The sequence below is a fragment of the Saimiri boliviensis genome, chromosome 12, assembly GCF_048565385.1.
Source record: "Saimiri boliviensis isolate mSaiBol1 chromosome 12, mSaiBol1.pri, whole genome shotgun sequence".
In the NCBI taxonomy this organism is placed as follows: Eukaryota; Metazoa; Chordata; class Mammalia; order Primates; family Cebidae; genus Saimiri; species Saimiri boliviensis.
This window is the reverse complement of record NC_133460.1, coordinates 33,722,788-34,835,501: the sequence shown is the minus strand read 5'-3', so window position 1 is coordinate 34,835,501 and position 1,112,714 is coordinate 33,722,788. Positions and strand designations below refer to the sequence as shown.

The following is a 1,112,714-nucleotide window of genomic DNA, read 5'->3' as shown; positions in this document are numbered from 1 at the left end:
CCTGCTTCCCGGGAGTGAGCCGTGTTCACCATGCCCCGAGCAGGACACACACAGCCCTAGATCTGTAGACCCAAGACTCACTCCGATGATGGCATTCTCAGCTCTGGGAGGGAGGGAAACAACCCCCCAGGGCCCATCAGTGGAAGGAACGATGGGGGCTTTCGAATGACATGACTTGCAGCGGTGGCTCCCGGCCCCATCCTCGCCTGAGCCAGATGTGTGAATATAGATGCCCTACCCTGGCAGCAGATGGTGGGAAGGGGACACAGGAGCTGATCCTTGCCAAGTTGAGTTCACTGCTTGTCTTGTTCCGCTTCTGCTTGTCAAAGCTGACCGCAGCCCGGTGCTCACTGAGACCTGTGTCTCGAGGGTTTCCTAGGTTACCTACGAGCTTGCCCCTATGGGCTGTAGGGCAAGTGCAACTGAAAGCAATAACCTGCGGGAAATCCTTAGGATGACCTGGAGAGTAGATGCACCTGACTGTGTGTTCCAGCTACGGAATCCAGGAGTGGCCAACCCGGAGATTTGTTTCCCATCTATGAGAAACATCTGAAACCCTGGCCCGTCCCATGAAACACAGGCCCTCCAAGGGATGGAGGCTCTGAGTTTTAGGGTCATTGAAGGTTACCAGGCGGAGGTCTTTAAAAGGCGGGTGCTAAGTGAAAATGCTGAATAAACTGCACGTTGTTTGCTAGCAGCTGCGGTTCACCTCTCCAGCACACCACCACCTGCACTGTCCCCTCTGTGTCTAAGCCCCTAATCAAACCTCATGCCTCCTTTGCTGGCTCTGTGTTTTCTTCTTCAGCCTCTTGAATTTGTTTCCTCCCTAGTGAAACAAATAGGTTTCAGCACAATGTAGGCCAAGACAGCAAGCCCCTAGCATATTCCAGCATGTTCTGGAACGTTCTGGAATGTTCCAGCAGGTACTGTAGTCTCCCCAAGACCTGTCAATTTCCCAACATAGACGTTTAGTGTTGGAAGAATCAGCCTACCTCTTCCTCGAAAGGAGAGGAACTCAGCATGGGAAGCTCAAATGACTTGTCCCAGCCACGCAGCAGGTTGCAAGTGGTTCAGTCATGGTTCTTGATGAATCGAGTGCTTTCATTTCACTTTCTTCCCAAATTAACAAACATGTATTGTACATTTTAACCCAGCATTGTACTGGTTCCAAAGATGCAGATACTGAGGTCCTGTCTTCAGATTCTACCGTTTGCCTTTTTTTTTTTTTTTTTTTTTTTTGAGATAGAGTCTCCCTCTGACACCCAGGCTGGAGTGCAGCGATGAGATCTCAGCTCACTGCAACCTCTACCTCCTAGGTTCAAGCAATTCTCTTGCCTCATCCTCCTGAGTAGCTGGGATTACAGGCGCATGCTACGGTGCCCAGCTAATTTTTGTATTTTTAGTAGAGACGAGGTTTCGACATCTTGGCCAGGCTGGTCTTGAACTCCTGACCTCATGATCCACCTGCTTCGGCCTCCCAAAGTGCTGGGATTACAGGCATGAGTCACCTCACCCGGCCCTGTTTGCTTTTTTTTTTATATTTTTTTGAGATGGAGTCTTGCTCTGTCACCCACGCTGGAGTGCAGTGGCACGACCTTGGCTCATGGCAACCTCTGCCTCCCAGGTTCAAGTGAGTCTCCTGCGTCAGCTTCCCGAGTAGCTGGGACTACAGGTACCCGCCACCACGCCCAGCTAATATTTGTATGTTTAGTAGAGACAAGGTTTTAGCATATTGGCCAGGCTGGTCTCGGACTTCTGACCTTGTGATCCACCCACCTCGGCCTCCAAAAGTGCCTGGATTACAGGCCTGAGCCACCACACCTGGCCTTTACCATTTTCTTTCTAAGTGTTAGTTAATTATATGTTATAGTCTAAACATACTTGTTAATGGTTACTACCTCATTGAACCCTCCATTCTAATTTACATTGCATTCGCAATTCACTACATCCTCATTTTACCGATTGTCACATGAAACTATACAAAGCAGCATATTTTCTTTGATTGAGGTGACATTCACCCACTATAACTAAACAGCTTTACAGTGACCAATTCAGTAGTATCACCAACTACATTGTTGCGCAACCACAACCACTATCTAATTGCAAAACATCTTCTCTCTTCCTTCTTTCCTTCCTTCCTTCCTTCTTCCCTTCCCCCTTCCCCTTCCCTCCTTCCCCCCTTCTTTCCTTCCTTCCATCCCTCCCTCCCTCTCTCTCTCTTTCTCTCTCACTCTTTCTTTCTTTTTGACAGGGTCTCACTCTGTCGTGCAGTCTGGAATGCAGTGGCACAATGTTGTCTCACTGCAGCCTGACTTCCTGGGCTCAAGCAATCCTCCCACCTCAACCTCCCTAGTAGCTGGGACTACAGGCACCTGCCACGACACCAATCTAATTTTCTTTTCTTTTCTTTTTTTTTTTTTTTTTTTTTTTGAGACGGAGTTTCGCTCTTGCTACCCAGGCTGGAGTGCAATGGCGCGATCTCGGCTCACCGCAACCTCCGCCTCCTGGGTTCAGGCAATTCTCCTGCCTCAGCCTCCTGAGGAGCTGGGATTACAGGCACGAGCCACCATGCCCAGCTAATGTTTTGTATTTTTAGTAGAGACGGGGTATCACCATGTTGACCAGGATGGTCTCGATCTCTCGACCTCGTGATCCACCCGCCTCGGCCTCCCAAAGTGCTGGGATTACAGGCTTGAGCCACCGCACCCGGCTCTTCTTTTCTTTTTTTTTATGTTTTTGTAGAGATGGGGTTTCACCATGTTGCCTAAGCTGATCTCAAACTCCTGGGCTCAAGCGATCCTTCTGCCTTGACCTTTCAAAGTGTTGGGATTACAGGCATGAGCCACCAGGCCTGGCCTGCAAAACATTTTCATCACTCCTAAAGGAGACCCCAGAGCCGTGAAGCAGTCACTTCCCGTTCTCCCCTCCCCCAGCCCCTGACAATCACCAGTTTGTTATCTGTACGTATGGATCACTTGTTCTGCATATTTCATAGAAATGGAATCATACAACAGGTGACCTCTTCTATCTGGCTTCTTCCACTTGGCATAATGTTTTTGAAGCTCATTCACATTGTAGTATGTGTCAATGCTGAATTCCTTTTTATGGAAATTGGTGTATTTTAACCATGTTTGGGCTAGTGAGAGATACCCAATCCCCAAACATGGAAAATGTTTCCTTCAACTGATGCAAAACTTTGCCCAGGTGTTCTCAATGGGGTGATTTGATTTTGTTCCCCCCAGAGACATTCAGTGATGTCTGGAGTATTTTTTGTTTTTGTTTTTTTGAGACAGAGTTTTGCCCCTTCCCCCAGGCTAGAGTGCAATGGCGTGATCTCGGCTCACTACAACATCTGCCCCCCTGGGTTCAAACAATTCTCCTTGCCTCAGCTTCTTGAGCAGCTGGGATTACAGGTGCCCACCATTATGCCCAACTAATTTTTGTATTTTTAGTGGAGATGGGGTTTCACCATGTTGGCCAGGCTGGTTTCGAAATCCTGACCTCTGATGATCCACCTGCCTTGGCCTCCCAAAGTGCTGGGATTACAGAAATGAGCCACTACGCCTGCCTGGAGTATTAATATTTCTGATTGTCACAACTGGGGACTGCCATTGCCATCTATCTCTGGGTAGAGGCCGGGGATGCTGCTAAACGTCCTCCGATGCACAGGATGGACTCGGAACAAGGAACAATCTGGTCCAAGGTGCCAAGAGTGGTCAAGAACCCCGATTCCAGTTCCTTCTCTCTGGCTGACCTGATCCCAGGCCACATGGAACAGCATTGCTCAGCCCTGCCTGCCCTTAGGAAATGTCCAGGCACTCCTTCTTTCTCTTTCTTGCTTGTTCTTGTTCTTTTTCTTTCTTATTCTCTTTCCTTCTTTCTCTCTCACTTTTTGAAGAAATGAGGTCTCCCTATGCTGCCCAGGCAAGAGTGCACCATCATAGCTCACTGCAGCCTCTAACTCCTAGGCTCATGCAAGCCTCCCACCTCAGCCTCTCAAGTAGCTGGGACTACAGACAGTTGCCACCACACCTTGCCTTTTCTTAAAAATTGCAGATTCCTGGGCCCCCTCCCAAGCCTTCTGAATCTGAATCTCCAGGCATTTAGCTTGGGAATCTATATTTTTAACAAGCCCAAGGTGAATTTTAGAACAGAAGACGTTACCCTGCTATGAATTGCTTGGCAGCCCTGTGTAAATCACACTTACTCCATGCCGCCATTCTTTTTAAGACAGAGTCTCACTCTGTCACCCAGGCTGGAGTACAATGGTGTGATCTCAGCTCACTGCAACCTCTGCCTCCCAGGCTCAAGTGATTCTCCTGCCTCAGCCTCCTGAGTAGCTGGAATTACAGGCGTGTGCCACCACACCAGGCTATTTTTTGCATTTTTGGTAGAGATGGGGTTTCACCATGTTGATCAGGCCGGTCTCGAACTCCTGACGTCATGATCCTCCCAACTGAGCCTCCCAAAGCGCTGCGATTACAGGTGTGAGCCACCGTGCCCGGCTGCCTCCAATCTTTTAGTTGTAAAATGATAATGTTTTTTCCTTCTTTTCTGGAAGAGTTCTTGGCAGGATAGGTGGAGACAATATTTGAGGAAGCATTTATATGTAAGATCACATTATCATAATAGGCAAAGCAAGCCTAACGAGACGAAGTTCTAGTTGAGATTCCCTGAGAGCGAGGAGCCTGTCTCTCCTATTTGCTGCTGTATCCTGGTAACATATTTGCACAGATAAGAAGCACTTACTGAATGAACAGAGGCAATGGGGACCATACCATCAGTGATGAAGCCTCACATACTCACATCCACTCCCAGACCAGGCCAGCCACCTGGGGCCACACTGTAGCCACCAGCTGATCAGGGCAACATTAGCACTTCAGTGAGCCACTTCCTCCATAAAAATATATTTAAACATGTGTTTTATGACTGTGGGAAGTAGAAAAGTTCCTTTTTAAAGTTTCCTTTCTTGTTAAAGAATAAGTGTGCTAATACCTTCGTTAAGCCCTATCTTATGTAACTGTTAGACATGCCATGCTTACAGGCACGTAGTACATTCTATGTCCTTGAACTTTAATGAAGGTGTCTGTGCTGAACGTGCTCACAGGCATGTCCCAGCCCTCCATTGCTTTTGCCTGTTTAGAAATTTTTAAGCTGTTGGCCAATCCGATTTTAGTTTAGATTGTGAGGTCTTGCTCCACCCAATGGAGATCAGACACAGCAGTAAGGATGACGCCAAATGAGTAAGGGATAAATTTGTGTGTTTTCCTTTGTTCATTGCACTCTTGTGGCAAGATGGCTAGCGAGAGTGCCCTTCCTGCAGTCCAGGAAGTAAAAATTGCATTGCTGAAAGATCCTTTGTCTCAGCGCTAATTTTTCTTTGCATCACTGAACATCTATTTCCAGCATGGCTGTGTTGGTATAAAGAGAAATATAATCCAGGTTGGATTCATTATTTTATGCAGGTGTTTCTCCTTCTTATTAAAAAAATGATAAAATTAAAGACTTTCTGTGCCCCCGGCATGGCTGTACCCAGGGACAGGTGGGCACTGATGCCTGGTGGCACCTTGAGAGTTTCTAATCCAATTGATCTGGGGCATGGCCTGGGCATGGAGCCTTTTAAATGCTCCCCCAGGGGATTGTTTCTTCATTCTTTTTTTTTTTTTTTTTTTTTTTAAAGAGGGCCTCACGTTGTTGCTCAGGCCAGAGTGCAGTGGTGAGATCACGGCTCGTTGCAGCTTTGAATTCCTGGGCTCAAGTCAGCCTCCTGCCTCAACCTCCAGAGCAGCTGGGACCAGAGGCACACACCACCATGCTCAGCTAATTTATTTTATTTTATTTTTTTTTTTGAGACAGAGTTTTGCTCTTGTTGCCCAAGCTGGAGTGCAATGGCACGATCTCAGCTCACTGTAACCTCTGCCTTCTGGGTTCAAGTGATTCTCCTGCCTCTGCCTCCCGAGTGGCTAGGATTGCAGGCACGTGCCACCATACCCAGCTAATTTTGTATTTTTAGTAGAGACAGGGTTTCTCCATGTTGGTCAGCCTGGTCTCAAACTCCCGACCTCAGGTGATTTGCCCACCTCGGCCTCCCAAAGTGCTGGGATGACAGGTGTGAGTCACTGCACCTGGCCTTAATTTTTTATTTTTGTCGAGATGAGGTCTCACGATATTATCCAAGCTGGTCTTTAATTCCTGGGCTCCAGTAATACTCCCGCCTTAGTCTCTCCGAAGTGTTGGGATTACAGGCATGAACCACCACGGCCGGCCTCAACCAGGGGATTCTAATGTGGAGCCATGGAGTCTGAGGACAGTGGCCCTGGCCTTGTTATACAGGAGTCGATAAGAATCCTTCTCATCTGGAATCATACACCAGCAGCCGGACACAGCCGTGACTGGCAAGGCCGGGAAGCCAGGCATGGTCCCCTCCATGCTGTATGACAATGGGAGGAACAACCATTCCTGCCCTTTAGTCCCTGAGATCAGCGAGGCAGCAGTCATTTATCTTCTCCCTGGGGGCTGGAAAGTCCTTGCAGAGCTCCTGGAAGACTGACGGCTTCCAGAGCAGCTCCGGGCAGCTCGGCCCCTTCCCCTTACTCTCCATGCACCCAGAAACACATCCAGAGACACAGATACGTGCACACACACACACATACACGGACAAACACTCATAGACAGCTACGGAGACACCCAGAGCCCAGCTCACACACACGGCAGACCCCTAGACCCCCCAACAAACACCTCCACACATACACAGACACACTCCTTCATATCCCCCATACACAGCCCCCAAGACACACACAGCGATGGAGACACCCAGACCACCCCCTCTCACATGTACACATGTGGACACTATCTGGTCACTGATAAAGGCCTGATCGGATTTAAGACTGTAAGACAGAAGGCAGGTGGAAAATAAAATGAGTCCACTTAGTTAGACAAACAACAGAAGTGGGAAAGGCAACCACAAAGAAAGACCTGAAGTGAAAACGGAACGGCCAAGCCGGTGGCTCACGCCTGTAATCCCAGCACTTTGGGAGGCCAAGGCAGGAGGGATCACTTAAGCCCAGGATTTTGAGACCAGCCTGGGCAACATAGAAAACCTCGACTCTAAAAAAATTTAAAACTTTGCCAAGTGGACTGGCACATGCCTGTCATCCCAGCTACTCAGGAGGCTGAGGTGAGCAGATCACTTGAACCCAGGACTTCTGAGACCAGCCTGGGCAACACAGTGAGACATGGCCTCTACAAAAAATAAGCCAGGCGTGGTGACATGCAGCCGTAGTCCCAGCTACTCAGGAGGCTGAGGCCAGGATCGATTGAACCTGGGAGGTGGAGGTTGCAGTGAGCCGAGATCGTATCACTGTGCTCCAGCCTGGGTGACAGAGTGAGACTAGGTCTGAAAAAATAAATAAATGAACCATACAGGTAGGACTATCCTATAACCCAGCAATTGCATTCCTCGGCATACACCCAAGGGAGCTGAAAACCTATGTCCACACAGAAGCCTGTAAACAAATGTTCTCAGCAGCACTGTTCACAGTAGCCAAAAGCTAGAAAAAACAGATATTCATCAAGGGATGAGTGGATTAATCAATTGTGGTCTATCCATGCAATGGAGTATGATTCACCCACAAAAAGGAAGGATGCACTGGTCCATGCTACCACGTGGATGAACTTTGAAAGCACGATGCTCAGCAAAAGATGCCAAACGCAAAGATAACGCATTCTACGACTCCCTTGATATGGTATACCCACTGCAGGTAAATCCACAGACAGAATGCAGACTGATGGGTGCCAGGGGTTGCAGGGAGGAGAGAATGGGGAGTGGCTGCTAATGGGTACGGGGTATTATTTTGGGCTGATGAAAATGTTTTGGAACTAGGTAGAAGGGATGGTTTCGTGACATTGTGAATGTACTACAAGCCACCTAATTATGTACTTTTACACTAGGCGAATTTTAGATGGAAAGAAGGAAGGAGGGAAGAGGAAGGGGGAAGAAATGTTGGCAGGGCAGCACTAAGCCCACTGTTCACTCTTCCTAGCCAGGGTCGCGCTTTCTACCCCAATTGCACAATGGCTGTGACACAGCAGGAGTTAACGGACGATAAACAACGTGAAATCCACAGACACCAGCCAGAGGCTTCCAGATGTTACCCTTCACACTGACTTTGCACTGTGACCTCCCCCACCCAACACACATCTAGATACCCAAAAGTTTTACAAATAATACTCAGATCTACGATGAGTGAGGCACTAAGTGAGGCACTGGGACTTTTGACAAACCCATTGAATTGATTTTGCCCATTTGGGAAACCAGCCGGGATCACTTAAGGGACACTGACGTACTAAGAGCTTTAAGAATACGTAGATGCTGAGGCCAGGCACATTGGCTCACGCCTGTTATCCCAGCACTTTGCGAGGCCAAGGCAGGCAGATAACTTGAGGCCAGGAGTTTGAGAACTGCCTGGCCAACACGGTGAAACCATCTCTACTAAATATACAAAAATTAGCCAGGCGCAAAGGTGTGCCCCTGTAGTCCAAGCTACTCGGGAGGCTGAGACAGGAGAATCACCTGAGCCCTGGAGGCGGAGGTTGCAGTGAGCCAATTGTGCCACTGCACTCCAGCCTGGGCACAGAGACTCCATCACAAAAGAAAAAGGGGAGGGGGGAGGGGAGAGGGGAGGGAGGGAGGGAGGGGGGGAGGGGAGGGGAGGGGAGGGGAGGGGAGGGGAGGGGGGAAATTGGCAAGCCATCTTTTTAAAACTGCAGAGAGCAGTTATAAAGTGGTTATATGCACTAGACTCTATACTTGGTGGTGATTTATTTATATCATTTTAATCTAAGCTCCAGAATCTTATTTAAAATTCTTACATTAAAAAAGAAAAAAAAGCCGGGTGTGATGGTTCCTGCCTGTAGTGATCCCAGCACTTTGGGAGGCCGAGAGGGGCAGATCACCTGAGGTCAGGAGTTCAAGACCAGCCTGGTTAACACGGCAAAACCCTGTCTCTACTAAATATACAAAAATTAGCTGGGCACAGTGGCAGGTGCCTCTAATCCCAGCTACTTGGGAGGCTGAGGCAGGAGAATCCCTTGAACCCGGGAGGAGGTGATTGCAGTGAGCCGAGATCATGCCATTGCACTGTAGTCTGGGCAACACAGTAAGACTCCCTCTCCAACACAAAACAAAACAAACAAAAAAACTTCAAAACTACTCTTGATGTCTCTTTCACGGCCCTTGCTAGACCTACTTCCAATTCAATCATGTGCCTGCAAAAAACAGGCGACTCGTTGTAAACATTTGAGTCATACAGGGAGGAGAAAACCGAGGGACTGAAAGGCAAATCCGAATTCTGCAAGTAAAATTCTGTCTAGATTTACTCCTACCAGAAATCTTCAGTCCAGAAGGTCAGAAGAAGATTTTAGCATCCCAAACACAACAGGCTCTCACTAGCGAGAGAACTGAGGCCAAATGGTGTGAGGACATGAAGCCACGTTTATACACAGTTCAGTATCCAAGAGAAGTGGTCTCGTTAGCAACTGGGAGGCTGGTTGTCCCAGAGAAAACATTTTTATGGGTAATGCTGCGGTCAGCAAGGATCAGTCATGTGCCTACGTCTGGCTTCAATAGATGCAGTCGCTGAATAGTTTTGTTAGGACACAAACCAACACTTCTGAGAACGCCCCCTTGCCTAGATGGACACAGCAGAGTATAAGATACGCAGCCGCCTTTGGTATCAGATTGGTAAAATTCCTCTGCGGTCCAAGGAGGTACGTATAAAGCCCTTTCATTCATTGAATGTGAACCAGTGTTTCCAACACCCTCAAGTCCCCATCAGAAAGTGACAAAACAAAAAGGCCTTTTAATTTGCAAAAACATGTAAGTCCACACTTTGAACAATAAAATGGAATGTCCAACGCTTCGTACTCCAGGCATCTGATGTGGAAGTTCCGTGTAATACATGTTTTTACGATCCTGAAATAGGGCTCTTGTTTTGAAGACTTTGCATGTGTAATTAATAACAGCTTGAGATCCTGTGTATGCCACCATCTGAGCCAAACTGCTAAATATGCGTGGCCTCAAAACCACACAATCAAGATCTGGAAAGCAGCAATTTTTCAAGACTGTAATTTAGGGTTTAAATGACAATGTAAGCCCCACCAAGATGACAGCATTTCCCTGCACCTACTGAAATGAAGCCGTCTCATCAGGTAGCAGAGGAGGGGGAAGGCGGCATCCATATTCCTGACACGTTACAATACCCTCTTTTTAGCATCTCACAAAGCATGTTTTGTTCACAGAATGAATGAGGACAGCTCTCTTCTGTGCATTTTATTAAAACTTGAAAGCTATGGCTTGCCGCCATCAATGACGCCTATTGGGTTCCAACAGCCGCATGTCCAAATCTGACTCGTTAGCAAATCCGCCCAACTCAACGTCGGTCATCTTGACATGGCAGGATATTCAGCAAGTCTGAAGTTTTTCATCAGGAAGAATTTTTTAACATTACCGAGCAAATAAAGGCTCTTTGTAGCAACAGCTGGAAATGCAACATGAGAGCCCTTTCTACACACCCAAAGAAATCATAAATAGTTCACCGAGTGAACCAAAGACTTTATTTTTCAAAAGCAGGTAACACCAAAGGACTATGTGGTATGCATATTCATTGCAAAAATGATAATTACTGGAAATTTCCAAATATCACATAAAACAAGGGCGATCAACAGTTGCCATGATCATTTTCAACCAATATACAGATGTTCGTTGAAGATCTAGGTTTTATTTCTACATAGTAGTATTCACATGAGTTCCCTATGCTTAATTATTACCAAATCGGGGACTCGTGAAGGTCGAGCCCAGCTTTTTCTTGACTTCAAAGACAACACAGCAGCTGACCTAGAATTCTGGCTTGCTGCTTGAGTCCTAGAAATCAGGTCTTCTGATGTTTTACAACAAACCGTGTCTCTGAAAACTGAAATCAGACTTTAGATTCCTCTGAAAGAGTTCTGGTTCCCAAGGGTTCTGGCACCAGGGTACCCGGACATGCTCAAAACGTGTTTTCTCTTAGCTTTCAAAACCCATCACCAGGAACCCAAAAGGGACCCCACTTTCAGAGTTCCACGAGGAAGGTTTAAAAACCACCTTATCCCCAAGTAAAGGCAGAGGATGAAATTATCAATGTCTTTTTATGTATATATATATTTTTAAATGAGACTACATGGACAAATGGGGAAATGGCACCAATCAGGTGATTACAGAAAATGTTAATAAATCCTCCTCTTAAAATTACGTTTAGGCCAAGCACAGTAGCTCACGCCTGCAATCCCAGCACTCTGGAAGGCCAAGGCAAGAGGACTGCTTAAGCCCCGGAGTTTGAGACCAGCCTGGGCAACATAGTAAGACCCCATCTCTGTTGAAACAAAAAAAAGAAATTCTGCTCAAAAGTATTTCAGACCAAAAGAAGGTAATAAAAACTGTTCATATAATTATGAGAAAAAAATCCCTGCATGGAAAGGGTCTTGAAGGTCTGACACAGAGAAGCCCAGGGGGGCGGCGGGGACGGAGCAGTGATAAAAATCCAGCCCTATTTTTTTAGCATGCATTTATAACCTCGTGGATATGTCTGTGCTGGGTGTTAATAGCCCCTCTTCCTCGTACTTAAAAAAAAATTAAGAAATTAAAGTGAATCTGTGTGCTAATGAAGTCTGCAGTTACAGAGTCTAAAAGCCAAGCTTGTGAAGTCTATAAGGCAAGATCTCTGTCATCAGGGATGGGAAGAGATGAGTAAGATACTGGTAGGCACTAAAGGCTGCCTCAGCCAAGCTCCAGGCAGAACAGCCTCCAAAATAAGGCAATTGTGGTGTCTCAGTGTGAGACCGCTGCCAGAAAGGCCCACGGAGGCAGGAATAAGAGCCACTGATGGCAGATCACAGGAAGGGACTCAGATAGGGCAATAATCACAGTTAGATGGGAGGACTCTGGGTCACAGGGAGGCAGAACTGACACTTGGACTGACACTCAAGGGGAATGTCTTTGCAAGTCCTATGCACGACTCCAAGCAGCAATTTCTGGGGTTTGGAGGTTGGTTAGTTTTGCGACATTTTCCCCCCAAAGGAAGACATGAAGGTGGGCTCCCTGGAGAGATGAGACCACCAGGACAGAACCTCCACCAGGCGTGAAGCTGCATGAGTCGGGGGAAGGACTCCCGGCGGCCCCCGGCTCCCTCCACGTCTGGCTGAGTCCTACAAACGCTTGTAGGTGCCCAGGAGAACTCTGCAGTTGGGACAGTAATGGTCCACGTCCTGCAGGGCGTCCACACAGAAGGGGATAAAGCAGCAGCCTGCTACGCACCTGGGAGAAGAGAGAGAGAGACACGGGGAGCACGTTACTGACTACGGCTGGCTTCCGAAAACACGCGTTCACGTCCTTCTTTGTAAAAAGGGTCTTTGCCAGTATAATTAGGGATTTTGAGATGGGATCATCTTGGATTACCCTGGTGGACCACCAAAACTCGACCTTAGAAGAAGAGGACAGGACACAGACAGAGAGAGAGAGAGAGAGAGAGAGAAAGAGAGAGAGCAGAAGGGGATGTTAAAAAAAGAGGCAGAGATTAGAGTGATGAGGCCACAAGCCAAGGAACACCTGGACATACCAGAAGCTGGAAGAGGCAAAAAAAACAGTTACCCCCTGGAGCCTTAGGAGGGAGGGTGGTCTCGGTGACATTTTGATTTTGGAGTGTTTTGTGGTGTTTTTTTTTTTTGAGACAGAGTCTCGTTCTGTCACCCAGACTGGAGTATGGTGACACAATCTAGGCTCACTACAATCTCTGCCTCCTGGGTTCAAGCGATCCTCCTGCCTTAGCCTCCTGAGTAGCTGGGATTGCAGATGCACACCACCAAGCCTGGCTCGTTTTTGTATTTTTAGTAGAGACAAGGTTTTACCAGGTTGGCCAGGCTAGTCTCAAACTCCTGACCACAAGTGATCTACCAGCCTTGACCTCCCAAAGTGCTGGGATTACAGGCATGAGCCACCGCACCCGGCCCCTGCTGACATTTTGATTTTACACCTCCGGCCTCCAGAATTATGAGACTCAACGGCTGCTGTTTTATAAACACTAGGTGTGAGGTAATTTGTGATAGCAGCTCTAGGAAATTAGCACGCCAGCCACTGCCAAGGCGCCTCCCACAGACAGAGCCCCTCTGGGCATTATTTCAAATCCTGGGTCATTTGGGAATCTTTCAAAGTCTTAGACGGGCTTGGTGCACTTTTTTTTTTTACAAAAGGACAGATAGTATATCTTTTTGTCTTTTTGTTGCTGGTTTTTGTTTGTTTTTGCAGAGATGGGGGTCTCGCTATGTTGCGCAGGCTGGTCTTGAACCGCTGGCCTCAAGTGATACTTCCACCTCTGCCTCCTTAAGTGTAGGATTAACAGGTAGAAGCCACCACACGCCCCGAAACATACTTTGTCTTGATGTTGCCACTACTCAATTCTTCCCTTGTAATGAGAAGGCAGTCACAGAGAATCCAAAAACCAACAGGCAAGGCTGTGTCCCCGTAAAACGTAAAACAGGCACCTGGCTCCCGGGCCGTTTTGCCAACCCCCGTCTTTCTAATCTCTTTTCCATATGGACAGGCTGCTGCTTACAGCAACCAAACAGAATCCCCCAAATAAGGCCTCTTAACCTACATGATCCGCCATTGGCACACACAGGCAGGAATTTCATACAGCCTGACAAGCAGTGCTGGCCAAAAACGTAGTTAAAACTCAACCTTTTATAGGAAGACGTTGCTTTACATAAAGCAGAATTTAGAAATATTCTCATGAGGAAACTATCTAATGAAAGAAACTTCCTTCTATTGCCCAAACTTTCCAGAGCTCACACGAGCGTGGGCAGCCAGTCCGCTCAGTGGGAATCCTCATCTGTGGCTTACAGGTGCCGGCACAGTTCCAGGCGGCACACACACCTTTATCCTCAGCAGCCCCCGAGGCGGGCGTTATTAACCGCCCCCCCCCCTACCACCTGCCATCTACAGATGAGGAAACCGAAGCACAGAGAGGTAAAGTCCCTTGCCTACGGCCACACAGCAAGTGAGAGGCAGGATTTGAACCCACTGTACCATGTTTAAGGAAGGAACAAAGGGATGGAAAGAAACCCTGCCTCAATTTCTAAAGCCAGATGGGCAGAGGCTAAAACTCAATGTAAGTTTCTATTCTTCAATAATCCCAGCATTTTGGGAGGTCAAGGCAGGAGGATTGCTTGAGTCCAGGAGTTCAAGACCAGTCTGGGCAACATAGTAAGACCCCCCACCTCCACACATGAAAAATTTAAAAATTAGCTGGGAATGGTGGCACACACCTGTGGTCCCAGCTACTCAGGAGGTCAGGCTGCAGTGAGCTATGATCCCACCGCCACACTCCCACTTGGGCAACAGAGCAAGACTCAGTCTGAAACAAAACAAAACTAGTAAATTTTTCTCTTTTTGATGGAGTCTCACTCTTGTTGCCCAGGCTGGAGTGCAATGGCACGATCTCGGCTCACTGCAACCTCCACCTCCCGGGTTCAAGTGATTCTCCTGCCTCAGCCTCCCAAGTAGGTGAGCTTACAGGTGCCCGCCACCACACCCAGCTAATTTTTTATATTTTTAGTAGAGATGGGGTTTCACTATGTTGGTCAGGCTGGTCTCGAACTCCTGACCTCAGGCGATGAACCCGCCTTGGCCTCCCAAAGTGCTGAGATTACAGGCGTGAGCCATGGAGCCGGGCCAAACAAGTTTCAATTCCTTCTTTCTCTGATTTCAAAGATAAGAATTAGTTTTCATACAAATATCCAGAGGCAATGGACTTTCTTTTTTTAGAATTTTCTGCCCACAGAATGAAAACAGCAACTAGCAGCAGAGTCCTCTGGGCAAGAGAGGGAATCAGGTGCCCAGAAAGCTGTTTCGTCTCCTTCCTTCTTTATGAAGTAAGTATATGATCTCAAGGAAGTTAACTAAACTCTCCAGGACTCTAAGCCTCTTTTTGAAATTAGGAAGAGAAATATTGTTCCTTCTCAGCCTCAAGTCACCAAAGGGCAATGTGGACGAACATGCCGCTTGCGTGAGGCTCCTGAAACTCACAATCATTTCCTTCAAGGAAAAGAACAGAGCCCGCTGGGGTTTTCTGAGTGGCTCACGTGGCCAGGAATAAGGAAGCTACTTGTACCTGCTTTGTGGGAAACAAAAAATTAATTGTGTTTCTCAGATTCTTCTCCCAGAACAGAAACTATTATCTCTTTAAACATAATACGCTTGGTGCCGACATAACTATTTACGTAATTCCCCTGCATGGGCAATGGGAAAAATAACTTCGGGTCATAAAAGGATAAGAAGTTCTGAAGTAATTTCTATGAAGAATTTTAACGTACAGATTGTTTAAAGCTTCTCTCAGGCTCAGACAAACATTATTATTTAGGTCATGAAATTCTAGAAGAAAAAGGAATCCCTCAGGGCACTGCCCTATACACAGCTGCAAGCAGCTGCGAAGCTTATCCCTACATGCAGGGAGTGGTGTCAGCAGATAAGCAAGAAGAAATGACCGGATGAACCATTTCTGGGGGCTGATATGCTTAAGAGCAGTGGAGATGACTTGGCCTCCCAGGGGACATTTTTGGTCAGTTTAACACTGGGGAGCGCAGTGCTTCTGGCATCAGGCAGGTGGGGGCCAGGGATGCCGTTCAATATCCTACAATGCACAGGATGGCCCTTACAACAAAGAAATGCCTTGGTCCAGGCGTAGTGGCTCACGCCTGTAATTCCAGCACTTTGGGAGGCCGAGATGGGTGGATCACCTGAGGGTCAGAAGTTCGAGACCAGCCTGGCCAACATGGTGAGACCCCATCTAAAAATACAAAAAAAATTAGCCGGGCATGGTGGTACATACCTGTAATCCCAGCTACTCGGGATGCTGAGGCAAGAGAATCACTTGAGCCCGGGAGGCAGAGGTTGCAGTGAGCCTAGATTGTGCCACCTCACTCCAGCCTGGGCAACAAAGTGAGACTCTGTCTCAAAAAAAAAAAAAAAATGTCTTGGGCCAACCACAGTGGCTCACACCTGCAATCCCAGCACTTTGGGAGGCCAAGGCGGGCAGATTACCTGAGGTCAGGAGTCCTCACCAGCCTGCCCAATGTGGTGAAATCCCACCTCTACTAAAACTACAAAACATAGGCATGGTGCATGGTTGTGCACACCTATAATCCCAGGTACACAGGAGGCGGAGACAGGAGAACCGTTTGAACCTGGGCAGTGGAAGCTGCAGTGAGCAGAGATCACGCCACTGCACTCTAGCTGAGCAACAAATTCAGACTCTATCTCAGAAAAAAAAAAAAAAAGGCTGGGCGCTGTGGCTCACGCCTGTAATCCCAAGGCTTTGGGAGGCCAAGGTGAGCAGATCACTTGAGGTCAGGAGTTTGAGACCAGCCTGACCAACATGACGAAACCCTGTCTTTACTAAATACAAAAACTGGCCAGCCACGGTGACGGGCGCCTGGAGTCCCAGCTACTCGGGAGGTTGAGACAGGACACTCGCTGGAACCTGGGAGGTGGAACTTGCAGTGAGCCGAGATCATACCACTGCACTCCAGCCTGGGTGACAGAGCGAGACTCCTTTGGAAAGGGAAAGGGAAAGAAAAGGAAAGGAAGAAAGGAAAGAAAGAGAGAAAGAAAGAGAAAAAAAGAGAAGAAAAAAAGAGCAAGGAAGAAAGGGAGAAAGAAGAAAAGGAAAGAAAGAGAGAGAGAGAAGAAAGAAAGAATGAATGAAAGAAAAAGGAAGGACGGAAGGAAGGAAGAAAAAGCGGGAGAGAAAGAAAGGGAACGAACGAACCGTCTGGCACAATGTCACTATGGTCCAGTTGAGAACCACCCCTGCTCCCCACCACCGCCCGCAGCACCTAGAGAGAAGGGCAGCCACACAGGAGGCAGACTCACCCCAGCAGGCACAGGCTCCCGCACGACAGCCAGGTCAGGGCACCGGCGTTATAGGACAGCTGACTCACGATCATCTTGTTGCAGGAAGGACAGCACATCTGGACTGGGCGGTCCGCAAAGGAGATGGGCTGCTGCACATAGACGGTCTGCACGGCAACTGATGGGAAGGGACAGGGACAAACACAGGCTGCTCAGGAAACGAGGCCACCGCATTCGCTACAGAACGGAGGGGAACGCAGGGACGCCAGCAAATATTCTATCTGTACATCCGTGTTCATAGCATGTCTTCACTTCGCTATCTAGGAGAGCCAAAAGGGGAAGGAACTCAAGTGTCCGCTGACGGACGAATGAATTAACACGTCGGGGTTTATCCATCCACCGACTATGATTCAGCCTCATACAAGGCGGGCCGGGCGCGGGGGGTTCACATCTATAATCCCAATATTTTGGGATAGCAAGGTGAAGGATTGCTTGAGACCAGGAGCTCGAGATCAGCCTAGGCAACATGACAAGACCGCAACTCCACAAAAAACTATAAAAATCAGCCAGGCAGAGTGATGCATGCCTGGAGTCCCAGCTACTCAGGAGGCTGAGGTGAGAGGATCACCTGAGTCTGAGAGGTTGAGGCTGCAGTGAGTCGTGATAGCGCCACTGCACTCCAGTCTGGGCAACAGAGCGAGACTTGGTCTCAAAAATAAATAAATAAATAAATTTTAACCAGTCTCACACTGTGTCTAGCAGCTCCTGAGAAACAATCCACTCTTTTTACACAAATCCTTTGATAATCTCTGGCACCCAATGATAAAGGGAGAGTTTACCATGCCGGGAAATGCAGGCCAACTCTGTAAAACAATACGCTCGTGAACTGTGTTGATATAAGAAATGAAATATGAAATAATGCTAGAAGAAACAGCTAAGTGAGAACATGTGTGGACATTCACATGAACCAGAAGAGAATCCAGGCCGGGCACGGTGGCTCACATCTGTAATCCCAACACTTTGGGAGGTTGAGGGGGGTGGGTGACCTGAGGTCAGGAGTTCAAGACCAGCCTGACCTACATGGTGAAACCCCGTCTCTACTAAAAAGACAAAAATTAGCCGGGCATGGTGGCACATGCCTGTAGTCACAGCTACTCGGGAGGCTAAGGCTGGAGAATCACATGAACCCAGGAGGCAAAGGTTGCGATGAGCTGAGATCATGTCACCAGACTCCAGCCTGGGCAACAGAGTGAGACTCTGTCTCAAAAAAATAAATAAATAAAATAAAATAAAGGAAGAGAATCCAGGGTGATGAAAATCATCAAGCACTTTAGTTGTTAACGCTCATATTTTTGTCAAAGTGACTTCCTTCTGTTCCTTTTTACATTGTTAGAATGCCATTTATATAACCAATGGAAATGACTGCCTAGGGTTAACTAAACTTAGAAATACTCATAGAGGGCCGGGCGCGGTGGCTCAAGCCTGTAATCCCAGCACTTTGGGAGGCCGAGGTGGGTGGATCACGAGGTCAAGAGATCGGGACCATCCTGGTAACATGGTGGAAACCCCGTCTCTACTAAAAATACAAAAAATTAGCTGGGCATGGTGGTGCGTGCCTGTAATCCCAGCTACTCAGGAGGCTGAGGCAGGAGAATTGCCTGAACCCAGGAGGCGGAGGTTGCAGTGAGCCGAGATCGCGCCATTGCACTCCAGCCTGGGCAACAAGAGCGAAACTCCGTCTCAAAAAAAAAAAAAAAAAAAAAAAAAATACTCATAGAGAGACCCTCCTTCCAGAAAAGTAGTACTGAATCATACTTTAGCATTTAATGTTAATTAAAAAAAAAATGTTTAGGGTCAGGGTCTTTTTCTATCTCCCAGGCTAGAGTGCAGGGGTACAATAATAGCTCATTGCAGCCTCAACCTCTTGGCCTCAAGCAATCCTCCCACCTCAGCCTCCCAAGTAGCTGGGACTATAGGTGCAAGCCATCACACTCAGCTAATTTTATTTTCATAGAGACAAGGTCTCACTATGTCACTCAGGCTAGTGATAAAGGGTGATAAAAGGTGATAAAGAGTGTCACCCTGGTGACACTCAGGCTTGAACTCCTGGCCTCAGGTGATCCTCCTGCCTCAGCCTCCTCAGTAGCTGGGATTACAGGCATAAGCCACTACGCCCAGTTCACACATTTTATTAAGTGTTTTTGGGGTTCAAGAATAAGTTACTTGGGCCAGGCTCAGTGGCTCACATGATAGGATTATCAACTTTGGGAGGCCAAGCGTGGTGGGAAGATCGTTTGAGCTTAGGAGTTAAAGATCAACCTGGTAACATAGTGAGGCCCCGTTCCTACAAAAATTTTAACAATTAGCCAGGTGTGGTGGTGTGTGCCTGTAGTCTCAGCTATTCCACAGACTGAGGTGGGAGGATCACTTGAGCCCAGGAGATCCAGGCTGTGGCGAGCCATGATTGCATCACTGCACTCCAGCCCGGGCAACACAGTGGGACTCTTTATTTCAAAAAAAAAAAAAAAAAAAAGAAAAGAATAAGTTATTTATTGATCACAGCATGGTCTAAGAATGTAAAGTCATTATCTCATCCTCTTCCAGCTCAAGGGGTCCTATAACTTGAGCACAACAGTAAGAGTTCACTTTTATCGAATGAGTACTCTGCATTTGGCACACAACTTGTGTTAACAACCCACTGATAGCGGTAAATAGGTACTCAATGAAGCCTATTTTACAAATGGGGAAGCTGAGGCACAAGAGGTTAGGTGAACCCAGGCAGTCTGATTCACGGGCCCCCTCTGAGCTAAAGATTCCTCCCAAAACTGCTCGTGATACTGAAGCAGCGACATACCGGGGAACACTTGGGCGGAAGGAAGCATCAAAGGACAGTCGCTCAAAAGCAAAAGAGCAACTCGAACTGAGCGTGAGCTGGCATGAAAACACAGTCACACATCGTTCAGGACACTTTCTTCTCCCTGTTCCTACCTTGGCCCTGGCCTGGGGGCAGAGGTTCTGCATCAGACCTCAGCAGGAAGGGTGGGGGCCCCTAAGACACAAACTCCCATTCTCAGGAGGAAGTTGGTTGTGCCTTGAGACACGCCGAATGATTCGCAGGCGGTGATGATGGCGTTATAGTGAACCCAAGATTCTCTTCCAGGAATCAGTATGTCAGTACGTCCAGCTCTCTTACTCCTTAAATCTCTATTTTCAAGTTAACTTTCTCGTCATTCCAGTGAACAGCCTTCTCCACTGGTTCATCAGTAGTTCACATCTGTACCCACCCCCCATCCTGACTCATCCATGCCCATAACCCGTCCTTCCCGCCCGAACACCCACCCTGCCAGTCCAGCTCGGACCCCTGTCCAATGGGGATTAGTCTAGTTCGTGCAGTCTAACCCTAGCCAGTAGGGGACGACAAGGCAGTAGGGATGACCCCCGTCAGGTCTAAGTACCCCGCCCCTGCTTGTCCAAGCGGTGGCCACCACTGCTCCGTCCGTTCGCCCACTTCTATATAAGTAAACTACCTTGCCGAGAGGACGTATCTTCGAGGGCTATTTCTTTTTCGGCCTCGAAATTTTACTTATAACAGTGGAAGAGATTCCTAAACCGTATTTTGTCATGGAAAAGCCATGAGCCTCACCAACATGGAACCTAAAAGACTATTTGTGAGATTTCAAGGTATAGGGGGGAAACTGGAACGTGATGGCACTTCACTTGGACGGTGGCAGAGTCCCTTCGGTCACTCTCCTGAGTCTCAGGGTGGACAACCCAGGAATGGTAAGGGGGCCTAGGAGGCCACACGTACTTGGATTGTTACTGGGGACGGGCACCGGCTGGGTGTAATACGAAGGAGGGCTCATGCCTTTCCCATCAGGCCCTGCCACAAGCCCCGTGGCTGGCCCAGGCATGGGAGCCGGAGGCGTGGGGTAGTAACTGTGGACAGCCACCGTCTCTTCGTAGGATGGAGGTGCGGATGGTACCATGGAAGGCCCAGTGGCCGCCTGGTAAGGTCCTGGAACCGACATTTTACCTGAAACAGAAACGGAACATACCAGATAAGAAATTCAATTCATCTCGGCCTCCCTCTCTTTCTCACCCAAGTCTTCCATTTTCTTTCTGGCAAGCAGAAAATCTGAGAGAATGACTTCTATCCAGCTTTGTCCAAAAGCCAGGAAGGGGGTTCATGTCCCTTCAAGACCTCAGAATTCTTATCTTAAGGGATTCCCTAAATAAAAATCAAAAAGTCAACAATTACTACCAAAAATCACCAAAACCTAGAAAATCTCAAGTGGAAACATCAACCAAATACGGGCAGTTTCTTCTTCACATCTTAAACCATTACCGATGACCTGTCTATCTTCCGTAGCTGGTGTTGCTGTCTGTTTTTAAAACCACTGTGGTTTTCACTGTTTCGGGTAACAGAAAAGACAAAGGCATTCCAAAACAACCACAAACTACCGCAAACAGCAAAGGGGCCAGATGCCACATGTACATTGTATGACGCTATTGAAATAAAGGCCAGAAATAGGCAAAATGAGTCCATGGGACACTTGCTCTTGCGACAGAAAGAAGAATCTGGCATGGGGGGGTCTTGGGGAGGGGCAGGTCCTGTGCCTTTTTCATCTGGGGGCTGGTTACAGAGGTATGCTCAGTCTGTAAAATTCTGAGTTGGTCAATTAGATGTATATCCCTTTTTGTACATATGTTAGAGTCTTGCTTTTTGTTTTATTTTTTTTGAGACAGGATCTCACTCTGTTGCCCAGGCTAGAGTGCAGTGGTACGATCTTGGCTCACTGCGGCCTCCACCACCTGGACTCGGTGATCTCTCTGCCCCAGCCTCCCAGATAGCTGGGATTACAGGCATGCAGCACCACGCCCGGCTAATATTTTAATTTTTTTTCTAGAGACAGGGGTAGGTCTCCTTTTGTTATCCAGGCTGGTCTTGAACTCCTGGGCACAAGTGATCCTCCCGCCTTGGCCTCCCAATGTGCTGGGATTTAAGGTGTGAGCCACCTTGCCCAGCCTGTGTATTACAGCTTTTTAAGAAGGAAATACACATAGACTCCAGTTCCCATCTTGAAAAATAAGCACCACAGCAGCCAGGCACACATTTTCTTTTGTGAGGGCAAAGAAAGGATTTCCCTCCTGCCCTGGCAGGCCTGCTGCTTGCCTAGAATTTCACCCTGCACCCAGAGTGTGCTTCTGTCTGACGTTCCATGTCCCAGCAGCCACGGGGCAGCTGGAGGCAGACACAGTGCTGTTCTTTGTGTGTGGCTGTTTTTCTAACTGGGCAGGTTTCAGGCTGCCTTAGCAGAGCCATTCAAACCTGTCTCGGGAGAAATGGGAAACCAGGCTCCAGGGCAGCGAGCCACAGCCCAGGGCTCGGACAGGCCACCCACCTCTCCCCTCTCCCCACACTGTCTGCCTCGTTTTCTAGAACTCGTGGGAAGCCGAGGTAGCAAGTAATCCCACTGCAGGGAGAAGCGGAGAGGCTTTCTCGGAAGCCCTGCCTCTAAACCAAGCCCCAAAGAGGAGACCTCTGGCAGAACCAAAGGAAGGGCATTCACCCCAAAGTGGAAACAGTGACCAGGTGCAGTGGCTCACACCTATAATCGCAGCACTTTGCAGGGCCGAGGTGGGAAGATAGCCTGAGCTCAGGATCTCAAGACTAGTCTGCGCAACATGGCAAGACCCCCATCTCTAAAATAAAAGGATTGGGTGCAGTGGCTCATGCCTGTAATCTCAGTACTTTGGAAGGGCGAGACAGGACAATCACTTGAGTCCAGGAGTTTAAGACCAGCCTGGGCAATACAGTGAGACCCTGTCTCTACAACAAATCAAAAAATTAGCCAGGTATAGTGGCACACACCTGTAATCCCAGCTCTTAGGAGGCTGAGGCAGGAGGATTGCTTAGTCCTGGGAGGTTGAGGCTGCAGTGAGCAGTGATCACGCCAATACACTCCAGCCTGGGCAACAGAGTGAGACTCTGTCTCAAAAACAAACAAAAGGCCGGGCACGGTGGCTCATGCCTGTAATCCCAGCACTTTGGGAGGCCGAGGCGGGTGGATCACAAGGTCAAGAGATTGAGACCATCCTGGTCAACATGGTGAAACCCCGTCTCTACTAAAAATACAAAAATTAGCTGGGCATGGTGGCGCGTGCCTGTAGTCCCAGCTACTCAGGAGGCTGAGGCAGGAGAATTGCCTGAACCCAGGAGGCGGAGGTTGCGGTGAGCCAAGATCGCGCCATTGCACTCCAGCCTGGGCAACAAGAGCGAAACTCCGTCTCAAAAACAAACCAACAAAAAACAAACAAACAAAAAACCAAAATTAGCCAGGTGTAGTGGGGAGTGAACATGATAAAAGGAAAGTCAGTAAGTAAAGATGGGTTGGGGCGGTGTTTTAGAAAATTTGGAAAGTCCCTTGGAAAACGCGTGTTGAAGACTTCGTTCTATCAGAGAGCTGTACAACAAAACCTTCTGTGATGACGGAAATGGTCTGTATCTGCTGCCCAATACAGCAGCCCCAGTCACGGAGGAAGGTTGGGTGCTTAAAATGTATCTTGCGGCCAGGCACAGGGGCTCGTGACTATAATCCCAACACTTTGGGAGGTCAAGGCCTCCTGGGAGTTGGATCTCTTGAGGCCAGAAGTTCAAGACCAGCCTAGACAACATAGTGAGACCCTGCCTCTACAATATTTTTTAAATGAAAAGAATTAGCCAGGCATGGTGGTGCACCCTGGTGTTGCCAGCTACCCAAGAGGATGAGGTAGGAGGCCCACTTGAGTCTAGGAGGTGGTGGCTAGTGAGCCATGATCATGTCACCGCACCCTAGCCTGGACGACAGAGCAACACTCGATCTCTAAAAGAAAACAAAAAAAATTAGCCAGTGTGAGTGAGGAACTGAACTTTTTTTTCTTAGCTTTTTTCATCTATTTGCCAATGAATTTTTACTTGTATTTAACTTTAAGCAATTTAAATGTTAAAAACTAACAATTCAATTATTGGGAAGTGTTTATATAAGTCTGGGACAAGCTGGGTAGATGAATCTACTTTTTCAATAGTAAATTTGATGAACACTGATTAGACCAGAATGTTTTTGATGAAAATTTAGCATTCAATTTGGGATAGAATGTCAATGTAAAATATACCCTGGGTTTCAAAACCTAGTAGGAAAAAACGAATGTCAAATATCTCATTAATAATTTCTTTTTTCTTTTCTTTTTCTTTTTTTTTTTTTGAGACAGAGTTTCACTCTTGTTACCCAGGCTGGAATGCAATGGCATGATCTCAGCTCACCGCAACCTCCGCCTCCTGGGTTCAAGCGATTCTCCTGCCTCAGCTTCCCAACTAGCTGGAATTATAGGCATGCATCACTACACCCAGCTAATTTTGTATTTTTAGTAGACGTTTCTCCATGTTGGTCGAGCTGGTCTTAAACTCCCAACCTCAGGTGATCCACCTACCTCAGCCTCCCAAATTGCCAGGATTACAAGTACGAGCCACTGAGCCTGGCCAATAATTTCTTATATTGATATATTAAAATGATCACAGCTTAAATATATGGAGTTAAGTAAAATGTATTGTTAATTTCATCTGTTACTTTGTATTTTTTAATATGTAGTTACTAGGCCAGGCATGGTGGCTCACATCTATCATCTCAGGAATTTGGGAGGCTGAGGCAGGTGGATGGCATGAGCCCAGGAGTTTAGATCAGCCTGGGCAACATAGGAAGACGCCGTCTCTACAAAAAAAAAAAAAATTAAAAATTAGCCAGACATGGTGGTGTACCCCCGTGGTCACAGCTACTTGGGAGACTGAGGTGGAAGAATCACTTAAGCCCAGGAGTTCAAGTGAGCTGTGACTGTGCCACTGCACTCCAGCCTGGGTGAGACTCTGTCTCAATAAAATAAAATAAACAAAATAAAAAAGAGGCCAGACACGATGGCTCACACCTATAATCCCAGCACTTTGGGAGGCCGAGGTGCGTGGATCACCTGAGGTCAGGAGTTCAAGAGCAGCCCGGCCAACATGGTGAAACCCTGTCTCTACTAAAAATACAAAAATTAGCCGGACATGGTAGTGGGCACCTGTAATCCCAGCTACTCAGGGGACTGAGGCAAAAGAATCCCTTGAACCTGGAAGCCAGAGGTTGCAGTGAGCTGAGATCCCACCACTCCACTCCAGCCTGGGCAACAGAGTGAGACTGTGTCTCAAAAATAAATTAAACCATGGCAACTAGGTGCAGTGGCTCATTCCTGTAATCCCAGCACTTTGAGAGGCTGAGGCGGGTAGATCATTTGAGGTCAGGAGTTCCAGACCAACCTGGCCAACATGGCGAAACCCCATCTCTACTAAAAATATAAAAATTAGCTGGGTGTGGTGGTGAGCACCTGTAATCTCAGCTACAAGTTCCAGTGATTCTCCTGCCTCAGGCACCTGTAATCCCAGGAGCTTCAGCCAGGAGAATCACTTGAACCTGGGAGGCAAAGGCTGCCGTGAGCCAAGATCATGCCACTGCACTCCAGCCTGGGGCACAGAGTGAGACCCCATCTCAAAAAAGAAAAAAAGCGGCTACTAAAAAATTTTAAATAACCTAACGAAGCTTGCTTTCTGCCCCTAATACACAGCAAAGCTATGAGCCATGGGAGTCACAGAAGGTTATAGAGAAGGGGAAACGGCCAACCTCAGAAAAGACCGATGAGACAGAAGGTCTGTAAGAGGAGCACGAAGCAAAGCAGAGAAGGCCACGGGAGCAGGAGGGCAGAGGGGGTTGTAATGAGATCGCAGGAGGCATCTGTGAAAACAGGCTCGGTTTAACACCGGGACTGACGTCAGGTGTAAAGTGGTTTGAGGCGTTGTGGCCAGTTTCCTCCGACATATAGGAACAGAAATGCAGAAGTCCCAGCTCGCCTCTGAGGTCAGCTGACATCCCTCCCAGATGGCCCCAGGAAGCCCCGACAGCTGCTTCTGGCCTTGTCAAAACTTCCAGCAAAGGGAACGACATGGCACCTTGGGGCTCTGGAGGGACCTCCATCCAGGTTGAACATTGAGGACTCGCCATCACAGCCCCAGACTGACCTCCACGATTTATGACGAAGACTGACATAGAAACTTACAGTACTAGAAAATGCCAGTGTGTACAGAAATCCTCAAGCAGAATGGTTGGTCGTGATTGCGGAGGAAATGCTTTGAGGGAAAACAAGGCCTGGGGCATCCTAAACCTCCAAGAGGCAGAGACTGAACTGAGCAGCAGCGCAGTTCCTGCAAAACCACAGCCTCTCCTCCCAAAGCAAGGAAGTGGCATTTTTCAAGAGTCAACATACAGGTGTGGGGGATGGGAGGACGGGAGGTTTCTTTTGATGACCTTTAAAGGACCGGTGGGGCCCAGTTTCTGGAAATTCAGACCGTGCCCCCTCCTCTCCCCCTTTATTGAGACTGTCTTTCATGTGGTCACATCTGATCTGGGACTTCGAGACACTACCATTTTTGAGCATTGCTTTGAGATCAAACAGCCACACAAACACATTTATAATTCTGAAAAGAACAAGAGCAACAGGCCAGAATAGTAAAAAAAGACTCAAAACCGCTGGAAGCTTGCTTTCTTCTTCTTCTCCTTTTTTTTTTTTTTTTTTTTTTTTTTTTTTTTTTTTTTTTTTTTGGTGAGAAGTAGTTTTGCTCGTTACCCAGGCTGGAGTGCAATGGCGCGATCTCGGCTCACCGCAACCTCCGCCTCCTGGGTTCAAGCAATTCTCCTGCCTCAGCCTCCTGAGTAGCTGGGATTACAGGCATGCGCCACCACGTCCGGCTAATGGGTTTCACCATGTTGGCCAGGATGGTCCGATCTCTTGACCTCGTGATCCACCCGCCTTGGCGTCCCAAAGTGCTGGGATCACCCACCCGTCCAACCGCTGGAAGCTTTCTAAATAAATTCCATTAAGTCTTCCTTCCCTCAGGCCCCAAGGCCAGGAAATGCCACTATACTTAGTGCCATTTTGTTTTCATGTTTTGCACCTTCATTTCAATTTGGCTTATCTCCTGGGATAAGAGGCCCACCCACCAGCCATCCCCCTCCTCATCACCCCCCACTCCCTCCTCATCACCCACCCCAGCTATGAAACTCTTAGGAACAGCAACTAGTCCCCCTCACCCTAAACTCACACACACATTCTCCACAGTGTCTTTTTTTTTTTTTTTTTTTTTTAAAGGCTGGGCACAGTGGCTCACACCTGTAATCCCAGCACTTTGGGAGGCCGAAGCAGGCAAATCACAAAGTCAGAAGTTCAAGACCAGCCTAACCAAATTGGTGAAACCTCGTCTCTACTAAAAATGTAAAAATTAGCCGGACGTGGTGGCACATGCCTGTAATCCCAGCTACTCAGGAGGCTGAGGCAGGAGAATCACTTGAACCTGGGAGGCAGAAGTTGTAGTGAGCTGAAATCTCGCCATTGCACTCCAGCCTGGGCAACAGAGGGAGATCCTGTCTCAAAAATAAAATAAGAAAAGAAAAAAGAAAGAAACAGGGTCTTGCTCTGCCGCACCAGCTGGAGAACAGTGGCGTGATCATAGCTCACCACAGCCTAGAACTCGTAGATTCAAACAATCCTCCGGTCTCAGCCTCTGAAGTAGCTGGAACTACAGGTGTGTGTCTCTATGCCTGGATAATTTTTTAATTTTTCCTAGACTCAGGGTCTTGCTATGCTGCCCAGGCTGGTCACAAACTCCTGGGCTCAGGCAATCCTGCCTCAGCCTCTCAAAATGCCAGGATCACAGGCATGAGCCACTGGGCCCGGCCTCTCCACACAGTGAACCGGGGAGACGGAGGCTGCAGTGAGCCAAGAGCTTGCCGCTGCCCCTAGCCTGGGCGAGGGCAAGACTCCGTCTCAAAAAAAAAAAAAAAAGAAAAGAAAAGACATTCTGAACACTTTTGAACTGGCGGCCCCACGTTTCCATGCAGCACTGGAGCCCAGAAATTAAGCAGCCAAATGTGACCACTAGTGACAGAAAAGGAAAAGGAGGCATTCCTGATCCATGGAGAATTCGGATCTGACAGGCCCAGCTGTGGAATCACTTTCACATGTATAAATATGCCACTTGGAATACCTTGGGGTCCCTTTTTGCCCAAAATTTTCCTCACTCCAACTCTCAACAATATTCTTCCCGAGGCATGCTGGATCACGTCTGTAATCCCAGCACTTTGGGAGGCCGAGATGGGCAGATCACTTGAGTCCAAGAGTTTGAGACCAACCTGGGAAACAAATTCAGACCATGCCTCTACAAAAGATACAAAAATCAGCCAGGCGTGGTGGCAGGTGCCTGTGTTCCCGACTACTCTGGAGGCTAAGGTAGGAGGATCACCTGAGCCCAGGAGTTTTGAGGCTGCAATAGGCTATGATCACGCCACTGCACTCTAGCCTGGATGACAGAGCGAGACCGTGTCTCAAAACAAAAAGAAAAGAAAAAAGAAGTAGGGTCACAAAATCACATATAAAAATAATCTTTTTAAAAAATTTTAGATTAAAAAATATATATTAGCCAGACATGATGGCACACCCTTGCAATCCCAGCTACTCAAGAGGCTGAGGTGGGAGTATTGTTTGAGCCCGGGAGTCTGAGGTTACAGTGAGCTGTGATCACACCACTGCACCCCAGCCTGGGTGACAGAGTGAGACCTTATTTCTAAACAAAAAACTATAAAAACTTTTTTTTTTTTCTTGAGACAGAGTCTCTGTCGCCCAGGCTGGACTGCAGTGGCATGATCTCAGCTCACTGCAGCCTCCACTTCCCAGGCTCAAGCCAAGTCTCATACCTCAGCCTCCCACGTAGCTGGCGCCTGCCAGTACCACCAGCTAATATTTGTATTTTTTTAGTAGAGACGAGGTTTCACTATGTTGGCCATGCTGGTCTCAAACTCCCAACCTCAGGGAGTCCAAGCCTGCCTTGGACTCCAGGAGTGCTGGGATTACAGGCGTGAGCCACCGCATCTAGCCAGAAATTTTTCAAAAACAGAAAAACCATGAAACGAAAATACACCCTCGGTAGACGCAACACATTTGAAGTCTCGAGGGATCGGCTCTCTTTCTGCCTCCCTAATACATGGAAGTGTGTTTACTACACATTGTCACACCACATACTTACGATGATGCAACGAAAAAAATACCTGCCAATGATGGGTTCCAACTCATTTTGTCACTGGGCACTTTGCCATTCAAAGTGACCTGCTTCTTAGTAAACAGGCAACAGAACCTTCATAATCAGCCAAGGGTGGAAAGTCAGAAAACTAGAGCTCAGAATTTCCCTGGAGGCAGAGCGCCCGAGGCTTTTACTGCGGCAAGATCTCATCAAAAGACAAAGGACTGGGGGGCGTGTTTGTCAACCCAGAGAGCATGTCTGTCTCAGTTTGTTTTTGTTTTGAGACAGTCTCGTTCATTCTGTCACCTAGGCTGGAGAGCAGTGGCACAATCTCGCTCACTGTACCCTGCACCTCCCAGATTCAAAGGATTCTCCTGAATCAGCCTCCTGAGAAGCAGGGATTACAAGCACCTGCCACTAAACCCGGCTGGTTTTTTGTATTTTTAGTAGACACAAGGTTTCACCCTGTTGGCCAGGCCAGGCTCGAACTCCTGACCTCAAGTGATCCACGTGCCTCCCAAAGTGCAGAGATTACAGGTGTGAGCCACCAGGTCTGGCCTCAGTTTAATTCATATCACTCTGTTAAAATCAGACGCAAAAAACCCAGGAATCCCCGAAGCCACACTGTCAGAGCCAGCAATCATCCGCACCCTGAACTGATATTAATGCATTGTTCTGGAATCCTCGGAACGCAGACGTGAACTCCACAAGGACGTCACTTTCAGCAACAGAACTGCTTCGAAACAATTCAGCCTCAACAGCCTCAGAATTCTCTGGAATAGGCCAGTGTCCGTTGCTACTTCAGGTGCTCACCACGAGGTCCTGGAAGTCATCTTACCCCTTACTCACCCAAGCAGGGGTTCATTCAATGTTTGAATCAAACCTGCCGGTCAAAATCCTGCCTCGAATTTTGAATCTTTATTTGGTGTGTTTTTTTAATAGGGAGATCGCAGGGGAGTGTAATGGATAAGCCTCACCCTGGGAAAACCACGTTCGTGATTATGGCATCACTCCTGCTAGGTAAGTACAACCTTGAATCCTAGATGCAAAATCAAACTTTGGGAAGCCTGGGGTGGCCAGCCTACCAGTTTTATCACTGATCATTTAGGCTACAAGACAGCCTAGACATTTAGGCTATAAGACAGCCTAGAGTGAACCTTGAAAGCTACAGACCGAAGGATTCCATTGAGATGAAATGCCCAAAATAGATGAATTCACAGCGATACAGAGTGGTGTGGGAGGAAATGGGTATGGGGTTCTTTTGGGGGTGACGAAAATGTTCTGGAACCAGACAGAAGCTGATAGTTACACAATCTTGGCTCATTGCAACCTCCGCCTCCCAGGTTCATGAACTTACTAAATGCCACTGAATTATTCTTTTTTTTTTTTTTGAGATGGAGTCTCAATCTGTCGCCCAGGCTGGGTGGCACGATCTTGGCTCACTGCAACCTCTGCCTCCCAGATTCAAGCGATTCTCTGCCTCAGCCTCCCTAGTAAGCTGGGATTACAGGCGCCCACCACCACACGCAGTTATTTTTGTATTTGTATTAGAGATAGGATTTCATCACATTGGCCAGGCTGGTCTCAAACTCTTGACCTCAAGTAATCCACCTGCCTCAGCCTCCCAAAGCGCTGGGATTACAGGCACGGGCGGCCACACCCAGCCTTGAATTACTCGCTTTTAAATGGTTATCTTTATGTGATTTTCTTTTTTTTCTTTTTCTCTATTTATTTCTTTTTCTTTTTCTTTTTCCTACCCTTTCAGTGGCTTCCGTGATTTTCACTTCAATAAAAAGAGGGGGAAAAAAAAAAAAAAGACACCGGTGGAAATCCTTTACCTCACTATCCAGAGCCAAGGCCTTCAAACTCGAGCCTGTAAGCTGGCCACTGCTCCTGGTTCAGTCCATCCCAGGCCCGTTTGTCCAAAATCAAGCCACGTGGGTCTTTCTGACACCCGTCACTGTGCTCTAGACTAGCGTAACTTCCTGGTCCCAGTTGTCGGGGACTGAGGGGATTCCCAGGATGTGCTGCTGTCCCCACCAACCACGCTGTCTCTCCTGTCACCTCCCGCCACGCCTGCCTTGCTTGGGTGTTCCCAATAGGTCACAGGCATGCTCTTTCTTCTGCCTGCTTCCTTCCTGACGGGTCTGGCAAATTCCTCCCTACCCATCATATCCCAGCTTGCACGTCACCTCCTCCAGCAAGTCCCCTCTGGCTTCCTCCAGGGAGAATTAATTCCTCCTAGAGCCTCTCTATGTGGTGCAGAGGTCAGGGGAACACACTCTGGAGCCAGATCCCCTGGGTTCTTCCAGGAGCTCCCATGCCCCAGGGCCAAGACTTTAGTGCCTCAGTTTTCCCATCTGTAAAATGGGCACACTGACAGTTTCTTCCTCATAAGGCTCTTGAGAGGATGAAATGAATCCATTTGCAAAAAGGACCCAGAGCAATGTGGAACACACAAGTACTGAGAGCACATCAGCTGCTATTAACTTGTGTTTGCTGTACTTGTCATAAAGTACTTCCCTACACTTGTTTGTCTTCCCGTAACAGCGGAAATTGACACTAAAATCTACACCCCCCAGCACCTAGAAAGAGGCCCAAAACATTACGGGTGCTTCATAGGGTGACCCACTGTCCCATCTGCCTTGGACAGAGGGGTTTTTCTGGATGTGGGACATTTGGTGCTAAATCCAGGAAAGTCTCAGGTAAACTGGGACAAGCTGGTCACTCTGCTACTTTAACAGTTTGTGGAAAGCAATACCTAGGTATGAAAAAGAACACCAAGTCCCAATCTGGCACGGCATCAAGATTTGGGAGCAGGCCTGACTTGGCCTTCCAAAGTCCTGGGATTACACGCGTGAGCCCCTGATTCCGCTGTCAAAGGACTCTCAGGGCCTTTTTCCTCCCTGACCCCATCCCTTTCCGGTGAAATGGCCAACAGGCAGGCAGGGCCCAAAAGGGAAGGAGGAGGGCGGAGGGCGAACAGTGCCCAAGGCTGAGAACTGCCCTTAAGCAAATGAACAGTTCATGGGGGCTTCCAAGCAGAATCCCAGCAGGAATTGGCCTGGTGGGGAAACTGAGGCTACTGAGCTCAGATCTGATACAGGCTAGACATCTCTGCCTGGTGCCCAATACATATTTCATGTTTTTAGCAGAAGTATCACTCCTGCACAGGCTGGAATGAGGTGGCGCCATCATAGCTCACTGCAGCCTCAAACTCCTGGGCCCAAGCCATTCTCCCACGTCAGCATCCCGAGTACCTGGGATTACAGGCATATGCTACCATTCCTGGCTAATTTTTAATTTTTTTTCTTTTTAAGATGGAGTTTCAATCTTGTTGCCCAAGCTGGAGTGCAATGGCGTGATCTCGGCTCACCGAAACCTCTGCCTCCTGGGTTCAAGCGATTCTCCTGCCTCAGCCTCCCAAGCAGCTGGGATTACACGCATGCACCACCGTGCCCAGCTAATAAATTTTTTTTTTTTTTCTGTAGAAATGAAGCCTTGCCACGTCACCTAGGCTGGTCTCGAACTCCTGGCTTCAAGGGATCCTCTTGCCTTGGCCTCCCAAAGTGCTGGGATGACACCAAGAAAATTTAACATATGGAAATTTCAGAAACACCTCTGTGTGCCCCCCTGTTATTTACAAGAGTCATGGAGTCACCCATAACCCAGGGACAGCAGGAATGGCATGGACTACAGCCTGGCCCACTGAATACCCAACAGTTACTCGGAGTGAAGAGAAGACACAGATGATGGTCAACAGGCAGAGTATGAACAGGAGAATGAAAGGGCCTAAAAGAAAGGCGACAATGGGGTGGGGCGCAGGGGCTCACGCCTGTAGTCCCAGCACTTTGGGAGGCCGAGGCGGGTGGATCACTTGAGATCAGGAGTTCAAGACCAGCCTGGCTAACATGGCAAAACTCCGTCTCAACTAAAAATACAAAAATTACTCAGTCGTGGTGGTGCCTGTCTGTAATTCTAGCTACTTGGGAGGCTGAGACAGGAGAATTGCTTGAACCTGAGAGGTGGAGGTTGCAGTGAGCTGAGATCGTGCCACTGTACTCCAGCCTGGGCAACAGAGTGAGACTATCTCAAAAAAAAAAAAAAAAAAAAAAAAAAAAAAGTTAAGATGGTGGAATTTTAAGGCAGGTCAAGTCTTTAAGAGCAGAAACTCGAAGACCCAACCTCCCTGGTTCAAATCCCAACGCTGCTTTCTAAGCTGGGCAAACTGGGGTCAGTTGCCAAATTTCTCTCAGGTTTCCTCATCTGGAAAATGAGCCAACAATAGTACTTATACTTCAGAGAGCTGCTGTGAGAATGTAGTGAGCAAAATATACCCAGAACATTGGGTATGCAGATTATTATTACGTAAAAGCGTAGCTGTTATTACAGAGGAGAACCAAACCAGGGAGGGGGTGACTTGCCCACAATCACACCAAGGCTTCACTGCAAGAGGCACGAGGACCCAGGCACAGACCTCACTACACCACAGGGGACTGTTCTGTACCCACCACCTCCATGGCTTCACAAGTAGACATTCACTTATTTGGCAAAATTCTCTACAGTCTGACCTTCCCAGCCCCACCCCCAGTGTGGTAGACAGAATGATGCTCCCCGAAACTGTTCACAGCCTAATCCCTGGAAGCTCTGAATACGTACCTTAAGTAGTAAAGAGAGACTTTGCCTATGTGATGAAGGATCTTGAGATGAGGGGGTTATTCTGGATTAGCCAGAAAGGCCCAGTGTAATCACAAACGGCCTTATAAGAGAAAGGCAGAGGAGTTCGAGATCAGCCCTGGCCACATAGAGAGACCTCATCACCACAAAAATTACAAAGATTATCCGGGTGTCACAGCACACACGTATGTCCTAGCTACTTGGGAGGCTGAGGTGGAAGGATGCTTGAGTCTGCGGGGGTTAAGGCTGCAGCAAGCCGTGGCTGTACCACTGCACTCCAGCCTGGGCACCAGAGCAAGACCTCTGTTGGCTTTAAATGTAGAAGAAGCTGTTGGCTTTGAAGGGGTAGGAAGGGGTCACAAGCTAAGAAATGCAGGTAGCCTCTAGAAGCTCGGAAAGGCAAGACAGTGGATTTTCCCCTGGAGCCTCAGGAGCGCAGCCCAGCTGACACTGATTTTTGTTGTTGTTGCTGAGACCAAGTCTCATTCTATTGCCCAGGCTGGAGTATAGTAGCGTGATCTCAGTTCTCTGCAACCTACGCCTCCCGGAGTCAAGAGATTCTCCTGCCGCAGCCTTCCGAGTAGCTGGGATTACAGGTACCTGCCACCATGCCCAGTTAGTTTTTGTATTTTTGGTAGAGATGGGGTTTCACCAGGTTGGCCAGGCTGGTCTTAAACTCTTGACCTCAAGTAATCTGCCTGCCTCGGCCTCCCAAAGTGCTGCAATTGCAGGCATGAGCCACCATGCTCAGCAGACACACTGATTTTAATCTGGTGAGGCCCACTGCGGACTTCAGGCTCCAGAACTGGAAGATACTACGTTCATGTTATCTAGGCCACTGAGTTCGGGGTGATGCATTAAAAAACTCAATCCATCCAGTCTCACAGCTGGGTTGCCCAGATTCTCCACAGGCTCTGCAAATTCTCAACAGGCACCTTCCCCTTCCCACAGTGGGAGGCACCAGGCAGAGGTCAGTCCCCTCAACCTTCCACCTTATCCCAAGCATCTGTCTGCCTGCCCCGGGCTCAGAAGCATCCTTCCGCCTCTGGCTCAGACTTCTCTTTAAGCTGGTGAATGTGACCAGCCCTAGGTGGGGGCGGGTCCTGTGGTCTCTGGGAAGGACAGTGCTGAGTCAATGTCCCCTCCTGCCAGTCATGCTCTCTTGGCTGGCTCCTTTCCTGAGGTCTCCTAAATGGTTTAATCTTTCCAGGCACAGTGGCTCACGCCTGTAGTCCCAGCACTTTGGGACATGAGGCAGGAAGATCATTTCAGTCCAAGAGTTCAAGACCAGCCTGAGCAAAATGGCAAAACTATCTCTTAATCCAAGTAGTTTGGAGGCCAAGGCGGGCGGAACACCTGAGATCGAGAGTTCAAGACCAGCCTGACCAACACAGTGAAACCTGGTCTTTAAAAAATTTTTTAAAAAAAAATTAAAAAACAGCTGGGTTTGGTGGCTCACGCCTGTAATCCCAGCACTTTGGAGGCTGAGGTGGGTGGATCATCTGTGGTCAAGAGTTCGAGACCAGCCTGACCAATATGGTGAAACCCCATCTCTACTAAAAGTACAAAAATTAGCCAAGTGTGGTGGTGTGCGCCTGTAGTCCCGGCTACTGGGGAGGCTGAGACAAGAGAATTGCTTGAACCTGGGAGGCAGAGGTTGCAGCAAGTCGAGATCGTACCAGTGCACTCCAGCCTGGGTAACAGAGCAAGACTCCAACAAAAAAAAAACTTAGCAGGGTATGCTAGTGCATACCTGTAGTCCCAGCTACTCACAGGGCTGAGGTGAGAGAATCACTTGAGCCCAGGAGTTTGAGGCTGCAGTGAGCTGTGATCACACCACTGTACTCCTGCCTGGGTGAAAGGGCAAGACCCTATCTCAAAAATAAACAAATAGGGCCGGGCGCGGTGGCTCAAGCCTGTAATTCCAGCACTTTGGGAGGCCGAGGCAGGTGGATCACGAGGTCAAGAGATCGAGACCATCCTGGTCAACATGGTGAAACCCCATCTCTACTCAAAATACAAAAAATTAGCTGGGCATGGTGGCGCGTGCCTGCAATCCCAGCTACTCAGGAGGCTGAGGCAGGAGAATTGCCTCAACCCAGGAGGCAGAGGTTGCGGTGAGCCGAGATCGTGCCATTGCACTCCAGCCTGGGTAACAAGCGCGAAACTCCATCTCAAAAAATAAATAAATAAAATAAAATAAAATAAATAAACAAAAAGATCAAAACGCCCCTCCTGCCTTACCCTGGGTCCTTCGCCCCCGCACCACCCCCCCGCCCCGTGACCTGCCTCTCCTCCAAGTCCACCCTCCGTGTCAAGACACTTCCTGTTCCCATCCTGCTCCCCAGGGATGGAGGGTCTGCACAAAGCGCCTGTGGTTGCCCCCCACCCCTCAACCTCAAACGCATCAAACTGGCCACAGCCCTCCCCTAGACTGAGCCCTTCCCTGGGTCCTCATGCATGAGAAGATGCTCCAGTCCTCTTCAAAAGCAGGGAGATGCAGCTAAAACCACACACAGATGATCGGGCGAGAAGTCACATGACATCACACACCTGCTGACAGGATGAGGCGAGAGGGTCTCTGTAGCCTTCTGCCCCCAAACCCGCAGCCCCACGTAGTCATCAGAAAACCTGCCACAGGGCACCGGGCCAGCACTCCTCAAAACTGTCAAGTTCACAGAAAACAAGAAAGAAAGTCCAAGAAACTGTCAGAGACCAGAGGAGAACAAATAGAGAGGTGACAACTAAATACAACTTAGAACCCCAGCACAGAGGGCCGGACTCAGTGGCTCACGCCTGTAATCCCACCCCTTTGGGAGGCCAAGGTGGGCAGATCATGAGGTCAGGAGTTCGAGATCAACCTGACCAACACAGTGAAACCCCGGCTCTACTAAAAATACAAAAATTAGCCGGGCGTGGTGACACGCACCTGTAATCCCAGCTACTCAGGAGAGAGAATCGCTTGAACCTGGGAGGCAGAGGTTGCAGTGAGCCGAGATCGCACCACTGCACTCCAGCCTGGGCGGCAGAGCAAGACTCCGTCTCAAAAAAAACGAACCCCAGCACAGAAAAAGCTTAGCTGGGAAAACTGGCAGCATCCAAATAAAGCCTGGAGTTTGGTAAACAGTAACATAGTGGTGTCAGAGACTCAGCTGCCACCAATGTCCCGAAGTGAAGTAGACGCTGGGTGACTGCTTATGGACCTCTCTGTATTAAATGTACTAATTTTCTGCACATCTAAAGCTCTTTTTTCTTGAGACAGGGTCTCATTCTGTCACCCAATCTGGTGTGCAGTGGTGTGATCCCGGCTCACTGCAACCTCTGCCTCCCGGGTTCAAGCAATTCTCATGCGTCAGCCCCCTAAGTAGCTGGGACTAGAGGTACATGCCACCACCAAGGGTGCAGATCTGGGTCCGGCGTGGACAGATACCCAGAAGCTGAGCACCTGTGTCCCGTGGGGCAGGTGAGCAGTGGGGGCCAGGAGAATGAGGGCGTATTACAGGAGACTTCACACCACGAGGTGGGCGCCAGCGCCTGGTTTGTGAGGGACCCCACAAAAAGGGTTTCTGTTTCAAAAACCAGCAGTCCGAGAGCAACTCGAAAACCCCCCAGAGGGATTCAACTCCTGCCAAGAAGGAAAGTTCAGAGTCTAAAAATAAGCTTCAAAACCTAGAATTCCAAGAGAACCACCCACCGCAGAAGTCACCCCAACAAGCTCTCGTCAGCGTAACACACATCAAAGGACTCACAGCCCACAGTCAAGGGTGTCTTCTCCCAAGAACAAAATAAAACCCCAGTCTCCATAACTTCTGGTGTTGCATAACTCTGACCCACAGCTTCTGTAAACATCCCCCTGAAAAAAACTTCTTAACCTTTATCTTTTCTTTTTTCTTTCTTAAACTGAACTTTGTTATAGAATCAGGGTCTCGCTTTGTTAACAAGGCTGCAGTGTAGTGGCATCACGGCTCACTGCGGCCTCGAACTCCTGCGTCCCAGTGATCCTCCCACTTCCGCCTCTCAAGCAGCTGGGACTCTAGGCACACACCATCATGACTAGCTAGTTTTTTTACCTTTTAAATTTTTGTAGAGATGGAGTCTCACTATGTTGCCCAGGCTGGCCTCAACTGATCTTCCCAAAAGCACTGAGATTACAGGTATAGACCACTGCACCCAGCCTTAATCTTTTTCTAGAATCGATCCCGGCCGGGTGTGGTGGCTCACACCTGTAATTCCAGCGCTTTGGGAGGCCACGGTGGGTGAATCACTTGAGGTCAGGAGTTCGAGACCAGCCTGTCCAACAAAGTGAAACCCCATCTCTACTAAAAATATAAAAATTAGATGGGCATGGTGGTGTATGCCTGTAGTCCCAGCGACTCTGGAGGCTAGGGCAGAAGAATTGCTTGAACCTGGGAGATGGAGGTTGCAGTGAGCTGAGATCGCACCACTGCTCTCCAGCCTGGGCGACAGGGCAAGACTCTGTCTCTAAATTAATTAATTAATTAAATTGATCCCATATTCCTCTCTGCTTACAAATTGCCCCCCCCCCCAAAAAAAAAGGAAGGGGGAAAGGGGAAAGGAAATGCTTGTATCTGCATCTATGGTTCCGCCTTGTCTCAGGGTAATAAGAGTCCGACATGGGGCTGATGGCAGCTTCATCGCACCACAATTTGTTGCTTCAAAGCCTCTGAGGACTTGGACACCAGCAGAACCCAGTGTGCAAGAATTCTGTGTAAAGTTAAGAGTTAACAGTTTCCTTGGGCGCCTCCTCTGAGTGAGGTAAACAGGGCTAGCCGTCTGCTTTGGTGATAAATACCTACCTCATTTGGGAGTCTTTTATTTGCTTACTTCCTTCGTTCTGACCAAATTCCAGATGACTACAGGTAGTCTAACTATTGTGTCTTTGAAAATGCTAGAAAACAGCAATCTTGCCTTTAGGAAGACTTACGGATATCGTGGGAACGGGCTGGTGGCGGACATCACCTGTTGCACGCTTTTCAGGACTGTTTCACTTCCCCTGGCCGACACCACATGATCTAGCCCTTGATGACATATGCCTTCCTCCTGTATCCTAATTGCTTCCTGTCTGCAAGTTAGGTTCTATTAATATTTCCCTAACTGGACCATATTACATTACCACCCCCCAGGGGAAGGGATAACGTCTATACAGGGCTGAAGCCTCCTGTGCCCATACAGTACATCTATCCCATCCATGAATGGAGTATCTATGCATCAGCTCATTAGAAGTATCCTTTTTTTCGATAGAGTCTCACTCTGTCGCCCAGGCTGGAGTACCACGATGCTATCTTGACTCACTGCAACCTCCGCTCTCCAGGTTCAAACGATTCTCCTGCCTTAGCCTCCCCAGCAGCTGTTACAGGTGCTTGCCACCACACCCAGCTAATTTGTGTACTTTTAGTAAAGACAGGGTTTCCCCATGTTGGTCAGGCTGGTCTCAAACTCCTGACCTAAAGTGATGAGCCGGCCTCAGCCTCCCAAAGTGCTAGGATTATCGGTATAAGTCATCACACCCGGCCAGAAGTGTCCATTTTTTAAGTAAGACAAGACAAATCTTCCTCACTTACAAATTCCAAATAATATGCATAGATACTCCCCTTCCAGGAGATGCAAGTTTAGTTTATTTTTTGAGACAGAGTCTTACTCTGTCACCTAGGCTGGAGTGCAGTGGCGCCATCATAGCTTACTGTGGCCCCGGCCTCCTGGGCTGAAGCAATCCTCCTACCTCAGCCTCTCAAGCAGCTGTGACTGCAGGTGCCCATCAACAAGCCCAGCTACTTTTCCATTCTTTGTAGAGATGGGGTCTTGCTCATTCCACTCATTCCAGGCTGGATTTCAGTGGCTTGATCATAACTCATTGCAGACTTGAACTCCTGGTCTCAAGCAATCCTCCCACGTCACCCTCCTGAGGAGCCGGGACTACAGGTACGCACCACTACACCCAGCAATTTTTTTTAACTTTCCGTAGAGATGGAGGTCTCACTATGTTGCCCAGGCTGTTCTTAAACTGGTGGGTTCAATCAATCCACCTGTCTCAGCCTCCAAAAGTGCTGGGATTACAGGCATGAGCCACGGTACCCGGCAGGAGGTGGAACTTAATCACTGCCTTTGCTCTCCCGGCTGTGGGCTGGACTCTGTAACTCTCTTTCAAAGAACAGAGTCAATGAAAATGGAAAGAGAGTAAACTACGAGCGAGAAAACCCGGAAAATACCCCCTCTCAGACCATGATATTAATTAACATCAGGAATACTTTACTCTCTTCCTTGATGTTACTACTTCACTCTCTCCCTTGATATTAACATCAGGAATGTCAGGTGTGTATCACGTGCCCTCCGATGTGACAGAATGAGAAGGACACTTCACCTCCCTGGTCCTCTCCCAGGGTCCAGAACCCACAACCCCAGTGTAATCATGAGGAAAAACATCAGCCAACACTGATTTGAGAGAAATTCTACAGAATCCCTCATCAGTACTCTTTAAAAACAGTGTCAAGGTCATGAAAAACAAAGCAAGACTGAGAAATTAACACAGTCACAGAGGCTGAGGAGACAGGACGACTAAATGCAACGTGGGGCTGGGCGCAGCGGCTCACACCTGTAATCCCAACACTTGCGGAGGCCAAGGCAGGTGGATCACCAGAGATAAAGAGTTCTAGACCAGCCTGACCAACGTGGCAAAACTCCAGCTCTACTAAAAATACAAAAATCAGGTGGGTGTGGTGGTGCGTGCTTGTAATCCCAGCTACTTGGGAAGCCAAGGCAGAATTGCTTGAACCTGGGAGGTGGAGGTTGCAGCTAGCTGAGATCACACCATTGTACTCCAGCCTGGGCAACAAGAACGAGACTCCACCTCAATAATAAAATAAAATAAATAAATGCAGTGTGGTATCCTGGCCCAGCAAAAAAGGACATCAGTGGGAAAACTGGGGAACTCCAAATTAAGTCTGGAGTTTGCTGAACAGTAACATACCCACATCAGTTTCTTAGTTTGACAAATATACTGTGTGATGCATAAAATGGTAACAATAGGGAAAATCGAGCCAGGCGTGGTGGCTTATGCCTGTAATCCCAACACTTTGGGAGGCCGAGGCGGGTGGATCACAAGGTCAAGAGATCGAGACCATCCTGGTCAACATGATGAAATCCTGTCTCTACTAAAAAAAAAAAAAAAAAAAAAATACAAAAAAATTAGCTGGGCACGGTGGCGCGTGCCTGTAATCCCAGCTACTCAGGAGGCTGAGGCAGGAGAATTGCTTGAACCCAGGAGGCGGAGGTTGCAGTGAGCCGAGATTGCGCCATTGCACTCCAGCCTGGGTAACAAAAGCGAAACTCCGTCTAACAAGAGCCAAACTCCGTCTCAAAAAAAAAAAAATAGGGAAAATCAGGAACTGGGTGAGGAACTCCTGTATTAACGTCACAACTTTCTTGCAAATCAAAAATTATGCCAAAATTAAAAGTTTGTTTAAATACCTTCAGGGGTCGCACTTATAAATCAGTCAAATAGGTGTTGGGGCTCAGGACATACCACCCCAAAATATGACTGTAGGAGAACAGAATATATGACATCAGGATCTACTTTTTTTTTTTTTTTTTTTTTTTTGAGACAGAGTCACACTTTAATGCCCAGGCTGGAATGCAATGGTGCCATCTCGGCTTACCGTAACCTCTGCCTCCCAGGTTCAGGCAATTCTCCTGCCTCAGCCTCCTGAGTAGCTGGGATTATAAGCATACATCACCATGCCCAGCTAATTTTGGTATTTTTAGTAGAGATGGAGTTTCACCACGTTGGTCAGGCTGGTCTCGAACTCCTGATCTTGTGATCCGCCCACCACAACCTCCCAAAGTGCTGGGGTTACAGGCGTGAGCCACTGCACCTGGCCAGGATCTTTTTTTTTTTTTTTTGGCATATTTCGAGCTGGTTATTCTGAGAAACTGCATACACAGGAGTAGCTCTGAAATGCGTCCTTTGTCTACAGGTTGAGTATCCTAAATGTGAAAATCCACAATCTAAAGCTTTTTGAACACAGACATGATGCTCAAAGGAAATGCTCACTGGAGCATTCTGGATTTCGGATTTTTGGACTAGAGATGCTGAACCAGTGAAGTAGAATGCAACATTCCAAAATCTGAAAAAAATCCAAAATCTGAAACATTTCTGGTCCCAGGCATTCAGAGAAGGGAAACTTGATCTACGTAAAGGAAAGTGACTGTCGTATCATAGGACGCTCATCAGCCAGGGAAGATTTTTTTTTTTTTTTTTTTTTTTTTTTGAGACGGAGTTTCATTCTGTGGCCCAGGCTGGAGTGCAGTGGTGTGATGTTGGCTCACAGCAACCTCGGCCTCACAGGTTCAAGCAATTCTCCTGCCTCAGCCTCCCAAGTAGCTGGGATTACAAGTGCCTACCACCACACCCGGCTAATATTTGTATTTTCAGTAGCGATGGGGTTTCAACATGTTGGCCAGGCTGGTCTCAAACGCCTAACCTCGTGATCCACCCGCCTTGGCCTCCCAACGTGCTAGGATTACAGGCGTGAGCCACTGTACCCAGCTGGAAGACCTTAACTACTTAGGAGAGGAGACTGAAGGTTGACACCTGGTTCACAGCCATTACCTGTTCTTCTGAGGGCTACTCTGAGACACCTTTTATCATCCAAGAGACTTTTTATCTGCGTAACAAGACAACCTGTGTTCACCAGACATTTCTTCCCCTCCCTCTTCCATAACCTATCACCACCTCTCTCTCCAGGAGCCCCAAGCCCCTGTCCCTTTTTTTTTTTTTTTTTTTGAGACAGGGTCTTGGTCTGTCACTCAGGCTGGAGTGCAGTGGCACTGTCTCAGCTCACTGCAGCCTCAACCTCCCAGGTTCAAGAAATCCTCCTGCCTCAGCCTCCAGAGTGGCTGGGACTACAGGCATAAGCCACCATGCCTGGCTAATTTTTTTTTTTTTTTTGAGACAGTCTTGCTCTGTTGCCAGGCGCCATGCTAGAGTGCAGTGGCACAATCTCGCTCACTGCAACCTCCACCTCCCAGGTTCAAGCAGTTCTGCCGCAGCCTCCCGAGTAGCTGGGACTACAGGCACACACCACCAGGCCCAGATAATTTTTGTATTTTTTAGTAGAGAGTGTGTTTCACCATGTTGGCCAGGATGGTCTCGATCTCTTGACCTCGTGGATCCACCCGCCTCGGCCTCCCAAAGTGCTGGGATTACAGGCGTGAGCCACTGCGCCTGGCCAATTTGTGTATTTTCTGTAGAGACAAGGTTTTGCCATGTTGCCCAGGCTGCTCTTGATCTCTTGGGCTCAAGTAATCCGCCTGCCTTGTCCTCTCCGAATGGTGGGATTACAGGCATGAGCCACCAAGCCCAGACCCCTATTACTTTTCTGTAGCTCAAGCGCGCTATATAAACTTCAGTCATCTGCCCTTGCTCTGAGATCCACTTTCTGTGGGACTCCACCATGTATGCATGGAATAAATCTGTACATCTTTTCATATGTAATCTGTCTGTCATCAGTTTATTTCATAGACTCAATTATGGTACCTTCAGAAGGCAGAGAGAAAGTCTTCCCTCTCCCCTACATAGGCCAAGAGTAAGAAAAACTATAAGGTGAAATGGAATAGGCAGGTCTTACTCCAAAGCACTCAAGCTCAATTTAAAAAAAACAAACTGTGGGTGCTTTGGGGTGAGGCTCATGCCTGTAACCCCAATACTGTGAGAGGCCAAGATGGATGAATCACTCGACATCACTCGACTCCAAGAGTTCGAGACCAGCTTGGGCAACAGGGTGAAACCCTGTCTACCTACACACACACACACACACACACACACAAACTAATATTAGTGTGGTGGCTGAGGTGGAAGGATGGGTTGAGCCCAGGAGAGAGGCTGAGGCTGCATGGAACTGTGCTCACGCCACTACACTCCAGCCGGGGCAATAGAGCAAAACCCTACTTAAAAATCAATCAATAAATAAAGTATATTTCGGTTAAATGCCAAAGATTAAGGGGGGAGGTGTAGAGGGAGAGTTTCTGATATTTCTAATTGATGAGGTGAAAAATTAATTAAAAAAAAAAAAATCCAGGTGCAGTGGCTCACACCTGTAATCCCAGCACTTTGGGAGGCCGAGGCGGGTGGATCACCTAAGGTTGGGAGTTTGAGACCAGCCTGACCAACATGGAGAAACACTGTTTTTACTAAAAATATGAAATTAGCCAGATGTGGTGGTGCATGCCTGTAATCCCAGTTACTCAGGAGGCTGAGGCAGGAGAATCACTTCAACCCAGGAGGCGGAGCTTATGGTGAGCCACGATCACGCCATTGCACTTCAGCCTGGGCAACAAGAGCAAAACACCATCTCAAAAGAAAGATACTTAGAATTTCAGCAAAAGAACAGGTTTTGAAGGAACGTCCCAAACTCTGCCCAGCTGAATGCATATTGATGCCTGTCCACAAGCCTGCACTCCCCTCAAAAAGCATTTCACAACTTCCACAAAGGAAGGACAACAAAATTGAGCTCACAGAAGGTAGAGAAAGAACTGTGGCTGCTGGAAGTTAGAAAGGGGAGGGGAAGACAGGATAGAGAGAGGTCGGCTAATAGATACCAAGTGACAGTTCCATGGGAGGAGTAACTTCTGTTCTCTAAAACTGTAGGGTGAATATGGTTAACAATGATTCAGTGTTTATTTTCAAAAAACTAAGAGAGAATTCTGAAAGTTCACAACACAAAGAAATGATAAGTGTTTGAGGCGATTAACATGCCAATTACCCTTTGATCAATTACACATTGGAGATATGTATGAAAATATCTCTTGCGTATGATTATTACATGTCAACTAAAAATAAAAGAGAAAAATGGTCAATGGCTTTTTAAAGGGTTTGAAAATAAGAGCAAGATAGAGTGAAATATCTCTTTCGCTCACAACTGGAAAAAAAGAAGAAAAAAAAAAAAAACTCCCCACAAAGCTTTAGCCACATGTGGGTGGTAAACTCTTCTAAAAATATATTCTCAAGCTGTGTATAGAGCTGTTTCCTACATTTAGGTATCAGATCGACGCAGAAAAGGGCAAGGCCTTGAGAAAGATAAAGCAGCTTTTTAACCACCAACTTAATCCTCGAAGATCAATTCTTCCGAGGAAGAAAAAGGAGAAAAATTCAATTCTGCTCCGATCTCCACCTCCCAGCCTCCAGAAAAGAAACACTAAGCTAGGTCCATGAATATGTATATTGCAGAAATGACCCCAGGATAAAAAAGGGATTCCTTAGGCAAAAGCAGGGCACTCACATGCAAATTGTCAGGTCTCCTAAGAAAATAGCCTAGTTTGTAAACAAGATAGAGAACCAGCTGCGAGGGTCAAAAAGGTCTGGTCTTTTAGGGTCTCCGGAGAAAATCGTTATTTCCAAAGCGGATCATGACTATAACCAACCCTCAGGAACTATCCAAATTGCACACTTATTACATTTAAGATTGCTTAAAAGTTTTGAACTAAGGACCGCTGACTGGCAGGTTTTAAACTACAATTCGGCAACGCAGTTTTTGCTGTCATAGAATTTAACCGGCATGTTATTCCTGTAAATGTCCAAGGTGAATGGTACTTCTTAAGCCATAAATGTAAGGAGGAAGAATTTGGAGACAAGGGGAAACCCAGACCTCCAGCTCTCTTTGGGAAAGGAAGCGAGAAATTGGCCTTCGGTGATTTGATCCCAAACAAATTCCAACTTCAGTAGATCTCAGCAGAAGTACAGAAGCTCAGGGTGAAATACTTCAGAGAAATGTTTGCCAATTCCATCTTCTGAGCTCAGGCTGTTTCTGCAGGGCGGTACGTCCCACAAGTCAAAGATAAAGTTACCATAATCTTAAAGCCAGGTTCAAGCATAGCGTAACAACAAATCACAGTGATTTGTGGAACAGAAAATGCCTCCATCAAGGGAGTTAGGCTGCTCCCCCACAATCAGAGTGGGCAATTTTCCTCTGGATTCTTGGTGAAACCACATCCCCAGTTTCCACATGAATGACAGTTTTTCATCAAACAGTGCAATGAGATCATTAAGAAGACCGAGACTGCATTAGGATACAAAATTCTGTGAACCTTGATGACAAACAATTTCATAGACAACAGGCATAATGACAAAAGACAGAAGCTGCCAGTAAAGGACAGCCAGGGGTGGGTGTTTCACTCTCACTACGAGATTATGCCTTTTTTCTTTATCTTCCACACTTCCTTTAGCATTTTTTTAAATACAATTTTCGAACTACCAGTGCATCACCTAGGAATAACCTCATGGATTCAAGGTTAAGTCAAGTCATCATTAAGCTCTTAAACTTACCAGAGGCACAGGGTCAATTAATTCTAAGGCTCCATAAGCTAAACAGCTTAAATTCTCCAACATTATTTTCTCTGGAGCCTCGGGCTTTGGATCCTGGTATATTAACTCCTACCTACTATGAGGTGAGCAGAGAAATTACCATCACATACATCCTCCAGAATAGTTCCCTTCTTGTGTTCATGACGTAAGCCGTATGAAATTACACAATTCTACTGAAATAACCTGTAGCCAAGCGACAACTTCATTAACTTCAAAGCTGTGGTCGCCTGTATCCAGAGTGTCAGTCAACACAGGCTCAAACAACAAGATAAAATTATAAGAACCCTGGAAAACGCCACCTGACCTCAAATAACAATTCTTAGGCAAGTTAAGCATCGGTCAGGTTTAGAACAGGCTATGTGTGGCCAAACCCGCCAGCGATATGTCACAGAACTAAAGAAGGGTATGTACCTGAGAAACCGCCTCGCCCATGGGGCTATTTTCACTGCTATAAAAAGGAAAACAAATAAGAGGACAAGTCACGGTGCCAAGAATCCAGGACTTCCTCTTGTAGATCCTCTTTCTTCTACCCTCACTGTAGCTCTAGGGAAATTCCTCTTCATTGGGAGAAGCGTCAGTCACGGAAGGCAACAGTCCATTCTCAAAGTGCTATTCTACATCTCTGAGCAGTGAGGATGGGTAAGGTCAGCAAAACATGCACTGTTTATTTTCTTGAAAATCCACTTAGGCTGGAAATGCCTTCCAGCTCCTTCCTCTCAGTGGATTTTTCCATTTACTGTCTTCAACCACCTGGGCTTGTCTGTACCTCCTCCCCAGCTCTGCTGAGACCCTCCTGTTTGTTTGAACTATGTCCACATGTCCCTCTGCCACATGTGCCCAGGCCCGTTTTTCCAGGAAACTTTCTCTCACTTAGCTGCCTCCTTTCCACTGGTCTCAAGCTCTTTCCGGAGTTACAAGGGCATTAGCAAGCTCGAGCTTTTTCGCCTATGTGTATTTCTACTTTCTAGCCATTGCATAAACCCCTCAGGACCAGGAGCCATTTCTTCTGCATCCTTTACGTAGCAAGGGTAGCAGCCAGCCCATAAAAGGAACCCAACTACAGAGAGAAACGTATTCACTAGATTGAATGACTTCAATCTAGTATTTTAGAGACAAGAAACTTGCCAGCTGTGGTGGCTCACGCCTGTAATCCCAGCACCTTGGGAGGCTTAAGCAGGTGGATCACTAGAAGTCAGAAGCTGGAAACCAGCCTGGCCAACATGGTGAAACCCTGTCTCTACTAAACATGCAAAAATTAGCTGGGCATGGTGGCACCCGCCTGTAATCCCAGCTACTTGGGAGGCTGAGGCAGGAGAATCACTTGAACCCAGACGGGGTTGGGGGTGGGTTGCAGTGAGCCGAGATCACGCCACTGCACTCCTGCCTGGGCGACAGGACGAGACTCTGCCTCAAAAAGAAAAAGACAGAAGGAAATTGATCCTACAACTTAGATCAATCACCCAGTCACTTAATCCGTGAAAACATTACAAAGATACTTTCTTAAATGTGAATAAAAGCATCTATTATTCATGCCTCAAAGTAACAGGAAAGAGGGAAGATGGGCCTCCCTCACGGTAGATAGACAATTAAATGTTTCTTAGAGTGTGGTACGCATTTAGTTCCCAGAGCAAGGGCTGGTGGAGAAGAAAGCCAAGTGCTACATGGGTGTTATTCTATGCCAGGTAAAGCAAGTCACACGCCATCCAGATCCTGCTCCAACTGATAAAACCAAAACACTGGTGGAATTCCAGATACCAGCTTGCACTTCTCTCTGCAGGCATCTGGGTTAGTCCTAAATAGGAAGTCCTAAAAAGAGCCACTCTGAGAAGGCAGGGGGTGAGAGGGCAGATGAGGCAGCTAAGCACACATTACCGCAAATCAGGACTTTCCTAAAGAGGACCCCCAACCTGGGCTTCAGGTCTTTGATCCAGCATCAGTTCACTAGGCCATGAGGAGGGAGTTATCCTCTTTGGGAAGATCAGTAGGAGCTTGGAAGGCCCCGTGGCTTCCAGAAACGGTAGATTTCCCAGTGACCACTGCTCAGTCCAACAGCCAGTGACATCAGCTCCACTCTTGGGAAGTAGAAAACCAGTGAAGGTCCAACTAGCCTGGTCCCTGAAGCATGCCTGGCCCTTCCAGAACACACACCTTTCTCCTATCACCCTGATCCCAAAGAGCTTCGGGCAGACCACCAAGTGACCAGTTAGATCCACAGTGACCTGCAAACCAAGGTATGACCTGCAAACCAAGGGGAGGGTATGTGCCTAGCTTGGCAGGGAGGAGCGAGGTCCACTTCTGCCACCAGTCACCAGCTGGTTCCACCGGCACCTAGCCAGCTCCTGCCGTGGACGGTGAGCTGCGTCTGGGCCCAGAGCTGGGTGCCCTGAGCAGTGAAAGGACCCTTGCGCTCGCGGGGTGCCCACCTTACCCCACGGGGAGGGGCAGGGCCTGACGACCACGGCTCGCTTCGCTCTCTACTTCCACCTCCCCAGGGTGTCCCAGGGCCCTCGGGGGTCCGTCCCGGATCTTGCGCGCAACCCACGGGGGGCGGGAGAAGAAACGCGGATACCCGAGTCCGGAGAAGCCAAATGTATGCAAACAGCGTTCGGGAATTCGTTGGGGTTTTGTTCTGTTTTTGTTTCTGAAGCCCCGGGTGGTATTTCTGGAACTCTCAACCTGAGTCACCAGAGCGAATCGCGCCTTTTTCTAAAAAGTCTCCTCTCCGGGAGTGGGACGCGCGTTCGGGTGGAGGCCGGACGACCCCGCCACGCGCGATCCGGCCACTCCGGGGCGCAGGAGCCGAACCCAACCGGAGACGCGGCCGCGACCGGCGCCGGGAGGACCGACCCCGCCCCGGCCGGGCCCCCACGCCCTTCGCCGCCGCTTGATGCCCGCGCCCCGCCCCCGCGCCCCCGGCCTCCCGGGAGCCCCCAGCCGAGGGTGCGGTGCCGGGGACCCCCGGCAGGTGCCGGCGCCACTGACCCCGTGCTGTCCCTCGCTGCCCCCCGCGCCCCGGCGTCCCCACGCCCCGCTCCCGGCCCGCGCCGCACTCACCGCCGCCCGCGCCGACTGTCGAGCCAGGAGGTCTGAGCGGGCAGCGCGGGAGCCCCGAGAAAAGGGCCGGGCGGCGGGGGCGGGGGCGGGGGCTGGACCCGCCGGGGCGGAGCGCGGCCGGCACGGGCTTCCGGCTCCTCCCGCCCCCGCGGCCCGCACCTGGGCCCCAGCCCAGACCAAGGCTCGTTCCCTGCCTCACTCTGATCGCCCCCAAGCTCCACCCTACACCCCGCTCCCTTGCCACCCCGGTGGCCCGTCTCACCCGCCAGACGCCTCGCGCCGCCCTGGTGTCTCCCCCACTTCTCCGATCCTCCCCCTGCCTCCGGTGCTAGCACCCCCGCCCCGCCCCCGACAGCCGGACCCTCCCTCCGGATTTGCCGCTGGCGGCTCTCCCCACTCCCCCCTCACCACTTCCAGGCGGCGGGACCACCTACCTCGACCCCGACCCCGCGCTGGGGCGCTCCCAGCCCTCAGGAGGGCGGCCCTTCTCTTCTGTAACTCTACAGACGCGACCCGGCAGCCCCAGACACTCCCTGTGCCTTCGGGCAAGTACCCACTCTCTCTGAGCTCGGTTTCCTGTCTGCAAAATGGGCGCAATCGCAGTCCCCGTGTCGTAAGACCCACTGGGAGTTAACTGGGAAGATGGGGGTGAAGTTTCAGCGCGGGGTAGATGTTAGGTAAGACGTATCAGCTGCCTCTCGGCTCTGCGCCCCCGGGGTGGCCGGTGGCCCCACGTAGACCTTTTTCAGCCATCACTGAAAGTTCTGGAAATCAGTAGCTCCTGTTTCCACATCTGCCCCTAAATGGGTGCCATCTGCCCGTCTGCTTGGAGCCCCATCGGCCGGCTGCAGTGGTAACAGCAGCAGCCTGAATCCAGAAGGCTCTCTGGGAACCAATCATTAGAGGGAATTAAGAAGCCTGCCTGGCTTTGAGAGTATACAGGGCCGGGAGATGGGCAGAACCCTGACGTGGCCATCCAGAGACAAATGCCATTTGGACAGGGAGCTTCCGAGCCCCTCCGGTGCTCAAACCCCATGCCTTTAACCTGAGATCTTAAAGATACTGAGGCCCAGCTAGGGAGTGTGGTTTGTCCTGGGTCCCGCAGCAAAGTGTCCCCAGACCCAAGTTCTTGCCACATTTCGCCATGTTCGCTGATGCGCCACCCGCAGCTGTGGTGAGGTACCAAGTTGGAGGGGATTTCAAAGTTCTCCCAGACATAGGAGGTTGCCACGTAGGTATTATTAGTGTGGGCAACCTTTTACTGCTTTTAAAACATGAAGGGCGTGGGTGCACTGGCTCGTGCCTGTATGCCCAGCACTTTGGGAGGCCGAGGCTGGAGGATCACTTGAGCCCAGGAGTTCGAGACCAGGCTGGACAACATAGTGACACTCCATCTCTATTAAAAAAAAAAAAAAAAAAAAAAAAAAGTTTTTTAATTAGCTGGGATTGGTAGCAGGCAAGTGCCTGCTACTGAGGAGGCTGAGGTGGGAGGATTGCTTGAGCTCAGGAGGTTGAGGTTGTAGTGAGCTATGATCAAGACACTGCACTCTAGCCTGAGTCACAGAGCAAGACACTGTCTCTAAAAAATAAAGGAAATGGGATTATGCCCAACCTCTGCCATTCTCCATTCTCAGGATGCAACCATGGCTTGCAAAAGTAACGGTTACTATCCTTACATTAAAATAGAACATCACGGACCATCGCTAGGCAGACATAACACCTTGGGAAAATCTCACAGAGAAAAATGTTCAAGAAACATCCCTATGTGAATGTCTTTCTTCCGTCCTTTCTTTCTACCTCCCTCCCCCCATCCTTCCTTCCTCCCTCCCTCCCTCCCTCCCTTCCTTTCTTCCTTCTTTCCTTCCTTCCTGTAAAACACAGTAGCAAGCCTGAATTTTCTTCTGTCCTTTACTGAATACCACCACATCTTCATTTGTTTTTCTACTGCTGAGCAGCAACAAGAGACGGCTTTGTGTTTTTATCCATCCTAACCACGTACCGCAGCTGTGAGCTTGCAGTTATTTATGGGGAGAGCTATAAAACTGTAACTCTTTTCTTTGATCCCCCAAAAAAACCACAGATTGAATTTCCAACCCAAGGCTTCCAACCAGGGGATAAAAGTAAACTGGGCCTCATGATCATCTTGATAGATGGAAAAAACATTTGTCAAAATCCAACAATGCTTTTATGATATTAAAAAAAAAAAAAAAACCCAAACTAGAAATAGAAGGGAATTTCCTCAACCTCAGGGCATCTATAAAAATCCCATAGAATATGACACACTTAATGATAAAAGACTGGATGTTTTCCCCCTAAGAACAGGAACAAGCCAAGGTGCCCATGCTGATCACTTGTGTGCAACATTGTCTTGGAGGTTCTGGCCATTGCAATTAGGCAAGAAAAATAAAAGCATCCAGATTAAAAAGGATAAAGTGAAGCTATCTCTATTCACAGATGATTTCATCCTGTATGTAAAAACCCTATAGAATGGACCGGGCACAGTGGCTCACGCCTGTAATCCAAGCACTTTGGGAATCCGAGGCAGGTGGATCATGAGGTCCGGAAGTCAAGAGCAGCCTGGCCAAGATGGTGAAACCCCGTCTCTACTAAAAATACAAAAATGGCCGGGCGTGGTGGCTCACGCCTATAATCCCAGCACTTTGGGAGGCCAAGGCGGGTGGATCACGAGGTCAAGAGATCGAGGCCATCCTGGTCAACATGGTGAAACCCCGTCTCTACTGAAAATACAAAAATTAGCTGGGTATGGTGGCACACGCCTATAATCCCAGCTATTCAGGAGACTGAGGCAGGAGAATTGCTTGAACCCAGGAGACAGAGGTTGCGCTAAGCAGAGATCGCGCCATTGCACTCCAGCCTGGGTAACAAGAGCGAAAATCTATCTCAAAAAAAAAAAAAAAGAAAAAATACAAAAATTAGCCAGGAGTGGTGGTGAATACCTGTAATTCCAGCTACTCGGGAGGCTGAGACAGAGAACTGCTTCAACCCAGGAGGCAGAGGTTGCAGTGAGCCAAGATTGCACCACTGCACTCCAGCCTGGGTGAAAGAGCCAGAATCCATCTCAAAAAACAAACAAACAAACAAACAAACAAAAAACAGAAAAAACCCTAAAGAGTGTACAAAATACCTATTAGAGCTAATAAACCAGTCCAGCAAAGTTGTGGGATTTAAGATCAACATACAAAAATCAGTCGCTTTCTTTTTTTTTTTTGAGACAAGGTCTCTGTCACCTAGGCTGAAGTACAGTGCCTTGATCACAGGTCACTACAGTCTTGATGTCCTGAGCTCAGGTAATCCTCCCACCTCAGCCTCCTCAGTAGCTGAGACTACAGGCATATACCACTGTGCCTGGCTAATTTTTTTGTAGTTTTTTGTACAGACAGGGTTTTGCAATGTTGCCCAGACTGGTCTCAAACTCCTGGGCTCAAGCCATCCACTTGCCTGGGTCTCCCAAAGTGCTGGGATTACAAGTGTGAATCACCATGCCCAGCCAACCACATTTCTATACACTAGCAATGAGCAATCCAAAAATGAAATTAAGAAAACAGTTGCATTTACAATAGCCTCAAAATGATAGAAGCTGGGTAGGAGGCACATACCTGTAGTCCCAGCTACTCAAGAGGCTGAAGCAGGACGATCCCCTTGAACATGAGAATTTGAATCCAGCCTGGGAAACATAGCAAGACCCCATTTCAAAAAAAAAAAAGAGAGAGAGAGAGCAAGCGAGGCAATGCAATACTTAGGAAAACGTCCAACTAAGGAAGTTCAATACCTATACACTGAAAACTACAAAACATTGTTGGAAGGAAATTAAAGGAAACCTAAATAAATGGAAAGACACAGAAGATTTAATATTGTTAAAGCAGTATATCAGTCAGAAATCTATCAAAGAAAGAGAGAAGATATATACATTTACAGATGGTACCAGACTTAATGATGGTTCAGTGATGATTTTTTTGGCTTCATGATGGTGATATACATTCAGAAGAAACTGTACTTGAACTACTCTTACAACCATTCTGGGTCTGTTGTTGTGGTTTTTGTTGTTTTGTTTTTGTTTTTGAGATGGTGTCACACTCTGTAACCCAGGCTAGAGTGCAGTGGTGTAATCTCAGCTCACTGTAACCTTCACCTAGGTTCAAGCAATTCTCCTGCTTCAGCCTCCTGAGTAACTGGGACTACTGGTGCGTGCCACCACATCCAGCTATATTTTTTATTTTTAGTAGAGACTGGGTTTCACCATGTTGGCCAGGATGGTCTCGATCTCTTCACCTCATAATCCGCCTGCCTCAGCCTCCCAAAGTGCTGGGATTCCAGGCATGCACCACCACACCCAGCCACACGCATTCTGTTTTTACCTTTTAGTATAGTATTCAGTAAATTACATGAGATATTCAATATTTTATCATAATACAGGCTTTGTGTTAGATGTTACTGCCCAACTGGAGGCTAATGTAATAGTTCTAAGTATGTTCAAGGTAGGCTAGGCTAAACTTTGAGCGTCAGTAGGTTAGGTATTATTAAATGCTTTTTTTTTTTTTTTTTTTTTTTGAAGACATCATTTCATTTTGTTGCCCAGCCTGGAGTGCGATGGCTCACTGCAACCTCCACCTCCCGGGTTCAAGCGATTCTCATGCCTCAGCCTCCTGAGTATGAGATTACAGGGTGCACCACCATGCCTGGCTAATTTCTGTGTTTTTAGTAGAGATGGGGTTCCACCATGTTGGCCAGGGTGGTCTGGAACTCCTGACCTCAAGTGACCCACCCGTCTCAGCCTCCAAAAGGGCTTGGATTACAGGCGTGAACCACCGCGCCCAGCCTAAATGCATTTTTGACTTACAGTATTTTAAACCTACAATGGATTTATCAGGACATAAGCCTGTCGTAAATTGAGGAGCATCTATCTATCTGTAGAGAGAGACAGAGACACAAAGAGAGATTTCAAGGAATTGACTTACACAGTTGTGGGGGCTGGCAAGATCGAAATCTGTAGGGCAGGCTGGCCGACTGGAAACTCTTGGGCAGGAACTAAAGCTTCACCCATAGTGGGATTCTTCCAGTTATGCTTTTTATTTTTCTTTTAGAGAGGATCTCATTCTGTCATCGAGGCTGCAATGCAGTGACATGATCATGGCTTACTCTTACCTCGACCTCCTGGGCTCAAGTGATCCTCCCACCTCAGCCTCCCAAGTGGCTGAGACCACAGATGTGTACCACCACTCCTGGCTAATTTTGTTTTTTTTTAAGAGATGAGATCTCCCTATGTCTCCCAGGTGGTTTCGAACTCCTGGGCTCAAGTGATTCTCTCACTTCGGCCTCCCAAAGTGCTGGGATTACAGGTATGAGACACCCTGCCTGGCCACAGTTTTGCTATTAATGCCTTTCAATTGATTAATTAGGACCATTGGATTACCAAGGATGGTCTCCTTTACTTAAAGTCAACTAAAATTAACCACATCTGTAAAATACTTCTACGGCAGCATCTAGATTGGTGCTTAGTTGAATAACTGGTACTACAGGCTAGCCAAGTTGATGTGTAAAAGTAATGATCACGAACAGCAAATGCTTCCTAAACTGATGTACAGATCCAATGTCATCTCTGGCTGTTGTTGTTGTTTGTTTTGAGATGGAGTCTCGCTCTGTCACCCAGGCTGGAGTACAGTGGCACGATCTTGGCTTACCACAACCTCTGCCTCCTGGGTTCAAGCTATTCTCCTGCCTCAGCCTCACAAGTAGCTGGGACTACACGACCTACTGTTTCTGTTTGTTTACAGTTTGTTTTTGAGACAGAGTCTCACTCTATTGCCCATGCTGGGTTATGATAATGCCGTCATAGCTCACTGCAGCCTCAAACTCCTGGGCTCAAGCAATCCCTCCCACCTCAGCCTCCAGAGTAGCTGGGGCTACAGGAGTACACCACACCACACCTGGCTAATTTTTAAATTGAACTCCTGGGCTAAAGTGATCCTCCCACCTCCACCTCTCAAAGGCATGAGCCACTGCACCTGGCCCACACTTTCTGATTTTAAAACTTACTACAAAGCGACAGTAATCAAAGTATGTGGTTCTGCATAAGAATAGGCATAGAAATCAATGAAATAAAATTGAGAGTTTACATATAAACCATAAATCCATGGTATATGGATGTCAAGACCATTCAATAAAGAGTCTTTTTTTTTTTTTTTTTTTGAGACAGAGTCACACTCCATCACCCAGGTTGGAGCCCAGTGGCATGATCTTGGCTCACTGCAACCTTCACCTCCCGAGTTCAAGTGATTCTCCTGCCTCAGCCTCCCAGATAGCTAGAATTATAGGCATCTACCACCACACCTAGCTAATTTTTGTATTTTTAGTAGAGATAGGGTTTTGCCATTTCGGGCAGGCTAGTCTCAAACTCCTGACCTCAAGCAATCTGCCCACCTTGGCCTCCCAAAGTGCTGAGATAACAGGCATGAGCCACCATGCCCAACTGAGAGTCTTTTTGACAAGTGGTGCCGAGACAACTAGATACGCAAATGCAAAAGAATGAAGTTGGATCCCTACCTCACATCATATAAAAATGCTGACTCACATAACTCTTAGAAGGAAACAACAGCATAAATCTTAATGATCGTGGATCTGGCAACAAATGTTTCATAAATATGAAAACAAATGCATAAACAATGAAATAAATAAATTGGACTTCATCAGAATGGAAAACTTTTGTGTGTCAAAGGACACTATCAGGAGAGTAAAAAGACAACCCACAGAAGGGAAGAAAATGTTTGCAAATCATATATCTGATAAGGGTCTAGTATTCAGATTATACAAAAAACTTTTACAACTCAACAATAAAAAGACAACACACAACCTAGTCTAAAAATGGGCACTGGGGCCAGGTGCAGTGATGCACACCTGTAATCTCAGCACTTTGGGAGGCCAAGGCGGGCAGATCACAAGGTCAGAAGTTTGAGACCAGCCTGGCCAATATGGTGAAACCCTGTCTCTACTAAAAATACAAAAATTAGCCAGGCATGGTGGTAGATGCCTGTGGTCCCAGCTACTAGGGAGGTGAGGTGGGAGGATCACCTGACCCTGGGAGGTCAACACTGCAGTGAGCAGAGATCATGTCACTGCAATCCACCCTGGATGACAGAACAAGAGCCCGTCTCCAAAAAAAAAAAAAAAAAAAATGGGGGCCAAAAGACTAGAATAGACCTTTCCCCCAAAGAAAATATACAAATGGCCAAGAAGCATGTGAAAAGATGTGAGATACCGCTGGTCAGCAAGGAAATGCAAATCAAAACCACAATGAGATACCTCTTCATAACCACTACGATAGCTACAAAAAAAAATTTTTGCCTGGGCACGGTGGCTCACACCTGTTATCCCAGCAATTTGGAAGGCCGAGGAGGGGAGATCATTTGAGGTCAGGAGTTGGAGACCAGCCTGGCCAAGATGGTGCCACTGCACTCCAGCCTGGGTGACACAGTGAGATTCTGTCTCAAAAAAAAAGATGCTGGGCCGGGAGCGGTGGCTCAAGCCTGTAATCCCAGCACTTTGGGAGGCCGAGGCAGGTGGATCACGAGGTCAAGAGATCGAGACCATCCTGGTCAACATGGTGAAACCCCGTCTCTACTAAAAATACAAAAATTTAGCTGGGCGTGGTGGCTCGTGTCTGTAGTCCCAGCTACTCAGGAGGCTGAGGCAGGAGAATTGCCTGAACCCAGGAGGCGGAGGTTGCGGTGAGCTGAGGTCGTGCCATTGCAGTCCAGCCTGGGTAACAAGAGCAAAACTCCATCTCAAAAAAAAAAAAAAAAGATTCTGGAGCTAGATTTTGGTGGTGATTGCAAAACACGACATGCCACTGAATTGTACAGTTTAAAATAGTTAAAATGTTAAACTTTATTATGAGAATTGTATCTCAACTTTAAAAAAAAGAAGTAAACCAGGCATCTATGCCGGCATAGCAGGAGGAGGTCAGGCAGGCCGTGGTTTTATAGGATAGCCAACAATACCCCAAGAATCACAGGGACCAAAAAGGAAGATGTTTTTCCTCCAGGTGTATTTGAAACTTCAGACACGAAGTGGCCAGAGAGGGAGAAACTGGTTTCCTAAAAGAATGCAGACTGTGATCCCACTTATTTTGTTACAAAGCACTGGGGTCCGTTGGGGGGAAATGGGGGAGGGGCGGGGAGTGGGGAGGTGGGAAGAGATAGCATGGGGAGAAATGACAGATACAGGTGAGGGGACGGAAGGCAGCAAACCACACTGCCATGTGTGTACCTGTGCAACAATCTTGCATGTTCATCACATGTACCCCAAAACCTAAAATGCAATAAAAATAAATAAATAAATAAATAAATAATTAATTAAAAAAAAGTAGCAGGAGTAACTAAAAGTATGTTAAGCCACAGATGCAAATATGATACATTAAAAAAAAGAAAAAAGAAAAAAAGAAAAAAGAAAAAAACATACATACCTGGAGGAAAAGTTTTTCAAGAAAAAAGAACGTTATAGAGGCCGGATATGGTGGCTCATGCCTGTAGTCCCAGCACTTTGGGAGGCCGAAGTGGGTGGATCGATTGATGACAGGATTTTGAGACCAGCATGGACAGCATGGTGGAACCTTGTCTCTACTAAAAATACAAAAATTAGCTGGGCATGGTGGCACACGCCTGTAATCCCAACTACTCCGGAGGCTGAGGCAGGAGAATCATTTGAACCTGGGAGGCGGAGGCTGCAGTGAGCTGAGATGATGGCACTGCCCTCCAGCCTGGCAACATAGTGAGACTCCCTGAGTAATGGAAGTAGGGAATTTTTCGTCCTTTTGCTACTCTCCATTTTCTTTTTTTTTTTTGAGACAGAGTTTCGTTCTTGTTACCCAGGCTGGAGTGCAATGGCGCAATCTCGGCTCACCGCAACCTCCGCCTCCTGGGTTCAGGCAATTCTCCTGCCTCAGCCTCCTGAGTAGCTGGGATTACAGGCACGCGCCACCACGCCCAGCTAATTTTTTGTATTTTTAGTAGAGACGGGGTTTCACAATGTTGACCAGGATGGTCTCTATCTCTTGACCTCGTGATCCACCCGCCTCGGCCTCCCAAAGTGCTGGGATGACAGGCTTGAGCCACTGCGCCCGGCCCTTTTTTTTTTTTTTTTTTTTTTTTTGAGATGGAGTTTCTCTCTTGTTTCCCAGGCTGGAGTGCAATGGCGCGATCTTGGCTCACCGCAACCTCCGCCTCCTGGGCTCAGGCAATTCTCCTGCCTCAGCCTCCTGAGTAGCTGGGATTACAGGCACGTGCCACCAGGCCCAGCTAATTTTTTGTATTTTTAGTAGAGACGGGGTTTCACCATGTTGACCAGGATGGTCTTGATATCTCGACCTCGTGATCCACCCACCTCGGCCTCCCAAAGTGCTGGGATTACAGGCTTGAGCCACCGCGCCCGGCCGCTACTCTCCATTTTCTAATGTTTCAAGAAAAAACACAAGTTGGTTATTTAAAAAAACTAATTTCTGGCCAGGCACGGTGACTCTTGCCTGTAATCCCAGCACTTTGGGAGGCCGAGGCAGGCCTATTGCCTGACTGGCAGGAGTTCAAGACCAGCCTGACCACCATGGAGAAATCCTATCTCTACTAAAAATACAAAAAATTAGCCGGGCATGGTGGCAGCTACCTGTAATCCCAGCTACTAGGGAGGCTGAGGCAGGAGAATCACTTGAACCTGGGAAGCAGAGGTTGCGGTGAGCCGAGATCACGCCCTTGAACTCCAGCCTGGGTAACAAAAGTGAAACTCCGTTTTTTAAAAAAACTAATTTGCAAAAAAGGAACCCAGTTGCCAGTAAACAGCCCCCACTGACTGGTCTGCGTTACCCATTAACAAGGAATTCCGGTCACTCATGTTTCCACAACACCTTTCCATTGCCAAAACATGCTTCCTACCGACATCACACACGCTTTATCCTGCAAAAGGCCCATGCACCAGGGATTCTTCCAGCTGAGTTATGCAGATGAGGCCAGGAGGCCAGGAGGCTTGCCTGGGGTTGCACCCCCAACCCCGATCCTGGCTCAGTGGCCTGGCCCTGACCCTGGCCAGACCCTTTGTTACTGCTGCTGCCAAGATGGAGCTGAAACGGGGTGAGCTCCTGTGCAAAGGGAGGCTTTAAGGGTTACTGGATCTAGCCCGTAACTATGCAGGATGCCCAGTTAATCTGAATCCCAGAGAAGCAGCAAATGACTGTTTGTCATTTGTCTAAGTGTGTCCCAAATGCTGCAGATCTGTAATATGTCCCTAGTACTGCGTAAGACATACTTAAACTAAACAATCATTTGCTGTTTCTCTGGAATTCATATGTACCTAGGCATCCTGGATTCCATCTGGCAGTGCGCCCCTGAGCTCCGCCTCTGCCAGGACAGGAGATCCGAGCCGGCAGGCGGCCTGGCTCCAAGTCCACGGGCAGTCCCTGCTCATCGTCTGTGGGTGATGGCTCCTGCAGCCAGTGGCCCAGATAGAGGCCCAGGTGAGCTTCCCAGGCCCTGTCATTAATGGGTCAACCCTTCCCCTTGGGGCGTGGGAGAGCATTCCAGAACTGGCTGGGCCTCCATCTTCACCAGGGCCAGGAGAAGCAGCCCAGCCGGATGGCAGGTGGGGCCGTTCGCACCTGCCCAGAGTGAGGCCCCAATTCCCTGCTTCAGGACAGGGGCCCTGTAAACCACAGAGAGAGCATGTTCTCAGGATGGGAGGCCTGATCCCCTTAGTGACACACAGTGTCCTCTTGGCTACAGGAATTGTGCTGCCTGCCTGTGTTTCTGTCTAACAAAACATACCCAGGTCACAGCATCTGATGCGGAATGAACCCCCAATGGAGGAGGAGGAGGAGGAGGAGGAGGAGGAGGAGAAGGAGGAAGTAGGGGGAGGAGGGGGGTGGGAAGGAGGAAGATGAGAAGGGGGGAGGAACGGGAGGAGGGGCAGAGGAGGAAGAGGAAGACGGAGAGTAGAGGGGGAGGAGGAGGGGGAGGAGGAGAGGGAGAGGAGCAGGGAGAGGAGGGGGAAGCAACTGGGGAAGAGGGAGGAGGGTGAGAGGGAGGAGGAGAGGGCAGCGGGAGGAGGAGGGGGAGGAGAATGGGGAGGCAGGGGGGAGGAAGGAGGAGGGGGAGGAGTAGTTGGGGGGAGGAGGGCGGGGAGGAGGAAGATAGTGATGGGAACACAAGCTGAGTACCCACTGCGTGCTGGGCCCTGGAATGTCAAAGCACTTTGGCATCCACCATCTCATTTTCTCCTTCCAGCCATCCAGCTGTTTTACAGATTAGACAACTGAAGCCCAGACAGGTTAAGTAACCTGCCTCGAGTCACACAGCAAGAAGGTAACTAGAGGTGAAATTTGTACCAGGTCTGGCGGATTCCTGACGTCATCCAGCAGCTGTCTCACCCGCTCAGGTGATGTCCCAGGAACCAAGCACCGTTTCAGGAGCTAGAACTGGGGTCACAAGATAGGGGTCCCAACTCCCTTGAAGGGAGTTTATGTTCTGGTCAGGAGCAGGGGAGGAAAAATCCATAATAAACAAGTACCCTGTGACTTCGGGGTCACCTACTGGCACTTTCTCTTCCTTGTAGCCTCCAGGAAACACACATTTTTATGACACGGAAGCATTTCACTCTTTGAGCTCCATTCCACAACACGGTGGGGGTATGGGGAGGGGATGGGCAGTGGAGGGTGGCTGGAATGTGAGTCACAGAACTATAGTCGTCTAACCAACAGTCACAGTCACATGGGCCACCAGTCACCGCTCTCCTAGCAACCCTATAAGGGAAATATTGTCATCTCCACTTTACACACGTGGCAACAGAGGCCCAGAGAGGTCAGGCATGTTGTCAAAGGTCACACAGCCAGCACATGGCAGCAGCAGGATTTGAACTCAAGCTGTCTGGCTCCAAGTCCGTGCTTAGTCCCAAGTTCTAAGTTCTTGGAGCTTAGAATTTTCTGGATGGCCCAGACCTGTGACTTTCCGGCCACAGAACCGAAGAACCTTTCCTTCCAAAGGAAGCCTTAACTCATAGAACAGAAACAAGCAGTTCTGTGTGAGATGAGGCAAGTCCCTGCCCTCGGCAGTCTGAAGGAAAGCCGTCTGCCCGCTTCCCCGCTCCAGCCCTGTCATTTTATAGCTGAGGCCCAGAAAGGGGCTGAGAAGCTGAAGACCCCACAGCCAGGCTGGAATTGGGACAAAACCTAGCATGGGTTTTTTGCTTTCTTTTTTCTCCTTAGAGACAGCGTCTCACGCTGTTACCCAGGCTGGAGTGCAGTGGCACCATCACAGCTCACTGCAGCCTCTACCTCCTGGGCACGGCAATCCTCTCGCCTCAGCCTCCCAAGTGGTCAGGACTACAGGCATGCGCCACCATGCCCGGCTAATTTTTATTTTTTTGAGAGATGGGGTCTTGCTATGTTTCCCAGACTAAACTTGAACTCTTGAGCTCAAGTGATCCTCCTGCCTTGGCCTCCCAAGGGAGGGGCTGGGATTACTGGCATGAGCCTCTGTGGCCAGCCAAACCCCGGCACTCATGGGTCTCCATGCGAGTTCCTCCCCTCTCTTGAGGCATCCACTGAGGCCTCACTGTCTCTCCAGGGCTGAGTCTTTTTTTTTTTTTTGGCCCAGAAAACTGGGCTTGCAAAGGACTTTCTTGTCTGGGGTTTTCTCCCAGATACACCGTGACTGGGCTGATTCTGTGTTTCCTGGAACTTGAACCTTCACATCAGTGTTAGTCCTTCAGCTGGGGCGCCTCGCAGGAGCTTCGGTGGCACAAGGCGGGTGTCTCTTCCTGAGGCCAGAAGGGAAACACAGTTAGGGAGCCGTGCCTGTGTGTATCAGGAAGCCACGGGTTGCTCAACCTCCCCTGGGGTAACTGCGGCTTACAACACAGCCAGGCCCCCTTTAGTTTTAGGAAATGGTGACAGAAGCGGTGATGACGATGACTTGGCTTTCAGAGTTCTCTCTGGTCACTTTCACAGCCGCAACAGAACCTGAGCCAGCCCCTCCCTTCCAGAACCTCTGTTTTCCCCTCTCTCAGCGGCCCCCACCCCTCCCCATGGTCACAACAATGAGATAAAGCAGCCTGAACCATGCCTCATTCGGTGATTTTTTCTTCTTTTTCTTTTTCTTTTCTTTTCTTTTTTTTTTTTTTTTTTTTTTTTTTTTTTTTTTTTTTGAGACAGAGTTTTGCTCTTGGCGCCCAGGCTGGAGTGCAGTGGCACAATCTTGGCTCACTGCAACGTCCGCCTCCCAGGTTCAAGAGATTTTCCTGCCTCAGCTTCCTGAGTAGCTGGGATAACAGGCACCCGACACCATGCCCAGCTAATTTTTGTATTTTTAGTAGAGACGGGGTTTCATGTTGGCCAGGCTGGTTTTGAACTCCTGACCTCAGCTGATCTGCCCGCCTCAGCCTCCCAAAGTGCTGGGATACAGACATGAGCCACTGTGCTGGGCCCTTTTTGAGGGGGACAGAGTCTTGCCCTGTCACCCAGGCTAGAGTGCAGTGGCGCAATCTCAGCTCACTGCACCCTCTGCCTCCCAGGTTCCAACGATTCTCCTACGTCAGCCTCCGGGTAGCTGGGATTACAGGCACGCGCCACCATGCCCGGCTAATTTTTGTATTTTTAGTAGAGACAGGGCTTCACCATGTTGGCCAGGCTGGTCTCGAACTCCTGACCTCAGATGATTCACCCACCTCAGCCTCCCAAAGTGCTAGGCTTACAGTCGTGAGTCATTCAGCTATTATAATGATGGTGATGCTGCTGACTTTAAGCTCCCCTTCCACCCAAAACAAAACCCTGCAAGGCTCATGAGTGGTCAGGCATGTTGTCTTCTCATTTGGCATGCTTTCTTCTAACTGCCCCCCCTCTTCACCTATTTGACACATACTGTGGGAAATAGGAAAGTTCCTTTGTAAAGTTTCCTTTTTTGTTAAAGAGTAAGTGTGCTCAGCTGGACACAGTGGCTCACGCCTGTAATCCCAGCATTTTGGGAGGCCTAGGCAGTCGGATCATGAGGTCAGGAGTTCAAGACCAGCCTGGCCAGTATGGTGAAACCCCATCTCTACTAAAAATACAAAAATTAGCTGGGCGTGGTGGTGCACGCCTGTAGTCCCAGCTACTCAGGAGGCTGAGGCAGGAGGACCACTTGAACCTGGGAGGCCGAGGTTGCAGTGAGCAGAGATCGTGCCACTGCACTCCAGCCTGGGTGACAGAGCAAGACTCTGTCTCAGAGAGAGAGAGAGAGAGAGAGAGAGAGAATAAGTGTGCTAATAACTTCGTTAAGCCCCATCCTATGTAGCTGCTAGACATGCCATGCTTACCGGCATGTAGGACATTCTTTGTCCTTGTACTTTAACCAAGGTGTCTGTGCTGGACGTGCTCACAGGCATGTCCCAGCCCTCCACTGCTTTTACTTGTTTAGAAAAGTTATTAGCCAACCAGGTTTTAGTTTAAATTGTGAGATTTGGCTCCAACCAATGGAGAACAGACACAGCCGCAAGGACACCCCCAAATGCGGAAGGGATAAATTTATCTGTTTTCCTTTGTTCATTGTACTCTCATGGCACGATGGCTAGCGAGAGTACCCTTCCTGCAGTCCAGGAAGTAAAAAGTTGTGTTGCTGAAAGATTCTTTGGCTCCGTGCTAATTTTCTGTGTGGCACCAAGCATCTATTTCCAACATCCACCTACCCTTTCCTAATTGGTTTTCTACACTGTGGCGCCCATCTTTGAGTGGCGTCTTCACTTTAACCTTTCTTGCGTGCTCACAAACCAGTCAGCTCACACTCCCCATTCTGAGTCCATAAGAGACCCTGCACTCAGCCACAGGGGGAGAACTTTTCTGCTTTCAGATAGGGGGACAAACCCTGTGTCCCCTCTCCACTCAAAGCTGTTTTCATCGCTCAGTAAAATTCTTCTCCACCCTCCTCCTCCTTCAACGTCCTGCGTATCCTCATTCTTCTTGGGCGTGGTACAAGAGCTCTGTAACTGCCAAAAGTGGATACAAGCTATAACACAGGCAAGCTGGGGCATACCAGTGTGGCTGAATGAGGTCTGGGTGGGGTATTGCCAACTAGGGTCTCTGGCTTGTAAAGTGACAGAGAAGAAAAATCCTGCATCACTCGCACATGAATAAGTAAATAAAGAGAGGGCGATATGGACAGGAATGGAATGGGGAGACTCCTGATTCTCCACCCTCCACCCTCCACTCCCGTTTTTGCACCTGCCTCCAAACACAGGCAGCCTTCCAGACCCCATCCTGGGAATGTCACCAGAGGCCTCGATGTCTAGAGGGTTTCCACAAATCAGACGAATAAAACCGCTTCCCCTTCCACCTGCCCACCCTTCTGAGACAGAGATCATTCCCCCATCCCACCCCGCTGGCCTCCCTCCTCCACCCTGAACACCTTCTTAGGGCCACCACAATTAGACCCTGAAATGTACAGGAAACATTCGGGAAGTCTCCAAGGGAACGGCCCTTTCCAATTTCCTTCTGTCTCTTGGACACATACAGCAGGGGTAATGTTAGCTACTTGACCCAACCTCTTTCTGAACCAAGAATATCCTCTTTCTAAAATGATAATATTTTCTTAAAAATCGTGACTGGTTCTTACATGCAAACACAGTAGGAGCTGCTTTTGTTTATTAACTTTTTTGATACAGGGTCTCACTCTGTCACCCAGCCTGGAGTGCAGTGGTGTGATCACAGCTCACTGCAGCCTCCACTTTCTGGCCCAATCAATCCTCCCCTGCCTCAGCCTCCCGAGTAGACTACAGGCACCCAGCTAGCTAGTTTTTGTATTTTTTGTAGAGACGTGGTTTTATCATGCTGCCCACACTGGTCTCAAACTCCTGGGCTCAAGTGATCTGCCTGCCTAGGCCTCCCAAGGTGTTGGGATTATAGGCGTCAGCCACTGTGCCTGGCTGGTGCTTGCTTTGCGGTCCAGAAATTCCATGCTGGGAATCTACCACAGAGATATTCTTGTTCCTGTGCATGGATGGGATGTCCCTCACGACCTCACTAGCGATAGCCCTAGCATGGAAACAATGCAAATGACTCAAGAAGGTTTTAAACAAATACCTCCAGAAGAACCACTCAATAAGATAACTCTGCCACTGGAGCCAGGTGCAGTGGCTCACGCCTGTAATCCCAACACTTTGGGAGGCTGAGGCAGATGGATTGCCTGAGTTTAGGAGTTCAAGACCATCCTGGCCAATATAGAGAAACCCCATCTCCCTGGGCACAGTGGCTTACACCTGTAATCCCAGCACTTTGGGAGGCCAAGGCGGGCGGATCATGAGGTCAGGAGTTTGAAAGCAGCCTGGCCAACGTGGTAAGACCCTGTCTCTACTAAAAATAGAAAAATTAGCTGGGTCTTGTGGCACCAGCCAGTAATCCCAGCTACTCCCGAGGCTGAGTCAAGAAAATTGCTTGAACCTGGAAGGCAGAGGTTGCAGTTAGCTGAGATTGCACCACTGTACTCCAGCCTGGGCAACAAGAGTGAAACTCCGTCTTTAACAAAAAAAAAAAAAAAAAAAAAAAAAGAAGAAGAAGAAAGAAAAGAAAAAGAAATCCTGTCTCTACTAAAAATACAAAAACTTAGCTGGGTGTGGTGGCACATGGCTGTAGTACCAGCTACTCGGGAGGCTGAGTCACAAGAATTGCTTGAGCCCAGCAGGCAGAGGTTGCAGTGAGCCGAGATTGTGCCACTGCACTCCAGCCTGGGTGACAGAGTGAGACCCTGTCTCAAATATAAATAAATAAATAAGGTACTCTGACACTATTAAGGAGGAAGAGCCCTACTTGCTACGGAAATGTTATGGAAAGCCGGCTGCTAAATTCTTCAATGCAAAAGCCAACTTACAGGATGGGGAGGCGTGAACAACTGGCCTCCAGTGTCACTATCCACAACAGTTGTCTGTCTGCAGGTCACACCTGCAGTGGAACATGAAATTATTTGATTGGGTTATGACCAGCCACCTTTCCTTGTAAGTAAAATGCAATTGAATGGAAAGGAATAGACTAGACAACTCCAGATGGGCACTCCATGTCACAAGTATCATTGAGTTACACTTCTGTTTTACTTATGAAATGAAGTCATGCTCTGTCACCCAGATTGGAGTGCAGGGGCACGATCTGGGCTCACTGTAACTTCCACCTCCTGGGTTCAAGGGATTCTCCTGTCTCAGCCTCCCGAGCAGCTGGGATTACAGGTGCCCCCACCACACCCAGCTAATTTTTTGTGTTTTTAGTAGAGACAGGGTTTCATCACGTTGGGCAGGCTGGTTTCGAACTCCGAACCCCGGCTGATCTGCCCACCTTGGCTTCCCAAAGTGCTGGGATACAGATGTGAACTACCACGACCGGCCATATTTTACTTTTCTACGAGTGTCCATGTGCACCAGGTTGTAAGATCTATTGTTCACTGTGGTTTGTTGCTAATATATATATATAGAGAGAGAAAGCCTTAAAACGGAAACTTTCTAAAAGAAAGGACATAGGTAGGATTCAGTGACTGACTCACGCCTGTCATCTTGGAGCTTTGGGAAGCAGAGGCAGGGAGGATTGCTTGAAGCCAGGAGTTCCAGACCTGCCTGGGCAACCCAGGAAGACCCCATCTCTACAAAAAAAAAAAAAAAAAAGAAAATTAGCAGGGTGTGGTTGCTACTGTAGTCCCAGCTACTCGGGAGGCTAAGGTGAGAGGATCCCTTGAACCCAGGAGTCTGAGACTGCAGTGAGCTATGATCACACCACTGAACTCCAGTCTGGGCAATCTAAAAAATAAAATGATATAAATTTTAAAACAAAAGGAAAAACACGAAACAGCAAAGAGTGGCTCCTTCGGAAGAGGAGGAGGGGTTGCCAGCAGGAGCTTTATCTTATACAATCTGTAAAATCGTGTGTTTCTTTTTAAACAATCAGCATGTATTGCTTTTGCAATAAAAGACCTTTAAAATTCTTTTAGAAAAAATAAACTTCCCTGCCTCTGCCCCAGGATGGGGGCGGTGCTGTGTGAGCTGTCAGCAGGCTTTTGAGGTGAAACAGACCAAATCCCTGCCCCAGGGTCTCTGCCTCCCACGGGGTTTCAAGGGCCTCCCTGCTTGTTTTTCAGGCATCCTTCTCTTCCCCTCCAGAAATCCAGGGGAACATCCAAAAAGGAAACACGTCTTGAGATGTCCGTCTTCACCTTCCAAAATGGAACAGGCGCTCCAGTTTTAGCATGGGAATGGCAGGCAACGCCCTGGGGGACACAGCTGCGTGGCGGGACTTCCTAGCAGAGGGCGCAATTCTGCAGCATCAGAAACGATTCAGAAAATCGGAAAAGCCGCAGCCCCCATTCCAGCCTGGCCATCTCAGCAGGCCTGCAATGGCGTTTCCAGCTTAGCTGACAAAGAACTCTCAGAACTCCTTATAAACGCAGACTTAAGAATCCACTAGAGGCTGGGCGTGGTGACGTCTGCCTGTAACTCCAGCACCTTGGGAGACTGAGGCAGGAGAATCGCTTGAGCCCAGGTGTTTGAGACCAGCCTGGGCAACATAGTAAGACCCTGGATGGGTAGGTGGTGATGCGAAATTTCAGTTCTATGTGTTTATTGTTCTAAACCAGCTAAACCCGCCCATGCCTACTCTAAACTGTGGAGTATGCTTGGTGGATTTTAACTTGGATCTATATTCACTGAAGGGAAAGAAAACCCCCCCGGGTGCGGTGGCTCACGCCTGTAATCCCAGCACTTTTGGGGACCGAGGTGGGCAGATCACCTGAGGTTGGGAGTTCGGGACCAGCCTGACCAACATGGAGAAACCCTGTCTCTACTAAAAATACAAAATTAGCCGGGCGTGGTGGTGGGCACCTGTAATCCCAGCTACTCAGGAGGCCGAGGCAGGAGAATCGCTTGAACCCAGGAGGTGGAGATTGTGGTGAGCTGAGATCGCACCATTGCACTCCAGCCTGGGCAATAAGAGTGAGACTTTGTCTCAAAAAAAAAAAAAAAAAAAAAGAGAAAAGAAATTCCCAAGAGCTGACCTCTCATGAGCCCCTGTGAACCAAGTATTTCGTATATCATTAGTTCATTTAATCCTCATCATGTCTCAATTAGCTACATGGTTTCGTATTGTAAATATGTTGTTTAGATAGCAAAGGGTACTTATTTGCTCATATAATTGGAAAGTCCGTAGTAATAACTTCAGGCATGGCTGTATCCAGGAACATAAATGCCATCGCCAAGAATCTCTCTCTCGGCCGGGCGCGGTGGCTCACGCCTGTAATCCCAGCACTTTGGGAGGCCGAGGCGGGTGGATCACGAGGTCAAGAGATCAAGACCATCCTGGTCTACATGGTGAAACCCCGTCTCTACTAAAGAAAATACAAAAAAAAAAAAAAAATTAGCTGGGCATGGTGGTGCGTGCCTGTAATCCCAGCTACTCAGGAGGCTGAGACAGGAGAATTGCTTGAACCCAGGAGGCGGAGGTTGAGGTGAGCCAAGACCGCGCCATTGCACTCCAGCCTGGGTAACAAGAGCGAAACTCCGCCTAAAAAAAAAAAGGATGTCTCTCTCAGCCAGGTGTGATGGCTCACACTTATAATCCCAGCACTTTGGGAGGCCAAGGCAGCAGGATTGCTTGAGCCCAAGAGTTTGAGACCAGCCTGGGCAACACAGCAAGACTCTGTCTCTCTTAAAAAAAAAAAAAAAAAAAAAATCTACTTGGCGGTAGTTACAGTTTCGTCACCTGGATCGTTTCCTATTATAAAATGTCACTGCAATAGTTATTGCTGGGCACATGGCTTTGCTTTTGGGTTTTTGTTTTGGGGGGGAGGGGGGTGTTATTTCCTTTGGGCAAATTCCCAGAAGTGTGATTGCCGATGAGAAAAGCGTAGACATTTCCAGGACCCTAAAAGGCTGAGCCAAACTGCTTCCTGAAGAGGCTGGGACCCACCCACACCTGCTCAAGGAACTGCCTGCTCAGGGTGATGAAGCCACTGTCATTCCGGTCACCTTTGGATGTGAAACATCTCTTCCCCTGTGTCGGGAAGTCAGAGTAATTCAGGAAAGAGCGGAACTTCCTTTCCTAGTCCAGGAATCGGCCAGGACCACCGCTGGCCGTGGGGCACTTGAGTGGGTGCCTCACCCGTGCACGGGCCCTCAGGGCACCCAGGAACAGAAGTGTGTCTTTTCCTCTCTGTGTCTCTCTCCATTGTGTAAACAGGGAGCGCAAGTTCTCAGCACCCTCTCAGCCAGCTCTGGATGGATGATGGGCTGAATTACGCAATGTGGACTTCACCCGTAGGGCTGTGACAGGTGGCTGTGTCCCCATGGGGAATGTGGCCCATGGGGGGGACATCACTCAGGTCTGGCTCTGTCTTCAGAGATCCCCATGAGACCCGGGGTTCCTGCCAGGCGGGATCCTGCGCCCTTCCTGGAGGACTGGCAAGGGAAAGGAGCGCAGCCAGCACTGCCCTGGGCGCTCTTCACAGTGTGGGGGACCCTTCCCAGCCCCATGTCTCTCTCTACAGCCCAGAGCCGTGCAGGAGGGAGACTCCTAGGCAGGGGCCGCAAGGAAGGAAGGGAAGCAAAGGAGAAAGAAGGGAGCGAAGCAGAGAAAGAAAAAGAAAACAAACTGAGATGGGACAAGGAGTGAGAAGAGAGGAGGAAGTGAGAAAAAGAAACCAGCAGTCAGCCGGGTGTGGAGGCCAAGGCAGGAGGATCGCTGGAGGCCAGGAGGTCGAAGCTGCGGTGAGCTATGATTGCACCACGGCCCTCCAGCCTGGGCGACAGAGTGAGACCCTGTGTCTAAGAGAGAGAGAAGCAAGAGAGTTATCATGAGAGCCCCCAGTGGGTTCTGGGAGCTTCTGAGAGCTTCTCACGCTACACATGTTACTCTCACAGCTGCACCCCAGGTGCATCCCACTGTTCCCACTGGAAACTCGTCAGTAGCTGCCTCTTTAGGATCAAAGCCAACCTCTCACAACCTGGCCTCCTGGAGCCTGGGCTCTCCAGTCTCCATTCTTCCTTCAAAGTGTTGCACACACAGGATTTGTGATTATTAATTTAGTTGAGTGATCCTTTTTTTTTTTTTTTCGAGACAGAGTCTCGCTCTTGTTACCCAGGCTAGACTGCAATGGCTCGATCTCAGCTCACCGCAACCTCCACCTCCCAAGTTCAAGTGATTCTCCTGCCTTAGCGTCCTGAGTAGTTGGGATAACAGGCACCCGCCACTACACCTGGCTAATTTTTTGTGTTTTTAATAGAGTTGGGGTTTCGCTATGTTGGTCAGGCTGGTCTCAAACTCCTGAGTTCAGGTGATCCACCTGCCTTGGCCTTCCAAAGTGCTGGGACTACATGTGTGAGCCACTGGGCCCGGCCAGGGGAATCCATTTTGTTAAATGTATCATGGGCTATTGCTCTCATACACAGAGTAGGCATGATAGTCTGATGGCACTGACCTCTACATCCTACTTACTATCTGGTCTATCTGATGCCATCTGTCCCACATGGCTCCCTCTGCCCCTGGATTTTTATGTTTTAATTTTTTTTTTTTTTTGAGACGGAGTTTCGCTCTTGTTACCCAGGCTGGAGTGCAATGGCGCGATCTCAGCTCACCGCAACCTCCGCCTCCTGGGTTCAGGCAATTCTCCTGCTTCAGCCTCCTGAGTAGCTGGGATTACAGGCATGTGCCACCATGCCCAGCTAATTTTTTGTATTTTGAGTAGAGACGGGGTTTCACCATGTTGACCAGGATGGTCTCGATCTCTTGACCTCGTGATCCACCCGCCTCGGCCTCCCAAAGTTCTGGGATTACAGGCTTGAGCCACCGCGCCTGGCCTTATGTTTTAATTTTTTGAAACAAGGTCTGGCCGTATCACCCAGATGGAGTGCAGTGGCACTGCGACTGCCACCTTGCAGGTTCGAGCCATCCTCCCACCTCAGCCTCCGAGTAGCTGGGACTACAGGCCCACACCACCATGCCCAGCTAATTTTTATGTTTTTTGTAGAGACAGGGTTTTCCCATGTTGCCCAGGCTGATCTTGAACTCCTGACCTCAAGCGATCCACCCGCCTAGGCCTCCCAAAGTGTTAGGATTACAGGCATGAGCCACTGAGCCTGGCCTGGATTTTTTTTAAATAAACTTCTCTCTCTCTCTCTCTCTCTCTCTCTCTCTCTCTCTCTCTACCCCCTCTCTCTCTCCCCCTCCCCCTCCCTTCCTCTCTCCCTCTCTCTCTCCTCTCTCTCTCTCTCTCTTTCTCTCTCTCTCTCTCTCTCCTCTCTCTCTCTCTCTCTCAACTTCTGGGTGTGCTGGCTCACGCCTGTAATCCCAGCCCTTTGGGAGTCCAAGGCGGGTGGATCACCTGAGGTCAGGAGTTTGAGGCCAGCCTGACCAACGTGAGGAAATCCCATCTCTACTAAAAATACAAAATTATTCAGGCATGGTGGTGCAGACCTGTAATCCCAGCTACTCAGGAGGCTGAGGCAGGAGAATCACTTGAATCCAGGAGGTGGAGGTTGCAGTGAGCCGAGATCTCACCGTTGCACTCCAGCCTGGACAGCAAGAGCAAAACTCTGTCTCAAAGAAGAAAAAAAAGAAGAAAATTTTACCCCCAAAAGTTTATTTGCATAAAATTTAGTTTTACAGACTGGGTGACCTGGACTCAACCCCTGACATCTTAACATTTAATCAGAAACACTTCTCTGTGGCCAGATGCTGTGGTTTAGCCTGCACGGGAGGCTGAAGCAGTGGGATCGCTTGAGCCTGGGAAGGGGAGGTTGCAGTGAGCTAAGATCACGTCCCTGCTCTCCAGCCTGGGTAACAGAGTGAGACCCTGTCTCAAAAAAAGAAAAAAAAAAAACAAAAAAAAAGAAAAGAAAAGAAAAGAAACACCACCGTGTGAGTCTCTAAAAGATAAGTATTCTTCTGAAAAATTAGCAAGCCTCGGGCCAGGAGCAGCGGCTCATACCTGTAATCCCAGTACTTTGGGAGGCTGAGGTGGGTGGATTACATGAGGTCAGGAGTTCGAGACCAGCCTGATTAACATGGTGAAACCCCGTCTCTACTAAATACAAAATATTAGCCAGGCATGATGGCCCATGCCTGTAATCCCAGCTACTCCGGCGGCTGAGGCAGGAGAATCGTTAACCCAGGAGGCGGAGGTTGCACTGAGCCTAAACTGTGCCACTGCACTCCAGGCTGGGCAAGAAGAGCGAAACTCCAGCTCAAAAAATAGCATGCCTCGTTTTACTGTGCTCTGCCTTGCTGAGATTTACTGTATTTTTTACACATTGACGGTCTGGGGCGATCTTGCCTCAGGCAAATCTATCAGTGGCACTTCTGCAACAACATGTGCTCGCTTTGTGTCTCTGAGTCACAGTTTGGTAATTCTCAAAATATTCCAATATTACACAAGTTTTTAATTATTGTTACATCTGTTACGGGGATTAGGGAACAGTGACCTTTGATGTTACTATTGTTTTTTGAGTTTTGGTTTGTTTTTGAGACAGGGTCTCACGCTGTCATTCAGGCTGGAGCACAGTGGCTCGACCATAGCTCACTGCAGCCTCCACCTCCCAGGCTCCAGTGATCCTCCCACCTCAGCCTCCCAAGTAGCTGGAACTACAGGTGTGAACCACCATGTCTGGCTAATTTTGATTTGTATTTTTTGTAGAGATGAAGTCTCACCGTGTTGTGCGGGGCTGGTCTTTAACTCCTGGGCTCAAGTGATCTGCCTGCCTCAGCTTCCCAAAGTGCTGTGATTATAGGCGTGAGCCGCCGCGCCCAGTCTGATAGTACTATGATCATTGTTGTTATTGTTTTGTTTTTTGAGACAGAGTTTTGCTCTGTCGCCCAGGCTGGAGTGCAGGGGTACAATCTCAGCTCACTGCAACCTCCACGTCCCGGATTCAAACAATTCTCCTGCCTCAGCCTCTGGAGTAGCTGGGATTACAGGTTCATGCCAGCACACCTGGCTAACTTTTGTATTTTTAGTAGAGACGGGGTTTCACCATGTTGGCCAGGCTGATATTGAACTCCCGACCTCATGCGAGCTGCCTGGCTCAGCCTCCCAAAGTGCTGAGATTACAGGCGTGAGCCACCTCACCTGCCCAGAAAAGTTCCTAAAGAAAATTAAAAGTACACACACGAATTGGAAAGTGATATTAATTTTATATGAACTGGAAAACCAAAAAATTTCTGCCACTTGCTTTCCTGCAATATTTGCTCTACTGTGGTGCTCTGCAATCAAAACCATAGTACATCTGGGGTCTGCCCAGAGCCCAAACTACAGCAGGCCGAGAAATAGTCACGAGACTTTCCAAATTTCCTCCGATGCCATCCACTGAGTTCTCATCTCCCCAGCTGTATCTATATCTACAGATAGATAGATAGATAGATATAGATAAATAGATAGATAGATATGGATATAGACAGACAGACAGACAGACAGACAGATAATTTTGAGACAGAGTCTTGCTCTGTCACCCCAGTCGGAATGCAGTGCTGCGATCTCAACTCACTGCAGCCTCTGCCTCCTGGGTTCAAGCAACTCTTGTGCCTCAGCCTCCTGAGTAGCTGGGACTACAGGCATGCACCACCATGCCTAGCTAATGTTTGTGCTTTTAGTAGAGATGGGGTTTCACCAGGTTGGCCAGGCTGGCCTTGAACTCCTGGCCTTAACTGATCCACCAGCCTCAGCCTCCCAAAGTGCTGGGGTTACAGATGTGAGCCACCACGCCGGGCTTGTATCCTATAATCTTTTTTTTAATCTGGTCTGTTCAAAATAGGCTCCTGTTCACTGCGTCTCCAGCATCTGGCACTCAGCTTGTTTGGCACACAGTAGGTGCTTCATAGATACTTTCTGGGGGAGCCAGTAAGAATAAAGAAAAACAACAGCTCACATTTTCAGTGTGCTCCTCAAGCTGCAGATGCCCTCATCTAATCCTGAAGGCAAGGCCAGGAGGAAGCCACTCCTTTTGAGGTCCCCATGTTAGGAAGGAGACAGCTGTGGCACAGAGAGGTGAAGCGGCCTGTCCGAGGCCACACAGCGAGGTGGTGACACTGGAATCAGTGAACAGGTGAAGAGGGGAGCTAGTTCACTGGGCTACGTGCTAGGCTACACTGACCATCGCTCTCAATTTGCAGGTGGGGAAACAGACACACCACCAGCTTGTGCCGTGTGGGTCTCACCCCGCCCCGCAGGTAAGCCCAGCAGTGCGAAGACAGAGGGCATCTGGCAGTCTTTATAGATGCCCACATGGACCCCCTCTGCTCCATCTTCTGCCCTGCAGAAGATTCCAGCACCTCCTCCAGTAACATCCTCCTTCCAGCCCCAGAGGGAGGAGCAAAGGCATTTCAGACTGCCCTGTCCCTGTTCAGTGACGCAACAGATATTGAATGATCATTACTAGATGTCAGCCACCATGGCAGGCCATGGAGAACAAGCAGTGGCTAAGACAAAGTTTGAGTCCAGTGGCGAGACAGGCCCTAAGCCAGCCCATCAAATGCATGTGTTTGTAATGGTCAATGGAAGGAGGGCACAAGGGAAAGGTATATAAGTTCTGGGGGCATCTGAAAGGGGTAGTCCAGGAGGGCTTCCTGGAGAAGGTGAGAGCAAAGCTAATGGATGTTAACTTCTGAAATCAGTGGCTGAATCTGCCTCTTTTATTTTTTTGTCCTTTTTTTCTTTCTTTTTTTTCTGAGTCCTCCGATTATTTTTTAAACAATTCTAATTACTAAAGCACTATTGACAAAAGTAAGTATAAACACCAGTCACAATAGCTAACAGTTCTTAGATTATGTTGCTTTTTTTTTTTTTTTTTTTTTTGAGATGGAGTCTCGCTCTGTCACCCAGGCTGAAGTGGCTCAATCTTGGCTCACTGCAACCTCTGCCTCCCAGGTTCAAGTAATTCTCCCGCCCCAGCCTCCCAAGTAGCTAGGATTGCAGGCGCGTGGCACCATGCCTGGTTAATTTTTTGTATTTTTAGTAGAGATGGGGTTTCACTGTGTTAGCCAGGATGGTCTCAATCTCCTGACCTCGTGATCTTCCCGCCTCGGCCTCCCAAAGTGCCAGGATTATAGGTGTGAGCCACCATCCCTGGCTTATGTTGCTTTAAAAAAAAAAAATGGCATGTCCATTCATCTTTACAACCCATGGGTGCATAGTATTATAAACCTCATTTTATAGATGAAGAAACAAGGTCAGAATGGTGAAGAAATTTAGCCACTCACAGAACAAGTAGATGCCAAAGCTGGCACTTGGACCTGGACCAGGCCAGTCACAGGGGGCAGGCTGTGACCAGGGCCTTTCTGGTCTGCTGAGGACCAGCCACCCTGGTGCATTGCTCACCGGACCTCAGCCTGGGTCCCCAAAGCATCATTTGTGGTCATCTCCCTTCTCTAGCAGCTCACTCCAACCTCAAACCTTTGGTTCGCCATGAGGGGCCATTGTTGTGAAGGCCACCATTACTAGGGGTCAGGGATACGAGCTTTAAAGCTGTGAGTTCCGCGCAAACAGCACTAGAAGCCCAGCCCTGGCCTGCCCAGGTCCCGAAGTCCGAGGGATCTGAGTTTGACCCCAGCTCTGCTGCATACTAGCTGTGTGTCTCGAGGCAAGCTACACAGCCTCTCTGAGCTGCTGCTTCTGCCACGCTGAGGTCAGCCCTGGGCACACACTTACTTCACTGAATTCCTTTTTTTTTTTTTTTTTTTTTTGAGATGGAGTCTCACTCTGATGCCCAGGCTGGAGTACAGGGGCATAATCTTGGCTCATGCCACTTTCATCACCAGGGTGGTGTTGAACTCCTGACCTCAGGTGATTTGCCCACCTCGGCCTCCCAAAGTGCTGGGATTATAGACGTGAGTCACCATGCCCAGCCTTCAACTTAATTTTTTAAAGAGACAGTCTTGCTCTGTCGCCCAGGCTGGAATGCGATGGTGCCTTGACCTCCTGGGCTCAAGGGATTCCTCTGGCCTCAGCTTCCCCAGTACAGGTCTCCAGTGCAAACTCTGCCTCCTGGGTTCAAGCGATTCTCCCTCACCCTCCCAAGTAGCTGGGACTACAGGCGCCCACCACCATGCCCAGCTAATTGTTTTTTGTATTTTTAGTAGAAATGGGGTTTTGCCATGTTGGCCAGGCTGGTTTTGAACTCCTGACCTCAGGTGATCCACTTGCCTCAGTCTCCCAGAGTGCTGGGATTACAAGTGTGAGCCACTGCACCTGGCCTACTTCACTGAATTATTCCAACAACCTTATGAGTGAAGACTATTCCTGTCCTATTTTATGGAAGAGGACACTGAGTTTAGAGAGGTGTCAGGGGTGGTCCAAGGCCACACCACCACTCGGGAGTAAATCTGCATCCTCAACCCCGCCAGTCTGGCTCCAGAGCCCCGGTTTGCATTGCTCTTCTGAACTGCCTGCAGTGTGGACCCTGCTTTCTGTTACCAAGTTGGGAAAGTAAACCCCCACACTCAGGGCAGCTGCCCGATGTATAGCCGCCTTGCCAAGCTGGCCTCAGCCTTGCAGCATAGGCCTGCATCGAGGTTGCAATGTGACACTCACTATCATGTTCCCTGCAGAGCTGTTATTGAGAACAGTGCTGTTATTAAGAACAGTGCTGTCTGCTCCAGCACGTTGCCTTGGCCTCTGTATAAGGGCCTGTAGGAGAAAAGCCCTTCATGCCCAAAAAGGCAGAACTTCCCTTAAGCTCTTAATTTATTTTCAACTTTGGGTCAGTGAGAATCTTGAAATTAATTTTTTCTCTTTTTGCTTTGGCCACTAGGAAGCTCAGAGTCAAATGTATGTCCTACTTCTGAAAGTAGTGCACTTTAATATGGGTATCATTTGGAGGGAGAAAAAGTTCCTTCCTTCTTCTTATTTTATTTTATTTTTGAGACAGATCTCGCTTTTGTTGCCCAGCTGGGAGTGCAGTGGTGCAATCTTGGCTCACTGTAACCTCTGCCTCCTGGGTTCAAGAAATTCTCCTGTCTCAGCCTCCTGAGTAGCTAGGACTACAGGCATGTGCCACCAGGCCCAGCTAATTTTTGTATTTTTTAGTAGAGATGGGGTTTCACCACGTAAGCCAGGTTGGTCTCGAACTCCTGACCTCAGGTGATCCACCCACCTCAGCCTCCCAAAGTGCTGGGATCACAGGCATGAGCCACCGCGCTTGGCTCCTTATTGTTTTCTACCTCAACATCCTCATTTTAAAAATCCCATTGTTGTGTTGGTATCTTTGTAAAGTTACCTGGAATCCACCTTGGAAAAGAGGCAAGGGGTTGTGAATGCAAAAAAAATCTAGTAATGCATGCGCACGTGAAAAATGAATAAATAAGAGTAAGGTCACTAGACCAGGCTTCATCACCCTCAGCACTATTAATATCTGGGGCCAGATCATTCATTGTTACGGGAGCTTTCCTTTCCATCACTGAAAGTTTGGCACCGTCCCTGACCTCTCTCTAGAAACCAGTAGCACTCCTTCCTGCATCGTGACATCCAAAAGTCTCCAGATGACAGCTCCAGATTTGTCCCCTGCGGCCAAATTCCCTCCCAGTTGAGAGCCCCTGTCCCAGCTCCCCAAGGCATTGTGGTTTACAACAGTAAACGTCCTCAAGCAGGAGGCTGGCACTTAGCAGAAACAGCTGGCTGAAGAAATGAACTAATGTCTGCCCCAATACAACATCCCTGTCCAGGATTCCAGAACACAGAGCTCCTGCCACCTCAATTCTCCTAGCAGCCCCATGGGATCAGAATTAGATCCTTGCATCCAAGAAACCCCATCGGGGTTCAGAGAGGCTGAGCGCGTAGCCCAAGATCACAGAGCAAGCAAAGCCCAGGGCAAAGAATCGAATGCAGAAAGACTCTGTGTGTGTGTGTGTGTGTGTGTGTGTGTGTGTGTGTGTGTGTGTATGTGTGTGTGTGTGTGTGTCTGTCTGTGCCCGCGTGTGTGAGATGGAGTTTCGCTCTTGTTGCCCAATCTGGAGTGCAAGGGTGCAATCTCAGCTCACCGCAACCTCCGCCTACAGAGTTAAAGCAATTCTCCTGCCTCAGCCCCAAGAGGAGCTGGGATTACAGGCATGCACCACCATGCCAGGCTACTTTTTGTATTTTTAGTAGAGACAGGGTTTCACCACGTTGATCAGGCTGGTCTCAAACTCCTGACCTTAGGTGATCCTCCCGCCCCAGCCTCCCAAAGTGCTGGGATTACAGGCCAGAGCTGCTGAACCCGGCCCATAAAGACTTTTTATGGTGAGACGAAGAGGGAGCAGTGAGGAAAGAGGTGACGTAGCTGGACCTGGACCGGGAGGAATAAGATTCTACAGCAGGTGAAGCGCGGGAAGGGGAGGGGGATTCCCAGGTGGGGAAATCCCGGAGCGAGCAAAAACCCATAGGCAGGAATTTAAGCTGCTTGCTTAAGAATCAACCCCCTCAAGGAGTCTGACGGCATCCCATCTCCCTACGACAAGAAAAAGCAGATGGTGGTTCCCACTGCCCTCAAGGAAGGCGGCTCTGGCTCACAAGGTTGGCTGCAAGTAAGTACCAGGCAGCGACAGCCGCCCTGGAGAAGAGGGAAGAGAAAGCCAAGATCCACCACCGGACGAAGAAACAGGCCGAGAAGAACGTGGAGAAGAAAACGGACACAGACACAGAGGTCCTCAAGGCTCACGGACTCCTGGTCTGAGCCCAGGAAAGAGTGTTAATTCCTCACGCTTGGCCTGGCCTGCGCTTCCTCCATCATCGCCCTGGAATGTGTGGGACCCAGGGGCAGCGGTAGTCCGGGTGCCAGAGGCAGCCTGGGACATAGGAAGCTGGGGGCAAGGAAAGGGTCTTCCTCACTGCCTCCCCAGGTCACTTGAAAGCACTCAGAGAATTGGCAGGGGAAATTTATCTATGACTAATAGGAAGAGCAAAAGTGAGCCAGAGCACTAACTGGACGGTCCCTACCTTGTGAATGGGGTGCCTGTTTAACTTTCCACCTGGTCACAGACTATATTGCAGCTGTTAGAATGTGCAAGCGCTTGGAGACAGTATGAGCTTGCTGCTGTACAAAGGGTATTATTTTTATTTACTTACTTACTTATTTATGTATTGAAATAGGGTCTCGCTCTATTGCCCAGGCTGGAGTGCGGTGGTGCGATCTCGGCTCACTGCAATCTCTGCCTCCGTGGTTCAAGAGATTCTCCTGCCTCAGCCTCCTGAGTCTCTGGGATTACAGGCGCCCGCCACCACACCTGGCTAATTTTTGTGTATTTAATAGAGATGGGGGTTTCACCGTGTTGGTCAGGCTGGTCTCGAACTCCTGACCTCATGATCTGCCCACCTCGGCCTCCCAATGTGCTGGGATTACAGGCGTGAGCCAACCATCCCACCTGGCCACAAAGGGTATTTATAAAAGCATAGACGGGGAAGATGTGCAACCTGGGGGTTACAGGCATCGCCCGTGCTCCTCACCTGTATTTGTAATCAGAATCAAATCAATTACTTGGAAAGAAAAAAAAATAATAAAGAGTTGGGAATGCCCACAAGAATTGAAAACCTAAAAATCCACATGAAACTGTACACAAATGCTGAAAACAGCAACATTCTCAATAGCCAAATGGTGGAAACACAGCAAATGTCCGTCAACAGACAAGTGGATGAACAAAACCCGGTCTATCCATACCACAGAGTGTAATTCAGCCATAAAGAGGAAAGAAGCACTGCAACATGCTGCACTGTGGATGAACCTTTGTGGATGAACCTTGGAAACATTACACTGAGTGAGAGAACTCAGGTGCAAAAGACCACACGGGGCCAGGTGCCTATAATCCCACCACTTTGGGAGGCCTAGGTGGGTGGATCACTTGAGGTCAGGAGTTCAAGGCCAGCCTGGCCAACATGACGAAACCTTGTCTCTACTAAAAATACAAAAATTAGCTGGCTGTGGTGGTGCACACCTGTAGTCCCAGCTACTCGGGAGGCTGAGGCACAAGAATCACTTGAACTCAGGAGGCAGAGGTTGCCGTGAGCTGAGATTGTGCCACTGCACTCCAGCCTGGGCAAGAGAGTGACACTCTGTGTCAAAAAAAAGAAAAAAAAAAAAAAACCCACATGGTATACAGTTCCACTGATGTGAAATTTCCAGAACAGGCAAATTCACAGAGACAGAAAGTGGATTCATGGTTGTAATGCTCAGGGAACAAAGGAATTAGACAGTGACCGCTAAAGGGGATGAGTTTTCTTTTGGAGCTGAAGAAAACGTTCTGAAATTGACAGTGGTGACAGTTGCACAATTGTATATACTAAAAGCCTTTGAATAGTATACTTTTTTTTTTTTTTGAGACAGAGTCTCACTTACTCTGTCACCCAGGCTGGAGGGCACTGGTGTGCTCTCGGCTCACCGCAACCTCCACCTCCCAGGTTCAAGCGATTCTCCCGCCTCAGCCTCCAGAGTAACTGGGAATACAGGCACGTGCCACCACATCCAGCTAATTTTGTATTTTCAGTAGAGATGGGGTTTCGCCACGTTGGCCAGGCTGGTCTCAAACTCTTGACCTCAAGTGATCCAACCACCTCGGCCTCCCAAAGTGCTGTGATTACAAGCGTGAGCCACCGTGCCCGGCCTGAATGGTATGCTTTAAGGGGGTGAATTGTCTGCTATGCGAATTACATCTCCAAATGCTGTTGGGGAAAAAATACAGTGATAAAGGGAGTAACAGATTCGGGCTGCCGGACGGGCTGTGCCACTTACCCGCTGCGTGACCATGAGCAAGTCACTTCACCTCCCAGAACCTCAGCAGCCCCAATCTGCTAGGCTTGAGAGGGGACACATGCAGGCAGTGCCTGCTGTTCGAGAGCTCATAAACAATCGTCCCTGGCACGCCTCCTGCCTGCCCATTTGTCCCTCACACTCCAGAAGCCTCCAGAAGCCTGCAGAATGCATGCTGTAGGAATGGGGCAATTCCTTGAAATCTGAACTGAAAAGACCAGGCTCTCCTGGCCAGTGACAGAAACAAATCACTGCTGTCCAAGCCCGGGATGCTGGAATCACAGCCCACCTTCTCTCTCCAGGCCCAGAGGTCCCTGCCCATCATCTACGGTTTCAAGGCACCATATGACTCCAGTGATTTGCAGAGGATTTCCTAGGGCCACTAATCTCTGCAGCCTTCAATCCTCCTCACCCTAGTCCCCACTGCTCCTGACGGCTTTGGGGGGCCCCAGGGAAGCACAGAGAAGCTGGGACTCACCCAGCAAAATAATCCAGCCCAGGAAGACCGGGCCGTGGGGGGACCCCACAAAGCAGCGAGTGTGTGAGCAGCTCCTCCGCACACAATAGTCCCTCAGAAACCTGTCTCAGGGGAAAACAGAGGCGCTCTATCGCCAAGGCTTAAGAAAGAAATGTCTGTCTCCTTTCAGGGCCTGCCCTCGCAGGCTCCAGGCCAAGAATTTCGGGCACAAGGTCTATTAAGTTTCTAAAATTATGCCTAGGTTGGAGGGCTGCTGGGGGTGAGGATCGCAGGAAAGGATGTGGCGGCGGGCAGGCAGGAAATCTTTATTCTGGTCCCTTGAGCCCTAGCCTGCACGCTGGGCAGTGGGAAGGGAGTAGAGTGTCCCTCCAGGAGATATCAGGTTGACTGGAGAAACAAAAGCGCTGTGCACAGGGCTTGGCAGCTCAGTTGTCTTCAGACAGTGCCACGGTGCCTTCCCGGAGTGCTCAGGTTTTCCCCCCGAGCAAGGGAGCAATGAGATGAAGCCCAATTTGAGCAGTAAATGAGAAGGGAAAAAAAAAATCATCCGGCGGTCATAATCTGGAAGTGGAAACAGGGTTGCTCTGTTGGATTGTGCAGGTTGCGCACTGCATTAATGCAGGAGGCACTCTTCTCAAGTATGGAGTCACGCTGTGTGCAACCCAGACAACCATTCAAGGCAACCTGTAATGTACCAGAAGGGGGACCAGCTGGCTCATGGGAGCAAGCCTTCACTCTTGGGGAGGGCTGGGGAAATGTGAATCAGTGGCCAGTTTGGACATGGAAGACGGAGCAAGACCTCACTACAGTGTCAATCCTAATTGAAACTCTTAGGACCCCGCTCCCCCAAATCTAAGGGGTAGGAGGAGGGAGGAAAAGTCAAGGAGAAGGCGCCTAAAAGTCTGTGGGTTGGGCCGGGTGCACTAGCTCACGCCTGTAATCCCAGCACTTTGAGAGGCCAAGGCGGGCAGATACCTGAGGCCAGGAGTTCGAGTCCAGCCTGGCCAACATGGTGAAACCCCATCGCTACTAAAAATACAAAAAAAAAAAAAAAAAAAAATTATACGGACGTGGTGCATGCCTGTAATCCCAGCTACTGAGGAGGCTGAGGCAGGAAAATTGCTTGAACCCAGGAGGCAGAGGTTGCAGTAAGCTGAGATCGTGCCACTGCACTCCAGACTGGGTGACAGAGCGAGACTCTGTCAAAAAAAAAAAAAAAAATCTGTGGGTCATCCTACCTCCCACATATATTTCCAGAAAAAATACAGGGCATGGCCAGGTACGGTGGCTCATGTCTATAATCTCAGCACTGTAGGAGGCTGAAGCAGGAGGATCACTTGAGGCTAGGAGTTGAAGACCAGCCTGAGCGACATAGTGAGACCCCCATCTCTAAAAAAAAAAACACTTTAATTGCCCAGGTGTGGTGTCACAGGCCTATAGCCTCAGCAACTGAGGAGGCTGAGCTGGGAGGACAGATTGAACCCAGGAGTTCGAGGCTGCACTGGGCCATGATCACCACACTCCGCTCCAACCTGGGCCGCAGAACCACACCCTGTCATATATATATATCCCAGTTAAATTTTATCTATCTATCTATCTATCTATCTATATATATATATATACACACACACACACACACACACACACACACACATACACACACACATATATATATGGCACCCAGTTAAATTCAAATGTCAGAGAAACATTGAACACTTTTTTAGCATAAGCATGTCCTGAATACAGCATGGGATATACTTATACTAAGAAATCATTTGTTGTTTCTCTGACATTGCAATTTAACCAGGCATCCTGCGTTTTTATTTGTCAAATCTAGCACCCTTCCCCTAAAGCACATCCCCATGACAACGCTGTCCACCACCCACCATCGCCTGGAAATGACTACTAAATCACAGCCAGTTGGGAGCAAATTTCCTCCAAGCCTTTTTCTTTCTTTCTTTTTCTTTTTTCTTTTCTTTCTTTCTTTCTTTTTTTTTTTTAGACAGAGTATCTCTCTGTCACCCAGGCTGGAGTGTAATGGTACCATCTTGCCTCACTGCAACCTCTGCCTCCTGGGTTGAAATCATTCTCCTGCCTCGGCCTCCTGAATAGCTGGGATTACAGGCATGCACCACCATGCCTGGCTAATTTTTTTTTTTGTATTTTTAGTAGAGACTGGGTTACACCTTTGTCCAGGCTGGTCTCAAACTCCTGACCTCAGGTGATCTGCCTGCCTCAGCCTCCCAAATTGCTGGGATTACAGGCATGAGCCACCATGCCTGGCCGTCCCAAGCCTTTTGACTGCTGTGCAGTCCCACAGGATATGAAGTGCGACAGCAATCCCTATCCAAAGCAGCTTAGTGGCTTCCTTCCTTCCCTGGGGGATTTGAAATCACCACCCAGCCTGGCAAAGAGGGTTATGTGGCAGATCACGAGGTCAGGAGTTCAAGACCAGCCTGGCCAATATGGTGAAACCCTGTCTCTACCAAAAATATAAAAAATTAGCTGGGTGTGGTGCTTCGCGCCTGTAGTCCCAGCTTCTCCAGGGGCTGAGACAGGGTAATTGCTTCAACCCAGGAGGCGGAGGTTGCCAAGACTGTACCACTGCACTCCAGCCTGGGTGGCAGAGCAAGACTCCGTCTCAAGAAAAAAAAAAGACACAGCCATGTCACGGAGAGGGTGGAAACAGGGTCTCAAAGCCCAAGGATCCCCTGGCACTGCCCATGCCGCCAAAACTCGGGAGAGCCAACCATGCGCCAGGCTTGTGCCACTCAGATCTATAGCGGAGGTCTCTCCAGTGAGTCAGCCCAGGCCGCTTCCCACCCCAGGGACTCTGCGACTCCTGGGAGCCCAGGTGGACTTTGGCTGCACTGCCCTCATCATTCCTGCCACATGTGGCCACTTGGGGGGCAGCCTGGAGGGTTGGTGAAGCGGTGTCTCCCTCCCTGGCCTGGCCTGGCCTGGGCTCTCTGGAAGGCAGGTGGAGAATGAGGAAGGAGGGCCTTATTAGGCAACTCCCAGGAGGTTTCTGTGGGAATGGCTGCCTGACCTGGTGTGGGTCACCTGTGGTTACAGCAAACTGCATCGCGTGCAGGCAGCCGGCAGTCAGGGCCAGCCCAGATCAGGACATTCACCTGCACAGAGAACCCAGATGGAGTTACCAAGGTCCAGGCAGGAGCCCTCGCAGAGACAGCAGACATTCCCACCGCACTCCCAGCCCAGACCTGGCCACCCACGCCCCCACCCCCTTCTCCCCTGACATCTCTGTTTGTCCATGTCCTTGAGAAGGGTGGAGGGACAAGGACAGGCTGAAAAGAGACGTTTGGAGGATGAGTCAGTCCTCTTGGGGAATGATTTCACTGTGGAGCCAAGCTCGGTTACGGCAGAAGCTACTGGGCACCATCTCAGGGCCTCCCGTGGACTTGTGGGTCCCTGTGGTGTCACCCTAGAATCTGACCTCCCAACCCTGCAAAAGCTGTCCTCGTGGGGCACAGCTGATGGCCTGGGGTGCCTCTTGATGGGTGAGGCCAGCCAGTCGGGTGCTTCACTCTAGGAGTTTCTTTGGGTTTTTTGTTTGCTTTTGCAGGGTTGTTTTAGACGGAATTTCACTCTGTTGCCCAGGTCAGAGTGCAGTGGTGCAATCTTGACTCACTGCAATCTCCACCTCCTGGGTTCAAGCGATTCTCCTACCTCAGCCTCCCAAGTCGCTGAGACTATAGACACCCACTACCAAGCCTGGCTAGTTTTTGTGTTTTTAGTAGAGATGAGGTTTCACCGTGTTGACCAGGCTGGTCTTGAACTCCTGACCCCAAGATCAGTCTAGTTTTTGTTTCCACTTCTGGATCCCCGAGGGATGGAGAGAGACGGGACGCTCACGTTGACAGAGACCAGAGCTCCTGGGTCACCTGGGGGATAAGCAACGCAGCCACCTGCATTCTTATTCCTAGGGCTGCTTTCTCTGACCATCCGGGCAATTCAGACAGAACCGGGTCTGAGGACCCGTACTGTATCGTTCTGCCTGTTTGGACGGGCCCCACCTCAAACGCATTGGTGATTCACAGTTTCCCCTAGGACCAACAACTCCTGGAGTGTGGGGTCCTGCTGATTCAAGCTGGGCTCCTAGGAGAGTTCCCAGAGGATGTGTGCAGTCAAGGAAGGCTTCCAGGAGGAAGTGGCTCTTGTTTAAGGCCAAGCCAGGTGAGAGAGGAGAAGGAAGGGTGTCATTACAGGGACCACCGAGAGATGGAGGGTGTGGCGTGTGCCGGCTCGGCAGTTTGCACCGGTGGAATTGAGGCACAGAGGTGGCTGGGGAAGGCCCGGACAGAAAGGACATCTCAGAAACCAGGATCTGTGCTCTGAGAGCCAGCCTCACCCTGCCACGAGTTGTCACATGACCGGGCAGGCCGCTTCTCTCATTGAACGTTCATTTCCTTACCTCTAAAATGGAAACGACAGTCGAGATCAACACCTGTGCTCTGTGGGGTCCCTCTGCTCCCTGGCAGGCCCTGAGATTTGGGCATTTACACATGACCCATCTCATTCATTCCCAATAACACCAGTAAACAGTGGAGCCATTATGCCCATTCTGCAGATGGGGCAGTTGAGGCTTGTGCAGGCTCAGAAGGACTATTCTCTCTCACTATCGTTTCTCCCTCCTATGGCTGCTGTGAGAAATGACCACCAACTGGGTGGCTTAAAACAACAGAAATTGATTCTCACAGTTCTGGAGGCCAGAAGTAGAAAATCAAGGTGTCAGCACGCTGGTCCGTCTGGAGGCCTTTCTTTTCCTCTTCTTCTGGTTTTTTGTTTGTTTGTTTGTTTGTTTGTTTTGAGATGGAGTTTCACTCTTGTTACTCAGGCTCAAGTGCAATGGCGCGATCTCGGCTCACCGCAACCTCTGCCTCCTGGGTTCAGGCAATTCTCCTGCCTCAGCCTCCTGAGTAGCTGGGATGACAGGCACGCGCCACCATGCCCAGCTAATTTTTTGTATTTTGAGTAGAGACGGGGTTTCACCATGTTGACCAGGATGGTCTCGATCTCTTGACCTCGTGATCCACCTGCCTCAGCCTCCCAAAGTGCTGGGATTACAGGCTTGAGCCACCGCGCCTGGCCCGTCTGTTTTTTTAGATGGATTCTCACTCTTGTTGCCCAGGCTGGAGTGCAATGGCATGATCTTGGCTCACTGCAACCTCAGCCTCCCCAGTTTAAACAATTCTCCTGCCTCAGTCTCCTAAGTAGCTCAGATTACAGGCATATGCCACTAGGGTCTTATACCAGAGTAAGACCCTGTGTAAAAAAAAAAAAAAAAAAAACAGTCTGGGCACAGGGATTCACACCTGTAATCCCAGCACTTTGGGAGGCCAAGGCAGGCAGAGTTCAGGAGTTCAAGACCAGCCTGGCAAACATGGTGAAATCCTGTCTCTACTAAAATTATAAAAATTAGCCGAGTGTGGAGGCACATGCCTGTAGTCCCAGACACTCAGGAGGCTGAGGCAGGAGAATCACTTCAACCTGGGAGATGGAGGTTGCAGCGAGCCAAGATTGTGCCACTGCACTCCAGCCTGAGCAACAGAGCAAGACTCCGTCTCAAAAAAAAAAAAAAAAAAATAGGCCTTGGTAGCTCATGCCTGTAATCCCAGCACCTTGGGAGGCTGAGGTGGGCAGATAACAAAGTCAGGAGACCGAAACCATCCTGTCCAACAGGGTGCAACCCCATCTCTACAAAAATACAAAAAATTAGCCAGGCATGGTGGTGTGCACCTGTAGCCCCAGCTACCCTGGAGGGTGAGGCACAGGAATCGCTTGAACCCAGGAGGTGGAGGTTTCAGTGAGCCGAGATTGCGCCACTGCACTCCAGCCTGGCAGCAGAGCAAGTCTCTATCTCAAAAAAGAAAAGACCTATGTGATATAATAAAAAAATATCTATCTGGTCTTTGTCCCCTGTCACCCGTACCTGGTACAGAGCTCCCAAAGCCCTGCACCTCCTTCCTGATTAGAGTATCTTTCGTATGCTAATGAGCTGGCTCAAGATGACTCAGTGTGGTGGGTACCTAGATAGCCTTGCAGTGCTTAGAGGGTTACAAGGTTCACTTCACCCCTCCTCACTTCTGGCCATGATTTAATCCATTGTGCCTACGTCATGAAACCTCGATAAGAACCACTAGATAGGGCTCTGGGAGCGTCCGGGTTGGCAAATACATCCACTTGCTGGGAGGTGGGCACCCCAACTCCACAGGGAAAGCAGCACTACATTCAGGGACCTTTCAGACCCCACCCTATGCTCTTCTGCATCTGACTGTTTGTATCTTTTATAATAAACTGTAATCGAGCCGGACACCGCAGCTCCCACCTGAAATCGCAGTGCCTCGGGAAGCTGAGGCAGGCAGATGGCTTAAGGATGGGGATTTGAGACCAGCCTGGGCAACATAGCGAGACCTCATCCCTACCAAAAAAAAAGTTTTAAAAAGTTAGCCAGGCATGGTAGCGCATGACTGTGGTTCCAGCTCCTCAGGAGGCTGAGTTGGGAGGCCTGCTTGAGACTAGGAGGTGGAGGCTGCAGTGAGCCATGATTCTGCCACTGCGCTGCAGCCGTGGGTGACAGAGTGAGACCCTGTCTCAACAAAAGAAGAAAAAAAGAAGAAAGAAAGGAGTTTATGATGAATAACAAAAGATGTACATACCTTTCATCTTTGTCACTCAGGAAATTACAAGGATCTCAGAAGCTCTGTCAGGTATCTGAGGCAAAGACCAAATACCTATTTCCTATTGTACCACAATGTCACAGGCTACCCTCTGGCCTCTGAACACAGATCCCTTACAGCCAGATTATCATAAAAGTCAAAAGATGCTCAGAGTGGGCCACATAGGAAAACCCCATCTCTACAAAAATTCTTAAAAATTTTACTGGGCATGGTGGTGCACAAGTGTGATCCCAACTGCTCAGGAGGCTGAGGCAGGAGGATCACCTAAGCCCAAGAGGTTGAGGCTGCAGTGAGCTGTGATCAAACCACTGCACTCCAACCTGGGCAACAGAGCAAGACTCTGTCAAAAAAAAAAGAAAAAAAAAAGATGCCAGCAGGGCAAGGTGGCTCACGCCTGTAATCCCAGCACTTTGAGAGGCTGATGCAGGCGAATCACCTGAGGTCAGGAGTTTGAGACCGGCCTCTTCAATGTGGTGAAACCACATCTCTACTAAAAATACAAAAATTAGCCAAGCATGGTGGCACAAGCCTGTGGTCCCAGCTACTCAAGAGGCTGAGGCAGGCCAGGCGCAGTGGCTCAAGCCTGTAATCCCAGCACTTTGGGAGGCCAAGGAGGGTGGATCACGAGATCAAGAGATCGAGACCATCCTGGTCAACATGGTGAAACCCCGTCTCTACTAAAAATACTAAAAATTAGCTGGGCATGGTGGCGCGTGCCTGTAATCCCAGCTACTCAGGAGGCTGAGGCAGGAGAATTGCCTGAACCCAGGAGGCGGAGGTTGCGGTGAGCCGAGATAGCGCCATTGCACTCCAGCCTGGGTAACAAGAGCGAAACTCCGTCTCAAAAAAAAAAAAAAAAAGAGGCTGAGGCAGGAGGATTTCTTGAACCTGGGAGGTGGTGGTTATAGTGAGCCAACCTCACACCATTGCAGTTCAACCTGGGCGACAGAACGAGACTCCCTCTCAAAAAATAAATAAACAGAAATAAAAAACATGCCAGCACATTGCTAAAATCCTATCAATGCTTAATAATGATCTAGTTCGTCATTCCTTGAAATGTATACAAATGTCCCCTAGATGCCAGGCACAGTGGCTCACATCTGTAAACCCAGCACTTTGGGAGGCCTGCCGGGTGGATTACTGGAGGTCAGGAGTTTGAGACCAGCCTGACCAATATGGTGAAACCCTGTCTCTTCTAAAAATACAAAAATTAGCCAGGCATGGTGGCGGGCACCTGTAATCCCAGCTACTTGGGAAGCTGAGACAGGAGAATCGCTTGAACCCGGGAGGCAGAGGTGGCAGTGAGCCGAGATCACACCACTGCACTCCAGCCTGGGCAACACAGCGAGATTCTGTCTGGAAAAAAAAAAAAAAATGTCCCCTAGGGTAAGGCTGCCCATGCTTGCTGGCTACCATTCTATCTTATCAAGCTCCAAATGCAGGGGCAGGGCTAGCAATATACCGCTTCATCTTTCAGGCATCCAGTGTCACTGAGCCAAGAGACAATGCCGTCTCTCAATCTAAGCCTTTTTGAAGGTGTTCATGTAATATTAAATTTCCTCCTTCCACAACCCATTTATTTATTGATTCATTCATTTTATTTATTTGAGACAGGGTCTTGCTCTGTCATGCAGGCTGGAGTGCAGTGGTTCCATCATAGCTCACTGCAGCCTCAACCCCCTGAGCTCAAGCAATCCTCCCACCTCAGACTCCCAAGCAGCTAGGACTACAGGTGCATGCCACCACAACCAGCTTAGAAAAGGTTTTTTTTGTTTTTTTTTTTTTTGTTTTTCCCCCCAGAGATGGGGTCTTGCTATGTTGCCCAAGCTGTTCTCAAACTCCTGGGCTCAAGTGATCCTCCCCTTTCAACTGCTGGGATTGCAGGCATGAGCCACTGCACCCGGCCATGCCCTCTTTACTTATTCACTCTTTTACTCGCAGCTATTTCTCTTTTTTTCTCTCCATTTATGCTCAAACTTTTCCATCTTTGGAAGGGATGTTCCGTTCTGCCACTGTGCTGGTCTAGATTGCAGGCAGCAATACTAGTCTCCCAGGTGCCGCTCCTGCCAAGGCAGCAGGAAACCCCTGAATTTGTAATCAGCCAGGGAGAAGTAGGGATAGCCTGGGGATGCCATCGGCTCTGGTGTCTGAAGCAGGAGCAGTCCCGTGGGACTGAGCCCTTCAACCCTGCAGTCGTCTGCACTAGCTGGGGGCAGCCTCTGTCGGAACTGAGTTGAATTGCTGGACATAGAGTTGGTGCCAGAGAATCTGGAGAGTGTGTTTGATGGGCTCCCCTATGTCAGGCCTCCACGTCCAAGCCTGGCCATTATAGCCTTGGTGACCCCCACGTACACCTCTGGATGGTCCCCAGGAGCCAGAAAGTCTAAAGTAACCAGGTGACCACAAAGAAAAGTGGAACAACTGGTTTCTGCCTCAACTGATTGCTCTCCCACTGCAACCTACAACCATTGCTCCTGCTCAGCCTTGGTAAATTTCCCCCCTGGACATTGGGTTTCTCAGGACCCACACCCCTGTAACCATGTAATTTACCGTACCCACCCCTCTGCTTGCAACTGATACCCTCCCCACCCTTATGATCATGCCTGTTCATAATAGATAACCCCTACCCTTGTGACCATGCATCCCGTGACGCCCTCCCCCTCCCTAAAACAGATTACCACCTTTAACTGACCACTTGCCCCAACCTACAGAACCAACTCCAACCAAATCCCACCGCCCTCTGCCGACTCTCTTAATGGACTGAACCCACCCACGCCCTGGTGAATAAACAGCCATATTGCTCACACAAAGCCTGCCTGGAGGTCTCTTTACCCAAGAGACACATCTAACACCCCGGACTTTCCTCGTGTGCAATGGGCTAATAGCAAGATGGGTTCTCTCTAGCCACGGAGCCAATAGCCATTGTCCCCACCTCCCAGCGGGTGGAGCATTTCTGGGGATTGGGAGGGGGTGCTTGGTGGACCTGCAAATTGAAAACCTAGCACTGCTGGGCTCAGAAGACGCATCTCCACGTGGCGTGACGAGGCAAAGACCAGTGCCCCAAGGGCCCTAAATGTCACGTGACCTACGTGCACTTCACCCTACGGCAAGAAGGTGCCAACTTAGCCCTCTTCAGGGGTCATATAAGAGACAGAAACAGGACAAGTGAGCTGAGTGTAGTTATAACCACAAGGCAGTCTTGGCTTATTTTCCATTTTCCCACTTTTTTCTTCTTTTGGAGACAGTCTCAGTCTATTGCCCAGGCTGGAGAGCAGTGGCATGATCATAGTTCACTGCAGCCTTGACCTCCTGGGTTCAAACCATCCTCCTGCCTCAGCCTCCTGAGTAGCTAGAACCGTAAGTAAATGCCACCACATCTGGCTGTTTTTATTTTTTCTTTTGTAGAGACAGGGTCCTGCTATGTTGCCCAGGCTGGTCTTAAACTCCTGGCCTCATGCAATCCTCCCGCCTGGCCTCTGATATAGTTGGGATATTTGTCCCAGACTGTGTCTCATGTTGAAATGTAAGCCACAGCCGGGCATGGTGGCTCACGTCTGTAATCCTAGCACTTTGGGAGGCCAAGGTGGATGGATCACTTGAAGTCAGGAGTTTGAGACCAGGCTGGTCTACATGGTAAAACCCATCCCTATTAAAAATACAAAAAAAAAAAAGGCTGGGCGCGGTGGCTTAAGCCTGTAATCCCAGCACTTTGGGAGGCCGAGGCGGGTGGATCACGAGGTCGAGAGATCGAGACCATCCTGGTCAACATGGTGAAACCCCGTCTCTACTAAAAATACAAAACATTAGCTGGGCATGGTAGCTCATGCCTGTAATCCCAGCTACTCCGGAGGCTGAGGCAGGAGAATTGCCTGAACCCAGGAGGCGAAGGTTGCGGTGAGCCGAGATCGCGCCATTGCACTCCAGCCTGGGTAACAAGAGCGAAACTCCGTCTCAAAAAAAAAAAAAAAAAACAAAAAAACAAAAAAAAGTCCGGGCATGCTGGCTCACACCTGTAATCCCAGCACTTTGAGAGGGCAAGGTGGGTGGATCACTTGAGGTCGGGAGTTTGAGACCAGTCTGGCCAGCATAGTGAAACCCTGTCTCTATTTATAAAATCTTTTTTATTTATTTTTTTAAAATTACAAAAAAAAAAAAAATTAGCTGGGTGTGGTGGCAGGTACTTGTAATCCCAGTTAGTTAGGAGGCTGAGGCAGGGGAATCCCTGGAACCCAGGAGGTGGAGGCTGAGTGAGCCAAGATTCCACCACTGCGCTCCAGCCTGCAAGACAGAGCAAGACTCTATCTCAAAAAAAAAAAAAAGAAAGAAAGAAAAAGAAAAACAAATGTAATCCACAGAGTTGCAGATGGGGCCTGGTGGGAAGTATTTGGATCACAGGGCAGATCCCCCAGGAATGGGTTGGGCCATCCCCTTGGTGATAAGGGAGCTCTCACTCTGAGTTCACAGGAAATCTGGTTAAGAATGCAGCACTTGACCGGGCGCGGTGGCTCAAGCCTGTAATCCCAGCACTTTGGGAGGCCGAGGCAAGTGGATCACAAGGTCGAGAGATTGAGACCATCCTGGTCAACATGGTGAAACCCCGTCTCTACTAAAAATAAAAAAAAAAAATTAGCTGGGCATGGTGGCTCGTGCCTGTAATCCCAGCTACTCAGGAGGCTGAGGCAGGAGAATTGCCTGAACCCAGGAGGCGGAGGTTGCGGTGAGCCGAGATCGCGCCATTGCACTCCAGCCTGGGTAACAAGAGTGAAACTCCGTCTCAAAAAAAAAAAAAAAAAAAAAAAAAGAATGTAGCACTGCCAGGCACGGTGGCTCACGCCTGTAATCCCAGCACCTTGGGAGGCCAAGGCAGGTGGATCACCTGAAATTGGGAGTTCAAGAGCAGCCTGACCAACATGGAAAAACCCTGTCTCTACTAAAAATACAAAATTACCTGGGCATGGTGGTGCAAGCCTGTAATCCCAGCTACTTGGGAGGCTGAGGCAGGCAAATAGCTTGAATCCGGGAGACAGAGTTTGCAGTGAACTGAGATCACACCACTGCACTCCAGCCTGGGCGACAGAATGAGACTCTGTCTCAAAAAAAATAAATAAATAAGACTGCAGCACCTCCTCCCTACACTCTCTCCTGCTTTTCACCATGGGACATGCCTGCTCTCCCTTCATCTTCCACCATGACTGTAAGCTCCCTGAGGCCTCCCCAGAAGCAAAACAGATGCCAGCACCACACTTCCTGTACAGCCTGCAGAACCATGAGCCCAGTAAACCTCATTTCTTTGTAAATTACCCAGTCATAGGTATGCTTTTACAACAACGCAAGAATGCCTGAAACAGCCTCCCAAAGCACTGGGATTACAGACACCAGCCACTGTGGCCGGCGGGCCACTTTCCCACTTTTGAAGGTGATGTGGACCAAACAGGTCATTTCTATTCTGTGAGAGAAGAGGCAGCCCACGTATGATGATATTAGGAACTTATTCTCAGCCTCTGGTCAGGGAGACAGACAATAGGGAGTGGTGGGGACTGTGGCAAACTGAAGGGCAAGGCCCCATGTAACAGGTGCAGCGGGCACTGCCACGGCCCTGTCCACATCGCCTCGGCAGCTGCTGTTCCAGGTCATGTCAGCACTGCAGGCCGGGCTCCCCATCGGTGACTTTTGTCTTTGAGACAGGGTCTCACTCTGTGGCTCAGGCTGGAGTGCAGCAGCACCATCACGACTCACTGCAGCCTCAACCTCCTGGGCTCAGGTGATCCTCCAACCTCAGCCTCCTGAGTAGCTGGTCTACAGGCACACTCCACCATACCCAGCTAATGTTTGCATTTTTTGCAGAGATGGAGTCTTGCTATGCAGCCCAAGTTGGTCTTTAACTCCTGGGCTCTAGCAATCCTCCTGCCTCAGCCTCCCAAAGTGCTGGGATTAGAGGCATGAGCCACTGCTCCTGGCCCACCCATGACTTTCTACTCGAAGTTTTCTTCTTGGCCTACGTGCAGAGCAGACTGGTATTAACTCCCCCCAAGGGCAGACAGGAGTGGGAAGGAAATATCCCAGCTCCCCTACCCCTCAGGAAGCACAACCCATGTTCTACACAGCCCCCCTGAAGTCCCTGGCAGGATGGACCCCGGCAGCCCACAAGCGTGGCCTGCTCCCTGACACCCTGTAGTGTGTGTTGATTCCTTCCCTGCCCTGATTCTCTTCCCAGCTGCTTGTGAGCGCTTCCTGAGATCCCCTCCCTCGTAAACCACTGGCTCCCAGATCCTAAGACCTGCTCTCAGAACCTCTGGGGCAACGTAGACTGAGATAAGAGATCAGCTGCTACGTCGCTGTAGCCCATTTTTGTTGGGTTGGAAGGCAAGACCTTCCCATTTCTTTTCAAAAGAAACCAAGATCCAGAGTTTCCTGTGAAACCTTCCAGGGTTCATTGCCTGCTCATATTAAACAATGCAAACCAAAATAAAACAAAACTCATCTGCAGGCCGGCTCCAGCTCTTGGCCTTGCCAATTCAGAGCTGTCGGCGGCCAATGCGGGTGGAGGCAGTGGGGAGGTTGTCAGAGGGTGTTCTTGGGAGACCCACAATGGCAGCCTGGTGGGGACAGATCAGAGGAGGTGCCACCGTAAACCAGGAGGCGTGGCTTGCTCATGGGACCCCAGCTGGAAGCATCTGGACCTCCTGGCACAGCTGCCCTCAGGCTGTCAAGAGACCCAGAGTAAACAGAGCCTGAACGCTTTCGCAAACACACAGACTCCAAGCCGCCGGCAGCCTCCCACTGCTCCCTGGGTGGGGAGATATCCCAAGACCCCTCCGCCGGCCTGACGTCTGTGCTCAGACCCAGGAAAAACAAACCCCAGGCGCCTGGAGTCCCCCAGGGAAGGGCCAGCAGTCACGGGAGAGCCACTTCTAGAAAGCACACTTGTGAACTTTACAATTCTCTGCAGATGGAAGAGGCTGTCTTACGGATTTCCACCTCCCTACACAGGCCCCCTTCTTTCCTCTTGCAGAGAAAAAAAAAGGTGTCTCTTGAGATTGCTTTTGCACCATTTCACGGGGTTATTCAAAGGCGTTGCTTTTCTGCTCTCTTTTCAGAATGTAAATTAAGAATACAAGGTGTCGGGAGGCCGAGGCGGGTGGATCACGAGATCGAGAGATCGAGACCATCCTGGTCAACATGGTGAAACCCCGTCTCTACTAAAAATACAAAAAGTAGCTGGGCATGGTGGCGTGTGCCTGTAATCCCAGCTACTCAGGAGGCTGAGGCAGGAGAATTGCCTGAGCCCGGGAGGTGGAGGTTGCACTCCAGCCTGGGTAACGAGAGCGAAACTCCGTCTCAAAAAAAAAAAAAAAAAAAAAAAAGAATACAAGGTGTCATGAAGGATACTGGAGGGTCGGTGGTGATGTGAAATTTCAGTCCTATGAGTTTACTGTTCCAAACCAGCCAAACCCACCCATGCCTGATCTAAACTGCGGAATATGCTTGGTGGATGTTAAGTTGGAGCGATATTCACTGAAGGGAAATTCCTGTGAGGTGACCTTTCGTGGGTCTCTGTGAACCAGGAATTTCATATATTAGTTCATTTAATCGTCATCATGACCCAATTAGTTATATAGTTTTGTATAATGACTATATTTTTTAGATAGCAAAGGGAATTTATTTGCTCATATAGTTGGAAAGTCTGTGGTAAGGATTTCAGGCATGGATGGATCCAGGAGCACAAATGCCATCATCAAAAATCCCTCAGAGGCCGGGCGCGGTGGCTCAAGCCTGTAATTCCAGCACTTTGGGAGGCCAAGGCGGGTGGATCACGAGGTCAAGAGATCGAGACCATCCTGGTCAACATGGTGAAACCCCGTCTCTACTCAAAATACAAAAAAAAAAAAAATTAGCTGGGCATGGTGGCACGTGCCTGTAATCCCAGCTGCTCAGGAGGCTGAGGCAGGAGAATTGCCTGAACCCAGGAGGCGGAGGTTGCGGTGAGCCGAGATCGCACCATTGCATTCCAGCCTGGGTAGCAAGAGCGGAACTCCGTCTCAAAAAAAAAAAAAAAAAAATCCCTCAGGCCAGGCATGGTGGCTCACGCCTGTAATCCCAGCACTTTGGGAGGCCGAGGCAGGCAAGATCACGAGGTCAGGAGTTTGAAACAAGCCTGGCCAGCATGGTAAAATCCTGTCTCTACTAAAAATGCAAAAATTAGCCGGGCATGGTGGTGTGCGCCTGTAATCCCAGCTACCCGGGAGGCTAAGGCAGGAAAATCACTTGAACTCAGGAGGCAGAGGTTATGGTAAGCCGAGATCGCACTACTGCACTCCAGCCTGGGCAACACAAGAGTGCAACTCCATCTCAAAAAAAAAAAAAAAAGAAGAAGAAATAACAGATGCCTACCAAAGTGGGGCATGTGAGAAGAATAAGTGAGTCCCGTAACATACTGCACAGCAAAACTGTCGTGACAGTTGCACATCTCTAGAGGGGCTCCATTTACGTTCACTGTCACCCTATGTTTATAGATTTATCATGACAAGTTTCCCACAGACTGCAGTTAAGCATCTTCAGAGAGGGAAGTGTGATTGACTGAAAATGAAAAACATGGCCACAGTATTGTGCAACTCTTCCCGTCAAGAGGTACAGTCTGCTTCCTCACCCCGTAAATCTGGCCAGCCTCGAGACTTGCTTTGACCAATAGAATGTAGTGAAAGTGACATTACACATTTTGAGGCTAACCCTTAAGAGGCTTAGTTTCCACTGTGACCCTCCTGGAGTGCTGCCTGAGACTGCCCCATAAGACTATCCCATAAGGGCCAGGTGTGGTGGCTCACGCCTATAATCTCAGTACTTTGGGAGGCCAAGGTGGGAGGATCACGAGGTCAGAAGATTGAGACCAGCCTGGCCAATGTGGTGAAACCCCGTCTCTACTAAAATACAAAAAATTAGCCGGGTGTGGTGGTGCAAGCCTGTAGTCCCAGCTACTTGGGAGACTGAGGCAGGAGAATCCCTCCAACCCGGTAGGCGGAGGTTGCAGTGAGCCGAGATCGCGCCATTGCACTGCAGCTTGGTGACAGAGCAAGAATTTGTCTCAAAAAAAAAAAAAAAAAGACTACCCCATAAGAAGGCAAACAGCCCCCAGGAGGATGAGAGGTCACATGAGAGAGACCCAAGGCACCCCACCCAACCAGCTCTAGACTGGAGGACCCAGGAAGCTGAGACCAACTGCTGGGGTGAACTGTCCTGTGTCAACTCATTGAAGCCGAGAACTCAATTTCCCAGAACTCCCTCCGCGTGTGGTTCTGGTTAAAGTTGACCAAAAGAGGAACATGCATGGAATCTGGAGGGTGGAGACGAAGCAGTGGCCATGACTCTCTGAAGGTCAGTGTGAATGTGGTCAAGGGTGATGATGGTGTCTCCCGAGATCACCTCCCAAAAACCGATTTTTTTTTTTTTTTTTTTTTTTTTTTTTTTGAGACAGCATCTCACTCTGTTGCCCAGGCTGGAATGTAGTGGTGCGATCTCAGCTCACTGCGGCCTCTGTCTCCCAGGCTCAAGCAATCCTCCCACATCAGCCTCCTAAGCACCTGGGACTACAGGCACACACCACCACATCCCAGCTGATTTATGTATTTTTAGTGGCAACAGGTGTCACCACGTTGCCCAGGCTGGTCTCCAACTCCTGGGCTCAAGCAATCTGCCCACCTCCGCCTCCCAAAGTGCTGGGATTACAGGTGTTAGCCACTATGCCTGGCTCCAGATAAATTACTTGCAGCCAAATTTCTGTCTCAGCATCAGCCTCTTCTACGACAGGCTTCTTTTTAAAATATTTTTAATGTTTGCGGGAGAGATCCAAGACGGCTGATCACTAGCAGCTCGGGATTGTAGCTCCCAGTAAAAACGCAAAGAACGAGAGGACGCCACACCTTCACATGAATTCTTGTTGCTCACGCACCAGGAGATTCCCAGCGGAGGAGCCCCACGGGTCGCCAGCGCGACTCTTGTGACCGGCGAGGCGGTTTTGCCGGCGCCTCGGAGCGTCGGTTCTTGGTGCAGAGTCAGAAAAGCACCATCAATCTTAACGCCGCTGATTTAGTCGGCGCAGTGCGTTGCTCAGATTTCCGCGCTGAGAATCAATAAGTTGGACGTCCACTCAGAAACCCAACTACAAAGACGATAATTATAAAGACCACAGATGGGTAAGTCTACAATGAAGGGAAGAAAACAGCCAAAAAAGGCTGAGAATACCCAAGATCAGAACGCCTCTCCCTCAGCAGGGGTTCACAGTTCCTCATCAGCAACGAAACAAGGCTTGATGGAGAACGAGTGTGTTCCAATTACAGAAGCAGGCTTCAAAATGTGGATAATAAGAAACTTCTGTGAATTAAAAGAACTTGTTCAAACCCAATCTAAAGAAACTAAGAACTTTGAAAAAAGGTTTGACGAAATGTTAACAAGAATACACAATTTAGAGAGGAAAATAAGTGAATTGATGGAGCTGAAAAACACAATACGAGAACTACGTGAAGTATGCACGAGTTTTAACAGCCGAATTGATCAAGCAGAAGAAAGGATATCAGAGGTTGAAGACCAGCTCAATGAAATAAAACAAGAAGACAAGATTAGAGAAAAAAGGATAAAAAGGAACGAGCAAAGTCTCCAAGAAATATGGGACTATGTGAAAAGACCTAATCTACGCTTGATAGGTGTACCTGAATGTGACGAAGAGAATGAATCCAAGCTGGAAAATACGCTTCTGGATATTATTCAGGAAAATTTTCCCAACCTAGTAAGGCAGGATAATATTCAACTCCAGGTAATACAGAGAACACCACAGAGATATTCCTCAAGAAGAGCAACTCCAAGGCACATAATCGTTAGATTCACCAGGGTTGAAATGAAGGAGAAAATACTAAGGGCAGCCAGAGAGAAAGGTCAGGTTACCCACAAAGGGAAGCCTATCAGACTTACAGCAGATCTCTCAGCAGAAACCCTACAAGCCAGAAGAGAGTGGGGGCCAATATTCAACATCCTTAAAGAAAAGAACTTTCAACCCAGAATTTCACATCCAGCCAAACTAAGCTTCATAAGTGAAGGAAAAATAAAGTTTTTTGTGAACAAGCAAGCACTCAGAGATTTCACCACCACCAGGCCTGCTTTACAAGAGCTTCTGAAAGAACCACTACACATAGAAAGGAACAAACAGTATCAGCCTTTCTAAAAAATACCAAAAAGAGCATCAATATAATGAAGAATTTACATCAACTAATGGGCAAAATAGCCAGCTAATATTAAATGGCAGTATTAAACTCACATATATTATTATTAATTCTAAATTTAAATTAACTAAATCCCCCAATCCAAAGACAGACAGGCAAATTGAGTAAAAAACTAAAACCCATCGGTATGCTGCATCCAGACCCATCTCATATTCAAGGATACACAAAGACTCAAAAAAAGGGATGGAGAAAGATTTACCAACCAAACAGAGAGCTAAAATACATAAATAAAAAGCAGAAGTTACAATTTTTGCCTCTGATAAAATAGTCGTTAAAGCAACAAAGATCAAAAGAAGCAAAGAAGGACATTATATAATGATAAAAGGATCAATGCAACAACAAGAAGAGCTAAAGATCCTAAATATATACGCACCCAATACAGGAATACCCAGACATACAAGACTTATAAAGAGACTTAGACTCCCACACAATAATAGTGGGTGACTTCAACATTAATATTAGACAGATCAATGAGACAGAAAATTAACAACGATATCCAGGACTTGAACTCAGATCTGGAAGAAGTAAACGTAATTAACATTTATAGAACTCTCCACTTTAAATACACAAGATATACGCTCTTATCAGCACCACATCATATCAACTTAGAAGGTTAAACAAAATGTTGGTTGGCTCCTTGTTTGTTATTCTCTTCCCTCATTTTCTTTCATGTCTCCATTATTAAGGACAATTACAGGCATACCCATATTTAGACTGCATTCTAGCCCAGGCAATAAAGCAATACCCCCATTCTCTCTCCCTCTTCCTCTTTCTCTTTCTTCCTCTTCTTTATTCTTTTTCTTATTATTAAAAAAAAAAAACTAATCTCCTTTCCTTCTGCCCCACCTTTCCTTCCCATTCTCTCTTATCTCAAAAAAAAAAAATCTGATGTTTAAAATAAATAAATATTTTTAATTTTTTAATAATTTTTTATTTTTTTGGTATTTTTTAGAGACAGGGTCGCGCTACATTGCCCAGGCTGGAGTGCAGTGGCTATTCACAGGTGCAATCCAACTACTGATCAGCATGGGAGTTCTGACCAGCTCTGTCTCTGACCTGGGCTGGTTCACCCCTCCTTAGGCAACCTGGTGGTCCCCCACAACCGGGAGGTCACCATATTGATGCCAAACTTAGTGTGGACACCCGATCAGCATAGCGCACTACAGCCCAGAACTCCTGGGCTCAAGTGACCCTCCCACCCCAGCCTCCTGAGCTGGGACTACAGGCACGCGCCACCATGCCCAGCAAGACGGGCTTCTTAGGAAACCCCGAATTCCCCAGGTTGTGTGCTGACTATATGCAATGACAGAAATCAGAGCAGAAAGAGATCAATCTTCCTTTTCAATCTTTCATTTATTCATTTATTCTACAGTCAGCCAATCCCTGCTATGTCCCAGCACTGGAGACAGAAAGAGCCCAGAACTTGGAGTCAGGCAAGCAAATTCTAACTCCAGCCCTGAGACATAGGCAAGCCCCGGGAGCTCTTGGAGCCTCATCTGATCCTCAGAACCATCCTACAAGGCAGGAAACCTCATGACCTCCAGTGTCCATGAGGAAATGCAGGCACAGAGAGGTTGAGTGACCTGCCCAAGGTCACACAGCTAAACAGTGGCAGAGCCAGGATTTGAACCTGGGAGTCAATTCCAGATCCTCAAAAGTTTCAGAGACTGGGCTGATTGATGAAATTTCCAGAATTTAGGACTTGTTCCAATAAATGGTATGAGTTCATTCCCTGATAATTTGTGAAAAATATCCTACTACTTTACTTAAAAAAAAAAACACGCATACACTTTTTTTTTTTTTTCACCAATTCAGAGTCTCACTGGACTGCAGTGGTACAAACTTAGCTCACTGCAACCTCCGCCTCCCAGGTTCAAGCGATTCTCCTGCCTCAGCCTCCCAAGTAGCTGGGACTACAGGTGCATCACATCCTGCTAATTTTTTTTTTTTTTTTTTTTTTTTTTTTTTTTTTTTTTTTTTTTTTAGTAGAGATGGGGTTTCAACACGTTGGCCAGGCTGGTCTCAAACTCCCAACCTCAGATGATCTGCCCACCTCAGCCTCCCAAAGTGCTGGGATTACAGGCACCTGCCACCATACCCAGCTAATTTTTTTTTTTTTTTTTTTCTTTTTAGTAGGGATGGGTTTTACCATGTAGACCAGCACGGTCTTGAACTCCTGACCTCAATCAATCCACCCACCTTGGCTCCCAAAGTGCTGGGATTACAGGCATGAGCCGCTGTGCCCGGCCAGCAATTTATTTTTAAAATCCAAAATGTTTGTTTCCTACTTTAACGCAGAAAAAAGTGTCATCCTGAACATCAACCTAATGCATCATGCACAACATGGTTCTAAGTCAACTACGAATGGCCTCTCCACTTTGATTTTTCATGCAGTTTACATTTCAGTGTCTTTAATCTTCCATGGAAACTTCACTTCTTATTATTTATTGTTTACTTATTTATTTTTGAGACAGAGTTTTGTTATCGTCACCAGGTTGGACTGCAATGGTGTAACCTCGGCTCACTGCAACCTCTACCTCCCAGACTTAAGCAATTCTCCTTCCTCAGTCTCCCAAGTAGCTGGGATTACGGGGGGCTCGCCACCATGCCCAGCTACTTTTTGTATTTTTAGTAGAGATGGGGTTTCACCATAATGGTCAGGCTAGTCTAAAACTCCTGACCTCAGGTGACCCATCCACCTCGGCCTCCCAATGTGCTGGGATTACAGGCGTGAGCCACCGTCGCCGGCTGAAAGTTCACTTCTTTAAGCTGGATAAAATTGGGATCTGAGGCCCGTCTTGCTACAGGGAGAAAGCCCTCGCCTCTCAGATGCCTACCTCCCCAGACACCCCCTGCCAAGCTTCTTTTTGTTTGTTTTTCGAGACAGGGTCTTGCTCTGTCACCCAAGTTGGAGTGCAGTGATGCAATCGTGACTCACTCCCGGTAGAGGATCCTCCCACCTCAGCCTTGAAAGTGGCTGAGACTACAGGCATGCACCACCACACCTGGCTAAACAAGCTTCTTCCAGTCTGATCCCATCCCCCTAGGAACCCAGGAGATGGCCTCTCTTACCTTTGCTGCAGAAGCATCCCTTCCTCCTAGCCCCACCCCAGACTCCAGGGGCTGTGTCAATCATGTGACCAAGGCTGGCCAGTGGCTACCCAGCATCTCCTCAGCCTCAGTGATTGCTCCAGTAACGGGCATGAGACTCACGCTGAGCTAATGACAATCAACCCCAAGACCCTTGCTGGAGCTCCTTTAATAAGACAATTTTTTTTTTTTTTTTTTTTTTGAGATGGAGTCTCACTCTGTCACCCAGGCTAGAGGCTCACTGCAACCTCCGTCTCCAGGTTCAAGCAATTCTCCTGTCTCAGCCTCCTGAGCAGCTGGGACTACAGGTGCGTGCCACCACACCTAGCTAATTTTTGTATTTGTTTTTGGTAGAGACGGGGTTTCACCATATTGGCCAGGCTGGTCTTGAACTCCTAACCTCATGATCCAACTGCCTTAGCCTCCCAAAGTGCTAGGATTGCAGGCACGAGTCACAAAGCCCAGCCTGTGAATAAGATGAATTCTTTACAAGGCTGGAGAGATGAAAGCCTGGAGCTGCCTGGCACCATCTTTGCCAGCAGATAGGGCAAGCCCACTGGAGAACGAAGCCAACACAGAGAACAGCAGGGCGTGGAGATGGAAACAGATCCCTGACAGCATGGTCTAAGCATCCGCATCCAGCAAGGCCTCTTGCCCTCCCTACTTCCAAGTGACACAATACATTCTGCAAACGCATAAGCCAATTCCAGTGGGATTCTGGTTTTTGCAGCATTCTGCTATTCTTCCTGACTCAGGTACTAGGCAGAAAAACACAAGACCTGAGTGTGGTGGCTCACGCCTATAATCCCAGCATTTTGGGAGGCTGACACGGGTAGATCACGTGAGGTCAGGAGTTTGAGACCAGCCTGGCCAACATGGTGAAACCCCATCTTTACTAAAATTACAAAAATTAGCCAGGTGTGGTGGTATATGCCTGTAGTCTCAGCTACTCGGGAGGCTGAGGCAGAAGAATTGCTTGAATCCAGAAGATGGAGGTTGCAGTGAGCCAAGATTGTACCACTGCACTCCAGCCTGGGCAACGAGCAAGACTCCATCTCAAAAAATAAATAAACAGGCCTGGCTCGGTAGCTCAGGCCTGTGATTCCAGCACTTTGGGAGGCCAAGGTAGGGGGATCATGAGGTCAGGAGATTGAGACCATCATGACCAACGTGGTAAAACTCTGTCTCTACTAAAAATACAAAACTTAACTGGGTGTGCTAGTATATGCCTGTAATCCCAGCTACCGGAGAGGCTGAGGCAGGAGAATCACTTGAACCCGGGAGGCTGAGATTGCAGTGAGCCGAGTTCAACCAAGAGATGCACTCTTGCCTGGTGATGGAGCAAGACTTTGTCTCCAAAATAAATAAATAAATAAATAATACAAAAATTAGGCCGGGTACAATGGCTTATGCCTGCAATCCCAGCACTTTGGGAGGCTGAGGCAGGTGAATCACCTGAGGTCAGGGGTTCGAGACCAGCCTGGCCAATGTGGTGAAACTATTTTTTCATTTCATATATTTTTGTATTCCACTAAAAATACAAACATTAGCTGGGTGTGATGGCACACGCCTATAATCCCAGCTACTCGAGAGGCTGAGGCAAGAGAATTCCTTGAACCCGGAAGGCAAAGATTGCAGTGACCTGAGATCGCGCCTTGGCAACAGAGCAAGACTCTGTTTCTAAATAAATAAAAATAAATAAATAAATACAAAAATTAGCCGGGTGTAGTAGTGCATGCCTGCAGTCCCAGCTACTCGACAGGCTAAGACAGGAAAATCAGTCGAACCCAGGAGGTGGAAGTTGCAGTGAGCTGAGATCGCTCCACTGCCTTCCAGCCTGGGCAACAGAGCAAGCCTCTGAGAAAAGAGAACAAGGCCCGTAGCTCTCCGTCGGCCCAAGGCAAGCACAGTCCTGCGGAACACAAAGATACCTTTGCTCCTTGAGGGATTCAGAGGAAGGGAAGAATGCTTCCCATTCTGTTGTGATGAATCAATACCCAAATAATACCTGGTTCATTTCTCAAACAGGTTACCCTGCCCAGCACCATGACTCATCCCAGCCCCAACCAGCCCTGAGGTTGGTGGGGCCCCAGTGAACTCGCTCCACTTGGGGCTGCCCCAGATTTTCCATGTTCACTGTCTGCTCTCCTTTCTCTTCCAGCTAAGAGTCCCGGGAACTCTTTCCAGAGTTCTAAGTAAACACTTTGCAGAATGTCCAGCCCAGATCAACCCCAACAGATGCTCTCGGCACACGAGGAGACATCTGGAGATCTTGCTTTTACCGAAAGTATCCCATGAAAGGGGACAGACGGAAAAAGTGGGTCTTGACCCTTTTTTAAAATTTATTTATTTATTTATTTATTTATTGTTTCTTTTTTTTTTTTTTTTTGAGACGGAGTTTTGCTCTTGTTACCCAGGCTGGAGTGCAATGGCACGATCTCGGCTCACCGCAACCTCCGCCTCCTGGGTTCAGGCAATTCTCCTGCCTCAGCCTCCTGAGTAGCTGAGATTACAGGCACGCATCACCATGCCCAGCTAATTTTTTGTATTTTAAGTAGAGACGGGGTTTCACCATGTTGACCAGGATGGTCTTGATCTCCTGACCTCGTGATCCACCTGCCTCAGCCTCCCAAAGTGCTGGGATTACAGGCTTGAGCCACCGCGCCCGGCTATTGTTTCTTTTAGTCAAGATTTTGTTCTGTTGCCCAGGCTGGAGCGCAGTGGTACGATCACAGCTCACTGCAGCCTCAGATTCCTGTGGTCAAGGGATCCTCCTGCCTCAGCCTCCCAGTAGCTGGGATTACAGGTGTGTGCCACCACGCCTGGCTAATTTATTTTTTTTCTTTCTTTTTGAGACTGAGTCTCGCTCCGTCATCCAGGCTGGAGTGCAGTGGCGCGTTCTCAGCTTACTTCAACCTCCGCCTCCTTGGTTCAAGCGATTCTCCTGCCTCAGCCTCCCAAGTAGCAGGGATTACAGGTGCACACCACCATGCCCAGCTAATTTTTGTGTTTTTAGTAGAGACAGGGTTTTGTCATGTTGGCCAGGATGGTCTCGAACTCCTGACCTCAAGTGATCTGCCCACTTGGCCTCCCAAAGTGCTGGGATTACAGGCATGAGCCACCGTGCCCAGCCTATTTTAATTTTTTTAGTTACCAGCATCTCACTACGTGGCCTTGAACTCCTGGCCTCAAGTGATCCTCCGGCCTCGGCCTCCGAAAGTGCTGAGATTATAGGCATGAGCCACCACACCAGGCCTCACCCCTCCTTACCGAGTGCTGGGCTGACACTCAGGACCTCAGCAGCAAAGGGAGCTTAGCAGACGTCAGATGAGGGAGGCTCTAAAGCAGGCGTCCCCAAACTACGGTCCACGGGCCACATGCGGCCCCCTGAGGCCATTTATCCGGTCCCCCGCCGCACTTAAGGAAGGGGCACCTCTTTCATTGGTGGTCAGTGAGAGGAGCACAGTATGTGGCGGCCCTCCAACGGTCTGGGGGACAGTGAACCGGCCCCCTGTGTAAAAAGTTAGACGCCTGCTCTAAAGGCTGATCCACAGAATGAGACTCTGTCTGCAGGGCACTGAGGACTCTGGGGAAAGCATTCAGCCCTGGGAAGTCAGACATGACCTCATCCTGGTTGGCGTTCCCTAGAAGCAGAGCCTGAGATGGAGAACTGGGTGCATGTGGTTTTCTGGAAGCGGGGGTTCTTGGAGGAGGGGAGTAGGAGACAGAAGGGGCGGGAGGAAGAATGACAGACAGGCCCCAGCTGGAGGCCTGATCCCAGGGCAGCCCCGAAGCAGGAGTCTTCTGAGGCAGCCCCGACCGGAGGCAAGGGGGCCCTGCGGAGGACCTGTCCTCAGCCAGTCGGTCTCTCTGGGGCCCTTCTGGGCTGCCAAGAAGGATGGGTGAGGGGTGGGAAACACAGCTGGGAGCAGCCAGCGGCCACACTCACAGCAGCCGGCCCCTTCCTCCCTCTTGCTGGCTGCACACCTGCTTTTGGGGAAGGAGCTCGCCGACTGGTTGCAGCCAACCGGGTTGAGAAGAACTGAAGAGAGATTGCTGGGCGGGGCGCGGTGGCTCAAGCCTGTAATCCCAGCACTTTGGGAGGCCGAGGCGGGTAGATCACGAGGTCAGCAGTTCAAGACCAGCCTGGCCAAGATGGTGAAACCCCATGTCTACTAAAAATACAAAAAAAAAAATTAGCCAGGCGTCGTGGCAGGTACCTGTAATCCCAGCTACTCATGGGGGCTGAGGCAGGAGAATTGCTTGAACCCAGGTGGCAGAGGTTGCAGTGAGCCGAGATTGTGCCACTGCACTCCAGCCTGGGTGACAAGAGTGAGACTCTGTCTCAAAAAGAGAAAAAAGAAAGACCGCTGAGCTGAGTGGTGGAGGGCCCAGGCCCAGGGCTCCAGAGGCAGAGGGAGCTAGGTGGGAATGTTGACTCTGGGTTGACTCCGTCTCCCACGTGGGGCTCCAGGGGTGCACAGCTCGTAGGGTGAGATAGGGATCAGCATGACCATGTGCTAGGCGCTCTTTCCACCACAGCCCAGCGCACACCAAGTGCTCAACAAATCATGGCTTTGCAAACATCCCCAAGTGTCACAGCCTGGACGCTATGGTGGGAGATCTAACATCAGTCGCCAGGTGGTGGGGAGGGAAGAGAGGTGTTTGAGTGTCTTCTGGACTCATTCCAGCACCACAGGCGCTGAGTACACTTCTATCTGGACCAGCTCCTTCTCATCAAGTGCAAGGTGGGCACCCAGGACCCCAGAAGGGAGGTCATCAGAGTCCAGACAGGAACCAGACCCCTGGCCTTGAGGGGTACAAACCTCTGGGTTTGGGAATCCTGGCTCCCCAACCTCCCCTCCTAGCCTCAGCCCCTGTGGATGGAAAAGCACCCGCAACTGGCATCACTGACTGCTTTGGGGCGCAAAGCCAGGTCTTCTCTGAGGAGCAACTTGGCAGGGGGTGCAGGCAGTCTGGCCTTGGCCTTGGCGGGAGTGCTACTTTTTGAATTTGCTTCAAACTCGCCAATGATGCCCTGAAGCCCTGATGACAAATCCCAGCCTCCTGCAGGTCCTGCTCTGTCAGGGTACACCTCTTGGGCCTCATTGCAAACCACACAACCCACATCCTGTGCCCCAACTGCTCCAGGCACACGGGAGTCCCTATCACACCACAGCTGCCTTCCCCACCTGCTCCTGGTCAACTTGTCTTTTTTTTTTTTTTTTTGGTGGTGAGACAGGGTCTCATTCTGTCACCGAGGCTGGAGTGCAGCGGTGAGATCACAGCTCATTGCAGCCTCAAACGCCTGGACTCAAACTATCTCCCACCTCAGATTCCTGGATAGTTGGGACTACAGGCACGTACCGCCACGTCCAGATAATAATAATATTATTATTATTATTTGTAGAGACAGGGGCGGGGGCATTCTCACTATGTTGGCCAGGATGGTCTTCATCTCCTGGCCTCAAACGATCCTCCTGCCTCAGCCTTCCAAAGTGCTAAGATCACAGAGATGGACCACAGTGCCCAGCCTGCCATTACTTTGATGCATGGACAACAGGTAGCCTCCCGTGAGTAGCAGTAGCCATGATCATAGCAATCATTTCTCTTTGCGCCCAACTCAGCTAAGCACTGTCAGCTTATTTTTAATATTACTGTCCCTGTTTTACATTTGAAACTGAGGCTTAACAAGGTTAAAGTCACTGCCCATAACACGTGGTGGACTAGGGATTGGGATTCAGGGCTGCAGAAAATAAACAGGTTGCGAGGGAGTAAGTGCACTGCGGGAGAAGTTGATTACAGGTAGGTTTCAGTGTCCTGTGGCTGCAATTCTCACATTACCACGGAGTCACTTAAAACAACAGCAACATATTCTCTCTTCTAGAGGCCAAAAGCTTAAAATCAAATGTCATCGGGACCACCTCCCCACTGGAGGATCTAGGGAAGGTGCCTTCTTGCTTCTTTCAGCTTCTGGTGGCTCCAAGCATCCTGTGGCTGGGGGCTGCATTGCTCTGCACACGGCCTTTCATTTTTTTATTTTTTGAGATAGCATCTCACTCTGTTGCCCAGGCTGGAGTGCAGAGGTGTGAGCACAGCTCACTACAGCCACAACTTCCCGAACTCAAGTGATCCTCAGCCTTCTAAGTAGCCAGGACTGCAGGCACATGCCACCAAGACTGGCTAATTTTTTTGTCTTTTTGGTAGAGGAGGGGTTTCACTATATTGCCCTGTCTGGTCTTGAACTCCTGGGCTCAAAGTGCTGGGATTACAGGCATGAGCCACAGCGCCCAGTCAGCACATGGCCTTCTCTCCCCTGTGTCTGTGACTTAAAGCTCTCTCTCTAGGTTTTTTTTTTTTGTTTTTTTTTTTTTTTGTTTTTTTTTTTGATGGAATTTTGCTCTTGCGTTGCCCAGGCTGGAGTACAATGGTGCGATCTCGGCTCACCACAACCTCCGTCTCCCGGGGTGCAAGCGATTCTCCTGCCTCAGCCTCCCAAGTAGCTGGGATTACAGGCATGTGCCACTATGCCCAGCTAATTTTGCATTTTTAATAGAGATGGGGTTTCTCCATGTTGGTCAGGCTGGTCTCGAACTCCTGACCTCTGGCGATCCACCCACCTCAGCCTCCCAAAGTGCTGGGATTACAGGCGTGAGCCACTGCGCCCAGCCCCTCTGGGTTTTTCTTATGTGGTCACCTGTCACTGGGTTTAGGACCCACCCTAAATCCAAAATGATCTCCTCTCAAGATTCTTAACTTGATGACATCTGCCAAGACCCTATTTTCAAACCAGATCAGCTTTGAAAGCGCGGGGAGTTAGGACGGGGTCCTGTCTTTCAGGGGAAGGGTCACTATCAAGTGACTCCACCTGCAGAACAGGCTTGGGCAATCTGCCAGCCCCTCCCCACATAGACTGAGAAGGATGAGGACAACCGGCTCAACCCTGGAGAGAAGGTGGAGGAGGCACCAAGGTGACAGAGACAGAGAGAGGGACGGAGAGGGCTACTCTGCCCCACACTCTGCTGGAAACCCTGTTTACAAAGCAGGAAGCAGCCCGGGGAAGCGCCCAAAGGTCCCAGCTCAGAACAAACAGCTACGCCTGACTCTGTGGACCCAGAGTAGATCACTGCCAGCCGGCCCCTGCGGCCCCTCTGGCTGGGCTCCCTGGCACGTGCGGTCCCTTGGCCCGGTCTGGAGGAAGCCCCACCGAGCCAGAGCCAGGAGGAGGGCTGCCGGCTGCACCCCAGGCCCAGGGCGGACGCCACCGAGGCCCTTCTTTCGGTTCTGCAAACGCCACTGGCTCTGCGGGCTCTGGGAACAAAGAGCCCAACCCTCCCTCCGCCCCCGCACAAGACCACGCGGTGCCCTCAGCCCCCGCATGGGTCAGTGTTTTCCGTGTGCCGCCTCCGCGTCCTTCTTCTGCCGAATGCCCGGAATTCCACAGGAATTTCCATCGAGGCCCACCCCGCTCTGAGCCCCCTAGTGAAGGAAACAAAGGCCAGCTCTGAGGCCCGGGGGTGGGAGCGCTGGGCAGGCGGCCACTCCGGAGATTTGCTGTCTTAGATGGGAAAGGACGGCCTAGGATCCTGCAACCATGGGCCCCTCTCGGAGGCCCTGATTTGGAGCCTGGGAAAGGAGGTTTCTGCAGCCCCGTCACCGTGCATACACGTAAGTGCCTCCCACAACGCACGTGCACGCAAGAACCAGAGACGTGCCTGGCCACACAGGCACACGTGAGGCTGGAGGCAAGATGGATCCACGTGTTCCCAGGAGTGCACCCACCCACATGGACCTGGGGCAGCCCAGGGCCACCTGAACAAGGAAGTGGCACAGCAACCAGTCAGGGCTCCAATCTCAGCTCTGCAACCCCAGGCAAGTTACTCAACCTCTCTGTGCCTCCCTTGCCTCAGTTGCAAATAGTAGTGTCAGAGGCCTTTGAACCAGAGCAACTGCATCTTGAATACCGGCTGGGCAAAGTGAGGCTGAAAGCTCACGGGGCTGCACTCCCAGACGGTTAGGCATTCTAAGTCACAGGATGAGATAGGAGGTCATACAAGATACAGGTCTAAAGATCTTGCTGCTGGGCGCGGTGGCTCATGCCTGTAATCCCAGCACTTTGGGAGGCCGAGCAGATGGATCACGAGGTCAGGAGATTGAGACCATCTCAGCCAACATGGTGAAACCCTATCTCTACTAAAAATACAAAAATTAGCTGGGTATAGTGACATGTGCCTGTAATTCCAGCTACTCAGGTGGTACAAGAATCGCTTGAATCCAGAAGGCAGAGGTTGCAGTGAGCCAAGACTGTACCACTGCACTCTAACCTGGTGACAGAGTGAGACTCCATCTCTTAAAAAAATAAATAAATAAAAAATAGGCCGGGCACGGTGGCTCACACCTGTAATCCCAGAACTTTGAAAGGCCGAGGCAGGTGGATCACGAGGTCAAGAGTTTGAGACCAGTCCAGCTAACACAGTGAAACCCCATCTCTACTAAAAACACAAAAAATTAGCCAGGTATGGTGGTGTGCATCTGTAATCCCAGCTACTGGGGAGCGGGGAGGGGAGGCTGAGGCAGGAGCCCAGGAGGCAGAGGTTGCAGTGAGCTGAGATCGTGACATCGCACTCCAGTCTGGGTGACAATGCCAGACTCTGTCTCAATCATAATAATAATAATAATAATAAAAGACCTTGCTGATTGATCGGGTTGCAGTAAAAGAGCTGGCCAAATCCCACCAAAACCAAGATGGTGACGAGGGTGACCTCTGGTCGTCCTCACTGCTACACTCCCACCAGCGCCATGACAGTTTACAAATGCCATGGCAACATCAGGAGTTACCCTGTATGGTCTAAAAAGGAGGCATGAGTAATCCCCCCTCCTTGTTCAGCATATAATCAAGAAATTACCATAAAAATGGCAAGCGCACCCTCAGGTCTGCTCTGTCTATGGAGTGGCCATTCTTTACTCCTTTTCTTTCCTGATAACTTTGCTTCCACTTTACTCCACCTACTTCCCCTGAAGTCTTTCTCGTAGGAGATCCCAGAACCCTCCGTGGGGGTCTGGATCGGGACTCCTTTCCCCACCTGAAAGGGCTGTTGGAGGACTAACTGAGTTGGTGCGTGCGCAGCACTCACACCCTGGAACACAGGAAGTGCCACATGTGTGTGTGCTGTCATTAGTGGCATCACACACACAGACATGTGGAAGGCCACTTAGCAATACACAGACACATACAGAGGGACGTACGGAACCTCAGCAACTCACATGCAGATAGACACACAGACAGGAATACACATGTGTAGAGACAGGCACTTCTGCACACGTGCACACAGATGAAACCATCTTTGCAAAAATTATAACAGAAAATTGTCACCATGAAGGAGATCTGATCTAACCAACCCCCATCTTGCCTTTCACCTGCAAACTGCTCTCCATCATTCCTGGGCTTGGGACTTACTCACTCTGGGGAATATTTAGTTTATGGTTTAAGTGACCATTTGTTTTTGGTGTATTGTTTTGTTTTGAGAGAGTGTTGCTCTGTTATCTAGGCTGGAGTGCAGTGGTGCAATCTTGACTCACTGCAACCTCCGCCTCCCAGGTTCAAGCGATTCTCCAGCCTCAGCCTCCTGAGTAGCTGGGACTACAGGCGCATGCCACCACTAATTTTTATTTTTTAAAATAGAGATGGTGTTTCGCCACGTTGGTCAGGATGGTCTCAATCTCTTGACCTCGTGATCCACCCGCCTCAGCCTCCCAAAGTGCTGGGATTACAGGTATGAGCCACCACACCCAGCTTTAGTGTATAGTTTAATGATAATGATTCCCTTCCCAAAACTCGACCGCCTTTGTAAAGCTAACAAGAGGCCACCAGGTTAGGAAGCTAAAGAATGAGAGAAAACTAAATTCTGCTGTATGTCGAGATACATGATTACCAGCCATTATTCCAGAGGTCACAAGATTTACAACTTCCCCTATCACCCCTGCAGATAACATCAGTATTGCAGAATCTAAGATCAGCCTTTTGAAATGTCTTTTCAGGTTTTTGCGTTTCCGACAACATACTGAGGACTCAGTCACACAAGGACCATTTTCCACACACCTATGATTGTATCTCCAGCCAATCAGCAGGACACATTCCTGGCCAGGCAAACTATCCCTGAAAAACCCTAGCCTCTGAATTTTCAAGGAGACTGACTTGAGTCATAAAACTCCAGTCTCAGCCAGTCATGGTGGCTATGCTTGTAATCCCAGCACTTTGGGAAGCCAAAGTGGGCGGATCACTTGTGGTCAGGAGTTCGAGACCAGCCTGGCCAACCTGACAAAACCCCATCTCTACTAAAAATGAAAAAATTAGCTGGATGTGGTGGTGGGCACCTATAATCCCAGCTACTTGGAAGGCTGAGACAGGAGAATCGCTTGAACCTGGGGAGCAGAGGTTGCAGAGAGCTAAGATTGCACCATTGCACTCCAACCTGGGCATCACGTTAAGACTGTGTCTCAAAAAATAAAATAAAATAAGGCCAGGTGGAGTGCCTCACGCCTGTAATCCCTGCACTTTGGGAGGCCAAGGCAGGTGGATCACGAGGTCAGGAGTTTGAGACCAGCCTGGCCAACTTGGTGAAACCCCAACTCTACTAAAAATACAAAAAAAAAAAAAAAAAAAAAAAAAAAAAAAATTAGCCAGGTGCCCGGATTACAGGTGGGCACCTGTAATCCCAGCTACTCAGGAGGATGAGGCAGGAGAATTGCTTGAATCTGGGAGGCAGAGTTTGCAGTGAGCCGAGATAGTGCTATTGCACTCTAGCCTGGGCAACAGAGCAAAACTCAAAGAAAGAAAGAGAGAAGCCAGGTGCGGTGGCTCAAGCCTGTAATCCCAGCACTTTGGGAGGCTGAGGCGGGTGGATCACGAGGTCAAGAGATCGAGACCATCCTGGTCGACACGGTGAAACCCCGTCTCTACTAAAAATACAAAAAATTAGCTGGGCATGGTGGTGCGTGCCTGTAATCCCAGCTACTCAGGAGGCTGAGGCAGGAGAATTGCCTGAACCCAGGAGGCGGAGGTTGCGGTGAGCCGTCTCAAAAAAACAAAAAAAAAAAAAAGAAAGAGGAAAGAAAGAAAGGAAGGAAGGAAGAAAGGAGAAGGGGAGGGAAAAAGAAAACTCAAGTCTCCCATTCAGCCAGCTCTGTGTGAATTAAACTCTCTCTCTTGCAAATGCCCCTGTCATGATAAATCAGCTCTATCTGGGCAGTGGGCAAAATGAATCCATTAGGTAGTCACACAGATACACAGAAGCATGTTCATAGCAAAGACAGATGTACCCACAGTGATCATGCAAACGCTTGCCCGGACACACACTCATCCATGCGCGCATGCAGATACCAGTCAACACCGGGGCGATGTCTGCGACCAGCCCTCCAGCCAGAGCCAGCCCTACAGCTCATGATGGTTCTGGTGCTCCCTCTCCCTCTCCCCTCCCCCATGCCCTCCACCCTGGATGTGGTGGCGGGCGCCTATAATCCCAGCTACTTGGGAGGCCGAGACAGGAGAGTCGCTTGAACCTGGCTCAGCTGTGACCCGGACACACCTGGGAGTGGCCATGGGAACAAGAGGACTTCCGTGTCCCTCAACAGGCTCCTTTGTCACCTCTGACACCAGCTCACACACAGGCCAGTTTCTGTCTGCCTGACTGCAGATACCCGAAAAGGTCCCACTTTAGGGAGGAAATGAGACCCCAGGCCCCAGTAGCCTCTGATCCCAGATCTGTCTCTCTGACCAAGGGGAAGAAAAACACCCAAACTGCACGAGCTACTGCCTGTCTCCCCTCCTCTGGGCCACCGTCCCCAGAGGGACCCTTTTTGTCATCAGCGCCCCGGCCCAGACCATGTGGATTAAAAGCTTTCCTCTGCAGGACATACGGGGCATTTCTGAGCCAGGCTCCTGGTGTGCTTCTGACTCCTCCAAGACCTGTGCTGCAGGCAGCAGCTTTCACACCCACACAGGCACATGGGGCCAGACTCGGGCTCTGGGCAGCACAAAGACACGGGGCATTTACAGGAGCTGTGGCTGGAGGATCAGGAAGAACAAAACACCAGGGCCATGGCCCGGGGAGGTGGCTCACGCCTGTAATCCCAGCACTTTGAGGCCGAGGTGGTCAGATCGTGAGGTCAAGAGATGGAGACCATCCTGGCTAATACAGTGAAACCCCGTCTCTACTGAAAATACAAAAAAATTAGCCGAACGTGGTGGCACGCGCCTGTAGTCCCAGCTACTCGGAGGCCGAGGCAGGACAATCGCTTGAACCTGGGAGGCAGAGGTTGCAGTGAGCCGAGATCATGCCACTGCCCTCCGACCTGGGCGTCAAGAGCAAAACTCCAACTCAAAAAAAAAACAAAAAAAGCACAAAACCAAAACAAAGCACAAAAAACCAGGGCCATTACAGGCTGGGTTATTTTTCCTCCCCAATCCTCAGTCTGCTCATCTGTAAAAGACGGTGAGAAGAACCACCATCTGCATTGAGCAGGAACATTGCATATGGCTGCCCAGGCTCTGAGCTCCGTCCCAAGCATGGAGGAATTTCCCGCCTGAGGAGGCTTGCAATTCTCCAGCCTCTCTGGAGCCAGGCTGAGGCAATCAGGTGTGCCTGCTCCAGATGGAATGGGTGCTCATAAAAAGCGGCCTCATTTTCTGGGGTAAATGCCCAAGATTCATTGTCTCACAGCCATGGAAAACTAGGACTCAGACACACCAGACTGAGGTTAAGAGCAGAAGTCAAACAGGCGAAAGAAAGAGAAGAGTGCCCAGTGCAGAGTGGCCGAGACAGGTGGATCACCTGAGGTCAGGAGTTCAAGACCAGCCTGACCAACATGGTGAAACCCCATCCCCACTAAAAATACAAAAATCAGCCAGTGTGATGGCACGTGCCTGTAATCCCAGCTACTTGGGAGGCTGAGGCAGAATTCCTTGAACCTGGGCGGCGGAGGTTGCAATGAGCCGAGATCGTCGTGACATGATCTCGCCTGGGCAACAGAGTGGGACTCCATCTCAGAGAAAAAAGAAAAGAGCTCTCTGTGTCGCAGAAAGAGATCCCAAAGAAAAGGGGTTACTGCTTCATGGTGGAATGCGGAAGGTTTTATACATGAGGTTGAGAAGGTGGTGTCTGATTTACACAGGACACGAAGATTGGTTGGACCAGGTGTGCTATTTGCATAGCATGGGAAGAACTGGTTAGGATTAGGTGTGCCGTTTGCATAGTGCACGAAGGAGCTGGCTGCCCCACCCTAATCTTTTATTATGCAGATGAGCTCTCTACCTGGCCAGCGACAATGTTGCCTGTTCCTAGACTGTACACCTGGTGACAAAGAAAAGGGAAGATGGAGCCTCCATGTTGAACATACCTGGCCCCCAGGTAGCCCTTTCCTGTTGCCACAGCTGCCAGCATTCACCCATGCAAGATTTCAGCTTGCGTATCTACGTCTGCAGCTCCATTTGTCAGGCTGCTCTTTGTTAGAAGAAAATAATTTGGGTGCTGCTTTTTATTAAAAGGGAAATTCCACCAAGGACACTTGCCCTTACTATCTGCCTAAATTATTTCTTTTTTTCTTTTTTTTTTTTTGAGATGGAGTCTCGCTCTGTTCCCTAGACTGGAGTGCAGTGGCACGATATCAGCTCACTGCCCCCTCAGCCTCCCGGGTTTCAGTGATTCTCCTGCCTCAGCCTCCTTGGTAGTTGTGATTATAGGCAGGCACCACCATGCCCAGCTAATTTGTGTATTTTTAGTAGAGATGAGGTTTCACCATGTTGGCTGGACTGGTCTCAAACTCCTGATATGTGGTGATCTGCCCACCTTGGCCTCCCGAAGTGTACGATTATAGGCGTGGGCCACCGTGCCTGGCCTGCCTAAATAATTTCTATCTCCCGGATCGCTAGCACCACAGAGAAGTGGAGAAGGGGCCCCTCAGCAGGTGGCAGGAATGCCCACCTCTTTGGGCCAGTGTGGTCACTGTGGGTGCAGGGATGAGGCCTGGGAATGGAGCCCCAGCAGAGTGGGCAGGTTCCCGGCAGGCATCTGTGGCTCACCCTCTATCCCATCTTCAGCTCTGGGGCGGAGCTCCTCAGTCCTCTTTTTGCAAATTCTTCTGCTTACGTCAACCAGGTCTGTTTCTGCTGCTGGCAGCTGGGGACCGGGGCTCATCAATGGCCTCATAAAACTGCCATGAGGAGCAAATAAAACAGTCCACCAAGGACTCTGCCCAGTGCCTGCCCTTGAGAGTCACACAGCACGTGGACAAGCCTGCTGTTCACAACATAGGCCACACGCAGCGGCTCACGCCCAGAGCTTTGCAAGGCTGAGGCGGCAGGATCTCTTGAGTTCAGGAGTTCAAGACCAGCCTGGGCAACATAATGAGCCCGTCGCTACAAAAAATTTAAAAATTAGCCAGGCATGCTGGTGGTGACTGTAGTCCCAGCTACTCCAGAGGCTGAGGTGGGAGGATCACTTGAGCCCTGGATTTTGAGGCTTCAGTGAGCCATGACTGTGCCACTGCACTCTAGTCTGGGTGACAGAGTGATACTCTGTCTCAAAAAAAAAAAAATATATATATATATATATGTATAAATATATAAGATATCACATATACTCATATATAATAAAATATATATGATATATTGTATATAATATAGATAATATACTATATATAATTACATATATTATATGTGTAATTAGCCCAGCTCTGTCACCTGCCAGCCAGGAACCGGAGTTCATCACACCACCTCCTGGCCTCAGTTTTCTCAGCTGTAAGATGGGAACAGTAAGACACACTTCCCCATAGGTTTGTGGCGATGATTAAATGAGATAATGCACATAGCAAGTGCTCAGTATTTCCCATTGAAAGTCCTTACCTTAACATGGTAACAGCATGATTCATCTGAGTTTTATGAAATAAGAACTGAGTAGGGGTCCTCAAATTCAGAGGATATGTGAATTTAGATAGGAAAAAAATACACTTTTTATTTTCACTCACCTGCAATTAAAATTTAGCACCTAACTTCAATTCCTAATGGAGCAATTCTCATGGTAGTATTAGCAGGATTCCGACAGGAATCACAAGTATTTTTAATCCCACAACCTCATTTTAAATATACATAGCTAGCTACCTTTCTAACCTGTATATTTTATTCGTTTGCACTGAAAAAATATTCTGCGTAGTAAACTCTAGTTATTTAAATGCTTAACAAAATGTTCAAGGAAAAGGTTACTGACATCAACGACTTATTTTGAAATGCATCCAAAAGTAAGATGTGTAGAGTGATGGATGGATGGTTGAATGGTTAGGTAAAGGGAGGGAGGGAGGGAGGGATAGATGGACAGATGGACAGACGGATGGATGGATGGATAAATAAATGGGTAGATGGATAAATAAATGGGTAGAGGTTAGAGGGATGGTTAGAGGGAGACTGGAATGGATGGATGGATGAGTAAATGGGTGGATGGGCAGATGGATGAGTGATTAGAGGGAGAGAGAGGGATGGACAGATGGTTAGAGGAATGCATGGATGGATAAATTGATGGATGGGTGGTTAGAGGGAGGGAAGGAGGGAGGGGGCATGGATAGATGCCCCATCCTTCCCTGGACAGATAAATGATTAGAAGGAGGGAGGCATAAATGGGTAAGTGGTGGGTGCATGGGTGGATGGATGGATGGTTGGAAGGAGGGAGGGATGGATGGGTGGGTGGGATGCATGGATGGACAAATAGGACAAAATGCTATCTAGGTGATGTGTACATAGGTATTCTCCGTACAATTCTTTCAACTTTTCTTTATATTTGTACTTTTTTTGTACATTAATTTTCACAATTAAACTTTGGAAGAAATTTTAAAAATAAAAATAAAAAAGAATGAAACAGAAAAGGACATTCAAAGTCTGGGCAAAGAAAAAGATTCATCTTTTTTTTTTTTTTTTTTTTAACTCAAACTTTGACAAGAGTAGGGAAAAAAGATTCATCTTTAAAATAATCTTTCTCAGCTGGGCGCACTGTCTCACGCCTGTAATCCCGGCACTCTGGGAGGCCAAAGCAGGTGGATCACTTGAGGTCAGGAGTTCGAGACAAGCCTGGCCAACATGATGAAACGTCTCTACTAAAAACATTAAAAATTAGGCGTGGTGATGAGTAGATCTCAGCTACTCAGGAGGCTGAGGCAGGAAGATCACTTGAACCAGGGAGGCAGAGGTTGCAGTGAACAGAGATGGCACCACTGCACTCCATCCAGCCTGGACGACAGAGCAAGACTTTGTCTCAAAAATAAATAAACAAATAATCTTTATTATTTAGCTCTTATCAAAATCACATTATAAAGAGAAGGCAAGAAACAAAAGAAGCAGAAGAACCAGCTACAGATCCTAAGTAATTATAACAAAGGGGAAAGAAGCATGTTTTCCTTACAAAGAAAGTTCAATGTCTAGAGCTATACACTGTCCATGTGACAGCCACTGGCCACAGGACTGCTGAGTAGTTACAATGTGGCTGGTCAGAATTGAGATGTGCTAGAAATATCCATCAAATTTTGCAGACTTTGTACCAAAAAAGTTGTAAAATGTATTATAAATATTTAAAAACATTGATGACTTTTGAAATGCCCATACTTTGGATATATTGGACTAAGTTAAATATATTAAAATTAATTTTCCCTGCTTTTTAAATTTTTCAGAGATGGAGTATCGCTCTGTCACCCAGACTGGGAGGACAGGAGGGTAATCACAGCTCACTGCAACCTTGCCTCCTGGGCACAAGTGATCCTCCCACCTCAGCCTCCTGAGTGACTGGGACTAGAGGTGTGCACAACTAAGCCCAGCTAATTATTTTTTTTTTTTAAGAGATGGAGCCTTGCTGTGTTGCCCAGGCTGGTCTCAAACTCCTGGCCTCAAATGATCCTCTTGCCTCAGCCTCCCAAAGCACTGGAATTACACGCATGAGTCACTTGTGCCTGGCTCTGGCACGGTGGTGGTCACCCCATGCTGCTGCTTTGAGGAAGGGCCAGAAACCCAGGTGTAGCAAATGCTCACTGCTCCACCCCAATGAGCAAACTCTAGCCTGGGAGGGTGCCTGGGCCACTCATTTCCTTCCCACTTAGGGGAGCTGCTCCATGTCCATGTGCCCCACATCCTGAGGGCTGTCACCACCCAGCAGCCACCCAGGCAGATACCCCCAAGCCTGAAAATGCTTCCTCCACTGCTGTATCTCCAGCCTCACCCCTTTGTCTCTAACCTCTCCCCTCCACACCAACTCAGTGACCTGCGGCAAGTCATTTGACTGCTCTGTGCCTCAGTCTCCCCATCTGTAAAATGAGTTGGAGGTTTTTTGTGTTTTGTTTTTTGTTTTTTTTTTTTTTTGAGACAGTCTCACTCTGTCACTCAGGCAATCTCGGCTCACTGCAGCCAACATCTCTCAGGTTCTAGTGATTCTGCCACCTCAGCCTCCTGATAAGCTGAGAGTAGAGGTGCCTGCCACCACACCCGGCTAATTTTTGTATTTTAACAGAGACAGGGTTTTGCCTTGTTGACCAGGCTGGTCTCAAACTCCCGACCTTAAGTGATCTGCCCACCTTAGCCTCCCAAAGTTCTGAGATTACAGATATGAGCCACCATGCCCAGCCTGGGGTGAGTTTTTTTATTAATGTGTACACATACATTTACAAATGCATATTTTTACTAGCAGAGATCAGGGCTGCTATGGCCCCTGGCACAGTGTAGATGGTGAACTCTGTTTAACTACGATAATCAGCATCTGCATTCAAAGCTGAGCACAGAGGAGCAGACACCAGAGGGCCCGCAGACCACATCTGGGAGGCCAGAGATGGTTTCACGGGAAGATGTGATCATGTCCCTCTTCAACCAGCAGTCCTGTGATAGCGCCCCATGACCTTGAGGATGGAGCCCAAGTCCCACCAGCTGCCTTAGGAGGCTGAACCAATTTTCCCACCCGCTTCTCCTGCCCACTGAGCTCCCTCACCCTCCTGCGAGCTCCAACACTATAAGCTTCATCCTGCCTCAGGACCCTGGAACATGCTGTTCCCTGCCCGAGATGCTCTTCCTCCAATGCCCTGAACAGCCAACTCCTTCTCACACTTCAGCCTCAGCCCTCTCCCCGGCCCCAGCGGGATCAGTTCCTAACCTGTGACTCTCCTCCCTCTTGGCGCACACACACCTTGTGTCCATCTATTTTTATTTATTTAATTTTTAAATTTACTTTTTTTAAGACAGAGTCTTGCTCTGTCACCCAAGCTAGAGTGCAGTGGCACAATCTCAGTTCACTGCAGCCTCTGCCTCCTGGGCTCAAGAGATCCTCCCACATCAGCCCCCAACAAGCAGCTGGGAGTACAGATACATGCCACCATGCCCGGCTAAGTTTTGCATTTTTCGCAGAGATGGGGTTTCACCATGTTGCCCAGGCTGGTCTCGAACTCCTGAGCTCAAGCGATCCACCCGCCTCAGCTTCCCAAAGTGCCAAGATTATAGGCGTGAGCCACCGCACCCGGCCAACAGCATGTGGATGCAGACAACCTTGTTCGCTGACTGTCCTCTCCCTAGAAAGGGAGATCCACTCTGCCAGGGCTGGGTTTATTAGGTGCTCATGGCTGGATCCCCAGGGCTCAGCACAGCATCTAGCACATAGCAGGCACTCAACACGTTTGTGGCATGATTGAATGCATAAGTCAGTGAATGAAGGGGTTCTCACCCTGATACTCATTCTGCAGCCTAGAAAACCGAAGCTCGGAGGTGACGTGGCTTCACCAAGGTCACATGGACAGTGGGTGGCAGAGCTGGAGCTACCTACGCAATTGGGATTATGAAATATTTCACAAGCACCAAGGAGCGTACGTGACGCAGGGCTCTAGAAGGCTTCCTCTTCCATTTGCCACAGTCTCTGCAGCAGAGAGGCAGCCCAAGGCTCTGTAAATCAAGGACCCTTCATTGCTGCTGCAGCCACCCTTCTGCAGGCCCCAGCTGGAGATATTCTCACTCGGTGCTGGGATGGGGGTGATGATCATCCATCTGGCAGGTCACAAGGATGTCCCTTGGGATGCGAAATCTGATCCTAACTGCTGAGTCACAGCTACACAGCAGAATGACGTCATCTATAACCACGGCATGGATTCCAAACTCAGCCCCAGCTTGGCTTTTCAAGTTCAAGTGAACCCCTGTCAATCTACACCGCCTCTCCTCATGCTCGGCTGTTTTCAAGCCCGCGCACTGGCAAAGACGCTGCTAGGAAGGAAGAAAGCCAAGCCCAGGGAGAGGAGAGAACTGGTTTGCTGTGGGTGGCCAGGAACAAGGTTCCGTGTGTGGAGGAGACAGAACACAGTGAGGATACCAGGCCAGGAGCAGTGGCTCACTCCCGTCATCTCAGCATCTGGTGGGGGGAGCTGAGGTGGGAGGATCACTGGAGCCCAGGAGTTCAAGACCAGCCTGGGAAACGTTAGGAAACCCATCTCTATTGAAAAAAAGAAAATTAGCCAAGCATGGTGGTGCATACCTGTAGTACCTGCCACATGGGAAGCTGGGGCAGGAGGGTTGCTTGAGCCCAGGAGGTCGATGCTGCAGTGAGCCGTGATTATACCACTGAACTCCAGCCTGGGCAACAGAGAGAAACCCTGTCTCAAAGAAACAAAGAAAAAGAGAGAGAGAGAGAGTGGAATAGAGGGGAGGGGGAGGGAGGGGAGACGGTAAAGCCCCATACTGACATGTACAGCTTCCTGCCTGACCCCCATTCCCGGGAGCCCCTTTCAGAGGTTAGAGAGAGCTGAACAAGGGAGCAGTGCTGACAGACAGACGGACAGATGGACAGACCATGCAGGAGGCAGATGGGTCTGCAGCCTCCACACGAGGAGAAAGCAGGCTGTGTACAGGTGATGGGGGGGCCAGATGCAAGCTAGCAGACAGAGGAATTCCGATCACCACGCAGCACAAAAGCAAAACCAAAATCCCTGGCTGCTCAGCAGGCCAGCGTGGCCCCCTAGAGGCCAAGGGCAGAATTTTATTTTTATTTATGTATTTTACGTATTTTATTATTTTTTTGAGACAGAGTCTTGCTTTGTTACCCAGGATGGAATGCAGTGATGTGATCTCAGCTCACTGCAACCTCTGCCTCCCAGGTTCAAGCAACTATCCTGCCTCAGCCACCTGAGAAGCTGGGATTACAGGCGCCTACCAGGATGCCCGGCTAATTTTTGTATTTCTAGTAGAGTCAGGGTTTCATCATGATGGCCAGGCTGGTCTCGAACTCCTGACCTCCAGTGATTCACCTGTCTTGGCCTCCCAAAGTGGTGGGATTACAGGCATGAGCCACCACACTGGACCTGCTGAGGCAAAGTGTAACCTCAGATCTTCCTAGTCAATGAACCCCTCGCTTCTGAAACAGTTCCAGCAGTCAGGTTCTGGCCATGTCTCAGACTTCTTGGTTTTGTGGGGAGGAATCACTAGATCTGGGTGCTGACAGACATCAAAGCTTTTTCCACTGTGCATGTCCAGGGTACCAGACTTACAGTGTTGGCTCAATTATACCTGCCAGCTAACTTGACCTTCTGTTATTAACAGAGTAGGTTCAGTCTGGGCTGGTCTTGCAGTTACATTTTCTTAAGGAACAGTTTGAGCTCACCCTGTCTTTGCAATCAGCTGAAACTGGAACATCCCTCAGCCTCAGTTTCCTCAATATCCTGAACTCTGCCCCCTTCATTATGCCCAAAGGCTAGATTGCCTGTGAAACCATGTACTGCAGCATCACAAAGAGACAGCCCTGGCCGGCAGCGGTGGCTTATACCTGTAATCCCAGCACTTTGGGAGGCAGAGGCAGGCAGATCATCTGAGATCGGGAGTTCGAGACCAGACTGGCCAACGGAGCAAAAGCCTGCCTCTACCAAAAATACGAAAAAAAAAAAAAAAAATTAGCCAGGTGTAGCAGCCCTCACCTGGAATCCCAGCTACTCTGGAGGCTGAGGTAGGAGAATCTCTTGAACCCAGGAGGCAGAGGCTGCAGTGGGCGAAGATCCCACCACTGCACACCAACCTGGCCAACAGAGGGAGACTCTGTCTCAAAAAACAAAACAAAACAAAAAAAATTAAAAAGAGACACCCCTTCAGTGCCCCCTCCCTCGGCATATGACACCTCCACCCACATAGGTTCAAAGCTGGGGAGCAAGATCTCCTTAGCACTGCCCTCTCCCACCCCCTGACTTTCCCAAACCCTCACACGGCACAGCACAGACTGCTCTGTTTCCCAATATCCAGTCTCCCCTTCTTCCATAGCAATAGGACTTCCAATACCTAGCTGGGCACGGCCGTCCAGAAATAAAATCACATTTCCCAGCCATCCTTGCATAGGTGTGGCCAAGGAGTTCAACTCTGGCCAATAGGATGTATGCAAAAGTGACCTGCACAGCTCCCTCGTGTATCGTTAAGGGAAAGGCAGGTCGACCTCCATCATTCCCTTCCCTTCTCCTTTCCACTTCCTGGTAGATTGAGTGCAGGAGAGGGTGGTCATCTGATTTGGACAATAAGAGCAGGGATAATGGAGCAACAAGGTAGCAGGAACCTGGGTCCCTGATGCCTTGGAGTAGCCAAACCAGAGCTGGGACACTTACACCAGGACCCTATGTTAAAGGGAAACAGAGGCCGGGTGCGGTGGCTCATGCCTGTAATCCCAGCACTTTGGGAGGCCGAGGTGGGTGGATCACTTGAGGCCAGGAGTTGGAGACCAATCTGACCAACATGGCAAAACCCTGTCTCTACAAAAAATACAAAAATGAGCCAGATTTGGTGATGGGCACCTGTAATCTCAGCTACTCTGGAGGCTGAGGCAGGAGAATCGCTTGAGCTCAGGAGATTGAGGATGCAGTGAGCTGCGATTACGCCACTGCACTCCAGGCTAGGCAACAGAGCAAGAGCCTGTCTCAAACAAACAAACAAACAAAAGAAAACATAGTCCTTTCTTGTTTAACCAGTGATTTTAAGTCTTCAAAATGGCAGCTGAACCAAAATCCAACTAACAGTCATCAAGTTCTGTATATTTTGCTTCTTGCTGGTCACCTAAATTCATCTACATTTTTTTTTTTTTTTTTTTTTTTTGAGACGGAGTCTCCCTCTGTTGCCAGGCGGGAGTGCAATGGTTCAATCTCAGCTCACTGCAACCTCTGCCTCCTGAGTTCAAGTGATTCTCCTGCCTCAGCCTCCTGAGTAGCTGGGATTACAGGCACGCGCCACCACGCCCAGCTAATTTTGTATTTTTAGTCGAGATGGGCTTGACACCCATCTCGACTAAAAATACATGAGGTTTTTTACTGCAGCACTACTAGTGATAGCAAAACACTAGAAACTCAAACATCCACCAAGAAGCAACTGGTTGAATAATCTATGGCACAGTCACACAAAATAGTAGTATGCAGCAATATAAAGAAATGAGAAGGCTGGGCACAGTGACTCATGCCTGTAATCCTAACACTTTGAGAGGCTGAGGCGGGTGGATCACCTGAGGTCAGAAGTTCCAGACCAGCCTGGCCAACATGGAGAAACCCTGTCTCTACTAAGCATAGAAAAATTGGCCGGGCATAGTGGCGCATGCCTGTAATCCCTGCTGCACAGGAGGCTGAGACAGGAGAATCTCTTGAATCCCGGAGGCGGAGGTTGCAGTGAGCCAAGACTGTGCCACTGCACCCCAGCCTGGGCAACAGAGTGAGACTCTGTCTCAAAAAATAAATAAAAAATTCTTCCTTATCCTGTAATGCAGAGGTCTCCAGCATATACGGTTAAGCAAAAAATAAATAACTGGCCAGGTGTGGTGACTCACACTTGTAATCCCAGCACTTTGAAAGGCCAAGGCGGGTGGATCACCCGAGGTCAAGAGTTCTAGAACCACCTGGCCAACACGACAAAACCCCATCTCTACTAAAAATACAAAAATTAGCCAGGCATGGTTGTGGGCGCCTGTAATTCCAGCTCCTCAGGAGGCTGAGTCACAAGAATCGCTTGAACCCTGGAAGCAGAGGTTGCAGCGAGCTGAGATTGCGCCACTGCATTCCAGCCTGGGTGACGGAGTGAGTCTCTGTCCCAAAAAAAAGAATAAATAAATCAATAGCAGTATCCAAGGATCAGAACTATGAATGCAAAGCATGTTACCTATCTTCTGAATATGCCTGTGGTTTGTATATGCTTGCTCATATTTTCAAAAGAAACAATGAAATAATAAAGCAAACATGGATGTTTATGGGGTAAGAGGAAGGAGGCTGCCGACGGAGCAGGAGTGGAAGCTAGGCTTCTCTGTGTGTCGTGTTTCAGAGTTCCGGTTTATAACTGTAAATACTTTACAAAATTACAAAGTCAAATCAAAGACAAAAAGAGCAATTTCTTAAAATAAAAAAATTAAAAGTAGGCTAGGGGCAGTGGCTCATACCTGTAATCCCAGCACTTTGGGATACCAAGGTGGGCAGATCACCTGAGGTCAGGAATTCGACACCAGCCTAGACAACATGGTGAAACCCTGTATTTGAAAAAAAAAAAAAAAAAATTACAAAAATTAGCCAGGTGGTGGGCACCTATGGTCCCAGCTGCTCGGGAGGCTGAGGCAGGGGAATTGCTTGAACCCAGGCGGTGGAGGTTGTGGTGAGCCAATCTCTAACCTGGGTGACAGAGTGAGACTCCATCTCAAATAATAATAATAATAAAATAAATCAATAAAAATAATAAACAGAAGAAAACCCTGAGTATATGTCAACTTGGCATAACCACACTAAGAAGGATTATTGGAAGTGACTTTTTTCCTTTTTTTTCAGAGTCTCACTCTCTTGTCTAGGCTGGAGTGCAGTGACAGTCTTGGCTCATTGCAATCTCTGTTTCCTGGGTTCAAGCAATTCTCTTGCCTCAGTCTCCTGACATAGCTTGGATCACGGGCATGCATCACCATGCTCAGCTAATATTTTTGTAATTTTAGTAGGGATGGGGGTTTCACCATGTTTGCTAGGCTGGTCTCAAACTCCTGACCTCAGGTGATATCCTTTTTTTTTTTTTTTTTTTTTTAACATAAACTCAAGATTTTATTGTCTTCATAAAAGATGACACTTAGAACTGGATCACTTGGCCCTTTCTCTTCTCATCTCCTCCCAGTTCAGAATGCTTGCATCTTTTAATAGCCAGCATTCTCTTAGATCTGCAGTTGGGCTCAGCGCACTCGAGCCTTAGCACAATCTTCTTAGTAGTTTTAGCCTTTTTCCGGAAAATCGGCTTAGCCTGCCCACCACGGCTACTCTGCTTCCTGCCATAACGCCACTTTCCCTGGGCATACAGAGAATCCTTGCCCTTCCTGTACTGTGTCACTGTGAGGGGTTGGTGCTTGGTACACTTACAGAAAGTCCAGTGGGTTGTAGGAACATTCAGCATGTTTGCATGAGTGATACCGGTACGGAAAGGCTATTTTTATTTATATTTATTTACTTATTTATAATTTTTTTTTTTTGAGACGGAGTTTTGCTCTTATTACCCAGGCTGAAGTGCAATGGCGCGATCTCGGCTCGCCGCAACCTCCGCCTCCTGGGTTCAGGCAATTCTCCTGCCTCAGCCTCCTGAGTAGCTGGGATTACAGGCGCCCACCACCATGCCCAGCTGAGTTTTGTATTTTTAGTAGAGATGGGGTTTCACCACGCTGGCCAGGCTGGTCTCGAATTCCTGACCTCAGATGATCTGCCCATCTTGGCCTCCCAAAGTTCTGGGATTACAGGTGTGAGCCACCGCGCCCAGCCTCTTTCTTTTTTTTCAACTTTCACCTGCAGTTCAGGGGTACAAGCACAGGTAAACCTGTGTCACAAGGGTTTGTTTTACAGATCACTTCTTTGTTTTTGTTGCTTTCCCTGCTTCTTTTCTTGGTTTAAACTATATTGGATGTTCAGTTCTCCACCCTCCCTATGTTGGACAGATTATTTCATCACCCAGGTATTAAGCCTAGTACCCATGAGTCATTTTTCCTGATCCTCTCCTTCTTCCCATCCTTTATCCTCCAAAAGGCCCCAGTGTGTGCTGTTCCCCTCTATGTGTCCATGTGTTCTCATCATTCGGCTCCCAGGAAGTGACTTTAAAATAGCATTTTGAGCTGGCGCAGTGACTCACCCCTGTAATCCCAGCACTTTGGGAGGCCGGGAATTCGAGGCCGGCCTGGCCAACGTGGTGAAGCCCCATCTCTATCTACTAATAATAAAAAATTAGCCGGACACGGTGGCGCATGCCTGAAATCCTAGCTACCTGGGAGGTGGACACACGAAAATTACTTGAACTCGGGAGGCAGAGGTTGCAGTGAGCCGAGATTGTGCCACTGCACTCCAGCCCGGGTAACAGAGTGAGACTCAGTCTCAAAAAAAAAAAAAAAACAAACAGCATTTTGATTGTGTTATATCAGATATTATATATCTCTAGTGAGTTTTACCCTATGGACCAAAAACCACTATGAAACAAAACCACAGTAAAATCCTCACCTGCCCTCACTCATCGTATAGGTAGTGATTATCCTCGCATTGTGAAATGGAAGCTCTCGGGCTTTAGCCATCTCTTGCTTCCTCTCTTGCCACATACCTGCTCCCTCTTTGCTATCCACCATGAGTGGGCACTGGCTGATCTGCTCACCTAATGCAGCTGCCCAATCTTCAGTTTTTGTTTTTGTTTTTGTTTTTTAAGATGGAGCCTCACTCTGTTGCCCAGGCTGCAGTGCAGGAGTGTGATCTCAGCTCACTGCAACCTCTGCCTCCTGGGTTCAAGTGATTCTCCTGCTTCAGCCTTCCAAGTAGCTGGAATTACAGGCACCCACCACCACTCCAGCTAATTTTTTGTATTGTTAGTAGAGACAAGGTTTCATCATATTGGCCAGGCTGGTTTTGATCTCCTGACCTCAAGTGATCGACCTGCCTCAAGCCTCCCAAAGTGCTAGGATTACAGGTGTGAGCCACAGCACCTGGCCCCAATCTTGAACTTTTAAACCTCCTTTAAGGTTTTAAAAAGAAATGACTGTCTTTGTCATATAAGATAAAGAAAATGAGAAATTGGCTGAACATGGTGGTTTACACCAGTAATCGCAGAACTAAGGTGGGTGGACCATTTGAGCTCATGATTTGAGACCTTGTCAAACTGGTGAAACCTTGTCTCTACAAAAAAAAAAAAAAAAATGCAAAAACTAGCCAGGCTTGGAGGTGTGTGCTTGTACTTCCAGCTACTTCGGAGGCTGAGGTGGAAGGAAGGCTTTGGACCGGGAGGTAGAGGTTGTAGTGAGCCAACATTGCATCACTGCCTCCAGCATGGGCCATATAGCCAGACCTTGATCCCTGCTCCCCCGACCCCTGCCCGCCACAAAAAAATAAATTGTGTTGATGCTGTTAGGAACCCAGATTTTCTATGAAGAAGGAGCTATATGCTAGGCATGGTGGTGCATGCCTATAATCCTAGCACTTTGGGAGACTGAGGTAGGCAGATCCCCTGAGCTTAGGAGTCAGAAACTGGCCTGGGCAACATGGTGAAACCTTGTCTCTACTGAAAAATACAAAAATTAGCCAAGTGTGGTGGTGGGCACCTGTTATCCCAGCTACTCTGGATGCTGAGGCAAGAGAATCGCTTGAACCTGGGAGATGGAGGTTGTAGTAAGTCAAGATTGTGCCACTTTACTCCAGCCTGGGAGACAGAGCAAGACTCTGTCTCAAAAAAAAAGAAAAGAAAAGAAAGAAATTCTCAGAGACTACTAAGGTCCCATCAAAGGTGAAGAACATTATGCAAAGAGGTTCCTGTATTGACTGTGATTCTGAGTGCTTTACAAACTTTTCGTTTGTTTTTGAGATGAGTAACTGGGATTACAGGTGTGCCATCACACCCCGGCTAATTTTTGTATTTTTAGTAGAGATGTCGTTTCACCATGTTGCCCAGGCTGGTCTTGAACTCCTGGCCTCGAAGTGATCCACCCACCTCAGCCTTCCAAAGTGCTGGGATTGCAGGCATGAGTCATAGGGCCTGGCCCTTTACAAGTATTAACTCACCCCTAGGAACATGTGCCTAATCTCATTTAATCATCATAACGAGCCTATTAGGAGAGTGCGTGACTATGCTTCTTTTATACACGAGGAAACTGAGTCACAGGGAGATTACTAAGAAAACTGCCCAGGATCATGAAGCAGGTGGGTGGCTGAGCCAGTATTTGCATTCAGGAACTCTGATCCTAGAATCCGAGACCTTAACCGTCTTCCGAGCTTCCTATTAACTGACACAGGCGATTCCACATTAAAGTAGAAAAGGAAAATGATGGCCAGCTGTGGTCACTGATGCCGACCATCCTATTGCTTTGGGAGGCAGAGGCGGGAGGATCACTTGAGGACAGGAGCTTATGACCAGCCTGGGCAACACGGGGAGATCCTGTCTCTAGGAAAATTTTTTTTTTTTTTTTTTTTTTTTTTTTTAAGTCAGAGTCTGACTCTGTTGCCCAGGCTGGAGTGCAGTGGTGCGATTTCAGCTCACTGCAACCTCTGCTTCCCTGCCTGGTCCAGGTGATTCTCCTGCCTCAGCCTTCCAAGGAGCTGGGATTACAGACACCCACCACCATGCCCAGCCAATTTTTTGTCTTTTTAATAGAAACAGGGGTTCACTGTGTTAGTCAGGATGGTTTCCATCTCCTGACCTAGTGATCTGCCTGCCTCAGCCTCTCAAAGTTCTGGGATTACAGGCATGACCTACCTCGCCCAGCCAAAAAAAAAAAAAAAATGTTTAACTTACCCAGATGTGGTGGTGCATGCCTATAGTCCCAGCTATTCGGGAGCCTGATGCAGGGAGGATTGCTTGAGCCCAGGAAGTTGAGGCTGCAGTGACCTGTGATCTCACTACTACACTCTAGCCTGAGCAACAGAAAAAGACCCTATCTCAAAAAAGTTACAAATAAACATTTGAAAGAAAAGGAAAAGAAGCCGGGCACAGTTGCTTACGCCTATAATCCCAGCACTTTGGGAGGCCGAGGTGGGTGGATTGCATGAGCTCAGGAGTTCGAGATCAGCCTAGGCAACACGGTGAAACCCTGTCTTTACTAAAAATACACAGATTAGCCAGGTGTGATGTGTGGTGGTGCACACCTGTCATCCCAGCCGCTTGAGGGGCTGAGGTACTAGAATTGCTAGAATGTGGGAAGCAGAGGCTTTTAGTGAGCTGAGATGGTCCCACTTTACTCCAACCTGGGCAGAGTGAGACTCTGTCTCCAAATTAAAAAAAAATGGAAAGAAAGAAAGGAAAGAAGATAGAAGAGAGGAAAGAAGAGAGGGAAGGGAAGGGATTGGGGGAATAGGGAAGGGAAGAGGGAAGGGGGAAGAGGGAAAGGAAGAGAGAAGGGGAGAGAGAGAAGGCAAGGGGGGAGGGAAGGGGGAAGAGGGACGAGGAACAGAAAGGGAAGGTCCAGAGGCTTGGCAGAAACTGGGGAGTGGTGGGGTAAAGGGTGGGGTTCAGAACCGTGGACAGCACCCCAATCCTGCCCTCTTGTTAGCACACAGTGCCTGTAACCGGGGCTTTCAAAGGCTGACACAAGTGGCATCAGAGACCAGCTGGGATGTGTTCAGCCCCACGTCTTTTTTTTTTTTTTCTGAGATGGAGTCTCCTTCTTTCGCCCAGGCTGGAGTACAGTGGTGCGATCTCAGCTCACTGCAACCTCCTCCAGGTTGAAGCAATACCCCTGCCTCAGCCTCCCAAGTAGTTGGGATTACAGGTATGCGCCACCAAGCCTGGCTAGTTTTTGTATTTTTTAGTAGAGACTGGGTTTCGCCACGTTGGCCAGGCTGGTCTGGAACTCCTGACCTCAGGTGATCCACCCACCTCGGCCTCCCAAAATGCTGGGATAACAGGCGTGAGCCACCGTGCCCGGCCTTGGCCCCATATCATGGTCAGTTGCTGACCAAGCTTCCATGACACCCAGCCTCTCGGCCAGCCACATCTCACCTCCTCGTGACCTGCCTGGGGCCACCTAGGCTCTTCCTCAAGGCCACCCCTTAACAACAGGCATCACCATTTAATTCCTGAAAATGCTCAGCTAGGTGGGAATGAGGATTTCCACTTCCAGATGGGGAAACTGAGGCTCGGAGATGTATGGAACTGCGGAGTTCTTGCGCCTGTGAAGTGGCTGCTTCTGGTACTGCACCCTGTGGTTCCTCCGTGCCTCTCCCCTGTAGGCTCAAGCTCCCCAGGAGGGTGAGCGTGGGGTGCTGATGGCCCTTGCTGAGAAGTGAGTCACGCTTATTTTGTGTGTGTGTGTCATCCCTACAGCTGCAGCTGGGAGGTGGGAGGAGGCGTCTGAGCCGATGAACTAGGGGTAAGGCGGCTGCATCTCCCAGCAAGAAAGGAGCCAGCTCTCAAAGCACCTGACAATTCCACCTCCGGAAGATTCCTGGAACCTGTCCGCATTCCTTCCTCCCCAAAGCCCCCAGCCCCAGCCCAGGCCATCATGAGCTCTTGCCTGCACTGTGGGACCCTCATCCCTGGTCTTCCTGCCTCCTCCCTCACCTCCCAAATGTGCTTTCTGCAAGAGTGATGCAGACAGATTCCACATACGCTTTGAAAGTGGAATTGACAGGGCTTGTGACGAAAATGGGCAAATGAGTATATTTAGCTGTCACCAGCAACAGTGTGACTCCCTTCTCTACCGGGGCCTAATTTCATTTCTTTTGAGATAATTATGCAATAAGGCGGGACCCTCAGGCCCCGCACAAGGCCAAGGCAGGAGGCCTTTCTGCTGGAGGCCCTGTCAGGGGCAGCAAATCAATGATCATGAGTGAGGACTCCACACTTTCTTCAACAATTAACGGCCAGAAAATACAAAGGAGGGAATCGTTATAGACCCAAGGGGCTCTAAGAGATGTAGCAACCAAATGTAACATTTGGACTTTGTCTCTTGATTTGGCCCAACAAACCATAAAAATGTATTTAAGAAACAATGGAGGAGAGATGGAATTTGTAGACGAAATTAGTGAATCCTATCAAATGATACCATGCTGGAGACCTGAAACAGAATGATTCAGCAGGCAGTGGGTGAGGAAGCGGGTGGGGTAGAGCTGAAACGACATTGTCCAGAGAAGATTACACATTCCTCAAAAGATACACTTCAGGCTGGGCTCAGTGGCTCACACCTGTAATCCCAGCACTGTGGGAAGATCAAATATAATTCATTACAGTGTCTCATGCCCGTAATTCCAGCCCTTTGGGAGGCTGAGGCAGGAAGATCTCTTGAGGCCAGGAGTTCAAGAATAGCCTAGGCAACACAGTGAGACCGTGTCTATAAAAAAAAAAAAAAAAAAAAAAAAAAAAAAAAAAATTAAAAACAGAAATTAACAAAAAGAAAAAAATCGTCCTCAAACCGGGTGTGGAGACATACACCTGTCATCCCCTCTACTCAGGAGGCTGAGGCAGGAGGCTCACTTGAGCCTAGGAGTTTGGGGTGGCAGTGAGCTGTGTTCTCACCACTGCACTCCAGCCTGGGCAACAGAGTATAAGATTCTGTCACTAGAAGAAGAGAAGATGCACACCTGTAATCCCCGCACTTTGGGAGACCGAGGCAGGTGGATTATGAGATCAGGAGTTCAAGACCAGCTTGGGCAAGATGGTGAAACCCCATCTCTACTAAAAATACAAAAGAAAAAAAAAAAACTAGCTGGTGCAGTGGCTGGCTTCTGTAATCCCAGCTACTTGGGAGGCTGAAGCAAGAGAACCGCTTGAACCTGGGAGATGGAGATTGCAGTGAGCTGAGATTGTGCCACTGCACTCCAGCCTGGGTGACAGAGTGAGACTCCGTCTAAAAAGAAGAAAAAGAAGAAGTAGTAGTAGTAGTAGTAGTAATAGTAGTAGTAGTGGTGGAGGAGGAGGGGAGGAGGAGGGGAGGAGGGGGAGGGGGAGGGGGAGGGGGAGGGGAGGAGGAGAAGGAAAGAAAAATAAGATACACTTCCCAGGATCACAGTAAATAGAGTATGTTTGGAAATTGGGCCAGCTGGCAGCTCACTGGTGTGACTATATGATGGTGGTCCACCTCAGGACGATATTACTTGTTGATTATTGTTCTTTGGTTTTTTATTTTGAGGCAAAGTCTTGATCTTTCACCCAGGAGGGCAGTGGTGTGCAATCTCTGCTCACTGCAACTTTCACCTCCCGAATTCAAGAGATTCTCCTGCCTCAGCCTCCGGGGTAGCCAGGATTACAGGCACCTGCCACCACGCCTGGCTAATTTTTGTATTTTCAGTAGAGACAGGATTTTGCCATGTTGGCCAGGCTGGTCTGGAACTCCTGACCTCAGGCGATCCACCCGCCTCAGCCTCCCAAAGTGCTGGGATTACAGGTGTGAGCCACCGCACCCTGCCAAGAGTGAAGGTTTTAGAGCTGGTTCAAACCCTGCAGGGCAATCTTTGGCAACTCACTTTCCCACTGTGTGCCTCAGTCTCCCCATCTGTTAAATGGAGGAATAACAATCTGCCTGACAGGGTTGTGGTGAGGATTACAGGATTTGAAACATAAAACAGGGCTGAGCATGTCAAAAGCACTAAAGAAATGTCAGTTCCGATTCTTACTATTAGGAAATACTGGGGTGTTTTTACGATTTTTTTTTTTTTTTTTTTTTTTTTTAGAGATGAGGTTTCACCATGTTGACCAGGCCGGTCTCACCACCACACCCAGGCTATGGTTTTTTTTTTTTTTAAAAAAAAAAACAACTTTGTGTTTATCTGGACAGATTCAGATCTGCTACCTTTCTGGGGGAAGACGCAGGGAACCTGGGGTGCGGGCTTGTTTTTAACAGATTTTTTTTTTTTGACGGAGTCTCCCTCTGTTGCTCAGGCTGGAGTGCAATGGCACGATCTCAGCTCACTATAACCTCTATCTTCCAGGTGCAAGTGATTCTCCTGCCTCAGCCTCTTGAGTAGCTGGGATTACAGGCACGTGCCACAATGCCTGGCTAATTTTTATATTTTTAGTAGAGACAGGTGTCACTAATTTGGTCAGGCTGGTCTCGAACACCTGACTTTGTAATCTGCCTGCCTTGTCCTCCCAAAGTTCTGGGATTACAAGTGGGAGCCACCGCACCCAGCCAACAGATTTATTTAGTTATAATTCACATATAATTCACCCATGTAAAGTGTACCCACAGTGGTTTTTAGTGCATTTGTAGAGTTGTGTATCCATCACTGTAATTTTATTTTATTATTATTTTTTGAGAGGGAGTTTCGCTCTTGTTCCCCAAGCTGGAGTGCAGTGGTTCGATCTCAGCTCACCATAACTTCCACTTCCCAGGTTCAAGCGATTCTCCTGCCTCAGCCTCCTGAGCAGCTGGGATTATAAGCATATGCCACCATGCATGGCTCATTTTGTATTTTTAGTAAAGTGGGGGGGGGTGTCTCTCCATGTTGGTCAGGCTGGTCTCGAACTCCTGACCTCAAGTGACCCACCCACCCTGGCCTCCCAAAGTGCTGGGATTATAGGTGTGAACCACCCTGCCTGGCTTATTTTACTTTTGAGTCAAGGTTTTCCTCTGTCACCAAGGCTGGAATGCAGTGATGTGATGATAGCTCACTGCAGCCTTGATCGCCTGGGCTCAGGTGAGCCTCTGGCCTCAACCTCCTGAACAGTTGAGACTACAGGCACATGTCACCACACCCAGCTAATTTTTGTGGGCTTTTTTTAAATTTTATTTTTTGTAGAGGCAAAGTCTTACTGTGTTGCTTAGGCTGATCTCGAACTCCTGAGCTCAAGCAATCCTCCCACCTTGGCCTCCCAGAGTGCTAGGATTATAGGCATGAGCCACCATGCCTGGCCCCTCATTGCGCTTTTAGAACATTACCCAAAAGGAGGGCCTGGCTTCAGTGTGGTTAGGTGGGTGGTGATTCTGACCTCTCTCTCTCTTTTTGCCTGGACCCTAAAGCAATCCTCCAGTCTCAGCCTCTCCGACAGCTAGAACTAAAGCTACCACCATGGCTGGATAATTTTCTTATTATTTTTTTGTAGAGATATGGTCTGGCTATGTTGCCCAGGCTGGTCTCAAACTCCTGGCCTCAAGAGATCCTCCTGCCTTAGCCTCCCACAGGGGTGAGCCACTGTGCCCAGCCCCCTCAGCCTTCTTCTTATGACTTCTTTTATGGCTGAAGGTGTGGGCCATAGGGGCACCATCTGCCCACTGCTCCACCGGGGTGGGACCAACAGGCAGTTCCCACAATATTCTTTAAGGCACCCGTGAGTTGCCAGCTGGCCCAGCTTCCAGCTGCATTTCGTTAATGCAACCACATGAAGTATGTCTTCAGAGAAAGGTGCCCACAGAGCTCAGTGCGGCTTTCTCTAGATCATTGATAACCTGCCACCGTTTAATTTCCTTATTTTCCACCTCAAGGGGGGGAAAAGGATTACAACCTACATGGCTAGTGTTAAAGTGTTACAAGGCCCCTCAAGGGCCACTGAGTCACTGGACCCTGGAAGAAGGGGCTGCGGAGGAGAGGAATCAAGAATGGCTCTGGAGTTGGCCACCCGCAGTGGCACAGGCCTGTAATCCCAGCACTTTGGAAGGCTGAGTCAGGCAGAACAGCTGAGGTCAGGAGTTCAAGACTAGCCCGGCCAACATGGTGAAACCCCATCTCTACCAATAATACAAAAATTGGCCGGGCGAGGTGGCTCACGCCTGTAATCCTACCACTTTGGGAGGCCAAGGCGGGTGGATCACGAGGTCAGGAGTTCGAGACCAGCCTGGCCAGTATGGTGAAACCCTGTGTCTACTAAAAATACAAAAAAAAAATTAGCTGGGCATGATGGTGCATGCCTATAGTCCCAGCTACTCGGGAGGCTGAGACAGGAGGATCGGTTGAACCCAGGAGGCAAAGGTTACAGTGAGCCAAGATGGCACCACTGCACTCCAGCCTAGTGACAGAGTGAGATTGTCTCAAAACAACAGTAAGAATAATAATACAAAAAAAGCCAGATGTGGTGACAGTGCCTGTAGTCCCAGCTACTTAGACTGCTGAGGTGAGTCGATCACTTGAGCCCAGGAGGCAGAGGTTGCAGTGAGCTAAGATCACGCCACTGCACTCCAGCCTGGGCAACAAAGTGAGACTCTCAAAAAAAAAAAAAAAAAAAAATTGAGCATGGCTCTAGGGTGTCCGGCTCAGTGGCCAAGGAGCTGACAGTGCCACCAAAACAGGGGCAATGAAGGAGGGCAGGAGGAAAGGAGCAGGCAAATCCATAGCCCCAACTTTCTTTTTTTCTTTTTTTCTTTTTTTTTAGAGACAGAGTCTCGCCCTGTTGCCCAGGCTAGAGTGCAGTGGTGCGATCTCGGCTCACTGCAACCTCCGCCTCCCAGGTTGAAGCGATTCTCCTGTCGCAGCCTCCCAAGTAGCTGGAATGACAGGCACCCACCACCATGCCCTGCTGATTTTTGTATTTTTGGTAGAGACGGGTTTCACCATATTGGCCAGGCTGGTCTCGAACTCCTGACCTTGTGATTCACCCGCCTCAGCCTCCCAAAGTGCTAGGATTACAGGCGTGAGCCACCTTGCCCGGCCTCACAGCCCCCATTTTCACAGAGTTGTTGTGAGGCTGGAATGAGATCTCAGGCCTTTGGGGTCAGGTGCAGCTGGCCTCAAATCCAGACTCCTGCCTTCTGAACCATGTGGTCCTGAGTGACTCACTGTGAGTCTGGGTCTCCTGGTCTGTGAAATGGACCATGAATTCTGCCTCTGACAGGCGGGCTTCGAGAGGCAGAGGGACCCAGGCCTGTGGTGGCCCCAGCACAAGACCTGGCACTCGGTAGGCAGTCCATGCCTGGTGAATAGTAGGAGGTCCATGGCCTTGAGGGAGAAAAGTGTTCATATCCCCCACTGGCTGCAGATCCTGCTCACCTTGGGGGAAATTCCAGCTCAGAAAGCACCTGTCTTGGAGCTGGGAGAGGCAGAGACCATGGAAAGACCCTGAGAAACAGGGAACTACCGGCGAGGGGTTTCCCAGGCTGCAGGGAGAAGGATTCTGGCGGGCGAGAGGAGGTGAAAACAGCACCCCTGCTTGAAACTCTCCATGCCTCCCAAGGTCACACTTCCCAGCACCACTCACCTTCCAGGCCTGGCCCACACCCTCCAACCCCATCTGCACGCCCTCCCAGCCACCCTCACCTTCTCTGTTCCACCTCAAGCCTTTGCCCTGGCTCTTCCCTCTTTCAGGAATGTTTTTTCCCTCTTTTTTTCTTTTCTATGTCTTTGAGACAGTCTCGCTCTGTCACGCAGGCTGAAGTACAATGGCACAATCTCAGCTCATAACAACCTTCACCTCCCAGCTTCAAGTGATTCTCGTGCCTCAGCTGCCTGAGTACCTGGGACTACAGGTGCAATCCACCAGCCTGGCTAATTTTTGTATTTTTAGCAGAGACAGGGTTTCACTTTGTTGGCCAGGCTGGTCTCTAACTCCTGACCTCAAGTGATCCACCCACCTCAGCCTCCCAAAGTGCTGGGAATACAGGCGTGTGCCACCGAACACAGCCGTTTTTTGTTTGGTTTTGTTTTGTTTTTTTGTTTTTTTGAGACGGAGTTTCACTCTTGTTACCCAGGCTGGAGTGCAATGGCGCGATCTCGGCTCACCGCAACCTCCGCCTCCCGGGTTCAGGCAATTCTCCTGCCTCAGCCTCCTGAGTAGCTGGGATTACAGGCACGCGCCACCATGCCCAGCTAATTTTTTGTATTTTTAGTAGAGACAGGGTTTCACCTTGTTGACCAGGATGGCCTCGATCTCTTGCCCTTGTGATCCACCTGCCTCGGCCTCCTAAAGTGCTGGGATTACAGGCTTGAGCCACCGCACCCGGCCTTGTTTTTTTTTTTTTTTAATGAGATGGGATTTCACTCTCTTGCCCAGGATGGAATGCAGTGGTGCAATTATAGCTCACTGCAGCCTTGACCTGTGGGCTCAAAAGATCCTCCCACCTCAGCCTCTGAGTGCTGGGACTGTGTGCTGGGACTACAGGCACTCACTATCATACTTGGCTAGTTATTTTTTCTTTTCTTTTTTTCTTTTTTTTTTTTTGTAGGGACAGGGTGGTGGTGGGGGGTGGAAGGTTCTCCCTATATTGCCCAGGCTGGTCTCAAACTCCTGGCCTCAAGCAATCCTCCTGCCTCAGCCTCTTAAACTGCTGGGATTACAGGTGTGAGCCTCTGTGCCAGGCCCCAGGAATACTTTTTCCATGAATACTTGGTGTCCTTTAGGCTTCAGCTCTACATCCTCAGGGGGTCCCACCCTGGCCCCTTCTCTATTGGAGTCCCAGCCCCCACTACCAGTTAGTCTCCATCACTTATCAGCATTTGTCCCTCTCTGAAATTACATTACACAATGTATTGATTAACTTACGTGTTCCTATGCCGACAGCGTCTCCGGATAGAAGGTCAGCGCCATGGGGGCTGGAATCTTTTTTGAGTCAGAGTCTCATTCTGTTGCCCAGGCTGGAGTGCAGGCACCATCTCTGCTCACTGCAACCTCTGCATGCCAGGTTCAAGCAATTCTCTTGCCTCAGCCTCCTAAGTAGCTGGGATTATAAGCGCCCGCCACCACACCTGGCTAATTTTTGTATTTGTAGTAGAGATGGTGTTTCTTCTCTTTTTTTGAGATGGAGTCTTACTCTATCGCTCAGGCTGGAGTGTGGTGGCGCAGATCTCAGCTCACTGCAACCTCTGCTGACCGGGTTCAAGCGATTCTCCTGTCTCAATCTCCCAAGTAGCTGGGACTACAGGCACCTGCCACCATGCCCTGCTAATGTTTGTATTTTTAGTAGAGACTGGTTTCACCATCTTGGCCAGGCTGGTCTTGAACTCCTGACCTTGTGATCCACCCGCCTCGGCCTCCCAAAGTGCTGGGATTACAGGCCCGAGCCACCATGGTTGGGGAGGGGATCTGGAATCTTGTCTCGTGCAGGGCTCCATCATTAGGCATTTTCTTGTGCTTCCACAGTGGCTAAGCCTGGGCTGGGGCTGCCTAGGAGGAAGCCTCCAGGAGCCCCAGGTCCCCAAGGAGGCCTTGGGAGGGCACCCAGGCTCTGAGCCCCCAGAGATGCCACAGTTCCAGGGCAGAGCGGGGCTCAAACCTGTCCTCCCAAAAAACTTCCTTCAGCCTATTTCCTGCCTGTTTCCAGGAGGGAGAATGGTCTTGGCTCTTGGAATAGGTTTTCCTGTCATCATCTCCACTGTCCCCAGGTCCATGGCTCTGCCCGCGGCTGCACTGATTGTGGCCACTGGATAGGAAATAGAGGCTCTTCAGACCCTGTTCCTGAGATTGCAGCTGGCCTCTCCCTGTTCCCCCGCTCCTCTCTGAAAAGTGACTCCACCACTCGTGATGTTGGCTCTTCACTAAACATTCTCCTGTACTATCAGTACCTCTTCATCTCCCCCTCGGTCCAAGGCAGGGACCCTTCTCACTCAGGGACTGCAGGGGCCTCCACCCTGCTCTCCTGGCATTGCTGAACTATTTTCTATGCATCAGTCTCAGCCAGCTCTTTACAATTTAACGTGGGGCAGGGCCAGGTGTGGTGGTTCATGCCTATAATCCCAGCACTCTGGGAGGGTGAGGCAGGAGGAGCGATTGAGCGCTGATTACAGGCGTCACCCTGTGTTAGAGAAACACACGGTCCTTACCTTCAGAGACAAAGTTTGGGGCTGGTGGTGCAGGACACCTTCCTTATTTACTTCCTGGCTACCTGCCTGCATCCATTCATTCATTTACTTTCAATAAGCATTTACTGGCCAGGCACGATGGCTCACACCTGTAACCCCAACGCTCTGGAAAGCTGAGGCAGGCAGATCACTTGAGTTCAAGAGTTCGAGACCAGCCTGGCCAATATGGTGAAACCCCGTCTCTACTAAAACTACAAAACTTAGCTGGGTGTGGTGGCAGGCACCTGTAATCCCAGCTACTCAGGAGGCTAAGGCAGGAGAACCACTTGAACCCAAGAGGCAGAGGTTGCAGTGAGCTGAGTTAGCACCACCACACTCCAGCGTGGGTGACAGGGTGAGACGTCATCTCACAAAAAAAAAAAAAAAAAAAAAAAAAAAAAAGGCTGGGTGAGGTGGCTCCCACCTGTCATCCTAGCACTTTGGGAGGCCAAGATGGGTGGATCACCTGGGGTCAGGAGTTTAAGACCAAGCCTGGCCAACGTGGTGAAACCATGTCTCTACAAAAATACAAAAATTAAGCAGTCGCGATGGCAAGTGCCTGTAATCTCAGCTACTTGAGAAGCTGAGGCAGGAGAATCACTTGAACCCAGGAGGCAGAGGTTACAGTTAGCTGAGATTGCACCATTGCACTCCAGCCGGGGTGACAGAGCGAGACTCTGTCTCAAAAAAATAAAAGCCTTTACTGATAATCCATAGTCCTGGGGTTATACAACTACAGAACTGGCATGGAACAGACTGGCAGACTGGTTCCTGGCCCTCAGGGGTCTCACAGCCTCACAGCCTGTTGGGGTCCACAGGTGAGATCGGGGCTGGGCTGAGGGAACACAGAACGAGGGTGAGGGGCTTTACCAGGTGGACTCTTGACTGGTGAGAAGGAGTCTGAAAGGAGAGTCACGGATCCCCAGGCCTTGGGAGCAGCTTGTGCAAAGGCTGGCAGCTGGAAGGAGACCAAAGGAGCGGGGGGACCGCATGGCTGGCATGAGGGAGGAGGCAGGAGGAAGGGGACACGGCCTGAGGGCAGTTGGAAATGCTGCGGGGACCTCAGTGGCCCCACAGATCTGAGTGGAATCCAGGGACCTGGAGGTGCTGTCCTGGTCCTGCCCAGCCACCCAGCTTCCCAGCCAGGACAGGCCAGAGCCTGCCAGAGACAGCTCACCAGGCTCCAACCCTTCCCTCAGGGGCCGGAGCAGCAGGGACAGGGATTGGCAGGGCCGCCCCCCCCCCCGCCAGCAGGGTGGGCAATTTCTCCTGAGTCAGGAAATGCCCTCCCAGGGAGGCCTCGGCTCTGCTTGGCAGGGGTTCCCATTTCCTCCCACGCTCCTCCCCGCCAGAGTTCTAAGCAGGTGCTCAGTCTACCCAGGCACCGAGCCCATGCTGCAGATGGAGAAACTTAGGCTCAGCTGAGTTGAGCTCAGAACCTGATGCAGCAGAGGCAGGCTTGAACCCAGAGCCTGTGTGGCTCGGAGCCCAGAACAGTATTCCCCGGAGAGCTCGTCCCAGGTGGGGCCAGTGTGGTTCTGGAACAAAGGTCCCTTCCTGAGCCTTGCAGGGCCTGGTCAACTCGTCAGGGCTCAGGAAGATCACAAAAGCATCAGCATTGGCTCTCTTGCTTTTTCCATGTTTTTTTTTGTTTTGTTTTGTTTTTTAATGTGAGTCAAAGATTGATTTCTTTATTTCTTGCGTTTGAAGTACTCTTCGATGACATCCTTAGCCTGAGACTCCTCACCTTAGTCCTTTACGAGGTTTCCCCTCTCTGTCAGTTTCACAGAGGCCTCCCCATTCCGATCCTTTCTTGTTGTCATCAACCTTAATTAGGTTTATTTGGTGCTCAGCACAAAGGGCCTCCACCCACTTGACATACATAGGCTCATCACAGTTGGATGCACCCACACAAAGATGGGCTTGGTACTCTTTGGCAGGTTCGTGAATTTCACGTGCTAGGCCATCGTGGATGAGGGCTGTCTTCAGCCCCTCTTGTAAAGCAGTAGTAACATCCATTATACCTCCGGCATCAATGCCTTACTCAGCCATGGCGGTGGGTTACAGGTGAAGCCGAATCTTGAACGCACCCAAGCCTCCGCCTCTGCAAGACTCGGCGGGGATAGACAGCGGGGAAAAAACTTTTTTTTTTTGAGACAGGGTCTTGCTCTGTCACCCAGCTGGAGTGCAGTGGTGCAGTCTCAGCTCATTGCAGCCCTGACCTCCTATGCTCAAGCAATCCTCCCATCTCAGCCTCTCGAGTAGCTGGGACTGCAGGTGCTCGGCCACATCCAGCTAATTTTTTTATTTTTTATTTTTATTTTTGGTAGAGACAGGGGTCTTGCTATGTCGCCCAGACTAGTCTCAAACTCCTGGCCTCAAGGAATCCTCCTGCCTCAGCTTCCCAAAGTGCTGGGATTATAGGTGTGAGCCACACCACACACCTGACCTATGTTAGCATTTTAGTATAAAATACTAATTATTTAGTATTAACCGTCAATCAGAGGTCTCCCAACAAGAGCTCTCTTACCATTTGGAAGTGCCAAATTCCAGGGCTTAACATTTCCTTCAAGCTAGCAGTTTTGATTTTTTTGCTTTTATGAGACAGGGTCTCTTACTTTGTCACCGGGCTGGAGTCCAGTGGCACAATAATGGCTCACTGCAGCCTCAACTTCCCAGGCTTCAGTGATCCTCCTGCTTCAGCCTCCCAAGTAGCTGGGACCACAGGGGCCACTAATTTTTTTTTATTGTTTTATAGAAACAGAGTCTCACCAAGTTGCCCGGGCTGGTCTCGAACTTGGCCTCAAGCATTCCTCCCACCTCAGCCTCCCAAAGTGCAGAGATCACAGGCATGAGTCACTGCACCTGGCCCTCAAGCTAGTCATTTTTATTAGCTACCTGCCTGTGAACTTGAACTGTTTTTTGGAAATGCCCCTACCTCACAGGGTTGTGATGAGGATCGGATGTTGGTGCCAACTCCAGCTTCTGTGATTCTAGCTCAGGAGTACCGTGTCTTTTTGTGTATCCAATTATTTGTTAAAATCTGAAATCTATGTGTGCCGATGGGGAATAAGTTTCAATATATACCTTCAACTGAGAAACGGAAGGAACAGAACAGTATGTATGAAATATGACCATCTGTGTTGTTTAAAATGGGAATGTGTGTGTGTGTGTGTGTGTGTGTGTGTGTATATATATATATATATATATATATGTATGTATATATGCCTGTGCTCATTCGGGATATCTCTGGAAGAATACACAGAGGAAACGGATTGTGCACCCCCGTATCCCCACCCCACTTCCTCTCCTTAGTTCTTCTTCCTGGAATGTATACAACATACCATGCATTTTCCTGTTTCTTTATCGTCTCTCTCCTCCAGGAGAATAGACTCTCCATCAGGGCAGGGGTTTTCTGGCGTGTGTTTGCTGCTGACTCCAGCACCTAAACTTGTGCAGCCCAACCCAGCGCCCCCAGCCACATGTGGTGACTGAGCACTGGAAATGGGGCTGGTCTGATTGAGAAGGGCGTAAGAGTAAAATACACATGGGTTTCTTTTCTTCTTCTTCTTTTTTTTTTTTTTTTTGAGATGTTGTCTTGCTTTGTTGCCCAGGCTGGAGTTCAGTGGCGCCGTCTGCGCTCACTGCAACCTCCGCCTCCTGGGTTCAAGCGATTGTCCTGCCTCAGCCTCCCGAGAAGCTGGGATTACAGACGTGCACCACCACGTCCAGCTAATTTTTGTGTTATTAGTAGAGACAGGGCTTCACTGTGTTGGCCAGGCTGCTCTTGAGCTAGTGAACTCCTGATCTGCCCACCTCGGCCTCCCAAAGTGCTGAGATTAGAGGTGTGAACCACCTTGCCCAGCCTTGTTTTGTTTTTTGAGACGGAGTCTCACTCTGTCACTCAGGCTGGAGTGCAGTGGTGTGATCTTGGCTCATTGCAACCTCTGTCTCCACGGTTCGAGCGATTCTTTTGCCTCAGCCTCTCCAGTAGCTGGGATTACAAGCACGTGACACCACACCCAGGTAATTCTGTAGTTTTAGTAGAAATGGGATTTTACCATGTTGGCCAGGCTGGTCTCTAATTCCTGACCTCATGATCCACCCACCTCAGTCTCTCAAAGTGCTGGAATTACAGGTGTGAGCCACCGTGCCTGACCTGTACCTGTGTGTATGTATTTATACATGAATATATAATGTATGTATAAATATCTGTGTGTATAGATTTACGGATATGGTATTTAGACACATCTTATATAACATATTTTTTATATATGCATATTTATAAATGTATATTTAATACATAAAACATGTTTAAACATATTTATATTACTATATATTACATATTATATGTAATATGTAATGTATGTAATATTACATATAATATATATTATTATCTAATATGGTATTATAGTATTATTACATATAATATAGTATATAATATATACTATATTATACAAAATATAATACAAAAAATACAAAAATATATATTATATATTATTATATACTATATTATATGTAATAATACAGTATATATACAATATGTCTAAACATAGTATCTGTAAATGTGACTTTATTTGAAAATAGAGGGCCAGGCATGGTGGCTCATGTCTATAATTCCAGTGCTTTGAGAGGCTGAGGTGGGAGGATCATTTGAGCCCAGGAGGAGTTAAGACAAGCTTCACAGCATGGTGAGATCTATCTCTACAAAAATAAAATAAAATTAGCCATGCATAGCGGCCTGCACCTGTGCTTTTAGCTACTCGGGAGGCTGAGGTGGGAGGATCACTTGAGCCCAGGAGTTGGAGGCTATTGGAGGCTATGTTGAGCTATGATCATGTCATGGCACTCTAGCCTGGGTGACAGAGCAAGACCCTGTCTCAAAATAAAAAACTTATGTAAAAAAATTCCAGCCAGGTGTGGTGGCTCAAACCTTTGATACTAGCACTTTGGGAGGCTGAAGTGGGTGGATCACCTGAGGTCAGGAGTTCAAGACCAGCCTGGCCAACATGGTGAAACTCCATCTCTACTAAAAATACAAAAACTAACCAGGCATGGTGGCGTGCACCTGTAATCACAGTTACTCGGGAGGCTGAGGCAGGAGAATCGCTTGAACCTGGAAGGCAGAGGTTGCAGTGAGCCAACTTTGAGCCACTGTACTCCAGCCTGGGCAATAGAGCAAGACTCCATCACCAAAGAAAAGGTTCCCTGGACTGGGCAAGGTGGCTCATGCCTGCACTTTGGGAGGCCAAGGCAGGCAGATCATCTGAGGTCAGGAGTTCCAGACCAGCCTGGCCAACATGCTGAAACCCTGTCTCTACTAAAATAAAAAAATTAGCCAGATGTAGTGGTGCATAGCTGTAATCCCAGCTACTCGGGAGGCTGAGGCAGGAGAATCGCTTGAGCCCAGAAGGTGGAGGTGGTAGTGAGCCAAGATCACACCACTGCATTCCAGCCTGGGAGGCAGAGCGAGACTCTGTCTCCAAAGAAAAAAAAAGGTTCCCTGCCCAGGGCCAGCTCCCTGTCCATCTACCTCCACACCTGTGAGCTTCTCTAGTACGAGGACTAGCCTGTATCCATCTGGCGCCTGGCACCTTCTCAAAGAGGCCCTCCCTACCTCTGTCCTGCAAGGGCCCACCCACCTCTTACCTTACTCTTTCCCTTTCTCCATAACATGTACACCTGTTTTCTGCATTTATCATCTGTCTTCCCCCAGGGAGGTGTAAACTCCTCAAGGGCTGAGTTTTGCCTGCCTGGTTCACAGCTGTCTTCCCAGCACTGAGCACAGTGCTTGGCACATAGTAGGTGCTCAGTTAAAACTGACAGAAATTGCTGGGTGCGGTGGCTCACACCCATAATTTTCACATTTTGGGAGGCCAAGGTGGGAGGACTGCTTGAGCCTACGAGACTGAGACCAGCATGTGCAGCATAGCAAAACCCTGTCTCTACAAAAAAAAATACAAAAATTAGCTGGGCATGGTGGCACACACCTGTATTCCCGTAACTCAGGAGGCTGACACCGGAGGATTGCTTGAGCTGGGAAGTGGAGGTTGCAGTGAGCTAACATCTACCCCTGCACTCTAGCCTGGGAAACAGAGTGAGACCTTGTCTCAAAAAAAAAAGGCCAGGCACAGTGGCGGCTCACACCTGTAATCCTAGCACTTTGGAAGGCCAAGGTAGGTGGATCATGAGGTCAGGAGCTCAAGACCAGCCTGGCCGATAGGGTGAAACTCCCATCTCTACTAAAAATACAAAAATTAGCTGGGCATGGTGGCTGGTGCCTGTAACCCCACCTACTCGGGAGGCTGAGGCAGGAGAATCACTTGAACCCAGGAAGCAGAGGTTGCACTGAGCCGAGATCACACCACCGCACTCTAGCCTGGGGGACAGAGCGAGGCTGCCTCAAAAAAAAAAAAAAAAAAAAAAAATTTGACAGAAAGGATGAATGAGTGAGTGAATGAATGAATGAATGATCCAATGAGTGGATGATGAGCAGACTCCACTCTTCAGTGTGTTTGGGGGAGGGTATGGCAGAAGGAAGCACAGGGCAGGTTGTGGGCAGGGAGCATCCTGGGCGGGGCATGCTCTTCCCCCTCCCTCGGTCCTCTCCTTATCTCATGGATCCCAAAGACCACAGGAATGAAGAGGAGAGCCAGCCCACACCCCACTCAGACATGACAACCCAGATGGATTTTCCCAGAGGATTCAGGGGCCTGTGGGATGGCCCTGTCTCTTGAATGGGGCTCTGCTGTGTGCAGGAGGAAGAGGACCCTGGGGTGCCCAGACTGCAGTCACTCTGCGGGTTCATTTCACTTCAGTCATCCCCCTGCCACTGTCCTGTTTTTCCATCTCTTGCACCACCTCTCCAGTTACTGCCTTCATACTTTGCTGTAACTAACTTATTCTTTTCCCAAACACATTGATTTAAAAAGCAGTGGGAGCCGGGCGCGGTGGCTCAAGCCTGTAATCCCAGCACTTTGGGAGGCCGAGGCGGGTGGATCACGAGGTCGAGAGATCGAGACCATCCTGGTCAACATGGTGAAACCCCGTCTCTACTAAAAATACAAAAAAATTAGCTGGGCATGGTGGCACATGCCTATAATCCCAGCTACTCAGGAGGCTGAGGCAGGAGAATTGCTTGAACCCAGGAGGCGGAGGTTGCGGTGAGCCGAGATCGCGCCATTGCACTCCAGCCTGGGTAACAAGAGCGAAACTCCGTCTCAAAAAAAAAAAAAAAAAGTGGGGGCCGAGTGCAGTGGCCTACCCCTACAATCCCACCACTTTGGGAGGCTGAGGCAGGCAGATCACCTGGGGTCAGGAGTTCGAGACCAGCCTGGCCAACATGGCGAAAATGGGTCCTCTACTAAAAATACAAAAATTATCTGGATGTGGTGGTGGGCGCCTGTATTCTCTGCTACTTAAAAGGCTGAGGCAGGAGAATTGCTTGAACCCAGGATATGGAGGTTGCAGTGAGCCAGGATGGCACCACCGCATTCCAGCCTGGGCAACAAAGTGAGACTCTGTCTCAGACAAACAAACAAGAAGCAATGGGGCTGCGCGCTGTGGCTCATGCTTGTAATCCCAGCACATTGGGAGGCTAAGGCAGGCAGATCGCTGAGCCCAGGAGTTCAAAACCAGCCTGGGCAACATAGAGAGATCCTATCTCTACAGAAAAAAATAATAGGCCAGGTGCGGTGACTCATGCCTGTAATCCCAGCATTTTGGGAAGCTGAGGCAGGTGGATCACTGAGGCCAGGAGTTCGAGAACAGACTGACCAACATGGTGAAACCCTGCCTCAACTAAAAATACAAAAAAAAAAAAAAAAAAAATTAGCCAGGTGTGGTGGCAGGTCCCTGTAATCCCAACTACTTGGGAGGCTGAGGCAGGAAAATCACTTGAATCCAGGAAGTGGAGGTTGCAGTGAGCTGAGATCATACCATTGCACTCCAGCCTAGGTGACAAGAGCAAGACTCCATGTCAAAATAATAATAATAATAATAAGCCCAGTGTGGTAGCACACCTGTAGTCCCAGCTACTCAGGAGGCTGAGACGGGAGAATTGATTGAGCCTGGATGGCAGAGGTTTCAGTGAGCCATGATCTCATCACTGCACTCCAGCCTGGGCAACAGAATGAGACCCTGTCTCAGAAAAAAAAAAGACTGAGTGGGGTCCTAGGTACTCAGGAGGCTGAGGTGGGAGGATCCAGGGCGGTCAAGGCTGCAGTGGGCAGTGATGGTGCCACTGGACTCTAGCCTCAGTAAAAAATTGAGACCTTGCCTCAAGAACTAAGAAAAGAAGAAATAAAAAGCAACGGTTACGTCATTATCATAAACAGAAACACAATACCCACACCATACACAGAAAGCAACTGAAACATACACACAGAAACCCACACATGGTTCAATTCTAGCTGCAGAGTGTCGACTGCCCGGGATTCTGAGCCTGAGGTCTGCGCTCTCTCCTAGACAGAAGGGGGTTGGGCCAGCCTTAGAGAGATGCTCAGGCCGCACTAACAGCAAGAGAGGCTGCTTTGCCCCTGGAATGGGAGCTGCTGTGGGTTTCAGAGCTGGGTGACGCCTTCTCTGCCTTCTCCGTAACCTCACTCTGCAGACCTCACCAGTGGTTCACATCTCACCCTGCAGGAAAATCCCCTCTGGCCACGCAGTTTTCATTTTGTTTTCAGGCCTGGATCCCTTATGGAGATGCCCCAGGAGCAAAGGCCTGCCCACCCGATGGCTGTGGGCTCTTCGGGGAGTCCCAGCTGCAGAGTTTCCCTTGAGGCTAAGGCCTCTCCAACCCCTGAGCAAGCCCCTTCCTTGTCCCAGCCCTTATAGCGGCTGGGGGAGTGGGCACAGGGCCAGGCTGGCAGAGGGCACACCAGCTGGACCCCAGCAAGCCCCAGGGAACTGGGGTGAGCTCATCCCATGGCCTTAATTATCTTTTTGGCTAATGAGCATCTGAGAACCTCCATCCCATTCTGTAAGGATGAACCCCAGGACTCCAGGTCAGATGTCACCACAAAGGGAGGTAGAGGAAATGGGCTTGGGGGAGGGGCGAGATACTTCCTGCCTCCTCTTTTTTTTTTTTTTGAGACGGAGTTTCGCTCTTGTTACCCAGGCTGGAGTGCAATGGCGCAATCTCGGCTCACCGCAACCTCCACCTCCTGGGTTCAGGCAATTCTCCTGCCTCAGCCTCCTGAGTGGCTGGGATTACAGGCACGTGCCACCATGCCCAGCTAATTTTTTGTATTTTTGTTAGAGACGGGGTTTCACCATGTTGACCGGGATGGTCTTGATCTCTTGACCTTGTGATCCACCCGCCTCGGCCTCCCAAAGTGCTGGGATTACAGGCGTGAGCCACCGCGCCCGGCCCTGCCTCCTCTTTGCTAGGAAGAGAAAGGTAGGGCTGCAGCAGGCAGTGAGGGTTGCCGTTAAGTGTAGGATCCTGTAGCCTACCTCATGGGTGCCAATGCAGGCTTATAGCCCGCTACCTTGTGATTTTCAGCAAGTGACTTTGCCCTTGCTGCTCAAAGTGCAGTCCCTGAATCATCAGGACCACTCGGGAGCTTTTGAAAAATGCATGATTAAAGGCCGGTTGCAGTGGCTCATGCCTGTAATCTCAGCACTTTGGGACGCCGGGGCAGGTGGATCACCTAAGGTCAGGGGTTCAAGACCAGCCTGACCAATATGATGAAACCCGTCTCTACTAAAACTACAAAAAATTAGCCGGACATGTTGGCGAGTGCCTGTAATTTTAGCTCTCAGGAGACTGAAGCAGAAGAATTGCTTGAACCCAGGAGGCGGAGGTTGCAATGAGCCAAGATTGCACCACTGCACTCCAGCCTGGGGGGACAAGAGCAAAACTCCACCTCAAAAAAAAAAAGAAAGAAAGAAAGAAAGAAAAGAAAAAGAAAAATGCAAGATTTTGGGTCCAGACCTACTGGGTCAGAGGCTGTATTTTATTTTATTTTATCTATTTTATTTTAATTTAATTTTGAGACAGGGCTCACTCTGATACGCAAGCTGGAGTGCAGTGGTGTGATTACAGCTCACTGCAGTTTCAACCTCCTGAGCTCAAGCAATCTTCCTATTTCAGCCTCCCCAGTAGCTGGGACTATAGGCGTGCAACACCTCAGCCAGCTAACTTTTTTTTTTTTTTTTTTTGAGACGGGGTTTCGTTCTTGTTACCCAGGCTGGAGTGCAATGGCGCGATCTCGGCTCACCGCAACCTCCGCCTCCTGGGTTCAGGCAATTCTCCTGCCTCAGCCTCCTGAGTGGCTGGGATTACAGGCACGCGTCACCATGCCCAGCTAATTTTTTTTGTATTTTTAGTAGAGACGGGGTTTCACCATGTTGACCAGGATGGTCTCGATCTCTTGACCTCGTGATCCACCCGCCTCGGCCTCCCAAAGTGCTGGGATTACAGGCTTGAGCCACCGTGCCTGGCCTAACTTTTGTTTTTTAAAGATGGGAGTCCCACTATATCTCCAGGGCTGGTCTCTAACTCCTGGGCTCAAGCCATTCCCCTCCCTTGGCATCCCCCAAAGTGCTGAGATTACAGATATGAGACACCGTGCCCAGCCTCATCTCCATTTTTCAGATGAAAAAAACTGAGGCACAGAAATGTTCGGCTGTTTGTCCAAAGCCACCCAGCAGGAAAGCCTGGATTTGAATCTGGCAGTCTGACTCTCAGCTTTCATGCCATGCCGACTCGCACTCACCATTTTCCTCCCAGAATCTTTCCCCCTGCCTCCCTTGTCATCATGTTGCCAGCCCTGGCTCTGGGGTTCTTAGCCTGCCCCTCCCAGGTCCTCACTACTAATGGAGTCTCTGCCAACTAAGGCAGGGACCACAGAGGCTGCTGGAACTGGCTTCCTGGGAAGAACCTATTTCCTGCCACGCTGGAGGCTCCCAGGTGTGGCTGATGGGGCAGGAGCTGGGTAGACGTGGGAGCGGAGCTGTTCTGAGACACCTGGCTCTGGCCTGTGGGGCAGCTGGCTGGAGCTGGGCTCCCCTCTGCCTTTCTGCCCTACCTTCCTGCTCAACCCCCAGCTCACCTCCTGGGCCTGGCCTCCTGGCTAGGCTGCCGCTGGACCAGCTCTGGAGTCTGCAGGAACTGGAATTTGATGTTCGTTCATTCAACATTCATGTATTCAGCTCCCACTGCAAGTTAGGCACTGTTCTGTAGACACGGCAGTGAGTGCCATATACCTAGTCCTGGGAGAGACAGACCAAAAGTTCATCACACACTGCCGAAAATGTACAATTTCACAATGGGCAGGCTGGGCACGGTGGCTCATGCCTATAATCCCAGCACTTCAGGAGGCCAGGGCAGGAGGATAACCCAGGAGTTTGAGACCAGCTCAGGCAACAAAGAGAGACCCCATCTCTACAAAAAACTAAAAGACTAGCCAGGTATGGTGGCATATGCCTGTAGTCTCAGCTAGTTGGGAGGCTGAGGCAGGAGAATCGCTTGAGCACAGGCGTTCAAGGTTACAGTGAGCTATGATTGCACCACTGCACTGCAGCTGGGGGACAGAGCAAGACCTTGTCTCTAAAAAAGAAAAAAAAAAAATGCTTTGTCAAATCTGTCCACATTCATGGATATAGGCTGAGTGGGAGGATGGCTTGAGGCCAGGAAGAAGATGGAGGCTGCACTGAGCTGTGATTGCACAAGGGCACTCTAGCGTGGGTGACAGAGCAAAACCCCGTCTTAACGCCTCTGTGTTCCTAGGCAGATACGCCTGGCCTCAATTCCCCTTTCCATCAGTAGCAGGCTATGGGACTTCAGCTCTCTGGGGCCCCGGATTCTTCATCTGTGAAGATGCTTTCTTTCTTTCGGAGTCATCTTAATAAAACGTGTTGGGCTGTTTATACAGGGCAGGCATTTGGCGGGAGCCAAACCACCAGGTTATTATGCTAAAAACAACCATCATTATAGGTGGCTGAGGGGTGCAAGTGTCTCACAGCCCAACACGGCAGCGGAATGAGAGCTTCATCAGGGCCGGGACCTTGTCTGGCTCGTAGCCGTTCCCACGACGACTGGCGTGGCAGGCACGTGGTCAGTTTTTCGCCATCAACTGAACGGGCGGATGAAACGTGAATGAATTCGTGAAACAAAGAATGCCCAGCTCCTTCCGGAAGCAAGGTCATTCACCTCAACGGTCGCGCCTCTTCCCTGCCTCTCCTCCGGATTCCCTGCCACTCCCAGCTGTCAGGAAGTATGAAGCACTCTTCCGTGCAGCGTGCCTCAGTTTCCCCAGGTGTAAGCGGGCGGGACCAGGGCAGCCTGCTGGGGTCAGGGTGAGGCGGGCGGAGGAAGGTCGCCTGCAGAGGGGCCCAGCACCCAAGGGCGCCCAATCCAAGCTCGCCCGCGCCATGCCCGTCCCTTGCCCCCCGCCCCCTGCCCCGCCCACCGCGCGCAGGCCCAACCCCGCCGCCCGCCGGCCCCAAGCGCACGTGACTCCGTCCCGGCCCGCCCCGGCCCGCCCCGGCGTCCCAGTTCAGACTCCCATTGGTCTCTCTGGGAGGCCCCGCCCCCAGCCGGGGAGGAGTCGGGCCCCGCCCGCCGCAGCCCGGGGCTCCTGCGTCCCGAGTGCGCGGCGGCCGGACCGGGCGGGCGAGCGGGCGGGCGGAGCCGGGCCCGCGGGGCTGCTGCGGGGCGATCCCGCGCCATGGTGAGCGGCGCGGGGCGGCGCGGGGCGGCGCGGGCCGCGCGCACAAGCCGGCCGGGGACGCGGGGCCCTGGGGCGGGGAGGGGGCGACCCGGACTGGGAGGGGCGCGCGAGGCGGCGGGGCCGGGCCGGGGTCTGCGGGCGGGGGAGGGGCAGCGCGGCGGGCGCGGCTCGGGGGAGGGTCCATTCTGGGGGCCGCGCCCGCGAGCTGGGGCTCTTTGTCCGCGGCGCTGCGGCGAGATCGGGACAAAGGAGGAGGCGGGGGTGGGGGGGCGGAGGCCGCTTTGCGGGGAGCGCGATCTGCCCGCCCTCGCCCGTGCAGCCCCCTCCCGCCAGCAGCTCCGTGGCCGCCCGCCTTCCCCCCGCACTTCGGGGTTCTTCAAAATTCTGGGGGCAGGGAGAACCTGGCAGCCTTCTGCGTGGCCGGGAGGGCTCTGGGGCAAGGTGTCCAGGCGATGTCCGGCGCCGGTCTCGCAAATAGGGAAACTGAGGCCGGGCCGCAGCGTTCCTCGCGCGGTTCTGTGGGCAGTGGCTGCGCGGCGTGGGCAAGCCTGAGTCCCGTGGTCCCCTTCCCACACCTCGCCTCCCGTCGGGTCGACTTGAGCTGCCTCCCCAGCTGCCGTTCCTTGCCAGCTGTCGCCCCCAGGGCCAAGCCGCCTCCTCCCTGGAGCCTGGCTCCTCTGTAGAGTGGGGGAGACGCCGGCGGCGTCGGGCAGGGTGGAATGGGAGGGTGCGTGGAGCGCGCCTGGGATCGTGCCTGCAACGCCGCCTGCGCCCAGCACGCGGGAGCCACCGGAGCTCTGTCACCCCTGAGTCCCCAGCACCCACCCCAGTAGCCCAGCCTGCCCCAGCAAGGGCCACACCGGGGTTCACCTGTCCCCGGTCCTCTCAGGCACTCGGGAGAGGAGGTGGGCAAAATGTGACATTTTATTTATTTATTTACTTTTAACGACGGGGTTTCACCATGTTGGTCAGGCTGGTCTTGAACTCCAGACCTCAGGTGATCCACCCGCCTTGGCCTCCAAAGGCGGATTACAGGCGTGAGCCACCATGCCCAGCCGAATGTGGCATTTTAGAGTCAGGGTCGAAATGCGGGATTTGGGATGCAGGTTGTCTGGGTTTGAATCTGCACGTCTGCTTTTGAGCTGTGTGACCTTGGGCAGTGGACTTAACTTCTCTGAACCACTGATTTCTGTATCTGCCAAGAGGGAACAGTAATAGCTCAACTGCCCGGTCATCTTGAGGCAGATAGGAGATGTCTGCGTGAACTGTTTAGCTCAGTGTCTGGCACATCTAATTGCCACCAACTTTCTAGGGCATCTACCAGCATAGTTGTTTGACCAAACAGATCAACCCTAGGGTGGCCTGTGAAAATGACCAGCGGGTCATTCACAGAGTGGGGGCATGAGCCTCCGGGCCCAGGAAGACCCTGACTGACCTTGGGACAGTCCCGTATCAGCGCTCTGCAGGCTCTGGCTTCCTCTTTTGCCACCGGGGAAGCTAGGGGGTTCTGGATCGAGTTTCCTCTTCTGAGGATGGGGGTGTCATGGGTGGGGGTGGAGGTTGAGATGACCCTGGCCAGAGAGCTGGGCACAGCCCATCAGTGTTGGCTTCCACGGGCGTCCGGCTGCTCTTGCTCCTGGTTTCTGGAGGTCTGAGGCCTTGTGTGATGCATCCTGTGTCCCACTGGTGTTCTGGCCCAGGGCAGAGCTGACGTCCCGCCTCATCCTGTGTCCAGCAGTGCCCTCTTCTCCCCACATCCCTGTGTCCCAGTCAGAACCTGGGGCAGGAAATGTTTTTGGTTTGTGAACCAGGGTTCGCTGAAGAGTTTGTTGGCACCCTTGGCAGGTGGCTTTATGGGGCCAGTGCTAGAAGCCCCGTGGGGATGGCTGGCCCCTGTAAGCAGGGCGTCCCTTGAGGAGGCTCAGGAGGTGACGGCTGCCAGGCGGGGGTGTTTTGCTGGTGGTGAGCCCGGCAGCACTCGTGATGTGCCCAGCTGAGTTAGGAGGAGGCAGCGTGTCCCTGGAGAAAGAGTATTTGTGGCACTGGGCCTAGGCCAGGCTCTGTGCCCTCCCAGTCCTGGGGGTGGGCTTGGGGTCCTTCGAGCTCAGTGTTCCCTCTGCGGCACACAGGAAGATGTGGCTGGGGACATGCAAATCTGGTGGCCCTGCGACCCTTCTGTTTTCACTTTTCTTACCACTTACCCTCCCACAATCTGGTAGATGAGGTCAGGGACTCATACCCACTTTGCACATTGAGAAACTGAGGCCAAGAGGAACAGGTTGCTTGGCTGGGCAGAAGCAGGGCACAAAAGCGAGTCCTGGGCTGGGAGGACGGGCTGGGAGGACGGAGACTCCAGCCTGCTCTGCTGTGGGCTGTGGGCCCCCCAGGACCTGGAGCACCTGGAATGGCCTATCGAGCAGGATCAGGCTCAGTTTGGGGATCCCATGAGGGGGCAGGGATAAGCAGACCCCTCCCCCACATACTGGGGAGGACCCTAGAGGACAAGCTGGGGCCCTGGGAGGGAGAACAGGACAGGAGGTGACCCCTCCTCTCCCCTCTACTCCCCTCCAATCCTCTCCGCTCCCCTCCTCGTCCCTCCCCTCACTGGCAGCTGGGCCAGGGACTGTCCATTTGAATGGCTCTGACGGGGTGGTGTTCATCTCCGGTTCTGCCCCCATGCTCGTGGGGGCCCACTTACTGATCTCTGTGGGCCTAGGCAGGATCGTGTCAGTAACACCTGCAAGCTTGGATGGCTGGGGGAATGGCCCATGGTGGTGCGGGCCCCGATGACCTTGTCTTGCTGTTGTGATTCCGTGGGTTCTGCCTGGTGACACAATGTGTTCTGTGCTGCCGCTGACCCCCGCTGGGGTTGAGGGTGCTGGGGTGAGGGGATTGTGCAGACTGGAGAGCCTGGGCCTTGGAGCTTGCTTTTATGGTCGGTGGGTGGGATCCGAGAGTCAGGACCCCCTTGGCAGAGGATGGCAGGACTGAGGGCACATGGAGCAGGAGGGTGTGTGTTTGGGGGATCCAGATGGCCTTGGGCTTCAAATGCCAGGCAGAGGGGACACTCCAACCTGCCCAGAGATCACAGGCCTAGGCGATGCTTTGGGCCCCTCTGCACTTGGAAGAGCCTCCCTTGGCTCTGCGGGGCTCTCCTCTACGCTCCTCTCCTGCCTTCTGGCTTTTCACTTCACCTCCCTGCATGTGCCTCAGTTTCCTCACCTGCCAGATGGAGATGGCTCGGGTGAGCAGAGGCGGCTGCAAGCTTGCTGGATTCGATGCTGGTGGGAGTGAATGTGAGCTGATGTCATGATGGCTGTCAGGCTGGCGAGGATTCCCATGTGCCAGCCTGGGCAACTCCCCAGCCCAAGCTGTGGCCTGTCCCTGTCCCCTGAATCCTGTGAGCTTGACTGGATCAGGGTGAGGGGTTACTCAGCTTGTAAGACACAGCTTTGCTCAGAGGGGCGGGAGAGAGAGAGCAGGCAGGTGGGGCCCAGCCAGGCACCGGGGCTCTTGGAGACCTGCTACCCTCTATGCTTTGAGTTTCCCCGGGCTCTGCTTCTCAGTAACCCCCTTCCCTCCCTGCCTGCCAGCAAGCATGGAGCCAGCTTGTCCCTCCATGGGCTCAGCCTGCCTGAATCCTGGCGTTCACCACTCTGCCCCCGCACTTGGGCATAGGCCTGTCCTCCCACGCAGGCTGCCGGCTTGAGTCTGGTGGGACAAAACATGGGGGCCTGTGCTCAGGGTCTTGTGAGTGCGCTGGGCGTCATGGACCCCCGCCTGTGATCCCCGTGGGAACAGGATCTTCTCCAACTCATCACTGCCTCCTCAGGCTGGGAACACTTAGCTGACATTTACTGAGCACCTACTGTGTGCCCATGCTAGGGCATGGTACAGCCATAGGCGGGACAGATGGTGCCCTCTTCTGACAGCCTTGGAGTCCAGTTCGGGGAGTGAGACACAGCCAGGGGACAGGCCCTGAGCCTAGAGAAGGGCAGGTAGCACAGAGAGCAAATGAAGTAGGGCACAGCTGCAGTGGGGGCATGGGAGGAGGGGGGTCTGGGGCCAGGGTGGTCTGGAAGGGCAGCCTACAAGAGGCACCTTCTAAGAAAGTCCCGAATAGGAAGGCTGCAGCCACGGGGCAGTCAGGGCAGAGGTGGGAGTGTGGGCTCGCAGCGGAGGGCGTGGGGACACCTGGGGAGGCAGGAGGCTTGGATTCTTTTCTGGTGCCAGGGAGGGTTCTGAGCGGGGATTATGTCATCACATTTTTGCAAAGATGGTTTCTCAGGAAACATTTGCTGAGTGAACAAAGGAACAGATATGCACTCGGGAGGGTCAGGCCACAGGCCAGGCGTGACTGTGGCTCAGTCCCTGGGCTCTGTGCTCACGGGGGCAGAGCACCTGGTTCTGCCCATATCTCCTGGCCTGGGGTGAGGGCAGCAGACAGGGTTTTGAGGTCACCACTCCTCTTAGAGAATCCCTTTGAGCTGGGCTGCCTGTGCCTCAGTTTCCTCATTAGTCCTGGTTGAACTAGGGCCCTTCGACCTGGCCTGCCCACCTGGCTTTTCTCCGCCTACCCCAGGTCATGGTGTCATTGTTTGATTTTGTACTTCCTGTCCGTGAACTACCCCCACTGCTAAACACACACACTTCCCCTTCCGAACTGATGCTGACTTGTCTTCCTGTCCAGAAGTCCCGGGGGAGGGCAGGCGCCTTAGCAGGCCCTGTGGACCAGAGGTGCAGGAGAGAGGGTGGTGGGAGGCACGGGCTAGGCAGGTGTTATCCCTGCAGGAAGAGAACGCAGAGGTTGGGATGAGTGTACACAGGCTCACCCAGCCATGGTGGGCAGGCTGTCCAGGAGGTCAGGGGGTCCCCTGTCCAGTCTGGAGGCCTGAGAGGACAGCTGAGCAGGGTCGTGGGACCTGATGGTGGCAGGAGAGAGGCCAGGGTGGTCTGTGCATGCAGGGGACAGGGCAGGTCCACAGTGGAGCTCATGGCCCATTGGAGGGGGAGGTGGGCGCTAATCAGGTGGACGTGCACTAGAAGCTAGTGCTGCACACCAAGGCCACTGCTCTGGAGGGAAGGAGCCCGACCTGGACTTCCAGGCTGGGAAGACTTCCCTGCCGGAGCTGGCATTAACAAGGTCAGGGTTTCTTTCTCCAGCCGGGCCATCTGTGGGGTGGGGGCTGCCCTGTGCATGGTAGGTGCCAGAAGCATCCATAATCTCTCTAGATGCCAGGAGTGCTACCTTCCCCCAGTTGTGACAAGCAGAAGTGGCTCCAGACATGGCCAGATGTCCCCAGGTTGGGAACACAGTGACCCCCAATTGAGAACCACTGAACAAGGATAAACCAGCAGAATGTTCTGGGCAGGAGCAACTTGCCTGGGCCAGGGCCTGGTGGGAGGGTGGGGGGGTCAGCATGGCCGGCAAGCAGGGCATGTTGGGGATGTGTAGTGTTTGCTTCTGCAGGTCATTGTTAGAACTTGGAAGGCATCCTAGCTGCAGTGGCCTTTGGGGGTGGACAGGGAGATCCTTAGTGCCTGCAGGAGCCTGGCCCCTAGAGGCAGGGGAAAGGCAGTGGAATGGAGGGAGCTCACCTCCTCTGCCCAGGCCCTCTGCAAGGCTGCCGGTTTCCCGGGGCCTGGACCCTGGACAGGTGCTGGGGGCGCTGACTCGGCTGGCTGCCTTTGACCTTCAGGCAAACCTGGCTTCTGGGGAAACTCCTATTGGGTAAGAATCATTTCTCCTTAAGGCTGCTGTTGCTCAAGAATGCAGCAGGTTCGATCCTGTTTGGAGGGAAAATCTCCTTCCAGGGCTGTCTACCTGTGCTGATGTCAATCTCATCCAAAGGGAACAAAAAGAAGCCAGACGTCTAGTCCTGAGTGCCGACTGCGCGCCCAGTCCCGTGCGGAACGTGTCTCAGGCCTGCGTATCCTCACTGACCCCAGGTGCAGTGTGTTTGCTCTGGCAGAAGAGGGAAGAAAGGGCAGGTTATCTTGGGACGCCGGAGAGCCTGCCAGCCTCAGCACCAAGGAGCAGCAGCAGCAAAGCCCTGGCCTCAGCGTGCTGTCACTGGTTGTGCCTTGGGTGTCGCCTAGAGGATTGACAGGGCGCCTGGGGCAGGGGACTCTTAGTCTTTGTGTGCATCCCACAGCCGCACTGTCCTGAGCCACGCGGCAGCCGCATGCATGGATGAACTCCGTGGCTCGGCCGGGTGGACGTGGTGGTCCCGGCCTTCCTAGTTCTGGCATCACTTCCTCAACATGCAGAGCAAGGCTTGTCCTGGCCTGGGAGGGGCCTTGTCCCTGCCCACACCCAAACCAGCTGGTGTCTGACTCCTGGCACTTTCCAGGGGGACCCGCTCTGCCTTCAGAGCCTTAGCCCTCGCCGTTCCCCCTGCCAGGAACACTCTAACCCAGGCATCCCCAAACTTTTTACACAGGGGGCCGGTTCACTGTCCCTCAGACCGTTGGAGGGCTGCCACATACTGTGCTCCTCTCACTGACCACCAATGAAAGAGGTGCCCCTTCCTGAAGTGCGGCGGAGGGCGGGATATATGGCCTCAGGGGGCCGCATGCGGCCGGGCCGTAGTTTGGGGACGCCTGCTCTAACCCATCAGCACTGCCTCCCTGCCTCCCACCTGCCCACCCAGTTTAGCATCGTGGTACCTGGTCACTGTGTTCCTGACATGGTACCCTGCATTGTGAGTGACCCGCATCCGCACCTGGGGTACTGACCTGTTGCGATCTGGCTAGATGCTAAGCTCTGTCGGCGGGGAGTCTCTGTCCCACCCTCCCTGCCTCCCTGAAGCTCTCCAAGTGCCTGTCTCCATCTCCCGGTACACTCTACCCTGTTACTTGCTTGGTTGGCCTTGGCCCAAGCCGTACAAGGGACTCTGCTGCCCAGCTTCCTCCTCAGATGGTGTGCCGAGTTCCAGGGGTCTTCCCAGGCCAGCTGCAGTGCCTGGTGGCAAAGGGTGTTGTCCACTACACCCTCTCACAGATGTCCCCAAAGGACCTGACTGTTCTGTATATGATGTCTGTTTGGGGCAGGGACTGATGTCATTTCTCAGTTTTTTTTTTTTTGGATGGAGAGAGTCTTGCTCTGTTGCCCAGGCTGGAGGGCTGGAGTACAGTGGTGGGATCTTGGCTCACTGCAGCCCCTGTCTCCTGGCTTCAAGCAATTCTTGTGTCTCAGCCTCCCGAGTAGCTGGGTAGCTGGGATTACAGGCAGGTACCACCATACCCAGCTAATTTTTGTATTTTAGTAGAGACGGGGTTTTGCTGTGTTGGCCAGGCTGGTCTCAAACTCCTGGACTCAGGTGATCTGCCCACTTCAGCCTCCCAAAGTGCTGGAATTAACAGGTGTGAGCCACCGCGCCTGGTCATTTCTCATGACGTCAGTCCCTTTGTGGTCATGAACATTGAGTAGGGGGGCTGGGCTTCTCAAAGGTGTACCTTCAAGAGAAGAATCAGAACCGCGCCTGGCTCTCTGGCAGCCTTTGCTGCAGCTGCTGCTGTTGCAGTGTTACGGCTTTGCAGCCAGCGAGGGTGACTCGCCTGGTTGGTACAGCAGCGCTCAGGGTTTCAAAGGTTGTGAGCAGGAGCTGGGTGAGCACCCGCGAGCGGACGTCTTCGAATGCTGGCCAGCATACTTTTTAGCAGGGTGAGGGTGTGATGGGCAGGTCTAAGAACGATTAAAAATAGACCCTGTGGAAGGGCCAGCTGCAGATCACGGGTGGTCTGGGTCCCTGGCGGAGGCCCCCCTGTACCTCACCTGCTTTGTCTTTCAGGACTACTGTGCCCAGCCTGAGTTCCAGCCTCACTGAGTGGCCACTCCCAAAGCACTTCCGGCCGAGGAAGCCCCCAGCACTGACCATGTCTATTATGGACCACAGCCCCACCACGGGCGTGGTCACAGTCATCGTCATCCTCATTGCCATCGCAGCCCTGGGGGCCTTGATCCTGGGCTGCTGGTGCTACCTGCGGCTGCAGCGCATCAGCCAGTCGGAGGACGAGGAGAGCATCGTGGGGGATGGGGAAACCAAGGAGCCCTTCCTGCTGGTGCAGTACTCGGCCAAAGGACCGTGCGTGGAGAGAAAGGCCAAGCTGATGACTACCAATGGCCCGGAAGTCCATGGCTGAGCCAGGATGGGAGGCTCCTGGTCCTGTCTGCAGCCAGCCAAGAGGCGCTGGGAGGGGCAAAACCACACGGACGTGCTGCTGTCTGAGAGGAAGGGCTGACACTTGCTGGCATGGCCTCTGCAGGCTTCGTCATCGCATGCACTGACGCCCCAAGGCCCAGCTGTCCTGGGCTTCCCCTCAGCCTCCGGGTGAGGCTGCCCATTGCAGGCAGTGGGCAGGCCTGACCTTGCTGGGGCTCACAGCCCCGTAGCGCTTTTGTTACTTGAATGTTTAGCTGAGCCTGTTTTTGATGGAGCTACTACTGTAATGCGTGAACTAACAAACCTGTGAACTGTAAATAGGCCTCCGGAAGCACGTGCTTAAGCCCTTTTGCTGATTTTTTAAAATACCATCTAGTGCACACGGGACTGGTTTGATTCTGGTTGTACTCATGACAAGCTGAGTCAAGACCCTGAAGGGTCATAGGCTTGTAAAGGCCCATGCTGCACTCAGCAGGGGTCCCAGGTGTGTTCATCTTGTCTGTATTTCAAGGAAGTGAGATGCCAGTTTGGGCCTGGTGGTAAAGGCTGTGGCCAATCATTTGGGGTGCTTGGGTGATTTCTGCTTGGTTAGTCATGGGTGGAAGAGGAACCACACCCCCCACATCCTGTTCCTTCTCCAGATAGACTCCCATGTTAAATAGCAGTTCCTGTTGAGATTGGAGTTACTGCAGGGAAGCTACTGGACCTGCCTGGGAGCCATTGAAGGGCGAGTCAGGGCAAGAGTCCCGGAGGCTGCCAGCATCCTTGTAGCAGAGCAGTTTCTCACCCTTTTGGTCTTCAGCATGCTGAGTCCCCCGCAACCCCCTGCAGTGCAGGCTTCGCTGAAATTGCTTTGATCCTCATAGAAACACCAGAGCCTGTGGTGGCTGCTTTTGGTCTGAAACCCAGTTGGCCCAGGAAGGAGAAAGTTCTATGTTTTGTGTTGGTGTTTCCTAGTTTCTGCACTGGAGGGGGAGGGGACTGTTGAAGTTCTGTCTTTTTTCTTCTTTCTCTCTTCCCTTTTCACACCAGTGGGCTTCCTCTCCTCTGATAACCACCTGCCTGCAGGGTCCTGACTCCGCTGTCCTCAGTGGGTCTCCCGTCTCCTGACCCAGCTTTGAAGGCACTGAGGACCCGGGGAACACCACTTCTCACATGCACATTGCCACAGGAGCCACCAGACTGCTTCCTGCCAGCCTGTGCTTGCAGCAAGGGGCAGGGCAGAGGTGAATGCTGAGTTCAGGACTTGACTCTCCCACAGGTGGTGAGTTGGTGGCTTTCAGGTGAGCTAGCATCTCCAAGGTCTCCCCTGTGTACACTTCAGTGAGCTCACTTTGATTTTTAATCCCACCACCGTAAGCACACAGTAATTTTATTTATGATTCAAATGTGACTCATGCCTGCCATCCTTGGAAGGCCAGCCCCGGCTTAACCACAGAACGCTGGCCCTTAATGCCTGAGCTCAGAGCTCTGGCCTCCTGCTCAGGCTAGAGGAACCTCCTCTGGACTCACCCAAGACTCTTCTAAAAAGCGTGTTGAATGAATCCACATTCTGGAACCTCGAGGGAGGAGAAGTAGGGAGCCCTTTTAAGCAGCATACACCTAAATTGGGAGGGTTAAACATTAAGTAGTAGCTTGGGGTGGGCAGAGGGATGGCTGGCGGGGCCATCTGAGCAGAAGGTAGTAATGAAACACCTCAGCTGGGCTCTTGAGAGCCCTTAGGAAGAAGAGGCAACACCTTTATCCACTGACGTCATGGACAAGCTCAGAAGAAGTGGTGGTGGGGCAGGTGTGATGTCTGCAGAGGCCCTGCAGGCTGGGTGGGCAGGACATGTGGCGGGGGCCACTGAAACCAGGCCTAGGAGGGAGAACAGAAGTTCCAAAGGTGGAAGATGGGGGAGAAGGTTTGCTTTGGTAAATGAGGAAAGGCAGAGGCGGGCATGTGACCCATCCCCTCATGTTTCAGAACTTCCAGGCTTTCTACCTCGACTCTCAGCACAGCCAGCACATACCCTAGGCTGTTTTTCCTTCCTCCACACCCGAGGGACACAGGAGCAGCTAGGATCTGCATTTTCAGGTTCCGAGCCTGACCCCTGAACTGACCAGTGCTCGATTATCAGACTTGACCTGTGGTTTTGACCTTGTCAGTGAAGTCTCGGTTTTGAAGTGATTAAGCATCACTTTCTCATCAGTTTCACTTCTGGAAGCTTTCTTATCCCACTCCCCGGTGCCAGGAACGTACTTGGGAGTTTGAATCAGGCCCATTTGAGCATGGTAGCTGTGTTGGGTGAAGGTCAGAGACTAAGTGAGGCACTGGGGGAGAGGGGGTCTTCGGGAGGAAAATGAAAATGCCTGTAGAACTAGTGAACCACATCATAGCGCTCACTGTTCTTAGTGTTTTCAGTAGCTACTTTTTGTTAGCATAGACACCAGAGCCACTCTCTCAAATGGCTTAGTAGGTTATGACCTCTCTTGGAATTCTTTCTGAATGAATGCCCAACTGTTGCATTCAAGTTTTCTGACTAGTCAAGAAATTAAGCGTTCATCCTTTGTATCACTGCAGAAGCAACAGTAGGGGGACAGGGAGGGAACTTTTGACACTGAGCCACTAAAATATGGACTAATTTTTTGGACGAATATTCAAATGGACTATGCTACTGTTTTTGTCTCAAAGCTACCAAGTTTGTGCAATAAGTGGAAGGGATGTCATCCCTCTTCAATAAATGCTGAATGACATTCAAGTTGATTTTCTAGACCACTGAGAAAATCTTTATTTACAATAAATTTCAATAAAATTTGCATAAATATATTCCCAATGTACAATTTTCACCTCTGATTTCTTCATGTCATTTAAAAAGTTAGTCTGTCCTATTCTCGTTACTCCTTTCAGACGCCAGTGTGGCACTGGCACTAGGTGGAGGGGAGCCAGGTAGCCGGGGGGCACCTGAGGGCTCAGGCTGCTTGGAGTGGACCTCTCTCTGGGCCGCCAGGCTTTCAGTTCCGTCCCTGCCCTCCAGTTTCCTCTCCATGGTGGCCACCAGGATCTTGAGCCACGTGTTCTCGGTGAGGAGGTTTTCTGAGGCATCGGCCAGCTCCTGCAGCTTGCGGGCCAGCTCCTCCAGCTCACGTGTCTTCTGCTGGTAAAGGGCCTGCAGCTGCTCGCTGTGCGTGTGGAGCAGGCTGTGCTGCTCCTCCAGGGCCCGCTGCTGCCGCCGCAGCCGGTGCTCATCCCTGCGGGCACTGGAGAGCTGGGACTCCACCTGCACTTGTGCTCGCTGGAGGCTGCTTATTTCTGCTCTCAGTTTCTGGATCTCTCTCTCCAAGTGGGAGATGTGCCCCCGCTGTAAGACTGCCTCGCTCTGAAAACACTCCTTGGTAGGAGAGTTAGCCACATTCTGGGGGCTGGAAGCAGGGTCTGAGTGATGCAAAATGAACCTCAGCAGGTTTGGAAGGGTGATGGGGACATCTTCGGGGTATTTCACACTTAGGTCCTTTCTGGAGAGAAAGGGAAAGGGAGCAAAGACACGAGTCGGGCCAACACAATTTATCCAAAAGCAGACTGTACCCAAGGCCAGGCCATCACTTCTCACCAAGAAAAGACATTCCACGGATTTAACTTACTGGAAGTAAGGAAAATGTTGACTGGGCAAGAAATTCTCTACAAAGCTGAGGCTGTCCCATATGCTTACTCTGTAATTTACATGGCTTATCTGTTCCTGAAGCCAGAGCTCAGATTCACCCATACAGTCCAAGAAAGAGGAGTTCCCAGGCCCAGGCCTAAAGCCAGTGATGCAAGGCCCCGGCAGTGTGTGGGCAGGGGGCCTCTGTGTGCTCGGAGATGCCCAGTGGCTGTCAGGAAGAGCGTCCAGGGGAGGCAGGAGGTGTCCCACCCATGTCCCTCTGTGCCCACTGACAGTGCCCAGAGAAATAGGAAGAACTTGAAAGATACTCAGCCTGTTACTTTAGCAAGCATTTATTACACATTATCTAAGGCAGGGGTTCTCAAATGGGGGTGACTTTACCCCCGATCCCTGGGTACATTTGGCTCACACCTGGCAACCTGATCCCTGGCAAACAGACTGACCAAGGGACTATGATTCAGGCTGCCCAGCCCTGAAAGCACAAAATAAGGAAGGAAGTGACAAAGGAAGGGGTTTCCCCACAGCTTTCTTCCAGGTCCTGATCTAGAGATCTAGAAAATTCCTCTCCAGAACTTGTCATTTAATCATCTGATTAAGTTTCTCTCATACTTCTATTTACCTGTGCCTATACAGTCTCGCTGCAGTCCACCAAAACTACCAGCTTTATGCACTTATGTATGAGGCAGGCCAGCAGCCAGGTTTGTCTCCCTCAGGTGTTAACAGAATAGAAGTCAACAGCAGGGACTCCAGAGCTCGGCTGCCCAGAGCCACTGCACCCGACCATAAAACAGTTTCTATTTTATCACAGTAAATATACAATTTCATATTCTTTTCACTAAAAGTAGCAAAAAATTTTGGGATATGCATTTGACCATCCCCTCCTTTAAAGCTTCATTTTTTCTTTTTTCTTTTTTCTTTTTTTTTTTTTGAGACAGAGTCTCGCTCTGTCTCCCAGGCTGGAGGGTAGTGGCACTATCTCGGCTCACTGCAACCTCTACCTCCTAGGTTCAAATGATTCTCCTGCCTCAACCTCCCGAGTAGATGGGATTACAGGTGCCCATCACTACCCCCAGCTAATTTCTGTATGTTTAGTAGAGATGGGGTATCACCATATTGGCCAGGCTGATCTCAAACTCCTGACCTTGTGATCTGTCTGCATCGGTTTCCCAAAGTGCTGGGATTACAGGTGTGAGGCACTGCGCCTGGCCAAGCTTAGTTTTCTTAACATATAAGCTTTCTTCAAGTGGGGCATCCCAGCCATTCAAATGACAAAGCTGGGTATGGCCCTGCGTGCCTGTAATTCCAGTACTTTGGGAGGCTGAGGCAGAAGGATGGCTTGGGGCCAGGAGTTTGAGACCAGCCTGGACAATATAGTAAGGCCTCATCTGTACAAAAAAATAAAATAATTAGCCGGGCAAAGTGGCACACGCCTGTAGATCCAGCTACTTGGGAGCCTCAGGTGGGAGGATGACCTGAGCCCAGAAGTTCCAGGCTACAGTGTCATCTTGTCTAAAAAACAAAAAAACAAAAACACCCCCACAGCAACTAAAAACATATTGTGGCCCTGTGAAGTGGGCCCATGGAAGAATACAGAAGCTGGACCTGCCCCAAAGTTCCGCGGCACAAGACTGGTCTTACGAGGCAGAGTAAAGGTAAATTACTTCCCAGAAAAAGCTGCCAAGATCCCTCAGTATGTCTATCTCAAGACATTTACAGGATAGTGACATTTGCGAGCATGCTATCTGCTAAGGGGTCTTGGTGCACTCTCCATGAAAGTCCCTAATAGGCATGCTAAAACACTTTGTTAAAGTAGCAAGGACACAGAATGTCAACAATCTACTTCCAGGAAAGCAATAATGTGAAAGTGTAGTGGTAACAGGTCCCAATGTCTACTCCACTCTCCTCTAATCCTGAGGGAGTGGCAGGGCACACCTCTAAAAAAGTGCGATTCTGGCCAGGCAAGATGGCTCACACCTATAATCCCAGCACTTTAGAAGGCCAAGGCGGGCGGATCATGAGGTCAGGAGATAGAGACCGTCCTGGCTGACACAGTGAAACCCCGTCTCCACTAAAAATATAAAAAATTAGTTGGTGTTGTGGCACGTACCTGTAGTCCCAGCTACTCGGGAGGCTGAGGCAGGAGAATCACTTGAACCAGGGAGGTGGAGGTTGCACTGAGCTGAGATCACGCAACTGCACTCCAGCCTGGGCAACAGAGCGAGACTCCGTGTCCAAAAAAAAAAAAAAGTGTGATTCTTCCCCTGTGGTGGACAGGGGCATCCATCTCCCCCTCATCGCCTGGCCCAGGGCCAGGCCAGAGCACCTACATTTTGAACTGTCACAGAGTCTGATTCAAGTGCTGGCTGAAGGAGTACCTGCTCAGTAGAGCAAGTGGCTCTGAGACGCCTCTGCACAGGAAGACTCTGTCTCCCTCAAGGCCCCTCCCCTGCCTCTTCTTCCTGAGGACAGGCTCTTGCATATTTTTTCCTTCATGATTTTTATATATCAAGACATGCTCTTTGTAGACAATTCACAAGGGATGTAAAAACATACAAGAAGCGCCTTCAAATCACTTGCAATCTCACTCCTCTGAAATCACTTTCGACACCTCAACTTCTGTGAACATTTCCACCTAACACATGTATAAGTTTCTATTTTATCATAGTAAATATACAATCTCATATTATTTTCACTAAAAATAGCATAAGCAGGTGGACAGTGAAAAAGGTCTTACCACATGTTATCAAATACCCTTTTTCATTTCCTCTTTTGCAACCTGTCGGCTCATGCTGTTTGCCCATTTACCTTCTGGCTAAACCAAACACTTGCTTGGGACCAGTTCATGATGAGCATACTTTACTTCTGACTACCATTTATTTTTAGGAAATGAGAAAAATTCCATTCCAAAGCCATAAGGCTTTGTTTACCAACCTCCTTCCATTAAAAGAGAAGCGGACAGTCTTCTTATATATTTACACTCTTGACCTTTCCAGGTCAAGGGCAAGGGTAAGGAGCTGCAGGGCTGCAGCAAGTACCCAGCATGGGGCCTGAGAAATGGGTTCATCTTCATGTTTACTACACCCGGCAGCTTCAGAACGAAGGTCACTTAGCCCAGACGCAGGCCTCCAGATGACGCCCTGACCTGTCACCTGTTTTGCCTGTGTCTTCTAAATAGATGCATTTCTGCCAGCTGCTGAGAACTTCTACATTAAAAAGAATGTGCTGGGTGCTATGATTTTAATATTTTTTCTTTTTCTTTTTATTTGGAATTCAAATAATTCAAAAATTATTCGTCATTAAACTACATGCCCAACTCCTGTCCCACAGAGATGAAATTTTTAGTGTTACTGTCCATGATTCCTAAACTACGTGGTAATTTAAACACTTCTTAGAAAGAAAAAGCCTCATCACAACTCAGTCAGCAATAAAAAAGGGTGAGTCATATTCTGTTTTTAGTGCATGATTTGACAAGATCCTACTACCACAGAAGTATTCCAGCAAACATTCTTTGAGATACAGAGCAAAAACCAAGGGAATGATTCAGTAGATAGGAAGCAAACACTCTCCTAGAGAAACATGACAAGCTGAATTGCAAAAGGGAGGCAGGTAATTAAAACAGCAAAAGTCACACATGCGAGTCAGGGACTCCCTAAATGACGCTGCAGACACTTTCCCCTGGAGAGATGACATTGTCAAAGCCATGTGAGTGGGTCCCCAGAAGGACTCAACTTTCTAAAAACCAGAAGGAATCTATAAAAAGGGAGCAAACATCCAGTATATTAGGCTCTAAAGGACCAAGTGTTCGTTTCCTTTTCTAAAACATCTGTCATCTACATTCACTAACTAGAAGTCCACTCTCCCTTGTTAATGTCCCCCTTGCTAGGGCTTTCAGGGCAGTTGCTATGAAGATCTGCACCTGGAACACTGGCTAGGCAAGCATGAAAAAAAATCAAGCAACAATCCCATGGCAGACGTTCACAGCAGTCTGCACGCATCAGAGAAAGCCCCTTTGCAGGGCTCCGGGAACCATGGAAAGGATGGCATTTCTGCTCCATCTTGCCATGGGCAAGAAAGCCACCCTCTCTTCTGTATGAGAGTGATGAATAGCTGCTGGGAGGCCAGTTAAGAAACAGGCATGTGGAAGGCTTGAGGCAGGCAGGGCTCCACAGATTCTCTGCTGTTTTGACCCACACAAAGATGGGGTCTTTTCCTGTCAGTCTGCGTCCTCCGTATATTCAATCAGGCCATGAAAGCTAAGAATTCTCACAGCCACATTCAAGCCTGGGTAAGAGATAGACTGTGGGAAGAGCAACCTTGTTTTAAAAGATCCATACCACACATAACATCTTGACACTACAGCCCTTTTACCCTATGTACCTAAGGCACTTTTTTTTTTTTTTTTTTTTTTTTTTTTTTTGAGACAGTCTTGCTCTGTCACCCAGGCTGGAGTGTAGTGGTGTGATCTTGGATCACTGCAACCTCCGTATCCCAGGATCAAGAGATTCTCATGCCTCAGCCTCAGAGTAGCTGGGATTACAGGCATATGCCGCTATGCCTGGCTATTTTGTGCAGTGACAGGGTTTCACCATGTTGGCCAGGCTGGTCTCAACTTCCTCAAGCAATCTGCCCGCCTCAGCCTCCCAAAGTGCTGGGGTTACAGGTGTGAGCCATAGTGCCTGGCTCCTAAGGGAACATTTTTTGAACATAATGAATGATTTACATCTTAAAGGCATTTCATTTTCAGACCTCCACAAAAGAATCCCAACTGCCCACTAGTGAAAAAAAAATTGCTATTACCTGTTGCAGGGAAAAAACAAGACAGTAGGAAGACGATCGACCATAAATTCCCAAGGAAGGTCATTCTGAGACACATCAATCCTGGCAGAAGAGGAGAACAGAAATAGCAGAAGATCACCCCAAGAAATGCCAACTTGAAAGAACCTTCTCAGATAACCTCAAGAACCTGGTGCAATTTTTGGACCCCACACTTGGCTAGCCCCTTCGCAATGAGTGCACTACCAGGTATGAACTGGGCACTGATACTTCCAAGACATGCAACTTTCCACTACGTGGACACTTTCCACTGAGTGGCAACTTGACGTCCTGAAAGGAAAAATGAACTTGCAGAAAATGCCACACTGACACCTGAAGAGTAGTTCACATCTCACCTAACAGGAGCTAGCCAAGTATTTTAATCCCTGAATATTTCTGGAAAAAGAAAGGAAATCATTGAGCAAAATCAAGCCTCTCTGAAGATGGAAAATTATACCCTCTTTATGTTGAAAATCTCCATAGAGGCCAAAAACAGCCTATTTTCTTAGCAGATTTTACATTAACTTTCTAATACGGAAAATGATGTCTATACTAACTCACCGATGGCACACGGCCTATATGCATTTTAAAGCACAGTTGTCATATATTTCATACTCTATTCTTTTCCATTAATTATATGAAAAGCACTGTTAAGGGATAAAAACTCCATTAAACGCCCAGCCATAATTTACTGAAACATTCCTCTCCTGGTGGATATAAACAGTGCTATAATGATGAGCTCATGCTTCTCTGTAATTCCTATTCCATTACTTCTCCAAAGTAAAATTAACTGGGTCAAAAATGTGTTAACTGTTTTTGTTGATTTCTTGTGAATGTTGCCAAAATCCGTTCCAAAAGAGTTATGGCAATGTACTCATTCTATTAGATACATCTGACTGCAGTTTCCATTTTATTTTATCAACACAAGATTTTTCCACTTAAAAGCACTGATTAATTTAATATGTTAAATGACACTTTGTTACTGTTTTAATTTACATTTATTAGATTATAATTTCCCCACTTGTTTATTTACTCTGTCAAAGAAAAATCTACTCACGTCCTTTGTTCACAATGGCATCTGTCTCAGCTTTTTCCTAAAGCATTTTAATTTTGGGGGAGGCTGGAGTATAAATGCCTGATTCAATCCTGGTCACTCATTTGCAGGTTGAAACTCTGGCAACTTGTCTAATTTTTCTATGCCTCAGCTTCCTCAATAAAAAGAGCACTTTCTTTTTTTAACCAGAGTGGTTTCACTGAGCATCCCAAGCACTAAATCGGGTAATATGTATATCTAAAAGTCTCCCAGCAGAGTAACTCCTCAGATTTGGCTCCAATTATTACTTACAGTGCATATAACAGGTGACATACAGACACTGGAAAATATATTAATAGTCCCCCTTTTCGTCTGCTTTCCCTGTTTTCACTGCATTTATTTCTAGTGGAATCTGTCCATTTTTCTTTCTTTATTTTTTCAACTGCTTCCACTTTGGAAAGTTTCCATCTCTCAGAGGAACCAGCAAATCCTGCTATTTTTTGTTTTTTTATATTTAACTCTTATCTATCTGGAGGGTTTTTGAGGGGTAGGGGGCTAAATGTAAACAATTTTCCCCATCCAAAACTGCTTATACCCCATCTAAAAACTCTGTATTTGAGGCTTCTTTTTCAAAAAATTATTTTTAAGAATTTTGTTTACTCAAAAGCCCACATACAGTATCCATGGAATCACAATACTAGAACGTGGATATCTACAGATCCTTCCTCTTAATTTCGCAAATGAGGAAAATCAGGGCTGGTGGAGAGATCTGCTCAAGATTCCGGGGCCCACTGGCAGTGCCTGGGGCAACCGTCCCATGGTATTCCAAGGGGCCATCCTGAAAACCCGGTCAGGGCTCTCCCCACAGAACTGCACTTGGCCATCTACAAATCTAGTTGGGGCTAAACATCAACGTCATGGAAGGAACACTCAGAATTCATGAGGAAAAGTTCAGTTTCAATGAGGCTTTGCTCACAGCTTCAACCTGACAATTAAATACAGCCAAGTCATACCAAAGGTTAATGGAAAATGGGCAGACCTTTGCATACCATATGGCTAAGCTGCAAAGAAGAGTGAAAATAGGCACACAGCCCAAAGTACTGCACAACAGGCCTGCTCACCTTGCTACAGTGAATGTGTCCATGGGCAGGTTACGAGCTAGCTGGATGAAGACGTGATTGAGGGATGGACAGAAGCCGCACCATGGAGCATAATAGAGCAGGAGAACGTCCTGTGGGAAGTGTAAGACAGCTGTTACTTACACCAGGAAATGAGCTCTTCCTCATTGCTTAGAATCCAGCAGGCACTCGGTAAATGCTACCTATGTAAATATTGTAGTGAAAATTTTCATCTTTAGATCCTTCTAATTCTGTGCTTTCTTGAGCACTTTTCTGAAATTTAAAACCACATGTAATTCATTCACGGTCTGAAATCAAACCGTCACATGGTTCTTCTTCTATACATCAAAAACATCTGCTCACCCAACAGCTGCAGCTTTGGAAATTATCTTTTTAAGGGGGATAGATGGCTTGACTTTTGCCTCTCATGACCACATACCTGTTTTTGAAGGACTACTTCCCAAAAGGTATCAGTTGTCACTTCAGTGATTAAATGCTGAGATGGGAACTGGGCAGAATCACTTCCAATGAGATGCCTTTTCAAGGGACTGTACAGAACGCTGAAGTTTTGAATAAAAGACTCTAAAAATAAAGAGAAAATGAGATCAACTCTTCTCTAGGTACAAGGAAAATAGCTGGCCTACTTTTAAACTCCACATTTTAAAAACTCGAATGACTTCATAGGCTCACATTTTTAACATTTCACCTATCAGCAAAACCCCAAACAAAGCTGCCCAGGTGGCATCAGGTTTAGCTCTGGTAGTATTAACTCAGCAGACACAGTAATTTAGACAACAAAACACTATGCAGGGTTAGACGTTCTAATATTCATAGACTATTCTTTTTTTAAAAGGGCTGCTCCACAAATAGACACCAGGTGAGACTATATAAATCATCAAAAAGCCACAATCTTTTCAAGAAATTTCACTCTATAATATGAAGACCTTTAAGCTTAACTACAAATGTAGCAACTGCACAAGCTACAGTAATGTGGAATGTGTTTAAATGCTCATTAATTTGAAGACGAACTATGGTTCTGTTTCCTTTATTAAGGTTCTTCAGGTTTCTTTTTTTTTAAAGGTTAAGAAAAAATTTTATGTAGTGAAAAAATACATAAATAAAACCTATAAATAATCAAAAACCTAACTTGAACCAACTTTATCCTTCCCACGAATTCTGCCGTCTTCAGAGTCCTTTGCTTTATTGGAAGCAAGAGTAATTTCAATTTCACTTTTTTCTTTTCTTTCTTTCTTTTTTTTTTTTAAGAGACATGGTCTCACTCTGTTGCCCAGGCTGGAGTACAGTGCTGCATTCATAGCTCACTGTAGCTTCAACTCCTGGGCTCAAGCAATCCTCCTACCTTGGCCTCCAGAGCAGCTGGGACTACAGGTGTACACCACTGCACTCAGCTAGAGTTTCAGTTCTTTTTCTTTCTTCTAACTCCCTCCATTTTGAGGTCCCAATCAATGCAGTGCAGAATGGAGGAGGAAGTGAAGAATGTCATGTGAATACTAAAGAGAATTCACGATCAGCATCTAAATAGCACTTAGCTGGCTATGTTTTTGAAACATGAAACCAAGAATTATTTCCTAATCTGAATAAAGCCTAGATTCTGAAACTGCCATAGAGATAGCTGATTTATGAGTTAACTCTCTAAACCAACAACGACACACAGTAGGATGTTTTTTTCAAACTCTCTAAAAATTCGGTCACCAACTACAGGACAAAGAACAGCGAGGCTAAACATTTCAGAGGAGATACAGAGATGGAAAGAAATCTAAAAAAGGCTTCTTTCAATTACCCTTAAATTCAAAGTGAACACATTATGAGGTCATTAAACACTTGAGCATTACTGAACAGAATTCAGGAAAATCTAATACACACTACCTCAAAAATACATGCTTGTGGGAGCACTGACCCCATTTCTCTGGAGTCTGTTTCCCATTTAAAAAAAAAAAATCTTATTTCATTTTAAGAAAACACATCAAAATAACTTTAGAAAACATGAATTGGAAGTAATCTGTATTATCATTAGATTGTGCCCTTCAAAAAGTGACTGGTCACAGGGTTCTTTTAAACACTGAGGAACTCTTAAATTTATAATATATAATTTGCTGTAGAAAAATCAGCATTTATATAAAGCCTTTTTACAAATGTGTCTAATATAAGAAACAAGCTTCACCTGGATTTGAAAGAGGATGGTTAAAAAAACTTTTTTTTTTTTTTTTTTGAGACGGAGTTTTTTTGCTCTTGTTACCCAGGCTGGAGTGCAATGGCACGATCTCGGCTCACCGCAACCTCCGCCTCCTGGGTTCAGGCAATTCTCCTGCCTCAGCCTCCTGAGTAGCTGGGATTACAGGCACACGCCACCATGCCCAGCTAATTTTTTGTATTTTTAGTAGAGACGGGGTTTCACCATGTTGACCAGGATGGTCTCGATCTCTCGACCTCGTGATCCACCCGCCTCGGCCTCCCAAAGTGCTGGGATTACAGGCGTGAGCCACCGCGCCCGGCCTAAAAAAACTTACATGTAGAAGCTCTGAGTCTCACTGTTGAGTTCATACTTTATAAAACTTAAAGGTTTCCTTCCCTACAAAATTCCTCCTTTCTCCATTTGGCATACACTGACCGTCCCTCACGTTTCCAATGAGGCTGAACTAACATGGCTTTTGAATTCTCACTTCATTGCGTGTAGTCAAGGGTATCAGCAAAGCCCTGGGAACAGGCCAGTGTGGTTCAGCCTAATGTTGCTGCCAAGTCCCAGGGCAAGCCCTGGATGCTTTCTCATCAAGGAACTTTACTCCTCAAAAAGTGGGTTTTGCTTTTGCTGGTTTACAACTGACACTTGTTTACTGCACTTTACACTTGATACAACCTAGGAATCCCAGGTCCTAGCAGTATTGCTCAGTACGTTACAGAACAGCAGCAAAACAAATTAGGTCTTGTCGCCTTCATCCTTAGCCATTTTAACCTGTGAGACAAAAAGGGAGGCAAGGCAGCTCTGCTGTCAAGGCTCACTTTCATCAGCCCCCAGGACATCCCACCAGAATGGCTCTCCACCTCCCTGCCGGTTCCAGTCCCTAAGTCCCCATTCCCTCCAGCTTCTTCTACCTTAGACATGTGAAATGTCTAATCGCCAATTTAGAAAGTGGGACTTTAACCCCCATGGGATAAACAACAGACTTATCCAAAATTTAGAGTGAGGATGTTTCTGTTCCACTTAATAGACAAAATTAATTTCTTGAAAATTATGACCGATGGTAGTCTCAACACTTAAAATGAGCTACAGAGCTGATATCACCCCACAATTAAATGTAATGAGAGCCATCAATAAAATTTACCCATATGACGTCAAACAAAACGTACAATGCTTGGAGAAACAAACTGCCTACAGTACCTAGGGTGAGCTTCATCAATGCTTGCTTTGGATCCAAAATGTAGTGAGACTCTTCTTTCATGTCAACAATTGCGGCAAATTCTTTCACCTGAGTGGAGCTTGGAGCACCCAGTCTCTCTGCATATAACCAAAACAAATTTGAATCCAAAAGGTAGATGTTGAGAGTCTTGTTGGTTCTGCAGCTCAGGCCTGTGAAGTTTGTGCTAGTCATGTCTACGTCTGGAAAAAGATACCTGTTCTCCTCAATGTGAGGAACAGAGCTTGGGGCATCAACCTCACATTTCTTCTCAAGGGAAGAAAATGCAATGGTAGGGGCTTCAAGTTCAGAGTCAATGAAGCCTGCCACACCCCTGCTTATGGTCTTGCAACATGCAGTGTAGTAGCTGAAGGGGCTATAGGAAGTTAAAAAATTGCTGCATTCTATGCTGTCTGATGCCACGTGATAAAAGGTCTGCTCCTTGAGGTAGAAAGAATCCAAAGCTGCTGCCATTTCAAAAAAGCTGCACTGTGGCATGCTGACCGAGCTCGGCTTCACACCCACGGTGGTCTGGTTGACACAGAGTTCACAGACGTTGTGGGTCCTGGAGAAGGAATGCCACTGGGGCAGCACCACAGTGTTGCAGCAGGGGGATGCTGTGATCAGTGGTGGGTCTGGCAGCTGAGCCGGCGGTTCCAGGGCCAGGGACTCCAGCATTGGAGCGTCCACCCGCCGCAGGTGCTGAAGAAGACGCTCCACCACCTGGTCCCCATGACAGTTGTTGTACTCCAAGGCCACTTCGGTGATCTGAAATATAGGGCAGAGTTGGTGAGAGGCTGGGGGATGACTGAGGAATTAGCACCCCCTTAGCCACATTTCACTTTCTGCAATTTCAGTTACCCATGGTCACCTCTGGTTCAAAACAATTAAATGGAAAATTACAGAAATAAACACGTCCTAAGTTTTAAACCACACATTGCTCTGTGTAGTGTGATGAAATTTTTGCCATTACAAAAATTGCAAGCCATCCCTTTGTCCAGCATGTCCATTGCTGTGGATGTTACCAGCCTGTTTCTTAGTAACCAACTCAGTTATCAGATCAACTGTCTCAGTATCGCAGTGCTTGTGTTCAACTGACCCTTTATTTATTACAAGGGCCCCCAAAGTGCAAGGGTAGTGATGCTGGCAATTCAGATACGCCAAAGAGAAGCCAAAATGCTTCCTTTAAGTAAAACGACGAAAGCCAGGCGTGGTGGCTCAAGCCTGTAATCCCAGCACTTTGGGAGGCTGAGGCGGGCGGATCACAAGGTCAAGAGATCGAGACCATCCTGGTCAACATAGTGAAACCCCGTCTCTACTAAAAATACAAAAAATTAGCTGGGCATGGTGGTGCGTGCCTGTAATCCCAGCTACTCAGGAGGCTGAGGCAGGAGAATTGCCTGAGCCCAGGGGGCGGAGGTTGCAGTGAGCCGAGATCGCGCCATTGCACTCCAGCCTGGGTAACAAGAGCGAAACTCCGTCTCAAAAAAAAAAAAAAAAAAAAAAAACGACGAAAATCTCAATAAGAAAACGAAATGATAAGGTTGCTAAAATCTTCCGTAAGAATGAATCTTCTACTCATAAAATTATGAAGAAAAGTGAATTCATGTGTAGTATATACAGGGTTCAGTACCATCTGTGGTTTTGGGCATTCACCGGGGGGGTCTTGGAACATACCACCAAGAACATGCAGTGGGGTAGAGGAGGGTGCAGGGGAGGTGATTACTATATTTTTAAAAATACTACCCCAGGCATGACACTCCTGGACCAAATGGTATGTTGCCTGTGTGATAAAACCTCCACACAATCTGGCCCGTTTGGCGTTCCAGTCTCACCCAACCCACTTAACAGACCAGGCCCTCCTGCAATGCTACACCTTCACAGAGGCCTGGCAGGGGACACCACCTCCTCCATCTGTTCCCAAGGTCCAGCACCAGGGCGGCTGCTTTAGAGAAGCTACCCCTACTCCCAGCTAGTTTCTGTACCTCCAGTGTCCCTGAGGCCCCTTCTACAGTCTCACAAGCTTCTGCTGAGACATCCCTCTTCCCCACAAGCTTATGGATCCTCATTGGCAGAAACCACATTTGATTTATCCTGCCATCCCTGAGGCCTAGCACGGGGCCAGGAACATAACAAATGTTCAATAAACCTCTGATGAATGAGTGGCAGCTCAGGGTAATGGACACATTCCCCTTTCTTGGTAAGATTTGCCACTTTACTCTCAGGCCATATTGGCAATTTGGATTTACACTTTATTCCAAGACTCTTCCACTTCCAAAAAGAATCTTTTATTACTCACCTTTCATTCTAGTTTCTTGAGAAAGACAAGTTAAGTTATAATCCAAAGGCATTTACTCTCTAAAACAGAAGTGTGTGTCAACTTGAATCAAATCTCACCACAGTTAGTTACAGGGCGGTGTCACTCAGAATTTTGTTTTGTTAAAGTGTGTGTGTTTGTGTAAAACAATTTAATGAGTGCACTTCCAATTAAAAAACAGTTTTATAAAAATACATACATAAAATTTTTTTTTTTTTTTTTTTTTTGAGACGGAGTTTCGCTCTTGTTACCCAGGCTGGAGTGCAATGGCACAATCTCGGCTCACTGCAACCTCCGCCTCCTGGGTTCAGGCAATTCTCCTGCCCCAGCCTCCTGAGTAGCTGGAATTACAGGCACACGCCACCATGCCCAGCTAATTCTTTTTTATTTTTAGTAGAGACGAGGTTTCACCATGTTGACCAGGATGGTCTCGATCTCTTGACCTCGTGATCCACCTGCCTCGGCCTCCCAAAGTGCTGGGATTACAGGCTTGAGCCACTGCGCCCGGCCATAAAAATTTTTAAAAAGTTGTATGTAAAATTTACAGTTAATTCAAAACATACATATTTGCACAGGAAAATCAATTGTTTCAACAAATAAACAATTGATTTTCCTGTACAAATAAGTAAGTTTTAAATTAACTCTCTAAACTCTCTAAATATTACATAAACTTGTAAACTAACTAGCATAAAAAAGTCACTATAACCCACCAGAGAGCTACTGGGTGAAGAAAAGAAGTCACTTTAGATGACAGGCCAGTGCTTGAAATTGTATTTTCCCGCACAAAAACACCTCAGCCGTTTTTGGCTGAGGCTCTGACAGCATGCTGTACTAACAAGGTCAAGCCTATATAACCTGTGAAGAGCCTGGATGCCCTCTGGCCCTAACCTGGTACTGCTTTATATTCAAAGACACAGTAATAGACAATTACTCCCACCCACTCCCCCAAAAACCTCCATAAGACTTCCAGATTTACTATAATCTTTTACAGAAATCCAAGTAGATTATTAATTACATTATAGAGAAGAAAATTTCTAGAAAAATATTTCTTCATCTCTCTTATCTTTAGTATCTCATAAACAAAGCAGCCATGTAAAGAATATTTTTAATTGAAGAAAGTATTTTGTCTACAGCAATGCTTTTTTTTTTTTTTAAGACTTAGTTTTGCTCTTGTCTTGTCGCCCAGGCAGGAGTGCAATGGACTGATCTCAGCTGCAACCTCTCTTATGGGTTCGGGCAATTCTCTCTTGTCTTAGCCTTTCAAGTAGCTGGGATTACAGGGATGCATCACCAGGCCCAACTAATTTTTTCTATTTTTATTTTACCTAGCTAATTTTTTGTATTTTTAGGGTTTCACCATGTTGGCCAGGCTGGTCTTGAACTCCTGACCTCAGGTGATCCTCCTGCCTCGGCCTCCAAAAGTGCTGGGAATACAAGTGTAAGCCACCGTGTCCAACCAGCAATAGTTTTTTTTGAGATGCTCCTGTTGCACAGGCTGGAGTGCAGTGGCACGATCTTGGCTCACTGCAACCTCCGCCTCCCAGGTTCAAGTGATTCTCCTGCCTCAGCTTCCCAAGAAGTTGGGACTACAGGTGCACACCACCATGCTCGGCTAATTTTTGTATGTTAGCCAGGCTGGTCTTGAACTCCTATTCTCAGGTGATGTGATCCACTCGCCTCAGCCTCTGAAAGTGTTGGGATTATAGGTATGAGCTACTGTGCCTGCCAGCAATGCTCTTAAAGAGTTAGGCGTTATCATTTTTCTCTTATGAAGTGGTATTTATGTTTCTATTCCTTTTACGTAACATGCAATTTTGAAAACGCAACTCAAGTTATGTCACATTATGTGTATCACTTACTGTCACTTAATTACACGTGAATAATTAAGGAAATCTTGGCAAATAACTTTAACTGTTCGCACAGTAGATGTTTCCTTCTATTTTCTTTAATCAGGGAAATCTGTAAGTCTGAACATGATAACCATGCCTTTGCTTACCAGATTCAGACGATGCAAATGCCTCAAATAAACGCTTTTAAAATAGAAAACAAGTCACGAAGACTCTTTGCTGGCTGAGGTAAGCATTTCCTTTGGTTAACAAATTGTGCAATACACACTGCGATGTCTTATAACCTCTCTAGAACCGTCTAGACACACTACGGTGTCAGTGGCCTTATGCTGGAGTCAGGATGTATGCTTTTGTGTGTGTGTACACACAGGTACATGTATGGGTGCACATGCAGGTATGCTTGTGTGTAGGAGCAGCTACCCAGTCTGGGCTTGCTGTGGCCACCATACAGTCACTACTGCCTGGTATCCTACACGTACCACAGCACAAATGTCCAACCAGAACGTCTGTGCTTGGCATGCCCCCAACTCTATTCTCCTCACTCTAAGATGACCTCTCTCTTCTCAGCAATGCAAGCATCCTCAACTTTCTACACAATGCTAGGCCTAAGGTGGTAATGGAAAAATAAAGGCACCTAACTCTTTCACGTTCAACAAGCTAATGAATTTACAGCACCTTATATAAGTACAACATTCATCCTTCCCACCTTACCCGAATGCCCAATGGCTTCTTCATCTCTAGTCACTGCATCACAGTTTCCCTGATCCTAGACCCTACTTTCCATCCTCCACTTCTACCACCCAAGTTTGAGTTCTTACTACTTCTCAGTTTTCTGGAACCCTGCTGTCAGACAAACTTTAGTAATGCTAACGCACAGCTCTGGCCACATCTCTTCACTGTCACTAAGGCTTGTGTGGCTGGGTACAGTGGCTCATGCCTGTAATCCCAACACTTTGGGAGGCCAAGGAAGGCAGACACTTGAGCCCAGAGCTTTTGAAACCAGCCTGGACAACATGGTGAAACCCCATCTCTACAGAAAAATTAAAAAATTAGCCAGGCGTAGAGGCATGCACTTGTAGTCCCAGCTATGCAGGAGGCTAAGGTGTGAGGATCACTTGAGCTCAGGAGGCGGTAAGCTGAGATGGTGCCACTGCACTCCAACCTGGGCAACAAAAGAAGACCCTAACTCAAAAAAAAAAAAAAAAAAAAGACAATGACGACTTTATGACTATGATTAATCCTGAAATCCTCAGAGAAGTGCCCAAGGCTCTCTCCTCCAAAGGCTTTTTCAGGATCTCTCCAATTACCCCTTCCTGCAGACCACAAAACCCAGGCTCCTTCCTAACACCTAAACCTGCAGCAAATCTCCTCCCTCACGCCTCTGCTCAGGTTGCTCCTTCCGGTAAGTTTTTCTCAACCCACCAACATTCTGGCTGCCCCTACAAGTCTGTCTCAAATACTTCCCCCATCCAAAGCCTCTGCTAACCACTCCCCTGCCCAGGCCCCTGCTTTCTGAGATGGCACCCCCTTCTCCTCCGGTTCCTCCTGACCCTGGGCCTGGGCCTGATAGTCCTCTACTTTGAATTACAGGCAGACTTTCACTCCCTGTACTGGACACACTGCTAAGACCACAGGACAAGACTGATGCGATGGCGTCCCATCTATCCTTTCTACCTGGAGCTTCCCAGCAGAGTGCTCAGTAAACATTTGCCAGACCGACCTGAAACAAAGAGGGAAATGTGCTAGACAGGCACTTTGCTTGCCTGAGTAATTAATAATACTGTGAAATACCGCCTGGTGTTCAGTCATCTCACCCACACGCTGAGGTTAAGGCAATGCACCCACCTCACAGAGATACTAGGAGCCCCAAGGAAAGGAGCCACTGGCAAAACCATGATTAAAAAGGAGGCACGTTGATAGGTGGAAGAGTTGTGGGTTGCTGGAGGGAATTCAGGAAACAAAGGTGGCAAAGAAAGAGTCTTCCCACCAGGTGCCTAGATCCAACCACAACCCTCTGGGCAGAGGCTCTGGGCTCCTGCCACAAAATACCACTCCCACAGGACCCCAACACACTCAAACCAGACAGGAGAGAACCCTCCAAAGCCACAACCACAGCCATACCACATTGGCTGAAAACTCTTCCTTTCCTATGAGCTTTAAGGCTCTTAATATTAGATACAGTAAAGGCCTAGTCATTTGAAACAGTGTCTCAGTTTACAAAATATCCATGTAGTGAAAATTTTCTAAAGAAATAGTTTTATTGAGTCCTCCCTAATTAGTGTGGAAGAAACAAAGCTATTTATTTCTCTCTTCTTTCTTCCTCTAACCCAAAGAGCAGCATTCATTCAGAAATAATGTTCTATTACTTTGAGTCCTCCCGAATTAGAAGGGAAAAAAACAAACCTATTTCTCTCCTCTTTCTTCCTCTAAGCCAAAGAGCAGGATTCATTCAGAATACTCCCCAGAGGGACTTACAACTTTAGCAAAAAGACCTCCACAACAGCAAAGGGAGATATCCAGCTGGGCGAGAAGTCCTGCCTCCCCTTCCTTCCAGGCAGGCGGCCAGGCCAACGCTGAGGGGCTCAAGGACAGGCAGCGTCTGCTTAGCTAGCCAGTGGTACACTGGCTGGCGGAAATTGGTTTTGGCTAATTAAGGGATCCTTGAGGGAGAGAAAAGATAAAACCCTTGGTAAATGCAATTTCACCCCCTCAGGCTCACTCTGCGTACTGTGCCTGCTGTCTCAAAGTGCCTCCAAATGCTCCATGTAGAAAATAAACTCTCGCCCAGAACATGCGCACCAGATGAAGCTGAAGACATGCAACAACAGCAGGCTCCGATGGCGCTGCCTCTGAAAAGCACTCTGGCTTCTGCACAACAGGGAAGGTTCAGAGAAACAAGGTGTACCAATGTCGCTGCTGCTGCCCCTGATCGCTGAGGACCCCCAAGACAATGGCATCTCCTAGGCCACACTAAACTTTGCCTGTGTTCCTGCCACTCCCTATTTCACCCCCTAAACAGGAAGCTCAACAGCAGTCACATCAGAAGAGGGCATTTTGTCCTTCCCCAGAGGGGCACAGTATGGCTTCCCTGCCTCCTCCTACTCACCCCAGACCCCAACAGCTGTCAATAAATATGTCCAGAGAGGCTGTGCCAGTCCCTGTCCTAGATACGAGCTCTCTCCTGCCCATCTGGAGGGGAAAAGAGCAATGCTCAGACCGCAGCTGCCCCTGCTGGTGGCCATCAGCTGCCAGAGTAAATGACTGTGTGCAGGATGAGAGGGGCCAGGTAGATGAAGCTTTCCTACTTCTTATGAGGTGCTTTTAACATCACGGTTCTTACCTCGTCTATTAAAGGCTGACTTTCGGACAGGGGATTAAAAGGTATGAATAGAAACAGCGCCGGTCCTTTCTTCAGCTCATTATTCAGCAGGAGACTCTTGCCTCCGTGTGGCCGCAGCCAACGAAAGAGTGTCTCCTGGTTTTCTAAGGCCCACTTACAGATGTTCTCAGCTGTGTAGTTCAGGACCTCCCTGGGGAAGACCTGTGAAGGACAAAGGCACAGAGGAGAAAGGAGACCTAAGTGAGGGAGGGCAGGCTCCAGGCACATCGGCGCTGTCCCAACCCCACCAATGCAGGTGAGAAAACCCAGGATCGGAGTGGGACCTGCCCCTGCTGTGCAGCTAACACCCTCTTCTCCAGAGACAGCATTCCTCACAAGTGGCAAAAAAACCAAAGTGGTTGCAGGAGGTAACTTCCGTATCATATGATTCATCTTTCTGCCATGACACAGAACCACCTATCAACAAATCATTCTTCCTGCTGGCTGGTGGCAATAACAAACTCTATCACCCTGTCCAAGGACAGGTATTAAACATCACTGGGTATTTATAAAAGAACAAATACATATCTAGGGGAACAGAAATGACAGAGTCAAGGATCACTTAGATTTTTACCTTAGCCTTTTAAATGCTGCCCCACAAGGGCAGATTGGAGTCTCTGTGAGGCACAGGCTGTCTGTTCTATTCACCTGTGTCCTCCATGATTAGACAAACACCAGGCACAGAGCAGGAACTCAACACTTGTCTCAATCAATCAACAAATGACCTAAACTTGCACAAGGCCATGGATCACATTTTATGTGTACAAATAAATAAAAGAGACACTTAAAATTTTTTGCTTTGTTTTGCTATAAACAACCAATGTATGTGAATATACAATTATTTTTGAATTCTTACAATATAAATCACTGGCTTCAAACAGACCTACCAAAGGGATGCTTCAGAGGGTTTTACAAAATGGGATATTTAAAACTCCTCAAAATGAAGATTTAAACTGACTCATAACAAAGATGCCCACTGCTTGTGTTTTTAAAAATAATGGTGTACCCCAATATTATTGCATTTGATGAAAGAAAGTCTACCAAATTGAAGCAGTAAACCTGATATATTTTCTATCTCATCTCATAGTCCTATCTTTTTTCCCTCATCTATTTTAAATTTCTTTCTCAGTACCCTTTACTATAAATAAATATATGTAGGCTGTATAACATGCTAAAAATGAAGGATGTAGGAAAATGACAGATAGCAAAAGCAGATGATGTCAAAGCAGCTTAGGTAGCAGCACAAGGAGCGTAGGTGGGCAGCAGAGAAACAACCACAGCAGTGACTGTCAAGGTGAGATGATGGGAGTTTGAAAAACTACTCGAACTACTTTAAACATTTCTATTTGGAAAACAGAAAAATACACTGACCTTTGGAATATAAACTGATAGAAGTAAAGCACAACATCTGGGCTCTGAGAGACATGCAGAAGCCAGGGTGAGTGGCGAGCAAGGGGGCACTCCTGGAATGGGCCCAACAGCCCCTCCGAAGGCACAAGACTTATACACTGTGCCAAGGGGGGGGCACAGGTTTTAAAGGCTGGGTACACTGGGTACAGGGAAACTGATGTGTGTGTATACAACCTTCAAGTTACTGACAATGACGTGAGAGAGACAGAATACTTCAGGAAAGTAAACTCAGTGATGTGACTGGGGAAGCAGCAATCAACAGAGTAGAAGCACAGGACTGAGCAGGGCACAGGTCAAGCTCAGTAACAGCTGAGTTCAGGCTGTTCCACAAGAAAGCAAATGAAGTCAGGGAACAAAGGTGACAATGGAAAACCAAGGCTCTCTGGGATGAGAAGCCATTAACTTCTCACTGTGACTTGATAAGAACTTCAAAAATCCATTACATCAGCTAAGGAGAAAAGCATGTCACATGACTACTCTTCATAAAAGGAATAAACAGAGAATATCACTCAGTGGAAGCTTAGCCTCTGAGAACATGGGCTCAGAGTAACAATTCTCCAAGAGAATAACTCTGCAATTTTATCCAAGAAGAAAAATTTGCAAGTCTGTACCAAAATCTAAGACCATAAATAAAGAATTTCTTTTTTTTTTAATTTTTTTATTTATTTATTTATTTTTTTTTTGAGACGGAGTTTCGCTCTTGTTACCCAGGCTGGAGTGCAATGGCGCGATCTCGGCTCACCGCAACCTCCGCCTCCTGGGTTCAGGCAATTCTCCTGCCTCAGCCTCCTGAGTAGCTGGAATTACAGGCATGTGCCACCATGCCCAGCTAATTTTTTTTTTTTTTTTTTTTTTTTTTTTTGTATTTTTAGTAGAGGCGGGGTTTCACCATGTTGACCAGGATGGTCTCAATCTCTCGACCTCGTGATCCACCCGCCTCAGCCTCCCAAAGTGCTGGGATTACAGGCTTGAGCCACCGCGCCCGGCCTATAAATAAAGAATTTCTATACATTAAATTCAAGAGCCTCTAATGCATGGGTTCTTAACCTGGGGCCTGGGCTCTAGGGTGGGGCTGTAAGAACTCTCTATTCAAATATAAAATCATGTGCGCTTTTCTAGAGAGTGCCCATAGATTGTACCCAATTCTCAAAGGAGTCCGTGACCTAAACAAGGTTAAGAACCACTGCACTAACATAAACGTGATTTCAAAATACTTACAAGTGATGTGTTGAAATGTCTATGTAAATACACACTTCCAGAGTGTACTAAGGATACCAGTTTCGCAAGATGTTTATTTGTGATAACCCCAAATCGTACTGTTCCTAGGTAATCTGAAACAGAAAATTTTCCTTTAGTAAAGAAAAGGCCTATGCCTTAAAACAACCACAAAACCCAATGATCAAGTCTTGATGCACAAACCCCTGGAGCAAAGCTCCTTCTGGTAACCTAGCCTCCAGAGGGAAGGAAGACTAGGTAAGGAACCTCTCCTCCTGAAATAGACCTCAGTCCCTGGAATGTCAAGCCTGATCCTAAGAGGATGTCTCTAAGTAAACTCTCTGACAATCACCTGTGCTGAGGAGTCCCCTGTATCCATCTTATGATGGTCTGACCTGTCCCCCTTGATCACAGGACGAGGCACATGCTGTTCTCTTTATCTAGACACTTCTTGTGGCCAGTTTCCTACTTTCTCTGAGAAGCCTTCTTTGACCACCCCACCTAATAGCAAATACTTAGGAGACAGAATCTACAAAGGCAAATTGGGCTCCCAAACCACTCAGGTACTCTCTTTTTTTAAATAGCACTTCTTAACATCTGCATAATCTCATTCTCACCCAAAAAGTCTCACCGTTTTTTATAGTACTTGTAACATCTGCATAATCTCATTCTTACCTAAAAAATCTCGCCCTGTTTTTTACAGCACTTCTTAACATCTGCATAATCTTATTCTTTTATTTGGATTTCTCTGGTCCAATATCCTCTTTTTTTGATTTTTAGAGACAGAGTCTTGCTCTGTGGTCCAGGCTGGAGTGCAGTGGTATGATCTTGACTCACTACAACTTCTGCCTCCTGGGCTCAAGTGATTCTCCTGCCTCAGCCTCCCGAGTAGCTGTGATTACAGGCATGCACCACCACACCCGGCTAGTTTATATACATATATATATATATATATATATATATACACACACATATATATATATACATATATACACATATATATATATATACATATATATGTGTGTATATATATATATATATATATACATATATATATATATATTTTTTTTTTTTTTTTGAGATGGAATTTCGCTCTGTAGAACAGGCTAGAGAGCAGTGGCGTGGTCTCGGCTTACTGCAACCTCTGCCTCCTGGGTCCCAGTTCAAGCAATTCTCCTACCTCAGCCTCCCAAGTAGCTGGGATTACAGGCACGAGCCACCATGTCAAGATAATTTTTGTATTTTTTGGTAGAGATGGGGTTTCACCATGTTGGTCAGTCTGGTCATGAACTCCCGACTTCATGATCCACCTGCCTCGGCCTCCCAAAGTGCTGGGATTACAGGCATGAGCCACCGCGTCCGGCCTTAGTTTTTGTATTTTAACAGAGACAAGAGTTCACCTCCTGACCTCAAGTGATCTGACCACCTCCGCCTCATAAAGCACCAAGTATGAGCCACCATGCCTGGCCCAATTTCCTCTTCTGACTGTAATTCCTGTGAAATTAGAGACTTTGCTTCATGCTGGTCTCCCAGCACCTACAGAAGTGCCAGGTTGTATAGTAACAGATCAAAAAACACTGACTAAATCAACAAATCTAGCATATACAAAGACTAATACAAATCAACAAAAAAAGGAAAACTGTTAAAATGGGCAAATCACAGATAAGGAAATGTGTATAGATGGCTAATAAACTCAACCTCATTATCTTGAAAGAAAGCAAATTAAAACAAAATACTGCCGGGCGCGGTGGCTCAAGCCTGTAATCCCAGCACTTTGGGAGGCCGAGGCGGGTGGATCACGAGGTCGAGAGATCGAGACCATCCTGGTCAACATGGTGAAACCCCATCTCTACTAAAAAATACAAAAACTTGGCTGGGCATGGTGGCGCACGCCTGTAATCCCAGCTACTCAGGAGGCTGGGGCAGGAGAATTGCCTGAACCCAGGAGGCGGAGGTTGCGGTGAGCCGAGATCGTGCCATTGCACTCCAGCCTGGGTAACAAGAGCGAAACTCTGTCTCAAAAAAAAAAAAAACAAAAACAAAATACTACTTTTAACCCTCAAATTACCCAGAATTTAAGACTAGAAAATATCAAGTATTGACCAACAGTAGAGAAATGAGTATTCTGCTGTGATGCTGGGGGAAAAAGGCCAAACGGCACAGCCACTCAGGAGAGCTGCTGCTAAAGTGACTAGATAAAGAATGGACACAGCCAGGATTTCTACTGCTGAGCATCCACATCTGTGTCAGGAGTCACAGGCAAGGATATACACCAAGAAACACTCTGCAAATGTTAAGAACAATGAGGCAGGACTATACACCACAAACAGAAGCTGAAGAAGTTAGAGCAGATCTTTGATATTAATGAAAGAAAGAAAAAGAAAAAAAGAAAAAAACTCACACTTACAAAGCATTTTTTGTGTGTATTTTTTTTTCCTACAGGCACATATGTTTAGAAATGTATAAAGAATCTAAAAGGATAATAACAGTGGTTTGATGTTGGGGAACAAACATCAACAGGGACCTTATATGTGAAACTTTCATTTTTTTCATGGAGTATATCATATTATTTGTGTGATTATAAAGTATTTAGTGTTAAAGGAGGGTGAATCAGATACTACAGAACAAGGTACATTCTATCCCATCCCCTTTTTGCTTTATTAGCACATGCTAAATAAAATATCAGTTAAACTTTAGAGCAGGTACAGTGGCCCATGCCCTTAGTCTTAGTACTTTGCGAGGCCAAGGTGCGTGGACTGCCTGAGCTGAGAAGTCTGAGACCAGCCTGGCCAACATGGTGAAATGCTGTCTCCACTAAAAATACAAAAAATTAGTCAGGTGTGTTGTGGCAGACACCTGTAATCCCAGCTATTCGGGAGGCTGAAGCACAAAAACTGCTTGAACCTGGGAGGTAGAGGTTGCCATGAGCTGAGATCCTGAGATGGTGCCACTGTACTACAGCCTGAGTGACAGAGAGAGACTCTGTCTCCAAAACAATAAACAAATTTTTTGAAAAAAATAAACATCAAATGTTATCAAATTATATACAAGTAGCTAAGACATAAAAATATTGAGGTGATAAACCCATAGAGTTTCTAGTTTCATCCCACGAGCCCTCCCTTTCAGCAGTGTGGTCCTCTCTCTTGAATATGTCCCTACTGCCAGAGTCAATCATTTTTCATACCAATCTGGTAAGTTTAAAATGGCACAAAACAAAAGAAATACAGGACAGATAAGCCAGAAATTAAACAGTCTGGTTACTTATGGGTGGCTGGGGAAAAGGAGAAGGGGAATGGGAAAGCAGAGCTGAGAGGCCTGGCACTGAATAGGCCTTTCAGTATCTGACTCCTAGGGCCAGAGTGATGTTTCACATACCCTTCACATACTTCAAAATTAAACAAGTAATTAAAACCAAGGGAGACGGGGCAATCCCAATGTGGAATACAGCACGTACAAATAACCCTAACTATTGCAAACAGGTAACACTACGGTGAAGGAGACGGGAAGAAAGAACTAACCTAATAACTGGAAAACAGTATCTTGACAATGCTGGAAAACTAAAGGCAAAAATAATTGTACATAAGTGCTGTAAATCCAGGTAGGGTTTCTTTTTTTTTTTTTTGGGGACAGAGTTTTGCTCTTGTTACCCAGGCTGGAGTGCAATGGCACAATCTTGGCTCACCGCAACCTCCGCCTCCTGGGTTCAGGCAATTCTCCTGCCTCAGCCTCCTGAGTAGCTGGGATTACAGGCACGCGCCACCATGCCCAGCTAATATTTTGTATTTTTAGTAGAGACAGGGTTTCACCATGTTGACCAGGATGGTCTCGATCTCTTGACCTCGTGATCCACCCACCTCGGCCTCCCAAAGGGTAGTGTTTCTTAAAGAGGTATAAGTTAGCAATTCTGCAACTACTAACTTACTTCTTCATAGTAAATACATTATAGATAATTATAGCTAGGACTCTCACTGTTGGACAAAGAATTTATATATTAACAAAGGAAGGCAAAAATAAACCCTGTGATATTAAATGGAAAACAGAGAGAATCAGTATAATCTTACAGCTTTTGATACACACAGACAGACAGACACACACACACAGAAAGAGAGAATGGATACAGAAATACAAATATGTGCATATGTTTGGGTATAAATATACTTCCTAGATCTATCCGCTGAGAAGATCTAGAATGACATCCTGATACCAAAGAGCACACCTAGCACATAGATCTTGGTTTCTAATGCCATTCTCTAGTAAAAGAAACCAGGATCCTTGGAGAAGAGGTTGATTCCAGAGCTGGGGCGAAGAAAGTATAAGATAAGCCTGAAACATCTTGTATCAGAAGTAAAGAAGTAGGCCGGGCAAGGTGGCTCACACCCGTAATCCCAGCACTTTTGGGAAGCTCAGACAGGCAGATCACCTGAGGTCAGGAGTTTGAGACCAGCCTGCCCAACATGGTGAAACCCCCTCTCTACTAAAAATACAAAAATTAGCCAGGCATGGTGGTGGTTGCCTGTAATTCCAGCTATTCAGGAGCCTGAGAAAAAAGAATCGCTTGAATCTGGGAGACGGAGGTTGCAGTGAGCCACGATTTTGTCATTACCCTCCAGCCTGAGCAACAAGAGCAAAATTCCATTTCAAAAAAAAAAAAAAAAGGAAAGAAGTGCTTAAAATAAGATGAGGGTTTGTCCAAAGGACCCAGGAGCCAAGCCGAAGCCCTCCTAGTAGCCAAAGTTGGGACAATGTGAGCAACAAAATAAACAATGACAGTACAAAGAATAAGATAAATACTCGTGCCTCTATAATGATATTAATGAGAACAGTCAGCTCTTCTTACAGGAGAATTCCACTAATAATAAAAAAAGAATGAAGGAAATAGAAAATAACCATTTGAATACCAGAGTAATTGCTGCAGGCAAGATCCACTGATGGAGGCTAAAATTAGTGGGCAAAAGTTTGAGGATATATTTACATAGTCTCAAATGATCTTCCCCCAAGGAATTTATTTATTAATTACAAAGGAAAAGATACTAACTTTTCAGTGGAGAAACCCAACAAACCCCACTTTAACCAAGTGATCAAAGTTAACGTCACCTGTAGGAGATGACACATAACAGGTGCCTACCACCATGCCTGGCCAATGTTTTTATTTTTAGTAGAGATGGGGTTTCACCATGTTGGCAGGCTGGTCTCAAACTCCTGACCTCAGGTGATCCTGACAACGTATGAACCCCTTGGTAAGAAGTGCTGAAAAGGACCTATTTCTATGGCATTGTTGTCAAAAGGCAACAATCACGCCGGGCGCGGTGGCTCAAGCCTGTAATCCCAGCACTTTGGGAGGCCGAGGCGGGTGGATCACGAGGTCGAGAGATCGAGACCATCCTGGTCAACATGGTGAAACCCCGTCTCTACTAAAAACACAAAAAAGTAGCTGGGCATGGTGGCGCTTGCCTGTAATCCCAGCTAGTCAGGAGGCTGAGGCAGGAGAATTGCTTGAACCCAGGAGGCGGAGGTTGCGGTGAGCCGAGATCGCGCCATTGCACTCCAGCCTGGGTAACAAGAGCGAAACTCCGTCTCAAAAAAAAAAAAAAAAAGGCAACAATCACAAGAAAACAGACGAAATTGAGTGATTTTTCTACAAAATACCTGAGAAGTATTCTTCAGAAGTGTCAAGGTTATATATAAAGCATGAGGAAAGACAGGGGCTTTGTCACAGGTTGGAGGAAACAGAAAAAATCAACTCGGTGCGATATGGGATCCCAGGCGGATCCTGAAACAAAAAGACACTCGTGGAAACACTGAGACAATCCAAATGAGGTCTGCAGTTTGGTGAACAGGACTGTATCAATGTTAATTAATTTCTTTTGTTTTTTTTTTGAGACGGAGTCTCACTCTGTTGCCCAGGCTGGAGTGCAGTGGCGCAATCTCAGCTCACCCTCAAGCGATTCTCCTGCCTCAGCAACCCGAGTAGCTATGACTACAGGCATGCACCATCACATCCGGCTAACTTTTTTGTATTTTTAGTAGAGACAAAGTTTCACCATGTTGGCCAGGCTGGTCTTGAACTCCTGACCTGAAGTGATGCACCTGGCCTCAGCCTCCCAAAATGCTGGGATTACAGATGTGAGCCACCGCGCCCAGCTCTAATATTAATTTCTTAGTTTGTACAAAACCACGTAACACCTGGTTATGTAAGATGTTAACAATAGGGGGAACTGGCTGAAGGCAGGTAATTACAGAGCTCCCTGTTCTATTTTTGCAACTTTTCTCTAAGTAAAGAATTAGCTGAGAAATTTTTTAAATTTTGTTTAAAGGGCATGGCATACAAGTCCAGATTTCAAAGCTGTTAGAGGAATCAGACCAAACAGAGGATGTGAATTAGAAGGACCAAAATACCCCTCTCCAGAAACAGCTGATATTGGTGGACAGTCACAGGTAAAAGAAGAGAAGGAAAAGTAGCCTGTAAGGAAATGCATTTGATAGCCTGCCAAAGTCACCATCACGATTTATTAGAGCAGAGGATTAAGAAGTGACAGCCTGATCCAAAGGTCTTTAAAAGGGGCCATTCAAAAAAACCTGTGTAATTGCATTAGTAAGAACAGTCTGCCCAGGCAGAACAGATTCTAACATGCTCAAACATATTACAATTTCAAAGCTTTATTTTTCACACATAGAGAAATTTACAAAAATGACATTTCTATTTAAGTTCCAGCATATGGTGGAAATCTTGCTGGAAGAAGCAGCTTAAATTTGCAGTCTCACGTGAACAAAGAATGCCTGGATTAGCAGAGGAAGTTTACAGCATAAAGATGACACAAGAAAACAGCATTCTCTTATCTCCTTATCCAGAGCATTCTCCTTATCCAGAGCATTCTCCAGGGCTTTCTACAATAGAAGTCTGTCATTTATAAGATGAATTCTTTTGTCCTAAAAGCAATGAAGTTTCAATATTTTAATTAAGAACTTAGAATCTGTCAGATAATTAAAAATAAACTAAAACTCATACTCTCCTCTCCTCCACCCAAAAAGGTCTAAAAGTTGCATAATCCCATTCAATTAAAAAAAAAAAAAATTCTCCATTAGTCTGGTAATTGGCCATTTCAAGATCTCTGTCAAACAAGTGACAACTGGTGTCAATGGCCACTGCATGATCTTGAAGGAATATCTGGGTAAAAGAACTAGTTACTAAGCAGTTTCTGCAGCTGCTCACACAGGTGGCTTAAAAAGGTCAAGGTGACCACAGCATGACTCTTGGTGACCCCCACTCCTCAGGGAGAGAGGGTGCTCCTTTGTTGCTTGCTACAGAGGGTGCTGAGTCGAGCCCTTCGATCATCGGCTACAGAGCTGTGCACAAAGGCACCATCTAGGCTCATGACAGCACATCTCCCTCCCATGGACACTGGCTGGGGAACCAGCTCTATTATGCTGATGCTAATACTGTTTGCTGTGCTTTGAGCAGAAATCGTCTTGTGCTTTGACCTATGAAATCTTGCCTACTTTTGGCAGGCAAGCAGGTTTCCTCCTGGCCATCTCTTGTGAGGCTGGAATTCTTCTCTGCCCCTAAGAGAATGTTCCCCCCTTGCTTCTCACACTCTCCCCAGGTATAGCTTCACCTGCTCTTCTTGTGCCTTTCAAAGAAGTGCCTTTCTTTCACAAGAATGGTGATCGTTGTCACCATTCACCACATGGCAGCTACCAAGGGTGCCTCAAAGACCTGAAACTCCATCTGGTTTCCACTCACATTCATCTGGCTCACTCTATTCTCTAGTTTGCATAAATGCTTTCTGGCTTTTAACAATGTTTTAGTATAAAACTACAGCTGACCCTTGAACAACATGGATTTCAATACAGATTTTTTTCAACCAAACACAAATCCAAAATAAAGTATTTGTAGAATGTAAAGCCCATCTCTATGGGGAACCAATTTTGATACATACAGATTCTGAAGGGCCAACTGTGGAACTTGGTATGCAAATTCTGGTATATCTGAGGATCCTAGAACTAATCCTCAATCTATGCCAAGGGACAACTGTATTTTATTTAGTTTAGTATCATTTTACTTAAATTTAATTTTAAATATTAAAATGTCAGTCTAGAGCCAGACACGGTCGCTCATGCCTGTAATCCCAGGACTTTGAGAGGTTGAGGTGGGTGGATCACTTGAGGTCAGGAGTTTGAGACCAATCTGGCCAACCTGGTAAAATCCCAGCTCTACTAAAAATTAGCCAGGTGTGGTGGCATGCACCTGTAGTTCCAGCTACTCTGGAGGCTGAGGCAGGAGATTCAGTTGAACATGGAAGGTGAAAAAAAAAAAAATGTAAAATAACTCCATCATTATTATACTGATTAAATGTTGAAATAATTTGGATACACTGGGCTAAATATTAATTTCACTTGTTTCTCCCCCTACTCAATTTTTTTTTTTTAAAGACAGAGTCTAGCTTTGTCACCTAGGTTGGAGTAAAGTGGCCCAATCTTGGCTGACTGCAACCTCTGCCTCCCAGGTTCAAGCAATTCTCCTGCTTCAGCCTTCCAAGTAGCTGGGATTATAGACATGTGCCACCATGCCCAGCTAATTTTTGTATTTTTAGAAGAGACAGAGTTTCACCACGTTGGCCAGGCTGGTCTCAAACTCCTGAACTCAACTGATCTACCTGCCTCGGCCTCCCAAAGTGCTGGATTACAGGCCTGAGCCGCTGTGCCCAGCCTCATTTGTTTCTTTTTAATTTTTAGCAGAGCTACTAGGAAATTTTAAATTAGGCTAGGCATGGTAGCTCACATCTAGAATCGCAATACTTTTGAGAAGGCTGAGGCAGGAGGATCTCTTGAGAGGCCAGGAGTTGTTGCCCAAGACTAGCCTGGGCAACAGAGTGAGACCTTATCTCCAAAAAAAATTTTTTAAATAAGCTGAGCATGGTGATGTATGCCTATAGTCCTCAGTACTCAGGAGGCTGATGTGGGAGGACTGCTTAAGCCCAAGAGGTCAAGGCTGCAGTGAGCTATAATCACATCACTACACTCCAGCCCGAACAGCAATGTGAGACCTTGTCTCAAAAACAAAATTAAAAGAAAATTTTAAATTAGCTATGTTGTTCATATTATATTTCCACTGGATTATGCCGGCATGGTAATGATGAAAAAGCAAGATTCATTTATCTCAGGAAGAAAATTAGGCTGAGATGATAAATCCAGGAGCCAGAAAGTCTTAATAATATCTGGTAAGGTCACATGAGACAATGTTTCTTAAATTTTTTTCATGAAAATCCCTCCAACAGTAAAGAATAATGATATCTAAGTACACGTCTCCTCTTCTTCAAAAAGGAAAAAGGGAGGGTCTAGACCTGTAACTCTAGCCTGAGCTTCTGAAATTAATTCTCTCCCACAGGCCTGAGGTATAGTAAAATACCCAAGGATACACTGAAAGAACAGACAGAAACACCAGGTGTGAACAATGTGGAATTCCTTACACTGGGGAAGGTCACCTGCTATGGTGGAGACTTCCTTCCATATGAGCTTATCTCTAAGGGATCATGGAACAAAATGGAGTATCAGGTCAAAAAAAATGCTCATAAAGGTAACTGCTAACAAACCAACATACACTTCAAAACAAAATACCACTGGATTAAGTCACATGGCACTTAATCATCATGGCTAAGAAGGCATTTACTCCATGGGGAAATTTTTCTCATTTCTTTAAGTTGGAAAATAGTGATATTCCTATATCATGGTACCTTCTAGGTGTTGGGAAACAATTCTCATTTTAGTCTCTCTGTCATTTTTAACTTTTACTTTTCTACTCTTCTTTTCAAGGTTTTAAGTAAGTCAGAAAAAGGAGAATAGGATTATACAAAAAGGGATTTAAAACAACCCCTCTAATGTTAATATTTACATAATGATTCACTTTTCAGGTTCTTCATAACCATTTACTGGATGGTGATTGCATACATTTCCAATAAACTGTCTGTCAAAATGAAAAAACCCTGGAAGAAATGTAACATTACAGAAATGCTTGTTTTCAATGTATAAACTATCATTACTTGCACTTTCCCCCTAGAAATGTGACACTGAGATTCGCATAGTTTCAAAATTCTCAATATAAAGCACAAAGCAATTATCTAGAAAAAAAATATGGCATTTGGACATCACAGATACACTGTGGTGCTTGCCAAGATACTACTAAACAGTAAATTACAAGCTGTGATTATTTTTGTGTGTGAGCTAGGTAGGAAAGAGAAATGTAGTTCTAAATACATTATTTTAGAGAAAGTAAACTATAGTGATAAATATGCATTGTTACACATACTTAACCTGACAGTAAAATAAACATCCTCACACCAGCTGTTCTCATTTAGTGAGTCTAAAGCACAATACTAAAATCATCAATTCAGGTCAGGCGCAGTGGCTCATGCCTGTTATCTTAGCACTTTGGGAAGCCAAGGTGGGTAGATCATTTGAGGTCAGGAGTTTGAGACCAGCCTGGCCACCACAGTGAAATCCCATCTCTACTAAAAGTACAAAAGTTCACGAGGCGTGATGGCAGGCACCTGTAATCCCAGCTACTCAGGAGGCTGAGGTAGTTGAGAATCACTTGAACCCGGGAGGTGGAGACTGCAGTGAGCAAGATTGTGCTACTGCACTCTAGCTTCAGTGACAGAGCAAGACTCTGTCTCAAAAGAAAAAAATAAAATAAGCAATTAAAAAATTTTCCTTGTATGCAATTCCCTTAAATTCCTTTTTTTTTTTCTTTGATAATTATCAGGGAAAGGAAAAACTTTGCAAACTAAATATATCCAATGAGAAACCTCCTCGACCCCATTTCAGGCTATTCTTAAGGTCTAACACAGGAGTCAGGTAGATGAGGTCTCTGTCACACGTTCTCTTTTTCCCCACCAAACAATGCTTTAAAAATGTTTTTTACATTTTTAAAAAACATTCTTAGCTCCCAGGCCTACAAAAATAGGCCAAGCGCCATTGCATTTTCAAGATGAAATGCCCCTTACAGATAACTAGAGCAAAGCTCCCTTATTTTACTGATGGGAAACCTGAAACCTGAAGGTCAGTGAGAAATCAAGGCTGGGCCATGATTACACTAGGATATTTGCTATTAAAATGACTTCAGGGCTAGGCACAGTGGCTCACGCCTGTAATCCCAGCACTTTGGGAGGCCGAGGTGGATGGATGGACTGCTTGAACCCAGGAATTCAAGATCAGCCTAGGCAACACAGTAAAACCTATCTCTACAAAAATTAGCTGAGTGTGATGGTGTGAGCCTATAGGAAGATCACCTGAGCCTGGGGAGTTTGAGGCTGCAATGAGCCATGATTGTGCCAATGCACTCTAGCCTAGATAACAGAGTGAGATCCTGTCAAATAGATAAACATTAAGGAGAAAAAAAAAATGACTTCAAGATTCATTAGCCCCTGCCTATCTGTTCTTCTTGTTAGGAAGATAACATTGAAGCCCAGCGAAAACTAGAAACCAAGACAGGCTGGTAAGTGGGAGAAACAGCCTATTTGTCTATTAGTGTAACAGGAGCTCCAAAAAGAAGCTGGGGTTATGAAAATCACAGGACATCCAGTACGCCAGACGTCATGATAGACGGTCAAGAATTATTAATCCACAGAACTTCCAATAGGTCTTGAAAAATTAGGAAGGCAGACATTACCCAGGAAAATGTATTAACATTTAAAGCAGTATTACAGGCAAAGCCAAGAGGGAATCACCACATCATATCACCTGCTGTACCTCAGTAGAGCAGAGGAGCTGCAGAGAAAACAGAGTAGGACTGGAGTGAGACAGCTCTGCAGGAGGGTTCTCACTTCAGCCCCTGTATTTACTGGCATGTGACTGTACTGGCTTCCTGTTGCTGCTGTAACAAGTAACAGCAGACACAAACGTATTTTAAAGTTCTGCAGGTCAAAAGTCTAAAATGAGTCTCATGGGGCTGAAATCAACACTAGCCTACTACCAAGTCAGGCTCCTTTAGGAAGCTCTAGGGAAGAATCCATTTCCTTAACTTTTCCATCTCCAGAGATCACCCACAGTCCTTGGTTTGTTGGTCCTTTCCTCCTTCAAAGCCAGTGACAACTGGACTGTCCATCTCACATTACACTCTGTTGTTTTGTCTCCAATTTTTATTCTTAAGAATCCTTCTGATTACACTGAGCCCACCTCAATTACACAGGATAATCTCACTGTCAGCTGATTAGCAATCTAATTCCACTGGCTTCCTTAATTCCTCCTTGCCATGTATATAACATATTCATAGGTTCTGGTGAGTAAGAAGTGGAGCTTTTTAGAGAGCCCTTCTAGCCCTGCCTACTACATTAACCTTAAGTTAACCTCCTTAAAGCTTCAGTTTCTGATCTGCAAAACTGGAATAATTAACAGCTCCTACTTCAAAGGGTGACAGTGAAGACTGTCATTCAGGTCAAGTCCCCGGCTCAAAGAAGTGCTCGGTTAAGTGTCAGCTTATCTGATTTAAGTGTATATAAAAGGTGGCTAAGGACAAACCAGAACTGGGCTTGACTGCATGGAGCTGTTTGACTGTAAGTTTATGACATTATTATGTGATCCCTAAGATTTTTTTCTAAAGTTGTAATGCTTCTGGTTCTTTATCTAGGAGTCTTATCAACTTCCAAATATGGAAAAAAAACAAACTTTGAGAAATTGGATCAACACCCACACCCATACTCTAAAAGAGGACAACTTTAAAAGCATAGAAAATACCACTAAATAATTAGAAAGTGAAGGTGCAATTTTTCAAATACCTGGAATCAAAATATATCTAAGCAAACACTAAAACTGACTCTGAGCTTCTAGATGCCAAAACACAAGTGGAAACCCCTGTTGCTTTCCCTGGCCCCATTAATCTTCCACTCTGTATGTAGTTTCTTCCACACTTACCTGGAGGCTGAGCCTCCCACTCCCGGTACCCATCGCCACTGAGCCATCTTCCCGTCTCCACCTAAGGAGGGCTGTCACAGACCCATCACCAAATTCTCATTGTGAGAAACTCTATTTCTTGGCCACACTGGCTAGTGGCTCCTGCTGATAGCAGGGAATGAGGTACATTCATCATTGCAGCTGTATCACATAGCAGATCCTCAAATGGTTGTTGAATTATTTAATAAGAAATTATACTTCTGAATCTAACCTCAAGTGCTGGAAGGACCTTTTTTGGCCTTAGTTCTTATTTATAAGACTTAAGAAATCTTAAGTCATAAGTGGCTCATGCCTATAACCACAGCACTTTGGGAGACCGAGGTGGGCGGATTACTTGAGCCCAGGAGTTCCCAATCAGCCAGGGCAACATGGCAAAACCATGTCTCTACAAAAAATACAAAAACCTGCCAGGCATGTGGTGTCACATGCCTGTAGTCCCACGTCCTTGAGGGGCTGAGGTGAGAGGATCAACTGAGCCTGGGGAGGCTAAGGCTGCAGTGAACCATGTCTCAAAAAAAAAAAGAAAAAAGAAAAGAAAGGAAAAAAATCACAGTGGAAACAAAAGCATCTCCCATAAAATATACAAGGATTCCTTTGCTAAAATAACGACAACTGAGTTAAAAAGTCAGTTTTAGGTGTGGGGACATAAAGTATGGAATATTTCTTTTCTTTTTTTTTGAGACGGAGTTTCGCTCTTGTTATCCAGGCTGGAGTGCAATGGCATGATCTCGGCTCACCGTAACCTCCACCTCCTGGGTTCAGGCAATTCTCCTGCCTCAGCCTCCCGAGTAGCTGGGATTACAGGCACGCGCCACCATGCCCAGCTAATTTTTTGTATTTTTAGTAGAGACGGGGTTTCACCATGTTGACCAGGATGGTCTCAATCTCTTGACCTCATGAGCCACCCACCTCGGCCTCCCAAAGTGCTGGGATTACAGGCTTGAGCCACCGCGCCCAGCCAAGTATGGAATATTTCTAATCTGTATTAGTCAGTACCCAGAAGAGTATCAAAGCAGGCAGATAGTTAGAAAAAGATTTCCCCCATGAGTGGGTATAGTGGCAATGAATGAAATTATCCAAGAAAACAAAGCGATCCTAGAACCCATTCCACTCACCGAGAACTGTTAAACTCAATGTCTGGTCCAAAGACCCAAAAGTTAGACCCAACTCCCAAGAAAATAAAGCAATCTTCAAGCCAGCCTTGCTTGTCAGTCCCTTGTTTTTCAATGCCTTTTAAAATGTCACATACAGAGTAAGAAAACTCTATCCTTCGATGGGTGCGGTGACTCACACCTGTAAACCCAGCACTCTGGGAGACTGAGGTGGGTGGATTACCGAGGTTTGGCGTTCGAGACCATCCTGACCACATGGAGAAACCCCATCTCTACTTAAAAAAAAAAATTAGCCAGGCATGGTGGCACATGCCCGTAATCCCAGCTACCCGGGAGGCTGACAGGAGAATCACTTGAACCCGGGAGGCAGAGGTTGCAGTGAGCTGAGATCATGCCACTGCACTCCAGCCTGGGCTACAAGAGCAAAAACTCCATCTTGAAAAAAAAAAAAAAAAAGAAAAAAAACACTATCCTTCAAATCTTTCCCTTCTTTGAGACAAGGTCTCACTTTGTCACCCAGACCAAAATGCAGTGGCATGATCTCAGCTCACTGCAGCTCTGACCTCCTAGGTTCAAGCAATCCTCCCACCTCAGCCCCCTGAGCAGCTGCAACTACAGGCTAGTTTTTATATTTTTTGTAGAGATGGGGTTTCACCACACTGCAAAAACTCGTGAGCTCAAGGGATCCACCTGCCTTAGCCTGGCAAAAGTCCTGGGATTACAGGTATGAGCCACTGCACCCCACCAAGATCTCTTGATGCTCTATGAAATCTCACAATCTGACAGAACAATGCTCCAGAAAAGCTTTCTTCATGCAGAAGGCCTTGGAGGAGGGCACTTTTTATGCGTACTGACTCAGTTCCACAAGCAAATCTCAGCAGCATCAGACACCACCTGGTGGAGTACAGGGACCCTATACTGGAATCAAAGTTCTTCTTCCATTTAATATATTCCTCTAAAAAAAATTCATTAAAACACATTTCCCAAAAGGAGTTCCTTAGAAAACTAACGCTAGTAGGTTTCCTCAGCAATTGAGTTTAGGAATTCCCAAAGGTGACAGAAGAGAGTGGAAAAAATATCTTTAGTTAATAATTTAGTGTATTTCCAAGATGACATTTAGGTACCATGTGAATTTCAATTTGATCTCTACAAAAAAAATTCTTGTTTTAACTTGGTGGTGTGGTGGTGCACCTATACTTCAAGCTACTCAGAAGGCTGAGGCAGAATGATTGCTTGAGCCTAGAGGTTCAAGGTTACAGTGAGCACCACTGTGTTCCAGCCTGGGCAACAAAGTAAGACCCTGTCTCTACCAAAAAAATAAAATAAAATAAACCAGGCAGGGGAATTCCTACTCTATGGTCTATGGAGCCTGAAGGGCCGGGCATGAGAAGTGGAGAAGGTGGTTAGAGGGGATCCAAAGTGACATTTAAAATCCTGTAGCCGAAATCTTTTTCACATGTCGCTTTACTAGTCATTCATTTACCCTCTTTGCTACAACTATGCTGGAACATAGTAGAGCTGTAGGAGCAACAAGACAAAACCCTGCCATCACGGCACTCAGTAAATATTATCCGAACAAATTAGCTCCTATTCTGGTGGGAGAGAGATTCAGTCCATTTGACAGGGTGAAAACCATGCATTACAAACAGAAGCAGGTAGGAAGTTTGGATGTTTTTACAATAGATAAAATACTTATCTGAGTTGCTTTCAGCCAGATGGCTTAGTTTCTAATTAAGGTATAAAGACTATTACTTCACTCACACACAAAGCATTTCACATGATTTGACCTTATAAAACAAGGATTTCTATACTTATCTCCACCCTTCCCAAATTTACAGATAAACAAACTCAAACAGAAAAGTTGAAGATTCTGTTCCAAGTTTACAGACCCCACCAGGGGCAGACAAAGGGTAAGGACCAGGCATTGGTGGCTGCCAGCCCACTGCTTTTCTCCTTAGACTGCACTGCAAGCACTTTTGTAGATCAGATAAAAAACGGATTTGTATCAAAATTTGCTACAAATCTTCTCTTTTAAAAAAAAGTCACTGAGCCAGGCGCGGTGGCTCAAGCCTGTAATCCCAGCACTTTGGGAGGCCGAGGCGGGTGGATCACGAGGTCGAGAGATCGAGACCAACCTGGTCAACATGGTGAAACCCCGTCTCTACTAAAAATACAAAAAATTAGCTGGGCATGGTGGTGCGTGCCTGTAATCCCAGCTACTCAGGAGGCTGAGGCAGGGGAATTGACTGAACCCAGGAGGCGGAGGTTGCAGTGAGCCGAGATTGCGCCATTGCACTCCAGCCTGGGTAACAAGAGCGAAACTCCGTCTCAAAAAAAAAAAAAAAAAAAAAAAAGTCACTGATTATAGCAGAATATAACAACATTTTACTAGAACACATGTTTACAGCAAATAATAATCATCTGATTTTTAAAAATCAAGCAACCAACTTCAGTATATGACCCCTCTACCAAATTTTCTTTTGGCAATAAAGCAGCCTGTCTGCCAAGATCAAATGTAAAAATGTTCCAAGAGGAACAGGTTTTGCAGTCCTGGAAAAGTAAAGAAGTACAAGAGAGGCAATTTCCTCCAGGCTTTTGAAACATACACAAAGATTGCCAGCCCATAATTAATCACCTAGCACTCTGAAATGATTAAACATTAATGAGAGATATCTAAGACCTACTATAAAAAACTAAAACAAAGATTTGAATAAATGAATAATCATGCTGTGAACCTAGAAAGGAAGGCTAAATGTTATGAACATGTCAACTATCTTCAAGTCAATTTATGTATTTAACATAATTTCAACAAAATTCCAGCCAAAGGCACAGGTGGACATAAAAGAATATTCTACAAAACACAAGAACTGGAAGAAGTGGAGTCCAGACTTTACCAAGTAATAACAATTTACAAAGCAAGAACTTAGATTATGTTTACTCAGATTAAAATAGATATCTAGACCAAATGAAAACACAGAAACAGACCCAAACGCATGAAAAAGAATATGATCTGCAGCAAAACAGGCATCATCAAGACGAGAGAGAAAGGAAACACTGTGCTCTATATTTTAAGCCAAAGTAAGGCCAGGGAGCATAAAGTGCTAAATAATTTTTTAGTTTAAAAAAGAAGAAAATAAGGCCGGGCGCGGTGGCTCAAGCCTGTAATCCCAGCACTTTGGGAGGCCGAGGTGGGTGGATCACGAGGTCAAGAGTTCGAGACCATCCTGGTCAACATGGTGAAACCCCGTCTCTACTAAAAATACAAAAATTAGCTGGGCATGGTGGCGCGTGCCTGTAATCCCAGCTACTCAGGAGGCTGAGGCAGGAGAATTGCCTGAACCCAGGAGGCGGAGGTTGCGGTGAGCCGAGATCGCGCCATTGCACTCCAGCCTGGGTAACAAGAGCGAAACTCCGTCTCAAAAAAAAAAAAAAAAAAGAAGAAGAAAATAGGCCAGGTGCGGTGGCTCACGCCTGTAATCCCAGCACTTTGGGAGGCCGAGGTGGGTGGATCATGAGCTCAAGAGACTGAGACCACCCTGTCCAACATGGCAAAACCCCATCTCTACCAAAAGTACAAAAAACTAGCCAGGCATGGTGGTGCATGACTGTAGTTCCAGCTACTCGGGAGGCTGAGGCAAAAGAATTGCTTGAAACAGGAAAACGGAAGTTGCAGTGAGCCAGGATCGCACCACTGCACTCCAGCCTGGTGATAGAGCGAGACTTTGTCTCAAAAAAAAAAAAAAAAAAAAAAAGAAGAAGAAGAAAATAATATAGTCATCAGATTTTCAGGAAAAAAAAAAAAGCAAGAAAAACCAACCAGAAGACCAGGCACAGTGGCTTATGCCTGTAATCCCATCACTGTGGGAGTGGGCCGGGGCGTAGTGGGGAGGGATGCATCACTTGAGGTCAGGAGTTTGAGACCAGCCTGGCCAGCAGGGGCCAACATGGCAAAAAGCTGTCTCTAGTAAAAATACAAAAATTAGCTGGGCCCTGTGGTGGGCACCTGTAGTCCTAGCTACTTGGGAGGCTGAGATATGATTAATTCCTTAAAACTGGGAGGCAGAGGTTGCAGTGAGCCAAGACCACACTACTGCACTCCAGCCTGCGTGACAGAGCAAGACTCCATCTCAAAAAAAAAAAAAAAACAGACTTAACTACATGAAAATATGAAAGCTCTATATAAATAACGATAAAATTTAAAAAGCTAACATAATAATGGACAAAAATACATGCAAGAGTTCCTGTCCACAGCATGTAAAAGGTGGGTCTAGGTAAAATGACAGATCAGCACAAAGGCCGAGCCCTCAAAGGAGGATACAAATAACCTAGATAAAAGGAAACAGTCATAACAAGAAGAGAAAGCAGTTACTGTTACAGCGCTGAGGAGATAAGTGAACTTCCTTTATTTTATATTGTTACAGCTGAGGTGATAAGTGAATTTCCTTTATTTTAATGTGTAAAAATAGCAAACGTTAGACAAGTTACGTTAAGTGGGGAATGAAGGACCACAGAACCCGATCTTACAACCCAAGCCTTGAACGTTGAAGGGCAGAAATAAGCTCTCCTCACAGCATACCCTATAGGCCTGTGATACTTCAGACGTGGTACAATGGCAAATTATTTATGCACTGATGGCCAGCTAGCTTCAAAAACAAATGTGTAGACACAGCATGACAATTTAAAAAATCATTACAGCAGGGGAAGGGCATGTGCATTATAAAAATGCTTGTGGCCTGCTGAACCAAGGCATCTGCTTTCTACCACCACAATCTAAACACGTCTTCAGTTCAGCTCTCTACAACCAAATGTTACATGTGTCAAATGTTTCTCCAACCTAGATTTGTATATACAATCTAAACATGACACTGACCTAGAATTGAATTTGAAACTGTATCTTTTTTTTTTTTTTTTAAGTGTGCACATGTTTCTCCCACCTTTTACTGAACATCTGCTGTTAATAACAAGGAAAATGCCATTTGACTTCAGGGTAGAAGATAGGGAGATAAACCTCAGATGCCCAAGGCAATATTCACTTTAGGGAATCATTCATAGTGTACATACTATAAAAAACCATCATTTCCAAATGAGTGAATTTAGCCACACACCAAAAAAAAACAGGGGGTGAAAAGGATTAATTAGAATTAATCTCGGCTCCTGTAAACTTGGAAATGCAACAGATTTTACAAGATCGTACTAGAATCACAGGATAGGGAAGAGATGTAGAAAAGGTCAATCAGATCACACATTTATTATAAAAACAACTTGCATATAAATTTGTCAAAATTAGTGATTTGACCCAGGAGGTTCATTTTGTACCTTAGAGTAATTTTTAATCATTTGTCCCTTTCAGCCTTATTTTATCTCTATCACTTTTTTTACTCCTCTTTTGTTTAAAGAAAGGGAAAAATGGCTGTCTCGTATTAGAAGGGTATTCCTAAAAGAAACACCATTTTAGAAACCTCTGAATGAAAAAATAATTCAAGATGGGTAATGTATTTCTAATACAGCACAGTAGCACAAAATATAAGCCTAAATAACAAAATATGCTTCTACATCCTTGAAACAGCCTCTTCAGCTCAAGAACTTGAATGCTACCATCACTTTAGTGAATAACTCTAGGTTACCCTTTTATATATAACCTTCATTAAGGTCTTGTCTTCTTTGAAGGGCTTTCCTTAATTTTCTGTGAAGAGCTTTGAATGGATGCTTCTTAAGCTTATTTAAGTTGGCAGTATTTTGTTTTCAAAGTTCAAACTTTATTTGCTATGTCTTCTTAGACACTTGAAACTGTACAGCTCAAAGTCTTCAATTAGACAGACATAAGACAGCTTGATTTTTTCCCCCAATGTCTCCCATACTATGTGAATACAGTAGATTCTCAGTGCATAAAACCTTCAAGGTATATATTAAAATGGCCAGTCATGTAATTGCTTCATACATACTGTTTTAATATCCCAAAAATAAAAATAATAAAAGTATAGTTACATATTTTTGGTTAATCTACTGGGGAAGATGATAGGCTTGATCTACTTGGGGAAGATAATGTGATCACTTGCTTGGCAAAGACTAATGACCCCACCACTTTGTGCCAGTCTGTACAGAAAGAATACTAACCTGAAGAATGTGGTCCCTACTCTCAGAAATCTTACAGTCTAAAGAAAAAGACATGAAATAAATCATCTTGTAACCACATACATAAATGCAAACTGTGTTAAGTGCTACAAAAGAAACAACAGGGTACCCAACTTAGACTGGGGTAGAGGTTTCAGTTATTTAATTGTAGAACTGGGCCCTGACAGGTGGAGAACTGGGCCCTAAGGATGAAGGCACATTCCAAGAAAAAGACCTAGCATGTGCAAAGGCCACAGTCTGAGGAAGGAAGAGTGTGTGGATACCAGTTATATGTCCACTGGTCTGGTCCAGGTGTGGGTAAATGGGCACCAACCGGAATGGTAACAAAGGGGATGGAGACAAGCGAGCAGATAAGAATGTATCTGACACAGAACTGACAGGCTCTAGAGTCAGGACTGAGAGAGCACAGAACAACATGGAAAAATTCAGAAGCTGAATTTCTGTATTAAGCTGAGAATATGACCTTTCACTTGAAACACAGGACACCAAACAATGTACGATTCCACTAAATCAAAAGAAAAATACAGATGTGAGAGGCTGGCAGAAGCCTATGCTGTAATGTGACATGAGTTTTATACCTGTACAACTACTTCTCAACGGAAATGTATTGCTAAATTACAACCTGTCTGACAGATTTGATAACCACTAAAAACACTGATCAAAACCTTTATACAAACAAAAAAAAAGATGTAACAAATTTTAAAGCACAAAATATATAATTATAAATACAGCATGATCAAGCCATATATATATATATATATATATTTTTTTTTTTTTTTTTTTTTTTTTTGAGACAGAGTCTTGCTCTGTCATCCAGGCTGGCGTGCACTGGCACAATCTTGGTTCACTGCAACCTCCGCTTCCCGGGTTCAAGCAATTCTCCCTGCCTCAGCCTCCCAAGAAGTTGTGACTACAGGTGGGTGTCACCACACCCAGCTAATTTTTGTATTTTCAGTAGAGACGAGGTTTTGTCATGTTGGCCAGGCTGGTCTTGAACTCCTGACCTCGGGTGATCCACTCACTCTGGCCTCCCAAAGTGCTGGGATTACAGGCGTGAGTCACCACACCTGACATACGCACATATATATGTGTGTGTGTGTGTATATATATATATATATATTTTTTTTTTAAAGACAGGGTCTCACTCTGTCCCCAGGCTGGAGTGCAGTGGCGAGATCTCAGCTTACTGCAACCTCTGACTCCTGGGTTTAAGCAATTCTCCTGCCTCAACCTCCCAAGTAGCTGGGATTACAGGTGTGCATCACCACATCCTCCATTTTTGTATTCTTTATAGAGATGGCATTTTGCCATGTTGGCCAGGCTGGTCTCAAACTCCTGGACTCCAGCAATCTACCCGTCTTGGCCTCCCAAAGTGCTGGGGGGAACTACAGACAAGCCACCATGCCTGCCTCAAGCTTTATTTTTAAAAAGCAAAACATCTGAGAGACTATACTTGAAATAGAACAGTACTTCCTGTTTGCTAATGATGGAACATTAAACAATGTAATTATTAAAAATACATTGATGGCTAGGTGCGGTGGCTCAGGCCTATAATCCTAGCACTTTGGGAACCGAGGCAGGTGGATCACCTGAGGTCAGGAGTTGGAGACCGGCCTGGCCAACATGGCAAAATCCTGTATCTACTAAAAATAAAATACAAAAATTAGCTGGGGGTGGTGGTGGGTGCCTGTGAAGCTAAGACAGGAGAATCGCTTGAACCCAGGAGGCGGAGGTTGCAGTGAGCCAAAATCGTGCCTCCATCTCAAAAAAATATAAAATAAAATAAAAATAAAAATACATTGAGGAAAGCAATCAAGCAAATTAAAATATATATTCATAATAATACATGGTAAAGATGTCAATATCAATTCTACTGAAGTATCCATGTCTTAATATGACTCATTTTTTACCTTTCTTTAATGAATGTAATGCTGAGGTGAAGAAGGTCAAATAACCAGGAGGCTGGGGTGAGCCACTGAACTCAAAGTACCCGAGTACTCCAGGCTGCAGGAAAAAGAGCAGAATTAGATAACTGAGGCACTGTCAGCCACAGTATGATAGAGGACATTTTAAAACAAGAAACACATATTATAATTGACAATTAATGCATCTTGCTGCATTTCATTTTTTTCAAAAAGCCTAACCACATAAGAAAGATTGCAGGTTGGGGCCAAACATGCCCTCCCCTCCATTTAACAATAAGAGGGTAAGGGATGGAGTTGCAGCAGCTTTAACAGGATTGCACAGTGGTCATTCAGGAACATTCAAAGCTAAAACTTCCTTCTGTCCCATGAGTAGGTCTTTCCACACTCTGTTGACAACACAATTCTCCCAGATTCAAGTCTTCATCAGCAAGTTCATGTTCTCAATCACTTTTAGTAACTCTAGACAAGCTATGTCAATAATTTTCTTTTAACCTTTCTTAAGTTTCTTCTTGAATCACTCTCTCTCTTACTCACTGCAAACATACCTTCACACTTGCTGGAAATCAGGGTTAATCTTCACTTGTAATCAAGCCCCTTCAATGGGAAACAAACCATTCATGCCCCTCAACCCGACCCCTGCCAATCCCTCACATCCACTCTGCCAAAAACCCAGCATTCCAAAATGGCAACTCTCCTTTACCTCAGGTCTGCAGGGGACCCATCTCTGGCCCTCTGGCTCTTCTGTCCTACACACTCATTTCCACCAGTTCATTCTACTTCTCTAAGCTGGGCATAGAATGCCCCCTCATTCTGTGAAACCAATTAACCGTCCTCTACCAGATATGTTCTTCCTTCTTTGAAGGCGCTATGGCACTCATTCAGTCAGATTTTGTTCTGTAACAATCATATCTGCCTTAAAAGTCAAACTGTGGCCGGGCGCGGTGGCTCAAGCCTGTAATCCCAGCACTTTGGGAGGCCGAGGCGGGTGGATCACGAGGTCAAGAGATCGAGACCATCCTGGTCAACATGGTGAAACCCCGTCTCTACTAAAAATACAAAAATTAGCTGGGCATGGTGGCGCGTGCCTGTAATCCCAGCTACTCAGGAGGCTGAGGCAGGAGAATTGCCTGAACCCAGGAGGCAGAGGTTGCGGTGAGCCGAGATCGCGCCATTGCACTCCAGCCTGGGCAACAAGAGCGAAACTCCGTCTCAAAAAAAAAAAAAAAAAAAAAAAAAAAAAAAAAAAAAAAAAAGTCAAACTGTGAGATCCCTGAGGAAAGAGCGTTGAACTTGGAGTCAGAAGACCTAAGTGGAACTCTTAGATCTAGTGGCTGAAAGAACAGCCTTGGGTGAAACCTTCAATATGAAGCCTCGGTTGCCTGATGTGGAAACAGGAACAATTTTCACAGTGTTAACTGAAGAGCAGGCCTCATGAACCATAAAGCACTAGGCAAATGAAAAGAATCCTTTTGAGCCCAAAAACACTCAGCACCACACTCTATATTAGTAAGTCATTGTGGAAGCGAACTTGATCATTGGAACAAAATTGCATCCATAAGTTAGGGTGGAAATTTAATCTGTTGGTAAAGTTTAAAATCAGTTATGTTACATAAAAGAGGAAACTTCTGATCTGTAGTGGAATATACTATCTTTCCAATCTAAACCACTGGCTTGTTCTAAGATTCAACAGTAAATGAATCCATTGGTTTTCATTCTGACAAAAACCTAACATCTAGGCCTAGCACAGTGGCTAATGCTTATAATCCCAGAAATTTGGGAGACCGAGGCAGGAGCATCATCTGAGATCAGGAGTCTGAGACCAGCCTGGTTAACATGATGAAACCCTGTTTCTACTAAAAAATACGAAAATTATCCTGGTATGGTAGTACATATCTGTAGTCCCAGATGCTTGGGAGGCTGAGGCAAAAGAATCCCCTGAACCCAGGGAAAAGAGGTTGCAAGGAGCTGAGATCATGCCCCTGCACTCCAGTCGGGGGAACAGAGCAAGATTCCATCTCAAAAAAAAAAAAAAGAAAAGAAAAGAAACAGAGTCTTGCTATGTTGCCCAGGCTGGAGTACAGTGTCATGATCTTGGCTCACTACAACCTCCACCTCCCAGTTTCAAGCAATTCTTCTGCCTCAGCCTCCCCAGTAGCTGGGATTACAGGCACGTACCACCAAGCCTGGCTAATTTTTGTATTTTTAGTAGAGATGCGGTTTCACCATGTTGGCCAGGTTGGTCTTAAACTCCTGATCTCAAGTGATCTGCCCGCCTCAGCCTCCCAAAGTGCTGAGATTATAGGCATGAGCTACGGTGCCCAGCCTGCAGCTGGTGTTTCTATTAGCCCTCTCCCAGATGCTTAGATAGCTACTAGGTAAGCAGCCACAGGAGCTCCACTATCAGTGATCCTCTTCCCTTCACTGAACCGACAACCAAAGGTATCATCAGGTCAGACGATCAAGACCCCTCTGCCACCTCATCTCCTACCCCTTCTTCCTCTCCTCTGGCCCCACCAGTTCTGTCCTTGTCCTGGGGTCTTTATACTTCCTCAGGGTCTTTACACTTACTGTTCCCACCTCCTGGAGCACCTTCTCCAATCTTCTAGGGATGCGTCACATCATATAGGCTTTACGTTATGTTTTTGCTCAAATCTCATTTCCTCAAAAGACCGTGTCTTCTAAAACAGCTGTGCCTTTCTCCCAGCCCTCAATTCTATCACATCAATCTTTGTGATTTTTCTGAAATTATCCGTGCATTAGAGTTTCCTAGGGTTGCTGTGATAAGTGACCGCAAAATGGGCGGCTTAAAACAACAGAATTCATTCTCTCCCCGTTCTGGTGATCAGAAGTTCAAAATCAAGGTATGAGGAGAGTCATGTTCTCTGAAGGCTGGAGGGGAGAGTCTTTCTTTGCCTCTTCCTAGCTTCTGGTGGCTCTGGGTGTTTCTTAGTTTGAGGCTGCACCACTCTCATCTCTGCCTCTGTCTTCATATGGCCTTCTTCCCTATGTTTGTGTCCTCTCCTCTTCTCATCAAGATACCAGCCACTGGATTGAGGACCCACCCTAAATAAACCCACATTCTGAAGTTCCACACAGACTTGAGTTTTGGGAGGATACCAACCCAGTAAACGCTGTTTTCCTGTTGTCTATTTCCATTTTAACTCCATGAAACAAAGCCTCTCTCTTGCTCATCACTACATTCCCCCAGCTCAGAGAGTGCCCAGCCCAGAGCAGGCACACAATAATTATTTGTTAACCAACAAATGAATGCGGATAAAGGAAAATACAAGGCTCCTTCATCAAGTTTACAATTTAGCAAAAAATAACACACAATGAGTGCCAGATTATAACTTGACCCAGTTTGTGTATTTCAATTCCATCCAATAAGGTACAATAAGTGCAGGACCTATCATAATGAAGAGTTGAAAACAGGCTATTCACAGAAGGCCAGCAAATCCTCATTTACATAAAGTAATTTCTTCCCTCAGCAGACATCATTTGCAGAATAGTAGTAATTTCAGCAAATGGTGCACACACCCTCTAGTGGCCGTGAAAATAGTTACCTTGGTGTGTTTCGGTTTTTGGGGGTTTTTTTTTGTTTTGTTTTGTTTTGTTTTTTTGAGTTTTGCTCTCATTGCCCAGACTGCAATGGCGTGATCTCAGCTCAATGCAACCTCTGCCTCCCTGGTTCAAGCAATTCTCCTGTCTCACCCTCCCACGCCTCGCTAATTTTTTTTTTTTTTTTTTTTGTATTTTTAGTAGAGACAGGTTTCACCATGTTGGCCAGGCTGGTCTTGAACTCCTGGCCTCAAGTGATCTACCCACCTCAGCCTCCCGAAGTGATGGGATTACAAGCGAGAGCCACCAAGCCTGGCCTGGTGTGTTTTTGTTCAATGGTACTTGAAATGTTTTTGTACCAATGTTAACTCACACCTAGAAAATGTAAAACTATTTACAGTGTTATAAAAGTATGAATTGAGGCCAGGCGCAGTGGCTCATGCCTGTAATCCCAGCACTTTGGGAGGCCGAGGCAGGTGGACCACTTGAGGTCAGGAGTTCAAGACCAGCCTGGCCAACATGGTGAAACCCCCATCTCTGTTAAAAATACAAAAATTAGCCAGGAGGCTGAGGCACAAAAATTGCTTGAACCAGGGAGGTGGAGGTTGCAGTAAGGTAAGATTGTGCTGCTGCACTCCAGCCTGGGCAACAGGGTGAGACTTTGTCTCAAAAAACAAAACAAAAAAAATGCAAAACTATGAACTAACAAACAGTACCTATGTGCTCAACATTCAGAGTAGAATTTTACAAACAATGTGACGATGTTGGGTGCCAGTCATTCTACAATTTTGCCCAAAATGCTCTGGTTTTCTGTCACCTGGTAATTTTACTTAACTCTCTTCTTCCCCCTGAAAGATTCACAAGCCTTTTCCCATCCCACTTAAATGTAAAACAATTTTGTTTACCAAGTTGGTAGAAATAAATGAATGAGTGTATGCTAAATAAGTGTTATTAAATGGATACAGAAATTCACAAAAAGATTCTTAAAATATTTTGTCTGCAGATAGAAGATAAGCATTTGAAACAATAATAATATTAGCATTTGGTGAGTAAATTATAAGGTACAAGTCAAACCAAATCTGTCAAGTACTTCAGAAAATAAAAAAAAAAAGGCGTCAGATGCAGTGGCTCACGCCTGTAATCCCAGCACTTTGGGAGGCTGAGGCAAGCAGATCACTTGAGACCAGGAGTTTGACACCAGCCTGGCCAACCTGGTGAAACCGTCTCTACTAAAAATTCAAAAATTGACCAGGCATGGTGGCCGATAACTTGAACCTGGGAGGTAGGGGTTACAGTAAGCGGAGAATGCACCACTGTACTCCAGCCTGGGCAACACAGCGAGACTCTGTCCCAAAAAAACAAATAAATAAATAAGAAGCAAGTACTATTGACATAGAAGCTACCAATACTTAAGACAAATGATGTCCAAACAATACTGAAATTAGAGAAGCCAAAAAACTAGTCAATGAAAATTAAATTACCATTGCTCACTCCTTTTCCCTTTCCAATCAACTTAATGTCCACTGAAAAGAAAAATGACACTGGCCAGGTGTGGTGGCATATGTCTGTAATCCCAGCACTTTTAGGGGCTGAGATGGATCATCTGACCTCAGAAGTTCAAGACTAGCCTGGGCAACATGGCAAGACCTGATCTCTACAAAATTAAAATAAAAATGACACTGGTTCTGTTAGTCCACAGTAATCAACTTCATTTTCCTATCTGTATTTAAATTGGCAGAAAGAAGCTTCAGGGAAGAGGGATTCCACAATTGGAATAACTGAAGTCAGTAAAATTTATTAACATGGTTTGCAAGGAAATGACATAGAGCTCTTAATCTCGCTTTATGGGATCCCCTGGCAAGTTCATTTCAGTTTTTAGCTACATTCATTATTTATAAGGTAAGTATCATTGTACTGCTTACCTGGGAAGAAAATTCTAGACCTTACCCTGCCTCAGTATTTTCACTATCATACACAGAATAATCCCAGTTATGCAGAATAAATGTTAATGACCCAATTAGTAACAGGAAATTGGGTGCTTAAGAGCTATGGCATCATCCTTTATACATATTTATTCTTTTAAGTAAAAAAAAAGTTACAGCCAAATTAAGGAGCCAACACCTTCAAAATTTTCTATGATGAAAGAAAAAAGGTTCAAAAAATGACATTAAATAGTTAAGTATTTGAAGTTGTAACCTCTAGGTAGATATTAAAGTTTCAACTCGGGCACCTTACATAGTTTTTTGAGGAAAAACATGACAGACAAGAATTTGTTGAGCAACAAGGCAGGGCAATCGTCCAGCCTCCACAGAGGTAAATCACAGCCTCCCTGTACCTTAGCTTCTCAATCTGTTTGAAGGATCTACAATTTCCATCTACCTCATACGGCTATTAGAAACATCAGAAACAAGCACTTGAAAACTAAAGAGGACTTGACAAATGCAGTTTACGCATTATTTCCTTTTTTTTTTTTTTTTTTTTTTGAGACAGAATCTTGCTCTGTCCCCCAGGCTGGAGTCCAGTGGCTCAATCTCAGCTCACTGCAACCTCCGCCTCCTGGGTTCAAGCCATTCTCCTACCTCAGCCTCCTGAGTAGCTGGGACTACAGGCATGTGCCAACATGACCAAGTAATTTTTCTATTTTTAGTAGAGACAGGATTTCACCATGTTGGCCAGGATGGTCTCAATCTCTTGACCTCATGATCCGCCCACCTGAGCCTCCCAAAGAGCTGGGATTACAGGCGTGAGCCACCGCGCCTGATCATTTACAAATTTCTTTGCTAATAACAACTAAAGTATTTCAGTTTACAAAGTTAAGAATTTTTAGTATTCACCCTTTAATGTCTTTCTGTGATGTTTTAAGTAAAGGCAAAACTGTTGTCCCAGAAATTGTTTCTGGGCTCAGTCTTTTCTCTGTTTTGTCTTGAGACAGGGTCTCACTCTGTCGCCCAGGCTGGAGTGCAGTGGTGCCATCACAGTTGATTGTAATCCCAAACTCCTGGACTCTAGCAAATCCTCCAGCTTCAGCCTCCCAAGTAGCTGGGACTACAGGCATGTGCCACCACACCTGGCTAATTTTTCACATTTTGTTATGGAGACAGGGTCTCATTTTGTTGTCCAAGCTGAATTCCTGGCTTCAAGCAATCCTCCCACCTTGGTCTCTGAAAGTGCTAGGATTGCAGGTGTGAGGCTCCTCACTGGGCCTCTTAGAGTCATACTTTACAAACATACACCATGGTTAATGATTAGCAATCTGATATTGTTAGTTTGAGATATCTAAGCCAAATAAAATATTTTCCATTGGTTAAAAACTTCCACTCTTCTAAGTAATTCAGTATCAAATCATCTAAATGGGCCTTTGAAAGGATTCAACTATAGGACTTACAAAAATTAAAACCAAGATACAATTACAACATTCCTTTTTATAGCAATAGAATAATCATATATGAATAGAGTTTCATATACATATAATAAAAGCTTATGTCAGCCAGACACAGTGGTTCACACCTGTAATCCCAGCATTCTGGGAGGCTGAGGTGGGCAGACTGCTTGAGGCTAGGAGTTCAAGACTGGCCTGGTCAACAAGGTCAAACTTTGTCTCTACTAAAAATACAAAAAACAGCCAGGTGTGGTGGCACATGACTGTATTCCCAGCTACCCAAGAGGCTGAGGCACAAGAATTGCTTAAACCCAGCAGTTGGAGGTTGCAGAGAGCTGAGATCGCACCATCACACTCCAGCCTGGGAAACAGAGCGAGACTCTGTCTCAAAAAAAGAGTTTATGTCAATAGGGAATATCACTTATTTCAGGATATCATCACTTCCCAAGTAAGGAATGCTCAGTATGCAATTTTATAATGGTCCAAAATGCTCAGAAATGTCTGGATTAGAGACAAATTTATAGTTAATCAATATGTTTTCTTTTTTTTTTTTCCTTCTTTAAAATCCAGATCCCACACAAGAAATTTTTTTTTTAAGCGAGGGGGAAATTATCACACACACTCCTACAAGAGTTACAAACACATCTACAGACATTAAGTCATGCAAAAAAAAAAAAAAAGAAAGAAAGAAATCTGCCATTATGTCATACCTCAGAAGTGCCATGAAAACATTCATTATTTTGACCCAATTTTGATACACTTAAACACACTTGATACTGAAATCCATATTAATAAAAAATATAAACTGAGATAAGGCTCTTGATCAAAAAAGTATTTTTCATAGTAAGGTATCTTTAGCAAGCTCCTTCACATATTTAAGCTATGTAGGGTTTGTTTTTTAAGAAAAAGTAAGGAGCATGAGTAAAAAGCTGAGTATCAGAGACAGCTCTAATAATGACAGTCTAACTCACTCCTAGCTAGAATTCCCCCCAAATAATTTTCCAGCATTCTGTAGTCAAGGCACTGTTTAATTTTCATCTCTCTACTGCCACCATTATAAGCAGATAAACTTTGAACAATTAGATTAAGGCCTTCTGAGAGCTACATGAAAAAAGATGTGCTTTTCCTCTTGAGACCTTAATTGAGAAAACTCAATTATTCAGAGCAGTAGTTCTTAACTGGAGGAATTTGCCCCCTAAGGGGTATTTGGCAAGGTCTGCAGATATTTTTGGTTGTCACAACTGAGGGGAGAATAGGGTCCTACCAACATCTAGTGGGTAGAGGCCAGGGATACTGCTAAATATCCTGCAAAGCACAGAACAGCCCCCCAAAACACAGAATTATCTGACCTCCCATGTCAACTGTGCTAAGGTTGGGAAACCCTAACTTAGCAGAATATTGAAAAGCTTACTTCAGACTCCAAAAATTCCTTTACCTTTCCTCATCATTCAAACGTCAAAACCATGACAGTGGTTTCATTTCCGGATCGAGAATTCTGTATGTTATCTTACAAACTGTGTGTGAAACTGTCACATTTTCTATGCTGGGCTATTTGGTATATTTTGCAAGACAAACGGTTTCACAAGTGTCATGCTGGGCTTGACTAATGAGTTGTTTCACAATTAATAAAGTACTATCTATCTCTTGCCAATAAGACAATCTCATGTCAGTGAGAAGCCCAGCCAAAGATGATACTAACCGGATAAAAGCTAGCCAGAGCTTTTGGGAGGAAGTCATTTTAAAGGCTGACAGAAGTGATCTAGGGACTCCATCTTGGTGGCACTCTTGCGGTTTCCATTTTAAAGGCAGTCCAGTTTCATCACCGTTGTACATAACTCTAAGTGGGCTGCCAAAAAACTTTAATGTAAAGTTTTAAATGTCATCTGCAGTAATGTCATCAGGAGATAATTGAGTTTAATGTGAACTCCAGGTCAATACTTAGAGCATAGTCTTTTAAAGTACTGCTGGGCTGGGCATGGTGGCTCACGCCTGTGATCCCAGCACTTTGGTTCAAAATGCCCACAAGGCAGGAATTTTGCTTGAGGAGGCAGGAGGATCACTTGAGCCAAGATCCCCCCACTGCACTCCAGCCTGGGTGACAAGAGTGAAGCCCTGTCTCAAAAGAATTAAATAAAATAATCCAGCCTGGCCAACATGGAGAAACCCCATCTCTACTGAAAATAGAAAAACTGCCAGGCGCGGTGGCTCACACCTATAATCCCAGCACTTTGGGAGGCCGAGGTGGGCGGATCATGAGGTCGGGAGCTCAAGACCAGCCTTGACAACACAGTGAAACCCCGTCTCTACTAAAAATACAAAAAATTAGCCAGGCATGGTGGCATGCACCTGTAATCCCAGCTACTTGGGAGACTGAGGCAGGAGAACTGCTTGAACCCGGGAGGCAAAGGTCACAGTGAGCTGAGATGATGCCACTGCACTCCAGCCCAGGCAACAGAGACTCCATCTCAAAAAAAAGATAAAAAATAAAAAAACTAGCCAGGTGTGATGGTGCATGCCTGTAATCCCAGCTGCTAGGGAGGCTGAGGCAGATTAAGAATCACTTGAACCCAAGAGGCGGAGGTTGCAGTGGGCCGAGATCATGCCACTACACTCCAGCGTGGGCAACAGAGCAAGATTCTGTCTCAAAATAAATAAATAAAACAGAGTACTGCTAAAAGCTGGTCTGTCTGACTCCTGATTCTTCATCATTTTGCTGTACCATCTCCAGTGGCTCTGGCTGTAACCCATTGCAAATCTATGTCAAAACCCCCTTATCACAACTTTACCTCTAGAAGGAATCTCAAGGATACCCTGGCCCAGGCCCCTGATGCCCAGGAAGTGAGTAACCCATCCCAAATCACAGACCCAGTGAGTGTGCCAAAGGGATCAGGCCCCGGTACCCTGCCTCCTAATATAGCCCTCACCCACCAGCCTGCCCAGGGAAAATAAGAGACAGGCCTGGAAGGTGCACAGAAGTCCATTTGCTATCTATGTCATTAAGGAATATTTACTCTGATGCATAGCTAATAACTATAAGCAGGATAACTAGATATTCATACTGCTGCTTGGGGAATCTGCTAATAGTTGTAAAAAATACAAAAATTAGCTGGGTGTGGTGGTGCATGCCCGCAATCCCAACTACTTGGGTGGCTGAGGCATGAGAGGTAGAGGTTGCAGTGAGCTGAGATCACACTCCAGCCTAGGAGTCAAAGCAAGACTCTGCCTCAAAAAAAAAAAAAAAAAAAAAAAAAAAAAATTAATACTATGAAAATAATTTATCAGGGGTTGAAGTTGGCAACAGGAAAGCAGGAAAGAAGCTGCATTAGGAAAGTGAGACAACTTTCTGTAAATAAGACCTTGAAATAGTTATAGACTTCATAATACAGAAAGGAACATATGTCCAGTTTTCAAAAAAAAACAAACTACAACTGACAAGAAAAACCAGGTATCTCATAGTACAATGCTATGAGAAGTGTTAAATACTCAGAAATTTGCAGCTGCACATAAATTGTAAGTTAATTCTCATCTACTCTAAGTTAACTGTGAGGCAAGATGAACATTTGTTGAAAATTTCCTAACAAAAAACAGACAAGATTTTTCAAGTACTCTATTCTCTTAAAACTTCCTTGGACAAGCAATCATAATCAGTATCTCAAAAAGCATTTAACTGGGGTGGATCTACCACATGACCTTTTAATTGCCACAGTTCAGGAGGTATTTTCTTAAACCCCTTTAATACAAACAATCTATAACAACCCAGTAAAAGGCCCTGAGTATGGAGGAGGAGATATGAAAGACAAGTACCTCGTAGTTTGAGAGAAAATCTAGTAATTCTGATTGAGATGGGATGTAGAGAAGTGGTTTCATCACCCGGCGGACAAACTTCTCAATGTAAACAGCACTCATGGGGCCTTTGTATTCGATTGGTCCAAAACTAGTACCAAAAAATAAACATAAAAATAATAAAAATAATACACCATGCATTAAGCCTGTAATGTATAACTAAAATCATCACCACCACAAAAAGAAAATGTCTTGCTTTGGGATCCAACCAAGTCACAGCTCAGGAGGTGACCAGATAATTCAGAATAAGCATTTTAGGTGAGGACAGGCGCAAGCAGCCCCTACCCTTCTATGATCTTGAATTCAACTGCAAACTGAATTGTCAAACAAAGAACATTCATTCTAGTCTCTGAACAAAAAATTAATTCCCACAATATTTCTTTTAAAAACAAAACAAGACAAAAAGACAACCCTGGAAACTGACCACATGCTAAAGGATTCCAGGATTTCACTACAGAACTCAATGTAAACAGGCAGACTTTCCTTCTACTAGTCACTGTGAGGTAAGGAACAGGTTGAGCAGTTAGCCCTTGACCCACTAGAAAGTAGACAGGCAGACAAAGGATCACTGAATGAACCTTAAACCTATTTGAAGCTTTATTACAAAAACAAATTATGTGAAGGGCTGAAGTCAGTGACCTGTATAAATGATCTTTTTTCCTTTCCCCTCCAGTCGTGCCTGGGGACACACAGAATTTGATTCAGTGCTGCTAAGTAATACCATCACCATTCCTAAGCTAATCAGAATTCTCATGTACCTCTCTTCAATCTTAGACAATACAGACACTGCCCAAATATAACTGGATGGTAAGTGGCAGGGGTGGGGGGTGGTTATGGTGAAATTCAACAACTGTATAACCGTTCTCTACACAGAAATTGATATTAAGCTTACTGTTAACAGCAACAATAGAGCACAGTGAAGAATTTTATAAAGGCTGTGATAATACTATAATACATGGTCACAGAATCCACACACATACACACACACACTATGATGAGAAAAACACAATTCTTCAATGTGCACTGCAGAATGATGTCAAAGGAATATTAGCATGAAAAAGGTGAAAAACAGCATTCTCTACATGTACAGCTGGGAGACAGTTAAGAATTCTATGAAATCAAGACTTACTACAAATTAGTTCAGTTTGAAAATTATCACCACCATCACCAGCCCCCATCAAGCAGCAATAATTTTTAATCTAAAGGAAGAAATCAAAAAAATATCTAACTTATTTTGTTCAGTAAAAAGGAGCTACCAATCTGGAACCTCAACCACTCAGGTAAACAGGCTTTGCTGAGTGTTCCTGGTGTGGTGATACAAGGGTCCTAAGTGACTTGTAAAAACAACACAAAGACAGGGGTGTGGAAACAGGCATTTCAAGGTGCGTACCAACCTCAAATTCCTCATCTGTAAAATAAGAAGGTTAGACATGTTTCTAAAGTTCCTCTAAGTTCCCTTCAATCTTTCTGCAAAAGCTAAGCAAACAAATAGTGTATATATATGACAATACTGTATACCCACATACCCCAAAATGACATTTATACTCAATTCCATGAAACTCTTCTGATTTCAATGTCACATCACATTAAGTTCACCTCTGAGCAGCTCGAAAGGGACTATACTCCCACTAGGTTTCCATGCCCTTTTTCAAAGCCAAAAAGAAATGCAAGGACCTCAGCAGGGCAAGCTCATCATCCCGTTACAGAGCACAGAGTAAGCACACCACCTTACACTTTCCTTTAAAACGGTAAGAGTAACTCTGAGAAAGTACTCCTGTATTCGAAAAAACCTGTACTTGAACCTTCCATGTAAAGGCAGAACCTCCAAATTACTGGCCAAACAGTGGGGAAGAAATCTGAAAATGGTCTTAGTGGTCCCTAAGCAAAAACTGGCTTGTTACTACAAACATTAAAATACAAACATCTAATATCAGAGGAAAATGCGGGTGTAGAGATCAGGTAGGAAAGTGTATTTCTGCCCAAATACTACCTAATAGTTCTTGGGAGTCAACACTATGTTCCAGATGACAGTTTATGTTACAGACACGGAAATGGGATGGAATGTGACAGAGAACCCACAAATCATTGTTCGTTGATGTTTGCTATAAATCCCCACTGACTATGGCCCAGGAAGTTTAGAGAGAGGGAAAAAATAAACCTCACTACTAATCAAATCTCCTTTACCCATTTTACCTTCAACAACCTTCTAGCCAATCACCCTGAACAAAGTCCAAGGTCCTATCTCCCATCTCCAAAACCCTTCAAGTCAGATTTTTAGACATCACTTATCATTCACAGCTGGGTCTAGACTGTACCCCACAATCAAACACAAATTATTTCTGCAGCAAAATGACTAAAGAGGAAACTTAAGTGGGATACAGACCAAAGATATCTCTTGTTACCTGAAGCCAGGTGAATGCAACTAGAGACAAAATTTATAAAACTCCTGGCCAGGCACGGTGGCTCACGTTTATAATACCAGCACTTTGGGAGGCCAAGATCAGTGGGTCTCACCTGAGGTCAGGAGTTCGAGACCAGCCTGGCCAACACGGCGAAACTCCATCTCTACCAAAAAACAGTAGCTAGGCATAGTGGCAGGCACCCATAATCCGAGCTACTTGGGAGGATGAGGCAGGACAATTGCTAGAACCCAGAGATGGAGGCTGCAGTGGGCCAAGTTTGCACCACTGCACTCCAGCCTGGGCAACAAGAACGAAACTCTGTCTCAAAAAAAGAAAAAAAATTAAAATAAGACTCTTTCAGTTTTTAGCCCCCTTTGTGACTTTATAATTGTGGGCATGGGACTGTGTACCTGTAGTAATTTTCTTCCCATTAGAAAAGATGGTAAGATACTCTCTGGACTCTGCTATGCCTCCAGGTGAAAGGATAAGAAATTTGGTGTATTTTTACATTACAAAACACTCTTAAAATATCTGAAATGTACAGCAATACATTGAAGTAATTGGTACTTTTAAAATCAATGCTGTAAAATGTGTAATGACATGAAAAGATGTTCAAAAAAGTGAGAAAAGCAGTTTAGGAAACAGTATTACTGTCTAATCACATGTTTAGCTTTAAAAAGTGGGGCAGATTATCCAGTGTTTTTTTTTTTTTTTTTTTTTTTAGCTTATCTGTATTATCTGAATTTTCTATAGTGAGTATCTAATACTTTAATATAGAAAAAACGCAAATTCATTTATAAACTGACAAACCCAACTGGAATAAGAAACACTATTTAAAAAGTTCTTACCTCCGATGATATAAATATATTACAGGAAAATAAAAGAAGTGTTTCTGTTTTCTACATTTCCCCTGGTTCCACCAACAGTTAATTGCCACAAACAACACCTGCAGGGCCAAAAAAAGATTTTCGAATGACTATGAATAACAACTGAAAATTACCAACATTTAAAAGATGAAATTTAAAAATGGAACTCCTCCTCTCTCACAGAAAGTATGAAAAAAACTGTCTCAAGTTTTCAAAGATCATCATTTACCAGTAAAACAGAAAAGAAAGACATTCTCTTACCTATGATGTCCAGCCAGGACTTGGACCATGTTTACCAATCTTATACCATGCAATACAATTCAAAAAATTTTTGTTGTGTTTCCAAAAATAAACCTACTTCTTTCCCTACTGAGTACATGGAATAATAAGATCTTCATCTGGAAGGAGCTGAAAATTTTTTTTTTTAAAGCAGCAGCAGTCACTGGATTACACTATAACCCCCACCACTTATCATTATGTAATTGTAAACAAACTGCTTCACCCTCTTAAGCCTGAGGTCCTGCTTCAGAAAAATAGGGCTAACAGCATCAGCTTGCAAAGTGGTTGGGAATTAGCACAGGGCCTGACACACCAAAATACCATTATTAATAGTATAATAATACCATCACACAGAAGGACATACTGCTCAGGTTGACAGTAAGGTAGCTAATTTACACTTATTAATAAAACACAATAGATTTCCCTCTTGTGTCCAACATGGGGAAGGTGAACTTTGTTCTCTAAATTCAAAAGGCTCAGATAATGACAAACTGGTGATTTACTTTATGCTCACATACTGCTTGCCTCCCACTTGCTCCTGAGAGTTCCTGTTTCCTCCCTGGAAGTATCTGCCAGCTTGGATACTATTATCCATTTTGGGGTGGGGGGTGGGGGAAAGATAAATAGGGAATAGATAAATTCCATGGGTCCACAGCACTTCCTCCCAATCCTGCTCTCCGAATTAACATTATTAGGAATGGAAAGTTGTATTTAAGCAGTACTTGGTACCACTTTCAGGGATGTAATGGTTAAAACGCCTTTGCTGGGCTGGGCAGGAAGCCTAGCCACCATTTATAACACTGTTTCTAAGAAAAACCAACTGAGAGTTCCATATGAACTTCTGGAACTCAGCTGCCTATACACATTACTTCAGATCAGCATTTCTGAGCAGGAGCGTCTTAGAAATCTGTGGGATGCTTTTTGCTTGCTGCAATGACTGGGGGAAGCTACAGTGCATAGGTAGGGCAGGGGCGCTGGTAGATGTCCTGCTACACTCACAACAGCTTTGCACAAGGAAGAGTCATCCACAGCATTCCAGGGTAGTTCAAAATGCCTGCCAAACACTGATGTTGGGAAAAAACTGTTATTATCCAAGCCTAGAACCAAGTTGCAGTTTACATGTGACTCTAAAGCATCCTTTCTGTGTTCACTGAATTTTTCAGGAATGCAACTTCTGTATAAACTGAGAGCAGAAAGGGCTTTGTGTGGTTCAGGATTTTATCAAGAATGGTTCACCATTTAGGATAATCAACTACTAAGAGCAATGTCCCTGTGACATATAAGTCACCAATATATCATACCTCTATCAGTCTACACAGTGGTTCTACATAAAGATATCTGGACCTGTGCACTTATATACTAAAATAAATACCATTTAGTTACAAATTACTTCTTCCCCCCACCTTTATGTTACAATCAGTGCATTAGATTATTTTCAAATTACATGTATAAGAAATTGTATCATCTATGAATTCCTTTTCAGGAAGAAAGGGGGACATCATACAGTACTTATTTTCAAAAGCACAACTGGGATCCACTGGGCTGAAAACCACTGCCATAACAGGTGACTTATCTGTGTATATTTCCTTCTTACCTAGCCCAAAGGTGGCATTCCTTATCTGTTGAATATAGTTCTGGTCCACATATTTAAAAGGTCAGCCTTGTTACAAGGCAGTCATATCATACATAAATTTTCTTCCCTAAAATACCTAACCAGCAAGTATCAAATGGATATGCAAGAACTAGGATTTTTAGTCCCTCTACCATTTTCAATGCTGAAACCAAACAATATAGCACCCCAGGATGAGCACTGGCCGGCGTTATGAGGTGTAGAATCTGCTCCCACACTTGCCTCTGACTACAATCACCACAATTGGAAATCCTTTCTGCTGCTTTACAGAAGGCGCTGTGATTTAGAAAGGACTCCCGGAGTTTACCTTAGCAATATCTGCCTGTTGGGCAAGGTGTCTCCGTGGGGACATCCTGCCCTACAGAAAGGACTGACAGTCATTTGATTCTTAGGCTGAATGTCAGCATTACCTGGTCTGAAAGCCGACTTGCTGCTTGCTCAATTTCTGCCCTGACGGCGATGGACTGCCCACACCAGGGGGCATAGAAGAACAGCAGTACCACCTCGGAATCCTGGCGCACGTGCTCTGCATAGTCCAGCTGCCCCTGGAAGAGGTCAAGGACTGGAGACCTCGGGGAGAAAAAGCTGACAGGTGGTTTTGCTGGTATTATCACATCTTTTGCTCGACTAGAAAAGAGCAAACACAAAAAAGATTGCTTAGTTTACCTTCTTCTAAAAGTAGCTCTGTGGAAGTAGAATGAAGCTTAAAAGAAAAGTCCTCTTTTGAATAAGAAAATGGAGTCCCAAAATCACTGCCATAGAAAGGCAAACTCTAGCTGAGCAAATGCAAAACATGAATAATACCCTGGAAACAATTGTCTGAGATTCTGTCCCCTAAGTATAGGCTGGGAGGGCAACGGAGAGCAGAAGGATGTCTCTGAATAATCTATATTCCTGCCCCCAAGAACTCAAAGACTTCATTCTCGTTTTTCTGCAGCCTGGTTCTCCACAGAAGCCACTTATTTCCAGGGCTTTAGACCCAACAGGATGCGAGCTCAGAATTACGGTGAGGGAACATGTACAATATCACTAATAAGATTTCTATGGGAGATACTTACAATCAACTCAACTTTTAAGCTTATTAGCTGGAGTTGGCTTGTACTTATCCAGGGCATTCTGGTAACAGTAACAATTAAATAATAATATACATTTCTCCAGATACATGTATCATAATCCTAAAACTAATGAAGAAGAGTAACAAAGCAACAACCTATTTAACTGGAAAATGGGCTTTCTGAACACTTGAGCTTCCGAAAAGAAAGAGATCAGGAGGAAAAAGAAACGAACACTGAACAAACAAGTGGTCAGAAGTAATGGATCTGCCACTACTTTCCTCATCAAGACATAAAGGTCTAGCAGGGCACAGTGGCTCACGCCTGTAATCTCTGCACTTCGGGAGGCCAAGGCGGGTGGAACATGACATCAACTGTTTGAGACCAGCCTGACCAACATGGTGAAACCCTGTCTCTACTAAAAATACAAAAATTAGCTGGGCATGGTGGCACACCTGTAGCCCCGGGTATTCTGGAGGCTGACGCAGGAGAATCGCTTGAATCCAGGAGGCAGAGGTTGCAGTGAGCCAAGAATGCACTATTGCACTCCAGCCTGGGTAACAGAGTGAGACTCTGTCTCAAAAATAAATAAATAAATAAAGACATAAAGGTCTAGACGCAGTCTGCATCCCACCATGTAAAAGGGCCCTAATAAACACCCTGAGCTGTCCATGTATCTGCACTTGCATACCATAAAACCATTATAGCATGTTTGCTAATACACAGAGTATATAAACATGGAAACCTTAAAAAACAATTAGATTAGCCCCAAAGAAAGTAAAGGCACAGTGGCTCACGTTTGTAATCAGGAGTCTGAGACACGAGAATTGCTTGAACCTGGGAGGCAGAGGTTGCAGTGAGCCAAGATCACACCATTACACTCCAGCCAGGGAGATGAGAACAAAACTCCATCTCAAAAAAAAAAAGTGGAGAAAGAAGAAAAGAACAAAACCCAGAAGGTACAAATGGAAAACGAAGAGCAAGAAGGTAGACTTAAACCTAACTATATCAACAATTACATTAAAACTAAAAAGAGGAAGCAACCCAATTAGGAGAAACAGACAGCCAGACAGGATAAAGCAAGACCCAATTATGCACTATATAAATGAGATACATTTTAAATATAAAGACGCAGGATAAAGGCATAAGGATGGGAAAAGAAAAACTATGTAAACAGTCAGCGTAAGAAAGCTGGCATGACTCATGAGGTAACATGATAAACTGGGGTATGTTCTTACCCCAGTTTACTTAAGTGTTACTCCACAATATAAACAAAAAACAAAACCTACTCATACATGCTATAATTTGGATGAGTCTCAAGATAACTATGCTGAGTGAAAAAAGGCGCTAAAGAGTACAGGCACTATGTACTATGCATGCACTTATATGAAATTCCAAAACAGGCAGAAGTATTCAATGAAGTAAGTCACCTATTTATTCACTCAAACTAGTATTTTAACCTTCAATCACAGAGCTTTCAGTCTACACAGAATGCCTTCATAACCTGAAAAACTCAACTACTTACTCAATTATTCAAAAACTCTTTACTGAGCAGCTGTTACTGTGCTTCTGGCACAGGTACCAAGGCTGCAGCAGTGTGTTGTTGAGGAGCTCTTTCTAGGGGAGGAAGACAGGAAAACCATCAAATGTATAAACAAGAAAAATATACAAAATGCTCACTGCTATGTGGAAAATTTAACAAGGTGATGTACAGAAGGACACGGTAGCTCCTCTGATGGGATGGTGGTTTGGGAGGTGCTATAATTCAAGCTCTGAGACCTGAATGACAACAAGATAGCCATGTAAGAGGTGGGAAGGGCACCGCAGCAAAAAAAAAAAAAAAAAAAAAAAAGGGAAGATTTCAAGAGATCCAAAATTCTGCTCTTTGGAGTATTTTTCTACCATTCAAATTGCCTATGGCCGAGCGTGGTGGCTGATGCCTATAATCCCAGCACTTTATGAGACTGAGGTGGGTGGATCACCTCAGGTCAGGAGTTCAAGACCAGCCTGACCAACATAGTGAAATCTCATCTCTACTAAAAATACAAAATTAGCTGGGCATGGTGGTGCACACTTGTAATCCCAGCTACTTGGGAGGCTGAGGCAGGAAAATCTCTTGAACCCAGGAGGTGGAAGTTGCAGTGGGCCGACATCATGCCATTGCACTTCAGCTTGGGAAACAACAGCAAAACTCCATCTCAAAAGAAAAAAAAAATTGCAATGTAAGCATCAAATAATGCAATCTGAGGAAAAAATGTAGGTCTGACAGTCAAAGAAACGATAAAGAGCAACTCAGTATTTTTGCTCTGCATGTTCAGAAGCATTCCTAAATGAGCCAAATAAAGTACACCGTCAATCAAAATCCCAGCACTACGGGAGGCCAAGGTGGGCAGATCACGAGGTCAAGAGATTGAGACTATCTTGGCCAATATGTGAAACTCAGTCTCTACTAAAAATACAAAAATTAGCTGGGTGTGGTGGCATGTGCATGTAAACCTCCCTACTTGGGAGGCTGAGGCATGAGAACTGCCTGAACCCAGGAAGTGGAGGCTGAGCCAACATCGAGCCACTGCACTCCAGCCTGCACAAAGGATTGAGACTCCATCTCAAAAAAAATCCTATTCTCCCTTAAGCCTATCTCCTCATTAAAGCAAAGATCTTAAAAGTTAAAGAGGAAAAGGGGACTAGAAATGTTAGCCTGTTGTACAGCAATAGTACATTATGATGACACTATTCAATCAAAGACGACCCTAAAGAAATTAATGAATCTATTAAAAGACTGTCAAATTTGCCAGTGACACAGAAAGGAGATGAAGCAGCAGCCATTTACTGGTTCACTCTCCTTGCCTGAAGCAAGAAAGGATCTCATTCTGCCTACTCCAGTAACTGGATTTACTCTCTTCCTTCCTTCTGAATCTCAAGGGAACTTCCCTTTTTTTTTTTTTTTTTTTTTTTTTTTTTGAGACAGAGTCTTGCTCAGCCACCCAGGCTGTAGTGCAGTAGGACGATCTAGGCTCATGGCATCCTCTGCCACCCCGGTTCAAGCAATTCCCCTGCCTCACCCTCCTGAGTAGCTGGGACTACAGGCGCCTGGCTAATTTTCCTGCATTTTAGTAGAGACGAGATTTCACCACATTAGCCGGGATGGTCTCGATCTCCTGACCTCATGATCCACCCACCTCAGCCTCCCAAAGTGTTGGGATTATAGACGTGAGCCACCAGGACAGGCCTCAAAGGACTTCTATATCAATTAAGCCATGCTGTCTCAGAATAAACATTAACCATTATTTCTACAGTTTAACAAACCCTTGAAAATTAACTCCACATCCCTGGAGGGGGGAACCTCTCTTCCTAATTTGAACCCAAATGTCACCTCCTAACACTCTACCTTGTAAAATACTTTGTATACTGTCCTTGTGAGAGACAACAATAAATGCAACGTTAATAATCTAGGAGGTCCTCAATGGGGCGGTGACTCACACACTTTGGGAGGCTGAGGAGGGCAGATCATGAGGTCAGGAGATCGAGACCATCCTGGCCAACTTGATGAAACCCCATCTCTACCAAAAATACAAAAAATTAGCCAGGCATGGTGGTGTGCACCTGTAACCCCAGCTACTCCAGAGGCTGAGGCAGTAGAATCACTTGCTTGAACCCAGGAGGAAGAGGTTGCAGTGAGCAGAGGTCACGCCACTGCACTCTAGACTGGGCAAAAGAGTGAGACTCCATCTCAAAAAACAAAAGAATCTCGAGGAGGGAGGGGAAAAAAAAAAAGAATCTAGGAGGTCCTGACAGTAAAGGATTCAAGTTCCAGCTCAGCCACTTAACAGGTGGCTGTGATTTGGGGCAGGTTCTGTAACATCACCAAGGCTGCACTCCGTCATGTGTATACTGGGAAAGATAACAGTATATTCAAACTTTAATGGGGATTGTGAGACTTAAGTAACACTCATACTAGGCTCTCAACTATGTATTAAATGAATAAATGCATTTATGTAAACAGTAGTTCCCAAGCAGACAATTTTGCTCCCAAGGGACATCTAACAATGTCTGAAGCCATTGTGGGCTGTTACATCTTATGGGGTATCTTCCTGTATCTAGTGGGTAGAGGCCAGGGATGCTGCTAAACACCCTATAGTGCACAGGGCCGCACCCACAACACAGAACTATCTGACCCAAAATATCAACAGTGCCAAGACTGAGAAACCCTGCTGATAGAACAGTACGTGGCATATGGAAAAATGCTGAGAGTTACCATAATTTATCTTTCCACTAAAATCCCCAATCCTTTGACACCTGTTTGACAATCGGCCACATATCGTGCTAAATAAACTCAGAAATGTTGCGAGGTAAAATCACAGATATCATAGTAGCAATACAGATCTTATAAAATTGGAATCCCAGAAGATCCGCTGTGGATATGGGAGCCGAGAAAGACACCTGAAATACAGAGCAAATTTTGTATGTGTGTACATTCCTGAAAAGACAAAACAGGAGCTTTCCTTTTCCTACTCCCTATACCCCAGCCTACTGTCAGGCCTTTTGATCAACACCAAGCCCGTCCAGCCTCAGAACCTCTGTATTTGCTGTTCGCTCTACCTTGGACACGCTCTCCCCTCGATCTTCCCAGTGCTCGTCCCTTCTTTTTGTATGAGCTTCAGATGTTACTTCCTTAGGAAGTCTTTCCTCACCGCCATTGTTTCTATGCCCTGCCTAGCACTGAAGCTTTTTTTAAAAAATTTATGATGTTTACTTGTTCACTGTCCTAGTCACTCAAGGGAACAAGGAGTTCACCTGGATGACTGTCCAGCACATAGTAGGTGCACATAAATAATCGTTAGATGAGGCCAGGCGCGGTGGCTCATGCCTGTAATTTCAGCACTGTGGGAGGCTGACGCAGGTCAATCACGTGAGCTCAAGAGTTCGAGACCAGCTTGGCCAGCATGGTGAAATCCCGTCTCTACTAAATACATAAAAATTAGCCGGCCGTGGTGGCGGCTGCCTGTAATCCCAGCTACTCGGGAGGCTGAGGTAGGAGAATCCCTTGAACCCGGGAGGAGGCTGGGGTGAGCCGAGATTGTGCCACTGCACTCCAGCATGGGCGACAAAGCGGAACTCCGTCTCAAAAAAATAATAATCATTAGATCATTGAGTGCGGGAATTCTCAAAGGGGTCTGGAACTCGCAGACGGTTGTGGGTCACTGCATAGGAAGCTTAAGGGGAATGAAATCGGTCAGAAAAGGGTCCTACAGCCAGAAAAGAAGTGACAGGTCCCCACCTAGAGACTGCAACAGGTGAGGAGCACCCCTGACCCGCCTCCCCCGGCACGAAAGTGGGACGATGCGGCACGAGGCTGCACCCGGAAGCCTCGCCATAATGTCCGCGAGCCGGACGGGGCGAAGGGAAGGTGGGAGGCCGTGGCCGGAGGCTCCGGGAGGGGTCAGCCGTCCCGGGCAAGGTCAGGCCCGACTTCCCCGGCGGAGGCCGCTGCCAGCCGGCCCTGCAGGCTCCAGGCGGCAGAGCAGGGAGAGCGCCGCGCCGGGGCCCCGGGGTCCGGGCCGCCTCACCTGCAGGTGAACTTGACCGCGAAGAGGAGCGCGCAGCCGAGCGCCACCGCCCACCAGAGCAGCTCGGGCCGCCGGCACGCCATGAGGAAGGCGCGGCGCAGCCCGCGACGGAGCCGGCCAGCCGAGGACGCTGCGGCCGGGGCCGGGCTCGGGCTGAGGCAGTCGGAGCCCGGCGGGCCGCCGCCACCCCCACCCTCGTCCTCGGCGTCCTCGCTGCTGCTGCTGCCGCCGCCGCCGCGGCCTCGGCATTCCGACATTACATGCTCCCAGTCGCTGGCTTTATACCGCCGCCGCCGCCGCCTCGGGCCCGAAGGCCCGGCCCGGCCAGTCGCTCCCCAATCCCGCAGCTTCGCCGCGCCCGCTAACCCGAACGCTCCACGTCAGCCGCGCCGCCGCCGAGGGGGCAGCTCCAGCTAACACGCCAGCGCACGCGGCTCCGCCCACCGCTCACGGAGTCGGCGCGAAGGTCGACTCTGCCCCCCCAAGCCCCGCCCCAATGGGCCACGCCCCGCACCCTACGTTAATGCGCGGATTCTTGCCCCGCCCGCAGCCCGCTCCCGTCCCACAGGCCCCGCCCTCGTCCCACAGGCCCCGCCCTCGTCCCACAGGCCCCGCCCTCGTCCCACAGGCCCCGCCCACTCACAGGGAGTCTGTGCAGACGTCGTCGCGGTACGCGGATCAGGTCCTCCGGGGCAAGTGGGCCTTGGCACCACCGTAGTCTCCGCTAGCCGCTCTGGGTTTTAGGAGACGTAACAACAGCAGTCGTGTCCACTGTTCTCACTAAAGGCCCCTAAGCACGTAGGTGCCTTTTTTTTTTTTTTTTTTTTTTTTTCTGAGACAGAGTCTCGCTCTGTCGCCGGACTGGAGTGCAGTGGCGCGTTCTGGGCTCACTGCAGCCTCCGACTCCCTGGTTCAAGCGATTCTCCTGCGTCAGCCTCCTGAGCCGTTTTTTATCCCCACTTAACTGAAGGAGAAAAAGAAAAAACACGGCTGGGTGCAGTGGCTCAATCCTGTGATCCCAGCACTTTGGGAGGCCGAGGCGGGCAAATGACTTGAGCTCAGGAGTTCGAGATCAGCCTGGCCAACGTGGCAAAACCCGGTCTCTACTAAAAACACAAAAATTAGCGAGGCTTGGTAGTGTGTGCCTGTAATCCCAGCTACTTGGGAGGCTGAGGCAGGAAAATTGCTTGCACCCGGGAGGCAGAGGTTGCAGTGAACCGAGATCACGCCATGTACTCCAGCCTGGGTAACAGAGTGAGAGGGACCTCTCTAACAGGTTTGTTCTGAGGGTTCAAGAGGCATTGCCCAGCCCCAGTGGCTCACACCTGTAGTCCCAGCACTTGGCGGGGCTGAGGCGGGAGGACTGCTTGAGCCCAGGAGTTTGAGGCTGCAGTGTGCCATGATCTAGCCACTGCACTCCAACCTAGTCCACAGAGCAAGACCCTGTCTCTAAACAAAGATTACATTTTTTCAAAATGATTGAATTGTGTGGGAGGAAAGTTGCCCAGGTGCCGGGGCAAGAGACTGAAGGCAGTCCGTCCCAGTATAATAAATAACTGAGTACTTAGATATAGCAATGATACCAAATATATTTACTGATTACTTAGTATGGCAATGATATATTTCCTGATTACTTAGTTATAGCAATGACACCAAATAGATTTAGAAACAATCACATAATTGTATAATCAATCTTATTAAATCATTATTCTCTGTTATTAATCTTTGCCTTAGTATTATACCATAGAATCATTTTAGTTGTATAGTATAGGCATAATCCGGTGAAATATAATTAGGAACTGAGGGGACATTGTGAGAAGTGATCAGGAGGCGAGGGTGAGAGCCTTGAGGTAGCACCAGCGCCTGAGAAGGCGCCTGTTACTTAGCCGGCTGTGAAGGGGAGTTTCCCTTTTCACTGGGGGAATTCAGAGGACACTCTGCCCTACTCTTGAAGAAGGCCAGACATTAGCCTGGCTGGCTGCAAACATCCAGAGGCTTAAATGCCTCTCTGTGGTGCTGTGCTCTGATGGTCACCATCTTTGTCCGCTTTGATGTTCCACTATCCCACTCCGTGCTCTTTTTAAGTTCTTAGAAGTTGCAAGAAGTAAGAACAGAGGAATCCTAAAAGCTTTTGATCTTTCTGTTAGGTGCATAGAAAGATGCTGAGGTATGTGCCTCCCCTCCTTGCAGCGGCTACCTGAAAGGGAGGGGCTCCCTGTACTGTAAGCACGTGATTTGCTTGACCCTATCAGTCCTGTCAAATGACATACTCTCCTTGCCCGTCCCCCATGCCTTGTATACAATAAATATCAGCGCATCCAGGCATTCGGGGCCACTGCTGGACTCCGCGCCTTGGTCAGTAGTTGTCCCCCAGCCCCGCTGAATTCTTCTCTTATCTCTGGGTCTTGTGTCTTTCCTGCGATCTATTGTCTCAGCACACAAAAGCATACCCAGTAGACCCTGCGGGGCTGGACCCTGCAGAATTGATGGTAAGTGCCAGGCCCATAGTAAGTGCTCAATAAATCTTAGTTACTGCATCTATTGAGTGCTGTGTGTCCAGGCACCATCTCCCTACACGAAGCCCCTAGGAGGCCAAGGGGCTGTACTGCCTGCACTCACTTTATTATTATTATTATTATTATTATTATTATTTTGAGACGGAGTCTCCTGTCACCCAGGCTGGAGTGCAGTGGCACGATCTCGGCTCACTGCAGCCTCAGCCTCCCAGGTTCAAGAGAGTCTCCTTGCCTCAGCCTCCCAAGTAGCTGGGATTACAGGCGTGTGCCACCACACCCAGCTAAATATTTTTGTATTTTTAGTAGAGACAGGGTTTCACTATGTTAGCCAGGCTGGTCTCAAACTTCTGACCTTGTGATCCCCTGCCTCGGCCTCCCAAAGTGATGGGTTAAAGGCTTGTGCTACATTACAGGTGTGAGCTATGGCTCCCAGCTATTATTATTTTCTTTTATTTGTTTATTTATTTATTTAGAGATACTCTTGCTCTGTTGCCCAGCCTGGAGAGCAGTGGTACAATCTCAGCTCACTGCAACCTCTGCCTCCACGGTTTAAGCGATTCTCGTGCCTCAGCCTCCTGAGCAGCTGGGATTACAGGCACAGGAGCAACCACAGCCAGCTAATTTTTATATGTTTAGTAGACACAGGGGTCTCACCATGTTGGCCAGGCTGGTCTTGAATTCCTGAGCTCAAGTGATTCACCCGCCTTGGCCTCCCAAGTAGCCACCGCTCCCAGACCTGCACTCACTTTGTTAGACGGGAAAAGCAAGACTTGGAAAAGTCACGTCATTGAGGTCATGAAGCTAGTAGGTAAGAATTTCAGCTTCAAATGCAGACTGGCATAAGAAGTCCCTAGGAGTTCACTGCACCATGGGCCCCCAAAGGTCTCCCCAGCTCTTTTTATGGGCACTAGTAAAGGTTATGTTACTTGCTGTTTAGGAAATAGTTGAAGGAGGGTAGCCAAGCCCAAGAATCCCTGGCTCCTTGGAGATCCTCAGGCTTGGCTACCCTCCCAAAGTGCTGGAATCCCGACTGTGGGTTATATAACCCGGGTTGTTTCTTCTCCAGTTTTTTGATAGCTGGCTGCACTAGATACGTGTAGGTTCCTGAAAATGCCACACCCAAGGAGGGTGTTCAATAATGGGTGTTCCTCCCTGACTCTAAATGTCAGATCCTCTCTAAGTACATTTTTTGATTTAAAAAAGGTGAAGTCAGTCAAGGTTGAAGTATGCTTTGAGAATGACAGGAACAAATTGTTTCCATGAGGGAGAGGAACAAGTGTACCCCATGGCACGTAGGCCCAGATCAAGACTTGACCTCCATGACCAGGCATGGTGGCTCACACCTGTAATCCCAGCACTCTGGGAAGCCGAGGTGGGCAGATTACATGAGACCAGGAGTTCAAGACCAGCCTGGCCAACATGTTGAAACATCGCTCTATTAAAAATACAAAAAATTTGGGCCGGGCGCGGTGGCTCACACCTGTAATCCCAGCACTTTGGGAGGCCGAGGCGGGTGGATCACGAGGTCAAGAGATCGAGACCATCCTGGTCAACGTGGTGAAACCCCGTCTCTACTTAAAATACAAAAAAATTAGCTGGGCATGGTGGTGTGTGCCTGTAATCCCAGCTACTCAGGAGGCTGAGGCAGGAGAATTACCTGAACCCAGGGGGCAGAGGTTGCGGTGAGCCGAGATGGCGCCATTGCACTCCAGCCTGGGTAACAAGAGCGAAACTCCGTCTCAAAAAAAAAAAAAAAAAAAAAAAAATTAGCTGGGTGTGGTGGCTTGCACCACCTACTGTAATCCCAGCTACTTGGGAGGCTGTGGCAAGACAATCACTTGAACCTGGGAAGGGGAGATTGCAGTGAGCCAACATTGTACCACTGCACTCCAGCCTGGGCGATAGAGTGAGACCAAAAAAAAAAAACAAAAACAAAAAACTGCACTTTGGTAGGCTGAGGTCAGGAAAAGAAAGACTTGGCCTCCTATGCAATAACTACAAGCTGGACAAATAAACTTTGAGGGCATGAAGGCAGTGTGGTGTTAAGCCACAAACAAAAGGCACAGCTAACAGCCAGCAGTTGAGCTGCCACTTCTGCCACAAGTCAACTATGTGACCCAGGTGCAAACATCATCATCTTCTGTCTGGTTCTGCTTCTGTGGGTGTAGAATGGGGCGATCGATGGCTGTCTTGCTTGGTTGGCCAGGTATTTAACGTGTCAACCACCCAGGCCCAGCATGTTGGGAGTTCATGTACGCCGACCATTTTGCTACATGCAAAATGCTACATTGTTTTCTACATGCCACTTTTTCTCTTTTGGGTTGTTTTTTGAGATAGGGTCTCACATCGCCCAGGCTGGAGTGCAGTGATGCAATCATAGCTCACTGCAGCTTTGACAACCCCAGCTCAAGCAATCCTTCGCCTCAGCCTCCCAAGTAGTGAGCACCACAGATGTGTGCCACCACACCCAGCTAATTTTTTTAACTAAGTGTAGAGACGAGGTCTCTCCATGTTTCCCAGGCTAGTCTTCAGCTCCTGGACTCAAGCGATCCGCCTACCTCCGCCTCCCAAAGCGCTGAGATTATGTAAAAACATGAACCACTGCACCTACCTGTCACATTTTTTGTTCTTTCTTTGCTGCCTTCTTTTGTAATAAGTATATTTTGTAGTAAGTATATTAATGCTGTTTTCTAGTATAGCACTAATTCCTTTAATTATTCCACTAATTCCACTATTCCCCCTTTTTTTTGTGCTATTATTACCCTTATTTTCTGTGTTACAAACCCAACCATACAGTGTTAGTCTTTTTTTTTCTTTTTCTTTTTTTTTTTTTTTGAGGCAGAGTCTAGCTCTGTTCCCCAGGCTGGAGTGCAGCGGTATGATCTCACCTCACCACAGCCTCCGTCTCCCCAGTTCAAACAATTCTCCTGTCTCAGCCTCCCGAGTAGCTGGGACTACAGGCATGCACCACCATACCTGGCTAATTTTTGTATTTTTAGTAGAGACGGAGTTTCACCATGTTGGCCAGGCTGATCTTGAGCTCCTGACCTCGTGATCTGCCCGCTTCGGCCTCCCAAAGTGCTGGGATTACAGGCATGAGCCACTGTGCCCAGTATATTGTTATTCTTATATAATCTTGTTTTAAAAAGCTAAGAGAAAAAATATATACGGAGTTTTAAAAAATAACCTTCTAATTTGCCATTTATACTTCTGTTGATTCTGTTGTGTAGGTAGCGTTACATGGTTTATTACTAAAGAAAATAAATATGGTCAAAAGTCACCAGTGTCCTCATTCAGTGTCTAAACCAGTGCAGGTTGCTGGAACAGAATTTACCCTACAGTTCCGTGAGACATCTGACTTTGTACAGGGCTTTATAGGATCCAAAATACTTTTGTTGTCTGTGGTTTATCTCATGAAACCCCCAGTCCTTTGTGAGCAAATGCCCCGCAGTTTTGCGTGGCCTCAAAACCACCCTGAATTAATAAAAGAATATCTCCTTTCCTCTTCACTTTCTGAGCAACTGGGGCACTGCTCTGTCAACAGAACATTCTCTTCTTCATTTTTTGAGAGATGGGATCTCACAGTGTTGCCCAGGCTGGTCTTAAACTCCTGGCTTCAAGTGATCCTCCTGCTCTGGACTTTACAAGTCTGAGCCACTGAAGCTGGCCTAGAATATTCTTCTGAAACAATTATAAATTTGTTTTAAAATACACTAGGCCTTTGGGATCAGGCTGTACTGCTTTTCAAAGGTTAGGTCAGCCCTAACTTGTCCACACCAACTTGTATCTGAGCTTTTTGTGGCCACTTTTTATACCAAGATCAAGTTGCTGGGGGTTTGAGGAGGGAATGGGACAGAGAAATATATATATATATGTCATGTGCTATGACTGTCATCCCAGAAAATTGTGATACTGTTTTTATTGTACCTTTTTTCTTCCTCTCTTTTTTTTTCACAGCATCTCGCTCTGTCACCCAGGCTGGAATGCAGTGGCACCATCTCAGCTCACTACAACCTCCATGCATTGGGTTCAAACAATTCTCATGCCTCACCCTCCCAAGTAGTTGGGATTACAGGCGTGTGCTACCATGTCCAGCTAATTTTTGTATCTTTTGTAGAAACGGGGTTTCGCCACGATGGCCAGGCTGGTCTCAAACTCCTGACCTCAAGTGATCCACCTGCCTTGGCCTCCCAAAGTGCTGGGACTAAAGGCGTGAGCCACCATGCCTGGCCCACTGTACCTTTTCTGTGTTCAGGTAAATTTAGATACATAAATCCTTACCACTGTGTTATCGTTGCCTAAGATATTTAGCACAAGGCCGGGCACGGTGGCTCACGCCTATAATCCCAGCACTTTGGGAGGCTGAGGCGGGTGGATCACGAGGCCAAGAGATCAAGACCATCCTGGTCAACAAGGTGAAACCCCGTCTCTACTAAAAATACAAAAATTAGCTGGGCATGGTGGCATGCGCCTGTAGACCCCGCTACTCGGGAGGCTGAGGCAGGAGAATTGCTTGAACCCAGGAGGCAGAGGTTGCGGTGAGCCAAGATCATGCCATTGCACTCCAGCCTGGGTAACAGGAGCGAAACTCCGTCTCAAAAAAAAAAAAAAAAAAAAAAAAGAGTATTTAGCACAGTAACATGCTGTCCTGGTTTCTAGACTAGGAGCAATAGGCTATTCCGTACGCTACATGGCAGATAACCTCGGTGTGTAGTAGGCTATACTGTCTAGGTTTGTGTGAGCGTACTCGGTGATGTTCACACAACACTGATAGCACCTAACAATGTGTTTATCAGAACATGTTCCTGTTCTGCATGGCCATGGATTTCCCCTAGATATTAATCCTTCCTAGGAGCCAGAGAGAAATTGATTGTTTTTTTTTTTTTTTTCTAAGATGGAGTCTTGCTCTGTCACTCAGGCTGGAGTACAGTGGTGTGACCTCAGCTCACTGCAGCCTTTGCCTCCTGGGTTCAACAGATTATCCTGGCTGGGCACCATGGCTAATGCCTGTAATCCCAGCACTTTGGGAGGCAAGGTGGGAGAATCGTGATATCAGGAGTCCAAAACCAGCCTGGCCAAATGGTGAAACCCCGTCTCTAATAAAAATCACAAAAATTAGCATGGTGTCAGGCACCTGTCATCCCAGCTACTTGGGTGGCTGAGGCAGGAGAATTGCCAGAACCCAGGAAGTGGAGGTTGAGCGTGAACCGAGATGGTACCACTGCACTCTAGCATGGGAGGCAGAGCAAGACTCTATCTCAAAAGAAAAAAAAAAAAAAAAAAAAAAAAATTCTCCTGCCTCAGCCTCCTGAGTAGCTGTGGGACTACAGGCATATACCACCATGCCCAGCTAATTTTTTTTTTTTTTTTTTTTTTTTGAGACTGAGTTTCACTCTTGTTGCCCAGGCTGGAGTGCAAAGGCATGACCTTGGCTCACCACAACTTCCACCTCTCAGGTTCAATCGATTCTCCTGCCTCAGCCTCCGCAATAGCTGGGATTATAGGCATGCACCACCACGTCCAGCTAATTTTGTATTTTTAGTAGAAATGGAGTTTCTCCAGGTTGGTTAGGCTGGTCTCAAACTCCTGACCTCAGGTGATCCACCTGCCTCAGCCTCCCAAAGTGCTGGGATTACAGGCCTGAGCCACTGTACCCAGCCTAATTTTTGTATTTTTAGTAGAGATGGGGTTTCACCACGTTGGCAATGCTCATTAATTTTGAAAGCTTCCAAGACTTTACTTACAAAAGAAGACAGGCTTAACATAACACGGGGTAGCAGATTATACAGAAGAAAAGGCCAGGCCCTTGGCCTGGGTACTCTGGATAATGGTATTTGTGTTCTTGGAGACTTTGTATCATCACCACAGAATGGGCTTCCTAGAAATTGGCATTCATCCCTTGCATCAAATAAAGCAGTATGCATTCTCATCTCCCCAGGCCAACTAAGAAGTGTTTGAGGAGCTAGGCACAGTGGCTCTTGCCTATAATCCCAGCACTTTGTGGGGCCAAGGTGTGAGGATTGCTTAAGCCCAGGAGTTATCAGCCTGGGCAACATAGTGAAGTGCCAACCCTACAAAAAATAAAATATAAAAAAATATTAGCTGGGCATGGTGGTATATACCTGTAGTCCTAGCTATCTGGGGGGCTGAGGCAGGAGGGTCACCTAAGCCCAAAGGTTGAGGCTACAGTGATACAGTAAGCTAAGGCTGTGCCACTCTACTCCAGCCTGGAGGACAGAGCAAGACCCTGTCTCAAAAAAAAACCCAGAAAACCAAGAGTGTTTGAAACCTGCCCTATCTGCTCTCCTTCAGTTTCCCAATTGGAGCAGGTCCCTGGAACGAAATAAAAACAAATGTTGAGGGCTCTGTGCCAACAGTCGTCAGAGGTTAGGAAGCTCCAGGAAGGATGAGTGATGGAGAGGGGTGAGCACCTCTGGGCAGCAGCCCCCCTGCCCAGGACACCTCAGTCACAGGGTGGGAGTACCATGCAGAGAAGAAGGGGTCCCTAAGGGTAAGAAAGACTCATCTGCAGCCTCTACACCTTCAGGGCAGATGTGGCGGCTCACTACAGCCAAACAAAACTGAAGTCACAATTCTTTTTTTTTTTTTTTTTTTTTTTTTTTGAGACGGAGTTTCGCTCTTGTTACCCAGGCTGGAGTGCAATGGCGCGATCTCGGCTCACCGCAACCTCCGCCTCCTGGGTTCAAGCAATTCTCCAGCCTCAGCCTCCTTAGTAGCTGGGATTACAGGCACGTGCCACCATGCCCAGCTAATTTTTTGCACTTTTAGTAGAGACGGGGTTTCACCATGTTGACCAGGATGGTCTCGATCTCTCGACCTCGTGATCCACCCGCCTCGGCCTCCCAAAGTGCTGGGATTACAGGCTTGAGCCACCGCGCCCGGCTGAAGTCACAATTCTTGCACAGCACTGTTCATATTCACAATAGCCAAAAAGCAAAAACAACCCAAATGTCCATCAGCCGATGGATAAGTGTTTTTTTTTGTTTTTGTTTTTTTTTTTGAGACGGAGTTTCGCTCTTGTTACCCAGGCTGGAGTGCAATGGCACGATCTCGGCTCACCGCAACCTCCGCCTCCTGGGTTCAGGCAATTCTCCTGCCTCAGCCTCCTGAGTAGCTGGGATTACAGGCATGTGCCACCATGCCCAGCTAATTTTTTGTATTTTTAGTAGAGATGGGGTTTCACCATGTTGACCAGGATGGTCTCGATCTCTCGACCTCGTGATCCACCCGCCTCGGTCTCCCAAAGTGCTGGGATTACAGGCTTGAGCCACCGCGCCAGGCCTAAATTTTTTTTTTTAATGTGGTCCATCCAAACAGTGGAGTATTATGTGGCTACAAAAAGTAATGAAGAGCCAGGCATGGTGGCTCATGACTTGTAATCCCAGCACTTTGGGAGGCCAAGGTGGGCGGATCACAAAGTCAGAAGTTCAAGATCAGCCTGGACAATATGGTTAAACCCTGTCTCTACTAAAAATACAAAAGTTAGCTGGTTGTGGTGGTGGGAACCTGGGTAGTCCCAGCTACTTGGGAGGTTGAGGCAGAATTGCTTGAACCTGGGTGGCAGAGGTTGCAGTGAGCTGAGATCATACCATTGTACACTAGCCTGGGCAACAGAGCAAGACTCCGTTTAAAAAAAAAAAAAAAAATTAGCCGGGCATGGTAGCAGGTGCTTGTAGTCCCAGCTACTCGAGTCTGAGGCAGGAGAATTGCTTGAGGCTGAGGCAGGAGAATTGCTTGAACCCAGGAGGCAGAGGTTGCAGTGAGCTGAGATCATGCCACTGCACTCCAGCCTGGGCAACAGAGTGAAACTCTCTCTTAAAAAAAAAAAAAAAAAAAGTAATGAAGTACCGATTCATGCCATGACACAAGTGAGCCTTGGAGAATTATGCTAAAGGAAAGAGCCAGTCATAAAAGGCCACATATCATATGACTCCATTTATACAAAATGTCTAGGACAGGAGAATCCCTGGAGGCAAAAGGCAGTTTAGTGGTTCCTCAAAGCTTGAGAGGCAGGACAAGTGCGTAGATTCTGAGAGTGATGGCTAAGGCGTGTGGGGTTTATTTAGGCAATGAAAATATTCTAAAATTGATTATCATTATAGCACAGCATTGTGAATATGCTAAACACCACGGAATTGTATGCTTTGAAATGGTAAAGTTTATGTCAACTGCATTGTATCTCAGTCATCATTTTCTAAACATTAAAAAAACACAATGAGATAACATGCCTAAGTTGACACATCAGCTAATCCTTTCCTCTCCTAGTAAAATGGAGTTTTGCTTCTTCGCTGTTTTGTTTTTCCTTTCCTTTTTTCCTCCCCTGTACACCATGTTCTTCTCCAAAGCTGCTGCAATAACCTGGCACTTATAGGATGGGGGTGTGATCTCACCAGAGAGTAATTAATATTGACTTCGTAATGCTGAGACCAAGGCTGTGGCAGGCAGGGTTCTTAGCTGCAAACCAGAGCATGAAACTGGCTAAGCTCGCAGAAATGGAATTTACCAAAAAGATAGTTCAGAGCTTAGAGAACTGCTGAGAAGGTGGAAAGCTGAGGCACAGAAAATGCACCTGTAGCATCCTCACCTGTAGCATCCTCACCTGAAGGTTGTTTTCTAGCCTTGATTCCAAAGGTTAAAGCAACTGGCTTTTTAATCATTAAAATAACAGGCTGGGTGCGGTGGCTCACACCTGTAATCCCAGCACTTTGGGAGGCGGAGGTGGGCAGATCACTTGAGACCAGGAATTCAAGACCTACCTGGTGAAACCCCCATCTCTACCACAAATACGAAAATTAGCCAGGCATGGTGGTGTGTGCCTGTAATCCCAGCCACTTGGGAGACTGAATTGGGAGGAGCTCTTGAGCCCAGGAGGCGAAGGTTGCAGTGAGCCGATTGTGACACTGCACTGCAGTCTGGGCGACAGAGTGAGACACTGTCTCAAAACAAAACAAACAAAGAAAAAAACAGAACATCAGAGACAACTTTTTTTTTTTTTTTTTTTTTTGAGACGGAGTTTCGCTCTTGTCACCCAGGCTGGAGTGCAATGGCGCGATCTCGGCTCACCGCAACCTCCGCCTCCTGGGTTCAGGCAATTCTCCTGCCTCAGCCTCCTGAGTAGCTGGGATTACAGGCACGCGCCACCATGCCCAGCTAATTTTTTTGTATTTTAGTAGAGACGGGGTTTCACCATGTTGACCAGGTTGGTCTCGATCTCTCGACCTTGTGATCCACCCGCCTCGGCCTCCCAAAGTGCTGGGATTACAGGCTTGAGCCACCGCGCCCGGCAACTTTTTTTTTTTTTTAAAACGGAGTCTCACTTTGCTACAACCTCTGCCTTCCAGGTTCAAGCAATTCTCCTGCCTCAGCCTCCCAAGTAGCTGAGATTACAGGCCCGTGCCACCACCATGCCTGGCTAATTTTTGAATTTTTTGTTTGTTTGTTTGTTTTGAGACAGAGTTTTGCTCTTGTTACCCAGGCTGGAGTGCAATGGCGCGATCTCGGCTCACCGCAACCTCCGCCTCCTGGGTTCAGGCAATTCTCCTGCCTCAGCCTCCTGAGTAGCTGGGATTACAGGCACGCGCCACCATGCCCAGCTAATTTTTTGTATTTTTAGTAGAGACGGGGTTTCACCATGTTGACCAGGATGGTCTCGATCTCTTGACCTCCTGATCCACCCGCCTCGGCCTCCCAAAGTGCTGGGATTACAGGCTTGAGCCACCGCGCCCGGCGTAATTTTTGAATGTTTAATAGAGACAGGGTTTCACCATGTCGGCCAGGCTAGTCTTGAACTCTTGACCTCAAGTGATCCTCCTGCCTCAGCCTCCCAAAGTGCTGGGATTACAGGTGTGAGCCACCGCACCCAGCCAGGAGACAACTTTTTAATATCTATTCTCCTTGGAAAAGGAGGACATTAGGAATTTGGGAGAAGTTTGGGAGAAAGTACATACAAGAAAAAAATTTAACAACCATCATCAGACTAGGGAACCTCAGCAGAATAACATTACCATGTCATTTTACAGAAAACATCACCCTTAAAACATGATTATTTTTGCAGTTAAGATGCACCCCTGATGCACCCTGTTTGGTGACTGGCCTCCACTGCCCTCTCACACATGGGAGGAACCAGAGACTCTCCTAGTATTTATTTATTTATTTTTTGAGATGGAGTCTTGCTTCTTCACCCAGGCTGGAGGGCAATGGCACAATCTTGGCCTTGCAACCTCCACCTCCTAGGCTTAAGCAATTCTCTGCCTCAGCCTCCCAAGTAGCTGGGATTATAGACACCCGCCACCACACCCAGCTAATTTTTGTGTTTTTAGTAGTGATGGGGTTTCACCCTGTTGGCCAGGCTGGTCTCTAACTCCCGACCTCAAATGAGCCACCTGCGTCGGCCTCCCACAGTACTGGATTACAGATGTGAGCCACTACACCGGGCCTCTCCTAGTATTTCAACAGAGTCACAGATGGCATCCCGTGTCACTCTTCTCTCCTCTCGCTCCATGCAGCCAGGCCTTCCTCTCCGTTAGTCGACTCACACAGAAAAAAGACCCTTTTATATTTCCCCACATCCCACACATTCAGCGTTCCCATGAGGAAGTGACTTTGCTTGAGGGTTTAAACGATTGCTACATCACAGCCCAGTAGATCCTGTCTTTAAAGTCCCTGAGCCCTATCAAAGGTGTTATGCCGAACAGCTGTCCTGGTGGAACCCCACAGCCCAGGTCTTACCAGCTGACCATTTTTTCGCCCTGCTTGTATAGCTCATTTGAATGAAACACAGCAGTGCCCCAAGAAGACTTACCTAGAAGAGCCAATCAGTAACAGCAGTCCCTGAACCCAAAGTTGGAGGACAGGAGGGTGAAGTCAAAAGCTGCTTTGATGTCCCAATTTGCATTCTGTCAATCACTGCCTAAATGAAAATGTTTTTGAAAAAAACAATTTGATTTTTATACCCAGTATCATCAATGCTTTGTGGGAAAGGACCACAGGAAAAAATGAAAGGCATCTATATATAAAATCTTTATTACAGGCAGTATTGGTCCATACACTAACACAATACCAACAGTACAGGTTTAATCTTTCAAAATCATCATTTAAACAGCAAAAGACCAAGAAATAAAATTTGAGTCAATTAATTATTTTTCAAAATATTCTCAATGCACATTATCCTTAATTCCCTTATTATAGTGAAACATACAAATACAGAAAAATACCCCATTTAACAAATACTAGTGTTAAATGGTTATTTGGCTTAAAATCTGAGTTAAGAAAATCCTTTTTAGCAACCTACATACAGATAAGTAGCAAACTTTATTATATTAAACAAATTCATTCTGCTAAAACATGTGAAGAATTTCATCCATCATGTATTCTGATCCCAGTACAAGTGTTGATTCTCTTACCACCATGATTCTTAATATGAAGGACCAACTCAAAGAGTTGTCCTAGATATAACCTTATCCTCTTCCCCAACACACTTCATCCAAAAGTCTGTTCAACAGATGGCAACCGGGTAGCAGTCACTTCACCATCTGATGCCAATGGTTCCGTGAGAGCGTGGCCAGTCCTGTGAAACAGCCCATTTTCCTACCTACTGTGGGTTGCTGCTCAGGAGGAACGATATACGCCAATACAAGCAGAAAATCTGCAGCTCCTCTGCTACGTGCCTTAGAACACTTTCAATTTTTCTGGTCAATGCTCTGATTAGGTATCATACATAAAAGCCTGCATATTAGTTTAAATCTTTAAACAAAAAACTATATTTTCCAAAGTCATTATCATTTGGGGCAATTAAGTGATCTTTTCGTGCTTTGTTGAGCTTCATCTTTAGGGCGTCTCTTCTTTCTTCCCATTCATGAAGTTCCGCGTTTCCGTGTGCAAATTTACAGCTGCTTCCTTCTGGGCAGGTACCATTCATATACCTGTGAGAACAAGTCAGCTGCTCAGCATCCACAAGTTATTTCAAAAAATCATGCTGTGATTCTTGAAACTGTATGCTTCACTAGCTGTATGATTTGCATACAACTTTTAGTTAGGAACCTCAAGCCTAGAAAGGTAAATATTTTATAGCCATGACATCTACAGTAGAAAAATCAGGCCGGGTACAGTGGCTCACACCTGTAATCCTGGCACTTTGGGAGGCTGAGGCAGGCGGATTACCTGAAGTCAGAAGTTCGAGACCAGCCTGACCAACATGGTGAAACCCCGTCTCTAGTAAAAATAAAATTAGCCAGGCGTGGTGGTGCGCGCCTGTAATCCGAGCTACTTAGGACGCTGAAGCAGGAGAATCACTTGAACCCAGGAGGTGGAGGTTGCTGTGAGCCGAGATTGCGACACTGCACTCCAGCCTGGGTGACAGAGCGAGACTCCATCTTAAAAAAAAAAAAAAAAAAAAGGAAACATTAGTACTTTATTTAAATATACTCGGTGAAAAGTATTGACTGATAGGAGAAAAAAGACTATAGTTGTTCCTGATGTAACAAAAATAAATCAGAGGCAGCATTAAGGAAAAAAATGTCTTCAATAGTTTTAAGGATCACCTGGATCTAAATTAGGGAATTAAATACTAACAGTAATTTAACAAAATGAGCAACTCCAGAATTACCTAATTTTTCACTGAAAAATTTTTTTTTTTTTTTTTTTTTTTTTTTGAGACAAGAGTCTCAGTCTGTCGCCCAGGCTGGAGAGCAGTGGTGCCAATCTAGGCTCACGGCAACCTCTGCCTCCAGGGTTCAAGTGATTCTCCTGCCTCAGCCTCCCAAGTAGCTGGGATTACAGGCACCTGCCACCATGGCTGGCTAATTTTTGTAGTTTTAACACAGATGGGGTTTCACCATGTTGCCCAGGCTGGTCTTGAACTCCTGACCTCAAGTGACCCACCCACCTCACCCACCAAAGTGCTGGGATTACAGGTGTGAGCAACTGTGCCCCACCACACTGAAAAACTTTCCAAGAAAACTTAAAGGAGTGATACATATTAACATCTTCCTTTGATCTAATTTTTAGATTTTAAATATAATGTAAAAGCCATTTCAAATCTGATGAACATTTACTGTGAGCAAAGTTTGTGGCAAAGGGTTAGAGAATCACAATGGTGAACTCAAAGGTCATTTGGACAAATTGGAATGAACGTACTTCTCTATTCAATTATCCTAAGACACTTCAAATTAGTATTAGAAGACTAATAAATCTTTTCACATAACCTAAGAGGAGTAAAAGGAATGGTATGATGAGCAACTAAACGCTTTCGGCCAAAACCCAAGGATTCTTCAGGGTCTGTCAGAGCACAGCAACATTAGAACTTTAGCATCCAAATATTCTGGGTCAGCTGACATATCCATTAAAATTTGAGATCAGCAAGTTTTACATGGAAAACTTGTAAAAATCTACATACCTATCACAAATACTGAAATACCCTGTTGGGAAGCGGTGCTGCCAGCAGTACTGGTCGTCCTCGGTGTGGAAAACCTTCTCTTTGTGCTTCTCGGAGGAGATGTGGCCCTGCCACTGCTTCTCACTGTTGCAGTTTTTCCCACACATCCAGCAGTGAAAGTCCACCTAATGTGTAGCAAAGACACATATCCCATCGGTCACCTGATCTAAGATCCAGACTCAATTCCAGAAAGCCCAGGCTGGTGGGAGAGCCAGGCAAGACATAAAACACTCAGTTTAGAAACAGGGACAAGGGCCCGGATGCAGAGGCTCACGCCTGTAATCCCAGCACTTTGGGAAGCCAAGGCAGGCAGATCATGAGGTCAGGAGATGGAGACCTTCCTGGCCATGGTGAAACCCCACCTCTACTAAAATGCAAAAAATTAGCTGGGTGTGGTGGCATGCGCTTATAGTCCAGCTACTTAGGAGGCTGAGTCAGGGGAATCGCTTGAACCCAGGAGATGGAGGTTGCAGTGAGACAAGATCGTGTGCCACTGCACTCCAGCCTGGTGACAGAGCAAGACTCCATCTCAAAAAAAGAAAGAAAGAAAGGAAAGAAAGAAAGAAAGAAAGAGAGAGAGAGAGAAATAGGGACAAGGAAAGGACCACAGCATGGGAAAGCCAGCCACCACTCAGGACACAGAGAAGAAGGGTGACGAATCCTGCCACCTATCCAGGAAGTCTCTGGTAATGAAGCAATAGTTGCTGGTGTGCAAACAAGGATGTTTGCTGGGAGGATAAGAGGCAGGTGCAAACAAGCATTCAGGAAAGAATTAACACCATCAAGAAAAGCAAGAGAGGACGCGAAAGACCAGGCCATGCCAACTCCAAAAGGACGAGCAGCAGCTCCACTCAGTGTGCATGAACCGAGCCCCTGCTACAGCATCTGTGGGGAACAGACCTACACAAAAGGAACTGTTATGGGGGGATTTAAATGCTACAACAGATGCGAATTCTAAGTGCTAGATAGTATTGCTGAAATGTCCTGGGCAATAATTATCTGCAACACTGGATAAAAACAGATTTGGACTCATTCAGTGTGGAGTATAAATGAGACTTTTTATGACTTTCTTTTAGAGACACAGTCTCGCTGTCATCCAGGCTAGAGTACCATGGTGAGATCATAGCTCATTGCTGCCTTGAACTCCTGGGCCCAAAGGGTCCTCCCACCTCAGCCTCCCGAGTGGCTAGGATTACAGGTGCAAGCTATCACACCCAGCTCCAAGACTCTTTATTATTAAACACCCCTGGTAAGCCTTATTTATTTATTTGTTTATTTGTTTATTGAGACAGAGTCTCACTCTGTTGCCCAGGGTGCAGTGGAATGATGTGATCTTGGCTCACTGCAACCTCCATCTCCCAGGTTTCAATGATTCTCCTGCCTCACCCTCCTAAGTAGCTGGGCTTACAGGTGCATGCCACCATGCCTAGTTAATTTTTTGCATTTTTAGTGGAGATACGGTTTCACCAAGTTGGCCAAGCTGGTCTGGAACTCCTAACCTTAGGTGATCTGCCTGCTTCGGCCTCCTACAGTGCTGGGATTACAGGCGTGAGCCACTGTGCCCACCCTCAGGTAAGCCTTATGATCCAGCAAGTCCAAGTGACCCTACTCTAGAAGCACTAAGGAGCAGCCAGGCACAGTGGCTCATGCCTATAATCACAGCACTTCGGGAGGCCGACGCAGGAGGAGGCCTTCAGCCCAGGAGTTTCAGACTAGTGTGGGCAACATGGCAAGATCCTTGTCTCTACAAAAAACACAAAAGTTAGCCAGGCGTGGTGGCAAGTACCTGTAGCCCTAGCTACTCAGAAGGCTGAGATAGGAGGATGACCTAAGTCTGGGAGGTTGTGGCTGCAGTGAGCCATAAGTGTATTCTGCCCTGGGTGACACAGCCAGACCCTGTCTCAAAAAAAGAAAAAAAAAAGGAAAGAAAAGAAAAAGGAAGGAGAAAAAAAAAAAAAAAAAAAAAAAAAAAAATATATATATATATATATATATATATATATATATATATATATAAAATAAAGCAAACACTAAGGAGCACTAAGGTAGCAAGGGAATCAAAGATAGACATTCACAGGGCACATCACAAGCAAGACACGCTGGGCAAGGCCAGGCCACACCCAAGCCCTGCAAGGGGCAGTGAAACTGAATCCAACTGTCTCAATAGACCGAGGTGCCAAAAAACAAAAAATAAGGGCAGTAACGCATACACTTATGAAAATTTTTAACAGCACACCAAGCAGAACTGTAAATTATTTAAGAATAAATGTGTCATCCGTAGGTAAACATGGCCTGGAAAAATACACACCGGATCTGTTCCCCCTGGGAAGGGGAACATATGGGGTTCCAACTTTATCAGTAGCCTTTTATTTATTTTACAGAAGGAACCGCAACAAATTGTTAACATCAGTTAACCTGCAATGGTGGGCTCAAGATATTCATTATATTATCCTATTCACTTTTCTGAAATCTTTAACAGAAAACCAAAACAGTTAACAGACCACTGGTAACTTAATGTCCCCAACAACCAGAGATGGAGAGGCTAGACTGCAGGCAGTAAGCCGGGAATGTAAGGTCCAGTGGGGTAGACAGCCCACATTCCTGAGCCATCTGCTGGGGCCTCCCACTGGGGAAGTCAGAGACTCTTCACACTTCACTGATCCATCAGGACAACCCCACCAGGAGACGTAAATAATCTACCGAGGGTGCCAGGCAAGTAAGGAGAGAAACCAGGACTTGGATTTACAGTTCTCTGGCTCCAAAGTCAGAAGGATTGAGGAAAGGATTTTTTCACATGAGGAGAACTCATCTAATGGCAGGAAACCATTAGAGAGAGAAGATGAAAACACGGAACAGAGAAGGGCAGGTAGTAAGTCATGGAGTCAGGTTTTGGAGAAGATGGGAAAGAAAAAAAAGGCTCCATCAACAGCTTGGCAAAGTGAGGGGAAATGACCCACAGTACTTACTGTAACTTCAGCATAATCTGTTGGCATGTGAATTTGTTTTCCATTTTCCTTGTTTGACTGACTGGCTACATCTTCACTTTTTTCATTTTTTTGACTCTTTAGCCAGAGTTCATAAAATTGCTCCATATCTTGTACTAAAGAAAAATAAAATACTTTCAGCAGCTGCAACTAAACACCATTTAAATACACACAACTGTGCTCACATTTTGTATCAGTCAGCATACATTTCAAAAGAAACTCAAGAGGGCTGAAGGAGACTGTTATATTAGACATGGAGAGATCACCCAGTCCATGCAGCAGGTAAACTCTCATGCATAAGAACTAATTTCAGGACTGTTAGATGGCAAATGTTAGTTCTCCGGGTTAATGAACCCCCCCCCCCGCATTTGCATAATGCTTTGGGGTATTTAAAACTCAGAACCATTATAAACGGTATTGCCACAAAAGCCTCAGCGCTGCCTCTGTCGCCCTGCATTCCACACTCAGTGTCAGAGCTAGAACCAAACAAGGCTACTTACGTGGCTTGGGGGACTTGGAGCTGATATACTCCTCACTGCTTACTGAGAAAGATGAGAAACATACTACTACTGGACCAAGATTCTGACCCTGATGGGAGTCCATCAGTCAAGCCACAGTCCCAGCGGGCAGACATGCTGGGCTGCAACTGACAAGACAACCATGACCAAGTCCTGGGCAGTGGCTGCCAGTTGCTTCCTATGGCAAGAATAGGTGTATTCTGCATTATTGCCGAGTGCTACAGCCGAGGTTTCTCAACCTCTGTGCAACTGACATTCTGGCTAGAGAATTCTTTGCTGGGGACATGCCCTGTGCATTACAGGATGGTCAGCAGCATCCCTGGCCTCTACACACCAGATTCCAGAAGCAACTTCTGCCAGTCATGACAATGAAATGTCTCCAGACATTGCCAAATGTCCCCAGGGAAGGGGAGGTGAGTGGCAAAACTTGTTCCCAGTTGAGAACCACTGTGCTAAAAACTCTGGTAATGAGAATGTGGTCAAAACTTGGCTTTGTTGTCTGCTCACGGTTTCTAACAAAGTATCATCAGGCAAAGATTAGAGAGAAACTACAACTCTTTCTTCCTTAAGACCAGTGGTGGCAGGAGCCTGGTATGCAAGGGCATCTTCAGTACGGCAGGACTGCATGGCCTTACTTCGAGCAAGACAGGTAGAGGGAATCCCCTCCACCCATCAGTGATGATTTATGTAGTTGAAACATGGCAGGCGACAGTCAAATCTAGTTCTTAAAATCAGTCTGCGGTCAGTATACCTTTCATCAGTTTACTTAAGATTAACGAATAATGATCCTTGCAATAAAACATTTTATGGTCAAAAGTGAAAGGTTGTCTGCAGCTCCTGTAAAAGGCTCTCACAATAAACTTGGAATTTGACCAAGATAAACATTCTTTCCTTGGACCTCTAACTCTGAGCCTGTTTGATTAGTAATGCCTCCCTGAAGAAACCCCCAATTCTAACCTGGTTAATTCAGAGGGCAAACTATTTCCAATACCAGCAGATGATCTGATTTAAACAGTAAAAGAGTAGTGAACTTCCCCACCGAGGCCATTTTTTAGGAAAACATCTATTACATTTAAGGATGCAGACCTATATATTTATATCCAAATCTGACCTAACCAAACACAGATCAGATGGCAGATCCTACCCCACTGAGGCTATGCCCACATTTTCCAGGTATCACCACCAACAGAGCTACTGATGAAACAGGGTGCAACCGTTTAGAATGCAAACTGCTTTCTATGTTCACAGGAAGCTGGCACATTGACAGAGAGGAAAGGAACTTTCAGGCAAGCCAGCTCAAGGACACAGCTAAAAGATTAACTTACTCCCATTCTCCTTCATGTAAGTCCAAACTTCTCTTTCCTCAGGACTATGAGCAAAGGAACAGTTTCCAACATATTGACATTTTTTCCCAGAAGCAATATGGTTGCACAGCTGTATAAAAAAAATATGAATATGATTAAAACAAAGTACACATAATAAAACTGCCTAATTTTTACATTTAAGCAAAATAAGCATTTATTATCCATGCTAATACTTAGTAATCAAATTCTAAAGTAAGATTAATTTGATTCTATTCGAATTGACTGTATGCCCTAAATATATGAGATGACACTGATATTAAGGTTTCTATCTCAAAATTTTTCAAAAGAAAATTTCTAAAACAGAGTAAAGCATGGAACATTTTCTTACAAGCAAACGTCTATAAACTCACTTATTCAGAACATTTAATCTCACAATGAACATCCCTGGCTCTCTCAGTCTGACAGCTCCTGTGTCCCCTGCAGAAGACTCATGATTCCTCCACATCAGCACTTGAAAGCAGTAAAGAAACTGCAGCCTACTCCAAAGGTTACTAAACAGTGCCCAAAACATTTCAGAACTTTAACTTACTTATAATCAGTACTGGAAGCTAACCTCGGCCAGAATTCACTACATATGCATTATCAGAAGACAATTATCACACTAGCCATACCATGGAGTTACACAGCTTTCAAATAGTACCTCTTCAGGTTATTGGTATTTTTATTTAACAAAGTAAACACAGTGATACTGGTAGGGAAATAAAGTGATCGTGATCAGCAGAACGCAGACTTCCGTTAAGAATCATGACCCAGGAACCAAGAAAACCTCCACGACTGAGAGTCCGTTCTTGAATACCATCAACCTACTTGTCTGTAAGAGGCAGAAATCCTAGTACAACTAATTATTAGCTTATCTTAGTTTGTGCTTCAACGGGAGCTGGCCCTCTATTATTGAGCCTGTGTGACATTAAATGCTTAGCATCTGCCACGTTTTTCAGAGTTTTTGCTAAAGCTTGGACAGCCCTGTTAACACTGCACATTTCCTGCCTAAGAGCAATGTCAGTGACCCCACCCTTAAAGTCTTCTGCATAAAGTCAGTGGTGGATAAAATAGTCATATTCTTTCCCCCAACAAACCCCAATAAGCATTGAGTCATATTACTAGGGAAACATTTACCATAGCCTTTTAAAGCTCAATGATAAGGAGCAGGGAGAAGAGAAGGTAAAGGAGAAGGCCGGGTACTGTGCTGGGTGTTTACGTAACACCATCGCACGTAATTATTCTGATCTTGAAGATGACTGTCTGAAGAAACCACCTGAGTTGTCCTGGACTTTCCTCTTCATGGGAGAGAGGCTCTGGAGAGCATCTAGAGGTAATTCAGTTTGCTTCAGATGAGCAAACTGAGGCTGAATAACTTGACCAGGGCCCTTCTGGCAGGCTTTGAAGCCACGGTCTTTGCACCTCACCACACTGTCTACATACGTACACCCACACAGCATAATTTCTTCTTTAAGAAAAGAGGTCCCTGGCTGGGCGCGGTGGCTCACACCTGTAATCCCAGTACTCTGGGAGGCCGAGGCAGGTGGATCATGAGGTCAAGAGATTGAGACCATCCTGGTCAACATGGTGAAACCCCGTCTCTACTAAAAATACAAAAAATTAGCTGGGCGTGGTGGCGTGTGCCTGTAATCCCAGCTACTCAGGAGGCTGAGGCAGGAGAATTGCCTGAACCCAGGAGGCGGAGGTTGCGGTGAGCCGAGATCACACCATTGCACTCCAGCCTGGGTAACAAGAGCGAAACTCCGTCTCAAAAAAAAGAAAAAAGAAAAAAGGTCCCTTAGTAATACCTAGTATGGCAGCAGAAAAAAGAGGAAATCAGCTACTGTAATGTCACACAGTAGTACACCACCTTCGAGATTCAAGAATAACCAAACACTCTAAGCAGCTGCCTCAGGAACCAGGGTTGTTCCTAGTTGTCCTCATTTTAACAAAGTACTTGATATACATATTATCTCCATCATCCTTTAAACCAAAAGAAATCAGGGTTACAAATAAACCTCTTTCCCCCTCCTACATAACCCACTAAAAAAAATCTGAGCCTAAAACCACTCTGGATTAAACATAAGCATACCACTGCCTTGCAAAGACTGTGTTACTTGTGCAAATTTTATAAAACTGCAAGCTACTGTAGGTGGTGAAAAATACAACTTCAACACTTTCTTGCAGTTCAGAGGGAGGTCTTATTTACAAGGGGACTCTTCAGTCCACCTGCCCTGCTTCTCTGGGCAAAAGGTTCCCTCCATATTTAGTCCATCTGGGGAGAGAGCTTACTACCTGTCAATGCCTCAAGCGTTCCTGTCTGCTAATGCAAGTGTAAAGTACCTCTAGATGCTCTCCAGATCCCCTCTCTTGTAAAGAGGAAAGTCCAGGAAAACTCAAGTGGTTTGCGCGGACAATCATCTGCAAGATCAGGTAAGATGCTACAGTGTACCAAGATGGAATGTGGCACTGTGGAATGAAATACTATCCTAACTTTAAGTTGGTCTAGTATTTTCCAGTTTTTGAAGAGTGCGTTCCTTCTAACATTGAACACTTTCCTTTGGGTTACTTTTAGAAAGTCTGATAAAGTTAGGTGTCTTGTAGCTAAGTATGCCTTGCTTCAGTGAAAGAGACAAGGAACGATAAAAACAAACTCATCAACAGCATTCATAATAATACTGAAAACCTTGGGTTTGGTATCAAACCAAAGGAATCACAATTAATAAAATTTGTTCCCTCCCCAAAGTAATTCATCTAAAAAATAAGTTAAATTGTCCCCATAACTTTTCCTCAGATCCACTGTCTATTTACTTTTTCCAAGTAACTCATAAAATTCCAATCAATATGAAATCTGCTATGGAACCATACATATACTAAAGGGGAAGGAAAACAAGAGAGGAACCATTGAAATCACATTACTACTGATGAATATTATCTAAAGGCCCTGAGTTTCAATCTGAATTACTACTATTTTCTAATGATTTGAAATGCCTAATTAAAAAAAAAGTGGCTTAAAAATTACGTATGTACATCAAACTGTAAAGGCATTTGTTTCTTTGTGGGGAGAGGACGGATGTTCATCCACTTCTTACGTTCAATAGACATCACTCTCATCGCACGTCGGTCTTTGGTCCACCTAAGAAAAATGGAGTTCAGAAAAAAACAAAGACACACAAGCAGAAGACATACACAAAGGGAGAGGCACAAAGTTTGTACCTGAGGAACCAGAGAATTTGTTTCTCATTGCTTCTAAAAGAAATGCCTTATGATTCTATATTTTCACTTTCCATTAACATTTACAAACATTCCCTACCAACTCTAAACAAAGAACTGATAAAATACAGGAAAAAAACCCACTACTTTTGAATTCTTATCTACTAGGTCCTAAAAATCTCTTCCCTTGTATTTGTAATTACTCCTAAATTAGCTATTTTTCTCTCCTCTCTTCAAAGCTTTAAGCATTTTTCTTCTGTGTATGATTTTATATCTATGAAACAGAAAATGACAAAATAGGCATTGTTTCCACACACAATACTTACGAATGCCTTGCTTTTGCACTACAATATTTTCTGTTTTTGTCTGGTTCAATGACTTGACCGTTTCTCAGACACTGGGCACACACAAACTTGATCTTCATATTAAGAGATCCAGGCATTATTTGATTACCAAGTACCTTAAGCAATTAAGAGATTAGTTTTAATGTTTTTAAAAGAAAATCAGTTTTCCGACAACAAAATGCCAAATCAACATGTATTTTTTTCACAACGGTATACAATTTTTCAGTTTCATCTGGCTTGATGACTTGACCATTATATCTGATAACTAAATCTCCAATTTTTCCCCTAAATGTAACAGAATATCATAAAAGCAGATTATAGATGCCAAACTTTATTTATTTATTTATTTATTTGAGATGGAGTCTTGCTCTGTTGCCAGGCTGGAGTGCAGTGGCACGATCTCAGCTCGCTGCAACCTCTGCCTCCTAGGTTCAAGCGATTCTCCTGCCTCGGCCTCCCGAGTAGCTGGGACTACAGGTGCACGCTACCACACCTGGCTACTTTTTGTATTTTTAGTAGAGACGGGGCTTCACCATGTTGGCCAGGATAGTGTCAATCTCTTGACCTCGTGATCCATCCACCTCGGCTTTCGAAAGTTCAGAGATTAGAGGCATGAGCTACTGCACCTGGCCCCAAATTTTATGAAACTCATCTTTGATACTGATGACTAGAATTATTTCATTTGGATCGGGGGGGTTAGGGGAAAGCAATGGAAAAATGAGATATGCCAGGTGGAAAGCTAACTATAAACATAATTAATCTACCCCCGCCCCCCCGCCCCCCCAGCCTTACTCCAAGAATCCATAAAGCCCAGAACCCTAATTGTTTGGTCAATTAAACTAAATATGAAAACAGTGTCCTACGCTTTTGGCAAGCACTGTAGGATGCCTAATTTTTTTCATGATGATCAACTAAAATACAAATTGTTTTTTCACGTAAGAATGACTCAACTGAATAAACATTCAGAAAATAACTGGACTGTGTTAAATATATCCAGCAAAAACCAACAGCTATCAGGCAATTCCAGAAAGGATACCAAATGCAGAAAGTACATAAGAGGAAGATACCTGCGCTCCAGGTACATTTGCTTCCAAATGCTGCCAATATCGTTTAGATTCTTGAGCAATAGCATCATGTGATATACCTGGGGAAAGTACAAGCCCTCCGTTAAGTTATATATATAATAACAACAGCCCACCAATCTGGGTGCAGTCAGACTTGGACAACCATCAGCTTTCCAACTATTCTTACACAGCCTAATCCATCACCAAAGATGAATACCACGTTACTCTTTTTTGAAATGGAATATACACAAATACAGCTCTCTGTGCCTTCTGAGGAATCTTTCCTCCCCAAAAATGCATGTATCAACTCAGATCAGTAATTAATAATATGAGAACACACTCAAAACAGGCAACTCTAAAAATCAAAAGTTTAAGGCTCAGGACAAAATCAACAGCTTTTTCACATCTGGTTGATGGAGAAGGGTGGGTCTCCAAATTCCCTTTGTTTTTTGTTTTTGAGACAGTTTTCCTTTATCACTCAGGCTGGAGTGCAGTGGTGTGATCTCGGCTTATTGCAACCTCTGCCTCCCAGGTTCAAGCAATTCTCATGCCTCAGCCTCCCAAGTAGCTGGGATTACAGCACCGCACTCAATTAATTTTGTATTTTTTGTAGAGATGGGGTTTTGCCATATTGGCCAGGCTGGTTTGGAACTCCTAACCTCAAGAGACCCACCTACCACAGCTTCCCAAAGTAGTGTGATTACAGGCGTGAGCCACTACACTAGGCCCAAATTACTGTTTCATCAAACCCTGACTACTCTTGAGGAGACATACTTCTGAGTCACACACAAACCTACCTGTTTCATTTTGCATTATCCAGACTTTCAGTTCCACAAGACTATGGGCATAAAAGCACTCATCTTCCCTTAAACAGCCATACCGAACCTCATGTCGACATAAATCAAGCTGACACTGACCATGAAAAGAACGTATTTTGGAGTATTTTACTGTTGTCTCTCGCAAAATGTGGACAAGGCACCTAAGATGAAAACAGTGACATTTTAACACTGTTCTGTCATAGATTTTTCAAATACACACAGACACACACACACACACACACACACACACACACACACACAAAGTTCTACACTGGCAACACATTTTAAATTTTTATCAGAAAAAAAACAAATAACAAGGCCAGGCATGGTGGCTCACACCTGTAATCTCAGCACTTTGGGAGGCCAAAGTGGGTGGATCACCTAAGGTCAGGAGTTCAAGACCAGCCTGGCCAACATGGTGAAACCTGTGTCTACTAAAAATGCAAAAAATTGGCCAGGCACAGTGGCTCATGCCTGTGATCCCAGCACTTTGGGAGGCTGAGGAGGGAGGATCACTTGAGACCAGCCTGGCCAACATAGTGAAACCCCATCTCTACAAAAAATACAAAAATTATCTGGGCATGGTGGCAGGCACCTGTAATCCTAGCTACTCTGGAGGCTGAGGCAAGAGAATCCTTTGAACCCGGGAGGTGGAGGTTGCAGTGAGCTGAGATCATGCCACTGCACTTCAGCCTGGGCAACAGAGCAAGACTCTGTTTCAAAAAAAAAAAAAAAAAAAAAGCCAGGCATGGTGGTGGGCACCTGTAATCCCAGCTACTCATGAGGCTGAGGCAGGAGAATCGCTTGAACCTGGGAGGTGGAGGTTGCAGCAATCCGAGATCAGGCCACTGCACTTCAGCCTGGGCAACAGAGCAAGACTCTGTCTCAAAACAAACAGAACAAAAAAGACCAAATCACTACATGTAATTGTTGAATTAATTGTGGGGGGGTACTTATACTTTAAGCCATCAAATACCTAAATCCATACCATGAGAAGCTATACATCAATAATGCTTTTCTGTTTTACATAACATATTATTCACTTCCCAGCCAAATCTACTAAAAAACATTTTTAAATAGTCGTGATTGTTCTTCAAAACAACAAATGAGGAAAGGGCAATGCCTGGGCAGACACTACTACTAGTTTTTATTTGGATCTAGAAAAAGAATCTATTTTGTCATTACAGAAATTAGAAACTATCAACATACTTATTGTCTTCAAACTCATGCTTTGTAACCGGGTGAGAACAAGCAGTAGAATTATCTTTATTTCTTTTACTTATCATTCTAGGCTTATGATCAAAACATTTCTGGAATAGAGAAAGAAAGATTATCAAAAAAAGCATAATGTAAAATATAAATTTTGTACACCCAGAATATTGTCCTAGTTTCAGTATCATTACAAAATTAAATCTCAATATGAAGTTCTAGTATTCTTTTTGGTAACGGTAGTAGCTATCATTTACTGAGTGAATGTTTTATCACATGGCAGGACAATACCTCTGGGCTTGTACATACAACTTTACAGTGGAAAAATAAGATTTGGAAGAACGCACCTCACATAGGAATATAAATTCTCCAAGATGCTCCTGGAGAAGTTTGAATACAGTAAGGTTAATCTTTCCATTGCCGCCAAAGAAAGCCTCGCGACTGAAAGCCCCCTTCCGCTCCAGTGTCCATACATCTATTTCCTCTTGGCAATAAGCAAACGTGCAGTGGCCTGAATATCGACATTCCTCCTCAGCAGCAACATCTAGAAAGACAGCCAATGGAAAGACATTGAAAATATGGCAACTGGCCTGTACTCCCAGCTACTTGGGAGGCTGAGGTGGGAGGATCCTTTGAGCCCAGGAGTTTGAGGCTGTGGTGAGTGATTATCTCGTCACACTACACTCCAGCCTGGGCAACAGAGCAAGTCCCAGTCTCAAAACAAACCAAAAAAGAAATGATAGTAATTGTTTCCTTAAAGCCAATGAATATTAGTAACATTTTGGGCATCATTTGAACTTGTAAAACAATTCATGGACAGCCTCAAACAATGACACGCATACTATTATCTGGGGATGGATGGTATCGACTCTAATAAAAAGAAAAAAGTACCACAAGCCTTAATTGTTTTTATTACAGACTATGAGAAAAGCCTTGATACTCTCAAAGACTACACCTCAGTTGAAAAAAAAAATCATTCAAAGCTCATTCACATGAACTTGTTTGACAACATGAAATACCAAGTTCTCTCAAAAGCATCCTAACTACCTTTCTAAGCTTTAGCTCAGTGTTTTGATTCTGTTTAGAGAGAACTTAAGGTCTAAGACAGTATTCTGTTTAAGCCCTGGTCATAGGCCAGGTGTAGTGGCTAACACCTGTAATCCCAGCGCTTTGGGAAGCTGAGGCAGGCAGATCACCTGAGGTAAGGACTTCAAAACGAGCCTAACCAACTTGATAAAGCTCATCTCTACTACAAAATATAAAAATTAGCTGGGCATGATGGCACATGCCTATAATTCCAGCTATTCAGTAGCTGAGTAATGAGAAAATTTCTTGAACCTGGGAAGCAGAGGTTGCAGTGAGCTGAGATCATGCCAGTGCACTTCAACGTGAAAGACAGAGTTAGACTCTGTTGCAAAAATAAATAAATAAATAAATAAAGTAAAATAAAACCTTGGCCAGTGCAGTGGCTCACGCCTGTAATCCTAGCACTTTCAGAAGCCAAGGCAGGTGGGCGGTTCACTTGAGGCCAGGAATTTGAAACCAGCCTAGGCAACACAGCGAAACTCTATCTCTGCTAAAACGCAAAAATTAGCCAGGCGACTTGGCGCATGTCTGTATTTCCAGCTACTCAGGAGGCTGAGGCAGGAGAATCACTTGAACCCAGAAGGCAGAGGTTGCAGTGAGCCAAGATGTGCCACTGCACTCCAGCCTGGATGACAGAGTGAGGCTCTGTCTCAAAAAAGAAAAAAAAAAGTTAAAAAGGACAGTAAAAACAATATAAAAAATATTAACATCTCCATCCAAGGAACTTGCTATTAGCTCTAAACATTTTTTATAACAGTTAATAATGTTCTAATAACATAATGTAATAAATTACATATTAATAGACGTTATAATAAATGTAGCAGGCACAGTCCTATACCACATACTGACATTTTAGTCAACTACAGACCGCATATATAATGGTGGTCCCATAAGATTACTGTATTTTTACTGTACTTTTTCTATGATCAGATATACAAATAGCATTGTGTTACAGTTGCCTACAGTATTCAGTACAGTAGCATGCTGTGCAAGTCTGTAGTTGGGGAGCCATTGACTATTTCATGGACAGGCCAGGTGTGTCACAGGCTACACCATCTAGGTTTGTGTTAAGTACTGTGTGATGTTCCCCTAATGATGCATTTCTCAGAATGTATCCCTGTCATTAAGCTATGCGTGACTGTAGTTCATCACTTATGCAATGTATACCAATTAAGGAATTACAATATACCTTTACATATATAATATGGTCCTTCATAATTTGTTTTTGTCGGTCTTGGACGTATTTTTTTCCATGATTTATCTTCAACATTCTTTATCCTACCAATTAAAATATCTTTCTTACACTTATGATCTATATTAGCATGGTAAGTGAAATCCATTAACTTGGGGCCTGAAAAAGATGTAAAGAGGATTGCTCATATGTGCAAAAAATATTACAGGTAAATTTATCAGCAGACATGAACAGATGAACATCAATTATTAAATTCCCACAGAAATCCCATTTCCACAACCCTAAAATGTACGTAGGCTACTAAGGCGATTTTTGCCTTTTATGCTGTATCAGACAACACAATATTCTATTCAACACCACTCCTGCCAAAACAATACCCTTACTTAACTAGTAGGGAAATAATCTGAAGAGGAATTTTGATGGCCTATAAAAGTAAAGAACACTGTTAAACTAAGAAAGAAAATGAAGTTGACTCCAGATCAGAATAAAATGTGTTTATGTCACTTGATTTAAGGGTAAAGATATGAAACAAGCTAACAAAAAATATTTAATTTCCATATACACTGTATAGTATACTGGTCTTATAATGCTTTTGGCTAGCTCTCGCTCTATTTGAAAATAACCAACTTCTTAAATATATACTGAGAACATAAGGAGTTTCATTAAAATTTCAATAAGCTTCTAAAAATAGGTAAATATTCTATTCTACGATTCTATAAATAAAATTACATTAAGTAAGAGCAGAGACTTATCCTATTAGAGTCCAAATGTACTAAATCAGTAACTGCTACTTTTTTGGAAGAATTCAAAATAGGGAGGGAAGAACCACAGTAACTGATGTTGTTCACATGTATTTACAAATTCCTAAGAACTTTCAAGGTTACGAGCTAGTAGTTTAATACTTTCTGCTTGTTAATTTGTCCTGACCTGATTTTACAAAACAGATCTGGCAAGCTTGTCTCAATTCATGGGTTCCTTCAAGGGGATGTCTTGGAGTCACTGATGAAGATGGTTTGGTGACTGCACTTCCAAAAAAGTTTGCAAAGTCATTTCTAGGCTGACTTGAAATTCCCAGGAAATTTTCAGAAGCAAACAAACTACCTGGTCCATTCATCTGCAAGAAAAATAGGAAGAAGAAAAAAAAACAGCCAACAAATATTGCATTATCACTGAAGAAAGGAACTGAATTCATCTGAAAAATAAAACAGTCTTCATAAACTGAGGTCAGTACTACTCCATCCTTAATGCTCTTCTATCTTAAAAACTGTCTCTTTCTACATTTTCCTCTCTTTGGGTTTCTAGGCATCCACCACCCCCCAACTTTTTTGATCCTCCATATTATAAGTAACAAGTTCTTTTGCAAAAGTACACACACCTTATGTGCCCTGATCTTATATTTCCTTGATTTGTTTATGCTGTGCTAAAGCATCTTACACTGTCTGTAATACTGATTACTTTGCTATGACAGATCAAGTCTTAAACACAGAGCCGTTATTACGAGATGTTCCAGAAGTCTTACTGTAACAGTTTCCTACAGCACACACAAAATTTAAGGGAGACTGTCATGTTAATTCAAATAACTCAGTTACTTAAGTAACTATTTTCAATTCAAGAGATGTATTTACAAAAGAGGAAGTGGCACTTACAAGTAAAAGGGAAGAATTACTGTTGTTAAGCGGTGTTCCCTCTCTAGAAGTTGAGGTGGACAGATCTAAAATAATAAAAAAACTTCAACAGACCTTTTCATTCTAATCAGGTAATAAGAACATCAGGGCTTAATAGCTTACTGGCTATGGCCTCCCACGCTATTCTCCCATCCCAGTGCCTAGAAACCTTCTTGCTCGGTGTTGACACCCAAAGAGGGCTCTAGAGTCTGCTTTCCTCTAGAAACCAATGGTACAGTCAAAGAAATTTAAATAAAAATCGAAATTCAGAGAAACAAGCTAAGGCAGGGCCCACCAAGTGCGACTGCTAAAAACACCAAGAAAATTCTTCATATTTAAAAATGGGAAAAGAGCCTTTCCTTTGAAAATATGAGGCCGGGTGCAGTGGCTCACACCTATAATCCCAGCACTTTGGGAGGCCAAGGAGGGCAGATCAGTTGAGGTCAGGAGGTTGAGATCACCCTGGCCAACATGGTGAAACTGCATCTCTACTGAAAATACAAAAAAATTACCCAGGCATGGTGGCTGGTGCCTGTAATTCCTGCTACTCAGGAGGCTTAAGGCAGGAGAATTGCTTCAACCCAGGAGGTGGAGGTTGCAGCGAGCCAAGATCTCACCACTGCACTCCAGCCCGGGCAACAAACTGAGACAGCCCAGGCAACAGTCTGAGACTCTGTCTCAAAAAAAAAAAAAAAAAAAAAAAAAAAAAGGCAGGAACTGACCATAACATTTAAAAAAAAAAAAAAATCAGTAAAGTTTTCAATTACTTTTTTTTTTTTTTTTTGAGACAGGGTCTCATCCTGTCATCCATGCTAGAGTGCAGTGGTGCGATCTTGGCTCACTGCAGCCTCAACCTCCTGGGCTCAAGGAATCCTCCCACCTCCAAGTCCTGAGCGACTATCACAGGCACATGCCTCTACACCCAGTTAATTTTTATATTTTTTGTAGAGACAGGGTTTCACCATGTTTCCCAGGCTTGATCTCAAACTCCTGAGCTCAAGTGATCCTCCTGCCTCGGCCTCCCAAAGTGCTGGGATTATAGGCGTGAGCCACTGTGCCTGGCCTACTTTCTTTTTCTTAGTCTACCACTCAATTATTCTCTCTGCCCTCTGTCTCCCATATATTTTAATTTCTTCAGCTGTAAATCTTTAAGTCAATTATGTAAGAATTTTGCCCTTTTAGCCATGTAACAATGCCTTCAAAAAATATTTTTCCGGTGATTGTCTGAAGTATGTATGTTAAACCTAGGATGACAGAAACAGGAGCCAGACCCCAAACTCAGCACAAGTAAAGTTAAAGCAGCAGCCACCGTTTACTGAGCTCCACAGGTGAAACCTAAAATGGACACATCTAACTGCTATCATTCTAAACACTGATTAAATTCGTGTTTGTCTAGTTCAGAATTAAATAGCATAGCCTGTCTCTATCACCCTTTAAGATGAGATACACCTTTATGGGAGAATACATTAATAGTCATTTCATCCCCAAAACAATAAACTCCCAGCTTAACAAACTATCGTACAGAAACACCAGTGCCACACACATTTCTCTTCTCATGCCTTTGTTCCTGGGTCTCCAGAATGGCACAGCTAAGTCAAGGTGAATTCAAAACTGAAGGCTTAGTCTTTATACTTTTAGCTACCATGAAAATAATTCAAATGCCTACTACCTAGAATCAGTTAAGTAATTACCAAATAAACTTTTCGTTTTTAGAAAATTAACTGCAATTGTTTACAATTTAGATTCGTTTCTTACCTCGTTTTGATTCACTCATTGAAAATGAATTTAAAGAAGAACAAAAATCTTCTAAAGATGAAGTCAAAGATGGGTAAAATTCTGAGAAGGAGGGTGGAGGAGCATACCTCGCACCAATGGGTAAGGTTCCTAACAGAGATGCCGAAAAGGGCATGCTAGGAGAGACACTGGCTGTCTGAAGCGGTCCTCGGACTAACGCTGATGGCTGCAGAAGAAAAAAGATGCGATTAAAATTCATGAAGCTGTCACGGGTTTGGCTGAACTAGTTTAAACAATGGCAAATAAAAGCATTACTACACTGGGCAATCATGTTACATAACAAAGTTTAGACTAGGCATGGTGGATCACGCCACCTAGCACTTTGGGAGGCCAAGGCGGCAGACTACCTGAGCTCGGGAGTTCAAGACCAGCCTGGGCAACATGGTGAAACCCTGTGTCTACTAAAATACAAAATATTAGCCGGGCATGGCAGTATGTGACTGTAGTCCCAGCTATTCAAGAAGCTGAGACAGGAGAATTGCTTGAACTAGGGAGGCGGAGGTTGCAGTGAACCAAGATTGTGCCATTGCACTCCAGCCTGGGCAACAGAGCAAGACTCTGTCTCCAAACAAACAACCTAACAACAACAACAACAACAACAACAACAACAACAACAACAAAAAGTTTAAATCAGAATCAAGATTCATTTAAAATAATTTTAAATACAGAGCTTGTTTCTTTTCATGAATAATTTTTAAAAACAATCGAGGTAGAATGTATAACTTTATTTTTTTTATTTTTTGAGATGGAGTCTCACTCTGTCACCCAGGTTGCAATGCAGTGGCATAATCTTGGCTAACTGCAACCTCCGCCTCCGGAGTTCAAGCGATTATCCTGCCTCAGCCTCCTGAGTAGCTGGGACTACTGGCACGCACCATCAAGCCCGGCTAATTTTTGTATTTTTAGTAGACATGGGGTTTCACCATGTTGGTCAGGCTGGTCTCAAACTCCTGAGCTCAAGTGATCCACCACCTAGGCCTTCCAAAGTGCTGGGATAACAGGCATGTGCCACTGTACCCGGACAGATGTCTAACATTTTAATCCAAATGTTACATTCATGTTTCATCTACAGAACTTCTTTATGCTTCCCTACCCTTACCTGACTATAAGGCTCATAAGAATCTCCATCACTAAAGAGGAATTGTGGGATATATGTGTGGTACAGTGCGGGGTCAGGTGATCCAGAGAAGGGAGGTGGAGAAGCCTGTGAGGACTGGGACAATCTCTCTGGAGGTGTGAACTTACAACTGGACAAGAACACACAACTCTTAACTTCCCCAGGCCCCATGAAAGCTGCGACTCATCGAGAGCTTCCACGCACCTTACATTATGGTATCATATGCCATCTACTTGGTTCTTACAACAGCTCTCTCAGATACATCCTACTGTGATCACCATCACACAGATGAGGAAAATGATGTACTATGGTGAAGTAACTTGCCCAATATCACAGAACTGGTCAGAATCAAATCCAGCTCTGTCAACCTTTCCACACAGTGACATCATACATTTCACCAGCCCTGGAAACCAACTCGGAATTTCTCCCTCTCATCTCATCATACTACCACTGCTACTACTAATTTGTTATGCTTTATGGCAGGGGACAGAAAAGTCTTTTTTGTTTCTGTTTTTCTGAAACAGAGTGTTGCTCTGTTGCCCAGGCTAGAGTGCAGTGGCATGATCTTGGCTCACTGCAACCTCTACCTCCTAGGCTCGAGTGATTCTCCTGCCTCAGCCACCCAAGTAGCTGGGATTACAGATGTGTGCCACTACGTGCAGCTAATTTTTGTAATTTTTGGTAGAGGCAGGGTTTTGCCATGTTGGCCAGGCTGGTCTGGAACTCCTGGCCTCAAGTGATCCACCTGCCTCAACCTCCCAAACTGTTGGGATTACAGGCGTGAGCCATTGCACCTGGCAAAAGAGTCTAAAAAGGGATAGATACTAAGTATTTGACGCTCTGTAGGCCCCATGGTCTCTGTTTCAAGGACTCAGCTATGCTGTTACAATGCAAGAGCAGCCACAGACAGCACATAAAAAGAATAGTCACTGATGTGTTCTAGTACAATTTTGCTTAAGGACTCTGAAATTGGAATGTCCTATTTTTATTGACTGAGACAGGGTCTCGCCCTGTTGTCCAGGGCTCACTGCAGCCTCAACCTCCTAGGCACAAGTGATCCTCCCCGCTCCGCCTTCCAAGTAGCTGGGCCCACAGGCACGCACCACTGTCCCAGGCTGTTTCTAGTTTTTTGTAGAGATGGGGCCTTGCTATGGTTACCCAGGCTAGTCTCATATAATTTTCATGTCACCAAATATTGTTCTCTTTTTTTGCTCTTCTCCCAACCATTTAAGAATTGTAAAAAATATTCTTAGTTTGCAAGCCATACAAAAACAGGTAGTAGGCCAGATTTAGTCTGTGGGCTATAGTTGGCTGAACGCTGTTTTCAAGTATGTGGTTACTAGAGAATTATCTTGAAGAATAAGAAGTCTTTAACCTATAAAACTCATGTTTTCTTAAATATCAAATGCCTATTTTTTATCAGAATGTTATATTTCCTCTTTGCATATGTGATCCCAATATGAATTGAAAAACAATTGGCTAATTACTAGATAGCACTGTTTCTTTTTTATTTCAAAATGATCAAATTAACCAGTTCCATTAGAGAAGAACAAAAAAAACTCTCAAGGGAAAAAAAAAAAAAAAAAAACAAATTTAGCCTACAAGCAATCTGAAAAAGTCTATCAAGTTATATTACAATTTTTAAAAAAATTAACCCTGTCTTTGGAAAAAACTTGAGCAACACTGAAACTTACCATAACAGTTTCATTAGTTTCAGGTGCAGAATCAAGGAGGTCATCTAGTTCATCTCCAAGGACCATATCTCCATCATCTAGAAAAGCTTCTGGCATAGTGAAGGGCATCTTTCCTCCATTTGCCAGCACTGCAGAGGGCAGAGCCCTCTCTTCCACTTGCAGCGGCAAAATAGAAGTTAAGGGCATAACGGGAACTGAGGCCAGCTCACTTCCAACTTCATGAGAAAAACTGGATGCGGGTAAAGAGACGACAGGAACTGCTTCTTGTCTTGGAGTTAATAAATCTGCGACACAGATGGAAATGTACTCAGTCACTTTCATTGTACTTACAAAATAATGGCATTAATCCCCAATAATAGAGATATGAAGATGAAAATACGAAGGCAATTATAAAAACAATAAAATTGATGGTAAAGTATTCTCAAATAGACACAAGTCACTTGTGAAAACGTATCCTTCTTTCACAAAATGCCTGCACCTCTTTTTGGGTACAGCTGTCAGACAGTGGCAAGGTTACAGTGAGTGTCAGTGATTGCTTACTAACATCCAACACTTACCAATCCCTTGCTCGCACAACCAAAGGCACAAAGGGAGAGTTGGAAATCATCTACTTTAATACTATGTAGTCATATGAATATAACCACACATCGATTTTATTTGACAACAATACATCACATACAAAGACATCAGGTACAAAGCTGGCACTATTCAAACTGTTAAGATGACAAGTGAAAACATACCTGGCTCAATATCTTCCACAGAGTAGTTCAAAGCCTAGAAATTAAACCAAACATTGGGTCATAATACTTTCAGGATTCTAAACCATAAAACAATTGGTAAAACTCACCCTAGGCCAGGCGCAGTGGCTCACACCTGTAATCCCAGCACTTTGGGAGGCCAAGGAGGGTGGAGCACCAGGTCATGAGTTCGAGACCGGCCTGGCCAACATGGTGAAACCCTGTCTCTACTAAAAATACAAAAATTAGCCAGGCACGCTGCCAGGTGCCTGTTAATTCCAGCTACTTAAAAGGCTAAGGCAGGAGAATTGCTGGAACCCAGGAGGCGAAGGTTGCAGTGACTCAAGATTGTGCCACTGCATTCCAGTCTGGGTGACAGAGCAACACTCTGTCTCAGAAAAAAAAAAAAGAAAGAAAGAAAGAAAGAAAAAAACTCACCCTAAGAGAGCAATGCAGGTTTCCACAGAAATGTAACTCCCAATTAAGATCCAAGAAAAGAATGGAACATGCAAACCTTTACACACGTGGTGTTGGCAGCACTGCCACTTATTTCCTGTGGACCAGCTATTTCTCAAAGGCTGTTCAGCAGAATACCATTCACTGCCCAACTCACAATAGCTATTAGCATCCTAATAGCCCCAAGACAACTTACTTTAAAATTTAAAAAAAAAGAACAAACACAAAAACCTTTGTTAATTTTATCACAAATGACTCCCAAAACTACAATTTGGCCCTGAACCACTCGTTTACAGTGAAATCTAACATCTATTAACATTCTGTAAAACGCTCTACTAGAGCATTCAGGAAATGCTGGTTACAGCTAAAATATATTACTTGAGTTGTAGGTTTTCTTTTGTAAAGTGACTGGAAGTAGCCAGAAGAGGTGGCTGACGCCTGTAACCCCAGAACTTCGAGAAGCCAAGGCAGGAGGAACACTTGAGCTCAGGAGATCGAGGCCAGCCTCAGCAACATGGTGAAACCCCATCTCTACAAAAAATACAAAAATTCACGAGGTATGGTGTTATGTACCTACGGTCCCAGCTACTCGGGTGGAGAATCACTTGAGCCCAGAAGATGGAGGTTGCAGCCAATCAAGATCATGCCACTGCACTCCAGCCTGGGCAACAGAGCAAAACCCTATCTCAAACAAATAAATAAATGTAGTGACAGGAAGCTATGGCCAATTACGTGTTTAAGGAATAAAAAGGCTCCAAAAATAAACACACACCAAAAATACCAAAAGCAGAATTGTTCCCATCCTTCCCTTTAAAAAAAATTATAATTTTTACAGAAAAAATAACTTTACCTTGGTAGCCCCATCCCCAGGAACTGATTTTAATGAGAGCTGGAATAAATAAAGACACTAATTTAGAAACAGAACTGACTGCAAGTTACAAAACAAAATGAAAATACCTTATGGAGAGAACTCCAGCTTACCTCAGCTCTGACGTATGCTTTTCTTATTTTAAATCCCAATTTCTGAGCTAGTTCTTGAGTTAGTTTTATTACATGCTCATCCTGAAAAAAATAAGTATGTATAATTAACGAAGGGTTATATTTACTAACTGTGAAGAAGAAGAGGCAAAACAGTGACCTTTCCTGTCAAGAGACCTGCTTCATTAGCAATTATACCCAAGCAGGTTGAGGGATGCCTGGAAAACTGAACTCTTCAAAAGCCATTTCTTATTATGTAAATGGTTATGATATAAACAAATAAACTATAAATTCCATACCTGAGGCACTGCTAAGGAGCACTTTGCTACAGCATCATAAGCCTTTCTGTATCTTCCTAAATCACTTAAAGCCTTAGATTTCCGATACAGAGCTTTGCAGTTACCGGCATTTAAACTGAGGACTATATTGCAGTCTTCCAAAACTTTATCATGGAAACCCTGTGGTGTAAGACCAAAGAATAAAGTCAGCAATCAAACAATTCATTTCTTCTTTTTTTCGAGATGGAGTTTCGCTCTTGTTACCCAGGCTGGAGTGCAATGGCGCGATCTCGGCTCACCGCAACCCCCGCCTCCTGGGTTCAAGTGATTCTCCTGCCTCAGCCTCCTGAGTAGCTGGGACTACAGGCGTGCACCGCCATGCCCAGCTAATTTTTGTATTTTTTTTTTTTTTTCAGAAGGAGTTTTGCTCTTGTTGCCCAGGCTGGAGTGCACTGGCGCAATCTCGGCTCACCGCAACCTCCGCCTCCTGGGTTCAGGCAATTCTCCTGCCTCAGCCTCCTGAGTAGCTGGGATTACAGGCACGCGCCACCATGCCCAGCTGATTTTTTGTATTTTTAGTAGAGACGGGGTTTCACCATGTTGACCAGGATGGTCTTGATCTCTCGACCTCGTGATCCACCCGCCTCGGCCTCCCAAAGTGCTGGGATTACAGGCTTGAGCCACCGCGCCTGGCAATTTTTGTATTTTTAATAGAGATGGGATTTCACCATGTTGACCAGAATGGTCTCGATCTCCTGATCTCATGATCCACCCGCCTCGGCCTCCCAAAGTGTTGGGATTACAGGCGTGAGCCACCGCGCCCGGCTAACAATTCATTTCTTGCACTAAGGCCTTCCTGTAACAAAAACAAATTAATATCCCATCCTATTACCCTCCCTCTAAACTCCAAGTTAGCAGTATTACTATTATTTTATTATTTATTTTATGAAAATTTCAAATACACAAAAGTAGAAAGAATATCATGAACACCCATGTACCCACCACCGAGGGCAGACAAATGCTAATATTTGGCCAGAAAGTCCACAGAACTTCAAGAAATAAAGCTTTTCAGACCTAACTGCGGTCCCCAGGTGTCCCTCTCCTATTCTCTCCTCTGTAGTTATCCTTTTCTGGAGTACATTAAGATGTTAAACAGAAACATAACTCCTAAACAGCTAACTGATAAGGAATATATTAGTGAAAACAAAATAAGTAATCAGTGAATGTTCTTTAACAAAAAGCTAGGTGACAACATGGATATTTTTCTTAAATTCACGGTCAAATTCTAGTGAGTGTCCATAGTGAAAATTAAAAGCATTTCAGAAAGGACATGGTGGCTCATGGCTGTAGTTCCAGCACTTTGGGAGGCCAAGGTGGGTAGATTATCTGAGGTTAGGAGTTCAAAACCAGCCTGGACAACATGGTGAAACTGAAAATACAAAAATTAGCCAGGAGTGATGGCGGGTACCTGTAACCTCAGCTACTTGGGAGGCTAAAGGAGGAAAATCACTCTAACCTGGGAGGCAGAGGATGCAGTGAACCGAAACTGTGCCACTGTATTCCAGCCTGGGTGCCTGAGTGAGACTCCATCTCAAAAATTAAAAAGAAAAACAGAAAAAAAAAACCACTTCAAAAGCTTTTTAAGCTTAAAAATGTGAAACGCTAGTGTTAATTCTTTTGAAGACCAATTACTACTTCTCGATAAAAAAAAATACTTAAAAGAGGACTAACTGGTTCTTGACTAAGACGTTAACTGCGAACACAAATACCTGATAGATACTGATCTCTGAAGGCCTGTATCTTCCCAGAATGACTTTTTTATAAGCAGACACACCATTAAAAGCCATACTCAAATGGGAATCATCAAGAACCAGTAACTAAGGAATAAATTATTTCTTAAGTCCCTAACCTTTTGTCCAAAGCTAATTTTTAAAGCCTCAGGCCACTCTAAAAACAGGTAATATGACTTTCTTAAAAAACTTAAATTAAGAAATTGACTTTTATTAATGTACTAAGCCATTGAAAAAAAATTTTTTCACTCTAGAAACATTTTAAAAATTACAACTCACCATATTAGAATAGCAGGCAATACGATTTATATATAGTTTTTCAATTATTTCTTTGGGGATTAAAATTTCTTCAGACTTTGCATAATCAGCTATATTCAAAGCTTCTGTGTACTGGCTTATCGAGTTGTTCCAATCACGTTCCCGATAAACGTCATTTCCTTCATTAAAAAGATTTCTCACGAGAGCATGCAAATATACCTAAAAAAAGAAAGTTACCACTTTAAGCCTTTTATCGAACAAGCTATGGTATAAATTTTAATTTTTATACCCAAAACTTGAGAGGAAGCAATCTGATAGAACAGCAGCATTGCTCTAAGAAACTGTGAGATGCAGCCCAAGTCACTGCTATCTCAGCTAGGGATTCTATCTTGCTGGCTTTTTCAAGGGGAAATTCAGTTTCTCATTACTAAGAAAAATGTATCACAAGGTCAGAAGTTCAAGACCAGCCTGTCAAGATGCTGAAACCCTGTCTCTACTAATAAAACAAAAATTAGCCAGGCATCATGGTGTGTGCCTGAAATCCCAGCTACTCAGGAAGCTGAGGCAGGGAATTGCTTGAATCAGGAGGTGGAGATTACAGTGAGCCAAGATCACGCCACTGCACTCCATCCAGCCTGGGCTACAGAGCAAGACTCCATTTCAAAAGAAAAGAAAAGAAAAGAAAAATGCAGCAAAAGTAGCTTATAAATATTTGTTCACACCTCCAATTCTGTGCCTACTAGAAAAACCAAGTGGAAGCCCCAAGCCTAAGAGAATGAATAGTTTAAGGCTTCTGAACAGTATTTCTAAATTGCCTTCCAAAAACACCATGACAAAAAAATGTTTCTAGTGGTTTACCTTACAGCACCCACACACACTGGGTAGTGTATGTGTACATGTGTACACATGTGTGTGCACACACACGTATAAAATATCTACCAATTTCTAGGTGGAAAATGGTAGCCTGTGTGTTTTTTGGTTTTGTTGTTGTTGTTGTTAATGGTATCCTTTTGTATCTGCGTGTCTTTACCAGTGAAGTTGAGCTTTTCCACATTTTTATGGACCCCTTGTATTTTTTTTTTTTGATAACAAGTCTGGCTCTGTCACCCAGGTTGAAGTAGTGTCATGATCTTGGCTCACTGCAACCACTGCCTCCCAGATTCAAGAGATTCTCCTGCCTCAGCCTCCCGAGTAGCTGGGATTACAGGCACGCACCATCATACCCAGAAAATTTTTTGTATTTTTAGTAGAGACGGGGTTTCACCATGTTAGCCAGGAGAGTCTCGATCTCCTGACCTTGTGATCAACCTGCCTGGGCCTCCCCGAGTGCTGGGATTACAGGCATGAGCCACTGCGTTGGGCCATGTTTCTTTTTCTGTAAACTGCTAAGGTCATTTACTGATTTCCCAGGAGGGGATGTTAAACTTTTTTCTTATCAAGTAAATATACACATTCTTTTAGCATGTACAAAAGTTTGTCATTTTCCTTCATGATTTCTAGCATGCTTTAGTTTAGTTCTGTTTTATTTTTTGCGACAGGGTCTCACTCTGGCACCCAGACTGGAGTGCAGTGGCACAATCTCAGCTCACTGCAACTTCACCTCCTGGGTTCAGGTGATTTTCATACCTCAGCCTCTCCAGTAGCTAGGATTACAGACACCCAGCACCACACTCAGCTGAAATACTCAGCTGTTTCTACTGGTTTACTTTCAATACCCACATACACTGGGTTGTGTGTGTGTACGTGTATACGTGTGTGTGTGTGTGTGTGTGTGTGTGTGTGTGTGTGTGTGTGTATTTTTAGTAGAGACAGTGTTTTGCCATGTTTCCCAGGCTGGTCTCAAACTCCTGGCCTCAAGTGATCCAACCTCTTCAGCCTCTGAAAGTGCTGGGATTACAGGTGTGAGCCACAACGCCCAGCCATACTTTAGTATTTTAAAAGCCCTTTTTCATCACAAGATCACATAAATATTCAACTTGTTTTGCCTCATTTTATGAATTCCTGTCTAAGCTGATTAAATTATTTTTTCAATCTGGACAGATCAACTATTAACAATCAGTGTGACTCGTGACATGCCACTTAACATCTTTAGACCCCAGTTCCACAAGTGCAAAATGAAACAATTGTTACAGTTTATTTCTGGCTCTAATCCTTTTTTATTCTAAATCTGTTTATAGAGAGGGAAGTAACAACAGAGAAGAAAAGGGGAGGAGGAAGAGAGGCAGCAAGAAAGTGATATTTAGAAGCCTCAAAACCCTCAGACAAAAAACAAAAACAAAAACAAAAACAGGTAAACCAATAGTTAGTAGAGATAAGAGCCTGTAGTCAAAGACCCAATGAACTGGGCTTTCTCCCTGCTCTCAACTAGCAGATCACAAGTTCTCTCTTGGTATGCAGTCCTGCTTTGCTGCTATCTGAACGTCTCCTAACAGAAAAAGATGCTGCACACACTCTTTCTCAATAAATTCTGTCCCACTTACTTTCAATGACATGAGAGGTAAAAACAATTTTCAAGGGGCTCAAAAGATAAATTAATTCAAAACTACACTAATAGAGGAAAGAAAACACAGGACAACTGTGCAAGTATGCAAAAAAAAAAAAAAAAAAAAAAGTCCTATATATAAGGGGTTGGCAAATTTTTTCTGCAAATGCCCAGAGAGTACATACTTTAGGTTCCATGGGCCATATGGTCTCTGTCAAAACTACCATATGTTGCAAAAGCAGCCACAGATAATACATAAACAAATGAGTGTGGCTATGTTCCAATAAAGCTTTATTTGGGGAAAAAAAAAAAAAAAAAGGATAGCAGGCCAGATTGGGCCCATGAGGCCATCATTTACCAACCCCTGCTACAGATTACAGTTCACAAGCCACTTGCAGAGCTTTCAAGCAGACCTTCCCAGAGTCATTACCGCATATTGCTCCTGTGTTCCTGGATATGACAGGGGCGACCTAAGAAGAAGAAACAAATTAACTGTAATTATCAAGCTCCTTATCAGGACTTGTTCAGCCAGAAGTCATTGTAAATCTGTGGTTCCATTAACTTGCCAGTGATTCAAGGCACATTTCAAAGACTTCCTCTTCCTTTAATACCATTATTCATAGATGACCACAGTTAAGAAAAAAAAAAAAAAACTGAACTATTACTTGGTATGTTTTAAGTACAACACTTTACTTCCAATCTAGTTCTATTTTTAAAACCTCTAATTCTTCAAATGCCAAAAAAAGGTTAAAAATAGTACAGAATCACTAAGAATATTTGAGCCGATTTACTGCAGTATAGAGAGAATGTCTCCTTCCTAAGAAGGAACAAAGAGGCCCTTCTGCCCAGACATGTCCATCCAAACCACAGCTGTCTCATCACTGACATGCTTCAAGAAGGCCAGTTAAACACTGAGATTCTGAACAGACATGTCTGATCGCAGAAGCCCTCTGTGCCAACAGATGTTCATTTTCAGTCACTTTGGATTCAGCAGCACTGTTCTTATGAGGACAAACTCAAATTCCTCAGTCTACCATTTTGCGGGGACTAACAATCGTAGCCCTAAAAGCCAGCAACAGTTAAGACTTGCCTCCGAACGCAAGAATGTCCAAATGGCCGAGGAAAAATATAGCTAGAATATGGAGTTTCTAACCCAAATTAACTGGACCTATTAAACATGACTAAAGAGTTCTTTTTTTGTTGTTTGTTTTGTTTTTTTGAGACAGAGTTTCGCTCTTGTCACCCAGGCTGGAGTGCAATGGCGCGATCTCGGCTCACCACAACCTCCGTCTCCTGGGTTCAGGCAATTCTCCTGCCTCAGCCTCCCAAGTAGCTGGGACTACAGGTGGGAGCCACCATGCCCAGCTAATTTTTGTATTTTTATTTTTTTTATTTTTTTTATTATTTATTTATTTATTTTTTTTTTTTGAGACGGAGTTTCACCCTTGTTACCCAGGCTGGAGTGCAATGGCGCGATCTCGGCTCACCGCAACCTCCACCTCCTGGGCTCAGGCAATTCTCCTGCCTCAGCCTCCTGAGTAGCTGGGATTACAGGCACGTGCCACCATGCCCAGCTAATTTTTTGCACTTTTAGTAGAGACGGGGTTTCACCATGTTGACCAGGATGGTCTCGATCTCTCGACCTCGTGATCCACCCGCCTCGGCCTCCCAAAGTGCTGGGATTACAGGCTTGAGCCACCGCGCCCGGCCCAATTTTTGTATTTTTAGTAGAGACAGGGTTTCGCCGGGCGCGGTGGCTCAAGCCTCTAATCTCAGCACTTTGGGAGGCCGAGGCGGGCGGATCACGAGGTCAAGAGATCAAGACAATCCTGGTTAACATGGTGAAACCCCGTCTCTACTAAAAAAAAAAAACAGAAAAAATTAGCTGGGCATGGTGGCGCGTGCCTGTAATCCCAGCTACTCAGGAGGCTGAGGCTGGAGAATTGCCTGAACCCAGGAGGCGGAGGTTGCGGTGAGCTGAGATCATGCCATTGCACTCCAGCCTGGGTAACAAGAGCGAAACTCCATCTCAAAAAAAAAAAAAAAAAAAAGAAAAGAGACAGGGTTTCACCATGTTGACCAGGATGGTCTCGATCTCTTGACCTCGTGATCCACCCGCCTCGGCCTCTCAAAGTGCTGGGATTACAGGCGTGAACCACCGTACCCGGCTGACTAAAGAGTTCTTATGCGCCACAAAACATAAATCCACATCAAAGAATTACGATATGGCAAGAACACAAGAACTCTGAAGCTCTTACTGTATGAACTGCAGTCCTTCCTTAATGTTCTGCTGCCTTTTTCTTCTCTCCTCGGACACACTGGACATGTTATCCCACACATCCACTTTCTAAATGAGCAATCTGGAAAGAAACAAGGCACAAAAGCACGTAAGGTACGAGGGCCCCTGGATTCTCATCAAAACACCCATAAATCCACACCTTGTCACACAATCAGTTGTGGACACATCCATCTCTGACTTAACTCCAGGGTCCTGGACAGCAGGGGCCCTAAGGAAGTCATCTCCGTGGGTCCCCTGTGGTCCAGCGTACCATAAGTACATGGTTTTTTTACATGCTTTAAGGCTGAACAGCTATACAGACTTCATATATCCATGCTAAGCAGTCTCCAGGAAAAAGTCATGTCTCTCTTTCCTTTCCTCTTCCCTCCTTTGGCTTCAGGTTTTGTTTCTTCCCTTTCTACCGGCATGCATAAGCTGTCCCTAGAACAGTTCCAGCCTTGTTTTGCTTCTGGAAGCTCTCCAGAAATAAAAGGGTTTCATATCCGCTTGCCTCCGAAGGAGTCTGGCTTCCTTGTAAGCCAGGTCTGTAAACCTCATACATATTTTGTCACACAAATTTCCAAAATAATTATTGTTGATATAACAGATAAAATGATGATATAAATAAAGTTACTTCTGTTGGAATTTTCTGGATATTAAAATGTTATCTTCAAAATAACACTTGGAAATGTCAATGTGTATTATTCTTTTGGGCCCCACCTCCACTGACCAACTTTCACTGAGCAGTTTCCCCGAGTTCAAGGAGAGCCACAGAGAAGAGATCTGTGATAAAACATCTTCTCCCAGTGGCCCAAACTAGAGTTTCTCAGGCTTAGCATTCTGGGCTAGCTAATTCCTTGTCTTGAGATTGCAGGAAGTTAGCAGTATTTCTGCCTCTGCCCAATATGCCAGTAGTCCCTTATCCCAACCCCACTCACAATCAAAAATGTCTCCAGATATGGTTACATGTCACGGTGGGGAAAGTGCAATCAGCCCCAGCTGAGAACTGAGACCTAAAGTTAAGACAACATCTTATCACATAAACCGTGTATTTGGACCTAGGTGACAGGAAGGGAAATTCCACTCATGTTTCAAGTACATTGCTGAAATTTTTTAGTTTCATTATTGCTTGCCATTTGCAGTTTTATTTTTAAATCTAATTTTTTCAAAGTATAATCGTGAGACGGCAGCTGGAATGTCCCAAATGCTGATAACTGGTGCTAATCCCTTTCTTCTTTTAAACACCGTCAGTTCTCAGTATTTTTGTGCCCTAAAGTTGGTACTTTACTGAAGTGTTTACATGAGAAAGGATGATGTCACGGACCTGCTTTAAAATACTCCAGTAACAACCAAAAAGGGGACGGTGGTGTGAGGTGGGGAGGAAAGAGGAGATCACTGACAACCCGGGGAGAGGTCAGAAGTACAGGGGAATCTTCAGTACTATTCTCTGCAACTTTGTATACATTTGAAATGTTACAAAATAATAAGTTTAAGAAGTTCACCATTTTAGAGTAAAACAGCACTATTTCTGGAATGTGCTTTTTAAACCATTTAGCCAAAAGGGGAGTAGCTGGGTAGAAATAAAACAAGAATGCCAAAAATAAGGATCACAGTTCCAGCTGGATGAGTGGGCATGGAAGCTCATTCCACACTCATATCTACTTGGACATGTCAGTCCATGTCCTTAATAGAGTGTGTTCTTTTTTAAATTTATATTTGTATATATAAAGTAATTTAAGGAAGCACTACTTGTAAAAGAAAAAGATTTTAAAAATTAACTCAGGCCAGTCATGGCAGCTCAGACCTGTAATCTCAGTACTTCAGGAGGTCAAGGCAGGAGGATCACTTGAGCCTAGGAGTTCAAGACTAACTTGGGCAGTATAGGGAGATCCCCATCTCTACAAAAAATTTTAAGAGGCCAGGCACTGTGGTTCATGCCTATAATCCCAGCACTTTGGGAGGCCAAAGCGGGCGGATCACCTGACCAGCATAGAGAAACTCTGTCTCTACTAAAAATACAAAATAAGCTGGGTGTGGTTGCGCATGCCTGTAATCCCAGCTACTCGGGAGGCTTAGACAGGAGAATCACTTAAACCCTGGAGGAGGAGGTTGCAGTGAGCTGAGATCACACCATCACAATCCAGCATGCACAAGAGTGAAACTCCAACTCAAAAAAAAAAAAAGTTGGGCCGGGAGCGGTGGCTCAAGCCTGTAATCCCAGTACTTTGGGAGGCCGAGGCGGGTGGATCATGAAGTCAGTCAATAGATCGAGACCATCCTGGTCAACATGGTGAAACCCCATCTCTACAAAAAATACAAAAAATCAGCTGGGCATGGTGGTGTGTGCCTGTAATCCCAGCTACTCAGGAGGCTGAGGCAGGAAAATTGCCTGAACCCAGCAGGCAGAGGTTGCAGTGAGCCGAGATCACGCCAATGCACTCCAGCCTGGATAACAAAAGCGAAACTCCGTCTCAAAAAAAAAAAAAAAGTTCAAAGAAAGCCTGGGCAACGGAATAAAACACCGCTTCAACAAAAAAATACAGGCTGAGTATGGTGGCTCATGCCTGTAATCCCAGCACTTTGGGAGGCTGAGACATGTGGATCAACTGAGGTCAGATGTTCAAGACCAGCCTGGCCAACATGGTAAAACTGTGTCTCTACTAAAAATACAAAAAATTAGCCAGGGGTGGTGGCAGGGGCCTGTAACCCCAGCTACTCAGGAGGCTGAGGCAGGACAATCACTTGAACCCAGGAGGCAGAGATTGCAGTGAGCCGAGATCATGCCATTGCACTCCAGCCTGGCCAACAACAGTGAAACTCCATGTCAAAATAAATAAATAAAAATACAAAGATTAGCCAGGCATGGTGACATGTACCTATAGTACCAGCTACTCAGGAGGCTGAGGAGGGAGGATTGATTGAGCCTGTGAGGTGGAGGTTGCAGTGAGCTGTAGTCATGCCAGTGCACTCCAGCCTAGGTGACAAGAGTGAGACCCCGTCTCAAAAAAAGTAAAAATAAAAATAAAGCAGCCGGGTTTGGTAGTATGCACCTAGTCGCAAGTACTCAGGAGATGGAGGTAGGAGGATGACTTAAACCCAGAGGTCAAGGCTGTAGTGAGCATATACCTTTGCACCACTGCACTCTAGCCTGGGTGACAGACTGAGACCCTGTCTCAAAAACACTAATTTTTTAAAAAAATTAACCCAATGTCTATCAAAAAGGAAATGCCTGAATTCTACGGGGAAAAAAAAAAAAAAAGATGAGGCAGAGAAGTGTCCACGATATGAGACTGCTTTGTTTTGTTTGTTTTGAAGTGGCAGGCAGGTATGTATGTTCACATATGCTCATATAGACATAAAATAGCTCCAGATGGAATCATGGGAGACTGCAGCAGTAACGGAAGACTGAGGGCTGGAACAGGGGTAGCACAATGCTTTTCAATCTATACGTTCAAAACTTTTGTTTTATTTGGAGCCACATAGATGAATTACCTCTGTACAAAAATTAAACAAATTTGTTTAATTTTTGTACAGAGGTAATTCATCTATGTGGCTTATATGAAGTTTATGTATCCTATGAGCCTTCTCTTGGAAAGATAACTAAACAGGGCAATTTACTTGGTTCAAACTTTAGAGCTCAGAGGAACCCAGAGTAGTATTCAGGGAGCCAGAGCACTCAGGCCAGAGGGAGGGAACAAAAAGAAAAGGATGCCTGAAAGCAGGACGATGACCACACTACTCAGTGAATGAGGGGCCTTTCTCTCAGCCTCTGTCTAGCCAAGATAGGGAATTAGTTGAGGTTGACTCAAAAAGTTAATCTACTGGCTAAGAATGGACACCTGGGTATGATAATCCACCAAGTTTATAGCCTTTGAGCTATTTCCCCAGAAAGTGTCAGAGAATCTTGAACCTTAATCTTGCACATAAAAGGTGTGTGGCAAAGAGCTGACACCACAAGTAAGTGATTAAAAGGAAATGGATGTAGACGTTTTTAATGCACAAAATACACCCTTTTATATGTTTAAAGATCTAGGATATCAGGCAATATTTAAAAATAACATGACAGAGTATTTCATGTTCAGCAGTTTTTAAAGTTTCCCCCAAAACTTTTATTTTAGAAGTTCTCAAACGCACAGTAAAGTTATAAAAAAAAAAAAAAAATTACAGTGAATATCATAGGCCCAAAGCTACAATTAATATTTTGTGAGATCACTTCTGCCCATCTTTATCCACCTGCTCATCCTTCTGTTCATCCATCAGACCATTTTATTGTTTTAATAAATTTCAAAGTGAGCTGCAGACAGCTAAACATCTCAGCACACACATCATTAGAGATCAATATTTGTTTACAGTTTTGTTTTTTAAGGTAAAATGCACAGATCTTAATGTGAGTTTTGACAAACTCATGTGACCCAGAGCCCTATCAGGATATAGACCAGCACTTTGGAAGGCCAAGGCAGGAGGATCACTTGAGCCCAGAAATTAGACCAGCCTAAGCAAGATGGAGAGACCCTATCTCTACAAAAATAAAATAAGCCAGGGTGGTGGTATGTGCCTGTGGTTCTAGCTACTCAAGAGGCTAAGGCAAGAGGATCAATTAAGCCCAGAAGTTGGAGGCTTTGGTGAGGTGCTGATCATGCCACTACACTCCAACCAAGGCAACAGAACGAGATCTTGTCTCTTAAAAAAGAAAAGATACAGACCATTAACTGTCACTCCAGAAAGTTCCCTCATGCCCCTTCACCAGACCATTACTCTAATTTTTTTTCCTCACCACTGATTAGTTTTACCTGTGAAATAACCTCCGACACACACACACACACACACACACACACACACACACACACACACAACCACACCCCATTTTGTGTTTTAGGGTTTGTTTTTTTTTAGGTAAGGTCTTACTCTGTCATCCAGGCTGGATTAGAGTGGTGCCATAACAGCTCATTGCAACATTGAATTTCTGTTCTCAAGCCATCCTCCCCAATCAGCTTCCTGAGTAGCTGGGACTACAGGTGTGCCAACATGCCCAGCTTTTTTTTTTTTTTTGAGATGGAGTCTTGCTCAGCAGCCCAGGCTGGAGTGCAGTGGCACGATCTCGGCTCACTGCAGCCTCCACCTCCCTGGTTCAAGCAATTCCGCTGCTTCAGCGTCTCAAGTAGCTGGAATTAACAGGTGCATGGCACCACATTTGGCTATTTTTTTTTGTATATTTAATAGAGACGGGGTTCTACCATGTTGGCCAGACTGGTCTCAAACTCCTGACCTCAGGCAATCCTCCCACCTTGGCCTCCCAAAGTGCTGGGATTACGGGTGTGAGCCACCATGCCCAGCCCAGCTAATTGTTTTAATCCCTGCAGGATTAAAAGCATAGGCATTATAGGTGTGAGCACACGGATTACAGGTATGAGCCCCCTTGTCCAGCCCCATATTCCTTTTTTTAAATAAAGAAAAAGATGTTTAAAAATATACCATCTTGCCGGGCGCAGTGGCTCAAGCCTGTAATCCCAGCACTTTGGGAGGCCAAAGCGGGTGGATCACGAGGTCGAGAGATCGAGACCATCCTGGTCAACATGGTGAAACCCCGTCTCTACTAAAAATACAAAAAAAAAAAAAAACTAGCTGGGCGTGGTGGCACGTGCCTGTAATCCCAGCTACTCAGGAGGTTGAGGCAGGAGAATTGCCTGAGCCCAGGAGGCGGAGGTTGCGGTGAGCTGAGATCGCGCCATTGCACTCCAGCCTGGGTAACAAGGGTGAAACTCCGTCTCAAAAAAAAAAAAAAAAAAAAAAAAAAAAAATATATATATATATATATATATATATATATATATATACCATCTTATTTGTGAATCCTGTTAAAATCTAGCCTCAATTTTAAAGTAAGAAAGAATTTTACAAAGTAAACCCAACAGTCTCTTCTCTTACTCAACCTCAGCAGCACCCCCTCCTAGGGGCCCCTCCCTTCAACTTCCACCTCACAGCCCTGGCTAGGTGTGTCCCCACCTCACAGGCCACTCTGTCTCCTGCAGACTGAGGCTCCATCTCCACAGACCTCCCAGCTTGAGAGCCCTGAAGACTCACTCTTGAGAGCTCCCCCAGCCATACTCTCCCCTAGAGGTCCTCCCACCATGCCCAGATGTCAGATGCCCTCATCTAGGACCCCATGACAACTCCCCGTCCATCCCCAGGTTGACCCTTGGCCTGTTTGACATTTCTACTTGAATGTCTCACAGACATCCCAAACTGTTTATTTTAACGTGACAGTGAAAAGGAATGTCTCCTTCCCATCCTATCACTCAGCCGCCCATTTGCCCTCCCTGAGGGCCACCAACTATTGTTATCAGTCTCTGAAAAGTCTGACAAAGATATTCTATAGAACAAGTCTGTATCTTGATTGTGGGAATGGTTACATGAATTTATGCATGGGATAAAACTGCATAGAACTACACACACACACACACACACACACACACACACACACACACACGGGTACTGGTTAAAACCCAGTGAGGCCCATAGTTTGGTTAACAGTACTATACTAATGTCAATTTCCTGGTTGTGACAGTGTACTGCAGTTACATGTCACCACTGAAGGAAGCGGGGGTGAGGGGGTGAAAGGTTCATGGGACTCTATGTACTACTTTTGCAACTTCCTGTGAGGCTATGATTATTTCCAAATAAAAAGTTAAGAGTATTCTGTGCATGTGTTCTTTTGTATTCAAACTGGAGCTACCAGCAAGTTCTGCACCTCCTGTCTTCATGTAGTATCCAATCAGTGTGTTCTTTGTTCTATGATACGGCTGTTATCATAATTTCACCAGGCCTCTGGTAATGCACCTTTTGGTTATTTCCATTCTTTAAAGGTCACCATGTACACAGGGCATTTCATATACATTTAAGCATCCCTTTAAAGAATTTTTATAAGATAGGCCAGCCATGGTGGTTCACGCCTGTAATCCCAGCACTTTGGGAGGCTGAGACGGGCAGATCGATCATGGTGAAACCCCGTCTCTACTAAAAATACAACAGTTAGCCAAGTGTGGTAGCACATGCCTGTGATCCCAGCTACTCAAGAGGCTGAGGCAGGAGAATCACTTGAACCGGGAGGCAGAGGTAGCAGTGAGCAGAGATTGCATCACTGCACTCTACCTGGGCAAGACTCCGTTTCAAAACAAAAAATTCTGTGGGATAAAGGGCATACATATTTGTTTACCAGGGAGGTAAGAAACAGTGTGGCAACGTGGTGAGGTTGTATTTATTCTAGCCTATCATTAGCAAAGCCGAGCATCCAGATTTAAGAATCATCTATACTTCTCTGTCCGTGGCTTGTCTGCTCATATCCTCTGCTCCATTTTCTTCCAGGCTGAGATTTACTTACCTATGGAAGCTCTTTATATGTTGAGGAAAATAGTCCTTTCTGATGTTAGTGGCATTTTTTCCAATTTGATGTCAATCTTCTGACTGGTTATTTTTGACAGCAACGGTTTTTTTTTTTTTTTTTTTTTTAAGTGGCTGAATTTATCAGTATTTTATTTTATGGCTTCTGGATTTTGACATACTCCGAAATATTTTCACTACTCTGATATTGTAAAATACTCACTCCTCCTATATTTTCTTCTGGTATGTGTTTGATCTTGAAATATTTTTTAAATATTCTCCAACATTTCACTACAAAGAGTGATGTAGGGGCTGAGCACAGTGGCTCACACCTGTAATCCCAGCACTTTGGGAGGCCAAGGCAAGTGGATTAACTGAGGTCAGGAGTTCAACAGCAACCTAAGCAACATGATAAAACTCGTCTCTACTAAAAATACAAAAATAAGTTGGACATGGTGGCACACACCTGTAATCCCAGCTATTCGGGAGGCTGAGGCATAAGAATCGCTTGAACCCGAGAGCGGAGGTTGCAGTGAGCCGAGATCATGCCATTGTACTCCAGCTGGGTAACAGAGCAACATTCTGCTCAAAAATAAATAGATAAATAAAATTTTAAAAAAGCACACACACATACAAATCAGCCCAGAGTGCTGGCATCTGCTTGTATGTAGTCTCAGCTACTCAGAGGCTAAAGGAAGAAGATCACTTGAGCCCAGGTGTTCAAGGCTCAGCAGCCTATAATCACACCACTGCACTCTAGCCTGGGGCACAGAGCAAGGCTCTGTCTCTAAAATAAGTTTTGGGGTTTTTTTGTTTTTTTGAGATGGAGTCTTGCACTGTCACCTGGGCTAGAGTACAGCACGATCTTGGCTCACTTCAACCTCCACCTCCTGGGTTCAAGTGATTCTCCTCCCTCAGCCTCCCAAGTAGCTGGAATTACAAGCAACTGCCACCACGCCCAGCTAATTTTTTTGTATTTTTAGTAGAGACATGGTTTTCACTATGTTGGCCAGGCTAGTCTCAAACTCCTGACCCTGTGATGTGCCCTCCTCAACCTCCCAAAGTGCTAGGATTACAGGCCTGAGCCACAGCACCAGGCCTAAAATAATTTTTAAAACACACACACACACACACACACACACACACACACACACACACACATATCCCAGTTCTTGGTCTCCTGCTTAAGACCCTTCAGCGGCTGCTCAGGATGCTGGAATGAAGCCTTGCCTCTGCACAGTGACCTAGCAGACCCCCCTCCCCGAGCTGTGGAGCCCCTCCCTCCCCCAGATGCACACAGGAGACTCCGGTCACACTGACCTTTTATGAGCTCCCAGAACAAGTCAGGCATTCCATGCTTCTAAGCCACTGTGTTTGTTGTTCCCTCTGCCCAAAATACACTTCCTAGCTCTCCACAGAGCTGGCTCCTTTTCATTTAGCAATCAGCTTAAATAACACTGTTAGGGACCTTCCCTTGCCACCCTAAATTGCCACCACACCCCTTCTCATCCCTCTTATTCACTTCAGCAGGTACCTGGTACTTCTTAGCCTTCATTGTAAGAACAATGTCTGGGTCCAGGTCAATAAACACTTGAATGAAAGAACGAAGTAAGCAGCCCAGTGTAAAGAGAATACCTCATACAAAGTTCAGAGGCCCAGGAGTTAGAAGCTGGTAAAACTTCACAAGAAGCAAGTATGAGGAAGGAGGGTGCCCAATAGGAAACGGCTCCATGCAAAGAGAGCCGGCTCTGGTGACACTTGGCCTCCAACTCTTTAGGGGACCAAGGTGGGAAGTGAATTAAAATAGTGGGAAGTGGCTGGAGACAGCGATGGGAAAAAACCTGAAACCATAAGCAACTCCTCGAGGTACACAATGACGAGTTTCATTGATCACCTCTTCTCCTAAATAAAAAAAGAATTCCAGGGAAGAAGGCACTTTGTGTTTTTGTTTAGTCTTCGAGACAGAGTCTCGCTATGTGACCCAGGCTGGAGTGCAGTGCCATAATCATAGCTCACTGCAGCCTCGACCTCCAGAGCTCAATCCTCCCACCTCAGCCCCCCAAGTAGCTGGGACTACAAGCACATACCATTACACCTGGCTAATCTTTGTATTTTTTGTAGAAACAGGGTCCCACTATATTGCCCAGGCTGGTCTCAAACTTCTGGGCTCAAGCAATCTGCCCACCTTAGCCTCCCAAAGTATTGAGATTACAGGCGTGACCTATGCCTGGCCCAAGGGAAGACACTTTGAACAGTTCATTTTAAAGCAAGAAACTCAATTAAATAGGAATTTCGTTAAACTAACTGAACTCTTGCAAACTGGAATATCATCTTTCTGGGATCAGCTGACTTAAAATTCGTTACTAATCTTGAAGGTAGATAAGATCAAAGGGCATCCTGGATCTTCAGAATTCCTTTAGTATTCACTGAGTGCCTGGTAGGTTAAACTCATTATCCCAAAGTCTAGTTACAATGTTGGTACTAGACAAACACATCTACATCCATGAGCTTTTGACCTTACATGATAACTTTAGAAACTAGCTTTCATTAACAGAAGACATCAAGGTAAAGGAAATGTGACTGCAACATACTGAGACAGAAATAGTAGCTGACATGCAGCAGCGCTCTTACTGGATGTCAGGCACTGCTCTACATGCTTTTTATGTATTAAGTCATTTAATCCCCATGCTAACCTTAAGTGACAGGTACTGTAAAGAAACTGAAATGCAGACAAGTGATGCAACCGGCCCAGGATTACAGCTAGGGAGTAGCAGAGCTCGATTTCAAAGCCAGACATCCTGGCTCCAAGCCCGAGAGCCTATCCACCTGGCTCTTCTGCACCTTATGTGCCAATGACGCCTGGAGGGGAGTGAGCACCTGTCTAGGATGGCCCTGGGCTGGGATCTGAAAGACAAATATGGCTCTGATGAACAGGGCACTTTAAAGCCATTCAGAAGAAATGAAAGAAACACAGGCATGTGTGTGCACACATGTACACAAAAAAATATGCTCAACAGCCATCATTTAATGCAACTCAGACAAAGCAGAGGGGTTTCACAGGAATGCAGCGAGCCAGGAGTCAGGACACCACTCCAGGGAAAATCTTCCAAGGGAATATGCTCCATTCAGAACATAATGTGTTTAAATACAAATAATATTAAACAGACTTATAAGATGTGATAACACAGGACCAAAACATCCCAGTGAATGCAGTACAGAGGTTGCCAGGCCCAGCATTTGCACTTATGACTACATTTCAATTGAAAAATTATAGGCTGGGTACAGTGAGTCATGCCTATAATCCCAACACTTTGGGAGGCTGAGGTGGGAGGATCACTTGAGCTCAGAAGTTTGAGACCAGCCTGGGCAACACAGGAAGACCCCATCTCTACAAAAAGTAAAAAAAAAAAAAAAAGTAACTGTGCACAGTGGAGACTGAGGCAGAAAGATTGCCTGAGCCCAGGAGTTTGAAGTTGCAGTGAACTGTGACTATGCTACTATACTTCAGCCTGGGTGACAGAGCAAGGTCCTGCCTTTAAAAAAAAAAAAAAAAAAAAAAAGCAAAAACAAAAAAAGACGAGGAGAGAGGGAAGGGAAAATGACAATTTCAAGTTTATATTCAATTCTATGCCCAGGCTGAAGTCTCTCTGTGTAATATTAATAGCTTTGAAACAACAACTACAAAGTATCATTATTATCATCCTTGTTTGGCAACAGTGTATTAACCGGCTCTTGCAACACTTAGAAAAACACTTGGGGCACAAGGCAAGCCTTAGAAGGCTGCAAACCCAGGTGGTAAAACATTAAAGATTGCTGAAGCTCCTACGGATACTTTATGAAAGGGTTTCTCCCTATTACCAAAAAGGAAAACTTCATGAGAGTGGGTATGCCAAACAATAGCAGCACAGTAATGTTACATTTTGGCTGGAGTTCTTCCCCCCACAAAACTATTCACTTTGAAACTGCTGTCAGATTTCAGATTCTGTAAGATACAAAGTCTGTGAAGGGCCTCCCTCCTCTGTGAAAAGTCTCCCTCCACCCAACCCCTGCTAGGTTGTTTGCAGGAACATCTCATCTTATCTATGACAACGCAACAGGAATATTTCATGCAAAATCTTCTTGATAAATGATTTGCCTGGGGACACTCATACCACCACAATGTGCCCAAGACCACCAGTTGATGAAGTCTTCCCAACCCCAACACACTCTCACCTTCTTACCAAATGTTCCAGATTTAACATCCTACTCCAAACTCAGCCCTTTTCATAAAATACAAAGCTTTCTGCTCTTTGTGAAAAAGTAACCTCGTTGCTTTACATAAATGAAAATCACCTCATTTAAAATGCCTTTTGTGTACATGTAAATTAAAACGTTATCACTAGCACTAATTTTTAAACTTCTAGATTAATACTCTAATACTTCTCCTTAAAAATTACCTAAAATTTCTTCTTGAGTTCCCAACATCTCATGCTTTAAATAATTTTCATCAGAAATCTGGAGGAAAAATATTTTCACTTAAAAAAAAGTAACAAAATACTTCAAGACATTATCCAGAAGACAAAAGTTTGCTCATGCCGTACTGTCTCTAGAAAGCCCTTTCTAGGGTATCTGTGGCAACAGGACACAGACATCTTTTGTTTCTTTCTTCCTTTACTGAAATGCTCAAAACTTTCCAACAGTCACTCCCACCCTCCCTAGGGTAAAGAGTTTCTATAATTGATTCACTTCCACTTATACCGATAATTTAACCCATCCCAATTGACAGGTTTTAAAATCAGTCAAAATTAAGAATTGTGGAACAATGTGGCTGACAAAACCACCATTGTTCTGGGAATCTAGGGAATGGGAAGAGGATGTCGGTCTGTGTAAAACCCCCAACCCAAAGTCATAGTAATACAAAGAAAGGTAGGAATTGTCTACTTCATTTGGATGGCAGAAAATCAATGGGCTCTTTGCAGAACACACACACACATACACACACACACACACACACACACACACAAATATTGATAATATTCAGCTTCAATAACTCATGATCTCATTGTGAGCCAAACCACATACAACTATTTGTAGCAGCCAGCATACAGCAGATAGGAAACATTTTTCAACTGGGAAAATTCTGTCCATTAACTTGAATTAGTCCGCAAATTAGGACAAGAGCCCATTGTGCTTCAGTTCAATAGTTTGGCTCAGGATGAGAAGAGGCAGTGGACGCTTTGAGAGCCTTAAGGGAAGGAGGCCACATGCCATCACAGAAGCAGGAAAAGATAAGCAGATCCGACATCAGCTCTCAGACCCACCCCACTCAGATGCCCTAGCTGACCGCTGTCCAGCTGAAATATTATACAAATACAAGCCATACGTGTCATTTTATTTATTTATTTAGGGAGGGACTCTCACTCTGTCGCCCAGGGGGTAGTGCAGTGGTACCATCTCTGCTCACTGCAACCTCTGCCGCCCCGTTGATGCAATTCTCCTGCCTCAGCCTCTCCAGTAGCTGGAATTACAGGCATGCGCCACCACGCCCGGCTAACTTTTGCATTTTTACTAGAGACAGGGTTTCACCATGTTGGCCAGGCTGGTCTGGAACTCCTGACCTCAGGTGATCCAGCTGCCTCGGCCTCCCAAAGTGCTGGGATTGCAGGCGTGAGCCACCCTGCCCGGCCCGCACATGTCATTTTAAATTTCCAAATAGCCATACTTTAAAAAAAAAAAAAAAAAAAAGGAAAAATAAAAGCAGTGAGATTAACTGTTGTTTTTTTCTTTCTTTTGAGACAGCGTCTCCGTCTATCACCCAGGCTGGAACACAATGGCACATCTCGGCTCCTCGAAGCCCAAATCTCCTAGACTCCAGTGATTCTCCCACCTCAGCCTCCCAAGTAGTGGATTCTCCCACCTTTCCCTCCCGAGTAGCTAACTACAGGCATGCACCAGCAGGCCAGATGAATTTTTTGTATTTTTTGTAGAGCTGGGGGGTCTCACCATGTTGCCCAGGCTGGTCTTGAACTAATGCACTCAAGCAAACCTCCTGCCCCAGCCTCCCAAACTTTTGGGATGACAAGCATGAACCACTGCACCCTGCCAAGATTGATTTTAATGACAGATTATTTTCGTTAATCCAATTTGCCCCAAACATGGCCATCTCAACAAGCATTTGAGTATAAAAGATTACCAAGGACATCTTTTATGTTCTTTCTCATCCTAAGTATTTAAAATCAGATGCACGTTTCACAGCTGGGACCACAACTCAAAACTCCACCCATTTCGTGGGCTCCATCACCCGCAACGGCCGGGGGGTCAGTGGCCACCGTACTGGCCACGGCAGGTTCTTGGTGGTGCAGTACCGAACATGGGCACCTCCTTTTCATCCCTAGACAGGTCGGGACGGGAAAATACCCAACTCCTGGCAAATCCACCCCGTCCCAACGCAGGCGCGACCTCTGAGGCGCCCGCCGGGCCGCGGGCGGCCCCACCCCTGCTCTCCCAGGCCTCACCGGAAGCCCCGCTAATGGGAACTGACAGGTCCGGGTCCTCCCAGGCGGCGCCCCCTCCTCCGCGGACCCCGAGGCCTCGCCCCGCCCGGCCCGGAGCGGCGCCCCGCGCGAAAAAATAAAAGAAGAAGAAGAAAGGGGGGGTGAAAAAAAGGGATGAGCCCAAAATTAATGAGCCAAGCCCTCCGCCGGCACCCTCCCCGCCCCCAAACCCAAGACGATGAATCGGGGTCTCTGCGATCACCAGGGCAGGGAAAAATTTAAAAAAAAAAAAAAACAAAACAATTTTTTTTAGTAAAATAACCAAAAGGGAGACATTTTGCCGAGGGATGGCAGGCAGAAGTGGGTCACGTTATTCTCGGTGGGGGAAGGGGAAGGCGCGCCCACCCGCCCCTCCGCGCGCGCGGGCGGGGGCCCCGCTCCCATCAGGGTCCTCTCGGGTCCGCGATCCCCCGATCGCCGCCCCTCCCCCGCCCCGCCGTCCGTTAACGGCCGCGCGCGAGCACGAGGCGGCGGCGGCGCGCGCGCGCGCGCGGGCAGGAGCGCGGGGGCGCGCGCTTGCTTCATCCCCGGCGGCGCCCACCTACCCCTACCTGTGGGGACGACGCGCCGGCCGGCGGCGGAAGGCAGACGGAGGCGGGAGGTGGCTGGCGGGCGGGCGGGCGGCGGCGGCGGCGGCGGCGGCGGCGGCGGGGCCTGGCTGCTCGCTCGCAGCTCTCCCTCGGTTAGCGGCGGCGGCGGCTCGGCTGTGCTGGCGGCGGCGCCCTCTGGCGGCGGGAGGCCGCGCTCGCCGCCCGGGAGACGCCGCCATTGGCTACACCCGAGCTGCGGTCTGGGGGCGGTGGCGCCACGTCGGGCCGGGGGCGGGAATCTGGGCGCGCCGTTCAATCCGGAGCCGCGGCGTCGACGCGCGGCCCACCGGGTGAGCCAATGGGAAGGCCGCGTTGCGCAAGGGACGCGCTGGGACTCGAGACGGATTAACCAGCGCCTGGGTTTTCTGGGGCTTCGGCCGGCCGCGGCCTGAGCAGAAGCGCGGGGAGGTGGAGCAGCGTCCAGCGGGGAGAGGAGCTGCAGTCGGCGTCGGGAAGCTCACCCTGGAGCCTGCTTGACTGGCGAGTCCTCATCCGGGCGCCCTGCTTGCGAAGAGTGACTGCATCCTCAGAACCACCGTGAAGGTTCCCGTTCCAGCGGATGAGGGACGGAGGCGCGGAGCCCAGCGGCAGCCGGGCAGCCGGAGACAGCCTCGTTCCGGTGCCGTCTGCCGGCTCTTGCAGCGCCTGGATCCCTGTCCTTCCGGCCCCAGCCCAAACGCCGCCTCGTCCACCTGCATTTTACGGCCGGGTGCCCCGCGGCGGGCACGGCGTCTTGTAAAATGCCCAGCTCAGCAGTGGGCGCGGCAGGGTGCCGGCGCCATAGGATGGAGGGCGAGATCTGGGCCGACAAGCGCCCAAAGAAGACCGTTTTGGACCGTGAAGACCAAAGGAATTCAAGCAGGAAGATGTGGCAGGAAAGCCTCTTAGGAGGTGACAGCCATGAAGCCATGCGGGAAGTGGTCCCCAGGCAGTAAACAGTGCAAAGACCCCGAGGCTGGACCTTGGTGTCTGGATAACAGGGAAGGCCTCCTTGGCTGATGTGTGCCAGAGGGTAGAAAGATCTGTGAGTCAGAGGGGCTGCCATGTGGAATTTGGAGTTTGGTGTGGATGGGGGTCATTCATTGAGTCTGAATCGGGAGTTCCAAGGTCTGATTTATATTTTAGAAAGTTCTCTCCACCTACCGTGCAGAGAATGGGCTGCAAGAGGAACAAGAGAAGCGGAGCCCACAAAATGGCTCTTCCAGGGGTCTGGGTCATGTAGATTTACAAACCAGAGTATTAGCTCAGGCTGCCATGACAAAATACCCCAGACCAGGCAGCTTAGACAATAGGAATTTATTTTCTGTCTGTTTTTGGTTCTTTTGAGATGGAGTTTTGCTGTTGTTGCCCCGGATGGAGTGCAATGGCGCGATCTTGGCTCACTGCAACCTCCGCCTCTTGGGTTCAAGCGATTCTCCTGCTCAGCCTCCCGAGTAGCTGGGATTACAGACATGCACCACCACGCCCACCTAATTTTGTATCTTTAGTAGAAACGGGGTTTCCCCGTGTTGGTCAAGCCAGTCTCGGACTCCTGAGCCACGGAGCCCAACCTTTCTCACCGTTCTAGAGGCTGGAAGTCTAAGATCCGGGTACTGGCAGGGCTGGTTTCTGGTGAGGCCTCTCTTCCTGATGTGTAAACAGCCGTCTTTTCACTGTGTCCTCACAGAGCCTTTTCTCTGTGAGCAGGAATCCGTGATTTGTCTTCCTTTCTTTTAAAAGGACAACAGTTTTATGAGATTAGGGCCCCACCCTGTGACTTCCTTAGGGCGCCACCCTGTGACTTCCAGTCACAGGGTGGGGCCCTAATCTCATAAAACTGTTGTCCTTTTAAGGACAATGACTGCCTAAAAGGTCCTATTCAAATAGTCATATTAGGGACCCTATGACTTCAGTTAACCCTAATTGTTTCCTAAAAGGCCCTATTCAAATAGTCATATTAGGGTTAGGGCTTCAACATACGGACTGTGTGGTGCGGGTGTGGGGATTGGGAAGTGTTTCAGTCCGTAACACCAGGTAACTGCTGCAACAGAAACAGTGGAGAACTGATGGGCTGTGGTTTTAGGGAAGCTCCTCTAAGAAAAGGGTGGATTCGGCTGGGCATGGTGGCTCAGGCCTGTGATCCCAGCGCTTTGAGAGGCTGAGGCGAATAGATCACAAGGTCAGGAGTTCGGGGCCAACATGGTAAAACTATGTTTCTATTAAATTATCCAGATGTGGTGGTGGGCGCCTGTAATCTCAGCTACTGGGGAGGCTGAGGCAGGAGAATTGCTTGAACTTGGGAGGCGGAGGTTGCAGTGAGCCATGATCACACCATTGGCACTCTAGGCTGGGTGACAGACCAAGACTCCATCTCAAAAATAAGGAGTGGTTAGCTGGGCATGGTGGCGCGTGCCTGTAATCCCAGCTACTCAGGAGGCTGAGGCAGGAGAATTGCCTGAACCCAGGAGGCGGAGGTTGCGGTGAGCCGAGATCGCGCCATTGCACTCCAGCCTGGGTAACAAGAGCGAAACTCCATCTCAAAAAAAAAAAAAAGAAAAAGAAAAAAGAAAAAGCAAAGCGTTATCACAAGGAATATAGGCAAATGTACAGAACTGAAATTCGAATGGCGAGAATGGCAAGGAAAGCTGGCAACTTCTATGTACCTGCAGAACCCAAACTGGCGTTTGTCATCAGGATCAGATGTATCAGTGGTGTGAGCCCAAAGGTCTGAAAGGTGTTGCAGCTTCTTCACCTTCGTCAGATCTTCAGTAGAACCTTCGTGAAGCTCAACAAGGCTTCAATTAACATGCTGAGGCTTGTAGAGCCATATATTGCATGGGGGTACCCAAATCTGAAGTCAGTAAATGAACTTATCTACAAACGTGGTTATGGCAAAATCAGAAAGAAGCGAATTGCTTTGACAGATAACGCTGTGATTGCTCGATCTCTTGGAAAATATGGCATCATCTGCATGGAGGATCGGATTCATGAGATCTATCTGTTGGAAAACGGTTAAAAGAGGCAAATAACTTCCTGTGGCCCTTTAAATTATCTTCCCCATGGGGCGGAATGAAGAAAAAGACCACCTATAGGTGGAGATGCTGGCAACAGGGAGGACGAGATCAACAGGCTTATTAGAAGAATGAACTAAGGTGTCTCCCATGATCATTTTTCTAAGCTAGTCAGTTAATAAACAGTACCTGCTCTCAACTGAAAAAAAAAGAAGGCAGGAGAAGGGGGAAGACATAGAAGCAATCAGTACTTAGAGATCTGATATAGATGCTAGACTGAGAAGTAGACAGGGTGGTTATCAATGAATGCTGTGAAGAAAAGACACCATGAAGGAGATGGTGACAGGCTATTATGGGCACACTGCCTGTGGAGTAGCCCTCCTCTTCAAGGAGCAGGTTTTTGGTTTGTTTTTTGTTGTTGTTGTTTCATTTTTTTAATAAAAATGTAATTTTGACCAGGCACACCTATAATCCCAGCAGTTTGGGAGGCCAAGACCGGCAGATTACCTGAGGTCAGGAGTTCAAGATCAACCTGGCCAACATAGCAAAACTCTACAAAAAATACAAAAATTAGCTGGGCATGGTGGTGCGTGCTTGTAATCCCAGCTACTTGGGAGGCTGAGGCAGGAGAATCACTTGAACCCGGGAGGCAGAGGTTGCAGTGAGTCAAGATCACACCACTGTACTCCAGCCTCTGTCTCAAAAATAATTTTTTAATTAATTAAAGGAGATGATGGGGAAGCCAAGTCATACAAAAGGGGTTGCAGGTTCATTCCTATAGGGGTCCAGCAGTGACCTAGTGAGTGGAGCCTATACAGGCGTCACTGGCACTCGGTAGACTGGTGAGCACCCTGCCCACGCTAACTAAGGTTAACAACTGCTTCCCAGCCCTCTCCCTTGTTGCACTGTGTTCTACAAAGGCAGCTTTGCCAGAAATTCCAGGCATATTTCAAGATTAGCCAGAAATTGGGATTTTATTACAACAAACATCCCTATCTTGAAAAGCTTAACTAAATAGAAAAAAACACTATAGAGTACAAATAAGCTGTGTCCAAAGGCAGCATTGAGCCCATGAGCCACCCACTTGCACCCTCTGTCTTAAAAACTGAAGATACGGATAGGTCTTAGGACAGACCTTCTAGCTTCATTGATGGAAGTTATGAGCTAGTCACCAGATATTGTAGCGAATGCCATAAAAAATACAAATGGGGCGGGCGGGTGCGGCAGGAATAAAAAAAAAATAGAGATGGGGCTAGGTGGGGTGCCTTACACCTGTAATCCCAGCACTCTGGGAGGCCAAGGTGGGCGATCACCTGAGGTCGGGGGTTTGAGACCAACCAGACCAATACGGAGAAACCTTGTTACGACTAAAACGACAAAATTAGCCGGGCGTGGTGGTGCACGCCTGTACTCCCAGCTCCTCAGAAGGCTGAAGCAAGAGAATCTCTTGAACCCAGGATGCAGAGGTTGCTGTGAGCCAAGAACACACCATTGCACTCCAGCCTGGGCAACAAGAGCAAAACTCTGTCTCAAAAGGAAAAAAAAAAAGGCAGGGCCTTTCTCAGTTGCCCAGGTTGAAGTGCAATGGCGTGATCAATTACAGCTCACTGCAGCCTCAATCTCCTGTGTTTAAGCACTGATTCCACCTCAGACTCCTGAGTAGCTGGGACTGCAGGCTCATACCACAGTCTTTTTCAATTAAAAAAAAGAAAGAAAGAAAACAAGGGCTGCTCTTTCCTTTGCTTTTGGTTTTACTTAAGTATAGTAGCTTTCGAATTCAGCCTTCTTGCTCGCCTTGAATCCTCCATGCCTCTGCATGTTGTACCTGTTCACAGGTGTATTAGGAGTCAGTATATAGGATTATTTCAGGTTGCCTTAGTTTTCCCTTCAGCTGGTCACCAAATTAAGTATCTCAGTAAAATAACCCATCTCCTAGCACCCATCGAAAAAATTGGGAATTACTTCTCCTTGGCCTATGCGGTCCCTGGATACCAGCTTCCACAGTGGCAGTTCAGCGTTACGTACAAAGTTATCTGAGATTCTCAGCAGGAGCTGGCATGCACACATAGCAAAGTGTCCGGTTTTTTAAAATATATTCACTGGGCTGGTTGCGGTGGCTCATACCTGTAATCCCAGCACGTTTGGAGGCCGAGGAAAGCAGATCACTGTGGTCAGGTATTTAAGACCAGCCTGGCCAACATGATGAAACCCCATCTCTACTAAAAATACAATAATTAGCCTGGCAGGGTGGTGGATGCCTGTAGTCCCAGCTATTCGGAGGCTGAGGCAGGAGAATTACTTGAATCCAGGAGGGGGATGTTCAGTGAGCCGAGATTGTGGCACTGCACTCCCGCCTGGGCAACAGAGCAAGACTCAATCTCAAAAATAAATAAATAAATAAAAGTTTATATATATATATATATATATATATACACACACACACACACACACATGGGCACACACAACTGAAGTTCCCCCTAAAGGAAAAAGGTGTTTTGTATTGTGATAAACATAGTGACTCATTTAAGCTCTCCCAAATAAGTACAAGGTGAACATTTAAGATGTTATGAGTAGATAGCACAATTGTGGAAAGAGAGGGCTTTGGAGTCTGAGAAGCCTGCAGGAAAGTCCTCACTCCTTTTACATCTGGGTGGCCCTTGGCAAGTATCTTTCAGAGGCTTGAGTTCATCTTTAAATGTGGCTAATGATCTCTCTGGCGAAGTGATGATTAAATAACATATATAAACCACCTGGCGCAGAGACTGTTCAATAAATAGCAGATCCTTTTTTTTCCCCTTGCCTAGACTAGAGCGCATGACACAATCACAGCTTATTGCAACCTCAGCTTCCTGGGGCTCAAGCAGCCTTCCCACCTCAGCCTTCTGAGTAATGGTGACCACAGGCACCCACACCACTGTGCCCAGCTAATTTTTGTATTTTTTGATAGAGACAGGGTTTTGCCATGTTGCCCAGGCTGGTCTTGAACTCCTAGGCTTAAGCAATCTGCCCACCTTGGCCTCCTAAAGTTCTGAGATTAAAGGTGTGAGCCACCATGCCCAGCCTAGGAGTTATACTTTCCACTATGAATGGAGTAATCGTTCCAGCAGTAATCTTTGGAATAGGAAGGGGTACTTGCACGCATACACCCCATCCCCAGAGATTTCGAGCCATGCTCCCTAGACCCCCTGGGAGTGACTGCCTTGGAAGATGTTCTTAAGTAGGAGGATGGAGGGTCACAGATCCCTCAGGTGCACTGAGGTGGAGAAATGGTCAGGAGTCTCTGCCTTAAAAATGAAGCTTAAGAGATACGCCCACCATCTGAGGGCCATTAGCACCATGTTACCTACTGAAATCAACTGACCACAGGACCAACCTCAAATAAGAACAAATAACAAAAATGACCTGTTTGCAAATATTACCAGAAAAGAAGTACCTTCCATTTTCCAGCACTCAAAATATGAAAGAAACATTTAGGAAAACATTTAGAAAAGAAACATTTAGTACTCAACGTGTGCTCAATCTTTGCCAAAGGGCCTCAGGATACTTTGACAGGCCACATGCATTGAATTTTGTCAGTACTCCTGGAAATCTTTTTTTTTTTTTTTTTGAGACGGAGTTTCCCTCTTGTTACCCAGGCTGGAGTGCAATGGCGCGATCTCGGCTCACTGAAACCTCCGCCTCCTGGGTTCAGGCAATTCTCCTGCCTCAGCCTCCTGAGTAGCTGGAATTACAGGCACGTGCCACCATGCCCAGCTAATTTTTTTGTATTTTTAGTAGAGACGGGGTTTCACCATGTTGACCAGGATGGTCTCGATCTCTTGACCTCATGATCCACCCGCCTCGGCCTCCCAAAGTGCTGGGATTACAGGCTTGAGCCACCGTGCCCGGCTCCTGGAAATCTTAATGTGTAACCTGCAAAGTTTAATATTACATTTCTGTTGAATAATCACTGTGAGACCGGGCACAGTGGCTCATGCCTGTAATCCTAGCACTTTGGGGGGCCGAGGTGGACAGATCACCTACGTCAGGAATTCGAGACCAGCCTGGCCAACATGGTGAAACCCTGTCTCTAAAAATATAAAAGTAGCCGGGCATGGTGGTGCATTTCTGTAATTCCAGCTACTCGAGAGGCTGAGGCAGGAGAATCACTTGAACCTGGGAGGCAGAGATTGCAGTGAGCCAAGATTGCAGCACTACACTTTAGCCTAAGCAACAAGAGTGAAACTCAGTCACAAAAAAAAATATAAGTCTTCCGTTAAGTAACCACACAAATATTTCCAAGAACACATCCAAAGCCATGTTCCCTCTGGGAAGCTGTTATAAAATGTACTTAGGCTGGGCGTGGTGGCTCACGCCTGTGATCCCAGCACTTTGGGAGGCCGAGGCAGGTGGATCACCTGAGGTCAGGAGTTCGAGACCAGCCTGGCCAACATGGTGAAACCCCCATGTCTACTAAAAAAAAAGTTGGGCGTGGTGGCAGGTGCCTGTAATTCCAGCTACTCGGGAGGCTGAGGTAGGAAAATCACTTGAACCGGGAGGTGGAGGTTGCAGTGAGCTGAGATGGCACCATTGCACTCCAGCCTGGGTGACAAGAGCGACTCCATCTCAAAAAGAAAACAAAAACAAAAGGTATTTCTGTGAGCATGCACCACTATAAGTGCATACATGCAGACAACTAAATATCCCAGCATGCACGTGTGTGTGTGTGTGTGTGTGTGTGTGTGTGTTTGTGTGTGTGCATGCGCGCATGCACGCGTTCCCTTTTGGAAGTAAAAGATACAACCAAAATGTTCATATATGTTTATTTCATATACATTCATTATAAGATGGACTTAGAGCTGGTATTTTTTTTTTTTCCAAAATATATATGACTAGGTTTTCAGTAGTCTTGGGTTTAGGGTAGATTTCTTAGTGCTTCTCAGTTCAAATGTTAGTTTTTTCCACCTCTTCTGCAGAATCAGTGAAGTCTTTTTTTCCATCTTGGATCAGGGAAAGGATTTCGAATCTGCTAATTTGGCCGGGAACGGTGGCTCATGCCTGTAATCCCAGCACTGTGGGAGGCTGAGGTGGGTGGATAACAAGGTCAGGAGTTCGAGACCAGCCTGACCAACATGGTGAAACCCCGTCTCTACCAAAAATACAAAAATTTGCCAGGTGTGGTGGCACTCTTTTGTAATCCCAGCTACTCAGGAGGCTGACGCAGAATTGCTTGAACCTGGGAGGTGGAGGTTGCAATGAGCCGAGATCTCACCGCTGTATCCTAGCTTGGGGAACAGAGTGAGACTCCGTCTCAAATAATAATAAAATAAAATATGCTAATTTATCCACAGAATGTACGACAGTGGTTTGGCACCTTTTTTCCTAGGAGGATGTCAAAATCTGGCAATGAAGTTTCTTTAACCAGATTCGAACTAGAATATTATAGGTCAAATCTAACAAGAAGGAGCCCAAGTCTTAGTGATGCAAATACCCTTTGGGGGCCAGATCCCTTTCAAGCACTTCACTGGTATTTTTTTTCAAGGAGTTATGAGTGTATATGTCAAGAAATATTGGCTGGGCACAGTGGCTCCTGCCTGTAATCCAAGTGCTTTGGGAGGCCGAGGCAGGTGGATCACCTGAGGTCAGTAGTTCGAGACCAACCTGGCCAACATGGTAAAACCCTATCTCTACTAAAAACACAAAAAAATCAGCTGGGCATGGTGATACAAGCCTGTAATCCAGCTACCAGGGAGGCTGAGGCAGGAGAATCACTTGAACCCAGAAGGCAGAGGTTGCAGTGAGCTGAGATTGTACCACTGCATTCCAGCCTGGGCAGTAGAGCAAGACTCCATCTCAAAAAAATGAAGAAAAAGAATTTTTTAGTTATAAGAGACTTTAAGTAGTGAGCCCTAATTAAAAAAGGTTAAGGGAAAGAAAGGAAATTTATGAGCTCCTAGAACTTAATTGTCCAGGGTAGGGTGCGGTAGCTCATGCCTGTAATCCCAGCATTTTGGGAGGCGGACAAGGGCAGATCAGGTCAGGAGATCGACACCACCCAGGCCAACATGGTGAAACCCCATCTCTACTGAAAATACAAAAATTAGCTGGGTGTGGTGGTGCGCACCTATAGTCTCAGCTACTCGGGAGGCTGAGGCAGGAGAATCACTTGAACCTGGGAGATGGAGGCTGCAGTGAGCCAAGATCATGCCACTGCACTCCAACCTGGGCAACAAGAGTGAGACTGCGTCTCAAAAAACAAGCAAACAAACAAAAAAACGTAATTGTCCAGGTAAGTCTGGTGTCAGTTTCATCAAAAACTCAGGCATTCTCTCTCCATCTGTCAGTTCCACTTTCCATTCTCAGGCTGCCCCTCCCCTTGGGACAGTGTAACTGCCAGCAGTTCCAGGCTTCAGTGTTATTTTCTCAGCAACTCCCACAAAGCCTTGCTCTTACAAACATTTCCACAAATACCTGGACATGACTCATTGGCCAGAACTGGGTCACACTGTTACCTGTGGAGGGTGTCCAGGTTCTTGACATTTTGAATAAAGAATTGGACGAAACACACAAACAAAGCAATGAAAGAAAAGTACAGATTTTTTTTTTTTTTTTTTTTTTGAGACGGAGTTTCGCTCTTGTTACCCAGGCTTGAGTGCAATGGCGCGATCTCGGCTCACCGCAACCTCCGCCTCCTGGGTTCAGGCAATTCTCCTGCCTCAGCCTCCTGAGTAGCTGGGATTACAGGCACGCGCCACCATGCCCAGCTAGTTTTTTGTATTTTTAGTAGAGACGGGGTTTCACCATGTTGACCAGGATGGTCTCGATCTCTTGACCTCGTGATCCACCCACCTCGGCCTCCCAAAGTGCTGGGATTACAGGCTTGAGCCACCGCGCCCTGCAAGCACAGATTTTTTTTGAAAGGAGAGCACACACCACAGAGTGGGGAGCAGGTTAGAGGAAGTGGCTGAAGATTGCTGGTTACGGAATTTTCTAGGTTTTAAATACCCTTCAGAGGTTTACCATTGGTTACTTGGGTATGCCCTATGTAAATGAAGAGGATAAAGTGAAGTTACAAAGTTACTTACTTGGTATACACCCTATGCAAATGAAGAGGATGTTTCCTGCCAAGCGGACATGAACTCACAAAGTTATTTACTTGGGCACAGAAAGTTGGGGTTTTGGCCAGCTGAAGTGGCTCACGCCTGTAATCCTAGTACTTGGAGGCCAAGGTGGGTGGATCACAAGGTCAGGAGTTCAACCAGCTTGGCCAACATGGTGAAACCCCATCTCTACTAAAAATACAAAAATTACAGATGCCTGTAATCCCAGCTAATTGGGAGACTGAGGCAGGAGAATTGCTTGAACCCAGGAGGTGGAGGTTGCAGTGAGCCAAGATCGGGCCACTGAACTGCATCTCAGACCAAAAAAAAAAAAAAAAGAAAGTTAGGGTTTTCCCCTTCTAGGAAGTTTTTAATTTTTATTATGTATGTATTTATTTATTTTTGAGACAGAGTCTCCCTTTGTTGCCCAGGATGGAGTACAATGGCAGGATCTTGGCTCACTGCAACCTCTGCTTCCCAGGTTCAAGCAATTCTCCTGCCTCTGCCTCCCAAGTAGCTGGGACTACAGGTGCCCACCAGCACACCCAGCTAATTTTTATATTTTTATATTCTTTTTTTTTTTTTTTTGAGACGGAGTTTCGCTCTTGTTACCCAGGCTGGAGTGCAATGGCGCCATCTCAGCTCACCGCAACCTCCGCCTCCTGGGTTCAAGCAATTCTCCTGCCTCAGCCTCCTGAGTAGCTGGGATTACAGGCACACGCCACCATGCCCAGCTAACTTTTTGTATTTTTAGTAGAGACGGGGTTTCACTATGTTGACCAGGATGGTCTCGCTCTCTTGACCTCGTGATCCACCTGCCTCGGCCTCCCAAAGTGCTGGGATTATAGGCTTGAGCCACCGCGCCCGGCCCAATTTTTATATTCTTAGTAGAGATGGGGTATCACCGTGTTGGCCAGGATGGTCTCAAACTCCTCACCTCAGGTGATCCACCCGCCTCTGCCTCCCAGAGTGCTGGGATTACAGGTGTGAGCCACCGTGCTCAGCTAGTTCTAGGAAGCTTTTAGGTTCCCTGCCTCCAGACCTCATTCTCCTGCCTCAGCATAACCATCCTGAATCAATCTGCGAAGCAAGGAGTGGCGAGTTATACAATTATGTTGTAAACAAATATGTTAAGGCCGGGAATGGTGGCTCGCGCCTATAATCCCAACACTTTCGAGGCCGAGATGGGTGGTTCACCTGAGGTTAGGAGTTCGAGATCAGACTAACCAACACAACAAAACCCTGTCTCTACTAAAAGTACAAAAATTAGCCGGATGTGGTGGTAGGTACCTGTAATGCCAGCTACTCGGGAGGCTGAGACAGGAGAATCCCTTGAACTCGGGGAGGCGGAGGCTGCAGTGAGCCGAGATTATGCCACTGCACTCCAGCCTGGGGAACAGAATGAAACGGTGTCTCAAAAGGAAGAAAGAAAACATCACCAACAACAAAAATTTTATTATGCAGTGATGACTCGGACCTAAATTACCTACTTACCCCCAGAGCTAGGGAAAATGTCAATACTGCTAAAAAAAAATATGGAAGGATAGCACCTCAAAGGAAAGGTTCTGGTACCTGAAGAAGGTTCTGACTGAAGAGAACAGATTTCCAAAGCAGTGATTCTAGTAAGAAAATAACAAACCAACATAGAGCCTCTCCTCTTCCAATTCTCTACTTACCTAAGCAATCTCCTTCCCATTTCTGGCTTCAACTGTCATCTGCACTGTTTTTCATTTGTTTCTTTCTTTGTTTTGAGATGGAATTTCTCTCTTGTTACCCAGGCTGGAGTGCAATGGTGTGATCTTGGCTCACTGCAACCTCTGCCTTTCTGGTTCAAGCGATTCTCCTGCCTCAGCCTCCCAGGTAGTTGGGATTATAGGCATGCACTACCACATCCAGCTAATTTTTTGTATTTTCAGTAGAGATAGGGTTTCTCCATGTTGATCAGACTGGTCTTGAACTCCCAACCTCAGATGATCTGCCTGCCTCTGCCTCCAAAAGTGCTGGGATTACAGGTGAGAGCCACCATGCCCGGCTGTCATCTATACTCATAGATGTGTGTCTCTGGCCTCTAAGCCTCAACCCTACATGTTCAACTGCCTACTTATCTCTCTCTCTCTCTCTCTCTCTCTCTCTCTCTCTCTCTTTGAGACACAGTCTCCTTCTGTTGCCCACGTTGGAGTGCAGTGGCACTATCTCTTCTCACTGAGGCCTCTGCCACCTGGGTGCAAGAGATTCTCCTGCCTCAGCCTCCTGAGTAGCTAAGATTACAGGTACATTCCACTATGCTCAGCTAATTTTTGTATTTTTAGTAAAGGTGGGTTTTCACCATGTTGGTCAGGCTGGTCTCTAACTCTTGACCTCGTGATTTTGCCCGCCTCGGCCTCCCAAAGTGCTGGGATTACAGGCATGAGCCACCACACCCAGCGCCTACTTATCTCTTTTTGGATATCTCAGAGGCATTGCTAACACAGCATGTCCAAAATTGAACTCAAGACTCCCTCTTCTTTGGGTGACATTTTCATAGGGAAATCTTCCCTAACTTTCCTGAATAGGTCCCCAGAAGAGGCACTCATGGCACTGGGTACCTCCCTCTGAGTACAAGTGCCAAGTTGCATTTGTTTGTATAATTGATTGATTCAGTTTTGCCTCGTCATCTAGACTGTAAGCTCCCTGAAGGCAGGAGCTATAACTTATGTTCTAAACATTGTATCTCATGGTGACCAGAACACAGATGTTCAATATAAAATTTTATTGACTACATTAGTGTTTATTGATGCATATCTATATATCTATTTACTGAAAACCATTTTTCTTTCTCCTTTTCTTTCTTTCTTTTTTCTTTTTCTTTTTTTTTTTTTTTTTTGAGACAGTGTTTTGCTCTTGCTGCCCAGGCTGGAGTGCAATGGTGCAATGTCGGCTCACTGCAACCTCTGCCTGCCAGATTCAAGCAATTCTCCTGCTTCAGCCTCCTGAGTTGCTGGGATTACAGGCACGCACCACCATACCCAGCTAATTTTGTATTTTTAATAGAGACAGAGTTTCTCTATGTTAGTTAGGCTGGTCTCAAACTCCTGATCCCAGGTGATCCGCCTGCCTCGCCCTCACAAAGTACTGGGATTACAGGAGTGAGCCACCACGCCCGGCTACCATTTTTCATTCCTATGTACAAATACTCTGTAAAAATGAAAAGTTTGCTAATGAGAAATAATCCAAAATACAGGAGGCCAGATGGCTGATGGAAGGTGTTAAGAAGCTGATTATGAACATTGTTCCTTGAGGCCAGGCACGGTGGCTCATGCCTGTAATCCCAGCATTTTGGGAGGCCAGGGAAGGTGGATCACTTGAGGCCAGGAGTTCGAGATCAGCCTGGCCAATATGGTGAAACCCAATCTCTACCAAAAATACAAAAACTACCCAAGTGTAGTGGCACACACCTGTCGTCTCAGCTACTTGGGCGGCTGAAGCAGGAGAATCGCTTGAATCCAGGAGGCAGAGGCTGCAGTGAGCTGAGATCAGCCACTGCACGCCAGCCTGGCCAACAGAGCTAGACTCTGGCAGAAAGGAAAGGAAAGGAAAAAAGAAAAGGAAAGTGAAAGGAAGGGAAAGAACATTGCTCCTTGAGGGCCGCTGACCTGCAACGCAAAGACTGAGGGGAACTGAAAGGTGATCCTCAAAGATTTCCATGTGGAGGCCGGGCGCGGGGGCTCCCGCCTGTCATCCCAACACTTTGGGAGGCCCAGGCAGGCAGATCACCTGAGGTCAGAAGTTCGAGACCAGCCTGGCCAATATGATGAAAACCCCATCTCTACTAAATACGCAAAAATTAGCCAGGCGTAGCAGCGAATCCCGGTTGTCCCAGCTACTCGGGAGGCTGAGATGGGAGAATTGCTTGAACCCTGTAGGCAGAGGCGGCAGTGAGCCAATATCTTGCCAGTACACACCAGTCTGGGTGACAGAGTGAGACCCCATCTGAAAAAAAAAAAAAAAAATTTCCATGTGACGTGAAGGCTTTTGGAGGACATGGATGTCAAAAAGAATGCATGTGACATTTTGTATTTAGTTATGAAAATCAAGCATTTGTTAAATAATACATGATTAAGACGTCAGGGTGAGAGACCTGATCAGCTCAGGAGAAAGTAAAGCAGAAGATAAGATAATAAGTGATCGCTGAGTAGATCAGAGAAAAGGCCAGGAAACAACATGCAGAACTGAGGAAGGAAGAACAGACGATAAGATTTAATCAGGATGGGCAAGATGGCTTACATCTGTAATCCCAGCTACTCGGGAGGCTGAGGCAAGAGAATTGCTTGAACATGGGAGGTGGAGGTTGCAGTGAGCTGAGATGGGGCCACTGCACTCCAGCCTGGGTGACAGAGTGAGACACTCTCAAAAAAAAAAAAAAAAAAAAAAAAAAAAAAACCAGGCCGGCGCGGTGGCTCAAGCCTGTAATCCCAGCACTTTGGGAGGCCGAGGCGGGTGGATCACGAGGTCAAGAGATCGAGACCATCCTGGTCAACATGGTGAAACTCCGTCTCTACTAAAAATCCAAAAAATTAGCTGGGCATGGTGGCACGTGCCTGTAATCCCAGCTACTCAGGAGGCTGAGGCAGGAGAATTGCCTGAACCCAGGAGGCGGAGGTTGCAGTGAGCCGAGATCGCGCCATTGCACTCCAGCCTGGGTAACAAGAGTGAAACTCCGTCTCAAAAAAAAAAAAAAAAAAAAAAAAAAAAAAAAAAAAACACACACAAAAACCTAATTCAGGACTGGGTGGACTGGGTGCAGTGGCTCATGACTGTAATCCCAGCACTTCGGGAGGCTGAGGTGGGCGGATTATCTAAGATCAGGAGTTCGAGACTGGCCTGGCCAACATGGTGAAATCTTGTCTCTACTACTAAAAACAAATTAGCTGGGCATGGTGGTGGGTGCCTGTAATCTCAGCTACTTGGGCAGCTGAGGCAGAAGAATCACTTGAACCTGGGAGGTGGAGATTGTACTGAGCCAAGATTGCACCATTGCACCCCAGCCTGGGTGAAAAAAGAAACCATCACACACACAAAAAAAAAAAGAAGAAAAAAAAAAGGAAAGAAAAAGATAAAGAATCTGGCCAGTCGTGGTGGCTCACACCTGTAATCCTGCACTTTGAGAGGCTGAGGTGGGCAGACCACCTAAGGTCAGGAGTTCGAGGCCAGCCTGGACATCGTGATAAAACCCCTGACTCTACTAAAAATACAAAATTTGCCAGGCAAGGTGGCCCACACCTGTACTCCAACAGAGTAATCTCCAGCTTCTCAGGAGGCTGAGGCAGGAGAATCACTTGAACCTAGGAGGCAGGGGTTGCAGTGAGCCAAGATCAGGCCACCGCAATCTTGCCTGGGGGACAGAGTGAGACTCCGTCTTAAAAATATAAAATAAAAAGAATCTAATTGGTAGATTTAGGTAAAGGCCTGAGGTTTCGCACTTCTTACAAATTCTGCTCGTCTAGGAACCAGACTTTGAGAAGTGACATTCCTCTAGAGAATGTCTCATTTGCCACCTTTAAATGCTGTTCCTTTTCTTATGGTTTCTGTATTTTCACCTATAAAAGAATTAGATAAACTTGGCATGGTGGCTCATGCCTATAATCCCAGCACTGTGGGAGGCCAAGGCGGGTGGATTGCTTGAGGTCAGGAATTCAAGAGCAGCCTGACCAACATGGTGAAACCTCGTCTCTATTAAAAATACAAAAAGTAGCTGGGCATGGTAGCAGGTGCCTGTAATCCCACTTACTTGGGAGGCTGAGGCAGGAGAATCGCTTGAAGCAGGATGGTGGAGGTTGCAGTGAGCCAAGATCGCACTATTGCACTCCAGCCTGGGCAGCAAAGCGAGACTCCATCTCAAAATAAATAAATAAATAAATAACATGAAGGATAAGGTATTGGGATTTTACAGTGCTTCCAATCAGAAAAACAGCAATGGTTAAAAATGGCAGTTTAAAAATAGCCACATCCAGCCTTACGTGTGGCTCACACTTGTAATCCCAGCACTTTGGGAGGCTGAGGCAGGTGGATCACCTTGAGATCAGAAATTCCAGAGCAGTTTGGCCAACATGACGAAACCCCATCTCTATTAAAAATACAAAAATTAGCCAGGTGTGATGGTGGGCACCTGTAATCCCAGCTACTGGGGGGCTGAGGCAGGAGAATCGCTTAGACCTGGGAGGCAGAGGTTGCAGTGAGCCAAGATCGTTCCACTGCACTTCAGCCTGGGAAACAGAGCCAGACTCCAGCTAAAAATAAAAAATAATAAATAATAAAAATTGCCACGTCCTTTCTTGATGAGAACTCTTCTTGCTCTGGGGGCTTGGGGGGCAGGGCGGCAGGGGTTGTGCGTTTCAGAGGGCTATAAGAGACCACTAGTGCCTTCTTGCGGTTAATTCGTATCATTACAACTACATTTTGGGGTCCCTTTCAAATGTGAAATTAGAAAAACGAACATTGAGTATTCTGTTTCATTTACATAGTTTTGTGGAACTATTTAAAATGTGTTTAACTTTTTATTTTGAGATGATTATAGATTCATAGGAGGGCCCCAATAAATGTATAAGGACGTTCCCTGGACACTTCTCCGACCCTCCCCCAATGTTAATGTATTAAATATCAAAACCAAGAAAGTGACTTTGGTACAATCCATAGAGCTAATGCAGTTTTCACAGTTATACATGCTCTCCTTTGTGACAAAAGCATTTTGACATATCAAGGAAAACGCATCCGGCCAAACAAGAATCGCCTACTTCGGTGGTTATATAATACTAAATTCAGTGCCCAACTACACATTCTACCTTAGTTTTGTAGCAAAGTAAAATGAATCTCAGCATTCCACAACTTACAGATTTATTGAAACAAGTCTTGCTGCCCAGGCTGTGTTGCCATCATGGCTCACTGCAGCCTTGACCTCCCACCTCAGCTTCCTTGGTGGCTGAAAGTACAGGTACAGGACACAACACCCAACTAATTTTCTAATTTTCTTTTTTAATAGACACGGTCTCACTCCATCGCCCTGGAGTCTGAACTGTAGTGGCGTGATCGTGGCTCACTGCAATCTCCGCCTCTCAGGTTCAAGCAATTGTCTTGCTTCAGCCTCCTGAGTAGCTTTGACTACAGGCATGCCACATCTGGCTAAATTTTTTGTGTGTTTTTAGTAGAGACAGGGTTTTGCCATATTGGCCAGATTGGTCTCAAACTCCTGACTTCAGGTAATCTGCCAGCCTCAACCTCCTAAAGTACCTCCCAAGCATGAGCCACCACACCTGGCTCCCAATTAATTTCTTGTATTTTTTTGTAGAAATGGGATTTTGGCATGCTGGCCAGGTGGGTCTCGAACTCCTGACTCAAGTGATCCATCCACCTTGGCCTCCCAAAATGCTGGGCTTACGAGTGTGAGCAACCACGTGTGAAAGCCTCCAGCTTTCTTTCTTCTTTTTAAGAATCATTTATTTACTTATTTCTTTTTTCTTTTTGGCCCAGAAGATTTAGAATTAAAGCCTCCAGCTTTCTTCTTTTGCTCAGGATTGCATTGGATATTTGGGTTCATTTTTGGTTTCATACAAATTTTAGGATTTTTTTGTATCTCTATGGAAATGTCATTGGTATTTTGATAGGAATTGAATTGAATCTGTACATTACTTCAGATGGCATGATCACTGAGGGGAAAAACACATTGTTTTTTCTCTGCTCTAACACCACAACAATGAACACAGAAGACTTCTGTGATGACAGGTGTGGGGATTTCGCCCCACACACCAATCAATCAATCAATCAATTCTGCATCAGACATCTGGGTGTCCTCCAATTCTTTTTTTTCTTTTTTTTTTTTTGACACAGAGTCTCTCTCTGTTGCCTAGGCTGGAGAGCAATGGCACAATCTCGGCTCACTGCAACCTCCACCTCCCAGGTTCAAGCCATTCTCCTGCCTCAGTCTCCTGTGTAACTGGGATTACAGGTGCCTCCCACCATGCCTGGCTAATTTTTGTATTTTTAATAGAGACAGGGTTTCACTATATTGGCCAGGATGGTCTTGAACTCCTGACCTCAGGGGATCTACCCTCCTTGGCCTCCCAAAGTTCTGGGATTACAGGCATGAGCCACTGCACCCAGCCTTTTATTTATTTATTTATTTATTTTATTTTTTTGAGACAGAGTCTTGCTCTGTCACCAGGCTCCAGGCTGGAGTGCAGTGGCGCGATCTCAGCTCAGTGCAACCTCCACTTCCCGGGTTCAAGCAGTTGTTCTCCTGCCTCAGCCTCCCGGGTAGCTGGGATTACAGGCTCACGCCACCACACCCAGCTAATTTTTTTGTATTTTTAGTAGAGACGGGGTTTCACCATGTTGGCCAGGATAGTCTCCATCTCTTGACCTGGTGATCCGCCCACCTCGGCCTCCCAAAGTGCTGGGATTACAGGCTTAAGCCACCACGCCCGGCCTCTTTTTTTTTTTTTTTTTTTTTTAAAAAAAAAAAAAAAAACAACGTTTAGCTCTTTTGTCCAGACTGGAGTGCAGTGGGACGATCTTAACCTCCCACCTCAGCCTTCCAAGCAGCTGGACAACAGGCATGTGCCATCATGCCTGGCTACATTTTTCTTTTTGTTGTTGTTGCTGTTGTTTTTCAGATGGCGTCTTGCTCTGTTACCCAGGCTGGAGTACAATAGTGTGATCTCGGCTCACTGCAACCTCCGCCTCCCAGGTTCAAGCGATTCTCTCCCCTCTGCCTCCCAAGTAGCTGAGATTACAGGCATGTGCCATCATGCCTGGACAATTTTTGTATTTTTAGTAGGGATGAGGTTTCACCATGTTGACCAGGCTGGTCTCAAACTCTTGAGCTCAAGTAATCTTGGAAGCCACCTCGGCTTCCCAAAGTGCTGGGATTACAGGTGTGAGCCACCGTGCCCGGCGTATTTTGTATTTTTCAGAGACAGACTTTTGCCATGTTACCCAGGTCAGTCTGGAACTCATGAGCTCAAGCAATCTCCTGCCTTGGCCTCCCACAGTGCTGGGATTACAGGCATGAAGCACCATGCCCAGCCTCAATTCTGACACTACCTACCTGGATGTAGCATCAGGCTGCACAAACTGAGGGCTCAGTCACACACACCAGCCCTCTCCCTTCCCACCAGTCACAAATCTCAGCCTCCAGAACTTCTGACTTGTTTCAAGTTGGGGTTCCCACGACCTTCTCTTTGGGTTCATTTAATTTGCTAGTGCGGCCTGCAGAATCCAGGGAAACACATTTACTGGTTTCTTATGAAGCATGTTACCAGGCAGGAGATGGTGACTCACGCCTATAATTCTAGCACTTTGGGAGGCCAAGGCAGGCAGATCACCTGAGGTCAGAAGTTCAAGACCAGCCTGGCCAACATGGCAAAACCCTGTCTCTACTAAAAATACAAACTTTAGTTGGGTGTGAAATTACACCACTGCACTCTAGCCTGGGCTACAGAGTGAGACTCTGTCTTAAAAAAAAAAAAAAAGGATGAGCCAGGTGCGGTGGCTCAAGCCTGTAATCCCAGCACTTTGGGAGGCCGAGGCGGGTGGATCACGAGGTCAAGAGATCGAGACCATCCCGGTCAACATGGTGAAACCCCGTCTCTACTAAAAATACAAAAAATTAGCTGGGCATGGTGGTGCGTGCCTGTAATCCCAGCTACTCAGGAGGCTGAGGCTGGAGAATTGCCTGAACCCGGGAGGCGGAGGTTGCGGTGAGCCGAGATGGCGCCATTGCACTCCAGCCTGGGTAACAAGAGTGAAACTCCGTCTCAAAAAAAATAAATAAATAAATAATAAAAATAAATAAAATAAAATAAAAATAAAAATAAAGTATTACCAAGGATACAGATGAAGAAATGCGTAGGGTGAGGTATGGGAAAGGGGCATACAGCTTCCGTGTCCTTCCTGGGTGAGCCACCCCCAGCCACCTCCAAGTGTTCAGCTCTCCGGCAGCTCCCTGAACCCTATCCTCTTAGGCACGGGATAGTTGTGATTAGCAACCACACAGAAATGTGACTGGACACAAAGGGCATGATCTGATACTGACAGTGGAAAAACAGCAAGGCCTCAGATTCATGGTCTCTCTGTGCCCCATTCCTTCTTCTGTTGCGGGAATTGAGGGACAGGAGAGACCAACGGGTAGGAACAAAGTAGAATAAAATGTTGGGCTGGGCGTGGTGGCGCATGCCTGTAATCCCAGCGCTTTGGGAGGCCAAGGCGGGCAGATCACAATGTCAGGAGACTGGGGTCATCTGATCAACATAATGAAACCCCGTCTCTACTAAAAATACAAAAATTAGCTGGGCATGGTGGCATGCGCCTGTAGTCCCAGTTACTCGGGAGGCTGAGGCAGGAGAATCGCTTGAACCCGGGAGGCAGAGGTCGCAGTGAGCCGAGATCGCGCCACTGCACTCCAGCCTGGTGACAGACTGAAACTCCATCTCAGAAAAAAAAAAAAAAGAGTAGCATGTTTATACACAGCAGGCACAGAAGAGGTCTTCACCCAGGGGAGGTGGCTGGGCAAAGCGACGGAGCAGTAGTGTACTCTAACTAGTATTATAAGGAAAATGGCTGAGAAAATTGCTGGACTGAGGATTTCTAGCCACATTTACTCTCCTGATGATGTCCTAAGCCTCGGCCGTGCATAGACTAGTCAGCTTCCGGAGTGACCAGAGTGGGCCTGTTGTCATCCTTGACGGCAACTGGGTCGTGCCGTAGCATTAGCTTGTTGGGATGGTCTGGGTCCAGTTGGCTGGTCCACTTTTCTAGGGCTGCCGGCTTCAGCCGACTGTGGTGGATCGAAGATGTGATTCCTGCAACACAGGATAGATGGCAATCTCCTCTGAAGTGGGGGTATTGTGACCTGCAATCACAGTAGGTCAGACAACATTCTTTCTTGCAGGTAAGGGGTAGAGCCCCTTACAAAATGGGAGAATTGTGACCTAATGTCAGACAAGGTGCGTCACATTATTTTTTTATAGCCAACTCCGAGACGCAAGGTGAGAGAAGATTTTTGCCTTGGGGTGAAAAAGGGCAGGAGAAAATCAGAGAGGTTGTTCCCTGAGGCCTGGTTCAGAAATCTTGGCTCACCGCAACCTCTGCATCCCAGGTTGAAGTGACTGTCTCAGCCTCCTGAGTAGCTCACACTTCAGATGCCCTCCACAATGCCCGGCTAGTTTTCATATTTTTAGTAGCAACGGGGTTTCACCATGTTGCTCAGGCTGGTCTTGAACTCTTGGCCTCAAGTGATCCACCCACCTCGGCCTCCCAAAATGTGGGGATTACAGACATGAGCCACCGTACCTGGCCTACATGGAATTTTTTTTGTAAGACAGAGTCTCACTCTGTCACCCAGGCTGGAGCACAAAGGCTTGATCTCAGCTCACTGCAACCTCCGCCTCCCAGGTCAAGTGATTCTCCTACTTCAGCCTCCCGAGTAGCTGGGATTACATGCATGTGCCACCATACCCAGAACATTTTTTTTTTTTAGTAGAGATGTGGTTTCATCAGGTTGGTCTCAAACTCCTTCCCTAAGATGTTCGGCCCACCTCAGCCTCCCAAAGTGCTGGGATTACAGGCGTGAGCCACCGTGCCTAGCAATGACATGGAGTTTTTTGTTGAATGGAAGGGGAGACAGCCTCACTTTGTCATCCAGGCTGAAATGCAATGGCACAATCTTGGCTCACTGCAACCTCTGCCTCCTTGGCTCAAGTGATTCTCTTGCTTGAGCCTCCAAAGCAGCTGGGACTATGGACATGTGCCACCATACCAGGCTAATTTTTGTATTTTGTGTACAGACAGGGATTCGCCACATTTCCCAGGCTGGTTTCAAACTCCTGGGTTCAAGCGAACCACCCACCTTGGCCTCCCACAGTGCTGGGATTACAGGTAAGAGACGCTCACCTGGCCAGATGGCACAAATTTGAGAGCCATCACCTGAAGGTCCTTCTGCACAGGGAATCTTATGCTAATGTTCTTTATGCTAAAGTTCTTTACAAGAACATTACAAAATCAGAAAAAGTTTCTTAAAAGCCAGACTTTATTTGTATTTAAAAACAATGCTCAGGAGACTTAGTTCCAAAGAGGAAGATTCCAGGGTTTAACGTACAGCTACAGTGCGGTGCTGGCCATCACTGTCTGAACAGTGGACAGCTCTGTAGTTCCTGGGGGACTTCTGCTTCTGCGTGTCCCTCCTAGTCTCAGCCTTGTGATTTGCTCCAAGTTCTCATCGACTCTAACTATGCACAGGGCTGTCAGTCCAGTAAGGACAATAAAAAAAGCACCTATGGCTATCATTGTTAATCCAGTAGAGAAAACCACAGAGTCAGAAGGGTCCTGAACAAGAACAATGATTCCCAGAATCACAGTCGATAACCCTAAGCAGGTGACAAGCAGACATTCAGAGCAAGACAAGCATCGGAACTCCTGTCTTCCGGGTAATCTCATCCATGGAGAAGTTTGGGCGAGCTGGTTCATGGTGATGTTTTTGCTGCAGTGGTTAAGGGAAGAAAATGTCTATGAAAGCTCATATATAAAAAAGGTAAATAGAAACCTTTCTGCTTTGCTGTGAATTATATCTATTACGCATTTTCTTCTGTCTTTTTTTTTTTTTTTTGAGACAGAGTCTCGCTCTGTCACCCAGGCTGGACTGCAGTGACACGATCTTGGCTCACTGCAACCTCCGCCTCCCGGGATCAAGCTTCTGCTTCTTTGTGTCACTCCTAGTCTCAGCCTTGTGATTCTCCTGTCTCAGTTCCCTTACTAGCTGGGGTTATAGGCATGTGCCACCATGCCTAAGTTTTTTGTTTGTTTGTTTGTTTTAGTAGAGACAGGGTTTCACCATTTTGGTCAGGCTGGTCTTGAACTCCCGACCTCGTAATCCACCTGCTTCAGCCTCCCAAAGTGCTGGGATTACAGGCATGAGCCACCACGCCTAGCCTCTTTTTCTTTTTTAAAAAATGAGACAGGCTGGGAGCGGTGGCTCACACCTATAATCTCAACATTTTTGGCGGCCAAGGTGGGAGGACTGCTTGAGCTCAAAAGTTCAAGAGCAGCCTGGGCAACATAGCAAGACCCTGCCTCTACTAGAACTTTTAAGAAAATTAGCCAGGTGTGGTGGTGCATGCCTGTAATCCCAGCTACTCAGGAGGCTGAGGCAGGAGAATTGCTTGAACCCAGGAGGTGGAGGTTGCGGTGAGCCGAGATCGCGCCATTGCACTCCAGCCTGGGTAACAAGAGTGAAACTCCGTCACAAACAAACAAACAAAAAAACGAACAAAAGGCCGGGCGCAGTGGCTCACGCCTGTAATCCCAGCACTTTGGGAGGCCGAGGCGGGTGGATCACCAGGTCAAGAGATCGAGACCATCCTGGTTAACATGGTGAAACCCCGTCTCTACTAAAAGTGCAAAAAATTAGCTGGGCATGGTGGCTCGTGCCTATAATCCCAGCTACTCGGGAGGCTGAGGCAGAAGAATTGCCTGAACCCAGGAGGCGGAGGTTGCGATGAGCCGAGATCGCGCCATTGCACTCCAGCCTGGGTAACAAGAGCGAAACTCCATCTCAAAAAAAAAAAAAAAAAAGATTAGGAACACAGGCCAGGCGCAGTGGCTCACACCTGTAATCCCAGCACTTTGGGAGGCCGAGGTGGGCGGATCACCTGAGGTCGGAATTTTGAAACCCGCCTGACCAACAATGGAAAAATCTGTCTCTACTAAAAACACAAAAATTAGCCAGGCATGGTGGTGGTGCATGGCTGTAATCCCAGCTACTGGGGAGGCTGGGACAGGACAATCACTTGAACCTGGAAGGCAGAGGCTTCAGTGAGTCGATATTGTGCCATTGGACTCCAGCCTGGGCAACAAGAGTGAAACTCTGCCTCCAAAAATAAAATAAAATAAAATAAAATAAAAGATTGGACCCGGCTCAGTGGCTTTGGGATTACAAGTGGGTGGATTACAAGTGCTTTGGTAGCACTTTGGGATTACAGGTGGGTAATACCTCCTGAGGTCAGGAGTTCAATACCAGCCTGGCCATCATGGTGAAACCTCATCTTTAAAAATTTTTTTTTAAATTAAAAAATAAAAATAAATTTTAAAATAAAAGATCAAGAACACGAACTTGAAGGAGACTGGACAGTCACTTGAAGGAAATTTATCTTCTCTTCCACCACCAGGGGGACCCAGTAGGTACAAAGTTTACCAAGGGAGAATCTTGGGTGGGGACAGTGATTGCCAAAAGCTCCCCACAGCTGTGGCTGCTCTTGCCTTAGGGACGGTTCACTTGAGGTCACTGATTACTAGAGAGCCTCAGTTGTGGATTGCAGAACTCCATAGCCACCAACGTAAATCAAGTCCCTGTTGCGATTTTAACTGAGAGTCATGTGGCATTTTATCAACACATCAGAGCCCCTTCAAAAAAGGTTTGGCTTCTAACTAGTCGGATTCATAGCCAACTTCCAAATCAATTGTGTGTGTGTGTGTGTGTGTGTGTGTGTGTGTGTGTGTGTTTCTGAGACAGAGTTTTGCTCTTGTCACTCAGGCTGGAGTGCAATGGCACGATCTCTGCTCACTGCAACTGCTGACTTGTGAGTTCAAGCGATTCTACTGCTTCAAACTCCTGAGTAGCTAAGATTACAGGAGCGTGCCACCACACCCGGCTAACTTTTGTATTTTTTTTTGTAGAGATGGGGTTTCATCACGTTGGTCAGGAGGCTGGTCTTGAACTCCTGACCTCGTGATCCACCTGCCTCGGCCTCCCAAAGTGCTGGGATTACAGGCGTGAGCCACTGCACCTGGCCTTGTTTTTTTTTTTTTTTTTTTTTTTTTTTTTTTTTTTTTTTGAGACAGAGTCTCACTCTGTCACCCAGGCTGCAGTGCAGTGGTGCAATCTCAGCTCACTGCAACCTCTGCCTTACAGGCTCGAGGGATCCTCCCACCCCAGCTTCCCAAGTAGCTCAGACTACAAGTGCCTGCCACCACCCCTGGCTAATTTTTTAATGTTTTTGTAGAAACAGGGTTTCACCTTGTTGCCCAAGCTGGTCTCGAACCTCTGGTCTCAGGCAATCCTCCTGCCTCAGCCTCCTAAAGTGCTGGAATTACAGGTGTCAGCCACCACACCTGGCCCAGGTATTTTCTTTAAGTGGGTGATCATGACCATCAACTCCCTTAGGGATTTAGAGTCTAATAGATGTATTTGAGAATCAAATAGTTTTAGTTTCAAAGATCGCTGTTTACATAATTGCAAGTAATTATGTCTTTGCAACTGTATACGCTAAACATTGTAGGTGTCAGATGAAATACTAAGTGGAACACAGTTCGTCGCAAAACATTAGGGCAGGTCAGAACAAAAAAAAACAATGAAAACAATGACAAATACTAGTGGTTTTGGCCTTTTAGGCTTGAACTCACCTTTAATGACACCATTTTATTAATTTGGCATTTCATATTTTTTTTGTTTTTTTTTTTTGGTTTGTTTTGTTTTTTGTTTTTAGAGACAGGGTTTCACCATGTTAGTCAGGCTGGTCTTGAACTCCTGACTTCAGGTGATCCACCCACCTTGGCCTCCAAAGTGCTGGAATTACAGGCCTGAGCCACTGCACCCAGCCTCATATGATGTTCTAACCCTAAATTGCTGGTGAGTTTTGTAGCTGAATTTTCTTAGCATCTGTGGCTAACTGTGGTGTGTTCTTTAGTTTACTAACAATTTTGTTTCTGATTCCCCAATGTCTAGCCATCCTTACATTCTTCAGATAAGCTCTCCTAAGCTGTTATTATCCTGGTTAAGCAGTACGAGATGTCTTACATTTATCTTAAGCAAGACCAGGTGATAGGAGTTTTTTTCTGAAGAAGAAAACCAGCTTTGAGTACTGCAAATGTTACTTTCGCAAAACGACTTGGGAAGCTTTGAATTACAATGGCAATAACTCAAGATTTGTATGCACAATATTTTATTTTTTGAGACAGGACCTTGCCTTGTCACCTAGGCTGGAGTGCAATGGCATAGTCTCAGCTCACTGTAAACTCTGCCTCCTGGGTTCAAGCAATCCTCCTGCCTCAGCTTCCAGAGTGGCTAGGCCTAAGCCACCTTACCCGGCTCCCGGCTAATTTTTGTATTTTTAGTAGAGACAGGGTTTGCCATGTTACCCAGGCTGGTCTGAGCTCGGGTGATCCACCCACATCAGCCTTCCAAAGTGCGAGGACTATACAGGTGACCCAGTGCACAATATTAAATCTCACTGCCTTTTTTCTTCCAGTTTTTTTTTTTGTTTTTTTTTTTTTTTTTTTGAGACGGAGTTTCGCTCTTTTTACCCAGGCTGGAGTGCAATGGCGCGATCTCGGCTCACCGCAACCTCCGCCTCCTGGGTTCAGGCAATTCTCCTGCCTCAGCCTCCGGAGTAGCTGGGATTACAGGCACGCGCCACCATGCCCAGCTAATTTTTTGCACCATTAGTAGAGACGGGGTTTCACCATGTTGACCAGGATGGTCTCGATCTCTTGACCTCGTGATCCACCCACCTCGGCCTCCCAAAGTGCTGGGATTACAGGCTTGAGCCACCGCGCCCGGCCTTTTCTTCCAGTTTTTAGGTTTTCGTCTCTTCATCCAGTTTTAGGAACTTATTGCTTCCCATTATGTAGACTTAAGAATGTTGATATGAAAAGGGCATAATTCCCTTTTTTTTTTTTTTTTTTAGCTGATCTTTCCTGCCTACATTATTAAATGGCAAACTTTTTTTTCCCCCTGCTTTGCAGGAACATATTCATCTGCCACCTTTTTCCAAGAACCAGTTTTTCAGGACCAGGCACAGTAGCTTACACCTATAACCCCCACACTTTGGGAAGCTGAGGTGGGAGGATCCCTTGAGGCCAAGAGTTTGAGATTAGCCTAGGCAACATAGTGAGACCCCTGTCTCTACTAAAAACTAAAAAACATTTTTGAAAACCAGGCACAGTGGCTCGTGCCTGTAATGCTTACACTTGGCGAGGTCAAGGCAGGTAGATCACTTGAGGTGAAGAGTTCAAAACCAACGTGGCCAACATGATGAAACCCTGTCTACACTAAAATTACAAAAGTCAGCCGAGCGTGGTGGCATGCGCCTATCATCCCAGCTACTCAGAAGGCAATGAGCCAAGATCGTGCTACTGCACTCCAACCTGGGCAACAGAGACCCTGTCCAACAGCCTAACAGAAAAATAGTCAAAGGATATGAACAAGATACTAGATCTCTGAAGAAATACACATTGTGACTTAACATAGAAAAGATAGGAAGCCCAACTAACAATGTTAATATATAAGACAACCTTCTAAGTGACTTTCAAACACACTTAACAAAAAGCAAGCTACAAGTTTTATAAAAGAAATGGTAGCTTTTCTCACCTGGTATAGCAAGCAGCTTTTTAGGTAAAATAAGGTCAGGAATAGTTTCCCCAAAACAGCCAGACGCTCTCTGTCAGGACAAGCTGTCCTCGGTTAAAAAGATAGTCAATGAGCTGTGTTTCTCTTATACGTATTAGGCTCTTGATTGGATAATTAAAATAACCCAGATTCTCACGAGCAGAAATTTTCACACATCAGGTTCAATTTTTTTCCCTTAATTCATCCAATAATGTGAATGCCTCTGTTCTATAAACGTTGAAGAAATTCACTTCTCACAAGGAGAGACTGGGGATAAATGCATATAGCGGTTCAAGTCAATGCTCCCATGTAAAAAAATAAAAAATAAAAAGAAGAAGAAATAAAAGATCTGTTTTACCCTGGTTGGCTTTTAGTTGACCATTTCATTTGGTTCACCTGCTGAGAATTTGAGAACGATGTTACTACCAGGCAGTGAAGACGTTACAGAGAGGCAAGATGACTTCTAGCTACTGTATCCCTCCTCGGCTGTTTCCCAGCCCTAACTCAGCAGAAGAATCACCTGGCCTCTTGGTCAAAACATAGCTTCCTAAGTCCCACATATATACAGTAATTCCAGTTAAGCAGGTCTGCAGTGAGACCAGGAGTGTGCATTTTTCAGAAACACCACCCCCATGACCAGGGGACTTTAGACATTTTTGTCATGCTCTTAATGATAGACATTTCAGAGGGATGAGTTGAAGTAGGGCTGGCATTTGTTCACCACAAGTCATACCATTGAAGGAATCTTGGAAAATACAGACCAGAAGGAAACAAAGGGAGAAAAATACTTAAGCATAGGAAAAAATTTGTTTAAAAAATCAAGGTATTAAATATTAACTGTGGACCGGCTCCGGTAGCTCACACCTGTAATCCCAACACTTTGGGAGGCTGAAGTGGGTGGATAATGAGGTCAGAAGATTGAGACCATCCTGGCCAATATGATGAAACTCCTTCTCTATCAAAAATACAAAAATTAGCTGAGTGTGGTGGCCTGTGCCTGTAGTCCCACCTATTTGGGAGGCTGAGGCAGGAGAATCACTTGAACCCGGGAGGCAGAAGTTGCAGTGAGCCAAGATTGCGCCACTGCCTTCCAGCCTGGGTGACAGAGCGAGACTCGGTCTCAAAAAAAAAAAAAAAAAAAAAAAAAAAAAAAATTAACCGTGTTTATGCTTAGGAAGTGGAACTATGTATGTTATTGTTATTTACAGATTTTATTGACAGACTAAGAGGTGCAGAGGACATTAAAATATTTTCTAATACAATTCCCATTTTGAAGATAAAAAATTGGCCGGGCACGGTGGCTCAAGCCTGTAATCCCAGCACTTTGGGAGGCCGAGGCGGGTGGATCACGAGGTCGAGAGATCGAGACCATCCTGGTCAACATGGTGAAACCCCGTCTCTACTAAAAATACAAAAAAACTAGCTGGGCGTGGTGGCGCGTGCCTGTAATCCCAGCTACTCAGGAGGCTGAGGCAGGAGAATTGCCTGAGCCCAGGAGGCGGAGGTTGCGGTGAGCCGAGATCGTGCCATTGCACTCCAGCCTGGGTAACAAGGGTGAAACTCCGTCTCAAAAAAAAAAAAAAGAAAAAAAAAAAAAGCACTGGCCAGGCACAGTAGCTCATGCCTGTAATCCCAGCACTTTGGGAGGCTGAGGTGGGAGGATCACTAGAGGCCAGGAGTTTGAGATCAAACTGAGCAACGTAGTGAGGTACTCCATCTCTTTTTTTTTTTTTTTGAGATGGAGTTTCGCTCTTGTTACCCAGGCTGGAGTGCAATGGCGTGATCTCGGCTCACCGCAACCTCCGCCTCCTGGGTTCAGGCAATTCTCCTGCCTCAGCCTCCTGAGTAGCTGGGATTACAGGCATGTGCCACCATGCCCAGCTAATTTTTTTTTTTTTTTGTATTTTTAGTAGAGACGGGGTTTCACCATGTTGACCAGGATGGTCTCGATCTCTTGACCTCGTGATCCACCCGCCTCGGCCTCCCAAGGTGCTGGGATTACAGGCGTGAGCCACTGCGCCCGGCTCCATCTCTTAAAAAACTTTTTTTGCTGGGTGTGGTGGCTCATGCCTGTAATCCCAGTACTTTGGGAGGCCAAGGGGGGCAGATCACGAGGTCAAGAGATCGAGACTGTCCTGGCCAACATGGTGAAACCCCGTCTCTACTTAAAAATAGAAAAAAATAGCCAGGCATGGTGGCGGGTGCCTGTAGTCCCAGCTACTTGGGAGGCTGAGGCAGGAGAATTGCTTCAACCCAGGAGGTGGAGGGTGCAGTGAGCTGGGATTGTGCCACTGTGCTCCAGCCTGGCGACAGAGTGAGATTCCGTCTCAATAAAAATTTTTTTTGTTTAATTAGCTGAACATGGTGGCTATTCAGGGGAATGAGGTTGGAGGATTGCTTTAGCCCAGGAGGTCGAGGCTGCATTGAGCCATGATTGTGCCACTGCACTCCACCCTGGGCAAAAGAGAGAGAACCTGTCTTACAAGTAATTTTTTTTAAAATTTATTTTCTTTCTTTATTTATTTTTTTTTGTTAGAGACGGGGTTACTCCCTATTGGTCAGGCTGGTCTCGAACCCCAACTTCACATGTTCCACCCACCTCAACCTCCCAAAGTGTTGAGATTACAGGCATAAGCCACCGTGCCCAGTCACAGGTAAAATTTTTAAGTGTAACTGTAGATTTTTTTTTTTTTTGAGCTAGAGTCTCTGTCACCAGGCTGGAGTGCAGTGGCACAATCTCGGCTCACAGCAACCGCCACCTTCTGGGTTCAAGCGATTCTCAGGCCTCAGCCTGTAATTCCAGCACTTTGGGAGGCCTAGGTAGGTGGATCACAAGGTCTAGAGTTCAAGACCAGGCTCGCCAAGATGGTGAAACCTCTTCTGTACTAAAAATACAAAAACTAGCCTGGCATGGGGGCAGGCAACTGTAATCCCAGCTACTCAGGAGGTTGAGACAGGAGAATCACTTGAACTCAGGAGGTGGAGGTTGCAGTGAGCTGAGATGGTGCCACTGTACTCCAGCCTGGGCAACAGAGCAAGACTGTCTCAAAATAAAATAAAATAAAAATAAAAAAATTAAAAATATTGTATGTGAGATGTCCTACAAGCAAAAAAATAAATAAAATTAAAAATTAAAATTAAAATTGACATGGGGCCTCACTATGTTGCTTACACAGATTCTTTCTAGAAAAGTGTGAGAGGCCGGGTGTGGTGGCTCATGCCTGTAATCCAAGCACTTTGGATGCCAAGGTGGTCAGATCACCTGAGGTTGGGAGTTCAAGACCAGCCTGACCTATATGGTGAAACCCCATTTATAATAAATAAATAAATAAATAAGTAAATAAATAAGAAAAGTGTGAGAAACTTTTAGCTTGGCATTGGGAAACTGAATGGTTTACGATGAATGCTGGTTTTTGTTCTTTCTTTCTTGTTTGCTTGCTTGCTTTCTTACTTCCTATTTTTAAAAGACAGGGTCTTGCTATGTTGACCTGGTTGGTCTTGAACTCCTGGCCTGAAGTGATCCTCCCATCTCGGCCTTCCGAAGTGCTGGGATTTATAGGTGTGAGCCACTGCACTGGCCTTGTTGTTTCTGTTAACTTTTTTTTCCTAGATGATGTCTCACTCTCTCACCCAGGCTGGTGTGCAGTAGCATGGTCATGGCTCACCACACCCTCAGCTGCCAGGGATGAAAGTATTCTCCCACCTCAGCTTCCCAAGTAGCTGGGTCCACAGGGGGGCACCACCACGCCCAGCCAATTTGTTTCCTGAGACAGGGTCTCACTCTGTCACCCAGGCTGGAGTGCAGTGCAGTGGCACAATCTCCATTTACTGCAACCTCCACCTCCCAAGTTCAAGCCATTCTCCTGCCTCAGCCTCTTGAGTAGCTGTGATTACAGATGTGCACCACCATGCCTGGCTAATTTTTGTATTTTTAGAAGAGACGCGGTTTCACCATATTAGTCGGGCTGATCTTGAACTCCTGACCTCAAGTGATCTGCCTGCCTTGGCCTCCCAAAGTGCTGGGAGTACAGCTGTGAGGCACTGTGCCTGGTCATCCAGTCAGTTTTTTAGTTATTTTTAGAGTCAAGGGCCTGCTGTGTTGCCCAGGCTGTTTCTCAAACTTTTGGACTCAAGCCATCTTCCTGCCTTGATCTCCCAAAGTGCTGGGATTACAGGTGTAAATCATCGTGCCCAGCCCTCTACTAGCTCTTAAGCACTGCTTCAGTGGTCCTGGTTTTGCTGGGTATAGTTAGTTACATTTTCTTTTTCTTTTTTTTTCTTTTTTCTTTTTTTTTTTTTTTTGAGACAGAGTCTTGCTCTGTTGTCCAGGCTGGAGTTCAGTGGCCCGATCTCAGCTCACTACAACCTCCACTTCCCAGACGCAAGCAATTCTCCTTCTTCAGCCTTCAGAGTAGCTGAGACTATAGGTGTATACCACCAGGCCTGGCCAATTTTTATATTTTTAGTAGAGACAGGGTTTCGCCATGTTGGCCAGGCTGGTCTCAAACTCCTGACCTCAGATGATCTGCTCACCTCCACCTCCCTAAATGCTGGAATTATACAGGTCAGCCACCAGGTCCAGCCACTTTATTTCATTTCTGTTTCTGAGGTCCATTGCTCCATTCAGTAGAAAAGGGGTGGCTTGGAGAGGATTTGGCATCCTTCCTGTGATCTCCATCTCTACTTCCCCCAAAATGCACAACCTAAGTTTAAAAGTGAAGCAACTGACGTCAAAAGAATTTCCCAGGCCGGTGCAGCGGCTCACACCTATAAGCCCAGTAGTTTGAGAGGCCGAGGACGGTGATCACCTGAGGTCAGGAGTTCTAGATAAGCCTGGCCAACATGGTGAAACTCTGTAAAAATACAAAAATTAGCCAAGCATGGTGGCATGTGCCTGTAGTCCTAGGTACTCGGGAGACTGAGGCAGGAGAATCGCTTAGAAACCAGGGGGCAGAGGTTGCAGTGAGCTGAGATTGTTGCACTGCACTCTAGCCTGGGTGACAAGAGCAAGATTCTGTCTCAAAAAAGAAAAAGAAAAAGAAAAAGAAAAAGAAAATGACCCAGCTGAGTTATATGAACAGGAGATACTAATCATTTTAAAGTGGCGGACATCGATGTTATAATCTGGGAACAAATAGAACCACCTAAATAATTTGCCATTTTCTCTCTCCAGGACCACTATGGGGAAACGACCTCCATATCCAGAATTTTATTCATGGTCTTTTATCAGATGCACTAATTTCCTTAGGATCCAAGGATTGATGAAGGTTTCTCATCGCTCATAAAGTCCAAATTGCAAATCTTGGTATTTGAATATTAATACTAACTGTAGACCAAACAAAACAAAACAAAACAAAACTCTGTAGCAATTTCAGTTAAAAAATGTAGGGAGTGCAGACCTTTCAAATGTTTAACTAAATGGCAAGACTTTGCACAGAAAGTAGAGCAAGGGTTTTTGGCCAGGTGTTAGGAATAGCATGGCACTGAGCAACTTCTTGGTGCCCTCATTTTAGTATTTCTCAAGGAGACTGAAATACAATGTGATCCTTTTTTTTTTTCCTCCTTTTGAGACAGAGTCTCGCTCTGTCACCCAGGCTGCAGTGCAGTGGTGCGATCTCAGTTTACAGCAGCCTCTGCCTCCTAGGTTCAAGGGATTCTCATGCCTCAGCCTCTCCAGTATCTGAGATTACAGGTGCCCACTACCACACTGACTAATTTTTGTATTTTTTTTTTTTCTTTTTTTTTGAGACGGAGTTTCGCTCTTGTTACCCAGGCTGGAGTGTGCGATCTCAGCTCACCGCAACCTCCGCTTCCTGGGTTCAGGCAATTCTCCTGCCTCAACCTCCCGAGTAGCTGGGATTACAGGCAGGCGCCACCATGCCCAGCTAATTTTTGTATTTTTAGTAGAGACGGAGTTTCATCATGTTGACCAGGATGGTCTCGATCTCTTGACCTTGTGATCCACCCGCCTCAGCCTCCCAAAGTGCTGGGATTACAGGCGTGAGCCACCGCGCCCGGCTTAATTTTTTTTTTTTTTTTTTTTTTTTTGAGACGGAGTTTCGCTCTTGTTACCCAGGCTGGAGTGCAATGGCGCGATCTCGGCTCACCGCAACCGCCGCCTCCTGGGTTCAGGCAATTCTCCTGCCTCAGCCTCCTGAGTAGCTGGGATTACAGGCGTGCGCCACCATGCCCAGCTAATTTTTTGTATTTTGAGTAGAGACGGGGTTTCACCATGTTGACCAGGATGGTCTCGATCTCTTGACCTCGTGATCCACCCGCCTCAGCCTCCCAAAGTGCTGGGATTACAGGCTTGAGCCACCGCGCCCGGCTAATTTTTGTATTTTTAATTGAGAAGAGGTTTTGCCATGTTGCCCAGGCTGGATCAAAACTCCCGATCTCAGGTGATCCATTCAACTTGGCTTCCCAAAGTGCTGGGATTACAGGCATGAGCCACTGTGCCTGGCCACAATGTCATCTTTATTAAACACTTGGATTGACTTAAACATTCATGGTATTTAAAATATTGAATTTTAGGCCCAGTGCACGCCTGTAATCCCAGCACTTTGGGAGGCTGAGGCAGGCGGATCACCTGAGGTTGCGAGTTCAAAACCAACCCGACCAATATGGAGAAACCCCCTCTCTCTAAAAATAAAAAATTAGCTAGGCATGGTGGAGGGCGCCTGTAATCCCAGTAACTTGGGAGGCAGAGGCAGGAGAATCGCTTGAACATGGGAGGCAGAGGTTTCAGTGAGCTGAGATCTCGCTAACTGCACTCCAGCCTGAGCAACAAGAGCAAAACTCTTGTCTCAAAAAACATACATATATTTAATTTTAATTATTACTATTCCTAAAAAAACAAATTAACTAAAGCTCAATTACTTCCTTCAGAAGAAAAATGACAATTTCACCCATCAGATCTGTTTTCACCTATTAAATCTCCCTGGTGAACAGGCTAGATTCCAGAAACCCAGTGCCAAAAATCAACTATCAGCCTTATACTGGGCCCACAAGAGCATGATACACCATAGCAGAGATTCCTGGTCCTTCTTTTGGCCCCTGGGGAGATCTACTATCGGCTTATAGCCCTACCAGCTGGCTAGGAATGTGTGTGCAATACTTGTGAAGCCTTGGAAACCTGTACAGAACGTACCCAGATTATGATGATTCAATTTAATGATTTTTCAACTTTATGAGGGTATAAAGATGATACATATTCAGTAGAAACCATACACACACAAACACTGTTTTTCACTTTCAGTACAGTGCTCATTAGTCAACACTTTATTATAAAATAGGCTTTATGTGAGATGATAATACCAGCATCTTGTTCAAGAAATTAAAGCCAGTTCCTCAACAGAGAACATTATTAGAATGAAAATAGATGCAGGAACAGGAAGGTGAAGACCTGTGCCATATTCAACAAGACTGAACTACAGGGCAAAGAATCACATAGTGTTGCAAAATCTTGAACTGGCTAGAGAATAGGATTACAAAAACCACACAGCTATTGCTGGAAAATTATGTCATGCAGAGAAGAGACTGACATGATTATGTGGGTTTGTCCCAAACAAATGAGATCTTAGAGTAAGTCAAACAAGTATATCTAACCAGCTACTCAGAGAACCTAGTTTCTATAGCAAACAAATCGTTTAAGCTACACTCCCACATTTTAAACGTATATTCATCTATAGAAGCCTGAAAGGACAGTGGGATTACAAATAATTTTATATTTTAGAGGCTTTCATAATTTGAAGAGTTAACCTTACAAATTTGTGTCACTAAAATGCAAAAGCAGGCCTGGCATGGTGGCTCATGCCTGTAATCCCAGCACTTTGGGAGGCTGAGGCAGCCAGATCACAAGGTCAAGAGATCGAGACCATCTTGGCCAACATGGTGAAAACCCATCTCTACCAAAATACAAAAAATCAGCCGGGCATGGTGGTCCGTACCTGTAGTCTCAGCTGCTTGGGAGGCTGAGGCAGGGGAATCGCTTGAACACCAGGGAGGCAGAGCTTGCAGTGAGCCGAGATAGCACCACTGCACTCGTCTGGTGACAGAGCAAGATTCCATCTCAAAAACAAACAAACAAGCATACAAACAAAAACGGCAAAAGCAGGTTGGCATGGTGCCTCATGGATGTAATCTGAGCATTTTGAGGAGGCTGAGGTGGGAGGATCACTTGAGCCTAGGAGACCAGCCTGGGGGATATAGGCAAAACTACCTCTACAGAAGATGTAAAAATTTGCCAAGTGCGATGGCATGCCCTGGTAGTTACAGCTACTTGGGAGGCTGAGGTGGGAGGATTGCCTTGAGCCTACGAAATTGAGACTGGAGCTGATGGCACTATTACATTCCAGCCTGGGGAACAGAGTAGGAGCATCTTCCCCACTGCCCAGAGTCCTCTAACTTGAGGGAGACGTACACATCTGGTTTTTTTTGTTTGCTTGTTTTTGTTTTTTCAGTTTTGCTCTGCTGCCCAGGCTGGAGTGCAGTGGTGCGGTCTCAGCTCACTGCAACCTCCGCCTCCCAGGTTCAAGTGATTCTCCTGCTTCAGCCTCCCAAGTAGCTGAGATTATAGGTACCTGCCCCCATGCCCAGCTAGTTTTTGTATTTTACCATGTTAGCCAGGCTGATCTTGGAAATCCTGGCCTCAAGTGATTTGCCTGCCTTGGCTGGGATTACAGATGCAAGGCACCATGCCCAACATCTTTTTTTGGAAATGAGGCTGGGATTCTGTCTCTTTCTTGCCCAGACTGGAGTGCAGGGTCATAATCATGACTCACCACCCAGGGTTCAAGCAATCCTCCCATCTCATCCTCCCAAGTAGCTGGGACCACAGGCATATGCCACCACACCCAGCTAATTCTTGGTAGAGATGAGGTTTTCCATGTTGCCCAGGATGGTCTCACACTCTGGGGGTCAAGCAATCCACCAGCCTCCCAAAGTGCTCAGATCACAGATGTGAGCCAAAGACATCCAACACCCACATGATCTGTGAAAGCATGCTCCACTTCAGCCTTTTGCATGCAAGCACATTCCTGCACTGCAGTGAATCTATAACTTACTATGGATGCACAATTATTCACAAGCAGTGAAAGCCTGAGTACCTAAAAAGTTTACGGCCTCAGAATATACTTGACAATTGTGCAAACAATAGTCTATTCTTGACTGGATGGGGTGGCTCATGCCTGTAATCCCAGCACTTCGGGAGGCTGAGGAGGGCACATCTCCTGAGGTCAAGTTCGAGAACAGCCTGAACAACATGGAAAAACCCCATCTCTACCAAAAACACAGAATTAGCTGGGAATGGAGGTGCAGGCCTGTAATCCCAGCTACTTGGGAGGCTGAAGCAGGAGAATCATTTGAACCCAGGAAGCAGAGGCTGTGGTGAGCTGAGATTGTGCCATTGAACTCCAGCCTGGGCAACAAGAGTGAAATTCTGCCTCAAAAAAACAAGTCTATTCTCCTGTTTCCTTAGAGTTGTCATACATAAGCAAAACTGTATGGAGGAGTAACATGGAAGAGGGGAAGCCTTATGGAAGATAAATCATGTTCTTGCCTCTTGTAGGGTTTCAATTCAGTAGCGGTATAAATGACTCCATGCCAATTTCCCTTCCCATATGCATGCTCATCCAGTGACTCATAAGCTTAGACCAACAGGCTCAGCATGAAGGCCAAGAAACTTGTGTTTCTCCTAAATTCAGCAGCTGATTCTCATGCATCGAGGCTCTCACTGGGCCACTTTGGGAATGAAGACAAAGGAGTGTGATGGAGTCCATGTGATGGTTGAGTAGATGAGGAAAAGGGTCATGTAAGAGACCTTGAGTCAGACTCACGTCATACAGAAAGCCCACAGTACGTATACTCAGAAGCAAGGCAATGTTACAATTTTATTCTTTGTTTTTCTGAGACAGTCTCACACTGTCACCCAGGCTGGATCACAGTGGTGTGATCATGGCTCACTGCAGCCTTGACTTCTTGTGCTCACTTGATCTTTGCACCTCAGCCTCCTGAGTAGCTGGGAGCACAGGTACATGCCACCATTTTTTTTTTTCTTTTGTAGATATGGGATTTCACACGCTGCCCAGGCTGGTCTCAAACTCCTGGGCTCAAATAATACTCCCACCTTGGCTCCCCAAAGTGCTGAACAACCATAGAGAAGCACTCTATATTTCTTCTATTATGTTAGCAAACACACAGAAGGACAATTTAAAAATAGATTACTATACCCAGGAACATATGCCAGAATTACCAATAGAGGTTTTTAAAAAATCTTTTAAGTCTAGGCCTGACGCTTGGAGAAGGCTGCCAATGGGTCAGGACCTACGTATTTCTAATAAGCTCTGAGGGCAGCTCTGAGGTTCCCTTCTGGTTGAATCACTGACTTTAGGTTGACTGGGGTACTTTGGTTTTTTTGGGCCGTTTTTTGGGGGTGTGGGAAGCTTTTCTGGCAGATTTACTAGGAGTGGTGAAGAACTTGGCCTCTGGCTTTTTAGGAGTCTGTCTCACATCTTTTTTCCCCAGCGAAGGACTTTTTTCCTTCACTGCCTCTTCTTTGATTTTTGGCTTCTTCCGTGGGGCTTTTCCTGGGGTCTCAGATTCTGCAGCCTTAGGGGTCTCAGATTCTGCAGCTTCAGGGGTCTCAGATGCTGGCAAGGCCTTTCTTTTCTTCCCACGAGGTGTGCTGGGAATAGGACTCTTTGTTGGAGACTTCTTTCCTGTGGCATGTTTTTGAATCTGGGAAGAAGAAAGTATAATATAGAAAAAGACCACAAAACCTGACACTAATTCTAGGAGTTACTGTTTTCATTAGTTAACATTCAAAAGGTATACACCTCAGCATGACGACAGAGATGAGCTATATTCCACTATTAAGAATGAGAGAGGCGGACGGGCACGGTGGCTCAAGCCTGTAATCCCAGCACTTTGGGAGGCCGAGGCGGGTGGATCACAAGGTCAAGAGATCGAGACCATCCTGGTCAACATGGTGAAACCCCGTCTCTACTAAAAATACAAAAAATTAGCTGGGCATGGTGGCACGTGCCTGTAATCCCAGCTACTCAGGAGGCTGAAGCAGGAGAATTGCTTGAACCCAGGAGGCAGAGGTTGCGGTGAGCCAAGATTGCGCCATTGCACTCCAGCCTGGGTAACAGGAGTGAAACTCCGTCTCAAAAAAAAAAAAAAAAAAAAAAAAAGAATGAGAGAGGCTACAAACCACAGTGCTTCCAAAAATAAAATTGAAAAAAAAAAAAAAAAAAAAAAAAGAAAAGAAAAAAGAATGAGGGAGGTGGGTGATGTGGTTCACACCTGTAATCCCGGCACTTTGGGAGGCCAAGGCAGGCAGATCACTTGAGGCCAGGAGTTCGAGACCAGCCTGGCCAACATAATAAAAACTTGTCTCGAGCCGGTACGCCTGTAATCCCAGCTCTTTGGGAGGCTGAGGCGGGTGGATCATGAGGTCAAGAGATCGAGACCATCCTGGTCAACATGGTGAAACCCCGTCTCTACTCAAAATACAAAAAATTAGCTGGGCATGGTGGCGCGTGCCTGTAATCCCAGCTACTCAGGAGGCTGAGGCAGGAGAATTGCCTGAACCCAGGAGGCGGAGGTTGCGGTGAGCCGAGATCGTGCCATTGCACTCCAGCCTGGGTAACAAGAGCAAAACTCCGTCTCAATAAAAACAAAACAAACAAACAAAAAAACCTTGTCTCTACTAAAAATACAAAAATTAGTCTACTGCCATACCACACTGAACGCACCTGATCTCGTCTGATCTCGGAAGCGAAGCAGGGTTGGGCCTGGTTAGTACTTGGATGGGAGATCACATGGGAATATCGGGTGCTGTAGGCTTAAAAAACAAACAAAACCAACAAACAAAACAAAACTAAAAATCAGCCAGGCGTGGTGGCAGGTATCTGTAATCCCAGCTACTCAGGAGACTGAGTGAGGCAGGAGAATCACTTGAACCCAGGAGGCAAAGGTTGCAGTCAGTGGAGATTGTGCCATTGCACTTTAGCCTGGGCGACAAGAGCCAAACTCCTTCTCAAAAAAAAAAAAAAAAAAGAATGAGGGATAGGTGTGGTGGCTGATGCCTGTAATCCCAGCACTCTGAAAGGCTGAGGCAGGTGGATCACTTGAGGCTAGGGGTTCAAGACCAGCCTGGCCAACATGGTGAAACCCCATCTCTACTAAAAATAGAAAAATTAGCTGGGCATGGTGGCGCATTCCTGTAATCCCAACTACTCAGGAGGATGAGGCAGGAGAATTGCTTGGGCTTGAGAAGTGGAGGTTGCTGTGAGCTGAGACTGCCACTGTACTCCAGCTTAAGAAACAGAGCAAGACTCTGTATCAAAAAAAAAAAAAAAAAAGAATTATGAACACCCAGAGGTCTTCCTGGTTCAATCAGAGGAAAAACACCTTTCACTACAACCTATGACTGATGGGAAGGACTTCTGGAGGCACCATGAGGAGCACGGCAGAGGTACCTGGGAGCAAACTCGGACTCTTCCAAATGTAGCTGTACATCCCTGGCACATGGTTTAGGGCAGAGGTTCCCAAATTTCCTGTGTAAAAGCCAACTGGGGCCAGGCACTGTGGCTTAACCCTATAATCCCAGTACTCTGGAAGGCCAAATTACCTGAGGCCAGGAGTTCAAGACCAGCCTGGCCAACATGGCAAAACCCTGTCTCTACCAAAAACACAAACATGAGCTGGGTGTGCTGATGCGCACTAGTAATCCCAGCTACTCAGGCGGCTGAGGAAGAAGGACTGCTTGAACCAGGGAGGTGAAGGTTGCAATGAGCTGAGATCATGCCACACTATCCTAAGTGACAGAGTGAGACTCTATCTTAACAACAACAACAACAACAAACAACTGGTTGGGGTCAGGTGCAGTGGCTCACACTTGTAATCTCAGCATTTTGGGAGGCCAAGGTGAGAAGATTGCTTAAGCCTGGGAGTTTAAGACCAGCCTGGGCAATATAGCAAGACCCCATCTCAAAAAAAAAAGGACAGTAAATCATGAGATGGTAACTACCTTCATAGTTCTCTGGATTCATTCCATTATTTTTCAGCATTCACTGCTCAGCACAGTGCCTGCCTGACAGTAGCCACTGAACCCATCCATTATGAATATTAAATATTAAAAACAATACCTCTACATTCTTCTTAGCTGGAGTCTTTCCTATTGGTACCAGCTGTGGAATTTCGTCTTCGGAGTCATTTGCCACTTGAACTTGGGCTTTTCCTTTGCGACGCCTTTTCTTCCCATGCTCGGGGGTCTGCTCCTTCTTTGATTCAGGTTTCTTCTCTGTAGTGTCAACACTTTCAGGTGCCACGGCGTCTTTACTAAGGACTGATGCAGGCTTGCTAGCCTGCTGTTTCTTCTTTCTGATTTTGGTCCTCTCCTTTTGTTTTTCATGATTTCTTTCTCTTCGTTTTTTCCTTGCCTCCTAGCAAAACACATCATAAAAAACTTTAGCAGGAACACTTACTTCTGTTGGTTAACAAATGGCATAGATTTACCACTTGCCGTTCTGATTATCCATAAGCCCGTAAATGTACAGAGAACAAACTCCTTTACCAGCACTGGAACCTGAACCAGTTGTTGACTCATAGTCAAATATGCATTTTATGCAGTAAACTATACATTTGTATTTCTGAATCTGGCTATCTAAAGGATACAGTTTAGTGATTTTTCTGAAACATAGTATAGTTTAGAGAGTATAAAGAATAATCCGGCCGAGTACGGTGGCTCACGCCTATAATCCCAGCACTCTGGGAGGCAGAAGCGGGTGGATCACAAGGTCAAGAGATTGAGACCATCCTGATCAACATGGTGAAACCTCATCTCTACTAAAAATACAAAAAAATTAGCTGGGCATGGTGGCACATGCCTGTAGTCTCAGCTACTCAGGAGGCTGAGGCAGGAGAATTGCTTGAACCTAGTAGGCGGAGGTTGCGGTGAGCCAAGATCACACCATTGCACTCCAGCCTCAGTAACAAAAGAGAAACTCTGTCTTAAAAAAAAAAAAAAGAATAATCCAGCTGGGCGCTATGGTTCATGTCTGTAATTCCAGCACTGAGGTGGGGAGTTTCAGACCAGCCTGACCAACATGGATAAACCCTGTCTCTCTCTCTCTTTTTTTTTTTTTTTTTTTTGAGACGGAGTTTCGCTCTTGTTACCCAGGCTGGAGTGCAATGGCGCGATCTCGGCTCACCGCAACCTCCGCCTCCTGGGTTCAGGCAATTCTCCTGCCTCAGCCTCCTGAGTAGCTGGGATTACAGGCATGTGCCACCATGCCCAGCTAATTTTTTTTTTTGTATTTTTAGTAAAGACGGGGTTTCACCATGTTGACCAGGATGGTCTCGATCTCTTGACCTCGTGATCCACCCGCCTCGGCCTCCCAAAGTGCTGGGATTACAGGCTTGAGCCACCGCGCCCGGCAACCCTGTCTCTACTAAAAATACAAAATTAGCCGGTTATGGTGGCACATGCCTGTAATCCCAGCTACTTGGGAGGCTGAGGCAGGAGAATTGCTTGAACCCCTGGTAGGTGGAGGTTGTGGTGAACTAAGATTGCGCCATTGCACTCTAGCCTGAGCAACAAGAGTGAAACTCCGTCTCAAAAAAAGAATAATCCAGCAGGGCGCAGTGGCTCATGCCTGTAATCCCAGCACTTTGGGAGGCCGACGTGGGTGGATCACAAGGTCAGGACTTTGAAATGAGCCTGGCCAACGTGGTAAAACCCTGCCTCTACTAAAAATACAAAAAGTTAGCCGGGGATGGTGGTGTACTCCTATAATCCCAGATACTCTGGATGCTGAGGCAGGATAATGGCTTGAACCCAGGAAGCAGAGGTTGTAGTGAGCAGAGATCATGCCACTGCACTCCAGCCTGGGCAACCGAGCAAGACTGTCAAAAAAATAAAGAAAGAATAATCCTCGGCTGGATGCGGTGGCTTATGCCTGTAATCCTAGCACTTTGGGAGGCTGAGGCAGGAGGATCACTTGAGGTCAGGACTTTGACACCAACCTAGCCAACATGGTGAAACCCCATTAGTAAAAGCAGAAAATTAGCTGGGCATGGTGATACGTGCCTATAGTTCCAACTACTCAGGAGGCTGAGGCACAGACAATCATTTGAACCCGGAAGGTGGAGGTTGTAGTGAGCTGAGATCATGCCACTGCACTCCAGCCCAGGAGACAGCAAAACTGTCTCAAAAACAAAATTAAAAATTTGCTGGACACAATTAACATGGCTGAAGAGAGAAACCCTAGATCAGTCTAACAATTAGCAAAAAAACTAAAAAATTTTTTTTTGGAGATAGAGTCTCACTCTGTTGCCCAGGCTGGAGTGCAGTGGCGCGATCTTAGCTCATGGCAACTTCCACCTCCTGGGTTCAAGTGATTCTCCTGCGTCAAGTAATTGGGACTACAGACACATGCCACCATGCCCAGCTAATTTTTGTATTTTTAGCAGAGATGGAGTTTCACCATGTTGGCCAGGATGGTCTCGATCTCTCGACCTCATGATCCGCCTGCTCTGCCTCCCAAAGTGCTGGGATTACTGGCGTGAGCCACTGTGCCCAGCCAAAACTGAATTTTTTTTCCTTCCAAAAGCTTCTTTTGCTGGAGTACGATTAATACTGAAAACCTACAAACCAAGCTCAGGAGGTGTCAGTCAGCATACCCTCCCAAACCCAAATATGTGAACATGAGGTGAACTGGTGTGTTAAAATTATCCTAGTCACAGTCCCAGTAAATGTGGGTATATGCGTGTGTCCTGTGATGAAACAGCATCTTTTCTAGGGTTGGCTCTTGCCTGTCACCCTTTTCCCTGAGTTGTCAGGACTAAGCTCCAGGTACCTACAACCCTGGATTAACTGGGTAATTATCTCAATTGCTTTTGTTACTGCCTCAAAAGTACATATTATTTCACATTGATTTCAGTGTTTAATATTTTAAGTGTTTTGGTCTTTATTTAGAAGTAAGGTGATGTTTCTATGACTGGAAATATGTGATAGGAACTTAACTGAGGCCCCCTCAAAAGCCAGTTAACCCAGGCCGGGCACAGTTGCTGATGCCTGTAATCTCAGCACTTTGGGAGGCAGAGGCAGGTGGACCGCTTGAGCCCAAGAGTTCAAGATCAGCTTGGGAAATATAGGGAGACCATGTCTACAAAAAAATTAAAACATTAGCTGCGTGTGGTGGAGCATGCCTGTAATCCCAGCTACTTGGGAGGTTGACACAGGATTACTTGAGCCCAGGAGGTCAAGGCTGCAGTGAGCCTTGATGGCGCCATTGTGCTCCAGCCTGAGGGACAGAGCCAGACCCCATCTCTCTAAAAAAAAAACAAACAGCAAGCACAGGATCTAACAAAAACTTCAAAAACACCCAATTTATCAATAAATCCAAGATATTTCTATCTTAATGTGCATTACCGATATAATATCAACTACCTCACATAAAGTGGGAACCATGAACACAAAAGGACAACTACCAGAAAACCAGAAAAATATAACTGAAAACTCGAGCAGGGATGATGGTCTACTTCCTTCTAGAGACTGAGGAGTTTACCGCCTTGATTATTCATCTTATCAGTATTTAAAATTCTACTAACTTTTTTCTTCTTATTAAGCATAGATTTTTTGGTGGCTTCATCCCAATTGCTGACAAACGAGGAAAAGATGGGAAGAGCAGCCGATTTCTCAGTTTTCACAAAGAGGAGTTTCACGCTCTCCCACTTCTGAAACAAAGAAAAGAGTTAAGTCATCTATATATACTTTGTTTATTTTAAACAAACCATCAATTGATGCACCTGCAATACTGTACCTCCGGCAATTTTTCTGAAAGTCCTTTGGTGACAGCAACAATGTTTTCAATGATGTGCTCAATCTGCATTCCAACGTGACCAACGCGTATAGCACTGAAATTTAATACAGTATTAGAAAAGATTTTTAAAAACCATTTTTTCAAAATCAGGCAGGTATATGAAAAATATAAATACATAATCCTCAAGTTTTTTGTTTTTAAAAGTAGATACATTAAGCCTGGGCAACCTGGTAAAACCCTGTCTCTACCACACTAACAAATATTAACTGGGCATGACAGTACATGCCTATAATTCCAGTTATTAAGGAGGCTGAGGCAGAAAAGTCACCTGAGCCCAGGAACTCAAGACTGCAGCAAGCCCAGATCTGCTGACTGCACTCCAGCCTGGGTAACAACAAAGCAAAACAGTCTGAAAAACAAAAAACAAACCATTAAAACCTTTAGGTTCTCAATGTACTTTATTTCATTTTGGAGACAGGGTTTTTTCCTGTCGCTCAGGCTGAAGTGCAGTGGCACAGTCAACATCCTGGGCTTAAGCAATCCTCCCACCTCAGCCTCTGGAGTACCTAGGTCTACAGGCCACCCAGCTGATTTTTGTATTTTTTGTAGGGACAGGTTCTCACTCATGAGCTCAATTGATCCACCAGGCTGGTCTTGAACTCCTGGGCTCAAGTGATCCTCCTGCCTTGGCCTCCCAAAATGCTGGGACTGCAGGCATGAGCCACCATACCTGGCCTAAATATATTTTAAAGGAAGATTGTCATCTTTCATATTCTAGAAATTCCTTCTACCTTAAGTAAAATGTCACATCATCAGGGGTGATTTTTTTTTTTTTTTTTTTTGAGATGGCGTCTTGCTGTTGCCAGGCTGAAGTGCAGTGGTGAGATCTCGGCCCACTGCAACCTCTGCCTCCGGGGTTCAAGCGAATCTCCTGCCTCAGTCTCCCTAGTAGCTGAGATTACAGTTGCAAGCCACTACACAGAGCTAATTTGTGTATTTTCTTGAACACCTGACCTCAAATGATCCACCCACCTTGGCCTCCCAAAAGTGCTGGGATTACAGGTGTGAGCCACTATGGCCAGCTAAGGGAATGATTAAAGAGCTAGTAGCACCTAAATGTTAGGCTAGGAGCACCAGAAGGCTGGGCCAGAGGAGTTTCTATCTTCATCTTAGACAATCCCAGGCCACTCAGTCCACCGTCAGGCTGTTATGAGGGGATCTACCTCCAGGAGGGTCACCTGCTCTCTCTAGTTCTATTGCTCCACTCAAGAATAAACAGTTCTTGTCCCTGGTGTAATAGTGTCTTTTGGCTAAGAGCAAGACCATCCCTTCAGGTGAAGCAGAGTGCAGGCAACAAGCCAAGTGGAAAGCCTGGAGGGCTCAGTGCTCAGCGCTGGTGCCAAAATGAAGTGAGCCAGAAGGGAGGCTCACTGTTGGCACAATGTCTGCAGAATGAGGATGAGACCAGCTGTTGCTCCTCTCTCTGCAGCCAAAGACTAGACACTGCCCACTCCCTGAGCCTGTTACCACCTGCCTTCGAGCACACCTGGGCATCCCAGATGGAAAGATGGTGACGAATGAGGAAAGGGGAGTAACAGAAGTGGAGGAGGAAAATAAATTATTATGCTGGGGAAAGCTAAGAGAGGAAATGAAAGAATGATTTTTTTTCTCAGTTGTCTGCAACTTTCTTTAAGTTGTTGCTTTTGCCTTGGAAAATCCCCAGTGGCAGGAGACTGCTGCTCCTTTACCAGCCTTCGGGGTACCATCCCCTTCTCTCAGATTCTCATGGGTCCCACAAACAAGGCCTGACCTTCTAGCCAACCACTTCTATGAGCCACTATTTTAACATCAGCCTTTAACCAAAGGAGTAGGGGTCCAGGCTCAATGACCAATGCTTCTCGGCTACTTCATTATACCAGATTAAGGGCTTCCCAGCAGCAGGCAGAAGACAACACCAGAGACCACCTGTCCTGCCCATCCCACATCCTTCTCTGCTCTACCTGGAGACACTATGCTCGGGTCAGGCCTGCCTAGTGAGCAGAGGCAAAGAGTCTCTGTGGTTCCATTTTCTGCCGGGTGTGACCATGTGTATGCATGATGGGCTCCTTGGTATCTCTGGGTGGAAGGGCAGTGCCCTAGAGCTCTGCCCTTCTGGCAGCTACCCATCTCCACACTGCAGTCAGCAGGTGAACTACTTCATAAAACATATTTTCAATACATTTAAAACTTGCTGTACCCCTCCAAGCTGGTACACTGCCAAGCATACAAACTTAACTCACTTCTCAGCTTAATAAAGTAGCCTAAGCCATATCCTCTGCTCACCCAAAGGTCAGAAGCAATCACTAACCTAAAATGCCTATTCTAGTAGGAAAGGCTAGGTGTGGGGTCTCTGCCTAGCTCAGTATCCTGGGTAAGGTTAAACCAATGTGACAATACAGACAGCAAACAGATAGAATAAATGCTGAATTCATTTAACAAGAAATTAAACTAAGAATGAGGAGGATCTTCACTTTAAGGAGTAATATGGTGCTTTTAAAGGACAATCTGAGGCCAGGTGTAGTGGCTCATGCCTATAATCTCAACACTTTTGGAGGCCAGGATGGGAGGGTTGGTTTTGTCTAGGGGTTCAAGTCCAGACGGGGCAACGTAGAGAGACCCTGCCTCTACAAAACATTGAAAATTTAGCCAGGTATGGTGGCATGTGCCTGTAGTTCCAGCTACTCAGCAGGCTGAAGTAGGAGGATTGCTTGAGCCAAGGAGTTGGAGGTTGTGGTGAACTGCAATTGCACCACTGAGTGCAGTGGCAAATAAATAAAGGACAAGCTGAAAGCCCAGACCTGCTCATGTTCTCTAAGCATTCATCTTACTCTCCCTGCTTTCCTTAGTATCTGGAGCTGCCCTGTCCAATGCAGTAGCCTTTAGCCACTAGCTATATGTGCGTACTTTAAATTAATTACAAATTCAGTCCCTGACACAGTAGCCACATTACACTTGCTCAAAAGCTACATACAACTAGTGCCTACTGTGTGAGACAGCACAGATGCAGACCATTTCCATCACAGTGGAACGTTCTATCAGACAGCACTGTTCTAGAACACAGCAAAGTCCTACAGATTAAACTTTTTTTTGTTTAAAGACAGTCTTTTTCTGTCTTTCAGGCTAGAAGGCAGTGACAATACCATGGCTCACTGCAGCCTTAACCTCCTGAGCTCAAGTGATCCTCCTGCCTCAGCCTCCCACGTAGCTGAGACCACAGGGATGCATCACCACACTTGGCTCATGTTCTTATTTTTTTTGTAGAGAAGGGGGGTCTATGTTGCCCAAGCTGGTCTTCAACTCCTGGGCTCAAGTGATCCTCCTGCCTTGGCCTCCCAAAGTGCTGGGATTATAGGCATGAGCCACTACACCTGGCCTGAGAATTGATCAGTTCTAAGGAGCAGATTTTAGTTTTAAAAAGGGATCTGGTACCATTAACAAAATCTTTTAAAAAAGTATATAAAATAATTCTCAAATACAAGATTAAAGGAGACACACATGAATGCCTTTTACCTACCTGCAAGAACCACTTTTAGAAATGTTTAAGACTGTTCCACCTATACAGTCATTGATCTCTCTTGATAAATTCTTGGACAGAAGGTTTACAGATACTGGAACTCTATAAAAAACACAGGGATTCAGAATACAATGCATACAACACACCTAGAAATTTTATGCTGCTAAAGTCCAGTTATTACTAAGAAACTTACTTCTTTCTTTGATAGAAATGTCTCCCAATGAGTGAGGGTAAGAGCCGCCTAATTCTGGCATCAGTAAGGAAGAAGTCAAAAGTGCTCAGAAGGCGGAGCTTGGCTTCAAAGGGTTTGTATTCCTTCTTTAGAGTTTGAAAGGGGATAATCTAGGAAGCACAGAGAATAAAAACAAAAAGTTAGGAACCTAAACAAGAAGAAGAAATACTTAGGCAATAATTTCTATTTGTATTTAAAAATGTCCCAGAGCCATTCCTCTCATACTTTAGTGAACACGTGAGTGCCTAAAATGTGTTAGGCACTATGCTACACGCTGGGAACACTGAGATAAATGAGAAAGGACCCCAGCTAAAGAAACTTAGATCCAGGCCAGGTGTGGTGGTTCACGCCTGTAATGCCAGCACTTTGGGAAGCCAAGGTGAGATGATCACCTGGGGTCAGGAGGTCAAGACCAGCCTGGCCAACATGGTGAAACCTTGTCTCTACAAAAATATAAAAATTAGCTGAACATGATGACGCGTGCCTGTAACCCCAGCTATTTGGGAGGCTAAAGAGGGAGAACTGCTGGAACCCGGGAGGCAGAAGACGCAATGAGTTAAGATCGCACCATTCCATTCCAGCCTGGGTGACAGAGTAAAACTCCATCTCACACACACACACAAAACTTAGATCCCTACCATCCAGAGAGTAAAAAAGATAAGTACACCAACTACAAAACAGTGAATCAGAGAAAAACAAGATGCTCCAAAAGTACAGAGTAATGACACAAGCCACCCTTCTATAACTTGCAAGACACAAAAGTTACTGATGTACACACCACCACAAATTAAATTAAAAAGAGAAAAGTAGAAGAAAAAGACTAGGAAATATAGTAATGTATTTGTGACATCGTTTCAATTGAATTAAATCCTCTAAATAACTTGAAAATATTAACTAGGCTTCCTACCTGAGAAATGGTTTTAATTCCATGCTTGTTTAAAAGCTTTCTATAGAACTGCTCTGTCTTTTCAGGAGTTGAATTGGGTTCGTCCTTTGTAAATAAACAGATATCTTCTAAATCCGATCGAATACCATGAGGTAAGGGCCTATAAAATACGTGAAAAGAAACTGAGGAAAGCATTATTACAGACACTGTGCATGTTTGTATCATACAGAATACACTATAAACTTAAGTGTCATTTAAGTAACTTTAGTCATGCTAGTTAAGCAAATATTGCACCAAGATCAGCATTTAAAAATACATCTCATGGCCAGGAGCGATGGCTTACGCCTGTAATCCCAGCACTTTAGGAGGCAAAGGTGGGTGTATCACCTGAGGTCAGGAGTTTGAGTTCAGCCCAAAAACACGGTGAAACTCCATCTCTACTAAAAAAAACAAAAAATTAGCTTGGAGTGGTGGCAGACACCTGTAAAACCAGCTACTCGGGAGGCTGAGGCAGGAGAATCGCTTCACCCCGGGAGGCAGAGGTTGCAGTGAGCCCCAATCACACCACTGCACTCCAGCCTGGGCAACAAGAGCAAAATTTCACCTCAAATAAACAACAACAACAACAACAAAACCTCACTTGCAATGGCAAGCAAATCACAAATACAAACAGGCCCAAACATCAATTAACACTTGGGATATAACAAGAATTAAAATATCAAAGACATCCAAATTCCTGCACATATAATTATTAAACTAGCTTCATCAGGACAGGCCTGGTTCAGAATTTTTACCTTCTGTAAAACTCTTAGCTCTGTAATGATAATAACTTTTTCTTTTTTTTTTTTTTTGAAACAGGGTTTTTCTCAGTTGCCAAGGCTGGAGGGCCGAGGTGTGACCATAGCTCACAACAGCCTCCAGCACAGCCAAGACTACAGGCATGTGCCAGCTGGGTATAGGCCCAGCTAATTTTTGTATTTTTCATAGAGATGGGGTTTTGCCAGGTAGCCTAAGCAGGTCTTAAATTTGTGGGCTCAAGCAATCCACCTCACTCAGCCTTCCAAAATGCTGAGATTATTGTTGTGAGCCACCACATTCGGCCAACGTAAGTTTTTTTTGAGATGGAGTCTCGCTGTCACCCAGGCTGGAGTCTCTGCAACCTCTGCCTTCTGGGTTCAAGCAATTCTTGTGCCTTAGCCTCCCAAGCAGCTGGGATTACGGGCGCCTGCCATCATGCCCGGCTAATTTTTGCATTTTTAGTAGAGATAGGATTTTGCCCTGTTGGTCAGGCTAGTCTCGAAGTCCTGACCTCAAGTGATCCGCCGGCCTCAGCTTCCCAAAGTGCTGGGATTAGAGGTGTGAGCCACTGAGCCCAGCCCAACGCAACTTTTAAGAATTAAAGGTCAGGCACGGTGGCTCATCCCTGTAATCTCAGCGCTTTGGGAGGGTGAGTTGAGTGGATCATAAGCTCAGAAGATAGAGACCACCCTAGCCAATATGGTGAAACTCCACCTCTACAAAAAAAATGTAAAAATTAGCTGGGCATGAAGGCATGTAGCTACAGTCCTAGCTACTCAGGAGGCCAAGACAGGGGAATCGCTTGAACCTAGAAGGTGGAGGTTGCAGTGAGCCAAGATTGCGCCACTGCACTCCAGCCTGGGTGCTGGGTGACAGAGCAAGACTGTGTCTCAAAAAAAAAAAAAAAAAAAAAAAAAGAAAGAAAAAAAGAAATGAAACAGTTAAAACAGGCCAGGCACGGTTACTCATGCCTGTAATCCCAACACTTTGGAAGACTGGGGCCAGAGGACTGTGAGAGCCCAATGTCAAGACCAGTCTGGGAAACGTCTTGGGAGGCTGGGATGGAAGGATCACTTAAGCCAGGGAGGTTGAGGTTGCAGTAAACACAGATCTCACTACTGCACTCTAGTTGGGCAACAGCACAAGACCCTGTGTCTTTAAAAAAGAGGGAAAAGAACTGAAACCAAAAAACATGAAATAAATATAAACTGCGGGACCAGCAAACATAATTATGCTACATCTTACAGAAAACAAAATACAAGAGTTTAACTCATTTCTTAGGCTTACAACCTATGTTTGGAAGAAACATTTTATATAATCACCATGGGTGTCTTTTTCATACAAAGGAGTCCACTGCAATTTTTTATTGTCTGTGTATAAAGGAGTAAATTGAGGCCTCAAGGAATTTTTGCTTGACATGGAAAGATAAAAAGATTCTTTAAAAACAAAAAAAAAAGCTGTTTAACTTATTTCACCTTTATTCTTTCAAACACTGGGTTTTCTATTCAACAGAACTGATTAGGTTAGCTGTCAACCAAGCTCAGAAAACTGGTGAAATTTTGAGAAAATTTTAGCACATCTGAATTCCTACAATTATTTTTTTACTTTTTTTTTGAGACTGAGTCTTGCTCTGTTGCCCAGGCTGGAGTGCGATGAGACATCTCTGCTCACTGCAGCCTCTATTTCCTAGGTGTAAGTGACTCTCCAGCCTCAGCCTCCTGGGTAGCTGGGACTAGAGGAACCTGCCATCATGTTTGGCTAGTTTTTGTATTTTTGAAGAGACAGGGTTTCACCATGTTGGCCAGGCTGGTCTCGAATTCCTCAGGTAATCTGCCTGCCTCGACATCCCAAAGTGCTGGGATTACAGGCATGCACCACCTCGCCAATCCTCTACGGTTCTTTTAGACATTGTTGTTTTACTTCGTGTCTGGTTTTTATTAAAAATTTGCGAAGTTTCCATTAGAAAATACCATAGAATTGTTTGGGTTACAAAGAATGAACAGGCAGATAAAAACAGCAAAGGTAGAAAACCACAACTTACAATCTGACCCTCAGTTCTTTACTTGGAATTTTCCATAATACCACCATTAAAAATAAATTTTCATTCTCATTCAAAAGCAACCCATAATTGTTCTTCCTGGACTTGCAATGTGTCAAGAGAGCGTCCAATGCCTTTCTAACCTGTAAAGTGGAGAAGACAAATAAGTGAAATGTTCTCACAATAATTTACACAAATAAGTCAATGTTCTTCATCTAACTTAGCATTTGTTCTCTACCACACTTTCTATTTTTTCCCTTCCAACTTCTATTTCAAGGAGTAACCTCCATAACCTTATCTATTAGGATCCTGCAATTTACATTCACAGAATTCTAAGAATCTCTCAAACACGCCTAAGTATCCACTTCCAGCACCATCTACGGCAGGGCGTCTCTTCTATCTAAGAGATTGGGCCAAACGGAAACATGCTCCTCTTGCCCTCAACGATGAAAGCAGTAATCCCAGGAAAAGCACAAAGCGAATGCATTTAGCATTTATTATTTCCTTTTTTTTTTTTTTTTTTTTTTTTTTTGAGACGGAGTCTCACTGTTGTCGCTGGAGCTGGAGTGCAAGGCTGGCTCACTGCAACCTCCGCCTCCCGGGTTCCACCAATTCTCCTGCCTCAGCCTCCCAAGGAGCAGAGATTACAGATGCCCGCCACCACGCCCAGCTAATTTCTGTATTTTTAATAGAGACGGGGTTTCACCATGTTGGCCAGGCTAGTCTCGAACTTCTTTTTTTTTTTTTTTTTGAGACGGAGTTTCGCTCTTGTTACCCAGGCTGGAGTGCAATGGCGCGATCTCGGCTCACCGCAACCTCCGCCTCCTGGGTTCAGGCAATTCTCCTGCCTCAGCCTCCTGAGTAGCTGGGATTACAGGCACGTGCCACCATGCCCAGCTAATTTTTTTTTTTGTATTTTTAGTAAAGACGGGGTTTCACCATGTTGACCAGGATGGTCTCTCTCTCTTGACCTCGTGATCCGCCCGCCGCGGCCTCCCAAAGTGCTGGGATTACAGGCTTGAGCCACCGCGCCCGGCCTAGTCTCGAACTTTTGACATCAGGTGATCCACCCGCCTCAGCCTCCCAAAGTGCGGGTATTACAGGGCCACCGCGCCCAGCCTACTGGGTACTTTGTTACCTTGTGCCAGGCCCCTGGCCAAAATGCGGTACTCGCTTCGCCTCTTCCGATCCTGGACAGCGCGGACCGGAAGGGCCCATTTTAAATAACGGGTAACAGACCTGCTAAAATAAGCGACTCCGCCAAGGCCTAAGTATAGCGAAGTTAAGCCGGGTCGCCAGGTCGATCTTATTTAGCTCATCATGTAGTACACGTGCAACCCAATTCAAGGCCGCAGGACCGTGGGGAAGCAGACGCCCACCCACGTCTGTAAACGGTAGAGACAGCTGAGGCACACAGCCCGCCAGCGACCCTCCCAGAGCCCCGGGGGATTCTGCGGAGCACGCACTCGGGTCCCGGCACCCTGCGCCTCACGAGATGACCGCCACACCGCTTCCAAGCCACCCTTCCCAGGAACCACTCACCTGCTCTTTGTCCAGCTGCTTCCGTGCTGTCGGGGCAGCTGGAGTCGAGGTGGAGGTTGCAGTCGCGGCTGAAGATGACAGCGGCGTGGAGGCCGAGTCCTCCATGTTGCTTTCACCTCGTGAAGGTGCGCGTGCGGAACCCAGATACTTAATTCTGAGGCGCACGCGCGAGCGAGGCACAGACCCGGAAGCGTGGGGGCGGGACCGAGCCCCTGTGCGTCATTTCCGGGAGGGCGCACGGTTCCGTTCTCAGAGGCTGTGGCGGCTGTCAGATTCCCTTCCTTGAGGCGGCACCTCTGCTTCCCCTCTTCTCCCGCTTTCCATGAGGTGCGGGGAGCAGCCTGGGTGTCCCCTTACTCTTACACGATAGAAATCAAGAAAGTTCCTTGAGGCGGGAGAACAGTCCCGTCAGGCGGCCCAGCGGCGTCCCCCGCACGCCGTGGCCCCCGCCTCTGTGAAGGTCGCGTGTGGCGCGGGCAGAGCGCCGAGTCCTGGCTCCACCTCCCACCTGCCGCTTGAGTTTGGGTGACTCCAACCCCAGGCTGGTGGGGAATGCAGCAAATAGAAAGCACAGGAGTCACCCGGCGCGTTTCGTGAAGCGGCGTGAGGGACCGAAAGACGCGTCGGAGCCAGTCCCTTCAGGAGCTGCTGGTCTTGCCGAGTGGCGGGAGGTAAGATCCTGGACAAATAAGCGTGGCTGGCCGGGCGCGTGGCTGACGCCGGGAATCCCCGCGCTGTGGGAGGCCAAGGCGGAAGGATTCCAGGAGTGGGAGACCAGCCTGTGCGATCGATATACGAGACTCCAAAAAAGGTGAGCCGGCGTGGTGGTGCTCGCCTGTAGGACCAGCTGCTTGGGAGGCGGAGGCTGGAGGATCGCTTGAGCCCAGGAATGGAGGCTCAGTGAGTTATGGTCGCGCCGCTGTAGTCCAGCGTATCCTTTAGAACGACACCTTGTCGCTCTACAAAGAAGTAAGAGTGGAGGCTGGATAACTGACAAATGGAATACCAGGGGAGTCCAATCTTTTGGCTTCCATGGGCCACACCTAAAATACATTAATACTCATGATAGCTGATGAGCTTTAAACAAATATCACGAGGCCGGGTGTGGTGGTTCACGCCTGTCATCCAAGCACTTTGGAGGCCAAGGCGGGCGGATCACCTGAGGTCGGGAGTTCAAGGCCAGCCTGACCCACATGGTGAAACCCTGTCTTAAAAAAAATAAAAAATAAAAATCGCAAAAGACAATCTCATAATGTTTGAAGAAAGTTTACAGAATTGGCGTTGGACTGCATTCAAAGCCTGGCCTCCTGGGCTGCATGTGGCCCTTGGGTCAGATAGGCTTGCCTTGCAATGTCTTCCTCCCCCGCCACCCGCCTCCCCAGAGGTAACCACCCTTTAAGGTGTCTCCTGGAACCTTCCAGAGATGTTCTAGGCATGTTTAGGAGATACTTCTTTCTCTTGCTGGATGGGTTTAATTAATGAATTTTTTTTTTTTTTTTTTTTTTAGGAGGGAATCTTGCTTTGATCCCCAGGCTGGAGTGCAGTCGCGTGATCTTGGCTCACTGCAACCTCTGCCCTTCGGGTTCAAGCAGTTCTCCTGCCTCAGCCTCCCGAGTAGCTGGAATTATAAGCATACACCACCACGTCCCGCTACTTTTTTTTTTTTTCCTTTTTGTGGAGAACAGGGTCTCACTATATTGCCCAGACAGGTCTCGAGCTCCTGGGCTCAATCTGTTCTCCCGCCTCTGCCCCTCTAAGAGCTGGGATTACAGGCGTGAGCCACTGTGCCCAGCCTTTTTTTTTTCCTTGACAGAGTTTCACTCTTGTTGCCCAGACTGGAGTGCAGTGGCATGATCTCAGTCCACCACAGCCTCCGCCTCTCAAGTTCAAGGATTCTCCTGCCTCAGCGTCAGCCTCAGCCTCAGGCATGCGCCACCGCACCCAGCTAATTTTGTGCTTTTAGTATAGATGGGGTTTCTCCATGTTGGTCAGGCTGGTCTCTAACTGAAGACCTGCGGTGATCTGCCCGCCTCAGACTCCCAAAGTGCGGGGATTACAGGCATGAGCCACCATGCCCGGCCTACTGTATCTTTTAGGTACAGGTGCCTACAGTATTAGTACAGTAACATGTTGTACAGATTTGTAGTCCAGGAGCAATAGGCTATATCACATAGAGTGGGTATGTAAGCAAGCCATACCATCTAGGCTTCTGTGAGTGCACTGATATTCCCACAACTATGAAGTCACCCAAAGACACATTTCTCAGGATGTATTCTCATCATTAAGCAACCCATGACTATATTTTGAGTTTGAAGTTCCAGTAGTACATCTGAGTGGATCTGGAATGTGGAAGAGAATATTCTTGAACGAAAAAGGATATTAGAAGTCATTTTCATGGAGGTGATGATTAAAACTTTGTAAATAGGTGAGATTGCAAAAAGAAGTCTAGAGGAAGAATAGAATTGTAAAGAAACCTTCAGTAACAAACTAAGAGAAAACAGAGAAGTAGTTGAAGATGTAAAAGAAAACCAATTTAGGCCGGGTGCGGTGGCTCATGCCTGTAATCCCAGCACTTTGGGAGGCCAAGGTGGGTGGATCACCTGAGGTCAGGAGTTCAAGACCAGCTTGGCCATAGTGGTGAAACCCCATCTTAAAAAAAAGAAAACCAATTTAGGAAGCTGAGGCAGTCAGCTTGCTTGAGCTCAGGAGTTCAAGACTGGTCTGGGAAACATAGTGAGTTCCAGTCTCTACAAAAAAATAGAAAAATTTAGATGGGTTTGATGGTGTGCGCCTGTATCCCAGCTACCCAAGATGTTGAAGCAGAAGGATCACTTGAGCCCAGGGCATTGAGGCTACAGTTAGTCGTAATTGTGCCACTGCACGCCAGCGTAGGTGACAAGAGTGAGACCTTGTCTCAAAAAAGAAGAATGAAAACCAAGAAGGTGCCAGGTTACAGAAGGCATGAAGGAGTGGAGATATCTGAAACTGTGTTAACACTGATAAACATTGAAGTTGAGAAGAATACATACTGATAAAAGACCATACTGTCAGCACCACAAGACAGGTTAAAAAAAAAATTTTTTTTTTTTTTTTTTTTTTTTTTTAGACGGAGTTTCACTCTTGTTACCCAGGCTGGAGTGCAATGGCGTGATCTCGGCTCACCGCAACCTCCGCCTCCTGGGTTCAGGCAATTCTCCTGCCTCAGCCTCCTGAGTAGCTGGGATTACAGGCACGAGCCACCATGCCCAGCTAATTTTTTGTATTTTTAGTAGAGATGGGGTTTCACCATGTTGACCGGGATGGTCTCGATCTCTTTACCTCATGATCCACCCGCCTCAGCCTCCCAAAGTGCTGGGACCACAGGCTTGAGCCACCGCGCCCGGCCAGGGTAAAAAAATTTAAAAATAAATAAATAGTCCAGGCACGGTGACTCACACCTGTAATCCCAGCACTTTGGGAGGCTGAGGAGGGAGGATTGCTTGAACCCAGGAGTTCCAGACTAGTCTGGACAACCTAGCAAAACCTCATTTCTACAAAAACCAAAATAATTTCAACATTCGAGTACCCAGGTCTCACTAATACCATGAATACTAATAAGTTTTTTCTCTTGTAAGGTACTAAGGTACCTCTCTTCAAACTGCTTGAAATTCTTTTTTGTAGGTACATAAAGTTTAATAAGGATTTGATAAATAATTCAACTAATTGCAAAGATTGTTAAACAGGTTGCTGAATGGTAAACATAAAGTTTAAGAAACTTCATACTTAATAATGGAACTCAGATTTTTAAATTTTATTCTGAGACAGAGTTTCACTCCTGTCGCCCAGGCTGGAGTGCCATGGCGTGATCTCAGCTCACCGAAACCTCCATCTCCTAGGTTCAAGTGATTCTCCTGCCTCAGCCTCCTGAGCAGCTGGGATTATAGGCATGTGGATTCTACCCAGCTTGGAACTCAGATTCTAGTTCAAAGTAAACATTTGTTGCAATCAACTAGTAACCCTAGGAAACTATTAGAAATCCTTTTTTATATAGTGCTGTCAGGTCAGAGTGGTTACAAATGGCAGCTAACAAAAGAAATGCCGCATAGTCAGTTAGTGATGTCTGGATTATCCAAAAGCAGTTTAATACTCAGCATATTCGTGGTACTGAAATCTGCTAATTAATGTTAACCTAAACATAATGGAATCAAGAGGTGACACAATATTGCTTAAATGTAGAATGTGACATTTTAAGGAAGGTAGGAAGAACATGGTATTTTGGGTCAGAGAGATCAGGCTGAATCCCAAATCCATGATGCACTAGTTGTTTAGTCTTGGACAAGGTGGCTAATCTCCCAAGCCTCAGTGTCTTCATCTGTTAAATGAAGCTGATTCCCTAGGATTTAAGAGAATATATCTTTACAGTGTGTTCATCTGTTAAATGAAGCTGGCTCCCAAGGATTTCAGAGAATATATCTTCACAACGTCTAGCATGTTCCTGATAATCACACAAGGTTAGTTGTCTTCTTTTTACTTTTGCTAAAAACAATGTCATCATTATTAGATGGATTGGAAAACAAATTGTGCATCTTAGGGCCCAAATGAGGGCAGGAGGCAGCTTACCTGCATTCAAGCGGAAAGAAATAGCCAATCAGTAAAGAAATTAATATTTGGGCCAGGCCTGGTGGCTAACACCTGTAATCCCAACACTTTGGGAGGCTGAGGCAGGTGGATTACAAGGTCAGGAGTTAAAGACCAGCTTGGCCAACATAGTAAAACCCCATCTCTACTAAAAATACAAAAAATTTAGCTGGGCATGGTGGTGCATGCCTGTAGTCTCAGCTACGTGGGAGGCTAAGGCAGAAGAATCACTTGAACCTGGGAGATGGAGGTTGTAGTGAGCTGAGATGCTGCCACTGCACTCCAGCTTTGAGACTTTGTCTCAAAGAAAAAAAAAAAAGAAATTAATATTTGATTCTGATTTGGGGGTTGGGGGTGGAGGGCTGGGGAAGAAAAAGAACAATGAGATTGCCAGAGAAAGAAATGTAAAGAGGTTTTCAGTAGAAAACCTATTAAGATTGCTATTTATTTTTAACTCTGTCCTCGTACAATCTATGTAGATAACACAAGCACACCATTTAGCTCCTAAGTATCATAGTGTGCACCAACCCTACTTAATACATGATTGACAAACATTCTTAATCCAGCCAACCTGTATTTACAGGAATTATATTCCCCAAGGAATAGACTATTAAGGCCACTCTTAAAAGTGATTTCTACATTTTAAAAAACAGATTAAATAACACAAGGTTAGTTCTCTTCTTCTGTTTGCTGAAAGAAATAGCATTAGTCTCTTTTTATCATTGACGATAACCAGCTGACCACTTGCAGGACTGTGTTCTTTTAATCACTACCAGTATATAGCTGGTAAATGTTATGACAACTCAAAATCTCAAAGTGCATCTTTATTCAAATTAGGAAAGTGTTTTTTTTTGTTGTTTTTTAAAAGATGGGGTTTCACCATGTTGGTCAGGCTGGTCTTGAACTCCCGACCTCAGGTGATCCACCCACCTTGACCTCCAAAGTGCTTGGATTACAAGGCGTAAGCCACCACGCCCAGCCTTTTTTTTTTTTTTTTTTTTTTGACATGGCGTCTTGCTCTGTCGCCCACGCTGGAGTGTAGTAGTGCGATCTCCACTCACTGCAACCTCCACATCCTTGGTTCAGGTGATTCTCCTGCCTCAGCCTCCCAAGTAGCTGGGATCACGGGCATGCACCACCATGCCCAGCTAATTTTTGTATTTTTAGTAGACATAGGGTTTCACCGTGCTAGCCAGGATGTTCTTGAACTCCTGACCTTGTGATTTGCCCACCTCAGCCTCCCAAAGTGCTGGGATTACATGCGTGAGCCACTGTGCCTGGCAGGGAAGTTTTACATAGCTACTATACTATAAAGTATTATGCTAGGTCATCAATAAGGGATCTATAAAAGGACTTATAGAAGTTATTCATGCACAGAATTGAATAAATAAAGCTACCAAAAAAGAAAAAGGATTTAGCCCTGAAGTTTAAAACAGTTATTTAGTAGAGGTGCAAGTTAGGTTAGTCAAAATATAAAATTAGCCGGACATAGTGACGCATGCCTGTCATCCCAGCTACTCCAGAGGCTGAGGGAGGAGAATCACTTGAACCTGGGAGGCGGAGGTTGCAGTGAGCCAAGATCGTGCCACTGCACTCCAGCGTGGCGATAGCAAGATTCAGTCTCAAAAAAAAAAAAAAAAAAAAAAAAAAAAAGGCCCCTCACAGGCCTCACAATCTTAAAGACCGTCTTTAAGATTGGAAGGGGAGATAAGAAGGAAGCTCATATTATTTCACCACCTGTTAGGATCACTACATCATTTATCTTTGGTAAGTCTTATAAAAGTAGATAAAGGAAGAAGTGGTGAGACTTTTCTCTCTGGTTTTACTTCCTTGTATTAGAAAAATTCGGAAGAAAGGTATTTGCATTGCAACTAACCTGTCGAAGAATACTAATTGGAAAGCAAAATCAAATCTCCCTTCAAGGATAGATCACTTAGAGAATATTCATAAAATGGAGTATTATTCATTTAAAAAAAATGAGCTGCTGATATGCACAACATAATCTCCAAAATGTTATGTGCCAGAGATGACAGAATTGCGATTCCATTTATGTAGAGTTCAAAAACAGACAAAACTATTATGATAGATGGCATAACAGCGAATGCCTTGGCAAGAGGGGATTTGTTGGAAAGTAGCACAAGAGAGCTTTCTAGGGCGATGGAAATGTTCTGTATGTTGATAGGAGTGTTTACACAGTATATACACTTGACAAACTCATTGTAAATTTAAGATCTGTGATTTTCATTTTATGCAAATTGTACCTTAATAAAAAAAATCCTCTCCTTTGTCATACAACGTCTGTTTCCTGGAACTTCTTTACAAATCCTAGTTACTCCTAAGAATCTAAATCTTTGAAGATTTCCTTTTTATTCTAAAACCTGATATATTTGCCAGGAATTAATAAAGATAGTAAAGATAGTGATGTCATCTGCTTTTAAGTAACTTCTGTAGATTACATATTTTCAGGGTACATGTGATCATTTGATAGATTCATATAATGTGTAGAGATCAAATCAGGGTTATTGGGATATCCATTGCCTATTTATCTCCATGCCGAAAATGTTCAAGTCATTTTCTTCTAATTATTTGGAAATGTGGAACTTGTGTATTTTATAAGCAAATACAAAGTAAAGTCCTTTGGGAGTACTGTGCCTACTTAAGTGGGATGAAATCCTCATTAAAAATTCTAACTACAAGATACAAAACAAGTTAAATGTGGGTTTTTTCCCCCATTATGCCCTCTGAATTATTTTTACCAGTTATTACCATTAGCTTGACTCTTGACTAACCTCAAACCAGAACAGAACTTTTAGTGAAAATGCTTTAAACATGCAAACTATTACTCTGTTTGTGTTTGGGGATGATCATCATTTGCACTGAAGGCAAATGTTAAGGGATCAAATGTGGGCAATGGGATGTTAAGAAAATGTGCAGCTAGTATTAAATGTGACCCAGTGCACATAGAGGAAATTTTTGGCTTTTTTTTTTTTTTTTTTAAGATGGAGTCTTGCCTCCGTCGTGCAGGCTGGAGTGAAGTGGCGTGATCTTGGCTCACTGCAATCTTTACCTCCCGAGTTCAAGCAATTCTTCCTCGGCTTTCTGAGTAGCTGGGATTACAGGCTTGCACCACCATGCCTGGCTAAATTTAGTATTTTTAGTAGAGATGGCATTTCTTCATGTTGACCAGGCTGGTCTCAAAACTCCTGACCTTGTGATCCATCTGCCTCAGCCTCCCAAAGTGCAACAATTGCAGGCATGAGCCACCGCACCCAGCGTGGCCTAATTTTTAACAGAAGGATCATATTCCAAATAATTCAAAAGTCTATTCATCAGCTAGAGGAATTTTGTTTACTTATTGTAGGCAGTCTCTCATTCCTAGGAGAAAACACAGGAAAATATTTCTTGCGAGTAATGTGGGTGCACAAAGCTTTCAGAAACAATTTGAAGGAAAGAGTCACAGTGACAAGAAGTTTCACTTAAAAAGACAGACAGCATCTCACTGTGTTGACCAGGCTAAAGTGCAGTGACAATTCACAGGCATTATCATAACCCACTGGCGCCTTGAACTCCTGGGTTCGGGTCATCTTCCCACCTCAGGAGTGGCTGGGACTACAGGTGTGTGCCACCACATCTGGCAAATTTTACTTTTAAGACCAACACATTGAATTAACTCTACAGAGGACAAATGCAATATAAGGAAACAAAAAAAGGATGTCAAAACTGTACATGACTTTTATGGTTCTTCATCAAAATGGCTATAAAGGTTTAAAAATTGTCACTAACGGGTAAATCAATCATTTTCCAGGATGTTTTTCACATGGCCAAAGAGGCTAAAGTTGTTTTTTAAGACTCTTTTTAAATTTGGAAAGCTTTAAAATTCTATTTTGTTGTTATTTGGTCTTTATTCTAGATTGAGATACCCAGTTCTTCACTACAGATTTACATCATCCAAGGTATTGATGATATTTTTCCGGGTTTATTTTTGAGGTGGGATGGAGTCTGGCTCTTGTTGCCCAAACTGGAGTGCAACAGCGTGATCTTGGTTCACTGCAACTTTCGCCTTCCGGGTTGAAGCAATTCTCCTGCCTAAGCTTTTTGTGTAGCTGGGATTGCAGGTATGCACCTCCATGGCCAGCTAATTTTTGTATTTTTAGTAGAGGCGGGGTTTCACTATGTTGGCCAGGTGGGTCTGGAACTCCTGACCTCAAGCGATCCACCCGCCTCAGCCTCTGAAAGTGCTGGGATTACAGGCATGAGCTACCACACCCAGCCTGAACCCCTACTTTAATAGCAAGCTTGGTCCCAAGTTTTAAGCTATGATTGGTTTAATAACAAATACCTAGAGGCTGACTGCCAAAACCTCAAAGTGATTTACCTCAAACAGTTCAGACAGGAACTTAGTGAGTACACAGGAATGAACTGCTGTCATTCAGGTAGCCACTGAATTAATTGATCATTAATTTCTTCTCGTCCTTGCACACTGAATAAAAAGGGCAGGCACTATTTGGTCTCTTGATCTTTATTAAAAATCCTGAATATAGACGTTCATAGTTCTGACAATAACGTTACCTCAACTCACGGTTGACAGAAAACCACATGCTGTAATCTAGTTATTATTCAGCATCTCTACCTTCCTATAGGGTTACTATTTTTGTTTCCTAAGGTGGTTGTATACATTATACTGTTGTATACATTATACAAAAGACTTGTATACCATATGCAAGCAGACGACATGCCTGTGAATCCCTTATGTGACAGAGCTTGTTACAGCCATCCAACAAACCTGTTGGCAGATGGTTCCAATACCTGATACAAAAATAAAAGGATTGTACAGAAAAGGGCATGACTGGCTTGTAACGACACAGGTAGTTACAAAGAAACGACATATCCTTCAAAAGGAAAGATGACAACTTTTATTGTTATCACAAAAGCAAATTTGACTTGTCACTTGAGTAATTGCAAGAGCAGACTAAGGGCTTAATCCTCACACAGGCACCAAGTCAGGCACAGTAGGTAGCTACAAATAGTAAGAAAAAGATTTCTTTCCTACCTAGAGCACTCTTCCATGCTTTGGAATTAGGCTAAAAAAACTCAGCAAACCTAATCAGTTCCCTTTATTCCTGTTTTTTAAAAAAATGTGATCTAGGTATTAACCTGCTGTCTAGCGAAAACTAGTTACTAAATCCTGGCCTGAGAGATACCCACATTTCCTTTAGAATAAACAGAACAAGTAAGTGTACATTTGAGAGCCCAATGTGTGAGTCCTTAAAAGGTAGACCTTGCAGGAGGCTCGGACCTCAAGTTTCACCTAATGCATGTGGAGGAAATGGCGGTGAGAACAATCACCTGAGGAGTGCAAGAGCTCCAACTCCAGCACACACACTCTTCCCCAGGCAGCAGGAAAAGGAGGTAGCAAGGACTTGGGCTGACATTTGAAGCACTAAGCTAACATGTGCCTGGCAGAGGGGAGCCTCAGGAAGCACAAAACATCATTCCACCTGTGCTATCCACAAACCTGAGGTTTCCACGTAGTTTTAAAGGGCACAGTGGCAAATATGATAAGGCAGAAAACCATTTCAAGGATCATCACTTAAGGAATCCTGTTGTTTTCTGCCTAATCATACATAGTGCCAATCTGCTTTTCCCTTATACTGGAGAACATAAAAGTTTTAATCTCTACTCCCACACCTTCAGGCCCTTACAATAATCCTTAGTAAACAAGTCATCTAGCGTTATTGTTTCAAGGAAGCATAGGATCAGAGGTATGTGAGAAGTGTATTTATTGAAGGGAAGATGCAGTAAGTTCTAGGATATTGAAAAGTTAAGAACATCCTAGAGCCAAAAACCATCAAAGGTTGAACCAAATCTACCCAAACTGAATTCTGACAGTAAACTGGGTCAAATACAATCCACAGCTTTACTAACGGAAAATAAAAACACTTCCTATTCCATTTACTATGAAATCTAATCTAACCAACTGACTGCTAATTTTAAAACTAGTTAAGTCTTTTGTGCATACGCATACGTGATTATACTTACTTAACAAGTTGCTGCCGTGGCAAGATCTCTAAAGAAACAAGATCATGAATATATTAGATGGCATCTGCTAGAATCACTGAAAAAGTCAGCTGGCAGAAATAAAAGCCTTATTATTTGGAGATAGATCATCATCCTCTAAGTCCGCTGGTTGCTCTCTACCTTACATATGTTTGTGAGAGGATTAATGGCACAGTTTGTTCTGATACGGTAGGCCAACAATGAATTTAACATTTAACCATCCTAAAATCAGAGCTACAATGCTATAAGCAGATTCTTCACAAAGAGTTTTAAAGTTGAAAGTTGCCTAATGTTAACAGCTGTAATAAAACTGCGTGTTTTCCCCTCTACTACCTTAAATCTCTACCCAAAGCAATGAAGCTATCTTCCATGAAGTAGCGGTCCAGGAGGAAGTCCATGCCACTAAGGAAAGGCATTAGAGTGCTGTCATGTGTAATAGTCATCAAAGATCACGGAGTAATTACAGTCATTACTAGTGTTCCTGAAGATCGCCAGGGGAGTTTAGCTGGTTTTTTTTCCCAGAGTTCATCTTGGGAGCAGTTTTCGACCATTGGTTCAACTTTTTTCTTGGGTTACAAAACCATCTGGCTCCAAGTCTGACCCAAAATATTCGCAGTGCTTGAGCTGAGCAGATGCCGGCAACTATTCAACTACATCGCAGTTCAAAGTCCGATGTTGTGAGAGCAGTAACCAGCAAATATGAGTTACCTCTTGTTACAGTGAACAACCTGCACTGCTGAAGTTTAGGAATTTTTGACAGTCAGCTATCACATATTTCAAAGATTTTCAACTCCAAACAAAAAAAATACATGGGCTTAATTATTCAGTAACACTTTACTATTTGTCACTTAATCTCAAGACAATACACATTCAGTCCAACTCTTCTGGTTTCATTTTACATAGCTTTTCACTGGATAAGTTACTTTTGCAAATTAACAACAAGAAATGAGTGCTGTACTTCCCCCTCTCCCACAGTAAGAAACAAGGGTTTAATATGGCAATTACTTAGATATTTATTTCAGTATTTCTTAAATTCAGTTTATTAATTTAAAAAAACTAAATAATCTAGCATGAAAGTTATATAAAGAACATCATTAATGTAAAAAGATGCAAAAAAATTTAGTAGAGCTACGTTAGAGAAAAAAATGCTTAGGTAATACCGTAAATATGCAGCCAACTACCCTGTTTTGCACTGTCGACCATATAAACATGTTTGCATTTGCAGAAGACAGAAGAGGAATTTCTGTTGCTCTATGAAGGTCCAATGTCTTCACATACTGCCAAGTTCAACTTAGACTTTTTATTTCCGTATCCAAATGAATAGCCAGTGTAACCAGGAGTTTAAAATGCATCAACTTTAAAAAGATGAGAATACTTTTCAAAGCCCCTAGAACTTACGTTGCTGGTTAATTTTAGCATTGAAATTTCTTTTGAATAATCTAATCTTACAAATGTGCAAGAATCCAGCAGAATTTTTATAGTTACATTTATATTTGTATTACCTGTTACTTTTTAGAGGTAGGCCCTTCACAGTTTATATCCAAGTTACTTAAGAGTCTTGGCAACATGTAAATAATATTCTAACAGTGTAAATGTTTTAGTAGCAAACATAACTGATTTTTAAAAAATGTATTCAATTTAGAAAGAGAACTCTTATCTCTGGAAGTGATTTCAGTGGTTCTTGAACTTTTGAATATTTGTTAAAACTCAAGCAATTGCTACTGTTTGTTTTTAATACCATGGAATACAAAAAGAACTATTATGTTTTGATTAAAGCTCCTATATTTTCCAGAAAAATAAAAGCCCAGAGATTTGCAGACATAATAAAATTTATTTAAATTTCATGCAATTAAATAGCCATAATTATAGTTTTAAGAAGCTGTAGGACAGTAACTTTGTCCATAAGACATAACCCAGGCGTCCCCAAACTCTACAGCCCGCGGGCCGCATGAGGCCCCCTGAGGCCATTTATTCGCCCCCCGCCACACTGCAGGAAGGGCACCTCTTTCATTGGTGGTCAGTGAGAGGAGCACAGTATGTGGCGGCCCTCCAACGGTCTGAGGGACAGTGAACTGGCCCCCTGTGTAAAAAGTTTGGGGACGCCTGACATAACCTCATCCATGAAATGAATGGGAATTTTGTAGTTAAGAAAACACTAGGCCAGGTGCAGTGCCTCAGACCTATCATCCCAGCACTTTGAGAAGCCCAGGCAAGCAGATCACTTGAGATCAGGACTTGAGACCAGCCTGGCGAGTATGGTGAAATCTTGTCTCAACTAAAAATACAGAAATTAGCTGGGCGTGGTGGCAGGCTTCTGTAATCCCAGCTACTCAAGAGGCTAAGGTAGGAGAATTGCTTAACCATGAAGCAGAGGTTGCAGTGAGCCATGATCGCACTACTGCACTCCAGCCTGGGCAACAGAGTGAACCTCTGCCTCAAAAAAAACCAACCAAACAACAACAACAAAAACCTATTAGAGTAAGTTTTATGTTTTGTGACCAGAAATGCAGTTTGTCTAGGCTTTTCTTTTCTGAGGAGCAAAATTACAGGGAAGGGATTTGTTATTAAATATACAATTACAAAGTATCATATTTAGAGATAAATCACAATCTAAAAGAGGCCATCTTTGACAAATGGCAACACTCAACATCAAGGGGGTTTCTGTTAAACCCAAACTGCCTCCATTTCTCATTCTCATGAAAAATTTCTCTCTTATGATAATCATAGCAGAAAGTCATTCAGTCTAAAACCACCACAGTGGTGCATTATGGTTCATCAAAAACATGGTTAGCAAATATCAGCTCTACACTTAAGAAAACTCAATTTCAAATAATTGAGATAAAACTTACACTGTGCTTGATTCTTCTTATCGCTTATAATTGTAGTCTGTGCAAATTCTGATGATTCTAAATATGTTCATTTAGTTGCTGGATTGAGATTTAGTTTTAATCAGCAAGGATCATCCAACCTTTAAAGTTACTGATACATAGAGTAAACTGGGTAATTTGTAGAACTGGCACTTGCAACTGATAGGGTTTTCAAACTAGAGGCATGCAGCTCTTATAAATACTAAAAGAATAATTTCTGCCAGGTCTCAAACATGCTTTATTTGTTGTAAATTCCACTAATCTAATGAGTTAATGGAATTTTCTCTAGGGGTACAATTTCATTAAGCTTTACTTATAAAACCTACAGTATGCTGTTCTTCTATTTTAAAACAACTTACTGTGTTTAAGAAATCATGTTACAATATAAATTGGCAAAAAAACAAACAAACAAAAAAAAAACAAACCAAAAACCCTAAAAGACCTAGTAAAGCAGTATCACAGTTGGATAAAGGGATTTAACTGCATGTATGCATTAACCATCAAAAGAAGGGGTCTAACTAATCCTTTCCTTTAATACAAACGTGAACACTGTGAATGCCTCATTTAAAGTAGTGGGTAAGGAAAGAGTTTAGAAAAGTCCAAGTAATAAAATGTATTCAATTACTTGGGAAAGTTAAAAAGCTAATGCAACAATGTTACATCCAGATAAAAAACACTATTCAAAAGCAATTCAAATACCGAAAAGGATTTCAAATTGAATATTTTATTAACATGGTAGTTGTCTTTGTAACATGTGCACACACACTCGCACACTCAGAATGATCTGCCTGGGGAAAAAATACTAAATATGCCTAAGGGGAAAATGAAAAATAAAAAAATTCTTGTAGGTTTTCATTATTGTAGGCAATTATGTCCACATCACTTACAAAGCTATTGCCAAATCTGTCCAAGGAAGCAGAGTTTGAAGGGGGAGCTAGGGGTGAGAATCTTGGGAAAAATTCAACAGTGGCATAGCAGAGCTCTCAATATGAGAAAGCTGATATAATGTGGACTTTTGCTGTGAATTTTCTCTTTGCAAAATATGGGGAGAGGTTTATCAATGGGCAGAAAATAAGAGAAGGCGGTGTGAAGTAGGCTTTTGTTGTCAATTTTCCTCACAGTATTGTGCAGGATCATCAAGAAAATGCTTAGTCTTTCTCTGGAACCAGTTTCAGAACTTTTCCAATTGCAATTGTCTTACCTAGAAATGAAATTTTTAAAAAAATCTTTCAATAGTGAATAGCAAGTGTACGTAAGATATTAAAGCTTATTATTTTAAATCACAAAAATATTTTTTACAATGTAAATTACTAATTAACTAGCTTTACTGCCAAATCCAAGATACTTCTATTTAGGTAGTCTTAATAAATGGGTCTTAGCCTGGTCTGGTGGCTGACACCTGTAATCCAAGCACTTTGGGAGGCTGAGGTGGGCAGATCATCTGAGGTTGGAAGTTCAAGACTAGCCCGACCAACATGGAGAAACCCCTGCCTCTACTAAAAATACAAAATTAGCCGGGTGTGGTGGCGCATGCGGTGAGCCAAGATTGTACCACTGCAATCCAGCCTGGGCGATAAGAGCGAAATTATGTCTTAAAAAAAAAAAAAAAAAGTGGGTCTTATTTGAGGGAGCTGGTAAAGAGATGGTTCCCTGTATTAAAAACCTATCTTTCCCCACCCCCACCCCGAGATGTAATCTTGCTTTGTAACCCAGCTGAAGTGCAGTGTCGTGGTCTCAACTCACTGCAACCTCAGCCTCCTGGGTTCAGGCCATTCTTCTGCCTCATCCTCCGAATAGCTGGGATTACAGGCACCCACCACCGTACCCAGCTAATTTTTGTATTTTTAGTAGAGATGGGGTTTCACCATGTTGGCCAGGCTGGTCTAGAACTCCTGACCTCAAGTGATCTGCTTGCCTTGGCCTCCCAAAGTGTTGGTATTACAGGCATAAGCCACTGCGCATGGCCCTCTTTTTTTAAAAAAAAAAAAGAAGACGGAGTCTCACTCTGTAACCTAGGCTGGAGTGCAGTGGTGCAATTTTGGCTGACTGCAACCTCCTCCTTCCATGTTCAAGTGATTCTCCTGCCTCAGCCTCCATAGTAGCTGGGATTACAGGCGGCTGCTACCACGCTTGGGTAATTTTTGTATTTTTAGTAGAGGTGGGGTTTCAACATATTGGCCAGGCTGGTCTTGAACTCTTGGCCTCAGGTGATCCACCTGCCTCGGCCCCTTGAAAGTGCTAGGATTATAGGCCTGAGCCACCATGCCAGGCCAAAAACCTCTTTGGATTTAAAACAAAGGGGGGGGGGGAATATCTGTATTTTTGGAATATCCACACAATGGAATACTATTCAGTGATAAAAAGGAATAAATAACATGCCACATGGTTGAACCTCAAAAACATACTAAGTAAAATAAACTAGACACGAAAGACCACATATTTACAATTCTATTTATAGAGTATCTATAGAAGACAAGGAAATTGAAAAGTGGTTGTCTAGGGCTGGAGGTGAGAATAAGAGGTGGTTATCAACAGGTATAAGTTTTCTTTTTAGGTGTTCCAAATGTTCTAACATTAGTATATGGTGATAGTTCTACAATTCTCTAAACATACTAAAATTCATTGAATTGCATATTTAAAACAGGTCAATTTCATATTGTGGAAATTATATCTCAGTAAAGCTGCTAAAAAAAAAATCCCAAAACCTATCCTTAAGTAACTGAAAAGATACAGCAACTGCCACTGACTACAATGCAGTGAAAACATCCTTCTGGTAGTACTCCTGGGACTGAAAGGGATACAAAATCCATTGGGTCTTGTGGAAAACCTAAAACCCAAGTTATCTGTTAGAAAACAATAATTCTAGGGTTAAGAATTCCTGCTACATTAATTGCTTTCTTCTGTCTTCCTGATTTTATCAGGTTCTGAATGGTAAACTAAAACTATCATTTTGTTTTGTTAATAGGATAAATCCAATAACCAGTTGTATTATCAACAAGAAGAGTTCTGGGACTTTAAACAGTCTTTATACAATTTTCCCCAATGTAAGGTTCAAGCACTGAATTAATCACAAGGGCTTAGCACAGTTCCAGACACTTTGTAGATACACAGTAATTTTTGCTAAATGGAATTGGAATGAGCATGTGAAATGACCATTCTGTATTTCAATGGAACTATAAAGTTTTATGTGAATTTTTCTATAGTCTTAAAATGGTTATCCAAGTTCGAAATACTAACAACCCATAGGGAAATGTTTCAAAACAACCATTTGTTTTTATGCCAAAGAATTTCATGACCCCAAGATGGGAATACTGGTTGTTCTGCGTCACCCAGAGGTATGCAGAAATGGATGCACACAAAAGGTCACAAACATTAGACCTCTGAAAAATTAGGTGTTAAAAAAATCAATCTCTAGAGCCCTTTTAATCTCTAGATATATTACAAAGGATTCATCATAGAAATGTCTTACTTACTAAGTACAAAATAGCCCTCCAAATCCACTACTCAGAAATCATCAAAATTAAGATTCTTCATGTAGAGCATTACTGGATTTGGCTAAGAAACATAGTTAATTCTGTTCATTCATTCAACTCATAAGACACTCATACGAATATAGAATGTGAATCCAAGTTTCCTGTGAACCTGTTGCAGTGTATACTGTACTGAAATGACAAAGATGACCAAAGCTAGGTATCATGGATATACTACTAGATGTCAGTTTAAAAGCTCTTACCCTCATCTCTTAAGGTAAAACGACCCATCTGAGGGAAGTCTTTAAAGGTCTCAAGGCAGATGGTTCCTGCTGTCCTCAAGCGAGCAATGCATACTTGATCTTGTTTCACAAAACGGGGTCGGGTCTTACTTTTTTCTCCTGATTTTTTGTCTACCAAGCAGATTAAGGCCTAAACAAAAAAAGAGTATGAGAAAATTAGAATAATGCTAAATAAAAGGATCTTTAAGAACAGGTACAGAAATGAAAGTACATCAATGTTGCTGATCAGAATCATCAAGATAAAACAGTAATAAAACCGAAATAAACCAATTAACTTAAAAACAAACTCACTGTTATTTCAACTTCCTCAATACAGGTATGAATATGCAGCACCGCATTATAGCCTGGGCAGATGATGGATTTGTGCTCTATAATTACAATCTGTGAAACAAACACACACAAACATTCTTATCTTTATCCTTAGGGTAAAAAGAGATTTCAGTGTTCTCAAGTGCCATATAATATCTCAAGAATTAGTGTTACAATCTCAGTTGAAGACCAACTTAAATGATTTTTTGTTAGAGGTGATAGGTTTGTCTTTAATTTTGTTCACAGGATGGGTCAGGCTGCCTGACCTCAAAGCATGAATTTCAATATCCTATACTCTATTTATCTTCTTGGCAAGTGCCTGGTCAACTTTAAAAACAAAGCAGGCTGGCCAGCTGCAGTGGCTCACACCTGTAATCTCAGCACTTTGGGAGACCAAGGCAGGGGGCCGGGGAATCGCTTGAGGCCAGGAGTTTGAGACCAGCCTAGCCAACATGGTGAAAACCCCATCTCTACTAAAAATACCAAATGACCAGCCAGGCGTGGTGGGTGTCTGTAATCCCAGCTACTCAGGAGGCTGAGGCAGAGAATGGCTTGAATCCCAGAGGTGGAGGCTGCAGATGAGCTGAGATCATGCCACTGAATAGAGAGACTCCGTTTCAAAACAAAACAAAAGACAAGCAGGCCAACTTACTTCTCTCTGGGAAGCCTTTCCTTATATTCCCCAAGGAATTAAGCTAATCATTACTGCTCAGAAGCTATGTAGATGTAAACTTAACCACAGCTTTATCCATTTGTCAATATCTAAGTTTCAGTAAACAACCTTAAATCTGGCATCAAAATCTAATTTGATTAGTTGTCACACCTTATAACAGAACTAAAAAATTCTATTAAGCTCACCATTCATTTATTCTGTCATTCTCCCAAGGGGGTTAGGTTAGTAACAGGAAAAACTGTGATTTCTTGTCTGTAAAGCTATGTGCTCTGAATGAGCACATAAACCATTGACTTCCACAGTAACTGTGGTCTGGTCAAAATAAATAATATTCTAAAATGTATCAAAAGATCAAACATAAAAAGGAACTTACAAAGAATACTCCTTATCGAGTAAGCACTTGTACCAGCTTCAAGGCCTTGCGTGTACCTATCATGTATGAGGTACCTATTTCCATTCCCCTTCTATACACTTAAGCTGGGTTAACTGGCATATCACCAATAATCAGGACAAAAGGCACTGACATACTAATTTCATTTAGACATTAAAACCCACTATGACAACAACAATAATTTGTTTACCTGGGCATCAAATGTGCGTCCAGAATGACAAAGATTATTAGGATCACAAAGTATAAATCCTGGAAGAATCTCCTCTTCTTCAATTCCTTTCAGTCTGATTTTGAGGTTTTCACCTGGGGCTACAGTATCAGTTTCTACATCATCAGAAAGTATTCCAAGAACTTCCACATTGTGCTTTAAAAGAAACCAAGATTGGAGGTTTTCTGACACATTTCACTCTATTACAGAACATAAAATGATCTGAATGTCTGCTCAATGAAGAGTTACAAGTCATATTTTTCTGTGGTTGTTGATTTGACTGTAAACTCTTATTATATCTGTATGACATAAAATCAGCCTAGATATGATCAGTGAAAATCATATCCTAGAAGTATAACTGCCAATTAAAGTATTAACGTGTTTGCTGTTAAAAGAAAGTCATTAAGAGGGGGAAGAAAAAAATATTAAAATGTCACCTTTTAAATATCACATTCTAATCATTTCCAAATAGAACACTGTATACACTAGCATTTACCTTTGTCACTTTTTCAAAATCAAAAACACAATATTTGGATTTCAGCTTTATGAATATAATTTTTGTTATGAAATTCAATGAAGGATTTAATAGACCTGTTTTCCATTACCTATCAATCTCCAAATATCAGAATTGTACACTACTTAAATGTTATCAAAAAATTTGTGCTCAAAAAAAAAAGTTAATGAACTAAGCTTTAAAAGTGTATCAGCTATTTAATGAACACGATTTCCTTTTCATGTGATGAAATGCTCTGCAATTAGATAGTAATGATGGCTACACAGCACTTTTTTTTTCTTTTTTGAGACAGTTTTTTGCTCTTGTTGCCCGTGCTGGAGTGCAGAGGCGTGATCTCAGCTCACTGCAACCTCTGCCTCCTGGGTTCAAGTGATTCTTCTGCCTCAGACTCCCAAGTAGCTGGGATTACAGGTGCCCACCATCATGCCTGGCTAATTTTCTATATTCTGAGTAAAGACAAGGTTTCACGATGTTGGCCAGGCTGGTCTTGAATTCCTGACATCATGTGATCCACCTGCCTTGGCCTCCCAAAGTGGTGGGATTACAGGCATGAACCACTGCATCCAGCATGCATAGCACTGTTAATGCAGTAAATGTCACTGATGGTAAATTTCATGTGTCACTTGTTCTTTTTCTTCACCTTACTGCCAGAGGCAGCACAGGAAGTAGTGAGGAGCAAGGCTGGCATCAGAACTTTAGGCTTCCATAAACTACTTTATTTTTGTATTAAAAAACTTTTGTTTTTTTCTTAAGAGACAAGGTCTCACTGTGTCACTCAGGCTACAGTGCAGTGGTGTGATCATAGCTCATTACAGCCTCAAACTCCTGGGCTCAAGCAATCCTCGTGCCTCAACCTTCCAAACAGCTGGGCTAAAGGTACGTGCCACCACATCCAGCTCCATGGATTATTTTATTATAAACAAGAGGTTAGGCTGGTACGGTGGCTCATGCCTGTAAACTGAGCACTTTGAGAGGCTGAGGCAGGCGAACCATGAGGTCAGGAGTTTGAGACCAGCCTGGCCAAAGTGGTGAAACCTGTCTCTACTCAAAATACAAACATTAGCTGGGTGTGGTGATGCATTGCCTGTTATCCCAGCTACCCGGGAGGCAGAGAGGTCACAGTGAGCTGACAAGGTGCTACTGCACTCCAGCATGGGTGACAGGATAAGACTCCGTCTCAGGAAAAAAAAAATGAGTAAGAACTCAACCTGACAATTATTTTCATTCAGATGTTAGCCTTCAAGTTGCAAAGATAATAGGAAAACATAGGCTTTAAAATAGAAACATTTTAGAAGATACTATTTACTCTAATCTCCAATGCACAAGGCATCAAAAAGCCAGATAATACAATATGTAAGGTGCCAATTATGTCTAAATATTACATTTGACTATGGATTCTTTTTCTAATTTTCTCTGTCTGGGGTTAGCATAGTAAATAAATTCTCACTTAAATCAACAAAATCTCTATCTGCAGGTACTGATGATTCAAGTCTGTGGTCCTGCATAAGCAACATCTTTGGAGCTGTTAGAGAAGCCCTGCCTCTGAGTTTCTTAGGAAATGGGTAATTGAGCAGTCAAAAATAACATAACGGAGGCCAGGCGTGGTGGCTCACACTTGTAATCCTAGCACTTTGGGAGGCCAAGATGGGAGGATTGCTTGAGGCCAGGAGTTACAGACTCATCTGGCCAACAAAGTGAGACCCCCATCTCAATTTTTATTTAAAAACAAAAACAAAAAAAAAGCCAGGCAGAGTGGTACATGCCTACAGTCCCAGCTACTTGGGAGGATGAGGTAGCAGGATCATTTGAAGTTCGAGGCTGTGAAAAGCTACGATTCTGCCACTGCACTCTGGACTGGGTGATAGAACAAGACCCTATCTCTTAAAAAAATATCAATAAATAGACAGGAAACAGCATTACTGACTCTTACCTTGTTTGGCATCATCACAAGCTGCTGACCTTTACAAATAGATCCTGATTCCAGCTTTCCCAGGACCACAGTGCCCATGTCCTGATGAAATGTAAAATAAAACCAAGTTTCAGACTTACAGGTGCTGTATAATAGCTCAACAGCCCAAGATGAAATTCTACACTGCTTATTCATAAAGGAAAATCATTTGCTTAAGCAGAAGGCTTAGGTTCATCTTAAATACAGTAAAAAATACTGTGACAATCTGTGTTATAAGCATATGTATATCATATTAATAATTCAGTGTGCCTACCATTTAAAAACAAAGTACAGTGCATGGTAACAAAGTATGGTACAGAAAACAGCAAAGAATTTTATGTTGGAAGATTGGAACTGTTGGTACACATTTACATTCTCCTGACCTATAGGACTGTTTCCTCACACATAAAATTGGAAAAAACAATACTTGTTGAAATTTAGAATGAAGCTAATGAAAGAATGATGTATTTGAGATGGGCAAAAATATTACATAAATTGATACTGCAAAACTTAAAATATATTCAAGTTGGAAATCCAGTTAAAATCAAAGAAGTTAGTTTATGTTTGTTTGTTTCTTTTGAGATGGAGTCTCACTCTGTCACCCAGGTTGGAGTGCACTGACACAGTCTTGGCTCACTATAACCTCTCCCTCCCAGGTTCAAGCGATTCTTCTACCTCAGCCTCCCAAGTAGCTGGGACTACAGGGGTGTACCACCACATCTGGCTAATTTTTGTATTTTTAGTAGACATGGGGTTTCACCAAGTTGGTCAGGCTGGTCTTGAACTCCTGACCTCATGATCCACCAACCTCAGCCTCCCAAAGTGCTGAGATTACATGCATGAGCCACTGCACCTAATGAGAAGTTTGTTTTTTTTAAAGACAAACATCCAGTGCTGGTGAGGCTGTGATAAAATTAACATTCATGCTAAGTTAGCACGGTATTTTTGTGATGCTATTTATCAATATCCATCAATTTTAATGAGAAAATCCTTTGACCCAGCAGTTACATCTATGAGTTTAGCATTGAGATATGATCCCTGGCTCATCGGGAAACAGCTAAAATAAACTTGTTGAATAAATTACTGTCTATCTTTACCACTTATATGTAGCCATTAAGAAAAAGATATCGGCTGGGCACAGTGGCTCAAGCTTGTAATCCCAGCACTTTGGGAGGCCAAGGCGGGTGGATCACGAGGTCGACAGATCGAGACCATCCTGGTCAACATGGTGAAACCCCGTCTCTACTAAAAATACAAAAATTAGCTGGGCATGGTGGTGCGTGCCTGTAATCCCAGCTACTCAGGAGGCTGAGGCAGGAGAATTGCCTGAACCCAGGAGGCGGAGGTTGCGGTGAGCCGAGATCGCGCCATTGCACTCCAGCCTGGGTAACAAGAGCGAAACTCCGCCTAAAAAAAAAAAAGAAAAAAAAAAAAAAAAGAAAAAGATATCAGTGCTATGTTGTTAATGAAGTTTTCAGGCCGGGTGTAGTAACTCATGCCTGTAATCCCAGAAGGCAGAGGTGGGCAGATCACCTGAGGTTAGGAGTTCGAGACCAGCCTGGCCAACATAGTGAAACCCTGTCTAGACTAAAAATACAAAAAAAAAAAAAAAAAAAAAAAATCAGCCAGACCCAGTGGCACATCCCTGCAGTCCCAGCTACTTGGGAGGCTGAGGCTGGAGAATTGCTTGAACCTGGGAGGTGAAAGTTGCAGTGAGCCGGGCTGAGATTGTGCCACTGCATTACAGCCTGGGTAACAGAGCAAGACTCCATCTCAAAAAAAAAAGTAATAATGAAATAAAGTTTTCATAACTAGAAACAAAATGCACAACAATGATTTCACCTCCCAGGAAACCAAATTTCTTTAATAATATTTTGGGTACCTTGTACTTATCCACAATTGGCAGCCTGATTGGTCCATCAACTGATCTACTGAAGTTTGGCAGATTATCCAGATACGGAATAAATGGTAATCCACTGAGAATGTAACAACAATACCCATTAAACAAAACTCAACATAAATATCAAAATGTAAAGTTACACAGTCATAACTTTAAACAGGTTATAACAATATTTTCATTCTATTCATGTATTATTTATATTCAACCAATTTCTTATCCATTTCATCTTACTTATTCCACAGAAAACTAAAAATATTACAAAACTGCTCAGTATAAGGCTTCCTCATAAACTTATTAAAATTTAGGAAAACATTTTATAGCAAATAGCCCACAGGTAATAAATTGACTATACTCTATTTAATTTTTATGCACTTTGCCAGCTATGAAACCAAGATTCCATAAAATAATTTCCCCCTTAAACATACAGTATTGGCTGGGTGCAGTGGCTCACACCTGTAATCCCAGCACTTTGTGAGGCCAAAAGGCCAGGTGCATCTCTTGAGCCCAGGAGTTCAAGACCAGCCTGGGCAACATGGTGAAACCCCATCTCTACTAAAAACATAAAAATCAGCCAGGTGTGGTGGCATGCACCTGTAGTCCCTGCAACTTGGGAGGCTAAGGTAGGAAGATCTCTTGAACCCAGGAGGCAGAGGTTGCAGTGAACTGAGATCATGCTACTGCACTCAAGCCCGGGCTAGAGTCACAGCCTGTTTCAAAAAAAAAAAAAAGCAAACCGAGAAACAGAGTCCAGCAATAAACTCTTAGATTTATGATTGTCTTATTTTCAGTGAAGGTGCCAATTCAATTCAATGGTAAAAGAATAGTCTTTTCAACAAACAGTGCATAAGCAATGTGCAAAAACAAAATGAACCTAGACATAGACTTTACACAAAAAATTACACAAAAATTAATTGAAAATACACACCTTAATGTAAAAAGCTTCAAAAATAAAACCTTTTGTGCTTCAAAGGACACCATCAAGAAGTGAAAAATGGCAACCCATAAAGTGGGAGAAAATAACTCCTATAATCATACTCTTACTGATAAGGGACTTGTAGTCAGTATTAAAAAGAACTCTTATGGCTCAATAACAAAATGACAACCCAGTTTTAAAATGGGCAAAGATCTTGGTATTTTTTTTTTCCTTTCTTTTATTTTTTTAACTTCCTGTTGATGTGTAAGATCTTGATATTTTTAAAGCCAAGGTTACAGTTAATAAATATATTTTTAGTACATCTTTTTTTTAAAAAAATTATTTATTTATTTATTTTAAGAGACGGGGTTTCACCATATTGATCAGGACGGGCTTGATCTCCTGACCTGGTGATCCACCGCCTAAGCCTCCCAAAGTGCTTGGATTACAGGTGTGAGCCACCATGTCCGGCTATACTTTCTTAAATTACTTATAAAGACATATGCTCAATAACCTGTTAACATGTTATTCAGCATGTCTTTTTGTAAGTAATTTAAGTAATAACATCCTTTTATAAAAAAGGAAAAAAAGGTTACTTACATGTACCAAGGACAGAAATCTGACTGCTCTTTGAGATTTGCTCCAGTAAGTCCTGAGCAGGGCATGAAATGAATGTCCTTTTTGGGATTGAAGCCAACTTTTTTCAAAAATGGCACTAGTTTCTCTTTACATTCTTCATATCTATGAATATTTATAAATAATTCAATTATAAACAAAGAACTCTAGTTTTCTAAGTAAACAGATTAAGGTTTAGAAAAACCCTAGAGAAAAAGGGGTACAATAACAAAACCATCCTAATTCCACTAACATAAAATAACAGACATCTATGCTTACCTCTCATTGCTCCAATTTACAGTTGGATCATCCATCTTATTAATTAGCACAATTAAGTGTTTTACACCTGCTGTCTTTGCCAACATTGCATGTTCTCTTGTCTGTCCTCCTTTTTCAAATCCAGTTTCAAACTCTCCTTTCCTGGCTGAGATGACCTAATGGCAAGAAAGGAAATAGTTTAGTCTTACACCTTCAGGCATACCCTTATGGCAGTAAAATATCTTTCCTTTCACTTTGTTTTTTTTTTTTTTTTTGCAAGGAAATAGAAGCAAATGAGTTATGACATACCTGCTTTTGAATGTCACAAATCAAACAATGTCTAGATGCTTCCAATCCCCGACATTCCCAAAATCTAGTATACCTGCATATTTTAAAATTCCAACATTTGCTTTCTAACCATTGTAACTACAAGGGAAAAAAATTTGTGATCTAGTGCCAGTACATTGTGAAAATCACAGAATGACTGATGACCTTATGAAACAGATGGTTTCCTATTCATTTTTACACATGGTGCCTAACAGTGGGCTTGGCATTTAATGGACACTAAGTTCTGACATGGTAATAGATAAGAACAACAGGAGAGAAAAGGTGAAACATATTTTCTGAAGTAAATCAAATTCTGAAGATTTCTGGAACAGATTAGTATGATGAAAACTGTGACCGTGTACATCAATTTATTTCACTGCAACCTGAATTTGAGCTTTTGGAAGATAAAATTTTTAAAAGACAAATTAAAATTTAAAGATATAAGCAGGGCTGCTAAACAATATACAGATGGATTGGAAATGTCTTTCTTACCAGCACAGCCAAATCAGCTTGAGAGGCACCACCAATCATATTTGGGACAAAACTCTTGTGGCCAGGGGCATCTAGAATTGTGAAATGCTTCTTTTCGGTTTCAAAATAGGCACGACCCACTTCTACTGTTTTACCCTTGTCTCGTTCTTCCTGATTTGTATCTAAGGCCCAAGACAAGTACCTGAAATAATTTCAAAAATAAAAATAATATTCCTAAGAACATCAGAGTTTTTAGGTTATTCTTCATCATTAAAGATATAATTGATGACATCCAGCTTTATGTCCACCATACATCTAAATCATGAACAGGATTGGTGAAATGAAAATTGAAAGAATAGGGCTGGGTGTGGTGGCTCATGGCTGTAATCCCAGCACCTTGGGAGGCAGAGGCAGACAGATCACCTGAGGTCAGGAGTTTGAGACAAGCCTGGCTACCATGGCGAAACCCCATCTCTATTGAAAATACAAAAATTATCTGGGCATAGGGTACACGCCTGTAGTCACAGCTACTTGGGAAGCTGAGGCAGAAGAATCACTTGAACCTTGGAGGTAGAGGTTGCAGTTTAGCCGAGATCACGCCACTGCACTCCAACCTGGGCAACAGAGCAAGAATTTCTCAAAAAAAAAATTGAAAGAATAAAACTGGTATTATATTGATTCAAACCCTTACAACTTTTATATAAATGGTCAATTATACAGTCTAGAACATTATTTATAAGTTCAACATACACAGAAAGACTAAATACAGATGCCATTGTAACTTCAAAGGAAAAAAATTTGTGATCTAGTGCCAGTACATTGTGAAAATCACAGAATGACTGAAGACCCTATGAAACAGATGGTTTCCTATTCATTTTTACACATGGTGCCTAACACTGTGTGTTAAGTGATAATGAACTCCCTTATTACTTCATTTTTTTGTTTGTTTGTTTGTTTGTTTGTTTTTTGTTTTTTTGAGATGGAGTTTTGCTCTTGTTACCCAGGCTGGAGTGCAATGGTGCAATCTCGGCTCACCGCAACCTCCGCCTCCTGGGTTCAGGCAATTCTCCTGCCTCAGCCTCCTGAGTAGCTGGGATTACAGGCACGCGCCACCATGCCCAGCTGATTTTTTGTATTTTTAGTAGAGACAGGGTTTCACCATATTGACCAGGATGGTCTCGATCTCTCGACCTCGTGATCCACCCGCCTCGGCCTCCCAAAGTGCTGGGATTACAGGCTTCAGCCACCGCGCCCGGCCTTATTACTTCATTTTTATAATGGCTGTCTTGGGACAGAGTCTTGCTCTGTCACCCAGGCTGAAGTACAGTGGTATGATCTTAGCTCACTGCAACCTCCGCCTCCTGGGTTCAAGTGATTCTCCTGCCTCAGCCTCCCGAGTAGCTTCGGTATTACAGGCACCCACCACCACGCCTGGCTAATTTTTGTAGTTTTAGTAAAGACAGGGTTTCATCATGTTGGCCAAGCCTCGAACACCTGACCTGAGGTGATCTGCCTGTCTCGGCCTCCCAACATGCTGAGATTACAGGCGTGAATCACCACATCTGGCCCAATAAAACTTTTTAATAAATAAAAAATAACTGTCCTCAGTTATTTTTCAAAAGTCAAAGCTACTAACCCATCATGTGGGAGTCATGGATACCTGCTAAACATTGCTTCAGTATTACACTGCCAAGCAAAAATTTATGTAAATTCAAACCATCCATAATCGTAGGCATTAATTTAGATTACCTCATCATCTGTATTTCATAGTATGAACTCAATTTTTTACAACAAAATTGACTAGGATTTTCTCCTTATTATAGAGGAATATAATTTTATTTTTTATTTTATTTTATTTTTATTTTTATTTTTTTGAGACGGAGTTTCGCTCTTGTTACCCAGGCTGGAGTGCAATGGAGTGATCTCGGCTCACCGCAACCTCCGCCTCCTGGGTTCAGGCAATTCTCCTGCCTCAGCCTCCTGAGTAGCTGGGATTACAGGCACGCACCACCATGCCCAGCTAACTTTTTGTATTTTTAGTAGAGACGGGGTTTCACCATGTTGACCAGGATGGTCTCGATTTCTTGACCTCGTGATCCACTCGCCTCGGCCTCCCAAAGTGCTGGGATTATAGGCTTGAGCCACCGCGCCCGGCTATTTTTTAAAAAATGACCATCAATATCTCACTGAGATAAGGCTTGCTAACTTTTTAAAAATAAAAGTAATAATAATGTTAGAAAATAGAAAAAAGTCGACTCTCTCACCATTCAAAGGCAACCACTGTCAACAATTCCATTCCATTCTGTTTCCAGCATTTATTTACATATGGTCAGATCTTAAGTACAGTGACATTTTCTCCTTTTCCCCCAAATGCCACCACAATGCAAGTTCTATTCATGGTTACTATAAATTGTGTAAATGTCAGTTTTTAGTGGTTGCAGAATGACCCAATTAAATGTATGGTTTATAATACTGTTAAGTCTATCACCAGATGTATGGATCATTTCCAAATTTCCCAGTGTAAGTTATTAAGTCGTTAGGAACTAATCTACTGTGTATTATGAAGACGGGAAATTTCCTTTGCTATACCATTTTAGACTTCAACAATTTATATTTTAAAAGGCTACAGAAGCACTAAGTAGGCATCGTTTCCTTAAACGTAATTTAATATTAGTGTCATAAAAGTGTACTATACCAAGTTTCTCTGTTTTTCTCTTTAGCTTCTCTTTCATACTTTTCAAGTGTCCTTTTGTCAACCATTCCAGTCAAATACCTGAAAACATTTAAAGAATAACATAAGTAAACTACTACAAATTACTCAGTGGAATGAGAAAAATGTTAAAATTGTTGAGAGGACAGGGTCTTGCTTTGTTGCCCAGACTGGAAAGCAGTGGCGTGATAGCTCACTGCAACCTCCGCCTCCTGGGTTCAAGTAGTTCTCCTGTCTCAGCCTCCCAAGTAGCTGGGATTAACCATACCTGGCTAATTTTTTCTATTTTTAGTAGAGACAGGGTTTCACCATGTTGGCCAGGCTGGTCTCCAACTCCTGAACTCAACTGATCTGCCTGCCTCTGCCTCCCAAAGTGCTGGGACTACAGGTGTGAGACCCACCGCACCTGGCCACAGAATAGTTAAAGTAAAGGTACTACTGGTGGATACTAAAAGTATGGAAAGTTTAGATGAAAAAAAGGGTATTTACAGTCTGAAATTATCAGATAAAGTGTCCAGGTGTGATGGCTCATGCCCATAATCCCAGCACTGTGGGAGGATCCCTTGAGGCCAGGAGTTTGAGACCAGCCAGTGCAACAGAGTGAAACCATCTCTACAAAAATATTAAAAAATTAGCCAGGTGTGGTAATGCATACCTGTAGTCCTAGCTACTCAGGAGGCTGAGGTTACAGTAAGCTATGATTCCACCACTGCACTCTAGCTTGTGTTTAAGAGCAAGACCCTATCTCTTTAAAAAAAAAAAAAAAAAAAAAAAAAAAGGCCACGTGTGGTGGCTCATGCTTATAACCTCAGCACTTTGGAAAGCTGAGCGGGGAGGACTGCCTGAGTGCAAGAGGTGGAGGCTGCAGTGAGCCACGATTACACAGTTGCTCTCCAGCCCCTTTCTCAAAAATAAATAAATAAAATAAAATAAAGGTAAAAAACAGCCTTATAGTGGACAATCTTGACAGATGACACCTTAACCAAGTAATCATGACTAATTTCACCAGTAATAAGGAAGTTTTGATGAATAAAAATGGTTATAAGATGTTAACATCAGGGCAGGATGAATGAAGGGAACTTCCTGTACTGTTTTGCAACCATTCCGTAAATGTAAAATTATTTCAGAATATAGAAGTTTTGGTTTTTTTAGGTAAATATAAGATGGGCGTGGTGGTGCATGCGTGTAGTCCTAGCTACTTGGGAGGCTGAGGTAGGATGATCAGTTGAGCACAGGAGTTTTAAGCTATCGTGTGCTACGATCCTCCTATAAATAGCCACTGCCCACCAGCCTGGGCAACACAGCAAGACCCTATTTCTTAAAATAAATATAGTTTTATTTGTATATTTTATAGAAATGAGGGTCTCACTATGTTGTCCAGGCTGTTCTCGAAGCCCAGACTCAAGGCTTCCGCTTTGGCAGTGGTATGAGCCACCATGCCCAGCCAAGTAAATTTAAAAATAAAATTAGGCCGGGTGCAGTGGCTCACGCCTGTAATCCCAACACTTTTGGAGGCTGAGGCAGGTGGATCATGAGGTCAGAAGATGAAGACCATCCTAGCTAACACAGTGAAACCCCCACCCCATCTGTACTTAAAATACAAAAAGTTAGTCGGGCCTGGTGGCAGGCACCTGTAATCCCAACTACTCAGGAAGCTAAGGCAGGAGAATCATTTGAACCAGGGAGGCGGCGGTTGTAGTGAGCTGAGATCACGCCACTGCACTCCAGCCTGGGTGACAGAGCAAAACTCCGTCTCTCTCTCTCTCTCTCTCTCTCTCTCTCACAGACACACACACACACACACACACACAGAGACACACACGAAAGTAAATTTAAATATAGGTACCACAGAAAAGAAAAAAAAATTGTAACAATGTTGTCTAGGCAATGAAGTCTTATTAGTATTACTTGTCAAAATGAGATCATAGTTTTAGAATAGTTCTTTAATAATGCATACTTCCCTTGACTCAATCCAAATCAAAGCCCTCCTTTCCCTATAGCTTTCATTTGTGTTTTCCATGTAAACATCCATAGTGCATTGCACCTAAGCATTTGCATGTGGAAACCCTGTGTGATGCCACCAAAAATTACAGCCTATCACCAAAACATACACACTGTCCTGAATCATAACATTTAATGGATGTGACAGGACCTTTGTTTAACAGCCTGTCTTAGGGTCTCTGTTGTGGAAATGTTCAGAAGTAACTGGCAATATTACCAATGATGATTAGTCAGGTGTAGTTAATCTACCTGTACTGGATACAGGTAGTTAATCACACCTGTATCCCAGCACTTTGGGAGGCAGAGGTGGGCAGATCACTTGACCTAAGAGGTCAAGACCAGCTTAGGCAACCTGGCAAAACCTTACCTCTACAAAAAGTAAAAAAATTAACCAATTAACCAGGCCTGGTCACATGCACCTGTAATCCCACCTACTTGGGAGGCTGAAGTGGAAGGACTGCTTGGGTCCAGGACGTCAACCCCCCAAAAAAAAATTATTTAGGAAAGATGATGGCATGCCCTCTAGGCCCTATGATTACACAGTTTGAAGAAATGGGCCTAATTTAGAGAACCAATTAAAACTGTAGGATTCTTTAATTATCAAGATTTGTCAATACTAAAATGCTTTACTAGAGGCTGGCCATGGTAATTTCATACCTAGAAAATTTCTATAATATGATCAAAGAATTATCTTAGCATGTTAGCTGGTCTATATCTCTTTTATTAAATCCATAAACATTTAAGGAGCTGATGAATGAGGAAAAAGCACTTCCCCCATTCACCAGTTTCAAGAGATGATTTTTGTTATTCCCATATATGTTACATTCAAAGCAGACTAAGATTTCCCATAATCTAGGGTTCCAAGGGTTCTATGTTCATTTTTTATTTTTTAAAAATGTAAAAAGCTTTCAGAAACACATTTAACACTAGCAATAATCACATTACAAAAACTACTTTTTTTTTTTTTTTTTTTTAAAATTAAAGTAGAGACAGAGTCTCACTGTGTTGCCCCGGCTGGTCTCAAACTCAAATCTCAAATGAAGTGATCCTCCCACCTTAGCCTCAAAATGCTGGTATTACAGGTGTGTTCCACTACACCAGGCCAAAAATCACTTCTTAACGTAAGTATTACCTACCAGTAATTTTATTATTAATTTTTCCTGGGGGGACCCTTTTTATCTCCTTTGTGTGACTGTATGAATGTTTACAATGCCTAAAATTCAATCACACTAACTCTGTTATTTAACAAAAAATACAGACTTACATTATTTGTCCTCCAATAGTTGACTTGCCAGCATCTAAAAGTAAGATAAACATGCAAACCAGATGTTAAAAACAAAAACCAATGGCTACATATGCAAACAACAGCAACCTTTAACATACATAATTAAATCTTCCAAATGAATTGGGGGCATAAATCCCAGTTCGTTATCCTTCTCCTTTTGAAAATGAGGCTCAAGGATGGACACAGTGGCTCACGCCTGTAATCCTGGCACTTTGGTAGGCTGAGTGAGGTGGGCGGATCACCTGAGGTCAGGAGTTTGAGACCAGCCTGGCCAACATGGTGAAACCCCCTATCTCTAGTAAAAAATACAAAAATTAGCTAGGTGTGATGGTGGGCGCCTGTAATCCTAGCTACTTGGACAGCTGAGGCAGGAAAATTGCATGAACCCAGGAGGCAGAGGTTGCAGTGAGCTGAGATCACGCCATTACACTCCAGCCTGGGCCACAAGAGCGAAAAGAAAGAAAAAAGAAAATGAGGCTCAATAATGACTTAGAAATACTTTACTGATAAAGGAAATACATTTTTTTTTTTTTTGAGACGGAGTTTTGCTCTTGTTACCCATGCTGGAGTGCAATGGCGCGATCTTGGCTCACTGCAACCTCCGCCTCCTGGGTTCAAGCAATTCTCCTGCCTCAGCCTCCTGAGTAGCTGGGATTACAGGCACGAGCCACTATGCCCAGCTAATTTTTTGTATTTTTAGTAGAGACGGGGTTTCACCATGTTGACCAGGATGGTCTTGATCTCTTGACCTTGTGATCCACCTGCCTCGGCCTCCCAAAGTGCTGGGATTAGAGGCTTGAGCCACCGCGCCCAGCCAGGAAATAATTTTTTAACAGATTACTCTGGAAGCACAGGGGCAGCAGAATATAAATTCCCCAAGAGGAGTTTCAGAGAGCAAAAGCAGCTGAAGAGCTGTGAACTACAGTTAGGTGCTTTTCTTTTCACTTACAGCAAATAGGTTATGTGGTCCTTTACAGCTTTTGTTTTGTTTTGTTTTGTTTTCACGATAGAGTCTTGCTCTGTCGCCCAGAGCTGGAGTGCAATGGTGCTATCTCAGCTTACTACAACCTTCGGCTCCCGGGTTCAAGCAATTCTCCTGCCTCACGCTGCTGAGTAGCTGGGATTACAGGCATGCACCACCATGCCCGGCTAATCTTTGTATTTTTAGTAGAGATGAGGTTTCACCATGTTGGCCAGACTGATCTCGAACTCCTGACCTTGTGATCTGCCCACTTGGACTCCCAAAGTGCTGGGATTACAGGTATGAGCCACTGCACCCTGCCACGCCTTTACACTTTGAAATTTGTTCTTTTGTTTTTCGCTAAACCAGCAACCTGGCAAGCAACCAGAAATTACCCCAAACTATTGATTTTCTGCTTCACACAAAATTAAGCTATCTAGTAAGATCAATCCCATTAAAATTAACTGAGGTTCATATTTTAAAAAGGCACATTTTCTAAGGTATTAATTGATGTCATACTATGCTGAACCACCATCAATGGTCAATAGTCTAATTATATGTCATGTACAATCTATTGAAAGTTTTCTTCCAGCACCTATGCCATTACATTTTCTTGAAGTTGATGCCTAAACATCAAGAAAAACTACTTGCAAGTTTTTGCCAGCTAAAAAAAAATCCAGCAAGTTAAAAATCAAGACACTTTCAATTAACTCACTTCAGTTTCACTAAACACCTCCAAGTAGCTAAAAAGGATGTTCTTGGTTTGATGTACCAGTAACTTTAATTGCCATGAGTGCAACTCACCTACATGCCCAATGAATACTACATTTACATGCTCTTTCTTAGGAGCACCAGGCGGTGCAACCACAGACTTAGGTTTTGGGATTTCCTCTTCCTCCTCCATCATTTCATGTGTACTTTCCTCTGGTGGCCTTCCATCTCCCAAGGAACCACTCCCTGGCTCTGCTTCACTTATTTCTTCTTTGTGCTCCCATGATTCTTCTGGGGACATTTCTGTCTCTCCATTTTCTACTGAAGGAAGACATTTTAACTTAGTATTCTGAAAAAGACTATAATCTATACTTTAAAATACATAATTTAAAACAACAAATGGAACTTTGTATATATAGTTTCATTTTCTAATGCCTAGTGACACAAAAGCAGGAAAACCTCTTTCATAACAGAAATGGTTGACAGCTTTCAAGGCAGCCTCACTGCTAATATCAGATCAGAGAACACTGACTCATAGGCTATGAAAGATTGTTATTTTAGCAAAGCTTCATTTTCATAAGGACAAACAAAATGTAAACAAGAGTTCTAACATTCCCGACAGCCTAATTATTTCAGTGTTGAGACACCCTGATAATAGGAAAAAAAAGGAAAGAAATCGTGACACAGGAAAAGTATCAAAGGATTTAGGAGGTATTTTCTTTAAGTAATAAAACTTTGGCATCAACTCTAATCACCCTGGGAACATAAAACCCTTAACCATATAGTTATAAAAAGGAAGAACATTTTTCACCAAGAAAATGTAATGCGCATGGCTAACGCCCTTTTCGGCCTTAGCCCACCTGCACCCAGGTGAAATTAAAAAAAAAAGGAAAAAGAAAAAGAAAACAGAATGTGTACAGGTATTTAAATTGACTTTAGCATTCCTCTACTCGATTGTATTTGGAATCACTAAGTTTATCAAGGCAGTGCTAGTGCCTAGTTTGTTCTGCTTTCTAAATATTAATAGCAAAGACTTAATGTGTCTTAAATGTAGTCATTACGATAATGATAACAACTTACATTTGCACCTTAAATCTTGAGAGTGAAAGAGTTTCATATTACTGTATTAATATGGACAGAAATTTCTTACCAACAGGTTCTGAAAGTTCCATGCTAACTGCTGAATTTGAACCTAGACAAGAGATTGAGATATAATATATATTTACAAAACAGTATCTAGCTTTACACACCATAGACAACCTAATGTTTTCGTAAGTAGACTTTCAGAGAGTACATTATTACCTTCACACAACGACTGCTCCTCTTGAGAGGATTCCACAGGTGCTGTTTAACAGAAATAAGTTCTATTAAAAATTGACATTTATCCATCCATTTCACTTATCTTTTAATATGTAGTAAAAATAGGAGTTCAATAACACAACAGAAGCCTCAATCAGTAACCCAGATCAATGGCAGCTAACTCAAGCCTTAAAATTAGAAGTCTCTGCTTAACCTATTTTTCAAAATTCTACCAATTACAGCCAATTTTGAAACATTTCAGTAGTTTCAATGTATTCATAAAAGCATGCTTGTTCTTTTTATTTGCTTTATAAACCTTTTCTTCACAGATACTGTCAAAGTAATAATCTGAAGCACAGCACAGATCAAATTAGAGATGTGCTCAACAAATACAAATCTACGTCTCGATTCTCTCTTGGAAATCTAGCCCAAGAAGGCTATGATTATCCCCCCTTTTGTTTTGACACTGAGTTTCACTCTTGTTGCACAGGCTGGAGTGCAATTGTGCAATCTCGGCTCACTACAACCTCCTCCTCCCAGATTCAAGTGATTCTCCTGTCTCAGCCTCCCAAGGAGCTGGGACTAGAGGTGCATGCCACCACGCCCGGCTAATTTTATATTTTTAGTATAGATAGAGTTTTTCTATGTTGGTCAGGCTGGTCTCAACTCCCAACCTCAGGTGATCTACCTGCCTCAGACTCCCGAAGTGTCAGGATTACAGGTGTAAGCCACCGTGCCCGGCCTGTGATTAGCCCTTTTTAGTATTCCATACTCATGTTATCAAAATCCCTGAATAAAAAAAATACCAATAAGATAAATGACATTTGTATAAAGCCCTAAAATACATATAAGCCCTTAAAACAGCTGCAGAAAAGGTGATTCCAGTGATGCCAATTTTTTCCTACACTAGAACTCTAAGACCAAGCAACAATACAGTTACCAGTTGTAACACTGCAAATTTATTTATGACATTACTGGAAGAGATGTAGGAGAAATACATACTAAAAGCCAAATATCTAAGTCTGCTTTTTTATTTTAGTTTGTCAGATATAGACAAACCTAAATTATACTCCAATATGAATGTACCCCTGCTTTAAAGAATCTCCACGACAGAAAAAGACACCAAAGAATTAAATCACACAAATCATGCGCAGCAAGTATGAAAAAATAATGAGAATGTGTAACCTGCAAAATCATTGCCCGGAAAGGATCAACACCAGTAAGAGTCAAGAGAAAGTGTTTTGGGCCCAACTTTCAATAGCATCAAATGTGGAGTAAAGTCATTTCCTGCCCCGATAGGTAAAGGACAACCAAGTTGTTTTTTAAGTGACAGGCTCAGATTGTCACTCAGGAAGATCTTTTTCTTGCAGCTTAAACTACATGAACTAGAGTGGGAAAGGCCCCACAGGCAGGAAGACCTGCATCACCACTGCAAGAAAGCATGCCATGGAGACAACTGAGCAATTCAACTGGGAGGACAGGAGGGCTACCCCTGACAGGAGTTGGGAGAAAGGGAGAACAGATGGTCTAAGATGACCCCAAGCTGTGGGATGAGTAGCATATTCACAAATGGGGGAAACTCATTTGAACCTGGTTTGGAAGGAGAGAGAAAATGTACTTCAGACACAATACAGATTAACCTTTCATTTTTTTGCTTTTCTATTTTGAAGAAAAGTTTTAAGGGTAAGGTAAGGAAAAATTACTCAGTTTTCAGAGAAAGCCAGGCAGTACTGAGAGTTCATAGGCCATCCTAGAAAGGAGGTGACAGGATGGGGTACTCTTAGAGTCTGGAACTGAGCTGACTCCTAGGTTTAACTCCTGGCTTATCACAAGCTGTGAATAAACTTATTCCATTGAAATTGTGGGCATGATAAACCATCTAACCAGGGAGGTCAAGGAGAGGATTGTTGAGGAGTTTATGGGAGGAAGTGAGAGAATAATTTGTTTAGTGTCAGTTAAAGAACTCCTGGCATGTAGTAGATATTCAACAAATGTCAGTGTCCACCTGCTATAAAACTACTCCAACTCAATCCTACCAATATGTACTATTAGCCAGACAAGGTGGCTCATGCCTGTAATCCCACACTTTTTCTGGGAGGCCGATGGGGGGTGGATCATTTGAGTTTGGGAGTTCAAGACCAGCGTAGCCAACATGGTGAAATTCCAGAGTTCAAGACCAGCATGGCAAACATGGTGAAATTCCATCTCTACTAAAAATACAAAAAAATTAACCAGGCATGGCATACACCTGTAATCTCAGCTATTGGGGAGGCCGAGGCAGGAGAACTGCTTGAACCTGGGAGGCAGATGTTACAGTGAGCCAAGATCGCATCACTGTACTCCAGCTTGGGCAACAAAAGTAAAACTCCATCTCAAAAAAATAATAATAATTAATATAAATAAATATGTATTAAGTATCTATTATGGGCCAGACAAGGATAAAAAAGACTCACAAATCTATATTGCGTTGGGGGTAGGGCTGTAGGTGGTAGCAATTTGCTCTAATTTTTATTGAGCCCTATGTGCCAGTTACTAGCTCACCCCACCAAAAGCCCTATGAAACAGATGGTATAATCACTACCATCTAACATACAGGCACATCAGAATCAACTGCAGGAATTTCAAAGTTATGCTAGTGCCATCAGATAGGCCCTGCTGAAAATCAGTGTACAAGTAAACTGAGCTATAATGGACATACAGTTATGATGTACCGCATATCTTCATACAAGAATATGATTGGTATGGTAGGCTTCCCTACCACTCTCAAGTGTATCCCTAACTCTTAACAGCTTTTCGAAATGAAACAGTACTTACATCTGACCACTTGGTTCCTATCACCAACTATTAGATTTACAATACAGATGGCTCCTGAACTTACAATGGATTGTAAGTTGAAAATGGGTTGGGCATCGTGGCTCATGCCTGTAGTCCCAACCCTCTGGTTGTCCAGAGGATGGGAGGATGGCAGGAGTTTGTGACCAGCCTGGGCAACATGGCAAAACCCCATCTGTATAAAAAAAATTTGCCAGAGTGGTGGCATGTGCCTATAGTCCCAGCTGCTCAGGGGGCTGAGCCAGGGAGGTCAAGGCTGCAATGAGTTGTGATTGCACCTCTGCACTCCAGCCTGGGTGAGAGAGTGACACCCTGTCTGAAAAAATACAAATAAAACCGATATATATATTTCTACCCTGTCTTCATGAACACACAGTAAACCCTTACTTGTTCATTCTACTCTGGTCTAATTCATGATGCATATGACATCCAGATTTTAATGGCTACTAATGAACATGGGCTTAGAATTTTCCTTAATTGAACTGTTCATGGCTAGGAAATAGATGATTAGGATGTAATTTCTCACATCCTGCACTGTTCACAGCTGCTAGTAAAAGAAGTCAGAAACCCTCCCAAGGAATGAAATTATGGTTTCAAATTTTCCAATGTTATCTCTATGTTTAGAAACACACCTTTATTAACTATTTTAAAAGTGAAAAAAGCTGTCAGAGCATACCACTGAGTGCAACTGCCATTCCCCAAATTAAAAGGAAAAACTAAGATTGAGACCAGCTTGGGCAACATGGTGAAACCCCATCTCTATAAAAAATACAAAAATTAGGCTGGGGATATAGCTCAATGCTTGTAGTCCCAGCTACTCAGGAGGCTGAGGCAGGAGAACTGCTTAAGACCGAGTAGCAGAGGTCGCAGTGAGCCAAAATTGCACAACTGCGTTCCAGGTTGGGTGACAGAGTGAGACCCTGTCTCAAAAAAGAGAGAAAAAAAAAACTAGGCTGAGCACGGTGGCTCATGCCTGTGATCCCAGCATTTTGGGAGGCCGAGGCAGATGGATTACCTGAGTTCAGGGGTTTGAGACCAGCCTGACCAATAGGATGAAACCCCATCTCTACTAAAAATTAAAAAATTAGCCAGGTGTGTTGGCATGTGCCTGTAATCCCAGCTACTCTGGAGGCTAAGGCAGGAGAATTGCTTGAACCTGGGAGGCAGAGGTTGCAGTGAGCTGAGATCACACAACTGCACTCCAGCCGAAGCAACAAGAGCATTCCATCTAAAAAAAAAAAAAAAAAAATAGGAAAAACAGTATAATTTATAATAAAGGAAGTTTAATGAATTGGCTGTGATACTTACTATACTACCACAAATTTTAAAACATGAAGTAAAAAGACTTTACCAGAAGACAGCCAACCAGCAATACTGCCTGTGACACAAATGATAACTGGATTTTTTTTTTCTTTTTGAGACGGAGTTTCCCTCTTGTTGCCCAAGCTGGAGTGCAATGGCAAGATCTCAGCTCACTGCAACCTCCAATTCCCAGGTTGAAGCAATTTTCCTGCCTCAGCCTTCCAAGTAGCTGGGACAACAGGCATGTCCCACCATGCCTGGCTAATTTTTTGTATTTTTAGTAGAGATGGGATTTCACCATGTTGGTCAGGATGGTCTCAAACTCCTCACCTCATGTGATTCGTCCTTCTCAGTTCCCAAAGTGCTGGGATTACAGGGATAAGCCACCACGCCTGGCCTGATAAACTGGATGTTAAAATTGATACTTGGCCGGGCGCGGTGGCTCAAGCCTGTAATCCCAGCACTTTGGGAGGCCGAGGCGGGTGGATCACAAGGTCAAGAGATCGAGACCATCCTGGTCAACATGATGAAACCCCGTCTCTACTAAAATTACAAAAAATTAGCTGGGCATGGTGGTGCATGCCTGTAATCCCAGCTACTCAGGAGGCTGAGGCAGGAGAACTGCTTGAACCCAGGAGACGGAGGTTGCGGTGAGCCGAGATCGCGCCATTGCACTCCAGCCTGGGTAACAAAAGCGAAACTCCTTCTCAAAAAAAAATAAAAAAATAAAAAAAATAAAAAAAAAAAAAAAAAAAATAAAATTGATACTTAAAATTTGATTATGGTGAAACAACACAAAGGCCACATATTCTGTGATCCCATTGATATGAATTATTCAGAAGACGTAAATCTACAGAGACAGAAAAGACTGGTGGCTTCTGGAAGCTGAGAGAGAGTGGGCAGTAACTGCAAAATCAATATGGGTTTTCTTTTGAGGTGATTAAAATGTTTTGGAGGCCAGGCGCAGTGGCTCACACCTGTAATCCCAGCACTTTGGGAGGCTGAGGTGGTGGATTGCTTAAGCCCAGGAGTTGGAGGCCAGTCTGGGAAACACAATGAAATCCTGTCTCTATAAAAAATTTAAGGTCAGGCATGGTGGCTCATGACTAATCCCAGCACTTTGGGAAGCTGAGGCAGGCAGATCACGAGGTCGAGTTTGAGACCAGCCTGGTCAACATGGCGAAACCCTATCTCTACTAAAAAAAAATACAAAAATTAGCTGGGCATGGTGACGGTGCCTGTAATCCTAGCTACTCAGGAGGCTGAGGCAGGAGAACCACTTGAACCTGGGAGGTGGAGGTTGCAGTGAGCCAAAATCACACCACCACACTCTAACCTGGGCAACAGATTGAGACTCTGTCTCAAAAAAAAATTAAAAATTAGCTTGGTGTGGTGGCACATGTCTGTAGTGCCAGCTACTTGGGAGGCTGAGGTGGAAGGATCACTTGAACCCGGAGGTGGAGGTTGCAGTGAACCAAGATCGCCCCACTGCAGTCTGCACTCAACCTGAATGAGACCCTGTCTCAAAGAAAAAAAAAAAGGAAATGTTTTAGAGCTAGATGGAAGTGCTGGTTGTACAACACAGTGTGAATATACTAAATGCCACTGAAATGTTCACTTTAAAATGGTTAGTTTTATGTTTTTGTTTTTTGAAACAGAGTCTTGCTCTGTCGCCCAGACTGTAGTGCAGTGGCACCATCTCGGCTCACTGCAACCTCCGTCTGCCAGGTTCAAGCGATTCCACTGCCTCAGCCTCCAAAGTAGCTGGGACTACAGATACAAGCCACGACGACTGGCTAATTTTTTGTATTTAAGTAGAGACAGTTTCACCATGTTGGCAAGGATGATCTGGATCTCCTGGCCTCATGATCTTCCCACCTCAGTCTCCCAAAGTGCTGGGATTACAGTTGTGACCCACTGCACCTGGCCAGTTTATGTTCTGCGGATTTTGCTTCAATTTTTAAAAAAGGTAAACAATTTTTTTTTTTAAAGCTTTGATCATGGACCAAAGAACTTGAATATGGAAAATCCTACTTGGCCAGCACATTGACACAGCATGTCAGTCAAGGCCACAGATATCACAACAGGTAAGAAAAGCTATGTTTTGATTCAAGTTACATGTTTTAAACACAAATGTTTGGCTAATGCTTAAAAAGTGCTTGATGCGTATATTTCATAAATCAGCAATTTACATTCGTCCTGCTTTAGATACAAAACTAATCCTTAGGCTGGATGTAGTGGCTCATGCCAGTAAAACCAACACTCTGGGAGGCGAGGCAGGAGGATCGCTTGAGGCCAGGAGTTTTGCAAACAGCCTGGGAAACACAAGGAGACTTCGTCCTTACAAAAAATTTTGAAATCAGCCAGGTGTAGTGGCACAAGCCTGTAGTCCCAGGCAGGAGAGTCACTTGAACCTGGAAGGTGGAGGCTGCAGTGAGCCGTGATCACACCCCTGGCACTCCAGCCTGGGTGACAGAACAAGACCCTGTATCAAACAACAGCAAACACAGCCATCCTAACTAAAATTTTAGTTTTGTTAGCTAAATAGTGTGTTCATTAAAGAAAAATATAACTTCAGTGCTGTCACAGAAGTGTCTTACATTGCAAGAAAAGTGAGAAATATGTGTGACAAAATTCTGTCCAAGTTTCTGTAGTGATGGAAATGTTTTATATCTGTGCTGTGATAGGACAGTCACCAGCCACATGTTGTTATTAAGCACTGGAAACATGGCTGTTATGAGGAACTGAATTTTAAATTTGATTTTCATAAATTTAAATAGCCACATGTGGTCCTCGACTATACTTTGATTACACAGTTCTAGCTCAAGGATTCTCCTTAATTGTAATAGATACTTCCTACCTAATCTTCCATTTCTAGCCCATTATCTGCCCATCCCCCACCCTGACGGTAAATCATCACTCCTCTAGGACATGATACCTCTTTAAACTAGACACACACAGGGGAACTAGGTGCAATGGCTCACACCTGTACCTGTAACTCCAGTACATTGGGAGGCTGAGGTGGGCGGATCACTTGTGGTCAGAAATTTGAGACCAGCCTGGCCAACATGCTAAAACTCCATCTCTACTAAAAAATATAAAAATTAGCCAGGTGTGTGTCTGGTGGCACACACCTGTAATCCCAGCTGCTTGGGAGGCTGAGGTGGGAGAATGGCTTCCAGCAGGGAGGCAGAGGTTGCCTGGATGACAGAGCAAGACTCTGTCTGCAAAACATTTAAATAAGTATGGCTGGGCACAGTGGCTCACTCCTGTAATCCCAGCACTTTTCAAGGCCAAGGAAGGAGGATCACCTGAGGTCAAGAGTTTGAGATCAGCCTGGCCAACATGGTGAAAATACAAAAAACTCGACTAAAAATACAAAACACATTAGCCGGGCATGGTGGTGCACACCTGTAGTCTCACCTACTCAGGGAGGCTTAGTCAGGAGAATCACTTGAACCCAGGAGGTGGAGGTTGCAGTGAGCTAAGATCGAATCACTGCACTCCAGCCTGGGTGACAGAGGGAGACTCCATCTCAAAAAACAACAAAAATGAATAAATTATAGATACACATGTAGCTTAGTTCTTGTTCCCTAGGGTATGAACTTCCAGAATGAACTGTGGGTGGATGAATTTCTGAAACATGGAGATTTTTTTCTCTGCTTCTGCAGTCTCAAGAAGTTGGGATGATGTATAGAATAAATATACAATCAATTTTTACTGAATTATTTGTTTTCCTTTGATTTTCACACTGGTTCCTTCCAGTCACATCACTTTACTTTTTCACTTTTCTTTTTTTTTTTTTTTTTGAGATGGAGTCTCATTCTGTCACCCAGGCTAATAATGTGCAGTGGCACGATCTTGGCTCACTGCAGCCTCTACCTCCCAGGTTCAAGTGTGAGCCTCCGTGCCTGGCCTCATTTCACTTTTCTGACTAGGAACCCTAGCCTCCATCTGTACATTCATTTCATTTCCATTAGGGTTCAAAAGAGTGAAAACAATTTTAAATGTGCTAGCTTTCTAAGAAGAGGTTAGGGAAGTACTGTACTCAGGAGATGTGGGCCAGGTGTGATGGCTCCCACCTATCAATCCAGCACTTTGGGAGGCTGAGGTAGGAGGACTGCTTGAGACCAAGAGTTCAAGACCAACCTGGGCAACACAGTGAGGCTCTGTCTCTACAAAAAAATTTTTAAAGTTAGCCAGGCGTGGCCGGGAGCAGTGGCTCACGCCTGTAATCCCAGCCTCTCAGGAAGCTGAGGCAAGAAAATCACTTGAACCCGGGAAGTGGAGGTTGCAGTAAGCCGAGATTATGCCACTGCACTCCATCCTGGGCGACAGAGCGAGACTCCATCTCAAAAGAAAAAAAAGAAAAAAAATTAGGCATGGAGGCATATAGCTGTAGTCCCAATTCAGGAGGCTGAGGCAAGAGGATCGCTTAAGCCCAGGAAGTTGAGGCTACAATGACCTAGGATTGTGCCTCCAGCCTGTCCAACGATGTGAGACTCTGTCTCAAAAAAATGAAATTAAAGAAATAAAAGTTAAATTAACTATGTGGTTCATATTATATTTCCATTGGATTAGCCAGGGTTGTAATGACAAAAAAGCAAGATTCATTTATCTCAGGAAGAAAATTAGGCTGAGATGATAAATCCAACAGCCAGCAATTCTTAATAGGCACTTATCTCGTAACGTCACACAAGACAATGTTTCTTGAATTTTTTTCATGAAAATCCCTCCAACAGCAAAGAATGAGCAAGATTCCATCTCTTAACAAAATTTGCAAGCTGAGGCATTTTTTTCCCCATAGACAATAATGAAAAACAGTAAAAGCAAACACCAGAAAGGAGTCTGCAGAACACATAAAAAATGTGGATGGTTTGCCTTAATTACTTAACACTCTAAAAATAAAAAAGCACACTGGTACAGACAGTGATGAACAGAGCTGTTTTAAAGTATTTTACATCAACACTTGCTAAAATGTAAAAATAAGTAATTTCAAAATATTGCTTTAAATTAGAGCATTGCCTACTTATGACAAATGTTATTCTACTACTACTGAAACAGAACAGAAAAATGCTGTAGTCCAAGCTCATGGGCCCAGTTTCTGAAGAGTCTCAGTCTACTTAATACAAAATAACAAGGAAAGTTCTAGCAGTCACTACTAAAATAAACTTTGAAATGACCTAGATTCTAGGCCTCGCTCCTCTCATGGATGTGACCTAAGTTATTTAGCTTTACTGAGCCTTAATTTTCTCATCTGCAAAATGGGTCAACAGTACCTAAACCTCAAGAGGATGTTGTAAAGACTAAATAACTGGTAAGGGCGTATTAAGCAGTGGTGGTAACTGCTCAGTACATTTATTACAGCAAAGTATTTCAAAGCCCCCAAATAATTTCAGAAACCTTTAAGAATGAAACAGTAGGCAAATGCCAAGGCCACTCTCAGAAAACCCATGCTGGTTGTAGTAATTAGCTCTAGGCATGCCCTTCCCCCAACCCCCTTTATTAAACAGCATGATGTGGCAGAACAAGCACTAAACTAGCAGGTGGCAAATCTGTATTCTAGACTCAACTGGGTCATTAACTCTGTGAGTGACCTTAGGCATTGACTTGGCATTTCTAAAGCTCCAGTTCCTTTATCTGAAAATGAGGAGACTGTACAACTGCTAGGGTCTTATCTAGCTCTAACATTTGAAGAATCTATTTATTCAGACACTGAAGCAATGCAACATTATCAACCTGATTAGACTTTGCATAGAGTAACTAAAATTCCACTATGTTTTTCAAACAATCCTGAAAGATAATCTTATGATCTACATCTTATCTACTTCAAAAACAGTTTGAGGTCAGGGACAGTGGCTCACGCCTATAATCCCAGCAGAGTTCGACCAGCCTGGCCAACAGGGTAGAACCCTGTCTCTACTAAAAATACAAAAATTAGCCGGGCATGGTTGTGCATGTCTGTTAATCCCAGCTACTTGGGAGGCTGAGGCAGGAAAATTGCTTGAACTGGGAAGGCAGAGGTTGCGGTGAGCTAAGATCACACCACTGCACTCCAGCCTGAGAGACAGAGTGAGACTCATCTCAAAAAAAAAGAAAAAGAAAAAACAATTTGAGTAACACTGAAAATACATAAACCGAACTTCATTTCAGATAGCCTCAAAAAAGTACAAAAACAACAGAAATGGCCAGGCGCAGTGGCTCAGCCTGTAATCCTTGCACTTCGGGAGACCGAGGCGGGCGGATCACCTGAGGTCAATAGTTTGAGACCCAGCTGTCCAACATGATGAAACCCCGTCTCCATTAAAAATACAAAAATTAGCCAGGCATGGTGGTGCACGTCTGGAATCTCAGCTACTAGGGAGGCTGAGGCAGGATAATTTTTGCCACTGCACTCCAGTCCCGACAAGAGGGAGATTCCATCTAAAAAAATAATAATAATAACAGAAACATCTTTCTGCTACCAAAATTAACCACCCAAATGAGAAGGATAAGTAGTATGGTAACATACTGGAGTTCTACAAAAGTACTTAACCAGCTGGGCACGGTGGCTGATGCCTGTAATCCCAGCACTTTGGGAGTACCTGGAGGGCGGATCACAAGGTCGGGAGTTCGAGACCAGCCTGGCCAATATGGTGAAACCCCACCTCTACAAAAATAAGCCAGGCGTGGTGACTGGCACCTGTAGTCCCAGCTACTCGGGAGACAGAGGCAGAAGAATCACCTGAACCTGGGAAGCGGAGGTTGCAGTGAGCCGAGAATGCACTCCAGCCTAGGCAACAGAGCAAGACTATGACTCAAAAAAAAAGAAGTATTCAACCAGAAAATTACCCAGTGACATCCTTCTAAATGCGCACTGTTTTTTCCAAGTGAAGTGACATATAATTACCTAGTGGGAATATGGTATGGGAGTGAGCGTCACCACTGATAGGGAAAGACTTAAGTGTTCCTCTCCTTTTGAAACTAGAATTATAATGGGAAACTGGTTCAACTTGGAGTACTGTAACAGCCATCAATCTGCAGCTTCATATTGCTTTGTGAAACTCTACTGAAAGCAAGGCAGAAATTTCTAAGCTTTGATACAAATCAACAATCGACAGCTAAAAACTGTCAATTTTTTTAATTGTTCTGAGGACCTCAGAACAATCAAGAACACTTAGTAGCCAAATTCTTGCCTTCAGAAGATTTTTTAAAACTAAGGGTGGAATGATGAAACTGTAAACATGCCCCAACAGATAACGCTAGCCAGAATCATAGTAACTGAACTCACTGCTGTTTAATAAGAGACAAATAGTGTAAAAAGATTACAGTGCACTACTTTCAGCACTCTCTGCAAACTTAAAAATACAAAACTTGGCCGGACGCAGTGGCTCTCGCCTATAATCCCAGCACTTTGAGAGGCCGAGGCAAGTGGATCACCTGAGGTCAGGAGTATGAGACCAGCCTGGCCAAGATGGTTAAACCCAGTCTCTACTAAAAGTACAAAAAATATCAGCCGGGTATGGTGGTGCATGCCTGTAATGCCAGCTACTTGGGAAGCTGAGGCAGGAGAATCACTTGAACCCAGGAGGCAAAGGTTACGGTGAGCAGAGATGCGGCCACTGCACTACTCCAGCCTGTGACAGAGTGAGATTCCTTCTCTAAATAAATAAAGAAATTGCCGGGCGCGGTGGCTCAAGCCTGTAATCCCAGCACTTTGGGAGGCCGAGGCGGGTGGATCACGAGGTCGAGAGATCGAGACCATCCCGGTCAACATAGTGAAACCCCGTCTCTACTAAAAATACAAAAAATTAGCTGGGCATGGTGGCACGTGCCTGTAATCCCAGCTACTCGGGAGGCTGAGGCAGGAGAATTGCCTGAACCCAAGAGGCGGAGGTTGCGGTGAGCCGAGATCGTGCCATTGCACCCCAGCCTGGGTAACAAGAGCGAAACTCTGTCTCAAAAAAAAAAAAAAAAAAAAAAAAAAAGAAATTAACGAAAACTTTGTCAGGTGTTGTGGTGCATGCCTATAGTCCTAGCTACTCAGGAAGTTGAGGCAAAAGGATCACTTGAGCCCAGAGATTCAAAGTTACAGTGATCACACCATTGTATTCCAGCTTAGGTGACAGAGTAAGATCCTGTCTCTAAATATAATAAGTAAAAACTTTTTTAAGCCGGGCGCGGTGGCTCGAGCCTGTAATCCCAGCACTTTGGGAGGCTGAGGCGGGTGGATCATGAGGTCAAGAGATCAAGACCATCCTGGTCAACATGGTGAAACCCCATCTCTACTAAAAATACAAAAAATTAGCTGGGCATGGTGGCGCGTGCCTGTAATCCCAGCTACTCAGGAGTCTGAGGCAGGAGAATTGCCTGAACCCAGGAGGCGGAGGTTGCGGTAAGCCGAGATCACGCCATTGCACTCCAGCCTGGGTAACAAGAGCGAAACTCCGTCTCAAAAAAAAAAAAAAACTTTTTAAAAATACACACAACCTTGGCACTCAGGCCTTGGCTGCAACTCTGAGCCAGGAGGCCAGAAAAAAAAAAAAGGCAACAAAACACGCGCGCGCGCACACATACACACACACACACACACACACACACACACACACACACAAGGCATTCACAAAGAACAGTGAGCAGGTAACAGATAAATCTTTAGTTTTATTAGAGTGACAAGGCTGAAATGTTTTACATAAGGGACTGCTGTTCTCAGCTTTGAAAGCCCTCTCTACACTTGCTGTAGGGCCTGCTTACCACGCTGTGACTTTCACTAAACTATACTGGGCATCTGATCCCTTTCTAGATTCCTTCAGGACCACAATTTATTCATCTTGGTGTTATTTCAAGTCCCTAGCACAGCATCTTACATTCAGTGGACGGGTAAATGTTAATTACTTGCTAGTACACATATCTGAGCAAAACTAGAAATCTGCATTTCTGAAAAAAAATTCCACTCTAATACTGCTAACTCAACCCAGAAGGTTATCAAATCTCTTTTTCATTCCTTTCTCTTCAACCAGAAAGACTACTATCTAAACACTTTCAGACGCTTCTTCCTCAGCAAAACCAAGCAAATTAAGGCTTAAAGGCTGTCCTCTGCATCACTTCCTTAACTTGTCCTGCTAAACTGAAACTGCTGTCTTTTCATGCAGTGCAACTTCAAAAAAGGTAAAAAAAAAAAAAAACAAAAAAAACAGAAGAACGAAATAAGAGATGTACTAATCACATTGTGTAAAACCTGCTCCAAAGAGAGTTTATTCCAGTCAAAATTTCTAACAGTTTAAACAACTGCTCAACTTGGCACAGCATAACCCTAGATAATGCCTTTGCTTGTTCCCTAAATCCTCACTCTCAAGCCATTCATATATGTAAAATCATGAAACAAGAGCCAAAAAGGTCAGCCAAGGCAGGAGAAGTAACAAAAGGCACTGAAATACTACTGTGATACTCCAGGGATATTGTAGGGCCTCTCCTCTACCCCATCTACTGTCCCACTGAAGCCTAAACAACACCGTTATATGAGCATGTTTCTTGTTGGTTTTTTTTTTTTTGAGACGGAGTCTTGCTCTGTCACCAGGCTGGAGTGCAATGGCGTGATCTCGGCTCACTGCAACCTCCGCTTCCCAAGTAGCTGGGACTACAGGCATGTGCCACCACGCCTGGCTAATTTTTGTATTTTTAGTAGAGACGGAGTTTCACCCTGTTGACCAGGCTGGTCTTGAACTCCTGACCTCGTGATTCACCCGCCTCGGCCTTCCAAAATGCTGGAATTACAGGCGTGAGCCACCACTCCCAGTATATATATGAGCATTGTTATTGCAGGCACTTCAGTCTCAAAGAAAAACAGATTCTCAAACAAAGAATCTTACCTATCATCTAGTCCTCAATACATATAATTTAACATAATAATAAAGTGTTAGGGCCCTTCTGGATTAAACAATCATTACTTTGATTCGGGATCCTCTCTACTCTGGTGGCCCTGAAAAGGTCACTTCTGAGAATATTCTAAAAAGCATCTGCCAAGTGATGATGGTTGCATAACCTTATAAATATACTAAAAACCACTGAACTGTACACTTTAGGTTTTTTTTTTTTTTTTTTTTTTTGAGACGGAGTTTCGCTCTTGTTACCCAGGCTGGAGTGCAATGGCGCGATCTCGGCTCACCGCAACCTCCGCCTCCTGGGGTCAGGCAATTCTCCTGCCTCAGCCTCCTGAGTAGCTGGGATTACAGGCACGCGCCACCACGCCCAGCTAATTTTTTGCACTTTTAGTAGAGACGGGGTTTCACCATGTTGACCAGGATGGTCTCGATCTCTCGACCTCGTGATCCACCCGCCTCGGCCTCCCAAAGTGCTGGGATTACAGGCTTGAGCCACCGCGCCCGGCTACACTTTAGGTTTTCTTTTTGGACAGTGCCTTACTTGGTCACCCAGGCTGAATGCAGTGGTGTGATCATAGCTCACTGCAGCCTCTAACTCCTGGGCTCAAGAGATCCTCCCACTTCAACCTCCCAAGTAGCTAGGACTACAGGCTTGTGTCACCACACCCAGCTATTTATTTTATTTTGAGACAGAGTCTCACTCTTTTGCCCATGCTGGAGTGCAGTGGTATAATCTACACTCGATACAACCTCTGCCTCCCAGGTTCAAGCGATTCTTCCGCCTCAGTCTCCCAAGTAGCTAGGATTACAGGCGCCTGCCACCACACCTAGCTAATTTTTATATTTTTAGTAGAGACGCATTTCACCATGCTGGCCAGGCTGGTCTTGAACTCCTGACCTCAGGTGATCTGTCTACCTCAGCCTCCCAAAGTGCTGGGATTATAGGTGTGAGACACCTCACCCAGCAATACTTTTTTTATTTTCTTTGTGGAGACAGGGTCTCAGTCTCACTATGTTTTGTGGAGGCCTCAGGCAATCCCCCTGCCTCGACATCCCAGAGTACTGGGATTACACGTGTGAGCCAATGCGCCCAGCGTGTACCGTTGAAAAGTGTGAATTTTACAGTGTGTGAGTTATAGCTCTCTCAATCATTAAAAAAAAAAAAAAAAAGGCCGGGCGCGGTGGCTCAAGCCTGTAATCCCAGCGCTTTGGGAGGCCGAGGCGGGTGGATCACAAGGTCAAGAGATCGAGACCATCTTGGTCAACAAGGTGAAACCCCGTCTCTACTAAAAATACAAAAAATTAGCTGGGCATGGTGGCTTGTGCCTGTAATCCCAGCTACTCAGGAGGCTGAGGCAGGAGAATTGCCTGAACCTAGGAGGCAGAGGTTGCGGTGAGCCGAGATCGTGCCATTGCACTCCAGCCTGAGTAACAAGAGCAAAACTCCTGTCTCAAAAAAAAAAAAAAGCCGGGCACCATGGCCTCCTCTGAGTTAGAACTGAGACCTGCTGGTTTTATTCCATACTTACTTCTTAATGGAATAGAGTTTTGAGAGGCATTAAAGGTGGGATGATGCAAAGAACACTACACCATTATTTAGAAGCTGTGGCTGTTCTAAAAAGGCCAAGTAACCCTAAAATCACTAACCCAGTTTCTCACCTAACAAAAAAAAAACAACTAAGTGGCCTGGAGCCATGGCTCACGCCTGTAATCCCAGCACATTGAGAGGCAGAGGCAGGTGGATCACAAGGTCTGGAGTTTGGGACCAGCCTGGCCAACACAGTGAAACACCGTCTCTACTAAAAATACAAAAAAAAAAAAAAAAAAAATTAGCCAGATTCGGTGGCAGGTGCCTGTAATCCCAGCTACTTGGGAGACTGAGGCAGGAGAATTGCTTGAACCTGGGAGGCAGAGGTTGCAGTGAGCTGAGATCATACCATTGCCCAGGCAACAATGCAAGACTCTGTCTCAAAAAAAACAAAACAGAAAAAGAAAGAAAGAAAGAAAATTAGTTCTTTCCCATCCTACATATAATTTTTAAAAACATTAGCTGGCATTTTGGTAGAAGCAATTGGTAAAGTCAGTAACACCAAAACAGTTTTTTGATTAAAAACAAAAAAGCTGACCATAATGTAGGGATTTTCTGACAGCTACTTCCCTACAGGTTTTCATACCTCCAACTTCTAGCAGTGTCAAAAAAAAAAAAAAAAAAAAAAAAAAAAAAAGATTAATGTAACTACAAATTAGCAACTATCAGGAAGAGAAAAACCTGCATGAGAGGTAATACCTAGTCACTCAACAGTGAACATTCTAGACCAAGGATGGTTACCCCTGGATGACTAGCTGGACAGGCTGTAAGTGGAGTCCTAAGTCTAGTCAGAGTGGTGCTGGTGGCTCCACCGAAAGAAGAGCCAGAAAGAAAATGGCTGGATAAACGGAATCTGTAAGATAAGGTAGAGACATGGGCACTTTTAGGAGCTGATAAGTGAACTAGATTAGACAGTCAAAATGGTTTGATGTAAGTCAAGAATTACAAGCTAAGCTTCCGTATTTAAAAGGAAAACACCGACTACAGCCATACCACCCTGAATGAGCTCAATCTCCTCAAAAGGAAAACATCAACCACCCACACAAATAAAAGAAACGCCATAGTCAATAAAACCACCAAATCCACTGTTGACATACATATGTCGTAAGACTGTTTCTCCAAACTCTATCCTTTTACCTCAAAAGAGCAAACGGCGACAAAAGTTTCTCTAGAAACCAAACTCCTAGAGTACTCTTACAATGTCCACTTACCTAAGAAATACCACAATACAGAACTTTAAAGAGAGATATCAACAGTATGCTCCCTCTTAAAATGTGCTGGAAGTCATGATACAGCCCACCAGTGTCCTGGCTAAATGATGAAAGGACATTCAGCCTTTTTTTTCTTCTTTTTTTCATTGTCTCTTTAAGGAAATACTGATAGTTCCTAAAATAAGCACCATTAGGAAGAAAATACTTTGGACATTCCTACAAAATCAGTATACCTAAAAGCATGCTATTTACCACAAAATAAGCACCATTATGAGAATACTTAAGTTCACTCATTTGACAGTCCCACAACGTCAGCACCTGCAATCTACCACTTCAGCAGCCCCTAAGTACTGGAAGATGTTTGAAAACCAAACTGGACTCAAAATCACAGAATGTGTGTCTACTAACTAATCAGAAAGACACGTGACAACTATTAAATTATAACAAATGCGCAAGTGTCTGAACAAACAGACTGGATTACTGACACAGAAACACAGGGAGTTATTTCAAGCAATCTGAATAAGGTCAACGATTTTACAGCAATGAAAATTCTCGAAACATGTCGCTGACAAAGGACAAAAGTCTAAGCCTCACTATAAAAAGACACAAATCAATATAGTCTCCTATCACACATTAAGTGAGGAATCCTAACCTTGCGGCACTTTGTAAACTTTAGAAGCGTACACAAGGCTGAGGGTAAAACAGATCTTGGTATTGATAGCCAAGTTTCTGCCCGATCACAAGGCTGCAGTGCATCTTGGGATTCCTTCCGGACGGTTCGGGGCCATGGATAATTTAAAACCTAATTACAGTTTCTATAGTAGAAACTGCAGCAAGAGACGCTATCTCCGCTGGGTCTAAGGTGAATGGAAAACTCGGGCATTTGTCCTCCACAACTCCTAGGATCTCTAAACGCCCACCCGACTGACTCTTGGCTCCATATGTCCTGTCCTCACTTCTGCGCCTCGTAGCACTGATCCGCCGCGGCCCCCACTCTGTCCCATACGGTTCTCATCTCAACGGGGTAACTGCGGACCCCAGAGCAGGGCAGGGGGGCAGCGGGGCAGCAGTCAGGTCCGGGTCTTCAGTCGCGTTTGCCCGCTGCCAGCTCCCTGCTTGGCCACCGCCGTGCCGCCCAGCGCAGGCCGGCTCCAGGGCTTGGGGCGCCCCACCCAGGCGGCCGGCGCCACTGTCAGCGCCCCACGTGCCGGTCGAGTCCCAGGGCCGCGCGCCCTCGGGCCGCACCCCTCCCCATGTGGGCTCCGGCGTCCGGCCCGGCTACCTCCCGGGTCCCGGGGCTGCCCCGCGTCCCGGGCCTTTACCTGCAGGCCCTCCTACGCCGCTGCCGGCTCCGTGGTTGTTGGCGGCGGCGCCAGCTGTGGGTGGCGGCGCTGCCGGGCCCCGCAGGAAGGACGGCACGAACTCGGCGGCATGGACGTTGGGCACGAAGGGCTTGGCGTTGACGTTGAGTTGCCGGCTGAAGGCCGCGCTGAGCTGCTCCCGCTGGGCCTCGGCCGCCGCCGCCAGGGAGCCGCCGCCGCCGCCGCCGCACGGGCCGGGCCCGGGGGCTTCCATGTCCGCCTGGTCCCAGCAGTCGGGGGCCGAGTCGCTGCTACTGCCGCTACTCCCGCCGCCGCCACCGCCGCCGCCGCCGCCGCCGCCGCCGCCGCCACTGCCGGGATCCATGATCGGGGGGGCCGTGTGTGTGGTGGACAGAGAGCGGGAAATGGAGGCAGGGGCGCCCGGCCGGGGAGGAGTGGGCCGCGCCGACCGAGGGAAGGCGGCGGAGCAGAAAGGCCGGGGACTAGAGACAAGATCCCTGGTGTCGCCGCGGCGGCAGCTCCAGTCCCGACTCCACACTCGCGACGACGACGGAGGCTGCGGCGACGGCGACGGCGGCTCAACCCTCCTCCTCGTGTGTGCGAGCGGATCTCCTCCCACCCAACCACCTCCGACAGCCTCACCGCCAACCCCACGCCCGGCGCGGATTGACCCCGCGCCGCCACCCGTACCTTCGCCTCGGTAGTTCTTCGCTCTGGCCACCCCCGTTTCCGGCTATTTAGCGCGGCGGGAGGCGGAACTACAAGTCCCGGCAGTGAGCGCGCGACACCGCTGCGGTTTTCCCGGGGACCGACGGGAGTCGGAGTTCAGGGACTGGGCGCAACCGGAAGCGGCTCCAGCTCCCGGCAGGCCACACGAGGAGGCTGACGTCTGGTGGCCGCTCGGCGGCCCCACCTGTCACTGGGTGGGGGCAGGGTCAGGCCCTGGTTGGTGCAGCTCTGGGCTGGGCTGAAGACTGAGTCTTTTAGCCCAAGGAGGGGGTCCATTCCGGCCTGTTGGGACACAGGTGCGCAAAAACGGACAGCATCTATAACGTGGGGAAGAAAAACTCATCTCCTGAAAATTCCTGTCCTCTCTTTTCACCAGCTTTCCTGCGTTCTCTGCCTCACAGTCTCCCTACCTTATTTTCTCCCCACCCCAACCAGATTTTGCCCTACATTTCAAAGCCGGTGCAGATTTCAAAACTGATTTCATTTTATGTAATCATTTGGTGGAAAAGACAATAAAAGCGTGAGATGTTCCAACTTAAAACTGCAGTGTGGCTCATAAAGCGCTGGGGCCCAGGCTCTGCCCAGGCAGAAGGGATTGTTAACTGGAAACTTTCAATGACTCACTGTTTGACTAGTCATTTAAAGTCTTCACTCAAACTTTTCCATCCTTTCCTCCTCCCCGCGAAAGAGTTTGAAAATTAAACGGAGAATTGCCTTATTCCGCGGTGTATCCGGCTGTACCTAACTAATAGGATTGTTTAGGTGAGTCCAGCTTCCTTTCTTACGTACTAGTAGGTGAAGTGGTTTCCTTTTTAAAGGTCTGACTTGCTTAAGAATTTCCACATATACTTCCCATTGACTGCATCTTAAACTTACAGATTGCAATTAGGTAAACCAGGGAAAATAACAAAAGCAAAAGATAAATACCTTGAGTTCGCATTTAGGTCCTTCATGAAGTAGGAAAAAAATGTTGCTCTGAGTACCTGTTAAGTTTTCCTGTAATTCACCCATATGGAGCCCAAGACAGAGAAAAACATATTGTTAGTATTTTTCTGAAAGGAGTCTAGACAGGGCGCAACTAATCTGACTACAAATTACAGAGTAAAGGAAGTACATACATAGAAAAGACGCTTCTGAACGACCTTGGGCAGTTTGAAAAAAAACACCAAAACCTTAACAAAATGTAGATCTAGATCTGTATTTTAATTTTAAACATCGATATTGTAAAAGAGAACTCAGCCTAATGAGATAAGTGACTCATGAAGCTATCAGGTATCTTCAAAAGGGTTCTAGGCTACGGTAATTTGAATTTAATATTAAACTAACAAGCTTTATGGATTAAAGAAACACCAGCCGGGCACAGTGGCTTACGCCTGTAATGCCAACACTTTAGGAGGCCGAGCCAGATGGATGACATGAGGTCAGGAGTTCGAGACCAACCTGCCAACATGGGGAAACCCCGTCTCTACTAAAAATACAAAAATTAGCTGGCTGTGGTGGCACATTCCTGTAATTCCAGCTACTTGGGAGGCTGAGGTAGGAGAATCGCTTGAACCCAGAAGGCAGAGGTTGCAGTGAGCCGAGATCGTGTCATTGCACTCCAGCCTGGGCAGCAAGAGCAAAACTCTGTCTCAAAAACAAACAAACAAACAAACCTGGAGACTGGTTTTAAGTTTCTCATTAAGTTTGTGGTCCATACTCTTTGAAAACTTAGGGGAATTATGGACTTTGGGGACTCAGGGGAAGGGAGTGGGGTGAAAAATGAAAGACTACGCACTGGGTACAGTGTACACTGCTTGGGTGATGGGTGCACCAAAACTCAAGAAATCACCCCTAAAGAACTTATTCACGGGCCGGGCGCGGTGGCTCAAGCCTGTAATCCCAGCACTTTGGGAGTCCGAGACGGGTGGATCACGAGGTCAGGAGATCGAGACAATCCTGCTCAACATGGTGAAACCCCGTCTCTACTAAAAATACAAAAAGTTAGCTGGGCATGGTGGCACTTGCCTGTAATCCCAGCTACTCAGGAGGCTGAGGCAGGAGAATTGCCTGAACCCAGGAGGTGGAGGTTGCGGTGAGCCGAGATCGCGCCATTGCACTCCAGCCTGGGTAACAAGAGCGAAACTCCGTCCCAAAAACAAACAAACAAACAAAAGAACTTATTCACATAACCAAACACCACCTGTTCCCAAAAACCTACTGAAATAAAAATAAAATAGTCTGGACACGGTGACTTGTACTGGTAATCCCAGCATTTTGCAGAGTTTAGGCAGGAGGATCGCTTGAGGTCAGGAGTTCGAGACCAGCCTGGCCAACATGGTGAAACCCCATCTCTACTAAAAATACAAAAATTGGCTGGGCGTGGTGGCTCAAGCCTGTAATCTCAGCACTTTGGGAGGCCGAGGCGGGTGGATCACGAGGTCGAGAGATCGAGATCATCCTGGTCAACATGGTGAAACCCCGTCTCTACTAAAAATACAAAAAAATTAGCTGGGCATGGTGGCTCGTGTCTGTAATCCCAGCTACTCAGGAGGCTGAGGCAGGAGAATTGCCTGAACCCAGGAGGCGGAGGTTGCGGTGAGCCGAGATCGCGCCATTGCACTCCAGCCTGGGTAAAAAGAGCGAAACTCCATCTCAAAAAAAAAAATATATATATATATATATATATATATATATATACATATATATACACAAAAATTAACCCGGTGTGGTGGTGGGCACCGGTAAGCCCAGCTACTAGGGAGGCTGAGGCAGGAAAATCGCCTGAACCTGGGATGCAGAGGTTTCAGGGAGACTGAGTTTGCAGGGAGCCTAGATTGGGCCACTACACTCCAGCCTGGGTGAAAGAGTGAAATTCAGTCTCAAAAAAAAAAAAAAAAAAAAAGTGATCCACCTGCCTCAGCCTCCCAAAGTGCTCGGATTACAGGTGCGAGCCACCACACCTGGCCAAATTTGCCTTCACTTAATATGAAGTTTTGGTTATCGCCCATTGTTAATCTGAAGACCTAACTGAATCATACTTAACAATGTCCATTTTAAAGTTGGTATTAAGTGACTGTCAGGTTTACAGAGAACTTAACTGATATAAAAAGTAGAACTTCATTTATGCGAGGCCAGTATTGCTATAGAATAAAATGCTTTTCTTGTGTTCACAAGAAAAAATACAATGTGTTCAAAATAAAATACTTTTTTTCCAGATTTTCACTCCCCACCCACTTACTCCTAAGAAAATGTCAACACAATCAGCCAACTCAAATAATGAACTACATACACATTCTTCTCTAAGCATTTTGTCTTTTAATATTACTCCCCTTTATGTAGCATCCCTAGAGCACTGAATAATCACATTCTAATAGGTTAGTTCTTCACCTCTAATTCAATTAGCAGAGTTTCATTGTGCCTGGTAGTTTTTCTAGGGACAAAGGCAGAAACTGCTCAGACTGCTGCTTAGAAAAGCAGTTGATGTCATTAATTTCCTTGTCTCTGAATAGGATAATTATGGATATTCATGAAAACATCCATTCCATTGGTTTTCAAAAGCTTTGACCTGCCAGACAGAGTTCCAGCAGAAAAGTGAAAAATGCTTCTAGTTACAATGTGCTAAGACTGAGCAACTTGAGGGAAGGGTCTTATCTTAATCTTTATATTTCCACAGCCTAGTATATACCCAGTATATAAAAGGTACTTAATAAGTTTAAATGGGAGGATACTGCCCTTTGATACTCATTTAGGACTGTTGAGAGACAGGGCTAATAATTTATTTGTTTTATTTTTATTTTTGAGACAGAATCTCAATCTATCATCCAGGCTAGAGTGCAGTGGCATGATCTTGGCTCATGCAACCTCCGTCTCCCAGGTTCAAGTGATTCTCATGCCTCAACCTCCCAAGTAGCTGGGACTACAGGTGCCTACCATCATGCCCAACTAATTTTTTTTTTTTTTTTTTTTGAGACAGAGTCTCTCTCTGTTGCCAGTCTGAAGTGCAGTGGTGTGGTCTCCACTAACTGCAACCTCCACTTCCCAGGTTCAAGTGATTCTCCTGCCTCAGCCTCCTGAGTAGCTGGGACTACGGGCATTCACCACCACACCAACTTAATTTTTGTATTTTTAGTAGAGACGGGATTTCACCATGTTGGCCAGGATGTTCTCAATTTCTTGACCTTGTGATCCACCCTTCTTGGCCTCCCTAAGTGCTAGGATTACAGGTGTGAGCCACCGCACCTGGCCAATTTATTTATTTATTTATTTGAGATGGAGTCTTGCTCTGTTGCCCAGGCTGGAATGTAGTGGCATGATCTTGGCTCCCTGCAACCTCTACCTCCCAGGTTCAAGTGATTCTCTTGCCTCAGCCTCCAGAGTAGCTGGGCATATGGGTGCTCACCACTGCACCCAGGTAATTTTTATATTTTTAGTAGAGACAGCGTTTTGCCATATTGCCCAGGCTGGTCTTGAACTACTAACCTCAAGTGATCCACATACTTTGGCCTCCCAAAGTGCTGGGATTACAGGCATGAACCACCACTCTGTGCCCAAGGACTAAAAATTTAGAAAACTTAGGAAAAAACAGAGTTTTTCCTACTCTTACGCACCAGTCACCACTCAACACAGAGTACAGTCCTTTCTAGGTAGAGGAAGGGGATTCATTCCAGGAGCCCTTCAGATACCAACATCCAATCATACTAAAATCCCACAATCACTACTGTGTATATGAAAAGTCAGCCCACCCTATGCTTGGGTTTTTGCATCCTGAGAATCCTGTCTTTTTAATCCTTATTTGATTGAAGAAAAAATCCGTGTATAAGTGGACCCTTGGAGTTCAGACTCATGTTGTTCAAGGGTCAATTGTACTCCACCGTATGTGGGAGAGTTTCTACCCACCACCAACCAATTCTAAAGCAGACACCAACAGGATACCCTATAATTTCTTTCTTTCTTTCTCTCTCTCTCTCTCTTTTATTTTTTTTCTGAGACGAAGTCTCTCTGTGTCACCAGGCTGGAGTGCAGTGGTGTGATCTCGGCTCACTGCAATATCTGCCTCCTGGGTACAGGTGATTCCCTTGCCTCAGCCTCCCAAATAGCTGGGACTACAGGTGTGTACCCCTACACCCTAATTTTTTGTTTTTTAGTAGAGACAGGGTTTCATCATGTTGGCCAGGATGGTACAGATCTCCAGATCTCGTGATCTGCCCACTTTGGCCTCCCAAAGTGCTGGGATTATAGGTGTGAGCCACCGCACCAGGCCAGCATAACCTATAATTTCACTCCATTCTGGTGTTAACCAGAGTTACGGCAGACTCCACAGGTTAAGAGGCCAATCCCACAAGACTGCCCCCACTTCCAATGCCAATAACAGGTTCCGAATTATGACCTGTGCTTCTGACCAACTGGTTATGTATTGGGGGTTCCCAGGACTCCCTCCATGGATTCAGGTAATTTACCAGAGTGGCTTACAAAACTCACGGAAACAGACCGGACACAGTGGCTCACACCTGCATTCTGAACACTTGGGGAGGCCGAGGTGGAATCGCCTGAGGTCAGGATTTGGAGACCAGCCTGGCTAACATGGTGAAACCCCATCTCTACTAAAAAAATACACAAATTAGCTGGATGTGATGGGATGCATCTGTAATCTCAGCTACTAGGGAAGGTGAGGCAGGAGAATTGCTTGAACCTGGGAGGCGAAGTTTGCAATGAGCCGAGCCCTCCACTTCACTCTAGCCTGGGCAACAAAGCAAGACTCCGTCTAAAAAAAAAAACTCAAGGAAACACTTTACTTACATTTACCCATAAAGGATATTACAAAGGATACAGATGAACAGCTGTGTGGAAGAGATGCACAGGGCAAGATATGTGGGAAGGGGCACAGAGCTCCCATTCCCTCTCCAGGTATGCCACCCTCCAGGGTCCTCCAGGTGTTCAGCAACCCAGAAGCTCTCTGAACTCTCTTCTTCTGGGTTTTTATGAAGGCTTCACTGGGTAGCATGATTATCTGCCATTGGTGATTAACTCAACTTTCAGCCCCTCTGCCCACCCCAGAGGTTGTGTGTGGGTCTTCTAGTCATGACTTAGCTTTTCTGGTAACCAGCCATCTTCTAGGAGCCCATCAGGAGTTGGATCATTAGGCGGGGTGAGGTGGCTGACTCCTGTAATCCCAGCACTTTGGGAGGCCAAGGTGGGCAGATCACCGAAGGTCAGGAGTTCAAGACCATCCTAGCCAACATGGTGAAAACCCGTCTTTACTAAAAATACAAAAATCAGCTAGGTGTGATGGCACATGTTTGTAATCCCAGCTACTCAGGAGGCTGAGGCAGGAGAATTGCTTGAACCCAGGAGGTGGAGGTTGTGGTGAGCTGAGATCATGCCACTGCACTCTAGCCTGGGTGACAAAAGTGAGACTCCTTCACACACACACACACACACACACACACACACACACACACACACAAAGGGTTGCATCATTAGAACAAAAGACATTCCTCTTGCTGGAAATGCCAAGGGATTAGGAGCTCCGTGTCAGGAACTGGGGTCAAAGACCAAGTATTAGAGCAAATGATGCACCTAGCACTCCTATGGCTCAGAAAATTTCGAGAGTTTTAGAACTTCTGTGCCACAAACTGGGGGCAGAGCCCAAATATATATCTCTTACTATATAACAATAGCACCATCACCTTTTGTGGCAGGCTTTTTTCACTTAGCATAATGTTTTCAAGATTCATGTATGTTGAAGCAGGTATCAGTACTTTATCCTTTTGTGTTTTTTGTTTGTTTTTTGAAATGGAGTCTTGCTCTCTTGCCCAGGCTGGAATAGCACAATCTGGGCTCACCACAACCTCTGCCTCCTGGGTTCAAGCAATTCTCCTCCCTCAGCCTCCCAAGTAGCTGGGACTATAGGCATGTGCCGCCATGCCTGGCTAATTTTTGTATTTTCGGTAGAGATGAGGTTGCACTATGCCAGGCTGGTCTGGATCTCCTGATCTATTGATCTGCCCACCTTGGCCTCCAAAGTGCCGGGATTACAGGCGTGAGCCACCACTCACAGCCACTTCATCCCTTTTAATAGCTAATAGTTTATTGTATGCATTATACCACAATTTGTTTATCCATTGATGGGCAAATTGCTTTTGTAACTTAAAGAAGTCAAAAACAGCCGGGCGCAGTGGCTCAAGCCTGTAATCCCAGCACTTTGGGAGGCCGAGGCGGGTGGATCACGAGGTCGAGAGATCGAGACCATCCTGGTCAACATGGTGAAACCCCGTCTCTACTAAAAATTCAAAAAAATAGCTGGGCGTGGTGGCGCGTGCCTGTAATCCCAGCTACTCAGGAGGCTGAGGCAGGAGAATTGCCTGAACCCAGGAGGCGGAGGTTGCGGTGAGCCGAGATCGCACCATTGCACTCCAGCCTGGGTAACAAGAGCGCAACTCCGTCTCAAAAAAAAAAAAAAAAAAAAGAAGTCAAAAACAAAAGGTTAAACAAATGAAATCACAGTAAAGTGTGTAGTCTAGATAGGTATGTTGTCTTCATGTCAATTTCCTGAATTTTGATAGTGTACAATAGTTATGGTAGATATTACTGTTGGGCAAAGCTAGGTGATGGGTACTTGGGACCTCTTTACTATTTTTTTTTTTGAGATGGAGTTTTGCTCTTGTTACCCAGGCTGGAGTGCAATGGTGCAATCTCGGCTCACCACAACCTCTGCCTCTTGGGTTCAAGCAATTCTCCTGCCTCAGCCTCCCGAGTAGCTGGGACTACAGGCATGCGCCACCATGCCCAGCTAATTTTTGTATTTTTAGTAGAGACGGGGTTTCACCATGTTGACCAGAATGGTCTCGATCTCTTGACCTCGTGATCCATCCGCCTCGGCCTCCCGAAGTGCTGGGATTACAGGCGTGAGCCACTGCGCCTTGCCTACTATTTTTTTTTTTTTTGCTTGAGATGGAGTCTCGCTCTGTCGCCCAGGCTGGAGTGCCGTGTCTCGATCTCAGCTCACTGCAACCTCTACCTCCCAGGTTCAAATGAGCCTCCCTAGTAGCTGGGAATACAGATGCCCGCCACCACGCCCAAATAATTTTTGTATTTTTAGTAGAGACAGGGTTTTACCATGTTGGCCAGGATGGTCTTGATCTCTTAACCTCTTGGTCTTCCCCCACTTCGGCCTCCCAAAGTGCTGGGATTACAGGTGTGAGCCACCGTGCCCTGCCTCTCTACTATTTCTGCAACTTTTTGTGAGTCTGTAATTGTTTCCAAGTAAAAAGTTAATGCAGGGTGCAGCAGTTTATGCCTGTAGTCCCAACTACTCAGGAGGCTAAGGTGGGAGGATGACTTGAGTCCAGGAGGCTGAGGCTGCAGTGAGCCCTGTTGATATCACTGCACTCCAGCTTGGATGACAGAGAAAAACTCTGTCTGAAAAAAAAAAAAAAAATCACATATGAAATTATTTATACTTTCAGACTTCAGCCTAGGTTCTTAAATCTTTACCAAAAGATTTTTTTCTATCTTCCTTGATTAAGTTTGTTTGAGGCAAGAATAGAGGTGGGAAAGGGGAAGTTTTTTTCAACTTCAAGAATTTTGGGCTGGACATGGTGGCTCATGCCTGTAATCCCAACAATCTGGGAAACTGAGGCAGGAGGAATGCTTGAGGCCAGGAGTTCAAGACCAGCCTAAGCAATATAGCAAAACTCTATCTCTACAAAAGATAAATTAAAAAATAAAAAATAGGCCGGGCGCGGTGGCTCAAGCCTGTAATCCCAGCACTTTGGGAGGCCGAGGCGGGTGGATCACAAGGTCAAGAGATCGAGACCATCATGGTCAACATGGTGAAACCCTGCCTCTACTAAAAATACAAAAAATTAGCTGGGCATGGTGGCGTGTGCCTGTAATCCCAGCTACTCAGGAGGCTGAGGCAGGAGAATTGCCTGAACCCAGGAGGCGGAGGTTGCGGTGAGCCGAGATCGCGCCATTGCACTCCAGCCTGGGTAACAAGAGCGAAACTCCGTCTCAAAAAAAATAAATAAATAAAAATAAAAAAATAAAATAAAAAATAGAATTTAAAAAATATAGAACAGTATAAAGAATTACAATTGCTCACAAACGTACCTGGAATCTCAAGATTGCCTTTTTTTTTAGATGGAGTTTTGCTCTTGTTGCCCAGGCTAGGGTGCAATGGCCCAATCTCGGCTCACTGCAAACTCCGCCTCCCGGTTTCAAGCGATTCTCCTGCCTCAGCCTCCCAAGTAGCTGGAATTACAGGCATCTGCCAGCATGTCTGGCTAATTTTTGTATTTTTAGTAGGAGTGGAGTTTCACCATGTTGGCCAGGCTGGCCTTGAACTCCTGACCTCAAGTAATCTACCCACCTTGGCCTCCCAAAGTGCTAGAATTACAGGCATAAGCCACTTCGCCCAGCCTTTTTTTTTGTTTGAGACAAACTCTTGCTCTGTTGCACAGGCAGGAGTGTAGTGCATGATCACAGCTCACTGCAACCCCAGCCTCTTCACCTCAGGCGATCCTCCCACCGCAGCCTCTGGAGTAGCTGAGACTACAGGTTCAAGCCACTTAATTTTTAAATTTTTTTTGTAGGAGGTGGGTCTCACTATGTTGCCCAGGCTGGTCTCAAACACCTGGGCTCAAATGATCCTCCTGACTCAGCCTCCTAAAGGGTTGGGATTACAGGAGTGAGCACCACAGCCAGCCATATGTTGCCTTTACAGCATGGGCAAATGGGAATTTATATCCAAGGATCAGGGAGGGGGGCAGTGAATGTAAACAACTAAGAGGAAACATCACGGATAAGAGGGATTCTGGCTAAGCCCACCTAAAAGGATTCTTGCAGAAGGCAGGCCAGGGTGACCAGATATTACCTGGAGGTTGGTGGAGTATGAGGCATATGATCAGATATGGAAGATGATCGGATATCAAGGGTGGGGGGTTCTTGCTACACTGACTTAGCAGGGTTCTTCGCTAAAACTGGATTTTATAAGAAAGTGCACAGATGGGCTTTGCAGAAGATTCAGAAGCCTGACTAAAGTTTGGCCAAGCAAAAAATCTTTGTCATGTATGAGATTTAAAAAAAAAAAAAAGGCAAGGAAGGAGCAAGGCGCAGTGGCTCACACTTGTAATCCCAGCACTTTGGGAGGCCGAGTTAGGTGGATCACCTGAGGTTGGGAGTTGGAGACCAGCCTGACCAACATGGAGAAACCCTGTCTCTACCAAAAATACAAAACTAGCCTGGGCAACATAGCAGGAGACTTCATCTCTACAAAAATAAATTTTGAAAAATGATAAGGAAAGACTGAATCAATAGCAGATGATGATGATGACGATGTGGTTAAAACTTGGTAATGCCAACATGATCAAAATGACATTGAGCCCCAGAGCTCTGTCTTAAAGGAGACTCAATTGACCCGTTCATGTGCCAGAACTGACTTCCTTGCCAGCTCCTGTGGGTTAACTGCCTTTTCAATAAAGGGCTGCAAAAACCAGTTGTCCTGGTTTTTCCAGGAATCAGAGATGCTTCTGTGAGTCAATCCTTTACGTCACTTTGCAGGCCTCATTTTCTGAGTCCATCCATCTGGAGAAAGAGATCTTAGTCAATAAAATCACGGTGCTGTCTGTGACTAAAACCCAGGAGGCATTAACACTCGCTTACCCCCGGGGTTTCCCTGTAAATGGATTTGCCCCAGCTGGTAGAATGAAGCTACCAGGACCACTCTAAGAGTTGCCAATTTCCTAGGCCAGAGCTTTGCCCTTGAAAGGTATATAAATAGCAGCAGCTATCCCCAGGTTAAATGGGCTTGTTGATTTGCGTTGGAAATAGCTGTCTCGTTGTAATGATTGTCCCAGTACATCCACTTTGTGCATGTAAAAGACTCGTAACTCAAGAGCACGGAGGAAGCCTAATAATCATCATTTGACTCAGATGAAAAGTTGATTTATTCTGCAGAAACCGGGAATCATAATTCCTGATTGTCAAGATCCATTGTCAAGGGAAGAAAACAAAGTTCAGAGCCTAATTTTGTATTTTTAGTAGAAATGGGGTTTCACCATGTTGGTCAGGCTGGTCTGAAACTCCTGACCTCAGGTAATCCACCTGCTTCAGCTTCCCAAAGTGCTAGGATTACAGGCATGAGCCACTGCACTTGGCCGCTTGTCATATTTTTTTTTTTTTTTTTGAGACGGCGTTTCGCTCTTGTTACCCAGGCTGGAGTGCAATGGCGCGATCTCGGCTCACCGCAACCTCCGCCTCCTGGGTTCAGGCAATTCTCCTGTCTCAGCCTCCTGAGTAGCTGGGATTACAGGCACGCGCCACCACGCCCAGCTAGCTTTTTGTATTTTTAGTAGAGACGGGGTTTCACCATGTTGACCGGGATGGTCTCGATCTCTTGACCTCGTGATCCACCCGCCTCGGCCTCCCAAAGTGCTGGGATTACAGGCTTGAGCCACCGCACCCGGCCCCGCTTGTCATATTTTACACCTAAGACTTTCCAGGGTCCCTGCACATTCTTACAGACCCCTGATCAGGAAAGGTATCTTATAGGTGGGGAGAGAAAAACTCCCCTCAACTAGGTTCAGTAGTTTTAAGATGCACAGCTAGCCTATTAAACAATGTATATATTATAGAAATATGTAATCACAGCAATTATAGTATATTAATAAACTATATTTATTATTATCTTTTAATAATATCCTTTTTTTTTTTTTTTTTTTTTTGAGGTGAAGTCTCACTCTGTTGCCTAGGCTGGAGTGCAGTGGCACCATCTCGGCTCATTACAACCTCTGCTTCCTGGATTCAAGCGATTCTCCTGCCTCAGCCTCCTGAGTAGCTGGGATCACAGGCTACTGCCACTACGCAGCTAATTTTTTGTATTTTTAGTAGAGACGGGGTTTCACCATGTTGGCCAGACTGATCTTGAATTCCTGACCAAAGTGATCCACCTGACTCAGCCTCCCAGAGTGTTAGGATTACAGGCCTGAGCCACTGCACCTGGCCTTTTTTTGGTCTTTGAGACAGAGTCTGGCTCTGTCACCCAGGGTGGAGTGAGGTGGCATAATTTTGGCTCATTGCAACCTGGCCTCCTGGTCTCAAGCCATCCTCACACTTCAGTGTCCCAAGTAACTGAGACTGCAAGGCACACATCACCACGCCCAGTTAATTTTTGTATTTTTTTTTGTGGGAGGATCCCTTGAGCCTGGGAGGTCCAGGCTGCAGTGAGCCATAGGATTCCAACCTGGACAACACAGTAAGACTCCGTTTCAAAAAAGAAAAGAACATTCACATTCATTGTTCTGCAATGATCACCATCATCCATCTCCAGAACGTTATCTTCCCTAAAAGAAATGCTGTACCCTGAGGTGGGAGAATCGCTTGAACCAGGGAGGCAGAGGTTGCAGTGAGCCAAGATCATGCCACTGCCCTCCAGCCTGGGCAACAGAGTACTTTATCTCAAAAAAAAAAAGTCAGTTTAAGTCGGTTCTGCCACCATTCCCTGGAGCTCCTGTTTTCAGCTTCTTTCCAGGCTACCTTGTAGCAATTAAAATTTGCTGGTCATCAGTTTCTGCTGGGTTTCAAAGATCGAGGAGAAGCTTAGTGTTGTGTCAAGACAAAAATGGACACAACACAGAAGTTTAATCTGACTTTCATCCCAAAGTCTTCACAAGTGGTCACCAAAGAAACTTACCCGGACGATTCAGGGGCCTCTCAAAACTTCTCCGAGACATTGATAAAGAACCTTAGTAAGCTGACTCTCAACACCAGTACTGAATTCCCTTCCCCTCTACCAGAGGGTTCACTGCATCAGCAGTCTACAGAAGCAGCAATCCTCAGGGAAATCGGAGATGAGTTGCCTTACAGGAGGAGAGGAGTAAGAACATTGCTGTCTGTGAAGAGAGAAAGGCTGGCAAGACTCAGATACATGCTACTTGGCAGAAGTCCTAGACAGCCTTAAAGGACACTAACGAACACTGGGCTTAAGGGAGTTTAGGATGCATTAAGAAGAAAAATATTCAAATGTCCCTGCAGTTTCTGCGAGTCTAGCAGATGGGATCTTTCTGAGAATGCAAGAATGGGGAACTATGACACCAAGCCACTTCAGCCATAAACCTTATTCTTGCCCCCCTTTTTTTTCTTGCTGGTAATTTTATATAGCAGACCGAGAAAGCTACTCTGCTTGTATGGATTATACACCAATAATTTTGATAATGAGTTTGAGGTTGTATTTTTCTTGTATCTTTTTCCCTACTATGATGCTAGTAATTTATAAGGGATCTGTGTAGTTTGAATATATTTGGATAACTTTAGCTCTACTGTTTGATTTGACCCAAAGAAGCCAAGAGCATATAGGTATTCCCATGTGTTTTAGAAGCCCAAAGTCAGTGAGGTGAAACCCAGCAACAAGAAATTGATGCAAAGATACTTGTGGATAAAGGAAGCATTAGTTAGTTTTGTTAGAGCATAATAATTAGATTTTCTGGCTTTCAAAAATTTGGGTTGCAATAAGAGCAAAGTTTATCCTGTTTTTACAGTTTTCAGTACAAAAAGATGTTACTATAGAAACAATAAAGCTGACATTTGATTATCTTTAAAAAAAAAAAAAAAGAAAAGAAAAAAGAAAAGAAATGCCATACCCGGTAAACATTAACTCTCTCATTTCTCCCTCCCGTGGACCCTGGTAATCTCAATTTTACTTTCTGTGTCTGTGAAGTTGCCTATTCTAGGTTAACTCACAAAAGTGGAATTATATAATATTTATCGTTTTGCGGCCAGCTTTTTTCACTTAGCATGATATTCTTCATGGTTCATCCATGTGGTAGCAGGTATCAGAGTCTCATTCCTTTGTAAGACTGAAATTTATGCCATTGTATGTATATACACTGTGTATTGTTTGTCCATTCATCTGTGGATGGACACAGGTCATTTCTGTCTTTTGGCTATTGTAACTAATGCTACTATGACACCTGTTCATATTTCAGTCCATGCTTTCAACTCTTTAGAATGTCCATTTAGAAGTAGAACTGCTAGCTGGGCATGGTGGCTCTCATGACTATAATCCCAGCACTTTGGGAGGCCGAGGTGGGCAAATCACTTTGAGGTCAGGAGTTCAAGACCAGCCTGGCCAACATGGTGAAACCTCATCTCTACTAAAAAAAAGTACAAAAATTAGCCAGGCATGGTGGTGTACACCTGTAATCCCAGCTACTTGGGAGGTTGAGACAGGAGAATTACTTGAACCCCGGAGTCAGAGATTGAAGTGAGCTGAGATCACACCACTGCACTCCACTCTGGGCAACAGAGCAAGACTCTGTCTCAAAAAAAAAAAAAAAGAAAGAAAGAAACTGCTGGATGATTCGGTTTATTATGTTTAAAATATATTTATCTTTGGCCAGGAGCAGGGGCTCAAGCCTGTAGTCTCAGCACTTTGGGAGGCTGAGATGGGAGGATCGCTAGAAGCCGGGAGTTCAAGACCAGCCTGGGCAACAAAGCCAAGACCCTGTGTCTACAAAAGAAAATGTAAAAATTAGCTGAGCATGGTGGTGTATTCCTGTAGTCTCAGCTACCTGGGAGGTTGACGTCGCAGGATAGCTTGAGCCTGGAAGATGTAGGCTATAGGCTGCAGTGAGCCATGACTGCACCACTGCGCAGCATTGATGACAGTGAGACCTGTCTCAACAAACAAAAAACCTGGGCACAGTGCAGTCATCTGTAGTCCCAGCTACTTGGGAGGCTGAGGCAGGAGGATCACTTGAGCCCAAGACTTTGAGGTTGCAGTGAGCTATGATTACACAGTGCACTACAGTCTGGGCAACAGAGCAACACCTCATCTCAAAAAAATTAAAAAATGAAAGTAAAAAATAAAATTATTTATTTACTATTTTTAGAGATGGAGTTATACTACATTGGCCAGGCTGGTCTCAAACCCCTGGCCTCAAGAGATCCTCTTCCCTTGGTCTCCTACAGCGCTGGGATGTGAGCCACCACGCCCAGGCAAAACTTTTAAAAATTAAAATTTATTTACCTTTAACATCAGAACAGCGCTGAAGGGCTCATTGTGCTATCTCCATATTGTCAAGATGAGAAAACAGAAGTTCAGAGAGGTTGAATAATTTGAACCCAGTTCTGTTAGACTGCAAAGCTAGGGTGCTCTTTCATCCTCACTGATGCAAAATCCACTTATGCACTGGGGTTTCTTGCTTAGGGACTCAATCAGAAACTGCATACGCCAGCTCCTCTAAAGAATATCTTCCAAAGCTTTAATGAGTAAGCTTTCTTCTGATCAGCTGGATTAAAAATAAATCTCTGATTTCCTAGGAGAGGGCCTCGATTGGCGTTGGATAGCCAGTCCCCCGCCACCGTCGCTGGCCGCTCCGCCTTGCGCAGGGCGTGCCCCGCCGCGCGCTGGAACCGGGGTCCATACCGAGAGCCCTTGGTCCTGGGAAACAGGGTGTGGCCGGAAAGGCGGCCGCCCCCTCGCCGGTCGCGCAACGCACGTTCGTGGGGAACCTGGCACTAAACCTTTCGTAGACGATCTACTTCTGGGTCGGGGTTTCATACCTAGCAGAGCAGCTCCCTCCCTGCCGTCTATTGAAAGTCACCCCTCGACACAAGGGTTCGTTTTATTTAAAAAAAATAGAAAGAATAAATAAGTGAATAGATACATCTCCGATTTTAGAATCTCACTGATTCAAATCCCTATCAACTTCCAAAGAGGATTTGAAGCTTGTTTTAATAAAACCGCAGAAACCAAGACATAAAAAGAGAAGAAGGGGGAAAGGGTATCAAGATACTTTTTATTTTATTTTTATTATTTTGTTTTGTTTTGTTTCGAGACAAAGCCTTGCCCTCTCGCCAGGCTAGAGTGCAGTGGCGCAATCTCGGCTCACTACAACCTACGCCTCCCCGGTTCAAGCAATTCTCTTGCCTTAGCCTCCCAAGAAGCTGGGATTACAGGCACCCGCCACCACCTCCGTCTTAGTTTTGTATTTTTAGTAGAACCGGGGTTTCACCATGTTGGCCAGGCTGGTCTGGAGCTCCTGACCTCAAGCGATCCACCTGCCTCATCCTCCCAAAGCGCCTGAGCCACCTGAGCTTCACTTTTTTTTCTTTTCTTTTATTTCCTCCAATTGAAATCCTTTCCCCTTTTCCCTTTCCTTCCCTTCCCTTCCCCTTCCCTTCCCTCTTTCTGAGACAGGATCTCACCCTCACTCTGTTGCCCATGTTGGAGTGCAGTGATGTAGTCCTAGCTCACTGCAGCTTCATATTCCTGGGATCTAGCAATCCTCTCTCCTCAGCCTCGTGTGTAGCTGGGATTACAGGTGTGTGCCACCATGCCAGGCCATTTTTTTGTTTGTTTGTTTTTTTGTAGAGATTGGCGGGGAGGTCTCACTATGTTGCCCAGGCTGGCCTTGAACTCCTGGCTTCCAGTGATCCTCCTGCCTTGGCCCCCCAAAGTACTGGGATTACAGGTGTGAGCCACCACACCTGGCCAAGATCTCTTGATTAAAGTCAGCTACAGCAACTGATTTAGCTCTAAGTTCCTTAGCACACAGGGAAAAGAGAGACGTTGGACTATGCGCCTCTCTTTGGTAGCAGAGCACACACCAATTTATTCATTTATTTTACTTCAATTCATTCTGAGTCTACTGAGGGCCAATAAACATTTTCCTGATCCTGAAGTAATTTCCTGGGAATTGATGTTAGCATAATCAACACAACACAATTTCCGATGTTGGGGTCTTACCTTCTCTTCCAGACTTTTGACTTCCCCAAATGTGACTGACCTCTTATTGATACCATCTTTATTAAGTGCATGACTCGGAGATCAGGAAATTGGATTAGACATTCACAGTGTATGTTTCTCCAGAAGCCCAATATGCAGTTTTCAAGCCTTATTAAAGACTCCCTATTCTCAGTTCATTTCACTGTAATTACTCTTGCCTCATGGATCAATCAACAGTCATCTATTCTCTTACATCTTCTATAAAGGGGTTTGTTTGTTTTCCTGCATCTAATCATGTATTATGGGATTTGCTTTGAAACTGCCTTTGAAAAGATTATGAGAGTGAGAGAAGTCTAGCATGGCTGACTCCATCTTTCTTCTAGCCTCACAGGCTGGCTGTCTTCGCTCATTCCTAGGTGTAGACCAAGCTAACCATGGAGGGAATTTAGCTTATTGTTTATTTATTTATTTATTTATTTGAGATGGTGTCTTGCTGTGTCACCCAGGATGGAGTGCAGTGGCTGATCCAGGCTCACTGCAACCTTTGCCTTATTGTTTAACTTTGAAGCAAGGATGATAAAAATCCCTCCCTAAAATAAACACCCTCCTTGCTCAAAGGCCACCTTTGTAAGCCAATAAAAGGCCAGGATTTAGGTTGTGGGAAGGGAGTGAATTCTGTTAAAACATAGGCAAAGTTTCTATCATCCCTTACTACTCAGAAGTCATGGCCAGAAGTCATAAGATTTGTGACTTCCCCAATTACTGCTATAGATAACACCACTATTATAGAACCCACAACTGGTCTTCGAGGTGTTTTTCAGACTTTTGTATTCTGGCAACCAACTCACCCCATCAGACCTGTGAATTACAACTCAATCAGTCCTATGATCCTCACCAAGGGGCAGTTTCAGCACACCGGGGCCATTTCCATACCCCTATGATTTCATCCTCAACCAATCAGCAGCACCCATTTCCTAGCCCCCTGCCCTTCAAATTATCCATACAATCCCTAGTCTCTGAGTTATCTGGGAGACTGATTTGAGTAATAGCTCTAGTATTCCACCTGGCCAGCTTTGCATTAATTGACCTCTTTCTTTACTGTAATACCACAATCTCAGTGAATTGATTTTATATCTGCAGGGGGTAAGAAGGCCAGGTGAGGTGGCTTATACCTGTAATCCCAGCACTTTGGGAGGTTAAGATGGCAGTGTGGGCAACATAGCAAGCCCTCCCCATCTCTACTACAAGTTTAAAAAGTTAGCCAGGTATGGTGGTGCATGCCTGTAGTGCTACTCAGGATGCTGAGGTGGGAGTATTACTTGAGTGTAGGAAGTTGAGGTTGCAGTGAGTGAGCCATGATCATGCCATGGCACACCAGCCTGGGCAACAGAGTGAGAACCTGTTAAAAAAAAAAAGTCAAGTTAACATAAAGTGTTGGTAAAGATATGAGGAAATAGAGACGTATACATACCACTGGTAGGTGTACGAATTGCTATAACATCTTGGGAAAGCATTTTGCAACCTATAATATTGACGTGGAGATGTGCCTATCCCACAAGCCAGCAATACAGCTTCATTGCCAAGTACATTCCCTTGATTTGAACTTCCCAACCTGTGAGTGGTCAAGTGAATGAGAGGTGCTCAGCCGGGCGCGGTGGCTCAAGCCTGTAATCCCAGCACTTTGGGAGGCCGAGGTGGGTGGATCACAAGGTCAAGAGATCGAGACCATCCTGGTCAACATGGTGAAACCCCATCTCTACTAAAAATACAAAACATTAGCTGGGCATGGTGGTGCATGCCTGTAATCCCAGCTACTCAGGAGGCTGAGGCAGGAGAATTGCCTGAACCCAAGAGGCGGAGGTTGCGGTGAGCCAAGATCGCGCCATTGCACTCCAGCCTGGGTAACAAGAGCGAAACTCCGTCTCAAAAAAAAAAAAAAAAAAAAAAAAAGAATGAGAGGTGCTGAGAAATTGATGCTCTCAGTGCCCACAGGACCTAAGTAGCTCTAGCCTATGAGCGTGTGGCCTCTGGCCGTGAGGAGCCTCCTGAGTACAAATACTCTATTACTGTTTTTTCTGTGAGCTGGACATGAAACAGATTGGGAAATACTGAGCTAGAAAAACTCCCTGGTTAGCACCAAGAGATGGGTTTAAAGGTATTCATGCCAGGCACTGTGGCTCACACCTGTAATCCCAGCACTGAGGGAGGCCAAGGCAAGTGGATCACCTGAGGTCAGGAGTATGAGACCAGCCTGGCCAATGTGGTGAAACCCTGTCTCTACTGAAAAAAAAAAAAAAAAAAAATTAACTTGCTGTGGTGGCACGTGCCTATAGTTCTAGCCACTTGGGAGGCTGAAGCACAAGAATCGCTCGAACCCCGGTGGTGGAGGTTGCAGTGAGCCAAGAACTAGCCACTTCACTCCAGCCTGGGCAACATAGCAATACTATGTCTGAATTAGAAAAAAAAAAAAAAAAAAAAAAAAAAAAAAAAAAAAGATATTCATTATAGCACTGCTTAAAATATCCCAAATTAGAAAAACCTAAATGTCTAGCAGTAGAAGAAGAAATAACTATATGTGATGGAATACAATTCAGCAATTATCATGAATGAACCAAATCTTGTTGGCTCTAGTGGCTCACGCCTGTAATCCCAGCACTCTGGGAGGCTGAGGCACTTGGATAGCTTGAACCCAGGAGTTCGAGACCAGCCTGGGCAACATGGCAAAACCCTATCTCTACAAAAAATACAAAACTCAGCTGGGCGTAGTATCGTAGCACCTTAGCCTCAGCTACTCAAGAGGCTGAGGTGGGAGGATGTCTTGAGCTGGGGATGTGGGGATTACAGTGAGCCATGACCATGCCACAGCAGTCCAGCCTCCAGACTTCTTTAGTTGCAGGCGCCAATAGATCCTTTGTATTGTCTCAAAGAAAAAAAAAAATGAACCAAATCTAAATGTATCATCAGGGACAGATCTTAAAAACTTAATGTTGGGGACAGAGAGGAAAGTTGTAGACTATGTACAATATGATGTCATTTGTGAAAAACTTTTTTTTTTTGAGACAGACATGTACCACGACCTCCGGCTAATTTTATATTTTTAGTAGAGGCAGCATTTCTCCATGTTGGTCAGGCTGGTCTTAAACTGCCGACCTCAGGTGATTCATCTACCTCGGACTCCCAGAGTGTTGGGATTACAAGCATGAGCCACTGCGCCTCAATGGTGTAAAAAACTTTTTTTTTGAGATGGAGTTTCGCTCTTGTTACCCACGCTGGAGTGCAATAGCGTGATCTCGGCTCACCGCAACCTCCGCCTCCTGGGTTCAGGCAATTCTCCTGCCTCTCAGCCTCCTGAGTAGCTGGGATTACAGGCACGCGTCACCATGCCCAGCTAATGTTTTGTATTTTTAGTAGAGATGGGGTTTCACCATGTTGACCAGTATGGTCTCGATCTCTTGACCTCGTGATCCACCCGCCTCGGCCTCCCAAAGTGCTGGGATTACAGGCTTGAGCCACCGTGCCTGGCTCGAAAAACTTTTAAAGACTCAAGCTGAAAAAACAATAGTCTATGTTGTTATGGGAACATATACAAGCATGAAAAGTATTACAGCAGACACAGAGAGGCTGCGGGCCAGCTTGAGGAAAGCGATTTCTTTAGAAGAGGGAAAAAAGGAAATGGAATAAGGGCATAGTTTTAGCTTTATATATAACCATTTATATACTTATTTTTATTTATTTATTTTATTATTATTTTTTTTTTCTTGAGACAGTCTCTCACTCTGTCAACCAGGCTGGAGTGCAATGGCGAGATCTTGGCTCACTGCAACCTCCACCTCCCGGGTTCAAGTGATTCTCCTGTCTTCTGCGACAACGGGCTCTTTGTGAGTTACTCTTTATCCACTGCAATTTCCCTGTCCTGATAAATCTGCTCTGTCTAGGCAGGGGGCAAGGTAAACCCACTGGGTGGTTACAGCCCCAGAATTTAGTCTGCAGGTAGGCAGAGCAGTAGTCACATCAATAGCATCCATTCAGTGGGCTGCTTTTCCGAATCAGATGCTGTGCTGGGTCTTTTGTTTACACATACATCTCTTTGCATCCCCGGAAACGAGTCTGTGGGCTTGGGATTATTCCCCCATAAGGTAACTAGGTTCAGGACAACCAAATAACTGGCCCAGGATCACAGAGCAGTCACGTGAGAGGCTGGGGTGGCAGCCATGTGGCAGAGCTGAAAATCAAACCCAAGCCAGTCTGATCCCAAACCAGGGCTCATTAACCACCACAGTTGTGTCTCTGAAGCTTCATTCAGGCTTCACATTTTTTTTCTTCTATTTTCACATTAAAAATTTTTTTTTATTTTTGAGACAGAGTCTCACTCTGTCGCCCAGGCTGGAGTGCAATGGCACAGTCTTGGCTCACTGCAACCTCCACTGCCTGGGTTCAAGCATGCTCCTGTCTCAACCTCCTGAGTAGCTGGGATTATAGGTGAATGCCACCACGCCCGGCTAATTTTTACATTTTTAATAGAAACAGAGTTTCACCATATTGGTCAGGATGGTCTCGAACTCCTGACCTCAGGTAATCTACCTGCATCGGCCTCCCAAAGAGCTGGGATTACAGGTGTGAGCCACCATGCCTGGCCTCAGTCTTCACATTTTTGCCATCGGCACTTATCATCTGTGCTGTTATTTACTTACTGCTTTTTTTTTTCAAACTGACACCCTTTTATAATTGAACAAATGTACTTTAAAAGCAAACTTTATTTCTATAATAAATGGGAAGCATGTGTCTCTTACAATGAAATATAGGTCATTTCCAAAACACATACACAAGAAACAAAATTTTATAACATTAAAGCCAGATACTATTACCTGCTGAGGCCCTCTCTTTGTTCAAAATGTAGATTAGAAAACCTTGGCGATGTGTTAAAGATGTAATAAGGCTGGGCGAAGTAACTTATGCCTGTAATGCCAGCACTTTGAGGGGTTGAGGTGGGTGGATCACCTGAGGTCAGGAGTTCGAGACCAGCCTGGCCAACATGACAAAACCCCGTCTCTACTAAAAATACAAACATTAACTGGACATGGTGGCATGCACCTGTAATCCCAGCTACTTAGAAGGCTGAGGTATGAGGATTACTTGAACTTGGGAGATGGAGGTCGCAATGAGCTGAGATCACATCACGGCACTCCAGTCTGGGTAACAGAGGGAGACTTTGTCTCAAAAACAAAACAAAATATGTTCAAAAGAAACAAAATAAATTTAGGCCAGATACTATTACTTACTGAGGCCCTCTGTGTTCAAAATGGAAATTAAAAAACCTTAGAGATGTGTTAAGGATAAATAGACGATGAAGTGGTGTGTGCTTGTAGTCCCAGCTACCTGAAAGGCTGAGGCACTGAGCTATAATGGCACCACCGTACTCCAGTCTGGGGAACATAGTGAGACCCTGCTTCAAAAATAAATAAATAAGCAGGGCACAGTAGTTCATGCTTGTAATCTCAGCACTTTGGGAAGCTGGAGTGGGTAGATCACTTGAGGCCAGGAGTTTGAGATCAGCCTAACCACCAAGGTGAAACCTCTACTAAAAATACAAAAAAAAAAAAAAAATTAACCAGATGTGGTGGTGTGTACACGCTTGTAATCCCAGCTACTCAGCAGGTTGAAGTAGCAGAATCGCTTGAATCTGGAAGGTAGATGCTTCAGTGAGCTGAGATCGCTCCCATGTACTCCAGCCTCGGTGACAGAGTGAGATTCTCTCTCAGACAAACAAAAAACTGGAATCCTGCTGAGCACAGGAATTGTGAAAGGCCCTAGATTTTGAGACAGCTTGAGGGGGAAGGGCAGCTATGCCCTCTCCTCCTTTCACTCAGCCCATGGGTTCTGTGTTCTTACAGAGTGGAGGGCAGAAACCCCTGAATCATTTAAAGGATTTTTCTCTCTATCTGTCTAATTTCTGTCTCTTTCTTTCTCTTTCTGCCTTTCTCACATTCAAACCTTCATAGTTGCATTTACCAAGTTAAATACAGGGATACTGTGACTCCACTGTGTGTAGCTTGTCAAAGCATCGCCTCATAATCTGTTTTATCCTGTGGTTTCTACAAAACAAAACAAAAACCCAGAGGGCTGGGCACAGTGTCTCATACCTACAATCCCAGCACTTTGGGAGGCTGAGGCAGGAGGATCACTTGAAACCAGGAGTTTGAGACTAGCCTGGGCAACGTAGAGAGACCTTTGTCTCTACCAAAAAAAAAAAAATTAGTTGGGCATGATGATGCATGCCTAACTTTCCAGCTACTTAGGAGGCTGGGGCAGGAGGATTGCTTGAGCCTAGGAGGTCAAGGTTCCAATGAGCCAAGATTGCACCACTGCACTCCAGCCTGCATGACAGTGAGACTCTGTCTAAAAAGTGAAACAAAACCAAACAAAAAAATCCACTGAATGGGAAAAGAATATATGCAAATCATCTGTCTAATAAGGAGCTAATATTCAGAATATACAAAGAACAACTCAGTAACAAAAAACTAAGCTATCAAGGAGGTCAGGCGCCGTAATCCCAGCATTTTGGGAGGCCGAGGTGGTTGGATCACTTGAGGTCAGGAGTTCAAGACTAGCCTGGCCAACATGGTAAAATCCCATCTCTACTAAAAACACAAAAATTAGCTGGGCGTGGTGGCATATGCCTGTTAAACTCAGCTATTCAGGAGGTTGAGGCAGGAGAATCCTTTGAACCTAGGAGACAAGAGGTTATAGTGAGCCAAGACCATGCCACTGCACTCCAGACTAGGCAACAAGAGCGAAAACTCCACCTCAAGAACAAAACAAAACAAACAAAACAAAAAAGAAGGCAGAAGTCTTTCAACACTGCCTCCCCAACTTATTTTGTTTATGTATGTATGTATGTATGTATGTATGTATGTATTTTTGAGACACAGTCTGGCTCTGTTGCCCAGGCTGGAGTACAGTGGTGTGATCTCAGCTTACTGCAACCTTCACCTCCCGAGTTCAGGCAATTCTCCTGTATCAGCCTCCTGAGTAGCTGGTATTACAGGTGCACACCACCACACCCAGCTAATTTTTGTATTTTTAGTAGAGGTGTGGTTTCACCGTGTTGATCAGGCTGGTCTTGAACTCCTGACCTCATGATCCACCTGCCTCAGCCTCCCAAAGTGCCAGGATTATAGGCGTGAGCCACGGCGCCCAGCCTATCTATGTGTTTCTTTATTAAAAGACAGACTCAAAAAAAAAAAAAAAAAAAAAAAGACAGGCTCTTCCTCTGTTGCCCAGGCTGTAATACACTGGTACAATCATAGCTCACTGCAGCCTGGAATTCCTGGACTGAAGCCATCCTCCTGCCTCACCCTCCTGAATAGCTAGGATTATAGATTCCTGCCACCATGCCCAGCCAGAGTACATTATTGAAGGTACCACTGCTTAGAGTGGTTATTGTTGACATTGTTTATACATTACTTCCTACATAAGTAATATATGTAAATCTTAAGTGCAGTTCACAATTACAGTATAATCACCTTATGAATACCTTGATGAATCACATTATTCTCTGTGGCAATAACCTCAATTAATGCCATTTTTATTCAGCTCTGTGATAAGGCTGAAATTTTGATGTATTTGATATACTCAACCATCTTCATTTGATCCCATGCCATGCTGTGGTTTTGCTAGATTTTTTTCTAAGCCCACCATTTTCATAATGTTCACAGTAACCATGACAGTAATATAAAATATTCCACTTTTTATATATAAAAACATCAATATAGAGTAAGGGTTGTGAATGGTGGTCCACGCCTGTGATCCTTGCACTTTTGAAGACCAAAGTGGGAAGACTGCTTGAGGCCAGGAGTTTGAAACCAACCTGGGCAATATAGCAAGTCCCCATCTCTCTCTTTCTCTCTCTCTCTCTCTCTCTCTCAAAAAAAAAAAAAAAAAAAAAAAAAAAAAAAAAAAAAAAAAAAAAAAAAAAAGCTATACAATAAGAAAATTAAAATTAGCTTGGGTTGAAAAAACATCTATCATGCTGGAGTAACAAAGACAGATAAAGCGAGTTGTGAAGCTAATGCCACAACTGTAAAGGGTCCTAATGACCCCCTTCTTTAGTGAGTCTGCCTTTTTACTCATTGAGGAAATTTCTTCTATAACATCTGTTGTAAATGTGTCAGGTATGGTGGCTCATGCCTGTAATCCCAGCACTTTGGGAGGCCAAGGCAAGTGGATCAGCTGATGTCAGGAGTTAGAGACCAGCCTGACCAACATGGTGAAAACCTGTCTCTACTAAAAATACAAAAATTAGCCAGGCACCTTGGCAAGCACCTTAGTACCAGCTACTTGGGAGGCTTCGGCGTGAAACTCGCTTGAACCTGGAAGGTAGAGGTTGCAGTCAGCCAAGATTGTGCCACTGCACCCCAGCCTGGATGACATAGCAAGACTTTGTCACATGCACACCTAAAAATTATTTTGTTGTGTATATATATACATAATATATATAGAAGTACCACCTTTTATCTATTCATCCATCAGTGGACATTTGGTTGCTTCTACCTTTTGGCTATTGTGAATAAACATTTGGCTATTGCCATTAACATTGGCATGGAAATATCTGTTCCAGTCCCTGCTTTCAATTCTTTTGTGTGTATACTGGAAAGCAAAATTGCTGAATCATATAGTAATTCTCGGCTCAATTTTGTGGAGGAATTGTCTTATGTTTGTCCACAGTGGCTGCATTGTTTTATAATCCCGTGCTAGTGCACGAAGTTTCCAATAATTTCTTCAAATCGTCACCAACTTGCCATTTTCTGCTTTCGATTTTTTAAAATAGAAACGGGGTCTCACTGTTATCCAGGCTGGTCTCAAACTCCTAGCCTCAGGCAATCCCCAGCCTCAGCCTCCCAAAATGCTGCGATGACAGGTGTGAGCCATCATGCCCAGCCCAGTTTGTTTTGTTTTTTGAGACGCAGTCTCACTCTGTCGCCGAGGCTGGAGTGCAGTGGTGTGATCTCAGCTCACCGCAGCCTCCGCCTCCCAGGTTGAAGTGATTCTCCTGCCTCAGCCTCCTAGGGAGCTGGGACTACAGGCACACATCACCACACTCGGCTAATTATTGTATTTTTAGTAGAGACAGGATTTCACCATGTTGGCCAGTCTGGTCTTTAACTCCTGACCTCAGATGGTCCACCTGCCTTGGCCTCCCAATGTGATGGGTTTACGGTGTGAGCCACATTGCCTAGCCCCTGTTTGTTTTTTAAGTAACAGCCATCCTAATGATTATAAAGTGGTATCTCGTTGTGGTTTTGTTTGTATTTCCCTAACGATTAGTGATTTTGTGCATCTTTTCATGGGCTTTTGGGTATTCATATTAATATATCTTTGAGACTATCTATTCAAGTTCTGATTCTAGATTCCACCCTCGACTTGGTATGGTGGCTAATGCCTGTAATCCCAGCACATTGGGAGGCTGAGGCAGGTGGATAACTTGAGATCAGGAGTTGAGACCCGCCTGGCCAAAATGGCGAAACCCTGTCTCTACTAAAAATACCAAAATTAGCCGGGTGTGATGGTATGTGTCTGTAATCCCAGCTACTTGGGAGGCTAAAGTATGAGAATCGTTTGAATCCAGGGAGGCGGAGGTTGCACTGTACTCCAGCCAGGGCAACAGAGTGAGACTTTGTCTCCAATCAATCAGTCAATCAACCAATCAATCAATTCCACCTTCTTCCTCCCAAATTTGTTGATATCTCAGAGGATCTGGTTTTGTGCTATTTTTACACATAAGTACGTGGTACTGCATTGTTGTGAAGTTCCACTTGATAACATGGTGATGAACATTTTCGTAACCAAACCTTTGAAGACTTCCTTAAGTCTGTAAAAGAAATTTCTGGGCCGGGCGCGGTGGCTCAAGCCTGTAATCCCAGTACTTTGGGAGGCCGAGGCGGGTGGATCACGAGGTCAAGAGATCGAGACCATCCTGGTCAACATGGTGAAACCCCGTCTCTACTAATGGTGCAAAAAATTAGCTGAGCATGGTGGCGCGTGCCTGTAATCCCAGCTACTCCGGAGGCTGAGGCAGGAGAATTGCCTGAACCCAGGAGGCGGAGGTTGCGGTGAGCCGAGATTGCGCCATTGCACTCCAGCCTGGGTAACAAGGGTGAAACTCCGTCTCAAAAAAAGAAAAAAAGAAAAAAAAGAAATTTCTGGATGTGAACTTCTGGATCAAAGAATACACATACACACACACACACACACACACACACACACACACATATACACATATATGTATTTAGACAGGATCTTGCTTTGTCACCCAGGCTACAGTATACTGGAACAATCATGGCTCACTGCAGCCTTGACCTCCTGGGCTCAGGTAATCCTCTGACCTCAGCTGCTTCTTTTTTTTTCCCCCAAGTTTATCATTTATTTGTTTATTGATTTAATTTTTGAGTCAAAGTCTTGCTCTTGTCCCCCTGGCTGTAATGCATTGGTGTGATCTCGGCTCACTGCAACCTCTGCCTCCTGGGTTCAAGCAGCTCTCCTGCCTCCGCCTCCCAAGTAGCTGGGATTACAGACACCTGCCACCATGTCCAGCTAATTTTTGTATTTTTAGTAGAGATGGGATTTCACCATGTTGGCCAGGCTGCTCTCAAATTCCTGACCTCAGGTGATCCACCCACCTTGGCTTCCCAAAGTTCTGGGATTGCAGGCATGAGCCACTGCACCTGACAACCTCAGCTTCTTGAGTAGCTGGGACTATAAGTATGCATCAGCATGGCTGGCTAATTTTTTTTTTTTTTTTTTTGTAGAGACAGGGTCTCTCTATGTTGCCCAGACTGGTCTCCAACTCCTGGGATCCTCCTGCCTCAGCCTCCCAAAGTGCTGGGATTACAGGCATGAGCCATGGAGCCCAGCCAAGAATATTTATTTTTCACAGCCTTTTCATTCACATTGCTGAATGCCCTTTGGAGTGGTGATACTGCTTATATTGCTGCTTGAATTGTAAGAGAGAAAGATAGTATTATTTTAGTGCTTAGAAACACATTTCCTGCCTTTACCCCCTATAAATTACATCCTGTTTCTTAGGGGTTTAAATTGCTTTTGTCAGATAAGTCAGGCTGGTGGTTGCTAATCTTTGTGGCTGTGACTAAACATTGCTAATGTCACTAAGCTAATAACAGCAGTATCAGATTGAGAGTGGGATGGCCTTTAATTTCTAGCCGGGCGATTAAAGTCTGTTTTTAATTGCCTAGCAGAAGGACTGGCTAATTTCCAATTAGCAAAGCAGACGAGTAGTACTCATTTGAAATTTTTTGTTTGTGTACAGTCAATTTAGTATTTCCATATTTCAGTTTCTACTGAAACATAAATTTGGAGAATGATAATTTGCCTGATAGTTTCTTTTTTTTTAATCTTTTTTTTTTTTGACAGTCTTGCTCTGTCACCAGGCACCAGGCTAGAGTGCAGTAGTGTGATCTCGGCTCACTACAACCTCCGCCTGCTGAGTTCAAGCAATTCTCCTGCCTCAGCCTCCCAAGTAGCTGGGACTACAGGTGTGCACCACCATGCCCAGCTAATTTTTGTATTTCAGTAGAGATGGAGTTTCACCATGTTGGCCAGGATGGTCTCGATCTCTTGACCTCATGATCCACCCGCTTCAGCCTCCCAGAGTGCTGGGATTACAGGTGTGAGCCACTGCACCTGCCAATAATTTGCCTGATAGTTTCTGACACTTCCTGGACAAATCTTTGCACTTTTGTTATTTATTTATTTTTATTTTTATTTTTATTTTTTGAGATGGAGTTTCGCTCCTGTTATCCAGGCTGGAGTGCAATGGCACGATCTCAGCTCACCGCAACCTCCGCCTCCTGAGTTCAGGCAATTCTCCTGCCTCATCCTCCTGAGTAGCTGGGATTACAGGCACGCGCCACCATGCCCAGCTAATTTTTTTGTATTTTTAGTAGAGACGGGGTTTCACCGTGTTGACCAGGATGGTCTCGATCTCTTGACCTCGTGATCTACCCACCTCGGCCTCCCAAAGTGCTGGGATTACAGGCGTGAGACACCACACGCACGGCTGAGAAGTCACTTTCACTGCTGTGAGCTGCATTGCCTGGTGTTGGGGGAGGGCTGGTACTCCAGGAATGTCTCTAGGTCACATGCCACCCAGTTCTCTGGCTCTGAGTTCAGCCCAGCGCTAGGAGTTGCCTAGAAATTACAGTTCTGTATCCTAGACTGCCTTTCAAGTTCATCTAAGGCACCAAAGCACTTTGGCCCTTGGTCGTTTGGCTTCCATAGAAACTCAAGGGATGGTCCCGGAGCAGTGGCTCATACCTGTAATCCCAGCACTTTGGAAGGCCAAGGTGGGCAGATCACCTGAGGTCGGGAGTTCAAGACCAGCCTGACCAACATGGAAAAACCCCATCTCTACTGAAAATACAAAATCAGCCAGGTGTGGTGGTGCTTGCCTATAATCTCAGCTACTCGGAAGGCTGAGGCAGGAAAATCGCTTGAACCCGAGAGGTGAAGGGTGTGGTGAGCCGAGATCGTGCCATTGCACTCCAGCCTGGGCGACAAGAGTGAAACTCCGTCTCAAAAAAAAAAAGAAAAAGAAAAGAAAGGGATGGATGATTCCTCTCTGATTACGGTTGGTCTAAATGCTCCCTCCATATGTGAATGCTGGCTGAGCCCGGCATGGCTTTATTCTCTACTGTGACAGGACAACACTGAGTTCAATGTGAATTTCCCCAGTCACTGTACTCTCCCTTCCTCAAGTGCACAGACTCTGCACTTCAGAGCTGCTGCTGGGGAATAGGAGAGGGGTGGCATTGGCAATTCAAGATTGTCTCTCTGACCCTCTTCAGTGCCTCTCTCAACAATATGAAGTTAAAATCAGAGACTAAGGTTGGGTGCAGTGGCTCACGCCTTTAATCCCAGCACTTTGGGAGGCCGAGGCAGGTGGATCACGAGGTCAGGAATTTGAGACCCACCTGACCAAAATGCAAAAAAAGTTAGCCATGTGTGGTGGTGCCTGCCTGTAATCCCAGCTACTCAGGAGGCTAAAGTAGGAGAATCTCTTGAACCTGGGAGGCGGAGGTTGCAGTGAGCCAAGATCACACCATTGCACTCCAGCCTGGGCGAGAGAGTATGTCTTAGTTTCAGAAAAACAACACACACACACAAAACAAAAACAAAAAACCAGAGATTGTGATTGCTGTTGGTTCCTGTGACAGTGCTTTTCTTTGTACAGGTAGTTGCTAACACTTGGTGTTCTTGCAGAGAGCATGAATGGTGCAGGCTTCTATTCCATCATCTTGCTTTACCTCCACTCACATTCCAGGAATAGATGTTTCTAAGAATGGGACCCAGAGGTTACTGGGCATCCATCTACAGCATATAGGTGGCTTTCCGGCTTCCAGGGCAGTTGGGGATAACAGTTTCTTTCCTTCCTTCTTTTCTTTTCTTTCTTTCTTTTTTGAGATAGAGTCTGGCTCTGTCGCCCAGGATGGAGTTCATTGGTGAGATATCAGCTCACTGCAACCTCTGCCTTCTAGGTTCAAGCAATTCTCCTGCCTCAGTCTCCAAAGTAGCTGGGATTACAGGCGCCTGCCACCACGCCCAGCTACTTTTTGTATTGTTTTTAGTAGAGACAGGGTTTTGCCATGTTCACCAGGCTGGTTTCAAACTCCTGACACCAGGTGACCCACCTGGCTGCTGAGTAGCTGGAATTATAGGCGTGAGCCACTACACCTTGCCCTGGTATACCTCTTTTAGGTATGTCATGTGATATACCTCCATCAGGGTAGTGAATTGCAATGACAGATTTTCTTTTTTAGAGAGAATCTCACTCTGTCGCCTGGCTGGAGTGCAGTGGTGCAAACTCAGCTCATTTCCACCTGTGCCTCCTGAGTTCAATCGATTCTCCCACCTCAAGTAGCAGGGTCTTGGGACTACAGGTACACACCAACACACCCAGCTAAGTTTTGTATTTTTAATTAATTTATTTATTTATTTATTTATTTATTTATTGCATTTTAGGTTTTGGGGTACATGTGAAGAACATGCAAGATTGTTGCATAGGTACACACATGGCAGTGTGGTTTGCTGCCTTCCGTCCCCTCACCTGTATCTGTCATTTCTCCCCATGCTATCTCTTCCCACCTCCCCACCCCCCGTCCCTCCCCCATTTCCCCCCAACAGACCCCAGTGTGTAGTGCTCCCCTCCCTGTGTCCATGTGTTCTCATTGTTCAACACTCGCCTATGAGTGAAAATATACGGTGTTTGATTTTCTGCTCTTGTGTCAGTTTGCTGAGAATGATGGTTTCCAGGTTCATCCATGTCCCTACAAAGGACATGAACTCATCGTTTTTGATGGCTGTGTAATATTCCATGGTGTATATGTACCACATTTTCCCTATCCAGTCTATCATCGTTGGGCATTTGGGTTGGTTCCAGGTCTTTGCTATTGTAAACAGTGCTGCAATGAACATTCGTGTGCATGTGTCCTTATAGTAGAATGATTTATAATCCTTTGGATATATACCCAGTAATGGGATTGCTGGTTCAAATGGCATTTCTATTTTTAGGTCCTTGAGGAATCGCCACACTGTCTTCCACAACGGTTGAATTAATTTACATTCCCACCAACAGTGTAAAAGTGTCCCTATTTCTCCACATCCTCTCCAGCATCTGTTGTTTCCTGAATTTTTAATGATCGCCATTCTAACTGGTGTGAGATGGTATCTCAATGTGGTTTTGATTTGCATTTCTCTGATGACCAGTGATGATGAGCATTTTTTCATATGTTTGTTGGCCTCCTGTATGTCTTCTTTTGTAGAGTATCTGTTCATATCCTTCGCCCATTTTTGAATGGGCTTGTTTGTTTTTTTCTTGTAGATCTGTTTTAGTTCTTTGTAAATTCTGGATATCAGCCCTTTGTCAGATAGGTAGACTGCACAAATTTTTTCCCATTCTTTTGGTTGCCGATTCACTCTACTGACTGTTTCTTTTGCCGTGCAGAAGCTGTGGAGTTTGATTAGGTCCCATTTGTCTATTTTGTCTTTTGTTGCCATTGCTTTTGGCGTTTTGGTCATGAAGTCCTTGCCTACGCCTATGTCCTGAATGGTTTTGCCTAGATTTTCTTCTAGGGTTTTTATGGTGTTAGGTATGATGTTTAAGTCTTTAATCCATCTGGAGTTAATTTTGGTGTAAGGTGTCAGGAAGGAGTCCTGTTTCTGCTTTCTGCACATGGCTAGCCAGTTTTCCCAACACCATTTATTAAACAGGGAATCCTTTCCCCATTGCTTGTTTTTGTCAGGTTTGTCGAAGATCAGATGGTTGTGGGTATGTTGTATTTCCTCTGAGGCCTCTGTTCTGTTCCATTGGTCTATATCTCTGTTTTGGTACCAGTACCATGCTGTTTTGATTACTGTAGCCTTGTAGTATAGTTTGAAGTCCTGTAGTGTGATGCCTCCTGCTTTGTTCTGTTTTGTATTTTAATAGAGATGGGATTTCATCATGTTGCCCAGGCTGATTTCAAACTCCTAGGCTCAAGCAATCTGCCTTCCTTGGCCTTCCAAAGTCTTGGGATTACAGGCGGGAGCCACTGTGCCTAATGATACATTTTCTTATGTTGAGCCATCCTTGCATTCCTGTGATAAGCTTTACTTGATCATGCTTGTTATGATTTGAATTGTGTCCCACAAAAAGATGTGTTGAAGTCCTACGCCCAGGTGCCCATGAATGTGACCGTATTTGGAAATAGTCTTTGAAGATGTAGTCAAGATGAGGTAATTAGGGTGGATCATAATTCATCTATGACTGGTGTCCTTATGAGAAGGGGAAAACGCCATGTGAAGGCAGATATATACAAAGGAAAAACAGCATGTAACAAGGGAGTCAGAGATTGAGTTGTGGCAGCTGCAAACTGAAGAATGCCAAGGATTGCTAGTAAACCATCAGCAGCTAGGAAGAGGCAAGGAAGGATTCTCCCCAATAGAATTCAGAAACTGCATGGCCCTGCTGCCATCTTGATTTCAGACTTCTAACTTTCACATCCCTGAGACGATAAATAAATTTCCACTGTTTTAAGCCACCCAGTTTGTGGCACTTTATTAAATCAGTCCTAGGTAACTACTATAAGTGATACACTATTTCTTATCCATTTGGCTTCAGTTAGCCAACATTTTATTTAGAATGTTGGCCTCTACATTTGAAAGTGAAATGTATGCATAATTGTATTTATCTTATCTGGTTTTGGAGTCAAGATTACACTCATGTCATCTTATGTCAGGGTTCTCCAGAGAGACAGATATATAGGATACTTGAATATATGAAAGGGAGTTTATTAGGGAGAATTAACTCAGACGATCACAAGGTGAAGTCCCATGACAGGCCATCTGGAAACTGGTGAAGAAAGAATCCACTAGGGGTTCAGTATGAGGGCAAAAGTCTCAAAAGCAAGAAAGCCAACAGTGCAGCCTTCAGCCTATGGCTGAAGGCCCGAGAGTCCCTGGCAAACCACTGGTGTAAGTCCAGGAGTCCATAGGCCAAAGAACCTGGAGTCTGATGTCCAAGGGTAGGAGGAATGGGAGGAAGTGTCCAGCCTGGGAGAAAGACTGGAAGACTCAGCAAGCCAGCTTATCCCATCTTCCTCTGCCTGCTTTGTTCTACCCATGATCTCAGCCTATCAGATGGTGCACACTCACATTAAGGGTGGTCTTCCTCTCCCAGTCCACTGATTCAAAAGTCAATATCCTTTGGCAACACCCTCACAAACACACCCAGAAACAATTCTTTACCAGATACATAGGCATCCTTCAGTCTAATCAAGGTGACTCCTAATATTAACCATCAAAAATCTGGACTGCTTTACTTTTTTTTGTTTTTTAGAGTTGGAGTCTTCCTCTGTTGCTCAGGCTGGAGTCCAGTGGTGCAATCATAGCTCACTGCAGCCCTGAAATTCACCTCAGCCTTGAAACTCCTGGGATCAAGTCATCATCCCACTTCAACATCCTGAGTAGCTGTGATTACAGGCATGAGCCACTGTGCCTGGAACTGGATAGCTTTAGAATCCGTTTGAGGCCAGGCTCAGTGGCTCACACCTGCAATCCCAGAACTTTGGGAGGCTGAGGTGGGAGGATCACCTGAGGTTAAGAGTTCAAGACCAGCCTGGCCAACATGGTGAAACCTCGTCTCTACCAAAAATACAAAAATTAGCTGGACATGGTGGTGGGCACCTGTAATCCCAGCTACTCAGGAGGCTGAAGCAGGGGAATTGCTTGAACCCCAGAAGTGGAGGTTGCCTTGAGCCGAGATCACACTATTGCACTCCAGCTTGGGCAACAAGAGCGAAACTACATCTCAAAAAAAAAAAAAAAAAAAAAAAAAAAGAATCCACTTGTAAAACCATCTGGGTCCATCGGCCCAGGCTTTTTTAGGAGAGGGAGGTCTTGGTTACTCTTCAATTTCTTTAATATGTATCAGTTTATTTTAGCACTCTGTTCCTTTGTTGTGCCAATTTCTAGGAATTCATCTATTTCCTAAGTCATTGATTGCAATGGTTGCTATAGATCTAGGTGAAATATAAAATTGTCAGAGAAACACCCTCCATCCTATACCTCAGGGCCTGTGGCAGTCCAATATCCTCTCCTTGATCTCTGCTTCCTCCCAGGAGGTTTATATTTTCCTGGCCTTCCCTGCCTCTTGGGCTCTGGTTTATAATGGTCTGTCTCTTTCTCATACCATGTCAAACCCAATGTGAATTCAATCTCTTCTATAGTTTCTACACCAACCAAGAGGAGATGTTAGGGGAAATTGTGGAGTCAAGTCACATCATAGAATACACGCCTTTCCATCATCTTACTGGCTCCTTAAGACAGAATCTTACTCTGTCACTCAGGTTGGAGTGCAGCAGTGCAATCACAGTTGCCTTTAGCTTCAAACCCCTAAGCTTACTTGATCCTCCCATCTTGATCACCAGAGTAGCTGGGACTAGAGGCATGTGCCACCATGCCTGGCTAATTAAAACAAAAAAAAATTTTTTTTTTGAGATGGAGTTTCACTCTTGTTGCCCAGGCTGGAGTGTAATGGCACCATCTTGGCTCACTGCAACCTCCACCTCCCAGGTTCAAGCGATTCTCCTGCCTCAGCCTCCCAAGTAGCTGGGATTGCAGGCATGTGCTGCTACACCTGGCTAATTTTGTATTTTTTAGTAGAGATGGGGTTTATTCCATGTTGGTCAGGCTGGTCTTGAACTCCTGATCTCAGGTGATCTGCCTGCCTCAGCCTTCCAAAGTGCTGAGATTACAGGTATGAGTCATTGTGCCCAGCCTAATTTTTAATTTTTTTTATGGAGACAAAGTCTCACCTGTTGCCCAGGCTGATCTTGAACTCCTGGCCTCAAGCAACTCAAGCAATCCCCCTACCTCAGCCTCCTGAAGTGTTGGGATTGCAGATGGGAGCCACCGTGCCCAGAGGTACTGGCTTTTTTTTTTTTTTTTTTTTTTTTGTGACAGAGTCTCACTCTGTTGCCAGGCGCTAGGCTGGAGTGCGGTGGCACAATCTCGGCTCACTGCAACCTCCGCCTCCTGGGTTCAAGCAATTCTCCTGCCTCAGCCTCCCAAGTAGCTGGGACTACAGGCACGAGCCACCACACCCAGCTAATTTTTGTATATTTAGTAGAGACGGGGTTTCACCATTTTGGCCAGGATGGTCTCGATCTCTTGACCTTGTGATCCGCCCGCCTCAGCCTCCCAAAGTGCTGGGATTACAGGCATGAGCCACCGCGCCCGGCCAGTACTGGCTTCTTGTCTCTTTTTCTCCTCTCAACTTGCCCTCATTCTCTCCCTCTAGGGTTCCCCCTGAGAGCCTAACTTCTCTTTCTATTCTTCTGATTCACTCTCCTTTGAAGCTTTGATCCCATAAGGCCCGAAGGCCTAAAAAGGAAGAGGAGGCTCATTTTCTAGCCCAAGCCTTAACTTGCCATCTTTACCAACAAAGAAAATTCCCTCCCTCGAAGGGATTCTTATTTTGCTGTTAAAGTAATATACCTTATTGTATCTCTCTATCAATATTTGAGCTATTTAGATTTTATTTTATTTTATTTTATTTTATTTTTTTTGAGACGGAGTTTCGCTCTTGTTACCCAGGCTGGAGTGCAATGGCGCGATCTTGGCTCACCGCAACCTCCACCTCCTGGGTTCAGGCAATTCTCCTGCCTCAGCCTCCTCAGTAGCTGGGATTACAGGCACGCACCACCATGCCCAGCTAATTTTTTGTATTTTTTAGTAGAAACGGGGTTTCACCATGTTGACCAGGATGGTCTCGATCTCTTGACCTCGTGATCCACCCGCCTCAGCCTCCCAAAGTGCTGGGATTACAGGCTTGAGCCACCACGCCTGGCCTAGATTTTATTTTTAAAAAATGAGGAGAAGGTAAATGGAGAGCGACTGAACCCATCCAATGGAATGAGAACTCTATAATGTTAATAAAAAGGCACACCACAGGTTACAGATTCTATACAATGGGATTCATTTAGATATTAATTTCCTGTTCTTTCTACAAAGGAACTATTCATATTAAAAATTTCTTAGCTCTAGCTAATAAATAATACTCTGCATTATGGTTCAATTTAGTGTTCTTTAAAAAATTCCAATTTTAGCTCATTCCCTTTTCTGTACCATCCTCTCTCTCTCTCTCTCTCTCTCTCTCTTTCTCTCTCTCTTTTTCTCTCTCTTTCTCTCTTTCTCTCGCTGGAGTCTCTCTCTTGTTGCCCAGGCTGGAGTGCAATAGTGTGATCTCAGCTCACAGCAGCCTCCTCCTCCGGAGTTCAAGTGATTCTCCTGCCTCAGCCTCTCAAGCAGCTGGGATTACAGGCATGAGATACCACACCTGGCTAATTTTGTATTTTTAGTAGATGGGGTTTCACCATGTTGGTCAGGCTGGTCTTGAACTCCTGACCTCAGGTGATCCTCCTGCCTTGGCTTTTCAAAGTGCTAGGATTACAGGTGTGAGCCACACCTGGTCTCTTTTATGTTTTTAGAGTTGAGATATTGCTCTGTGGCCCAGGCTGGAGTGCAGAAGAATGATCATAGTTCACTGCAACTTCCAACTCCTGGGCTGAAATGATCCTCCCGCCTCAGCCTCCCAAAGTGCTGGGATTACAGGCGTGGGCCACTGCTCCCAGTCATCATCCTTTCTTCTTATTCCTTGATATCTCTGCTGAAGTTAGTTGCCTCCTTTTATCAAGTTCTTTGTCCTGTTCAAACTGAGTTCTTTGTCTTCACCATAGCAAGCATCTAAAATGCTCAGTCTTTGTCCCAGAATTGATAAGAAAGATTGCCTCACTCCATGATGCTCCATGATGCTCAATAAAATGCAAGTAACAAAAAACCCAGCTCAAGTTGGTGTAGGCATTACAAAGCAATGCAAAAGTTTTTCTTTTTGAGACAGAGTTTCGCTCTTGTTGCCAAAGCTGGACTGCAATGGTGTGATCTCAGCTCACTGCAACCTCTGCCTCCCAAGTTCAAGCGATTTTCCTGCCTCAGCCTCCTGAGTAGCTGGGATTACAGGCACATGCCCCTACACAGGGCTAATTTTTTGTATTTTTAGTAGAAATGGGGTTTCATCATGTTAGCAGGGCTGGTCTTGAATTCCTGACCTCAGGTGATCCACCCACCTCAGCCTCCCAAAGTACTGGGATTACAGGTGTGGGCCGCAGCACCCAGCAATACAAAGGATCTATTGGCGCCTGTGACTAAAGGAGTCCGGAAGTTGGACGGACTTCATGTACTATTTCATCAGGGGTCTGATCCTGTCTCTGTACAGTTTTCTGAGCTCTGCTCCTCTGAGTCAGCTCCATCCTAGGATGGTGGGAAGATCCTGAACCCCGCGTCGCTTTAGAAGAAGCTGTTTCTTCATGCCATGCTCTTTTTTTTTTTTTTTTTTTTTTTTTTTTTTTGAGACAGAGTTTCACTCTTGTTACCCAGGCTGGAGTGCAATGGCGCGATCTCGGCTCACCGCAACCTCCGCCTCCTGGGCTCAGGCAATTCTCCTGCCTCAACCTCCTGAGTAGCTGGAATTACAGGCACGCACCACCATGCCCAGCTAATTTCTTGTATTTTTAGTAGAGACGGGGTTTCACCATGTTGACCCGGATGGTCTCGATCTCTTGACCTCGTGATCCACCCGCCTCGGCCTCCCAAAGTGCTGGGATTACAGGCTTGAGCCACCGTGCCCGGCCCATGCCATGCTCTTGAGAGTGAGGAAGTGCTTCCTGAAAAGATGCTAACCAGGCCAGGTGTGATGGCTCACACCTGTAATCCCAGTATTTTGGGAGGCTGAGGTGGGAGCATTACTTGAGGCCAGGAGTTTGAGCAGCCTGGACTATACAGTGAGACCTCTCCTCTACAAAAAGAAAAATTAGCCAGGCATAGTAGCACACACCTGTAGTCCCAGCTACTTGGGAGGCTGAAGTGGGAGGCTCACTTAAGCCTAGGAGTTCGAGGTTGCAGTGAGCTATGATTGCATCACTGCCCTCCAGCCTGGACAATATTGTCAGACCTTGCCTCTCAAAAAAATTTTAAAATAAATAAACAGAAAAAAAAGAAAACAAAAATTCAAAACAACATTCATCATTATAGAAATGCAAATAAAACACAATGAGGCCAGTTGCGGTGGCTCATGCCTGTAATCCTAAGACTTTGGGAAGCTGGGATAGGAGGCTCCCTTGAGGCTGAGTGTTTGAAACCTGCTGGACAACATAGTGAGACTCCCGTGTCTACAAAAAAGTAAAAAATCAGCCAGGCACAGTGGTGTGAGCCTGTAGTCCTAGCCTCGGGAGGCTGAGGCTGAGGTGGGGGCATAGCTTTAGGCCAGAAGTTGGAGGCTACTGTGAACTATGATTGTGCCACTATACTCCACCCTGGGCGATGGAGTGAGACCCTGTCTTTAAAAAAAAAACAATGCATATGCCAGTGGCCTGTTAGCCTAGTAGTTAAGGTGTAGGGCCTGCAGTTGCAAGGTTGCTGCTTCAAATCCTCCATGGAGCCAGTCTCAAATTAGAAAGAAAAAAAAAAAAAAAAAAAAAAAAAACCTCTTAGGAAAATTAAAAACAAACAAACAAACAAAAAAACACATAATGAGATACCACTTCATATCCAGCAGGATGACTAATACTCGAAAAGAGAATTGTAAGTGGTGAGGATCTGTTTCTCTATATTGCTGGCAGGAAAGTAAAATGGGGCCTGCCACTTTGGAAAACAGTTGGGAAATTTAATGAAAATGGAAACACAAATTGATCCAGCAATTTTATCCCTAGGTATTTCTGACTGAGAGGAATGAAAGCATATGTTTACACAAAGCAACATAAACTCACCTCCCGAGTAGCTGGGACTACAGGCATGCACCACCATACCCAGCTAATTTTTGTATTTTTAGTACACCATAGGGTATTAAAACATGGGTTTTTGCTGGGCGCGGTGGCTCAAGCCTGTAATCCCAGCACTTTGGGAGACCGAGGCGGGTGGATCACAAGGTCAAGAGATTGAGACCATCCTGGCCAACATGGTGAAACCCCGAATCTACTAAAAATACAAAAAATTAGCTGGGCATGGGGGCGCGTGCCTGTAATCCCAGCTACTCAGGAGGCTGAGGCAGGAGAATTGCCTGAACCCAGGAGGCGGAGGTTGCGGTGAGCCGAGATCGCGCCATTGCACTCCAGCCTGGGTAACAAGAGCGAAACTCCATCTCAAAAAAAAAAACAAAAAAAAACATGAGTTTTTACCATGTTGGCTAGGCTGGTGTTGAACTCCTGTCCTCAGGTGATTCACCCACCTCAGCCTGCCAAAGGGCTGGGATTATAGGCATAAGCCACCACTCCCAGCCTATATTTTTTAATTAAAAATTTTTTTTTGTTATGATGGGGTCTCACCATGTTGCCCAGGCAGATCTTGATCTCCTGGACTCAGGCAATCCTCCTGCCTTAGCCTCCTAAGTTGCTGGAAGGTGTAAGCCACTTGCCCAGTCAATGGTGTGTATATGTGTGTGTGTGTATACACACACATATATACATATACACACATATATACATATATACATATACACACACATATACATATATACATATATATATATATGTATATATATATATATTTTTTTTTTTTTTTGAGACTGAGTTTCGCTCTTGTTACCCAGGCTGGAGTGCAATGGCACGACTCGGCTTACCGCAACCTCTGCCTCCGGGGTTCAGGCAATTCTTCTGCCTCAGCCTCCTCAATAGCTGAGATTACAGGCATGCGCCACCATGCCCAGCTAATTTTTTGTATTTTTAGTAGAGACGGAGTTTCACCATGTTGGCCAGGATGGTCTCGTTCTCTTGACCTTGTGATCCACCTGCCTCGGCCTCCCAAAGTGCTGGGATTACAGGCTTGAGCCACCGCGCCCAGCTCATATACACATATATATATTTTAAAGAATGGTCTTCATCAGAAATTCTGGATGAAAAAATAAAAGTAAATAAAAATTTTAAAAAGGGAATAAGGAAATGTTTTCCAAAATGTCTCTGACAAATCACTCCTTGTGTTTTATTGGCCCAAGGCATGGCATGGGGACTGGCTTGCACTGACTGGCTTCATCCTGGGTTCTGGTCATGGGAGGAGAGGCTATCATCAGTACCCATGAAGCATGTGGGCTATGGGTAGGCACCATTACCCAATCAAAAATCAGGGTATTGCAAGAAGGTGGATGTGGATACCAGGTGGACAACCACTAAGGTGTCAATTACACCCAAGACTGGCCACTTGATACAGAACCCTCTGCCTGCATTCTCTAGCCGTTATCCACATCCTGTCTCCTACTTCTCTGCACACTATGGCAAAGGTAGGCGGAGTGGGGTGGGAAGAGTCACTGCCTAAAAACCCTGGCTTTCCTACAAGGTGACTAACTGTCCTGGGACTAAGTGGGTTCCTGGGACATGGGACTGAAGAGGCTAAAACTGGGCAAGTTCCAGGTGAACTGGGAGGGGTTGGTCACCTGGTGACCTCACCAAATAGAAATAGAGAAGCACTCCTAATGAACTATGAATCTTGTCATTAAGCACTAGTGGCTGCTGACACCGTAAAAAGACAATTGGTCATTGCGTCTCTGTGAGGAAAGTATGCTCAACACCATTTTTGAAATATTTTTTGACAAAAAAAATTGAACATAAATACAAACAAGTCTATGGATCCAACTACCAATTCACAGGAAATACAGAGGCTGCAGGGTGTTTAAGGTAAAAACTTGCTGGGCACAGTGGCTCACACCTGTAATCCCAGAACTTTGGGAGGCCGAGTTGGGTGGATCACCTGAGGTCAGAAGTTTGAGACCAGCCTGGCCAACATGGTGAAACCCTGTCTCTACTAAAAATACAAAAATTACCCAGGCGTGGTGGCAGGCGCCTGTAATCCCAGCTACTTGGGAGGCTGAGGCAGGAGAATTGCTTGAACCTGGGAGGCAGAGCTTGTAGTGAGCTGAGATCTTGCCATTGTCCTCTAGCCTGGGTGACAGAGCAAGACTCTGTCTCAAAAAAAAAAAAAAAAAAAAAAATCCAAGGGGAAGTAGACACGTGTAAAGATAAGTCAAGCTTGGCCCTTGGTTGATAATTTTTGAAGCCCAGTGATGGTAGATGCTACTCTTTACTTTTGAGATGCTGACATGCCCCATAACGAAAACAGTGAGAAGCCCACATCTCTTTCTTCCGGAATAACACTGTGAACGGTTGTAAACGATTCATTCCCTTCCTTTCCTAGCCCATGGGCTGCTCTGAGTCACGAGTGCACCAGTGTCTCAACAGAATTTAGAATGTCACAGATCAGCAAATTTTCCAGAATTTTGGGTGAAGGACAAAGTCATCTTTTCATTTTGCCAAATTAAAAGAACACTTCCCATCTATTCTCAGCATAATTTCGTATACATACCGAGAACTTCTTTTCAGAACAGAGCCAGCCTTTTCAACTACACACAATTAGCTTCTGGACAAACTGGCTTCAGTGTCTCTATTTCCTCATTTTCCCTGAAACTGGCTACATACGCACCCCAGGTACAGGAAAGAAAATTTGAGGACTGGCTGCTCTCACTTCCCACTTCCCCTCTTGACAGTGAGAGATAGGCTTGGATGCCTCAGTCATTATAATGTGCAGGACTGTAAAATTATAAGCTGTTCAAGGGGTGCAGGTGAGGGGCCCTCCACACTGAGTACCTAGGGGTTCACATATACATCTCCCTTTATTCTTTTTTTCTTTTTTCTTTTTCTTTTTTTTTTTTTTTTTTTTTGAGACAGAGGCTGGAGTGTTGTGGCGTGATCTTGGCTCACTACAACCTCCACCTCCTGGATTCAAGTGATTCTCCTGCCTCAGCTTCCCAAATAGCTGGGATTACAGGTGCATGCCACCATGTCTGGCTAATTTTCGTATTTTTAGTAGAGACGGAGTTTCACCATATTCGCGAGGCTAGTCTTGAACTCCTGACCTTGTGATCCGCTGGCCTCAGCCTCCCAAAGTGCTGGGATTACAGGCATGAGCCACAGCTCTCAGCCTACATCTCCCTTTCTGAAGTCCTCTCCGATCAAAGCCTAGTTGTATAGAGAGGTGCAGGGAGAGGAGTTGCAATCTAAGGATGGGCTTTCCGGGTGGAAACTCTCAGTGTGAGAAATTAGAATGAAAATATTAGGAAGAGGTTGGGTGCGGTGGCTCATGCTTGTAATCCCAGTACTTTGGGAGGCTGAGGGGTAGGGCAGATCACTTGACGTCAGGAGTTCAAGACCAGCCTGGGCAACAGGGTGAAACACTGTCTCTACTGAAATTACAAAAATTAACTGGACATGTTGGCAGGCACCTGTAATCCCAGAAGGCTGAGACTGAGGCCCAAGAATTGCTGAAATCCAGGAGTTGGAGGTTGCAGTGAGCCAACATAGTGCCGCTACACTCCAAGCTGGGCGACAGAGTGAGACTCTGTCTAAAAAAAAAAAAAAAAATTCTCTGCAGAGCCTTGCTTTTTTTTTTTTTTAAAGACAGGGTTTCACCATGTCGGTCAGGCTGGTCTTGAACTCCCAACCTCAGGTGATCTACCCGCTTTGGCCTCCAAAGTGCTTGGATTACAGGCGTGAGACACCACGCCCGGCTGAGCCTTGCTTTTAAGAAATGTTCCAAATTTTTGGATGGGGAGACTGGAGAAGAAACAAGCTTAGCAATACATCTAAAGCAGAAAAGCACTTGAAGGTCTAGCATTGTGTCTGAGTGAATGAGGCCTTACAGCGGTATTTCCATACAATGAAATGTTGTTCAGCCATTAAAAAGAATGATGTTCTCATACATGCTGCAACATGGGTGAACCTGGAACACATGGAGCTAAGTGAGATAAGCCTCACACAAAAGGACACATACTGTGCACTTACACAAGGCACCTAGAATAGGCAAATTTGCAGAGTCAGAAAATAGAGCAGAGGTTACCAGGGGCTGGAGGAAGGGGAAAATGGGAATTCTTGTTTAGTGGATTTGGAGTTTCTGTTTGGGGTGATGAAAAATTTTGGAAATAGTGGTTGTATAACATTGTGATGTAATTAAATCACCGAACTGTATACTTAGACATGGTTAAAAATGATACTGTATTAGTCTGTTTTCATGCTGCTAATAAAGATATGCCTGAGACTGGGTAATTTATAAAGGAAGGAGGTTTAATGGACTCACAGTTCCACATGGCTGGGGAGGCCTCACAATCATGGCAATCATGGCGGAAGGCAAAGGAGAAGCAAAGACAGGCAAGAGAGCTTAAGCAGAAAACTCCCATTTATAAAACCATGAGATCTCACAACACTTATTCACTACCACAAGAACAGTATGGGGAAAACTGCACCCAGTAATTCAGTTATCTTCACACGGCCCCGCCCTTGACACATGGGGATTATTACAATTCAAGGTGAGATTTGGGTGGGGACATAGCTAAACTATATCGGATACCTTTTTGTTGTTGTTGTTGTTGTTGAGAAGGGCTTTAGTTCTTGTTGCCCAGGCTAGAGTGCAATGGCGCAATCTCAGCTCACTGCAACCTCTACTTCCTGGGTTAAAGAGATTCTCCTGCCTCAGCCTCCCAAGTAGCTAGGATTACAAGCATGTGCCACCACATCCAGCTCATTTTTTTATTTTTAGTAGAGATGAGTTTTCACCATGTTGGTCAGTCTGGTCTCGAACTCATGACCTCAAGTGATCCACCCACCTTGGCCTCCCAAAGTACTGGGATTACAGGCATGAGCCCCTTTGCTCAGCTTTGTGTGTGTGTGTGTGTGTGTGTGTGTGTGTGTATGTGTTGTAGTCTTACTCCATTGCCTGCGTTGGAGTGCAGTGGTGCCATTTTTGCTCACTGCAGCCTCCACTTCCAGGGTCAAGCGATTTTTCTGCCTCAGTCTCCTGAGTAGCTGGGATTACATGTGCCTGCCACCATGTTTGGCTATTTTTTGTATTTTTAGTAGAAACAGGGTTTCACTCTGTTGCCTATGCTGATTTCGAACTGCTGTCCTCAAATGATCCACCTGCCTTGAGCTACCTAAGTGTTGGGATTACAGATGTGAGCCATTGAGCCTGGTCTTTTTTTTTTTTTTTTTTTAAGAAACAGGGTCTCCCTCTGTCACCCATGCTGGAGTGCAGTGGTGTGATCACAGCTCACTGCAGCCTTGAACTCCTGGGCTTAAGCCTGGGCTGGGTTCCCACCTCAGCCTCCTGAGTAGCTGGGACTGTGGGTGCATGTCACTATGCCTGGCTAATGTTTTAAATTTTTTGTAGAATTGAGGTCTTGATTAGATGGGGGCTGATCTTGAACTCCTGGGCTTAAGTAAGCAATCCACCAGCCTTGGCCCCCCAAAGTATCTGGATTACAGGTATGAGCCACTGCACTTGGTCATATTTTATGTTTTATAAGTATATGTATTTAACCTTAATAAAAGAAATAATTGAGGCTGGGCGTGGCGGTTTATGCCTCTGGCAGGTAAAGGTTGCAGTGAGCCAAGATCATACCGTTGCATTTCAGACGGGGCAACAGAGTGAAACTCTCAGTCAAAAGAAAAAGCAGACAGATTGCTTCAGGAAGTTCCATGAGGCGATGCTGCACAACTCTCCTGGTAGTGGTACCAAATATGGAAAAAGCAGACCAGGAGAAAAAAAATAAAACTTAGCATCTAAGACACCAGAGATGGCTCTTCCCTTCTGGCTTCTAAGGCTCAGTGACTCCTCACTGCCCACATGTCATTGCACCTGTGGCTTCACTATCACGTGTGCTCACACTGCTTCTCACACACAGCACTTAGCAGGGTTGCAGCGTGTCCTTTTTCACAGTGCTGAGCTGATTAACCTGCTTTCTCCCTTAGCTATAAGTGAGCATCACAGCATCGTGTGAGCAGGAGTGATGTCTCCTTTTTTTGGGTCACCATTGTATCCCTAGCTGTCAACAAATACTGTGTTTTGTTAACAAAAAATTAGAAATTCTGGGCCAGGTGTGGTGACTCACACCTGTAATCCCAGCACTTTGGGAGGCCAAGGTGGGTGGATCACCTGAGGTCAGGAGTTCAAGATCAGTCTGGTCAATATGGTGAAACCCTGTCTCTATTAAAAATACAAAAATTAGCCGGGCATGGTGGCAGGCACCTGTAATCCCAGTTACTCAGGAGACTGTGGCAGAAGAATTGCTTAAACCCAGTAGAGGGAGGTTGCAGTGAGGTGAGATCTTGCCATTATGCTCCAGCCTGGGCAACAAGAATGAAACTTCCTGGTCAAAAAAAGAAAAAGAGAGAGAAATTAGAAATGTGAAAGACAGGCCAATCCTGGTGGCTCACACCTGTAATCCCAGCAGTATGGGAGGCCGAGGTGGGTGGATCATGAGGTCAGGAGTTTGAGACCAGCCTGACCAATGTGGTGAAACCCTGTCTCCAGTAAAAATACAAAAATTAGTGTGACATAGCGGCATGCACCTGTAATCCCAGCTACTCAGAAAGGCTGGGCAAAAGAATATCTTGAACCTGGGAGGTGGAGGTCATGGTAAGCCGAGATCGCAACACTGCACTCCAACCTGGGCAACAGAGCCAGGCTCGGTCTCAAAAAAAGAGAAATCCCAAAGATGGGTGTCTGGGAGGTGAAAGTGTCACCTCAAAGACTCATGCTTAGGCCCCACTATGTCCCATATGGTACTTCCTCAAGGATTTATCCTGCTCAGGGCCACTGCCTGCTGTCTAGCTTGTACTAGCTAAGATCAGTTTCTGCTGCCACAACAAACACCAAACCAGATAAAAACTTCCATTATGTTACCTTTCTGAGCCTCAGTTTTCTCATCTGTAAAATGAGGGTAACAGGCCCATTGATGTGGCTCCCAACTATAAACCCACAACTTTGGGAGGCTGTGGCAGGTAGATTGCTTTAGCCCAGGAGTTTGAGAGCAGCCCTGGCAAACATTGTGAGACCCTGTCTCTACAGGTAAAAGAAATTTGTAACAAGCCAGATGTGGTGGCTCACATCTGTAAACCTAGTTACCCAGGAAGCTAAGGCAAGAGGATGGCTTGCAACCAGGAGTTCAAGGCTGCAGTAAGCAGTGTTCATGCCAGTGTACTCCAGCCTGGGCAACATGGCGAGACCCTGTCTCAATATAATAAAATAGGGCCATAATTGTATATATTTTCCATTTATTCATTTTCATGATGATTACATCAGTAAACTCAGTCAGCATTCACCATGATGATTGCAATGGTGGTGAGGCAGAGGATGGTAGATGCATGTGGGTTTGCTGTGGCTGCTGTAACAAACTTCCATAAACTTAGTGGTTCCAGACAACCCACATTCATTACGTATATGCAGGTCAGAATTGGGTTGGCAAGACTGCATTCCTTCTGGAGGCATGGGAGACAATATGCTTCCTTGTCTTCTCCAGCTTCCAAAGGCACCTGAATTCCTTGACTCGTGGCCCTGCATTGCTCTGACTTCTGTTCCCGTTGTTACATTTACTTCTATGACCCTGAGACTACTTCCCCACTCTTTTAAGGATCCATTTGAATGAGCTCATTTTACTGGGCCTGTTTGAATAACCCAGGATTATCTTCTCATCTAAAGATCTCTCTCTCACTCTCTGTTTTGAGATAGGGTCTTGCTCTGTCATCCAGGCTGGAGCGCAGTGATGCAATCATAGCTTACTGCAGCCTCCAACTTCTGTGCTCAAGCCATCCTCCTGCCTCAGTCTCCCAAGTAGTTGGAACTAACTACGGGCACATACCACCATGCCTGGCTAGTTGTTGTTGTTGTTGTTGTTGTTTTTAAGGAGTTTTGCGGCCGGGCGCTGTGGCTCAAGACTGTAATCCCAGCACTTTGGGAGGCCGAGGCGGGTGGATCACAAGATTGAGAGATCAAGACCATCCTGGTCAATATGGTGAAACCCCGTCTCTACTAAAGATACAAAAAATTAGCTGGGCATGGTGGCACGTGCCTGTAATCCCAGCTACTCAGGAGGCTGAGGCAGGAGAATTGCTTGAACCCAGGAGGCGGAGGTTGCGGTGAGCCGAGATCACGCCATTGCACTCCAGCCTGAGTAACAAGAGCGAAACTCCGTCTCAAAAAAAAAAAAAAAAAAAAAAAAAAAGAAGGAGTTTTGCTCTGGTTGCCCAGGCTGGAGAGCAGTGGCCCAATCTTGGCTGACCTCACCTCAACCTCTGCCTCCAAGTTCAAGTGATTCTCCTGCCTCAGCCTCCTGACTAGATGGGATTAGAGGCACGTACCACCACGCCTGGCTAATTTTGTATTTTTAGTAGAGACAGGGTTTCTCCATGCTGCTCAGGCTGTTCTCGAACTCCCAATCTCGGGTGACCACCAGACCTGGCTAGTTTTTAAATTGTTTGTAGATATGGTCTCTTGCTATATTGCCCAGGGTGGTCTCAAACTCCTGGCCTCAAGCAATCCTCCTGCCTTAGCCTCTCAGAGTGCTGGGATTACAGGCTTGAGCCACAATACGCGGCCTCAATATCCTTAGCTGAATTTTCAAACTCATCTGCGATGTCCCTTTTGCCATATAAGGTCCCTTATTCACAAGTTCTGGGGATCAGGAAGTGGACATTTTTAGGGGCCATTCTTCTGCCTACCACTGCATGTGTCCACAGTTTTGGTTTATAACAATTTATCTGGAAGATAGCAAGAAAAAGAAATTCTATTTCCTGTCTTCAGATGTCATAATTGTGTTAGTGAGACAAAATATTTACACAGTCAACAGAGACCCAGGTAAGCACAGTCAGGGCTGCTGTGGGAGACAGAGATAACAGATTGAGATGATATAGATGAGGATGTTCTACAAGGGATCCTTTTCTCTCCATGTCTCTCCCCTCCACAGACCTATAGCTTACCGCCTTGTAGGCTGGTACCCGCCCACTCCTAGGGGCAGTATTCACAGGAGATGTATAACAGCCTCCCTGTCTCATCCCCACACAAGAAGGAGGGAGCTCTGGGGCAAAGATGAGGCAGACTCTCCCACTAGATCAACAGAGGTCTTAGCTTTCTACTTTGACTGATGCTCTGCTGAGGTAGGAGGAGGGACTCAACTCCAGAGGTGGGACTTAGACACAGGATCCAGTTGAGGACCAGCTAAAACAGGGCTGGGGTGGAAGCAGCTTTCTATAAGACATGCCCACCAGTGTGCCTTGTCAGGTCACCATCACCATGACAACACTCAGGACTTACTGCCCATTTCCATGGCAGTGCCCTGAGGACCAATACAACCCTTCCCCTAGAAATTGTACATAAACCACTAATGTTTTATGCATTAATCTGTATGTTATTAAAAGTGGGTATAGTCAGGCATGGTGGCTCACACCTGTAATGCCAGCAATTTGGGAGCCTGAGGCAGGCGGCTCACCTGAGGTCAGGAATTGGAGACAAGACTGGCCAACATGGTGAAACCCCATCTCTAACCCCATTTCTAATAAAAATACAAAAATTAGCCAGGCATGGTGATGGATGCCTGTAATCCCAGTTACTTGGGAGACTGAGGCAGAAGAATTGCTTTAATCCAGGAGGTGGAAGTTGCAGTGAACTGAGATCACACCACTGCCCTCTAGCCTGGCAACATGAAGTTAAACATATGATCCAGCAATTCCACTCCTAGGTAAATACCCAAGACAACTAAAAATGTCTGTCCACTCAAAAACTTATGCACAAATGCTCATAGCAGCATTATTGTTGGTACTCTCATTATTTTGTTATAGCCAAAAAGTGCAGATAACCCAAATGTCCCTTAGCTAATGAATGGATAAAGAAAATGTGGTCTATCCATACAGTGAAATATTATTTGGCCATAAAAAGGAATGAAGTGGGTGCGGTGGCTCACGCCTGTAATCCTAGCACTTCTGGAGGCTGAGGCAGGCAGATCGCTTGAGGTCAGGAGTTTGAAATCAGCCTGGCCAACATGGTGAAACCTGATCTCTCCTAAAAAAGTACAAAAGTTAACTGGGCATGGTGGCGAGCACCTGTATCCCAGCTACTCGGGAGGCCAAGGCAGGAGAATCGCTTGAACTTGGGAGGCAGAAGTTGCAGTGAGCCAAGATTGCACCACTGAACTCCAGCCTGGGTGACAGAGCATAACTCTGTCTCAAAAAAGAAAAGAAAAGGAGTGAAGTGCATCCTACAACATGAATCGACCCTGAAAACATGTTAAGCAAAAGGAAACCAGACACAGAAGATGACATAGTGTATGATTCCATTTATAGGAAATGTATGGAACAGGCGAATCCACAGAGACAAAAATGGATTCGTGGTTGCCAGGGGCTGGGAAGTGACTGGAAGGACCTGGGGAGTGACTGCTAATGGATGTTGAATCTTTCTTTTTCCTTTCTTTCCTTTTCCTTCTTTCTTCTTTTTTATTATTTATTTATTTATTTTTGGTTTGTTTTTTGAGACAGAGTCTTGCTCTGTTGCTCAGGCTGAAGTGCAACGGTGCAATCTCAGCTCACTGCAACCTCCGCCTCCCAGGTTCAAGCAATTCTCCTGCCTCAGCCTCCTGAGGAGCTGTGATTACCAAACCCAGCTGATTTTTGTATTTTTAGTAGAGACGAGGTTTCACCACGTTGGTCAGGCTGGTCTCCAACTCCTGATCTCGTGATCTGCCTGCCTCAGCCTCTCAAAGTGCTTGGATTACATGCCTGAGCCACTGCTTCTGGCCTTCCCTTCTTTTCTCCTTCCTTCCTTCCTTCCTTCCTTTCTTTTCCTTCCTTTTTTTCTGACAAGGACTCACTCTGTCACCCAGGTTGGAGTGCGGTGGTGCAATCATACCACCTCACTGCAATCTCCAACTCCTGGGCTCAACCAATCCTCCTGCCTCAGCTTCCCAAGTAGCTGGGACTACAGGTGTGCACCACCACAACTGACTAACATTTTTTTTTAGTTGTGTAGAGATGTGTGTCTTGTTATTTTGCCAAGGCTGGTCTCAAACTCCAGGGCTCAAGTGATCCTCCCACCTCGGCCTCCCAAAATGCTGGGATTGCAGGTGTGAGTCACTGTACCTGGCCAGCATAGGATTTCTTTGGGGGAAGATGAAAATGTTCTAAAATTGGTTGTGGTGAGATGCCGCAACTCTGAATACACTGAAAACTGTGGAATTGTTCACTTTAAAGGGTGAATTGTATAGCCTGTGAATTATATTTCAACAAAGCTGTTTTTACAGAAACGATGAAATGTACAAGTAAATTTTAAGGCCCTTGTATTTGTCGCACAGCTGTTACACTCTAAGTCATCCTTACTGAAACACATATGATAATGGAAATGTCACAGAGCCCTGCTATTCCCACAGCTACAGGACAGACTAGTTGGAGGCTGAGGACTCATTCTAGTCATGTCCAAACCCTGAGTCTGTCGCCTGGGGACTGGGGGCTGGGGGCTGGGGGCTGGGTTCTGGGCAGAGCCTACCTGACGTGGTGGTGTTAAGTCTCTCTTCTGGATACCTAATTAGTTGCTGGCAGCCTGTCTGTGTTGCTGTTGGCAGTGGTGTTTGACTATCTTGTTGAGAGAGCTGCAAACTTCATGCTTGTGCTGAGCAATCTGAACAGTGTATAATCTGGTTAATTTCCTGTACTTGATTGCAGTTAGAGACAGTCCTGCCCTGTTCCTACTACAAGTTAACCTGGGATCTGGAAGGCTGAAGGCAAGGAATACACCTTCCTCTCTTTCTCCTCCCTGCCTCTTTACTATCCATTCACCTGTCAGACCCTAAGCCACGCTTAACGCTAACAACCTTCTCCCTAGAGGCCAAATGAAACTTACCAGTGATGCAGGGCAGGTGACCCCCAAACTGGGACTTAGCCTGTGAGGGTTCTTGGCTTTGCCCATGAAAGAAAGGAAGGGCAAGCTGGAGGTAAAATAAAACAGCTTTATTAAATGTTGGTATTATAGCTCCTTAGGTGTTACAGCTGCTTCCACAGAGCCAGGCTACCCCGTAAGCAGAGAGTAGCCACTCAGGGCAGTTTTGCAGTCATTTATGCCCATGTATTTTTTTTGGCAGATGGAGTCTCACTATGTTACCCAGGCTGGAGTACAATGGTGTGATCTTGAGTCACGGCAACCTCTGCCTCCTGGGTTCAAGTGATTCTCCTGACTCAGCCTCCCAAGCAGCTGGGATTACAGGCATGTGCCACCATACCCAACTAATTTTTGTATTTTTCTATTTTTTAAATTTAATTTTTTTGTCATGTTGCTCTTGGCCTCAGTGCATGTATTTTTATTTTTAGTACAGATAGAGTTTTACCATGTTGGCCAAGCTGGTCTCAAACTCCTGACCTCAGGTGATCTACCTGCTTCAGCCTCCCAAATTGCTGGGATTACAGGCGTGAGCTGCAGCACCTGGCTTGAGAATCTTTTATTAAAAAGAAAAAAAAAGAAACAGCATTTTTGAAAGTGCTTCCTGGCTATTTATATATCTTCCTCAGAGAAGTGTCTTTTCAGACTCTTGAGCCATTTAAAAATTGGGTACATTTAATTTTTTAAAAAATAATTTTGGGGCCGGGCGTGGTGGCTCAAGCCTGTAATCCCAGCACTTTGGGAGGCCGAGGCAGGTGGATCACAAGGTCAAGAGATCGAGACCATCATGGTCAACATGGTGAAACCTCGTCTCCACTAAAAATACAAAAAAAATCAGCTGGGCATGGTGGTGCATGCCTGTAATCCCAGCTACTGAGTCCCAGCTACTCAGTAGGCTGAGGCAGGAGAATTGCCTGAACCCGGGAAGTGGAGATTACAATGAGTCAAGATTGTGGCACTGCATTACAGCCTGAACTACAGTGCAAAATTCTGTCTCAAAAAAATTTTATTTTATTTATTTATTTATTTATTGAGACAGAGTCTTGCTCTTTCAACCAGGCTGGAGTGCAATGGCAGGAACTCAGCTCACTGCAACCTCTGCCTCCCAGGTTCAAGCAATTCTCCTGCCTCAGCCTCCTGAGTAGCTGGGATTACAGGAGCGTGCCACCATGCCCAGCTAATTTTTAAATAATTTTAGTAGAGACAGGGTTTCACCATGTTGGCCAGGCTGGTCTTGAACTCCTGGCCTCCAGTGATCCACTGGCCTTGGCCTCCCAAAGTGCTGGGATTACACGTGTGAGCCACCACACCTGGCCAAAATTATTATATTTTTTAGAGAGGGGAGTTTTGCTATGTTGTCCAGGCTGGGCTGGAATTCCTGGGTTCAAACAGTCCTCCTGCCTCAGCCTGCTGAGCAGCTGGCATTACAGGCAGATGCCACCATGCCCAGCCAAGTACATTGTTTTTTTTTTTTTTTTTTTCTTTTTGAGACGGAGTTTCGGTCTTGTTACCCAGGCTGGAGTGCAATGGCGCGATCTCGGCTCACCGCAACCTCCGCCTCCTGGGTTCAAGCAATTCTCCTGCCTCAGCCTCCTGAGTAGCTGGGATTACAGGCACACGCCACCATGCCCAGCTAATTTTTTGTATTTTTAGTAGAGACGGGGTTTCACCATGTTGACCAGGATGGTCTGGATCTCTTGACCTCGTGATCCACCCGCCTCGGCCTCCCAAAGTGCTGGGATTACAGGCTTGAGCCACCGCGCCCGGCGTGTTTTTTTTTTTTTTTTTTTAATTTATTTTTTATTTTTTTTTGAGAGAGAGGGTTTCTCCATGTTGGCCAGGCTGCTCTCGAACTCCTGACCTCAGGTGATCCACCCACCTCAGCCTCCCAAAGTGCTGGGATTACGGGTGTGAGCCACCGCACCCCGCGTACATTTGGTTTTGAATTATCTCCTTAACAATAATATACTGGAGCCACTATATATATATATGCTTGTTTGTTTTCCTCAGACATCTCAGGGATGAACAGAGCCATTATGGAGTAATGCTTCACAGTGGGTACTCTGAAGTCAGATGGACTGGATTTGAATGCCAGCTTGGCTACTTATTAATATATGATCTTCATCATTCTCTCTGGACCTCAGTTTTTCCCACCTACACAAATATTAACTACTTCAGGCCACATACAGTGGCTCATGCCTCTAATCCCAGCACTTTGAGAGGCTGAGGCAGGCGGATCACTTGAGGCCATCAATTCCAGACTAGCCTGGCCAACATGGTGAAACTTCATCTCTACTAAAAATACAAAAATTAGCCGGGTGTGGTAGTGCATGCCTGTAACCCCAGCTATGCTGGGAGGCTGAGACATGATAATTGCTTGAACCTGGGAGGTGTAGGTTGAAAAAAGCCAAGATTGCACAACTACACTCCAGCCTGGGTGACTAGAGCAAAACCCCGTCTAAAAAAATCTATCAGCTACTTCAGAGGTTTGTTGTGAGCATTGAAAAAGGCGATGAGGCTGGGCTCGGTGGCTCACTCCTGTAATCCCAGCACTTTGGGAGGCCGAGGCAGGTGGATCACGAGGTCAAGATAGTGAGACCATCCTGACCAACATGGTGAAACCCCATCTCTACTAAAAATACAAAAATTAGCTGGGCATGGTGGTGCGCGCCTGTAGTCCCAGCTACTTGGGAGGCTGAGGCAGGAGAATTGCTTGAACCCAGGAAGCGGAGGTTGCAGTGAGCTGAGGTCGTGCCACTGTACTCCAGCCTGGCACCTGACGACAGAAAAAGACTCTGTCTCAAAAAAAAAAAAAAAAAAAAAAAAGGCAATGATTGGTGGTTGGGTGCAGTGGCTCATGTCGGTAATCCCAGCACTTTGGGAGGCTGAGGTGGGTGGATTCCTTGAGGCCAGGATTTTGAGACCAGTCTGGGCAACATAGCAAGACACTGTCTCTACAAAAATTTGAAAAATAGCTGGGTGTGGTGCCACATGCCTGTAATCCCAGATTCTTGTACGGGAAGGAGCTGAGATGTGAGGATTGCTTGAGTTCAGGAAGTCGAGGCTGCTGTGAGCCATGATGCTGTGATGGGGCCACTGCACTCCAGCCTGGGCATCAGAGCGAGATCTGGGCCAGGCGCAGTGGCTCACGCCTGTAATCCCAGTGCTTTGGAAGGCCAAGGTGGGCAGATTGCCTGAGCTCAGGGGTTCAAGACCAGACTGGGCAACATGGCAAAACCCCATCTCTACTAAAATACAAAAATTAGCTGGTTGTGGAGGTGTGTGCCTGTAGTCCCAGCTATTTGGGAGGCTGAGGCAGGAGAATTGCTTGAACCCAGGAGGCAGAGGTTGCAGTGAGTGGAGATTGTACCACTCCACTGAGTGACAGGGCAAGACTTTGTCTCCAAAAAATAAAAAATTTTAAAAATTAAAAAGAGAAAGAGAAAGAAAGGAGGGAGGGAAGGAGGGAAAAAGGCAGTGATTATCAAAGGCTTTGATAAGGGCTCAGTAAATGTCAGCCACAATAGTATCCACACTTGCTAAGCTTTTTCTATTTTATTACTGTGTACATTGGTGATCTCATGCAATCAAGTTGGGCAACCTTGCAAAATAGGTATCATTTCCATTTATAGGCAAGAAACTGAGGCTCAGCGAGGTGAAGTTATGTGACCAGAGCTACAGAGTTGGTAGGAACCAAAGCAGATTCCCACCTAGACTCCTATGACTCCAGGGTCCGCCTCAGTCAAGTTTTTAGTCCAAATCAGTGTTTCCTCTTGCCAGGATTTCTGCTCTTCAAATGCAGCCGCAGGAATCAGAGAAGAATCCGGGTAACTAAATCAGTAGCAGCTTATTCAGGCAGAGAAAAGATACAGCAACCCCAAGAAGGCAGCTCATCTTGCTCTGGGCTTCCTTTTAAGTGAGAGGCTCTTTTAGCCAAGCCCTGCGGGTCTCCTCGTTCAGCCCAGCCTCTCAGAGCCTCATGGACCTGGCTGGACAGCAGTGGAAGGAAACAGCAGCCTTGCTCCCTCTTCTTGAAGAGTTTAGGATTTGGTGTAGTTCCCTAAAGCGACATCGGGTGTCACCTTTGAGTTACTTGAAACCAGTTTCCCCCCGAGGTTGACGAATGTGTCCTTTTCCCAGAGTTTCTGGTTAAGATTTGTCTGCTTTGGAGGTACAGTGTATTCATTGCCAGTGTTTTTGCCCCCGACTTAGCAGGAATAATCTGGTTCTCATTTATTCTGAAAGAAGAGGGTTCTCTGCAACCATATAAGCCTTGAATTTGTTCTTTAATTCATTTTTTTTTTTTTCAATATGGAGTCTCATTCTGTCACCTAGGCTGGAGTACAGTGGCATGATCCTGGCTCACTGCAATCTCCACCTCCCGGATTCAAGTGATTCTTCTGTCTCAGCCTACAGAGTAGCTGAGATTACAGGCGCCTGTCGCCACCCCTGGCTAATTTTTGTATTTTTAGTAGTAGTAACGGGGTTTCATCATGTTGGCTAGGCTGATCCTCAACTCCTGACCTCAGGTGATCCGCCCACTTCAGCCTTCCAAAGTGCAGGGATTATAGGCATGAGCCATGTCGCCCAGCCTAATTAAATTTTTTTTCTAAGATATAGGGTCTCACTATGTTGCCCAGGCTGGTCTCTAACTCCTGGGCTCAAGCAATCCTCTTGCTGCAGCCTCCGAAATTGCTGAGATTATGGTCCTGAGCCACCATGCCCACTAAGCCTTGAATTTGAAGATGAGCTTTGTGCCTGATCACTTTGCAAATGACTTCTCTTCTGTGGAAAGGAGGATGCTAACATAAGGAGAAAGAGAGTTTATGCAAAGCCCCTACCAGCTCAGAGCCCTTTTCTTCCAGCGTTCTTTGCACTCTGCCCACACATCTGTTTCCAAGCTTGGCTGCAAATAACAGTGAAAAACTTGGGGGCCAGGACTCTTTTCTATGCCTCCCTCCCTCCTCTCATCCTTCCTCCCTTCCTTCCTTCCAGTCCATAAATATTTGTCAAGTAGATATTATGTATGTTCAAGGCTTCAAATTCAAGGCTTAGTGGTCATGGTGGCTCAGGCCTGAAATCCCTGCACTTTGGGAGGCCAAGGCCGGTGTCATGAGGTCAGAAGATCGAGACTACCCTGGTCAACATGGTGAAACCCCTTCTCTGCTAAAAATACAAAAAAAAATTAGCTAGGCGTGGTGGGGGTGCGCCTGTAATCCCAGCTACTTGGGGAGAATTGCTTGAACCCAGGAGGTGGAGGTGGCACTGAGCCAAGATCATGCCAGTGTACTCCAGCCTGGGCGACAGAGCAAGACTCCATCTCAAACAAAACAAAACAAAACAAGGCCGGGTGCAGTGGCTGGCTCACACCTGTAATCCTAGCACTTTGGGAAACCAAGGCTGGTGTACTACAAGGTCAGGAGTTCGAGACCATCCTGGCCAACATGGTGAAACCTCGTCTTTACTAAAATACAAAATAAAATTAGCCGGGCATGGTGGTACATGCCTGTAATCCCAGATACTTGGGAGGCTGAGGCAGGGGAATTGCTTGGACTCAGGAGGTGGTGATTGCAGTAAGCCGAGGTTATACCATTGCACTCCAGGCTGGCGACAGAGTGAGACTCTTGTCTCCAAAAAAAAAAAAGAAAGAAAAGAAATTTGCCATTCTTCCTTTCAGTTGTTTCAGATAGTGACAACGGAAAGTTACCCTGTGATGCTGCTTGGGAAGCCTTCCACTGGGAGGATGCTTGGAGGCTTGGAGGGAAACATTTAATTTTACTCTATGTATCCCCTCTGGAACCTGATTCTTATTTTGCAAACAGGAAAAAAACAATCACCCACTTAGATAACTCAGTCAGCCCCAGGCCTCCTCTGTCCACTGCAGAGTCCCCACAGACCCAAATGCTTTGCCTCAACCACACGTTTTCACTTGTTTTTGATTCATTCCAAAGGCAAGCAGGAAATTGCAGCCAGTCTTTAATCATGCATGAATCTTTCCTCTGCCCCTCTTCCATGAACAAGACCCATGGTGATGGGTACCTCCCTCTTTCGATCTTGCCTTGATGGGCACTGACAGCAGGTGATAGGTGTCTCTCTCTATTTCACAGCAGAGGTCACCAAGCCTCAGGGAGGGAAAGTGAATTGCTCAAGCCCTGTAAGTGGGAGAACCAGGTCTTGAACAAGGCCTGGTTCAAGGCCTGGTTCCCACGTTGCCCTTAATGAACACTCTCTGGGGTCCTGCTCTCAGTAGCCATCTGGAAGAGAAATGGTGGCTTGCCGGGCACAGTGGCTCAATCCTGTAATCTTGGCACTTTGGGAGGCTGAGGCAGGCAGATCACCTGAGGTCAGGAGTTTGAGACCAGCCTGGCCAACATGGTGAAACCCTGTCTCTATTAAAAATATACGAATTAGCCAGGCATGGTGGCAGTCACCTTTAGTCACAGCTACTTGGGAGGCTGAGGCAGGAGAATCACTAGAACCAGAGAAGCAGAGTTTTCGGTTAGCTGAGATTATGCCACTGTACTCCAGCCTGGGCAACAGAGTGAGACTCTGTCTCAAAAGAAAAAAGAAAAGAAACGATCTACAGAATGCCCAGGAGGGACACTCACTGAGTACCGGATGCTCATGCTGGCATTGGAGCTAGGCTTCTCCAGGCCGTCTTCTGAAAACCTCTCTTGCTCTTGGCAGGCTCCCAGTGTCCATGCTTAGTCCGATTCATCCCAGGGTTGTCAGACACTAGGGGGTGGAGGACAGGTACCCTGCTGTCCAGGCCCCGGGAGGGCTCCACAGCTGCCCTGCCTCCTCATTTAGGCAGCATCAGTTGTTGCCAAGATGGCTATTTGGTTTTGTTTTTGTTTTGCTTTTTGAAACAGAGTCTCGCTCTGTAGCCCAGGCTGGAGTGCAGTGATGTGATTTTGGCTTACTGAAACCTCCACTTTCCAGGTCCTGGTTGCAGCAATTCTCCCGCGTCAGCCTCCCAAGTACCTGAGATTACAGGAACATGCCACCATACCCAGCTAATTTTTGTGTTTTCAGTAGAAATGGGCTTTCACCATGTTGGCTAGGCTGGTCTTGAACTCCTGACCTCATGATCCACCTGCTACAGCCTCCCCAAGTGTTGGGATTACAGGCGTGAGCCACTGCGCTTGGCCTTAAATTTATTTTTAATTAATTAATTAATTAATTATTATTTTTATTCTTTTGAGATGGAGTCTTGCTCTGTCACCCAGGCTGGAGTGCAGTGGTATGATCTCAGCTTACTGTAGCCTCCACCACCTGGGATTCAAGTGATTCTCCTGCCTCAGGCTCCCAAGTAGCTGGTATTACAAGTATGTGCCACTACACCTGGCTAGGTTTCGTATTTTTTGTAGAGACAGGGTTTCACCTTGTTGGCCAGGCTGGTCTTGAACTTCTGACTTCAGGTGATCCACCCACCTCAGACTCCCAAAGTGCTGGGATTACGGTCGTTAGCCATCGCGCCCGGCCATTGTTGTTGTTATTATTATTATTATGAGACAATCTCATGCTGTCGCCCAGGCTGGAGTACAGTGGCACAATCTGGACTCACTGCAACTTCTACCTTCCGGGTTCAAGCAATTCACCTGCTTCAGCCTCCTGAGTAGGTGGAATTACAGGAGTGCACCACCACTCCTGGCTAATTTTTTGTGTTTTTAGTAGAGATGGGGTTTCACCATGTTGGCCAGGTTGGTCTTGACTTCCCGACCTCAAGCGATCTGCACATCTTGGCTTGCCAAAGTGCTGGGATTACAGGCGTGAGCCACTGTGCTTGGTCTGATTCATTTTTTTACAATCAGTAAACCAGAGAGAGGTCATAGCAGAGAGGACACCCAATAAAATCCACCTCTGTGTCTCAACCCGGGGAATTCAAGAGGATTAAGGTCAGGTGGCAGGCAGCATGGATAGTCACCAGGGACACTTCAAGGTATAGGGAGCATCCAGGCAATGGAAACTTCTAGTGGGAAAGTCTCCTAGGGAAGAATGACTCCTGGCCTTCGGGTGCTACCTGTAGATGGGAAGGTTGGATCTCCATTATGGGACTATATGGCTCATTAGTAGGCCATCTGGGGACTCTGGAATGCTCTCACCTCACACAGAATGGATAGCCCTGTACCTCCATGCAAAGTCTATTCTCTGCGTAAGTGGAGGCTGGGGCAGGAGTCTACTGGCCTCATCAGATGCTAACCTAAGGGAGGCACTGAACACCAACATGCTATAGGGAATGTTGCCACTCTGAATGTTAAATGTGAGAAAATGAACAGAGACAGGATTTCTTTTTTTTTCTTTTTGAGATGGAGTTTCACTCTTGTTGCCCACGCTGGAGTGCAGTGGCACAATCTCAGCTCACTGTAACCTCTGCCTCCTGCGTTCAAGCGATTCTCTTGCCTCAGCCTCCTGAATAGCTGGGATTACAGGTGTGTGCAACCATGCCTGGATAATTTTGTATTTTTAGTAGAGACAGGGTTTTAGTAGAGAGCCTGTTGGTCAGGCTGGTCTTGAACTCCTGACCTCAGGTGATCTGCCTACCTCGGCCTCCCAAAGTGGTGGGATCACAGGTGTGAGCCACCGCACCCCACCTCCACTCTTTTTTTCTGCCCGTCTGTTTCTTTCTTTTTTAAAAAATTGTTTAGAGATGGAGTTTCACCTTGTTGGTCAGGCTGGTCTTGAACTCCTGACCTCAGGTGATCCACCTTGACCTTCCAAAGTGCTGGGGTTACAGGCTTGAGCCACCATGCCTGACCTTCTGCCCATCTATTTCATCACCACCCTGGCCTCGCTGTTGTTTTCTCACTTGGTAGGGGGTCAAGGGAGGAAGCAATCCCCTCTTAACCGTCTGCAGCATTCCTTCTGTCCCCAAGGCAGTCTCTTCACACAAAACAGGCAGGAATGGACTTTTTTTTTTTTTTGAGACAGAGTCTCTCTCTGTCACCCAGGCTGGAGTGCAGTGGCATGGTCATAGCTCACTGCAGTCTCCAATTCCTAGGCTCAAGCAATCTGCCTGCCTCAGAGTGGCTGAGGCTCCCTTGAGTGGCTGAGATTACAGGTACTACCACCACACCTGGCTAATTTTAAAAAATTCCTTTTTTAGTAGAGATGAGGTGTACACTATGTTGCTTGGCTGGCCTTGAACTCCTGGGCCATCTGATCCTCCTGCCTCAGGCTCCCAAAGTGCCGGGATTACAAGTGTGAGCCACCACATCTGGCCCTGTTGCCCTATTCTTGCCGTTGGACCTTGGGCAAGCTCTGTAACACCTCAGCATCAGCCTACTCATCTTTGGAATGGGAGTAATAATAATGGTTGCACCCGCCTTACCGGATTGATGAGGTTAGCTGAGAATCATTGCAAAACATACAGCACAGCACCCAGCATCTCCCAAGAGCCCGGTGGATGCAAGCTTTCGTTAATTAGGTCAGCATTTGTTTTGTACTAAAGCTAGAGACACAAGGCTATAAAAAATGAATCCTCTGTGAAGATGGTGAAAGTGTTAGAAAAATCACATGTCCAAAGCAGACTTTTCCATTAACTATTAAAACAATGAAAAAAGCAGTTTGCCTAGCATTTCTGCCTGTTGAAACTTGGAAGAGACATCTATTTTGAAAGCTTGAGTTTGCATATCATTAGATTCACAATGAAAACACATTAAGTGAAAAAGACTTACAAGTAAGCTCACATTTACATTAAAATCATGTCATCTGCACCATCGACATAATCTTAAACATAGAAATAAAGGAATTCATTTTAATCATAGCTCCAAATTGATGCTCTCCATTTCTGAAAACCTCTTAATCAGGAAATTTCCAAAAAGATACTTAAAATGCATAGTAACACTTTTCAGTGCAATTCCAAAATGTAATGTGTGTAAATTACTCATATATTCGTAATTTTATTATCACACATCAGATTTGGGGAATCAAGTGCAGGGCAAAGGGAATATCTATTAGCTGCTAAAAAAAAAAAAAAAAGAAAAAAAAAGAAAAGAAAAAGACTCATAAGTGAATATAATTTAAATATTGTAACTGCCTTCCTATGGACTCAGAGCTCTCCCTAAAGCTCTCACTACGTAATAAAGTTGGCAGTTCTCATCTATTGAAAAGGCTAAATTGGTGGGAACTTTTATTTTTTAAAAAGCTTTCTTTTGGCCAGGCACAGTGGCTTATGCCTGTAATCCTAGTTTGGGAGACTGAGGCGGGTGGATCACGAGGTCAGGAGTTCCAGACCAGCGTGGCAAACCCAGTCTCTACTAATGATACAAAAAATTAGCCAGATGTGGTGGCAGGCACCTGTAATCCCAGCTACTCCAGAGGCTGAGGCAGGAGAATGGCTTGAACCTTGGGAGGTGGAGGTAGCAGTGAGCTGAGACCGCATCACAGCACTCCAGCGTGGGCTACAGAGCGATATTGTCTCAAAAAAAAGCTTTCTTTCACAGAGTCAGGCTCTCTGTAGAACTGAACCAAACTGTGATGTGGCCAGCTGTTTTTCTGAAACTGCTTTTGTTTGATTTGGAAAGTTTTAAAAATAGGTCCAGCGAGGAAGGGAATAAATGACTGAAAACGGAAATACGAACAGGCCTTGATATTATAGCCAGCCCAAGAGAGCTCTCAGCAAAGTGACCATGCTGGTTATTATTATTTACTAAAATTAGAAATTCTCCTGAAAGTTAATAGGAGAAGCAAAGAGGCTTTTGGCCAAAGTGCCATAGGCTGGGAGGGTAGAATTGAGGCCTCAGGCACGGCTGTGGTTTGAATGTGTCCCTCAAAGTTCATGTGTTGGAAATTCAATTCTCAATGCAACAGTGTTGAGAGGTGAGACCTTTTTAGGAGGTAATTATGTCATGAAGGCTCGGAGCTCATTAATGGATTCGTGCTGGGATCCTTCTAAAAGAATGAGTTCTGGATTGGGTGCAGTGGCTCACGCCTGTAATCCCAATACTTTGGGAGGCTGAGACAGGCGAATCATTTGAGGTCAGGAGTTCAAGACCAGCCTGGGCAACGTGATGAAATCCTGTCTCTACTAAAAATACAAAATTAGCCGTGTGTGGTGGTGCATAGCTGTAATCCCAGTTACTTGAGAGGCTAAGGCACAAAAACTGCTTGAACCTGGGATGCAGAGGCAACCGTGAGCCAAGATTGTGCCACTGTATTCCAGTCTGGGCAACAGAGCGAGACTCCATCTCAAAAACATACATATACATAACATGTTTCCATAAAGACTTCTACCTGACTGTTCACAGCAGCATTATTCATAATAGCTAGAAAGTGAAGGCTGGGTGCGGTGGTTCACGCCTGTAATTCCAGCACTTTGAGAGGCCGAGGCGGGCAGATCACAAGGTCAGGAGTTTGAGACCAGCCTGACCAACATGGTGAAACCCCATCTCCACTAAAAATACAAAAATTAGCTAGGCATGGTGACACAAGCCTGTAATCCCAGCTACTCAGGAGGCTGAGGCAGGCGAATTGCTTGAACCTGGGAGATGGAGGTTGCAGTGAGCCAAGATCAAGCCACTGTACTCTAGTCTGGGCAACAGAGCGAGACTCCATCTCAAAAATAAAAAAAACAAAACAGTGAAAATAACCCAAATGTTTATGAACTTATGATGAACTGATAAATACATGAACAAAATTTGGCATACGCATAGAACAGACTACTATTTTATTTTATTTTTTTGAGACGGAGTTTCGCTCTTGTTACCTTGGCTGGAGTACAATGGCGCGATCTCGGCTCACCACAACCTCCGTCTCCTGGGTTCAAGCAATTCTCCTGCCTCAGCCTCCCGAGTAGCTGGGACTACAGGCATGCACCACCATGCCCAGCTAATTTTTTGTATTTTTAGTAGAGACGGGGTTTCACCATGTTGACCAGAATGGTCTCGATCTCTTGACCTCATGATCCACCCGTCTCGGCCTCAGAATAGACTACTATTATTTGGCCATAGGAGGGATTAAAGTACCGATTCATGCTACGGCATGGATGAACCTTGAGATCATTATGTGATGTGAAGGAAGCCAGACACAAAGGGCCACCTACTGTACAATTCCATTTATATGAAATGTCCAGAATAGGCAAATCCACAGAGACAGAAAGTAGATTAATGGCTGTGAGGGGCTGGAGAAGGGGGAATGGCGAATGACTGCTAGTGGGGACAGGTTTATTTTGGAGGTAATGGAAATGTGGAATTAGGTAACGATGATTGATGCATGAGTCTATGGATATGCTAAAACCCACCTAACTATACGCTTTCTTTCTTTCTTTATTATGTTTTATTTTTGAGACAGGGTCTGGCTGTAATTGCCCAGGTTGGAGTGCAGTGGTGCGATCTTTGCTCAGTGCTGCCTCCGCCTCCTGGGCTCAAACAATCTTCCCATCTCAGTAGCTGGGACTACAGGCATGTGTCAACATGTTCAGCTAATTTTTGTATTTTTCTTGGTAGAGACGTGGTTGTGTCATGTTGTATATATGGTTTTGTATAGATGAGATCTCCCATTGTTGCCCAGGCTGGTCTCGACCTCCTGGGCTCAAGCGGTCTGCTGGCTTCAGCCTCCCAAAGTGCTGAGATGACAAGTACCAGCCACCCCGCCCAGCCAGACACTTTAAAAGAGTGATCTTGGGCCGGGCGCGGTAGCTCAAGCCTGTAATCCCAGCACTTTGGGAGGCCGAGGCGGGTGGATCACGAGGTCAAGAGATCGAGACCATCCTGGTCAACATGGTGAAACCCCGTCTCTACTAAAAATACAAAAAATTAGCTGGGCATGGTGGCGTGTGCCTGTAATCCCAGCTACTCAGGAGGCTGAGGCAGGAGAATTGCCTGAACCCAGGAGGCGGAGGTTGCGGTGAGCCGAGATCGCGCCATTGCACTCCAGCCTGGGTAACAAGAGTGAAACTCCGCCTCAAAAAAACAAAAACAAAACAAAACAAAACAAAACAAAACAAACAAAAAAAGAGTGATCTTGCTGGGTGTGGTGGCTCATGCCTGTCATCTCAACTCTTTGGGAGGCTGAGGCAGGAGGGTCCCTTGAGCTCAGGAGTTTGAGACCAGCCTGGGCAACAATGGGAGATCTCATCTATGCAAAACAATTAAAATATTAACCAGGTGTGGCAGCGTGTGCCTTTGGTACAAGCTACTCAGGAGGTTGAAGTAGGAGTGTTGCTGGAGCCCAGGAGGTGGAGAGGGTAGTGAACTATGACTGTGCCACTGCACTCTAGCCTGGGCAGCAGAGTGAGACTTGTCTCAAAACCAAAAACAAAACAGTTATCTTGATGATCTGTGAATTACATCTCAAAGCTGCTCTTAAAGTAAAATAAAATGAGCTGGGCATGGTGACTCTTGCCTGTAATCCCAGCACTTTAGGAGGCCAAGGCAGATGGATCATCTGAGGTCAGGGGTTCGAGACCAGCCTGGCCAATATGGTGAAACCCTGTCTCTACTAAAAATACAAAAATTAGCTGGGCATGGTGGCAGATGCCTGTAATCCCAGCTACTCAGGAAGCTGAGGCAGGAGAATCACTTGAACCCAGGAGGCAGAGCTTGCAGTGAGCTGAGATCACCCCACTGCACTCCAGCCTGGGTAACAGAGTGAGATTCTGTCTCAAAAAAAAAAAAAAAAAAAAAAGAATTTCTGCTATGGGTGTAAATATGTTTAATTTTATAAGAAATTACCAGGCCGGGCATGGTGGCTCAAGCCTGTAATCCCAGCACTTTGCGAGGCCGAGGCAGGTGGATCACGAAGTCAAGAGATCAAGACCATCCTGGTCAACATGGTGAAACCCCGTCTCTGCTAAAAATACAAAAATTAGCTGGGCATGGTGGCGTGTGCCTGTAATCCCAGCTACTCAGGAGGCTGAGGCAGAAGAATTGCCTGAACCCAGGAGGCAGAGGTTGCGGTGAGCCGAGATCGCGCCATTGCACTACAACCTGGGTAACAAAAGTGAAACTCCATCTCAAAAAAAAAAAAAAAAAGAAATTACCAAACTCTTTTCTAGACTGGTTGAATAATTCTGTGTTTTCACCAACAATGCAGGATAGTTCTGTTTATTTTGCGTCTCCACCAGCACTAGATATGGCCAATATTTTTTATTTGAGCCATTCTAATAGGTTCGTAATATCTCACTGTGGTTTTAATTTGCATTTCCCTAACGGATAATGATGTTGAATATCTTCTCATGCACTGTTGGAAATGCATGTTGGAAATAGGTGCTTGGGGCCACAAAGAAAAATCAGCACTGAGACAAATGATCTTTCAGCAATGCAATTTTTACTTTCTGGACTGCAGAAAGGGTACTCCCTCTAGCCATCTTGCCACGAGAGTACAATGAACAAAGGAAAACACATGAATTTATTCCTTACACATTTGGAGTCGTCCTTACTGCTGCTTTTGATCTCTGTTGGTTGGAGCCGGACCTCACAATTTAAACTAAAACCTGATTGCCTAACAACTTAAATTTTTCTAAACAGGTAAAAGCAATGGAGGACTGGGACATGCCTGTGAGCACGTCCAGCACAGATATCTTGGTTAAAGTACAAGGACTTAGAATGTACTACGTGCCTGTAAACATGGCATATCGAACAGCTACACAGGATAGGGCGTAATGAAGTCACTAGTGCCCTTATTCTTTAACAAGAAAGAAAACTTTAAAAAAGAACTTTTCTACTTCCCACATGCACTTACTTGTAAGCGAAGCGCTTTTTCAACTCTTTGCCTATTTTAAAATTGGGTTATATGTTTTATTTAGTTACTTTTTCCAAGATTAAATCTTGCTCTGTTACCCAGGCTGGAGTGCAGTGGTGCCCTCTCGGCTCAGTGCAACCTCCACCTCCTGGGTTCAAGCGATTCTCCTGCCTCAGCCTCCCGAGTAGCTGGAACTACGTGTGTGTGCACCCTGCCCAGCTAATTTTTTTATTTTTAGTAGGGATGGGGTTTTACCATGTTGGTCAGGCTGGTCTCGAACTGCTGACTTTGTGATCTGCCTGCCTTGGTCTCTCAAAGTCCTGGGATTACAGGCATGAGCCACTGCACCCAGCCGGGTTCTACGTTTTATTACACGTTACATTTATTACTATTGAATTTTAAATGTTGCTTATATGTTGTGGATATAAATTCTTTGTCAGGTATATGATAGCAAATATTTTATCCTAGTCTGTAGCTTATCTTCTCATTTTGTTGTTGTTGTTTTTTTTTTGAGACAGTCTCATTCTGTTGCCCAAGCTGGAGTACAGTGGCTCTGTCTCGGCTCACTGCAACCTCTGCCTCCCAGGTTCAAGTGATTCTCCTGCCTCAGTCTCCCAAGTAGCTGGGATTACAGGCATGCACTGCCATGCCCGGCTAATTTTTTTTGTATTTTAGTAGAGGCCAGTTTCACCATGTTGCCCAGGCTGATCCTGAACTCCTGGCCTCAAGCAATCCACACACCTTGGCCTCCCAAAATGCTGGGATTACAGGTGTGATTCTGTGTGCCCGGCCATGTGTTTTATCTCTCTTTTTTTTTTTTGAGGTGGAGTTTTGCTCTTTACTATTTTTTTTTCTTTTTTTTTTTTCTTTTTGCTCTTTTTTCTTTTTTTTTTGAGACGGAGTTTCACTCTTGTTACCCAGGCTGGAGTGCAATGGCGTGATCTCGGCTCACCGAAACCTCTGCCTCCTGGGTTCAGGCAATTCTCCTGCCTCAGCCTCCTGAGTAGCTGGGATTACAGGCACACGCCACCACGCCCAGCTAATTTTTTGTATTTTTAGTAGAGATGGGGTTTCACTATGTTGACTAGGATGGTCTTCATCTCTTGACCTCGTGATCCACCCGCCTTGGCCTCCCAAAGTGGTGGGATTACAGGCGTGAGCCACCGTGTCCGGCGTGTTTTATCTCTTAATCTTTTTTCTTTTTTTTTTTTTTTTTAAGAGACAGGGTCTTGCTTTTTTTGCTGAGACTGGAGTGCAGTGGTGCAATCATGGCTTACCACAGCTTCAAACTCCTGGGCTCAAGTGATCCTCCTGCCTCAGCCTTCTGAATAAGTTGGACTACAGGCATGTGCCACCATACCCAGCTAATTTAAAACAATTTTATATTGTAGAAATGGAATCTTGCTCTGTTGTCCAGGCTGGTCTCACATTTCTGAGCTCAGTGATCCTACTGCCTCGGCCTTCTAAAGTGCTGAGATTACAGGTGTGAGTCTCTGTACCTAGCCATCTCTTCACTCAGTCACTCTCTCTCTCTTTTAAATAGTAGAGACAAGGTCTGACTGTATTGCCCAGGCTGGTCTCAAACTCCTGGGCTCAAGTGAGGCTCCTGTATTGGCCTCCCAAAGTATTGGGATTACACTCAGGTGAGCCTCCTCTCTTGGCCTCTCAAAGTATTGGTATTACACTCAAGTGAGCCTCCTGTCTTGGCCTCCCAAAGTATTGGGATTACAGGCATGAGCTACTGCACCCAGACTTTTCACTCTCTTAATGTGTCTTTTGCAAAGCAAAAGTTTTTTGTTTTGTTTTGTTTTGAGACAGAGGCTTGCTGTGTTGCCCAGGCTGGACTGCAATGGCTCAGTCTCAGCTCACTGCAACCTCTGCCACCCAGGTTCAAGTGATTCTCCTGCCTTAGCCTCTCAGGTAGCTGGGATTACAGGTGCCTGCCACCGCACCTGGCTAATTTTTGCAGTTTTAGTAGACATGGGTTTCACCATCTTGGCCAGGCTGGTCTTGAACTCCTGACCTCTTGATCCATCTGCCTCAGCCTCCCAAAGTTCTGGGATTACAGGCGTGAGCCACAGTGCCTGGCTGCAAAGCAAATTTTTTTTTTTTTTTGAGGCGGAGTTTCGCTCGTTACCCGGGCTGGAGTGCAATGGTGCGATCTCGGCTCACTGCAACCTCCGCCTCCCGGGTTCAGGCAATTCTCCTGCCTCAGCCTCCTGAGTAGCTGGGATCACAGGCACGCACCACCATGCCCAGCTAATGTTTTGTGTTTTTAGTAAAGACGGGGTTTCACCTTGTTGACCAGGATGGTCTCGATCTCTTGACCTCGTGATCCACCTGCCTCAGCCTCCCAAAGTGCTGGGATTACAGGCTTGAGCCACCGCGCCCGGGCTGCAAATGTTTTTAATTTAATGAGACCCAATTTATTGATTTTATCATCTAAGAACTCTTTACTTATCCCAAGTTCCAAAATTTTTTTCTTTGGGAAACTTTTCTCTTTTTCTAGAAGTTTCACAGTTTTACATTTAAGCCCAGGAGGCATTTTAAGTTGGTTTTTGTGTGAGGTGTCAGGTTTTGGCAGAGGTACATTTCCTTTTTTCCAGTTTTTTTTTAGTCCAACTTGTTAAAAAAAACTCTCCATCCTCCACTAAACTTTTTTACACTTTTATCAGAAGTGAATTGGCCATGTTTTCATGGGTCTATCTGTGGCTCTCTGTTCTCTTCTCTTACTTTGTGGGTCTGTTTCTTCACTAGTACCACATTGGCTTAATTAATATAGTGTTACAGTGAGCCTTAAATTGGATAGCACATTCTTCCAACTTCATTCTTTTTCAAAATCATTTTTGCTCTTCTACTTCCTTTGCCTTTCCATGTACATTTTAGAATCAACTTGTTTGTTTCTACAAGAAATCCTACCAGGGCTGGACACAGTGGCTCATGTCTGTAATCTCAGCGCTTTGGGAGGCCGAGGCAGGAGACCTGCCTAAGCCCAGGAGTTTGAGACCAGCCTTGGCAACATAGTCCAGGAACCAAGGAGGAGGAGCAAGAGTGATCCTACTCACTGTCTGATATGGCTTGGCTCTGTGGTCCCAACCTAACCTCATCTCGAATTGTAATCCCCATGTGTCCAGGGAGGGATCTGGTGGTAGGTGATTGGATCATGCTGTTCTCGTGATAGTGAGGGAATTCTCACGAGATCTGATGTTTAAAAAGTGGCAATTTCCCCTGCACTCACTCTCCTCTTTCTCTCCTGCCACCTTCAGAAGAAGGTGGTTCTCCTTCTGCAGGGATTGTAAGCTTCCTGAGGCTTTCTCAGCCATGCGGAACTGTGAGTCAGTTAAACCTCTTTCCTTTATAAATGACCCAGTCTCAGGCAGTTGTTTATAGCAGTGTAAAAATGGACTAATATACCATCTTAGCAACGATCCCCTCGGGATTTTCTGCTTCTCCTGCTTGCTGCCAGCCATTCCTGTAAGATGGAGGGCTCCCCAGATGGGTATCTATGGCTTGAGAACTGCCCATCAGACTGAGCACATCTTATACAGCATGCACTACTGTCTTTTTGGCTTTTTTGAGACAGGGCCTTGCTCTGTTGCCCAGGCTAGAGTGCAGTGATGCGATCTTGGCTTACTGCAACCTCTGCTTCCCAGGTTCAAGCAATTTTCCTGCCTCAGACTCACGAGTAGCTGGGATTATAGGCACACACCACCACACCTGGCTAATTTTTGTATTTTTAGTGAAGACAGGGTTTTGCCATGTTGGCCAGGCTGGTCTTGAACTCCTGACCTCAGGTGATCCGCCTGCCTTGGTCTCCCAAAGCGCTTGGATTACAGATGTGAGCCACTGTGCCCAGCCCGTACTTTATTTGTTATGTTAACCTTCGTTTGCTTCATTAGACTGCAAACGCCATTAGGGCAGGAACCACAGCTCAGATGAACTCACTGCGGTAACTTGGTGCTTGGCCTAGAGTCTAATATAGCAGGCACTTGATCAATAATAACTGAATAGAAGGATTTTTCTCTGCCTCTCAAATCATCTAATGATGCACGTGCTGCTCTCATCTTGTGGCAATTGGTGTTTAAAGTGGAGCCAAGGACCAGACTTGGTGGTTCACACCTGTAATCCTAGCATTCTTGGAGGCCAAGGCAACAGGATCGTTTGAGGCCAGTTTGAGACCAGCCTGGGCAATGTAGTGAGATCTCATCTTTACAAAATAAAGAAATTAGTCAGGGGTGGTGGTGTATGCCTGTAATCTTAGCTACCTGGGAGGCTGAGGTGGGAGGATTGCTTGAGCCCAGGAGTTTGAGGTTGCAGTGAGCTATGATTATGCTACTGTACTCCACTCTTAATCACAAAGTGAGACTGACTTTCCAAAAAAAAAATATTTTTTTTTTTTTTTTGAGACGGAGTTTCGCTCTTGTTACCCAGGCTGGAGTGCAATGGCGCGATCTCGGCTCACCGCAACCTCCGCCTCCTGGGTTCAAGCAATTCTCCTGCCTCAGCCTCCTGAGTAGCTGGGATTACAGGCACGCACCACCATGCCCAGCTAATTTTTTATATTTTTTGGTAGAGACGGGGTTTCACCATGTTGACCAGGATGGTCTCGATCTCTTGACCTCGTGATCCACTCGCCTCGGCCTCCCAAAGTGCTGGGATTACAGGCTTGAGCCACTGTGCCCGGCCAAAAAAAAAAAAAATTGATAAAAAAGTCCAGGCCAGGCACGGTGGGTCACATCTGCAATCTCAGCACTTTGGTAGGCTGAAATGAATGGATCACTTGAGGTCCTCTGCTAAAAATAGAAAAAAATTAGCTGAGTGAGGTATCATGCACTTGTAATCCTAGCTACTCCGGAGACTGAGGTAGGATAATTGCTTAAACCCAGGAGGTGGAGGTGGCAGTGAGCCAAGATCAGCCTGGACAACAGAATGAGACTCAGTCTCAAAAAAAAAAAGAAAAAGTCTCACAGGGAGAAGTCAGTGTTTAAATAATCAAACAAACAAATAACAATTAAAAGAAAAAGAGGCCGGGTACAGTGGCTCACACCTGTAATCCCAGCACTTTGGGAGGCTGAGGTGGGTGGAGCACAGGTCCAGAGATTGAGAACATCCAGGACAACAAGGTGAAACCCCGTCTCTACTAAAAATACAAAAAAAAAAAAAAAAAAAAAAAAATTAGCTGGGCGTGGTGGCACATACCTGTAGTGCCAGCTACTCGGGAGGCTGAGGCAGGAGAATTGCTTGAACCCAGGAGGCGGAGGTTGCAGTGAGCTGAGATCACGCCACTGTGCTGGTGATAGAGCGAGACTCTGTCTCAAAAAATAATAATAATAAGGCCGGGCGCGGTGGCTCAATCCTGTAATCCCAGCACTTTGGGAGGCCAAGGCGGGTGGATCATGAGGTCAAGAGATCAAGACCATCCTGGTCAACATGGTGAAACCCCGTCTCTACTAAAAATATAAAAAATTAGCTGGGCATGGTGGCGCACGCCTGTAGTCCCAGCTACTAGGGAGGCTGAGGCAGGAGAATTGCCTGAACCCAGGAGGCGGAGGCTGCAGTGAGCCGAGATCGCGCCATTGCACTCCAGCCTGGGTAACAAGAGCGAAACTCCATCTCAAAAAAAAAAAAAAAAAAAAAAAAAGGAATATTACTCAGGGCTAAACAGAAATAAGCTGTCAATGCATGAAAAGACATGGAAGAAACTTAAATGCATATTTCTAAATGAAAGCAATCCACATACAAAGGTGACATACTGTATGATTCCAATGATATGACATTCTGGAAAAGGCAAAACTATGGAGACAGTAAAAAGATAGTCATTGCCAGGGATTAGGTGGGGAGGGATGAGGAGAAAGGGTGCAGATGAGTTTTAGGGCAATAAAACTACTCTGTATAATTCTATGATGGTGGATACCTGTCACCAAGAGTGAACCCTCACGTGGAGTACAGGCTTGGATGACCATGATTTGTCAACGTGGGTTCGCTGATCATAACAAATGCACCGTCCTACTGGGGGATGTTGACTGTTGGGGATGCTGTGCACGTGTACAGGCAAGAGGCATATGAGATATCTCTGTACCTTCTCAATTTTGCTGTGAATCTAAAATTGCTTAAAAAAATAAATAAATAAAGTCAGGCTGAGCGTAGTGGCTCATGCCTGTAATCCCAGGATTTTGGGAGGCCGGGACAGGAGGATCTCATGAGCCCAGGAGTTTGAGACCAGCTGTGGGCAACATAGTGAAAACTCATCTCTACAGAAAAATTAAAAACTAGGCTGGGTGTGGTAGCCTATGCCTGTAATCCCAGCACTTTGGGAGGCTGAGGCGGGTGGATCACATGAGGTCAGGAGTTTGAGACCAGCCTGGGCAACATGATGAAACCCTGTTTCTATTAAAATACAAAAAATTATCTAGGCATGGTGGCTCACACCTGTAATCCCAGCACTTTGGGAGGCTGAAGCAGGCATATCACAAGGTTGAGAAATTGAGACCATCCTGGCCAAATGGTGAAACTGTCTCTACTAAAAACACAAAAATTAGCTGGGTGTGATGGCACACACCTGTAGTTCCAGCTACTGGGGAGACTTAGGCAGGAGAATCACTTGAACCTGGGAGGTAGAGGTTGCAGTAACTCGAGATTGTGCCACTGCACTCCAGCCTGGCAACAGAGTGAGACTCCATCTCAAAAAAAAAAAAAAAAAGGCCGGGCGCAGTGGCTCAAGCCTGTAATCCCAGCACTTTGGGAGGCCGAGGCGGGTGGATCACAAGGTCGAGAGATCGAGACCAACCTGGTCAACATGGTGAAACCCCGTCTCTACTAAAAATACAAAAAATTAGCTGGGCATGGTGGCGCGTGCCTATAATCCCAGCTACTCAGGAGGCTGAGGCAGGAGAATTGCCTGAACCCAGGAGGCGGAGGTTGTGGTGAGCCGAGATCGCGCCATTGCACTCCAGCCTGGGTAACAAGAGCGAAACCCCTCTCAAAAAAAAAAAAAAAAAAAAAAGAAGGCTGCGCACAGTGGCTCATATCCCTATAATCCCAGCACTTTGGGAGGCTGAGGCAGGTGGATCATGGATCATCTGAAGTCAGGAGTTCGAGACCAGCCTGGCCAACATGGTGAAACGCCTTGTCTACTAAAAATACAAAAATTAGCTGGGCATAGTGGCAGACACCTGTGTCCCAGACACTAGGAAGGCTGAGGCAAAAGAATCGCTCAAACTCAGGAGGTGCAGGTTGCAGTGGGCCGAGATTGCGTCACTGCACTCCGCCCTGGGCGACAGAGCAAGACTCACTCTCAAAAAAAAAACCAAAAACATAAAACTAGCTGGGTGTGGTGGTGGGCACCTGAAATCCCTGCTACTCAGGAGGCTGAGGCAGAAGAATTACTTGAACCCAGGAGGCAGAGGTTGCAGTGAGCTGTGATTGCACTAATACACTCCAGCCTGTGCAAAAGCGTGAAACTTCCTCTCACAAAAAGAAAAAAAAAATTGAAAATTAGCTGGGTGTGGTGGCTCACACCTGTGGTCCCATCTTCTCAGGAGGCTTGAGCCCAGGTGATGGAGGCTGCAGGTAGCCTAATGGCACCACTGTACTCCAGCCTGGGCAGCAGTGAGACCCCAGGGATCTAAAAAAAAAGGCTAAAAAAAAATTAAAAAACAATTTCTTTTTAATGTTCTTGAAGACATGTAGGTCCTTACTGGAAAAAAAAAGAAAAGTTAAAGTTCCTCAACACCATGAGCCTTCCCACCCTGGAAACCAGAGTGAAGCCACTTTGAAAAACTCTAAAGAGCCGACAGAATGTCACACTTCTGAGAGTGTGGAAGGAGAGCTGTTCAGAGGAGCTGATCTTCAAAGGGAATCTTCGTGGAAAACTAGCAGAGAGCCTTGAGAATTGGTCCCATATCAAATTAGCCTTTTCATGTTGCTAGGTAAACAAGGCTCCTGAGGAACCTGCAAAGATCTAAGTCTGAGGGAGAGGAAGGGAGGAAGAAGGTCTTTGCATTGGACTCCGCCTTTGCAGGACTTGCTCAGCAGGGCTCCTGGCCCCCTCCTTCATCAGACCCCAGCTTCAAGCTGTTTCATCTTCTCCGGCTCCCCTAAGCACAAAGCTCACTTCCTTCAGGCTGTTTCACATGGAAGGAGAAACTAACCTGCCTGCAGTTTGTGTATATACCAGAGGGCCAGTATTTCTAGTGTGCTGTTTGCTGTTCCTTTGCGTTCTTGTTAGTTTTGTGTCCTTTTTTATTTATTTTTGAGACAGAGTTTCACTTTTGTTTCCCAGGCTGGAGTGCGATGGCTGATGTTGGCTCACTGCAACCTCTGCGTCCTGGGTTCAAGTGATTCTCCTGCCTCAGTTTTCCTCAGCAGCTGAGATTACAGGCATGCACCACTACACCTGGCTGATTTTGTATTTTTAGTAGAGACAGGGTTTCTCTACATTGTCCAAGCTGGTCTTGAACTCCCAAGCTCAAGTGATCTGCCCACCTCGGCCTCCCGAAGTGCTGGGATTACAGGCATGAGCCATCGAGCCTGGCCAGTTTTGTGTTTGTTTGAGCCTTCTTTTTTTTTTTTTTGAGACGGAGTTTCGCTCTTGTTACCCAGGCTGGAGTACAATGGCGCGATCTCGGCTCACCGCAACCTCCACCTCCTGGGTTCAGGCAATTCTCCTGCCTCAGCCTCCTGAGTAGCTGGGATTACAGGCACGCACCACCATGCCCAGCTAATTTTTTGTATTTTTAGTAGAGACGGGGTTTCACCATGTTGACCAGGATGGTCTCGATCTCTTGACCTTGTGATCCACCTGCCTTGGCCTCCCAAAGTGCTGGGATTATAGGCATAAGCCACCGCGCCCGGCCCGTTTGAGGCTTCTTTCATTTTGAATTGCATGCACTAGAAAGGGCTTGCTCATTCATACAGAGATACAGTCATCATAAAGAAGTTTTTGTGAGGTCAGGTGGTCATGCCTATAATCCCAGCGCTTTGGTAGGTGGAGGCGGGTGGATCACCTGAGGTCAGGAGTTTGAGACCAGACTGACCAGTATGATGAAACCCCTTCTCTACTAAAAACACAAGAATTAGGTGGGCGTGTTAGTGGGTGCCTATAATCCCAGTTATTTGGGAGGCTGAGGCAGGAGAATCGCTTGAACTTGGGAGGCAGAGTTTGCAGTGAACTGAGATTGTGCCACTGTACTCCAGCCTGGGTGACACAGTGAGACTCCATCTCAAAAAAATTAATTAATTAATTTTTTTTTTTTTAAAGAAGTTTTTAGTGAAAGTAAAGAGAGTATTGCAGAGGAGTTAATGCAATGGCTTTGGACTCTTATCAGTCAGGATAAAGGAGGTTTTCCTGCAGTAACAAACAACACCCACATCTTAGGGGTTTATTTCTCATTCACAAAAAAACATGTCTGTCTTAGTCTGCTTGAGCTGCTATAATGAAATACTGGCTGGATGTGGCAGGTCACGCCTGTAATTCTAGCACGTTGAGAGTCTGAGGCAAGAGTATCTCTCTCTTTTTTTTTTTTTTTTTTTTTTGAGACGGAGTTTCGCTCTTGTTACCCAGGCTGGAGTGCAATGGCACGATCTTGGCTCACTGCAACCTCCGCCTCCTGGGTTCAAGCAATTCTCCTGCCTCAGCCTCCTGAGTAGCTGGGATTACAGGCATGCACTAGCATGCCCAGCTAATTTTTTGTATTTTTAGTAGAGACGGGGTTTTACCATGTTGACCAGGATAGTCTCGATCTCTTGACCTCGTGATCAGCCTCCCAAAGTGTTGGGATTACAGGCGTGAGCCACCGCGCCCAGCCCAAGAGTATCTCTTGAGTCCGGGAGTTTGAGACCAGCCTGGGCAATAGAGGGAGACCCTGTCTCTATTAAAAGAAAAGAAGTCTGGGCGTGGTCGTTCATGCCTATAATCTCAGCACTTTGGGAGGCTGAGGTGGGTGAATCACAAGATTAGGAGTTTGAGACCACCCTGACTAACAAGGCGAAACCCTGTCTCTACTAAAAATACACACAAAAATTTAGCTGGGCATGGTGTCACGTGCCTGTAATCCCAGCTGCTTGAGAAGCTGAGGCAGGAGAATTGCTTGAAGCTGGGAGGCAGAGATTGCAGCGAGCTGAGATTGCGCCACTGCACTCCAGCCTGGGCGACAGAGCAAGGCTCCATCTCAAAAAAAAAAAAAAGAAAGAAAGAAAAGAGGTCTGAGTGCTATGACTCGCACCTATAATCCCAGCACTTTGGGAGGCAGAGTTGAGCAGATCACTTGAGATCAGGAGTTTGAGACCTGCCTGGCCAACGTGACGAAACCCTATCTCTACTAAAAATACAAAAATTACCTGGACATGGTGTGGGTCTATAGTCCCAGCTACTTGGGAAGCTGAGGCAGGAGAGTTGCTTGAACCTGGGAAGTGGAGGTTGCAGTGAGTTGAGATTGAGCCACTGCACTCTAGTCTGGGCAACAGAGCAAGACTCCATTAAAAAAAAAAAAGAAAGGAAAGAAACCTCTGCTCACTGCAACCTCTCCCTCCTGGGTTCAAGTGATTCTCCTGCCTCAGCCTCCTGAGTAGCTGGGATTATAGGTGCATGCCACCATGCTGGCTAATTTTTGTATTTTCTTTTTGTGGAGACAGTTTCGCTATTTTGGCCAGGCTGGTCTTGAACCGCTGTTCTCCAGCCTGCCTCAGCCTCCCAAAGTGCTGGGATTACAGACCTGAGCCACTATACCTGGCTCTTAAATCAGTAGACTTTGAACAAAGGACATTGCCCTCCATAATGTGGTGGGCCTCATCCCATCAGTTGAAGGACTTAAGAGCGAAGACCAAGATTTCCTAAAGAAGAAGGAATTTAGCCTCAAGACTGAAACACAGATACCCTCTGTGAGTTTCCAGCCTGCCTGGCCAGCCCCGTGGATTTCAAACTCAGGACTGCAACATCCACTCTTACCTGGATATTCAGCCTTCGAGCCTGCCCTACAGATTTTGGATTTGCCAGCTCCTACAATTGCATGAAGCAATTCCTTGAAGTAAATCTCTGTATCTATCTCTATATTCCTGTTGGTTTTGTTTCTCTGGAGAATTCTATTGATACTGAGATATCCCTGTTTTTGCAAACCCTCCCCAAATAACTTGACATAAATCCAAATCCTATTATGAGAACTTTCTAACATTCTCTTTATTGAGTCACTCAGGACTGAGTACTTAACTTGTGGGGCCCAGTACAAAATGAAAATGCTGTCTGGGCGCAGTGGCCCACGCCCGTAATTCCAACATTTTGGGAGGTCAAGGCGGGCAGATCACCTAAGGTCAGGAGTTCAAGACCAGCCTGACCAATATGGCGAAACCCCATCTCTACTAAAAATACAAAATTAAGCTGGGGATGGTGGTGGGCGCCTGTAATCTCAGCTACTCAGGAAGGCTGAGGCAGGAGAAGTGCTTGACCCAAGAGGTGGAGGTTGCAGTGAGCTGAGATTGCCCCAGTGCACTCCAACCTGGGTGACAGAGCCAGACTCTGTTTAAAAAAGAAAATTCCGGCCAGGCGCAGTGGCTCAAGCCTGTAATCCCAGCACTTTGGGAGGCCGAGGCAGGTGGATCACGAGGTCAAGAGATCGAGACCATCCTGGTCAACATGGTGAAACCCTGTCTCTACTAAAAATACAAAAAAAAATTAGCTGGGCACGGTGGCGTGTGCCTGTAATCCCAGCTACTCAGGAGGCTGAGGCAGGAGAATTGCCTGAACCCAGGAGGCGGAGGTTGCGGTGAGCCGAGATCGTGCCATTGCACTCCAGCCTGGGCAACAAGAGTGAAACTCCCATCTCAAAGAAAAAATAAATAAATAAAATTCCTAGGCCAGCCATGGTAGCTCACACACATAATCCTAGCACTTTGGGAGGCGAAGGAAGGCAGGCATAAGGCTTGAATCTAGGAGTTTGAGACCAGCCTGAGCAACATAGCGAGACCCCAAGTCTACGAAAAAATGAGGTGAAATAAAAAACCAAGCCAGGGAAGGTGGCATGTTCCTTTAGTCCCAGCTACTCAGGGGACTGAAGTGAAATGATCACTTGAGCCTAGGACGGTGAGGCTGCAGTGAGCTTTGATCTCACCACTGTACACCTGCCTGGGTAACCGAGTGAGACCCTGTCTCAAAAAAACAAAACAAGGGCTGGGTGTGGTGGCTAACGCCTGTAATCCTAACACTTTGGAAGGCTGAAGTGGGTGGATCACCTGAGGTTGGGGGTTCAATACCACCCTGACCAACATGGAGACACCCCGCCTCTATTAAAAATACAAAATTAGCTGGGCATGATGGCACATGCCTGTAATCTCAACTACTTGGGAGGCTGAGGCAGGAGAATCGCTTGAACCCGGGAGGCAGAGGTTGCAGTGAGCTGAGATTGCGCCTTTGCACTCCAGCCTGGACAATAAGAGCAAAATCCATCTCAAAAAAAAACCCCCAAAAAACCCAAACATACAAACAAAAAAACCCAAGAAAGCCTTTAGGTTCAAAATATCAAGGTTAAAGAGGTGGTAACAGTCAGTGTTGCTTTGCGGGGCTGAGCCACCATGAGTGAGTGTTACGGGATAAGGGAAGGAATTAGACCTTGCACAATTGTAGCATCTGAGGTGGTGAAGGTCTGAGAGTGGGACCACATGTCACCAACCAGTGGATCTAGAAGTCAGGAATGTCTGGTTGCCAGAGTGAGGCTCTGCAGGGGGAGCTCATAAGGAGTTTAGGTTGCCCCTGTCTGGCTCTTGCCTCTGTGAATGAGCAGCCAAGCATTTGGTGCGGGGGCTTATCCGTGGCAGAAGACGCTATTCATGGCTTTGAGAGTTTGACGCAGCAGCACTTTGCTTCCTTAGAGCTGTGAGTGACAAGTGAAGCTTGAGGGAGACGTCAGTACTGGATCCCTCTCTGTTCTTTTGATGTCATGCGAGAGCAAACACAGCACTCTTTTGGTGATGTGATTACATCAGCACTAGTCTTATAAAACTTTTAAAAATCCTCGTTCTAACATGATGCTTCTAGCCAGCCAGGTGCAGTGGCTCATGCCTGTAATCCCAGCATGCTGGGAGGCTGAAGTGGGAGAATTGCTTGGAGCCAGGAGTTCAAGACTTGCATGGGCAACAGAATGAGACCCTGAATCTAAAAAAAAAAAAAACTAAAAAGAAAAAAATCTGCTGTGCTTGGTAGTGCACTCCTGTAGTCCTAGCTACTTGGGAGGCTGAGGCAAGAGGATTGCTTGAGCCCAGGAGTTCAAGGGTGTGGTGAGCTATGACCACACCACTGCATTTCAACCTGGGTGACAGAGGGCGACCCTGTCTCAAAAAAAATCATATTTAAAAAAATTAAGTATTCAAACACTACCAAAGATTTTTCTTTTTCTTTTTTTTTTTTTTGAGACGGAGTTTCGCTCTTGTTACCCAGGCTGGAGTGCAATGGCGCGATCTCGGCTCACCGCAACCTCCGCCTCCTGGGTTCAGGCAATTCTCCTGCCTCAGCCTCCTGAGTAGCTGGGATTACAGGCACGCGCCACCATGCCCAGCTAATTTTTTGCACCTTTAGTAGAGACGGGGTTTCACCATGTTGACCAGGATGGTCTCGATCTCTTGACCTCGTGATCCACCCGCCTCGGCCTCCCAAAGTGCTGGGATTACAGGCTTGAGCCACCGCGCCCGGCCTATTTATTTATTTTTTGACACAGAGTTTTGTTCTTGTTGCCCCAGACTGGAGGGCAATGGTGCTATCTTAGCTTACTGCAACGTCAGCCTCCCAGGTTCAAGCGATTCTCCTGCCTCAGACTTCTGAGTAGCTGGGATTACAGGCATGTGCCACCATGCCTGGCTAATTTTTGTATTTTTAGTAAAGACAAGGTTTTACCATGTTGCCCAGGCTGGTCTTGTACTACTGATACAAGGTTCAAGCCGGTCTGGATCCATGCGCCTCAGCCTCTCAAAGTGCTGGGATTACAGGTGTGAGCCACTGCGCCCAGTCCACACCTGGCTAATTTTAAAATTATTTGTAGAGATGGGATCTCCCTGTGTTGCCCGGACTGTCTCGACCTCATGGGCTCCAGTGATCCTTCTACCTTGGCCTACCAAAATGCTGGCATTACAGGTATGAGGCACTGTGCCCAGTCTGTACTTTGTGTTTTTCACTTCATGATTTATCTTTTATATAAGAACACATCTGTCTCATTATTTTTCTTTTCTTTTTTTTTTGAGACAGTCTCACTCTTTTGCCCAGGCTGGAGTACAGTGGCCCAATGTAGGCTCACTGCAACGTCTGCCTCTCAGGTTCAAGCGATTCTCCTGCCTCAGCCTCCCAGGTAGCTGGGACTACAGGTGCCTGCCACCACACCTGGCTAATTTTTTTTTTTTGGTATATTTAGTACAGATGGGGTTTCACTATGTTGGCCAGGCTGGTCTTGAACTCTTGACTTTGTGATCTGCCCACCTCGACCTCCCAAACACACCTATAATCCCAAAGGATTATAGGTGTGAGTCACTGTGTCTGGCTTGTCTCATTCTTTTTGATGGCCTTATAGTCTTCCATTATGAGGCTCCCAGTGATGGACAGTTAGGTTGTTCTTGGCTCTTAGGAACGGATGTGATGCTGCAGTGAACTACATGTGATTTTAAGCACTGAGCAAGTGTATCTCTTTCCTAAGAGTTATCAAAGCTTTCTTCCTCCTGCTTGTCCTGGCTTCCAAGCATGGCTCCTTTTTTTTTTTTTTTTTTTTTTGTGTGTGAATCTTGCTCTGTTGCCCCGGCTGGAGTGCAGTAGTATGATCTCAGCTAACTGAAACCTCCAGCTCCTGGGATCAAGTGATTTGTCTGCCTCAGGCTCCTAAGTAACTGGGATTACAGGCATGCGCCGCCATGCCCAGCTAATTTTTTGTATTTTTGGTAGAGATCAGGTTTCACCATGTTGGCCAGGCAGGTCTGGCACTCCTGACCTCAGGTGATCTGCCTGCCTCAGCCTCCCAAAGTGCTGGGATTACAGGCGTGAGCTACCGCGCCTGGCCCCAGGCATGGCTCCTATTGGCTGCCTCCTCTTCCTCACCAGTCCTTAAATATCTACCATTTAGCTTGCACCAGGGATACACTCAAAGGCCACCAATGACCTGCTTCCTTGGTGCACTGCCTCTGATCCTTCTGTAGAATTTCACTCCACTTCCTATCCCAGACTAAAACCTTTCCTTGCTTAACTCTTATGAGAGATAATTTTTTTTTTTTTTTTTTTTTTTAGATAGGGTCTCACTGTGTCATCCAGGCTGCAGTACAGTGGTGCAGTCTTGGCTCACTGCAATGTCTGCTTCCGGGGTTCAAACGGTACTCTCCCTCAGCCTCCCGAGTAGTCGGTATTACAGGCATGTGCTACCACGCTTGGCTAATTTTTGTATTTTTAGTAGAGATGGGGTTTCACCATGTTGGCCAGGTTGGTTTCGAACTCCTGACCTCAGGTGATCCGCCCGCCTCAGCCTCCCAAAGTACTGGGATTATAAGTATAAGCCACTGCGCCCAGCCTGGGAGATAATTTTTGTTCTCTCCCTATTTCTCTAATCATGTTTTTCCCTTCTTTGCCTGTCTTCCAAAGGACAGCATCTAGCAGAAGCTGAGGGAATGGAGCCCCAGGCCGGCTGCTTCAGCTTCTCCCTGTCCCACCCAGGCAGCCTCACCCACTTACCTTACCGCCTGGACCCCAGAGGAATTTGAGGTTTTGAGCAATATCTAAATTCAAAACCTTTCCTAGGCTCAAGTCCTGCATTTAAAAAAAATGTGTTGTTTTAAATGTCTGCATTTTATTTTATTGTCATGATTTTAATGTTTATTTACTACTTTAAAAATATAAAAAGTGGCAGGGAGCAGTTGCTCACGCCTGTAATCCCAGAACTTTGGGAGGCCAAGGCGGGTGGATTCCTTAAGGTCAGTTGGAGGCCAGCCTGGCCAACATAGTGAAACCCTGTCTCTACTAAAAATATAAAAATTAGCCGGGCCTGGAGACACACATCTGTAATCCCAGCTACTAGGGAGGCTGAAACAAGAGAATGGCTTGAACCTGGGAGGTGATTCTCTTGTGCCAGTGCATTCCAGCCTGAGACTCTGTCTCCAAAAAAAAAAAAAAAAAAAAAAGCAAGGTATGAACAATTATATAATATACTGTATCTGCCTCCTGGGTGGATACAAATAAAATAGGCTGAGTCTGAATAGTCAGACATAAACAAAGGCTCTATTTGGAAAGATAGAAGAATGACAGTGGCCAGGCACTGTGGCTCACACCCGTAATCCCAACACTTTGGGAGGTCAAGGCAGGAGGATCACTTGAGCCCAGGAGTTCGAGACCAGCATGGGCAACGTGATGAAATCCCATCTCTACAAAAAATGCAAAAATTTGCCAGGCAAGGTGGCATGCACATAGTCCTAGCTACTGAGGAAGCTGAGGTGGGAGGATTGCTTGAGGCCAGGAGGCGGAGGCTGCAGTGAGCCCTGATGCTGCCACTGCACTCCAGCCTGGGCAACAGAGCAACACTCTGCCTAAAAAAAAAAAAAGGCCAGGCACAGTGGCTCACGCCTGTAATCCCAACAGTTTGGAAGGCCGAGGCGGCGAGCAAATCACTGGTCAGGAGTTTGTGACCAGCCTGGCCAACATGGTGAAACCCCATCTCTACTAAAAATACAAAAAAATTAGCTGGGCATGGTGGTGGGTGCCTGTAATCCCAGCTACTCAGGAGGCTGAGGCAGGAGAATTGCTTGAACCCAGGAGGCAGAGGTTGCAGTAAGCCAAGATTGCGCCATTGCACTCCAGCCTGGGCAACAGAGCGAGATTCCGCCTCAAAAACAAAAAGAAAAAAAAAAAGGGAGAAAAGAGACTGATAATAATTACTGCCTCTGGCAAGAGACAGGAAATCTAGAATAGGAAAAAGACTTACTTTTCATTGAAAAATCTTTGTCTAATCCATGTTGAGTTGACAAGAAAAGAAAAAATCTTTGGTATTGTTTGAATACTTATTTTTTTAATAATATGAATTTTTAAAATAAGAGTTATTGGCCAGGCAAGGTGGCTCATGCCTGTCATCCCAGCACTTTGAGAGGCTCACTTTGGGAGGCCGAGGCAGGTGGATCACCTGATGTCAGCAGTTCAAGACCAGCCTGACCCAACATGGTGAAATCCTGTCTCTACTAAAAATACAAAAATCAGCTGGGAGTGGTGGTGTGCACCTGTAATCCCAGCTACTCAGGAGGCTGAGGCAGGAGAATTGCTTGAACCTGGGAGGCAGAGTTTGCAGTGAGCCAAGATCGAGCCACTACAGTCCAGCCTGGCGACAGAGTGAGACTCCATCTGAAAAAAAAAAAAAAAGCAAACTCAAGTGATCCATTTATGTAAACAAGAAAAGGCACTTTATAAATCTATCTTTCTAGAATTCCTTCTGGAGGGATATACATCAGGGATCGGTCAAACAAAAGAAAACTTCCATTAGCAGTCCTGTTTGCAACTTCTAGAATATACCAGGTGTTAGCAGTGATTATTTCTGAATGCTTGGAGTGTGGATTTTTTTTTTTTAAGGCTGAGATTTGCTCTGTCAACAGGCTGAAGTACAACAACATGATCTCAGCTCACTGCAACCTCTGCCAGTTTCAAGCAGTTCTCCTGTGTCAGCCCCCTAAGTAACTGGGATTACAGGCACGCCCAACTATGCCCTGCTAATTTTTGTATTTTTAGTAGAGACGGGGTTTCACCGTGTTGGTCAGGCTGGACTCAAACTCCTGACCTCATGATGCGCTTGCCTCGGCCTCCCAAAATGCTGGGATTACAGGCATGAGCTATTCACTCTGCTTGGCCATGGACTGTGGATTTTTTAAAAATGGTTTTTTATCTGCTCATGTGTGTTTTCTAAATTTTCAACAATGGAACGTAGATTATTGTATTGTTATAATATCCCAAACCTATCTTCCCTTCAACCCTCTTTCCACAAATGTCTTACCCCAAATGTCCCTTTTTCTGTCAGTGGCATTGTGAGTCTTCCTTAGTGTATCACCTCTGATTTTCCTGCATTTTTTTTTGGGGGGGGAGAGAGAGTCTTGCTGTCACTCAGGCAGGATCTCAGCTCACTGCAACCTCCGCCTCCTAGGTTCAAGCAATTCTCCCGGCCTCAGCCTGCCAAGTAGCTGGGATTACAGGCGTCCGCCACCACGCCCAGCTAATTTTTGTATTTTTAGTAGAGACAGTGTTTCACCATGTTGACCAGGCTGGTCTCGAACTCCTGACCTCAAGTGATCCACCCACCTTGGCCTCCCAATGTGCTGGGATTACAGGTGTGAGCCACACCAGACTAATTTTTAAAATGTTTCTGTGGAGATGGGGTTTTGCCCTGTTGCCCAGGGTGGTCTTGAACTCCTGAGCTCAAGCAATCCTCTTGCCTTGGCCTCCAAAGTGCTGGGATTACAGGTGTGAGCCCCGTGCCTGGCCTCAATGTTAAGATCTGAAGAGGCACAGCACAGACCTTGTCTTGTCTGTCTCCTTGGCCCCTCTCACATAGTACAGCTCGTTAACAGATGTTCCAGAAACTGTTACCGAACGTTCGGCTTGATGCTGTGGGCTTGTCTGCATCTTGCAACTGTCACCTGGCTGAGAAATTTCTTCTATAAATAAACAGTTTCTGTTTCTGATGTGACTTGCCCTGATATTTACACCCCATCTCTTACCCCATACAAGACTCAAACTTAGAAACTTGAGTTAGATGTGGTATTCAAATCCTTAGCCACCACAAAGAAACAGACGGCCCCACTAAGAACCCACGAGACAGGTGAAGTTCATTATTCTCCTAGACTTTCTAGCTGCTGTTGCTGCATTTGGTCTGGAATTCCTGTAGAGACATTACTTGTCCTTCTAGAGTGTTCTTTCTGTAGCTCCCTTGTTTTCTTTTTGTGATTATGTTGCAGATGGCTCGGCAGTGCTCCCAAAATGAATATTTTGACAGTTTGTTGCATGCTTGCAAACCTTGTCAACTTCGATGTTCTAATACTCCTCCTCTAACATGTCAACGTTATTGTAATGCAAGTAAGTAATATTGCTTGAATGATTACTCATTGGTGTTAACTATTCTGTCTATACGGACTATTTATTCAGAGAATCAATGTAATGGTCATGATGGTGAGATTTTTTTGAATCAAAAAGAGAAAGGAAACAAGGCAATGATTTTAATGTTTACGGAAACCAAGTAATTATTTGGGACTGAACTCTACATGATTCAGGACTATTAGCAACATAGATTTTTTTTAAAAAAATCAACTCTTCTAATTAAGTGATATTTAGAATTTAAAAGTTGATGTTCATTAATTAAGGTGATTAAATGGAAATAATTCATACCTGATTATTTTGATAGCAAAAATCATCCCAGTGCAGTGGCTCATGCCTGTAATCCCAGTACTTTGGGAGGGGGAGGTGGGTGGATCACCTGAGGTCTGGAGTTTGACACCAGCCAGGCCAACATGGTGAAACCCCATCTCTACTAAAAATACAAAAATTAGCCAGGTGTGGTGGTGCAAGTCTGTAATCTCAGCTACTTGGGAGGCTGAGGCACGAGAATCGCTTGAACCCGGGAGGCGGAGGTTGCAGTGAGCCGAAATCATGCCACTGCACTACAGGCTGGAAAACAGAGCAAGACTTTGTCTCAAAAATAAATAAATAAATAAATAAATAATAAAGTACGTGAATATTACGCTATCAGCTCATTATCTGTCTGACTCTCTTTTCATAAAGGTGGGACCAATTCAGTGAAAGGAACAAATGCGATTCTCTGGACCTGTTTGGGACTCAGCTTGATAATTTCTTTGGCAGTTTTTGTGTTAATGTTTTTGCTAAGGAAGATGAGCTCTGAACCATTAAAGGACAAATTTAAAAACACAGGTTGGTTCCTTGGTGAATCTTTGAAATCTATTTCCAGGAGATGGCTATTGTAAGTTTCAGTTCCTTTTCTTTTTTTAGTGTTGACTATTTCACTTGGTTGCAGCCCTTTCTAGTATGTTGGAAAATAGTTAACATTAAATGAACTTGGTGGAGGTGAGACATCTTCATTCTGATTTTGACAGCTTGGCAGGTTTTCTACGAAGTCAACCTTCCCAGGATTCTTCCCTTGGTAATTACACTATGGAAAGTACTAATGCTTTCTTGGGAAACATCAGTCTCTTTGACTAATGTTAGTACATCAATTAAATGCCACATTATCAGAAACTCCTAACCAGGTGTGCTACTGTCGGGAAAAACATACTTGTCAAGATCTATGTCCATGTTTTTATACAAATTTTAGTGTTATTTGCTTGGGTGGACATTTTGCTACTGAAAAATGTTAGCAATGAATAACCAGTTGCTCCTAGATTATTTGAGCAATCATCTAAAAAATAATTATCTTTTTAATTTTATTTATTTTTATTTATTTTTATTTTTGAGACGGAGTTTCGCTTTTGTTACCCAGGCTGGAGTGCAATGGCACGATCTCGGCTCACCGCAACCTCCGCCTCCTGGGTTCAGGCAATTCCCCTGCCTCAGCCTCCTGAGTAGCTGGGATTATAGGCACGCGCCACCATGCCCAGCTAATTTTTTTTGTATTTTTAGTAGAGATGGGGTTTCACCATGTTGATCATGGATGGTCTTGATCTCTTGACCTTGTGATCCACCCGCCTCGGCCTCCCAAAGTTCTGGGATTACAGGCTTGAGCTACTGTGCCCAGCTAATAATTATCTTTTTTAAGCAATAAAGAACCAGTCTCAGAAAAGTAAATGTTCTACTTAAGTGCCTCTTAAGATAAAAATACTTACGTAGCACCTTTGCTCTTGATTGCATTCCCAAACATGTATAGCCAGTGCCCTATTTCTATATGCACCTATTTACTTATTTTGAAATGGAGTCTTACTCTGTGGCCCAGGCTGGAGTGCAGTCGTGTGATTTCAACTCACTGCAACTTCTGTCTCTTGGGTTCAAACAGTTCTCCCATCTGAGCCTCCTGAGTAGCTGGAACTATAGGTATGTCTTACCATATCCGACTAATTTTTGTACTTTTTGGTAGAGACGGGGTTTCATCATGTTGGCCAGGATGGTCTCAAACTCCTGATCTCAAGTGAACTGCCCACTTTGGTTTCCCAAAGTGTTGAGATTACAGGCGTGAGCCACTGTGCCCAGCCTATACGCATTATTATTATTATTATTACTATTATTATTATTTTTGAGACGGAGTTTCGCTCTTGTTACCCAGTCTGGAGTGCAATGGCGCGATCTCGGCTCACCGGAACCTCCACCTCCTGGGCTCAGGCAATTCTCCTGCCTCAGCCTCCTGAGTAGCTGGGATTACAGGCATGCGCCACCATGCTCAGCTAATATTTTGTATTTTTAGTAGTGACGGGGCTTCACTATGTTGACCAGGATGGTCTCGATCTCTTGACCTCGTGATCTACCTGCTTCGGTCTCCCAAACTGCTGGGATTATAGGCGTGAGCCACCGAGTCCGGTCGATTATTTTTTAATGAAAAGATCTGTTTCAAGCTGGGTGCAGTGGCATGGAGCTGTAGTCCCAACTACTCTGGAGGCTAACATGGGAGGATTACTTGAGCCCAGGAGTTTGAATGCAGCCTGTCAACACAGTAAGAGCCCATCTCTACAAAATGAAAAAATTTGTCTCACATTGCTTTGAGTCCCGATGTGTACTGCTAAGACTCTCTTGACCACACTCTGACGCTTAGGGTTAATGTTTCCGTTTCTGTATTACCAGGATCAGGTCTCCTGGGCATGGCTAATGTCGACCTGGAAAAGACCGGGACTGGTGATGAAATTATTCTTCCGAGAGGCCTGCAGTACACGGTGGAAGAATGTACCTGTGAAGACTGTGTCAAGAACAAACCAAAGGTCGATTCTGACCATTGCTTTCCACTCCCAGCCATGGAGGAAGGCGCAACCATTCTCGTCACCACAAAAACGAATGACTATTGCAATAGCCTGCCAGCTGCGTTGAGTGTCATGGAGATAGAGAAATCAATTTCTGCTAGGTAATTAACCATTTCGACTCATGCAGTGCCACTTAAAAAATCTTTTGTCAGAATAGATGGTGTGTCAGATCTCTTTAGAATAACTATATTTTTCAGTTGCTGATACAGCTTTTGTCCTCTAATCCTGGAAACTCTTTATGTTAGATATATTCCTCTTGGTTACTGTTGGGAACTTAACTGTAGAAACTTCCTTGGTTTCATGATTAAACTCTTTTTTTCTTTTTCTGACATCTAAGTTTTTATTAACATGAGTTTTTAAAAACAAGCATGTTCTGGACTAATAGTGAAGCTTAAAAAAAAACAAAACAAAACAAGCACGTATACCACTGTGGGGGGTGAGGGTGAGACAGAAAGGTGGGACAGGGGGCCGGGCGCAGTGGCTCACACCTGTAATCCCAGCACTTTGGGAGGCCAAGGCAGGTGGATCACGAGGTCAAGAAATCGAGACCATCCTGGTCAACATGGTGAAACCCCGTCTCTGCTAAAAATACAAAAATTAGCTGGGCATGGTGGTGTGTGCCTGTAATCCCAGCTACTCAGGAGGCTGAGGCAGGAGAATTGCCTGAACCCAGGAGGCAGAGGTTGCGGTGAGCCGAGATCGCGCCATTGCACTCCAGCCTGGGTAACAAGAGCGAAACTCCGTCTCAGAAAAAAAAAAAAAAAAAGAAAGAAAAGTGGGACAGGGAAAAAGAATTCTAATCTGTTGATAATAAAGCTCCAGTTCTGGCCCTCACGCCTATAATCCAGCACCCTGGGAAGCCAAGGTAGGCAGATCACCTGAGCTCAGGAATTCAAGACCAGCCTGGCCAACATGGTGAAAACCCATCTCTACTAAAAATACAAAATTAGCTGGGTATGGTGGTAGGTGCCTGTAATGCCAGCTACTTGAAGGCTGAGGCAGGAGAATCACTTTAACCCGGGAGGTAGAGGTTGCAGTGAGCTGAGATGGCACCATTGCACTCCATCCTGGGTAACAGAGCCAGATTCTGTCTCAAAAGAAAAAAAAAAAAAAAAAAAGGCCAGGTGTGGTGACTCATGCTTGTAATCCCAGCACTTTGGGAGACCAAGGCAGGTGGATCACTAGGTCAGGAGTTCAAGACCAGCCTGACCAAGACAGTGAAACCCCATCTCTACTAAAAATACAAAAATTAGCTGGGGGCAGTGGCGGGTGACTGTCATCCCAGCTACTCAGGAGGCTGAGGCAGGAGCATGGCTTGAACCTGGGGAGGCGGAAGTTACAGTGAGCTGAGATTGCAATGCACTCCAGCCTGGGCCACGGAGCTAGAGTCCGTCTCAAAAAAAAAAAAAAAAAAAAAAAGCTCCAGTTTCATCTCCTACTGCATTTTATAGTCCCCTAGTGATATATGGTCCTTAAAAATTGTATACCACTTATTCAGGACAGTCTTGTCCCTGAAAAGCTGTTCTTGTTATAGCCCTGGTCTGGGCTGTAATCATCAGCTTCTTTTTTTTTTTTTTTTTTTTTTTTTGAGATGGAGTTTCGCTCTTGTTACCCAGGCTGGAGTGCAATGGCACGATCTCGGCTCACCGCAACCTCCGCCTCCTGGGTTCAGGCAATTCTCCTGCCTCAGCCTCTGGAGTAGCTGGGATTACAGGCACGCGCCCCCATGCCCAGCTAATTTTTTGTATTTTTAGTAGAGACGGGGGTTTCACCATGTTGACCGGGATGGTCTCGATCTCTTGACCTCGTGATCCACCCGCCTCGGCCTCCCAAAGTGCTGGGATTACAGGCTTGAGCCACCGCGCCCAGCCAATCATCAGCTTCTTAAGGTCCCTGATGGTGTTCTCTGTGTAGCATTTAACACAGACCCCTTCCACACAGTCAGTGGTTGCAAACAACCTTGCTCATCCTAGCTGATACTCTTCACCTTGAATGTGCTAACGTGACAATCTTCTCACTAGAGCCCTCTAAACTCTTGACTTACTAAGAGACAAAAAAAAAAAAAAAAAGTACAGCATTCTGCAGATCTCAGCAACACATTTTTTCTTCTTTTGAGACAGTCTTGCTCTGGAGCGCAGTGGCAAGATCTCAGCTCACTACAACTTCCGCCTCCCGGGTTCAAGCGATTCTCCTGCCTCAGCCTCCTGAGTAGCTGGGGTTACAGGTGCCCGTCACAGCGCCCAGCTGTTTTTTGTATTTTTAGTAGAGATGGGGTTTCACCATCTAGGCCAGCATGGTCTCAATCTCTTGACCTCGTGATCTGTCCACCTCTGCCCGCCAAAGTGCTGGGATTACAGGCATGCACCACTGTACCCGGCCTGGTTTTATTTTATTTTATTTATTTATTTTTTTGAGATGAAGTCCTGCTCTGTTTCCCTGGCTCGAGTGTGCAGTGATGTGATCTCAACTGACTGCAACCTTTGCCTCCTGGGTTCAAAAGATTCTTCTGCCTCAGCCTCCCAAGTAGCTCGGATTACATATGTGCGACCATGCCTGGCTGATTTTTGTATTTTCAGTAGAGACAGGGTTTCACCATGTTGGCCAGGCTTGTCTGGAACTCCTGACCTCAGGTGATCCACCCACCTTGGCCTCCCACAGTGCTGGGATTACAGGCATGAGCCGCCGTGCCCAGCCCCAGTCACACATTTCCATGGCTGGGATACATCTCTCCTATACACATACACATTTCAGGACAGATCAGATTCTTCTCTTTATTGTTTTTTTTTTTTTTTTTTACTTTAAGTTCTGGGGTACATGTGCGGAAAGTGCAGGGTTGTTACATAGGTATACACAGGTGCCACGGTGGTTTGCTGCATCCATCCCCCAATCACTACATTAAGTTTTTCTCCTAATGCTATCCTTCCCCTATTCCTCGACCTCCTTTCTCTTTATTGTTAAAGGAAAGCTAATTTATCCTACGTACTTCTGCAAATAGGAGAAGCCTAGAATCAGCCAGATGAAGTCAGTTTGCAGTGCCCAGGTGGTTCTTGGCCTTGTGAGCTTCCAGCTTAATGAATGCATCAGGCATTACTATAATTACATAAATAAATGTATAATTGCAAAGTGTGATAATGGTGCATGAGATACTGTTTTCAGCCCAAAATGTGGGTGTGCTATAATCATATCTGACCCTTATATAGTCTTATTAATGTGCCAGGGACTGTTCTAAGTGCTTCACCTGTACTAACTCATTTTATTTTTATTTTATTTTACTTTTTTGAGACGGAATCTCATTTTGTCGCCCAGGATGGACTGCACTGGCATGATCTTGGCTCGCTGCAACTTCCAGCTCCCGGGTTCAAGATTCTCCTACCTCAGCCTCCCAAGTAGCTGAGATTACAGGTGTCCACCATCACACCTGGCCTATACTTAACTCATTTGAAGCACACAAAAAATTCCTGGGTATGGCCTGGCATGGTTGCTCACAGTTGTACTCCCAGCACTTTGGGAGGCCAAGGCAGGTGGATCACCTGAGGTCAGGAGTTGGAGACCAGCCTGGCCAACATAGTGAAACTCTGTCTGTACTAAAAATACAAAAATAAGCCAGGTGTGGTGGCACATGCCTGTAATCCCAGCTACTTGGGAGGCTGAGGCAGGAGAATCTCTTGAACCTGGGAGGCAGAGATTGCAGTGAGCCAAGATCTTGCCAGTGCACTCCAATGAAACTCTATGTCAAAAAACAAAAACAAAAACCTACTGGGTAAGTGGACATTATTTATTTATTTTTGAGACAGAGTCTTACTCTATCTCCAGGCTGGAGTGCAGTGGCAGGATCGTGGCTCACTTCAACCTCCACCTCCCGGGTTGAAGCGATTCTCCTGCCTCAGTCTCCCAAGTAGCTGGGACTACAGGCGCACGCCACCACGCCCAGCTGATTTTTGTATTTTTAGTAGGGACAGGCTTTCACCATGTTGGCCAGGATGGTCTTGGTCTCTTCACCTTGTCATCCGCCTGCCTTGGCCTCCCAAAGTGCGAGGATTACAGGCATGAGCCACCACACCTGGCCCAGTGGGCATTATTATCTCCAGTTTACAGATGATGACAAAAACATGGTCAGAGGAAGGTAAGATAGCCAGTAAGTGGCTGTCTGAAGTCTGTGCTGGTGTAGCAGAATACCCAAGACCGAGTAATTTATAAAGAATAGCAATTTATTTTCTCACAGTTCTGGAGGCTGGGAAGCCCGAGAGTGTTAGTATCTGATGGGGGCCTTTTTTAGTGGTCCTCACATAGGTGAAGGTGGAAAGGTAAATAGAGACAAATGCCGTGTCCTTCATGTGGCATAAGAGTGGAAAAGCAAATTAGCCAAATGCTATGTGAAACTTCTTTTAAAATAGCCTTATTCCCATTCATGAGGGATGTACTCTCATGTCCTAATCACCCCTTTTTTTTAAGACACAGTCTTGCTCTATTGCTCAGGCTGGAATGCAGTGGCCTTTGGCTCACTGCAACCTCACCTCCCAGGTTCAAGCAATTCTCCTGCCTCAGCCTCCCATGTAGCTTGGATTACAGGTGTGTACCACCACGCTCCTCCACTTTTCGTATTGTTAGTAGTGATGGGGTTTTACCATATTGGCCAGGCTGATCTCCAACTCCTGACCTCAGGTGACCCACCCTCCTCAGCCTCCAAAAGTCCTGGGATTACAGGTGTGAGCCACTGTGCTTGTCCTTAATCACGTCTTAAAGGCCCCAGTTCTCAGTACACATTGACAACATTCAAACCATAGTAGTGGTGTTACCAGAAAGGGGTCCAAATTCAGACCCCAAGAAAGGGTTCTTGGATTTCATGTAAGAAAGAATTCAGAATGAGTCCATAAAGTGAAAGCAAGTATACTAAGAAAGCAAAGGAATAAAAGAATGGTTACTGCATAGACAGAGCAGCCCTCAGGGCTGTTGTTAGGCTCTGCTGCCAGGCTGGAATGCAGTGGTGCAATCTCAGCTCACTGCAACCTCCACCTCCTGGGTTCAAGCTATTCTCCTGCCTCAGCCTCCCGAGTAGCTGGGATTACAGACACATGCTACCACGCCTGGCTAATTTTTCTTTTATTAGAGATGGGATTTCACCATGTTGGACAGGCTGGTCTTGAACTCCTGGTCTCAAGTGTTTCACTGACTTCGGCCTCCCAAAGTGCTGGAATTACAGGTGTGAACCACCATGGCTGGCCAGTTATTTCTTGATGATATGCTAAACAAGGGGTGGATTCTTCAAGCCTCCCCTTTTTAGACCATATAGGGTAACTTCCTGACATTGCCATGGCATTTGCAAACTGTCATGGCGCTGGTGGAAGTGTAGCAGTAAGGACGACCAGAGGTCACTTTCGTGGCCATCTTGGTTTTGGTGGGTTTTGGCTGGCTTCTTTACTGCAGGCTGTTTTATCAGCAAGGCCTTTATTTATTTATTTATTTAAAGATGGGGTTTCACCATGATGGCCAGGCTGCATTTGAACTCCTGACCTCAGGTGATCCACCCACCTCAGCCTCCCAAAGTGCTAGGATTACAGGCATGAGCCACCACGCGCGGCTCAGCAAGGCCTTTATGATGTATATCTTGTACCCACCTCCTACCTCATCCTGTGACTTAGAATGCCTTACCTGTCTAGGAGTGCAGTCTAGTAGGCCTCAGCCTCTTTTTATTTTGAGATGAAGTCTTCCTTTGTCACCAGTCTGGCGTGCAATGGTGCAATCTTGACTCACTGCAACCTCCACCTCCTGGATTCAAGCGATTCTCCTGGCCTTAGCCTCCTGAGTAGCTGGGACTACAGGCGTGCACTGCCACGCCTGGCTAATTTTGTATTTTTAGTTAGAAACGGGGTTTCACCATATTGGCCAGGCTGGTCTCGAACTGCTGACCTTGTGCTCTGCCAGCTTCGGCCTCCAGAAGCGCTGGGATTACAGGTTTGAGCCATGGCGCCTGGCCTAAACCCAGGTGTCCTTAATGCATTTTATTTTTCCTCTACACGTCCATTTAATTGCACTTCTGACTTCCCCATGTTTTTGGGCTACAGTCTTAGTCCTTCAGGGAGGATTCCCTTCCTGGGGTTGTGCAAAGGTCCTAGGGTCTTACAGAAAGGCAATACAATACAGAAAGGCAATGGGATGCCTTCTTGTTATCTGCCGATTTTGGTCATTGCTAAGTTGTCTATTGGTGCCATATCATAGATTCTCAAGGTCTTGGGGCTCTGTTGCTTTTGTACACATTTCAGACGTGGGGAACTTTGGTTTTGGAACTTTTGTTAATCGTTATTTTTAGAGACAGGGTCTTGCTCTGTCACCCAGACTGGAGTGCAGTGGTATAATCATAGCCACTGCAGCCTCAAACTCCAGGGGTCAAATGATCCTCCCACCTTGGTCTCTTGAGTACCTGGGACTAAAGGTGCTAATTTAAAAATTTCCTTTTAGACAGGGTGTTGCTATGTTGCCCAGGCTGGTCTGGAATCCTTGGCCTCAGGGGATCCTCCTGCCTTGGCCTCCCAAAGTGCTAGGATTATAGGCCTGAGCCACTGTGCCTGGCACCAGACACACCAACTTTTTAACTGAAGTAGCAAATTAATTAACAACTATGAAGTATATTTTTGAAAATGGGAGGATGGGCACGGTGGCTCACACCTGTAATCCCAGCACCTTGGGAGGCCAAGGTGGGCAGATCACCTCGGGCTAGGAGTTCGAGACCAGCCTGACCAACATGGAGAAACCCTGTCTCTACTAAAAATACAAAATTAGCTGGGTGTGGTTGAACATGCCTGTAATCCCAGCTACTTGGGAGGCTGATGCAGGAGAATTGGCTGAACCCAGGAGGCAGAGGTTTGGGGTGAGCTGAGAGTGCGCCATTGCACTCCAGCCTGGGCACCTAGAACAAAACTCTGTCTCACAAAAAGAAAGAAAAAGAAAAGAAAGGCTGGGCGCGGTGGCTCAAGCCTGTAATCCCAGCACTTTGGGAGGCTGAGACGGGTGGATCACAAGGTCAAGAGATCGAGACCATCCTGGTCAACATGGTGAAACCCCGTCTCTACTAAAAATACAAAACATTAGCTGGGTATGGTGATGCGTGCCTGTAATCCCAGCTACTCAGGAGGTTGAGGCAGGAGAATTGCCTGAACTCAGGAGGCGGATGTTGCGGTGAGCCGAGATCGCGCCATTGCACTCCAGCCTGGGTAACAAGAGCGAAACTCTGTGTCAAATAAAAAAAAAAAAAAAGAAAAGAAAATGGGGAAAACCTCATGAACCAAACATACAAGTATTCCCATTTTTAGATTTTTTTCATAGTCCCTACACATGGCTGTCTTTTGGCAAAAGTGTAATTACGGCATACAGACTATTTTGTATGGCTTTTTTTTCACTTAATGTATGATGACTGGCATTGTCCCACATTTCCAGTCTTTATTTATTTTTATTTTTATTTTTTGAGATGAAGTCTCATTCTGTGGCTCAGGTTGGAGTGCAGTGGTATGATCTCAGCTCACTGCAACCTGGGTTCTGCTTCTTGGGTTCAAGCAATTCTCCTGTCTCAGCCTCCCGAGTAGGTAGGATTACAGTTGCACACCACGACACCTGGCTAATTTTTATATCTTTAGTAGAGACGGGGTTTCACTTTGTTAGTTAGGCTGGTCTCGGACTCTTGACCTCAGCTGATCCACCACCCTGGCCTCCCAAAGTGCTGGGATTACAGGTGTGAGCCACCTCGCTGGCATTCCAGTCTTTAAAATCAGCATTTTGTTACTTTGTTTGTTTGTTTGTTTTGAGATGGGATCTCACTCCAGTGCCCAGGCTGGAGAGCAATGGAGTGCACCTGAGGTCGGGAGTTCAAGACCAGCTTGACCAACATGGAGAAAGCCTGTCTCTACTAAATACACAAAATTAGCCAGGCATAGTGGCACATGCCTGTAAGCTCAGCTACTCAGGAGGGTGAGGCAGGAGAATCACTTGAACCCGGGAGGCAGAGGTTGCAGTGAGCCAGGATCACGTCATTGCACTCTAGCCTGGGCAAGAAGAGCAAAACTCAGTCTCAAAAAAAGACATAAAGCTTCAGTCAGTACATGTAAGATGTACATTGGTTTGGTCCAGAAAGGCAGGCCAACTAGAAGTAGGTATGGGGAGGGGGTTGGTGGTAGAGGTGATTCCTAGTCACAGGTGGATTCAAATATATTTTTTTAAATTGTTTTAGACAGAATCTTGCTCTGTCACCCAGGCTGGATTGCAGTGGCATGATCTTGGCTCACTGCAACCTCTGCTGCCCAGCTTCAAGCAATCCTCCTGCCTCAGCCTCTCAAGTAGCTGGGATTGTAAGTGTGCACCACCATGCCCAGCTAATATCTGTATTTTTAGTAGACGTGGGTTTTCACAGCGTTGGCCAGGCTGGTCTCAAACTCCTGACCTCAAGCCATCTGCACACAAAGTGCTGGGATTACAGGCGGGAGTCACCGTGCCTGGCCTAGATTCAAAAACTTTGGTTGAAAGGGTTAAGTTATTGTCTAAAGATTTAGAATCAATAGAAAGCAATGTTGGTTAAGATAAGCGGTTGTGAAGACCATGGTTTTGTCATGCAGATGAAGCCTCCAGGTGGCAGGCTTCAGAAAATAGATGTGTTTCCTACCAGATTTAAGGAATTTGTTCTGGCAGGGTGCAGTGGCTCACGCTGGTAACCCCAGCACTTTGGGAGGCTGAGGCAGGCAGGTTATTTGAGGTCAGGAGTTTGAGACCAGCCTGGTCACTATGGTGAAACCCCATCACTACTGAAAAATACTAATTAGCCCGGCATGGTAGCAAGCGCCTGTAATCCCAGCTACTTCAGAGTCTGAGGCACAAGAATCACTTGAACCTGGGAGGTGGAGGTTACAGTGAGCTGAGATCTTGCCACTGCACTCCAGCCTGGGCAACAGAGTGAAACTGTGTCTTAAAAAAAAAAAAGCTGGGTGCAATGGCTCATGCCTGTAATCCTAGCACTTTGGGAGGCTGAGGCGGGTGGATCACCTGAGGTAAGGAGTTCAAGGCCAGCTTTGCCAACATGGTGAAACCCTGTCTCTACTACTAAATATACCAAAAATTAGCCAGGCGTGCTGGCGGAGGCCAGCAATCCCAGTTACTCAGGAGGCTGAGACAGGACAATCACTTGAACCTGAGAGGAGAATGTTGTAGTGAGTCAAGATCATGCAAGTGTACTCCAGCCTGGATGGCAGAGCGAGGCTCCATCTCAAAAAAAAAAAGAAAAAGAAAAAAGGCCAACTGCTGTGGCTCATGCCTGTAATCTCAGCGCTTTGGGCGGCCAAGGCAGGCGGATCAACTGAGGTCAGGGGTTTGAGACCAGCCTGACCAACATGGAGAAACCCCTTCTCTACTAAAAATACAAAATTAGCTAGGCGTGGTGGTAGGCACCTGCAATCTCAGCTACTTGGGTGGCTGAGGCAGGTGAATTACTTGAACCTGGGAGGCACAAGTTGTGTTGAGCTGAGATCGTGCCATTACACTCCAGCCTGGGCAACAAGAGCCAAACTCCCTCTCAAAAAATAAAAAAAGTTATTTTTTTAAAAAAGTCTATTTCCAAAAGGGAGGAGTTTATCGTGAGGCATGTTCGGCTTCCATTTCCAGTCATGGCCAGAACTTGTTTTTCCAGCTGCCTTTGGAATGCCTTTGGCCAAGAGAAGGGCTCCATTCAGATGACTGGGGGGCTTAGAATTTCATTTTTGGCTTACAGCCATGATTTGCTTAGCTATGCTTCCATAGCTGGGCTTCGGTTCTTTCCACTGTAGGGGCCAGGGGAAAAACTTCTTCTTCCTTTTAGTCCTTGGAAAGTTGCTGAAAAATCAACTCATGAAAGGCAGATTAACTGGAGAAAAGGTAGACACATTTTATTGAACTGTACCCTGGGGGAGAATCACAGAGTGAATACCTATCCCTCAAGAGAGTTCAGACACTTATAAATTATTTATTTTATTTATTTTTTGAGATGGAGTTTGCTCTTGTTGCATAGGCTGGAGTGCAGTGGTGCCATCTTGGCTGACTGCAACCTCCATGGTCCAAGCAATTCTCCTGCCTCAGCCTCCTGGGTTAGCTGGGATTACAGGCGCCCTCCTCGACACGTGGATACTTTTTGTATTTTTAGTAGAGATGGATTTCAGCACGTTGGTCTGGTTGGCCTTGAATTCCTGACCTCGGGTGATCCGCCTGCTTTGGCCTCTCAAAGTACTGGGCTTACAGGCATGAGCCACCACACCCTGCCAAATTATGAGGCTACAAAAAGAATGAGGGTTTGGAACCCCAGCGAAACACATTACGGGACTAACACCAAAATTAGTGGGCATGATGGTGGCACGCCTGTAATCCTAGCTACTTAGGAGGCTGAGGCAGGAGAATCGCTACAACCGGGAGGCGAAGGTAAGCCAAGATCGCGCCATTGCACTCCTGCCTGGGCGACAGAGCGAGACTCCAGTTCAAAATAAAAGAAACAAAAAACAACCAAGACTTATTATGGATCAATCGAGTAAATTTCCATCAGCATTAAAAAAAAAAAAAAAAAAAAAAAGAAAAGTAGAGAATCTACTACCTACAGAATTGTTTTCCTAAACATCTCCTTAAATGTATAGGTATGTTTTCAGGGTTGTGATAGAAAATGTATTTCTTCACTCTGGGTGTAGGTAAAACAAGTTGGGAACATACTCCTTCAGTCCCTTTTCCCCCATGTGTAAAACGGGACAACACCCTGGGCTTCATAAGAATGTTGTGAACGTGTAACACCTGTGTTCATACTCAATCCATCACCTTTTCCATGTCCACTGCCACCATTGCAGCCAGGCACCATCTCTTGCCCACCATCTCTTGCCTGGACATTTGCAACAGCTCCCTAACCAGCTGCTCTTTCTCCACCCTGCCCGCATTATAGTTAATTCTCATCCCGGAAGAGCTGTGTTTTTTTTTTTTTTTTTTTTTTTTTAAAACACAGTCTCACTCTGACGCCCAGGCTGGAGTCTGGAAATCTCCACTCAACTGCCACCTCTGACTCCCGGGTTCAAGCGATTCTCCTGTCTCAGCCTCCCGAGTGGCTCGGACTACAGGCGCATGCCACCATGCCTGGCTAATTTTTGTATTTTTTAGTAGATACGGAGTTTCATGTTGGCTAGGCTGGTCTCGAACTTCTGACCTCACCTTCCTTGGCCTCCCACAGTGCTGGGATTACAGGCGTGAGCCACTGCGCCCACTCAGGAGCCACATTTTAAAACCTAATTCAGATCCTGTCAGTCGTCTGCTTGAATAATTCTTCTTTCCATTTTTGTAGAGAACGGCATCTCGCTATGTTGCTCAGGCTGCTCTCGAACTCCTGGCCTCAAGCGTGCTGCCGGCCTCAGCCTCCCCAAGTGCTCGGACTACAGACGTGAGACACCGCGTTTGGTCTCTGCTGGCATTCTTATAATAGCCTCCCACTCCCCTTCCTTCCTCCAGTTAGGTATAAAAGCCCAAACTCCCTCCTCTGGTCTGCAAGGGCCTCCCTTCACCTCTTCAGTCTCCTCCGTCTCACCACCCTTCTCTCACTCACCCTCACGAACCCTTGAACTCAGATTATCCACCCGCCTCGGCCTCTCACAGTGTTGGGATTACACGCGTGAGCCACTGCGCCAGGCCTATTTTCTCACTCATCTCCTGGCTGCAGTCAACCCCTCCAGGAAAGGCGCTTGCACTTGCCTCTCCTTATGGAACACCCTCCTCCCTAGGGATCTTTCCGGGCTGGTTTCCTCTCATCATCCATGTCTGGGCTCAAAACCCGCCTCCTGAGAGAGGGCCTCCGGGATTGCCCATCCGCCTGTGCCCACGCTTTGGCCAGTTACTCTGATTTTATTTCCCTTCCAGCCCGCATCCCTCTCTGGGACGAAGTCGCCCCAACACTCGTGGCCTTCTTCTCTATCTGGCGCCCCGACAGGAGTGGGAACCTCTGGAGGGCCAGGGAGGAGACCTGGGGACAGCGGCACCTCCTCGCGGGGTCTCGGGTCCGCCAGGAGTCCCCAGCGCGCGTCAACTCAGCACCGCTCTCGATCCTCTGTCCGGCGACCTGGACCGGCGCCGGTGTTTACGTTCCGGGTCGGCGGGCGGGGCCTCGCCGGCGGCCGGGCTCTACTTCCGGGGCGGGGCGGCCGGGGCGGGGCTCCTGTCTCCCGGCCTGTCTGGAGCTCGGCGGCCGCAGAGGCTGCAGCGGCGGCGGCGCGGCGCGGCGCAGGCACCGGCCCGGGGAGCGGCACCATGAGCGGTGAGTGGCTGTCCCGCCGCTGTCACCCGCCCCGGCCGCCCCAGCTCCCGCCGCTCCAGCTGCACACTCCGGCCCCTGAGTCCCCGCGCCCCGCTCCCTCACAGACACCCTCCCCGTCGCTCCCTTTTCCAGACCCCTGGCCCCCGGGGCGCCCGGTTGCTGGCCCCTGCTCACCTGCGGGTCTCTTGAGCTCCCGTGGCCGGGCGCTCCTGGTCTCCTGACTCCGGTCCATCCATAAAAACCAGCTCTTAAAGCCCTGTCCCTAGTCGTCCCAGTCCTGCGACCCCCTTGCCTAGTGTCCAGCCCCCCAGTTCTGCGACCTCCCAGGTCTCAGTCTCTCCTAACTCCTAGACCCTCTGCGTCCCAACTCCAGTTCCGGGTCCCCCATCCCCAGTCATCCTCGCTTCCCAGGCCCCTGGTCTCCATTCCCTGCAGTTTCCACACAGGCAGAGTCTTTCTGGACACTTAGATTGCTGACCTCAGTACCTTCGTGTCCCAGGAGCTCCTGGTCCCCAGAGGAGCTCAGTTCTCCAACCCCTTTGTCTTCCCCATCCCTCTCATTCCCTCCACCCCTGCTCGCAGTGCTTTGCTGTTCCCATCACCAGTTCTTCCCTGTTACCCACTCAGCTTCCCTCCCGGGTCCTGGCTTTTACATTGCGATGGTCCTTGCATATTCCATCCCCTTCCGTGTCTTATCCTGGCTCTTCATTATCATTTAAGGTCTCTCTTGCTCTGTCCTGCCGCCCTTCCCTTCTTGTCCCTTGCCCAGCCCATCTGGGGACCATCAGTTCGTCCTTGCTCTTCCCAGTCCAAACTTCTTCCTGTCACCATGGGGGCGGGGGATGGGGGGAATAGTGATGTTGATGGGGATGCTGGAAGCGAAAGGGAGGTGGGTGTGGACAGCCTGTCCTCAGTGTTTTCTGAAGTTTAGTCTCCTGCCTCTACCCTACTTTCGTCTGAGGAGTCTTATTGGTGTTTTGGTGCTAAGTCATTCCTGGATTTTGTATGTGGAGATGGGAGTGACTCAGGGAAGCCTCTCAGCTCTCCCCTGTCTGTCCAGCCACTCTGGGATCAGGATTTATTTGGGAAGCCCCGCCTATCCTCATAGTGCCTGTTTTCCCTTCACTGTGGAATTGTGTCTCAGGACTCTCTGCATCCAGCCCTCCTGGCCCTAGTCTTTCCCCCAGGCATTTCTGGAGGTTGAGCGGGTGTAGGGGTGGGGGTGGGGGACAAGGCCAAGGGCTACTGCTGTGTTCATGTTTAACTTTTAAAGTAACCTCTGTGGATCTTTTTCGTTGTTGGTTGTTTGTTTAAACAAGTGATGTGCCTTTTGCTTTTGTTATTCAAGACCTAGATTTGTGATATGGACAGTCCTAATGAAGGGGTTGGTGTGGGCGAGTTTCCTGGGAGGTAATCTACCTTTGGTTGCCATATCAAATGATTTTAAGCCTAATTATGGTTTCTTATTCGTGAATATTAGTGATACCACAATAAAAATGTTATGAGCTGGCTTCCACCAGGAGGTGATGTAGGTTTGTGTAAGTGCAGGCCCTGAGGCCAGATATCCTGGGTTCAAATTTTGGCTCTGCCACATGAAACTGTGTGATTTAAGAGTAAGTTACTTGATGATTCTGGGAGTCCCAGCAAAATAGAGATACATAGTAGTACTTGTCTTCTAGGCTTGTAATGACTAAATAACATTGATTAGGTAAAGTGACTGGTACCATGTATACCACGAGGTGCATTATCAGGATCTCAGAGCTGCCTGCTGTTCTTTCTGTAAGGGCTCATGGGGAATAGGAGTGGGGTTGTTTTTGCCCCCTTATGGGAGGAGGGCTAGGACTAGACAGTCTCTGAAAATCTTTTCCTTTTAATATAACCAAGGAGTCTGCCACAAGCTCACAGTTTTGGACCCTTTTCATTCTACCTTTAGCTCAAGAGAAAATGAAATTGATAAGCCAATAGAAGTAGATAAGTTTATCTTTCAAGGAGAAATAATGTGAAAACTTAGGAAGTTTTAAAATTTAATTAAAAAATCATTTATGTTGGCTAGGTGTGGTAGCTCATGCCTGTGATCCCAGCACTTTGGGAGGCTGAGGCAGGTGGATCACTTGAGGTGAGGAGTTCAAGACCACCCTGGCCAACATGATGAAACCTTGTCTTCACTGAAAATACAAAAATTAGCAGGGTGTAGTGGTGGGCGCTTATAATCCCAGCTACTCAGGAGGCTGAGGGATGAGAATCTCTTGGACCTGGGAGGTGGTGGTTGCAGTGAGCAGAGATCGAGCCATTGCACTCCAGCCTGGGTGATAGAGGGAGACTCAGTCTCAGAAAAAAAAAAAAAAAATTACATCTAAAGCCAAACAAATTAGAAAAGGAAACCAACAAATGACTTTTTAGGAAAAAGCATGAAGGATCTAAACTTTTTTTTTTTTTTTTTTGGACGGCGTTTCGCTCTTGTTACCCAGGCTGGAGTGCAATGGCGCGATCTCTGCTCACTGCAACCTCCACCTCCTGGGTTCAGGCAGTTCTCCTGCCTCAGCCTCCTGAGTAGCTGGGATTACAGGCACGCGCCACCATGCCCAGCTAATTTTTTGTGTTTTTAGTAGAGATGGGGTTTCACCGTGTTGACCAGGATGGTCTCGATCTCTTGACCTCATGATCCACCTGCCTCGACCTCCCAAAGTGCTGGGATTACAGACTTGAGCCACCGCGCCCGGCCAAACTTTCTTTTGGAAAGATTGTAATTGAGGCAGAAAAAGTGGTCTGTGAGGAAGAACGGGGAAGTCCAACGGTATATTTTAATTGTTTCTTGAGAATGCAGTTGAAAGTGGGTTTCCCCACTTGTGGGATTGATAACTGGCACACAATAAAATAAAGTGGCATGGAAATATTTCTTTTCTTTCTTTTGTGTCCCACTTATAATATTTTATTTATTTATTTGAGACAGAATCTCTCCATGTAACCCAGACTGAAGTGCAGTGTCACGATCTCAGCTCACTGCTTCTTGGGTTCAAGCACTTCTTCTGCCTCAGCCTCCTGAATAGCTGGGATTACAGACGTGCACCACCAGGCCCAGTTTATTTTTGTATTTTTAGTAGAGATGGAGTTTCACCCTGTTGGCCAGGTTGTTCTCAAACTCCTGGCCTCATGTGATCCACCTGTCTGAGCCCCAAAAAGTTTGGGATTACAGGAGTCAGACACCGCGCCCCGGCGTTAACATTTTATTTTATGACGTGTTTTTAAAAACTCAGGATCTAGGTAAGGTTTAAACAGTGCAAATTGGTTTGTCTTTGAAATCTTTTAGGTCTCTCCCTCGCCTCCCTTTAGTTTTAGTTATAGTTTTATTATTTATTTTTTGGTATATTCAGAACTGTGCAAACATCACAATAGTTAATTTCAGAACATTTTAATTACCTCAGAAAGAAACTTTGTACCCATTAGCAGTCATTCCTCTTTCCCTTTCCCCTCAACCCCTGGGAACCACTCACCTAGTTTCTGTCTCTGGATGTGCTGGTTGTGGGTACATATAAATGAAATCATACAATATGGGACCTGTCGTATTTGGCTTTTTTCACTTGGTATAATTTTCCTGAGGTTCAACCATGTTACTGCGTATATCTGTACTTCATTTCTTTTTGTGGCCAAATTATATTCCTTTATATGGATATTGGACATTTCGTGTATTTGTGCATCAATAGATGGGCCTTTGAATTGTTTCCACTTTTTAGCTCTTCTGAATAATGCTGCTGTGAATGTTCATGCATAAGTTTTTGTCGGGGCAAGACTCTTCATTTCTCTTGGGCGTAGATGTAAGAGTGGAATTGCAGGCCGGGCGCGGTGGCTGAAGCCTGTAATCCCAGCACTTTGGGAGGCCGAGGCGGGTGGATCACAAGGTCGAGAGATCGAGACCATCCTGGTCAACATGGTGAAACCCCGTCTCTACTAAAAATACAAAAAATTAGCTGGGCATGGTGGCGCGTGCCTGTAATCCCAGCTACTCAGGAGGCTGAGGCAGGAGAATTGCCTGAACCCAGGAGGCGGAGGTTGCGGTGAGCCGAGATCGCGCCATTGCATTCCAGCTTGGGTAACAAGAGCGAAACTCCGTCTCAAAAAAAAAAAAAAAAAAGAGTGGAATTGCAGGGTCATATGATAAATGTGTTTAACCCAGGCGTCCCCAAACTACGGCCCCGCGGGCCACATGTGGCCCCCTGAGGCCATTTATCCAGCCTCCCGCCGCACTTCAGGAAGGGGCACCTTTTTCATTGGTGGTCAGTGAGAGGAGCACAGTATGTGGCAGCCCTCCAACTGTCTGAGGGACAGTGAACTGGCCCCCTGTGTAAAAAGTCTGGGGACGCCTGGGGTTTAACCATTTGAGAAACTGTGTCAGACCTGTTTCCAAAGTGGCTGTACCATTTTAAATTCTCACCAGCAGTGTATGAGGGTTCTGTTTCTTCACACCTTCACCAAGGGTGTTTTTAATAGCAGACATTCTAGTGGGTGTCAAGTGTTATTTCTTTGTAGTTTTGATTTGCATTTCCCTAGTGACTAGTGATGTTGAGCATCTTATCTTGTGCTTATTGACCAGTTGTGTATCTTCCTTGGAGAAATATCTATTCAGATCCTTTGGCCATTTAAAAATTAGATTGTTTGTCTTTTTATGCTGATCTGTGAGATTCCTCTGTAATTTCTGGATATAACTTCTTTATCAGGTTTATTGTTGATAAAAAATTTCCCCCCCTCCATGGTTTATCTTTTCATTTTCTCTTTTCTTTTCTTTTCTTTCTTTCTTTTCTTTTTTTTTTTTTTGAGTTGGAGTCTCGCTCTGTCACCCGTGCTGGAGTGCTGGAGTGCCGTGAGCGATCTCAGCTCACTGCACCCTCTGCCTCCCGGATTCAAGTGATTCTCCTGCCTCGGCCTCTGGAGTAGCTGGGACTATAGTTGCACGCCAACACACCCAGCTATTTTTTTTTGTGTGTGTGTTTTTAGTAGAGATGGGGTTTCACCATGTTGACCAGGCTGGTCTTGAACTCATGGTCTCAAGTGATCTGCCACCTTGGGCTCCCAAAGTGCTGGGATTACAGGCATGAGCCACCATGTCCGGCCAATTTTTGTATTATTAATATTGATGGAGTTTCACCACATTGGCCAGTCTGGTCTCGAGCTTCTGACTTCAAGTGATCTGCCCGCCTCAGCCTCCCAAAGTCATAGGATTACAAGCGTGAGCCATCGCGCCTTGCTCCTTTTCACTTTCTTGATGGCGTTTTTTGAAGCACAGAGTCTTTTTTTTAAACTACGGCTGCCCTTTAATCTCTCTCGTTTTTCCCCTTGCAGTTGTTGTTGAAGGAAACACAGTTATTTATCCTGAGAATCCTTTGCAGGTCTTTGCTGATTGCATCCTTTTGGTGTGACTTCATGTGTTTTTCAGTCTCTTGTATGTGCTATAAATTGTTAATTAGAGTCTGCTGTATTTTTGAGTTGAAAATATTTGAAGAGAGTCAGAGGCGAGATGGGTGCAAAGCTGAACACATTAAGGACAAATAACCAGGAAGTGGAATGGCCCTGGGTAATATACACACAAGGTAAACTGGTATCAGGAGGCCGGAAACAACTCAGATGACCATTAACAGGGGCGTAGGTAAACCCAGTGTGCTGTGGTCACCTGATGGAAAGCCTCAGAAATGTTAAAAGGAGCGATATGGAATCATACACATCACCGTGGCTATATCTCAGTGTTAATATTCCCTTTGAAAAGCGGGTGGGCCTGGCGTGGTTGCTTATGCCTGTAATCCCAGCTTTTTGGGAGGCCCAAGCTGGAGGATTGAGTCTAGGAGTTCGAGACCAGCTTGGGCAATGTAGTGAGATCTCATCTCAATTAAAAAAAAAAAAAAAGGGGGGGTGTAGCATACCTAAAATATACACCTTGATTCAAATGAAAATATATACAAGACAGTATTTATGGATTCACATACATATGTAGAACTAAAAAAATTATCAGGAAGAAGGATGCCTGCCAGTGTGTGGGTGGTTATTGTAGGGTGGCAGTCACAATTTGTTTATTTTTGTTTAAAGGGTCCAATAGATAGGAATACTTGATTGCCAGCATCTTCAGACTATGTAAGGAATGCTGATTTTCAGATAGGTGTTTGCTGTTACTGAGAAAGTAGAACTTGTAGAGCCAGAAAGTCATTATTATTCTCAAGTTTTGTCTTTTGTAAGTCTTTATCCTTAATATCCTGGATGCCCCTTTGCATCAGTTTTTTTTGTGTGTGTGTGTGTGTGTAAGATGGGAGTTTCGCTCTCATGGCCCAGGCTGGAGTGCAGTGGTGCAATGCCCTGTCACTGCAACCTCCATCTCCCGGGTTCAAGCGATTCTCCTGTCTCAGCCTCCTGAGTAGGTGGGATTGCAGGTGTGTGCCATCACGCCTGGCTAGTTTTGTATTTTTAGCAGAGATGGAGTTTTTCCATGTTGGTCAGGCTGGTCTTGAACTCTCGACCTCAGGTGATCCTCCTGCCTCGGCCTCCCAAAGTGCTGGGATTATAGGCGTGAGCCACTGTGCCCAGCCTCATCAGTATTTTTTAAGGAGACACTGAGGTTCCTGTTTCAAGGGTGAGGAAAGCCATGCCTACAGTGATCAATAATTTATGTAACAGTTGAGCTCTAAGGCTTGTCATATATCAGAGTTTTGGGCTTAATGGGTAATTTACTGCTGTTTCTTGCCTTATGTTTATGTATATTTTGGCAGCTATTTATTAAAAACATTTTTTAAAATTAATTAATATTTTTTTGAGACAGATTCTCTCTGTGTATTGCCCAGACTGGAATGCAGTGGCAAAATCTTGGCTCACTGCAACCTCTGCCTCCCAGTCTCCAGTGATTCTCATGCCTCAGCCTCCCAAGTAGCTAGGATTACACTCATGCACCACCACGCCTGGCTAATTTTTTGTATTTTTAGTAGAGACGGGGTTTCGCCATGTTGCCCAGGCTGCTCTCCAACTCCTGAGCTCAGGTGATCCACCTGCCTGGGCCTCCCAAAGTGTTAGGATTATAGGTGTGAGCCACCGTTCCTGGCCTACAATTTTTTTTTTTTTTTTTTTTTTAGAGTCTGGGTCATACTATGTTGCCCAGGCTAATCTTGAACTCCTGGCCTTAAGCATCCTGTCTCAGCCTCCCAAAGTACTGAAATTATAGGCCTGAGCCACTGTGCCGGCTGCTTTTCCTTAGTTTTCTGGAATGTTGAAGGTCATAGTTTTCTCCTTAGCATTGACTGGGGCCTCTCTGGAAGTGGCTTGTACTTAGAATAAATAATTGGCTGAAATGAATGAATGAATGAATGAACGAATGAATGAAAAAAGAATTTTTGTGGTTTTCATTCAAAGTAGAAAAGTAATCCTAGCACTCAACATCCCCGCCGCCCAAGGCACTGAATTAATCTTTAATGGTAGAATGCAAGAAATATGTGTTCCACCATCAGCAAACAGTTGACCCCCACCTCTGCTAGCAATCACCGATGGACTAGGTCCCGCTGATATTGGTTCTTCTGCCTCCTGGTTGCTTGATCCAGGTAGCTGATAGGAACTTAAATGCTTAGAGCTCTTAAAATTTGGAACTAAAATCCAAGATTTTATGGATTTCTGTAAATTGCGGCAATGTGAGCATAGTTCCAGATAAAGCACCTTCCATCTGCCACTGTCTTGTCTATACATAGGCCATATATTTGCAGTGGGGGGGGTGTGAACAATGGTTCCCAGGGGAGATAAAACCTTACTCTAATGAATAAAGCACAGATAGGCATATAGTACATAAACAGATGTACACTGTATCTGTGGTATTACTTTTTCATGGAGGGGATGATGAGGGAAAAAGTATCTAAAAAGTATCCTTAGGGGGAAAGAATGAAAAGGATTGAGCTGGACACAGTGGCTCACACCTGTAATTTCAGCACTTTGGGAGGCTAAGGTGGGAGGATTGCTGGAGTCCATGAGACCCTGTCTGTACACACATGCACACAGAGACACACACTAGCTGGGTGTGGTGGTGCATGCCCCTGGTCACAGCTATTGGGGAGGCTGAGGTGGGAGGATCACTTGAGCCTGGGAGGTTGAGGCTATGGTGAGCCATGAATGCACCATTTTACTCCAGCCTGGGCGACAGAGTCAGACCCTCAGACCGTGTCTCAACAACAACAACAAAAGATTGAGCAACACTGATATAGGCTGCAGTAATTTTATTATTATCATATAACTTTGCGTTTTGTGTTCACCGTTAACATTTCAGGATGAAACCCTCCCACACTACTACATGGGTTCCCTCTTGATCACTTTTATGGACTGCACACTCCATCAGTCAGCCATCATTTTGCATGTAGTACAATTTTTGACTATTGATTCTAGTTGTAGAAACTTAGCTTATCTTCCTCTACCCCTCTCCTTCCTCTCTCCCTCTCTCTCTCCCTCCCTCCCTCCCTCCGTCTCTCCCTCTCTCCCTCCCTCTCTCCCTCTCTCCTTCCCTTTTTTCCTCTGTCTCTCCCTTCCTTCCCTTTCTTCTTCTTTTTCCTCTTTTTCTTTTGAGATAGGGTGTTGCTTTGTTGCCTAGGCTGCAGTGCAGTGGCACAGTTATTTATTTATTTATTTATTGAGATGGAGTTCTGCTCTTGTTGGCCAGGCTGGAGTGCAGTGGTGCAATCTTGGCTCAACGCAAGCTGGTCTCAAACTCCTGACCTCAGGTGATCTGCCCACCTTGGCCTTCCAAAGTGCTGAGATTACAGGTGTGAGCCACCATGCCTGGCTACAGTGGTACTAATATAGCTCACTACAGCCTTAACCTCCTGGGCTCAAGTTGATCCTCCTACTTCAGCCTCCTGAGTAGCTAGGACTAAAGGTGCACCACCACACCCGTCACTTTTTAATTGGGTGTAGAGACAGGGTCTCACTATATTGCCCAGGCTGATCTTGAACTCCTGCCCTCAAGTGATCCTCCTGCCTCAACCTCCCAGAGTGCTAGGATTACAGATGTGAACCACTATGCCTAGGTTTCCTTCTTTCTTTCTTGTTCCTGTTTTAAGTAATGATGCAATGAACATTTTTTTTTTGCAAGGTAGTTTTCCATACTTTAGATTATGTCTTTAGAGTGATTTTCCAAAAGTAGCATTAACATTGAAGAGTTTATCACATTTGATTTCTTTTTTGTTTTTATTTTTGGGATACATAATTAAACTTAGTTGGATTGATTAGATTTTTGCCAAAGTGGTTGCACCAGTTTCAGATGCTGCAAGTAAGGATGAGGGCTCTGGTGGGAGGAGAGTTTGGCCAGAAATTCAGGGTTCAACATTCAGCAAATGTTTATTGGATGATAATATGGTGCATGCTCTATCACTTATCAAAAGGCTGTTAGAATTGGGGTCTGTTGAAGCAAAGGAAATGAAAGTACCAGATTTTGTTGGAATTGTGCTGAGTGTTGAGATTGTCAGTCAGGACTCTTTTCTTTTTTTCCTTTTTTTTTTTTTTCTTTTTGAGACGGAGTCTTGCACTGTCACCTGGGCTGTTGTGCAATGGCACCATCTTGGCTCACTGCAACCGCTGCCTCCCAGGTTCTTGTGATTCTCCTACCTCAGCCTCCTGAGTAGCTGGGATTACAAGCACACACCACCACAACTGGGTAATTTTTAAATATTTTTAGTAGAGACGTGGTTTCACTCTGTTGGCCGGACTGGTCTTGAACTAGTGACCTTGCGATTTGCCTCCTTGGCTTCCCAAAGTGCTGGAATTGCACCCAGCACCAGGACTCTTTTTAGTGGAATGTGGCAGAAGCTGATCAAACTGATTTCAGGAACATGGGAACGTATGGTGTCTTGTAGTGGAAAAGAGATAAAGGACTGGCTTCGGACTTAGCTGGATTCATATGTTAAAGGACTAACAGGACTGTTTTTCTGTCTGGCTGTCAACTTGGCTTTCCTCTCTGTTGACTTCATCCACAGGCAGCCACCCCTCCACGGAGGCAAGATGGCCACCAGCAGCTCTTGGGCCTCATCCTCCAACCTAGAAACACCCAAGCACAGAATGGGCTTCTTTTCCAAGTGCTCTAGCTAGAGTCCTGGGACTGACCCACCGGAGTCGGGCTGGCCATGTGGTCATCCTGCGACCCGTCACTGTGACTTTGCTTGTCCAGGTCTGGACCAAAGGTCTAGTCTGGACCCATGCGGGAGTGTGTCCTCCTAGATTGTCTGGATGGAAGATGAACTTAAGGGGAAGGGCTGCTGTAATTTTGGATGGGGTGGTTAGGAATGTGATGTGGCAAGAGAGCCCTCATGAGACAGGTGGCTCTTAGGTTTTGTTCTTGAGCAGCTGAAAGGGGCAGGAATTGCCTTATCTTTTTTATTGAGACAGAATCTCGTTCTGTCACCAGGCTGGAGTGCAGTGGCACGATCTAGGCTCACTGCAACCCACATTCAAGCGATTCTCCCATCTCAAGTGCCAGCATACTGGGCTAATTATTGTATTTTTAGTAGAGGTGGCGTTTCTTTTTTTTCTTTCTTTTTTTTTTTTTTTTTGAGAGGGTGTTTCGCTCTTGTTACCCAGGCTGGAGTGCAATGGCGCGATCTTGGCTCACCGCAACCTCCACCTCCTGGGTTCAGGCAATTCTCCTGCCTCAGCCTCCTGAGTGGCTGGGATTACAGGCACATGCCACCATGCCCAGCTAATTTTTTTTTTTTTTTTTTGAGGCGGAGTTTCGCTCTTGTTACCCAGGCTGGAGTGCAATGGCGCGATCTCGGCTCACCGCAACCTCCGCCTCCTGGGTTCAAGCAATTCTCCTGCCTCAGCCTCCTGAGTAGCTGGGATTACAGGCATGCACCACCATGCCCAGCTAATGTTTTGTATTTTTAGTAGAGACGGGGTTTCACCATGTTGACCAGGATGGTCTCGATCTCTCGACCTCGTGATCCGCCTGCCTCAGCCTCCCAAAGTGCTGGGATTACAGACTTGAGCCACCGTACCCGGCTAATTTTTTGTATTTTTAGTAGAGATGGGGTTTCACCATGTTGACCAGTATGGTCTCAATCTCTTGACCTTGTAATCCACACGCCTTGGCCTCCCAAAGTGTTGGGATTACAGGCATGAGCCACCGCACCCAGCGGAGTGGGGGTTTCAACATGTTGGCCAGGCTGGTCTTGAACTCCTGACCTCAGGTGATTCACGTGCCTCGGCCTCCCACAGTGCTGGTGTAACAGGTGTGAGCCACTGCGCTGGACCAGAATTGCCTTTTCCTGAAGTGGGAGATCCTGTAGGGAGCAGCTTGGGTGGAGGCTGTGCAGTTTGAATCCTGGAGGGGGAGTGAGGACTCTTTTCCTTGCCCTGACTTTTTGCTGTCCAGGGGCACTTCAGAGACCTGGCACTAGTGTTTCCTCTGCCCACCCGAGCAGTACCCCACTTCCTCCAAGGAGGGAAACTTGCCCACTTCATCTCATTTTCCTTTGCTTGCATCTGTGTTTCTTGGAAGCTGCTCTTTCTTCCTACAACATTAAAAAAGCAAAAACCCAAAATGACATTGAAGGTTATTGTGAAAACAGAATATACCTTTAAATATATGTTCCTGGCACATGTAATATTTAAATTTTTAGGTATTCCACATCTGCCTTTGTTCAAAGCGTACTCTATATATGCATTTTGCATAATTGCATTGTATCTACATTTGAATGAGTGTTTCTGCTGATGTGAGAGCACTTATCCATGTTCCTTATCTTCACAGTTCTTTGAAAAGGCAACATAACCTTCCAACACATTGAGGTACTGCGGCTGTTTAACCTCTGCCTCACTGCAAAAGACAGTAGATTCCATTATGATTTTCTAGGATTGGTAGGCGTTTCCTGTGAAGGACCAGATAGTAAATATTTTCTGTTTTGTGGGCCATCTGGTCGCAGCCTCATACTGCTGTCGTAGTGTAAAGGCAGCCATAGACCATGTGTAAATGAAAGGATGTAGCTGTGTTCCAATAAAACTTTATTAGGGTAAAGTCAGCAGCTGGATTTGGCTTGGGGGCTATAGTTGACGACCCCTATATTAGGACACTACAGTAAAAATCTTTGTGCCCATTGATGCTCAGGAAGTCATTGTGTTATTGTGGAGAAGCTTTGCATGCAGACACATTGTGGATTTAACTCCATATTGAAGAACTTGGGCAGTGTTTTGTTTTCTTTTTTTTTTTTGAGCCAGGGTCTCACTCTGTCACCCAGGCTGGAGTACAGTGGTGCAGTCATAGTTTACTGTAACCTTAAACTCCTGGGCTCAAGTGATCCTCCCTCCTCGTTGTCAGCTCTTTAAGAGGCTGAGACTACAGGTGTGTGACACCATGCCCAGCTTTTTTTCTTTTCTTTTCTTTTCTTTTCTTTTTTTTTTGAGATGGAGTCTTGTTCTGTTGCCCAGGCTGGAGTACAGTGGCATGTTCTCAGTTCACCACAACCTCAGCCTCCCGGGTTCAAGCGATTCTCCTGCCTCAGCCTCCAGAGTACCTGGGACTATAGGTTTGTACCACCATGCCCAGGTAATTTTTGTATTTTTAGTAGAGACAGGTTTTCACCATGTTGGCCAGGATGGTCTCAATCTCTTGACTTCGTGATCTGCCCTCCTTGGCCTCCCAAAGTGTTGGGCTTTATAAGTGTGAGCCACTGCTCCTGGCCTGGGCAGATTTTTGAACTTCTCTGATTCTTAATTCTCTTACCGGAAAATGGAAGTTGAAGCAAGTAATGAATGTATTGTCCTTTCTCAGGACCTGGAATGTAGAGGGCCAGGCTAAATTGTTATTTCTATCTTTTCTCATTTCCCTGTTCCTTTTCTAGCTTAATTTCCAAGGTGTCAAAAAGGAATTTGATATTTTTTGTAGCTTTTGATATGCATTGTCATATTGCTTTTCAGAACTTACTGTACCCATAGATTGTTACCAGTGGTGTGTACTTGATTTATCATAGCTTTACCAGCATTCAGGAATTTCACTTTAAATGTTTCTTAGAGTCCGGGTGTGGTGGCTCACACCTGTAATCCCAGGACTTTGGGAAGCTGAGGAGGGTGAATCACCTGAGGTCAGGGATTTTAGACTAGCCTGACCAACATGGTAAAACACCGTCTTAACTAAAAATATAAAAATGAGCTGGGTGTGGTGGTGGGTGCTTGTAATCCCAGCTACTCAGGAGGCTGAGGCAGGATAATCACTTTAACCTGGGAGGCAGAGGTTGCAGTGAGCAGAGATCACACCACTGTGTTCCAGCCTGGCTGACAGAGTAAGATTCCATCTCAAAAAAAACAAAAAACAAAAAACAAAACTTTCTTGGTTAATTTGTGATATAATGGTGCCATGTGGTGATTATTAGTAAGCATATAATTTGCATTTCTCCAGCCAGGAGGGAAGATACTCTTTGTTTCTTTTTTGAGATGTGATCTTGCTCTGTCACTCAGGCTGGAGTGCAATGGTCCAATCATTGCTTACTGCAGCCTTGACCTATAGGCTCAAGTGATCTTCCTACCTCAGCCTCCCTCATAGCTTGGACTACAGGTGTGGGCCACCATACACAGCTAATTTTTAAAAATCTTTTGTAGGGTCAAGGTCTCACTGTGTTGCCCAGGCTGGTCTCACACTCCTAGGCTCAAGTTATTCTCTGGCCTCTGCCTTCCAAAATGCAGGGATTGCAGGCAGGTGTGAGCCACCATTCTTGGCCTATTGTCACTTTAAAGTTTTTGCACATTGCCGTGATAGTGTTTTTTTTCCTGCAGCAAGAACCGGTGAACTGGGCTGGCCTCCTGTTTTACAATAAAGTTTTATTGGAACAAAGCCATATCTATTCATTTGCTATTATCGGTGGTGGGTTTTCAGACTTATACAATGGCAGAATTGAGTAACTGTGACAGAGAGTATATGGTCTGCAAAGCCTAAAAAAAAATATATATATATATATTTTATTGCACTTTAGGTTCTGGGGTACATGTGCGGAACATGCAGGATTGTTGCATAGGTACATACATGGCAATGTGGTTTGCTGCCTCCGTCCCCGTCACCTATATCTGGCATTTCTCCCTATGTTATCCCTCCCCAACTCCTTACCTGGCGCTGTCCTCCACTAGTCCCCACCAACAGACCCCAGTGTGTGATGCTTCCTTCCCTGTGTCCATGTGTTCTCATTGTTCAACACCCTCCTATGAGTGAGAACATGCGATGTTTGTTTTTCTGTTCTTGTGTCAGTTTGCTGAGAATGATGGTTTCCAGATTCAACCACGTCCGTACAAAGGACGTGTCAGTCATCTTTTTTTATGGCTGCATAATATTTTATGGTGTATATATGCCACATTTTCCCTGTCCAAGCTATCATACATGGACATTTGAGTTTATTCCAGGTCGTTGCTATTGTAAACAGTGCCACAATGAACATATATGTGCATGTGTCTTTATAATAGAATGATTTATAATCCTCTGGATATATACCCAGTAATGGGATTGCTGGGTCAAATGGAATTTCTGTTTCTAGGTCCTTGAGGAATCGCCACACTGTCTTCCACAATGGTTGAACTAATTTACACTCCCACCAACAGCGTAAAAGTGTTCCTATTTCTCCACATCCTCTCCAGCATCTGTTGTCTCCAGATTTTTCTTTTTTTTGAGACAGAGTTTCGCTCTTGTTACCCAGGCAGGAGTGCAATGGCGTAATCTCGGCTCACCGCAACCTCCACCTCCTGGGTTCAGGCAATTCTCCTGCCTCAGCCTCCTGAGTATCTGGGATTACAGGCACGCGCCACCATGCCCAGCTAATTTTTTGTATTTTTTTTTTTTTTGAGACAGAGTTTTTGCTCTTGTTACCCAGGCTGGAGTGCAATGGCGCGATCTCGGCTCATCGCAACCTCTGCCTCCTGGGTTCAGGCAATTCTCCTGCCTCAGCCTCCTGAGTAGCTGGGATTACAGGCACGCGCCAACATGCCCAGCTAATTTTTTGTATTTTTAGTAGAGACGGAGTTTCACTATGTTGACCGGGATGGTCTCGATCTCTTGACCTCGTGATCCACCCGCCTCGGCCTCCCAAAGTGCTGGGATTACAGGCTTGAGCCACCGCGCCCGGCAATTTTTTGTATTTTTAATAGAGATGGGGTTTCACCATGTTAACCAGGATGGTCTCGATCTCTTGACCTTGTGATCCACCTGCCTCGGCCTCCCAAAGTGCTGGGATTACAGGCTTAGCCACCGCGCCTGGCTTGTCTCCAGATTTTTTAATGATTGCCATTCTAACTGTTGTGAGATGGTATCTCAATGTGATTTTGATTTGCATTTCTTTAATGACCAGTGATGATAAGCATTTTTTCATATGTTTGTTTGCCTCATATATGTCTTCTTTTTTTTTAAATTCAAAATTCTTACTGTTTATTTATATATTGCATATCTCAAAAAGTTTGAAAAAAAAATGAAGTTTCGACAGGAAGTCAGTAAATGCTCATAGACCTGCCTTGTCTCTGGCACTTGGGGAAAAAAAAGAGTCTTGAAGTCCTTAGAGACTGGAATCTTGACAGCAGAATTTCAAATGTTCCAGTCACTTGCCAAGGAAGTGCCACACTTGCTCTTCATTATTACTTTCTTTATTTGGTGAAGATGATACCGATTCAACTAATGATCTTGCTTCCTCTTGAGTGCAGTGAAAAGGTCTGTCAGATATCTGCACATTTGTGCAATTTACAGTCCCTCCATTACACTTCTTCATAAGCAATGCTTCCAACATTGATGAGTGGATTTAACAACTTCGAGAGCAAAAGCCTTGTTTTTGAATTCTCCATTGAAAGCAAACTGGTTTTCTGGTTTTCCATCTGGTACCTTATATAATCTAAACCAATTAAGGGTAGCTTCGAGGTAACCCGGTTTCAACTTCTTAACATCATCAATGTCATGAAACTTTGAGGCTTCAGGATCATTCACATTGATAGCAATTAATTTCTAATCTGTTTCACCTTCATCAATAAGAGCCAAAATTCCGAGGATCTTCACTTGAATATCTTCTCCACAAGAAGCAATCTTTGAGCCTATTTCACAAACATCAATGGGATCATTATCTCCACAGCAGTTTGCGCTCTTGTCTTTTTGATGGGGATCTTCCCAAGTCCAAGGGAGGGTACCATAATTCCATATATAACCCTTGTAAGGGAAGATATTCGCCACATGGCATAGCTTTCCATCCTTTACATATTGTTTAATGGGATTCAGTGGCTCCTTGGTGGCAATCTCCATTTTAGCATTTGTCCACCGAGATATTTCTACAATCATATTAAATAGATTCTATCTCAGCAACCTTACACACAGTCCTGCTGTTATGTTTCATTTTCCATGCTCTTTCATGAGGTACCCCCGCCTCATATATGTCTTCTTTTGAAAAGTATCTGTTCATATCCTTCGCCCACTTTTGAATGGATTTGTTTTTTTTTTCTTGTAAAACTGTTTTAGTTCTTTGTAGTTTCTGGATATTAGCCCTTTGTCAGATGGGTAGATTGCAAAATTTTTTTTTTTTTTTTTTGAGACGGAGTTTCGCTCTTGGTTACCCAGGCTGGAGTGCAATGGCATGATCTCGGCTCACCGCAACCTCCGCCTCCTGGGTTCAGGCAATTCTCCTGCCTCAGCCTCCTAGTAGCTGGGATTACAGGCACGTGCCACCATGCCCAGCTAATTTTTTTTTGTATTTTAGTAGAGATGGGGTTTCACCATGTTGACCAGGATGGTCTTGATCTCTTGACCTCATGATCCACCTGCCTTGGCCTCCCAAAGTGCTGGGATTACAGGCTTGAGCCACCGCGCCCGGCCGATTGCAAAATTTTTTTCCTATTCTGCTGGTTGCTGATTCACTCTAATGACTGTTTCTTTTGCTGTGCAGAAGCTCTGACATTTAATTAGATCCCATTTGTCTATTTTGGCTTTTGTTGCCAATGCTTTTGGTGTTTTAATCATGAAGTCTTTGCCTATGTCTATGTTCTGAATAGTTTTGCCTAGGTTTTCTTATAGGGTTTTTGTGGTGTTAGGTCTTATGTTTAAGTCTTTAATCCATCTGGAGTTAATTTTAGCATAAAGTGTCAGGAAGGCGTCCAGTTTCTGCTTTCTGCACACTGCTAGCCAGTTTTCCCAACACCATTTATTAAACATGGAATCATTTCCCATTCCTTGTTTTTGTCAGGTTTGTCAAAGATCAGATGGTTGTAGATGTGTGGCATTGCCTCCGAGGCCTCTGTTCTGTTCCATTGGTCTATATCTCTGTTTTGGTACCAGTACCATGCTGTTTTGATTACTGTAGACTTGTAGTATAGTTTGAAGTCAGGTAGCATGGTGCTTCCAGCTTTGTTCTTTTTGCTTAGAATTAACTTGGCTATGCGAGCTGTCTTTTGGTTCTTTATGAAGTTTTTTTTTTTTTTTTGAGATGGAGTTTCGCTCTTGTTACCCAGGCTGGAGTGCAATGGCGCGATCTCGGCTCACTGCAACCTCCGCCTCCTGGGTTCAGGCAATTCTCCTGCCTCAGCCTCCTGAGTAGCTGGGATTACAGGCACGTGCCACCACGCCCAGCTAATTTTTTGTATTTTTAGTAGAGACGGGGTTTCACCATGTTGACCACGATGGTCTCGATCTCTTGACCTCGTGATCCACCCACCTCGGCCTCCCAAAGTGCTGGGATTATAGGCGTGAGCCACCGTGCCCGGCTTTATGAAGTTTAAGGTGGTTTTCTCCAGTTCTGTGAAGAGGGTCATAGGTAGCTTGATGGGGTTAGCGTTGAATCTACAAATTACTTTGGGCAGTATGGCCATTTTCACAATATTGATTCTTCCTAACCATGAGCATGGATTGTTTTTCCATCTGTTTGTGTCCTCTCTGATTTCCTTGAGCAGTGGTTTGTAGTTCTCCTTGAAGAGGTCCTTTACATCCTTTGTTAGTTGTATTCCTAGGTATTTTATTGTCTTTGCAGCAATTGTAAATGGCAGTTTGTTCTTGATTTGGCTCTCTTTAAGTGTGTTATTGGTGTATAGGAACGCTTGTGATTTCTGTACATTGATTTTGTATCCTGAGACTTTGCTGAAGTAGCTTATCGGTTTCAGGAGATTTTGGGCTGAGAAGCCTAAAATATTTACTGTTTTGCTCTTTACAGAAAATGTTTCCCAATCCCTGTTACTAGCGTAAAAAAAAATTTTTTTTTGAGATAGAGTCTCACTCTGTTGCCCAGGCTGGAATGCAGTGGTGCAATTTTGGCTCACTGCAACCTTTACCTGCTTGGGTTCAAGTGAGTCTCCTGCCTCAGCCTTTCCAGTAACTGGGATTATAGGTGGGCACCACCATGCCCTGTCTAATTTTTGTGTTTTCAGTAGAGACCGAGTTTCACCATGTTGGCCAGGCTGGTCCTGAACTCCTTACCTCAAGTGATCTGCCCTCCTTGGCCTCCCAAAGTGCTGGGACTACAGGTGTGAGCCCCTGTGACTGGCCTGCTCTAGAGTAAATTGATGGTCTTCATTCTTTGCTTATTTATTTTGTATTTGATCTTAGACCCCATAAGCCCACATAGATGGCCCAAGCTCATCTGCTGCATGTAGAGTCTCCTCTTTGCATTGTGTGGTGGCAGACAGTCTGTCCTTTTGTCCTGGGCCAGCTGTACCACTTCACCCCACAATACTGGGAGCCAGCACCCTGACATTGGGAAAGAGTGATTGTCCATTTTATCTGTATGTATGCTAAGGCTGGGACAGATAAAACCACCACCTCCCTCTGCCCATGACAGGGATGAGGCAGCTACTGTGTCCTGGCCAGTTCTGGTCCTTTTTATTTAAAGCAGCCACTTGAGGAGCCACAGAAATGAACTGTGCCAGAATCTAGATTCAACAACTGTTGAGTTCCTTCTGTGACTGGGGAGTTCATGAGGCTCCCATCTCTGTCCCCGTGAGCTCACAGTGCGTAATCCCTTCTGCAGCAGGGATTACACCTGTTCTGTGGTGGGACTGCAGGGCTGTGGGAGCACTGTGTAGAGACAGAGTAGTGTGCCCCTGGAGGATTGTTGACGGGAAGGTTTTGAGAAGGGAACATTTGAGCCAGCCATGAGGAGGTTGGGTTTTCTTTGGTGGCACTTTGGTGACAGAACCCTTTTTCTGTGCTAAGATTGAGCCATTCAAGGAGTGAGCCTGGTTTTGTGGAGGTTGAAGGTACAAGGTTTGGGGTAAAATATTGGGTCTGTCACCTCTAAGCTGTTCTTTAGGTGAATGATCAATGTCTCCAAGCATCACTTCCTTTGTGTGTTTCACTAGGGCGGCCAGCCCCCACCTTCCAGATAGATGTAAGTAAGGGTTAAACGTATGTGTCGGTATGGCGGCTTGGCGGCAGACCTGGCCCCAGGTGCGTTGTGTTTGGTCCCATGCAGAGTTGGCTGGAGTACTTTTCTAACATGGGTATAATTAGGTGCCAACTAACTGACACAAAAAAGCTGGATTTTCAGCCTCTCTTGAAAAACCAGGAGATGGGGCAATTGCTGGTATTGCTATGAGGTACTGTCTGCCAGAGCTGGGTAGCAGCTGCCATGCCTAGAGGGACACCTGCTCTGCTCTTGTGAGCTGTGCCTTGCCAGCCCACCCCACTCATTTCCATGCCCCACCTGACTCCGTGGGCATTGCAGGGGTCCCTCTTGGTCTTGTGTGTGCCCCAGGCGTATATTGGGCAGACTTTCTGCCACCCTTCTTCTTTACTTCTGCTTTCTTTCAGTTTCTTTATTTGGAATGGTAGTGGATTTTGAGGGGTGGGATGGGAGTGAAACAGTAGCAACAACACTAAAGTCGTCATTGGGCTGGTAGCACTAGGCTTCCCAGATGCCTGCCGGTGTAACTGAGGATGAATTCTGCAGTGACAACAGGTTGATGATGTTCTTGTTCCCTGTAAGACTCTGTATGTGGGGCCTTGGTTAGAGGGCGAGGGAAGATGAGAGCGTGATTATGATGCAGGCCTGGTCTACAGTGTGCTGGGGATCGCACACGTTTAACCATCTTAACTGCACGGTGGCTACGAGGTCTTCACACACAGACACTATTGTTTTAATTTTTAACCTGCCATCCTTATTTCATTGTTTCTGCCAGGGCAGTGGGCTGTTAAATCTGGCCCAAGAACTCTTTGTTATACATTATCTATGGCTTCTTTTCACACTGCAGTGGCAGAGTTGGGTAGTGACAGCAACCCTGTGGCCCACAAAACCTAAAATACTGACTGAGTGATTTTTTCCAGAAAGAGTTTGCTGACCCCCATTCTAGGGAATGCTAAAGGTACAGGTTCAGTGAAAATCAGAAACAAATCATGTGAGGCAGCCTGCCATAGATGCACACGCAGGGCTGACAGAAATGCTGTGTCTGTTGCAGTTGCGTGGGACACATTGAATGAATCACGTAACATCATTGTTTGTATCCTGTAATACCAGTAAGTCGTTTATTGTGTATTCATCTGTGCTTCCAGATGTTCTAGCCCCTGAATTATCTATAATTCAGCACAGGGTAAAGGAAATGAGAGTAATAGGGCCAGAGCTAGGAACAGCGATTGAGACAGGGGTGGCTGTCACTGAGGCCCTTTGCCGTGAGACTTGCCGTCTCATGAAGAAAGAGCTATGCCAGACTGGGGGAGATAGGGGCACAGCTGGAGGGGCCAGTGGAAGCAAGGCATGGTTTTTATTAAATTTATTTACTTTATTTTAAAAAATATAAATATGTTTGTTTATTTTATTATTTTATTTTCTTTTGAGACAGAGTCTCGCTTTGTCACCCAGGCTGGAGTGCAGTGGTGTGATCTCAGCTTACACAACCTCTGTCTCCCAGGTTCAAGTGATTCTCCAGCTGCAGCCTCCCAAGTAACAGAGATTACAGGCATGTGCCACCATGCCTGGCTAATTTTTTGTCTCTTTTTTTTTTTTGAGATGGAGTTTTGCTCTTATTGCCCAGGGTAGAGTGCTATGCCGCTATCTCAGCTCACTGCAACCTCTGCCTCAGCCTCCTGAGTAGCTGAGATTACAGGCATCTGTCACTACGCCTAGCTCATTTTTATATTTTTAGTAGAGATGGGGTTTCACCATGTTGGCCAGGCTGCTCTTGAACTCCTGGTCTCAAGTGTTCCACCTGCCTTGGCCTCCCAAAGTGCTGGGATTACAGATGAGCCACTGCACCCTGCTGGGAGTAGCTTTTCTACTGTGTGATTCAATACAGGGACTGGGTTCTCTATGCAGTTGCCTTGTCCAGCCTTTGCAATAATCCTATTGTAGTTCTTCAGAACAGGAACATTTTCTCAGCCAACATCTACCTGTTGCAGTCCTTCTCATAAAAATACTGGGCCAAGAGTGGTGGCTCACACCTGTAATCTCAACACATTGGGAGACTGAGGCAGGAGGATCATTTGAGGCCAGGAGTTCAAGACCAGCCCAGGCAACATAGCGAGACCCTGTCTTTACAAAAAATGCAAAATTAACCAAGTATGGCGGTGTACTCCTGTAGTCCTAGCTACTTGAGAAGCTGAGGTGGGAGGATTGCTTGAGCCCAGGAGTTGGAGGCCAAAGTGAGCTATGATCACCATACTGTACTCTAGCCAGGATGACAGAGCCAGACTCCATCTCTTACTATTTTTTTTTAAATTGAGGTAAAATTTACAAAACAAAGAATTAACTGTTGTTCTAAAACAAGCAATTCAGGGGCATTTAGTACGTTTGCATTGTTGTGCAACTAGCACCTCTGTCTAGTTTCAAAACATTTTCGTCACCCAAAGGAAACTCCATATCCTTTGAGTGTCACCCATCCCCCTACCACTCCAGCCCCTGGAAACCACCTCTCTGCCTTCTGTCTCTATGGATTTACCTGTTCTGGTTCTTCCCATTTTTGCAAGCACAGCTCAAGTTCCCACTTGTTCAGTGAGAGTTAGGAAGAGCAGGCTCAGCCTCCACTGCAGCACTTGTTTGACTGTGTGCCCTTGGGCAGAATTCCTTGCACACAGTGGGTACTCAAAGAGCATTGCCTTCTTTTTCTTTTCTTGCTTGTACCTGCTTAATGTGTTACAAGGATCTCACCAGATAAATGTCTAGCGTTGCCTCCACCACTGCATTGAGTGGCAGCGAAATACCACTTTTGCTGTGGGCTGGGTGTGGTGCCTCACACCTGTAATCTCAGCACTTTGGGAGGCCAAGGTGGGCGGATAACTTGAGAAGTTTGAGACTAGCCTGACCAACATGGCGAAACCTCATCTCTACTAAAAATAAAAAAAGAATTAGCCGGGTATAGTGGTGGGCGCCTGTAATCCCAGCTACTCAGGAGGAGTAGGCAAGAGAATCTTTGTTGTTGTCTGTTTGTAGACGTAATAGGGAGGCTGAGGCAAGAGAATTGCTTGAACCTGGGAGGCAGAGGCCTCAGTGAGAAGAGATGGTGCCACTGCACTCCAGCCTGGGTGACTGAGTGAGACTGTGTAAAAGAAAAGAAAAAAAAAATCCTGTGGCCCACCTCTGTGGAATGGGAACCAGTTTACTTGGAGCTCCAGGTTGTGAGGGTTAAGAGGGAATATAGCCAGAGCGCCTGGTTGCTGCGCCTGCTTGTTTACCCCTCGCCACGTGCCAGGGGCCTCTTTCACCCTTTCATCTCCCAAGGGCGGTAACACAGAGGTCTGGACTGAATTGCTGTGCCTGGGCTTTGGAGAGAAGGTAGCTAGTTGAAAGGACTTCTTGGAGCCAGAGATCTTGATACTTTGGGGTAAGGGTTTCCAACAACAGTGATGATAGCTAGTTTTATTAAGTGCTTGGTATAAACCAGGCCGAGTTCTAGGCGCACAACACAATTTCACTCATTTCATCCTCCCAAGAGGTGGGTTCTCTGATAAAGAGCCTGAAGCAGGGAGGTTAACTAACTTGCTCATGATCACATGGCTGGTGGAGTAAGATTCTAACCCAGGCTATTGTGTTTGTTTGTTTGTTTGTTTCTCTCTGGTTGCCCAGGCTGTAGTGCAATGGTGCAATCTTGGCTCACTGCAACCTCTAACTCCCAGATTCAAGCGATTCTCCTGCCTCAGTCTCCAAAATAGCTAGGACTATAGGAATGCACTACCACGCCCAGCTAATTTTGTATTTTTAGTAGAGATGGGGTTTCATCATGTTGGCCAGGCTGGTCTGGGACCCCTGACCTCAGGTGATCTACCCACCTTGGCCTCCCAAAGTGCTGAGATTACAAGCCTGAGCCACCCCGCCAGGCTCTTGTTCTTAATTTCTGCTCTCTCTCTAGGAGGTCACTGCAGCTTGAATGGTGATCTGAGACAGAAGGCTAGAGGTTTGTGGTAAAAATTAGCATAGGACCCAAAGGACTCTAAATGTTAAACATTAGATCCTGAGGGTTCTAAACATTAAAGGCAAAGGCCAGGCACTGTGGCTCACGCCTGTAATCCTAGCATTTTGGAAGGCCAAGGCAGGCAGATCACCTGAGGTCAGGAGTTGAGACCAGCCTGGCCAACTTGGTGAAACCCCATCTCTACTAAAAATACAAAAATTAACTGGGTGTGGTGGTGCACACCTGTAATCCCAGATACTCGGGAGGCTGAGGCAGGAGAATTGCTTGAACCCGGGAGGCAGAGTTTGCATTGAGTCCTGATCGTGCCCCTGCCCTCCAGCCTAGGTGACAGGAGCAAGAATCCGTCTACAAACAAACAACAACAACAACAAAACATTAAAGAGAGTCCCAACTAGGTGACTGACTTTCCCATGCACATGAGGTTTCTGAGTAGAGTTAGGGGGTGACAGCTGACTGTTTTTCCCAGACAGGTTTGTGGATCCCTGGAGGTATTCCCTGGGGTGCCTTTCCATTTTTTGTTTTCATTTTGATGGTGATCTAAATGAGAAATTTAAAGGAAGCCTGCTCTCGTTCACCTGGTTGGCTGTTGGCTGGGGGCTGCCCATGGAGATGAGGATGCAGGAATATGGGGTTGGATTGCTCCTGTGTTGTGAAGTGTTTGCTGAATTTGCAGTGAGCCACTGCTGCAGTTTGTTACAGAGATTGAAGGTGAGCAGGGCTTAGCAGCTGGAAGGTCTGAGAGTCCGTGAACTTGGAATTGAATTCCTCCTTGGCCACTTCCCAAGGGTCTAGCCTTGGGTAAAAGTCTTTTCCTCTCTGAGTCACAGTTCTCTCTATTGAATACAACCACTTTTCCTTCGTTGTCAAGGATTAAATACGTCAGTCATCTCATGACTTAGCCTGTGGTTGGGACTCAGTAGGTGGCACATTCTTCTTGCTTCTCTCTGAGTGGCAGCAACATTTGAAGCTGGCAGATTCTTCTGGGCCCTGGCAGGGTATTGTACTCTCCACTGGATTCAGAGGAAGAAGGTAAGAAGGAGACTGGTAGCGTTGATTGCTTTGCCCTCCTGTCTCTGCAGAATCCCCACATTAGCAGACTGTAGAGCTAGGAGGGTATGATCTCATGCAGAAACCAGTGCCCAGACAAGGGAAGTGACTGTCCCTGTCACATGGCTAGCAAGCAGGCCAGGCAGGATCAGAGCTCAGGCCTTGTGACTTCCCACTCAGTGCTCCTTCCACTGTTCCTCTCAGTTGATAAGTGATCCTGAGACCACCTGTGCTCCCTGCAGCCTATTAAATGCCGTTTCTCTCTTTATTTATTTATTTTTGAGACACTCTCACTCTGTTGCCCAGCTGGAGTGCACTGGCACAATCTTGGCTCACTGCAACCTCTGCTTTCCAGGTTTGAGTGATTTTCCTTCCTTAGCCTCCTGGGTAGCTGGGATTACAGGTGCCCGCCACCACGCCTGGCTAATTTTTGTATTTTTAGTAGAGACGGGTTTTGCCATATTGGCCAGAGTGATTTTGAACTCCTGAGCTCATGTGATCTGCCCACCTTGGCCTCCCAAAGTTGCTGGGATTAAAGGTGTGAGCCACTGTCCCTGGCCCATTGTTGCTTTTAAACTAGGTGTCCATGAGACCTGAGGTTTCTGTGGACCTTGAAGTTTGAGAAGCACTGCATTAAAAAATTATCAGTAGGGAGATGATAGAGATTTTTATTTTCTTTGTACATTTTTTCCTGATTTGTTATTCTATTTTTTTTCCAACATGAATTGTTGCTGTAATGAGAAAAAAATAGCAAAGGCATTTCCAGTGCAGGGAACCCTGTCAGGTTTCCAGTTGGCATTGCTCAAGAGCAGGCAGAACTGTCAGGTCTCATACTTGGAAAAAGGAAGAAAGCAAGCCTGACTTTTCTATTCTGGTGTTAAGGAGAGAAGAGCAGAGTCCAAACTCTGGATTCTGAAACAAAGAACGTTTGATTGATAGACACAGGTGTCCAGAGGTGTGGGAGGACCTTTGCCAGATGGGTCTATAGCCATCCCGAGTGATGCCTTGAAATGCCTGATGGCTGGTGGGAATGGAGTCTAGGCTATTCCTGATCAAATCCTCTTCCAGAAAAAGTACTAATGGTACTTTTTGAAGAATCAGCTATTTTACTGTGTGACTCAAAGGATCTGCTGACTGATTTTATCACCAGACCTGGGGGTAAGGCAGGATCCTTGTATCGTGGTCCCAACATAGGCTTTAGAAGTCTTGAGTCAGGATCACAGTTCCACCAATTAGAATTCAAATTTGAACAGAATCTACCCCCATTATCATGGTCCACAAGATCCTGTGTGACTGGCCCCTGCATGCCTGTTTGATTGTTCCTTCTGCTTTTTTGCTTTTTGGTCAAGCCACAGCGAACTTCCTTCTAGTCCTGGAAGACTAGAGCTAAGTTTGTCCTGCCTCAGAGCCTCTCCCCTTGCTGTTTGCACTGTCTGGAACACTGGCCTGCCATATTTTTCCATAGGTGCTCCTTCTCTTTATAGAGGGCTTAGCTCAAATGTCACCTGTGTAGAGAGACCTCAGTGGCTGCCTTGGCTAAAACAGCCTTCTTGCTTCCTCCCTAACCCATCACTCTCTTTGTTTTTTTCTTGCTAGTATTACTCTCTAATACTTTTTCATTGATTAGTTTAATTTTGTGTGGATTGTTTCTTATTCTTTTTTGTTTGTTTGTTTGAGATAGGGTCTCACTCTGTCACCCAGGCTGGAGTGCAGTGGGGCGATTTCAGCTCACTGCAACCTCTGCCTTCCGGATTCAAGTGATCCTTCCACTTCTGCCTCATGAATAGCTGTGACCACAGGTGTGTGCCACCATCCCTGGCTAATTTTTTGTATTTTTGGTAGATACAGGGCTTCGTTATGTTGCCCAGGCTGGTCTCAAACTCCTGAGCTCAAGCAATCTGCCTGCCTCAGCCTCTCAAAGTGCTGGGATTATAGGTGTGAGCCACCATGTGCCCACTTTCTAGTAGGATTTTAGCTCCATTTAACTCCTGTGTCCTCAGCTCTTAAAACATTGCCTCACACACAATAGAAGTTAAATAAATCCTGGGTGGATCAGTGCACACAGTCACTTGACGTCTGTGGGCTTCAGCTTTCCCATCTGTGTTTGGGGTCCTGGCTTGTAGGGTGGATGTGAAGGTGAAAGGAGACGATGCATACAGAGTGCCCAGCTTGGTGCCTGGCATGTAGGGTGTGCCCAGCATGTGGTGGTGGTTGTTATCAACCAGCTGGCCCAGGCTTGACTGGAGGAATCACTGACCTTCTCTGAGGTAATGCCCCACTGCTGCTCCCTGGTGCAGCCCCCGTAGAGTTGCCCAAGACACAATCAGCCTGATGGCAATTCAGCGCTTGCTATGTGGAACATCTGCCCTTGAAACTTGAATTTCAGTATCCTCTGAAGTCAGTGTGCTCTGTGTCTGGTGTGTCATATTCCGTGGCTTTGTATCTTGCTTGGAGGTAGTGGGCCTCTTGTGGAGATCAGGTGTGGCTCCAACAACTGTCTACCTGGTGCTTTCAAGTGCTCGTGCTCTAGACCTTAAATGGAAGTTCAGTGTATGTCATCCATGTCAGTTGGGAATGCTTTTGGCTGCAAGTAACAGCCCAGTGTGTGGTGGTGTGGACAAATAAGGTTATTATTTTGTGAGAATTAGCTTGTTTCTAGTCTTGGCTTAACTCAGTGATCTAAGGGCTGGTGTCTTTGTGATTCTGTAGGTCTTTCCCTCAGGCTCGTGACTTCATGGTGGCAAAATGCTACTCCAGCTCCACCCAACATGTTTATGATTAAGGCATGAAGGATGGAGGATGGAATGATGCCCTTTAAGCTTTTCTTTATATCAGAAAGGAATCTTTCCCAGAACTCTCCCAGTTTACTTCTGCTGGCTTCTCATTGGCCAGACTGCTTAAGTTCAGACTCAGCTGTTGAGAAAAGGAGTAATCAGGTTTTTCAGCTTGGATTGCTGAAGGTGGCATGGAAAAAGGATGTTGGAGATGGTAGTGAGATCAGCCAGTGAGCAGTGCCCACTGTATTGGGAAACTTAAGTTTTATTTTAGGCTGCTGGTTGACAACTGGGGGCAGTTTTGATTCCCAGGGGACATATGGGATTACGTGGGGACATTTTTGTTATAACTCAGGGTTTGTGTGTGCTAATGGCATGTAATGTGTAGAGGCCAGAGATGCTGCTAAACATTCTGCAATGTCAATAATGCCAAGGGTTGAGAAGCCCTTAGACCATTCTAGCCATCTTCTTCAAATTTGGGGAAAATGAGTTTAGCTGTTTTCCTTTGATGCAGTAACAGGCAGTGGGCAAACTTCACTGTAATGTTATAGATTATTGGTACCTGGTCGTGGTATTGATTTTGTTAAAGATCAGTAGCAATGGACTGATGTAGTTGAGGACAACCATGTACCATAATGTCAGAAAGTCTTAATAGAAGACGAGCATCAGACAGAACTAATGAAGCCTCATTCCATTTTAGGATCACAGAACAATGACAAAAGACAATTTCTGCTGGAGCGACTGCTGGATGCAGTGAAGCAGGTAAGCAGAAAGCACACGTTTGCCTTTTCGGTCGAGTAATGTGTCAGATAATTAATATAGGTCATTTCTTCCCCATAACATACATATACTGACTCCCACTTTATATCTGGGAACAGTGAAGCGATCTAATCGTTTTCCCCAGGAAATGATAGAGCAGGGAATGTGGTCAGAGTTGGGTTGGAAGAAGTCCTGTGTCTTGAATTTCCAAAGCCCTCTAGAGGACTCCATCCTTCATGATGTCCTTTCAAGAAGGGCATTGGGCTGGGCGCAGTGGATCACACCTATAATCTCAGCACTTTGGGAGGTCAAGGCGGGCAGATCACTCACTTGAGGTCAGGAGTTCGAGACTAACCTGGCCAAAATGGTGAAACCTGTCTGTACTAAAAATACGAAAATTAGCTGGGTATGCTGGCAGGTACCTGTAATCCCAGCTACTTGGGAGGCTGAGGCAGGAGAATCGCTTGAACTTGGGAGGCAGAGGTTGCAGTGAGCCGAGATCATGGCATTGTACTCCAGCCTGGTGATAGAGTGAGACTGTCTCAAAAAAGAAAAGAAAAAAAAAAAAAAAAAAAGAGAAGAAAAAAAAAGAACATTGGTGTGGGTTTCAAAGTCTCATTGTCTCATTTCCAAGCATTTGTGTTTGAGAGCAACTCCGAAGGGTGCAGAGGTGGTGGTCTGGAGTTAGGACCGCTGAGCACAAGAAGGCTAGGACAGGGAGGAAGGAGCCCATGCCTGGGGTTCTCTGCTGCTGCCCCAGCTATATGGATGCTCCAGGTGGCTCTGTGGTGTTCGGTGTGATGCTGTTTCTGATGCTTGGCTCTGGCTGGGCTTGGAAGCAAGCCTGGACGTGAGACTGGAATCTGCTTGCTGCATGTACCAGATGCATGCTAGTGTTAGCTGTCATTGATCACACCTTCTCTGTGTGCCAGGCTCTCCACTAAGCACTTTATATTTAATCCTTCCAACAACACTGTGAGATTATAGTTCCTGCAATTGGTTTCATTTTACGAATGAAGAAACTGAAGCTCAGAGAGATCCAATAATTTGCTCAAGGCGTCACAGTTAGTAAGTGGCAGAGGTAGGATCCAAATCTGGAAATTCTAGGAGCTCTCTTTTGGAAGGTGCAGTGACAATTATATGTGTGTAATTACACTATAGGGAGGTAAGTACTTTAATAGGGGTATGTGTTAATTTTTTTTTTTTTTTTTTTTTTTAGAGACAGGGTCTTGCTGTTGCCCAGGCTTGAGCTCAGTGGTGCCATCATAGCTCATTGTAACCTCGAACTCCTGGGCTCAAGCAATCCTTCCACCTTAGCCTCATGAGTGGCTGGGACTACATACAGGTGCATGACACCACACGTGGCCAGGATGTGTGTTGAGTATTGAAGTGAGCCCAGAGAATGTAGCATCTACGCAAGCCTTGACGCATTGTGTGATAGGAAGGACACAGGCTTTGGGCTCAGATGTAGCTGGAAGTGAAGGCCAGCTTTACTTCTTCAGCTCTGTGTGTACAGGGACAACTCATGCACCCTCCCTGAGCATCCTTTTTCTGTTCTGTAACTGGGTCACTTATCTGTGTACGGCTGCTGAGGGAATTGGCTTGTTAAAGCAGGTAAAGGGCCCGGACAGAGCCTGGTCCTCTGTTAATATGGTAACATCTGGAGCCCATGTTATTAGCTTGTTCTTTCTTTGCTGCAGAAATGGAAAATATAATAAGGTGAGGAGGCAAGTTGAACCACTTTAAATGTAGCAGTTAGAGAGAAATAAATTGGAGGTTATGCCCAGAGCTTCGTTTTTTTTTTTTTTTTGTTTGTTTGTTTGTTTGTTTGTTTTTAGATGGAGTCTAGCTCTATTGCCGAGGCTGGAATGCAGTGGCATAATCTCAGCTCACTGCAACCTCTGTCTCCTAGGTTCAAGTGATTCTCCTGCCTCAGGCTCCCAAGTAGCTGGGACTACAGGCGTGCACCACTGTGCCTGGCTAATTTTTGTATTTTATTTCATTTTCGAGATGGAATTTTGCTCTTGTTGCCCAGGCTGGAGTGCAATGGCACGATCTTGGCTCACTGTAGCCTCCACCTCCCTGGTTCTAGTGATTCTCCTGCCTTAGCCTCCTAATTAGCTGGGATTATAGACGCAAGCCACCATGCCCAGCTAATTTTGTATTTTTAGTAGAAATGGGGTTTCTCCATTGGTCAGGCTGGTGTCTAACTCCCAACCTCAGGTGATCCAACTGCCTCGGCCTTCCAAAGTGCTGGGATTACAGGTGTGAGCCACTGTGCCTATATTTTATTTTTTAATTTTTATTTATTTATTTATTTATTTATTTTTGAGATGGAGTCTCACTCTGTGGCCCAGCCTGGAGTGCAGTGGTGTGATTTCAGCTCACTGCAACCTCTGCCCCCTAGATTTAAGCAATTCTCCTACCTCAGCCTCCTGAGTAGCTGGGATTACAGGTGCCTGCCACCATGCCCAGCTAATTTTTGTATTTTTAGTAGAGATGGGGTTTCATCATGTTGGCCAGGCTAGTCTTGAACTCCTGACCTCAGGTGATCCACCCGCCTTGGTCTCCCAAAGTGTTGGGATTACATGCATGAACCATTTCACCCGGCCAGTTTTTGTATTTTTTTAGTAGAGGCAGGGTTTCCTCACGTTGACCAGGCTGGTCTTGAACTCCTAACATCAGGTCATCCACCCACCTTGACCTCCCAAAGTGCTGGGATTACAGATGTGAGCCTCCACGTCTGGCCTGCTGTTATTGTTATTATTATTGTTATTTTGAGGGTTAAAGTGTTGTATATGACTTTTTTTTGCATATAAGTTTTATAAATAAACTTTTTTGATGTATAATTTACATAAAATATAGCGTTTTAAATGTACAGTTTTATGTGTTTTGACTAATGTGTCATTTAAAATTATATACACACACAGATACACACACACACACACACACACACACACACACACACACACACACACTGTAGTAGTTTTGATAATAAGTTTAGGAATCCTGCAAGACTGCTACACATAGCAGAGATTCTGTACCTTTAAAAGACAAAATACAGTAGTAGGCCAGGTGCAGTGGCTCTCACCTGTAATCCCAGTGCTTGGGAGGCCAAGGTTGGGTGGCTTTTTTTTTTTAAGAAAATTAGAGATTGGGCACGGTGGCTCACACCTGTAATCCCAGCACTTTGGGAGGCCAAGGTTGGGTGGATCATGAGGTTAGGAGTTCGAGACCAGCCTGACCAACGGGGTGAAACCACGTCTCTACTAAAAATACAAAAATCAGCTGAGCATGGTGGCATGTGCCTGTAATCCTAGCTACTCAGGAGGCTGAGGGAGGAGAATTGCTTGAATCTGGGAAGCGGAGGTTGCAGCGATCCAAGATCGTACCACTGTACTCCAGCCTAGGTGACAGAGCAAGACTCCATCTCAAAAAAAAAAAAAAAAAAAGGAAAAGAAAACTAGAATAGTGCCGGGCGCGGTGGCTCAAGCCTGTAATCCCAGCACTTTGGGAGGCCGAGGCGGGTGGATCACAAGGTCAAGAGATCGAGACCATCCTGGTCAACATGGTGAAACCCCGTCTCTACTAAAAATACAAAAAATTAGCTGGGCATGGTGGTGCGTGCCTGTAATCCCAGCTACTCAGGAGGCTGAGTCTGGAGAATTGCCTGAACCCAGGAGGCGGAGGTTGTGGTGAGCCGAGATCGCGCCATTGCACTCCAGCCTGGGTGACAAGAGCGAAACTCTGTCTCAAAAAAAAAAAAACACACAAAAAAAACTAGAATAGTGAATAATGGTGATGGTTGCACAACATTGTAAATGGAAATTTACACCTAAAGATGGTTAAAATGGCAAAGTATACGTTCTCTATATTTTAATTTTACCAATTCAAAAAGTAGCCTGGTTTAATTTTTATCCACTCTCAGTACATGGTCATTCCGCACAACAGGATAACTCGTATGAGGCGGTTGTAACGTCATAGCCAGTCATAACAACTCTGGGGCTCTGTCCAAAGGGACCCATCAGTGCAGGTTGGTGGAAGTTGTAGTTATCACCCATGAAGAGCTTTGTGTTGTAGACAGTTAGCTGCTGACAGCAGGAGCAGCTTCCTGGATAATGCACAGATGGCTGTGTGTTTTGTTTTCCTGTTAGCGTTGTTTTCCCACAAGGCTTGTTTCTGTATAAGTTTGGGGTACAGGAGATAAGGGTTTCCTTTAAGTGGCAGCTTGAAGGCTGGGGTGTGCACCTTCTTAAGTCTTGTGCTGACACTCAGGGCACAGGGATGTCCTGATGTGGCTTGCAGAGCTTCTGGTCCCGTGTCCCCTTCCTGACCCTTAAGCCCTGTGTGGGTTGTTTTGTAACGTTTTGAGTGTCCCAACCCAACAGCTGATCTCAGCAGCTTCTTTTTCTGTGCAGTGCCAGATCCGCTTTGGAGGGAGAAAGGAGATCGCCTCGGATTCTGACAGCAGGTAAATATGTCTCTTCTAAAACCATTGACCATCGAGGTTGAAAAGGCAGCAGAAGGTGACTGGCTTATGTGCTCTGCCTCTGCAGCCGAGAGGTACAGCGCTGAAATGTGAGTCCCCCGTGGACTCTTTGTGCAGTGACTACTTATCGCCAACACTCACATTTTCTGTAATTCTCTTTCTAGGAATCTATTCTGAAGGAATTATTCAAAATACCTTCCCATATAAAGTTATTTTCAGGATGAATAATAATGATAAGAACTTAGATGTCTGAATACCCAATAATTGGCAAATATTTAAATAAAGCATAGTGCATTAATAGGACGGAATGTTATATAGTCATTAAAAATGATATTTATATAGAATTTGTTTTCAACAGAAAAGCACATAGGTAGTGATTTAAAAATTACATATGCAGTAAAAGGCATATGTTGTAAAAAGAGCAGGATACGAAATTCTATGGTTGCAGAGTGGTCCTAGCTATGTCAGATAGCACTGGCCAAACACATGAAATGTGGCCTGAGGTAGCAGTAGGGGTAAGAATATTGGAAATATTGCTTTCTGGTATGTTTCATATTTTTACTGTGATTATCTGTTTCTTTTATGATAACAAATATTTCCTAAAAATGGGCCAGGTGCGGTGGCTCATGCCTGTAATCCCAGCACTTTTCGAATCCTAGGCAGGGGGATCACTTGAGGTCAGGAGTTCGAGACCAGGCTGGCCAACATGGTGAAACCCTGTCTCTACTAAAAATACAAAAACTAGTTGGGCGTCGTGGTGTACACCTGTAGTCCCAGCTACTTGGGAAGCTGAGGCAGGAGACTTGCTTGAGGCCAGACTAATTTTGGGGAAAATCAAGGTTTTAGGGGTGGAGGTTGCAGTGAGCTGAGTTTGCACTGCTACACTCCAGCCTGGGTGACAAAGTGAAACAGAGTGACTGTGTTTCAAAAAAAAAAAAAAAAAAAAAATCTTAAAAATGGCCATTGACATTCACGACCCAGGAAAGGCTGACATAATTGCATAAGCTGATAATATTGGCTGGAAGGAGACACACGGGACTTAGGAAAGGTAGGGGACACACAGGCATCCAGTCCTTGCTGCAAATGTGTTGTGAGCTCAGTCAGAGCTGATTCGCGCTCTGCAGCCCCTGGGGTGGCAGGAGGGACATTCCTGCATGGGAAGGAAAGGGAAGGGAACTTACTTGCTCAACGTTCATCTCATCCTGGAAACTGTTCGTGTCCCCCGCCCTCTCACCCTAGCCCACCTACCCATGTCCATCATTCCTTTTTCAGTCCTTTCCTTCCTTTGTTCTTCTGTAAAACTTTAACAGCCATGAGCAAAGCATGTAGACCTGCCTGGAATAGAGCTACATGGGTGATTTGAAACTGGCACAGGTTTAAAATGATACATCTTATAATCCATTCCTGCTTTGCTTAGGTTTTCTTCATGACATGTATCACCCTCCAACAGGCTATATATACATTCAGCCTTTTAATTTTGCTTATTATCTGTCTCTTGTCACTATAATGTCAGCTATGTGCAGGCAGGGATGTTTTGCTGTATTGTTTACAGATGTCTCTCCAGTGCCTAGAAGCATCTAGAAGGTACTCAGTAAAGATTTGTTGTCCAGATGAGTATGTGTATTACATACTCATCCATCATCGCGAAAGGATGTTTCTCCATTTTAAAAAAAATTTTACTTCTTAGTGTTTTACACAAGCACTTTGTGCCTATCATACATTAGATTCTCAGTGTGTTTGTGGCATTAGATCATTAGACTGATTGATCAATTTAGTCCTTCTTTAGGGCCTGCTATGAGGCCTGGCTTTGGTCTACACAGGGATCCAAGGTCTGCTTGCATCGGAATCTCCTGGGAGGCTTATTGATGATGCACTGTCTAAGTCCCATCCTAGTTGTACTGGAGCAGGATGTGTATATGTGCATGAATTTGTGTGTGTATGTACTGAAACCGAGCAGCTTGCTGAGAGTTTGCAATTCAGCAGGCTCCCCAGGTGATTCTGCTGGACACGAAAGCTTCCAGTGCAGTCAGTTTTTAAGGGCCTGAGATGCAGAGGTAATTAGGAAGGACTCCCCTTTCCTGGCCAGGTTGGTTTGTCTTTGTGTATGGGTGTGTGTGGTGTGTGTCTGTTTATCTGTGACTTCTTGATCACTTTTCTGTATTACCATGCTGTCCATTTTCTGAGAGAGGCAATCCTCCTCTGAATGTTAGGTTAATGTGTTCTTACACAGCGTATGCCTCATCTAAAAACCCAAAATTAGAATGCTCCAAAATCCAAAACTTTTTGAGTACCAACATGATGCTCAAGGAAATGCTAATGGCAGCAAGTTGGATTTTGGATTTTTGGGTTAGGCATGCCTAACTGGTAAGTATATAATACGCATATGTCATAGTCCAGAAAAACCTGAAATTGGAAACATTTCTGATTCTAAGTATTTTGGATAAGGAATACTGAATCTATATAATAGAATTTACTACCATAACCTTTGTTACAGAAAATGTTGTGTTTTTTTTTTTGAGACGGAGTTTTGCTCTTGTTAGCCAGGCTGGAGTGCAATGGTGCGATCTCTGCTCACTGCAACCTCTGCCTCCTAGGTTCAGGCAATTCTCCTGCCTCAGCCTCCTGAGTAGCTGGGATTACAGGCACACGCCGGCACGCGCCACCACGCCCAGCTAATTTTTTTTTCCTACTATACTACTTTTTTTTCCCTACTATAAACACAACACTGGCCTGGCACGGTGGCTCACGCCTGTAATCCCAGCACTTTGGGAGGCCGAGGCGGGTGGATCACGAGGTCAAGAGATCAAGACCATCCTGGTCAACATGGTGAAACCCCGTCTCTACTAAAAATACAAAAAATTAGGGGGAGAGAGATCCAAGATGGCTGACCACTAGCAGCTCTGGATTGTAGCTCCCAGTGAAAGCACAAAGAACGAGAGGACGCCACAGCTTCACATGAATTCTTGTTGCTCATGCAGCAGGAGATTCCCAGAGGAGGAGCCCCACAGGTCGCCAGCGCGACTCTTGTGACTGGCGAGGCGGTTTTGCCGGTGCCTTGGAGCGTCAGTTCTTGGTGCAGAGTCAGAAAAGCACCATCAATCTTTTCTTTTGGATTGGGGGATTTAGTCAATTTAAAATTTTTTTTTTTTTTTTGAGACGGAGTTTCGCCCTTGTTACCCAGGCTGGAGTGCAATGGCGCGATCTCGGCTCACCGCAACCTCCGCCTCCTGGGCTCAGGCAATTCTCCTGCCTCAGCCTCCTGAGTAGCTGGGATTACAGGCACGTGCCACCATGCCCAGCTAATTTTTTGCACTTTTAGTAGAGACGGGGTTTCACCATGTTGACCAGGATGGTCTCGATCTCTCGACCTCGTGATCCACCCGCCTCGGCCTCCCAAAGTGCTGGGATTACAGGCTTGAGCCACCGCGCCCGGCCTGTTTGTTCCTTTCTATGTGTAGTGGTTCTTTCAGAAGCTCTTGTAAAGCAGGCCTGGTGGTGGTGAAATCTCTGAGTGCTTGCTTGTTCACAAAAAAACTTTATTTTTCCTTCACTTGTGAAACTTAGTTTGGCTGGATGTGAAATTCTGGGTTGAAAGTTCTTTTCTTTAAGGATGTTGAATATTGGTCTCCACTCTCTTCTGGCTTGTAGGGTTTCTGCTGAGAGATCTGCTGTAAGTCTGATAGGCTTCCCTTTGTGGGTAACCTGACCTTTCTCTCTGGCTGCCCTTAGTATTTTCTCCTTCATTTCAACCCTGGTGAATCTGACGATTATGTGCCTTGGAGTTGCTCTTCTTGAGGAGTATCTCTGTGTGTTCTCTGTATTACCTGGAGTTGAATATTATCCTGCCTTACTAGGTTGGGAAAATTTTCCTGAATAATGTCCTGAAGCATATTTTCCAGCTTGGATTCATTCTCTTCGTCACATTCAGGTACACCTATCAAGCGTAGATTAGGTCTTTTCACATAGTCCCATATTTCTTGGAGACTTTGCTCGTTCCTTTTTATCCCTTTTTCTCTAATCTTGTCTTCTTGTTTTATTTCATTGAGTTGGTCTTCGACCTCTGATATTCTTTCTTCTGCTTGATCAATTCGGCTGTTAAAACTTGTGCATACTTCACGAAGTTCTCGTATTGTGTTTTTCAGCTCCATCAATTCACTTATATTCCTCTCTAAATTGTGTATTCTTGTTAACATTTCGTCAAATATTTTTTCAAAGTTCTTAGTTTCTTTGGATTGGGTTAAAACAAGTTCTTTTAATTCACAGAAGTTTCTCATTATCCACAAATTGAAGCCTGCTTCTGTAATTGGAACACACTTGTTCTCCATCAAGCCTTGTTCTGTTGTTGATGAGGAACTATGATCCCCTGCTGAGGGAGAGGCGTTCCGATCTTGGGTATTCTCAGCCTTTTTTGGCTGTTTTCTTCCCTTCGTTATAAATTTATCCATCTGTGGTCTTTGTATTTACTGTCTTTGTAATTGGGTTTCCGAGTGGACGTCCAACTTACTGATTCTCAGCGCTGAAATCTGAGCAACCCACTGTGCCGACTAAATCAGCGGCGTTAAGATTGATGGTGCTTTTCTGACTCTGCACCAAGAACTGACGCTCCAAGGCGCCGGCAAAACCGCCTCGCCGGTCACAAGAGTCGCGCTGGCGACCCGTGGGGCTCCTCCGCTGGGAATCTCCTGGTGCGTGAGCAACAAGAATTCATGTGAAGGTGTGGCATCCTCTCGTTCTTTGTGCTTTCACTGGGAGCTACAATCCAGAGCTGCTAGTGGTCAGCCATCTTGGATCTCTCTCCCCCTAATTTTTTGTATTTTTAGTAGAGATGGGGTTTCACCATGTTGACCAGGATGGTCTTGATCTCTTGACCTCGTGATCCACTCGCCTCGGCCTCCCAAAGTGCTGGGATTACAGGCGTGAGCCACCGTGCCAGGCCAGTGTTGTGTTTTATAGTAGGAAAAAAAAGTTAATTCCTTCTGTGACAACTGTCATTTATGGCTTAAAGGAGTACACTGCCTACTATTAATAATAATAGGCCAGGTGCTGTGGCTTGTGTCTGTAATCCCAATGCTTTGGGAGCCTAAGGTAGGAGGATTGCTTGAGGCCATAGTTTAAGGCTGCAGTGAACTATGATCATGTCATTGCACTCCACCCTGGGTGATAGACAGAAACCCTCTCTCTAAAAACAAGCGAAAATAACAATAATAGTTATAGTATGTGACTGCCTTTGCTGTGTTTTATTTATGTTGATGCTTAGTCCTCAGGAGGAGCAGAGATATTATCCTTTCTTTTTTTGTGAAACAGGGTCTTGCTCTGTCGCTCAGGCTGGAGTGCAGTGGTGTGATCGTGGTTCACTGCAGCCTCAACCTCCCAGGCTCAAGATCTTCCCACTCAGCCTCCCAAGTAGCTTGGGACTACAGATGCAAGTGACCATGCCTGGCTAATTTTTGTATTTTATTGTAGAGATGAGGTCTCACCATGTTGCCCAGGCTGGTCTCGAACTTGTGGGCTCAAGTGATCCTCTCACCTTGGCCTCCCAAAGTGTTGGGATTACAGGTGTGAGCCACACTGTGCCTGGGTTATCCCTTTTTTACTGATGAGAAAACATGCAGAGAGGCAAAATGTTACAGCCTAGGTTAGACATTTTGGAAGGGCTAGAGTTACATGGTCTGTTCTTTCTCTGTTGTGTGATATTTAGTGACTAAATTGGTTTTGAGGCTGGGTTAAAAAAAAAATTGTTCTCCTTTACCCCAGGGGTATTCCTTCTTAATATCAGAGCCTTGGTCTTGCCTTTGAAATATTTTTCGCTAAAGGTGGTACCACCTTCATGTTGGAAAGGCCACATTATCATCCCTATTCTGTGAGAAAGTCGAATCTCAGCTGGGCACAGTGGCTCACACCTGTAGTCCCAGCTCTTTGGGAGGCTGAGGTAGGCAGATCACTTAAGGTCAGGAGTTTAAAACCAGCCTGGCCAACATGGTGAAACCCAATCTCTACTAAAAATACAAAAATTAGCCAAGTGTGGTGGCACATGCCCATAATCCCAGCTACTTGGGAGGCTCAGACCGAAGAATTGCTTGAACCTGGGTGGTAGAGATTGCATTGAGCCATGACTGCACCACTGCAGTGTAGCCTGGGTGAAAGAGTGAGACTCCATCTCAGAAATATAACTAAAAAAGGCCTCATGCAGTGGCTCACGCCTGTAATTCCAGCACTTTGGGAGGCCGAGGCAGGCAGATCACCTGAAGTTGGGAGTTCAAGGCCAGCCTAACATGGAGAAACCCCGTCTCTTCTAAAATGCAGAGTTAGCCGGGCATGGTAGCACAGTCCTGTAATCCCAGCCACTCGGGAGGCTGAGGAGGAGAATCACTTGAACTCGTGGAGGTTGCAGTGAGCTGAGATTGCGCCATTACACTCCAACCTGGGCAACAAGAGCGAAACTCCTTCTTAAAAACAAAACAAAACAAAAAAACCCAAAAAACCAAAAACAAAACCCCCCAAAAAAATTTAAAAAAGGAAGAAAGTTGAATCTCAAGAGGGAAGGTCAATGAATGTTTAAAAATAACTGTTGGTCAGGCGCAGTGGCTCATGCCTGTAATCCCAGCACCTTGGGAGGTCGAGGTGGTTAGATCATGAAGTCAGGAGTTTGAGACCAGGCTGACCAACATAGTGAAACCCCATCTCTACTAAAAATACAAAAATTAGCTGGATGTGGTGGTGCACGCCTGTAATTCCAGCTACTTGGGAGGCTGAGGCAGAAGAATTGCTTGAACCAGGAGGCGGAGGTTGCAGTGAGCTGAGATCATTCCCCAGCACTCTAGCATGGGTGACAGAGCAAGACTCCCTCTCAAAAAACAACAAACAAATAAACAAAACAAAAAACTGTTAGGAGGACTGACAAGATAGATGACTTGCCACCTTTCCTCACCCCTGATGGCTGGCCCAACCCTGGACTTGAGTTCAAATCCGCTCACTTCCCTCCAGCTCCTCTGCTGGGCTGCAGTCCTCATCACCAGCATCTCACAGGATGGCCGCTGCAGCTCCAAGCTCTCCCCGTTCGTTCTCGTCCTGCTTTCACCATACTGAATGCAGAATGCAGATTCCCTCACCTTATGCCCCCTGGAAGTCTCCCAGCTGCCTTCTCTTTGCTCTTGGGAGAAAGACCCACGTCCTTAACAAAGTGTGGAGGCCTCACATGCTTTCACCTGCTCTCTGTTCCAGCCATCTGGCCTTTTTATCTTTTGTTTTTAAAGCTTCTCACTGCTTTTTCAAGGAAGTTTGTTTTGGTTTTTGTTTTTTCTGGAGCCCAAGTCTTGCTCTGTCGCCCAGGCTGGAGTGCAGTGTCACGATCCTGGCTCACTGCAACCTCTGCTTCCTTGGTTAAAGTGATTCTTTTGCCTCAGCCTCTTTAGTAGCAGGGATTATCGGCACCCGCCACCATGCCCACCTAATTTTTGTGTGTCTTAAAAAGATGGGGTTAGCCGGGCGCAGTGGTTCAAGCCTGTAATCCCAGCACTTTGGGAGGCTGAGGTGGGTGGATCACGAGGTCAAGAGATCGAGACCATCCTGGTCAACATGGTGAAACCCCGTCTCTACTAAAAATACAAAACATTAGCTGGGCATGGTGGAGTGTGCCTGTAATCCCAGCTACTCAGGAGGCTGAGGCAGGAGAATTGCCTGAACCCAGGAGGCGGAGGTTGTGGTGAGCTGAGATCGCGCCATTGTACTCCAGCCTGGGTAACAAGAGCGAAACTCCGTCTCAAAAAAAAAAAAAAAAGAAAAAGATGGGGTTTTGCCATGTTGGCCAGGCTGGTCTTGAACTCGTGATCTCAGCTGATTTGTCCACCTTGGTCTCACAAACTGCTGGGATGACGTGTGTGAGCCACTGTGCCCAGCTTTCAAGGAAATCTTCGGATTCCTGACATCACTTCCCTCCCTGCATAGTACAGTCCATCTGGGCCTGCTGTCGTTACTGTGTACCTCATTGCCACTAACTTTCCTTGCAAAGGAATGGATTTGACCCAAGGGCTGTGCTTGACTGACCCCTGCCCTGTATTGTTATAGTTTATAAATCTGTATAAATGACACATTTGTATTATAAATTGATTTGCCCATACTTTTAAATTTTTTTTTTTATTTTTTGAGACTGAGTCTCACTCTCTGACTCAGCTGGAGTGCAGTGGCACCATCAGGGCTCACTGCAGCCTCAAATTCCTGGGCTTAAGCCATCCTTTCACTTCAGCCTCCCAAATAGCTGGGACTGCAGGCATGTGTCACTGTGCCTGGCTAATTTTAAATTTTTTTGTTGATACAAGGTCTCACTGTGTTGCCCTGGTTGGTCCTTTTTTTTTTTTTTTTTTTTTCCTGGAGAGAGAGTCTTAGTTGATCACCCAGGCTGGAGTGCAATGACATGATCTTGGCTCACTGCAGGCTTTGCCTCCTGGGTTCAAGCAATTCTCCTGCCTCAGCCTCCCGAGTAGCTGGTATTATAGGTGCCCACCATCACACTGGGCTATTTTTGTATTTTTAGTAGAGATAGGATTTCACCACATTGGCCAGGCTGGTCTCGAACTCCTGACTTCAGGTGATCCATCGTCCTTGACCTCCCTAAGTATTGGGGTTACAGGTGTGAGCCACCACTTAGGGAGGTGGCCTGAAAATGCTCTTGTGTAGGTCATGAGTCTCACTTGATCCTTGTGACCACCCTATGATATAGGCAGGCAAGAAGGGGACAGTTTCCCTATACTTACAGGCATAAAAGTTTGGGAGTGGCCATTTGTGCAGCATTTTCTTTTGCTACCTCCTAAGTGCTGGGGACACAGACCTAGGGTAAATGGACCACATGGTTTATGGATAGTGGAACGGCAATATGGTCTTCCTTCTCTAGCCCCATGTCCTCCTTTTTTTTTTTTTTTTTTAAAGCACACACTTTCCCCAAATGAGAGATTCATGTCACAGCATGAACTTAACATCATGTTAGGTGTTAAATGCATGGTATTAAATTCCTTTCAGTTGCCTAATAGCTGGGTTATTTTCCTTTTAATTCTTTTCCAGTCTCAGTGATATCAGGGAGAGGGACTTACTTTGGTTTAAGCTGAACTAAAGGAAATCACAAATATTGGATCTTTTTTTTTTTGAGACAGAGTTTCACTCTCGTTGCCCAGGCTGGAGTGCAATGGCTCGAACTTGGCTCACCGCAACCTCTGCCTCCTGGGTTCAAGTGATTCTCCTGCCTCAGCCTCTGGAATAGCTGGGATTATAGGCATGCGCCACCACACTTGGTGAATTTTGTATTTTTTGTAGAGACAGGGTTTCTCCATGTTGATTAGACTGGTCTCGAACTCCTGCCTGCCTCGGCCTCCCAAAGTGCTGCGATTATACTGCACCTGGCCTGGATCATTTTTTTGTATTTTTAGTAGAGATGGGGTTTCACTATGTTGGCCAGGCTGGTCTCAAACTTCTGACCTCAAGTGGTCTATCCACCCTGGCCTCCCAAAGTGGTGGGATTATAGGCATGAGCCACTGTGCCTGGCCTGTGTTTAGTTTTTTTTTGGTTTCATTTTTTTTAAATCTCCTTCTTGAATTAATTATGTTTAGTTTTAAGGCTACTGTTTTTATGTCACCTGATGCTAGTTTTCCGTTTACATTTGTGATGGAGCTTTCCATTTTTTTTTATTTCAAAAGAATTTTCCTTTTTAAACAGGTGTATGTAACTGAACAGAGTGAGTCAAATTCAAGACAAATAAGTAAATAATAGTATATGTCCTTACATCGAAAGAAAGCTGCAAGGTGTTGGTGGAGAAGTAATGTTTTGGGGAGAGGCAGTGCTAGCAGGACAGAGCAGCCATTGCTGGATTGGGAGCCGAGATGGTGCACTGTATTATTTTGCCAAAATACAAAATCCAAGGTGGATGTGTGCGTGCGTGTGTGTGTGTGTGTGTGTTTGTGTGTGTGTGTGTGTGAGAGAGAGAGAGAGAGAGAGAGAGAGAGAGAGAGAGAGAGATGTTTGATCTTATGATGAGACAGACACTGAGATGCAGCCGTCTTCACATGGAATGTAAAACAGCATTGACATTAGCGGACATGGCAGGCAAGACTTGTTTTTTCCTTTGGATAGAGGCCTGAGAAGCCTCCCCAGGAAGAAGTGGTGGCAGCTGCTGGCCTCTAAAATGTGTGCTTCTCCTCTTCGCTTTCTGTTGGTGTTGTTTTCTAGCTCTGTTTTTCCCTAGGAACAAAGACTCATTCTTGTGGTTCATTAAAATTATTCCATGTTCTTTCAGTCAGACTGGCCTGAGAAGAAGCTTTAAGATATCTTTAGAATATTTTGCCTTCTAGAAATAATGGCCCAGGAGCTTTGTAGGCCCTAGAAGTTACCTCAAAGACTAGACACATGACTTTTCTGCCAAAGTGTCTTTACTCCATATGGAGTCAGAGGACATAATCTGGAAGTTTTCCCTTTGAATTACGAACAGGAATGATAGTGGGGGCAGTGGAATCAGCATTGGCCTTGGAGCTTGGAGTTTGAATCCTGGGTTTGCCGGTTCCCAGTTGTGTTGAGATTTTTGGGCAAGTTTCTTTCTTGCACCTCAATTTCTACCTCAGTTTCCTCATCTCTGAAATGGGTAGTATAATGGTATTCACCTCAGAGGGTTATTATGAGTCAGTTCCCGTGCAATGCGTAGAACACTGCCTGGCAGGTAGTAAGTTTCCAGTAATGGCTAGCTGTTGTGATTTTCATTATAATGACATGCAAGGTGTTTTGACACTTGGTAGGCATTTACCACACACTCACAGACTGGATCTCTTTACCATATGGGTAGCAGTGGGTTGGCTTCAGGTATTCATCTTAGAGCATTTAGAAAGTGTTAATTTTGTTGAGGTGCGGTGGCCCACACCTGTAGTCTCATCACTTTGGGAGGCCAGGGTGGGAGGATCACTTGAGCCCAGGAGCTCCAGACCTGTCTGGGCAACATGGTGAAAACCCATGTCTACAAACCTCCCCCCCCCAAAATTAGCTAGCTGAGTGTGGTGGTGCAGGCCTGTGGTCTCAGCTACTCAGGAGGCTGAAGTGGATTGCTTGAGTTTAGGAGGTCGAGGCTGCAGTGAACCATCATCACACTACTGCATTCTAGCCTGGGCGATGTGAGTGAGACCATGTTTCAAACAAACAAACAAAAAAAGAAATTGCTATTTTTTGTGAACCTTTTAGGTGACTGTAAGAACAAATCATAGGAGAGCATTTCTTCTCCTTTCAAAGCATGCAAGGAAAGAATGATTTGTTTTGGTGATTTTTTTTTTTTTAACCTGTTGAGGCATTAGAATCAGTTTTGGACTTTTCAGGAAGTGAAAAACCAAAATCAGCTGCTGTTTGTTGATCCTGATGTTTTTTGTTTTGTTTTGTTTTGTTTTTAGACAGAGTTTCGCTCTTATTACCCAGGCTGGAGTGCAAGGGCATGATCTTGGCTCACTGCAACCTCCGCCTCCTGGGTTCAGGCAATTCTCCTGCCTCAACCTCCTGAGTAGCTGGGATTACAGGCATGCGCCACCACGCCCAGCTAATTTTTTGTATTTTTAGTAGAGACGGGGTTTCACCATGTTGACCAGGATGATCTCGATCTCTTGACCTTGTAATCCACCCGCCTTGGCCTCCCAAAGTGCTGGGATTACAGGCGTGAGCCACTGCGCCCAGCCCGATCCTGATGTTATTCTTTTTTTTTTTTTTTGAGACGGAGTTTTGCTTTTGTTACCCAGGCTGGAGTGCAATGGCGCGATCTCGGCTCACAGCAACCTCCGCCTCCTGGGTTCAGACAATTCTCCTGCCTCAGCCTCCTGAGTAGCTGGGATTACAGGCACGCACCACCCTGCCCAGCTAATTTTTTGTATTTTTAGTAGAGACGGGGTTTCACCATGTTGACCAGGATGGTCTCGATCTCTTGACCTCGTGATCCACCCGCCTCGACCTCCCAAAGTGCTGGGATTACAGGCTTGAGCCACTGTGCCCGGCCCTGATGTTTTTCTTAATGCGGTTGAAAACTGTCACGTGTATCCCCCAGAGAACTTAAGAAACACAATGGCTTTTTCAGGAATTTTTTTCTCTTTTAAATGTCTCTGAATGTTGGTCATGTGATTTTTATCTTCTCTGCATCACAAGTTTCTTACTAGCCTGTAACTAGTTTGAGGTGTTGACTGGATGTTATGAGTCTTGTCATCCTGGCCAAAAATCCTGGGGTTCATGAATTGGATTCTCCCTCTCCTTTACCCTAAGTCAGGCGTCTCCAAACTTTTTACACAGGGGGTCAGTTCACTGTCCCTCAGACCGTTGGAGGGCCGCCACATACTGTGCTCCTCTCACTGACCACCAATGAAAGAGGTGCCCCTTCCTGAAGTGCGGCGGGGGGCCGGATAAATGGCCTCAGGGAGCCGCATGTGGCCCTCAGGCTGTAGTTTGGGGACACCTGCCCTAAGTACTTTAATTCCACTTTTGAGGCTCCGTAGTAGACAGTTCTGATTGCATACTTTTATTTTACTGCTTGATTAAATGAATTGCTTTTTTTTTTTCTTTTCTGGAAAAAAGATTACTTCTAGCAATGGGGAACCTCTAGGACAACAAATCTAAGCCCCCTTTTCTCTTTTGAGGCAGAGTCTCGCTCTTACCCAGGCTGGAGTGCAGTGTTGCAATCTTGGCTCACTGCAACCTCTGCCTCCTGGGTTCAAGCAGTTCTCCTGCTTCAGCCTCCCAAGTAGCTGGCACTACAGGCATGTGCCACCACACCCGGCTAATTTTTTGTATTTTTAGTATAGATGGAGTTTTGCTGTGTTAGCCAGGATGGTCTCGCTCTCCTGACCTTGTGATTCATCTGCCTGGGCCTCCCATAGTACTGGGATTACAGACATGAGCCACTGCGCCTGGCCAATCTAAGCCCATTTTTTTATCTGAAAAAAAAATTTTTTTTTTCAGACAGAGTCTCTGTCACCCAGGCTGGTGTGCAGTGGTATGATCTCTGCTCACTGCAACCTCTGTCTCCTGGGTTCAAGTGATTCTCGTGCCTCAGCCTCACGAGTAGTTGAGATTTCAGGCACATACCACCGTACCCAGCTAATTTGTTTGTTTTGGCGGGGACATAGTCTCACTCTGTCACCCAGGCTGGAGTGCAGTGACGAAATCTTGGCTCACTGCAACCTCTGCCACCCTGGTTCAAGTGATTCTCCTGCCTCAGCCTCCCAAGTAGCTGGCATTACAGGTGCCTACTACTGTGCCTAGCTAATTTTTGTATTTTTAGTAGAGATGGGGTTTCACCATCTTGGCCGGGATGGTCTTGAACTCCTAACCTTGTGATCCACCCAGCTGGGAGTGATCCCAGCTCTTTGGGAGGCCAAGGCAGGTGGATCATGAGGTTAGGAGTTCAAGTCCAGCCTGGCCAAGATGGTGAAGCCTCGTCTCTACTAAAAATACAAAAATTGACCAGGTGCAGTAGCTCACACCTGTAATCCTAGCACTTTGGGAAGCCAAGGTGGGCGGATTGCCTGAGCTCAGGAGTTCAAGACCAGCCTGGGCAACATGGTGAAACCCTGGCTCTACTAAAAATGAAAAAATTAGTCGGCTGTGGCGGCGTGCACCTGCAGTCCCAGCTATTTGGGAGGCTGAGGCAGGAGAATTGCTTGAACCTGGGAGGTGGAGGTTGCAGTGATCCGAGATCACACCACTGCACTCCAGCCTGGGTGATGGAGCGAGACTCCGTCTCAGAAAAAAAAAAAAAAAAAAGAGGAGAAAAGGGTGGTCTTATGCATTACTGGCCAGAAAGCAGGAATGAGAACAAATACATATTGGTTTTTACATTTTTTATTTTTCTTTATTAAAAATTGTTTTTAAAGATGGGTCTTGTTATATTGCCCAGGCTGGCTTTGAACTTCTGGCCTCAAAAGATCTTCCCTCCTCAAACTCCCAAATAGCTGGGACTTCAGGTGCATGCCACTGTGCCGTGCCTGGCTGAGTTTTTATTTTTTTAAAACAAGCTTTTGGTTTGAATTTTTTGGTCTCTAAGGCTGTGGACTTTGACCAGACTTGGAAATCTCATTGGCTATTGTCTTCATATGATTTCTTGTTTTTCATTTATTCACGCCTGCATCCAGGGGCTCTTGTTCTTCTCCATTCTCTTTTTCCCTTTTGATTTACCAACTTCTTCACCAGATTCCTTCTCAGCTGCCAGCACCTGTTCCTGATTTGGATATTCCCCATCCGCCAAGAGAATCCAGGCAGCGTCTGCATCTAGACCAAGAGTTGGAGATCTATCTATACCAGGAAGGACAATTATTGTTTATATGAGTAACATTTGAAAATTATCAGAAATTATGATTTACCATTTAAAGATAGGCTATTTTTTTTTTTTTACAATTTCTGGTTCCTCTGTACAAAGATTAATTTGATTATTTGTATATACCTCTCTGTTATTCTCAAACCTTCACACTTACGGTACCATGAAAACTGCTGTCTTGTGAGTTATCACTGTTGCCGGGCATGAATTCTTTTCTTTTTAGTTTTCATCAGCTATCTTATTTTGGGGAGAAAGAGAGGACCCTCTTTTTCTATTCCATATGTTCTCTTTCTCCTTGGGTTGCTTATGTTAATGACCAAGGATTATTTGTTCTTCTTTTTTCTGTACTTACACAATTATTTACAAATAAAATAGCCGTGTATGTATACACATATATATAACCTTTATTGCCATTGTTTTACAAAAATGGAGTCATATATAATGCTCTGCATTTTTATTTTTTCCTTTGGTATTCCAGTGTTGAAATATTTCCAAGTTACAGTTCTAATAATTTTATTTATTTATTTATTTTGAGACAGAGTTTTGCTCTTGTTGCCCAGGCTGGAGTGCAATGGCGCCATCTTGGCTCACTTTAACCTCTGCCTCCCAGGTTTAAGTGATTCTCCAGCCTCAGCTTCCCAAGTAGCTGAGATTATAGGCATGCGCCACCATGCCCAGCTAATTTTTAGTAGACATGGGGCTTCTCCATGTTGGTCAGGCTGGTCTCGAACTCCCGACCTCAGGTGATTTGCTTGCCTCAGCCTCCTGAAGTGCTGGGATTACAGGCGTGAGCAACCGTGCCTGGCCTATTTATTTATTTATTTTTGAGATTCCATCACCCAGGCTAGAGTGCAGTGGTGCAATCGTGGCTCACTGCAACCTCTGCCTCCTGGATTCAAGCAGTTCTCCTGTCTCACCCTCCTGAGTAACTGGAATTATAGGTGCCTGCCACCATGCCTGGCTGATTTTTTGTGTTTTTAGTAGAGACAGGGTTTCACCATCTTGGCCGGGCTGGTCTTGAACTCCTGACCTCAAGTGATCTGTCCCACTTGACCTCTCAAAGTGCTGGGATTATAGGTGTGAGCCACTATGCCTGGCTAATACTTTTTAAAAGGCTACATTGCATCGCATGTTGCAGATGTAGAAACAGTTGCCTGTGAAATACTGACTTTGTTTCTAATTTTTACTACGATGGACAATGAAGCAATAGAAATCCTTAAGCATCATTTTTTAATATACTGAGGATTTTATATTTTTCGTGTAGGTTTGCAGGAGTTGGGTTGCTGAGTTGAAGAGAACAGCTTCCAGCTTTCTAAACATTTCTACCAGTAGTGCATGAGTCTGCCTTTTTCTTTCTTGCCAACAATAATTTCTCTGGCACAAGAGTGTAATTGCTAGGTTGTATGGTATTTGCATAGTTAGTTTTATAAGAAACTGCCACACTCTTGTCTGTTATGGCTGTCCCATTTTACGTTCCCACAAGTTGTGTGTCAGTGATTCAGTTTCTCTGCATCCTTGCTAGCACTTGGTTTTGCCAAGACTTTGTATTTAGCCGTTCTGCTAGGTGTGTAGTCATGTCTCACTGTGGTTTGAATTTGCGTTTCTCTAATGGCTAATAGCGTTGGACGTCTTTCCTGTGCTTATTGGCCGTCTGCACTTTCCCTTTTGTGAGCTATCTCTTCATTTCTTGCTCATTTTCTAGCTGTTAGGGCTCTTATCTTTATAAGATGATTTCCTAGAAGTGGGATTGCTGGGTTAAAGGGCTATGCACATTTAAAAAACATTATACTGGCTGAGCACAGTTGCTCATACCTATAATTCTAGTACGTTGTGAGGCCAAGGCAGGAGGATTGCTTTGAGCCCAAGAGTTGCAGACCAGCCTGGGCAACAGGTGAGACTCCTCCTGTCTTTACAAACATAAAAATAAAAAAACTTAACTGGATGTAGTAGTGCCTGTGGTCTCAGCTACTTGGGAGGCTGAGGTGGAAGGATCACTTGGACCCAGGAGGCCAAGACTGTGGTGAACCATGAATGTGCCACTGCATTCCAGTGTGAATGACAGAATGAGTCCCTGTCTCCAAAAAAGAAAAAAGAAAAAATTATACTGTCTGATCTCTTTACAGAAAGATATAGCAATGTATATTTTTGTTCCTATCAGCAATACCTATTTCTCCATACTCTTGCCAGCACTATGATTGCTTTTAGAGTCAGTCCTTAGTCCTAACTTGGGCTTCAGTGTTACTATACTTTCTTGGCTGTTAGTGAGATTGAGTATCTTTTCATGTGTTTATTGGCCAAGTGTATTTCATCCTTTTGTGGTTGTTCACCTTCTTTGCTTTTTATTTTTTGAGTTGCTTGTCTTTTTCTTATCCATTTGTAGAAACTGAGTTTCTGTGAATATTGATTTTTTAGTCATATGTTCTGTTAATATTTTCTCATCAGTCAGTTTAGTTATTTTTCCACTGTATTTATGGTATCTTTTTGCATTTATAAAAGTAGACATTTATAAATTTTATGTAATTAATTTAGTGAACCTTAAAATTCTTTGGCTTTTGAATATTGCATCTTATCCTCAGGTTCTTCAGTATTTTTCTCAGTTATTTTTACTGTAAAGGTTTTCCTTTTTTACACTTAACATTTTTCTTTGATCTTGACCCATCTGGAATTTCATTCTGTCTGTGGTTTGTGTCAGGAGTTTATTCTTATGAAATAGGAATTTATCCTTATTTTTTTTTCAGCTCCATGATCCTTTGTGTTAATGTCATTGGTTAAGCAGCCCATTCTGCCCATCTGACTGAAGTGTTACTGTTATTATAGATGAAATGCTTCTGTATGTATTAGAATTTTTGGAGGCGCTGTCTATGCTGTTCCATCAATTTATGTTTTTAAATCTCTGTACCCCAGAACAAGAGGTGCCAAGTCCTTCCTGCCGTTGTTATTGGAATTGTGTTAAGGTTTTTTTTATTTTTATTTTTGAGACAGAGTCTCATTCTGTTGCCCAGGCTGGAGTGCACTGGCGCGATCTTGGCTCACTGCAACCTCCGCCTCCTGGATTCCAGTGATTCTCCTGCCTCAGCCTCCAGAGTAGCTGGGACTACAGGCGCATGCCACCACACCCAGCTAATTTTTGTATTTTTAGTAAAGATGGGGTGTCACCATATTGGCCAAGCTGGTCTTGAACTCCTGACCTTATGATCCACCTGCCTCAGCCCTCCAAAGTGCTGGGATTATAGGTGTGACCCACTGCACCTTGCCAAAATTGTGTTAAGTTTATATATTAATTTGGGAAGAATTGACATTTTGATTTTAGTAAGTCTTCCTATTCAGGAAAATGGTTTTTCTAGTTTTCTATTTAGTTTGATCTTTATGTTATTTAATAAAATTTTATGGTTTTCTTCATAGAGGGTTTGTCTATTTCTTGTTAAAAGTGATTTATTTTACTTTTGTTACTCTTATGCATCAAGTTCCTCTTCTAGTTTTGTGAACTTAAAAAAAAAATCAACTTTTAATGTTACAGTGTCTTTTTTTCTTCGTGCAAGTTTATGGGATATATTGTCTTTTATTGCAGTGTTTAACATTTGTGGGTTGGAAACATTTAAATCTTTTCGTAGGTCTTTTTTTTTTTTTGAGATAGAGTTTTGCTCTTGTTACCCAGGCTGGAGTGCAATGGCGCGATCTCGGCTCACCACAACCTCCGCCTCCTGGGTTCAGGCAATTCTCCTGCCTCAGCCTCCTGAGTAGCTGGGATTACAGGCATGCGCCACCATGCCCAGCTAATGTTTTGTATTTTTAGTAGAGACAGGGTTTCACCATGTTGACCAGGGTGGTCTCGATCTCTTGACCTCGTGATCCACCCGCCTCAGCCTCCCAAAGTGCTGGGATTACAGGCTTGAGCCATCGCGCCCGGCTCTTTTTTTTTTTTTTAACTTAACATTGCAATCTAACCTTTTTAAAAATGCTATTTCCAAGTTTTCTATAAGCATTTTAAGTAGTTGCATGATTCTTCTTCACCTTTAAACCATATTTCTTCATTCCTTAACTGTAGTTCAAGGCAACAGTATTTCTGGTTCTTGAAGTGCAAATACATTTTTAAATGCTTGTTTTGGAAAATGAATTAGATTCAGAAAAGTATAAAAACAAGAACACCATGACCAGTAATTCTTTTACCAAGTGGTTGTTAATTTTTTTACATAATTCCCTTAGGATTTTTTTTTTTTTTTTTTTTTTTTTTTTTTTTTTTGATACAGAGTTTTACTCTTGTTGCCCAAGCTGGAGTACAATGGCACAGTCTTGGCTCACTGCAACCTTTGCCTCCCAGGTTCAAGTGATTCTCCTGCCTCAGCCTCCTGAGTAGCTGAAATTACAAGTGTGTGCCACCATGCCTCGCTAATTTTCTGTATTTTTAGTAAAAATGGAGTTTTACCATGTTAGCCAGGCTAACTCCAGACCTCAGGTAATCTGTCTGCCTCAGCCTCCCAAAGTGCTGGGATTACAGGCATGAGCCAGCACACCCAACTTGTTTGTGTTTTTTAAGCATAACTGGGAGCCTACTTAACATACAGTTTTCTATCCTGCTTATTTTTCATTTATATTATAAAGATGTTGGATTATTAGTATAAACTCTTGGTAGATTTTTTTTTTTTTTTTTTTTTTTTAGACGGAGTTTTGCTCTTGTTACCCAGGCTGGAGTGCAATGGCACTAAGCCCCTGCCACCCTGGGTATCGAGGGCCCATCCCCAAGGGACCCTGTGGACAGCCCCATGAGCCACCGCGCCCGGCCAGTAGATATTTTTAAGACCTAAAGAGCTAATAGGTATTGCTTATGTAACCAGTTCCCCAATTGTTAAATATTTAGGCAGTTTCTAACTTTCTTTCTTTCTTTTTTTTTTTGAGACAGGGTCCTGCTCTGTCACCCATGCTAAAGTGCAGTGGTACAATCCCGGTTCCCTGCGGCCTCCACTTCCTGGGCTCAAGCAACCCTCCTTTCTCAGCTTCCTGAGTAGCTGGGACTACAGGCATGTGCAGCCATGCCCAGGGCTAATTTTTGTATTTTTTTGTGCAAACAAGGTTTCAGACTGCTGTGCCGAACTCACACCTGTAATGTTAATGCTTTTAAAAAACATTTTATTTACTTATTTTTTGGAATAGAGACAAGGTTTTGCTTTGTTGCCCAGGCTGGTTTCAAACTTCTAGCCTCAAATGATCTGCCCACTTCAGCCTCCCAAATTGCTGGGATTACAGGTGAGAGCCACTGATCCTCACCTATTCTTAGATTTATATCTTTGATTTACAGAGTGTAGTCTAGGATTGATTTCTGCTAGTGAAATTTATGGATTAAGTGTGTGAACCTTTTTAAAAAGTTAGTTAATTAAACAAATATAGCTCATGGTCTCCTTCCCTTTCCTTCGCTTCCCTTTCTTCTTCCCTTTCTCCTTCTCTTCCCCTTCCCTTTCCCTTTCCTTTTCTCTTTCTGACTCTTGCCATGTTGCCCAGACTAGCATGCAGTGGCGCCATCCCAGTTCACTGGAACTTCCATTTCCTGGGTTCAAGCAATTGTTCTGTCTCAGCTTCCTGAGTAGCTGGGATTACAGGCGCTCACCACCACATCCAGCTAACTTTTGTATTTTTAGTAGAGATGGAGTTTCACCGTGTTGGCTAGGCTGGTCAGGAACTCCTGATCTCAGGCAGTCAACCCTTGTAGGCCTCCCAAAGTGCTGAGATTATCGGTGTGAGCCGCTGCGCCTGGCCTCATGGCCCATTTCAAATGATTGTTGTGTAATGACCTTGTACTTAACTCTCTGAAACCTGATATATGGCTCATGCTGTTTATTGACAAATTTTCATAGATACAGCAGATAATCTAATCCATGTTCATGATCATACTTGGTTTTCTCAAAAAGGCTTCAGTAAAGCTGTAACATAGTAAACAGGTCACTGGGCTCACACCTGTAATCCCAGCACTTTGGAGGGCAGGGCGGGCAGATCACAAGGTCAGGAGTTTGAGACCAGTCTGGCCAATATGGTGAAACCTTGTTTCTACTAAAACTACAAAAAATTAGCCAGGCATGGTGGCGCATGCCTGTAATCCCAGCTACTTGAGAGGCTGAGGCAGGACAATTGCTTGAACCTGGGAAGTGAAGGTTGCAGTGAGCCCAGATCACGCCATTGCACTCCAGCATGGGCAGCAGAGCAAGACTCCTCAAAAAACAAAAAAAAAAGAAGGCCGGGCGCGGTGGATGAAGCCTGTAATCCCAGCACTTTGGGAGGCCGAGGCGGGTGGATCACGAGGTCAAGAGATCGAGACCATCCTGGTCAACATGGTGAAACCCTGTCTCTACTAAAAATACAAAAAATTAGCTGGGCATGGTGGCGCGTGCCTGTAATCCCAGCTACTCAGGAGGCTGAGGCAGGAGAATTGCCTGAACCCAGGAGGTGGAGGTTGCGGTGAGCCGAGATCATGCCATTGTACTCCAGCCTGGGTAACAAGAGCGAAACTCCTCCTCAAAAAAACAAACAAACAAAAAAACAAAAAAAAAAAGAATCAAGTTGAAATAGGTCCTTCTGTTCACAAGGTTAATTTGATTTAGTTCATAAAAATGCAGCATTCATGGCTGATCCTGTTGTTCTAACATTTGCCATACAAAAGTATAGGATTCTTAGAAATCTTTTAATAGAGTAGTGTGGTAGATTAAGCAATTTTGAAATATAGGACAGGGCCAAGAGCAGTGGCTCACGCTTGTAATTGCAGCATTTTGGGAAGCTGAGGTGGGTGGATCATGAGGTCAAGAGATTGAGACCATCCTGGACAACATGGTGAACCCCTGTCTACTAAAAATACAAAAATTAGCTGGGCGTGGTGGTGCACGCCTATAGTCCCAGCTACTTGGGAGGCTGAGGCAGGAAAATTGCTTGAACCTGTGAGGCAGAGGTTGCAGTGAGCTGAGCTCGCAGCACTGTGCTCAAGCTGGTGACGGAGCAAGGCTCCAGCTCCGAAAGAAAGAAAGAAAGAAAAATATGGGACAGGCTGGGTGCAGTGGCTCACTACTGTAATCCTAGCACTTTGGGAGATGGAGGCGGGCAGATCACTTGAGGTCAGGAGTTCAAGACCAGCATGCCCAACATGGTGAAATCTCATTTCTACTAAAAATACAAAAAAATTGGCCAGGCATAGTGGCACACCCCTGTAATCCCATCTACTCTGGAGGTTGAGGCAGGAGAATCTCTTGAACCTAGGAGGTGGAGGTTGCACTGAACTGAGATTGTGTCATTGCACTCTGGCCTTGAGTGACAGAATGAGACTTCATCTAAAAAAAAAAAAGAGAAATATAGGAGAAAGCTCGTGAAAACAAATGCTTGCCAAATATTAACAGAAAACTAGTTGAACTGGCGCACAGTCCAGCTATGCTGATCTTAGTGGACACTTTTAAATGCAGCAGGAGGAAGTTACTTCATTTTCCATTCACTAAATGTTTTGCTACTTTATCAGACCTTTACTGAGCACTTGGGGGAGGTTTTTTTTTTTAAAAGCAGCTTTGTTGAGGTCTAATTTACATCCCATAAAAATATACTCCTTGTAAGTACACAATTCAGTGATTTTTTTTTTTATTTTTTATATTTTTTTGAGGCCGAGTTTTGCTCTTGTGGCCCAGAATGGAGGGTAATGGCATGATCTCAGCTCACTGCAACTTCTGCCTCCTGGGTTCAACTGATTCTGCAGCCTCAGCCTCTGGAGTAGCTGGGATTACAGGGATGTGTGTGTGTGTGTGTGTGTGTGTGTGTGTGTGTGTGCACTTTTTAATAAATTTATAGTTTTCAGTTTTCACAATTCAGTTTTTGAGCATTTCTGTTATCCCCTAAAATTCCCTTGTGCTAAGTAACAGTTAATTTCTACTTTCAACCCCAGTCTTAGACAGCCACTAATTAACTGACTTTCTGTTTCTATAGCCAAATGTTCCTTGATTTATGATGGGGTTACGTCCTAATAATCCTATTGTAGAGTTGAAAATCATAAATTAAACCATGGTTATGTAGGAGAGTGTCTGTATTTACCCTTCCTAGACATTTCATGGAATCATATAGTGTGTGGTATTTGGGTCTGGCATAATATTTTCAAGGTTCTTCCATGTTGTAGCATGGATCAGTACTTTATTCATTTTTTTAGACCGAGTCTTGCTCTGTAGCGCAGGCTGGAGTGCAATGGTGCGATCTTGGCTCACCACAATCTCTGCTGTTTTTGAATTTTTAGTAGAGATGGGGTTTCCCCATGTTGGCCAGGCTGGTCTCAACCTCCTGATCTCGGGTGATCTGCCTGCCTTGACCTGCCAAAGTGCTGGAATTACGGGCGTGAGCCATTGGCCCAGCTCCTTAGTCTTTTTTTTGTTGCTAGATGATATTCCATTGTATGGATAGACAGCTTTTTTTTTTTTTTTAAGTGTACTTTATTTTATTTTATTTTATTTTTTTTGAGACGGAGTTTCACTCTTGTTACCCAGGCTGGAGTGCAATGGCGCGATCTCAGCTCACCGCAACCTCCGCCTCCTGGGTTCAGGCAATTCTCCTACCTCAGCCTCCTGAGTAGCTGGAGTTACAGGCACGAGCCACCATGCCCAGCTAGTTTTTTGTATTTTTAGTAGAGACGGGGTTTCACCATGTTGACCAGGATGGTCTCGATCTCCTGACCTCGTGATCCACCCGCCTCAGCCTCCCAAAGTGCTGGGATTACAGGCTTGAGCCACCGCGCCCGGCCTAAGTGTACTTTAAGTTCTGGGGTGCATGTGCAGATCTTGCAGGATTGTTGCATAGGTACACACATGCTGTGGTGGTTTGCTATCTCCATCCCAGATAGACAACTTTTTATTTATCCATTCATCTGGGAAACAGCTGTATACCTAAAAATTTGGAGTGGTTTTGTTGACTGCTGCTGCTGCTGCTGCAAATTTTTTTTCCCCTTGAGTTAGGGCCTGGCTCTGTGACCCAGGCTGGATTGTAGTGGCACAATCTAGGCTTACTTCAGTCTCTGTCTCCCAGGCCATCTTCTCACTTCAGCCTCTCAAGTAGCTGAGACTATAGGCACGTGCCACCACATCCGGCTAGTTTTTGTAGTTTTAGTACAAAATCTCATGTTTGCCATGTTGCCCAGGCTGGTCTTGAACCCTGCATTCAAAGCAATCTGCCTGCCTTGGCTTCCCAAAGTGTTGAGATTACAGGCGTGAACCATCGTGGCCGGCGTGACTGGTACTTCTTTTTTTGTTTTTGAGACAGTCTTGCTCTGTTGCCCAAGCTGGAGTACAGTAGTGTGATTTTGGCTCATTGTAACCTATGCCCCCAGGGTTCAAGGAATTCTCCTGCATCAGCCTCCTGAGTGGCTGGAATTACAGGTGACTGCCATCACATCCAACTAGTTTTTGTGTCTTAAGTAGAGATGAGATTTCACCATGTTGGCAGGCTGGTCTTGAACGCCTGGCCTCAAGTGATCCACCCACCTTGGCCTCCCAAAGTGCTGGGATTATAAGTGTGAGCTACTGTACCCCACCTCACTGGTGCTTTTTAAAAAATTAAAATAATCCTGTTGTTAAGTGACCCACTTCTTTAAAATGATATTCCTAGTTCATTAAGTTGGAATGGAAGTGTGATATGATCAAATGGCAAGGAGGCAGCTGACCTCCATAGTGAAGCCAGGGTGTTTATAGCAGAGAGCATTCTGAGAAATTGCAGAGACTAGGCCCAGAAAATAAGGAAACCCTAGCCCTGTCAAGTGAGACCCTATCTCTACAAAAAATAAAAAAAATTAGCTGCATATGGTAGTGCATGACCATAGTCTCACTCACTTGGTAGGCTGAGGTGGGAGGATCGTTTGAGCCTGGGAGGTTGAGGCTGCAGTGAGCCATGATTACACCACCACACTCCAGCCTGGGCAATAGAGCAAGACCCTGTCTCAGAAAAAAAAAAAGGGAAAGAAAAAAGAAAATAAAGGACTGTACTAAAGCTAGTGCCCCTTTCATTTTTTGGGAATTATCATCTATTGCTTCCCATATAAGATGGGAAGCAATGGAAAGCTTTAGTGTGACATGCTGTATGTCATAGTCATAAGTTGGTGCTTCTGTAATGTGTCCACCAGAAGCTAAAGAGTAGATTCCTGTGCTTGGACAAGTATGTTCTATTTGATTCAGTAGTTTTAACTGACCTGGATTCAAATGACAAATTATATGAAATCTCCTGAGATGCATCTCCCACCAAAATGTACATCAGGTTTATAATCTTGAGTTCCCTGACTAGAGAGATCATGTTGGTCACATTCTCTATGGCAACCAGGCATGGCGCTAAGTGCATGGGAGCTCACAGTTAGCAGGAGCAGGCAGCCCTGGAAATCCGACTGTTGTTAACAGAGTGGCGAGCACTGTATTAAGAGGAAGCTCAGAATGAGGAAACATTCAGAAAGGCTTACTGGAGGAGGGAATACGAGAGCTAAGTCTTTTTTTTTCTTTTGAGACTGTGTTTTGCTCTTGTTGCCCAGGCTGGAGTGCAATGGTACAATCTCAGCTCAGCAGCCTCTGCCTCCTTAATTCAAGCGATTCTCCTGCCTCAGCCTCCCGAGTAGCTGGGATTACAGGCATTTGTCACCACACCTAGCTAATTTTTGTGTGTGTGTGTGTGTGTATATATATATATATATATATATATATATATATATATATTTTTTTTTTTTTTTTTTTTTTTTTTTTTTTTCTTTTAGTAGAGACTGGATTTCACCATGTTGGCCAGGCTGATCTGGACTCCTGACCCCAGGTGATCCATCTGCCTGGCCTTCCACAGTGCTGGGATTACAAGTGTGAGCCACTGCGCCTGGCCAAGAGCTGAGTCTTGAATGACCAGTAGATAGTGCTCAGATCCAAAGGGGAGGTGGAAAGGGGACATGGGGAGATGTTAAGTAGAATGGTCTTTGGCAAGGAAGGCATCATAATGATCTAATTATAGGACTAGCATCCACCTGGATATTCGTGCATATTAGGTTAATTGTGACCTGTGTGCCTCTGTAACACAGTACTGATGATATAACCCAAACCTTGGGGACTGGATTTGTGCAGTTCACCTGCATTCCATTCCTCTTAGGGCCCTGGTTTTATCTAGAGCTGGCTGGGCAGTTACTGACTTGTGCATTGGAACCAAGCAAACTGATAGTGATTGTTGAGTTGATTGCTGTATTTGCAAAAGATTATTTTAAAGATAGAGGCTTTGGTTAATTACAGGGAACTCTCAACACACTCCAGGTTTTTGTTTTTGTTTTTTTTCCTTTGTCTCTCTGAGACAGACAGCTGATCTGGGTCAGTGTTCCTGTGTGCCATGGTTTTGGTTTCTGTGGTATTTACAGAGTTTTGGTGATGTCCCAGCTTTCAGGAAGTCTTAAAATACATGCCTGTGTGTACAGAGACTAGCATATACACATCTATAATAATTAAGAGTGGTATCTGCCCAGAAAAGAGGCTTGTTTCAATGTAGGGGAGTATTGTGGGATCTCTGGTTCAAGGTTAATCATTCATTTACCTACCCACTGGAAAAACATTTGTGGGGCACACACTATGTACCAGGTACTGAGCTAGGTGTCAGGGATCCGGGAAAGATAATATAGAAGGTGAAAACCAAGCAGTGTTGTTAAGGGGAAGTATTCGATTTGTGATGGCTAATACGCTTCTTTCTGTGGAGGGCCAGCTGTGGTCATTTGCCAGTGGTGGCCTACAATGCTGGGATGGATTAGTGATGTCTGTCATGGGCATAGAATACAGTGAAAAGGTAGGAATGCTGTTGATTGGCTGATGCTGTGTTAGGGTTGTCTGGTATAGACAGATGACAAGTAAAGATTGAGTAAGGACATTTATCTGAGAATAAAGGATGTTTGTTTTGGTGATATTGGGGATGGAGGAAAGTACATTGGATCAACTTGTGAGGATGGGGTTTAGGTACAGATGTCGCTGCTTATTGTGCAGTTTTCAGGAGGTCATTTAAGTGTCCTTAGCTGCAGCTTCTTCAAGTGTAAAATAGAGATAATAATACTTGTCTCATCTATATCATAGTGTTGATGAGAGGAGTAAAATAATGGATGTGAAAATATTTTACTACCCACAGAGTGATAAACATGTAGAGTATTGTTAACACGGGTGTCAGGATGGGTGGAGCAGCAAATGCCCAAGGCCGGGCGAGGCTGAGCCGGTTGGCGGTGGCCTCAGGGCCTTTGCACTGGGCCTGTCTGTCCAGCTTCCTGCCCTTGTCATGTCCAGCTTATAACTCCAAGGCCACCTCCATTCAGCCCACAGAATCTAAGCCTGTCCCTGCCCCATCACCACCTGCCACCTCCCACCTCCCACCACCCACCTCATCCTGTCTTTTTTTTTTTTTTTTTTTTTTTTTTTTTTGAGACGGAGTTTTGCTCTTGTTACCCAGGCTGGAGTGCAATGGCATGATCTCGGCTCACTGCAACCTCCGCCTCCTGGATTCAAGCAATTCTCCTGCCTCAGCCTCCTGAGTAGCTGGGATTACAGGCACGCGCCACCATGCCCAGCTAATTTTTTGTATTTTTAGTAGAGACGGGGTTCCACCATGTTGACCAGGATGGTCTCGATCTCTTGACCTCGTGATCCACCCGCCTCGGCTTCCCAAAGTGCTGGGATTACAGGCTTGAGCCACCGCGCCCGGCCATCCTGTCTTTTTTACTTCTAAGTTTTGATTAACTGAAATGGTCTGGTTAACTTATTTGTGTACCTCCCTTTGCTAGAACCATGCACATGAGTGAGGCAGAAACCTTGCCTGTCTCACTCCCACCTTCATCTCCTCAGAGCCTAGAGCAGTGTGTGGCATGTGGGAGATGTTCAGAATTTCTGCACGTTTGTTGCATGAGTGAGTGGAAGGGGCTCAGTAGTGTCCACAGACTGAATCAGGCAGAGACTTGGGAGCCCTGAGAAGATTGCTAAGAATCAAGTGTAATTGCTGTGACCTCATCTCTTTGTTCCTGAATCTCTTATTTCTTTGGTTATTGAGAAACAATTTCAATTAAATGCACAGTAATTGTAACTTAATTGAAAATTCCATTAACTGACAATCTGAGTTCACAATGTAATCTCTTATAACAGAATAAAAAACAAGAGTCAGAATTCATATGATTGTTATTTTTAGAGCATGTAATCTCTTATAACAGAATCAAGAACGAGAATCAGAAAAAAAAAATATATATATATATTTTAGAGCATATAACAGGCCATGAAATCACACACTGTTTCCAATTTGGCAGCCTGGTAAATTCAGTCTCCAAAAACATAATCTTGTTTTGAACTACATGTGATATGAATTAGAGTTAAAACTTGTGAATTGGATGCAATTAACATCCAACTGCTCCCCACATGGAACTGATTGGTTTTTAACTTGTTGTCCTCCCCCCCCACCCCCCACTGCACCCCTGACAGCTGGCACCAGTCCCTATTCCCTTGTTCCCTGTGAATTGTTACTGTGCCAGTCTGATGTATATGGGTAGACTATGCTGGACATCCTGAGCTCTGTGAAATGAACATCAACACGGGAGGTGTGTGGAGTGTCGCAGGTTAGTTACCCAGCCTGCAGATCCAGGTGTCTCCTGTTTGCCTTCACACGGAATTTTACACCTGGCAGCTTACTCACTCCCTGGAGATGCTGGGGCTGCCCTAGTTGGTACTCCCTTTTCGGGGGGGGACTGATGAGTCATTGGTTCTCTCCCAGGGTCACCTGTCTGTGTGCCCAGTTTGAAGCCGTCCTACAGCATGGCTTGAAGAGGAGTCGAGGATTGGCACTCACAGCAGCAGCGATCAAGCAGGCAGCGGGCTTTGCCAGCAAAACCGAAACAGGTACTGCTCTGCCTGGCCATAGCTTGGAGGAGCTTGTGTTCCTTCTGCTCTCTCTTTTTCTTTTTTGTTTATTTTTTAATAGTGGGCGGGGAAGTCATTGTGTGGGACTTGGTGGTGGTATGTGTGCACACAGAAATCTATGTCTTAATTGTAGTCAAAACGTTATGGTGTTGTCTGGCATCTGAATTTAAATGAAGTCATCTTTTGTGCAGAATTCTCAGAGCCACATGGTACAGTCTCCTCTGGGTTCAGGGATCTGCAGCACACTGGTTTATTTCACCAGTGTGGCGTGCCAGTTGCTGGGAAATTAATAATCTGTTTTAATTTGATGCCTGAGGATAGCATGGCATTTCATAATTAAATGTCTTAAACACCAGCAACAGAAACCCCAGAGATTGTGTTATCATCCAATTTAATGTTGGAAAAACATTTCCATGTGAATGACAGGCACATGCTAAATAATAACTATTAACACTTAGTGCTTAGTGCAAGCCTTGCACTTTGATATAAATTAACTCGTTCAGTCCTTCGATAGCTCTGTGAGTAGTAGGGACCTTTATTATCACCACTGTACAGATGAGGAAACTGTTCATGGTGTTCTACTTTGGAGCTGAACCTTGAAGTGGATCATGTCATGTAACAAATGTCCTGTGGTTTCCTCCTCCCCTGAGCTTTCAGTTCGAGCCCTGCCTGTGGCTGCTGCTGGGAATCCTGGAATCTTTCTTATCACTTTGATATATCAGTGTCATTGCTGAGTAAAATGTGCTGTCTTCAGCTGGTTCCCCTTTCACAGCCAAAAGTTGGACCTTGTTGCATTTAGTGGCAGTGGTGGAAATTCTGTGCTCACAGAATTTTTAGTCTTTCCCTCTTCCTCCTGTTGCTGTATTATGCTTTCTTTTTTCTCAGCCCTTCAACAGCTCTATTTATTTATTTATTTATTTATTTATTTATTTATATCTATTTAGAGCTGGGGACTTGCTTCGTTGCCCATGCTGGAGTGTAGTGGTGTGATCATGGCTCACTGAAGCCTGGAACTCCTAGGCTCAAGTGATCCCCTTGCTGAGCCTCTGAAGTAGCTGGGACTGCAGGCTTGCACCACCATGACTGGCTGGTTTTTAAACTTTTTTAGAGATAGGGATCTCATTCTGATGGCCAGGCTGATCTTAAACTCCTGGACTTGAGTGATCCTTCATCTCAGCCTGCCAACTAGCTGGGATTACAGATGTCAGCCACCGTGCCTGGGTCCAGCAGATCTTTTTTTTTCTCTTATTGAGATGGAGTCTTGCTTTCTTGCCAGGCTGGAGTGCAGTGGTGCAGTCTCGGCTTACTGCACCCTCTGCCTCCTGGGTTCAAGCAATACTCTTCCTCAGCCTCTTGAGTAGCTGGGATTACAGGTGTGTGCCACCATGCCTGGCTAATTTTTGTAGTTTTAGTAGAGATGGGGTTTTGCCACGTTGACCAGGCTGGTCTTGAACTCCTGACATTGTGATCCGCCCACCTTGGCCTCCCAAAGTGCTGGGATTACAGGTGTGAGCCATTGTGCCCGGCCTTGGTACATGTGATATTTTGATACATGCATAGAATGTGTAATGACTTCAACAGATCTTTGTTTTTTTTTTCTCTCTCTCTTTGGGCAGTCTCCTGGGGCTAGAGTAGGCTCAGAGAGGCTCCTAGATCTTTGATTCTTGTTTATTTTACCAGTTACTCATTTTCAGAAATGAATCAAAGAATAGTCTGAAAGACTCAGACTGCCCAAAGAAAGAGAAAAAGAGGCAAAGATCTGTTGTAGTCATTATGCATTCTGTGCATGTATCAAAATATCACACATACCACATAAATATGTACAATTATTACCTACCAATAAGATAATGAGAGCACGGTGGCTCACATTTAGAATTGCTTGAACCCAGGAGACAGAGGTTGCGGTGAGTTGAGATCGTGCCAATGCACTCCAGCCTGGGCGACAGAACGAGACTGAGTCTCAAAAAAAATTACAAGGTGATTGGTGCTGTTCAGAATACACCAGAGACACAGTTACTGTTGCTGAGCTGCCTGTAAAATTTAAGTTGTAATCTTCCCTGTCTGTTCAGCAGCCTTGGGCGCTGAGGATCTTCTGACTTTGAAACACTGCCTTCCCCTGCTTTCTGCGATGCCATAGCCTCCTGGCACGCTTTCTTCTTCTTTTCTGATCCTTCTTGGCATATCACTTCTGTACCCTCAAGTATTATTCATGCTTGGATTCATTGTTGGCTCTTGTTTCTACGCATATTGTTTGGATTCGTTGGTGAAGTTGCTATGTATGTGCCTTTTATTCTTAGTCAGACTTGCAGCCCAGATCCCTTCCTTGAACTCTTGTCTCTTGAATGTCTATTTGGTTGTAAAGCATGGGCTCATTGGCCTCCAAGACTGAATTCTGATCTTCATCCATATGTGTTCCTGTGTTTCTTGCTTAGTAAATGGCTCTGCCCTTTACCCAGGTTTCCTGGACCGCTCTTGGGCTTCCTCCTAGCCTTCTCCTGCTTCTCTGCTCCTAAACCAGTCCTGCACAGAGCACTGTTTTCTGTCTCTCATATGGGTCCCTGAGCTATTCGCAGCTTCTCTATCCTCAGTGAGTTCTTTCCTTTCTCCCCAAGTTGTGTATTTCTGCTTTCAGTCTTGATCAGCTCTAAGCCACTTTGCGCATCATGGAGTAGTCTTCTTTAATGACCGTCCCACTCCCTGACTTATTCCGCATACCTCCACTGACTTAAAGCTCTTCCATGGGTCTCTTGTAGAGTTGGGACAAAGCACCCAGTTCTTGACATGGCTTCTAGGGCTCTCTCCCCGACTGCCTGTCTCTGTTCTACCTCGTATGCTGTGCTGTACACCAGGGCTGACAGGCAGTGGCAGGTAAAACATCACCATTCTTATATCCAGTTGGCAAAGAAATGGTGGCCTGAGCCCCACAAGCTCCCTTCCTGCCATGCCCCTGCCTTGGGACTCTTGGGACCTCTCCACAATTCAGCAACTAAAGCACTAAGGGCAGCTCATGTGTGGGGCAGGGCCTTCAGCGCCACTGCCTGTGCCTTGCTTGGTGCCTCTCACTAATTTAGATGATTCAGTCCTGTATTTGTTTTTATTTTTATTTTTTTTGAGACCGCATCTTGCTCTGTCACCCAGGCTGGAGTGCAGTGGCGCGACCTCGGCTCATTGCAGCCTCTGCCTTCTGGGTTCAAGCGATTGTTGTGCTTCAGCCTCCCGAGTAGCTAGGTCTACAGACATGTACCACCATACCTCCTAATTTTTGTATTTTTAGTAGAGATGGGGTTTTCCCATGTTGGCCAGGCTGGTCTTGAACTCCTGACCTCAAGTGATGTGACTGCCTCAGACTCCCAAAGTGCTGGGATTACAGGCATGAGCCACTGTACCTGGACCAATCCTGTATTTTGAACAGCCCTCCTGGTTTCTACTGTCTTGAAACTCTTCAAGTCTGGGAGTTCTTCCCTTCCGCTGCCCTCTTTCCTTCTTCAACTCTAACCCAAGCTCCTACTGGCCAAATTTCTATTCTCTCTTTTAAAAAAAAATATATATGGCAAAATCTACATAATATTTCCCATTTCAGCCATTTGAGGTGTACAATTCAGTGTAAGTGTACTTAACGTACATTCACATTATTGTACAATAGTCATTACCATCATTCATCTCAGAATCTTTCCATTTTTAGAAACCAAAACTGTGTACTTATTAAACACTAACACACACTTTCCCAGACTCCTGCCTCCGGCAGCCAATATTCTACTTTCTGCCTTAGTGCATTCTACTTTGGATTCCTTGTATAAATGGAATCATGCAATAATTGTTTTTTTGTGTCTGGCTTCATTTAGCATAACATCTTCAAGGATCATCCATGTTGTAATATGTGTCAGAATTTCCTTCTTTTTAAAGGCTGAATAATATTTTTGAGGGTATGTAGAGCCGATACTTTGTTTATTCCCATGACAGTTGGGTGTCTTCCAATTATGGGTGTCTCCCATTTATGGGCTATTGTGAATGGTACTGCTGTGAATATGGAGCTACAAATATTTGTTTTTTCCACTTTTAATTCTTTTGGGGCATATACCCAGAAGGAGAATCCTGGATCATATGGTAATTCCATGTTTAAGTTTTTAGGAATCATCAGAGGGTTTTCCATAATGGTTTACCATGTTACATTCCCATTAGCAATGCACAAGAGGTCCAATTGCTCCACATACTTGCCAACTCCATAGCCTTACCAATGCTAGTATTTATTTATTTATTTTTTAAGACGGAGTCTTAATAAATAAATATTAACTCTTTCGCCAGGCTAGAGTGCTATAGCACGATTGTTGCTCACTGCAACCTCCATCTCTTGGATTCAAGCGATTCCCCTGCCTCAGCCTCCTGAGTAGCTGGGACTAAAGGCATGCGCCACCATGCCCGGATAATTTTTTTGTGTTTTAGTAGAGATATGGGGTTTTACCATGGCCAGGATGGTGTTGATCTCCTGACCTCATGATCTGCCCATCTCGGCCTCCCAAAGTGCTGAGATTACAGGTGTGAGCCACTGCACCCAGCCTGATTTTTTATTTTAATTAATTTATTTTTGTGAGACGGAGTCTCACTCTGTTGTCCAGGCTGGAGTGTAGTGGTGCGATCTTGGCTCACTGCAGCCTCCGCCTCCTGAGTTCAGGTGATTCTCCTGCCTCAGCTTCCTGAGTAGCTGGAATTTCAAGCATGCGTCACTGTGCTTGCCTAATTTTTGTATTTTTAGTGGAGAGAAGTTTTTACCATGTTGGTCAAGCTGGTCTTGAACTCCTGGCCTCAAGTAATCTGCCTGCCTTGGCCTCCCAAAGTTGTGGGTGTACAGGCGTGAGCCACTACACTCAGCTTATGCTGGTTTTTTAAATTAGAGAAGAGGTATAGAGCTTTAATTGTGTACATGGTAAGAACCAGAGAGTGATTACCACCCCCCTTTTTTCATATATATGTGTATAATAATAATTATTTTTTTATAGGGACAGAGTCTTCCTATCTTGCCCAGGCTGGTCTCAAACTCCTTGCCCTAGGTGATCCTCCCACCTTGGCCTCCGAAAGTGCTAGGATTCCAAGCCTGAGCCACCGTATCTGGCTTCCTCTTTTATGTTTTCATAATTGCCATCCTTCACATTGCATGTGAAGTGGTATCTCATATGGTTTTGTTCTCTTCTCTTTTGAAGTTTCAGAATTGTTTTAAAAAGCCGCTCATGAGCTCCCTACGTGGTTCAGCTGGACTGTGCCCCTCTTATAGTCCCGACTTCTTCTTTCATCAGACCTATGTATGGCACTACCTGTTTGCTTTTTCCTTTTCTTTTTTTTTGAAACAGAGTTTTGCTCTGTCCCAGCCTGGAGTGCAGTGGTGCGATCTTGGCTCACTGCAACCTCCAACTCCCAGATTTAGCAATTTTCCTGCCTCAGCCTCCTGAGAAGCTGGGATTACAGGCATGTGCCACCACGCCCAGCTAATTTTTATATTTTAGCAGAGATGGGGTTTCACCTTGTTGACCAAGCTGGTCTGAAACAACTGACCTCAGGTGATCCGCCTGCCTGGGCCTCCTGAAGTGCTGAGATGACAGGTATGAGCTACCTCACCTGGCCACGCTACCTGTTTTCTTAATGTTTCTCTCTTTTGAAGGTAGTGAGCAACTGGGTCTAACCTCACTCATCCTTGTAGCTCCAGTGTCTTGCAAGGCACCTGGCCCCCTGCATAGTAGAGGCCACCAAAAGACTGCATTCAAAATAACCACTCGAGGATCCTGACTTTAGGGCACGCTGCTCATTTTCCCAGGAAGCGGATGCCCTACCCTCAGCGGTCTGTACACATCTTCACAGTCAGTGGGAAGCAGCGGGTGCTAATATACCCACAACTGTAAAATGAGAGAGACCGACTTCCTTGATCCTCAGCGGGGATTTTTGAAAACGGTTGGTTGCACTCAAAGCAGAATTTGTATTTTGCTTCATTGGGTCACCTTGGGTAACAATTTCATTTCTGTAGAAAAATTAATTTTGTAGGGAGCTGATGCGCCAGGGGAGCCCTGGTCCATCCTTTTGATGGTGAGCGGAAGTCCGCTTCCTCACCCTCCCATCCCTGCTTTCAGTTCCCTGTTGGTGTTTTTCTTTTGTATTCATGAACGTGCAAATCAGCTGCTTTTGGTGAGGGAAGCCTTGGAAGGATGTCTGCTAAAGATGCAGAGAAAATGCTGAACTCCACTGAGGTGAAAAAAGTGGTTGACAACTGGCAGTAAGAAACTGGCCTTACAGAGGAAGTCAGAAGCCAGCGTGCTGTGCCCCTTGGTCTCTGTGTTAACTCCTGGGTCGCTGGATCATGGGGCTGTCCACAGGGTCCCTTGGGCATGGGCCCTCGATACCCAGGGTGGCAGGGGCTTAGGCCAGTGTCTGTTTACTAAGGGGTATGAACATGTCCCAGCATGTTAAGATCTAGTGGAGCTGGACTGATACTTTTTGGGCAAATGCGATTTCTGCTTGTTTCAAAAGTGTTTAATCCTGATATCTTATAAATTAAGACTTAGGCCTGTAATCCCAGTACTATAGGAGGCCGAGGTGGGTGGATAACTAGAGGTCTGGAGTTTGAGACCAGCTTGGCCAACATGGTAAAACCCTGTCAGCTGGTGGTGGTGGTAGGCATTTATAATTCCAGCTACTTGAGAGGCTGAGGCAGGAGAACTGCTTGAACCCGGGAGGTGGAAGTTGCAGTGAGCTGAGATCACGCCCTGGCACTCCAGCCTGGGTAACAGTGACTCTACCTCAAAAAAAAAAAAGACTTGGCTAGGCACCGTGGCTCATGCCTGTAATCCCAGCACTTTGGGAGGTCGAGGTAGGCCGATCACCTGATGTCAGGAGTTTGAGAGCAGCCTGACCAACATGGTGAAACCCCGTCTCTACTAAAAATACAAAAATTAGCTGGTCATGGTGATGGCATGCCTGTAATCCCAGCTACTCGGGTAGCTGAGACTGGAGAATTGCTTGAACCCAGGAGGTGGAGGTTGCAGTGAGTAGAGGTCGTGCCACCACACTCCAGCCTGGGCAACAAGAGCGAGACTCCATCTCAAAAGAGACTGAGTTAGGCCTCTGAGTTGTCAGTTTTTAGATCACAGTTATCCAGGCTATGAGCTATGAGTTCCATGAGTCCTTTGCCTTGCTCCTGTCAGAATGTAAATGACTCTTCAGATTATGATGGCGTATGCCCCTAAAAGGAAGTAAGACACAGTTTTAGAAGTACTTCTTAGAAATTACCTACTTTTTTTTTTTTTTTTTTTTTTTAAAAGAAACAGGGTCTTGCTCTGTTGCCAGGCTAGAGCGCAGTGGCGGAATCATGGCTCTCTGCAGCCTTAAACTAATGGGCTCATGCGATCCTCCCACTTCAGCCTCTTGAGTAGCTGGGACTACACGTGCATGCCACCATGCCTGGTTAATTTATTTCCCACTCTTTAATAAAGGAGGTGCTGTGTTGTACACTCTTGTAGAATGGTATTATGCTGAGCTCTGGCTCTGGAAGGCAGTCCTGTGGCTAGTTGGAAGATGGCCAAGTGACAGAATGCAGCCCCTTGTTGGAACTCTGCTCTGCCAATCTGTTTGTGCCTTGTAGTCAGGCTTGCTCAGTTTGGGGTGTGACAGATTTGGGAGCACCTGTACTCACCGAGTTCTCAGGCTGGCACATGAGTGAACTTGGTTTACCTTTGTTCCTGGCATGGCTCATACCATGTGTGGCTGATTCTGTTAGATTCCGCCCTCTATCTTTTTTCGGCTTTTATAGAACCTAGATTTTTCTCGAGGTGGTGGTGTGTCCTCCTTTATCCTGGTGAGGGATCCTGAAGGATTAAGCCAGTTTTGTGTTTTGTTCTCTGCTCCCTTGTGATTTTCTGGGATTACTTGTTCTTTCCTGGTAACAGGGGCGATAGAGCTGGCTTCATCCAGTTTCCTTTCTTCATGCTCAACTGTGAATGAGATGCCCAGAGTTACGACAGTCCTCTGGGACAGTGAGGTCAAAAGGTTGGAGATTCTGGCCTGACATAGCCTTTGTATCTCTGGCCTACTGCCAGACTAACCCAGCTCCATGGCGTTGGATTTTCTTTGTGTGTGGGTTTTGGTTTTGTTTTGATTTGTTTTTAGAAACAAGGCCTTGCTCTGCGACCCAGGCTGGAGTGCAGTGGTACAATCGTAGTTCATTCCAGCCTCAAACTCCTAGCCTCCAGGGATTCCTCTGCCTCAGCCTCCCGGGATTCCTCTGCCTCAGCCTCCCAAGTAGCTGAGACCACAGGTGTGTGCTGTCATACCCAGCTCCTTGTAGCTGGGTTTTCTGTTTCCTTTTTTAGAGATGGGGTTTTACTGTGGGACCCAGGCTGGTCTTGGGTTTTCTGTTTTTTTTTTTTTTTTTTTTTTTTTTTTGGGTGGTGGTTATTGTTGTTGAGCAGTGCTTTGTTTGTTTTGGGGCACTGTTGTCACACCGATGAGACGCCTGTCACCTGCCATGGCTGTGGAGCACAGCTGTTGCTTAGTGCCTGGCGTGTTCTTGGTCTTCTGTAGTTGATTGTTAGATGACTGAAGAACATACCCTGTCTCACTGCATTAGTTCCTGTGGTTGCAAATGATAGAAAGTCCTTTAGACTGATTTAAGAGGAAAAAAAAAAAGGCTGGACGCGGTGGCTCATGCCTATAATCGCAGCACTTTGAGAGTCCGAAGCAGGCAGATCACCTGAGGTTGGGAGTTAGAGACCAGGCTGACCAATCTGGAGATACCCCATCTCTACTAAAAATACAAAATTAGCTGGGCATGGTGGCGTGTGCCTGTAATCCCAGCAACTTGGGAGGCTGAAGCAGGAGAATCGCTTGAATCCAGGAGACAGAGGTTGTGGTGAGCTGAGATTGTATCATTGCACTCCAGCCTAGGCAACAAGAGCGAAACTCTGTCTCAAAAAAAAAAAAAAAAGAAAAGAAAAGAAAAAAATATCCCAATGAATCTGTAAGGGAAAATAAAATAAACTAAACGATGAAGGACATTTATTTACTGACTCAAGTAACTAAGAGTTCATATCGGAGTTGAGTTGGATTCAGGGGTCCTGCCTTCTCTCAAATTCGTTTCCATCTGTCTTTCAGCACAGCTTCTCTGTGATTTCTAGATGTGGTCTCTCTACATGATGGGGTGGAAAATGGCCCCAGGTGACTCCAGGTTTCCATGATTATTAGAGATCCTGCTTCTAGAATGGGGTTGGCACACTGCCTCCTTAAGGGCCATATTATAGGCTTCGTTAGCGATGCAATCTCCATTGCAAGGACTCAGCTCTGCCAGTAGAGCAGAAACTTGGCCACAGACAATATGGGAGCAAGTGGGTGTGGCTGTGTTCCAGTAACACTATGCTTACAAAAACAGTCTGCAGGCCAGATTTGACCCCAGGCCATACTTTGCTGACTTCAGCTCCTGGAGGAGACAAAGCCTCTCTTCTAGTGGTTCCAGTAGAACTTGGCCCAGGGCTAAGACTAGGGTGAGGTCAGTGAGACACTCACTTTGGCCACAAAACTGAAGGCGGTGCCAAAAAGCTTATCAATCAAGATAAATAATATTTTCATGCAACATTAAAAAAATGAAAGTTGCATATGCCCTGGTTCTGGCCAGTTAATTGCCTGTCCTGGGTTAGCTGTCTACCCTTGCAGCAGGGAGAGGTTAGGGTAGTGCTGAAGGATGCCAGTGGAATGTGTTTCCCATAGAAAAGAAGGGTGCTCTTGCTAGGAGAAAGGGAAGGGGAGCAGGCATGGTGGCTTACATCTGTAATTCCAGTGCTTTGGGAGGCCGATGCAGGAGGATCATTTGATTCCAGGAGTTCAAGACCAACCTGAGTAATATAAGCGAGACCTCTGTCTCTATAGAAAAAGAAAAAATTAGCCAGGCAAGGTGGTGTGCACCTGTAGTCCCAGCTACTTGTGAGCCTGAGGGGGGAGGATCACTTGAGTCCAGGAGTTCAAGACTGCAGTGAACTATGATTGTGCCACTGTGCTCTAGCCTGGGTGACAGAGTGAGACCTTGTCCCTACTCTGCCCCCTCAAGAAAAACCCCAAAACAAGGAATAGGAATGCTGTTTGGTGCAAATGTATTAATGATATTAATAGCCGGTTTTTGTTGAGCACCAGTTGTATGCCAGGTATGTTAATAACTATGGCTAACCTTTATTCACTGCATTTATTGGATACACTTTACATGTACTTATGTTTCTCATTTTTCCCTCATAGCAGTCCATACAGATAGGTACTGTTCTCTCCATTGTGCAGAGGAAGAAAACAGGACAAAATAAGTTTCCCAAGGTCACACAATGCCTGAATTAGAATTTGGGCCAAGGTTTTTGCCTTCCTTGGGATCTCCAAGGTATGAATTCTTGGCATCGGTGATAGTTGAGGCGTGATAGAAACTTTGCCAAAAGCCTTTGCTGTTAGACATCCTCAGTTAATAGGTGCCCCAGGGCAGTCCTCTCCAACACCCGTCTGTGGCACTTGTTCTTGGTGGCATTTGGCTTTCAGGTGTTTGGAGAACCAGAAGCCCTTGCCCGATTTTGGACTTACCCCATGTTTCAAAGCAGATCAGTATATATTCCCAAATTAAATTATGGACACCACAGGCACTAATTGGCAGGTGAGCTGTGCTTTAAATAGACCACATTAATTCTGGCAGTGCAAGCGGAACCCTGCTGGGATAATTCTTATCATCATCAGCATCACCCTGACAAGCTTTAAAAGGATTCTGTAGCAGTAAGCAATTTGCAAAATTGAAAGGTGAAAACACACTTTAAAGCATTTAGTAGATTCAAGGTCAGAGGGAGGTGACTGAATTGTTCAAGACAGGCTGCAGGTGAGAGTCACTTGATTGGACACGTGATGGACATGCAGACGATTGTCTGGGGTCTTTCGAAACACGTTGTTGGCCAGCTGGCCCAGGGCATTGGTGTGGTCAGTTTCCCTCTCCTGGTTTCTGAGTGAGGTGGAGAGTGGAAGGAAGGCTGTTTTGTACAGTTGTGTGGTTTAGGCTGATCCGATGAGCTTGGGAAGGGATTAGTTTAACATTTAGGAATTGAGACAAGATAGTTTTGACAGTTTTCAGTTATTCCTGGGAAGTTTATTCTGAACGATCCCAGTGATTGGCTTGATCCACAAATACTTACGCACACTCATACATATGTATACATTTAGATGTTGCTAACACAAAAATGAAGCCATGCGAATACCCTCTGCTATGAAGGGAATTAATTATTAAGTAAATGCTGCTTGGTCATCATGGACTGGGCACTGTGCTCAGTGCTTTCCTTCCCTTTCCAGTTACCCCAGTAACCCCGGGCGATTCTGTACTTTGTGCTGATTTTATGGGAGAGGATTCTCAGGCTTAGCATGGTCAAGTGACTTGCTGAAGGTCATTTGGTTGAATGAACTTTTCCTTTGTTTGTCCTGCCCGCTAGACTGGAAGCCCCTTAGGAATGAGGTTTTGTTGTCTCTAGCTGGTAACACATAGCCTAGCTCGGTTCACAGCTCAGAGGAAGAGTGCAGTGGATCCTGGTGAAGTTGAATTAAAACATTAGCATGAACTTAACTAGCCTGCTGTGCAGTTTCTGGAGATGGTGTACTTGCCTCCTTCTGGAAGGCAGGTTCAAAGCCTTCATCGCATTTCAGAGGGGACTGTGAGCCTGTTGAGCTCCTAGATTGGAAGCCAGGTCTGGCTGCAAAGACTCAGCTTTCCCCACTTGGAACATTAAACAGTTGTGAATGTGATCATTTTGAAGGCCAGGTTCCCTCATTTTGCAGGGCAGTGTGATTTAGTGGTTTGCAGTGAGCTGTGAGGTCCCTTTCTGCTGCCATACTGTTTACTAGCTGTGTTGCCAGGAGAGTTACTTCACTTGTCCTGGCTTCAGACCTTGTCTCTCACATGGAGATGGCCTTGGTTGTTGTGATGTCAGATGTAAAGCGTTTACTGCAATGGCTGGTGCGTAGTTAGTGCTCGGTAAATAGTAGTTGCTGTTATTGTTATTGCCAGCTTGAAAAAGTGTTGAAGAGCCAATGTTAAGTGAAGAAAATTGATACAAAATTATGTGTACACTAGCATTACAACTATGAAAAAATCTGGAGTTGGGCATGGTGGCTCCTGCCTGTTTTCCCAGCACTTTGGGAATCTCAGGCAAGAGGATCGCTTGAAGCCAGGAGTTTGATACCGGCCTGCGCAACATAGCAGAACCTTGTCTCTACAAATAAATAAAAATAAAAAAATTAGCTGGGCATGGGGATGCGTGCCTGTGTCGCAGCTACTCGGGGGGCTGAGACAGGAGGATCACTTGAGCACAGGATGTTAAGGCTGCAATGAGCTCCAGCCTGGGTAACAGAGGGAGAGGCCCTGTCTCATAAATAAATAAATAAATAAATAAATAAATAATTTTAAATGTATGTAAAAAACTTTAAAAATCTGTGTACATGTGGATAAAAAGTGGTGGAATGTGAGGAGATACAAGTGGTTGTAGGAATGACTGTCTTATGGATAAAAACAAACTTTCTTAGGTTTCCCTTACAGTCATAAATATGTTTCTGTCCTGAGACTGAGGAATTCAACATGTGGAAATCCTTCCTAAGGAACTAGAAATAAGGACAATTATTTATGTACAGGGGTGTTCTTTACCGTACAGAGGGAAAATTGGCCATGTGCCATGTACTTAGTAGTAGGGAAATAATTATGTTTTAGTGGAAAGTCATCAAAAATCATCTTTAAAAGACTATTAATTATAATAGGAAAATGTTCATGATCTAGACAAGAAAATAAATGAATCGGGATACAACATTACACCTATAAATGTATATATGCATATACACTTATACAATATATGTATATATTTTTTGAGACGGAGTCTTACTCTGTTGCCAGGCTGGAGTATAGTGGCATGATCTCAGCTCACTGCAGCATCTGCCTTCTGGGTTCAAGTGATTCTCCTGCCTCAGCTTCCCAAGTAGCTGGGACTACAGGCGTGCGCCACCATGCCTGGCTAATTTTTGTATTTTTAGTAGAGACGGGGTTTCACCATGTCGGCCAGGACAGTTTGGATCTCTTGACCTTGTGATCTGCCTGCCTTGGCCTCCCAAAGTGTTGGGATTACAGGCATGAGCCACTGCGCCTGGCCTATTTTTTTTTTTGAGACAGAGTCTTGTTTTGTCACCCAGGCTGGAGTGCAGTGACGCAATCTTGGCTCACTGCAATCTGCACCTCCTGAGTTCAGGTGATTCTCTTGCCTCAGCCTGCTCAGTAGGTGGGATTATAGGTGTACACCACCATGCCCAGGTAATTTTTGCATTTTTAGTAGAGACGGGGTTTTACCGTGTTGGCCAATGTGGTCTCGAACACTTAGCCTCAAGGGATCCACCGTGTTGGCCTCCCAAAGTGCTGGGATTACAGGAGTGAGCCACCATTCCCAGTGCCAATTTTTATTTTGGATTTAGGGGGTACGTGTGCAGGTTTATTACCTGGGTACATTGCGTGATGTGGAGGTTTAGGGCACGATTGAACCCATCTCCCAGGTGGTGAACATAGTACCCAGTAGGTAGGTTTTCAGCTCGTGCTGTCCTCTCTTGTCTCCTCCCTCTAGTAGTCCCCAGTGTTTGTTGCTGTCTTGATGTCTCTGTGTACCCACTGTTTAGCTTTCATTAATAAGTGAGAATATGCAGTATTTGGTTTTCTCTTTCTGTTTAATTTGCTTAGGATAATGGCCTCTAGTCATCCATGTTGCTGCAAAGGACATGATTTTTTTCTTTTTCATGGCTGCATAGAATTCCATGGTGTAAATGTACCACATTTTGTTTATGCAGTCCACTGTTGATGGGGATCTGGGTTGATTCCATGTTTTTGCTGTTATTTCCCACCTTTTCTATGCTAAGGGGATACTGTGTTACAGTCTCCAACATCGTCTAGGGGCTGTGTGTGTTCCTCTCCCACTGCTGAGTGCCTCAGGCCAAGTGCCAGGCACCTGTGTCCTCTCTCTGTAGAGCCCGTGTTCTGGTACTACGTGAAGGAGGTCCTCAACAAGCACGAGCTGCAGCGCTTCTACTCCCTGCGCCACATCGCCTCGGACGTGGGCCGGGGCCGCGCCTGGCTGCGCTGTGCCCTCAACGAGCACTCCCTGGAGCGCTACCTGCACATGCTCCTGGCTGACCGCTGCAGGCTCAGGTACGTGGCCGGGATGGGACCTGGAATGGGGTGGAGCAAGGGATGAAGAAGATCTTGGAGTCTGGAGTCAGACCACCTGGATTTTCATCTTAGTTCCCCAATCTAGGATGGGCCTCCCTGGGACAGCTCTGCTGTGTTCATCTGAGCTGTGGGGAAAGCTGGGGGAGAATCATTGAGAGACTGCCTGTAAAGGGGTTGGCATGGCACCTGCATACAGCCAGCTTGGATGCGGAGAGAGCTGTTGTCTTAAGACATAGCTTCTCTCTTTACTTTTTGGATTTTTTTTTGAGATAGATCTTGCTCTGTTGCCCAAGTTGGAGTGCAGTGGCATGAACATGGCTCATTGCAGCCTGGAACTCCCTGGCTCAAGCAGTCTTCCCACCTCAGCCTTCTGAGCAGCTAGGACCCCAATCGTGTGCCACCATACATGGCTAATTAAAAAATTCTTTTTGCAGAGATGGGGTCTTAGTGTGTTGCCCAGGCTGGTCTCAAACTCCTAGGCTCAAGTAATCTTCCTGCCTCAGCCTCCCAAAGTGCTGGGATTACAGGCGTGAGCTACCATGCCAGGTCTGGAATTTTAATCTGGGATTCTTGCATTCATTCAATCCCAAACTGAAAACAATATGGAAATTTTAAGCTGGGGAAGGATGTCATTTTTTCTTTTCTTTTTTTTTTTTTTGAGATGTTCTCTTGCCTAGGCTGGAGTGCAGGCTCACTGCAACCTCTGTCTTCCTGGTTCAAGCGATTCTCCTGCCTCAGCCTCCTGAGTAACTGAGATTACAGGTGTGCGCCACCAGGCCCAGCTAATTTTTTGTATTTTTAGTAGGGATGGGGTTTCATCATGTTGTCCAGGCTGGTCTTAAACTCCCAACCTCAGGTGATCTGCCTGCCTTGGCCCCCCGAAGGGTTGGGATTACAGATGTGAGCCACTGTGCCTGGCCAAGTCATTTGTTTTTATTAAAACTTCCATTTTAGACCGGGCATGGTGTCTCATGCCTGTAATCTCAGCACTTTGGGAGGCCAGGGTGGGCGGATCACTTAAGCTCAGGAGTTTGAGACCAGCCTGGCCAACATGGTGAAACCCTGTCTCTACGAAAAATACAAAAATTAGCTGCATGTGGTGGTGCATGCTTGCAATCCCAGCTACTTGGAGGGGCTAAGGCCTGAGAATTGCTTGAACCTGGGAGGCAGAGGTTGTAGTGAGCCAAGATCATGCTACTATACTCCAGCCTTGGCGATAAAGTGAGACTCTGTCTCAAAAACAAACATAGCAAAACAAAAAACAAAAACTTCCATAATTTTGTTATTTTGTTGTTGTTTTTGTTTGTTTTGTTTGAGACAGAGTCTTGCTCTTTTGCCCAGGCTAGAGTGTAGTGGCGTCATCTTGGCTCATTATAACCTCTGCCTGCCAGGTTCAAGAATTTATCCTGCCTCAGCCTCCTGAGTAGCTGGGACTACTGGCGCACACTACCACACTAGCTGATTTTTGTATTTTTAGTAGATACAGGGTTTCATCATGTTGGCCAGGCTGGTGTCAAACTCCTGCCCTCGGGTGATCCACCCCCCTTGGCATCCCTAAGTGCTGGAATTACAGGCGTGAGCCACTGTGCCTGGCTGTGGCCATTACTTTTGCTCTGAGAATAGTGGACTAGACATGTTGTTTTGTGTCCTTGAGTGATACAGAGCGACACTGATGAATCCTGTTCTGGTTCCGTAAGTACTTCTCCATCAGCAATACCCAGATCTTCAACAGTGAAATTTCACTAAATTCAGTAAGCGGGCAGTTCGTCAGCAGTGTGACGTGCTCCCTTAATTTTTGTCTTGCCCCGTGTTCCCTAGTTCAGGTCCCCTCTTCTGCTTTATCTACTCCTGTGGCCACCTCTCTGCTGGTAATGTTTCGGGTCTTCTGGTATTGTGCACCAGGACTCTAAAAATACCCTTAAAGTTCTCTGCTGCCTGTGGCACCTTGTTCAGTTGTATGGTAACCTCTTTGAGTTTAAAATGGGAGGGCTTGGGAGCCGAGAGGACCGACCCTGATGGCACCTGTGTACTGCTCAGGGTCAGAGTCCAGGGCTGAGAATGTCTGAATCTCTGGGGCATTAACCAACTTTGATTGAGGAGAACATACTCCGGTTTCTTGAAGTGAATTTCTGTGAGGCCCTTTGCAGCATATCATTTACGGGTAGTTCAGAGTTACATACTCAGTCTCAAAGTTGAAGTGAACAAGAAGCGAGTCCAGCAGTTAAGAATCACAGTCGAAGCCGGGCGCGGTGGCTCAAGCCTGTAATCCCAGCACTTTGGGAGGCCGAGGTGGGTGGATCACGAAGTCAAGAGATCGAGACCATCCTGGTCAACATGGTGAAACTCCGTCTCTACTAAAAATACAAAACATTAGCTGGGCATGGTGGCGCGTGCCCGTAATCCCAGCTACTCAGGAGGCTGAGGCAGGAGAATTGCCTGAACCCAGGAGGCGGAGGTTGCGGTGAGCCGAGATCGCGCCATTGTACTCCAGCCTGGGTAGCAAGAGCAAAAAAAAAAAAAAAAAAAAAACTCCGTCTCAAAAAAAAGAATCACAGTCGACCTTACCTGGATCACTAGCCACTTCCCTAACCTGATGTGGGGAAAACACATTCATTTAGATGCACAAAACAGGCTCAGATTTTTCTTTTTTTTTTTTGAGACAGAGTCTTGCACTGTTGACTGGATTGGAGTGCAATGGAATGATGTCGAGTCACTACAACCTCCACCTGCTGGGTTCAGGCAATTCTCCTGCCTCAGCCTCCCTAGTAGCTGGGATTACAGGCACGTGCCACCATACCTGGCTAGTTTTTTTGTATTATTAGTAGAGATGGGGTTTCTCTGTGTTGGCCAGTTGGGTATCACACTCCTGACCTTGTGATCCGCCCACTTTAGTTTCTCAAAGGGCTGAGATTATAGGCGTGAGCCACTGTGCCCAGCCACGGGCTCAGATTTTTAAAGAATCATGATTTTGGGAATCAGGTGCAGTCAGAATGTCAGCTTGAGCTGTGGTCTGTGCGTATACTTACATTTTTTGGTTAAGTATATTGGAAATGTGTCTCTTCTCCCTTTCTGTTGGTTGTATTCAGTCACTTCAGTGGCTAATTTTTGCATTCCCTCACTCAACTACAGGTTGCTTATCCCTGATTTTGCTTTAGTGAAATTGAGTTTTGCCTCCATTAATTTAGAATTCAATGACCCTGTGGGGAAGTTATGGCATTGGGGAATTTTTGGTTGCTGTATCTTAACAGGGAGTCAGAGAGAGCTTGGAAGTTGGACTTGGGAGACCAGCTTTTAAGCCCTGGCTGGACCATTTTTTGGCCAGATGAGCTTGGATAGGCCCTGTAGGCTTCCCTGACACCCCTACCTCACCTGCCATGTAGATTTGTGGGGCCTTTTTAGCCTCTTAGCTCTTTCCAAGGAAAACTTGGGCATTCAGGTAACCCTGAATTATATTGCTATTATTATTATTATTATTTTGAGGTGGAGTCTTGCTCTTTCATCCAAGCTGGACTACAGTGGTTCATTCTCTGCTCACTGAACCTCTAGGTTCAAGTGATTCTCCTGCCTTAGTCTCCCAAGTGGCTGGGAGTACAGGCGCCTGCTATTAGGCATGGCTAATTTTTTATATTTTTAGTAGAGACAGGGTTTCACTGTTGACCAGGCTGGTCTTGAACTCTTGACCTCAAATGATCCCCCCTGCCTCGGCCTCCCAAGTGCTAGGATTACAGGCGTGAGCCACTGCACCCGGCCAAGGCAGGCATCATATTAAATGCCCTGGTTAATGAAGCCATAGAGGCTCTGTGATTTCTGTCTGAAATAGTCTCTTCTTGTATTAGGCAAATCAGGCAAGCCCTGTTGGCTAGGCTTAGATTTCCTGTCTGTCTCTTGGGGTCATTGCTTGAGTGGAAGTCACCCATCTGTCTGCTTCCTTCTGCTTTGCTGCTTTATAGATACATTTACATATCATGTCTATTTTAGTATTCTAAAGCTGGAGGTGTCAGGGGACCAGCAAGGATGTTGTGGGATGTATGGGTTCCATCTTCTGTTCATAACCAGAAGTTTTAAACCAGCAGAGACCTCAGGCAAATCATATCCCTCCTGAGGTGACCAGGTGCAGATCTTCCAGGGAGCTAATAGAATTGCCTGGTCAATGGACACAGGGAACCACTACTAAGAACTATTTCCTTTTCTCTTTCAATCTGCAGCACATTTTATGAAGACTGGTCATTTGTGATGGATGAAGAGAGGTCTAGCATGCTTCCTACCATGGCAGCTGGTAAGCCTGGCCCAGGCCAGATCGCCGGGCCTTGTGATGCTTCTGAGCAGAGGAGCTGCCTTGGGGTAGATCCACAACCCCATGGGATGCTGTGATTCTTTCCTGTCCCTCAACAACTTAATAAGTCACTTGCTGCTGTCTTTTTTTTTTTTTAACTAGCATTGAATGTTGGGTCCATTTTGCATCTTTTTTTTTTTTTTTGTTCTCAAAGCCTTACTCTGTCACCCAGGCTGGAGTACAGTGGTATGTGCAATCTTGGCTCACCGCAACCTCCATCTCCTGGGTTCAAGTGATTCTCCTGCCTCAGCCTCTAAAGAAGCTAGGATTACAGGAGTCTGCCACCACTCCCAGCTAATTTTTGTATTTTAGTAGAGATGTGGTTTCACTATGTTGGCCAGGCTGGTCTCCAACTCCTGAGCCCAAAGTGTTGGGATTACAGGCACGAGCCACTGTTCCAGGCCAGAATGTTGAGTCAATTTATCTAGAATGTGAGACCCTGGCAGAGAAAGCGTAGATTTGAAGATTTTTAGTTGGGCTTTGGAGATGTAATATGCATTGGGGGGAATTGGAGGTGGGAGACCTACCTTTGAATTCTGGCTTTACCTCTTGCTACCTAGTGACCTGGGGTGGATGCTGTAAGCTTTGCTACCTTTTCTTTCCTCTCTGTGAGGTGGGAATCATGCTGTCTCAGCAGTCTACTTCATGGGGCTGTGAGAGAATCATGTGAGGTCAGGAGTCATGCACGTGATTAGTCAACCTGGAGGCCCAGGGTTGATGTTACTCTGTGGGCTGTTACACTGTTTGCTGTGTGACTCGAAGGGTGAAAGGTGGACTCAGCCGGACTGAAGTGGGCAGCTTGCTTCTTCTTTCCAAGTTCTTTGTTGCCTCCTTTTTGTTTTTTTTTGAAAGTTTGTACTAAGTCTTATATATTTGGGGTTCTGTTCTGTTCATTGATGAGAAGAAGGATTTGACCGTAATTTCCTTGGTAGGTCATAAGATACCAGTGTAAGTTTCTGCCCACAGTAATGACGGTGATGCTATCAGTGCACATTTGATGGTTTACTGAGCTGAGTGTTTTTGTGAGTGAGTGCCTTTAATACTTAGAATCCTGTGAGGGAGATAATACTGTCCCCATCTTACAGATTAGGTGACTGGAGTGCAGAGAGATGATAAGTTGCTGGACCAAGGTTTTGTAGCTAGTGGGTGGCAGTGCTGGGATTCACCTCCAGGTAGCCTGATCCCAGAGCTTGTGTCTTCACCTTCTCCCATCTGACTTCTTATTCCTGTTTGTCTTCCTGGCTGGTAGGGAGAGAATGTGGTATGACTCAACTCCCATGATAATGAGTATCTGCTGACCCCAGTTTTGTGGGAGTTTTTAGTTCTTTTTTTGAGACTGAGTCTTAACTGTGTTGCCAGGCTGGAGTGCAGTGGTGCGATCTTGGTTCACTGCAACCTCTGACTCCCAGGTTCAAGCAATTCCCCTGTCTTAGCCTCTTGAGCAGCTGGGACTACAGGCGCATGCCACCATGCCTGGCTAATTTTTTTTGTATTTTAGTAGACGGGGTTTCACTATGTTGGCCAGGATGGTCTCGATCTCCTGACCTCATGATCTGCCTCCTCGGCCTCCCAAAGTGCTGGGATTACAGGTGTGAGCCACCGTGCCCAGCCAAGGGAGGTATTTTTGTTGTTGTTGTAGTTTTCGAGACAGAGTCTTGCCCTGTCACCCAGGCTGGAGTGCAGTGGTGCGATCTTGGCTCACTGCAGCCTCTGTGTGGAAGGTTTTTTAAATATCTGTTTAAGATCAGTGTGTCTCCTCTTGTGTACTCTGTTGTCTGCAGCTGTCTTCTCTTGTTAGGGGTGTGACTGCCCACCAGCAAGCACTCCAGACTTTTCCATTTTTTTGGGCAGGTCTGAACTCCATACTCTTTGCGATTAACATCGACAACAAGGATTTGAACGGGCAGAGTAAGTTTGCTCCCACCGTTTCAGACCTCTTAAAGGAGTCAACACAGAATGTGACGTCCTTGCTGAAGGAGTCCACGCAAGGAGTGAGCAGCCTGTTCAGGGAGATCACAGCCTCCTCTGCTGTCTCCATTCTCATCAAACCCGAACAGGAGACTGACCCGCTGCCTGTCGTGTCCAGGAACGTCAGCGCTGGTGAGCAGGAGCTATGCTCGAGGCAGAGCAGAGTGAAGCAGAACGTGGCTGATGAGGTGGACGGACACGCCTCGTCACCTGAAAGTCGTTCCAAGGGAAATGGAATCCAGTGCACTTGCATTTTACATTCACATTTGTGTTTGTGTTTCTCATCCTCATTCACTCTGAAAGGGCTCTCTGATGGCCTTACCTAGATGCAAGAATTGCAGGGTGGAAAAATGAGCAGCTCAGCCACAGCAAACGGAAAGTGAGGGTGTGAGAGACATGGGGAGCCAGATGGCGTTGATCCTTATTCATTCATTCCTTTATTTGTTCCTTCATCGTGTTCTGTTTGCTAGGCAGTGAGCTGAATGGGAAAGACAGATTGCCAGCAGGTAGCCCACAGTCTGCTTTGGGATGGGTGTGGGTGGGGATATACTTTATATCATGATAAAGTATATAATTTATGATCTTTAGGATAAAAGGGATGAAAACCAAGCATAGGCTGCTATAGGGTGCATCTCCCACTGAGTTTGCCTCCCACTGGGGATGGCATTTAAGTGGAGGCCTCAGGGAAGAGAGGCGTTGTCAGCTTTGACTCTAGGCTCTGGGAGGCAAAAGAGAGTTGATTCAGGCTCAGCTCGGTGGCTCACACCTGTAATCCTGGCACTTTGAGAGGCCAAGACAGGAGGATTGCTTGAGTTCAAGGGTTCTAGACCAGCCTGAGCAATGTAGTGAGACCTTGTCTCAATTTTTTAACTCTTTTTTTTTTGAATCAGTCTCACTCTGTTGCCCAAGCTGGAGTACAGTGTCATGATCTCAGCTCACTGCAACCTCCACCTCCCGGGTTCAAGCATTTCTCCTGCCTCAACTTCCCGAGTAGCTGGGACTACAGGCGCACACAAATATGCCTGGCTACTTTTTGTATTTTTAGCAGAGATGGCATTTTACCATGTTGGCCAGGCTGGTCTCGAACTCCTGACCTCAAGTGACCTGCCTGCCTTGGCCTGCCAAAGTGCTGGGATTACAGGTGTGAGCCACCATACCCAGCCTGTTTTCTTAAAATTTTAATTAAAAAAATTAAATAAAAATAGAAAGGTGATTCAGTTAAGGTTAATTTGGTAAGTTTTTAATACCCCTTGAGAATTTTGGGACATTAAGATGTTGCTACAGCAAAACTGGAAATTCTGTTGTGTGTGTATATGTGTGTGTTTGTTTGTATGTGTGTATGTATGTATGTATGTATGTATGTATACATAGAGACAGGTCTTGCTATGTTGCCCAGGCTGGTCTTGTACTCCTGGCCTCAAGTGATCCTCCTGCCTTGGCCTCCCAAAGTGCTGGGATTATAAGTATGAGCCACTGTACCTGGTTGAAATTGGAAATTTTGAGCTTAAGTACTTAGTATTTTCAAATCTCTTAAGCAAGGCAGTAATTGTGGCCATCCCTTTGGAATTATGGATGGTGAAAGTACAGAATCCCATGGTGTCTTTGGTATGCAGTGACCTTGTCTGTCTTGCCCTCTGCTTCTCCAGTAGATACCCTGCATGAATGATGTAGGAGATAGGGCTTTTGATGGCTTTGTGTAACAAAGACACTGAAATTTCTACCCCCAAAGGAGAAGTAGTCCCACCCATTTTTGGAACTCTACTTTTGAGGTAATCTCAGAGTTGTGCTATACTAGTGAGGCCTTACTGCATCACACGTTGGTTTAGATGGATTTGATTTTTGGAATTGGGTGTCTTACATCCAAGCGTGATGATTAAAATGGGGGCACAAAGAGTCTTCTCTGAATGCTGGTCACTAAAGCAGGCTTGATTTCTGTTTCAGTTAGCCTGTGTTATATAACAAGTGATTAAAAAATGTAGCAGCTTAAAATCACCACAGTTTGTTACTTTTTGTTTTGTTTTGTTTTGTTTTTTTTTTTTTTTTTGAGACAGAGTTTCACTCTTGTTACCCAGGCTGGAGTGCAATGGCCCGATCTCGGCTCACAGCTACCTCCGCCTCCTGGGTTCGGGCAATTCTCCTGCCTCAGCCTCCTGAGTAGCTGGGATTACAGGCACGCGCCACCATGCCCAGCTAATTTTTTGTATTTTTAGTAGAGACGGGGTTTCACTATGTTGACCGGGATGGTCTCGATCTCTTGAACTCGTGATCCACCCGCCTCGGCCTCCCAAAGTGCTGGGATTACAGGCTTGAGCCACCGCGCCCAGCAGTTTGTTACTTTTTTATGTGGGTTGGCATGGTGGCTCTTCTGCTGGGTCCCTTGGGCCCATTCATGGAAGCTGGTGGTTACATTGGAAGATCCAAGATGGCCCCACCCACATGTCTGGAATCAGTCCTGGGACAGTTCGGGTTCTACCCATGGCCTCTCATCCTCCAGTCAGCTGAACTGCCTTCTTTATGTATGGGGTCGGGGCTGCTGTCTGAGAGGGTGAAGGCAAAGCCGTGGGACCTTTTTTATGCCTAGGCACTGGAAACTCACATAGTGTTATTTCTGTCACATATTTTTTTTGAGAGGGAGTCTTGCTCTGTCACCTAGACTGGAGTGCAATGGCACAATCTTGGCTAACTGCAATCTCTGGCTCACTGCAACCTCCGCCTCCCAGGTTCAATCAATTCTCCTGCCTCAGCCTCCGAAATAGCTGGGATTACAGGCATTCACCACATGTCTGACTAATTTTTTTTTTTTGTATTTTTAGTAGAGACAGGATTTTGCCATGTTGGCCAGACTGGTTTGGAACTCCTGACCTCCAGTGATCCACCAAAGTGTTAGGATTACAGGTGTGAGCCACTGTACGTGGCCATTTCTGTCACATTTTATTTGAAAAGCAGGGCATGGTGGCTCATGCCTATAATCCCAGCAATTTGGAAGGCTGAGGTGGGAGGATTGCTTGAGGCCAGAGGTTTTGAGACCAGCCTGGGCAGCACAGCAAGACCTCATCTCTAGAAAAAAAAAATATAATAAAAATAGCTGGGTGTTGTGGCATGCACCTGTAGTCCCAGCTACTCGGGAGTCTGAGGCCAGAGGATTGTTTGATTCCAGGAATTTGAGGTTGCAGTGAGCTATGATTGCGCCATTGCACTCCAGCCTGGGCAATAGAGTGAGACCCCATGACTCTTAAAGAAAAAAAAAGCAGAGCACTACACCAGCCAGATTCAAGAGGGTACAGAAGTAGACATCTCCTCTGTCTGGGAAGAACCACAAAGCCCCATTGCAAAGGGGCATTGCACAGGAATGGCAGGAATTTGAGGCTGTTCAGCAGTTGACCACACCCCCCAGCTGGTTTTTGTGAGTTCATCTACAGCCATGAGAATATTTTTTAAAGTGAAGCACTGAAGATCATTTTGATAATAGTAGTATCCTTTGCATCAAAGTGACTGCTTTTAGAACAGTTTCAGTCTGTACTCTGTGGTGTTTATTTACATCAGAGGTAGAGGCCTGTATCCATTCTGCTCGATCTGTAGACAGTTTTCTGTTGAGGATTTTTTAAAAGTCTGAATGAATGTTAAAGTGTATTTCTCAGTTGAATGGTGTTTTCCATAACCTGGAGGTGAGTTGTTCGATCATCCTTTTGTCTTGCCTACTTTTTCTTATACCGAATCTTTTTTTTTTTGCCAGATGGCAAAGGCAAAAAGGAGCGGAAGAAGAAAAAAAAAGTGACCAACATTATCTCATTTGATGATGAGGAAGATGAGCAGAACTCTGGGGATGTATTTAAAAAGATACCCGGGGCAGGGGAGAGCTCAGAGGAGAACTCTGACCGCTCCTCTGTCAATATCATGTCGGCCTTTGAAAGCCCCTTCGGGCCAAATTCCAATGGAAGTCAGAGCAGTAACTCATGGAAAATTGATTCTCTGTCTTTGAACGGGGAGTTTGGGTATCAGAAACTTGATGTGAAAAGCATTGATGATGAAGATGTGGATGAAAACGAAGATGACATGTATGGAAACTCATCAGGAAGGAAGCACAGGGGCCACTCGGAGTCGCTTGAGAAGTAAGTTCCCCTCATGCTTTTTTTTTTTTTTTTTTTTTTTTGAGACGGAGTTTCGCTCTTGTTACCCAGGCTGGAGTGCAATGGCGCGATCTCTGCTCACCGCAACCTCCGCCTCCTGGGTTCAGGCAATTCTCCTGCCTCAGCTTCCTGAGTAGCTGGGATTACAGGCACGTGCCACCATGCCCAGCCAATTTCTTGTATTTTTAGTAGAGACGGGGTTTCACCATGTTGACCAGGATGGTCTCGATCTCTTGACCTCGTGATCCACCCGCCTCGGCCTCCCAAAGTGCTGGGATTACAGGCCTGAGCCACCGCGCCCGGCCCCCCTCATGCTTTTGCGCGTGTGTGTGTGTGTGTGTGTGTGTGTGAGACATGGAGTCTCACTGTCCCCCAGGCTGGAGTGCAGTGGAGTGATCTCAGCTCACTGCATCTTCCACCTCTTGGGATCAAGCGATGCTCCTGCCTCACCATCCCAAGCAGCTGGGATTACAGGTGCCCACCATATCCGACTACTTTTTGTATTTTTAGTAGAGATGGGGTTTCACCATATTGACCATGCTGGTCTCTAACTCCTGACCTCAAGTGATCTGCCTGCCTCTGCCTCCCAAAGTGCTAGGATTACAGGCATGAGCCACGGTGCCCAGCCTCCCTTTGCGCTTTTAATGAGGGGGGATTAACTGTTTCCTGTTTCTATGGTATTGGGTGAAATAGGACTGCACATTTTATGTTTGCTCAGGGCATCATTCATTCTTCAGGTGTTGATTTAGGAGTGTTACTTGGAAGGAGTGTTATTTGCTATTCCTCTGAGAACTAAAAGAGGGAAAGGGAATACAATTTGAGGGTACTTAATATAAAGTTAAGATCACAATGTGTGCCTTGAAATTTTTGCTTATATATACATCTGTCATTTTCGTTGACTGTATTTTCCTAGCATCTCTGACTTGCCACTAGCACAGGAAGCTCAGGAAGAAGGCGGGTTAGGAGAATAGTTGTAGTAGGGTGACTTCTGTGTTTATCTGCAGTGGTGTGAATAGCACCAACTTTCCTTCACATGCTACTTTAACAGTGGAGTTGGCTGGGCACAGTGGCTAACACCTGTTATCCCAGCCCTTTGGGAGGCTGAGGTGGGTGGATCACCTGAGGTCAGGAGTTCGAGACCAGCCTGACCAACATGATGAAACCCCTTCTCTACTAAAAAAATACAAAATTAGCCCCGCATGATGGTACATACCTGTAACTCCAGGTACTTGGAATGCTGAGGCAGGAGAATCACTTGAACATTGGAGGCAGAGCTGAGATGATCCCATTGTACTCCAGCCTGGGCAGCGAGAGTGAAATTCCTTCTCAAAAAAACCCCCCAAAAGCCCAAATAAGCCAGTTACCTGTTAGGCTTTGTAGTGCACAGTGCCATCCTAATCATGACTACTGCAAAATCCAGTCCATTAAAGTGTAAAATGAGGCTGGGTACAGTGGTTCAAGCCTGTATTGTCTTTGCTTTGGGAGGCTGAGGTGGGAGGATTGCTTAAGGTTAGGAGTTTGAGACCAGCCTGGGCAACACTGCAAGACTCCATCTCTAAAAAAAATAAGCGTAATGTGAATATACAGAAATGTAACTTTCTGTGTGCCCTGAATCTTATGGTATTGTTTAGGCCACAGTATGCCTCTAGCCCTAAGATTTTCATTTTCATGTTGTTTTAAAATTAGGGTTTTTTTTTTCTGATGAGACTGTGCCTATTTTTGTTTTTTAATTTTTACCCTAGTCCCCTTCTGCATGGATGCTTGTACTAATAGTGTTACTTTGTTGATTATCTGAGATATGCCAGGTGCTGCAGGTGATTTATACGCTGTATTGTAAGACTTCTAGCGACCATGTGAGATTAGTGGGTGTCATTCCCATTTTACAGATAGAACAACAGGATTCTATAGAGAGTCAAGATTTGTCAAAGCTGTTGGCAGAGTTGAAATTTGGATTCGATATGCTGTAATCCAAAGCTTATTCTGTCATTTTTTTTTAAGGCAGTGTCTTACTCTGTTGCCCAGGCTGGAGTGCCATGGCATGATCTTGGCTCACTGCAACCTGCCTCTGGGGTTCAAGGGATTCTCGTGCCTCAGCCTCCCGAGTAGCTGGGCTGTAGGTGTGCACCACCACACCTGGCAAGGTGTATTTTGGTAGAGATGGGGTTTCACCATGTTGGCTAGGCTGGTCTTGGACACCTGGCCTCAGGTGATCCGCTTGCCTTGGCCTCCCAAAGTGCTGGGATTACAGTTGTCAGCCATCATGCCTTAGCTATTCTGTTAAGGGCTTTTCATGTTTCTACGTAATTATGAATATTGATTTGTTGATGTGATGGCTAATTTTGTGTGTCAACTTAACTGGGCTGTGGGGTATCTAGATTGAACGTTACTTCTGGTTGCATCAGTAAGGATGTTTCTGGGGATGTTAGTGTTGGACTCGGTGGCCTCAGTAAAGGAGACAGCCCTCCCCAGTGTGGGTGGATACCATCCAATCCACTGAGGGCCTGAACAGAGCAAAAGGTGAAGGAAGGGAGGGATTCTTTCCTTTTTGCCTGCTAGCTTCAGCTGGGACATGGGTTTTCTGCTGTGGGCCTGGGACTTCCACCATCTGCTCCCCTGGTTCTCAGGCTTCAGACTTGGACTTCAGCACACCACCAACTTTTCTGGCTCTTCAGCTTGTGGACTGTGGATCATGAGACTTCTTGGCCTCTGCAGTTGCATGGACCAGTTCCTCCATATAAACCTGTCTGTCTGTCTCTGTCTGTCTGTCTGTCTGTCTGTCTATCTATCTATCTATCTATCTATCTATCTATCTATCTATCTATCTATCTATCTATCTGCCTGCCTGCCTGCCTGCCTGCCTGCCTGCCTGTCTGTCTGTCTGCCTGTCTGTCTGTCTGTTGGTTTCTAGCCATGCACACATTCTTTGGTTTCATTTCTCCCCAGAACCCTGTTCTGTCAGATCAGTTGCTGTTCAGTCAGATCAACCTGTTATGACTGGTGAAATGTTTTCCCTTTTGTTGGGTATTTAGGTTGATGGTTTTTATTTTTGCTTTTATTTATCAGCTGTTCTCAAATGAATATTTTCACACACAAGATTTTTTTTCCTATGATGGAGCTATTTATTAGGGCAGCTTTTCAGTGGCCTTGTTCTTGCTCATAGGGTATAAATGTTTTTGTACCTGGCATCCAAGTCTTGTGATCTGCTGTGTTATTCAGGGCTCTCCAGAGAAACAGAATCAGCGGGGCGGGGCTGGGGGGGGGGGCGTTCTGTGTGTGGATGTGTGTCTCTCCTTCTCTGTCTTGCTCTGTTTTTGCCTCAGTTTCTACCTCTGACTCCATCTCTCTCTGTCTCTGTTTCTGTCTGTGTCTCTCTCTGCTTTCTTTATTTTTTTGAGATGAAGTCTTGCTCTGTCACCCAGGCTGGAGTGCAATGGCAGGATCTCAGCTCACTGCAACCTCTGCCTCCCGGGTTCAGGCGATTCTCGTGCCTTAGCCTCTCACGTAGCTGGGATTACAGACACCCACCATCCCCGGCTAACTTTTGTGTTTTTAATAGAGATGGAGTTCCCCGCTTTGGCCAGGCTGATCTCAAACCTGACCTTAAGTGAGCCACCCGCCTCAGCCTCCCAGAGTGCTGGGATTATAGGCATGAGCCACTGTGCCTGGTCTTCTCTCTTGATATATTTTAAGGAATTGGCACACGTGATTGTGGGATTGGGGAGTCCAAAATCCGCAGGATAGTTGTGTGGACTGGAGAGCCAGGGAAGAGTTGCAGTTCAAGTCCAGAGGCAATCTGCGGGGGAATTTCTTCTTCCTCTGGAAGATCCATCTTTTTCCTATCGGGGCCTCACAGTGCTTGCAGGAAGCCCACCCACATTATGCAGTGTAATCTGCTTCACCCCAAATCTACTGATTTAAATGTTAATCTCATCTAAAAATTACCCTTACGGAAACATCTAGAATAATATTTGGCCAAATATCTGGGTATTGTGGCCCAGCCAAATTGACACATACAATTAACCCTCACAGGTGCTTTTTTTCGGAATGGAGTCTTGCTCTAGGGCCCAGGCTGGAGTAGTGCAGTCTCAGCTCATTGCAGCCTCTGCCTCCCAGGTTCAAGCCATTCTCCTGCCTCAGCCTCCAGTTGGGGTGAAATGATAGGAATGTGCCAACATACTCGGCTAATTTTTTATATTTTTAGTAGAGATAGGGTTTCACCATGTTGGCTAGGCTGGTCTTGAACTCCTGAGCTCAAGTGATCCACCTGCGTGAGCCTCCCAGAGCATTGGGATTAAAGGTGTGAGCCTCCACACCTGGCCATGTGCCATTACTTCGTAATCTGGGCCTTTGAGGAGATGCTGCTTGTTGATGCTAGAGTGTAGCCCCATGGGTGAGGCTGGTGTGTGAGCCAAGGCAGCCCCCAGCATTGTGATGTGTAAATGCCCAACACAGTGCAGGGTGACTTTCACGTGGCCTGGGCCCTCTGAGGCCAGAGAGCCTCCTGCGGACTCTGGCCAGCTCTTCTGGCAGAAAGAGGGATCTTGATTGACCCTTCCACAGAGCAGCCTGGGGAAGGCACAGTGGAGTAATGGGATGGCCTGCTGAGTAATGCTCTGATTTTGATTCTAAGCTTGTGTTCACAGGGAAGGTCAAGGGGGTTGGGGTACAGCAGATGTGTGAGGGGAATATGCCGAGACCAGGAGAGGCTCACTGTGGATTTCCAAAACCTCTGGCAGAGTCTGCTGCCCTGTTGTCCTTAAGATCCTCTGTTGGTCAAAGTTGGGCTTACTCCTCAGCATAATCTGAGGAGTAATTTTTTATAGAATTTTTTATAGAAATGGGGTCTCAAGGCATTGCCCAGGTTGGTCTTGACTTCCTGGCCTCAAGTGATCCTTGGCCTCCCCGAATACTGGGATTGCAGGCACAGGCATGGGCCACTGGGCCAGGCCAGGCCAGGGCTTTATTGGTCATTAAACTCATTTCTAAGGGAGTCTTGTTTCTCCTGCCTCAGTATTTATCACAAGTATTGGCTTTGCTTTTTGTATTTATCTTTAAAAGGGATAGAATTTTTATTGCGGTCAGGGTTTGTTCTTTTGTTCTTTCTTTTTTCTTCTTTTTGAGGCAGGTCTTGCTCTGTCATCCAGGCTGGACTGCAGTGGCATGATCACAGTTCACTGCAGCTTAGAACTCCTAGAGTCAAGTGATCTTCCTGCCTCAGCCTCCTGAGTTGCTAGGACTATAGGTATATGCTGCCACACCTGGCTAATTTTTAATAGAAATGGGGTCTCAAGGCATGGTTCTTGACATCCTGGTCTCAAGTGATCCTCCCGTGTTGGCCTCCCAAAGTACTGGGATTGCAGGCATGGGCCACTGGGCCAGGCCGGGACAGGGCTTTTCCTATCGCTTTATATGTGCTCTGTGATACCAGTAGGCAAGTAGGGAGAAACATGATTCAGAAAGGACTACAAACATATATGGCGTCTCGCTATTCCGCATCTCAGTAGCAGTTAAGGAAATGCAAAGTGAAACAAGACCTCATATTTTGCCCATCGTATTTGTGGAGATCTTGGGTTCATGCCCTGGTGGAAGGGAAAGATCTTGCTCTCAGTGGCTTCTCAGTTCCAGGCACATCCCATAGCATTCTCTTAGTGTCTGTGGGATGAATGAGGCTGCAGGGTGGTGCCCAGGGGCTGCGCTCTTAGACAGCTAGAAGCAGTTGAGCTGGAGTAGTTGGCCATGGGGGAAAGCAGTTTGACAAACTGGCATGAGCTAAAGGATGTTTATCCCGCTTGATTTAGCAATCCGAGTGCAAGAAGCTGCCTGGAGGACATACCCTTGACTCGGGGAAACGTTGCCCCATCTGCATACCTAAGTCCTTCTTCAGAGAAGTGGAACACTGGAGGTGACCTAAATGTGCAGCCACAGGGAGACAGTTAACAGCGGAAGATTTTGTAGTTTAAGCCTTGACGTCTTAATGTTTACGATCTCAAAACATCTCAAATTATGTTTCAGAGCATCCAGTGTTATGAAGATGACCTAATGAGTTAATATACATAGATATTTTTTGAGACAGAGTCTTGGTCTGTCACCCAGACTGGAGTCCAGTGGTACAATCTCGGCTCACTGCAATCTTTGCCTCCTGGGTTCAAGTGATTCTCCTGCCTCACCCTCCCAAGTAGCTGGGATTACAGGTACTCACTACCACGCCCAGCTAATTTTTGTATTTTTAGTAGAGACGGGTTTCACCATGTTGGCCAGGCTGGTCTTGAACTCCTGACCTCAGGTGATCTACCCCCCTAGGCCTCCCGAAATGCTGGGATTACAGGTGTAAGCTACAGAGCCTGGCCTGTTATTATTATTATTATTATTATTATTATTATTTTTATTTTCTTTTTTTGGAGACAGGGTCTTGCTCTGCAGCCCAGGCTGGAGGCAGTGGCGTGACCTTGGCTCACTGCAGCCTTGACCTTCCAGGCTCAAGAGATCCTCCCATCTCAGCCCTTCCAGTCGCTAGGTCTGCAGTGCGCAACACCATACCTGGTTAATTTTTAAATTTTTTTGTAGAGACAGGGCTCTTGTTATGTGCCCAGGCAGGTTTCGAACTCCTGGGCTCAAGTGATCCTTCTCCCTCGGCCTCCCAGACTACTGGGATTACAAGTGTGAGCCACTGTGTCTGGCCAGGAATCTTTAATGTAATTCATTTTGAGGCGGTGGTCCTTGAGGCTCACTTCTCGGGTTCGGAACCTCATCCTCTTGGGGCCTGGCTTGACCTTGCACTTGCATATGTTGTGGGAAAGGGTCAAGAATTATCTTAGAAACCAGCAGAATATTGCACCTGCCCCAAGCCAGTGGAGTGGCTGAGAAGGGAATGGCTGCTTTTGCCACCTTCTCCTGAAAGGGTGCCCCTGACCACCTCTGGGTGCCTGCCCCATGGTCCCCAGTGGCTGGGTCAGAGCCTCAGGAGGGCGCCTCTTGGCACATTCCCAAGGCACGGCCAAATTCACCCAGGACTCTGCCCAGGTTGGGCTTGGTGTTAGGACCAGGCAGGAGCAGCTCTTCTTTTGCCCGCACCCTGCTGTCTGAAAGCCTTCTTGTGTTACAGCCATGGTTGAATGATACGTCTTGCAAAATTTTGCCAGGATTATTTCCTTGAGTGTTTCTCTCTCTGTGCCAGATGGCTGGCCAAAAGCTGGAGAGGGCTGAAAGGAGACTTCTACCTGATAAGGGTCTCAAATAGGAGCTGGCAATCCATGCCTGCAGGCCAAATCCGCCCCCAAGCCGTGAATGACTTAGATTTTAAAAGAGTTGTGAAGAGACACCGACAAAGAAGAGTATGTCGCAAAGCCTCAAATATGTACCTCTCTGGTCTGTTACAGACAATATTTGTTCATTTTGGAGTAGCTCTAAAATAAAGACAAACTATGTAAGTAATGTCACTTGTGGACGGGAAAAGAGAGACCCAGTGCACTAGGGTTTGGAAGACCTGGGCTCCAGTCCCACAGCCTTGGTTCTGCTGCTTGGCCTTGGACAAGCCACACACTCTTTCTTCTTTTGCCCCTGCTCCCTCTGTCTGCCTATCCCTCTCCCTCCCCTGCCCTATTGCTGCCCTTTCCTAGGTGGGTATGATTATGGTCTGCTTTGGTCTTCTTTATCTGCTGAGATACAAAATGACATTGTAGACCCTAGAGTGCCATTGGCTCTCTGCCTCCACGGGTGCTGCATCTGTGGGTTCCACATCTATGGTTTTAACCAACTGCGGATCAAAAATATTACAAAAGAATAAAAAAATAAAAATAATACCAATAAAAATACAGTGTAACAGCTATTTACGTAGAATTTGAATTATATTAGGTATCATAAGCAATCTAGAGACGATTTAGAGTACATATGTGAGAGGATGTGTTTATGCAGATACTACACCATTTTACATCAGGGACTTGAGGCCAGGCGAGGTGGCTTATGCCTGTAATCCTAGCACTTGGGGAGGCTGAGGCGGGAGGATTGTTTGAGGCTATGATTTTGAGAACAGCCTGGAAAACATAGCGAGACTCTGTCTTCACAGAAAACAAAACAAAACAAAAAATTAGCTGGGTATGGTGGCTCATGCCTGGAGTCCAAATTCCTTGGGAGGCTGAGGCAGGAGGCTCACTAAAGCCCAGGATCTCCAGGTTGCAGTGAACTATGATCGTGTCTCTGCATTCTAGCATGGGCAATAGAGCAAGACCTCGACTCTGAAAAGAAACCAAACCGGGGACTTTAAGCCTCCTCAGATTTGCAAGGGGTTTACGGAACAGCGGATACCGAAGTAATGCAGATACCGGGGTATGACTGTACTACAAACTGCCTCCTGGTATTTATTAACGTTTCTCTATTGCTCAGAGGCAAGTGCTGCAGTGGGTATTTACTCCCAAAAAAACCCAGCCACACTGCCTGGCATTACAAAGGTGGTACACGTTAGAGTTTTGTACTCTGTGGGTAAGGTGACAATATAACAGAGTATATGAGCCTGGTTAATAATTGAGCCAACTCCCTTTCTTGGAAGGGACCCAGACATGACTGGTCTGATTCTGTTTCTTTACCCATGAGGGGCTGAGAAGCAGCGAGGCAGAGCAACGCTAGCCTCAGGTCAAGTGGCTGCTGTCATTTTGGAACCTGGAGCAGATGGCACATGATGCATGTGCTGTCCCCTCCCTCAAGCCTCTGTCCTTCCTCTTAAATGGGGGATTGGGCTTCCTCCAGCTCCCTCCTTAAGCCCTGCATCTTCCAGGCAGCCTTCCACGACCTTCCTGGAATGACCTTCCTCCACGATCTGAGCTACCATTTACTGCTTCTTGGAGGATTATTTGATTTGTGTCTGTGCCCCCCACCAAACTGCAAGCTCCCTAAGGGCAGGATTAACACTGTTCACTGGTTCTTTTGCCTCCCAGTGCCTGGCATATAGTAGATGCTCAGTAAACACTGATGGAGAGAACAAATGCAAGAGGTCTGGATCTGGACCACACGCTCCGCCTCCCAGGCCCACACCTCCTTCTGTTTTCAGTCGTGCCGTGGCCTGGTTAGTTCTCAGGAAGGCACCATGGATGCCAGCAGATGATTGTTGGTGAGTCATGAGGCCTCCAGGCTCTTTGGCCTGTGCTGCAACTGTGTTCTTTCACCTTAGGCCACTGGATGGGAACACCTGCCTCTCCCAGATGCACAGCTGGGCTCCGCTGAAGGTGCTGCACAATGACTCCGACATCCTCTTCCCTGTCAGTGGCGTGGGCTCCTACAGCCCAGCAGGTGAGTGTCTCCCGACTACTCCTTTCCTCCAATCAGAGCTTTGGCTTCCATAACCAGCAGGAATATCTGAGTTACCTGGACAGGTAGGAATGGGAGCCAGAGACAGGGGGCCTCAGGGCCAGGTGGGGCTCATTGAGATTCAGAAAGGAGAGAGGGCTTAGCTTCTCTACCTGAACCTGGGTATCCTGAGTTGCTCTGGGTGGAGCGAGTGTTGGGCTGAACCAGCTGGCAAGTTACCAGGGCCCCCAGGCCTGTTTTTCTCCCTCTCCAGTGGCTTGTTGAACTTGGTGGCGTAAAAGCTGACCACAAAGAGGAACCACGATTTTGCCTCTTTGGAGATGCAAGAAGGTAACTGAACCCCCGTCCGTAAAGACCCTGGCACCCTGTGCAGAAAAGCGCTTGAGGATTAGGAAGTAGCTTGGTTAGAAGCTGTTTCTTGGCCAGGCGCGGTGGCTCACGCCTGTGATCCCAGCGCTTTGTGAAGCCGAGGTGAGTGGATCACCTGAAGTCAGGAGTTTGAGACCAGCCTGGCCAACATGGTGAATCCCCATCTCTACTAAAAATACAAAAACTATCTGGCGGTAATGGCAGGTGCCTGTAATCCCAGCTACTTAGGAGGCTGAGGCAGGAGAATCGCTTGAACCCTGGAGGTGGAGGTTGCAGTGAGTCGAGATCATGCCACTGTACTCCACACTGGGCCACAGAGCGAGACTCTGTTGCAAGAAAAAAATTTTTTTTCTCTGGTATGGGTAAACGTTTTTCTACCATTCCACATGGTTGACCGTGTGCCCATGTGGTTTGTATTGTTTTCTTTAGCTAGTGCAGGCTATAGGGAGGATGTGGTTGAGCCCAGCTTGCCCCTGGGGTGCAGTGTAATGCAGCTGGCACAGCATCTGGCTCAGAGAAGTGCTCAGTTGCTGTCCCTGCCCCCAGAGCAATGCTGGGTCAGAGAGGACTTGGCTCGACCCACTTAGGTGCTTCCTTGTTTTTCTAGGAAGCAAATGTCCCTTCTCTATGCCCAGATGTAGGAAATTATGACTGGAGCCCACCAGTCATTCAGGAAGCTGTTGAAATTCTGAACTGGTGTGTAGACTCTTCCTGTCACTTGGCAGGAGCAGAAACCTACTCAAAGTAGCTCAAGCACACAGGAGGGGCGGGGACAGTCACTGGCAGCAGGACAGGGGCCAGTCAGATGCAGTCCCAGCTCTAGAAAGTTGTATAAGCCTGAGTGCATTACTGCACTGAGCATCAGCATTCCCGGCTGTAAATTGAGGCTGAGCGCTTCCTCTCTGTCAGTTGCTGTGTCCTCATCTGGAAAATGGGGATGGTAGCGATGAGAGCCAGCATTTGCAAAGCCCGTGGAGCGCTGCACTGTGGCGTGGCTGACCCTGATGAACTCATCTGCTCTTGACCATAGCCCTGTGAGAGTGGGGGGTGTGATTATGTCAGCTCCCTCTGAGATCCACAGTGAAGGTGCCCTGAGTTAATATGGGGAAAGTGCCAGGCACATGCCAAGGCCCCTGGTGAGAGCTCCAAGGCCCGGGAGCTAGGGCGTTGGCATGGAAGGGGCTTTCTCGACGTGGCGGGGTGCTGCCATCTTTCTCATGTGGGCTCCCCCTACTTCCTGATGGAGTTCTGCCCATCTCCTCTTATCTTAGTCCATCTTATTTTTTAAAAATTTTTTATTTTTTGAGACTAAATTTTAATCTTGTTGCCCAGGCTGGAGTGCAATGGCGTGATCTTGGCTCACTACAACTTTCACCTCCTGGGTTCAATCGATTTTCCTGCTTCAGCCTGCCAAGTAGCTGGGATCATAGGCATGTGCCAGAGACAGGGTTTCTCCATGTTGGTCAAACTGGTCTTGAAATCCCGACCTCAGGTGATCCGCCCGCCTCGGCCTCCCAAGGTGCTGGAATTACAGGCGCGAGCCACTGTGCCTGGTGGAGGCGCCTCCTTCTCCTCCTCCTCCTCCTCCTTCTTCCTTTCTTCTTCTTCTCCTTCTCCTTCTTTTCCTTTTCTTCTTCTCCTTCTCCTTCTTTCCTCTTCTTCTTCTTCTTTCTTCTTTCTTTTTCTTCTTCTTCTCCTTCTCCTTCTTCTCTTTCTTCTCCTTCTTCTTCTCCTTCTCCTCCTTCTCCTCCTTATTCTCCTCTTTCTTCTTCTCCTTCTTCTTCTTTCTTCTTCCTCCTCCCCTCCCCCTCCCCCCTTCTTCTCCTCCCCTCCTCTCCCCCTCCTCCTCCTCTTTTTTTTTTTTTTTTTGAGATAGAGTCTCACTCTGTTGCCCACGCTGGAGTGCAGTGGCATGATCTTGGCTCACTGCACTCTCTGCCTTCTGAGTTTAAGTGATTCTCTTGCCTCAGCTTTTGGAGTAGCTGGGATTACAGACGTGCCACCAGGCCTGGCTAAATTTTTTTGTATTTTTAGTAGAGTTGTGGGTTTCACCATGTTGGCCAGGCTGGTCTCCAACTCCTGACCTCTGCTGATCTGCCCTCCTTGGCCTCCCAAAGTGCTGGGATTACAGGCATGAGCCACTGCACCTGACCTTTTCTAGCTCATCTTTGCTCCCTGTTCATTCTCACACCCTCCTTGGCACATACCATTGCCTCAGTCACATGACCTCCCGTACCAACTGGACTTTCTCACTTGGTTTCAGTTGAGGTCTCCTAAAAGTGACAGTCTGGTAGGCCTAGCTCATGTCTGCAGGCCAGGCCACAGAAGTCCTACATCTCTAGACCATTGTTGCTCCAAATAGCCAAAGATTAGGGGGATGGTGACCTTGCTGTTGCCTGTTTAGCAGCAGTGTAGATGCAGGCAAGTGATTTGAGGAGGGGCCGGGGCTGGGAGAGAGCAGGTGGTCCCAGGGTGTGTCTAGGACCCCTGGGGAGTGTTGAATGTGTGCCTTCATCTCATGGATCAATTTCCTGTTTGACACCGAGGGCGCCTTGGAGTGGGCTCCTGAGTTATTGCAGGGCGTGAGGTGCTTGCAGTGGGTGGTCTGATTGTTTCAGCAGCTCCTTTGCATCTTAGCTGAGCCCCCTGAACCATCAGACATCTGGGCCACCTTTTTCATGCATGTTGGGCTTTGGTCTTAGAGAGGCCAGAGCTCTTCCTCCCACTCTGGGCTTTCCCTAACAAGCGTCTCTAGGGAAGGTAGCTCTCCATCAGCCTCCTGAGTCCTTGCATATTTCCTGTGGTCCCACATCCGGCTGTCAGCTTGTGGATTCCGCTCCATCTTCTCACTGTTGATGGGACCCAAGCTCCAGCTGATGTTACTTGCACTGTCTAGAGATGATGTGTGCAAGCGTCAGCCAGTATTTCCATTCACTGCAGTAATGAAGCCGTCAGGGGGCTTGCGAGCTGGGACAGCCTGGGAGCTGCGTGCAGGGGCGAGACATGGCATAGGAAGGAACATTATTCCAGGGCCGTGTTAGGATGTTGGACTGAGATTCAAGGGAGTGGGTAGCCTGATTGGAACACCAGGTTGCATCAAGCCCCTTCTGTCCTGATGCCCCATTTCCATGGGAGGTGTGAGGCCGGTGGTACCAAGACTGCCTGCCTGCCCAGGTGGCCACTGCCAGCATTTCTCCTGAGACTCCATTCCTTTTGCTCTGTTTCTGCCTCTTGTCCCTTCTGAGGGACGTCTTCCTCCCTTAGCAACATTCTGACATTCCCTCTCATTCTGGAGCCACTTCGTCTTTTAAGGGAGACTTCCCACATGGAGGGCTCCTTGCCTTAGGAGACTTTTGTCATCTTTGAACATGCTGGTGCCTTTGCAGTCACTGCCGGGAGGATAGTTAGAGAAGGCGAAGGGAGGACGATGGACAAGGAATGGAGGCACTGGCTAGAAGGAGAGGATGCTTTCTCCAGCTGAGTCTTGGGAGGGAGAAAGGAGCAAAGAAATGAGAGCCCTGAAAGGAATTCTCCTGAATCTTGGAAGAGACAGCTCTGTGGTTTAGGGAGGCACTTTGGAGTTGCTTTTCTTGGGTGACAGAGCCATTCACAGAAGGGTACAGCAGCCCAGGTTGCAAGAGGACACCCCAGATGAGCAGATGAGGATTGGGGACCATGCATGGTTCCTCTGGGAGTACGTGGTGTCTACACCTGAGCAAAGCAAACTGACCAACATCGCTTTACAGCTGCAGTGGAGGGAGGGCTACCCATGTTTCTTTCGAGTGGGATTAGTAAACAGGGGTGAAAAATCACCTGTCACTACAAGGTGATGCGACTGCTCGTCTCTTCATTGAGGGTCCTGTATTTAGTGTTGGGTTTTAGGAAATGCATAATTTCCAAGGTCTTTCCTAGGTTCCTTTGAAACCTCAGGTCCTCAAACCCTTTTTTCCCCATTGAGCCTAAAGTTCTGTTTCTCCTTGTCCTCACGTTGGATGTTGGGAGTTGCTTGTTGAGGTTGAGGAGGGACTGCCTTGACCTGATGTGATTGGTTTTAGCACTTAGCTCTTGATGGGCAGTTTTACTGTTTTGATCATCAGTGGTGTGGTGGCTGGCCGGACACTGCCACAACTGTGCTTTCCAGTCAGCTTATACTGGTCACATGCTGCTTGGGGTTCCTGGATAATTCAATTATCCTGCTGGATGTGGGCCTGTATGCTACTCTGCCATTGGATGGACCAGGGTTCAAACTTTTGTACTCATTAGTTCTGTGATCTTGAACAAGTTGCTTAAATCTTCGAGGTTCATTTCCTCATCTGTAAAATTAGATAATGGTATCTGTCTTTGGGGCCTTGAGGATGAGACTGTCTATGATGTGTGCACCCAGAGCGTCAGGCCTACAACAAGTGGGAGCCATTCGTGGGTGTGCATTGTGAAGGGGCCTGTGGTCAATCACCTGGGTCCGTGTGGGTGTCGTGTCTGGAATACTGGGTGGATCCCTCCCTTTGCCCTATCTGTGGATTTCCACTATGCGTGTTGGAGTACCTCTCTTTGCCTAAGGGAATGGTCTGACTCTGGATGAGTTAGGTTAGCAAGGATGAGACAGAACTCAGGACACCTGCTGTAGAAGGCCCCTTAGATGGTTCAAAGCCTTTGAACTATGGGGCAGTGGACATGACTTGTGAGCAAAGAGAGGGAGGTAGTTTCATGGCACCGAGCGGTCTTGGATCCCCTAGCTCTGTGATGGCTTGGAGGGTGGGTGCCATGCCCTTGTGAGCTTGTAGCCTAGGGACTTAAGATGGGATCTGTTGGTAGGCACAGCAGGGTATCCCGGTAGAGCTTTCTAGAAGGCAGTTAGAGATGTGGAACTGGGATTCAAGACAGGTCCTGGCCAGAGGTGAGGGCTTGAGTGTTGTCATCTTCACAGAGTGAGAGCTGTAGCCAAAACCTTGCCAGATTGGCTGAGGGTGACAGAGGGCCATGGGGCCATGATTTAGGGCCACCTTCACTCAGGAATCAGAGAAAAGATGGTGGGGAAGAGGGCGGAAGATTAGTGTTAGGAAGGCTGAGAGATGGGAGCACCAAGTAGGAGGGGTTGGTGGGGTGGGGGACTGAGGGAGGGGTTCCTTGGGCAATTCCAGTTGACCAGGTGGGAGGATGAGTGCCTGGGATAGCCAGGATCCATTATGGGGTGAGCTGATGCCACCTTTACTGAGAGTTCTCATTGAGTTTTACGTGCATTAAGATTTAACATTTGGAAGTCTGAGGCGGGAGGATAGCTTGAGACCAGGAGCTTGAGACTGGCCTGGGCAACATAGTGAGACCCTTTATCTAAAATAAAAATAAAAATGAAAATTAAAAAATTTGCCAGGCATGAGGGTTCATGCTTGTAGTCTTAGCTACTCAAGAGGCTGAAGTGGGAGGATCTCTTGAGCCCAGGAGTTAGAGGCTGCAGTGAGCTATAATTGTGTCACTGTACTCCAGCCTGGGTGACAGCAAAACCCTGCCTCTGAGAAAAGGGGGAGGTGAAGTAGACTTGAACTTTTTGCAAATTTGGAGTCAGCACAATAACTTGATGCAGACAGCAAGGTAGAAAAAAAGGTTTAAATTTTGTTTTCTTTTTCTTGGTAAGTTTCCTTGAAGTTCAGCCCTTAAAGAGCTGGGGATTTTTGGGGGGCCATGAGTAAGCCAGGCAAAGACACAAAGAATGGCGTGGAGGATGGATGTGGAAGGAATTGAGACATGCTGTCTCCATTGCCATCTTCCTTGTCCCTGACACAGCGCTGGTTCCATAGGGGGCATTCACTATTAAGAAATTTCTTTTTTTTTTCTTTTTTCTTTTTGAGACAGAGTTTTTGGAGTGCAGTGTTGCAGTCTCGGCTCACTGCAACCTCCACCTCCTGGGTTCAAGCCGTTCTCCTACCTCAGCCTCCCAAGTAGCTGGGATTACAGGCATGCACTACCTCACCCAGCTAATTCTTGTATTTTTAGTAGAGACAGGGTTTCGCCATGTTAGCGAGGCTGGTCTTGAATTCCTGACCTTAAGTGATCCACCTTCCTCATCTCCAGAAGTGCTGGGATTACAGGCATGAGCCACTGCGCAGCCCAAGAAGTTTCTTGAATAAGCAAGCCTTCTCCTGGGCGATACTGGCCTTAATGTCACCATGCAGCCCGAGGCTCATGGATTTGCACGTTTTCCTGAAAGGAAACTGGAACAGCAGCAAATACATTTATGAAAATTGTTCATGTCCCTAGCCTGTTAGTTCCAGAGACTACGTATGGCCCCACTTCTTGTGAATGCCTTTCCTAAATGCACTTAATGCAGGGAAAAGTGGCTTTTTTAGAAAGCCGCAGACATTGTCAGAAATTAGACTATGCTGCCCCCCAGTGTCTGAATTGAGGCACTACATGCAGGAGCGGTTTTGTCCAATAGCAAGCTGATTTATTTTACCGATTCTGACGTTGGTTCTGAATATGGACTTCATGCGTAATTCTAGGTGGCTCAAGGCCAAAATGTCACAGTCCAGGAATAGTTGGTCACATCTGTAATCCCAGCACTTTGGAAGGGCAAGGCGAAGGATTTCTTTAGCCTAGGAGTTTCAGACTAGCCTGGGCAGCATGGTGGGACCCATCTCTACAAAAAAATTAAAAATAAACTAGCTGGTTGTGTTGGCATGCACCTGTAGTCCCCGGTACTTGAGAGGCTGAGGTGGGAGGACCCCTTGAGTCTGAGAGTTTGAAGCTGCGGTGAACCTTGATCATACCACTGTACTGCAGCCTGGATGACAGAGCAAGACCTTGTCTCAAAAAAAAAAAAAAAAAAAAAAAAAAAAGTCACCGGTTAAGGGGTAATATAGGGCTTTCTTTTCTTTTCTTTTTCTTTTTTGAGATGGAGTCTTGCACTGTCACCTGGGCTAGAATGAAGTGGCATGATCTTGGCTCACTGCAATTTCTGCCTCCCAGGTTCAAGCGATTCTCCTGCCTCAGCCTCCTGCACAGCTGGGATTACAAGTGCCCACCACCATGCCTGGCTGATTTTTGTATTTTTAGTACAGAAGGGGTTTCACTATATTGGCCAGGCTGGTCTCAAACACCTGACCTCATGGTCCGCCCTCCTCAGCCTCCCAAAGTGCTGGGATTACAGTGAGCCACTATGCCCAGCCTTTTTTATTTTTTATTTTTGACAGAGTTTTACCTTCATTGTCCAGGCTGGAGTCTGGAGTACAATGGCATGATCTTGACTCACTGCATCCTCTGCATCCAGGGTTCAACCGATTCTCCTGCCTCGGCCTCCTGAGTAGCTGCGATTATAGATGTGCACCAACATGTCCAGCTAATTTTTGTATTTTTAGTACAAATCGGGTTTCAACATGTTGGCCAAGCTGGTCTTGAACTCCTGACCTCAGGTGATCCACCTGCCTTGACCACCTAAAGTGCTGGGATTGCAGGAGTGAGCCACCACACCCAGCCAAGTATAGGGCTTTCTATTTCTGCAGTGACTGATGTCAAGACTGAGATGATCTCTGAACAACAGGAAACAGCTGACTAAAATCCAGCATGCAGGCGAGATGGAGAAGGCTGTCCTAGTCAACCGATGTAGCAGATGAGCCAATGTCTGCATTGTGTCTTTGTCTTATGGAGAACAGGGAATGAGAAAAGTGACCTTCTTTCTTTGATTGCTCTCTCTGCACAGATGCCCCCCTCGGTAGCCTGGAGAATGGGACAGGACTAGAGGACCATGTTCTCCCGGATTCTGGACTTCGGTACAGGTTAATCTGAAGAAACCCAGTTGCCTTTGGCATTGAAATGTCTTGTTTACAGCTGTGCATTTTACTCTTTTTTAAAGATAGGAGTGCATCTGCTAGGATTAAAGGGCAAGCACTTACTTCACATTTATGTTCAGATTGAGTCTTTTTTTTTTTTGAGATGGAGTTCTGTTCTGTTGCCCAGGTTGGGGCGCAATCTTGGCTCACTGCACCCTCCGCCTCCCAAGTTCAAGCAATTCTCTTGCCTCAACCTCCCGAGGAGCTGGAATTACAGGCACATGCCACCACGCCTGGCTAATTTTTTTGTATTTTTAGTAGAGATGGGGTTTCACCATGTTGGCCAGGCTGGTCTTGAACTCCTGACCTCCTGTGATCTACCCGCCTTGGCCTCCCAAAGCAGTGAGATTACAGATGTGAGCCACCACACCTGGCCTGGTCACAACATTTTTGTCAGCTGATTAATACATAACCTGGTTTTATGTCTGTTCCTGTTTAAAGACACCTCGTTTAATGTATATGATTGGTTCATTAACATTGAACTCACTGCCAACAGCACTGTAACCCATGCCTGAATGAAGCATCTCTAACTCACAGATTATCTCCATGTGGCACATCACAGCCTTCCTGTGCTTAGGAACGCTAGGCAGCAGTGCCACTTCAGCACTGTTGCTTGGGGACGTTTTAAACAACAAAATCACCAATGAAAGTGAAAAACAAGGCCAGGCGTGGTGGCTCATACCTGTAATCCCAGCCCTTTGGGAGGCTGAGGTGGGTGGATCACCTGAGGTCAGGAGTTCAAGACCAGCCTGGCCAACATGGTGAAACCCCATCTCTATTACAAATACAAAAGTTAGCCAGGGGTGGTGGCATGGGCCTGTAATCCCAGCTATTTGGGAGGCTGAGGCAGGAGAATCGCTTGAACCTGGGAGGTAGAGGCTGCAGTGAGCTGAGATTGTGCAAAAAAAAAAAAAAAAAAGAAAAGTGAAAAAAAAAATGCTGAAAAGATGACAGTAAATAGACTGCAAAGAGAATGCTTGTTTAAGGTGTAAGATCTGCGGTCCTAGCTGTTCGACTTCAGCTGGGAACATGCACATTAGGGACTGAAGTTATTGGCCTCTGCACATGTTCGTGAATGATTGTGACAGCACTTTGAGTATTGACTCTGGGGTTACAAATACATTTCAGTGAGTAGATGATTTCCCACATACGGAATCCTCAGACACTGAGGTCCAACTGATTTCCGATGACTGCTTCTGTCCTAGAACTTTAAGTAGAGGTACTGGAGTGAACCGACCTCTGCAAGTTTTTGGAATGGTGAGGTTGTGCACTTTCAGGGGCTGAGTCTGACTTCCTCCCGCCTGCTTTTTCCTAGTGTGGAAGCTAGCTCTCCAGGCCAAGGAAGTCCTCTGAGCAGCCTGTTACCTTCTGCCTCAGTGCCGGAGTCCATGACGATGAGTAAGTACTTTCTCAGCCACCTCCACCAGCTCTGCTGTGACTTTTGGCCCCTGCCTCATGGCAGTGCCTTTGGGCTTATAGCCATGGGACTGTGGTTAAAGTCAGGTGTGTATGTCCCGGGTGTAGACTGGAGGTGTGGTGTGTGCTTGTGGATTTCCACAGTCATGGCTAGTGCATGGTGCTTGGGCCTATGTGTGTGCTGAATGGCATGCTTCAGGGTGGGGCGGCATTGCCATAGAATTCTGTGGTTCCAGGTTTCAGGGTTTGCCTCCCGTATGCAGTTAGCTACAGAGGATCTGTTCTAGTTGGATTTCCTTTGTAACTCTGGAGAACTCATTTTGGTACCTTGGAGAGAAGAATGTGTCTCTCCAAGATGATTAAATGTTGCTAAAGATCAGGCTTTAACTGTTTTCAACTTTACCACTTAGAGAAAGTATTAGAAGTATAGCAAGGAAGACTCGGTTTGAATGGCTTTGTATAACAAAGAATATACCAACTATTACGTAAACCAATGGGTGCTCCTCGTATCCCACCCATGTCTTGGGCCAGCATTTGTCCCATGGCCTCCCCTGGCTGCAGAGGGGGCAGTTGTTTCCAATTAAAAAAAAAAAAAGTTTTTGTTGCTAGGGAAGGAAGAAGGAGTTTGGGAGACACCCAGCATTCTCTGATTCAAGAGTGGAGCAGGAAGTGAGCAGACACCGTTATATAAACCGACGGTTGGTTTAATTTTTGTATACAAAACCATTCAGATCTACTCTTCTTGAAGTTCTTGTGGTTCAGAGATATATGATGGAAATTTATCTCTACCCAGGGGTAGGCAGGCTGGGGCCAGCATGTGGCTTCATGGTGATCAGGGACTGGGACTCCTCCTGTCTTGCCTCGTAGACCGACATAGTCATTTTAGCTCCAGCCATTTCATTCTCATTCCAGGTGTGAGGAAAGAGGAGAGGGTAAAGGAGAGACTTCCTCTATTTCTACATATAGGATTTCGGGGCCTGAGCTTGGATAGGGAAAAAATGACAATGCTTTTCATTTAGCTCTGAGTGAAATGTATTTTCTTCAATTATGACCATTAAAAAAAATTTTTGAGATGGGAGTCTTGCTCTGTCGCCCAGGGTGGAGTGTGAGTGCAGTGGTGCAATCTTGGCTCACTGCAACCTCCGCCTCCCGGGTTTAAGCCATTCTCTGCCTCAGCCTCCCGAGCACTGGGGATTACAGGCACATACCACCACGCCCTAGCTAATTTTTGTATTTTAATGGTGAGACAGGGTTTCACCATTTTGACCAGGCTGGTCTTAAACTCCTGACCTCGTGATTGACCCGCCTTGGCCTCCCAAAGTGCTGGGATTGCAGGCGTGAGTCACTGCGCCCGACCCTCAGTTATGACCATTCTGTTGTGATAGAATTTGTTTGCTTTGTGATATTGTATGTTTTATATATTTTAATGCATTTTCCTGAAAAGGAGCCCATGGCCATTCCTAGACTGTAGAATGGGCTCTTGGTACAAAAACGCTGGCAGCCCCCACCTTCACTAGAAGTTGCTCACGGTACCCCCTCATGTCTTGGGCCAGCATTCATCTCATGGCCCCCTTTGGCTGCAGAGGGGGCAGTTGTTCCCGATAAAAAGGAAATGAGTTTTTGTTGCTAAGGAAGAAGAGGTTTTGGGAAGCACCCAGCATTCTCTGATTCAAGAGTGAAGCAGGAAGTGAGCAGACACTATGAGGCTGTGTGGGAATGGCTGGCTGCACTTTTTATATAATGAGTGTGTGTGGTTTACCGTGGCGCTCCTCAGCCCTGAACTTGGCTGAGTAGGTGTTAATAGCTCATTCGGTCTGTGGGACACAGGGTGGGTGAGTATGTAGCTGGCTGCTTTTCCCTTGTCTTTTGTTTACCACAGCACTGTTACTTACCCTATAGTTTACTTTATTATTCATTTTATTTATTTATTTTTTTGTAGAGGTAAGTCTCACTATGTTGCCCAGGCTGGTCTTAAACTCCTGGGTTCGAGTGATCCACCCGCCTTAGCTTCCCACAGCGCTGGGATGCCAGGCATGAGCTACCGCGCCTGGTCTACTCTAGTTTACTTTTAATGATACACTTAAACAAACTTGAATGCCTTTATTTTTTGAAAAAGAAAACTTTCTCTCATTACTGCAAATTGAGAACCAGTATGAGTTGACTGAAATAGCTGATCACTGTAAAATGAAGACAATGGAAGAAAACTCTTACTAAGTGTGCCTGGCTATGGTTGCCTGTTGTGGGTTCTGACTGAGACCCGCTTTCGTTATTCATAAGAGGGCTGGGTGTTGCTTCTTTTTGGCCACAGCTTGTGGCAAGTATCTCAGTCTTCATACTTCCGGGAAGCTCTGTAGCCACCAGAAAGACCAGAAGTGGTGTGATCAGCAGTGCGGGAAAGCCCATTCTGGTGCGGCCCCTGTGCTCAGCCCTTTCGAAAGTGCTTCTCCGAAAGGGATTGTGCTGGAAAAGTAGGGCTTAAGACAAAACAGCCAAATCCTGCCATCAGGCCATGCTTTATGGACCCACTGGCCAAGAAATCACCGCTTCTGTACCCAGTGATGACTGCTTGACTTCAGTTGAGGAAAACAATGAACTTCTGTAGCCAAGAATGGCGGAACATGCCTGTAGTCTCAGCTACTCAGGAGGCCAAGGCAAGAGAATTGCTTGAACCCGAGAGGCGGAGGTTGCAGTGAGACAAGAGGGCGCCATTGTACTCCAGCCTCAGCACCAGAGTGAGACTCAGTCTCAAAAAAAAAAAAAAAGAAGTTAATAATTTAGGGGAGGCCGGGCGCAGTGGCTCAAGCCTGTAATCCCAGCACTTTGGGAGGCCGAGGCGGGTGGATCACGAGGTCAAGAGATCGAGACCAACGTGGTCAACATGGTGAAACCCCGTCTCTACTAAAAAATACAAAAAATTAGCTGGGCATGGTGGCGCGTGCCTGTAATCCCAGCTACTCAGGAGGCTGAGGCAGGAGAATTGCCTGAACCCAGGAGGCGGAGGTTGCGGTGAGCCGAGATCGCGCCATTGCACTCCAGCCTGGGTAACAAGAGCGAAACTCCGTCTCAAAAAAAAAAAAAAAAAAAAATTTAGGGGAAAAAAAAATGTAGGGAAAAAAACCCCAATAAAGTTCTGATTGCTGGATTTGGTCGCCAAGGTCATGCTTGTTGGTGACATCCCTGGGGTCCCCTTTAAGGTTGTCAGAGTAGTTAGTGTCTCTCCCTTGGTCCAAGGCAAGAAGGAAAGACCAAGATAATACATTTTGATGGTGAAAAAACACCGGAGAAATCAATTTTCATAAGCCAAAGGGAAAAAAGAGCGGGGTCAGCAAGTCTCATTAGAAAGGTGTTGAGGAGCTGGGTGTGGGGGCTCATGCCTGTAATCCCAGCACTTTGGGAGGCCAAGGTGGGTGGATCACGACGTCAGGAGTTCAAGACCAGCCTGACCAACATGATGAAACCTCCGTCTCTACTTAAAATACAAAAGTTAGCTGGGTGTGGTGGTGCGCGCCTGTAACCCCAGCTACTCGGGAGGCTGAGGCAGGAGAATCACTTGAACTTGGGAGGTGGAGGTTGCAGTGAGCCGAGATCGCGCCACTGCACTCCAGCCTGGGTGACAGAGCGAGACTCTGTCTCCAAAAAAAAAAAAAAAAAATAGTGTTCAGGATATCCTGATGCTGAACTGAAAGTAATGGAACGGACTGAAGATGGGAAAAAGAAGCCACCGTGTGACTTGCTGGAATCTAATGCCTCACCACCTTTCCAGCACCTACGATTCTGTCTCTGTGTGGGCTGCACCTTGGTATAGATGGATTAGACTACTCTGGGTGTGAGGCACAGCTATTGTAAAGAACACTGTGTTTTTGACTTACGGGCATTTTTTTTTTTTTTTTTTTTTTTAAGGACAACAGCTCCTGAGATCACACCTTCCAGCCTGCACCTTTGTAGGCACCCTATGTAGGGTGGCAGGCATCCCTCTGTGCCCCAGCAGGTGTCTGGCATTCTATTTCCCAAGAGTTCCTGTGGCTGGGGGTGAGGTCCCAGCATCTCAGATACACAGGTTTGCTTTGTCAGCCGCTTCTCAGGCCTCCATAGAGCATGGTGTCTGGGTCTCCCTTAGCTGCTTTCTGTCTTTGAGGAAGTTGCTGGCCCTGCCTGTGTATTTTTGCTGATTACATGCCCTTAAACACACTCCAGTTTAGCTAGTGACTCAGGCATAGATTGTTTTCCTTGTTTTGACTCATACAATTTTTTAGAAACTAAATCGTTTTATTATTTGGCATCTTGAGCAAGTTTGGGACATATCCAGAGCTTACATCTTGAATCTCTGAAGAAAAAAATGTCACCATGTCTGCATTTGACCCTTTACACTTGGAAGAGACGTGGTCTGTGGTTAATACTGTGTGTGGGTGGCTGGGGTGGGGGTTGGGAGGGTTCTGTTTTCTGTGGTGCCTGTACCTTTAGGAAGTCTTCAAGGACAGTGCTGTTGTCTACCCTGGGTGTCATCTAGCACAGATGAGGGGTCAGGAATCCTAGAAATCTTGAGGAAGGTAGTTTTAAATTGCGTTCCCCCATCCTGCCGTCACCTCCTGTGTCACATGCAAGAGGAGTAGGAAGAATGGGTCCGTCTGGGTGTCCAGGGTGTTTGCTTGGGCTATCTAACAAGGGGCCACAGATGGGGTGGCTTCAACAGCAAAAACTTATTTTCTCCGCCTGGCACGGTGGCTCCTGCCTGGGTGGGCGGATCACTTGAGGTCAGGAGTTCAAAACCAGCCTGGCCAACATGGTGAAACCTCGTCTCTACTCAAAATAGAAAAAAATTAGCAGAGCGTGGTGGTGGGCACCTGTAATCCTGGCTACTCAGGACGTGTAGGCAGGAGAATTGCTTGAACCTAGGAGGCAGATGCTGCAGTGAGCTGAGATTGCACCATTATACTTCAGCCTGGGTGACAGAGCAAGACTCTGTCTCAAAAATGAAAACAAAAACAAAAACTTATTTTCTCACAGTTCTGGAGGCTGAAAGGCCAAGATCAAGGTGCCAGCCCGGCTGATTTCTGGTGAGGCATCTTTCCTTGGCTTGCAGATGGCTGGCTGCCTTCTCTCTCTGTCCTTATGTAGCCTTTTCTCTGCAGGCACATCCTGGTGTCCCTTCTCTCTTCTTCTTCTTTTTTTGAGATGGAGTCTTGCTCTGTCCCCCAGGCTGCAGTGCAATGGTGTAGTCTCAGCTCACTGCAACCTCTGCTTCAGGGGTTCAAGCAATTGATTCTCCTGCCTCACCCTCCTGAGTAACTGGGATTACAGGTGTGCACCACCATGCCCGACTAGTTTTTTTGTATTTTTAGTAGAGACCGGGTTTGGTGGTGTCGGCCAGGCTGGTCTTGAACTCCTGACCTCAGGTGTTCTGCCCACCTCAGCCTCCAAAAGTGCTGGGATTATAGGTGTGAGCCACCGTGCCTGACCTCCCTTCTCTTATTAGGACACTGGTCCTGTGAGATCAGAGCCCCACCCTTATGACCTTATTAACCTTAATTACCTTATTAAGGCCTTCACCTTGAATTAGGGCTTCACCTTGTACATTTGAGAAGGGATGCAATTCAGTCCATAGCATGAGTTGTCCCAGGAGTGTTTTGCAAACACCATCCTAGTTTAGATGAAGCAGCCCATCCCAGCATATGAAGCACCTGAGATTCTTTTCTAGAGCAGTCACTTGACTCTTGCAAACTCCAGAGGAGCTTGACAAAGAAACTCATCAGCTCTGCCCCCCAAAGCAGCAAATGCTTTACTCATATCCCGCCAAGTGGCTTCTTTGGCTTCATGTAATAATCCACACAGGTGGCTGCCTCTGTACTGTAATTGAGCTAGAGCTAGGTTATTTAATCCTCAGTTCTTGGGGATAATCTTGAAGTCTTCTGCCCAGCAACCTTCCCCTTTCAGGTGTGTCTGAAATTGCAAAGGGTGTTTTGTCCTGAGGCATTCAGAGGGGGTCTATTCTTGTGGTTATTTACTACTGAAGAGAAGATGGTGTGCTCAGACCCACATGATTACTCTCCTTCTGCAAGTCCCTCTGGGACTTCAAAAACACAGAAACCTGTTATGAAAAAGTTAATTATTTAGCAAAGCAGTAAAGACAGTTTGAAACAAACTAAAGCACCCATTATTCTGCCCCAGGGATACCTTGCATTTCTGCAGGTAGGTTCCCAGTTCTTGTTTTGGGCACATGGGGTGGTACCTGGTTGGAGTTGCAGCTGTGCCTGTTGCTGTAGGGAGGCAGTGTGCTGTCAGGGTGGGGAGGGCACACTCCGAAGCTCGGCGGCTTGGACTCAGGTTCCAGCTCAGTGGCTCCAACCTTCTTCATGCCGGTGTCCTTATCAAGACATAGGGACAGGATCAACACCCCTCTCATGGGTGGTCATCAAGAAAACTGTAATGTGCTTAGAACAGCGAGTCAATGAATAGGCTGGGTGCAGTGGCGCACTCCTGTAATCCCAGCACTTTGGGAGGCTGAGGTGGGCAGACCACTTGAGGGCAGGAGTTTGGGACTAGCCAGGCCAACATAGTGAGACTTTGTCTCTGTAAAAAAATAAAAACAATTTACCTGGATGTGGTGGTGTGTACCTGTATTCCCAGCTAATTGGGTGGCTGGGGCAGGAAGATCGTTTGAGTCCAGGAGGTCAAGCCTGCCGTGAGCTATGATTACATCACTGCACTTCAGCCTGGGTTACAGGGCTGGACCCTGTCTGAAAAAGAAAAGAAAGAAAGAAAGAAAAAAGAAAAACTTCCCAGGGCAGTGAGTGTCTTTTGCCCCCGCTGGGCCCTTTCAACCCTTCTCTGAAGTTCCCCTCATGGCCAGTGGCTTTCCTTTTCTGCCTCCTCTTCTGTCAGCAGTTACCTCCAATTCCTGACAAACCCTCAGACCAAACTTCTGGAGTGCGATTGGCTTAAGAAAACAGCAGGTCTGAGGAGAGTGGATTTCATTTGTTTTTGGAGGCCTTATATTCTTTCTCCAGTCTTCTTCTCTTTTCTTTTGATGGAGTCTCCCTCTGTCACCCACGCTGGAATGCACTGGTGTAATTTCAGCTCACTGCAACCTCCACCTCCCAGGTTCAAGTCATTGGCTTGCCTCATCCTCCCAAATAGCTGGGATTACAGGTGCCTGCTACCATGCCTGGCTAATTTTTGTATTTTTAGTAGAGATGGGGTTTTGCTACATTGGCCGGGCTGGTCTCAAAGTCCTGACCTCAGGTGATCTGCCCACTTCGGCCTCCCAAAGTGCTGGGATTACAGACGTAGGCCACTGTGCCCGGTCTTCGCCCTTCTTCTCTAATAAAATGTGTCTGTTTATTATTCTGATGCTGACAGTAGTGGTCTATCAAAATAGAAGCTAGTAAAAGTAACAGTAGATTCTGGCAGAACTTACTGTATGCCGTGTATTGTGCTGAAGCATTTTTAGTTATGTTTCCTCATTGAATCCCCCAGCAGACTTCTAAGTTGTAGATTACATTAATCTCTCTTTTTGTATAAGAAAACTGAGGCTTAGGAAGATAAGTTCCTGCGCAAGGCCTCACAGCTAGTTGAACACATAGTTACGGAGCACCTATTGTGTGCCAGGCATGGTGCTTAGCTATAAAGTGGTGAATCTGGCAGTGGACCCAGGTGTTCTTACTCTGAAGCCTATTCTCTTGCCAATTATTTATTTATTTATTTGTTTGTCATTATTTTTAATTTTTTCATCTTTTTTGTTTTTTTTTTCTTTTTTTTTTTTTTTTAAGATGGAGTTTCACTCTTGTTACCCAGGCTGGAGTGCAATGGCGCGATCTCGGCTCACCGCAACCTCCGCCTCCTGGGTTCAGGCAATTCTCCTGCCTCAGCCTCCCGAGTAGCTGGGATTACAAGCCCGTACCACGATGCCCAGCTAATTTTTTTTTGTATTTTTAGTAGAGACGGGGTTTCACCATGTTGACCAGGATGGTCTCGATCTCTTGACCTCGTGATCCACCCGCCTCGGCCTCCCAAAGTGCTGGGGTTACAGGCTTGAGCCACCGTGCCTGGCCTTGTTTTATTTTTTTATATTTTTGAGATGAAGTCTCACTCTGTTACTCGGACTTGAGTGCAGTGGCACCATCTTGGCTCACTGCAACCCCTGCCTCCGGGGGTTCAAGTGATTCTCCTGCCTCAGCCTCCTGAGTAGCGGGGACTACAGGCATATGCCACCATGCCCAGCTAATTTTTGTATTTTTAATAGAGACACGGTTTCACCGTGTTGGTCAGGATGGTCTCAATCTTTTGACCTCGTGATCTGCCTGCCTTAGCCTCCCAAAGTGCTGGGATTACAGGCGTGAGCCAATGTGCCCAGCCGAATCCTTCTTTTTTTTTGAGATGGAATCTTGCTCTGTCACCCAGGCTGGAGTACAGTGGCGCGATCTCAGCTCATTGCAACCTCCGCCTCCTGGGTTCAAGCAATTCTGTCTCAGCCTCCTGAATAGCTAGGATTACAGGCACCTGCCACCACACCTGGCTAATTTTTGTATTGTTAGTAGAAATGGGGTTTCATCATGTTGGTTAGGCTAGTCCTGAACTCCTGACCTCGTGATCTGCCCTCCTCGGCCTCCCAAAGTGCTGGGATTTCAGGCATGAGCCACCGTGCCTGGCCCACTCTTGCCAATTTTAAGTTACCTAAGGAGACATGTTCCACCGTCACCTAGCCAGGGCAAGCAGCAGTGGACTAGTCATGTGTGGGCATCTAGGTCTGAGAGCCTTAAACTTATCATTTTTATTTTTCGAGGCAGGGTCTCTGTTGCCCTGGCTGGAATGCAGTGGTGCATTCCTGGCTCACTGCAGCCTTGAACTCCTGGGCTTAAGTGATCCTCCTGCCTCAGCTTCCCAAGGAGCTGGGACTGTAGGCGCATGCCACCCCACCTGGCTGTTTTTTAATGTTTATTTTGTAGAGATGGGGTCTTGCTATGTTGCTAAGGCTGGTCTTGAACTCCGGGGTTCAAGTGATCCTCCTGCTTCAGCCTCTGAAAGTGCTGGGGTTACAGTTTGGCCACTATGTCTGGCCAAACACCACATTTTATAGTGAAGAAAATTTTGTTTTCTTTTTACCAGTTTTATTTAACTATTGTCATTTTTAAAAACTTAATTTGTGGCAACAGTGCTTCAACAAAATTTTGGATTAAATAGTCCTGTGGGTCCCCATCTGGGGGACCAGCATGGTACAAATGGGAGATGAGGGTGAGAGAGAAACATTGTGAACCAGAGTAACAGGCTGACACGGATGCAGAGCGGTTGCGTCTTTCTGGAGTAGCACATATCTCTGCAGTGCTTCAGCTCTGTTATTGGCGGGCTTTAATAACAAGCAGGGTGACTATGATAATACCTAAGACTGCTAGACAAATGTGGTTCATGGGCGTGGGATGAGAGGGGTTCGTGGTGGTCAGTAATGATGACAGGGCCAGGCATAGTGTTCATTTCTGTAACCTCAGCGCTTTGGGAGGCTGAGGCTGGGGGATTGCTTGAGCCCAGGAGTTTGAGACCAGTGTGGGCAATATTGCAAGACCGTGTCTCTACCAAAAAAAAAAAAAAAAAAAAATTGGCTAGGTGCTGGTGGCTCATGCCTGTAATCCCAGCACTTTGGGAGGCTGAGGTGGGTGAATCACCTGAGGTCAAGAGTTCGAGACCAACCTGAGCAACATAGTGAAACCTGTTGCTACTAAAAATACAAAGAACAATTAGCTTGGCATGGTAGTGAGTGTCTGTAGTCCCAGCTACTCAGGAGGCTGAGGCAGGAGGATCGCTTGAATCCTGGAGCTGGAGGTTGCTGTGAGCCGAGATTGTGCCACTGCACTCCAGCCTGGGGAACAGAGCGAGACTCTGTCTCAAAATAAATAAATAAATGAAATAAAAATTAGCTGGTCATGGTGGCATATGCCTGTGGTCCCAGCTGCTTGGGAGAATGAGGCAGGAGGATTGCTTGAGCCCAGGAGTTTGAGGCTGCAGTGAGCTGTGATCTTGACACTGCACCACAGCCTGGGCAACAGAGCAAGACCCCCTCTTAAACAGTTATGGTAATGATTTGTCCTCATTAGATGGCGAAGCAGCCGGCATTATGCCAGGTGCCTCTCTGAAGTTGTCCTGGGCTTCATGGTAACCAAGAAGGTACTGGCATTACTGGTCCATTGTACAGATGGGAAAGTCACTGAGGCAGAGGGCAAATACAGTGCTCACAGTCACATAGCAACACTTCTGGGGCTGCAGCTTTGATATCCAGCTGTGTGCTCTTGCCCTCTTCTTCCTGGTTGATGTGGCTGGGAACCAGCAGTTTTTTGTCTCCGATAGGCTAACCTGGAAACCTGGTTCCTGCTGGTTCCTGCTGGTAGAGCTGCCACCACCTCTGCAGTGTGCTTTTGGAGGAGGAGCTGTTAGGCAGTGGGCTTTCATGGACAGACCCCGTGCAGGGGCCATGGTCCTTTGGGGGCTATGAGCACTGCCCTGTCTTGTTCTGGCTTTGCTTGTGTCTCTGGCCTGTGTGACTGGGAAGGGTGAGTGCTCTCCACACAGGTCCTGCCATAGGTGTCTGAGGCTGCAGGGCACCAGCTCAGTCTCTGCAGCAGGCCTCACAGTGTCACTGTTTGGGCCAGCCAGAAAGCTAGAGAGAGACAGGAGAGGCAGAAACAGATCTGGTCAGCTGATCCAGCACCTGCAGGAGACTGCAGCAGGACTGGCTCTGCGGGGTCAGAGCAGGGGCGGGTGTTGGGTGGGTGTTTCCATGTCACCAGGGGGAGGTGCCACGTTGCCAGGTGTCCCTTCTAAGTTGTGCAGGGTGCTTTTAGGACATGGGTGCTGACTCGAGCTGTTTGACAGACATAGACTCTGTTCCCACTTGTTCTTATACTTAGAAAGGATTTTAGCTGTCTCTCCCCAGCCCTCATTTATATGGGAAGGCTTGGCTTGGGGAGCTTAAGGACACCGTGGTCATGCAGTGTGAAAGTGGTAGAGGAATGGCATTTCGAGAGTTGACGGGAGTGCTTTTCTTTCTGAAGAGAAAAGCAATTTCTTTCTTTCTTTTTATTCTCTTTTCTTCGGTTCTTTCTTTTACCATTTGCTAGATCCCTTCTTCAATTCAAACTCTGTTTATGGCCAGGGAAGTAGCTCATTGCCTGTAATCCCAGCACTGTGGGAGGCTGAGGCAGGAGGATTGCCTGAATCCAGGAGTTCAAGACCAGCCTCGGCAACATAGTGAGACCCTTCCTCTACAAAAAAATTTTAAAAAATTGATCGGGTGCAGTGGCTCATGCCTGTAATCCCAGCACTTTGGGAGGCTGAGGTGGGCGGATTACTTGAGGTCAGGAGTTTGAGACCAGCTTGGCCAACATGGTGAAACCTCATCTCTACTAACAGTACAAAAATTAGCGGGGTATAGTGGTGGGCACCTGTGGTCCCAGCTACTGTGGGATTTGAACCTGGGAGGTGAAGTCTGCAGCGAGCCAAGATTGCACCACTGCATTACAGCCTGGGAGGCAGAGTGAGACTTGGTCTCAAAAAAAGAAAAAAAAAAAATTAAAGAATTAATGTGTGTGGTGGGGCATCTGGCATATGCCTGTAGTCCCAGCTACTTGGGAGGCCGAGGTGGGAGGATTGCTCTAACCTAGAGGGTCGAGGCTTTAATGAGTTATGATTATCCCCCTGCACTCCAGCCTGGGTGACAGAGCAAGACTGTCTTAAAAACAAACAGACAAACCCAAATGGAAAAAAACCCTGCAACTATGTCTGCCCAGTGCTCATAGTATAATATGATCGCCATGCTGCTACTCTTTGCTTGTATGTTGATGAACAAGAAGCAAAGGTCCTGCCCTCAGAAGCTGTCAGACCCATGGTAAGGACAAGTAGCAAGCATTAGAAAGGCGATGGATGGGCCGGGCACTGTGACTCACACCTGTAATCCCAGCACTTTGGGAGGTTGAGGCGGGCAGATCACCTAAGGTCAGGAGTTCGAGACCAGCCTGGCTAACATGGTAAAACCCCGTTTCTACTAAAAATACAAAAAAGTAGCCGGCTATGGTGGTGCAGGCCTGTGATCTCAGCTACTTGGGTGGTTGAGGCAGGAGAGTCGCTTGAACCTGGGAGGCAGAGGTTGTGGTGAACTGAGATCCTGCCATGGCACTCCAGCTTGGACAATAAGAGCAAAACTTCATCTCAAAAGAACAAAATCAGTAAAGGCAAAGCATGTGCCCTATTTGAAGGCGTTTTGTCAGGAAAGGGCTCTCAGATGACAGCGGGGTTGAAGTCTCAGGATGAGGGGCTTGGCCCGTTTTGGTGGCGGGTGGTACCACTGGCATTGTGCTGCCAGAGGTGAGTGGGAGAGTGAGTTGGAGGATGCTGGAGAGTGTGGTCCGTTTAGATTTTATCCCACATGCAGAGGGAAGCCAGTGGAGGGCTTGGAGCAGGGGTGATAGGATTTCTTCACTTCCCGTTGCGAAGAGCAAGCTCTGAAGCCTGCCAGCCACGTGGAACACATTCAGCTGTGCGTTCCTTCCATCCTTCTCTGCTTCTTCCCTTGGCCCTCCCTTGCACAGGCAATGCTGAGGGCTCCCCTGTGCCTCTGGGGTGGGAAGTCCTGAGTTGTCTTGGTGTCCACACTCTCAGGCTGCTGACAGGGCCGTCACTGCCCTAAGCACCGTGCTCTAACACCCATGAGTCATAGAGCTGTGTTAGGCGCAGTCGGAGATATGTACCCTAGCGGGGAATGGAGATGGGGGTGGGGGAGTGGAGAGGGTCAGAGTCCTTGCTTCCAGCCTCAGCTCCAGGACTTCTTAACTAGATTTCTCTTTCTCTTTTCCTTTGAGACTCTCTGGGTTCCGTATCCTCATTTATGAAATAGGGACATTCTCGCTGTCATCTCAGGGCTATTCTGAGGACCAAATGCACTAGCTTAGGAAGGCATTAGACTTGAGTGTGGAACCAGGCATCTTTGTGATTGGAGCCTTCTCAAATATCTGGAATCTTTTACAGCAGTGAGCAGTGGGTCTCTAGTTCTTCAGGGTGAGGACTTTGCCCAGGAATACGGAGAACTGAGCTAGGAATATAGGAGCGTGGAAGGGAATCAGTATAAATATCCAGTGCCACCTCATGTGGTTATTGATGTGTCAGGTGGTGGCATCGCTCCAGGGAGGCCAGTTGTTTGTGAAGTCGCATCTGGAGACCCCCTTGAAGAGCAGTTTTTAAGCCCATTTGGTTGCTCCCCAAAGGTTCAAGTGCTAGATCCAAAGCCTAGTCCTGGTGTTTAGGCTTTGAATTCTAGAACCCTGCCTGGTCTCTCATTTCCATCCTGCTTTCTCTCTGGTCGGCCTCTGCCAGTCTCCACAGATCAAATCCATCTGAAAGTTCATTCCTATTTTTGGGGCAATTTCAGATTTTCCTTTAAAGAGTGCCTGGAAGGCCGGGTACAGAGGCTCGTACCTGTAATCCCAGCACTGTGGGAGGCCCAAGCAGGAGAATCAATCACCTGAGGTCAGGAGTTCAAGACCAGCCTGACCAACATGGTGAAACCCTGTCTCTTCTAAAAATATAAAAATTAGCTGCATGTGGTGGTGCATGCCTGTAATCCCAGCTACTTGGGAGGCTGAGTCAGGAGAATTGCTTGAGCACAGGAGGCAGAGGTTGCAGTGAGCTGAGATCACGTCACTGCAATCTAACCTGGTCGGCATAGGGAGACTTAGTCTCCAAAAATAAAAAAAAGTTCCTGGAAAAGAATAATAATGCAAATACCTCCTTATTCATTTTGCCTACCCTCTATATGTTTGTAGTCTTAGACATAACCACATAACAAGCAGAACAATTAAAACTACATAAGGCCTTAAAATATATCCACAGTGTGTATCATTTCCACATTCATTCAGTATATAGATAATGCTTAATCTTCACAGCATCCATGCAAAATAGGAGGGCTAGACTTGTTTTGTAGTTGAAGAAACTGAGAAGCTGAAGGCCATACTGCTAGTGTGTGGTGGAGGCAGGGTTCACACCCCATCTCCCTCATTGCCGTTCCTAGAGACCCACAAGCTTGTGTAATTCCTTGCCTTCAAAGAAAAGCACTCAGATCTCTTAGGATGTCTACTTTGCTATGGACTGAATGTGTGCCCCTAAAATTCCTAGGTTGAAATCCTAATCCCCCCAGTGTGATGGAGTTAGGAGGTGGGCCTTTGGGAGCTGATTAGGTCATAAGGGTGGAGTCCTTGTGAGTGGAATTGGTGCACTTATAAAAGGGACCCCCAGAGGTCGGGTACGGTGGCTCATGCCTGCAATCCTAGTACTTTGGGAGGCTGAGGCAGGAGGATTGCTTGATCCCAGAGTTCAAGCCCAGCCTTGAGTAGCACAAAGAGACCCTGTCTCTATACACACACACAAATTAGACTTGGTGCCACACGCCTGTAGACCCAGCATGTCTGTAGTCCCAGCTGCTCGGGAGGCTGAGGTGAGCCCTGGAGGTTGAGGCTGCAGTGAGCCAAGATCATGCCACTGCACTCTAGCCTGGGCAGCAGAGCAAGATCCTGTTTCAAAAAAAAAAAAAAAAAAAGAGGAGGGTGCCCAGAGACCTTGTTTGCCCTTTCTGCCATCTGACAATGATGCAGTGAGAAGGTGCTATCAGTGAACTGGGAAGAGGACCCTCAACAGACCCCAGCTCTATCAGGGACTTGATCTCGGACTTCTAGCTGCCAGAACTGTGGGAAATCAGCCCCTGTTGTTCACAGTCCGTCTGGTCTGTGGTGTTTTGTTATTGCAGCCCCTGTGGGCAGAGGTGTCCTGCAAGAGGCTCTCCTTCCCTGGCTGTTCATCTAGAAGAGCCCAGCACAGGCACCCTCATCCCATCACCCCACCTGCTTCTTCCCTGGCTGCAGACTTCAGGTTTCAGAGCTCCCTGTAACCTCACTCCTCTCTTTAATTTCTTTTCTTTCTTTTTCTTTTTTTGAGACAGAGTTTCACTCTTGTTGCCCAGGCTGGAGTGCAGTGGTACCATCTGGGCTCACCGCAACCTCCACCTTCTGGATTCAAGCCCTTTTACTGCCTAAGCCTCCTGAGTAGCATGTGCCACCCCACCTGGCTCATTTTATATTTATATTATTTTTAATTTTTTTTTAAAAGATGGGGTTTCACCATGTTGGTCAGGCTGGTCTTGAACTCCCGACCTCAGGTGATCCGCCCGCCTTAGCCTCCAAAGTGCTTGGATTACAGGCGTGAGCCACCACGCCCAGCCTCATTTTGCGTTTTTAGTAGAGATGGGGTTTCTCCCTGTTGGGCAGGTTGGTCTTGAACTCCTGACCTCAGGTGATCTGCCCACCTTGGCCTCCCAAAGTGCTGGGATCACAGGTGTGAGCCACCCTGTCTGGCCTCTTTAAGTTCTTTCCTGCAGCCCCCACTGGGATACAGGCTTCCTGAGTACATGCACTTGGTCTGCTAGTTAATTGCCATTTTCCTGATGGCAAGTAGTTCTTGCCTGCCTGACAAGTAGTTCTTTAAAGAAACATTTAAAGGAGGAAGGAAGGAAGGAAGGAAAGAAAGAAGGGATGGAGGGAGGGAGAAAGGGAAGGAGGAACATTTTAGTTCTAACAAGCATGGAAAGTTAAGAGAACGTTCTGCAGGAATGAATCGAAACCGAGTCCCTGAAGGCCGGCTCCAGTCAGTTGTAATCACCATTGTGTCTCTATCTTCCAATGCAGTAAAGGCCTGGTAATATGGCTTGCTCAAGGGAGTGGATTTTCACCTTTTCCCCCTGTTGTGTCAGGGAGAGGCGGCTGGTTATTGTGGAATGATGCGTTACAAACTGTTTGCTTTCAGTGAGTGGGAACAGTTGGTTTTTATCCTGGCTTTGAGAGTAGTAGGTCCCTTGACCTCTTTGTACCTCAGTTTTCCAAGCTGTGAAGTGGAGGAAGCTGCCCTCAAGGATTGTTTGCAGTGTTGACCATCTGTTCTGGGAAAGGAGCCAGGACACCCACATTCTTACTTGCAGTGATTAAAGAGCCACCTTGCTGAAGTTTCTAATGGCTTGCCTGACCTTGTTAGTTTCTTTGATATCAAAGACAGGTGTCTTTCTTTTTCCCTTGCCTACTGTCTCCTTTGCAGATGTGGCGACAGTTCAGGTGACTTTGAGTGACCTTTGGCTAGGCAAGCCACTATCAGTAAACACATTGGCTTGGACATTTGGCCCATTACTTTTTATACCGGAGGCCAGGTGTTGGCCTACGTGGGAAGCGTGACTGGGCTGGAAAGAGGCAGAGTGGTATTTGTGTCAGTGACCAGACCCCTGTGGACTGTTTTGCTAAGATGCTGTCTTACGAAGTTTGTAGAGGTGAATCAACAGCCTTCTTTGTGAAAGGCACATGTCACCTTCAGGTTTTAATTCTGAGTGACCAGCAGGCCTTATACTGTCACTGCTGAGCTTATATCATCGAGCCACTAGAATGTTAGATGTGTAAATCCTTTCTGCACTTTGTACGTCTTCTAGTTTCATAGTGCCCTGATGTCAGTGATCACGGATGAACAGACTTGAGAGGCAGTGTGTTGGATTAGAAAGAACACTGGACTCAGGCAGAGCACAGCACTGATGTTCAAGAGCTGTGTGGCTACACACAGTGGCTCATGCCTACTGTAATCCCAGCACTGTGGGAGGACAAGGCAGGAGGATTGCTTGAGGCCAGGAGTTTAAAACTAGCCTGGGCAACATTTGAGACCCCTCTCTTTACAAAAGAAGGAAAAAAAAAAAAAGCCAGACATGGCAGCATGTGCCTGTAGTCCCAGCTACTTGGGAGGCTGAGGCAGGAGAATCGCCTGAACCCAGGAGTTGTAGGTTGCAGTGAGCCTTGGTTGCACCACTACACTCTAGCCTGGGTGACAGAATGAGACTGTCTTAAAAAAAAAAAAAAGATCTGTGTGACCCAAGGGAAATGCTTTAACTTCTCTGAACTCATTTTTCCAGTCCTTGAAATGGCGTTAATATTATCTCCTTAGTGGATTTCTGGGAATTATATAAAGCATCTAGCAGAGAGCCTAGAATATACTGGAACTGGGAACTTCGTTGGAGGCTCATAGATAGTTTTAGAGATTTCAGACACCTCTTTCGATTGTGTGCAAAATTGTGCTCGTGCGTTTGTGCACATATGTGCATTTTCCTGGGGCAAAGTTGCTTTCCTTTCACGATCCTCCTTCAGAGCGTTCCAGGCTTTAGAAAAACGAGAAACACGAAGCACTTGAGGTAGTTAGTAGGTGGTAATTGCACGTAGTGTCTGGGCAACACTGGCAATTGTGTATCATTATTTTTGTTTTTAATTGTGTATCATTATTTTTGTTTTTACCGTTGTCGTGCTTGCTGATGTTAAACTAGCTAGACTGGCCGTGTTCTTATGCACATCCCTACATGTATTAGCACTGGGAACTTGGGCAAGTTGTTTAATTTAACTGTGCTTCAGCGTTCTCGTCTATAAAATGGGGCTGTCATAGCACCCGTGTGATACAGTTGGGAGGATTAAATGAACTGGCACATGGAAAATACTCAGAAGATACACTATGTAGATTACCATCTGAGCTATGGAAGGGTGTTACATGCTATGTAAATTATACCTTGATGAGAAAAATTGGAAAAAAAAATTCCACAAGTGTACCTGGCATCTTAAAGACTGAGTAACTGGTAGGTGTGATTATTAGCACCCTCAAAGGATATATTGTTGGCAAGTCTTCCTGAAAGTAACATCTGGGCCTTGTTGCTGAACTGCCAGTAGGTCGACCTGATTCCCCATATTAATGAAACCATCCCTACTGCAGAGGCTCTCAAGTTCCCTTTGCCTGATACCTACCCCTCAGGCTTCCCCCTGGTTAAGAGGTCATAAACCAGGCTGCTTGCTCTGTGAGGCCTGAAGATTGGAAGTGATCAGACAGGATGGTGGTTCTCAGCTGGGGGTGATTGCAACTCCCAGGGGACATTTGGCCATGTCTGGGATATATTTGATTGCCATTGCTGGGATGAGGGTCCTCCTGGCATCTGGCGATTAGAGCCCAGGGATGCTACTGAATGTCCTGTAGTGCACAGGACAGCTCCTCCCAGTGGAGCATTATCCAGTCCCAAATGGCAGTACTGCTCATGTGAGAAACCCAGAGAGAGAAGGAAGAAACAGGACTGTTTTCCAGGGACGATATTTTGTCTTAGGCTTTTATTTATTTTTTTAAACCTCTTGCCTCCTGCATGGGTCAAGGAATGAAACTTAGGAAAAAATGAACCTAAAGAAAAAGACAGCTGGGTGCGGTGGCTCACATCTGTAATCCCCGCCCTCTGAGAGGCTGAGGCCCCGGGATCATGAGGTCAAGAGTTCGAGACCAGTCTGACCAACTAAAAATACAAAAAATTAGCTGGGCGTGGTAGTGTGTGCCTGGAATCCCAGCTACTCAGGAGGCTGAGGCAGGAGAATCGCTTGAACCTGGAAGGTGGAGGTTGCAATGAACTGAGATTGTGCCGTTGTACTCCAGCCTGGGCGACAGAGTGAGATTCCATCTCAAAAAAAAGGAAGAAAATGACAGCTCCCAGGGAGCATTTGTTTGTGTATGTGTGCATTTGGGAGCATTTTTGTGCCATCAGTCCTGCAGTGAAGGTGATGATTTAGGAAAGCTGTAGATGCATAAGGAAACCCACCTGTGGAATGTACCAGACTAAGTGATCCTGACTCGCTGTAGAAGTACTGTCACAGTGGGCGTGTGCAGCTCGCTGGTACTGCCTTACTAGAACTTAATGAAAATTCATTCAGTTGATATTTTCTGGTGTTTACAGCAGCCTTATGTCTCATTCACCTTCTTCTTAACAATAAAGTTTCTACTCTTGAGTTAATTTCGTTTGAATATATGGTTTTTTGGTAGCTGGAGGTTGCAAGAAAGCAGCTCAGGCTTTATTCCTGCCAATTGCAGGAAGAGCTGCACTTGAGCCACCAGGGGGCGCCCTGGTCTTTTCTCTGCCGCTTTCCTTCCACAGCTACGGGTGGTGGTTATCTGAATTTTTGATAGCCAGCGTGGTACCCCTTTCAGTGGTGGGGCTATGGGTGGTGGAGGTGTGGAGAGCAATGTTTTTTTCTAGTTGAAAAGCATCAAACATGCATGCAGCTTTCCGTTCGCCATAGTGTGTAACAGTCATGCACTGCCAGTCACTTTGTGGTCCTGTTCTAAAAGGGAATTTGCAGCTCATCAGAAAACATTTCCTGTGTGTCATTGGTTTTCATGAGATATAATTGATTAGCTGTGAGTATTCAGCTTTTGAATCCTAATTGTTGCCTTCTCACCTAATTGTGGTAGAGTGAGGTGAGCCCAGATCATCCATCCAGCCTGCTTGTTTCCTAGTGATTTGTTACAGCTTTTGATAGTGAGCCAGGGCAGAGAGGGCAAGAAAAACATCCTCACTTGTCAGTAGGCTGTGTTGAGTGAGTCCTTTTTTCCCTCTCAGCTGTTATTGGAAGAGATTCTCAATACTAGTGAGGCGTTCTGGCTCGTCGCCTAGCAACACAATCCCAAACATTCGGCAGCTCCAGAAATGAAGTTGAGGAGTGCTGTAGTAACGTCAGACAGAGAGGCGAGGCCCCGCAGCCAGCTGCTTGCTTGGCCGAGGGCTCAATGATAACATTTTAGGACGAGGTGGTGTAGTGGGGGCGTTACACCGGCTGCAGTCTGAGCCCCCTGCCCCTTAACCTCCAGGAGCGAATCTAGCTCGTGTGGCTAACACAGATGAGTCATGCTGGGCATCTTTCTTTAAAGGGGAAACTTCCCACCGAATTTTGTGTACTGGTCCTTCAGTGACTGTCTTAGTAATTGGAAGGTTCCAGATGGCATTTAGACATGCCTCACTCCTTTATCATCTGTTTATTCATTCCCCAAACACTTCCCAAGCATCTCTCACGTGCTGGGCACAGTTCTAGGTGCTGAGGAGCCAGAGGTGGGGATCCATCTCTGCCATGCACAAGCTCTGTGCCGCATGTCGAAATCTCCCCATCATTAAAATGCACATTCTAAGAGTGCCAGCAGCATGGGCTGTTGTGAGGACTAAATGAGTTCATACATAGAAAGTGCTTTGACAGTGTGCTCAGTACTCAGTAGCTGTTAGCTCTTCTCACGTGGACCCTGCCCACAGAGTGTTCTAGTGGAGGTAACGATGGTAATAAAACAAAGAAATGACGAATGATTAGATGGGGAAAAACGGGAGGCCACTGGGTCATGTGGGAGTGATAATATTCTTTGTTGTCTGTGTGCACTGAACCACCCCCACTCAGTCCACCCAAGGGAATGAGTTCCTGTGAAGTGGGAAATTCCTAATAGAAATTTTAGGTTATGTAATACAGCTCCCAGCTCCTCACCTAGAAAAAGACCCACTGCTGGGTCTTTTTCATTTCAGACTGAAATGAAGTGTCCCCAGTTGTGACACTGTCTGAGGACAGTGCCGGTCACTCATAGAGACCCTGGATTCCTTGCTGCCAGGAGGGGAAGGAGGAGCTGATGACAGCAGGATGAATGTAGCAAGGATAGGGTGGCTGAGGTACAGAGGGCGGCTGGAGGGAAGGGTTAGGGACTGGGTGCAGGGGAGGTCAGGAGGTCTTGCAGAGATGGGGATGCTGGGTCAGGAGGGGGCCTCCCTGTGGTGTGCAAAGGTGGCTGACAGTGATCTCCCGGGCTGCACCTCTGGTTCTGCCACTAAGCGCTATAGGTCGTCCAGATGGGCTTGAGGGGCTCTTGTTGCCATTATGAAGCCCTGGAGGAAGCAGTGGTGATGTTGCTACGAAGTGCTGAGTCTGTCCTGGTCACCCATTAACTCACGTATGTCTGCAATCCTGTGAGAGCTCACAGTGATCTCCATTTCACAGAGGAGATGGGAGTGCTTGGGGTAAAGAAACTTAGCCAGCACCACACAGCCTGTGGCTGATAGAGCTGGGCTGCACAGCTAGGCTCTTAGCCCAGGTAGAGTGTGTTTTAGCTTCACCTGGAGACCCTGCACTAAGCCACAGGGCATTTGGAAGGGGCTGGATTTCATGCTGACTTCCTGCATCTGGCTGGTTGTTCCCTGGGTCACCAAGTTCTCCCTTGCCTGTGGTGAACGATCCAGGCTGCAGCGAGATCACGAGGTCTCAATATCATTTCTGTGCTCTTGGTTTGGGCCACATATGATTTTTTTGTTTTCCTTTTTAGCATTTGATCATGTTATTTGAGGTCTGCTGCATTCCTGCTGACCTCCTTAACAGCTCCTATTCTTTATTTGTATACAGACTTTCAGGAAGGGCTGTCTCTGAACTCTAAGCTAGGGTCAACTTTTGGTCTGGAGGTTTCTAGCTGGCTGTCTCAGCTGGGCCAGGCAGCAGCTTATGTAACTGTTTGATACAATTCAGAGCCGATCCAAAACGGGCCTCTTGCTCAGGGGATGAGACGAGGTCAGACTTGTTCAAAATGTCAGCTTTGTTTGAGATGTGCCCCTGGCAGAGCTGGGACAGCTAGGTTTGTGAAGTTGTATAAGGTGGGGGTTGGGGGGAGGCAGTTAGGTTTGAGTTTATTGGCAAGGAGTAGCTGGCTGGGCTGGGCAGGTCAGCCATGTCTGCTTTATTAAAGCGGGGGAACCACACTGCCCTGGAGGAGAGCACCTCAGGCTTCAGCAGTCCCACATGAAGGGCTTATGTCCCGGCCTCGCCCTTTACTTTGTCCGTTTCCTTATTTCCAAAAGGAGGTGAATAACATTCGCCATGTGCCGTGCCTGTCCACGCTGCGCCCAGAGGACATGCTCAGTATGGGGCAGGGGAACTTACATTCTGGTTGCAGCCCAGCAGTTCCAACCCTTCCCCTGCCCCCTCCCTCAACTCCTTTTCCTCCTTCTCTTCTCCCTCCTGCCCTAGACCTTAAATATTAACGTTAAAAATTTGTATTTAGGTTTTGGTTTTACACAAATGTATATTTACATGGAACAAAAGTCGAAAGATATGAATGGGACACCCTAAAGGATTTCCCTTCCACTCCCATGTCAGCCACCTTGCTCCCCTCCCAGGACTCTAAGCTTTGGAGTTCACCCTCTGGAGGAACATGGCTGCCCATTGAATAGGGGGTTGGGCGTACTGGAGCTCCCACTCGCAGTGGCCACTGTGTGCCCTTGGGTTGGACGTTACATTGCATTTCTGCAGCACCGAGCTGCCTCCAGGTGTGTGTACACACTGTCAGTTTCATGCATGCACGGTCCAGTTCATGCTCTTCCTTCTGCCGGGGACACCCTCCCCTCTTCTCTTCTTCTACCTGGGTTGTGCTTATTCATTCTTTAGGATATGGCTAGGGCGGGGCACAGTGGCTCATGTCTGTTATCCCAGCACTTTGTGAGGCCGAGGCAGTGGATCACAAGGTCAGGAGATTGAGACCATCCTCGCCAACATGGTGAAACCCCCCGTCTACTAAAAAAAAAAAAAAATTAGCTGGGTGTGGTGGCAGGTGCCTGTAGTCCCAGCTACTGAGGAGGCTGAGGCAGGAGAATCGCTTGAATCTGGGAGACAGAGGCTGCAGTGAGCTAAGATTGCCCCACTGTACTCCAGCCTGGGCAACAGAGCAAGACTCCGTCTCAAAAAACAAACAAAAGCCGGGCACTGTGGCTCACGCCTGTAATCTCAGCACTTTGGGAGGCCGAGGCAGATGGATCACGAGGTCAAGAGATCGAGACCATCCTGATCAACATGGTGAAACTCCATCTCTACTAAAAATACAAAAAATTAGCTGGGCATGGTGGCACATGCCTGTAATCCCAGCTACTCAGGAGGCTGAGGCAGGAGAATTGCCTGAACCCAGGAGGCGGAGTTTGCGGTGAGCCGAGATCGCACTATTGCACTCCAGCCTGGGTAACAAAAGGAGAAACTCCATCTCAAAAAAAAAAAAAACAACCAAAAAACAAAAAACAGCAACAACAACAAAAAAGACATAGCTTAGGTGTTGCCTCCTCCAGACAGACAGACACATGAAGATCAAGAGGCTCGCTTTGTCATCCATAAAGCTGGTTGGAAAACAGAGCTTTGAATCTGTGGGCAGGTGGGCTTACAAAAACCTTGTCCCTGAGTTAAATGTCAGAGGTAGAGCCCCCCTGGGGTAGCTCCTAGGCACACCTTGTGGGCATATGAACAGGTGGGTGGGTCCTGAGAGAGCCCACAGGAGCTGAGCAGAGGAAGAGCGCCTCCTGCCCGGCCCAAATAGGCCACGTCACTCCCTGCCTCAGAGCAGAGCGTGATGGACAGTGAGGGTAGGAATTTGGGGGTGAGGGTCTCTCTTCCTGTAAAAATGGGGAGTCGGAGAACTGGTGGTTCCCCTCCAGCTCAGAGCACTTCACAAGGAAAAAGACACTTAGGTTTTAGGCTGTGGTTAGATACATGACAGTGGCTGGGTGCGTTTGTTGAAGTTCTGTTTTCGGCAGAATGGGAGTCATATCTTTCACATGTTTGCTATGAACTCTGGCTAAAATAAAGTAGGTAGAGAGTGGTGTGTGGGTCTTCGAGGTGGTCCGCTCAGCACTAAACCCAGGGCCCTTGGTTTCATTTTCTTGTACTGCCCTTCTCCCTGATTCTTCTCGAACTTTCCATGTTCTCTTCCCCCAACGGGAGGAAGAGGCACTGCGGTTGTTGAACAGGGTTGCATCACTTGTAGAGAACTTGGGTGTGTGTGAGGAAGGGCCAGCGAGTTGGTGCCATGTGGTTCCTGGGGAGTTAGGTGACAGCTGACAACTTATATTTGGTGACCTAAACAGGGAGGCCCCAGGGACAGGAGCAGATACAGCCTGTCTGAGGGCGGCTCTCCTCTTGCCTCTTGGTTCCCCCACAGCATTCTGCTGGCCTGGACTTCCAGAAGGAAGCCCAGTTCTGACCACGCCTTCTGCCCTTTTGTATTCAGACTCCCACCACCATTTGGAAGGACTTGCACCAAGCTGCTGTGCCCTTTTGATTCAGGGACTGTGGATCCTTGGGCTGGAGGATGGAGCGGAGTGCCCATGTGTGCCTGTGTCCCTAGGGTGCTGGCCCTCCTCCCTCTGTGATGCAGTGCCCTCGTGACTGCCTGGCCCTGAGATGGAGCTGGACCTGAGGACCCTAAATGCAAATCCATCTCCCTGGAGCGGCACCCTCCATAGTGGGTGCTAGGTGTGCTGAACCCGGGATACGTGGTGCTTGAGCCTGTCAGTGTGCAGGCGCCATGCTCACTACTGGACATGATTTCCCTTGTCTAGGCTTTGCAGCAACCCTGCAAGGCAGCTGCCATCTCACTCATGAGCAGAAGCAAGGTTCGGTGATGCAGGAACTTGTCGAGCACAGGGAGTCCTTGGTGGGAGAGTGTGGGACTTCACAGCCCACCTCGTAAACCGCATGCCCAGTAGTTTCTGGCTTTTCATCCTTCAGTCATTCTTTCACCAGATGTTCACTAAGGCCTGCGGGGTGCTGGCCACTGTGCTGGGCTCTAGGCAGGGTGTCTCCACTGTGGCACTGCTGACCTTTGGGTTGGATAATCCTTTGCTGTCCTGTGCATTGTAGGAGATTTTGTGGCATCTCTGGCCTCTACCCACTAGATGCTGGTGGCATCACCACCAGTGTGACACTGTCTATGGACAGTGCCCAGCATCCTCCAGGGGGGCCGGGTGGGTAAAACTGCCCTCGGTTGAAACGCGCTGCTCTAGGGATCCATAAGCAGAAGAGACATGTCAGGTGGGCTCTGTCCTCTACGGCAAAGTAAAGCTGAACGAGAGGAGGGACACAGCATGCTGGAGGAGCTGCTGTGCCCCAGGTGGGCTGTCTGCAGAGGCCTGTCTGAGAAGGTGACTTTTGAGTAGGGGCCTGAATGAAGTGAGGAAGGGATTGCGGGGTTGTGGAGGGAAGAATGTGCACGGCAGAGGGAACGGCGAGGGCAGAGGCCCTGGGTGGGGATGCTGGGTGTGGCTGGGGTAGGCAGAGATAAGGCAAGGAAGTTGGGGATGGGGTAGGTGGGGTGGCTCCAGCTTTCATCCTGAGTGAGGGTGCTGGGGGGGGCATTAGAGCAGAGGATGATGAGTAATGCAGGGAGACCTGTGCCTTAGACGGGTCATCTGGCCCCTGGGTGGACGGGGGGACAGCAGGGAGGGCAGCTGGCAGGTGGTGGTCACGGTCCAGACAGTGGGTGCTGGTCACGTGGAGCAGGGCCGGGGACTTTCTGATTGGGAGGATGACTTTTGGGTACTCTCCACATTGAAACGATCAGTGCAGCACCTGCCCATGGTGAAAACACCCAACTTTGGCCTAGCTCTTCTCAATTCCCAGGACAAGGAGTGCTCCTCTGGTCTTTCAGCTGTTACTTCTTCGGTGGGACACTCTTCTACCGCCGCTTTGTGAATCGCACGTTTGAGACATGAGCAGTTTCCTGGTGGAATAGGTTGGGGTGTGCGTGCGCATCCTGAGCATCCTGCTGGGCTGCAGGGAGCAGCCCATTCTGTTCTCTCCTTTCTCAGGGCACTGCGTTATTTTCTTTTTCAGCCAAGTGTCCTAATGTACCTTCATGGCCCCTTTTTATGCCTTGCAGAACCTTTAGCATCTCTCTCATTCTGTTCTTCCTCCTACTAAATGGTTGACCCCGAATTTTATTTATTTCATTTTTTCGAGACAGCCTGACTCTGTTGCCTAGGCTGAAGTGCAGTGGTGTGATCTTGGCTCACTGCAACCTCTGCCTCACAGGTTCAAGTGGTTCTTCTGCCTCAGCCTCCCGAGTAGCTAGGACTACAGGCATGTACCATCACACTTGGCTAATTTGTGTATTTTTAGTAGAGACCGGGTTTCACCGTGTTGGCCAGGCTGGTCTTGAACTCCTGACCTCAAGTGACCTGCCTGCCTTGGCCTCCCAAAGTGCTGGGATTACAGGCATGAACCACCACACCCAGCCTGACCCCCATTTTAATCATTTTATATTGACAGCTGTAATTTTAGTCACAGCTGTCCTTTGGTAATAATGAAAAAGGAAAGTGTCTTCTTTCTTTCTTTCTTTCTTTATTTATTATACTTTAAGTTCTGGGATACATGTGCAGAATGTGCAGGTTTGTTACATAGGTATACATGTGCCATGGTGGTTTGCTGCACTCATCAACTGGCCATCTACATTAGGTATTTCTCTTAATACTATCCCTCCTCTAAAACCCTCATACCCAAACAGGCCCCAGTATGTGTTCCCATCCCTGTGTCCTTATTGTTCACCTCCCACTTATGAGTGAGAATATGTGGTATTTGGTTTTCTATTCCTGTGTTAGTTTGCTGAGAATGATGGTTTCCAGCTTTATCTATGTCCCTGCAAAGGACATGAACTCATCCCTTTTATGGCTGCATAGTATTCCATGGTGTATATGTGCCACATTTTCTTTTTCTTTTTCCTTTTATGTGAGATGGAGTCTTGCTCTGTTGCCAGGCTGGAGTGCAGAGGCACCATCTTGGCTTATTGCAGCCTCTGCCTCCCAAGTTCAAGCGATTCTGCTGCCTCAGCCTCCTCAGTAACTGAGATTATATACAGGCACCCACCACTGCATCCAGCTAATTTTTGTATTTTTAGTAGAGGCGGAGTTTCATCACCTTGGCCAGGATGATCTCGATCTCTTGACGTTGTGATCCACCTGCCTCCGCCTCCCACAGTGCTGGGATTACAGGCATGAGCTGCCACATTTTCGTTATCCAGTCTATCACTGTTGGGCATTTGGGTTGGTTCCAAGTCTTAGCTATTGTGAATAGTGCTGCAGTAAACATATGTGTGCATGTCTTTATAGTAGAATGATTTATAATCCTTTGGGTATATACCCAGTAATGGGATTGCTGGGTCAAATGGTATTTCTGGTTCTAGATCCTTGAGGAATCGCCACACTGTCTTTCATAATGGTTGGACTAATTTGCACTCCCACCAACAGTGTAAAAGCGTTTCTATTTCTCCACATCCTCTCTAGCTTCATTGTTTCCTGACTTTTTAATGATCTCCATTCTAACTGGCATGAGATGGTATCTCATTGTGGTTTTGATTTTGATTTCTCTAATGACCAGTGATGATGAGGTTTTTCTTTCATATATTTGTTGGCTGCATATATGTCTTCTTTTGAGAAGTATCTGTTCATATCCTTCACCCACTTTTTGATGGGGCACCCACTTTTTGATGGGGCTGTTTGTCAAAAGCTGGAAGCATTCCCTTTGAAAACCAGCACAAGAAAAGGAAACCCTCTCTCACCACTCCTATTTAGCATAGTATCGAAAGTTCTGGTCAGGGCAATTAGGGAAGAGAAAGAAAGAAAGAGTATTCAAATAGAAGAGAGGAAGCCAAATTGTCTGTTTGCAGTTGACATGATTGTGTATTTAGAAAACCATCTTCTCAGCCCAAAATCTCCTTGAGCTGATAAGCAACTTCAGCAAAGTCTAAGGATACAAAATCAATGTGCAAAAATCACAAGCATTTCTATATACCAATAGCAGACACACAGAAAGTGAAATTATGAGTGAACTCCCATTCACAATTGCTACAAAGAGAATAAAATTCTTAGGAATACAACTTACAAGGGATGTGAAGGACCTCTTCAAGGAGAACTACAAGCCACTGCTCAAGGAAATAAGAGAGGACACAAACAGATGGGAAAACATTCCATGTTCATGGATAGGAAGAATCAATAACATGAAAATGGCCATACTGCCCAAAGTAATTTAGATTGACTTTCTTCACAGAATTAGAATAACCTACTTTAAATTTCATATGGAACCCAGACAGATCCCATATAGCCAAGACAATCCTAAGCAAAAAAAAAAATAAAGCTGGAGTCATCACACTACCTGACTTCAAACTATACTGCAAGGCTACAGTAACCAAAACAGCATGATACTGGTACCAAAACAGAGATATAGACCAAAGGAACAGAACAGAGGCCTCAGAAATAATGCCACAGAAATAATGCTACACATCTACAACCATCTGGTCTTTGACAAACCTGACAAAAACAAGCAATGGGGAAAGGATTCCCTATTTAGTAAATGGTGTTGGGAAATCTAGCCAGCCATATGCAGAAAACTGAAACTGGACCACCTTCCTTACAACTTATACAAAAATTAACACAAGATGGATTAAACACTTAAATGTAAGACCTAAAACCATAAAAACCTAGAAGAAAACCTAGGCAAAACCATTCAGGCCATAGGCATGGGAAAGACTTTGTGACTAAAACACTGAAAGCAATGGCAACAAAAGCCAAAATAGATGAATGGGTTCTAATTAAACTAAAGAGCTTCTGCACAGCAAAAGAAACTATCATCAGAGTGAACAGGCATCCTACAGAATGGGAGAAAATTTTTGCAGTCTATCCATCTGACAGAGGCCTAATATCCAGAATCTACAAGGAACTTAAATTTACAAGAAAAAAACAGGGACAATGTCTTCTTAATGTTTCCTTGTTTACATTAGCATCCTTCTGTGATGTTTTTGTAATCATCAATTTATTCTTCATTCCTGGAGCCATAACTGTGTGATTAGAACCCTTCTAGAATTCGCTGCTAAAAACGATGAACCATACTTGCAAAAGTGACCTATACGCACTTCAGTTTCCTGGAACTGGAAGCCCACATTCCAGATGAGGCAGCAAAAAAATCAGTTTGTTTCCTTGAAATGGTGGCTACCACTTGACCCCATACCATCTGGCAGTTGTGTGCCTTGTTTCAAAATCAAGGCATAGTTTGTTGCTTGTGGATACTGAGCTGCCAGGAGAATCTTCTCAAGGAAAATCAGACACAGAGATCACCCAGGCTATGGTTCTTTGAGGCCAGTGCTTTAAAAAAAACTTCTTGTGGCCAGGCGCTGTTGCTCACACCTGTAATCTCAGCACTTTGGGAGGCTGAGGTGGGCAGATCACCTTAGGTCAGGAGTTCAATACCAGCCTGGCCAACAAGGTGAAACGCCCGTCTCTACTAAAAATACAAAACTTAGCAGGGCATAGTGATGCATGCCTGTAATCTCAGCTACACAGAAGGCTGAGACAAGATAATCACTGGAACCCAGGGCGTGGAGGCTGCAGGGAGCCAAGATCGCACCACTACATTCCAGCCTGGGCAACAGAGTGAGACTCTGTCTCAAAAAAAAGAAAAAAAAAACCCCAAAAAACCTCTTGCCACTCTTTCTTTGACCCTCAGTTCCCTGGAGGTGTGGCTTTCTCCAGGATTGTTCTGGGCTTAGCTTTGGTTTGGGGCCATTATTTTCATAAAATGTAGTTGGAAGGTTCCTTAAATAGTGGGTGCACCCATCACTGTGAACACTGGAAACCTGTTACATTTATCCATGCAAATCTTTGTTAAAATAGTTGGCAACCCTTGTCTTTACTGTTGTGTATTGTATGCAGAGCTTTCTTTGCTTTCCACAGGTAAGAGCTGAAAGACAAATTGTACTGAGGAAAGCTAACTGGCAAGAATGCCAAAGGCTTGCTGTCTAGCGCTGGGTCCGAATGTCTGCTGGCAAGGGTGGTGGGACTGGAAGAGCTGGCTCCAAATGCATTATTAGTGCTTCTTTCTGCTGGGTCCCTGCTCATCCTCTCAAAGGGGAGATAGAGGCTAACTTTGGACTCCAGGAAAGTCAGCCTCAGTCTTCAGAGCATGAAGCAGCACAGTGAGCAGTTTCTTCATGGTGAAGGCCACAGTTACCCCAAAATGAGGCCAGACTGTGCTAAGAATCTAATTTCTAAAGTACATTTTGGGGGAAAAAAACCCACCCACAAATCTTTATTAAAGTGTGACTCTTATTAGTCTATATGTGATTTTTCTCTTTTCTAAGTAGCACTGGTGACTCAAGTGATACATGTTAGTGATAGAAAAACTCAAAACACCAAGATAGTGCTCTCTGTGTTTCAGGAGACTCCTAGCCCTTCTCCCCTCCCTCCCAGAAGCCATCAGCCTCAGCAGTGTGGTGTGTGGTCCTGCTGCACAGATGAGCCACAGTCCTTGGTGTGGAGAGATTAGCTTGGAAAGAAGAGCTCTGCAAAGCTCTTTTTGTGTGGATATTAAGTTTGGTGAATGACTTGAGAAGTTGGGAGTGGAGGGCTGCAACCATATTCACCAGTGAGCTCAGCAGTGGGCGTCCTGGCTGGCCCGGCTTGGGAGGAGATGAACAGTGATTGCTTCCTGGAGGAGTCTGTACTAATCCATCTTCATAAGCCTCAGCTGTGGCTCCTCTGGAAGGACAGAGCCAACATCTCCATCCGAGTCACTTGAGGGAGGAGGGAGAGATGCTGAAGCAAGATTGTCACGGCTTAATAATTCGAGATGCTCTCACTGGGGACTCAGAGGCCTGGCTTCTGTGAGTGTCATCCGCTCACCCTCAGCCTGTGTGGGCTGAGGGATGGACTGAAAAGCTGCCTTCCTAGTGTGTCGATTGCTTTGCCAGGAATTGCATCAGTGGTGTGTCAGGTGGGTTCTTGTCTGAAACCCCGAGCAACACTGGTTTAGACAAGGTAGAATTTTACTTCTTCCCACCTGACAGTTTGAGGCTCAATCCCCTCTTCTTTGCTGGTGCCTTCACGTTTCAGATGTTGCCCTTGTCCACGTGTCTGTCCCCTGAACGTCTCTGCCAGAGGGGAGATACCATGCCTTCCTCTTCTGCTGCTGCTTTTCTGTTTCAGACAGGGTTTTGCAGTCACCCAGGCTGGAATGCTGTGGAATGATGATAGCTTATGACAGCATCCACCTCCCAGGCTCAATTGATCCTCCTGCCTCAGCCACTTGAATAGCTGGGACTATAGGCATGTACCCCCATGCCTGGCTAATTTTCCTATTTTTCGTAGAAGCAGGGTCTCACTATGTTGCCTAGGCTGATCTCTAACTCCTGGCTCAAGTGATCCTCCTGTCTCGGCCTCTCAAAGTGCTGGGAGTACAGGTGTGAGCCACCATGTCTGGCCCCTTTTATTTAAGGACATATCTCTCACTTCCAGCATTGCTTCCTTTTTTTTTTTTTTTTGAGACAGGATCTGGCTCTGTCACCCAGGTGGCAGTGTAGTGGCACGATTTGGCTCCCTGCAGCCTTGCACTCCTGGGCTCAAGCAGTCTTCCCACCTTAGCCTCCAAAGTAGCTGGGACTACAGGTGCATGTCACCATGCCCAGCTAATTTTGAATTTTTTTTGTAGACATGAGATCTCACTGTGTTGCCCAGGCTGGTTTGGAACACCTGGGTTAAAGCAATCCCCCATCCTTGGCCTCCCAGTGTGCTGTGATAATAGGTGTGAGCCACTGCTCGTGGTCCAGCATCACTTCCTATTAACTTCACCTTGGCTGGAATTAGTTAAATGGCCACAGCTGCAAAGCTGCATGCAAAGGCGGGAGATGTCTTTATTCTGAGTGGTCACCTGGCCAGCCAAGGAGCTCCAGTTACTACAGAAGAAGAAAATGGATTCCCCCGAACCTGGCATCTGCTCCAGCTGGAAGACAACACTGGCCAAACTGACCATGGCACTGTGGGCTGGTTCCTTCCTTCCTTCCTTCCTTCCTTCCTTCCTCCCTCCCTCCCTCCCTCCTGGTTGTGGAGCCACCTTCCCTCCCGGGTGTGGTGGCTCATGCCTGTAATCGCAGCACTGTTGGAGGTGGATGCAGGTGGATCACTGGAGGCCAGGAGTTCAAGACGAGCCTGGCCAACATGGTGAAATCCTGTCTCTACTGAAAAATACAAAAATTAACCAGGTGTGATGGTGGGTGTAGCGATTCTCCTACTCAGGGGGCTGAGGCAGGAGAATCTCTTGAACCTGGGACGCGGAGGTTGCAGTGAGCCAAGATCACATCACTGCACTCTGCCTGGGCAACAGAGTGAGACTCTGCCTCAAAAGAAAAAAAGAAAAGGAGTTGCTGGTCAGGCGAATAGAAGAGAATCGAGGTGACAAGTGGGTGGTGAGCACCGTGGATGTGTTGTCTGCCCATCCTGTCCAGGCCTCTGCTTGTGCTGGAGTTTGATTCTCAGACATCCTCCCCAGGCTTTGCAAGTAGGTGTTCTTCTACCCATCCATAGGAATTCTTCATTAGGAATGAAAACACTCTCTCTCACAGGAATTAGCAATCTTGTTTTAAGTGATAGAATTAGGCACTGTTGAAGCTATGAAACGAATTCAGCTGTGAACTTTTTTTTTTTTAAGGCCAAAGATTGACAGTAATTGAATGAGACTTGGAAATGTATTAGAAATTGCTAGAAAAATAAGAAGGGGAAAGGTCCATGTTGAACCATAGATTTTCCATTTGATATCAATTGCTATTTGGTGTTCCAAGGAGGATAATTGTGCTCCCCGAGCTGAGATGCAGATGGGCCAGGCTCTTCTTGGATAATCTTTAGGGTAGGAGAAGCCCTCCGGCTGGTAGAGGAAGTTGACTTTTACTAGCCTTGCTTAGCGTTCTTTGAGAAGCTCTAGTGGAGGTTAGGAAGGGCCAGGACTGAGGTAGGGGAGAATGTCACCTTGCTCTTACGGCTGGAACACCAGGTCTGATGTGCTCCTCATGGAAGTGCTGTGCCAGGCCATGGGGAGACTCCATGATGGTGAGTGGCTTCCATGAGGAAAGGACAACTGGGCTGGACTTGACTATGGGGGAACCAAGGCAGCAGGTGCACCAGAAGGAGTCTCGGCACCTGGAGGCTGGTTCTGGCTCCAGACTTGTTCCTTTCCAGTCTTGGAGGTGCTGCGATTTCTCTTTTCGGAGGCGGGTAAGAGGCATCCAAGCTTGCTGGGTGTCTAACGTCTGAGCACTGTGCTTGCGGGAACCTCCATAGCCTGTAGCTCTCTTAATACTCACAACAGCCCTGTGAGTTGAACGATCATATCCCTGTGCCCTGATGCTACAGCTAGCTATCAAGGGGGTTCAGTCCATTATTTAGAGTTATGCTGGTGATGGCCTGAGCAAGGGTTTGAACGTAGGCTGACCCCACCTCTGCTCCGTACACACCAAGCTATCTCTGTCCTAGTTTGTTTTCTGTTGCTTCTAACAGAGTCCTTGAAACTGGGTAATTAATAAAGAAAAGGAGGCCGGGCACAGTGGCTCATGCCTGTAATCCCAGCACTTTGGGAGGCCAAGGCAGGTGGATCATTAGGTCAGGAGTTCAAGACCAGCCTAGCCAAGATGGTGAAACCCTGTCTCTACTAAAAATACAAAAATTAGCTGGGCTAGTCTCGAACTCCTAGGCTCAAGTGATCCTCCCACCTTGGCTTCCCAAAATATTGGGATTACAGGTGTGAGCCAGAAAGTAGTGTTTTTCTGAGGGGGCCAAGGTCTTAATACAATGGCATGTTCTCAAGGACTCCTAGAAAGCCAGGGATGCTGAAGTGATCTGCTGCACGCCCCTGCACCCCAGCAGGATGGTGGTCCGCCTGCACAGAGGCATGCACCCACCTGCACCCTTCCACCCTCCACCCGTCAGCTCACTTCCCTATGGAACACTGCTGTGGCCTCGTTCTGTACTTTGGAGCAAACTCCACGTTTCTGCTGTGGCCTGCAAAGCCTGCTCATGTGACCACTGCTGCCCTTTACCTTCCACACTCTATGCTTGTCACTTGCCAGCCATACCGGCCTTTGAGCTGCTCCTCAGACTTGCCAAGTTCCTTCTTACCTCAGGGACTTGAGGCAGGCTCCTTTTTCCCTCCCTGCCCAGGAGTCCATTTAGCAGACTTCCCTTTACACCTCAGCGACCACAGCCGGGTGGCGGCCTTCTCTCGCTGCAAGAAAGGCAAGTGCCTGCTTCCAGCCTCCAAGATGGCAGGTGGCCAAGGAGAATGGGCTGGGAGTGGCTTTGGGCATAGCCACCCAGCAGAGCACGTTTAGTTGAGTGTGATGGAGACGTCACCTAGACTGAACAGTGTGGGTAGCAGGAGGCCTGAGCATTGTTTCAATGGTTTAGGAAGGCCTGAGTGAGAGCGAGAGATCTTCAGGAGGCTGCTGGGGTAAAGTAAGATCATGGGAGTAGGGGGAGGTGATATTTGAGAGTGTGTGGGGTTGCTCCCCTAGACCCATGTTGCCTGCTTCTCTGAAGATCTGAGATGGGGCATGTGGTGGGGGTGCACTGCATAGCAGTGAAGTACACACTCTTCATTCTGGAGCAGGGCTTCCACAGACACACCTACGCTGTGGTCAGCATTCCCAGGGCTCTGCTGGCAGAGGATGCACACACAGGTTGCACGAAGAGGTTGCAGTGCTTTGCAAAGCTCCAAAGCTATGTCACTATGTCATTCCTGACCACTGGAGGCCCATGGAGTTTACTGCTGGGTGAAGATGGGTCAACTGCTCAACTCTCCCTTTGCCTCCCTTTGTAGAAGACAGGGTAGGGGTTGGGGGGAAGGGGAGCCATCAACTGCCAGTCTGTCCTGATAGTGCTCAGTCACAAGCCATAGGTGCTTCCTTAAGGTTGGAGCTCTCCTCTGGAGGCAGCAGTCTGCTCCTGCTCCCACCTCCCCTCCCTCTTGAAGTTTGAATCAGAACAAAGGTAGTTCTTGGTGAGGAGGGAACTCAGAATTTGCTGGCTTCAGGGGACAGGGCAGCCTCTGGGCACCTCCAGTGCCATCTCTGTGTGGCTACTGAGGTGGAGATCCAGGACTGATTTAGTCCCGTCCACGTGTATTCATGAAGGTGCTGTCATCAGGCAACGTACTAGGCTGCATGTATGAGGGCAATGCAGAGGGAATGGGCCAAATCCTTTCCACATGGGACTCACCATTTAGCAGGGGAGGCTGTGAAGTGAATGGTAAAGACCACAGCAGCCCCAGGAGGGAGAAGTGACTTTATCTCAGGAGGTCCAGGGGAGGCTTCTGCAGGAGAGCTTGTCTGAGCTGAGTTTTCAATGTGAGATATGAGTGGAAGGGTGCTAAATCCTTGAATGTCAAAACGCACTAATTGTTCAGTTTCCAGTTACATTTTTGCTCTAACATCACTGTCCTGAGTAGCCTACTATCCCTAGCTTAGGAGCGCAGGTACCTGCACTGGGTACAGCTGGATGCGTAACTCCCATTCCTTCCTTCCGGAGGTAGACGGAATGTAGAATATTCCCTCTGTATTCAGCGTTAGAGATCACCTCTGCAGTGGCCTCACTGGGGCACCTGGAAGGAGGCCTTGGTGGCATTTGACCACAGTGATAGAAACCATGCTGCCTGGGACAGCATGGTGGACTCTTGAGTCTCGGGAGATCCACATGATTCCCATTGTGTTTGTCCAGTTACACTCTTGAGTGTCTCTTGTGCATTTCTGGGCCTAGCTTGCCTTGACTTCAAGACTGGGCAGCATCCTCTGCTTGCCTTCCCTGCTCTCCAGGACTGAGGAAGTGAATTGAGCAGTCACTCCTTCACCTGGCATTAGCAGAGCATCTTTCATTTTGCAGGTACCTAATCTCTTTTCCCCACTGAGTCACTTCCATAATTTAGGAGGTAGACAGGAGGTGCCGTCATGCCCATTTCAGAGGTGGGGAAACTGAGCCTCAGAGCAGACAAGCCGCACACCCATGCTGCACAGGAGATAAAGTCGCCGAGCTGGGGCTGGGACCTGGCCCTTCCTGACTACGCAGTGCCTGTATTCTGTCTAAGGATGTTCTGGTTATTTCTCCAAGTGTCAGGTGCAGAGTGGGATGGCGCGGAGTTAGTGAGAATCATTCCGGGTGTGAGATCTGCCTGCACTCTCTCAGTGGCTGTCTGCTTCTAATTAATTGCAGATTATGTGTGAGAGTCTGTTTGAGATTTGCCCATACAAATGATACCACAGCCTGAAGGGGAAAGAAGCTGTGCAGCTCCCTGTCCTAATTATTTATGAGTATTTCCCATGTAGTTAATCTTCCTTGCCATCAGTTAACCCCACTACTCCACTGTGCATGAGGCCACTGACAACAGATGTTGGCCTCGCAGCCCCAGGGGCCATGGCAGACTCAGGGCTTTGGACAGGTCAGGGTCATATCTCTGCTGGTTGCATGTGCTGGCCAGTGGACAGGAGCCGATGACGGGGACAGCTAATCCACCATTTACTTGCAGGAGCCAGAAACCGGTCGGGCTCATCTGCTATTGCTGATGAATCACAGCAGCTGAGAGCTAGAAGGATTCTAGAAGATAGCTTGTGTAACCTCCGCATTTTGTAGATGGAACATCTGAGACCCAAAGTGCGTGTGAAATGCCTCGCCAGTTAGAGGCTGGGCCCACAGTCCTTGTCTGTTACTTGCTGTGACGTCATACATCTTTGCTTATAATGTCATTTTTCTCATCCTGCTTATCTTCCACCTTGCTGACCATGTTGCCTCCCATGCCAACTCAATTTAGGTTCCACATCGTAACATGTGGAACAGCTGTGACTCATTTGGTGGCAAGGGATAGAAAGCAGCCAAAACTGGCTTAAGTAAAATAAGGAAATGATATTGTTCCCCTAACTCCGGCATCCAGGGGTCCAGCTACATGTAGGCATCCCTGGATCCCAGGGTTGGATGGTTTTCAGGTCTGCCCCTGAAGGGCTCTATTACAAGGAGAGAGGTGCAGAGAAGCACATGTCCATGACCCGTGGCCAAGCTGGCTTTGCCCCCAGCCTGTTGAGGCTCTGTCTCTACGATGATGTGAACGTCTTGAGAATGTTGATTTGCGCATAACCAACATGGAACCCTGGCCTCTTCATTCTGAGATCCCATTAGGGTACCCGGGAGACAGTGTCACTGTGGTTATGGGTTCCAGTGTCAGATGGCCCGTCTTTCAGTCCCAGTTCTGTATCATCATTCCTTTGTTTTGTTTTTGTTTTTCTTGAGACAAAGTCTTGCTCGATTGCATGGGCTGGAGTGCGATGGCATGATTTCTGTTCACTGTATCCTCTACCTCCTGGGTTCAGGCAATTCTCCTGCCTCAGCCTCCTGAGTAGCTGGGACTACAGGTGCATGCCACCATGCCTGGCTAATTTTTTTGTATTTTTAGTAGAGACAGGGTTTCATCATGTTGGCCAGGGTGGTCTTGAATGCATCATAATTCCTTCATTATTTAGGGCAAATCACTTCATGTGTTTCAGTTTCCTAATCTATAAAATGGTTTGATTCCAACACCTGCTTCATGGCGTGATTTGAAGGGTTGTATGACACACAGTTTCACCCTGTGTCTGGCACATGGCTGGTGCCCTGCTAGCTGCTGTTACTGGGAACACTTAACTTCTCTTGGTGTTTCCTTCTGTGAAGTGGGGCATGACACCACCAGTTCCATGAAATAAGGAACTCACTGGTTCCTTTAGTGCAGTCAAGCCCAGACCTAGCCTTCAAGGTTGGCAGTGGATGAAAAATTGCCCCTGGCAGAAGCTGAGGCCTGTCCCTCCCGCTCTGTTGCTTTTCCCTTCGGCCCCCTCGCTGGTTTCACAGCTGCTGGTGTTGTCTTCTTCTTGGTTGGGAATCCCATCCTATCTGTGGTAGGGACTGGATTCTCCTCCACAAGTTCTGAAAGAAGAAAGTGGGTTTCTTAGTCTCCCTAGGGGTTATAGACCCATGCATCTTTGAGAGCCAGGCCAGTAAAACTCCAGGTCAGGGTGGGCCACAGCAGGATCAGACATGCTCTGTCTAGAGAAATTCAGGGGAGTTTTTGCTGCCTCTACTGCATAGCCCAGAACTTCCCCCTGCATTGCGCCACGTGTGTGTGTGTGTGTGTGTGTGTGTGTGTGTGTGTGTGTGTATGTGTGTGTGTGTGTGTGTGTGTTTGGTGCTGGGTACTAAGTAGAATAGCTCTGTAAAGGCACGTAGGTCAGCCTGTTATTCACAAGAGCTCACGTGAGTATCTTTGAAGAATGTGCCATCTTCCTGGGGGCCTACTGATTTTGTGTTTTGCAGTGAAGAATGGGTAGGCTCCACTATGTACAGCTTCACATTTATCGACGTCATTAATTAACACCTGTACTCTGCTTATCACCTGAACCTGGGCCTCTGGCTGGTTTCTGCTGTATGTTTCTCCCTGAGCCCTTTCTTTGTGAAACACGTGTGCACCTCACTTGCAGCTCTCTGCCCACTGAAGGAGAAGTGGGTGAGCCTCATGTGTAATTGATAAATAAGCCCACCACTGCACCCCGCAAGAGTATTCTTCCTAGGGGAGCAGCTGTCTTCCTTTCCACCCCCGTCTCACTCTCATAACTGCTTTTTCAACTAGATCAGTAAGGATTTAGCGTTGAACAGTATTTGGAGTCCTTGTGGTGAAATAATCGAATTGACCATGCCGGGTGATGGAGGCAAAGGTATTTGCCATAGTAATTTCTGAACTCTTCTGTAAATGAGATCTAGTAACTTTGAAAAATGGTTCCCCTAATTGTGGGAAACAGTTTGGTGGATCCCTAAAATGTTAATAGAATTGCCATATGTCCCTGTGATTCCACTCCTAGGTACACATCCAAAAGCATTGAAAGTAGAGACTCAGACAAGTACCTGGGCACAAAGGTTGATGGAAACGTGACTTACAGTCTCCCAAAGGTGGAAACAGCTCCATACAAGTGTTCATCATCTGAAGAATGGATAACCAAATTATGGCATATCCATATAATGGAACATGACTCAGCTATAAAAGGAATGAGGGGCCAGGCGCAGTGGCTCATGCCTGTAATCCTAGCACTTTGGGAGGCCAAGGCGGGTGGATCACTAGAGGTTAGGAGTTCGAGACCAGCCTGGCCAATATGGTGAAACTCATCTTTACTTAAAAAAGACAAAAATTAGCCGGGTGTGGTGATGGGTACCTGTAGTTCCAGGTACTTGAGAGGCTGAGGCATGAGTATCATTTGAACCTGAGAGACAGAGGTTGCAATGAGCCGAGATCACACCATTGTACTCCAGCCTGGGCAACAGAGGGAGAATCCATCTCAAAAAAAAATAAATAAATAAATAAAAAGGAATAAGGCACTGATACATGCTTCAATGGGGATGAACTATAAAAACATGCTTAGTCAAAGAAGCCAGACAAAAAGACCCTATTAAAAAAAAACAGGCCGGGCGCGGTGGCTCAAGCTTGTAATCCCAGCACTTTGGGAGGCCGAGGCGGGTGGATCATGAGGTCGAGAGATCGAGACCATCCTGGTCAACATGGTGAAACCCTGTCTCTACTAAAAATACAAAAAATTAGCTGGGCATGGTGGCACGTGCCTGTAATCCCAGCTACTCGGGAGGCTGAGGCAGGAGAATTGCCTGAACCCAGGAGGCGGAGGTTGCAGTGAGCCGAGATCGCGCCATTGCACTCCAGCCTGGGTAACAAGAGCGAAACTCCGTCTCAAAAAAACCAAACCAAAACAAAACAAAACAAAACAAAAAACACATAGATATGGTTCAGTTTATGTGAAGTATCTGGAGTAGGTAAATTCATTATGCATTGTAGATCAGTGGTTGCCAGGAGGAGGATGAAATGGGAAGAAATTGCTTAATAGGTAAGAGGTTTTACTTTGGAGTGGTAGAAACGTTCCGGAAGTGGATTGTGGTGATGGTTGCATAACACCTTGAACATACTAAATGCCACTGAATTGTTCACTTTTGAGTGGTTAATTTTATATTATATGAATTGTAAGAAAACCTTTAGTTTTACCACTGCTCCTCACCCGCTTCTCACTAGGCAAGTAAGTCTTTCACTTAGTTCCATTGCTTCTACTGCTTAAAACAATCTCTACAAGTTTGTGCTTTAATTCTGGTGAGTACTCCCTTAAAGCTAAAGTGCTCATCATGCCTTTTTAAAAAAGACTTTAGATAGTAAACATAGAGACCACCGTTTTTTTGTTTTTGTTTTTGAGACAGAGTCTCGCTCTGTCACCCAGGCTGGAGTGCAGTGGCACAATCTTGGCTCACTACAACCTCCGTTTCCTGGGTTCAAGTGATCCTCCTGCCTCAGCCTCCTGAGTAGCTGGATTATAGGCACTTGCCACCATGCCCAGCTAATTTTTGTGTTTTTAGTAAACGTGGGATTTCACCATGTTGGCCAGTCTGGTCTCAAACTCCTGACCTGAAGCGATCTGCCTGCCTTGGCCTCCCAAAGTGCTGGGTTTACAGGCATAAGTCACCGTGCCTGGCCTAGAGACCACCTTTTGACACCTTGATATGAAATGAGAACATATATGTGGAAAGGCATAAAATTAAAAGAGACACACCCCTAACCCCACCTGAGTTACGACTTCTAATAAATTCACACATACCTAAGTGCCGTGTTTTCTAGCCCTCTGTGAGTGGGGCAGGGCAGGGATGTTTGGATTCTCTTTGGTCTCTGGTTTAGTCACTTCGAGGCTGCTGGGGGAATTCCTCTGAGGAGTCCATTCACTGTCCCCTGTCTGCCTCCATTAGATCCATCTCAGGCCCCTTCCAACGCTATGCTTCTGACAATCGCGGATGTGGGTGGAACCCTGCTTTGTAAAAACGGCCATGCAAATGTGTGCTAATTACTTTGACATTTCCAAGCTGCTGAGTGCTCAGAACTGTTACTGTAGGACAGGAGGCTTACAGCGGTGGCCCATAGTGTGATCTCTTGGACCTGTGTGGTAAGAGCCTCAGTTTACAGTTTTTAAAAATCAGATCTGTGTAAAAATGTGACTTCTGGCTGCTCTCAACAAGTCAGTACAGGTGGCAGCCACGTCCTTGAGTGGACAGTAGATTGGAGGCAGGGACTGCTCCTTGGCTGGGCTCCTGCCATCCCGTTGTGCCCATGTCCCTGCGAGGACATAGCTCCCTGGAGGCCCTATCTGTGTCTGCTTTTAGGACACCTGCCTTAAGGATTTGTAGTATATCTGTATAAAAATCACTGTGTGTGTTGGTGTTTGGCGGCACACGCATGAGCAAGAGAGAGAAAAACCAAAAAATTACAAATATGGAAAAGTTAATGAAGATCTAGAATCTTACGAAGATTTTGCAAAGTGTTTTTCTTCTGTACCTTGTGACTTTCTTCCATTTTCCCACTCATTCCCATGAGTTCTTCACATTTTTGTTTTCTGTTTTGAGACTATAATTATGTAGAAACCATAGTGCTAAAACTGGAAAGGGCCAGAATTTCATCACACTTCTGATTTTCCAAAAGAGGACACAGAGAGACGGGGAGAACTGCCCGCGGCCACACACTGGGAACTGCTGTGAGTCCTGAGGCTGTGAGCTGCATCCCAGGAGCTGGGCTGGGCCTGGCACTGCCCACTTGGGGGATAGGCTTTCAAGCGAGCTGGACCAGGTGTGGGTCCTTGCCTGGCCACTTGCTGGCTGTGTGGCCTGAGGCAAGTCACTTCCCTTCTCTGGGCTGCTGTTGCCTTATTTATACAGTGGGTATAATCATGCTTTCTTCTCAGGGACCTTCTGAGAATTACATGAGATTTTGTGTTGCAGGTACCTCTCACGTTGCTGGGCGTGCAGGAAGCAGGCAGTGCATGGTAACCACTGGCTATCTGAGCTCTGGGAAGGGGTCTTGGGACATTTCTTGCTCTTTCATCTTAACAAATTGAAAAGAATAGAAACTCTGGGTGCGCTAGGGGAAGAGGGAGGCAGGAGAAAGAAACAGAACGAAAAGTTAGAACGAGCCTGAGTGATTTAAAAGTTATATTTTGGAGCTTGATATAGTTTATCGTTTCTTTTAGAGATAAAAGGAAAGGGAGTGGGTAGGCAGACAAAGATATAAAAAGCAGGATGTTAAGTTTGAAAAACTATGATGTAGGTTAAGTCCATCCCCATAGAGGAAAGTTCTTTATTTGTACATATGCCCTCATGAGCTCTCTCTTTAAATATAGCTGAGTATGGGCCCCAGGGGAGTGTTTGTAAAGGCTCTTTGAGGTCTTTGGAAAAAGTTGCTATATAAAGCCAGGGAACTATTACACAGATCTATGTATATATGTGAGAGAGTGTGTGCGCACACATGCAGCCACACGTCACCGTGTCTAGTCATCACAGTCAGCAGTCTCTTCCCGTTTTAATTTTGAAAAGGCAGTTGAAGATCAATTAGTCTCAGGATAATTTCCCCCTGGGGGCCTTTGGTGGCTGAAGATGAGATCTCACCCCTCCCTTGGCATCACTGTTTCAGTGCTTTATATAGCAGCCTCCAAGGCCTGTAATCATTTGTGTGAATGGGCCTGCACGTCATCTGGCTGTGTGTCTGTGTTTATGTTTGGGTCCCTGGGGACTGGGGGCTGGTCCCTGCTCCACTGTTCTTTTTGAAATTGAGCATTTGTGCGGTCACTGCCGAGAAAGGAGGAGAATGTTTTTGTGGGCTCGTCCTGTTTGAGATCATGGCAATGATGTATGGGGCCTTATCCCCTCCTCCCCATGCCTGACACACTGCCAAGATGCATGATGGAAAAAGCCCAATTTGAGCCTGAATCTCTGTCACTGGGGCAGGAAATTACAGCTGTGAACCTGGTGGTTAGTGTTCTCTGCGGAGGCCTTGAGCTTACAATTAACGCGGTTGACTTTTCTGCCCAGCTTATTCCATGCTCAGTTCCTGGAGCTGAGGGTGGCATTTTAGCAATGGGTGACTGTCAGTCATTCATTTGTTTGTTAATCCACTTACGCATCTTACCTTTGTTCATTCACCAGGTCTCATATGTGTCCTGTGCTGGGCACCGGGCCCCAGTACTCAAGGGATGCATAGGCTTGGGGGTGGGGCTTTGGTGGCCAGAGCTGCAAATGAGTGCGTCTAGCCCAGTGGACAGTGTGCTTTCGTGGAGGTGCATATGAGGTGCAGTGGGAACTCAGTGAACTCTACTTGGATCGTTTGGCTGTGAGGACACAGAACCCACACTCATTTAGAACACAAGGGCACAGAACCCCATAGGGACTCTCAAGGGTCTGGGAGCTGAGAGCCCCACAGGAGCCCAGGGGGCCATTTGTGCATGACTGCTGTATTCCCTGTGGCCACGTGGTCACTGGTGGTGGGCTCTCACTTCCCATGCCTGCCCTCGGATAGCCGCCTTGGCTATGGTGGAGCAGCAGGGGACTAAGCCAGGAATGAGGAGTTCACTGAGCCACCCCCAGGCTGCAGGGCTCCATGGTAGCACATGTGACATTTTTGACACCTGCCGCTTGGCCAGACTCGGTACTTTCTTGGTGGCTGAGTGGGCTTGCCCTGAGGAGCTTTGCCGGCTCCCCTGTTTGGTGGCCCTCTGCCTTGTGGCTGCATCTGCATTTGTCCCTGTTCAGGCCTTTGTACCTGGCAGCAGAGGAGCCTCCAGCCAATGGTCCTGGGCCCAGTTTAGGGTTTTATTTAAGGATGGGTTTATTTATTTATTTTATTATTATAATTTTTATTTTTTTGAAACGGAGTCTTGCTCTGTCGCCGGGCTGGAGTGCGGTGGTGTGATCTTGGCTCACTGCTACTTCTGCCTCCGGGGTTCAAGTGATTCTCCTGCCTCAGCTTCCCAAGTAGCTGGGACTACAGGTGCACACCACCATGCCCAGCTAATTTTTGTATTTTTAGTAGAGATGGGGTTTTACCATGTTGGCCAGGCTCATCAAAATCTCCTGACCTGAAGTGATCCACCCACCTCAGCTTCCCAAGACACTTGCATTATAGGTGTGAGCCACTGCGCCCGGCTGGGATGCGTTTATTAAATTGGTCTTTTGACCAGTTGGCTTTCAGCAAGTCATTATTTCAGTGTGTCTCCATACTCACTGTGGCGGGGTGACTTGGAACTGTTCACTCTTGGGCCCGATGCATCTGTTGCCACCTTCCTTCATGTCTCTTGTAAGGTTTTGGTACATCTGAAGTTCTGACGAGTCAATATGATGGACTTGGTTTGAGTCAGTAACCACCCTTGGTCTCACTTATTGCAGGTGGGGTGGGTGGGGATGGGAATGGGAGGCCTTTGGGAGCTGAGTCTTTGAGTCGGGGCAAGAGTAAGGCAGGGCAGGCCTGCTGACTCCCACAGCTGCTGTAGCCAGTGAGCAGCTGCTGCTCAGAAAAGGCACTCCCCAGTCAGAATCTTGAGGGACAACGGAGGGGCCAGGCCTTCCAGACACCGGGAAACAGCCTGTGCCAAGACACAGAGGCATGAGAGAAGGAGAGTGGGTTCAGTATGGTTGGTGTCTAACCAAGGAAGAGCAAAGGAAATGAGCCGAGCCTGGAGTGGCAGAGAAGCTACTACACATGGTCTGGAGCTCAGGGGAGGGCCTGGGTGGAGATGTGAGTGTGTGCAGGGTAGAAGCGGTGATGGAGCCCTTGGCGTAGATGCAGCCTTATATTCACGCAGCAGCACTGAGGCCAGGCTAGAACTTTTTCATTGCCTGTCACCTCTGTTACTAATATTAAAAAAAAAATTTTTTTTTTGAGGCAGAGTTTCACTCTGTCACCCAAGCTGGAGTGCAGTGGCATAATCTCAGCTCACTGCAATCTCTGCCTCCCAGGTTCAAGTGATTCTCCTGCCTCAGCTTCCCAGCTTCCCAAGTGGCTGGAATTACAGGTGCCCACCACCACATCTGACTAATTTTTGTATTTTTAGTAGAGATGAGGTTTCACCATGTTGGCCAGGCTGGTCTCGAACTCCTGACCTCAAGTGATCTGCATGCCTCGGCATCCAAAGGGCTGGGATTCAGTTGTGAGCCACCACACCTGGCCTAATTAAAAAAATTTTTAAAACTATTTAATTGACAAAAATTGTATGTATTCAAGGCATACAACATGATGATTTGATGTATGCCTACATTGTGTAATAATTACCACAATTGGATGAACATATCCACCACCTCCCTGAGGGAACATGGGGTGTGTGTGTGTGTGTGTGTGTGTGTGTGTGTGTGTGTGAGATGAGGACACTTAAAGTATACTCTCTCATTACATTTCAGGTGAACAGTACTGTAGTATTGTTAGCTAGAGTCCCTATGCTGTCATCAGGTCCACAGAACTTACTCATCTTCTAACAGAAAGTTATAAGACATGCCCTTTTGACCAACATCACCCATCTCCCCTATCCATACCCCCATGTATATACATATACATATATGCAGTGGAATAATATTCAGCCATAAAAAAGGAGTCTGAGGCAGGAGCAGCCTTACTGCTGTTCCGTTTCTCTCAGTCTGCATTGTCCTGTGTGGGTACAGCCAGTGGTCCCACTTGATTGGCACAGTGTCAGAGCTGCCTTCAGCCCTGAATGAAGAAGGCTGAGAGTGGGGTGTGGAGGGAAGAACTTGTGATGTTCTCCTAAGAGGGGCTGGCAAATGTTTTCTGGAAAGGGCTGGATAGTAGTTATTTCAGGCTGTGTGGGCCCCAAGATCTCTGTCAAAACAGCTCATCAAAGCAGACTTAGTCATTGCAGAAATGGATGGGTGTGGCCATGTTCCGGGAAAGCTTTACTGGCTCCTGCTCTATCCTCTGAGGCTGGCGATACCAGCAACATTTTTTTCCAGCTGAAGGAGCTGGGAAGCAAGGATGTTATCATTTGCTGGGACCCTGAACTCAAGTGTGAGGGACATGGGAATCAAAGGTAGATCTGATTAGAAAACTGGTGTTCAAGTCTGGGCGCAGTGGCTCACACCTGTAATTCTAGCATTTTGGGAGGCCAAGGTAGGTGGATCACTGGAGGTCAGGAGTTCGAGACTAGCCTGGCTAACATGGTGAAACCCCATCTCTACTAAAAATACAAAAATTAGCCAGGCAGGGTGGCAGGTGCCTGTAATCCCAGCTACTTGGGAGGCTGAGGCAGGAGAATCATTTGAACCTGGGAGGTGGAGGTTGAAGTGAGCCAAGATTGTGCTACTGTGCTCTGGGTGACAGAGCCGGACTCCATCTCAAAAAAAAAATAAAAATAAAAATAAAAAGAGAATGGATATTCTTTCTACTCTGCCGGTTTGCTGCCCTGAGGAGCTTAAAGTTCCACACACAATGGACCAATTTTGTGTGTGTGTGTTAGATGCACCCTTGATGTGCAGATACGGAAATGATTATTTCTTTAACGGACTTGGCCTTTGGCTTCATGGTAAGAAAGATGAAAGACATGTTTGTTCATATACTTATGTAGTTTTTATTGCTTCATTTCACATATTGAAACATTATTATATGAGAAATTTATTTCAGTACATTGCAGGAGCAGAGATTTATTTAAGTCTGGTATCTTGCTTCCCAAATGGTTCCTTGCCCAGCCACATTTCTTGATGAATCCATCCTGTCCATAGCATTTTCCACGCTGCTTTGTATCTCAGATCAGTTTCTTATGGTTGAAGTTAACATTCCCCTGTACTCTTGCCTGGTTTTGTGGTTCTGTCCTCTGAAGCCAAGCAAGGAACCGATGTTGAGATGGCCATTTGCCTTTCAGGCATAGGAGAGGGGACCCCCCCGCAGCACTGCCAGGCTCTGCAGAGTCCACAGTGCTGAAGTGCTGCTCTGTTTTCACTTGAAATGTGAGCTGCAGTAGGTCATAAAGAGGAAGGAAATCACAATAATAGAGACCAAACAAATCATTTGCTGCACAGTGCTGGGGAGAGGAGAGAAAATTACATGCTTGGAAGTGCCTCTGCTCATGTGTGTCACTCGTGCTTGGCAAAGTATAATATTTAGCTCATCTGTGGAAATCACCCCAATGTTACCTACTAGCTTTACTGCCCCCAAAGAATCACAGAACAGCCAGTGTGGCAGCGAAAGAGAATGTGTTCAGGTTCAAGCCCATTGAAAGAATATTTTGGGGGCTATACCGGTTCTCGGTCCCTTTCCTTCTCCACCATCAATCTGAACATTATGTCATAGCCGCTCAGGGAAGGTGAAAGGGTCTGACCGCTTGTCTTTCTCTGATGTATTTTTAAAAAGATTCCCACTACCAGAGTACTGCTTTGGCTGTGCTTGTGATATGAGTCGTTTTGGTGTTGATAAAAACAAAGGGGCCTTGTCTAGCAGTCCGGAGATGCACGGTGTATGGGATGGCGGAAGGCAGCAAAGGGTGGAAGGGTAAGGCCAGGGTGATGGTGTGGATCAGGTCAGTGTCCATTGTCTTTTGGTTCTCACAGGTGGCTTCTGGGTTTACATCCTTAAAGCATGTAATTCAGAGAGGTGAGGGCATCCTGTAACAGTGATTTGGGCTCTTCGAAGGTGGGCTTGTGGCTGAGATCTCTCTCTCTCTCTCTCTCTTTTTGAGATGGGGTCTCACTATGTTGACCCGGCTGGTCCTGAACTCCTGGGCTCAAATGATCCTCCTACCTTGGCCTCCCAAATGTTGGGACTGCAAGCATGAGCGATTGTGCCCAGCCTACATCTCTTAAGACTACTTGAGGTTGTACTTGCCAGGCAAGCACTGCTGTCTCTGAAACCTCCTGGGAAACAGTTTTTCCTCCTAGAATTTCCTGGAATATAACATTTTCAGCTACAAAGCCTGAGTAGCAGCACTGGGGACTCCCTTATCCCATGACTGCAAGGCCCAGAACCCAGTTACTTGATTTCCAAATGCCACATCACTGTCTGGAGCTGATTTCCCATATTGCCCATGGTGATCTTGTTTGACACTTTAGAAAATTCTACTATCTAGTGTGCTGCTCTAAGTCATAGACCACTTAAATAATCCTTTTTCCCCCCCAAGGTCGAGGTAGACAGAAGCCCAGTAAATCCCCTGACTCTTGAAAATGTGCCCAGTTTAACCCACTTGTGCTTGTGAGCCATATGGCTACCTCATCTCCGTCTTCCTGTCTTCTGCTGTTGCAGCTCTGCAAAGACTGTAATGATACTGATCAGTAATACTTGCTAAATTCTGTTCTGTGCTGGGCACCCTTCTAAGCATCTCACGTACATATTGCCTTATTGAATTCTTACAACACTTCTAGGAGATAGTGACTGTTAAGGTCTCATTTTATAGACAGGGGAGTTGGTGCTCAGAGAGGGTCACTAACTTGCCTGAGATTAACCTGTCGCAGTGGCAGGATTTGAACCTGGGACCTGACTTCAGAGACTGAGCTCTAAAATCCAGGACCCTGATCAGCCAAGTCTCTTAGACTGGTATAGGGGTTATTTTTCAAAGGGAAAAGGGAACTTATCTAGACAAGTCATCCTTAATAGCGTGCAATTCAGAGAGGTGAGGGCATCCTGTAACAGGCAAGGCCTGCCAATTATTCTTGATTTTGTTTTCTTCCCTTAGGTGAACTGCGCCAGGCCATTGTGGCCATGATGAACAGGAAGGATGAGCTGGAGGAGGAGAACAGGTACTGTGATTTTCAGCCTTGAGGAATAGCCTCTTTCTTTGACACTCAGCCTCTGGGGCAGAGAGAATGAGGCATATTTCGCTTTCTTGGTAAAAATCGTAAGTGGCGATTTCTTAATGTCAGGGATGTGCCACTTTGGTATCTCTTGTGATTGGCTTGTAAGAAAGGAGTGAGAACCTTATGATAATGGCACCCTCATAGAACAAGCTAAGAATCTGGTAGAGCAATCGTTAACTCTTTTTTTTTTAAAAACAGGTTTTATTGAGATTTAATTCACATACACTGTAATTCACTCATTTAAAGTATATAATTCAGTAGTTTTTATGGTATTCACAGATATGAGTTAACACAGTCAATTTTAGAACATTTCATCACCCCGGAAAGAAGCTTGTTCCCTTTAGTTATCACCTCCTTAGCCTAGACAGTCTTTTTTGTTTGTTTGTTTGAGACAGTTCTGCCTCTGTCTCCCAGGCTGGAATGCAGTGATGCAGTCTCTACTCACTGCAAACTCCACCTCTCGAGCTCAAGTGATCTTCCAGCCTCAGCCTTCTGAGTAGCTGGGACTGTAGGCACATGCCACCATGCCTGGCTAATTTTTGTATTTTTAGTAGAGACGGGGTTTTGTCATGTTGTCCAGGCTGGTCTTGAACTTCTGAGCTTAAGTAATCTGCCCTCCTTGGCCTCCCACAGTGCTGAGATTACAGGCATGAGCCACTGTGCCCGGCCTCTCGGCAGTCTTTAGTCATCATTAATTGAAGACCTGTCTATCATGTTCCAGGCATCTGAATACTTATCTTAAAGTCTGCCCAAATCAGGGATACTTGGGGAAAGATGAAATTCAGATTCTTTTGACTTGGCCACAACAACCCAATTGCAGACTCGTGAGAGGGCGAAGGGTTTTATTAATCTTATCTTCCCTTTGGAAACACATGCGAGATACTACCTGACATTGGCTGCTGGCTCCCATCTGACTTACCTTGACTGCAGGATGGTCATAGAGGGCTTACCTGTAGTTACCCGCTGAGCTTCTAGAAGCACTATTCGGCTGCCTCCTTGGGACAAGGGAGAGGCTGTGTGTGTTCACGTCAACCTCTTTTACTGAAACCCTCTTTTTCACACAGTCATGTTTCTCCTTTAAACCTCATTTTGGGTCCTGCCTGACAAGCTTCTCTCTTGTCCTTTCTGGAAACATATAAAAGCAAACAAGCCTGATTTCTAAAACAAAAGAGGATGTTTTTAAAAGCAATCTTTAGACTGTACCATTTTCCAACTAGAATAAAATTTCAACAAAGGGTTTGTGCCATTGCAGGATTCTTTTTCCTTGCTCCAACTGGAGCTATTATCTTAGAAGAAGCCATAGATTTTGTCTTACCTTGTGAGAAACAAGAGTAGCTGTTTGTTAATTTGTTGTACTTCCCAGAATGAAAGAAAAAATTGACCATGTTTTTGTCAGGGAGCCTCAGGCCCCAGGAGGGGTATTTCCTCAAAGCTCTCACAGAACACAAGTCTTGGAGATATCAGTGGATGATCAGAGTGTGGTGGGGGTCAGATGTTTTTGCTTATATTCTTTTTTGAATTTGAGACGGAGTCTCGCTGTGTCACCCAGGCTGCAGTGCAGTGGCATGATCTCGGCTCACTGCAACCTCCACCTTCCAGGTTCAGGAGATTCTCCTGACTCAGCCTCCCGAGTAGCTGGGATTACAGGTGTGTACCACCATGCCTGACTAATTTTTGTGTTTTTAGTAGAGACGGGATTCACCATGTTGGCCAGGCTGGTCTCAAACTCCTGACCTTAAGTGATCCACCCACCTTGGCCTCCCAGAGTGCTGGGATTATAGGTGTGAGCCACTGTGCCCGGCCACGTTTTTGCTTATATTCTGATGTCACATGGTAAGTGTCCTCTGGATTTAGTATGTAGAGGTATCATGGTTGGTAAATGTTTTCCAGGAACAGCCATGTAGAGTGAAGTAAATGGTTAGCAGCACCATGCTTAGCTCTCTTCCAGGTGGTCACTGGTGATGGTTTCTAGAAGACCTGGTGTCCTCTCCCTTATTTAAGACCAGAGATGACAGGTACACAAGTGAATCCTGTGCTGGCTGCAAGCCCCCTGTTGGAGAGTTAACAAACTTGGAAATGTAAAACACTATCTGTGCTATCTCAGATGCTATAGCAGTATAAGACGTTTTGTATGTGTACTTATTTCACCTGCAGTTAGCAATGAAACAGGCTGTCAGTGTGTTTTATAGGCACAGGTGGAGATGAGACTAGATATGTCAGATAATCTGAGTGGATATTCTATTTTTATGCCTCAGATTATTCTTTCGGCCTCTCCTGGCATCGTTTCCTTTGTTAAATCTCTTGCCTGGTGTAGCTGTGACAAAATCGTTTCAATGTAATGTGCTACGCCTTTGAGTGGGGTGTCTGTAAAGGGACTTGGCTGGAATTGGCTCACCTCATTGTTTTCCCTTGATTTAAGCTGTCAGAAGGCTGGCCTCCTCACAAGCGATCAGGGACACACAGCCCAGGTCACAGACGACTGCCTCTAATTCTTACTCTAAGGCTGTCAGTTAGAGTTTGGTCCTCCAGTTCACATGAGATAGACTTGAATTGTGTTTTATACAGAGCCTTGTAGACAATGCATGGCTTAGGACTTGCCTTAGGTTAGGAATTGTGTCCTGGGCTCAGTGGAGTCTGGGTTGACAGTCTCTGAACTGTTGGGGTCCCCTTTTCCCAGATCGCTGCGGAACCTGCTTGACGGTGAGATGGAGCACTCAGCTGCGCTCCGGCAAGAGGTGGACACGTTGAAAAGGAAGGTGGCTGAGCAGGAGGAGCGGCAGGGCATGAAGGTCCAGGCGCTGGCCAGGTAGGAGAGGGCGAGGGGCACAGAGGTAAGCACGTGGGGGCTACCTTAGAACCTGAGCACAAGTTCACCTGAACTTTTTAGTTAAAAAAAAAAAAAAATTCTAACTCAAAAGATGTATGTATTCGAATTTAACTTATTTCATTGAGTAAATAATATATATGCACCTGGTTCAGAATACGAAAGGTTCACCTGCGTAAGTCCCCCTTGTCTTCTCCCAGCCCCCAGGTTGCTCCCTAGTGGAGGTCATCGTTACTGAGTCCAGAGATCCTCCCTGAACACACAAGCAGATACATGAGCATAACCTTTTTCCCTTTTCTTTTCCTTCTCCTCTTCCTCCTTTCATCTTAATGTGAAATAGTAGTGTGTCCTGTGCAGCATTCACTTGACATCTCAGAGATTGTTTTTGTTGGTCTGCGTGGGGCTGCCCTCCCCTTTTCAAGAGCTCCTGACATTTCCTTGTCTGACCGCATCAGAATTCGTTTAACCAGTCTGCTGACAGCCAGCCATTGAGATGGTTTCCAGTCTTTTGCTACTACTAATGCCATAGTGAACAACCTTTGCGTTTGTCATTTTCTTTCTGTATGAGTACATGTTTTGGAAATATTCCTGGAAGTAGGATTGCTGGGTCAAAGTGCGGCGCATTTGTACGCCTGCCACAGGCGCGAGCCGTGTGTTCTGCAGCGGCATGGGAAGGGCTCGCTGCCACACAGCTGTGCTCACAGCCATGGGAGCCAACTTCTGGTCTCTGATAACGTCAGGGGTGGAAATGGTGCTGGCAGGAAATTTTTCATTCCCGCTTCTCTAATTAACGTATGGTTGAGCCTCCTTATATCTAAAAGCCTTTTTATTTCCTTTTCTGTCACTTTATGTATTATTGAAGAAAACTGCAAAGTAAACCATCCAAAGTCCCAATTCATATGCTTTCCTACTGAATTTGTTCATATACTAACTTTTCTTTTTTTTCTATACATATAATCTGTGCCTGTCCTTGTTAGTCTACCTTTGGGCACTGCTTAGGAGTGCAAAAACAGCTTTTTTATTGTTTCCATATAGGCCTCATGTTAACCATTTTTATGTATCTGGATGTGTTATTTGATTGAGTTAACACAAACTGGAATGGGCAATTTAATATGGTCAATTTAACATTCAGGTTGTTTCCAGTTTGTTCTCATTTTAGGTAAGATAAGCAGTTTATTGATTGTTCTTTAAATCTACTTTAAAATAAGAGCACGAGATAAGCATGTCTTGTGGATGTGCAGGGAAGCCCAGAGTTAAGTCAATTTATAGCAGCAGCTTTTAGCCCTCTGTGGCGTTAGATGCTGTGAATGGCTCTAATGTAATTATTTGGTATGTCTTATTGAATGTTGGCACTATGATCTTATGATTAATTTCCATTCTTTGAGCTTTTCCCCTTTTCATCATATTTTAAAATGATAGCTCAAGAGCATCAGAGAAAGTTAAATGACTGTTATAAATAGTGTGATATGTGCCTAGTTTGGCATTTTCTCACCTGGACCACTCTTTTGCCTCGCCATGCTAGAGTTCTGCAGCGTAATTGCATTTGATGTTCAAAATAAAGATTGAAGTCTTTAGAGACCCTGGTGCTGAGGGCTCTGAATCAGCAAAGAGAGAAAGAATTATATGCTGTGTCTTTTTTTTTTTTTTTTTTTTTTGAGATGGAGTCTTGTTCTGTCGCCAGTCTGGAGTGCAGTGGTGTGATCTCAGTTCACTGCAACCTCCGCCTCCCAGTTTTAAGCAATTCCTCTGCCATGGTGGCCATGATGGTCTCAATCTCCTGACCTCGTGATTTGCCGGCCTTGGCCTCCCAAAGTGCTGGGATGACAGGTGTGAGCCACCGCGCCAGGCCTCTCTGTCATCTTAATGGGTTGTATTGGCAGTCAGCCTGTGACACTCCACTGTGAGCCTCTTCTTCCAGCCTGTGACACTCCACTGCTCCGCCCTGTGCCCCAGAAGCTACAGCACCCCCTACCCCGGCACCAACTGCCTCAGCAGGCCACTGTTGGCCAACTGTCAGCCTAGTCTTGACTCTCTGCATCATTATTTGCAAATTACGTGTTTCTGGGCGAATTGCTCCCCTTCTGCGCATGTGTTCTTCCCCATCTCTGGGATAGAGAGAATGATCTCTTCCTGCCAAAGGGGCTGAATGAGGAAGAAAAGATGTGACAGTGCATATGGTAGTGGACACGAGCAAGGCGTCCTAAGTGTATTCCACAGGAAGCGTGTTTTAGTGCATGACAATTGTTGGGAAAATTTTATCCCACAAATGGAGCGGATAAAACCAGTTTTCTAAACAGGCAGTTTTGCAATCCCTATTTAAGCAGTGGGTAGCTAAGAGATTAAGGTGTGTGAAAGTTGGCAGTGTACAGGCAGAAGGAACAGGTATCTGTAAAACAGATGAATATTTCAAAAGAAGAAACTGGAAGTAGGGAAAGTGATCAGTTGGGTATGTACGTTTTGAAAAATTCACTTGCTAACATGTTCCAGATAGAGTAAACCTCTGTCCATGATAAGAACTTTCTTCTTGCTTCTGGCCACAGTAAAAGCAGCTGTCAGTGCTGGCCGACAGTGGCCTGCACAGGCAGTTGGTGCCGGGGTAGGGGGTGCTGTAGCTTCTGGGGCACAGGGCGGGGCAGTGGGTGTCACAGGCTGGAAGAAGAGGCTTAGTGCATCGGCGCTACCCTCTTCTCAGGTGCGTGTGTTCAGGTGCAGGTTTCACAGTGCAGGTGGGTATGGCTAGGGCTTTATGGCGTAAGTGCATGCCTTATACTGACGAGATCAGACCATGGCCTTCGTGCTTACTAGGTGTGTGATCTTGGGTGAGTTAATTAACTTCTCTGTTTCTATTTCCTTAGTGTTTTTTCTGTTTGTTTTTGTTTTTGTTTTTGAGACAGTGTCTTACTCTGTTTCCCAGGCTGGAATGCAGTGACGCGATCTCAGCTCACTGCAGCCTCCACCTTTTGGATTCAAGCACTTCTCCCACCTCAGCCTCTGAGTAGCTGGGACTACAGGTGTGTACCACCACATCCAGCTAATTTTTATATCTTTTTGTAGAGATGGGGTTTTACTATGTTGCCCAGGCTGGTCCCAAACTCCTGGGCTCAAGTGATCTGCTTGCCTAGCCTCCCAAAGAGCTGAGATTATAGGTGTGAGCCACTGTGCTCGGCCTGTTTCCTTAGTTTTCAAATGGTAATAAGAAGACTCTTTAACCTCATAGAGTTTTGTTGAATAAATAAAACGAGAGACCATGTATTGGCTCAGTGTGCTTGATAAATACTCAGTAAATGTTAACTATCATTATCATTTTTCTTGAATATAATATTATGTTACCTTACTTCATCAAAACTTCTATTTTAACATCAGTAATGCAGAAAGAATTAGGAGCTAGTCTGTTTCCTACTCAGAAAAGTGAAATACTCAAATGCTAAGTGTGTGCTTGTGTATATGTGTGTTTCACTGGCTCTGAGTTCATGGTTGTAAAACTGAGCATCACTGAGCAAATCCAGCATTTGATTACACATTCCTTTTGCTCAGAATTCCTGGCAAGGTCATGTAACTAGCCTGGTGCTTTTTGGCCCTGGGCAGCTGCAAGTTCCTGAGGCAGAAGCATAATAATCATTTGCAATTAAGGGTTTGTAAGTCACATTCCTCTAAATAATTGATTGCCCTGTTTCCTTTTAAATTTAGAAAACTCAAGCCGTGAGACAGATGTTAAAAGAAAAAAGACACACATTTTTATGATAAGTGGCTTGGAAGGAAGCAAGTAAATGGGTCCTTGGATTATTGTGGGAGGTCATTTTCTGTTTCTTGTCTTTGTATTATAACAGTGGTAGCTCTTGCTGTGTAATAAATTATCCTCAAAGTTGGTCACTAAGAACAACATATTTGTGATCCCCCACAATTTCTGTGAGTCAGGACTCTGGGAATGGCTTAGCTGGGGCATCAGGGTCTTTCATGGGGTTGCAGTCTTTCATTGGCCAGAGTTGCCGACATGTGAAAATTTGACTAGGGATCGAGTGTCCGCTTGCAAGCTTCATCCTGAGGCTGTTGGCAGGAGGCACCAGCTCCTTCTCATGTGGGCCTCTCCATGGGGCTGCTCCCAACACAGTAGCTGACTTCCCAGGGTGAGTAACCCAGGAGCAGGAGAGAGCACACCCAAGATGGGAGCCACCATGTTTTTAATAATCTAGCCTTGGAGGTGGCACATGACTGCTTCTGCTGTATTCTGTAGTCATAGTCAACCTTGGTTCAGTGTTGGGAGAAACACAGTGGTGTGACTAGCAGGAAGCAGGGGTCACTAGAGGCCTTGAAGGCTGCCTGCTCTACCCATCAGGCATCTGCTTCCTCCTGGGGCAGATACTACCTGTATTAATAGTAGGGTCATCCAAACAAACAGACCAATAGCATGTATATATATCTCTAGAAAGGGGTTTATTATAAGGTATTGGCTCATATAATTATGGGGGCTGAGAAGTCCCAACAGCTGCCCTCTACAGGCTAGAGACCCAGAAAAGGTCATGGTATAGTTCAAAGGCCCAAGAGCCAGAGAACCTGTAGTATAGATTCCCATCTGAGTCTGAAGGCCTAAGAGCCAGGGGTGCCGAGGGCAAGGGAAGAGTCATGTCCCAGCTCAAGCAGTCAGGCTGGGAGAGAACTCACCTTTTTTTCTGCTACTCAGGCCCTTCGTGGAATGGATGATGCTTGCCCACATTGGTGAGGGCCATCTGTTTCACTCAGTCCATAAATTCACATGCTAATCTCTTCCAGAAACACCATTACTGGCTAGCTATCTGGGCATCCAGTGGCCCAGCCACATGGATATGCAAAATTAGCCATCACACTCCCCCAGTTTTTCTTGGTGGATCCCGTCTGTGGTTTGATGGGACTGCCCCTACCCACTGCTCCCACAGGGCTCCAGAGGAGGGCAGCCCATCTAGGCCTGGACAGTTAGGTTGCTCCATCCACTGGCCACCATGAGGGCTTTATAGGAGGGCATGTGGCCAAGATGGTCTGATAAGATCCAGTCACAGCATCCTTGAGAGGATGGTGCCAGCCAGGAGTCATTGTCATCTATTTTTGCTATTTTGTGAGGAGAGTCTAACCCCATGTGAGAACCACGCAGTGGAGAAATGGAGGGAGAGAGAAATCAACAGTTCCTGATAGTCTCATTTGAGCTTCTGGATCCAGTCTTTCCTGAAGCTGTCTTTCCTCTGGACTTTTCATGTATGTGAACCAATAAATTACTTTCATTACTTGAGCAATTTGTGATGGTTTTCTCCATTATACTCTTAAGAGTCCTCAGTGAACAAGCACCTTGTTTGGTTATTAGGGATTGGAGCGTATTATATTTTCTCTGCACCTAAGTAGACATGTCATCTCAATAGTCAACCTGCCAGATCCAGGAAGGGGCTTCTGGTTGGTTGAGAGATACCAGGGTAGTGGAGAAAGTGTTCCTTGGGGGAACCGCCTGGACTGCTTCTCAAAGCACCTCTCCAGACTTCCCTTCCTGTGTCTCTTTGGGGCCGGTCTTACGATGACTCTTCTGTTGTGACTATTCCCTACTTCTGGGCAGTTTTATGCCACTCACATGAACATGTTGTCAGTTGTATGGCTGGGGCCATTCTCTTAATGCTCTGAGCCTCTGGTTCTACCTGTTTAGAAACTTAAAGGGGTTTGGGGTGGCATGAGCACTACTCCCTCCTTCCTCCTATGCAGTAGCGTAAAGCATCGTGTTGATGCGTCATAGTCACTGCTGGCTTTGGAGGGCCGTGGCTGACCCTTAGGCCCAGCACAGTGACTCTGGTCCTAGCTCTACCACTTGGTAACTTCTTAACTCTCAGTTGCCCCACTGACACTAACATGCTTTTGATGGCAGAAACTCACACCAAATTATCTTGGGTCACCGGGGGAATTTTTTCTTGCAGTAGCTGGGAAATCCAAGGACAGGTCACTTTCTTCAAGCACTGTGAGACCCAGGTCCCTGAAGACACCAGTGCCATATTCCTCCATCTTCCCTTGGCCTCATATCCTCTGTGTGCTGGTGTCATTCTTAGGTAGGTCCTTTGCACAGAGCAAAAATGGCCTCTGGTGGCACTAAGCCTTGTGTGGGATCCAAAGGGAAGAGACTCTTTTTCCTGATGTCTATATATAACATTTTAGAAAAGTTTTTTTTTTTTTTTTTAAAACAGAGTTTTGTCTTGTCACCTAGGCTGGAGTGAAATGGTGTGATCTTATCTCTCTAAAACCTCCGTCTCCTGTGTTCAAGTGATTCTTCTGCCTCAGCCTCCCAAGTAGCTGGAATTACAGGTGTCTGCCACTATGCCTGGCTAATTTTTGTATTTTTAGTAGAGACGGGGTTTCCCTGTATTGGCCAGGCTGGTCTCGAACTCCTGACCTCAAATGATGCACCTGCCTCAGCCTCCCAAAGTGCTGGGATTACAGGCATGAGCCACTGTGCCCCTCCTAGGAAAGGCTTTTTATTGGGCATGTTATGGTTAAGAGTGAGCAGAGGGCCATGATTGACAGGCTTGCCAGGTCCCCAAGGCAAGCAGTGGGCAGCAAAACCATGTCTCTTGTATTTTCTCCTAGGATTATCAGGGTAATTACATGAGCTGAGGCCCCTAAGCACTTAGCTGAGCTCCAGGCCCTCAGTAAGTGCTCAGTGAATGTCACTTAATTTCTTCTTGGCTGGTGCCTTGGCTGTAGGTGGCTGCGGATGCTGAGGTGAGGCCAGAATCTCCTGGGCCCTTCTCTAGTCCAAGCCTCCCCTGCAGTGAGCATCTTACAGCCCTTGGCCCCTGGCCTTCATTAGACCTCACCTCCTCTTGGTGTTATTTTTCCAGCCCTGCCTGCCCAGTGTGTATCCCTTTGTTTATTTGTCCCTGCTGGACTGTTGAGCAGTGAGAGCTGCCGTGACAGTGTTGTGTGTGTGAGACTAAGAACTGTACTGTGCAACCTGGAAGGGCCTTGGGAGCCCTGCTCAGATCATACTGTTCCGCACCCCGGGAGACCTTCATTGCCTTCAAATCTCACACTCCACCCCAGAAGTGATTCTTCTGCTTCACCCTCCTGAGTAGCTGGGACTACAGGCGTGTGCCACCACACCTGACTAATTTTTGTATTTTTAGTAGACATGGGGTTTCACCATGTTGTCCAGGCTGGTCTCGATCTCCTGACCTTCAGTATCTGATTGCTTGCCTCCCACAGTGCTGGGATTACAGGCGTGAGCCACTGTGCCTGACCTGTCACTCTTTCATGAAGCCCATGTTATTCTGTTCTTTTTGGTAAAAGAAACATGCTCTGGAGGAATATCTTAAATCCATGTTGTAAATTAATATAAAATTTTGCTCTTAGGCTTAGTAGAGACCAGAAATAAGACCCAGTTTTTGCTGCATGTCTTTCAAAAATTAATACTTGCTTTGTTGTCTGATTTAGGAAGCCTGTGTTTGTGGATGAGAGGCGGGAAAGAAGAGAGGGGTCCCTTTAATAGAAGAAGAGTTTCTATAGTGGACATGGTACTATCTTCCTGAAAGCCCTCGCTACACTTCTCCCACGCTAGAGTATAAGCCATGGCTTTTTTTTTTTTTTTCTTCTTGGTTTGTGGTTGGGGTGGAACTCTCTCAAGCACCAACCTTTAACATTGTCTAATCTGGTCAAGATAATTCCATCTCTTTTCTACAGTAATTGGTTCAGGTTCCCATGGCTTGACTCAGTGAGGTATGGTGTTTGGACTCAGTTCAGACAGTGGACATGTGACCTAATTCTGGCCTCAGAGGTATGGTTGGAGGTTTGTTGGAACTTTGCAGGAAGATTCTCCCTTGGTCATTGGGTGGCTGCCTTCTTCTGGAGCATGTGCTGTAAGGGTTTAAAGCAGGCGTCCCCAAACTTTTTACACAGGGGGCCAGTTCACTGTCCCTCAGACCGTTGGAGGGCCGCCACATACTGTGCTCCTCTCACTGACCACCAATGAAAGAGGTGCCCCTTCCTGAAGTGCAGCGGAGGGCCGGATAAATGGCCTCAGGGGGCCGCATGCAGCCCGCAGGCCATAGTTTGGGGACGCCTGGTTTAAAGTTTAAACTACTTTAGCTTTTTACTAGCAGGAGGGGAGGCAACCTTAGGGTGAGGCTTATGCTACAGCTTGGAATGAAGAGGAAGGGTAGAGAACTGGGCATGGTGACATCACTAGGCTCCTGGATCAACCTACCCATGAAGCCAGAGCTATCTCTTGACTTTCTAGTTGTATAGGCCGGTAAAACTCTTTTTCTGTTCAAGAGAGTTTGAGTGGGGCTTTCTGTTTCTGACTGCATGAATATAGGAGGCTTTGTTGGCCAGGCATGGTGGCTCATGCCTGTAATCCCAACACTTAGGCAGTCCAAGGTGGGTAGATCACTTTAGGTCAGGAGTTCTAGACCAGCCTGGCCAACCTGGCAAAATCCTGTCTCTACCAAAAATACAAAAATTAGCCGGATGTGGTGGTACGCGCCTGTAATCCCAGCTACTCCAGAGACTGAGACAGGAGAATAAGAGAATCACTTGGGCTCAGGAGGCAAAGGCTGCAGTGAGCTAAGATCGGCCACTGTACTCCAGCCTGGGTAACAGAGCAAACCCCTTAAAAAAAAAAAAGGCTTTGTGCATCATCTACTACCTGATCATGAGCCCGGTCAGGTCCCTCTGAGATACGCTTCCATGGGAGCATGTTCCTCAATAGCATTATTATTGACAGTCACAGTCTGGGTTGTCATTCATGCACCACCTGTCTTCCCTTTTAGACTGTGTGATCCATAAGAGCAGTGACCTGTCTTTACACCTAGCATAGTGCGCAGCATTGCTGAGTCATATTGACTAAATGAGGGAGTGAAGGGACCATGGGGCCAGTGACAGTGTCACTTGGTAAGAGTGTCACTGGGAAATGTCAGTGCTTCTAGCACATTGATAGTTCTCCTCTTGCTAGCATCTTCTCTTGGCACAAAGTAGACAGTTAGGCTGGGCTTTAGACCTGCGGATGGTCATTTGCCCCAAGATAGTATTTTTTAGTCATTTGCTGGGAATTGGGACTTTCTGGAAACCCCTCAGCCATTGATTAAAATCTTACCACGTAGAAGCCAGGTGTGGCTCACGCCTCTAATCCCAGTCCTTTGGGAGGCTGAGGTGGGGAGATCACTTTTGCCCAGTACACCAGGTAGGGTGATGTGGTGAGACCCTGTCTCCACAAAAACTGCAACAATTAGCCGTGCGTGGTAGTGCATGCCTGTAGTCTCAGCTAATCAGGAGGCTGAAGTGGGAGAATCACCTGAGCCCAGGAGGTCAAGGCTGCAGTGAGCTGAGATTGTACTATTGTACTCCAGCCTGGGAGACAGAGTGAGGCCCTATCTCACAAAAAGAAAAAGAAAAAGGAATCTTACTGTTTAGAGTAGGTAGTAGGTGACAGAAACCCACCGTAAATTGCCTATGAAAAAGTGCAGTTGATTGGCTCATGAAACTTATACTTTTAGGATAAAAGCTAGCTTTTCACTGGGCTGGATCAAAGCTCTCAGCAGGTGTCATGCAGTCTTCATGCCATTCCATGTCTCTGCTGTCTTTCCCTTGGTCTTGGCTTCATTCTTAAGTCTCTCTTCTCTTGCGGTGACAAGATGGCCCCCAGGGACCCCAGCCTAAATCCCATCAGTTTAACAATATCAGTGGGAGGAGAGGACTTGTTTCCAGAAGCTCTGGAGAAGTCCTGGGATTCACTCTCATTTCCCTGGCCAGCTGTGTTACTTTTGCTGCAGAAGCCTGGGTCCCATTCCCCTGGACCTGGAGGTGGCTGGCTTTCCCTCACCTGAACTGCATAAAACAGGAACAAAGGTGGAGAGTTTTCTCAAAAGGAAAACCAGGATGTTCCTCCCATCAGACTGTGGTGGGGAGGGGGGCAGTGCATGCAGTGAAGCGCAGCCTGCAGATGTCCCCGGCAGTGGGTTGCTTCCACAGAGGGCTTGTGACACTTGGATTCTGTCGATTTTCCAGAGTAACACTACCGTGCTGTCACTCCTGTGCCAGCCGTCTTGTGCAGCCTGTCTCAGTAGGTGAAATGTGGGCTCAGCCATTCTAAGCGGTAGTCCAAATGTCTTTGTGCTGTGTTCTCTTGTTGTGCTTTTCCTTGGCTAGATAATTTTGGTCTGATATAATCTGACCTTATTAGCAAACCCCTGGTCTAGTTCCTTTGGCATATTCAGACTTGATCTTAGCAGACTCAGTGTCTATTTTAAATAAAAATATTTGGTAACACCCCCTTCACTATTCTGAAATGAAATTTATAGCAAATATAGCCTACCTACACAAGTAATTTAAAAAATCAGTGTAACACTACTGTAATACGAAAGAGAATTGAAAGGAAAGTAATTTATAATACAAAATAGATTTCAGTACACTTTGGGCTAGAAAACATACTGACATCAAGTGCTTGCACCTACTTCTCATGCATGAGTTTTGATTTAAAGAAGGTAAGAAGATCAGAAGTCATTCTTTAGAAGGAATACAGAAAAAGAGCAGAGACTGGGTGTAGTGTAAATGTGGCATAGTCATTTTATATTAAAGGCATTCCTTTCAAGGCTCACATGATAAAGTTTCCACCTACATGAATGGCCACAGGATGATTGAAAGGATTGCAGGAGGTAGGCTGATCTTGGTTGTATGGTACTGACTTGGCCTTTCAGGACAGTTAGTATCCTTGGCCCCATGCTGTAAATCCTGGTAGGGCTAATGGAAAGAGGTCCCGATCTGGATCCCAAGAGAATGTTTTTGGATCTTGTGCAAGAAATAATTCAGGAGTAAGTCCTTAATGTGAAAGCAAGTTTATTAGAGAAAGTAAAGAAGCAAAAGAATGGCTACTCCCGGTGCAGCGGCATGGGCGGTGGACTTAGAGTACTTACGGTTATTTCTTGATTATATGCTAAATAGGAGGCAGATTACTCTTGGGTTTTCCAGAAAAGGGGCAGGATTTCCCGGAACTGACAGTTGCTCCCCCTTTTTGGGGTAACTTAAGGACATTGCCATGGCATTTGTGAACCATCATGGTGCTGGTGGGAGTGTCTCTTAGCATGCTTATGCATTCTAATTAGCATATAATGAGCACTGAGGATGGCAAGAGGTCATTTTCATCACCATCTTGGTTTTGCTGGGTTTTGGCTGGCTTCCTTACAGTATCCAGTTTTATCATCAGGTCTTTGTGCCCTGTATCTTGTGATGCCAGTCCTCCTGACCTCCTGTCTCATCCTGTGACTAGGAATACCCGACTTCCCGGGAATGCAGCCCAGTAGGTCTAAGCTCATTTTGGCCAGCTCCTATTCCACACGAAGCTGTTATGGTTCAAACAGCTCTGACAGTAGCAGCCATCATCCTTGTGGTGACTCAAACTGTCCTCATGGGTTTTCATTGTACCTCTAGAAGGCAGCATCGACCCCAGTGAGAATCTCTGCTTTAGCTCTTTACCTAGCGTTCTCCTTTTCAAGACCATTTGCAAATGTATCAGAATTTTGTGTGCAAGGCCTCTTTCAGTTGCCACGATCTTTTTCAGTCCTTGTCCAGAGACTGAATCCAGTCTACAGTGAACTCGCTGTTGAGCGCCTGCTGTGCATGTGACCCACTCTGGTTCTCCCATCACTGGCATCTCCTTGGGTGATAAGCTCACTTCCCCGAGGTCAGCGGCTCTTTCCCTTGGCTAAGTCTCATGAGCTGAGTGAGTTGTGCCCTTCCTCATTGTTAAGCACATACTTATCAGCAGCTGGCTGGTTTCATGATACGCCCCAGAGCAGCCAAGGGGTGTTGGTGCGTGGGGTGGATGGGGCTGGTGTGTGGGGCCAGGGGTGAGTACAAGATACACATGTCAGTCAGGAGAGAAGATAGCTTAGGAGGAGCTGTTTTCCCGCAGTTCGATGCTACTGATGAAATTCAGTCACAGATGAATGACTGATACTGTTTTTGTCTGTTTTTGAGATGGAGTTTTGCTTTTGTTGCCCAGGATGGAGTGCAGTGGCACGATCTCAGCTCACTGTAACCTTCACTTCATGGGTTCAAGTGATTATCCTGCCTCAACCTCCCAAGTAACTGGGATTACAGGTGCCCACCGACATACCTGGCTAATTTTTTTATTATTTTTAGTAGAGACAGGGAGGGTTTCATCATGTTGGCTGGTTCTGAACTCCTGACTTGAGGTGATCCACCCTCCTCAGCCTCCCAAAGTGCTGGGATTACAGGCGTAAGCCATCACTCCTGGCCGATATTGTTTATTTGTTGATTCACTAATCAAACATTTACTGTTCTTTGTGAAGCTTAGCCAATCAGAGAGAAACGAGATACAGCTGATTCTGTCCCGTGGTTGCTGGAATTTGAAGGAAAGGATAGGCAAGCAAATATTTTAACTTCTGGGCTGATAGTTCCAGAAGTTCCACTTTCATTCTTAGCAGGAAGTGTCGTGTGGGGCAGGTGTGGATGTCAGTCCTGCTTCTCAGGGCTCGGGCGAGGGTGACACAAGTGAGGGCCTAAGCTGCTCAATTTAAGGTGGTGCTTGTTCTCGGGGTCATGCAAGGGCTTCTACCACTTCCAGATGTGTGATCTCAGATGAACATTTTACCCCTAAGGATCCCCATCTAGAAAACAACGATGTTAATAGTCTCTCCCTTCGAGAGAGGATAAAGAGATAATGGATGTCAAGTGCTAAGCATATCGAGTACCCTGCGTAAGTAGTGAGTAAAAGATCGCCATGGTGATTACTGGTGGTTTCATGGAAGTAAATTATGCCTCCTTTTCAAGCATGCAAAAAGTCATTTTCTGGAGTTAATCTAGCCTACTGTTGCTTAGATGTAACTAACTTCCTAATAAAGAATTCTCTGGGTTGAAGAGCTAAATATGTTGCTTAAACTTTGCTGAACATCACAGTCACCTGGGGAGCTTTTAAAATGGTTATGTCCAGGCTGCCCTCCAGACCAATTAACTCAGAATCTCTGGAGCTAAGACCCAGACACTCAGGTAATTCCAGTGTGCAGCCAAGGTTGACACCTGGTGGCATAGAGCAGTGTTTCTCAAATCTTAATGTAGCCACCAAGCACCTGAGGCTAGGGTTAGAATTTAAATTCTCATCGAGCAGGTCTGGAATGGGGCCTGATATCATGGAGTTCTAATAAGCTCCCAGGTGATGCTGATGCTGCTGGTTCCTAGCCCACACTTTCAGTAGCAAGGACTTAGAGAGAATGCCAGCAGTGGTCTGATTGGATAAGCTCATTGAAATCAGCCTTAGAAAGGCTGATTTTTAGCTCAGAATCAAGCTGGGAGCTAATTTCTTGTTGGTTGGCTAGTTCAAAAAATGTAAAGAATACTATGACCCATTGCAACAATTAGCACTACTAACATTTGTCATTTTTGTTTTAGATGTTATTTTTAAGTAAACTATAAACAACATGTCGGTTTGTGCTATGATTTGAAGGTTGTCCCTCTAAAACTCATGTTGAAACTTAATTACCAAGCAACGGTATAAACAGGTGGTGACCTGAGAGGTAATTAGACCATGAGGACTCCACCCCCATGGCTGGGGTGGGGAGAGGGTGGGATTCATACTGCTATAAAAGGGCCAGTTCGGCTCCTTTTTCAGTTCCTGCCTTCTGATATGTGATAATTTAGCGAAGGTCCTCGCCAGACGCCAGCCCCTTGATCTTCGACTTCCCAGCTTAAAGAACTCTGAGAAGAGGAATTTCCGCTCATTATGAATTACCAGATCTCAGGTATTTGGTTATAGCAGCCCCAAACAGATGGAGAAAGCTTATTTTGTGGGGTTTTAAGGATCTGCCTGTGAGCTTTCAACATGCACCCATTCTGCAGCTGGCTTTGCTCACTCAATGTGAAGTTGCATGCTTTCAGATTAAGGGGTACACAGGTGGGATTCTACCATGGAATTCTGCCATGCCTGAGATTTGTTAAGAGAACTCTTGTTTTCATACTTTAAAAAATTACCTTTAAATTGTGAAAGCTGCGTAACAAATCAAAATGGGGAAAAGAGTCCCAAATCCCATGCCCCTACATGATAATTATTTTCATTCTTAGTTCACTAAGGATATCTTTATAGTTAAACCACGGTTTGTTGTATACAATTTATATTCTATTATTTATTTTATTGTTTCTATGTAGATTTCAAAGTATATTTAAATGCAAGAGTTTTTCCCCCTGCACATAAATGTAATGTGTAAGTTTGAATCTTTAAGGTTTTTTCCTAAAATTAGGGCTTTTCCCCACTGTACATAAAAGTTATTTTCAAGTTAGAATTCTTAAGTCTGGGAAAACCAGCAAAGGTTAAAGAGGAGAACCACCTGAACACAATTAACATCAATGTGTTTTTTATGGGGTATTTTATTAGTTTATTTTTATGTGTATATGTATTTTATATAATTCAGATCATTCTGAATCTACAAATTGAGGTCTGCTTTGAAAACATCTTTTTTGTTGCAATAATAAAACAACAGACTTTTTCTCATTCAGTTACATGGATATTGCTTTGATAGCTTTGCGGAGTTCTGTGTTTGGATATGTCCTTGTTTCTCACATCATTCCTTTTTCTTAACAACTTTTTTCCCTTTTAGGATTAGTATTTCTATGAACATGTATTTTTATAAACCTATTCCACCTTTTAAAAATCATTTCCGGCCAGGTGTGGTGGCTCACACCTGTAATCTCCACACTTAAGGAGGCTGAGGTGGGCAGATCACAAAATCAGGAGTTGGAGACCAAGCTGGCCAGCTTGGTGAAACCCCGTCTGTACCTAAAGTACAACAAATAAGCCACGCATGGTGGTGCGTGCCCGTAATCCCAGCTACTCGGAAGGCTGAGGCAGGAGAATCACTTGGACCTAGGAGTCAGAGGTTGCAGTGAGCTGAGATCGTGCCACTGTACTCCAGCCTGGGCAATAGAGCGAGACTCTGTCTCAAAAATAATCATTTTCTGAAGCTAGATTCCAAAAAGTGAAATTCCCACGTTAGATGGTAAGCATGCGTGTAAAGGCTCTTGATCTTGTTTTATGAAAATCCTTTCCAAAAAAAGAGTCCTCTTTTGCCCCCATAACAGTGTGTGAGAGCCTGACCTGCTGTGATTTTTGTCTCTGTAGCTTGCCGTAGAGTACTTGGTGGTTTCCACCTGGGTTTGCATTGCAGCTGCTTCCAGTCTTGTGAGATTGTAGGTAAAGACTGCAGTGAATATCTCAGCTTCTGTGTTTCTGTCAGTTTCTTTCCTTCACGTGCATTTCCAGAAGCAGTATCTCAGAGATTTTTACATACATGATTTTTCTTTTCTTTTCCTTTTTTTTTTTTTTTTTTTGAGACAGAGTCTTGCCCTCTTGCCCAGGCTGGAGTGCAGTAGCACTATGTCAGCTCACTGCAACCTCTGTCTTCCAGGTTTAAGTGATTCTCCTGTCTCCTGAGTAGCTGGGATTACAGGCACGCACCATCATGCCCAGCTAATTTTTGTATTTTTAGTAGAGAGGGGGTTTTGCCATGTTGGCTAGGCTGGTCTTGAACTCCTGACCTCAAGTGATGTACCCCGCTGGGCCTCCCAAAGAGCTATTACAGGTGTGAGCCACTGCACCTGGCCAAAAGATAGGAATGTTTTCATGGCCCAAGTTCTTGGCTGCAGGCTGAGGCAGGAGGACCTGCTCATCTGAACTTGAGCTAGTTCTACCATTATTCATCACTGCTTGGCTCCTGCTTCTGTGGCTGTGGAAGGTGTCGGTATCCTTGGCAGGCATGATATTCCCAGCTGGTTTTTCTTTTGGGAGTAATGATGTGGGACTCCCAAAGGTGGGAGAATAGAATTGCCGAGTGCATTAATGTGGAAACTTAAAATAATGGAAGCACTTTCTCAAACGTGACCAACAGTGGAAAGCCATATAAATTTCTTCATGAGCCTTTGAGAATTTTGTAACCAGTATAGGTTTTCTAGATAGTTTTTTAAAATACGAAAATGGTAGACACAGTATAATGAGAGAGGAACGGAATCTTGGTGACATCTCAGAGCAATCACATACAAGGGAGAAAGCTATGTGCTTGTTTATTTTCTTTAATGCTCCTGGAAACCAATCAAAGACTCAGGTTTTGTTGACGAACTCAACTTTTTAGGGAGCAAGCAGCAAGGTATATTTGCATGAACATCTGCGTTTTGAAGTGTGTGCCCGCGTTGAATGGTTGAGCATCAGAGTCATTAGTACCCGATGCCAGATGTTCCCTGAAAAATCTGCACCAAACACAGACTTGGGCAGTTCATCAAGATGTGAAGAACATGCAGCTATTATGGGAAAAGGGAGAAGGTCATGTCTGAAATGTCACTCTAGCCCATCACTTTCTCCCATCAAAGGACAGAAGCAGGAGGAGATAAAAAATAATACGGAAACCAATAAGTATGATAGAACTCTTATGAGGGGAGGGAAATGCTTTTCCCATTTGTTAGTGCTTCATTTCTTGTCTTCTAATGAGAAGTAGGTAAAGATGTATAGGGAGAAAGAAAAATAGCAGAATGGTTTTGAGGGATACCAAAAGAGCCCAGGAAAGGTGAACAATGGCCACTAAGCAAATGCTGATGTTTGAGTTACTTCTGGGAAATGGTTGGAATGAAACAGTTGGATGTAGCTGATCCAAGGAGCTGGAGCCCGTAGCTCAGTTTAACCCCTTGACTTTTCCTCTTTGCCTCTGGAGAGGCAGAATTTGCAGCCTGATTATTCATAGAAATAATTTTTCAAATCTTGCCTTTTTGGTACGGTTCACAAGGTGGCAATTTCCATGTCACTGATCATGAAGCCTGGGTCTTAAATATAGCCAGCATGTGAATGCCCTGCAGGCGGTGACAGTGGCAATGTGACATCACTGCTAAGCAACTTCTTGTTATTTTGGAGCCTGGGAGGGGAGCAACAGGAAGCTCGGCAGAGGGGAGATATTCTTGGCAGCAGTAGCAATAAGTCGGTTTAAAGAGAGACAACTGTCAAGGCTAGTGATTCTGGAAGTTTGCAGAGTTGATCGGTTCACTGCGCAAACCAGAGTTTGCCGAATTAATGATCTGGTGCCAAATGTAGGCAAAGCAAAAATGTGTGAGACTCTTACCTGCTGCTACTCAGCTCCAGCCACCAAATAGCCATCATGAAGATGTTTTATTTTAAGTAGAAGAACTTTTCTTCAAATGCATTCTTACTGGATGCTGAGACCTGAGAGAGCTCGCTGAGAGCTGAGCCACATAGGTTAAAGTGAAGAGGTGGTGTCCTGGAACACCGTCCATGGGGTACAAAATGCCCTTTGTTATCCATGCTGAAAAGGCCATTTAAAAATGGCAACCTAGTGTGTAATAGGCTTGCCTTTGAGCGCCTTTCCTCTTGTTTCTGATAATGTGAGCTAAGGAGCTGTTAGGGCTGAACTAAATCCACAGATGGCCTCTGGCTTTCTTTGTGTATCTTGACAGGCTGTGTCCCAAGGTTGTTGGGGACTGATGTTAGCTGCATCTTTGCAGATCTCTTTTTTCTTGTTTTTCACTCATTTGTCCCTCAGATTTTATTGTGCAATCTCTCTCTCCTCTGCATGATGAGTCCTCCTTATTTTGTGTAACTTTTTCTTATTTCCATAGCATTTCTTGCTTTCTAATATATCACTTCTTATATTCATGATTTAGTACTGCCTTTGGTTGTAAGTTTTAAGACTCATGAGGGCAGGATCCTTTGTCTCATTAGTTCGCCAATAGATCCATCTCAAGGGGCCTGGACAGTGTTTGGCACATAATAGATGCTCAGTGGATGTTTGTTGAATGAACAGATGAACATTTCTCAATTACTTCTATGTTGTTGTTCTGCTGTGTTTGGCTTGTGTTTCCAAGGTCATTTCATTTCATGGTCTAAAGTGGCTGCTGGAGCCCCAGCCATGACATCCATGTTCTTGGCAGCAGAAGGAGGAAGCACAGGGGAAAGGGAGAAAGTGTGTGCCAACTTCCTGTACAGAGGTTACCTGCGAGTCACTCAGATGCTTTCTCTTACTTCTCAGTGGCCTGAACTAGGGATACTAGGGATGCTGAGAAATACGATTTCTGTTTTTTAATGGAGCACATTATCATTCTAAATAAAACAGAAGGCACACAGGAATCTCTCACGAGGAAAATTTCACTTCTTTTGTTACCTGGGGTGACGACGGAGGATATGTTCCGTTTTGTAGTCAGGAGATCAGGTTGTCTCTATAGTGATTAACAAATGACCTTTTAATTTACAAAGACCTTGATTCAAAACCCTACAGTAAGCACTGGCTAGCATTGTGACCTTGGGCAAGTTACTGTACCTCTATGAGCCTCAGTGTTAAAAAAAATCATGAAAATGGGAAAAACAATAGAACCCACCTCATGGTGTTGGTGAGGATTGAATGAGATACTACAGGTAAAGAAGCGTGGGCTGGTATCTGAGACATAGGAAGCTAATAAATGGAGGCAATTCTGTATCATCCTATGATCTTTACCAGCCTCAGTCAGGTATGGTTTCTAGGTGCTTAGTACCCAAGGATGACAGAGACATCCTTCCAGAAACTCACAGAATTGTGCTCCAGTTAGAGAGAACAGTTTGTGCCAAGGGAGAGAGGTGTGAAGGAAGATGCTGTGTCAAGGAAGCTTAAGGTTGCTCATTGTGGTTGTAACCTGGAATTCTGGAGTCCAGAGTACTTTTGGGGAATGATTGAGGGTGGGTTTTCTGCAAGGGTGGCCTGGCAACAGATTCCCAAGGTCCCAGTGAGGAGTTTGGCCCTGCTTCTGTGAAGAGTGGGCAACTATTGAAGGCCCTTAAAGAGGGGGAGTAATTGATCAGATCTGTTTGATGGACAGAGCCATAATGCTTTCCTGGACATTATGAAGAAGTGGATAGGAGGAGGCCAGTGTTACAGTAATGGAAGTTCTTTGAGCCATTCAGGCCAAGAGATGATGATGGAAACAGCTAAAGCAGGGTGAATGATTCTAGAGAGAGACTGGTTAGATCAACCATGATGACTATGATTCTAGTTGTTTGGTTCTTGGGTTAGAGTCTGTCTTCCCAGTAGACTTTGCTACTGGGGGTTAAGGATGGATAAACAAGATGTGAATGAATTATTTGCCTAGCTCCTCAAGGTACAAGGCCAGACCTAACACAGGCCCTTGCCAGCACTAGTGTCTTCATTGAGGCTGTTTACTTCCCTTCCTGGCCTGTGCAACCTTTTTTAACCTGGGTCATTGAGGAGCAGATCTTTTGAAGAGTGAGTCAGCATCACAGCTTCAACAACCTGAGCCCTTTGGCAGGTTATTGCGACCAGGAACAGCAGCTAATGAGCTAATTTTTGTCCAGTGATCACATCTCAAAATAGTGTGTGCGAGCTGTATCCCTTTGAATTACCGTGGTCACAGTGTTGGGAGGCCCCAAGTCTGTGAGGAGGAGGTTGTCTTTGGGTCACTAGCAGGGTCGCAGCCTGTGATTTTGGTTCATTTGTGCAGATTGGGGTTAATTTGTTTTGGCTCTTTTATCTGAATGGGAAATTGCTCAGCCAGGCAAGAGATACAGTCATTTAACGGACAGAAGCGCTCAGATGGAGGAGGGTGTGAGGCCGGGACCTGTGTTTTCCTTCCAAGTTTATCGCTAATGGGGATGTTACCTTGACTTTCAGAGACCTTACCCAGCAAAGATACCTTTCCCCTGCCTGCTATATGGCCACAGACTGAATATTTTATTACGTTTGTTTCTGCTTATTTAAAAAATTTTCAATTACGGAATTATTCAAACATAAAAATAGGTGTAATAGTATAACAAGTCCTATATACCCATTCCCCAGCCTTCCCAGTTACTCTTGCTTTGCCTCGCCTGTGATAATCTCTACTTTGTTTTTTGCTTAACAACTTACAGCAAGTCCTAGATGTTACATCAGCTATAAATACCTGCTTATATATGAATCTCCTACAGTAAGAGAAAAAATTGTAATCATCCACAATACTGTTATCACACAATAAAATTAGCAAGTCTCTTAAAATCTAATTTCTAAGGTCAGAGTTCCTTAATGTTCATTTACTTTGTTTGAGTGAGTTGTGATTTCACTTTTTAAAGTGTTAAGTCAGCTCATGCCATTCTTATGCATACAACACTCCACTGTACTCGGAAAAAATGGAAAATCCACCTTCATTTCCCTGGCCTGCCTGCTTCCTGTTAAGAATCTTTGCTGTTTCTTCTGCCTGGGGGCTCGTACCCCCAGATCTTGAGATCTTGGGAGGGCCGTTTCTTCTCAATATCTCTGGAGAGAGAGTGGTCCTTCACCCTGGTCATTTCCCCTTCCCCATTACGGTTTTACATTTTCTTACATGACGTACTCTTCTACATTTGTGTTCTTCTTTTTTTTTTTTTTTTTTTTTTTTTTTGAGAGGGAGTCTTGCTCTGTCACCCAGGCTGCAGTGCAGTGGTGTGATCTCGGCTCACTGCAGCCTCCGCCTCCTGGGTTCAGGTGATTCTCCTGCCTCAGCCTCCTGAGTAGCTGGGATTACAGGCGCACACCACTACATCTGGCTAATTTTTTTGTTTTTTAGTAGAGATGCGGTTTCACTATGTTGGCCAGGCTGGTCTCGAACTCTTGGCCTCAAGTGATCTATCTGTTTTGGCCTCCCAGAGTGCTGGGATTACAGGCATGAGCCTCTGTGCCTGGCCATTCCCCCTTAATCTTTACAGTGAGCTGTTTTTTTCCCAGAAAGTTTTATGTAGCAAGGCAGTGTGACAGGAAGACAAATTGCTGAGCTTTAAATTGAAGAAAAACAGAAGGCAATTTGTCTGATGTGTTCTAGTTCCGTTCTTCCACCTTCTTCAAGTTTGAATTATGGAGACGATTTCCTCCTGCTTCGAAGGTTAAACTGCTGGGAGATATTTTATTGGGGAATGTTCTGTTAGCATTAAGAACAATTAGATGTAAAGTCCTTTTTTATTTTTATGGAGTTTGACATACAAATAATTAGAAGTTTGGTTTTTTCCCTCTCTCCCTACCTCCCTTCTTTTTCTTCCTCCCTCCTCACCACCCCCCACCTACTTCTTTCCTTTCTTCCTAAAGGGAATTCTGAAAGCGCTGGAATGAAGTGCGTTTTGGGAAGAATTTGATGGTAGATTTTCTGTAATTGCCCACAGAAGGAGAAAAACCTATTTACCTACTTTTGGAGGAGAAAACTGCTTCTCCAGGCCTGAAGGCTTTGCTAGGGCAGGCTGTCCCCGACCTCTGACACCCCCACAGTGGAAACTGGCTTCCCTGCCCCTCTGACACCCCAGAGGTGGGAACAGGCTGTTCTTTTTGGAGATTCTGGCAGGCTGGCTCTGGTTCCTAATTACATACTTGTGTGTCTGATTAGGGTCTGTTGCCCCTATTAGACTCAGAATCCCATGAGAGAGAGTGTCCTGGCATTTCCCCCATCTCCATCTCTTCATCCTCAGGTCTGAACCCCATGTCTCACCCACAGCAGATGACTGGCAGGTGCTTTTGTCCATCTGGGCTACTATAACAAAACACAGTACCAGAAAACTGGGTGGCTTATGAACAACAAATAGATGTCTGCTGGTTGTGGAGACTGGAAGTCCAAGGTCAAGGTGTGACCAGATTTGGTGTCTGGGGAGGGCCTGTTTCCTGGTTCACAGATGGCACCTTCTTCACATGTCCTCACATGGTGAAGGGGTAAGAGAGCTCTTGGGGCCTCTTTGATAAGGGCACGAATCCCATTCATAAAGGGCCGCACCCTCATAACCATAAACTCTTTCAAATGCCCTACTTTCGAATATCGTTATGTTGGAGGCTAGGATTTTAGCATGTGTCGAGATGTGGGGAGGACACAAACATTTAGACCATGACAGTGGGTATTTAGGCATGAAGAATGTCACGTGAACAAGGCTTGGTCTCTCACTCTGCCTTCCGCTTGTTCTGCCAGTGGCTTTCTCCCAGTGGCTGCCTCTGCTGCATGCCTTGTTCTGGACTTCTTGCTTGTCCAGCCCCGATTGGGTGATGTGCCACCACCCCCTTCCCTGCCCCAGGAGACTCTGGCACTTGTTGTCACTATGCAGACCAGGAGAGAAAACTCCATCCCGGGAGGAAATGTATTTGGTTAGAAGGTTTGTAACAATGTAATTATGCAGCTCCTGTGCTCAGAAATATTCTATGTATTAAGTTGGCAGAAAAATACCGTGTTAGGTCAGTGAATTCGGAAGAACAGGCACAATTTAGCAAGCCACTGGAAGCAGCAGTGTACATTAAGAACCACAGAATGTTTATCTCCCTGAGAGTACAGGGATGAGGTGAGCCAGGGACACGGTCATTAACAAGTGGAGGAGGGGATTCGGCTTGGTGAAAAGACCCTGGACTCCTGGTTGCCTGAGTTACAGGCCCTTTTTCAGGGTAATGATGTTTTCATTAGAAAAGCCACAGACACGCTGAGCCGACTGTAACTGAGGACCAAATGAGAGGCAGCTTTTCTATGCTAGCTGCTTCTCAAGCCCAGACTGTGGAGTTTGAGATGTGTTTGAGTCAAGGTGGTGGCATGCTGAGATGGAAAATGAAAGGGGTGGATGCAGCTGGGAGTGTGAAAGCAGGGAGGACCCAGAATCCTCTCCAGTTCATCCTCCTGGAGAGTCTACAACCAGCATGGGTACACTCAGTGATCGTGAGTCCTGGGGCCTTTCCTGTTCTAGCGACACTGCTGCAAGGAAGGGTCCCATGCTAGAGGTGGCCGGGTCCATCCTCATGAAATCACTCCTCTGCTTAAGATCCTGCAGTGGCTTCCCACTTCCCTCGAAGTAAAGCCAAAGCTCTTGAGTGGCAGAAAAGGACTTGACACGATGCAGTGCTCCTATCACCTCTCTGCCTGTTCTCTCACCCTGCACCTCCTTGAAGCCTTGGCTTTAAGGTTTCTCTCCGCCAAGACCCTCTTCCCCCAGATATCTTCTTGGTTAATACCATCACTTCTTTCTAATCTTTTTATTTTAGTTTATTTTTGAGACAGTCTTGCTCTGTCGCCCAGGAGAGTCCAGTGGTGCAACTCGGCTCACTGCAGCCTTCATCTCCCAGGTTCAAGTGATTCTCCTGCCTCAGCCTCCCAAGTAGCTGGGACTACAGGCACCCACCACCATGCCCAGCTAATTTTTTTTGTATTTTTAGAAGAGACGGGGTTTCGCCATGTTGGCCAGGCTGGTCTCAAACTTCTTAACTCAAGTGATCCACCCACCTTGGCCTCCCAAAGTGCTGGGATTACAAGTGTGAGCCTTGTTACCTGGCCCTCATGGAGTCTTCAGGAAAGGGGCTGGGTTGCCTGGATTTCCCTCCGTGCCTCTTGGTGCCTCCAGGGAGCACCATGAAGCCCAGTGAAGCCAGACATGGGGCAGGGACTTGCTCAGACCCTGGTGTGCAGGGGGGTTTCCTTGTCTGTCTACCAAACTGATTTCATAAGTGCCTAAAGCCGTGTTTTGTTTCTCTACTCTATGGCCTCATCTGCCAGGCAGGCCTCTATAGGTCCTTAGCAAATGGCTGGCCAGCAGACTTGGCCAAATGAATGAATTGCTTCTCAGGGCTGCCTGTTGATCCAACCCCAGGAGAATGGGAGTGCAGGAGCCCAGGGCGTGGTCCCTCTGGGCACTGAGTTTCCTTGTGCCCCCTGCTTCTTTGGAGCTTGAGTGTATGCAGATGCATGGTCAAGGACCAGGGGGTCTTTTCAGTTTCCTGGGGTGGGCCTGCCGGGTGGCTGGGCAGGGAGACTCCTGTTCTAGTTCTAGTTCTCCTGGGAGCAGAGCCTGAGTCAGGGGCTTGGATTCAGGTGCTTATCTGGGAGCTGATCCTAGGAAGCTCCAGTGAAGGAGCCAGACGGTGAGAAGGGAAGCATCAGCAGTCAGAAAAGGGGTGTCTTAAGATGGCTGTGGGTGGGTGGCCGGAGGGGCCCCCTGAGGTGTGTGGAGAACGTACCTCGTAATCACCTTGGAAGGACAGGGCATTCATCTACCAACATCCACCCCCTATATGCTGATGGTTAACCCCTCAAGGTGCTGACTGTTTCCTCCCTGCTTCCACACTGTCCAGCCAGCAGGGCTGGTCCCGTTCTCTGGCTCTGGACAAAGCCCCAAGGCAGGACATTGGAGACCTCATGGTGATGGGGGTGGGAGCGGGTGATGTGCACATACTGGCCCTCCACAGCATGAGAATGAGAGGTGAGCCAAGAGCAGGGAACCTGGGCTCATGATGTCTCCTATAAGGAACTGCTCTTGTGCCCAGGGCAGGAGGTTTCACAGCGGCAGTTGCCTGGGTGCCCTGCTCTCCCAGAGCGCTCTGCCATATTATCCTTCCATCCCAGGCCACCGTGTATCATAGTGGTGCTGGTATCACCTACTGTGTGCTGGGTTTTCTCTTATGGCTTGGTTATGTAGCGGCCTTGATTTTCTGGATTTTTCAGATGAAAAAGCAGAGACTGGTGATCAAGTTTATCTTGGTCAAGTTCATGTGAGCTTGTAAGTGAAGAATCCAGGAGCTGAATTCCTGTCCCTGACCCCACATTCCTTGCTGGGAGGGGTGGTGCCCTGCTCCCTACACTATGAATTCAAGACGTCATTCAGGGCCACTCTCTGAAAGCCCTTTTTGCCTCCCGGCTTTCCTACGTGCTTGTCCACATCTGCCCAAGGGCTGGCTTCTATCCATCCTTCAGGAGTCGGCTGCAGTGTCCCCACTTCTGTGAAGGCGCTGTGGTTTCCTCCGGTGCTTCATTCTCTGTATTCTCCCAACATCCCAGACTTGTGTTATAATTCATGTTTCATTGCAGTGTCTGGTATAAGTTCTCAGATGCTAGGTAAAGCAACCAACTCCAGCTGACTGTGCACGAGTTAAAGTGTTACTGCTTATTTATTTATTTATTTATTTATTTTTTTGAGACAGAGTCTCACTCCTTGGCCCAGGCTTGATTGCAGTGGTGCCACCATGGCTCACTGCAGCCTGTACCTCCCAGGTAGAGCACTTTTTTTTTTTTTTTTTTTTTTGGAGACAAGACCTTGCTTTGTTAATCAGGCTGGAATGCAGTGGTGTGATGTCAGCTCACTGCAGCCTCCACATCCAGGGTTCAAACAATTCTCCTTCCTTAGCTTCCTGAGTAGCTGAGATTACAGGCATGTGACACCACACCCGGCTGATTTTTGTATTTTTAGTAGAAATGGGGTTTCACCATGTTGGCCAGGCTGGTCTTGAACTCCTGACCTCAAGTGATCTGCCCACCTCAGCCTCCCAAAGTGTTGGAATTACAGGCGTGAGCCACTGCGCCTGGCCTGGTAGATCACTTCTAATTGTCAAAGATGTGGGCACCCAGTAGTTCTGCTGGAACAGTCTCACGTCTTTTGCAGTCCATTTGCCTAATGAGTTCATAAGTGCCTCATAGGACAAGCTCACATCAGTTCTTTTTCTTGAACATAGATGTGATGCCTTTTCCAGGCTGTGGACCAAGAGGGCAGAGTGGCTTGATGAAAAGAACGTGCAGTGTGCACCTGAGACTCAAGGTGGTCTGAGTTGACTCCTGTTCCCTCGTTTCCTGCTGTGTGACCTCAGGCAACTTTGAGCTTGTTTCCTTATTTGTAAAATGGGGAAATGGGGATTAAGTGAAACCAGGGAGCCCTTAGCTCAGTCCTTGGTCTTTAAATATTGACTTCTGTCCCACTTCCTCTAGTTAGTGCCTAGTAAATTGTTGTTAACTTGATCCTAACTCAGAACAAGTATTGTGTGGCATGGAATTATTTCTCTAATCATGGGAGAATGGGTGGAGAACGAGATTTGTAACATACCTGCCTGCTGGTTTTAGATCAGCCCTCTGGAATTAATATGGTATAGGCTTTGGTAGAAAGCATGTCTTGTGCTTAATTGCATTGTCTTTGCAATTAGCCAGAAAGAAGGTTCCGAGTGCTCCCTGCTAAGGACACCAGTCTAACAAAGAGCTTCTTTGGCTCCCAGCTTGCTGGCACCTCTGCAGGTGTGTGATGATACCCAGCCAAGTTCATCTCTCTGCCTAATCCCCTGTTCCAGGCATGGCCTGTGGACCATTGTAGGGACTTGGCTGCATTCCTCACCCTTCCATTCTTTCAGAGACGATGGCTCAGCACACTGTATGTTGGGCTGCTTCTCAAGAACTAATTCCCAGTAACCATTGATCCCAGTATTGAGCAGATGCAAGAGGATTTTGAGAACTCTGGCTGTTTCGTTTTTAGGCTTCAACTTCAGATGTCTTGGACCAAACATTCTCCCTAAAGATTTGGCTGAAGTTTCACCAAAAGATTTTATGAGACTGTAGGTTCCTTGGGCCATATCTGCATAGAGACATGGTTGTGTGTTTCACAAGCAGGAGAACAGGAATCCCTACTGGGGCTGGGCACGGTAGCTCGCACCTGTAATAGCAACACTTTGGGAAGTTAAGGCAGGAGGATCACTTGAGCCCAGGAGTTTGAGACTAGCCATGGCAACATAAGGAGACCCTGTCTCTATTAAAAATAAGTAAATGTAAAATAAAAATATAAAAAGAAAAATCCCCGGTAGAACTGGGAGAGCTTATACCTCATGGGTACTGGGCTCAGTGGCCTTGGTCAACATTCGAGAGAGGGAGAGAAAGTACAGGGCTCTTTGCTGCTACTCCTTTATCCCGTGCTCTTTCAGACATTACTAACCAATCACTATATTCTATAGCCCCAGAATCTTAGAATCCAGTGTATTTAGGCAACCAATTCCAGTCACTGCACTCTTTTTCGCCCCAGAATCTTAGAATTCAGTGTATCTAGGCAGCCACTTCCAATCATAGGCACCAATTTTCTTTAGTGAAACTCTGTTCTTCACCTCTCTTGTCTGTGGGAACTCTAAGTAAGTCTCTTTCCAGAAGTGCAGGCTAGTCAAATGTCTCAAACAAATGTTTCTAGGGCCAAGTGGGAATGATGAGATTTGCCACAGCAGGAAACAGCACCATGACTCTGACATTGCCAGGCGTGGAAATGTTGCTGGTGAGTCATGGGTGGCAGGCTGGGTGCCCACTGTTTGCCCCATTGCTTGGTCTGCTGGACCCCAGGAACTGCCTCCGCTTCACTTTCTGACTGTATTCATTCTGCTAAGGGGCAGGTGGGAGGCATGGTAGGAATAGATGTTAAGTTTTTAACATCAAGAAACTTCATTTTAGTTTGGATTCAGGATCTTTCAGCCCAGAGTCTATCCCCTTGGTTACATATCAGAGAGGCTTATGTGTTCTGCCCACTAGCCCACCAACTTTAGAAGGTCACCGCCAGGAAAACAGTCTTGTGCTAAGCATTTAAAAATAACTTGGTGTTATTATATCATTTAATTTCTATGAAATGTCTAGGATAAGCAAATTTATATAGAGAGAAGATTGGTGGTTGTCAGGGGCCTTGGTTGGGACATGGGTGGTTGAGAATGATGTTGATGGATATAGTTTCTTTTTCTTTTTCGTTTTTTTTTTTTTTTTTTGAGACGGAATTTCGCTCTTGTTACCCAGGCTGGAGTGCAATGGCACGATCTCGGCTCACCGCAGCCTCCGCCTCCTGGGTTCAGGCAATTCTCCTGCCTCAGCCTCCCGAGTAGCTGGGATTACAGGCATGAACCACTATGCCCAGCTAATTTTTTGTATTTTTAGTAGAGACGGGGTTTCACCATGTTGACCAGGATGGTCTTGATCTGTTGACCTCGTGATCCGCCCGCCTCAGCCTCCCAAAGTGCTGGGATTACAGGCTTGAGCCACCGTGCCCGGCGGATATAGTTTCTTTTTGGGGTGATGAAAGTGATCTATTAACAGAATTAGTTGTGGTGTTATACAGTCTTGCAAATATACTGCAAACCGCTGAACATGTACTTTAAAATGGTGAATTATATCCTAAAATGAGACAAAAGTATATGGAGATTTTGCACAAGTTAACTTAAATATAAATAACAGCTACTATTGAGCACTTAAAAACGTAACTTCATGGCAGAAGTGTTAGTGCTGTCCCCCATTTCTTGGTGGCATTAGAGCATCAGTGTCTGGACTGAAGGCTTTCTCTTTTGGGTCTGAAGTATTGGGAACTTGGCTGCTTTCACTTCTGGCCTTCTGCCAGGAGTAGTGACTGTACATGTGATTTTGAGATAGGCAAATCATCCTCTTCTTGCTTTCCTGATTTTTCTCAGCAGTGCTGACATGTTACAGCTGACCAAAACCCATACCCGAGTACATTTTTGACAGCAATACCATGATGATTTCATCCTTCATTTGCCCACCCCCACCAGTCCCACAAAGAGTTCCACTGTCTGATACCTGAGGTTGATAATACCTCTATTCATGGCCCTTGAAGCCTTGTTGACCACCTTTCTGACCTTTGGATATACAGGGGATGCAAGATGGGCTGTGTTTAACTTTCTGGATTTTCTTTCCAGCCTTCTCCCTTTCCACATTTGTCCTGGAGGTGCAGCTTGGTAGACTCTATCACGGGCTCCTCCCATCCCCAACTTCTGGTTGGCTTTGGCCCGTTTGGTCAGTGGGGGACTCTGGCAAGAAGGACTTGAGCCTCGGGCATTTATTCTCTCGTCTTCCTCCCTGCTGAGGCTGTACTTGCTTTCAGTGGCATGGCATCACTGCCTGAGTGATGCTGGGCTCTGGTAACCACCGCCTCCCTTACCCTTTGGGCGTCTGATACAGTTTGGATGCTTGTCTCCTCCAAATCTTATGTTAAAATGTGATTCCCAATGTTGGAGGTGGGGCCTGATGGGAAGTACTGGGTCATGGGGGCAGATGGGTCCCTCCTGAATGCCTTAGCACCCTCCCCTTGGTGACGAGTGAGTTCTTGCTTTAGTAGTTAACGCGAGAGCTGGTTGCCTAAAAAGAGCCGGGCATCTCCACCTTCCCCGCCCTTGCTGCTTTTCTTGCCATGTGGCATGCTGGCTCCCTGTGCCTTCTGCCATGACTGAAAGCTTTCTGAGGCCTCACCAGAAGCAGGTGCTGCCGCCGTGCTTCTAACACAGTCTGCAGAACCGCGAACCAAATAAACTTCCCTTGTGTATAAATTACCCAGCCTCAGGTATTCCCGTTGAGCAACATAAAGTGGACTAATAGAGTCTCTGCACACCTGTCAGCCCCCGAACCCCTTACCACCCCTGTTGGTTTCTTTTTACCTTGCTTCTCTGTATGTGGTCTACTAAACCTTACCATCAACCCCCTCGATGGTACCATCTGCTTCCTGCTGGGCTGCTTCCTCCAGTCATGTTTCAACTTCATGGCTTTGCAGATGATGGCTCCCTTCTTGAACACTGTTTCCTCAGATCTTGGCAAGGTCTGCTCCTTCTTAGGGTGTCCAGGCTCAGCACAGATGTCAGTGCCTCCGAGGGGCCTTGTCTGTCCACCGTGTCGTCATGCATCCTAGTACCATTTGTCTTTTTCTTTTACCCTCTGAAATGATCAATACTTGGTTGGCTGAGTGGGCCTGCCTGGGGCATCCACACCCTCCTAAGTAGATGAGGAGTTGGTAAATATTTTCTGTTGAGGGGCAGACAGTAAATATTTTTGGCTTTGCAGGCCATATGGTGTTTGTCACCACTACTGAAGTCTGCTTTTGTGGCAAGAAAGCTGCCACAGACAGCATATAAATGGATGGACATGTTTGTGTTCCTCTAAAACGTCATTCACAGAAACAGAGCACAAATGTGTAGTAGGCACATGATATCTCAATAAAGCTATTTAAGAAGCCACAAAGTACATACAACAGGCTGGATTTGCCATGTGGGCTGTGGTTGATGACCTTGAGCTAGCTCGAAGGCACTGGGGCCTTGTCTGTCCTGTTCACTCTGAGTCCGGTGCTTTGAATGGGGCCTGGCTCATAGGAGGTGTGTGGTAACTGGCCTCTGAATGTAAACCTGGGAATGCCTGTTACATGTAGGTCATGGTGCTGGGCAGTGGCAACAGTAAAATAAGATTTTGTCTTATTTCACCCTGGAGTGCTGGCAAGCACATGTTTGTCACACAACATGGTTGATGCTGCTTTTTTGTTTTGTTTTGTTTTGATACAGAATCTCACTCTGTTGCCCAGGCTGGAGTGTTGTGGTACGCTCTTGGCTCACTACAACCTCCGCCTCCAGATTTTAAGTGATTTTCTCACCTCAGCCTCCCAAGTAGCTGAGACTACAGGTGCACACCACCACACCAAGCTATTTTTTATATTTTTCGTAGAGATAGATGGGGTTTTGCCATATTGGTCAAGCTGGTCTCAAACTCCTGACCTCAAGTGATCCACGTGCCTTGGCCTCCCAAAGTGCTTGGATTACAGGCATGGGCCCCCACGCCTGGCCAGTTGTTGGCTTCTGATAGTAGATAGGAATGGCCTTTGGGAGTCCCCAGGGTGAACTGGCTCACTCTGCTGAGAAAGGCAGGACTGGCTTCTCAGGGAGGAACGCTGGAGCTGCCTCTGGAAGGCTTATTAGGGGTTTGGCAGGTGGGTGAGGTGGGGTGGCCAGGAGGAGGGCTTTTCAGGAAGCATAGGAGGGAGGACATGGTGTGTTTTGATGGACTAGTCTCTGCTACTCAGGGTCTTGAGGGTGACTGGAGAGGCACTCGAGTGAACAGAGGCCAGACCAGAGTTCTGCGCATGATGACTGGCGGTTGGTCGTTATCCTATAGGCGATGGAGCAGCACTGAGGATGCAGCACTGACGAATTCACATGGTTAGAGAAGTGTTTCCATTGAGAGCTGTGTGGAGTGCTCCGGAGGGGCTGGTGGCAACAGGAGGATAGAAAGCCCCTGTAGAAGCTCCCCTCTGTAGAAGCTTCTTGCCCAATATGGGTCTTGGTCTAGGGTCGGGTGTTGGGAGGATGTGTATTTGGTAAAACAGAACCTTTTGTTCAGCCAGGGCCGGGGACTGTTGCTTGCCTTGGCACATCCTGCGGTCTCCGTTGGAGAGAACAGACCATAAGTTGCCGCAGGCTCTGTTTCTAGCTTGATGGATGGTGGAAACTGTTCCCTGGTGCAGAAGATGAGCAGGTGTGGGTGAGGAGAGGGTGTGTCCAGATGTGGACATTTTACAGGGGTGGGGTGGGGAGGACAGAGATGATAACAAGTAATTGAAAAATAAGGTCTTGGGTAGTACAGCTTCCAAGAAGACAGTACAAGATGATGACGTGAACCTGCGAAGGACCCATGGAGGGGGATATCTTTTGATGGGAGGATTTCTTAGTTGGAGAAAGCATTTTGGTTAGTTAGGGGGTGGTGCAAAGGAGCCCAGACTGGAAGGATGAGAAGGAACCAGCCCTCTACCATCTGGGGGAAGACAAGAGAAGGCATATGCAAAGGCCCTGGGGTAGGGATGAGGGTGGGGTGCAGAAGAAATGTCAGGAAGAGCACAGAGCAGAGTGTGAGGCAAATGAGCTCCGAAATAAGACATTTGAGTGGAGTTTGGAAAACAGAATTTCCAGTTGACCAAGATTTCTGGTTAATAGAACACTCGTTCTGCTGGTTTAAGAAAACCCATGCAATGGCGAATTACTGTGTAATAAGGATTTATAAGATATATTTGGGCATCGCTGATCCAGTAGGTTCATGGTTTTGAGAAGTTTAGCTGCTGCGTTTTTGCCCTTGGCCTAGCATTACAACCTTGACAAGATTGAGTACTGTATACAAGTGTGTACTTTTTTGTTTGATAATACATCTTGAAACTTCTCACTTTTAAACAGGCTGGCATTTGGAAGCTGTATGAGCAGCCTGGGCATTTGGCTTGTATTTAATCATGGGATTTTCTTGCTTTGGGCCGTAGAATTTGTACAGAGGGTGTTTATTCATGCCTTTTTTTTTTTTTTTTTTTTTTTGGAGACAGTTTTTTTGCTCTTGTTGCCCAGGCTGGAGCGCAGTCGTACAACCTCAGCTCACTGTAGCATCTGTCTCTCAGGTTCAAGCAACTCTCCTGCCTCAGCCTCCTGAGTAGCTGGGATTACAGGTGCCCACCACCATCTCTGGCTAATTTTTGTGTTTTTAGTAGAGATGGGATTTCACCATGTTTATTAGGCTGGTCTTGAACTCCTGACCTCAGGTGATCTGCCTACCTTGACCTTCAAAAGTGCTGGGGTTACAGGTGTGAGCCACCGCGCCTGGCCTTATTCATGCATTTTGATTCACTTCTCCCGTGACGGTTCTGAATTTGCATTTGCCATCAGATGAGTGAATCAAGAGTTTGTCATGTTCAGCCTTTTGAGGAACAGATAAGGGGCCACTTACCAGAACTTTTGGAGACAGTGGGAAATAAATGATTTCACATAGAAGAGAGTATAAATCAAGTAGGCCTGCGTTTTTGCTTTGGAATCTCTGTTGCTGATGCGTTTCCCATGTAATTGTCCTGAAGAAGAGAGGAGCTTGAGTGACACGCATTTCACAAACATGTTTTTTCCTTTTTGCAATGTGCTTTATAGTTATTATGTGGTCCGTATATAGCTTGTCAAGTTGTTCAGCAATTTAGTGGCATAAAAAGATTACTTGCTTGTCATTTTTGATCTCAGGTCAAGCCATTTATGCCTAAGAAAAGAAGAAGAGTGATATATGAAGGCAAAATATCAGTCCTTTAGTTTGAGTCTGTACTCAGTGAAACATTTTTTATAAGCCTACTTTTACAGGTCTTTTTTTTTTTTAACCATTCAAACATTAAGTATAAACTTTGCTTATTTTTTTTGAGGCAGAATCTCGCTCTGTTGCCCAGGCTGGGGTGCAGTGGCATGATCTCGGCCTACTGCAGCCTCTCTCTCCTAGGTTCAAGCGATTCTCCTGCCTTAGCCTCCCGAGTAGCTGGAATTATAGGTGCACACCACTACGCCTGGCTAATTTTTGTGTTTTTGGTGGAGATGGGGTTTCGGCATGTTGTCCAGGTTGGTCTCGAACTCTTGGACTCAAGCCATCCACCTGCCTTGGCCTCCCAAAGTGTTGGGATTACAGGTGTGAGCCACCATGCTCAGCAAAACTTTGATTCCTTTTTGGCTGACCAGAGTCAGCCAGTTCTGCTGCACACTAGCCATGTGACCTCATGTCCACCGCCTCGCCTCTCTAGGTCCTGTTTGTCCATGCCTAATAGAGCTACCTTAGAGGTTTGTCAGGAGAATTGTTTAAAGTATTTGTCATGGCATTTAATGCATGGCAGGCATTTAATCCATGCCACCTATTCGTAGTGTTAATATTAGTAGTCATTGCCATTGTCATCATCATAATAGTAGCAGGGGTCTCGGTTAAAAACGTGAATTTGGAGGTTTGCCGAAGTAAATACATTAATTCATTGATGAAACAAACATTTATTGAGCATCTCCTGTGTGCCAGACAATGAGCAGAGTGCTCGGGTTACAGAGATAAGTGGGCAGGGCTCTTGTGGAAGAGCAGCCAGGCGAATGGGAGAGACCAATGAGGGAGCCATGATGGGCATTCAGATCAGTGAGTGCTAGGAGCAAATTAAACAGGAACAATTTTACCCATGGGCTGAGGCCAGGCAAGGCTGAGCCTTGAAACTGGAGGGCCAGCCAGGCTAACATGGTGAAGAAAGGGCTCTCCTCAGAGGAGCTGGTGAGTGCAAAGGCGCGGGGCACAGGCAGCCGAGTCTCGTAGTGTGCATAGGAGCATGACACTTGGTTCACTTGGAGCTGATTATGGTATTGGGTCATTTCGTTACTAGAGCCTTTCCCCATTTAGTTCTCCAGTGGCTGGACCAAGGAGAAGACAAATTGTCGTGTAGACATAACTCCTGGAAAATCCAAAGATCCTGAGTACCCACCCTCCTTTAGAGGCCCTGTGTTTATTTGTTTGATGATTGCCACTAGCAGCTTCAGGCATTAAGACTTGGGTGTGTACGGCTGTTAAAAATCAGGAAGCCATGATATGTTATACTTTCATTCAGTGCTTCTGCAGGATCTCGTGTCCAGCTTAATGCTGTGAATTTAATAACTATTGGTTTGTTTGGACTATTTATTTATACGCTGATTTTGCAAAGTAAAAACACAGGCCCTATTAGGAAGAAGAAAATGCTCCTTCCTTGCTTTGGGTTGCTGCATGGAGCTCTCCTGTGGATCAGCCCGTGGTAAGGATGATGGTAAACCGGGGACTTTCAGTCTTCAATATGGCCCATTTGCTCAATGCACATCTCTTTTGCATTCAAAGGAATTTTGACTTTGTGGTGCACCCTATGGCAAAGTCTTAGCTTTGCTGGCTGAACCGGATCATCTGCCTTTCTGGCCATCTCACAGCTGGTGAGGTTTTTGTCCCATTTGGAAACTGGTTTTTGTATATCTCCCTCATGAGAAACATGGTTCCAGTGGCCTGTGACTGTGCCAGCTGTTTGTCAGGCCCAGAGCTGGAGTCACCTGATGGTCCTTGTCCGAACTCTGCCACAGATGCTGAAGAGGTTGCAGAGAAGTGGCTGTGGTGACCACCTGTCTGGCCATTCAGACTGTCCAGGTGTCAGATGTCACACAGCTTGTGGGCCCAGGTAGAGCTCTTGCTATTTCTTGTTCCTTCCCTGAGCTCACCTGGTTGCCCTTCTTTTTGTCAGGGTTGACTCCTCCACCATCATCAATATGATCATCATGATGGTAACCACCATTAATTGCCCGGGATTGGGAGGTGCGATCATTGATTCCATTATCACCACCATTAAGTAATGACAGTTATGATGACAGCAGCTCACATTTATTGAGTACTGAGTGTATTTCACACATTCATTTAATCCTCCCAGGGAGGTACGTAGAAGTACCACTGCCCTCTTATGGATGAGGGACCAAGGCACAAGAAGGTCATCACGTGTTGAAGGTAACAAGCTGGGGAGTGAATGAGCCAGGATCCAAGTTCAGTATACTTCTACATCAGGGGTTGGCAAACTATCACCTGCAGGGCCACCATTTATTTGGTAAATAAAGCATTATTGTAACCTATTTGTTTAGGAATGGTCCTCGGCAGCTTGGACGCGGCAGCGGCGGAAGTGAGTACAGGTATTGATCGACTTACGACCTATGCAACTTACGACCATTTGAATTTACGACATGACTGCTCCGTGTCTGGCAGCGCAAACATTGCCCAGCTGGGCATACGACAGTGCGGACCAGCTTCAGGCAGCACTACCATCTCCGCGTGTACCATTTCAACTGTACATATAGCCTATTCAACTTATGACCAAATCATGTTACGACCATTCCGTGGTCTCGACCGTGGTTGTAAGTCGAGCACTAGCTGTAGTTACAAAGGAGACCATGTGGCTCACAGAACCTGATATATTTTCAGTCTACCCTTTACCAAAAGAGCTCACCTGACCCCCTTCTCTGTAACCCAAGCTCTCAGCCAGCACACTGTGCTGCCTCTCAAAGACAAAATCACCAAGTTTCCACAGTGTGGCAGGCACCGGGAGACAGTAATGAAGCGACATATTCTGGTGAGGAGGCAGACAGTAATGATACATTCACTCCAGTACAAACAATTACTTGGAAGGAAAAGTGTAGGCTGTCAAGAAAGCAGCAAACATAGGCAGTGAGTGCTCACATGTCTATGGTGGAGGGTGGCGATTCAGGCGGTTTCGCTGCTGGAAGTGACATTTGAGCACATGAGGGTGGAGGGAGGAGTCTTTGGGGAAAGCAGAGGATGTGCAAAAGCCCAGAGGTGAAGCAACCAGGATCTAGAGGAGAGGATGGTTCCCTTTTCCATGTGAGGAAACTGAAAGTTTAAGGAACCCTTGTCAGGGGTCACATGGCAAGGTGACTGGTCACTCAGAGAATCAATCCCACCTTGGTTTGTGTCTAAGCCCCATGTTGTTGCGCCTATTCTAGGTTTCTCTGCTCCTAGGTTCCCACCTCCTTACTGATCTCGCTGCAGTTAGCATTCTCTTCTCATAACTTGACAGGCTGACAGGTGCCCTCATGACCCTGGAGTGAAGCCTCGGCAGTAGCTCAGGGGAATCAGCGTGGCTTCTGGAGCCCAGCCTACTGTATGTTCCTGGTTTCCCCTTTATTTCATCCCTCATCACACAGACGCTTCAGCCACATTTCTGGCTCACCTTTGCTCCTGGAACCTTCTTAACGATGACGTATTGAGTTATGATTAGATCGTTACATAAATTTCTCTCGACGCATTCTGGTAGATTGCCCTCTAGAGAGCTCCTTCAGGAGGAGAAAAGCTCTTAGAAGAGTGACGTGAGGGAGTGAGGTCTTCACATGCTGGTTTCTTCTTGCCTCAGATCATGTGGTGAGAAGGTGGAACATTGGCACCTGGGCTGTGGGGTGAGGAGGCTGGTGGTCCCCTTCTGAACTGTACCTGTTGGGGAGAGCATTCTCCAGACAGAGTTTCCCACCGCAGCTGAAGGATGGCTTTGGACGCAATCTCAAGACTTGGCCTCACTGCTGTCAGTTGTGAGGTTTCTTCCGGAAGTGATGAAAATGTTCTATGATAACATTTTTGGGATAGCTGCACAGCTCTGTGAATAGGCTGAAAACGACTGAGTCGTATACTTGAACGGGGTGAATGGTTTGGTATGTGAATTGTATTTCAAAGCTGTTCTTTTAAAAAGGAGAAGTCTGACAAAGCTTTAGGGAGGCTCACCGCCAGGGAGCCCCACTTCTAGGGAGGGTACCCTGTAGGCTCAAAGTGCAGGTGACACCACCTGATCTGTTTACGGCCCGGTGAGGTTGTGGCATTGAAACAGCTGAAATGCACCTCTCATAGGCAGGAGCTGATCTTGGGCTTCCTTTTCAGAAATGATCCCATGAGGCCCCGTGGGTCTTGTCGATGGGCCTGGATTTGGCCGGAGGGCTTGGGCTGGGGATAGTCTTTTGCCATTCACTGCCTTGGTAAAGGGGCTTTATCTTTGGGCAGGGCACACATGGGCATACTGTGTGAACAGGAGGGCATGGCAGACATTTAAAATGCATTCATGGCTGAGTTCAGTGGCTTACTCCTGAAATGCCAGCACTTTGGGAGACGGAGGCAAGTTGATCACCTGCAGTCAAGAGTTTGAGACCAGCCTGGCCAACATTGCGAAACGCTGTCGCTACTAAAAACACAAATAATTAGTTGGGTGTGGTGGTGTGCACCTGTAATCCTAGCTACTTGGGAGGCTGAGGCAGGAGAATCGCTTGAACTTGGGAGGCAGAGGTTGCAGTGAGCCGAGATCACATCACTGCACTCCAGCCTGGGGACCACCCAGGGTTCAATAGCCGCTTCCTGGGTTCAAGCAATTCTCCTGCCTTGGCCTGCCAAAGTGCTGGGATTCTAGGCGTGAGCCACTGTGCCCGGCCACATTCATTTATTAAATATTGATGCTGCAGGAAATGGTAAAGAAGGTGGACAGGCTCTGGGAAGCTCCAGTTCTAGATCAGGTTTCTTACTCTCCGTGCTGACATTTGGGCTGTCCTGTGCACCTCTGACTTCTAGATGCCAGAAGTGCCCTTCCCTTCCCTGTTAGAACAACTAGAAACATCTCCAAATGTTGCCAAGTGTCCCCTGGAGGTTGAAATTACTCCAGTTGAGAAGCCCAGCTCTAGATGTGGGGGCAGATCTCTGGCAGAGGACTCATGGTGTGAGAGTGGCAGTGCGGGTGATGGTTCGTGGGTGATGGGCAGCAGGGTCCTTGGTGAATCTCGGTGACACGTGTGTATGTGAACCAGCGACTGGGGAGGTGGTGTAGTGTTTGTGGCAGTTGAGAGTGCTGGATCTAGACCCACGGAGCAAAGCCAGCTCTTTTTCTCCTCCCTGTTACAGGGGAGGGGGCACTCACCCTTGAGGTCATTGTTCGGGGAGGTGCGTGCATAGCTGCACTGGCCTGCTGGTGTGCGTATATTGGAACAGAGAGGAGAAGCTCAGGCACAAGGAGGAGGGTGGATGGGCTGTTCTTGTGGGGCAGCAGTGGGGGTGGGGAAGAATGCTCTGGCATGGGATCGAGGCTTTGGGGACTTCTCATGGATTGGTTATGGAGGGAGCTGTGGAGGGTGGCAGCCAGGATTCTGGTTCAAGTGGCTGAGTAGGTAGTAGACACAGTCCTAGAGAAGGGGTTCTATGGGAGGGGAGGCTATTTGAGTGAGTGTGTGTATACGTGTGTGTGAGTGAGAGTGTGTGTAACTGAGGAATATGAGTGTGTGTGTGTGAGTGAGGCGTATGAGTGTGAGAGTGTGTGTGCAGTGTGTCAGGAATGTGAGAATATGTGTATGTGCTGTCTGCGGTGCCTCTGAGACATCCCGGAGGCCCTGATGGCCATAGGATTTACTGATGACTTGGAGCCCAGGAGAAAAATTCTGGCCAGTGTTTAGGGTCTTGGGGGTGTGGAATGATATTTACATATCTTGGATCACATTGCAGCTTGGAGGAGAGCTTGGAAGGACCTTTCACCAGGCCAGGTACCTGTTTGTGGTCTGTAATTCCTTCTTTAGCTCCTGATGGATTCTGTGGGACAGCCTCACACTCCTCCCTAGTTGACACAGGCTCTTTGAGAGCTGGTCTCTATAGCACTGTATTATTCCGGCTGCTAATTGGAGGTTTCAGAAAGCTGCCCACACACCGTCTTCATGTGATGACTAAGAGCACCAACTGGAACCCAGCTCTGGGCTCTGTTGTTACTTCCCTAAACCATTCTGAAAAGGCTTACATTTTTTTTTTTAAGGGAGAGAAAAAACACTTACAGTTATTCCCATCTTGTGGTCATCTTGAGTCAGATAGCAGCAAATGTGTGGTTTTGAAGTCTTACCAGAGCATGGGCTTTTTCAGCAGAAGATTCTCATGTTCTGAGCCTGTGCTGCAGAGGGAGGGCTCAGGGAGGGCGGGAGGTCTGCTGAGCACCCATCTCTTGCTATACCTATGTTGCAGAGGCTGTGGGTAGGTTTTTGCCTTTACAGTGGAGAGGCTGGTTCAGGGCTGTAGCTTTCTTCTGGGGTAACGTTGCCTTCCCTGGGGAACTTTGGCAGTGCTAGCAGCCACAGACAGCCCAGATTCAGGACTGGGAACTGAAGAGTAGAGGGATTTCTCCTGACCGAAAGGATAGGGAGGCCTTAGCTTGGGCATTGTACAGCATTTGGATGCGTTCCTGTTTCACCAATGATTGTTATATGTACTCACTCAGCCTTCAATGACTCGTGGCCTGGTGGTATGGCCCGATTGTTAGATTGGTAGAAAACCTGGTTTTGACAGTCAGTTCTGCTGCTTACTGGCTGTGCACTGTCAGGCAATTCTCTGACCTCTCTGGATTCCAGTGTCCAGTGAATCCCAAGCCTCACGAGGCATACGAGGATGCAGTGAGAATCATGAGGTGGGAAACTGTGAAGTTCCCAGCAGACATTCCCGCTGCTGCTCGTTAGTGACAGTGTTCTGCGTTACACATGTATTTCTCTAAATTATACCCAAAGCTTTGAGTCTTTATTCTGGAAGTGTTACTCTCTGTTTTAGAACTGCTTTTACGGACTTAACAACACGAAGTGTTGCCTAAGAATGAAATGCAAATCGGTACCTGGTGGCTCTCCTTGTTTGGCTTTGTTTACCAACTGAGAAGCAGGCCCCGTATGTTTCTGAAAAGGAAGATGGCAAACTCTTGTTGAGAACTCAAGACGGGAGGGAACAGAAGGGAGGAGGAGAGGGACGAAGCTGGAGGGAAAAGGTGGAGACAGGCTGGAGGGTGGTAGCAGGGTGTCAGTGCGGGGCTGAGATCTGTCACTTCACTCTGGTGTTGGGCAGTACCTCTAATACCTCTGTGTCCACCAGGGCCAGGAAGGTAAGAGGATGCTGAATGGATTAAGAGCTCGGAAGGGATCCCGGCTTTACCATCTGTCAGAGGGGTCATCTTGGTCATCATCTTTCACCTCTCCGGCTCAGTGTTCTCATCATAAAATGGGTTTATAATATTCCCTTCCTCTCAGCGCTGGTGAAGGATGACGTGAAATCAGGCAAAGTGCTTAGAATGCTGCCTGGCAGTTATTAAGGGCTTAAACAATTGTTATTGTAATTGGCGTGATACTAGGATGAATGAATGAGGCTTTTATAGTCCCTCACGATAGGAAGGACAGATGGTCATGCCGTTCCCAGTTTAAGGAACATGGACACTGAGATTGAAAGAGGTAAAGTAATGCATGTGAAGTGGCACTCAGGGCATGGGTCAGTCCTGTGTTCTGTGTGAAGATGGGAAGTATTTTCAACTCTGTGGGGCCATATGGTCTTCGTTGCAGCTGCTCAACTCTGCCATTGTAGTGCCAAAGCAGTGTTAGAGTCAAGTGAAATATAGAGAAGAATCTAAATTTAAAACGTTTATTTGGGAAGCAAGAATTGCAATTCAGGGTGTACACACAGACCAGGTGGTCTTTAGTATATCCAAAGAACAAAGAGAAGGTTGGAGGTTTCTAAACAAGAAGAATATTACACATTGTTCTGGAAGGAAGTTCATTGGTGCTGGGAAGCTCTGTGGAGCCGGCAGCCTGTGACTGGCTGTGGTAGATAAAGCTAGTCTTAGAATTGCAGCCAGTGTTTCAGTAGTAGATAGAAGCGGGTTCCGGATCCGACAGGCAGTTGCCACAGCCAGGCTTGCAGAGAGTGACATTCTTGGAGCAATATTATGTTCCCTGAGTGCTTTTCCTCACCAGCCGCTTGACTGTGTTTTAGTTGGATGTGACAAGAATGACCCAGTTTGTGTGATCCGCTTTCACAGCAGGCACAGATACGATATGAACTAATGGCATGCCTGTGTTTCAACAAAACTTTATTTACAAAAACAGGTGGTGGCTGTATTTGCCCTGTGGACTCTAGTTTTTGGTCCTCTGACATAGCTGTTTAGCGGTCAAGTGCTGAGTGAGGTCTTGAATCTGTGTCTTTTGGCTCCAAATTCTAGCTCTTACCATTCTGTCATGCAGCTTCCTCTGCGTCCCACCCAGGAGAAGCTTATATCCGCCAACCAGGAGCCAAACACCTCCTGCTTCTGGAGCCAATGCTAATGTTTAGGAGAAGGGAAGGCCTCATTTCCCAACCTCTGCGATTCCTGCAGAGATGTTTCCTTGCTTATGACTTAATGTGATTTGATTCCCTTGACTTTCAGATGGGTGCTGCTCCCCCTCTGCTTCTTATTTAGTTATTTTGAGACAGAGTCTCCCCCTGTTGCCCAGGCCGGAGTGCAGTGGTGCAATCTCAGCTCACTGCCACCTCCACCTCCTAGGTTCAAGCAATTCTCCTGCATCGGCCTCCTAAGGAGCTGGAATTACAAGCATGCCCCACTATGCTGGGCTAATTCTTGTATTTTTAGTAGAGACAGGGTTTCACCATACTGACCAGGCTGGTCTCAAACTCTTGACCTCAAGTGGTCCCCCCACCTTGGCCTCCCAAAATTCTGGGAGCCAGTGCCCCCGGCCCCATCTGGTTCTTATTAGTGGTTCTGTAGAAGCAAGTCTGAGTAACTCAAGGTCATTATTGGGAACCGCATGTTCTGTTAACTCCCACTCCAGAGGGCAGATAGACCCTTCTCTGGTGCACTACTGGTATTACAGAGCAATGTCTCCTAGGAGGTAGCTAGAACATCTGCCCTGTGCTCCTGAGCTGCAGGAATTATGATGTGGGAGGGATAGTGGAGTGAAACTCATCAAGAGAGCAGGTGGTGGGTACACAGCCTATGACCTCTTTGGTTGCAGAAACTGAGGTGAAGAAGATGATGGTCCCATCTTGGCAAGATAAGTTATTTGAGATTTTCATCCTTGACCTCTGCCCGAAGGAAAGGGCAAGAGAATCTAGCTGTTGCTGCCCATGTGAGCTCGGGGCAGATGGAAGGTAGATTTATCGGGATTTCGGCCGACTCGGCAGCGGCATTAGCTCCTTTGTTCACCAAAGCTGGGCTGGAAGAGGCATTAATAACAGACAAACCACCTCTTAGGGCGTTCACTAGCTTTCAAGGCAGCATTTGAGCAGCACAAAAGAATTCTCAAAGCTCCTTCAAAGGAATAGGTTTATTTCCACATAATAATGCTGTTGGTGCTTTATAAACGGGGAACAATAAAAAAAGATGAGGAGGTTATCAAATGACATGGATGTGTGATCTGTGCCGTATGGCTTGTTTAAAAGTTGCTGAACTCTCCCCTCCTCTTAGTAATAAATAGCACGTTGAAGGAGATTGTATGTTTGGCATTTTTGCTCTTTGTAGTTTTAGGGGGAGGAAAGTGTTTGTATAAAGGGAAAGTATTGTTAATATTAAAAAATAACGACAACCAGTTCTCTTGTCTCTGACGTAGGAGGGTTAGTAAATAGCTTAGTGTCCTCTCCTGGGAGGTCTTACAAAGAATGTTAATTATATTTCATTTACTGATTAGGTGACTTCTAAAGGGAGATTGGCTTGGGATTAATTATTTGGGGATTATTCTATTTTTTGGGTTTATGTTCAGGGATTATCTAAATTGTTACTGATGTATTACTAGGTTGTATTTTTTTTAAAACTTCCTTTATTACAAATTTGCAGCAGGTATTGGCCCCTGGCCAGAAGTAGGTCAGTATTTGTCATGGAGTGAGTTATGTCCTGCTATCCTTCAAATATATATGTTAAACCTTAACTCCCAATGTGATTGTATTTGGAGGTAGAGCTTTTAAGGATGTAACTGAAGTGAAATGAGGTCATAAGTGAGGGGTTGGCTGGGCGTGGTGGCTCACGCCTGTAATTCCTTCACTTTGGAAAGCAATGCAGGTGGATCACTTGAGGTCAGGAGTTGGAGACCAGCCTAGCCAAGAAGATGGAACTCTGTCTCTACAAAACAACAAACAACAAACAAACAAACAAACAAACAAAACTTAGCCAGGCATGGTGGCACACACTTGCAGCCTCAGCTACTTGGGAGGCAGAGGCACAAAAGTGTCTTTAACCTGGGAGTCGGAGGTTGCAGTGTGCTGAGATCACACTGCTGCACTTCAGCCTGGGTGAGCACAGTGAGACTCTGTCTCAAAAACAAAAACAAAAACAGAAAGAAAGAAAAGCAAAAAAAGCATGGAGCTATAATATGATAGGACAGACATCCTTTTAAGAAGAAGGGGAGGCTGGGTGTGGTGTAATAGCTCACACCTGTAATCCCAGCATTTTGGGAGGCTGAGGCAGGAGGATCACTTGAGGATCTCTTGGAGTTAGAGACCAGCCTGGGAAGCATAGGGAAACCACGTTTCTACAAAAATAAATTAAAAAAAAAATAGCCATGGTTGTGTACACTTGTAGTCCTAGTTACTTGGGAGGCTGAGGCAGGAAGATTGCTGGAGCCCAGAAGTTGGAGGCTACAGTGAGCTATGATTGTGCCATTGCACTCCAGCCTGGGCAACAGAGAGCTGTTAGACTCTGTCTAATTAAAAAAAAAAAAAGGTATCAGGGGTACATGCTGGCAGAGAGAAGGCTGTGTGAGGACTCAGGGAAAGGCACCTGTCTGCAAATCAAGGAGAGAGGCCTCAGGAGAAACCAACTCTGCCAACACCTTGGTCTTAGACTTCCAGCCTCCAGAACTGTGAGAAACAAATTTCTGTTACTTCAATCACCCAGTCTGTGGTATATTTTTATGGCAGCCTTAGCAGACTGATAGATATTAGTGATGTCTCCGCCCAGCTTTCGGTAAGTGCAGGTTTAAATCTTTGCTACTTAGCAGATCGAGTCTTTAGACAAACTGATAAACTTTCTCTGCCCCAGTTTCCTTGTATGTGAAATAGGAATAGTGAATGTTCCAGAAATTATGTCTGGTTAGCCGTCAGTATCTGTGGCTTGTACATCTGTAGATTCTGCTGATTGAAAATATTTAGGAAGAATACAAAACATCAATACAATAATAGAATACAATACAAATAAAAATTCAATATAGTATACCAATTATTTACATAGCATTTACATTATATTAGGTATTTTAAGTAATCTAGAGATGATTTAAAGCCTACAGGAGCATGTGCTTAGGCTATTTATAAATCCTGTGCCATTTCATATAGGGAACTTGAGCATCCTTGGATTGTTGTATCTGAGGCGGGTCCTGGAATCAGTAAATACCCCATGGATACCAAAGGATGTGTCTTTGTGTTGTTTTAGTGTGAATTGTGAAAGAGATTGGCTACATCTGAGTGTTGCTATCAAATGTTGATTTTCATTTGTTCTCAGTGATTTGAATCGGTCAACCTGGGGACACACATTTCACAAGGGCTTATAACTGAGGCCGTGTGGTGTGGGAGGAAATGTGCAGGTCCTGGGGTTGGGCTGTTCAGGGTTTTTTTTTGTTTTGTTTTCTGAGATGGAGTCTCGTTCTGTCATCTAATCTGGAGTGCAGTGGCTCCATCATAGCTTACTGTAGGTTACAACTCCCGGGGTCAAGGAATCCTCCTACCTCAGCCTCCTGAATGGCAGAGACGACAGGTACACACCACTACACCCGGCTAATTGTTTTATTTTTTGTAGAGACTTGGTCTCCCTGTATTTTCCAGGCTGGTCTTGAACTCCAAGATCCTCAAGCGATTCTCCCGCCTCAGCCTCCCCAAGTGCTGGGATGATGGGTGTGAGCCACCACACCTGGCTGAGTTCAGGTTTTAATCTCAGTTTTACTTTTCCGTCAGGTGTGTCTAGCTGCTTTCCTCCTCACAGCCTCAGTTTACTTAGCTGTAAAGTAGGAGGAGGAGAGTGGAATTGGGCTGGATCATTAGCATTCTCGTATGTGATGCCAGTTATATGATTTTTATGGCTCCATTTTAATAATCAAGATGTGACTAGGTCCTTATGACCCTCCTATGGTCTTTCTTCCCTGGTATGTGTATTTAACTGCGCAGGTCTTAATGAAAGTTACGCCTCTCATCTTCAGAAGCAGACCTTGTCATATTCTGTCACAGCCCCAGTGCTTATCTTAATGCCTGGTATATAGTAATGCTTAATTATTGTTAATTTTTTAATGGCTATATTGAGATGGGATTTATATCACTTAAAATTCACCCACCCACCTATGCAGTTCAGTGGCTTTTTATATATGAACAGTATGTAATTATTTTTTCCAGTCTTTTAAAATGAGTGAATGAATTCCGTATCTGGTGCTTTGTCTTGAACAGTTTTACCTTCAGCAGTCCATATTTGCTAAGTGCTTGCTATGGGCTGGGTGCTGATCTCAGCACTGGGGAGACAGCACTCTGGCAATCAGGTGAAATCCCCTACCCTCATGGAGCTGACGTTCTTGTTGGGAGAACACTGTGTGCCTAGATGTGATAGTTTTTTGGCTTTTGTTTTTTTGTTTAGCTTTTCTCCAGCTGTTGTGCAGAGATGGTTAACTGGCTGGTGATAACCCATAGACCACTTTGTGTTAAAACTTGTCCTCACCGTTTCAGACATTGTGGGTAAAGGCTCTGTGTCATCTTAGTTTTCATCTGATCAGTAGTCACGGGACATGGGGGAGGGAGCCATGGCAGGAGATGCCAGGCTGGAGGTTACAGATGCTGCAGGCTAAAGGGGACAAGACACACAGGGACCCTGGCAGGATGAGCATCTCATGGTTGCAGGGCCAGGGGTGGGGGCTGATGGGTTCCTCTGGGCTCCCTTGCTCATGTTCCTTGAATTAGCTATGACCTGGGGGTGGTTGTTGTGTTGGAAGGGCGCTGGTGCCAGGACAGGCATGTAAGCTGTTAGCAGCTAGAAGAGGTGGGAGGCTTAAGTCGTGCTCACTGAAGTGTGATGCTAGAGATGACATTGCTCTCTATTCCATGGAATGCAATCCTCATCAGGATGGCATCCAGATGTCCCCGGATTACACAAAACCAGCCTGGCTTTTGTCACCTGTTGAGTCAACCCAGGACGTAAAGGGCCAGATGTCCTGAATATTCCATTGAGATCCTGGAAAAAACACAGAACTCTGACAATCAAGAAGCTCGCTTAATAGGATTTTTGACTTTTTTGATTTGGAGACCAGAGACGAGTCAAAACAGGACCTTCCAGGGTATTGGCCAGGCCCTCTTCATGATCGTGCATAGGTGATGCTCTCAATGGTGGTCACCTGTCTTCACGGATCCTGAATAGCATCCAAAGTATTAGGAAGTGTGTGTAGTTTTCTGACTTGAGTGGTGTTTTCTTTTCTTTGTACAGCTGTACATGTGTGACTTGGAAGGAGAGTATTTGGCTTAGATGACACATGGGCTTCTCTGGAGTTCCTGCTCTGATCATAATAGTGTAATATTTTTCTGAGGCAATTGTGTCTATATTGTGCTAGAAAGCAAATGAGTTATTATGGCTCATTCAAAGTGTATTATCCTATGTATCCCTGAGACGCTCTATATATGGATTAAATATATAAACTAGCTTAAATAAATGACCCTATAATACTAAGTTTGAATTGGAAATTTCAGTGTGAAATCATGAGGTATTTTATCTTAAAATATCTATGTGTGTCTATGTGTATATGTATTTATATATTCCTATGCATAGATATCTATAAAGTCTTAGAATAACATTACTATAACAATATAGTTGCTGAGGACAGACAAAAATATTGGCATGTGAGGATTGGGCACAGTGGCTCATACCTGTAATCCTAGCACTTTGGGAGGCTGAGATGGGAGGATCACTTCAGCTCAGGCATTTGAGACCAGCCTGGGTAACATGGCGAAGACCTATCTCTACAAAATAGAAAAAGTTAGCCAGGTGTGGTGGTGCATACCTCTAGTCCTAGCTACTCGGGAGCCTGAGGCAAGAGGATCGTTTGAAGCCCAGGAGTTGGAGGCTGAGTGAGCTGTGATGGTGCCACTGTACTCCAGCCTGGGTAACAGAGTAAGACCCTGTCTCAAAAGCAAACAAACAAAAAGCTGGCATGTGCTTTCCCTTTCTTTCATTTTAAGAAAATACTCATTCTAAATCTATGTTACCTGAGCATATGGCCAGTATATACTTCACTCATTCCTTTTGAATCCTGGTCGTAGTTAAGTTTATGTTGAATGCTTTCCACCAGTGCTCTGTTGATATCTCGGTAGTCATTTTGGTTATTGCAAGCTTAATCTGAGATAGATTCTGCAAGGGACTGTTGATGGTTAAAGTATTCCCAGAGTTGTTACATGTTGTTTTTCATACTTGAAAATCAGTATCGTGGATCGAAAAATGTGTAGGTCACATTTTCTGAGAATCTTAAATATGTTACTACATTTTCTTGAGGCGTTGCTGTTAAAGTTGGTAGTAATCTAGTTTTCTTCTCCTTAGAAAACTTGCCCAAAGGAATTCTTCTTTCTCTAAAGTTCAGCGATTTTCTGGAACCTATCTAGGTGTTTGTCATTCAGTCAGTATTCTTAGGTTCATGGCATGCTCTTTCAATATGTAACTTCAAATCTCTTCATTCCAACAAAGTTTCTTTGAATTGAGTTTTTAGTATCTGTTCTATTGGTTTCTTCTCTAGGGACTTCTCTTTTTCTGTTTATCTTATTGGCCTGTCTTCAATATTTGCCACTTCCTCTCAAATCTGTCCCTTTCTTAATTTCCTTTTAGTTTTTTTTTTTTTTTTTTGAGACAGAGTTTTGCTCTTGTTACCCAGGCTGGAGTGCAATGGCGCGATCTCGGCTCACCGCAACCTCCACCTCCTGGGTTCAGGCAATTCTCCTGCCTCAGCCTCCTGAGTAGCTGGGATTACAGGCACGCGCTGCCATGCCCAGCTAATTTTTTGTATTTTTAGTAGAGACGGGGGTTTCACCATGTTGACCAGGATGGTCTCGATCTCTTGACCTCGTGATCTACCCGCCTCGGCCTCCCAAAGTGCTGGGATTATAGGCTTGAGCCACCGCGCCCGGCCTTTTTTTTTTTTTAAAAGCTTGTTCTTTTCATCTTCTAGGTTTCCTTCTAGGTTGGTCTTCATTTCTGAAATATTTTCTTTAATTTCCGGAGTTTGGTCACCTCACTGCGTTTTTCCGGTTCTGGTGACTGTTGTTCTTTTAGGTCTTCTGTCATTTTTGGATTGTCTTCCAGCTTGTTTTGCAGCAGGTCACAGTCTCACGAGTATTTCTGACATATCTTTATCTGCAGATGTATTCTATTACTTTTTCTCTTCATAATGTTGTGTAGGATTTTACTGGATACTTCTTTGTTGCTTCTCTGTATGTTTAGTTAGGAAATTAAACTTTCAGAGGGAGGAGTGGCAGAGGAAGCAGAACTCTCTCTCTCCTGTTGTTTTCATGTGGTGGTGGGTATATCACAGCTTGGCTTCCGAGCTTTGCTGGCTCTTCTCCTCCCCCATGACATCTGGACCTGCTTTTTCCCTCTACTCTAGTGTCTCGCTCCGGCTAAACTCTGATTCTGCTTCTGTAACTTTTCCCCTCACTGCAGGGCCCAGTGCTGGAAGGGAGTCCTGGCAGTCCAGTTTTCAGAGTCCGTGGTGGTGGGCCTGGGTCACTGCGGATCTCCTTGCGCTTATCTGCTAGGGGAGAGGAACGATCTCCTGGTTTTAATGTTGCACTTCTCAACCTGGCCCAACAGGCTTTTTTGAACCCCGAAAATCTGAGCCAGGTCTGAATTAATTTTGCAAGTTTATTTTGCCAAGGTTGAGGACACTCGCCCATGACACACAGCCTTAGGAGGTCCTGATGACATGTGCCCAAGGTGGTCAGAGCACAGTTTGGTTTTATACATGCTGAGGAGACAGGAGACACCCATCACCATCTGTAAGGTGAACTGGGGTTCTGTCTGTAAGGCAGGACACCTCAAAGTAGGGCTTCCAGGTCCTAGGTAGATAAGAGACAAATGGGCGCATTCTTTAGAGTTTTTGATTAGCCTTTCCAGAGGAGGCAATCATATGGGCATTGGTGTCTGAGCGGAGGCGAGACTTTGAATAGAATGGGAGGCCGGTTGGCCCTAAGCAGTTCCCTGCTTGACTGTTCCCTTTAGCTTAGTGATTTGGGGCCCCAAGATTCCTTTTACTTTCATACTTTCCTTCCAGGGATCACCTGTTGGTGATCTGGAGGGCTTCCAGTGATTTGGGGGGTCTGTTGGTGATTTGGGGGGCCTGTCAATGATTTGGAGGGTCTGTTGGTGATTTGGGGGGGTCCTTCTTGGGGCTTTTCATCAGATCTGTGGCTTCCCTCTATGCTCTACACAGATGTCATGTAGGACTTGTGGCTGTAACTTTATCTTTTCCTGCTTATATTTTGGGGGTACCTTGTCACCTAGCTTTGTTATAAATGCTGTGCGTGAGCTTTTGCTAACTAGTTTATTATTATTTTTTTTTTTGAGACAGTCTCACTCTATTGCCCAGGCTGGAATACAGTGGCGTAATCTCAGCTCACTGCAAACTCCAGGGTTCAAGCAATTCTCCTGCCTCAGCCTCCCAAGGAGCCAGGACTGTAGGCATGTGCCACCACACCTGGGTAATGTTTATGTATTTTCAGTAGAGAGGCTTCACCATATTGACCAGAGTGGTCTCAAATGCCTGACCTTGGGTAATCTACCTGTCTCGGCCTCCCAAAGTGTTGGAATTACAGGTGTGAGCCACTGTGCCCAGCCTTTTTTTTTTTTTTTAATGGAGGATTTTGAAAGATTAAAAAATAATGCTGCTATCACTGTCGTCTTTCCAGAATCCCTTTCTAAACAGGCATTTAAAATAATACTAATAAATCCCCCTTTAATAATAATCCCACTGGACAAAGGACGAAGGAAGGAAGCTGCCAGCCAGGGTGAAATTAAAGGCAAACAAGCAGCTAGTAGCAGGCCAATTGATTACACTGGATTAGAGCTCATTTTGCTTCACAAAAGTAATTATTCTGATGGCTGCTAATGCTTGCTCATTCAGAGCAGATCTTGCCAGCCAGTCGGTTCGTGGGAGGGCTGAGATAATGATTCCTTCAGCACTCAGGGTACTACTGAGGCAGCAGGAGCTCCTACCACCCCCAACCAGTTAACCTCCAGCCTGAGTTTCATCTGTTTACCGTCAATGAGGCATAGAAATGTCATCGTGAGGCCAGATGCAGTGGCTCACACCTGTAATCACAGCCCTTTGGGAGGCGGAGGGGGGGGGGCGGGGGGCAGTTGACTTGAGGTCAGGAGTTCAAGATTAGCCTCACCAACATGGTGCAACCCCATCTTTACTAAAAATACAAAAAAATTACTCAGGTGTGGTGATGGGCACCTGTAGTCCCAGCTACTCTGAAGACCAAGGCAGGAGATGCCCTTGAACCTGGGAGGGAGAGGTTGCAGTGAGCTGAGATTTATACCACTGCTCTCCAGCCTGGGTGACAGAGCGAGACTGTCTCCAAAAAAAAAAAAAAAAAAAAAAAAAAGACGTCATGAGCCTTGCATATGGATTTATTTATCCTTCAAAAATTTCTTTCTTTTTTTATTGTTGGGGGTAGAGACAGGGTCTTGCTTTGTCACCCAGGTTGGAGTGCAGTAGATCATAGCTCACTGTAGCAGCCTCAGTCTCCTGGACTCAAGCAATCCTCCTGACTCACACTCCTGAGTAGCTGGGAGTGTGGGCATGCACCACCAAACTAGGCTAATTTTTTAATTTTTTTTTGAGATGGAGTCTCATTCTGTCACTGGGCTGAGCACAGTGGCACAGTCTTGGCTCACTGCAGTCTCTGCCTCCTGGGTTCAAGCAGTTCTCCTGCCTCAGCCCCCTGAGTAGCTGGGACTACAGGTGCACGCCCAGCTAATTTTTGTATTTTTAGTAGGGATGGGGTTTCACCATGTAGGCCAGGATGGTCTTGATCTCTTGACCTTGTGACCCAACCGCCTCAGCCTCCCAAAGTGCTGGGATTACAGGTGTTAGCCACCATGCCCGGCCTTAGTTTTTCTTAAAGGCGGAATCTCCCTATGTTGATCAGGCTGGTCTTGAACTCCTGGGGTCAAGCAGTCCTCCCGCCTTGGCCTCCCAAAGTGCTGAGTTGACAGGCATGAGCCATGGCACCCAGCCAAATACTTGGTATCTTTTAAAAATCTACTTTTTATTTGGAAAAATTTCAATCCTTCTGAAAAGTGCTAGAACCGTACACTTGAATATACCTACCATCTACCTAGATTTACCTTTTTTTTTGCACATTTTTCAATATTTTTCTAAATAAACAAATGAATAAACAGAAACGTACAGGGATACATACTCTGTATAGATGTTTTTTATATAAATAAACTTTTTCTAAACGATGAGAAAGTTGTTTCAGACATTATGATTCTTTTTCCCTAAATCCTTCTGTGCTTCTCTCCTAAGAACAAGGACATTCTCCTACATTACTTCATATTGTCAGAGGCATTTGAACCAGAGAAACTCCATTTTGAGTAGGGGCTAGGGAAAATGAGGCTGAAACCTACTAGATGGTTAAGGTATTCTATTTTTTTTTTTTCTGTTAACATTTGTACACTGAATCCTGAGCAATTGTTTTTTCGTTTTCTTTTTCTTTTTTTTTTTTTGGTTAAGGCATTCTAAGTCACAGGATGAAATTCTTTACTGCAACCTGTTTTATCGGCAAGGTCTTTATGACCTGTACGTTATGCACCTGTCTGCATAAGATACAGGTCATAAAGACCTTGCCGATAAAACAGGTTGCAGTAAAGAAGCCAGCCAAATCCCACCAGAACCAAGATGGCGATGAGAGTGACCTCTGGTCATCCTCACTGCTACATGACAGTCCACCAGTGCCATGACAGTTTGCAAATGCCATGGCAGCATCGGGAAATTACCCCGTATGGTCTAAAAAGGGTACACACCCTTTGTTTAGCAAGTCTTCAAGAAATAACCATAGCAGTGGGCAACCAGCAGCCCTCAGGGCTGCTCTGTGGAGTAGCCATTCTTTTATTCCTCTACTTTCTTTTTTTTTTTTTTTTTTTTTTTTTTTTGGTTTTGAGACAGAGTCTTGCTCTGTTGCCAGGCTGGAGTGCAGTGGTACAATCTGAGCTCACTGCAACCTCTGCTTCCCGGTTTCAAGCGATTCTCTTGCCTCACCCTCCGAGTAGCAGTACTACAGGCACGCACCACCACAGTCAGCTAATTTTTGTATTTTTAGTAGAGATGGGATTTCCCATGTTGGCCAGGGATGGTCTTAGTCTCTTGACCTCGTGGTCCATCTGCCTCAGCCTCCCAAAGTGCTGGGATTACAGGTGTGAGCCACTGCACCCACCCCGCTCTACTTTCTTAATGAACTTGGTTTCACTTTACAGACTCACCCTGAATTCTTCCTTGTATCAGAGCCAGGAACCGTCTCTTGGGTCCTGGATCTGGGTTCCTTTCCTGTAACAATATTATGCTAGAGAAAATGGACAGTAATTCCACAGTATCTAACATATGGTTCATATTTACAATTCCTCAATTGTTCCTAAAATGTCTCTTAGAGCCATTTCCTCCTGAGTCAGGATCCAAACAGGGTCTGTATGCTAGCTTCATTTTGGATGTCATCAGACGGTCCTCGAGGCTGAATTATGTGCCACATACATGCTGAATGTTGGGCTGTAGAAACTGGGGAGGCCCAGAGTTGTTGATTTTCAGGAGGTCATGGCTGAAGAACAGCCTTGTTACAAAGAAAAGCAATAAAGATTCAGATCTCCTAGAGCCTCCTGCTGGTAGCCTTATTCTCAAGAGCTCCAGTTTACCTTGTAAACAAATGGCATCCAGTTCCCTCGTGGTCTTACAACTCCCTAAGCCTTGTGTGCTTCCTGGAATCCACAGAATCCTTTCATGCTTGGGCACTGACCTGTAAAACGCCGTCTTACGAGGCTTCCAGGTACACTGTCTTGGCTTTGTACTGGGAGCCTGGAGGCCAGAGAATAGACACTTCCTAGAAATGCCTTCTGTAGTTCTTCCACAATTCATCTCCAAGGTATGGATTGGAATGGAACATAGCAGAAACATGTTTTTTACTCAAGCGTAGACTAGCAGCAGTGACAGACAGCTTGAGGGAGTCTTGTTTTTCTTTTGCTGTACCAACTCTTGCAGTCATTAGCTCTCAAGGGGAAAATCATTGTGTTTCTTCAGAAATGTGGTTTATCTGGCTGGATCCTTTGGGACTGGTTTGTGTCAAGGGCCAGGTGCGTGTTTCAGGAGGGTTAATGGCAGTTTCGCCGTGGTTGCCGAATCATAAGCTGCCACAGGAAAGGCTGTTTGTATGAACCTGGACTAAGAATTCTGTGGTCACCTAATTTTTATACCATGTCCTTGCTTTGGTTCTGAGATTCCTAGTCCACAGCTGCCTGTGGAATTTGTAGGAGTCCCAGAGTTCATAAGCAGTAGGGGTCTCAAACTGGAATTCCTACAGCGGCCGGGTAGATAACGGAAGTGAATGAATCAGCCATGTGTGAGAGACTAGGGAGTGGGGAGGGATCTTTGGGGGAACTGGAGAGTACTTGGGCAGAAAGGCCAAGTTTGTACCTAATTATAAAACCACCTCCTTTCCCTCTCTTCCCTCTCTTTTCTCACTCTTCCTCCTGCTTGCCCCATAAGCATATGTTCCAGCCGGCCAGGTGAGTGGGGTGTGGTTCTTCTGTTGGGTGCATGCTGATGATCTCCCTCTTTCGGTCGTCTCCCCCTACTCCTGCCCTGCCGCTGCAAGGCCGCCATCGTATTCTGTTACCTTGTTACCCATGTTTCTGCCTGTAGTCTCAAGAGGCCTAGATTTGATGAGACTATTGTGACTTGTGCAATAGCCAAATGGAGTTTTTATTTTGGTATTCAGATGCAGGATGTCTTACCCTCCGGCCATTATCAGCAACAACAACTACACAGCAGTTGCAATGCCCAGATGCCATGCCTCTGCATTGTAGGAAAGGGACGCATTCAAGGTCTTGCCCACTTTGCTCAGATGCAGGTTGCAAGATAATAGTGATTGTACTCCTTGTTCCCAGATGCCACTCATAGTGTTTCCTAGGTTCTATCAGTGGCTCTGCTGGAATTGTCACAGAGGAGACAGGTGAACTGCACCCCTTAAAACCCCAGTATTTTTCAAAGTAATCATAGTTGGTAGGCCTTGTTATTCCCACATACTGTTCAATATTTAATATGCTGTATTTATATTGACCAAACAAATTTTTTGTGTGGGCCATTATTATAAATTCATATATATATATATATATATATATATATATATGTATATGTATATATATATTTGTTGGGAACTTTTTATTTGTTTTTTTTTTTTTTTTGAGATGGAGTCTTGCTCTGTTGCCCAGGCTGGGGTGCAAAGTCGTGATCTTGGCTTACTGCAACCTCCATCTCCCAGGTTGGGATTATAGGCACTTGTCACCATACCCAGCTAATTTTTGTATATTTAGGAGACATGGGGTTTCACCATATTGGCCTCAGTCTCCTGAATTCGTGATCTGCCAGCCTGGGCCTCCCAAAGTGCTGGGATCACAGGTATGAGGCACTGCGCCTGGCTGGAGTTTTTCATTTCTGAAGAGATTTCTTTTTTTAAGTCTTTGTTTTGAAGTAATCTAGATTGGCTCAGAAATGGCAGGGATAAAAAAAGAACTACCATGTGCCCTTCCTGCAGAGTCACTAGTTGTTAATATTTTGCTATATTGGAGATAGATTTATCTGTATCTGTGTACCCATACCAACTTTTCCTGATCCATTTAAGAATTAGTTGCAAACATCATGCCCGTTTACCCCTAAATACTCAAGTACTTAATTTTCTGAGAACAAGGGTACTTTCTTACATGACTACAGTGTGATGTAACACTGATGCAGCATTATGATGTAATATTTAGTCTGTATTCATATTTCACCAATGGGGCCAATTAAACCTTCCATGTTTAATCTCTCTGTGTGACCTAGGATGCAGTCCAGGATCAGGCATTGCACTGAAGGGGCCTATCTCTGGAATCTGGAATATCTCCACAGCTTCTTTGACTTTCATGACCTTAACTTTTTTTTTTTTTTTTTGCTTCTCTCTTCTGGCCAGTTGCTTGGTAGAACGTCCCTTAATTTGGGTTTGTCAGCTGTTTCTCGTGATTAGATTCAGGTTATGTTTCTGACGAGATTTCAAAGGTTTTAATCCATCTCCTTTTGGCCTAATGAAGAGACACTATAGCAAGTAGACTTCTGGTCTCACAGATGGCAACACTCAGTGCCAAGAGGTCAAAGTCAAGAGAGATGTAGCACTCAGTGGCCAGGGCAGACTGTGACTCACAGCTGTGTTTTGTTTGGCACGTGAGATGTTTGAAAAACAGTGAATCACTGGTTAAAGACCTGATGTGTCCCAGGGGAATCGGGACTTTCAGCTGCTCTTGAAGAGTTTGAAGATTTGGCCACACAAGGCCATATTTCTGTCTGCCTGGTATTGAGTCCTGGACAGTGGGCACACGTTCTGTACTTTGCCATGAGCCCCACCACTCACAAGATGCCTCTGTGTGTGCCCCCCTGGCATGCTTCATTCTTCTGTTACCTCCCCTGTCCCTCTATGCCTGGGACACTGAAAGATCTGGGATAGAGCTCAGCATAATGGTTTATGCCTGTAATCCCAGCACTCTGGGAGGCCAAAGCGGGTGGATCACATGAGGCCAGGAGGTTCAGTCTGGCCAGTGTGGTGAAACCCCATCTGTATTAAAACTACAGAATTAGCTGGAGGTGTACACCTGTAATCCCAGCTACTTGGGAGGCTGAGGCAGGAGAATAGCCTGAACCCAGGAGGCAGAGGTTGCAGTGAGCCGAGAGTGTGCCACTGCACTCCAGCCCAGGTGACAGAGAGACTCTGTCTTAAAAACAAAAACAAAAACAAAAACAAAAACACAGGATAGGCTCCCAGTTGCATTGTCTCCATCTGCTGCTCCTTATTCTTCTTGGGGCTCATCGGAGAAACAGTTTTCTATTTCTTAGTAGTTTCTCTTGCCCATTCTTTCTCCCCCTACCCCCTTTTTTTGAAGGTGTTTATTTGGGCTGCCAGACTTGTGTTTACTTAACTCTCCATGCAGTGGTACTGCTTACGTTCACTTCTTTAAAAGGTGAGTTGTCATATTGGAGGTACCTTGGGTATCCCAAACTGGCTTACATGGAAGTCTAGTTCAGTCTGTGAGAGGCTCCATCTTCGCATTATTTCGGGAAATGCTGCATCCCTCAAGGGACCTGAGGCAGCTGAGGGAAATTGGATAATTATTTTCTGAAGGGGCAAAGGTGAATCCTCCATGCCATAGGAATTAGCTAGGGGATGAGCAGGGTTGGGGAGGGGGGAAGGGGACCCGTAATTTGATGTCTAATCTGGAAATATGTCCAGGTGATGATTTGAATATTATTCCAAGTGTTTCCCTAGTCCTCATACCCTAGGAGAAAATAGATGACCTTGATTTGGAATATAATGACATTGGAGCACTGGTTTGCATTTATTAATAATGATGATGCTAATGACAGCATATTAATAACTGCTAACATTTATTTAATACTTACCATATGCCAGACACTTTACATGTATTTATATCCACACATACTTATTTTAGTTCTCTCTATGGTTTCTGAAGGTAGGTACTTTCATCATCCCATTTTCTGAATGCTGAATTGGGGCTTAGAGAGGTTAAGCAACTTGTCCAAGCTGACACAGGGGCAGAGCCAGCATTCCCATCAGGGCTGTCTGACCTCAAAGGAAACACTTTTTTTTTTTTTTTTTTTGAGAGGAAATTTTGCTCCTGTCGCCAAGGCTGTGCAGTGGCAAGATCTCGGCTGACTGCAACCTCTGCCTCCTGGATTCAAGCGATTCTCCTGCCTCAGTCCCCTGGAGTAGCTGGGATTACAGGCATGTGACACCATACCCGGCCAATTTTGTATTTTTAGTAGAGACAGTTTCTACAGGTTGGTCAGGCAGGTCTCAGACTCCTGACCTTAGGTGATCCGCCTGCCAGGGCCTCCCAAAGTGGTGAGACTACAGGTGTGAGCCACCTTGCCCAGCTGCAAACACTTTTTAATGGCACAAATGGCTGAGGGACTGACAAGTATGATTCGGGCTGTTAAGTTTGGAACCCTGTAATTTTCCCATTGCACTCAGAATATTTTGAGTGTATGTCATCTGTAATTAATTACCTTCTTGAGGTTGTTTGGGCTATTTCGCTGGCTCTGGATATGCAGCGCAGGGGCCAGTATGCCATTCTGAGTGGGATTTACCAGGTGGCTAATGAGATGAGGTTTATAAAATAGTGCGACGATGGTAAGGGGTAGAGAGCACTAAAAATTAAAAAAGATTTTTACAGCTTCATCCTCCACCCTCTCCAGCTGGCAGAGATGAGATGCCACACAGCTCAATCCAGAGAGCAGCCAAGGAGGAAGGCAGACATCCTGGAATTTGAGTCCCCTGGCAGCCCTTGCCCTGTCTTGTTAGAGAAAACTGGAAGGAAAGGAAAAGTTACCTAGAATTCTTCCATGTGGGCGAAAATCACTGTTGTCTGAACAGGGCTATGAGCAGTAATTGTTATCATTATGATATGGCAGGGGGCCACAGGGCAGGGAGTGGCTCCCAGGTGCCAGAGTGTCCCAGAAGTGTCTGGGAGGCTTACTAAAATACAGATTCCAGGCTCCACCCGGAGAGCATGATTACAGAGAGGGACATGGGAATCTGCTTTTTACTTTGAAGTTTTTCACCCTGAATCTGTTCATGTGTTTCCCACAAGCAAAACATTCTCCATTTTAACAACAATATAACAATCAGAGTTAGAAAATTAACATCGACGCGTTTCTGCTGTCTAATCTTCACATTATGCTCAAATTTAACCAGTAGTCCCAATAACTTCTTTTCTTGCAGAATGGTAGAGTCCAGAATGACACATTGCGTATAATTTTTATGTTTTGGTGGGGCTAGAACAGTTGTCTCTTTTCTTGACTTTCATGACCTTGACGTTTTTGAAGATGATAGGCCGGTTTATTGCCAGAATGTCTCTGCCTTTGGTTTGCTTGCTGTTTCCTTTTGATTAGATTCAGTTTATGCATCTTTGGTAGGAATGCTACAGCGATGCGGTGCGCATTTCTAGTGCATCCTAGCAGGTGGTTCATGGCTTCAATTTGTTCCATGCCTGATGTTAACTTTGATCTTCTGATTAAAATGATGTCTGTTATGCTCCGTCCCTGTGGAGTTTCCCCTTTACAATTAATACGTATTCTGTAGGGAGGTTCTTGAGCTCTAAAGATCCTATTATGGATTAAATTTTCCATTAACTAATATTGGATTCATCAGTTTGTATTTTATTCAGCTTATACACTGTTACTATCACTGTTTTGATGCTTGGATAGTCTCAGAGCATCCAAGCATCAAAACAGTGATAGTAATGGATTATAAGCTGAATCCATCCCATCCATCTCATTTGTCAGTCGGAACTCTCATTAACTGGCTTCTGTATCCTTTTGAAATGGCTCTGTGTGTTCACACTGATACCTTCAATCCCTTTCTAACACCACCTTTGACTTCTTACTTTCTTACTTTACATATTGATTATTCTCTTTTCCAGTGACAAGAAACCTGGCTCCAGTTTTCCGTAATTTGTTTAGTTATTGATCCATCACCTTGTAAGTTAATTTCTAATAGCTTTGGGCTGAATTTCTTGGGAATGGAAAGGCAGGGATATGAGGAGATTTGCTCTCTGGAGAGGCTCCTCTGCTGTCTTCATTATAGAGATCCTCCATCCTCTGACTACATCTGGAAGGACCTTGGCCTAGTGCTGGAGGGTATACGCTTTGGAGTTACCCAAATGTCAGTTCCACTTTGACTCCTGATTGACCTTGGCCAGTCACTAACTATACTGAGCCTCCATTTCCTTCTGGACGAGGGCAATATTTTCTGGTACAGAGATAAATAAGACATGGCTACTGAGATCCAGCTCAGTCAGAAGACCCCCACCCAGGCGGGATGAAGGTATTTGAGAGGCAGACACCCAGATAGCACAACAGAGTGGGTCTATTATGGGGCCCAACAGCCTGACAGCCTGCGGGACTGACAGCTCTCCAAGACTGAAGGCCCTGAGCAGACTTTCATCTAGTTATTTATTTACTCTTAGACAGGTGATTCTCATTAATACGCAGGTGGTCCATATTTACTCATAGCTTAAAAATACATCAAGTAGGCAGCTGTTACCCACCTATCAGTAATTACAAACTAAAAGTATCCTCCATAAAGGAGCCATAGGGGGCAGAGAATGTTTCTCAACACATGACCACTGTCATCAGGGATCTCATATTCTAGATAGGGGAAGATGAGCGCAAACCACAACTATTAAAGTGTGAGACTTGTTAAGAGAAAAGCTTGTCTATAATATGCTGGGGGTAGAAGAGGGAGCTGTCACGAACTCCATGTGCTGGAGGCAGGTTTGGCAGGGAGGACTTCAAAGAGAAGAGGGCTTTTGAGGAGACACTTAAAAAATTTATAGCTGTTCACCAGGGGCCTTGGGCAGATGAGAGAGTTGCAGACAGAATCAGATCAACCTTACCAAAAACGCAGGTGGCAGAAAGAGCTTGGCTGGTATGGGCAACAGGGAAGAGCTGTGATTGCCCAAATCCCAGAGTGGAGGTGGGGGGCCTGTGTTAGGTAGATGTTTCAGCTACTCTGGGAGCCCTGACAGCTGCAAGAGGAGGGGAGCAGGATGGGTCTAGTCTAGAGAGCATGGTGTATTGGGTAGTGGGGCAGCAGCCTGGGTAGAACCTGGGAGCAGCCTTTCCAAGGTGACGTTGGGGGGAAGGTACTCTGGAAGTCATCCTTTGCTTTCCCTCTTGCCCTGTTGCTCTCAGTGCTGGAGGCACTGGGTAGATGGGTTTATTCCTTTAGCCCTTATGATTGATCGTTTCACAAAGATGGTGTAGAGCACTGGGCCCCAAGCTTTTTGGCACCAGGGACTGGTTTCACAGAAGACAATTTTTCCATGGGGATGGGGTGTTGGAATGGTTTTGGGATAAAACAGTTGCACCTCAAATCATCAGGCATTAGATTTTCATACGGAGTATCCAGTCTAGATCTTGCATGCCCAGTTCACAATAGGGTTGGTGCTCCTGTGAGAATCTAAGGCTGCCGCTGATCTGACAGGAGGCACAGCTCAGGTGGTAATGCTTGCTCACTGCTTGCTCACCTCCTGCTGTATGCCCCATTCCTGACAGCCACAGTCGTCGGGGACCCCTGGTGTAGAGGACTGGTCTGGTTTCACTCTGAAGTCGCACTCTCTGGTCTGAATCCCAGCTCTGCCACTCATCAGCCTGCTATTTGCCAGGAACATTACTTAGCTCCTCTTTAGGTATCTCAGTCTACAGGCATCTAAAAAGCTTTGCTTACCCCTCTCCCCTTCTCTCCTCCCCCACGTGGTGCTGGACCAAGTGGTAGCTACTAGCATCATTGTTAAGGTGACAGTTACTTGAGGGTGTGTGGGTAAAAATGTTCTGTAAAGAGCAGTGCAAGACTGTGTGTTTGGCTCAGTGTAGCCATAGGCTGAAGCAGTTATGATGCCTTAGAAAAGGTGGAGGGGCGGGTGGTTGGAGTTGGCTTTTATTTTGCAGTGAACTTGAGCTTTGAAGACTTAGGCATGGCTGCAAACACCACAAAGCCAGGCGATTTGTGCCTCCCTTCCTGCCTTTTATTGGTGCCTGTTTTGTGACAGTACTCATGGTCTTGGTTAGCCTGGCCACTGGGCCACTTTCTTCTTCTAGTTGGGTGTGGTTATGGTTGATGTCTTCTAAGTACCTGCTAGGCAATAGATATGAGGTCCCCTCAAGCTGTGCTTTTATGTGTCTAGCGAAAGCATAATTCCCATAGGTATATCTTAGTGTGGTGTTTTGATGCTTGTGAATTACCAAATGTTCTTAACAGGTTCGTTAGTTTTGTTGTGAGTAATTTTCCCTTGAGTAGCGCTGTCTGAGGTGGCTGGTTGTTTACTCTGACATTGGGGCAGGCATAATTGCTTTGACTTACAAACATTAATTATTGCAGTCACTGGAAGCTATTTGAAAGGTACTTGTCACCTACTCAATGATTTGCTTTCATTCCCATGCTTTTAAAGAAATCTGCAGGGTAGCCAGCAGGCATGTTTGGGGCTGGGAGTGGGAGGGAGTTGGCAAGGCTTTCCAGAATTGGACAGGTGAATATTGGAATACTTCTCTCCATTTCCACTGCTACCACTTCAGTCCTTTCAGTTCTGGCCACCATCGTTTTTTGCCTGGATGACTATAATAGCCTCCTGTCTTCCAGCTTCTTCTGTTGCCACCTCTGACTCCTTTTCCACATAGCATATCTGCATTCCCCTGATTAATACCTTTTTAATAGATTTTTTTTTTTTTGGCTTGTGAATTACAGTATTGTTCTGTTGCCCAGGCTACAGTGCAGTAGTGATCACAGCTCACTGCAGCCTACAACTCCTGTGTTCATGTGATCCTCCTGCCTCAGCCTACTGAGAAACTGGGACTACAGGCACATGACACCATGTCTGGCTAATTTTTAAATATATTTCATTTATTTTTTTGAGACAAGGTTTCACTTTCACCCAGGCTGGTGTACGGTGGTATGATCACTGCTCATTGCAGCCTCAACCTCCTAGGCTCAAGTAATTCTTCTACCTCAGCCTCCCCAGTTGCTGGGATTACAAGTGAACACCACTGTGCCTGGCTAATTAAAAAAATTTTTTAATAGTGATGTTGTCTTGCTATATTGCCCAGGCTGGTCTCAACCTCATAGGCTCAGGTGATCCTCCTGCTTCAGTGTCCGTAAATGTTGGGATTACAGGCATGAGCCACTATGCCCAAAACATTTAGCATGATGTTTTTGGAGTTTCATCCAAGTTGTTGCATATATCAATAGTGCGTTCCTTTTTATTGATGAGTGGATATTCTATTAACTTAAATTCCATTACAGGAGTTTATAATTCCATTACAGGAGTTTGAGACAGACCTAAACAACATGTCAAAACCCCATCTCTACTAAAAATACGAAACTTAGCTGGGCCTGGTGGCGGGTGCCTGTAATCTCAGCTATTTGGGAGGCTCAGGCAGGACAATCACTTGAACCCAGGAGGTGGAGGTTGCAGTGAGCTGAGATTAAGCCACTGCACTCCAGCCTGGGCAACAAGAGTGAAACTGCATCTACCCCCACCACCACCACCACCAAAAAAAAAAAAGCTTTCACAAAGCATATCCAGTTAAATTTTTTTTTCTATTATGGAAGATGGTTTTAGTATTATTTCTTAGAACTCTTCCTTGTGTAACTCAGGTTAGGTATAATTTTCTCTGAAATTTTCTTCTAAACTTTTTATAGTTTTAAATTATTTTACATTTGTTTGTGGTCCAATTTTAATCAGTATTTGTATGAAGTATGAGGTCTCGGTTGAAATGTATTTTTCTTGTGTGTATGAATGTCTTGTTCCAAAATCATGTGTGGAAAAGACTGTCCTTTCTCCAGAAGTGCCTTCCTACCTTTGTGACATTGCTTACTGTGTGTGTGTGCGTTTATTTCCCTGATTCCTTGTTCTGTCTTGTTGGTGTGTGTCTGTTATTTTGCCTATATGACATTGGCTTGAAGGCTCTAGCTTTACAGGAAGTCTTAAAAGTGGGCAGTATGAGTCTTCCTGCTTTGTGCTGCTTTTCCAAAAATGATTTTGGCCTGTTTTCGTTTCTTTGTCTTTCCATATGAATGTCGCAGTTGGCTAGTCTATAAAAAATCCTATTGGGATTTAGATTGGGCTTGCATTAAATTTATAGATCAACTTGGGGATAATTGATACCTTCTAAGCCATGAACCTGGTATTTCCAGGTGTTTAGCTCTTTTTTGATTTCTTAGGTTAGCATTTTACAGTTTTCAGCATGTAGGTCTTGGCCACATTTCATTACGTTTCTATGAATTTGTTTCATTTTTTGGAGCTATTATAAATGATTCTTTTTAAAAGTAATTTCTCTTCTAATTGTTCATTGGTAATGTTTAGAAATACAGTTAATATTCACATTTGACGCTGCATTCTATGATGTTGAAAACCTCGGTTATTCCGTGACCATTTTTATTAATTCTTGGGATATCCTGTGCAGACAGTCATGTCATTTGTGAACAGGGAAAGTTTTAGTTCTTCCTTTCTAAGCTGTATAGGTTTTTTTTGGGTGAGAAGGGCCTTATTTACTCGTCTAGAATCTATTGTGCTGAATAGGAGTGGTGAGGGAAGAATTGCTTGATTTGTTCTCAGTCTTCGGGGAACATATTCAGCCTTTCATCATTATGTGTGATGTGACTGTAGGATTTGGGGGTGGGTATTTCTTTTTCCTTTTTTAAAAGAAATACCCACCCACAAATCCTATAGTCAGACACACTTGGCTCACTGCAACATCCACCTCCTGAGTTGAACCAGTTCTTGTGCCTCAGCCTCCCGAGCAGCTGGGATTATAGGCGTGCACCACCCTGCCTAGCTCATTTTTGTATTTTTAGTAGTGACAGGGTTTGACCATGTTGGCCAGGCTGGTCTCGAACTGTTGAACTCAGGTAATCCACCCACCTGAGCCTTCCAAAATGCTGGGATTACAGGCATGAGTCACTGCCCCTGGCCTAGGGGTGGGTATTTCTAATCTTACCCTCAATACATTTTAAAAAATACTTTGTTGGAAAATTAAGTAAAAATTTCCTATTTTATCATATAGAAATGAGCATTGTTAACATTATGATCTCTGTTTCCAGTGCAAACATATACCTCTAAATAGGTATAAGGAGTTATAGTAAATATACTTTGTACTCTGATGCATTCAGTTAATGGTATATCAGTCTATTATAAATGTTCATCCCTGGGGATAAACATGCTTATTTATCATAACTTTGACAGTCCCATAGCATCCTATTAGAGGAGGATGTGCCGTAACTTTTCCACCCACTCCCACATTATCAGGCAAATAATTTGTAACCAGTGTCTTTTATATTCACAACATCCTCATGCATATGTTTTAAGACTTCTCTTTCTTTTCTGAGTACAGTTTGCTAAAAGTAGATTGCTGGGTCAGAAGGTATACAGTTTTTGAGGCTGTTGATTCATATTTTCTAAAGCTCACCTGTGGCTACTGCTTACATATATGAGGGGGTTGGAAGCAGAGGCTTGAGCTCCATAACTTGGGGGAAGTTCTTAGCATCTGTTAGCAAAGCTACGTGGTCCAGAGGATCCTGTTGACGGCTGCACAGGAGTCTTAACCACCCAAGAGATTGTGCAGACCTGTGGTCTTCCTTGCTTATCTTGTTTCTGTCTTGTTGAGGCTGACAGGCTTCGGGGGACATAGTTGTGTTGCGATTGGCTCAGCCATTATTTCTGTATCTCTTTGACACATGCTCAGAAGGTTTCTGAGGACTTTCATAGGTCAAATGCATTTAATTATCTGATCAATTTCATGATCTCAGGAGGTGTCACATGAAAAGGCATTTTTATTTGATCATAATGGAGACCTATGTAGTGATAAGACCAGTAAGGTCTGTGTGATTTCTGTCTACAAATTCAAGTCCTGTCGGTTGCAAATTAGTCATTTAAATTCTGGGAATTATTTTCTTGGGATGGTAGCACACTAAGTTAAAAAAAAAAAAAAAAAAAAAAACCTGCTAGGGTGAGGGCAAAGCTCTCTGGTTTGCTGTGCTTCTGCTCCCTCTCCCTGTATCTCAGGCCTGGTTTGTTTTACTCATTGGCATATCCTGTCTGACTGCTGTGGGTCTTCAAATCTGTGTTCCATCCTAAGAGATGCTCTATGGCAAAGGAATCTCAGGAGCAAAAGTTACGCAACAGTGGCATGGATAGAATTATACACACTGTGCCCTGGTCCATTTCCTGGTTGTGATATTGCCCTGTAGTTACATAAGATAAACCTTTGGGGGAAACTGCGCCAAGGGTATGCAAGACCTCTTGGTATGATCTCTGTTACTTCCTTTGAACCTGACAGTTGTTTCAAAATAAAAATGAAAAAACGAGGCCAGGTGCAGTAGCTCATGCCTGTAATCCCAGCATCTTGGGAGGCTAAGATGGGTGGATCGCTTGAGGCCAAGAGTTCCAGATGAGCTTTGGCAACGTAGGGAGATCCTGTCTCTACAAAAAAATATTAAAGAATTAGTTGGGCATGGTAACATAGCCTGGTAGTCCCAGTTACTCAGGAGGCTGGGCCCAGGAGGCTGAGGCTGCAGTAGGCCATAATCGTGCCACTCTACTCCAGCCTGGGAAACAGAGCAAGACCCTGTCTCAAAGCCCCCCTCAAACCCAGCAAGATTTAGTACATTCTGGGGGTCAGAGCCAGAGCCAGTTTCCCCTGGAAGTGGTCAGCATGCCAGCCAGATGTTTGAGTTTCATTCAGAGGGATTTCGGTGGTCCAGAGACCTGAGAGTGTTAATTTCTCACAAAGTCAAACAATTTTGCTGGTACAAAGTTGGCTGGGGTGAATTTGTGGCTCCCGAAGTTGTCCATCCAGTGGCTGGTTTGTCATCCTTTTGATTTATGTCTGATTTGTTTTAGAAATCTTGGCTTCATTGTGTTAGGTTTTTTTTTTTTTTTTTTTCTTTTTAGGTGGAGCCTCCTTCTGTTGCCCAGGCTGGAGTGCTGTGGTATGATCTCAGCTCACTGCAGCCTCCGCCTCCTGTGTTCAAGGTGATTCTTCTGCCTCAGCCTCCAAGTAGCTGGGATTACAGATGCGCAACACAATGCCCTGCTAATTTTTATATTTTCAGTAGAGACAGGGTTTCACCATGTTGGCCAGGCTGATCTTCAACTCCTGACCTCAAGTGATTTGCTTGCCTCAGCCTCCCAAAGTGCTGGGATTACAGGTGTGAGCCACTGCACCCACCCAGGTGTGATTTTTAGATGGATTCTTAACACACTATTAAAAGATTTCTTCAAAATAGTAGAAAAGCAGCTATTTGAAGCATTTTAGTGCTGGTCACAGAGTTGAAATTGAACAGGGAAGCTGAGGATCAGCCTGACTACTATAAGCAAGTGACAGGAGATCTGGCCGCCAGACATTGACATGGCTTGTGTTGGTCATGGGGCCTCTCGGAAAATGTTCTTCCATGAACTATGGTTTAGAAATGTGTATAAATTGCTTTCTTTCCCTTGTTTTAAGATATGTGACTTAAATTCACATGTGGAGACTGGGGGCAGGCTGGGCTGCGGGATGATGGCTAAAGGAATCCTAGAAAACATGCTTTATAGTTTGGTGGCTCAAGCCTGTAATGCCAGCACTTGGGCAGGCTGAGGTGGGTGGATCATTTGAGGTCAGGAGTTCGAGACCAGCCTGGCCAACGTGGCGTAACTCTGTCTCTATTAAAAATACAAAAATTAGACAGACATGGTGGTATGTGCCTGTAATCTCAGCTGCTCGGGTTGCTGAGGCAGTAGAATTGCTTGAACTCGGGAGGCTGAGGTTGCAGTGAGCCAAGATCACCTCACTGCACTCTAGCCTGGGCGACAGAGTGAGACTCTGTCTCAGAAACAGACAAACAAAAAACCATGCTCTACAATCCCCATCAGGGAAGATTTTCTCTCATAAACGTTTTGAGGGCTTGTTACTTAGTTTCAAACATTTGCTATTCATGTCACAGATGGAAGAAGTGCAAACACCTGTGGAGGCATCCATGACAGGCTTTGTCTAGGATGAGGGGATAACTAAGGGACTCCCTTGTGGCTTACTTTCTCCAGAGCTTCGGAGACGAAGATAGAGTTCTAAGGTCTATAGTAGTGTCTGAGTTTGATTCTGATGTTTTTATCTGCCAAAATACAGCACAGAGAAGCAAAATACAAAGAAAATGCTGTCGTCGTGGGCTGAGATGTAGTCAGATGCATGGAAAACAGACACTCAGCCCCAGGGATGAGCAGTCTCAAGTTTTTCAACTAAGTCAGTGTTTGGTGTATCTATACCAGTATGTGGTATTTCCATTCGTAGATAGACCGAGAGGCTTACTGTGGTGCATTATTACATGACACAACTTAGTCTCAGAAAAATTGATAATATTCTGTCTTAGAAGCTCTGAATGTATTGGATTGATAGTGATTGTCAGAGCATGGAGGAATGCCTGAAAGGAATATGCTAGGTTTTTACCATTGGTTACCATGGGGAAATGTTGAAGGGAACAGTAAGCAAGGGAAAAAAAAGCCTCAAACATTGTGTGAATACACAAAGTAAATCAATGTGAAGAATGTTTAATCTCCGTAAAATTATTTAGGATGTGTGTGTGTGCACCTAGAGAAATAATAGGATGGATATAAAAATGTTAATGGGGTTTATTTCAAGGCATTGGGGTCTTCGCATATTTTTGCCTATCTTCTTAAATGTGTTCTGATTGGGTATTTTGCAATGAGCATTTTTATTTTTATTATCACAGAAGAAACCCAGTCTTCAGCTCTTTTCAGTGCAAGGAAGGAAAAAATATTATAGCACATTCAAAGGCACTCAGGCTGAAGACCTGAGTTGTAGGGGGTGGAGGCAGAAATAGAAAATGTGGAAGAGGTACTTCCCTCTGGTAGAGCTGGTCGGGAACCAAGTCTGAATCTTAAAGAAGATGGCACAAAGTCCTCACCTGGGGGCAGGGAGACCTGGGTTCAGATCTTACTAGTGTGTTTTACTGGCGTCCTTGGTCAGAAACCTTACTCAACCAACTCCTGTCCTGTAAAATGCGGATAATACTGCAGGTCATTGTGCATTTTTCTACTCAATGAAGCATCTTTCCACTGAATGACAAATGAATGGACGATTGAATGGATGGATGCACGCTTGATTCAGAGAGACATATGTAAAGTCTAAATACTCAACAAATGGGTTTTTTCCCCATTGATCCTCACATTCTGTTGTCAGCCAGTGTACCTGGGAAGTGAATTCAGTAGGTGGGGGTCCTGTCATAGCCTGGGTTCGGTGCTCCTTGGTATAATCTTATATGGGGATGGACGTGGACTTGGTCAAACTGCTTCTCCTTATGCCTCATTTTCCTTATTTGTAAAATGAAGGTTGTGTTAGTGCCTTGGAAGGATTCAAGGAGATACCATACAAACACGACATGACTCCTGGCAGATAATAAATGTTTACTACATGTCACAGTTGATAAAAAGATTAAGAGCATTCCCTAGGGTGAATGTATAGTGCTCAGTACATGCTTTTGTAAACGGAGAGAAGACTAGAGTTCCTGACACTGAATAAACACCTGATAGATGGGTAGTTTCAAACAGCCTAAGCACAGCCTGTGTCCATGTTCTGAATTTGTGGACACTGAAACCAACTGGTGCTTACCTGTCTCGTGAAAGAACAGTTCTTAAAGGCATTCTGCAAACATGCCCTCGGTAACACAGCCTTCTCCTGTGATGATCTTTAAACCATGAGAATATATTAACGTTAAAAACATGCACATTTTGTTTTTCTTTACACAGATTTACAGCCCACCTTCTCCCCTTGCCGAGGGACCACGTTGTCACTTTTTAAATGTATATCTTTTAACATTTTTCTACCTGCAGGGAAAACGAGGTACTCAAAGTCCAGCTGAAGAAGTATGTGGGAGCTGTCCAGATGCTGAAAAGAGAAGGTCAAGCAGCTGAAGGTGAGGGGAAACCTGAGTCCGGGTTGGGAGGGGCTGGGCTTTTTTATGAACACCCCTACCAGGCAAGCAGTAGACATTGAACATGTGATGAGTGCATTTGTGGATGGATTAGAATAATGGTGCTGCTCAGGATTCCAGAAAATTAATCAGGTGGAAAAACCGATGCATATTCCTGCAACATGTGTGACTAATATTGTAAGACCCATTTGCTAGACTATTAGTGACAGTTGTATTGATTTATGTACTGAGGGAATTTTATGTCCAGAGTCTTGAGACAGTTGCGTGACCGTGAACTTTGTGGTATGATGAAGTCACAGCAGACTGTAAGTGCAAGCAACAGAAAGCCAAGATGGTAGATAACGATAGCGGTGGACTTAGGCTGATCACATTCCAATCCCAGCTCTACTTAAGTTTTCTAATCTCTCTGCACCTCAGTTTTTTCATCTGTACAAAGAGGTTGGTTGACAATGCTTTCCTCATGAGGCAGTTCATTTGGACATCTTAGCATAATGCCTACCACAGTATAAGTGTTGGATAAATTTTAGCTGTTGTTATTTTTACTATTAATCAGAAATTCCAGTAGACAGAAGAACAATCATGATGATCTCAGCAAATGAGGTAGGGCCGTGTACTGCTTCTAAAATCTCCTAAAATATTTCTCAGGGCCGCCTGAAGAAAAGATTTTAAACTCTGGCTGATGTGTTTTGCCAAAAGGCCATAACAGAATTTCCTTAAAGACAAGTTCATAGAGTGTGGCTGTTTTAACAAATGGTGGGATTCCACTTTCACAGATTTTTTTTTTTGGAGACAGAGTCTTACTCTGCTGCTCAGGATGGACTACAGTGATGCAATCTCAGGTCACTGCATCATCTGCCTCTCAGGTTCAAGCAGTTCTCCTGCCTCAGCCTCCCAAGTAGCTGGGATTACAGCTGTCTGCCACCACACCCAGCTAATTTTTGTATTTTTAGTAGAGATGGGGTATCACCATGTTGGCCAGGCTGGTCTTGAACTACTGATCTCAGGTGATCCACCTGCCTCGGCCTCCCAAGGTGCTGGGATTACAGATGTGAGCTACCACACCTGGTCGACATGTTTTCAGAGTCAACCAAACTGAATTCATGTTCACATGACTGCCTGGCCACTTGGAATTCTTTTCTTGTATGTACCAGCACATCACAACAGTGTCATAAAGGTGTTCTGAGGGTTTTCCAAAACAATGAATGTAGAGTTTCTGGTATGGTACCTGTCGCATAATAAATGGTTGTTATTTTTCTGTGTGATGGAGACAGGATAGGATTGGAATCTGGCTATGGCTTATTTAGTAGTAGAATAAAGAATGTTTCTGAAGCTTGTGTATTTCTTTTGGTTCCCATTTGATCGGTTGGGATCAGCTTATTGGTGATACTATTTTATAACATGCCTTGCTTCATTCATACTTTGTGTATCTGTGGTTTCTGGGGGTTATCAGTGCAGAATTAATCCTCTTTCTCTGTGGGCTCATGCCCTTTTTATACAGATACTGATTAGGCCCTGAATTCATTTCATTATACAGAATTATTTATATGTTGGTCTTCCAAGTGTTTATATCTCATCTGTTTCCCCAGCAACTGGCTTTTTAGTCATTCATTACATGTTTTGAATGAGTACTATTTGTCTGGCCCTTTTACCCTTTCCAGGCAAGTTCAAATGCATTCTGATTTGACTCAGTAACCTTGTGATGAGTAGGTATTTTTCCATTATTTTAAAGTTTGTTATTAGAGGCTTAGGAGAGCTTAAGGGGCTGGTACATGTATCTGTGGAGGAAATGAATTCAGGCATTTTTCTCCAAACCTCTGATTCTTTGCATTATAAAGTTTTTTTTTTTTAACTTTACTGTGCAGGGGAATTACCTGCGGAGCCCATTAAATATGCCTCTTTCCAGGACCCTGCCTCTGGGAGTTACTCCAGTGGATTTAGGATGAGGCCCTAGATTAGCACATCTAGATATATGACTCCAATGCAGGTGACCTGTGGACAGCACCACCACTTTTTGTGAAATCTGCATGTTACTTACACAGAACTTGGATTCAATACAGGACAAAGTTGGGTTAAAAAGAAACACCACTGCGCTTGCTTTTGATTTGAAAACCTCATTGGTACACAGTGCATTTCTAAGTAGGAAAATATTGAGCAGGTTTCTCCCCAAATGGGCCTATGGAACCTACAGTGTACAGAATGGTTTTTCATGGCAGCTGAAGATCCATTTCCGCAGACCCATCCTGAGTGCCCTGAGCCACAGCTGGGTATGAGCCATTTTAGGATGTAGTTAAAACAGCTCTGACATAGATTAGAGCCGAGGTGGTTACGTACGTACCGCAACTGCACCCAGCAGCATCTCTTACTATTCTTTCTCTTACCTTGTAATTCAAGACCGTGTCACCTTCTCTGTGAGTTCTCCTTCAGTGGAAGGTTTCTAGGAAAACCCTCAAGTGTGGACATGTACCTGTATTTCATTGTTGCTTCTGTAAGTCCTGCAATTTAGTCTTTCTCTCACTTTAAATATTAGCACCAGCTGTGTGCCCGGCACACAGCCTTATTAAAAGACAACTCTTTGAAAAATTGCCCACTGGCTTCAATAGTTTATTGTCTAACTTCAACTGATGTCATCTATTACCCAAAGAAATTGGGACTCACTCCTCAGCCCCAGCTAGTTACTGCCTCTGTTTGTTGAAAGCCGTTGAGTGTGTATTGGCCAGGCTGTGGTGGCTCCTCATGTTTGGGAGTTGGAGGAGCCAGGGGCAGAGAGTGGTTGGAGAGGGGGTAGATCTTTCTCCATCTATGATTTCCTTGGTTCCCAGGGTTGGGGTCTAGCTTCTTAAACTCTGGGTGGGAACTTAGATGCACTTTCTGTAATATAAACCTTTTAGTTTGAGGATATATAAAGATTGTTTTTGTCTTTCAGAAATAAGTTGTTTATGACATTGTGAGCTGTCAGTAGGGAAAAGAGTGAACAGCCATTTAAGCCCCAAATGCCTTCTGGGTTGAAGAGATTGCTGAGTGCTATTCAGCGGAGACCACCTGCATTATTACATTCTTATGGAAAACGCCTCCAGGATTTAAACAAAACAACTTAAAATGAACTTTTAGAATAGACATTGACAATCTTTAATTTTACAAATTTCAGATTCCCTCTCTCTCTCTTTTTTTTTTTTTGGAAGCCTGATCTAGTCCCTCAAAGAAAATAATTATTTAAGTAGCAAAATGAGGACTGGAATTTGGGTACCTTCATTACATAATGGAAAGAGTTTCTCCCCCACAGTGTGGTCCAGAAGTGAGGTTGATTTATTTGCCTCTCAAGTGCTGTTTTTCCTTGGTGATGTCAGATTTGCCAAAAGCTGAGACCTTTATTTGTGCTTTTGTGTGTCTCTCACCTTAGGGCAGGTTGTCCTGGTGTTCTTCCTTCAGGGTTAGAACCTTGGTGTAAGGGCTGCCATATCCATGAGGAACTTGCCTGGCAGTTCCACTTCCATTGTAACTCTTACTGGTCATTTGATCAATTCTGTTGTTAATGGTATTGTACACCCTCTCTCTTCTCCAATGTAGGGAAGTTTCACTTACGGAGAGAGAGAGCAGGAGATCACTGTGAAAAGTCATGCTTTCATTTTGGGCTTATTGCTGAAATTTCAAAACAAGATGTTTGCAAGTTGGCTTCCTGCTGGCAGAGGCACCTTGGCAGCTCCCTGAGGGGTCTGGGGAGAGCAGGTGCATCAGTTCAACCTTAGGGCTGTGTGGACAAGACAGGCTTATTAGGAGTGGACTCAATTAGCCAAGCGCACAGACAGTGATAGACACCAGAATACTTGGCTCAACACTAGTGAGACACAGGGCTATTGGGTAGACCAGAAACCGTGTCCTCTCTCGCTGATATTCTTGGGAAGCTGGAGCCTCACCTGTTGGTACTTGGAGAGTTGGAAAGGAGGAAGTATGGGGTGGTTCAGATGTTTAGTGGCATTGGACCTGATGGAAGTGTGCCCAGCACTTGGAACAGGAAAGGTCTTTGGACGCTGGCAGGCTCTCACTTGGAGAGCCAGTTTCTGCTCTTTATACCGCCTTTTTCCTTTAAAAATTCATTCATTCATTCATTCATTCTTCTGCTCTTTACCAGGCCTTTTTCCTTTAAAAATTCCTTCCTCCCTTCCTCTCTCCCTATCTCTTTCCCCTCTTTCCCCCTTCCCCACTTCTCCCCCATTCCGTGGAATAGAGCCTTTTCTTTTTCAAGATCGTGGATTATTAGAGAGCCCTGAGTAGCGCCAGTTCTGCCGGATGTCATTTGGCATTGAGGGATCAAGGATGGCTGTTACATGAGATGCTTATATGTTCTGTTCTTATCATATAACAAGTGGTCAGCAAATTGTTACTTTGTTTTAATGTGTAATCATGGTTCTTCTGTTTCCCCCTCAAGTTCTCTGTCAGAAATAGATGCAGGAATTAGACTAATGTGATCAAAGTAACATTTTCATTACTGGCAGTCGATTGGAGACTCGGGCTTGACTTTAGAACACTGATTTCCATAACTAGACCCGGGAATCTCTCCTGTGAGGTGTCAGTGGATCTTCAGAATTACTTCTCACTCATTCAGGACCTAAGGGGAGAGAGTCCATGGGGGCGTTTTAACTTTTTTTCCTTTTTTTGAGACAGAGTCTTGCTCTGTTGCCCAGGCTGGATTGCAGTGGCATGATCTTGGCTCACTGCAACCTCTGCCTCCCAGGTTCCAGTGATTCTCTTGCCTTAGCCTCTGGAGTAGCTAGGATTACAGGCACATGCCATCATACCCAGCTAATTTTTGTATTTTTAGTAGAGATGAGGTTTCGCCATGTTTGGCATGCTGGTCTCACCCTCCTGACCTCAGGTGATCTGCCTGCCTCAGCCTCCCAAAGTACTGGGATTACAGGTGTGATCCACCATGCCTGGCCTGACCCTGTCTCTTAAAAAAAAAAAAAAAAGAAGGAAATAGAACCAGTCGTTACTCATTTATTTCTGCATTTATGGAGAGGCTTGTACTCCTAGGTTGCAAAAAAGGGAAAACAAAACAAAACCGATGTTGGCCTTCTGCCATCCTGAACTTTACATAATAAATACACATTGTCTTACGGTTGCCAGGTTTGTGGTAATTAGTTATAGCAGCAATGGGAGACTAATGCACACAGTGAAACAGAGCTATTAATTTTATCTTAGATGGATGTGGATGTCATTTTCATTTCATCATCATCCTTTGGAGATTGTGGTGGGAGGCTGATGTTATAAAGATCAGGATTTTTTGGTCAGAAGTCCCTGGGTGGACACACTTGGTGCCTCTGAGGAGAGCCCTGGCTTCTGGTTTGTAGCCACACCTGGGTTGGGAACCTTTTCTATCCCCTGCCCCATGCGTTGTCTGCTTTTCTGGCCAGGGGAAGCCCTTGCCCCATTTGTGCACTTACCCATCTTGGATTGCTGATGACAGCCCTGGTGGCCAGCACCCTCTAGATATTGGAGGTGATGTCTTTGAAGTTGGGTAGTTTGGCCCACAGTTAGGTGGACGTTGGTGTCATTCTTTGGGTGTGGTCAGTGGTTGGATTTGCAGCTGAGAGGCTGAGTTAGGTGGACGTTGGTGTCATTCTTTGGGTGTGTCAGTGGTTGGATTTGCAGCTGAGAGGCTGGTTACTCTGATTTTCCCACAGCAAGGGTGTTCCTGTGGAGGTCTTTGCTGCAGAATGGAACCATGCTAGGTGGTGGTCTTCTCCTGGACTCTTCCCAGGAGCATTTGTCTGACAATGTACTCTATGTATTAAAGAAGAAATCCTCCTGCTGGGGTTGCCACACAGACTCCAGAGAGACAGGGGTCTGTCCATGTCACATGGCTTGAGTGACTTCCCCATCCCCTGTGGGTAGTGGACATCTGTGTCCTCTGTGCGTGCTCCACTTTTCACTTGACCAGCATCCTCACTCACTGTCGGTCCCTGCACTCAACCTCAGCTGGCTGGCTCTGGCTAGATCTCAGGGCTTTAGGACACAATCAACAAGAATTCTTTCTTTCCTGTTGAGCTTGAAGACGGGCTACTGTAGTCAGCTTGTCTCCACATGGAGCTTGGGAATGAGGCCATCACACAGAAAGAGCAGCTGAGCTGAGAGGCAGAGAGAAAGTAAGCTCTGATCCTGTCTTTAGGGCCCCTGAATCCAGCTGTGCCTGACATGACAGTCCCACCCTGGACTTTTTGGTAATATGAGCAGTCATTTCGCCAGCCTCCCCTGTTCTATTGTCAAGCTTGATTAGATTTCTATAGCTCATGTGTTCCATGGCAAATTATTACCTCTTTTCTGGATACAGACCCATCCATCCTTGTAAAGGGTGATTATTTCTGTGGAACTGTCTTTCCAAGTACACAGTGTTTGCTCCTGTGCTGTAAGGCTCTTCCTCCCACCTCCCCTGTTACTGGATACTGCACTGTCATAACCATTCCTGGCCACTGTAGCATAGTCCTGTTTTGTAGTGATGGATTTTAAAGCCATGAGCTCTCCTCGGCATCCCCACTTAATTAATCTGCAGTCAGCCCAGGGAGAGAGGGAGGAGAAATAGACCATTGCTGGTGGCCATCAAAATAATCAGCAGTCAGGGCAGGAGACTGAGTGGGAGGAACTTGACAGATGAGGGGGCTTTGGGAACAATTTAAAAAGTTTGTTCTCAGAAACAAAAGAAGTAAAAACTTGGGAAGTCATCAGCCTGTCTGGTGTGCTGTGTCTTTGCTGTGTGGTGTGCTCAGCGGTCCCCACGCCACACCTTCATGTGGCTTGTGCTCTGACTGGGGTTCCAGTTCCCCTGGGGTGAGCTCAGTGATCCCCATACCACAGCCGCATATGCTTTGTGCTCTGGCGGGGGTGTAAGTTTCCCGGGGTGAGCTTAGTGATCTCTGATTTCACGTCTGCATATGCTTTGTGTTCTTCCTGGGGTGTCAGTTTTCCTGGAGTGCACCCAGCAATCCCTGCTCCACATCCACGTGTGTGTCGTGCTCTGGCTGGGGTGTTAGTTTCCCTGGGCTTCCAAAGAATGGGGCAGGGCAGTTTAGAAGCCTGATTGATTGAAGATGGATATCATGGGCTAGATGATTCTCAGAGACTACAGTGTTTCAGGGGAGCTTGCAGCATAACTTTTTATTCTTTTTTCTGAACCGTTGCAGGCTTCAGGGCATCCCCACTTGCATGGCCTGCTGTTTCCACCCACATTGTGCACAGAGGCAAAGATGTCTTTGTTTGAGGCAGTCTTCTTTGGTTGCAAGGAATAGCAAGCCACAAAAGCTGGCTGGCTGGTGTGTGTCTGTGTGTGTGTGTGTGTGTGTGTGTGTGTGTGTGTGTATCCAGTGGAATAAACATGGAACCTCATAAATCCCTTCACTCTTCTGTTGACCGTTCATGGTTTTCCAGTCCTGACTTATTGATGATGGCCTTCAGTGCCTGTGATCTGGCTCTTCCCTAAGTTCCAACCTCATCTCCCACCACCCTCTGCCTTGCTGTCTGCAGCCCAGCCACAGTGACCTTTAGGCTGATCCTCCAACACGCCAGGCTGGTTCCTGCCTCAGGCCCTTTGCATGTGCTGCCCCTCTGTGGGGATGCTCTTCCCTGATCTCTGCATGGCTGGTTCCACCTTGCCATGCAGGTCTCCGCTCAGGTGCCACCTCCTCCTGACTGCCCTGTTTTACCTTGTGCCGCCTCCCTCATTCCATCTCTGTCTTTTATCTTCATCACAGCACTTAGCAGGCCCTCAGCGTATCTTGGTCATTAATTTTCTTGCTTTTTTTCTTCCCTGAGTTCTACCTTCCAGTGTATAGTCCACAAGAGCAGGGATTTTGCATGTCTTTTCCCTGCTGTGTTGAAAGTGCCTGCACAGTGCTGCCATGGTATGTGTTCCATAAGTGTTTATAACATAAATGAATACAAATCAAATAGGGGCTGTTGGCTGTTGTTGGAGCTCATGGCCTTTAATTGATTCCAGCTCCATTGCAGCTGCGGAGAGCCTAGTAGTAGACTAATTCATAGATCTTCATTCTAGTGCCACCCAAATAATGTGGGGCACCCCCATGTAACTGTGTTTTTCAGTTGCGCCTCTAGCTGGATTCACCTGGTCATGCGTGGCTTTTGCTTCTAGTGACCATGGTTAGGATTTCACCTTGACCCTGCCCTCGTTGCATTGTTTAGAGCTCTTGTGATGACAAGAGTCATAAAAACTGATTTAATCTGTCTTAAGCAAATAAGAGAGAAGTTGAGAAGGTTCTACCTTCAGGGATGGTTTGATCCAGGGACTCAAACAATATCATGAGAAGTTATTTTCTTCCTTTCTTCAGTTTCTCAGCTCTGTTATTTTTTCATTGTTGGGAATGATATACTGGTAAATGTTTAACAGCTAACTCTCTGGGGAAAAAAAATAAAAAAAAAGCCCTGGTTTAGAATGTTTGCAGATTTCCATGGTGTAAATCCTCCTGCTGTGTCTGATTTCAAACTGCCAACATGATATCACTGTCTGCAGTGTTAGGAAGAGACACACACAGTGAGCTCCCATGAGTCAGCTCACAGGAGCCGCCATACCTCACTGTGTGCTGGCCGCCTTCTCAGCCAGGTGTTCTCCTTGACTTGGCAAGAGGTTGTCAGCAGCTGTAACTTTAGTCTTTCTGGCAGCCCCAGCAGGAGAGGAGCTTCTCTTCTCTGCTGGTTTCCTTACCATCCCAGCTTTCCATCTCTTCACCTCAAACAGCAGTGGTTCTCAGTATTGGCTTTTAATGGAGTCACCTGGGAAGTTGTTGAAAAGCCCGATGATTGGGCCACTCAGACCCCAAAATTAGTAGTGGGATCTAAGAATGAGGATTTTTTTTTTTTTAAAGCTTCACAAGTGATTCCACTGTGCATGTTGGAGTACAATGTTTGGGACTACTGCCTTGGAGGATATCACTTTCCAATTAATGAAGTTCAAGGTCAGCAAATATGCTACAAATGTGCTGACACTCTGATTCTTGGCCAGAGTTTGACATTGTAAAGTAATCAGGGGTGGATTTTTCTTCTTGAATCCAAATTTAGCCTCAGAATTTCTCTCTTCAAATAGGTACCATTGAGTTAAGAAGACCAGGGAGGCTAGGCTGGGCGCAGTGGCTCATGCCTGTAATCCCAGCACTTTGGGAGCCTGAGATGGGTGGATCACCTGAGGTCAGGAGTTCAAGACCAGCCTGGCCAACATGATGAAATCCTGTCTCCACTAAAAATACAAAATTTTCCTGGGCATGATGGCAAGCACCTGTAATCCCAGCTACGCTGGAGGCTGAGGTAGGAGAATCGCTTGAACATGGGAGGCAGAGATTGTGGTGAGCCGAGATCACACCACTACACTGCACTCCAGCCTGGGCAAAAGAGTAAAACTCCATCTCAAAATAAATAAACAAAAAACAGAACCAGGGAAGTTCAATGGAAGTTGTTCACCACCCCTGTGTGAGTTAACCCAGTGCCTTTACTGAACCCCAGTCCCTGGCTCCTGCAAGAATCTGCCTTGGGTATTAATTATATTTCATCTCTGTTCTCGAACCTTCACGTTCCACTGCAGCATGCTGCCTCTCACTGCTCATTGCGAAGCTGCTTTGCCGTTAGGTTTGTCTCATGTGTCCCCACCACAACCACTTTACAGTCCCACTCTTGACTTATCCAGTCTCCTCTCCTGGAAACACCACTTCCTTTATGTTTGGTCAGACTGGATGTTGCATTTGTGGCAAGATCCAGCTCTTCACCTGTCACTTGAAAGAAATCAGATTAGTTGGATCTTCCAGTTTCCTAAACCCCTGTGGTGCTTGCTGCTAGCAGTAACTAGAGTCTGGCATTTGCTTTTTGCTACCCTGGGTTATTTTGTGGTCACATCTTGTGTGGATGTGTCTACTATGCTACACTGTGTGACCACATAGTGGGCAGTGTCTGGAACTTAGAAACTTGCAGGTTTTTTTTTTTTTTTTTTTTTTTTTTAAAGCAAGTACGCAAAAGGTGCTTAATAAAAACTTGTTACCAATATCTATCCAAGTGACTCTCAGGAGTGATTTCAGAGTAACGGATGTTGATGTTGATGGAAACAGCATTCCCTGAGAAGAGAAGCAAGTTTGGGGAAGAAACATTTCATATGACTTAAGAGCAGGGAGCTTATTATTATCATTCTCCTTTCTTCCAGAAGTGACCACACCACTCTGCTCACATTCCATTGGTGAGGACTGGTCATGCAATCCTACCTGGGTGCAGAAGGATCTCGGAAGTGTTCTCTCTGGCTAGGTAGCTGCTTTGCACAAGAACTCCACCCAGTGGAAGGGGAGCATTGAGTTGTCGTGGCCGGCCATCTCTGCTGTCCCTGCTGGGGCACTCATTCAGAGGCATGTGGTCTCCATCCTCTCATTCATATGTGTGGCTCTTCAGAAAGAGACCTGATGCCCTAGATGATTGCTTTGGGGTTGTGCTCTTGGAGGGTCAGAAGGAATGCCTGATAGCTTGTGAGAGTCTGTGGTAGGAAGGGTGTCCAATAATGTGCTAGAGACATGTCTCTCAGATACACTAAGTCACTTGGCTAGGTGTGGTGGGTCACACCTACAACCCCAGCACTTTGGGAGGCTGACCTGATGCAGGATGATTACTTGAGCCCAGGAGTTCCAGATCAGCCTGGCCAATAGCCTTCAGTGAGCCATGATTGTCCCACTGCACTGTAACCTGGAGGACAGAGCAAGACCGTCTCTCTACAAACAATTTTTTAAAAAAATTAGCCAGGTATGCTAGTGCATGCCTGTAGTCCCAGCTATGTGGGAGGCTGAGGTGGGAGGATAGCTTGAGCCCAGAAGGTTGAGACTACAGTGAGCCATGATCATGCTACTGCACTCTAGCTTGAGCTATAGAGTGACCCTGTCTCTTCAAAAAAAAAAAGAAAAGAAAAGAAAAGAAATACTGAGTTACTTGTTACTCATTTATTTCTGCATTTATGGAGATCTTGCACTATTAGGTTGCAACTTAGATATGTAATTAGCTTTGTTAGGAGCTGTTAGAAGTCTGTTCTGCATAGGCACATTATGTTGCCATTTACACCGGAGGTGCCAATTGCGATGGAGAGACCATGTTACAGATACCCCTTCCGTAAGGTGCTCTTGGCTTCTCCTGCAAATCTCAGTTTACTAATGGGAGAAAGAGGGCTTTGATAAATTTAGTTGTTTATTGACAAATGGGATAGGCAGGTACTCCCTGTGAAACTCACGGGTTACAGGTGGGGTAAAGTACATCGTTCTAGCTCTGACAGTTTGGAGCCCAGAGAGCTGATGGGGAGGTTGTAGACTTAGCTGTGGGATTCCAAGTCTGGAGATGAGGGTGCTGTGAACAGAAATGAGAGAATCTGGAAGTGCTGTGGTGGGCAGGGTCATGTGCTGTGCTGTTCTTGTCCCCTCTGTTAGCAGCTGTTGATCATTGGTGCTGAAGCTTCAGGGTATGTTCTGATTCTTCTCTCTCCTTTTTTTTTTTTGAGGTGGAGTCTTGCTCTGTCACCCAGGCTGGAGTGCAGTGGATAATCTCAGCTCATAGTAACCTACACCTCCTGGGTTCAAATGATTCTCCCACCTTATCCTCTCAAGTAGCTGGGTTTACAGGCATGCACCACCGTGCCTGGCTAATTTTTGTATTTTTAGTAGAGACAGGGTTTCGTCATGTTGGCCAGGCTGGTCTCAAACTCCTGGCCTCTAGTGATCTACCCACCTCAGCCTCCCAAAATGCTGGCATTACAGGTATGAGCCACGGTGCCCAGCCTTGAGTATTGAGTTTGAGTGACTACCTGGTGTCCTCTCATTCTGAAGCTCCAGACTTGGGACTAGATCCTGGTAGGACTCAAGGGCTCCATGGCCAGGACCTGTGGGTGGCTGAAGGGATGCTCCTGGGCCATCGGCCGTGTGTTTGACTCCTGTAGTCTCATCAGGACCACTTAGGAGACGTGAGACCAGCAGTGTCCCCAACTGTCTCCTGGTCAGTAGCAGGAGTTAGACCTTGCCTACATGCTGCTCTGCACTTCAGTTAGGCATTCCTTGTTTGTGTGTTGTCCTTAGCAAGGTGGCATGACTTTAGGATGCTGGATTTCTGTTTTTGTTATCGAGGCTGAAGATTCACTTCGTAAGAGCCTGCTCATCTGACTCTGTGTGGTGGAGAAATGTAGCCTGCAGTGGCGGAAAGAGCGTGGACTTTGAAGTGGAATCCATTTGGGTTGTAGTCCTGATTCAGCTTCTCTCTGTGTGCATGTGCACCTTTGACATTGGCTACTTTCTGTCTACTTAGTAACCTGTGCTTTCTTGGGGGAACCCTCTGTCCAGCCCTCAGTCCATGTGGCTTCTGTGGGCCTGTCCCATCCCTCCACCTTGGCTATGTCCTGGGCACACAGGTTCAGGGTGTGCCTGTGTCTTGATCAGAGTCAGTCACTGCTATCACAGTGCTGCTGGGGTCTCAAAGTGGGAGGCACTTGCCCTCACCTCTCCCTTCCTCTCCCCTTTGCTCCTTTCCCCTCCACCTCTCTCCCCCATCCCTTCCCCGTTTTCTCCCTCTCTGTCCCTACCTCTTTCCCTCCCTACCTCTTTCCCTCCCTACCTCTTTTCCTCCCTCCCTCCCTCCCTCCCTCCCTCTTGCTTCTCCCTCTCTTCCTTTCTTCCCTCTCCTTCCCTCCCTCCCTCTCTCCCTTCTTTTCTCCCTTTTTCCCTCCTCTTCTCTCTCCCTCTCCTCCCCTCCTCTATCTCTCCCTCCTCCCCTCCTCTATTTCTCCCTCCTTCCCTCCTCTATCTCTCCCGTCTTCTCTCTTTTCTCTCTTGTTTATTTCACTCTGCCCTGGTCTATTTTGTATTTGTTTTAGGGGCTGAATTTCAAGTGGCCTTTACCTTTTCAAATACTAAGTTTATAAACAGAAGACCTCATGGTTGTTCTTTTTCCTGCTTGAAATGACTGCCTTCTGGGCACTGTTTTCACCTGTAAGCCTGTTTTGAGAAGTAATTGAGAGAATTAGATGTAAAGTTCTCAACACAGCCTTCGGTGCAAAGTGAGGCATCATAAGCTGTTGTTCCCACCACCTCCCTCACTCTTTACACAGACTCCAAAACCACTGGCTGGTTTGGGAAGTTAAGTTGTTTGCTTTGTGCAGAGTACAAGGTCAGGGCATTGTTTCATTCATTCAGCCAACACTGATTGAATCTTAGAGTACCAGGCACAGTTCTAGGAATACTTCAGGTCCAAGGAGACCCCTCAGGTTTAGTGGGAGAGATGGGTACTAAACATGTAAACAAACAGGTTATTCCAAGTATGCATTCTGATACAGCTCAACCTTTTCCCACAAGGCCTTGTAACCATGTAGTGAGATCCTTGGTTGACAGATAGCAAAAGCTGTGCTCATTGGGCACCTGTAGTGTGCTGGGCCCCATGGGAACTTCTTCCCCTGCTGCATTCTTCCGTCCAACAGCTCTGTGAGGGTGGGGTTGTTTTCTACATTTTATGGAGGTGAGAAACCAAGGCTCTGAGTGGTGAGTGTGCTGAAGCTCACTCTTTTAGTCAGGGGTCTCCAGAAATACTGACTAATAGTGGGTGTGTGTGTGTGTGTGTGTGTGTGTGTGTGTATGTGTGTAGACAGACAGATTGAGGTTGATTTATAGTTTAAGGAATTAGGGCCAGGTGCGGTGGCTCACGCCTGTAATCCCAGCGCTTTGGGAGGTTGAGCCAGGTGGGTCACGAGGTCAAGAGATCGAGATCATCCTGGCAAATATAGTGAAACCCCAGCTATACTAAAAATACAAAAAATTAGTTGAATGTGCTGGCATGTGCCTGTAGTCCCAGCTACTTGGGAGGCTCAGGCAGGAGAATCGCTTGAACCTGGGAGGCAGAGGTTGCAGTGAACTGAAATGGTGCTACTTTATTCCAGCCTGGCCAAGAATAAATGAATGAATGAATGAATGAATGAGTGAATGAATGAATTGACCCCTGTGATTGTGGCATCTGTTAAGTCCAGAATCTGCAGGTTGTGCCCCTATGGTGAAGACCCAGGGAAAAACTGATGTTGCACCTCAAGTCCAAAGGTCATCTTGGGGCAGAATTCATGCATCACCATGAGACTTCCTTTTTTCTTTCTTTCTTCTTAAACCCTTCAGCTGATTGGATAGGCCCACTCTCATTATAGAAGCTAATCTGCTTTCCTGATTACACTGTTAATCTCATTTAAAAAATACCTTTACAATGACGTTTAGACTGGTGTAGGATGAAATATCTGGGTACCGTGATTCAGCCGCACTGACACATGAAGTTAATCGTTACTGTCATCCACCTAGAAAGTGGCCGAGCTGAGATTCCTACCCAGATCTGTCTGCTAAATCTGGGCTTTTCCAGCACTTCGGAAGTTTATTCTCCCAGAAGTGTTCTAGGGATAGGATATGCTGCCTCCCCTGGGCCTCAGTGGTGGTGTGTGATGAGCTAGCCCAGAGATGCCTACCTGTGTGGGGCAGCCTCTGTGTGATTGGCTAGTGTGTACCATGTACTTGGTTCTGAGAAAAAATGCAACCAATTCGCCTTTTCCCCCTGGAGACTGAAATCCGATCATATGTTGTGAGTCTCAACAGGAGCTGGGTCAGAGTGGGAGGGGCTTGTAACTGGACATCAGGGTCGGCACAAAGCAGAACCATTGACTTACTTTTACCGAAGCTCTCGCCATGTTCTCTGTCCATGAAGGCTCCTTCGTCTGTGGTAGAGAGAAGCCATTGCCTGGTGGAGGAGCCTGGAGAAGTGTTAATAGAATGGGAGGGGAAAGGCAGGCACGGGACTTCCAGTTGGAGGAAGCTGGGTCCAATCCCAGCCCTGTCATTCACTAGCTCTGAGCTCCTGGAATAAGTTAATAAGTTGCCATGTCTGAGCTTCATTATTTCCATTTAAGGAGTAAAGATTATATATATATATATGTATGTTTGAAGGCCAGTCGTATATCTTTTTATGAAAAATACCTGTTCCTGTTTGCTTACTTTTTAATGAGATTATTTTTTCCTTGCTGATATGTTTTAAGTCCCTTGTAGAGCCTGTATATTAACCTCTTGTTGAATGTGTACTTTGCAAATATTTTCTGGAGTGGATTAAGAAAATGTGGTTTATATACAGCAGGCGTCCCCAAACTTTTTACACAGGGGGCCAGTTCACTGTCCCTCAGACCATTGGAGGGCCACCACATACTGTGCTCCTCTCACTGACCACCAGTGAAAGAGGTGCCCCTTTCTGAAGTGCAGCAGGGGGCTGGATAAATGGCCTCAGGGGGCTGCATGAGGCCCACGGGCCATAGTTTGGGGACGCCTGATACACACCATATAATACTACTCAGTCATAAAGGGCTGGGCACTGTGGCTCGTGCCTGTAATCCCAGCACCTTGGGAGGCTGAGGCAGGTTGGGTCACCTGAGGTCAGGAGATTGAGATCAGCATGGCCAATATAGTGAAACCCCATCTCTACTCAAAATACAAAAATTAGCTGGGCATGGCAGCATGCACTTGTAATTCCAGCTACTTGGGAGGATGAGGCACTCCAGCCTGGGGGACAGAGTGAGACTCTGTCTCAAAAAAAAAAAAAAAAAAAAAAAACCCAAAACAACAACAAAAAATTAGCCAGCCATAAAGAATGAAATACTGTCTTTTCCAGCCACTTGGGTGGAACTGGAGGCCATCAATTTAAGTGAAGTAACTCAGGAACAGAAAAAAGGCACATCTAACTTATAAGTGGGAGGCAAGGTGTGGCCACACAGGGACATAAAGAGAAACATAAGGGTCATTGGAGATTCCGAGTGGGGAGGGGAGGGAAGAAAAACTCCCTTTTGGGTACAGTGTACACATTGTTCGAATGACAGGTACATTAAAAGCCCAGACTCCACTGCCACACAGTTCATTCATGTAACTGAAAGCCATTTATACCCCTAAAGCTATTGAAATAAAAATGGAAAAAAATTAAAAACAACATTGACTTTATAGAATTGTTTACAGTTTAAAAGTGATGACACACGCAAAGTATCGGGCAGTGGTTGATGTTGTCCTGGGTTGGAAATGTGTTTAGGAGAATGTCCAGGCTGTGAAATGTCAGAGCACATTAGCAGACACCTGTAAATTAGTTTCTCCAAGTAGATGAATAATTAAGATGAGAATTATAGGGCAAACCTTTGCAAAAGCTTTGCAATCCATTATCCTGACAAAACAGTATTGTGTGATTAGCCAGTTTCCTGACTTTTTTTTTTTAGATGGAGTTTCACTCTTTTTGTCCAGCCTGGAGTGCAATGGTGTGATCTCAGCTCACTCCAGCCTCTCTACCTCTTGGGGTTTAAGCTATTCTCCTGCTTCAGCCCCTTGAGTAGTTGGGATTATAGGCACATGCCACCACACCTAGCTAATTTTTGTATTTTTAGTAGAGATAGGGTTTCTACATGTTAGTCAGGCTGGTCTCGAACTCCTGACCTCAGGTGATCCACCCACTGTGGGCCACCAAAGTGCTGGAATTACAGGCGCCCAGCCTCCTGACCTTTAAATAAAACCCTGTACATGTATCCACAATACCCAGCTCTGTGGCCACACCGAATTGCAAGGTGGGCTGGGAAAAGTCGTGTTTATTTGGCATGGAAGGAAGGAGTGACAATGAATGCTGGGTAGGCAGCCAAGGGTCCCTGCTTCTTCTGGTGGCCTTGTAGGAGGATGAGGCTGATGGAGTTAGGGATGGGGGGATGGTAAAGTCCCCTCAAGCCACCCCTTTGTGCGCCACTGCTGGGAAAATGTCATCAAATTTTGGGCCGCAGTTCCAAGAGGATCCAGTCCCAAGTTCAGGAAGTTTGCATTGTCTCTCTGGTGACCTCTATAAGGGGTAACGTTTTATTTGTTCAACCTGATTTCCTGCGTGGCAGGAGGCTTCCCTTCCCAAATCACTGCAAATGAAATTCCCTGGAAATATCATGTATCGATTCATGATCATTGTTCATTGTATTTTTATCGCTTGGTAGGAAACAAAGACCTAGAAACACCACAGGAGCAGTTGGAGCACCTGAGCTCCCTCCTCAGAAGCAGAGGCTAGATGTCTATTTATGGTTGTCGTAGTTACCTTTTTGGGGCTGGCTCAGCTTTGTGATTATTGGTGTTGTTTGTCAGTCATCTTGTTTTCAACTCCTCTCCTTCCTGGGAGCTGACAGGTGATTTGTTTTGTAAAATGCCACTTTGATTGTGAAAACTGCTCAGTTTTAAGTTTGTAATTACAGCTTTTGTAAGGGAAATGGTCATTTTGTTTTGCTCGAGTGGGTAATGATGCCATGGACCTTGGTGGAGGGTGACTTGCCTAAATGTTTGCTTTTGCTAGGACTGAATGGAAGAATTGACACCCTGTACAGAGAGAGCACCTCTCTCCTTGCCTGGGGTTAATTCACTGGTTTATTGCTTCAATTGCATTCTTTGCATTTCAGTAGAAATAGACTCCCTCCTTGTCCTGTCTGTGGTATGCCTTCTATTTACTCTAGAGTCTTCCTGATGCCTGGTACCACATTCACCACCAGATGCCCCTGCTCCAGGAAGTCTTCCGTGATTTCTGTGCCATGATTTTTCCTAGTTGGTCATTGCCAGGTCTATTGCTGCTACCTATTTCATACTTTAAAAATGTAATTTCTTTATTTAGTGACAGATTCAAGAAACATTAGCCAGGATATATGCCTATGAGAGTAGGGACTGATTTTGTTTTGCTACTGTTGGGCACCTAGCTTCTAAAACAGGGCCTGGCACCTGGTGGGTGATCAGAAGACATTTGATGAATGAATGAGTGAGTGAGTGCATGAATGCATTTGTTGAGCACCCAGTAATAATAATAGCTAACATGTATTAAGCACCATCCGCTACGCCCTGTGCTAACTGCTTCATGGGAACTGTCCTATGAAGTGGGTATTCTTGTCCCCATTTACATGGGAAAATGAAGCTTAGAAAGGTCAGACTGGCTGAGCACAGTGGCTCACACCCGTAATCCCAGCACTTTGAGAGACTGAGGTGGGAGGGTTGCTTGAGGCCAGGAGTTTGAGATTCTATCTCTACAAAAACAAAGAACAGGGCCAGGCACCATGGCTCACGCCTGTAATCCTAGCACTTTGGGAGGTCCAGGCGGGTGGATCACAAAGTCAGGAGAGAAACCCTGTCTCTCATTAAAATGCAAAATTACCTGGGCGTTGTGGCACATGCCTGTTAGCACAACTACTGAGGAGTCTGAGGCAGGAGAATCGCTTGAACCTGGGAGGCAGGGGTTGAGGTGAGCTGAGATTGCACCACTGTACTCCAGCCTGGGCAACAAGAGAGAAACTCTGTCTCAAAAACAAAAACAAAACAAAACAACAGCAAGAACAACAACAACAAACAAAACCAACAAAAATCGGAACAAGTATACTGGGGCCTGTGTGCGTAAAGTCCCATCCATGCACTTTATATAAGTATTAGATTGTTATCAAGTGCTTTGCCCTAGCTGCACAGCTGGGGAGTGGCAGGGCCTGGATCTCTGATGTCCCCATACAGAAGTGAGTAATACTCGATATCTGCCCACCTGGAGAAATCTGATGGCGTACGCATGCATGTGCGCACACACACACACACACACACACACACACAATAAAGTATTGGTAGGGAGTTCAGAAAACTCAGGTCATGGTACAATATGAGTGTCTATAACATCAGGCACCTGTCAGCAACCAGCCACATGTGTCTGAGATGACAAGAATTCAGGTTTGATGGGCATGCAAGCTCTCCACTGTCTAGTCTCCTCCTTGATGTCTTCCTAAGAAAGGTAAGACAGCATTCATTATGCAGCCTAGACTGGGACGCCTTATAGCATGAAGACTTAGGCCGTGGGTGTTTGTTCACAAAGTTCTAGCTCTGCCCTTTGCTAGCAGTGTGGCCTTGGGCACATTGCCTGCCCATGCACCCTACCCACTCCACCCTCGCCTACATTTCATTTTGGATAGCTGCTACTGCTAAGTCTTCAAGTTAACGAGTCTTCTCTTCACTTTGCTCTTGACACTTTCATGAGGCCACAGCTAGCTGCAAGGGATGCTGGGAAACAGAGTCTCTTTGTTTTCCATCTAGCTGGCCAAGTACCCAGCAAAAATTGCTGATTTTCTTGCTGAAGAAGAAAAGAATTGCTATTAGGGGACACCTGCTGGGCTTCTTCTGTCTTTGTTTTGAGACAGGGTCTCGCTCCATTGCCCAGGCTGGAGTGCAGTGGTGTGATCATGGCTCACCTCAGCCTCAACTTCTGGGCTCAGGTGGTTGTCCCATCTCAGCTTCCGAAGTAGCTGGGGCTATAGCCCAAACGGATAATTTTTTGTGTTTTTTATAGGGACAGGGTCTCACTATATTGCCCAGGCTGGTTTTGAACTCCTGGGCTTGAGTAATCTTCCTGCCTTGGCCTCCCAAAGTTCTGGGATTACAGGCATGAGGCACCATGCCCAGCCCTAACGCCTGCTGTTTCTGCCACACGTGTTTATTAGCTACTGTGCTTTTGATGAGCCACCCGGAAGGAGGTTCTGGCTTTGCAAGAGATACAGTCTTGAGGTCAGTTCAGTGGAGACTTGTGAAATATGGTCTCTATTCAACACTTTGAAACCTACATGTGGTAGTATGTCTAACACCTGTAGACAGGTAGTATGGGTACTATATCTCCCATCTGTAGTATGTCTACCACCCATAGGTGAGGCAGTGACTCACCCCTGCTTGCGTGAAATGGGGGTGATCCTTGTCTTAATGTTTGAGCAATAAGGTAGCCAGCTGCATTTAGTCCCATGCTTATGTCCCCTGTGAATCTAGGGTGCTCTTGGAGCCTGAAGGATTGGATTTACCATGGGCATATGTGCTGTTTATACACTATTGATAAGTGCCAAGTGAATTTCATTAAACTGGAATTCAGACTCGGGTCTATATCTTGGCTTCATGCCCAATAGTCATGTTATTTGGGAATGGCATAAATTCAGCCCTATCCTCCACCTATAAAATGCAGATGGTAAGTACTTGACTTAACTGAACAGTGGATCCAAGGATTATAAGTTTTAAACTACTTTTGCTGTATAATTCAATTCCTCATTGGGAGAGGAGAATAAAATTTGTTTTCTTGGGTTCCAATGACTTGTTACTATTTTTCCCACCTTTTGGAGACAATTTTTAGCTGGAGAGGTCCAATTATGACAGGTGACATCCAATTAAATATGAATTATGGAAGGATGTGTTATTTGCAATGATAAAATTGTTTGGATATATTACAGAGAATTGATTTCAGTGAAAGTAGGCGCTAGAGCTTGTACTTCATACATTGGTTTTTAAAAAAATAATACCTTATTAGAATTTTAAAAATGAATAATATATAACAAGTCTAGCAATAGAGGTATGTAAAAAAGTTAATCTCTCCCAATACTACCCTTTTTAGATCACCAGAAGTCATCTCACAAATCTATACTCTAGAAATGTATATCTGGTCTACCTATTTCTTTTCCAAAAATGGAATTAGTCTATATCAGGGGTTGGGAAACCACAGCCCTTGGACCTGCCACTTTTTTAAATAAGTAAAGTTTTACTGGATCATAGCCGTATCCATTCATTATTTCTATCTCTGCTTTTGAGCTACAGTACGACAGTTGAATAGTTCTTGCAGAGACCTGTGGCCTGCAAACCCCAAAATATTTACCATCTGGCCCTTTAAAGAGAATGTGTGCTGATCCCTGATCCACCTTGCCTTTTTCAGGTTAGAACGTGTCACTGAACAGTCATGAATGTTGCTCTTGATCAAAAGATGTATACCTAAATTATTGTTCTTAGTATCTGCATATTAGAGTCTATCATGTGGCTGTGCTATAACTTTTCAAATCATTTCCTTACAGGTGGGATTTAGTTTGTTTCCAGGTTTTTGCTACGACAAAGAGGATTGTAGTAAGCTGTGTCCTTACATCCTGGGAGCTTTTGGCGGGAAAGACGTATAGAAGTGTAGTTGCTGATTCACAACGTGTGTGAAAACAGTATGTCATATCTTCAGGAGTCATCTCTGATCTGACATCATCTTTTATTCTTTTGATCTGACATCATTATAAAAGTGGTTTTCAGTCCTTTTTGACTGTGGCCCATAGTAAGAAATACTTTTTTAAGCATGCACACAACCTTCCGGGAACAATACTTCACCTTTATTAGGTGCAGACCATTCTCACATTTTATATTCTGTTGTACTCCATTTTAACAACCATCAGTTGAGACTTACGGATTATTGTCACTACCTTGCTAATGAAATACAGCTTGTAGTGTAAAGGCTGTTGTTGTGTAGAAAGGGTTAATATTCTGGAATGCCATGTTGTACTTAAGTCTGATGTTCTTGTCTGGTTGTGAAGGCCATTCTTTTCTGTCTCTTCCTTACTGAGTGTATAAACTTTTTTTCTTACTGAAAATTTGTGCATCTTTTAACATATAATGTGTTTATAATTGCAAAGTGATACACAGACCAGTTTCATTTGGAAATGGGAGCTGTCATTTGGTTTTCATGCTTCACTGAAAAGAGTGGATTTGGAGGCTGTGCCACCACCATGCAGTGTAGACACACCTCTTGGCCAAGCCACCTCATAGGTGATTTGTCCTCTCTTGGGTCTGGCTCCATCACGCTTACATTAATCCTGATGCCCCTCACTCCACTGCCTTCCAGTACACACACACACGCACACGGATACACACACGGCAGCACCACCACCACCACCACCACCTGTCCTGGCTTCAGCTCTCTGTCCCTGACTGAGTTATCTGCTTCGTTGGCTTTGGCCCAGACCAGCCTTGGAAACTGCTTCTGCTGTTACTCCAGGGTCTCTGGAGGCCTGCAGCCTTATTTTAGTTAAGAAGAACCCCCACCTTTACTCTGCTGTGAATTGAAGGCAACAAGAATGTGTGTTAATTTATAGAGCTGAGAAGCTTGGGGTGCAGGTATGGCTGAATCCAGATACTCAAACAGTTGGCCAGGAAGTTTACCAGGAAGATACATCACTTTGCGTGTTAGTTCTGTTGGCTTGTTTTATTTTCAGGCAGGTTTTATTTGCTGGAGGGAGGTAGGGAGATCAACAGGTCCATAGGCACAGAGCCCTGGGAGGTTAGGGGCCTGTATAGGACCTGGGGTGGCAGGAGGAGAGGAGAGATGAACAAGAGAGACAGGCAGGGATCAAGCAGGTGGGCTCTGCAGGACCTGCTGTGAGGCTGGAATTTTATCCTCAGGCTAGCGGGACCTGGTGTAAAATCGAAAGAGCGAAGTGACAAACCGAGCCAGTTTGCATGTTGCTTCCCCTCTTGTGCTGATCTGCCCTGTGTATTGTGTTGTTTCTGTGCACATCAGAAACTGGATTCTGCATTTAAAGGGATGGTTACTGTTAGGCACCTAAAATATTTTTCTTTTCTTTTTTTTTTTTTTTTTAAATTTCTGACATTGTTTGAATTTAATGATTCATATTACGAATTATTCATGAAAATGATCTTTTAAGCTTCTTATAATAGCTGAAATTATCCGTCATTAGATGCTGACAGTTCCTGTGATGGGTGTAATTATAAAAACATATTCTTAGGCTGGCTATATTCTGCAGTGTTAAAATTACGCAAATGAGCAAGGGATAAGAATAGCAGCTGAGTAGGATGGTCCGGTTTTATGGGAGAAGGGGGGTGGTAGCGCTGCACATTTTCTAAAAATGAATAAATATGTGCTGTACACATTAAGTACGTCTTTGTTACAGTCTGCCTCGATGCTCACCCTCTCTTCATTGGCAGGGGAGCAAATTAATTTTAGCGCCCTGAATTGTTTGTAGCTCTTGCCCATATATGAATCGCATGATGAAGTTTTTTTTCCCTTCTTCATTCCACTCAGCATTTCTTCGAGGCACACGTAGTAATCTCTGGTACTTGTGAAGAATGGCAAACTTGGTGCTGATACGGAGCAGGCTGAGCAGGGAAGGGAGCGATTGGAGGGTGGGGACAGGAAGCTTGGGGTCACTATCTAGGTCACTGAGCCTGGGAAATCAGGCCCTTATCTTGCTTCTGTCCAAAGGATGACCAGATGGGCTGGGTGCGGTAATTTAGGCCTGTAATCCCAGCACTGTGGGAGGCTGAGTCAGGCAGATCACCTGAGGTCAGGAGTTTGACACCTGGCCAACACGGTTAAACCTCATCTCTACTAAAAACACAGAATTAGCTGGGCATGGTGACACGTGTCTGTAATTGCAGCTACTTGGGAGGCTGAGGCTGGAGAATCACTTGAACCCAGGAGGTGGAAGTTGCAGTGAGCTGAGATTACGCCACTGCACTCCAGCCTGGGCGACAGAGCAAGACTCCTTTCAAAAACAAACAAACAAAAAGGATGACTAGATGGGATAATCATGACTTAAAGCAACCAGCAACTTGGGTTTAACGTTGGTGCCTTTGTGGGAGAGTATGGGGAAGGGAAGGACTGAACATCCATCGCATTTGCTGGAAAATCGTGGTGCCAAGAGCCCCGTGTGCCCGGGTCCTGTCTGCCTGTTCTTCAGTGTGTCTGCTGAACATCCCCCAACTGCCTCTTCCCTGTGTGGTCCTATGTTTCCTTGGGGGCACTAAGGAACCCCCAAGAGAGGGGTTGTTTATTCCAGGGTGTCGTCACTGACCATAGAATCTCATTTCAACTCACCAGCAATGACCACTGAGCGAGCTCTCCCTTCTCCCTGCTTTGAACTGGACCTTTCCACGTTAGGATGAGAGGGTGATAAAGAATAAAGGCTAACATTTTAGTAGTGCTAACTCTGAGTTCGGCACTGTTTTGAGACCTGTACATAGAGTCATTGATTCTTCACTTAATCCTCATAGGTAGCTGCTATTATGATCTTCATTCTGCAAATGCAGAAACACAGAGAGCTTAAGTCATTTGCCCAAGGTCACAGAGCAAATGAGGAAACAAAAGCAAGCCTGGTAAATTCACACTGATTGCTCACGGGGGTGCAGGGGTGAGGGTGGGTGGCAGCAGGGGGAGTGGTGGTTGTGTGCTGGGAGAAATGTTTCATCTGCCTACCGAAACATTCTCAAGCAAGCAGGCTTGAAATTTATGTCAGCCCATCCTCTAAGCCTCCCCTTTCCTTGTGACCTCTTCATCCTGTTTTCCATCTCGGCTCTGGGCACCGGTTACTCCATGCCAAATTAGATGTGTTCTGCAGCTGCTTGGATAAATGTCATTGGAGACGGGGGTGGTTTTGTGTCTTCCCAACCCGTGTTTGGGCAGCACCTGCGTGTTATTTGGTTTTTTTCTAAAATGTGCACAAATTTCATTATGCCTCCAAATTACATGAAGTAGATACATTCTGTTTTATTTTCGAGACCAGAGGTTGACAAACACTTTGAGTAAAGGCCCAAATATTTTAGACTTTTTGTCTGGTGCCTGTCTTTTCTCTCTTCCTTTCACTCTTCCCTCTTTCCTCTTCCCTCTCTTCTTCTTCCACTCATCCTTCATTAAAATGTAAACACTGTACGGAAATAGACCACAGGCTGGATTTCACCATGAGATGTAGTTTGCTAAGCCCTATTACAGACAGTTGTTGGGGTTAAACTGCCAATTTGAAGGAAATGAACTGTCCCTGTGGGTCTAATTTTTGGTTCAGATTGTTCTTCCCTCAATTACGTTGTTGGCTTAATTCAGAGGGTTTGCAGACCCACTTCCGTATTTTATTCCTCATCCATCTCACACCATTCACGTCTTTTCTTGGTTTACTCCAGCCATCCTGTTTCCCTGGAAACTTCTCAAAGATGCAGAATTGGTCAGGTTAAGGGCGATGGTTATTTACTCCTTATTTTTACCCTCCAGTTTCTACAGTGGACATGCATCATATTTATCGGGGAAAAAGACCACTTGATACAAGATTTATCGGGGAAAAAGACCACTTGATACCAGCCTGTGTGTTTACGTCAATGGGACAGTCAGCTGGGGTAGCTTCCTGCTGGGCTTCCGGTGCAGACAGGAAGAAGAGTGGGGCTGGCTACTTCACATCTGGGTGAAGCGTCACTGTCTGCAGAGTGCTGTTTTGTTTTGTTTTTGATTTTGGAGACGAAGTCTCACTCTCTTGCCCAGGCTGGAGTGTAGTGGTGTGATCTCGGCTCACCACAACCTCTGCCTCCCGGGTTCAAGCGATTCTCCTGCCTCAGCCTCCCAAGTAGCTGGAATTACAGACACCTGCCACCATGTCCAGCGAATTTTTATATTTTTAGTAGAGATGAGGTTTTGCCATGTTGGTCAGGCTGGTCTCACACTTCGACCTCAGGTGATCCACCCACTTCAGCCTCCAGAAGCACTGGGATTATAGGTGTGAGCCACTGCGCCCAGACTGCAGAGTGCTGTCTTCTTTTGGATCCTTTGACAGCCCTTTGAGGCCTCTGATGTAGATATTATTCTCACTTTGAAAGTGTCTAAAGGGATGTTCAGCGCAGGGCTCTGCAACTGTCAATTGACAGAGTGGGAAATTGAGTTAGGTTGGATTCTAAATTTGGGACTCTAGCTCTTGCCTCCTTTTGACACTAGTAATCCGAAATGCTTTTCCTCATTGTGAGTTGTGGTTATGAGTAGGGTTTCTGGAGGCGGACCATATGAGGCTGAACACCAGCGGTACCACTCAGCAGCTGTGTGATGCTAGGCAAGTTACATACCCTCCCTGGACCTCAGTCTACTTATGTGTAAAATCGAGATTATATTAATATTAGGCTGGGCATAGTGGCTCATGCCTGTAATCCCAGAACTTTGGGAAGCTGAGACTGGAGGATCACTTTGGCCAGGAGTTGGAGACCAGTGTGGCCAAAATGGCAAAACCCTGTCTCTACTAAAAATAGAAAAATTAGGCCGGGCATGGTGGCTCATGCCTGTAATACCAGCTCTTTTGGGAGGCGGAGGCAGGTGGATTACCTGAAGTCGGGAGTTCAAGATGAGCATGGCGAATGTGGTGAAATCCCATCTCTACTAAAAATATAAAAATTAGTCAGGTGTGGTGGTGCGTGCTTGTAATCCCAGCTACTTGGGAGGCTGAGGCAGGAGAATCGCTTGAACCTGGGAGATAGAGGTTGCAGTGAGCCGAGATCTAGCCACTGCACTCCAGCCTGGGCAACAAGAGAAGACAAAAAATTTAGGTGAGAGCCATGTGTACTTGATTGAACTGAAACCTGTTGACTGTGCCGCTGCTTTGCCCTGTGGGGGTGCCCAGTGCTTCTGGGTGTGATGAGGCATTGAGACCTAGAGGGGACCGCCTCATCTGTCGTCATGGCGGCTGCCATGTATTGAGGGCTTACTTTTTGCCAGGCTGTTGGCAAGCATTTCATGGCCAGGGCTAATGGAATCCTTACCTTACTGCTTTATGATACATTCTCATCATTCTCCTATTTAACACAGGAAGAAACGGAGTCTCGTTAGGGGTTCAGCAGCTCATTGAAGGCCGTGTGGATAATGAAAGGGAGAGCTCAGGTGGATACCCAGGTCTGCTCACTCCAGAGCCATGGCTTTTACCTCTTGCCCAGGGAAGTGGCTTTGCCTGTGATAGCCTTCCTCCCCTAGCCAATATGCTGTTGGTATTGGAGAGTGGGGTGAGACTCTTTTTCCTCTTGTTTCTTGCTCAGCATGTAAAATACTATTCTACTTGAGTAGTACGTTATTGGGCACCTGGCATCAGCCTTCAAGAACCAAGTAGATATGGCAGATTTAGCATCTCCCTTGCTCTGTCCTTTCTTCCCACTCCTTTCTTCTTTCCTTCTTCTTTTCCTCTCTGTCCTCCTTCCTTCCTCTTTCTCTCTCCCTCCCTCTCCCTGCTTATTGCTTTCTCTGACACCTGTCTTATAGAGGGCCTGCCATGGCCAGGCCCTGGTGGAATGCTGCGATGCAGACTTGAGATGTGGTCACTCCCTCTGGGGCTGCCAGCCTGGGGAGGAGGGAGTGGTGACCACACCACAGGATGGTCACTAACACAGTGCTGAGGACATCCAGGTGCAGCATGAGCACCGTGCAGAGCTCCTCACCCATTCTCTAGATCAGCAAAGGGTTCTTGGAGAAAGTGACATTTGATCAGAGGGTTGAAGGTTGCGTGTGAGTTCTTTAGGTAAAAACAGGGAGGTGAGTTGGCCAAAGCTCACTGAAGGATTCTAAAGAGTATATGTGTGCAAAAGCAGGGAGGGTTTGTTTTTTTGTTTGGATAGTAAACAGGCACAAAACCAGGTAGTCCACCAAGACAAGCCTGATGGAGTCCCAGTTCTGTGTCCTTTTGCACACTTTTACAGTACTTTGAGAATGAGCCTAGGCAAATGTGACAGGGTTCTAAGAGCAGGATCAGTTCTCCTTAACTGTGGATTGAGATCCATGGCTGTGCACAGGGTCGGTTCAGAACCAAACTTGGGCATTCTCCCCTCAAAGGGTGAAGACTGTTGGCTCTGTTCAGCATGGACAGGATAGTCGATAACCTTTCAATCCAGCCTGTGGATCTTGACCTCTTATTTCAGTCTAAAATCTTTCTAACATTTGTTATCCTAACAAACATTGCCTTTGGTATTGATTAATCTTGATTAATATCAGCAATATTAATATCAATGCCTTTTATTATCTTCTGATCAGAGATAAAGACAGCCAAAGTCTTAATATATCTACCTTTAAGAGACATCTTTTTTACTTGGCTCTGGGTGTATCATAAACTTTGCAGTAGGCATCTGATACGATTTGGCTGTGTCCCCACCTAAATCTCACCTTGCATTGTAACCCCTACAATTCCCACATGTTGTGGGGGGAACCCAGTAGGAGGTAATTGAATCATGGGAGCAGGTCTTTCCCCTGCTGTTCTCGTGATAGTGAGTAAGTCCCATGAGATCTAATGGCTTTAAAAAATGTGAGTTTCCCTGCACAGTCTCTCTCTCTGAGTGCCTCCATCCATGTAAGATGTGATTTGTTCCTCATCCTGCCATGATTGTGAGGCCTTTCTAATCATGTGGATCTATAAGCCCATTAAACCTCTTTGTTTTGTAAGTTGCCCAGTCTTGGGTATGTCTTTATCAGCATTGTGAAAACAGACTAATATAGCATCCAGGTCAGCCCAGCTAGAAGTTGTAAGGTAGAGGCAGCGTGCAAAGTTAAAGGCCTTTCCTGCATTGCATGAAGATTTGAGGAGCTAATGTAGGAAATTGACCAGATCTCAGCAAAGCCCAAACAAGTCTTGTTCTTCCTCATGTGTTAAAAAATGTATTGACTTTCTAGCATCCAGCCCACATTGACTTGGCCACCCTGAATGTAGTTAACTCCACAATAATACACTAGAGTTAATGAAGAGGCTCTCCTGCCTATTAACTAACCCCAGTTAGACAGATGAAGCAATTGAATTCTGTGTTTTACACTGGGAAACTAGCCAGCATCCAGCCCTCATCCTCCGGCATTCTAGCAAGGGGCAAATTCATCCAAGGTACTAAACCCCTCGCATACAAATGACTTCTCTGTTGTTCCATTCTTTTCTAACAATTAATCCTAGTGATGATTAATCTTTTCACACTTAGATTATCTGAAGAACAGTCTTGTTCGACATCCTGGAGATCTGAAAAGTACTGTATGTGTTTAATGTTAATAGGCAGCCACTAGAAAGGTATAGAATAAATTGAATTAATATTGTCTGGGAGTTTGGGGTGTTGTAACCAGCAGAAGCCTAAAAATGAAGTGGATGCTGGCAGAAAGCATGAATCACTGCCCTGCAACAGGAGAATGTTCTCATGATTTTTTAATGACCCCCTGAAAATGAATGTGCACTATTAAGGTAAACTCTTTAAAAATTAAGGGTTTTGTAATTCTGTGAGTTTAAAAGGGGGAGAGAGAGGGAAAGAGGATCTGTAGACTGTATGGTTGATAGGAGGCAGCTCATGTGGCTGAAGGAGTCTTCGTGGAGCCACAGGTTCTTTCTTTATTCTAGAAAGAGGGCTTGAGTTTCCAGGGAAGCTGAAGGGCATGGACTGAGCCCTCAGGTGTTTTTTGTTTTTTGAGACAAAGTCTTGATCTGAAACCCAGGCTGGAGTACAGTGGTGTGATCTTGGCTCACTGCGATCTCTGCCTCTGGGGTTCAAGCAATTCTCCGGCCTCAGCCTCCCTCGTAGCTGGGATTACAGGTACTACACCACATCCAGCTAATTTTTTTTTTTTTTTAATATTTAGTAGAGATAGGGTTTCACTATATTGGTCAGGCTGGTCTTGAACTCCCAACCTCAGGTGATCTGCCCACCTTGGCCTCCCAAAGTGTTGGGATTACAGGCGTGAGCCACCACGCACCACCGAGCCTTCAGGTTTGGGTAGCACTTACATAACACATCCCCTGGCTGATTTCATCTGCAGGAGGCAGGGTCTGGCTACCATCCTTAATTCAAACCTGATTTGAATCTGTCTCTGAGAGGGAAATTTGGACTTGGCCGATGATCAAATAAGTTAAGGTTTGGGCCGGGACTGTGGTGAAGTCTGGGATGAGGCTGCAAACTCACTGTTGGGCTTTTGTACAAGACAGCATTGCTGTTGTAGTACAGTGCATCTGAGAGTCTGGCGGGTTGGGGCACTGCTTTTCTGTGGACATAGCAGCTCCCCCATTCCTCCCTATTGGACTTGCTCTGTCATCTCACAGGGCTGAGTGTTCTGATCACGACCCTGTGGTTAGGATCAACCCTGTTAAATGTATTTCTCGCCTCTGTATTTTCCTCATTTCTTCTCTTGGACCCCTTACCCCCCACCCAAATGATCTGCATCTCAGTGACCGTGTGGTGCAGCTCCACAGAAGATGGACGATACACACTTTCGCTGTTGCTCACATTTTATGGTTAACTGCCTGGAGTTCTTTAAAGTTCTTTTCATAGCAATTGAAGGCTGAAGGGCACACAGAAATCACCAACTCAATTCTGTCAACATTTGCTGAGTGTCCGTTTTCTGTGTTAGGCCCTGGGAGCTGGAGCTTATCTTAGGCAAATATATGGCGGGGAAAATATGTGTTTTCTAGATTCTTGATATTCAAAATGAGGTCTTCGAGGCCAGGCATGGTGGCTTCACCTGTAAGTCCAGCCCTTTGGCAGGCCAAGGTGGGCGGATCACCTGAGGTTAGGAGTTCAAGACTGGCCTGGCCAGCATGTGCAACCCTGTCTCTACTACAAGTGCAAAAAATTAGCCAGGCGTGATGGCTTGTGCCTGTAATCTCAGCTACTCCAGATTCCGAGGCAGGAGAATTCCTTAAACCCAGGTGGTGGAGGTTGCAGTGAGCTGAGATCGTGCCGGTGTACTCCAGCCTGGGAGACAGAGTGAGACTCTGGTTTAAAAAAAAAAAATCTCTGGACCAGCAGCAGTGACCTTGTTACCTAGGTGAGTGTTAGAGATGCAGGATGTTGCTGGACTGGCTCACGCTTGTGATCTCAGCACTTTGAGAGGTTGAGGTAGGAGCATCACTTCAGCCCAGGAACTCAAGACCAGGCAGGGCAACACAGTGAGACCCTGTCAGGAAAAGAAAAAAAGAAACGCAGAAAGTCAGGCCCCACCCCAGGCCTTACTGTCTCTGAGTCTGCGCTTTAACGAAGCCCCCAGCTGAGCTGTAGACACAGTAGTGTTAGAGGTACTGGAATGTTCTCAGTCTCTGTAGAGAGATGGAGGACAGATACTGAGATGTTACTGCTATTCTCCCTTCTACACCCATGGCAGGTGTCATTAATCAAACAGGATACTTTTCCCCAGTGATTCCTGTCTAAATGTCCAAACCTTTCTCAGCACAGTGTTACAGATGTTTGTCCGAGTAGGCACTCGAGGTCAAGTTGAGCTGCTTTACCTTCTCTCCAGCACAGAACATGACAGCAGCAGTATCCTGTGCGTTCTCTGCTTCCACTCTGGCCTCTCTTCCTCTGTTCTTCACAACACAGAGTTTTCTTTTAAAAACACAGATATGCTCAGGATATTTTCTTGCTTAAAACCCCTCAGTGACTTCCCATTGCAATTAAAATGAAATCCAGGCCGGGCGTGGTGGCTCAAGCCTGTAATCCCAGCACTTTGGGAGGCTGAGGCGGGTAGATCACGAGGTCAACAGATTGAGACCATCCTGGTCAACATGGTGAAACCCCGTCTCTACTAAAAATACAAAAAATTAGCTGGGCATGGTGGCGCATGCCTGTGATCCCAGCTACTCGGGAGGCTGAGGCAGGAGAATTGCCTGAACTCAGGAGGCGGAGGTTGCGGTGAGCCGAGATCGTGCCTTTGCATTCCTGCCTGGGTAACAAGAGCGAAACTCCGTCTCAAAAAAAAAAAAAAAAAAAAAAAAAAATGAAATCCAGATGCCTTACCATGACCTTCCCGACCAACCCTGCCTGATTTGACCCTGCCCACCTTTCCAACCCTGTCTGGTGCGCCGCTCCCCTCCTATGCTATTCTCTGCCTGTGTCACCTCATTTCAGTTCCTGGAACATGACATGCTTTTCTGGCCTCAGTACTGGTCAGACTTAAGTCACTGTCTCTTGAGTCTCCCCACTGTTCATGTGAAAAACCTAGGGGCACAGAGACTTGATCTGCCTGAGGCCACGTGGGGAGTCAAGAGCCAGAGGAACGTCATTGCAAAGCTGGAGATGTGGGGTGGCCTGCCTCCCCGCCGTGACCACACGAGGGAGCCTCCACTGAGTCTTCTGACTCCTGCCGATCTATCTAAGTCCACTTCTCTCCCAACCCTAAGTGCCTTGCAAGCTAGCTTACCCTCATTCCTTAGCGTGGATGTTGGACTTGGCACCTCCTCAGAGAGCAATTCCCTTTGAAGAATGGTGTTTTTTTTTAAAGACTGTCACCTGATGTTCTAAAAAAAAAAAAGTCAAGGAAGATACTTCATGTGTTCCTCAGATATCTACCGTCAAAGGGGTTTACCTCACGCTTGGAGTAGGGTAGAAGGTTGCTGTTCTTTGGGTAGTTTTGCCTTCAGCCAAGTCAAAAGGGATGAACTGAGCTGATGCTGAGGTTACTGTTGCCGTCCTACCTGTACCGGTCAACTGTGCTTGCACCTAGGTGGCTCAGGCAGCTCAGTTCTGTTTCATACTGGTCTGGTTGGACTTAATAGGTAATTCAGAGGATCTGGTTTCATTCTTTCCAGGACAGGGTTCAAACTTTTTCTATAAAAGGCCGGGTAGTAAATATTTTTGGCTTTGTTGGCCAGATGGGTCTCTGTCACAACTACTCAGTCCTGCTGTCATAGCAGCCATAGACATGTATAAATGAATGGGTTTGGCTGTATGCCAATAAAATTTTATTTACAAAAACGTGTGAGCCCAGATTTAGCCTCAGGGTCATAGTTGGTACACTCCTGTTCTAGGAGTGTTGAAACCAAAACAAAGAAAATGTAAAAGACAGCTTTGATTAGTTGTCCAAATTTGCTTGCAAACTGTCCGGAAAGATGGCACCTTAAGCTGGTCTTTAGACTCAGGAACTTGTTCTTAAACTTGAGAAACGTCACTGTGTCTGACTTCCTGTTTGGGCAGAGTAAAACCAGAATTTATCAGTAGCAGAAAATAGCCTGTAGTTTTCAATTAGACGATCACATTCTCTTCATTAGCAACCCATCTGCTGGGCCCACAGTAGTACTGAGGAAAGGTGCCTTTGTTAAACAGTAGCAGGATTGCAAAGTCCAAACTAACCCTCTTGCTTTAGTGACAGCTTGTTTGTGGAAACTGGACCATTCTGCAAATGAGTTCATCAGTCTTGCCTAAATACTGAAAGGACCTGTTCAACATTAGGGGAAATGCCAGTGTATTTTGAGACAGATCAAACGAAGCTGCAAGTAGACAAATTTTAGCATTTGTTTTTTAACTAATGAGCAGATGGTAGGCCTTGAATGCCCCAAATGCTTATCTTTGAGTTAGGTTGTGGAGAAAATAGGGAAACCAAATCCAAAGTGAATACATTAATGCTACTCCATCATCTAGAAATGATTTGGGCTGCAAGCTGCAGTTATAACTCTTAAGAATAATTTTTTTCCCTTGTAATAGTTGTATTTATTTATTTATTGAGACGGACTCTCTATCACCCAGGCAGGAGTGCAGTGGCATGATCTCAGCTCACTGCAGCTTCTACCTCCCAGGTTCAAATGATTCTTCAGCCTCAGCCTCCCACGTAGCTGGGACTATAGGCATGCACCACCATGCCTTGCTAATTTTTATATTTTTTATTACAGTTGGGATTTCACCATGTTGGCCTTGCTGGTCTCAATCTTGTGACCTCAGGTGATCCTTTCACCTAGGCCTCCCAAAGTGCTGGGATTATAGATCTGAACCACTGTGCCATGCTGGTAACAAGTCATTTAAAGGTTCAACTGTCTCATTAGGATATGAAGGCACAGGTTGATTAAATAGGATGCAAAGGTCTCTGGATTGGATTCTAAAACAGTCCCTTTCTACCATACCATCCCAGCTCACTAGGGAAAATGAGGAAACAGAACTTCCTTTAAAAGACTTTCCCCCTCTATAGACACTTTCTTAGAAACATAGTTGAGGCTGGGTTCACTCCTGTAATCCCAGTGCTTTGGGAGGCCGAGGTGGGCAAATCACAAGGTCAGGAGATCAAGACCATCCTGGCCAACATGGTGAAACCCCCTCTCTGTTAAAAAAAAACAAAAATTATCTGGGTGTGGTGGTGCGTGCCTGTAGTCCCAGCTACTTGGGAGGCTGAGGCAGGAGGATGGCTTCAACCTGGGAGGTGGAGATTGCAGTGAGCCGAGATTGTGCCACTGCACTCTAGCCTGGCAACAGATCGAGACTTCATCTCAAAAAATGAAACAAAATTAAAAAACAAAACATAAACTCCTGCTGTGCATACAGTGTTGTGTGTTGTTTTTTTCTCACTTAATCGTCTATCTCAAAGCCTCTTCTATCATTTATGTGGACTGTATTGCTCTAATTTATAACAACTGTGTGATATTCCAGCTAGAGGATAGACCAGAGTTCTAGTCAATTTCAAATTGTTGGGCCTTCCCCTGCTACCACTGGCTTAAATAGCTGTTAATTGGCAGTGTGCTGGAAAGGGTGATGGAGTTAGCATTCACAGATGACACCGCACACCACTGTGATAAGGAAGGCAAGAGCATGGGCAAGCCAGCCTGGAGCCCTGGAGTAGGAGGCCCTCTCTACAAGAGAATGTGGGAGGGGGTGGGGCCTGGAGTGTTGGAGGCAGCCTGGGAACACCTGCACTTGGTAGGCATGGTTAGAGATGAAGACGGACTTGCTGGCAGCAGCCCCGGTCTGACTGGTTGGGGGGTACTTTCCTTGACAGGCGAGGCTGTTGACCAGGGTGTGCTTGATGTACTCCTCCTGCGCTGCTGCCTTGTTTTCCTTCTTCCTGCCCCAGACCTTCAGGGCAGAGGTCTACAGGACTCGGCCCTAGGAGAAGGGCAGGGCCCTGTGCTTCAGCAGGGGGCACTTGTTAGTGGCCCTGAGGCTGATGGACGCCTTCTCCTCACTCTGGCCTCCAGAAAGGAAGGTGATCCCGGGGGCAGCACGGGGAACTGTGCGCGCAGTGCTGTGACAGTTGCCTCGTGAGAAAACTTCTGTGATCAGGTGTGGCCTGGCGTAACCATGTTGGGCTTCAGCAAGGTGCCTTCCAGGTAGATGTGGTGGTCTCTCAGAGCCTTGTAGACAGCAGCCAGCACCTTCTCGGTCACATACTGACAGCGCTTCAAGTCATGGTCCCCATCAGGGAGGATTTCAGGCTCCACAATGGGCACAATGCCATTTTGCTGGTAGATGCTGGCATAACGGGCCAGGACGTTGGCATTTTCCATGATGGCGAGGGTTGAGGGGGTGTGTTCCCCAGTCTCCAGCACACAATGCCACTTGGCGAAGTCAGCGCCATCCGTCTTGTACTGGGCACAGCGCTCAGCCCATCCAGCCCTTGGGTGGTGGTCTTACATTTGTCCCTGCCAGGGGGACCACGCCCTTGTCTACCTTGATGTCCACAACACCGCCCTTGGATTTGATAACTTGGGGGAAGGGACACCCATCATCCCCCTTCTGGTAGAGTGTCTCGTGGAAGAGAATGACGCCCCCGATGCAGGGGTTCATGCGGTTATCAGCTCTCAGCAGCAGCTGGTGGTAGAAGCACCGCTTCCCCTCAGTGTTCTCGGTGCCAATTGACTGCAGCCGCTTGGCAGAGCTCCCAGTGGACTCATCTGCAGCCAGGATGCCCTTGCCTAGGGCCACAATGCGGTGAGCGATGTCAGACAGCTCCTTCTTCTACTCGGGGGTCAGTGCTGGGTATTGGTAGGGCATCGTGCTGGTGGTAGCAAGTTCCGGTGCTTCAAAGGAAATTTCTTCCTTGGAAATTCAGACAGAGGCCCTTGGTTGTCAAGAGAAATAAATCTCTGGACATGGATCTGTCAGAGGGAAAGGGGTGAGGGACAGGCCTTTTTAAAAAAACTGTTACTATCCTGCAAAATGCTGCAGGGAGTGCTGTTTATGTACAGAATTTCCCTACATTTGTAGTTATTTTGGGGGATGTGGTCTGGTAAGCTGAATTGCCTAATGAAGTGCTAAGGTTTTTTGGACTTCTATTTTGGATTTCCATGTTGCTCACCTGGACTGTGGCCATTTGAAAGTGTCACCAGCAAGCAGGACCTGTTGGCTACTCTCACCAGCATTCATGGGTATTGACATTAGAACTCCTGTAGGCAAAAACCTAGCTGGTTATATTTGTAATTCATGAGTTGCTGTGGAGATAAAATACTTTTTTCCTGTGTTTATAAATCAGATTTCTTTTTGGTGAATTGTCAGCTCATTTTTTTGTCCTGTGTATTTCAAGGATTTTTCCTCTGGGCTGTGTGAGGGCTTGGTATCAATAGATGCTGGCCCTTTGTTTTAGTGGGTTCGTAAGTTCTCATGTCTGGGAGTAGTCACGAACTTTTTTGGTTATGTGCCCCTGTTAAGGTTTTTAGCAGTTGTTCTGATTTAGGCACTTGGACAGCCCATATTTTGAGGATGGAACCTTCAAGTGTTTGTTTGAGGACACTTTAAAGGGCTTGTGGACATTAAAGGAGAAGATGCGCTTGTAAGCCGTGTTAGTAGATGTGGTTTAAATGCTCAGGTTGGCTGGAAAGGTGGCTCACACCTGTAACCCCAGCACTCTGGGAGGCTGAGGTGGGAGGATCACTTGAGTCCAGGAGTTTGAGACCAGCCTCACCAACATGGTGGAACCCTGTCTCTGTGAAAAATACAAAAATTAGCTGAATATGATGGCATGCACCTGTAATACCAGATACTCGGGAGGCTGAGGCACGAGAATTGTTTGAACTCAGGAGGTGAAGGTTGCAGTAAGCCGAGGTTGCGCCACTGTATTCCAGGGTGGATGACAGAGTGAGACTGGGTCTCAGACAAACAAAGAAACAAGTAAACGTTTGAATCATGGTTTACGTTTCCTTTGTTAAACAAAAGAAGAGTTTTGGTTTTTAATGTTTCGTGGGCTTCATGGTGGAGTAGTGGAAACATTGGGGTTCTGGCTATTCATGAGAGTGTGATTCTCCCCAAAGCCAACAAGGACCTTTTCTTTTTCTTTTTGAGACAGGGTTTCACTCTGTCACCCAGGATGGCTGCAGCCTAGGGAGTGACTTTGGGGAGAAAATGTCCCCTTGAGGGGCCTGGAAACGAGATGACACACAGAAGTCAGCAAAGATTGATCCTTCTAAATATTATCCTGTGGAGACACCTCTGTGCTCACTTGCAGCCTCAACACTGAGTTCACAACTCACCCAGTGTGGGCTTGGAGGGGCATGGAGGCTGGTAGGGGGAGGTGGTCTACCCTCAGCTTGTCCTCTCAAGCCCCAGCCTGGCAAGTTGTAGTCTTGGGAGATTGAAACCCCGATCCTCACATTCTGGATGAGAGATGGAAGATCAGCTTGGTTTGCTGGAAATGCCTCCTTCATCTTTGTCTTCATCTTCCTATTCCTCCTCCTCCCCACTTCTTCTCCCTCTTCCTCCCTCCTCCCTGTAAAAACATGGAGTCAGTCCAGGTAGCCGTCAGTGGTAGACTGGATAAAGAATATGCAGTACGTATGCACTGTGGAATACTATACAGCCATACAAAGAAATTGTGTCCTTTGCAGCAATATGAATGCCACTGCAGGCCATTATTCTAAGCAAATTAGTGTCCCACCAGGAAACCAGATATTGCGTGTTCTCACTTACAAGTGGGAGCTAAACACTGGGTACTCCTGGACATAAAGATGCTAACAGTAGACACTGGGGGGCTACTTGAGGGGGAGGAAGGGAGGAGCAGGGGTTGAGAAACTACCAGTTGGGTACTATGATGGGATCATTTATACCCCAAACCTCAGCTAATGCAGTATACCCATGTAACAAACCTGCACGTGTACCCCCAAATCTAAAATGAAAGGTGAAAAAAATACATACAAATAAATTATATCTCATTTATTGAGATATAATACACATGCCATACTATTCACCTATTTAGTGCATGATTTGGCGATTTTTAATATATTCATAAAGTTGTGCCTCCCAAGTCCCAGCCTGGCAAGTTATAGTCTTGGGAGATTGTGTGTCTCCACAATCCATTTTAGAACATTTTCCCTCCCTCACTAAGAAGCCCATTTCTGTGTGCACTCACTCTCCAGACCCCAGGGCCTGGCAAGCCCCATTCTGCTTTCTGTCTCTGTGGATGTGCCTTTTTTGGACGCTTCTTATCAGTGGAGTCATACAGTGCATGGTGGTTTGTGATAGCTTTGTTTGACTTAGCATAAGTTTTTTCAAGGTTTATTTATATTGAAGCATGAATCAGGATGGCATACTTTTTATGGTAAAAAACATTTCACTCTAAGGATATGCCACATTTTGTTTACCCTTTCATTAGTCAATGGGTTTCACTTTCTGGTTATTATAAATAATGTTGCAATGAACATTTGTGTACAAGCTGTGTGGACATGTTTTTCATTTCTCTTGGACATAGACCTAGGAGCGGAATTGCTGGGTCAAAGCGGCTGTACTTTCCCACTGGCAGTGAATGAAGCTTCCAGTTATTCTAATGTTTCCTCACCAAGCATTTGTTATTGCCTGTCTTTTTTTATTGTAAACATCTGAGTGGATGTGAAATGGTATCTTCACATTTGCCAGTCAGTGGTTTAGATTTGCATTTCCCTGATGGTTGATGGTGTTGAGTATCTTTTCATGGACTTACTGACCATTTATAAATCTTCAAAAGATGTATTTTCGTGTCTTTTGTTCATTACTTAATTTGTTTAGTTGTGTTTTTTATTGTTGAGTTGTATGAGTTCTTTGTGTATTATGGATACTAGACCCTTAACAGAGATATGTGATTTATATATATATTTTTCCCATTCAGTGAGTTTCATTTTCTTGATGGTGTCCGTAAAGCATACATGTTTTTAGTTTTGTTGAAATTGAATTCATCTGTTTTTTCTTTAGTCATGTGTACTGTTGGCATCTTATCCAAGTTTGTTTTTAAACCAGTGTTACTGTTAATTTTATGCCTCAAAATGATTTGCTATTAGAGATGAAATGCCGTTGGCTTCAGGCCAGCGGTTCTGGGGGTCGATGGATGGAGAGTTGTTCATTCCCTGCTGAGTGGATGTATGATGGGTTGACGACTTCCTGTTTGGTTCTCAGCTCCCTACCTTAAATGTGGCTCTCATTCTATTCCGCGTGTGTTTCTCTCTCTTCCTCTGCTTCCTCCTTCTCTTCCCCTGAGTGTGTGTATGTCTACTTCTCTCCCTCATTTCTTCCTTCCTCTTTTGCCTCTTTTTCCTTCTCTGTCTTTGGCTTGGTCTCTTTCTCTTGGAATCGCTCTCTGTCCTGCCCTAATTTTGTCTCTTTTTTCATTTTCCTTTAATGTTTTCTTCTAAGCTGTTCACCTTATCAGATGACCTTTGCAGTTAGTCAGAAACAGGCTAACTTGCTCACTCTTTGTTTCCTTTGTCTCTCTCTGATTGTCTCTGGTGTTGAGTAAGTTTAGGGAAGATAAGCACAAAATGTCGAGTTCCCCTTCACCAGCGTGCCCCAGAGTTGGCAGAAGTCACTCAGAGACCAGCTAGTGCCAGGCATCCTGCAGTGCTCATGTTTCTAGCTTGCTGTGTGAGGCTGTCTCCTGGGCTCGCAGTACTTAATTTGAAATCTGGTTAGGAAGCTGCAATGATCCATTTTCACATTCAGAGGTACATTTTTGGCATGTCGGTTGGGAGCAGTGCAGGCAGATTTTTTTCTGTGCACTACTGCTCGAGTTTGTCAGGAGTTTTATTATGGAAATCACTATTTCTGCTTTCCATTTTCCCAAGTTACTTTTCTGTATTGATACATTTTTACCTGCGTAACACTGGGATATTTTTCAGGGTTCTTGCTTTTCGACTCAGTGGCAAGACTCAAAATAACACGGAGGAAAGAAATGAAAACTTCTGGGTTAAAAAAAGACTTGCATCCATATTTCCTTCAATGAAAGGAAACTTCATCAGTGTTTTGAACAGAAAAGTTAAACACAATAAAAAGTGGATGAAAGCATGGGTTGTAAATTGGGTATGTGTGTGTGTATGTGCGTGTGCTTGGGGTGTAGATTCTGACATAAAAATCACACTTCTTTTGGCAGTGTATGGAAACTCTAGGAAACTGAATGGTAACAGGTGAAGATTCAGAAATAAATAGCAATTTAGGGATTACTGGAAAAGTACAGTTTTCTGTTTCTGTAGGACTTCTTTCTGCTAGAATCGGGGCAGAATAAATGTTTCTTAAAACTTTCCTTCTCTCTCTCTCTCTCTCTCTCTGTCTCTCTCGCTCTGTCTCTGTATCTCTGTGTCTCTGTGTCTCTCTGTCTCTGTCTTATATATGCTGCTCCTGGTGCATAGGTAGCCCAGAACTGCTTTATATATTTATTTCCCAATACTATGGGTTTTGATTTAATATCTCTGTTTTCCCACATCAGTCTGACATAAATCTCATTAAATATGCATCCACAGTTGCTCCAAGAGTTAGCACATCGTCTGGTTGAACCAAAAGACTGAACCGAAGAGGGAAATGCAGTCATTGTTAGTCTTCAAGGATTTATTTTCAAAGCCTTCATTTGAAGACCCGTGGGGAGACTGAGGAGGGTATGGGCGACGGGAGAAGTCAGTGGTCTTGAGCCATCTGTTGAGGGTGACCTCTTTACTTTTGTACTTTCATTTCTTGCTATTCTTCTTCTTGTACTTTATACCACAGCAATGCTGAACTCCTTGGGATTACGCAAGGATATTATTTGCTGCAATGGTTGGTGCCTTGAAGCCCTTTTCTCATTACACCGTCTCTGTTGCATGGCTTTCCTCATCCTGGAATACTTAGTTTGAAGTGTGACCTACTCAGGAAGGACTCTCTGGGTCCAGTGATTGCTGTTCTTCCTCCTGTTGTGCTGACTGCTGTCACTACTGCCGTCTGTCCTGCTGTGCCTTGGGCTACCAATGACTGAAGACTCCCTATGTGCCAGGTATCATTGTGAGCTCTTTCAGATGCTGACATTCCTCTTAAGCAGCCACCACCCTATGAGATGAGGTGCTTCTGTTCAACCCATTTTGCGGAGTCACACAGCTTTTGAGCAGCAGACCATGGATTGCTACCCTGGCAAACTGGCCTCCCAAGTCCAGACTCTGGGGCACAACGCTGGTCCCATGACATCTCCCATGTCCCCATGCTGTCATTAGACTGAACACTCGTCACACGCTTCAGTGATTGAGCCTTTGGTCATCTTTCCTCTCCTAGTGGACCCTGAGTTGCTTGAAGGAAACGCTTCGTACCTCCAACAAGCCCTGGGAACTGTGATTGACACGTGGTGGGGGTCAGCAAGTCGGGGCTGCATGAATGTGTGGAGAAAGGAGGGTGGGGAGTAAAGGCACAGAGCAGCATCAGGGCTTCCCTGGAACTTGAAGGTTGGTGCAGGCATAGACCTCTGGCTGGCTGGGTCATTCTTACGGACTGTCTTGGGAAACTGACCTTCAGCCTCACAATAACTTCTCAGGAACGTGTTGGCTCTTTGCAGCAGTTTTACCTGGGGACAGGCAGATGCAGCACCCCACTTTCTAGAGTAGGCAGGTGGGAGGTAGGCCAGGAGGGTGAAAAGCCCTGTCCACCCCACAATCCTCACCCCCACCAGCATGAAACGGTTTCTGAAACCCGGCGGTGTTTCCTTTCATGCACAGTGGGAATCACGAAGTGTGTCCACTGGAGGGCCTTTAGGGAGCTCGGCAGCTATACCTCTTTCTGGGAGTGGGCAGTTTCGCCTGCTGTATATGCTTATCTCTAAGCCAGGCAGATTGCTTGAAGTCAAGAGTTTGAGACCAGCCTGGCCAACATGGTAAAACCCCCGTCTCTACTAAAAATACAAAAAAGCTGATCATGGTGGCGGGCACCTGTGATCCCAGCTACTTGGGAAGCTAAGGCAGGAGAACCGCTTGAACTTGGGAGACGGAGGCAGTGAGCCAAGGTTGTGCCATTGTACTCCAGCCTGGGTGACAGGGAAAACTCTGTCTTGAGTGAAAACTCCGTCTCGAATGAATGAATGAAAGAACGAATGATGAGACTTGGGGCGGGGTAAGATTTCATGATGCAGGGGCCACGGAAGCAACCAGGCTGGCATGCTGTTGTGACACGCATAGCAACTGAGGAGAAAGTAACTGGATGTGGGGGTTGAGGCTGGGTAAGGGTGAGGCCTACAAGCCAGAGAAAGGAGATGAGCCTCTGTGGAGGGAAAGTGGGCAGACCAGTGGCCTTTAGACATTTAAAAAATTATTGTGGTTAAAACATATGAAACATATGATTGACAATTGTAACAGTTTTTAAGGATATCATTTTATGGTATTACCTACATTTACAGTGTTGTGCAAACCATCACTACCATCCATCAGAACTTTTTCATCTTCCTAAACCAAAACTCCAAACCCATGAAACAACAGCATGGAGGGTGGTACTCCCGATCCTCCTCCCTCGCAGCCCCTGGCAGCCCCATTCTGCTTTCTGTCTATGGATTTGACTGTTCTAGGTACCTTGGAAAAGTGGAGTGAGACAGTATTTGTCCTTCTGTGACTGGTTTCCCTCCCTCGGCATGATGTCCTTGAGGGTTTATGTTGTAGCATGTGCCAGGATCTCTTCCTCCTCTAAGGCTGAATAATTCTGTATTTCATGTCAGCTGTTATTTTGTGTATTCATTCATCTGATAATAGACATTTGCATTGCTTTCCCCTTTTGGCTATTGTAAGTAATGCTGTTATGAATATGGGTGTACAGGTATCTCTCTGAGACCCTGCTTTCATATGGACCTTTTGTAAATTGTTTTTTTTCTTCTTTCCTTCTTTCCTTTCTTTCTTCCTTCCTTCCTTTCTCTTTCTCTCTCTCTCTCTCTTTCTCTCTCTCTCTCTCCCCCTCCCTCCCTCCCTCCCTCTCTCCCTCCCTCTCTCTTTCTTCCCTTCCTTGCTTTCCTTTTCTTTCTTGAGACAGAGTTTCTCTCTGTTGCCTAGGCTGGAGTACAGTGGCACCATGGTGTGATCTCAGTTCACTGCAGCCTCTACTTCCTGGGCTCAAGCGATTCTCATGCCTCAGCCTCCTGAGTAGCTGAGATTATAGGAATGTGCCGCCATGCCTACCTAATTTTTGTACTGTTAGTAGAGACAGGGTTTCACCATGTTGGCCAGGCTAGTCTTGAACTCCTGACCTCAGGTGATCTGCCTACCTTAGCGTCCCTAAATGCTGGGATTACAGGCATGAGCCACTGTGCCTAGCCATCTCTTAAAGTTTTAAATCAATTGTCAAGAATTGGGCATGATTCTTCACGCCTGTAATTCCAACACTTTGGGAGGCCAAGGTGGGAGGATTACAGGATGCCAGGAGTTTGAGACCAACCTGGGGAATACACTGAGATCCTGTCTTTACCCCCCAAAAAAAAGAAAAAGAAAAAGAAAAATCATCACCTGTCAGAATCTTCAAACCAGGTACAGTGGGTCATACCTGTAAACCCAGCACTTTGGGAGGCCTAGGTGGGTAGATCACTTCAGATTAGGAGTTTGAGACAAGCCTGGCCAACATGGTGGAAACCTTGTCTCTACTAAAAATACAAAAAAATAGCTGGGCATGGTAGCGCATGCCTGTAATCCCAGCTACTCAGGAGGCTGAGGCAGCAGAATTTTTTGAACCTGGGAGGTGAAGGTTGCATTGAGTTGAGATGGTGTCACTGCTCTCTAGTCTGGGTGATAGCCCAGCCTTTTGGATGGGCATTTCTTTTTCTTTTTCTTTTTGTCACCCAGGCTGGAATACAGTGGCATGTTCTTGGCCCACTGCAACCTCTACCTTCAGAGTTGAAGTGATTCTCCTGCATCAGCCTCCCAAATAGCTGGGATTATTGGCGCGTGCCACCGTGCCACTGTGCCAGGCTAATTTTTGTATTTTTGTTGAGACAGGGTTTCACCATGTTGGCCAGCCTGGTCTTGAACGTCAAGTGATCCGCCCGTCTTGGCCTTCCAAAGTGCTGGGATGTGAGTTGCGAGTCAACGCATCTGGCCTTGGATAGGTACTTCTCAGGAACCTCAGGGATTTGCAGCGGGGACTGCAAACCACTGCAGTTACTACACCGATAATAGTGTAACTGGTTCTTTGAGTTTGGAATTGTGCTTGGCTGCTGGTAACAAAGATAGGGCCCTGGTGGCTTAAATGAACAATATATCTTTCCTAGAAGGTCACACTTGGACTGTCCAGAGCTGGCGAGGGTCTCTGCCACAGTGCCAGTGTCCTGGTCCACTTTATCTTTCTTTCTTTCCCCCCGCCCCCCCCCCCCCCCCATTTTATCTTTCTGCTATGCTATCCTAGCTTAGCTTATGCTATCCTTGGCTTTTATCCTTGGGTTGGTCTAAGATGCCTACTGAGGTTCTAGCCAGCATGTATGTGTTCTAGGTAGGAAACAGGAGAAAACAGGAGGGCCGAAAGGACTCTGCCCTACCACCTGTCCTTCCTTGAAGGAGCTTTCTTGGGAGTCTCATCTTACAACTTGCGTTTACGTCTCATTGGCCGGAACTTAGTCAGTGGCACCACTTGGATGGAAGGGAGGTATGAAGTGTGATCTTTTAGCTTGGCACATGGCCTTTCTGAATACAATGGGGCTTCTGTGATGAAGGAGGAAGGAGGGGGTGGATGCCAGGCAGTCTGCCCTGGCTGTAGAGGTTGCTGGAGGTAGCTGGTGTTCATTGTGTTAATTGTTCATTGCCAGGAAGTGCATTCCATACATGACATGTGTTAGAGATGGCGTGTAGTGACCACCTGGAGCCCATGTCTCTAGCACTAGTGAACATTTGGCTAACCAGTAGAGCAAGTGGTCAGCACCCTTTTCTGGGCCGTATGTAGCTCACGGGACTGTCAACTCCTTGAGAACAGGAGTATTTGCTTTTGTCTCCCAAAGCACCTGGCCGGTGGTAGTTGATTAAGGGTATCTCCATCTTCCCTCCCACCCTCCTTCCTAGTCTGGGCACCGGGGCCTGTGACCGCTTCGTTAGCGGAGAGGTAGCTGCCAGTCCGCTTCGGTAGGTCTGTGCCCCCAGCCATTCTGGCGGCCTCCGTGCTGAGCTCGCGGCTCCCGCGAGCAGGGACGCGCAGGGACGAGCTGCCGAAGCAGCTTTGTGAATTAAGCGGTGTTTGGATGACCAGGAGTCACTGGTGTATGCAGCCCAGCAGCATCAAATCCCTGGCAGCACAGAGGCTTTTCCTCACCGGCACCGGGTGCTTGCCCAAACCAGTCCTGTGTATGAAGCAGTGGCAGAGACCGTGCAGTCAGCCCTGGGAATTCGGTACTGTCACACCCAGCTACCAGGTTTTGGGACCCTCTTGCAGGTCGAGAGATCGCCGGCAGACGTGCCATCCCAACTGTTCCCGACAGGTCTCAGCTAAGAATTAGAAGTATCTACCCACCGGACCCCTTCTCCCATAACTGCCTCACACCCTAGGCATTGACCAGTAAGACTGATGTCCAATTTCCTCAAGAAATTTTTCAAGCATCTTCCTTTTGGTTCCATCCGTTTCACTGTATCAAGATTCACTGAAGAACAAAATAAGACAAAATGACTATCTGCCAGGAACAGGGAAACATTTTGCCAATCTAATAAATAAAGATCTACTTAGATTGACAAAAAAAAAAAATATCCAGGAAATATCCACCAAATGTTGGCTTATTTAAACCAAAGCTATTTGTATTGAAAAATGTAATTTAAAAAATTTTTGGGCGGGTCTTGGTGGCTCACTCCTGTAATCTCAGCACTTGGGAGGGCAAGGCAGGAGAATCCCTTCAGGCAAGGAGACCCTGTTTCTACCCCCACCCCCCCCAAAAAAAAATTCCAATTGTGGGGTGGTCCCAGCTACTCCAGAGGCTGAGGCAGGAGGATTGCGTGAACCCAGGAAATCAGAGCCCCAGTGAGCTAGTGTCATGCCACTTCACTCCAGCCTGAGCAGTAGAGAGATACTGTGTCTCAAAAAAAAAAATCTGGTTATAAAGAAATGTAAGTCTATTAGAATTTTTAAAATTAGCCGCAGGACAGAAAGAGAAAAATCACTTGTAATCTCATCAACCAGAAATAGCACTGTTGAAGAGTTTCGAAGTACCTCTTCCCAGTCTTTTTTCTTTGTATTTAGAGTGTCTGTGTAAAACACATTTAGATCATTCTATGTGCAGCATTTTGCATTCTCTCGTTTCACTTGGTATTATATCATGAGCAGTTTTGTGTCTTTAAATATTTTCTTTGAATAGCCGTAATGACCACATGGTATCTCTGATACTTTCCACGGCTGGGCATTGAAGTCATTGTTATTGTTATTACTACCATGGTGAGTATCTTCATACCCACATGTTAGTGTATGATAATAATTCTCTAGGGTCAGCTCCTGTGAGAATTGCTAGGCCATTTAAGGCTCTTGGCAAAGATTGTCAAAACACTTCCCAGAAAAACATGTTTGATGGCAGCTGTGTACGGGTGTGCCAGTCAGGCCTCACCCTCCTTGGTACTGGGTGTTGTCATTTTAGTTGCTAATTTGATTGCAAGTTTTATTTTGTATTTTTACCGTTTTTGAATTTTTCCAAGCCTGTTGACCATTTGTCGTTTTCTTTGCTGTTAGTTTTTTAGTATTGAGTCTACAACAGTCTTGATTTTTTTGTCAGTTTTTGTTTCTATTAGATATTTTGGATGTGGCTGTGCTTATTTATAAAATAGCATTTCTTTGTCATTCCTTTTTTTTTTTTTCTTTGGTGCTACTGAGTTACTCTGTTGGCCAGGCTGGAGTGCAGTGGTATGATCTGAGCTTATTGCAACCTCTGCCCCCTCCCAGGTTTAAGCGATCCTCCCGCCTCAGCTTTCCAAGTAGCTGGAATTACAAGTGTGTGCCACCAAACCAGGCTAATTTTTGTATTTTTAGTAGATATGTTGTTTCACCATGTTGGCTAGGCTGGTCTCAATCTCCTGACCTCAAGTGATCCACCTGCCTTGGCCTCTCAAAGTGCTGGGATACAGGCGTTAGCCACTGAGCCTGGCCGTCTTTGTCATTTTTGTGGCAAATCTTTTTCTGCATAATTATTTTGACCCATAGTGGTTTTTAATTTTTACCTAATCAAATCTGTTTACTTTTTTTTGTATGTGATTTCTTCCATTTTTAGTATGCATGATTGTTGAAACAAGTACCTGCTTGCTTTTCTTGAAAAAATTAACTATTTGTATTTGTTCATTTTCTAGGTAAGCCTTAAACCTTGATTCCAGTAGTAAAATAATTAATCAGAATTTCAGTTATAATTTTAGAAGCTGCCTAGGTTGTTTTTAAGAGGAGTAATGAGTATTGGTTCAAATTCTTCTTGTCTGGGATTGGCCTGGTGGTCTGTTAGAATTCATTGTTGTGAACAAAAGAAGATAATTGTCTTAAAATTGAAGCAAGAAGCCCTGAAATAACTGTTTTACATTAAAAGAGACTTTATCGATTTATTTAACAAAAGTTTTGTCTTGATGAGACAATCTCATCATCAAGGATTTGGTGTTGCCAGGACCTATTCTGTCTCTGTGTTGGTCTGTCTGTGTTTATTTGTCTCCCTGGTCTTTTTATTTTTATTTTTATTTTTTTATTTGAGATGGAATCTCACTCTGTCGCCCATGCTGGAGTGCAGTGTTGCAATCTTGACTCACTGCAACTTCCACCTCCCAGGTTTAAGTAATTCTTTCCTGAGTAGCTGGGATTATAGGCACCTGCCACCATGTCTGGTTAATTTTTGTGTTTTTAGTAGAGACCGGATTTCACAATGTTGGCCAGGCTGGTCTGGAACTCTTGAGCTCAAGTGATCCACCTGCCTTGGCCTCTCAAAGTGCTGGGATTACAGGTTGAGCCACCACGCCCAGCCTCCCTGGCCTGTCTTTATTTCCCCTTCTCTTTCAACGCTAAAGTCATCTATTATGGGGCCATCTTCAGACAGTTTTCTCTCTCCTTATGGCTAGAGGATGATTGCAGCAGTTCCAGAACTTTACAATTCATGTTCTGTGTGGAAAGGGGGCACCTGCCTCTGTGCCAGGAGGCTGTGCCCAGGTTCCCAGACTCCAGCATGCTCATCTAAGAACCCATAGCTGGCCAGGGAGGTTGCCCAGCTCTGAGTGGCCAGGCCCAATTCACATGCCGCTTCTGAAGCTGGGTTGGAGTCAGGCCTGGAGTAGATTCAGTGGAGTATGAAAGCTGGGGAGAATTGGCTTCCCAAGCAAAAGTTGGGCGCTCTTTCCCAGAAGTTGCATATATGAGGTATGGGTTTCTGATCTACAGTAAATGTTCATAATAACTGCTTGTGAGTGGTGGAGTACAGCCTTGAACCCTACTTGTTTGACCTCTTGGGAGAAGGAAGCTATCTATAAACATACCTTAATCATATGAGTCTTGATGTTGATAGTTTACTTGTCTTTTATCTTGAAAGTGGCCATCTCTTTCTCTGTCAGTGGTTGGAGAAGAATTAGTCAGCTAAGTTTCACAGAGAAGAGCGTTCATCTCAGCGTTTCAGCTATGTCTGATTTGGCTGGCTTTTTTTTTTTTTCTTTTCTTTTTTTGAGGCAGAGTCTCACTATGTCACCCAGGCTGGAGTACAGTGGTACGATCACAGCTCATTGCAGCCTCAACCTACCAGGCTCAAGCAATCTTCTCACCTCAGCCCCACCCGGAGTGGCTGGGACTACAGGTGCACACCATCATGCCTTGCTGGGTTTTTGATAGAGACAGGGTTTTGCCATGTTGCCCAGGCTGGACTCAAGCAGTCCTTCTGCCTCAGCCTCCCAAAGTCCTGGCATTACAGGCGTGGGCCACCATGCCCAACCATCCCTCATGCCGCAAACTCTACTGCCCCTCTGAGTTCAGCAGGAGTCTCCTTTTTGGAGAGGCACATGGCTGTGGACACTTCTGGGGACTGGCAGTTCACCTGTCCATCTTTCACATGTCCTGGCCTGTGGGCTGGATGAATGGAACTGTGGGTAGCACACAGCATTGACAGAATTTCTCTTCTCGCTCTTTCTGTATCTTTCAGTGCATGTCTGGCATCTCTCATGCACACACCAATTCAGGCACATAGTTGGCAGCAAATAATCTAAATGTGCATTTGATGCCACTCTAGGGTGTGTGCCAGATACTGGGTTGCCTTCATGTGCTCCGTGTGACCAAAGTCTGACCCTGTAGCCTGGACGCATTGCCTGTCTGGCCGTGACTGACCTCTGAACCTGTGCTGCTTGTATTCTGCCGCCCTGTCATTCCACTCCTCTCCTACACACCCGATGTCTCTGACTGCAGTTGGTATTTGATGCCTGTGTGATAGATTTATTCATAGTTTAATAAGAACACGTTAGGCTCAAGGACTCAGGAAGGTGAGAGATTGTTAGTTAACTTTTACTCGATCCTGCTGGTTTTTCTTGATCTCTTAGGGCAGCTGTCTCCAACCTTTGGGGCACTGGAGACCGGCTTAGTGGAAAACAATTTTTGCATGGACCAGTCTGATACCCTATTTTGACGCAGCCATCTGTGGGGTATATAATTAGTTTGAATAGTTGTATGGTTGGGCTTTAGGTCCATCCCTTTAGAACACATCGGAAGCTGGATTGCAGGCCTGGTTCTACCCTCATGGGAGCCTGGTGGGCTCATTCACCCTCTCAGAGTACCATGTTGCGCCTCTGCTCAGACAGAAGCACCTCCTGGTGCCCCTGCATCAGAGACTCATGTGGATTAAATAGGATAATAACTGTTAAAACTTTGTGTCTTTGCATAAGTCCATTCAATGTATCTGTAACCATTGTCAAGTGTCATGGAGTCCTTTGTGGTTCTGGTAGAGATTAGGTTCTCACCAATAAAATTACTCTATTGGTGGTAGGGGTGTGGTTTCAGGATAAAATTGTTCTACCTCAGATCATCAGGCATTAGATTTTCATAAGGAGCACTCAGCCTAGATATCATGCGTGCGTAGCTCACAGTAGGGTTCATGCTCCTATGAGAATCTAATGCCACTTCTAAGCTGATAGGAGGTGGAGCTCAGGTAGTAATGCTTACTCACTGGCCACTCACCTCCTGCTGTGTGACCTGGTTCCTAACAGGCCACAACTGTTACAGGTCCATGGCCTGGGGTTGGGGAACCCTGCCTTTGGGTGCCAAAGTGGTGTCTAGGATTTTGAGAATGGAAGAAAGGACTGTTTTTTCCTCGATATGATAACACAGGCCAGGTGTGATGGCTCACACCCCAGTAATCCCAGTGCTTTGGGAGGCTGAGCGGGGTGGATCACTTGTGGTCAGGAGTTTGAGACCAGACTGGTCAGTAAGAGAAACCCTGTCTCTACTAAAAATGCAAAAATTAGGTGGGCATGGTGGTACGTGCCTGTAATCCCAGCTGCTCTGAAGGCTGTGGCAGAAGAATTGCTTGAACTTGGGAGGTGGATGTTGCAGTGAGCTGAGGTCATGCCATGGGACTCCAGCCTGGGTGGCAGAGTGAGACTCTCATCTCAAAAAAGAAAAAAAAATTGTACAAATCACCTGTGTAGAATGGAGGGTTTCTTGTGTGCTTCCTGGAAGCAAAATTGTCTTTTCAGTACTGATCAGAGCGCTGGTGTCTAAATGGAGGATGGTTTATCACTGTTTGAGAAACACTTGAGCATCTTTAGGCTGGAGGGAGTGGTATGAATGGGTTAACAAGGAAGACCCCTGGTTAATGCTCAGGCACAGATATGCGTTGCTGGTGGAGTCACATTTCTCACCATTTGTTACTGTTACTTTAATTTGAAATGGCAGTTTTGTGTTCTTAAAAGAACAGTCACGTTTCTCCTTTCAGATTTGTTGTGGCAATTTATTAGTGGGTCTAATTATAATATTTGTTGGATGAAGCCTCAGGTAAGATCCAGCTAACTGGTGGTAGCATTGCTTTAAAAATAGTCTGAAAGGGCATAATTTTCTTACAGTGATAGAAAACATTGATTTCTCCCTCTCCAAAAAAACAATTCTTAATGGTATACTTAAATTGAACAATGAGAAGATTTTTGTTGTTGGATTCCTTAAGTAGTGGTCAAGAGTGTATGCTCTGAAATTGGTTGTTCTTATGGTGAAATCCTGGCATTGCGCCCTATGAGCGGTGTGACCTCAGCTGAGTTATTTAACATCCCCCAGTCTCAGTATTTTCATCTGTTAAATGGTGTAATGAGAACTCCCTCACAAGGTTGTTGAGATGTTACATATATGATACATGTAATATGCGGTGACAGGGTATATAAAGGGCTCAGTAAGTGTGACTGCTATTCTGATTACTTTGTTTGAGTTCATGTCATCTGCTTGGGTTTCAAATTATAGTGACAACTTCTTAAATTTTTTAAGGTAGGATATGTCGACTTCTTCTAGTTAAATTTATGAGGGAAAAGTCTCCTAAACAGCTTTAAAAATAGAGTGATTGAAGTTTAACTTTATTCTTTTTATTCCCCCCCCCCCCTTTTTGACCAAACAAAAACCTGTGTGTGTTATGAGGCTCCTTTGCTGCCACGCCTCCTCCTGGTGTGTGGAACCAGTCACAGGCCTTGATCAGTGAATTTTGGCACGGAAGGACTTTGCCTGCAGAAGTGGCATCTGTTTCTTTGGCTGGAAACACTTGAGTTGGCAGCTCCAGGGTTGTAGCTTTGTGGTTGATGGTGAGGGTGGGGAGAGGTGAAGTGCTTGGGGAGACACAGAGCTTCTACTTCAGGAACCTGAAGGCACTGGGGCTGCAGGTTATGTGTTTGGACCCATCAGTCATCTGACTGTGGGATAGTAACTTCCTTATGCCCCAAAATCATCTTCTGTGAAACAGGGATATTAACAATGCTTAATGAGTAGGTTTTTGAACAGAGTGGGTAAGTCAACAAAAGGTAACACTCTACCTGGTGTGTGGGAAGCACTCCATAAACAGCAGCTGCTGTGTTTCTATCTCTGTTATTACTTTCCACATAAAGCACAGATGATGACCAGGAGGGTGCAGACCTGTGTCGGCTTTGTTATCCTTCCCCTGGAGTTTGTAATTCAGGCTGACTTACATTAACATGGAAATAAGCTCTGAGGAAGCAAGAGGGTGCAGGTGACAGGCATCGCTGCAGGCAGACCGCTCCTAATTCCCTCGTCCTTTTTGGGTGAGTCACAGCTGGGACCAGTCTCTGGATTAAAAACAGTGCTCATGCCCTCAATTTCTGCTTGAAAAAAGAAACATCAGCCAGGCATGGTGGCTTAAGCCTGTAATCCCAGCACTTGGGGAGGCTGAGGCAGGCAGATCTTTGGAAGTCAGGAGTTTCAGACCAGCCTAGGCAATGTGATGAAACCCTGTCTCTACTAAAAGTACAAAAATTAGTCGAATGTGGTGGTGCACTTCTGTAATCCAGCTACTCAGGAGGCTGAGGCAGGAGAATCATTTCGAGGCGGAGGTTGCAGTGAGCTGAGATCGTGCCACTGGGCAACAGAGTGGGGCTCTGTCTCCAAAATAAAGAAATATCAACAACAACAAAAAACTAGTGCCAATTCTGATCATTCATGGTTGAGTCCCTGAGTCAAAGGTCAGCCTTTATGTGTGACCAGCACAGAGTGACCAGTTGGTGATACTCTTAGAACAATGACCCCAGTCCCACGGTGGTCACTGGCAATAGTAACAGCTGCACAGGGTCTGGTTAGGTCTGGATGTTGGGGACGGGTCTGGGGTGACTTCTTTGAGGAAGAGATGTTGGAACTCAGATCTGTGGGAGGAGAAAGTGTCCCCTTTCCTTGGCAGATTTGTCTCCTTGCCTTGGATATGAGGAAGGCCAGAGGCGCAAGGGGAAATGTGATGTCAGGAGGCTGAGAAGAGGCCTGTGTTGCCAAGACTCAGAGAGTGAGGGGAGCAGGGTCTTGTAGGTCCCTGGAAGGGTTTGATCTTTATCCTAAGAAGCTAGAAAAACTTTGAAGAGTCCTAAGCAGAGGACTTTTCTGGCAGGATCAGCCCTGCATTTTAAATTGATCACCTTCCCTACACAATAGGGAGTGTTGGAAATAGATGCTCAATGTTGCAAAGAAAAATTAGCGCTGAGACAAAGGATTTTTCAGCAATGTAAGTTTTACTTCCTGGGCTGCAGGAAAGGGACTCTCACTATCCATCTTGCCACTAGAGTACAATGAAAAAAGGAGAACAGACACATTTATCCCTTATGCATTTGGCATCATCCTTACTGCTGTGTCTGACCTCCATTGGCTGGAGCCAGACCTCACAATCTAAACTAAAACTGATTGGCTAACAACTTAAAACTTTTAAAAACAGGTAACAGCAATAGAGAGCTGGGACGTGCCTGTGAGCACATGCTACACAGATACTTTGATTAAAGTACAAGGACATAGAATGTACTACGTGCCTGTAAGCATGGCCTGTCTAACAGCCACATAGCATAGGGCTTAACGAAGAGTTATTAGCACATTTATGATTTATTCTTTAACAAGAAAAGAAACTGTAAAGAGGAACTTTGTTATTTTCCACAGAGAGGATTCAGAAAGGCAGAGGCCACTGTGGGGTGACCAGTTGGCTGTTGTAGCAGTCATCTTGGCAAGGGACGGAGACTGGCTCTTCAGGTGGAGACGATGGGAATTAAAATAAGTTGAAAGAATTTGGGAGAGGTGTGGGAGATAAAGTGGAGAAGACCAGGAATCCAGGCTTGCATTTTTTGACAAAACCCTGTTATCAGGGTATATTCCTCCTTTAGCCTTTCTGCCTTTACTTAATTTTCCTATGGCCTGCACAGCCTGTTTCCTCCTGCTTTTCTCTGAAAATCATTGTAGGAGTAAACATAAATACCTTCGGACTTAGAGCAGCCCCTCTTCCATACGAAGTAAAAGAGTGAGTGACTACAATGAGCAGTGACTTGTAATCAGAAAGGAACTGGGGGCCTGTGATTGACATGGGCACAGAGTTTCTTCCCAGAGAGTCATCGGGTCCATGTTCCATTTACCAAGCGCGCTCAGCAGGGCCTGCGTTTTGTAGTGGCATGACTCAGTGGGGCATTTCGATGTTGCTTAAGTGTCAATTAAGGATTAAAAAGTCCCACTTCCCAGCAACCTCCAGACTAGTTTTTCATTTTAAAAAAAAATTTTCATGTTGGGTTCCTTACATGGCATTCTCGAGAGGTACTGTTGGGGAGTGTCTTTAAGAAGTAAACCAGCTATGACCAGTGTGCTTCTTAGTCCAATCCTGCAGTTATGTAAGAGTGACAGTAAACTTAACTTTTATCCCAGGGAAAGGAAGATAATCCATGGTGTGTTGCTTACTGTACACCATGTAGGATTACCAGGGAACAAGGGCAGGGTTGACCCCTTTTCCTCTCTGTCACTGCCCTCCCACCTGCCAGTCCCGCCGTCGTCAGATGCCAGATTGTCACAGTAGCCTCCCTCCTGCTCTCCTTATGTTCACTCTGGCCATGCCACTCTTCCTTGAGGCCTCTCTTTAGCCAGGTGATCCTTTGAAAATAGAAGTTAAATCATGTCAGGCCGGGCACAGTGGCTCACGCCTGTAATCCTGGCACTTGGGGAAGCTAAGGCAGGCAGATCACCTGAGGTCGGGAGTTCAAGACCAGCCTGGCCAACAGGGAGGAACCCAGTCTCTACTAAGTAATACAAAAATTAGCAGAGTGTAATGGCACATGCCTGTAATCCCAGCTACTTGGGAGACTGAGGCAGGCGAATCACTTGAACCCAGGAACAGAGGTTGCAGTGAGCCAAGATCGTGCCATAGCGCTCCAGCCTGGGCAACAAGAGCAAAACTCTGTCTCAAAAAAAAAAAAAAAAAAAAAAAAGAAGTTGGCTTATGTCGCTGTTGGGCCATCTGGCCTTTAAGGCTTCCCTTCCTGTCTGGAACATAATCATGCCCTGAGCATGACCCTCATCTCCACAGAATCTGGCCCTGGCCTCTTCCTCCTCCTGAAGAAGCACCCAATACTTGTTCTTCGTCTTCTTGCATCTTGGGTGGTCCCTTTTTCTTGCTGACCCTGTTTCCTGGCATTCTTCCTCCCAGTCTTTACATGGGTGTCTTCCTCTCTTCATCCAGGTCTCTTGCTTTTTTGAGGGGAGGGGAGGCAATTTCACTCTATCACCAGGGCTGGAATGCAGTGGTGCCATCTTGGTTCACTCATGTATTCCTTTACTTACTCTTTCACTCCATTCATTATCTTATTTATTGAATATTAAACACCTGCTAGGTCCCACCGCTCTGCTAGGTTCTGGGATGCAGGAGAATCCCCTCCTGCAGTTTGTGGGAGGTGGGAAGGGCAGATCGACAGGTCAAGAAGCAGTCTCAGTAAGGTGTGGGCTCTGCCGGGTTGAGGAGCTCCAGGGCCAGGGAAGCCCAGAGCAGGAGCCTGTTACTGGGGCTGTGGTGGGGATCGTTAGGGAGGGCTTCATGCAGGAACCAACCTAAAACAAGCCTTGAAGTGTTAGACAGGCTTAGATGGGCAAAGTGTTCCAGGCAGGTGGAGGAGCATGAGCAAAGCCCAGAGATAAGAGCGAGCATGGGAGTTGAAAGCCTTGTGTGTGGAAACACACAGAAGGTGGCAGAGCCTATGCCCAGCTCCCATAGGGAGCCGAAATTGTGGTTCTTTTGCAATTTTCAATCTGTAGAGATGGGGTGTCAGAGGAAGAGATATAAGTCAGAGCCCCAGGAGAGAAGCTATAGGTGGGAGTTGGGCAGAGGGCCATTTGGCCTCATCCTAGAACGGCCTGTCAGCGAGAAGAGGGTTTGAAGGTAGCTGTTAGCTGGCCAGGAGCTGGCCAGAAGCATGGCTGTGGATCAGGGTGTCAGAGCTTTTTCTGCAGGGCTCATGTGCCTGTGGGCTAGCCTCTTCCCCACTTCCCTGCTCACTTGCTCCACTGGGTGCTGGTTTGAAGTACAACACAGAGCTTGATGCAGTCTTTGGGTTGTGTTTTGGGAGCAGGCTGTTAATTGTTTCCATTCTTGAAGCACTCATTTTTGTACCAGAGATGAAAAGCAGGCAGATCTGTGCACAGATGGCTGAAGCGCTGGGTTGTAACTGCCCCATGTGTGAGGTCCATAGAGCAGTGCTGTCCTGGGTGGCTCGGGACAGGTGTCTTGAAGGAGGTGACATCTGATGTCAGTGCAGAAAGATAAACGGGTTTTCTAGAAGAGCCTGTTCTGCATCCGTGACGGGCTGGTGGGTTGGTCTCTTCCCAGAGAGCTCCAGTCGCCTGAAGTCCACCTGGGCTGGTACACAGATTGCTGACTCGGGCACTGCAGTTACTTCTGCAGGCCATGAGGTACTGAGAAATAGACAGCTGCTGGCGGCTCCTCTGAACTCCATGAGGGCCCCCTTCGTCACCTCCAGGGCCCTGCCCTCTGGGCCGCGGGGCATGTGGCCAGGCTGTGCAGGACATCACAGGACTCCACTTTGCTGGGGATATAGACTCAAGGCAGACTGCCTGGTTTGAGGTCTTGGCTGTGCCTCTTGGTGGCTTCCTGTCCTTGAACAAAGTGCCTATAAAGTCTCTGCCTCACTTGGCTCATCTGTAAGGAGGGAGTGATAATAGCTTCTGCCTCAAAAGAACTTTTCTCAGGTTTAAATGAGTTAATGTGTGCCAAGGACTTAGAACAGCAGTTCTTATATATGCTTAATAAATGTCGTCGCCATTGTGGTCATTAATGTTATTGACCCTCAGTGGACCATTACTGAGGGTTTTTAATGACCTTACCTTTACGATGCACAAGCCAGCAATATAAAAATCACAGGCCAGGTGCGGTGGCTCATGCCTATAATTTTAGCACTTTGGGATGCCAAGGTGAGCAGATCACCTCAGGTGAGGAGTCTGAGACTAGTCTGGCCAACATGGTGAAACCTTCTCTCTACTAAAAATACAAAACTTAGCCAGGTGTGGTGGTGCGTGCCTGTAATCCCAGCTACTTGGGAGGCTGAGGCAGGAGAATTGCTTAAACCGAGGAGGCGGAGGGGGCTGCAGTTTGGGGACACCTGCACTATAGCCAGGGGAACAGAGCAAGACTTTGTCTCAAAAAAAAAACTTCATGACTAATTTTATTTGTTTTAATTTTTTTTCTTTAGAGGTAGTGTCTTGCTCTGTCACCCAGGCTGGAGTGTGGTGGCACGATCATGGCTTACTGCAGCCTCGAACATCTGGGCTCAAGCAGTCCTCTTGAGAGGACTCAAGAAGCGTTGTCTCAGCCTCCCCAGTAGCTGAAACTATAGGTGTGCGCCACCATGTCAAGTCTTTTTTTTTTTTTTGTTTCTTTTTTTTTTTTTTTAAGAGTCTCACTGTGTTGCCCAGGCTGGAGTACAGCAGCACGATTTCAGCTCACTGCAACCTCTACCTCCCAGGTTCAAACAATTTTCCTGCCTCAGCTTCCTGAATAGCTGGGACTACAGGTGGCCACCACCATACCTGGCTAATTTTTGTATTTTTTAGTAAAGACAGGTTTTCATCATGTTGGCCGGGCTGGTCTCGAACTCCTGATCTCAGGTGATCCACCCACCTTAGCCTCCCAAAGTGTTGGGATTACAGGCGTGAGCCACCGTGCACAGCCAAGTAATGTTTTAAAAATTTTCTTAGAGATGAGATCTTTCTGTGTTGCTTAGGCTGGTATCCAAGTCCTGGACTCAAGCAGTCCTCCCACCTTGGTCTCCTGAATAGTGCAATTATGGATCTGAACCACCACGCCTGGGTCCCATAACTAATTTCCTTTGAAGAAAATTGCAACTTTCTCCCAAGCCCAGTTGATTCCCACAAATCATCTCTTCTGTTCTTACCAGCTTTCCCCCAAATCCACAGGGTTTCTGCAAACAGAATTGAGTGACAAAGGAAACAGTCTACGAGCTATATCCACAAACTTCAAAGTGACAGATTTGAATGAAACGTTCCCATCTTCCTCCTCTATCCTCCTGTGTAAAAGCATTTGACCCTCCTGGCTGGAAGCTGGAAAGCTGGAGTTGCCAGAGGGGTCTGGTCTGGCCTCCCGCCTGGCGGCTACCTCTGATCTCCTCTGGACCTGCTGAGCCCCTGCCCTTCTTCTTCAGCAACTGGCTTCTTGACCTTTAAGGAATTCACTTTCCTGTTTCCAAGATCGGGGAACATGCCTGCTTCCTCTGACTGATGGAATTCAGTGAGGCAGTGTGTGATATGAAGTTCATAGGAAGTGCTTGCCGGAATCATTACTGCCTAATCATAATTCATGATTAGCCTCTGTGAACGCCTGTACGTTCCCTGGTTCCATTAGTGCCCTTTCTCACTCCTGTCTGTACCAGGTGACCTCCTGTCGCCACAGCATTGCCTCCTCCTGCTCTTGACAGCCCGGTTGTAGTGCCGGGGTGCCTGGTGCCCGCTCCACTTCCCTGGCTCACACCCCTAAGAGGCAGCCACCATTGGAGGGGCTCTGGGCGCCCAGCCACGGGGAGCCTCTGGTGGGTCGCCAGCTGCCTCTCCAAGTGGCACGGTGCCCACAGTGAGGGAGCAGCTGGCTCTTCCAGCTGTCTAATTGCTCATCAGACCCACTTTAGCACCAGCTTAACAAATTCTACTCCTTCATCCCAAGCCATCCTTTCTGTGACCTGGGAGCTGGGATGGGAGTAGGGGAGGGTTCTTGTGATGTATTGGAGAAATTTTCAGACCCAGGTAGAGAAGCTATAGGTATTTAGGTGTTGGGGTCATGTTTGTGGGTCTAGCAGTTCCAGAGATATGTTGAAGGGTTCATTCAGGAGCTGTTCCCTGCCCCTTCTGCCCTTCAGCAACACGTGCCAGGCAAGTACTTGAGTTGAGAGATTCAAAGGTGGCGAGTCTTAGTCATTCGGGCTATTACCTGCTGGTGACCATGCGTTCACCTTGGTGTAGATCTTTCATTCATTCATGGCTCCTTTCAATACTGTGTTTATTGAGTGCCTGTCATCGTGGGCAAGGTACTGTTCTAGGCCCTTGGGGTGAAAGTGAAGAAAACAGATAAAGATTCCTGCTATGTGGAGTTGCATTCTAGTTCGAGGGAGACTGATCAACAAGTAGGATAAACCAAGAGTATATAGCATGTCAGAAGCTGTTAATTGATATGGAATAAAAGTCAAAATAGGGCAGGTTAAGGGGGCTCAGGAGTGTGGGGAGACCGTGATGTTAAATGAGTCGGCATGAGCTTCGTTGATAAGGTGCTGCCTGACCAGAGTTGCTGAGGGGTCGCTGGCCACGTGGACTTGGGCAGGGGAATGCTGGCGGTGTGCCTGGTGTGTCCAAGGAACACCAAGGAGGCAACAAGTCAGAGAGGAGGAGGAGAAGCCACAGAGGCTTCAGACAGTCGCATCGCCCAGGGCCTGGTGGGCTTAGTAGGCAGGGAGGCTGGCTGCAGGTGGGAGTGAGAAGGGGCTGCTGGAGGACTGAGCCGAGGAGGGGCTGCCTCTGAGTTAGGATTTTAGAGGTTTGCTATGTGGAGACTGGAGTGTGGGAGGCAGGAGTAGAGGCAGAGAAGAGCTGGCAGGTAGTTATGGGAGCCCAAGCAAGAGGCGGTGGTGGCTGGGACCAGATGGGGAAGTGAGAATGGTAAGAAGTGTCCTGCCCCTGGCCTTATGTGGATGCTGGAGCTGCAAGGATTTTCAGGAATACGGGTTGTGAGATGTGAGTGAGAGCAGTACCAGATGCCTCCCGAGCAGCTAGAAGGATGAGGAGGGAGCAGCTAACCAGGATGGGGATGGCTTTGTGGGGGCTACTCAGGAGCTCTGGTAGGGGCATGCTGAGTGTGAGATACCTGGACATCTAAGGACAGACAGAAGGGGCATTTGTAGTAAGAGTTCAGTTAGCATGCTGGGGCCCAAAATACCAGATGAATACATTGAGAGTATTGAAAGCCCCAAGACTGGATAACAATCTAAGAGCGTGAGTGTAGATGGGCTGGTACTGAGCTCTGAGGCCCTCCTACATTAAGAAGATGTGGAAAACAGGAGATACCAGCAAAAGAGATGGAGATGGAGGCTGGGCTCAGTGGCTGACGCCTGTAATTCTAGCCCTTTAGGAGGCTGAGGCGGGCGGATCACTTGGGGTCAGGAGTTTGAGACCAGCCTGGCCAACATGACAAAACCTCGTCTCTACTAAAAATACAAAAAATGAATTGGGCATGGTGGTGTGCAGCTGTAGTCCCAGCTACTCAGGAGGCTGAGGCTGGAGAATCGCGTGGACCTAGGAGGCAGAGGTTGCAGTGAGCTGAGGTTGCACCCCTGGACTCCAGCCTGGGTGACAGAGTGAGACTCCATCTCAGAAAAAAAATGCAGAAGGCTGACCAGGCAGGAGACTAAGAACATGGGGTCCTAGAAGCCACCTGAGAGCATGCTTGCAGGAGGGGAGAGTGCAGTTGTGCCCTGGCTGCCAATGGGATAAGCAAGGCAAGCACAGTTGGTCCCCTGAGTCATCTAGTGGCAGCCATTGGTGGCATTGTCGGGACCCAGCCAGTGGACCACAGGGGTGAGAGCCTGAATGCACAGCATTGATGAGATAGTAGGAGAGGGGCTGGAGAGGGCGAGTGGAGACAGCACTTTTCAGGAGTTTGGCTGGAGGCAGGGGTAAGGAATTGCAGCAGTAATGGCAGGGATGTGGAGCAGGGATTGTTTCTTTCCATCAGCTGTATTGAAGTATCATTGACAAAACTGCATATTTATGGTGTACATTGTGGTATTTTGATCTGTATATTGCAGATTGATTAAATCAGGTTAATAAACATATTTATCACCTCACATACTTACCAGATTTTTGGTGATGAGATCATTTAGGATCTAGTCTCTTGGCATTTTTTAAGGAAACAATCCAGTATTTTTTTTATTTTTTATTTTCTTGAGGCTGAGTCTTGCTGTGATGCCCAGGCTGGAGTGCATTGGTGTGATCTTGGCTCACTGCAACCTCGGCTCCCCGGGTTTGAGTAATTCTGCCTCAGCCTTCTGAGTAGCTGGCATAATAGGCGGCCACCACCACACCTGGGTAATTTTTGTATTTTTAGAAGAGGTGGAGTGTTGCCATATTGGCCAGGCTGGTTTCCAACTCTTAACCTGAAATGATTTGCCTGCCTTGACCTCCCAAAGTGCTGGGATTGCAGGCATGAGCCACGATGCTCAGCAAACAGTACAATATAATTAAATATAGTCACCATGCTATCCTGTAGCCTGCCAGAACTCATTCATCGTGTCCAACTGAAGCTTTGTACTCTTTGGCCAGCATCTCCCCGTCATTCCCCTGCCCTGGCCCCAACCTCTGACAGTCACCATTCTGCTTTCTGCCTCTATGCTTGACTTTTTAAGGTTCCATATGAGTGAGATCATGTGGTATTTTGTCTTTGTGTGCCTGGTTGAGTTCACTTAGCATAACGTCCTTTGAGTTGATCCATGTCATCACAAATGACAGGATTTTCTTCTTTTTTAAGGCCGAATAGTTTTCCATTGTGTATATATGCCACATTTTCTTTATTCATGTGTAAATGGACACTCAGGTTGATTCTGTATCTTGGCTATTGTGAATAGCGCTGTAGTAAGCATGGGAGTGCAGATAAATAACTCTTTGACATACTGGTTTCATTTCCCTTGGCTAAATACGCAGTAGTGGGATTAGTGGATCATATGGCAGCTTTGTTTTTAGTTTTTTGAGGAAATCCTTACTGTTTTCCCTAACGGCTGTACTAATTTACCCCGCCCCAAGAGTGTACATCCCTTTTCCACATCCTTGCCAACATTGATCTTTCTTCTTTTTGATAACAGCCATCTTAACAGGTGTGAGGTGCTAGCTCATTGTGGTTTTGATTTGCATTTCCCTGATGATTGGTGATGTTGAGCAGCTGGTCATACACCTGCTGGCCGTTTGGATGTCTTCCTTGAGAAATGTCTATTTGCATCCTGGGTCCATTTTTAAAAATCAGGTTATGTTTGCTTGCTGTTGAGTTGTTTGAGTTCCTTTTATGTTTTGGATATTAACCCCTTGTTAGACATATTTTGCAAATATTTTCTTCCATTTGATAAGTTCTCTCTTCACTCTGTTGTTTCCTGAGAATAATTTTTTTTTTTTTTTTTTTTTTTTTTTTTTATGGAGTCTCACTCTGTTGCCCAGTTCTCAGCTCACTGCAACCTCTGGCTTCCAGGTTCAAGCAATTCTCCTGCCTCAGCTTTCTGAGTAGCTGGAATTACAGGCACGTGCCGCCATGCCTGCTAATTTTTATATTTTTAGCAGAGATGAGGTTTCACCATGTTGGCCAGGCTGGTCTCAAAACTCCTGACCTCAGGTGATCTGCCCACTTCAGCCTCCCAAAGTGCTGGGATTACAGGTGTGAGCCACTGCACCTGGCCTCCTCAGAATTGTTATTGAAAAGGGACATTCCACACTTAGCTGTTGTTTATGAAGCACCTGCCATGTGTCAGGTACTGGGCTACTATGTGACTTAGAACGGGGAACAAGGCAGAGTTCCTGGGTATGTGGGACTTCTGTCCTACTGGGAATGTTGGTGGAAGAGGCAGGCATGGCCAGTGACAGCTCTGGTTAGTTCCACATGCTCATAACCTTTGGTCTACTGGCTTCCTCCACTTGAATTTATGATAGCTAAAGCAGAACATCTGCTTTTCACACCAAACCTTCAATTTCTCTCTAGTCTTCCCCATTGTATTAATTTCCTTTTGCTGTGACAATAAATGGCTGGAAACTTGCTATCTCTTACAGACCTGGAGGTTGGAAGTCAGCCACGGATTTCAGTGAGCTGAAATAAGTTGAGGTGCTGGCAGGATTTGTTCCTTTTCATAGACTTGAGGGGAGAATCCCTTTCCTTGCTCATTCTGATGTTGACAGGCTTCAGTTCTGAGTGGTTGAACGACTTAAGGTTCCCACTTGCTGTTGGCTCTCCGCCAGGGGCCGCCCTGAGCTCTAGAGGTCCCTAGATCCCAGATCCAGCAATGGCATGTTGAGTCCTTTTCACAGTTGGAATCGGACTTCCTCTTCTGCATCTCCTGTGTGGTTGTCTCCTGCCATCCCTCTCTTCTGCTTTCAACCAGCGAATGTTCTCTGCTTATAAGGGCTCACGTTATTAGATTGGGCTCACACAGGTAATCCAGTATACTGTCCCATGTGAAGGTCTGTAACTAATTATATCTGCAAAGTCTCTCTTGCTATGTGCAGTAGCATATTCACAGCATCTTTGTGGCATGGGCATCTTTGGGGGCCATTTGTCTACCACAAGCACCTGTGTGTGTGTGTGTGTCTGTCTGTCTGTCTGTCTGTCTGTCTGTCTTTCTCTCTTGTAGAGAGATAGGGTCTTGCTCTGTTGCCCAGCCTGGAGCGTAATGCAATGGCACAACTATAGCTCACTGCAGCCTTGAACTCTTGGGCTCAACCGATCCTCCCAAGTAGTTGGGACTACAGACATGCACCACCATGCCTGACTAATTAAAAAAATTTTTTTTGTAGTGTCAGCGTCTTGCTCTGTTGCCCAGGCTGGTCTCGAACTCTCGATCTCAATCAGTCCTCACATCTCAGCCCCCCAGAGTGCTGGGATTACAGATATGAGCCACCTTGCCAGCCCACACTCATAAATGCCACCGCCTGGCTGCCGAAACCAGAAATCTGGGAGTCACCCTGTGTTTTTCTGCAGACTTGTCTCTCATTTACAATCCATAGCCAGTCCTGCCAGTTCCAGAATACATCCTAGAGATGCATGGCCATTTGTGACTGTCCTTACTGCTGTCGCCCGGGTCAGGCTCCTGTAGTCTTGCCTGGGGATGCTGCTGGAGCTCCGAGCTGGTCTCTCCCTTTCCATGTTGGCTCCTGTGCAGTCCGCTCTTCACATATCAGCCAGAGTGATTTAGTGATCAGCAAACAGATCACAGCTGCTGGCTCCCCTGATGAAAGGCCTCCACCAGCTTTGCCTCATGCTGAGAATAAGATGTGGCGTTTCCCCACAGCCTCCAGCCCTGTGTCATCTGCTGCTGCCCGCCGTCCCACTGTGACCTGTCACCTTGTTTCTGCGTGTATCTTCTTTCAGTCACACTGACCTTTCTGTTTCTGGAAGGAGCCCACGTTCCCATGTCATTGCACTTGCCATTCTCATTGCCAGAACATTCCCCCGTGACAGCCCCAGCCACGATGGAGCTTCGAGTCAGTCAGATCTCGGTGCGTCTGAGGTCTCCCCAAGGGGGCCCAGCCTCCTTGTCTACAGGAGCTCTCCTGAGGCACCCTCTTCGGTTAATGTTTTGGATAGAAATTGTTACTCCTGGAAATTCTCCTTCTTATTTATCCGCTCATTTGCTGCAAGCCAGTTGTAAGTGTTCAGCAGGCAACAGCCTCTCAGGTCCCACTTCCCATGGGGCCCAGGGCCCTGACCCATGGCAGTCCCTCTCCATTTATGTACTGGGGTAGCAAATACAATGGTGGAGTCCGAATTCTAGAGCGCTCTTGGAGAGTGAATGGTACTTTGCTGCCTTTCCTAGTAGCTCAGAGGAAATGTGGAACTTGTAAAGGTTTGGGAGGTAGTTCCTGAATCAGACATCTCCTCTGTTGAAGGTGCCCAGTATGAAAAGCGTTGATATTTTATATCTAATATATAATTATATACCCTAGAGAACTTCCAGCCTCCTTTGGGACATTTCCCTGAGTCTCTGTCAGAGGAGGACTTGTGTCTTGTGTCATTCTCTCTCACTATGATAGCCTGGTACAAAGAGATCCTCTGCAGCCAAGAGCTGTTCCATCAGCAGACAGAGAGCGGGATTCAGCCCCCTGGCAGGAGTGCCACACCTCCCTCCCCAGATTCCTCCTCCTCTCTCTCCTGCTCTCTGCTTCCCCAGAGCTGCCTTGCTTTGGGTTCCTAGACATGATTAAGATTTTCTGGGAAGTTGTCTAGGCTGCACATCATCTCCGAGGGTTTTTGAAATAGCCTCTGGTTTGTCATTTATTACATTGTTCCAGATATATCAAAGTCTCCTTCTCACATAGGCAAAAGAAATGCACTCAGCTTCCAGGTGTACATGGGAATGGTTCAAAATACAGCGTGGTCCCAGCTGGGCTACCTGGCCATTTGTTCTACCCCATCTTTGAGAGGAGGCAGCATTGGCTCTGCTGGCTTGCTGTGGCCGCTGGCTAACAGGGTGTCCTCCTCCTTTCTGCTCCCACCTCCAGCTTGAGCAAGCCCTAATTCTTTGGGTGAGGGCGATGCTAGGATGTTTCTCTGCCTCCGCCAGCGCACGCCCCCCACCTGGCTCCCCGCAGTATTTATGAGAGCTGTGTCTCAGGGCACAGTGACTCAGGCGACTCTTAGAGGACAGAAGAGTGGACTGAAGCCAGCCCACGGTCACGTGTGGCTTTTGGATGAGAGCCCTTGAATATGATTGTTTTTCCATTTTCTAGTTTTTCTTATCTCTAGGACATTTTCTTATCGCCTAATGTTGGTCCTCAGACTGCAATATACATTGAAATCACCCTGAATAGTTATTAAACGCAGATTCCTGGCCCTCCTCTCAGATCCACTGAATTTATTTCTGAGAACTGAGACCCAGGAATCTGCATTTTAACGTTTCCCCTCCCTCCCAGCCCTTCTCATGTGACTTTGATGAGGGTGGTTCAGGGTCCCCCTTTGCACCTCGCTGATATAATAGACCTCTGCTCGTTCACCACCACACTGAAGGGCCCTGCTGACCCCTAATCCCCTGCAGTATCTGCCTCTGCCCCATGAACGCAACCCCTCAGGTCTTTGCTCCGGCTGATGTGTGTCCACGTTCCTCTGCTCTTCTTTCCCGTGGGAGACAGCTGCCACGTTGAGGCTGCTTGAGCGTGTCCCTGTGACCCCTTTTTTCTCTCCATTGTGACTTGACCTCATGGCATTCTTTAGAATTCATAAGGGAAGTGAGCTTTCAACGTGACTTCTTTTTTAAACCTATCTTTTTTATCATCCTGAAACATTAGACTTTGCCTTGACCTTGGGTTTCAGGGATGATGAGTCGTCTTCTTTTGATGGCTCTACAGGCATCCTTGTTCCAGCCTTGACATTGTTCTCCTGGTAGGTTCTTGGAGCAGGGATAGATTCTGGATTCCCAACATTCATTGTGTGAGTCTTTTTTTTTTTTTAATCTCTCCTGTTAACAGTGTCTTTCTTCTCATCCTTCATTTTTTGTGTGCCTGGTGTTTCTTGAGGGTTTTATATCCTCGGCTTTGGGCTTCCTTCCCACTTGGCTTGAGGTGCTGGCCCGTGTTACCTGTTGCTGTCTGCAGATCTCTCCACGGAGCCCAGACCCTTGAGGATGATTTGCCTTCGCCTTCTGAGCTTCCCTTTTCTTTCATGTGAGGTGGGGGTGCCCATGTCTTCCTCATCTCTTGGAGCGTGTTCCACCTTCTGGTGTCTTTCTCCTGCTTGCTCTCTGGGGCTTTCTCAGCCAGGTTCCCGGCTGGAGTGAGTGAGTGCTGAGCTCAGGTTTGTGCATGTGCCCCAGCTCTGCTTTACTGTCAGTCATTCTTCCTTTGGATCTTGTTTAAAACGTGAATGTTAGAACTGAAATGGACTCCAAGTCTTCCCCTTGGTTTCATAAATGAGGAGACTGAGGGTCTGGGAAGTGAGGTAGCTATTCAAGGTCACAGAATACTCCCTGGGAATGTGTCAGCTGTCAGAAATTAAACGACATCCCCTTTGACTCAGCAGTTTCATTTCTACAAGTCCATCCCAAAGAGATTCTTAAACACATGTGCAGAGAGGCAGGCACGAGGTTGTAGATGGTGGTGGTATTTGAATTGGGATCAATAACAGACTGTTGGAATAGATGGTTGGTTCGATCCTAAAATGCAGCGATGACAGGCAGTGGGGTGGTATATGTGCACCGGCGGGAGGCGAGCGCAGGCCTGCTGCGGAGTTAAGAGGTAGTGACACGGCAAGCTGTGCCGTTTGTCTCTGCTAGAAAGCAAAACCAGTTAGCGTATGCAAACCTGTGACAGTGGTGAGGAGGCCAGGGCAGTGATGAAGGGTGACCTGCACTTTCTGTGCTCTGGACTTGGGCATTTGAATTGGTGTAATTCAGATGGCATTCATATACCACGCAATTCATGTGTTCTGAGTGTACAATTCAGTGGTTTTTTGTGTGTTTACCGAGTTGTGCAACCATTACCACTATCCAACTCTGCATTTTAATGAGATCCTGTTCCTATTTGCAGTCACTCCCCTCTCCTCTGCAGCCTTCGGGAACTATGCGACTACCTTCTGTTTCTAGGTTTTTTTTTTTTTTTTTTTTTGAAATGAGTCTTGCTCTGTTCCCAGGCTGGAGTGCAGTGTGTGATCTTGGTTCACTGCAACCTCTGCCTCCCAGTTCAAGCAATTCTTCTGCCTTAGCCTCCTGAATAGCTCGCACTACAGGTGCCTGCCACCACACCTGGTTAAGTTTTTGTATTTTAGTAGAGACAGGGTTGCACCATGTTGGCCAAACTGGTCTTGATTTTCTGATGTCGCGATCTGCCTGCCTCAGCCTCCCAAAGGGCTGGGATTACAGGCAGGAGCCACCGCACCCAGCCTCTGTGCATTTTTTTGTTGTTTTAAGACAGTAGACTCAGCTCTTGCATGTTCAGAATGGGAAGCTGGATGAACTGGATCAAAGCATGTAAAGTGCTTGCCATGGTGCTGGGCACTTAGCCTCCAGTTAAATATTAACGGGTGTGGTTCTCATTATCATCATATCCTCTCTTCTTGGACAGTTGTCCAACTTTTATTTTATTTTTTTTGAGACAAGGTCTCACTCTGTCACCCAAGCTGGAATGCAGTGGCGTGATCTCAGCTCACTGCAACCTCTGCCTCCCAGGTTCAAGTGATTCTCCTGCCTCAGTCTCCTGAGTAGCCGGGATTACAGGTGCCCGCACCACGCCAGAGTAATTTTTATATTTAGTAGAGACAGAGTTTCACCATGTTGGCCAGACTGATCTTGAACTCCTGACCTTAGGTGGCCCACCCAACTTGGCCTCCCAAAGTGCTAGGATTACGGGCATGAGCTGCTGCACCTGGCCCCAACTTCTTGAATAGCTGATTGGACCCCATGGAAGAGAATATGAGCTCTATAGAAATCTAACAGATTGTCATATGACTTACTGGCCTGGTTGGGTTTATTACCCTGTCCCTATTCCTTGATTTGTAGGGGTCTGGGATATGTACAACAGGGCCATTAACATTTAAAAATGGATATGTATTTTCCCTGCAGCAAACATATATTACTTAAATAATTTGAGAAAATAAACCTTTTAAAGAAATAAAGAGAAAACATTATAAAGCCATGTTCAATGTACCATGTTAGTTGGATGGCATCCCTAGTGAAAGTGACAAATTTTGTCTTTGTTGACTGATTTTTTTTTTTTTTTTTTTTGGTGGTGGTGGGGGAAGTTTTTACAGTTAGGCTCAAGTGAGGTATTGGGCATTTATTCAGTCAGGAAGGATTGAGAGTAAATTTGTGGATGTTTCATGGGCTCGGAGAAACCAGATGGAGTCTTTGCCCTTTTGAAGCTTCTAATCTAGGTAGATGGTCACAGTCATGATCTGATGTTCTATTAATAACTCCAGCGACCTCCAACACCATTGCCTTCTATGGAGCATGCTTTCTGGATCAGGCAGCCTTCTGGTTGATTCATCTCTTCCTTGATGTCTCCTCTAATGTTAACCTGCAAGAAAGATGTGATTATTCCCTTCATTCTGGGCAGGAGACTGTGTGCCAGGCAGCTGAGTCCCTTGCAGAACGTGGCTGAGCTGGGATTTGACCCCAGGTCTGTGTGGCTCCAGCCCCTGTACCTTGTGCAGTATGTTCTGTCCTCACTGTCTTGATGTGTCATTTTTTAGCTCTACCATTTCTAACAGTCTATGGTATGGCATAGAGTCCTACGACTGAGGCAGTTCTGTGAAATCCTTTGCATGGGCTTTTCTTTTTGGTTAGATGGAGTCTCACTCTATTGCCAGGCTGGAGTGCAGTGGTACAATCTGAGCTCACTGCAACCTCCACCTCCTGGGTTCAAGTGATTCTCCTACCTCAGCCTCCTGAGTAGCTGGGACTACAGGTGCCTGCCACGTCCAGCTAAGTTTTTGTATTTTTAGTAGAGACGAGGTTTCACCATGTTGGCCAGGATGGTCTCCTGGCTTCCGGACCTCGTGATCCACCCACCTCAGCCTCCTGAAGTGCTCGGATGACAGGTGTGAGCCATGGCGCCCGGCCTGCATGGGCTTTTGAAATTCCAAGGCTCTCTTCTTACGGGCAGGTTGCACAGTAATTTCCCAAGGAAGGCTTCATTCCATAAACTCAGGTGATACAGACGAACAGTTTTCACCTCTGATATGTATAGCTCTGCTGCTTTAAGAATAAATTGTGGAAGTCACATGTGCTTATTGCACCAGATAAAAATGCTGCATAGGACCGAGTGTGGTGGCTCACACCTGTAATCCTAGCACTTTGGGAGGCTAAAGTGGAAGGGTCACCTGAGGTCAGGAGTTTGAGACTAGCCTGGCCAACATGGTGAAACCCTGTCTCTATTGAAAATAGAAAAATTAGCCTGGTGTGTTGGCAAGTGCCTATAGTTCCAGCAATTCTGGAGATTGAGGGAGGAGAATTGCTTGAACCAGGGAGGCAGAGGTTACACTGAGCCAAGATCATGCTACCACACTCCAGCCTGGGTGACAGAGGAAGACCTCGTCTCAAAAGAAAAAAAAAAAAAAAAAAAAAAAGGTTTCACAGGTTTAAGATGAAAACACTTATTATCTTTTGCCCTCCATATCCCAGGGCACCACAGTTAACAACCTGAGTGTATCCTTTGTGCTCAGACCACCACATACACACCTGGATGATAACTTGCCACTCTCACCAAAATAGAACCATATTACATGCTTTTCTGTTACTAGTTTAATTTTTGAACCTAGATACATCTGCAGTTTGGAATTAGCTGTTTTAAAAACAACATTTGGGGTGATCATGATACCCTGTCCCTTTGCTGACAAGCTGACACTTCCCCTTGGGAGACTGTGGAGTGCAGTTAAGGCCCAGAGTTCTGCTGAGCAAGTACTTCCGCATTGCTTGGTTCAGGGCAGGAAATCACTCTGTCTGGCACACTTGGGCACACGTTTTATTCCAGCAAAGAAGTGGTTTTCACTGTCAAACTGCTTTTCACTTGGGGGAAAAACATAACTGAAGTTTCCATTAGAGGTTCTGCTGGGCTCCATCACATGAGCAGGTGGGACTGTGGCTGGGGAAGGTGTGATGACAGCTCTGATTTTATACAACAGCCATTCCCAGCTGTCCCTGTGCATGCATTATATATTTAGCTGATCTCTTGGAAGAGAGATGCGGCTTCCAAACAGGTGAGCAGATTTCTCAGGAAAGACCCATGAGAGATGAAACTTAATGGAGAAGCATTCTGATATTAAAAAGAGGGCAGGCTCTCACTCTTGCATTTGGCTGTTTAAAACTTCTCATATTGGCCAAGCACAGTGGCTCATGCCTATAATCCTAGCACTTTGGGAGGCTGAGGTGGGCAGATTGCTTATGCCTAGGAGTTTGAGACCAGCCTGGGAAACATGGTGAAATCTCGTATCTACAAAAAAAAAAAAAAAAAAAAAAAAATTACAAGAATTATCTGATTTTGGTGGCACATGCCTGTAGACCCAGCTACTTGGGAGGCTGCGCTGGGAGGATCACCTGAGCCCAGGGAGTTTGAGAATACAGTAAGCCATGATTGTATCACTGCACTCCAGTCAGGGAGACAGTGAGCGACCCTGTCTCAAAAAAAAAAAAAAAAAAAAAAAAAAGAAAAAAGAAAAGAAAAGCTCATATATTTGATGCTTGGAATGAGAATAGAAAGTAATCTTTATTTTTCTCATGTTTAATTCTCATTGGAGTTACCATTATCCCCATTTTACAAATGAAACTGAAGTTTAGAGAAAGGAAGTTAGGATTCCAAGATCTGCTGATTAGTGACACTTACAGGGAAAAATAAATTGTGTTTTTCTTTTATATATTTTTCTTTTAAGATAAAGACAGAGTCTCGCCAGATTGCCAAGGCTGCTCTTGATCTACTGGGCTTAAGCGATTTTCCTGTCTCGGCCTCCCGAAGTGCTGGGATTGCAGACGTGGGCCACCACACGGGCCTCCAGTTGTTTTTCCTTTTATACTCATACCACTCTCGACACATCATTTCTGCTGCCACATGTGTGGGGGTTTCTTCCATACCAGGCAATTCTCCAGCACTAGATGGGCTTACTACAGTTCAGTTCATTTCTGATGGGAATTGGAATCAGCACAGACCCCATAGGGTAAGGACTGCCCCTACTTCAGATGCCAGTTGTAAGTCCATGTTGTCATCTGTGCTTCTGACCAGCCAGCCCCTCTGGAGACCGTGCAGGGCCCCTATCTACCACTTGTCTCTCTGTCACTCTGGAGATTCCAAGGGACTTTGGAGCTGTATGCCAGGAAAAGTTGTAAGATCAAATATATGTGTATTTCCTATTAAGAATTACAGTGTTACTGTCACAGAGCCAAGATTTGAACACAGAGATGGCTTGTGTCTCTGCCCACAGTATTGATCATCTGCAATTCTCCAACTATTATTAAAAAAAAAAAAAAACCTACTCAGACAATGTGATTCTTCGTCTTGTTCTTGTTTTTGAGACTTGACTTGTATAGTCTTTACTTTTTTTTTTTTTTGAGACGGAGTTTTGCTGTGCTGCCCAGGCTGGAGTGCAGTGGCATGATCTTGGTTCACTGCAACCTCCACCTCCCAGGCTCAAGCAATTTTCCTGCCTCAGCCTCCTGAGTGTCTGGGATTACAGGCACCTGCCACTTCGCCTGGCTGATTTTTGTATTTTTTAGTAGAGACTGGTTTCACCATGTTGGTCAGGCTGGTCTTGAACTCCTGACCTCAAGTGATCCAACCACCTCCACCTCCCAAAGTGCTGAGATTATGGTTGTATGCCACCATGCTCAGCCAAATCTATATTTTTTGGTTAGTGTTTTCTTGGCTTGGGTATTACTGGAGTCCCCTGCTTTGTAGTGGAGAATCTATTACCTGGGTAGTAGTTTTGTATAATATGGTTTTAAAGCATTTGGTTTCAACTTTCTGGAACGGTTAGAATTTATTGTTTTCTTAAATCATGAGTAGACAATCAAAAATATTAGCATGGGTGAGGGGAGAGAGAGAGAGAGCGAGCACGAGCATGTGTGTGTGTGTGTGTCTGTCTGTCTGTCTGTCTGTCTGTCTGTCTGTCTGTCTGTCTGTGGGGAGGGATGTAGGGGAGTAGGCTCCCTTTGGCATTTAATACATGGCCATGGATGTCTGTCCAAAACAGGGGATTTTGAAATTAGGCAGGCTGGGGTTTTCATCACTGGGTTTGTCTTTCACAGCGTTTTGTAAAAACCCTGCCCTGCATTTTCTCAGCCCTGAAATAGAGATTTCATGCAGTGGTGTTTGAAGTCTGAAGTGGGATTGTTAAATTGTCCTGGCCATGCTGTGCTCGTGGGGCCCTGGAGACAGTAGCGCCTTAGCACCTTTGTTGCTGCCTGTGGATTTGTGTTTGTGCTGGAGCCCAAGACATGGCAGGGCATTGGTCCCTCCCTCAGGCTGCAGAAGCAGCCACGTGTGCTCAGCTGCTGACCAGGGCTGCCCGGTATGAGCGGCACATCTGGAAGGCGCTGCAGCTGGAGGCTGTTGGGTAACTGCATTCCTTGCAGTGGAATGGCAAATTATCTTTTGGAGGGAGATCTGAGCTGTTCACTTCCTGGTGCCTACCTCCCAGCCTCTGCACTGCATATACCCGGTGGAGTGATCCTTGAAAAAATAAATCCAATCATCCCACTTCTTCTGAGTCCTCCAGGGGCTGCTTGTTCTGCTCAGAATGAACTATAATACCCTGCAAACCTTCACTGTACCCTCTCTGGTCCCATTCCCTACCAATCTCTCCCTCCTTCATTATCCTTTAGCCACGAGGGCCTCCTTGCCTTTGGTAGAATGTGTGGGAGCCCGCCCCAGGGCATTTGCGTTTGCTGTTCCTGGGAATGTTTTCCCCAGGGCTGTGCGTGGTTCACTCCCCTGCCGTATGCCAGTCTCTGCTCAGATAGCTCTTCCCTAGCGAGGCCTTTCCTTGTACCTTACTTAACTAGCACTCGCCACCATCATTTTCTCACACTTTAATGTTCTCTAGCTTTTCTCCCGGTCTGGCTCATTAAATAGTCACTTCTTGAGTTTCCCTACTGGAATATAAGCTTCATGTTGGCACTCATTTTTCTCCTATTGTTACATCCCTGTATCTCTAGTGCCTGGTACCTGGCAGGTAACGAACCTTCACAGTGAGTTGTGTAGGAAATGAATGAAAGACTTGCCCGTAGTCACCCCTTGCTGCACAGTGGTGCCAGACTTTGATTCCCAGAATCTGTTTCATTGCAAAGTTCCACGGTCTTGTTGCCCTTATTCTCCCTTTGCCACAGTGAGCACTTGAAGATGGCGGATGTTTCTGTTAGGAAGACCATTTCCTTTGTTGGAACACTGTGGGTACCTGGTGTCTTGTAGAGGTGATTGGTACCTCACCTGGATGGATCCTTTCTCCTTCAGAGCCATAAAGTACCCCAAATTTCCCAGGACACAGAACCTTGCACACTGTTACGGGACCTGGGCATGCCTCATTTTGTGCATTTGAATCTCCTCGGAAACCATCTCCAAATTTAAAATGATTCTTTATCTATTTTCGCCACCAGCATCTCACACTGTTTGCATCTGGGTCATGCTCAGCTTGTTGACATCGAAAGCAAAACAGTAACCTCATCATACTGTTTGCCATGCCGCTCTCCATGGTATCAGAAGTTTCACTGAAATAATTTAGAAAACGCTTTGTGTTCTTTAGTGCCTGCTAGCAAGCCCAACACAGTTTCTACCTATTTTCAATGACTTAACACAGATACCCCAAACAGGGATGGCAGGCTGCAAGGAGATGAAAAGCCGTGAATGTTCTCTAAGTTTAGATGACCTGCTAATGGTACTGATTAATCCAAGCTTCAGGAAAATTAGTTCTTACTGAACGTAAATGTCTACATACTTCTACCAAACACAGTCTTAGTGTCTATTTGAATATAAAGAGAGAAGACTTCTAGTTTTTGCCAAATCATTGTTTTCTCCTTTGGAACTTCTATAATTATGCCATCAGGGAGATACCGGGGAAAGTTGCTGACTGTTCAGAGTACAGGCAAGTAACTAGAGTGTGGATGTTTCCCGTTAACAAGGTAGATGTTAACTAGGTTGATTGGCTCCATGGGAAATCCCAGTTGATAGCATCACCATCTTCACATTTGGCATGAGATTAAAATGGCCAGACTGAACCCTGCTTGGAGGCTCCAGGGAGATTCTGACTTGAGAACACTCTGTAATCTGCAGTGCTGTGTAAATTGAAGCAATATCATTATTTTGATTTCTATGACAACCCATTATAGTTTTCAAACTTTGATTAGAAAATTTGAAATTAAATATAGCCCTTTTTTTTTTTTTTTTTTGCTTTTTGACCTTTCTATTTGAGCTTTTTAAGCACAATGTAAGTTTCTGATTGAAAATGGAAATATCCAGCCATGTAGATGAAAGTTTCTGTCTTCTTGGATTCCAGCAGCTATACTTTTCATGCAGTCCTTGACCAGGGTAGAATATAAAGTTCTGAACACTGTCAAAGTAACTCAGAATATGGGCTGAAATTAATGATTAAATTTTTGGTTGAAGATTTCTTCGTTACTGACCAGTGTCTTGAAGCCTTCTCTTTTGGAAGTCAATGTGAGCTATCATTGACCTGAATAGAGAAGCATATTTTTCTCTTGGGGTATTGTCATTCTTTCCATTTTATTTTATTTTATTGTTATTTTTGATAATAATTATCAGGCTGGGGTACAGTGGTGCGATCTTGGGTCACTGCAGTTTCTGCCTTCCGGATTCAAGCAATTCTTCTGCCTCAGCCTCCTGAGTAGCTAGATGACAGGCACACATTGCCACATCTAGCTGATTTTTGTATTTTAAGTAGAGATGGGGTTTCACCATTTTGGCCAGGCTGGTCTTGAATTTCTGACCTCAGGTGATTTACCCACCTTGGCCTCCCGAGATCTCAGCGATTACAGATGTGAACCACCACTTCCAGCCCCATTCTTTCGGTTTTAAAGCTCATAGATCACCCTCAGGAAAGATGCAACTTAGAAAAGTTTTAGTTTGATCAGTTGCAAATGTTTATATTTATTGTTTAGATTTGACTTTCAGAATTTAGTCACAATTGATTCTTTACAAACTGGTTTAATGGGGGGGATGTGCAAAGCATGTAGAATGGTATTGTCATCTGTTGTTTTTGTCTCTCAAATGACTTGACATTACTCAGACTTTAGTTGTGCTATCTTTCTTGAATACCCAGATGTTCTTTTATTCCCAAGGCAAATGAACTTCCTGACTTGAAAATAAGTCCGATGTTGTACTTGCATGAATTTAGCCTAATGGGGTGAATGAATGGCCTTTCATGCCTTGATCCCACATACTCACCTTTGGCCATGGAGAGGTGGGAGACGTCTAACCTATTCGGTTGTTTCCCTCACTTTGTAAATATTAATCCTTATGCTGTGGAGCCACATGGCACATTTGCCTCTTAGTTTTTTATTTTGTTTCTGTTTTTTGTACATGTCTTCTACATGGGGTGATAGCAGCATCTGTGTAACTCCATGGTCGAACTCAGTCTAATTTAAAATGGTCTGTTGGCCAGGGATGGTGGCTTACACCTGTAATCCCAACGCTTTGGGAGGCAGAGTTGGGTGGATTACCTGAGGTCAGACGTTCGAGACCCACCTGGTCAACATGGTGAAACCCTATCTCTACTAAAAATCCAAAAAATTAGCTGGGCATGGTGACCTGTGCCTGTAATCCCAGCTACTCAGGAGGCTGAGGCAGGAAAATGGCTCTGAAGCTGGAAGTTGCAATGAGCCGAGATTGTTACATTGCACTCCAGCCTGGGTAACGGAACTCTGTCTCAAAAAAAAAAAAATAAAAAATAAAGTCTCTCAAGAAGTAACTATGGAATAGTTAAAGACTCTAGGCTAGATATCTGTTGTTGTGTCACAAATTACCCTACAGTTTAATGGCTTAAAACATCAAACATTTACTATCTCAGAGTTTGCGTGGCAGGACAGTCTGGGTGTGGCTTAGCCGCATGCCTGGCTCAGGGTCTTTCCTAAGGGTCTATCAGCATGTCAGTTGGAGGCTGCAGTTGTCCCAAGGCTCCACTGGAAGAGGGTGCACTACCCCTCGAATGACTTACAGGGGCTGTTGGCTGCATGCATCAGTTCCTTTCCATGAGATTCTCTCCATAGGTAGCTCAAATAAATAAATGAACAAGAGGCAGGGCGTGGTGGCTCATGCCTGTAATCCCAGCACTTTGGGGGTGCTGAGGCATATGCATCACCTTAGGTCAGGTGTTAAAGACCAGCCTGGCTAACATGGTGAAACCCCGTCTCTACTAAAAATACAAAAATTAGCTGGGCTTGGTGATGTGTGCATGTAGTCCCAGCTGCTCAGGAGGCTGAGGCAGGAGAATTGCTTGAACCAGGGAGATGGAGGTTGCAGTAAGCTGAGATCGCACCACTGTACTTCAGCCTACACCAGAGCGAGACTTTGTCTCAGGAAAAAAAAAAAGAAAAGAAAAAAGAACAAGAAAGGCCACCTCAGACAGAAGCCAGAGTCTTTATAACTTAGTCTGAGAGGTGAAAACCCATCACTTCTGCTATAGTCTGTTTATTAGAGGTAAGTCAGTAAGTTCAGCCTATGCTCAAGGGGCAGGGATTATACAAGTATGTGACTACCAGGGGGCTGGAGGGATTGGAACCATCTTTGTTCATTTATTTATTTATTTTTGACACTCTGTTGCCCCGGCTGTAGTGCAGTGGCGCGACCTGAGCTCACTGCAACCTCTGCCTCCTGGGTTCAAGTGGTTCTCCTGCCTCAGCCTCCCAGGTAGCTGGGATTACAGGCGTGTGCCACCATGCCCGGCTAAATTTTATATTTTTAGTGGAGACTGGGGTTTCTCTCTGTTGGCCAGGCTGGTGTCAAACTCCTAACTTCAAGTTTTCTGCCTGCCTCAGCCTCCCAGAGTGCTGGGATTACAGGCGTGAGCCACTGTGCCCTGCCTGGGGTCCATCTTTGAAGCTGCCTACTGATGGGAAAAGTATGACATAGTTAGAATTAATTTTGTATTGTTTCATACATGGAATGAAGTTTTTGGTAAGCCTGCTAAAGCTGAACCAGAGCAACAGGAGGTCAGGTAGTTATAGGGGAAGGTTGACCGGCTAGTTGCTAGGAGAGCTTCTATTAATTCATGACTGTGCAGGGTCTGTCCCCGGGCCTTGAAGGTCAATAAGCTGATTCTTTATCTGCCTCCCTCACCCCCCGACCAGTGTTGAAGGTTGCTGATTCATCTTAAATACAATCCCAAAGGGGCTGGTGCCTTGGGACAGCAGGCTAGTTGCTTGATTGCTCCTGAGATGTTTGGACTTGAAGTGGGTTGAATGAATAGTGATGAGCAGGACCTCCTTGCAGAGGGAAGCAGCCTGTGCCCAGCCGAGATGAGGAGATCATTTGGAGGCCAGGGGCAGAGCAGGGTTGAGTTCTCCATCTTGGGTATGTATTAGTGCCAGGCTGTGCTGAGTACCTGCAGCCAGCTTCATGGTGTGGTGACTGCTAAGGTATCTGTGTCCTGGTTGCCCTGGTGACGGACTCGACTGCTGTCTTACCTGACTTTTCTAAGTTGCATTGCTAAGTTCAGGCTCCCCTCGAATTCTAATTACATAGTTTACATATCACTAATATCTAATCATAGTTTACAGACAATTTTGTTCGTGTTTTAAAATCAAAACTTGGCAGGTACATAGATAAAGTCATTCGTTCTTTTAGCTTTATTACAAGACAGAAGGCCTCTGGCTATGACCGTCTCCCACTTCCCACCCTTCAGAAACCCCTCTTGGAAACTTTTCCAATGATGCTTTGGGTTGTCGCCTCCATAGCTCTGATCAACATGCCTGTTGACACTTCCTAGTTTTTCAGTTGTGGGAGTTATTTATTTCTCATTGTGGAAGAGGAAGGACAACTGTCTTTGACTGCTGCACCTCAGAAAACACACACACAGCTCCCCATCCTCTGGCACAGTTGTATCATCATTTTGGTTAGATCAATATTCAGAGGTTACATTACTATAACTGAAACTGCTATCCACAGCTGTGAGGTGCATGATCGTTTTTCCTGCACGATCTCTTGATTTCTCTGGTGTAAATGTGTGTGTGTGTGTGTGTGTGTGTGTGTGTGTATTTTTGGCTTTCCATATACTCATCACTAAGTCAACTCTAAGTTTGCCCTCAGTTTGTAAATCCCCTGGTACATTCAGGCACTTGAGGCCGCCTCTCACTTGCACCCAAGGCAGTCTCTCCTGGTGCCGTCCAGCCTACTCCAGTCAGAAGCCTGCTGCTCATGAGCCGACACTCTTCAACTCACTTTTTTTTTTAGACGGAGTTTTGCTCTTGTTACCCAGGCTGGAGTGCAATGGCACAATCTCGGCTCACCGCAACCTCCGCCTCCTGGGTTCAGGCAATTCTCCTGCCTCAGCCTCCTGAGTAGCTTGGATTACAGGCACACACCACCATGCCCAGCTAATTTTTTGTATTTTTAGTAGAGATGGGGTTTCACCATGTTGACCGGGATGATCTTGATCTCTTGACCTCGTGATCCACCCGTCTCGGCCTCCCAAAGTGCTGGGATTACAGGCGTGAGCCACCGCGCCCGGCCCTTCACTTTTTTTCTTAACAGCATACTTAAGATATAATGCATATAACATACACTTTACCTTTTGAGAGTACATAATTTTAGGTTTTTTTTGAGGTGAATTTTGCTATTGTTGCTTAGGCTAGAGTGCAATGGTGGGATCTCTGCTCACTGCAACCTCTGCCTCCCAGTTTTAGGTGATTCTTGTGTCTCAGACACCCAAGTAGCTGGGATTACAGGCACGTGCTACCATGCCTGGCTAGTTTTTGTGTCTTTAGTAGAAATGGGTTTTCACCATGTTAGCCAGGCTGGTCTCAAACACTTGACCTCAGGTGATCCACCCACCTTGCCTCCAAAAGTGCTGGGATTACAGGTGCAAGTCACCATGTCCGTCCCTCAGTGGTTTCTGTATTGTGCAACCATTGCCACTCTGTAATTCCAGAACATTTTTATCATGCTCCAAAGAAACCCTTACCCTTTAGCGGTCAGTCTTCATTACTCCTTCCCCCAGACCCTGGCAACCAAGACCTTCTCTGGACATTTCGTGTATGTGGGATTGGGTAATCTGCCGCTTTTCAGATCTGTCTTCTTTCCGCTGTCTTAATGCGTTGCTGGTCCATTCGGGTTGCAGCATGAATCGGTTTTCCATTCTTCCCATGGCTGAATAGGACTTCCTTGCATGGCGAGACCCCATGTTGTTCACTTATCAGGTGATAGCCGTTTGCGTTATGTCTGCGTTTTGGTTATTAAGAAAAATTCCCTGGCTCACTTTTGTGTGGGATCCTGTATATCTTGGGATGTATGTATTGTGATTCCTAGATTTATTCCCTTCTTTAGGTACAAAGTAAAGTTTCTGTAAGGTCACATGTCTGAAAATGCCTTCATCCTGTCTCTCTCTGGCTTGCCTTGGTCTATCATTTAAGGCTGGAAGTAATTTTTCTTCAGGATGTTGAAGATATTTCGTCATTGTTTTCTAGCTTCCTGTGTTGCTCTTGAGAAATCTTATGCCATTTCTAGTTTTTATCCTTTGTGAAAATAATTTGTCCATTTCAAAAGTTTGTAGCCTTTCTTCTGTGTCCCCTGTGTTCTGAAGTCCGTGAGTGTGACTTGCTTTTCTCTATTTTGCTGGACATTCATTGAACTCTTCCATCCTCTCCCTCTTAGCTGTTGGCTCTGGAACGTTCTTGAATTATTTGTTTGATTTCCTCTTCTCTGTGTTATCTTTTTCTCCTTGCTTGATCTCTTCGAATTTGGACTTACAGTTCTCTCTTCTCCCCTAATGCATAACGCCTGCCTTTTTTTTTTTTTTTGAGACAGCGTCTTGCTCTGTGGCCCAAGATGGAGTGCACTGACACCATTTCAGTTCACTGCAACCTCAGCCTCCCAGGCTCAAGCAGTCCTCCTACTTAAGCCTCCAGAGTAGCTGGGACTACAGGTGTGCAGCACCACACTGCACTAATTTTTGTACTTTTTGCAGAGATGGGGCTTCGCCATGTTGCGTGGGCTGCTTTGCCTCTATTTTCTGGAAATTTTGCTACCCTTTCCCTTACAGTCACTGTTCTATTTCTGCTGTCATAGTTTCACTCTGTAAAAGGGCTTTTGTGTGCTTTGTGTTCTTCTTTTTCCTCTTTTTAAATGTCTCCCTATTCTTATTTCATGACTATACCGTCTCCTCCTCTTTCTCTGGAAATATTACCGACAATTTGCTTTTGAAGTGTTTTCCCTAAATAGTCCCTCTTTCCTGCAAGTTGCTTTTCTGTTTATTCCTGTCTCAGTCTTTCATCTTAGGTGCTTTTCTCAAATGGGAGGTGATTTTGAGATATCTATTCAGGTGTTGGAGTGGGGTTAGAAATTGTGTTGAAGCGCTATGAGCATTGACTTTGGGCCTCTTAGGGTGATCTGGCAGTGCCATACCACTGGAGAACTCCCCTGCTCCTGGGCTCTAAAGTTGTATTAGGTTCCTGGGAGAATGCCTTTCCATTCCCTGGCTTAGAGGCAAATGCTGGCTGCCTGCTGTTCTGGGAATGAGTGGAGCTGGGGAGAGGGAAGAAGAGTGGGAGAAACTGAGAGGTTTGGTGTGTGTGACTTTGATCTCTCCGGTTCCAGTAGAACACCCCAACCTCAAATCATTCCAGACCTACCGTGTCGTCTCTAGAAACTAAACACATGTATTCTGCTAATCGCATCTTAAACAGACTTTTGAAACCTTTCCTTTACTTTCTAGTCCTGTGTTCACCCTCACTTCCAGAGGTGTCTTGTGGTAACAGATCACCAGCCTTTTGTGAATCATTCTGTTCTCATCAGATATTATTTTTGGGGCACCCATGCCTATTTAGGAATGAAGTTTTCTCAGGTCTGTCAGCTTACTTGTCAGTCATCTATCTGATTCTCAGATTCTGTCATTTTGCTGTTTTACTTCCTCTCCAATACTTTTTTTTTTGAGCAATTTCTTTACAAAAACCTTTTTTTGATTTTATTATTTTTGACACATAATAATTGTGCAAATTGTATATATATATGGGGTAGTATGTATGTACACAGAATTTAATGATCAAATCTGGGTACTTATCATATTCATCATCACCTCATAGGAAATATTTTAATTTTTTTTTTTTTTTTTTTTTGAGATGGAGTCTTACTCTGTTGTTCAGGCTGGAGTGCAGTGGCACGATCTCAGCTTGCTGCAACCTCTGTCTCCCTAGTTCAAGTGATTCTTCTCCTTTAGCCTCCCAAGTAGCTGGGATTACAGGCATGTGCCACTGCATGCAGCTGATTTTTGTATTTTTAGTAGAGATGGGGGTTTCACCATAGTGTCCTGGCTTGTCTCAAACTCCTGACCTCAAGTGATTCACCCTCTTTGGCCTTCCAAAGTGTTGGCATTGCAGGTGGGTGAGTGACTGTGCCCGGCCTTAATTGACATTTTAATGGGATTTTGAGAGGATGTGAGTGTAAATTACTGTGTTGAGGCTCTCATCTTTAACTGGAAGTCCTTCACACTTTTTCTTTCTGTAACTATTTGAGATTATCCGCTGTGATTGGGCCACTCCCTGCATTCATGGCCCAGGCCTTAGGGCTTCTTTCTGTATGTTCCCTGCTGTCAGTCAGGGCCTTGTGGCTTTGGCAGGCTCTCTAACAGTGGGGCCCAAGGAGACTTGGCTGCTAGGCTTAGTGGCTTCAGTTTTGACTCCTGGTTTTGCTCGGCCTTCCTGACTTTTATCTTCTGGCTGAAGGCTGCCCCCTATGATTGGTTGGGGAGCTGATCTCAGATCCTTTTTGAGCCTCATTACCCCCTCCATATAGCTGATAGAGCATCCAAGGGGCTTCTTGTCCTATAACACACAGGAAGCTTATCCTGCATTGTTGATGTTTGTTTTGAGGCTTGAGACTAATCCACCTTCTTAAAACATGCCGTGGATCTTTTCCTTTGCCATCGGTGTAGGAGTTCTTCCCTGTTCTTGTTTCCTGCTTTTCTTGGAACTATCTGGTTCTTTCCCAGTTCTTCTTTATTTGTTCTTCTCTACAAAGCAAGCGTATACACAATCATGGAAACAATATTCAGAGCCGCCTGTTGCCGTGCTTGCTCTGACCTGGGAGCCAGTCTTTGTTAACATGTCTTTGGCATTGACGTTCTATACAGGTTTTCGAGGTTTTCTAGAGCCTTTCTTGCTATCATCCTAAGTATGGTTTATAAATACCAATCCTTGGTTTTACACATACTCTGACCCCCGTTAGTGCTCTACAGCTGACTGTGGGCAGGCACTACCTCACTGGATAACTTTTTTGTTGTAGAAAAATAAATTTGGCAAATATGAAAGATGGAAGTAGACTAGATGCTGTAGCTCACACCTGTAATCTCAGTGGTTTGGGAAGCTGAGGAGGGAGGATCACTTGAGACCAGGAGTTCGAGACCTGTCTGGTCAACATGTTGAGACCTTGTCTCTGCAAAAAGTAAAATAAATAAAACAAAAAAAGAACTAGCCTGGTACAACACGGATATGCCTGCAGTCTCAGTGACTCAGGAGGCAGAGGCAGGAGGATTGTTTGAGCCTAGAATTTCGAGGCTGTAGTGAGATATGATTGATTATGCCACTGTACCCCAGCCTAGGCGATAGAGGAGACTTCGTCTTTCCTCCTATCCCCTGCAAAAAAAAAGCAAATAGAGACTCTTACATCTTGCCAGTTTTCTCCTGAAATGGAAACCAGTGTTAAGGTTATTCTCCTACTCCTGTGCTTCTATCTCATGACAATTCTTGTATTTTAAAAATACAACTTATCGCTTTTTTTAAAGTGACAAAGTCTTAATTCTGTCACCCAGGCTGGAAAGCAGTGACACAATCATAGTTCACAGCAGCCTTGACCTGCTGGGCTCAAGCGATCCTCTCACCTGAGCCTCCTAAGCAGCTACAGGTGCCTACCACCCACCATGCCTGGCCTTATCATTGCTTTTATTGTACTTTGGTGAAAATGTCCCAGTGTTGAAGTACTTAGTGAGAGAGAAAGGGGTGGGGAGGGGGGCAGAAAGAGAAAGAGAGAGAGAGAGAGAGAGAGAGAGAGAGAGAGAGAGAGAGAGAGAGAGTGTGTGTGTGTGTGTTTCTTCAGCGCTTTTTCAATATGAATTCATTTGAGAAAGAAGATTTTTTTTTTTTTTTTTTTTACTGGGAGAATAATTTCTGATACTGATAAAATATTTATGACATGTCTCCCTTTCTCTAAAGTTGTGCCAAATCTTTGGAGTGTTGATGGAGAAGTTACAGTCACTGAACAGAAGCCAGGAGAAGTTGCTGAAGAACTTGCAAGCTCCTATGAAAGAAAGCTTATCGAGGTAAGGCTGGTAGAGTCTGTGCGTCTTTGTTTCTGATATTGGCTGCTTTGGAGACTTTCCAGGATAAGCTCAGGCTGTTCTAAAGACACGTGAGCAAAACAACCAAGCAACCCTTCAGCCCCACAAAACAAAACAAGACAAAACCAGTGTGCTTTAGAAAGAGATGTATGAGCTGATCGTTTGAAAAATGTCAGTTAGTTACTAGAAATTTGTAGCACTTAAGAAAAGGAAATAAGAGAAAACATATATATGTAACATTAAAAATAAAACAAATGTAAGCCCAGATTTGGAGATTAAAACGGGAGAGAATGTCACCTGCCCCTTTGTGCTGTTAAATGTGAAAATGTGGATGAGGTGAATTATTTTCCGGAAAAACATGCATTATCAGAATTAATTGACGATGAGGCAGACTGGTCGAAGGGACCCCCTCACCCTCAAAAACAAAAAAAAGACCAAAACACTTGGGAATAAAGTTGTACAAGTAACTAAAGAACTGCTTCCTTAGATGACAGCAACTGTAAATGGTTTCATGGTGATTTCTAGGAAACTCTTCAAGGCAATACACAAAGAGTCCTATGCTATTTCTATTTCCTGAGAGGGTTTTTATACATCTCTCTCTTGGTTCAGGTATGCATTACCATGATATAAAAAAAGTCCTTACAAAAATAGGGAAAAAAAGAAAACTATCAAATAGAATCATTTATGTATAAGACATACAGAAATTCTGGAAAGTTATTACTCAAGTTGAATCACATATTACACGAACAGTGTACACAAAATATAGGGTTTATTTAGGATTGCAAGGATGGCTTAATATTAGGAAATTCATCTATGTAAGTCATCTCATTAGTAGTCTCAGAGAGGAAAGCCAGATATTTATCTTGGTAGGTAATGAAAACTCATTTTATAACTATATGGATAGTGATAGAAAATACTCATCATAAAAGGAATAAAGGTAATTTTTGGATATGATAAAGAGGTTTTTCAGAAACGATCAATGATTAGCATACTTGATGGGAAAGTTGAGAAGCTGTGTGTGTGATGAGGTGTGTATACAAGTTGTAATAGTGCCTTGGTGGTGTTATAAGTCATGTCTGGCTCCCTTCCTTTCTCTGCCATCATGGTGTGTGCTTTACTCCATTTCTCGCCATGTCTTCTCACAAGACTTTCAGGATTAAGCGATTCCTGGCCAAGAAACAAAAGCAAAATTGTCCCATTCCCCAGTAGATTTGAATGAAAACTGGTAATAAAATCAGGTACAACTCCAAAAGGAGACATAGGAGAAGAACCAAGCTGGGTCTGTAAGAAATTACGCATGAGATGGCACACATATTTACGCTGACTGAAGGTCACAGTCATGTTACCAAATCAAGCTGAAAAGTGTCACTGCTATCTCGAGAAGTTTGAACAGTTTCCTCTCTGGATCTGTTATGAAGGCATTAATTGGTACAACCCTCAGTGCTTCCATTATTTATGTTGGAAAAAAAAAAAAGCTTTTGTTGGCTGGGTTCAGTAATAAATATGTGATACCTTTCACTTCTAAATAAAAAAAGTTATGTATGTACGTATGTACACATGCTAAGTATGCAAATACACTTTTTGGTTCTTTCTAAATCTTCTACAGTGAGTTTTATTTTTATAATAGGGAAAACACTCACTCATTGCTGTAGAGTCATGCCTGAGCTTGGGTGGGTTTCAGAGGCCCAGGGCCCTAGAAGGGGACCGTCTAAGCTCATTGCTGGTTCAGGCTACCAGTGTTACTGCCTGTTGTGTCTGGTCTCTAAATCGACTCTAAAGAAGGAAGGTGGCTTTAGAAACATCTTGCATTCTAACTTAAGTGATGGAGGAGGAGATGATGGTAGTAATGTCAGGGATGTTACCGGTGGAGGTGGTGGTGGAGGAGGAGATTACGGTGAAAGGGAAGGAAGAGGTGATGGTGGTAGAAGTGATGGAGGAGGTGGTTGTGATGGAGTTGTTGCTGATGGAGGAGGAGGCGGTGGAGGAGCTGTTATTGATAGAGGAAGAGGTGATGGTGACCAAGTTGATCTCAAACTTGTGAGCTACAACAGTACTCATGCCTTGGTCTCTCAGAGTGCTGGGATCACAAGTGTATGCCATCATGCCCAGTCCATCTCATTTTAGATAATAAGGATATTTGGAACACCTTAAACATGGTGATTAATCCCAGTGCGAAGGGAGTTTCTGAGCATTTTTTATGTAGGTGTCTTTGAGTGTATGTGTAGCTCACCTGTCTGCACATATATGCGACACAGTTGTGCTTGTTGACCTGGAATCCAGTGCCCTGGACAGCGCAGAACCTAAAGCTAGTGCTGTAAAGCCATCTTTGAATAGCTGGCGAGCATCTTGAGCCAAGGGTTGGAGGTATAAAAATTGTTCCTGACACCCTGTGATTGTTAACTTTGGAAGACAAGGAGGACAGTAAAATTCTGGCAGGTGTAAGTTAATCTGGCAAGGGTACAACACTAGTCATATCACAGCCCCTGTGATACTAGCAGCAGCTGTCAGGTGCATACTGTTAGATCCAGGCACTGTGCTGGGGCTTTTATGCAGATGAACATGTGTGCTCCTCAGAAGAGTTTCTTGAGAAGGATACTCTTGCTGTCTGTAGTTCACAGATGAAACTTTGGGAAGTTTAGTAACTTTGCCAAGAGTCCTTAGCTGCTAAGAAGCAGTGCTGGGCCTGCATGTGGTGGCTCAAACCTATAATCCCAGCACTTCAGACTAGGAGTTTGAGAGTAGCCTGGCCAACATGGGGAAATTGTGTGTACCAGCTAGAATCTGTTTCCATTCACAAAAATTAGCTGGACGTGGTGGCATGCACCTGTAGTCCCAGCTACTTGGGAGGCTGAGGCAGAGAGTCAATTGAACCTGGAAGGCGGAGGTTGCAGTGAGCCAGGATCACGCCACTGCACTCCAGGCTGGGCAACAGAGTGAGACTCCATCTCAAAAAAAAAAAAAAAAAAGGGTTAGATATCTAGTAAGAGCCATGGGTTCTGTAGAGGAGGCAAACTTTATTCTGGCCCTCGATGTTAGCAGGAAGCATAGCTTGGAGAGCCTAGGGAGGTCATTGAATAATGACGCCACCTCAGTTCGTGCACATCCACTGAGCGCCTTCTCAGTATCCAGCCCTTAGCTTCTTTTCTCCTCTTTTGGTGGCTTTTCTTACCTTGGGAGCAGCAGTGTTGATGGTTGTGGGAGACGAGCCAAAGAAGTTGTGAGGTTGAAGCAGAGACATCCCTGAAGTGGCATTCACTTGCCTATGTGGAGTTTGTTTGTTTTTTTTTTTTTCTTCTTCCTTCTTTCTTGACTTGCAGTGACTTTGGTTGCAAAGTCATTGGTCTGTGAATTGCATTAGCTTTTCCTTATGCCAAGTGTGTCCTTAAGTTACATAGATGAGTGGGACACAGTGCGTGTGTTTAGGGACTTGCCGTCTTGTGGATGAGGCAGACTCACCTGTTCTGATGGTCAGGACAGAGGATTGAAGTGCAGAGGTAGGGTTATACTACCCACAGGCCTGGAGCTGTGTCTTCGATGGCAGTTCTGCAGAGGTCAGCACCTAACCACAGCTTCTTTAGATAATTCCTCCCCACTTCTTAGGGACTGTTAGTGATGATGCTCAGAATTTCTTCTGTAAACTTGCCCATGAAATTCTAACACATCAGAAGAGAAACAATTGTTCTCAGCAAGGTTTTGAAGATAAAGATATTGGACGCATCCAAGATAGATTTCTTCTGAGACTCTTGCTTCTGTACTTCTTTTAAGTACATTTCCTTTGGTTTGGACTTATCTTCAGAGGTTTTCTATTCTTTTTCAGCAGTTGCCTTCACAACAATGTGACATGTTGGTGACATTTCGACTTGCAGCCTGCGTCACTTTGTTGCTGCCTTCTGCAGCCTTTTGACTTGGAAAGCACATGTATCGCATGTCAGACTGAGTTCAGATTTGCCACTTACTGCCATATGTTCCTGGACAGACCTCTTTACCTCTCTGAGCCTCACGTTCTCTGTTAGTGAAACACAGCCAGTAATACCTGCTAGTGGTTTTGTTTTGGGAATTACACATGAAGAACCCAGAGGAGTGCCTGCAGTAGAGAGAAGGTGTCTTTCTGCTTTCTCTCCTCCCTTCTGTCCTGACGTGTTTGGAGGGCTTGCCTCTCCACCATAGCTTGCTGCCTGGGTGGAAAAGTATGTCCAAGTACTTTGCCCTGTTTTAGGTTCAGGGCCGGGCACATCACCTGAGCTAGGCCAATGGGGTCTTTAACTCTGGAGTCATGTAAGAATGCAGCAGTGCTTGGGAGGCCATTTATTCAGTAGCAGTTAACAATAAGCATTTATCCAGTAGACCAATAGCAGTGAGTTGGATAAAACTCTAGTTGTTTTCTGTGTTGAACTTGCTAGAATTGCTCTGTTTTCAGTTCCTTGTCTTTTTTTTTTTTTATTGCATTTTAGGTTTGGGGGTACATGTGAAGAACATGCAAGACTGTTGCATAGGTACACACATGGCAGTGTGGTTTGCTGTCTTCCGTCACCTCACCTGTATCTGTCATTTCTCCCCATGCTATCTCTTCCCACCTCCCCACCCCCCTGTCCCTCCCCCATTTCCCCCCAACGGACCCCAGTGTGTAGTGTTCCCCTCCCTGTGTCCATGTGTTCTCATTGTTCAACACCCGCCTATGAGTGAGAATATACGGTGTTTGATTTTCTGCTCTTGTGTCAGTTTGCTGAGAATGATGGTTTCCAGGTTCATCCATGTCCCTACAAAGGACGTGAACTCATCGTTTTTGATGGCTGCGTAATATTCCATGGTGTATATGTACCACATTTTCCCTATCCAGTCTATCATCGTTGGGCATTTGGGTTGGTTCCAGGTCTTCGCTATTGTAAACAGTGCTGCAATGAACATTCGTGTGCACGTGTCCTTATAGTAGAATGATTTATAATCCTTTGGATTATACCCAGTAATGGGATTGCTGGGTCAAATGGGATTTCTATTTTTAGGTCCTTGAGGAATCGCCACACTGTCTTCCACAATGGTTGAATTAATTTACATTCCCACCAACAGTGTAAAAGTGTTCCTATTTCTCCACATCCTCTCCAGCATCTGTTGTTTCCAGATTTTTTAATGATCGCCATTCTAACTGGTGTGAGATGGTATCTCAATGTGGTTTTGATTTGCATTTCTCTGATGACCAGTGATGATGAGCATTTTTTCATATGTTTGTTGGCCTCCTGTATGTCTTCTTTTGTAAAGTATCTGTTCATATCCTTCGCCCATTTTTGAATGGGCTTGTTTGTTTTTTTCTTGTAGATCTGCTTTAGTTCTTTGTAAATTCTGGATATCAGCCCCTTGTCAGATGGGTAGACTGCAAAAATTTTTTCCCATTCTGTTGGTTGCCGATTCACTCTACTGACTGTTTCTTTTGCCGTGCAGAAGCTGTGGAGTTTGATTAGGTCCCATTTGTCTATTTTGGCTTTTGTTGCCATTGCTTTTGGCGTTTTGGTCATGAATTCCTTGCCTACACCTATGTCCTGAATGGTTTTGCCTAGATTTTCTTCTAGGGTTTTTATGGTGTTAGGTCTGATGTTTAAGTCTTTAATCCATCTGGAGTTAATTTTGGTGTAAGGTGTCAGGAAGGGGTCCTGTTTCTGCTTTCTGCACATGGCTAGCCAGTTTTCCCAACACCATTTATTAAACAGGGAGTCCTTTCCCCATTGCTTGTTTTTGTCAGGTTTGTCGAAGATCAGATGGTTGTGGGTATGTTGTATTTCCTCTGAGGCCTCTGTTCTGTTCCATTGGTCTATATCTCTGTTTTGGTACCAGTACCATGCTGTTTTGATTACTGTAGCCTTGTAGTATAGTTTGAAGTCTGGTAGTGTGATGCCTCCTGCTTTGTTCTTTTTGCTTAGAATTGACTTGGCTATGCGGGCTCTCTTTTGGTTCCATATGAAGTTTGAGGTGTTTTTTTCCAGTTCTGTGAAGAAGGTCATTGGTAGCTTGATGGGAATAGCGTTGAATCTGTAAATTACTTTGGGCAGTATGGCCATTTTCATGATGTTGATTCTTCCTAACCATGAACATGGAATGTTCTCATTCAGTTGTCCAAGCTGGAGTGCAGTGGCACAATCTTGTTTCACTGCAAGCTCTGCCTCCTAGGTTCAAGCATTTCTCTTGCCTCAGCCTCCCAAGTAGCTGAAATTACAGATGTCTACCACCACACTTTGCTAATTTTTTGTATTTTTAATAGACAACGGGGTTTCGCCTTGTTGGCCAGGCTGGTCTTGAACTCCTGACCTCAGGTGATCCACGTGCCTTGGCCTCCCAAAGTGATGGGATTATAGGCATGAGCCACCATGCCTGGCCCTAGTTTCTTTTCTGAGCCCGTTTTCCCCACTTTCCTCCCTATTTATAGTGACCTCTATTTGTGCTTACATTAGAATCTGTTTCTCGTGCTTACCACCGGCACCCTAACTTACATATAAAGCTTTGTATCCGTATGTGATCATTGATGTCCTTTTCCTTCGTTTCTCCTTCTACTTACTGTTTACCCGGGCCTAGCGCTCTCAGGCTGCCTTCTGGCTCTCCCAAGTCTTGCTTGCCAGCACCGTTTTCCAGCTGTTTGCTCCACTTGTGTATCTTCTACTTCAGTATTGCCAGTCCGTCCTCTGCAAACAGCACTTTACTTCCTTCCTTATGGCAGGGCTCAGCTAGCTGTTGATTGATTTTTAAAATTATAAGACACTTATCATTTACTGTTTGAGTGTAGTTAGTCCCTAAATTTTTCTCGTGGGTAAAATAAATGGTGTATTAGCAACATTTGTTCTCATTATAATGGTAGAGTTGCTATTAATGGAAAAGTAAGCTTAAACATCAAGCTGGTAAAAAATACACTCGTAATCACATGCTGTAGATAACTGTGAATGTGATCATCATTTTAATAAAGTGTGAAAATTCCTAAAGCAGCCAGGACCTTGGGAGCAGTTACACCACCAGTGCTTGCTTCATAAACTGGCACTGATGGGTTCCAACACTTTTCATGTATCCAGAAGTCATTTTTATGTAAGAGCAGCCTGTGCTTTTCAGTAAAATACTGGATTCTGTATGAGGACGCAGGGTGAAAAACTGAGCTGAGATCTACATTAAACTGATACTTAAAATGAAAGGTTTGATTTGAGTTTTGTTGTTGTTATTTTGCTTTTGTTTGTTTGTTTTTGACAGAGTCTCTCTTTGTTGCCCAGGGTGGAGTGCAGTGGCGTTATCTAGGCTCACTGCAGCCTCCACCTCCTGGGTTCAAGCAGTTCACGTGCTTCCTCCTCTGTAGTAGCTGGGATGACAGGCGTGTTTCACCATACCCAGCTAATTTTTGTATTTTCAGTAGTGACAGGGTTTTACCATATTGACTAGGCTGGTCTCAAACTCCTGACCTCAGGTGATCTGCCCACCTCCACCACCCAAAGTGTGGTGATAACATGTGTGAGCCACTATATCTGGACATTTTTTTTTTTTTAATAATCACATGAAGCTGAGAATATTCAGATCAGGCTCTTACCTCATGTAGTTTAAATACCAAGCAAAGCTGAGTGTTTAAGTGCTTCCTGTATATGAGTAGAAAAGGGTAAGAAGTTATGGTTTTAAGCAGGATAGGTGTAATTCCCACTAAAGTATGAATGACTAACAGGGCTAAACCTCGAATGAGTTTTTAAAATCTTTTTATTATGTCGAAGTTGAAACATACACAGAAATAAATTAGAATAATGAGCCTCCATGTACTCATCACCTGGCTGTACCTGTTAGTAACTCCTGACCAATCTTGCTTCATCTGTATCCCATTCCACCCCTCAAACCTCAGACCCCTTGGTATTTTGAAGAAAATCTCAGATTCTATATCATTACAGTCCTAAGTATTTCAGAATCTATCTTTAAAAGATAAGAGTTCTTTTAAAAACCACACATTACTGCAATACTATAGTTGTACTTTAAAGCCTGCTAAAGAAGGCCAGTGCTAGTCCTCGTGATTCTCAGGTTGAAGTATCAGGGTCTTTTAGGAGAAGGTCTTTTAGGAGGCCACTGGTTCACTCTTTCTCTTCCCCAACTTCCCGAGCAAGAAACTGGAGCATTTCATTTGTGCATCATGGCTAAGCTTGGAGCTGTTTTGCCTCTGTGCCCTTTGCTTGGCTGTCTCCCTGGATTTCAGTTAACAACACACACACTCATGTCAGCAGCACAGCCACACGGGCCCTGGGAAGGTGAGGGATTTGGAGATGAGGAGGTGTGATCACAGCCTGCAGTCTTTATTAGTGTATTGGTTTCCAGCCTCCAGTGTGGCCTCCTTTACAAATGGACTAGTTCCCTAACGAAGGTCTCCAAAGGAGGAAGAGGCAGGCTGTATCTCACAGGTGTTTCTGTCTGTTTTAGAAAAATACTTTTGGGCCGGATGCAGTGGCTCACACCTGTAATCTCAGCATTTTGGGAAGCTGAGGTGGGCAGATCACGATGTCGGGAGTTTGAGACCAGTCTGGCCAATTAGGTGAAACCCCTTCTTTACTAAAGATACAAAAAATTAACTGGGCATCGTGTTGGGTGCCTGTAATCCCAGCTACTCAGTGGGCTGAGGAAATTGCTTGAACCCGGAAGATGGAGGTTGCAGAGAGCTGAGAATGTGCCATTGCACTCTAGCCTGGGCAACAGGGCAAGACTGTCTCAAAAAAAAAAAAAAAAAATTTTTTTTTTATTACTGATAAAGAGTAAACAAAAAAACATAAAGAACTTCTATACTGGTAAAGAATAGACAAAAGAACATAAATGACTTCTATATACTCATCACCCTACTTCAGTAGTTACCAACTCTTGGCCAGTCTTGTTTTATCCACTTACCCTCCTGTTTCCCCAGCATTACATAGTATTTGGTAAGGAATCTGAAGGACAACATTGATTTCACCCCTAAGTAGTTAGGAATATATTGGTAGTAAAATATGAGGGCTGTCTTTTTAAAACAGAAAAAAACTCCATAGTATCATTATCACACCTAAAAGTTTGCAATTATTCCTTAGTATTGTCAACTATCTGGTGAGTGTTTAAATGTGCAGTTTACACGGATGTTTGAGTCAGGATCCCAGTGAGGTCCTACCTCATGATTGGTGATGGGTCTTTTCAGTGTCTTTCAGTCTATGCATTCTGTCACCTGTGTCTTCCTGCTTCTCCCTTTCTTTCTTACCTGTCATTCATTAGGTGAAGAACCTGGGTCATTGATACTGGAGAATTTCTCCCATCAGTGTTTTTGAGAGTCTGTTATGCGTGTGATACTCTGTGACCTGTCAGGCTTTATGTGACATGTAATGTAAAGCAGCTATAGATATTGATGTTACAGCCTGGGTGATGTAGCGACACCCTGTAATTACAAAAAAAATTTTTTTTAATTAGCTGGGCACAGCAGTGTGCCTGTGGTCCCAACTACTCAGGAGGTTGAGGTGGGAGGATTGCTTGAGCCCCGAAGGTCGAGGCTGCAGTGAGCTACTGTGGTAGGAGGTGGAACTTGACCCCAGAGGCAGAGCTCAGACACTGGACCAAATTCACTGCTAGCTAAAACAGGGCTGGAGTGGAAGCAGCTTTCCATTGGACATGCCCATGTGTGCCATGTCAATTTACTATTGTCATGGTAACAGCCTGGAGTTCCCAACCTTTTCCATGGCCATGACCCAATGACTCAAAAGCTAATATTTCCTTTCTAGAAATTTCTCAATAAACGACCCCTTATTCTACACATAATTAAAAGTAGGTATAAATGTGACTGCAAAACTGCCCTGAACTGCCACCCTCTGCCTACGGGTTGCCATGCTCTGCAGGCGCTATCCTGGAGCTGTAACTCTACTGGAGCTGTGACACCATTGCTTCAGTAAAGCTGTTTTCTTCTACCCCTAGCTTCCCCTCGAATTCTTCCCTGGGCAAAGCCAAGAACCCTCGCAGGCTAAGCCCTTCTTTGGGGCTCATCTGTCATGCGGCTAAGCCCTTCTTTGGGGCTCACTGTGATGGTGCCACCGCATTCCAGCCTAGGTGACAGAGTGAGACCCTGTCTGCAGAAAAAAAAAAAAAAAAAGATGATGAAGGTAACAGCAGTTAGTGTAAATCTAGGGGCTGTTCTATTTTTAGGCACTGTGTTAATTGCATTACATGGAGTGTGTGATTAATTGTTCTCTTCATTACAGATGTGGAAGCCAAGGTTTGTAGGGGCTAAGTCACCTATCCCAGGTCATGGGCCTAGCATGGGTGGAAGCAAGATTTGACCCCCTGACTGACCAGAGTTGGTACTCTTCCCATTGCCGTCTCTGCCCTTCTCTGTGCTTTACTAGAAACAGGAATTGGGCCTGCCTTTGCCTGCTAGCTCTGACTTTTAGTTCTAAGTGGAGCCAGGAAAATAAATGTGGTGACAAACATGCTGGCTATTAGCTTGTCAAGAAGTAGGGAATGATGGAAGAGATGAGGAGGGAGAAAGGAAACAGATTCTAGCTGGTGACAGTTTCTGATGTGAGCACTTACTGGGTAAACAGCTGCATGTGCTGGCCTGGATGGCAGGCTGGTTTTGATGCCTCTTGTACTCCTGTGTGCTGAGGTTACCCGCTGTGTAGCAGGAGGAAAAGGGTCCACTGTTGGCAGAGTCTTCTTCTCAAGGGCTCTTCTCTCTTGCCTCCTTTCCCTCGGCCTCTCAGTTAACGTGTTTGCATTTGCCTGGGGCATGTGAAGGTGCAGGTGACAGTCGTGCCTCTGTGCAGGCATGCTTGCGCCCCTAGCCTTGTAGTGTTTATCTTTGCTGATGTTTTGATTTCTGTTACAGAACCTTGAATATTTATTTCCCATTTTATGGTGAGGTCACCACTCTGTCTCATGACGGCACCAGGGTCCTGATCTTTGCCGTCTCTCTACCCCATGTTTCTGTTTCGCTTCCATTTCTGCTGAAGCCTCACTTCCGGTTGTGTCTCTGATCTGGAAGTCTGGAGTACTTGCGAATGAACAGATGAACTTCCTTTAGAGAAACACTTGGAAAATGATCCAATACTCCTTTTTGGGCGACAGATAAAAATACTTGTAATTATAGTGGCTGGTTTTCAGCTTTTCAGACCCACACTATTTTGGGCCTGTTTTATATTTGCTTTCCTCTTTGAGGCGGGAAGTGGCTTCAAGAAGCCACTGCTGGGTCCCCAGAAGGAGTCATATGGGCTTGATGGAGGCGAGTGAAAGAGATCTAGTCCTGCAAAGGTTGGGCTTAGAGTTCAGAATACATCTGGTGAAGGGACGGGGCTGTCCTGAATGCTGCGTGAGCTCAGCCTGCTGGCAGCATCAAGGGCTTGTTACTGGCAGTGTGGAGCTGGAGAAACCGGGGGTGCGGGGGGAGTGGAGAACGCTGAGACAGGGAGGAGGGACTTGTTGCATTTAATGCATGTAGATGGACAGTGACAAACTACTCCCAGCCCAGTCTGCTTGGACATTTCTGTTTCATCTTAAAACTCGCCAGTGGCTCACTTTTGCCCTTAGGTTCCTTTAAATGTAACGTGTTCACATGTTAAACCTTTTGGCTCTGCTCCTGCCTTCCTCTTCATTCATGCTTCTCATCTTGCTCTGAGCATGTTTTAGTTTCCCAAATGCACGTGTTCTCACTGCAGACCTTTACGCAGGCAGGTTTCCCACCTGGAACCCTGTTCTTTTTTTATGAACTCTCTCCTGTTCCTTTTCCCTGGCTGACTTCTGATCTTTCAGATCTCAACCTGGAAGCCTTCTCTAATCATACCACAGCACTTCTGAAGACTGGGTTCAGTTTGCCCCAGCTGTCCCGTCACATCCTTTGTGTCACCTCTCCTAACCCTGCTGGTATAGTGTCATGAATGTGCCTCACTAATGTGTGTTCTTGTCTCCTCCATTCTTTCCCCATGTTCTCTCACTCTGCTTTACATTCCACAGCAGCAGCTGCTGAGCTGTCTTGTTCGCTGTTGTGGTCCCATCTTCGCTCATGACCTCTGGTACCTGGTTGATGTTTGTATCATTTAATAGTTTTTTTTTTTTTTGGTTGCAGAGTTAAAAAAAAGAAATTTTGGCTCAAGCTGTCTGTGAAAAAGACTGTGTTATTTACCAAGGCCTGTCTTACTTTCTTTTTGTAGACACATAGGACAGATGCCTTTCCCAGTCTCCTTTGTGGGTAGCTTGGGACTGTGTCACTAGTTTTGGCCACTGGGCTGAAAGTGGAAGTGATGAGTGTTATCAGACTGAGGCATAGGAGAGTGGGCATAAGTTTTCTTGGTTCTTGCTCCCCTGCCATGGAGATTCTAGAGGCCATTTGTTCCATGATGCATAGCTAGAAAAGGACACTAACCTGGATCCCTGAGTCACTGCTTGGAGGAGAGTTGCCCTATTCTGCTGCTGGATCCACTAGACTTTTGTAAGAGCAAGAATTGACTGGTATCTATTCAGCTTGTTATTACCACTGAGTCAAGCCTATCGTGATGATCTCTAGGAAGGGAATCCCTTGGCCCAAGGGAAAGGTGGCCTTAGCTGTGGCAAATGCTCGATACGTGAGTTATGTCACCAGGCTCCTGTTTCTCTCCCTTTACAGCTTACCTCTCTCCTTTCTGGGTTGACATCATTTTTGGTAGGTATATTAGTCCATTTTCACGCTGCTGATAAAGACATTCCCAAGACTAGGAGGAAAAAGCGGCTTAATGGACTCACAGTTCCACATGGCTGGGGAGGCCTCACAATCATAGCAGAAGGCAAGAAGGAGCAAGTCACACCTTTCCTGGATGGTGGCAGGCAAAGAGAGAGAGCTTATGCAGGGGAACTCCCCATTGTTAAACCATCAGATCTCAAGGGACTTATTCACTGTCACGAGAACAGCACAAGAAAGACGTGCCCCCATGATTCAGTTACCTCCACTGGGTCCCTCCTACGTGGGAATTGTGGGAGCTCTAATTCAAGGTGAGATTTGGGTGGGGACACAGCCAAACCATATCAATAGGTTTTCTTCCTCAGGATCACAGGTGGCTGTGATCACACCTGGGCACACAAGTTATCTTCCAGGTTCACATTCATAGGAAAAAGTGAGTCTCTCTCCATTCCTGTCAAAAAAACCTTATATTTACTCTATGGAATTAGCTTAGGTTCCATTCTCTGCTTTGAGCTGATCATAGGATCTTGCTGGTGCTAAGACAGAGAAGAGCTCCACTGAGACATTGGAGAAGAGAGGTTGGTAAGAGGGGTAAATCCTCAGATGAAAACTGGGACTGTTGCTAGGGGAAGCGCATGACATGGTGGCAGAAAACCAAGGATCACTTTAGTGCTCGGTGCGTGAATGAATGGATGAGTGAGTGAAGAGTGAGTGAGAGCCAGATCAGTGGATATATTGGAGGATCAGGCTTCTCCCTTGCCTTGGGGGGCTCACAGCCTACCAGTGGAGTTACCATGATAAAACAATAATTTATCGCAGCAAGCAGTCTGAAAAGAAGAGGGAAATTGGCGCTGTCAGATCTGCTGGTGGAGGGGATGTGGTGTGGGGTATTAGAGAAGATAGTGCATAAATGTTCATTTTGAAGCTGGGCTTTGCAGGTAGAATAGGACTTTGCCAGTGATACAGTGTGGGGAAGGGCAGTCCAGATGGCAGGAACAGCAGGTGCGAAGGTTTGACCACCTGGGTGTGTCAGGTGACAACTGACTGATAGACCATAGAGTGAGACAGAGGCAAAACGCCTCCGTAGTTTCTTTTTTAGCACTGTTTGTCATTCCTTCTAGAGAGAGTCTTTTAGGTTTCAGATGCTACAATTAATGTTTCTTTTTCTGAAAATGGTAGGCTTGGAAAGTTCTCCTTTTTCCTTGTCTTTTTCTCTGTTTTGGTTCTCCCTAACACAGGTGCATGGGGATAGCTGCACCTTCCTCCCATGTTCACTGTCGGCCCTTGGACAGGAATTTTCTCCTAAGCCCCAGGCAGTCGTTTCAGACCCATTGAGGAAGACTGAGTTATGTCAGGCAAGTCATTGGTGCTGAGAGTTTGGTTTCTTAAAGGTACTCTACTAGTTAATGGTAAGGGACACTGCCAGAAGACTTTAAGCTTGAATGGCTTGTAGCAGTTTGGCTTGGAAGACATCTTGTAAAAAGCATTGCCTCCAGGTGCCCCGCCATTTTAGAAACATCCCCTGATATATAATAATGTGATTTAGGACTTCGCTTCTAACAGTGTGATGATAATTGTTTCTTTCATTCGAAGGATCTAAAACCTTCTGTCCCCTGCCCGTTCTCTTCTCCTGTGAGGCTGATAAAAGGCACAGTGGCTCTATTGTTAGTCTTGTAAGGATCAGAGGTTTTTTCCTAACTTTAAGCTCTTATGTAAGGATTCTTGCTAATGTCCAGCTGAACAACTTTCTTATGTAGAATAAATAGAAATTTTCAGCAGGGTAGTTCATTATTATTAATTCATTATCTTATTAATGAATGAATAATGAATAGATAAATTATTTAAATCCAAATTAATATAATTCACACCATTTAATAAACATGTACTATGTGTCAAACACTGGGCAGAGGCATCATACGCATTTTTAAAATTATATATATTCAAAGAGATGGGATCTTCCTATGTTGGTCAGATTGGTCTTGAACTCGTGGTCTCAAGTGATCCTCCTACCTTGGCCTCCCAAAGTGCTGGAGTTACAGGCATGAGCCACCCCATCTGGCCCTATTATATGCATCATGTAATCTCACGACAACCCTGTGAGGTAGTGGTGGTGGATACTGAGGCTCAGAAAGGTTGAGTAGAATATCTCAAGCTGCATAGCCAGGAAGTGGCAGAGCTGATATTTGGACCCAGTTCTGATAACAACAGTGACTATGATCGTGCTTTCCTGCTGTTTAGACAGTTTGCTCGTTTTCAAAGATGAGCTAGCCTGTGGTAGAGGTTAAGCGCACCGTTTCTGTATCCTGATACATTTTGTGACTGTCTTCTAGTGGGAGACTTTTCTAAAGCCTGAAAGAGACTTGAAGTTGGACTTGGAATGACTTTGGGGTCTTGTAGCTTCTCCTGATTTATTACAGTGCAACTTAACTGAATGAATTATTTAGCTCAGCTAATAATATGCTTTGATCTAATAGCTTGGTAGAAAGAACATATTGAACATTTTTATTTAATCCACTTTGGGGGCATATTTGAATGGATTAAAAAAATAAAGTACAAAGAACCCTTTTTGTCAATTAATTTTGAGCCATTCTGTTCTTTTGGAAAGCTACAGATATCTTTCTCAGTGATTGTTAAAATCCTTATCAGGCTGGCAAGCTTGCATTTATTCAGTGCTTATACGGTGCCAAGTATATTCCTGAGCACCTTATTTATCTCATGTGATGCTTATAACCAGTCTGTGCGGGTGGTATTACTCTTATCCCCCTTACACAGAGGAGAAAACTGAGGTGTGATAAGCTTACTGATGGTCAAGGTCACGTAGGTGCTCAGATTCCAGACCCAAAGCTCCCAGCCACTCTCTTTGGAAGAGAACTTTAAATACAAACACTGGAGATGATGGTTTGTCCCCACTGTTGGTCAGAATGTGAGAATCAAAATCCTGGCTCTGGGCACATGACTGGGCCCTGTCACCTGACCTCTGTGAGCCTCAAATGTCTGTATCTATGGCCTGGAAATCATCATTTCCAATATGGAGTATGGGGAATTGTATGCATGGCCTGTCCCCACTTATCTGTCAGGTGGGGTGCCTGCTGTAGAGGGGACCCTCTTGTCTCATTTACCTGTTTTGGGGACAGACAGTGTCACTTTCAGTGGAACAGCCCTGAGCCCTGTCATGCATGGGGTCACCGAAAGTCTTGTCTCGTGCCTCCCTGCTCTGATGGGCTGAAAATGTCCCGGCATGCTTACTCAGGGAGAATGAGTCTTCTTGGTTTCTAAAGACTCACCCTGTCTACTCCCAGGCCTGGGAAGTCCAGTTACCCGCCTCCCTCTACTGTCTGTATGCAGGGATCTGGGCAGCTGTGGGCTCGTGTAACCACCATCATGGCTCCCTGCTAGCTGGCTCCGGCTTCCTGCCCTTTGCCTGTGCTCAGCGGGGAGCACAGTTCCTCTCTGGGTAGGTTCATGTACTTTCAGTCACAGCCTAGACCTGCCTGTGTCCCCAGGTAGTCTCCCTGCCTCCTTCCTGGCTTGCTGTTGCTTGGCTGAGGACTAGAGAGAGCTGCCTTGGACCTCTCTGGGCCTTTGTATCCAGGCCTAATGCAGCTGGACGGAGCCGCAGGGAAAAGATGACTGTCCCTTCCCGTATTAGTCTGTTCTCACGCTGCTGATAAAGACATACCCAAGACTGGGTAATTTATTTAAAGAAAAAAAAGTTTAATGGACTCACAGTTTCATGTGGCTGGAGAGGCCTTACAATCATGACAGAAGGTGCAAGGCACGTTTTACATGGCATCAGGCAAAGAGAGAATGAGAACCAAGTGAAAGGGCTTCCTCCCTATAAACCCATCTTTTCTCATGAGACTTACTACCAAGAGAACAGTATGGCGTAAACTGCCCCAAGGATTCAATTATCTCCCACCAGGTTCCTCCCACAACACATGGGAATTATGGAAGCTACAAGTCAAGATGAGATTTGGGTGGGGACACAGCCAAACCATATCACATCCCATGTCCTTGCTTTTTCACTTCTCCTTGTCTCAGGGTTGACTTTCCTAGGATGACTGGCATTGGGGTCACCAGTTCCTTTTAAGGATAGGCACACCCTACCGTGGGGCAGTAAAACTAGCCTCTTGCTTCAGGAGAAGTTTCCAGAATCTCTGAACATTCTTTCTCTTCGTACCAACCCAAGAACTTTTGCTTGCCAAGTTGCCCGCTGATTTCTTAGTTTTGTTTTTCAGAAAACAACTCTCACAACTTCCTTTGTGGCTAATTTTTTCCCAACAGCATCCTGCTTTTTCTGCAGCTTCCGTTGACGAAGGTGCATTTTACCTCTGGAACCCTGTCTCCTTGGGCTTCCTTGTAGTGACTCACAGGTTCCATTTTCAGTACTGAAAACTCAGCTTTGCCAGGGCAAACGCTCAGCAACTCTTTTACAGTGACAAGTACTTAAGAAAAGTTTCAATTCACTGACTTCTCTGGGCTACATAGGCGACTTGCTGCCCCGCTTTGACCTAAGACAATTTCTTTAGCAAAGGATATTGAAATTGGATTCTGTTTCTTCCCCCCCCCCACTCCCTTCAAGTGGATTTAAAAAAAAATCCATTTTTAAGGTAGAGAAGGGAGGTGAGTCTTATAAAAACTTGCTAACTGTATTTTGACAAAGACCAACTTGGGTGCACCGGTGCTTTCATCTCCAGGAGCTCGAGATTAACGTTGCCAAAAGTGAATCTTTTAACTCAGTTCTTCTCCTCAAAATGAAATATATTCTCTGGTAACTACCCAATTCCTACTTTGTAATATGTAGAAAGCATTTTCCCTTTATGAGGAAGACTAGATATTTAAATGCTAAAATTTTTTATCTTCTTGAAAAAATTTTCTTACTTTGGTGGTAAAAAGCTTTTAAAATTAATGGAAAATTCTCCCCTTCCTGTGCTCTGGCTCAGGAGGAGAGTGTGATACCAGTTTTTCTGTAAATATTGTAACAACAGCCTTCCTTGTGTTAAGAGGTTTGAGCTGCTTTGATGGAGTATATTTTAAAGCACAGCGGCAGTCAATTTTGATGAAAAGTGATAAAATTGAATGGATAAAATTGGCTTTCAGCAATTATAATGCTCTCTACCTATAACTTTATGCCCATCGCCCTTAGACATGTGGGGGGAAGAAAGAAATTTCTGGCGTTTTTTTGACACATCAGAATTATAACCTTTTTTTTTTTTGTATAGCATTTCCTATTTCTTGATCATTCCTGGGTCAGCAGACTTTTTTCTATAAAGAGATGAATAGTAAAATCTTTCTGTGTTTGGGCCATGTGGTCCCCTGCCACTGGAGCACTGAAACAGCCCAAGACAATTTGTAAACATGGTTTTGTGCCAGTAAAACTTTATTTACCAAAACAGACAGGGGGCCAGCAGGTAACAGTGTGCCAGTCCCTAATGCAGATACTTCTCCTATTTAACGGTGGTGGTGATGCCGACAGGGATCATTAGAATCAGCTCCTATCTTGAGTGCCTGTCACGGGCCAGGCGGTAGATATATTTACTGTTCATAAACACTTCAATGAAGGGTAAACATGGTTATCGCCACTTAAGAAAGGACTAAAGTGAGGCTCAGCTAGGTCGGGTGACTTGCTCTGTGCCAGGGTTCTCAGCCCCAACACTATTGACATTTTGAGCCATAGAATCCTTTGTCATGGGGGCTGTCCTGTGTGCAGTAGAATGTTTCTTGGCATGCCTGGCTGCTGCCCACTAGAGGCTGGTGGCACCCCCTTTCCCACAACTGTGATAATCACAAATGTCTCCAGATGTGACCAGATGTCTCTGGCATCAGAATCCCTGATGGTTGAGAACCATGCCTCTAGAATATGCCACTTTTTTCCCCCTGTGCAGGGAGAAGACAGGGTTAGGGGTCAGAGGCTAGAGACAGGGGCAGAGCACACCATCAGCCATACTGAGGCGGGGACCATGACACCTGTTGGGACCCAGGTTTCACTGCTGCATATAGGGCAGTCTGTGGTGTGCTGAGGCCCTGGGGGTTCTGAGCGTCAGATCTCACTTGCATGCACAGCCAAGGCAAGAGGGCGATTTTCAACCAATGCTAGTAGGATGTACCATGTCCAAATGTCAAAATCTGGGCTGACAAAACAAAATATTGGTTTGTTTTGTTCTACACAGAAATGACTGCCCCCAAGCCAACGCTCTTTGCCTTCGTGTGTGTGTTCACTGCTGTTCACCTCCGTTTCCCTGGCTTCCTTCCCTTCTCCTGGCCTCTCCTACTGGAAATTTGCTAAGAGAAATCTGAAGTGTCCTCGGCACCCCCTGTAGGGTTATAAAGACCACAGTGTTAAAAAATGGTAACTGCGGGTGGCGACGGATGTGTTCATTTGATTGCAGTCGTCATTATACAGTGTGCACATACTTCAAATCTTCTCTTGGTATACCTCGACTATATTCAATTTTTATTCTTCAGTTGTACCTCTGTAAAGCTGGGAGAACATGTGAGCTGTGGAGTGTCATTGACTGGCTTCCAAGTGTGGCTCTACCTGTGTCTCACATAACATCTGTGGGAAACCTTCCCAACTTTGCTGAACTTCTCTTCTCCCCTCCAGAAAGCGGAATAATAATAGCATTTATGGGCCGGGTGTGGTGCCTCACGCCTGTAGTCCCAGCACTTTAGGAGGCCCAGGCGGGCAGATCACTTAAGGCTGGGAGTTCGAGACCAGCCTGGCCAACTTGGAAGAGGGCTGACTCTACTAAAAATACAAAATAAAGCATCTGTGATCCCAGCTATTTGGGAGCCTAATGCAGGAGAATTGCTTGAACCCAGGAATTGGAGGTTGCAGTGAGCCGTGATTGCGCCACTGCACTCTATCCTGGGTGACAGAATGAGACTCTGTTTCAAAAAGAAAGAAGACATTAGTATTCCTCTTATGGCATAGTTGATGTGGAATGATCAAATCAAAGTAAATGCTCAGTGACTAACTGGTATCATGATGATGAAAGTGACGATAATAATATCGCAGATAATTTCCCTAGACTCCTCATCCCCTGGATGGTTTTCTGCAGGGCTGATATTTATCACCTTTGTCAAGGTTTCATACTTCACAGAATCTTGAACAGGCCTGCACAGATTATGCCTTTTCTTGCCATGAACAAGTCTATGATCATGAGAAAGTTACTAACCTCTCTGAGCCTCAGTTTTCTTATCTGTAAAATGGGAATGGTAATAGTTCCTATCTCCTAGTCTTACTGTGAAGAATAACTTAGTATGTGTCTAACATACTAAGAAGAATTTCTGGCCCTTAGTAAGGGCAATATATATGCATGTTGTATGTTTCTAGATTTTCCTGCCAATAAGAGACAGAAAATATTCTCCTACTTTCTTTTCTAGAATAGACCAGGCATCCTCTCCTGCCTCCTATGGCTGGGAGGACCCTTGCTGTCTTTCACCACCCAAGGATGGTTGGGTGTGGGTGTCCCCAAGGGCCCAGGGGTAATGATGTGGGTATAATGACGGTAGACACAGTTGCTTTCACATGGGGCATGAGTCCTATGTGCCTGGTGGTATTTCCAGTTGTTACCTACATTAACTTCATCATAATGCAATGAGGAACCCAGGGAAACCAAGGCTTTATTTTATTTATCCATTTTCATGATAATGAGTTGGTTCCTTTCTCTCTTTCAGAGAGGACCAATGAGTCATTAGAAAAAAAATAAGGCCGGGTGTGGTGGCTCAGGTCTGTAATCCCAGCACTTAGGGAGGCCGAGGTGGGTGATCTCACTTGAGATCAGGAGTTCGAGACCAGCCTGGCCAACATGGTGAAACCCTGTCTCTACTAAAAATGCAAACATGAGCTGAGTGTTGTGGCGGGTGCCTGTAAGTCCAGCTGCTCAGGAGGCTGAGTCAGGAGAACTGCTGGAATCCAGGAGATGGAGGTTGTAGTGAACCGAGATCATGCTGCTGCACTCCAGCCTGGGTGACTGAGCGAGACGCCATCACACACACACACACAAAAAAAATTGCAAATTTACGTATTTAAACCTATTTGATGTTTTCCAGTTAATCACAGTATTTTTTCTTTATGATATTCAAATTGTCCTATTTCTGCCCATGGGACGGTGTTTAGTTTGATTACTGAGTCCTCAAGAGTTAGTTTTCACCAGCACGCTGGACGTCAAAGCAAAGAAACTAAGGTATTCTAGGCCCTTCTTGTACTTCATGCCCTAGACCTAGAAGCACCTTTTCCTCCCGGTGGTCCTGGTTCCTTGACTTGGAAGAGGTATTTATACAGCATAATCTAGGTGGTGCAGGTGCTCATTGCTGCTGGGTTGGTTGTTGTCTAGGCCTTCAGTGTTCAGCGTTCACAGCTAGAAAATCTTTTTCTTCTTTCCCACCTGCCTCTTCCCTCCCTTCCCCCACCTCATCCTTTGTTTATTAGTAGAATGTATATTATGATCCATACAGGTATTTCTAATTTAAATTTTGAATTATGGGTTTTTTTTTAAAACTTCATTTAATATTTATGTCTTTTTTTCTTATGCTAGAACTCTCTTAATGGCATAAGTAAAATTTCTTTTTTACTTTTTTACTTTTTTTTTTTTTTGTGATGGAGTTTTGCTCTGTCACCCAGACTGGAGTGCAGTGACGTGATCTTGGCTCACTGCAACCTCCGCCTCCCTGGTTCAAGAGATTTTCCTGCCTCAGCCTCCTGAGTAGATGGGACCACAGGTGCACACCACCACGCCTGGCTGATTTTTTTGTATTTTTGGTAGAGACAGGGTTTTACCATGTTGGCCAGGCTGGTCTTGAACTCCTGACCTCAGGTGATCTGCCCACCTCGGCTGCCCAAAGTGCTGGAATTACAGGTGTGAGCCCCTGTACCTGGCTGACGTAAATACAATTTCCTGTGAGGTTTTGCTAATCTGATAGGTGAGTAATGTAATCTCCATGTAGTTTTAATTTGCATTTCTCTGATATGAGTGAAAAGAACTGTTTCTTGCCTCCCTTCTTCCACCTCTTTCTCCCACCAAGGCAGAGTTGATCATGTTTCCCTTCATGTCCCCGTACTGCTTGGAGACAGCGCCCTGATAGCATCAATCCTCAGTGATCAGCTTGGTGGTTTCTCCACCTCGCATCACTGTAGAGTGAGATCTGTGTATTTTACTCTTTTTATCTTCCGTTGTTTGGCATTGTGTTTTGCCTTAGTGTTTATGAACGACTTAATAGTTTTGACACTTTTTCCTTAGATCTGTTAACCTCAATCCCTTTTTAATTCCTGTATAACTGCCTTTCCCCAGCAGAACAGCTAAAAAAAGAATGATGAGAGAGAATAGCAACACAAGAAAAACAAGCTGTTGAGAAAAACCAGATGTGTACTTGTAACCCTGACTGCTCTTTGAGTTCCAGACACACGTTGCTCCAGCTGCCTTCGTGACATCGCCATGGATTGTCTGAAGCAGGGTTTCTCAAACTCAGCCTTAATGATATTTTGGATGGTGTAGTTCTTTGCTGTAGGAGGCTGTCCCACACATTGCAGGGTGTTTAGTGACATCTCCCCACCAGCCTTACCTACTCGTTGCCAGTGATATCTCCCTATCCCAGTTGTGATAACCAAAAATGTCTCTCGACATTCCCTACTCTGCTGTTGGAAGTAAAAATGCCCTCCTTTGAGGGCCAGTGGTTTAAGGGCGTCTCACACTGAATGAGGCCAGCGTAGAACCCAGTTCTTCCTCCTGATTTGCCTGTCCTGTGGTTTTCTCCATCTTTCTAAATGATACCACTTTCTATTCATTTACTTAGTCAAGTTAAACAGCCTGAGTCCTCCTTGATTTCTCTTTCTGTCACTGTGTACATCAAGTCACTCATTGAGTTATATAGTCCCTTCTGAAATATCTCATAAAGCCAGCCATTGTTTTCTATCTGTATTGCATCCACAAGTCTAACCTGCCATTTACTCTTGCTGGGAGTACTACCAGTAGACCCCTTCCAGGACTCTACAAGCTGATTTCAAATCTATCCACACTCTGGTGGGTGCCCATGTCTCCCGCCTCACCTGTCACCATATTCCTTGTTCTACTCTGGAGCCTCGTCTCCCTCCCACTAGGAATGGCCAGGGTCATTCCACCCTCCAGGCCCATGTGTTTCCCATATTCTTTCCCCCCAAATCCTGGCTTGGAGGATGGACTTTGCATGAGATAGGCACTAAGAGACTGTGGCGGGGACATTCTGGTGTTTCTCGGGGAGAACTCTAGTCACGGTTTACCCTGCCCTATGGACAGAGGAAGAAAGATTTTAATCATTCTCAGAGTCGAAGCTGTTTTACAGGTATCATCCTGAATACGCTTGACAGGCACACCGTCACTTTCCTCCTTATCTAACACTGCAGCTGCTGGTCGTCACCGCTTGTACCATGTTTAAACAGTATTGATCCTGAAGGTAAATTTCAATTATATACAAAAGAAAGGTAATGTACTTAGAATCTGGTTCTGTCTCAATTCACAGTGCAGGAAAAGAACCAGTGCCGACAGTCCTTTCTTTATCGAAATCTAGGATATGCATATTACCCATCTAAGACAGAGATGGGAAAACCTCTTTCGTAAAGGGCTGGAGAGTGGTAGTGTTAGGCTTTGTGGGTGGGATGTACGTCTTAACTATTCAACTCTGCCAAAGTGGCGTGGAAACAGCTGAGTATAAGCAAATGGCCGTGGCCATGTTCTGTCAAACTTGATGAAACTGATTTCCAAAAATGAAAATCAGTTTCTACAGTTATAACAGGCACACTGTTGTGTTTTTTGCACGCTGCTATAATTTTCTCTTTATTGTTATTGATTGAGTTCTGTACTGTCTTAGTGGGTTCAGGCTCAGTTTACAAAACACCGTAAACTGAGACGCTTATAAACGACAGAGTTGTATTTCTCACAGTTGTGAAGGCCAAGGTCAAGGCAGATGTGGGGTGGGGTCCACTTAGTGGTTCATAGAGGGGACGTTCTTGCTGCGTTCTTACATCATGGAAAGACAAGGGTCTCTTTGGGGCCTTTTCTGTAAGGGCACAAATCCCATTCGTGAGGGCTCTGCCTCAATGACCTAAGTGCCTCCCAAAAGCCTTGCTCTTCTAACACATTACTTTGGGGGTTAGAATTCAATGTGCTTTTGAGGGAATGAACACACACATTGAGACATAGTTTTTCCTATTCTTTCATTTTTCAAACTTCCTGCTAGATAAGACCTTGTATAAAACACAGTGGAGTGTCTAGGGGCCACATTTTGAGGGTGAATGCATTTTAAAAGAAATGTCACCAGGACACATTTTCTAAAAGCACTTCCAGTTTAAGAGGATCCATCTTGGCTCTTTAGGAGCCTCTGGGCTTGTGTTAGTGAGGAGAAGCCCAAACTCTTCACTGTTCAAAAGTTTTCGAAAGCCAGTTTTCGAGAAATGATATTTATAAACACCTGTGACAGGGTCATGTGATCTGTCAACATGAGACTCTTGTTATTGAATTGAATTAGATAAAAGACCTGAAGAAATGCAGCCTGAACCATCTTGCTGCTCAGAGAATATTCATTTGCAATTTGCCGTGAAGCTGTCAGTCTGTTGCAGGCTGTAGGCTGGTGGCTGATAAAGGTATGGAGTTGGTTCACATAGTTGTTTTTGTTTTTTAAAAAGGTTATAATTAGTGTGACCAGTATTAAAATACAGATTTTTAGCCCCATCCTAGTGAAACACTTGCCCACGAGCACCAGGATAAACACACATAGCCATGTTCATGGCTTCGCTCATGACGGCAAAACATTCCATACAACTTAAATATCCATCAATAAGAGAGGAGATTTTTAAAAAGTATATTACATTTGAGAGGCTGAGGTGGGTGGATTATGAGGTGAAGAGATCGAGACCATCCCGACCAACGTGATGAAACCCTGTCTCTACTAAGAATACAAAAGTTAGCTGGGCATGGTGGCACAGGCCTGTAGTCCCAGATACTCGGGAGGCTGAGGCAGGAGAATTGCCTGAACCAAGGAGGTGGAGGTTGCAGTGAGCCGAGTTTGTGCCACTGCACTCCAACCTGGTGACAGAGTGAGACTCCATCTCAAAAAAAAAAAAAAAAAAAAGTGTGTTATAGCATAGAAATCAACGCAGCAACGAAAATGGATGAACCTCAGCTGTGCACATTAGTTTGGATGGATCTCATGAAAATTATGTGGCTCAAAGACAGCAGGTTACAGCCAGACACATGCATAAGAAGATCAGAAAAATGGAGAATGGAATAGGAGGTAGGTTAAGAATTCACACTTGTAAGCTATACAGAAAGGCAAAGGCATGGTAAACATAAAAAGTAGGGTTGTTCATCTGATCTTTGACAAACCTGACAAAAACAAGCAATGGGGAAAGGATTCCCTGTTTAATAAATGGTGTTGGGAAAACTGGCTAGCCATGTGCCGAAAGCAGAAACAGGACCCCTTCCTGACACCATACACTAAAATTAACTCCAGATTCATTAAAGACTTAAACATCAGACCTAACACCGTAAAAACCCTAGGAGAAAATCTAGGCAAAACCATTCAGGACACAGGTGTAGGCAAGGACTTCATGACCAAAACACCAAAAGCATTGGCAACAAAAGCCAAAATAGACAAATAGGACCTAATCAAACTCCACAACTTCTGCACAGCAAAAGAAACAGTCATTAGAGTGAATCGGCAACCAACAGAATGGGAAAAAATTTTTGCGGTTTACCCATCTGACAAAGGGCTGATATCCAGAATTTACAAAGAACTAAAACAGGTTTACAAGAAAAAAAACAAGCCCATTCAAAAGTGGGCGAAGGATATGAACACTTTACAAAAGAAGACATACATGAGCCCAACAAACATGAAAAAATGCTCATCATCACTGGTCATGAGAGAAATGTAAATCAAAACTACATTGAGATACCATCTCACACCAGTCAGAATGGCAATAATTTAAAAATCCGGAGACAACAGATGCTGGAGAGGATGTGGAGAAATAGGAACACTTTTACACTGCTGGTGGGAGTGTAAATTAGTTCAACCATTGTGGAAGACAGTGTGGCAATTCCTCAAGGACCTAGAAATAGAAATTCCATTTGACCCAGCAATCTCATTACAGGGTATATATCCAAAGGATTTTAAATTGTTCTACTATAAGGACACATACACATGAATGTTCATTGCAGCACTGTTTACAATAGCAAAGACCTGGAACCAACCCAAATGCCCATCGATGATAGACCGGACAGGGAAAATGTGACACATATACACCATGGAATACTATGCAGCCATCAAAAATGATGAGTTCACGTCCTTTGTAGGGACATGGATGAACCTGGAAACTATCATTCTCAGCAAACTGACACAAGAGCAGAAAATCAAACACCGCATGTTCTCACTCATAGGTGGGTGTTAAACAATGAGAACACACGGACACAGGGAGGGGAGCACTACACACTGGGGTCTTTTGGCTGGAAATAGTGGAGGGACAGCGGGGGGTGGGGAGTTGGGGAGAGAGAGCATGTGGAGAAATGCCAGATACAGGTGATGGGGAAGAAGGCAGCAAATCACACTGCCACGAGTGTATCTGTGCAACAGTCTTGCATGTTTTTCACATGTACCCCAAAACCTAAAATGCAATTAAAAAAAAAAAGTAGGGTTGTTGAGGAGACATTGAGCACCACCTGTAGAGGTCTGGCATGCAGACCCTGACACAGTGATGGATGAATGAATGCACTCTCACCGTGTTACAACGATTCAGGTGAATTAGGGATGGCCCTCAGCTGCTTTCAGAGGGCAAAATGTGACCAGTCAACCAAGACTCCTCCTCCACCGTTACATTTACTCAGTCAAGATTTTATAACGGAGGTTCTAAGTTAACACACTTGTGGATAATTGATGTGGTTAAAAGAGTAGTTTTAGGAATGATAAAAGCTGTAGGTTTAGGTTCTGGGCCCAGAGTAAACACATTAACAAGTGATTCCCCTTTGATTGCCCCCTGAGAGGACCGTCCAGCACAAAGTTTACACTAGTAAACCAAGTAGAGGCAAAGGAATGTGGGGTAAACAGATGTAACCTGGGAAAAGCCTCTTACTGTCCCTGTATTCTCCCTAACTTAATGGACTGACTGGCCCCCTTCTGCCTGCCCCAGTAAAACCTTTCAGTCTTCCAAAAGGTTTGAGACTATAATCTATATCTTTCCCTAATATTCTCCATAATGTTTTGCCAGCCACCCCAAGTGAATATCCAAAGATTGTGATCATGGGAGAGGGCTACCATTGGAGAGAGGTTCTCAAAAGTTTGAGAAGATTTTGTACCTTAAGGTGGGCAGGTGGTACACAGTTTATATGTCTTATTATGGTTCCTCATTTCCTGTATGTAGATATGTGTTATTCTCTTGCATGCTTGAAATGTTTTATAATTTTAAAAACTACGTTTCTGGAAGCATTGGACCAATTATTTCCACATAGCAGTGGTTGGCTGGGTGGAGTCACAGCTGAGTCCCTGAGAATGACACACACCTTCTGGTTTGTCACAGTGCTTAGCTGTACTCTCTCTGTCCTATTCCCCTGGCCCAGCCAATCTCACCTATTTTCAGTGGCATTTAAGGTTTGGACCTCTGGCCCTGGGATGTGACGGGATACATCCAGTTGAAAATCGTCATGGTGTTTTCTGTTAACACATTAGTAAAGCAGTTGTTGCTTATTCATATCATGTGTAATAGTGATTTGTACGTGAGTGAAATTTTTCCCAGCCGTAAGTAGCAGGAATGATTCTCTTGACCAAGTACTAAGATCTTTTGGTTGCTGTGAATCCTATCACTAGTGGTTTCTTTTCTTTGTTTGTTTTTTGGGGCCTTGAATTCTACGAAGCTTGGCGGAAATGTGAGCTCATCTTTAGCAAAAGTGGAGACCTTGTGACATCTGGTTTTTGGTTCTAACCTTACAGTTGGCTTCACTTTCTTTCTTTCTTTCTTTTTCTTTTTTTTTTGTTTATTTTGTTTTGTTTGACATGGAGTCTCACTCTGTCTCCAAGGTTGGAGTACAATGCTGAGATCTTGGCTTACTGCAGCCTCATCCTCCCAGGTTCAAGCAATTCTCCTGCCTCAGCTTCCCCAGTAGCTGGGATTATAGGTGCATGCCACCATCCCGGCTAATTTTTAGTAGAGACGGGGTTTTACCACATTAGCCAGGCAGGTCTTGACCTCCTGACCTCAAGTGATCCCTCTGCCTTGACCTCCCAAAGTCCTGGGATTACAGACGTGAGCCACTGCGCCTGGCCAGCTTCCTTTATTTTCTTGCTTCTCCTCCTGTTTTATTTCCTCACTTCACTTAAGAATATTACTCTGTAAGTCACTTGTTTATATAAGTAGCCATAATCTTTTTTTAAAATGAGAGGATGTAAATTATAAACTTTCATTTACCTAGCATGATGGCAGAATATGATTTTGCGAGAACATTCTAGAAAGCTGGGCTTTATCCAAAATGTTTTATTCACAGAGCTGCCTTGATCATCTATTTCAGCTGTGCGTGTTACTAATTTTCCAAGAATGAGAATATAATTAAAATACACTTAATGGTAAAATGCAACTGAACATAATTTGATCTTCGATAATTTAGAAGGCAGTTAAAGAGCGTGCCGTGCCTCAAGGCCATAATTAGGAACATCAATTATCATAGTGTGACACTATAAAAATCTGGTTATTTCAGCTTTCTGATTATTTGAAATCTGTGGGAACTAGAATTTCGAGTCAGTGCATGCATTCTGTGTATATATAGGTCTTTTGAGTCCCTCATGTGAATATTTCATACATGATTTCATAGCTGAGGAATGTGAGAAAGGAGAGGCAGGTGGGTCCCATTGGAAAGAGTTCAGTTCTCCAGACATGTGCCAGCCAGTGCCTGCCATGTGCAGAATGCTGGGAAAAGAGTTTCTGCCTTTTAGTTAAATGTGAAATACAGGAATGTAAGTAGGTATTTTTTGAAAAAGTGGTGAATGTTTGGGCAGCACAGAACAGATCTCTTACCTGAGCTAGAAAGAGGTTGTGAAGCAGTCACTGTGCCAGGAAATAGCACAGCTGTCGGGGAGGCAGCGTGTGAGTGCAGTGGGACGAGGAACCATCTAAGAAGGCCGGAAACAACCTAAGTTGTTTAAGGGGTTCACCTCTCTTTTCATCTTTATCCTCATAGTGATAGAGGAAAAGGTGCTAGAAAAGGTGGAGGAGGAGGAGATGGAGATGGCGGTGGTGGAGGTGTTATTGATGGAGAGGGGGTGATGGTGGCGATGTCAGGGGTGTTATTGACGGAGGTGGAAAGCAGTGGTGGTGGAAGGGGAGATCATGATCAAGGGAAAGGAAGAAGTGTGGTGATAGAAATGATGGAGGCAGAAGTTGTCATGAAGCTGTTAATGATGGAGGAGGACGTGACAGTGGTGGTGGCAGGGGTTTATTGATGGAAGTGATGAAGGGGGAGGAAGAGGTGGTAGTGATGGAGGTGTTATTGATGGACGAGGAGAAGGCGGTGGTAGTGGTAGTAGGGGAGGAAGTGATGGAGGTGATGGTCATGGTGGTGTTTATGATGGTAGTAATGGAGGTGATGGAGGAGGAGATGGTAGTGGGGTGGGGATGTAGGAGGTTGGGAGTTGATGAAGCGGAGGGTGTCAGAGGTGGTGATGCTGGTTTCAGCATTTATTGAGCATTTGTATGCCAGTAACTCTGCTAAGCGCTCTGGATATACTTTCTCATTTAATCCTCATGGTAACCCTACCAAGGGTTATTTTTTATAATTCCTGTTTCATAAATGAGAAAGCTGAGGCATGCAGCAGCTGAATACATTTCTTGGGGAAGTCTCATTCCCTCATCTTCATCAGCTCGTGACTCTGGCATCCCCTCCTTAGAGAGCCCTTCCCAGACTCCCTTCTCCCCTCCTGAACCTCTGTGTCTGTCTCCTTTCTCTGCTTTGCTTATCCATGTTAGTTGTCTTCTCATTTACTGTGTATTTTGCCTGCTGTCATCACTGTCTGTCCCCACTGGAAATTAATTCCATGAGGGCAGGTGTTTTGGCTACTTTTCTTCACTGTCCTCCCAGCACTCTGGTGGCTGATGCCAAGGGAAGAGTCATACCTTGTCAACCCCTGAGCTCCAGCCATTTCTGCTCTGCAGGAAAGTGGGCCGAGTGTAGTCAAAACTTTTCTTTGTTTGTACAAGTCACACATCAGGGTTTTATTTGAAAATAAAATTTAAAATGTTGGCGACTGATTTTAATTTTTAAAACTGAACACTCTGGGCATCAAGCAAAACATGTTTGCTTGCCAAATTCAGCTTTCTGGCCACCTGTCTGCTTTTCTGCGTGGATCTGGGAGAACCACTTGACAAGTGTCAGCAGAGGTGTGACAAGGTTAGACCCGGGTGTTGTGAAGATCCCCCTGGCTGCGGAGTTGTATCAGGACTAGAGCAGGGCCAGGGTAGGGCAGTAATCCCTGCCCAAGGTGACAGGGACCCGAGAACATAGCCTCAAGCCCTAAGCATTTTAGCCCTCAGTGACTGTGACACTGACAGGCCCCTTCACTTTTCTGAGCACACTTGACCATCCTCAGAAGGAGCAGCAGAGCCATAGGCCAGAAGAAAAATCAGTGGTCCTGAGCCTGTCCTCCTGCCTGATATAAAATTTTGCTATTTTGTTCTCCATAGATACATTTTTTAGTATTTCGATATTTCGAAACTTTGCATGGAAATATTATTTATACTCATTACTTAGCTTTTTGCCACCTCCTTAAATTTTGCACCTAGATGCTGGGGCCTCACCCATTCAGACTCTGAAAACTTCTGAGTGGTGCCATTCGTAATTATAATTTTTAATTATGGTACTCTGGGCTTTGAATAGCAAAAGACTGTGTTTCCACTTAGAATTTGGTCAAAGCCCTTGTCCTTTTCTGTACCTCAGGGTGGAGTACCGACGAGCTGTAACCTTTTCAGATGGAAAACAGACATTTAATTCATTTTGCAGTTCGTTGAAATAGAATCTTTGGCTGGAGAATTCGCATATTACAGAGCCTTTGGAATCTTTGTCCTCTTCTGGCCAGGGCTGAGCTTGTAAATGTCTCTGAATGCATGTTTCACTGCCTTTCTAACTACATTCCCTCCAGCGGAAATTGAAGGCAACTTTAGAGTTTAATGATGATTGCTCTGGGTTAGGCCCCTGCTGATGGCAGCGCTCCTGCTGCAGTGGCATGGCCTTTGGGGATAATATTCAATATTGCTTCCCCAGCACTTTAGAAATTCTTCAGAAAAGTTGCTAAGAATCTGACAGCAAAGGATAACCTTGTCAGCCAAGCTGTCCTGTGTAACTCATTGGTGCCCAGCCCCCTAGTTTGGGCAGTCTTTGCCTGTGGGGGAGGTGGGCAGAGTGGCTGCTTTTCAAAGGTTTGCTGTAAGAGAGGGCTTTGGTGATTGCAGGAACACAGCCTCAGGGCTGTCTACACCTGTGTGAGGGAAGTAGAGTCACCCTTTGGAGGGACCTCGATTAGATGCTCAGTACAGGCCTTACAAGGGAGAGGAGTTACCTTAATCAGGCCCCTGTTCTCTGAACCTTCGTCTCCCTCTTAAACAGTTTGTCAACAGGCTATTCTATTTCAGCAGTGGATTTCAGAATGCACTCTGTCAACTATAATGGCTTTGATATAGAAATATTTGTCTTGAAATTCTGTGTACTCTTGACCACACCGGGTCTACATTTTCTCCTCGCTCATAGGGAATGGTGATGCCAACTGCATATTATCACCATTCCAGGACAAATGATTGTACATGCAGGTGCCTGGCCCAGGGAGAGTGTGGGAAAGACGGCGAGTCAGATTGTTAAGCCCACAGAGAGAACTGTGTCCTCCGGTATACAATGAGGAATGCAGTTCCTGTCATTAAATGAGGTGATATCACTAACATCATGGGGACAGTGCCAGATGTGTGAAATTATCAGACATATTTGTGACTGTTGAATGGGGCATGGATGCCTTCATGCAGGGCTGCTCTGGGCACAGTTTCCTACCCACTTTATTCTGAGTCTGGCACAGAGTTGGGAAGTTTTAATAGGTGTCAAACATTTGCCTGTTGAATGCCTAGGCCAAGAAGAGGGGAGAAGTTGTCAGTGGTAGAATGTAGAGACCACGCAGGGTCTTGAATGGTCCTGGATCTGCTGGAGCCTAGAATAGTTTGGAGAATCCGTTTTGAGGCCTGTTCACCTGTACGGTGGTCAAGGCCCAGATGCCCTCCACCAGGCTCAGCCTTGGCTTGTAGGCACCAGTGTAGCTGTGGTGTTCGTTAAAATCGCAAAACACACCTCTGTCAGTCAGCAAAGTGTCGCTTCTCTGAGATTCTCTCATGTTGACCTTTACTTCTCTGCTGACCTTGATCTTCTAAACTCCTGGCCCACCAAGGGAGGGGAGAGAAGAGGTAGGCTTCCTCTGCAATCAGGGTCTGTTTGAGTTGTGTTCAGGACAAACAACCTTTGGTGTTGACAGAGTGCTGTGTTAGTCACTGAGCACATCCCTTATTCTGCCTTCATGGTGCTCAAATGGGGGAGATGCACAGATAGGGGGCTACCTAAGCTCCAGCCTCCCAGGTGTAACAGTGGCCTATAGTCTGCAGCAGCTCGTTGTGCTGAAGGCGGTGCATGGTGTCTGCTCTGAGGGTTTTTCCCAACCAGCAGCAGAGATGGCACCAAGAGTGGTGCCAACACCTGGCAGGCACATACATGCCTGCTGCTCATCTGCCCCCACCAGCTGGCATCTGACGGAATTGCCTGCTCGTGGTGGCTTCTGGGTCCCGCAGCCTCTGCTGTGTATCATTCTGATTGTTCAGTAATGTGCACCTTTCCCCCGTAGGGCCTGGGGTATTGACTGATTTCATCCAGGCTTCCGGTTGCCTGTTATCCCTTTGCCTGGGATCAACCTTCTAATAGCGACCACATGCTGGATTGTTGCTATGGCCTGTCCTCCCTGGAGCCCTCTACAGATTAATCCTCAAATCCCTAATTTCTGGTGGATGCCATCATCACCCCTACTTCATATTTGTTGCCTTGTTCTGTAAATACCTCCTGAGTGTCTGCTGTGTGCTAGTCACTGCTTCAAGTGCCACGGATAAACAGAAAGCAAGACAGAAAAATCTGGACTTCTGAGGTATAAGGCAGCTTGTTGCAACGCCTATGTGATATTCTCTACTGCTGTTTACACATAAATGGTATTTCTAAATGGGTACAAATTAAAGACGAGTCCATCAGTTTCTCAGCTGGAGAGTGTTGACAACATGTACGGATTTATTTATCTAATGAGCACAAGAAACAAGAATGCCATCAAGTCCCGGTGGATGCAAGGGTGGTTATGTAAGCTGTCTGTTACATCAAAAAGTGCAAGAAGCCTGTCGCATGTAGGAAGGAGAGAATGAGTTGGGGCAATGCAGGTCACGACCGGCTGGGGCTCACGGGACAAACATAAACGGTGATGGCAGAGACTATTAAAAAGGAAGCCTTACTTAGAGAGAGGTGATAGAAAGATTGTCTCTCTTTGGGCCATTAGCATTGACAGAAACTGCCCTAAGATTACCCACCAGTGTGTTTGGGAGTTATCTGGGTGTTCTGCAGTTCTGCTCTGGTTTCTGTGTACAGCAAGAGAGCGAAGAGAAGAGTTGGGCTTCCTCTGCAGTCAGGTTCTGTTTGAGTTGCGTTCAGCACCAACAACCTTTGGTGTGGGCAGAGCGCTGTGTCAGCCAGTGACCCATTCCTCATTCTGCCTTCATGGTGCTCAAGTCGGGGAGATGGACAGATATGGACCTACTTAAGCTCCAGCCTCCCAATGTAACAGTAGCCTACAGCCTGCAGGGGCTTGCTGTGCTGAAGGCAGTGCATGGTCTCTGCTCAGATATTTATCCCTGCAGAAGCCCTTCTTCCCTGATCCCCCTACGAGGTAACCTGTCCTCTCCCATCTGTGGCTCTCTCGGCCCCTCTTTGTCTGATTTTTCTTGGTAGCATCCAGCAGAGACATTTATTTGTGTCCTGTCTGGCTTCTCCATTAGCTTGTCCACTCCTTGAGGGCAGAGACTGACTTGTTACACCATGGTGTCCCAGAGCCTACTGTGATACCTCTTGCATAGTAGGTCTTTCCCAAGCATGTGGTGAATGAATGAATGCTCACAGTGATTCTCAGAGGAAGGTGGGTTCTCACTCCTTACTTCAAGTGAATTTGTTCAACACTATTAAATCTCTCCCGCCAGTTAGTATCTGGCTGCAGGTGTTGAGTGTTTTGGAGGAATTGGAAGGGTTTTCCTTAGAAAGGGCAGTGGAGTTGAAGGCGCTGTGTACCCGTCATGCAGTGCCTTTGACCATCCCCTACCCTTGGCCCGAAGTCTGTGTGCATCTTCTCAACTTTGCATTTGAAGTTCCAGCTCAGTGCTAGTTTGTATTTTGTCTTCATACTTCTTGAGCTAAATATGCAGCAGAGTTTAATCAGAAGCAGGATCACCAAGATAAACATACATGTGTGCACACACATGCACTTGCATGCACACATGCGCACACATGCACACACATGCATGCACACACACACATGCACACACAGAATATACACAAGGCATAGTTGGCATATAATGTTTACCACTGCATGAGCTGAAGTTCTCTCGTGTCAGAGATCATCCGTGCAGTGCATTTGGAGAGACTCATTGAAATGCTAATCTTAATACTTGACCCTGAAAAAAGGATGGACCAATGAGGTACTACTCCACCTTCAAAGGCAAGGTTCTCATTCCCTTGCTAGGGTTTTATCCACGAGAAAAGGAAATAGATGTTCACAAAAAGACTTGCGCACAAATGTTAGAGCAACTTTGTGTTAGCCAACAACTATAAAAGGCCAAATCGCCATTGGCAGTGAAGAGATACACAAATCGTGTCAAGGAGGAATGAACCACTGGCTCAGGTAACAGCATGGATGAATCTCAACATAATTATGCCCAGGGAAGAAAAGACCATAGAGAGATTTGCTCTATGATCCTATTTATAGGAAACTCTGGAAAGTGCAAGCTAATCTATAGGGACAGAAAGCAGATTACTGGCTTTTTGGTGACAGGGATGGGAGGGTGGCGTTACCAGGAGTCTGAAGGAACCTTTGGGGGTGATGGACATGTTCTCTGTCTTGATTGGGGTGTGGGTTTCACAAACATCAAAACTTGTCAGGTGGTATGCTTTAAATACGTGCACTCTGCTCTCAGTGAAATCTCAATAAAGCTTAACAACAACAAGAAAGGTGAGGTGGGAACTGCCCAGGGCATCCTGGTGTGTAGGAGCAGTGCCCTGCTGTAGTAAAGAAGGACTCAAAATGCATCAATTCAGGGCAAAATAACTGAACAAGTAGCACATCCCCCACAGGGGAAGTTTGTTCTTTCCTAAACGACAGCTGTGGAAGAGGGGTAGGAGGTAAGCGATGAGATGGGATTTCCCTGGGAGGACCATAACCTAGTTAAAAATTGCAATAAAAAGACAGTGTAGAAGGCTTCTTGTAAAAAGAAAGTTAGAAGCGAGGGCCGGTCCTTTCTAATCACCTCTATAGGGTGGAGCTGCATTGCTGAGAAATTAAGCTCTTCATTTGAAACCCTGTTAGGGAATTCAGGGAGTTGTGTTCTGAACCCCCACACCCTACCCCAGGTAAGGAAACTTCGTGCCAGCCTTTCAGTGCATCTGCTCCCAGAGCTTGCTGGAATGGGTTGAGGTCTCTCCCACCAGTTTCCATTCCAAAGGGGACAGGAATTGAAGCCGCTGCTCAAAACACACCCTCATTTGTGCCAGGTGTTATTTTCTCTGGGCAGCCCATAGGGACCTCCCAGGTAGGGTTCATCATCTTCCTCTGACCTCCTTTACTGGCTCGTGGTTCCCTCTGCTCGCTGGACTGCACCATGCTGGCCGCCTCCCATTTCCTCCAGGAGAAGCAGGGCCGTTCAGCTTGTAGCCCTCTCTGCCTGAAGCACTCTTCTCAAGGCCGATGGCTCCTTCACCCTTAGGTCTGAGCTCTCCCTTCCTTGAGAGGGCGTGGTCATGCCTAGATTCACCTCCCATACTTTACCCTGCTTGCTTCCTTTGGAAAAATGGTCTCAATTACTTGTTTCTTTGTATGTTGTCTGTTGCCAATTTAACTGTCAGCTGCTGGAGGAAGAGACCTCAGGCATCTCTGTACATCTTGCCTTATCTCTGGCACCTGGAGGAGGATGGCAGCCACACAACTGGGGCTTGTTTTAATGAGAGTGTTGGTTTAACTCAACATAGTTTATCATTGGGTTAAACAAGATAGAGTTATTCCTTTCTTTGCATAAAAGTATGAAGTAGTAGGTGTGGGGTGGGTAGGCAGCTCTTTTCCATGAGGAACCGGGGCCCAGGTTTTTTCGGTTTTGTTGCTCCCCTGGCCTGTGGGAAGGCTGTGTGACCCAGAAGTTGATCGCATCCCTGGTTTTCACATCCTGCTGGATGGACCTTAGCTAGTCTGGTGGCTGCTCTGAGCTGCAAGGGAAGCTGGGAAATGTAGTCTTTATCTTGCAGCCCTGCGTCTAGCTGCAACTTGGTGGGTTTTATAATTCAAAGGCAAAAAGGATATTGGGGATATTTAGCAGTTGTGGTGGTGGATTCCTATTTGATGAATGAATGAATGTCCCCATCCCAGCCCCCTGGGCTCCATCTACCACAATACTTACCACACTGTCATTCAGTCAGGGCTTGTTCCTTTCCGAATTTCCAGTGCTTAGCCAGAGCCTGGGGTATAATAGATGCTTAATGGAGGTTGAGTTGAAAAGCTGGCAACTGGATTGTAGAGACTTTACCTTAACTCTGGGCCATTGATGAGAATGAGGGTCTGTTTTTGAGAAAACCTGTTTATCTACAGGAAGAGCTTTCCTTGTAAATGTATATGAAAATGAAGTGTTCCATTGAGGCAGGTTTTGCCACGAAATAATCCCCTGAGCCAGAAGCACAGGTGAGGCATGAGGGCAGGGGAGCCTGGGGCTGTCTCGTATTTCTTTGGAGATTAAGATCTTGTACTTACTTCATCTTCCCCTCCTCAAGAACCTTCTTTGCTGAGTGTTTGATGTTTCTGCTTGGCTTTGGGACAGAGGGGAAAAGCTTCTAAGTGGTCCTATTGTTTCAACAATTTATTGGCCAAATAACCTCAGTGGTAAGGGAGAAACTGATATTCTTCACGTGTTATTTACTTTTAGGCAATGGAGATAGAAGAGCTTATCGAAGTTCACACTCAGACATTCCTGTGAGCATTCTAAGACAACCAGTTATACCTGATCCTTATTATACAGCTTTAAAAGCCCTTTCCCAGAAGGCTTTGTGGCTCGCTGGAGTTGGGATGGCCTTCTGAGTCAGGAGGATCTGGCTTTTCAGGTCCTAGCATTGTCATATAGGAGCTTCAGGACCGTGGGAAGGTATTTTGTTTTTTTTTTTTTTCTTTTCTTTTCTTTTGAAACCAAGTCTCACTCTGTTACCCAGGTTGGAGTGAGTGGTGAGATCTCAGCTCATTATAACCTCAGCCTCCCAAACAGCTGGGACTACAGGTGTGTGCCACCATGGCCAGCTAATTTTTGTATTTTTAGTAGAGATAGGAGTTTCACCATGTTGGCCAGGCTGGTCTTGAACTCCTGACCTCAGGTGATCTACCCGCCTTGGCCTCTGAAAGTGCTGGGATTGCAGGCATGACCCACTAATGCCTTGGCTGTTTTTTTTTTTTTTTTTTTTTAAACCTCTGAGAAGCTTGGTTGATGACTCTGTGATAATTATGCCCACCTCCTGAGTAGCAGAATGGGTAAAATGGTGGTACCTAACCATAGGCTGACTCCAGGGCCTTTGTACCTGCACTTCTCTCTTCTGGGAAAGCCCCTCCCACTGTAGCTTGATAAGATCCTGCCAGGTGAGAAGTGCCCTTCCATGACCTGGCAGTGTGAACTGGGGCAGTTTCCATCGAGACTTCTTGTGGAATTCCATTCATCCGTTAAAGAATCGTCCCAGCTCTGAATTCTGTGGTTCTTCTTGTCAGTGTTTATTTCACATGTGTTACAGCAGCTGACTCAGGGTCCCATGAGGGCAGGGCTGTCTCTATTCTGCTCATTGTCGCATTTCCCACATCTCACCCAGGGCCCACTGTGGAGTCTTAATTGCCCCATTGGTATCAGTTGAGCAGTGATTCTTTATGTGACTGAACCCCCAGAATCCAGTGATTCTGGATGATCAGTGAGCCACTTCAGTTGAATCCTGTAACAATGGCTTCCTATAATGAAGAGGGTATTTATGATCCTTGCTTTATAGCTAATGAAACTGAGGCTCGAAAACAATCATCTGGCTGTTAAGTGGAAGGCATAGGATTGAAGTCCAGTTCTTTGGTTTATAAACTAGTCATTTTTCCACTTATGTTTATTTTTTATTTTTAGAGTCAAGGTCTCATTTGGTTTCCCAGCCTGGAGCACAGTGGTGCAATCACAGCTCACTGCAGCCTCCGGCTCCCAGACTCAGATAATCCTCCCACCTCCGCCTCCTGAGTAGCTGGGAGATCACAGGCATATGCCACCACCAGTCCTAGCTAATTTTTTTTTTTTTTTTTTTAATTTTTGTACAGTTGGGGTCTTTCTTTGTTGCCCAGGCTGGTCCCAAACTCCTGGTCTCAAACAATTCTCTTGCTTGGGCTCCCAAAATACTGGTGTTACAGGCATGAGCCACTGTGCCCAGCTTGTTAATTCTAGAAGTACCTGTTGGATGAATGGACTGCAGATGTAACATATGCACACAGTTTATACCTGAAAGAGAGGAAGCACAGAGTGGTGGTTGGGTGTGGACTCTGGAGCCAAAAAACCCCGGGCTGGACTCTGGGGTCTGTGACTTCCTGGCCATGTGGCCTCAGCTGAGTTACCTAGTCTTTCTGCGTCTCATTTTCCTCATTTGCAAAATGAAGGTCTTAATAGTGGTTTGTTGTGAGGAATAAATGAATTAATGTTTATGACTAGGCTAGAATGTATCCGATATGCAGAAAACACCCGGTAAGTCTTTATTTTAAAAGCTTAAAACTGTGTTTTCAGCATCGTCTGTCCTGTGAGCTTTGGCAACAGAGGATCTTTGATTCGACAACTTGATGGGTTTCATAGCACAAAGTCAAAAAGGATGTTGGGGGATATTGAGCAGTTGCAGTGCTAAATTGAATTGGTTCTGATTGAAACTGGATGAGCAGAAACAAGCAGCAGGAGGAATAAAAGCCGTCAAGTCCGTGCCCTTGATAGATCTTGGTGGTTAAAACATGACACACATGGTGTCATCTGTCTCCTACCAGGAGGCCTGTGGCACCAAGTTCTCGTCTTCTCAATAATCCTTGAGTGGAGTGGTTTCTGAATTATTAATGGACGTGGTATTAGCAAACCACGAGTTCCACAAAATTGCTCTGGGGCTGGCATTTGACAGGAAATTCTGTTTCCTAATTTTCTATGTATATCTTAATTATGACTGTGTGGGCTTGTACTTTTTAATCTCTGGTTTCATCCTCTGAAATTGTGGGAGGCGTCGAAGGCTGCCTTTGTCTCAGGGGAATGATAGAACTGCTGGTAATTGCAAAGCAAAATAAGAGTAGCCAGGTGCATTGGACCGGGCTTCAGGGGGTCTCCCAGTTGAAAGTGATGCGGAAAATGACTGTTGTTGTGATGTGTTCAACGGTAGGAGCCTTGCTCTAGACCAGGGATTAGTATCCTTCTTCCATAAAGGGTGGCCAGAAAGTAAATTCTTCACACCTTGTGGTTCTGACGCCTCTGCTTCCAGCAGTCAACTTGGCTGTCATTCCAGGAAAGCAGCCAGAGATGCTGTGTAAACAAATGAGCATTGCTGTGTTCTGTTACACGGACAGAACTGTGATGCCCCCATAATTTACATACTGATCTCTAACCTCCAGTGTGAATGTATATGGAGATAGGGCCCTTTGGAGGCAATTAAGATAAAATGTCACCAGGGTGGGGCCTCTGTGCATGCAGAGATGAGACCATGTAAAGACACAGTAAAAAAGATGGTGATCTCCAAGCTGTGAAGTGGCCTCAGGAGAAACCAGCCCTGCTGGTGCCTTGATCTTGGACTTCTCGCCTCTGCAACTGTGGGAAATACATTTCTGTTTGTACAGCCATCTGTGGTATTTTGTTAGAGCAGCCCTCATAGACTCACACAGTTCCAATAAAACTTATTTACAAAAATGGTTGGTGGGCTGGATTTGACTCATGGTAGAGAGTTTGTCACACCCTGCTCTAAAAGACTTGTCAGTATTATTAATAAATCAGTAGGCATCTCTTCTGGGTCAGGTGCTGGAGATGTAACGGGGTGAACTGCATCAGGTCTCTGCTCCCGTGGAAAGTCCTTTCCAGTGAGCGAGATAGACAGTCAGCAGATACACAGCTGTGTAACCAGACTGTTCTCAGATACAGCTAAGTGCTCTGAAGAAGACATGGGGTGATGTGATTGGGTGACTGCTGGTTGGGGAGAGGAGATGATGCTTGGAGTAGAAAGATCTAGGAGGGGAGCATCCCAGGCAGAGAGACAGCACAAGTCAAGGCCAGAAGCAGGAGAGCTTGGCAGATGGGAGGGACTGGCTGTAGCCAGTGGGGCTGAAAGAATTTGGGATAGGTTCCGCAGGGGTGGAGCTGACTTGTATCTAAACTAGTATCTTGCTCAGAAGGCCTCTTCTTACCCAAATCAGGATCTTGCGGTCACCTCAGGGACCTCCCTCCCAATCCTTCTGTGCCCCCTGAGGTCCTTGTTATGCCCCCCATCCCCACCCTATTCCACATCTTAAGGTCCCACTCGCTGTGGGCTTGGTTAGAGCAGGCACACTTCCTTCTCTCCATCCCTCCTTCCTGCTCCTGGCTTCTCTGCATCCTCTTCCCTCCTGGCTCTTTCCTGCAGCCCTCTCAGGATGGAACGATGAGTCCAGGTTGGTGCACAGTGAGCCTGGAAGGTGGCAGAAAGTGAGATCTGAGACCTTGTGGGAAGCTATTGGAGGGGTTTGAGTAGAGACAGGGTTTCAAAGTTGCATTCTGGTTATTGGATTCAAAATAGGTGATACAGTGGTGTCTAGGGCAGCAGCCCATCACAGGGGGCTAGAAACCTCTCATTTAGTGGTTCCTTTATTAAATGGAATGTAACATGAATTGTTCTTTTCCAGTTTGCCTCTTATCTGCCCAGGTGAGAGGAAATCCAATCACAGGCGATGTTTTGCCCAGAAGTTTTCTTTTTCCATCTTCTTATTGTGCAGGCACCCAGTACCTCGGAGAAGGGAGTGGTGGACTGTCTTTAAGTTAACAGTCTGTGTGGAAGCTGCTCCATGCATGGGCCTTTAAAGGCTCTGCTACTGGATGTCACTCCCTCTGGAGTGACATACTTGGGCACAGGGACCTTCTCAGGCCCCAGCTGCGCGGAACTCAGTCTGAGCAGGTGGCTCCCCTCGTCTCCCTTCTGTCTTCTCTGTGTCCCTCTCTGTCTTGGCTCTTCCCTGAAGCCCTCAAAAATAAGCTGTTCTTACAGTGGGGCTTAATGACTTACCAAGAGATGCTGGGAGTTTGGGCAGCTGGGCCACAGGTCCTAGGGTGACTTGAGAACCTGAAAGTCACCCTAGGACCTAGGGCCCACCTGTGCACACTCTTTGAGCCTTTCTTCGGTCTGTAGACCCACAGTGACCTCCCTTCTCCCAAGGATGGGAATGTGCTGCTTGCAAAGCCACAAAAAACATGGTTTAAATTTCCATGTCCTGCCACCTAACAGTCTCACTTTCTCACCCTGTGAGCAATTCATTGTGCATTTAATTAACACCTGACATCAGCTTCACAGGGACCAAGTGTACTTATGCACCATGGTGTGCCTGGTGGCCGGCAGACACAGACAAACTGTGAAATGAGTGTAAAATGAATGAAATGAACAGTTTTAACTGGGCACGTTCCCTAACCCTGGATATGTTCCCTAACCTCTCCAAGTCTCAGTCTCTTCATCTGCAAAATGGTGATGATAATGACACACCCTTCCCTGTGCTGGAGGGTTGAAATGAGATAGTGCATATAACGCATTCAGCCCAGGACCTGACTGAGAGCTGAAACTTAACAGCATCCGGTATTTCTGTCAGCCTGGGGGAACCACACTTTGTTTGGATGGGAGTGGTAACAACAGCCTTGGCTGAGCTGAGGCAGGGGTCGTCATGCCAGCATCACGCTGCCGATGGAGGACTTACCTTGTGTTTGGCCCCATGCTGGTTCTTTGTGTTCTTGACTCTCAGCAGTGCTGTGACTGAAACATCCCTGGCCCATTTCACAGATGAGCTCCCCTGGCTGCGAGAGAGTGAGCCTCTTCCAGAGAGGACGGCAGAGCTGGGATTGAAATTCACATCTTGCTCCGAGCTCGTGCACACCTGGGAGCCTGCGTATTCTGGTAGATTTTGCAGCCAGCAAGGCTTTTGTTGAACCATAAGCAGCAGTGGCCTTGATCAGGCAGGTTTTTCTGCCCAGAGGCCCCTTTGGCATTGGGACTCTTAATTTTCTCTGTATGTTTTGCCTCCTAGCTGATGCCTCGTTTGTTGGATGGAAACCAGCAGGTAGAGAGTGCTGGCTTTCTGCCTCCGGTCAGAGATGGGAACGTGACTTGGATACAAACTCTGCATAGAGGGAGGTGTTACTTGGGAGGGCAGAACCTGGCAGCTTCATTCCCATCCTCTCTTGGTGGGGAAGACTGAGTACCCCACAGGTAGAACCAGAACAGTAGTCAGAGCTGTTGAAAAATTAGGGCTCTTGGCTTGATGCAATGCTTATGCATGTAATCCTGTTCCCAGACCAAACCAGCGGTTGGGCTGCTTATTCCCATGGCCCAGTAATGAGATTCAGATGAACTGGGAGAGAAGAAAGTTTTTATTTCTGTAACAGGGTACAGGGAGAAGGGCTGGAAATTATCCATAGACTAATTCAAAATTACAAACTTTTCCAGAGCTTACATACCTTTTAAGCCATTTGTCTACATGTAACTGTGCATTCATCTAAAGACCTAAGTGATTAGCTTCTTCTAAACTGTAACTAAGGTCTGAGTCCTAAAGACCTTTCTCTGGAGCCTCAGTAAATTTACTTAATCTAAATGGGTCCAGGTACGGGGTGCTTACCCTTATCTTGTCTCCTGCTAAATCATGGGGCTCCTTCAGACCCCCCAGTAAACTTGTTTGTGAAGGCCTGGGGAGTTTCTCCACACCCCCAATAAAATTTGTTTAATCCTCAACGGGTCCTGTTAAGAATTTGAGACCAACCTGAGCAACATAGGGAGACCCTGTCTCCATGCAGGTAAAAAAATTAGCTGGGCATGGTGTTGCATACCTGTAGTTCCAGCTTCTGGGGATGCTGAGGTGAGAGCATGAGCCCAGGAAACGGAGGCTGTGATGAGCTATGATTGTCCCAGCCTGGGTGACAGAGCCAGACCCTATCTTAAGAAAAACGAGGACTCTTATCCCATCTCTTCAGAAAGAGACTCATATAAAAATACATTGTTTCCAGCTGCCATTTGTTGAGTGCCTGTTGGCTGTGAGCCAGACTGTTGATGTGTGATGTTGCATTAAATCATCCCAGCAAGGAGTGAGGTGGACACCAAGAGGTTCTGTTTCACAGACCAGGAAACTGACCTGCCAGGAGGGGAGAAGATTGTCCCGGCCAAAGCTGCTCTGACTTTGGGTGCCTGTGGAGTCATCAAACCAGGAAGTGGGAGGGATGCACACCCTTTCTCTGGGAAATTTTCTGGAAGGCAAGAACTGCTTGGGTTCAGCCATAATTAGTTTCTTGGTGGCAGGTTTCTTCAACCTCCCACATGGAAAGAAACCAGAGTGGGTTGTGGAAACACAGGTTCCAGGAAGCCTTGCCTGACAGCTCCTGGGCTAGGTGTGACTCCATCTCGTTCCTGGCCTCCCTCCTCTCCAGGAGCTGCCACCTCTCTGCAGTCACCTTCCAGTGAGGCAGGCAGAGATGGGCTCTAGAGAGAGAAATGAACAAACTGATTACTGTGCTAAGACAAAGTGGGCTTGAGAGAGAGAGTAAAGGGCCGGACCCTGACTTCCCAGGGGGAGGTCTCTCTGTGCAGGTGTCCTTCCAGTTCAGACCTTCAGGGGAAGAAGGGGCCAGGTAGCTGGAGGCTTGGGCAGGTGAATAGCAGGCAGAGGGCACAGCCTGTGCATAGGCCCTGAGGTTGGAACGAGTTTGGAAAGAACTGCAGGAGAGTCACTGATGGCTAGAACCACGCCTGTCTTCTTGCTGCAATGCCTGTGCCCAGCCTGGGGACTGGCATGTAGCAGGGATTTATCTGTGTTTTTTCTGAATAAATGTGAAGGCAGGAAATGCTCAGCCACTATCATCAGCCTGAGCTATGGGAACCAGAGGTCAGAGACTGGGAACAGTGACATGCTACTGTTTTGGCAGCCTCACTGGAAAATACTTAAGGTTAACCATGTGTGTGTGCTTGTGTGGTGAGTGATCCCTTACCAATCCCTGTGTGTGTGTGTGTGTGTGTGTGTGTGTGTGTGTGTGTGTGTGTAGATGTGTGGATGGTGAGTGATCCCGTACCAATCCCTGTGAGTGTGTGTGTGTATGAGTGATCCCTTACTAATCCCTGTGTGTGTGTGTGTGTGTGTGTATGGTGAGTGATCCCTTACTAATCCCTGTGTGTGTGTGTGTATGTGTGTGTGTGTGTGTGTATGGTGAGTGATCCTTTACTAATTGTGTGTGTGTGTGTGTGTTTGGATGGTGAGTGATCCCTCACTAATTTCTGTGTGTTTGGCTGGTGAGTGATCCCTCACTAATCCCTGCGTGTGTGTGTGTGTGTGTGTGTGTGTGTGTTTGGATGGTGAGTGATCCCTCACTAATCCCTGTGTATGTGTGTGTGTGTGTGTGTGTGTGTGTATGGTGAGTGATCCTTTACTAATTGTGTGTGTGTGTGCGTATGTGTTTGGATGGTGAGTGATCTTCACTAATCCGTGTGTGCGTGTATGTATGATTGATCCCTTACTAATGCTTGTGTGTATGGTGAGTGATCCTTTACTAATCCCTGTGTGTGTGTGTGTGTGTGTGTGTGGTGTGTGTGTGTGTATGGTGAGTGATCCTAATACCTGTGTGTGTGTGTGTGTGTGTGTGTGTGTATGGTAAGTGATCCTCACTAATCCCTGTCTCTGTGTGTGTGTGTGTGTGTGTGTATGGTGAGTGATCCCTCACTAATCCCTCTGTGTGTGTGTGTGTGTGTATGGTGAGTGATCTCTCACTAATCCCTCTGTGTGTGTGTGTGTGTGTGTGTGTGTGTGTATGGTGAGTGATCCCTCACTAATCCCTGTGAGTGTATGTATGGTGAGTGATCCCTTACTAATCCTGTGTGTGTGTGTGTTGTGAGTGATCCCTCACTGATCCCTGTGTGTGTGTGTTTGTGTGTGTGTGTATGGTGAGTGATCCCTCACTAATCCCTGTGTGTGTGTGTGTGTGTGTGTGTGTGTGTATGGTGAGTGATCCCTCACTAATCCCTTCTAGAATGTTCTGAATTGTCCACTGTGTTCCAGATGCTGTGTCATGCACTAGGGAAACTAAGATCATTCCAGCATAGACCAATATCAGGGAGCTCAGCTTAGACAAATGAGGCCAGTAAGAGAACAGTATCACCATTCAGTGTGACAAAATGACAGTGACACTTTCTTCCAAACTCTTGTCTCAGAGTCATGATCTAATCAGAACTGTGTTCTAATTGTTTAGATGAAAAGGTGAATGGGAGTTTAAGCAAATCTGGGACCTGAGGTTACCTTAGGTCCCAGATTTGCACTTAAAAGGTTAGTGGTAGCATTTTAGTGTTGATAAGCAAGAACAGAAAAAAAGCACCACGTTTGTTTTTCCTTCTCTGGGCATAGAGCAGGTCAAGACTGAGGAGTTAACGCCTGAGGAAAACCCATTAAAGAAAATTCTCACCCTCCTCATCTGACCCCCTCCAGGAGGTCCTCGCCACAATCCCGGTTGCCTCTGCTCCCTCCCCTGGGTCTCAGCTTCCCCATGACTTCCAGAGGGTCCCTCCTGTCACCTGCCACACTGCTCTGTTCCCACCATATCCGCCTGGTAGTCCCCCTTAGTTCCCCATGCAGGGACCAAAGCCGTCTTGTCTTCCCCAGCGGCCCTACCTTCCCCCTCAGAACAAGGACACTGCATTGGAGTTTGCTCACTGTGTCCTGCAGGAATGACTTCCAAACCAGGCCGACCCAGTTGCTAAGGAACACCTTGGCCCTTCAGAGTTTAGCCCCCACACTTTGACCTCCGGAATCGCAGTGATTGCCAGGTCAGTCCTGGGAGTGAGGCCTGGTTACTTATGTCAAGGGCATGTGATGTTGTGTGTCATAACTATTTCTTTCTTCCACGGAATATTGTTGCAGAGCCTTTGAGAGAGCCAGGGGGAGGCGTGCTTTGTTTTTGGGGCTGTGCAGGTGGTTGAGAGATTAGAAGATGAGCTCTAGTGAACGGAAGAGTTCTGAGAGGGCAGTGAGAGCTGGTCTGAATGTGCGCACTGGAGTGAGCGAGTGAGTGAGTAAGTGGGCCTCTGGCCAGCCCTGCATACCCGCTGGGCTGAATGTGCACGCTGGAGTGAGCGGGTGAGTAAATGGGCCTCTGGCCAGCCCTGGATACCCAGGCCCTCCAGGGCCCCAGGGAGAAGAAACTTGGGCTCAAACAGATGGTGTGTTGAAGGGTGATAGATCTAGTTGTGCGAAGACAAACACATGCTGCCACCCACTCTAAGGAGCAGAGGCCGTGATGTGACTTCCTTGGTGGGGTGGGAAGGAGAGCGAGCTGGGAACATCACAGCTGTGTCAGGGAGGTGGCCCAGCTTGGATTAGCTTTGGCATTTGTGTTGGGGCCTCGATTCTGGATGACTCAAACATCAAAGTACCTATTGTGGTTTATGTGATGGTGAAATCCAGATAAGGAGGGGCTCCAGAGGAAATTCAGGCTGTGGCCAGGGTCCCGGTGCTGTGTCTGCAAGACACAGCCCTTCCTGGTTCCCTTGACTGGAGCAAAAATGGCTCCAACAGAGCCAGGCTTCTCCCTGCCTGCAGCGTGGGAACAGGTGTTTGTCCCTGCATCCTCAGCAGGGGATCTGAGGTAAAACCCATAATGCCAGTCATGGTGGTGACTGGAGTGGAGAGAACTCCCTGACTGGCTTAACCTACATCCTGTGTTCCACGCGGGAGCTGGGTGAGGAGTCAGATTGCCTGGAACTGTGTGAGGTCTCTGGTGGAAATCAGGAGCTATTGTAAGAGAGGGCAGGGAGGGGACCCTGGCGGGGGCCACTCCGCACCTCAGTGTTCATGACAGATCTCTTGGGATTCTGTCCTGTGTAAAGTACAGAGTCTAGTCCTGGGTTTGAGAAACTTCTTTGATAACATAGCCAATTGATAAAAAGAACTGTGAGTCTGCAATATACATTTGTTTGTTTGCAGTGTACATAGATTCTTTATAATATAGAAAACAAAAATCAGAACTTAATAAAGATGAATAAAAACTAATTTAAGTTGGAATTCTAATACTCCTTTGGGTAACTTGGGGATCATATCAAGCACCCTGGACTGTCAGGATGCTTGAGATGGGGACCACTGTGAGGATGCGGTCACTGGGGGAGCACTGTGAGGATGCGGTCACTGGGGGAGCACTGTGAGGATGCGGTCACTGGGGGAGCACTGAGGATGCGGTCACTGGGGGAGCACTGTGAGGATGCGGTCACTGGGGGAGCACTGAGGATGCGGTCACTGGGGGAGCACTGTGAGGATGCGGTCACTGGGGGAGCACTGTGAGGATGCGGTCACTGGGGGAGCACTGTGAGGATGCGGTCACTGGGGGAGCACTGTGAGGATGCGGTCACTGGGGGAGCACTGTGAGGATGCGGTCACTGGGGGAGCACTGAGGATGCGGTCACTGGGGGAGCACTGTCGGGATGCGGTCACTGGGGGAGCACTGAGGATGCGGTCACTGGGGGAGCACTGTGAGGATGCGGTCACTGGGGGAACACTGTGAGGATGCAGTCACTGGGGGAGCACTGAGGATGCGGTCACTGGGGGAGCGCTGTCATGATGCGGTCACTGGGGGACCACTGTCATGATGCAGTCACTGGGGGACCACTGTCATGATGCGGTCACTAGGGGACCACTGCAGTCGCTACCACTATCACGATGCAGTTGTTGGAGACCATTGTCAGGATGCTGTCACTGGGGACCCCTGTCAGGATGCAGTTAGTAAAGCTGGAGTCATTCCTGTGCCTTGGCATTTTAATGCCATTACTTTGAGTCATTCCTTGTCTTCAGTCATGAGTTGTGCTATCTGCCCACTGCTACTGATTTAATATTTTCTTTACATTTTCACTCAATTTTTACCTAAAGTGAACTCATCTGTTAAACCAGCATCATTTGCCATCAATAGAAAAATAACTTCAAAAGTAGCGTGATGAATACAGTGGTTAGTTTCTAGTCAGCCAATGTTTTCTGCCTAGAGGTGTTTTTGTTGTGTTTTGTTTTTTTAAAGTGAGCAAAGAAGATAAGCCCTGACCGGAAAGACTGAGAAGGCATGAGAAACAGTAAAGGTTTGTCTGGAATTCAGTATCATTCACTGTCTTGTCCAGACACCGCAGAAAACGATCCTGGGTTTTGAGTTCCATGCTTAGGAAAATACTGGGGGAGTAATTAAGAGTGTGGGCGCTGAAGCCAGGTGGACTGGAGTTTGAGATCTGTTTTTATCCCTTCCTGTGTCTTGTTGTCTTCATCTACGATATGGACCTGCCTCCCAGGGATGTTGGGATTAGATGCAGCCGTATTTTCATGCAGTTGTTAAGTACTAACTTTTATTATTACTGGTTTGAGTTGTTATTTAAACTGTTCCGGACTTTTAAAGGAATATTTTCAGTTTGAAAATACAGAGATTGATTTTAAGTGTTTTTTGAGCAAACTGATCCTAGAGAAGAATCTGGTGAACTTTCTCAGTCTATCCACGGGGCCTGAGATCCAGCCAGTCTGCAGACACCCAGATTAGACGATCACAGTGTGTGTGGGGTTTTTTTCTCATGTGATTATGAACTTTCACATGAGATTGGGCCCTGTTCTAGGCATTTCTGAGGACCATTCCATGGTCTTTTGGGGTCCCATGAGTTTACATTGACGGACAGCATTCTTGGAGCCTCAGAAAACAGAGCAGCCTATCATCACTGGTCTCTCAGTGCTGCAAAGGCAACTCAATACCAGCAAGTTCCAGGCCAGTGGTATAATAAGACATGAGGTCCCAGGAGAACCGGGAGGAAGACAGGAGTGTCCAGAGAGGATGGCCTTTCTCCTCTCCAGCTGATTCTCTCCCTATGGAAATGCTTTTGGCATTTTCAGTGCTGGCATCTGGCCTTTTTTTTTTGGCGGGGGGGGGGGGGGGGCGGGGGGGTAGAAATGGAGTCACACCATGTTGCCCAGGCTGGTCTTGAACTCCTGGGCTCATGTGATTCTCCTGCCTCAACCTCCCAAAGTATTGAGATATAGGCCTAAGCCACTGTGCTTGGCCATGTTTTCTTTTTTTAAAGTTGTACTGGGTGAGCAAAACCTGTTTGCAGCCTCTGGCCTAAGCTCATTTGTGAATTGATCCCCTTCCTGTCTCTTGCTCCCCACATTGTTGACTTTAAAGCTCTAGTCTTGGCCCCTAGCCCATCTCTTAGTCCCTTTGCTGATAAACAGTGCTATGAACACAGATCAGAGCTGACAAATGGGCCTCCTGACCCAGCAATCCATTGATCTGGGAGTTTTTTGAAACCGAAACTTCCCAGACTATCTAAACATGTACTTCTGAAGTCCCAAAACTTCACCAGGTAGTGAAAGATAACCAGGGCAATTAGAAGAGCGGCAATAAAAACGTTTTTCACCCAGGACACAAACTCTGGGTGACTTTACTCAGGAGGGTTTTTTCCCCCCACTGGCCCTTTATATAATTCTCCACAGTGATGGGTATATTACAGCAGTCTTGCAAAACAAGAGCCTTATGAAAGACAGAAAACACGGATCTGTCCCCAGTTTTTAACTGACTTTCCTTTGCAAAAATTCCCCTTCACTAGCAATTTATCTTATATCTGCACTTCCGCAGGCCCCTCCCAAGTGGCAAGAAAGAAGAGAAATCTAAAATGTCTGCATTTTGACAATATCCCTTCGAGTTTGCCGCCTCTGAAGGGCATTCTTAAGAACGAGCAGCATTGTTGCAATGTCAAAGACATATATTTGCATGGTATCAAAACAGATTTTAATTTGACAAGGAAACTGCCTAAGAGGAAGGATTGAAAAGCCAGTGCAAGGTGATTTGGAAGAGGTTTGCTCTGCGAAAATTATTCAAATGCATTCCGGCAGCTCCTCTTTGAAGGTTAATTGGGATACCAACTTTTAGGGGGAACCTAATTAATAATAACAGGAAAAAAACTACATTTAAGTAATACTAAGGTTGTGACAAGCATTTTACAAAAGCAAGAACTCAATGCTGAGGTTTAGACTTGCTCTTGCAACCTGTGGCCCATTGTTCCCAGGTAGTGAAGCAGATAAAATGCCTTAATTAAATATTTGGAAGCACTTTGCTGGTTCTTGTTATTTATTATCTTGTATGAGGTTGACATCTTGGCAATTTCTGAGAACAAAAGAATATACAGAGAAGTAGGTTTGCTTTTTATTTTATCAGCTGGATTATATTTAAATATAACTTTTGCCCAGGCACAGTGGCTCATTGCCTGTGATTCCAGTGTTTTGAGGGGCCAAGGCAGGAGAATTGCTTAAGGCCATGAGTTCAAGATCAGCCTGGAAAACATAGCAAGATTCTGCCTCTAAAAATATATATATTTTTAAAGCTATTAGTTGGGTGTGGGGGCATGTACCCCTAGTTTCAGCTATTCAGGAGACTGGGAGGTTGCTGAAACCGAAACTTCCCAGGCTACCTAGACATCCACTTCTGAAGCCCCAAAACTCTACCAGGTAATGAAAGATACCCAGGGAAATTAGAGCAGCAGCAATAAAAACAGCATTTCAACTGGGACACAAGCTCTGGGTGACTTTACTCAGGAGGTTTTTTTTCTCCTACTAATGTCACTCAGAAGCATGCTTGAGATTTTGAGTGACATCAGTGGTGGAAATTGAGGCAGGAAGATTGCTTGAGGCCCGGAGGTCGAGGTTGCAGTGAGCTACGATCACACCACTGCATTTCAGCCTGGGCGATAGACTGAGACCTTGGATAATATCTCCTATATTCCAAGGAAGTCGAGGAATACAGGGGATATTATACACCCAGAGACCATATTATACATATCCCCTGTGTCCCAGGAGGGGGTTTTATACATATATATTATACATATATATTATATAAGAGCCGTGTGTGTGTGTGCGAGCGCGCACGCGCGTGCATTTCATATATATATATATATATATATATATATATATATATATATATATGAATGAATGAGCCTTGGAGTACTCTTGGAATACAGGGAATATTATACTAGCACCTAGCCTCGTGGTGCTGCAGTGCAGGTGCCACTGAGGCTGGGACAGTGTGGTGGGACGTGGGCCACTGGGCCTTGCAGGAGGTGTGAGGTGGGAGTAGCTCCATTTGGTTGGAACGTGGTACTTTTTATTATTGTGGGCCAAGGTCTGAGGCATTTGGGAAAGATGGGATTAGGAGTGGGGACAGCTGCTGCAGGTAGAGAGAAACCCTTTGAGACTGACCGATGAGGCTGACCGAAGGGGCTGATGGGATGCTGCGTTGCTCTGTGAGAATCAGAGGGGTCATCCTGTAGGACCACATGACCCATCTCCAGGGGTCCCTTTATGTCCTGCTGGACAACCTCTCTCTTCCCCCTGTAAGTTCCCTGGCTCGATGTCATGTCTTTTGTGTCAGCCACGTTACTGTCTTGGTCAGCATTGGTGAAATCGCAGCCCCCACGGAGCTTCCTTTGTAGTGATGGGGTCTTTGTAAGCCTGCAAGTGACATTAGCCTTTGTAGCAGAATGGACATCCTCTAATTTGAAGTGATGGGATGGTGTATTCATTAGCTACAGATGCCCTAACAGAGTCCCACAGATTGGGTGTCATCACAGAAGTGTATCTTTTTACCTTCTGGGGGCTAGAAGACTGAGATCTAGGTGTCAGTGGGGCTGTTTTCTTTGGAGGCCTCTCTCCTTGGTTTATAGATGGCCGTCTTCCCCCTGTGGTCTTTCTTCTGTGCATGACTATGTCTTAATCTCCTCTTCATTCAAGGACGGCAGTTAGGCTGGATTAGGGCCCACCTTAACGACCTCACTTAACCTTAGTTACCTCCTTAAAACCTCTGTTAGCAGGTACAGTCCCATTCTCAAGTACTAGGGGTTTGGATTTGAACATGTGAATGACGGGGTGACACAGTTCACCCTATAAGAGATAGAGTTGCTTGGCACATGGAAACAGAGCCTGTGAGTGGGGGGTGGGGAGGGAGGAAACCAGAATTGTGGCCATTGATGCCTGCAAGGAGGACAGGCAGGAAAGGTACTAAACTGGGTCACCTATTGAGGTCACTCCCATGAGGTGACCATTTGGGATTAGGTCTGAGCATCATTCTATTGAGTGCCAGGTAGACAGGGCCTTTCCTGCCACCATCCTGCTCATGGCACCGTCCTGTTGATTTCCACATAATCTCCTTATGTAGTTTGACCTCACCCAGAGACTGTATTCAGACAGTGTCACCTGGTGGCATGAGCAGTGTCCCAAAGTCAGACTGTTGTGGGATTCTAAAGGCCACTTAGGCTGGTCACCACTTTGTAGATCCTTGGGTTGTTAATCTGTAACATGGAGCTGCACGTACCTCTCGCTTACAGTCCTGGGAAGATTTATGAAGAATCTGCATATGAGGCGTTTGGCACGGTGCCTCCCGTAGAGTATACCTCAATAAACACTAGCTGTTCTTTTGTCATCGTCGCTGCTTTAATTATTTTACTGCTAATGTTTGTATTACCCTCAGCCAGAGATATTTCTAGCTTATTGATCTCTTTGGCCTTTCAGCTTTAGATTATTTTTTATAGCAACTAACTTGAAATGTGATACATTTATGGTTTCAAGTATCTTAGAAGTAAAGAAAATTATTTTACATGACAAACAGAAAGCCCTTGGCTGCCTCATATCCCTGGTGACAATATTTTTCACACTGTTAACAACCCTTAGCACAGGCTGCAATATCCACCCCAAAGCACTTGACTTTCAGCCAGGGTGAGGCCATGAGCCTGACTTCTGGAACACGACTGATTCCTGTGTGCCTGGATTCCTCATTCTCTGTCCCTAGAGGCCTTGATTCTCTGAGTTCTCGGTCACCTCCACTGTCCTACGACATTCAAATCTTTCTTGGAAAAGAATTGTTAATCCTTTCACTTGGATGTCCTCTGAATTTGAACATGTTTCTATCACAGTCTAAGCCTTGTATTTTCATCTACATATCTCTCCCTGTTTTACTCAGACTTTTTTTTTCCCCTTATCATTGCCAGAAATGCTTCTGTAAATTACTTAAGCAAAGATGGAGTTGATTGGCTCATGTGACAGACAATTCTGAGAATGCCGGCTGAAGGTATGGCTGGATGTGGGAGCTGGAGCCATGTGATGTTGGAAGGCTGTCTCCATGATTCCCTGAGCTTGGTTTCCTATCTCGGCTTTATCCTCAGGGGGCCTCTAATTTACAGTGACAAAGTAACCCCCTGGCCAGGCATGGTGGCTCATGCGTATAATCCCAACACTTTGGGAGGCTGAGGCAGGAGGATGGCTTGAGTCTACAATTTCAAGACCAGCCTAGGCAATATAGCAAGACCCAGTCTCTACAAAAAAACAAAAACGAAATTGAGGTGGGCATGGTGGTGCATACCTGGCCCCAGATACTCAGGAGACTAAGGCAGGAGGATCTCTTGAGTCCAGGAGTCCAAGGCTACAGTGAGCCATGATTACATACTGCACTCCAGCCTGAGCAACATGGCCAGACCTTGTCTCAACGAGAAAAAGAAGAGAAAAAATACCCCCAGCAGCCCTAGGCTTCCATCCCAGCAGCTCAGCAACTGTAGGCAACGACCTGGATGGATGCTGGGCTGCTGCTAGCAGCCGTGCCAGCTTGAACTCTCCACAGGCAGGGTGCTGGCTTACTGGGTTTTGTCATCCCAACCACTTGCATGGTGCCTGGCACATAAACCCCAGGATTGAACAGTGTTGTCTGGTGAAGATAATTTGGATCCTTGCTGCGAGCTAGCCCTCCTCTTAATGGCTTTTATGGTTGTATCTTTCAGTGGCATAAATGATTGGAGAGTGATTTGTACCCCATACAGCCCTATGCAAGAAACAGCGTATGTCACATTGATGCCTACATATGCCAACTGCTAAGTACGTTTATCTGGCATGTGTTGATTCACAGTTCACTGGCAGTGAGTCTTCTGCTTTAGATCACTCGGGTGGGACTGAGGTGTTTGCACACATGCCAAGTGGCCCTTCTTTTTTAGCTTCCATTGAATGTATTTTTCAGACTTGTTCTTTGACTAGCACAAACACCACTCTTCCTTTTTGACAATGGCTCTTTTTTTCTGAAGGGACTAAGATGCATTAGCAGTTTTTTATACCCCGTCTTGTTCCAGAAAGCATTTGAGCAGTGGTTCTTACAGATAGGTGCAGGAGCTTGGGCTGTTGAGTCTGAGACACTGCATCATCATGGGCATGCTTCCCAACATCTCAACCTCAGTTTCCCCATCTGTGAAATGGGGATAACAGAGACCCATTGCAGAATGTTGTTTTGAGAATTAAATAATTTACAGCTTAAGTGTTAGTTACTTTTGTTGAAGGAGGCTCAGGAACAGTGACGTGAAATGAATTGGCCTGGTGCCTGGTGCAGAGATAGGCTCAGGAAATGTTGGCCCTCTTGTGGTCTTGAGTAAAGGACTTAACCTCTCTGAGCCTGTTTTCTCACCTTGAGACCATCCTGGCTAACATGGCGAAACCCTGTTTCTACTAAAAATACAGAAATTAGCCAGGTGTGGTGGCAGGCACCTGTAATCCTAGCTACTCCAGAGGCTGAGGCAGGAGAATCGCTTGAACCTAGGAGGCAGAGGTTGCAGCGAGCTGAGATCACACCACCGGACTCCAGCCTGAAATGGGCCTGATGGTCCTAAGTGATGGTAGCTAACACTCACGCAATGCATCTGTGAGCCAGGCTTCCTGTGCGTGAACCATTAAATCCTCCCAACAGCTCTGGATGATACATGGTCACCATTGTCAACTTTTTACAGAACATGGAAACTGAGTCCCAGCAGGTTTAATGGCTTGAGGTGACATGTTAGCAGGTAGCAGAGCCAGGCAGCCGGACCCCAGAGCCCTGGTTCTTAACCAGCACACGAGTCCTGGCAGCACTTGTGGCAGGTTTCAGGGCTGATAGTGACATCCTTGCTCTTAGAAAATCACATCCCATATTTTTAGGCCTGGATTCTGTTTGGTTGCTCAGCCGCCCAGTGTGGGTCTGGCTGGGGAGGAGTTTGGGGGCCGCTTCATGTTCAGATGGAAAAGGTAGTCTTCCCTGTACTTGCCTCTGAAGGTTTCTGGGGCTGAGCCCTGACACAGAACACGGTTGTCTGCTCCAGGCAGGTTAGCCCCCTGGCTTACAGACTCCTGAAGCCTTCCTTAACTGTCATCCACACACTGGGAGCAGTTCAACTTCTCATCTTCTTTGGGCTTGTGAAGCCAACTGCAGTTCCTTACTTCAGAGCCTGTGTCTGTGTTTGGAAGGGGGGCTGTGGCTGCACCCCACAGGCTCCTACCATGAATCCTTGGCTGCTGTGAGCTTGGCAGGCCTCACCGGCCCTCCTGAGACTCAGTCTCAGCTGTCTAAGCCCAACTTTCCAGGCTGCTGGGCTTGGCTGCCTGGTTTCATTCCCAGAAACTCCTATGCAGAGATCAAAAGCCAGCACCTTCTCTACATGTTCCACTTGGGTCCCTTGGTCGTGAATTTCTTGGGCCTAGCTTGGTACCAGAAAAGGATACAGAAGCTATCTACAACTTGATTTAATTTTTATTCGTATATACCCTATCTTGTTCCAAAAAGCATTTGAAGTAGCATAGCTTCTATGTAGGTGCTGAGAACATGAGCTGTTTTATCAGATACATTGTGTCATTGTGGGAATGTTCCTTATGCGTCTGAGCCTCAATTTCCCCACTTGTGAAATAGGAACAACAGAAGACCTGTTCCATATTTTATTTTATTTTATTTTTTGAGATGGAGTCTCACTTTGTTACCCAGGCTGGAGTACAGTGGCAGCCATCTTGGCTCACGGCAGCCTCTGCCTCCTGGGTCCACGAAATCCTCCTGCCTCAGCCTTCAAAGTGGCTGGACTACAGGCATGTGCCACCATGCCTGGCTCATTTTTGTATTTTTAATAGAGAGATGGTTTCACCATGTTGGCCAGGTTGGTCTCCAACTCCTGACCTCAGGTGATCTGCCTGTGTTGGCCTCCCAAAGTGCTGGAATTACATGCATCAGTCACCGCGCCTAGCCATAATGTTGTTTTAAGAATCAAACATTTTGGCCAAGCACAGTGAAGACCCCAGGAACTTCAGTAGGTGAGTGGTGGCTTACGCCTATAGTCCTAGCTACTCAGGAGGCTAACGCAGGGGGATCGCTTCAACCTTAGTAGGCGGACCCTGCAGTGAGCTGAGGTCACGGCGCTGTACTTCAGCCTGGGCAACAGAGAAAAACTCCATCTCAAATTAATTAATTAATTAATAACAAAATAATTTACAGTGTGAGAGTTATTTTTGCTGTTACTGATGCAGTTATTAACATTATTACTATTACCCTCATCTTAGAAGAAAATTGATGGTCATGGAAATGAACTTTCACCTGAAAGGTGTGCGTATGGTGTGTGCACGTGTGTGTGTGTGTGGGTGGGGGGGGTGTGCATGTGTGTGTGTGCAAGCATATGCAGGCATTTGCATGCATGTATGCATGTCCTCAGCTTGTTGCCAAATGGTTGCATCTGGCTTTCCCCTGCATGAAGCTCCATAATTTTCCATGGATTCTGAGCAATTTAACAGTGGCATCTAGCTGGGTTGCTCATTTGCTAGTCATGCCTGTTAGGAAAGCTTGTTAAAGCTGTTTTATTGGTGGTATTTTAAAAATGTGTTACTCTCTGTGCGTGCTTTTTGCCTGTTAAAGTGATGACTGTCCTCCCCCGTCCTTGTTGTGTTGAAGGCCATGATCACCAAGCTTGAGGAAGACCCAGTGCTGGGTGGGATGGTTGTGGGCTCCCCCAAGGTCCATGGGCATGTGCTCCTGATGCTCAAGAGCCTTGTCCTTAGACCTACCTTCTAGGTCCACTTGTATCCCAGCTCCTGGCCACCACCAAGGGCACCTCTGTCTTTCTCTTACCCTCCCAGCCTGATCTTTAGTGCCTTCCCATTCCCACCCTTGGTTCTTCTGGCCTGTGCTCTCCTCGTCAGTCCTCACAGTCCTGTCTGCTCCTCTGTCATTTCTTCTTGGCTGCCATTGCCCTCCTTCTTCCTCACTCTATGTGCCCTCGTCTGTCAAGCCTTACCTCCAAGCCTGTTCCTCTCCTGGGCCCACTGTGAGACCCTCTTGACCACCCCTGCTCATGTGGTTAGTGTGTGGTGTGTGCACAGATGCTCTGATGGTGATACTTCAGAGGGGAGGAAAGAGAGGAGGGAAGGGAGTATTTAGCACACTGACTATTCAGCAGTATACATTTGCTCATTCATGGGATGCTGGGTACTACGTTTTGTAGGCAATCAGTTAATTTTTTATATTTTTTGAGAGGGATTCTTGCTCTGTCACCCAGGCTGGAGTGCAGTGAAGTGATCTGGGCTTACTGCAATCTCCACTTCCCAGGTTCAAGCGATTTTCCTGCCTCAGCTTCCCAAGTAGCTGGGACTACAGACATGTGCCACCATGCCTGGCTAATTTTTCTATTTTTAGAGAGACGGGTTTCACCGTGTTGCTCAGGCTGGTCTTGAACTCCTGCTCTGCCTGCCTTACCTCCCATAGTGCTCAGAATACAGGCATGAGCCACTGAGCCCCTCCGCAGTCAGTTAATTTTTACAACTCTTCGGATGTTGGTAGCTTGCCATGTTTGAAAGAGAAGAAATCTGAAGCTTAGAGATTACGTAATTTGATCAATTACATTTGACCAATGATCAATATGGATGTGTTGAATTCAGTGTACATTTGTTCATTCAACAGCATTTGTCAAGCACCTGTGATGGGCCTGGTGCTGTGCAGGTGCTGGGCTTGTAGCTGTGATCAAGAGGGTGTGATTTCCTCTTCCCCAGGGCTCCCAGTCCATACTCTCTCATCTTTTCATGGATCCTGATAAGAATGTCTTCCTAAGCAGGTGAGGAGGTCTTATTATTTCAGCCATTATCTCTCTCTCTCACAGAACCTGTGTCCTGGGGACTGGGTACGAAGGAGGGTCCTACCCTGCAGGATGACCAGATTAAGAAAGGCCGTGTTTAGCCCAGTCCATTTCACTTGTTCTCAGAGACCTGAATGGAGAGTGTCAGATGGGGCTGCCAGGCAGATGCACCCCGAGTTTCCGTGTCCTGCATGTATCTTTGCCATCTCACTGCGATGAATGCAACCTTGAGGGAATGTTTGTTGTCTCCCTCTGTGGCTAATTGGTCTGTTTGTTGAATACCTGGGTTGTTTAGTTTTTAGATGGCCTTGTAGGGAAGAGAAAACATGGCTCATTTCTTTGAGCTAGATTTAGGGAATCACTTCAAAGATACTGTCACCTCTGAAGCCACCACTTCAGGTCTTTGAGGTTTTGAGTGAAGACAAGTACAGTAAAATAGCAAATGTTGATTTGAAAACCTAAGCAGTCTGGAGATGTTTGGGATAGAATATTTGAAAACAGAGCACACCACCAAGGAACTCGCTTAGCTTGGGGCAACTTTCACAGCAACTGTTTGTTGGTTGGTCCTTTGATAGACAAACATTAGAGACTTGGAGTTCTGGTGCTTTGCTTTTGCGAAGCTCTATCTTCCTGTGTAGCTGAGTCTCACATTGGGGAAAAAAATCGTCCCTGGCTGCATTCGAATGTTCTTCTGTATTTGGCACTATACAAATCAGTTTGCATGAAAAATCTGACTTAACCCTGATGGATAAAACAGATAGATACAGGGATGCCATTCTGATAACAAAGTATCTTCCCCGCCCCCGAAGATGAGATAATTATGGGACTCCTTTAAATCAAAGATAGGAATCTGGCATCCTGGGCCACATATAGCCTTTAGATCTGTTTGATTTGGCTAATGCAGTCTTTAGGATTGAATTTATTGACAATGCCGACCAATCAGGCCGTTTCCCATAAAGTTCACTATTTCCAGTTTCTCTTGAGAAAATGGAAAGCTCCCACAGTGACACGTGGATTCACTTGGGACTCAGCCTTGGTGGCTCTGTTTTCAATAGGGGAGTACTCACCATGTCACCCTGTCCCCACCTAGCCTGCTTATTTTACCAGCCTGGTCCCTGTAGGCATTTGTGTCGGCCCCTTCTGCTTTAAGTTATCAGCCCCAGAGCCTTAAAAAAAAAAAAAAAAAAAAAAAAAAAGCAACAGTCTTTCAAATTTGATGTCATACCAACCCCCCATGCCTGTCATCCATTCATCATTCCAGCAGCAAATATGCGTCAGGAAACAAACCCCGCCACGACGCATGCAAGGGGAGGTTGACCGTTGTTTCGCTGCTGTTCCTGAGGGAAATGATGTCAGCTGCAGCCAGGGAGATGTGAGCACGACACTTAGCAGCACTTCCCAGAGTGGTATCCCAGGACAGACAGAGTGGCCGCTTTGGCCACCTCCAGGACAGCGCATCAGCGTCTCGCTATTGCGATGTGTGGGTTGCAGATCTTTGAGGGCCTTGGACTCCAGGACAGGAGGGAGATAGAGAGAGGAGTCTTCCAGAGTTGGAAAAGATTCTTTAATTTTACCTGAAATGAAACTCTTACCCCCGGGAGTATAAGAATTCATTTCATCAAGTGAAAAAAACCTCAAATCAGTGATGTTTAATGATGATGATGAGGCCAGGTGCAGTGGCTCATACCCATAATCCCAGCACTTTGAGAGGCCAAGACAGAAGGATCTCTTCAGGTCAAGAGTTCAAGACCAGCCTGGGCAACATAGGGAGTTGCCCCCACCTCATCTCTCCAGAACACTGAAAAAAGTTAGCTGGGCGTGGTTGCATGTGCCTGTATTCCCAGCTACTCAGGAGGCTGAGGTGGGAGGATCACTTGAGCCCAGGCGTTTGAGGCTGTGGGGAGCTCTGATGGTGCCACTGCACTGCAGACTGGGTGTCAGAGTGACATCATGTCATGGCGGGGGATTTGGGGAAGCTGGTGGTCATGAAGAGAGCAGTGTGCTCTTTGCTTTTCCTTATGTGCTAGACAGTGTGTTAAGTGCCTTTCCCAGGTTATTTTAGTGAATTTCTCACAATAACTCTGTAAAATGGGTACCCTAGTTATCCCCTCCATTTACTAATGAAGACACCAAGGCCCAGCCAGGATCACTTCATGCTCAAGCTCATGTGGCCCGTAGCTGGCAGGATCAGGATTTGAACCCAGGCAGTCGGACTTCACCTCCACCGCTACCCTCTCCTGCTTCCTGTGGGTCAAGGCACATCCAGGAAGACAGTCCATCTGAGGCTGTGCTTGTGACAGTGGCTTGGCACCTGATGTCTGTATGAAACCCTTATTAAATCACAGAAGAAGAAACAGTTGGCATTTTGGGACATAGAGAAATCGAATATTTACATTTTTAAATAAATGAGGCCATCACCACAGATCCAGAGACATTGATTATTCTCAGAGTAGCTAACAGGAGGTTGAAATGACTTGATATTGCAGGTCTTCCAGCTTGTAGGGAGAAAGCTGTGGTTTGGAGCTCACTATAGTAGTTAAAGCCAAGGTATTCAGAATAGACTCTATGCTCAGCATCCTGCACTGACACGGGAGTCATAAATAAATTTGACGGCACAGCAGTTCTTGGCAGGAATTTAACAAAAAATCTTGTAGCAGGTGACATGAAACTGTCCTCACTGCCCTGTGTCTGTCACCACGTTGTTCAGATCAGCCTGGACGGGATGGTCTGAGTTGCAGTCATGCCCATACCATAAAATTCCATCCTCTCAGAGAAAACGAAGTAGAATACCTCGTTTTTCTCTTTATTCAGGGTTTGCATTCAGAGTGGTGACATTTGTGCTTTATTGTGTATTCTAAAGGGTTAGCAAGTGACAAGTCACCTGTTCTTCCATTTGAGAGATCGAAAATCAAGGTATGAGAGAACTCTGCTGACTAAGTACATTGGCTTACACCTGTAATCACAGCACTTTGGGAGGCCGAAGCAGAAGCACCACTTGAGGCCAGGAGTTCGAAACCAGCCTGGCCAACATGGTGAAATCCCGTCTGTACTAAAAATACAAAAATTAGCTGGGTGTGGTGGCATGCGCCTGTAATCCCAACTACCTGGAAGGCTAATATGAGAGGATCACTTGAGCCCAGGAGGTTGTGGCTGCAATGAGCTATGATGGTGCCACTGCACTCCAGCCTAGGAGACAAAGCAAGACTGTGTTTCAAAAAAGAGAGAAAGAAAGGGGGCAGGTAGGGAGACACCACAAGAAGCCTTGGAAGGCAGAGGGACTAGGCATCATTGAGCACCAGCGCTGGCCAGGCCTGGGAATTGTTTGTCAATTTGATCATTTCTAAGTTAACCATCTTAGGCAGCAGGTAGTGTAAACTCTTTTACAGACAGCTAACTGAGTTTGCATAAATCGTATCACCTGCTGAAGGTCACCCAACGAGGAGGTGATGGGGCTGGGAGAAAAAGTAGGATTGTCTTCCCTCCAGAAGTTCTATTCATGTCACACTGACTCCAGAGTTGCTGGAGGTAGATCTTTTTTTTTTTTTTTAACTTTTCTCAGCTTTATTCACATATGAATGGTAACCAGAAATTATGTGGATTTAAGGTACGCAGTGTGATGGGTGTTTTGTTGTTGTCGGAGACAGGGTCTGGCTCTGTCACCCAGCCTGGAGTGCAGTGGTGCGATCGTGGTTCACTGTAGCCTCGACCTCCTGGGCTCAAGTGATCCTCCACCTTGGATTCCCAAGTAGTTGGGACTACAGGCATGTACCATCATGCCTGGCTATTTTTTATATATATTTTTTGGTAGATATGAGGTTTCACCATGTTGTCCAGGCTGGTCCTGAACTCCTGGGTTCCAGCAACCCGCCTGCCTTGGCCTTCCAAAGTGCTTGGATTTCAGGCATGAGCCATTGCACCTGGTCAAAAATCTCACTTTGAAGAATATTTGCAAACATTTAACCCATTTGTCCCAAATTTTATTGATGAAGGGAAGGATTGTCCTTCAGTGATGGTGATGGGGTGGTTTCCTTGGCAGAGTGAGGACAATGGCCTCGTGGAGAAACCCTGAGATCTTGCTGCCCTTGTCAGCATCTTCCCTCATCCTCTCAAGTCTGGTACAGTCCACTTTAGGTCCTGGGTATAAAGCTCCAAAGAAGCATACAGATTGCAAGTAGAAGTTTCTGTGGCTGAGGAACGGTTCAGTGACACTTCCATGGACCTCTCACGGCTGCTTCAACTCAAAAGGGCTGCGGTCTGTGGGCTGAATCTAGGGTCTCTTTGCAGCAGCTGCCAGAGGAGCCTGCATCTGGAGATAGTCAGTGCATCTTGGAATAGATGTTTGACTTATTTTCTTAGTATAAGTAGATTTGTATCTAATGTGTCGTCAGTGTTTTCTGGGGCTGAGTCATTAGGGAGGTGGGAGGCTAATCAATTGTTCAGGCCAGATCTTGCCTTTGCAGTTTGTTGAAGGCAAGGCTTTTGTTTTCTTTGAAAAGGAAAAAAGTGTTGGAGTCCACTGTACTTTCTTAAGCAGTGTGGAAGCAAATCATGAGCCCTGGAGTTGGGTGAGGAAGGGAAGTACACTTTGTTGAGAACCATGAGGGTAAATAAGGAAGCTCCTCTGGACCCGGCCAGCAGAGCAACTGCCTTCCTTGGCTGCCTTCCCACTGGGAGGTATTCCCAGGAACAAGGAAACTCATCCCCTCTTAGGTCCTCACCGTGCATCAGGTGTTGTGCATAAGGCCCCACAAGGCTTGTCACATTCTCCTCACAGCTTCCACAAATCCATATCATTAAAATTTCCCCTTGCAGATGACAAAACTAATCTCAGAAAGGCCATGTAGTTTGTGTGAGGTCGCACAGAAGCATTCATACCAGGTCTCCCAGAACCCACAGCTCATGTCATACTCCTGTGGGCAAATCAGAAATGGCTGGCTTGATAACATCACCCTTGGCTTGTTGCCATCCTGAATGGCAGGGGCCTGGGAGATGAGACTCTACATGTAGAGTCCCTCTCTGCAGCCCACTGCCCCCATGCCCACCCTCAGACCCACCTTCCACATGGGAGGCCCTTGTGGAATATTTATTGATTTAAAGAAATGTACTTAACAACATATGGCCCCAAACCAGAACAGTGTTTACAGATGGAGGATTCATGATGCTTTCCTGCAGCTTCAAATTCCCTCAGATAAGGAATGCCCCATAGAGGGAGAGGTTGAACTTGTTCCCCCTGTGGCCCTCATGGGCCGTCCTGGGACTAGACAGATACGTGAGAATTCAGTGGAAAGAGAAATGCGCTATCGTCACTGTTTCATGGTGAGTGATATGCTGGGCATAGTGGCTTACACCTGTAATCCCGGGATTTTGGGAGGCTGACGTGGGCAGATCACCAGAGGTCAGGAGTTCAAGACCAGCCTGGCCAACATGGTGACATACTGTCTCTATTAAAAATACAAAAAAAAAAAAAAAAAATAAGCCAGGTGTGGTGGCCCATGCCTGTAATCCCAGCTACTCATGAGGCTGAGGCAGGAGAATCACTTGAACCTGGCAGACAGAGGTTGTGGTAAGCCACAGTCAGGCCATTACACTCTAGCCTTCTAGCCTGGGCTACAGAGCCAGAATCTGTCTCACAAAAGAAAAAAAAATGAGTGATAGTGAGTTTATTGTGAGTGGAGATGTTCAAGCAGAAACTGGGCAGTACTTGGTGGCTCTGTGAGTCAGGAATGTAATCCAAATGATGGAAAACTCAAACTGGGCTTCATGAAAAACTCAAACTGGGATTCATGAAAACAGGACATCCAGGGACTGGTGTAACCTTCAGCAGGGCTGCATCCAGAGGTCAGGTGAGCGAATGTGGATGTTTCCTTCCTGCTGTTGCTCTCTGCTTTCTTTTTTGTGGTCTTCTTTCTTAGGAAGGATCTCTCTATGTGATGGTTCCTAGCAGCTCCAGGCTTATGTCCTATGAGCTTAGCAATTTTGGTTATAAGAGAGTGTTTCTCTCCCAGTAGCTCTAACAAGATTCTTGGAATTGACCTTCATTGGCCTGGTAAGTCTTCTGCCATCCCTGAACTAGTCACTGTGGCCAAAGGATGAAATACACTGATTGGCAGGGCCAGGGCACGTGCCCACCAGGCAGTAGGGGCGTTTGGTTAGCTTCCCTGTACCACTGGGAAGGAGGTGGTTTCTTAGGAAGAAGCAGGATTCCATTTGCTGAAAAAGAGGGAAATTAATCTGGGGCAGAGAGAAAAAGAGAGATGTTTACCATGAGGGCCACTGAAAAAGGATCTTTTAGTGTCAAATGAGGAAGTGGAGAAAATCACATTTTAGATTTCTTTAAAACCAAGACTTAATGATTAGATTTAGTTTCTTAGCCAAAAATTGCATCTTTGTCATTGTCTTCCTCCTCCTCCTCCTCCTCCTCCCCCCCTCCCCTCCTCCTCCCTCCCTCCTCCCCCTCCTCCCCCTCCTCCTCCCCATCCCCCTCCCCCTCCCCATCCCCCTCCCCATCCCCTCCCCCTCCCCCTCCCCCTCCCCATCCCCCTCCCCTCCCCATCCCCCTCCCCTCCCCATCCCCCTCCCCCCCTCCCCTCCCCTCCCCCTCCCCTCCCCTCCCCCTCCCCCATCCCCTCCCCCCTCCCCCTCCCCTCCCCTCCCCCCCTCCCCTCCCCTCCCCTCCCCCCCTCCCCTCCCCTCCCCCCCTCCCCCTCCCCCTCCCCCTCCTCCCTCTTATTTTTCTCCTTCCCTGGAGAAACTAACTAGAATGGAATGTAGTGGTAGAAATCCTGGTAAATATCTCAGGTGCAGAATCAGGACTTTGCAAAGGAATCAGAATTTTTATGGAAGCCTGACCTTTTGTTTGAAGTCCTTTTCTCTGTAACGAGGCATAAAGACAGTGTCCCTCAGTCAGTAAGCATTCCAACCTTGGGCTCTTTGCTGCAAGCTCAAAGGAGGCAAGAAGAGCTTTTGTCTTTTTGTTCACTGTTGAATCCTCAGTGTCTAGACAGAGCTTGGCATATAACAGTAAAGATGGTTGATGGATGGATGGGTGAACGGATGGATGTGGGAGGCAGAATGGAAAGATGATGGTTTTGCATGAACAGATGTGTTTTCGCAGTTCTGGAAACGTTGGTCTGTGAGTCACCTGGAGCAGAGTGACTACTTAGGGGCATTGTGAGATTATTACCGGTAACTTGTACCTGGTGGCCAGGTAGACAGAAGGCTAGAACTACGAGAACCGTTGGGAGGGACCAGAAGGGATGATCTCCCCCATCTCTTTGATAATCCTGGCAGCAGACATCTCTGAGTCTGATTAGCTCACCCTGAGCATGTGGTTTCTTGGGTATTGCAGCGTCTTTGTGGGCTCTTGAAGGCCGGAGATCCGCCATTGGGGAGGATTCCTCAGTGTCCTACTTTATAGCCATTTACATGAGGTCTTTGCTTTACATCCCCTAAAGGGAGACCCATATCTTTAGTCTGTCACCATCGGCATCTTTCCTTTGTTTACTTCACCATCAGGTTATGAGAACTCATCTTAGAGTCTCTTTAAGCCCCTATTTCCTTACCTGTAGAATGGGCATAATGCCTTGAAGAGACATAACGATTACAGTGAAGGAATATTGATAAAGGACCCAGAAGAGTGTCTGGCCTGCGGAATGCATCCAACCTATGGCTACTATTATTATTAGAGTCCAAGGAGAGATTAGAATTGTATTTGGGGCTTTCACAGAGAGATTCATTACAAAGTACTGCCTGGGCCCGTAAGTAGACAGAATACAAGCCTTGTGCATAGACCTGGGTTCAAATTCTGACTTCACTACTTGTTATCTGTATGACCTCGAACAAATGATTTAATGTGTCTGAGACTTTCAGGCCCATTGTGAGAGCACTAGGAAGATACAGGGTTGTCAGGTTGACACGTGTCAGAATAGGGTTGGTTCTGCCCCAGTAACAAGTGATCCCCAATCTTGGCCTTGAACAAAGCAAAAGCATATTTCCTGTCATGTGTCCAGTGTGGGTTGCTCAAGGGCAACAGTGGGATTATTCTGCTCCACATAGTGACTCAGAAATCTAGGTGGATAGAGGCTCCTGTCTTCCAGCTACACCATGGCTTCCTTACCTAGTGTGATGGGGAAGGGACGGTGCAGGGTCGCATGCCATCAGTTGAACACAGTGATTCAGTAGAAACATTTGTCACTTCTTCCTGGAGCCTGTTGGCCAGAATAGTCAAAAGCTTGTGCCCTGTTGTGCAGCAGGGGCTGGGAAGCTTGGGGAGCAGGTAGGTGAGCACCAGTATCTCTGCTACTAGGACCCGCTTGTCTCCACGGCATTCCCGTTGTAGGGTTTAGAGCAGCTATGGGATAGTAGCTGCCAGGTCACTTCCAGCACAATACATTGTGCCTGGAAGTAAAGAAGCTTCATAGATGCTGTGGAGAACATGAATGCTTTTACCTCTCCCAGATTCTGGGAGGTAGATGTGGTCTTGTAATGCTGACTGCCAAATAGAAAACAGAAGAAGATCACATTTGATGAGCCACTCTGTTGGGGGTGGCCAGGCATTGTGATACTTTTGCATTGTGGCCAGGCATTGTGATACTTTTGCACTGTCTTCACTGAGTATGTCATGGGGATATGAGTCACCGAGAGAATAAGTTTTACTGCCCATTGCCCTCTGCAAGGGAAGAAAAGTCACAGATGTCTGCTGCATGCCTGCTGAGGGCAAGACTATGCTTGGCACTTTAACATATGAGGGCTCAGTCATGTTTTCAGTGTCCCTTGCAGAGAAGAGATTACAGTCTCCGTGTTGCTGGTGAAACCATGAGGCTTAGGGATGTTCAGAACTGTACAGAAACAATAGCTGCCCCTGTTCATGGGACACAGCCTGTAAAATGTGGTCCCAGATTCAAACCCAGTCTGTCTGTTGTCAATTCCATGTTGTTGTTTTAAACTATACCATCTTGTTTTTCCATTGTAATATCTGTAGGGTGGAAGTTATAGTTATAGGGATGTGCACAGTTCTTTGTGTCAATCAAAGCTGTGAGAATCAGAACCTCATGTTATTTATGAAGCGTGAGTTGTGTATTGGCTCATTTAGTCCTCATAATAACCATATTATGTAACAGCTCCTATGGCCACCATTTTTCAGATGCAGAAACTGGAGCCAAGAGAGGTCAAATAACTTACCCACAGACACCCAGCAAGTTACTGGCAGACTGGGACAGAATCCTGGCCATCCAGCTCCAAGTTCATCCCCCAGACCACTACCCCACACTGGTCATTCACACTTGATCACAGTCTTCCCTTTGTACATGTGTTGGTGTTCATGAATTACTACTTGGCAGGAACCAATGGCTGTGTACCTCATTCTAGGAGGAGCAAGCCAGCTGTTACCTGAAGGAAACTCTTGGCAGCTTTGTGTGAGTGCTGTTGGGTATGAGAAAGACACTCTCAAAGGAAAACAACATTTTGATGCTCATAAAATTTAATGTTCTTACATTTACTATTTTTCTCTTGAAACTTGGACATAATTTATTGAGCCCGTGGTTAAAATATTCAGGAGGTCTCTGTGTATTACTTCGAAAGGAATATGATTAAAAATGTACACTGGCCTCCACTGATTTCTCAAGACATTAGAATATGACAAAGAGTCGCATAATTTCAGGATTACATCTTTATATAAAAGCCGGTGCTTTCCAGCACCCTGCAAAATAAATGGAAAAGCGGCACTTGAGGGTGAAGTATTCTCTAGAAAAGCTTCTGAATTGGTGTGCTAGTGTTAGCCTCAAGGTATTAAGTAACTTCCTGGGTCCAGCAACTAATTCTCAGGGATAAGAAGCTGCCCCAATGCCCTGTGCCCGGCTGGCTGCTGTGAAGTTACATCTTAACCCTGTTGAAAATCCTGCTGAACAGGATGGAGCTCCACTTTGTAGCCATGGAAATGGGAGTGGATATATAACAGGGCTTGGATATGAACCTGTTTTGCCTGCTGCCGGCTGACCTCTTCTGCTTCTGGCCTCAGCTTAGTATCACATGCCCCAGGATGGGTAGCTGCCTCCACTTGGTGTTCCCAGGGACCTCAGTCTTCCTGCTGTGCCACTGCCACATTGTCTGGGAGTCATTGACCACCTTGATCCCCACGAGACAGGGAGCTCTGTGAGGTCAGGGGCAGGGTCCTTGTCACACTGATGGCCAAAGCTCAGGTCAGTGCCTGGCACGCAGTTGCTCAATAAATGTTTGTTGAATGAATGAAGAAACATGAATGACCAGCTAAGCAAATGAATTAGTGTTTCCATGCCTATTCAGGGTGGGAGGTGCATTTGACCTCTGGTATGGTTTGGCTGTGTCTCCACCCAGATCTCATCTTGAATTGCAGCTCCCATAATTCCCACATGTTGTGGGAAGGACGTGGTGTGACATAACTGAGTCATGGGGGCAATTTCCCCCATACTCTTTGTGCGGTAGTACGTCTCATGAGAGCTAATGGTTTTATGAGAGGTTTCCTCTTTCTCTTGGCTCTCATTCACTCTCTTGTCTGCTGCCATATAAGACATGCCTTTTACCTTCTGCCATGATTGTGAGGCTTCCCCTGTCATGTGGAACTGTTGAGTGCATTAAACCTCTTTTTCTTTATAAATTACCCAGTCTTGGGTATGTCTTTATCAGCAACATGAGGACAGACTAATACAGCCTCCCAAAGGACAGGGTTTATAAAATAACCCCAGAGCAGAGAGAGATTATCAAGCATGGTGGTATAAGAAAGGACTCTGGTTCCAATCCCATGGCCTTTAGTGTTAGCTTTGCCTAGGATTAAACCCACGTGAGCCTCTGTTTCCTCAATCTACAGTTGGAACCGTTAGCTAGAATACAGAAGCCACAGGGCAGTAATCTCTCTTGTTTGCTGCTGTATCCATAGTGTTTAAAACAGGGCTTGGCAAATGGGAGATGCTCAGTAAGTGTCTGTAGAACGAATGAATGAATCTGAGAATTTTCAGATATTGAAGATAAGTTTTTTGAGAAGGAGCCATGGACTTGCCTTGTATGGACAAGTTAACGCAAGAATGGGGCTTAGGATTGCGTTTGGTGTCATACATGCTTAGTAAATGTTTGCTGTTAATGTCAGTGGCCTCACCATATCCCCCTCTTCCTCTTTCTCCTCCTGAGCTGCCTGCCCAGCAGGCCGTGCTGGGGAGGAGATGAGGCCAACGCTGCGCTGCCTCCCAAATTCCAGGTCCTGGGAAATCAATAGCCGTCCTCTGCGAGCCAGCCTGTAACCTTCGTGCTTTTGAAAGGAGAGGCCAGCAGAGTCTTTTGAAGTAATTCTGGTCCCATTTTCACATACCTTGCCGAGCACCGTGTTTTGTGCTTGTGATGGACTATAATTACACGCATTGTGCGGTGCCAAGTAAACCACCTCATATGCTACATTAATGGAAAGAGGCCTCTGCCCCTTTTCCATTGTTCCTCCCATGATCGATCCAGCAGAAATAAGCCCTCCAAGTGTCTGGTGTTGTCAGTGGCTTTGGCATTGATCCCCCGGCAAGACATGGAGTTGGGTAAGATCCTGTGCTCTGCCCTAGAGCTGTAATTGCCCAGGAGCATTACCGTCTGCAGAAGTGCATGCTGTGCCTTCTTCTGGGGAACTTCATGTAACAGAGAGAGCATGGGTCTGGGTGTTAGCTACTGCAGCCCTCTCCATGGGACCATGGGCAAGTGTTCTAGTCTCTGGGGGCCTCAGTTTCTCTCCTATAAAATAGGAACAACACTGGCACCTAGGTTGACGTCTAAGGCCTCTGTGTGCAGTTGTGCAGGTTGTACACTGCACAACAGCTTATGGCTCTGGGGGGGACCAGTGGAAACTGTATCTAGCTGTGCTCCACTCACCAAACTCAGGTCCCATGGGGCTGTGGCCAGACAGGGCACTCCTTTTTATTGCACAAAAGAGCCTTTATGTCAAGGCAGACGTACTTGACATGTAGTAAGTGCTCAGAAAACAGTAACTATTGTTGCCACTACTACAGGGGGATGATCTCTGGAGGAGGCGGATGAATGGATCAAAGGAGTTGGGCAAGGAGATGAACTGAGATTTGAGTGACGTTTTGAAGCGTGGATAGAATTTTAGGATGTATGCATGGTGGGGACGTGGGTGTGCAGCCGTATTTTCATTCCATCCATGTCAGTCCCTCTCTTGAAATGTTTTCTCCGCTCCCCTCCCACCTCCTCTCCCACCAGTTGCTTTTATGCCATGCCAAGAAAATGTGTGGAAAGCCACTGAAAGATTTTTTTTTAAGTTTGGATTACGGACAAATGTGAATGTGGACAGAATAGTAGAACGCACCTCTGTGTGCCCAGCACACAGTCCCGCCAGCTCCAGCAGCCACCCACACAAGCCAGTCCCACTCTCCCCCGCCACTCCCAGCATTATTTCAAAGCAAGTTGTAGGCATCCTGCAATTTAGTTTGTAAATGTTATGGAAGGGTTTTAAGTAGTAAACGGGTGTGATCCTGGGTTTTAGGAAGATCATTTGAGCATCAGCTGGGGCGGAGGCAGCAGGGAGGCAGTGGTGTTTGTCTAGGTGGGAGGGGGCTTCTGAACGTAGGTTTGGGAATGAGGATGGAGGAGCAGAGACAGACATGGGAGAGATCAAGGATGTCGATTCTACGGGACCAGTGGCAGTGGGCACTTCTGCTGGTGCCTCTTAAGTGGGTAATCATGGTAATCAACATTTATGGAGTATTTCATGTATACCAAACCCTAAGTTAAGCTTGTCTTTCTTTTATTATTTCAACCTCACGAAAGCCCTTTAAAATTTGCATTGTTACTAATGTAACTGTATAGATGAGAAACTGAGGCCCAGAGAAGTGAAGGTACGTTGCCCAAAGTCACATCTAGGAAGTCAGGAATGGTGGGTTTTAATCCCAACCGCCTGGCTCTGCCTTTTACCCACGCGGCACACCCTCTCCTGGTACTGCCCTCACAGGACGGGTGTGAATCGGGAACCTGCTTAGACTCTCACGGCGGCATCCATGCCTCTCACATGTTCTTCTTAGAGAAACACACCTGCTGAAAGAAGGTGGGCTGGGGCTCATGGCTGTGTTTTTTGCTTTATTTTCACTGTCATTGCTCATTTGTCTCAAACAACCACCAGGAAGTTGTCAGCTGCTACTGTAACATCATTGTCTGTGGATTCTGCCTTGGCTTTTGGAGGGCCGTTTGTGGCGGGCAGGGGAGCATCAGCGTCTCCAGGCTGGTAGCAGCAGCTGCTGAAGCTTCCCTCCTTGGCTTGCCTGTGTATTCTCTGAAAGGCCACGTGTATGGAAAGATGATGACCAGCATTGAAGACTGAGACTTGACAGCCCCGTAGCTGAGCTAATGACAGTCACCTAAATGTCTTCTTCTCAGAGGCCTTCCTTACTAATTGAGTTGTTGTTAGTGATGGACGTTTTCCCTCTTCAACTGTAATCCCAACCTAATGTGTGTAAGTATTACCTCTTGCCAGCTCCGCATTCTGAGTGTGGAGGGGCTTGCTGCAGAGGAGATTGTGGGAGCCTTTGAAATGAGAAGTTACCACCAGGGTTACTTACAAGCCTCTACTTAGTGACTCTGCAGACAGAGCCCACACAGCACTATCTTGGTGGCATTTCAGGATGATCTGCCCCACAGGTCTCAGTTGAATTGATTGCATGGTGGCTTTATGATGTGGCTTTGAGGAAGATAAGTCCCAAGATTCCAGAGCGCCTGCCTCATCAGGACGGGTGTGAATAACTTCCTGGGGCCAGCCCTCTGCACAGCAGAACCCAAGCAAAAGCTGGATTGGAAGGAAGAAAGAAACAGGAGAAATTCCAAAGAGGAGATGCAGGACCATGAGCACTGGACACAGACTAACCACCTCCCTCCCTTCCAGACTGTGTGTCTTGGGATATTCGAATCACCCTTCTGAGCCTCAGTTTTCCTCATCTGTAAAATGGGAGTAAATCTCCACCTCCCAGGCTCATAATGTGTGCTAACGTATAAAGCACTTAGATCGCTGTCAGACCCATAGCAGGTGCTCATTCTGTTATGTCCGTGTCCTCATCATGGCAGGTACTGGTGACGGCCTAAACTCTTCCATCCCTTTGTACCTCACGACAAACCTGTGCCATAGGTGACAGTATCATCATTTGACAAATAAGATACCAGGAATGAGAGCTGGGTGCAGTGGCTCATGCCTGGAATCCTAGCACTTTGGGAGGCTGAAGCAGGAGGATCACTTGAGTCCAGGATTTCAAGACCAGTCTGAGAAACATAGTCATGTCCTATCTGTACAAAAAATTAAAAAAATAAAAAAAAAATTAGCTGAGCATGTTGGCACATGCCTATGGTCCCAGCTACTCGAGAGGCTGAGACAGGAGGATTGATTGAACTCTGTAGGTCTAGACTGCAGTGAGCTGTGATTGAACCACTGCACTCCAGCCTGGGTAACAGAATAAGACCCTGTCTATGGAAAACAAAAGTTAAAAAAATAAGATACCAAGAATCAAAGATGTGTGATTCTTTACACAAGGTCACCTAGCAGGGAGTCGACAGTACCTGGATTTGACCTCCAGGGGCATAATTTTTCTCCTTGACATGGACCATCCAGAAGTCATGTCTGCCTGTCTCTGAGAATGTGTTCATGTTGGGATTTTTGTTTGAAACTGTTCTCCATGTTGCCTTCACCTGAAGCAAAAACCATTCTGGAGAAGGACTACCCTGGCTACTGGGAAGCTCCTAGACTCTTCTCTGAGAGTCTCCTTTGGCCTTGCATTGGCCAACGTTATTGCTAGGGTTTCACTGAGGGGGATGTGGGAGCAGCCAGAGCCCACATGGCTTTTCCTCTCTGCCTGCTGATGGCAGCCATTCACTGTGAGGCCAGTGGTGCCTTTGCCAGGCTCTGTGTGTGCCCCTCTGCCTGCCGATGGCAGCCACTGACTGTGGGGTTGGTGGTGCCTTTCCCGGGCTGTCGTGTGTGTGGGTGGGTGTGGGTGTGTGTGTGTGTGGGTGGGTGGGTGTGGGTGTTGGTACATGTGTGTGCGTGACAGTGTCTCTTACCTTCAGGATCCTGTCAGCCTTCCATCCCTGGCTCATCATCCTTCCAGATCCTCTTCTATTCACTGGTGCCTTGAGACACTAGCTCAGCATCACAGTGATGGCGTGTGCTGAGAGGGAGGAGAGAACAGTGTGGCCAAGAACACAGGCTGGGAAATCCGAATCCCAGTTCTGCTGCTTACTTCCTGTGTGGCTTTGGGCAAGTTGCCCACCCTTTCTGGCCTCAGTTTTCTTAGCTCCAAAATTAGGGACAGTAATACCACTCGCCTCCCAGGAGAGCTGTAGGGTTCAAGTGAGTACTGCTTGGAGAGGATGTGGAACATTCCTAGTGTGCAGGGAGTGCCCCCTGAGCTTGCCCACCCCTCCACACGGTTACCTCACTCCTCCAGGAAGAGAGCACCCTCAGTTTACAGAATACTTCCGCATTCCTCAGCTTGTTTAAAAGTCTCATGGCCTCCCAGTAGAGGAGTAAAGAGCATTGAATTAAAAGCAGGATGCTTGGTGTGTAGTCGTGGCTCTGTCAGAAAAGAAAATGAACCGTATGGCTTTAGACAGGCCATTTGCCTCCCCATGCCCACATTTCGCCTACTCTCAAATGGACACAGTGTTTCTCTTCCTGGGTTTTTTATTTGTTGCCTGAAAGGCCGTGTGATGAGAAGAGCATGGGCTTTGGAGCCCTATAACTGGGATTCAGATTTCACTGTCACTCCATGGACCCACAGTGCCAAGGTCAAAGAGAGTGAAGGAATTCCATGAGGACTTCCCATGACTCTGTGTCTGGTGCTAGATCTAGACACTCATTATTTCCATTAACACTCTGGTTTTCTTAGTTTTCAAGGCTAAATGGGTACTGTAAGACAATGTACAGGTTGGGCATCCCAAATCCAAAAATCCCAAATTCAGAATGTTCTGAAATTTGAAATTTTTTGTGTTGACATAATGCTCAAAGGAAATACTCATTGGAGCATTTTAGATTTCAGATTTTCAGATTTGGGATGCTCAACCTGTACATATAATGCAAATAACTCCAAAATCCAAAAAATTCAAAATCCAAAATACTTCTGGTCCTGACTATTTTGGATAAGGGATGCTTAACTTGTGTATGTATTTGAAAGAGTGACAGGTGTTGATAGCATTTGTTTTACCTCATTTTTTTTTTAACTTGCTTCAGTTTTATTCAAATATGGCTGTAGTTTTGCCTTCTTTTCATTATTTTTGTTATCCTTGTTTTTCATAATTATTAATGCAAGAGATTGCCTCAAACACAGCAGTTACAGATAAATGTTCCTCAGACTGTGAGAACCAGTTTTCTTTTAAAAAAAAACTTTCAGGCTGGGCGTGGTGGCTCACACCTGTAATCCCCGGACTTTGGGAGGCCGAAGCGGGTGGAACATGAGGTCAGGAGATTGAGACCAGCCTGGCCAACATGGTGAAACGCTGTCTCTACTACAAAATACAAAAATTAGCTGGGCATGGTGGCATGCACTAGTCCCAGCTACTTGGGAGGCTGAGGCAGGAAAATTGCTTGAACCCGGGAGGCGGAGGTTGCAGTGAGCCGAGATTGTGCCACTGCACTCCAGCCTGGTGCCTGGCAACAGAGCGAAACTCTGTCTCGAAAACAAACAAACAAACAAAAAACAACTTTCAGTTCATTGCAGGCTGATACTTTTATAAATTACCAATTTAAAAAAAAAAAAACAAAACAAAACCTAGAAAATCCTGAAACTCCAGTGTTTCATGGCAATTTGAAATTGCTTGAAAAATATCTGAATGATAGCTTTCAGTTTCTTTGCTCCATTGGTCTCATACTGGTGGAAAACAGGTGGCTCACCCATACCAGTTTGTCAGCCACCCTGCGCATATCACTGTCATAGACACACTTGCAGTACGTGTGTGGCGCTGGCTGTGTCGTTACTGAGGTAGCAACACTGCATGTGACAATTACAGTTGGCCCCTCTGTACCTGCGACTCCATCTGTTTTTCAGCCAGCTGAGGAACAAAAATACCAGGCGGGGAGAATGCGTCTATACTGAACATGTACAGACTTTTTTTCCTTGTCTTTATTCCCTAAACAATGTGGTATAACGGTTATTTACATAGCACTTGGATCATATTAAGTACTCTAAGTAATTTAGAGAAGATTTAGAGTATATGGGAGGAGGTGTGTAGGTTCTGTTGCAGACACTACACCATTTATAAAGGAGCATGAGTGTCCATGGATTTTACCATCCGTGTGGAGTCCTGGGACCAGTCCCCCACGGATACTGAGGGTTGACTGTGCCACCGTCTGTTGTGGGCAGCCAGGGTTCATGCTGTTTCCTTCTGGCCGTGGCTTTGTTCACATCATCAAGAGTCTGGAGGTAGAGAGCTGACGAGTGGAGGGGCTTCTGTGACATCCCTGTTTTACAAATGAGGAACAGGAAACCACTTTCTGCAAGTGGGGAATGGCCCCACTGCCCTTCAAAGCTGATTCTGTGAATCGCTTCCTCTGTGTTTACCAGTGGTTCTCAGTTCTGACTGACCATTACCATCACTGCAGGCTTTAAAAGGTACTTCTTTGCGTTCCTTCCCCTCAGTCTACTGAGTCAGAATTTCAGAGGCCAAGACTCAGAAATCTGCATTTTTCAGAAGCCTTCCCAGTGACTAGTGATCAGCTTGGGTTGGGAGCCATGGGTTCAAACCATGTCACTTCCCTCTACTCTGCAGTACAAACTGATTGTCCTTAACCACCAAAGATGTCTTATCCCAAGGTGGAGTGCAAACAGCACAGATAGTAGGGCCATCAAGGCATGGGTTCAATTCCCCACTCTATCACTTCCTTACCCTGACATTTTAGGCTTGTAAGCCAACCTCCCTGCGCCTCGTTGGTAAGGAAAGCATGCCTGCCCTGCAGTAGGGTTCCAGGGATTACATGAGTTGGAGCACCTAATGCCTATAAGAGGTCTAACACTTAGTTGGTGCTCCAGAGCATGTGAATGCAAAGTGGGCACGGTCTAGGTTCACTTTTTTTAACTAGGTGGGTGCAATTTTATCATCACAGAAAGAGGCTTCAGGCCCCCTCCCCACAGTACAGAGTAACAGGGCCAGTAAACAGCTTCTAAGGCATAGAAATAAAGGCATAGAAGGCCAGTAAACTGACAGATTCTAAGGCATCAAAGTGAATAATCTTGGAGAGTCTGGGTATGTGACCCAAAGAGCCTCAGTTGCTATTGGAATCTGGGGTGTGTGTCTTGATGTAATTAATGAAGAAGCATCTAATTTGTTAGCTGGAGGAGGGTAAAGCATGATTTACCTGAATGTGATTAGGTGGAGGGCACATTCTGGTATGAAAGGAAATGCCAGAGGCGTTTTTGAAAAACTTATAATCCTTTCATGATTTGGCAGGTAATTAGGATAATTCCTAGTATTTTCACAGACTTAAAAGTTTTCTCACAACCATATTATTTTTGGAGATCATCTTTCCTGATACTGCAGCTGGAAGGAATTGCCCTGTCTCCTAAATCTCCGAAGACATCATTTTCCAAAGCCCAACTCAAATGTCACCTTCTTGGTGATGCTTTCCCCTATCTTTTAGGCCAGGGCTACCAAATAGGCATCATCTTACTGGTCACCACACTGATTGATTGATTATGGCGTACCGGGTGTCTTCTTGAGGAAGGAGCGCAGCGACTGATTGGCCCTGTCTTGGCAGGGGAGTAGTGGAATCCTGAGATATTCACCCAGTCCCCTTTGGATGGGCATTTAGGTGGATCCCAGCCATTTGGAGCTGAAGTTGTATTTTGAGCTCACATGCAGGTAGAGAGGCAGGATTTGTGAAATAAAAGGCGAGTGATTTAAAAAGTTTGATAGATGTTGCCAAATAGCCACGTTACTTGAACTTCTTGAATATTCTACCTTCTCTCCAGCTCAAAAGGTGAATGCCAGATATTGACACATAGTCTTTGCACCTGATTAACTGATAAGTTGTGTCACAAGTTCAGAACCACAACTTCTACTGGCCAGGTGGTATCCTTGGGCCTTTTGGAGAATCAAGGCTTCCTTCCTGGTGCTCTGTCCCATGCTGGGCTGGGTTTGGGGCTGTGTCAGCCCTGGCCATTGTATCTCTACCTGGTATTTGCTTTTACTTGTCATTGTCAAAGTATTGTCAAATGGTATCTCCTCCTTAACTGCCTGCAAATTGATTAATTTTCATGAAGTATGACAACAGGGTAGAAGGAAGCCCATCAGACTCTCAAACTGATGATATAATGACACACATACCTGGTGGGGGTTTTGGATAGGCCACGGGAGGCTGCCTGGTATGTGCCAAGGCTCATTAGATAAGTGACTCCCGAATGTTAACTCTTGGAGCATGTGGGCCTTCCCTGTCTTCTTCCCAAGTCACTCTATCATAATTTACCAAATATCAAAGGATGTGAACTGGATGGCTGTCCTTGCTCCTCCCTGAGATCCTAGCACTGTTACTGGAAGATGCTTAGCAATTTTGTGGTGCTCTTGCTTCGGGGGACACTAAGTGCTCCCCACAGCAGTTCTAGCTCCTTGGTGTGGCAGATCGTGGACTTCCTGCATTTGGCCCCTGGAGACCTACTTGTCCGCCACTTCCTCCATGTCTCCTGTCATGGTCACCCATCACATAAAACCACATCTCATCCAATGGGCACTTACCCTGCCCTAGATATGCTGCCAAACCTGCTAAGTGCAGCATCTCCTGCCATCCCCGCAGTGGGCTGGTGAGATGGGTGTGCTTTTTAATGCCCATTTCGTGGACGCACAGCCTGAGGCTCTCACTGGAACACACACACTGTTAGAAACTGATCAAGCCCGGGCCCATCTTGCATCAAGTCCTGATGCCTGAGCCACCTCTCTCTGCCTCCTCCCTGCCAGCCTCTGGTGCCAGCATTTGTACCTGTAGTTTCCTCCACTAGTCATACCTTTCTCTTCCTTGTCTGCAGGGTGACCTCCCAGCGCTCAGCGTGTTTATGGAGCAGAGAAGGGCTGTGGGGGCTGAGTTAGTGAGACCCCAAAAAGGAAAAGGGGGATTGGAGAGAAAGGCTAGGGCTACATCTTGAAGGAGTTCAGATTTTACTCTTAGAGCAGAAGCAGCGCTGAAGGTATCAAACAGGTGACAGCATTAGATGTTACTTTGGGAAGATCATTGTGCCTGCTTAGCGGGGAATGGATTGGAGGGTGGCTCTCTCTGTCCTATTTTCTGTGGCTGGTGAAAAATAAGAAGGGCAGATGAGAAGCCGTAAGTGCCCTCAAAGCCTAATAAAAATTCCAAGAGGCAGTGGTTGTGCAGCCTGCTTTTATTTTTATGATAACAGGAACTATTTGTGATCTCACATTCTCTCTTCCGAGGCTCTGAGTCTTAAGTTTATTTCTAGTTATACTGGAGTTTGGAAGTAGTTATTCGAGGAGCAGTAAGCTCAGTATCGTTTATGTAAGATGAAAGCTGTTTATACCAATGGCTGTAGGTAGCGATATGTAATGTAAAAACTCAGAGTTTCAGGGATTAGCTTAGTAACACTGAATGTCATAGTTTTAATGGTAGCTGGAAATTATTATTATTTTAATCAAATTTTTTCTCTTAAGTTGCATCGGATTTTTCCTTTTCATTCCCTAGGGAAATGAAAGATTTGCCTGATGTGGTCAAGTTCTGCTCTTCTGGCTGCAAAAGAGAACCAGGGTTTTGACAGCTTGTGGTAAACATCACTTGGAGCTAGGATGTTTTGATAATGTCTGCATTTATGGAAAATTGCAGTAACACTCTGGTTCCCACTGCAAAACAAAACAGAGACAAAACGCAAAACCCTGCTTTGCTTTGGAAATGACAGTGGCATTGAAGGTTCACATTTTTGGGGGGCACATTGGCAGGTAATTAGCAGTAATATGGGCAGCTGTGGATTTCCAGCCTGCTGCGTGGTGAATGGATTCACAGCCCAGAGGAAGCTTGTGGAGGCTTCATGTGATTTCTGTGTGGAGGGGGCACATAGGCATTATTAACGATACTGTATTTGTTTGTTAAGGGCCAAAAGATGATCAACTCAAGATTTTCTTATCCAAAAGGAACAAGGCAACAAAGGAATATTAATTTTACATCTGTACAAAGAAAAAAGCTGGCAAAAAGGCTCAGTGACTTATTCTCCCTTTGTTAATTGCATGGTTCTTTGCAGTATCTTTTGTGTCATTTTCACTTAGTATTTCACTATGGTTTGAAAGTGTCTGTTCCTCTGGGTCAGAGAGGGGTGTCTGTGGAGGGGAACTCACAGAGCCGGTTAATGGAAATGTGATATATTTCATGTTGATTGCCCAATGGCTTCCTTGTAGTTCAGATGAAGAATTCTAATTCTTTATAAAGAGTCTAAGTGGCTTCTCTCACTGATGAATAGGAGCTGAAATAAAGAAAAGTATAAAGAATGAGAAGGAAACATGCCTCCTTGGCGGTCATTCATAGCTTGGTGCATTTTGTTATGCGATTTACCCTTATTACAACAGCAAAAAAAGGAGGACTCCCTTCTGTTCCTCCTGAGATGAGACACACATTGGTTACCCCATGTTTTTTCAGAAACCTTTTCCCTATGTCCTTCCTTTATTCTGACATTGTCTTCTGTATCTCATGTGAAGTACTTATTGTAAATGGCCTGGTATTGTTTACACTCCGAATACAGTGTAGTTAGTGCTTAGGTGAGATCTGGGGCATTGAAGAGGTGATCTCTTGGGAAGGGCAGGGAGTCAGGGGACTAGATAAGGATCTGCCTGACCTAGCATTCTGGGGACTTCTCTTAAAGATGCTTGCAGGATTCTTCCTTCAGCGTTCTTTAAGAGCATAGCAGGATTACGTCTTACGTTTCTCTAAAATGCTTAAGTAAATTATAGTTGAATAGTCTGTGCTTTGACAGTAGACCGTCTGTAGCCACCTCCAGTTGTATTTATTGGGGATCAGCTGAGATTATCGAATAATTCAATATGGAAGAATTGAGCAGCTCACAGCAGGCCCACGTGGGTTGCAGGTGGGCACAGTGGAGTGGTAGGACCCTAGCACACAGCCAGGGCTCTTGTGTCAGTTCCTTGTTAGGTGTTTGACCTTGGGCAAGCCCCCTACACTCCTGAGACACTGTTTCTCTTTTTGTAAGGTGGGAATAATAACATCTGCCTGAGAGGCAGTGTGATGAAGCTGTGAAGAGTGCTCTGGGAGGATTTAGCCTGACATGGAATAAACAGTGACTTCAGGATAGCTGCACTGCTGTGATTTCATCTGTCACCATTGTTGTCACTATCCTTGATAAATGGTCACCAAATGGTTACTGTTGTTGTGCCATTAGCAAAATTGTTGATTGGCACAAGTCAGATGTGGAAGACAGCCTTTGCTAGAACAGCATTTATTCGTTAAGAATCAGGTCAGGTGTGGTAGCTCATGCCTGTAATCTCAGCACTTTGAGAGGGTCAGGACGGTGGGTGACTTGAGGTCAGGAGCTCAAGATGAGCCTGGCTAACATGTTGAAATCCTGTCTTTACTAAAAATACAAGGTGTGGTGGCACATGCCTATAATCCCAGCTACCCGGGAGGCTGAGGCAGAAGAATAGCTTGAACCTGGGAGGCAGAGGTTGTGATGAGCCAAGATCGCACCACTATACTCCAGCTTGGGTGACAGAGCGACACCTTGTCTTTTTTTTGAAAAAAAGAAAAGCAAAAGAAAAAGCTCAAGGTCCAAACTTGATCTGATACTCTCCTATTTTTACCGTAAATGTCATACTGTTGACTCTGAAGTGTCACAGTGAAGCAGGTGAAAACACATTGACCTCTCAGGTGGATTGCATGGTTCACAGGTAAGCAGTGTCATTGACTCCAACCCCAACAGCCTACAGATGGCAGGACAGATGGCAGGAAGGAGAGTCCAGAGAAGGTGGGATCGGTCCCTGGGGAATGTCTGCCTCTAAGCCTCACCTTTTGGTGCTTGTGTTCCAGGTGGCAGAGATGCATGGCGAGCTGATTGAGTTCAACGAGCGCCTGCACAGGGCCCTGGTGGCCAAGGAAGCCCTCGTGTCCCAGATGAGACAGGAGCTCATCGATCTCCGCGGACCGGTGAGTGTTGCCCCAACTCTGTCCATCCAGCCTCTGCCTCACACAGCCCAATAGAAAAACCCAGAGATTAACAGAGCAAGCAACCATGCACCCACCGGCCAGATTTGCCTACGTTCACCTCTGCCTCCTTTGCTTTTTCTGATGGGGAGGGGGTAAAATAAGTAAAATGTTACAAATTCTGTCGAAGCAACATTTCCTGTTAGTCATTCCTCCTTCTAGTCAACTATATTCAAATATTGGCATATAGTGTCCCCACCCGTCTTTTCATACTTTGCTACATGCTTAAGCTTCCATGAGCAATAAACAGTCTTGGTTTTGTGTTCTTAACATTTACCTACATGATACTACTTTTGTATATATCTGCTGGTCACTTGTTTTTGTTTATTTGTTTTTAATTCAGTATTATGGTTTGAGGAGTAATCAGGCTTTGCAGTCATGGCATTGCTGACATTTTGGATGATATAATTCTTTATTGTGGGGGCTGTTCTGAGCATTATGGGATGTTTAGCATCATCCCTGGGTTCCGGCACTAGAGGCCAATAGCTTCACTTCTCCAGGTTGTGACAACCACAAATGTCTCCACATATTGCCACCTGTCCTCTGGATTTCAGAACCTGGCAGAATCACCCTTGGTTGAGATCCACTGATCTACATCATTTAATTGCTTAGCTCTGTAGTTCTCTGTGGAATGAAATAGCACAATATTTTTGATTCATTCCTGGCTTTGTCAGCATTTCGGATGTCTCCACTATTTTGCTATTAAAAACTACAATGCTGTGAGCATCTAACACTTGCCCTTTTGTGCAGACATATAATCGCTTCCTCATTTTACAACTTCTTTATTATGTAAAATGTCCACATTTAGGCAGGTTGTGTAATGCATGCTCATTTATCCTTTGTCAGGTTGAACAATTATCAGTCATGGCCAGTTGTGTTTCAGGTTATCTGTATCTGCTTCCTCCTCCTCTATCATTTCATTCAAATTCTGGATATCATTTCATCTATAGACATCTCTAAAAATAAGAAAAAATAAATACAGTATCCTTATCACTCCATTACCAGTAATTCCTTTATGTTGTCACAGTCAGTGTTCAAATTTCCAGTTGACTTCTACCTTTGAATAGTTTTTTCGATTCAGGATCCACGTGACACCCACACATTGTAATAATACATCTCTATGTTGCTTTTCCTTTAAATATTAAAAATTTTGGTAAAATAAAACACCAAAAGCAATGGCAATAAAAGCCAAGCTAGACAAATGGGATCTAATTAAAATTCAGAGCTTCTGTACAGCAAAAGAAACCATCATTAGAGTGAATCAGCAACTAAGAGAATGGGAAAAAGTTTTTGCAATCTACCCATCTGACAAAGTGCTAATAACCAGAATCTACAAAGAACTAAAACAGATATACAAGAAAAAAACAACCCTATCCAAAAGTGGGCAAAGGATATGAATAGACACTTTTCAAAAGAAGACATATGTGAGGCCAAAAAACGTATGAAAAAATGCTCATCATCACCGCTCATTAGAAAAATGCAAATCAAAACCACATTGAGGTACCATCTCATGCCAGTTAGAAAGGCGATCATTAAAAAATCTGGAGACAACAGATGCTGGAGAGGATGTGGGGAAATGGGAACACTCTTACACTGTTGGTGGGAGTGTAAATTAGTTCAACCATTGTGGAAGACAGTGTGGCAATTCCTCAAGGATCTAGAAATAGAAATTCCATTTGACCCAGCAGTCCCATTACTGGGCATATACCTAAAGAACTATAAATCGTTTTACTATAAAGACATATGCACACATATGTTCACTTCAGCCCTGTGTACAGTAGCAAAGACCTGGAACCAATCCAAATGCCGTCAGTGATAGACTAGACAAAGAAAATGTGGTACATATACCCCATGGAATACTACACAGCCATAAAAAACTATGAGTTCGTGTCCTTTGTAGGGACTCGGATGAATCTGGAAACCATCATTCTCAGCAAACTGACACAAGAACAGAAAGCCAAACACCGTATGTTCTCACTCATAGATGGGTGTCAAACAGTGAGAACGTGTGGTTTCAGGGAGAGGAGCATCACACGCTGGGGGCAGTTGGAGGGGGTAGGGGAGAAACAGCGGGGTTGTGGGGAGGGAGCAGAGGGAGGGGAGGGATAACACGGGGAGAAATGCCAGATATAGTATGCACCTAAAGTTAAATAAATAAATTTCAAAAAAAAATTACGGTAAAATATACCTAACGTAACATTTACCATTTTAACCATCTGTAACTGTATAGCTGAGTGGCACTAAGTATATTCCCACATTGTGTGGTCATCATCAACATCCATCTCCAGAACTTTTTCATCTTCTCCAACTGAAATCCTTATTAAACACTCACTCCCTATTCCTCCCTCCCCCAGCCCTTGGGTGACCATCATTCTACTTGCTTTCTCTATGAATTGGCTACTGTTTTAGGTTTCTTTTCTTCCTTGGCGTCTTCCCTCATCTCTCTCTCTCCCCTTCTGTCTCGTAATTTGTTTACTGAAGACACTGGATTTGCCTTACAGAAGTTTTCACCACTTAAATTTTGCTGATGGTGTCTCTGTACTGTGATTTGATATGCTTCTTTATTTCTGGTGTTTCCTTAAATTAAACGTTTGGATTAACGTTTAATGTTGCTGATTATATGACTGTTACTGGGTGATGTTTTCTGTCGGGACATGCATAATGCCTGCTGTCTTTTTGTGATATCAGCAGCCATCTGTTATCACTTCCTGGGTCCATTACACAAATGTTTCTTTAAGGTCAGTATCTAAGTTTGAAATTGCAGGGTTTTAGTATATGGCATCTCAAACTTGACTGAATTTCGCCATTTTATAAAGTAAATGTAACCTATTTATTATCCTTCTGTTTGTGTGCAAAAGTTCCTGCTGACACTTTTACATCTCTACTGTGATGTTTTATATACTTGTTTTCATCTGCTGTTCCTGGGCCATAACTCTCGTAGCCCTTGTTGTAATGTTGGAGGCACATTAGGCCTCAGAAGAAGGTCTCAGAAAAGAGAATCTCTCTCTCTAACCTTCTACTGCTCTCTTTTCACCTGTTCCTTTTTCTACCCAAGGCAGGACTCTAACCATCCCCTGCTATCCATAAAGAAATTGACCCATGTTGTCTGAGTTGTCACAAGTGTCCCCCATTTCAGAAGTGGTCCAGCCTCGTACCCTGGAGGAAAGAATACTACCCAGAGAATCCAAGAAAGCTCTGGAGAGACAGGCCTTGCAGGGTCTCCCCACTCATTCTGTTAGTCTTAGACCAAGTCCCTTTTATCAAGTCACATCATTGTTAATCTTGGTTATCCAGTGATGTCTCCATAAAAGGCCCAGGAGGATGGAATGCAGGGAGTTTCCAGGTAGCTGAACAGGTGGAGGTTCCTAGAGGTTGATACACGGGGGGGAGCATGGAAGCTCTACATTCCTTTCCATACCTTGGCCTATGCATCTCTTCATCTGTATCCTTTGGAATATCTTTTATAATCAACCAGAAAACGTGTTTCCCTGATTTCTGTGTGCTGCTCTAGCAAATTAATGGCACCCAAGAAAAGGGTTTTGAGAGCTGCGGTTTATCGCTAGTCAGTCAGAAGCACAGGTGAAACAACCTTGGGCTTGTGGTTGGCATCAGAAGTGAGGGGGAGTCTTGTGGGACTGAGCCTCACCCTCTGGGATCCGATGCTACCTTCAGGGAGATGTGTCAGAATTGAGCCAGAGAATACCCAGCTGCTGGTATCTGCTGCAGAACTCATTGTTTGGTGGTAGGGAGAAACCCCCCACATTCTGTCCTAAGAAGTCATCTTCGTTAATGGTTGCGGCATGACAGCAGGGGGAAAATGGTTCCTGTTTTCCCACATGTACCCACCAAAGCCTTTTTGCATGAGATGGCTTTAACTTGCGTTTCCCTGACCACGGATGAGGTTGCCCCTCTTTTCATTTGCCTGTTCCCCATCCTGGGCTCCACATCTGACTTCTCACAGCCTTTGTCATTTTTCTACTGCACGATATTTAGTTTTCTTGCTTTCTGACTGTTTTTATGTCTCCTTTGCAGTTACATGTATTGTCCTTATCCCCTCCTAGCCTGTGGCTTCATCATTCACCTTAAATAAAAGTAAAAAATTTAAAACATTTGTAAAAGCAGAGGGAATTACATAGCAAAAACCTGTGTCCCTGTCACTCAGCCTCATTAATAATCAACTCAAGGTCATTCTTGCTGGGCTCATACTCTACCAGTTACTTCTAAATTCAGCTTATTTGGGTGTATATCCAATCCATCTTAATGATTTCATTCATAAATACTCAATACTTACTGCTAAAATATATTCACATACCATTATCACATCTATTTTTATTTTATTTCTTTATTTTTTTGAGACTGAATCTTTCTCTGTCACCTAGGGTGGAGTGCAGATCTCTAGCCTGGGCAACAGAGAAAGATTGTGTGATCTCGGCTCACTGCAACCTCCACCTTCTGGGTTCAAGCAATTCTAGTGCCTCAGCCTCCTGTGTAGCTTGGATTTCAGGTGCCTGTCATCATCTGGCTAATTTTTACATTTTTAATAGAGATGGGGTTTCACTATGTTGGCCAGGCTGGTCTCAAACTCCTGTCCTCAAATGATCTGCCTACCTCAACCTCCCAAAGTCCTGGGATTATAGGTATTAGCCACCACACCTGGCCTCACACATACTTTTAACAATAATTTCATTATATCATGAAATATCCAGTGTTCAGTATTCTCCACTTAGCTCAAAAGAGTTTTCTTTTCTTCATGTTGATCAAGACCCTGATAAAGTTCACATAGTGCATTTGGGTGATGCACCTCTTCAGGCTCTTTTAATTTGTAGATTCCCTTGCTGTCTCTCCCTGTTTTCTCTTGTCTTTTTTGTCATTATTGTGGAAGACACTTGGCTCCTTGAACTGTACGTTTTCCCAGTGAAGATTTTGCTAATTGCAACTGTATGGTGATGTTTGTCATGTTCCTCTGTCCCCTACCTTTCCTTTAAATTGGTCATGCACTCTGGGGGCTTGACAAGTCTTCAGGTTCATTTTTTTGCCACAGTGGTGTCACAGGTGGTGGTGTGTGTCTCCATCAGGAGGCTTATAAACGTTGGTCTAGGAAAGCACTATTGGAGGTGCCAGTTCACACCAGACCCCATTGGTTTCAGTGGGACCAGTGTGCAAATGTCATCCTCACCCCCGCCCCCCGCCATTGAAAGCCTAACTGTAGTCCCTGACCAAGTTTGCTTCCCTAATTCCTGACAGCTCCAAGACTTTGTACATGTTTTTGTGAATTTCTTTAATTAGTTAGTTAGGAGATTCCTTAAGAGGAAGCATATTTAGAAAGGACCTGTTGTATACTAATAACCGTTTCAGGGAGGTGATATCAACTGCATTTTATAGGTTTACTGAGGTTCAGAGAAATCTGCAGTCATTCTGTGAGTGTGTATGTAATAGGGCCTGGATTCAAACTCAAACTCAGGTTTAATTACAAAGCCCATTTTCTTTCTCCAAGCTACACCAGCTCTAGGGAATTGCAGGGAACAGATATGGGATGGGGGGCCCCTTGTGTTACCCATTTCCCCCAGGGAAGGTTCCAGCATCTCTGCAGTGGCCCTCCCACCCATGTTGCGCATTACAGACTTGAGCAGCGTCTAATCTACCTCCTCTGAGAAAGGACTACGGGATGTGGAGATGGGGGCCTGGCCCTGACCTGTCTCCTGTGTGAGTTGGGTAGATCTTCAAGGTGGGCCAGTTTCTCCCTTGTGCCTGACCAACACCAGGGGTCCCAGCCTACTCCAAGGCTAGCCTTGAAAGAGAGGGGCCCAGTGGGCACCCAGGAACCCAGCAGTGGTCCCATTTCATAGAACGGTTCAGTTTGACCCTATGAGTGTCAGGTGGTAAATGATAGGTGACTGTTGTTACTGCAGATACGTTTTTGGAGAGCAACATCAGTGCGTCATTCTCATGGTGGATAATAAAAACAACCAATTAACCAGTACAAATGAATAACTGCTGACATGAATAGCTAATATTTATTAATTGATCTCAGTAAAAAATCTGGCTTCCCTCTTGAATGTTAGTAATTCATTTAATCCTCGCATGCCCTAATAGTTATTACCATTATGATGCCCATTTTGCAGAAGACAAAGCTGAGACTCAGAAACATTGTAACTCTCCCAGACTCCTACACTGAGAAGTGGCAGTTCTGGGTCGGATGTGAAAAATTACTTTTAAAAAAAATTATATTTCTTTCTTTCTTTTTTTTTTTTTTTTGAGTTGTATTTTCGCTCTTGTTGCACAGGCTGGAGTACAGTGATGCAATCTTGGCTTACGATGACCTCTGCCTCCCAGGTTCAAGCGATTCTCATGCCTCAGCCTCCTGAGTAGCTAGAATTACAGGCATGCGCCACATGTCCAGCTAATTTTGTATTTTTAGTAGTGACAGGGTTTCTCCATGTTGGTCAGGCTGATCTCAAACTCCTGACCTCAGGTGATCTTCCCTCCTCAATCTCCGAATGTGCTAGGATTACAGGCATGAGCCATCACACCTGGCCCTATATTTTTCTTATTGTACGATAAGATATACTAATGGTAATATTTTTGCTTTTAACAGTTGGAAAGTATCAAAGTTTTTAGACTCATGACAAGCCTTAGTATCCCCATGTTAAAAAGTTAAGTAGTAAAAAAGGGTAAAATAAATCTCTTCCTGTCTCTGACCCCCTGATTTTCCTACCCGGAGGCAGTAACTGTTACTAGTCTTGGCAGTAACTTGTTACTAGTCTTGGGTTTCTCTTTCCACATAGAAGTGATGCCTCAGCACACCGCTTACGTGTGCCTATATATTTTAATAACGAGTAGCCTGCTGAATTCATTGTAGTATGTCCTGCCTTTCCTCATTTAACAGTATGCTTTAGAGATCTTTTAATTTTATTTCACAAGTAGAATTGTCATTCATTTTAAGAACTGCACTTGTTCCCTTTAACTGACAAAACTATCATTGATTTCGCCAGGCTCCTGTTGGATGTTGCATGGTTTCCCATTTTTGTTTTTACAGTAATGTTGGGATAGCATCCTGGGTGGAAATCCTCAATGTAGATGAAATCCTCCATTTAGACTAGAAGGCTGGCTGGCAGGCAGTCCACCGGGCTCAGTTAGACTGGGTGAAAACCCAGAGATCTTGCCCTGCAGGACTTTCGGGGCTTTGGAAAGGATGACCACCTCCTCTCAACCTCCTCCACCAGGAATAAAGAATGTTGCTGCTGTAGGAATATCCTTTTTGAGGCCCATAATCCTTTAGGAGGTCATGACGTAGTTCCAACAATGCATTGGGCATACAAATGAAATATTTTCCTTTTTTATGAATTTGGCAGTTGAGTTGCAGAAGGATTTCGGCTGCTGTACCCCTCTCCCCCATCACCAGTGTTTCCTCATACTCTCCGAGGGTGCTGGACCTCGTGCCCTTTGCTGCCTCCCACTTAGGGCTGTCACTCCTGGTGTTCCCTTGCCTGGAATATGCTCAGTTCCAGGCTGCATATTAGCTCAATGCTTCCTCAGGAGCCCTCCCTGATGCCCTGACAAGGTCAGATTTTCCGTGTTGACTGTGATGCTGATACGTGTCGCTCCCTTCCTGTGTTAACGTAATGTTACGTGGAAGTAACACTGATTGGTGTTATTTTCTTTGTGCCCACAAGGGCAAGTTTTTGTTTCTTTCTGCTCCCTTTGGGTTTCAGAGATTCACATGGTAGGTGTGAATGTGGGTTGACCCACTGAGTGAATGAGTAGGTGAATGTCACCAGTAAGCCCCCGTGCCATGCCAGCTCATTTCTCCTGTGTGCCATGCTTCCTCTTGCTTAAGTCTGATGCCCTCCAGGACAGAGATAGCCATTTACACAAAGACAGCTCTAATTGTCATCAGATCCTTTCCTCCCCAAGGTATGATGCCCAGAAGGGAGGAGCAAGTAAAACGGTAGTTAAGGGCCTGAAGGCTGTTAGAAGAGCTGGCCACTGGACTAGGGTCCCCAGGGGACACCCAGATGATTAACTCAGGCTTGCTTTGGTCATCTCCCCAGAGTCAGACATCCAGGGCAAAAGGAAGAAGGCTGTTTCCAACTCAGTTTTTCTCCTGGAGTCTTCTTTTGATTTTTGCTCTGGCTTTTCACTGGGAGAGGCATCTACTATTGGAATCTCAGCCTTTTCTCTTTTCCTTTCCGTCGGGCCTGGATCCTTGACCACATTGGATTAGGCTTCCTCCCAGACTCCAGGGTATTCGAGTGACTCAGCGTCAGGACTCTTTGTTTTAGGTAGAAACCCAAATCTCCTCTTCTAGCTGCTGGGAATAAACATGGCACATGGTGCCGGCCATAGCACGAGGTTCTGTAAGGTTCTGCCAAGTGAAATGGTACTCTCTGTGCTGGCCTCATGACCCTTTTCCAACTCTGATCCCCCTGTGCCTAGAACCATGCCTGGCATGTAGTAGGTGCTCAGTAAGTGTTTACTACATGATACCTTCATTTTCATAGAGCAGAGGATGAGTGCATAGACAAAATGATAATTCATAAAAACAAGATGAGCAGGGTTAGTTTCCTTTCAGCGGTATCTTTTTATAACACAGGTTGAGCCGTTCTTTTCTGAAGTATTTGGGATGACCAGATTTCTTTACATTTTGGAATATTTTTATTATACTAGTGGGTTGAGCATCCCTAATCTAAAAATCTGAAACCTGAAGTGCTCCAAAATCCAAAAATTTTTGGGTGCCAGCATGGTGCTCAAAAGAAGTGTTCACTGAAACATTTTGGATTTCAGATTTCAGAATTAGGAATGCTTAACTTGTATCATTATATATACTTTATTCTTTCTAGAGACAGGGTCTTGCTCTGTTGCCCAGGCTGAGTGCAGTGGCACCATCATAGCTCACTGTAACCTCAAATTCCTAGACTCAAGCAATCCTCCTGCCTCAGCCTCTGGAGTAGCTAGGACTAGGTGTGTGCCATGAAACCTGGGTATTTTATTTTATTTTATTTTTGTAGAGGCAGGATCTCACTGTATTGCCCAGGCTGGTCTTGAACACCTGGCACCAAGCTGTCTTCCTGCTTTGGCCTCCCAAATTGCTGGGATTACAGGCGTGAGCCAACAGACTTGGCCTGTATATCCTTTTAGGCTAAGTCACTTATTTTTCAGGGAAAGGAGTTTGGGATTAAGGGTTGAATTTTTCTCTCTTCTTTTTTTTTTACTATGAGTCTTTTTAGGACTCTCTTCTCATTATTTTTTTCCTCTCTTTGGTATAAGATGTGAATGAATGCTGCAGTTTTTTTGACCTTTTAGCAGGATTTGATTACACTCTGGGAGCATAGCTCCTAGTTTGAATAATAAATGGAGACAGGGAAATAGAACCTTGTAAGTCTGCAAGTTCTAGAGGTCAGTTAAAGGCACAGTGCCGAAAGCTCAAGGCGAGGCCACTGATTAAATGCAGCTTATTCCCATGGCAGATGCAAACAGGAGCTCACTTTATACAATGGACATTGGATTCCTCTTTTTTTTTCCTGCCCCTTTGGCAAGGCTCTGTTTCTGTCCCTAGTCCTATTTCTGATCACCTCCACTTAAGCAGAAAAGATGGCCTGACTTGGTGTGGCTTGCTGCCTGTGGAACTACTGCTCTGACTGCAAGCATCCACGCCGTCAGCTCCTTCCCCACACCCTACTCTCTCACTGTTCCCCTCCCTTGTCTGTTTGGTTAGGGAACCACCCTTTGGTAGACTTTTGCTGTGTGTTTCACTTGGATTTTTTTCCTTGCACCCTCCAGGCAGTCCTTATAATTTTCTCATTAGGCCCACTTTTCAGCTGAGCAAATTGAGGTACAGAGAGGTTTTATGACTCACCCAAAGGCACACGGCTTCACGGTAGCACCTGAATGCAAACCCGGGACTCTTGTTCCATATCACCACACTGCTCGTTCTTTTATTTTTTCCAATTTTAAGCAAAATTTGGCATCTTTGTGCTCCAGACACAGCACTCTGCATGGTTTTAAACGTTCAGATGCTTCTGTAGTGAAGCTCTCAAATATGCCCATTCTTTACCTGAAAAGCAATCTCTCCCTTTCTTACCTCTCCTTCTTATTTCATGCATCAGGAGTTTTTTTGTGTGGGGTGTGTGTGTGTTTTGCTGTTGTTTTTAGCATACTCATCACTTGGTGTTAATATCAGAAGGGCTCTTTGGAGGCTGGGCACAGTGGCTCACACCTGTAATCCCAGTACTTTGGGAGGCCAAGGCAGGTGGATCACTTGAGGTCTGGAGTTCAAGACCAGCCTGGCGAACATGGTGAAACCTTGCCTGTACTGAAAATACAATAAAAATTAGCCAGGTGTGGTGGTATGTGCCTGTAATCCCAGCTACTACTCAGGAGGCTGATGTAGGAGAGTTGCTTGAACCTGGGCGGTGGAGGTTGCAGTGAGCTGAGATCATGCCACTGTACTCCAGCCTGGATGACAAAGCAAGACTCTATCTCAAAAAAAAAAAAAAAAAAAAAAAGTGCTCTTTGGAAACTTGTAATCTGGAAAAGACAGAGTTTCCCAAAAGCAGAACAGTGATTCAGTGAGGGTTTGCATAGTTGGTTCATATATTTTTTTAAAAAGGAGCTGGAGTTCTGTGATGCACTAAGCCTGAAAAATGTTGGATTGAAGATAGTTTGATGGTCTTCTCTACTGTGGTCACACACGAGGGTGCTCCATGCCTCTCCACAAGGGATGGGGTAGGTATCGCAGCATTTCCCAGAATTACTTCCCTAGGGAACATCTTTTCTAAGAAGATACTCATGGAACTGTTTTCTGATGAGTGCATTTGGGAACAGTAGGGCCATTAAAAGTCATTTTTTTATTGATGTACTAGCTAGCGGGGAGATCATCAGAGCCAGCTTTATCTCATGAGCCTGCCCTGGCATGGAGTCTGCAGGGTCCCAGGGAGAGGAGGTGACATAGCGTGGCTGTGGGGTACAGTGGGTCTGCCTGTGTTTACTCCTGGGTCCAATTGGCCTCCCACCCACTCACCAGCCTGGTCAGGTTTGGTCTGAACAGCACTGCGTTTCCCAGGCACTTTGGGTCTTTGCAACCTGGGCTGTCTCTATATTCTGCATTTTCTCCCACTCTCTCCATTTCTCTCCCTTTTTGATTCTTTGTTTCTTCTTTTGTCTCTGTGTGCGTCTCTTTTTGTGGTTCTTTTGTGTCTGCCTTTCCCTCCCTCCCTGCCTCTCTGTGTCTCTCTCTGCTTCCTTCTTTGTGTCTGCCTCTGTTTGTCTTTACATCTGCCTCTCTCTCTCTCATTTCCTGTGTCTGTCTTTTCCCCCTGGCTGACACTCTCCTTGTGGTTGTAACCCTCTCCCTCTCCTTCCCCTTCCACTCTCCCATTGTCTCCAGTTTAATAAACATTTACTTTGCTGTATGTTGCCATGATAATTACTGTTCATTGCAATTGCCCTGAAAAACTACAAAGCCTTTTCATCTCCCCTTCATCATCCAAAACTTGTGTGTTTTGTGAGGGTCCCTGTGGAGTGGGCCGTTGCCGGCCTTCCACCATATGATCGGCCCCTGATGAGCGTTTCTGGGGCACTTTGTGCTGTGGCGTTGGCCACTCTGCAGTACCACTTGGTGTTGACTTTTTCATTTTTCCCTGTGGACCAGGAGCTTCCCTGAGATAGAGACTGTTGTCTTCATTTGCCTCTCCTCAGAGCCTGGAACACATAGTCACTCAGGGAGCATATGATGTATTCATCTGAGTGTGCACCTGTAGTATCTCTGCTAACACTCTGTTCACTAGCACATTCGATTATCCAGAAAGCTGCCTTCCCATCCTGCTGGATAACGCACCTCCTATGGGTTCTCGCTGTGAGCTATCTGTGTTTCCAGGGGCACCTTGCTTCCTCTGAGACGCCTGAGCTGATGGGAGAGAAAGACGAGTAATTTCAAATCCAGGGATGAGATAAATGGAAAAACCCCATCCCAAGTTTTGTAATAAGATTCCCTTTAAAATAAAATGCTCCCTGGGACTTTCTTGGTATCTTTAAAACCTTCAGAGGGAGTGATCTCATTTGAGGGCTGATGCTATTTAAGAACGGATGCTTAATAAGAAATCTTATTTTTCTGCTGGATGGCGCTTGCTGCATAGCTAATGATCAAGTACCAAATTGTCTGCTGTCCCACGGCAACGCTAAGCTTCGTGTTCCAAATTCTAAGAGGCTTTTTAACTCAGCACTTGGACATCCCTGTTTTAATCGTCTGCCGTCTTGAAGGAGATTATTTTTAAAAGTGCCATTTAAGAGAGGCTACCAAAAATATATCTCACAGAGAGGCTTAACTCAGAAATATTAGTCTTTGACACAAAATCATTTGGAGAGATGCTGGTGGAACCCACTTTAAACCTCTCAGATCCAGAGAAGAAAAGCTTCTATTTGGGCCTCGCTGTGTTTTCCTGACCAGGGCCAAACACCGCAAGTGATCACATGCTCTTTGCTGTTCACGCAGGTGCTTCTTGCACCTGCTGACTGGGGGAGTCAGCAGCATTAAAACAACAGATCTTTCTTTTCTGAGGCACCTGTGTTAAAGTCGCATCCTTACCTGGCTTGCTTGTCACCATACATAGCCGATTTCTCCTGGGGACCCATGAGGGGTTTGAGTGGATGGAGTCTGGTTGTCCAAGGCTTCCCGGTGTGAAACTTTAAAATACACTTCCATGAAGATCAGGGTTTCACGTCTGCTGGCAAATGCAGTGTACGCAAGCTTAACTTTAAAGCTGGTCCTATGTTAATGCAAATAGAAAGCAAGGTGCAAAGTAATCAAGATTTATAAACTTGGTGCTGTATAACAACTTCAGCTGTGAGTCGAGGGAGGCATTTTCCACACTGGCTTATGTCACCTGTCAGTCACTGGTGTTTTGTGTGGCTGCTTTAACCAGGTTGAGGAAGGCTATGGAGACGTAGCAGACATGGAAGATACAGTCTCTGCTTTTGAGAAGGTCAAAGCCCAGAATACATTTTGTGTGGCTTGTGACTCTCTGGCTTAACTTCATGGTGATTTGGCATGGAGACAGAGGCCCTGCCTGGATAATGCTGAGGTCTTTCCTGCCACTCATTCTGAAGGAATAGAAGCTGGGATTGGAAGGCATCTTTTGACCCCTTTGTTCAACCTGTCTTCTCCTCTGCAGCATACGTTTGTGAACGCTTCGTTTGAGTTGGACCCTCACAATCTCTTCTGTAGCAGAAGTGACAGGCAGCAGCTACCAGCATACTCCTCGGTCCAGAGGTCCCTTGTTCTCATTTTAGTTACTACTCGGTCCTTCCTGAAATGACCTCTCTTTCTTCTTTGAATTTCATCTGACCCAGGTGCAGGTGCACAGATTCGAATTCATCAAAATCCTCAGCTCTTGACGTGCATTCATTATTGGTGCAAGAAGGCCTGTTCTTATTTAATATGTAGGCTTCCTCTGATCTTATTCTTCATCTGTTATGGAAACTGCCCCGAGACTCCACTCACCTCTCCCACAAGTAGCAATCTCAAGACCCCAGGTTCTTTGCTCCTGCCTGGTATGCATGCTGTTAGCTTGTTCCTGTCTTTATATGATGTCATGAGCATGGAAAAGGGGTTCCTGTGTCTGGGGCATCCACAGGAGACTCCTCTAGAAGCTAGTCTGGGCCAGGTCCTCTCCTCCACGTGGTCAGACGACGACACCGTCCTTGACCATTTGATTTTTGTCATCCTAAAAATATGGACTCTCTCAGCATCTTCTGTTCTGTCTCAACTCCACCTTGTAAATCTCACTGCCCATGACACATCCATCTAAATACTAATTTAATTTATTCAATTTCTGCTAAATTAACACACACAGTATTTCCAGGGATACGTAATAATCACATGATTATATTAATAGTCATACAAGCCCTCTAACTGTATTATACTTATTCCTTAATTTAGTACATCTCTTTCCCTGCGTTAAAACAGTTCACTTCTGGTTAGTCACATCTTCCACACAAGTTGCATCTGACATTCTATATATTTTTTAAAGATTTCTTCTTCTTTAAAAAAAATCTTTCTTAGAGGCGAGGCGCACTGGCTCACACCTGTGATCCCAGCACTTTGGGAGGCTGAGGTGGGCAGATCACCTGAGGTCAGGAGGTTGAGACCAGCCTGACCAACATGGTAAAACCCCATCTCTACTAAAAATAAAAAAAAAAATAGCTGGGCATGGTAAATATTAGCCGGGCATGTGCCTGTAATCCCAGCTGCAAAGGAGACTGAGGCAGTAGACTCGCTTGAAACTGGGAGGTAGAAGCTGCAGTGAGCCAAGATCGCACCACTGCACTCCAGCCTAAGCAACAAAGAGAGACTCTGTCTCAAAAAAGAAAACAGAAACAAAACAAAACAAACAAAAGCTTTCTTGAAAAATAAAGGTGGCTGGGTGCAGTGGCTCACGCCTATAATCTTAGCACTTTGGGAGGCCGAGGCAAGTGGATCACCTGAGGTCAGGAGTTTGATACCAGCCTGGCCAAAATAGTGAAACCTTGTCTATTCTAAAAATAAAAAATTAGCTGGGTATGGTCCTGGGTCCCTGTAATCCCAGCTACTCCTGAGGCTGAGGCAGGATAATTGCTTGAACCTGGGAGGTGGAGGTTGCAGTGAGAGGAGATCACCTCATTGTACTTCAGCCTGGGCGACAGAGCAAAACTTCATCTCGAAAAAAATGAATAAAGGCACATCTCTGCTTCCTTGTCTCCTGGGCCAGGCAGTGAGCAGCACCAAGGGCATCTCACAGCAAATTCTGGGAGGCTTCCCCACCTCCCTGAAATGAATTTATATAATCTCCTAGTAAAATCAATGCTGTTTTTCTGTGTGTTTCATGGAGTTTGATTCCCTGGCCAGCTGGTCTGTGGGAACCAGAGCAGATTGTGCCTAGATTCATTGCTGTCTCTTTTCTGGGAGACCAGCACGTTATGTGATTAGATGAGAATAGATACGTTTTGGTAAAGGGACTTCTAATTTAGTTGCAAAAACCCAAGTCATTGGCTCCCTTTGACCTCTTCTTTTGTAAATGACCTCTTCCTGAGGGGTAGACACCATCTTGGTATTACTTACACCCCTGTGTTCTTGGGCTGCAGCCTTCTTGCCCATGAGGTCTGCAGAGCTGCTGCTCTGGTTTCTGAAGAAGGTGAGTTTGTTGATCAGAGTTCACATGGCTTTCTCCCGCATAATAGAAAACAGAGGGCCTCGTCCACCCCAAAGCAGGTGACTGTGGTTTGGGATGCAACTGATGTTGCCAGCCAGGCAGTGGAGATTGGCCAAGGCTTTTGATAAAGTTGGAAGAACCTCTAGTTCCTTTAGATCCCTCCCTGCTTCCCTCCCTCTGTCTTATTGTCTTCTTCCCTTTCTCCCTTCCTATATTCCTCCCTTCCCCCCTTCATTTCTTCCTCTCTTTCTCCCTTCATTTCTTCCTCCATTCCTTTTTCCTTCCTTGCTTAAATAGAGACAGGGTCTTTCTCTGTCACCCAGGCTGGAGTGCAGAGGTGCAGTCATAGCTTACTGCGGCCTCGAACTCCTGGGCTCAGTGATCCTTGCCCCTATGCCTCCAGAGAAGCTGGTACTGTAGATGCATACCACCATGCTTGGCTAATTTTGTTACTTTTTGAAATGTTTTGTAGAGACAGGGTCTTTCTGTGTTGCCCATGCTGGTCTCAAACTTCTGGGCTCAAGCAGCCCTCCTGCCTTAGCCTTCCACAGTGTTGGGATCACAGGCGTGAGCCACTGCACCCAGCCAGATTTTGATTTCTTTTCTGGGAAAGTGGTTTCCTTTAGTTTCTCCTGTCCAGAGTGTCATTGCTGTGCCAGCCTGAGTGTGTGGGCCTCCCGTGGGAATGGCCACCCTGTCCTGTTTGAGCAAAGCTCGCAGCCAACTCTTGCCCCCAGTGCTGCAATGCAGCACAGATATTTTTCAGCTTTGTTTTAAAAATAATATGGCAGATGCAAAGCAGGACCTGACTCTTGCCTTCACCCTCATCTCTTGCCGTCTGCTGTTTTTCCACCCGGTCCTGTCCCTCAGCATTTGCTCTTCCTGTTCCTTCTACTTCCAGCACTCTGCCTTTTCACCATTTGTCTTTTAGAAGACATGTTTTTACATTTTTTCTAAGTTATATAAATAATATAAAAATACATTTCTGAAAGAATATAAATGATGCAAAACTATATAGAGCACGAAAAACAAGTGCTCCCTCCCAGCGATCCTGCTATGAAGCGTTTGGTATATACCCTTCCAGGTATTTTTTATGCATTTACATATAGGCAGGCATATATATATACACACACACGCGCGCGTGTGCTCACACACACATGCATAACACACATCTATTTTTAACACAAATGGGATTATTTATACTGTTCAAATTGTTTTGAGACTGTGCATTCTTCAGTCATGAATACATGTGAAAGCATACTCTTCCAAATCTTCCCCGTTCTTCAAGGTCTCGCTCATTCTTTGAGAAAGCCCTTAGTGGCCTTGTCAATAGTGAGTTTTGGTAGGTATGTTTCCAGCGTTCTTGAAATTCCTGTAATCCTTTTCCCCTCTGGACCGCTCATTTTGTCTAATCTTACGTTGTTCTTTGTTTATTCATTACTTAATTAGTTCTGTTGAGCTACACGCAGTTAATTTGGCCCCCAAGAAGTTGTCTTTAGTAATGGAAGACATAGACACACTAAATATCCTTGCAGTGGAGGTTGACGTCGTGGCTCTTAAGCATGGTGAAATGAAAGAATGAGCAGTGAGTAAGAAATCGAATTATGTAGGTATCAACTGTAATGATGCCACCATAGTGGGGTTAATTACCTGCTGGGGTATGTCACAGCAAGTTTCCAAGAGGAGATGTTTGACTTGAGTTCTGAAGGATGAGTTGATCGGGAAGGTAGGCCTCTTAGGCAGTGAGAATGGTGGTATAAATTGACATGGTTTGTTCATAATATTCTGATCTGCTAGCTACATGGGTGTATCCTTTGGCTTCTTCATGAGATAATGAAGTTCTTAAAAGTGGGAGTGTCATTTACACTCCTCCTAGAAGACAGGTGTCCTGAGTACTTACTACATACCAAATCCTATTCCATGAGCTGTTCATATAGTAGCAAGCAGTGATGGATGTTCTCATGTCTCCACTTCAGAGGTGAGGAGACTAAGGCACCGATACGAGAGGTTATATCTCCCAGTCCCCGTGTCTCCATGACTAGTAGGAAATGGAGCTGGCACGTCTCTTTTTAGTCTTCATGTCGTTAACTTTATTTCCTTAAATTTTTTTATTTTTAATATTTTTAAGAGACGGTCTCGCTCTGTTGCCCAGACTGGAGTGCAGTGGTACAGTCATAGCTCACTGCAGCCTCCAACTTGTGAGCTCAAGCAGTCCTCCCACCTCAGCCTCCTGGGTAGCTGGGATTACAGGCATGCACCACCACACTCAGCTAACTGTTAAATTTTTATAGAGATGGGGGTCTCACTATATTGCTCAGGCTGGTCTCAAACTCCTAGGCTCAAGTGAGCCTCCTACCTTGGCCTCCCATAGTGCTAGGATTACAGGTGTGAGCTGCTATACCTGGCCCATATCCTCATTTTAACTGACACTAGGAATGCCCACCAAAGAGTTGTATGAGGTTTAGCTTAAATAGTAAATACCTCTAAACATCCAAAGTAGGGAGTAAAATACCAGCGTATATCATAACCTTGGTTAAAATAGCACTCTCTCCTGCTTTATTTATTTTTTTTTTTTCATGTTGTAACACTACTTGGCATAGAGTTGTTTATTTGCTGTCCCCTTTGTCCATTTTGTGCATGGCTGTGTCCCTAGCACCTGATACAGAGTATAAAGTATTTGCTGAATGAATGAATCTTAGTTCCCACTTCTCACCTTTGCATCCTGACTACCCATGCCCAGAACACACATGGTGAATTTGACTGAAATGAAGCACTCTCTGCCTGCCCCACAAATCACCAAGAGACTGTGAGTTTGCTTGTCTCAAGATGGTCAACACTGCTGTTTTCATTTGTTACTTGCTGTCACATATGGAGAGATATCATATGTTGCCTGCCTCTGATTTTCCTGATGTCTCAATTTAAATGGTTTTCAATTTGGGTATGAAATTATCCATCAGTCACAGGGAGAACTGATGCCTTCAGCACTGGCTGTTGGAATAAGCCAGGGCTTAATTGGAGAAGCTATTGGTGGAGGAGCAAGGGCAGGCTCTCAGAAGCTTGGCCGTGCTGCTCTGGGATCCCTCTGAAATAACACTTCTCTCCTTGGATGGTGGGCTGTGTCTAGCCCATTCCCCAAGATTTAGTTTGAATGACACTTCATCTGTTTATTCATTGGATGCTAATAGTGTCTTCCCTGTGCCAGGTACTGACCTGTGATGCAGAGAGCAAGCCTTGGTCACTGTACCCTAAACTCACACTGTCTGCAGCCTCTGGAGGAGACACCACATGAGCAGAGCTGTAATGACTGAATCCAGTTCCTCACCAGCTGCTGTAACCTACACATGTCTGTCGCTCAGAATGTTTTTATTTTGATCAGCCACTTCCACAGAGGGTTGCCCAGAGAGATGTGTCTGTCTAGCTCTCGAGTCTACATGTGTGGAGTATGAGACATATAGCCCTGGTCTTAGACAGAGTGATGTTAGATGGCTCAGGGTCAGGTGTTGAAGGTGCTGGGGAAGGTGCTCCCACTTTCTTTTCCTTTTGGCCATGCTGATGTGGTCTCAGGTTGGTGCTAGTACAGCTTTAACTCTTTGAGACCCCTGACAAAGTGAATGTGAGCCTCAGGGTCAGGGTACCATCAGCAACCAGGAAGTTCAGAGCTGTCAGACACAGCTGCAGTAGACTCCACTCAGAACATCCAGAAGCCTCCATGCCAAGGCTCAACCCCGATCAGCTACAGGAGAATCTCACTGAGGGGACCTGGGTGCCCTTGTTGTTTCACGTGATTCTGATGCTCCTGGGGTTGAGAACCGCTAACACTTAGGATTTAATCACATTTGGCTTTCATCAGATCCAGTGGCCTTCTAGTGATACTGGCTTTCTGTTTGCTAGAGTGATACATACTTTCCTTTTTAAGTCGATTTTATAAGTGAGAAAAGATGGATGATGTAATCCCAGCTGCTCAAGTGGATCACTTGAGCCCAGGAGTTTGAGACCAGCCTGGGCAGCATAGTAAGACCTTGTCTTTAAAAAAAAAAAAGGAGTGGATTGAAAGGGCCACATTATTCAGCAACATTGCAGGTTGGGGGCTGGGGGTGAGTGTGGCAAGAATCCTGTTGGTGCTTTGTGATGCGCTGGGGTTTGAGGAACACTCTTCCAGATTTGGTCCATGGATTGAAATCTTAGCCCATTATTTTGGCCCCCTTAGAGTCATTGGGAGTGATTTGGCATTATGCCAGTAATTCATTAAGTGAGAACACCAGAAATAGCTAAATGAAACCCACTATTTAGCGATTATATCTTTCTCCACATAACAGATTGTCCCAACACTGAGAGGAAAAACGACATTTGGCAGTGACAACATTTACCATCTCACTTTGTGTGGGCCTGGAGTCCTTGTGCTTTTCAGCTGGTTTTCTCTGCAGGGTCTCTCTCAGGCTGCAACTGCAGCCTCAGCTGGCTGGCTGCAGACACCTCAGGGGTCCCGTGGGGAGGGATCTGCATCCAAACTAACCCATGTGGTTGTTGGCAGGATTTGGTTTCTTTCTTCCTTCCTTCCTTCCTTCCTTCCTTCCTTCCTTTCTTTCTTTCTTTCTTTCTTTCTTTCTTTCTTTCTTTCTTTCTTTCTTTCTTTCTCTTGAGATGAAGTCTCGCTCTGTCTCGAAGCTGGGGTGCAGTAGCGCAATCTCAGCTCACAGCAACTTCTGCCTCCCGGGTTCGATTGATTCTCCGGCCTCAGCCTCCTGAGTAGCTGAGACTACAGGCATGGGACTACAGACACGTGCCACCATGCCTGGCTAATTTTTGTGTTTTTAGTAGAGATGGGGTTGTACCATGTTGGCCAGGATGGTCTTAATCTCTTAACTCATGATCTGCCTGCCTTTGCCTCTAAAAGTGCTAGGATTATAGGTGTGAGCCACTGTGCCTGGCTGGGATTTGGTTTCTTATAAGCTCTTGGACTGAGTGCCTCAGTTCCTCTTTCTCGCCTACCCAGGCCTCTTCAATGTGACCAAAGAAAGCAAAAGAGAGACCAACTAAATAGGAATCAGGGTGTTTTGTAGTCTAAGCTTTAGAAGTGGCATCCTGGCCAGGAGCCCTGGCTCATGCCTGTAATCTCAGAACTTTGGGAGGCCAAGGCGGGTGGGTCATTTGAGCTCAGGAGTTTGAGACCAGCCTGGCCAATGTGGTAAAACCCCATCTCTTCTAAAAACACAAAAATTAGCCAGGTGGTAGTGATGCATGCCTATAATCCCAGCTACTTGGGAGGCTGAGGCAGGAGAATTGCTTGAGCCTGGAAGGCAGAGGTCGTGGTGAGCCAAGATCGTGCCGCTGTACTCCAGTCTGGACAAAAGAGTGAGACCCTGTCTCAAAAAAAAAAAAAAAAAAAGAAAAGAAAAGAAATGGCATTCCATGAGTTATACTATAATCTGTCCATTAGGATAGAGGCAAGTCACTAGGGCCAACTCATACTTAGGGGATTACCCAGGAAGTGAGGACCAGGAAAGCAGCCACCAAGGTCTGTTTCAGGAGGCTGCATACCACAGGAATATCACTGAAGACAGCCCCATGCCACATGCCTGGCATCTTTACCAGCCCCCGGGAGTGAGTTTTCGCAGGCTGAATGCCAGGTGAAGCCAAGCAATCGCTAATTATTTTATGTACAAAGTGAGTCTTATAACTGTGATTTGGTCACAAATCATCTGAGCCAAAATTACTGCTTCCTTGTAATTGATTATGTAGGAATGATTGATTGGTTGGTTGTATAGAAACTCTATGGCAGGTGCCAGGCGTGGTGACTCATACCTGTAATCCCAGCACTTTGGGAGGCCGAGGCAGGTGGATCATTTGGGGTCAGGAGTTCAAGACTAGCCTGGCCAACATGGTGAAACCCCATCTCAACTGAAAATACAAAAATTAGCCAGGCGTGGTGGCCAGTGCCTGTAATCCCAGCTACTCAAGCAGCTGAGGCAGGGAGAATTGCTTGAACCTGGGAGGCAGAGGTTCCAGTGAGCCAAGTTCTCACCATTGCACTCCAGCGTGGGCAGCAGAGCAAGACTCTGTCTAAAAATTAAAATTCAAGAAAAGTTCTGTGGCAGAAATTTCTGCATACTGACTCACCATGGCCTGTTGTTAAGTAATGTGCTTTATTTCCCTTCTTGTCCCTCGTCTCTTTGCCCCATTCTATTGTAAATGGTATATTTTCTCACATATCTGTAATTTCACGTCTTGAGGGTTGGTTTGAGGAACTTGCTTTCTGTGAGTTTTACTCTATCTTGGCCATTGGTTTCCAAGGTCGAGAGGTTTTTCTGGTTCTGGAGTTTTCTAACCGGGAGAATGTGGGCAAGGCTTACATGGAAAGCCCCAAGTCACTTGGGTTAAAGGTGGGGGTCAGGGACTGGGGAACAATGGCCAGATTTTCTGTGTTCTCCAGGGCTGTATCCGCCTTTCTGCGGCAGTTAACTATGTGGTTTCAGGCAAGGAGCTTTACTTCTCTGAGCTTCAGTTTTCACATCTGTAAAACAGGGTGTGGTATATTAGTCAGTGTAGGCCGAGTTACACTGCAGTAACAAACAATCCTATGATGTATGAACAGAAAACACATAGATTTCTGTCTCTTTCACATCAGTTGTCTTTCACGGGTTGACTGGGCCACCGCGGTATATTGTCACCATCCTCACCTGTAGACCCAGGTTGTGGCAGAGGGGCAGGAGATGTTGGCTAAGCACACAGTGACTCTTAAAGCTTCCACACAGAAATTACATGCCACATCTCTTATTTCATTGGTAAAGCAAGTTTCACAGACACATCTAACTGCAGGTGCATGGAGAAGGCCAGTCTTCGAGGCTCCTGGAAAAAAAGAGCATAGTTACTTGTGAGTGGTCCTGATCTCTTGATGTGTGGGTTAGGAGGCTTCAGACGGGTAATAGATGCAGCGCTGTGTGCACTCAGTACCTAGTAAGCACTCAGCAGATAGCAGTGCTGGTGATAGTTACAGTGATTGCTGTGGTGATGGAAGTGATGCTGTATCCCATTCCCATCATCAGATGAGAGAACCAAAGCTTATCTAGGGCCTGCAGTCTACAGAACCATTGTCATACTGAGCTGCTCATTGAGCCCATATGTGTTGAGTTTTTCTGTTTCCTGAGTTGTAGGTACCGTGCTTTGAACTGGGGATCAAATATAAGAGTGCCCTGGTCTGTGGCCCTAAATAGCCCAGAATCTCTCCTTGACAATAGGGTTTGAGGCATTTCTTTTGGGTTTTCATTTTCAGGCCTTGGCATGGTAAGAAAATCTTAATGAATAAAATAAAATAAATGCTGGAGCTGGATGATACCTTTGGGATCATGGTTTTGTATTAGGATGATTCCAGTGGAAGAATCAAAGAACCCAGTACAAACTGGCCTCTGCAAAGCAAGGAATTCATTATGGTAGATACTGAAAAGTCCAGAGGTAGCATTTTGTGCTGCTGTAAAGGAATGCCTGAAGCTGGGTAATTTGTGAGGAAAAGGTCTATTTGGCTCATGATTCTGATGCCTGGAAAGTTCAAGATTGGGTATCTGTACCTGATGAGGATGTTTCCACTCATGGCAGAAGGCAGAGGGGAGCTTGTGCTCCCGATGTGCAGAGATGACACTGGGGAGGGTGGAAGCAAGAGCGTGGGGAGGTGCCATGCTCTCTTTTAAACAACGAGCTCTTGCAGAAACTAATAGAGGCGGGGCACGGTGGCTCACATCTGTAATCCCAGTGCTTTAGGAGGCGGAGGTGGGTGGATCACCTGAGGTCAGGAGTTTGAAACCAGCCTGGCCAACATGGTGAACCTTGTCTCTACTAAAAATGCACACAAACATTAGCCTCGTGCTGTGGCGTGTACCTGTAGTCCCAGCTACTGGGAGGCTGAGGCAGGAGAATCACTTGAACCTGAGAGGTAGAGATTGTAGTGAGCTGAAAGGGATATGTGCCCAGGACCCGAATACCTCCCATGAGGCCCCACTTTGAACACTGGGGAATGAATTTTAACATCAGGTTTGAAGGGCCATGCATGCCAACCATTGAAGCAAGTGTCAGCTTCTCGGTGACCCAGACGCCCTGGGGTATCCTGGAAACATGGTACATTTCTGCCTAATTCTGTTCTCACTATTCCCTTCCACTCTCCCAGCCTAGTCCCTCTCCCCTCATGGAAACAGCAGTAGCTGCAGTACTCTCAGGCTGCTGAGACTCAAGAGAAAGAGCAAGTCTCTGCCCAGGGTTGCCAGCAGAAACCCTCTGATTCGCTCTGAACCACCTTAGTTAATTGACCAGTCCTGAACCGGTCACTATGGCCAGAAGGACAAGATATGCTGATTGGCTGAAGTTATTTAGTGCTCACCCTTGGATCACATCTCTTGGAAGGATGCTTTCCCAACAGAAGAGTGGAGGTGGGGCAGCACACAGCCATAGCCCATCCCCTTTTCCTATCCTGTCTTTTCTTCCTTTTCTTAAAAAAATAGATGATGAATTTATTTATTTTGGAGACAAGGTCTTGCTCTGTTTCCCAAGCTGGGTGCATTGTAGAGTCACTACAGCCTCACCCTCGTGGAGTGAAATTATTCTCCCACCTCCACCTTCTGAATAGCTGTGACCACGCCCAGCTAATTAAAACAAACTTTTTTGTGTGGAGATGGGAATCTACCTATGTTGCCCAGGTTGGTCTTTAACTCCTGGGCTCAAGTGATCTACCTGCCTTAGCCTCCTAAAGTGTTGGGATTACAGGCATGAACCACTATACCCAGCTGTCTTCCTTTCTGTAGGGAAGAAATTGAAGCTCAGAGTAGGGAAAGTGACTTGGCTGCTGCAACTCAGCTTGTTAAAAGCAGAGCAGGCTGTGGGTCCAGGACTGTGCCCTTTTGCTGCTTTGACCCAGTTGCCAAAACATCTTCTCAGAGAGCCATCAGTTTCCAGAGGGTATTGGAGAGGCACTGATAAAGTGATTATAAAAGGGATGTTAACTTCCACTATGCCTGGCCTTTTCACTTAGCAGAACTTCGTCATTTATTGCTTATTGACAGAAGAGATTAGAAACGAGGCTGGTTTCTCTCTGGCAGGGCTGCTGCTTGGGTTTGCTCTCTGTGAGGAATGGGTCAGGGCTCTAACTGATGGTTTTGGTGATTGGCTTCCTAAGTCATCGATGCCAGTGAGTTGGACTGCTCAGCAGTGATGAGACTATTGTTTAGCTGCTGATGGGAGGCACTGGTGCATGTGTTTGGGGTCATGTGTTAACGTTTACATATGAGTATTTCTGAAAGATACTTTTTCGGAATTACTGCTAGGCTTCACTAGTGAATGTCACAGAGCAAGTTGTCCAGGAGGCAGATTCTGGTGTATGACTTCTTGGTGTTTGAAGACAGAACTCCCAGAATTTCCTCTTACTTTCTGCTGCCGATGCCCTAATCTCTTCATCTTGCAGAAAAGAATGATCTGGAAACTGCACCAGCACACGAGACCTTAGGAGGAGTCCTTAGCTGGCCTAAGCGCTGATCAGAATGACCTTGGTCTTGGTTCCAGGGATTCAGAAATAAAACTTGATCGGTAGGTTACTGGCTTAGAGAATCTGAGGGTGAGAAAGGCCACTTACCTGCCCAAACTGTTCTCATCTACCCCCCACCACCCACCCATCCACCCACCCGTCATCTCCCCCTACCCACCCCTCCTCCCTCCAGCTATCTAACCATCCATCTACCCACCCGTTGTCCATCCGTCCACCCACCATTCATCCACCCACCCGTCTTCCATCCACCCATCCATCATCCCTCCATCCACCCATCATCCCTCCATCCACCCCTCATCCCTCCACCCACCCATCATCCATCTATGCACTTCCTAACCACCCACCCCTCGTCGACCTACCCACCATTCATCCACCTACCCGTCATCCATCCATGCACTCATGATCCATCCACCTATCCACCCAGCCGCCCACCATCCATTCATCCACCCATCATCCATCTTTCCTCCCACCCGTCATCTATCCTCCCACTCAACCCCACCCCCATCATCTATCTACTCACCCCACCCAGCCATCTGGCATTTCTAAGAACTCGTAGAGTAGTGGATATGGTTGTGCAAATGAATTTAGAAAATGATTTGTACCTGTAGTCATCATGTTCATTATGAGGAATATGTCCTCAAGTAGCTCCCAAAGCCCAGCCTTTTGAAATGACCATTCCTGCCAATGAATAACAACCAGGTCCTACATCAAGAGAGGCAGTAGCCCTACCTGATCCCTGCCTCTCATTCATTCAGGAGGTATATGCTGAGCACCTCCTCTGTGTGAGGCTCTGTGACATATGACACCCAACTCAGTATTTTCATGACTCCACCAGGAGGGAAGTAGTATTTCCCTGCTTCCTGACTGAGAAAAGCAAAGCTCAGATGTCAGGTACTTTCATTAAGTTCAGTCATGGCATGAGCTTCATTCCGTGTGACTCCACCACCATAGTCTTGTGAGTTGGATTACAGCCTAGTGCGTGGACTCTGGAACTCACACTGCTTGCTTCCGGTCCTCATTGTGCCACTTAGAGCCCTGTGCCCTTGAGCAAGTTAAGTCAACTCTCTGAGTCTACTTCCCCACCAGAAAAATGAGGATGATCATGATACCCACTCCTTAGGAGGATGATGTATAAAAAAATGCGTAACACTGGGCCTGGCACTGGGCATGCGGTTACCCGACGTTAGCTGCCGTGTTAGTTTCTTAGGGCTGTTGTAACCAAATACTGTAAATGTGCTAGCTTAAAACAACACACATTTATTTGCTTACAGTTCTGGAGGCCAGAATCTGCAATCAGGGTGCCTGCAGTGGCACGGCTGTGTTCCCCTGGAGGCTCTGGGGAAGATCCTTCCCAGTCTCTTCTAGCCTCTGGTGGCTCCAGGGGTTCCTTGGTTTATGACCATGTCACATGCACCTCTGCCTCTGTCTTCACTTGGCCTTCTCCTGCTTCTCCCTGGTGCCTCTCGTTATCTCTCTTATAAGGACACCTGTCATGTGATTTAGAGCCCACCTGGATAATCCAGAATGTTGTCCTCTCAAAGGTCTGAGGTTAATTACATCTACAAAGATCCCTTTTTCTACCTTTACAACTCACATTTATAGGTCCTGAGGCTTAGGACATGGACATCTTTTTAGAGGTTGCCATTCAACCTACTACAGTTGCTATTATTAAAAAAAAATTTTTAGAAGATACAAGTAATACACGAATATATTCTCAGTATGAACTTTTAGACATTAAGTTAAGCATCTCTTTGGCTATTACCTTCACCTCCATTCCCATCCCACGAGGTCACCATTGTGATGAGTTTGGAGCTTTATCCTTCCAGACCTTTCTGTCAGGGTGGAAAGATACATGCTATCTTTACATACATGGATTATTGTCCTGTTGTCAAGCGCTGGGATAGGTTTTGAGTATTCTGAGATAAGACACGGCATTATAAGAAGATCATTTTAAAAAGCATCATTAAACACTTCATTATATACATTACAATTTGGTGGCCACTGAATTAACAGTTAATAGCATAGCTGATGAGTAAGTTTTTGTTTGTTTGTTTGTTTTGAGACAGAGTATTGTTCTGTTGTCCAGCCTAGAGTGCAGTGGCACATCTTGGCTCACTGCAACCTCCACCTCCCAGGTTCAAGGGATTCTCCTGCCTCAGCCTCCCAAGTACCTGGGATTACAGGCACACACCACCACACCTGACTAATTTTTGTATATTTACTAGAGATGGAGTTTTACCATGTTGACCAGGCTGGTCTTGAACTCCTGACCTCAGGTGATCTGCCCACCTCAGCCTCTCAAGTGCTAGGATGACAGGCATGAGCCAGCGTGCCTGGCCTGATGAGTAAATTTCTTAGTATAATTTTAAAAAATAGATCTGCCAACTTTCTTTTTTTTTTTTTTTCCAGTTTGTAAATGTTATTGAAGGTTTTTGTTTGTTTGTTTGTTTTTGTTTTTTTTTTTTTTTTTGAGACTGAGTGTTACTCTGTTGCCCACACTGGAGTGCAGTGGTGCAGTCTTGGCTTACTGCTTCCTCTGCCTCCTGGGCTCAAGTGATTGTCCTGCCTCAGCCTCCGGAGCAGCTGGGAGTACAGGCACCTGCTACCTGGCCAGCTAATTTTTGTATTTTTAGTAGAAATGGAGTTTCACCATGTTGATCAGGCTGGTCTCGATCTCCTGACCTCAGGTGATCTACCTGCCTTGGCCTTCCACAGTGCTAGGATTATAGGCATGAGCCACAACCTGTGGCCTAATGAGTAACTGTTTTATAACATTAAAAAAGTAGATATGGCAACTTTGTGTTTTTTCCTATCTAATACTGTATCTCATTCATTCTTTCTATTTTTTGTACCCATTAGCCATCCCTCCTCCCACCTCCTCCCTGCACCACCCTTCCTAGTCTCTGGTAACCATCCTTTTACTCTGTCTCCATGAGTTCAGTTGGTTTCTTTTTCAGCTCCCACAAATAAGTGAGAACATGAGATGTTTGTCTTTCTGTCCTGTTGTATTTCACTTAACATAGTGGCCTCCAGTTCCATCCATGCTGTTGCAAATGACAGGCTCTCTTTTATTTATTAATGGCTGACTAGTACTCCATTGTGAATATGTACCACGTTTTCTATACCCATTCATCTGTTGGTGAGCATTTAGGTTGCTTCCAAATCTTGACTGTTGTCAATATTGCTGCAATAAACATGGGAATGTAGATCTGTCTTCAATAAACTGATTTTCTTTGTTTTCGGTATATACCCAGCAGTGGGATTGCTGGATCATTCGGTAGCTCTATTTTTAGTGTTTTGAGAAACCTGACGGTTCTCTGTCGTGGTTGTACAAATTTACATTCCCATCAGTGGTGTACGAGGGTTCCCTTTTTTCCACATTCTCGTCAGCATTTGTTATTGCCTGTGTTTTGGATTAGAACCATTTTAACTGTGGTGAGACACTATCTCACTGTAGTTTTCATTTGCATTTCTGTGATCAGTGATGTTGAACATCTTTCCATATACCTGTTTGCCATTTGTATGCCTTCTGTTGAGAAGTGTCTTTTCAGATCTTTTGCCTAGTTTTTAATTGGATTGTTAGATTTTTTTTTTTTTTGAGATGGAGTTTCACTCTGTCACTGGCTGGCATGCAGTATCATGATCTTGGCTCACTGCAGCCTCCACCTCCTGAGTTCAATTGATCCTCCTGCCTCAGCCTTCCCAATAACTGGGACTACAGGCATGTACCACCACACCCAGCTAATTTTTTATATTTTTAGTAGAGGTGAGGTGTCACCATTTTGCCCAGGGTGATCTTGATCTCTCGACCTCGTGATCCGCCCGCCTCGGCCTCCCAAAGTGCTGTGATTACAGGCATGAGCCACTGTGCTAGGACCATTATTAGATTTTTTTCCTTGCCAGATGGGTAGTCTGCAAATATTTTCACCGATTCTGTGGATTGTTTCTTCACTTTGCTGATTGTTTCATTTGCTGTGCAAAAGCTTTGAACTTGACGTGATCCCATTTGTCCATTTTTGCTTTGGTTGCGTGTTGGGGTTACTTTCTTAGAAAGTCTGAGTGATCCACAGTCTTCTGGGGCAGTAGGAAGTAAACTGATGATGGCCGTACAATGTAGGTGGTGCTATAATGGACATACATAAAAAGTGCTGTGGAGGCCGGGCGTGGGGACTCACACCTTAATCTCAGCACTTTGAGAAGCTGAGGCAGGTGGATCACCTGAGGTCAGGAGTTCAAGATCAGCCTGACCAACATGGTGAAACCTCATCTCTATTAAAGATAGAAAAGTAGCTGGGCGTGGTGGTGCGCGTCTGTAGTCCCAGCTACTTGGGAGGTTGAGGCAGGAGGATAGCTTGAACCTGGGAGGTGGAGGTTGCATTGAGCCCAAGATTGCACCACAGCACTCCAGCTTGAGCAACAAGAGTAAAATTCCATCTCAAAAAGGAAAAAAATAAGTTCTGTGGGGACACAGGGGAGAAGGGGTTATCAGTTCTAAAGTCTTTGCTTATTGGGGGACACCTGAGCTTTGTAGGCTTTGAAAGAATAAATCTTGACAGATCCACGTCTGAGGACTTGTGGAAGGAAGGAAGCCAGATGGGATGTTGCCAGCAGCACGAAGTGAATCCCGAGACAAGTCATTCTTAGAGGATCTTGATTGTCATCCTCAAAGAGTTGAAGTTTTTCTCAAGGAGTGGTGGTGTTCACATTGTGTCCCTCAGGGCTCTAGGGCTCTGAGAAGAGGACACCAGGCCAAGGCAGGGCAGAAGTGAAGGAAGGAGGAGGCCAGCACTCAGGGCTCTCACCTTCGCCTGTGCCCCAGCAGCCTCTCTTCTCTGCCATGTGACATTTGCAGGAACTGTGCTAATGAGTGGCTTGAGGGGACTATAGATACCTCCCACCCAGTGTCCATCAGCTGTCCCTAAACCTTCCCAAATAAACATGCAAATGAAGGAGAAGCCTGTGTGGTCTCGGCCACTTAGATGTATTGACCACTCACAATAATAGGTATAGAGTGACAGAAAGACCTGACGAGATGCCACTGACTTTCTCTTTCAAGTAACTCTGTAGGATTTTCCCACATAAAGGATACAGAAGGAATTTGTTGTTGGGAAACGGACAGCAAGATGCACCACGTTCTCTGGGACCAGTGGGATATGTGGCCTCCTGGACTGAGACATCACCAGCTCCTGCACAGCAGCGGGAATAAGGACTGAGGGACATATGATGTCTGTTGGGAGCAGAAGATGTTATCTGCAAACCAAGCTTAATATGTATGGCCTTGTCCTCGGGCAGGGGTGGCCTTAGCTGGCCAGATGACTCTATCACTGCAGAGTTCTGTTCTTGAACTAGCTGCACAAGGATATTCCAGGGCACCAAAAAAATCTTCCTCCCTCGCCCCCGGCTCTCTGAGCCAGTAACTCCTGATCCAGGTGTGTTTCGGAACTCCTGGAACCAAGACCAAGGTCATGCTCATCCGCCCTTAAGCCAGTTGGCTCATGCTGGGGCCTCGTTTGCTGGTGCTGCTTCCAGGTAATCATAGCCAAGGTCACACTTGCAGAGAACCCTGGTGGTTCAGGTACTCGTCTTAGTACTTTATGCGGATTATCTCACTGAGTCCTTAGAACAAACCACTGAGGGAGATGGAATTACCATATTCATTCTACGGAGGAGGAAGCAAAAGTGCAGAGAGGTGGAGCCACTTGCCCAGCTCACAGAGCTAGGAAGAGGCAGTTGACAAGGTGAACCCGGTGGCTTTCTTCTTCCTCATTGCTCTTCACTGCTCTGCCCACCTGCTCTCAGTCCAGCAGCCACCAGATCACTGTCCCAGAGAGCAAGTGTGACACTATTGCCAATACCAGAGTTCTCAGTAAGATGCCATTCAAGAGATAGGGTCTGCTTTTGAAAACATAAATAAATAAACCTTGAGACTGCAGGGAATGGAAAGCCCATGGATGCATCTTCAACGTGAGATGAATCTTCCTAAACAGGTGGCAGTACCTATGGCCGCTCAGTGTTGATAAGAAAAGAGTTGAAGCGTGAAAAATGAAACAAAAAGCTGCCTTTTCCACAAGAGAGGAAAGAGCAAATATGAGAGAGCCACACCCAAGTTGGGTGCGGTGGCTCACGCCAGTAATCCCACCACTTTGGCAGCCTGAGGTGGGTGGATCACTTGAAGCCAGGAGTTCGAGACCAGCCTGGCCAACATGGTGAAACCCTGTCTCTACTAAAAATACAAAAATTAGCCGGCCATCGCAGTATATGCCTGTAATCCCAGCTACTTGGGAGGACAAGGCAAGAGAATCACTTGAACCCAAGAGGCAGAGGCTGCAGTGAGCCAAGATCATGCCACTGCACTCCAGTCTGGGCGACAGAGCTAAACTCTGTGTCTTAAAAAATAAAAAAAGATTCCCATTACTGATCCATAGAAACTGAGTTAGCAGTTCCATTCCTGCTGCCTCAGCACTGATTGGGCAGGAAGCAGAACTGTGGCAGTTCTCTTGCTCCTCATCATACAAACAAGTGGGCCTAGAAGAGGCCGAGAGAGAAGGCTGCAGCTTGGTCCGGTGCCCCATCCTTCCCAGGGCTGCAGCACCAGTCTGCTTGGAATAGCTGTTGAGCCTTGGGAGAGGGATGAGGAGAAATGTTGGTGTCTCAGACGTGGAGAACGGTTCCGATCCAAGCTGAGCAAAGGGGACAGTGGCTCAGGGTCAGAGCTGGCTACATCACCCTTGTCATTTGTTACCTTTTTAGTGCAGGGATGTGAAAGGGAGGGGCTGAGGGTGGGAGGGGGAGAAAATTCATTTTATTGATTGCTTATTGTTGTGGAGCCAGCACGATGCTATGCATTTTACAAATAGGACATCGCAGGCATCCTGGTGGGTGAGTACTGGCCCACCTTTACAGATGAGGAAAATGAAGCTCAAGATTTTACTGTTAGGTGTTGAGGCCTGAGTGTACTTGACCTTAAGCCATCTGACCTTAAGACCCTCTGTGTTTTCTGGGAGATCTTGGTAGCCAAAACTAATCGGTGAAGAGCTTCATGAGGCCATTCTCCCCTACTCCTATCTCCATGCTTGAAGCAGCCTCCAGGATGCGGCATTCTTTCTCATGACTGGTGAAAATTTAAGGAAGAACCCTGGAGGAAACATTCCAGGGTGGTTTTGCTTTTATCTGCAAATAAGCAGGAAACACAGAGCCTCTTCATCCACAGATTTAATCATTGTGCTTATAATGCTGAAAATACAGTCCATGCCTGTAGTTAGCGGCAAATGGCCCCATCGTGCACAGGCTCCGATTGCTAGAGCGTCTTCAGTTCCCTTTGTAAGACACCGCCTTTTGCAACTGCCAAGCTTTAGGGCTTTGTTCTTTTGGGGAAGATGAGCCCAGATTCTTTTTCTGCACCCATGTTTCTTCTGGGAGAGACAGCAGGTATTCTAGAAGGAGCACAGCTTGGGATTCAGCCAAAGTTGACTTTAAATTCTTTCTGTGTCTGTGGGCAGGTCAGTTAGCCTCTCCAAGCCTCTGTAGAATATGGGAAACAGGTTGCTCAAAGAATTACATGAATGGGTGCAAATAAATGCCCGACTCCTTAATGTCTTAGCATTGCTTCTGCATCCAGAGCTAGAGGCATTGTTTTATTCTCAAGCCCCTGCTAATTTTTTGAAGCTATGGAGCTCAAAGATTTGTTTCTCCCTATGTAGACAAATGAGATTTCCCTGAAATTAAAAATAATTTTTCTGTCTTTCCAGCTATCAGTTAGGAATTGGCAAACATTTTCTATAGCCCAGATAGCAGATGACTCTGTGGGTCATGCTGTCTCTATCATGATTCCTCCACTTTGCCAACGTAGCCTGAAAGCAGTTATAGATAATGCACAACCGGCTGATGAGTGTGACTGTGTTCACATAAAATTTATTTAATGCACAGCCAGCTGATGAGTGCAACTGTGTTCCCAGAAAACTTTATTTAATGCACAGCCGGCTGATGATTCCCATAAAATTTTATTTAGTGCACAACCAGCTGATGAGTGTGACTGTGTTCCCATAAAACTTTATTTAATACACAACCAGCTGATGAGTGTGACTGTGTTCCCATAAAACTTTAATACACAACCAGCTGATGAGTGTGACTGTGTGCCCATAAAACTTTATTTAGTGCACAACCAGCTGATGAGTACAACTGTGTTCCCATAAAACTTTATCTAATACACAACCAGTTGATGAGTGCGACTCTGTTCCCAAAAAACTTTATTTAATGCACAACCATCTGATGAGTGCAACTGTGTGCCCGTAAAACTTTATTTACAAAAAACAGGCTGGATTTGGCCCATGAGCCATAGTTCGCTGACCCCTGATTTAGAGTATGGGGAGGTACTGGGTTTAGGTGCTGGAAACGCAAAAATGAATAAGAATCCTTGCCCTGGAGGGTTCTCCTAGTAGCACACTTGAACTTAGTACTGGTAAGGGATTTCTATTTGCAAGCAGACATTTAAAGTAGCAGGAAAGGCAGGTACCTTTGTTTGTTCTTACAAGCTGGTGTCACTATCAGATCAACCCAGGTATATCTAAATCTGCTCCTGTCTGCAATGCTCCGCAGACTTGCTTCAACATCCTTAATATCTCACAGTGCTGTAAAATGCTGTTCGGTGGTCCAGGCCACTTTTTACATCATAGTTTTCCTTGGGATTGTAGTGTATCTTAGGAAATCCTCCATCCACTCCCATTTTACCGTAATACTAGTGCGAGCAAGTTCAGATTCTAGGCTTTGCACAGGTGCCTTTCCTTGGCATCATCTGGTTGATCTGTGCCTCAGTTTCCCTGGATATTCAACAGGAGTTAAGGATGAAATAGTGCATGAGAACTGATACAGTTTGGGTGTGTCCCAACCCAAATCTCATCTTGAATTGTAGCTTCCATAATTCCCACGTGTTGTGGGAAAGACCTGGTGGGAGGTGATAGAATTATGGGGGCAGTTTCCCCCATCCTATTCTGATGATAGTGATGAAGTCTCATGAGATATGATGGTTTTATCAGGGATTTCCCATTTCTCTTGGCTCTCCTTCTTCTCCTGCCTGCCACTATGTAAGATGTGATTGTTCTTTCTTGCCTTCCGTCATGATTGTGAGGCCTCCCCAGGAACGTGGAGCTGTGAGTCAATTAAGCCTCTTTCCTTTTTAATTACCTTTATTAGCAGTTTGAGAACAGGTTAATATAAGAACATTTGTTTAGCATTTTCTAAAATTAAAAATTATGTTTGTGTAATCCTTTAAGAGGAACTCTTCCTTAGAGACTCAACAGGGGGAGTGGGTCAAAGTAAGGGATTTATTCTCCCACCCTCATAGGAGAACACAGGAAGGGCTATGGCCACTGAGCCTTGAAACAGCTTCTAGAATAGCTCTTGGGACCTCCTCTCTCCCTGCCACGTGCAGAGAGTCTGACTGCTGAGTGGAACGTAGGCAGATTTGTGGAATAAACATGTGAATAGCTAGTGTGCATTTGTGGAATGAAGCAGTCAGCCCCTCACTCCGGGCGAGGGCTGCCAAACACCCAGACCGCCTTGCCCTCAGCAGAGTTTCCACAGAGCTCAGAATGTTTCTCTGCCAGGTGCCGGGCAGGGGTGGTTCTCACAGGATCCTGTTAGAGCTTCCCAGCAGCCTCAGCAGGCAGCTTCTGTTGTCCCCATTTTCCAGGCGGGAAGTAAGGCCCAGAGAGGTGGAGTGGCTTATTCTCAGCCACACTGCTGAGTCAGAGCTCAGGCCCAGCTGACCCAAGTCTTGTTCAGTCTTAAAAAAATAAAGTTACTTATTTAGAAGGAGGAAATAAATCGTAAGAGGTTATCTTTATTTATTGTTTAGAGGTGGGGTCTCATTCTGCCACACGGGCTGGGGTGCAGCGGCACAATCACATTTCACTGCGGCCTCCGCCCCCTGGGATCGGGCAGTCCTTCCACTTCAGCCTCATGAATAGTTGGGACTACAGGTGCATGCCACCAAGCTCAGCTACTTTTAAAATGCTGTGTCGAGATGGAGTCTCCCTGTGTTGCCCAGGTGGTAAGGATGGCTCAGAGTCCTGGGTTCCAGCGATCCTACTGCCTTAGCCTCATGAGTTACTGAGATGATAGACATGAGTCACCCTGCCCAGCCTTACAAATTACCATGGTTAAAGAGCTGATACATACCACAAGTACTACAGAATCCAGACAAACATCGTAGTTTTATTAATTAACCCTCAGACACATTTCGCTGATCCCTTTTCTCCTGCCATTTTAGGCTGCATACTCTGATAGCCTGTTTAGAAGACAGTACTGTTAATTCATTTTCTGTACAGAGAATAAAAAGGTAATGCAGTCATTCTTCCAGCATGGTGGAACAAAAATTTTGCAGCATTTTACTTGAATTTTAAAAGCAGTTATATGAAGGAATTTTACGGTGGCCACCTATATACCTACCACTTAGAGTCTACCATTAACATTTTGCTGTATTTTATCGTCTGTCCATTTATCATCCATCCATCTATGTGCGCATCCCTCCAGCATTCATCCACCCATTCATCTGTCCATCATTTTATCTTTTTTGGGATGCATTTCATAGTAAATTGCAGATAGCAGTACGTGTTTCTTCTAAAATACTTCCGTATGCACATAGAACTTGACCATCACCCCAGATGTCCTTTCATGCCATTTCCTGGTGTTTCCCACTCCACTCTCTCTGAGGCATTCACTATTTTGAATTTCTTTCCACCATAGACATGGTAGGTTTTTTCTTTAGATTTAATATTGTGTGATTGCTATGTCGATGTTTTTTGAAAGATTAACAACTCACGTACCTGGCAAAAATTTATTAGGTATAAAATTTTACACATAGAAATAAATCCTCCTCTCTCCTCTTGACACTTGCTCCTGAGTGCCTTCTTGCAAAGCCATTCATGGCTGGCAGGTTCTTCTGTGTCTTTCTAGAAATGGTACATGCACACAAACATGTGTCTCCTGACTCACTGCTTTTTCATGAGGATAGTAGCTCACCTGACACATTGTTTTGTGTCTTGCTCTTGTCATTTGACATTATATCTTAGAGATCTTCTCCTTCTTAGAAGAGACCCCTGTTGTTCTTTTCATAGCTGCACAGCCTGACTGTGACTCTGCTGCATTTTAGATAATCATTTCATTACTTGTTTCCAGGCTTTTATTACCCTAAGTGGTGGTGCAATAAATGTCTTTGTCTCCTTGTCTCTGTGTTTATGATGTCCATCACTCTTTAATTCTTGGAAAGAAAGTAGATGACCATCCTTAATAAATTAGTAAGTTCAGTAATTTCCTATGACTTCTGCCTCCCACCCCTTCCCTACTCCAGCCTTTGATTAATCCATCTGTCCATTTTCACATCTGCCTATATATCCATCCAGTGGGAACATTCACTGAGCTATCCTTACCACCTTGGACTCTGAGAATATTGCCCTCAACTCCCTTATTATTTTTCGGGAAAAACAGACATATCAAAAACTAATTCACAGAAGTGTGATAGTCTGTGTTCATGCGAGGTTTCAGGGCTACCCAGAGGATAAAATAAAAGCTCTTTAAAGCTCTTATTTGCCAATGTTTTACTCCTAGCAAGAAGTCCTTGACCTCAGCTCTTTTTAAAAACTACAGAGAACAACAACAAAACCCATAGAAATACGGGTTTTGTATGTTTATAAAACCAATGATAAAACTAACAGAGAACCCTGAAAATGCTTCAGAACTGGGCTGGCTTTGTCCCGAAGGCATGGATAGCCCAGGTCGACTTTATGATCTGAACGTCAGGCCTGAGTTTATTGCTTGGCTTGACCAACCAAGCTGAGAGAGAGAACCATGCCATTTCACATTTTATTCCTTATTAAAAGATGAGATGACGAAGCAAGAGTATTGGTGGGATGGAAAACAGTTGCCATTTTTTGACAGTAAAAAGGAAGAGCTAACTGCCTAAGTCCAGGCTATTTGAAAACAGAGACGAGTGAGAAAGTGAAGGGAGTCTGGAAAACATGAATTATGGCTGCCATTTCATGATTGGAACAAAGATTGGCTGCCTCTGTAGCGTCTTCCTTTTTGATTTTTTTTGGAGCAGTGAATCTGAGAACCTGGTAATTAGAGGGAAAAAAATAAGATTCTCTTTGTTTCTTTTTTTAATCTAACTTATCGTTCCCATGCATTGAGATTCTGAATTTGCTACAAAGCAGTCTAAAAATTTCTTGGCATTTCAAGGTGGAAACATAGCATATCTTATGATTCATTGATTCATTCATTGATTCCTTCCTTCATTCATGCATTCATTCATTGTGTTAATTCTTTGCCTACATGTGCTGGGTTCTTGGCCAGGCTGCAGTGTGTTATGGTAAACAGGTGGGCGTGGTGAGCACGTAGAGCTCTCTGACTTGACAAGGAGGGTTCCAATCCATAGATAACCAGTTTGGAGTCATTACAAGCTGAGGAACATGAACAGTAGAGGGTTGCTGTGGAGACGCTGTTTAGTTCTGGTGGTATGGAAAGGTGCCTCCTAGGAATTCATATTTTGGCTGAGTCTTAGGTGAGAAGAGCTAACCTTACAGAGAGGCTGAGGAAGAGGAGAAGGAAGCAGTAGCTTACAATAATACTTGCTTCAGAGATTGTTTGGGGACTAAATGTGAGATCGTCAAGTCCTTGGCACATAGTAATTGTTCAACACATGCTGGCCTTCTTCCTTTACCTTTGCTGATTCTTTCTAATAGGGTGATCAGAGGCTGGTTGTCATGAGGTAGGCAAGGAAGAAACCAAGGTTCGCAGAAGCCAAGTGACTTCTGAAATCATCAGAGGAAGCCCAGGATTAGAACTCAAAACGTTTGCATTTCCATCTGTTCCTGAGAGTTTATGTATTCAGTACAGAAACTCAGTACTCAGTTTGGCTCAGAATCTGGAAACTGACCTGTGTACCCAGAGATGGAAAAGGACCCAGGAATTCTTAGGGGCAAAGCCTCCTAAGTCACCCTGCAGCAGCAGTGACAGCACAATAAAGTCAGAAAACTCCCAAGCTTTAAGGAGGCTCAAGGTTTGAGACCCAATTGTAGATCTGTTTGTCTGCTCTTGAGCAGTTGAGTCCTTTCAGAGTTTCTTCACCCATCAGAGGTCTGTTTATCAGCTAAGGCTCTTGAGTAAGAATTGGGTTACTTCATCTTTTGGGTATCCCAGAGGCAAGGTGCAAAGAATAGAGACTTTGTAGCAGGAGGCAGTATAGCTTAGCGATTAGAAGTGCAGACTCTGAAGCCAGACCACCTGCATTTGAACTCCACCTGTGCTGCTAGCTGAGTGACCTTTGGCAAGTTACTTTTATGGATTATATATCACTATGTGTGAAACCAACCCAAAACTTAATGGCTTTAAAAAAAAAAAAAGGCTATTTCTAAAAACCTCTCATGATTCTGTGGGCTGACTGGGCCCAGCTGGGTGGTTCTTCTGCATCATGTGGTGTCAACCAGGGCTTGACTGAGCTGGATATCCAAGATGGCGCTCTCATTTGTCTGGCAGTTGGTGCTGGCTGTTCACTGGGACCTCAGATGGGATGATTGATCAGAATACTTCATGTGGCTTCTCCACCTGGAGAAAGTATAAGCACCTGAAATCACTGAGACTGAGTGAGAGGCTGCTGAGTAGACTAAGAGATGTGGTTTGGGCTCCTGACATCTTCACTTCCTCTATGTTTATTCACAATGATCTATCTTGTCCTTGCCCGTGAAGTAGGGGCACATGTCTGCCCACTCACTGTGGAAGAGCTTTGTGGATGGAGTAGGAAGCCTTTGATGATACTGGGTGATGGTGTCATACTTGCACACCCCTCTGGACTAGAAGTGAGGGAGGCTGCTATGAGGGGAGGGTTCACTGTCCATCTTTGTCACCCCGTAGCTTGGACCCTTATTCTGCCAATGGGAGGAGGTATAATTTTTTCCCTATGACTTTGGCAGATTGGCTGCTTTTCTTTTTCTCTCCCTCTTCTTTCTTTTTTATTTAAATAAAATTTATTCAGCATAGAGTGAATAATTTCCATTTTTTCTTGACAGAACCTCTAGTATCCTCCCAGGTTTGAGGACTTGTCAGTCAAGATGGCAGCGTGGGCCTGTGTCAGAGTTCTGTGCTGGCACTGGGGTCAGAATTTCACTATGAGGGAGAGAGTTGTTGACACTGGCCTGTCCCTGCTCCCCACCTCCCCACTAAAACCCAGAAAATCCTGAGTCAGGGGAGATGATGGGAACTTCTTTGCTGATATAGCCCAGAAGTTGACTCCCTGTTGGTCTTATCTGCCATTTCGCATCCTTGTGTGTGCGCACCGAGGGTGTTTGCTCCGGCATGATTCAGGAGTGCTGGCTGCTGTTGCTCTAGTAACGGGCTCTGCCTTTTCCTGCACCTGAAGACTGCCAGGTGAGTGGCCCGACCACAGGCCAATGGAGAGCTGCCTTCTCTGCAGGGTCAGGAAGAGGCGAATGGAGATAGCTGTGTATGCTCATGGCTGGTTTGTGCCCCATAGCGAGGGTAAACTAAAGAGAAGTCTGAATCCCAGGGATGGGTTCTGCAAGATTCCCCAGACTTCAGGAGGTCACAGCGGGTGTTTGTGACCAGTATCAGTAGAAAGTTGATTTTTCTTACAAAATAATCTCTGCTCTACACTCTCTTTATTGGCAGAATATAAAACAGAATTGGCTTTCTAAAGGTCTGCTGTCAAATCTAGCTAATATCTGGCTTTCGTCTTGAAAGACAGCGAGAAAGGAGAAAATTTGATGTTGAGTAAGCTTGGCCTTTAATTATTATGATGCATTTGCTACAAGTGCCTGGTCTTGTTATCAAGTTATATTCCACAGAGGTTAGAAAGTTCCCAAATGCTTTTTCCAAGCAGCCTCTCTGGTACTCACGTAGACGCACAAAAACTCCTGGTTTACTGATCCCAATAATGCCACGTAATTAGAAGAAAAGCCTCTAAGTCAGAAGGATTGAACAACTCCTGGGTACTCATATTCACCTTTCAAAATGCTGCCTGAAAATCAGCATCCCTGAGGGGAAACTTACCTATCCAAAAAACACTGTGTTCCAGAATTAATGATTTTTGAAGAAGCGCTTTGTTTTCTGTAATTGTAGATTAATGTCTGTCCTTAAAAAACCTGCCTTATCTCTCACCTTGGTCCTTTTGGTTGCCTTCTGCTTGTGCTTTGTGGGGTAGATACAGCCAGAGGTTCTTGTGAATGAGGTTCCTGGGTGCAAACTCTGTTCACTTCCTGTTGGAAATGAGGCTGCATTTAAAGGTGTCGGTGATGGTACGTAGCAGTGGAGCTGATGGCCTGTGAGTCCCCCTCCAGCCTGCTCACTTGATTCCCACAGCATGCCCAGAAGAGCCTTTCCCCAGCACCAGTGCTGAGGGGGAAACCCAGAGAAGAGGAGTGGCCAAGAGCTGCTCCACAGTGTCTGCCAGAGAAGATGCTGGCGGCCTGGCTATTTCTACTGGTCTCCACATGGATGTACAAAGGGGAGAATGGGTGTTGTCTAGAAGGTGACATGGCCTCAGAACCCTTTCTCTGCCCTTTTCCATCCATGATGCATAACTGTTTGGAAGGCACCAGCTCTGCCATCTTGCCTTCTGGATATGAGTGAAATGCATGAAGTTGGATGATGTGGAAAGGATATTTGATTACTTAATAATGTGATAGACACTGAAATTGATAAATAATTTGCATCTGGTTATGGTTACGCAGTTAATATGTCTTCATTGTAGAAAGTACAGAAAAGTTCAAAATGCTGATTCTTTTTATAATTTTAATATTTTCTTTTTGAGACAGGGTCTTGCTCTGTCACCCAGGTTAGGGTGCAGTGGTGTGATCATAGGTCATTGCAGCCTTAAGCTCCAGGGCTCAAGTGATGCTCCCACCTCAGCCTCCAGAGTAGGTGGGACTACAGGCTTGTGCCACCATGCCTGGCTAATGTTTTTCCATTATTTTTAGGAGAGACACGGTCTTGTCCAGGCTGGTCTTGAACTCCTGGGCTCAAGCAATCTGCCCACCGCAGCCTCCCAAAGTGCTCAAGTTACAGGCATGAGCCGCTTCACTCAGCCTCCACTGCTTATTTAAGGAGAGCTTTCTAATGTGTCCTAACCTTCACGTTTCTTCATTTCTTCTTGAAGAAGCCGTCAAGACTACTTTAATCTTACTTTCTTGTTTCACCTTTTAGCTAACTTTTCCTGTTTGCTGAGGGTTTATAGCAGACAAGTCTTTGTAGTTGGACAGATCCATTTCCTAGATATGTGACCTTGGGCAAGTTATACCGCCTCCCCGAGCCTCAGTTTCCCCATCTGTAAAGTGGAGAGAATAATACCTGCCCTGAGGTTCACTGTGAAGCTTGATGAGGATTGTGGGGAGTGGGAAGCCCTGAGAGGTAAAAGGTGTGAAGTCAGTGCTGTCTTTTTTCCCTTCACTGCCCCTCACCCTTCTCTGTTCCACTTCTCTTAGTCCCATCCTCCTTCTTAAAATTCTAGGCAGTTCAGTTTCTAGCAGATCAAAAAAAGAAGCTCATTCCCTGGGTATGAGAAAAATACCAACATTTATTGAACATCTACCACTACTGGGCATTTTGCTGTCTGCTTTACATAATAATTGCAATCCTTGAGACAGCTATGAGAATCAGTTTCCTATCTCATGGGGAGCTGAGGGTGGGTAGCCTACGGGGGTCACATGTACCTCTGAATGCCTGCTTGCCCTCACCCCCACTTCCACGGTGTATAGTCAGGACCCCTAAGCGGTACTGGTGGTGGGTTTATCATGCCACACAGTTGAGTTTCTCTCCCATAATCACTGTCTCATGTGGCCCTTCTGAATCAGAAGAAGCCATATTCTGCTACCTAAAATTGCTCATGCATTATGAGGGGAAAGGATGGAGCCATTGTGTGGGGGTGGACTTTGGCCTTTTATGTTTACCTACTGGGTTTGCCTGTGTGTATAATGTTCATCATGGTGACAATGGGTATTTTTCCCATTGCACATTTGATAACTTGCGTCTCAGATCCTAACTGGGCCTTTATCCAAAATTACATGCTCTTACATGCCTGTGATTATCTCAATAGGATTAACAGTTCCTTCTTCATAAAGATAATTGAGATCTCTCATGGTGGCATATTTTTATTACTGCAACAACATCTGCAGCCATCTCTTACTGCTTTCCAGTAACTGCTTTTTCACTTCCTTCTGAACAGGAAGTGTTCAGGGATCACAGGGAGGCAGGATTCTTCTGTGGTTATGCAAACCTTGGTAACCATTGTGCATTTTTTCTCCCTTCTCCTCATGGTAGGTGCCTGGAGATTTGAGTCAAACATCTGAAGACCAGAGTTTGTCGGATTTTGAAATGTAAGTCCACAGCCTGTGCTCACAAGGGGTCCTTTAGAAACTGGACTGTGTTGTTGGCTTCTGTTGCAGCAGACCTCGGGGGGAAACAGAAATCACTGTTGAGAACTACACAGGGTTGACGTGGTTCTTGTAGAGGTGGGAAGTGGTTTTGCTGCAGCCTCAGTGTGGCCCTCAGACATGTTTGATCTCCCTCTTGGGTATTTAAAAACATTGTTTTTTGGCCGACATTTAGAAGTTGGAAGATATCACATAAAAATTCAAATTTCCTTTATTTTCTTTAAAAATCAGATGCTCGTGCCTGTAAGGCCACAGTCCACAGGAGCCGAGTAAAAGCTGTCCCTTTCACACAGGCCATGTGCTGTCCTGTTTACCACAATCCCACTCTTGGCTGTTGCTGGGAAGTGACCAACTTCACTCATTTTATTGTCTGTGCAGCCCCGGGGTTATTGGAAACAACAATCGTTAGTGCCTTGGTTGGATTTTTGATTGTATTAGATTCTATGTGGTGCCTCTGCTGAGTACCCCTAGGGAGAGGTTAGTTGGCCAGCAGCCTTTTTTTTTTTTTTTTTGAGATGGACTCTCCCTCTGTCGCCCAGGTTGGAAGGCAGTGGCACGATCTCGGCTCACTGCAACCTCCACCTATGAGGTTCAGATGGTTCTTCTGCCTCAGCCTCCTGAGTAGCTGAGATTATAGGCACACACTATCATGCCTGACTAATTTTTGTATTTTTACTAGAGATGGGGTTTTACCATTTTGACCAGGCTGGTCTCAAACTCCTGACCTCAGGCGATCCACTCACCTCTGCCTTCCAAAATGCTGGGATTACAGGCATGAGCCACCATACCCAGCCAATTTTTGTTCAGGATCTCTTGGGTTTTGGATAAATAGATACTACTTAAGCTGGAAAATAAAATGGGATAAGTTTCCTCCTCTCTCATTCCCCTCTGACAAATGTAGGGTTCAGCCCCCCGGGAAGAAAAGCCCAGGAAAAGCCCCTTCTAGAGCAGGCAGGGCTGGGCCTTGGAAAGAGCATTTCTTCAGAGCCAGGCTGCCTTTGTTGAAATCCCAGGCATCAGTCCAGCCATTTATCCTCACTGGGCCTCACTTTCCTCATTTGTGAGGTGAAGATCCTGATGCAAACCTTGCAGGGTGTGTGTTGGCAATGAAAGTGAGATTATGGAAGGCATGAGGCCATCCCAGGGCCACTGGATGTTATGGTGGCTGCTGGGGTTGGGGCTGGAGGTGGCTGTTAGGCTGATAGGGTGGAGAGGCTGAGGTGGGTGAGAAGTGAAGGATGAACATCAAAGGTGAATATGCCCGCTGTGGACTTGTGGGCAGGGGGAGCACAGTGTGAAGAGGATCCTGGAATGGCAGCCCGGTGGAGGGCAGCCATGGAAAGAAACTGGGAAGACAGGAGAAAGCCACAGAGGGGAGTCTCAGACACAAGGTTGGAAGCACTCATTACAGCAAGAATTCACCCAGGTCCTGTGGCAGGCCAGTGTCCAGGCAGGCTCCCAATAAGGGGAGATGAATTAGCCATGGTCCCTGCCTGAACCAGGCCACACTGTCTGTCTCTCCCCAGAGATTTAGAACCTCCCGCAAGCAGTTTCTTCATCTACACTAAAGCCAGAGGCAGGAATAGCACCATTTCCCTCTCAGCACGGAGACCAACATCCTTCATGGAATGAAGAAGGCCCTCACTCACCTCTGGCTCATCCCCAGCTTTTCCCATTCCTCTCCCTGTACCAGCCACCCTGGCAATTCCACTCATCTAACCCACGTGGTCTTTTCCCTTTTGGATTATTATTTTATCCACTTAACCCTCGTGTACACAGGATCACCTCTGTGCTGGGCATTGTTCTCGCTCACTTAGTCCTCACAACAACCTTTAGAGACGGGTGTCACCTCACAGATGATGAAATGGAACCAGGATGTAAACACAGGCAGTCCCGGTCTAGACTCAGTGCTCTTCACAGATGCTCATGCCCCTGCCTGAAGCACCTTTCTCAGCTGCAACTTCCCTTCCCCAACTTGGCTAACTCTAAATATCCCTTAAAGCCTGGCCCAAACATTGCTGCTTCAAAGAAGCCTTGTCTGGTGTCCCAGACCAAAGCAGGCCCTGGAAGTCACTCTCCGTAGATCTGGTGTTCCTTGATGGCACTTAAAATAGTAGTAAACAATTTCTCTGTAACAACTATAGGCATATATGCACCTGACAACAAAGATTCAAAACATATGATCTGAAAAATCAACAGAAATGAAAGGAAAAACAGTTGTACAATAAGAGTTGACTTCAGTACCCCACTTTTAATAATGGATAGAATAACTAGACAGAAGGTCAGTAAGGGGATAGAAGATTTGAACAACATGAAAAGCCAATGAGATATAACAGACGTATATAGAACACTCCACCAAATAACAGCAGAATGCACATTCTTCTCAAGTGCACATAACTGTCCAGGAAAGACATATGTTAGGCCACAAAACCAGTCTCAATACGTTTTTAAAAATTGAAAACATACTAAGTATCTTCCTTGACCACAATAGAGTTAAAATATATATATATATATATATATATATATATACATACATACATACATACATACACCCCCCCCCCCACACACACACACACACTGGAGTGCAGTGGTGTGATCTTGGCTCACTGCAACCTCTGCCTCCTGGCTTTAAGTGATTCTTCTGCCTCAGCCTCCCAAGTAGCTGGAACTATAGGCGTGTGCCACCATGCCTAGCTAATTTTTGTATTTTTTGTAGAGACAGGATTTCACCATGTTTACCAGGCAACTCCTGACTTCAGATGATCCCCCTGCCTCAGCCTCCCAAAGTGCTGTGATTATAGGTGTGAACCACTGCACCCAGCCCACAACAGAGTAAATTTTATGGAGATTTGTCTCTCTCCCATGTTAAAATGAATGTTTCATGAAGAAAGGGGCAATGTCTGCTTTTACTGCTCTGTCTCTAGTACCCAGGGCAATAGCTTCTCAGTAAGTGCTTGTTTAGTGAGTGAGTGAGTGAAGGAACAAAATGATGAATGAATGAACTAACACCTCAGAAGGAGATGGTTATGTAAACAGTCAGTTCTGATTCAGTGTAGTCACTGCACTGAAAGAGAGAACCATGTAATCCAGGCTGGGGGTAACCTTGCTCTAACCCTGGGAGGTTGTCCAGTCCTCTCCAATCCAGGGAAGTTAATAAAAACCAGAGTGCTAGTTATATTTCTGCCTTGTAGCCTGGCACAGAAATGAAAGGGGAATGTTATAGGCACTAATACAATTTCAGGGACCTTTCCAGGAGGAAAGTGATTAGATACACAAACCAGTTTTGGTGGCTCAGGATTGCAACGTACAAATTGCATTGAGCCCTGGGGAAGTGATCAGTGGGGTTTAATTTACCCCTCAAAGGAGGTCAGCACCTCAGCTGAGAGATTAGAAGAAATGCTGCTGCAGGAGAGAACCATTACCTGAAGGGTTATTTTCATTGTGAAAATGAAATGGTCTTTACTCTAGAGGTTGTGAGAACATTGAATAGTGGAATCTTCCATCACTGGTGTCTCAAATTGTGTTCCAAGCCCAGAAGGCTGCGGAGTTTTTATGAGCTGCTCTTTAGAGAGAAGGAGAGCTCAGGAGAAAGCATTTAGCCCTGCAACAGCTCTAATCAGAGGTGAGGCTGGGACCTTCCAGCCCTTCCAGAATGGTACACTACCATTTTTATAATCACTGCAGTTGATCTTGAAGTTTCAGGGACAGTCAGCTTATTATCTCTGTGTAATTTGGATCCAGCCAGGTGCAAATCTGATAGTGGCATGTGTGTATATACCTAGTGACTTACCAGTTAAGTTTAAAGTCATCACATAAGGCAAAAGAGTGACATAACCAAAATACCTCTTACACATGCATCAAATAGCCCATGTGAGGAATAAATGATTTTACTATAGGTAGAAGCATGGAGCCATGTTTGGTAGGTACTCAGTAAATTATTTTGCATTTGAACTTAAACCTTGCTGTATTAGACCCATATACTTGGCATTTTTGGAAAAGTTGAAGGAGAGGTATTTGTACCCATCAGCCTGGTGTTCTAACTTGTCATTTTCTCTTGTACTTCCCTCCTCCTATGCTAAACAGCTGTTACCCTCTTTGCCATGAGTGTTGGTCTCCTGAGTCTGCTCTTAAGATTGGCTCAGGGTGTAAAGTCAGCTCAGTGAGGAGGCAGCATGCGTGCAGGGCACTCCAGAAACACTGGGCATTGCTGTGTGTGACCTCCCGTGATAGCTTCCTCGGGGCTTCCAGTTATTATCCTCATTTTCAGATGTGGAGACTGAGGTTCAGATACATTATGGGCCAGATCACTCCCTGAGAACTTTCTTATTCCGGAGAACAGATTGCGTATATATGAGAGAGGGAGAGGTTTAGTGATAGGACTTGAACTTGTCCTTTATCTTGCTGTCAGTTGTGACGTAGGTTGTCATAACTTGCTTGTGCATAATACCTCTTATAGGAGAAAATTGTCTCCTTTTCTCTCTTTTTTTTTTTTTTTAAATGAGTTAAAATGCCCAATATTGGTCTCTCTCTTTTGGTCAGATCAAACCGGGCGCTGATCAACGTCTGGATCCCCTCAGTGTTTCTCCGGGGCAAAGCAGCGAATGCATTCCACGTGTATCAGGTGAGTGGCTTGGTTTTCAGGTGGACCTTACAGCTGGATGGAAAGGCGCCCATTTGTCCTGCTGTGGTGCTTTGCCTCTTGGTGGTGAGGCACTGTGATTAGGAGGCGACGGCCCTCCAAACACCCACATCTTAACTACCGAGAGGCTTTGCAGAAGAAGTCTGTGGCTTTCAGTTGAGCAGGAAGATACGGTGGGCCTCTTCATGCCAGTTAGGCCTCTTAGTGTGGCTGCTGCAGAATCTCAGCTCAGACAGCTTGAGCAGAGACGGAGATGGGTTGGCTTGTATTGCATCTGAAAAGTCCAGGAGTAGGTCAGGCCTCAAGCACGGCTGCACCTGCCCTCAGGAACCTGCCGCTGTCTCCTGTGTCTGCTGCTCAGTGACCCTCTCTGGCTAGCTGTCTGTGGGTTGACAGGATGACCCCAGCAGCGCCAGGTTCTCAGCCTGTCTGGATCGGCGGGTCTCAGTGGTCTGTCTTGGATCTCGAGCCTCTTCCTATACCTTGGGTTTGGCTGATGGACTCTGACTGGCCTGATTCAGCTCATATGACTACTGCTGGACCCGGGGAGGGCGTTTACCTCATCTGACCACATGTCTGACAATGAGGAAAGGAGATTCCCCAAATCAGAACCAGAGAATTCTTTCCAAAAGAAGGGACAGCGGATACTTGACAAGCAGAACCTGTAGACACCGCCTCTGCTTTCTTGGGGTACTGATGGCCACAGCCAGGTGGGCATTCAGTGTCTGGGGTGGCAAGATGTGTATCTGTAAGAGGTGATTTTGCCCAATCAAGGGGATGCCAGTTCTCCATCTTCTCTCTGATTTTCTGAGGCTTCTTTTAGCCCTGCCCACGCCCTGTCTGCATGTCTGTCTGTCTTCTCCTCTCTCTTACCATGGACTCTGATTTCCAGGCTTTTGTGCGCCCTTGTTCTGGGACTGCTTTGTTCTCAGTGCTGAGCCCCAGCTGCTTCCTGCTTCTTCTGTCCTCTTGTGCTAAAATAATTGTCATTATGTTTTGTTTTATTCCCCATGAGCTCTTTGCAAATCCTTGGATTTTGTTGCCATCTTTCTTAGTGAGAAATTGACTTATCGAAGAAATCTTCTTGGCTGATAAGATATTTTTCCCCAAAGAGCAGCGTGGTGAAGAAAGGGCACTGAACTTGAAAATGGAACCCCTGGTTTAAATCCTATGACCTTAGATGCATCTTAGTTTCTTCAGCTGTAAAATGGAAACAGTAATCTATCGTGTAAAACTGTTGTGAGATTAGAAATACCTGGCATGCAGTAGACACTCCGTATTCATTTCTCACCTGCTTGGTCTCAGGTCTAAGCAGAATATGCTCATCTTACTGAAATTTGCAGGAACAGATGAGCTAGACTTTGGCCCAAGAAGGTTGTTTTTGTTTACATGTTCACCTGGGCAATAGTCAGAGGAGAATCTTGTGTGTTCATGTTGTTCTCAGCTTCGGTTTAAAAAGAGAATTTGGTATTATGGATTTTCAAAAATCCTCTTCTCTTTGTCCTTTTATCCCCCCGAACCTAATTCTTTATTTGAATGTCCTTCAAGTTCTGCTTTGTGGTCATGAGAGTGCTGGAAGGTATAGCCTGGAGGATGAAAAACATGAAGCAGATAGCTTTATCTTAGAGCAAGATTAAAACATGACATCACTTGAGACGTTTCCTTGACCTTTCAGTTTTGACATTTTCCCCCATTCACCCCATGAAGCAACCTGGCAAGTTTCAGCTCCTGAAAGTCAGCTATGAAATGAGATGGACCTTAGCAAATATGCCGTTGCCTGGGTAATTGTTTCCACAGTGGCCACTGTGGCCGTGAAGCCACTCTCTCCCTGTCCTTTACTGTGTGAAGCTCTTCTGGGCACGACCCTGCTTCCAGCCAGCCGCAGGCCTGGCCATTCCGCATTATGGGGAGCAGCCTCACTCCATGAACCTTTGGCCTTCTGCAACCCTCTGATGTTGGGGGATGTGAAGTTGTATCTCTTGCATGCAATTATTTTTCTCTTTCTAGCAAATGATGCTTCTGATTGGTGCCTGCAGAGCAAAATCAGAGCCTATGGAAGCATTTTAGAAAGGCTTTACTGCCATGTTTTTACTTTATATAGATGATACTACATAGAAGGTTAGTCATTTAAAATACTGGTACTGTTGAAGAGTACTTTTTTTTAGAATTTAAAAAAGTAGGGCTGGGCACAGTGGCTCAAGCCTGTAATCCCAGTACTTTGGGAGGCCGAGGCAGGTGGATCACGAGGTCAAGAGATCGAGACCATCCTGGTCAACATGGTGAAACCCCGTCTCTACTAAAAATACAAAAAATTAGCTGGGCATGGTGGTGCGTGACTGTAATCCCAGCTACTCAGAAGGCTGGGGCAGGAGAATTGCCTGAACCCAGGAGGCCGTGGTTGCGGTGAGCCGAGATCGCGCCATTGCACTCCAGCCTGGGTAATAATTGCGAAACTCCGTCTCAAAAAAAAAAAAAAAAAAAAAAAAAGAATTTAAAAAAGTATGCTGGCAGGGCGTAGTGGCTCACGTCTGTACTCCCAGCACTTTGGGACGCTAAGGCAGGTGGATCACCTGAGGTCGGGAGTTTGAGACCAGCCTGGCCAACATGGTGAAACCCCGTCTCTACTAAAAATACAAAAAGTAGCCGGGCAGGAGGCTGAGGCAGGAGAATCACTTGAACCTGGGAGGCAGAGGTTGCAATAAGCCAAGATCATGCCCTTGCACACCAGACTGGGTGATAAGAATGAGACTCTGTCTCGAAAAAAAAAAGTATGCTATTTAATTCCAAAAATGTTGTGAGATTTTGAGAAAATTTCTAGAGAAACAGCTAGAAAAGAATGATAACATAGAAGTAAAAAAATATATCAGAGAAAATGTCAACTAAGAGTTTAAAAGGAAAATGTAGAAACCATATGTATATGTCATGAGATTCTACACAATTTCTCTCATTGATTTATGAATTTCCTGTGGGCTTCCTGGCAGCCATTGTGAAAGGGAAATGTGGTTGTTTGAATAATTCAGTTGCTAATCATAAGAAACTATGTTAATTCCTCAAAAGAAGCTCTAAAAGAAATTTCCACACAGGGTTTGAGGTTAAACAAGAATAAACGATAGAGTAGACCATCCTCAACTACATTTCTGTGGCAGTCACTGTCTGGTTTTGTAAGATTTCCTTTATCTTACAAGGGCCTAACCCTAAAGTGAATATAAATTCGATTGGAGAGCCAAGACATATAGCTCTCTCAGTAGAGCTCTGCTGTCTGGTACCAGAGCTCCTAGACACATGTGGCTCTTGAGATTTGTATTGATTAAAATGAGGCTTGGTGATTAAAATGAGTCTTGGTGCGGTGGCTCATGCCTGTTATTCCAGCGCGTTGGAAGGCTGAGGTGGGTAGATCACTTGAGGACAGGAGTTCGAGACCAGCCTGGCCAACACGGTGAAACCCCATCTCTACTAAAAATACAAAAAATTAGCTGGGTGTGGTGGTAAATGCCTGTAATACTAGCTACTAGGGAGGCCGAGGCAGGAGAATCACTTGAACCTGGAAAGTGGAGGTTGCAGTGAGCTGAGATCACACGACTGTGCTCCAGCCTGAGTGACAAAGTCTCAACCAACCAACCAACCAACCAACCAAACAAACAAACAAAAACCTGGCCATGATGAGTCACGCCTGTTTTCCCAGCACTTTGGGAGGCTGAGGCAGACCAATCACAAGATCGGGCAATTGAGACCATCCTGGCTAACATGGTGAAACCCTGTCTCTATTAAAACACAATAAATTAGCCAGGTGTGGTGGCACGTGCCTGCAGTTCCAGCTACTCGGGAGGCTAAGGCAGGAGAATCGCTTGAACCTGGGAGATGGAGGTTGCAGTGAGTGGAGATTGTGCCACTATGCTCCAGCATGGCGACAGAGCAAGACTTCGTCTCAAAATAAATAAATAAAATGAAATGAAAGATTCGGCTCCTCAGTCACACCAGCCACATTTCACATGCTGAGTAGCCACACGTGGCAGTGGCTCCTGTTCTGGACAGCACAGATCTAGAACATTTACCCAGCACAGAAAAGTCTGCAGAGTGGCTGCCCTGGAACAAGCTCTCCCAGTGGGTGGGATGGCAGGATGGTGTTGTATGTGCCAAGTCAGTGTTTAGAAGGACTACACTGGCCATTAAAGGCCACATCCTGCAGGGAGAAGGGCCCCCCCTTTTCAGCTTGTCATGGCTTCCCGCTCCTTGGGGGAGAGAGTCCCTGTGTCACTCTCTTAACCTCTCATGTCCCTCTGATCTTTCTTCTTAGGAAAAGCAGGAATGCTGGGGTCAATGCCTTTGGCAGGCAGCAGGCTTAATGTTAATTCGATTGTTTTGTTTTCTTTCTTTGCATTTTTATATTTGCCTCCTAGTTATGACACACAATTCTATTTTTCCACTTAACCATGGTGATATACAGTCCCCTTGTAAAATATATTTTAGGTGAAAAGGAAATGAATCAGCTTTAAAAATGCTACTAAATAAACAATTGTGAAAATAGTCCAAAGTTTAGCAAGGTGCTCTGTGAATGATTGATACTTGGGTAACACCGAAATAAAGGAACAGATAGACTGTGATTAATGAAAACCAACATAATAACTAATAGCCACCTCTCACTGGTTTGTGTGTGTTGTGTAATAGCTCATTCAATCCTTGTAGCCACCCTGTGGGGTAGGAAACTCTTATTCTCATTTTTTAGGTAAAGAAACAAAGACACAGAGAAGCTTGTTTACTGACATGTTTTCAGCCCCCAACGCAGTCTCTGACAAGGTCCTGGTCTATAGAGAGTCCACGTTACTGAAAGACGGTAGAATCAAGGTCTTTAAAAATCCTAAAAACAATTTTGCATGATGGCATTGGTTGTAGTTCCAGCAACTCCAGAGGCTGAGATAGGAGAATTGCTTGAGCCTAGGGGTTCGAGGCTGCAGTGAGCTATGATTGCATCTCTGAATAGCCCCTGTATTTCAGCCTGTGCAACACAGCGAGATCCTGTCTCTCCAAAAGAAGTGTCCAAATCAACCAGGCATGGTAGTGCACACCTGTAGCCCCACCTATTGGGGAGGCTGAGGCAGAAGCCTTGCTTGAGCCCAGAGTTTGAGATTGCACTGAGCTATTATAGTGCCACTGCCACTCCAGCTTGGGTGACAGAGCAAGACCCTTCTCAAAAAAAAAAAAAAAAAAAAAAAATTCTAGAAGCAGCTGGGACAGTTGCCCTCATTGCAAAAGGCAGGGCCCAGCTCAACTAAGATCTCACCTGCATGGACAGCCACCTGTACCCCTGAGATGGCGGGCTAAGGGGATGCGTGCAGCCAAGCCAGGACTTCTCCATAGGACCTCTCGGGATCCACTGCAGTACACACATTTCCCAGCAAGCCAGATCCAAATCCAAGAGCCAGGCTGAGACAGTTTGCACTGGAAAGTTGTCAGAGCAGGTGCTGGTTCACAGTAACTTATCTGGCCGCCCAGTATCTCAGCATGTCTTGTTTGAGCAATGTCAGGGTCCCAGAGCCTGCGTCGGGGGTGGTTGGGGGAAATGTCCTCTAGCCAGGTGCAGTGGCTTATGCCTGTAATCCTAGCACTTTGGAAGACCAAGGCGGGTGGATCACTTGAGGTCAGGAGTTTGAGACCAGCCTGGCCAACGTGGTGAAACCCCATCTCTCCTAAAAATATTAAAATTAGCCAGGCTTGGTGGCACATGCTGTAATCCCAGCTATTCGGGAGGCTGAGGCAGGAGAATCACTTGAACGTGGTAGGCAGAGGTTGCAGTGAGTCAAGATCACGCCATTGTACTCCAGCTGGGGAACAAGAGCGAAACTCCATCTCAAAAAAAAATATCTTTCCTTCTACATGCCAAAGAAACTAAGATAATTTCCCTGCTATGTACAGTCACAAAGCCCTCACTACTTGTATTGTGGAAGAATCTGGAATTATATTTGGCTTGGAGGATTCTAGCAAGAAGTGCTGTGCATTGACAAGTTGTAATGCCAATTGTTGAAAAAGGTTTATGTTCCCGTATTCTGAGAGGGAGCTGAGGTGTGTTCTGCCACTAAAAATAAATGGCAGCCTTTTTCTACCCCTCAGGACCAATGTAATATCCGGAGAGTTCCTGACTTTAAGTGTTTCAAGAGCTTCTTACACATTAGGCTCTGCTGGTGCTTGGCTGCTGGCAGCACTAGCCAGAGACAAAATGATTAAGGAGTGTCAGATAAAATGGAAAACAAAATTAAACTCAGCCACTACCTTGTTCCACTGAGTTTTTCTCTTTCTCTCTCAGTCAACACAGTTTTATTTGGTTTGATTTTCTGGCATTTCCATATGACAGAATTAAATTTGTCAATTAATTTCTAGTTTATACCGTTGCAGATGTTTGGTTCTATTCCCTGAATACCTTGACTTCCAAACAGGTTTGAGATTCACTATCTTAATATCCCACTGAAGTGTCTCTAAAGGTGTGGTAGACATTAAAGAAAGCTCGCATATTTGTTTTCTTCAACTATTACAGCTACTGGATTGGTGTGAAGTAATATGTCAGTGTACTTACCTGAGATCTTAGGTCTTTCCCTTTGAAAAATACCTTTAGTGTAAGTACAGTTGGAATCAGTCTTCCATGTGGGATTAATTTCAGCCTTTGCCTCTAGCCACCACAAATGCTGGCTGTTGTACAATATTTCATTTGCACAGCAGAACCGATTAGATTTCCTTTGTAAAGAGGGTTGCTTTGTTTCAGCAAAGCTTTTTTTATTCTAGAATAAGTTATGTTTCCTAGAGGCCACAGGATGTTGTCTTGGCCTGAGGAATGTTGGTATCCCAGGAAGACTGGTTCAGTATTTGACCTCGTCCCATCCCCCATCCTGCAGAAGAAAATCACCTAGCCTGAGTGATTGTTATTATTACTTTGTTGGAGACAGAGTCTCACTTTGTCACCCAGGCTGGAGTGCAGTGGCACGATCGTGGCTCACTTCAGCCTTGAACTCCCTGGCTCAAGCAATCCTCCTGCCTCAGCCTCCTAAGATCTGGAACTATAGGCATGTACCACAATGCTCATAATTAAAAAAAAAATTTTTTTTTAAGAGACAGGGTCTCACTATGCTGCCCAGGCTGTTCTGGAACTCCTGGCCTCAAGTGATCTTTCCACTTAAGCCACCCAAAGTGCTGGGATTACAGGTGCAAGCCACTGTGCCTGGCCTCTGGAACATTTTAAAGGTTTAATCCAGCTAAGCATATTTATGTATGTAATGCAGGGAAAGTGTATTATTTTTCTATTAATAATAGATCACAGCATCTTGGCAAGCTGCATGAAGCTTCAGGTGGCTTGGAGGATGGTAATGTTTTTGGACTCCAGGCTTTGCAGTTCTCAGCTCTTCCTTTTCATTCTCTCTCTTAAGATAGCTTACCCCTTGGGCCCTCAAGTTTTCTTTTACCCACAGCTCTGTCTTTATGCTTGCTTCCTGTGTAGCTGTGCAGAGAGGGAAGAATTCATTAAGTAGAGAACGAGGAAATGGTTGGACCGAATACAGAAATGGGAACTGCAGCTGCAATGATGGAGGCTCGGAGACGCCTCCGCCTGAGCAGACAGCATTCCAAACCTAAGGGAGAAAAGGACTCATTCCAAGGCTAAAGCCCTTCTCTCTTGCTCACACCCGGTCCTTCCTGTCACACCTGTTGCATGCCGGATAGGCAGGAGAGCGGGCTGTTGGCTGAGGCAGCCATTTGCTATTTGATTTGTGAGTTTCATCCCAGCCAGTGGGGGCTCCCGTGCTGCAGGCCAAGCCGGTCCAGGGGAGCACCTGCCCTTACTTTTACTCTCTCTCTCTCTCCATGAGAACTTTCCACCCCGGCATTCTGAGGATCACAGCACACCAACTCCTAGCTGTTCCTGGAATGCTCAGGGCTCCCAGGAAAGCCTGATGTAGGTGGAAACAAATAGCAAAAGGCAAAATGCTCTCTCCTTCCTGCTGGACATAGGTGCCACTGCTGTCCTCTCTCTGCTTTTATCTTTCCATATTGGAAGAATTTTTAAAATTTCCCTTCCATATAAAGGCTTTATTCATCTCAAAGCTGTTTATCGAGGGCCTGCTCTATGTCCGGTGTGTGCCACCCCTGCAGAGCCAGTGGCAGCCAAACTTGACATTGAGCTGACCTTCATCAACCTCACTAGTCTAGTGAGAAGGCAGACTTGTACGGTCAAGGTAGCCTCACTCTGCAGAGAAAGCAACAAGGGCGAGGGACGGAATACTACCCACCTTGCAGCATGGATGCAACCACGTGTGATGACATATGAAATGCTTGGCCCATAGCTACTGTGTGAGTTTACCTTTGTGATCTAATAACCACTTGACTTGCAATAAGCCCTTAAACCTGGAAGGAAACATACAAAGATTTTCCCCTTGTTGAATGGAATGTCTCTGGGCACGTCCCTGTGTTCAGTAAAACTGTATGGAGTATCTGCTTCACCAAGGGCTCTCCAGGGCTGCAAGGAGCAAGATAGCATTTTCCTAGTGTATCTGGCACCTGGTGGGGACACAGGATCTCCACGAAGGCAACCAAAGTTCAAGGGTGGCTACACGAGGCTTTGCGGAGCGGTAGGAGAGTCAGCTATCAGGCAGGCAGCCCCAGCCTCTGCTGCACGCTCTTTCATGCACATGGTTGCTTAATTCTTTCAGCGACCTATGAGGTAGGCACTGTTTTCATGATGCCCATTTAATAGATGAAGCAGCTAGGACCCTGTGGGTTGAATAACTCCTTCTGGAACATGCACAACATCGTGCTTGCACCTCTGTCTGCTCCGTGCTGTTCCTCGCCCGACCACCGAGGCGTGCGCCTGACAGAGTTGTCTCTATGAAATGAACCTGTTTCCATAACATGTTTCCTGCAAGGAATTCAGACACTCTCTCATTGACCCATCACTCATTGTCACAGCTGCCATGGGCCTCTGATAGTGGTGACAAGGTAATATTCTCACGTGAGAGAGCTGCAAAGACCAGAGTACAAAATTGATGGGTCCCTGAGAATGTGAGAAGTCTGTTAAGGTGGAGACATGTGCAGCCTCTAGTTCATGAAGTCTTTGAGTATTAGGCTTTGAAGAAAACTTAGAGCTCACCTCTGTGCGTGCATATGTGTATGTGTGTTTGGAAAGGTATATTCAGGATTTTAACTTTTTACTTGGAAAGCTGAAAGTCATGGGCTTTGTAAACAGTCTGTAGGTAGAGGTGGACACACCCTCGTGGCAGGTGAGCTGTCCGTGTTTTTATATTTACTTTTTATATGAGAAAATCAAAAGAAGTGTTTTGCACTAGATCGTAGTAGCTAACAAAGTAGCTAACGGAGTGAAGAAATCTGTGCCGCTTTCTGGTCACTCATCTTTCTGCTGTCTTAGGGCTGCCTGACCCTCCCTCCCTTTCCTAACTCCTTCTGTGCCCAGAAATGAGCCATCTGGAGAGCTGCCCAGCATGTTTATCAGGAAAGGGTTGGGGAGCTTAGAGCGTGGTGCTGTCACGTTTGCTCATCATGGAGATGGGCAGCTTTTGTTTTGTTTTGTTTTGTTTCTGTTCTGTGGTCGCAGTTGTCACTGAGTATCTGGTTTGGGCTGGGAAGGGAGTGTTGGGCCTGGGCAAGGCTCATCTCATTAGCTAAGTTTTAATGGAGAAGAAGAGTGTGGAATAATCTTTACAAGGATGGGGAATGTCACAAAGGGGGAGATAACAACAGTGAAGGGCATAGCCAGGTCAGTCTTGCTCACCTGGTGGTGGGATCTCTGAAGTGGAAGCAAAATATCGTAGCAATAATTAACTGTCCTTCTTGGGAATGAAAGTGCTGGGGAAGAGACAGGTGGCAGAGGGTGGGGTACAAGGTGGATGTGGGAGAGAATAACAGGGTCCCTGACTTACTGAATGACAACCAGGGTGTAGTGCTCTCTCAGAGGAGGCCTGAGGGTGCAGAGAAGGGAGCCAGGTGAGGTGCAGAGAGCAGGAAGGACACTGAGAAGGAAGCCGAGGTGCGAAGACAGAGGAGCGGCTCTGTGAGGGAGGAGACAGGGCCTTGAAGACAGTGGCACCTCGGAGGCAATGTCGTGTTCCGTGGTGCGCTGCCGTGCAGAGGAGGCAGCTTGTTCATCCTCTCTCTTGTTGAGTTGTCTTGGAGGCAGGCAGCACGTGACCATGTACAGGTGCTGGATGGTCTGCATGCCGGGTGTCCTGCCCCATGCTTCCTGCATCGGCCTGGAGCTTTCAGAGCCGCCTTGCTGAGAGTGGTCTTGCTTGCTTGCTGCTCCCAAATGGCTGTGTCCATTGTTCTAAATGAGGCGGTACGTAAATAACCACACAGCCATCTCCTGGTGTCTGCAGGGGATTGGTTCCAAGACCCTGTGGTTACCCAAATCTGAGGATACTCAAGTCTGTCGTGTAAGATGACATAGTATTTGCATATATCCTAAGTGCATTGGAGACTACAGGAGAACGTGTAGACTAAGTCATCTCTGGGTGACTTACAATACCTCATAAAATGCAAATACCGGGTAAAAAAGTTGGTACACAGTATTGCTTAGGGAATAAAGACCAGATGAAAGTCTGAACATGTTCAGTAGCAATGCCCTTTTTTGAGTACAGGTAATCTGTGGTCAGTTGAATCTGTGGATGCAGAACTCACTGATAAGGAGGGCTGACTGTATTAAAAAGTAAGAGGAATGTTTGAGCCAGGTGTGGTGGCCTGCGCCTATAAGCACAGCTACTTGGCAGACTTAGGTGAGAGAATTGCTCGAGCCCAGGAGATCGAGCTGCATTGATCTGTGATCTTGCCGCTGCACTCCAGTCTGGGTGACAGGGAGATCTCGACTCTGAAACTGAAAGTAAAAAGTAAGAATGGTGTTTGGAAGTCATTTTCTTTTCACCCAGTTATACTAACCATGGCTTAACTGGGACCTTGTTAGCATGGTCACCATATCCCATCTTCACCTCCACTGTTACAGAAACAGAAACCTGAAGAAGAGGAACTTCCTAAGATACTGATCTGTGATTCCCCAGTCGTTTTCCTTTTCCGAGTTCCCTGGTCATAATCAGTTGATCTTTTCTGCTGCTTCAGCTGAAGGGAGATTTGTGGTAGAAGTAGAAGTCCTGCGAAGACATTTTCCTGCCTGGCTATTGTTTTTCAAAAGCGTGGGATGGTTTTATTTGGTTTTTTGTTACTTATTTAGAGAAAGAATCTCTCTCTGTTGCCCAGGCTGGAGTGCAGTGACAGAATCTCCACTCATTGCAACTTCCGCCTCCGGGGTTCAAGCGGTTCTCCCACCTGAGCCTCCTGAGTAGCTGGGATTACAGGTGCCCACCACCATCCTAGCTAATTTTTGTATTTTTAGTAGAAATGGGGTTTCACTATGTTGGCCAGGCTGGTCTCGAACTCCTGACCTCAAATGATCCACCTGCCTTGGCCTCCCAAAGTGCTAGGATTACAGGCATGAGCTACTGCACCCAGCCTGTTGTCTTTTAAAGAGACTCCGTTGAGGAGACAGGTAGGGACTAAGGGCCCCATGGCAAGGCCCCAGAGGTGAGACTCCCAAGTCTGAGCAAAAATTCTTACTTGCTTGTATGTCCTGGGAGCAGAAGACCAGGACTCACAAGCTGGCAGTGAGTGGGCCACTGTCTGCAAGTTGGAGGTCAGAAGACTTCTGCAAGGTATAGGCACTGCACAAGCACCACACTGTCCTCAAGGCCGGGGAGGGGGCAGGGCCCCATTAATGGCTGAGATGGCCTTGCTGCCCACTCGGCAGAACTGCCTCCAAATCTGAGTCAGGATGCACTCAGCGGTTCCTCCTGGCAGCATCTCTGATGTGTTTGAATGAGGCCTTGTAAGGACACAGCAAGGACAGTTTGTCTTTTTGCTCTCACCCGCTGCCTGGACAGAGCATAAACTCAAAAAACTTGCTAAGATGAATTAATCCACCCATGAAGGTCTCCTCACAGGCAAGTTGGTATTGATGTCTCAGGGTACTGCACTGTGCCAGGCCCAGCGTCTGCCTCCATCAGACCTTCCCACTTCATGGTTGGGGCTGGTCTAGGATGTGATCTCATGCATCCAGGGGAGAAAGTGAGGCCTGGCGAGTGTACTTGGTCAGGGCTGGCATGCAGGGGGACTCTCCTCCCCAGCAGGTCTCCATGGGGCACAGATGGCACCTGCCCTGGAGTACCACCTACACACACTCCCTGCGCTCCCCAGTCCAGGCTGAGAAGGCCCACTCTCTTCACCAAAAATAAGTAGATTTACTTTTAGTAGTGTCCCAAAGGGATGCCTCTTAAACCCACATTTCTCCTGGGGACACCATGTTGTCAGGAGGATATGATAAGACCTCTTCCCTGTACAGCTCATCCTGGGAGCTTTGGTGGAGCAGGGACCTCCTTCTGAATGTGGCCAGGGCACACCTGCATCTGCCTCAGTTAAACAGGCTCTGAGGATGGCCTCCTGGCTTGTCTGCTGGTTTGAAAAAGACAACCACAGCCCCTTTGCTTCAGCCCGTGGGAGGCAAGAAACCCAGAACTGGGCAGGCTGCGCTCTGTTCAGATTCTGACCCGAAAGGCTGCTCATGGGCCCTCCTTAAATGCCAAGTCCCTCTCAGATTCTCTTAAATTGCCCCTCGAGTGCACTTGCCACAGATGCGAGTAAAGCCCAGGGATTTGGCTGGGGGCACAGTCCGGTCACTCACTGGTTGGCAGGTGCAGAGTCACAGTTAGACAGGAGGAAGTTCTGGTGATCTTCTTACTGGTGACGCACAGCAGGGGCACTCTGGTTAACAGTGTCGTATGTTTCAAAATAGTTACAAGAGAGGATTCTGAATGTTCCCACCACAGAGGCATGAGAAGTATTTGAGATGATGGATCCGCTTGTTACCCTGATTTGATAATTACGAAGTGGATGCATGCATCAGAACATCACATCATGCCCCTGCATTCGTCCATTTTGCATTGCTGTGAAGGAACACCTGACACTGGGTAATTTTGAAGAGAAGAGGTTTATTTGGCTCCCAATTCTGCAGGCTGTACAAGAAACATGGCGCCAGCATCTCCTCGGCTTCTGGGGAGGCCTTGGAGGCTTTTAGTTGTGGCAGAAGATGCAGGGTGAGCAGGCGTGTCACATGGCAAGAGAAGGAGCAAGAGAGAGGAGGAGGTGCTGTACTGCCCCGGCGACCAGCTCCCACGTGAACTAACAGAACAGGAACTCACTGATGACCATGGGGAGGGCAGCAAGCCGTTCCTGAGGTATCTGCCCCATGCCCCAGACACCTCCCACTAGGCCCACCTTCAACATCAGGAATCACGTTTCCACATGAGATTTGGAGGGAACAAACATCCAAACCGTATCAGCCCCATAACTCTGTGTAATTGTTATGTGCTAGTTAAAAGTAAAATAAAACTTAACATTTATGGAGCCCCTGCTGCATGCCAGGCACTGAGCTCAGTGAGAGACACTTGAGTAAGGGGATGGGCCTCCCAGGTGCTGCCAGGATGCCAGCCACCTCAGGCACAGTGCTTCGTGGGAGACTGCCCTTCCAAGTTAGACAGTCAGGGGTGGTTTGCGTTCTACTCCATCATCCATCTGTATCTTATTGTTTATGGAACTTAACATTTCCCTCAGGCCGGCCTTCAGTGAGAATGCTGTGTTTCTTAGATGTGGCCCGGGCTGTGTGCGCCTCTTGGCACACTGGGCTTCCTGTGTTCAGTGTCTAGAGGGCCCTGGTTCCAGAAGTGAGCTTCCATGGAAGCCGCCCCTGTGCTCCTTGTTTCAGGCTGTCTGGCTCACCTGGTCTCCCAGCATCTATCTGTGAGGGTCAGGGGCAATGAGGGCTTTCCTCTGGGACATCAGGGAGGGAGACGGGCTGGCAGGTCGGGCGTGGGGAGGGCGGTTCTCCTTTCCTTTCTCCCCTTTGCTCCTCACTTGGCACACTCTGCATCCCTTTCCTGGCCTCTTCCTTTTCCTGCTCCCCCCCCCCCCCTTCTCATTCCTTTTCCCTGTCATTTCCCCTTCTCTTCCCCTTCTTGCCCCTCTCCTTTTCTGTTTCCTCTCTTCTCTCTCCTTCCTCCCACAAAGGGAAAAGGTTGTCTCCTCCCCTTTTCCCTTCCCCTTTTCTTCTTTCTCTCTGTCCCTCCTTAGTCCTTGATGGAAGAGGAAATCCGTAACTCCCCGCCTCTCCCTGTTTTTCTTGAGCCCTGGGGAGAGAAGCGCTGTACCCCTCCAGCAAGTGAGTTTTCTCTGCCTGCGGTGATTGGACAGCTTCTTGGTATTCCGCACTTGGTCTCTTCGGCTGTAGCGTTGAGTCTCTGAGCTCCCGGGAAGGGGAAGAGAATATATAAAGTGGCAGGGTGCTTTTTTCTCTGGGAACGAGAACCACATACAAATACACGTGGGAGCTGTGAGTGCTTCCCTGCCCTGATTTCCTAGTCATTCCTGGTAGTATTCGCCTGCAACTTTTAACGACCAATTCTTGTTAGAGTACAGATTTAAAATGAATGTTAATTGGTTAGTGATATTTCATACTTAAGGTAGCCGTAACTCTACACAGCACTTCATCAGTTGCTGCAAAACCGTATGCCAGCGTCCTTCCTCTAAATTAACCTGATGAGGAGAGAAAATGGATCTGGAGCCACAACACAGATCAGATGTAGGACGTTCAGGTTGACAGTGGGGATTGTCTGTATGTTTTGCTGGAAAGTCGTTTCCTAGTGGAGTGGGCGAGAAGGGGAAAGGGACCTGTTCAGTCTGGCTGTGCTCTTAGGGTTTCTGGGCATGGTGTAGTCTTGGCGCTGCTTTCTGTCCCTCTGTGTTTCTGGGCCAGCCTTTATTTCTTTTCTTTCTGTCTTTCTTGTCTGTCTTCTTTTTTTGAGATGGAGTCTCACTCTGTTGCTTAGGCTGGAGTGGTGGCGCGATCTTAGCTCACTGCAGCCTCCGCCTCCCGCGTTCAAGTAATTCTCCTGCCTCAGCCTCCTGAGAAGCTGGTATTACAGGTGCCAGACACCATGCCCAGCTAATTTTTGTATTTTTAGTAGAGATGGGGTTTTGCTATGTTGGCCAGGCTGGTCTTGAACTCCTGACTTCGGGTGATCCACCCACCTTGGTCTCCCAGAGTACTGGGATTACAGGTGTAAACCGCTGCACCCAGCCATGTTTCTAGGTTTTCTTCACATGCCTGGTATCAGTTCCTGTCTTGGAGTCTCCTGCACAGTCAGCTCAGAAGTCCACTTCTCCATGAAACTTTCTCTCCTTGCTGGGAGCAGTAGTTATAAATCTGCCTAAACATGTCTGATGGCTCCCTTGCTAGACTCCGGGAGGGGGGAGAAGGGGCTATGGCATCTAGTCGGCAGGGCCACGGGTGCTGCTCAACATTCTGCAGTACACAGGACGTCCCTCCACAACAGATAATGACTTGTCCCCAAATTTCTACAGTGCCACCACTGAGAAGCCCTGCTCTGTAGTAAGCAGTGTAAGCATCGTGTAGTTCTGATGTTTCTCTCTGCCAGTCCTTGTGCTTATTTTTTTTGTAGGCAGGTTTATGCGAGGAGCTGCATCTCGGTCCCAGGGCTGGTGGAAGGGATTGAATCTGAGCATGCCTGATACTTCCGTAACGGCATCCTCTGGACACAACCGTCTCCTCAGCAGGACCCTGCCTGCCTCTGTAATGTGATTCCTGTTCATATCTAGGGCAGGACTCCTCAAATGGGGACAATGTAGGAGACAAGCTGAACACCTCCATGCGAGTCTGGAGCTGCACCCTGCCACCACAGCCCGGCTATGAACCCAGCCAACACAGAGCAATGCAACTTGACAGAAAGACACTCATTTTCTCACCAAGACATTCACTTTCCGTCAACACCTGCACGCTCTTGCTTGCAAGAGGAGGAAGCTCAGCTCAGACTGACAGGAAGCAGATGGCATTCATTGACTTGCCTGATGGAAAAGACCAAGGGCAGAGCTTGAAATTTAGGGGCTCAGTGTCATCAGAGTCAGTCCCTCGTCTTTCTGTCGAGTTGCATTGCTCTGTGTTGGCTGTGTTCACAGCCAGGCTGTGGTGGGGTACAGCTCCAGGCTAGCATCGCCTTGGAAATATCCATGCTGCCCCCAGGGGAAAGGCCTTTATTTCTTCTGAGGCTAACAACAGTCCTGGAAGTGACTCTCATTGATCCTCAGCGATCCAGGCCATACCACATGTCTGCTGAGTCCAGTGCTTGGGTGTGTGTGATATTGGGTGGGTGTCACATGCCTACTCCTAAAGCCACAGGTCAGTGGGAGAGAGCTATTTTCCCCAAAGGAAAATGAGGGTGCTCTGACTAGCAGAAAGGGAGGTGGTGTTAGACTGGCCAAATCAGCACACATCCACTGAAGCCTGCAGGCTGCTCACAGCTCAGCCCTGGCTTAGAACCGGTTTGGTGAAATATGTGCATCTCCACACCTGGGTTTCTCAACTGCAGCCCAGGTGACATTTTGGGCCGGGTAATTCTGTATTACAGGGGGTCCCCTGTGCCTGAGGGGATGTTGAACAGCCTCCTGGCCTCTACCCAGCAGCTCCCACACCCACTACCTAGTTGTGACAAGCTGATGTCTCTAAGCATGGCCAAATGTCTCCTAGGAGGCAAAACTGCCTTCTTGTGTCCATATTATTACTTATTGATGAACAGACAACCGCAATGAATAAAGAAATGAGTGAGTTGATAGCCCATTATTCTCTAATATTTCACAGAATCTAAGACACCATCAGCTGTTAGACCCATCCCGATTTCAGAGATGTCAGAATGTGAAGATAATTCCTTTCTCAGAATCAATAAAATTAGTGTTTCATCTTCTCCTCCGGAGGCTTGGGAGGTGAGGGTGCTGGGAAGCCAGTGGGTCTGCTGCAGGACTCACACCTCTGCAGTGAGGCACACCCTGGCGTTGGCAGGTGGTTGACGTGGATTCTCAAGATGGAGCGTGGTGTTGCGTCGACCGAAACCCGAGTTCACACCTCTGTGTGCTGTGAACTTTCTTAACATTTCTGGATGTCAGTCTCTGTCGCTATCCAAGGAAATAATCACAGCACCGTCCTCATAGAGTTGATATGAGGATTAAATGAGATGTAAAGCCGCTTAGTAGGACTGGCCCATAGTGAGTGCTTAGTCAAGGTGAGATGAGATGAAGAGGCAGCCTCCAGTAAATGATAGACACATGCGTCACTAAGCTCCTGCTTCAGGATGAACACTGATAGCCCTGCCCACGAGGCCCCATGCCCGCCCTGGGGGCAGTGATGAGCACGGGAAGGAGGGAGCTGCCAGCACCTCCTTGTCTCCTCTGCAGTTTGACAGGAAGGCGGGAACACAGAGGAGACCATGTCTGTGAAGTCCTGTGTACCAGTTACTGTGCGGGGCACTTTTTCTACTATACCTCACTCAATTCTCATGCCAGCCTGAGACATGAGGTGGTCAGTAGCTGCATTTTACAGATAAAGGAAACTGTGGCACAGGAAGGTTAAGTGTCTTGCCTAAGGTCACAGCTGGCAAATATTAGAGCCGGGCTTTGCCCCCTGATCCACAAGCCTCCAAAACCCAAATTATTAAAAACACAGACTGAGAAGCCAAGCTAGCAGCCACTGCTTTATTCTTCTTGCTAAGAGCTAGAAGCCTGAAGTGATGGAGGCTACTCCTAAGAGCCAAGGAGATGGAAATTCAAAGTAGGCTGCTCTGCCCTTTAACAAGTCCAGGCAAAGATTTAACCAGGGTGAGAGTAAAAACCAAGGTCTTGAAGGAGGTTTGGAGACTGCAGCTTCAGTTCCCCAGGCTCTGCCGGGCCCTTGACCATGAATACTTAAAAGCCAGCTGTGATGTGAACAGCGGAAAGATTCCTAGATCTTTCTTGATGTGATTTTCCTTAACACAGATAGGTTATTCAAGGTAAACACTGACCATCTTACTGTAACTGCAGCCGTAAGTAGAATTTTCCTATCAGAGTGCTGTGAGATATAAGGAGGTAAAGACTGGAGAGAACTTGGCACAATGGCTGACACATGGGAAGTGCTTAGGAAACATTATAGCTGCTGCCACTGCTGTTGTCTGCCTTGATAACCATTGTTGTCATGAGTTTCCTTCCTCCTTCCTTCTCAGTCAGAAGCATCACCGTCATCATCACCATCATCATCACTGCCAATTATCACCATCATCACCATCCATCACCATCATCATTACCACTACCACCACCATCATCAGCTATCATCCATATCATCACCATCGTCAAACATTTCACCTTCTCTCTCCTTTCTTAAGGATACTCATTTAAGAAAGAGGCAGCATTTTTCTCCTAAAAAACATAGAGCTGACAGGCTGTCTAGACCTAGGTTTGCAGTTTTCTCTGCCACTCACTGGCTGTGTGACCTTGGGAAGGTTATCGCACCTGTTGGGCCTCAGGTTACCCATCTGCAAACAGATGGAAATACCTCCCCCATGAGGGTGGCAGAGAGCTATGATATGTTATGAAAGGCTCAGTAAGTGGCCATTCTTACTGTTACCGCAGCTCTTGCATATCTGTTTCCCCTGCTCTTTTTGAGTAATGCAGAATTAGGCAGGGTGGGGGCAGGGGCAGACTTGGCAACGTAACTCTGTTACTCAGACAGTCCAGCAAGTAACTTCTTTCAAATCTCCTGTTGCGGAAAGCAGCTTATTTGCCTTTCAGCTTTTGGCAAGTGAGGTTCTTGAATTTTGCCTCCCTCCATGTCTTTCCTGCACTCCCTTGCCCCAACACCTGCCTCCTATTCTCTGGGCCAAGTCAGACCAGCAGCATTCTAGCACCAGCATTGAGATTCCACATCACATCTCCATGGTCCTGTGCTCTCAAGGTCAAAATACCATCCTCAGGGACTTCCTGAGAATCCAGTCAGCAAACTACACACTTTTCACACACCTCTCTCTCCCAGCCCCTGAGAAGAGGCCTCCACATGGCTGCCAGTTCATCTGCTTCCTCCAGCCCCCGACAAAGCAGTCTGACAATTTCACTCTCTCGAAGCCTGGCTCGGAGCTGGGATTCGCTGTCTCTCGGGATGAGGCTGCCAGTGGTGTATGGAGATAAGCTTTAAAGGTTGGACTGGAAATGTGTTTCTGTATCTGGAACAGGTAGGAAAGAAACATCCGAAGCTTAAAGCAGCAGCACCACCCTGTCTACTTCATAAGACGACTCAGGCTTCTCAAAGCCCAGCTCAGAAAGAAACAAACACACACACACACACACACACACACACACACACACACACACCCCCCCAGCCTTCATGCTAGGTTCGGGTGAACACAAGGTGATATCAAGTCTTCATGCACAACTCATGTTCCAAAAATGGATTGTCAGCACACTAAAGCTAGGAGAAGCATTGACTCACCAGCGCACAGGGTTTGTTTTTCTCAACACAGAAATAAAAGTTATTATTCCCATGCCACGGGCCCTGGGAAAACATTCATCATATAAACATAGATCATAAGAGCCGATGACTGAACAGCTGCCTGATGGCTCACAGACCGTCTCCACACACTGCTTCCCATTAGCCTCGGGACGAATGGCGGGGATGCACAGCAGCGTCATTTCCAGATGAGGAAGCTGCAGCCAGAGCCTCCGCTCCACCTCAGGGCGTTGGGGTTCAGTCAAACCCTACGAGCACAGAGGGGCAGGCAGATAAATGTGTCCAAATGTGAAACCTTTGGAACGAAGGCTGGGGTAATAGGTGCCAAGTGCATTTGGGACATGGCTTTTTTTCTTTTTTGAGATCGAGTCTCTGTCACCCAGGCTGGAGTGCAGTGGTGCCATCTCAGCTCACTGCAACCTCTGCTTCCGACGTTCAAATGATTCTCCTGCCTCAGCCTCCCGAGTAGCTGGGATTACAGGTGTGCACCACTAAGCCTGGCTAAGTTGTTATATTTTTAATAGAGATGGGGTTTTGCTATGTTGGTCAGGCTAGTCTTGAACTCCCGACCTGAAGTGATGCACACCCCCAGCCTCCCAAAATGTTGGGAATACAGGCGTGAGCCACCTTGCCCAGCCTACAAGTTTTTGAAGAAGAGTGCATGTCAGGGCTTGTGGCCAAAAGGTGACGCCGTTGAGGTGGACAAGGGGTCTGGTGTCAGGGATAGTCCTGTTTCTTACCTTAGAGTGTGAGCTCCATGAAGTGAGGTTCTAAGCATATTCTGAGCTGGTTGGTCAGAGGGAGGCCTGGCTCCTGACAGCCTGAGCTTTGCACATGTCCACATTAGAGCCTCAGAGGCGTGATCGGAAAGATTTAGTTTTAAGAGGATGACTTTGTGCTTTGCAGATTTCAGAAGCCAGTTTCTCTTCCCAGGTGGCAGTGCAGCGACTTTTCTCTTGTCAACTTCCATCACAAGTAAAATGAAGAACCTTTGAGAGCAGAGTGTGAAGGTCTAGGGTGTGGCCATTGTCCAAGGCCAGAATCTTTGACCAGGAAGCCCCATAGTCAGTTTCTGTTCTTTATCTTGCCTAAGAGTTTTGATTTTGCTGTTTCTTTTCTCTTTCACTGCATATTTTATATGGAAAATTGAAGAGATAATCAAATAGGGAGGCTTTATCTTTTGAGTGTGCTGATAACATGGAGATGATAGTATTCTGTCTTAGGGCCCTTTCCTGGGTGGCTAGAACCTTGGTACGCAGCCTACTTGGAGAGAGCCAGAGACTGCTGGTACCTGTAAATTATTACTAGCAACATCTAAGTATCTTTATTAGCAGTAAGAGGCAGAAATAGTTTAAGAGCCTGGGGGCATAATTAAACGTGAAATATGCAGGGAGAGAAGTAGCTTATAAAGCAAGCAGGAATTAGGCTCTTACTTACTTTGGTTGTTGAAATAGACCTTTTGGTTCTGAATGGAGTCCTATCCGTGGGTGTACCTGTAATAGCATCTTTTCCTCCCTCTCTCGCTCCTTTGTATCCCTTCCCTGCCTCATTTACTATGGATCAGGTACTGTGTTAAGTATTAGATTACAGTAATGAGAGAGTAGAGTAGCTTCTTGTTGTCATGGAATTACAGTCCGTAGTGAGGAGAAAATTAATGCTAACCAGCCATATCAGTACATTCAAGATAACCATGACATGCTCATCCACAGACAAATGGGTAAATAAATTGGGGTACATTCATACAGTGAAACAACTGGGCTGCAAGGAGTTTAAAGATCTGTAACTACAGGCAGCAGTGTGGCTGGATCTCATAAACAAATGTTGACTGAAAGAAACTAGGTACAAAAAATACAAACAAAAAGAAAACATCCCCAGGTGACTGCTTTCATCTAAATGCGCAAGCAGGTGAGACTGATACTTGCTTTTGGAGGTGCCAGTTGTGGTTGTCCTTTGGAGGTGTGGTGCAGCATGGCTGATGTGGGTTGCTCAGTTTATCAGGGCTCAGGGTGAAAGTGAGGGGCTAGGAGAGAGCAGAAAGCTGGATCACCCCGCACATGGTAAGAAACCAGGATGGAAATGTGGGTGTGGCAGTTGCATAGAGGTTAAGCAAATTGAAATTGTGGATACTCCTTAGCTCAACAGATGCTGTAAGATCAGAGTGCCCCAGAGGCCCCGGTCTCTGGATGATGCCCATGTATTTAGTCACGGGAGTAGCAGATCTTAAAGGCAGCCCAGGAGTCCAGGCTGCACATGTGATTCTGTTGCACAGTGATTCAGTGTGGTAAGCTGCATACTACTCAGCTAACTAAGAAGTTAAAAAAAATAAGAGATGGAATGGAAAATGGAGGCAGAGTGGGAAGTAGAGAAAGAGGCAGAGACAAGGAGGAAAAAACCAACACAGATGGACAGATGCACCTGCTTTGAATCCCAGGGAGGCCTGGGCCGGTTCTACTCAAAGAGCGTGTGTCCTGGAGTCTGCACAGATGATTGGGCGGCCAGGGTCTGCTCTTCCCCAGCTGGTCTTTATTTCTCTTCTGTTGTGAGCTTCTTGTGCCGAGAGCTACATGTATTTTTCATGCTGCTTTCTTCTACCGTTGGGCACTGTTGACATATAACCATCTCTGTCATAGCCACAAAACTTGGTGTGTTTTCTGCAGGGCTAACCTGGACTCTCTTGCAGGTAGACAGAACCATCACAAGCCACAGCCTGCCAAAGACCTTCAGGGGCAGGCCTTGAGCATTGGCCAGAGACTTTTAAAATTGTTGTATAGGAGTACTAAAGGCTTATTGAGGAAAAAATTAGTTTTTTAGTTTGTTTGTTTTTTGTTTTGTTTTGTTTTGTTTTTAAATAAAATACTGTTTTTATCCTTTGATAGGTAGCTTGGGCTAAGTTACACTGTTGTGATAAACAGTCGTCAAACCTTGGTAGCTTTCAACAGTAAGTTTATTACCCTTCTGTTTCCCACTCATGCTGCACATTCATCGGGGGCCAGCTGTGGCTGTGCTCACACTGTCTCTATGCCAGGATCCAGGAAGAAGCAACAGCCCTTAACCAGGGCATGCAGCTCTCCTGGCAGAGCGGTAAGAGACAGTGGCAGGCCTTGTTCCGATCCTGAAAGCTTCTGCTCAGAAGTAACACACATTACTCCCTCCAAACACTGGTCAGGTCTAATGATAGTGAGCTGGAAAATAGAATCCTCTTGCAGGGAGAAACCCTGCAAGATGACACCGGAAATATAGGATGGAATAGAAATGTAATATGCCTCCACAAGGAATACTCATTCATTATGGAAAAACTCAGGAAGGATAGATATGTAGCCATTAAAAATGGTGATGTAAGCCAGGCGTGGTGGCTCATGCCTGTGATCCCAGCACTTTGGGAGGCTGAGGCGGACGGATCACGAGGTCAGGAGTTCAAGACCGGCCTGGCCAGCATGGTGAAACCCTGTCTCTACTAAAGATACAAAAAATTAGCCGGATGAGGTGACGCACACCTGTAATCCCAGCTACTGGGCAGGCTGAGGCAGGAGAATTGCTTGAACCTAGGAGGCGGAGGTTGCAGTGAGTCAGGATTGTGACATTGCACTCCAGCCTGGGTAACTGGGCTCAGAAAAAAAAAAAAAGTGATGTAGCTCTAATTTTAAAAATTCTTTTTAAGGTGAATTTTATGGTATGTGAATTGTGTCTCAATTTTTTACAATTACTTTTTTGAGACAGAGTCCCACTCTTTCGCCCAGGCTGGAGTGCAGTGGCATAATCTGAGCTCACTGTGGCCTCTGCCTCCCAGGTTCAAGCAATTCTTGTGTCTCAGCCACCTGAGTCACTGGAATTACACATTACCATGCCCAGCTAATTTTTGTATTTTTAGTAGAGGTGGGGTTTTGCCATGTTAGCCAGGCTGGTCTTGAATTCCTGGTCTCAAGTGATCCACCTGCCTTGGCCTCCCAACGTTCTCAGATTACAGGGCCTGAGCCACCATACCTGGCCAGTGATGTAGATCTAAGATGTCAGCTTGGAACGCTATTTATTATACATGCCAGAATCGGGGAGGGGGAAGCAGGCAACGAAAGAATGGATAGTTTGGGTTCATTTCTAAAAACTGTAATTAAGATTTGTATATTAACATAGGAAAAGAAAATGGAAAGATCTAGGCCAGATGTAGCACACCTTGGTGTCTGCGGAGCCCAGCTGGGAAATGACTCAGGGTGGCTTCTTCTCAGTGTCACTATGCAGGATTTCAGACTCTGTGTTCCGTTTCCCAGGTTCATCGTTACTGTTGTTTTTTTTTGTGATGAAAATCTGGATTTCAGTGTTAAAACCTCTTATTTTTTAAATGTTGGCAGCCAATTAGATGTTTTAACCTGTGTGAATTACCAGTTTGCTGCTTCTGATACGAATCAATAGTGATTTTCTCTGGGTGATGAGATTTTTGTATGTTTTGTTTTTCTTTTTCTTTTTGTCTGTTTTCTCACTTTACCTTGAAGCCAGGTATTTCCTTTTGACAAATAATAATGGGGAACTGATAAAAGAACAAAAGTACTTTAGGTATAGAAAGTGCTCTGAACTTTGTAATTCTTATTTATTTATTTATTTATTGAGAGGGAGTCTTGCTTTGTTACCCAGGTTGGAGTGCAATAGTGCAATCTCAGCTCACCACAACCTCTGCCTCCTGGGTTCAAGCAATTCTCCTGCCTCAGCTTCCCGAGTAGCTGGGATTAGAGGCACCTGCCACCACACCCAGCTAATTTTTTGTATTTTTAATAGTGATGGGACTTCACCATGTTGGCCATGCTGGTCTCAAGCTCCTGACCTTGTTATCTGCCCATCACCGCCTCCCAAAGCTCTGGGATTACAGGCATGACCACCGTGCCCAGCCTGCCTTTGTAATTATCTATTCAGTTGTTGGTAGTTAATCAAATAATAGTGATCCAAAACATCAGCCATGCTGGAGGGTTAATAAAACAGGCAGGGACAATGCCTGCACCCAGGGCAGGCTGAACGCCAAGAGGAAGTCTCAGTGGGGAGAGGGTGCAGCTTGCCCTTGATGTCTTGCTGACCTTGAACATCAGGATTCTCGGTGCTGTCGTCTGTTGACACGGAGCCCTAGTGTGTCTTCTTTAAAAGGCCCCATGACTGGGAAGATGGCATCTGACTTAGTATGAGAAAGGAGAAACGCTCTGAGGGTAAGTTCCCAGAGCAGTTTCTAAATAGGATCAGACAGAACACTTAAACTCCAATTTAGCAGTTACCCGAAGCACAGCTCCATGCAGCGGCATCATTTGCCAAATGTGCCTTTTGCCTTTAAAGACACAGGAAATTGCATGAAGCAGAGAAAGAAAATTTGTTGGATGTAAATGTGAATGTAAGAGTAGGCCTTAGATTCAATACATGCTGTTGAATATTCAGGGTTTTTTTTTTTTCCCATTTATTATCCCAACTGTAATTCCCTGCCTCATCACCCATCATGCAAATGTGATTCTTGGGCATTTTCTAATGTTACTCTTTCTCTAAACAAGTAATCAAAACAGAGTTTTCAGCTGCATTTGAACTGCAAATAAGTTTAGTATAAAATGCAATTATTCCCCTTAAAAAAAAATCAACAGACACAATTTGGACATGGGCCTGGCTTGAATTATCCTTAATCAGAACTCAGAGTGGTGTCCTTTCCAAGGGTTAAAATGAGGTAAGACCAGTCTTAGCTGGTAATAGCCAGTTTCTTTATTTAAAAAAAAAAAAAAAAAAAAAGGAAAAGAAAATAAAACTTTAAAAAATGCTAAAAGTAGTACGTGCTTATTATAGAAGATTGAGAAAGTAAAGTTGGAAAACAAAGAACATAGATACGATTGCAATTAATATCTCCTTTAATTAATCCCAACACATAATTGGATTGTGATTAATATCTCCTTCTAGTTAGTCTCAACACACAGATACGATTGCAGTTAACACCTCCGTATAGTTTTTCCTCTGTGCATTTTTTCCTTTAGTTGGTATCGTGTCACATATAAACATCTGTGTTCTGGTTCCCCCCCCCCCCCAAGAGACAGTGTCTCATTCTGTCACCCAGACTAGAGTGCCGTGGCAAGATCCTCGCTCACTGAAGCCTCAGACTCCTGGGTTCAAGCTGCTCAAAGACCCGGGATTACAAATGTGAGCCTCTGTACCTGGCCCTGCATCTGCTTTTTAATTTAATCTGAGATTTTTCTCATGTTATTCCGTAATAGTCTTACACCCAAATCATCACTTCGGTGCACAGTATTCCACCATTACGCTCTCATATCATGTCTTTGATTGTTTCCTCTTGCTCAACACTTAAGTTTTTTGTCTAATTTCTCCTTGTCATAAACAGTCGTAGAGAACCATGTTGTTCTTCAGCCTTGTTTGTGTGTTAGATTCTTTTCCTAAATAGGTTTGTGGTTAGAGGAGTCGGTAGCAGTGTGCTGTCTTAGAAAGGGAATGGACTTCTGTAGTCGATGGATACAAATTGCAATCCTGACTTTATTGTTTTCTTGTTCCCTGACCACAGGCAGCTTATGGAACTGCTGTGCTTTATTCAAGTGTCCCCAACTGGTACTGGGCTGTTAGGTACTGCCTATTAGGAACAGGGCCACATAGCAGGGGGTGAGCAAGCATTACCACCTGACCTCCGCCTCCTGTCAGATCAGCAGTGGCATCAGATTCTCCTAGGAGTGCACACCCCATTGTGAACTGCGCATGCAAGGGATCTAGGTTGCCTACTCCTTGTGAGAATCTAATGCCTGATGATCTGAGGGGGAACAGTTTCATCCCTAAACCATCAGTTTCTCTCTCAGCCCCAGTCCATGGAAAACCAGTCCCTGGTGCCAAAAAGGGACCGCTTTTATTTTCTTTGTCTGCACAGTGGGGGCAATGCCACCCAGTTTGCAGGGTGGAAGTGAGGGATAATGTCTGTGAGGTTCCCAGCCTTGGGGGGACAGTTACATTAGTTTTTGTGCTGTCTGCTCCAAGGAACAGAGCTGACGGCCTGTGACCTTGAGATCAGGCACACCTGCTTTGGAGTCATTCCTGAGTTTGCATCTCAGCTCTGCCCTCAGAGATCTATAGCCTTGGGCAAGTTAACATTTCTGAACCTCAGTTTATTCATTTGTAAAATAAACATAGTGGTTTAAAGCTCATAAATTAGTTACTAGGATCAAATGAAATCAATAAAATATGACTTGTAAAGCACTTAAGTGGTGGTGACAGTCACAAAAGCTTCCAGGAGGAGGTGATGCTTGATGCAGTCTTTTTTGTTTGTTTGTTTGTTTGGAGATGGACTCTCACTCTGTCTCCCAGGCTGGAGTTCAGTGGCGCGATCTCGGCCCACTGCCACCTCTGCCTCCCAGGTTCAAGGGATTCTCCCTCCTGAGTAGCTGAGGTTATAGGCATTTGGCATCAGGCCCAGCTAATTTCTTTATTTTTAGTAGAGGTGGGTTTTACCATGTTGGCCATGCTGATCTCGAACTTCTCACCTCAGGTAATCCACCTGCCTTTGCCTCCCAAAGTGCTGGGATTACAGGCATGAGCCACCATGCCCAGCCTGAAGCAGTCTTCAGTGCAGGGTTGGGAGTGAGTGGAGTGGGGGCCCTGTGAGCTCCCTGGCCCCAGGAAGAGATGTATGGGCAAAGGGCAAAGTGAGAGTGGGTAGGAGGAATGGCCCCTTGCTGTGAGGGTCCAATCAGTACAGACCCTGAGAACATCGCTCCAATTAACTGAGCCCCAGGAGTCTGTGAGGAGGAGAGTATTAGATTTATTATAGTGTGATGTCTTTTGCTTTTTCATTTAGGGGCTGGAGCTTTTTCTTCTTCCATTTTTTTTTAATTGAAGTTATTGATCCACAGTGTACGAATGATGGTCTCCTGCTCTGTGGTTTAATGAAAAAAGCCATCTCTGATGGAACACATCAAAAAGTGAAATAAACTCATTCCCTTTTCAAAAAAAAGCTTGACCTTTTGCAAAAGGTGTCAGAAAATGGGTCCATGTCTGTTATGTAAAGCGTGAGTTTTCTCTCTCAGTTGAACGAAGTCAAGAAACGATCATGTAAAAAGCTTCTGCTTCAGAGTGTTAATAATTCAGGGGTGTTGCTTTTGATCGTAGCATCTTCTGAGCTGTTATCTAAGCCCACAGCCGGTGCTGTGAGATCTGATAATGCTCATGACACAGCTTTAGCTCACAAGCTGCTTTCAGAGGTCTTGTTCATTCATTCATTTATTCTTTCATTCATTCATTCTTTCGACTAACAACCCAACCAGTGAACCACCAACGAATACGTGGGACCTTCTGTGCAGACCTTCTTCTATGTGCTGGAGATATACTCATGAGGACAAAGAGAGAAAGAGCTGCTCCCAAGGAGTACACACTCAATACACAATTCAACAGATAGCACTGTACTTTTATTCAGCAATGCATGCTGGGAAGGAATGAGACCAGGTGATGGTGGAGGGCACCGGGACACTAGGGTGGAGGCTGCTTTGTTTTGGGTCATTGAGAAGGCCTTTCTTCATTGGTTGGGGCTGGAATAGTCCTTGGGTTTATTGGCAGCCCAGACTGAGCACATCAGTCCTTCCCACTTACAAATTTGCCAGTTGCCATTAGTCACGGCTGTTTGTATATCCTAGTATTCTAAGACTTGACCCTGGTTCTCCAGAAACCTTGTGGTGTGGCAGAGGAAACAGATGCATTTTTGGGGTCAATGCTCTCACCGTAAATATTAATGATGAATAAGGGGCACACACCAAGAGGGTAGAAGTCCAGAGTTTGGGCGCTTTGCCCAGGCTGGCATGGGGGGGGGTCTCAGGAAGACACAACCTCTGGAGAAAAGGTAGCCTGGGCTGGCGGAAGGAGAATCAGGCAGAGAAGGCTCAGCAGGGCATACCGACAGAAGAAGGGATGGCAGGAAGCAGAGCCGGGAGCAGCAATGCCACACACGTGCTGCACTTCACCTCCTGTAGGCCCAGGGCCAGACCCTGCCTTTACTTGCTAGTGACAGGAACTGGGCTGGTTTATGTGGGAGGAAAAAAAGGTTGAGGAGAGGAGAGGCAGTCACTCTGCCACACTTCCATGGCAGCTCACAGAACGAAGAGTGGGGGCAAGATGCTGGGTCTTGCAGCCGGGGAGCAGGGCTCACCACTGTTAGAACTGCCAGGGGCAGAAGGCTTTCTCCCAGTGTCTTGACTGTGCATTGGTCTTAGGGAAGGGCTTTGGTGGAACAGATCTGGTACACGGGGTAGTGTGACTGGCCAGGCCTGAGCCGTGGCATGGGGGTGAGGATGTGGGTAGAGGTGGGTCCTGTGGCAGAGCCACTAGGAATATGCAGAATGGGGAGTGGGTTCCTGAGTGGAAGGAGCCCCAGGGGAATGAAACCAACCACATGCTTCTGAAAAGTTGTTTGTCCCGTTCCTTTGAGACCCTTCAGAGGTCTCTTCCCACCATGAGTCATGACGTTTGTCTACATTTGGTTAGCCACAGTTCTGGGTAGCTTTGGTCACCTTGAAAACAGAGAAAAGAAATGTCTTGAGGGGAAATAATGTGGATCATTCTTCCTTTGCCTTAATGTCCACTGATTGAAACACCCCCTTTAAAAACTCAGCTGACAGGATCATAAAAACTGTAACTATTGGCCGGGTGTGATGGCTCACACCTGTAATCTCAGCACTTTGGGAGGCCAAGGTGGGTCTATCACCTGAGGTCAGGAGATCGAGACCAGCCTGGCCAATATGGTGAAACCCCATTTCTACTAAAAATAAAAAAGCTAGCCTGGCATGGTGGCGTGTGCCTATAGTCCCAGCTACTCAGGAGGCTGAGGCAGAAGAATCACTTGAACTCAGGAGGCAGAGGTTGCAGTGAGCTGAGATTGTGCCACTGCACTCCACCCTGGGCAATGGAGCAAGGCTCCATCTCAAAACAAACAAACAAACAGACAAAAAACAAAAAAAATTACATGAGTATGGTGATGCATACCTATAATTCCAGCTACTTGGGAGGCTGAGGCACAAGAATTGCTTGAATCCAGGGTGCAGAGGTTGCAGTGAGCTGAGATTGTGCCACTGCATTTCAGTTTGGGCAACAGACTGAGACCCTATTTCAAAACAAAACAAACAAAAACAAAAACCTAATGCTCAGCAGCCCTGTTTGGCTTTCTCTGGGCTCATTCCAGCTCATAGCTATTTTTATTCCTGATGCTCATGCTGGTGCTTAAGGTTCAGTCTCCTCTGCTTGACTTGCTGGCCAGAGTATCTGTCCCCTGCCCTCTGTTTTGAGCTCCTCACATGGGGCATCCTTCTTAAAACTTCCCCTTTTTATTCTCTTGACCAGCCCTAGATCAAGGTTAATGGGCAAGTTTACTGGGTGGTGTTTATTTCATGCCATTTGACGTGCTGGGGTGGAGAGTTTGGACTATGGATTTAATCATACTGACTTCTCTTGCATGGCCTCAGCCAACTTATTTGACCTTTTTGGGCCTCAGTTTTCTTCTCTGTGAAATGGGGATAATATTATCACAGAAACAAATTGGTAAGATAAAATTAATTGTCAACCAGAATGTCTACAACAATAATAAGCTCTCAGTGGCTGTTTTTGTTTCTCTGTTTGCCTGAAATAGGAAGTAGCTGATTTATGAGCTCTAAGATCAGAAACCTGGGCCCTGGGGATAGCCCTGTACCCTGAGAACTGGAAAACAGGGTGTTTGTTGGGGTGGGAGGCAGCAGAAGTGGGAGCAGGGAGAGGGAGCTGTTGTTCATTCATTTTTTTGTGTGTCCTATCTCAGAGCCAGAGCAATATGCCTGGAAGTGTTAGTCAAGAGGGTAATATGTATCTAAACCACTGTTTTCTAAATTGTGTCCTGAAACACCTGTGCCTTGTGTACCCCATAACCTGAAAGCAGGGCCTTCCCATGACCCACACAAAGCCAGCTCCTCTAAGTGCCACAGACCCTCCAAGAGCCTTGCGCAGCGGCTGGGGACTTTCTGGACTTCCTGCATCTGATGCTGAAGGCCCTGCTGACCTCATCCAGGATAGCACAGGTCAGACAGGCTCCATTTGCTCCAGTCCCATGAGCACATTGACGTTAACCTGTAAGGAAGGGCTAGAACAGAGAGGGTACCAGGCCTGACATCTCGCATTGCGCCAGGAAGTCCCTCCATGCTGCTACTTTGTAACTTCTGTTACAAACAAAAAGGATAAATTCAGCCTTCTGGGGTCCCCGAGAAAAGGGAACTGGTGCTTGTCTTTGGTGTCAGTCCTGTTGGGTATAGCTGGGGTTGATCATCTCTTCATGGGACAAAGCTGTGATCTGTGACCAGGTCATGTACCAGGAGCTTCATCTTGGGCCGGTCTGCCCATCCTCAGGCCCAGGAGAGGGTTGAAGGGATGGCATCACTTTGGCCTTCACAGCTGTTCTTCAGTTGCAGATAATGTGCACACCCTCCTGCCCTCCCGCTTTCCCTCTGTCTTCCTCTGTCTCCTTCTGTTTCCCCCTATTCCTCCCACACCAAGAAATCAGTGCAAGTATCAGCTGATAGGACCCATCTGGTCTTAGCCAGTGTTGAGAATAAAGGCATTTTGCAGGAGCACACTTCTGCCTTACAACTGTTTCTTAAAATTCTGAGGTGTTCTCTTGATCAGAAAAGGATCCCATTTATTAAGTTGATGACCAGTGAGGAGACAGTCAAGTAATTTACTTGAAGGGAACAGCTCCTTCTTAGAGCACCGTCTTGGAGACCCAGGCCGAAGGAAGGCGGATGCAAGGCTCTGAGAACCTGTCCCACTGGAGAGGTCCTGGGGGTTGGTTTGGCTACTTCCATTTTAATGAATCCTTCTAGACATCTCTTGGGACACAGCTGTTTGAGGACGCAGTTTAGAAAACAGCAGTTTAGACACATGTTTCCTCCCGATAAGCACAGTTCTCCCCAGCAGCTACATCCAGTAGCACAGTCTGGTCCTCAGCGTTATGGGGTTCTCTTGCTTTGCTCCTGGGAGTCCCAGGCTGACACATTGGGGGGTGCCCTTGGGCTGCCGTCACCCGTGATCCTGGGACTCCTAGAGCCGGCCCCTCCATGATAAGGGTGCACCTTGTCAGTTCCCCTGTCCTCTGGGCCTTGGGCAGCTTGAAATGACAGGCTAGTTCCTGGTGTTGGGTTTTGGGTCTGCCTTGCTCCTGGGGCAGCTGCTAGGATCAAATGGCAGGGGGCAGGGGTCAGTGGCACTCAGTCAGGGCTCCACACACCCCAGGAGTTTTGCATTGGTGATGCACACATGGCTGAAGTTTGATTTTTCAAAGGGGGTTAAAGCTTTCTTCCTGGCGATGCCTGAGACCACTGCCATGCTCTGCTCCAGCCCCCGAGCAGCAGTGGCACAGGTGAGGGCCGCACCTCCTCCCTGGGCCCAGGCGTCAGGCACCGGCTCTCGACAGGAGGCCGTGGCTTAAGGAGCTCACAGACAGACATTTCTATTCGGGGAGAGGGGAAGGAATGAAGACAGGAACACGCACCGTTTTTAGTACAAGGAGACGGCAACAGCTTGGCGTAAGCGCGATGCGTGACATTTCTGTGTGTAAGGTGTGCTGCTGCCTGCTGGAGTGGCGCGCGAGCACCTGGCTGCTTTCCTCCCTGCCAGATGCCATTTCTGGAAATCGCCTTTATTGCTCAGGCATTTGTACCCCTGACTGCTCAGGCTCCATCCTGGCTTGGGATTCAGGAGGGCTGAGGGGCCTCTCTGACCTCCCCTGCTGCCTGGAAGGAGTCTGCAGGGTACTTGTCTCTGGCCTACTATGAGGGACATCTTCTTAAGGCGCTTTGTGACCAGGGGACCTTGGCTATGTCCTTTTGAGAAACTGTGTCACTCTGTGTGGCCCAGGCTGGAGTGCCATGGCTCCGTGCAACCTCTGCCTCCCCAGTTCAAGCAATCCTCCTTCCTCAGCCTCCCAAGTTGCTGGGATTACAGATGCCTACCACCACGCCCAGCTAATTTTGGTATTTTTAGTAGAGATGGGGTTTTACCATGTTGGCTAGGCTTGTCTTGAACTCCTGACCTCACGTGGTCTGCCTGCCTTGGCCTCCCGAAGAGCTGGGATTACAGGCATGAGCCACCATCCCTGGCCTTTTTCTTTGTCTTTGAACCCTTTTCTTTGTCTTTGAACTTGAGGGGTCATTAGGGTATTTCCAGTGTCCCAGTCTAGGCCTGACATCTCTGAATATATGGAAGGAAAGTAGCAAACCCAAGATTCCACAAGACAGTTTATATTTCAGCTTAGAATGAGAGGCAGAGAAGGCAACAGTGTGTCCGGAAAGAATTTTGGGGGTTTCAAAATGTTACTGAAATCCTGTAATTTTTCAGCATAGCCAAAATGAATGTGCTATGTTTCTTTCTTTTTACTTCTCCTACTGTTTGTCATTCTTGTTCTCTTGCTTTGCTTTGCTTCCTTTCCTGGTTTGTTTCTTTTCACTCACTCACTCACTCACTCACTCACTCACTCTCTTGCTCATTGACTCACTTGCTTATTCACTCGTTCACTCATTCATGTACTCATTCACTCACTTGTTCACTTATTCACTCATTCATTTACTCACTTGTTCACCCATTCACTCACACACTCACTACTCCCTCACTCATTCACACATTCACTCACTCACACATTCACTTTTCCCTCACTCATTCAGTCACTCATTCCCTCATTCACTCATTTGCTCACTTACTCATTCACTTATTCACTCACTCATTGACTCACTCACCCACTCATTCAGTCACTCATTCACTCATGTACTCATTCATTCACTGGCTCACTCCCTCCCTCACTCTCTCCCTCACTCCCTCCCTCACTCCCTCACTCATTCCCTCCCCCCCTCCCTCCCTCCCTCACTCCCTCCCTCACTCCCTCCCTCCCTCACTACCTCACTCATTCACCCCCTCACTCACTCCCTCACTCATTCTCTCACTCCCTCACTCATTCACTCCCTCACTCACTCCCTCACTCATTCCCTCACTCCCTCACTCATTCACTCCCTCATTCATTCCCTTACTCATTCACTCACTCATTTACTCACCTGCCCACTCACCCACCCACTCATTCATTCACTCACTCACTTTAACGTGAGTCCTGGCAAGGTGTGTTACACACTGTGCTCTGTGCTCAGGAGGGACTGGATGGGCCCGAGGCTCTGCACATTGCATTTCCTGTCTTGTAGGGGAGAGAATCAGGAGTTCAGATGGCTGTGAGGCAGTGGGTTGGGGTGGTGTGAGAGGAGGGTTGCCTGTGCCAGGCATGGGAGATGGTGGCTTTTGTGGAGGGTAGGTAACATCTGAACTGAGTCTCAGGCCATGCATATGAAATAGAGGGGTAGAATGGGGCTGGCAGTTAGACAACATCTCTGTCCCCCTGAATTGCTGGTTAGCTGGTCTCATTTCTTTCCCCTCCGGTCCCTGGCTCCTTTCCCACCCACAGCCGACCCCTCCTCCTTCATAGCCCCAGGACCCAAAGGCCCTGGGAGGGGTCAGGAGCACACCAGTACTCGGATTTATCTCCACTGTCTTCCCCTTCTTCCTTCAGACGAAACCTCAAAAATGCATGCTGGCTGCTAGCACTTTCTCTGCTGCACCATTAGTGAAGCAGGGCTGGGCTTCCAAACCATTCTAGGCGGTACCTTTCTCCCCAGCCCAGGAACCCTGCCTGGCATGTTCATGCTGGGCTTCTGCAGCTGCCCACAGCCTAGGGCCCCAGCGGTCCATCTGCACTGCCAGGACCAGTTCTGCCTGGTGTGGGCTCCTCACCCCTGTGTGACGCAGATGCGGAACCTTGGGCTTGGACTTGGGAGCACCCGCTCACCCTTGGCAGGGGGCTGCTGACTTACAGAGAGTTTCCTGTTGACCTTTCCAAGCAGCCTCAAAAATTCACCTCTTGGCCTGGCTTGGGCAGGAGTCGGGAAGTCAGGGGGTGCCTCTGGGCTGTGGTTATTCTGACCTGCTTGATGCATCAGGTGACTTAAAGGCAGCCACCAGTCCTGCAAGACCAGGCAGGCGGTTCACTGCAGGTGTCCCAGCCCCGCCCGGTCTCCAACCAAGGCGTCAGACCTCCTTAGGAAACTTCCACCTGATTTAAGAGTTCACTGGGTTCAGCACTCTCCTGTCTCCGTTTTCTTTCTACTCTTGCCCTTCTCCTCTCTCCTTACCACTCAGCACACCTCTCCCCTTCTTCATTAACCCCCTCACTCCAACCCTGTCTTTTCAGTGATCGTTTGATCTCAACCTCTGTCCAAGCAGGCAAAAATAGCAGCCCAGATTTGGGAATTCATTTAACAGAGACCAGCAGTGAGGCTGCGCCTTGCTGGGTGACAGGTATATCATGGCAAGGACAACCAGACCCTTTCAGAACTTCAGTCCAGAGGTAAGAGCTTGTGGTTGAAGAAATAATCACAGTCATAAATGCACAGTCCGAAAGCCCAGGGACTACTGAGAACATTAAAATCAGAAGAGGTCACACTTGAACTGAGATCTGATGACTGAGTCGGAGTTAACCAGGTGTATTAGTTTGTTTTTACACTGCTCATAAAGACCTGCTGGAGACTGGGCAGTTTACAAACGAAAGAGGTTTAATGGGCTCATGTGGCGGAGGAGACCTCACAATCATGGCAGAAGGTGAAAGTCACATCTCACATAGTGGCAGACAAGAGAAGGGAATGAGGGCCAAGCGAAAGGAGTTTCCCTTTATCAGACCATCAGATCTCATGAGCCTTATTCACTACCATGAGAACAGCATGGGGGAAACTGCCTCCGTGATTCATTTATCTCCCACGGGTCCCTCCCACAACATGAGAGAATTATGGGAGCCACAGTTCAAGATGAGATTTGGGTGGGGACGCAGCCAAACCATATTAGCCACCTACTAGCTGTGTGACTTTGGTCTACTTAATTTGCATCTCTGACCCTCAGTTTCCCCCTTTTTTGCTAGGGTAGCAGTACACCTTCACACCTGCAGTGGGGGAAGAGCACTAACATGCTTGGTGCAGGGTAGTGCTCCCCAGATGCTGAGTCGCATTTTCCTGGCTCTCCCTGAGTGTCTGGTGGGTTCAGCTGGCCGGCCAAACTGTCCAGCTGGTGTGTGGGTGCAGGGGACATGGGGATCCAGCCCAACTCTGCCTCCTAGAATTGCATGGCCTTGGGCCAGCCTCGCCTCTTAGAGCCTCATGTATAAAATGGGAATGTCACCACCCCACCGGATTGACTTGAGACCGAAAGAAGCTGTGCTTGCGAACGGCGCAAGTTGGAGCATGGCCCAGAGCAGGAATCAGCACCTGTCACATCCTCCCTCCCCTCGCCTTGAGCTTCAGCCTTCTCTCTCTCTCTTTTGTCCTTAAAAAGAAGAAAAAAGAGATATTCACACACCATAAAACTCACCTTTTCAAGGTGTACAATAAAATCACTTTTTCGTATATTCACAAGATTACACAACCATCACCACTAATTCCGGAAGGTTTTCATCACCCTAGAGAAACTCTGTACCTGTTAGCAGGCACTCTCCGTCACCCCCACAACCCTTCCCCTCCTGGCCCCTGGCAGACAGTAATCTGCTTTCTTTTCTTTTTTAGCTTTGATTTTAAGTTCAGGAGCAGAAGTGCAGGTTGGTTACATAGGTAAACTTGTGCCATAGGGGGTTTGTTGTGCACATTATGTCATCACCCAAGTATTAAGCTAGTACCCACTAGTTATTTTTCCTGATCCTCTCCCTCCGCCCAGCCTCCAGAAAGCCCCGTTGTGTGGTGTTTCCCTCCGTGTCCATGTGTTCTCATCATTTAGCTCCCACGTATAAGTGAAAACATGCAATATTTGGTTTTCTGTTTCTGTGTTAGTTTGCTAAGGATAATGGCCTCCAGCTCCATCCATGTCCCTGCAAAGGTTATGATCTTATTCTGGTTTTAGCTGCATAGTATTCCATGGTGTATGTGTACCACATTTTACTTATCCAGTCTATCATTGATGAGTATTGAGGTTGATTTCATGTCTTTCCTATTGTGAAGAGTGCTGCAGTCGATATATATATAAGCATGTGTCTTTATAATAGAATGATTTGTATTTCTCTCTGCAGATTTTTCTCTACATCTGCCATTTGTGACTTAGAATCGTGGAAATCATACAATATGTGGCCTTCTCTGCTTGGCTTCTTTCACTTAGCATAATATCCGCAAGTTTGATCTGTGTTGTAGCATGCATCACTACTTCATTCTTTTTTATGGCTGAATAATATTTCCTTGTTTGGATAGACCACATTTTGCTTATCCATTCATCTACTGATGGCCATTTGGGTTGCTTACAGTTTTTGACTGTCATGAATTATGTTGCTCTGAACATTTCTGTGCAAGTCTCTGTGTGAACATTTGTGTTCAGTTCTCTTGGGCATCTACCCAGGAGCAGAATTGCCAGGTTACATGCCAGTTTTCTTGATTGTAGCTATCCTTGTGCTGTGAAGGTGTATCTTGTTGTGTAGTGTTTCTCTAGTGGCTAATGACGTTGAGCATCTTTTCATGTGCTTATTGGCTATTTGTGTACCTTCTTTGGAGAAATACCTGTTCAATTCCTTTACATATTTAAAAATGATAGGTTTTAAAATTTTTGAGTTTTAACAGTTCTTTATAGATTCCAGATACAAGTTCCCTATTTAGATACAGGATTTGAACGTATCCTCTTTAGTTTCGTGACTGTCCATTCATTTTGTTGATAGTGTCCTTTCAAGCACAAAAGTTTGTAATGTCGATTAAGTTCAGTTTAGGTGTTTTTCCTTTTGTTGTTTGTGCTTCTAGTATCATGTCTAAGAATCCCTTGCCTCGCTGAAGACACACAGATTTAGCCTTGTGTTTTCTTCTGAGAATTTTATGGTTTCAGCTCTAACATTTAGTTCTTTGATCCATTTTGACTTTTTTTTTTTTTTTTTTTTTTTTTTGAGATGGAGTATTGTTCTGTCACTCAGGCTGGAGTGCTGTGGCATGATTTCGACTCATTGCAAAGTCTGCCTCCTGGGTTCAAGCTATTCTCCTGCCATAGCTTCCCATGTAGCTGGGATTACAGGTACCCACCATTATGCCCAGCTAATTTTTCTATTTTTGTAGAGATGGGGTTTCACCATGTTGGCCAGGCTGATCTTTAACTCTAGACCTCAGGTGATCTGCCTGCCTGAGCTGGGATTACAGGCATGAGCAACCTCACCCAGCCTTGACTTAATTTTTGTATATGGTATGAGGTAAGGATCCAGCTTCATTTGATTGTGGATACCCAGTTTTTCCAGCACAATTTGTTAAAAAACTGTTCTTTCCCCACTGAATGATCTTGGCACTCTTGTCAAAAATCAGTTGACCATAGATGAATGGATTTGTTTCTGGACTTTGATTCTGGTCTGTGCATCTCTATGCCTGTCCTTCTGACAGTGTCACACGGTCTTGATTACTGTGGCTTATTAGGAAGTCTTAAAATCGGGAAGTGTCTCTCTACTCTCTAAAACCCATTTCTACTTTTGGCTCTTCTTCCCTTTTCCCCTTTTATCTTTTGTGCAGTCTTTAGGGCAAGGGCTTACAAGTGTTTGTTGTAAAGGGCCAGATAGTAAATATTTTATGGCTCTGTAGGCCGTGCAGTCTCCATCTCAGACACAGCCCTGTTTTTACAGAGTCAAAGCAGCTATAGACTATGTGTAATGATTGGATGTGGCTGTGTGTGTGGGTTTTTGTTTTGTTTTGTTTTTTGTTTTTTGTTTTTGAGATAGGATCTCAGGCTGTCACCCAGACCCAGGCTGGAGTGCAGTGGCACATCATGGTTCACCATAGCTGCCACCACCTGGACACAGATGATCCTCCCACCTCAGCCTCCCAAATAGCTGGGACTACAGATACTTGCCACCACACCTGGCTGTTTTCTTCTTTATTATTTGCAGAGACAAAGTTTCACTATGTTGCCCAGGCTGTTCTCCAACTCCTACGCTCAAGCTATCCTCCCATCTCAGCTTCCCAAAGTGCTGGGATTATCAATGTTAGCCCCATACCTGGATGTGTTCAAAAAAACCTTTTTTTTCTTGTTTGACACTGAACTTTGAATTTCATATACTTTGCCCATGCCGAAGAATACTACTTTTCTTTTAATTGTTTTCCAGCTATTTAAAAATGTGAAAACCATTCTTAGTGTGTGGGCCATGTGAAAAGAGCCAGCAGGCCAGGTGGCCAGCCCTGTTTGAGAGGAGTGCGTCTGGAGGGAACAGTGTGTGAGAGGAAGACGGAGCATCTGCCTGGATCTTGCGAGGCCTAGGGCCTGTGTGGGCTTTCTCCACCATGCTCCTCCCTGTGGAAGCTGCTTGGTGTACCCTGCTGGGGACTTGGCAATGCTGCATTGAGACATCAGAGGAGAGTCACCTGTGTGCTACTAGAGGGGGCCATGCTGTTCCTCCCTGACTGCTCTGCTAACCCCTGGCCAGGGCAGCAGAGCGAGCCTTCCTGCAGATACTCTGATAAATCAAACCACAGTGGATACCAGCCACATGTTTTACCTTTTCTTCCAGAAAAAAGAACACACACACACAATTCTCACTTTACCCCAAAACATCAGCTCTAAATCTTTCTAGGAAGAGCATGACTTTTTTTTTTTTGAGACAGGGTCTTGCTCTGTCACTCTGGCTAGAGTGTAATAGTGCTGTCTTGGCTCACTGCAGCTTCTGTCTGTCCTTCAAGTGATTCTCCTGCCTCAGCCTCCCAAGTAGCTGGGACTACAGACATGGGCCACCATGGCTGGCTAATTTTTTGTGTCTTTAGTAGACATGGGGTTTCACTATGCTGGACAGGCTGGTCTTGAACTCTTGACTTCAAATGTTCTGCATGCCTCAGCCTTCCAAAGTGCTGGGATTACAGGTGTCAGCCACTGTGCCTGGCCCCATTTGTTTTTGAGACAAGGAAACTCCTTTCTGAGTCTCTGCCTGGAATCTTAAAAGCTCAGCACAGTCTGGAGCTGTTCTTTATCATCTGGTGGGATATTTAATGTAGTAACTGCCTCTAATTGAATGGGTAGTTCAGGATTGATCTAGCACTCCAAGAGACTTGTGCTCAATGAGCAGAGAGGAGTCAGAGGAGCTTATCAAGAACATTGCTCAGAAAAGGAGCTAGCATCGATGTTTTCATTTGAAAGAGTTGGCCCTGTCGGGGGCATTCCTTGAAAAGTTTCATGGCAGTGGAGCTCCTGATGACTTTCCTGTGTCTTGTTAGGTATGCTAAGCACTTAACGTGGATGAAGATTAAATGAGTTAACCTATAGGAAGCTCTTAGAATTGGCATGGTATGTACTAAGTTCTCAGTATGAAATGGCTGTCACTAACCTGTTTTATTAACTGGATCCCAACAAGCTGCCTTATATTCTTTATTTTCTAAGGGCAGGATTGAAATATGTAAAATAGGGGCCAGGCATGGTGACTCACACCTGTAATCTCAGTACTCTGGGAGGCCTAGGTGGGTGGATCATTTGAGATCAGAGGTTCAAGACCAGCCTGACTAACATGGTGAAAACCCAGTCTCTACTAAAATATAAAAAAAATAGCAGGTGTGGTAGCACACCCCTATAGTCTCAGCTATTCAAAAGGCTAAGGCAGCAGAATTGCTTGAACTCGGGAGGTGGAGGTTGTAGTGAGCCGAGATCGTGCCACTGTACTCTGGCCTGAGCAACAGAATGAGACTTTGGATCAAAAAAAAAAAAAAAAAAAAAAAAAAAAAAAAAAAAAAAAAGAAAAGAAAAAGAAAAGAAAAAGAAAAAGAAAAGTAAAATAAATGCTACAGACCAGCACCATGTCTTAAAGAAAAACTGATTCCTTAAAGCATTCCAGTAATTGAAGAAGTCCCACCAGCTTAGCACAAACTTTGGGCACCTTTCTCCCTTGCCTATTTCTGCAGATGGACAGAAGTACACATGGTGGGTTTTTGTTGTTAGTGGAATTCTAAAACTCAAAACCAAAAACTTTCCTGGTGCCCAGCCTATTCTTGGATCCCCCCAAAGACTCTCAGTCAGTACTTTCTGGATCAATTTTCACCTCTTTTAAGCCTCATTTTTAATCTAGAGTAACAAAAGTCCAGAGAAACCACCCTGACAGAGCCGAGATTTCATAAATGTGAAGAAGATGGTGTAAACCAGCAGCCTGCTCTCCTAGGGCATACAGCAAAATCAATATTCCCTTGCTGTGAGACTTGAGTCCTGGAAACCAGTTGGCTGAGGTGTCTAATTGGATGCCTTTTGAAAATTCCCTGGCTGGAATTGAGATGCAGGTTCAAGGACAAGATTGCCAGCTCGTGCATTATTTTTCAGAACTCTTTCCTGAGCTTGTGTTTGTGATGTGGCTAGAGAGCTTCATTTGCCTGCACAGAAGCTGGAACAGCCCCACCACTCAGAGAGCCCTTCTTCTGTGTACCCTGCCCCTCTCAACACCCATCTAAGTGTCTCCATTGCTGGCACAGTTGTTGGGAAGACACTAGGGAAGGGCTTTAGAGTGCAGGCTTCCAATGGGATAAAAACCTCCCCAAATCAGCAAATGAAACCATTCACATCTAACTCCAGGAAGGCCTAGGATTGGGGCTCAGGAGTCACAGTGATGATGATGGTGATGTTCTTGGGAGTATGTCGATTGTGGATGTAGGAGGCCTGTGTCTTGCAGTGGCCCCACCAGGGCAATGGCAAGAATGACATTACTATCTCCCCATTTATAGATGAGCACTGAAGTTCAGAGGGGTAAAGCAAGGTGACTGAGGACACATAGCTTGTAAGTGACAAAACCAAGACTTGCATCCAGGTCTGTCTCACTTCAAAGCCTGTGGGTTTCCAGCTGACCACCTTTCCCTCTCCTCCCTGCAACTCCAGGGAACTTCCCTGAATCCCATTCCTGAAATCCCTGTCTTTGGTCACAGATAGTGGTGACTGTGACAGATACCAGCTGAGTATTGGGCCATGTGTTTACATGATTCCCATGATATATTTCCATGTCTTCAGTTGCTGGTAAACATCTTTTTCATAAAAATGAAGATTATTACATTGTTCAAGACAATTGGGGACTCTTTTTTTTTTTCAGGCCACCAAGTCAGTGATCGTATTTGACTATAGTTATTTTTTACAGTGACATCTCCTGCTAATGTACAGCCCAGCATCTGGTGACATGCTAAAGGTTTTGAGAAGTTAATAGGAAAAGGGCAGATGATTTTTTTTCCCCAAAAAATCCTGTTGCCCTCACTGTTGGCTGGAAAAGCCCAACTTTATCGCAAGCCCTCATCTCATTCATTCAGACATCAGTCCATTCCATACTGCTAATTATGGGAATGGCTGCCTGGTGCTCAGAGACACAGCTGAGACTTTCCCTGAAGTGTCTGGCTCATAGTCATGTCTGTCAGTCTTCCTCCAAGACAACAAACTGTCCTGATCAGGTGCTTCAAACCTCCTTGAATCCAGCCCTACCCGTTTTTCTTCTCTGCCTTTTAGACAGTAGTGATTTGTTTTGGTTTCTACATTCACCAGGCTCTACCCATAGGTACCAGGTTGACTCCCAGTGATTATCTGTCCAAGCTAGGGGAAGCGTTGCTGGCTTCAGGGGAGATTTGCCATGGAACAAGACTCAGTTTCGTTTCAACAAAGATTTACTGTGTCACCTAATTTCTGCTGGATATGATGCCCAAAACTGGGATAGAGAGATGAGACACAACCCCTTACCCTCAGGTGGTGCTCAGTCTACCTGGGATGGACAGGGGAGGCAGGCACAGCAGCAGGGGACAGGGAGGAGGGACAGTGATAGACCTTGGTCTAGGACAGCAGGGAACACAGAAGTTGAGTATAATTGCTAAGAGACCACAGAAGGATGTTGCAGGGAGAAGACGCTGGCGGCAAGCTCCAGGAGAAATAGGACTTAGCCAGCCAAAGACGGCATGGTGGGGACAGCAGAGGGAACAGGCTGAGAATAGGTCCGGCAAGGACAGAGGGCATGGCATATGTGGGAGCTTGGAGTGAGCTGCTTTAGGTAGATTATAAGGTGTAAACCAGGTAATGATGTTTGTATTTGGCATCTTAACCCTAAAGTGGCAGAAAACCCAAACCAAACTGACTTACGCAAAAAGAGAATGGGGTAACTGTCTGCAGGCATGGCTTGATCGGAGCTCGAATGTAGCCCCCTGCTCTGCAACTCCCTGCTCTGTTTTCTGCATTGAGAAGTCACAATCACTTCAGAAGCTATTTGTCTGAGGTTACACAGGTTGTATCCAGGTCTCTCTCACTTCAAAGCCTGTGGGTTTCCTGCTGACCATTATCCTCTCTCTTCCCCACAACTCCAGTGAACTTACCTAAATCCCATGGCTCAAATCCCTGTCTTTGGTCACAGATAGTGGTGACAGGGGCAGACACCAGCTGTGCTTTTGCCGGTGATTTTACATGATTCCTGATACAGTTTGGCTTTGTCCCCAATCCATCTTGAATTATAGCTTCCATAATTCCCACGTGTTGTGGGAGCGACCCGGTGGGAGATAATTGAATCATGGGCGTGGTTTCGCCCATACTGTTGTTGGGGTAGTAAGTCTCACAAAATCTGATGGTTTTATAAGGGGAGACCCCTTTTGCTTGGTTCTCATCCTCTCTTGCCACCGCCATGTAAGACGTTCTTCCTTGGTCTTCTACCATGATTCTGAGGGCTTCCCAGCTGCGTGGAACTGTGAGTCCATGAAACCTGCTTTTCTTTATAAATTACCTGGTCTCAATATGTCTTTATTTGCAGTGTGAGAACAGACTGATACACCTCCCATGATATATGGAGACACTCTGATGTGTGTTGAGGGCGGGGGTGCAGGGAAGAGAAGACTCTGAAGGGAAGATGGGGCTGTTCCAACTTTTGTTTGGGCACATTCTCACATAGCCTTTCTTCTCATGGGCAGAAGTCAACTGTGGAAGATCCAAATGGGATCAACTTGACTTTAAGGGTACAGTGCTTTATCCCATTAATTGTGAAAGCTTCATCTAATCATAGGCGGTGATATGCCCATTCCTGTACCACTCACCGTGGCCAAGGGAATGAGGTGCTCTGATTGGCTGAGGCCTGAGTCATGGGCTCTGTCCAGCTCACACAGTGTGAGGGAAGGGAAGAGGGAGGCTTCCCAGAGAGTGGTCAGGCCACAGTTAGCAAAGAGGACGCAATATGAACCAGGTGGCCCAAAGCACAGGCTGGTCAGGTGGGCTTTGACTGCTTGCTGAGGAGCTTGGGCATTCACCCAAAGCGTTTTAAGCAGGGGAGTGACATGGTATGATTGGTGCTTTAGGCCAGGCATTGTGGTGGCCCTGGGGAAGCTGGGGTCAATCAGGGACTATGTGGAGGTCCTGGCAAGTAAAGCTGATGAAGGGCTGAGGGCAGGAGCGGAGAAAACCCAGAACACATGAGGAGGTAGAAGTGCCTGGACTTGATTCATTGTACCCCTGCTTGCCCATTGCCGCATGCGCAAACTGAGATGAGCTCTGCCACGCAGCTGAGTCGGGGACCCAGTGCTGGGCAATAAGAAGGCTTTTGACCATGGTTCCATATAGAATATGTCCCTTCTACAAGCAAGGGAGAAGGTACATCTCCTGCCCCCGAAGTAGCCACTTTTGTCTTTGAATAGAAGCGCTGCCGAGGTACTTACTGCTATTTTTATTGATTCAACAATCTGCTACTTGGCGGCCTCCAAACTCCTGAGAGTTATGTGCTCATTACTGCCAGCCACATTCCTCTAAAGTACACATTAGGTTCATAAACACAATTTCAGGGCTCTGTGCGAAAATGGAGATGCTCTGTAATAGAAAATTAGCTTCCCTGCCAGCTCCACCAAGTTGACATTTCATCTCCTAGGACAGCAGTATTCTTGGTAGGGCAGAGAAAGGAGTCCATGGAGCTGGGAGTATCAGAGGCTCATCACCCAGTGGTCAATCATTTAATCACCTGGTGGCTGTCCAGTGTGCGCGATGACCTGTGACCTGCTCTGTTTTATTTACCAACAAAAGAGATTCTGTGCAATAGCCTTTTAGCACTAACAGAAATAGGAAAGGCTGCCATGCACTGATTGCACTGCTTCAAGAAACAGATGGTTTCCAACCAAACTAGCCTTGCCTGGTACCTCCAACTCTCTCTGTCCTAAAATAAGGGAGTGATGTCTCTGGCCATGGACAAACCGCTTTAGCCATATGGTTCTTCTGGATTCAGTTCTAGAAAGGGCCCATGCCCAGCTGTTTAGCTGTGGGCAAGTTACTGAGCCTCACCGAAGCTCAGTCCTGTCATCTGTGGGATAGGGTCACTGGCCCACCCCGGGGGATTATCGCGTGGCTTAAATGAGATAGAACAGCGGTAGGGTGCTCTGTGCAAGCGCTCGCTTGGCCCTGCGCAAGTTTTTGGGCGTCTCTGAGATAATGCTCTTCAGTGATTCTTGGTCAGGGGGTGTTTTTGTCTTGCCCCTAAGGGGACATTTGGCAGTGCCTGAAAGCATTTTTGATTATCACAACTGGAGTGGTTGCTACTGGCGTCTCATGGGTAGAGGCCAGGGATACTGTGGAATGTCTCACAATGCACAGGACAGCTCCCATGCAACAGACTTATCTGGCCCCAGATGTCAATAGTGCTGTGACTGAGACAACGGCATGTAGAGCAGACAGTGGGGTACCTGGAGCTGACTGTTCTCAACAGTGGGTAGCTATCAAACAGCAGGTGCTCTGTGTCAGGGACTGCGCTAAATGCAGAAGGTCAGAGACCCGAGGCAGATGCCCACTGCTAATTACAGTACCCTTACAGACCAAAGGAGCTCAGAGGAGAGTTGTCTGACACAGCCTGGAGGCAGGAAGGGGCGAGGGGGTGGGTGGTGGCTTCTTTGTGGATGGGGAGGGCATCTGAGCTGAGTCTGGAAGTTGCCCTGGTCATTTTCTCTTCTTCTTTGATGGATGTGAGGGAGGGTTGCCAGCCCTGGGGACTGGTGTGGGAATGAGGGGACTTGCCTTTGTGACTGCCAAGCCCCTCTAAGTGTGCGGTCACATGGGCCTGTGGGTGTGAGGAGAGGAGCCAGGCAGTGAGGGTATTGGCAGGCATGGTGCTGTCGGACAGGAACTGTCACCTCTGCTCTGCTGTGAGATCACAGGTCTGTCCTTTTACAGTTGGGTTGTAAAATGAAATTACTCCTTGTTCTGACTGTAGCTGTCATTTCTTTTGTTACTTCTGAGACCGTTTTTTTAGTAAGGGGAATAATTTAGAGCGTGGAGGTGGCCTTCATCTTGGCAAATTGCTAAGCACTCAGTTTCTTAAGGTATGGGGCCCTAGATGCAAAAAGGATCCCCAGCACAGGACCTGGGGCCACCTCGCCCAGTAGCAGCGTGTTCCTCCCCTCCCACCCTTCGTTCTCGCAGGCGTAGACACCAGAACACAAATGTGGCATTTCCACAGACAAACCAACTGCTGTAAGCCTCTGAAACAGGAATGTTACATGTGTGGCTCTCATGCCACCCACCCCATTCCTGTGTCTGCGGCAGACATGACTAATTAATCACAGACTTTCTCAGCAAGCTCAGATGCATTCTCAGAATCACCCTCCACACGACCACCATCTTCCCCAGGCAGCCACCACTGTAGACTAGAGTAGGTGCGTAGCTCTAGACTTGGCAGGTTTGCCATCCTTGCTGGAAATCCTTACGGGCAGTGTGGCCCTGGGTGCATCATATAACCCCACTTTATTTCCTCTTACGCAAAATGTGGTTGCTAATACCTACTTTGCAGGGTTGTTGTGAAAACTAAGGGAAGTAAAAACATAGAAAATAGCTGGCATATAATCCAGTAATTTTTTTTTTTTTTTTTTTTTAGAAATGGGGTCTCACTGTATTGCCCAGGCTGGTCTTGAACTCCTGGTCACAAGCAGTCCATGTGCCTCAGCCCCCCAAATGGTTGGGATTGTAGGCATGAGCCACCTCACTGGCCCTCAGTAATTGTTCATTGTCTTCATTTTTGCATAAAACTTAGTCTTCAAAGACTGCAGTGGGACTTGTGGTTCATTTAATTCTGCTTGATATTGTCATTTATCATTTCAGCTATATTTGTTTGAGTCCTCAATAAGGCTGTAGACATTTAGATTGCAGGGAAGGTATCTTTGGAATTTTTTTGTCCCCTGGCCTTCCATCAAGATGTGGTGATTTGGTCTGTAGGAGTGTGACAGACACTACTAGTTGGTTGCCAAAAATAGCTGTGTTTCTTTTTCTTTTTCTTTCTTTTTTTTTTTTTTTTAACTTAACTCCTAGTAACAGAGCCCTGGGCATTATGCCCACATAGAAAATAGTAAATTTCTCAGCTTCTCTTGCAGCTACATATGGCTGTATAACTAAGATCTGGCCAATAAGATATAGGTGGATGTATTGGTTGTGGCTTCCCAGAAAGGCTGCTTAAAGGAGGTACCTCATCTAGGTGGTACATGCCTTGCCTTTGTCCTCATTATCCTTCCTGCTACCTAGAACTGAGATATGATAGCTGGACCTCCAACAGCTGCCTTGGGCCACGTGGTAACCTAGGGGATAGCAACTCTGCAGCTAAGATAGCAGAGCAGAAAGATGGAAGGCCTGAGTCCCTCATGACTGAATAGAGCAGCCGTCCCAGTCCTGGACTGCCTCCCTGTAGACTGCTTGTCCATCAGAAAACAAGCCCCAGGTGATTCGATTTCTGCTATTTTGGAGCCAAATATGATTCCTAACTGATGTAAAAAAACTCTTTGATAGAGGCTGAGAGAACTACTGCCCAGAACTCTAGAGGTAACATAGCACATGGCATTTAGGGACTTTGGAGTTCAGCTCACATAGTCAACAGCTAGTTACGAGTTTTCACGGGCCGCAGGTGCTACTGGGGAATGTGGCTTGTTGGTGAGTTTAAGAGCAAACATGCCCAAAGAGAGGTGAGCAAGAGCAGATTATGCAGGACCCCGCAAGCCATGTCCAGGAATTTGGACTTGAGCTTGAGTGCAGTGGCACATCATTGGAGGATTTTATCTATTTCTGTATTTATTTTTAAGGTGGAGTCTCACCCTGTTGCCCAGGCTGAAGTGCAGTGGCATGATCTTGGCTCACTGTAACCTCTGCCTCCCAAGTTTAGGCAATTCTGTCTCAGACTCCCGAGTAGCTAGGATTATAGGCGTGTGCTATCACACCTGGCTAAATTTTTTTGTTTCTAGTAGAGATGGAGTTTCACCATGTTCGCCAGGCTGGCTCGAACTCCTGACCACAAGTGATCCACCTGCCTTGGCCGTCCAAAGTGTTGGGATTACAGGCATAAGCCACCGTGCCCCGCCCTTTGGAGGACTTTATACTTGGGAACCATTGCTCTGGCTGCGGTGTAGAGAAGGGATCAGAGGAGAGAAAGCTGACTTTGTCCCTCCTGACAAAGATTCTCTCCTCCTCCTAGAAGACCTGAGTCTACCAGCCATCTCCATGATGCCCTTCTCCTTGGCAGAACCCTGCCAAGTCTGATTTGGGTGGTATGCCAGACCGTGGTCTACACCTGGGGTTTGTAAAGCCCCATACCTCGTGGCCCTCTTGGCTGGGACTTCCAGACCCCTGGGTCTACCCCATGAAGGACCTTGTTTTGGAGCGCCTCCAGTTTTCCTGGTCAGACACACACCAGGCAAGCCTTGCACACCATCAGCTTGGCCAGCACCCGCCATGGCTGCAACTGTCCTCTAGGTGGCGATGGCCGCCTGCTGCCTCTCTGGCTCCCAGAGCCTAGCGAAGGAAGTTCTCTTTGTCCTCGCATTAGCCAGTGTTCCTTGTCTCTTCCCTCCCTGAGCTGTGGATCCCGGGACCTCCCTGTTTCTTCCTCTGTCTTATATAAGACTTTTCTGACTTCCCAGTTTTCACTGTTGGGTAACTTCATCCAGTAGGCTTTCCAAAGTCTTTATTTGTGCAGAAGACTGGAGGAGGTGTCACACACAGAGATTTGCATACACAGACCTTGGTCTTGACTGTCAAAGGCATCTGTCTTTCGCTCACTGCCAGACTCTCATCAGCAAGGATAGATGTACATTAGAGAGAGAGATGTGGGTGGCCCAGTGGGGAGAGTAAGCCTCCCTCCTTCCTTTTTTCCTGCTTGCCTGCCTTCTTTTTTTCTCTGCCTTCCATTTTTCCATTCATTTACCTACCCACCCATCTAGCATCCATTGGGCTTCTCCAGGAACTGAGGGCTCCTAGGGTTTTTCACCTTGGTTCTTGCCCTCAAAGAATTCATTGTATAATAAAGATGGAAACTTGTAAAGGTGCATTTGCAAGTAAATGTTGAGGTGATATTCATTCATTCATTCATTCATTCATAGTATTTATTGAGTCTATTATTTCCAGGCACTGATCTGGATATTGGGGCATAGTGAGTAAGACTGTGGCCTTGTACCCCAAGAACATGTATAATTACTATTTGTCAATTAAAAGAATAAGTTTTTTAGACATGCAGAGCTTATATTCTAGTGGGAAGAGGACAGAGAGCAATCAATAAATAAATGGCTTGATATGTACCATAGATTGAGGTCTGCAGCGATTGAGGTCTGCAGCTGTGGTTGCCTGCCATTTCAGATGGTTCATCTTGTAAACAGACAGTGTTAAATTATGGCATCAATAAATACAGCATGATACTGGAAAAAGTAGGCAAGATAATTGCTCATCATGCCAAATGCTATGAATAAGCAGAGGGAGAATGATGGTAGAGGATAGTTTTGAGATGGGGTAAGGGTGTTTGCTGGGTGACATGTGTGCACCTGTGTGTGTACGCGTGTGTGTATGTGTACCTCTGGTGGATGTGATGAGTACTTGGTAGTGTGTGCACCCAGTAGTGTGTGTGTATGTGTGTATCTGGTGGGGTGTGTGTATGTGTGCCTGGAGGGTTATGTGTGTGAGTACTTGGTAGTGAAACGTGAAATTGCCTTCTTTCAGGGAAAGGATGCATTGGCATTACAAGCTTTTCCAAAGGTGGAAAGGTTCTGAGCTGCTGGCCTTCACAGAGACATACCAGGGTGGATAGGAGCTGCTCAGGACCACCCTCTGAGCTCCCAGAAGGCCCGGGGTGTTTGCATCTTGTCTGCTGATGGCTTCCAGAGAAAACACTTTGTGTATCTCAGGACCAAAGCAGTGTTTGAGTTGCACTGACAGAGCTAATTGTGACACTCCAGGCGTCCTTTGCCATAATGCCACCCTCTTTTAGTGGGCAGTGAACTGAGATATCAGAGCAGACCTTTTTCCCCTTTTTCTCCCCTTACTAAGTAGCAGTACATTCAGGGCAGGGCACGTCACATTGTTTGTTCACGTAACATTTAGGGACAGTTCAACCCCTTCACAGAATTGCTAATAATAATATAATAGTCACCGGTCATCCATTGCATCACAACAACCCTCTTAGGTGGATGCTAATCGTATCCCTGCTCTATAGATGCTAAAACTAGGCTCAGAAAGGTTAGGTAGGCCGGCCAGGGTCATCCAGCTGGCAGGTGGTGGAGTGCGGGGTTAATCGAGGCCGTGGGTCTCACAGCCTGCACTTTAGCCTCTATTCCCTGGAGTGGAGCCTTCCCACCCTTAGTGATTGGGAAGCATCTGCCCATGTTTTGCAAAAATACAGGTCTCAAGAATGGCCCATGTAGTGCCTTGTCTAGAGCCTGAGCTCTTTCTCTACTGCTTAAGGCCAGGGTGGTCTGGAGGAAGAATACAGATTAGGTACTGGAAAAGACAGAAGTTCAAATCATGTCTCCACTGCTTACTCTGGGCCTTTGGACAAGGCCATGTTCACACCTCATTTACCCACCATAAAAAGACTTGGACCTGGCAAAATGAACCTCTACCATGGGGCTTTGCAAGCCTGCAAGGTGGAAAAGTGTCCATCCCAGCCTCATCTTGTATGTGAGGAAATTTTAAAACAAAACTGAATGTGATCTTCTGGGCATTGCTATGAGTGAGAAATGAGTACATTGGGTAAATTGACTGTATTACGATGTTTGTGGTCTGCATGTGGGCACAGTTTGATTGCGTGGGGAGACAAGCGGGTTTCTAGTGATGACTAATACGTCTCTTTAAACATACATTAGAGAGAGGTGCAGAGAGTGTGCCTATCACATCTGAAATGTTCTATTGTTCTGTTTGTTTTTCATTACTCTGAAATGATTACAGCAAAAATTCCTAAATTGGATGCTTTTCAAAGAGGAAGATTAAAGACCATAAGCACAGTCTTGCAGCTGTGAAGAAAAAAAAAAAAAGAAGACTGTGCATCTGTAGATGGATGGAGAGCCTTAGCAGCTTCACCTTAGGCTCTGCATTCCACGTGTAGAAGCCTCAGGCCCCTTGGAAAGTGTCAGCCAGGTTCCATCTGTGAGCCTGGAGGGGCCTTAGTTGGCATTTTGTGGCATATCTGCCCCAAGCTGACCACCATCTGCTTGGCATTATTTAACTAAAGCCTCTTAAGTGCACTTTAGCAGGGACAGGTCTCCGTAACACCAGGACAGAGAGGCAGAGGTCTTTTAGACAAACCCAGACAGAAACCTTGCTTGGTTGCAGAGGAGAAATAAACATCCAACCTAAGCCCTACCCACACACTGCGTGGCCTTGCATCCCTGGCTTCCTGAGAATTTGCCACTCTTTGGTTAAAGATCCGTACTCATGTGAAGGTTTTGTATTTATTATCTCTGTTTTGTTGTTAGAAAGTTACCACTGGTTCTGTTTCCGGAGGGAGAAAGGAAGTATTTGTACTCAGGGTGTTAGCAGCAAGGTTGTCCCAGCCAGCAATTCTCATTCACAGTGAAGGATACAGGGAGGAGCTTTGAATTGTGTAGATCAGTTAGAGGGCCAGTGAAACCCAGAAAGGGCAATGATGTGGGCACCAAGGACGGGGTATCCTTTGGAGTTCATCACAATGCACTCCCTGTCTCTTCCTGGGCACGCTGCACACATGCACAGAGGCAGGCTCTGGCCACAGCTCATTGGCCTGGGGTGAACACCCACACGGGAGAAAACTACCCAGATACTGGCCCCACGAGACTCCCTTTTGATCTCAGGTCTTTTTTATTAGAAGTGGCAAAATCTTACCCTAAACTGGCTAAAACAAAACAATTTTTTGCTTTATATAAGTAAAACATTCCGGTGTAGCTTAATCCAGGGTCTCAGCTACTTGACTTCCTCCTCCCCGCTCCTCCCTCACTCCTCCCCCTTCCTCCCCACCTCCTTCCCGTTCTTCCTCCCCCCTCTTCCCCGTGTTTTCACCCTCTTTCTCCCCCTCCTCCTCCCCCCTCTTCCTGCCGCCCTCATCCTTCCCCCCCTCCTTCTCCTTCCTCTTCCTCCTCTTCCCCCTTCTGCCTCCTCCTCCTGTTCTCTAGTAGCTTCTGCCCTCTTATTCCTCCTCCTCCTCCCTCCTTCCCACTCCTCCTCCTCCCTCTTCCTCCTCTCCCCCCCACTTCTTTCCCCTCCTCCCTCCTTCCCCCTCCTCCCCCTACCTTCTCCCTCCTCCCACCTTAGGTTCTGCCTCCCTCTGTAGTGTCTGTTCTCTGCTAGGTTCCTCTTTTGTGCGATTCACCAGCAGCTCTGAGCTTAGATCCTCACAGGCCAAATGCGACTGTGAAAACCCTCAGCTCTCTCCTGGTCATTCGGGCTCCTGATCAGCCTGGATGGGGCGGAACACCTTCAAGGTGGTGCAGGCAGGACTTTGATTTCCCCAGCCTTGATCTCATGCCTGCCTCTAGGCTCAGAGCTGGAGCAGGACCCACAGGGTCCACCCACAGGAAGCCAGAGATGGAGGCTGAGTGGAGAGTGGGTCCCCAAAAGAGAACTGAAGAAGAGGAAGTAGACGGCAGGCAGAGAAAGATGACCACTGCTCACCTGGAGACTTCCTCTTGGACCGTGTGGGATTGCACCCCAGAGACTGGGTCAGCCTGCATGCAGGTGGGGCTGGATTGAGGGAGTGTTGTGTCTGGACCCTGAGCTCAGGAGGTGGAGAAAGCAAGCCTGCAGGGAGGAAGCAGGATCCCTTGGGTGCGCAGAGGAGCATTGTGGCCTTGCAGCTAACTTGGACTTGTGGCTTTTTGCTCAGCTCTTGAGGGTGCTGCCCCTCAAGAGGCCCAGCAGCATGTCCAGCTCTTGGTTTCTTGAGATACTCTTGCACCCTTCAATTAATACCCCATTCCCCCAAAGCCATAGTGAACTGTCTTTTTTTCCTGGTAATCGAAGAGTCTGGGACTAAGAAAATAGAAGGACCAGCGACACCATTGTCCCGGCTCACAGTTTCTCTCCAGGAGAGAAGCGCCTGGCTTCCCGTGTGGTTGGAAGCATGCGAACAGAAACATGGTGAGACGGAGCAGAGCCCAGCGTGGCTCAGTTTCCATGCAGCCAGAGAATCTCCCTATTCCATAAAGCACAGTTAGCTGTGGCAGGAGGGAGAGGGCTGTTCATGATCATATCAGAAGGTGACATGCTAATGGCCACTGAATCATGGCCTCCCCAGCCCATTTCTTCACACCAGAGCTGCTTGGCTGAATGAGACTTTATTACCCAACCAGGTCTCACAGGCTAGACACAGACAAACAGGCCTAGTGTGGCTGAAACTCCTCCTTCAGAGGGGGAAACCCTAAAACCGTCTCTTGGGCATAGTGGTTGCTTTAGTATTTTCAGAGTTGAGTGTATTGCTTGTTCAAATGCTAAGATTGTTTTTAAGGCTATTATCATCGGTTTCCTATTGTCAAGCACATTTTATTTGGAAAGGTCTTAGTGTAAGCAAATTAGAAAACACCTATATATTTAGCCTGGGCTTCCCTCTTGTTACCTCCTCCTCTCCCTGGACAGCTTCTCCTTATCCTTCAAGGCTTTGCTTGACATCACGTCCTCTAAGAAGTCTTCCTTGATGACCTCCACACTGCATTCTGTGTCACCTCTGCTTGTCTCCTGGCCTCCCCTGTGTGTCCCTCTGCCATGACACTTCACTGCACTGGACTATAACTCTTTGGCAGGCTGTCTACCTCTCAAATATATTGACTTCTTTTTTTTATTTTTATTTTTTAAGACGGAGTCTTGCTCTGTCGCAGAGGCTAGAGTGCAGTGGCATGATCTTGGCTCACTGCAACCTCCGCCTCCCGAGTTCAAGCAATTGTCCAGCCTCAGCCTCCTCAGTAGCTGAGACCACAGGCATGTGCCATCACACCTGGCTAATTTTTGTACTTTTAGTAGCCATGGAATTTCGTCATGTTGGCCAGCCTGGTCTTGAACGCCTGACCTCAAGTGATCCACCCACCTCAACTTCCCAAAGTGCTGGGATTACAGGCGTGACCCACCACGCTAAGCCAGATATGTGAGCTTCTTTAGAAAAGGCTCATTGCTTTTGCTAATAACAGCCAACTTTTGTTAAATATTTACATGCCAAGCAAAGTAGCTGATTTTCAAACACAGCCCTGGAAGGCAGATGCGATAATTGCCCATATTTTACGTTAAGGAATTGAAGCACATGTGGAGAGGTTTAGCACATTACTTAAGGTCATACAGCTAATGAGAATATGAAATCAAGATTTGATCCTAGGCAGCCTTAGTCTTACTGTGTTCATAATCACCACTCCAAACTGTTGGGCCAGCTCAGTATCTCTCCTTGCAGCCAGCACAAGTCTGGCGCCTAGTAGGTGCTCAGTGAACACTGGGTGAACTTAAAAAGATTAGATGCCTGTGAATGTGCAGCTGGGCTGACTTGGAAGGAGTTTGCAGAGGTGGTTTTGCTGCTTCTGTTACTGTGATGAGGAGCGGCACGTCTGGCCTCCTGCCCACGTGGAATTTTGTAGTCAGAGCAGTTCTTACGCAGCCCTTTACTCCTTCTCTCCGAGATAAATGGAAACTTAATTTGTTCTTAAAACTTGTCTCCTCCATCGGAACCTTTGTCAAAGGCTCTGGTACTGAGGCTGCAGGGTGAAAAGCAACCTCCATCCATCACAGCAATTCTGCTTCAGGTTGGAAAACAATTTGGAGCATCATATCTTCCACAAGGAGTTTTCCTTTAAATTTGTTATGATAGAAAAACACCCATGGCTGGGTGCCATGGCTCACACCTGTAATCCCAGCACTTTGGGAGGCTGACGTGAGCAGATCACTTGAGGTCAGGAGTTCAAGACCAAACTGCTCAACATGGTAAATGCCGTCTGTACTATTGTATTGGGCACCTGTAATCCCAGCTACTCAGGAGGTTGAGGCAGGAGAATCACTTGAACCTGGGAGGCGGAGGTTATAGTGAGCTGAGATCACGCCACTGCACTCCAGCCTGGGCAACAGAGCGAGACTCTGTTTCAAAAAAAAAAAAAAAGTGTGTGTATATATATATATATATATATATATGCGCATGTATACACACACACACACACATACACACACGTTCTTATAGATAGGAAAATTTTCAGGCTGGTGTGGAGATCAGTATCTCAAACATCTTGAACACGCTCCAGGTGCTGGGCTTGATCTCTTGCTGTGGGTCTAGTTCCCAGTGAGCTCTCAGCTCTGGCCCTGCAGCCTGAGCTGGACCCTGCTTCCATGGTCAGCTTCACTTTCCCCCATTCACTCTTGGACATTGCTTCTTGCAGTCCCACGTACTTGAAAAATACTTAATTTTTCTCTTACCAAATTCAGTGTTCAGTAGAAGAAAGAAATTTGGAAATATTGAAAGACGATAAAGAAAATAAAAATCTATTGCCATTCATAGCAGCCACTGTTAATGTTTTAATTTGTATCCCAGTCTTATTTCTGGGGATTTAATTAGACACACACGTGACTGGAATCATACTTATCAGTATATCATAATCAGTGTCTCAACTCCATGATTTCAGATTAAAAAGAGGTCCAGCTTCTGTTCCTCGGTGCCTCTCCCCATCCCAGGAAGACTTGGCAGGTATTTATATCTAGGAAGAGAGAAGCAGAAGCCTGTTCTACCTTCCCAGGGAAATAGAAAACTCTATGCAGAATATCAGCGCTGCAAATGGAGCAGCCAGTTTAGCAATGCACATGGCTAAGGGGGGATCGTGTGCATGACTCAAATATCCAGACTGCAACATGTGACTGCAGGATGAAGTCATATTTCCTTTTACATCCCCCCCCCCCACCGCTATGATCACTGGAGCCCCCAGCAGCTTGATTGCCGGAAATTAGCTCCCGTCGCATGGCTCCAGCTATTTCTGAGTTTCCCAGGAGCTGCCTCACTTGGACTCGGGGACTTGCCCGTTTTGATTTTCTCTGTGGCCCCTGCTGCTGCTGTCCATGCTGAAGATGCCCCTTGTTAGGATGCCAGGCTCCTGGGCACTGCTGCCCACCAGAGGTCATTGTCACTCTGACTTGGGGTGGGGCCAGAGGCACTTTCTCTGCATTGCTACTCAAACCCAGATGTGACAGCTGGGCCTGTGCCTTATCTCCGGACAACACAACTGGGGCCAGGCTAGAACTCGTTCATTGCCTATCACCTCTGTGTTAGTCCGTTTTAATGTTGCTGATAAAGACATACCCGAGACTGGGCAATTTATGAAAGAAAGAACTTTAATTGGACTCACAGTTCCACATGGCTGAGGAGGCCTCACAGTCATGGTAGAAGGCAAGGAGGAGCAAGTCACATCTTAGATGGATGGCGGCAGGCAAAGAAAGCTTTTGCAGAGAAACTCCACCCTTATAAAGACATCAGATCTCGTGAGACTTACTAACATGAGAACAGCATGGGAAAGACCCGCCCCCATGATACAATTATCTCCCACTGGGTCCCTCCCACAACACATGGGAATTATGGGAGCTACAACTCAAACTGAGATTTTGGTTGGGATGCAGAGGCAAACCATATCAACCTCTATTACTAAAACTTGTTTTTTAATTTTTAAATATTGACAGGTAAAAATTGCATATCTTTAAGGCATACAACATGATTGGATGTACATGTACATTGTCTAATGACTACCACAATCAGATTAACATATCCACCACCTCCCCAAGTGAGCATTTGTGTGTGTGTGTGTGTGTGTGTGTGTGTGTGAAAGAGAGAGAGAGAGAGAGAGAGAGGGAGAGAAAGAGAAAGTGAGTTGAGGACGCTTAAAATCTGCTCTCTCATCAAATTTCAAACAAACAGTACCATAATATTGTTAGCTACAGTCCCCATGCTGTCATCAGGTCCACGGAATTTACTCATCTTCTAACAGAAAGTTAAAAGATGTGCTCTTTGACCAACATCACCCATCTCCCTTACCCATCCCCCCAGCCCCTGGCAACCACCGTCTGTTCTCTGCATCTGTGAGTTTGTCCATAGAACCTTACTTACCCATCCACCTGTAAGTGAAGTCATGCAATATTTGTCTTTCTGTGTCAGGCTTATTTCATTTTGTACAGAGTGTCCTCCATGTTTATCCATGTTGTCACAAATGGCAGACTTTTCTTCTTTTTTATCACTGAATATTATTTCACAGTGTGTGTTTGTGTGTGTGTGTGTGTGTGTGTGTACCACATATATTCCATATGTGGCATGTTTGTATGTATATTTATACACACACACACACATACACACCACATTTTCTTTATCCATTCATCTGTTGACAGACACCTGGTTTGTTTCCATATCTTGTGAATAATGCTGCAGTGAATATGGGGGTCCAGATAGCTCTTAAAGATACTACTTTAATTTCCTTTTTTATTTTGAAGTTTTATTTCATTTCTTAATTAATTAAAGACATTTTTTAATTAATTAAAGACACTGCACTCCAACCTGGGTCTTAGCTCTGTCACCTAGGTTGGCGTGCAGTGATGTGGTCACAGCTCACTGTAGCCTCCACCTCCTGGGCTCAAGTGATCCTCTCGCCCTAACCTCCTGAGTAGCTGGGACTATAGGCATGTGCCACCATACTTGGCTAATTTTAAAAAAAAACTTTTTTTTGGTAGAGGCTGAATCTCACTATGTTGCCCAGGTTCGTCCTTGAACTCCTGTCCTCAAGGGATTCCCCCCGCCTCAGCCTTCCAAAGATGTAAGATTATAGGCATGAGCCACCACACCCTGCCTTACTTTCTTTAGATACATATCCAGGAGTAGGATTGCTGGATTTTATATGTCAGTTCGATTTTCCGTTGTTTGAGGAATCTTCATACTATTTTCCGTGATTTGTATTCCCACCAATAGTGTTCAAGAGTTTCCTTTTCTCCATACCCTCACCAACACTTAACCTCTTGTCTTTCGGAGAAGGGCCATCCTAACAGGTGTGATACCTCATTGTGGTTCCGATTTGCACTTCTCCAGTGATTGGTGACGTGAGTACCTTTTCATCTACCTGTAGGCTATGTGTATCTTCTTTGGAAAAATGTCTATTCAGGTCCTTTGTCCATTTTAAAATCAGATTATTTGGGATTTCTGTATATATTTTGGATATTAGCCTCTTACCAGATATGTGGTTTGCCAATATCTTCTATTTTTAGGTTGTCTTTTCATTTTGCTATTCCTTTGCTGTGCAGAAGCTCTTTAGTTTGATGTAGTTCAGCTTGTTTTTGCTTATATTGCCTGTGCTTTGGTAACATATTCAAAAAAATCACTGCCGAGACCTGTGTCTAAAAGCTCATTTCCTATGTTTTCTTCTAGGAGTTTTACAGATCTAATACTTAAGTCTTTAATCAGTTTATGATAATTTTTATATGGTGTAAGACAAGAGTTTAATTTCATTATTTTGAAGGTAGATATTAAGTCTGCTTGTCACCATTTATAGAACAGACAGTGTTTTCCCCAATGTGTTTTCTTGGTGGCTGTGTCAAAGATTAGTTGACCATATATGCGTGGATTTATTTCTGTGCTTTATTCTGTTCTAACAGTCTGTGTGTCTGATTTTAATGACAGCACCAAATGGTTACTGCTGTAATAAAGTTTGAAATCGGGGACTGTGATACCTCCAGGTTTGTTCTTTATCAACATAGCTTTGGCTATTCAAGGTCTTTTGTGTTTCCTTATGAGTTTTAAGGTCATTTTTCTATTTATATGAAATGTCATTGGAATTTTTATAGAGATTACATTATGTAGTAAGGACATTTTAACCGTATTATTTCTTCACATTGATAAACTTGAGGTATCTTTCCATTTATTTGTGTCTTTTCCAGTTTATTTCATCAATGTCTGATATTTTTAAGCATACAGGTCTTTTACTTCCTTAGTTAAATTCATTCCCAAAAATTTTTTTTTTTTTTTTGAGACAGAGCCTTGCTCTGTCACCCAGACTAGAGTGAAGTGGCTTGATGTCAGCTCACTGCAACCTCCACCTCCTGGGTTCAGGTGATTCTCCTGCCTCAGCCTCCCGAGTAGCTGGGATTACAGGTGTCCCCCACGGCGCACAGCTAGTTTTTCTATTTTCAGTAGAGACAGGGTTTCCACCATTTTGGCCAGGCTTGTCTTGAACTCCTGACTCTGGCCCAAAGCCCTAAATATGATGACAAAATTCAACATCCTTTGATGGTAATCCCCTGCCTCCAACAAATGAGGTATAGAAGGTCGTACCTCAACATAAGAAATCTGTATGGGACGAGCCTACAGCTAACAATCATAGTCAATAGGGAAAAGCTGAAAGCCTTTCCTCTGGGATAAGGAAGAAGACACCTAGGTCTGCTCCTGCCCCTTCTGTTCAGTATACTACCGGAAGTCCCAGCCAGAACAGTTGGACAAGAGAAAGAAATAAAAGGCATCCAAACTGGAAAGGCAGAAGTTAAATCATCTCCGTTTGCAGCTGATATCATGTCATAAAGAAAATCTTAAGGACGCCACCAAGAAAAAAACAAAAACAAAAACAAAAAACACAAAACACAGCCAGAACTAATAAGCAAATTCAGTAAAGTTATAGGATACAAAGACAACATGCAAAATCTGGTGTGTTTATATACACTAACAATGAACCACCTGAGAAAAACAAACTTAGAAAAGTCTCATTTATAATAGCATCAGGCTGGAACTTTTAATAAAACTGTATGTACAGCAGCATAGGGATCATGGGAGAGAGCTACGGCAGGGGGACAACTTTTAGTGACTACTACCAGATGTAGCTGCCGTCAGATGTGGCAGCCCCCTCCCTGGGTCCCGGCCTGTCTTCAGGGTGTATTTGAATGGGCCTTCCTGCCTTGCTTGTGTCCGCCACTCCCTTGAAAAGGCCAGCTTCCGGCCTCACCAGCCATGAACCCAAAGCATGGACAGTTTCATGCTTAAGTTGTCTTCTCCTTAGTTTTCTATCAGGGGCTGGTGTTGGTAGGACTTGGGGGTGAAGGAGGCCACAGAAGTTGGCTGCCTGGGCCCTGGGGTCCTCAGCAGGCTCTGAGGGGATTGGAAAGTCCATTAACATAGCAGGGTGACATACAGTGGAGATTGTTCCCTGAGTCCTCTAACGGAGGCCATTCGCGTCTTCTTTTGTTGGAAATGGTCCTGTCCATGGCCCATGGCATATCTATTCATAGACTTTGTTTTAGAGCCAGAGGGTGGGCACCTGGGCCAGAAATTCAGTGAGTCAAGGGAACAAGAGTGCCTGCCTTTTCCCCTGGCTATTCCAGGTGTGGAGCAAAAGGCGGTGGCCAGTGATGCAAAGATGTGGGCCATGAAGTTGGGCAGATCTGGACTTCAGTCCCTGTTTCACTTGTAACTAGCTCTGTGCTAGACCAGTGGCTCAGGCTCAGTAATAGCAAATCCCTCTTTATCAGGGCTTATGACAAGTAGAAGTGAATGGGCCAACCATGGTCCATGGCCAGTAGTACCAAAAATATTTCCTTTTCTCTTAGAGACATACATCTGTGTTCTCTCTCCAGTAATCTAAAAGTGAGTGAAAGAAAACCCATTTGTACATAAATGGCTATGGTCACTAGAGCAAAGATCTGTGCTCTCATTTTTCCTCTTCCAAATCCATAAGAGCTGTAGATGACAGCCCCATGCTCTGAGCAGCCCCTGGTTCGTGTGCTTGGCATATATCCATCAGGTGCACACACGGTCACACAGGTGACATCCTGCTTTTGTGGGATTGAGGAGGCAGGACCCGTCAGTAAGACATTCCCTGGCAGTTCTCTCATGGACACGTGAATACACTGCCTGCATCCACTCCAACCAGTCTATTCATTCATTGGTTCTATCCTTCTTAAAAATTTAGTCCTGTGAATATATATTGAGTATTTCTTTGGTCCTTCCTTTGGATAAAATCAACCAGATCCATGTCTTCATGGAGCTTTTCCTCTGGTTGAAGGAGAAAGACAGCAGACAGGTCTAACTACCATGCCAGATGGTGGTCAGTGCTGGGGTCAGCAGTGACAGTTGAGCCAGAAGCCTCAAGGAGTGAGGGGATAGGCATTGAGCCTGTCCAGGGACAGGGCACTCCAGGCAGAGGGAACAGCTACCACACCGGCTCTGTGGCTCCACCCACTTCATCATCCTCTAACATCGGAGACCGGGCTCTTGCCACCTCCAGCATCCTCGTGGGTCCCTCATCGTCTCTGCCCAGCCTCCTTTCACTTGGCCCCTGTTCCACAAGCCCCTGCCATATGTTCCCTCTGCTTTGCCCTTTTCCCAACAGCTGCTTCCCTTCCAAGACCATCCATTCTTACTCGATTTTTTTTTTTTTTTTTTTTTTTTTTTGAGATGGAGTCTCACTCTGTCACCCAGGCCATAGTGCAGTGGCCTGATCTCAGCTCACTGTATCCTCCACCTCCCAGGTTCAGGTGATTCTCATGCCTCAGCCTCCCAGGTGCCTGGGATAATAGGTGCCCGCCATCACAGCCCACTAATTTTTGTATTATTAGTAGAGATGGGGTTTTACCATGTTACCCAGGCTGGTCTGGAACTCCTGACCAACAGCGATCTGCCCACCTCAGCCTGGGATTACAGTTGCCGGGATTACAGGTGTGAGCCATCACGCCCAATCTCCTACTCAGTATTTTGGTTCCAGGTCAAACATCAAAGCTCAGCTATCCCAACCCCACTCCCAGGCCTGGTGCCGCTTGCGGAACCAGGCCCATTCTGCAGCCATCATCTCCCTATGAAAGCCTATGTTCCTATGAGTGGTTATTGGTATTAGGTCACCTGACTTCCCTAAGAACTGAGCTCCAGGAGGCAGGGATCCCACCTGGTTTTGTTCTCCATGATAGCCCCAGTGCCCAGCCTGGAACTTGGTATACAACAGACCACCTGGTGGTGACTGAGGAGGGAACACATAGTTCTGCCTGGGGGACAGTGGGGATTGCAGAAGGAGACCTGGCTTGAGGAGGTTCTTGAAGGAGGAGTACACACCCTCAACCTAGCGTCCGGTTCCCATCATGTCTAAAAACCAAGAAAACAGCACAGGCAGTGTGCTGGGGTGGGTTGGTCTTTGGGTACTGCCAGCCATGCCACTCTGAGAAGCATTGAGTCACATATCCAGAGACGGTAGAGCATGAGCTGAAATGGAGTGAACATACTGTGTGCACCTCTCTTCTCTCCCAGAGACAAAGAGGCTGCTCTTCAGCTACAGTTACAGTAGCAAGGTTCCAGGTGAAGCAGAGACTGGCTGGGTCTCTGCCACATCCGAACCCTTACTCTAATCCTTTTTTCAAAGGTCTGTGGAATGGTGCTGGCAATTCTTAGTAAATAATGCATTTCCTCTTTTACTAGAGGGCCTTATTTACATAACCCAGTGAACTGAAAAGTCATTTTTCTTCGGCTAAGTTATTTGTCTTATTCTCGGCATTTGGCTGCAATAATATCCCTCTATCGCGATGGCCATACAGTAATTCAGGCATTTTGTTGTAGCAGTGAGGACACTTATAGTTAATAACACATGAAGCCATTTCATTAAAAGGAAGGTTTTGTTAGGATACATTAACACAGGCCTTGAACCAAAACACAAATCATTTCATTTCCTGGCTATTAAGGAAGCAAAATAAATTAGGAACCTGAAGCCATTTTTTGAAGAATTGTTGTTATCCTCATGTCATCTGACTCTCTCTGCATTCACCAGTCTGCATAAAGGGGATCGGGGTTTTAGAGAGTTGATAGCACTTGTGTTTCTCTGAGATGGAGAAGATGTGGTATGGGCTTTGGGGGTCGCATAAACTAAAGGCCTGGTGCTAGTTGTGCTGGTCACTCCCTGGGCGATAGAGGGCGCATGTCTTAGCCACTCCATGTCAGTTTTAAGGCATACAAAATCGCAGGGCTGGCTGTGTGTGCAGTGGCTCATGCCTGTAATCCTGGCACTTTGGGAACCGAGATGGGTAGATCACCTGAGGTCAGAAGTTCAAGACCAGCCTGGCCAACATGGTGAAACCCCATCTCTACTAAAAATACAAAATTAGCCAGGTATGGTGGCAGGCACCTGTAATCCCAGCTACGGGAGACTGAAGCAGGAGAATTGCTTGAACCCAGGAGGCGGAGGTCACAGTGAGCTGAGATCAGACCGTTACTCCAGCGTGTGCAAGAAGAGTAAAACTTCATCTCAAAAAAACAAACAAAATTGCAGGGCTTTTGTGAGCATCGTGCATAACATGTGTGGCCCATGACAGGTGCTGTGAAGTGGTACAGGTGTTTCCATATGTCTAAGAAAGTTCCAGTTAATACTCGTTTTTGCTCTTGAATATTACAGCATGCATTAAAAAAAAAAGTATTTAGTTTCACAGTGCAGGACTTTGGATCCTTGAGGAGTTACGTGAAGTTTGAAATGGAGAGGGAGACATTTGGTCTCTGCTGCAGGAAGCAGGGGCAGCCTGATGTGTTGGTTCCACATTAGCTGCATGTCAGTGAGTTCTCGCCGCCTTCATGTCAGCGGGTTTCTCTGTGGGCTCTGATTCTTGCAGGGGTTTACAACATCCATCAAGTATCTCCTATGAGGTCCTCCTCCTAAAATAGCACTCTTGCCTGGGAACCTGGGGGCTTTCGTGGCAGGGGCTGGATAAATGCCCAGGCCAGCCTGCAGCCAGCAGAGAGGTTCGCCAAGCTTGTTCTGAGTCAGAAGCCCAGGGAACGCTTCCCGGATTTTGTTTTAGCACTCAGAATCCAGCTTGAGAAGGTCGTTTCCTGAACTCTGCTGTTTCTGTTGAGTTTTCTAGAAGCAGAAGGGATGCTTAGCTGCCCAATCCACAGCGCATGCTTTATGTTTGTGTTTCCCCGCCTGCCTAGCATTTGACAATTAATTAGGCATGGTAATTACCTGCTCTAATTTCATGATTGCACATCCTATAATTAGCCCTAACTCTGTAATAGGGAAGTTCATGTACACAAAGGCAGCCGATGATGAAGGTGATAAAGGTTACGATATTAAGCAGCCATTGCTTATTGCCTGCCAGGCATGGGCGAGGCGAGACACCTCAGCCACCCAGTGATATTGGCATTGGCCTGTCTGACAGATAAAGGGGCTGAGTCTGAAGGTAGGGTGTCATCTCCAGAGTCACAGCTGGAAAGGGTAATTGTGGGGATGTGAACTGAGGCCTCTCTCCTTGCACTGCCATGCCCTTTCACACTGTCACTCTGCCTCTTGCAGGAGCACCTGAGATTTGACATGCTTTGGGCTAAAGATGCCCGTTCCTATGCTTGGCACTCCCTTAAACCAGACTGAGGGCTTCAACCCCTTAAAGCAAGCTTTTACATCTTCATTTCTTCTCTCTGCCTGACTCCCTCCCCGCTTCTTTCTTTCCATCCCCCTATGGGAGTGCATGTTTGTATGTGTGTGTCTGAGATAAATTTTACCCTGGAACATTCACTAGTTGGTGGTTAGATGTTTTTCTACACATACAGAATGTTGTCCTGCATATAATTGCTCAGTTCTCCTCCTCTCCCAAGGACTTCAGTGTCTAGCACCATCTTCATTTATCCAAATGGAGATTCAGGGCTTGAAGAGGTGCATTAACTTATCTGGGATCACTTGCCTGGTAAGGGGTGAGCTGCAATTCGAACCCATTTCGCTCTGAGGCCAGGGTCCAGTGTCTGGGCTCCCACCCCATGCCGAGGTATGGCGATACATCAGGCCCACGTGGATGCACACCCACAGAGCCTTGGCACTGCCTCCTGTCCCATCTACGACCTGGCTTAGACATCCTGCCCCACAAGTTACAGTGAAAGCTGACTCTCCCAAGGGCCGTGAAGGCAGGGCTTTGTTTTGTTTTTGCCTTTAAATTCAGGATTAAGATCATATTTAGATCAGGTATATAAATCTTAAGTTTGTAGTTCAATTAGTTTTACTTCTGTGTAGATTTTTATAACTGCTGCCCAGACACAGAGCCAGGACGTTTCCAGCACACAGAAGGCTCTGTTATGACCTGTGCAAGAATCTTTTCTCCCGCTCAAGGTCATGAAGGCATTCTGCCATGTTTCTTCTCCTTGCTTTATGATTTCACTTTCAACACTTGGGTCTGTGACCCCAAAAGAAATGAGTGCAAAAGCAATACACGTAAATGTTCATAGTTGCTTTATTCATGATAGCGTCAGCTGGAAACAACCTAAATGTCCACCCCAGCAGAACAGGCGGTTACAAACAGGGAAATACTTATACAGTGGAATACTGTGCAGCAGTGCAAAGGAGCATGAGGGCCATGCACAGCAGCACAGCTGCATCTTACCTTCACAGTACTGAGTGAAAGAAACAAGACCCAGAGGAGCACATGGAAGCAAAACCCAGAGGATTCTGTTTAGGTCAAGTTCAAACACGGGAGAAGGCTGGGTGCAGTGGCTCAGGCCGGTAATCCTAGCATTTTGGGAGGCTGAGGCAGGTGGATCACCTGAAATCAGGAGTTCAAGATCAGCCTGGCCAACATGGTGAAACCCCACCTCTACCAAAATACAAAAATTAACTGGGCTTGGTTGCGAGCGCCTGTAATCCCAGCTACTTGGGAGGCTGAGGTGGGAGAATCACTTGAACCTCGAAGACAGAGGTTGCTGTGAGCTGAGATCCTGCCATTGCACTCCAGCCTGGGTTTCAGAGCGAGTCTCTGTCTCAGAAACAAAACAAAACCAAAAAACCACACACACAAATGGGAGAAGAAATCTAGGGAGTGGCAGTTAGCATTGCAGGAGAGTGCCACTGATTAGGAAAGGGCCCAGGAAGGGCTAGACATTCTCTGGTAGACATTCTTCAACTTCTAAAAGAAAGCGTTTCCTTGAGACCTTATTTGTACTAGAGTTTGTTTTGGATTCTATTCGTTGATGAACTGAGGTTTTTGCATTTTTTTCTCCCCTTAACCTCCCTTTACCTCTACTGTTATTACAGACATGGCGAGGGTAATTCTTCTCAGTTGAAAATAAACCTTCAGATTTGAGCTCCCTCTTAAAATGAAGAAGAGAAGGTTTGCCCCGATGTCCGATTACACATATTATCCTCCTATTTAATTTTCTTTTGCTGAGTCAAGGAGATTCGACATAAAGTGGTTTTCTTATTGCTAGTTTTAAAAGGGAACTTTGTTGTGTCAGAAGAGGTCAACTCTTTTTATCCCTCCAAGGAATTATTATCTTTATGGTTCAAACAGAAGGAATTGGGGCTGATCAAACTTAATTTGGAAGGGAAAGCCTTTTAAAGTAACAAACAAAACAAAAAACTCTAACAGTTTTGAGCGTAAGCCCTTTGAAATCGTCAGTGAAATAAGTCCATGATTTGGTTAAGTATGTATAATTCAAGGACAACTTAATTTGCAGAGAAAGTTATCTAACTTTGATGTTTACAGCGTTGTTGTTGTGGATCAGCCTTTTGGGTAATTCTGGGTGATTTTAATGGCATTAGATTGGATTCAATTAGATCCAAAGGGAGAGGCACAAATGAGGTGAGACTGGAACGTCTGGCACAAGGAGGCCATTCTGAGAACACAGGATCTGAAAAGAGGTGCCTGTGCTTCAGGGGAACGAGGCAAGGGTTCCTGGTCCCAACTACCCACGTTGCGAGGCTGCAGTTCCTGAGGCCTTCAGGATTCTGTATCACTGCAGCAGCATGCTGTTGTCAGAAGCGTTTGAACCAGAGTAACTCCATCTTGAATAGGGCCTGGGTAAAATGAGGCTGAGACCCACTGGGCTGCATTTTCAGATGGTTAGGCATTCCACAGCACAGGATGAGATAGGAGGTCGGCACAAAATCCAGGTCATAAAGACCTTGCTGATTAAACACCTTGCAGTAAAGTAGCCTGCCAAAATCCACCAAAACCAAGATGGCGACGAGAGTGACCTCTGGTTATCCTCAGTGCTACACTTCCACCAGCACCATAACAGTTTGTAGATGCCATGGCAACATCAGGAAGTTACCCTGTATGGTCTAAAAGGGAGGCGTGAATAATCCATCTCTTGTTTAGCATATCATCAAGAAATAACCATAAAAATGGGCAAGCAACAGCCCTTGGGGCTACTCTGTCTATGGAGTAGCCATTCTTTATTTCTTTACTTTCCTAATAAACTTGTTTTCACTTTACTCTGTGGACTTGCCCTGAATTCTTTCTTTCACGAGATCCGAGAACTTTGTCTTGGGGTCTGGATCAGAACCCCTGTCCGGTAACAGTGTGATAGAAACTGTTAGAGGGCAGAGGGCAGGCAGCCGTGGGTTCAAATTTCTTATGTCCCCACCTACCCTGGGCAAGTGATGTGACCTCTCTGAGCCCATTTCTTCATCCGAAAAGGGGGTGTTCATACCATCTGCCTTGCAGATTACCATGAGGATGGACAGTGAGATGCATGAAGTGCCTGGAATAGGACTCAACACATAAAAGGTGGGCAGATCGGATCCTCGGTGTGGATTTAGGCTTGATGACTTCTAGGTACCTAGGGGATATCATGTCCTGCTCTGGAGTTTGTATGAGAGGTCCAGACTCGAGATACAGACTTTGGAGTCACTGGCCTACACGTGAAACATGCAGACCCGGAGCACACATGCATGTGTCAGGGAGAGGTGGGTGTGGGGAGGAGAGGAGGTGCCCATGTGGAAGGCCGAGAGAGAGTGGTTGGAGAAGAAGAGGGAGACTTGGGCCTCCAGGGAGCAAAAACAGTTGGCTCTTGCAAAACCTAGAGTCAGAATTTATCACTCACATGAGAGAGACTTGTTTTTATTGTTATGTTAAAGAGGTTTTAAAGATGTATATTGATGTTCACTGATTCAAATTACAATGGCCATTTATCATTGGAGGCTTTACCCTGTGGGCTGTTCTTGTATAATTTTTTAAAGGGCATTGATCTCTCTACCACTTCTCCGGTTTCCCTTGTGATGTATTAGAGCTGCTGTATATCCTTGGAAGGTGCTAGGGCCTGTAAAAGGCTGGTGAAACGGTGCTCATGTTTTCTCTACTTGGCTGAAATAAACAAATTGTGTGCCTGTGTGTGCTGTTCCCATCTGCATGTGACCTTCGTTCAGTTGGGCTGATCATTGCAAGTCCAGATCTTGACCTTGGCCTACTCATTGCTAACACACGTCCAATTCCACCCCGTCTGTATGGTGTCCCCTGTGATCCTGGGCATAGCTGCGCTGTTTGTATACCTGAATTCTCTCCATATCGCCTTGGGTGGGAGGTGCTGCTCTGAGCTCCATTTCATAGATGAGGAAATGAATGGCCAGAAAGGTTGCATGGCGTGTCTGACAGGTGAGTTATGTGTTACATCGGGGCTTCCTGAAATGGCCCACTTGTCAGAATCCCTGGAGAAGCTTGGGTGCGTTGAGGATTCCTGGGCCTCAGGTGGTTAGTGCAGCTGACTTAGTGGCGGGTAAGATGTGGAAAGGACTGCCCCTCTCCACACCAGATCTTGGATATGTTGGTAGAAAAATAGCAATAATGACTTCCTGGTTATTCAGATTAGGGAAGTTTTCAAGCTCTTTTTGTAAAGAGCCAGAAGAAATACTTTTAGCTTTGCAGGCTGTATGGTCTGTTTCAGCTTCCTAACTGCGATACAGATATTCTTTGACTTATGATGAGGTTATATCCCGATAAGCCCATTGTAAGTTGAAAATATCGTAAGTTGAAAATGCATCTAAGACATTCCACCTACTGAACATCATAGCTCAGCCTAGTCTACCTTAAACCTATTCAGAACACTTACATTTGCCTATAGTTAGGCACAATCATCTAACACAAAGCCTATTTTATAATAAAGTGTTGAACAGCTCATGTAAAATATCATACTGCATATCAATAGCCTGGAAAAAAGGTCAAAATTTGAAGTGTGGTTTCTACTGAATGCTTATTGCTTTCATACCGTTATAAACTTGAAAAATTGCAAGAGAATTACCATCCTAAATGGGATACTGTTTATATTGCAAAAGCAACCAAAACAAATGAATGTGGCTGAATTTGCCCCATGGGCCATAGTTTGCCCACCCTGATCTAGACAGTTAGTGTTATGTAGACGATCAGAGAAGGGATTGAACTTGCTCTCCACGGGATGTTTGGACTTTTATAAGAATATATCACAAGGAGTTACGGTTCATTCAAGATATATAGGATGACAGCCAGGCACAGTGAGTCACACCTGTAATCCCAGCACTGGGAGAAGCCAAGGCAGGTGGATTACCTGAGGCCAGGAGTTCGAGACCAGCCTGGTCAACATGGCAAACCTCTGTCTCTACTAAGAAAACGAAAAAAAATTAGCTGGATGTGGTGGTAGGTACCTGTAGTCCTAGCTAGTCACAAAGCTGAGGCAGAATAATCACTTGAACCCGGTGGGAGGAGGTTGCAGTGAGTTGAGATCATGCCACTGCACTCTAGCCTGGGCAACAGAGTGAGACTCTATCTCAAAAAAAATAATAAATGAGTAAAGGACATGAAGAGACATTTCTCCAAGGAGAGAGAGAGAGAAAAAAAAAAAAAGAGAAAGAAAGAAAAGATGTATAGGATGAGAATTGCATTCAGCTGCTCAAAGACCCCTAAGACGTTAGCTTGAACAAATTAGAGATTAATATTTCTTGTTTGTTGAAAAAGCCTGGAGTAACTGATCTGATTGTAGGTGTCGTAATGTGACATCAGCAATAATGGGATGACACTATTGCTCCTAAGGTCATCAGATACCCTGGGGCTTCTGTAAACTTGATAGGCATTCTATTTCTCCATCTAACTCCATTGAAAACCTGTATCTATTTGTTAACTGAAATTTGATTTTAGTCTCTAATCCTTCTTCCTGTTCACAGAATAATGTGAGACATTCTTTGGTAGCTGTACTAGAGTACAGACACGTAATGTCTGTGTTTGGGGTTGATGGGTGGCTTTCATGTAGAGGCAGAATTTATCACATTAGAGATGCTTTACTTTTCATGGTCATAGAGGTTTCAAAGATGTGTATTGACATTCATGAAGTATAAATTACAATAGCCCTTTATCCTTGGGGACTTTTCTCTCTGGGCTGTTCTTAACTCAGGTGATTTAAAAAAGTGGATTGATCTGTTTCCTGCTTCTCTGTTTTTCCTTGTGATGAAGTTGCTACTTGCCCTTGGGAGGTGCTAAGGCCTGCAAAAAGCTGATGAAACCCCTCACATTTTGTATCCCCGGAGTATTCTCCGAGGAGTCACAACTTGATTAAAATAAGGAAATCCAATGTCCCAGTTACGCTTATCCCATCTGGCTGTGGCATTCTGTCTAGTGGGGCAGATCTCGCTCTGGCCCCCTCCCTCCTTTCTGAAACTGAATTCTTCCGTGTCCCTGTGGTGGTCAGTGCAGTCCCAGGCACCACCACATTGCTCTCCAAACCCCCTTCAGAGCAAGGCGCTGCTCTGAGCTCCATTTTACAGATGAGGAAACAAAAGAGACCAGAAAGGTTGCCTAGCCTGTCACCAGCAAGCTGTTAATGCTGCAGCACACATCACAGAAACATGAAAAATGCGTCTCTGCTATTCACTGGGCTGTGGATCTCTGTCGACGTTGGGAAAATATCATACAGTATGTTGTGTCAGTAACTTGCCTGATTCAGTCATTCTTTCCCGTACCCATCTGTTGAGCCAGCACCAGTGAGTCCCTACTATATGCCAGCATCTGGGCGTCAAGTGGTGTGTGACACAGATGTGACTCCTACTGGAGTTGGTTTTCGTGGGGAAAGCATTGCTGAAATCCTACTGCTTTATAATAAGGGTTTTAAGAAAAATGTACATTTTCCGTCTCTTTTTTGACAGGTCTACATCCGAATAAAAGACGACGAATGGAACATCTATCGGCGGTATACAGAGTTCAGAAGTTTGCACCACAAGTTACAGAACAAGTACCCTCAAGTGAGAGCCTACAACTTCCCACCCAAAAAGGCCATCGGAAACAAGGTACCACTCCATGCCAGGAAACTCGCTTGTCACTGCCTGCGTTAAAACAGATTATTCATTCTTCTTCTTTAGTCTACTACTTAAAAACACAGGCTCCTTTTTAAAAAGTTGGCAGATACAAGAAAAAATAGAAAAAAGAAGTAGCCGCTTATAATTCCACCACCTAAAGACAGTCACCATTACGTTGTGTGTGTGTATGTTCTGTTATGTCTTTATGGTGGAAATTGGAAAATTGTTTCTCTAAAGGGCCAGAGAGTAAGTATTTTTGGCTTTGGGAACTACCATTTCAGTGGCAGATACTCACCTTTGCTGGGGTTCTGTGTAAGCAGCCATAGACAGTATGGACACAGATGAGCTTGGCTGTGTGCCAGTAACATATTATTTTTAAGGATAGATAGTGGTCGGATTTGGCCTGTAGGTTAGTTTGCCAACCCCTGTTCTAGACCAAAAAATTCTCTTCTAGTTTTCACCCATAGTTGTCCTGGTGTTCACTTCGACTTGTGACTGTGGTGTATAACTTTCTGAGAGGAGTTTGTTGTTGCTGCTGTTGTTATATGGTTACTCGCCTCATGAAGGCCAATGATTTATGAATACCCAGTTTGTTTCTGTGTATTCCTCTGGGTACCCTTGAAGAAGGAGGGACTAGCCCTCTGCAAGCTCACTGGTTGATTAGTATTATTCACTCAGCAGTCATTAATTGAGCACCAATTGTATGTCATTGTGCAAGGGGCTGGGTCCAGCCCTGGAGAAGACAGGCCTGGGTCTAGACCTGGGTTGGAGCCCTGTCACGTGATCAGCTACAGCCAGGTGGCATCATTATGTCACTCCTCATGTTTGCTTAGGGAAGCAGTTCTCTGTCATGGCCGCACTTTGAAAACTACTGAGGGCTCCCTGTGCGCCATCTCCATCCCCATTCTGATTTAACTGATCTGTAGTGAGGCCTGGATATTGAGGGATTGAAGAGTTCTGTAAGTGATTGCACTCTGCGGCCAAACTGGAGAACCCTTGGCTTAGAGTCAAGAAGGAGACAGGGACACTTCATCAATTTCAATGTATGTTTGATAGCTTGGCAGGGACAGTCCAATCAGAGGAGGTGGAGCCATGACCTTTCTTACGACGTGTAAGACATTGGGTGTTGTATTGAGTGTGATCTCTCTACCATGGTCATTCTCAAAGTGTGGCCCCAGCCAGCCAGCAGCAGCAGCCCTGGGAGCTGGTTAGAAATGCACATTCTTGGTCTGACCCTAGACTTGCTGATTCACAAGCTGTGAGGCTGACACCCAGCAGTCTGGGTTTAATGAGCCCTCGGCAATGCTGTTCATGAGGAAGTGTGAGGACTGCCATTCTATCTTTTGACAAAGCCATGTGGCAGATGCTATATGGGATGAATCCCTAATTTCTGTCTTCAGGAGGTACCTTGCTAGGATTTCCTTTGACCTTTATCACAGAAACACAGAGCAACAGTTTCTATAACCCACTCCTGGCACTTGGGAATGTCATAGAGACATGTACTATTACGGACCCTTACGTTTACATGTGTATAGATTCCTGTGTATAAAACAGATTGAAATCTGATCCCTTCAAGGTCTGCTTAGTTTGAATGTAAACAGTTGCAAAGCATGTTTATCCCAGGCCCAGAATACATTTGTCCTTATTTTTCTGTTGAGGATAAGTAAAGCTGAATTCCTAGACACGGCAGACAGAAACTCTGTACTTGTTCATAGCAAGGAGTACAAGAATTATTTTGAAAAGGGGAAACAGTTGTATACTTGTTTGATCTAATGACCTGTAGGCTCATACAAATCTTGGGACTCATTCAGAATGTCTTAAATATCATAAAAGAGCGTGCTGCTAACCAGTATATTATCGTTATAAGACACTGTTACATGCAAGAAACACAATCCTGGCACAGCCCTTCCAGTGACAGCTTCTGGACTGATACTGTCTATATCTTGTGCTAAGGGAATGCTGTGGTAGCACAAGGTGGCAATGAGGGAATTTCCCCCCCATACCTAATCTTGCTCTGTGGCCCAGCTTGGAGTGCAGTGGTGAGATCTTGGCTCATTGCAGCCTCCACTTCCTGGGTTCAAGCAATTCTCCTGCCTCAGCCTCCCAAGTAGCTGGGACTACAGGCACCCACCACCACACCCAGCTAATTTTTGTATTTTTAGTAAAGACAGGGGTTTTCCATGTTGGCCAGTCTGGTCTCAAACTCCTGATCTCAAGTGATCTTCCTGCCTTGGCCTCCCAAAGGAGGGGCCATGCCTGGCCCTGCAATTGTCCTTTGATTCCTTCTTTCCTTTTCTCTGCATTTGGCTGGGACATACCTACTTCCCTTAAATCCCCCTTAGCTACTGCTCAGGGACAGAGCTGAGGGATTCTTCCAATTTCCAAGGGGGGATTGAGTCAAGATGCAGAACCTTCCAACAGAGGCCATTGGTGAATTCAGTTCAAGGCCAAGCTTATGCTGGCCCCAACAGGGCCTAATAGCTCAGGATACTTGCTTTGCTATCACAAAGGAAAAATTTCTGGAGTGCATTGATTCTGAATTGGTCCAGAAAAATCTGCCACATTATAATTCTTTCTTTGATTGGGTTACTTCAAGGATAACTCACTTGTCTGCTTGAACCGTTATGGTACACATCCAGACAAGATGTCTTTGGCTTGACTGAATTTTTTTCTTTTTTTTTTTTTGTTTTGTTTTTTTGTTTTTGTTTTTGTTTTTTTGAGACAGGGTCTTGCTCTGTCACCCAGGCCAGAGTTCTGTGGTGCAATTGTAGCTCACTGCAGCCTCAAACTCCTGGGTTCAAGTGACACGCCGTCCCTTGGGCTCCGCTTTCAAAATACTCACAGTTCACTTGTTTCCTGTATCCCTGCTTAAGTTATTCTCTCTTTTTTTCCTTTGAGACAGGGTCTCTGCTTGTCACCCAGGCTGGAGTGTAATGGTGTGATCATGGCTCTCTGCAGCCTCTAATTCCCCAGCTCCAGCCGTCCTTCCACCTCAACCTTCCAAAGTGCTGGAGTTACAGACATGAACCACTGCACATGGCCCATATTCAGCTTATTCTACCTCCAAGCCACTGTCACCACAGTGTGGACACCTGCAGTAGCTAGCCTTTTTCTCTTTTGCCCATCTGTAGCCTATTTTCCACACTTCAGCCAGAGTGAGATTTGTACAACATAAATCTGATTCTGTCAGCTGTAGATGAAGACCCTCCGGTGATACCCCTAGCATGTACAATGGGGACTCTTTACTGTGGCCTCAGAGGTATCTCCTGGTAGCTCCCTCACCTCCGTCTCCTACCTCACCTCAGGCCCTGCCCCCACCCTGTCCACTCAGTCCTAAGACATCCACATGGTTCTTACCTCAGGGCCTTTGCACCTGTCATGCCCTGTGCCTGGAATGGCTGTTCTGAGATTTCTGCATGGATGGCTCCTCGCATTCATTAGGTCTCAGTTCAGACTGGCCTTCCTTGGACAGAGGCCTTTCCTGACATTCCTCACTCATGCTGCCCTCAGTCACTCTTTGGCTCTTTCTTCTGCTTTAATTTTCTTCCCAATATATGCTATTGATGGAAATGACTTCTTCATGCCCTTCGGTATTACCTTTCTCTGCACCAGCATGGAGGCTCATGAACCAGGGCCAGAGTCTGTTTCTGTTCACTGCTCTGTCCCCAGCTCCTAGAATAGCACCTGACATACCAAGATACCCACAGCCTAAATTAATGAGCAAATGAACAGAAAATCAGTGGAAGAGTTTCCCTTTTATTTTCTTCTTCGCTTTGCTGGGTGTTGGCACACATTCAAAAAAATCTCAATTCCAAAAATGAGTACAGAAGCTTTCAAGGTGACTCGGGTGGCTGAATATTTTTGGCAGAGTAGGCGGGAGACCGAGCAGGCTTTTGGAGACAGGAAAGATGGCTCTCTAACGGTCTGAGGGAGTTGACCAGTGAGATTCCTTCCAAATGGGCTTTGGCAGCTTGAGGGCTTAGGTAAAGGACTTGTTTTTGATGATGTTACTAAAGTCTTCATTATGGCTCAGGGAGCAAATGAGAATGGAGAGACTGTCATTCCTTCTTAGGGTAATAGATTCCATCCCCAAAAGTTCATTTGGCATTAAGGCAAGGCAGATCACTTTCCCTGGAGCCACAGATAATTCAACTTGCTGGAGAAATTGTGCATTAAAATCCTCATTAAAAACACATACACCCGTGTGTGGTAGAGGAACCGACTGGTACTAGCTGAGATGTGGAAGCTTTTTAGGAGGTGCCATTGGAAACGCAGCCCTGGAGACGGCAGGGTGGGCACACAGATGGGAGCGAGTGGACCTCACGCAGGAACCAGAGTCAGATGTGCGCAGAGTGCAGGGGTGTCATGCTGGGTGCTGGGGCAACAGAGGCGAATTAAGGTTCAGTCCCTGTCCTTAAGAAGCTGGCAGTCTTGTAGGGAGGATGACAAGTCAATGAGTCCTCACAGAGGAGCCATGTGAGCTACAGGGAACCTGGTGCCATCTTCATACAGAGGAGAGAGAAGCAGAGAAGGCTTCATGCAGGAGGCAAAATGCTGGAGAGGCCATAGGGCTCCCAGCCAGAAAACTAGGAGAGGGAGCAGATGAGCCAGCAGAATCAGTGCAAGGCATCCTTTCTTTCTGTACATCCCAGATCAGTTTCCTATGCTTACAATAGCACACATTTATTCTCATACAGTTCAGGAGGCCAGAAGTTCCAGATGAGCCTCACCAGGTCAAAATCAAAGCATTAGCGAGAGTGTATTTCTTTCTAGAGACTCCAGGGGAGAATCCTTCTCCTGGCCTTTTCCAGCTTAGAGGCCGCCTGCATTTCTTGGCTCATGGCCCCTTCCTCCATCTTCCATGTTACCTCTCTCCCACCATTCTTCTCTTGTCAGATCTTCCCCTGACCACAGCAGGGAAAGGTTCTCTACTTTTAAGGAATATGATTAGATTGGGCCCACCCTGATTATCCAGGGTAATCGCTCCATCTCAGGGTCCTTCATTTCATCTCCTCTGCAATGACCCCTGTGTAGTAAAATATTCACAAGTTCCAGGGATTGAGGCATAGACACCTGGGGAGATGGTGGGCCTCATCTTGCTTACTGTATACCTCTTCTTCATTATTCTTTGCCCTTGGTAGAGAACTCTTACTGTTAGCCTGCTTTACAAATGGGGCAGCAGAGGCACAGGGACGTGAAGTGACTTGCCTGGGCCACCTCGCTTGCCAGCATCAAAGGTGATATCTGGGCCCAGGCAGGTGGACTGCAGGGTCCTGGCCCTCAGCGTCTATAACAGCCTATCCCACAAGAAGGCGAGCTGCAGAGGACCTTGGAGGCTGGATGGGCGGAATCAGTCAACCGTTGCCCATTTGGTGGATGTTCACATTAACTCCCTAAGTCAACTCCTCAACCTTGGTGCTGTGGAGAGCAGGGAATAGGTGAGGCGGGGCTCTTACGGCCTGTCTCTGCCCACACCCTCCGCGCCACCCTCACTTAGGAGCCATTTGTAGAGTTGGGAGTGCCGCCCTCATAGTTTATCCACAGGCTTCTAAGAACTTTCCTGGGAAACTTGTGAGGAGACAGTTATTCATGTGTTCATTAATTGATGCATTTGTTCTTTCAATGGGACTTTACCAACTCTGTACATAAGGGGCTGTCATAAGCACCGGGAGTCAAAGGAAAAAAAGAAAAAGATCCTTAAGACTGCACTACCTGTGTGGCCTCAGGCACATTATTTGACCTCTCTATGCTCATTTCTCCTTTTTTTATATACCAGGAAGACTTACGCCACTTCTAGTATTGTTTTTATCAGTATTGAAGGTGGTTACATCTGTAAAGTGCACATGGTAAGATCTCTGTTCAGGTTTGTTGGGTAAGGGGCATGGGGCTGGTAGTGAAATGGAGTGGGCAGACGCACAAGCACGTTTTCATCATCAGTGATGCTGGGACCCTGAGCCTGTGCAGTGAATGAGCCCAACATGGACGACCCCACCGGAAACCTCAAACCCTGCGTTTCCATGTAAACTCACACCAGCCACCAATATACCAGGCTGGCCATGCACAGCAGGAACTTTACATTCATTTTCTCATCATGCACTTCTGATTGGACTCCATATAAAGTGTTTTATAGATGAGGAAACTGGGGCTTAGGGGCAGTAAGCATCCTGCCCAAGCTCCCATAGCTTGTAAGCACCGGATCCAGGAATTGAGCTGAACTCTGCAAATGTCGCCGCACCGCCCTGCCCTCAGTGGAGAAGCAAGCCCCACAAGTCTGTGCTCAAATCTGGGAGCTGGCGATGCAGAAAGTCACCTACTACAGCTTTCGGCTAGAAAGTTTGTCACCTGAAGACAATTCAGAAGATGGTGGGACTCCCCTACCTCTCACAGCAGAGACACAGACTGCTCTCACACCATCTCCCACGACTGCTGGGGCTCCACAGAGAAATTTGGGAGCGAAGAGCAGCTCTGAGTGAATGAAGCCATAAACTCAAGGCTGTGTCTCATTTGACACTCTGCCAACCACCATGTAAACAGTCCCGGTACTTAATGTATTAATCAGAGGAAGAGAGAAATTGGGCTCATTATACATCACACATTTCTGTTTCTCTTTAATACAATGAAAGCCTCTTAAGATATTTTCCAGGAGAGCAAGCACTAACGTCATCTTGCCAGAAAATGCATCTCAGGAGAGAGACTTTGGTAAGCCTCAGACCCAGAATGTGTATGTGGAGGCCTATGCATCGGTATATATGCGTTTAATAAGTGGGGTTTCTTGGGAGGACTTTTCTATAATATCAAATTAAAATCCAGTAAAAAAAATAAAGGTCATTTATAAACAAACAATCCACAGTCAGCAACTTGAAAGTGTATCTGCTGTTGTGTTCCCATCCTGTGTATTTTCTAGGTAACGCACACCGACAAGCTGAATTCAAGAGACTCCTCTTGGTGGTCTCAAGTCATAGAGCTTGCTGGTCCCACCCTCCGCTGAGGCCGTAATCCCTCTACCAGCAAGTCTTCCCCAACTTCAGAAACATGAGCTGTCCCTCCCCGTGGTCATTTCTCATAATCCCCCACATCAGGGTTGCCTGATTGACAGTTTCTTCCTTCCTGCAGTCCCTCTTGTCCTCACACGCATTACACCATAGAATTAGAGGGCAGAGCCTGGTCTTGAGTCTGTCTTTTTAGGATCTGTCACGGTGCAGGGTACAGAGTCGAACGTGTTTGTTGAATAACGAACTGAAGCTGTGTAGAAGTCACAGTGCAGCACCGGCTTTGTTGGGTCGTTAATTTCCTTTCTCCCTGGTCCTGCTTCCCTTCACTTCCAGGACGCTGTCATCATGGTCGTTTGTAGATGCTCAGTCCCCATGTGGCACCGTCTCACCTGCCCGCTGGACACTGACCAGCTAATATTTACCGGGGTTTCCATGAAAACTCTGCATTAGTTGTTCCTGGTGACAAAAAAAGACCTGTTTGACACTTCTGGGGTCTGATCTTCCCAGTGAGCCTACCAGAATTGGCCAGCTTGCCCCACTTCACTCATTTCAGGCTGGGTTTGAGGACCCTTTGGATTTTGTGAGTGATGTGAATTATAAGACACCTTGACTCTGCTGGGCATTAAACAGTGGCCAAAATATTTCTGGGGCTGTGAGTTTACTTGTATATCATTATTTAATCTCTCCTTCTAGCTCTAAAAGCCTTCTGAAAAGACTTAACTTGCATTCCATCTGCTTTTGTTCCTCACATTTTTGGACAACTGATTAAAATCACAACTTAGAAGAGTATTTCTTGGCTCTTACCCTCTTGTCGAATAGTTAGAGAATAATTACTACCTTGCCCTTCAATATTCCCATTAATATTTGAGAACTTCAAGCAGCAGAAAAACAAAAAGAAAAACAAATTGAGAACTGTGTATTGCAATCTTGGCTCATCTCTAGCATGCTGGGAAAAAAACCAACATTTCAGCCTCTCTAATTGCCACTAAGTGGTTATTTCCTGAAGCCACCTTTTTGGAGTTCACAATCTCAGGCTGGAGGAAGCCTCTCCCTTTATATGGTCCTTCTCTGCAGTGTCATGGGCCACTTGCATCTTTAGAAACCATACAATACGGAGGGAAAGAGTTTGGGCTGTGGATCCAGATGCTGCCCCCGCCCTCACTGTCTGTGTGAACCTAGGCAAGTCCTCAGCCTCTGTGACACTCAGCTGTCACGTGGTGGTGAGCACACTGACAGCATGGGCTCTCGTGAAGAATGAGCAAGCTCGTGCCAGCTAACCGTTTCACACGGTGCAGTGTGTCCTTAGCCCTCAGATGCCTTGTCTGTAGGGAAGACTCACTCGTTTGATTTCCTTTCTTTTGGGATTGGTGACAACTCAGACAGAGGCATGCTTGCTTTTTCTTCCTTTCATTCTCTCTTCTTCTTCCCCCTCTTCACTTCTCTGTTTCTTATCATAGTGTGTTACAGGTTTCAGCTTTTCTTTCTTTGAGATAGCATCTTACTCTGGCTGGAGTACCATAGTGAGATCTTGGCTCACTGCAACCTCTACCTCCTAGGTTCAAGAAATTCTTGTGCCTCTGTCTCCTGAGTAGGGACTACAGGCATGCACCACCATGCATGCCTAGTTTATGTATTTTCAGTAGAGGTGGAGTTTCGCCATGTTGGCCAGGCTGGTCTCAAACTCCTGGCCTCAAGTGATTTGCCCACCTCACTTTTCAAAGTCTTGGGATTACAGTCATAAGCTACCATGCCAGGCCTTTTTGGGCTGTTTTTTAAGTTGAGGTATAGCATACCTTCGATCTTAAGGTACAGTTTGATGGATCTTCAAAAAGTGAACATACCTAAGAAAACAGCAATTGACGAAGAAATAGACCAATATCAGAACTCCAGAGCTGCCTGTTATTAAGGGGCTGCTGTGCTGCTTTCTGATACCATAGAGTGCTTTTGCCTGTGTTAGTGCTTTATGTAAAGGGGATCATATTGCAGGTATTCCTTTGTGTCTGGCCTCTTTCTCTCAGCATCACATCTGTGAGCTTCATCCATGTTGTTGCAAGTAGCAATTGTTAGTTCTTTTCCCTTGTTCTGTAATACTCCTTTGTGTGAATACACCACAATTTGTCTTTTATTATCAGTGGATAGTTTGATGGTTTCTGGTCTGGCTCAATTACAAATAGTGGTGTAATTAACAATTCTTACATATGTCTTCTGCTGGACATTGAGCCCTGATTTCTGTGGGATGGAATCGTTCGGAATAGACTTGCTGGTCACAGGGCTTGTTTATACTCCACTGTAGTGGATACTGCCAAACACTGTCCCAAGGCGACCATATGGTCATGATTTTTTAAAGAAAGGGAAAAAGAATACAAAGAGTAGGATACCAGGCACCTGTATTCCCACCACACAAAATTAACAGCTGTTCACATTTTTTCAGATTTGCTTCCAAGCTCCTAAAAAATTATTATGAAATGTTTCAGATGTACCCCAGAATTCACAGGAAAATGTAATGAACACACACGTATCACCATCCAGATTTAATAAATGTTAACATTTAGAAATTAAACACTATAAATACAGCTGAACTCTCTTTGCACCTTTTCTCCCAGAAGGAAAGCACTCTGTAGAATCGTTCTGTGTCCTTATATTACATATGATTACGAGAGGGTTTTCTTTTTACTGCTTCCCATTGATGGTGATATTCTTTATGTAGTCTTTCACAACTACTGTTCTTCGCCAATGTCACATTTTTTGAGATTTACTCATTTAGATGCAGGGCATTCTGATTCATTAGCTGCCACACTTACCAATAGTCTGTAGTACGACTCCTCAATGTTGCATTTATATACTGTCTCTTTGATGGACATTTAGGTTGTTGGCAGTTTTTCCCTTTTCAGTGATTGTTGCAGTAGCATCCTTGTATACATGTCTTGATATACATGTTTGAGACTCGGTTTCTCCAGGTTGTATTCCCATGAATGAGGTTGCTGGCTCATAGGCTATGCTTGTTATCAACTTGCCTAGCTCTTGCCAAACTGTTGTCCATGATGGCAGTACCAGGGTTCACTTTCAACCAGATGAGTGAGATTTCCCTTTGTTTCACATTCTCATCAACAGTTGGCTTTGCTCAACTTAAATTTATTTCTATTTCACCAACACAATGGGTACAAATAGTGTCTCATTTTTCTTTTCTTTTCTTTTTTTTTTTTTGAGACAGGGCCTCACTCTTGCCCAGGCTGGAGTGCAGTGGCACTATCTTGGCTCACTGCCTGTCTACCTCTTGGGTTCAAGCGATTCTCCTACCTCAGCCTCCCAAGTAGTTGGAACTATAGGCACATGCCACCACTCCAGGCTAATTTTTGTATTTTTAGTAGAGACTGAGTTTTACCATGTTGGCCAGCTGGTCTCGAACTCCTGAACTCAGGTGATCCACCCACCTTGGCCTCCCAAAGTGCTGGGATTACAGTCACGAGCCACCATGCCTGGCCCTCATTTTGTTTTTAATTCACGTTTTCCCAGTTCCAAGAAGGCTGATGATCTGTTTATGATTTTTAGCCATTTGGATTTCCTCTTCCCTCTCTGGCCTTTGTGTGTCCTTTAGCTGTTTTTCTTCTGGAGTATTTTTCTTGCTGGTTTCTAGGTTCCCTTTATGTTTTCTGGTTGCCATCCTTTGTCTTTACAAAGATAGAGCTCTTGCCCGGCTTGGAGGCTCATACCTATAATCCCAGTACTATTCAAGGCTAAGGTGGGAACATCCCTTGAGGCCTAGAGTTCAAGACCAGTCTGGGCAGCATAGCGAGATCCTGTCTCAACAGCAACAACAACAAACTCTTGCTGTCCACTCGTCGGAGCAGGAACCCTGGCTCCATTCCCACTAGAACCCACTGTCTCTCCGTCCTCCCTTTGCCTCCTGTGTGCCTGGCCACTGTTCCCCTCTCAGCCCCCAAAGCATCTGTGCACAGGCTTGTTTGTTTCCTTCCTTGCTGGACTCGTTTTCTTGGGGAGCAGTTCCCCAGAGTCTACGCATTGAGAGATGGGCATGGCCTCTTGGGTCAGTGAAGGCTGGATTCATGGGTATTGTCATGAAGGAACGTTGGACCCCAGATTGCATTCTTTCTTGTGGATCCGGAATCAACCCGCTCCAAAGCTCCTCTCTCCAAAATGGGGTCCGGCAAATGTTAAGTGTCCTGGCAGTACAGGGCCCAATCTCACTTGCTGGAGAGCCCATCTTCTCTACCGCTCACAACTGCGTTCAGCGCAGCCACCTCCTTGGAACTTTCTCAGCATTTAATTTTTCAGCTCCTCTGCCTTCTGAGGGAAAGCAAAGTTCTTTTTATAATGAGTTTTGAAGCTTTTTTAAGTTAAGTGCCTGATCCTCATAAGCCGGTGAAAATGGAACTGTTTTGTGTCACAAAAGAGCTTTTGATGCTGGCTCTTAGCTCTCCCTGGTGGACTGGGCTGCCTTATTCCTATCAGCAGGAAATAAACAAGCCCTGCTTCACATCAGTGGCACCATCTTAATAAGAATAGTGGCTATTTATTGAGTGCTAACTGCATGCCAGGCAGGATGCCAAGGACTGCCTGCACCTTCTCATTTAATCTTCTCAGCATCCCTGTGGCCGAAGATTTAGCATCCCTTCCTCACTTCCTGTGACCGTGCAAGGCTTCTTACATATCAAACCTACAAACTCGCTCTTTCGTTCTTGCCTCAGGACCTTTGCATGTACAGTTCCTTATACTCCGTTCCTCAGCCTTCTTGTGGCTACCTGTTTCTCCTCTGGCAGGTCTCAACTGGAATTTTTTTTTTTTTTTCCTTTTCAGTCTCACTCTGTTGCCCAGGCTGGAGTGTAGTGGCATGATCTCAGCTCACTGCACCCTCCGTCTCCCGGGTTCCCGTGATCCTCCTGCCTTAGCCTCCCAAGTAGTTGAAATTATAGACATGCACTCCCACATCCAGCGAATTTATGTATTTTTAGTTTTGCCATATTGTCCAAGCAGGTCTTGAACTCCTGACCTCAAGTGATCTGCCTACCTCAACCTCCCGAAGTGCTGGGATTACAGGTGTGAGCCATTGTGCCTGGCCTCAACTAGAATTCTGTTTCCTTGCAGAACTGTTTCCCCAGTACCCAGAATTGGTTAGTTCCGTCCATTACATGTTTGCTTTCTTTACCTCTTATTTTTTCATTTCATAGCATTAACACATTTTATGATCTACTTAAATGTGGTGGGTGTGTTTGTGTGCTGACGGTGGGAGCCATCGAAGGATATTAAGCAGAGGAGTGACAAAATCCAGTGTGTATTTTGGAGATGTTACTGCCCTATGGAGGACAGTTGGATGGGATTCGTGTGGCTGTGAAACTTTTGAGAGGGGAATGTGAAAGGTGAATGTCTGCAGCTGGGCTGGGCACAGTGGCTCATGCCTGTAATCTCAGTGCTTTGGGAGGCTGAGGCAAACAGACCACATGAGGTCAGGAGTTCGAGACCAGCCTGGACAACATGGTGAAACCCCGTCTCTACTAAAAATACAAAAACTAGCCAGGCATGGTGGCAGGAGCCTGTAATCCCAGCTACTCAGGAGGCTGACGCAGGAGAATCAGAGGAACCCAGGAGGCAGAGGTTGCAGTGAGCCAAGATCGTGCCCCTGCACTCCAGCCTGGGTGACAGAATGAGACTCTGTCTCAAAAAAAAAAAAAAAAGAGAGAGAAAAAGAAGTATCTGCAGTTGGTGCCAGTGTGACTTCAGTGAATGCATGGCCACTGAGGACTGAGGGGACTCAGCAGACATGGAGCCACGGAGCCTAACTTGGCAGTGATGGGAACTTGCAGAAAGGTCACACTGATGTGTAGGTGACTATACTCTCCTGTGTGAAGGCTCTAAGATTGTACCATGGACAAAGTTGCAGCACAGGGATAGTCAGCTGGCACCCCACAGATCACATTCCATCCAAGTCAGGGATTGTGTTTCATGGTGGCGGTGATGATAAGGATGATAAACCCATGTCTGCAGCTCACAGTACGTGGCCTCCCCAGAAAGCAAGGCTGGTTTTCCTCTTTATCTCACACTTCCACTGGCAAATATTGTCAGGCACTGAACAGAGGCTGGGCCCTTCACTGGAGCACATGGTCCCAGGCCACCAGCCTGCCTTGCTTCTCTCGCTTCCTTGACTCTGATGGCTTTTGTTTTTTTGGGACCGAATCTCACTCTGTCCCCTGGGCTGGAGTGCAGTGGTACGAACTCAGCTCACTGCAACCTCCATATCCCGGGTTCAAGCAATTCTACCCCAGCCTCCTGAGTAGCTGGGATTACAGGTGCCTGTAACCACACCTGGCTAATTTTTATATTTTTTGTATAGATGGGGTTTCGGCATATTGGCCAGGCTGGTCTCGAACTCCTGACCTCAAATGATCTGCCTGCCTAGACTTTCTAATGGCTTTTGAATTTGGCACCCTGCAGGGTTCAGGGAAGACTTCTAGGAGGGGGTGATTTTTTTTCATCTGAGCTTTGAATAATTAAGTAGACTAAGGAAGAATGTACCAGGGAGGGGAAAGCGTGAACAAAGCTACAGAAGCATGGGAGAGACAGGTTCAGGCACGCGTTAGATTGTTGATGTCCAGGCGCTCCTGCCCCTCACTAGTGTTGGGAAGGGATCCGGAGATGAGTGTGTCCTTGGGTGAAGTCCAGGTGAGCAGAGAGCGTGGTAATGGTAAGGTCCTGGGCCCTGGACTTTCTCAACAGCTTGGCCCTGCCCTTCCTGTTACCTCCAGGACCAATGACTTCAGAGGTCTGAGCAGCAAGGGCCCTGGGGTGGAGAGCCACCTGACTGTGACCAAGGTCCCGAGGCGTCTAAGAGTTCTTGGCAGAAAGGCCCTAAAGTGAAAAAGTAAATGAAAAGCTTCATTAATTTCTAGATAAACATTTCTTCATTTTTTTTTTCACAAACCGTTATTGAATATCTGTGATAAACCAAGTCTTGTGGCCTTGGAGATGAATAAGACACATTTCGTGCCCTTAGGGAGTTCACCATCTCATAGGGCCCCCTGAGGCAGTGCTGTGGGGGAGGTTAACTGGGGGTGTGGGAGCACACAGGAGAGTGTATCGTCTAGGATGCTTTCTATTGCAAGTGACAACACCAAAATGAAAGCATTTTTAATTTCACAAGATCGTGTATTGGCTTGTGTAACTGAGAGGCTTAGGTATGACTTCAGGAGTGGCTGGAGTCAGGAGCTCAGTATTATCCAACATCTATCTCTTGACCAGTCTCCTGTTCATTCACTGACACGGGGAAGAAACTGAGTCTCACATGTTGTCCCTCTGCTGTTTTTCTTCTCTGCCTGCTTTTTGTGAGTTGGTTTCCGTCTTAGGTAGCCACCTCTCTCATGGCAAAGATGATCAGCTGCCTCTGGGCTTGCATTGTGTCCACTAAGCACCTCAGGCAGAAAGAGCACATTGTTTCCCAGTAGTTTCGGTCTCAGCACTGATGATGCTCAGTGGCCTAGCTTCAGTCTCCGACCTGTCCCAGGACCAGTCACAGCAACTGTGATTGGCCAGGTCATTGGTTCAACCCTGGATGGAGAGGTGGATAATTTCTCTCTGCTCTTAGACAAGAATGTTGCTTCTCCAAGGAAAGGCTGTAGCACTGTCACCAGGAGAAAAGAACATGGGTAGCGAGTAGGCTAATAGCCAGGGGAGGCAGCCTGCGGGGATAGAGGAACGAGAGACTGGGGAAGCATCAGAACTGAGGTGCTGCCAGAATTGAGTCTTGAGGGATAAGCAGCATTCCGCTGTGGAATGAGATGGAAGAATTCCAGGCAGAGGTAACATCACTTCTGAGAGCTGAGTTTATGGAGCAACACAACTTCTTTAGGTCCATGGGGCCCATTGAGCAGTCAGCATGTGCCGCCAGCAGCGGGTACACGTGGCAGAGTGTGTGCACGTTAGCAGGTGAGGCAGAAGAGCCAGGCAGGGTCAGTTACCTTGCGTGCTTAGCTAAGGAGTATGGACTTTTATCCTGAAAGCAAAAAAAAGTGGCATGTTTTTTAAAACTGGTTTTGCATTTAAAAAAAAAAATACTTGCCTGAGAAGCAGTGAGGGCGATGACCAATACAAAGAGAGACTGGGCTAGTAAATCCAGAGAGGGCTGCTTGCATGTCAAGGGGAACATCATTTATTCATCCATTCTGCGCATCTTTCATGAGCACCTATTATGTGCCAGTCACTGAAAGAACAGTAGGGAATTAAACAGTTAAGGGCTCTATTTGCATAGGCCTACAATTTTTGGGTGAGAAGAAGAACAGATAACGTACACATAAACAAGGAGGTAGTCTCTAGTAATCTCTCAATAGTGTAAAAGAGATTTAACTCTACAGATGTCTCTAAGTCAGGTCATAGGAGGCATTAACTTATAAACCAAACAGCATAGAATGTTTTCTATTTGCAAATTAAAAAAAAAAAAAAACTTTTTTGGCCACGGTTGCCAGCCAAAGTAAAATTACTCAGTTCTGCTTGAAAGATGAAGATATTAGCAGAGAGATGGTAGGTTTTTAAGAAGCTAGCAGTGAACTATCTAGGCTTGATGTGCTACTTGATAGCAGAAGGGGCTTTGTATGCTGGGTAATGGAGCCATCGTTCCTTTTGGACAACTGCATAAATCTTTTTACAGAGCTGGAAAAATGAGCCACCCAGGCAGACCTGGCATTCTGCTGTGTTCTTGTTTCCACCATTCTGTCTTTGCCTTACACCCTCTGCTCGTTCCCTCCTCCTGCAGTGGGAAACTGCAGCGGAAGGCACAAGTTAGAGTTCCATACAGGCATTCTTCAAACTGGAACAACCAATTAAAGATGGGTTTGCTCTCTGGGACATTTCTCTCAGCAATATCATTGGTGTCCAGGCAGATCTGGAGAACTGTAAATCATGCCTTTCACATTGTTTTGGATACTCCCACGGATGCTCCAAATGCACTGATTTTGGAAGTAATTGAATATAATTGCTTTCCATTTTGTGGTGGATTAGTCTTCACTGCTATGTTCCACATGACTGAGGGGTGTGCCAATAATGCCAGCACCCAAGCAGGACAAGACATAGCTGCATCTTTTCCAGATTCGCAAGCCAAATGGTAAAATGACTTGCCTCTGGGGGAATCCTCCCTTAGTCCATATTCAGGCCACATTGCTCTCCACTGGTCAGCACCAGGGACAGTTCCACTGCGGCGGTCATTTGCCTGGTTTCCCACTCTGAGTGTGATCTAAATGACTGGGGTTTAAGCGTATTCAGGTGATCAGACCACACCCCAGACCTGGTGAATTAGAATCTCTACAATGAAGCCCCACAGTCTGCATTTATTTATTTCTGTATTTATTTAGGATGAGATCTCACTCTGTCACTCAGGCTGGAGTTTGGTGGCACAGTCACCGCTCACTTGCAGCCTCAAACTCGCTGTGCTCAGGTGATTCTCCCAACTGAGCTTCCTGAGTAGCTGGGGCCACAGGCATGCACCACCATGCCTGGCTAATTTTTGTATTTTTTTAGAGACAGAACTTTGCTGTATTGCCCAGGCTGGTCTCAAATTCCTGGGCTCAAGGGATCCACTGGTCTCAGTCTTGCAAAGTGCCATGATTACAGATATGAGCTATTGTGCCCAGCCTGCATTTATTTTATTTTATTTTAAAATTTTTTAGAGACAGGATCTTGCTCTGTGACCCAGGTTGGAGTACAGTGGCATGATCATAGCACATTGCAGCCTCAAACTCCTGGGTTTAAGGGATTCTCCTGCCTCGGCCTCCTGAGCACCTGGGACTAAAGGCACATGCCACCACACCCATCTGGTTATTAGGTTTTTAATGTATGCAGAGACCAGTCTGGCTGTGTTGCACAGGCTGGTCATGAAGTCCTGGACTCAAGCAAGCCTTATGCCTCAGTCTCCCAAAGTGCTAGGATTATAGGCATGAGCCGCTGCTCCTGGCCCTGCATTTGTGAAGGGTCCTTACATAATGCTAATGGAGCTGGTCTGCAGACCAGTGACTGAGGACCACCCAGGAGGAGGAAATAACTTGCCCAGGTACACAGTGAGGGACGTAGGTACTCAGAAAGCCAGGGCTGGGGCTTCTGACAGGAGTCCACTTCTCTGTAACCTCCACAGGCTCCTCTTGCTGTCAACCTCATGCCATTATGTGGATGAGCAAAGAACACAGTGATGAATATTTTAATGCATTGGTGCCAGACTTTCCAGCCAAAATGTGGCTGGAGATGAACAGTATCAAATAAGACGTCAAACAGTGATTCTGAAATTTTATCATGTGTCTATTCTTTCTCAATATCTTATCGCTTAAAATGTGTTCTGTGGACCAGTGACATCAGCCTCATCTGAGAGCTTATCAGACATGCAGATTTTAGGCCCCATCTCAGACCTTCTCTGAATGAGAATCCGTGTGAACAGGCCCCCAGGTGAGTTACGTACACATGAAAGTTTGAGAAGCAGCGTTCCGTGTCATTTTTGTGGTTGCTATCGGATTGGATCCTTCCAGTGGGACCCTTTCCTGTCTCCTTCCTGGCCGCCTCACCTTGGTCCCCTCCATAGAGGACAACTGTTGCTCACTTAGATTATCAGGCTCTGAGCCACGCCTGGCTTGGGGAGAGTGACTGTGTGTTATGTTCGCACATTGGGGTGTGGCTATGTGCCACGTCGCCCTCCCAGGATGAAACAGGCAGCTCCCAGCTGCAGGTGAGGCTCAAGCCTCTCACTGCTTCCACCTCTTCCTATGTGCTTTTCATTCAGATTTATTCAAGAATTGTGTTCAACCATAACCCCAGCACTTTGCGAGATCAAGGCGAGAAGATTGGTAGAGGGTAAGAGTTCAAAACCAGCCTGGGCAACATAGGGAGACCCCCTCTCTACAAAAACATTGAAAATACAAAGATTAGCTGGGTGCGGTGGTATGGTGGTATGCCCCGGTAGTTTCAGCTACTTAGGAGGCTGAGGCAGGAGGATTGCTTGAGCTTAGGAGTTCAAGACTTCAGTGAGCTAGGATTGCACTGCCGCACTCCAGCCTGGGTGACAGAGTGAAACCCTATTTCTTTAAAAACAAAAAACTTATGTTTAAGACAGTGGTAGGCCAGGCACTGTGGCTCACACCTGTAATCTCAGCACTTTGGGAGGCCGAGACAGGCGGATCACGTGAGGTCGGGAGTTCCACACCAGCCTGGCCAACATGGTGAAACCTCAACTCTACTAAAAATACAAAAACTAACTGAGCATGGTGACACATGCCTGTAGTCCCAGCTACTTGAGGGGCTGAGTCAGGAGAATGGCTAGAGCCCAGGAGGCGGAGGTTGCGGTGAGCCAAGATCATGCCACTGCACTACTACAGAGCCTGGATGACAGAGTGAGACACTGTCCAAAAAAAAAAAAAAATTAGTGGTAAAAAGATCTGCATGGTTCCTGCCCTCATGGAATTTTCAGCCTAGCAGAGAATTTTATGGGTTTATTTGTTTACTTATTAAACAAATCACTTGATTTAGTCCTAGGGTCAGGTAGGGACCTTCCCACTGAGATGTGGAGGCTGTGATCCAGTTAAGAAGCAACTTGGAGATAATGTGCCAGGCAGAATGGGTACCGGGAGTGTGCGGACCTGCACCAGCCCAACCCTAGATACAGGGTCAGGCACCTTCTCTGTTTGACTCGTGCAGCTTTTCCTGCCACTGCAGTGGAGAGGTTCTAGTTCCTGGTGAGAATACAGGACCTGCGTATTGTCCAGGCTCAGGACCCCTCCAAGCCAGGCAGGCAACATGCTCCGCACAGCTACATGAGGCTTGGAACTGAGGCTGCAACTTAAAATAGGGTCTGATGAGGCATCCTCTAGGCATTTACCTCCACTGGGACAGTGGCAGTGAGGGGCAGTGGAGGAGGGCATGCGTTCTGGGGTTAGAGTACTTGGGTTTGAATCTTGACACCAGTGTAGACCAGCATGTCACCTCGCTGTGCCTCAGTGTCTTCAAGTTTCAAGACAGTGGCATCTTCCTTATAAGGGCACTGTGAGGATTGAATGATTTGGGGAATGGCCTTAAAAGGTGGCCGGCCCACTGACCTAAATGACCTTTGAATGCCACCACCCTAACTCTGACTCTCATCGCCGTCCCCCTGGTGGCCAGGGAATCATTCCCGGCACTGTTTTACAGATAGGGAAAATGAGTCTCAGAGTGGCCTGCTCGGGGTCTCAGCCTGTTCTTCTAGCCCAGGAATTCTTATCCTGGGGTCTGAGGAGAAAATTTAGGCGATCAGTGGAAAAAATTTACACTTTTATTCTCATCACCCTCTACCTGAAACAAGAACTTTAAATGTGAGCTTAGATGACAAATTATAATAGTAGTAATGGTACCTGCTCCTTTGTTCCCCAACAGAAAGCAATCACATGTATTTTCGTATCACAGTGCAGTTGCTGCCGCTGTCTCCAGCCGTCATTAAAGCTCATGGCTAAAGGTCAATACTTTAGAATTACAGTAGCAATTAGAGCTGCCAGTACATCTTGTGATTGAATTGTATCTGCAAAGAAGCACTCAGATTGCTACATCACAGTTCTGATACCTGCGTTTAAGAAAATGTGCTTTTCTGCCTTTTTTTCCCTAATCCTGTGTAGCATGTTTCATGAACTTAAAAACATCATTCTGACAGGGGGCCAGTGGGCTTCACCACAGCCACAGAGAGGACCCTCCCACCCTCCGCCCCCACCCCCCAGGGTCATCTCAACCACACACACCCCTGCTCCCTGCCCTGCTGGGCACTGCCACCCACCACTGCTGCTTTGAGCTGCCTGACTCCTTCCAGTTCTTCCTCCTATTCCTTCCCTGCTAAGTTCCTTTCTGTGAAGCAGGTGCTGGATAAATAATTAATAGGGTGGGAAGAATGTGGAGAGAATCACATAGCTCGTGTTTATTTTTAAGCAGCTGCTCCAGGTGCAGTGCAGGTGGGGAAAGTGATTGAGGGGAGGCTGCTGCTGAGTGGTGGGAAGAGGTGTTGAAGATAAGCCCGTGCACTAAGAATTTGGGGTGTTGGGGGGCAGGATGGGGCTGCAGGATGCGAAGCCCAGGGAAGGAGGGTCTGTGACCAGAATAATAAGTGGGGGATTCCCAGGAAGTATCAAAATTTCAGTGAGAAACTGAAGAAAACTTCTAGGCTAGCAAAGGCATGAGAGGAATTTGATTTCTGTGATTGAAAAGACCAGAGATGCCACAGCTCCAGGGCTGGGGCAATCCCAGCAGAATGGGGTCTCCTTTCTTCTTTCCCACCTTCCCTCTCTCTTTCACTTTTCTTCTGTGTAAGATTCATTGTCAGAGAGGCTTTCTTTAAGATAGAGCCTCTGGCAGGCCCAGACTTACCCTGGCAGAGCTCCCCGCAGAAAGAGAGCTGCTCTTTTCTAATAGTTCCAGAAAAGTCCTAGGATTAGATTGCATTGTTCTATTTGTCTAAGTCATGTGTCCATTTTTTAACAGCTTTATCGAGATATAATGCACATACCATACAATTTAACGTTTTAAAATGTAAAATTCAGTGGCTCTTAGTATATTCAGAGTTGTGCAACCATCACCCCAAGTTTCAGAATACTTTCATCACCTCCAGAAGAAGCCCTGTACCACTTGGCAGTCACCCGATCCTCTCCTGCCAAACCCCAGACCTCAACCCCTGGCAGCCACTCTTTTGTTTCCCGCATCTGTGGATCTGCCAATCTGAACATTTCCTATCAGTGGAATAATGTAATATGTCACCTTTCATGACTGGCTTGTCGGCATAATATTTTCAAGGTTCAGTCCTATTATAGCACATATCAGAACTTCATTCCTTTTGTAAAAGATATAATTCACGTACCAGGTAATTCACCCTTTTAAAGTCTCAAGTTCAGTGGTTTTTGGTATATTCCCAGAATTGTGCAGTTACCACCAGGAGCAATTATAGAATGTTTTCGTCACCCAGAAACTAACTCTGTACCCAAATACAGCCCCTCCCCATTTCTCCCCAACCCCCAGCCCTAGCCAACCATCTGCTTTCTGTATCTGTAGGATTGCCTGTTCTAGAAATGTTACATACATGGAATCATGCACTACGAAGTCTTCTGTGCGTCACAGGAGGATCATGTTTTCAAGGTTCATCTGTGTCATAGTCTGCATCAGTACAGTAACCACCCCCCATCCACGATTTTACTTTCTGTAGTTTTAGTTATCTATAGTATAGTACAGTAAGGGATTTTGAGAATGGGACCACATTCACATTTATTTTATTATAGTATTTTGTTATAGTTGTTTTATTTTATTATTATTGTTAATCTCTTACTGTCCTGATGCGTGCATATATATAAGGTTTGGTGCTATCTGCAGTTTCAGACATCCCCTGGGGGTCTTGGAATGTGTCCTGTGGAATAGGGACCACTGTACTTCATTCCTTTTTCTCTTTAAATAATATTTCACTCTATGGACATGCCATATTTTGTCTGTTCATTCATCAGTTGGTAGACATTAGAGTTCTTGCCATTTTTTGGCCTTTGTCAAGAATCCTAGGCTGGGCGCAGTGGCTCACACTCCTGGTACTTTGCAGGAAACCAAGGCAGGAGGATCACTGTAGCTCAGGAATGCAAAACCAGCATGGGCAACATAGTGAGACTCTGTTTCTACAAAAATCAAAGGAACAAAACAAAAAGAGACTCTACTGTGAATGTTTTTGGGTAGACAAATGTTTACCTTCCTTATTTCATTCCATCTAGGAGTGGACTTGCCAGGTCATGTGGGGTCTTAGTCTGTTCAGGCTGCTGTGATAAAGTACCGTCAGCTGTGTGGTTTATAAACAACAGTTTTTCATTCTTTTGGAGGCTGGGAAGTCCAAGATCAAGGTGCTGGCATATTCAGTGTCTGGTGAGGGCCTGTTTGAAAAAAGACCATTGCTTCCACATAGAATTTTCTTGACATTCTTGTGGAAAATCAATTGACCATAAATATGTGAGTTTATTTCTAGAATTTCAGTTCTTTTTCATTGATCTAAATATTCTTATGCCAGCTCCATACCATCCTTTTTTAAAAAATCTTACTTTGTATATTTGAGGTTTGCCACATAATGTTATGGATATATAGAGATAGGAAAATGGTTACTATAGTGAAGGAGATTAGCGTAGTTATTATCTCACATGGTGCCTTGATTACCGTAGCTTTTGGAATTGAAAAGTATGAGTTCTCCAGCTTTGTTCTTTTTCAAGATTAGTTTGTCTTCTCTGGATTCCTTAGTTTTCGTATGAATTTTAAGATCAGCTTGTCAATTCTGCAAAAAGAAAAGAAAAGGGCAATGGGGTTTTTAACAAGGAATGATGTTGACTCTGATCACTATCTTCATAATATTAAATCTTCACATCCATGACCATGGAATTTTTTTCTATTTAGGCCTTCCTTAATTTTTTTGATAATATATTATAGTTTTTCAGTGTAAACGTTTCCTTTTTTTTTTTTTGACACGGAGTATCACTCCGTCACCCAGGCTGGAGTACAGTGGTGCAGTACTGGCTCACAGCAACCTCCACCTCCCAGGTTCAAGTGATTCTTGTGCCTCAGCCTTGTGAGTAGCTGGGATTATAGGTACACGCTACCACACCCGGCTAATATTTGTATTTTTAGCAGAGACGGGATGTCACCATGTTGACCATTCTGGTGTTGAACTCCTGACCTCAGGTGATCTGTTCACCTCCGCTTCCCAAAGTGCTGGGATTATAGGTGTAAGCCACTGGTGCCTGGCCAGTGTGTCCATTCTTGAACCACTCATTGTGTCCAGGGGGACAGAATACCCTTTAAAAAGCTGGACTTGAATCCTCTGTCTGCCCCTGCAACTGGAGGGAAGTAGTCTGTTCCCAACTACTGGTCTGCAAATGGGAAATGGGAGATGTTTGAAAGATTATTCTAGTGGCTTTGATAGGGCCATGAAGGGGTTCTGTGCTGGACAGGCAAGAGTTAGAAGAAAAGTTTTCTGTTACGAATTCTGACCACCAAAGCTTCATTAAAGGCACTTCACGTGATATGGAGGGAATAGAATCAGAGTTGAAAAGGCTTTTGACTATTTGATTGTCCCAAAGGAAAGAAGCAAAAGATGAAAGAAATCACTGAGCTTTCTAGCATTTTATCTAGAGTTGATTTCTTTTAATAGTGCTCAGCAAAGGCAGCATATCAAGGGCTTAAGACAAGTCAGGTTAAGAACATCAGCGATAGTCAGGGGATGGTGGTAAAGAAGACAGCTGAGGAGGAGGAATCTGTCTGCATGGCCTGGAAAGGTTATACTAGCCACACGTCCCTCCCAGCTCACCCACCAAATCCAGCTGAAACCTTCTCATGTTACAAATCTCTTTCCTGAGGCGTGTCCTTAACACACTGTGTGTCTGTTTTCTGATCATCACTCAGTTTTGCATTCATTTGTCTGACAAGGCTCTCAACTGCAGAGCAAAGACCATGTCTTGTATGCTTATCTGCTGGTGGAGAAAATTATTGTACTGAACCTGTAGGTTGTTGTGAGAATTAAATGGCCTGACAAGATGATGATGATAGCTAACATGAACTAAGTGCTTACTTTGTGCTGGGCACTGCAGCTGTTGTTATGATCCCTCTTTCAGAGGTGATGAGACTGAAATGCTTTCTAAGGCTGAAGACCCGGTAAATGGTGAAGCCAGGATTGAAACACAGAGGCTCTGACTCCTGGCCTGGGTTCTTTCCCACCACATCATAGCATTTGGCTCTGTGCCTGGTATTGAGCAAGCCCTCAGGAGATGCGAGCTGCCACTATTTATAGTCAGAGAAGGAGAAGCTTGACTCCTGTCTGGCTTAGCCCTGTGGTCCCAGGTCTAGACAATCAATGACTTAATGGAGAATCAGCTCCTCCCCAGTTCTGTTTTCCATACAAGTTGGAATTGAGCTAGCTACTGTAACAGATTTCGACGCCAGACTCTTCTTGCTGATGTTATTGTTTAGATGCTCATCATAATTGACAAGTGGCTTGTGTGTAGATCCCACATCTTTCCATCCTGAGCCTTCACCATCCCTGGGGCAAGAGTTAAGAAACTTTTTCTGCAAAGGGCCAGATGGTAAGCTAAGAGCCTGAGTTGGGACACATCTTGACTGCCACTGTAATGATTCCTTTTTCAGCCCTGATTTAATTTTTACTTTCCTTCTTCTGAGAAAACTCCAGAGCCTTTGTCTAAGGTATATAATGCTCTGAAGTAGAACATTAAAATAACCCCTTGCCCTTCCTCCCTCCCCTTATCCATTTGGTTTGCATTAAACTCAAAGGTCCTGACCGGTGGGCCTTCTGTGCTCTGCCTGTCTCCTTTCTACAGTTCCCACCATGGCACCAAGCACATGGTCAGGGGCTTTTCGTTGCATGGAGCTTTTGCAAACGTACCCTGGGTAAACAAAGGGGCATATGGGACAGTGAAGTAGCTGGGCCTGGAAGCCGTGTGGACCTTGGTTCAGATTCCAGCTCTGATGCTAGTTAATGTGGCCAAGGGCGAGCTAATTCAACTCTGTGAGTTTCATTGTTCTTACCTGTTTTGGGTACTGCTACCTCCTTGGGAAGAGTGTTTGGGAAGATACAGTAGCTGCCGTATTTTGAATGGCCTCTGGTGGGCTGTGGTGGGTGTTGCATTCTGTCTATAGCAGTTGCAGTCATAGGAAGGAGTCCAGAGAAGCGGCACCCTTACGCACCTGCAATCCTGCTCTGGAGGGCGAGAGAGGCTCCACCCTTCCCCGCCTGTCTGGATTGTTTCTGTAGGTATGTGCTTGGTCTTCAGAAGCATGGGCTGGCGTCCCCTGTCAGTAGCATGGCTCGATGAGCTATAACAGCAGGGTGGCAAGAAGCTTGCAGACTCTGTTTTTGATGGCCTGTTGATTTCTTTTTTCTGTTGCTTCTGGATGGCCTGCAGATATATTTTGTTTCGTCTGCACCATGATATTCAGGCATTTGAATTAGCTGCCAGCTGATGTGAGAATGAAGAGATCTCACCTAATGATCCAGATTTGCAGCTTCTCTTAAAAAGCAGACAGAGATGGCCCTCTGGGCTCCTGCTCTCAAAGGGCTGTCATCTGCCAGAATATCCTTCCCCTTCACCAGCATTCCTGGCGCCCTCTCTTCTTGCAATTTATACCTTCAGCCTGGCCTTTGCATTATAGGATTGCCTTTGGGGTGTTTGATTTACTCCTGGTTTCTTTCATCTCCACCAGCTCCAGGGAGGGTACAAATGCCACACCACCTCTCTCCTGGCTGGCTTTGAAGGGTGCCTGTTCCTCCCCAGCCATGTCCTACTCTGAAGGAGCTTTCTCGGGGACACACAATGGCCAAGCAGAGTGAAAAGGACATGGCCATCCCTTTGCTCTGGGGTCTGTAACGCTTATCTCCTGTGAGCCTCATCTCTGAAATGTTGTTGGGTTGGAGATAATGTCTGTAACTCGTTCTGCTCAGTTCCTGGTATCCAGTACACGTTGGCTGTTGCTAATATTTTGTCTCCATTATCATCTCTCTGTCCACTGAGCCATGTCAGCCTGTGGCCTCTGTGGTGAAGAATTGATACTGATTGTAGAGGCTACAATTAAAGCAGTTAGAGATGGTCCCACCTAATGCTGCCACCGCTGCCATTAACACCTCTGAGAATCTCTAACCCAGACCTGGGTGACCATCATACTTGGAATCAAGTGTGAAGGGATTCAGGGCATGGGGAGGCTATTCACTCAGTGATCACGCGGGAAGGGCAGCGGGCATGCCATCTGTCAGCCCTGCGAGTCCCTCGGCTGGTCTAAGGCCCACATCACCCAAGCAATTGCTAAGAGGGTTGGGGAGGTGCGGGGAGGTGCCCCAGGGAAGACTGAGACATAAAGTATCTGGGGCACTGTTAATTCCCAGTTGGGATTCCACAGACCAGTCTTGGCTTCTGGAATTAGTGGTCTTAGGAGCTCTTTTAGGAAAGAACATGTGGGAAACCCAGATCCTATCTTTGGGTTCCATGGAAGGGGTCCTGGCAGTAAACAGGCATGGACAAGAAAATATCTTTTCTTTTTGTTTTTTCTCTTTGGACCTCAGATACAAAAATGTGAGTGAAACCAAGTATAGTGGCTCCCACCTGTAATCTCAGCACTTTGGGAGGCCAAGGTGGGAGGGTCGCTTGAGCGCAGGAGTTTGAAACCAACTTGAACAACATAGTGAGACCTTGTCTCTAAAACTCAATGAATGGGCCAGGCGTGGTAGCTCATGCCTGTAATCCTAGCACATTGGGAGGCTGGGGCAGGCAATCACAAAGTCAGGAGTTCAAGACCAGCCTGGCCAACATGGTGAAACCCGTCTCTACTAAAAATACAAAAAGTAAGCTGGGTGTAGTGATGGGCACCTGAAATCCCAGATGCTTGGGAGGCTGAGGCAGGAGAATCACTTGAACCTGAGAGCCAGAGGTTGCAGTGAGCCAAGATCATACTACTGTACTCCGGCCTGGGTGACAGAGTAAGACCCTGTCTAAAAAACAAAACAAAAAATCAATCAGTGAATAAATCAAGCCACCCCTCATCCTACCGCAGGAGTGAATGCTGCTCCCAGCTCTTGGCCTGCTGTCCTCACTGGTCACTCTGCAGCCCTGTATTTATTCCCTCTTGTCTCTGTTCTCTCTGCCACAGGCAGCCTCTGCAGTAGCCCCAGCATGTATGTGTACATTTGTTTCCTTCCAAATATGTTGGGTCATTTCATGTATTTTTAATTTACTTCCGTGGCATTGTGCTGTAGTCTCCACTCTTTTGCTTGGTTCACCCGGTGTCACATTGCAGCTCCAGCCACGTGGCTGTGCATACCTGCACTCAGCCTCTGGCACTGCCGATGCTGTTTTTGGAGTGTGCATCTGTGACGTTTCCTTTTGTGTAGCCCTTACGGTCCAGGACGAGAATTCCTCTGGGAGAGTTCCTCCCGGTGGAGTTATAGGGTCATGTATTCTACTGTATTTAATTTGACCAAATATTGCTAGATTACTCCAAAATATGGTAGTTTTACTGAGAGGTGTGTGCCTTGTGCTAAAGATGGATACAGGGACAGGGTGGACCCTGAAGGACTGTGCAGTGGATGGAAGAGAGTCAGGATGTCTCAAGAGGCTGGGCCTAGTGGCTCAGGCCTGTAATACCAGCATTTTGGGAGGCTGAGGGCGGGGGGATAACTTGAGGTCAGGAGTTCGAAATAAGCCTGACCAACATGACAAAACCCTGTCTCTACTAAAAAGACAAAAATTAGCTGGACATAATGGCGCATACCTATAGTCCCAGCTACTTGGGAGGCTAAGGCAGGAGAATCACTGGAACCCGAGAGGCAGAGGTTGCAGTGAGCCGAGATGGCACCACTGCACTGCAGCCTGGACGACAGAGTGAGACTCTGTCTCAAAAAGAAAAAAAAAAAAAAAAGCATGAACTAGCCTTTTTCCTCCTCTTCTTACTCCCCCCGCACCCCCAGCTGTCCAGCCTGCAGTTTCCCTTGGCTGCAAAATCAAAAGCAAAGAAAACATAGGCTTTAGCTGCAATACAGCCCACAGCCTTCCTGCCATGGGAATCATCTGTTGTGTCCTGCCGAGGGCCCAGTCTGTGCCAAGCACCATGGAGGGTAGAAGAGTCATCGCAGTTGGGCTCCTGCCTGTGGGGAGACAGGTCGCCATATACAATCTCTCTTGAGCAAAGGCACTCCCCTGCAGAGTGTCACTCTGTCGCCCAGGCTGGAGTGTAGAAGAGCCATTTCTGCTCACTGCAACCTCAGCCTCCTAGGTTCAAGGCTGGAGTTCTGTTGAGATAAAAAGATGAGATTTCATCCAAACACAAATATTTATCACTGCGCCAGGAGGAAAGTTTTTAGAACTCTGGCATTTTGGTTCACCCTATTGAACTGCAGGACTAGTCCATTTTTTCATTTCTGCTTTCAGCAAAGCCGCAGGTTTCCTATGGTCATGAATGCATGGGTCTTAAGAGGCATGATAACCTCATGCTGCTGAGCTCAGGTGTAGGACTCAGGTAGACACGGCTCCGAGCTCAGCTGGGTCACCTTGGAGAAGCCACTTAATCTCTTGGAGCCTCAATTTATTCCTCTGCTACATGGGGATTTACTGTCTATTTCACAAAGCTGTTGCAGGGTATGCTGAGATAATGGAAGGAAACACTTCACATTGTGCTTGGCATGTAGGGAGCTCGTGATAAAGGTCTGATTATTACTACAAGAAGCACGTGTGAGGAGAGCGTGACTGGGCCTTCAGCTCCGTGTGGAGCCCCGTTCCTTTTCTGAAAGAGACATGCTTTCCTTCCTGTGTTTGCGGTTAAGTTTTGATTTGGGCACATCCTCACTGTAGGTGGGGGACCAGGTTTTATGTTCTATTCTAACACGTAGCACAGTTTAATGACACCAAGTGAGTGCTGTGGTACAGCCTCTGAGCTTTCATGGGAATTCCCCATTGGAGCCACCCAGGGCTTGGGACTATGATCTGTCATCCCCCTCACTTTAGAGGAAGATCTTGAAAGCTCAAAGCCTCAGGCTCTCCCACAGCCTTTTATGGGACTTGAGGACTTGGGAGTTTGTTCTAGGCGGGGCAGGAAGTCACCGGACAGTGTTGGGCAGGGCAGAGGAAGTGGCCGGGCCACTTAGGAGCAACTGGGTTCACAGTAGCTGTGACTGTTCCCTGAGGCGTATGTGCCTTGTGCTGGGTACTGAAGATGGGTGCAGCAATGAGGAGGAGGGCCTTGCAGCAGATGGGAGAGAGTCAGGACGTCTCAACAGGAGAGGCCAAACTGCGGTGGGGTCTGGCTTCCTGGTGCAGGCAGCCACCAGCTATCCCCCAGGGGACGTAGGGAAGCATTTACGCTGGACCCTGAAGATGAAGTCTGGGGTGTGAGCATCTCCTTGGTGTTATGAAAGTGTCCAGGGGGTGGAGGCATCCCAAGTGAGAGGATGTGGCCAGAGAGGCAGGTGGGAGCTGTGTGGTGAGGGCCCTTGAGTACTGTGCAGGGAGCTTGACTCTCCCCTTCACTGTTACGTCCATCACAGAACACCCAGGGAATATAGATAGATAGATTTTTTTCTTTTCTTGTTGAGACAGGGTCTCACTCTGTTGCTTGCCCAGGCTGGAGTGCAGTGGCAGGATCTCAGCTCACTGCAGTCTTGACTTCCCATGCTCAAGTGATCCTTCCACCTCCCATGGGGTCACTTCCAAGTTTTCTGTTTCTTCTTCACTTGGCTGGGCCCTCGCATCTGTGGGACTCAAAAGCAATACTCGAGGGAGGCAGGCACCCCAAGGACAGATGATGGATTCTCTCTACCACGGGTACCTGACGGATTCTGGAGTGCATGTATGAGCCATAGACCTGCAGGGACAACAAGCTGCTGTTCGCCTCTTCTAACAGAGCCTGACACAGAAGGGAAGTCAAAGAGATGTTTGCTTAGATGGAGAACTGAATCAGATCCCATGGACTCAATAAATATCCAGGGAGCAGGGATCAAGAGCATGATGGCCTCTGCAGGGCTAGGCCAGTTTCTTCTCCTCCTACCTTCCCGGTCTATCACCAAAGTACTTTCTTGGTAAGTGGTGGCAGAGTAGAATTGCTGGGGTGAAAGAGTCAACAGGGCCTTGTTCTTTCGTCCCCACAGAGGGGCAGTGGCCCTGGCCTCCAAGGCAGTGTGTCTGCAGAGGCTTAGGGGAGGGGAGTCCCACCAAAGGTGCCTTTGACATGCATCCTGTCCTGTGTGCCCCCTCCTCAGTTCTCTCCTCTCCCCTCTTCTCTGACCCTGCCCTCCCTCTCCTCCCTTCCTCTGACCTCCCCTCCCCTCCCTCCCATACCTTTCCTCCCTCTTCCTTGCCCCGCCCTACTGTGCCCGCCTTTCCCCTGCCCTGCTTTGTCCTCTTCCCTCCCCTTCCCAGTACTGCCTCCCCAGCTCCCCTCTCCTGCCCTCTTCTCCCCTCCCCTGACCTCCTCTCTCCTGCCCTCCTGTCCCCTTCTCTCCCTTCCCCTGCCTGCCCTGCCCTGAACTGCTCTGCCCTCTTCTCCTCAGCCTTCCTCTGCCCTCTCTCCCCTCCCCTTCCCTCCCTCCCCACAACCCTACTCACTTGTCTTCCTTCCTCTCCTCCCCTCTTCCCTGCCCTGCCTTCCTCTGCTCTCTCCTTCCCTTCCCTGCCCTTGTAAAAAACCTTCAGATAAAGCCCTCATCCCTCCCGTGTTTCATCCATGCCTGATACATTTCAGACAGTGATCACCTAGAGAAAGGCCTGTGAACAGGCTGCAGGGCTGTTCCAATCTCTCCGCCAAGCCCTTGCCCTGCTGGCTGGCCCAGATGGGTGCCTCGGGACCTTCCTCATGAATATTTGGGGCCAAGTAGCAGTGTAAGGATTGGAACAGTTTCCTCTTCTAAGTTTGCAGTTACATTATTTTCCCCAAGTTAATCAGGTGAGGCTCTTTCGTGACACTTTGCTACAAGCACCCAGTCAGCAGCTGGTGAAAGCAGCTCCGCAATGTCTGGGACACCACCGCTAGGAGGGCGCATCATGCTCGACTGTTTGTTGCTCTCAGATGTCTCTGTTGAGAGTTTTTAAAGTCACAGTAACAGGAATTTCTCTCATCAGCTTCCCAGTTAGCAGCTGTGTAATGAGCTCCCCAGAAACACCTGCTCAGGTCTGGGTGCTGGGAGCCCAGGCGCCCCCCCCTTTTATAAAGCAAAGTTCACAGGTTGGCATGGATTTGCCCTGGACAGTGGCTCGTTCGCTGCACCCACACCTCCCAGCTGGCTAACGCTTCAAAGAAGAAAGGCAGGTTTTCAATGCTCCAGGGATCAAACAGAGTGGCTTTTTAAATCTGAAGCATCAGAGCTGTTTTCAGTCTTACAGAATGAATAGCTGATTCTCACTCTCTGGCTTAAAATGCTTGTCACTCCTTGGGTAGCGTCCAGATTCTCCTGTGTGGCCTCCCAGGGCTGCCCCAGCTCCCCCTCCTCTGCTCCTGAGTCTTGCGGTCACCTAATCTACTGTCTTTGGCATCTTCAGGTTCCTCCCTGCCCTGGAGCCGCCTTTCTCTCCCACTGTGGTAGAGCAGAGTGGATGTAAGGGCACCGGCTAAGGAATCAGGCCTCTTGGGGCCAATTTTGTCTGCACCCCTCCCCTAGGGAGTTGTGGACCTGGGCACCTCTCAGTCTCAGCTTCCTTCTTCTAAATTGGGAACATGAAGAGACCCCTTTCTTGGCCAGGAGCAGTGGCTCTTGCGTGTAATCCCAGCACTTTGGGAAGCCAAGATGGGCAGGTTACTTGAGGACAAGTGTTCGAGACCAGCCTGGCCAACGTGGTGAAACCCTGTCTCTAGTAAAAATAGAAAGATTAGCCTGGTATGGTGTGATACGCCTGTAATCCCCACTACTTGGGAGGCTGAGGCAGGAGAATCACTCGAACCAGGGAGGCGGAGGTTACAGTGAGCTGAGATTGTGCTACTGTACTCCATCCTGGGCAACGGAGTGAAATTCTTTCTCAAAGGAAAGAAAGAAAGAAAGAGAGAGAAAGAGGGGAAGAGAAGAGAGAAGAAAAGAGAAAGAAGGGAGGGAAGGAGGGAGTCCCTCTCTCGATGGGCTGCTGAGAAGAAAGGAAGTGATGCGTAAGCATAGGTGTGCCTGGCACAGGAAGTGCTCCAAAAATGTTACCAGTATTGGCTCCTCCTGCTGCTGCTACCAATAATGACAGTGATTGTTATTATGCCACACAGTCCTCTGGGAGGGCTCCCTGATCCCCATTCAGATCAGGCACCCTTACCCTATGCACCCCCATACTCCCCCATGGAAGACCTTGCATAGCCCTTCATCAGGTGTGTGTAATGGCTTTGCCACCCTGTTTTGTAATGACTGGTCTGCATGTGTTTTTCAGCTGACTGTCAGTTCCACAAAGGCAGTATCCACAGGTCTCATTTATCTTTTTATTGCAAGTGCCTGGCCCACAGTAGGCCCCCAAAGAAAGCATGCTGAATGAATCCACAAATGAATATATTTGACTGGATAGCTGAATGAGTGAATGATTGCAGCCCATCAGCAAGTCACCCCTGAAATAGATCAGTAAGCTCTGAAATAGAACTCAAACCCATTCGCTTCTCCTTGCCTCCCCCGGCCGCCAGCATCTCCTGCCTGAATGCCTGCAGCAGCGTCCTGGCTGGCTTCTCTGCTTCCTGCATTGCCTCCTCTGAATCTTCAGGTCTCACCTCCAAAGTCACCGCCTCCCAGGCGCTTTGCTGTCCTAGCCACCCAAGCCAAGTCCATCTCTGTTCCAGCACTCATCATGGTGTATTCACGTTTCTGCTTGTTGGCTCTACCGGATCTAAGCTCCGGAGGGCAGGGGCCACATCTGTTTGCCAGTGTACATTCCTTCAAGGCACAGCACCTCGAACATAGGCAGCCTGGTGGCAGATAGTCACTGAGTTAGCCAGGCAGGAGCCAGCACAACTAACATGAGTGTCGGTAACCAGCATGGGCATAAATCTGTAACTTGATGGCATACCATGAGTTAACTTCTCATTCAGGTCATGGTTCACTGAAGATCAGTGAAATAAATCAGAGAAAGGATCAAGATCCTTTCTCCACACGTGGGCTCCTTGCTCCCAGAGAAAGAGGAAAGGGAATTGGGGGAGGGGAGGACTGCAGGGGATTTCCATTTTTTGGCTAGGCCTGGATGTGGCCTGCCCCAACTCCCCTTACCTTACATTAACCGTAAGTCAGCCTGTGCCTCCCGTCTAATTGCAAGGCATGCTGGGAAGCCCAGTCTGTCTTTGTTCCCAGAAAGAAGAAATGGGGTTGGTGAGCCAGTCTCATCAGAATGGGTGTGAGACCAGGCGTAGTGGCTCATACCTGTGATCCCAGCACTCTAGGAGGCTGAGGAGGATCACTTAAGCCCAGGAGTTTAAAACCAGCCTCGGCAACATAGTGAGACCCCATCTCTACAAAAACTTTAAAAATTAGCCAGACATGATATGTGCACCTGTAGTCCCAGCTACTCTGGAGGCTGAGGCAAGAGGATTGCTTGAGCCCAGGAGGTTAGGGCTGCAGTGAGCCCTGATTGTACCACTGCATTTCAGTCTTGGCAACAGCAAGATACCCTGTTTAAAAAAAAAAGTGTGGGATGGAATCTCATAGCTAGGAGGCCTTGTGGCTGCGGTTCTTGGTAATCTAGTCCACAGTTTAGAATGCGCTTGTCAGTGACGAGTTATAAGATCAGCTGACTCTGAAGCAGGTATCTCTTAAGGGGCTGAGCGGCCTGCTAGTTCTCATAGACCAGACGTTTTTATTATACAAAATACCTTGATGTTCCTTGATAAAAAGAACTTTGGAAATGCAGAATCACCTCTGTCCTGTGGCTCACATGCAGTGCAGCTCCTGGGGAAGGGCCCTTTGGGGAGCGGGACCCACACTGCAAAGATGCACTACAATTCTGGGATTTGCAGGAGGCGGGACCTGAGCATTGATTCCAGGAGCCTTGTCCTCTTGTTCACAGCATTCCATCATTTTAAAAATAGGTGTTCTTCATTTGATGATATCTTTATCTTTCTGAAGCTCAAAATAAAATTAACCTTTTCTGGAAGGAAGAAAAATACTCTTATTAAAGTTGTCCTGAGTGTTCTTTTTGAAAGCGAGCACCAACTCCCAGTGCCGTCTGTGAGTGGCTGTCAGGCGTAGCTGACGATAGTGTTACGATGGGGATGCTGCACAGAGTGGCGGCCAAACCACGGGCGGCAAGGACTCATTTGGCAGCCCCCAGGGGAGCCTGGCAGGTTCCGCTCTGGGCCTGCCTCCAGTTGTGTGCCTTCTCATCCGAATGTTGGCCCCGGCTCCAGAAGCCCAAGCAGAAAACTCAGAGATCCTTCATGGCACTTTAAGACCTGGACACTCCTCAGAGTGTCAGGGCCTTTCCGGGATTACCCCATCTCCTCCTGGGAGCCCCGTGTGACAGACGGGGCCTCTGAAGGCCTAGTTCCTCATCTTCCCTCGCTCCCTCCCTAGTGTCCAGCTCTCTTTGGAACCAGGGAGCTAGCTTCCGGGCCAGTCTGTCCACTCTGCCACCAGGTGTCTTTGTTATCTCTCTCTTTGGCAACACCCTCCAGGTCATTCTCCCTGCGGCCTGCCTTGCCTCCCCTGGTTTTATCCCCAGCAACTATTTATTCTTTCAGAAAATGTGTATGGAGCTTCTTGTGATCTCCAGGCACTGCGTTAGGCTCCGGAGGTAAAGGGATGAACCAGGCACACGGTTGGTCTAGCAAGGGAGGTCAGGGAGCAAGAGGCCTGCAGTGAAGGAACGAGACCATCCCGGGAAGTAACGAGTGCTTTGAAGACTGGATCAGAGAGGGCCTGGGTGACCTCCACTGGCATGTCCCGAGAGGTCTCTTGGAGGTGGTGGCACAGGAGCAAAGACTGCAATGGCAAGGCCTTCCAGGACAGGGGGACATCCCAGATAGAGACAGGAGACATCAGGAGACTGTGTGCTGAACATGAGAATAAACTTGGGGCTGCTGACATATTACGGTGTTGGTGAGGGTGGGGGTGGGAGGTGTTGGGGACAAGGTGACATGCAGGGAGATTGGCAAGGCATGCTGATCGAGAGATTCCCGTGAGCCACACTAGGAGTTCAGTTGTGCATGCTGGGAGGTAGACAGAGTGCAAGGGAGCCATTGAAGAATTCCAGTAGCAGAGCGTCATGATAGAAGTTTGAAAGCTCTCTCTGCCTAAGCTGCCTATACCCTACTGTCCTCCAAGCATTCCTTTTCAGTGTTTATCAGATCATCGGCCTCCCACCTCTCTCTGGCTTTGTTCTCTGGTCTACGTGGCTCTGCTGGGTTTGCTGCTGCTGGCCCCGCAGTCTTACACCTCTGGAACCGCTAAACCCAGCCTCAGGGGCTGCCCTCTCCTGTTCCGGCAAGCCAAGCTCTTTGTGCCTGGGGTTTCTTCTGTGCATTTGCTGTTCCTTCACTTGGCATGCCCTTCCCCCACCCCGAGGGCACCACCTTGGCCACACAATGGCCACACACCTTTCCTCCAGGAGCCAGCTAAAGCACCAGCTTCAGAGGCTGCCTCTCCAGAGTGAAACACTCTCTCCAGCCCTCCTGCAAACATAGACACTCCTCCCTGCGAGCTTCCCTGAACACATGAGGGTTATCTCGCAGCACTTGCCCCGGCCTGTCCCCACCCGCTCTTGCATGTTTAAACTTCTCAAGGAAAAGGATCCCAGCTAAACATCCATGGATCATCAGCATCTGCCACAGGCCTGGCAGGCCATGCGGGCTACCAGGTGCTGAGCCTGGGTTATCACCAGTGGGGTAGGTGCTACCCCATTGCCATCTTGCAGCTGAGAAACTGAGACTCCAGGGGATTTAGATGTGTTCCCACAGAGCCGGTAAATGGTACTGCGGCTCTCCGACAGCCTCAGGGAATGACACCTTGTGATATGAAGTAGATGCAGTATAGCCTCTGGGATGCATTTCTAGGGTCTCAGCTGATCATACTGCCTGTGCAAGGGGTATAAATCAGGGCTTGCAAATGCCCAGGCCCATGGAGGCTGCCAGGCAGGGGAGGAGGCTGGGCAGAGTGACAGCATTATGTGGCCCGCTACTGAGGCGCTCCTGGCTTAGCCCCTACCCACTGGCAAGACTGCTCATTATTTAAAAGGAAGCCAGAAATCTGGGTTTTACCGAGAAATCTCTTGGTTTTAATGTTTCGAAACATTGCTCAGGCCATACAAAAACATACCTGTGGGTCACATTTAGTCTGTGGACCTCTGTGAGCAGCTTATGGTGAAAACGGTGGCACTGTGTTCTCCAAAATTTCAGAACCCATGTGATCCCCAGGGGAATCCAATCTGAACAGTGCTGAATTCAACCTATTAAAGAACTGATAGATAAAGAGGTGTACTGTAACTCCTCTTGTAAAATTCCAGAAGCAGCAGGCACATTTGAAAACTCAAAACGTTTCAACATGGCCGAGGTCTTAGATAACACCAACAAGTCATCATTAATTTTGTTAGAGGTGATTATGCCATTGTGGTTAAATGGGAAAATGTTGTTAATTTTTCAGAAATAAACACTAAGGTATTTAGGAGTAAAATGTCATGACTATAATTTACCTTCAAACACCTTAGCAAGAAGGTAAAAATGATGACACAAATATGGGAAAGAGTTAAGAGTTTTTGGAGGAGTATTGTAGGGATTCATTAAAATTTGCTCTGCTTTTTGCCATATTTAAAATTGTTCAGCCAGGTGCTGTGGCTCATGCCTGTGATCCCAGCACTTTGGGAAGCCAAGGTGGATGGATCACCTGAGGTCCAGAGTTCAAGACCAGCCTGGCCAACATGGTGAAACCCTGTCTCTACTAAAAATACAAAAATTAGCCAGGCATGGTGGCCGTCGCCTGTAATCCCAGCTGCTCGGGAGGCTGAGGCAGGAGAATCTCTTGAACCCAGAATCCCATCACTGCATTCCAGCCTGGGCGACAGAGTGAGACAATTAAAAAAAAGTAAGAAAAAAAATCCAGTCACAGGCAAGAATATAGGCTTCCATGAATTATTCTGGAATCTTCCACACTCCTCAGATCACATTCTACTGAGTCCTATGCTGTGATTCAGGCCATGGTGTGTGCACCGCTAGGGTCAGAGTGAGACCTGAGGGAAAGTCAGGGGCGGAGGATGAGTGAGGCAGCCCCACCCACCCCTGCACCCAGGGACCAGGCTTCCTCCTCTTCCCAAGGTAAATGGCTTCTGCTAAGCCAACCTGGAAGTAGAATTTCAGAGAACTGAACCCTGCTTTGGGGAAGCCTGCTGTAGAGGAACCCATTCCAAAGGTTGAAAGTTGTCTTCTGTATTGGGGGAGGCTGTCCCTGCCGCCTGATGGAAGGCCCTACTCAGCCACCTCCTGGTCTTGACCCTTTGTGCAACTTCCCCACCTTCCTGAAATTCAGTGACCAGCCTTGGTTGTGCTGTAAGGACAGAGAAAGCTCTGAGAATGGAGTATGAGTGAAGATGTCACACACATCAATGGATAAAGAAAATGTGGTTTATAAGGCGGGCACGGTGGCTCACACCTGAAATCCCAGCACTTTGGGAGGCCGAGGCAGGCAGATCACCTGAGATCAGGAGTTCGAGAACAGCCTGGCCAACATGGTGAAATCCCATCTCTACAAAAAATACAAAAATTAGCCAGGCATGGTGGCGCACACCTGTAATCCCAGGTACTCGGGAGGCTGAGGCAGGAGAATCACTTGAACCTGGGAGGCGGAGGTTGCAGCAATCCAAGATTGCACCATTGCACTCCAGCCTGGGTGACAAAACAAAGAAAATGTGGTTTATATACACCGTGGACTACTACTCAGCCATTAAAAGGAAGGAAATCATGTCTTTTGCAGCAACTTGGATGGAGCTGAAGGCCATTATTCTAAGTGAAGTAACTCCGGAATGGAACACCAAATACCGTGTGTTCTCACTTATAAGTGGGAGCTAAGCTATGGGTATGCAGTTACATACAGAGTGATATAATGGACTTTAGGGACTCAGGTAGGGAGGAATTTGGGACGGGGTGAGGGACAAAAGACTGTATTTGGGTACAGTGCGCACTGCTCAGTTGAAGAGTGCTCTCAAGTTTCAGAATTCACCACCACTAAAGAACTCATTCGAGGCCAGGTATGCTGACTCACGCCTGTAATCCCAACGCTTTGGGAGGCCAAGGTGGACAATCACTTGTAGTCAGGAGTTTGAGACCAGTCACACTACTAAAAATACAAAAATTAGTTGGGCGTGGTGATGTGTGTGCCTGTAATCCCAGTCACTTGGGAGGCTGAGGTGGGAGGATTGCTGGAACCTGAGGCAGAGGTTGCAGTGAGCTGAGATCACACCACTGCACTCCAGCCTGGGCAACAGAATGAGAGTTCATCTCAAAAACAAAGAAAGAAAGAAACTCACTCACGTAACTAGAAATCACTGGTACCCCCAAAACTTATTGAAATAAAATCAGATATATATATATATATATATATATTTTTTTTTTAATTCCAATTGATGCCACATTGGATGTTCCTGGAGCAGAACCTGGCTAAGGTTTCCAGGAAGCAGCTGTTGTGAGAAGTGAGCACTTGGAAGGGATTTGGGATTCCTCTAGGTGCCTCTGGGACCCAGGTGAGAGGAGGAACTAGTCAAGCGGTGATGGCAAATTAGACTCTTGGATGGAATCCTCTGACCTTCATTTTGGGGTTAGAGGGTCACCTTCCTTGGGCTCTGTAGCAGCACCCCACATGCAGCATGAGGGAACCATCTCTGATCTCTCCTCATTGTTTTAGAGCGTTCTGAGCATTTCCTTTCCAAAAAAGGAAAAATCTTCACAAGTTCTTGCAGGGCTGATGAGCTCCTTTGAGCCTCTCAAGCTGCCTTTAGAGTTTCTTGTGCAGATTAAAAACCAGGCTTCATGAGCTCCACTGGGCACTAACCTGGCATCTTAACCACGTTGCCAAGGAAAAGCATCTCATTGTTTAATGACAGGTTGAAACTTGGAGACCAAGGAGCAGAACCAGCTTTCAGACTGGGTGAGCAGAGGCTCCAGCTTGGGTTGGAGAACCATGGGACAACCTTGTCCAAATGTCTTCTCTCGTTCACACATAGTCTATCTCCTGCCAGGCTGTGAGATTCCAGCCACCAGCCTGGACTGATGGTGACCTTGGTGTGGCTCTCAACAGTTTTTGAGAACTGCTACCCCTCTGGAGGAAGGTCCCCCACTGAGGCTGCTTAGCGGAGGTGGCTTTGGACAGGGAGACCTTGTTGGGACTTGAGCATGGCCCTGAGGGGCCCCTGCTGGCACAGATGCTTTACGGTTCCCTCTCCCACCTGGTGCTCACAAGAGGCTTGCCAGAGAAAATAGAAGGTTGCCCAGTGAAATTGGAAGTTCAGATAAACCACCAATAATTTTGTAGTTTAAGTGTATCCCAAATAGCACATGGGAAGGTTTCCTTGTACAGAACATAATTTTTGCTGAAACATTATTCATTGTTTATTTGAAGTTCAAATTTCACTGGGTGTCTCATATTCTCATTTGCTAAATCTGCCAACCCTGGCTCAGAGGCGCCTCTGAAGAAAGAACCTTCTTGCCATGCTCAGGGCCTTGATAGGGCTTTGTGGGAAGTCTTTTTATTCGGATTTTGATTGATTGATTATTTATTTATTTATTTAAGAGTCATGATACAGTTTAGATTTGTGTCCCTGTTCACCTCTCCTGTGGAATTGTGATCAGCAGTGTTGGAGGAGGGGGCCTGGTGGGAGGTGATTGGATCATGGGGTGGACTTCCCCCTTGCTTTTCTCGTAACACTGAGTGAGTTCTCATGAGGTCTGGTTGTTTAAAAGCATGTGGCACCTCCCCTTCGCTCTCTTCTACCTGCTCCAGCCACGTACGAGGTGCCTGCTTCACCTTTGCCTTCCCCCATAATTGTAAGTTTCAGAGGCCTTCTCCGCCATGTTTCCTGTACAACCCTAGTGAAACCATGAGCCAGGGAAACTTCCTCTTTTCCTTATAAATTGCCCAGTCTTGGCCGGTTGCAGTGGCTCACACCTGTAATCCCAACACTTTGGGAGGCTGAGGTGAGCAGATAATGAGGTCAGGAGATCGAGACCATCCTGACCAACATGATGAAACCCCATCTCTACTAAAATACAAAAATTAGCCGGGCATGGTGGCATGCACCTGAAGTCCCAGCTACTTGGGAGGCTGAGGCAGGAGAATTGCTTGAACCAGGGAGGCAGAGGTTGCAGTGAGCCGAGATTACACCACTGTACTCCAGCCTGGGCGACAGAGCAAGACTCCATCTCAAGAAAAAAAACAAAAACAAAAAACAAACAAAAAAAACCTTGCCCATTCTCAGGTAGTTCTTTATAGCAATGTGAAAATGGACTAATACAGTCGGAGTCTAACTGTCTCCCAGGCTGGAATGCAGTAGTGTGATCATAGCTCACTGTGCACTCTACCTTTCAGGCTTAAGCAATCCTCCAGCCGCAGCCACCCACGTGGCTGGGACTACAGGTACACACCACCACACCCAGCTACTTTTTTTCATTTTTTTGTAGAGATTGGGCCCTGTGTTACCCAGGCTGGTCTAAAACTCCTGGGCTCAGGTGATCCTCCTGCCTCGGCCTCCTAAGGTATTAGGATTACAGGCATGAGCCACCGTGCCTGGCATGTGGGAGCTGTTCATCAGAGACACGGGCACGTGGTACTAGGTGGGTTTTCTAGGTTTGACCGATTGTAACTGAGCCCCTGCCTTGGGCCACTTTGTCCCTGCACAGGAAGAGCAGAGATGAATGCCCCACCTGATCTATGGGGCCTCCTGGGCAGGGTACCGAGGCCTGCTGCAGACTGCAGTTCCTCGTTGGTTACATGCTGTTTTCATAGAACATTCCTCCTCGTTCTGTGAGGTTGGAAGGATGCCGTTCCTCCATTGCCCTCTTTCAGCTCTTTGTTTCTTCACCCTGTTTGGTCTTCAGTCCAGAAGGAGCATCACCTTCTCAGAGACAGCCTTTCCTGGCCCACGCTCACTGCCCAGGATGTCTTTGTTATAAGCCAGGAGCTGTTAGCACAGATGCACAGAGCAGGACTGGCTATGGAATATGTGGGGCCCATGCCAACGTGCAGTGTGGAGCCCCTGGTTCCAAATTAATGAGAATCTCCAGGTGGGCAGCAGATCACCATGCATTCCCAGTGTGGACTGCGTGACAGCATGGGTTACACACCTAGCAAGTTGGCCCTGTCTGCAAACACCAAGCAGACACGAGAGCGGGATGGCATGGGTCTGCAGGATGAGTGAGGGACTTCCAGAGCACAGAGCCGCTGCTCGCTGAGTGGTGGAAACTGCTCAGACCTGGGTACCTGTGCCTTCCTTCTGGGGCCACACTGCACAGCTCAGCCCAGCCCAGTATGGCCCTATGGGTGGGGCCATGCTACCATTCGTCCTAATTTGTCAAGAGAAAAAGAAATGTTAATAAAATACCCTTCTTAATCAGTGGCAATTGATTTGTATTTTGAGACACTCCCCTGGAGCCAAAATTAAGCCCACGCTCTGGAGTGGTGTTCAGTGTGATTAATAATTACCTGCTGACCTATGTGGTCACTGGATTTATTTGTGTCTCCTCTCTGGCCTGTGAACTCCATGAAGGCCATAGCAGTGACAATTGGTGTTCATTGTTCTTCCCCTGGTCCCCAGCACCACATTTGGCACATTTTGGTGACCCTTAAATAACCGTCCCATTTGAATGGGAACACACCAGCTATAGGTCTTAGACCTGCTTTTCCTCCACTTAATAATAATAATATAGTGAGCATCTTTCTTGTTATTACATGTGATAATACATGTAAGGGCTTAGGGACCATTTGTGCAAGGCAGTGACTCCATAAATGTTGGCTGTCTGGATGGCGCTGATGGATGATTGCCTGTTGTATGGGGTCGTTTCTGACCAGGTGAGGAACCATACCTTAGCGAAGATGTGTTTTGTTTCCTCAGGATGCCAAGTTTGTTGAGGAACGCAGAAAGCAGCTCCAGAATTACCTGCGTAGCGTCATGAACAAAGTCATCCAGATGGTCCCCGAGTTTGCCGCCAGCCCCAAGAAAGAGACTCTGATCCAGCTGATGCCCTTCTTCGTGTAAGTACCGCTTCCGTGGGCACGTGCTGCCAGCCCTGCCAGCACTTCTTTCTGGTTCTCTTTGGAAGGCTGGGGAGCACAGCAGTCCTCCGTGATGCCCTGATCACCAGGGGACCCAGGCGAACTCCAGGGGCTGTTTCAGGTGCTGAGATGGAGGCCAGACCTCAGGCTTTGGATCTTCCAAAGAGATGGGAAGAGATCAGGCCTACAAATGAGCATTGTTGATTTGAGGCTCACAGATAAACTCAGGGCTTTGTGATTTTATACTTTCACACGTATCGATCAAGGAAAGATTCATTTTCTGTGCAGCCCATAGATACTCCAAAACTAAAACAAATTGTATCAGTGTTTCTCAAGCTTGGGTGATGAGCCCAAGGAAAAGTTCTCCCAGACTCCTACCTGTATTAACTTAGATTATCTTTGTATGACTATTACTTAAAAAGGAACATTAATATTAATAGGTCTAAATTACTTGCCTTCTTCTCTCTTCTAAAAGTTAAAAAATAAAGGAATTTACATATTATGCACTTAGAAAATCATTATGCTTCAGGCCAGGCATGGTGGCTCACGCCTGTAATCCCAGCACTTTGGGAGGCTGAGGCAGGTGAATCGCCTGAGGTCAGAGTTCAAGACAGTCTGACCAACATGGTGAAACCCCATCTCTACTAAAGATACATAAATGAGCTGGGCATGCAAAAATTAGCCAGGCATGCCAAAATTAGCTGAACGTGGTGGCAGACACAGATAGAGAAGACCAGTGGGATTGGGACTCATCATTCCAGAAGCACTGGTCTAGGTCGGTGTGATTTGCTGGGATTAAATAAGAGTTTCTCGTCACTGTAGTAGCTCCTTAACAGTTTTTCTGATGGTGATGCTGGGTTCTATACAGAGGACTTACTTTTGCTCCTCTCTGTGGAGTGCACCTTTGGGAGTCGGCTTCTATGGGGTGTGCTTTTTGTCTATGGGTGTGCCCCGCATTACCATCCAGATAGACGTCAGCAGCTGCCCCTCTTCCCTGCCTAGGTCTTTTGAAATTGTCTCCAAGATGGTCACTTAGATTTTCTCATTGTTCGGGGGTTTCTTTGAGAAGACATCATCATTTTGTGCTGCCTGTGATAACAGGTATCTTTTTATCCTGAATAGAAGACAGTATCTAGAGCACTGTATTTTCCTATTCTTCTTTTATTTGTGATGCCAGGGCCTTGATCTCAGTATTTGGAAATGACCATGATAGTTCACGTGAGGAGTTCTCATTCTCTTAGAGACAGCCCTCTGGCCCCGGGGTGCATGGGGAATTACCCTCTCATCCAGTCACCGCGCATCGGCTGAATTCCCTGGTGAAAACGGAGTTAGCAGTTTGCTCCTAAGATGCTGCTGATGCTGAGAATGTGAGCAGGAGGCTCTGCCCTGTCTGCAAGTTGATGTCCCCTCCCCGCCGCCCCTAACCATCCCCCCAACCCCCAACCCCCACCTAGCTCCAGCAGCACAGGCATCTCCGGTCCAGTGTTTCCCAAACATTCATCTGCCAAATTGTAAAAACTGCACGTTTATGGGAGCTTCTGAGTGTGATGTGAATCTCAGCCCTGCTGGTTGCCATCAGTCAGCACTGAGAAAGAAACCTTTTATGTCTAATTAGCACACAGAACACAAGGTCCAATTTATATTTATAGACTTTAAAAAAACAAGAATTTCAGTGGGAGACTGTGGCAAACGATACAGCATTGACGCTGGAATTTTGACTATGTGTTGGTCTAGACCCCAGGTGAAATTAAACAGTTCTTTGGCTCAAAGCTCTTTGGCTTTCCTCACTGCTCCAAATCACACTGCCCCCTTCTTCCTTTCTGAGCAGGATGGGATTACAGGTTGGACTGTACAGCTTGTTTCATTCTGGGTAATGATGGATGAGCTGCAACCAAACCTTGCTGGAGCTGGTGACTCTCCACGGGATCATGTCCTTTCTCCATGTGCAGCCCACAGAAAGCAGCGAGACTTCTGTCTCAGCTGGAAAGCTGAGCCTGAGAGATTGCTGGTTAAAACAAAACAAAAATCTCCTGGCTATGGAAATAAACCTCCAAAGCATAATTATTCTTATAAATCTTGACAGATTTTCTCCTTGGTTCTTTCAGATGTTGATTTTGGATGTGATAAGTCCATTTGAGTTACTGAATGTAACTGGATTGTTCATTAAAGAGATGGCCCCCCACTTTTCTGTGGGCGCCAGCCTCTCATTTCATAGCATCCATCTCATCTCATCTTCTAGAGAGCCAATGAGGTGGGCCCCATAGCTCCATTTTATTAGGTGGAGTCTTACAAAGTTGCCATCAAACTGACAACCTTTCAAGGTTTATGCTACTGCATAATTACAATGTAATTATATAAATCTATTTTATAGTGCTGCGGAAAGTGAGGCTCAGAGGGGTGACCTGGCTGATCCCAGGGTCCCCACCCAGCACATGGCGATCCTAGGGTGTTTGGCACCATAGCCCATGTTTTGGGGATGTAGGTGGGAAGCCTGCAGCCTGCAGACTGAGCCTGATTCTCCAACTTGTTTTATTTAGCCAGTATAGTGGGGTTTTGTTTTGTTATTTTTCTTAATGAAGTACTTGCCAACATCAAAAAATTAGAAGGTGTCAGATTAAAAAATCCAGATGTCGAGCTTCTTTTTTCTGAGACAGGGTCTCACTCTGCTGCCCAGTCTGGAGTGCAGTGGCACAATCTTGGCTCACTGCAACCTCTTACCTCCTGGGTTCAAGAGATTCTCCCACCTCACCCTCTGAGTAGCAGGGGTTACTGGGGTGTGCCATCACACTAAGTTAAGTTTTGTGTTTTTTTAGTTGAGATGGGGTTTCGCCACGTTGGCCAGGATGGTCTCAAACTCCTGACCTCAGGTGATCTACCCACCTAGGCCTCCCAAAGTGATGCAATTACAGGTGTGAACCACCACTCCCAACCTAGCTTCTCTTGAAAAATCAGACGAATTGGTCAGAGTCCCATTCTCCCACTCTCCCACACTTGGGTGCCCCATGTCCACTGAGCTCCTGACTCCTGTTGTCTCCTGGGCACTGAGCCAGCCTCCCCTACCATGCTCTTGCCCTTGTTATGTCATGCACTTGGGTGGATCACTCGCCAGCATTACCACCTGGCTCTGGAGTTTGCAGTCCTGGCTCTTCCCCGCTGCTCCCACAGCTCCTCCATTTGAATTTGTGGACATGCCACATTACCCATGATGCATTTGGCTTGCCCACTGTGGTCCTGCTTGTTCTATGAATGGGGCATCTGGTTAATTTCAGGAATGGTGGTCTCATTCTAGTTTGGGAGCTGAGAAGGTGGGCAGGAAAGATAAAACCCAGTGGGTAGAAATTGCTTGTGTTTTTCCTCACAAATATTACTTCAAACTTTTAGTCCAGTATTACATTTAGACAGGACCTGCTTTCATATACATGCTTCCATTTTTTTATTCCATTTTACATGTCCATATTTCACTGTGTTCTCTAGGGGCATCATGACTTCTAAGTAATCTGCCATCTGCACACATCTAAGAGTTGAAGAATCGGCAGGTTGAGTTTTTCCTCCCAGTCTCTCTGCCTCCCATGGCCTCCCTTGCTAATGCCAGCTCTGAATTGGAAAGTAGGCTGGTGGGAAGTGGGGCACTTCTTTTCTATTTTGAACTCTGTGCATCAGTGTGGCCCAGGTGGGGACCAGAGTCAAATGAGTGCCAGCCTCCCCACACCTGCATCTTTTGGAAGCCCCGTGCTGTGTTCGTCGTCTGACATTTGGGGAAAGGGTGGTTTACTGAGAGACGTGACACTTGGCACATGGCAGAGATACCCAGAAAGATGTGAGGTGCCACTCGTGGAGGGAGGCTTGGCCTGGCTCAGTGGTACTGGACCGAAAATTGGTGACAGTTTCAGTGATTTGCTGTACTGTCATTTAGCACATTATTAAAATGGTTTTCTGCAGAGTAATTTAACTTTGGGAAATACATTATGTTCTGCAGCTCCTTGAGGAGAGAAAGTTAGGGGGCTGGAAGGTGGCAGAGTAATATAGGTCACCGCACAAATTCCCAACTGGATTTTCAGTAGAAAACCCGGTCTCAGTTTCCCACACCACCACCCCTGCCCCCATTTGCTGCTGCATTCTCTCTTAGAGTTGTGAAATAGATCCTTTTTTTGCTGAAATGTGAGCTGCCGTGTTCTCCCAGTGAGCAGGTCACATTTAGCTCAGTGATGCCACACCCTGACCTGTGCACTGCCAGGGGCCACCTGAACCTAAGCTGAGACCTTCTGTTTTGCAAGTCGCCACTAACAGGAAGTAGCAGCTTTTGACTTCCTTGCTTCATGGACTGGCCAGAACCTTCCAGTCTCGTAGAAGCATTGCCCAGTTGCCAGGAAGGAGTGGTGATGCTGTGCAAGAGACCTCAGACCTGCGGGCCTCCTGGTTAGGTGTGTGTTAAAATACAATGTCCGTGTATGTGACTTTCCATGGGTGAGCATGTCCCAGTTCGGCACCGTTCCAACCACTGCCTCTTGCTTTCCCCCTTGGCCTGCTTTGCTGACTTCTATCTGGCCCTCTGAGCCAGGTGAGTTTGAGATCCCCTAGGAGCCACATGGAATACATGGTGTTGATTTTGAAGTCGGTAATAGTCTTCGGCTCTGCCACTTAGGAGGAAAGTGGTCTTTTAGAAGCTTTTAGAATACCACATCACACACAGAAAGCACCATATGTGTGTAACTGTTCCTACCAACAGAAAGGGAGCCTCAGGGACGGAGATTGTGGGGAGCAGATATGTTAGGGGAAGTGATGAACTTCTAGTGTGGAAAAAACCCTGAAACACTACAGAAAGATAGAAGATGAGGCCTGCCATTCACAGCTATTCCCGCAGTCACTGTCAAGTCTCTTATGTAATAGAAATCATCAATACATAAGTCAAATACAAACTTCACTGTTCTACAATTTGCCGTTTTTTTTTTTTTTTTTTTTTTTTTGAGATAGAGTTTCCACTCTTGTCGCCCTGGCTGGAGTGCATTGTCGCAATCTCTGCTCACTACAGCCTCTGTCTTCTGGGTTTAAGCAATTCTCCTGCCTCAGGCTCCTGAGTAGCTGGGATTACAAGCGCCTACCACCATGCCTGCTAATTTCTGTATTTTTAGTAGAGGCAGTGTTTCTCCACGGCGAGGCTTGTCTCAAACTCCTGACCTCAGGTGATCTACCTGCTTCGGACTCCCATAGAGTTGGGGTAACTGGTATGAGCTACCGCACCCAGCTGCCTTTCTTAATTTAATAAAACTCTCTCAGGCCTTCTAAAAGTTAACAGTATTCACTGTAATGGGTGTTGCATAATTTATTTCACCGTTGCTCTACTTGAACAGTTAAGAGGTTTCCAGATTTTTCTCCCACAGACTGTGGTCTGAAACATTTTAATGGATACCCATTTTGGCAGGTAGATCCACAGGCTTGATGTCTAGAAGCCGTTCTGGCTTAGAGGGTGTGTGCATTTTAAATTTCACCCGACATCACTAAAGCCCACCCTCTTATACCAATTTGATATGCAGGGTTTAATCTGGATGGAAGGGGAAGCCATTCTTTCCAGGCATGCAGAACAGCTGCAAGAGCAGGAAGCCCCAAGTCATCCCCTGTGGCTGGAGAACAGGGCGGATGGCCCTATGGTCAGGGCGTGCTGGGCCCTGGAGCGGAGGTCTTGGTCTCTGGGGGCTGGAGCGGAGTCTTGGTCTCTGGGGGCTGGAGCCCTATGGTCAGGGTGTGCTGGGCCCTGGAGCAGAGGTCTTGGTCTCTGGGGGCTGGAGCCCTTGCAGGTGCATGAGCTCAAGGCCGTGCTTTCCGAGGAGCACGCCAGCATTGGGTAGTGGATGGATTGGGCAATGGCCTGGGGTGCCCTCATGATGTTTCAGACAGAAGGTGAGGAGGGCCTGACCAGACGGCCAAGAGGAAAGGGGGGCCTGGGTTTGGAAGGCCCTACCAAGAGGGGACGTGGGGCCCCGCTCCGTCAGGTCCTCATGGCAAGGGGGCAGCGGTGGCATTGCCACTCTCTGGGATGAGGACGGTGAGACTCGAGTAGGTGACTAGGCTGCCAGCTGGGGCCATGGAAGGGGAGTAGCAGAAGATGCCAAGTTTTCAAGGCCAAATATCTGGGTGCAGGGAGGTCAAGGGGACAAGGAGCAGATGAGATGAAAAAGAAGCATTGAGGTCAGACACTGGTCTATCTGCATCCTGAAGGCAGGCCCAGATCCAGGAGAAAGCAGAGTGAATGTCTCCTAGGATGGCCACCTCTGAGCTGGCTTTAGGTGTCAGTTTCTCCCAGACCTGCCTCAGGAAATGTATGTTTTCTCCCATCTCAAGTCGCAAGAAATGGATGACCTCCCAGTCCAGAGTTCGGAGAAGTGTATTATAATCATCCTGCTAACAATTAAGGTGTAGCAGTCATGGCTTGGAGGAGTCCACAGCGACAAAGCAGAGGCAAGAGCAGGAGGCATCAGCACACGGAGCTGGAAGTCTGGGTTGCCGTTTGCAGGAAACAAGACAGGAGCATGGGGGAGACGTGGTCACGATCTCATTAGTCAGGATTGCCTTGCACTGATGTCATGATGCAACTGTGTGTTCCTGGCCCTGTCTCCTGCAGACAATGAATCATTCTTGCAAATAAATACTAATATGTTTATGCAGACTGTACACTTGCTGTGAGTGGTATTCCAAGAAGTAACAAGTTTTGGAAGCACAGCAAGTCCTTAAATTGGCATTCTGGACACTAGACTCTAGTGCCATGAGCTTCGCTAGGAGATGCACTTGTGTGATTCTTTCAGCAGCACCCCACAGCGTTCGCTGGTGTTTTCCAGCGTTGGATATTCATTCTAGGCTGCCGTTTGTTGCAAATCCTACCAAACTCAGTATTATTAAGCAAATACTTTTAGATTTCTATGATAATGAGGAAGTCGTGGGAAGGATGTTAGTAATAGTTTAAGAATAACTTCTGATTTGGAGAATTCCTGAGAAGTCAGGAATTCTGACTTCATCATCTCAAATCCCAGTCTCTCTTAGGAATTTGGAAACACTCTTTGGGATATGATTTCCCCGATATAAAACATGGAATTAGCTGACATATGGGGGATCACAGAGGTTATGAGATCGGGTCAGGTGCCCAGGGAAAGAGGGCAGGAAGAGGTGTTGGCCTCGAATGGAAGCTAGGGACAAGGAAGTGGCCTGGAGCCCAGGGGACAGAGGCACTGGGGAGTCAGGAAAGCCGAAGAGAGCCTGGTCAGCCTAGTGAGGGGAGCGAGTGTCTCCCAGGGAAGCCTTCCCCTGCAGAAGAGAGCTGTAGAATCAACACCTAGCCCTAGAGCGTTAAGAATAGCAGGCTGTCCTTCTCCACCATTGCCGAGTTGGCTGCGGACCCAGGGAGCAGGTGGCACAGCGCAGCTGTGGTGGCATCCCTGTGCCCCTCCTCTGTGGGGAGAGTGCCACCAACAAGTCATCGAGGGCAGCAAGGGGAAGCGATGGTGCCTTTGCAAGCCACAGCCCACATCACACCTCTGGGAGGGGTAGGTTCAACTCGACAGCTCTGCTTAGAAATGTGGCCGCCTCTGCCAGACAGGGCCTCTCTCTGAACGAACTGGATTCTGGAACTGGCAGCCATCTGAGGCCATGGAGGACACTTCGCTGGTGTTTTCCAGCTTATTCTGATGTGGAGCACTTTGCAGAATCTGCAGCCTGGAAAGGCAGCCCTGGTCACTATTTGTGGGCCCTACTCACTGTTTGTGGATCCTGGGATAGCTTAGAGGCTAAGAGGCCTTTTGGGCTCGTGAAATCTTAGTCCCCTTTTCTGATGTGTTGATGCGCATTTGCACACCAACAGGAGGCGACATGTTAATGTGGCACCCCCCCATCCCCCGTAAAGGGGCTCCTGGACAGACCTGTGACATCTGAGAGCAGCGCCTGTTGGCCACTGCAGCCAGCTGTCCTCATTTCTTACTTTCTTAGCCTTGTCATTATCAACCAGGTATATTATTTGGAGGGAGGAGACACCCTGCTACCAGGACTGACACCCCAAATTGGGGCCTTGGTTCTGTGATCTTCCAGCTTCAACAGGCACCCCAAATTTACCTCTGTCGAGTGGGATGCCATGGCAAACTCCGGGAATATCATATAAGCAAATTAAGCCATTGAATTGTCAGCAGAGAGTGGTGTGGAGTGCAGCTCATAGGCCCCATCTAAAGGGATCAGCCACCCCTCACCCAGTTGATTCCCATGATAGAGGACTGCGGCTAGCCAGACGAAAATCCTTGACCTTCTCAAGAGGTGGCAGAAATGCACATCTTGATAGAAACTCTTGATGTTTAAGTTGGTTGGCAACTCCTTTATTTAAGACATCTGTGAGCTGCATGGGGTCCGCTGTACCTCAAAAGCCTTCCAGGGCAAAAGGGGACTTCGATGCATAAATGTGTTTAACATGTGAAGCAGTGCAGGGTGAGGGCAGCAGGGCATCCCACCCGACCCCAGGGGATCACAATGACAAGGTGCTGAGCAGGACAGCTCCAACACCAGCCTCGGGGCAGAGTGGCCCCTGCAGTTCTGACTGAGGGCCTCATAAGAGTTTGGGCTCCATGAGAAATGGGTCCATTGGATTAATCTCTGGGCAAGTGATGTCTGCTCATTGCCCAAGCACTGCCTGCACACCTGTCCTCTTACTCCATGTGAAGAGGTGTCCAAAAAGCGGGCCTGTCTACACAGCCAAGTGCCCGGTTCTTTGGAGAGGTGTCCTGCGTTTCTCACACCTTCTCTAGGGCAGCTCCTTTTGCTTCTTGTCCTCTCTGTGTAGCCAGCGGCTGCGCTTGGTTACCTGTAGAAAGAACACAGCCAGTGATTATGGAGGGTTTGGTTTTTGGTTTTGACTTTTTTTGTTTGTTTGTTTGGCTTTTAGTAGCTCACCAAAAAAAGTGGGTCTTTGGAGGGCAGTTGTGTCAGTTCAAGGGAATTGGCCACAGGTTAGTATGGTTGAAAAGAAAGTCTGATATTCTTACCTATTAAATTCAAAAAGTGAAATTCTTGTTCATGGGTAAAACTCACCTGAAGGAGTTCCTGCAGAGCGCTGTCAGACTTTGATTGTGCTTCTCTTGCTGTTGCCACTCCCCTGTCACTCACTGCCCCCTGCCCTACTAAACCCAAGTGCATTTCCTTGTGCCTCTGTCCCTCTGGTTTTTAACTAGAGGCAATTTTGCCTTACTCCCCAGTTCCAAGGTCAGCTGGCAGTGAATGCAGACATTTTTGGTTGTCCCAACCATGGGGGACAGTGCTACCAGCATCTAGTGGGTAGAGGCAAGGGATGTGCTAAGCATCCTACACCTTACAGGACAGCTTCCTCCCTGCGCAACAGAGTTATCTGACCCAAATGTCAGTAATGCCAAGGTTGAGAAGCCCAGACCTGGCCCGAGAAGCTGGCTTGCTGAGTCTTATAAAACCAGCTACAAAGCCCTGGGACTCAGTCAAGAAAGACAGAGGGAGGAGAAGCCAAGTTGTATTTAGCACCTGCCAGGGTCCAGGTATTAGGCCAAGAGTTTTTCATTTCTTTGTTTTTTGAGACAGAGTTGGCTCTGTCACCCAGGCTTCAGTGCAGTTGGCTCACTGCAACCTCTGCCTCCTGGGATCAAGTGATTTTTGTGTCTCAGCCTCCCAAGTAGCTGGGTTTGCACCCAGCACATTCTTATATTTGTAGTAGAGATGGGGCTTCACCGTATTGTACAGGCTGGTCTTGAACTCCTGTCCTCAAGTGGTTTGCCCACCTCGGCCTCCCAAAGTGCTGGGATTACAGGTGTGAGTCACCGCACCTGCAGCTTTTCATTAATTAAGTTTGCACATCCTTTCTTTGAGGTTGGTGTTACGGTCCCTTTTTTCCAGACAAGGAAACTGAGCCTCACAGAGTGAAGTGGCCAAGCCATAGTCTCACAGCTGGGACATGGCGGTGTGGGGAGTATGAGCTGGGTGTGCTCGATTGGCAAGCCTCTCCCCTTTGTCGCTGTCACACCAAAATGAAGCACTTAAAGAGCACTCCTAAATATCTTCGGGGCTGGGGCTTTCCAGGTCCTGCATTTTAACTGTGGGTCCTCTGTGTCCCTAGGAAATGAAGCCAGGCTTGGTCACACTCGCCTTCCACCACTGTGTGTCTCCTCTGGAGGCCCTCAGAGTATAGAGGCTGCAGCCACTGTGTAAGCCCTGCTGCAGCTGTGGCCACGGGAGGTCTATTGGTACTGTCCAGGGTGCTACCCATCGCCCCTTCTTTGAGGTAACCGCAGAAAGGGTTACAACGTAGAGCTAGGGAGGGTTAAGGAACTTCTGAGAGCTCTGGCCCCAGCTGAGCAAACGGGTCTTTGATACCTGTTCAACACCATTCCTTGCTTGTTTGCCCATGAGCCAAGCCCCTTGTCTTCTTTCATCTGCCACACCCAGGACGTTTTTACCTGGACCAGAGAGAAGGGTGAACAAAGCCCAGCTTTGTTCCCATGAGCGCTCAATCTGCTGGCTTAGCAACTGTCACTCCAAAGATAAAGCAGGTCGTGGCTTGCTGAGTAAGAACAGGAGTTCGTGTTTTTCTTCTTCTTTTTTACACATGAGAACTAGCTGTGACAGAGTTGAGGATGTTTTTCTCACTAGCTTGTTCTGGGAAGGCAGATTGAGAAATTACTAACGCAGTAGCAAACAAGCCATACTGTCTGGGTTGGGGGTGAGGCTTGTTTATGACTTTCACATTAAAGGTACAGGTAGAATGGCCTCATCGGTGAGGGGGAGGGCAGCAGCTGTGCAGGCCTGGTTTTCACTCGAGGCAGTGCCATTTACTATATAAATGATCTGGGATTAGAACCTTGAGGGACTTTGTGCCTCTGTCTTCCACTCTGTCAAATGGGACTAATTATAGCCCCTACCTTGGAAGGTTGAAGAGCTCATACCCTGCACAGTGTAAGCACTAACTAGTTTAGCTGTGGCTGCAGCAGGGTTCACTTTTGTTGCTAGCAGGAGTGTACACAGATAATTTCTGGGTTCCTTAGATGCAGGGCATAGCTGGTATTGAGAGGTGTTCAGGGGGCTGGGCGCAGTGGCTCATGCCTGTAATCTCAGCACTTTGGGAAGCCAAGGCAGGCAGATCAGTCGAGGTCAGGAGTTTCAGACCGGCCTCACCAACATGGTGAAACCCCGTCTTTCTTTACACTACAAAAATTAGCTGGGCATGGTGGCGGTGCACACCTGTAATCCCAGCTACTCAAGAGGCTGAGGCAAGAGAATCGCTTGAGCCTGGGAGGTGGAGGTTGCAGCAAGCCAAGATTGTACCACTGCACTCCAGGCTAGGTGACAGAGTAAGACCTTTTCTCAAAAAAAAAAAAAAAAAAAAAAAAACAGATGTGTTCAGGTCATGGGGAGCCACAGGAGCACACAGCAAGCACGTTCGTTGAGGATGTTTAGGAGACAATGTAGATTTCTCCTATCTCCACCCACAGTCACTCGCTTTCCTCCCAGCTGTTGGTCAGGTCGATCTCGGAGGCTGGGACTCGGGGATCTTGTTAGCATAAAGATGCCATCCGCTGGCCAGGCCCTAAGCTGCTGAGCCGAGAGACGAGACTGCAAGTGCCAGGAACACCCAAATAATGGATCTTCTTTTCACTGCAGTAAAGTGGTTAGTGTGGTACATGGTCAGATTTCAGTACAGTGGCTAAGCCAAAGCTCTGTAGGTAATTTCTTACAGGAGCTCTTCAGCAGCTTGGTGCATGACAGAAAGAGCAAGAGTTTGGGCAAAACAGACCTGGGCTCAAATTCCAGCTCAGCTACGCAGGAGCCTTGTGAACTTGACCTCTGCCTCAGCATCCCTATCTGTAAAATGGGGATAGCAGCAGAGATCTCACAAGCTTGTTGGGAGGATTAAAAGAAATATTACCTACTAGGAGCTTCTCAAAGGGAAGGTATTTTGACTGTATTTTTTACTTCTCTGTTCAAACTCTCACTTCAGTCTCAAAATGATTTGAGTTGGCAGCTTAGATATTATTACAATTGCTTGCCCTACTTCATGTCTTTTATTTTTAAACATTGGAACATCTGAAACTTCACTTTGGAATAAGGAAAGCAGATTAGGTATTTTTGGCACAATGACCTCCATCCTATGTGGGATTTGCTTTAAAAAACAAGTAATAAAATATCTCCTATATCAGAGAGATGTGTCCATAGCATACAAGAAACTGCCTGCCATTTATAGACCAAAATCGTCCTGTCCTGCCACGGAATAATTGATCTTGGGGACAGCTTTCTTCTCAATGGGTCAAGCAGATTCACAGCTTCCTGCATTTCCTCTTGTACTTTTTATTTTTATTTATTTATTTTTGAGACAGATCTCACTCTGTCACCCAGGGTAGAGGGCAGTGGTATGATCTCAGCTCACTGCAACCTACCTGTCTGGCTTCAAGCGATTCTCCTGCCTCAGCTGGGATTACAGGCATGCACCACCATGCCTGGCTAATTTTTGTATTTTTAGTAGAGACGGGGTTTCACTGTGTTGGCTAGGCTAGTCCCAAACTCCTGACCTCAGGCAATCCTCCCACCGCAGCCTCTCAAAGTGCTGGAATTATAGGTGTGAGTCACTGTGCCCAACCTCCCCTTGCACTTTTAAAATGACGTCTGGGAGTGATAACTGAGAATGGTTACTCGGTTTGGTTATCAGTTACCTTCTGTCATGTCATTTTTGTATAACAAACATGCCTGATACTGGTGGTGTGTGATAATAACATGATGCTTATGCATCAGGTGATGGGCTAGGGGGCTTAGCTCATGCTGGCTGAGCTGGCATCTGTGCCTGGTGATCAGAGGCTGGCTGTGGATGCAGGATGGCCTTGACTGGGAAGACTGGAAAAACTGGGCTGTGAAAGGGTAAGAGGCACAGATCTTCCATCCTCCTCCCAGGACCAGCAGGCCAGCCTGGGTTTGTAAGGCAGGGAACACAAACAGGGAAAGCCCACCCACACAGGTGCTATCCAAGCTCTCGGCATGTCGCATTGGCTGATGCCCCATTGCCAAGGCAGAAACTAGAGTCAGAGTGGGAGGGTACTGCACAGTCACAGGGCAAAGGGGCACAGAGAAGGGTAGATGATGGGGCCATTTGTGCACTTGCACAGATTAATGACCTAGGTAGGATAAAGGATGTCTGTGGGCATGCAGCACTGCCGTGAAATGCTAAGCAAGTGATAATAAGTAGGGGGAAGATGGAACACAGACTAGTAATTCAAGCCAAAACTGTCTATGCATCCACACTGGGGCTCAGGAAGTTATCACTGTGTATTCTGGGATAGGGCCAAGTTTAATAGATCGGCCAGAGTTCTGCTTGCCTTGACTTTCACAAAAAAATTTTAAATTAACACACAGTGAAATTGTCTTTCATTGTTCATATTGAGGTCTGTGAATTTAAACACATGTATAAGTTTGAGTAACCATCGTCACCGTCAAGATACAGACCAGTTCCATCACCCTGAAAATCTTCCTTCTTATTTTCCCTCATTTCCTTTCTGGCCACTCCCACCACTCCCCGGCCAAGCCCTTGTCCCCATCCCTATAGTTTTGTCTGTTCAAGAATGACATATAAATGGAATCATATGGTAAGTAACCTCTTGAGGCTGGCGTCTTTGACTCAGTACGTCTGAGAGTCATCATGTTGTTGGGTGAATCAGTAGTTTGTTTTCATTACTGAGCAATGTTTGGTTAAATGGATATACCACAGTTTGTTTATTCATTCATAAAAGATATTTGCGTCGTTTCCAGTTGTTGGCAGTTTTGAATAGAGCTGGTGGAAACATTCAAGTGCAGCTTTTTGTGTGAACAGAAATTTTCATTTCTGTACTGCAAATACCTAAGACAGGATGACTGGGTCCTGTGCTAAATGTCAAAAACTGTGCATTCTCACAGTGTAGGAGCAGCCCAGCTGTTCTGCACGCTGGCCAGTATTTGACATTGTCATGATTCTTTACTGTAGCCATTCACAAGGATGCATAGTGTCTCATCATGGTCTTAACTTGCGTTTCCCTAATGATGAATGATGTTGAGCTTTTCATGTGCAGATTTTTCTTTCACATATCCTCTTTGGGGAATTGTCTGTTCAAGTATTTTGCCTGTTCTTAAAAACTAGGTTGTTTGTTTTACAAAGGCTGAGTTTTGAGAGTTCTTTTTACATGTGGGATATAAAACCTTTGTCGAACCCGTGACTGGCACATATTTTCTTCTAGTCTTCAGCTTTCTTTTCATTTTCTTAACAGTGTCTTTTGCATGACAGAATTTCTTAATTTGGATGAAATTCAACTTACCTTTTTTTCTTTCTTTCTCTTTTTTTTTTTTCTATTCCAGATCATACTTTTGGTGTCACGTGTAACAACTGTTAGCCTAAACCCAGGTCATAAAGATTTTCTCCTAGGTTTTCCTCTGAAAGTTTTATAGCTTTACATTTAGATCTGTGATTCATTTCGAGTGGACTTTTGTCTAAGGTGCAAAGATTGGGTCAAAGTTAACCTACTTCCCATGGCTACCCCAATGCCCAGGGTCAAGTGGAGGAAGGACAGGACAAAAGAGAGGTATTAGATTGGCCCCACCCTCTTGGGACCACAGCTTTTCTGATTAAAGAGGAAAGTTTTCCCCTGTCTTAATTTCCTGTTGTTGCCGTAACAAATTAGCATAACCTTAGTGGCTGAAAATTGCACAGATTTATTCTCCAGCCTCTGTGCATGCCAAAAGTCCAAGATCAGTATACTGGACTACAGTGAAGTCGTGAGCATGGCTGGTGCCTTCTGGAGGCCATGAGGCAGTATCTGTTTCCTGGCTTCCTGGAAGCTGCCCATGCCGTGGCCCCTTCCTTACTTCCAGCAACTACTCTGGGACCCTGAGATTCCACAGGGTGTACCTGAAGAGTCCAGGATCATCTCCCCATCTAAAAAGCCTGAATGTAACCACAGCTGCCAGCTTCTCCAGGGATTAAAAAAAAACCTGGGCATCTTTGGGGGAACCTTCATCTTACTGCCCCCTCCCTAAGAGCATCAGCTGCTTCAGGATGAGGCATGAGAGAAGGGGTGAAAAGAAAAACACGTCCCCTTTACCCTTTCTAAAAAGTAGGAGTCCCCTTTTCCACTCCTGGAGCCAGAGCTTCAGGGCTTCTTGAGAGCCCTGTCTGTTCACCCCCTGCCATTTTTGAGGTCTGGCTGCCTGCCGTCTAGGCTGGAGGGTACTAGAGGGGGAAAATGGTGAACTCACTGCAGGTTTGATGGGACAGCAACAGCTGGTCATCTCCGAAGTCCACCTGCTGCTGTTTACTTCTTGAGTCACTGACTAGCTGCCTGGTGCATCCGCTCCAGGTTTGAAAGCTGCATTGAGGGGAGACATGGGGGAAGTGACCTTACTACATCATACCCACACCTGGATCCCCTTTCTCAGCATTGTCTATCCCGAAGTATTATGGGATATTAGTGCATGAAAGGAAGGACTATGGAACCATGTATCGTATCGGGTCCGGGAGAGAAAGCCATGAGCAGGAGAATACAGCGAACAGTGGGGATACTCAGACCTGATGGAGCACTTCTGAGTGCCTGAATTACTATCTTTAATTTTCACAGTATTCCCTATCAGGGCAGTTACCATGTGCAGACCTCTGGTACAGATAAAGAAACTGAGGCTCAGGGAGGGTCATCAACTTTCCAAAGTACCCACACTTACTGCATGATGGAGCCGGGATCTCAGACCCAGACTTCTGTGATCTGAGTCCCAGGCCATAACCACTCCAGCGTGTAGTTATTCATCAGCCTCCCCAGTCAGGCTGCCAGAGTTGGGTCTAACTCTTAAACCTCTGTTTGAAGGCAGAGTGTTGGGAGCAGGGACTTTGGGGCCAGGTTGGTGTTGGTTCCAGTCTCTTTTACTCTTAAATCCTGTGCATATAAGCCCTAGACTATCACTGCCTGTTTTTGTTTTTGTTTTTGTTTTTAAACAAAGTATTAGTTAAATGGGCAAGTGAATCAAAAGCATCTAATAAGGTGTGTGGAACCATGAGAGGTACTTAAAAATGCTAAATGTGTGAGTCTCTAGAGGTTCCAGAAACAGAATGTGCCATTAGAGACTCTGCTTAGCAAAACTTTAGAGCCCCACTTCAAATTAGCTTAAAGCGGAAAAGGGGTACTTACTACTCATGTAACTGTAAAGTCCAGGGACAGCACTAGATTCAGGAATGGCTGGATCCAGAGGCTCAAATACTGTCACAGGGACTCTGTTGGTTTCATTCTCAAGCCTGTTCTATCTGGTAGAAAGACAGATCCTGGCAGCTGCGTCCCTTACAGACTGTTTAGATCCAGGCCCTGAAGAATGAGGTTCTCACTAGCTCTTGCAAAAGTCCTAGGAAAAATTTCATTCATCATGTTGCTCCTCACAGCTGCATCAGAAATTCGAGGGAGATTCTGATTGGCACAGCTTTGGGTCATCAGTCCATCTGGGTCCATGCCTGTGGCCACGGGAATGGAACACCTTGATTAGCCAAATCTGGGGCAGAGGGGTAGGGCGTTCAGCCCGCCTAAGCTCATGGACTGAACATGATCGTTCCAGAAGGAGGGGACACGATTCCCTGAACGGAGAGATGGTGGGTGGGCAAACATATGCTCGTGCTGCGGGGTCTGGTGTACAGCTGTCAGTGAAGCCACAGCCACCTGTGCTGGCGAACTGCTATGTAAGAAGCTTGTGACACCTTTGGCCCAGGCTTCCACGCCCACTGAGCCACGAGATCACGCTTCTGTGGTGTGTCCCAGTTGATCCTCCCCAATGGAGTGGGCAGTGCCCCAGCACTCTGCAGCTGGTGCCATCTGTACCCAGACGCGCTTCCAGCCTGCATTCAATAAGGCAGTCGTGTTGGAAAATATTAACCCTGGGAATTAATGAATTTTGGAGTTGCAGTGGGTTTGACTGGGGGAGATTTTCCAAGTTTACTTTCTAAGGTGTCTGTGGTGCTCTAGAGATTTCACCCAGCCCATGAGACAGGAACACCTTCCTATTTGGAAAAGAGAAGCCAGTGATGGAACATCTTCTTAACCACACTACAAGAGCATGCATATTCCCTCATCCTGGATTGGCCAAGGTGGAATCCAGCACCCTTTGTTATAAGTGAGGAGCCCATCTGGCAGGAGAAATGCTCTCAGCTAAGGTCATGCCATGAGTTAAACTCAAAGGCCCTGGACTCTAGACCTAGTAGACTCATCACATGGCAAGCCCTCAGGAATCACGTTTGTAGGGGCAAAGGTGTTTCAGCAGGTTTGGTTGCTGAAGGCTGCTATGGGAAAGAAGTCCATAGTCCTACCATCTTCACCTGCGCCATTCCTGAGAACAGGTGGATGGGAAGGGGTGGTGCGCACATCAGCCAAGGGCCCATAACCACGACAGCTGATTCCTTAGCCTCCAGGCCACAGAGGAAAGGGTGTCTCCTGACTTGCAGGCAGGGTCAGGGAAGGTGGACCCTAGAGTCATGAAGCAGCGACAGTCAGTACTGAGACTGGGAGTGGAAGGGGTCATGGGGCTTATCTGGTAAAACATTAAGTATCTGTCAACTGCAGGGACTTAAATTGCTTTCCATACCTTGTCTTATTCTGAAGAAGTCGATTTCATGATGCGGGGGGTCTCAGTGGCATTTTTCTATGGGGAATTTTGTGGCTTAGGAATATTCTCTGAATGTTCCACTAAGGGATTCATTTGTTCCGCAGGCATTTCTTAATGAGTTGTCATTTCTGACTCCGTATCGGGCCTTGGGATCCTCAGGTTCATGCCAGATTCTATTTACTTCTCACGAAGCCCTTGAGAGAGCTATCACTCTAGTTCTCCCCCCTCACCATCCCTTCAATAGGAGGGGAAGATCAGGCCCGGAGAGGTGAAGTGACTTGCTCTGGGTCACACAGCTGGTAAACTGCAGAGCCAGGATTCTAGAACGCAAGCTCTTACCAGCTGCTTCATGCCGACTTATTCAGCAAGAACTCTGTGGGGAACTGCCTACAGGCAGCCTGTGTCGACAAGCTCCAGGCCTGTGGTAAATGGATCAGTAATCAATAACTGTTAGATGTTATCATCAGCATCCTGTGTTCACCATATTTCCAGATGAGGAAACTGAAGCTCAGAGAGGTTGAGGAACTTGTCCAAGGTGGCACAGCTAGGAAGCAGCAGACTCGGGCTTCAGAAGCCAGCTCTATGAGGTCCCACTCCCCTAGCACAGCCACAAAGTACAGACATTTTGCCAGCCCTCAGAGGAGCAAAAATGATCAGGACAAAAAAGGAATGGGTACAGTGAGTAATAACAGGAAAAGGGCCTCTGCTCTCAAGCAGCTCCAAAGAGTACTGTTGAATGGTTTGCCATGTGGACCTCTTTAAATTGGGAAGACCTTCACCCACCAGAGCAATGGTGTCACATACTCCCAGTGCATACAGATGGTGACAACCCTTTGTCACACACCAGGTGCACAGTCCCCTTCCCAGCTGGCTCCACCCCCGGGACTGTTCCTTCCAGGGCTTGTAAATGGATAGAATGCTGGTGACCCCCCTCCTGCAGCGGTGGCGAGACTGTGTGTCCTGTCGGAGTGGGTGACCACAGCCTTTGCCAGCAGAGGACTTAGAGAGGAATGTGAATAGATGGAGGAACCCTTTTCCTCTGGAATGCAGACATACAGAAAGCACGGGTCTGGCTGCTTGTTTCTGTTCTCTCAGTCTAGACTATGGCCTTCCCCAGCCTCTTGACTCCCAGTTAAGGGGAGTGGCTGGTGCCAGGAGACGAGGTTACCGAGAAGCCTTCAGATTTTAACCTGAGGTGGAGAGGCAGCCTTTAAACAGCTTTCGCCACTAGGCAGACAGCAGCCCTTGGAGTCTACACCTAGAGTCCACCCCGGGGCGGGTGCTGCAGTGGGCAGGGCAGAGATGCCCCTCAGCCGTGCCCGGCAGGCCCTGCAGATGCCAGGCTAGGTCTCCTGCTGCACTGCTGCCTCGCTCAGCTCCCAACAGCAAAGCCAGCACAGAGGCCTCCCTGCTGTGACTCTACAGACACCTGGGCAGTGACCACCTCTGCTTGAGAGAGAAGCCTAAGCCATGGGGGTGGGGTGCCCTGGGCATTCCAGGTGTTTGGGGCCACTTATATTTATTCAGACAACTGAGGGCAAATGTGTGCTTCAGTGGGGACTGCAGTTTGAATACCTCGATGCCGACACCACAAAACAAAATGCACTTCCGTGCACACGACGGGAGTGAAGCAGTCCTGGGTTTGAGTCCTCAGTCTCTTACTTACCTGTGCAGCGTTGGACAACATATTCTCCTCTCTGCACCATATATTTCTTCACCCACAAAACAGAGCTAATAAACCTGAGCTGGTAACATAGGGACAGGGGCTGAGGAGTATAAAGTACCCAGGCATGTAGTAGGGGCTCATTGCTATAGGGAAAAACTTGACCTCTCTTTTCCATCTGTTGCCCAACTGTACTCCTTTTCACACGGATAAAGACATACCTGAGACTGTGCAAGTTACAGGACAGAGAGAGATTTAATGGAGTCACAGTTCCATGTGGCTGGGGAGGCCTCACAATCAGGGTGGAAGGGAAGGAGGGGCCGGTCACATCTTAAGCGGAGGGCGCCAGGCAGAGAGAGAGCTTGTGCAAGGAAACTGCCCCTTATAGAACCATTAGACTTCATGAGACTGACTCACTGTCACAAGAACAGCACGGGAAAGACCTGTCCCCAGGATTCAGTCATCTTTCACTGGGTCCCTCCCATGATATGTGGGAATTCAAGATGAGATTTGGGAGTTGGATGGGGATACGGCCAAACCGTATTACTAACCCAAGAAGGATAATAGGGTAGAACAGAAATACCAGATTTATCTACTGATTATTACAAACATTTACCAAAAAAAAAAAAGAGGGAAAATCTTCATTTCTGAATCCATCTGGAACTCCTGTGCTTAAAGCTGTTATTTTGACTAGAAAACCAAGAAAACATGATGAGAAAATTAGAGACATTTAAGCAGCTACCTTCCGTGCAAGAACATTTATTAAAGGACATTTTAAATATAAATGATTAGGGTTGCTTTCAAAATACATGAAAATAAAGGGATTAAGATGAAACAGTCACAGGTAAGATCAGGCTGGTTTGGTTTTCTGCGGGGCTGGGCTAGGAGTGGAGATGGACGTCCTAGGAGGATGAGAGAGGAGATGACAAGGAGGTCAGTTCCCCGCCCCTCCATCCATCCTCCAATAAGTACTTACGGTGCTGATAGTCCAACAGCAGGTAAAACAAAGCGTCTGCCCTCTCTGATGTTCTGATGGGGGACACAGACGCTGACTAGCCAAGGAGACGTGAGTGTGTTGGGTGGTGATTCCCAGGGAGAGGACATCACAGTCACTGTGGAGGAAAAGAGGCCTGCTGGGGATGTGCTGTTTATGCTCCAGGAAGGCCACAAGGATGGTTTGACATGAACTGGAGACCTGAGGCAGCGAGCCAGGCAGAGCACACAGCAGGTGCTAAGGTCCTGAGGCTGCGCGGATTCGGCATCCTGGAGAGACAGCTAGGAAGCCGGGGCAGCGCTCGCATAGAAGCTGCAGCCAGGGCGACTCTGGCTGCCATGTGGAGCCAGCAGAGGGCGGAACTCTGTTGTGGCTGATGGAACAGGCACTTAGGGTACCGTATGGTCACCCCGGGGAGAGGGGATGATGCCTGGGGCAGCCTGCCAGGGGTATTCTGAAAGCAGAGCTACTGAAACCTGCTCCTGGTTTGATTGCGTATGTGAAAGAGGAGTGAGGAACTGGAAGAACAGAGGTCGGAGATGAGGTTAACAACCTCCCCTCACAAGGGGAAAGTGAGGGTTAAATGCACTGCCTCGGAGTCAGCCTCAGCACCAGAAAGCTGTCCCATGGGACGGAGCTAGGATTCCCATCCCCGAGCACCATCTCCTAGAATGAAACCTGGCCCCCGAGTTCATGCCTGGGATCTGCACAGTGTGTCACCCATCACTGCCTCTCTAAGCCTCCTGCTGTGAACCTACAGCTGCTCACACTTGCCTGGCCACCAAGCAAGATGGGCACAAGGGCATGCCACAGGGACAGCCTTACTGAGCCCCAAATTCCAAACTGGAGTTGAGCAAAATGAGCCGCTTCCTTCAGTAGCATTTCCAGAGCTCTAGAGGGGCCCAGGGAGGGGTTCAGGGAAGCCTTACCCCCTGGCCTGCTCTCAAGGTGCTCACATTCTACTGGGAGCCACATGGCACAGCGGTCTAGAGTGAAGTGGCATCTCGGACTTTTGCACTGTTTATGCTTATAAGAAAGGCAGGTACTACCCCTGGCATGGGCAGGTGTGATGTAACAAGATGTCACTAGGGGACACTGAGGTCCATTTCTTGGGTCCAGGAGGAATTTTCTATCCCTTTTCATTCTTAATCCTGGCCACACACACTCATTCCCCCACTCATCCCACAGGGACACCCACAGGCCACGCTGGATGTTGCCACAGTGGTGGGTCATCTGTCCCTCCTCCTGGCTCAGCAGGTGCGGACCTGACTGGGAAGGGTGGAAGTTGTGGTCCATGGAGCCCTGCTCTCCTTGCTTGGTGCCTCCATGGGGAATGACAGTGCAGGTTCTGCACCCACATGGAAGGGAGTCCCACACCTTTCAAGGTCCCCTTCTTTGTAACCCACCCCCCAGGCCCCCCGACCATGCCTCACCCCTGTAGCATCTCATCTGTGTCTCTTGGACAGCACTGGGCTAAGTGGTCATGGCTGTGTTATGTGGACCAGATGCCTTGAGGGTGAAGCCTTCTGAGAATTGCCTCTGTCTGTGGCCTTTCCATGAGGGGGAATTCCCCATAAGTCCCACATACTTTCCAGGCTAGGGTCCTCTGCCCAAGCCCCACAGAGGAAGAAGCTACTCAGGGGCCTCATTTGGTCTGAACTCAGCAGGAACTGAAGTTTAAAACCCAGGGCACCTCAAGGCATCGTTTTGGTGTAGAAGGGGCAGGTCCCGTGCTCCAGGGGGCCTTCTGTGCTGTGCTCATCCCCCATCTCCCCCGCCCACAGGGCTCTGGGTCAGAGCAGGCCAGTGTTTTCCCGGGGCGGGCCCAGCTCTGTCCAGCTCTCCATTCCTCAGCTCTGCATCCAGGGACCTTGGTATGGATCCTGGTGATACTGGCATTCGCTTGGGCAGCAGGTATTCTCTGGCACCTGCTATGGCCAGGTGCTCTCCAGCAACGGGACCAGCGAAGCCCCTGCTCTCCCGTGTTTTAGGTCCTTTTGGGTCGGCATAAAAAGCTTGTGGAATATCTTGTAAGGCAAGGCCACTCTTGCAGCTGGGTAGGCGTCGTTGTGTTCAGTTTTATGTTAGACAGTGTTATTTCTTAGGGACACAGCAGATGGAAAATCCTGGGGTAAAGTTTTGACCTTTGATATAGCAATTATCATCATCATGATAGTATTGGCTATTTGTGGAGTGTATACATGAGCCAAGTCCTTCAACTTGCTTGTGTCCGCTGGGCACAGTGGCTCGTGCCTGTAATCCCAGCACTTTGGGAGGCTGAGGTGTGGCAGATCACTTGGGGTCAGGAGTTGGAGACCAGCCTAACATGGCACAACCCCATCTCTACCAAAAATTAAAAAATTAGCTGGGGGTGGTGGTGTGCACCTGTAGTCCCAGCTACTTGTGAGGCTGAGGCAGGACAACCTCCTGAACCTGGGAGGTGGAGGTTGCAGTGAGCCAAGATTGTGCCACTGCACTCCAGCGTGGGTGACAGGGAGGTCCTAACACACACACAAAGATGCTCGTGTGTTTTTCATCCTCTCACAAAGCCAGTAAGGGATGGCATGGGTTTCCACTCTAGGACCCAGCCGTAAGGCCCATGCCTTCTTCCACTCCAGAGCCCTCACCCTCCACATGGTCTCGGGCAGGAAGGCGCAGCTGCTGAAGCTAGCTTGAGGCAGTCCCAAGGCCTGGCATCTTGATATCCCAGATGCCGCTCAGGGGGCCCAGGACAGTCCCCATACAAAGTCTGCTCCAGCATTTACTTTGAGAGCTGTTGGTAATTATCAGGTGATTTCCATTTGCAGCCAAGGCCCATCATGGTTTCTGTGCCCTGGGCTGGCAGGCCTTGCTTGCCTCTTCGGCCCTGTGTGGCCATATGACTAGAACAGAGGTCAGCCAGTTACAGCCCACAGGCCAAATCCTACCCTCCACCTGTTTTTGTAAATCAAGTTTTATTGGAACACATCCATTCATTCACACTTCATCTATGGCATCTTTCTTGCTATAAGGGCACAGTTGAAGAGTTGTAACTGAGACCAAATGGCTCCCTGAAGCCTAAAATGTTTATAGTCTCACCTGTTATAGAAAGTTTGCCAACCTAAGGGCTAGAATACTGAGACTGATCTACACCCATGTGGAAGGGACGGAAAATCTCCGTGATATAATCACTCAGAGGAAAAAGCATGGAATAGGAACATGCATAATACCTTTCTAGTTGTAGAAATAGTAAATATGGGCCAAGCACAGTGGCTCATGCCTGTAATCCCAGCACTTTGGGAGGCTGAAGTGGGGAATCACCTGAGGTCAGGAGTTTGAGACCAGCCTGGCCAACGTGGTGAAACCCGTCTCTACTACAAATACAAAATGGAGCCATGCATGGTGTTGCATGTCTGTTGTCCCAGCTACTCAGGAGGCTGAGGCATGAGAATCGCTTGAACTCAGGAGGTGGAGGTTGCAGTGGGCCAAGATTCTGCCACTGCACTCCACCCTGGGCAACAGAGCGAGACTCGGTCTGCCCAAAAAAAGAAATAGCAAATATGAGGATACTCACACCTGTGCATAACATGCTTCTATATGTAACGAATACCTCTAGAAAGATACATTAAAAAATACCCATGGCTTCCTGGCGGACCGACATGGGGAGACTCCCTTTTCCATGCGTTCACCTCTTCATGCTCTTACTCCGCACTCCTGTCTGTGTTACCTATTCAAAAAAGGTGACAAACTAAACTAGTTTAAAAAGTATATTGAGGCTGAAGAGCTGAGATAAGGAAGATGGAGCAAAGAATATGTTTTGCTTTATTTTCTTTACCCTGTCACAGAAGATTTTTGAGTGGTATTTTCATGATAGACTCTTTCTGGGAGGAAACCTGTGAGGGAAGCTCAGAATTGCTGGGGTTTTTTCAAAAACGGAAATAAATTTTTAGTTGAATCATAAAGGTAGAACGGCTTAGGACACGGTGGAAAGGTGTTCTTCATCTAAATATTTCTTCTTCACGCGAGTGACAGGCTCCTAAAAAAGGTGCCATCCAGGCGAGGGAAGCCTGCTGTTTTCATCTTCAGGTGATCCTGTCTTTCCTTGAATGATAGCTGGTCTGAAATGATGAAACAGTGGCCCACGGCTGCCAGGAAAATCTTAGAAAATCCTGGGTACTATCGCACAGACTTCCCCACAGTGAGCCTTCAGCAACAGAGTATGCTCAGATCTGCCATCTTCTGAGGACAGTCGAGAAATTACCTCTCCAGGAGGTTCAGACACCATTGAATGTGTCACCAGTTTCTCAACCCACCAAAAAGCCAACTGTAACCTCAGAGAGAGGGGGAATCATTCCTTTGGGTGCTAGTCTTTCCATTTGCAGAATTTCCCCAACTGTAAGACCGCTTTCAAGTCGGTTGTCAGCCACAGCTTGCACGTTGGATCACCCGGCATGCTTTTAGAAATACAAAGGACAGGTTTTGTATTTTCAAAAGCGTGCCAGGTGCATTAACCTGCCTAGGTAATGCAACAGTAATCTCTGGAGCTTGGGCCTGAGCATCAGTATTTTTTTTAGGTTCTTCAGGTGACTTTAAGGTGCATCCAAAGTTGAGAAGCCCTGCTTTCTTGGCTGGAGCAAATTCTGGTGCTAGAGTCAGATCTGAGTCTGAGGCATCAGTCCAGCCTCCTCTTGTGAGACTCAGGCCCAAATGTTTTCTCTGAGCTTTCGTTTGCATTTCCATGCGATAGGATACAAGTACCACCATCCTTTCACTGGGAACTTCTGGAAGGGAGCAGGTGACAAGAAATAATCCTTTCCTGGCTGCTTCATGCACATAACCAGGGCCTGCTTCCATAGCACATTGTTGTCAGAGTCAAACTTCAGCTTCCCCATCTCCGTCCTGCCGCTTAGTGGCTGGGGATACGGACCAGGTAGATGATGATTCTGAGCGTCTGTCTGCTCCTCTGTAAGGTGGAGATCGCTATAGCCAACCATACTGAGCTGCCATGAGGATCCAGTGAAACCCCCTCAGCCAGGCTGTGCCCAGCACAGTGATAGCAGCTCCTGCTGGTCCATGTCTCTAGAAATGGTGGCGAGTCTGGGCTCGGATGGGAAGGGTTTTTGGGCCACTGAATCTCTGTCTCAGCCACTCAGCTGTGCTATCACAGTGAGAGTGCAACCGTGGATGATCCGGAAGTGCCTGAGGCTGCGTTCCAGTACAACTTAATCTACAAATTCTGCAGAAAGAGAACCAGCGGCAGATGAGGCAGGGGAGAGCCCTGGAGTCCGACATCTGTCACCACACCCCAGCTCTGCCTCCTAGGGGCTTCTAAGCCTGGGCCAATTAGCTTCTATGCATCAGTTTCCTCATCTGGAAGAGGAGGTGATAACGGAACTTCCCTCCTGGCTTCTGTGAGGGTTTGATGGGCCAATACCTGTAAGACAGCAAGGACGGTGCCTGGCCCAGAGCAGGGGTGAGGACGTGGTCGGTTTTCTGGCTCAAGTGCTGGAGTGAAATACCTCGGTCCATCATACCACCAACCATCAGTCCTCAGGAATCCTGCTCAAAAATAGGCCTTCGTTCATCAGTGATGTCTCTGGCACCGGCACACAGGCCGGCCAACTTGCTGCCCTCATGGAGTTTACATTCTCATGGGGGTGACTGAAAGAGAAAAAACCAAACTGCTTTCACGTTGGGTCTCACCAAACAAGTGGAATGACTGCAGTGGGAGACACAGGCCATGAAGGGAATTTACAAGGGTCGGGGGTGAGGGAGGTGTAGACTGGGAGACTGGTAAGAGACGTGGTATCTCCAGTGAAGTCACTTCTGAGCTAAGACATGAATTCATCTCAGCTCTGAGATTTGAGTCATCCCAAGGAGGGAGCAGCCAGCAGTGTGAGGTCCTGACCTGCCGCAGGAGGGTTGTAGCAAGTGGCAGATGGCAGGGCGTGGGCAGGTGTGGACACAGGGACAGGACAGAGGCGAGGCCAGGAGGCAGCGTGTGAGGGGCCGAAATCAGGAGAGTGGGATATGACCAGCTTTAAGAGGCTGTGGACGCTAAGTAGAGATGGTAAGTCCCGCAACACTGACCTCTGTGTAGTTCAGGCTTGGCCTGGGGTTTGCAGGCTGGGGAGGTGTTGCGGCCATCTGGCTCACAGCTCTGGGGTCAGTGCACAGCTGCAGTTATTTCCAGAGGCCGTGCTAGCAGATGGGGAGTTGGAAATCTTGGGGGGAGATTGTACAAGACCACTACCACCTAGGGCCACCCGTGCAGGCCGATGGAGGAAAGTGAGAAATGAGTGGCCAACCAACCCTGGGAAATTGCCAGAGGAGACATAGAGAAGGCAAGCCCGTCTGCTCAGAGCTTGCGGGATGTGCTCACAAATTGAACTTTTAAGTAGTTCTGGTTGTTGAAAACCGGGTCTGATGCATTCCAACGTGGTGAGCCTGGTGGAGACCAGCTCAGACTAGCCCCAGCTGCTTAGACCAGGCAGTGCTGATGCACACCTGCTATCACAGCGCAGGAAACGGGGCCCAGCAGAGTGTTCTAGGGGAATCTCTAAGCAGGAGTTGTGGGCTCTTTCGCAGGATGCTTTGTTCTTTGTTTTTGAGATGGAGTCTCACCCCGTCACCCAGGCTGGAGTGCAGTGGCGTGAGCTTGGCTCACTGCAACCTCTGCCTCCCAGTGTTCAAGGGATTCTCCTGCCTCAGCCTCCCAAATAACTGGGATTATAAGCGTGCACCACCACGCCCAGCTAATTTTTGTAGTTTTAGTAGAGACAGGGTTTTGCCACGTTACCCAGGCTGGTCTCAAACTCCTGACCTCAAGTGGTCCTCCTACCTTGGCCTACCAAAGCGCTGGTATTACAGGTCTGAGCCACCGTGCCCGGCCAGGATGCTTTGTTCTTTTCTGTGTTTGTAATTAAATGAGCAGTGTGTGGAAAAGTTGTGGCTAAAGCTATCTGAACGATGGGTGTGTACGGAGTGAAACATGAACGTCGCCCTTGGCTGCGTCCTCGTCTCTGCCTGTTGGTGCGTCTGTATACACGTGGGTACTGCTTCATGTGAGGTTTCAGTTTTAACTGAAATGGGACCAGATGTGTCTTGTTCTGTAGTTTTTCACTTACTCGTGTCCTGCAGGTGTCTCCCTGTTCCTGCAGTGGGTGTGTGTCGCACTCCTGCACCCTTGCTGTCCTGGGTCCATGGGGCCTGCACATGAGCATGGGGCTATTTCCACGCTTCCTCCTAAGAAGGATGCTGCCCTCAACATCCTCACACGTGTGTTTGTGAACTTGTTCAACAGTTTCATATAGGAGACACCGAGACATGGAGCTCCCAAGTTAGCGGAGGACACCCACCCACCCACGCACCCACGCACCTGCCTCGGTTTTCCGAGGTTTCACCGGTTTGTGCCGCATGAGCGCCATTCCTTAGAATCTCCGCCAGTGCCTGGTAAGAGCCGTCTTTGAGTGTTTTTCAGTTTGCATTTTCCTGTTACCCATAAAGATAAGTGTATTCGAATGTGCCCTCTCCCCCGGTAGAATACCCTTATTTATTCCAGACATTTGTGCTGAGCACCTGCTCTGTTCCACTCCATCTCTGTAGGTGGCAGGGTGCTCAGGGAAGAGGACAAAGATACGTCAGCATGTCAGGCAGAACAGGCGGTGCAGGGGAGGTGGGGTGGGGCCTCTGGAGAAAGTGACGGAGGAGGCACGTCACTTCTAGCACCTTTCTTTCTTGCAATGGGGTGCAGGAGTGTTCCTGCCTGGTGCCACCCAGGAACCTTGAGGGTGGCTGGAGTGGTGGGGAGGAGGGAAGGAAGTGGAAAGGTGAAGGGCTGATCAGGGTGGATCTCGGAGAGTATAGGAAGGCTTATTCTCCTAGAAAGGCTTGGTGCAGGAGTGATGAGATCTGGCCTGGCATCGGTGGGGTCGCTCAGGTGAGGCATGGAGCCTGGACTAGGCAGCAGATGAGTATGGGGAGGGTTGGAAGTGAGAGATGAGGGTGCCAGATGCAGGGTATGACCTCCCACAGGGCAGGGACACTGTCCGCTCCATTCCTCTTGTAGCCCTGTTGCTACTTGGCACGTGGAAGGGTCACAGATGTTGCTGGAATTACTGAAAAACACATTGGCCAGCCTTTCTCCCATGAGGCGTGTGCTGCCTTTCCCTGTGTGTCTGCTGGGCTGCCGGCCCCTCCCACGCTCGGGGCGTTTCCCTAGCTGCCATCTCCCAGGCCAGTCTTTCACTGCAGGGAGTCACAGCTCTCGAGCTCAACGCTTATGTATTTTTGCATGTGGTATCAGGTCTGTTTACATCACACCGATTTGTAACGCCACCTGTGTGGTACCATTTTTCAAATGTATTTTATTATTTTTTTGCTCACTTGTCCTCTGGACTCATGCCGTGTCACCATAGGACTATCTGAGGCTTAGAGGGCAATTTGGTTATTAACAGACTTGTAAAACTAACAATCTCCACTTCCATTGAGAGAGGTGAGCATGGATTATCACTCCCATTATCTGAAAGTGATCCCTGGAGAGGTATTTTTTTGTTTTTTTTTTAAATTGCATTTTAGGTTTTAGGGTACATGTGAAGAACATGCAAGATTGTTGCATAGGTACACACACGGCAGTGTGGTTTTCTGCCTTCCGTCCCCTCACCTGTATCTGTCATTTCTCCCCATGCTATCTCTTCCCCCCTCCCCACTCCCCCGTCCCTCCCCCATTTCCCCCCAACGGACCTCAGTGTGTAGTGCTCCCCTCCCTGTGTCCATGTGTTCTCATTGTTCAACACCCGCCTGTGAGTGAGAACATGTGGTGTTTCATTTTCTGCTCTTGTGTCAGTTTGCTGAGAATGATGGTTTCCAGGTTCATCCATGTCCCTGCAAAGGATGCAAACTCATCGTTTTTGATGGCTGCGTAATATTCCATGGTGTATATGTACCACATTTTCCCTATCCAGTCTATCATCAATGGGCATTTGGGTTGGTTCCAAGTCTTTGCTATTATAAACAGTGCTGCAATGAACATTCGTGTGCATGTGTCCTTATAGTAGAACGATTTATAATCCTTTGGATATATACCCAGTAATGGGATTGCTGGGTCAAATGGGATTTCTATTTTTAGGTCATTGAGGAATCGCCACACTGTCTTCCACAACGGTTGAATTAATTTACACTCCCACCAACAGTGTAAAAGTGTTCCTATTTCTCCACATCCTCTCTAGCATCTGTTGTCTCCAGATTTTTTAATGATCGCCATTCTAACTGGTGTGAAATGATATCTCAATGTGGTTTTGATTTGCATTTCTCTAATGACCAGTGATGATGAGCATTTTTTCCTATGTTTGTTGGCCTCCTGTATGTCTTCTTTTGCAAAGTGTCTGTTCATATCCTTTGCCCATTTTCGAATGGTCTTTTTTTTTTTTTTTTTCTTGTAGATCTGTTTTAGTTCTTTGTAAATTCTGGATATCAGCCCCTTGTCAGATGGGTAGACTGCAAAAATTTTTTCCCATTCTGTTGGTTGCCGATTCACGCTACTGACTGTTTCTTTTGCCGTACAGAAGCTGTGGAGTTTGATTAGGTCCCATTTGTCTATTTTGGCTTTTGTTGCCATTGCTTTTGGCGTTTTGGTCATGAAGGAGAGGTTAAATAGCTTTGTCATCACCACACGTCCCGGGTGTTGCCAAGTCTGAAATCCACCCCAGGGCTTTCTGATTGCGAGTTTGATGTCCTGGTGTCGCACCCCATCTCCCTGTCTAAGGTGGCAAATGCAAGGTGCCGTGAGGCCAGCGGGGAGCCGTCCACTGTGACTTCTCTCACCGGCTTGAGTGCACCAGACGTAATTCTAGGCACTGGGGATATGAGGGGCAAGATGACACTTTAGATGGTGACAGATCCTGTGAAGAAACTCCAAGGGACTGATGCAGTGGTGTGTGACTAGAGGGGACTTTTGGATAAAGGCTGATCACCCAAGGAGGAGTTGGGGCATTGCCAGCAGTCCTCCTATCTGGGGGAAGTGACCATGGAATTGCAGCCTTGGCAAAAGCATTTGCATTTCATTCTGAACGCAGCGGAAAGCCATGGGAGGGTTTTATCTGAGGAGGGAATGACACAGCTTTGGATGAATGTAGAGGAAGCCGGGAGACTGCCTGGGAATGAGCTCTACCGGTCTAGGTGAGAAGGGAGGGGTGTGGGTTTAGGAGACACAGCAGAGATGTAAGTGGAGGCAGAAGCCAGAGGCCACTGGGCATTGATGGATTTAGTACGTGATGTGAAGAAAAGGAGAAGGTAAGGTGCTCCCTAGACTTCTGGTTCGAACAGTGGAGGCGGCAGTTGTCCCCTTTCTTGAGTATGGAAGCCCAGAGGAGGAACACAAGTTTGACGGGGGAAAAAAACAGAATTTCATTTTTTCTTCTTTTTTTGAGATAGGGTCTCGACCTGTGGTCCAGCCTGGAGTGGCGTGGCGTGATCTTGGCTCACTATAGCCTCTGCCTCCCGGGCAGTCCTCCCACCTTGGCCTCCTGAGTATCTGGACTGCAGGCACTTGCCACGACATCTAATTTTTGTATTTTTTTATGTGATGGACTCTCGCTCTGCAACCCAGGCTGGCCTCAAACTCCTTTGGGCTCAAGCCATCACCCACCTCAGCCTCCCCAAATGCTGGGATTAGAGGCATGAGTCACTGCACCTGGCCAGAATTTCGGTTTTGACCATGTTCAAGGTAGGGATACTTATTAGACATCCATGGAAACACCAAAATTGGCACTGGATACGTGGACTCCAGAGCTCCAGAGGGAAGTCAGGGCTGTCGTGAATTTGCGAAGCCATCTGACTGGGCGAGAGCACACTGGGAGTGCAGGCAGCAGAGACCCGGGACCCTCCACCATTTAATGGCAAAGCAGTCCTCAGAGAGGTGGGAGGAATGTCACAAGAGAGTGGAGATGCTGAATGGTCGAGAAAATACATATAGAACAAGCCACCATTGGCTTTTCTTTTTTTTTTTTTCTTGAGATGGAGTTTTGTCTTGTCACCCAGGCTGGAGCTCGGTGGCGTGATGTCAGCCCAGTGCAACCACCGCCTCCCAGATTTAAGCGATTCTTCTTCCTTAACCTCCTGAATAGCTGGGATTACAGGCACCCACCACCACACCCAGTTACTTTTTGTATTTTTAGTAGAGACAGGGTTTCACCGTGTTGGCCAGGCTGGCCTCCTGAGCTCAAGTGATTCGCCTGCCTCAGCCTCCCAAAGTGCTGGCATTACAGGTGTGAGCCACTGTGCCCAGCCCCACCAAGGGCTTTGACAACACAGCAGTCATTGGTGACCTACCTGAGAGTTTTAAAAGTGGAGTAATGGGGTTGAGGTGAGGGGAAGAAGTCAATTGCTGCCCACCGGTCTGTTGAGAAGTTCTCCCGAGATGGGGGAGGGAGAACTCAGTGCTGGCCAGAGAGACTGGGAGGCCAAGGGAGAGGGGAGCTATGGAGTTGGAAAGCTGAGTCCTGGAGGAAGCCACTGGGGAATGGCCTGATGGAGGGATGGGCCTTCCCCAGGAGCAGCAGAGGGAGGCTGTATGCTGATGCCTTGTGAGTGAATGGTGTCAGACGACAGAATTACAGAAAATCTAGGTATAGATTCCACTGGCTTTTATTTGTGATTCACGAATGGAGGCAGCCTCCACTGTACGAAACAGGATGAGTGTTCCCACTGGGCAATGGCAGAACAGTGGGTTTGAGAGGTGGTGGAAGGAAGGAACACAAGAGAAAAACAGCGGCTTGGTTAGACATCAGGTTACCTCAGGTGACTTTTTTTGTTAAGAGTCAAACAGAGGGGACCTCCTTCTTCTGCTGTCTCAGGTAGACGCAGTTACCTGCATGGGGGCCTTCCTGCTTCCTTAAAGTTGTAGTTTAATTAGGTGGCACTGGGCTTGAGTGATTCCAGTTTGGTTTTGTCCACTGGGACAGCGCACCGGACCGGCAGTGCCAAATACAGTTACACGTCACCTTATGACAGGATACATTCTGGGAGGTGGGTCGTTAGGTGATTGTGGTAGTGTGTGAATATCACACAGTGCACCTGCACAAACCTGTACAGCACACTCCTGTAACCCAGGGGTATTTGTGTATCTAGAAGTGTGGTAAGAAGTGGAAAGTGGCCCACCTGCACAGGGCTCTACCCATGACTGGAGCCTGCAGGACTGGAAGTGGTTCTGGCTGAGCGGTGAGGGGAGGTGAAGGGCCAGGATGCCACGTGCACTACTGTGGACTTTACAGATACGGGACCCCTAGGTGCTACTGAATTTAAAAGAGATTTTCCTTTAATAGTTTGCCTTTGCCTATTACTTTTGTACTTCATAAAGTTTTTAAACTTCTCAACTTTCATAATAACACTTGGATACAATATCCCTACTCAGTTTTTTTCTGCCTTTAATTTTTTTGAGGTGGAGTCTTGCTCTGTCACCCAGGCTGGAGTGCATTGACACAGTCTCGGCTCACTGAAACCTCTGAGTTCAAGCAGTTCTTCTGCCTCAGCCTCCCAAGTAGCTGGGATTACACGAACAGGCTACCACGCCTAACCAATTTTCATATTTTCAGTAGAGATGGGCTGATGTCTCTACTGCAAACACAAAAATTGGTTGGGCGTGCTAATTTGTATCAATGAGCCTGTATCACTCTTCCTCACCATGTTGGCCGGGCTGATGCTGAACTCCTGACCTCAAACGATCTGCCCTACTTGGCCTCCGAAAGTATTGGGATTACAGGTATGAGCCACAGCACCCAGCCCTAAAATCTTTTCAGTGACTGGCAGTATAGTAGGCCTACTGCCACCAGCATCACCTCAGACACAGTAGTGTGGTACACTGTGACGTCACTAAACAACAGGCATTTTTCAGCTCCATCAGGATCTTACGGGATCATTATGATACATGTAGTCTATTGTTGACCAGAACATCATCAATGTGACACATGACCACAGCCATTTCAGAAAGCGGAGGAGGGGCCAAGCAGGGAACTGGAGGACTCTCTCAAGTCCTCAGGGCAGGCTGCCTGTGTTTTTCATTCACTGCTTGCCTTATCTGTCTTCCTGAGGGTCTTCTACTTATGTTTCTGGCCAGAGTTTGTTGGGCTGGGTGCTGTGGTGGGGAGCGCACTGCCAGGGAGCAGAGATATGATGTGCTCTGAGCATCCCATGCAAAGTGGGGGCGAGGGGGACTGAGAATACAAGAGGAGCAGGATTCGGGGAGGATCCTTTCCATGCTCAGAAAATTAGGTTTAGGGGGGATTCAGGGAGAATCTTTTCCATCCTTGGAAAATTAGGTATAATGCATCTTTTAGTTTTCAGTAAGCACAGTTTATACCAGCAGAACCATCCTGCAGCCCCACTTCAGCCCAACCTAGCAGACGATCTATGAGGCCCTCTGAAATGTCAGCCCAAGTGAGCTCTGAAACCCATCCTGGAAACATTAGGCACACTGCATCTTTAGGTTTTTAAATGACCATTGCTTACAGGGCTCGTGTCCCACAGTGCCATGCCTCTCAGTACCCTGACCCCGGTAGATCCATACACCTGTCAGTCTGTGCCCCAGCTGCTCCCACAGTCCAGGCCCCAGATTCAAAAGAAATCCATTCCCTGTCCTCCCATCCTACCGGTCATTGTGCCTGGGATCTGAATCCAACCCCATCTCGGTTCTGACCTCCGTATCTTTCTACTGGGGGCTGCAGCAGCCTCACCACAAGGTACCCTGGCTCAGGCTTCTCTTTGTCCCTGAGGGTGATCTTCACACACTGTACATCTGGAGTGGTGTATCCACCTGATGGGGCTCCCTAGGGACAGGTCTGTAGTCACCAAGATCCACCACGGGGCCCTAGGCAACCCAGTGGCAGAGAATGTGCCCCATTGGCTTTGGGCTCTGAATGCATTATCTTGTCTGATCTCAGAGGTGGTTGATACGGAAGGATACACCAGTACGGGGGGAAAGGGAGAAAAGACTCCCTTGAGGCAGGTTATAACTGCAGGGTCTTCCCAGAAGCCTGGAAGTCTTCCGCTCTGTCCTCTGCCACTTAGCCCAGGATGAGCAGTCATCAGATAGGGCTTGGATCCCTGCTCTGTCGCATAGGCCAGAGGTGTCCAACCCCTGGACCGGTACAGACCCCAGCCTGTTAGGAACCGGGCCACGCCGTGGGTGAGCAAAGCTCGGTCTGTATTTACAGCCGCTCCTCATCGTTCGCATTACTGCCTGAGTGCTGCCTCCGGTCAGATCAGCAGCAGCATTAGATTCTTGTACTGTGCAAATCCTGTTATGAGCTATACATGTGAGGGATCTAGAGTGCACACTTCTTAGGAGAATCTAATGCCTGATGATCTGTCACTGTCTCCCGTCACCACCAGAAGGGACGGTCTAGTTGCAGGAAAACAAGCTCAGGGCTCCCAGTGATTCTACATTATAGTGAGTTGTAACTTGAATCATCTCAACACCACCCTCCTCCCCCGGTTGGTGGAAAAATTGTCTCCTACAAAAAAAACCGGTCCCTGGTGCCAAAAAGGTTGGCGACTGCCACCTTGTGACCTTGGACATGGCCCTGTACCCCCGTAAGCCACATTCTGCTTCTCTAAGGTTGGCCGGGGGTGAGGGGCCAGTAACTTTTTGAGCTTCTTGTCTCCCATGGTGACAACAGCAAGAGATAGTGACGCCAGCCACACAGTCACTCAGTGAGCCTCACAGCACCTTCGTCCTTACCATGTTCCACGCCCTTTTCACCATTATCTATGGCATTCCAAGACCAGAATGCTTTGACTTAAAAGAATACCAACTTGTCAAAGCAACTTTCATTTTCGAAGTCTATGACAAACACACAAAAATAACTAGAAAACCACATACTGCTGTCCGAACGGTGGTTATCCACAAAGGGTAGGAGTTGCATTCATCTGGCGGCAGGTCATGTCCTCAGCGTTTTGAGTTCATGTCCCAAAAGCCACAATGTCTGTCCTGTGTCATCCCTGTCACTGCCCGAGTCTTCTGGGTTCTTCTCTGGGAGTCCTGTGTGCCCCTTGCTTTTCTGGGCATGCCTGGCATGGCCTCCACCTTCCGGACCATTTCTATTTATGGTTGAAACCTTGCTGTCTGTCTGTCCATCCGTACGTCTCATAAAGCAGCCACCAACAGCTGCCTCGTCACATACCCACTTGCGCCCCTGCCTAACTGCAGCTTCTTGGGGGCTCAGATTGGAGGCATTTGCATCTAGTCATGCACTCTGGGCTCAGAGGGCACATTCAAGACCAGCCTCTGCTCCTCATTAGCTATTGGATTTATCCTCCCTCCTGTGGTTTCTACACCTGTAAAGTTACAATGGTCATTACAGCATCCCCTTCCCATGGCCGGCATGAGGATGGTATGAGAATGTGTGTTATTCCTTCAGCTCAAGACTTGACAAGCAGTGGCTTCTTTAATCCTCCCAAAATAATTAAATCAGGTGCCTTGTGGTGTTGGGATTCAAAGAGAACCAGACCCAGAGCTGCCTTCAGGGAACGCTTGGTACTTCCAGAGCCATTTCTGGGTCACTTGTGGATAGTCGAAGTCTTGGAGACCCACTTCAAACCAAGAGGCAGGAGACAGAAGCCTTGGTAGATGCCAGCAGAGTGCAGGGAGTGCACTGTGGTACTGGATCTTCACGGGGCCCCCACCACGCAGTCCTGAGACCCAGGTGTGGCCTAGGAACGAACTCGGAGGCTTTTTAGCCTGGTCCGCTCTGGTAACACCCAGCGGGACCCTCATGGCCATGCAATGCAGAAGACAGGGCAAGGCCACTCCCTCCCACTCCACAGATCCGAGGGTTTTAAGATGCGGGGAGCACATTCTCTGTGATTTCCATGTCTTGGAGACAGAACTTGAGTCTTTAAACTCGTATATGCAGGGACTCAGGGAGCTGGGTAGTGGAGGACTGTGTCCACAACCCTGCCGCACACACAGCTCAGTCCTAGCTGGGTTGCGGGGATCCAGCTCGGCTGCAGGCTTGGCCTGTGTGAGGCCATGCTCCAAGCTCCAGAGACAGCTCCTAGCAAATGGAATATTGACCAGCTCGCCAAACCCAGATCATAGGTGAAGCAAAATGAAAAGCTAATCTCTCCTCACAGCCATTGTCACTGATGAGCAGTTGAGGCCCTCGGATCAATTTCACCTGCATGCTGATGACAAGGCAGCATGCAATGCCCCCAGAGGCTTATTTAAAAAGAACAGCCACCCTTGGGGCCCTCAGCCACAGGCCCCTTCGCCCCCACCCTCCAGTGCCCGGGTACTTGCCAGGACCGGGGAGGATGGAGACAGAGTGAGTTTCTGAAACTAATCCCAAGTGCATGAGTCGGGAACACTCATGGCCTGCTACCGCTGCTCACATCCCTCTCCCACAAGGGGAGGGGAACCATGGGGATGTGTGCGCCGTCTCCCCTGTGACAGCTGCATTCCCAGTTCTTTTCTCCAGTTGCCTTCCAGGTGACCTCAGAGCCAGGTGCAGCCCTGGAGAAGTAATGTCCCCAGAGAGTTTTCCAGCTTGGTGACAGTGGGCCCTGCAGCCCAGGAGGCCAGCACTTTGTCGATTTGGGGACAGAATCCTCTGTGCCATTGCCTTCCTGTGTTTCCTGCCCAGTAGTTTGGACTACATTTCCCAGGCCATCTTCTTCCTCTGTGACCCCAAAATGGCTCTGGCAATACCAGCTCTGAGGAATAGGACCGAGGTCTGACCTGAGCACAGGGTTCGCGGAGGAGGAGTGAACCCTGCTGGAGGCAGCCAAGGCCCAGTTCAGAAGTGAAGGGAGAGGACATTCACTGAGCGGCACCCCTGCGGGCCCTGCTCCATCCCAGCACTAAGTGTGATGCTTGGCTTTGTCTCAAACCTGCAGGGCACATCCTGTGATTTCCTCCTTCATGTATTTTTACTTGCACCATTTTTTAAAACAGCTCAAGATGATACAGATCACACTCCATACCATTCCATTTAAAGTGCACCCGGCTTAGTAGTTTTACTTTGATCCCCCCTTCAGAGGCAGAGAATCTGAGTCCCAGAGAGGAGCATCGTGACCGGCTCAGGTCCCCCGCTGGTGAATGGCATGGTCGGGAGTCATCCAAGACTTTGTCCCCAGGGTGCTGCTTTCTACCCAGAGACAGGGACAAAGGTCACTGGCTCCTGGGTGCTTCAGGCTATCAGGCTTTTCCCTGACGGGCTCTTTCATGCTGGAAAAGTCTACATACTGCCTTCTTTGAGTCAAGTTTGAGATGAGAAATGGTAGCACGGTAAGCTCCCATTTTTATGGCATAGTCCGTGAGTTTCGACAAAGGCGTGGTATCCTGTAGCCACCACCCTTAAGATATGGAACAACTCCTTTACCCGCCGCCAGATTCCCTAGTATTCCTCTATAGTCAGCCCCTGATCTGTTCTTTGTCCTCATCGTTGTGCCTTTTCCAAAGCGGCCTATGAATGGACTCAGATGTGGAGCAGCTTTGGGGATGTCATGTTGCCAGAAACCGGCATAGTAAGAAGCAAACGTTCACCCAATACACAGGGTCGCAAAGGAACAAGGGGTGGTGCATAAGAAAAGCTTTTTTAATTCTTCAAGGGGCCTTTAAAACCATGTTTATGAATACTGTTACAAAGGCCATGGTAACCTAAAAATAAAGGTAGTGAAAGAGAAATCTAGAATGTTACATAGGAGACACACAGGGAACATACAGCACAGATGATGATCAAAACAGAGCCAGGGAAAGGTCACGACACGTCTTCATCTCAGCTCCAGATGGGCGACTCTGGGCCTCATCATCAAGATGCCCGGATTCTGAGGATCACACCCTGAAAGTAGCGTCCCCCTCATCACTGACCCCCAGGTATCAGACGAGCATCAGGATCTGGATCCAGGGCTCGGAAAGTCTGCTTTGTGGTCTGGAGAAAGTCAACCTGAAGGAGTGGCCGTTACCCTGAGCACGGCCATTATTGCCGTGTTGCTATTTCTTTCACCCATGAGGCAAAATAGATGGGGACTGGATTTTGTTCCTGGTGATATGTCCTTCGCTGGTAAATTTAGCAACCTAATAGGGTAACATAATTTGCTCAAGAAATAGGGCCAGTAACAGGGAGGTCACTCCCCAAATCTAACAGATGTTGGGGCATCTCGCACCACTGGCTGAGGTATCCGCACCCTTGGGTGGTGGCTCAGTTTTGCCTCCGTGTCTCTTATGACCTGTTCTGGTCACTTGAGGGTAGAAACTAAGTCTTTTGTCTTGAATTCCCAAGAGCCCATGATGGGATTTGGCTCCAGCTAAGAGGAAACATGAAGAATGTCAGAGATAACATTCTCTTTACAGAATGGCCACCATTTCCCCACCCTTGTTTGCCGACCTGGTTTAAGTCTGGAACAGCCACCAATTTGCTCACTACCTTTTCTTTCTTCAGGCCGTCTGTAAATGTCCCTGCTGAATACCCATCTCTTACAGCCCTTCGGGGCATCTGCTGTGTCAGGACCAGGCACCCTAAGACCTGCGCCGCCTAGAGGCTGATCTTGTTCCAGAAAGACGAGGATGGGCTTTTCAGAGAAGGTTCCCTCTGCTCCCTCCAGCCCCATTCCCCCAGGTTAGATAGATGTAGGGAGTTTGGGAAGTCTGCTGTATTTTGCGAGTTGGTAAAATCTTTGTGAAAGCCTCCTTGCCTGGGTATGTGCTTCATGCCTGTAATCCCAGTACTTGGGAGGCCGAGGTGAGAGGATCATTTGAGGCCAGGAGTTTGAGATCATCCTGGGTAACACAGTGAGACCCCATCTCTAAACCAGAAATAAAGAGAAAAAAAAAAGTCTCTATCCAGTTCCTTTGGTGTATTAGATAGAAGAGTTCCTGTGAATTTGCTGGCCCGACATCATGGGTGCCTCTTCCCTTCTTATTTCAGGATATCAGAAGAGCCAAGTCTATTTCTAATCATTGCCAACCCCAGAAATCTGTATTGAATGATGTACAATTGCACTATTATCCTCATTTCGTAGATGAGAAAAGCGTTTCTGGGGTAGGGAGTCTGGCTCCTTCTCCAAGGTCGTGTCATGTCTAGCAGAAGGAACCCAGGTTTTCTGACTCTGACTATGGAGTTAAGGCCTTTGGCAATTCATTCTCATGGCTAAGCTAGAGCATTTTCTGCCATCCAGACGCCCCTTTTTCTTGTTTGCAAAACTACAACAGATCTAGCTCCAGCATCAACAGAGTCCCTGCTGGGCAGCAGGAACGTACCTCGTCCACGCATTCCTCTCCTGCCTAGGCCACAGAGCTGCAAGCCCACTTTCTTACAAAAATGCAGTCATGCCATACAAGTGATAGTTTGCTTCTTGGTGGCCTGGTTTCTATCAGTGGAGCCAGCTAAGAAATAGTGCTGTCATTCCAGAACTCTCGGTGGTGCACGCGGCAGAAGTCGGCAGCTAACAAGGGCTATGAGGGATGAGAATTTCACTGTGAGGATGGTGTCAGGAGGAGGCCTCTGCAGCAGGGACTGGAGAGAGCCTTGGTTAAAAGAAAGAGATCGATGGCTCTTATTTAAGGCCGTCACTATAAACACGAGCGTTCTGGCTTCCCTGGAAAGTGCATAACTACAGCTTGTGTCTCTACCGCTGGATTTTGGTCCTGGAGGAAACATGGCACTGGCCTCATCTCTCCCCTGTAGGGAACGGGTTTGGCTAAGCATGTGGGGTCTCCTTCCCTTCTCATTGGTCCTGTCTCTTCTGCCATCCCCAGCAGCCTGCTTCCTTCCCCAGTTTTCACACTCGCAGGCCCACCCATCCCACGCCTTCAGATCCTGTTGGTTAGCCAGACAGCATTACCAGTGTTAAGCTGTTCTCGACCTACAAAGATGGCAAGAGGTTCAGCCTCACACATGCCAGCGGCTGCCAGCACTCTCTGCTCAAGCTCACCACGCTCAGCAGAACCCAGACCTGGGTTTCCCAGCTGTCATGCACTCACCAAAGCCCCTGTGCTTCAGCCAGATTTCTGCAGGCGTCATCCACTCAACTTGTCCCAAATGAAGCCCATCCTCCTGTGGCCTGCCTATTCTCATCCTGGGTTCTCAGGATTCAGAGCAGCCCTGCCTCCAGCTCACCTGGGTGCCCCATCTCACCAGCCACCAAGCCCGAGTCCCGAGACATGGCTCTGCCTATCACCACTGCTCCACAAGGCCTTAAGCATTGAGCTGTCCACATGCCACACAAGGTCACTATTGCGCCTTCAACTACAGCAGCCAATGCTCACTGGGAGTCCCCGGGTGCCAGGCATGGGCATATGACAGACACAGCCCCGTGACTGCTCAGTGCACACCCTGAGCTAACCCTACCTTCCAGGAAGAGGAAGTAGCTGGGCCGGTCTGCCTGGCTCTAAGTCCTCTCCTTCCCCAGGGCCTGCACCTTCACCCACACTCAGCTTCACATCTAGAGGGCCCTTCCCACAGCGACCCTCAGCTCACTCCTGCTCACCCTCCTCGAGGAAGCCCTCTGTGCCCTGCTCAGAACAACCTGGGCTCCCCCTCACTGGGGTGTCCGCTGCACTCTACCACAGCGATCTGTCCAGAGTCTGCCCTCCCCATCCCCGACAAGACTGTGGCTCTCCAAGCCCAAGGCCACTGCTGCACCCCTTTGTGCCCAGCATGGTGTCTAGGGACACAGCTCATGTGAGGCTGAATGTTTGCTGCTGCCCAGTCATCATCACTTCTACACATTTGATCCACATGATGCTTAAAACCACCCCAACCTGTATTCTCTCCAGGGCTCAGGGAGGGCAGGCCTTTGCCTACAGAAACACAGCTGGTTGGGGGCTTTCAGTAGCCCTTAAATATACCACAGCACTAGGATGTGCACACAGCAGTCATCCGCAAATGACAGACAAGGAAACCAAGGCTCAGACAGCATGGGCCACAGCAGGACTGAACACAGGCATTTGCCTTGGAGTCCCCCCTTCTCTCCACCCTGCATGGCAGGTACTGTTTGTTAAAAAAGCATCCTGGCCCCACCAACTGCTACCTCTCCTCTCACACTTAGGCTCTGAGAGGGGCTAGGAGAAGCCAGTGCCTCCTGTTACCTCTACGGCCCCACCCCACGCTCTGGTCATTGCAGGCTAAGGAGTGGCTGTTCCACCCAGATCTGAACAACATGATCGGAGGGAGTTGTGAGGGCTTCGGTTGAAAGTGACATTTACATCCAAGCTTTCCTGGATGTTTCTAAGAATCCGTCCCCTACACTGTGAACAAAGACCTCCTTCCAGCATCTTCGACCCATCCTCTCAGGAGTGTTCAGAATAAAGAGACTTTCGGTAAGGCGGGTCGTCTTATGAAGGAAGAGAGAGGCGTGTTTGCTTTGGACCTGCGGCCAGACGCCCACCCCAAGGAGGAATGGGTGGCACACACCAGGCTGGACGGGCTTAGAGATGATTCAGGGCAGATGTTTATTTTCCATCCATGCATAGAACGCAAAGCACAACCTGACTTACAGGAGGAGAAGGCAGTCATTAAAAGGGGTCTTCATTTTGTTAGCTTATCAGGGTGTCAGTTCAAATTGGAAGCAAGAGGCCTCTTGCACACTGGCCACATCCCTGAAAGGTGCAATGCAAACCAAACCCGATCATTATAAAGAGAATCACTCCTGAGATGCATGAAGACAGAGCTATTTCAGGGAACCCTGCATGGACCTCTCTAGGGGCATGATGTCCTTATGAACACAAGTCTCTCCTTAACTCATCTGGTTTGTGAAACAGGGCTTGGAGACAGCTGGGGTTGAATGATCCTGATCTGAGACTTACTAGGTGTCCCTGGTCCTCCCTGAACCACAGATAGGGCAGAGCTAGCTGTGGACGGGGTCCCGTCTTCCCTTTCAGGGTCTAGGGGCCCAGAGCTCACGTTCAGAAAGCCATAACGTGACAGAGGGCCTCAGGATGCAGGCGCAAACATAGATCTTATTAGGTTTCTGTTTTGTTTTAAAGCATTTTATCCCAGTGAGATATTTTTTGTAGTCAATTTTTCTTATTTCTATTTTCTAACATCTGTAATATTACCACTTAGAGACCATTCTTTTTTTTCCTGAGACAGAGTTTCATTCTTGTCACCCAGGCTGGAGTGCAGTCCACACGATCTTGGCCCATTACAACTGCCACCTCCCGGGTTCAAGCAATTCTCCTGTCTCAGCCACCCAAATAGCTGGGATGACAGGCATCCACCACCATGCCCAGCTAATTTATTGAATTTTTAATAAAGGTGGGGTTTTCGGCATGTTGGGCAGATGGGTCTTAAACTCCTGACCTCAGGTCATCCTCCAGCTTCAACCTCCCAAAGTGCTGGGATTACAGGTGTGAGCCACTGCACCCAGCCAAGATCATTCTTAGTGATCAACTGCTGAGTCCTGTTGATGTTTACTTCCTAGTCAAACAGCCTATGGTAGACAGAGTAACAGCAACATTCCCAGCCCCAGAATTTACGTGTCCCCTTATGTGGCAAAGGGAACTTTATAGACATAATTAAATTAAGGACTGGCTAAGCAGGAAGATCACTTGTGCCCAGGAGTGTGAGACCAGCCTGGGCAATATGGTAAGACCCCATCTCTACAAAAAAATGTTTAAAAATGAGCCAGGCATGGTGGCTAGTACCTATAGTCCCAGTGCTCAGGAGGTTGAGTGGGAAGGATTGCTTGAGCCAAGGAGGTGGAGGCTGCAGTGAGCTATGATTGTACCATTGCACTCTAACCTGGGCAACAGAGTTAAGAATCTGTCACAAAAAAATACAATTAATTTTTTTTAATGTGATCATATCACAGGATTCCCTGCTGAGCACCCTCCAGCAGGCACCCTTCACTATCAGGGTGCAGCCTCCCCGGCCTCTACCCTGTCCCCTCAAATGTTGTGAGGGCCTCCCAACCCAGACCCGTCCCCTGGGCACTGCACATACTATGCTGCTGTGTGCTGCTTCAGAACCAGGACCGGTGTTCCCCTCTTAGTGGCATCTTCTGGTTTTTCTGTTCCTGGCTCTTTTGCACAATACCACACCAAACAACCTTACAACTAGACCCTGGGTCCTGAGGCCTTTCTTGGAATCAGTTCCACAGGAAGCCCCGCTCCTGCGTTTCTACACCTCTTTTGTGACTTCACGTACAGCGTTCTCCAGTCATGACTGACAACTGTACCTTTGCTAGAAGATCAGTGAAAATGTGGGGAAGAAAGCCACGCCTACGACATGCTTTCATAGCCTTAAAATGCAGACCTGAATGGTGGTAAAGCTAGCTCAGATTCGCAGCCAAACTTGCTTGGACCCAAAAGCTTAGAGTGGTTTTAAAAGATGGAAACTTTACATGACAATATGGGTTTCCCATTTCCCGTTTCTCCAGGTGGCACTTACGAGTCAGAGGCGGCTCCAGTGAGCTGGTCACAGACCCCAACCATGTCACTCCTGCTGCCTGCACACCTGGCTCACCTCCCGGCCTATGGTCATTTGCATTTGAACCCCAGACTTAACCTGATTCTTTCCCTGCTCTTTCAGTGACATCACCCCTCCCGGAGAGCCTGTGAATAGGAACAGCCGGCCCAAAGTGGCTTCCCGCTTCCCCAAACTGTCCCGAGGTCAGCCCCGGGAGACACGCAACGTGGAGCCCCAGAGCGGCGACCTCTGACCTCGACGGAACCCCAGCCACAGGCCTTATACGTCATGCCAGCTGCCTCCACCTGGGCCACTGCTGCTGGCCCCTCACACCTCGGCGTGACGACCACGTCCACCTGGTGACCCTGAGAGCACACAGTCCCCACTGGTCACATGACACCCTAATTAAACTCTTCATTCTCAGAGTCGCACTGTCCCTGGCCCCAGAGCAAGGCGGCGCCTCGCTGGACAGACTCGGACACGTGGTCCCTCTTCTCTCGGGGTCTGCCCTGGGCTGCAGCAGCTGCTTGTGGGCCTCGCTGCAGTTCACAGGTGGCAGGAGGGTGGGCGCCAGGCCAGGCTGGGTGCCCTCTGGTTGAGATGCACAGCTGATCCCCTACACGGCAAGGTTCCTGTGGAGCCAGCCCCTCCACTCCTTCCCACACGCGGACTAGCATGACTGTTAGCCTTGCCTTTTGCTTTTTAAGGTTATTTCCTGGTCCAACTGATCGATGGCTGGGATGGGAGGTTCCGGTTCCTTTCATTGCAACCTCCACCAACAGCCATTACAGCGCTCTTTTCCAGAGAGATGTCCCCAGGGCCTTGGCAAGGAGCCATTAGTGATGTTTAACTTGAGTTCGGAGAACTTCCCCTACCTCCCCATGGCTGGATTCAGAAAGGACCATGCCCTAGGAGCCTGAGGCCACCTCGGCCCTCACCAGGCTTGGAGGGGACTCGGACATCCGACTCAGCTGTCAGCAGCAACCCGGTAACCTGGTGTCACCCAGCCTATCCAAAACGCACTGGCCTTGGCCCCACGGTTGTGAGAAACTTGGCTTAGGGAACCACCGCAGGTGGTCCCATGATTTTCAGACCAGGGTCCATTTCTGTGAACTTGGACCCAGCATGGACACTGAACAGATCATGTTCATCTCCACTCAAGATGCATTTCCACCCCTATGTGTCCCCCGTACACTGTCCATGGGAACAGAACTCTGCATCCCTAAGATGGGGTCCTCCGTTCCTCCCATCTCTACGTGGCTCTCCGAGTACAGAGGCCTCAGCAGGGAGGGGAGGATGGAGACCAGCAGCTTGGTGGCGCCCCGGGGCTCCTCCAGTGAGCCCACATCAGAGCACCTCGAAGGACCAGAGTCCTCCTCAGATGCTCCACACAGTTGAGTTTGCATTCTGGGGTAAATATTAAGTAACTAGGAAGGAGGTCCTGAAACGGACTGTGCGAGAATCAGTTTGTGTGTTCCGCCTTCACTTGACGCAGAGACACAGGTGGATGGTGATGGTTTGATGGCAAGCCATAGCCTTGTCCTTTAACTGCTTCAACTCAGTTGCTTAAAATGGGAACAGCGCAGGTGAGCATGGAGCATCTCCTGCTCAAGGAAATCTCTAGGGAATCATCTGGAAGGTTTATGCTATGTGTTCCCCTCATAGCAAGAACAGTTGTTCATGGCTTTGAAGGAAAGCTGAGATCACTCACACACAGCCCTCCAGAGAAACCGAGGAGGCCTGTGTAACTTCTGAGGGGACCCTGGGCCAGATAAGCCATGCCCAGGTGAGACCGAAAGAGCTTGAGTGAGTAAGGAGGTGGGGGCCCCTGCAGTCAGCTCCTGCGAGTGTGAAGGACCTGAGATGCCCTGGTCTCCCGCCCCCTCGTCTGCCAGCGTCACTGCAATACACATGCTTTATCTGAAATTCCAGGGCCCGGAGTGCCCATCAGCCCACGCGGCTGGCACCTTTCAACAGAGAACCATCACACGCTGAGGCAGGGACCGTCTGACAGCTCAAGCTGCCCTATGTCCTGGCCCCCCAGGTTGGATTTATGCCACATAGGTCATTTTGAGGTAGGTCTTTGATGCCCACTCAGAGATGGTCCCAGGAGTGCCTCCCCAACCAGGAAACCTGCACTACAGATCATCTCCCTCTTCTCTCTGTTAGATACTGAAAGGAACCTCCCCTCTCCAACATCCCCCTGTGCCCAGGCTTCTGACCCGCAGCCTTTTCTGCCAGCTGCTTCCAAAACACAGGATGCGAATCAGTCCTCACCCTCTCCAGATACCACACCAGAAAGCACCTTGGACATTCTGCACGTTAAGAAACAAAGCAAAAAAAGTCCCCCGGAACGATGACAAACGGACAGATGCGAACCCGTGAGAAACAAGTGTGCACTCAGCTGGTATTTAACGGGCAGGAGAAGGTCTGCCTCCCTTTTTTATAAGACTGAATTATTCACAGAAAACAAGGCCTCCCGTGTTCCTGGGACCCACGTGGGGACCATCCCGGCTCCCTGCTCCTGGTACACCTCCCATGATCACACACAGACCCTCGAGTCTTCAAGATACAGACCATCTCCTCATTTTTGCTCAGAAGTGCATGTGACCGGCGCATGACAGCGGCTCCCCAAAGCCTCCCCTTCGAAATCTCATAGAATATTCTGCAATGAATGAGTCCATCCCGCTGCTCACGTGACCCTTGCCTTGCTCTGTGGTGCAGTGGGATGAATTTCAGGCAACAGAGATGACTGACAGTCTTCCCGGTTCCTGGAGAACTGGGGCAGAAATGCCCAGGCCTAGCAAGATTGCAGCTGGAATCCGGTCCCTGAACTCCACCCCCGGAGATGTGTCATTTGCCCCTCAGCCTGGATTCCATTCTGAGGGCTGGCTCAGCCCGTGACCTATCAATGGCAAAAACACCCCTGCAGAAAGGATCCCTCACACCTCATGTCTGTCTCCTTCATCCAAGAAGATTACTCAGGGTTCTCCAAAGTCAGCATCTGAGAAAGGAAGTGCTCCCCATTCAGAGCGGAACTAGGGAGGCCTGTCTCTCTCTCTCTCTCTCTGAGGGCCTTGGATATCTGGGACTGTCTCTGCTGGGAAGAATCATCCCCTTTTTCTTTGTGGTCTGTGGTGCCTCAAAACGTCACCAGGTTCCATCTTTGGCGTCATCCCGTTTTTTGTTTCTTCACCACCAGATGAAAGAAGACTCAGCAAAGGCAGGGCTGGGCAGAGGTGTCTCTCCTAGGAAGAGAAGGAAAGCTTCCAGGAAGGGAGGTTCAAGGCTGCTAGAAACCTAGCCCAGCCCTGCCCTCCCAACCTGGGACAGAGCCTTCTCAGCTCTTCTTCCTGGGCTCAGTCTGAAATTCAGCTTCTCGGATTGCTCTTAGGGGCCAGCAACACACTTTGCTGGTAAGCCATTGCAGAATGTGGAGCTGAGGTTCAAGGTCCCCAGCATTTCTCTACCGGCAGCCTCTGGTGGAGGAAGACGCTTTGACGAAAGAGGTTCTTACAGCCCATGGTGGTGGCCATCCTCACATCCAGTCACCAGCTGCATCCAGGGACTGCCTGCTCCAGAAGGGATCATCATCCAGTAGAGTTGTAAACAAGGGTACCGTCTTAAAAGATCTAGGAAGAGGTAGGCGAGCGATCTGGACCCATCTGCTCATAGCCCTTGGCCCTGCTTCATACCTTGGAGCTTATTAAGATGATTTCTTTGAGAACCATTTAATTTTTTTCAGAACTGTGGCAGGTGATGTGTTATGCTTTAAAATCAGGCGCCCGAAAGCCTCTTGCACCAGGCGGATGGCTAGCAGGGCTGTAGCCAATGCCACAGACTGGCGCTAGGGCCAGTGATCATGACCCTCAGTAGGAAACAGGAGTGAAGCCTCGCAGCCTGCCTGGTGGATGAACAGCAGCTTATTTCCAGACACCCTGATCCAGGGCTTGGTGGCCCAGGCGAGCTGTGGCCTCTCTTGGTTGTGCATGTGACGATTTGCCCACCCCAAGGACCAGGTCATGGGGTTCTGGGCCTCAGCCCTCCTGCCCCACCTGCTCAAACCCCCATGGGGCTATGACTCCATCCAGCCCCTCACAGGGAGGCCCAGCCATGTTCTCTGGGCTCCCAGTGAGCCCCCTCCTCTCCACCCATCCCCAGAATCCATCCATCATTCCTCAGCCAAGCTCCTATATGAGCTGCAGCCCCCACACGGGTGAGGCCCTGCACGTCAGAAGTATCTTCCAGCCTTGGCACAGAACTGATGCCAAAAGGAGGGCTGGGTTTTCAGCTCCTGGGACCTGCCTGAGAAAGACCTCACCTCACTCCTTCTCCAGTACAAACTGGCTAGGAGGCATCGGGGGAGGGGCAGCCTCATGCCCAGGTTTCAACCCCAAAGGCGATGATTCTCTTGACTCTGCCTTGGTGTTTCGCCCGGGATCACAGCAGACCTCGGCTGTTTCTAGAAGGCAGGCGCCTGCTTATGAGCAAGGTCGATGGTAACATTTTTCAAAATATTGTGTATTAATTCATTAAAGCTAATGTTAAATATTTGCCGTTTTCAGATTGGCTTCTGTGCTAATTTTGCACAGTGGTAGCACTGTATATTTTATCTCACATTTCTGTGCCAAAAAAGTTCATCTTCGTGTTTTTGTAATACACAATCTTGATTACGTTTCTAAGATGAAGCTTCAGCTCCTGGGTCAGTAGGAATGAGGGTGCGGCTTTCAGCGTCTCCAGGCTCTAGACAGACCCATCCTGCCACTCATCCCACGGTGTTGACCTGCACCCGACCAGCCATCTCTGCCATTCCTCATGCTAGCCATGAACCATTGCCGTCATCTGGGCCTGATTTGGGTACACTAAATTCTGTCATTGAGGACACGATTCCGTTTCTAAATCCCCACAACCAAGTAGAGTATCCTTCCTTATAGCTAATTTCAAGAGAGAACTGAAAAAGAAATCTGGTTTCCTTAAAAGATGATGGAGCCTATGATATCAACAAGCAGCCCTCTGGCAGAAGATTCTAGATTCACTCATGGTTTGAGGCCCAGGGATTTAGCTCTTACTGGTGCATAAATGCTTTCCTACCATAACTGGAACACCGCTCACCCAGGCCACCCACTTTCCCGCGAGCGTGCTCAGCTGTGCCACGTCTCCGTGAACTGCAGAGGAAATGCCACTCATTCACCATCAGTGTAGGACAGAAGGACACACAATGGGGGATTGAACATTTGCACCCAGAGCAAGTGAACGCTTCCTGAGTGACCCCGGAGACTGCAGATTTCCGGGAGTGAAGGGGATGGGGGTGGAGCTCATTAGAATTTGTATTAGCCAGGATTCCTCCTAAGAAGAATGTCCACCTCTCTTCATCCCTGGCCTAGCTGCCGGGTAGAACCCCTACTCATCTGACACCGACTTCTTAAGCGAGTCTTTTGAATGGAGGAGCAATGGTAACCCCGCTGCAGGGGGGCGCCTGGCCTGGCCAGTTACCCATGATCGGGTGCCAGTGAGCCGTCTTCGGGGTAAGAGAGCCGTGAATCTAGAGTCCATTATAGTCTGTGTGTACATAAGGTCTAAATGTCTCCGGAGATGCCCTGAAACCTGTAGTGTTCTCTTAACTACCCTCTTATGTTAAGGTTTACATAATAGGATTTTTAAACAAATGTGTTTAATTTTTTAAGATCTCTTGTATTAAAATTTTCTTTTGGAATAAGCTGTGGAAATTTTGTTACAACCTAGTTGAGATAAACCTCTTTACAATGACAAAATAAAAATTGTGACATTTTATAAATTGGATACTTCAGTGTATGGTCTCTGTCTCAATTCTTTTTCAACAACTTGAGATTGAGGTGAACTTTTAATACATATGTTATCGTTGAAGTGGAGCAGAATTCCATTTTGAGTTAATTATATTAGGCAGATCCAGATAAACTGGCAATGTAGAATTAAAGTTTCATACAGAAAAAAAACACCCCTCTTTACAGGTTCCTATGTATTCACTCCTTAAGAAACAGACCATTATTAGGCACCTGCTCTATTACCAGGTGCCAGGCAGTGAGCAAGACAGGTACGGGGCACTGTTGGAGTCACAGTGGAGCTGACACAGACAGATAAAAGAGTTTTTTTTAAGAAGTCAACCATCCCGGGCCAGGCACAGTGGCTCACGCCTGTCATCTCAGCACTCTGGGAAGCCAAGGCGGGTGGATCACAAGATCAGGAGTTCAAGACCAACCTGGTGAAGATGATGAAACCCCATCTCTATAAAAAATTAGCCAGGCATGGTGGCAGGTACCTGTAATCCCCGCTACTCGGGAGGCTGAGGCAGGGAACTGCTGGAACCCAGGAGGTGGAGGTTGCAGTAAACTTAGCGCCACTGCACTCCAGCCTGGGTGACAGACTGAGACTCTGACTCAAAAATAAAAAAAAAAAGTCAACCATCCGGATAATCTCAGACCATAGTAACTACTGCAAAAGAGTAATGGGGATTGGTTGGAGATTCTTGGTCCCAAGCCAAAATCTACCTTAAACAGACTAGGCCAGGGTTTCTCAGCCTTGGCGCCGCTAACACTGGGGACTGGATGACTTTGTTGTGGGGGCCGTCCTGTACACCGTAGGGTGTGCAGCAGCCTCCCTGGCCTCCACCTGCTAGATGCCAGGAGCACCCCTTTCGTTATGACAGTTGGTGACATCCAGACATGGCCAGAGGTCCCATGGGGTGACGGGGGCCAGTTGAGAGCCATGGGGCTAAGGCCAAGTGGTCCTCTTGGCTAAAGTGATTTTTTTGGCTGAGACCTAAAGGATAAGAAAGAAGCTTGACACTGGCCCTGTACCCCTCAAGTAATTTACACTGGCTGAAATACTCAGACCCTACAGCAAGAGAAGTTGACATTTTTTAACCTAGTTATGAGAACTGAGAAAAGAAAAGGCTCTTGGGATGAGAATCCAGGCATAAGGTAAGTTCCCACCAGGGCGCCATGAAGGGTATTGTTGCAGGTGGACCTCAAAGCCCAGCTGGGCAAAGACCGCTGTGAGCTGTTGCAGATAGAGGAGGTGTGCAGGCATTTCCTTTGGGGGGAGGGTGGTGATGTGGACACCATGCTAGGCACCCCACAGCTGCATTGCCTTGAGTATTAAATCAGGAAGCCACACTAGGGGGAATACGGAGGGACCTCAGGGTACAGTCTCCCGGCTGCTGCTCCTGTCCTGTACCATCCTAAGTGACCCCCCACCCATGGCACTTCGACCAGTGCTGTCCAACAGAAATAGCATGTTAGCCATGTGTGCCATTTAATTTTTTCAGCTGGGCACCATGGCTCAGGCCTGTAATCCCAGCACTTTGGGAGGCCCCAACAGGAGCACAGCTCGAGGCCAGGTATTCAAGACCAGCCTGGGCAGCATAGCAAAACCCTGTCTCTACAAAGTTTCTGTTTTTGTTGTTGGTTTCTTTTAATTAGCCACAAATGGTAGCATGCGCCTGTCTTCCCAGCTACTCAGGAGGCAGGGCAGGCAGATCGCTTGAGCCAGGAGTTCAAGTCTGCAGTGAGCAGTGATCACACCACTGCATTTCAGCCTGGGCAACAGCGAGATCCTATTTCACAAACACAAATTCTAGTAGCCCAATTAAAAATATTTTTTAAATGCAGCTGAAAATGGTAATAGTGTATTTCATTTAACCGAGTACATCCAAGACATCATCATTTCAACATGCATTTTGGGTACTAAGTTTGCAAAGCTAGTGTTATTTTGTGCACTAGACAGCTCAGCTTGGGCGGACTGCATCTCAGGTGCTCTGGACCCTGTATGACTGATGTCTCCTATACTGGGCAGCAGAGCTCTGCGGACCATCAGCTCCCAAACCTCTGTCAGCCTCATGTCCAAATGCCTAATCAGCGCTCCATCTGCATCGCTTCATGAGCATCTCAAACCAAACTAAAACGCATCTCTGTTTTCTGCCCTAAACCTGCTCCTACCCATGACTTTCCCCAGCTGAGGAAATCAGGGCTCCATCCTGGCAACTGCAGAGGCCACCAGTCCTTGCCTCTTCCTGTCTCCTAACTCCTACCTACCAGGTTCCTATTTATTCCCTCCCGTAAGAAACAGACCACTATTAGGTACCTACTGTATACCAGATGCCAGGCATACAGCAGTGAGCAAGACAGGTATGATGTACTATTGCCCTTGGCCCCAGCCCTTACCACCACCACTGAGCTCCGAGCTGCCACTGCCTCTCATGCTGTGAGGACCACGCCGTCCTCCCCAGTCACCCCCCATGCCGTCACACTGCCATTCAGGCTTCTCTCCATGCAGCACCCACTGCCACCTTTTACATTGGTTTGGGTCACTCACAAGCCCCCTGGGCACTCGGCCCTGTTCTGCTCTGGGGATCTCTTCTCATGGCAGATAGTGCTTTAAGAAGTACTGGCCGGGCGCAGTGGCTCACACCTGCAATCCCAGCACTTTGGGAGGCCAACACGGGTTGGGTCACTTGAGCCCACGAGTTAGAGAGCAGCCCAGACAACATGCTAAGACTCCTCCTCTTAAAAACACACACACACACACACACAAAATGTGTGCGTGCGTCCCCATACACAAACTAGCCAGGCATGGTGGCGCATGTGTCCACCATGCTACTCAGGAGGCTGAGGTGGGAGGATTGCTTGAGCCCAGGAAGCAGAGGTTGCTGCTAGCTGTGATCATGCCACTGCACTCCAGCCTGAGCAACCAAGTGAGCCCGTGTCTCAAATACAAATAAATAAAAAACCACCTAAAATCCACTATGAAGGGGCAGGGATGTGGGGGGCTGTCATAGAAACTTGTCCCGACAGTGGCCTCAAAGACCACGATGACAATAAAGGCCCCACATCTGTAGCTGAAGATTCTGAGGATCCTTTCTTAGGTGCACATAAGTGACGAGTAATTGAGGCCTCACTGGCATCAACCTGGACCTCTGTGAGCCTTGATGACTGATAGACATGCTGATGAGGCCTGGATTCTCCATGTGGACTGCTTTTCCTAGAGGCCCCATACCTCTGTGAGATGCCATCTGTGACAGACTGAACAGCAGCCCCAAAGACACCCAAATCCCTGGAACCTATGAATGTATGACCTTACAAGGGGCAGTGGGTTGAACAGTGTCCCCCAAAACTCATGTCTGCCTGGAACCTGAGTGTGGCTTCATTTGGAAACAGGATCTTTGCACGTGTCATCAAGATCAGGTCACACTGCACTTGAGTGAGTAGTAACCCAGTAACGGGTGTCCCTGCCAGAAGGGGGAAATCTGGACACACAGACGGAAGACAGGCGGGGACTGGGGTGTGGCAGCTACAACCCAAGGAGCACCCAGGAGCGCTGGCAACCACCAGAGGGCAGGAGAGGGGCACAGGACGCCCGCCCTCAGAGCCCCCAGAAGGACCCGGTGGTGCTGACACCTTGAATTCAGAAATCTGGCCTCTAGAAGTAAAAGAATACATTGCTTTGAGCCACCCATCTTATGGTCACTCATTACAGCAGCTCCAGGAACCAATACATGTGGTGCAAGGGCCTTTGCAGGTAAGTTAACTGGAGTATCTGGAGATGGGAGATCATCCCCATCATCCAGGCGGGCCCAGTGGCATCAGAAGAGTCCTTGGAAGAGGCAGGCGGGCTGCAGTCTGGAGAGGAGACGCGATGGTGGAAGGAGAGAGACGAGGGATAGGATGAGAGAGACCTGAAGATGCCACCCGGCTGGCTTGGAAGGTGGTGGAAGGGCCTTGAGCCAGAGAATGCAGGTGGCCTCTGGAAGCCAGAAAAGTCAGGGAACGCATGCGCCTTCTCAATGTCACCCTTTCAGTGCCAACCCCAGGGCTAACATGGGCATCCAGTGACTCCTCGAAACTGGCCACCGGGCCAGCGTTATGGCAGCCAGACCTTCCACAGCCCCCACCACTCCTCTCCATGCCAGCCCTAGGCTGAGCCCTGGGATCTAGAAAACGCTGAGATAGGCCTGGGAAGGAGCCACTAGGAAAGGTGTTTGAAGTCACTAGAACAACGTGCACTGCTGGAGGGTAGGTGTCTTCTGTGGTGACTCTGAGAGCACCTAAAGAATTTACAACAGCAAAGGCAAGGAATCAAGCTAGGTTCCCATCAATAGTGGATTGGATAAAGAAAATGTGGTACGTGGAAAATGTGGTGCCATGGAATAGTATACAGCCATAAAAAAGAACAAAATCACATCCTGTGCAGCAATTTGAATGCAACTGGAGGCCATTATCCTCAGAGAATTAATGCAGGAACAGAAAACCAAACACCCCATGTTCTCACAAGTGGAAGCTAAACATCAAGTACACATAGACACAAACAAGGGAACATCAGACACTGGGGACTCCTCGGCGGCTGAAAAACTACCCATCAGGTACTAGGCTTATTACCTGGGTGACAAAATAATCCATACGCCAAACCCCCACGACACCCAGTTTACCCACATAACAAACCTGCACCTCTGAACCTACCATAAAAGTTGGAGGAAAAAAAAAGAATTTACAGTTTGAGGTTATCCTAAAGGATTTAGATTACGTTTCCTGCAGCAAAAACATGACATGGTCTCTCAAAAATCATCATCCTGATGAATGGGTCAACACCACTGGCCCTTTCCACACAAGGGAAGAGTGCTCAGCCTTAAAATCCAAGGGAGTTCTCATACATGGTTAAGCCTTGAGGACTGTTACGGTTTGGCTGTGTGTCCCCACTCAAATCTCAGGTTGAATTGTAATCCCCAGTGTTGCGGGAGGGACCTGGTGGGAGGTGACTGCATCATGGGGGATGATTTATTTCCCCCTTGCTGTTCTCCTGATATCGAGACAGTTCTCAAGAGATCTGGTTATTCAAGTGTGAACACCTCCCACTCTGCTGTCTCTCCTGCTCCGCCACGGTGAGACTTGCCTGCTTTCCCTTTGACTTCTACCATAATTCTAAGTTTCCTGAGGCCTCCCAGCCATGCTTCCTGTACAGCCTGCAGAACTGTGGTCAATTACCTAGTCTCAGGTAGTTGGTTTTTTTTTTTCCTCGAGACTAGAGTCTTGCTCTGTCACCCAGGATGGAGTGCAGTGGCGCAGCCTTGGCTCACTGCAACCTCTGCCTGTGGGTTCAAGTAATTCTCCTACCTCGGCCTCCTAAGTAGCTAGGACTACAGGTCCACACAACAACAGCAGGCTACTTTTTTTGCATTTAGTAGAGACAGAATTTCACCATGTGGTCAGGCTGGTGTCGAACTCCTGACGTCAGGTGATCCACCCACCTTGGCCTCCCAAAGTGCTGGGATTACAGGTGTGAGCCACCATGCCCGGCCTCAGGCAGTTCTTTATAACAACATGAGAACAGACATTATGCCTACTGAAATAACTGTTATCAAGAATGGGTGATTCTGATTGTACTTAATGGTGTTTCTTAGAAGAGTGAAATTCATAGGGACAGAAGGTAGAAAGCCAGTGGCCAGGGGCTGGAGAGAGGGGGGATAAGGAGTTCGTGTTGAATGGGTGCAGTTTCAATTTGGGAAGATGAATGTTCTGGAGACGGATGTCAGGGACGGCTGCACACAACGTGAATGTACCGAACGCCGCAGCACGGCACACTTACAAATAGTTTAGATGAGAGCGCGTATGCCCTGTGTATTTTACTACAGTAAAATCATTGATCAACATGCCAATTTTGCAGATGAGATTATTGAAGCCCAGAGAGGCAAGAAGCTTGCCCGAGTGCCTGCCGCTCCGAGACGGTATCACTGCAGATTCAAACCCAGGCTTTTCTATCCCAGAATCTTAGCTCTTCCCACAGAGGGAAAGGGCAGCCAGGAGGATGGTGAACGAGGGTGGAGAGCCCCCCAGGGCGGGATTGTTTTCCCATCCCGTGCCATTAACTGGGTGTCACATTCACTTGAGGTGGCTGGCAAGATGTTAACTATTAGGAAAAGTTATAGATTGTAATCTCAAACCGTTTGGAAGGCCAAAAGGTTTTACTGAGGCATGCTGAAGGCAGCCGCCTCATTTACATTAGCATAGGAAAGAGACAGAGGATGAAAGGGCTTCCCCCACATCCCTCTGTCCCCACTGTTTACTGTTGTAAGCTTTGTGCTGACAGCCCTCACCAGGGAAGATCAAAGGGGAATTAGTTGTTACCGGTATCTCCTCTGGGCCCTGAAACCTAAAGCTTTTATCAGTCAAAAAACCATTCTCTTAACCATGTTCATTATCCACAGAATGTGTTAAAACCTCTGTTGTAACATCTATGGAATCGAAGTGTGGATGAACAGAGAGTCCTGGTGCTTGGTCACATTTCGCCCTCTGAAAGCGGCCAGCCCCCCATCCCTGGCCCACTTAGTGTAATGGTGGGAGCGTGCATTCCTTCATCCGTCACCGAGTCAGGGTCTGCGGGCCAGACCTCCACGCGTGCTGCTCGACTCGCAAGGGGGTCTGACGCCAGTTGAGAGGGCCAACCAAGTTTGCTGAAGAAATGAAGTCAAACAACATTTGCCACGGGGCTGTTCAGCAGCAAGCGGGAAGAGGTCAGCTTTTTGATCACACAGAGAAGGGCTGGGAGTTACTATCCAAGGCAGGGGCTGGGCCACGTGACTTCCGAGGTATGCCCGAAGTCCATAGCGAGGTGGAGCAGGTTCCCTGGGGCGGAGGCAGGGCTCCTCTGGGAAGCCAGCCCCCCACAAACAGCGTTTCCCTCTGCTGACACAGCCAGTGCTTCACAATTCCCCACGGTCACCACCCCCAACCCAAGACAGTGTTCAGACCAGAAAAATCGGGAGAAAGGAGAACGGAAGCCCTCGCACGCCCATGCATGAAAACGTACTGACTGGCTGGGCGTGGTGGCTCACGCCGGTAATCACAGCACTTTGGGAGGCTGAGGCGGGCAGATCACCTGAAGTCGGGAGTTTGAGACCAGTCTGGCCAACATGGTAAAACCCCATGTCTACTCAAAATATAAAAATTAGCCAGTGTGGTGGTACACATCTGTAATCCTAGCTACTCAAGAGGCAGAGGCAGGAGAATCACCTGAACCTGGGAGGCGGAGGCTACAGTGAGCCGAGATCGCACCACTGCACTCCAGCCTGAGCACCAGAAAAGGCATTGACGATAGCAAAAGAGTCGAGGGCATGGGGTGGAGACCTCCTTCCAGGTCCCAGGGCTGGCTCTGCCCTGCCTGGCTGTGGGAGCTGGGCCTCGTCTCTCAACCTCTCTGGGCCTCAGTATCTTCCATCTGAAAAATGACCTTCCTGCTGATGACTGTACTAAACAAGATGTATAGAGAGTCAGAACACCACCTGGCCACGAGTGGGCGTTTCTGAAGGGTCTCCTGACCTCTGCAGACACAGCTGCTGTTCAGCCCCCACATTCTTCCCCAGCTCATGCCTCTACCTTCTCTGCTCTGATCCTGGTCCCAGGCCATAGCAAGGTCCTGGGTCAGAAACATCTCAGACAGTGAAGGCGCCAGTGAGCCTCTGCCCACCTTGTCTTATTTAAAATCCTCACAATCCCACGAGGCAGGGATCCTCATTACTAACCCCATTTTCCCCAACAAGGAAGCAGGTTTACAGAAGGCAAATTACATAGAAACCAAAGCAAACCCTAAAAGCAGCTCAAAGACTCCCGGGTGGCAGGGAGAACGGCTCAAGCAGGTACCCTGTTCTCTGAGGCCTGTTTGTCAGGTGGGACCGACAGCAGCACTCACCTCATGGGGTTGTTGGGAGGAACAAATGAGAGGATGGAGCATCGAGTATACAGTAAGTGCTCAATAGATGGTCAGTCCCCTTCCCGTGGTGTGGAGACTGGGTAGTCCCATTAAAGTGTTCCTCTGTGGCAGGCAAAGTCTCATAGACTTTTTAAAGGACACCCTGTATTGCTGATTATTTTTATTTATTGAGCACCTATTACGTGCCAGGTCCTGGGCTAAGCCCTTCATGTTTACCCTTCACAACACTTACAAGACTTACACCAACCCTGGAAGGAACCTGAGGCCCAGAGAGGTAGAGAAATGTGCCACAAGCCACAGAGCACTGGAAGGCAGACTTCAGTGCGAGCACAGCAGGGAAGGAGGGGGTCCCCGCAGGGGGCCAGGGGACTGCTGAGTCCCCGCCTCACTGCTGCCTCCCCAGGACACCTGACTCACTCACCGAGGTATCATGGGCACAGAGAGATGAGGTGCTCAGGCAAGACATGCCTTTTTCAGGAAAGAAACAGGTTGATTCTCATCTCATGTTGCTCTGCCGCAGGCGTCCTGACTTCTCCATGCGCTGTCCGCCTGCTGTGTCTGCCTGCCCGTTTCCCACCCTCAGTTCCTCCTAAGGAACAGTGTTTTTCATTCTGTGTTCTCGCTCCTTATGGAACCAGGAGTTCTGGGACACAGCAAGGTGAGGCATCAGTGAAGTCCTGTTTGCACAGGCTTTGGAGTTTGTCACTCCCCCTGCAGTGGCCTTCCAAGCTGTCACCCCAGGACACAAGCCCAGCCTGGAGCTCGAGGAAGCCACCTTCTGCCTCGGGAACATCCACATCATCGCTGTGGGTGACGGAGGCACTGCGAGTGGTGAATGCAGCTCACCAGAGGCTGACGACCCTGTGTCCCTGTGCCACCCTCCTCCAACCCCGGGCAGGGCTGGCTGTTGAGGCGCAGCAGCTCTCAATGCCTTCAGCCCGGCCAGCTTGCTTCTGCAGCTCCTGGCCTCCCCAGAGTGATACTAAAACCCCACCCAGCTCAGTTCCTTGGTGGGCTGCACACTTGAGTGCACCCCAGCATCACCCAGAGGGCTGGAGTGGGAGGGGACTGCCTTCCTTTTACTCACCACTGCTGGAACGTAAGAGACGCTCAGATATTTCAGTGAATGAAGGAACTGATTAACCATCACTTGCACTTACTCCGAGTCATCTACTTACTGATCACTTACTTAGGGATCTACTGCACTTATTGAGCACTTACTGTGTGCCCAATGCTCCATCCCCTCATTTGTTGTTGGCTCCTCTTCATCTCTGCTGGTGAAAAGGCACAATGATCCCACCACCCATTCACAGGATTTCCCTGAAAGGCTGGCTGTGAAGACACCAACCGGGCCCTAGGCTCTGAGCGGTGAAGGCACCAGCCCTAACCGGGCCCTACGCTCTGAGCGGTAGCAGCTGAGGGCAAAGGCTCTGACCTGTGTCTCAGTGATGGCTGCATGGGTCTCATGTCCAGCCCTTGAGCAGGGGCTCTGTGGCTGGGCGTGACATGTTGGTCTTCTGAGCCTTTTCTGTGTGTAAACATCCAGCTCAGGTGGCTACAAACCCTCAACCAGCACTGGAACTAGGGGATGTGGGTTTATCTGAATCCTCAAAAGCCTCCTTGGGGCTGGGTGCAGTGGCTTACATCTGTCATCCCAGCACTTTAGGAGGCCAAGGCAGGAGGACTGCTTGAGCCCAGGAGTTCAAGACCAGCCTGGACAACATAGTGAGACCCCATTCCTGCAAAATAATTAATAAGTAAATAAATAGCTGAGTGTGGTGGCACACACCTGTAGTCCCAGCTACTTGCAAGGCTGAGTTAGGAGGATCACCTGAGCCCTGCGAGGTTGAGGCTACAGTGAGCCATAATCACACCACTGCACTCCAGCCTGGGTGACAGAGCAAGACCCTATCTCAAAAAAAAAAAAAAAAAAAAAAGTAAGTCTCCTTAGATCCTGAGACCTCAGCTTGCCCTCATCCCTGAAGAACATTCCAGAGACTGTCTCCAAGGACAAGAGCTGATCTAGCAGAAATCTGGGAAGCCTCTGTACCCTGGGTCAGGGGAATCCTGTGTCCTCTGCAGAGGGACTTTCCCAAAATGTCCCTTCTGAGGTTACCTAACCCTGACGAGGAAGAGCAAAAGGAACATCTTAATCCACCCAAGGCTCATAATGTTCTGATGCTGAATATCATACGGCTTTTTTTTGGAAAGGGAGTCACACTCACTCTGTCACCCCGGCTGGAGTGCAGTGGCATGATCTCTGTTCACAGCAAGCTCCACCTCCCGGGGTCAAGCAATTCTCCTGCCTCAGCCCCTCAAGTAGCCATAACAGCTTTTTCATTCTTTGAAAACCAGAAGCGTTTCCCTGTCCTGCGTGAAATGAGTTAGGCGAGTCTGAGTCAGTTGCTTCAACAAGCTATACAAATGCACGGAAAGTAGTTTGGATTTCTCTCCGCCGTGCAAATGCAGGGTCCTAATCTCCGAATCTGCCTTTTTTTTTTTTTTTTTTGAGATGGAGTCTCACTCTGTCACCCAGGCTGGAAAGCAGTGGTGTGATCTCAGCTCACTGCAGCCTCTGCCTCCCAGGTACAAGTGATTCTTGTACTTCAGTTTTCTGATTACAAGCACACGCCACCATGCCTAATTTTTGTGTTTTTAGTAGGGACGGGATATTGCTGTGTTAGCCAGGCTGGTCTCCAACTCCTGATCTCGAGTGATCCACCCGCCTTGGCCTCCCAAGGTGTCAGGATTACAGGCGTGACCACCGCACCCGGACTCATGTGCCGTTTTCTTTGATGGTTATCACTGTAGCTTGCATCTGCTTCTGTCTGAAGGATCACAGAGGTTGCTGTACTTCCATCCCTCCGTCCCATTTGGAAACCTCTCAAGGTTAAGGGCTCAAGTCTGGGTGTTTGGCCTCTTCTTTCTGTTGACACCCTTTCCCAGTCTCATCTGCTGCTTTCAACACGGACCACACACTCACAACTCTCCCATGGATGTATCTCAGATGTCACATGGCCCCAGCAGAACCAGAGTCCTCCCCACCCCGCTGCTTCTGTCCCTCATGACGGCAGAGGCGCCTCCATCCAGCATTTCAAGCTCACCCCTGAGTCATACCTGAGTCATCTGCTGCCTTCACCCACTTCCTACGATGCCCAGAAAGTCAGCGACTCCCACGTGCTCCACGTCCAGTACCTGCAGTGTGTTGATGAACGGCCCCGTAAGATCCAGGTCCTCCCAGCACCTCAGAACATGACCTTATTTGGAAATTGGCTCTTTGCAGATACAGTTAGTTACATTAAGGTCAAGTCATACTAAATTAGACTGGGTCCTCCATCTAATGCCCGGTGCCCTTCTAAGAAGTGAGAACATGGAAATAGAGATGACCAAGAAAACCCAGTGAGGAGGAGGCAGAGCCTGGAGTCACACAACCACGCAGCCACACACCGAGAAACACCCAGCATTGCCAAAAACCACAGGAAGCCAAGGAAGTGCTCTTCAGAGAAAGGAAGGCCCCGCCAACACCGTGTTTCCAGCCCTCTAGCCCCCCGAGTTGCTGGGGAATAAACTTCCACTACGCCACCAAGTTCACGTTCACATGTTACAACAACCCTAGAAAGAAACTAACTCAGCCGGCCGTGGCTCACACCTGTCACCTCAACACTTTGGGGAGGCTGAGGCGGGTGGATCACTTGAAGTCAGGAGTTCGAGACCAGCCTGGCCAACATGGCGAAACCTCGTCTCTACTAAAAATACAAAAATTAGCCAGGCTTGGTGGCGGGTACCTGTAATCCCAGCTACTCAGGAGGCTGAGGTGAGAGAACTGCTTGTACCAGGGACACACAGGTTGCAGTGAGCCGAGATTGCACCACTGCACTCCAGCCTGGGTAACACAGCAAGACTCCGTCTCAAGAATAAAAAAAGACAGAAATAAACTAACACATTCTCCACCCATCTACATGGCTCCATCTCTGCTGCCACATCCTCTTCCAGGTGACCGTGAGCATCTGCTGGGACATGCTAACAGCCTTCCACCGGTCTCCACCCTATCCCACTTTTTCCCTCTAATAGGCCAAATATTTTATATGCACACATATACCGCCATACGATGTAAATATATAAACACATAAGCTACGTGTGTGTGTGTGTGTGTGTGTGTGTGTGTGTGTGTGTGTACGTCTGCGCGTATATATTAAGGCAGGATCTCACTCCTGTTGCACACGCTGCAGTGCAGGGCTGCAATCAACTTTCCAAGCTCAAGAGATCCTCCTGCCTCAGCCTCCCGAGTAGCTGGGACTACAGGTGACCACCACCACGCCTGGCTAATTTTTTTTTATTTTTAGTGGAGATGGGGTTTTGCCGTGTTGGCCAGGCTGGTCTCAAACTCCTGGGCTCACACGATCCTCCCACCTTGGCTCCTCGAAGTGCTGGGATTACAGGCATGAGCCACCACGCCCAGCACAGAAACTGTATTTAAATAGTTGTATACATGTGAATGTCATATGTTCATATGTAACATACACTTCCCACTACCCCACAAAATACAGAATCCTCCGTCCCAGAATCTTCCCTCCCGCCCCTTTCCAGCTAATTCCCACCTTGAACTCAGCAGGCAGCCGCATAGAGGAGTTGGCGTATTCCGGGAATCATGTAAATCACATCGTGTAGTGTGCGACAGTCCTGTCTGGCTTCTTTTGCTCAACTTAATCGTTTTCAGATTCGTCCATGGTGTTGTGTGTATCAGTAAGCTGTTCTCTTATCACAGACTTACCCCGTTATAGCCAGTGATGTTTGTAAAACAGAATCAGAGGACAGGTGCAGTGGCTCACGCCTGTAACCCCAGCACTTTGGAAGGCCGAGGCAAGTGGATCCCTTGAGGTCAGGAGTTTGAGACCAGCCTGGCCAGCATGGCAAAACCCTGTCTCTATTAAAAATTTGAAAACTAGCCAGGTGTGGTGGCAGGCACCTGTAATCCCAGATACTCAGGAAGCTGAGGCACAAGAATTGCTTGAACCTGGGAGATGGAGGTTGCAGCGAGCCAAGATCACAGGACTGCACTCCAGGCTAGGCAACAAGACCACAACTGCATCTCAAAAAATCAATAGAATCAGCGGTCATTCTCTGTGCTGAAAACTTGACCCCAGCTGCCCGTGGGCTTGCACAGAAACATGAGGCCCTCGCCGCAGTCCACTGCTGTTAGGTGGCCCTGATTCCTGTCCCCCAGGCCCTTCCCCTACACCCCAGGCCCAGCATGTCTCAGGCTCAAGGTGACAGTGACCCGAGTGTGCATCTATGGAATCCTCCTTACCCTCTGTTCAATTCATAGTCTCAGGGAGGTTTTCACTGGCCATTCTGTCTGAAACAGCACCACACACACTGCTGTGTTCCAGAGAGCAACGCGCGGGAGCAGGGACCTCGCCTTACTCTCTGCTGCCCTCACAGCCCCTAGAGTAACTTTCTGGCAAAGCAGTTCACCCTCAAATGTTTTTTGAGCGAATGATCTACAGAACGGTTCCAGCACAGGCCATGTGCCCTCCATATGATTCATGAACGCCATGTGTTCATACCCCTGGTTGTCTTCTGCTAGGCACCCAGTGAGGTGAGAAGTAGTCACGCAACTTGCTTTGGCCAATGACATTCGAAAGGAAGTGATCTGTGTCCATTCCAGGTGTGAGTTCAGAAGGCTGGTGTGGGATTTTCCTTCCCTTCCCTCTGCTGTGGGTGACGATCGGCAAGCTCATGTAGAGAGGCCCTCCATCAGCCTCCTCCCAGAGGAAGCACAATGGCCAAACCCAATGCTGGCCTGCACAGAATAGATGTCAAGCAGGGAAAAAACTTACTGGGTGAAGACAGTGTCCTTGGGGGGTGTTTGTTATTGCAGCATAACCTACTGTATCCTGACTCATACGGGATTTTTTTTTTGTTTTTTAAAACCGTACACCCTGTACATGTCCCTCCTGCCTCTTTCTTTTTTCCAGGGGGAGACAGAGTCTCACTCTGTTGCCCAGACTGGAGTGCAGTGGTACAATCTCAGCTCACTGCAACCTTCACTTCCTGGGTTCAAGTGATTCTCATGCCTCAGCCTCCCGAGTAGCTGGGGCTAAGGGTGCAGGCCACCACACCTGGCTAATTTTGTATGTGTGTGTATTTTAGTAGAGATGGGGTTTCACCGTGTTGGCCAGGCTGGTCCTGAACTCCTGAGCTCAGGTGATCCACCAGTCTCGGCCTCCCAAAGTGCTGGGATACAGGCGTGGGCCACTGCGCCCAGCCTGCTTCTCTCTTGGATGCTCTCTGATCTTGTGCTGACCCAGCCACTGCACCCAGACTACTTCTTGCAAAATTAATGCCAGCGACTTTTACAGAGTGAAGGCCGATGGTCAAGTCCCAGTCCTCACGTTACTTGGCCAGCCTCTGACGTGGTCACTCATGCTCTCCTCATGACCCTTTGCCTGGTTCCGGGACACGACTCTCTCCCAGCCTCCCTCCTCCCCACAGCACTCCTTCCTAGCCTCTCCTATCTCCCCAGCCTCCCACGGCTCAGTCCCAGGCCCCTTTCTCTCTGCTTTAGTGACTTCAGCCTCCTGCTTTTAACTAGAGGCCACATCCTGTTGACCCCCAAATTCGCATCTGTATTCCCCGCCGTTCTCCCGAACAGCAGACCTGTATTTTCACTGCTCACTTGACACCACTGCCTGCCATCTCATCAAGCTCTCAAATTGCCTGTGTCCAAAGGGAGCTCCTGGTCCTGCTCTCAAGCTTGCTCCACCTACAGGCTTCCCTGCCCAGGGTTCCCGAGTAAGCGCAGTGAGTAGGCCAGAAACTGTGGCGTTGGCTCTCAGTCCTTCCTTTCACACCTCACACCCGATTTGTCAGCAATTCCTATCAAAATACATTCTGATCCAGCCAGGCCTGGTGCTCATGCCTGTAATTCCAGAGCTTCGAGAGTCTGAGATGGGAGGACCACTTGAGGCCTGGAGTTTGAGACCAGCCTAGACAATATAGCAAGACCCCGTCTCTGTAAAAAGGGTTTTAAAAGTTCATTAGCCAGGCATGGTGGGCTGCGCCTGCACTCCTGGCTACTTGGGAGACTGGAAGAGGCCTGCTCAGGTCCAGGAGGTCAAGGCTGCAGTGAGCTACGATCATGCCACTGCACTCCAGCCTCAGTGACAGCGTGGGACCCGGTCTCAAACAAAACAAAACAGGGCAGGGTGCGGTGTCTCACGCCTATAATCCCAGCAGTTTGGGAGGCCGAGGCAGGCAGATCACCTGAGGTCAGGAGTTCAAGACCAACCTGGCCAACAGGTAATGAAACCCTGTCTCTACTAAAAAAAAAAAAAAAAAAAAAAATATCAGCTGGGCGTGGTGGTGCATGCCTATAGCCCCAGCTACTTGGGAAGCTGAGACAGGAGAATCACTGGAACCTGGGAGGTGGAGGTTTTAGTGAGTCAAGATTGTGCCACTGCACTCCAGCCTGGGTGACATAGCAAGACTCCATCTCTCAAAAATAAATAACTGAATAAATCCTGGGACCCCAAACTCATTCAGCCAAAGGGAACAGTCAGGCTGGGAAGTGGCTCACGCAAACCTGCCTCCCTGCCTTGGTTCCTAAAAATGATGGTGACAACATGAAGAGCTACAAGCCTCTTCCATATTTTACCCACCAAGAAATGGGGAGCTCCAAGATCCTTACCCTAAGGCGATTCTGTTAAAATGTCACCATGGCAATGTCAACTGATAGCTTATCTTCACAGGGGCAGTCACCCAAGCCCACCAAGCACAAATGCATACGATTGATCCCTGCCCCGTTTTTGCCGATGTTACCTTATGAAAAAATGTGGATTCCCTGTATTTTTCCTCTGCCTCATTTATCTGTGTCTTCTTGTGTAAAAAAAAAAAAAATGCATTCACTGAGCCCAAAACATGATATGTTTTCCCCTTTCCCACTGTTACACGAAAATTGTGTACTTCTCAATATACCCCCCTTTCCTCTCTACACTTGGAACCTTCAAAATCATCTTCAGAGAAAGGCAGACTTCTCTCCTGGGCACACTTCCTAATCTTTGGCAAATAAACCTCCTAAAATGAGTGACACCCGTCTCATCATTATTCTCTACTGACACCATGATTGATGCTGTCACGTGAGCCAGACCTGACAGGATATCTGTGATTATGTCATCTTATGTGGATGCAAAAGGAATTCAGCAGATGTAATTAAGGTTACTGGTCAGTTGACTCTGAGCTAATCTAAACGATTATCTGGGGGGCCTGGCCTAACTGCCTGAGCCCTTTAAATCTGGGTCTAGAGCTGGGAGATCGTTGTGGCCAGAATCTCAAAGTGCGGCAAAGATTTGAAGTGCCGTTGCTGGCTTTGCTGATGGAAGGGGCTATGTGGAAAGGAACGCAGGTAGCCTTAAGGTGCTAATGGCAGCTCCAACTGATGGCCAGCAAGGCAACAGGGACCACAGTTCTATAGCTGCAAAGCACAGAACCCGCCAGTGACAATAACAAGCTTGGCTGTAATCCCAGCACTTGGGGAGGCTAGGGCAGGTGGGTCACTTGAGGCCAGGACTTCAAGAACAGCCTGGCCAAGACGGTGAAACCCCATCTCTACTGAAAATACAAAAATTATCCAGGAGTGGTGGTGCGCACCTGCAGTCCCAACTAGTCGGGAGACTGAGGCAAGGTAATTGCTTGAACCCAGGAGGCAGAGGTTGCGCTGAGCTAGGACTGCGCCACCGGGCTCCAGCCTGGGCAACAAAGGGAGATTCCAAGAAAAGAAAAGCAAACCAGAAAAGAGAAAGAGAAAGACAAAAGAAAGGAAGAAAGAAAAAGAAGAAGAAGTAAAGAAAGACAGGGAAAGACAGAGAAAGAGAATGAGCTTGGAAGTTTGTCCCCCACATCCTCCACGTGAGAATTCAGTCCAGCTTCACTGCACCTTGAGCAGAGAGCCTAGCCATGCTCTGCTAACGTCCCCCTCTACAGAAGCGAGCTATACATGTAGGCTGTTTCAATCTGCCATGTTTGTGGTCATTCTTCATGCATCAACAGAAAGCGAATACAAGTAACGACCTTCGAGACCCAAGGGTAGGGAAATACATTTGCAATATCGTATCCCACAGACAACTACATCCAGGAAATAAAGACACTTGATCAAAAAGTGGCTAATAGGCTGAGTGCAGTGGCGAACGTCTGTAATCCCAGCACTTTGGGAGGCTGAGGCAGGTGGATCATTTGAAGTCAGAAGTTCAAGACTATCCTGGACAACATGGTGAAACCCCAGCTCTACTAAAAATATGAAAATCAGCCAGGTGTGGTGGCGGGTACCTGTAGACCCAGCTACTCAGGAGGCTGAGGCAGGAGAATTGCTTGAGCCTGGGAGGCAGAGGTTGCAGTGAGCCGAGATTGCACCACTGTACTCCAGCCTGGGTAACAAAGCAAGACTCTGTGTCAAAAAAAAAAAAAAATAATAAGTGCCTAATTAATACGTGAAAAAGCATTGAGTCATTCGTCATCAAGAAAATGCAAATTAAGGCAGCACTTCATACTCATCAAAATCCTAAAATGTAAAAGGCAGGAAATAGTAACTTTTGGCCCAGATGTGGTCAAATTGGAATTCTCCAACACTCTGGTGGGAGATGAGATTGGTACAAGTACTTTGGAAGACTGATCTATCTCCTGAGGTTGAATATATGTCTATCCTATGACCTAGTGAGCCCACTGCTGGGTGTATACCCAATAGAAGTTGGTTCACACATCCAAGACAAGACATTCACAAGAATATACGAGTGTGTGTAACCCCGTCAGTGGTACACTGGGTAAAGAATATGTGGAACATGCCACACCACGAACACTATGCAGCCATAGAAAGGAACAAGATCAGGCCCTTTGCAGGGACATGGTTGGAGCTGGAGGCCATTATCCTCAGCAAACTAATGCAGGAACAGAAAACCAAACACCGCGTGTCCTCACTTGTAAGTGGGAGCTGAACAATGAGAACACATGGACACGCTGGGGGAACGGCACACACTTTGGGGGTGTGGTGGGGGGTGGGGGAGAGAGAGCTTTAGCATAGCTACTGCAGGCGAGGCACCGTGGCTCACACCTATAATCCCAGCACTTGGAGAGGCAGGCCGAGGTCAGTGGATCACCTGAGGTCAGGAGTTCAAGACCGGCCTGGCCAACATGGTAAAAACCCACCTCTACTAAAAATACAAAAATTAGTCAGGAGTGGTGGCAGCCACCTGTAATCCCAGCTACTCGGGAGGCTGAGGCAGGAGAATCACTTGAACCTGGAAGGTGGAGTTTGCAGTGAGCCAAGATTGTGCCACTGTACTCTAGCCTGGGTAACAAGACTGAAACTGGGTCTCAAAACGTTGCTGCTGTAAGGCATTATGAATTATATAGCTCCTAAGGCTTTACAGCAGCCTGGCTCTGCACGGCTTCTGTGAGCACACCGCCCCATTCTCCTCTGGGCTCACTCCCCTCCCGCAGGGCCTCCGTACTTGCTGCGTCACTGCTGGGGAGCCTCTGCTCTCAGAGCTGTACTTCTCAGCTCTGGAGGCGATTTTGTTCCCCAGTGGGTGTGTGGTCGTGCCTGGAGGTGGCCTTATCCAGCCACGTGGTGGGGGATGCCACTCACATTCACTGGCCAGAGGCTAATCATGCTGCTTTAAAAACCCTACCATGCACAGAACGGCACCCAAGGCAAAGAATTATCCAGCTTCAAACACCCGTGGTGCCGAGGTTGAGAAAGCCACCCTCCACGTCACCACAGCTCCCTCCCTGATCTCTTTGAAATCTTTCCTGGAATGTCGCTCTCCCAGTGAGGCCTTCCGAAGTTACCCCATTTAAAGCTGTTTGGTTTTTGAGACAGATCCTCACCCTGTCACCAGGCTGGAGTGCAGTGGTGTGATCTCGGCTCACTGCAACCTCTGCCTCCTGGGTTCAAGCAATTCGCCAGCCTCAGCCTCCCAAGTAGCTGAGACTACAGGTGCCTGCCACCATGCCCGGCTAATGTTTTTATTCTTTAGTAGATACGCGGTTTCACCATGTTGCCCAGGCTGGTCTTGAACTCTTGACCTCAGGTGGTCTGCCCACCCTGGGCCCAAGCTGCTGGTACTACAGCATGGGCCACCATGCCTGGCTCATTTAAAGCTGTTACGTGACCTTTGGACATAGCATGTTTCACCCCTGGCATTCCTGACTTTGCTTCTCCATGATGGGCAAACATACCGTATATTTCTTATTAATTTGCTCCCATCTCTCTACCCACTAGAACGTGCCCTCTTGCAAGGCAGTGATGTGTTTTCTTCTCTCTGGATTTCTAACCCCCAGAGCAGGTGCCCAGTCATCTGTTGGGTGCAAGCACGGACGAGTATCAGACCCAATCGCAGGACAAACAATAACCACACTCTTCTGCCACGCTCAGCAACTTTGCTCTTCTAAATCCACTGCAAAAATTAGCTTGAAAGGTAAAACTGTTAAAGCAGCACCAAAAAACACAACTGTCTGAAAGGCTGGCTTCTCATTGGCCCGTA

General features: G+C 46.3%; 10 protein-coding genes, 2 long non-coding RNA genes, 2 other non-coding genes and 3 pseudogenes across 34 annotated transcripts; 5 read left to right on the top strand and 12 right to left on the bottom strand.

The window, feature by feature from the left end:
* Positions 1–10,315: 10,315 nt before the first annotated feature.
* Positions 10,316–49,757, bottom strand: LITAF (lipopolysaccharide induced TNF factor). Of its 2 annotated transcripts, none has more exons than XM_003928735.4 (4): positions 49,614–49,757; positions 20,748–20,972; positions 16,961–17,117; positions 10,316–12,349 (listed from the first exon to the last, which is right to left on the bottom strand). In XM_003928735.4, the coding sequence occupies exons 2-4, from the start codon at positions 20,965–20,967 to the stop codon at positions 12,241–12,243; spliced, it is 486 nt and encodes a 161-aa protein (XP_003928784.1). In that variant the 5' UTR covers positions 20,968–20,972; positions 49,614–49,757; the 3' UTR covers positions 10,316–12,240. The 2 variants fall into 2 exon arrangements, with proteins under 2 accessions (XP_003928784.1, XP_039333714.1); XM_039477780.2 differs by lacking the exon at positions 49,614–49,757 and adding an exon at positions 49,180–49,282.
* Positions 48,194–60,035, top strand: LOC141580569 (uncharacterized). The gene is made up of 3 exons (XR_012512811.1): positions 48,194–48,356; positions 59,537–59,695; positions 59,961–60,035. It is a non-coding gene; the product is annotated as an uncharacterized LOC141580569 (long non-coding RNA).
* A 66,477-nt stretch (positions 60,036–126,512) lies between these two features.
* On the bottom strand, positions 126,513–126,894 carry LOC101028512 (large ribosomal subunit protein eL42-like). Its single transcript, XM_010339389.3, has one exon. The coding sequence runs from the start codon at positions 126,892–126,894 to the stop codon at positions 126,577–126,579; it is 318 nt and encodes a 105-aa protein (XP_010337691.1). The 3' UTR covers positions 126,513–126,576.
* Positions 126,895–141,889: 14,995 nt separating this feature from the next.
* On the bottom strand, positions 141,890–142,175 carry LOC101053427 (small ribosomal subunit protein eS12-like). Its single transcript, XM_039478389.2, has one exon. It carries the CDS (start codon positions 142,173–142,175, stop codon positions 141,900–141,902), a length of 276 nt encoding a protein of 91 aa, XP_039334323.1. The 3' UTR covers positions 141,890–141,899.
* A 10,535-nt stretch (positions 142,176–152,710) lies between these two features.
* SNN (stannin) lies at positions 152,711–163,821 on the top strand. Its single transcript, XM_039477768.2, has 2 exons — positions 152,711–152,833; positions 160,627–163,821. Exon 2 carries the CDS (start codon positions 160,712–160,714, stop codon positions 160,976–160,978), a length of 267 nt encoding a protein of 88 aa, XP_039333702.1. The 5' UTR covers positions 152,711–152,833; positions 160,627–160,711; the 3' UTR covers positions 160,979–163,821.
* TXNDC11 (thioredoxin domain containing 11) lies at positions 163,741–230,296 on the bottom strand. Of its 6 annotated transcripts, none has more exons than XM_074382223.1 (13): positions 229,874–230,296; positions 223,665–223,881; positions 221,328–221,425; positions 218,039–218,168; positions 207,283–207,376; positions 185,187–185,299; positions 182,520–182,720; positions 175,000–175,783; positions 172,042–172,184; positions 171,606–171,715; positions 169,437–169,517; positions 166,747–166,862; positions 164,400–164,493 (listed from the first exon to the last, which is right to left on the bottom strand). In XM_074382223.1, the coding sequence occupies exons 1-13, from the start codon at positions 230,128–230,130 to the stop codon at positions 164,483–164,485; spliced, it is 2,355 nt and encodes a 784-aa protein (XP_074238324.1). In that variant the 5' UTR covers positions 230,131–230,296; the 3' UTR covers positions 164,400–164,482. The 6 variants fall into 6 exon arrangements, with proteins under 6 accessions (XP_039333698.2, XP_039333699.2, XP_039333700.2 ...); XM_074382224.1 differs by having other exon boundaries at positions 166,747–166,844; XM_039477764.2 differs by lacking the exon at positions 166,747–166,862 and having other exon boundaries at positions 163,741–164,493; positions 229,874–230,295.
* A 13,115-nt stretch (positions 230,297–243,411) lies between these two features.
* On the bottom strand, positions 243,412–289,749 carry ZC3H7A (zinc finger CCCH-type containing 7A). 3 transcript variants are annotated; one of them, XM_039477762.2, is made up of 23 exons: positions 289,601–289,749; positions 275,120–275,221; positions 273,292–273,331; positions 270,401–270,598; positions 268,353–268,511; positions 268,057–268,137; positions 267,926–267,964; positions 266,623–266,656; positions 265,883–266,166; positions 263,033–263,237; positions 261,260–261,324; positions 260,541–260,727; positions 259,611–259,772; positions 257,683–257,879; positions 257,336–257,436; positions 256,106–256,287; positions 255,312–255,388; positions 254,227–254,360; positions 253,718–253,823; positions 250,670–250,778; positions 248,809–248,942; positions 245,804–245,967; positions 243,412–244,331 (listed from the first exon to the last, which is right to left on the bottom strand). In XM_039477762.2, the coding sequence occupies exons 2-23, from the start codon at positions 275,185–275,187 to the stop codon at positions 244,142–244,144; spliced, it is 2,916 nt and encodes a 971-aa protein (XP_039333696.1). In that variant the 5' UTR covers positions 275,188–275,221; positions 289,601–289,749; the 3' UTR covers positions 243,412–244,141. The 3 variants fall into 3 exon arrangements, with proteins under 3 accessions (XP_039333696.1, XP_074238323.1, XP_039333697.1); XM_039477763.2 differs by lacking the exon at positions 245,804–245,967 and having other exon boundaries at positions 244,202–244,331; positions 289,601–289,699; XM_074382222.1 differs by lacking the exons at positions 273,292–273,331; positions 275,120–275,221 and having other exon boundaries at positions 289,601–289,660.
* Positions 289,750–311,752: 22,003 nt separating this feature from the next.
* LOC101027861 (uncharacterized) lies at positions 311,753–317,879 on the bottom strand. The gene is made up of 2 exons (XR_012513003.1): positions 317,101–317,879; positions 311,753–312,216 (listed from the first exon to the last, which is right to left on the bottom strand). It is a non-coding gene; the product is annotated as an uncharacterized LOC101027861 (long non-coding RNA).
* Positions 317,880–324,376: 6,497 nt separating this feature from the next.
* Positions 324,377–343,169, bottom strand: RSL1D1 (ribosomal L1 domain containing 1). The gene is made up of 9 exons (XM_003928742.4): positions 343,000–343,169; positions 341,461–341,600; positions 338,643–338,781; positions 337,697–337,845; positions 337,504–337,605; positions 333,951–334,044; positions 333,739–333,864; positions 330,273–330,569; positions 324,377–327,855 (listed from the first exon to the last, which is right to left on the bottom strand). The coding sequence occupies exons 1-9, from the start codon at positions 343,102–343,104 to the stop codon at positions 327,505–327,507; spliced, it is 1,503 nt and encodes a 500-aa protein (XP_003928791.3). The 5' UTR covers positions 343,105–343,169; the 3' UTR covers positions 324,377–327,504.
* LOC120367498 (5S ribosomal RNA) lies at positions 328,850–328,968 on the top strand. Its single transcript, XR_005581875.1, has one exon. It is a non-coding gene; the product is annotated as a 5S ribosomal RNA (ribosomal RNA).
* Positions 343,170–343,223: 54 nt separating the features above from the next.
* TNFRSF17 (TNF receptor superfamily member 17) lies at positions 343,224–484,642 on the top strand. Of its 10 annotated transcripts, none has more exons than XM_074382218.1 (7): positions 344,495–347,489; positions 375,846–376,096; positions 383,933–384,027; positions 417,126–417,236; positions 481,318–481,435; positions 482,138–482,284; positions 484,139–484,642. In XM_074382218.1, the coding sequence occupies exons 5-7, from the start codon at positions 481,318–481,320 to the stop codon at positions 484,414–484,416; spliced, it is 543 nt and encodes a 180-aa protein (XP_074238319.1). In that variant the 5' UTR covers positions 344,495–347,489; positions 375,846–376,096; positions 383,933–384,027; positions 417,126–417,236; the 3' UTR covers positions 484,417–484,642. The 10 variants fall into 10 exon arrangements, with proteins under 10 accessions (XP_074238321.1, XP_074238319.1, XP_074238320.1 ...); XM_074382219.1 differs by lacking the exon at positions 375,846–376,096 and adding an exon at positions 351,527–351,569; XM_074382214.1 differs by lacking the exon at positions 344,495–347,489 and adding an exon at positions 372,913–374,671.
* Positions 352,284–396,573, bottom strand: GSPT1 (G1 to S phase transition 1). Of its 2 annotated transcripts, none has more exons than XM_039477829.2 (15): positions 395,922–396,573; positions 377,810–377,851; positions 377,658–377,699; positions 376,601–376,825; positions 374,815–374,848; positions 371,535–371,612; positions 368,861–369,041; positions 368,063–368,217; positions 367,769–367,909; positions 366,238–366,331; positions 364,338–364,418; positions 361,876–362,049; positions 360,604–360,693; positions 360,274–360,442; positions 352,284–357,741 (listed from the first exon to the last, which is right to left on the bottom strand). In XM_039477829.2, exons 1-15 carry the CDS (start codon positions 396,283–396,285, stop codon positions 357,689–357,691), a joined length of 1,923 nt encoding a protein of 640 aa, XP_039333763.1. In that variant the 5' UTR covers positions 396,286–396,573; the 3' UTR covers positions 352,284–357,688. The 2 variants fall into 2 exon arrangements, with proteins under 2 accessions (XP_039333763.1, XP_039333762.1); XM_039477828.2 differs by having other exon boundaries at positions 376,601–376,828; positions 395,922–396,572.
* Positions 484,643–496,496: 11,854 nt separating the features above from the next.
* SNX29 (sorting nexin 29) lies at positions 496,497–1,093,242 on the top strand. 3 transcript variants are annotated; one of them, XM_074382212.1, is made up of 21 exons: positions 496,498–496,597; positions 524,447–524,508; positions 528,924–528,976; positions 557,047–557,171; positions 571,224–571,404; positions 575,631–575,701; positions 577,610–577,858; positions 581,460–581,835; positions 591,014–591,132; positions 599,210–599,279; positions 600,655–600,737; positions 648,789–648,852; positions 651,587–651,715; positions 720,051–720,133; positions 803,208–803,314; positions 884,499–884,615; positions 926,706–926,761; positions 931,358–931,439; positions 1,001,937–1,002,077; positions 1,043,614–1,043,753; positions 1,087,567–1,093,242. In XM_074382212.1, exons 1-21 carry the CDS (start codon positions 496,591–496,593, stop codon positions 1,087,694–1,087,696), a joined length of 2,445 nt encoding a protein of 814 aa, XP_074238313.1. In that variant the 5' UTR covers positions 496,498–496,590; the 3' UTR covers positions 1,087,697–1,093,242. The 3 variants fall into 3 exon arrangements, with proteins under 3 accessions (XP_074238314.1, XP_074238313.1, XP_039333910.1); XM_039477976.2 differs by having other exon boundaries at positions 599,210–599,285; XM_074382213.1 differs by lacking the exons at positions 803,208–803,314; positions 884,499–884,615; positions 926,706–926,761; ... (2 more) ...; positions 1,043,614–1,043,753; positions 1,087,567–1,093,242 and having other exon boundaries at positions 496,497–496,597; positions 599,210–599,285; positions 651,587–651,740.
* Positions 511,991–512,890, bottom strand: LOC101028511 (inorganic pyrophosphatase 2, mitochondrial-like; annotated as a pseudogene).
* LOC141580686 (putative uncharacterized protein FLJ32790) lies at positions 610,979–614,455 on the bottom strand (annotated as a pseudogene).
* Positions 754,207–755,524, bottom strand: LOC101028830 (fructose-bisphosphate aldolase A pseudogene; annotated as a pseudogene).
* Positions 821,947–822,073, bottom strand: LOC120367494 (small nucleolar RNA ACA64). Its single transcript, XR_005581871.1, has one exon. It is a non-coding gene; the product is annotated as a small nucleolar RNA ACA64 (small nucleolar RNA).
* Positions 1,093,243–1,112,714: the final 19,472 nt, after the last annotated feature.

Coding starts and splice junctions, on each gene's coding strand:
- TXNDC11 (XM_039477764.2), bottom strand. CDS start 230,130: ATGTCGGAATGCCGAGGCCGCGGCGGCGGCGGCAGCAGCAGCAGCGAG. Junction 182,721..185,186: donor GACATTTCAACACATCACTT/GTAAGTATTTTG, acceptor TGTCCTTCACAG/GTCTTCCCCAGGGAGGTCCT. Junction 169,518..171,605: donor GACACATTCACTGTAGCAAG/GTGAGCAGGCCT, acceptor CTCTTCTGCCAG/GATTGATGTGTCTCAGAATG.
- SNN (XM_039477768.2), top strand. CDS start 160,712: ATGTCTATTATGGACCACAGCCCCACCACGGGCGTGGTCACAGTCATC.
- TNFRSF17 (XM_039477831.2), top strand. Junction 481,436..482,137: donor TCAACGTTATTGTAATGCAA/GTAAGTAATATT, acceptor CTTTTCATAAAG/GTGGGACCAATTCAGTGAAA. Junction 482,285..484,138: donor GGACAAATTTAAAAACACAG/GTTGGTTCCTTG, acceptor CTGTATTACCAG/GATCAGGTCTCCTGGGCATG.
- ZC3H7A (XM_039477762.2), bottom strand. CDS start 275,187: ATGTCCAGTGTGTCCGAGGAGAGAAGAAAAAGGCAGCAGAACATTAAG. Junction 260,728..261,259: donor GTAATTCTTCCCTTTTACTT/GTAAGTGCCACT, acceptor TTTTTCTTGCAG/ATGAATGGACCAGGTAGTTT. Junction 253,824..254,226: donor AGTGCAAAAGCAAGGCATTC/GTAAGTATTGTG, acceptor CATTTTTCTTAG/GTGGACCAAAGACCGACGTG.
- GSPT1 (XM_039477828.2), bottom strand. CDS start 396,285: ATGGATCCCGGCAGTGGCGGCGGCGGCGGCGGCGGCGGCGGCGGCGGT. Junction 371,613..374,814: donor ACTATTGGAGGACAAATAAT/GTAAGTCTGTAT, acceptor AAATGTTTTCAG/GTATTTGACTGGAATGGTTG. Junction 366,332..367,768: donor GATTTCTGTCCTTGGTACAT/GTAAGTAACCTT, acceptor TTACATTCTCAG/TGGATTACCATTTATTCCGT.
- LOC101028512 (XM_010339389.3), bottom strand. CDS start 126,894: ATGCTGAATGTTCCTACAACCCACTGGACTTTCTGTAAGTGTACCAAG.
- LOC101053427 (XM_039478389.2), bottom strand. CDS start 142,175: ATGGATGTTACTACTGCTTTACAAGAGGGGCTGAAGACAGCCCTCATC.
- SNX29 (XM_039477976.2), top strand. Junction 557,172..571,223: donor TGCCAGCAAAACCGAAACAG/GTACTGCTCTGC, acceptor CTCTCTCTGTAG/AGCCCGTGTTCTGGTACTAC. Junction 600,738..648,788: donor GCCGGAGTCCATGACGATGA/GTAAGTACTTTC, acceptor TTCTTCCCTTAG/GTGAACTGCGCCAGGCCATT.
- RSL1D1 (XM_003928742.4), bottom strand. CDS start 343,104: ATGGAGGACTCGGCCTCCACGCCGCTGTCATCTTCAGCCGCGACTGCA. Junction 334,045..337,503: donor TCTAAAAGTGGTTCTTGCAG/GTAGGTAAAAGG, acceptor ATTAAATTTCAG/TGCTATACGCGTTGGTCACG. Junction 333,865..333,950: donor TTTCAGAAAAATTGCCGGAG/GTACAGTATTGC, acceptor TCTTTGTTTCAG/AAGTGGGAGAGCGTGAAACT.
- LITAF (XM_003928735.4), bottom strand. CDS start 20,967: ATGTCGGTTCCAGGACCTTACCAGGCGGCCACTGGGCCTTCCATGGTA. Junction 17,118..20,747: donor CGTCCCCAGTAACAATCCAA/GTACGTGTGGCC, acceptor CCTTCCCATCAG/TTGCCGTGCAGACCGTCTAT. Junction 12,350..16,960: donor GGGAGCCTGTGCCTGCTGGG/GTGAGTCTGCCT, acceptor CTCTTCTCCCAG/GTGCGTAGCAGGCTGCTGCT.